Source organism: Rhea pennata, chromosome 1 (genome assembly GCF_028389875.1).
Source record: "Rhea pennata isolate bPtePen1 chromosome 1, bPtePen1.pri, whole genome shotgun sequence".
Classification (NCBI taxonomy): Eukaryota; Metazoa; Chordata; class Aves; order Rheiformes; family Rheidae; genus Rhea; species Rhea pennata.
The window spans coordinates 100,937,929-102,089,166 of NC_084663.1; the positions used below are offsets into that span (position 1 = coordinate 100,937,929).

General features: G+C 39.1%; 5 protein-coding genes across 11 annotated transcripts; 3 read left to right on the forward strand and 2 right to left on the reverse strand.

The window, feature by feature from the left end:
* Positions 1–409,188: 409,188 nt before the first annotated feature.
* Positions 409,189–928,206, forward strand: EPHA6 (EPH receptor A6). Of its 4 annotated transcripts, XM_062597081.1 has the most exons (19): positions 409,189–409,399; positions 443,612–443,676; positions 534,853–535,516; positions 667,389–667,544; positions 676,353–676,688; positions 752,133–752,257; positions 775,437–775,484; positions 775,906–776,068; positions 787,478–787,586; positions 791,638–791,708; positions 795,752–795,877; positions 805,702–805,887; positions 831,690–831,812; positions 847,679–847,740; positions 860,654–860,863; positions 910,445–910,594; positions 919,394–919,587; positions 922,008–922,157; positions 925,160–928,206. In XM_062597081.1, exons 1-19 carry the CDS (start codon positions 409,297–409,299, stop codon positions 925,272–925,274), a joined length of 3,156 nt encoding a protein of 1,051 aa, XP_062453065.1. In that variant the 5' UTR covers positions 409,189–409,296; the 3' UTR covers positions 925,275–928,206. The 4 variants fall into 4 exon arrangements, with proteins under 4 accessions (XP_062453065.1, XP_062453050.1, XP_062453042.1 ...); XM_062597066.1 differs by lacking the exons at positions 409,189–409,399; positions 831,690–831,812 and having other exon boundaries at positions 443,616–443,676; XM_062597058.1 differs by lacking the exons at positions 409,189–409,399; positions 775,437–775,484 and having other exon boundaries at positions 443,616–443,676.
* Positions 928,207–935,595: 7,389 nt separating this feature from the next.
* On the forward strand, positions 935,596–955,170 carry ARL6 (ADP ribosylation factor like GTPase 6). Of its 2 annotated transcripts, none has more exons than XM_062572680.1 (8): positions 935,596–935,723; positions 939,093–939,241; positions 941,716–941,777; positions 943,376–943,444; positions 945,816–945,910; positions 949,119–949,248; positions 950,897–950,952; positions 953,464–955,170. In XM_062572680.1, exons 2-8 carry the CDS (start codon positions 939,119–939,121, stop codon positions 953,487–953,489), a joined length of 561 nt encoding a protein of 186 aa, XP_062428664.1. In that variant the 5' UTR covers positions 935,596–935,723; positions 939,093–939,118; the 3' UTR covers positions 953,490–955,170. The 2 variants fall into 2 exon arrangements, with proteins under 2 accessions (XP_062428664.1, XP_062428659.1); XM_062572675.1 differs by lacking the exon at positions 953,464–955,170 and adding an exon at positions 952,668–953,087.
* Positions 955,171–966,030: 10,860 nt separating this feature from the next.
* On the forward strand, positions 966,031–1,060,132 carry CRYBG3 (crystallin beta-gamma domain containing 3). The gene is made up of 22 exons (XM_062574267.1): positions 966,031–966,174; positions 981,566–981,644; positions 994,260–994,693; positions 1,007,706–1,012,602; positions 1,014,188–1,014,235; positions 1,014,603–1,014,718; positions 1,016,008–1,016,155; positions 1,022,985–1,023,121; positions 1,023,885–1,023,999; positions 1,024,659–1,024,694; positions 1,025,771–1,025,904; positions 1,027,815–1,027,941; positions 1,032,173–1,032,315; positions 1,035,952–1,036,078; positions 1,037,095–1,037,127; positions 1,041,437–1,041,546; positions 1,042,025–1,042,151; positions 1,050,324–1,050,463; positions 1,053,558–1,053,681; positions 1,055,901–1,056,059; positions 1,056,642–1,056,801; positions 1,058,214–1,060,132. The coding sequence occupies exons 1-22, from the start codon at positions 966,068–966,070 to the stop codon at positions 1,058,300–1,058,302; spliced, it is 7,590 nt and encodes a 2,529-aa protein (XP_062430251.1). The 5' UTR covers positions 966,031–966,067; the 3' UTR covers positions 1,058,303–1,060,132.
* Positions 1,060,133–1,061,351: 1,219 nt separating this feature from the next.
* On the reverse strand, positions 1,061,352–1,079,196 carry RIOX2 (ribosomal oxygenase 2). 3 transcript variants are annotated; one of them, XM_062597107.1, is made up of 10 exons: positions 1,079,045–1,079,196; positions 1,075,293–1,075,728; positions 1,072,646–1,072,765; positions 1,071,248–1,071,376; positions 1,068,582–1,068,685; positions 1,065,169–1,065,271; positions 1,064,918–1,065,080; positions 1,064,366–1,064,454; positions 1,062,941–1,063,051; positions 1,061,352–1,061,656 (listed from the first exon to the last, which is right to left on the reverse strand). In XM_062597107.1, the coding sequence occupies exons 2-10, from the start codon at positions 1,075,722–1,075,724 to the stop codon at positions 1,061,495–1,061,497; spliced, it is 1,413 nt and encodes a 470-aa protein (XP_062453091.1). In that variant the 5' UTR covers positions 1,075,725–1,075,728; positions 1,079,045–1,079,196; the 3' UTR covers positions 1,061,352–1,061,494. The 3 variants fall into 3 exon arrangements, with proteins under 3 accessions (XP_062453091.1, XP_062453076.1, XP_062453084.1); XM_062597092.1 differs by having other exon boundaries at positions 1,064,918–1,065,083; positions 1,079,045–1,079,194; XM_062597100.1 differs by having other exon boundaries at positions 1,061,352–1,061,653; positions 1,064,918–1,065,083; positions 1,079,045–1,079,193.
* A 4,754-nt stretch (positions 1,079,197–1,083,950) lies between these two features.
* On the reverse strand, positions 1,083,951–1,114,025 carry GABRR3 (gamma-aminobutyric acid type A receptor subunit rho3). Its single transcript, XM_062572693.1, has 9 exons — positions 1,113,898–1,114,025; positions 1,106,379–1,106,491; positions 1,096,082–1,096,149; positions 1,094,465–1,094,688; positions 1,091,858–1,091,940; positions 1,090,881–1,091,021; positions 1,087,824–1,087,976; positions 1,085,246–1,085,442; positions 1,083,951–1,084,253 (listed from the first exon to the last, which is right to left on the reverse strand). Exons 1-9 carry the CDS (start codon positions 1,114,023–1,114,025, stop codon positions 1,083,951–1,083,953), a joined length of 1,410 nt encoding a protein of 469 aa, XP_062428677.1.
* Positions 1,114,026–1,151,238: the final 37,213 nt, after the last annotated feature.

The window sequence follows — 1,151,238 nt, forward strand, 5'->3', positions numbered from 1 at the left end:
ATAGAATTCTTCTTGCAAATTAATATAGTTAGGGCTGAAAATCCAGTAATCAGACCATAATAGTTTCTGGCAATCTGGCATTATGAGAGCATTTATAATAGCTAAAAAAGAAAGAAAAAAAAAGATACTAATGTGAGTTTGCAACTCTGTTTTTTTTTTTTTTTTTTATAATCAGAACTCTACTCTTATTCCAAGAAGTGCAGAATGCCATCTAAAAGTTTGCCAGCATTTGTAATAGTATTTTATTCTGTTGCACTACTAGGCTGGAAAAAATAATCCAAAATTGAACCTTCTCACCTTACATCTGAGATCAGACTAGCAAGGGCCAGAGAAGAAAACAAAGGTAACCAATATTTAGCCAAAGAGAAGACTCTGAGCTAACTCTAAAGCCAGGTTCATCAACCACCCATGCAGTTCATACACACATGTGCGTTTGGGTACAGGATTAGCCTGAGTCCCATATAGCTCGGGGGGCAAAGATCCAGGCACTACAGATCTCTCCGTAGTCTCACTGGATCTGACATGGGCTCAGCTGTGCTACAGCTCAGTCTTACTACATATGGCCTGAAAGCTGCTTTTTTCCTCACCACAGAAATGACATTTTGAAGCCACACTATAGTCAGGGTAACATGCAGCCCTATGGAGGAGAAAACAGCAGACTATGGAGCTTGATATAGCAAATCTAAATGCTGAACTGCTTGAACCTTACAACAGGCGCATAGCCAGAGACACTGGGGTAGGCAAATGCTCTGAGAGGTGCAAGTGCAACTACTGCCATGGAGGAAGAGACCCAACACCGTATTGCCAGGGAGCAGCGAGGGCTGGCTGCTCCGCACGGGATGGTAACCTCGGAGCCCCATGTGCCAGCAGGGCAGTGGCTTCACAGGCAAGGGCCCCGTCCCATGGTACTCAGACAAGGAGAGCAGAGCAGGTCCAGTGGTGGTAATCAGGGCTGCCATGGTCCAGGGATGACCAGGCAAGCCCATGGGACAGGGCAGGCCTGAGGTCAAGCCAGGAAATCGAGTCAGCAGGTCCAGCTCAGCAAGGTGCTTGGCCGAGTCCAAATGCATCTCTTGAGCCCAGAGGAGGGGGTCCTCAACAAGATTTTTCCCTGCACTCTCCATCCCTGCTCTTTCCGCCTGAGTCAGACCCATGGTCACCAGACCCATGGTCACACAGCATCACAGCTGGCCCCCAGCACAGGCAGCAACACCTCTCCTTTCCACTGAATTTTAGTACAGACAGAAAGAAAATGAATACAGCTTAGTTCTGTTTCTCATTTTGGAGCATACAGAATTAAGAAATATTAAAATCCAAACACTGTGCCTTGCACACCAAGGTCAGCATAAAAACTCAAAAAAAGTAATGATGTTATCCATCATTATTCAGTAAGGAAAGTCCTAGGTATTTTACTAAAATGAATCTAAGTTTGAACTTTAATTTAATCCTTTGGAAAAGAAAGAAAATATCATATTATAGGTCAGGATCCAGCTTTCACATGAAGCAGTGAGAGAAGTGATTCTAGTGTCAGTGGAATCAATGCATTTCACTGGGAATTACGCTTTCTTTTTTCAGGCCTGAGTTTATACTAGAAACAAAGCCAAGACAATCAGGAGAGGCAGTACATCTGACTTAGTTTCTGCTATTTTTCCTAGAAATTAATGCAAATACACCCCCCCCCACATGCTTAAGAGACATGGTCTTGGAAATATAAAAGCTACATTTTGCATCAGTGTAGCATCGAATATTTTTAAACTACTTACCATCCTCAATTTTTTTTTCAATTTTTAAATGTCACGTCGTATTGCTTGGCAGAATACACAGATGATGTATGTCACGCATGTTGTTTACAATGTTTATAGAACAAAGCATAAATGATATCAGTAACATTTATTTTCTATTTTAAAGAGGAAAAAACTTTTTTTCGGTGTAGGCATCTGATGTTCACCCAAAATTCTGTTCTTAACTGAAAAATAGGCAAGCCACTGTATCTCCTTTCCTCTGGCATTATCTGACTTCTAGGATTAATCCTCTTATTTGGCACACAATCATATTTTGAATCTTAAAAAAAACCTTATCTAGACCCCCCAAGATTTTATTTTGCATTTATTTTTCAGGGCAAGCTGCTTTATTTCATTGAGATAATACATCACTGAATTATAAGCTCCATGCAGCTGTCACTCTTTGCCAAACATTCAGAAACATAAATGAACTCTGACAAGTCATTTATCTGGTAATTCAGTGTCAAAGCGTAATAATATCACTGGGCTTTGTGCATTATCAGTTTTAAGGCAGAACTGGAGTTAAAATGCAAATTAAAACCACCTTTCGTATATCAGAATAAAAATTACTATGGTTGGTGCCCATCCTGTTAATCTTTTAGGTTCCCAATTAGACAAGACTGAAACTGCATGGATGAAACTGACTGTTAAATTCATGAGACTGGAAATTAGATGTTTGGGGAATTTAGCAACACCTGTGGTAACTGCACTAGCTTTAGGTCTCCAAAAACAGTGTCCAAACTTTGTCACAGAGACACAAGTGCCTGCTGAGCATATATATTCACAAGAACAGATAGTGTGACAGAAGAAAGCACAGTATGCACTAGGAAGCTTTCTAATCATACTAAGTTAAGGCAATGGCCCTCCAAGATGTACCCACCCTGCAAGAACACTTACATCCTTTCCCTACTCAATTCTTTCTTGGTCACTTGTTCCCAAGACACTGTGGAAAAATAATAACTTGTCTTCTGAATGTCCATTCATTATAACTAGCCTTAAAAACATGGTGTTTTTTCCTGAATTTAAAGTGATCTGCAAGGATTTCCCTCCTCTCTTCTCCCAAAGGAATTATAAATTTAAAGAAAACAGCTCACTCTTCCACATGTTCCAACACTCCTCTCCCTGACTGGTCTGTTACTAGTTGATCCATTTTGATATAGTCTGTGAACAGCAGCAATGGAAGCTTGTTTTGATCCCTGTGAGATTGTTTACTACTATGGGTACTATTAGTACCTTTACAATATGTCATGTAATAATATCCCCTTCTAGACTAAGTAAATTTCCTCCATGCAGAGTATCTCTACTGTTTTGTCTAACCCTTGAACAAGTCAGCATCCCAGTTTTTACAATACAGCATCAGGGTTTTCTAAAATTATGTTTATTTGCCTGTATGTTTAGGTCAGGAAGGAGACATGCATCAGTCAAAACTGTGAGGGTGACAGAGCACTAGAACAGGCTGCTCAGAGAGGTTGTGGAGTCTCCTTCTCTGGAGATGTTCAAAACCTGCCTGGATGTGATCCTGGGCAACATGCTCTGAGTGACTCTGCTTGAGACGGGGGATTAAACTAGATGATCTCCAGAGGTCCCTTCCAACCTCAACTATTCTGTGATTCTATGATAACCAGAAAAGGATTAGTGTTGATTTTTGGGGGACTAATCCAGAAATGCTGCCTCAAACAGAAGAAAAACAGAACAGTGATATGATGCATTCTTCTTTTATGCAATTTTTCTGTAAGTACATAGTTGAATAAGAGGTCATGTAACAGAGCAAGAGTCTAAATCAGAGGAAGTATTAGATAAGAAGGAATAGAAAAAGGAGCTGTAAGCTATCAGAGCTGTATACTACAGACAGGTCATCTAGTCTGCAGACAAAGCAAAATCTCTCCTTGACCTGTCCCCATTCTTCTATTCTGTATTAGACTTTAATAATAAAAAAAGTAAAATTTACACGTACTTTTTAAAACCCAGAGGCCAGAATGGATATTTTGCTTTGTAACTGTATAAAGAACTCCTGCATGTTAAATCTGGCAATTGCTGCTATGGTCAACAGCTGATAGATGGATTATCTTGCGAAGGTACAGAGAATCACATAGAAAGGGAACATGAAAGCAAATTAGAATGTTTTAGAAGAGAGAGTTACCAGAAGCAGATATTATATGAAGTAACATGTACAGACAATGTAAATCAAAAGACTCCATTAAAAATAAATAAATAAATCAAGACATGGTAACAAGCCAAACAAAGTTAAAAATGAAAAGTAGTGTCTGGCAGCAACAAGGGCAAGCTTGTCTGCAGAGCAGGTTGAGAGATAGCAACCACAGTCAACCAACAGTCCAGTGATGAGGCAAGTCCAAGGTCAACTGGGAAGTCAAATGATCAGGTTAGTGTTTGGATCAACGACTCAGATATGGCTGCAGCAGAGCTCCAGCTGAGCCCAAGAGTGAGACACCCACGCTGCCTGGGCTCAGGGCCAACCCCAAGATGGCACATCTGGCAGCCTTGAAAAAGCAGTTGTGAAGAAAGCTGGAAGAAGCCTCAGCAAGGGCTACTCCTGCCTTCCCTTAGCTGCTTTTAAGCTGAGGCTCTTACCCTGAGCCTCATCCCCACCCACGCCATATCGCAGGTGCATTGCAGCCACGCCAGTGCCCAGCCACAGGCTCTGCTGAACCAGGCCCTAACCTTGATCTGTGGACTGACTTCCCAGCCTGACCTCCAAACTGTCTCCACACCATGAACTTGTCCAAGCAATCAGGACTCTCTACTGAACCTGGCTGCCACCTTCAGGGCTGCTCTGCTCAGGGCTGTGGGACTGGGCCCTAGTCAGTGGGACATCACTCCGACAGCTGGGTTATTGTGCTGGGCTTCAAATTCCTCCACTCTTAGGGAGCAGCTGGCCCTCGCTACACTCAGACACAAACACCTGTGTGGAGAGAAAGAGAGGTCTTAGCAGGAATAGCATCCAACTTCAGTAAGAACTACTTCAAGCATTTTACCAATCAGTAAAACTTAATTATACTTTTTAAATGTCAATGAAAAAAATCTTCAATTTCCCTGATTTCCCAGCAGCCCTGCTTTCACTTATTCCAGTTTAAGTTCATCCTTATGTTTACCCAGAACTGTATAAAGTACTCCAAGGAAACATCTAGGTTTGCACACTGGCAATGATGTACGCTCTCTTCGCTTCCAGAAAGCACCTTTTCAACACTTCTTAGGATCATACCTAGCTTTACCACAATCACACCAAGTTGGCAGCTCAGTTACTCACAAAGTAATATTCACAAGCCTTTCTTTTCTGGCACTTCCAGCTCAAGAATTTCCAGATTCCTATTGTATAACCATTGCCTTCATGCTATTCAATAACCATTTTTGTACTACCGTAGGCTTATCAAGTCCTTCCTGTATTTTATTTTGAACCCTTCCCACATTAGAAATGCCTTATGTCTGTCATCAGACAACCATTTTTTGTACCAAAGTCTTAAATGGAAATTTTAAACAGACTTTCCCTCCAGTCTTGCTTGTGCTTTTAACACAACCCATTATTGACTTCCCTTTAGGCACTTCTTTACCATTCCAGTCAATATCAATCCCCAGTTTCTTCTGTTCAGCTCATTATCATCTATGTACTACTTTGCTCCAGTCAAAGATCCCTGGGATTTCCCATGTCTCAGAAGGAATGCTTATCAAAAAAAGTTTTCAGGTTCATCTAGGGAGATCTGTGCTTAATAAATCCATGCTGCATTTTATCTCATTTTCAGCCTTCTTCCAAAAAAAGACCGCTATGTCTTTCTTTTCTATAGTTGACTAATGGCTGTAACCACCAGAAGCAATTTCCTAGATCCTTTTCAGAGAAAAGCCCTAGCCTTTATAATTTCTAGTCTTCACTAGAAAATTTTCTAACAACAACATTCAAAGTATAAGTAAGCTGAACTCATGGAAATGGTATGCATACTGGAGTCACTGAGGATTACATGTTATATAGACACAGCATTCAAGCTGCATCAAGCTTTATTATCTAAGTCAGCTCAAAAGGAAGAGTGAATCACAAGTATGAAGCAAAGCAATGAAAGAACTGGCCCAGGCTGTTACTTAGAAAGTATCTCCTCCCTGCCCCTTTCTCCTACCTCTCTCAGTCTACCACACAGTAGCCAGTAACAATTTGAGCCTAAGAAAAACCTAGCAGGAAGCAAAGCTGAGTCTCAAAGGTGGTATCAATAAAGATATGTACATAGGTACAGTTAAAGTCATCTGAAAACAGGATGAGCAATGGAAAATTCATACTAAAATTACGGTGGTGGCAGCTTTTACGGTGGTGGCAGCTTTCCTTCAGAGAGAGAGTTTTTCAGACATTTTTAAAATTAAGTGCTGGCACTAGCCCTTTGGGGAATCCATTGTGTCTTGATCTTGTATTACTCTATGCCAAATATTTGAGCTTCTAAATACCTGATAAGATATCAGGCAACATCTGATAATTTAATCACAGAGAAACAGCCATATGGTGTTAGGGGCACTTGCTAATTATCATCATCTTTTGTACTGAAAAAAATCCAAACCTAAACCTGTCAGTTTGAGTTCTCTATCTGTAGAAAATCTCAAAGTATTACTTTGAGAAGGTAGTCCTCTGAAAATTAAGAGTTGGAAGTGGACAAACTGTACTGGGAAAATCTGAGAATAAAAAAAAATAGATTTTGAGAGCACAGATAAGGCTCAGAAAAATAGTGATGAGAGAAAAAGACAATGTTAGCAAGAACAGAATCAAGTGCAGCCTTAGTATCCAGAAAAGAACCTAGAAGAGCAATACAATAATTATCTAAAATAAGCAAGAGTATTTTCAACAATTTTATCAGTCAATGATGATAAAACAAGAAAAAAAATCTGTTTCAGAAGTTAAAGGGATGTTCATCATTAAATCACTAAACAATTACAAGAATGCTTAATAATGAAGGAAGCTGCCATATGAGGTTGCAGATTAAGTATCAGCAGAGATGTTTAAGGCTTAACGTGGCACATATCTATCAAATACAAACATAATATCTATCAAGTGCATACCTGATAATTAAATGAGTTCTGGAATGTAGATTGCTAAATAATCCCCAAAAGACCACCTTTATATTCAACTAATTTTCTGAGTAACTCATGAAATATCATTGACACACAATACTGTATCACCCAAAAGAGAGTTTGTGAACCTAAATTCATGTTTATGCATTTATGCACTGCACTGAAGAATATACTAATACGGTCTGTGTTTACGTGAATATGTGGCAACGTGAATATGGCAACGTGAATATGAAAGTCAGAGTATTCAGCAGAAAACCTATTTTTACCCTTTTTAACCACTTGGTTAGTGCCAGAACACATTTCTCTTGGAAACATTAGACATATACTCTACAAAAACGTCCATAGTAAAGTGACAGGTCCAAATACTTCCTTAAAATATTCACCTACAATTCCTTTTCCCCATCTGTTTTGCCCTCATATCAACTCACATTACTTTGTTAGTTTTAAATGGACCTCATTTTTTTAACTTAATACTGTAAAACAAAATAGAAAGTGCATCCAAAATTTCTACACATTGACTTTTTGCTGTGAAAGAATTCTGTAACACAGATCCGCACACTTTAAAAATTTACATCCAGTATATTTTCATCAAACAAACATGCTTATACATGCCCGCACATATTAAATATCCCCAAATCACATTAATGTATCTCACGTTGGACCTTAGAACTCATTTTTATTTATCACACACAGAACATAGAATTATAGTAATAATCACATTATATATCACCTTCTCTCTCCTTTTAGATCTTAGTGGAGTACTTTCAGAGCAAAAAGAATCATGTTCATTAATCCCCTTATTTTAAATTATATGATTAATATACAGTGGAGATATAGATGCAATATAAAGAACAAACCTTGGAAAGCTCAAGATAATTCATGACTTCACAGCTGATCTATTATTCAATAAAAATTGTTTTCAAAATAATATATATATGTTAGCAGAATACAGTAAGTAACTGACTGTAATGCATCTAAAGTGCTTTAGTATGTCACCTTCTTTTGACCCCCAAAAGCAGGAAAAAATCAACAAAATAGAAGCAGATACAGACTGCTTGATGACCAAAAAAATGCAAGGGCTAGAAAAATAGTTATCACTATACCCTTCAAATCTCTAGTATGCCATTTCTTCAAAATTTTGGCCTTGTACCTCTATCTACTCAGGACGCCGCTTCCCAGTCAACCTACTGCTAGACTAGTTGGGTCTGGATTACTAGTAAGAGAACAGGTACACACAAACAGTTATTTGGGCAAATCTGACTTCTTCAGACATGACAAAGAGTTGCCCGGGTTATGTTTACAACAATTCTCCTGTTCAGACTTTCCTTTGTACAGTTCTTAAATTGCATTATTTTTCTGTGATCAGAGGCCACTTTTTCACTCCTTAAAGTCGGTTTCATAAAGTGTCTAGAAAACTGAGGCAGACTCCTCAAAGTTTATAGTGTACAGTGTTATGTGTGAAAAACCTTGAAGGGTTTACCAAGAGATGACTTACATAAGCAGTTGTTTTCTTGCTGGCTCTTAAGACCTTTCTAATTTCAGCCACCAAATCATTAAAACAAACCATTATATTCACAAAATAACTATATTAAAAGACATAGTGGACTTAGAAACAATTTCAGGTAGTGCTAATTCCAAAACATGAACACTTTTTTCCCCATCTTTTTTTGAGTTCGATCAAACACCTTCCAATATGTCCTTGAAGGGGGGTGGGAGAGAGAAAAATCTTTAATTCAGAAAAAATATGAAATGTTTACTGCAATATTCTGGCTGATCTATGATATTCAGAAGAAAATGTACAGTAAATAGGGAACTTCAAGTAAATAACTTCATCTTTATAGCCCCTGATTCAAGGGCCTAACCTAGCTAACAGCACGGGAAACCAAACCAAACCAAACCAAAACCAAACAGATCATATTTTCTACTGAAACAATTTTTCTCATCTGTGCAATGCTGAACCTGAATGGCATGTGCACAGCAAGTCACTGCAATATTTTAATTTATTCTAATAAAATACTGCTGCTGCTGTAAACTCACCTACTGCCCCTGTCCCTTCTGCTGTTGATGGGACTAACGTCTGGCCATACTACCAAGGATCAACAGGGCCATTACACCAGACTGAATACAGACAAAGTCTCTGCCCCCAAAGAACATACAAACTGCTGTTCAGACTGCAGTGTTCAAATCAACATTACATCCTCTGACAAGAATGCCACACATGCTGGACACTCCTCTCAACCTGTTTGGTCAAAAAAATGCTTCTTTCAGGCTCTCAGCACTGAGATTTCTTTTTTTCCTGAACAATAGAAGGGAGAAAAATCAGCTCAAAGGAAAAGATAGGTTTTAATTTTGAACCACACAGATTCCTGAGAGAAACAAAAGCATAAGGCATGTTGCTTAAAGGCAGTGTGCTTAGAGGACTCCATTGTTATTTACACTAACATTCTACTACCAAGAAGAAAGAGTGAAAATCACCCCAATTAAGGAAAGTTATTGCATCTTTGTTTCCAGCAAATGAAACAGTGCTATGTATTTTGTCCCAGTGTAGCATTATCTTTAGAGAAATCTTTTGAGCATCGTGTAAAACTGTCACTTTGGGTTTACATTAAAACTGATGGTGCAGAAGAGGAACCTTCTATTGTACCCTTCCGTACACTATTTCATGGCAAAAAAGAGCCTCAAGTGTTTTTAATCCATTATCCAAATAAAAAATAAAACCCCAAAATCAATCTGAATAAAGAGCTAACTCTGTAGAAACAAAAGGGTCAGAGACCTAGCGACAGGAAATAGCTTAAATTTACAACAGTTAGATAATAAACCTTGTGATCCATGGCTTTTCCTAGATAGGCTATTAAATACTGTATTGAAATATTTATACTTGAACACTGCTCTGTATAAAGTCTCTCACTGCCACTAAAAAGGGTCTAAAGTTGTTTTTCAATATATTTATTTCTTACAAGACAAAGTGTTTAATACAGCTCGTTCGTTATTTCTACAAGCAGAGAACACATTCAGGAACAGGAGCAAAAAAAAAATCACATTTCCAAAAAAATGTTTCATTTTGTTTATCTTCACTTCAAACACAGTCATAGCTTCTCTTACTGTGACAGATATTCCCATCCAATCATTCCCTTCAGCAGTATCCCAAACCACTAAGCTGTGGGCAAAGAACACACCAGCAAGTCCCTCCACCAGCACCTCACCTATATATTATGTTAGTGAACTTAGGGGGAGGAAAGGCTGCAGGGCTCTCCAAAAATGGGATGCCAAGGAGAAGATCAGATACCAAGGCACATTTTCTGCACTTCTCTGCATTTCTGATTCTTTACTGCTTTTTCATCTTCCTCTCAAAATTAATTAAGGAAATGAATGGAATGAGTTTTGTGGTTAAAATCATCTAATTTCCATCCAAAAAAGTGGAACTGAAAAACAGTTTCTGTGTTGAATAAAGTTTCATAGACTATACACCCTTTCTCTTCTAAGTGTTTATTTGCATTCAAGAGGAGAGGGAAGTATAGTCTGCTCTTACCAAAAGCCACAATATTTTGATACCCCACTATACAGAAAACATCATATGGATAATCCTTCCACAGAAGACAACCAAGACAGATAAAATAAGGAAAGCTTCCTCGACACATCTACAGCACAACTTTGTTTTTTGTTTGATGGTTGTTTTTAAACCAGAACAGACAAAAAGAAACTACAGGCCATTTCATTCTGGAGTTTGAGCCTCTAGCTGTAAGACTCTATGCAGCGGAATGAAGGTCCAGGCTGACTTTCCACAATCATTTTCTCTACCTCATGGATTCCATAGCCCAATCCTCAAATTAATGACCGATCTGCTCTTGAAATAAAAGATTTCAAGATCATTTTTAGAGATACTCACATTTTGCTGTTTTATTATTTCAAATAATAATAATTTCTTTCTTTCTTCCCAAGAAAGAAAATTTCTCTGAACTTTCCGGAAAGGTTTTTTCCTCATAATTTGAAAATACTGCACTAGGAAGGAGTGGAAATTATCCTTTCAGCAGTAGATTTCCTGCTGCTTTTCTAAACTTGCCCTTTTGAACCTCTGCACACTACCAGCAACTGAAACATAAGTTGAGCATTCTCAGTCTAAGATGCCAGCTGGCACGTGACAAACCTGACTATTGCCCCAAAATCAGAATGTGTAGGGGTGAAAAATGACAAAGTATATTTATTTAAAACATAATATTTTAGTAGGCTTTATACTGTTGAAAAACAAACTTGAAATCTATGGTCATTCTGGGTAGGGTGTGGTGCCTTCAAATCACTTCATGGCAGCACATGAAGAAGGAATATGTTTCAAGGCCAAGGAGCCTGCATGGGAAATGCCCTGCCTAAAGCACTGTTGGGATGTGGGGCTTTATACAGGAGAGCAAGCTCAAATGTCTCCTCAGGCCTGTAATAGTAAGGGATTGGTAAAGTGAGAGACACAGGTATCTGAGATAAAATTAAATGACTGCAAGACTTTCAAAATCTCCAAGTCCAGTACGAAAGTATGGCCAGCACAAAAAGATTTTAATTTTGCAGGGCTCAAGCCCTCCCCAAGTTACTCATCAAAAAGCCTGAGAAGAGACTTGCCAAGGAGCAAGGACAGCTCACCCAGACTGAAGCCACATCATACAGCATTCTGGAGATGCAATGGCATCTAAAAACTCAATGGAGACCATCTCCATAAATTATCCTAGAGAATTTTAATTTAGTTACTTTATATATTTAATGTAACTGATGGGAGAGAGGAGAGAGAGGAGAGGGAGAAGGACAATGCTACTAGTCTCTGAGGTGAATCATTTAAGGAAATGCCAAGAAAAGCTCTCTCTCAATTTGCAACCTCTGTTTTGGTTCACAGTGAAAATATCTCTCAAAGCTTCAACTGCGATTCCACACGTAATTTTTGCCAATTTTCTCTATTTATGAGGAGGACACTACTATAATTAATTGCTGGTTTTAAGACTACCACTTTTTAAAAGCTTATGCAAACATATGGGGAAAAAAAAAGAAGTGTCAAGTTTTAAGCAAAGCAAGCATTTACTGATATAATCTCTGCAAGGAGTCTAAAATACGTGCAAACCTTGCCCTCTGAGTCATACTGGATCTTGATTATAATTTTCCTCTTCTGCTGTTGCTAGCAGGTCATTCTAGAAAAAGAATTTTACAGAGACTTGTGGTGTTAATCAATAGAAACAAAATGACAAAGACACTGTACCAAAGCTTCTGTCAGTCTCTGTCAGAAGATTTATATCTGTGAACTATCATATTTCCTGATTACATATATGCAATAACATGCAATACACTTTCACAAGACAACTCAAAAAAGGCTCAAGTTACTGTATTTTGGAAATGAACTCATATATTCCAGGGGAAAAAAAAAAAAGACTAACTCTTATTCTAAATATTGACCATAATTGCAAAATAATGTATCACCATAACTTGTCACAAAACCTACTGCAATTAATACATGGCTAGATAACTACCTGCAAGAAATGGAAATAACTGTAGGTCAAATGCAACAAACCCAACTGAATTTTGATGAAAGATGAATTAAATATTCATTATTCACAGGTATTCTCACAGGTTATACAGGTGCTCTTTAGCAAATCAAAACTTTAACAGATTCTACTTATAAAAAAATGCTCATAATTAGCATCTCAGAGACAGAGAAAGTTATAGCTGTAAGATTGTCCTGCTACAGTTTAGGCAGACCACACTGGAATTCTTATTCTCCTTTTCACTTTCAATAAATGCAAGAAAAACATTAACCTACTATTCAAAACCAGACTACTAAAAAACTCCTCCCTCTACACAGTCAGCACTGATGCAAGGGATCCAAACAGAAAGAATATAGCCAGCAAAGAGCTTCTCAAGCACAGCTAACAGAGGCAGCGAACAGATACAGCAGTTTGCGCAGCACTGTATCGGCTCTGCCTTGAACTTCTGGGGCCCATGTTGAACGCTGTGATCTGCTGACCTTGTGGAACGAGGAGACTAGAGAGTGACTCTGCTAACAGGTAAGGGCAACCGCAGGAAGCCTTAAGCTTTCCTGGAAGAAGCCCCAGCACTTATTACCCTCTGTAGCTGGGTGTAGCTACTGCTAACAAGCAGTTTCCCTTGCCCCTGAATAGAGGGAGTTGGGGCTTTTGATACAGTAGCCCTTATTTAGAGTGGATCAAGTATCCTGTGAGTTGGTAGTAGGGAGAGGTCTATTTAAGAGCCAGGCCTGGAGTGCAGCAGTTTGCGCAGTTAGGTGCAAAAGGACATCTTTCTTTTTCCAGCGCTAGTAGTGTCCACTCTTGCTAACATGGTTGTAATGTGCCGTAAAGCATATTTGCTAGTGGCTGTGGGAACTGCTGCATTAGCTGTGTCAGAAGCTTCAACCCAGACAGACCCTCTTGTAGCAGATGCTGCTCTACAGGTCTCAGGCTGCAGGGAGTGCTTGAAGCCTTTCCACAAGGCCTGGACTGATGGTCCGCCCTCCTGCAAGAGGTGTGCTGCTGTTGACGATTTGTGTCGTCAAGTCAAAGAGTTGTGGGATGAAGTCAGTAGACTGCGAAACATGCGAGAAAGTGAGCAGGAGATATACAGGGTGTTCTCAGAGACCATACTGCTCCCAGAGTCCCAAACCCTGCAGCAGGGGAGTTGCTGGAGGACTCTGTGAAGAGCAAAATAGCACAGCACAGCATTGTTGAAGAAGGCTGGAAGCTAGCTGTTTCTCAGACAAAAAGAAGAAAGGCCCCTAATCCTCTTGTAGACCTGGAGTTACAGTTGAAGAACAGGTTTAGTGCACTCCAGGATGAGGAGAACCCGGACCTGGCCTCAAGGGAAGCAACTGGGATGTCTGAGCCTGTGCCTTGCGTGACCACTCGGAAGAGGTAACAGGTGGTTGTGGTGGGTGATTTCATACTGAGGGGGACGGAGGCGCCTATCTGCCGATGACACCTCCTCTAGAGAGGTTTGCTGCCTGCCCGGGGCAAGGATACGAGATGTGTCTGAAAGGCTACCAAGGCTTGTCCACTCATCAGACCACTACCCTCTGCTGCTCTTTCACGTGGGTGCTAACGATACAGAGAACAAACTAGAGACAATCAAAGACTTCAAGGCCTTGGGCCTTGAAGGTCAAGGGTCTGGGAGTCCAGGTGGTCTTCTCATCGGTCCTGCCAATTAGGGGGAGGCATGGGAGGAGGAGTAGGAAGATTTTCCAAATCAACAACTGGCTACGCCGCTGGTGTTGGCAACAGGTTTTTGGATTCTATGACCATGGAACATGGTTTGAAGATCAGCAAAGATGGTGGGGAGAGATGGGATTCACCTCACCAAGTGGGGCACATTTGCCTTTGCAAGGTTGGCCAGCCTAGTAAAGAGGGCTTTAAACTAGGTAGGAGGGGTGTGTGGGGGGGTGTCATACAGACAGGGTAGACAACAAAACACAAGTTGGGCTGGGTGGCCTCCAACAGGTGCATGCAGCTGGGGATGTGCATTTGGGACATGGCTATGAGCAACCCCCATACACCCTTCCTGGGAAACCTGTAGGCATGACCACTTCTTTAAAATGCATGTATACCAATGCATGCAGCGTAGGGAACAAACAGAAGGAGCTGGAGATCTGTGTGTGACCGCAGGGCCATGATCTCATTGCAGTCATGGAGACATGGTGGGATAGCTCACATGACTGGAATGCTGCCACGAATGGCTATGTGCTTTTTAGGAAAGACAGGCCAGGAAGGCAAGGTGGTGGAGTTGCTCTTTATGTGAGAGATCAACTGGAATGCATTGAGCTCAAGCTCTGCCTAGGGGTGGAGGAGGAGGAGGCAGTTGAGAGCTTACGGGTAAAGATCAAAGGGCAGGTTAACAGGGCACACTGTTGTGAGTGTCTACTACAGGCCACCTGGCCAGGAAGAGAAAGTCGATGAGGCCTTCTATAGACAGCTGGAGGTAGCCTCAAGATTACAGGCCCTGGTTTTCATGGGGGACTTCAACCACCCTGACATCTGCTGGAGGGACTACACAGCAAGGCACAAACTTTCCAGGAGGCTCCTGCAACGCATTGATGATAACTTCTTGTCACAAATGGTGGAGGAGCCTATGAGAGAGGGTGTCCTGCTGGACCTTGTCCTTATCAACAGAGAGGGACAGGTTAGAGATGTGAAGGTTGGGGGCAGCCTTGGCTGCAGTGACTGCAAGATGGTGGAGTTCAGGATCCAGCAGGAAAGAAGTAAGGCAACAAGCAGGATTGCAAACCTGGACTTCAGGAGAGCGGACTTTGGGCTCTTCAGAGACCTAATTGGTGGAGTCTCGTGGGTTAAGGCCCTAGAAGGAAGAGAGGTCCAGGAGAGCTGGCTACTATTCAAACATCACTTCCTCCAAGCTCAAGAGCGGTGCATCCCTGTGAGTAAGAAGAGCTGCAAAAGGGGCAGGAGACCTGCATGGGTGAGCAAGGAGCTCTTAGCCAGATTCAAACAGAAGAAAATACACAGAGGGGACAGGCTACTTGGGAGAATTATAGGAATGCAGTCAGAGTACGTAGAGATGTGGCGAAGAAGGCTGAGGCCCAGCTGGAATTGAGTCTGGCAAGGGACGTTAAGGACAACAGGAAGGGCTTCTTCAAATATATCAGTCACAAGAGGAGGACTAGGGAAAATGTGGGCCTGCTGCTGAATGGGGCAGGGGCCCTGGTGAGAAGGGAGACAGGGAAGGCAGAATTACTGAATGCCTTCTTTACTCAGTCTTCACTGCTAAAGGCAGCCCCCATGAATCCCAGAGCTTGAACATGAGGGAGAAAATCTGGAGAAGGGAAGACTTTCCTTTAGTTGAGGAGGATAGGATTAGAGACCTTCCGGGCAGGTTAGACATCCACAAATCCATGGGATGCACCCACGGGTACTGAGGGAGCTGGCGGATGTTGTTGCCAAGCCGCTTTCCATCATCTTTGAAAGGTCCTGGAGAACTAGAGAGTTGCCTCAGGACTGGAAGAAAGCCAATGTCCGTCCAGTGTTCAAAAAGGGCAAGAAGGAGGACCCAGGCAACTATAGGCCAGGCAGCCTCACCTCCATCCCTGGAAAGGTGATGGAACAGCTCCTTCTGGATGTCATCTCCAAGCATATGGAGGAAAAGGAGGTGATCGGGAGTAGTCAGCATGGATTCACCAAGGGCAAATCCTGCTTAACCAATCTGATAGCCTTCTATGATGGAATGACTGGCTGGGTACATGAGGGGAGAGCAGTCCACGATGTGTACTTTGACTTCAGCAAGGCTTTTGACACTGTCTCCCATAACATCCTCCTAGAGAAGCTCAGGAAGTGCGGGTTAGACAGGTGATAGGATAGTGAGGTGGATTGAGCACTGGCTGAATGGAGAGCTCACGGGGTCGTCATCAGTGGTGCAGAGTCCAGCTGGAGGCCTGTGGCTAGTGGAGTCCCCCAGGGCTCAGTACTGGGTCCCATCCTGTTCAACCTCTTTATCAGTGACCTGGATGAAGGGACAGAGTGCCTCCTCAGCAAGTTTGTTGATGCTACCAAGCTGGGAGGAGTGGCTGATACACCTGAGGGCTGTGCTGCCATTCAGAGAGACCTGGACAGGCTGGAGAGCTGGGCAGAGAGGAACCACATGAGATTCAACAAGGGCAAGTGCAGAGTCCTGCACCTAGGGAAAAATAACCGTAGTCACCAGTACAAGCTGGGAGCTGACATGCTGGAGAGCAGCTCTGCCGAGAAGGACCTGGGAGCGCTGGTGGACAAGAAGTTGACCATGAGCCAGCAATATGCCCTTGTGGCCAGGAAGGCCAATGGTATGCTGGGGTGCATTAGGAAGAGTGTTGCCAGCAGGTCAAGGGTGGTGCTCCTGCCCCTCTCCTCAGCCCTGGGGAGGCCTCATCTCGAGTACTGCGTCCAGTTGTGGGCTCCCCAGTACAAGAGAGACATGAAGGTACTGGAGAGAGTCCAGCGGAGGGCCACGAGGATGATCCGAGGGCTGGAGCACCTGCCCTATGAGGAACAGCTGCGAGAGCTGGGCCTGTTTAGCCTGGAGAAGAGAAGACTGAGGGGGGATCTTATCAATGTGTACAAGTACCTGAAGGGAGGGTGTCTTGGGGATGGGGACAACCTCTTTTCAGTTGTCCCATGTGACAGGACAAGAGGCAATGGGCAGAAATTGAAGCACAGGAAGTTCCACCTGACTGTGAGGGGGAATTTCTTCCCTGGGAGAGTGACGGAGCACTGGCACAGGCTGCCCAGAGAGGTTGTGGAGTCTCCTGCTCTGGGCATATTCAAAGCCCGCCTGGATGCAAGCCTGACTAACATGCTCTAGGTGACCCTGCTGAGCAGGGAGTTTGGACTAGATGATCTCCAGAGGTCCCTTCCAACCTTACTGATTCTGTGATTCTATGATACTATTTGGTAGAACTGTCTGTGTATCTGCATCAAAGAGAAGCAGAGAGATTAAAAGCAAAATCCAAGAAGGCAGTCAGAACAAGCACTGAGAAGAGTCTTTCTACCTTTCTTCCTCCTCCTATGACTTCCCTGAGGGAGAGCTTTGAATGAAACACTGACAAAAAGAGTCTGGAGCTACTGTTTGATCATGGTTACGCTCAGGGGTACGGCATGAATTCTCTGTGCATTCTCCACAGCTAAGGCTTTCCATTACCAAAGTCTTTGCACTGTAGATTGACTACAGAAAACGTGATGACTGTGATATTACCTAGTAGTTAAGTTAAAATAGTGCATGTGTAATACTGCAAAAGTTCATCACCACCAGTCAAAATATGAAAGCTACTTCCATAAAGCAAGACATTTAAAAGCTGTGGTCTCCAGAACAGCACACTAGAGACTATTCTTTTCTTTCAACATACTTAATTCCCATTAATAGTAATAGGACCTATGCATACATCAAATAACAATATGAGATTTAATACATATTTGCCATTACGGATAAAGAGACCCCTAAGTGTTATATGAAAGAGCTGTCAGTTCCTAGATTTGTTCCAGAGTATAAATCTCTTCTATTGGTATGGACACTGCATAGCTAAACCTGGCTGGTTAAACAGAAGACATTGTACCAAATCAGAGACACTGATCGCTTCCTTGTAAAATGCAGGGGATGCCCTCTGCTCGGATTTTTCTAAAACAGAGAAGCGGCAGCTTTACTGTAGACATCACATGCAACTGTCTTTGTTTCTTTTCATTAACTTAAATTTTAAGTAATAGGCTTTGTTTTAGTCATCGCAGTATTTCTAATAGTAATAGGTGTCTAAGTATTTTTCATTAGACAGAAAAGGAATGTGAGGATCTTCTCTCAAGCATAAAAAGGGGCTAGAGAACAAGAATATATTTTTAAAAATACCCTGAAAACAACAGAGGGATTTCAAAACTCTCAGCCACTCAACAGCAGTTTGTTTTCCCTATCTTCTGTTCTTTGGAGAATGACACTTTGTACAAGCAAAGGAACCAGGGCAGCCCCTTAAAGGTCGCTGGCATGTTTCTGTGCCCTCACTACTCGTGTGCTTATCTCTCTACGTGAACATATGCTGTGGCTCTCACAAGCAGAGATGTTTTGGATGCTTTCTCAGTAATTTGGGTTACTTGAGAGAAAATTTGCCTTTCAAGAGAATTCTCAGCACTCAAGTGATTTGCTTACCAGGCTGAGGGTGCAGGTCTACCTAATTGAAAGCAGAGTTTAGGTTCAGCTAATTTTGTCTTGAGGTGTCATTCTCTCAAAATATGTCATTTTATGATAGCTATGATAAAGAAAAATAAGCTCAGTACTTACACAGTAACTGTGCAGGCAACACCACTGTCACATTCCCTTCATTCCTATTTTTTTTTCCCAGGATTAAAAGTCAGTTTTTCTTGCATGGAACCCATTCTTTACCTCTGTTACATTGTCCACACTTTTTCTAGTTCTTCTACTTTATTTCTTGAATGGATTTATATCTTCAGTCTGTAAAAACATTTGGTTTTCATTTTCTTCCATTTTTGTACCTTTTTCCTCAGTTTTATTTATGGCCCTGTGATCCTTCAGGTCTGCTTAGGAAAATTTTCACTTAATTCAAGTGCTCAGATCTAAATTTCACACCGTTTCTTTGAGATCAAGTTACTGTTTCTTTGTACTTAGCCACTTCAGTAATGAAGATAGTTAGATGCAGTAATTTTAATCATTTAAGGACTTAAAGTGTTCTTAAATTACACCATATGAACTGCAGAGATGGGCTCAAAACCTCCATAAGCAAGTTGGTGCCTAAATGAAGAAGCAACTAGATTTTACTCTGAAGGAAAAACTTCTGTCTGGGAAAAGATTCTGAAAATATGCAATTGTTATAATGTAGGTACACAGATAGTGAACTGGGAACCATTGCACATCTCTTCTCCCAGGACAATAGAAAAAGAGCACCATATGAACATCAAGAAAAAGCAGAGAATTTCACTTTTTTCTTTACCTTAACCTAATGTTACATACCAGCCTAGCAGTCATTTGCTGATTGTGATTAGTCCACTAGCTTACAATTAAGCCATTAAAAACTATCTGTAAAACAGATAAAACAGACAAAATATGCTCTAAAATGTAGGGGAGAAACAAAGAAGTTGTAAAATTGAGTTAATTAACCTAAATTACACCCAGAAAACTCCAGAAAGTGGAAGTTAAAGTTATTTACTGCTGGCTTTTTACTGTCATGTTATCTTGGAAAATAAGTTCTATTCTGTGCTTCAGACCAATATAATCCAAAATGGCTGTGAAATACAACTAGGACATATAATGAAAATGTCAATTAACCTTGTGTTTGAACAGCTTGGGAAGTACATTTTGACCAAGAGGCAGGTAGCAGATCTCTGTTTCAGCATCTCTTTTTCACATCAAAGAGACTGGAACAGTTCTTGAAATTCCTGAAAACTTGTCTTTGGGTGTTTAGAAGGGTCTGCCTATGTGCCACAGTCCTACAATTTCAACATGAGAATAAAACAGAGTAGAGCTGAGCATTGAACGTAGCAGACATACTGGTACTGAATGTTTTAAAGCTGATCAAACATTCAAAAATCTCAGCCATGCAGATCTTTTTTGTTAATCTCTTCAATTCACAGAAACCTTAGTATTTGCAACTGTCAAACAAGCACCATTTGTGAGAATATTCAGCAGATAATGAACAACACTACACAGAGTGTCTGTATTCATTACTTGTAACTCCTGATTAAAGAGTATCAGTTATTCACTGACAGAGTAGAGCCACATCATGAAATTTAACTGAATGCTCAGAACCACCCAACCACATGTTTTGAATTAATTAAAAAAAGGAGGGGGAGAAGAAAAGAAAAATAATTTGTAGGTAATTCTCAAACTAATCCATGGATCTTTATATTACATAAATAAATAAATAAGAAAGAAAAAATAAATAAGAAAGAAAAGTCGGGTCTCAAAACATTCTCCAAATGAAGGAGGTGATAAGACTACAATGACTTTACTCATTTGGAGGAAATTTCAGACTCCTATCCATATGTCAAATCTTTAAAGACTTGAAATATTATACAATAACATTAGGAGTTTGTAATGGAATCTTGATTTTATTCCAAAATGAAATCAAATCCCCAACAGGCATACTAGGTATCCATATCAGCAGACAGGATTTATCTGTGAAATCAATAAGAGGAGAAACTAAGCTATGTGAATGCTGGTATGCTATATTAGGATGACTTTTCTTATTTCAACTAAACCACAATGTGGCCTTATTTTGCTATGCCATTTGGTGGTAGTAGTTATTATCTGAAAATTGCATCCACAACAGAACTGGGCAGTTGGTAGTAAAGGCTCAGTAAAAGGAAAAGCCAAGGGATTAGGCATATCTGTAGTCACAGTCTGAACAACCCTGGTCATCCCCTCTGAATCTGTTTTCAAAGCCAGACCTATAATGGAGCTTTTATAGGTAGTATAAATGACCACTGAGATAGTGAGCAAGCTATATTTACTACACGTTACTTTTTTCATCAACTTTCTGTTTCACTGGCATAAGATACCGTGCAGAGATGGAATTTGTGAGGCAGTCTTTTCCCTCCTTTTTCTCTCCTGCCTTCATCTCAGACCATCCACACAAATCTTTTCCACTTAATCTGAAAAGAAGGCTATTTCTTGGCCACCTTAAAACACTTACTAATAAAAATATTAAACCCAAGAACAATCCCAATCACTTGCAAGCTAAAAGTCTGTTCTATAAAATATCCAATATTCCTGCAGCAATGTGGCAGAGTTCAGCTGGTCTGAGACTTATTAAATGCATAGCGTGCCAGCAACCAAAGTTAAGAGCTGCTGCAGAAGAGTTTGTTCCAGAGAACTCCTAGGAGTCTGAAAAGCCAAAGTGCAGCTTAAGGTTATCACAAAGGAACTCAGGACGAGCAGCTATAAATAACACACAAGGAAAACTGCCTTACATTTGTTTCTGAACACATATACTAGAGATGGACTAGATTTTTTCTTGTGCAACACATCAAATTAATTCAACACCTTCTTTACCAGCGAAGGCTCTCATGGGATTACATTTCTCTTCTTCCAGAGGCCCAATTTTATTTCTTCTAAATGGAATTATTTTACAAAAGTTCAGCTTTTGAAATCATGCCCTTTTCTTTAGGGCCTTTTGTAGGGCTCTGTGTGTTCCCTACAGAATTGTTTTCGGTCTCTCTCAAAATCAAGCCAAGTCTCTCTTTACTCCTTCCTTATCCCAACCCTGCAGGACTTCACCCCACAAGCCACCAGCCCTGAAGTCCCTATACACAAAATATTCTACACCTTTTACTCAAGAGCCTCCCCATTTTCAGCAGTTCCCCCCCTTGCTGTCTTGCATAAAGACCCTGCAATCTTAAGCTACCACCTTGAACTTCAGCTTCACAGCACAAGCCATGGAACAGCGAGTGTATCAGTTTCAAGCAGAAGAAACAGCTCTCACATAAAAGCAAGCTGTTCAAATGCTACTATGCAGCCCTGGCTGGTGAGCAAAGAAATGGGAACAAAATCAGCACCACTTTTCAGAATGAGCAGGAAGCAGCCTGCCCACTACACCCAGCTACGACTCTGCTAAGTGTCTTACGTATAAGAAGCTTCTCAATGGAGCTTCACCCATATGCAAGCTAGGTATGTGTTCCACCCATCTGTCTATTCAAGCACTGTCTAAAAAAAGTGTTATGCAAACAACTTTTCCCCCTCCATTTCTGTATGATTTTGCATAGCATTAGGAGTTTAACAGTTTAGTAGTCTTCGACCTGTATGATCAAAAACTAATTGTATTCCTCTTTGCTGGTGAACCAGTATCAAGCTTATGACCTGTAACACCAGCCCAGATATCTGCTACAACTGGTAAGAGCACACTTGGTAAGAGCACACTGCTAATAAAATCTTCTTATACAAAAGGACAGTAAAATCTAATGATGGTGATGGAAAATGCTAGGAGCACAAATCATATGTCAGCAATCTCACAGGAAGTGATATGCTTCTAGCTTTCTAATACCTGTACACGAAGGGAATTGCAATTTCAGGGATGTCATAACAACTATGATGGCAAAGCAACTTTCTATTTTTACTTTCTTTTCACTCCAATATCTAGGAGTCTGAGAGACTGGATTAAAAAAAATAGTGCTCCCACCCTCAATTTTTAATACTCCCATATTCATTACCAAGAGACTTTAGGGTGGTAGACTGCATCTGAAACCACAACAAATCTTTATCTGGATGATAAATCATTTCCACACAACTGTTATTACAATTATTCATTGTATTTTGATACATCATCGGTGAACTACAACGAATAGGAAAAAATAAATGAATTCATAAAGTCCTCTAATCTTGCTTATCTCACCTGTTCTGAGAGTGAGCCATTTACTGTCTTCTACATTGCTAAGATAGCATGAAAAGCTATAAATGTGAATTTTAACCCATTTCTCTTTGAACTCTAGAGGTGAGATAATGTTTATGATTATGTAAGAATTTTGTATCAAAACCAGATGATAAGGTTTTCTTCTTAAAAAAAAGAAGTTTTCTTCCAATTCCATTTCAAGAATCAGAGTGATTTGGTAAAGTAGTAATTATAACTGCAAACAAATCAGCTCTACACTGTATCAGTACAGTAATAGCAATGGTATTTTACCACACCACTACCTAAAAGAAAAAAAAAAGACGCAAAACACCAGCAAAGCCCATTCAAGTGCAACTAAACTGATTTCTACAGTGCAGCAAATGACAAAGATAATTTACTAGAGCATGATGAAAATTATCACATCATCATAAAATTAGATAAAAATCTAGATTGCATAAGAATATGCAGCCTGCTCAATGTAGTAGCTACATTCAAAATTTGCCCATAGAGCAAACTATTAGAGGTGTTAGAAATTTATTGTAAAGAACTATCAGGCTAAGATCAAAACCATTTTAAAAATACCTAACATTTGTCCGCACTTTCAGTGCATTATGCTTATAAATATTAAGCTACAGTATCTCACGAACAAGCAGCCTTTTGACTATGTCTTTTTTGTTAAAGGAAAAAATAAGCCATTTCCATATACATGCATGTTATCTGCCTACTAACGTCTTGTTATCTCAAATGCTGATATGAGAAGTGGGCACCCTGACTAACTTGTAACCAGCATGTGTGGATTTTACACATTTCTGATCAGAAAACTACTGAGGTGCCAGTGTTCTCAATAGCCAACGGCTTGCATGATCTGACCATATGTTCTCTCTTAGCACAACAGATTTATGTCAAAGGAAAGCAGTTCAAATGTTTTCAGTGTTCCCTCATCATGGCCTGCAATCTGCAAACTATTTGAAATCACTTTACTCAGCCATACTCAAGAAAGAAAACAGATTTTCATTTGAAGCATAAGCTTTCCATTCAGAGATGAGCTTGAGGTGCCTCTGTAGATCTGAAAATTGTTCATGCTTTAAAGAAACGTGGATTTGAATCAGGATTTGAATTCTTCAACAGCATGTCAAGATTAAGGGTATAAACCACTAGCAACATGGCAATCTAAGAACAAGCAAATCTGACAATTAGCCTTTATTCAGGGAAGACACTCAACAGATACTAGTATCTGGAGTCATGTCAAGAAAGGTTTGAACACACTGTTCTCAAAAGAGGAAAAAAAGAAAAAAAAAAAAAAAGGTACTGGCAACTGGCTATATTTTTTTTTTTAATATGTACCATGGTTAGTCCAGACCTCTTGAAAGTTTGACTGTTAGTGTAAAGGCTAGAATCAAACCTTATTTATTGTTATAAAACACAGTAAAACATGGACAAGACTCAACTACAAGAAAATAAAAAGTCCATGGTTGGAGAAGAAAAACTTCTCAACAGCAAAAACTTTAAAATTCATAACTTGATCCCACATCTAATTTTTCTTTGTAAGAAAGATACGAAAATGTTTCTCAGGATAAGGAAAACTTCCTTAACTCAATCTACAGTTTTCCTGGGTTCAGAGGGCTTTATCACAGATTTCAGTACAAAGAAAATATCCCAGTTTGTGCTTTACTTTGAGCAGGCTTATCTAAAACTTGCTAGTTTTGTCAAACTTAGATCTCCTTCCAAACAGCAGGCAGGAGAGCCAACTCAGCAAAACTACTTTAAGAACTGAGAAATGCACTTACTAGCTATCATTATTTTGTGCCATGTGTCGCTGTGCATAATACTACAAAATAATTATAGAAATGGTATATATGCACATCTGAGATAAGATGACTTTCCTATACAAGGACCTTTAAAATTGCCAAAATACCCTTAACAAGGAAAATACTCCTGCCAGAAATAAGATATTAGACGAAATGGATAACTTAACACAAGTCCATTATAATGACTTTAAAAGCCCTTACATCTATACCATTTTGGCAACTTTTTGCTCAGCATGGAAGCAACTATTAATCTCCTTTTTCCATAGCTTGTCTGCTATGGAATGCTTGCCATAGCATGCATGTACATCAGTAAGCATCAACCTTAAATTTCTATTCCAACTACAAAGCACAGAATTCCTATTAGAGACAGATATCTCTCCAGCAGGTAGTGTGGCACTGTTCCTAACTGCCAGACCCATACCCATGTGAGATTCAAATGTATTCTGAATTGAAGACATATACATAAAGGAAATGGCTCTACTCTTCTCTTACTTGCACTGATTAATGTATTTCCTTCTCGGGGAGCTACTGAAATATCTGTCAGGCTAAGAAAGACATCCCCAGCACCAGCTACAGTCTCTTTAGCAACAACATGTCTGTCTTTCTCCCTGAGCACTTTAATTATTCCTTGACCAATTCTTCCTTTGAACAACAACAAACAAATCCCCAAACCTACCATTTACCGCTGTCTTTGGGACAAAAAGAAAGTATGGTGTTTCCAGTTTAAATATGTATTTTCTGCAATAACATTTTACTATACCTGTATTTTTGTCACTTTATGTAACGAAGTTCTTTACCTCAAGGGAACAGAAAAGTTGATTCTGCTAGTTTGACAAATGCTTCAAACTTCACTGATACTACACTGTTCCACTCAGTGGCCCATAGCAGATGGTTTCTTCCTTTTAGAAAGGATTTACTTTTATTAAGGTCAAGGCAAGAACAATCCCACAAGAGACAAACTTTTTCCACCTACTTTGGAGTGGTCATTTCTGCAAGCAGCACTTACTGAAAGGTCTTTTATAATCTGACTGAGAGAAAGCCAAGATGACTTTACTAGTATTTTAACAGGCTTACAATACAACTCAAACCAAAATCGATGAGAATTAACAAAACAGTAATAGCATTAATTAACAAAACTGTAACAGTTTTATTTGTTTCCAAATTTCAGTGTTGGATTCTATCTTACAGAACATTCTCAAACCAAAACCAACAAATATAATTGATTACAGAGATATATCTATTAAGTTCTACACAAATTTCCCGTACAAGTCTTCCCCCAAAATTTTTACTCCTAGAAATGTTATGTTGTTATTAAGAATCATCAGTGAAATCCAGAACAATATAAAAAATTATAGTAGCAATTAATGGCATTGCTTTTAAGCTGAAAAAGCAATTTGTCAATGAAAAATCACAACTGCAAACAGGAGCTGTTTACAGGAAAAAAAAAAAAAAAAAAAGTTACCATAAAACATTCTTCATAAGTAGATTTAGGGATTATTTTAAGACAGATTTTTTTTTAACCTCTTAATTCACATTGGTGTTATATTTTATCAGGAAAATGAACATTAGCAGCTTAGCCAAGATGTCTAGTTAGTTGTCCATTCTCTAAATATCCATAGGCAAAAAAAAAAAAAAAAAAAAAAAAAAAAAAAAAAAAAAAAAAAAACCCTTACGTGAAATAATCACAAGATGCCCACTATGCATCTGGGAGATTTGTGAGTTAGAAATGCTCTGAGGCAAAACTGTGGCTGAGAGAGGACAGCAGCTGCTCCCAGTACTCCGCTGCTAGAGAGGACAGGGCTGGGCGGGCTGGTGCTCTCGGGGTATCTTGCCCTACTGATTCATTTTATCTTGCAGCAGGATGTTAGACAGAGCATTACCACAGCACCGTGCTAAGGGGCATGACAGACCCATACAGAAGCTCCACGTGAACCGCTCAGAAACAGCAAGTGGCTCAGAGGACACTGCCTGGGCAAGCCCAACGAGCTCCGTGGCTCAGACGGCCGCACAGAAGGAATTCTTCAAGCACGCTATGAAGCACCTCTCTGTACGAGAACACAGCTCATGCCCAAAGCCATGACAGCCGTCAGAGCTGCAGGAACTGTCAAACCTTTGAGAGTTGTGGGAAGGAGCAGCGGGGCAGCTAGGTTCCAGTGTCCACCACATCCTAGTGCTGGTCTTGCCGCAGCCCAGATACGGAATTCAAAAACTCACAAAGGTGAAGAGGAGCTGAGAAAGGGCTAGACATGACTTCGTGAGGTAGAGATCAGCTGCACGAGTAACCGCAGCAAGAAACAGAGAGGGCTTCAAGAGATCTAACAAACTACACAAATTCCATGTAAAATCCCAGCACCACTTCTGCAGGTGAATACCGTGAAGAAGTTATTAGCTCTCTAGTTACTGTCCTATAACCAACAAAAAGACTACCACGGTGGATCTAGAAGAAACTTTTCACAGAAGATTTGTTCTTTTTCAGCAAACGAACTACCTAAAAAGAGAGGCAGAGCTCCAGCACTAACAAAAACAGGACAGTTCTCCAGCCTACATTACACCACCACTGGGAGCAAAGCCAAAGAAGTTAATAAAAACGCTGAACCACCACCTAAAGCATTTCACAGTTGATTAGTTATGTGGGAGAGGAATTAACAGCTTATTTTTATTCTATACTTTACTTTTTATGCTACCCATGTGATTAGTCACTGTATTAGTGAAGCTTTCAGTGGTAAGCTATTTTAAAAAATGCCATTCAGAATTATTTAGGACTCCCCCGAATTGCCTGAGTACAGACTCATGGTGCAACCTCATTAGACCTGGCAAGATAAGAAAGGGAAGGAGGACAGATGTAACCTGTGACAGACATAACCACAGTCATGACAGACAATACTGAGCAGCTTTCCAAAACACAGAGAAAACAGGTTTTTAGAATTATATTCTTCTTTTAGGTCTAGAAAGGTATGAACCATTGCTATTTGGAGATAAGTGGCTAACCATTTAAAGTAAGGAATCCTTGACATTGCAAAAAACAATCTCCACAAAATTCCATGCATTAAATCTGAGACACAGGAAAGGGGGCTTATTCCTTAAATATACTGCACAAAGCTGATAACAGTGATAGAACACAGGGATATCCAGTTCCAGAAAAAAAAAGATTTTCCACTGAAAGAAAATTTCAGCATTAGCATTTGTAAGTGATAAGGCTTATATCTTCTGGACATTCGCTGTAAGAAACAACACGCATTAACTGGCCCAATATCCGATAGAACAAATTATTTTAACACGCACATAGACAATAAATAACACACTAAGAATAACACATAAAGAGCTGCAAGGGAAGAAACTGATTGACTGCATGATTGCATTTACTGGACAGCTATCTAGCTAACCATTGCAAAAACCTTTGCATTAACACATCTAGTTGACAAAAACAAAAAACAAACAAAAATCCATGCAGTTTCAGAAAGAAACAGGTATACCTTTTTGCAACTGAGAGGCACCTTGAAACTTTCCCATGGCACAACTTTCTTTTCCTCACATGCAGTTTTTCTTTTTGCTTCTGGTTTTGGTGGGCATTGAGGAACGTGTGTTTGCTGAGAGTAAGAGATTTGGGTAGTAACATTTAGCACAAAATACAATTAGAAAATATTACTCACTTACACAGTGAAGGCATACAGGCAATCAGATTACTTAATAGGTTTCCACTGCATGACATTTCTGCAGTGCGGTCTTGATTTTGACCTGTCTTTTATTCAAGTAGGAGCATGCATTGTAACCACCTGCATTTGCCATTTGTGTATTTGTTTTAATTTTGGCACTAACTTTTGTCTTATATTTCAAAAGCAAACATATTAAAATTTTATGAGATCTAACTCCTCCCGTCAACATGGTACTTTTCTGTTTATCTTCATGTACCGTTATTACATTCAAAGGTTCAGAAAATACGTGATATTACAGTTCCTCTAGCCTTGTGAAGCTTTATCTAATTACAAAGTGAAAATGATTATTGAGGACTGCCACTTTTTCATCAGCCATGTATTTCAAACTAGATTTAAAAATTAATCCAGTTGCCTTAAATGGTTGCCTTAAATGGTTGTCAACTGTCATATTTGTTCCCTCAAAAACACATGCTGTACATCTCAGACAAGATTCATCATATTGATTAGAGCACATTGTTGACAATCTGTAAACACATTCTTCTGAAGATATCATCATAAGGCAATTCCATTCTATAAGTAAATTTAACATATTTACCAGGCTTATTAATCTTTATCTATTTATTCAGGCACCATGAATCATATTCATTAAAAAAAAAATCAAGAAATGATCTTCAATTTGAGCCACAATTTTACTAATTGCATTTAACTTTAGGAAATCCTAGTACATGAATCTAAGATCAGTTTTTGCCTTTTTTATACTGAACATATTAAAAGGCCTTTAAATATAAACCATGCTCTAAAAGCACTGGTTTCTTCATCTTACTTTGATGGCAATCAATACCAGTGGATTTCTCTGAGTCAAAGGAGGCTTCCTCTATACCCTGCAAGTTTATTTCTCCTATAAAATGACCATTGTGCACCAGAAAACATACTTTAAATATATTCTCAAAGTTCCCACATTGTAAACATGGTTTCAAAACATGAGTTTTTATACAGTTTTGGAACAGATTACAAGAATACTTTCGAAAGAAGCAACATTTAAGAGAATAAGCAGATGTAGATTGATACATAGGAAGCACCAGAACATGACACACCAGCGCACTTCACCAGGACAGCACAAAACTGACTTTACCAATGTCAAGTTTTTAGGCAGCAAAAGGAAGGACTCTTAACAAGAACAGAGAATGGAGGAAAGGAAGAGTAAGAATGAGATGAGAACAACTTGAGATGCTGATGAAGAGAACTGAAGCACAGCACCTGGTGAGCTGAACTCCCAGAAGCTCTCTTCACCGATGAATTTGTATGTTACCTGCTCTTGCCTTTTTTTAAAGCACTGGGACAAATTCACAACTATTTTAAAATTAGATGGCCCCAAAACCTGATCAAATATAATGTCTTCTCTAATTTAAAGAGAAAACATAAGTTTTAGAGCATACTAAATTGCCTGAGGCTTTTATGCCACCTCCTATGCACCTTGCCCAATCATTTCTTACCACAATTTCACTTTAAATCTCTTCCAGTACTTGAAGCTGAAATCATAAAACAAGTAATAAAGCAACAAACAAGAAGTTCAGGCAATGCCTTGAAACTTGTACTGAGTAATAAAAAAGAAACAGCAAATATTCAGGGATAGAGAACCAAATTTTTCCAGCATTTCCAAAGGCACATAAACCATTCCTGTTGAGATCTAACAGAGAAGACTAGAAGAGGAAGTAACATGCACGGATAACTTAAGATTTTATTTTAATTGCAACACCTTTTTTACCTATGGAGAAATATGATAGAAGTGAAAGCAATTCAGCAATGTTTCCATGAGTTCACAGATTGACGGAGCAAAGAGTTGTCATCTGCCTTGCTCGTTTTAAAGAGCAACAACTTGAAAGCCAGTGATGATACTTCAGATATCAAAAATATGTATAAAGAAAGTGTATTAAATGTCTGGTCTAAAAGGCTGCTTGTTTCAACAGTTCTTCAACATCTCAAATACAAACATACAAAAGTTGTACAGGTATGTGACGGGTTTCATGCTAAATCGAAAAGGAATTACCATCCAGAAGTTAAGGGCTGCAGTTAAAACTCAGTTAAAAGGTTGCATGTGTGAAGTATTTCAGCAACTGCTAATTACTGAATATATCAATAAAGAAAAACCACAAACCACTTGTCAACAATAAAAAGGAAAGAGTAAATTAATTACTTTTCCACACACACAAGTAAATGCTCCAATATTAAATGTTTCTTTGTTATTACAATACCAGAAGAGCATGCAGAATGAGTGAATTTTCATGCATTCTCTTCTAACCAAAGCTAAAAATGAATTACCATCAAATAATAATAAATTAAATTAAATACAAAATGAGATCTATAATTAATGAATTTTCTGCTGACCACTGTAGTGACAGCATTATTTTAAATGCTATTTTCACAGAATGTCAGTCTCTAAAATAAGATACATCAAATACAAAGTTAAAAATATATAAATATATAAATTTACTAGCATTATATATAAATTTATATACATAATACAAATATAAATAATACATATTTATATAAATATTATAAATATATAAATTGACCAGCATTTCCAACCAATGGCAGTAAGAACTGCCAAGAAAAATTACTGAAGTACCATCAACAAAGTGCCAAAGTTGCTCCTTCTCCTAAGAGGAAGCAATGACTTGCAACCACTGTTTTCACAAGTCCAAAAGACTTTGTTTTCAGAGGTAGACCTATTTAGAGGTAGTCCTCTTTCTGATAGGTATTTTTCAAGCAAGGTCCTTTCTTGCTATCTGTGGACATTAAAGATCTCAAGGTATTAAAGCTGCTCTCAGCTAAAATGTATTTCTCCACCCAGATATTTATTTTTTTTTTTTTTAATGAAAAAAGAGCTACTGAGATTTCAGGAATGTAGAAGGCCAGTCAATTTGCTGCAGTATGAACTATCCAAACTTTCACTGAAACAGTAATTGGTAAGCTGTCTGGGGAAAAGATCCTCCTTTGCTTCAGTGTTATGTAGCTGCCAACACACTGAGCTTCTGATTCTTGGCACTCTTATTTAAACAATACCAGCTATCTGTTTAAAAATAGGTAAAAATCTTGTACTCAGCTCATTTATGATAACAGAAAACAGAAAAAAAAAGAAGAAGAAAAATATTCACTTGTGGTTCATCTGAAAGTCTTTTCTGATCTTTGGACTTGACATAAACTGTAATATTTTGTCCTATCTGAATATCGTCTATCATTTAAAATGAAAAGAAACAACAAAAATAATGCTAAGATAAAATTTATCGTCTTTTTACAACAATGGTTTATGAGGCTATTTGAACAAATTTGTATAATATTTATTTGGCTGAATTTGCCTTTTTTAAAATAAACAAGAATAGCTTTGGTCAAAGAATTTTGATCCACAAGGTTATTAATCCATTTCCTAGATGTACTAAAAACACTGTCAACATATATCATTTTTTTTCCCCTACGTAGTTCTCAAATGCAGCCAGTCCTCACTGAAATACTCTTTTCAAAACGTGAGTTTTATGGTCAGTACACCACAGGTATCACCTGGTGTTTCTTCAACAAGACAAACATGCCATTCATTTCTCACCAGCTTTTCAGTGTTCAGAACTCCACTTTGTCTTTCTTTCCTGTTAAGTAGAGCTGGGAGTTCATAAACTGCCAAATTTTGTGAAGGTTTCCAGTAGAAACCAACCTGGATTCCTGGTGGATACCATAAAGGCTGAGACTGATACTTTCTGGTCCCTGACTTCACGATAAATACAGTTCAGACCAAAATTCTCTTTGAATGAGCAGAATCTTCTGGAGATCAGAAGTTTTGCTTTCTTGGCCAGTACTATAAAGCTGACTATGTCTTAAAAACAAGCAAATTCTCTACCCATCCAAAAAAAGAAAAAATAAACTTCCAAAGCAATTCATCATTATTAAATTCCTACAACTTTGTTGTTTTCAATTCAGCTAAAACCAAAACAAAATTGAAGTTTATTCTTACTGTCTTATAATCTTTGAAGTATGAATTAGTCAAATCTTCAAATCTTTCTAAACGTACATTCTCCATTAGAATTTCAAAGCCCAAGTTAAGTATGCAAGAACCAGAAAACCTGTATATACACTATAAAAATGCTAGACAAAACAAAAGCTCGGTATCCTTATTCTCATGTCTTATATTATTTCATTATTTCACCTTGATTATGATAGCGTAACTCCAACAATATTTCTTTTGCAAAGTCTGTAAGTGTAATTGGTAGAAATGGGATTTAAGCAAATAGAAAATGCTAATAAATCCATATTCCCACAATGTGATTGAACCCATTAGGATCTAAACCACATTTTTCTTTGTTTTAGGTTAATAACCTAAATGATAGTGTTGGCATGGCTCTTACACATGGAGGGGAATGAGATGCAAACTCCCACATGTTTCAGATGTTTGCAATACTGCCATTCTGCGCTTCCCAGAATCTTTGGTTTGGCACCTGGCAGTGGACCAGCGAACGTGATGGAGCCTTTCTCCCACCTCTAGCTCCTCATCCATCTTGTCCCAGATCACCACCTTTTAACTTCCTATCCAGTCCTTTTCTTCTTTCCCAACACTAATTGTCACTGCCTCCCCAGTCAGACACTTGACCTGCTCTCAGTCATCCCTCATTCCTGTCATAATGTCCCTGCACAGCCTATCCCACTCTGTTTGCTCAGGGCTCAGGGCTCGTTAAGTGACTTCTACTTTTCAAGTGAGTCAAAGCGTGATTATATCCACTTTGTTTTTTCTCTCTCTCATTGTGCCCTCTAGAATGGCTGAAAATGGGAAAATACACAGAGCCACAAAAATTAAATCTGAATTAGACATTCAGAGCCAAAATTTCAGTTCAATTGATTAAAGCATGGTAAAGTACACAATAGTAGACTGCACCTCTTATATGGAAAAATACCAAGAAGTTTAACTGATAGGTATCATTAGGTAGGTATGCATCCATATTCATACATTCAGATTAAGAAAAAGGAGCCAAGGAGCAACTGGTAAAATTTGTAAACTTTATCTGAATTTCAGGAAATAGAAAGCTAACTGCATATTCATTTTTTCAATCCTCTTCTCAAGGTTTTTTTCCTCATACTATTTCTCAAATGTAGTAAGCAGAGGTACATGTTCCCAGCCCCAGCTCAGATTCCATCATTTCTATGAAATATGATTCCAGATACATAAACATACCCTTCCTCCTAAAACCTTCTGCCACTAATTTTGTTATCTGTCTGCCTCACACCTGTATGAATAAAACAAAAAGAATACACTTCTTCATAGATTCCTGCCAATATCACTGTATTCTTTTTTTGGTCTGCCCTTATAACTTCTATTAGTGACAGATAAAACTGCAAGTTCTCCATGACTCCACTTCTTCAACAGCTGCTGTCATATTCTTTTAAATCTTAGGAAATATTTATTTAATTTAAAAAGTAGAATATTGTGGTTTGTAATAAGAGCAGCTGCTATTTAATGAAAAGTGAGGCTACTAAGTTCCTTGGTGCTTTAAATGAGCAAATTACTTCACCATTTTCCAAAGAACTTTGCCTATTTATATCAGTTTTGCCTGGAAATTCGGAATTGGAGGAATGCTGAAAAGAAAAAAAAGAAAAATAAATGCACAGGCAAAATCAGAACAATCAAAGACACCACCAAAGTAGATATAATTACTTACAAATAATTGAGGCTCATTGTTTTCTCTCAAAGTTCTTCATTCTGAGATCATTCTAGTTTTACTCTGAAAATATGCAAACAAAGCCATTATGATTTCTTTTTACTGCAGTGTTAAAAAAAAAAACAATATCTCTATAATTGAAGCAATTTTTTTTGTTCTGTTTTAGATTGGATATTGTAAACCAACTTCCACAGCAAGTGAGAGATTGATGCCACTTGTAGTTCAAACTTATTAGAACACCATTTTGAAAATATGAAACTGTAAATGACTTCTAAAAACAGAATCTACCAGAGTCCCAAGGTATTATGCTGAGCATTTTACAAAAGAAAGTAAGTCCTTACCTCAGAAGATTTAGACTATAACTAAAAATATACTGTCATTGTTCTCATATTGCTTACGCTTCACATTAGTTACTGGTTTTGTGTTAAAAATGCGATTTAGACATCTTTCACCACCTTTACAATTTTCCTCTATGCACTTCTCCATCTATCCTAACCAATTAAATTCAAAGCTTCTTCTCATCTTCTTTCACTTTAATGTCTCAAAGACAATGACGTGCTACAGAAAAAACACCACACAGAAAAAGTCTGTTATCCTCTCCCTCCACTGGCAGACGATTGGTCAAAACTTTACACCAGAGGAGACAACTGGGGTTCCCTAAACATCTTTCCCCCAACTATGCATCTCAATTTGCTCTCCAAGCAATAATTTTTAAATGTATTGCATACTATCTCAGTGAGCAACAAGAATGAGGCTGCTCCATTGGCTCCCTCCTTTTAGCATAAGATTTTCTGGACAAATTCTGTCTTTGTATTTGCAGTTTCCTGGTTTGCCTTCCTTCTGTTTTCTCCAGCTTCGGAAAAAGCAGAGCCTTAATCTCAGCTAAGAAGCCTCTTAATTCTTACGATAAAAGTTGCCCAGAGGTTGTTCCTAGTCATCATATAACCAGATGCCCTAAATATATTCCTACCTGGCCAGTAATGATGTGATGCTTTGCTTTTTATGGTGAGCTGGTAGTTTGTACCAAATACTTGAGAAATAAAAACATCTGCTATGATCACTTCTACTAAGCACACGCTACATCGTGCCACTGCGCTACACAAACCTTACTGTGTGGACCATGGCAATTAAATATCTTTGCTCAAACTTAATTTTGCTGAAAGACACAAAATTAATATGTCATATAGACATGAGTACAGCATTTAGTAACAAATACTTCTGCATTCACAACAAGGATATTATTTAATCTGGAGTAGAAGGAAGAAGACATCAAAAGACATTGGTAAACGTTACTTATACTGATCAGAAACCTCTAAAATTCACCTGACTGGTATTTTGACAGAAATTTCTGTAGCATAACTTGATACATTTAAATTTATCCAGTTGCAGGCAGAACATCTCACTTCAGCTCTCTCTCTGCAGTCCATAACTAACAGCTTTCAAATTTCATCTGCCTCCTCAGTTCATTGATCATACGGCATCTCATCCTAATTTAGAAAAGCAAATAAGTATGGACATAAGACCCGTGAGCCTCAAGCAAAACACACACATGCTTTACTAGACCAAAGTAAATCTAAGTAGGCATTAAAAACTAAGTTTGCGAATCAGAGCCTTAGGCAGAAAGCTTATACATGACTCAGTTAACATTGATGTCCACCTTAACATGACCCATTATGAATACCAAATTTAAGGAAATTCAATAACTTATAAAAAAGTTCTCTTGTGATGACTCAGTGCTTTAGACATTGTTAAACCTTGTCAAAGCAAGGACCACCTAACTCTAATGAAATGCTGCTCAGGAATACAAAAGTCTGTTCCACCTCTTTTTTTACATCCAGCATCCTGGGTACTGTAAAGGAAGGCACCAACTGAACACTGAATGCTCTATTCAGAGCGCCCACATCTAGAAGCACAGAATGTCTTGTTGTTTTATCAGAATTGGCTTTGTTGCTAGACAAAACCTAAGGACAGAAGAATATATTTTATCTATATTTTTAATAGACAAGAGAGGAAAATGACCAAGCAGCGAAAACAACAAAATAATTCAGTAGTATCATATTCAACCACATGAATCCTTCTTTCTTAAGTTAGCAACAGGTTAAGACTGCATAAGATTCACAATTTTCTTAAAAATGAATGTTGAAGGTTCTGCTTTTCTCACATAATCACACACACACTCACTTTTTGATTTTTTTTCCCCCCCTGGAGATCTAGTCATGCATGGACCATTTAAATTTCTTTCTTCAGGTCTTTGATTGCATATGCAAACTTAAGAAGTGAGAGTTGGCAGAAAAACTTATCAGATTATCACCAACATTCTCACAGAATACTGTTTTATGCTTTGCACTGCATGAGCTATGATACAAATTTAAGTTTTTTAAATTTACCTTCACTCTCACTTCTATTTATGTACCTGAAAATTTGTGTCTGTAACACTGGTGTGCAAGAACAAAACATCTTTCTAGAAATGTTCATACAGACACTAGAGAAAACATGTGAACACTTAACTTCACATATATGAGGTTGCCTGTATGTCCCCACAAATATTTTGCACATGTAAAGCACAGGAACAGGCACTGATGCAGCCCGCAGTGAAGAGGAAAAAGGAAGATGGAGAGAAGGTGCAGCACTGCAAAGCATCATACAACACAAGTGAGCCGGTGCACTGGCTGGTGTTGAAGTCCTCTTACCTCTCCGCATTATGGTCAAAGCGCAGGTTCATATGAAATAGGCATTTTAAAACATAAGGTGAGTGAACATTTTTATGCTTTTATGCACAAATATTTTTCCTTATACAGTTAACTTATCATACTCCTATCCAACTAGAGAGGTACATTGGAGGGAAAGATGTGAAACAGTTACTTACAAATATTTCTGAAAGTGTCTCTCCACAGCAATTTCTGCAAGAGTGAGGAGGGTTAGTTTTAAATTTAAGTCAGATTTCAATCTCTCAGTCTGTTTGCAGCATGACTGTGTGATGCACTTTCATTAATTATTTAATCTGGTGTGTATTAGTAACAAAGGGATTTTTCTACTGATCTGAATAATATTTTGTACATTGTTCCAGTAGATAATAGTTTTTCTTGTAATCTGATTTCTTTCATTCTAATTTGCAAATTTAAAAAGAAAAGTTGTCAGAGCAGATCATAGCTGGCATATCACTTTGCAAGTATCACTTACATTTTTCTCTCTACATATATATTTAATAGTCAATTTCCTTTTTCTCTATATATTTTAGTGTGAAAGTGTTTGCCATCAATATTAAAATATGAATTATCGACGGTCATGTACATAGCTTACAGAATTACACCAAATCTCATTCATTATCCTGATATTTAACAGCCAATATCCCTTTTGCTTCCATATTTCAATATTAAATTGCTTGCTCAGCTGTGCACAGAAACTGTCTCAGTACCTTTTTGCATATGTCCTCCCGAAACATAAATGAAAAAGAATTTTAAAATCTTTTAAGATGTTTTAGTATGTATTAAATAAAACTCAAAAGCAAAGCCTACAACACAAATGTAACACAGTTTAAATTACTTCTTTTCCAAATTTAAATGCCCTATAAAAAAATTACCAATACACCTTAACTCTAACGGAATTGCACTAAGCTACACTTTTAAGTAGCACCCAAATATTTTGAATTCACTGTTTACATATTTACAGCTTCTTGTCCTGACCCTGCACCAGAAAATCCTTATGAAAGAAGATGTGCTCATCAGGATTACAGGTATCTGTTGTGATTCTATATTCTTAACACTGAAACTAAATACAACTAATACAGGAAGAAATTCTAAATTTGCTCTGATGACAGGGCATTACAACCATGATAATATTGCCTGGCAAAAATCAGTCACCACATACTTTATATGTTTTTTTTAGCTTATATTTGGCAGATACGACAATTTCCTTCAGCAACAGGAGATGAACTGTCCAGCCCATCTCACAGCAAAAATGTCATGTAATAATATTGTTGCCTCTGCTGTTATGGTGATTAACTTATCATATTTAAAATGACAACTCCTACCTCCGTGTTAAAAAAATGTAATTTTACTTCTATGAATCAGTATTTTGTGACATCAGCTAAGTAACTAGAATGAAGAAAATAAAATTACATCTTTATATAGAAAGAAAAACAAATCTCTGTGGCCATAGAATAATATAATGCCTTAATTGACAGATTAGAAAGAGCTTTGAATTTATCAGAAAAATAAATATATGAACGTTATTGTAACCAAGTAAGTGCGTTTTTCTTATGGTTGATAAAGTAATTTGGATTAACTTGATTGGGATGGAAGGTTGATTTCGACTTATGTCTTGTGATGACATCATACTACATTTCACATGTCTGACTATTGATACCTCATCCACGTCTTCCCACACACCTGGCTAAAGGTGAGAGTGGAAACCATCCCAATCCCAGCAACATAACTGTTCACATAGAGACCCAGATCCCACAAAGAAACTTAAGTGAGGGAGCACTGATTTAAATGCCTAACGTTGAAGCACAAAACACTATTCAGTAAAGCTCTAATTGACAGAAAAAGCTGGACAACTAAAATAGGATTCATAGAAAGACACTATGCTTGGCAAAAGTGCCTGAGCTAACTTGCAGAGAAATGCTTAGTGGGGAAAAAAAGAGAGAGAGAAAGAGAGAGAGAAAATAAAAAGGATGTCTCCAACTATTATGCCTTAAATTACTCAGCCTTAGAGAACTCCCTGAGATAAACAGGCTGGAACTTGCCCCAAAGATTGATAACACATCCTTTCAAAACTAATTCCATGAAATGGTAATGGTGATAGTTGCCTTTTAAAACACAGCCAGTGACTGATACTGCTGTTTGTATTGTTTTTTTATTCAACAGCTCAATGATTAGAGTCAGAAAGTTTTATCCATTTCATAACCAAGTAATGCAAATCTAGGCCACTCACTGCAATTACTATTGCATTCTAGTTCTCAGATGACAACTTTCTAGGATTCATATTCATTCCCACTCCAGTTTTCTGTGTGACCTGCTGGATTTTTTTTTTAATTTGTTTATTTATTTATTTTTAAGACACAGACTTTCTCCAAGAAGAGGGACCCTAAGTGCCTCAGCAGGCAACTCAGGGTAATTAGCTGTTCTTACGGAAGGTAAAAGGTAGATTTAGACCAGAAGAAGCAATTGTGTCTGAGCTTTCCTTACAGTGGGAAAGGAATCTCATCACCAGACTGTAAAATGAAAGAAAAACAACAGTGCTGTTGTCTGCTCCTTCAGCCATGCTTTAATAAGACTACTGCATGGAGTACTCTCACTGCTACACATGTTTCAAAACATACTCAATTAAGCCCATCACAAGGGAGCACTTAGATGTAAACTAGACGAAATGCTGCTCAGTCTTCATCAGGGCTGAGGCACTGTGGGTTTACAAAAAGCCCCCCAACTTTGGGGAGTCAGGGAACCTACATATCAAAACCTGAGGGATCTGCATTTAGTTCTGCTGCCTGCAAGGTTTTGAAACAGTTTATTAGAACTTTTCAGAATTCTAGTTTTGGACTTAGTGGCCTAACATCTCCCAGACATTAAACATGTTTTATGAAGTAAACTAAAAGCCTGGTATCTAAGAAGATGAAGAGAAACATAGAGACGCAATTTTCCCTGAGCTCAATTAAATATTTTATTATTTACATTGGAAACCAGCAAGACTAAGGGAATGATAAAAATCTGTTGCTGAATTTTATTTATTATTATTTTAACCATAGCTACATTACATATATTAAAAATGCCATTCATAACATAAGATCAAGTAATAGAGACACAGCTCTTAATAAGTGATTCCCTATCTAGTCACGCATTCTAATTCAGCATGAAAAAAAAAAGAAAGAAAAAGGAAAGAAAGAAAAAGAGATAGACTGAAATCAAAGAAGGTTGGAAGGGACCTTTGGAGATCATCTAGTCCAACCGCCCTGCTCCAGCAGGGTCACCTAGAGTATGTTGCCCAAGACTGTGTCCAAAGGCTTTTGAATCTCTCCAGAGAAGGAGACTCCACAACCTCTCTGGGCAGCCTGTGCCAGTGCTCCGTCACTCTCGCAGGGAAGAAATTCCCCCTCACGGTCAGGTGGAACTTCCTGTGCTTCAGTTTCTGCCCATTGCCTCTTGTCCTGTCACATGGAACAACTGAGAAGAGTTTGTCCCCATCCCCTTGACACCCTCCCTTCAGATACTTATACACATTGATAAGATCCCCCCCTCAGTCTTCTCTTCCACAGGCTCAATAGGCCCAGTTCTCGCAGCCGTTCCTCACAGGGCAGATGCTCCAGTCCCATAATCTCCTTTGTAGCCCTCTCTCCAGCAGCTCCATGTCTCTCTTGTACTGGGGAGCCCACAGCTGGATGCAGTACTCGAGATGAAGCCTCCCCAGGGCTGAGGAGAGGGGCAGGAGCACCACCCTCGATCTGCTGGCAACACTCCTCCTAATGCCCCCCAGCATACCATTGGCCTTCCTGGCCACAAGGGCACATTGCTGGCTCATGGTCAACTTGTCATCCACCAGCACTCCCAGGTCCTTCTTGGCAGAGCTGTTCTCCAGCATGTCAGCTCCCAGCTTGTACTGGTGCCTCGGGTTATTTCTGCCTAGGTGCAGGACCCTGCCCTTGCCCTTGTTGAACCTCATGTGGTTCCTCTCCGCCCAGCTCTCCAGCATGTCCAGTTCTCCCTGAATGGCAGAACAGCCCTCAGGTGTATCAGCCACTTCTCCCAGCGTGCTAGCATCAGCAAACTTGCTGAGGAGGCACTCTGCCCCCTCATCCATGATGAATAAGTTGGACAGTATGGGACCCAGTACTGAGCCCTGGGGGACTCCACTAGCCACAGGCCTCCAGATAGACCCCATACCACTGATGATGACCCTTTGAGCTCTCCATTCAGCCAGTTCTCAATCCACCTCACTGTCCACTCATCTGGCCTACACTTCCTGAGCTTCTCTAGAAGGATGTTACGGGAGACAGTGTCGAAAGCCTTGCTGAAGTCAACATAGACAATATCCACTGCTCTTCCTGCATCTACCCAGGCAGTCATCCCATAGGAGGCTATCAGATTGATTAAGCATGATTTCCCCTTGGTGAATCCATGCTGACTACTCCTGATCACAATCAGGACATATTAGAAGTAAAGCAGAAAAAAAAATGGAATACCTAGAAAAATAAAAGGCAGGATGAACTTATAAGTAGTTTAGTCTACACAGTCTGGAAAATGCACGTACATTTACGTTCCTAAAGGCATTATTAGAACATGACAGGACAGGACAGGATGCGTCTACTTAAGGTCACTAAGTCCTACCCACAGATTACCTGTAACAAATTCAATAAATGCAGAACAATAACCACCTCTGTCTGCAAGACTAGCCACTTTTCCTATCTTCACAAGGCATAGAAAAGAAAAAGGGATTTCCTCCAGCTCTCTTCAGGAAACTTAAGATCACCAGTGGGGAAAAAAAAAAAAAAAAAAAAAAAAAAAATCCTCAGACAAAACACATAGAAGCAAAAACATCCCCGGAAGAGAGCAGGATGAAATCAAAATTGTGATGGAGTAGATATAATGAATCATTTTTACATTATTAAGTTATTTCTGCTACATTTCTAGCTTTATACTTCTGAAAGACTTCAGTGGTTGAACTTTAAATTGTCCCCAGGTTAGCTACTTGCTTCAGGTAAATGTAGCTCAATCCTTTAGCCACTCCAAGAGGCAGCAGCCAGCTAATCAAATAGTCTTTATTTATACTTGTTAATCAAATGCATATTAAGCCACAGTATGTGCCACCACTTGCTCAAGCAAATACAGGAGGAAAAGTCAGGAACATAAGGAACCAATGCTTATGAAGTCAGATTATATTAGGTTTGCTGCACACAAAAACAGTTTGTTGAACATCAGCCTTGATAAAGATTTTTAAGTGAAATTTCCAAAGCCAGCTGAAACAACTGGGATCTTAAAAATGAGACATGCAATCCCAACTTGTTTGAGTGCTTTTGAAAGGCCTAATCATGCACAAATCAATCTGAATGGTCAATCAATCTTAAAGGTCGAAAGCAAGCAAGACATTACAGAAAATAGATTAGCTGTACATTAGAAAGATTGAGGTAGCAGTAGGAAGAGTCAGAAGAGAAAATACACAAGACCTGCAGCAGTGTGGAGAAAGACACTGATGTAGTAAAAACGTTAGGAAAGATGTATATTTTTCATCCTTCATGCCTTTTCAGTGTTTATATGTATATAAATGAAAATGACTTATTAGATTGGAAAAGCTCTGACTTCTTTGGTGGCTCTCATAACACCAAGTGGTTTATGGTTTGCTGGACAGAGTGAGGAACACCACCCTCCTCAATTTCAGTGTACTCAGAGATTCTGCCTGCTGATTAAGTGTATGTTCAGTCTTCAAGCGGGAAGAATTCCATATGGTTCATAAATCTTGAATTAGCTGCTGTACTGGAGGGGCTTTTTTATTACCGTTAGAATGCTCACAACAAAGCTGTCAGCAATAGTGGAGGCCACCAAAGTATTTCTTGTTATAAAACAGGCAGGAGAAATCTAAAGGCATGACTGTCTGGTAATAATTCTGAGCTATGATTGTAAATAATTTGTTTCATTACACAGAGCTGAGACTCGTACTGACTAGATCAGTTCTTGCAGCCCTCTCACACAACCTGCAGAGAAAAATAGACCACAGAATTCATTAATGACTATTCAGTTACTATAAATTTGTGTGTGTGCACGCACGTGTGTGTGCTTCCGCATAAAAACTTTCAGGTGTGTGTTTCATAATCTTAGGCTATTAGACTTCCACAAGGATCATGTTAGTACGTTCACTATTCTGCTGACAGCAGTCAGACATCAGATTCACCCATACTAACCCTGTAAGTACGAATTAACAGAAGACAATTCATGCCCTGCCATGTCTTATTTATTAATTACCACACTAAGACAGACAATATGTTGAAATGTGGAAGAATAGTAATTTGCTCTAGGAAACATCTGAATAGTCTTTTCATATCAAATTTGCTTGCAAATATTTTCAACTAACTGTAACAAAATATACACTCGTGCACACAGAGACCCCTCTTGACACACAAATGAGAGAACTAGCAAACTGAGGGTAAAAGGCTTTGCAGTATTAATCAAAAGAAAGAAACTCGGAACCTGAGAAGTAATAGAAAACAAAGCACAAACCCACAGAGAGCGATAAAAGGAGAGCCAAAGAAAGTGCAGTGCTTACGTAGAAACAGAAAATGTGTTTGGACTGGGAAACAGTCCAAATAAAGGCAGCTGACCTTGTGTGATATATTGAAGCAGAGACATAGATAATTTGATTCACTATTGTTTTTTTGTGTGATTTACCAGTAACATCTACAAAAAACTTAACAGTGCGCTATTAAAGATAAAAGCTTCACGGTTCATCTGTGTTGTGTAATGATTCTTCTATAAAATATCCTACTACTCAAAAGGTAATGTCACAAGGTGGGAAAACAGGAAAGTAAAAAAAGAGGTAATGCTATATCACCTACTCTCACTGGTTGTGAACAGGCACTGATGAGGAATAGACAAGTTCTGAGAAACCTAACATTGCCCAATTCAGCAAGAAAGAGGAAGTCAGGGTGAGAGCACAGCTACTGTTAATCACCATTATTTTAGAAACAGAGGCCCTAAAGGAAACTAAGTACAAAAACTCACTATGACCAGCAAAAGGCTAGGTAAGACAGAGAATCAACAGGAAATATTCACAGTACAGAGTAAGTGATCAGAGGTAAGAATACACGGTAACACTGTCACAAGTTTAAAGCAACAAAGCTATTAATTTTCCATGGGAGATCTCTGCAATCATACATACCATGTAGGATACACCCACTGGTGAGCTGTTATGAGAGCATAGGGCATCTTCAAAGTAGTTATCAGAATCAACAACAAGCAGTCCAGGAAGCAGTTACAAAGAGAAAGGAAGTATAGCAACTTATGATTTTGAACCTGGAACAAAGTGCTGGAGAATGAGGGGCTGCAAAACACTGTATTAGTGCTTGCTTTTCAAACATTTGTGACAAGCAGATTTTGAGCAGTTCCCACACAAACTTACCTTCATAAAATACTTAAAGCAACACATCAAGTGAAATAATCTATAAATTTTAAGATATAAAATGTTAAAAATAGGATAACAGAAATAAGTTTGTTCTCCTTTTCGTACTCTTTCCCTTAAGTTCAATCTTTTCCCAGCCAACTACTAGGTAGAATATCAACAGCTTCCTTTTCTTTACTTGCTTTTGCCCATATCTTGACTACAGCAAAAGATTTAAAACTCAAACATAAACAAGACAATTTACCAGTAAACTTGCATTACCAGTCATGAAGTATTAAATGCTAGTCAGTCTGGGAATCATCTTAAAGAGGCTTTATAAAGAGTAACAGAAACATTTTTAAGACTTTTCTTTGGATACTATAAACACGAACACATGCTGAATAAGAGCCAGGCATGAGTGTTGACAGCCTATTTCCTCATATGCTTGAGAGATCAGATAAAAAAAAGAAGTTCTTCATCAAGAACATTCTCCCTTCTCCTATGTGCAGAAAAGCAAAGATTTTCATTCCAGTAGCAACCAGTCACAAGGATCAGTGACCATCTCTGCTGTGTGGTCCCAGACTAAAAGGCTTTGAACCTAGAAGGGGCAACACAAACTGGCTGATAGAGAGAGACAATTTTAACTTCATTGATCATCATCAGCTGGGAATGAGCTGTAAGAATTTGTACCAAATGAGACCGTTAGGACTACTTCCACCCACTCTGCTGCGTATGTCACAGAAATCAGCAAGGTATTTGTATAATATTCCACAGACAAATATCAGTGCTCCATGATACATCAGTCACCTCAATGCATTGCAACTTGTGTACAGCCAGCTATCATTAAGAGGCCAGAGTCTTCTCCTAAGGGGAAGACTTAGCTCCATATGCCCTATATGCATGATCTAAAATTAACATTGAAGTATTTGCCTCATTTTTATGAAGAGGTGCATCACCACAAAAAAAAAAAAAAAATCCTTAAACTACTTCAGTGTCTTGCAGAGAAAAGAACTTGGACATGGAACTCAGGAATTGCACATGTCATCAAGAAGTCCCCTTCTCAAGCATGTTTTGTGCCACCACAAAATGCCAGCCAACTGGCCCTTGTGGGATACAGGAGTGAGGTTTCCTCACTAATCCCCAAGATCACGCCATTGGCTTTCAACTGCTGAAAAAATAAGGAGTGTTGCACAAAAACGGGGATGAACACTATGCAACTTTGCAAAGGTTTAAAGGCAATAGAGATGCATTTAATGGACTTGGTCTACCCATTTTAAATATTCAGTATAATACTATTTACCAGAAGCATAATTTCTAAAATGGGTAATGCCTACCTGACAGCTCAATACACAAAAGTTTACTTAAACCAGCTAGAGTACATAAATTAAGAGAACCCTCTAGCTCACTTAAATCTAGACTCCAGTGTTTGAGCGTGCATCCTCTAAATAAAGGTCATCTCTCAGGATGAAAACCTTCGCCTTCCTGCTTTGTCCAAAGCAACAGGAAAAAAAAAAAAAAAAAAGAAAAAAAAAACACTTGGGAGATGACTGCTGTGGCCAAACCATCATCTAGTCATGCTGTGTTTACAAGCACATTTGGGTAACTGTTTGCATTCTGCTTCCTGAAGTACAGTAAATTACATTGTTTGTTTATTTTTAAAGCCTTGTTATCTTAAAGACATTGTTTATACATGCACCTAGCTAAAGAGTAGCATAAGAAAAAGAAGATCAGGAAAAACGTCAACAGTTTACCACGAAGATAAAAGGAGAACTGCGGAGTGTATTACTATCAATAGAAAAATCATTTGTCACCTATGAGAGTTTAAATGTACAATAAAGGCTTTAAATATAAATTTGTGATGCTTACTCCCAGAGCTCAAATACAGGTATAATTACAGAAGTAGCAGAGTGGTAAACGTCTGCAACCAGTCATTAAAACCACTATTCTCTAATCTAGGATAATGTGGAACCACAAGCATAATGAAAAATATATAAACAAAGCCAGTTAATTTATGTAGTACCTGGAGACTTAGAATTTTCTTAGAATAGAAAAGAAACCATAGTATCTGCAAAGCTGCACAATCTTATTCCTTTTTTTTTGTTTTGTTTTGTTTTGTTTTGTTTTGAAGGGAACAAAGCTTTTCATTTTGGAAGTGGGGGAGAATGAAACATTTCTTTTCTGTATGCAGCAATTTTGCAAGACTGAAAAATTATAAAAGCAGAAATTAATTTTTATTCTCTGTTTTTCATAAAAAGAACTAAAATAAAAGACCCCTTACAAATGGAATTTTCTTCCTCTGGAAAGAACTACTCCAAATTGAATCATTAAAAAGACTTTAAACAGAAGCCATTAGCGGTCTCACTCTGGCAGAAATGTGCTTACCATTAGTTTTAGTTATGTAGATAAATGATGGGCCCTTGCTCTGGAATTGAAAAGCTCATGACAAAATGGCCTTGATTATAACAATATAAATGATAGTTATGAAATTATTAGAATAACCGCTGTTTGATCTAAATAATTTTGATGAATCATTGCATTCACTACAAATGTGTGGAAAACATGCAGTAAGTGCAAGATAACTGAAGCATTTTCAAGTTCTTCATGGTACCAAAAAAAATTTTTCTCTGGCACATCTGTGACACTGAGGCCTTCAATCTTATATCTACACATGCCACTTCCATGTACAAAAATACTGTTACCAAAAGCTTTAAATTTCAATATTCCCATTTCTCCTTTATCAGACAATGCAGGTTTATTCAAATGAAAACACTGCATATTTATTTCAAAGACATTTTACTGCAGAACTAAAACTTGAATGATTTGTCTACATTTGCTCATCAACAGGCTACAGAGATGATCTTACAACCATTAATACCAGCTCAAAGGTCAGTAGTCCCCTTCTAGGAAAGAAGCAGCAGAAACTCTTTCTTTTGCAGAGCTACTTCCATGAATGGCATCCCAATCTTACCTTAGGAAAAGAGCAGTATTTTCCAGTACTGCTTGCCTTTCCTGGAAACAGCTATTAAGTGGCACATACAGGAGATCCTATTGCCCAGGTCTAATGCTTCTGACACCCTTAACTAGGAACATCATTTCTGCTGACAAGTAAGCCTCCTTGCCCACCAAATCAGAATTTATATGTAGAAGTAGCTATTTTCTTCTTACTGAGCTATTCCTTCTTCAATTAGTAACAAGTCTCAGATGCTAATAACGAACTTACCCAAGAAAAGAGTATCTGACATTGAAAAAAGAAGATACCTCCTAGAGTTTGTAAGTTTAAACAAATGTTGGTATTAATTTTTCTGGTGGAGACAGCACCAACCACATTTTATTCATTACCTCCAAGCCACCTTGTCCTCCATTACAATTACTTAATAACCCAATGTGAAATCTTCGTAGCTTAGTTGTGTTTGAGCAATAGACCTTCTAGAAATGTTAAGAAGTAAAAGTAGTAACATATGCTTGCACAGATTTCTTCCATCTTTCTCAGTTTTTCATTGTATTGGAAGTAGCATGGATAGTTTTCCTTCTGTAAACAGTAAACCTGACAGAAAAACTTAATATTTTCTGAAGGTATACTGGTATTTCTTGTAATATTTTGATATTCTACTGTAAATAACTGCAGATTTACTCCACACTAGTGAACATTTTTTTTTTTTTTTAATCTAACATCAGCATTACCCTCCCTTTCTCTCTGTTGTAGAAAATAAGAATGGAAATATGAAACAGAGAAGTAACAGTATGGATGCATACACATACACCGTGCATAGGAGGATGTACATGTATGCACATACACACACTTAAAAATTGGTTTGTTTTTTCCTAACACTGAATGCAAGACAAATCTTTCATGGTATCTTGCTGTAACCTTGCAATTTATGGGGGAGATCTAAGTGCTTCACTAGCCAAGCCCTACTGCTGGCAGATCATCAACGATCTGGTAGTAATTCTATACCCCCTCCTAGGGTCATAAGCTAATTATATCCTTTAATCCTAACTATATCATACCATCTTCTCCAAACTCCATTCCCCTCAAAAAAAAAAAAAAAAAAAAAAAAAAAAGAGAGAGAGAGAGAGAGAGAGAGAGAGAGAGAAAGGATGACAGGAAGAAAACTGTGGCTTCAAACCCAGAATATTTAATTCTCCAACAAAGTATATATTTTTCAAGCATAAAAATCAAATCTAGAAAGTTGCAAAGTTATTTTTAAAACATCTTTTAAAAGAAGATCTCCTAGTAATTTAGCTATCCAAAATAACTTACAAGCTTTTCTGTTTCTTTGATGTTCAATTCCAGATTAAAACTAAGGAAAAAAAATCCATTAACACTTAGGGAAAATACATAAAATATTTATATGCAAAACATTTAAACAGTTTAAATGGAACAAAGAAACAATGAAAAAATTGAGTAACAAAAATCTCCTTCTAAACAATGTAAACTGAGTACATATGCCTCAGAGTTCCTACCCTAAGCACAGTCACTCTTGCCTAACCCATGCTCATGATAGAAATCTGAACACAGCCTAAAATAGATCTTCTATTAGCTCTGGGTGCACTTGTCTTTTACAAAACCAGACAAAACAAAGAAACAAAACCCACAACCACAATGCATCTGATATCTAGAAAGGATCCTGTTAACTAAATGGTTGGCAAGACTGTAAGTGCTCCTCAGTCAGTCTTATGAAGAAGTTTCAATTATGTGAGTCAAGAGCTCTACAAGTCAGTCAGCTGAAAATCTGTAGTTACAGTATTTATCACCCTTTAGTTGCAATATATTGATTTTTCTAGATAAGAAAATCAGATGGAATCACTTTTCCAATTCAAGTTTTCTACAGATGTAACTTCACATTCCAGTTATATCAGAGTGGAGAATCTCCACTGAGATATAGTGCATATAAATTTAAATGTATTACTATTTTCTTAACAATTTTTCATTGCAAGAACAGAGGTATTTAAACTTTCTCTAGTACTTTAAGAATGGGAACACGCAAAAATGATTTCTCAGAAACGAAGCTATGAACTCAAAACAACAAAGCACAAGCGTGCTGTATGATGTGAACATCATTTTCTGTTTGTATTACACAAAGACACAAATCAACTACTTTATACTAACTGTTGTCTACTCTACTGCATGCAAAGAAACACTGTTCTGAAAGTAATATGCCAATTTCAAATTTTAAAACTACAAACATTCTCCAGATTGAGATTGAAACAACCACAGCTGACATCTGAAAAGGTTCTCTTTTTTTTTTTTTTTTTTTTTTCGTTGTTTGTTTGGTTGTTTGGTTTTTTTTTTTTTTTTAGAACAAGGTGTTCAACTTTTACATTTTTACATTGCTACTAATATTTTAGTGCTGAATATATGTATCCCTCCAAAGAAAAACTTTGTAACATCTAAGAGACGACTTTTAACTTGGAAGCATGAATGCCCCAACTGCAGTGGAAGAGATACTAGTGCCTTCTAGCTCTTGGGGATGCAACATGGTTGTGAACAGAATGCTGGAATACAAACTAGCAGCAAACACCAGCAGCATAAAAGAATAGCCACAGTTGCACTCTCACTTGGCTTTGCAGACTTATTTATTGCCTCGGACATCAGTAAAGCAATGCTGAGTATTCCCAAGAAAAGCCTATCCTTCATACACAGCAATTCCTGAAGAAGTTACAGGTTGACTAACAACCGTAAAGAAATACCAACTTATCATGAAGATCGGAAACATTTACCGAAAAGTTACCTGAAATTAGAAAACAAAGTAACTCAGTAAAACACACATAACCCAGTTTGTCCATGATCAGCTACTGAAAAAAAAAGTTAATGATTTTATTATAAAATCAATATTCTCAAGATATTACAGGGTGTTCAGCTATCAAAGGAGGAGTGATCTCTAATACAAAGAGCTCACAAGCAGAAGATGGGCAAATGGACAGAGATCAAGAAACAAAAAATAATGGGGGCTTGGTATACAAACCAAAAGTTTAATTGTATGTAGTGAAACAGGTTTTAACAGAGACTTAAGAGTGCAGAATATGAGTCCTATCATTTAATTTATGGAGACTGAATCATGCAGCTGCCTGCACATCAGAAGAAACTGAAGACGCTGGAAAAATAACCCAAAGGTCAAGATAGTCTTACTTGTGGTAATTTATAGTAGCCCTCATTTAGGACTAGAATTATGTATCAAGCTGAAATTCCAATCAACATTACCTATGTGAACCTACATTTTTCTTTTAAAATTAATGTTTCCCTAAAAAATGACTTTCCAGTGATTTTCTCAGAACTGTTAACAGAGTAACTGCAACATTAATCACTACTTTTGAGCATTCTTCAATGCACAGTACCAAATATAGTGTCAGGTGTCCTCTGCAACCTGTGTAATGTTAACAACAGATGCTAATCGGCACAAAGTAACACAAAAAATAAAATATAAACAGAACCTCTGAAAATTGTTTTTTGCTTTGATTGTCCTCAGCTCATATACCAAAGAGCGGGACAGGTAGGAAAACACATCACTAAATTTACAATTTCAACTTCCACACCCCCAGATATTGATGAATCACTTAGGTGGGCTCCAGGAAAGAATATTCTTTCCTACAGTGGTCAAAAGAGGTCAGTTCTTGCAAGTCCCTATTTACCACAGGCTTCCAGCTAGCTACAACACTGTTTGGTTATCAGCTATTTACATGTATTCGTATTTTCAAGAACCATCTTAAGTAACTAAATTCTAACCTATGGTTCATAATGACAAGCCTTATTTTCAGATGGTAAAAGCATATTAAGTCTGGACGCCTGAACCTTAATTCTATATCCAGACCAAAATTCTGTAAATATCTTGCACATGGAAGTAATTTTTCCAATTTGAAAAAGACAGTAGCATGCTGTGAGCAGTAATATCCACACTGATGTTAGCCTTGTGTCTTCTCTGGAGAGGTTATTTTCATACTACAGTTAAACTGCCTTGTCCTTAATGTGAACCTCTTTAATTTAACAAGTACAAATGCAAGAATATCATTTTATTTCAGGAAGGAAGAGAACTGCTAGAAAATGAGCATATGAAACAAGAAAGAGGGGGTAAGTATTCATGCAGAACAGACCAGAAAAAGATTTTGAGAGAGTAATATTTATGGTGAAATAACAGTAACAACAATAAAACCATTGTTCTGTATTAAATAAAAGGGAAACGTCACCATGCAGCACCACAGAAGTGATAACAGGACATGTAGCAAACCCAGGCAGTAAATTAGTTTTCTCAGATTTATGGGTTCCTAGAAGAATCTATTAGAATACATCGGAAGAGGGCAGAAAATATTGCCTATTGGAAATAGAATAAAATTAATAAAGTGCAAACATTCCTTACTCAGCATTATATTTATATATACATATACATATATATATACACACACATACATGTCACTGAAAAAGCTCAAGTAATTTTAGCTTAAAAAAAGAAAAGAAAGGAATTCTTAAAAGAGAAAAAGTAACAAGGACAACCTTTTCTTTTCTTAAACATCTACACAATGTTGACAATTAGAAAGTGTAATTTAAAGGGGAAGAACACAGCAGATTTATAACCCATTTGAGTGTAGTTACCTAGCTGTTCAGACAAACATGGAAGTCAAATTAATGCTTATCAAAAACAGACTATAAATACAATAACAAATTCTATTCTTAGGAAGAAATACCTGTAATTAACATGAGGAAACATAGGGTGTTTATTAATTTACAGCTGGGAAAGATATCTGATGCCCAGAACATACGGCAGCAATTTCTTTACGACATTTGAACAACAGTTTTTCATCAGGACCCCTCCACTGAAGGACTGGAGCGTTATCACTTACCGTGTACACAGTTCGGAGAGACACTACTGCTTCCACAGCTGAAAAGCTTTAGCATGGTGACAGAAATAGGCAGTTAACTCACAAATATTTTGTCATTGTCCGCTCTATTTTATCAAGATGAACGATGGGTTGGAAAGCTGTGGAGGGCAGATAGGAGTAGCATGCAAAAAAAATTTGCTCTGCAACTACTAAAATTGTAAAGCAGTCTTGTAAATTTTTTATGGCACAGAAGACTGCACTAGAGATAAATTTTTTTTTTGTTTTGTTTTGGGAAGAGATTTTCTTTTGTTTTGGAGAAAAAGAGCACTATATTTTGTGTAAACATACCTTTCAGTTTTCTACCTCACTTATACAAAAGACTTAAGTTCATGCTCTAGATGAAAGAAAAGAACAAAAATCAAATACATCAGAGCAACTCATCCATCTCTCTCTCTCCAGAAAAAACAAGAAAAAGGTATTCGTATCACTGCTTAATACATTTTGTCTAGACTGCTCTTCTGTACAAGCAACTCACCACATTAATTTAACCAGTTTTTGCATTAGAGCTTGCTATATGGTTATCTTTCAGGGTAAATGGATGAAACCTGCAAAAACTGAAAAGCAAGCATCAAGAGGCTAGTGTTTCTGAAGCATTGTTAGAAGGTGACTACTGTCTCGTCCATTCAGGCTTTTCAAGGAGGCAGCTCCCACTGACAAGGCATCACACCTTCCTCATCCACCAGGCTGCTCCGGCAGCACCAGAGCATGAAGGCGGTGGCGTTCTATCATCCCAGGATCCAGTTGCACAAATGAGTCAACATAACTGATGCTGTACTTAAGTTTATGGTATTCTTCCATTTCCCTAACTTTAATCAGCGACCTATGTATGATTATTTGCCACAGACAGTAGATATTCAGCTGTCTAGAAGAATCCCCTGACTTTTGAGCTCTGCTTCTGAAGAAGTCTTTATTCAGAAATTTCAGAAGAGACCTTTTGGTTTGCTATTGGTAAATGTAGTGGAAATTTAAAGTGATGTATTTTAATATACAACTGCAGAATAGTTCACTACAAATAAGAATTAAAAGGAATCGCTTTGCTGTGAAATAATGAAACTTTCCCATGGTTAATGTTCTAATCACCTTCTACAGCAAACTCTATACACCAGCAACCGCCTAAGCATGGTTTGTACAGTTTGCTTTAAAGTAAACCATCTGAATCAGTACAGGTGAAAAAGGACAGTATTTCCAAAATGCCTGAAATAAAGATTTGCAAAATCCTTCATTTTCAAGTGATTCAAAAATTTCCCCAAGAAAAGACAGCTTCACATAGATTTGCGTATATCTATTTTTAGCCTGGCAGTCTAAGAAAATGAACACAAGCAAATTAACTATATTGCACCTTCCCCTCTCAAAGCTTTTAACTTATTGGTTAAGTAGATCTCAAGGATATTAAAAGTTCTAGAACTTTAACGCAAAACATATAGAAAACAGTGGCCCGAAAAGAACCCCCTCCTCCACTGATCAAGGTAGGTGTTGCCCCACCAGGCACGTGCCCCGTTTGGCCTGCCAGCATGCGCCCAGCAGGCGCTGGCCAGCCACCCTGGCACAAGGCACTTGCTGACTCCCACACAGACAGCTCTTATGGGATACGGAAAGGAGGAGAGGATATGGGAAAAAAGGAGGAAGAAACTCAGGACAGAACGAGGAATAGCCAGAGCTACTGCAACGGGGACAAGACGGGCAAATTTGTGGAAAGTAGGCTTCAGTATTTCAGCTGTTTGCAGAATGGCTTACTGTCAACAGACAATAAAAAAGCTTTATTACTGTTATACTTTATACACTGTTATAGTACATAGTTACTGTACGTCAAAAAAGAGTAACCTTTTACAAATTTCTTTTGCTTCAGGAAGATTTAAAGGCACGAATATGTATCTGGTAGAAAAAAAAAAGGTGGCACTGACAGATTTGATAAGTGTCTATGTTAGAAGGACAGGATGGGGTTTTTATGCTCATTTTGATAGTCATATTTCTACAAAATATGATATGAAGGAAAAATACCCTATGAAAGAACAACATGGCTACAGGAGAAGAAGCAGTCATGTAGTTAATGAGGTTCCAACTGTTTCAAAGAAAATTAACGCTAAGAAAAAATCTGACTTATGGAATCGCACATTACTATATTTAATTTATAATGAAAGATATCAAATTTGTGGTACTGCAAAGGCCTGTAACAAAAAATGCCAGAACTAAGTTTATTTATGTCTTAGAACTGCTTCTTTCACACACAAAATGATACAATCCGTGTACAACTTAACTTGATAAATATCTGTTCAATAATTTTAACGTCCATATTTCTTGTGGAAATACTCTGTTATACACTGTCAAAACTCAACATTCATATAAATATAGCTCATCTTCACAAAGGCATTATGGCTTGAGCACTATTACCTCCTTTTTTGCAGGTAGGAAGGAGAGGTAGAGAGCTATAAAGAACAAAAATACTAAAATACATAAACATCAGATATAAAATAAACTCAGGCCACAAGAAATTAGCATTCTGCATGCCAAAGCACAGCTACCAAAGGCAATTTCAAACAGCGCAGTTAACATTCAGATGTTAAGCAAATCTAGCCACAGCTGTCTAATACTGTACAGAACATTTGGTGACCAGATGCAAAAATTTAATTTTAATACATAATCTTAATATATCTTTAATTTATAATTTAGTGGCAAACACAATACAGAATTCAAAACTTTAAATTCTATTCAGCTTTCTTAAGCCAGAAATCATCCCATTTCATTTTATAATTCAAAACTTGTACATACTTATGCATATCTGCAAAATATGAAAATATGAGTAGCAGCAGGAATGCCATAGACAGTTGCCTTTCTAATACAGAACTCTGCTCCAGGCTCAGAGAAGACTCCATCTCATTCATAGACAGGCATGAATCTATATCCTTTTTTTCTTTTTTTTTTCTTTTTTTTTTCCAAATAATAACGTCCTCTAACATCTGCAAAGATATCTCCACACAGAGCCAAACTTACCTCAGCTTCAGCCGACCTGTAGGTTTCAAACATTCAGCTCTCCACTCCAGACCTTTGCAGAGTCACTGTCTACCAGTCACCAAAGGAAGAATGCAAGTCCTGTCACTTTGTCAGCAAATTTTACAGCTACCTCCCAAAATAACAGAAATGTGAAGGCTCCGGTTTCATTCTTCGTTTTTCAAGGAAAGTTCAACATATAGAGACTCTTCTGTCACACTCCTTTCCTGTTGTCTTTATCCTACTCTGTCTTCAAGCAGCTCCTCACCCCTCACACAGCTGGGTGAGAAACAAGAATCTCCTTATTTGGTTGCCATAACTTAACCCTACGGTGAAGATAAGGGGGGGGGGGGAGCGAAATAGGGTCAAAAATCTTACTTTCCACTTCCTCCATTGTTTCCACAAAGAATAAAACTAGAGGAACAATAGAAGTATTACAACAGAAAGTATTAAAAGAAAACCTGAAGGTGCGCACTGTAACATGTTATACACTACACATGTTATATCTCATACCATAACTCAAAACCACCTGAATGTGCTCTGAAGCTTCCTTTAAAGATAATTGAAGTCTCAGCCCTACAAGCTAATACATGCTTTAAGTTTATAAAGCAATCAGACTACTGACAGCTTTGAAAAGTAAAGTGACAAATTTAGAAGTGAGGATTTCAGCAGATGTGAGGTTAACATGCAGCACCCATTTCATTCTTTCAAGCACGTATCTTTAATTATGTGATTACATACTTTGTTCTTAGAAAATACATTCAATTTGCCACTAGAATGATGGACAATGTATGCAGCTCAGTTAACAGTACACAACATTTATAACTCAAGAGTTATTTCATTTTGCTTACTACAAGTACTCATGAACACCTCCCTCGGACTCCCATTTCATTCACTACAAGTGATCAGCTATGCCTAGTTAGAGTTCGAATGAGCTCAGTGATACTGACATCCTTTTGGATGGTCCTTCACAGATGAGCATCTTCCACATTTTTAACAAGGCACCTAATTTCAGCCAAAACTAACAAATTTCTCTGCAAAAATCTTCAGGTTATTTGTCTGAATCCCTGCTTCATTCACATAGCAAAAATTGTTGCTCTAAAGTAGTTTATTGATGATGAAATACAACATAGCCAAGATATCAATTTAGAGAATGGAATAATTTTTACTATAACAAAGTGCCTTCATATAATAGTGCTCTGAATGTTCTTTGGGATTCTCTATACCGATAGAAACTCTCTCCTTTTGGCCATAATTTTGCTTATACTATTTCTCAAGCCCGAGAGTGGAGAAATAAGTATGAAGTAGAATGGCTCCTGCGGAGTTATGATGCTCTCTTGACTTGGCTTTTATCCATGTATGTTTCCAGAGTCAAAAAAAAAAAAAAAAAAAAAAAAAAAAAAAAAAAAAAGTAATCTATAACAACTGTTGCTCCTAAATTTTCTTTATTTCAGTATAGCTACCATTTTTCATTTTCAGAAAAGCATCGTAAATATAACTATCTAAAGTAAGCAACTTGCACTCACTTTCCTCTTTGTATTGAACTGGATTAATCACCTTCATGATTTATTATGGAAACTACTTAACTAAAAAGAAAAAAAAATCCATCTAAAATAATCTAAGTCAGATTAATACCTTGATAATCGATACATTATAAGCAAAAAACCCCCAAATTACAATAAGGCTACTCTAAAATCAAAGCAATTAATTATATTATTAACTTGATAATTTCTTTTATAGGGTTGCAAAAATACATTAGTGAGTTCTGCTGGCCCCCTAAGCAGCATTTCACAATGAAATCAAACTACAGGTTACCACAGTTTGACAGATGCATTATTTCAACTGAAGTCAATCCTGGAATGTTGGCACTCAATCTAGCATGTATGAAAATGTTCCACAGTCAGAAAATACTAATTCATAAAATCTGATTAAAAATATTTTCAAAGAAGTAGCATGAGGAAATACATGTGTAGTCAGCACCTTCTCCTCTGTAAAATCACTGAAGTAACTGGAAGACTCTTCTTCCTTCCAATCAACTCTATTTTTCTTTGAACAGTTTATTTCTAAAGTACCCAGCAAGCAGACTTGTGTCTTCACTTCAGGGACTATTCCACAGCACATCCCTCTGCGAGCAGACTCTGTTTTTGTTTGCATCCATGTAAGGCTCTGCTGCCAGCTCGAAGCCAGTGATGGATCACCCTGCAGAGGAAAGCTTCCTCAAGGGGACAGATTCAATTGATATCCTTGGGATTAGATTCATGCTAGCAGTGCAGTTCAAAGACGCTAGCTACAACACAAGATATCACGCTAATTACAGCTATAATACATGTTTTAATCACAGAGAAAAATGTGTTTACTTTTGAACGCCCCACTACTTCCATTCTGTACTAGTTTTATAAATATACTAAGTTTATCGTGAGATTTTTAGTCATCACAGAACCATACATTACAGTTAAACCAAAAAAAAAAAGAAAAAAAAAAACATGGATCTCTGCTTTATGATTGTTTCCCCTGTGAATAAAGTAGAAATATATACTGTTTTCCTCTTTATGTACAAATCCTAAACATTAAAAAAAAGCCCAGTATCCTAAACTACTGAAAACTCAACTCTGTTACTTCCAATAGGAAAATAACAGTCACTAAACTACCCATAACAGGGATGTAAAGTAACATTTTAGGCCTAATCTCAGGCTTATAGGACATAAGATCAGCTCACCTAAGTCTACACTACCCATGACTACTGGTCTGCAGCCAAGTATGCGTATTCTTGTCCATAGCTTAATCTTGCTAAAATAAAAAAATAAATAAAAAAAAAAAAATCTTAAGCCCCACAGTAATACAGGGACAAAGATTTCAAGAACAGACTATACATTTCATTCTCATTTTTTACTTTCATAAAAGCTACTGTTTTTTTCTGCAGAAGGCTAAAATATCCTAATGGATGTTGATATTATAATGTGTGTAAATGATATACCTCTTCAAAGTTCTCATCTTCTAGTGTTTCACTTATGACCTAATATGCCTTTTATACTTTTATATATGTATTCCAGCAAACATTGCTGTGAATATTTTAATTACCCATATAAATATTGAATCTCTCTTTAATCTTACTAAGCTCCTGGCCTGCATGATACCTTACTGCACTGAATTCTATAGGCTGTGTGTTGCAGAAAGGCGTATATGAGTCGGATTTATGTTTCCCTTGAAATTCCTTTTAAGTAAACACTACATGCACCTCTCCCATCATAATTAATTATAACAGCTTTGATCAGGTATCTGCTTTCCCTTTTAATCTGATAAAACCTCTGTTTTTTGAGGATTTCTCTATTATATTCATATTCATTTAGCCTAAACATTATCTGCAGGGAATAGGTAAGTTTTAGATGTGTTGACTAACATTTTAATTACAGAACTGCTGTTTGATTTTGCTTAGTAATGAACAGGAAAAGTCAATATGAGAAATAAAAATAAGACATAAAAGGGGTAAAAATCTATTCTTTAGAAGAAAATAAACTGATCTTCATTTATTATCATCAAATAACTGGAATGAACTGTGGTGTTCAAAAGTTCTTAGGTTCTCCCTGATGACTGCTAAAAGTATGAATGAGCCTCCTGAAGATGTATTTTAGAAAATTGCTCTTAATGCAGCATTTCAATTCAAAATGCTTTACCCGTCAGAAGTTACAACAAAGCCTTTCAAGGATTTCTGTTTATCACTGCAAAAGCAAAGCACCATTTGCTACCCATGTTTGCTAAACAAATCATATTTCCTCTCTTGACCTTCATAGCGAGGTCTCAAGACTGCACCGCCAGAAGAAGGTACTGAGCTTGCCATGGGACTTACAATAGGAGTTCAGACCTTCTTCCAGCCATACAGCAATGGTCACCATGAAGTGGACACAAAGCCACTAGGAGAGACCATCTGGATGTTAGCTGATATGGGCACCCATGGATAACCCACAGTTTAAAGTAGACAAGGCAAGAGCCATCAGAGATCAGCTACATCCTGGGGATGGCGAGAATAAACCTACAGAGATTATCACCACCAGCTATCAACTATCCTCCCTGCAGGTAACCATTCTATCTCCAACCATCTCCCTAAAACAAAAACCTTAAACCCAAAAAACTAATTTAAGATTAAGGTCATTTTTCTTCTTCATGATTAATTCTCTAGTATGACATTACACAACCCTTAGCAGATCCCAGCACTGATGAAATCATTCAGTTGACATTCATTTTTAAAACATTAAAGTAGTTTAAGTAATTTTATAGCTCTCTGAAAATTGTTTGAGTCCCCACCACAGTTGAGAATGATACTTGCTGATGCTGTAAATAACTTCAGCATTTAAAAGAGGTGTCTGCACTATTAAAGTATCTGACACAGTATTAAATGCTATAGAAGTGAAAATCAATAAGAGGTTAGCACGATTGTTAGCACTGTCCTAGAATCACAAATAGTTGATGCTACAATTTCCTTGTTCTCCACACTAATTGCCCTCAAAATACCAAATCAAATTCAGAGTCTTTCTTGGCTGACAAGCCACATCCTGGACTTTTTTTTTTTTTTTTTTTTTTTTTTTTTAACAAGCTACAGTCTCAGTGAAACTGTAATAAAGAGAAAGTTGTTTTATGAAGCCAGATTTTATTTTCCTGAGAGAAGACTGTGCACCAAAACACCAAAGGTCACTGAGTGCCTCAGCACTGTTATTTCCATTTGGGGAGGGGAAGGTTATGGCCAAGTAAATGAAACCGGACGAACTAAACACAGATTCAAACAGAAAGCATCACATGAATCACAAAATGGTTGAGGTTGAAAGGCACCTCTGGAGATTATCTAGTCCAATTCCCCCTGCTCAAACAGGGTCACCTAGAGCATGTTAGACAGGGTTGCATCCAGGTGGGTTTTTAATATCTCCGGAGAAGGAGGCTCCACAACCTCTCTGGGCAGCCTGTGCCAGTGCTCTGTCACTCCCACAGCAAAAAAGTTCTTCCTCAGTTTGGCCCCATCCCCTTGACACCCTCCCTTCAGGTACTTATGCACATTGATAAGATCCGCCCTCAGTCTTCTCTTCTCCAGGCTAAACAGGCCCAGCTCTCGCAGCTGTTCCTCAGAGGGCAGGTGCTCCAGTCCCATAATCTCCTTTGTAGCCCTACGCTGGGCTCTCTCCAGTACCTCCATGTCTCTCTTGTACTGGGGAGCCCACAACTGGATGCAGTACTTGAGATGAGGCCTCCCCAGGGCTGAAGAGAGGAGCAGGATCATCACCATCGACCTGCTGGCAACACTTCCTAATGCCCCCCAGGAGACCATTGGCCTTCCTGGCCACAAGGGCACATTGCTGGCTCATGGTCAACTTGTCATCCACCAGCACTCCCAGGTCCTTCTCTGCAGAGCTGTTCTCCAGCAGGTCAGCCCCCAGCTTGGACTGGTGCATGCGGTTATTTCTCCCCAGGGGCAGGACCCTGCACTTGCCCTTGTTGAACTTCATGAGGTTCCTCTCTGCTCAGCTCTCCAGCCTGTCCAGACCTCTCTGAACAGCAGCATGGTCCTCTAACAGATCAGCCACAAAATGAATTGATTCTGTTTCATATCTGATCTGGTGATTATTTCAGAAGTTTTAATAAGGTTTTCTATGGCAACAGTATACTTGATATCAGAGTCAGAGACCTGCTGGGCACACTCAGATGCATTCACCCTCATAGTCAGTTTGGATTTACATCAAAATTAACTTTGGCTCACTTACAAACATGAAGACCCACAGAGTCTATTATCTGAAAGTATCTAATGCTGCTCTTTCTAAGTCAATACCTACAGAGTGATATATCTATCTTCATTTTAATTGCCGTCAGACATCTACTACCTGTAAGACCCAAGGTTTTTCAGCTACATTTTAAATTAAGTGGTTCAGATAAGGAATTAATTGTCATAAAATTTAATTGACTGTAAGTAATTATAACTGAAGGCCTTACTTGAGACAAATTTTCTAATAATAAAACCAAACAAAAACAAAGTAAAATATCAAGCATTTTGTAGCAGCTATTTTTTACATTGTTCTGAGATTTCCTTACTAAAAATAAGATTTTATGGTATTTTCTAATTGCAGATGACTACTCAAAGAGCACTTTGAAGCTTAAATAATGGGTCTCCTTCAAAGGTACACAAATTATCTCTAAGAAAAGTACCTGCCATGAAATACTATGGAAATTAAATGGTATTATGACTACATAATTGTCAAGAAAAAAAAATAATTTGAAATGCCAAGGATTCTCACTCTTGTAGTGCTCATGGAAAAATAATGTGGGTGAACAAGGTAACAATTGATTCTGAAATTAATAAGCATAAAACTGTGCTAGTCTTATTATATTTTGGGGAGTGTTTATCCAAAGATAGTGCTTAACATGAAGAGTGCCATATATATACACAACTATTAAATGTCTTTTAGTCTGCTGCTCTTTAAATACTTCATGGTACTTTAAATAATAGAGCTAGAGAAGAGGACTGGGGTGATTTTTTCTAAGTTGAGAAGAACAAAAGAATAGGAAAGGTCTTAAAATAAACAACTATATAAATATATTTTCTCAGTGAAGCCTATTTTTTCCCACTATTCAAAGTCCATGAACTTAACTGAAAAGATGTTATAGGCAAAATGTAGTATTTAATGATGCTACACATGCAACTGACACAAGAGCTGAAAATGAATCACGTCTTCTGAGTCTCATACAGTGGTGTAAGAGAAAGTAGAATCTGAGTCAAGTGTGTTTGCTGACATAAAAACACATCATGATGCATTTCCCTAAAGGTTTGCAATTATTTGTAGGGCCATAGAACATCTCAAGACTGAGAGGCACAAATTTGTCCTCTGACATTTCTATAATTATCACATATTACAAAGTATCCTTGAATTTCTTGATAGCACTGTAACTGAACATCAAGTTTCTGGTACATCTTGAGTGAGCAAGAAGAAAAGGTGCAGTATTGCTGCTTATAATATCTATTCATTCATTTCACAGAAAAAGAAGTGGATTTGAAACAAAAGCAAAATACACTATCTTAAAAGTTCATTTTTAAGATTATATCTTTCGAAATCATCTGTGAATTTACTCAGGTGATTGGTATTATGTACCAACTGTACCTATTATTGTATTTGTCTTTTTCATCAGTCACAAATAATACACACTGACTACATATGTCATTTTTTGGCACTGTATGTCAAAATAATTAGAATAATTTAAAATATTAAAAAAATAAAAGAGTAAAACTTTTAACAGTGCTTTTCCTGAGCAGATCTCAACGTAATTTAAAAGATAATAGTATCATCTTCACTTGCACAAAAAATGGGACAAGGAGAAATGAAACAACTTAAATGTTACTCAAATAGACCAAGAACATAACTGATATAGATCCCAAGTATTCTGAGACTTAGTCTAGCAAACCATTTGTTAATTTAATAACATTCAAAGTTAAAGTACACTCTGAATTTATTTCTATATAGCAGCCCAAAATCCAACATGATTTTTGTACCTATAAATATTTCCTGTTTCTTTTATGTACGTTTTAAACTGAAAGCTGTTATTCAGGTTAAACTTATGAAATACAGATCTGTATTCCAGCAGAATATCACCTGGTTCAAAGGAATAATGTGCACTGCACCTCTATCACATTAATTGCATGCTACAACTGGTATCTCAGGTCTAATACAAAGGCAAAAAGTTCCAAGACTACTGCCTAACAACCAGTTTCCTGTTTTTAACAGCCCTTTAAGTTAGCTTTGTTTTCAATCAAATTATTAAAGAAAAGAAATATTCCAGCAGAAGGTGCCTAGATTTGCTTTTCAGACTTCATAACTTCTTTAAAACTTATTTCTGACTTCACATAAGTCCATGAACTTTTCAAAAGAATGGCATGCACATGTACATAAAACAGAATACAAATTTGGATTAATAAGCATCAGCTGACTGCTGGAAGCATCCAGCTAAGCACCTCCTCATACATACCTCAATGTACAGTACGATGACATATTCCAAAGTTACAGTTTAATTGTTAAACAGAAAAAACAACAGAAAGCCTACTTTATGCCTAGATCAAGGGCTTCTCAGCTATAAAGGCAATGCTGAATTGTCCCACGCCAGAGATGAGGACAGTCAAACTTACTGAAGCAAACAAACACTTCTGCAGAAAACAGGGGTAGGATGAGTGCTGGGCAATACTAAGTAGGGGTCCTGAAGAAAGTAAGAGAAAATTCCAAATATGCTACAGTATTCAGTGGCGGTTAGGAGTTACATGTAAGCAAGACAGAGAACTGCAGAGGCTGTAAGGATTGTCGAAGTATTGTCCCTATATCCCTTCCCCAAATTTCTTCTGATGTCAGGCTACAATGCAATTCTGAAGCCTCTCATAATACACGTAGACACACCATTTGTCTCAAAATGTAGTTTGTATGTAATTTGTGCTCCATGTCAGCAACCTTCCAAACATTAAAAAAATTTTAAAAACTAACTTTTAAAAATGAATTTTCTTCTACTTCTTCCAGTATCAAATGCCTAAAATTTCTATTTGCCTATTTCTAGTTTCCTTCCCACCACTAAAAGGTAAAAGAATAAAAGTGTAATGGTGCAAACATAATGCAAACTTCTTCACAGCACACTGCTTTCCAAGAATTATTTAAATACTTTTAAAACCTAAGAGTAATGAAATTGTCTTTCAGCCCTTTTCCTCCTGCTATGCACTCCAGAAATAGCCTAAAATAGTGACACATGAAACTTTATAAAACGTCAAATGAAGAGGAAAAACAGATTAAAAGTGTTCTTATATTTTTAGAATCTCTGTGTCCTTTTGATGTGCCTTACTGCCATCTAAAAAAATTGTGTCAAGTAAGGCTGTCAGACACCACTGATTTGACTCCTCCTTGCTCCTGAAAAATGAACAAGTGCATTGCCCACAGGATACTTTTGTTCCATATCAATACAGCTAGATGCATACAGAGAGAAGCAAAAGTTCATTGAGAAACTTCGGCAGTAAATCCTGAGGTCCTGTTGGTGTTCAATCAGGCCTTTGACAGGATACAAGAAGTAGTGCAGGTCCCTAGGATCTGGTTCTGCTTGGTAGACAGAAAGATACACAAGTTTAAACAATGAAGTTCACCAGAACCACAGTCACCTCAGTAGATGCAGTATAAAGAATAATTTTGTTTTCTTCCTATCTCATCTCTACAACCTGGGTTAGGTAACTTGCAGAGGACTTCACAAGAGAACATCTTACCCTCTTTGAAGGCCATCAGTGGGCATCACAAAGAATAAAATTAAACTCATCGTCCTTTTAAGTCTCCCTCTTCCCTCTTCAGAAGGAAAATTGGAAAAAAAATGGTTAATGTATTACAGCAAAATGGTTTGTCTTTTGTTCTACCAAGCCCATTTGAGAAATTATGTTAATGTTTATTTCCAAAATGGTGGAGAACTAGAATCAAATCAGAGGAGAGTATCATACACAATTTAAAACTGTGCCAAGTGCAGGCAGCAATGTGCAAAATTGTTTTCAAAACACAGTTAATTAAGCCTTAGAATAATAGACCTTTTGTGTTCATGCAACTCAATAACATTTTCATTTAAAATATTTATTAAGTATCCTTTGTGTTCATTTGCATTCAAAGATTTCAAAGAAAGTGACAATGGTAATGTTTTCTCAAAATGATCCTTGCCTGTTATGACTTATTGGAGTCTCTTTTACGCCTATGTTACAATAAGGCCTATTTCTATGATGATAATAAAAGAAATGGTACAGGACTTGCTCTCATTCTCTTGTGGTATTTCTTTTCTCTCGACTATAATACGAAAACTTCAGAAAAATGCAAGTCTCTGCTCATTTTTATGTGATGACTACTATCACAGTCATTTTAATGCAATCACATTATTTACCATCTGTTCTTTGTTTAGCCAAAATATATATTCTACATAGTTCATTTGGACACTTGAGACAAATAAGGTATTTATTCCCATCAGTTTAATGTTTCAGCTACTAGATTTTTTTTTTAAAAAAAAAAAAAAAAAAAAAAAGTCTTTTCCACAAGAGAATGTGTTCTCAGATATTCTCTAATGTAATATATTTCTGTATAATGGTACCTTGCTTTATTGCCACCTTTTAAAGAAGAAATTACTTATGTTCCTTGCTCTTTTTCAGGGTCTTAGATCATAATGCAGGAACTTTAAGGGATGCTCAGTACTGCATTTCAAAATTAACTCTGATAAACAACTTTCCAAAGATAATAGGTATCTTGGATATGATAACTTTAGAAGAGAAAGCATCTTTACAGCTAAGTATTAATCACAATATAAGAAAATCAGGCCTTCAGAACACTACCCAAGAAGCTGTGATAAAGTGTTTTCATACAGCATATTTGAGGTGTAGACGAGAAAAGAGAAGCATTATAAATAAGGAGTATCTAATCTGATGTTTTCCAAGGGTTTTTAAAAACAATTATGAAATGGCAGCATGCTACCCAGCAGGAAATGACAGAGGCAGGAACTCAGTCTTGACACATGAAAGTAGCATGGTCAGGAGTGTGCACAAATGATAGAATAGTGAATGATAAGGTATGATATCTTGGCAAAAATTAAGGCCAACTTTCTTTTAAAGTGGCAGTTGGAAGAGGGACTACCCTATTTCAAATAAAAAATACAAGCAAAAACGCCAGAAATAACAAGGATCGATCATTACTGAAAATGATTCTGCGATTACTGAAAATGATTTAATGGTGTTTATTTTGAGAGATTTCTACCTTAGCAAACTGTATAATGCCACTTACGGTTAAAAAAGAGCAATATTATTTTTCATCACTGCTTCATTATTTAACAGAAACAATTTATACTTACCAAAATGTACATCATACTATAGATGTACCATTTTACTGCATGTATAGATATTGATTATCATCATATATCAATTCCAAGTCTTAGCCAGACTGCACAATCATCTTAAAAGAGCAATTTCCCCTTTGCATATTTAGGTTTTGTCACAGTTTAACAGATGTGCTACAATTTCAGTGCTTTTGAGGCTCTTATCTGCACAACTTTTATCTCTAACATCTGATTGTCTGACTTATCCAAAGCCACAGATTATACAAAGCAATTCATTTTTTCCAAAAAGTTTAATGTCAGTCATATAAACTATTACATATTAAAATAAGAACTAAAATGCAAGCTATTATCACTTTAAAACCTGTACAATATGGTGCAACAACAAGCTTATCCTCTTACTAAAACTAACCCTTTTCTGTTTTCTAGAAAACAGCTGTATATATCAAAATTGGCTTATCTGAGTTCAAGGAAAAGCGCAGCCCCTAAAGTAGGGGAGTAGATGACACTTCCTGCAAGTACTGTCGCAGAATGATCCCTAGGGTTACATCAGGGTATCTCTGGCCGATAGATTTAGCTCAGGCAGTCTACCAAATTCACTGGTGGTGTATACACCAAGACTCACTTTCTGGCATGGAGACAGCCAACCTCATTATCTACCACTTTTTAGACAAGTCAAGGACTTGTGCAACTGATCTTAGTTCACTATGTTCCACCTACGAGTTCAGTTAACCTTAGGTTTGCAGCAGAACAGAGCAGAAAGGGCACGAAGTCAGATACCAGTCTCTGCTAGGAAACACCTTTTAATCAGTAGTTGCTTAACATTTCTTGGACCTTCATTGAACACAAGAAAGCAGATTAAGAAGATATGAGAAAAAGTGATGGTAGAAGAAGGAGTATTAACACGGCTAACACCCGTCAAACCTGGTTACCACCCCCAGGCTGGCATGGCCAATTTTTTTTAACAGATTTTCACATATGAAGTAAGAGGCCTACAGTTGCAGAAATTCCCTTTTTTGTACTTCACCAAAAGTGGTACAGCAAATATTCCTACTTGTTAATGACTCTGTAATCAACCTATGTAGCTGGATATGCAGAACTGCAGATATTGGAACTAATCTTCATCCCATTTACTCTAGTTTCACATCAATTTAATCCAACTTGCCTCTGCATGCTTTCAACGAAATCTCTTCATTTTTTTTTCTGCCCTACAGCAGATTCAAGAGACGTAGTTTCTCTAAAGCGGCTTTAGTGTTTGCATGCCCTTTATTCTACTGTCGTTATTTGCTATGCAAAGAAAGCATTTAAAGTGAACTGCAAAAGCAATAGGCAAAAAAATCTTGCACTGATGGATTTATTATTCCTAGCAGAAAGCAAAACCACTCAGGACAATGCCTTATTTATTCACAAATAAAGCCTGCTTACCTCAGGTTTCGTGGTACATGATAACATACTATCTGTACTACAGTACCAACAGTTTGCACCATACCTCTCAATACCCAATAGTTCAGGACATCAGTTATATTTTCTGAGCTTTTTTGTTTCCTAAATCAGAGACTTAGGGAAATAATGACACTGAATGGCACAGATGTGAGATTCTGCAAGTGAGTCTGAAGGAAAAATAAATAAATAAGTCTGCACAGAGATTTCATCCTTGGCTTGAGTATTTCCAGTTCTCTGTATTTTTATTAGTATTTGAGCACATGCGCAGACAATATAAAACTGCTTGTTTTGTCAATCTCTTACCAATTATGAGGTGCATTATCACTTTATCACTCAAACTTCAGATCCAAGATAATAATAATTATTTTTTTGGAGGCCTGATCTAGTGATTACAACTATATTGCTTAGACATTCACTTTTCTTCAAAGCTATGTAAGTTTTACTGTTAAAACCACTGGCTATTTAGCAATACCAGTATACGCTTTTTTCTCTTCCAAACAAGTTGGAATAACAGAGTATATGAGTACCATCTTCCCCCATCCTGCTGTACAGTTGGATGCTTGTCCTCAGGAAAAGAACCAGAGATCTAACCTGTCCTCTCCCCTATCCAGCAGCGGATTCTCCTTTTTGCAATACCTCAGCCTATGCATGAGTAAGTCAAACTCTTGATCTACAGTAGACAAATAAAATGTCTGTTGCTGCAACATAACATTCTGTAATTAGAGTGATAATTTAAAGACGAGTATGCAGGATGCGGTCTCATATTTTGCAGTAGATCTGTCCTTTTATATATCGGCTGATTTTTTTCCAGTTCACCAGCACCAAAACTAAATACTGTTCTTGTATTAAATCTTCTTTGCTTTCATTCAGTCTGGTAGATAATGGATAAAACCAAGATTATTCAAAGAGACAGTATAAGATCTAATTCATCAACCCAAGATTTTGTTTCTTTATTTTCAAGTAAATTAGTAAATATCCTGGGGGGGGGGGGGACATGTACAGTTGCAAGATGACTATGAAAAAATTAGAGGCTGTAAATCACCCATGTAATCCAAGCTGCAAAGCAAAGATTTCATTGATTTTCAATATACTTCTTAAATATGACATACAGCTCTCCCTGGTATGTTATCTTATACTGACAGTACTGACAGAAATCTACTACAGCTTTTAATTCCTCTTTTACTTCCATAAAAGCTACATCTTTGCAAAAGCATCTGGTTCGCTGCAAGGCAAAGAGTAAAAAACCCCATAACATCACTACAGCAACCAGATGGTGAAGAGGCAGACTGAATTCCACTTTCCATTGTACCCTTCTTACTCCATTTCTTAAGCAAATTCTACTGTGTTAAATTTTCCAGTAATGAGATTTAGCCCAGATTTTAAAATTATATAACTAGCTGAGCTAAATTCAGATGCTTTGGAGCTAAATAGCAGAAAAAAAGAGAAAGCAATTCTTATAGATTATCGGTGCATCTTACATCCATCTACATATACAAAGTTTATTGCCAGGAAACACAATATTTTTTCTACTAAAAAATTATCAGCTTACCTAGCCTAAACGTTAGCAAAGTTAATAACTTCAGATCTGGGGTGCTAGCAACCTGCTCAGGTACACCAGTCTAGAATTCACCATCTGAATCACTGAGTGCAGGTCCTTGTAGGTATTTAGCCCAGAGCATCAACCCCAAACACATCGCTGACACGCCATAAGCCTCGAGACACAGTATGCTTAAGAATTAAGGCATGCACTTCAAAAAAAGAAAAAACAAACAAAAATCAAACACCACAAACTAACATGGGAAAAATTAAGAGCATAAGCAGTATCCTGCATCCTTCCCTTATATCACAAAATATAAACAGTAAGCTGCACAGATGGCCATAAATTGCAAAAGCAAAGTCAAAAAACAGAATCCCAAGGTCAAGGAGGCAGACATGATTTGCAGATCATCTGGAGATGCAGGCACTCTCCAAAGTTTCAAAAGAGCTAAAGTAAATTCCAAGGCACAAAAGTGGTCTTCAAAGGCAAATTTTCTGGCCTCTGTAAGCTGCTAGTAGTAGTCTGCAGTATATGGTTAATTCAGTACAGGTTATGATAAAACAAACAGATAAAATGGAAAAATAGAAGTAATGAAAACTGATTTATGATCTGATATCTTTAAATGACATTTTTGAATTGCAGTGGCTGAACTGTCAGAGCAGTCTTCCCTCCTCTGACTCGTGCTGGGTCTGTTCATTACAGCAAAAATCTCTGACTTAACAGCAATTTGCAAAACTCTGCAAAAAAATTTAAAATCTTAGTTTAGCTGCAGCTAAACTAAGGAGTACCAAGAGTCAGTGTATCTGAAAATCTTTTTGTCTAATCTCTGTTTTGAAGGAAACAAAAACTAAAACTAGTATTGAGTTAAACTAAGAGCACACCAAAATTAGCTATGGACGTGAAATTGAGCTAACTCATAGCTGAACCTCTTCTGACCCACCTACTCTGAGATCTAGAGTTGCAAGCAGGAGAGGAGGACAGGAAGGGGCAGGTACAGTTGCTTCTTTTCCCTTCAGTTTTGACCTAACAGGGGTAGGGGGAATCAACAGAATTAGGAGCAAAGGACCTGGTCCTTTGCATACATTTCCAAGTCCTTATGCTCTTAACCTAGGTAAACAATGTGAGCTGCGTTTTCAGGCATATTCAAGAGAACATAAATTTAGATCCATACTACACTGACCTACACTCACTCAGCTATATTTCCTTTAGGTGCTTGTATGCCAAAACTGTATTTCACCACTCTCCATCACAAGCAGCACTACTCCCTTTCAGAATCAGGAACAGAACTTGAAATCGTAGTTCCTCACTTGCTTAGAAGTTTCATCTCTTGCTTGGAAGACCACAGTACCTCTACAACTAATCCCTATAGAGCATCCCAACATTTTACTGCTACTGGTTATTTTTTTTTTCTTTCATATGATAAGAGAAATACTCTTTATATGTAAATGATAGTCTCCTGCTTCCGATGACTAAGTTTGGGTTGCTAGGCAAGCAGGAGAAAATATGAAACCAAAAAGCAAAACACACGTGATAGTGGGAGACTTGACAGTAGTAAGCCTGGAAGCCCCAGAATTATCTCTGCAATTGTAGGTCCATCCAGTTCCATTACGCCTTGCCATGATATCCAAAAGTATGTGACTACAGCAGTCATACTATAATTCTACAGAGCTTCTTTGTGATGTGTCACACTGGAAGACAAGCAGATAAAATAGAGATTACATAAACAAATGTTTTGTATGTAGGAGGCTAATGAACTAGTTCCAAGAACTGCTAGCTAAATCACCAGAGCATATTTGCCGGAGAAAATTCTGCTTCACCTTGTTTCATTTTCTCTTCCATGCATACTATAGCATAACTTCTCTTGTTTCTTCCTCCCAGAAAGGCAAAATTTCCAAAATATAACTTCACAGTGGGGGAAAAAAAAAAAAAAAAAAAAAAAAAACTTCTTCAGAAGAAAAGGAAACTTTAAATAGCTGCTTGCTTCTCTAAAAGCAAATTGCATTTACTCTAAAAATAAGAAATACACCATTTATAACATTTATCACATAGGAAATATTTCTTAGTATATTACTGAAATAAGTATTGGAAATTTAAGATCACGTAATGACACTATCTCATTATACTTATAGAACCTGTGCTTTGTATCAGGAATATATGGTGAGTCTATTTTAGGTACGTCAGGTATTTGGAACGCCTCTCCCCTCTGTCCTCCCACACACGCACACACACACACACACACACAACTCTTCACCAAGGACACTTACCTCTTTCGATTAAATACACAAGCAATGCCAGCTCCTACTTTTAATCCTTTGAATGACAACTAATAAGAGAATTTAAAGCTCCTGAGGTACTGGAAGGAAAAATGTACCCAGCTGGTGGAGGCAAAGGGAAAATTATGTGTCTAATGCATTCTAACGTGGGAAGCTTGGATACCAGTGAACAAACATACAATTGTCTTATGCTTATTGGTAACTCTTTTACTAAAAGAAGTTGAATTTTTCAATATTTATTGCTTTAATCAGACTTGAAAGATGAAGCACTACACAAATTCAAACCAAGAACCAAATGACATTTATTTATTTTCAGCTTTTTGAGCCATCCTCCTCTTCATTTCCTTTCTAAAATCTCACCCCCAAGGCCCGACTCAACTTCTCGGAATACGAGAGTTCAGCAATTCTGCTAATATAAGATTGATTACATCTGTTACGTATCTTCCCATACAGAGCATGTACATGCTCCATCATATTCTGAGAAGTAGTTGTCTCAGAATCTGCTTTAAGAGTTGTATTTCAAATAATAAACACTTATAAGCCATATATTTCAGAGAGAAGCCCTAAGTACTAAACAACATTAACATAAATTCTGGCCCACAGATGACAGGATGTTTCAATGAATCACTGCAGGGCAGGACTAACAGCATTCATTACGTATCACATTTCTGTCATCTTGCTGTATAGCATCGATTATGTTACTCCATAATTGAATTTATTCAAGTCATAGTGTTAATTCCATCATCTACAGACCTAAAAACACTCTGATAACTGCTGCCCTATCAATATTTAGCTCATGTTCCCAAGTTATATTATAGCAATTGACAGTAAGAAGTCTTAAGTAGACAGCAGAGTTGATTGCTTAAACAGCAACTTGATTGATGCAAACTTTGGAAGCAATGAAATTATTTTTCTGACTATATCAACCATTAAAGTAGCACATAATTACCAAAAAAAAAAAAAATCAAGTGTTACAAGTGTTACTCCTCCTCCCTTTATAATTACATATTATTGTTAGAGTTACAGAAGAAGTATCTGCTGTTCAAAAATGATACAGATTTGTTTGGTGCAAAAGGTGCACACAAACATCCATTAAATTACTCAACAGCAAAGATCGATGTGTAAACTACTGCTCAATATATTTTTCATTTTTATGGGTTTAACAGAGAAAATGAAGTTATTCATATGAAGACCTATGAAGAATCACGATCTGTTAGTACAGAATGTTGTATGGAGAACATCTAAACACACATTTTTACTGGTATTAACAACTGAATCCCCTGTTACAGTTAATTCAGACTAACAGTTACAGGCATGTTTATGCAACTGCTTAGATGTGAGAAGGAAATGCATGTTTTGGAAAATTACAGCGATGCATTGCCACTTGTTTGAGCTGGCATGAAGAATAAAGACAGCCAACTAATTAAAGTGCCTCTACATCAGTACTACGCTCTTTTCAGGCACTAAAGACATATATAAGCAGTTGCATGAATTATATATATGGGATCTGGAATACATTCTAAGATTGGAGATGGAAAAATATTTAAAAAATACGCACAAAACATGAGATATCCTATCCAAAAAGCTAAGATGCTGTGTTCTAAGGGAGAAAGATAGCACATAATACATTCATATTAAAAGCTAGGGAACTGTAGAAGAATCAATCATTTTCTCAAGGTATTTGAAGATTACTGTAATACTGTGTAAGAAGTCATATTGCACCTCACTAGTAATGCACACATGGGCAAATCCTACCTTATAACAATTGCACAGAATTCTGAAAAAAAAAAAAAAAAAAAAAAAAAAAAAAAAAAAAAAAAAAAAAAAAAAAAAAAAAGGAGCCCTATGTAGAACAGACAGTGAACAATTATGGTATTTCCCCAAAATGGAGTCAACAGCACATGCTGCTACACAATCAAAATAACACGAGGGAAGAGGATGGGGGTATCAACAAATCAGATTAATACTTTCTTGTTGCAACTCCACTTAAATTGTTTAACTATTGTCCATACTTTACAAACATCCAAGCAGTAGCTTCCTCTCTTCATGAATCTCCTCAGGTGGACAAAGAAATGCAAGTAGTTTTAAGATACAGCCAACATAAAAGTCAAGACTCTTACTGTAATAACCATATTGCAAGTAAAGGATAAACTCATTCCTGTAGTCATATGATTCCATGAATTCAGACATTGCCTGGTAATTCAAATTACTACCATGCTTGGTATTCCACTAGTGACAAAGTCAGTGGATTAATAAAGCATGCATTTTCTGACAGAATCTTTAAGGAAAAATATTAAACCATTATCTCAATTAATTGGTGACTAAGATTTTAACTGACCTTTGATTAAACAAAACAATATTCTAAACTGTTGTTCAAAAGGAAACAGGAATTTGAGGGTGTAAGGGAGTGGTAACAAAAAAAGAGGTTGGGCTTCTGTTTAGTATCTGGGTAACTTCACATAATTTGAAATTTCCTATACTTATCTAAGTCCAGAGGTTCAGCAATGTACATGTGGAAGTGGTCATTTCAAAATTTTGAAACAGCGCAACACTCACAGTGAGATATCAATTTAGTCAGTATTTTCTCCTTAGTTGAAAGCAAATTGTAGTACCAGCCATTTGAGTGTTGGTCTTACAGAACATTTACATCAATCTCTACATGAAGAAATTAAGATTCACTAAAATAAGCAACTTCAGGGCGATATAACAAAAAAAAAAAAAGCAATAATTTGAGTCGAGGGAAAAAAAAAAAAAAAAAAAGCCTGATGACTTTTTGATTTTGAAAACTAGCAAACATCACTCTTGTTCTGTCCAGAAAGACTGATTAAATATTTCACAAGCTTTTGCTATTTTCTAGAGCTGACATTCTTTTCAGCATCAAGAACCTTACTGGTGGCATAGTTTCACAGTCACCAGATCACAGCTTCACATCGATTTAATAGGATAATATAGCAGTTGCCATCTACAGATATAAGTGAACATCTACTGTTATGGTAAGAGAGCATCTGCTTGAACTAGAGACCTCCTAAGACTACAAAAAGATAAGTTAAAAAAGCAATTCCTTTTTAGAAGAACTTCCAATTTCTACCGTCTGTCACACTTCTTCAAATACACAATGTGGTGTTAACGCACAGTGAGAAAATAGCATCTACTGCTTGTATGGCTTACTCAGAAATGCAAAGATACTTAGCAAAGAAGGATAGAATATGACTTAAATATATTTATTATTTCACAAAAGCACATTTAAAAACTCAAAGTCAAACTGCTCAGAAGTTTAAAGATTGTTTGTTTTTCAATAAAAGCTTTTTTTTTTTTTTTTTTTTTTTTTGCAGTCCCAGTGGTTTCTAAGCAGTTCTAAAACAGTCTCTAAAAGATCATAAAGTGTGCCATAGACTTGTATCCATCTCTAGCAGTAATTACAGGCCATTGCCGTGAAAAACCCTGCTGTGCTAGGCACCCTATGTACCTATAGCACAAGATAGCTTTCACTTTAAAGAGTCTGCACCTTTAACACACAGAAAGCAAAAACAAGTGAAGATAAGGGCTGTGACACAAAGCTCGACATACCAGAGGAAGCCTCTGAAATGGACCTTGCTACCATGTGATTTCTCCCAGTGCCTATTTTTCTAATGGCCAGATTGTTTGGAGACTATTGAAAAGTTTTCACCTTGCTCTACCAAAAACTCTGTTCAGCAATTTTATTTTCAGATTTTAAAAAAATGCTCTGTAGTCCTTCTGTTCAACTACTGCAAAACTCAAGTTGAGCTAGGCAGCAAACACAGCAAAGATGAAAGCATGTACAAGAAAAAAAATAATTAATTTGAGAGTTATTAGTATACGGTAGTCATCATCCAACACAGTAGTACAGTAGCTGTCACAGAAATAGACAGGTCTATAATTAATTCTTGGCAGATTCATTTTGATTCAACAGAACTGCCAGATGTTTTGCAATTAATCATAGGTATGCTCATCTCTATTCTCTTTTTAAATATTTCTCACTATACTAATCATTTTATAGCTGAATATAGTAAATGATCTTTTAAAACACACACACACACACACACACACACACACAGAGTTTTCCCACTGATTTACAATACCATTTCTGCTTTCTTAACCTTCAGACCTCAGTTATGGTCTCATAACATCTCTGCAGATTTGGATTAACTGAAACCTTGGATTAAGCAGGAAGTACACCTTGTGAGAATAGATTTGTAAATTGTATAGTAATTTTCATTCACGTAGAGTTACACCTGATCTTTTTTTCCTTGTGTTCATCTTTTGTGTTTTCCAGGTTCTTTCACAGGAGTGGAAATGTAACCGACAGGCTAGAGTCTGGGGCAGATCTATTCTCCTCACAGGAGCCATCGTTAACACAGATGACATTTTCAGTAGATTTAAAAAAAATACAGACAGCAACAGTTCCTCCTCTTCCAAAGTCTCCAGACAGGCTGCCCTCCAAACTAGAAAGTCTACATCCTAGGGCTAGGTCTTCATCTCCAGTAGGGAACACAGGTCCATACGCACCCAGTCCAACCAACAGCTATATTTAGTCACAAAAGACTGTTCTCTTGTCCCTTATTATTCCTCTCTTTATATCCCTCTTTATTAGACTCCTTGCTCATGCCAGAATATCTACAGTTTCTTTAACTTTCTCATTTCAAAGCAACTTCTCTGCCCACTCTTCCACTCTGCTGGAAGACTAAGGAGATATGGTAGTGACAGGGAAGGGAGCTGGGGGGGTAGGGAGGGGAGGGGAAGAAAAAAGAAAAACCCAACAGCTACTTCTAACCACCTTGTTAGCCACAGATGGGGACATTAGACAAGCCCTTACCTATCTCTTCCCAAACTGCAGTCATCTGGGACTTAAAAACCTACCTTACACAGAAAGTAAGTTTCCAACTACAAGACAGCAAGACTTCTGTTCTTCAGAAATGATGACCATGGTAAACAAAAAAAAAAAAAACAAAAAAAAAAAAAGCTGCCAAATGTCTATTTAGTATTTCTGAGGCAAGAGACAACTTAATGGCAATATAAGGAGAACACCAATGTATTTGGGGCAGATTTAGCTCAGTTGGTTAGCAGCGCCACGCTCTAATGCCAAGGTTGCGGGTTCAGTCCCCATGCAGGCTACGCTAAGGGTTGGACTAGATGATCTCCAGAGGTCCCTTCCAGACTATAGGGTACTGTATAATAAAAGAAAAGCTGTGTCAAAGTTGCAAAGTCAAATGCCCAAAGGCTAAAAAACATCAACATTATCTCCTCAGCAAGTGTGCGGATGTTACCAAGCTGGGAGGAGTGGCTGATACACCTGAGGGCTGTGCTGCCATTCAGAGACACCTGGACAGGCTGGAGAGCTGGGCAGAGAGGAACCACATGAGGTTCAACAAGGGCAAGGGCAGGGTCCTGCACCTAGGCAGAAATAACCCGAGGCACCAGTACAAGCTGGGGGCTGACCTGCTGGAGAACAGCTCTGTAGAGAAGGGCCTGGCAGTGCTGGTGGATGACAAATTGACTCTGAGGCAGCAATGTGCCCTTGTGGCCAGGAAGGCCAATGGTATGCTGGGGTGCATTGGGCAGAGTGTTGCCAGCAGGTCGACGGAGGTGATCCTGCCCCTCTCCTCAGCCCTGGGGAGGCCTCATCTCGAGTACTGCGTCCAGCTGTGGGCTCCCCAGTACAAGAGAGACATGGAGGTACTGGAGAGAGTCCAGCGGAGGGCCACGAGGATGATCCGAGGGCTGGAGCATCTGCCCTGTGAGGAACGGCTGCGAGAGCTGGGCCTGTTTAGCCTGGGGGAAGAGAAGACTGAGGGGGGGATCTTATCAATGCATACAAGTACCTGAAGGGAGGGTGTCAAGGGGATGGGGACAACCTCTTTTCAGTTGTCCCATGTGACAGGGCAAGAGGCAATGGGCAGAAACTGAAGCACAGGAAGTTCCACCTGACCATGAGGTGGAATTTCTTCCCTGTGAGAGTGACAGAGCACTGGCACAGGCTGCCCAGAGAGGTTGTGGAGTCTCCTTCTCTGGAGATCTTCAAGGCCTGCCTGGATGCAAGCCTTTCTAACACGCTCTAGGTGACCCTGCTGAGCAGGGAGGTTGGACTAGATGATCTCCAGAGGTCCCTTCCAACCTCACTGATTCTATGATTATTTCCTTTAATTTGGTTCTCTGGTATACACAACACATACACAGTCTAATCACATGATCACATTTTTTTCTCCCTTAGAGGCGCTTTTCCAGTTCAGCAACAAGGATGCACCTGCTCTGCAGATCATCTGACATTGTGGTTCTCCTATGTAACCCTTAAGTTACTTCCTGCCAGTCAGAAGAAGTTGGTAAATTAATGATTGAATCCATGAATTAAAAGATGGTTGCACATTTGCTCCTGAGCATTTCACATTCATTCCTACCATCACCACAAAATAAAGAGTCATCGAATAATACACTGCCTTCAGCACTTGTTTTATTCCTCAACACACAGGACATTCCCAAAACCTTTTTTCCAACAGATGCCAGTTTCACACAAGTTATTCAGGAAATCAAATAACCCAGAGCTCAGGATTTAGCTCTAAGCATGTGAATAGGTGAATGTAACAGACAGGCTCTAGCTAACCCTGAAGTTCACCTGATCTTTAATTCCAGCCAGCTTTTCTGTCAAATAATGTGCTGCCAAAGGCAGCTGAATAAATCCAGCAGGCTCTTCCTTCTATTCTTCCTCTCATTGTAACTGTCAAGAAATATGCCCGTCTCCTCTGTCATGTTCAGAAGTGACAGCTGCTCTGTAGTAGCAGATGTAGATCTTAGAGGACGGGATGGAGTCGAGATGAAATACCTCGGCGTTGCCCTCCGAGTGCCGGCTGCTCTGCATTCACTGTAATCAGACTTGGCCTGCACTCAGCAAGAGCTGCTAGCTCCTCTGACCGCGTGCAGCAGATTAATACTGAAGCTTTCACTGGTTAGCTATCTGACCGTAGATACAACAAAGCCAGCCCAAATGCTGCACTTTTGACTTTACAAAAGAGGGAGATAATTCCTTTTGTGCAGACTATTTGCTAGGCCTCTAAGATCAGCACCTCAGTAACCTGTCATTGCATGCCTTTAACAGCTTACTTCTAAGTGAAGGAAGGAAGTTACTTTGCAGATAAAAAAAAAAAAAAAAAAAAAAAGACTGGCCCGGTAGAAACCTGATGAAATGTGAGCAATTTCTAGACCAATGAACCTTAAAGAACCTTCATAACAAGCATTTATATCTCAAAGAAAATTTTATAATGCATAAGTAATTCATTTGGAAACTACTCATAAAAAAAAGCTTTCTGTGGTGTTATGGGGTGCCTTTCTCTTTGACAGAGAACAGACAGTTTGATGACACTAATACTGGAGATGACAGACAAAAACACAAAAAGAACAAAAATCTGGAATGGTTTATCATTCCTGCCATTCAAAATAATGCTGTTTATAATAATCTGAAGAGGCATAAATCAACAATAGCTCTGCTTTCTTGTACTAGAGGAGACATAAAACACATATTTGTAGCACTTACAGATGAAAAGAATGTCTTTATGCAGGGCTATCAAATACAAATATTCAGTTTTTTAAAGCTGTATTGCTCTGTGCAATTCTTTCATATTTAGAATGGCATTGTTTTAGCTATACTCAGTCTACTACATATGCAGAGCAAACTTCACATATCCACACACACACTCTTACTGCTTTCTCACATCATGCTTACAGTTGCTATAGAATTTTTATTCCCTGAAAAAGAGCAGAAAAAGATGAAGGATTTTTTTTCTCTCTTTAATTTAAATGAAACCACACTGTCTCAGAGAACTTTCACTTTTCTGTGTGCATCGGCTCTAATGCAAGGCCTGCATCAGTTTATACAGAGACCTTGCATGCAGTGGGTCAAACAGACGCGGATCTGACCTGAACTCTTACTAATGGGCTGAGAGCCCACAGCTCTCTTCATCCTGCCAGCTGAGGTATAACTGCTTCTTGACAGCTACAAATTCCATGACCACAGCGCCTGCCCAGCAACCCTCTCCCAAAGGCTATCCTGCCCTCAGGATACAAAGCCGAAGGTGAGAGACGAATACAGAGAATTAACACATTCCGAGAGATCAGGAAGAAAAATTCAGAAGTAAACGGCCGTATCTGCTAAGCTGCTCTAAAATTACAGCGGGGCAATAGCGATGCCTTAGATCCGTGGTTCTCAGCCTTTTTAATCGAGCACTTCATTTCTGTCATCTCTTCATAACAAGTGCCTGTTGGGGTTCAAACTAATCCTTCACACCTCACTTGCTGTTTACAGAAACTAAGAGCATAGCTTACATAACAGCGAGCTGGTACTTCCATTATAAACTTATTCTTTTTTGGTTCAACTAATTGTACAGGGGGGAAATCATTCCAGACTGAAATGAGAAACATATGCACCTAGTTATCTTTCCGAGCATTCAAAACATTTACACATGATTAATTTTTGTTCAGCGGTGCTGTTTGTCTGTCACAGACTGTTGTTTGACAGCAGATTCAAAGCAGCTTTGGCGTTTCAAGCACAGAACAAAAAGCTCCCGTCATACAACAAACCACGGCTCTGCTATCCGCTCCACTCTTTTTTCATACTCACTCAAAAAAACAGCAGCAGGTTAAAACAGCACCAGTGGGCTCTGGGCTATCATCTGTTCTCCCACAGTTGGCCAAAATCTGACAAAACGCAAAGACCACGTGACTCCTGTGAGGGAAGTTTCTGTAATTTGACAGGAAGGTGATTGCACTCGTATGCCTGACAGGGATCAAAGCCACCGGTGAGTGGCAGGCATATGAAGCCCGTTCTAATGCTGGCGAGCAATGGTAAGCACTCTGGGTGTGGTGGATCACAACAGTTGGCTGGAACACGCTGGTAGGGACTATTGCCATTATTTTGGACATGATGCTGACTTGCTGAACATTGGCTCTTTTTTTCTTCTTGCAGGAATATAATACTCCTGGCAACAATTTTTGTTATTATTTGCACAAATAAGAAACATATCCTTTATTATTCTGCTCTCGCTGTGTCCTATAAACTCCAGCAACTGCATTCCTGTATCCTGAAGGATACAGTCCTTCAAGACAATCCATTAAGTGTTTGCATGCTGTATCGCTCCCACATTGTAGGGAGCGACTGCTCACAGCCAATTTTCTAAGAATAAATCCAGTGGCAATACCAAGATTAAAAATAAAGAAAGGTATCTTGATACTCTAGGCTAGAGACTATCAGCTAGTATACCAAAACGGCTAGGCTTCCAGCCAGCTACTTTGCAGGGATCTGTTGTCTGTAAGAAATTCTTCTACCTGAGTTCAGATCATAGAAATGAGAAAAGGGCATGATGAAAATCAAGAATATATTTGCTGTCAGACTGAAAGGTGATGAGGATAGAGAAGTGCAGGTCCAAACTGCTTTCTTACTGCCATCTCTGTCTTATTCAGATATAGAAAAAAAAAATCTACAAAAAATTACACAAATGTAAAATAAAGTGGTAAAAATGCTTTTGTCTCTTAGGAGGTGAAATTATGCATTAAATGTATTGTTTTCTTGTGCTACATTTTGCAAATAGACTACTGTATTTCATGAGTAGTCACATTTAACCAACTACAAAAAAAATGTTAACAGGCCTTCAAAAATAAGGACAATCAGCACGTTCATAGCAAAGACTATAAGGAATTCTGCAATCTCCAATCACTAATATCAGATGGATTGATCATTTGGCATGACAAGCACCTCTACAGCCTCAATGGGACAATCATTTGAGTAATTATGATAATTCTTCCCCAGGTCTCACATTTATGAAAGATAACCTGCAACCCAGCATCCCTTCAAGCCAGTAGGATCACATCAGATGTCAGAGAGAACAGATTTCATGCAATAGCTTCCCAACTTTCTTCTGCACCAAAGCAGTCAACCTACAACATAAGATGATTCCAGTGAGGAAGCACTATACAGTAAAGAAATTTGCAAAGCTCTTCACATTCAAAAACTTTCCGTCAGATGTGACTTTGCTATGTCTGTTCCTGCAAAAAGGGCCTAATTTTGGCAGGAACATGGAAAGCCTCTAAATATGTGAAGTCTCTTAAATAGTTCAACCTATATATTGAGAAAGTTACAGCAGTTTGACTCTACACACCAGGATCCATTCACACAATTCCCTGGCTTAGCAATGAAACATTTACCAGCTATAATTTTAAGTCATCTGCAAGAAAAAATAATGGGAGAAAGAAAGGAAAAAAATGATTAATGAACAGGTAGTGCTGTCAGGCAATAATTGTGGTATTGGAACTGCAGAACTGTAGGGAGGAGATAATTTTATTTAATCAGAAGAGCTCTTTGATGTGACACAGGATAGGGAGTACTTGTACACTGACAGTAATTGTTTTTCCTTCATTTAATCCAAAAGTGAAACAACTGAAGTCATGAAGGATCCAACAGTGGATCAGATAATTTATAGACTTGATAAGGGTACTGGCAGCTTCAAGGCTTTCCAATATTTCATAATGTTCTTGCTGCTGCACTTGCGTTAACTGGTTGTTAAGAAGCTCAATATACAGAATACCTGGTGAAACATTATCAACCTGAAGAACAGAAAAGCATCTTAAACAATCACTTTGTCAATTTTGTGAAAAATACTGAAGAATTTAAGCCTTCCAAAGAACAAATTATCCTAACAGCAGCAATTCAGGACTAGCATATTAACCAAAAAATCAATTTTAAGTAGAATTAACAAAATTTTAGCCTCCTTTTAATCCAACTTTCTTATACCAAGTAGATCCTTGGATTACCCAGGTCCTGTCAAGTCTAGTGAGGATACTGAAATTTGTCAACTATTTTGGAAGCCTGGAGCAGATGAAAAATATCACTTTTGTTGCACGCAATCGAGCTCCAGCAAGAAAGCAAACATCAATCACTTCTTTCCATCAGTTTGTCTAGTGATGTACTGCACCACAACAAGTTAAGTTTACTTACTTAGTTGCATAATTCTTAAAATGTCTGTAAACAGGAACAGTAATTGAGGTGTCGGTTTCACTTAACACACGCAGTTGTACACTCTGCAACACAGTACTCAGCAGTGGCTTCCTCATTCACAGATGTACCTTAAAGAATTGTAAATTCTGCTATTCTCTAAAAGTACAAGGCCACCATCTGGGCAGAATCACTCAGGTGACTTCACAGCAGTCAATACACCATCTTTCCAAAAGGAATTAATTTGGCTACTAACAATGCAAAATTACATCAGATAGCAGGCCAATTCTGGAGTATCTTTATGAAATAACAAATATTAGCAATCATTAACTATATATACACTCATCTAGAACTATGCAAATGAAAGCTTCTTGGCCTGGAGAAAGACAACTGAGGGGGGAATCTCATAAGTGTGTTTAAATAACTGAGGGGAGGGTGTAAAGAAGATAGGGCCAGACTCTTCTCAGTGGTGCCCAGCAATAGGATGAGAGGCAACAGGCACAAACTGAAGCACAGGGAACTGCAGAACATTAGAAAAAGTCATCTTTACTGTGAGGGTAACAGAGAACAGGTTGCCCAAAGAGGCTGCAGAGTCTCCATCCTTGGAGATATTCAAAAGCCATCCGGATATGGTCCTGAGGCAGACTGCTCCAGGCGACTCTGCTAGAGCAAGAAGGTTGGCCTAGATGACCTTCAGAGGTCTCTTCCAACCTAACCATTCTGTGATTCTGTGATCTAATGAGCTGCCTATTGCACCATCAAAGCTAATTTGGTGATACAGTGGTACATGTCATTAACTGAGGTGGTGCTTTAAAAAAAGTCACAGGTTTTAATCCTGCTTTTGCCTGTCTCCTTGTTCTCTCCTTCTCTCACACACCAAGGAAGATAAGGTAAGTACAGCAGCTCTCCCCTGTCTATTTGCCCTATTCTGATACAATCCTTATTCTCTGTGCAGTATCTACAGTTATAATCAAGGATTTCTTAATGAAGTTACCTGGAGAACAGTTATGGACGTTTCCTGTATACCAAACAAGGTCACACTGAGAAGCCAAGCAATTCTAGTTGTCTTTTGTCAAATTAAAGAATTTCAAAATATTACATACAAGGTTGGGGCAGGGGGAGCTACCAATATTTTGCATAAAACAAAAAAGGAAAAAATATATACACAAAAAATTATCACATATGAAGAAAAATGAACTTATTCCAGAACCAAAACCATTCTGTAGAACATACCACCAATATATTTAACCTTGACACTTTCATTAGTCTGTGACATTTATTAACTAACGATGGAACAGCAGAACATGACGTGATTAAATACTATCAGTGCTGGATTAAACTCATTAGATTATACTGCTCATACCACCTTCTGCTAGAACAAACTTGCCTGGAATTTACATATTCTTCAGATCTGAGCCTTAACCTATGTCTTTAACATCAATGGAACAATGTTACTTAACAGTAGTTGAGGATATGGATGTAAGACAATATATACCTTAATGTTGGACTGCACATCTGTTGGTTAAAAAAAAAAAAAAAAAAAAAAGCTGCATGGAGATCTTTATCTGGATGTTCTAGTACAAAGAGTAGACCTTCCCATAGGGAAGGCATAACAGGATCAGGCAAAGATTTAGCTATGTGCATTACTAGCAGGAAACACCGCCACCACCACATGCTATTCCTTCAACACACTTATATGTTCTTCCAGTGTTTTCTGTTACACAAGGAAGTATTATTTGCTACAAGTCACAAAGGGAAAAACACGCCATTCTCGGCCACAGCATCTAATCTAATCTCAGCCTCTCCTTCTCTCCCAGACACCCTAAAGGAAGATGAGACAGGTGCAGCACATAGCAGCTACTCCCCATTTACTTGCCCAATTCTGATACAAACCTGTGCAGAATCTGCAGCTACAATCAAGAATTTCTTAGTGAAGTTACTGGAGTTACTAGGCTTCTTCTGGACCCTGTGGGAATGTCATCCACAAAAAAGATGACTTTAAAGAAATCTGAAGAAAAACTGACTAAAGGGTTTTGTTGTTGTTGTTTTTAAACTTGGATACTTACATGTTGCATTGATAGAACTCCCCAGGGAGATCATATATCTCTTTTATTCTTTGACTTGTTTCTATTTTTGACAGGTGGAGTGTATGGAAAGAAGAGGTAAGAAAAGCTTCAGAGATATTTTGTTGAAAATGAAGGATTTTTGGAAGCTATAAATTCTTTATTTCAGAAATGCAGCTACAGAAGAGAACAATTTTACATTAACTTCATGCCTTGCTTCCAGCTTACTACTTCCTGCACATGGACAAATTGGTATCTTTCTACAAGCTATGATGTAAAAATTCATTCTCTTTTTTCCATAATGTGCTTGCTTTATGTATGCCAGCTTCCTAATGAGCTGGCACATTAGTCAAATGCAATCAAGGTAATAACCTAATTCATGTTTTAAATATTATCAATATGTTTTACAAATTGGCTGCGTATTTAACAATTCAAAATACATTTATAAGGTACCTTTCATGATGAGAATCCCAAGGCATTGTACAAAGAGAAAAAAAAAAATACAAACCCAACAACAGAAAGACTTCACAGAACTCAGCCAAGCTGCCTGAATTGCTTGAGGTGTCAGTTGTGTACTCACCTAGGTTTTCAACACAGCTACAAAACTGCTGATCTAATATCACCAGGCAGAGAATTTCAAGCCCTAGGGAACAGATGACAAGGGCTCCAGCACCTGACATCTTCAATTTGCATTTAGAAATGATTAATAAATCACAATCTATTAAATACATGGCACAGGATGATGTGTGGAGGAAATGAAAGTTTAGCTCAGCAGGACTGATGTCATGAAAAATCTTGAAGATTAAATGTAAAATCTGAAGTCAGCTGGAACTTCAGTAGAAAGCTATATATTTATGGAACAACTGGAATATACTCCTCAGTTTTGTGCTGGGAATTAACCAAGAGCACTATATGAATTGGTCTCAGAACTACTTAACAAGTCACCAGCTGCTAACAAATGTCATTTATCCTTTTGTGTACATTGATTAAATCCCTTCTCTGGGCAAGCACAGTTACCTCCCTGTAAAAAATCAATTGCCATTCCCCCTCAGACTCACAGGGCAAAGTGCATGAAGTACAAACAAGTCATAGCTTGATCACCACCTTCACTCTCGTTAATGACTGAAGAACATGTAACGAAGAGAAAACAGTTCTTTCACCACCTGAGGTGGCCCATCAGGGGCAAGAATAAAGTTCAAAGTCTGGGTTTTAGTTTGGAAATTAACATTCATTGTAAACCCAGATCAGCTGTGTGAATCCAATCATTCCAATACAACCACTTTGGACTTTCAAAAAAAAAAAAAAAAAAAAAAAAAAAAACACAGAAAGGAGTGAAAATGGATGGCATCTGTACAGGACACACTGGCTCATGTTGGAAAGCATTGAAGATTTTCCTGTGGCACTGGGGTTCAGTAGACACTAGCATTATTCTCTGCAGGATTTTCACCGATATGCCCTTTATGTTAGTGGTGTAGCATTCCCCTTTACCTCTGTTCCAGCAGTTGACAGACACCAGATTCAAAATCACTTAGGTTTCTACATTAGTTTACTTACCATATACCAAAAGAATGGTGATATTTGAATGAGGATACTAATGTTGCACGCCCACTCCCCCCCGCCTTGTTTGAATCCTTGAAATGATCCATAGCCCAGATTAGGAATAAGATATTTAATAGAAACAACTAAATTTTTGAGTATTGAATTTTATGTTTGTTAGATAGCTTACTGACCAGACAAGCCAAATAAAGTATGTATACATCCCACTGGTATAAAGAGGAAATAATTACCCATTGCCGTTACTGGAAAAAAGTGTACTTGAGAGATCTGAGCTTCTGGTTGTTTTTGGTGAGGTTTTTATAATCTCTTATGTAGAAGACGTGTTTAGCTTCTGTTCTTTCTTTTCCTCACCATCTACTTTTCAGTCTATTTCTTGTTTTACAGAGAATTATTTACTTCACTGATTGAGATTCACAAGTAAGATGAATATTGTAGGTTTCAACTTAATATTTAAGTTTGTACATTTGTAAAATGCTGCTGTTTCATGACCACCATATAAGTCATCCAGGGATTGAGACAAAGCCTAATGAATCCAACAGAAGACTGCTACTGATTCTGACCCGCCTTGGACAAGATTCTACCAGAAATCTTATGACTTAAAATCCCTGTCTTCATTCTAATGCTGCTCACAGAGTGTTTTCAGTATTAACATTACCTCTGAGGGAACTGTCTTTGCAGCATCTTTCAAATTATGAAGCACTTTGCATGTTATAAGGACTAATTATTTTGTTTCAGAACTGGAAGTAAACTGAATGAGTCTGAAAACCTTATCTGCAGAGTTAAGAACTAAAACTGAGCTAGGTACAGCTCAGTACAGTGAGTACTACTACCTAGGCAGGGGAAAAGACTAAAGTGGATTCTGCAGGACTTTCAGTAATAATACTTCAACTCACTTTTTGGTTTGGTTTTGTTACCAGGAATATTAGATATTTGAAGAGCCAGAAACTGCAAGTAACAGCTGAGCAGACATTAGGTTGTTCCTCAGTGTAAGTACATATTATCTTACATTTTGATATAGTCGGGAGTTTATATCATTGAGTCTAACTACATTTTAAATTTTTCTTCCAAAAAAAAAAAATTCTTCCCTTTGGGGAAGGAGGCATCACTTTGTTTTAAAAATTCCATGACACCTTAATTGTGCCATAAATGGCAATTAAGTGTCTGAAGTGAATATGAACTTAACTTCCCATTGCTTCAGAATTAAAAATTCTGAAGATTTGTGCCCTGAAATTTTATTTTTTTCTAAAGGTGTATTCACCTATTGCTCTGGTTACCTCTCCAAATATGTTTTTTTCATTTATAACTGTGGTATAAAGAAAAACAAATCATGCCTGAGATTGAAATTTTTGCAACTCGCTCTTGAATTTTTTTTAAAAACTTTCTTAATAGTACAAAAAGACACTCATAGATAAAGATTATCTATGCAAGGTATATTGATTTTCAAAATTCTATAAGATCTAGACTAGGGGAGTCAATGCTGAGTTTAAACACTGGGAAGAAAACACTATGCATTTCTTTAGGACCATGGAAATTGATAAAATTCAAAATCATTATAGCTGATAAAGCTGTAAAAGGCTGAATCTATCACAGGAAGAACAATGAACATGTACATAAATTCAACAGCCTGAGACTCCTATAGTTGCCTAAATATTAGAAATGAGCCTGAAATTATTTTTTTAAAAAAAATAATTTGGAAAAATATTTTCCTTTTTTAAAAAAAAATCTTGCTTTCTTTTAATCCTCCTTTTAATCATATACTGTAGCTGAATACCAGTCAAAGACATTAGCCTAGTGTTGCTGAAACCTTTGAAATAAAGTTTAAGAGGTGCATGGCTTTGCAATGACCACCTGCTGGAGAGCTGATGTAATCCATAATATTCAGGTACCAGTTTAACTATCCAGTGTTAAATGAAATATTTTTCTGAAGTATTTGTGTAGTTAAAAAAAAACACCCTGTTAATTTTGTATGTGGAATGATTGAGTTGTGTATATGACTTAGAAGGCTCTGTAAAATGACTTGCTTTACATATTCAGCCACTTTCCAAGATGAGCACTAGCTGACACTTAATTTGGGTAAAGAAAGAATTGTTCATTTTTATGTCCCAGAATCATATCACATAGCTAAAGACATCAGAAGTACCAACTAATGTGACAGTTGCTAGGTGCACCATATATATATATATATATAAAACTTTCTAAATAACAGTACTAGGTATGTATTAAATAACTATAAAACTAGTCTAAATTATCAGTTTGCAAGTTGCTGCTTTTCCAGTTGCAGTTAATCACACATGTTCCTTTTTCAAATCTTGTTCTTTTATGAATAATGCATAACTCCAACACAAATCTATGCAACTGCCTCTGTCATTCCCATATCTGTTCCTGTTTTGGAGCCAGGCATCCAGCAATATGTAAACCATAAGCAAACACTTACAAACATAGAAACTCAGAGATTCACATTCGGGAATATAACTGCACGTTGTTTTTCATTCCTCTTCCTGTTTCACTGGTGTTCACCTAATCCATGAAATACTTGTCAGAGCTGTAAAACATTCTTATTTCCACAGTGTAAACATAGTTTTACAAACAGGGCTTACTCAAACTATGTTGTTCCCACATTCTCCACAATATCTGCAGCCAGGGAAATCCTTTCCTGTCATGTGGCATCTTCTCCTCTATCTACACACCCCAACAGGATTAGTATTCCAGTGACTTCAGCTGTGTAGATTCCTTGTGGAAGTGGAGTGATAACCAGGCATTGCTCTGTTTTTTAATGCTGGTTAATCTTGGGATTCGTCACTAGCCACCTGCCTACTGCCTCTATTTCCAAGAGCTTTGCTCCCAACTTAAAATAAGACTAAAGACTTGTGCACAAGGAAGGAAAAGAAAAAAAAAATCTTTTGTACATCTTTCCCCTGGCTGGAAGGTATTTTGTTCTTGTGCTAAGAATTTGCTCGGATAGACAGATGTATCAGTCTGTGTCCCCTTCTACGCAGCCTGTGACATAGCTCAAACTCTGTAACACCTCAGCATGTTTTTGAGAATTAGCCATCCTTGGCAGGACTAGGGACAATATCATAGCTTCCAAGGAGTCAGGAGATTAAATCTATTATCTAAATCTCACTGATCCCATAGCTAAGTTAAGTATTTTCTGCATATCCGGAATGCAACAGGGCTGAGTTCAAGACACACGTATGTCTTAAGTGTAGCTTGCTGACAGAGCAATTAAGGGAAACAACATTAGAAAGTCTCCAAGATCCAAGAATTTTGACAGCCACTGCAGCCTCAACTGAGGAGAAACATTTTATGAATTCCAAAACCATTAATTTTCTTCCTTAGAAAGTATCTTTTAACAGACCTCTTCTCACCATCAAAGAAAGTATCTTCATTTGAAAGCAACATAGTCAGGACATGTGTGCAGTAAGTGCATGGAGAATTTTCTTCTAAAAATGTCAGAAAACTTTAAGCAGAAACGGGATGAAGTGAAGCCCACCACAAGAGTCTGTTTTTGGGGGGGGGGGGGGGGGGTTTTTTTTTTTTTTTTTTTTTTTTTTTTTTAACTTGCATGTTATGGCAAACCAAATATTTTATATTGAAAACTATTATCTCCCAGCTGTTTTCAAAGAAAAAAAAAAAGAATTAGTTTAAAGTTTAATGCACTTTCCTGTCCTAATGAACACTAAAATAAAATTGCTACTTGTTTGTATTATTACTTCCCACACACTTATGACTGCATTCTAGTAATGAAATTATCAGATACTCTTCTCAAGGTCAAGGAAAGCTTGTAAGAACTCAAGCACATCTAAAATTCAGGGGTTATGAGTGAACAGGAGCAGCACAAATGCTAAATAGGCACACTTAGCACAAGGGCTAAATAAACAAACAGGCTTCACATACTTGCTTTTTCCATTGCTTTTGAAAACAGAGCTGCAGAATTTAAGTCTAAAGCGATCACAAGAACTTCAAAATCAGTAAACTGGAACAACTTCAGTGGACAGCCACAAGGAGAGTCAGGGAGCTGAAGCACTCACCCTATGATAAGTTGAGGGAACTGGACTTGTTTAGTCTGCAGAAGTCACTTCAGAGGGACTTAACAGCAGTCTTCTTGTACCTACGGGAGGTCAAGAGGTAGGCTGGCTCCTCACAGCTGTTTATGGCAGGAGGAAAAGAGGCAATGGCATAAACTGAAGCAAGAGAGATTCCAGCTGGAGAGACGGAGAAATTTTTTCCTCATGTGGACAGTTAAACAATGGAGCACTTGCACAGAGAGCCTGCACAATCTCCAGCAGACTTGGGCTGTTTCAAGACTCAAATGAAGGAAGCCTCAATACCCTGGTCTGATCCCACAGCTGCCCTTCCTCTGAGCAGGGGGTTGAACAAACTTCACAAGCTAACCTCCTTCCAAGCTGCCCATGATCCTATGGTCAAATAAGTTCTAGGAAGCTGAAGCACATTAGGTTATCTACTTACTTTTGTCTCATTCAAGGTTTTGTCATAGCTACAATGTATGGAATAGGGCATCTGAGACATGGCTCCTCACAATTTTAAGCCTTAAATATCAAAGCTTTCAAACTCCAGGGCCAAAAGATATGATCTTAGTTCCTTTAAGAGCATACTCTTAAGGCTAACATCATGTTTTGAAGTTGCTATGTACCCGCTAATTCAGCAGTATCTCATATTCATGCAGTTTGGGTTCCACATTCAAGTTACTGCAACATCCAAACTACAGTGAATTTTAAGACTAAACTTACAATATGATGACTTTATCATTATCTCCTAACCAATAAAATAAAATGAGAGAAAAAGAAATACTAAGTGAGTACTCCAAGACTGGGCTACAACGACAGCTTTATAAACACTTGTCATGAAGCAGACTCAGAGTTAGAATTAATTGCCAAGGCTGAAGTCACTTGCTATAAAATATCCTTATCTCTTCTTTCCTCTATAAAAACATAAGGGCCAGAACTGGCAGCAGGGTGTTACGAGTAACACTATCTTGCAAAGAATTTGTCAAGGTAGGGGTGCAGGGTTGGGGGGTGGGGGAGGGGAAGAAGAGTGTTTGCTGGTATTATACCAGAAAGGAAAGAAAAACCAGAACAAAACTTCTGGGTTTATGCTGCAAGTCTTCATTGATTTCTTTTTGTATTAGCATTGGTAGAGTATGAATTCAGCATTAGAAAGACTAAGCCATTGTCAGACCCTTTTTGGTTCAAAGGACTTCTTTAGAATCACAGAATTCACAGAATCAGTAAGGCTGGAAGGGACCTCTGGAGATCATCTAGTCCAACCTCCCAAAGATTTCCTGGTGCTGGTTCTACTGGGGCTTGAACTCAGGATCTTCAGCATGTAAAGCAGACGTGATAACCACTACACTGTGATGAATTTTGCCAAAACAAAATTAATATAAAAGGAGCTAGAAAATATGCAGCTATTTGGTAGCGCAAAGGAAATTCAAGAAATGAGGAAAACATGCTAGCAATCTTACGTAAGTGTTTTAAGTAAGTTTTAAGTAAGTTAAGTAAGTTTTATTTATATAGTCTTTTTAGTATTAATTTGGAAATTATAATGCACATATGAAAACGTTTATCTTTCATCAACAAGTCTTTCCAATCTCAGCTGCCTACCTAAAGACTTATATCAGAGAAAAACAAACTCTAAAAGTACACTGGAAGAAACCCCCAACCAGCTCTCCACTGTATATCTACTATCAATAGTGTCATAAATTAACCCCTAAGGAATACAAGACCAAAGGACACAGGAGATCATTTGTCTATCCCACAGTATTTTGAAGAAATGTATTTCTTTAAATACTTGAAAGTTTCTCATTTCATGCACTGATCCTTTCTTTTCTAATGCAGACAGGATCCTGCTTTAGAAATCACAGACTCATTTTGATTCAATTATTTAAAATAAAGTAACCCAAGTCCTTATTGTGGACACAGTCCCACTCAAGAAAATTTTGCCTATGTTAACTTTCTGATTAATAGCCTGTTACTCTCATTTAACACATCCCCTCCTCCTTAATAATTCAATTTCTCCTGTGTTATCATCACAATTGCAGCTTCCCCAAATACCATACCCAACTGCCTGGTTCCATCTGCTCCACAACCTTCTGACAACAATATCCTTTGCCTGATGAGGCTGTAATGATGCGTTACAAATAAGCAGAATGATAAACAAAAATCACACACCCAAAACAGGCGGGATAAAAATATGGTCTACTAGTGGGCTTCAAATCTACTCTTCAACTCAGATCACAAATAAAGGTACTTAACTAATCTTCAGCAAGATACCCCAAAACAAAGATTACTGTAAAATACTACTTCAGTAGATTTGCAAAGCAAAACATAAAACCTGCCACAAATGGTCCTAATGCAATCAAACTCTAGAAAAAGCGTTTTACCTTTGTGTAAATATGGTCCAATCTTTATACTCGTAGTAGCACCATATAGAAATGAATTATAGTATATAATCATAGAATCAGTAAGGTTGGAAGGGACCTCTGGAGATCATCTAGTCCAACCCTCAAATGAGTGACCCGTACAGGGGTTGAACCCACGACCTTGGCACTATTAGCACCATGCTCAAACCAACTGAGTCAATCTTATCCCCTAACATGTTTGTTCCCTTTCATGTTCTCAAAGAGAAATTCATTTTGGCTGATAACCGAACCACAGAACTAAGAAATGAATTACGATTTACCTGCTTGACCTTTTAGATGAGCAAAAGAAGTCTTTCACATGAACCACAGCACATCTAACTCATTACTGACCAAGAGTTACTACCATGTAGTAAGTTTGGTACCCAAGAAACTAATTCAGTTATCTCAGTTAAAAATCCCTTTTGCTATTCACAACAAAAAAGCATAATGTCAGCTATACCTCGGCCTGCAACCTTAAGTTGTCCCAAGTTAAGCCAACCTTTTTAATAATTTTACACCCCAGTAGTGGTCACCAGGAAGAGGATCAAGACACGCTGCTAAATGGTGCAAAAAAGCTTGGAGTGCCCACATTATGCTTGTTCTGCTGGTGAACTGAGATCAGCACCAGAACCAAACCAACGCTCAGGAGCATAAGTCTTCATTTTGGGTTTATTTCTATTTTGTTTTTTTTTTCCCTATAATGCAGAATAATTGAAAGCACTACTGGAATTTGGTAACCAACATCTGACATTTTGCACCAGGCACCTTTTTTTTTTTTTTCCCTGAAGATATATTTGGTTACTAACTGGAAGTTAAATGAGAAATAAGAAAATCCGATTTGGGTATCTAGAAAAAAAAAAAAAAGAAAAAAGAAAAACAAACAAAATCAACACACAACAAAACCACAAAACACCCACACTACTGAAACCCCCGACTTAACAGCATCCACTCTTAAAAATCTACCAAGCAGTTATTCCCTTTACAGTTTCATCATAAATCAAGAATGTTATATTCTGCAGGTCTCAACCCCTACTCACTACAGATACCAAATAGAGACTGACAAACCCATATGCTTAACTGACCCTCCCAAACCACCTGTCTCCTGGGATTTTCTTTATATGCTAAAAAATAGTCTCTCTAAGGCCTACTAAAAACACCTCTTTCTATCCATATGGTCAAATTGGTTAAACTAATCTAATTAAATTCAGAGTGATCTCAAAAATTCTTCCATTTCAGGTTTGAAGGACTTTCATGCCTATGTTTTGGACTGTGTTAGTTGGTTTAGTAATAGGTATTACCTCCTGAATAAATCTTGCCGTGGTTACATTTTAAGCCATCACAAAAGTACAGAAGTACAACTACCAGAAATCAGGCACTTCAGACATACCTGCCATAATGTCATCCAAGCACCCAATAAAAGCAGAGAACAACTTTTACAACTACTATTGCTATGAAGATGACCAGAAACTGGCATCCATTTAGCAGAATCCTGAAATTACAGACCATTTTGACAACTGACAGATGTTTACAAATTAGAGTCACTCTCTATTAAGACCCTCCTGAATCTCTTGTGATACAAGCCTTTAGGATCAACTCCACAATCATGATCTGCTAGCTCCTCTCCATGATCTCTTGCATATCTCAATTCTTTCTCCTAAATATTACTGGAAGATACAGAAGGGCCTGACAAAACCAACAAGACTGCAACCTCTTCCCAGGTTGACTGTTAGAAACTGGATAATTATGGATAGAGAGGTACAAAATGCATCTTGTTTGCCCCTTTGGCCCATCAACATCATCCAAAAGTAGAGATGAGTGACCATGTGAAAAAGTAGAACATTCCCATGAGCAGTTGTTTCTAAGCAAAGGTTTAACTGTGCATACCTGAGGATAGATGGCTACTCCTTTAGGAACCAGAAGATCTGAGCTGTCCTATAAAGGAACCTGTTCCTGCTCCATTCACTTGCAGAAGCCTGTGAAGATTAGGCTTCCAAACTGGGTGTCTGAAACCAGACAGCACAGATAGCACACTCAGTGATCAAATGATAAACTTCATTAGCTCTCAAATGTTTAAGGAAAAAATTCCTACACATCTTCTTGCACTAAGTATCTACACACCAACAGTCTCATCCACTGTCAGTCATTTTGATTATACTTCAGCCACCTAATTTCTATTTTAATCCAAAAACAAAAGAGAAGTACTTCTCTTATACTTTACACTTGCTAAGCACTGGATTTAATTATGCACCAGCTGCATTTGTTATTTCACCGATAATCAATGCACAGAGCAAAGTGAAGAGATAACAGTAAAATTATGATTTTTACAATCTGAGTTTGGTATCTCATTACAGCTTGAGAGCACTGCTTGATTTTCTGACCTATGCTTAGGAAACAAATTATTTTCTCCCATCTCAATCTGCCCAACCTGATCATCAGTTCTCAAAGCTACTGGAAAAAACTGCACAAGAAATGAATTTCTGTACCTACATTTTGCAATAATAACGTCACTCAGATTCAAGCATGCCAACTCAGAAAAAAAAATGCATTGAACCCACATGATGCTCAAATTAATTAGGAATGTGAAACCATTTCTAAAAATTTGTAATAGTTTCTAATCTATTAGCTTTCTTTCTAGAATTACTGTCACAAGTACTTACATTCTGATTCTTTGGTTCAGATCTTCCGTGTCTCACTCAAGGAGTGGCTGGTACACCTGAGAGCTGTGCTGCCATTCAGAGACACCTGGACAGGCTGGAGAGCTGGGCAGAGAGGAACCACATGAGGTTCATCAAGGGCAAGTGCAGGGTCCTGCTCCTAGGCAGAAATAACCCAAGCCACCAGTACAGGCTGGGGGCTGACCTGCTGGAAAGCAGCTCTGCCAAGAAGGACCTGGGAGTGCTGGTAGATGACAAATTGACTCTGAGGCAGCAATGTGCCCTTGTGGCCAGGAAGGCCAATGGTCTCCTGGGGGGCATTAGGAAGAGTGTTGCCAGCAGGTCAAGGGTGGTGCTCCTGCCCCTCTCCTCAGCCCTGGGGAGGCCTCATCTCAAGTACTGCATCCAGTTGTGGGCTCCCCAGTACAAGAGAGACATGGAGGTACTGAGAGAGCCCAGCGGAGGGCCACGAGGATGATCCGAGGGCTGGAGCATCTGCCCTCTGAGGAACAGCTGCGAGAGCTGGACCTGTTTAGCCAGGGAAAGAGAAGACTGAGGGGGGATCTTATCAATCTGTACAAGTACCTGAAGGGAGGGTGTCAGGAAGATGGGGACAACCTCTTTTCAGTTGTCCCATGTGACAGGACAAGAGGCAATGGGCAGAAGTTGAAGCACAGGAAGTCCCGCATGACCCTGAGGGGGAATTTCTTCACTGTGAGAGAGAGAGCACTGGCACAGGCTGCCCAGAGAGGATGCGGAGTCTCCTTCTCTGGGGATATTCAAAACCCACATGAACACTATCTCGTCCAACATGCTCTAGGTGACCCTGCTTGAGCAAGGCAGTTGGACTAGATGATCCGAGAGGTCCCTCCAACCTCAATCATTCTGTGATTCCATGATTATTTTTCTCTCCAACCTCATCTGGTCACTAATCAAAGGCAGCTTTTTATCTCTAACTTGGCAAACTCAGTCCAGTAACTTTTAAATAACAGCATTAAGGTTCCTAAGGCTTCAGTCTATAACTTATAATTATCTGCCTTTTCAGACAGCATTAACTAACATCACATTCAAAGTCATATGCATCATACCTGATTGTAAAACTATCAGACTACTCCTTTGTATATATAAGCTTAATTTTTGTTGACAGGGCTAAATTGGGATTTAACTTCTAGCAAGAGTACATTTAAATGTAAATTTACTTTTTCCAGCAACAGATTTTCAGAACCTAGCACGAGAAATCTGAATTTAATCAAGGTATTTGCACACAGTTTCCTGTGCAAAACAATCATGCAAGTAATTTAGCAAGCAAGGTATTTCCATTTGGTTGCAAATGTCTGTGTGCATACAACCTTAGCAGGAAAAACTTTGGGCATGTGAGTATGGAAAACTTTGTGCATTGGGAAGAAACTCTGACCAAAACCATGATATGTTACAGCGCTAAAGAAAGTAACACTCAGGTATCACTGTGTGCCTCTTGATTGCTTCATTACACAGTTCCACAAGTTTCCAAATTAAAAAGTGACAGTAACTGAGCAAGGAGAAGAATGGAGAGAAAGACAGCTTGTTTCTCTCTGTTAAAGATACCATCGTATTGCCCACCAGGAAACCGATGTTAAAAAAAGCTTAAGAAGCGACAGAGGAAGCACCATATTTGTGATTCAAAGTGTCTAAAGAGACATTCTCCTTTCACCTATTGAAGAAGAAAGGCCGTGGTGATTACAGGTTATAGATTTGGGATGCTGGTAAAGATTTAAGAGATTCCTAAATTAAAATAATTTCTTGGTATTTTATAAAGCATTTTGACAGATGAGATAAACATTGCAAGCATCAGCTAGCACAGGTATTTAAGACATCTGAAGCACTATGAAAGTGCTAACAATACATCCAATATCTAAGCCAATAAACTGCTTTTTGTTAATCTAAATTATGAGAATATTTTTGTTTCTTCAACATAAAGCTATTATTGTATTTAAAAGCATAAGATTTAGTGTTGTTAATGGGAAGTAGAGAAAAAAAGTATCTGGACAGTGAAAAAATAATATTATAAATTCACTTTATAATGGGGAATTCATTCAATTTTTGTGGTAGAACTTAAACAGGTATTGGATTCCCCCTTCCACACCACCCCCAATACCTGAATAACTACTGTTTTTAATACCCATCTGCTTCTTAACTGGTTGTTTCTTCAGGTATGACCGTCAAGAATGTCATAACTAAATCTCTCTTCCTAGAGGAGCATGGTAGAGCATGCCTAGCCAAACTCACTGCAGCATCAAATTTACAGAAACTGCCAGGTAGACCTGAACAAAAAAAGGACTTGAAAGAACAATTCTTGTTGCCAAGTTATTTATGTCCTTTTTGGGGGGAAGACGGACCACTTTGTTTTATATAAAGTACATAAAGGAAGGTCCCACAATGGATTTTAATGGAGCCAGAAGACTCAATGCCATTGTTTAACAGAAGAGGTGGCTTATAATTGGGTTGAAGATTTAACCTACAAAAAAGGAAACCAAGGTAGCAGTTGTTCTTAGATTCTAGCTACTACAGAAAGGTCATTAACAAAGACAAAGGCAGTGAAAAACTGAAAGACCTAGCCTCTGTAACACACCTGAGTTACTACAAAAAGGTTAGTGATATGCTTGCTGCAAAATCATGAGAATTTTCATGTATTTACCAAGCAGCAAGGCTTGAATCAGAAGACACTGGTGCTAAGCATATGGTAGGAGAAAAAAAGAAAATCTCTGTAATTATTGTACCTATATAAAACATTATAATACTTAGTATAGATAAGGATATTACAATTTAAAAACACTAATTAAGACAAAAATGAGTGACCATGATCTAGCTGCACACAGCTTGGCTATAGAATGGCTGCTTCATCCAAATATCCAAAGCAGGGCTAGTAACAGCCAAAGAGAATTCAGCATTGATGAATACATAATATTCAACCACATATAATTTTGCCAACAGCAGTCTGAAATAGAATACCTAGCAAATAATTTTAGGAGGAGAAAAAAAATTAAATAGTGAGTGTATACAGACAAGGGGTAAAAATTAAATTATTTAAAATCTGTTAAATGAGTGGTTTTATGCAATTTTGAATTGAGAGTCTAAAACAAGAAAGCAAGCCTAATGCTTCTGATATTCAAGAGACAGAGAGGCAATAAAATTCCCCATCCTAAATGATGCTGACAAAGACAACAGCTTTATGAGCAATAGCCCACAATAACAGCAGTTAATCAATTACTCTTCCTCAAGGAAACAAAACCAAACAAACAACAACAAAAAAAAAAAAAAAAAAAAAGCACCCAACTTGCTTAAGAACCACTTGACATTTTTAAAATCAGACTTGTGAATATACACTATCAAGGAGGGTATGCATCCTTAATCAGGATTACTTGGGACATAACTTGAGACAATAGTTGTGTGAATTGCCACAAAGTACATCTGGTATCTGTACCTTACTGTACCTACATCTCCAAAATAACATTGAATACAAAGCACATAATGAGATTGAAAGTAATATCTTGGAGGAATACTGTACTTCTGAAAAATAATGTCTTTTTTTAGACAACAGAATGCTAAAAACTAAAGAAAAGTAATATCTAAGCATAGAGCAGGAAATTAATTAGATAGTCATCTTTAATAAGAGTCTCTAAAAACTGAAAGTACAGTAGGGCTTTCCTTTCTCAAACCCATTCATTTAAAATAATAATAATAAAAAAAATCCATTCCTTGCAAGAGAAGAACAGAGTAAATCAAGTATCTTATAAAAACGTAACGTAAGACTCTATTTTAACAATGGTATTAGAAATTACATCTCAGTGAGGTATTAGAATTGACTTCAGCAGTTTTCATTTCTGTATTTGCTGTCTCCTGACTGTTCATCTCTACTGTGAAGGCCTTTCTCAACCTTTTCTTCTTTTTTCCTTCCTCAGACAGGTTGCAGCTCTCACCATCTATTTCAGCATTATACTTGATATATATAGAAGTTTTAAAACCTTAGATTCTAGGCACAGACATCCAGTTTTTCTTCTAGTCTGAGAATAACTATCATAAATAGGCTGTTCTCCTTTTTTAGGTCAGCATTAGTTGAGGGATAAAACACCTTCCACCAACATTTCCTTCACAGATGTCTGGTGACAATGCAGGAACAGCAGAATTCAGGAATGATGGCTTCCAGGCCAAAAGTAAATGGAGTAGGAAATGATTTAATGGTGGTAACCAATTAAGCCTCTTTACCTCAAGAAAGTCCCCTAGGTTTTTTCTTCTTTTCTTTCCACACAAATTGCTCTAGCCTTCAACTATGCTGCTAGTTTCTGATGCTAGTGCCTTTCTCCTTTCTAGGTGCCCTGATCCTCACTGCCCAGAATCCTCCTTACCTTACTTCCTTCCATGTTCTTAGCAGCTAAACAATCAGTTTGCACTCTTCTGCTTACTGCTGTTCATATGAAATTCTCTCTTGACTGTCAAAACACAAGTTAGAGTGGCTTCTTTTTTATAGTCTATAACACTAGCTACTGATAGCAACAAACTAGCTATCAAGAAATCAGCAGTGAAATCCTCTTCAGCTGTGGTGATAGCTTCATATTCAGCATCTACTGGGAACTTCTGTGGTGATTCTCAGTATTCAATACTTGTGTAGTCCTATCTTGACTGTTGGCAACTGCTTTAACTTTACTTGATCTTTTGGTATTGATCACACTTTCCAGATTAGAATATGCTTTCTCTAATTGGAAATATCTGAAAGTCTCATTTATTTCTCTCCTTATCTTTTTGTCCTTCAAAGATTTCTTGGTGATAGGCAGCTCTAAGATTTTTCAAGTCTACACATGTGTTTTCACAACCATTTCACAATCATTGACAAACCTCAATGAAGATTTGAGAAGTTCATAGGCTACTACAAGGAAAACGATGAAAAATAACACAAATAGCTAACAGTTCCTAGACTATATAATGTTACCTAACTTAAAGCCTTTCTCAGCTTTTTCCAGGCAGGCTGCAATTCTCACAGTGTATTTCAATACCATACTTGATACATTTAGAAGTTTCAGTTCCTTAGATCCTTATCTAACCTTACTATTAGCAATATGTTAAAATGTGTAAATCCTTGGACTAGAACAGTACTGTTTGTCTAAAATATCAGTGACTTGCCATAGCAAATTAAATCTTGCACTCAAGGTCTTCCAGAAGAGCTCTGTTGATTTTCTTCTGTTTCCCTGCAGGAAAGACCAAGGAAATGTTAATAGCAGAGATCCACAGCTCCCATTGGTAAAATACTTTGATACTGACAACACTGTTAGAGACCTTCACTGCCAAACTCTAAGAATAGCTACTAATTACAGAGATTTGCATAATCATATAATTTGTACATTTACAACAGGTTTCTACCAAACAGCAACAAAAAAATAATAGATTCATTTAGCACAATGTTCCCTTTAAAAATTCAACAGAAGCAACAGAACAGCTCATTACAGTTTTCGTGCTTGAACTGGATTTTTTTTTTTTAATTTTTTTCCTATCTTTTTTCCTGTCATAAGAACTTCCTGGGACTTATGCCTGGCAGGCAAGATTGAAGCGCAAATGGCTAGGCCCTGGCAGAAATCCAAGTAACTCAAAGTAAACTCTTATCATGGGAATTACTAACTAGCTTTGACCAGAGTCAATGATTGTAATGCCTCTTAAAATAATCCTGAAGATGTATTAAGGTTTTAGAAACAAGTAGATAAACATTCAGGTGCATTCCTATAAAACAGCACTAAAAATGATGGGATATAAGAGCTCTGTTTAAGTATCAGCCATCATCCAAGTGACTGAAGCACAGAATATTAAGTTTGCTATTAACACCCTCTAAATTTAAAATTCATTTTTTAAGGATAATTGATTGTAATAAAGATCTATGCTACAGAATACTGATTTTATCATAATGGTTTTTTTATACTTTATACTTTAACATTACAGTACAAGAAGTTTGGTATCAAATTGCAAATTATTTATTGGCATAATTTCATTATATGTGTAAGCAGCTCAGTGTACTAGGAAAAGGCACCTTAAGCTGTTAGGTGCAGCAATTTGTAATAAAAAAACTGATTTGGAAATCAAATCTATATGAAACTATAATCAGTTCATTACCACAGAAATAACAAATACATTAATTTTTAAATTCCTGATTCTATGGGCATTTTTAATATATTTTTGCTTATCATGGAAACAAATAAAGAGTTAAGTTGTATTCTACATTGTACTTTGCCTGTGCATAAGGCATCATATTTTTACATCTGCCCTTAGCCACTTTTCTTCTGCATGCTAGAAGAGAAGCCTTTTTACCACAATATATGAGGGGGAGAAAAAAAAACACACACATCATAAGAAACAGACACCTAATACGGTCTGATTATTCCTGAACATTACCCTTACCTCATATCGCCCATAAAGGATCACTGCAATGCTTTTATCTCATCCCACAAAACAAAGGTTACTGCAGTAGGTCAGACTAACAACGCTACAATGCACAAAATGTCACCTACTATTACAACAAATTACTAACAAAAACTAAAATAAGGTCTTACGGATCTCCAGTGGACTGTGGCTTAACATTTTCAGTGGAAACGAACAAGCATTAACTCGGTGGCTTGCCTTCTTACAGAAGTACGCTACTTAATGCACTCAAGTTGATTGAAGCCGATATTACAGCAATTAGTAATTTACCAGGTCAAGAACATTGCTCAGATAGCCTTACGATTTTCAGTGGTCTTCTATGGAAAACAATCTATTGCAAAATAAACAAAGAGAACAAACCAAAATGGGGTGAACAGGTTATGTGATTTATGTGCAAATGAGATATTCTAGTAGAGCAGAATAAAATTAGGTACGAACTCTTAGTAGTAAAAGATGCATTTAAAGAATTCTGTAGTCTTTAAGAGTCAAACCTCAAAATCTTCCAAACCCTAGAGCATTAATACAACCTTTAGGGCCTGCTTTCTTTCATCTGTATCTGTACAACAATCAACGTATCAGTAATACATCCACAGACAAACTAAAACTTTTTTTCTCTCCTATTTTCTGCGGTATTTGTTTGCACAATGCACTGCTGGGCAGGGTCCCAGGGAAGCTCTTTCACAAATAGCTTCAGCATAGAAACCTACCTGGCTGCATTAGTGAGCAGACTTGCCCACACTGATTAGCTCTGCCGAGAGGTTAACTCTCCTGAGAAAACGTAAAACCTCGCAACATACTCTGAAACCTGCAGTTAAGTACATTCTGGAAAGCAGATAAGATTAAATATCTCTATTAAAAGAAACAATTGTGATCACTTTAAGGCAGTACTCAAGGAGTGAAAAACGTTTAGAGAAGCCCTGTTCTATTTTGCTCTTGCCCTGATAAGCTTTTAGCCTGAATAGTCAGGATGGATGGTAAACTTCTGCCTCTGTGCAAGACAGTAATAGCATCGGGGGCCTTGGAAGCGAGTGGATCCACCTGCAAACATCACTTTGCTGCTGTTCTTCTACAGTAGAGAAGACTAGAGTCAAAGGTTATGACTATTCAAGTTTGATAACATCTTAAAAGAGGAAAAAATGAACAAGGGGGAAATTCTATGGCAGCATTGCACCGTTTTTCATTCTTCCTAAGGAATCTACTTGAATGAAGAGGAATTGTGTTGCATCCACAAAGGCAAAACCAAGGCAGAAAAAGCAAAGAATAAACCAGACAAAATCTGCAGAGATAAATGCAGTACCTGGTCATGGTCCAGACAGTTTTGATCAAGGTAATGCTGCTGAGTGATAATTCCTAAGAGGAACATGTTCAATATTCATCGCAAATAAGCAGGGTGACTAGAAGAAGGAATAAACTGCTTGAAAATTAGATAGTCTCCCTGGGGACAACTGCCAGATTTTATACTTCTCAGAAATCTTTAAAAGGTAAAGAATAGAAGAAATCTTCCCTAAACTACTCATCTAGGATGACACCTGTAGTTCATTTGTTTTTGTCTAATTAAAATACCAATTAGATTTTGCAGTATTACCAGCCTTCTAAAACACTTTAATCTTAGAACAAGCGCTGCTGTGATCCAAATTGCTGTTTTATAAATAAGATACATATTCATTTGAGTAAGTTTTTTTTTTTTAACTATATCCTGGTATTAATTCTGCCCACATACCAGCTCCCAGTATGCTCTAAGCTCAAAAAGAAAAGAGCTTTGTATATTGTCCTTTAAAACTCATCATTTTGCTGTATCACAGGACTGTCACCTGGAAACTCCATGAACTGAAGGTGGTAGGGTCATGCCCTGGTCACCATGCTTGCTCATCAAGGGCAAAGATATCTTGATATGCCAGAGGACTAGAAATTGGTGAAAATAGAACTATCAGACAATTGACAATGAAACAAGATGCTCAAGTATGATATAACAGAATTTATATTTCAAGTTGAGAAGTAGTGACGGCTTTTCAAGGCACTTTTGTTATACTTTTCATTTGCAATATATGCTTTAGAGAAAAAAAGCGTACTCTATATTTTTGAAAACATTACAGTAAGGGATTAGTAAGAAACACACTTTCTGTGAGGAATTCTGGTATATTATCCTCATCTCCAACCCTTAGATGCTAATCCATCCAAAAGACGTAAGACACACTTTTCTGGAATTAATTATCAGTTTATTGCCATATTTTCATCCTTACTGGGTTCACATTTGCCTATTTTCAATCAGAAAAAAAAATCTGGTAAAAGAATGCAATTCTAAAGTACTAAAAATATCACAACAGCTGAATCACTAGAAATGTGGCTGACCTAGGCTTCTCATGTAACAACCTACAGAACACCTTTGCATAATCGTGTTGCCATAGCCCACGCAGCACATAACCTCTACCAGCATGACTGATCTGCCACTCCTACCCCACCCCTCCCATCCAGTCTTTGGGTCTAGTTCCAACAATATTGCCAGAACCCCACTACCATTAAGAAACAGTGGAGTTTATGAAGGGAAAATGAGAAAAACAACACTAATCCTTCCTTATATTCTATAGCCAGCAGTGTATCTTCCTTTAATATAGCACCTACTGACAGTATCAGGAAGGTGGACTCTGTTGGGCAGAAAATACTGCTATACTCCAGAAACTTTGTAGTTATTCAGATTCTAAAAACTTGAGCACTTGAGAAATCTGACAGAGGACATTGTTAAGAGGAAGGAGGAAAATAAACAAACAAACAAAAACAACACACACACACACACACCGAACTTACATAGTCTAATCTCACAAAAGGAATTAAAAAAAAAAAAAAAAAAAAAGAACAAAAAACCACACATATCTTTTCCAAAAGTCACTGGCATCTCTCTCTCTCAGAAGCCCAGCTGTACTGCAACCCGAGGTAATGGAGAAGATGCATTCTTCTCTTGCACAAAGTGTCTCTCTGCTTAGGTAGAAAATTTGTAAGCGCACCAGCATCCAGAAAGCAATAAGCTACTACACCGTTCCATAATACAGTATTAGATGCAATATTCAGATACATGTAAGTCATCATGGCAGACTCTACAAAGAAATAGCAGGGAGGAGGGGAAAGAGGTCTTCCAACTCACAGCAAATCTGCTAAGGTGAGGATAATGAAGTCGATGCAGAGGGGCTGTACTTTCTTCTTCAGCATGCTAGCTATGTAAAATGCAGTCTCAATTTGAAATTTTTCTTTTTCACTCTTTTGGAGTAGAAGTGTAAGGAACTTATAGAAATGCCAGGGCACATCCTTACCCATCATGCTTTCAGAAAAGTATTTGCCACCTGGCAGGATCAGTTTTTCAGACATCATTTTAGGAAGTCCAGACGCCTGTATGAATGATTTAATAATATTCCTTGAAGAAATGAATTCCAGTAGAGGTAAGAGGTTCCCAAGAGTCCTCTCTAGCATATCAGTGCTTTACATATTCAGACAAACTAAAATGGAAGAACATTATACCTTCTTCGAGCAAGACATCTATTACTGCATGATAGGAGAAGCACATCTGGAGGTGGTGTCACAAACATAGCTGAAGTGCAGAGACTTTCGTATAAAGTATTTCATGTCTGTCTTTTATTATGTCCTGTAATTTATCAGTGAAAAATAAATCTGTGTTCAAAAGATCTGTACTACAATAGCAGATAAAGTCTTCACTAAACCACTTTCATCTCCCCTCTCTATCCCTTCCCCCCCCCCTCATTACAGTTGGAGTTTTCAACAAATGGAAACTGTGGCGATTATCCAAATTTTATTTGAACCTTCTTTGCAACTCTGTGCATAATAAAATGCAACAGAATCTACTCAAATAAGTATCTTATAAAAGAATGGGTTTACCAAGTGTTACAGCCCAAGTATTCTCTCCTTCTGAGAGGTCTCAAACAGGTAAACGAGTAAACAAACTGATGCTTACTCTGAATTCATTATTAGGGTCAGTATTAACTGTAGGCTAGTTGAGTGCCAAAGGCACTTTGCAAAAGCAGCACCTGGCAAGTAATACAAGCATGCAGTGAAGAAGATGCTCTAAGTTAAAGGATGAACCCATTCACTTTATCTTCCCAGTTTTCCCCTCCATGTAATTTCTACTACAGTAATGCCATACCACTACAACCTAGATATTCCTTTCATCTTGGCAAGGACCTCAAGGGCAAAGGAGAGGAAGGACTGACCCCTTAAAGACATGTCTTCTGAGCTATACATTAAATACACGTAGCAAGCTGTACCCCTCCATGCCACAGTGTAATTAGATAACAGCTTTTATGCTCACAGTCTTTTAAGGCTTTACCATTTCTTTTACTATGCAAGTCAGATGAGACAGCCTTACAGTTGACAAAAAAGTTAGTTGTGGGGGCAAACCTCCTGCAAATTTCTCAACTGTCTTATTTGAGTTTTATTGTACAAAACATTCTCAAAATATATTATAAGAAAAATATTTTTAAACTGCTACTTAAAATATGACATGCAATTAAGTAACTTTTTTGCACCTTTCAGCACTGGTAAGCCTGGTTTGGAAATATCTCTACTCAGCCTCTCGCAAAGAAGAAACTATGAGCATGTGAAGACAATTGCTGTTCCGTTTGCTTCCATCCTCAACTCTTGGCAACCTCTATTTTCAATTTAGGAATCTTTCTACACATTGAATAAAGCATTAATTCCTCCTATTCCTCCCTCCATTAATAAATACATCTTCTAAGCTTTCAGTGCACTTTACTCAAGCAAGTAAGATCTCCTAAGTTTCTTCTACCACACATGTAAAAGAGACAGCACACTGATCCCTGGGGCTGCACCGGAAATATCTAATTCAGTGATGAGGGAGGAGCTGTGCTAGGAAACACCTGCAGAACTTGATTTGGTGGACTCACTCTTAATATACTCTCAGGTGTGACCCAATACCAGGACCATTTTTGTACCCCTAGCGCTACTTGCTGTTGCAAGTGAGCAAATGGAGGAATGGGCACTTTTATTCTGTCTCACATATGCCAACACAGGAGGGATGTAGTCCGTGCATGTGGCGAATCTCGTGTTCAGCATCTCCCTATAGAACTGGGCTTCTGTTGTTTCTGTGCAGTGAAGCAGCTGCTCTGCCTTTCTCCCCTCTGAACCTGCACAGTCCTCCTGATGAGAAGGGAGTTGAAACGGAAAGGGAAGAATCCTTTCAAGTAGTACCTGACAGGGAAATTTCCAGGAGTAGAAAGAAGAGAGAAGTATTAAGGATTTGTATGGGTAGAAGGAAGACAAAGATCTCACAGCCAAAGCTACTTTGCATCTCTCATCTGTGAATTATGTTTCAGTTCCACGGCTCGCTCTCTTCCCCAGAAAACACCAGATATACTGAGCAGCACCTTACCTTCAAGCTCTCATTTCACAGGTTTCTCTCCAGAGCTAGACACATGACTGGAAGGAGAGAAAAAAAAAAAAGTACTGTACAGTGAATGGAGAGTTTAGATTTATTCCGCACATAAATTCATCCTGCCCTTCCTGGGAGAGATGGGAAGAAAGAAGAGCAGTTATTTCAGAAAGAGTTAAAACTCTAATGCCCATATAATGCTTCAAATCTCTCTGTCCACAAAAGAAACTCCAGCAACTCCAGCAAGCTGTCAAAAGGGCAACAAAGTGGTGAGAAGTAGTTCCAAGACAGCATGGTTTGCATGAGTAAAGAGTGAAACTTAAGGCATCCAGAAATAGGGTAAGGAATTACAAGATGTTCCCACTGATTCTTTGCCTGTTCAAGAAAACTTAACTTGCAGGAATTACAACCAGCAGATAATGAGTCATTTCCTAAAATATGTGCCAAAAAAAAATGGAAGGAGGAGACAGAAAAAGGCTGTAAATGTTGTGTGCAATTATAAATACACACTGCTCAGCAGAGCAAGCTAGCTTAAGTGGACCTGGAATCATTCTGGTTATGCAGCTTCCCTTTCTCTGAGCCAGGTCATGCAGAATTAAGTCAGGCTATTTACATGATTACATTTTTTAAGATTATGTACTTTAAGCCCAAGCTTCGGCCTGAGGCTTTATCACAAAAGTGAATTACCACTCCAGTGCCTACAGACAGTGACTACCCAACTAGGACCCTACCCCAGCCACAGACTTGTCCTCCCCACCTTTCTTCCTTCAGATCAGATTTCCTTGAGTAGGGCCCAACATCAGAATTAAAAACAGAAAGTAAAATGTTGAGAATTCCTCCTCCTCCCCAGCCTGATACCACAGATGAGGAAGAGAGGGGAGACAAGAACTCTTTCACCTCTTCTCTTTTGCTCAGTTTCAAGTGCAGTAGAGCAGGGATGACATTCTAGCCAGGTAACAGGAGAGAAGCAGACAACAGTAGTTTAATTTCAGCACCTCCATCACTAGAAACACGTTACTATGGGCTTAGGAATCATCTGAGTTAGCTCATGCACAGCTCAACACTCAAAGGTGACAAAAAGCAGCACCCTAGAATAGCTTCACATGGTACAAGAGACCTCTCCTCTCATACTCACTACTCAAAAGCAAGAGAATGCTACATTTTCGGATTAAGAGTTATAAACGAGTTATAAAACTCTGTACAGAAGATAAATGAAGAATCAAATCCAGAGTTCAGTTTGGATTGATATATAATGTAAATGTTACCTCTGAGCTGCACTTGAGAGGAAAAAAAAGAGTAGCAGACCTCCGTAGACTCAGAGAATGAGTGAGGTTGGAAGGGACCTCTGGATATCATCTAGTCCAACCTCCCCACTCAGCAGGGTCACCTAGAGCATGTTAGAAAGCTTGCATCCAGGCGGGCCTTGAAGATCTCCAGAGAAGGACACTCCGCAAGCTCTCTGGGCAGCCTGTGCCAGTGCTCTGTCACTCTCCCAGGGAAGAAATTCCCCCTCACGGTCAGGCGGAACTTCCTGTGCTTCAACTTCTGCCCATTGCCTCTTGTCCTGTCACATGGGACAACTGAAAAGAGGTTGTCCCCGCCCCAAGACACCCTCCCTTCAGGTACTTATGCACATTGATAAGATCCTCAGTCTTCTCTTCTCCAGGCTAAAGAGGTCCAACTCTCACAGATGTTCCTAACAGAGCAGATGCTCCAGCCCTCGGATCATCCTCGTGGCCCTCCGCTGGACTCTCTCCAGTACCTCCATGTCTCTCTTGTACTGGGGAGCCCACAACTGGACGCAGTACTCGAGATGAGGCCTCCCCAGGGCTGAGGAGAGGGGCAGGAGCACCACCCTTGACCTGCTGGCAACACTCTTCCTAACACACCTCAGGATACCATTGGCCTTCCTGGCCACAAGGGCACATTGCTGCCTCAGAGTCAATTTGTCGTCCACAAACACTGCCAGGTCCTTCTCGGCAGAGCTGCTCTCCAGCATGTCAGCCCCCAGCTTGTACTGGTGCCTCGGGTTATTTCTGCCTAGGAGCAGGACCCTGCAATTGCTCTTGTTGAACCTCATGTGGTTCCTCTCTGCCCAACTCTCCAGCCTGTCCAGGTCTCTCTGAATGGCAGCACAGCCCTCAGGTGTATCAGCCCCTCCTCCCAGCTTGGTAGCATCAGCAAACTTGCTGAGGAGGCACTCTGTCCCCTCATCCAGGTCACTGATGAAGAGGTTGAACAGGATGGGACCCAGTACTGAGCCCTGGGGGACTCCACTAGCCACAGGGCTCCAACTAGAGTCCACACCACTGGTGACGACCCTCTGAGCTCTGCCTTTCAGCCAGTTCTCAATGCACCTCACTGTCTACTCGTCTAACCCACGCTTCCTGAGCTTCTCTAGCAGGATGTTATGGGAGACAGTGTCTAAAGCCTTGCTGAAATCAAGGTGCACAACGTCCATTGTTCTCCTCTCATGTACCCAGCCAGTCACTCCATCACACAAGGCTATCAGATTGGTTAAGCAGGATTTCCCCTTGGTGAATCCATGCTGGCTAACTGGTTCATACTTCTCAAACTCTGAAAGGTCTAAGTGACCTCATACACACAGCCCTCATACAAAGCCTGAAATGCTGACTTTGAATGACCACCAGAGTGGGAATAAACCTATCTAAAATATCATGCATGGAATTTTAATATGATGCTGGATCTTCACACAGAAGTATAAACACTAGTGACTAGCTTTGTATGCACTATTTACTGTCAAATAAGAAATATAGTTTTCTAAATAATATTCCAAATATCTTTACAACATATTGCGCTACCTATTTTTCTGTGTATCAAATGTTTATTCAACTGCTACAGGAAATTGTGTTTTGGTTAAAAAAAAACAATCCATGGACATCCATTAACAGTTGCCAGTAGCCTAATGTGCAAAAGGCTCAAAGTTTAATCATCAAAAGCAAAATTGCAGTCTTTGAGTAAACATTTTAAGGAACTAAGACAAATTAATAACTTACCACTACGAAAAGAAAAATGTTTTTACTCTCACTCTCTTTCCCATCATCTCTCTGCCCCCAACTGTTCTCTCTCCTTTTACTTTCCCCCAACTCCAAGGCATGTGGTTATTTTTTGTCCTCTTCTCTCATTCTTCTCTTCTAAAGAGAATTTAAACTATTACTTCTAAAGTAATGTTAGCGATAGATGGCTCTAGCTAAACAAAAAACGTGCAGTTGTGAGTGCAAATAGAAGAGTATGGAAGAGGATGTTCATTTGGTTCAGGCCATCCCATGAAATTTTATTTATAGATTTCAACTGAAATGCAAGATAAAGAGAGCAATATTGCTTTAAGATTCCCATTTTCCCATTGAAAACGACCTTTTCCCCCTTAACCTCCAACTTTTTGCCTTACTTACTGTACCCTAATATTTGACTCTTATCTTCCAGATCATTAGTTTATTACTATAAAAAATGGGAGGTGGGGAGAAAAAATCCCAGTAATTTGAGGCTGTTAATTTGGGGGGGGGGGGGAAATGAAAAAAAAATTAAACAAATAGTAGGCACCGAAGCGTTCTATTTGATCAGCTGTTCAAGCTCCAACCCTGCCAGCACATTATTTGTATCAACATTTTGAAGAATATTAACTACATAACTTTTTACTGCACTTTTTCTCTTCTAAGTTCCCTAAGTTTGGAATGAAAGCCCAGTGCTTTTTCTTGAAGTAATCTTGAAATGCTGAATGTTTTTACTATGTCATGTTCCCCTCTAGGATGAATGTGACCTGCATTTTCATTCTTTGAAAAGAACTTCCTTTTTACTGAAGAATATCCAAGCATTGCAGAAGGCACCAGATAATACTGTAGGTCTCAGCAGTAGCCCAGAGCTTAAAAAAAATCTGTTGCTGACCTACTTTTCAGTTTACATCCAGCTTTCTGAGTCAAGAACACTAAAAAGATTATCTGAGTAGAAATGAAAAGCTGGGTTATGATAGGTGAGTGCAACGAGACACAAAGCCTATGTATCAGTTAAGGCGTCTGTTCAAGAATAAATTTCACCAAGGTAAGTCCTTTCAAGGACTTAAATCCTGGGCTTCACCAGCTAATAGGTGAACCTGTCCCTAAGACTCCACAGCCTCATTACCAAAATAACAACCTTCTGTATTCTTCAGGATATTCCAGTACAACATAGTCACATAATGCAACTCATCCTGAAAAGAAACTATTCAGACCAAATAAGTATACTGAAACAAATTACACAAAAAAAAACACATATTTTTCTGTTGGTAACAATAGCACTGTGTTTATAAGGTTTTTAGAATTTATTTGGTAAACCACATGTAGCTATGTAGCTATCCAGGAGATTTTTGCATGAAGAAAGCCTAATTGTGGGGGTGGGGGGAAAGCCATTTTAAAGAAAACAGCAAAGCATACAGAGCTTGCTTGGACTTTAAAGTTTTAATTGTTATAGCACAAAGAGATATCTTTACACATGTGCTGTGCAAACAACTGAGCTCCCAGCAGCATTAAGTGCAGAAAGTCATTGCCAAAAAGGCTTATTAAACACTTCATTCAAATTGCACACAATTTCTGATGCAAGTTTTACTGTAATGTCACACTGACTCGTGATAGTGCACATTAAGGGCAGCCATGCTGTCACCTGAAATGGAGACAATAGATGTGTTATCACAATACTATTATTTAAGAACTCCCACCTGATACTTAGCAAAGATACATTAGTAGATAATTTAGAAATGTAAGCTCTTTAGAGAACCATTAGGAAAAGAAACACTGATCAACAATACACAAAAGTAGACCCATTCACACACAGCACAGAGAAAAGCTTAATTTGTCCTCAAGCAGAACACATGGATTGGCAGTGTAACAGAAAAATATGTCAAAAATTTGGAAAGTATGAAATAAATTTACAGGCAAGACTTTTGACACGCATAAAGAACAAAATTTGGGGTGGGGGCAGGGAAGGGAATGGCACTGTTTACTAACTTCCTGGATGCTATTTAAAAACCTTTATCTGCTTCAATTGGTTACATCAATCCCATACAGCAAAACAAGTCTAATAGAGGAAATCACTATTTTTTTCAAAACTGTATTCTTCAGCAGCAGATATTAAAAAAAAAAAAAAAAAAAAAAGGAAGGAAAAATTCTGTAGTCTCCTAGTCTGCCTAATTTTCCTAGAAAATAGGTCTTACTTTCTCTAACAAGAGGCTCAAGACTGCAAATGGAAGCTTGACACATAAGGGAGGTGAACAGACAACTCAGTCTCTTGCATTTACAACTCAAGTACAGGAGGAGCAGAGTAAAAGTGCTGCTATGGTGGAGATCACCCGAGGAATATTTAAAAATCACTAGATAGCAGACATTTTTATTCTATTCTTGTGCAATGATGTCAGTTCTGACAAAGAGTTTTGCTGGACAGCCTGTGGTCGGTTCAGACTTCAAATTCACCCAGTCTCAAGTGATGTCCTTCAGTGCCAAGGAGGTGGGGGGAGGCAGTATACAGGTCATGTGGTTTGGGCTGCAAGGCTCAAAGAGGCACTTCAGTGAAGAATTCAATCATCTGCCATTAAAACCAGACGACAAGCAATCCTATAACCAGCCCTGTCTAGGGCTATGAGAGGAAGCATACTGAAAACTGGGCAAGTTTTGCCAGCATTACTTAATAAACCATAGGTCCAAGACTGTATTAAAGAATAGTATGCTCTACACACCATTACACATCCACATCACCACCCTTAGGATGCCTTTCTCTCATGTGGCACCTCTATTCACGCCCCACATGTTCTGTGCCATTCCACCTATATGTAAGGTTGGAATATTCCTTGGACAGTTCTCAAAAGTAGAACAGACTCTAAATTATTCCCTGACCATGCTCAGACACTGGGTCAAAGCTGGTGTCTGAGTACATATGCATGTCCAAATACCTGGGATACTAAGCAAGGTTAACATCAACAAGTGATGACTTGGGCCTGTCCCAAAATACAGCACACCTCTCTCAATACCACTTCCAAAGCATGAATGATCATGAGGGATTTCCTTCCAGAGGCAAGTATGCAGAAGGAGATATAAAATAAGCGATACAAACTTTCCAATAAAGAAAGCAACTTATTTGAATTTTATGTCCAAAGTGCTGTAATTTTTGACATAATCTAAAGGTATATTTTCCCTAATTCATTAAATCCCACTGGATCAATGAAAATTTCCTGTTTTGACTTTAAAACAAACACAATTAAAATAGAAGATTTGAAGTAAGAGTAACTCATTGCCTAGCTTTAGATGCTAATTAAATGCTCAGGCTCCAGGACTATTGGCCAACTGTGGTAAGGGTAAATTTTTTCATTTGTAATTAAATGTACGTTGGTTTAAATTCCATCGAATTTTAATCAGAAACTTACTGGAAAAATGTTGCCTTCAATATAGATATCAACATAGATACCTATATTTGTTATCTATTTCATATTTTGGCATATGTTGCCTTCATGTTTTATTACGAAGAAATCATGATATGGTCGTGGGACTTAGCAATTACGTCCTTTACTTGGTGTTTTAATCACATGCCAGAAACAGACTAAATGAGAACAAAGACTTTCTCCTGCTGTTTCTCACTTCAGCTTCTACAAGATACTCTGAGGGTTCTTCACCCAGTTCCTAAAGATGACAGAGTTCATTCTATGCTTCTCCCTCAATCATGTATTCCTCACACTCATTATGCTACAAAAACCGGAAAAATAATGCTGCACAGCTCTTCTCCAGATACCTTGGGTCACATATTTGGTACAGGCACACAACACCTCCCTTTTAGCAACTCACCCACCACACTACTTAATTTATTGCATCTTTTTTTCCCCTCTAATGAAGCCAAGAACCGTCTTTGGCATAAAATGCTTGGAAAGCACACTAAGGGATTCTATCAATCATCTCTGCATTAGACAAAAGGAAACCTGATGGATATTTCCCTATACAAGACACAAAGTGCTTAAGTGACTGAGTATCAACAAATGCTGACAACACGCAATAGGGTCAGAAATACCTGGGAACTTCTGAAAATTGAACTGTTGCTGTTGCCAATGATTTTGCATCATTCTCTTACCCAGCAGAATTTCTTTACATCTTTTTTGCCTCATAGATGCATCAGGTGGTATGTACTGCAACATTGGAAATAAGAACTCACTGCTGAAAAATTACTGCAATGAACTGTTAGCTTAAAATGTATTAAACACTGCTCAAAGCAAATCATTTCATTTTCAGAGTCAGGTCTTAATAAGATGAAGGTGGATGACCATTGGATCACTTAATCTGCATTTTCCACATAATTATACTGCATTTCCAGGCTCACTGGAGGTGACATCTTAGGCTCTCCAGGAGAGTAATTTTATTCTTTAAAATACTGCAGTCTGCACTTATGAAAAGTTAAGTGACCCATCTGAGGAGAGACACAGCTATTATGACAGCATGGCAGGTGATGAAATATTAGAGCCATTTTCACATTCAGGAACACTTGCAGTACCACCTCTTCCAGGTTTGCCCCGAGTGCTACTTAATGGTACATTTAAAATGATTGAAAGAGGACCCTGCACAGACTATAGAGATTGCACAGAAGCTAAAAATGCATTTTGTTTTTCTCACAGATATATTTGCATTTACTCCTTTCACTGGGGAGTGTTTGCAATGGTTCATTACCAGGTACTTAATGATAAACTGTGCTGTCAAAAACAAATTGCGAACAGCAAAAACAGTAATGGCATACCCCATATGTTTTCAACAGTATCAACACAATCCAGTAACATACTGTCACTTGAAACATCACTGATGAAAGGCGACTCCAACTACAAGATATAGTGAAATTATTTTAGAATATTCAACTTTAACTAATTTTGATTTTAGATATTTATTGAATCTGGGAATCCAAGGACTCTTTTCTAAGTGCTTGTTTTCAGTCTGTCAGATAAAAGACATTAGTATTATGCCAAATTAAGGCAAAGGAAAAGTGTATTATTTATTCTTGAAAAAGAAACACACAGAAATAACTGACTGCCAGTTAAAGCATTTAACTTTTCCAGAACCTGCAAAAGGTCAAAAAGAGTCAACTCAGATTTCGGGTTCCTTTTTTCCTGAGAATTTACTGTAAACTAGCATAAAAATAATTAGTGAATCTATATTGCCACTGAGGTTTCTAATCAGCAGGTCTGCAAGACCTACAGAGGGGATGCTAATCTCATTCTAACAGAAAAAGATTAAGAAAGGTAAATATCACTTGCCTGTGGTCACACACCCAATTCAGTATCACACGCTTATTTCAGCAGCAACGCTGACTCTCAGTAAGGTCTCTTGCAGCCACCAGTTTCAAACCATTTACAGGAGGAGAGATGAGACTATCAGAGATCATGATCTACACACCATACTTACCATTACACCCAACACTCTTCTGGTGACAGAATTCTAACAGACTTAAATCACAATAAAAAGAACCTTGAACAGTAACATCTGCAAGCCTCTATGTAAAGAATGCTGGAGAAATGTTATTATTTTGAAAATGTTACCACACAGGAACACGGAAGAATAACAAGTGAGTTGGTTAGTTTAAAATGCTCTGCTGCTAGTTTGCACAGATGATAAGAATAGTAGTAATAAAAATGGGGAAGTGGAGAATTATTATTAGACTGATGAAGTTATGAGAATCAAGTGTTATCCACTATATTCAATAACACTTGTAAATATTCAATAATACTTGTATTATATTCAATATTATTCAATAATTCAATAATACTTGTAAATATTTAGTGAAAGTGCTCTCATTCATAGCTTTTCTCTTACTTGCAAGTGTACCTGCAATGCTATTTTCAACACATCAGTTTTTACAAGTTTGAGCTGATAAACTCAGATCAACTTCAACTGTAAAACTTCAAATTAACAAGCAGAGTCCAAAAATAATCTCAGACCTTCAACTGATGACCCTGAGCCAAATTTTCTATGCTACTGCCAAAGTCTAAGATTAAATTCTTCAAACAACAACTCTCCAACTAAGGAAAATCAAACTGATCTGTTTAAAGGTACAATCAACCCCCAGCAGCCTCCACTGAATTTTAAAAACATATGTGTACATTCCAGACCTCAAACATCCATTTTGGATACTTAGTCCATCACTAAGTACTATTTTTGTGGAACAACACATCAAAATCCAAGCCATCTCTGAGAGGAATATGCCTGCAGCTGAATTCACATATGCTCACAGCCCAGTGTGAGCTGTCAGTAGGAGCATCTACTGATGGGAAAGTGGGAAAGCAAGTGATGTAGTCTCCTTATATCTGACCACTTATCTACACACCAAATATTTTCCAGTTTAGGAATGTAGGAATATCAGATTATTATTAGTTTTTCCATAAAGATTAATTTAGATTACCATTCTCCTAGCTACACTATTTTCTTCATATATCCCATGATGGTGATAATTGCTGTGGGCAGGCAGACATCATCAGGCATGCTCTGACAGTGAACATCTTTAAAATATTATTATAATTAGCTGTGAAACTTTCTAAGAGGAGGGAATTAAAAATTGCCTACAGAGGAACAGCTGGGCTACCCATCATATATGGTTCAGCATTAACTTAGTTCTACATTTTTCGCTACTTGAAGCAGAAATAAGATTGACTAGAAGAGTCTATCTGCACAAACAGTTATTGCTCATCAGAAAAGGTCAATCCCGCAAAAAAAAAAAAAAAAAAAAAAAAAGGCACAGATGTTTATGACACCTCTATAATAAACGCCCTTAGAGATGAGATCAAATGAAGAATATTTTAGGTTCTTCATTTTAGGCTTCCCCAAGTAGCTATCTTAGGTTAACAGCCTAAACTGTTGATATAGTCAATAGTAAAATACTTGCAGGTATACCACTTCACTTAGATACCTCATATTCACAGGACGTTAACAGGAGACACAGGGAGTCACCATTCCTGGAACTAGCAAGGCCAGGAGTACTGCACCTGGTTCTGCACACGGCAATTCATTCAGCATGAAGCCAAGCCACACAGTAAGAAGGGAGAACAACAGGAAATTTGGGAATGTGCTCTGTAAGAAAACAGGTTTGTTTTCTCTAATAGAAGAGCAGTAACAGTAGTTTTTGCAAGATCAAGTATAATTCTAAAGGAAGGGGGAGGGTGAATTTCTCGTGTGTGCTAGCAGTGGGAGGGGAAAAGAAAGAAACACTGGTATAACCTGAAGCAAAGAGCAGTTTCATAGATGGGGAGGGATCTAACCGTAAAGATACTTCCTATATTGAAATAGGCAAATTTTGGAGGATATGGAATCTCCTTCATAAGTTTCCATGAATCCTAGTGGATTCATTCCCAAATTCCCAATTTACCAGTAATGGATTAATTAAGTTTAGGCTTGCCTCAGACTCAAAAAATTAATGCAATCCAAGTTATTTAATCTGTGGTTCATTACCACTGTTGATCGTCAAAGAACTGAAAAGACAGTGAAAAACAGTACCACAGGCTCAATTGCCCATTTAATGACATGGGAAAAGTATACCTCATGAATGGGAAAGAGGCTTCAAAGATGACAGCAGCTGAAATTCATAAATTCAGATTAGACTGGTTCAGTAGCATGCAACTTCCCATGATGTTAAACTGATGTCGCACTATGGCTATCCCAGACAGATTCAGCTGCAGAAAACAAACTCTTACCTAAACAGTCTAGGTGACAAAGAAACTGTGCTGCCAGAGGACACTTAAGTTACAATGCATTTAAATAAATGTAGTCTTTCATACCTACTTTCCAGCCAACATTGTAAAGATGTAAGAGTTATGTATCACTTTCATAATTAAAACAGATACATCTATTAACCTAGCTTATTCTATGTTTCTTTACTAGTATTTCTTTAGTAGTTATTTTCAGTATGCCTTTGTATTTTGCAGAAGGATGAATACAAAGAAATCAGACAATCTTAAATGGTCTATGCAAAAGAAATGCATTCATCTTCACTTCTAGAATATTAACAGCACGTAGAATTTGAGGCCAGTAAGGTCTTGAACTGCCAAACTATGACCTTGTATAATTTCTTCCCCTAATTTACAAGGTTTTCACAAGTTTCTTATTTTTTTTATATATATACTTTTTTTCTACTTCCAGGTCCTATTCAACTGAAATCACAATACTTGAGATTTCTATATTATTACATAAAAGGTCTAAACTGTAAAAAAAAGGAAAAGCATAAAACTAAGTATTTTTAGAAAAGATACATAAAGAAATGAGTTTGAAGTAACCACTGTAAATAAACAGTGACTGGTGAGGTTTCCAGCTGTTTGGTTATTTTAGCATAACTATACAGATCAGTATTCATTACTAAGCTGTTATGGAAATAAATTATAAAAACAATAATCTATTCAGGCAATAGAGCTATAATCATTCCTGTGTATTTCAAAACATCTTAGCCCTGACTCAGAAAAGCATTTGAACATGTGCTTAAAATTCAGCACAGTCCCTGACTGAAGGTCTTTCTGAATATGGATGCTTTACTGATCATAGCTTTCACCTTAAATTAAAACAGAAGCAACATAAACACTTTGCATATTACTCAATGATACATATATTTGACTATGATTGTAATTCTATTTTATGAATATCATTAAAGAGCTAAAAACTAAAGCTAAAAAATAAAAAAATAAAAAAAAAAAAAAAAAAAAAAAAAACACCCAAACAAAATCACCACACAAACAGCAGGGAGAGATTCTCAACTAAAATTCAAGTGAATACCACTAACACATTTTAGATAAGCTCATAATCTTCCATGCTAATTTATGTTTATAGTTAAGTACTTTGTTAGATCATGTCAGGAAGCTCTTTTCTCTGTAAGACCTGAGTTAACTTCAAGTTAAGGAAGTAAATCTTACTGTATTCAAATAAAATAAACTTAGTATATATTCTTGATCTCCAGAGAAATTACCTGTTAGAGATTATGCGTTACAAAATAGAAGAAATGGCTTTTCAGACAATTTTTAACATAAGAGATTTGCATTGCAACAGTCTTTTCACTCCACTCAAACCCAACACCAATTCAGAGGAAAAATCATAAGCCACTATTTTCAACTCCACTGTGACTTCAGTTTCAAATCAAGACAAGACAGTGTCCTTGTATATATATACCAATTTATATATATGTATATATTTACTCATTCTACAACTATATCTCAAAGTCTAGATTCCTTCTTTGAGATTATCTCAAATAACTTACTCTGAATTCGATGCTATTATAGGAAATCTCAGTGCCCCAAGAGAACAAAGATTAGAGCATTTTTTTACAGGGGGATTATCCAAAGATGGTTCAGATAAATTGATGGGAAAGCCATTTAGCCATCAGAGAGGCAGATGCCCTTCAACAGCTTTGACAAGCAAAATGCATCATCTCAGCAATACTCTGTAGGTCTGAAAGATGAATCGAGTTTATAAATGCTTTGCTGGATGAAATCATCTTTGTTACCTGCTTGGAATAGACTAACAGTCTGCAAAGCAATCTTGGCTTTCCTTGGGAAAGAATAAAGCAAGCAGTTCTAAGTAAGCTACTTATGTTTCTAAAAAATAAAATAATACATAAATTCGAGAAATGATTTGAAAATTAGTATTTTAGGAAGTTGAGACTTGTGATAGAATTCCTCATAATGCAGAATGGATTACTTTATGGTAATCCACTTGTGGCCAAAAGTGGTACTTCAAAGCATTACAAAATTATTAATTGGAACACACTGAATGATGAAGCAAAAAGTATACTTACATTTTAGCTACTGTATTTTATACATTTTTTTTAAAGTTCTGAATGCCATACCATTGCTACTGAAGCCCAATATGTGGATTTGGGGCTTTTTTTTTCCCTAAATTCTCCCGTTAGCATGCATGTGCTCTTGGAATAGCAACTAGATAAACACATCAAACTAGATAAACTACAGTGAGAATTTACATACATTGGCTAATGTACTGTAACTGCATGCAAGTATTTTTTTATGCAGTAGTAAACACAGCAAATCAAAACATTTTGTAAAATTCTGGGTTAAGCTAGGGCTGCTCTACAATGGTCTTCTACTTCATCTGCTTATGAACTCTCAGTTGTCTTAAGAATGCATATTGTTAGCTTCAGGCTGTTGAAGAAGGTACTTCTACAGGATTTTGTAGCTTGTAAAATACAGTTCATTCTTAATATCTTGGGAATTTTTCCAGGAAACAGTTCGAGTCTAGTTTGGAGTACTTTGGGTGAAATATGTGCATAGATCAGTCTTCAGGCTGATTGTATATATTCTGAACAGAATACTAGACTAGGTATTTTATTTCTAGACAGCCACATTTTAAACAATTATCAGTTTTGCTAGATTCAACACATTGTATGCACTTTAATACTGCCAAATTTGTACCATAATTCTAATGTTATCTAATTCAAAGTAGTAGTAGTAATACGGTTTAATCAAATATGCTCTCCATTTGTTGCAAGTATAAACCCAGACAGTTGTGAAAATCAGATCTGAAAACTGTAGTAGTATTTTAAAGTCTAGTTGCATCCATGCTTTTAACCCTTCATGAAAACCAGTAAGAGTCGAGTTTCACTTGCTTGAAAATTCATGCAAAGCGAGGCTAGGGTAAACCACTACCATCTGTTTAAATTTGAAACGCATGGCCAAACAAAAGTTAGCTGAAAATACTAACACCAAAAAAACCATGTTGATCTGGGCACTTTTGCTTATACAGAATTTCTAATGATACTGTAATGACCCGATAGTTTGTGTTCAGTGCATTCAATTTGCATTAAAAAAAAAAAAAAAAAATACAACAGCAGTTGGAGCAGAGGCAAAACCGCACAATGACAAAGTGCACGAGGCATTTCAGGCAGTGATATGGGGAGGTATGAAAGGCTAACGCCCTGTTAGTTTCCCTAGGGTAAATCCCTGCTGGTATACCAAATAAATTGTATGCAGCAATCTGATTTGCTCTAGCATCAAAATAGAAAAGTTTTGTTAATGAAGAAGTGCTTCCCAGGGGTCTGTTTAAACAGCAAGCCTTTTATAAAATTCTTGATTCACATTCAATAGGCCGTTACAGAAATTCAAAACAGTGGATATTCGATGCTTTGATCAGAATACAGTAATACTGTCCGTTCTAGCTGAACACTGCCTTTGGCCTCATCAGGTGCAGTCAGAAATAGGTTTGTAGTCCTCATACTTTAGAAGAGTAGCCCTGCTCAATGCATTGATATGAAAATAAGGGCAATCAAAATACTGGTGGTAATCTTTGTCATCAGGCAGAATTTCTCTCAGAGGTGACAGCTGTAACACGATGTTACATGCCTAAATTTTTACTCCTTTTTTCTTAGTATATGTTTATCAGAATCAAGCTTTATTTGTAATTCATGAGCACCAAGGCAGCAAATAAAAGTATGATACTATGCCACTATTCATTCCCAAAAGAACCTATTTGCTAAAGATTAGGGTTATTAATAGAGTATATTTTTCAATTTGCTAGCAATTTCAAAACTCCTGCTATGAAAATACTTTGTTATACTGTCCAAACTATTTTTTCCTGAGATTTTTCACTGAATGGAAAACATTATTTCTTTTTGTGTTACTTTGAGTAAGGGTTGCTTTCTAAATAAAATTGAAAAATATTTCTAAAGAGAAATTCTTTTGAATCAGAAAAATATCTTCTTTCAAAGCTTTCAAATGTTCCACACATTTCTGCAGTAAACGGTTTTGCAAAATTCACATAATACTTGCACAGTTTAATTTTTATAAAATTAAATTCTTCAGTCAAAATCTGGTTTACGTTATAGCATTTGAAAGTTTAGACAAGTTAAAGCTAAAGACCACACCTATATAAATATACACGTGAAAAACAAAGGGATCTTTGGCTTTGAATTAGAATGAGCACCACAGCTCTTTGTGTAATTGCAATACTATTTTTATTCCTCAAAGACCTGAACAGCAGTAGTACTACCATCACTGGGAAGGAATACAGAAATGTCTTTGCAATAACCTGAAGTCACTCTTCAATGTCATCACGTGGCTCTGCTATTCTTTATTAGGGACCCATTCTGCTCAGATCTCAACTCACACATTTTCCAGTTGCTTCAACACATAACTTCATTTTGCTTCAGTTACATATTAATTAATGATTTTGCCAGTCAGTAAAGACTATCAGATTTCTACTAACTTTGCAATACCCAAGTATGACCACAGCATATTCAGTTTCTTTAGTAAACTGGATCTGCTGGCCTAAAGCTCTTTTTTATCCTAAGGACTTTACTAAATCCAGCTCAGAAACATTTGAGAATCTGTCCAAGAGCAACTGAACTTGCTCACACTTTGTTAAGCCACTGATGTCCAACAAGTTTTTCCTCCACACACAGTCATCAAGAAGCAGCATCAAGTGTCAACATACAGGATTCACAGGGAACTGCATACCTACCACCGAATAACTACTGAAAGGGTTTCTTCAACCTTTTTCACTAAGTGCAAGAAATACAATATGCTATAAATTTTAATACAGTAAGGACCAATTGATTTCTCTAGGTCCTATTGATTTCCTTAAGAGTACAGGCAACACAGTCAGGGCCTAAACGGATGAAGTGCTATCTTCTCCAAAGAGTCTTCCACCCACAAATATTTCATTCAAAATAGGACAGGAGCCTCACAACTTACATCAAAAAGGACTGACAAGTAAGAACTTCTTTGCAATTCTCAAAAGAGAGAAAATTCTTCTTTTGTTTCTTTCATGCTTAGTGTCTTCCATTTATTATACAGGCTGTTCTGAAGAACTGCTACCCAGTGGCAGCGACCATTTTCTCTAGAGGTAAACAGCACTAAAACTTCTGTCATTACAGATTTATAACTAATTGCAGGAGTTATTGATTTGGTCATCATTCTGGGAAAATTTTAATTTTGTTTAGTGACTCCCTTAAACTCTAGGCAGTGACCATTAGAGGCCTGACATATTACTTACTCGTTCATAAAGTTCGCATTATGTTTAGCTATTGGAGAGTCTCTAGCATCTCTTCATAAGACAGTATTTTAAGGCACTCCTGTCTTTGTCAAACTAATTACTTGGGCCAATGTCTTTCTAGATCAAAATAGGACTGGATTCTTTTTTCCAAAAAAACTTCAGCAAAATGTGTTTTCACTTTTCAGAATGAGGGGATAAGAGAAGGAGATAGTAGTTTTTAATACTAAAATGAATAAATTAGTAAAGTCAGGTAACTTTTCTTTTTTGATGCTCTAACATCCCTCATGATTTGGAGCAAACATCTGCCACAGAAGCAGTGCTTTTTCCATCATAAGTCTCTCTTCTTGCTGCTCCTCCGGCAATCTGCCCAATATCTGCTCAATTACCAGCATCCCAAACAACTGTGGCTTGTATGTGCTTTATTAAGAAACTTCAGATTATACCTGTCCAGCACACAAAAGACAAAGTTCCCTCATCCAAGACTGGATCCACCACCAAAGACAGATAAAAGTAAAAAGGAGTGCAGTGGAACAGGAATGCAAGAATAGAGAAAGTAATTAAATATTTGTTAACTAACTTTGTGTAATACACAGAAAGCAGTGGAAAGCCCACAATACTTTAGAGTGGCCAGAAAACAGTGTTTGGTTGCCACAGTTATAAACATTTCCTAATTATAAAGGTCTATCTTTAGATATCTATTCAGATCAAACTAAGCATTCTTTGCTTCTCTCAGGGAAGAGCGTAATTTTTTTCTTTTTTACTGCTGGCATAGTATCAATTAATACAAATTAAATGTTAAGTATTTCATATTTATCTAAGAGTGTAAATGGCACATCATGCTTCCATTCTTGTCAAAGCCTTGGGCTAGATCCTACCTATTCATTAAAGACCAAGCAGTACACAAGAAGAAAAATTCTGACCTTTTCTTGTATTCAAGAAAAAATAATCTAGCACTGTAATGTTAATTCATTTTTGTGTATATATTATGAATATTTCAAAGATTATGTTTGCATTTTATCCTAAAAACATAAGGGCAAAGCATTGGCACTATTCATTTGCCATTCTCAAAACACTTTGGGATCTTTTTTATACAAACCTAAGAATTCTCTTTTCATTTGAAATCCCCCAGGTCTACAGAATTCAACAAACATACCTACAGTGTGAGAACTGTGGCTCTTAAGTGTCATCATGTTTAAAATTAATAAACTAAGTGGAAGAACTGTAGGCTGCTGAAGTGTGAGGTAAGAAGAAACACCTCTTCTCATCCAAAGTATCATTTATCTTTGTCAAGTATTGCAGCCGTGTTTCAGACTCAAAACCTCAGTTTCATGCTTTGCTAGATCAAAGGCATGACGACTCCATAAAGATTATTGTTTTTGGCAATAAATTTTTAATAGCAGAATTAGTCTTCTTTTTTCTCCTTGCAGGCTCTCCTGTAGTAAAATATTTCCATTCTGATTTAGCACACCTCAAATCACAACTTGTTTCATCCTCTACCATAAGCTTTCTGCCAAGATAATGAATTGTAACAGCTTTTCATATCAAAAGAATGACTGAAATGCAAAACAAAACCCAGGACATTATATTTTAATTTATACCTAGCATTACTTTAAATTCCCAGAGCTGTATATATCTGAAAGTTTCACTTAACGTGAACCCAGCAACCCTCAAATTATACAGCTATGAAATCAATAATATCTCAAAAAATACATTATTTCTCTGTTTGAAACTTATTAAATGAACGCACAGCACTCGCCAAAACAGCAACTTCCTAAAAACAGAATCATCTAAGAAATTTTATTTTCCTATTTCAAAAGGTGTTGGTTGGGGGGGACTATTTGGGGAGGAAGGAGGAGAGGGAAGGGCAGAGGAACAGTAAGGGAAACCAACATCATCTGTTGTTATTGTTGACAAAAGTCAGCATGGAATGCATACATTATATATAGATTTTTTTTTTTTTTTTAGTTTTCAGATGAAGAGAGATTCTCTTCATCTGTAAAATAAAAGTAGATTTTTATCTACAGGGTCATAAAACTATGAAAATAACCATAAAAATCAAATGAGTCCTGACTGCAAGAACCTTTCCAACGGTGGGTGTGATTAGAAATCAGAATTCAAAATTCATACCCAAAATTAGATTTGCTTTTCATTCTGCACTGCATTTTTTTTTTTTAAGAATAGCATCAAGCCACTTTAACACAAAAGATATCAGGAAAATCAAATATACAGGAAGATAAATGAGGACATTTTGTAATTCTGCATGATGTCTTTCAGACAGTAACTCAATTTTAAAGCAAAGCTGTATCACCATGCTCTGTAAGCGTTATACAGTTAGTATACTATAAAACCGAACATAGACACTAAGGCAGAATGACCTAAGTATTACATATTTTGACTTCATCTTCCTATCTCCTCATTCTCATGCTCTAGCATTCATAACTACAAGGAGCAAGATACGAGTATTCTGATCAACTAACACCTGCTTGGACATTCACATGGATAAGGTACAGAACCAAATAGGAAATATTTTGATAGATGTGAAATACTAAAATAAATAAATAGAATTTAAAATGCCCTGGCTACAGCCTTTGTTGGCATATGGCACTAACAGCCATTTTTCCTGTCTTACAGTTTTTCTAAAACCGAGTAAATTTGGAAAAGATACCAAATATCAGAATAGGAAAAATATTTCATTTATTGCACTAGTAAATCAAATAAATTTGAGCAGGAAATAAGAAACTGGAAAAGAAGAAGGTTCTACTAAAATTTCTACCGAAAGTTTGGCTTTGGCAGGAAGTATAAGGAAAAATAATTATTTAGCCTAATCACTTTCAGTCCAAACAACCAGAAGGGCTACACGTATCTCTCAGAACATTATTCTTCACTTCCATTTTTAAAACCTTATCTTGCAAAAGAAGAAACGCAGTTGTCATTCTCTTCCAAGCTTGTTCAGAACTTGGGTATCATTGCAAGTCCAAAAACAACTGCAGTCTACACATCTTTCCTGAAGCCAAGTTTCATAAAAATTTCTCTCTTTTCCCTCGGTTCCAGGAAAAGAGTAACATTCATTTTTCATAATTCTGCCATCATTCATTTTTCATAATTTTGCCATAAAGCCAAATTACTTTCACTAAGTTTTTCATATTAGACTTAAAGGCTCATTAACAGAAAAAAAGAGAGAGAGGTGCATCTGAACAAAAGTTATATACCTTATCCTTATAAGGGCTAATGAATTCCAGACAACTCATCTGTATTTTCCCTTTCTTCCAAGACTATTCATCATTTTCTAAGTCAAAGCTTTTTGTTTCCTTTCCACTCTTTCATTCTTTGTGCCCACCTGTTATCCTAATACCAGACGACTCCAAGCCATGTTCTTCTTCATAAACACTTCTGATTTTCATCTACCCAACTCTCGTTGTATGCTAGCCTATGTTCCTAGGTGGACATTTCAGTACAATGCCGTATCTGGCATATTTGGTGACAGGGGTAATCCTCTTCTCCAAGTTGGATCTTGGAGCAACGCTGTTGTATCATCTTGCACCTGAACTCATCCAACCTAGTAAAGCTGCTAATTAACCAAAGCTGCTGAGCCCCCCCTTTGCTCTTGCCTATTTGTGGGTTTGAGGTTTTTTTTCTAAGAATGTCGCAGTAAAAGTCATACACATCCCCATTCCTATTCCTTCTCTATCATTTTGTCTGTTCCAATGTCACCTCTTCTCTCACTACCTTTTTCAGAGCATTTTTGATTGTTGGGCTTACATTATAAGCAAAATGACTCAATAATAAAATAATAATAGCAATATACTATTTTAATTACATAAAGTATGCAATATCTAAAATTATAATGTTATTAATAAGTATCCATCTTTACTCATCTGTGGATCTCTTACAGCCACAACTTTGAAATGTGCCGATCACTTTATCCACTGATCTCACTTTGTAATCAAGCAGACTACTTTATTTCTCTGCCTCCCTGCTTTTCTTAGAGAAATATCAATATAATCAAATGCATTTAGCACTGAAATGCACTGAATCTTGCAATAAAACTTACAACCTATCAATGTCTAAGAGGAACACAATTTTAGCACTGTACATTCTACCTTTGCTTTCATGTTGTGTCTGTCATTTCAAGAGAGAATTACAAATATGTAAGATGATTACAGAACTATTAAAATATGCGTGCATAAGTTTTTGTTACTAAATAGTGCTAAGAACTTTAATAACATAGGATCACAAAAACATAAATTAAACGTGTTACTAAGTTACCATTATGAAAATTAATTTTCCTGTTGATTCCATTCTATGAAAATAGCACAATTGCTATTAATCTTTATTTTTGTGTATGTGATTTAATAGTAAAGATAGACTTTAGCTTTATATGAATTTATATGATTTTTGATCCTATTATCTCATTGTATTGCTTTCATATTATTCAAATTTGCACCATAAGACCATGCATTTTGATCTTCATTTTTAAGAAGACTATTTTGTGCGTATTGAGGTCTATCAGGGATTTACCCTACCCATAGGAAGGGGCAGAAACATACCTGTATTGCCTTAGCAGGAGACTGAAGAGTGAAGCTTCTATAATCTACACCAGTCTTTCGCCCAGCCTCCTCCGCCTTCTTTCGTTAGTACCTGAACTGCCCTTTGAATCACACTGTGTGAAACAAAGAGCACTGAAAACAAGAAAAGGCAGGCTGGTAGGTGGCTAGGAAAACTGAAAAGGCCAAAGGCATTGAAAAGAGCAGCTGACAACTGAAGAGTTTCAAGAATTATTGCATCAGGAGGGAGAGCAGTCCAGTGACTTGAAAACCGGTTAAAGTCTATGCTAAACCCATGGGATCAAGCCAGAGATCCACTGATTGCCATTTTACTTTAGATTTTATTTGCCTTAAAGATCTTAAATTAAAAAAAAAAAAAAAAAAAAAAAAAAAAAAAAACAGGGAGAAACTCTGAGCAAAGACCCTGATGTGAGCAGAACATCTAACTCTTGCAAATACCAAGCTTGACTGTAGATCTCTGTATGCATGAGGAGCTTCTCTGTAAACAACAACCCTGCAAACTGGGGGAGAGGTGGGAAAGAGGGCAGGTGCAGAATAACCAACAATTGCTTTCCTAACAATATTGGCCTTTCAGGTAAAGCAAAGAACAGAGAGGTATGTGCATTATTAATCTGACAACTTCAGTTCTTCGTATCCAACCAAACAGCCACCTCCAAGCTTGAGGACAGTACCACTCCTTGGTCACACCTTTGTGAAGGGAATGGAACTGCATAACTGTAGATAACTTTCATTAAGATGGCCAGTCCAAAGCTGGTACATTGGCTGCCTCTTTGTCGCTGGATATCCCCTCTGCACCTCCAAAAGGTATTTTATCCCAGTCCTTCCAAAGCACCCCAGGGACATGTTTCTCACATTCACAGAACTCTAGACAACTAGCCTGGACAAAGCAGCTGTATTTTAAACAGTTAATGTTCAGGAGATTAAGCCCATGCTTCCATCCATGGAGGAAAAAAATATCTGTAGTATAGAAGTTATCTGGAAAAATAACGACGACGACAATGACAACCAAAAATAAATAAATAAATAAATAAATAAACATTTCTCTGTCCATTCTCAGCAGCTTCCTCCTCTGCACCCTGGTTTAACTGAGCACATCCAGTGATTTGCTTAAGTACGTTCAACACAGCCAGCACCACTCATACACATACTGGCTAACAAGTCATCTCTACATATTTCAGTAAACAATTTTGGAGCTTCCATATAATCATTTTATGATCATTCAAATATATGCTTTGCTTTACAATGTCCCGCCAGGACTTATAAGCATACTGATGCTTCATGGCTATTGCTATGAAAACCTGTCATTCTTACATGACCCACTAATACTTCAGTTTATTGATATTGGAGGTGGGAGCCTTTCAGCTAGTATCAATATCAATTCAGATAAAAGATGAGCTATAAACAAAAAAAGCTGTTAGTGAAGAAACTAATCTTTATGATGGAAGTCTTTTATTTGTCTTTCAACTTAACTGAGATATCCTAATGCCCTGATAAAAGAATAGTGAATCTTTACAAATATATTCATTTCAGGAGACTTAATTAGGCTTAGTAAATGAATAAAGTAGCAAATGAATTATATTATTGGATAAATGAATTCTATTGAGTAAATGGCTTGGGATGAATAATTTTTTAAGTCGTTAAATGAATTACTATGAGTAACTATATAGAGTGGTTAAATTAATTGTTTCGATTTCAGTATTTTGCTTTCCGTCGTGTACTGAATGGAAACAACTTGAGTGTAATTTTTTAAATCACCTCCTGCACTTTATTGATGTTACATGTCCCATATACATAGTTATACATTTTTCCCCTTGTTCTTTTAGATTGCTTATATGCATTCCCAAGGGAACATATCAACCATGGGACTTAGAAGGGGCAGCTAACTCAAATAATAGCAAGACAATGGTTTGCAATATATTCTTAAAATTAAAACATGAAATATTTTCATAGCTCCATACCAAAACAACTCAAAGTTCATTCCAAATTTTAACTGTATCTGGATAAGTCTGAACTCTCAAAGATGTTTTGGTATTTACCACATCGCTCATGGTGATGTGGCACACATCACAGACGACACATAACTAAGCATTTAAATTAATTTGCAATACGTAATTCAATTAGATGTTTAATAAATTTCAAATGTTCTCGTTTCATCAATCAAATAGAATGCTCAATAGCTTATCTAGAAAATAATGGCACAAAAAAACGCACCATCACAGATGCCCCAAATGCCATATCCATCTGTTTTGTTAGGCTATCATTGACGTTAATGTCTGCAGAAAATAGCAGTTATTACATTAATTATTTCCAGTGCAGCATACATAAAGAAAATATGAATACATTAAAACTACTTAAACACTGCCTGGAGAGAAAAGACTTTGCATGTGCATTTCAACTCTTTAGGAGTGTCTTGTCATTGCATGAGTTACATTTTGAAATGCGTTTTGTAAATGTGTAAGACAAATTCCTAGCAGAGTTTATACTAATGCAGAATTTAATATTACAGTTAAAAATAACACCTAATCCTCCTCAAACACCAACTAGCTTGAACCCCTAGTTACACATCCTTTTACTTGAATAAGTAGTTCCATTTTTAATGCTTACTAGAACCTCCTCTACTGTAACTCTTAAACAATGGGGCCAAACTAACAGTACATGAAAGCAAGAATCAACACGTAACTTTACGGAAGAATATTCTTTGTGCTAGCTCCCATATTCCAGCTTTTCTGCCTCTAAAGAGGTATAAAACACATCAGGTCTGATTTTGCCTGTGTGTTAGAAAAGACACAACTAACAAAAAGTTTTTGAAACTGAATGAGTTTTATGTACTTTTATTCACTAAACCTATGAAGCTCAGTAACAACTTTTCTTGCAGAAAAAAGAATTAAAACCATACAAAGAAATAAAACATAAAGTGCAAATCTAGTTGGTTATGAAGTAATTATTTTAATGCAGTTCAGATACTACCTATGTCAACATACACATTCCTGCTAATATCATATCTTCCTCTGGAACTAGGGGAGAGGTTGTTTCATGGCACTTAAAAAAAAATCCTACCAGTTCATTTAGCATCCTACACCCATCAGTAGTACAGCAGTGCTAGCGCATCCCATCTTAGGTGGCTACAACAGATATAAAGGTGGTTTAAAAACAGTCTATAATGCTTGAAAGGTACAGTAGAGATGACCTGTGAAATCATACTGAAAAGATCATCTTTATTTACTTTCAAGAAGAAACCAGTGCACATCAGCTTAGTGAAAGCAAACAAAAATAGTGGGCAAAGAGGTTGACAGAAAGGGCTGTTTACGTTCACTCTTCTTTATAATAAAAAGGGCAAGTAGATACTCAGTTAAATAAGAATGAAGGAAAGGAAGTCTTTAATCATGCATGCACATTACTGGCATTTGGATACTATTGTATGTATGTTCATAAATCATGATCTCAGTGGCAATACTGCTGCTAGATTCCAGTTCTTTGGGTTCAATAGTTTACTACTTTGCACAGACTAGTTTTGATCCTCGGAGTAATTTCTCCCAAGAAGTGAATTAATTGAGTCTCTGGCAGTCTCTCTTAGGCGTGAGTAGTTTCTGGATGAACTTTATTGATCTAACATCCATATGTTTTTACAACCGCCATCAGAAAAGTCCAGGAAGTTGAGGCACTGCCCCCCAGCACAGACATAAGCACATTTATTGCACTAATGAAGTAAATCAGAGCAGAGAGAGTGGGTACGAGCTAGCTGATTACCTAGCACAAACTGACTAGGCAAAACTATCAAAATCATGGAACTACGCTGATTCACAAAGGACAAGCATGCGGACCACTGTTTTCAAACCTGAATACAAAGGATATACTGTTTTTTCATTCCCTGCAGAACAAATACATTACTCATATATAGGCCGATAGGTATTTTTTTTCTTGGCTTCATGCCAGAGGTCAGGGTTTTGATGAAGTGTATTCAGCTTGGTAAGAATGTAATGAGAAAGTGATAGTGGTGCACAGCTTTGCTGCGGTTTCTAAAGCTTCTGGTGGGGAAACTTGAACAGATTATCATCAGCTTTATTTCAAAGAAACTGGATGGTACAACTAAAGACCTGGGTCAGGAAAATATCATAATCAAATTTCTGCTAATTGCCCTATAAGGCAGCATCAGCCCAGGGAAACGCAAAAGCAATGACTCTCACTACTGTGACTCTGCTGCCTGTACTGTCTGCACCTTCAACCCAAATACGTGCAATTCACACCTAAAGTGAAAACCTTTGAATGTTACCTAGTACTATGTGCATGCCTCAGTTGAGAAACTCACGCCTGGACACAGAGATAAATGAAATCTTTAATGACCAAAGGCAGCCAGAAGCTTCATTCTTCACACTTTTCCTGGAGGCAACATTACATTACTAAAGAACTGACAGAGCGCTCCCTCTGAAGGAAACAAATCTCTAGAGGAAGCCATCTCTTCAAACCACCAATACCACTTTTTGGAGTGATATCTAGCCCGAGATTTCAATGAGATAGTCCAATGCAACCAGAATACAGTTGAAATACCATAACCTCCACCAAAAGCAGGTGGGGGTTCGCTAAGCCAGACTGACATGTTTGCTTTGTAATTGCAGTGAAATCCCCCAGCTTTTGTGGTGAAGATTGTCAGTGACTATACTTTACTCAAGCGTGAAAGACAGTTTTTAATAACTGACTAGTTAGGAAAGAAGCAGAGATCAGTTACTTCCCAAAACAGGTAACATGGAAGAATTTTCTTTCTGCCTCTTTATACCTGTTCCCCCAACCTGTATCTCTCCAAGCATTACACATAATAAAACACTGTCTCACTTTGAAATCTGTGGTCATCATTTGAGGCTTCTGACATTTACATGGTTACTACCACTGAAAATAAAGTACAAATTCCTTTCATTTTGGACAGTCAGGAGGTATTCCTCTTCTGCATGCCAATCCTCATTTACAAAGCAGCTGGCAGTGAAAAGAATGACTAAAAGTGATTAATAGCTACCTGTCAGCAATTTGCTCTGCCTACACTGGCTGTAATTCTGAGTTCCTAAATATACCATACATACTCACATTTGAACCACTTAGCTATTACGCTATCACTGCATCAACCACACAGATGGCAAAAGGATTTCTAAGTTGACTGCCAACAGACTGCTGAAAGTGCACCAACATAGCAGTGGAAAAAAACCTATTAACTACACAGTCTGGCATGAGAAGTGTGCCAGACAGAAAACTTTTCAGACTTAGTCCACAAAACAGCAAGGGCAGCAGCTGTACCTTCTTCTCCATACTGCCCTGTTGGTGTATTTCACTGCTGACCTGGAGAGACCACCACTAGAAGCAGAGAAACATTTCAGTTGTTTTGGCATCTCCGATGAGGCTGCTAGCAAGGGTGCCAATTAGTGCCAGTTTTCATCATATTTGTAAAGTGGAAATGTGTTTACTCAGAACTGGGCTGAGACTACCAAATTAATTTTACATAGAGTGCTTAACCACCAGGTGGTAACAACTTGCAGCTACTAATGATTTGGCTGGATTTGAATCCTAGCGGTAAAAAGTGAAAGGCTCTCTGTCCCACTGCTGGTCCCTTGACATGTTCTGACCTCTACCAAAATTTTACAGTGAGGAAGGAAAGCTGTACAGCTTTTAGGCACACTATGACATGAGAAAGATATCTGCTCTTACAGTATATATCTTTCCAAACCAGCTTAGGACTGCATGAAATACTAGATTTAAGAGGACTGCGGTAAACAGAGGTAAAGTAAAATCATTGGCTTGTGCAGTCCACCAGGACAGCCTTCTATTAATCACTATTTTAAATATTTTAAGATGTATCATGTATGCATACACTTCCCACTGTTTCAGTACTAGGAGAATTTGCCGGACTAATGCTTGGCACTCAAGGCCATGAGATCCCCATTAGGTTTTATTATTCAATGCAGATATTTTCCAAACATGCACATATTTGTGCATTTTTTGTGCAAGTTCAATTTGCATATGTGTATATCACGCACATATCATACATGTGCAAATAGCACAGAAGCAAACTTAAGCATATTCATCTTACAGTGTTCTTGCCTTTAGAGAAGGTTGTTCAAATGCTTCCAAAATTTTGTTTAACAGAACAACTGTGTAGTTACTACCACTCTTATGTCCAAAGTATAGATGAACATCCTCTGAAAAATAAAGTGTTAAGATCTGTGTATTAAAAACAAGTCAAATTCCTTATTAATCATTTTAGTTAGAAGACATTCTTATTTACTGCAAAGAAAAAAGATTTGATTTCTCATAAATAGTAACTACAGCAATGCCATATCTTGTAACCTTCTGAAGTTATCAGAACATATATTTGACAATACAAAATTACCTGGTACTATATTTAGCAAGACATCCTTTCTTATTAGTTTCTTCTTCACCGTCAGCTTTTTTGTGTGCTGCTGAAGTTTTTGTTCTGACAAGGATGTTCAAATTGCTCTTAATACAACTGGGAACTAAGGTAAAGTACTTCAGCTCACATTAGAGGAGGGATTAGTATAGCAATTTGTTCAGCTGAAGTATAATGAACTGCATTTTGGCATCTCAAACTTGTAGACCTACTCTTCCTTAAAAATTGTACAGTGAAGCTCCATGGGCAGATACAATCCTCCAATTTTCATAAGGTTAAAGAGAAATAATGGCTCTGTGCTTTGTTTCAGCTAAATATCCCAAATTTCACAAGCATGCTTAAACTCCAGCTGAACTGCGTAGGTTAGAGCTAGACCAGATAAATGCAGGTATGGTCTGCCCTCATGAACGTTTTGTGAATGGGTCCCACAGGTAGGTAGGTTTTCTGGAGCTTAGTAATAGAGAGACACCAGCTGAAACTCTTCTCCAATGTGGGGCATTCAAAGCAGCTTTAATTTCATGCACAGCCTCTGGTGTCAAGTAAGTCTTGGATTCTGCAGCTCTTCAGCGGCTGTCAGTGATCCTCTACCTAGCTACCAGGAGCCTAGCTTTGAGACCTCTTCTTCTTTACAAATCTATGTCAAAACTGTCTGAATTACTGGGCTAGTGCAGGGAAGAGAGACACAAACACACAGGAAACAGCTCAACAATGATCTCAAAAATCAGCATTTCCCCACTGGTGGGGGGAAGTGAGGAGAGCGTGTTGTTTTTCCTTAGGTTGGTGAGGAAGGGGAGGTTGAAGCGGGAGACTCATGAATATAAAATCCTGAAAGGGAGAGGAGTTTATTCTGTCCCTTTGAGACAGGGTCATTTTTGAATCCTTTAGTGCTACTTTTTTCAAAGCAAAAAAGTGCTTGTTCTCTCTTTCAATTTCTTTTTCTCTTCCCAGAGATGTTTACAGACATGCTTCTTGCAACCATACAGGGGAGCAAAAAAGGGAGAGAGACTGATGCAGACTTCTTTGTACACAAAAGCCCTTCTTTCGCTAACTTATTGCTCTCTGTTAACTTCTTGCCATAACTGGCAGGAATTCAGCAAAGGGTGAACTATGGCTACTGAATTGTGCTTGCTGGTTGGTATTTGGTACACACGGGTAATTCACAACAATTAAGTTCCTAAAGCATTTCCTTCTTCAGCTATATGGAGGATAAAATTCTCTGTCCTACCATCATGGTTTCTCTCCTTTAATAGTGTGATCAGGATGCTGACCTTTTCTGTACTGCTATATTTATAAGTGCTGTAATTCTTTTTGCTTTTTTTATCTTTTTTTAGTGCCATAACCAGATGGGAATGGAGTCCTCCAAATGCAGTAATGCTGGCACAGTCTGTAATCTCAGCATGCCTTCCTTCAATTCGTACTAATCTGCTTTTGCTTTCATTTCACATCTGAGCATTGTGCTTGTTTTTTTAGGTATTATACTTGTTTACTTTTGAAACATTCTCAAAAATAATTCCACATTCATTTAGGACAAAACAAAACTTGAGAACAATATTGGAGTTACACTCCTTTCCATTTGCAGTAGTAATTTTAAAAAGCAGCTTTTCTGTTAAGTATGCCCTTAAGTGTACAATTTCAAGTAGCATGAGAGTTAAGATATCTGGATCTCCCAAACCATCTTAATCTGCAGATCATATAAAACAGGAGCATTCTTCCAAAGTACTCTTTGTTTATCTGTTCTGTTTTATACTATTAATAAGCCAATTGTAAGATATGATCTTTATTTCCTCTCCTAAAAGGATATAGCTGATCCAGATATGCTATGGCGAGACAATGAGAGGATAGCACAGTATAGATATTTTGGAACAGAAAATGTCTTTTCTGTCTCCAGAAAAGTTCTGGCTGTTACTGTCAGGAGATGCTTACATGTCCATGTATCACAGCAGCTCACCTGACTCCCTGGGGGCCACAGGGAGCCTCTGTCTCATGCCAGTGGACATTCCCAAAGTCATTCCACAGACCAGAACACCTGAACAGTAATGCTTCTGACTCCAGTGAAGCTAATATCTGTCATACGGCTGGTTTTTACCCTTCTGCACCTCTGCAGAAAAAAAAGGAGGTTTTCCAGAGGCAACAGATCTACACCCACTACAACTGAGGTATTTTTCCCTGTTTTATTACTGATGTTTATTGCTAATTTTGTTCATGAAACATTTCAGAATAAGCAACTTATTAAAAAGTACCTTTCTATCTGTCCTCTTGCCTTTACCTTAATTCTACCTATCCTCAATTTCTATCACCTTCCACCAAGTTTCAAACCCTTTCAAACCCCTGCACTAAAGCTGCTTTTGTTTCTTTGCTAACTTTCCTTCCTACTTCTTTTATGTGTGTAGTACTTTCCCAGTTAGCCTACTGAATACAGCAAAGCCTAGCTCTTTTCTTCTATTGACTACCTCTTTGAGGAATCATTCCTGTTAAAAAGACCATGTGCTGTTCTTCCAGTTGTTCTGCATGTTCATAGACATAATTGCACACTGGCACAAGACAGAATACCTCCATGTATTATTCTGATCTCTATATTATTAAGCATTCACAAAGCAAATATGTTAAGCTGTAACAAACTAAACCTATTATTCAAAGTATTGATATTGGAAACATAACAGCACTGAAGAACCAAAACAAAGTCACTCTCTCATTGTGAGGAAATTACAGACCGTATGCCACCAGCAACATGAACTCTGCTTCACATCGTGGTTTTTCAGAGGCTAAAAAGCTGGAGGCTCTGAATAGCTGCACCATGCGCACCAAAATACATAACATCCACTACCTATTAGCTGCCCTGACAACTTATTAACTGTGTATCTTCATTATAGGTAAAAAAAAAAGACACAAAATATATTTTTGCCAGTTTTCCCTTTCAGTATGCTTTACAAGGTTTTATTTACAAGCAAGGGAGAGGGATTTTTTTCAGATGACAGCAGTGCTTCTTACACCCTTAACTACAGAACCTGGAGCCTCATGAAAAACCATAATACAATGTGACTAAATCACAGGAAGACACAATGCTGTTACTGCAACAGTCTGAGGCTGAAAAGCCTGATTTATTCCTAACAGAAGTCCTCATCTTCGTATTACTGGAAGCGTGTAACAGCAGGAAGGCTCCTAAATCACACCTGGCTAGAGGACCTAAAGATGCACTTAAGCTGTTTTGTCTCTGCCACAGACTGGAACTAATTCCCAGGTTAACCAGTTTGTCTTCCTTAATTCTGACTGACTCTGCCTCATGAGAGCCAAAGTTACATAGGTTTCACAATGGAACTAAGGGGAAATAAGTCTGAACAAACTGTTGTTGTTGTTCTTGTTGTTGTTGTGAAGTAGCCAAAAAGCATGAGTTGTGTACTTGGGAGGACAGTTCATTTAAACGGCACTGGCTTTCTTTTTACATTATATTTCTGCCTCTTATTTTAGGGCATGAGGTGAGGGTATCTGGCCTAGCAGGTATAAAATGTATGCGCGACTTAAATCTTTCCTGTTTGACACATAAAATACAGTCCTCAGACTTCCAGAGGTTTTCATATAAAATGTAAAGCTATTTTCTCAACTTCTCAATGCTTCAGCACAGCAGTGTTTCAAACATCCACTTGTGCCAATAGCCCTCTCTTGCTGCCTCTGAAGTCCTTTAAGGCTCTGTTGATGTCCAAGTATTAACTGGTATAATTAACACTTAGATCTTGCAGCAATCTCCTGAATTAGCAGCTTGCTAATGAGCTCTGCTCAAGGCCAGTGCCTCCATGTCATGATCCTGCTGTTACCTTTGCAGCAATATAGCAGTGCAGAATAGAGAATGACAGACATGTGCTCTAAATACCACGGATATGTCATTATTTCCAAAGAATTCAAAGAATTTTAGCTTTGAGACAAATCTACAAGCTAAACCTTACTAGGTAGCATCAAAAGTGGTTTCTGCAACAACACAGTCCTTAAGGCTTTCTGGCCTGTTAACATAACTGGAGCTGTCTGACAAAATTTCAGCCTGCAAAACAAATGCAAGATTACCCTACATACCAGGGTATATGGTAGATACACTGGTATGCTCATACTTATAAGTAGCATCAAGATCCAGTATTACCTCAAAATTCTAATCTCTTAATTATTTACAATTTATTAAATAGAAGGAGTTGTAAAGTTTGCACGGAAATTAACCATCTTTTCCCCACTTCATGAACCTCCTAGTGTTACAGGTAATTTTTCTTTTTTAAGAAGAATTTTTCCTCCCTTCCTGGTGGAAGGTATCTATACTTACTGGATATGAGAGGCCAAGTATTTCATAGTATTTCTCTTCACAAAATGTCCTATTCTTTTCAGTGTCAGTTCTTCTGGAGAAAATGCTACATAACACCAGTGAGATAGCAGTTGTTCGGTGAATTGGACAGAACACACATTTTTGTTCATCTTGAGAAACCAGGAACTGTGCATCTGGACCATTGAAAGCATATGTCACTACTTAAAATGAGTAACGGGCTCTATCATAAAAAGACAAGATAAAATGCTGGCCAAGTGAGTGAACTGGAGAATAATGTTTAGATACACAGATAGTGCTGGGGATTAATACGTCTTTGGCATAAAAGGTGTGAACTACAGAGCAAAGTCAGCATACTGAGTTATGAGTCTGTACTCATACTGAAGTATATGGGTCTATACCATATTCTGAAACAGGGTATGCCCTCTACCTTGGAGCTTCAAAACACGTGCATACTCCCTCCCAGCAGCCCCACAGTGGGAACTCCTCCCTGGCTTGAAAAAGATGGAAACTGTCACGCTGTGTGTTAGACCAGAATCTGCAAGCACCAACACTATGAGGGAAGAGCAGGGTGTGAGGGCTAATGGCAATTTTCTGGGTTTTTTTGATATCAGCTAAAATCTGCCACAATGCTAAGTTTGTGATTCACACTAAGTATGTCCAAAACTCTTGAGAAGTAAATTCAAGGGATCTTCTGTGTCTAAATGTTGAGACTCGGTAGGAATATAGTACAAATCTCAGGTTGCTTGTGGTATTTCGGTACGTTTTAAATGCAAGGCTGGTGTTAGAAATTTTAGAACTTTCTAGAAATACAGAAATGTGTTCTGATATTTGCTTGGGACCTTCTAGACACAGTATAATGTGGCTGAAACAAAAATTGAGCCAGGACTCCTACAGACTCTATCACTCCTACATAAAAATACACCCTATATATAATCCTCTCCTACAAGATTTCTACTGCCCTACTTCAGTGCCATGATATGACTTCTCTCGCACGTTCCTTCATTATTCCTGCAGTCCTTGAGGCTTCCTGGCTGCCTCTTGTTAGCCAAAAGCTACACTGTAAGTATACTACACCGTTAGTATACTTAAATCTACTTTCACTAAAGTATCTGGAAACAAATGTTTCCTCTTGACAACTGAAGAGGCTGGCAAGCCTTCTCATTTTTAACACTAACCATTAGACAGTACTCAAAAATAGTTAGAATTATCAATCTTCTTCCTCAGAAAAAGGTGCATATTGTCACAGTATTTGTGAATCAAAGCACATATAAACTTTTTTAAAAAGTCATCTAGAATAACAAAAATACGTCTATTTCTCTAGAATTTAAAGGTAAGATCCTAGGCAGAACTTGATGAATAATGAAAAATGGAATTGCAAACTACTAACTTCAGTGAGATTCCAAATTTTTGTGAAATATTTTAGCACCTCTAAAATGGTTCACAGAATGATCTCTCTCAACCTCCTCTTACTCCCCTGGAATAATTCAAAACAAAACAAAAAAAAAGACTAAAATATCTAGGGTAACCTCTTTCCAAAGTATAATTTTTCAAGCTTCCAAGTATTTTAATGCCCTTTAAAACTCGACAGATCTACCTACTGACATATGGAATACTGGTGCAATTTTACTGATGCAGAACCTTAGCTCCTTTCTCAGTGAGTTTTGCTGGCCAGCTGAGATTAGATCGATGTCTTATGTGCTGAGCAGTAAGTCTGAAGAATGAATGAAGCAAACAGCTGGCTACAAATTCATCGTTGTGTAGATCCTAAAGTTTTTAAAAAATGCAGCCATTTTGTTATTTTAGAATGAAATAGAAAATAAAATTAAATCTAATTTGAATTAAATCAGATTAGAATTTTTAGCCTTTTTTTTCATTTTAGAATACTGTATGTACTCAAGACAAGGTGATAAAACTACTGCAATGTCTGTTTACATCAAAACTACAGCGAAACTGCTGAAGTGTTTTAGTGGCTGTGGCACAGCAGTAACACACCGAGACAAAAACTCAGCGATACCGTTCTGACTTAGTCAGAACCCTCACACCCAGTCAAGGACAAATTATGCCTGTCTGTTTTGCTTGTGCTTTCATCCTTATTACTCTAGTTTCATTCTGCTTGTTGGCATCTCAGCTCCTGGAAGACACTAATTTATTAAGCTGATTTTAACTAGGTTTATGATCTTAAAGTGACTGGGGAAGTAACTTCCCACAGGCAACAAGACTGCACCTGACTTCATGAAGAAATACATAGATAGCTCATTACTAGTTAATAAGATAGGTGAATCCTATTTGAAACTGAACACCTCCTAACCAATTATTTAAAAGACTGAAATTATCACAGAGGTTAATATTTCAGTGTCACAGCAGTTTAAGCATCCTGTGTTCACATGACAATATGTTTTCTTTCAAAAGAAGGTGAGTTTAGCTTTTGTAGACTTCTCAGATGAAATGGAACATTTTGCTGTTTGACCATCAAAAAGATCATTTGCATATAAAGTAACATAAAGTAATCTTCCTTCCAGATTTCTGAATTACTGAAAATGTGCAAGTCTATTTTCCACCCTAACATACAAGTCAAAAACGTAATTCACTGATTAAAAAAAAAAAGAAAAAAGAAAAGAAAAAAAAAAAAAAAAAACACAGACCTTAGGGAGAGAGGAGTTAACCACACTGTAAAACTTTAGGATGCCAAATGAAATGGTCCGTGTGGAGCCCTGTAATTAAGCTTCTGCTGTGAGTTGCTGTTCAGGGGAATCCTGTTTCTCCATTAATTACATAGGGAGCCTAGAGTCAGAGTTCAACAGAGGCTGCCTGCAAATCCTATCTTCCTTAAGGCAGATGTCCACAGACCAGAAGGTCAAGGAGGAGTTCAAGTCAAAAACAGAAGTTCTTCAACAGAAAATGTGATTGGAGGTCTCTGCTTTGAGGGCAGACAGAAGAGTTGGAGACTGCAGTGTCACGAAGCAGCAAATGCACTGTAGGCAGTATTTTTAACACTGTGCATGCCCAGGATTTCTCTAAGCTTCCCTTCTACCCTGCAGTGGAATGAACTGATATAATTTGGAATCAAAATCACTAGTTAGTATGAAGTGAAATATTCCATCTACTTCCTACTTAAAGAATAGTGAAGCAGGAGGCATTTTCCATGCTATTAGATCTGCTCTACTGGCTTATTCTCCTCCCTCCTTTTTCAAATGCAGGTTCTTCACTCTATACAATTTAATTGATGAAGTGAATCACCCTGCAAAATGGGGAATATATTTCTGAAGTGCCATTCCTGGGTGAATATTGATGAATCTCCCACCACAGAAGAACCCATCACTTTTACAGAGAAAAAGTAATAAATTAGGACTGTCGAACATATTCATTAGCATTCCTTCAGATAACTAGATATTCTGGCCAGAGTTATGTTAATTACCATTGTTAAGAAAAATCTTGTTTTGCTGGATCACTTCCAAACAGTTAGTTACACTAGCAGCTGTACCAGCAGTATTATGTATTATTCTGGAGATACTTGTTTGTGGGTAAGCAGTGCTTTACTGCTTTAATTAGATGAACAGTTAGCAGATAACTTCTGAAAAGAACACACTATCACTGCTATGATTTGTGCACTGCAGGGAAAAAAACACTGTCTATATGAAAAGACCACAAAATCAATGGATGGCTAACACTACGTAGAGGAAGTAAATAAAGCTAGTGTTACACAACAAGCATCCCAAGTTCATTGAACTAACCATTAAACCAGCTGGGAAGAAATTAACTGGAACCAGTCATCTTCAATTACAGTAGGGAAGAAGTTGAAGGTAAAAAAATGTTACAAGTCTTATTTCATGCCTACTCAGCGGTCACATAGCAGAACTGTTCAATGTCAATAAAACGAGATGAACTTCCAAGTTCATCAGGACTTCTAGTCTTTACAATAAGGCCAGCACTGCTAATCTGAATAGCTTATACATACATACATACATATATATATATATATATATAAATTTATATATACTTTAACATATCCAGCTAGTGAGGAATGCACAGTGTAGCTTACTTGAAGTATCTGTTAGTGAATTAGCTAAAAACACAGGCCCAGATAAAATGCTTTTGGTGTAGCTCCATATTTTTTTTTTGTTTGTTTGTTTGTTTTTGTAGTAAAAGTAAGGAATGATAACAAAAAAACGTGCTTCAGAACAGGATTTCACCAGAAATCCCAGACAATCAGCATGGAAGAGAGATGCCCTGAAGGCGACAGCACAGTACTACAGAGAGCACGTACTAAAGCGAGAGGCAAGGAGACGGTGGGATGTGGAGGTAAGGCGGAGTGCCGCACCATAACACTGCTTTAACCAGGCAAAAATGAAAAACAAAGTGTAATAGGTCTGATCCTGATGTCTAAGGAACTATAGCTTATAGTCATATAAAACTTTTCTAGTCTAAATTCTCAGGCCAGTTTCATCTCTTTCACCACGACCTCAACATTTTTACTTCTTGCAGAGTACCTTTGTTTCACAAACAGAAAATGCACCCTGATAACTTCAAATAGTCAAATCAGATAACTATTGCTTTTTCATAAAAGTGTTATCTGATGAAAACTCAGTAGGAATGTCATTGCTGCTCTACCTCCTCCATAAATAAATAAATAAATAAAAGGAAACAATGAGGGTAGAGAAAGGGAGGAGCAGAAAGCCTCCATAAATCATAACATATCCATTACACATTCAGAGAGGCAAGACCACCTTTTCCTGTTTGTACAGCTTATTACCTGTCACTATCTCCTCTTCATGTAGAGCCTTTAATTTGAGACTGCCTCCCTACTACTTCACATATCGTGCACAATTTGATTTGGTTTTATATCATTATGTAAGAATAATATAGCTAAGTTTAGAAGGCCTTTAGAAACAGTTCTGCACAGATATATCCAGGGTTCTGTATTTTAATCTCTTTTTTTTTCTTTAAAGACAGTAAATTAGCCAGGGAAAGTCAAAGCTGTTGTCAAGTTGTCAGAGCCTCCAGAGAAACTCAATTGATGAGCAAAATTATGAAAAGGTTAGTTCAGCTCGTGCAAATACTTGAACCAAAGCCAAACTCTCTCCTCTAGCTTGTAAAGCCTGTTGCAGAAAGCTCATTTACTTACTATTCCCACTTGTTGCTCAGAGCAAGACATAACTACCAATGATTGCATTCCAGTTAAATCCTAGACTCATTCTCACAGCTTAAAAGCCATCATCTTGAATTATCCAACAATTCACATTCAAATGCCTTAACATCAAATTTTGTGAGAAATAATGCTCTGTACCAAAAAAAGCAGCTTACTTTTATCTAAAGTAAGATTTTTATTTTTCAGTATGATAACCAAGTGACAGCAGAGTTATGGATCCATGAATAATCAACCAGAGGGAGACAAGTGGAGCTACACATAAACTACCAATAATACTGTATTGAGCACTGGAGAGGTCAGACCTGCTGACCACCTACAAAATCAGCCTCCCAGCTGGACACCCTCAAGGCACCCTCAGAGCTCCCCAAAATGCAGGCAGGGCAAGGTTGGCAGCCTTGTCTTTCTCTATGGAACTCACCTGGTGTCCTTCAACGTCCTTCAGAGTAGGAGACTGACAGATTGGGAGTCTACCACAGTAATCCAGGAAGCCCTGCTCCTGTGCCTTGGCATGGCTTGTGTCCTGCCTTAAGTACATCTAACTAGACCTCAACCTGTGAGAAGAGGCAAGACCAAAATCAACAAGGGCTGATCTCTTATCTTGTTATAGCTGTGGGACAAGCCCTAGAAACCCAGACAGCACAAGATTCAGGTACTTAAAGACCTAGTAAGAGTCACCAGACACTTTTCTTTCACAGATAAACTTATACATGAAGAAGTAAAATGGCTTTCTCAGGGGCAGACAGCAAGGAGACTTTCTCAGTTTTCTCCTGTATGTATCAAGCTATGTATTCCTATTTTTAAGTAATGACTGAGTTCAATTTTTCTTGTTCTAATTTCTATTTACTCTTTACATTGTTATACAGCTCCTTTGCCATACAAGATAAGAGCAATAGCACAGTTTAGAGACAAGGCTTGAAAAAAATGACTCAATTTCCCCCTTTTTTTCTAGTACTGAAGCAATGTTTAAATGATTCCTAAAAGGTAACCTTCTATATAAACTATGAAAATGCAATAAATTTTAATTTTCACTCCTAACGACCAGGAAAAGCATCAGAACAATTACAAATGAAGATGTACAGAGAACACAATACTTCAATCCAGAATGATCCTATCTAGTGTTAATATCAGTATAGAGAATTCCTTTGTCTCTAGTGTCTATTTCAAGACAACATTTTATTGTTTCTTATTACAGGAAATATCCTACAACAGAAACAGCCTATTCAGTAAATTAATGAATCAGCTAAAGTATACACAAAGCAGTTACTTCCCTCCTGTAAAGAAGCATATGACTTAAATAGCCGTCCAATTAGTATCGTTTTTTCACATTGATTTATTTTAAGATACAAATCACAAGCCCCTGGCAGCACTGAACTGTCTATCAGCATTTCCATTATACCAAGGCATCAGAGCGTCAGACTGGTCCTGTGCAGCTTGATCTTATCAAGAAGTGCTCCTTTTCTAAGATCTCAAGTGAAGATACAGCTCCAAAACACTTACTTCAGAAGGACTAGTATTCTGTTAGTGAATACAGTGAAGAGTGCGGAGTAGTCTTTGGGTTCAGGCTTTTGAGTTGTTGGGTTTTTTGTTAGGTATGAATTCACAAAGGGGCTGAAGATTTACAAAGATCTCTCTCTCTCTCTCTCCTGGCACAGGGGTCTGTGTCTTTGTGGTCTGAGGCAAGACGCACAGGCTTGTTTGGGTTTCTTCCACCTCACTCTCGAAGTGTCTTTCCCCTAAGAACACTATACAAATCTTTTTTGATCAGCACAGACCTGTGTAGAATATGATCCTAACAAAAAGTTATGGCATACCCTGCAAAACCTCCAATCCTGCTTTTTCATAAAATTGTTATGCTGAACTGCTGGTTAGTTGCCTTGCAATGGTTATCTCATCCAAGGGGATTCATCATGGTGAACATGAATGTAAAGAAGCATTTTTGGCAGCATCAATGGGATGCTGGGCCACAGAGGAAATAAAACATGCAGCTCTACTTAGCCAAGCAGTTTAACCTCCACTGTCCATTCACTGCACAACATTGGGAGCTATTTGCTTGTCAGAAGGCAGGGAGGAATGAAACACCAGCCCTGACTGAACACTCATTTAAATCCTCTTTTGTCTGTAGATGCCGAACAAAACTCAGAATCAAGGCAGCATTTTAAGGAGGTTCTACCCTTCACAGGCCCAGATGAAGGCGCACAGGAGGTAACACAGCCACATCTTCCTATTGACGTAAATTTACCTGAATTTACAAACAAATTCTTTCCAGTGCCTACATGAAAAAGACAGCTAAATCGTATCACAAAGTCATTATTCTCTTTCATTTTTTGCTGCACTAGTGGAACAAGATACATTCAGAAGGTAAGAATCTACTGGTATAGACTGTTAGGATACTGTTTTATAGAACATTTTCTAGCTATCTTCCTCCACTAAGCAAGGTGAAGTGAGAAACAAGGAAGCTAATGTGGCATGGATAGTTCTGAATTTAGAGCCTTATTTTAATAAAATGCATTATTCAAATTAATGAGAATGTCCATTTAAGAAAGTCATCTAAATTCAGGAACAGAAATTTAACAGCAGATGTTAACCAAGTCCTATTGTTCAACTGAACTTCTGTGAAAGAGAGATGAGATGTACAAGAGAAATCAATGGTAAAATAGGAGCAGCATTTTGTGGCACAAGAAGAATCTAACCTATTCCATATAGCTGCAATGAGATCCCAGAAATTTTGCACATGCACAGAGTGAAAGAACTACGTATATTCACACATATGTGTGCACACGCACACACAAACTGTAATGAACAGGAACACACAAGAAAACATCTTCCTAAATAAGGTCAAGAACCTAACAAGTTTATGAAAGAGGATATTTATAGGAATAGCAAGAAAAGCCAGAGTTGTTGCAGTTGGTAAATATACATTTTGGGGAGGTTACAACTAAAGGTTAAAGTAGTTTTACACTATCACTGGCAGTGTTGTCTTGCTAGCTGCTTGAATATAGTCTAGTGGGATCTCAGGTAGGAAGGGAAAGCCATCTATGCTGCACTGTTGGAGGCTGAGAAAATTCATTTAAAGTTTACTGAAAGTTTATCTTTTTCCTGGAATATCCATATAAATTGCATCAATTTCTGTTGTCAGGCCTTGCATTCACTATCAAACCTCATGGTCCTGTTTGTTTCTACAAAAATCTGGTCCTATCACTGTACTTCACTCAAATCAAGAACTCAAGATCAATTGCTAGTCAAGCCAACAATTCTGCCAAAACTAGGTCTTTCATCTTGCATGAAAATGAACAACTTTCTTGTCTTCAGTATAACTGCAACTCAAATTAATAAGAGACTTTATTAAAAAAGAGGAGATAAAGAATATGTGGGGGTGCTGCAAAAGGGAAAGTAAGATTATCCCCCAGGCAACTGTTGAGAAGTATAACATCTTCATTTCAAGCAAGCACATCTGTGTTGGGTGGCAGGGGGGATGAAGGGGTAATAGAGGAAACCACACTGTTTCTTAATTTGATTTTGCTTCCTGTTGTACTCACACAAACTATAGATCACACCGTTTAGAAAAATCAAAGCTGACGCTGTAAGGGGAAAGGTCAGCTTTTCTGCCTCCCCTCTTGCACCACTGATCCACTCCGCAGCCCGGCATGCAGAACACAGTCTTCCCTTCACCTTGCTATAGCTCTTAGCTAGAAAAGAAGAGCTTCTAGGTTTGCATCTTCCTTCATATCTTCTGAATGGAAGAGACCAAAGGCAATCACAGTGGAGTGAAGCACTATCTAGAATAGTGATACAAAGCATGAGGAAGTGTCAGAGGAAAAAAAAAAAAAAAAAAAAAAAAAGGTTAACAAATCTTCAAAGGAGAAGAGGATCTCCTTAGAAGAAACAAACTGGGAAACTACTTTCAGTTTCAAAAAGAAACTGAAGACAAACACTCTCATCCTTTTTCTTCCCTACTTTATATACTTCTTTCTAGTGATAACAACCGTATCTGTTTTTTTCAAGCAATAACTTATTTGAAACTTTTATAATAATATTACCATATTTGTTGCTAACAGTGCAATGCCACAACTATGTCCAAGATTGTGTGCATAACTGTCATTTCTACCAGTTGAGTTCATCCAGTCTATTGTATTAATAATTCAGATGGATGTAACCAAAACCCATTAATTCCTTCATCATCTGCTATAAAGCAAGTAATGCATTTACAGTTTCTTTGTCTGGGGGATTAAATGATGTAGTAAAAGTGTAAAGACCACAGTTTTCTTCCAATTAAATACCAAAAACAGGCCTTCTATTTTTAATTACTCTTTTATATCTCTGATTGAAAAACAGCTGGAAATCAGTTCTGGAAAGAGTATTAGTTTAATAAAAAAACTAGCCTTAACAACAACTGTCTTCTTTCAGTTTCAGTACATCCAGTTTCAGACTGGACTCTCCACCGTTTTTCACTTTTACTTTGAACGGCAAAATAGACCACTGATGAAAGAGGATTTATCCAATTATTATGAGCAAAGTAGCTTTAACTTCCTTTAGATATCCACTAACAAGATATAAAATGGCACTTCCCGGACACATCACCAGCACAATAGGGCCTTTATTGATTTTCATATCATGTTCTTCAGTTTGAGATGACTCTCTTGAGGACTTTGCTTCCCAGCAGGAAAAAAATTGCCTTTTCTGTTTGAATTCAGATCTATTAATGCATCCCTTGCTGGAGACGGTGTCATTTTAGTTCTTTCCCTTTGTAGTTGATGTGTCTACACTTTGCTAGCTCAGTGTCCTAATGGATCCCAGGGTTAGAGGTCAAAGTATGAAAACAAAAAGTGAAATTGCTCAGCTTGGGAATCAATAAGAAAAAGACTCTTAACGCTCTTTCTAAGGAGAAAATGTGCAAGCAATGAGGTGTGATAAGTGCGTTCAACCTTGTGCTAAAGCTATAAATAGAGTATCACATCCAAAGATGTTACCCATCAAAAATAAAGAAGAAAAATGGTTAATATTATTGTTCAGCTTGTATTACTGCCATCAGGAAATTCATAGTTGAAGGAATAGATACTAGTCTTTCCATTTGTCATTATGAGGGTTTCTGAAGTGCAACATTGATGTCACGACACAATTTAAATTTTAAAAGACAATCCAAATAGTTGGATTACTGGTTTCAGGGAGATAAAGTTTCACAAACTCAGTTGACATTTACCCCGCATTTACCCATGATTACAAATTCAACCTGCGAAAAAGAGTGGTATCTTGGAATTGGTAGGAAGAAATCATGTGGTCCCTAAGCCCTTACCTAAATTTGGAATGTGCATCAGATTAGCAATGTATGTGCAGTCTCCAGGTTGTATGTAAATATTAATTTACATGTGTATTTTTAAAGGTTATCAGAGAGAAAGGAAGAGGGATAAAAATATTGCAACTGATTTTTTATACTGTCTAGCTTTACTGAATATAGCATTTAATGGACAAAATTTATGGAGCTTAGATTATTGGAAGATGGAAAAGGGAAAGCTAAAAGGCAGAAAATGATTATATATCTCAACTTTAACCAGTCTATCTATCTCTGTCACAGACATAAAATGTAATTGCATGATAGTTCTGATAGGAGCTAACTCCAGTTACAAAAATAAGGAATTCATATGACAGCCAAAGAAATACATTTTAGCATCAGACATCATGCATAATGAAAACAAAACTCTCAACTTGATGTGTGCTACATTCACACTTACGTGAATCCACTGCTCTATACCAAGGTATACTAGAACATCAAAATCTGGCCCACTAGGTTTAGCTGACCTTAGTCCTCATAAAGAATAGCTTTCCTGTCTCTTACAACTATGGTATGCACATGATCTACATTAGAGAGCTTTCCTTGATCTTGGTTTCTGATTCTTTTGGGGCGTTATACTAATAGGCCACATTAGTGCTCCTCCTTGACAATTGGGAGAAAAAAATCTGCTGCACCATCCTTGAGTGCTTTATGTGAAACTTCTTTAGTAGCCCTGCCTCCAAGAATTTGCAAGGGTTGTAAGCAATATACCACAGGCTTCATTTTAGTGGATTAAAAGGAAGATCAATCCACATAGACATCCAATGACATTTTTACACGTATCCACATAAACGACCAGCAGCCCTTTTTCAGCACTTTCAACATTTAATGACAGCAAAATGCATATAAACCATAGGCAACTGTGCATCTTGTTTTATTCCACAGTAAATTAAAAATAGTATATAACTAACCAAGTAGTTACCAAAACCTCAGGGTAGTGGTTGTTTTTTGTCAGCTTGCCTTCCTGTGACCACAAGCAGACAATCTGGTAGATGGGATTATCCAGAGCACATAAATACTTCATCCACACTCCTGCTCCCCTGGTAAGACTGCAAATATATGATATCCTATATATGAGATATATAATAGATGACTATGATATACACTAGGGTGAAAAAAAAAATGCTCCTCCCCTCCCCTGCCTCGACCACCAATATCACTGCTGTAAGGAACCAGTTTAGGACCTTAGCATGAAGACATTCACTCTGCATCTTGACATAAATGCACTCATACAACTTTTTTTCCTCTCTACTTAAAAAAACAGGGTCATTACAAAGGAAGTTCAAGTTGAAGCAAGGTTCTGTGACATGTAACAAACAATGTGTTATCGTCTTTTAACAGATATATACACAACACTAAACACAAGCATAAATAGCATAGTTTAAGCACCTATTTGCTTCACATAACTGCTATGCCAGGTATCACATCACACTGTAACCCAACCCTGACAACCTAGAACAGTCAATTATAATGTTAAACAACAACAACAACAAGAAACACAAGAAGGGAGCTTTATCTGCAAAATTAAGGGAGTTGCCTGTGCTTTCTTCCCCCAGTGCTATGAGGGGAAGCACAAAACAAGGGTTTTTTGGCATCTTGCACATCTCCAAATTGAGCTGCCTTCCCTATAAACATGTGGACCTAGTGCACTGGTTTCTTTACATACAATTCAGAGCCGATGATCTGAATGGACTTTAGACTCCTCAACCCTCTAGCAATCATCAGCCATCCTCAATCCTCTGTAAATACTTTCTTCCATGGAATAACCTGGAATGCCAAGCAGGGTTCTATTTCCAATAACAGCCTGATCCTCTGTAAGCAAGATAACAAGGGCAATCTTTGTCGCACAGGCGCTGAATTTAATTTCTCAGTGCCTGAACTCCCTCCACCATAAGAAAGGCTTTGTATGAACGCACATGTTCTCTACAGGGCACAGACCTTGTACTGTCTAATATATACAAGAGCATATAGCCAGCATTACAAAAACACATTTTAGTAACTCAATTCAAAGTCTGTTGTGCACCAAATTGTTAATTAACAGTATCCATACATTTAAATGCCACTGGCATTTACTAGGACATCTAACGGCTTGCTTGAGGGAACACTTGCCATTCGGTTCTGCTGGTAAAATGCCTGCTGAGCAAAGATAGCCCCAGTTTTGGCTGGGGTGGTGTACAGAATGTGCACACAGCAGGAATGCAGCAACAGTGACTGGGTCAATTGTTTAAATCTGAGCACTGACCAGCAAGTGTCTTTTCAGTGTGGTCTGCATGGCTTTCCATAAAACTCCTCGATTCACAGTAGTTGGATGTACATCAGTTTGATCATACATCAGTATGTCACTGTTTTTTGTTGCAAGATGAAAGCATCACTCCTTTGTAGACCTCACATAAGCAATGCTTCCCATATCTCAGATCTTAGGTGTTTTCTCAGGAGACCTTTAAGAAATTAACAAGTTGCTAAATAAAGGATAACTGGATTTGCTCAGAGTCCACCACAATGAGATGAATAAAATTCAGTTTGATTTGGGGCTTTCCTTGCAACCCCTTCCCTATTTCTTCCTAGTCCACAAGTAATGTGGAACTAGAGGAGCGCTGACCTATGCAGCCAATTCTTCACTGATAGCTGTCACTGTGCCTCTGAAAACCAACCATAAGTTAACACAGTTTTATCAACAGCTTTTGGAGAATCAATATATTCACGTGGACTGTTCCCATGCTCTTCTGACATACAGTTTGTCAAGTCTGCTAAAAAGCTCAGGGCAAAACTGTACTATGAAGAGGACCCATAGCATGTCTGTGAACCTCTTGAAGTTTACTGAACTCTTTCTAAATTCCTATGATACGAAGGTTCTATTCAAGCCTGTGAAAGAGCTTTCAGTAGTATGTAACATGAAAAACTACAGAAACTTTAACTCTTCTTCAGTGACAGTTCAAGAAATTCAAAAGTCTGCACATTATCTGCTTGTAGCAGTACATTAGCAAAAAGTCTAATTATTTTTGTGCAACATGATCTACAAACTACCAACATCTCCCATCCAAATTATGGGTTTGAAATATTTTGCCTGAGACTGCTATGGATAGAGAGAAATGATCTGGGCTCAGCATTTAAAAAAATTTTGCTGTGTTTCTGCATAGCTTTATAATGGTAGCATAGGCTTCTACTGAAAAGAGACACAGCATCCCCCACCCATGTTTGCTTTGCAATAAGAAGATCCCAGGAGAAAACTAAATTTCCACTCCAAATCCAGATGATTTCAATTACACAGCTGTTTATCCATACCTTAGTCTGATGAATTTGGTGTATTTTTACACCACTTCCCATTTCTCTACACAGAAAGGAGTTTGCAATTTTACCAACCGACCTTCTCTAAATGATAAAAGAAAATTCACTTTCACTCAACATGTAATTAGAACTCCCTCATCCAAAATCAAGCACTTACCACTACTTAAAAGGGAATGAGACACAAATGAAAAAACTAAATAATCTAGAGTTACACCCAACACTAAACTTGCAGTCGGAACAGGAAATTCCTCCCACTTTCCACGACAAATCAATGCCCAGCTGTTACAGATCTGAGTGAGGTATACCACAAAGGGGAGAGCAGGTTTACCCGAGGTCTTTGTGATTTTTTATCTTTCTTCAGAAAAAGGTAGTATTAAGCACTACCAGAGAGAAAACACTGAACTAAATGGACTAAACTGCTTTAGTCCTGTATGCAAATTATTATGATTCAAAGTTCAAGGACATATTCAAAGTACTTGCAATATGCAAATCATACCAGAAAAGTAGCTAAAAAAAAAAAAAAAAAAAAAAAAAAAAAAAAAGTAGTAAAAAACGAAGTTGTGCAGGAAGAGTCTGGCAGCTATGTCAGTAGCATTGGCCACCTTTGCATAGGAATGCACTTCATATTTTGTTTAAGGCCTGAAATGCTAGCAAAATGAAGCATTTTGTCCCTCTATAAGAGAAACATTGCACTAGGGCAAACTGTAAAAGGTATATGCAGTGAAGTAAAGAGTTTTACTGATCTGATTAAGTTCTCTTAAGTTTTAGTATAAGACTATAATGGTGAAAGTATAACAATATTTTAGAAATAAAATATTTTGTACCATTGAAGCTGCAACACTAGTTATACCACATGTCTCTTAAAATATAAGCAGGGTCATTACCTACGGGTTGAATAAATAAACTGTTACTCAGGAACAACTCAAGGCTTCTCAACACTTTGGAAATAATGGAGTCTTCCCAGGTAAAGTGTTCTCATCCTTAAGGAGGAAAAATTCATCTTGGCACAGGTGGAAGAACAAGTTTTGCCCAGGGAGAAACAGGGGAGAAATCAAAGGAGGCTGGCAAGTATCAATGATCACTAGGAAAATGAATGTAGCTGGGACCAGAATAGAAAGGGTGTAGGGCGGGGAACAAAAGATTAGACAAGATCTGCAGAATACATCTTGCTGCTCAAGCTGAAGGAAAAAGCAAGAGAATAGTGACGGCCACTCCACACACCAAGTCCTCCAGCAGCAGCAGCAGCGGGCAGGATGGCAGCAGGACAGAGACTGGCTGTCTGGGCGGTGATGCTGGCAAAGACCTTACAGCTCCACCACCACCCTCTGCTGCTGCCTACTGGGTTTATACACAACTCTGATGCTGTCCTTACTCTCTCCTCTTTTTATGCAGCGATGGACACAGCAGCCGTTTCCATCCCCCCTCTTCTCCAGCAGGGATTACTGGGTCCATTTGAGGAGCATACACAAATTTTATGCAATTCTTCAACTGAAAAACAAACAAATAAAATCCCACTACCGAGCTGAAATCTTCACCCTGACAAGTATGTCAAGGGCTCACAATCTTTCAAATAATCACTACCATTTCTCAGTCACCAAGCAGAAGCAGCACTGAACCACCGAGTGTGAAATGAGTATGTCCAAGGAAGGTGGCTGCTTTGCCTACCATTTCCTCATGTCGTTGTCAGCTTTGTGTCTAGCACTGTGACTCCAACTTCTACTTTAAAATCTGGACTGTCTCACTACTCATTCAAATATTTGTCTAGATTCACACAACCTACTTCTGAATATACTGGGAAGTATTCTCTGGGATATCATTATAAATACAGCTAGCAGTATTTCTCCGAACCTAATAGGCCGAAAAGATCCTGGAGGTTACAGTTTCTGTAACTAACTGAACCACATCAGCAGTCTTATTTATAAGCTGGGGCAGGATTTAGAAGTGCTTGACCTTCAGTATTCGATGAAAGAAGCAGCTGTCCTCGTTACAATTTGAAACTTCGCTGCCACTTGCTGAGGCAGATTTAATGCATCCTCCCAGCTTATCAGCAGAAATGGTAAATAGTCCACATTAATCAGAATATACTTGTCTCATCTCAGTTTTTTGGGGATGACGGCCCATTAGGGAATCAGAAACAGATAAAGTCAAACTTCAATCACTTGTAACTTCTACTCCAATTCTGCCTGAAATATCCTTGTGTTATTCACAGAAAAAGAGTGGAGGAAATTATTTATTTTCTGAGATTTTCACATTAAAAAGTAAAAGCAGGACAATATATTCATATTTTAAATCCAATTTTTAAAGTATATAAGAGCAGGCAGATGCCATTGAGACTAACAAACCACTGTTTCCTGGATTTTCAGCAGAAAACTGCTACTCATCACTCAGCGAGATGGCAGCATCTAAGATCAGAACAGGTGAAGTTGTTTTTAGGCAAATTAACCAAGAGGAAAAATACACAGGTTTCTGGTTTTTACTCCATTTCTTTCTGAATGAATCATTGTAATTCCCAGTTCTCAAAATTAGCTATAGTCTGTAAAGCAGCCTAGATATGGTATGTACACAAGCTTTTTATTAAATATGCAGAGTGCCCATGGTAACCACTGATTTGAACCTCAGTGTCTTGGCTTTGAAGACCAGGGCAAACATCAGGAGCTTTTTTTTTTTCTGATTTAGAAGGCTTTAGGCATGAGCTGGATTTCCTCAGCCCACAATTCCCAAGAAATTATAACACTATTTCAGAAAACTCCATTCAGATATATTGTTTTAGCCAACTAGAAAATAACTGGAAAGCAATGGACTTAAGTTCCTTGCATCTCATACATTTTCACTTAACAACACTTCAGTGCAAGAGGGACTACAGAACTGTCCTTCTGATGCTTTAATAAAAACAGTTTGGCTTTCCTCCCTGTATCTAACAATATTCTTCAATTCTTACTCACATCCCTGGTAGTAAGAACTCAGGCAAAAGTCCTGATGAGCTCAGCTGAAAGTCTGCAGACTAAGATACTTCTCTAACCCATAATGAAGCAGCGAAGTCTGGAAGCAAGAGCAAGGAAATAAAAAGAACTAGTTCTAAGTAATACTGTCTGTAGAGTCATATTTGAATTTGAACCATTGCTTCCCAGATACTAAGCAACTGGCAAAACGCCCAGTTCTAAAAATAGCATTTAGTGTCTCCATACAGCCACTCAGCATTCACAGTACTGACACATTAGTTTCTTAAATGTCAAGCTGTGAATGCTTGCAATCAGTACCACAAGGATTTTTTTTTAATTAAATCTTAAATAGTAAAGTTTCTTTCCACAGAAACTTGATATCACATCTGTTGCAATGGAATGCAACAGAATGGATTAGTGCCACACCAATACAGTCCAGAAAGGGCAAAAGGATTCGTAAGAAATGTCTTGATATAAGAAGTTCTCCAAAAAGGCCAGTAGCAACTCAGATTGTTCATACAGCAGCAGTTCACATACTTCCCCAAAAGAACAAAATATTCAACCTTGGAAATGTGTTTCAGAAATGTTAATCGAATGAAAACAGGAGAACAGATAATGTAGCCTGTCTCTGTAAAGAAAGTACAATCACCAGTTCTCTCAGATCCCATCTATCCCGAAGAGGCTGACATTATGTAAATGCACCCCAGAAGAGAAATAGTCAAGCCACATCAAGTAACACTGTGACCTTGTGATAAAATGTTTTTACATGAGTATATGTTTACATGACACCTCAAGAAAAATCTTTTTGTTTACAATTTCCCTTTTGTTTACAATTGGAGACAGTCATGCTCACTTCTTAGTCTTTTGCTTAGCACAGGAAACATTTATGAAAGAGACAAATGAACATATTGGGCTGTAACTCAAAAATCAATTATTTCTAAAAAACAGTATCTGAATCTCCAGCTTGTAATGTACAATTTAGATTTCTAGGGCAGCTATACACTCTTGTGAAATGAGAAACTCTAAGACCTAAGGAAGGACATACCTGATATCAACCCAGTTTCACTTTGCTACCTCAGATCCAGGCAGGCACTGAGAGGCAAAATGCAGAGCATAAGCCTGGGGCAAGCAGCATTTGGGCTGATGCATACAAAAGCACTTTGCGCACTGAAAGGCAGCACTTGGGACTGTGACAAATTTAGTCTTTTTCATCCAGAAAGTAAATCTGTCAGCCTTGGAAGAAAGCTAAATTTCTTGCACTCTGTATTTGCAGGAATATTCTTCAGGTTTTGTTTACTTATAATTTAGTCTTCTTTTTTAAGCTGTAACAGCTTGTTTTGCAAAGACTTAACCATTTGTCCCTCACCTAAACTGAGACAGTTATAGTCACTATTACGAGCTACAGATCCTTCTGTTTATTACTTACCTGGCCACTGCAGGCTCACACACAGTGTAAAATTACTTTGCTTTTAATCCTCTGTACTTAACACTGACACAGCCTCAGCACCCAGAAGAGTCTATGAATACTCCCAGGTGCTGGGGTGGAAGCAGCTCCGGTTTTCCTTACTTCATTAGAGCAGAACTATATAACAGAACACACAAATGAGGCAGAGCAGAAGGTGAAGTCTTTGTTTGCCTTGTGAGGAATTATGAATTATAAACAATGCAGACTGTTTCTGGAAGTGTCCCTAAGCATAGTGCCTCTGTGCTCCTTATGAAGGTCTTTGCTTTAGAAGCATCACTGAGTCTCCTGATGGATGACTGGAAAAATTATTTACTGAAAGCAATTTATCCAGCAAACATTGACATTTGCTTCAAATTGCTTTCAATGGTTCATTATTCGACCAGCTTCACAGACTGCAAACAACTCTTTCCACTTGTTCTTTTCACAACTTATGGACCATTCTTTTTAAGAATAATTTTTGTTATTTGACAAGCACTACTACTGAGCAAGTATTTTGTCCCCACCTTTGATATAGTAGTACTGCAAGAGTGGTGATAAGCTCTTTGGGGTTAGAGGGAGGTCTGTGCTTTATAGGCACCTAACACTGTAGAACCTCGATTCTTACACTACTTTAGTCCAAAACAACTACAGCCTTCTCAATATTCCCCTCAGTGCATTTGTTACCTTAAGTGGAAAACATTTTTTCCTGAAATAAAAGCAATTTCCCCATGGTCACCTCAGCATTAGAAACACAATGCTGCCATAACCAGAAACTTTCTGACCTTGCCCCTTTGCTATGTTTTATTGAACAGACAATTTATCTGCATTATCAAAGCAGTAACCACAAGCCTTTGCCATAGGCAGTAATCTAGGCTGCTGTCCAAGAACTCCCAGAGCATTAACGGTTCCAGAAGGATCAAAGTCCAGCAGTCAAGATCAAAAAAAGGCCTCTCTGCAAAACAGAACACTATAGTGGTTGAGAAAAGGAGATAGCACTGTAGCTCTGCAGGTCACCTCCATTTGTTGTATATTCAGAAGTGCTATAACCTTGTAATGCTGTAAGTTAGCACCAGAAATATGGATGCAGAAGTGCTCTAGTAACAGAACAAGCTTGATGTAGCATCCATTGGCCAAAAATAATCTCTGTCATCAATCACACAAGACATAAAGGGACACAGTGTTTTTGCTGCAAACTTATGGCCCACTTACAAGTTACGAGCTGACTCCATCATATGCATCAACCTCTGGGACTAGTCTGGTTGCAGGCTTGTTCCCAGGGAATGAAAACAAATTATGCCTTTACTTCTTCTGGGGGACATATTGGGAGATAGCCTGATTCCATACAGCCTTGCCCTTGCATCATCACAGAATCACAGAATCACAGAATCAGTAAGGTTGGAAGGGACCTCTGGAGATCATCTAGTCCAACCTCCCCGCTCAGCAGGGTCACCTAGAGCATGTTAGAAAGACTTGCATCCAGGTGGGCCTTGAAGATCTCCAGAGACGGAGACTCCACAACCTCTCTGGGCAGCCTGTGCCAGTGCTCTGTCACTCTCACGGGGAAGAAATTCCCCCTCACGGTCAGGCGGGACTTCCTGTGCTTCAATTTCTGCCCATTGCCTCTTGTCCTGTCACATGGGACAACTGAAAAGAGTTTGTCCCCTTGACACCCTCCCCTCAGGTACCCTCTGAGCTCTCCATTCAGCCAGTTCTCAATCCACCTCACTGTGCACTCGTCTAACCCACACTTCCTGAGCTTCTCTAGGAGGATGTTATGGGAGACAGTGTCGAAAGCCTTGCTGAAGTTGAGGTACACAACATCCACTGCTCTCCCCTCATCTACCCATTGCTTACTAGCATGCAAAATATGAGCAACATAAGCAGCAAAACAGAATAGTGTTTTATAGTATCAGTCACACAGATCAACAATCACAAAAGCAGGTGAGGAGAGCATTTGGGCTACTATTTTTAACAGAAAGTTTTCCCTGGTGTCACAGCTACCTATCAGGGTAAACAAGGAAGCAAAAAACCACTTTTTTCCCACTATAAATTTGCCAGATCTACTATTGTATACTTTAAGGAAAAATTTAAAAGGAAAAATACAAAATTGCTCCAAGAAAACTTACTGTTTTGTATTGTTTCGCTCTTATGCTACTCAAATACTGCAACTCTAATGTAAAAAGTAACTGAAAAGGCAGAGGCATACATTTTTCTGGGTTACTTCCTCCACCCCATCTTGTAACAAGCCGGCAGAAATAAACCAGTGTACCAGCATTAGGAGAACTGAAGCACTCTCTTCTTGTGCTTTCAAGTTCAACCCTTTTTGCCTGAGGAATTCTCCTGGCTCACGGGTTTGATGTCAGCCCTTGATTGTGTTTTGATGTTTCTGCAGATCTACGATTGAGTTCAATTCTCAGCAGCCAAAACAGACATTTGTCATCCTGTATGCATCAAATTTCCTGTGGCACACTGCCCACTTAATCATGCAGGCAAGGAAAGCCCTGACAAAGCAAGAGGGCTGTCTGTAAGCAGCTGTGACCTAGCATGTGTGGAGTCACATGTAATTGCTATTACTTATAAGGATCACTCAGGGCTTTCTGGTGTTGCTGCACACCAGCCTGACCATGCCAGAGTGTTTGAGTAAATATTTGCACGCAACAAGGAGCTGTAGAGAGGGTTTTGTCTATGGCCACAGCCCCCAGTCCATGAAATATTCAGCACATGAAATGTCTCCAGTGATGCAGAGTGGTGGGTTTTCACTCTGATTTGATTAGCAGTGATGATTCTTTCATGAGGTGTGACTGTCCTCCTAGATTAGCATCAGCCCAGACTCAGTGCAGCAGTCACGGAAGACAGGAGGCGGGAGAAAAGCGGTCTTTGACCATGTTACAAGCCTTGCTTACTTTGCAGGGTATCTTTAGCAATTCAGACGTTTCTTCTTTAAAAGAAAATACTAAATCCTAAATCTTAATTGAAAGAAATACTAGTACGTAGAACTCTAAATTTAAATATAAATGCAGAAATCAAATCACCTCACTAGTAAGACTTAATTAGAAGAAACACAAGTTTTATTGAGGAAATTTCTCAGTAATGAGGAAACATTAATTTTTTACTCATAAAATCCTGTAAATATAACACAGGAAGGTTTGATATCTTACTAAGCATACTGAACATCTCCTTGTGTCCACCCTTAAGTTTTTTAGTCATGTTGAATGAACAAATGTACCACTTTTAAAACTTTTTGTCCTATCTAAGTATATACCATCACTATGCAAGCAATTGGGAATTTGCAATAATGATAATGTGATTTTCGTGGCATAATTATATCAGCAATTTAAATTCTTCCACCAAGTAACATTCCTAGATTACTTCTGTATTGTAAGTTTTGAAGTTTCTGAAGTTTTGAATATGAGTAAGCATATGAGTAAGAATGAAAGTAAGCAGATTTTTGCAGGAGAAAGCAGTTTAATAGATCAAGGGATGTAACTGGAATAGACAGAAAAGGGCTTATATACCTGAAAGCTGTCATTGTTTGCCCATCTGATCAGCTGGTCTATTTTCATCTGCCTTTATAAACCTCGATTTAGATATATGATCTCTGACTTGGATAAGCTGTTTTTCTGAAAGATTTGAAACTTGGTAGCAAGCACTTTGCTGTAACATAAGACCCTCAAAACTAATAATGCTGTTAAACACTGACTTCCCAAGCTGAGGTGTTTATTAGCATACTGCACATGAGACAAGGACACAGAAGTGTGCTATTTCACAGAATACCAGCAAACACTAACAAAATAAAAAATACTACCAAACTCAAAGAAGATGAATCTATTTATGCAACCCGCAACATAAGAAATTTTGTCCTCAGTCTCCTGAATTCTTTTCCTTCCTGGTTTTAATATTTTAGGAAAGCTGATGCTGTATATATGGGAGAAAGGGAGTGTGAATGAAGGAATTCCAAGTTGGCCTGCAAGTTTCAATCCTTCTTTCCCTCTTCTTGACTATCAGAAAGGACTTCACACTTTCAACCCTTCCCCATTTTATTCCCCTATTTCCTCCTGACCCCCGCTTTCAAACTCATCTCATCCAAGATGAGCTCCAGAACCTGTCTCTCATCTAATGTTTAGTTTTCAATTGCTTCCATATTCCTTCAGCAGCTCCCCTGCAACTTCACATCCCTCTCTGTTTGTCATCCTTCCACCTTATTCCCTTTCCTTCTCATGCTCGCTCTACCCTTTACTTTCAGGTCCAGAAAGCCTCTTTGACTGGCTCCCTCAACACCCCTCAGGGAAAAAAAAATAATAAAGAAAAAAGAAAAGAAAAGAAAAGAAAAGAAAAGAAAAGAAAAGAAAAGAAAAGAAAAGAAAAGAGAGAAAAAAGGAGACATGATAATGAAAGAACAGCATAATTTGTCCCGTTTGGAAGTTTGAGGGGCACAGACCTGTAACACAGAAACACAAAATGTAACAACACAGCCACAAAACAACATAATCACCATCTGAAAGTAGGACAACTACATCTTCTAGTCAGACATCTAAATTGTAAATCTCTCCTGCATGTGTTTAAGTGACCAAAATTATTTTATCTAGCTTCTATGTCCACTTGTTAGAAAAAGAGAAAACACAAACTTTATGTGCATCATCCTCACACATTTTCTTGCTCAAAGCATGACAGACAAAAGATTTTTTTCAGTGTATTTAGCAGAGATCAAGGCAACAATTCTCTAATTCTTAAATCTTACCCTTCTATTACTTTTCTGGAAAAAAATTCTTTTATATTTCTTCAATACTCTGCAAGCAGGTTCTCATATTACATGCATATCGATATACCTTTATAAACATATGTTGGCTACTTCTTTAAAAAGCTAGTATGTTAAAAAAATTCTTTATCTGTTCAGAGAAAAATCTCTTTCCACTTGAATCAGCCTAAAATAAAATCTAGATATCTAAGTCCTTACTGGGTGTACTGGAGCAGAAGGTACAGTCTCTACTCTGCCTTTGCCACAGGCACAAAAATGAGAAATTTTGAGGGATACTAAAGACAATAGTTATTTAGCAGAAGACAATTCTATAATTGTCAGGGAATGTGAAAAGTCAGAGTATTCAATAAACTTTTGTCCTTCACTTCCTTTGTGTGGCCCACATAAGAAAAACTAAACGGAGAAGATGGACACCTATGTCTGAAGACCACCTATGTTCTAACTGAAAAGTTTAGGAATTGGATGTCACAGAATCTACATCAAACCATTCTAAAAGGATTTTAAAACAACAGCAAGCTAGTTTTAAATTTGTAATACTTGCTATTCTGTGGGCAAGTTTTTCAACATTCTGCTGCAAAAGCAACAAGCAGGAGAGCAAACAGTAGGGCAGAAAAAAATCCCATCATGCTACTAAATGAAATTTATTTTGAAGTTCCATGCTTCCAGTTTTAGATGTCCTTCTCATTTAAATGCATGGGACAGGATACTGCAAGCTGCACCCATGAGAAGTACTGCACTTGGGTGAGTTTCTTTTTTCCCCCTAAATTAGACTGGCAATAGAAACATAGAAATTGGGAGGACACAAAACTACAGCTATGAGATCAGTGAAAATAGCCGTCAAGGGCTAAGCTTAAAAGCATTTTAAAATACCACAAGTACACACGCCATTTAATATTTACAGTGACATATTATGAACAACTCTAAGATAAACTATTTCTTATACTTTCCTAACTTCCACTACTACAGGGTGGACTTACTGCTGTGCAAATTGTAAGGTTACCTACATACAGGTAACTGATGAGATTTCTATTATGCCTTCTGGCCACAGATCACAGAAAGAAGGAACAAGTGCCTTCTCAGGCTCTCAGCCACACACAAGTTTTATTACAGTCCATAAACGAAGTGTCATTTACTTCTCCCTCTATTTCCAGACAATTTTTTTCTGTCTGGAAGTAGACAGCATCAGGGGCTATTATTCAGCCCTTCCAAACCTTCAAAAGAATGGAAACTTGGCCAAGTCTCTGCTCTTTTGACTACAGGGACTGAAATATGCTGGCCTCCGCGGTAAAGTTAGGGAAGCATCATGAAACCTTCTATGATAGAGCAGAATCTGGACCCTTAATTATCCAAAACAGGAAGAGCTGAAGGGCTACTATAGTAACAGTTTTATTTGATTTATTTAGATGAGGAGTTTTAAAACCAGCATTCTGAATCAAATGTTTCTGCTAGGACTAAATATAGGCATATAATACCCACTAGCTCCTGTAATCTATCGCACTCTTCAGATAACTTTGTTAAATCATCCCGCTGTTCTCTTCCCTTGATAACACTAGTGTGGGGATATCAGAACATCTACAAACAGATACTACTTGTAGCTATTCTAAACAAACTTACAGAATAGAGAACACTTACATCACTCTGCATATGAGGAGCTTCTCCTCAAACAGCAAAAGAGCATTAATTTTGGCTTGTTTGTAAAAATTGCTATCTCATTGCCATCAACAATTTCAGAAATCGCTAATGATGATGGATGGCCAAAGAGATGCCAATTTTACAAAACTTACCAAATGTCCCTTCTCTGATAAGCAGAGCCTATTGAGCTGTGTCTCAAAGCTATACGCAGAGGTGAGGCTACTTAAAAACCTGCAATCAGATGTTCAAAATATTGTTTGAATGCTCAAAGAAAAGCAGGGAATAGAATAAATAGGAGAAGCTCATGCCACTGGAGGGCAAGTACTATCTGGCAGAATGAAGCAGGAAGTGCAAGTGAACCGAGTAAATCACTCAGCACAAGCTTCCCAAAAATTTCATGCTTCAAAACATACAAATCTTTCAAAAAGATAATGTGAACTTCATTGGTAGTTTGATAATTTTTTACACTGGTATATTGTAAGTTTTTGCAAACACCACTTTCTGCCAAACATTTCATTACAGTTTTGTATCTTGGTTAGGAAGGATAAAAGACCTGCAGAGATACCTCATAAGCTTCTCAATGCTCTTCCCAGATTTACCTTTTGTTGCCCTGAAAATTAATTTCTGATTGATAGGCTGAATTTATTACTTATATTGATGGTATCTTATTGCGAACAATTATTTAATCAAAATGCAGAATCTTAATGGTAAAATTCTACTAAATAAACGTGTCTCAGCCCTACCTAAACTTCAGGACGAGTTTACTTTTTTTTCTTTCTTTCTTTTTTAATACACTGAATGGAGCTAGTATTTGGATTAATGAAAGGTAAACTCTGATACACTAGCAAGTTCATACTAGGATTTTTTACCCCTTCTGTATGCACAGCTGCACAGCTCCAACAGCTTTAAGAGCCGCAACAAAAACAAAAGAGCATTTTCTGGAAAGCAATATCCAGGTGCTGAAGTATTTAAAAAAAAAGAAAAGCTACAGCTGAGAAAGATCTATTTTAATACAATCCTCATTTTGGTAAATTTGCTTCTGTTAACTGTTGCTGTTTTGTTTTTCTTGAGTCAAAAATCCAAAATGAATTAAGTAAACAGGTTTATAATCAAACTAGCAGGTATACTCAATACTTCTGCTGTTGCCCCTGAAGTACAAAGCAATCATAATATAAGTTCTCCCCTCTCTTCAGGCGTAAATTGTCCTTGAATTAAAACTAGATGCAAAAACATTTCAGTCTAAGGTTGGAGGCTTGGTTTGGTAAACATAGGAGTCATTCAGAAAATATGACCCGGAAAATTTGCTTTGAAATGCAAACACATGCGAGTTCATCTCTATTCTTAGCGTCCCAGTAATTTTTTTTAAAAAAGGGATAATCGTATCTTTGCCTGCGAGCTTTCTAACATAAACATTAATAATAAATGAAAATTCCTTTATTAAGTTGCTATGTTAGACCACTTTTAAGATAGTGACATTAAAAGAAATTTTTAAATGGAATTTTAAAGATCTTTAGATTTAAATATTTTAAACTAAGTCTTTTAAAATAGTTTTATTAGCTCTGTAATGCAACTACAGAAACTAAAGCTTTTTCACCAGCACTGGCCCAGCCCTCAAATATCTGAAGTATAGAAGGTCATTTTGCCTGTAGCCTATCACAGCTAAATTTTTCTTCCTAGGGCCTTTATTAAGTACTCTGTGTAGTATGTCACTAATAACAAGCAATGTAGCTCACTCAGAAAGGTTACTCTGTAGATTATGCACACATTAAAATAATTCCTAACAAAACAACTACAGGTCCCCTTTAGCAAATGAATATTTAATAGTAGTGTATTAAAATAACGCTTAAAAGTAAGAAGGGAAAATACGTTTACTCTGAACAAATTAGCCTCAGGAAGCTTCTCAGAGATTTTGGGTTTAACTCAAGTTATACAGTAACTTGGGCACAAACCTATAACATATCTTCATTTCTTGGCTATCCTCAAGGCTGGCTACTCCTGAGACAAGAAAAGTGCATGGAGACTTTTGAAAAAGGAAGAGTGCACATCAAACAACTGCAGCTAACAGCATGCAGACTGATTCAGTCACTTAATCTGGCCTGTCAGGCTTCAACAGTTGGCTTGATATCTTAAATTAATTTCTTAAAGATGTGTTCTTGTTGACAGCAGAGGTGAACTATATTATTCCTTTCTAATGTTGAAACATCTCAATCACAGTAAACTCGGAAGTTAATCTTTCAAATTCACTCCGTTTCAATTAAAAACATAAAAAAGAGGAACAGAAGGCAAGGTGCCAGGAAAGAAGCTGAGTAGAAATGTCACCACAAGAGCTGAAAGGCTTGAAAATCAAAGACGAAAAAAACAAGGGTGGGGGAGAGCGGTGGAAATCAAGCCAGCTAACCAACTCTAGCCAGGAACCTCTCTGTTGAACCAGCCTACCTTCTGAGAGTTTTTTTTTTTTCCCATTAATAATTAATATAGGCTTTTCAACAGCTAATATAATTTTACTGTATTTTGTCTTCACAAAAAAACTTTGTGAATGGAGAAATAGTAAAACAATAAAGAAAAAAAGTCTTTGGGTTTAAATAACGTGACAAAAAGTTTGAAAACTTAGATTTGCTCTTGAAACTCTCTGAACCCAAAAGATTTGGTGCTTGCAAAACACCACAGGGCCAGCCTGCTTCTCCAGGAATTTGTTGGAAGCTTGGCCTTATCGGTGTTCAGGACCAACTCTGTTGTGTGAAGAAAAGCAATACCATAGAAACAGAAGAAGAGCAGATAAAAAGAGAGCAGTGAGGAGGAAAAAGCATATCATGTCTTAATTGAACTGAGTATAACATAGGGAATGATGACGTGGCCTGCAGTGATGGAATATGCTCCTGATGACCGAGCTTGCACGGAGAGCAAGGACAGAGCCTCTCTAAATCTGTTACTTTTTAGACGCATTCACTAAGAACAGGTTTAGCAGCATGCAAAGCACTGAACCTGTCATATGCTTGTTAAGAGCTGAATGAATAATTTGCTGCAGATATTATGTCTGACAAATTCAGCCTGTATCATTTTACCATGTTCCTAGAATATTGTGAATGGAACTGCATTATTCAAATGCATCTGAAACCCTTTTCAGCATTTCCCTGCACAGGGCTCAGCAGCAAATATTCAGGGTAGTGTTCAAAAAAGGGATAATCCAGTATTTTTCCATTTCTTGACTGGATGAACAAACATAACCTGCTTCTGAGAATAGACATGCACAGGTATTTAAAAATTGATTTCCATGAGTAAATGGCTCTGTGACATAAAATACATATTCAATGAGGAAATAAAAGCATGCGATAAACATGAGCAGGGCTGCCTTGCACACCAGCAGTTTATCCAACAATGAGTTTACTATATATCCTTAACTCCACACATTACCATATTCTGAAGGCAGATTTTTCCAGTAAAATTCATATTTCCTGGCTGTTCACAGAAACCGAAAACAAGCAGAAAAAGTTGAAGCAAGCAAATTTAAACATTTGGGTAAATAGCTAAATATTATTTCCATTTACAGCTAAATTTTATGGTTTGATATTAATCAAGATCCCACCAGCATTCTTGGAATTAAGTAAGTAGTAAACTGTATTAGCTTTCTTGCTACAACACTTACAGACCTCTGATGTTCATATCTAACTAAAAACAAAATATAAAGAAAAACGTGCTCCCTTCTCCCTGTCCCCAGGATCTCTTTCTTGTATAGTAGGCAATCACCAAGAGCATGCAATTATTGAAATGAAGATGTTGGCAGCTATCCAGATGTCAATAAGCATACAACAGGTATTACTCACAAGCTTCTAGTGTGCAGTGCCACGCTTCATCTGCAAGCTCTAAAAACTGTGAGCTCCCACTAGCACTTGTTTCTTTCTTTGATGCCAGATTCTTTTGTAAAACACTGTCATCTCAGATTAGCAGGAACATTATTTACTTTTTAATTCTCTGTTGGCATTTTTCTTTTTGTCTAACGTGCATCTTTGAGACGGTTGTCCTACCACAACAGTCTGGAGTACAGCATATACATGAAATGAGTAACTAGACTCCCTGCCTCCTTGAACTTTGTTGAGAGAAGGCCTACAAGCTCTTTAGCATTTTCAGTCTATCTATCTGTAACATGACAGACTTTTAAAACCAAGTCTGAACAAATCCAGAATTTCAGAAAGCATTCTAAGCATTAGCAAGACCTCCTCTATCACATGATAAGCTTCACTCCCCTTTGCCATCGGTGGCAGCTACTCTCATTGCTTCCCACTTCAACTATAGATTAAATCAAGTCAGAAGCACCAGATTCTCCCCTCACCCGCTTCTAAAAATACATCCATATATGTTACTCTTCAGCTGTATGAATGCATAAATCAGAATGTGGTGAATTAAAATTCAGTCCCAGGTGCTGCCACAAAATCACAGATAACTTTCCAGATCGTTAAGCAGTGACCTTCAAGATATCACAGAGCTGAAGAAAAGTTGTTTTTATAATGCAATATCTAAAACAATTAGCACTAGATACTACAAGGCTCATAATAGGTCATTTTTAATAAACTGGCAGTGATGTGTGGTAATTCCTTCTCCTCCAGCATTTTTAGGTTACTCTGTTGGTTTGCACATTTTCATTAAATATCTCAGATAGAAATAAAATATAAACGAGGCTTTGCTATGGTTATGAGTGCCTCATGTTAAAGTCAGCTCAGTAATAATTCCAAAAGTTTTGCAAGATACACTCTGTAAATAATGTCACCCTATCTGCTTTACACCGCAAATTTTTTTTTTAAGTTTTGTCATTAACACTTACTAAATGCATTCAACCGTTGACCAAAAAAATGAAGCAAAATATTAGATCAAGCACATTAAGGTAATATTTTTAAGAATATCTGTTTTAGTTCTATTTTGAAAAATACTAAGACACAGCGGTGTTCTGCTTATCTTACACCCAGCGGCCTAACCTAACCTCTTTGGAAAATGCATGTCTTTTCTATATTCGTGTCTAAGTTAGATTGTCACGGTCCCAGCCGGGGGTCTATCTCACACCAGGGCGCACCTGATATCTCGCCTCCAGAGTCAGAAATACCGTACACTGACAGAGGTTCCCTAAGCACTAATCCACAACTGGGCTCCTCGTACATAATCGTCCATCTGAGACTGGTTTACTGCATTTCAGATACTTGTTGCCTAAGAGTACAAACTCCATCCTTCAGACAAAAAGCCTTCTCGTTCCCATATGACTGTGCAAAAATCCCCTTTTCAGCCTGAAGTTTCCAGTCAGACTGCAGAAACAGAGATGACTTTACACTCTGCCGCAGCAGTGAGCAGATACTAAAATAGAATCTTTTACAGTGCTTATGGGTGAAAATCAAACTTACAGAAGAGCTTGAGGGCTTTTGCAAATCTCTGTGCTTTCTGACACCTCTAGTAAATATTTTAAATTCTTTTAAAGTAAATACTGACTCAGTAAATTTGGGTTCTTCAGATACCTAATGGTACACCACTCTAAAATATGTTGTCATCATTTTGAGGTGCTACAAGAAAAAACTATATGATTTTAGACTGAGAGTTATGGCAGCCAGTTCAAAACCCACCTAAAGCACCACCATTTATTCTTTTCTGTCTTTGTATTTACAAAAATAAAGCGTAGCAACCCATGGAATATGAGCTGTTAAGTTGGAGTAGGAGGGATTAATGTTTTTCCATCATGCACAGAAGAAACAGTAAACCTACAGACTTGCTCTGTTGCATAATTCAGTAAATAATCAGAGATCACTGTTTCGATTTAAAAATGCTGTTGGAGTGTTCAAGAGGAACCAGGCTTCAGATGACAGTAATCCTAGTACAGAGGGGAAAATGCAAATCACATATTGGACTTTTCTCCAGTGACAAAATGCAGCAGCGCAGAGCAGGAAGTGAATTGTACCTGGAGCGCTTAGCGTGAAGAACAGAAGTGTCCATATTACAACTCCGCAGCCTTGCCAAAATTCACGTCTTGCACCTTTGGACCGAACGATTCTGGACTTTCAGCTTGTCAAAGCAGAAAAAGGAAAATAACAGTACTTTTTGTGAAAAAAATGTGGTTTGTCAATAAAATCAAGAACTTTCCGTTCATGACAATTTTGTGTGAAAAAAAATCCGTCAGCTTTACTTCATTACTCTTCTATCCACACATACCTCAAATTATTATTTTTTTTAATCAGAGAAGACCATAAGGATTTGTTATACTTTTAAACACCAAGTACAAAATTGAGCTAGGACTCTCACTATCCAAGATACAAAAGCAGAAGCTTTGGCTCCTGAGATGTGAACAAAAACTGACTGGTACATATTTCCTGCAAAAATTACTTACTTGGGGTGCTGCATGCTTTACCGTCCTTCTGTCAAGATCAAATCATATCCTTTATCACATACACAATGAATCTCTTGCAGCTGTGAATTGACAATTGGTCCTTTTCCCAAGCTGGTCCTTGCTACATTGGAATAATTAATTAAAATAATTTTATTTTCCTGCTAAATATCAAGACATTTTAAATAGATAATACACCCTAAAAACTGATGAGGATGGTACTACAACAGTCATAGAATGGAGGCTGGTGCATGAAGCTGAGGGTGGTTGCTGCTCATGAAGAGAATTGCATCTAGAAAGGGCATGACCCTTTGTGATCCTTCAGAATATAAATTGATCTATTATTTGTGGTCAGTATGACTCTTCTCTCTAACAGCCATGGAGATATACACTTCAGACCTCATTATGCACGCAGATCAGTTCCAAAATAATGTATTCTTTCTCCTAGTGCCTGCAGAATCTAGTTTTGATAAATGAAACTATTCCCTTCTCTTCCCATCCCTTTTTTTTTTTTTTTTTTTTTTTAGTTTTGTCTTCTACAACTAATTCAATGTTCCTGGGGTTCCAGAGATGCATTTGAAGTATGGAATAAAAGTAATATGTAACTAAAAGACATATTGTCTTCCAAAGATTAGATTAATGTGCAAAATAGACCTTGCAAGATTAAGATACATTTCTCAAAAGAGTATTCTCTTTTTACCAGCCCTCTAAAGAAAGATTATGATCCAGTTTTCTGGATCCTCTAGTGAGCTAGTTTCTTCAGTTTGCCTTCTGTAAGCTTCAGAAAGACCAAAACAGAGCAAGACATTGGCCATCCACAGGGATGTAGATTTAGATATTTGTTTTCTCTAAATTATGAGGTCTCTTTTTGAAGGAAGGAGTGGTGTTGTTAGTAAAGCTAAGACATATGATTAGGTTTACAATTCTTTAAGAGGACAATCTTTGAACAGCAGAGATCATGTGGTACTGGCAATAAGATCAGATTTTTTCAAACAGTGTTTAGTGTAATCCAGTGGCAAATTCGGTGCCTTAAATAGCAGCCGTAATTTATACATCCATTTTCACTTTATCCAGTTTATCCCAGCAGCCCTCTGTAGCTCTAGCTATCTTAGTAGTGTAATAGCAGGTACATCAAACTAGAGTAATCTTCCAGATCCAAAATTTTCAACTTGCTTGTTTATAGTTCATGAAAATGACACATCACCATATAATTCCTTGTTTATTCTGGTTTGCCATCATTGTTGAGTAAATATTGTTTTTTTTAATTTCAGTCAACTGAAACTTGAATAGATTAGCTTCCAAACAGTTTCTGTGGATATACCTTCTGTTATATTGGAAATACTTTGGTGTACAAGAAAAAATACATGTCTTAATTCTCTATCTGGCTAATTCTACATTAAGAAATAAAATTCAATAATAGATATAGGAAGACCCCGGGGCAAATAATTTTTATATAGATGTTGCATATAAATTTATATGTCCTATTTCACAACTGGTGGAAGAATGATTACAGAAGCAATTGCAGGAAATCTATATCAACGACAGGTGTTCTATACTGAAAGCCATGAGATGGAGAGATACAGAAGAGCTCAGGTGCACTATCCTGACAAGATTAGTCTTTCCTGCAAAAACACCTAGCTGACTGTGTGCATATGGTCAAAAAGAGATGTGATAAATCATTAGTACTTCTATAGGATATTCAGCCTCAGGATCTCCCAGTGTGTTGCAAACTTTAATTAATTCTTGCATTACTTCTGCAAGATAGAAAATAAAATATTATCACCAGATTGCCTCCTCATCTGTAATCACAATACCTCATCCAGGGCTGCATACCAAAACTGCTCCAGAATCAGGAGCTGAACTCAGATTTTGTAACTGATAGAATCTGCTCTAATGCTAGCTGAGCTCTTAGAGCAATAGCAAAACACAGTTGAAAGTCCTACGGATGTCTAGTCAAGCTTTATAGAAAAAGAGCACATAAGCCAGAACCAGTGGGACATGAATAAACTGCAGTTTTGGCCACTGGCTTCTGCATTTGTAAATTCTACTTCACACTCCCTTCATCTAATATTTTAAAGTGATTTAAAACTCTGAACTTTTGTTTGAGCTCCTCTGTATCATATATAAACTATTTTGTGTGATGGTGATAATACAGCATTTTTTCCGTTGTCAGTTACCAAGAAATTTCTTAACTGCGGAGATTAGACTATAAAGCTGTTGTTATTTTTTTAAACCCTTTGAGATTTCAAATAAAAGGAGCAAAACTCTACTAGTATAACACAGTTTAAGTTCCTATCACATACTACTCCCATCCAAATGATCTGTGACTCGGACTTGAGATAGAATTGTCCTGTTAGATTTATTTTGCTGATTAGCATTTGAACATGATAATTATTATATTTTAAGGCTGAATTCTGGCAGTAGATGTACTTGATAAAATTGTGAGCTTTGTTCTAATGAAGAACTGACTCCAATGTCAGTGTGTTTGAAGTACTCTCGATTCTTTAGCTGACTAATCATAAGATGCTTTGACAGAACTGTGTTTCACAGGACTGAGATGTGGTTTGAGTATATCAGGACCTATTAAGCAAAGCACTATCAGTGGGGGACCATATGTCTCAGACAAAGGTGGCAAAATTTATTCCTTTCCATTCTTCAAAGATATTTTTGCGCTGATCCCAACCAATGTAAAAACAAAAACAAAAAAAAAAAAAAAAAAAAAAAGGAAAAGAAAGAAAAGAAAGAAAAGAAAAGAAACTGGCAATTTGATATTTTTGTAGAACTGTATGATTTCAAACTTATTTTTGCCATTATTTCCACTAAAGAACTTTAAAAAGAATGCATTTCAGAATACAATTCTGTAAAGAATTTTTGTGTCCTTTTGCACAACCCATGATCGCCATGAAGATTGTTACTTAAGTTATTTAGAAAATTAGTAAAGTTACTCCTCTATCACCACATTTAAAAAGAAAACTGGTTGTAGGTTGTAAGTTGCAGTTTAGGTGCAAACCACTTCTATTCTCTACTCTTTGCTAAGGAATAAGGAATCTCTGTATCTGTATTCTACCCTCTCAGAAACTGGTTCTGTTTTGCTGACAGGTGCCAACCTAATTACCAAGCAAGCTCCTTTCCATGATTGGGTTGCACATATTATATTATATTGATATAAAAATGGCGAGTTGATATGAAAATACAGATGCTCTTAGTCTTCACTTAAAACCATTCCATTTTACAAAAATAAGGATCTGGACCTTGCAGTCACTGGACTTCAGTTCTTGATATATGCCCAAGAGAACTAGGTAACATCCACTATATTTTGTATACTCCACATCTGCCTTCTCATTAGGTTGATACAGCTTGTAAAGGTTTTGGAAAGTATTGGAACATTAGTCCCATGTATTAGCACTTGTCTTCGGTTGCTTATGCAAAATACATTAAGCAGAGATGTGCATTTTTAAATGTGCTATGTCCTTCATTTTAAAGCATGAATTTGCTCAGGAAAATGGCAATACTTTTCCTGATTATGGCAGAAATCATGTACCTGCAACATTGCCTCTCTTCTGAGAAGGCAATTCTAACCTTAGTTAGTGCTTGACTATTAATTTTTAAATATCATTTTCTAAGAGGGTTCCCTGGAGTGTCAGCAAGATTTTCTCATCTTAGTAACATTTGCTGTCTCTTTTACTTCTGTTCGTGTAATCTATGCTGCATCTTCACCCATTTCTTCTTGCTAATGTAGTCTTTAGCTATGCTACTTTAGGCACTTAAAAATGTGGAGGATGTGCCAGTCAGTTGGCAGAATCAGGTTTTTGCACAATGCTGCATTTATGTTCATCTGAAGTTTGACAAATACTCTATTTATATTCAGTATTGCCTTTGTGTAAGAAGATATAGCTGTACATATGTGCATATTTTTGGCTAAATTGAGTACAGAATAAAGGTATGATTTATGAATGGTGCAGAATTTTTTAATGTAATATAATAAAATGTGCAACATCCTATAGCCAACAAATATAAACAGTTTCATTAAAACGCATTAATCACCAAAAACATTACAAATGTGTATGCGTGTAAATGTTTATATATACATATACATATGCCCCCCTTGTCTCTTCTATTTAGATCTCAAAATAAAAACCGATCCCCAAATTGCTAACATGCAGGCACATAGAAATTGTTATACCAGATCAGAGGAATTGAATTACTTCAATGCTCCCAACATTTGGGTGGTTTCAGATGCTACAGAGGCAGGTATTAATTAAATTGGCCAGTAACACGATGTTGAGGAGTGGGGTGCTGCTTTTCCCTCAGCAGACTTTAGTTAGTTTATATCTGAAATAACTGCTCTGTAAACTAAACAGCCAAAGTCTTTCTATGCCTGTGATAGTTTTCACCACTCATCTTTGGACCGGTACCTATTTCTAACGTAGCTTCTTTGAAACAGATAAACAAAAACGAACAAAATAGTGGTGACAAAAGACTACCATTAATACGATATGTCTTTACAACAGTTTTATCATTATCCTTTATTCTCTTGATGTAAGTCCTGGCCATGTATCTGAATTTGACCCTACACAACAAGTAGGTATTTTTTTAGTGAACTGTTCAGAAGTAGTACACACGGGATTCCTTCTTTGGTGGTTACCAGGGACATAAAAATGCCTTGGGATGATGTTTTCGAATTGGTCCTTTTAGCGTGCTTTAGCTGGGCTGGTTGTTTAAGCATATAGAAACACAGCATGCTTCCTCACAGGCTAGCTAGTGGAAATCCCGTTATTTCTTCCTTGTTACTCCACTCCTCTATTCTGTGCCATGGCTTTTGCCATGTAACCCCTCTGTTAAACTGAAACCTTTTATGGGCCTACTCTGCAAGCTAGACCCCTGCACCTATCAAGATTTAAATACAAAAATTTTAAAATATTGTTTACCTTTCAATTCAGTCATTCCTGCAGCTCAGCTCACCGTGTGGTTCCACGGACTCTGGCATTGGCCAGCAAAAGGAACAGGAATGACTGGCTGGAGGCTGTGGGGGAGAGAACCGTAAATAGGAAGGAACAGAAAGGGAAGGTAGTTCTTAAACTGAAGGAAACATAGCATGGTATGGTGCCCTAAAACCCCTGCAAAGAAGCTTAATTTCTGATTAAAGTTCTCATGAAACTGAATTATTCATCTGCCTAATCATGCTGCTCTGATGTCAGAATATTTCCTGATTTTTTAATTAACATCAGTTTAAAAAAAAAAGAGAGAGAGAGAGAGAGATGTGACTCTGGCTGTGGTGATGAGGAGAAAGGGAAAATGTCTTGGAGGAGACAGGTGTGGCCTGAATTACTGCTCCTTGGGAATTCTCAGTTGCCTGCGGCTCTTGTGGACAGGATGAGCAGCCGCAGAGAAATTATCCTGTCTAGTTAATTATCAGTTACTTGGCAAACACTGATAGCTTCTGCTTGTTATTCAGGGCAATGACAATTGTTCCTGGATGTCTTTTACCCCTTCGTACTTCTCTTGCATAAAGCAATGCTCACCTTCCCATTACATGTTTACAGATTACCACGCAAGAGGGAATGGGCTAGTCTACACTCTTGTGAACAAACAGCAAAGGCAAATAATTACTTGGATTTCACTACGCTGCCATACTTAGACTTAAAAAACAATGAAATTCAGCTCCTTAAATTAACAGCTTACTGCAGGGCATTGTTGGGTAGGAAAAAGGAATGGGTTCAGTCTCAGTTCAGTCTCAATTGATTTGTGTTTAAGTATGAAAAAATTAAAAGTGATGCTGATTCAAGCACTGAACAAGAAATCTGAGACACTAAACCAGGTGGCAGAGGGCTTAGTGAGTAGTACTTCCCCACTCCCATACGCAGTGATTTTAAACAGAACTTTGCAGGATAGGGAGGGGGGAAGGCTGTGGAGAATGGGGGGAAAAAGTAAAACAACGAAAATACAGAAGATGCTCTTTTCTTTCCCTGTTCCCCGAAGGCTCGTGTCTTCTGCGCCCTCTCACTGATGGTCTGGCTGCTTCTTTCCACATACATCATGAACATAGTTCTCTGGCTGATGCATTGTTAAAAATGAATGAAAGTGTTACAGTCACTCCAGCTTTAAAACGTGTTTTTGTCATAGCTTTTGTTGGCCTTTTAAACCAAAAAGTCCCCAAATGTTGCAAAACATACAGGCAAAAGAGCCCTGATTCTATCCCCTGGCTCTTCAAACCGGTAATTAGGAAGAAGGGAAGGAAAGACAAAAAGAGGTTTGAGTGTGGCATGAAAAGGAAGCATGGCAACCAAAGTGTGGTAGGAGTGGGAAAGGAGGGTTGCAGCCAACAGCCAGGTCATCAGCATAGGGGAGAGCAACTCCAACCCAAAAAAGCCGAAAGTTCCTTTTTGGAAGTAGAGACACTCAGTAAAAATAACCACTACTGGCCAACTTCAGTTTCTAGCCAGTTCTTCTCCATCCTCTTTGGTAAAGATATTAGGGAGTAGTACGTAAGTCCAAGTATCCCAAGCCAGAGGTTTTTTTACAGATCTGCCTCTAACTCCTGTATTTACTGCTCTTGTACCTCATAAATTGGCAGTCAGGCTTCTGGTTCCTTCCGGTTCTGATCCAGAGAGAAGCAAACTTCTCAAATTAGACCTTCATTTATCTTAGTTATCTTGATTTATGCAGTGTTCTTTGGAACATTCATCATACAGCTAATCTTGAGTAACCTTGAGTAATATTTTAATCTTGCTGCCCCCAATTTTACCCTTTCTTTTCTCATTCTTAGCCTTGAAGACTTCTCTTTCTCTCTTCGAAAACATACTGGTAAAAGCCAAGGAGATATCTCTTACCTTCTTCATAAATTTTTCTTCCAGACTCTTTCCTTTTCCTCAGCAGGTCTATCTCCCCATCGTGTTTAAAACTGTTGGAATGTTTGATGTGTTTGAAGTGGCACCTTGCTGATGTGACATTGACTGACTACAAAATTTTTAGGTTAATTTCACAGTGCAAAGTAATAAAATATTGTATTTCTAGATCTCCAAGCATGCTTTATCAACTTTAAGGATTCAGAGTTATTTTTATCATCTGTTTTAGTTTGCTCTTCTAGAAACTTTAATGTGTTTAAAACTTTAGTAAACTGTTGGACAAACACTTCTTGTGTGTCTGCCGAACTGCTGACCTAGATATCAAACAATACCTCCCAGTCATTCTGTTTCAGATTATTTTTGAGGAGGCTTAGGTTTTATTCATTTAAACTGTTTAACATATTTTATGCCTCAGTCATGTCCTATGTTATCATTCTTCCACACTCCCACAACCTGTGGGCTCCTGAGGGACTTTCTGCAGACAGGCATCTTCCTCTCCAGACCCCTACCGGGCTGTCCTTCCCTTCAGAGCTGACTACTACTATCTTTTTGGATCCAGGCTCTCTGGCAACTGCTCTGTAATAATCCCTGGCAACAGAGCTACTAACCATTTCTCATGGTGATGTTCTCCAACCTCTCTTCTGATGTCAGGCCACATTATGTCAAGCCTGTCTCCCTCAGAAATGGGTCACCCCACCAAATCTCACTGATTTATAATGATTGAATCAAAGAGTGCTTTCAACTCTATCAAGTTTTGCACTTCCATTCACATTTCCTTTTTCTCTATATTCATTTATTTTTATTTATAAATACTAGAACTAAAGGAATTACCTTGCATTTAGTTACCAACTTTATGCCAACTGCAGCATGAAAAATTCAGAGTTCAAGCTAAAAAAATCCTTAGCTTACCCTAATGTGTGAGGAACTGAAAAGTCTCCAAACTGCAAGTGATTTCACAAAACATACTCTATGCAGAGCAGTGTGGGGCGAACTGATAGAACTGCAGTCTTAACCACGAGTTTCATGCTTTGATTCCTGCATAGTTGAGTGCATTAATCCAAAAGATAGCCTCTGACAGCCTAATTTTGTAGTTCTTGCCATCTCTGTGAAGCCATTCGATATGTGTTTAGAATAGGACACATTCACCCGGTTTTCTTTTGAGCTGACTTCTGAGGGAATTCACTTAGTGAATCTAATTCAAAAAAAAGGAAACATGCTACTTTGTTACCTCCATGTGGATGAGTTTCCCGCTCTAGGTTTCTGCTGAGAAAAATAGAAGTAGGACATTTTTTACTGCAGGATTTCCCATGGGAATATTTTATGTGGGCTAAGGTCAGCTGGGATGTTTTTCAGGAGTATAGTATATAACAAATATCACTTCTTGATAAAGGTCTGAACATTGCTAATGTGTAATGCATGTTCAGGAATGTATATGAAGCCAAAAGGATGCTCTTGTTCCAGTTTCTGAGGACCATACGTTTACTTCACAAGTAACCACCACAGCAGCTGGTGCATTCATTGGTAGCTCCAGCAAAGAAGAAACATTACAGTGAAGACTTCACCTACCAATCAAGTCACACTTCTTTCAGAGCATGAAAGAAATATAGTAGTGGAATTGTGCAGGGAAATTTGTCTGAGCAGTACTTTTTTGTGGACTGCAATTTGCAGAGCTGGAAATCAAATACACATTAAATTCTCATAAATATCTATAAAATAATTCTAAACATTTCAGAAGGTCTCCTAAAAAAGGAAGTGAGAAACAAAGTTCTCATAGGCATTACAGCAGTCATTAAAACACTGCCAAGAAGTCTTTATATTATAGTAGCAAGCCACTGCACTCACTTTCCTCCCACCTAATAGCTTGGGAATATAGCTATTCCTCACTTCCAAATACATTAAGTAAATTCAGATGCCCATTCTCCCTGTGAAACATAATCAAACTGGAACAAGTAAATTTCAAGAATTTCCAAGATGTTCCAGGACACTTCAGATTGTAGCAGTCCTGAGTTTTTCCCCCTACCCTCTTGGAAAAGGGAACAAAGAAGAGGAACACAAATAAAAGAAAAAAACAACAACACAAATAGTAACTACTGCTTGGGTTTGTACTGGGATAAGGAAAGCAAACGAAATTTATTCTTGGACCAAATTTTAGTCTTTTTTATAGAAAAATTTCTGTTTGAGAAACATTGTTTTGTGGCATATAGGACTGGTCAAATAGTTCTTTGACTAACAGAGTTGTATGGTCTTTTTAGAAAAGTTTTTATATTAGGTAATTTGGAAGAATATTAGATATTAAGAGAACTTAAATGCCTGTTTAGTGAAAACAAAGCTTGCATAGTAAATACTACCAACATTATAAATTAGATCAATTTGAATGTGAAAAAGTATATTCTTTGCAGATGAGATGAAAGCCATTTGAACTGCTCATCAATAACTTAGGCAGTACTGAATGTGGCAGTAGTATGGTAGTAGTATGGTAGATAATTGAATAAATCTACCTTATTTTCATTGACTTTATATCCAATAGATATTTTTGTGTCCAATAATCAGCAGCCTGGCCAAAAAGAAAATCAAATTATGTGCTAGTCTCATAACTACAAGGAATAGTTTTGTGACTTTTATATCCCTCAATTGTGCCAGAGCATCCTTGATCTTGCTTACTGATTGGAATAGCAGCTCAAAGTGAGTACCATGCCATGTCAAATCAAATACACAGGGCAAAAGTAGAACTCTGCTATACTGCCAAGTAGGGTAATACTGCCACATAACTGATCTCGGAATTATTGATGAATTATTCAAATTCATTTCACAATCAAAACAACATGGATTATTATTAAGAACTGTTGATGCCAACTGAATGCATATGTTTATGTATGGCCTACGTGTCTTTTCCATAAAAAAGACAAATCATTCAAGTAAAAATATAAATTTTTGATATTAAAAAGCAGCAACTTTCCCATAGTCTTCCCTATGGTCTTATAGGAGACCTTTTATTGAGATGCCAAGGAGTGCTTATATAAAGTGATTAGGGGAACTGAGATCCTCTCGTAATAGTTTGTATCAGCTGTTGCCAGTGTAATAGAAGGACATGTTGTACAAGTGTCATGAGGGAGACTGCAGAACTGATTCAGCTCCATTGATTTTCGCAGGAAACTTCATGATAGAGAGCTTGATCCTGAAGGACGCTGCGCTACTGTCTTATTATCCCAGGTCATAGGGCCTCAGGAGTTGCACTGGAGACTATTTCTCATTGATTTTAAGTCTGCTTGATACTTATATCCCACGTCAATCTCGTGGGATAAGGCCAGCTGAGAGGCAGGCACCTTGGCTGCCTGCATGCTGGGAGGTGGCCACATCTGTGGTGCAATCCAGCCATACCTGCTGTATACAGTCCTGTCTCCCAGGTTCCCAGCCTGGCTGCCTAAAGGAACGAGGCCATCTCTTCCAGAAGGTCCCCTCTTCTCACCGGTCTGGCGGAGGAAAGCTGCAGGGTGCACGGCACCCAACCTGGGTGACTGACACACAGACCTCTCTACCTACCAGCAATACATATTCAGGGAAATAATCAGGCATGAAAAGAAGGACTGAAGATTTTCTAACTCTCTTTAAACAGACTGTTGCTCTTCTGTGAAGAAACTGAAGTGAAAAAGTCTGTATGTATGACTTTATATGTATTCCTCTAGTGTGCTTCCATGCTTTCTTTTTGAGAAGTAATGTCTTTATAGCTCATGGTTTATATCTTTAGGGTAGCATTTTACCTGGAAGCAATAAAAGCCAAAAATAAGCTTTAGAACTAATTGCTAAAATTAAAAGAACAGCTAGAAACTGTTTATGGTTTTGTATGTAAACATATTTTTATATGTATATACACACACATACTGACATATATGTATATATGCATACACACACATGCACACTTGCATGTATACTCAGACCTCTTCCATCAGATCAATCCCATTTATTTAGCACATGCGTGTACGTTTGTGTGTGTGTAACCTTCCCAAAGAACAAGACTAGTATTTGATAAATAAAGCCTTATGATATATTAAGTCTTATTTTACTTATGCAGCCAAAGATTAGTTTCTATCATTTTCATTCTGTAATTATTTACCTATCCCAGGAAGATTCCCCTCTGAAACATCAGAATTTTATCCTGAGCAGTGCTGTGAGTTATCTGCCATACTTACAGGATCATGTTTGTCTTTGTAGTCATGCATCAGAACTACTGTAACTCTTTATATTAAATTGTTTTAGATCTCCAGATGGTTTTTTAATGTTCCATTACTTTGGGGCTCTAATGTAGTTTCCTGTAAGCCTTTCAAAAAAAAAATAATAAAAAAAAACAGCTAGTTGAAAAATTAATACAATTCAGTCTCCTCTGTTAGTGTAATGCTTAGGTGTGGTAAAAAAAATTGGAGAGTAACCCCACAAGGCTGTGGCACCATGCAGCTGCCGAGGTGAGGAGAGGTATAGGGTGAGGGGAGGCTGCAAGCAGGTGGCCTGTGGAGGCGCAGCGCTGAGCCACCATGCAGCCGCAGGCTCTACCGTCTCCTGCTCAGAGCCCCTCTGTGGCCACTTGGGCAACACAGAGAAGAGGGTCAGTTCTCCTTGGCTGCTGCAGTGACACTCCTGTGGACACAGCTTCATTAACTGCCATTCCCCCGGGTGGGGTGGGGAAAAATAAGTATTTTTTTTTATTATTTTCTCCTTGCTACGCTTGGAAAATAATGTCCTCAGCTGTTAAGCTAATTTGGATAAAAATTATATGTCTATTAGAGCTGGACCCGTATCAGTAGTCTTTTTCTACTCAGTCCAAAATTGAACTGAACCTCTCTGAACTGCAAACCCCAGCACCAGTCTTGAGGCTCTTGCAGGGCACTGGAAGTACTTGTAAGGTTTATGGGCTTTAGGGCCTTCTTTACCAGGAGTAATATACAACACTGACCATCATCTTGACACTTATTAATTGACAGTTGTCAAGTAATTGACAGATGTTGTTAGGTGTCACCTAACATTTACTCATAGCCATCATCTGCAGAAAATACAGAAAAATAGGGAAAAACACATGGAGAGGAATAGAGATTGATCCCTGCTCTCTCTTACTTCTGGACTGTGACAAAGTCGTGAGCCCAGCCTCGCAAGGTGCCAAAGCGATGCCTAATTCAGACGCCTGAGTTCACTTACGGGTGCAATTGGGCCTGCTGCTGCTCGTGGAGACAAATGCATTAATACAGCAGATCTGGAAGAACTCAGTTCCTGGTCATGGTCAAATCCAATAAGCCCTGAGCTGCTCATGCTGAAGTCAACTGGAAGAGTTATTCTTGTGCTCTAAAAGAAATAACAAAAGACGACCCATTTCCAGTGTCACTGAACAATCACCTGCGGTCTGATTTGCTACTATGACATTACAATTGAGCTTTCCAATATAAAACATTTCATACCTGGATTTTTTTGCCAGTTGTGAATTTTTGCTAAGAAGAAAGAAAAAATGATGTTCTCAATTAGGTACCAAATAAAGGCAATATGAAAGTAGTAATTTTGATATAATAAGAGGAAATTAAAATGACAGTTGAGTATTTCTTCCTCAAAATGTTTTAGCGATAGTGAATTTTCTGCAGAATGTTCTGTATTCACTACAATGTTCAAAAACCCCTCTTATCCTCACCTTTTTTCAAGTAACCAGAGAGCAGTGGCTTGGCAGACCAAAAATAAAACACCATCGTTTCAGGCCAAGCAAAAATAAATATTCTTTATTCAAATAAAATGAAAACAAATCAAACACAAAATCATGGACTAATCTTTGGCAAAAAAAATTGCCCAGACTAAAATAGCTGGCAGAGTGTGCCAACGAAGAATAGGAAGAATTTGGAGGGAGGCTTCTGCATCTCTGCTACTGACATTATTTTGCTTTCTGAGCATAAAAATTACCTGGAGCAAGGAGTTAACACTGACTGTTTTAGGAACAACTGAACATACATAGCCTGGCTAACTAACCACAGGCCAAAAATATAAACACATTTCACAGGTCTAATTGATATGAATTACTCTTGCTGGAAGTGTGGGGAATCGAGTGTGTGTCAATTCAACTTAAAGATTATTTACTGATTTGACATATTACAATCTTTTATCAAATAAATCATTTTTGCCATCAGCTAGAGGAAAAAATAACTAGACGTAAATACTTACCAACAGTTAAGCCAGTTATATTAAAAACCTCTTCAGTTTTGGATCCAAGTAAAAAAGCTATCTTTAAATTCTTCTACATATTGACTGAAGAATTAATTGAAGAATTTAAATTCTTCAGTATATTAGTATGCTCAGGAAATGATTTTATATGATATATGTTATTATGCTTATTTAATTAGATAAAAATATGTGCCACGAAGAATTCACAAGATCCCTACTCCTTAATTATGTTAATAGAAAACAAAAGGAACAGCAAATGTATCCTGCATGCATTCTCCATCACAAATAATAACAATGAAGGTTGTTAGGTGGTTTAAATAAAGAAATAAAAAGCAGATTTTGCATACAAACACAGACAGTTTAAGTTTCTGCCTGTAGGCAGTACCTCCATGGGAATGTATTATTTTGGAAAAAAAAAAACGGTTTTATGCTAATTAATTGATGATAAGTGAAGAAGAAAGGCAATATGTTTGACAGAAAGGCAAAATCTCTAATAAATGTTAACAAAATCATGGCTTGACCATCTTTTATGATTTTAGTTATTGATGAAGAACAGAATTTTCAAACTTGTGGATCCTTGAAGGAATTGAAAGTTCTTCATTCCAATCAAATGAATTTTTGGCAGTATTCTTCATTTCTGAAAAGAGAAGTGCATTAATCTGAGATGCCTACATGCAAATTCATCTAGCCAGATATACAAATGTAAGTCAAAAGAACACATCTGTCTTTCCTGTTACGACAGACAAAAGATATCTGTTTCAGGTAAGTTTCAGGACAAAAATTAAATAATAGCACAAGTAACTAAAAGTTACTGGAGCATAGTGACAATAGGGAGAAAAAAAAAAAAAAAAAAAAAAAAAAAAAAAAAAAAAAGGTTTCCAGTTAAACACACACAAAAAAACATCACTTAGGAAGAAAAATGCCATTGGATATACAGAGACTACCTATCACTACATCTAAATGCAAACCAGAATATGAACTGTCAAATCCAGCCAAATATTCCATCCTGTCTTTCTTCCTGCAGAGGATATTGTGCTAAAATACTTCGACCATTTTTTGTCCTGATTTTCTTTTCAGAATTTTGAACAGTAACTCAGATATAAGAGAATATGCCACTTTACGTATCCTGGCCAATTCTCTACTGATAGCTATATCTATCAATTTAAAGATATAGTAGTGAAAATTAAACCTGTATATTCAGTAAACTAATTTTAAAATTTTCTCTGTCCAAAACCTCTTGTTAATATTGAGTAACAATTCCTTTATTACAGACTTCAGCTTCAAAAGTATAAAAACTTACAGTCCTATATAACTTCATTCATGTTTTGATCCTTTTTACTTTGATATGGATCATAGACTAATCTATACCCTAAACTACGAGCCTGTTTTATCATTTGGGACTAAGGAAGCTCTTCCCTTCTCTTCACTTTCAGTGTAAGATATTTTTCTATCAGCTTTTTATTTTGCAAAGTTTATTTTGCAAAGTAACGATATTTAGAAATTATTTGAACTTGACTCTATGCCTAAGTCCATGACCCTATGCCTAAATCCTGTTCTGCTACACTTTTAGCTCCCGCTGAAATTAGGGATTTTCTGAGTGCTCAAATATATGGCCTTTGAAAACTTCTTTCATTAAAAGATTTCAAACACAGACTTGTTATTTCCAGAGAAAGTGGCCATTTTTGGTGATGCTGCAGAATTCAAAAAAACAAATATCTCCAAGTCAGGATCTTCGGAAATAATGAACATGAGTTCAGGAAAATAGTTAATTTGAGAGGTTAATTGGTTTGTTCAAAAGGCAAAAATGTTTATGTGCCTTAGAGAGCACATGGGAACAAATTTAAGTTTGGCACAGAGGTTGAAAATAATGTATAAGAGAGGTGAAGTGATATTAATCTTCCAGCTGAGAGGAATGTTATTGTATGTCCAACTGTGACAGTTTCTTTTGCAGAGAACAGCAAAAATCTTTTGCCTAAAGGACATCAGCTGCTTTTTTCCCCTTTAACTGAGAACACTTTAGATAGTGAGACAACTCAATTTGTTTCTTAGAATAATTTTTGACTTCATGATTTAAGTAGCAATTCTAATCCAGATCCTTCTCTATGTATGAAGCATTTTCTCATGTCTAAATTATAAGCAAAAAAAAGTCTCATAAAAAACAACAAACCAACACAAACCCAATCTCACCTCAACTCTCCACACCAAAATTATATAACCAAAAATGTGGAAAAGAGGATGAGGAAGAAGAGGTCAAATTGTTGTTTGCACATTGCTTGCATTTGTCATGAAGGGCTAACGCCAAACTATGGCATGGTGGGTTGTATTGGGAAAGATCCTTCAGGCCTGCTGCTTGACTGCGGCTGCCTTGTCCTGCTGCAGGAGTCAGCCACTTGGACCAGAGTAAAACCAAGTTTGCAGCCAGTCTTCAAAACAAAGAAAGAAAGAGGAAATAATTTTCACTTCACAGAAAGCACACTCCGCAGACTTCAAATTGAAAAACAATCTTTCAAGGATCTTAAAAATTCTCACTATACATTGTAGATCAGTAGAGCAGTCATTTTGTGAAAAACAGGATGACTATAAAGCAATTTCTAGTGGGTCGACGCCTTTTCCTCTCTGATTCTATGGCAACAGTTAAATATGTCGCTGTATTGATATCAGTTGGTTACACTACAGCACATCAATGCTGAAGAAAGGTGAAGGTGCTGAAAACTTAAAAATGCCTCTGTTAATATCAGATTAATTCAAAACAATCCCTGTCTACTGCATGGAAATTTAGGACTTTTAAACAAATTAATACAGGCTTGAGGTTTTGTTACTTTGTTTGTTCCCTGTTATTTTTGCCCAAAGAACAGAGTAGAAAACTCAAAAGCAGATGTTCTAAATAATTTCTAAATAAATATTCAGACTAAAAACTGTCCTCAACACTGGAGTCAAAACCTGCATGTAAACTTAAAAAGTAACCCAAAAGGATCTAGAGGTAAATGTGGACATGCCTCCTCCTTCCTGTTTGCTTTTGCCCTATTTTTCTCAGTCTTTCAGGATAGATTAAAACTTAGTTTAGCAAAGGGATAATCTAAACAAGGAGTATAATTTCTAACAGCGTTAAAATAGCCTGTGGAGGAGTGCTAAATCTTAGGATTTGTTTTAAAATTGTGGCCTTCCAACAAATACACTATCTTAATTCACCAGTTTTCATTTGGTTTCACGGCATTTTCTGCAAAAAGTGCATATTTTATTGGCATTTGTTGTCTATAAATAACTAATCAGGACAAATTCATAAGGAAATGCCACTGTGTGTGATCTCATTTGTATTCTCTGGTTTTCTTTTCCATTGGTGGGAATAGCTTTATTTCATGAGGACACTCAATTATTTAACGCCTTCTGCAACCTTTGGGTGGATCAGGTTACTTACTTGGATATCTGAATTATGCAGCTCCAAAATTTTGAAATATTTTCCAGGCTACACTAGCTGGATTATTCTGCTGGGCCTCTGTGTTTTCCTGGACTGCTAATCTGACATTACTACTAGAGTGACAAGGATCCTCTCTGACTGGAGACTCTCCAGAAGGATTTCAGTTATAAGGTGTAGTCTGTCAGTCACTGTGTTGCCTTTTGTAATAGACTGTAGCTACACCAGTGGATCTTAAGAGGTAATCAGTTCCTATTAAAGAGCTTTGCCTTATTATTCTAAAACCTGACCCTCGACTGTCAAGGTGAGGACCTCTTTAAGCTACTTCTTCACTTAAGTGGGAAATTTCTGTCACTCAGTGCAACCAGGCTGCATGAGACACCTCTCAAAGATTCCCAACCCTGTCCTAAAGGCACATTAGAAACTGCCCAGAAAGACAGCAGAATCTTTGATATTCATATTGCCACTCTCAAACAATGAGTTACCCGCAAAGTCTGGGGTAACTTCTGCTCTAGATTTTATCAAGACATTTTATTCAATATTAGCCTATGCTAGATTTTCTTCTACTAAGGTCCTTTGGGAAAAAGCTATTGCAAAGAGGTTAATCTTACTGCAATATATGAAAATTTGTCAAAGCTTCTCAGTATCCTGTGAGAGGCTGGTTCAGTCACAGGCACATTTGTAAAGCTTTGCCCTGGCTCTGTAGGGCATCTTTGAACCCCAATAAAGAGGGTTGTGCAGGATGACCTGAACTACTAAGGTGAGGTATAATTCACAGTCTTGACAATTCTCTTCACAATGGTAGCCAGAAAACTCTCTCTCCAGATCTGGAGATTTATTTCTGCAACTTGATGATTACAGTGTTGCTCCTAATATCCTGTTACATATTTGGTATTCTCTAAACTCGGGCTCACTGCCATCTTGTCTTTATCAAAAAAAAAAAAAAAAAAAAAAAAAAAAAAAAAAAAAAAGTTTCCAGCTCCTAATCCAAATTTGTGTGTATTTTTCACAACTACTATGCTAGACTCTGATCTAAGAGAGGCTCTTGATTCTTAACAAATAACCAGAAAGCTGTAATTATTACTTTATGGGTCTGACATTTCATCTGAGATATATCTGCCTGTATTTCAGCTGGAGGCTGATTTGACAAATAGAGAACCCAGAAGAACAGATTGGCTTATGCTCTTCGGCTGGCAGCCTGTGGACTGTTTGACTTCTGTAAAAAGCAAGGCAGTTTATGAAATGGTTTGCAAAAATACTGATCCTAAGATTCAGAAAGCTGGTCATTTTTACTATTAAAGAATTGTGGTATTTATAGCTTACTTGCTGAAAAATAATTTCTTTTTCTAGTGTGAGAGCAGCTCTCAGCACATTCTCTAAAAGGAGAGCTTGAAACAGCCATTAAAAATAAGTGAAGCTAGGAAAAAAAATTGAACAGATAAAATTACAATTTTTTTTTCAGTTCTGTAGAAAAAGGCCAAGAAGGACACAGCATGCCAATGGCCAAAGGAAAGTTTTTAACATAAAAGTCTCAAGAATTTATGATGAATGTCCCACAGTTCTGCTAGATGACTGGGTGTGTATTTTACATTCAAACACTTTTAGTTTGGAGCAGGGATAGTCAGAATCTATATTCCAAATCACTGTCTTCCTTGGAATTTTTATTATTCTTTACTAATGTACGTCATTGAATATTAGTTTAATAGCCATGCTTAGTCTTTGACTCCAGATATTAAGTAATTTATTTTACTGCTATGCCTGTTAAACCAGTTATCTAAAAAGAAGATATTTTTAAAATAAATTCTTCTCAAACACTTCTTTCTAGCCTGTGTATACTGCATTGTAGTCCAGTATTACATATACAATCTTTCTTCTGTTTCATATGATCATTCAACAACACTGTATAATCTTCTACCTTTCAATGGCCAACATGGTTATATTTCTGTCAATTTACCATCTAGGAGCATGACTGCAACACGCTATGTAGGACAAGAAATAGGGGTTTAAATGGAAGCAGATTCATACGAGGTATTACAGAAAGCTTTATAAAGATAAAGACAGCAAAGCACTGGAGCAGACTCTGAGAAGGCTATGGGGGCTCAGATGTTGGAGATTTTCAGGAACAGGTCAAAAAGCATCTCTCAGGATAACAGATCCTTGCAAAGACCTGGTGCTTCTTCCATTCTTCCTGTTCAGTGATTTCCTATGGCAAATCTAGCTTGATTTTGGACTGCAGACTTCCTCTTACACCCCCACAACAATCAGCCTCCAGATAAACCTTGTAGCCCCAAATATCTACTCTTTCCCATTCCTCCCTCTCTTCAAACTGACTGCATTTCATCCGCATCCTCTCCAAGGCACCTCAGCCTGTGTCTCTCTGACAGCTCCTTACAGCTCTTTCTCCTTTCAGCTTCACTTCCCTCTTCCTTAGCCCCCAAGGCTCCCAAGTGGGGAGAGCCAGCTTGTGTTTTGAGCCAGATCAGCTCCTCCCTGCAGAAAGGCTAAAAAAAAAGACAACTCTCACAGGGAGAGCCTGGCCTGGAGAAAAGGCCACCAGCAGGCAGCTACTCCACAGCTACTGCTTTGCCTATAGGATGATTCTCGTGTTGCACTTCAGGCTAGGTCCTCTGTCCTTCCCTCTGCTTCACAGGGATAGTGTGAACCTTTGGGGGACCAGGGAGAAGGACAAGCAGGCAGCAGGACAGGAGAGAAAACAACACCCCCCTGTAGGTAGCAGTTGTTCTTCTGTAGCTTTGCTGCAAATAGAGCTTTCTCCCTGTAAGCCAAGCTCGCCTTTCTTTTTCCACTGAACGTTTCTCTGAAAGTTCTAGCTTGAAGGTGATTAATTTTTAATTGTGTGTGGGATTTTGTTTCCTAATACTTTGCATTTTTATAGTTGGCTCTGTGAAAGGTTCTTAAAGCATTTTCCAAATGATAAATTAAGGCTCTTGAAAACTGCATGAGGTGGAAAACAAAATAATGAGGAAAGGGAGACCAATTCACTTACCTCTAGTTGAATAGTTAGTCCTCAAAATACCCAAGAGGAGGACCCCAGCTCTTGGTGCGCACTGTTGTGCTTTACTGCTTCTTAAATCACAGCACTTATGAAACTGCCATCAAATGTCCTACTCCAGTAAATGTATCAAATCATGGGATGGTAGCTATCTTATGTTCATTGAGAAGGCTTCGTACCTCCATTGGACCAGGTCTAAAGACTGAATATCCCCTTCTAGTCTTTTCTCTACATTATTTCTTTCAAAACAAAAAACTTTAAGAAATAGAGGTACTCAAATCCATGTAGAATTTATATTACCCAAAACAAACAAAAAAAAAAAAACTTTTCTACTAATTTCCGAAAAGGCACTCAGTGGGAAAAATTAATTGGCCTAAACAAAAACCCTGTTACAAGAAAGAAACCAGATTCAAATCTCAACATTGCAGCTTCAGAACCTCATTTGGAAAAAAAAAAGAAAAAAAAAAAAAAAGCATGCACGATGATTAGTTCTGCACTAACAGAAAGTGTAGGACCTCGTTAGGAACATTTGCATGTTCCTTACTATATTGCAGCTGGATCATCCTTCTTTTCCTTTCCCCACTTATAACCCAGTCCAAATTTTCAATGGTAAAGCTACCACTGCTCTCAAGCTAATTGCTGTCATAAAGGGTGCAGTTATAGAGATCTGTTAATTAGGAGCTAGGAAAGACAGCAACATGTTGCATGTAAGTACTGGTGCTTCCATTTACTTTAAGTAATGAACAAAATTCACATCTGTTATGAACATGAACTGACTGAAGTGAGCAGGAGATGGACTGCATATGCTGGTTTGTTCTCGTCGAGGAATTTCTTTTCTTTTATGCAACTGCCATTTCAGAGTTCATGTATATATGATGAGCCTTTTTAAGCAGAAAACCCAACTCAGTGGTCTTTCTCAGAATTTTAGTGCTGACTCTTCACAATGCATATATTGATCTTCGACATGGATTGGATTTCAGCTGTGGATTGAATCTGTCACATTTTTCAGGTAGTTAGCTTTTATAAATAACAAATGGTAGAATATATACAAATCATTGCATATAATGCTGATTCTACATGAGCTCAGAAATAATGTACTGAAAAACAAAATAGGATGTGCTTTCTTCTGCAATATTATTAAATCATTTCTAAATAATCAGCTCATACCATATTTATCAGTAAATTATAAAGGGACTAGACAAACTGCAGCGTTAACATATTTCTCTCCATAGGAAAAAATAATAAAAGGGTCTGTCTGGAATAAAATAGACCCTTTTCAAGTCTGAAACTGTATTTCAGGCTTTTGAAGACTGAAAAACAGGGATTTGTGCAAATTCTGCCCTACAGCATGCATCCAAGCTGAAGAATGTCCCAGGGCTGTGGTACCTTGCAAATTCTAAGGACTTTTCAGGGTGCTGAGAACTGAGACTATTAGGCATTGCACTGCACAGAGTTGGATTCATTTAACTTGACCCTAGAGTTTACGATATTTGATCCCCAAGTCAGCCACTTCTGCTATTGTCTTCCTTCTGCACAATTCAAACCACAAGCGCTTAAGTTACGTTAGATAGGAAAGAAAGTGTCAGGAATCAGTATTCTTCCTACCTGTAATACAGTGATGAGGTAATTAGGAGAATGACTCAGGGAGGTTGTATGTTTGGAAGACATACCACACACCTTTTCCTCCCAAGTTTTGTTCCCAGTAAAGCTCTTGATCAACAAGAAGCAGGTTATGCATAAATCGCTGCAGCTGAAACACTAAGCACATCAGTGGCATTTGCAGGACCTGCTGTAAGTTTAGAAGCATAATCTGAAGCTGTCACAGATGTGACCTCATTGCAATTCCTTTTACTGTTGACAAGGCTTATTCAACACTCTGAAAATGCACACCTCTGTGTTAATAAAATATACTGCTTCATTATCTCACATAAATTGTCATAAACTATTTTAATTGTTTATTATTAACTTTGAGCTACTAGAAAAATTATGTTTGGCCAAGGGAGTGCAGTGTAAATACAAGAAAAACCTGCAGGACACAAACAGATCTAACTGATAGAAATCTATCAACAACGGTAAACAACTATGCTTTCTGGAAAACCGCAGCACGTGTTGTTCAATGCCTGATCACAAGAACTGGGCACACTAAGAGTATATATTTTATGCTGCTACAACTGAAGGATTTGTGTTGTGGCATAATTAGATAAAGGTCTGCCTCTCAAAGATAACCATTAACAATAGAGCAGAATAGATTTAGTTTGTGTGAATTGCTGCAAGCCACTAGAGCTGTTGTCTAGTGCTCATCACCTGCGATTAGCACTTAACAGGAAAATATTAACATGATATTTTTATTTTGATTGTGCAACAGCTATTTCTAAAGAGTATGCCATAATGGTGGATGTGATTATCTAGAACTGTCTAATTTTAATTTTTTGGTAATGGAATGACAGTTTTTCTTTGTTTCAAAAACAGGTGAATGTTTTGGTCCACGCACAAGTTATGATTAGACTAAGGCATAAAGTGTTTACTAGCTACTGGAAATATAAATCATATTTAAAATCTGGTGCAAATCCTACTTTCTAGTTAGAGTGTGTTCTATAAGAAATAGAAGCAGAAGCAGCACATAATGAAATAAAATCAAATGCAATCAGTCAAGCAAAAAAGGCAGAGGCTGTATATGCTCCCATCTTATGGAGTGATGTATGCAAATGCCAGAGATATACTGATGATATTTTTATAGAGGTCAGAAAAGATCAGCATAAGTTAAGAAACAATGCATATATAATACAACCTAAAATGAGCCAATGTCTCCTTATACTGTGAGAGTTATTTCAAAATATTCTGCTAGAACTAGTATTTTCTCTTCAAAAATAATTAACAACAAATTTAAGTCTTAGTAAAGCATTTGGGGAGCTCAGATTTTGGAAGAGTAGGCAGGATGTGACCTTGAGCAAGTCATTCCTGCTTGTTCTGTGTCTGTTCCCCCTGGAGTCTAGATGGGCAGTCCGTGGGGAAAGGGACTCTCTTCTACTGTGTTTTCAGACAGGGTTGATGATGAAAGGACTTGGTTTGTGTCTGAATTTATAGATTCCTCTGTAATAAAAAGGTAGATTTACCAAAACAATTTCCTTTCCTCCCTGTCCCCTCCACTTCCAATAATCCCACTTGTCTTTAGTTACTATTTCCATCTATTCTGTTCTTGTAAGCTTCTTTTCAGGCTCCTCTCTTAGGTCTTTCCTGTGTCTCTTCCTTAGCTTCTCTGAAGGGAATGAGAACTGGAATGTAAATTACTGTAAAAAGCAGCCAGGCAGGGATCTTTACCAAGAAATATTTGCGTGGGTATGCACTGGCAGGAGGATGCACCTGGAAGTGTCGAGTGCTAATGGGAATTTGGCTCATGAGATAAAAACCCAGAGGAGGCTTGCTTTAGCAGTGAGAATACTGGAAGAGTATTTCACCCTGCTGGAAGTATGCAATCTGTATGAGGGCGTACACACATATATTTCTCTCTCTCTTTTATGCATTCACATAAAGATAGCTTTTTAGCAGCTGTTTCAAATAAAAAGAAAATCTCTGGAGCTGACATGTTTGTAAAGAACATTTGTAAAGAGAAGGTCTTACTACACCAGTGATCTATGTCCTACAGGGTACACTTATCTCACTTACAGCAATTCTGGATTGCCAGGCAAAAAAATAAATTCTCAAAAAAGGTTTTTTAAAAATCTATTTTTTATGAATGAGTCGAGTCAAACTGTTTAGAACAGAATAAAAGAATGCTGAAAACCAGAATCTTCAATCTGAAACCCTTTGACGTTAAGGGAATGGCAGTTGGGGATTGAATTCCCTAATGCAAACTCAGATTTAGATGCTTTGTTCTCAGAACAGTATCTATTTTTAGCTCAGAGGCAGGCAAAAAAGAACGAGGCGACTTTTTGGATTTTCACAAAATCAATTTCTAAGCCTTCATGAATCCCAAATTTAATCAAATTCCATTTATCTTAAGGACCAAACAATGCAGTTTTTTAAGTTTTCTGGCATACAGGCAATATTTTGTACTTGACAAATGCTTTTGCTCTACTTGCATTTTCTGAGTTCTGACATTCCTTTTCCACTTGTTTTCCTCTCATCTGGATTATTTGAAAAAAATCCAGACTTCGGTACCGCCACTGAAGATCTAAACTGAGCAAAACACTCTTCCTATGCACGCAGGATGGAACTGCTGGAAGAGAATAGATTATACCTAATTCTGCAGAGAAACATTTAACAATATTCAGCTACCTGAGCCAAAAACTTCCACAGCCTCTGGAGTCTGACTTTGAATTCATTAAGTAAATGGCCTAGTGATTGCTCTGTTTTAAATGTTTATTTTTCAAAGCCTATGGCACTGCACATTCTACAAAACAAGCAGATTTTTTGCTAGTAGTCTGCTTCAAAAAAATGGGGAGGCTGTGCCTGTCAGAGCTACTGCATATGATGCAGCTGCAATCACATAAAAAGGTTTTCTCATTTTCATTTTCTCTAGTCTCAGAATAAAAATGAAATATAAGAAATATACTGTTACAACACTGCAAATGATTTCAACAGAGTTACTCTAGATTTGCACTGGTTTACCTTGAAGCAGAAAAAATAGAAATAGAAGTTGACTTTCAATTATTGTCAGTGAAAATTCACAACTGAAATATGCAGAAAATACCAACGAATGTGTGATGAGACAAAATCCTGCCAACTTGTACTGCACCTAGAAGTATAAACATGTCATGGCAGAGAGACAGAACTACTTTGATTAGCAGAGGTCACTGCTTGTTTCTTCCAAATCATTTCATTTTCTAGAATCCTGTTGTGCATATTCAACTCACTTTTGCTACTTCTGTTGAATTCTGTGGGAACAGAGACAGAACTCTGCAAGCAGTTTTTTTTCTTTTCAAAACTCTAGGTATGGATTTAGCTGATGTTTTCAAGTTTGTCAGCATGTTGTTCTGAAAAGGATAAATGATAAAACAGACTCTGAATACATTGGCATGTGTTCAGATTTGATGCATGCAAGGAATGAGGGAATGACCAAGCATATTAAGAGTATAGGTAAAGAGAATGTGTGTGGTGAATTGGGGAAAACATTTAATTATTCAAGCCATTTTAAAAGATATTTGTCATCATTTTTAAAGGTCTATCATACCTGACAGGTGTGGATTTATTGCATAAAAGTTAAGGAGAATCAATGCCCCTCATTGCCTGATGCAGTACTGGTCATGTGGCTATGTTGCTCTCTCCCACATTACTAGAACTACATCCATTTCAGCACAACAGCTTGGATGGCTTAGAAGGCAGAAAATAAGAAATAAGTAAGCACCCGCTAAGTACACTCATAATTTACCAAAAGAAAGAAAGAAGGTGAGAGAGAGAAAAAAAAATCATGGCATTGGTGCTAATAACTAAGACCTGTTTTCATTCTTCTTTAAGCCCTCATTCATTTTTGTCAAGCATTATAAATATTATTACAGGCAGCAATGTCTGAATCTACAAGACATGAACATTTCGCTCAGGACTGGTAAAGCTGAGAAAGGGGTAAAGGTCATATTGACAAAAGACAATGACAGAGCTTCCTTTTGACCCAGCAGGAGACAATTTCAGCTCATTTCAGCTCACTGAAATTTCCAGACAGTGAAAATCTAGTAAAACACAAAAAAAAAAATTCTCTCAAAGTCCACATAAGTCCAAGAACTCCTACTGACCGCAGCAAGTTGTGGGTCAGGCGCTTCTCTTAGGTAGAAAGAGAAATGAACAGGAAGAAATCTTCATCCAAAGTTTATAATTAAGGATTGAAAATAGAACAAATTCACTGAAAATGACAAAAAAAGATGCAAAAAAAGCTGCTGACTACAGTGAAAACTGTAACAGATATAAAAGCATGGAAATGAAATGATGCTAAATAGTTGTAGACTTCTTTTCCTTGAGTTTATTTCATGATATCTTCCTTGTTATAATCAATTTCTGCACAAAAAGAGAGTTACACTTTTGTTCCTTCGGGAGTGAAATTATTTTCAGAAGAAATTTTTTTTCTATTCTCTTTCTACCATCTAAAGATAAAACAAGTTGCATGATTCATAATGAATATTGCAGGCTTGAGAGAATACAATGAAACATAACAAAAAAAAAAAAAAAAGAAACTGAGAAACTTAATAGACTGCATCAGCTACTGCTGTGAAGCAAAACACCATCCTCTTGGGACTTTGTTGGAGAACCTGGCTAGTTCTCACTGTGGTTTTAATGTGTGAAGTTACAGGTGATCTTACTGAAGCCCTAGGACAATTTAAAAGAGATCAAGTTGATAGATACTTCACAAATGTGTACTGTATCCAACTCCAAATATGTTTGATATTTACTATGGTCACTGGCTTCGAAGCAAGGTTGCTTTATTAACACATGAAGATTAAAATAAGAATCCCTTCTGAGCCACAGTAAAGGGCATATTATCATTCCTTTCAGTAATATATGCAATGGCTGCTTGAAAAATCATTTTCATTAACATAAGACCTCAATAAAACCTCTCTTTAAAAACAAGAAGACATTCACAGGCTTTCCTCTGGACCTCTACCATAAACTTTTCACCTCCTTTTGTTTTCTGTTTTTCCAGAGATCTATGTGGACTGTAGGGTTACATATGCTTCAGAACAACATGAAATCTTTTCTACAGCTGCCTTAAGGCAAATCTCACCATTGCTGTCTTCTGTGTAAAATATGTGGCAGATCTACCTAAAAATTAGGAGGAGGGCTGATAAAACTATTCACCTATTAACATCATCTGCTGACTTTCTAATAGTATTGTAAGCAGTAGCGTTGCCTGATCACTCAACCTGTACCCTCGTGCTGGCTTCTGAAGAAGGGACAGTCCTAACTGACAGGGATTTCCTCATCAGGTACTAGAGACATCATTTAAAATATGATTGATGTGCACTATTCGGCTGTTTTGCTGCCATAATAGACAGGTTGCTCACAGTTACCAGTTATGCAAAAAGGTTCCTTTCTTCAAAAGAAACTAACAAAAGCATCTCAATTTTCTTTCCAAAAATAGGTTTACTTAAAAACATTCAAACTCTTCTTTTCAGAAGGTCTTATGCCAACTGTTTAGAAGTCCAGATGAATTAAAAACCAAAAATCTTGCTATAGAAAGCAGGGAATTCACATAACAAGTGAAGACAAAAAATCTGGTCTAGTGTAGTTTTATTCATTGAAGCCTTCATACAGAACCTTGGACCTTGAGGCTGCTCATGCTCCAGGCTAGTTAAGTTTTAGTGTTATCTTGGTGTCTACCATCAGTTTCCTTTTTGACTTCAGGAGCAAAACTGCCTCTTTATTAATACTATTTTTGTCATGCCTCCTATAATACCTGTGGTAGAACAGTGACTTCTGTTATAGAATGTACAGTTTTGAGATCAAGCAGAAGCTAGTAAAAGAATATGAAATATGTGGTAAAATAATGTGAAAGTAAGTGAAAAGGGGAAGGGTTTAATATAGGCATATTTAAAATGCAGGATCAGTGTGATTCACTGCCAATAAAACTACGTTTTAATGAAGACACTTGCTTGGGTCCTAGTTCTTCCTAGTCTGAATGCTCCTAAGGGACACCAGTGGGTCACAGAAGATGGAAACCCAAAATAAAATGAGACTTTTAGGAGGAGAACTATGGCTGTATCCTCAGAACATATATATTTTCCCCAGAACAGATGTTGAATACTTTCCAGACTTTCCCAGCAGTTTCCATAAAATATCAGTATTTCCCTACAGGATTCTGAATTTATTTCCAGTTCTAGCATCTACATCCTCAAAGAAAAAAGCAGGAGCAGAATTGCCTCCAGGCTGTGTTTTCTTCCAAAGTACTTTGCCTGGTTCTATCCATCACCTTTCAGATGTTTAGTTATATTGCTTCAACATTCCCGTTTCTGCTTCTCACTGTTAAAACCCTTTGACTGCTTTCTTTCCTAAACTTTTCCTATTTCTTCTTCTGAGTCTTCATATTTCTAGCTCCATGCCTCCTTCCTCACCATCTCTCATGTCCACCAGATCCAGGGAAGTTTTTGTTTTTGTCCCGACGCTCATCAGGAGTGTCTGTTTCAGTTCTATGAAACCTCCCAACTAGTCAGCTACCAAAGGGAAATCTGCAGAGACTGATGATTTTGCTGACTCCCTGTCCTGTGTAGAAGGTGAACACAGGCACATACTGTTAAAAGGTACAAATACAAGCTGCAAGTCTGTATTCCCTCTAGGTTTTTCAACATACTTATAGATTTGGGGGGGTTCCCGGTCCAGAGCCACTGGACGCTTCTCTTGTTTCACTGTGCTTGTGATGATGATGAGCAATGAATTGAGAGCAATCAGTTTGTCACTTACTTCCACCCTAATTTACCATTTGTTGTGCCTCTTTCAGTTTTTGTCTCCAAACAGAGCAGTCTTCAGAGGCAGGAAACATTACCTCTCTGGCTAGAAGATGAAGAAAAAGAACTGGGACTTTTTCTTATCCCCAGCGAAGTTCACCATTTTCAGTGAAGTACAAGGACGATCTTTTAATTCTAGATGGGGACTTCAAAGATCTGTTCTTCAATGGACTTTGTCCATTTCTGCAAGTCATTTTAATCATTTTGTGTTTTCATTTCCCTATCCAGAAAAAAAAAATAGCATCTCCTTTACTTCTACATTTTCCCTTGCACTGTTTTGCAATGAAGCCTCTTGCCTCAAGGTTATCTATTACTGTTTGTTTGTTTCTGTTGCTGTTCATGTATGTATAAAGTTCAGTAAGGTCATAATCTCAGTCAGGCTAAATTACAAACAACTCCGATGAGTAATGTGCCAAACAGCAGAGACAGGCAGTTACATGAAGAGTTTTTTTCACTCTGTAAATAACTGCAAATATGAAACTGCTTACCAAGAAAAGAATAAAACTTTGTTTTATAGTATAATATTCATTGTCATTAATATTTTTACACTCTCCAGCCTTAAATGATCTCCAAAACATGAACAGACTACTGCTATAAACTTCTCTCTGTTATGCTGCATAGAAGAAATGTCCTAGGGACCACACAAGTCAGTGGCTACAGGTGCTCCATACCTGTGCAAAAGAGGTTTTAAGTGCACAGTATGAACCCTCTTATCACCTTTATGAAAGCTGGAGACTTCAGTGGAAGACTGCCTTACTGCTAGGTCACAACTCAAATTCTGGTAAAATTCAATCTTCATAGTGCCACATAAATGTAACTCTCCCATAGGTCCTGGTCAGCAATTTGTTCCACTCTGCTCTGCTTTGTCAGTTAATGTCTCATTTGCTTCTGTGCTTTTTTTCTGCTATTGCTCTAGCCCACTGGCTTCACAGGAAGCATACAGTGCCAGACAAGAAATATTCACAGTGCTTAATCTCTTCCTAAATATCTTTTCTTTGAACAAAAAAAAACCTTCTGCCATCCAAAATTTCCTCACAGCAACATTAGAAGTTAAACAATTAGTGAGTAATTCCTGTCATCTGGACATGCTGGATATAGCTGAACCTAAACTATCCTTTTTGCGACATTTAAAGTTCAGAGTTAATGAGGCCTTTTTTATTAAAAAGATAGCTGTTTTGAAGAGACATGCTCTAATATTGGCAAAGTATACGGATAATTTAACTGGCTCAGGCCTACTACATGAGCTTTTCCATTCAGCTTCCTACGTGGAGATTACAAACATCTCCATCTTCCTGACCTGCATCTTTCTGGTGCCGGAGGGGACTGAGGCTTCATGCTACCAGGCTGCAAAGACTTCCAGACAGAGATGAAGAATGACAGTAAAATTTGTGGTTTACTGCTTAGCAGTAAAGAGAAGGGGAGAAGGTATTTCGGAAAGTCAACCTAAATTTTCACTTGGATGAAAAGTATCACAGCTAAAACAAGGTTCATGCAAAGCAGGTAAGATAGTGTGTTTTTAAGGTACCAGAAAACAACATTAAACTTTATTTATCTACTGGGAAATGCTGAAGACCTTGAATTTGCCATTCCTGGGTTTTAGTATGTGAGCCTAAAGACTTCAGTAGAGAAGAATGGATTTAGGCTGTAGATTTTCGTCTGTATTCCATGGGGGACTGGACACTGTAGGTACAAAGGCTATTATCTCCTCAGCCCCAAGATAATTTCTCATTATTATTTTTTATCAATTTAAACCAGATATGTGCTGTGGAAGAAGCTCTCTTAATCCCCTTGCTCTCATAAAGTGGGTTATATCACAATCTAAAGAGAGTACTCAGTTTACAGCCTTGTTAACATGCTAACAAGAAGATTTTACATTCTACAAGCTTCTTATCAAAGTGGTAAATTAATTAGCTTGCCTGGACAATAAAGGGCTGAGGCCAACAGCTAATTTGAACTCCATTTTGCCTCTGTTTCAAACATAGCCAACTACTTCCCATGATATTCCCATGACAAAGCTTTTGAAGTTTGGCTAACTGGTACAAGGATTAGGTTTGTGGTTGGCCTATTTTCAGGGAAACAGAATTTATTCTGCCTCCTCTACCCCTTTGTCTATCTTAGTGGGAAGAATCGTTTCTGAAGAACAGGTGCAATATGGGCAAGATTATGAGTGAACTACTTCTGCTATAGTGAACTAAGATATCATTAACCGTATTTATTCTTTCATTATTACATTCCTTTTTATCTACCATTTCCCAGTCAATGTTCAATGCTGTCACTAGCACTGCCATTTCCAACTGCCATTTCCAAGTAAGTGACACTGCTAGGGTTAGCTTTAGCTCAGTTGGTTAGTGTGGTGCTCATAATGCCAAGGTTATGGGTTCAATCCCCGTATGGGCCACTCCTTCAAGTGGACTAGATGATCTCCAGAGGTCCTTTCCAACCTTACCAATTCTATGATGCTACTCCAGTGACTCCAGTCAGGAGTCATTCTGTGCTGCTATAAAACATACAGTAAGTAATCATTTTCTCTTGCAGATAAGAAGACTCCTAAAAGTATTTGGCTCTCAGTAGTCTTGTGACTTTATCAATTTTTTATCTGCATCTGCTCTTTTCACTGGAGAGAAAGTTTGCTCACATTTAATGAGTGAAATATAGGATTGATCTACCTCTGATTGCCCTGCCTGGAATTTCAAAAGTTTATCCCTGCTTCTTCCCTGCCAGCATCTATTGCTAGAATTCTTTGGCACAATCCAAAGCACACTATTGTTTGTGCTGCTCCTCTGGCCTAGAGCCATCCATTCCCTTTCCCACCCTCTCTCCACATTTTTTTTACTTGTCTCTGCATTTTTTCAAAATCTCTGGTTAATAAAGTAAAAGTCAGGGCTCAGCCTGAACCTTCCCATCTCAAAGCAAGTCCATTCATTAGCTTCACAGAAAAACATTTTTCATACAATGCAAGAAAACCAAGCAGCGATGCAGCCCAAATTTGGAATGAGATACTGCTTGAATATTGGCAACTGGCAAACAGAAGCAAAGCATTATAGAAATGCAATCTATTCTGTGAAATGGAGGCACAAAATATTATAACTTCTTTGCATTAGCATCTGAAACATTAATAAAGCCAAGAGAACCTGTTGGAATCCTGCTCATTTAAAAATTAATGGTGTTTTCCTGTATTGTAGATATTGTATAGATAGATCAGAGTTAAATACATTACAGACTTCTAAACTGTAGACATTAGTGGAAATAGACACTAAAATCCAGAAGGGAGTATCATTTCCTAAATGAGGATAAGAGCTAATCAATCCATGTCTTTCTAAAATCTAATTATAAAGTCTAAATACTTTATAGATAAGAGGTTCAGATAATGCCCAAGCTGCTTAGCAATTGGAAACATACCTCAGGTGATAGCTTTACTAATGGGTTTTCAGCTGCACACACAGTCCAATTGTGGCTACAAAGTTCTTGAACAAGTTAATATTTGCTTATTCAAGGATAGAAATACTGAGGGTTTTTTTTTACTAGAGGTCTTAAAACTTTTAAACCATCTATGATAACATGTGAGAGTTTCCTTCTTCATCTAAAAGGCAGGCAAATACTTAAGAAGACTTCCCCACTCCAACCATTATCATTTACTAATATATTGGAGCAAGGAAATTTTGTCAATCTGATGAAAAATCCAGTTCTCCAAGCAGCTAAAGGCTTGTTACAAAAAATTTGTTCCATCCCTCTCACAAAGTCTTCAAAAAAATTTGCAAGAGAGTCCCAGGAGATCACACATATGTCCTTCTAAAAATTCTTTAAAATATATACTGTTGTTCCTTTTTTGCTAAATTTCTACTACTCTGCACCATGTAGCTAGCTATCCCCACCTCAGTAGCCAGCTGCTGAAGGGAAATGCCTAGTTTCACAGAATAGTTGGTGTGGGAAGGGACTTCTGGTGATCATCTGGTCAACTTCCCTGCTCCAGCAGGGTCAGCTACAGCAGGTTGGTCAGAACCATGTCCGGTCGAGTTTTGAATAACTCCAAGGACAGAGACTCCACAACTTCTCTGGGCAACTTGTTCCAGGAAAGATATGACCAAGGGCTGTGCAAGGCCCAATGGGCTCTGCAGCCTCTTCCTGACACTGGCCTGTGGCTGACTGTGGTTAGCATCACCAGACCTGCTCTGCGCTCCCAGCTCAGCACTGTGGGTCTGGGGCCCTTGTTGGTGAGGTCCCTGCCCAGTCTGCCTGCCTGTCACTCTGGCTCCCACTCACCTTTCCCTGGGGAGAAGCCAGCCCTCACTGCTCCCTGACAATGCTGTTCACAATCATTTTTTTCCTAGGATTTGCTATGCAATAATTCTGTGATATCAATTAATTCATAACTTCTATACACATTCCTCAAAGGCTTATAACAAATAGTTCAGGATTTGGTATTAGGCATTCCTTTAAACACCTTTGAGGCTAAAGCAGACAGAAGTTGGACAGCACACAACACAACAGTGTAAATTTTTCAGGACTGTGATTCTCAGGGGAAACTAGCAGCTTGTCTCTTAGGGAGTCAATCTCTTCTTTCAAACATCTTAATATAAGAAAAGAGATTTTCATGATGGCAATTGTATCCCAGCTTTGAGATAACAACAAACCCAAGGTTTGAAACAAATAATATAGACTTTATCTTAAATATCTTTGCTAAGATTGCCATGTAGGTCTTAATGAGGATCTACTCAGAAGGATCTACACTGAGAATTATGTTCTTTAGGTGACACAGATTTTTTCCCTGACAGAGGTGGGCCAAGAGTCCCATGAATTAAGAAGAACAAAATCCACTGAAGGCCATGTTTTAAACTTCTTTTAACCCATTATTTTTAAATACTTTCCACAAGCTAATTAAATACTCTGTGAAGACACAGCGCTTAGCATGAAAAGAAAAATCCAATTAAATGCTGGGACAACTGCCATCTTGCATCTGAATTAGAATGAATTTGTGTTCATGTTCATTGTTCCATTTGTCAGAGAAGGTTCAAAAATAGATTTTTACTATATAAACATGAGAAAATTGAAGACTGAGTGGGAGGCAGGTGAAAGCGTTTGGGGGAGGTTGGCTTGTCTAAGGAAATGAATACATTTGAACCTTGAACAATGAGAATAACGGGGGCAGGAGCACGTGATTGAAAGGTACTATTTATTTGACAAATATTGCGGATGTATGCTGCAAAAGGTTGTGAGCTTATATCAACATAATGGCAACTTTAATGTTAGAAAAAGAGGGTCTTAAGTTGATAATTATTTTTTCTTTCATCAAGAGGAAAAAATCTTCTTTTAAAAGAAGAATTTGAAAAGAAGATGGAAAGCTGTACAAGTGAGAAATAAGAAACCAAGCTCACATCAGATTATTATAATCAATGCATATTAGGAAAGCATGACGAAAAAGTCTTACATATTTTTCAAATCCTTCATTTTTTTCTTAAATGATAATTAAATCCTTGTGGTGAGAAATGCAAAGAACTAAAATCCAGTTATATCAACAAAGCACCTTTCAGATTTGGTCCACTTTGCTTGGTGATCAGGTTCTTTGATTTCAGGAAGAGGTTTAGTTTCTTTATGATGCTCTGGACATATTTGGACAGTATTTTGGCAGTGTATCTTCTAAGATTAAGAAGTAAGTTTCAATTCTGCATGCAGTGTATATTCAACCTGTGTTTTCAGCAGAGCTGGACTTTTATGTTTTATTAGTGCGGGCATCTGTCCATCAGGAAATTGGTGTAGGCACTGGTCTGACATTGAAGGTCACTGAACAGTGTTCTGGGCAGAAATGGGAAAGAAAGAATAGTTGTTATCAGAGTAGAATCTGTAAGTGATTTAAATCTTTTCTCATTTCATCCAAGATGTCCCTTTCTATCAAAGGTAGGCATATTTTTTAAAAAGGTTTGTCTTGTTGGGAATCTGGAGGACCAGCAGTCTTTTCAATGCCTAATCAGTCAAAATTAGATTAAATTTTTTCCTTCAATTATTTCAGTGAACTGTAAGTTCCCGGATCCGGGACATTTCAGCAAAACTGTTTATTACTGCTATCACTAATGGAGCTTCCACCTCTACCAAGGAAGTGCCAGGCTTCCCACCATCCTCGACCCAGGCCAGCACAGTACCACCAGGGGATCCCAAGGAGGATAGATACTTAGGTAAAAGCTCAAATCTTGGCTCTGGTTTTGGAACTCGTCAGACATGAGTTGTTCCAAATCAAATGTTTTGGCATTGATGAGCTAACCAATTTCCACTGGCAGAACTGCATTAGGCTGCTAAATGTGCACAAAGCAGGGAACTACAACTACTTCAGGAAACAGAATTGAATTCTAGCGGTATCTCAACATATTGGAGATATGGTTTGAAAATCATACCATGATCTTTCAGAGAATCAAAGTATTATATTCAAAAAGAAATAACTAGAAACATAAACGCAGCTATGTAGCAGTTCTATAGAAACTGTTCATGAGCTAAACTATAGTTAACAATGTCATGCTGACGACAAAAGGCAAAAGCCATACTGGCAAGTATAACTGGGGTAAACAAGACACAAAGTAATCCCCTGATGCAGTCAGCCTTAGGGAGACCTTAGCTAGAGTAATTAATACTTGTATGTAGTTTGGGATACTTGAACAGACACTAACCACTTTGAGGTTAGAGAAAAACGAAAAGATTGAGCCAAACCTCTAGAAAACATGAACCGTGAGGAAAGATTGAACAAACCTAGTTTGTTCAACCAAAAGAAGAAGAGAGAGGAGTGGGCACAATCAGCACTTCAAACGTATAAAAGATGGCTGCACAGAGGTAAGAGGTGGTCTGTTCTTCATGAGGATGGATAAGGAACAATCGATGTACATTTCAGCAAGTAAGACTTGAGCTAGGTAGTGGGGAAAACAGCAGTAACAAAATAATGCAGGAGATGTTATGGAGTTTTCCACTATAAGAGCTATTTAAAAATTGATTAGTCAAGATCTGTTTAGGAATGGCATTGGTATTATTCACCACCTGCTGGAGCTGGGAGTAAACTAGATGTTTCCTGCCATCTAGTCCCTTATCTCTTTCAACTTCTGATTCTTTGATTCCTGACCAGCTCTGTATGTAAGACAAATAAGTTAACTCAAGGCTTTTGAAGAAAATATTCTCTTTCCCTTAATTGAAAGGTCCCAGATGAGCTATTATCAGTACTGCAAAAAGCAAGCCTGGGAGAAGAGGCAAGGAAGAAGAGGCAGTTTGAGATCTGTGCAGCCTGGATGGACAAGGTGACAGCCTGGGAGAGTACGAGTTCGTCCCTCCTTGCAGATTCATTCATTTTGTGAGAAAGTAGGGACAGAAGTGCTGTAAGACTGTTTTGCCTTTGTATGGAGTATTTGCTCTCATCCAGTACTTGAGTTACGATAAGTTACTGGTAGGTGTGCTATCTGCCTTCTCTTCCCCTTCCCCCTTTCTAACATGCAGTCTAGGCAGCAGGCTGCCAGGTAACAAATGTTTTCTGGAAAATATTTGTTACTTTTTATCTGCAACCAGTAATGTAAGAAGATTTAAAGTGTAAAAAAGAAAGAAAGAAAGAAAAAGAAAGCTACATTTTCCAACCAGTCTGAAGAGGTCTGGAATGAGAGGAAATTGTGTATCTGTTGAAGAAGAAACAATGAAAACAAAAAATGCAGGTTCTGGATTGTCTTTCACCTGTCTGACAAATTAAGAGACACATCTGTGCTGCTAGATCATGGCAAGGAAATTGCTGGGATACAGAGAGTTTGGAAATTGTATTGTCAATTCTTTATTTGTCAACAGTGCTAGTTATTTGCAGAAGGGCACTTACCATTAGTGTGACATCCTCAAGGGGTTTTACAAGATTTTAGCAGGGAAAGAGCCTCAAATATATCTAATATTTATTCTTGGCAATATTTACCTGCTCCTACCTCGACAAAAAAAGCCAAGGTGGTATAAATGACTGATTTCATTTCCAATTCCAAAGGCAAGCTCTGCATTTTAATTTTTTTTTTAAAAAGGTACATGATATCAATTTTCAGTGATCAATCAATGCGTATGCGTGTGTTCGGACTACTTTAAAAGCATCTTAAATGTAGCAGCTAAAAAGCTACAGGTACCTTTTTAAGAATTCAGGCTTACATGTTTATGAGTTTATGAAAATGAATTCATATTGTCAGTATAATCAATTATCAATTCCTCTGATATTATTGTGTATACATTTACTTTATATGTGCACAACCAATTTTATTTAGATTTAGGAAACATATTGTGATGTCTGTTTTTCCTCACTGACCTTCCAGATTACAGGCTGGAATGAAGTAAGAAGAAATTAGAAAGATGCAGAGACAGGCAGAGTGGAAAGGTAGAGTCCTTCCTGTGTAGCATCATCTAATACCAGACTGGAGAATTGTTGGAATCATAGCAATACACAAATAAAATGAAGGGCAGGTCCTTTGCAGTGTATTTCCATGGCATATGCAGGTATGAAGAAGGGATGCAGGTGAGGACTAGGGGAGCAGAGCCTTCAGCCCTTTTCATGCAACATGCCTAGTCACATCCCAGAGTGGACCCATTCTGTGGGTCTACGGACATGGCAGCGTCCGCGTGCTATGCTTCTGAGTGGCACTGTGAGATCCCTTCAGCTCTTGTCCCAGTAAAGAAGAAACATAGAAGATACTGCACAAGCGTTCAAGCGTTGCTATGTGAGGGCAAGAAGTGATGATGTATGGGGAGAAACTGAGTTACAATCCTGGAATCTTCTGCCTGATAAAGCTGTACTCAATTTCTTTGCCTGAGGACCAGAGAAAGCTACTGAATCCATGCTGTTCTAGCTTACAAACTAGTCCAACATGAGGGAAAAAGATTAAATGTGATTTCAGTATTCTCATCTGCTTGTTGATTGCTTAGATAAAGTCACGCATAACCTAAAACACAGCTAAAGGTGTTATTACCAATACTAGCAATATGACAGTCCTTTTCACATATTCTGAATGCACTGCACAACCTGCTTCTCTATATAACATTCTAGAGGTCTGCTCTGTGAAGAATTAGCTTTCCACTTGGATGAACTTTTCTCGTATCAAGTGCCATTTTTCCCCTTCTACCAACACTTTTTCTTTACCATCCAGAGGTGAAAACTGTTATTTGATATATAACTTTTGTTCCTCTTCACTGGGACTTGCCATACCTCTGAGAGGGGAGTAGAACTGTGTCATTTCTGAGGATTTCTGAATGTAATCATCTACTAAGAATCCATTCTCTGAAGGGCAGCTGCCTTCAGAGCTTCCAATAGGAAAAAGGAAAAGAAATAAGATCAAATAACCAAGACTTGCATTAATAATCATTATTGCAGGCATTTTTTCAATATCTGAAGACTATGAACTGTGAAAGATAGAAGGTAATATTTCCAAAGAAACTAACCTGGACCTGAAGCTGGTCCCCATTAAAAAAAGAAAGTGCTTCTAGACTGCTCAGGATATGCTAATGGCAAACCTTCTATCAAATATGGGAGGGGACATCCAAATAGGTCAGGGCGAATTCTCTGCTCTGGCACATCTTGAAAACCTCCTGAAGTCACTGTATAAATTTGTCACTCCAGTTAATAGTTTTGATGTAGCATACTAGGTACCATCAGCAACGCAGTGAAACAGACTCATTCTTCAGAAAGTTATGCTACATACACACTAAATATTCAGAGAGGGTTTACTCAAGTGACAAGTTTCTTTACAAGCTAATCCACAGAAATCAGGGTCTTTGAAGAGCTAAAGCCAATGACACTTTTGAGTTCTGTGCCTTTCTCTTTTGCTTATTTCAATAGAGCAGTGGCTAGAAGAATTCCAAACCACCTTGTAAAGAACAATTTCACCTGGTAAAGAACGATTGATTTGGCATTATTGGCTTCCTCTCCTCGAACGCTGCATTCAGTTCTAGGCACATGCCCACCTTCACACTGAGGAGGGACATTCTTCCTCAGTCCAGTACTATAAATCGTTTACTATATTTTGCTGAATTGTTTTCTTGGCTTTCTTACAAACTGAATTTCATGCATGCACACACGCTTCACTCACAAGGCTAGCAGAAGACTGCTCACAATAACATATAACCCACTCTCCAAATATAAATAACACAAGAGGAAACACTTATTCATATCTAAAGGGTATCAGTGGAGATGACAAGAAAAAAAATATTGTCCAATTCCAACATATGCTGTATCAGTAAAATATTTTCAGATTCTATCATTCATATATGGCCAGATCAAAAATATATTCTGCCTTTGAATAAAGCAGGCAATTCCTACTTAGTCCTGTACATAAGCATTTTGTGATAATGGCATAAAATAAACATCTTAACTTTGAATTTAACTCCTCCATGGCAAAAATACTGGCTCAACTGTTGTCAACAGTTAATCGTAACATGCAAAAACTGAATTTCAAATTCTGTATTCCATAGTATCACAAAATTTCATTTTTACAGGTGTGGAGGGGTTCTTTGTTTTTGTGGGTTTTTTCTCCCACTAGAAGTCTGCAGGTGTCATTTTCATTTTCTCACTAGATGATTTTTGCAAATAATATGTATAGTTCAAACTCAGCAATCTCCAACAAATACTCTTTAAGTAATTTTCATACAGGAAACAAGTGAATAAGTTTCTTGATAACTAACTTAGTTGTTATAGACTTTCAAATCTGTCTGCATCGACACAATTTAAATAAACAAGCAGTTTGTTCTAAACTGTTAAAGAGGTTAATTTTATAAGTAACATCTTAAAAACTTTTCAGAAAAAAAAAATCGGTCAGGAAAAGAAAAATTTAATTTCAAGTCTACTGGGATATTTTGGATTTGATAGTCTACCTTGGAACTAAGAACATTTAAGTAAAGGCAAAAGTGAAAGGTAAAGGGTAAAGCAGAAAGGAAAGGGGCAGAGTAGGTAGACAAGTTCTACTGGAAAACGGGTATACTCTGAAAACTATGGATTTTTGGAAACCCAGTTGTTGCAACTTAATTACTGGGTAAATAGGCGAGACTAGACTTCCCTGTTTGTTAGACAATTGAAAGAATCATTTAAGTTAAAAAATTGAAAGAATTATCCAAGAAAGGAATCATCCTTGAGAATAAACCAGAAGTTTTAAATTACACAAAAAGAACATTTGGATTGGTTCTGGTGTTTCCCCACAGGCTTAACCAACTCTGTTTTAAAATGTAAATGCAACAGAGCAGTAGAAGTGGAGCCTAGGAATAAATGTTTATGCAGAGTTAGAGAATCTAGAGCCAGTGAGTTGGAAAGGTACCTTAATGGTTAAAGAGATTTATGCATCACTTAATTTCCATGGAGACTTGACTAGTTTGAATTAGGGTCATCCTCTAAATCAAAAAATTTAGATCTTGAGTCAGAGCTCAAACCCATCATTCACAAAGAGCACATGAGGGCTACTCAGAACCATGCACTGGATTTAAATTGGATGGAGAATAATGTTTCTGTTTTGAATCTCTCTCCTTTACTGACATGGCCAGTGGCTGAAGACCCCATGTTGGCCATTAACCCTGGAAGAGCTGGACTGATGTCTTTAGGAAGTCTACTTGTACTTGACTTTCTCTCTAATGTTTCACAGATTTAGTTAGACTTTTTCTGCAGTAAGATTAAATTTGATGCTGAGCCTGTTTTGTAATTTATTTGGGTATTCAATAATTATTTGCTTAAATAGTACAAGGGAAAAAATCCCCACAGAATTCACAGTTAGTGAAAGATTTTGGGAGAGATAATTACTGTCACTACCTAGCCCTTTTTTAATTAAATGTTTGTGCTGAAACCCAAAAGTTACACTTACCCTTAATTTTAGATAATGATGTGCCAGTTGCAATATAACGTAATGCAAATCTTAAAGCATATATAGAGAGCTAATAACATGGCTGATGAATTATAATGGATCAACACCTAGAATATTTATTTCTATCCTTCCAATTTAAGCAAAATGATTCCTTAAAACTTCTAAATTTTTAATCAAGACTTTCAGGCAATTAATATAACCAGTAGCATATTACAGCTGCATGTCCAATCTTTCTAAGATGTCTTAATTCATTGCTATGTCTGAAAAGAAAAATAAAATTCATGCCTTAGTACTGACAATAAGGTCATCTATCAGTGAGCAATTCCAGAAGGCTTAAGTAAGAAATGCAAAATTTTAATCTTTTAAATCTGTCATAGCCTGCTGTGTTTTACAAATTTAGTGTTTCATACATACAACTTTTTTTTTTAAAAAAAAAGCTTGAATAAAGGTCATAAATGTCTAGCAATTTCTTTACCATATGTTTAATTTCAAACTATCTCTTCTGATGAAGCTTGGCTGTTTTACAAGTGGTGAGAAAAAAAAAACTGCCATGGCTTCCTCCTTATCCAGGAAGCTGGTTCAATCTCTGATTTGAATTCTGGGAAACTGCCATCAACTCTACTCTTTGAGCAACTGAAGAAAATAACACTACACAACTTTGTACAGCTTTTTTCCAGTTACCAGCTCTGTTTTTTTTTCTTTTTTTTCTCCCCCAAAACACTGTGCAAGGTATTCTGAAAGTCCCCAAAGCAAGGTTTTGCCAGACAACTTACCTAAGTAACTCCATGTGTATGTTTGTATAAAGACAATGGTAAACAAAACCCTCTTTTTGTTGATTAGAAGGAAGACCCCCCCAAAAAAAAAAAAAAAAAATCACTTCTTTATCTCAAGGGACAGAGTGTATCTGAATAAATATGAGTTACAGTTCCAGTAGGGTATAGGTTGTAGATTTAAACATTCATGAGAGTTCTGATCTTTCTATGATGAATTTGGGGCATGGAGTACCTCAGAGTAACTCCCTAAACAAAACAACGAAATTCTAAATTGTACTTCATTTTTCCTTCATATAAGGAATGGTTTAATATTTTTTAAAAAAAAAAAAAAAAAAAAAGTCTTTTGCCAAAAATCTGCCCCAAACTAGCCAGTGGATTCAAGAATTGACAACTGTGTGCGTATGTATTCGAAATCAGCACTCAATCTCTACCTATGGAATCCAGCTGTATTTCTACACTTCAATGTTACTTGTTTATACTACAATAGCAGCCAAAGGTGTTAGATGACATCTTTACACATAGAGTAACAAATTCATTCCTTTAAGGCTCAACAATCTCTTTTGCACATTTCGGTTGTAATCTCCATTTTATGCTTGGGGAACCAACATGGAGAGAGATTAAAGGATTTGACCAACATCATTGCATAAGACTGTGGCAGAACCCAACAGAGCTGGGTTGTGCAACAGAGTCCAGTCTTCCTCTGACTCAATTACCTCTACTCCAATAAGCCCACCAACATGATGGCATCACTGGTTTTAAACCTATGTATTTCTTAAGTAGCCACCACACCTGTTTTATCACCCATAGCAAAGAATCTTGATCTTGCATCTTACCTAATACTTTTCTGATGGGGAATGTTGTGGTGGTAGGTGAGAAATGACCAATATCACTGATATATGAGATATCAAATCACACACTGAAAGCAATACTAGAGGACTTTCAAAATATCACCTTCTCCAGTGAAAAAACAGACTACCTTCAGGCAGTTTTTGAAGATTAGCAAATCAAGGGGAGACAGATGCCCAAACCTGTCCAATTAAGAGTGTCTCAGTGTGAGCACCATGCAGGCAACTGACAAGCACACTTTTTCTTCATAGTAGTCAAGACATGAAACATTTAATACTGCATTTTACAAAACTCATACCTCTGACTTCAAAATTGGCACTACCTGTCCATTGATTTCTGGGTTGAGTGCAGCTGTAGTATTCCCTTTTAAATCAATGCTACTTAGAGCATCACCTGCTGTTTTGCACAAACCACAGCTTACAGATTCCTTAAACTCTAACTCTATTCAGTAATTCATCTTCTGAATGACAAATGCAAGGATAACTTTGACGTATTTTTCCACTTTGATAGTTCTTGCTGGTGTTCCAGTGGTGCTTGTAAAATAAGTAGTGGGAATCTCTGCCCATTCAATAGAGACTGTCAAAATAGGGGTAAAAAACCCTTAATTCATCCACTGTCCTAGCTACATAGAGATAGTCTAGGGAGCCAACAAGATCATCAGGTCAAGAACCTTAAACTGAAAAGGCAGGAAAAATCTGTCAATCAACAGTAAAGACATAATACCTTCTTTTTCTTTTATCCTATACTTCAGCCATTCTCAGTTACATCCAGGTCGATTCTGGTTTTGAGCTCTCATCTGCTGCAGAAAGTCAATAAGCACGTCTCTTCATGAGCTGAACCATTAAAATTTAAATACACGTAAAGAATTACGTTCAACATAGAGGGTTGTGGTTATAATTATACATACATTATTTCTCATGCTTAGATGAAAAGAAGATGAAAAATAAAGTTGAATGTTGCCACCCCAAATACGTTTTGCTTCATGTCATAAGCAAAGTCTCATAAACTCTCATTATGTATCTATCCAGACAGAAATGTGATAAATTATTCTTCCATGCTCTTGGGCTTAGATTTTTTTAAAACCCTTTTCAGACCTCCTAGCCCCCCTCTTTCTGTGCACGACAGAGAAACAGACAACTCTGCAAGGTCAGATAATATAAAAATATAGAAGATATTAAATACATAACAGGCATTAAGTATTTACCCATGTCCATCTTCAAAGGCAGAAGCAGGCTGCCTATCTGTACAGTCCCTGTCGGTAATCAACAGCCAAACTGATCTGAGTACCTGAATCTTTGCAAAGCTTTCCAAAATCTCATTCACCAGTAAATGTGAACACCTTCTTTAAGGGTAAAGAGAAATACACTGGCTGAAATAGCCCACAGCTGTGTGTTCACCTTAACCTGCACAGCTTTGCCCTGGGAGTGTTTGTAGTCTATCAAGTCTCAGCTGAGAAGGGTGGGGATAAGACAGCAGGGTCTCTGCTAGTTGTATCTGGCTATTTAGGGGTTTATAAGATGTTTCAGCAAACAGCTGATGAGAGTTGACTGCAACTGCACACGCTGGTTCAGCACGTCGTTGCATATGGGGACGCACAAACCTCACGTCAAAAGCAAGCGATACGCGACAGGCCTGGAACGAAGAGCACAGTCACAGGCAGTGCAGACATAACCTTCTTTCCCACTTCACCAGTCACAGCATGTTTGTTCTATCAAAATGACTTCACTGCTCAAGACTGCTGTAGAGGAGGGGGTGACAGATAATTATTCCCTCTCCCCAAGCAAGCTCTGGCAGCCAGAGGTTTTGTTGAGGAAAGAAACTCTATGATTGCAAACTAGATGTCCCAGGCAACCTGCTGCCTCCACCCTGGATGCAGACACAGCCCTACCAAATTTCCATAGCTTCTTCCGACTGCCAGCTTCAGTCTGGATTTATCTGGTTTTTCACCAGGAAAGAATGAAAAAATATACCACCTGAGAACAAATATCTGTTCTTACAAGTAACTCCAGCTATCCTGACAAAACTTCAGGCTCATTCTATAAAGTCCATACTTACTTTCATTCTTATTCTTTGTTGCACCAGTTAATGGTCTCCTCCTAAAACAACTCTCAGCCAAAAAACAATTGACTGACATCCAGAAAATTTAGGATTTTCAGAAACCACAGCAGTCATCCTTCTGCAGTCTTCTTCAATTCGGGTGCTATCTAAAAACTAGTGTTGCTTTGTAATTCACTGGATCTGTCTATATACAAATTGAATGACTATGCCTAGCTATTAATTTTTTTTATTAGAAATATGTATTATATTTCCTATGTGGTTTCCTTTGGTATTCTATGTTTCAACCCTGAAGCTTTAGGGTCTGCAGAGAGAATGTCAGGATACTGTGAAATAAGGCAGTCAACACAATGATGGCAATTACCAATGTTAAAAGCAACATGAGACTTTCTTTTCAGTAAAATATAAGATTTATAAAATTATTGTACTAAAAATGTTGTTTGGCATGAAGTTTCATAAAAACTCATGGGAAAATTCTGTGTCTTTAGGAGTTACTGGAAACAGTATTATTTATAAATCTTATTGTCCAGTTCTAGTTAATAAAAGATATTTCATTTGTAGTTTAACTCCTCTCCTACATATTTCACAGGAATTTTCAACTTCATATTGATCCTGTACCTGGATTACCCTTAACATCTATCAGCATTCTAGTGTTTCTTTTTTCTCACATTCATGAAACTGGAAGTGGAAATGGTATCTATGAGAAAACGTATCAAGTTTCCTTGGCAGCAGATGCATTTATGGAAAGCTGAAAAGCATCTCTGAGCTGCTGGCCAACATACACTTGCTTGTGAAGAGCTGGGGGAGACGAAATATAACCACGGCCCAACTGCCCACATAAGCCCTGCGAGCCCCCAAAAGTGAAGAGGGCACATGCCTACCAAAGGAAAGGACAACCAGCCCAGCTCTCTTGGCAGCCTGCAACGTTTGAACGCTACTTATCTCATACATCTGTATACATAAGTGCTTGTAAAATTGGATCTGCAAATCACTACAAGCTAAGAATTTACTCCTTAAATTAAACACATGCCCGCCAGCGCATCAGTGATAACTTTGGGGTGTACTCAGATGGCACTTTAGTAGCTGGACTAAAGAAAACCTAGCAAGCCATGGATTCAGATTATCAGCACCCAAACATAGTACCTTGTAGAATGTCTACACAAACAGGCTTCATGAATATCATGGAGGGCAGTAGTAATGAAAACATCAGTGAATTCAGTGACAAGTGGGTAAGTTAGTTTGTAATGACTGGAAAGACTCAGACATCAATATTTTTATATCTTAGTTGCAAATGACTGTCAACAATTTGTTTTGTGATTGTGATATTTCAGCTACTGTTGACAATTGCTTGTAGCTTGAAGTTGTGTAAAGGTCTTTACAAAAAAAAGGATAGAACAATTTTTTTGAAAGAATGCCTGTCTTCTCTAGTAAAAAAATATATTCAAAGTCATATAGAGATCTCTATATTTTTGTGAACAAATTAAGAAGTCCTTTTTTTAGCACTGACCTTTTGGCCTCCTTTAGCTAGGTTATTCTCTTTTAGGATTAGTTTAAGATCAGCTGAATAATCCTAATGCAAAATATTCAACTAGAAAATATTTCCCTTCTCCCTTTCCCTATGGTATTTTTTCTGTGAAAGCAGTATCTTCTGAACAAACCAGATGAATTAGAGGGCAATGTAATGCAATACGGCAACAATAATATCTGATCAGCAGGATCTATTTTAAATCTACTTTTGTCTTTAGCCATTTGTTCTATTAGCTGCACAATGTGGGGACTGCAGAACGCCTCCTCCTCCTCTTCTGCCTAACTGCGAGGCAGCAGGCGCAGAGCTCCCAAGCCCTGACAGACGAGGAAATCTGCCAGTAGATATAACATGCAATGCCTCAAAATCAGAAAGTGGTTATCAAGAAAACTAGGTGCTGTGCAACAGCCACTCCATCACCACTGCCTCTCTGCCCTGCTGCTGAGTCCTGTATTCCCTTTGGTCATTGCAGGTGATCCAGCTGCAAACTGGGGAACAGCAGAGCTGCTTTAAAAAGTCTTAATATCTCTTTGGGTGCTACTATCAACAATAAGTTCAACAGCATACAAATAAAATGAGACTTCAAAGGGTTAACCATCTTACTACATAATATGGCAACTGGTGTAAATCTGATGTAACATGCTCATGCCTGTCTCACTCCTAGGTAATTTATAATAGCCTGAAGTTCCAATATAAAAAGCCCATAGCTGCAGGGAGACATGTCAGCTTCCCTTACTCAGGCTGTCATTCCCTTGGAAACATAATAATTAAGATGTCTGGTGTAACTGCTTCTGCCAGAAATATTTTTAGATTTCAGTCCATTTCAAGAAACTGAAAATTCAAGGGGAAATTTATTAAATGCTGCATGACAAACTAAGAAAAGTATTCTTACTGTCAGAAGTAACACATGAATAGATACTCATTCAAAATTCTTTGACAATAATGTGAAAAATATCTTGTCCAGAAAATAAATAAATGATAATAAAGTAATAATAATTAAAAAGACGAGAATTAACTTGACAAGGAGCAAAGGCAGCTGAACTGGAGTTGAAATACTAGTTATTGATAGAAGAGACCTCATCTACTCCGATACTCATGTAGATCTGGAGGTACCAGTATGACCCATCAACTGCCTTGTCAATGAACTTTGTATTGGCCAAAGTACATTAGTTGCTAGGGCCACTGAGTACCACAAGAGCATGCCTTCTCACAGCAGAGCAGTCGGGGGCTCTTACATATCTGAGAAGTGGCCATAAGAGACAAAACAAATGCAGTGAGCCAGTTGTACAGTATGTAGTGTATTGCCAGAGTTAGAAATAGTTAATTCTCATTTAGAACTATCAGTGAAAAAAGACTCAATTAAACATGTTGTAATCAAGAAGTATTTTTCCTTCAGTTAGCCCTTTGTAGTTTAGATTTCCATTTGTGGAGCTGTGTAAAGGGAGGTAAGTCTGCTTGTGTTGTGTTTCTGTGCTTTTCTGTGTAAATACTTCCACCAAATGTCTCCTAAATTATGAAGACCTTTTTCCTATACATTAAAAGCCAGAGAAGAGTGGTGACCATTTAGTAGTGGGAAAGAGTCCCTAGTCGCAAGTGTGTAAGCATCGCCTGTTTGTTCACGGTGAGGCAAATTGCAGTGGAGAAGAGAAAAGAACAGGATGCATCAGACGAAGCATTGAGCAGGCAGGGATCTCACAGGAATCACAAAATTTTTGAACCAATCAGACTGCATTAAATGAATTTTTATGGGCTGTTGCTCACTGGCTGTGGTAGGTAGATGGGGCATAGGACTCTAGTAGGCAAAGAAACAAGGATGGCTAGTATTAAGTTGCAGACTTAAAAAAAATAGAGTATAAGATGAAAAGAAGGGATAAAAGGGACAGAAACTCTTAAAGTTTTTAGATTGAATAACCTCAACTCCACATCCTTCCACAAAAGTGGACACTGTACTCCAACTGAGGCTAAGTATTTATTACTAAGTGGAGCAAAAGAATTCCTTTGCATGCCTATCATAGGAACTCCTGTTTACATATATATATATCCCATTATAATGTTTGCCATTCTTGCAAGAGCGTGATGTTGTTGACTCTTGTTCACTTGACAACCATGTGTTTTTCAAGCAAAACTGATACCCAGTCATTCTCCAGCCTCCTGTTTGTGCTGGTGATTATTGCTACATTCTGTACCTTGCACTGTCTTTATTGTACTGTGTGTTATTTGTTCCATTTCTCTGCTTCAGCCAAGTCATTCTGAATACTGTTCTCCACAGTGTTTGAAGGATCCCAGATTATGTCACCTATGAATTCTAGAAGTATATTCCCTATTCTGCTACCCAAGTCGCTAATGAGAATTTTGAGGGATATTGAGATCCATGGAATGTCACTCAGTGCATCCCTCCATTTTTACAGCAAATCTCAATGCTTATCTCATTACTAATTTCCAAATACTTTCACATACAGCTTATAACTTTTTCCAGTTTGATTACATGTCCATATTTTGCTTATACGAAAGTAATGTGAGATAATGCCAAAAAACTTACAGAAGATTCCTGACATCGATTTTTTCTCCCCTTTCCCAAATAGTTATTATTCTCTCTAAGAAGGAAATTTAGTAGGTTTGAAGTAGTTTCTTCTCAATAATTAATATGGATTCTTATCTCATTCTTTCCTTCTAGATGCTTACAAATATTTTGTTGAATCATGAGTTTTGGTATATTTCCAAGAAAGACAGATCAATCAAGTTTGCAACTAAGTTTCCAAGACAGATTAAGGTTAAACTTAACTCTTTCTCATCCTTTTTCTCCCTTTCCAAAAACAGCTAATTGTTTGCCCTTTTTTGTCTTCCACCTTCTTCAATTAAAGGATTGTCTGTACAGTATACTCCTGTGTTTTAAATAATTATTTCAAGTTTTAAGTGGTTATATTAAGTTTGCCAGTACTTTATTTACATTCTAAAGACTAAAAGTTCTTTTCATGAGTACATATTTATTTTATGATGCACATTTCAGGAATCAGAGATGATATTAATAACATGACATTCTCTCAAATATTCTTAGAAGCTTAGTCTTAAGGGGATTTTTTTTCAATAAGGAACCACTGATTTTTAAAACAATATTTTCTTCTTAATGTGTGGTTTTCTGCTGAAAATTGTTAAGCAATAAAAGCATCAGAAATATAAGTGCTTTTCTTCTATCAGACTGAAGTTTGGTGACATGTAGGAATGAGTTCATGACCTCATCACAGTTCCCAACTTTGGTACAGTCACATCATAACCTCATCAATGCAACATGTGCATTTTACTACTCTCAGAAAGGCCAATAAGTGAATAGAAAAGTAGCATATATTCTATATAGTATATAGTATATATACTATAAGAAAGGTAGTAATTATTCACTAAGGAGCCACTGTGAGGAAGGCTGAAGCAAATGTGGGTAAATGCTGCTGCTGTTCATGCTGTGCTGTGTATCTATCCCTCTGGTAAATTCGACTTGGTAACCTTGCAAATAATGAAAATCCAAAAAAGAAAAGATTCCACCTTAATGTGGGCTACAGTCACCCCAGAATGTAGAAGGATTATGACAAGCTCTGATGTCTTAGTCTTCATTGAAAAAGACAACTGTGATGATATAATTAAGACAACTGGCACCCAGTTACAGGCTAGTATAAAGGAAGGCTGAAGAAAGAGAGTATTTGATAAGTTTATTTCTTTCTAACTAATTGAGCCTAAAGAAATTTACCCTAGGGTATTTAGAGAATTGGCTGAAGTGATCTCAGAACTACTAACAGCTATCATAAATAGCCTGTCAAAAACAAGGAAAGTGTCTTATATCTCAAACATCTATGCTATGAGACTTATCCAGAGATGATGGAGAAAAGGAATTTTCGGTATGAAGAGCATTTTACCTCACACTTTCTCAGAAGGAAAGGGTTGCTACTTCAGCATCCCTTGCAGCAGGGTGCTTTAGATGTTCAAACCATTAAACTGGTGATCCTGAGGCCTGGATCAACCCCTGCTTGGTCCTGGAGCCCTATGCAATTCCACTTGGATGCAAAGACCTACCCAGAAAAATTTTTATTATAAATAATTTGAAATGCTTCTTTTCGAGATTAAGGGCAGGAACCTGTTGATGAGATGACAAACTTCTTTCTACAATCTGGGATTCAAAGAGCTCTCAATCTTGCAAGGCAGAATAAGAAAGAATTTCATTAAGGAGCCACCAAATTTTATTAGATTAATATATTGTTATATACATCCTCCAGTCAGGGCTAGGTATAATTAAAACATCCCGCATTGAACTGGCCAATATATTCTGTTTACTTCTGCCCTCAATTTTTCTATCCCCAGAGTGTTTTTTGATTTAACCTTCTGTACTCCCATCTGCCTTTATATGATTATTCCAATTGAAAAATTCAATTCTCTGAGCAATGCATAAATAAATATTTTGCTGGCTATCTTGTGCAGCTGCCACAAGCTACTGAGCAATGGAGACTAATCATGTAGCTGCAATAATTCCACCTTCAACTATCATGCACCTACTTTGTTCATTTTTAACTACCGCAAAGAAACCCCAAAACTTTGCAATTTACAGCTAGGTACAGACTAAATTATATTGATTTAAAGTTATATTTCAGCCATGTGTTCTGACAGTCTGTTTTCTTACAGTTCTTGAGTTTCATCAGTTTGTAGGTGATCTGACCTTGCCACTTCAAGTTCATGTCCAAAAATGCAGTAATTCCCACAGAATCCATCTTCCTCCACCATGAATTTCGTAGCTACATCAGAGATTCCCTGTCCTGTGAATAATGAATGAATAATTTAAGACTCAATTTCTTAATCTGTTGCATTCATTCATTTTACGACAACTTTGATGAGAACGGCAGGCACTAACCATCTTGCAGGAATGAACATATAATCCATGATTTTTTCTTACAGATTAGTTCTCAGAAAGAAACTAAATAGAATTCAAAATAATCACTGAAAATGAAAGCCATGGGCATTAAAATATTAATTAAAACCTCTTTCTTCCTAACCCCAGTAGATTAAGCCTGTAGTTACAGTTTAATATAAAACCCAATGAGTTTCATATATTTTGTTTTCATCATGTCAACAGTAAAACGCTAAGGTGTATAAAGACATCATCTGTCATGCAAGTAACTTTCCACTCATTTCCATTCCACAAGGGACTACATATTTGGGACTACATTTAAAGTAATGTATATATAGTTTACAATTCTATAGCTGTATTTAAACCAATCACTTGTAAAAAGGCCCTTCTTTGTCCTGCTGTCTTGATCATTAAGCTCATTTTTAATAGAAAGCATAGGGTATTTTGAACACACAATTAACACATAATATTTTCAACAATAAAATCACTCACAAGTTCCTGTTTTAATTCTGTTCTTTAAACTTTCACAGAAAATCTAAAAAAGGCCAATTTATAACAATTAATATGCCTAAATGCTGGAGGTGAGATTCATTTGAGTCTAACATCTTTTGAGTTGAGTAACTGTCCTCTGCTGTTAGACGCACAAAGGAAAATATCCTCAACACTCAGAAAGAGCACTAATAACAACGGCCTTGCAAAATCGAAACCAACATGACTTCTAACTTCTTTTAAGACAGAAAACATCCAAACTAGATTCAAATCAACAAAGAGATTTCTTCCAGTTTTACTATAATCTTCTCCTTGAAAATTCTGAGATCTGGCCTTCCTGTTCCAACTTCTGTTCCTAAAACCATCAGGCAGATCAGTAACATTTTGACAGACAGTCCTTTCCTTTCTAGCACTATTCCAAAACTACATTCAAAATATCCACTACGTGAAACCATTTTGCTTTTAAGTCCTCATGGCTTACCAAAACCCTTCTTCTCTGGCATGCTGCAAACCCATCAGTCTTTCCTTTCACTCTCAATTGCTTTTTTGCCAAATTCTCCAAACAAGCCTTTCTCTGACCTGGAATACGATATGCTGGAATACGATATCTTCAATTTAAGAGAAGCTATTTCTCTTTCTCAGGCAGCTAATCTCCGTGTTGTACTCTCTTGAAAAAAGAAGGTTGAAAATGATCAACTGATAAAGAGTATTTTACATGAAAGAGTATTATCTTGTACTGCTCAAAGATGTCAGAAGCTCGTCCTGTAAAGGACCAGGCTTTTCTGGTTAACAAGAAAATAGTCTTTTCATTTTGGTAAAGCTGCACCTGACATATTTACCCAGAATAAAGCATTTGAAAGTGAAACGGCACCTCATTTTAGAAACCCACGTTTTGAAACTGCTTGAAAGAAGAAATGGCTTATTTCTGTCGTCTACTTTTTGCATGTTCTTAATTACTCTGAGAGTATTAATTACTCCTGCAGTGAAATAAATGACGCACTGCAGTAAAGGACATGCTGTTATACTCAGCAATAAGAACACAAAATCTGTACTTGTACTTAATTCTAAAATACATGCTCAAGACATAAAAAGTCACCAAATTTTGCAGTGGTATCAGAGAGACACTGCTGCACCTATTTTATTGTTGATTTTTCTTTAACAATTGATGACCACTATAGCTTCCAGACCAAAGAATTGTTTCACATTAATATAACCTGTCATTGAAAAAAATGAAATTTTGAACAGAGACCTTGTCTCCAATCTCCACTCACATATATCTAAAAGCCACGTTGAAAAAGGAATTTCTGTAATAAGGATAACAATGTACTCGCATATTTTTATTGACTTAGTTTCATATTTCTCAGTTGCTAAAAGGAAAAATAACAGTGCACAGTCAAAGGTTTAGCAAAACTGATACACACTTAACATATGATTGAATGCATTAATTCATTCCTGCCAAGGTTCACAGACATGCACTTTAAAAAAATAAAAGCCTACTAGTAGTCTGAAGGAGCTAATTCATCTCCCTGTGAGCACCACTATAACGCTAATGATTTTTCTGGTTCAATTTAAGACGTCCCAAGTGATAAGACTTTTCTCATTTCTCCTTAAGAGTTTATTCTAACAAGTCTCGCTGCCACAACACTATGCTTTGTAATCAGACTATAACTTTCTAAATTATGCAAATTTGTATTTGCTCAGCTAATGCTCAGTTACAGAAAGTACAGACACTTCTCTGCATTTCATATTTAATAAAAAAAAAAAGCCAGGAAGTTCTAATTTTAATTAATTTAATTTAGTCCCCATGGTAATCCCAAAGGAAATAAAAGCGGACACTCAGACTGTTTTGTCCTCATTAAAAATAGATAGATACATAGATAGATGATTTGTGATTCACAAGAGAAAATAATCTACTCTAGTAGCTATACCATTAATGGCAGTAGTTCTAAAGGTGAGATAAACTGCTGTGAGAGAAGCAGATGCATTGTCAATATATCTTCAAAAGCCTTCTTAGCAGCTTTTCCATCAGTGTTCCACACTGCTCTGGTTGGATCAATTCCCCCACTACAGAACTCTCTTGCTGATAGGTTTTATTACTTAAATTCAACAAAGGACTAACAATTTATCTGCTCTGAGCAGATGGATTTACCAGCATGTATATTCTCATCATAACTGCAAACAGAAATACTAAAGAGGCAGGTGCACAATGACACATGTGTTGTTTTTACCTAATGAATTCTTGCTTTATTTTTCTGGGTGTTTTGGATCATTTGGAAAAATGAATATAATCATTCTGAAGTCCAACAAAAGAGGCAGAATAAACCTACCTACTCAGAACTAATTGGTATTCAGGTTTATAATTACTGGCTTTGTCAAATAGATCTATTCTGATTATTTTGCTTTATTAGTGCTGTCACTCCTTTTAAATTTTAACACTGTTTAAATCAACCTGTCTTTAGTAATTTACATGAGTTACACAATTACACAGGTAGCAATTAGAGTAGCTTGGGCATCAAATGCAACTCTTGACGAAACTGTGGATCTGTACATTTAGTTCATTAGGTGATTATCATTGCAAGGTTAGTGACAAATAGATACATTATTTAAGGAATTTCTTTTCTACATAATGATTGTTACCTTAACAAGTGTATTTTAAATAAAAGTTATACTCATTTATGTATTCCGTAATACTAGCAAAAGCTGTAAAAGAACAGCTCAGTTCAGGTAAGTCACTTTAAAAGTCTGTCAACTTTTCTGATGCTTATATGAACTATTTAGACAATATATATTCAGCTGTGTAAACAGCATATGCATTTTCCTCCACTATATCATTATCTGAGATTGTATTTTTCAGTGCGAAATCTCGTTGTCTGTCTAAAACTATACATATAAATGGGAGCTTTAAGTTTTTATTGCCTATGAATACATCTAGAACCTATGCTACAGCATACATTGGCATGGCAATATCAGACAGATATGACCACAAAAACAAAAATGTTCAGGTTGCTTCAAGACAGGCAAAGTCTAGAGCTTTCAGCTCTGCCCTGCACCTTCCACTCCCTCCATTTCCCCCTCAGGGCTGTCAAAGGGAAATACCCCTTGTCTATGGTTAAAGTATCATTAATGCCTCACATAGCCCATCCCAACTGGTTGTCAATAAGCTGTGTATGTGTGACTGGAAGAGCATTGGAAAAAAAAAAGTCATCTGCTGCAAAACCAGATCCAATTACTGGTAGGAGAAAGTTTCCCACACTCATCTGTAGTAGGATCCATAAATTCCTAGGGCACGTCTGACTTCATGAATAGCCTTAACAGGATTATAGAAAGTCTGCAGTACAAGAGAGATATCGTGACTCAGAGATGTACTCTTCTTCCTCTTCTGTTTGTGGGGGTCCCGAGGAGTAAAATTTTTCTTGGATTTCACAAAACCAATTAGTACTGGTTCAAATATGCTTGTCAAATATGTTTGAGCAGGGCTGGCAGCAGTTGTGTAGAGAGATTTGCACAGGTGTGTGCAAATTCCCTTCAAACTAAGCATTGTCAGAGGTGCACTGGTATAGGAGGCGGGAGCAGTGTAGATCTGTTAGCCCTTCTAGAAAATTAATCTCTCAGAGAGTTGCAAGCATTTCCCATTTTTTCTGGCCTATTTCTCACCATACTGTACCCACATGTGCAAGGAAGAGGAAGACTGCACATAACTCTGCTTAACTCTGAGGGCTCTCTTGAAAAGTCTTCAGAAAGAGTAAGCTAGTCCCAAGACTTAAAACTACCTGCCTTTCACAGCATGAGATTCATCTCAACTGAATTTACATGTCTGCAGCTGCATGTATTCGCATTTGAGTTTCTTACTGTAAATTCCCTTTATAACTAATATGTGGAGTTTCTTCTAGAGTGACATGCATCTGACTTATTTCTGTCTAGTCTAGATGTCAAAGGTGCTTGCTATTTGTTTAGATGAATCCCACACCACATGGCATCAGCACAGGCTCATACCCAGGATTCCCAAGGCCAGACTCAGCACTTCTTTGTCCTCATCAAGGATAAAGAATTGAAAAGGAAGTGTTGTCAAAGAAAGAGGCAGGCATCACTGCATTTTATGCCCTTAAAGGAGATCAAGGACAAGAAACATCTCATTGGTACCGCTGGGTAGGATTTAGATGTGAACTAGATGCCAAATTGCTCAGCTCTATGGAGATAGAAATACTTTTGGGTAGGCCCATTAAGATGCTTACTGGGTTAACAGATCGGTGATTTTCTTTCTCTGTATCCTACTTTTGGGTGAAAAATACGTCTAGACAGCAGCCAAAATGCAAGCTACTTTAACTCAGGTACCTTTACATCTAGCAAGTTCAATAAGCAGCAGCGGAAGTGTGGCTGCAGCAGCATAGAGCCCTCTAACAGTCAACCACTTCAAGTATTTATCTGAAGTCTATGGGGTATTTTGAAGTCTTCACTCAATTTTAGCTGGTTCAGCTATGTTTTTCTTCATATTGACGTTGGGTCATTCCCCATTTACACTATCAGTCTCTACAGGCTAATTCCGTCTAGTTTCCTCTTTTGGATACAGTCTTTATTCCTTCACAGAGGTACATAATCAAGGCCCACAATTTAACACTTGATTTGTAAATCTATTTGCAAAGTACAGGACAAATATAAATTAATGTATTATCAAGAATACCTTGTGCTCTCTCTGGCACCAAACATAGGAAGCTGCATTTAGGCATTATAATTTAAGAGAAGGGAACATAAATGAATCCCCAAGATATGATATGAGACAAATGTATAACTACCTTGTGAAATGTTTATTTGAGTCTTACACACCCAATCTGTGAGGTTCTCCAGATGTTTACTTAATCCATGGTAGCCAAAGCCTTCGTTCTATTCTAACTGCTTACAAAGAGCAGAGCTCCACTTAATCCTTGACAGAGGTTGCAATCTGCACTCCACCCGGACTCTGATAAAAAGAACTGAAGCGCAAGTATTTTCCTTGTAACTCTGAGATTGGATGTAGTTGGGCAGCACTTTTTTTCTTTTTCCCTGAAACTGGTAATTCTTGTGATTACCTTTCTGAGCTTTGAAACCCAAAGTTTAAGTCACACTCACTTCTGCAATTCCAATAAAATCACATCGTACATAAAACTCCATCTCCACCCACAGAAAGGCATATACCTGTATGTTTATTCAACCCACAGGCAAGTGAAATATATCCACGTTTTCACAGTCTGGACATACTTTACATAGTATTTTACAACACTAGCTTGAATTAAAATAATTGACCACTCTTCTACTATGAATTGGTTGGTATTATATGAGAAATCTATAGAATTTTCCTGTTAACTGATCAATAACTGCTGACTAGAAAGTGGTAGAAAACAGAAAATTATGTGACAGATTTATCTGTAGACTAAGCATACTGTTTTGTATTAATAATAAACATTTTCAAACCAAAGGTAGTATAAATGAGAATCTTATTGATTTACTCAAACCTCATTAGTTTTCCTGTAATCCATATTGAACTGGATTTAAAACTCACTGCTTTGTTTATAAATATTTTGCATATGAGTAACAATATGTTGTTCTGTAAAATATGGAGCTGATTCACATAAAATGTTGATTTCGATTCATTTGAGTGTAGAATGTATGGGTGCACAGAGCTTTTAAATGAATATGTTTCTGTTAATGCTTGGATTTGTAATTGTTGAACTTTTTAGGTGCTGGCTATTACAGAGAATGTAATCTCCAAGCTGCCATTACCCGCCACACCCATCACAATAAATAAATTTTTTTATGAAACACCAGCTAACAGAGACATGCCTCTTCAGTTCAGTGATGAGAAAGACTGTGCTAGATTCTTCAGTGGAGCCAATCCACTGGCACCATTTTTTCCCTTCAAATGGGATTTATCTCACTTTATACGATCCTGTATTAGGATGAGTGAAATAAGGAGGAAAGCCTAGAAGAGAAGGTTAGTTGTGTATTCTTGTTCTACGGCCTTGTTGCAAAATAAATCCCAATTTGTGTGCCTAGTTCTCCTACAATACTTACTTGGGACCATATTTATGATTTTGTAGTAGCTCTTGCTGTCCAGGAGACTGACTAGGACTGGAAGATCATAAGCAAGACAGAGACTCTATACTTGCTCAAATTAGAATAAAAGAGTGATTCTCTGCCCCCCTCTTTTCTTTTTGTGCTGCATTTTGACACATAAGGCAATCTCACATCTACTCCATTTTATAGGTTCCTGACTGAACACAGAATATAGGACTGGAAAGGACTAAGTCCTGTCCACTCAAGCATAAACAACCAAGAAATGGATCATCATTAGAGAGGGCCTGGCAGCACATGTTCTACCACACTAACACTTCCCAGCTCCCACTCACAAAGCAAGAACACTAATTCAGGAGTATAAAGGCCTCTGAAACAAGAGTGCATCCCTGGAAATAACCAGGGAAGAGTTTTCCTATAACTCTGGAAGGTTCCACACGCTGCTGAATTTGGACCTTTACATGGCACCAATTTGTCTTCGACTTGATTTACGAGCTAAAAAAGTAGAAATGGAACAACATTTGTCCATTTTGTCTAGGACAGATGGACTAACATGCTGTTTTTATTTTCTTTGCTGGAAACAAACAAGTTATTTGGGAGAAGCAGTATAGTAAAAAAATGGGGAAAAAAACTTTCTGCCTGTCCAGTCCACCAGCACTTCATCAGTGATACCTGTTACTATTCAAGAAAAAGCCCTGCATCATCTGCTATTACGTTACTAATTCACTAGATGAAATAGTGCTTTAGGAGCACAAAGGTAGCTTTAAGCCACTTCCTAAACTTGTTCCTGAACTACCTAGAGAGCAGCATAGATATGGCACTGGATCATAGCCTGCATGTTATAATTTTGTTTTCAGTTCTTTCTCCAGCTTCCAAAATTAACATGTTAAATTCAGAATGAGTAAACAAAAAGTTTTTTTTTTTTTTAATTAAAAAAGTACATCCAGAACACTGGCAGCATACTGCAAGTTTAATTCAGAGGAGGTCACAGAAACCAGCAACCTGATTTGTATCATAATAACATATCACTTTAAGTTTACAAACATATGTAAAAAACACTTTAAGTTTGCAAACATCGGAAAAAATGTTTTCTTAAACAACTCAGTTCACACTGGAGCTGATGCCAACATCCAGCCCATGGGTTCCATAGTACCAAACCAATCTGTTTTTCTGGCAGTGTGTAAAAGCTGGGAATCAATGTGCCTTGCGCATGAAGCAGTATGTTCCAGAAACAGGCTAGTGGTTTCGGTTTCAGACTTTCCCCGCCACTCCTCACCACTGTTATTAAGAGAAATTGGAACATCGCAGGCACAGGGGCACTGAAGTATTTCAATTAAAGACTTTACTTCCACAAAAAGTATGCCTCTATTTTCATTCAATCTGTGCCATGTAGTTGGCACTAAAACAGTCTTCAGTTACACCTGCGGTCATCAAAGTCTGCATATGTGTGTGAAGCAATGGGCAGTGTCTGTGATCAGCTCTGCGTTAAGTGTTGCTCAGTTTCCAGCTGCCTTTCCTTCCTTACAGACCATCTCAAACACAACACTGAAATCCATTACCAACATTTTTAAGCAGCAAATAAAAGCACTGAAATCCAAATATACTGGGCCTCAAATTTTCACTACTCATACCCACAGTCACTGCCATAAGGGCAAACTATATATAAAATGTTGCTACGTCAAACTAACAGTTCCGCACCTTCTGCACTTGCATAAATGACTGCACATTGTTCAGTGACAGAGAATCTGGCCATCAGACCTTGTTCTGACATCTACTTCATGCAAATATTTTCTTCTGAGACAGATATTTCAATTTTTTGATCAAGCTTAGTTCTCAGGCCATACAGCATCCATCAGTCATGGTAATTATGTAGTTGGAAACTGCAAGTTTGCAATATTTCAGTGCAAAATGTATCACCCGTTTAAAATGATCCAACTTAGCAAAATATCCAACCGTAGATCCTTTTATGCACAAGTGCATTAGTTCATGGTCTCAATTTACCATAAAAAGGGCAAGAAAAGTAATAAGTTTCTCAACAACAGCTGCCTCTGCAGTGAATTTCACCCCTAAAAGATAAGGAATGTGCTTTACTCCTTTTTTTCTCTGAGTTATAGCACCTGTCCCTGTTTTCCATGGAAAGCCCAATGTCTTCCTAAGGTCTCCACAGATGCAGGGTGAATTCAGGTGTTGTTTCAGTATTTTCTCTAGACATTCAAAACTGTAATGCACACAATCTGTCCTCCACTTCCACCACCTGAGCATTACAGACAGTGAAAAAAATGGGCTAATAAGCTCTCATTACTAAAAATTGGCTTATAGTTTAACATCCTTTTCTAACATTGAACCGGTTATATCACTACTCCTGCTTTGGTAAAGTGTCAGCTTTGCATTTACAGCTTAATCTACTAATCTATTTAAACTCTTACTGTCTTCGAAACTTTCTTTTTTGCCTAAGCAGAGATCTTGGCAATTTTCCTTGTCATTGTGTCTAATTCAACCATAATATGAGGTGTAGATGTAGCAGAGAGAGGGAGACTGTTGCTGTAGGACTGCCCCAAGTAATAGGGTGACAGTGCTGTGAACCAGCTATACCAAGGAGCAAGAAAATTATGATTCCAAACATGGCTGATAGAGTTCACATAGTCTTCTCAAAGGAGATACAAATCTTTGAACTTAAATGGGATAGAAAGAAACTTCCCCTACCTGAAATTTCATGAAAACACAATGAATGGAAGCTGGCAATGGTCCACTTTGGCATCAGTTCTCAGATATAGAATGGTTCAAAGTAAAATATATTCCTTGTTTAAGAGTCTCACAAGACCATTGTACCAAGGTACTAACATGAGATTTAAAAAAAAAATTAAAAAAGAGTTAACAATTTGATCAGATCATTTCAGCACTGGTACCAATAGCCACATTATTTTGCCATCCAGGAGAAGAATTAAAAAAAAAAAAAAAAAAGAAGAAGAAGAAGAAGGGAAAAAATAAAGGACTTCATGTTTCTTTGATTTTAAGAAGCCCTGGTAACATCCAAGTGCCTACAACAGGAGGTAGTGCAGCACAGCAGCAACAGGTCTGTAGAGCTAAACAAGGCACCCTACAATTGTGCTGCTGACACAACCAGTGTTTTGAGATGAGGAGGGTAACTCTGGACTAGTCCTAACCTGATCTTGTGGACTGAATGTTTACTAACCCATTAGCAGTAGGCTGCCATCAGAGGTAGCCTCAGGATGCCCAATGGAGTACATTAGGCTTGCTGCTGGAGTCCAGCTCCAGTCTAATTTGTCCCAATAAAATCCAGTCTATGCACTCTAAAACCACTTCATAGTTCAAAGTGCTGTGAGTGGGGCCAAATGGAAGACTAGCTCCCACAGCACACTCCTGATCTGAACCGAACTTAGAGCGTTATCTGAGTAAAACTTAAACCAATTACACCTCATCCAGCACTTATTTCATGGGTATTTTGGGCAGCTAGTTGAAAAATTCTCCAAGTCAGAAGAAAAAAGGATAAATAAATTTTTGCATTTAATATTTAGATTTTTGCAAATGACTTGCTATTTAACATCTGAATTCACAGTATTCTATGTTTTGAAATTTCTGGAACTTCACGTTACAGCTGGCAGTGCAAAAAACAAAATCCTCTAAGACCTCTTTGGAGAGGTAAGGAAGGTTTGTTTTACGAGCAGCAGAGTCTATTCTTCCTGCCATGCAGTTCACTCAACAACTTAAATCCTACAGTGGTATGAGCAAGAGTCAGCATGAGTATTTTGTACAAGCTGAGCAGCTGCCTATGCAATTAACAGTTAACAGTTAGCACATTGAACCATCTATGCCTTTACTAGATCAGAAAGATAACACAGAAGTACTTGGATATTAATTAAAATTAGTTACTTTCATCTCACTGTTCACATAATACACACCTGATCAAAATTTCTAGTCAGGAGGAGTCAGGAGAGTAACTAGCAAATCACCTTAGCATCTGTTCTGATGGAGATGAGCAATGGGTCACAGGAAAGATCAGGAGTTCTCAATCAGCTTGACGCCGTTATGGAAATAATCACTATGGACAGGAGTGTTTCAGGGAAAATAAAGTTCCAGATTAACAAATTGTCTGTGAATCATTAAGGGATAGGGCATGAAATGATATTAAGCCATGCCAATAAAGGGCTTCCAATTATTTATGAAAAAAAGCCAGCCGAGAAAAACTGCTGTAGCATTCATTAAACTAATGAGGGGAAGCACCTTGAATTGCAGTTTGAGGATACCTTGAGGTCAGAATGCAATTTGATGTAACTTTTGTTGATCTGCCTGTTGAAAACTATGACACTGTTAAAAAAATTAATTTTGTAAAATCTGAAACAGAAAGTAGCTACAACTGCCCTCCTTTTGGAGAACAAAGAGGAGGAAATAAGTATGAGAAATGCCTTATTTTTTGAATATTACTCTGTACCTCTACATGGTGAGAATGATACAGAGAATATCTGAAGAGTTATACTTCTAAAAATATCAGCATCCAGTATAGTCACTTGTGTTTGATATCAATTAATACATTTGAGGAAGAAGAGATGGAGAAGGGGTGAAAAAGAAAAAAGAAAAAAAAAAAAAAAAAGCAAATGTTCGTAACATCCCAAACAGCAAAAATGGCCTATTTCTGGACACTGTGGGAACACTTATTTCCATCATGACAGCCAGAAGCTGGAGTAATTCAGCCATATTTGTGCAACACTGTGGCAGATGACAGAAACCTTGGCAGACCTGACCTGGCTCTATCCACAAGCACAAGCACAGCAACACCCCCCAGCCTGTTCAGCCTGACAGCTGCCTGGTGCTCTCAAGGCCAACCTGAATGTCCTTGCAGGCTTGATTCTCCTGCCTTTAAAGAATTCCAGATCAGATGCTTTTTATATAAGCCTGTCTTGCTTTAGATTGCTAGAAAACTACTTCCCAGACCCACCAGAACGTAGTTCACATCTTTCTCAGTAACGCAGTGGTTGTTGTACGATCAGTGTAGTCTAAGACTGTGGATTTTTCAGATTGAGTTGCTGCCGCTGCTGCCAAGGAGATCACTGTCCCATCCCTCCTTCCTCCAACTGCTCTTCACTATCCTCCCACTGAAAAATGGGGATCTCTCACACCTGCCAGCTGATTCAGTCAGATCTCTCTCCAGCCTGTCTTCAGTTATGTGAACCAATTTCAACTTAAACAATTTCAGTAATAAAGTCTTTGCTAGCCCAACACATTTGGGCTGAAACTATTTGAGGAGTAACTGGTTAGCAAAGCTGACAGATGCAAGCAGGCAATAACTTCCAAAAAGAGGGCAGACATGAGCCATCAGCCAGGCTGAAGAGGATGAGCTCATCTACAGGTGATCATGGTCTGGAAGAGTCCATCTGCTCAAAAACCTTACACAATATCCTAGCTCAGATGGACTTTCAAGGCCAATAAAATAATCACATTCTGTGCAAGGACATTTCCTTTGTCTTATTGCCAGGTTTAAAGAAAAAAATATGAAGTCAGAACCTTCAAATATGCATAATTCTTATATAAGACAACAGCAAAACTGTCATGAGAAATTTTGTACTCAGTTCTGGTGTTTGGTATCTAAAAATCAGGAAGGAAGCTCTTAAGGTAACCCTGTAGTAATGATTACAAGCCTGGAAGCCCTCCCTCACTAAGTGTATTTTATGCAAGAGAAAAGAGTATGTAGGAAACTTCCTCTCAGCATCTTCCTGCCTCACAGCATTCAGTCAGGAAGAAGTTTTCTAACACCAGAAAATAGTCATAAGTGAGACTAATCACTAAGTCAGAGTTCAGTCCAGACAAAATTAGATAGAAAATTATGAAGAGTTTTACCCAGTGCTACGACTATAAGCATTGGGGTGAAAAAGGCAGGAGGCTTCGAGGCAGTCTTAGAAACAAAGTGATTAATTTTCCATGAATTATAGACTTTTTGAGGAAAAAACAGAAATAAAATTGAAGAAGAAAACATGCTCAAGTTCCACCTGAAGTTACTAAATCAGTAACTTCTATTTTATAGCTTACGCTGTCCAGGAGGTCAGACTAAGCAAACTTAATGACCTACTATAGATTTCAAAATCTTTATGCTTATACAAATAGAAAATTATTTTAACACTTGGGCAGCTCTAAAGTAAGAGTTTGCTGGAACAGTATGCATTTCAGCTCTAAAATCAACAGGACTGCTGTAGCACTGGGGTCCCAGACAGGAAGGTTCTTCATTCAGCCCCCTGTAGCATTCATTTTTGATTTTCTAAAAGTAACTAAGATAGAATTATTTGAGATATGATAGAAGAGACAAGGATAATTAATTTTGCAACTGCTATTCAGGCAAAAGCAAAGCAATTCTCCTGGATTCAGCTGACTAGCTGAAAAAGTATTTTCTTCTAGCACAAACCTATTATATTTCTCAGACTCAGTAGACCCACTTCAACAGAGGTTTGAAATACATATATGTACTTTACTTGTTATGTATAAAATACATTACAGTAATTTATTTGAAGTTTTCAGTTAAGAGGTACATTCCTTGTAAATAATATTTATTATATGTTCAAACACTGCGTAAGTAATATTCCTGCAAAGAAAATATTATCACAAATGATTAAAAGCTGCCAAAGTTGTAAACAACTATAAATTACTTGAAATGCAGAATAAGATAAATGGGCTTTTCCGTGATGGGTCATACCATTCATCAGTCAAGTTTGGTGTCCCGTCTCTGTCTTATATCACACACCTCACAAGATGAAACTCCTTAGTACATCCATTTTGTTGCAGATTTTTTCTTTGCAACTTTGGGAAAGAAACATTGCTCTTAGATGGTAAAAATAACAAACCAGATTTGGCATATAAGATTTGATTATTTCTGCTTCAGCTTGAATAACAATAAAATGTTATCACAAAATTACCACACATACTTTCAATTCAAGGATGATATTTGGACCAATTTCACTACTGATATATGTTTATTATCACCACGTTATGGTAGTTTTACACCAGTATTGAGTTTGTCCTTTAAACTTTTAATTTTCTCCTTTGTGAGCTCACAATAATAATCGGGCTGTGCTTTAAATTATTCAGTTATAATTTACAAGTAAGTAGTTTTCAGTGCATCCACTAGTATCACTGAAAGATTAAAGTGTGTTGCATTGCAGATGAAATATGCTTCAGTGTACTTAGATAGAGTTGCTTAAAAGAACACAAAATAGTATTAAAAACTAATATAACTGTTAGCTATTGATTGACAAGATCAGTATTGCAGAAAAAAACATTGTAAATTGACTTGCACTCCACAAAGAAACTAAGGGAAGAAATCAACACTTTCCAGACAGGAAGACAAACCAAAAACAAAAGAAAATACTATGTTCATGTTTTCCAGAAAGTTTGATTTTTCACAAGCAGTGAAAAAAGAAAGACAAAACAAACCCAAGACAAACATTATTTGACCATATCCCTTTAAGTGCCCAAGGTACTGGTACAACTTGGATTATCATCTAAAATATTCCTGCTGGATCGGCTCTCCTTTACATTCTGTGCTCAAAGTCCTCAATCACTGTTTGGAGGGGAGAACCCCTACAAATGCAAGAGGAGGACTGAAAGTCTGGGGGTTGGATACATTTTTTATTTCTTTGCATTTTCAGTAGTCAAAAAAGAAAATCCCTCATCCATCACTTTGATAGAAGTCCACAGGGCATCCATTTATTCTATTCAGAACAGGATCCAATGAGTTCAGATCCTTATTTATGTTCTTTCAATGCTCTGACATTACATTTTCTTGGCTGTTATCTGAGAATTACTATTTATTATTAGTTCACAATGGAGATCCCATTGTAATGAACTGTGATACACTGACATATTTCATGTTTGCCGGTCATATTAAATTTATTGCAATTACTCTTGAAATGAATAGTGTAATTTACTGAAATCTCACTGAGGGAAAGGGAACTCCTGCAGGAGGCTCTCACTGAATTTTGTATGAGCCTATGCTAAGATCTTCAGTTCCAAGAGCTTGAATGATTGCAAGTCTGCTCAAGAGTCATGCTTTAATAGAAAATTTTAATTAAAAAATGAGCAGTAAGTTCATGACAGATTTGTTTCATATCAATAGAGAGAGCACACAATTCTAGTTCTTTAAGGAAATTCAAGTGTTAAAGTGAAATCCCAATGAAAATGAGAAAAAGGTTTTAAAATAACCCTTTCTTAGGAAGTAAGGCTGTCCATTGAAATGCTTTGCTTCTAAACGGATACTTTGCTTTGAGAAGGTTGTCCACTTATTGGATATCTCAGCTGGAAATTCTGATGAGCCAAGTTCCTGTTCTGGGTCTACATTAGCTCCACTAACCTCATCCTACATCATTACCAGAGGAGGGGAGCCTTCCTTTTGATAGGTGGAGGTACAGTCTGCAAGAGCTCCTACAGCCCCTTTCCCAGCTCACTCACATCTCCCAGTTGCTCCAGGGAAGCATGTGAAAATCTGCTAGCCGAGAAGCGTCTGCTGCATGTGAGTGCTGCACAGATGTGCAGAGAATAGCTGGAGCTTGCTCATCAACCATTAAAAATGTACACCTTTGAACTGGGCCCTGACTCTGCAAAGACACCCAGGCAGCATCTTACTGAGGTCAGCAAGGTTTCCTACTGACACATATTCTCCATAGACTACTCGTTTTCCCAGACAGAGCTTTTTGATAAATATTGCAAGATTCAATGTCATTAAAAGGTGTTTCATTGATTAAAAATGCTTTAAATAAAAATGATCATACAGATATGTTACAATGATCTGGACAAATGCTTTTCTTCACCAATATTCATCACTGTTATGTTACTGATTTCTGTGATGTTACACCTGGGATGAATTTGACTGCTTCTTCCTGAAAATACCATTTGAAGTCTTATTGATAGTAATCAAGCAAGTATGTCATCATATTATCCCTTGTTTCTTAACAATAGGAGGGAATAACCACCAGAGAAGGAGGAAAAGGCTAATCCATAAATTTCTCATTAGCCAAAAGGGAGAGAAGCATTCACTTGATAATTGAATATGTTTAGCATCACAGCCTGCAGTTAATCATGTTTACTTACCCTTACTCTTCCAGTGATCACAGAATGATACTGCATAGGTTTTAACATGGCATTAACAGCTATCAGTATGCAAACTAACTATTCAGAAGTGCATCTAAGATGTACATTTTTAAAGCAAAAAGAGAATACCTGCATTCAGAATGTTAAGAAACACAATTAACTTTGCATATAGCATCATTATTCTAATTAAGGATCAATAATATGCAAAACTCAGAAATAGAACTAAATGAATGATTCACAGCAAATAATTTATCCAATTAACTGACTCTAATTTTCTGCTTGAAAGTTTCCTTTTTTTTTTTTTTGAATTTGCTCAATGATTTGAAAATTTTCATTTACAGAGACTATTAGATTTACCAAATTCAAAATCTGCCCTTCATTACCCGCAGTTTTATAAACAATTCAGGACACAAAAGGAAACCATAGACAATACAAATCTAGCACAACATTACAGATTATCTGTGGTGTTAAAACAGCCTGAAAACAAAATAGAACAGTACAAACCAAAGGTGATTCCAGGTTCATAAAAGCTTAGAAAGCTTTTCCTAACATCTGACCTTAATCTTCCTTGCTGCAGTTTATGACCAGCTGCTCTTGTCCTATTCACTACACACACGAAGAACAGGTTGTTCCCTCGCGCTTCATAGAAGTATTTATTTCAAGCGCGTGACAGTTTGTCTTTTTAGTCCTCAGCTTGACTCAAGCTTTCTTCCCAGGCATGTTTTTCTAAGTTTTCTGAATTTTATCACCATTTACCCACATGTTTTTGGAAACATAGTTCCCAAACTAGCTTCTACATTGTAGTGATGGGAGGAGTGTACAATACTCTTTATTTATATAGCCCACTAAAGCATTCATCTTCCTTGCAATGTTATTACAGTGCTGGTGCACATTCAAGTAAAAATATACCATGGAAAACTGGTATTGAATCTGCTTCCCAGCCTATATATGTGCAGTAAGCATTATCTAGTACTTGTCCCTAAGGGAAATCCACTTTCTCTCAGTCTGTATCTCCTACAAAGGAGCAAAGATCATTTTAAACTCTAGCTCTATCCACCAGCTTGCTTATTCTCTCATCTTGATGGCTAAGTACGTTTTTAATAACAAAATTTTCATCCAAAGTTAACAAAAATATTGAATCCTCCTAAATGCACACAATGCTTGCATGCAGCTGCATTCAGTATATTGTTCCATTTTCACAAGTGCACCAGTGAGGACTCATTCTCACTTTTGAGGGTTTTTTTCTCAGTTCCTCTCATATTTCTGATTGGACTGCTATGCTGTCATAAAATATCCTTCACAAGAACAGGAGCTATGCAAAAATGATGGAAAGGTTCTAGTGAAACTGTGATTTTTTTTTCTTGTACTGTTTTTGGCAGTACAAGAAAAAAGCAAAAGCAAAAGTACAAATAAAAGCGAAATTCAAATTTCAAACATGTAAAAATGTGACTGTTGAAATGATGATGACAAATTTGGAATTTCTGAGGCCTTTTAACTTGACAGCCTCATCTTTCTTTCTAAATACTCTGATTTCCATTAGACAACTGAACCACTTTTCTAGGGCAAAATTCATATTGCAAGCAAGATACTTTGGCAAAAACATCCTTATCAGAACAAAGTATATGATAATCAATTCCATTTAACTCCTGAATAACACCTCCGATACCAAGACATTTCAAATTGTTTTACCCTTCCCTGTAAGTGTTGTTATACCAAAACATTGGTGGGGATTTTGCCTTAAAATTCAGATTCTACATCTAGCCATAGAAGGATAAATAGCAAGCACTGCAGATGTACTAATAACGAGTACACTTACACTCTGTACTACCAACAGATGTGAGTTTGCTTTGTACAATCTCTGTGCCAAACCCTCAATCACAAACCCACAGCAGCACAGAGCTGAGACCCAGCCAGTCGGAGGAGCACTGGCAAGACGATCCATCTTCCTGGAGCACCAGCAAGGCAGTTGTTGGCCAAGACAGAGGATGAAAATACATCTAACATCACACGTCTTTTTGATCTGTGAAAGCATGTTTCATGCTCCATCACTTTCATGTGCTAGAATGATTGACTTTAAACCTATAGCCAACTCAAATGCAATAAATTGGCAAGGGGCTGATCATTAGCAGCCCTTAGAATATATTAGGCAGTTGGGTTAATGCATTTAAAATATTAATAGATTGGTATCAAAACGGTGTCATTGGCATTATCTCAGCAGCTACTGATCTTGCACAAAACCTACAGTAATAGTCTTCCATGGAGACACAATTATACAGCATCACAACCAGTGACATGATGTTTTACAGAAAAATTAAGAAATTCAGGCCCTTCAGCCACTTTATGACATAGATATATGACACAGTGTGCATGGATGTTTCTGGCTAGTTTAATTTGATGAGTACCATGAATTACTGGGACTAATAACTAGCATGATGGGACAAGTCCTGTATATTTAATGTGACCTATTTTTGATACATATTTTGCAAAAATAACAACCAATCATTTTCATCACCATGTAGAAAACAGTCAGTTCTACCTATGTTTTGAATTCTTAGCAGAAATCCTAATCACACATTCTGTGTGCACAGAACTGTTTCAGAGTTTTTCCTGTTGGTATAAATTAAAACTAAGTGAAGCCAAGACTCTGACAACCGGCTATATTGTCAAGGCTGGATTGAATCATATCTTCTATAAGAGGTTTTGTCTGGTTTTAAATTTCAGTGCAGCATTTTCTCTAGAAGCAACAAGTGTATTTCAAATTTACATTTCTTCTGATACATACATTACTGAAACAAACTTTTTATGAGGCAAGAAAAAAATGTTAGAAATGTTACATTACTTAAAAAATATCTATATAGCACTTCAGTATTTTTCCTAAAGAGCTGAACCCAAAAGAGTTGCTGAAAACACTCTATTCACAAGAATAGAGATCTGAAACATCTCCTGCATGAGATGCTCCCTGCTTTGTTATTTTAGTATTTTTATCCTTTTTATATAACCTCACTTACCAAGTTATCAAACTCTGTCTTTAAAAGTGCCAGTTTTCTTACCTCCTCCAATATCTTCAAATCCATCCCAGTCTTATTGGAAAGATGTTACAAAGAGTATTTCTTCAATGTTGTCAGGGCTAAACAGCTCAAGCTCTTGAAGCCTCTGTTGTTAAGACAAGCTCCCTGTTTCACTGATCAGTTTCCAGTCTCTGCCCTGTGTTCAGATCAGCCTAAAAGCTAGTCTTGGACAAAGCCAACCAGAGCTGGATACAATATTCTAGATTATATCTTATCAATGTTAAAAGAATTTTTGCTGTCTTTCAGATTTCTAATATAGCTGAAGTCCTTCTTGACTGCCTTTGCTTCTTTCCTGGCCATCTTAGCTATTCTAACAGAGAACATGAAGGAAGAGTTTTTCAGAGATTGCTTCCACATGGTAAGATGATCTAGGCTGATGTGCCTAAAAATCTCGTTTATTCTGCTGTCAGAGACAGAATACTGTTTTAGTTGGCTACACATGCAGATGCCAACTTTTGGGAGAGCTGAGATATTAATGCACGTGCGCTGAATTCATTGGCCTACATTTTTGCTATGCAGCGGCTCACCAGCCATTGACCACAGGTAAGCTTCACATATGTGCTTTGCACAGGATGCACCTGTCCCAGCACACTGAATTGACTTTATTGTAGCTCTGTTCTGGCCTTTGTTTCACAGCTGGCCTACTAGTGTCAGAGACTTAGATGAGGTAGTGGGCATCAGTAAAATAACAGTAATCTAGTTTTACAAAATGATTGCTTTTAAAAGACCATCAGTGTTGGCAGTTTACATTTCAGTGATTTTAGCAAGCTCATCGTTTTCAACCCTAAACTTCGTGAAGCTCTGTATTTATTTTCCATAAATATAGAAATAGGTTGTCCTAGAGACTGTAATTTTCTTACAGTCTGATTTTCCACTGTAGTCTAAGCTATAGCGCAATATCCCTAAAAAGAAGGCATGTCTTTAGAGATCACAAACAACCAATTTCACAGTACAAGCAGTTGTAAATAGAGCTAAATTCCCTTTAGTAATAAACTATTCATCTTTGTGCTTCATGGAGTTCAGAGAAAAGCATTTTTCAGAGTTTAAGCAATTAAGTTTACATTTTATTTTCTCCTGTAGAAAGGAAGTTATCACAAAAGCATGGAATTAAGAAGGCACTGTGCTATTGCAGGCATTCTCTGTGTATGAAATTTCAATTTAGCAAAGCATGTAAAACCCTAAAGGCAGTTACGACCCAATATGCTAAAAACATTTTGTTTTCACAGTGTATTTATTTTGTATCATCACTGACCCAGTTGATTAGCTACTGAATTAAAACAGCTGAACATTATATTCAGCTACCAAAGTCCACACAGTACCTCCCACCAAACCAAGCTGACAGTAAACTAGACAAATTAGCCAAAGTATATTTTGAAAAGATGCATGTTGATAAGGACAATCCCTGAAAAGCTGAGAGACTGCTTTCACACCAGAAATGCACTGCCTTTAAGGAACAGCACGGATGTGGCCTGGCAGCATATGCTGGACCTAGGGACAGATGTTCCCACACAGACTCAGCCATGCTGGAAGAAGCAGCTATTGCTCCCAGCTGCTCATCGCTGTCTTCCATCCCGCCTATCCAAACTGCAGGCCAAACAGCCTGAAAAATCATCCCTATGTCATTGCAGCCAATATGCACCAGATATTACTTAAACAGCTAAAAAACTCTGTTCAGCTAAACATGGCTCACATTGACCAAACCCAGTTAAGGTACATTTGCACCAGCAGCTCTAACGGAATTACACTGGCCTGCAGAAAATGAGAAAAGCAGTAGGTGACCTCTATAGCACGTCCCTATGTCCTTCACGCAGACATGACCCTGACAGCCAATTTGAATTCTGCACCATTGTAAGAACCTCAGATTCACCGAGACGAAAGTGATTCTTCTTCCCCCAACTCACCAAGCCCCTTGGCGGGAACCGTTCCCACAGACGGGCACAAGGGCCTCTCCCGGGCCTCTCCTGCGCCCAACAAAGCTCTCGCCTTGCCCGGGCAGCTGCGCACGCCCCACCGGCACGGAGCAACAGGAAGCCCTGCTCCTGCGCAGAGCCCCTGGCCGTGCAGCGGCTGGGCAAAGCCCTGGGCCGGAGTCGAGGAGCTGCAGCAGCCCTGCGTCCCTGCCCTCCGCCCTCCATCGCCACCACGGCCTGCCCCTCCTCCTCTGCAGCCCTCCACACCCAACCTCGCACGAGACCACAGCTCCTGCGTTCACACCTCACAGGACCACACAAGCCCAGCGTGCTTGAGCTTCGAAGGCACCTCTGGAGATCGGCTAGTCCAACTCCCCCGCTCAGGCACGCTCACCTAGAGCACGTGGCACACGATGGCGTCCAGGTGCGTTTTGATTCTCTCCAGAGAAGGAGACTCCACAACCTCTCTGGGCAGCCTGCGCCAGTGCTCGGTCACTCTCACGGTAAAGAAGTTCTTCCTTCGACTCAGGCGGAACTTCCTGTGGTTCAGTTTGTGCCCGTGGCCTCTCGTCCTGCCGCTTGGCACCACCGCCAAGAGTCTGGCCCCATCCTCTTGACACCCTCTCTCCAGCTATTTCTAGGCAGCGATGAGCTCCCAAACGAGTCACATCCCTGCACAACCTCAGTTTTAAGCAGCGCAAATACTGCTCCCCTCATGCCCTCCCATGCCCCACGCAAGGCAGCTAAACAGACGGAACAGACAGCACGCTAGGTGGTAGGTGTTCCGCTTCTGGGGTTTCCTGGGGAGATAACCGTGGCCGCCTCTCGGAAAGAAAAACAAGGTGGAAAAGCAAGACCCCAGCCTATGATGTGCTTCGTGCAGACATGACCCTGACAGCCAATGGGGAACGGTGAATTCTGCACCAGCCTGAGAACCTCAGAGTCACCCCTCACTTTCAGGTCGGAGCAAACCACAGTGGCAAGAGCCCGCTTTTACTGGCGAACCTTCTCTTTTCTTTGCTTGCCATCAGCACAGCTATGGGAGTCAAGATGCACACTCGAGCTGGTCAAGCTCCACTGGCAGAAGAGACACGGCCAGGGCCTCGACCAGGAGCACGCCGAAGAAGCAAGGCAGAGGCACACAGGGGGCTCAGAGCAAAGCAGCTCTCTAGACAAGAACTGCAAGCTATTTCACAAGGGTTCCCAAACGGAAGTGGTGCAGGTGGCCTGCGGAGAGATGCATAACTGGCGTGACAGGAGCGTCAGCCCCGCGGTGTCATCACGGCCAAGCTGTGTCAATGGGCTGTCGCTGCCGCATCACAACCCGGGTCTTTGTGCACATGGGGCTGGGGCAGCCTCGGGTGTCACTTTGCCTGCGAGCAAGCGAGCGAGCAAGCGAGCGAGCGAGCGAGCAGGTGACTGCCTGTGAGCAAGCGAGCAAGCGAGCTAGCAAGCGAGCAGGTGTCTGCCTGTGAGCAAGCGAGCGAGCAAGCGAGCGAGCGAGCGAGCAGGTGTCTGCCTGTGAGCAAGCACGCGAGCAAGCGAGCGAGCGAGCGAGCAGGTGAAGAGCGTGGCTTTGAGCTGCGCCAGAAGAGCAAGGCAGCGGGGTAAGAGCTGCCTCCTTGGCTCTCTGCCCAGTCTCTCCTCTCCTTGGGGTGGTCTCCCTCTGGTTGGGGGCCTCCCCAGAGCACGCAAACCGCTGCACGCTCCCTCCTTGGGCAGCGCCCGCCCCAGGAGCCGGGGGCGTGCAAAGCCGCTCCGCTGACAGCCTGCCATTGAACTGCCCCTGCCTCGAGGTGCCCCACTGCAAGAGCCACACTCGCGGAAAGGTCCCCTCAGCAAAGCCCAGCAGCCTTCGGCGGCCAGCCTGCACACTTGCTGCTGAGCACAGCGGTCCCAACGTGGCCCGTGTGAAAGCAGCCCCGGCAGCGGGCGGCCAGGGAAGGCAGATCGCGGGAGCGCCCTGTGCCCTTCTTTTTCCAGAATTCCTCTCGGCGGCCTTTGGCTCTTCTCTTTGGGGCAGATTGACACGGTCAATCTTGGGGCGCGGAGGATCGAGCAAAGGGTGAGCCCAGGAGCAGGGGAGAGGGAGCAGGGGCCCCCGGGAGGATGCTGGACCAGCACGGCAAGGGAAGGCAACTGTTGAGCGGGACTTTGGGTGGTGCTGCCCTCCGTGGCGCTGGCAGGGCGAGGGTGGCTCTCAGGGGAGCGCTCACAAGAGCTGCTTGCCATCTTTTGGCTTGTCCTCTTGAAGCAGGACTTGGCCGCAGAGCCCTGCGCCGGCTGCACGCTTGAGGCCCCCTCGCTTTGGCGGCATGGAGCCTCGCGTGCGCGCCGTCTGCGAGATCGTGGCGCTGGGCCTTTTGCTCCTGTGCCTGCTCGACGTCCGCTCAGCCTGCAACGTCGTCACGGCGCTCTGCATGGCACTGGTCTTTGTGCCGGGGATGAGACTCCGCTGGCCCCAGGTAGGAGTCAGGTGTGGCACTGCCCCAAGCCCCGGCAGTAGGGACACGGCAGGGCCCGTGCCTGGGGTGGTGCCATGGGCCGCGCTTTGGGAGCAGTTCCACGGCCTGGCCAGGGTCTGCCCGGCTGCGGGTGGCTGCGGCTCCGCTTCGGCCTCCGCTTGAGCGGCAGCCTGGCATGCTGGTGCAGGTGCACGCAGCCCCTGCAGCAGCCCCTGCAGCAAGGGCACCCTGCCTGGCCTGGCCTGCCCCAGAGGCTGCCTCCAGCCTCAGCTCTCCCTTCCCCGCGCAGCCCTTCCCAGCACACGGGGCAGCTGGCTGCAGCTTGCACGCTCACCGCTAACCCAGGGCTTTCTTGGCCTCCCTAGGCACCTCTGGACGGTGCGAGCCGCCTGCGGAATGGCCGCGCGGAGGAGCCCAGAGGTGAGCAGCCCCCTCCCACAGCACACTGGTGCTCTGCAGCGGCTGCCTGCCAAGAAAATCCTCTGCTGCCTGCGCCCACCACCCTCTGTCCCGGCCGGGGCTCCGCGCAGGGGCTGCCCTCGCTCACTCCCTCTCTCTCTCTCCCCCTCCAGCAGCCTCCTTCCTGCCCGCGGCAGAAAAGCACGCTGCAGAGAGGCGGCAGGCAGGGTAAGCAGAGCCCTTCCCTGCAGCAGGGCTGCCCCGTGGCCCTGCCGAGAGCCACGGCACGCAACAGCAGGATGCAGCCCAGAGCCAGGGCCCTGGGCCCCGCCTGGGGGCCACCAAGAGCAGCTCGTGGCCTGCTAACTGCAAGGGATGCCCAAGAGATGCCCCCTACCTGCTACTCACACACCCCCCAAGCCCCTTGCCTCCTTCTCCCCTGCTGCAGCCCTGGCCCCCGGCACCCGCTCTGCCCTCGGCCGGGGTCGCTTGGGCGCTGCCAGCACCAGGGCTTCCTGCTGGGGAACAACAGGGAGCCCTGCGCTCCCTCCTCATCTCCTGTCTTCCTCCCAGGCTCAGAAGCAAGGACACCTTGCACACTGGACAGCCCTGCCTGCGCGAGACGGACACGGGCCGGGAGACACACACCGCGGTCACTCCCTGCATCCCTGCAGCAGCGCTGGGCGACCTCCTCATCCCCACAGCCCTATCGCCATCCCCACCGCGCAGGCGTGTCCGCTTTGGGGCCAACCAGACCGTCTTCCTCAGCGAGGAAGGCCATGAGCTCCTCAACTGCCTCCCCAAAGCCCCACACATGGACTGGCCAAAGCACATCGCCCGCAAGTCCATCCTGCAGTGTGCCTGGGCACCCGTCCCGCACACAGGGGAAGGCAGAGCACGGCCTCTTTCGCCCCCCGCCCAGCACGGGGACCCAAGCAACGCGGAGCCCTTGGGTCCCACCACCCTGTCGCGCTGGCCCACCATGCAGCTCTGGCCCCCACCGGCAGAGTCGCCCTCCCCTCCCGCTGCCAACGCCGGCTGGAGAGCGGCGCTGGGCTCCCTGCTCTGCCCAGGCTGCACTTGTGGGGGCTTCCGGGCACTGCGCAAGGGCATCCGGAGGTGCGCCGCCCTCCTCCGAAGGAGGCAACGAGGGCCCAGGAGCCGCCAGGCCAGCAGCGGCTGCCGCGGGCAAGCGGAGAGCTCAGCGCCTGGGCACATGCACCACTAGCAAGTGCCCCGCTGAGCCAGGTGCCTCTGTCACCTCAGCACCTCCCGCAATAAACCTCTCTGCACAACCCCGTCGGAGACGAGAGTGATTCTTCTTCCCCCAACTCACCAAGCCCCTTGGCGGGAACCGTTCCCACAGACGGGCACAAGGGCCTCTCCCGGGCCTCTCCTGCGCCCAACAAAGCTCTCGCCTTGCCCGGGCAGCTGCGCACGCCCCACCGGCACGGAGCAACAGGAAGCCCTGCTCCTGCGCAGAGCCCCTGGCCGTGCAGCGGCTGGGCAAAGCCCTGGGCCGGAGTCGAGGAGCTGCAGCAGCCCTGCGTCCCTGCCCTCCGCCCTCCATCGCCACCACGGCCTGCCCCTCCTCCTCTGCAGCCCTCCACACCCAACCTCGCACGAGACCACAGCTCCTGCGTTCACACCTCACAGGACCACACAAGCCCAGCGTGCTTGAGCTTCGAAGGCACCTCTGGAGATCGGCTAGTCCAACTCCCCCGCTCAGGCACGCTCACCTAGAGCACGTGGCACACGATGGCGTCCAGGCGCGTTTTGAATCTCTCCAGAGAAGGAGACTCCACAACCTCTCTGGGCAGCCTGCGCCAGTGCTCGGTCACTCTCACGGTAAAGAAGTTCTTCCTTCGACTCAGGCGGAACTTCCTGTGGTTCAGTTTGTGCCCGTGGCCTCTCATCCTGCCGCTTGGCACCACCGCCAAGAGTCTGGCCCCATCCTCTTGACACCCTCTCTCCAGCTATTTCTAGGCAGCGATGAGCTCCCAAACGAGTCACATCCCTGCACAACCTCAGTTTTAAGCAGCGCAAATACTGCTCCCCTCATGCCCTCCCATGCCCCACGCAAGGCAGCTAAACAGACGGAACAGACAGCACGCTAGGTGGTAGGTGTTCCGCTTCTGGGGTTTCCTGGGGAGATAACCGTGGCCGCCTCTCGGAAAGAAAAACAAGGTGGAAAAGCAAGACCCCAGCCTATGATGTGCTTCGTGCAGACATGACCCTGACAGCCAATGGGGAACGGTGAATTCTGCACCAGCCTGAGAACCTCAGAGTCACCCCTCACTTTCAGGTCGGAGCAAACCACAGTGGCAAGAGCCCGCTTTTACTGGCGAACCTTCTCTTTTCTTTGCTTGCCATCAGCACAGCTATGGGAGTCAAGATGCACACTCGAGCTGGTCAAGCTCCACTGGCAGAAGAGACACGGCCAGGGCCTCGACCAGGAGCACGCCGAAGAAGCAAGGCAGAGGCACACAGGGGGCTCAGAGCAAAGCAGCTCTCTAGACAAGAACTGCAAGCTATTTCACAAGGGTTCCCAAACGGAAGTGGTGCAGGTGGCCTGCGGAGAGATGCATAACTGGCGTGACAGGAGCGTCAGCCCCGCGGTGTCATCACGGCCAAGCTGTGTCAATGGGCTGTCGCTGCCGCATCACAACCCGGGTCTTTGTGCACATGGGGCTGGGGCAGCCTCGGGTGTCACTTTGCCTGCGAGCAAGCGAGCGAGCAAGCGAGCGAGCGAGCGAGCAGGTGACTGCCTGTGAGCAAGCGAGCGAGCAAGCGAGCGAGCGAGCGAGCAGGTGTCTGCCTGTGAGCAAGCACGCGAGCAAGCGAGCGAGCGAGCGAGCAGGTGTCTGCCTGTGAGCAAGCACGCGAGCAAGCGAGCGAGCGAGCGAGCAGGTGAAGAGCGTGGCTTTGAGCTGCGCCAGAAGAGCAAGGCAGCGGGGTAAGAGCTGCCTCCTTGGCTCTCTGCCCAGTCTCTCCTCTCCTTGGGGTGGTCTCCCTCTGGTTGGGGGCCTCCCCAGAGCACGCAAACCGCTGCACGCTCCCTCCTTGGGCAGCGCCCGCCCCAGGAGCCGGGGGCGTGCAAAGCCGCTCCGCTGACAGCCTGCCATTGAACTGCCCCTGCCTCGAGGTGCCCCACTGCAAGAGCCACACTCGCGGAAAGGTCCCCTCAGCAAAGCCCAGCAGCCTTCGGCGGCCAGCCTGCACACTTGCTGCTGAGCACAGCGGTCCCAACGTGGCCCGTGTGAAAGCAGCCCCGGCAGCGGGCGGCCAGGGAAGGCAGATCGCGGGAGCGCCCTGTGCCCTTCTTTTTCCAGAATTCCTCTCGGCGGCCTTTGGCTCTTCTCTTTGGGGCAGATTGACACGGTCAATCTTGGGGCGCGGAGGATCGAGCAAAGGGTGAGCCCAGGAGCAGGGGAGAGGGAGCAGGGGCCCCCGGGAGGATGCTGGACCAGCACGGCAAGGGAAGGCAACTGTTGAGCGGGACTTTGGGTGGTGCTGCCCTCCGTGGCGCTGGCAGGGCGAGGGTGGCTCTCAGGGGAGCGCTCACAAGAGCTGCTTGCCATCTTTTGGCTTGTCCTCTTGAAGCAGGACTTGGCCGCAGAGCCCTGCGCCGGCTGCACGCTTGAGGCCCCCTCGCTTTGGCGGCATGGAGCCTCGCGTGCGCGCCGTCTGCGAGATCGTGGCGCTGGGCCTTTTGCTCCTGTGCCTGCTCGACGTCCGCTCAGCCTGCAACGTCGTCACGGCGCTCTGCATGGCACTGGTCTTTGTGCCGGGGATGAGACTCCGCTGGCCCCAGGTAGGAGTCAGGTGTGGCACTGCCCCAAGCCCCGGCAGTAGGGACACGGCAGGGCCCGTGCCTGGGGTGGTGCCATGGGCCGCGCTTTGGGAGCAGTTCCACGGCCTGGCCAGGGTCTGCCCGGCTGCGGGTGGCTGCGGCTCCGCTTCGGCCTCCGCTTGAGCGGCAGCCTGGCATGCTGGTGCAGGTGCACGCAGCCCCTGCAGCAGCCCCTGCAGCAAGGGCACCCTGCCTGGCCTGGCCTGCCCCAGAGGCTGCCTCCAGCCTCAGCTCTCCCTTCCCCGCGCAGCCCTTCCCAGCACACGGGGCAGCTGGCTGCAGCTTGCACGCTCACCGCTAACCCAGGGCTTTCTTGGCCTCCCTAGGCACCTCTGGACGGTGCGAGCCGCCTGCGGAATGGCCGCGCGGAGGAGCCCAGAGGTGAGCAGCCCCCTCCCACAGCACACTGGTGCTCTGCAGCGGCTGCCTGCCAAGAAAATCCTCTGCTGCCTGCGCCCACCACCCTCTGTCCCGGCCGGGGCTCCGCGCAGGGGCTGCCCTCGCTCACTCCCTCTCTCTCTCTCCCCCTCCAGCAGCCTCCTTCCTGCCCGCGGCAGAAAAGCACGCTGCAGAGAGGCGGCAGGCAGGGTAAGCAGAGCCCTTCCCTGCAGCAGGGCTGCCCCGTGGCCCTGCCGAGAGCCACGGCACGCAACAGCAGGATGCAGCCCAGAGCCAGGGCCCTGGGCCCCGCCTGGGGGCCACCAAGAGCAGCTCGTGGCCTGCTAACTGCAAGGGATGCCCAAGAGATGCCCCCTACCTGCTACTCACACACCCCCCAAGCCCCTTGCCTCCTTCTCCCCTGCTGCAGCCCTGGCCCCCGGCACCCGCTCTGCCCTCGGCCGGGGTCGCTTGGGCGCTGCCGGCACCAGGGCTTCCTGCTGGGGAACAACAGGGAGCCCTGCGCTCCCTCCTCATCTCCTGTCTTCCTCCCAGGCTCAGAAGCAAGGACACCTTGCACACTGGACAGCCCTGCCTGCGCGAGACGGACACGGGCCGGGAGACACACACCGCGGTCACTCCCTGCATCCCTGCAGCAGCGCTGGGCGACCTCCTCATCCCCACAGCCCTATCGCCATCCCCACCGCGCAGGCGTGTCCGCTTTGGGGCCAACCAGACCGTCTTCCTCAGCGAGGAAGGCCATGAGCTCCTCAACTGCCTCCCCAAAGCCCCACACATGGACTGGCCAAAGCACATCGCCCGCAAGTCCATCCTGCAGTGTGCCTGGGCACCCGTCCCGCACACAGGGGAAGGCAGAGCACGGCCTCTTTCGCCCCCCGGCCAGCACGGGGACCCAAGCAACGCGGAGCCCTTGGGTCCCACCACCCTGTCGCGCTGGCCCACCATGCAGCTCTGGCCCCCACCGGCAGAGTCGCCCTCCCCTCCCGCTGCCAACGCTGGCTGGAGAGCGGCGCTGGGCTCCCTGCTCTGCCCAGGCTGCACTTGTGGGGGCTTCCGGGCACTGCGCAAGGGCATCCGGAGGTGCGCCGCCCTCCTCCGAAGGAGGCAACGAGGGCCCAGGAGCCGCCAGGCCAGCAGCGGCTGCCGCGGGCAAGCGGAGAGCTCAGCGCCTGGGCACATGCACCACTAGCAAGTGCCCCGCTGAGCCAGGTGCCTCTGTCACCTCAGCACCTCCCGCAATAAACCTCTCTGCACAACCCCGTCGGAGACGAGAGTGATTCTTCTTCCCCCAACTCACCAAGCCCCTTGGCGGGAACCGTTCCCACAGACGGGCACAAGGGCCTCTCCCGGGCCTCTCCTGCGCCCAACAAAGCTCTCGCCTTGCCCGGGCAGCTGCGCACGCCCCACCGGCACGGAGCAACAGGAAGCCCTGCTCCTGCGCAGAGCCCCTGGCCGTGCAGCGGCTGGGCAAAGCCCTGGGCCGGAGTCGAGGAGCTGCAGCAGCCCTGCGTCCCTGCCCTCCGCCCTCCATCGCCACCACGGCCTGCCCCTCCTCCTCTGCAGCCCTCCACACCCAACCTCGCACGAGACCACAGCTCCTGCGTTCACACCTCACAGGACCACACAAGCCCAGCGTGCTTGAGCTTCGAAGGCACCTCTGGAGATCGGCTAGTCCAACTCCCCCGCTCAGGCACGCTCACCTAGAGCACGTGGCACACGATGGCGTCCAGGCGCGTTTTGATTCTCTCCAGAGAAGGAGACTCCACAACCTCTCTGGGCAGCCTGCGCCAGTGCTCGGTCACTCTCACGGTAAAGAAGTTCTTCCTTCGACTCAGGCGGAACTTCCTGTGGTTCAGTTTGTGCCCGTGGCCTCTCGTCCTGCCGCTTGGCACCACCGCCAAGAGTCTGGCCCCATCCTCTTGACACCCTCTCTCCAGCTATTTCTAGGCAGCGATGAGCTCCCAAACGAGTCACATCCCTGCACAACCTCAGTTTTAAGCAGCGCAAATACTGCTCCCCTCATGCCCTCCCATGCCCCACGCAAGGCAGCTAAACAGACGGAACAGACAGCACGCTAGGTGGTAGGTGTTCCGCTTCTGGGGTTTCCTGGGGAGATAACCGTGGCCGCCTCTCGGAAAGAAAAACAAGGTGGAAAAGCAAGACCCCAGCCTATGATGTGCTTCGTGCAGACATGACCCTGACAGCCAATGGGGAACGGTGAATTCTGCACCAGCCTGAGAACCTCAGAGTCACCCCTCACTTTCAGGTCGGAGCAAACCACAGTGGCAAGAGCCCGCTTTTACTGGCGAACCTTCTCTTTTCTTTGCTTGCCATCAGCACAGCTATGGGAGTCAAGATGCACACTCGAGCTGGTCAAGCTCCACTGGCAGAAGAGACACGGCCAGGGCCTCGACCAGGAGCACGCCGAAGAAGCAAGGCAGAGGCACACAGGGGGCTCAGAGCAAAGCAGCTCTCTAGACAAGAACTGCAAGCTATTTCACAAGGGTTCCCAAACGGAAGTGGTGCAGGTGGCCTGCGGAGAGATGCATAACTGGCGTGACAGGAGCGTCAGCCCCGCGGTGTCATCACGGCCAAGCTGTGTCAATGGGCTGTCGCTGCCGCATCACAACCCGGGTCTTTGTGCACATGGGGCTGGGGCAGCCTCGGGTGTCACTTTGCCTGCGAGCAAGCGAGCGAGCAAGCGAGCGAGCGAGCGAGCAGGTGACTGCCTGTGAGCAAGCGAGCGAGCAAGCGAGCTAGCGAGCGAGCAGGTGTCTGCCTGTGAGCAAGCGAGCGAGCAAGCGAGCGAGCGAGCGAGCAGGTGTCTGCCTGTGAGCAAGCACGCGAGCAAGCGAGCGAGCGAGCGAGCAGGTGAAGAGCGTGGCTTTGAGCTGCGCCAGAAGAGCAAGGCAGCGGGGTAAGAGCTGCCTCCTTGGCTCTCTGCCCAGTCTCTCCTCTCCTTGGGGTGGTCTCCCTCTGGTTGGGGGCCTCCCCAGAGCACGCAAACCGCTGCACGCTCCCTCCTTGGGCAGCGCCCGCCCCAGGAGCCGGGGGCGTGCAAAGCCGCTCCGCTGACAGCCTGCCATTGAACTGCCCCTGCCTCGAGGTGCCCCGCTGCAAGAGCCACACTCGCGGAAAGGTCCCCTCAGCAAAGCCCAGCAGCCTTCGGCGGCCAGCCTGCACACTTGCTGCTGAGCACAGCGGTCCCAACGTGGCCCGTGTGAAAGCAGCCCCGGCAGCGGGCGGCCAGGGAAGGCAGATCGCGGGAGCGCCCTGTGCCCTTCTTTTTCCAGAATTCCTCTCGGCGGCCTTTGGCTCTTCTCTTTGGGGCAGATTGACACGGTCAATCTTGGGGCGCGGAGGATCGAGCAAAGGGTGAGCCCAGGAGCAGGGGAGAGGGAGCAGGGGCCCCCGGGAGGATGCTGGACCAGCACGGCAAGGGAAGGCAACTGTTGAGCGGGACTTTGGGTGGTGCTGCCCTCCGTGGCGCTGGCAGGGCGAGGGTGGCTCTCAGGGGAGCGCTCACAAGAGCTGCTTGCCATCTTTTGGCTTGTCCTCTTGAAGCAGGACTTGGCCGCAGAGCCCTGCGCCGGCTGCACGCTTGAGGCCCCCTCGCTTTGGCGGCATGGAGCCTCGCGTGCGCGCCGTCTGCGAGATCGTGGCGCTGGGCCTTTTGCTCCTGTGCCTGCTCGACGTCCGCTCAGCCTGCAACGTCGTCACGGCGCTCTGCATGGCACTGGTCTTTGTGCCGGGGATGAGACTCCGCTGGCCCCAGGTAGGAGTCAGGTGTGGCACTGCCCCAAGCCCCGGCAGTAGGGACACGGCAGGGCCCGTGCCTGGGGTGGTGCCATGGGCCGCGCTTTGGGAGCAGTTCCACGGCCTGGCCAGGGTCTGCCCGGCTGCGGGTGGCTGCGGCTCCGCTTCGGCCTCCGCTTGAGCGGCAGCCTGGCATGCTGGTGCAGGTGCACGCAGCCCCTGCAGCAGCCCCTGCAGCAAGGGCACCCTGCCTGGCCTGGCCTGCCCCAGAGGCTGCCTCCAGCCTCAGCTCTCCCTTCCCCGCGCAGCCCTTCCCAGCACACGGGGCAGCTGGCTGCAGCTTGCACGCTCACCGCTAACCCAGGGCTTTCTTGGCCTCCCTAGGCACCTCTGGACGGTGCGAGCCGCCTGCGGAATGGCCGCGCGGAGGAGCCCAGAGGTGAGCAGCCCCCTCCCACAGCACACTGGTGCTCTGCAGCGGCTGCCTGCCAAGAAAATCCTCTGCTGCCTGCGCCCACCACCCTCTGTCCCGGCCGGGGCTCCGCGCAGGGGCTGCCCTCGCTCACTCCCTCTCTCTCTCTCCCCCTCCAGCAGCCTCCTTCCTGCCCGCGGCAGAAAAGCACGCTGCAGAGAGGCGGCAGGCAGGGTAAGCAGAGCCCTTCCCTGCAGCAGGGCTGCCCCGTGGCCCTGCCGAGAGCCACGGCACGCAACAGCAGGATGCAGCCCAGAGCCAGGGCCCTGGGCCCCGCCTGGGGGCCACCAAGAGCAGCTCGTGGCCTGCTAACTGCAAGGGATGCCCAAGAGATGCCCCCTACCTGCTACTCACACACCCCCCAAGCCCCTTGCCTCCTTCTCCCCTGCTGCAGCCCTGGCCCCCGGCACCCGCTCTGCCCTCGGCCGGGGTCGCTTGGGCGCTGCCGGCACCAGGGCTTCCTGCTGGGGAACAACAGGGAGCCCTGCGCTCCCTCCTCATCTCCTGTCTTCCTCCCAGGCTCAGAAGCAAGGACACCTTGCACACTGGACAGCCCTGCCTGCGCGAGACGGACACGGGCCGGGAGACACACACCGCGGTCACTCCCTGCATCCCTGCAGCAGCGCTGGGCGACCTCCTCATCCCCACAGCCCTATCGCCATCCCCACCGCGCAGGCGTGTCCGCTTTGGGGCCAACCAGACCGTCTTCCTCAGCGAGGAAGGCCATGAGCTCCTCAACTGCCTCCCCAAAGCCCCACACATGGACTGGCCAAAGCACATCGCCCGCAAGTCCATCCTGCAGCGTGCCTGGGCACCCGTCCCGCACACAGGGGAAGGCAGAGCACGGCCTCTTTCGCCCCCCGGCCAGCACGGGGACCCAAGCAACGCGGAGCCCTTGGGTCCCACCACCCTGTCGCGCTGGCCCACCATGCAGCTCTGGCCCCCACCGGCAGAGTCGCCCTCCCCTCCCGCTGCCAACGCCGGCTGGAGAGCGGCGCTGGGCTCCCTGCTCTGCCCAGGCTGCACTTGTGGGGGCTTCCGGGCACTGCGCAAGGGCATCCGGAGGTGCGCCGCCCTCCTCCGAAGGAGGCAACGAGGGCCCAGGAGCCGCCAGGCCAGCAGCGGCTGCCGCGGGCAAGCGGAGAGCTCAGCGCCTGGGCACATGAACCACTAGCAAGTGCCCCGCTGAGCCAGGTGCCTCTGTCACCTCAGCACCTCCCGCAATAAACCTCTCTGCACAACCCCGTCGGAGACGAGAGTGATTCTTCTTCCCCCAACTCACCAAGCCCCTTGGCGGGAACCGTTCCCACAGACGGGCACAAGGGCCTCTCCCGGGCCTCTCCTGCGCCCAACAAAGCTCTCGCCTTGCCCGGGCAGCTGCGCACGCCCCACCGGCACGGAGCAACAGGAAGCCCTGCTCCTGCGCAGAGCCCCTGGCCGTGCAGCGGCTGGGCAAAGCCCTGGGCCGGAGTCGAGGAGCTGCAGCAGCCCTGCGTCCCTGCCCTCCGCCCTCCATCGCCACCACGGCCTGCCCCTCCTCCTCTGCAGCCCTCCACACCCAACCTCGCACGAGACCACAGCTCCTGCGTTCACACCTCACAGGACCACACAAGCCCAGCGTGCTTGAGCTTCGAAGGCACCTCTGGAGATCGGCTAGTCCAACTCCCCCGCTCAGGCACGCTCACCTAGAGCACGTGGCACACGATGGCGTCCAGGCGCGTTTTGATTCTCTCCAGAGAAGGAGACTCCACAACCTCTCTGGGCAGCCTGCGCCAGTGCTCAGTCACTCTCACGGTAAAGAAGTTCTTCCTTCGACTCAGGCGGAACTTCCTGTGGTTCAGTTTGTGCCCGTGGCCTCTCGTCCTGCCGCTTGGCACCACCGCCAAGAGTCTGGCCCCATCCTCTTGACACCCTCTCTCCAGCTATTTCTAGGCAGCGATGAGCTCCCAAACGAGTCACATCCCTGCACAACCTCAGTTTTAAGCAGCGCAAATACTGCTCCCCTCATGCCCTCCCATGCCCCACGCAAGGCAGCTAAACAGACGGAACAGACAGCACGCTAGGTGGTAGGTGTTCCGCTTCTGGGGTTTCCTGGGGAGATAACCGTGGCCGCCTCTCGGAAAGAAAAACAAGGTGGAAAAGCAAGACCCCAGCCTATGATGTGCTTCGTGCAGACATGACCCTGACAGCCAATGGGGAACGGTGAATTCTGCACCAGCCTGAGAACCTCAGAGTCACCCCTCACTTTCAGGTCGGAGCAAACCACAGTGGCAAGAGCCCGCTTTTACTGGCGAACCTTCTCTTTTCTTTGCTTGCCATCAGCACAGCTATGGGAGTCAAGATGCACACTCGAGCTGGTCAAGCTCCACTGGCAGAAGAGACACGGCCAGGGCCTCGACCAGGAGCACGCCGAAGAAGCAAGGCAGAGGCACACAGGGGGCTCAGAGCAAAGCAGCTCTCTAGACAAGAACTGCAAGCTATTTCACAAGGGTTCCCAAACGGAAGTGGTGCAGGTGGCCTGCGGAGAGATGCATAACTGGCGTGACAGGAGCGTCAGCCCCGCGGTGTCATCACGGCCAAGCTGTGTCAATGGGCTGTCGCTGCCGCATCACAACCCGGGTCTTTGTGCACATGGGGCTGGGGCAGCCTCGGGTGTCACTTTGCCTGCGAGCAAGCGAGCGAGCAAGCGAGCGAGCGAGCGAGCAGGTGTCTGCCTGTGAGCAAGCACGCGAGCAAGCGAGCGAGCGAGCAGGTGAAGAGCGTGGCTTTGAGCTGCGCCAGAAGAGCAAGGCAGCGGGGTAAGAGCTGCCTCCTTGGCTCTCTGCCCAGTCTCTCCTCTCCTTGGGGTGGTCTCCCTCTGGTTGGGGGCCTCCCCAGAGCACGCAAACCGCTGCACGCTCCCTCCTTGGGCAGCGCCCGCCCCAGGAGCCGGGGGCGTGCAAAGCCGCTCCGCTGACAGCCTGCCATTGAACTGCCCCTGCCTCGAGGTGCCCCGCTGCAAGAGCCACACTCGCGGAAAGGTCCCCTCAGCAAAGCCCAGCAGCCTTCGGCGGCCAGCCTGCACACTTGCTGCTGAGCACAGCGGTCCCAACGTGGCCCGTGTGAAAGCAGCCCCGGCAGCGGGCGGCCAGGGAAGGCAGATCGCGGGAGCGCCCTGTGCCCTTCTTTTTCCAGAATTCCTCTCGGCGGCCTTTGGCTCTTCTCTTTGGGGCAGATTGACACGGTCAATCTTGGGGCGCGGAGGATCGAGCAAAGGGTGAGCCCAGGAGCAGGGGAGAGGGAGCAGGGGCCCCCGGGAGGATGCTGGACCAGCACGGCAAGGGAAGGCAACTGTTGAGCGGGACTTTGGGTGGTGCTGCCCTCCGTGGCGCTGGCAGGGCGAGGGTGGCTCTCAGGGGAGCGCTCACAAGAGCTGCTTGCCATCTTTTGGCTTGTCCTCTTGAAGCAGGACTTGGCCGCAGAGCCCTGCGCCGGCTGCACGCTTGAGGCCCCCTCGCTTTGGCGGCATGGAGCCTCGCGTGCGCGCCGTCTGCGAGATCGTGGCGCTGGGCCTTTTGCTCCTGTGCCTGCTCGACGTCCGCTCAGCCTGCAACGTCGTCACGGCGCTCTGCATGGCACTGGTCTTTGTGCCGGGGATGAGACTCCGCTGGCCCCAGGTAGGAGTCAGGTGTGGCACTGCCCCAAGCCCCGGCAGTAGGGACACGGCAGGGCCCGTGCCTGGGGTGGTGCCATGGGCCGCGCTTTGGGAGCAGTTCCACGGCCTGGCCAGGGTCTGCCCGGCTGCGGGTGGCTGCGGCTCCGCTTCGGCCTCCGCTTGAGCGGCAGCCTGGCATGCTGGTGCAGGTGCACGCAGCCCCTGCAGCAGCCCCTGCAGCAAGGGCACCCTGCCTGGCCTGGCCTGCCCCAGAGGCTGCCTCCAGCCTCAGCTCTCCCTTCCCCGCGCAGCCCTTCCCAGCACACGGGGCAGCTGGCTGCAGCTTGCACGCTCACCGCTAACCCAGGGCTTTCTTGGCCTCCCTAGGCACCTCTGGACGGTGCGAGCCGCCTGCGGAATGGCCGCGCGGAGGAGCCCAGAGGTGAGCAGCCCCCTCCCACAGCACACTGGTGCTCTGCAGCGGCTGCCTGCCAAGAAAATCCTCTGCTGCCTGCGCCCACCACCCTCTGTCCCGGCCGGGGCTCCGCGCAGGGGCTGCCCTCGCTCACTCCCTCTCTCTCTCTCCCCCTCCAGCAGCCTCCTTCCTGCCCGCGGCAGAAAAGCACGCTGCAGAGAGGCGGCAGGCAGGGTAAGCAGAGCCCTTCCCTGCAGCAGGGCTGCCCCGTGGCCCTGCCGAGAGCCACGGCACGCAACAGCAGGATGCAGCCCAGAGCCAGGGCCCTGGGCCCCGCCTGGGGGCCACCAAGAGCAGCTCGTGGCCTGCTAACTGCAAGGGATGCCCAAGAGATGCCCCCTACCTGCTACTCACACACCCCCCAAGCCCCTTGCCTCCTTCTCCCCTGCTGCAGCCCTGGCCCCCGGCACCCGCTCTGCCCTCGGCCGGGGTCGCTTGGGCGCTGCCGGCACCAGGGCTTCCTGCTGGGGAACAACAGGGAGCCCTGCGCTCCCTCCTCATCTCCTGTCTTCCTCCCAGGCTCAGAAGCAAGGACACCTTGCACACTGGACAGCCCTGCCTGCGCGAGACGGACACGGGCCGGGAGACACACACCGCGGTCACTCCCTGCATCCCTGCAGCAGCGCTGGGCGACCTCCTCATCCCCACAGCCCTATCGCCATCCCCACCGCGCAGGCGTGTCCGCTTTGGGGCCAACCAGACCGTCTTCCTCAGCGAGGAAGGCCATGAGCTCCTCAACTGCCTCCCCAAAGCCCCACACATGGACTGGCCAAAGCACATCGCCCGCAAGTCCATCCTGCAGCGTGCCTGGGCACCCGTCCCGCACACAGGGGAAGGCAGAGCACGGCCTCTTTCGCCCCCCGGCCAGCACGGGGACCCAAGCAACGCGGAGCCCTTGGGTCCCACCACCCTGTCGCGCTGGCCCACCATGCAGCTCTGGCCCCCACCGGCAGAGTCGCCCTCCCCTCCCGCTGCCAACGCCGGCTGGAGAGCGGCGCTGGGCTCCCTGCTCTGCCCAGGCTGCACTTGTGGGGGCTTCCGGGCACTGCGCAAGGGCATCCGGAGGTGCGCCGCCCTCCTCCGAAGGAGGCAACGAGGGCCCAGGAGCCGCCAGGCCAGCAGCGGCTGCCGCGGGCAAGCGGAGAGCTCAGCGCCTGGGCACATGCACCACTAGCAAGTGCCCCGCTGAGCCAGGTGCCTCTGTCACCTCAGCACCTCCCGCAATAAACCTCTCTGCACAACCCCGTCGGAGACGAGAGTGATTCTTCTTCCCCCAACTCACCAAGCCCCTTGGCGGGAACCGTTCCCACAGACGGGCACAAGGGCCTCTCCCGGGCCTCTCCTGCGCCCAACAAAGCTCTCGCCTTGCCCGGGCAGCTGCGCACGCCCCACCGGCACGGAGCAACAGGAAGCCCTGCTCCTGCGCAGAGCCCCTGGCCGTGCAGCGGCTGGGCAAAGCCCTGGGCCGGAGTCGAGGAGCTGCAGCAGCCCTGCGTCCCTGCCCTCCGCCCTCCATCGCCACCACGGCCTGCCCCTCCTCCTCTGCAGCCCTCCACACCCAACCTCGCACGAGACCACAGCTCCTGCGTTCACACCTCACAGGACCACACAAGCCCAGCGTGCTTGAGCTTCGAAGGCACCTCTGGAGATCGGCTAGTCCAACTCCCCCGCTCAGGCACGCTCACCTAGAGCACGTGGCACACGATGGCGTCCAGGCGCGTTTTGAATCTCTCCAGAGAAGGAGACTCCACAACCTCTCTGGGCAGCCTGCGCCAGTGCTCGGTCACTCTCACGGTAAAGAAGTTCTTCCTTCGACTCAGGCGGAACTTCCTGTGGTTCAGTTTGTGCCCGTGGCCTCTCGTCCTGCCGCTTGGCACCACCGCCAAGAGTCTGGCCCCATCCTCTTGACACCCTCTCTCCAGCTATTTCTAGGCAGCGATGAGCTCCCAAACGAGTCACATCCCTGCACAACCTCAGTTTTAAGCAGCGCAAATACTGCTCCCCTCATGCCCTCCCATGCCCCACGCAAGGCAGCTAAACAGACGGAACAGACAGCACGCTAGGTGGTAGGTGTTCCGCTTCTGGGGTTTCCTGGGGAGATAACCGTGGCCGCCTCTCGGAAAGAAAAACAAGGTGGAAAAGCAAGACCCCAGCCTATGATGTGCTTCGTGCAGACATGACCCTGACAGCCAATGGGGAACGGTGAATTCTGCACCAGCCTGAGAACCTCAGAGTCACCCCTCACTTTCAGGTCGGAGCAAACCACAGTGGCAAGAGCCCGCTTTTACTGGCGAACCTTCTCTTTTCTTTGCTTGCCATCAGCACAGCTATGGGAGTCAAGATGCACACTCGAGCTGGTCAAGCTCCACTGGCAGAAGAGACACGGCCAGGGCCTCGACCAGGAGCACGCCGAAGAAGCAAGGCAGAGGCACACAGGGGGCTCAGAGCAAAGCAGCTCTCTAGACAAGAACTGCAAGCTATTTCACAAGGGTTCCCAAACGGAAGTGGTGCAGGTGGCCTGCGGAGAGATGCATAACTGGCGTGACAGGAGCGTCAGCCCCGCGGTGTCATCACGGCCAAGCTGTGTCAATGGGCTGTCGCTGCCGCATCACAACCCGGGTCTTTGTGCACATGGGGCTGGGGCAGCCTCGGGTGTCACTTTGCCTGCGAGCAAGCGAGCGAGCAAGCGAGCGAGCGAGCGAGCAGGTGACTGCCTGTGAGCAAGCGAGCGAGCAAGCGAGCTAGCAAGCGAGCAGGTGTCTGCCTGTGAGCAAGCGAGCGAGCAAGCGAGCGAGCGAGCGAGCAGGTGTCTGCCTGTGAGCAAGCACGCGAGCAAGCGAGCGAGCGAGCGAGCAGGTGAAGAGCGTGGCTTTGAGCTGCGCCAGAAGAGCAAGGCAGCGGGGTAAGAGCTGCCTCCTTGGCTCTCTGCCCAGTCTCTCCTCTCCTTGGGGTGGTCTCCCTCTGGTTGGGGGCCTCCCCAGAGCACGCAAACCGCTGCACGCTCCCTCCTTGGGCAGCGCCCGCCCCAGGAGCCGGGGGCGTGCAAAGCCGCTCCGCTGACAGCCTGCCATTGAACTGCCCCTGCCTCGAGGTGCCCCGCTGCAAGAGCCACACTCGCGGAAAGGTCCCCTCAGCAAAGCCCAGCAGCCTTCGGCGGCCAGCCTGCACACTTGCTGCTGAGCACAGCGGTCCCAACGTGGCCCGTGTGAAAGCAGCCCCGGCAGCGGGCGGCCAGGGAAGGCAGATCGCGGGAGCGCCCTGTGCCCTTCTTTTTCCAGAATTCCTCTCGGCGGCCTTTGGCTCTTCTCTTTGGGGCAGATTGACACGGTCAATCTTGGGGCGCGGAGGATCGAGCAAAGGGTGAGCCCAGGAGCAGGGGAGAGGGAGCAGGGGCCCCCGGGAGGATGCTGGACCAGCACGGCAAGGGAAGGCAACTGTTGAGCGGGACTTTGGGTGGTGCTGCCCTCCGTGGCGCTGGCAGGGCGAGGGTGGCTCTCAGGGGAGCGCTCACAAGAGCTGCTTGCCATCTTTTGGCTTGTCCTCTTGAAGCAGGACTTGGCCGCAGAGCCCTGCGCCGGCTGCACGCTTGAGGCCCCCTCGCTTTGGCGGCATGGAGCCTCGCGTGCGCGCCGTCTGCGAGATCGTGGCGCTGGGCCTTTTGCTCCTGTGCCTGCTCGACGTCCGCTCAGCCTGCAACGTCGTCACGGCGCTCTGCATGGCACTGGTCTTTGTGCCGGGGATGAGACTCCGCTGGCCCCAGGTAGGAGTCAGGTGTGGCACTGCCCCAAGCGCCGGCAGTAGGGACACGGCAGGGCCCGTGCCTGGGGTGGGGCCATGGGCCGCGCTTTGGGAGCAGTTCCACGGCCTGGCCAGGGTCTGCCCGGCTGCGGGTGGCTGCGGCTCCGCTTCGGCCTCCGCTTGAGCGGCAGCCTGGCATGCTGGTGCAGGTGCACGCAGCCCCTGCAGCAGCCCCTGCAGCAAGGGCACCCTGCCTGGCCTGGCCTGCCCCAGAGGCTGCCTCCAGCCTCAGCTCTCCCTTCCCCGCGCAGCCCTTCCCAGCACACGGGGCAGCTGGCTGCAGCTTGCACGCTCACCGCTAACCCAGGGCTTTCTTGGCCTCCCTAGGCACCTCTGGACGGTGCGAGCCGCCTGCGGAATGGCCGCGCGGAGGAGCCCAGAGGTGAGCAGCCCCCTCCCACAGCACACTGGTGCTCTGCAGCGGCTGCCTGCCAAGAAAATCCCCTGCTGCCTGCGCCCACCACCCTCTGTCCCGGCCGGGGCTCCACGCAGGGGCTGCCCTCGCTCACTCCCTCTCTCTCTCTCCCCCTCCAGCAGCCTCCTTCCTGCCCGCGGCAGAAAAGCACGCTGCAGAGAGGCGGCAGGCAGGGTAAGCAGAGCCCTTCCCTGCAGCAGGGCTGCCCCGTGGCCCTGCCGAGAGCCACGGCACGCAACAGCAGGATGCAGCCCAGAGCCAGGGCCCTGGGCCCCGCCTGGGGGCCACCAAGAGCAGCTCGTGGCCTGCTAACTGCAAGGGATGCCCAAGAGATGCCCCCTACCTGCTACTCACACACCCCCCAAGCCCCTTGCCTCCTTCTCCCCTGCTGCAGCCCTGGCCCCCGGCACCCGCTCTGCCCTCGGCCGGGGTCGCTTGGGCGCTGCCGGCACCAGGGCTTCCTGCTGGGGAACAACAGGGAGCCCTGCGCTCCCTCCTCATCTCCTGTCTTCCTCCCAGGCTCAGAAGCAAGGACACCTTGCACACTGGACAGCCCTGCCTGCGCGAGACGGACACGGGCCGGGAGACACACACCGCGGTCACTCCCTGCATCCCTGCAGCAGCGCTGGGCGACCTCCTCATCCCCACAGCCCTATCGCCATCCCCACCGCGCAGGCGTGTCCGCTTTGGGGCCAACCAGACCGTCTTCCTCAGCGAGGAAGGCCATGAGCTCCTCAACTGCCTCCCCAAAGCCCCACACATGGACTGGCCAAAGCACATCGCCCGCAAGTCCATCCTGCAGCGTGCCTGGGCACCCGTCCCGCACACAGGGGAAGGCAGAGCACGGCCTCTTTCGCCCCCCGCCCAGCACGGGGACCCAAGCAACGCGGAGCCCTTGGGTCCCACCACCCTGTCGCGCTGGCCCACCATGCAGCTCTGGCCCCCACCGGCAGAGTCGCCCTCCCCTCCCGCTGCCAACGCCGGCTGGAGAGCGGCGCTGGGCTCCCTGCTCTGCCCAGGCTGCACTTGTGGGGGCTTCCGGGCACTGCGCAAGGGCATCCGGAGGTGCGCCGCCCTCCTCCGAAGGAGGCAACGAGGGCCCAGGAGCCGCCAGGCCAGCAGCGGCTGCCGCGGGCAAGCGGAGAGCTCAGCGCCTGGGCACATGCACCACTAGCAAGTGCCCCGCTGAGCCAGGTGCCTCTGTCACCTCAGCACCTCCCGCAATAAACCTCTCTGCACAACCCCGTCGGAGACGAGAGTGATTCTTCTTCCCCCAACTCACCAAGCCCCTTGGCGGGAACCGTTCCCACAGACGGGCACAAGGGCCTCTCCCGGGCCTCTCCTGCGCCCAACAAAGCTCTCGCCTTGCCTGGGCAGCTGCGCACGCCCCACCGGCACGGAGCAACAGGAAGCCCTGCTCCTGCGCAGAGCCCCTGGCCGTGCAGCGGCTGGGCAAAGCCCTGGGCCGGAGTCGAGGAGCTGCAGCAGCCCTGCGTCCCTGCCCTCCGCCCTCCATCGCCACCACGGCCTGCCCCTCCTCCTCTGCAGCCCTCCACACCCAACCTCGCACGAGACCACAGCTCCTGCGTTCACACCTCACAGGACCACACAAGCCCAGCGTGCTTGAGCTTCGAAGGCACCTCTGGAGATCGGCTAGTCCAACTCCCCCGCTCAGGCACGCTCACCTAGAGCACGTGGCACACGATGGCGTCCAGGTGCGTTTTGATTCTCTCCAGAGAAGGAGACTCCACAACCTCTCTGGGCAGCCTGCGCCAGTGCTCGGTCACTCTCACGGTAAAGAAGTTCTTCCTTCGACTCAGGCGGAACTTCCTGTGGTTCAGTTTGTGCCCGTGGCCTCTCGTCCTGCCGCTTGGCACCACCGCCAAGAGTCTGGCCCCATCCTCTTGACACCCTCTCTCCAGCTATTTCTAGGCAGCGATGAGCTCCCAAACGAGTCACATCCCTGCACAACCTCAGTTTTAAGCAGCGCAAATACTGCTCCCCTCATGCCCTCCCATGCCCCACGCAAGGCAGCTAAACAGACGGAACAGACAGCACGCTAGGTGGTAGGTGTTCCGCTTCTGGGGTTTCCTGGGAGATAACCGTGGCCGCCTCTCGGAAAGAAAAACAAGGTGGAAAAGCAAGACCCCAGCCTATGATGTGCTTCGTGCAGACATGACCCTGACAGCCAATGGGGAACGGTGAATTCTGCACCAGCCTGAGAACCTCAGAGTCACCCCTCACTTTCAGGTCGGAGCAAACCACAGTGGCAAGAGCCCGCTTTTACTGGCGAACCTTCTCTTTTCTTTGCTTGCCATCAGCACAGCTATGGGAGTCAAGATGCACACTCGAGCTGGTCAAGCTCCACTGGCAGAAGAGACACGGCCAGGGCCTCGACCAGGAGCACGCCGAAGAAGCAAGGCAGAGGCACACAGGGGGCTCAGAGCAAAGCAGCTCTCTAGACAAGAACTGCAAGCTATTTCACAAGGGTTCCCAAACGGAAGTGGTGCAGGTGGCCTGCGGAGAGATGCATAACTGGCGTGACAGGAGCGTCAGCCCCGCGGTGTCATCACGGCCAAGCTGTGTCAATGGGCTGTCGCTGCCGCATCACAACCCGGGTCTTTGTGCACATGGGGCTGGGGCAGCCTCGGGTGTCACTTTGCCTGCGAGCAAGCGAGCGAGCAAGCGAGCGAGCGAGCGAGCAGGTGACTGCCTGTGAGCAAGCGAGCGAGCAAGCGAGCTAGCAAGCGAGCAGGTGTCTGCCTGTGAGCAAGCGAGCGAGCAAGCGAGCGAGCGAGCGAGCAGGTGTCTGCCTGTGAGCAAGCACGCGAGCAAGCGAGCGAGCGAGCGAGCAGGTGAAGAGCGTGGCTTTGAGCTGCGCCAGAAGAGCAAGGCAGCGGGGTAAGAGCTGCCTCCTTGGCTCTCTGCCCAGTCTCTCCTCTCCTTGGGGTGGTCTCCCTCTGGTTGGGGGCCTCCCCAGAGCACGCAAACCGCTGCACGCTCCCTCCTTGGGCAGCGCCCGCCCCAGGAGCCGGGGGCGTGCAAAGCCGCTCCGCTGACAGCCTGCCATTGAACTGCCCCTGCCTCGAGGTGCCCCGCTGCAAGAGCCACACTCGCGGAAAGGTCCCCTCAGCAAAGCCCAGCAGCCTTCGGCGGCCAGCCTGCACACTTGCTGCTGAGCACAGCGGTCCCAACGTGGCCCGTGTGAAAGCAGCCCCGGCAGCGGGCGGCCAGGGAAGGCAGATCGCGGGAGCGCCCTGTGCCCTTCTTTTTCCAGAATTCCTCTCGGCGGCCTTTGGCTCTTCTCTTTGGGGCAGATTGACACGGTCAATCTTGGGGCGCGGAGGATCGAGCAAAGGGTGAGCCCAGGAGCAGGGGAGAGGGAGCAGGGGCCCCCGGGAGGATGCCGGACCAGCACGGCAAGGGAAGGCAACTGTTGAGCGGGACTTTGGGTGGTGCTGCCCTCCGTGGCGCTGGCAGGGCGAGGGTGGCTCTCAGGGGAGCGCTCACAAGAGCTGCTTGCCATCTTTTGGCTTGTCCTCTTGAAGCAGGACTTGGCCGCAGAGCCCTGCGCCGGCTGCACGCTTGAGGCCCCCTCGCTTTGGCGGCATGGAGCCTCGCGTGCGCGCCGTCTGCGAGATCGTGGCGCTGGGCCTTTTGCTCCTGTGCCTGCTCGACGTCCGCTCAGCCTGCAACGTCGTCACGGCGCTCTGCATGGCACTGGTCTTTGTGCCGGGGATGAGACTCCGCTGGCCCCAGGTAGGAGTCAGGTGTGGCACTGCCCCAAGCCCCGGCAGTAGGGACACGGCAGGGCCCGTGCCTGGGGTGGGGCCATGGGCCGCGCTTTGGGAGCAGTTCCACGGCCTGGCCAGGGTCTGCCCGGCTGCGGGTGGCTGCGGCTCCGCTTCGGCCTCCGCTTGAGCGGCAGCCTGGCATGCTGGTGCAGGTGCACGCAGCCCCTGCAGCAGCCCCTGCAGCAAGGGCACCCTGCCTGGCCTGGCCTGCCCCAGAGGCTGCCTCCAGCCTCAGCTCTCCCTTCCCCGCGCAGCCCTTCCCAGCACATGGGGCAGCTGGCTGCAGCTTGCACGCTCACCGCTAACCCAGGGCTTTCTTGGCCTCCCTAGGCACCTCTGGACGGTGCGAGCCGCCTGCGGAATGGCCGCGCGGAGGAGCCCAGAGGTGAGCAGCCCCCTCCCACAGCACACTGGTGCTCTGCAGCGGCTGCCTGCCAAGAAAATCCTCTGCTGCCTGCGCCCACCACCCTCTGTCCCGGCCGGGGCTCCGCGCAGGGGCTGCCCTCGCTCACTCCCTCTCTCTCTCTCCCCCTCCAGCAGCCTCCTTCCTGCCCGCGGCAGAAAAGCACGCTGCAGAGAGGCGGCAGGCAGGGTAAGCAGAGCCCTTCCCTGCAGCAGGGCTGCCCCGTGGCCCTGCCGAGAGCCACGGCACGCAACAGCAGGATGCAGCCCAGAGCCAGGGCCCTGGGCCCCGCCTGGGGGCCACCAAGAGCAGCTCGTGGCCTGCTAACTGCAAGGGATGCCCAAGAGATGCCCCCTACCTGCTACTCACACACCCCCCAAGCCCCTTGCCTCCTTCTCCCCTGCTGCAGCCCTGGCCCCCGGCACCCGCTCTGCCCTCGGCCGGGGTCGCTTGGGCGCTGCCGGCACCAGGGCTTCCTGCTGGGGAACAACAGGGAGCCCTGCGCTCCCTCCTCATCTCCTGTCTTCCTCCCAGGCTCAGAAGCAAGGACACCTTGCACACTGGACAGCCCTGCCTGCGCGAGACGGACACGGGCCGGGAGACACACACCGCGGTCACTCCCTGCATCCCTGCAGCAGCGCTGGGCGACCTCCTCATCCCCACAGCCCTATCGCCATCCCCACCGCGCAGGCGTGTCCGCTTTGGGGCCAACCAGACCGTCTTCCTCAGCGAGGAAGGCCATGAGCTCCTCAACTGCCTCCCCAAAGCCCCACACATGGACTGGCCAAAGCACATCGCCCGCAAGTCCATCCTGCAGCGTGCCTGGGCACCCGTCCCGCACACAGGGGAAGGCAGAGCACGGCCTCTTTCGCCCCCCGCCCAGCACGGGGACCCAAGCAACGCGGAGCCCTTGGGTCCCACCACCCTGTCGCGCTGGCCCACCATGCAGCTCTGGCCCCCACCGGCAGAGTCGCCCTCCCCTCCCGCTGCCAACGCTGGCTGGAGAGCGGCGCTGGGCTCCCTGCTCTGCCCAGGCTGCACTTGTGGGGGCTTCCGGGCACTGCGCAAGGGCATCCGGAGGTGCGCCGCCCTCCTCCGAAGGAGGCAACGAGGGCCCAGGAGCCGCCAGGCCAGCAGCGGCTGCCGCGGGCAAGCGGAGAGCTCAGCGCCTGGGCACATGCACCACTAGCAAGTGCCCCGCTGAGCCAGGTGCCTCTGTCACCTCAGCACCTCCCGCAATAAACCTTTCTGCACAACCCCGTCGGAGACGAGAGTGATTCTTCTTCCCCCAACTCACCAAGCCCCTTGGCGGGAACCGTTCCCACAGACGGGCACAAGGGCCTCTCCCGGGCCTCTCCTGCGCCCAACAAAGCTCTCGCCTTGCCTGGGCAGCTGCGCACGCCCCACCGGCACGGAGCAACAGGAAGCCCTGCTCCTGCGCAGAGCCCCTGGCCGTGCAGCGGCTGGGCAAAGCCCTGGGCCAGAGTCGAGGAGCTGCAGCAGCCCTGCGTCCCTGCCCTCCGCCCTCCATCGCCACCACGGCCTGCCCCTCCTCCTCTGCAGCCCTCCACACCCAACCTCGCACGAGACCACAGCTCCTGCGTTCACACCTCACAGGACCACACAAGCCCAGCGTGCTTGAGCTTCGAAGGCACCTCTGGAGATCGGCTAGTCCAACTCCCCCGCTCAGGCACGCTCACCTAGAGCACGTGGCACACGATGGCGTCCAGGCGCGTTTTGAATCTCTCCAGAGAAGGAGACTCCACAACCTCTCTGGGCAGCCTGCGCCAGTGCTCGGTCACTCTCACGGTAAAGAAGTTCTTCCTTCGACTCAGGCGGAACTTCCTGTGGTTCAGTTTGTGCCCGTGGCCTCTCGTCCTGCCGCTTGGCACCACCGCCAAGAGTCTGGCCCCATCCTCTTGACACCCTCTCTCCAGCTATTTCTAGGCAGCGATGAGCTCCCAAACGAGTCACATCCCTGCACAACCTCAGTTTTAAGCAGCGCAAATACTGCTCCCCTCATGCCCTCCCATGCCCCACGCAAGGCAGCTAAACAGACGGAACAGACAGCACGCTAGGTGGTAGGTGTTCCGCTTCTGGGGTTTCCTGGGGAGATAACCGTGGCCGCCTCTCGGAAAGAAAAACAAGGTGGAAAAGCAAGACCCCAGCCTATGATGTGCTTCGTGCAGACATGACCCTGACAGCCAATGGGGAACGGTGAATTCTGCACCAGCCTGAGAACCTCAGAGTCACCCCTCACTTTCAGGTCGGAGCAAACCACAGTGGCAAGAGCCCGCTTTTACTGGCGAACCTTCTCTTTTCTTTGCTTGCCATCAGCACAGCTATGGGAGTCAAGATGCACACTCGAGCTGGTCAAGCTCCACTGGCAGAAGAGACACGGCCAGGGCCTCGACCAGGAGCACGCCGAAGAAGCAAGGCAGAGGCACACAGGGGGCTCAGAGCAAAGCAGCTCTCTAGACAAGAACTGCAAGCTATTTCACAAGGGTTCCCAAACGGAAGTGGTGCAGGTGGCCTGCGGAGAGATGCATAACTGGCGTGACAGGAGCGTCAGCCCCGCGGTGTCATCACGGCCAAGCTGTGTCAATGGGCTGTCGCTGCCGCATCACAACCCGGGTCTTTGTGCACATGGGGCTGGGGCAGCCTCGGGTGTCACTTTGCCTGCGAGCAAGCGAGCGAGCAAGCGAGCGAGCGAGCGAGCAGGTGACTGCCTGTGAGCAAGCGAGCGAGCAAGCGAGCTAGCAAGCGAGCAGGTGTCTGCCTGTGAGCAAGCGAGCGAGCAAGCGAGCGAGCGAGCGAGCAGGTGTCTGCCTGTGAGCAAGCACGCGAGCAAGCGAGCGAGCGAGCGAGCAGGTGAAGAGCGTGGCTTTGAGCTGCGCCAGAAGAGCAAGGCAGCGGGGTAAGAGCTGCCTCCTTGGCTCTCTGCCCAGTCTCTCCTCTCCTTGGGGTGGTCTCCCTCTGGTTGGGGGCCTCCCCAGAGCACGCAAACCGCTGCACGCTCCCTCCTTGGGCAGCGCCCGCCCCAGGAGCCGGGGGCGTGCAAAGCCGCTCCGCTGACAGCCTGCCATTGAACTGCCCCTGCCTCGAGGTGCCCCGCTGCAAGAGCCACACTCGCGGAAAGGTCCCCTCAGCAAAGCCCAGCAGCCTTCGGCGGCCAGCCTGCACACTTGCTGCTGAGCACAGCGGTCCCAACGTGGCCCGTGTGAAAGCAGCCCCGGCAGCGGGCGGCCAGGGAAGGCAGATCGCGGGAGCGCCCTGTGCCCTTCTTTTTCCAGAATTCCTCTCGGCGGCCTTTGGCTCTTCTCTTTGGGGCAGATTGACACGGTCAATCTTGGGGCGCGGAGGATCGAGCAAAGGGTGAGCCCAGGAGCAGGGGAGAGGGAGCAGGGGCCCCCGGGAGGATGCTGGACCAGCACGGCAAGGGAAGGCAACTGTTGAGCGGGACTTTGGGTGGTGCTGCCCTCCGTGGCGCTGGCAGGGCGAGGGTGGCTCTCAGGGGAGCGCTCACAAGAGCTGCTTGCCATCTTTTGGCTTGTCCTCTTGAAGCAGGACTTGGCCGCAGAGCCCTGCGCCGGCTGCACGCTTGAGGCCCCCTCACTTTGGCGGCATGGAGCCTCGCGTGCGCGCCGTCTGCGAGATCGTGGCGCTGGGCCTTTTGCTCCTGTGCCTGCTCGACGTCCGCTCAGCCTGCAACGTCGTCACGGCGCTCTGCATGGCACTGGTCTTTGTGCCGGGGATGAGACTCCGCTGGCCCCAGGTAGGAGTCAGGTGTGGCACTGCCCCAAGCCCCGGCAGTAGGGACACGGCAGGGCCCGTGCCTGGGGTGGGGCCATGGGCCGCGCTTTGGGAGCAGTTCCACGGCCTGGCCAGGGTCTGCCCGGCTGCGGGTGGCTGCGGCTCCGCTTCGGCCTCCGCTTGAGCGGCAGCCTGGCATGCTGGTGCAGGTGCACGCAGCCCCTGCAGCAGCCCCTGCAGCAAGGGCACCCTGCCTGGCCTGGCCTGCCCCAGAGGCTGCCTCCAGCCTCAGCTCTCCCTTCCCCGCGCAGCCCTTCCCAGCACACGGGGCAGCTGGCTGCAGCTTGCACGCTCACCGCTAACCCAGGGCTTTCTTGGCCTCCCTAGGCACCTCTGGACGGTGCGAGCCGCCTGCGGAATGGCCGCGCGGAGGAGCCCAGAGGTGAGCAGCCCCCTCCCACAGCACACTGGTGCTCTGCAGCGGCTGCCTGCCAAGAAAATCCTCTGCTGCCTGCGCCCACCACCCTCTGTCCCGGCCGGGGCTCCGCGCAGGGGCTGCCCTCGCTCACTCCCTCTCTCTCTCTCCCCCTCCAGCAGCCTCCTTCCTGCCCGCGGCAGAAAAGCACGCTGCAGAGAGGCGGCAGGCAGGGTAAGCAGAGCCCTTCCCTGCAGCAGGGCTGCCCCATGGCCCTGCCGAGAGCCACGGCACGCAACAGCAGGATGCAGCCCAGAGCCAGGGCCCTGGGCCCCGCCTGGGGGCCACCAAGAGCAGCTCGTGGCCTGCTAACTGCAAGGGATGCCCAAGAGATGCCCCCTACCTGCTACTCACACACCCCCCAAGCCCCTTGCCTCCTTCTCCCCTGCTGCAGCCCTGGCCCCCGGCACCCGCTCTGCCCTCGGCCGGGGTCGCTTGGGCGCTGCCGGCACCAGGGCTTCCTGCTGGGGAACAACAGGGAGCCCTGCGCTCCCTCCTCATCTCCTGTCTTCCTCCCAGGCTCAGAAGCAAGGACACCTTGCACACTGGACAGCCCTGCCTGCGCGAGACGGACACGGGCCGGGAGACACACACCGCGGTCACTCCCTGCATCCCTGCAGCAGCGCTGGGCGACCTCCTCATCCCCACAGCCCTATCGCCATCCCCACCGCGCAGGCGTGTCCGCTTTGGGGCCAACCAGACCGTCTTCCTCAGCGAGGAAGGCCATGAGCTCCTCAACTGCCTCCCCAAAGCCCCACACATGGACTGGCCAAAGCACATCGCCCGCAAGTCCATCCTGCAGCGTGCCTGGGCACCCGTCCCGCACACCGGGGAAGGCAGAGCACGGCCTCTTTCGCCCCCCGCCCAGCACGGGGACCCAAGCAACGCGGAGCCCTTGGGTCCCACCACCCTGTCGCGCTGGCCCACCATGCAGCTCTGGCCCCCACCGGCAGAGTCGCCCTCCCCTCCCGCTGCCAACGCCGGCTGGAGAGCGGCGCTGGGCTCCCTGCTCTGCCTAGGCTGCACTTGTGGGGGCTTCCGGGCACTGCGCAAGGGCATCCGGAGGTGCGCCGCCCTCCTCCGAAGGAGGCAACGAGGGCCCAGGAGCCGCCAGGCCAGCAGCGGCTGCCGCGGGCAAGCGGAGAGCTCAGCGCCTGGGCACATGCACCACTAGCAAGTGCCCCGCTGAGCCAGGTGCCTCTGTCACCTCAGCACCTCCCGCAATAAACCTCTCTGCACAACCCCGTCGGAGACGAGAGTGATTCTTCTTCCCCCAACTCACCAAGCCCCTTGGCGGGAACCGTTCCCACAGACGGGCACAAGGGCCTCTCCCGGGCCTCTCCTGCGCCCAACAAAGCTCTCGCCTTGCCCGGGCAGCTGCGCACGCCCCACCGGCACGGAGCAACAGGAAGCCCTGCTCCTGCGCAGAGCCCCTGGCCGTGCAGCGGCTGGGCAAAGCCCTGGGCCGGAGTCGAGGAGCTGCAGCAGCCCTGCGTCCCTGCCCTCCGCCCTCCATCGCCACCACGGCCTGCCCCTCCTCCTCTGCAGCCCTCCACACCCAACCTCGCACGAGACCACAGCTCCTGCGTTCACACCTCACAGGACCACACAAGCCCAGCGTGCTTGAGCTTCGAAGGCACCTCTGGAGATCGGCTAGTCCAACTCCCCCGCTCAGGCACGCTCACCTAGAGCACGTGGCACACGATGGCGTCCAGGCGCGTTTTGAATCTCTCCAGAGAAGGAGACTCCACAACCTCTCTGGGCAGCCTGCGCCAGTGCTCGGTCACTCTCACGGTAAAGAAGTTCTTCCTTCGACTCAGGCGGAACTTCCTGTGGTTCAGTTTGTGCCCGTGGCCTCTCGTCCTGCCGCTTGGCACCACCGCCAAGAGTCTGGCCCCATCCTCTTGACACCCTCTCTCCAGCTATTTCTAGGCAGCGATGAGCTCCCAAACGAGTCACATCCCTGCACAACCTCAGTTTTAAGCAGCGCAAATACTGCTCCCCTCATGCCCTCCCATGCCCCACGCAAGGCAGCTAAACAGACGGAACAGACAGCACGCTAGGTGGTAGGTGTTCCGCTTCTGGGGTTTCCTGGGGAGATAACCGTGGCCGCCTCTCGGAAAGAAAAACAAGGTGGAAAAGCAAGACCCCAGCCTATGATGTGCTTCGTGCAGACATGACCCTGACAGCCAATGGGGAACGGTGAATTCTGCACCAGCCTGAGAACCTCAGAGTCACCCCTCACTTTCAGGTCGGAGCAAACCACAGTGGCAAGAGCCCGCTTTTACTGGCGAACCTTCTCTTTTCTTTGCTTGCCATCAGCACAGCTATGGGAGTCAAGATGCACACTCGAGCTGGTCAAGCTCCACTGGCAGAAGAGACACGGCCAGGGCCTCGACCAGGAGCACGCCGAAGAAGCAAGGCAGAGGCACACAGGGGGCTCAGAGCAAAGCAGCTCTCTAGACAAGAACTGCAAGCTATTTCACAAGGGTTCCCAAACGGAAGTGGTGCAGGTGGCCTGCGGAGAGATGCATAACTGGCGTGACAGGAGCGTCAGCCCCGCGGTGTCATCACGGCCAAGCTGTGTCAATGGGCTGTCGCTGCCGCATCACAACCCGGGTCTTTGTGCACATGGGGCTGGGGCAGCCTCGGGTGTCACTTTGCCTGCGAGCAAGCGAGCGAGCAAGCGAGCGAGCGAGCGAGCAGGTGACTGCCTGTGAGCAAGCGAGCGAGCAAGCGAGCTAGCAAGCGAGCAGGTGTCTGCCTGTGAGCAAGCGAGCGAGCAAGCGAGCGAGCGAGCGAGCAGGTGTCTGCCTGTGAGCAAGCACGCGAGCAAGCGAGCGAGCGAGCGAGCAGGTGAAGAGCGTGGCTTTGAGCTGCGCCAGAAGAGCAAGGCAGCGGGGTAAGAGCTGCCTCCTTGGCTCTCTGCCCAGTCTCTCCTCTCCTTGGGGTGGTCTCCCTCTGGTTGGGGGCCTCCCCAGAGCACGCAAACCGCTGCACGCTCCCTTCTTGGGCAGCGCCCGCCCCAGGAGCCGGGGGCGTGCAAAGCCGCTCCGCTGACAGCCTGCCATTGAACTGCCCCTGCCTCGAGGTGCCCCGCTGCAAGAGCCACACTCGCGGAAAGGTCCCCTCAGCAAAGCCCAGCAGCCTTCGGCGGCCAGCCTGCACACTTGCTGCTGAGCACAGCGGTCCCAACGTGGCCCGTGTGAAAGCAGCCCCGGCAGCGGGCGGCCAGGGAAGGCAGATCGCGGGAGCGCCCTGTGCCCTTCTTTTTCCAGAATTCCTCTCGGCGGCCTTTGGCTCTTCTCTTTGGGGCAGATTGACACGGTCAATCTTGGGGCGCGGAGGATCGAGCAAAGGGTGAGCCCAGGAGCAGGGGAGAGGGAGCAGGGGCCCCTGGGAGGATGCTGGACCAGCACGGCAAGGGAAGGCAACTGTTGAGCGGGACTTTGGGTGGTGCTGCCCTCCGTGGCGCTGGCAGGGCGAGGGTGGCTCTCAGGGGAGCGCTCACAAGAGCTGCTTGCCATCTTTTGGCTTGTCCTCTTGAAGCAGGACTTGGCCGCAGAGCCCTGCGCCGGCTGCACGCTTGAGGCCCCCTCGCTTTGGCGGCATGGAGCCTCGCGTGCGCGCCGTCTGCGAGATCGTGGCGCTGGGCCTTTTGCTCCTGTGCCTGCTCGACGTCCGCTCAGCCTGCAACGTCGTCACGGCGCTCTGCATGGCACTGGTCTTTGTGCCGGGGATGAGACTCCGCTGGCCCCAGGTAGGAGTCAGGTGTGGCACTGCCCCAAGCCCCGGCAGTAGGGACACGGCAGGGCCCGTGCCTGGGGTGGGGCCATGGGCCGCGCTTTGGGAGCAGTTCCACGGCCTGGCCAGGGTCTGCCCGGCTGCGGGTGGCTGCGGCTCCGCTTCGGCCTCCGCTTGAGCGGCAGCCTGGCATGCTGGTGCAGGTGCACGCAGCCCCTGCAGCAGCCCCTGCAGCAAGGGCACCCTGCCTGGCCTGGCCTGCCCCAGAGGCTGCCTCCAGCCTCAGCTCTCCCTTCCCCGCGCAGCCCTTCCCAGCACACGGGGCAGCTGGCTGCAGCTTGCACGCTCACCGCTAACCCAGGGCTTTCTTGGCCTCCCTAGGCACCTCTGGACGGTGCGAGCCGCCTGCGGAATGGCCGCGCGGAGGAGCCCAGAGGTGAGCAGCCCCCTCCCACAGCACACTGGTGCTCTGCAGCGGCTGCCTGCCAAGAAAATCCTCTGCTGCCTGCGCCCACCACCCTCTGTCCCGGCCGGGGCTCCGCGCAGGGGCTGCCCTCGCTCACTCCCTCTCTCTCTCTCCCCCTCCAGCAGCCTCCTTCCTGCCCGCGGCAGAAAAGCACGCTGCAGAGAGGCGGCAGGCAGGGTAAGCAGAGCCCTTCCCTGCAGCAGGGCTGCCCCATGGCCCTGCCGAGAGCCACGGCACGCAACAGCAGGATGCAGCCCAGAGCCAGGGCCCTGGGCCCCGCCTGGGGGCCACCAAGAGCAGCTCGTGGCCTGCTAACTGCAAGGGATGCCCAAGAGATGCCCCCTACCTGCTACTCACACACCCCCCAAGCCCCTTGCCTCCTTCTCCCCTGCTGCAGCCCTGGCCCCCGGCACCCGCTCTGCCCTCGGCCGGGGTCGCTTGGGCGCTGCCGGCACCAGGGCTTCCTGCTGGGGAACAACAGGGAGCCCTGCGCTCCCTCCTCATCTCCTGTCTTCCTCCCAGGCTCAGAAGCAAGGACACCTTGCACACTGGACAGCCCTGCCTGCGCGAGACGGACACGGGCCGGGAGACACACACCGCGGTCACTCCCTGCATCCCTGCAGCAGCGCTGGGCGACCTCCTCATCCCCACAGCCCTATCGCCATCCCCACCGCGCAGGCGTGTCCGCTTTGGGGCCAACCAGACCGTCTTCCTCAGTGAGGAAGGCCATGAGCTCCTCAACTGCCTCCCCAAAGCCCCACACATGGACTGGCCAAAGCACATCGCCCGCAAGTCCATCCTGCAGCGTGCCTGGGCACCCGTCCCGCACACCGGGGAAGGCAGAGCACGGCCTCTTTCGCCCCCCGCCCAGCACGGGGACCCAAGCAACGCGGAGCCCTTGGGTCCCACCACCCTGTCGCGCTGGCCCACCATGCAGCTCTGGCCCCCACCGGCAGAGTCGCCCTCCCCTCCCGCTGCCAACGCCGGCTGGAGAGCGGCGCTGGGCTCCCTGCTCTGCCTAGGCTGCACTTGTGGGGGCTTCCGGGCACTGCGCAAGGGCATCCGGAGGTGCGCCGCCCTCCTCCGAAGGAGGCAACGAGGGCCCAGGAGCCGCCAGGCCAGCAGCGGCTGCCGCGGGCAAGCGGAGAGCTCAGCGCCTGGGCACATGCACCACTAGCAAGTGCCCCGCTGAGCCAGGTGCCTCTGTCACCTCAGCACCTCCCGCAATAAACCTCTCTGCACAACCCCGTCGGAGACGAGAGTGATTCTTCTTCCCCCAACTCACCAAGCCCCTTGGCGGGAACCGTTCCCACAGACGGGCACAAGGGCCTCTCCCGGGCCTCTCCTGCGCCCAACAAAGCTCTCGCCTTGCCCGGGCAGCTGCGCACGCCCCACCGGCACGGAGCAACAGGAAGCCCTGCTCCTGCGCAGAGCCCCTGGCCGTGCAGCGGCTGGGCAAAGCCCTGGGCCGGAGTCGAGGAGCTGCAGCAGCCCTGCGTCCCTGCCCTCCGCCCTCCATCGCCACCACGGCCTGCCCCTCCTCCTCTGCAGCCCTCCACACCCAACCTCGCACGAGACCACAGCTCCTGCGTTCACACCTCACAGGACCACACAAGCCCAGCGTGCTTGAGCTTCGAAGGCACCTCTGGAGATCGGCTAGTCCAACTCCCCCGCTCAGGCACGCTCACCTAGAGCACGTGGCACACGATGGCGTCCAGGCGCGTTTTGAATCTCTCCAGAGAAGGAGACTCCACAACCTCTCTGGGCAGCCTGCGCCAGTGCTCGGTCACTCTCACGGTAAAGAAGTTCTTCCTTCGACTCAGGCGGAACTTCCTGTGGTTCAGTTTGTGCCCGTGGCCTCTCGTCCTGCCGCTTGGCACCACCGCCAAGAGTCTGGCCCCATCCTCTTGACACCCTCTCTCCAGCTATTTCTAGGCAGCGATGAGCTCCCAAACGAGTCACATCCCTGCACAACCTCAGTTTTAAGCAGCGCAAATACTGCTCCCCTCATGCCCTCCCATGCCCCACGCAAGGCAGCTAAACAGACGGAACAGACAGCACGCTAGGTGGTAGGTGTTCCGCTTCTGGGGTTTCCTGGGGAGATAACCGTGGCCGCCTCTCGGAAAGAAAAACAAGGTGGAAAAGCAAGACCCCAGCCTATGATGTGCTTCGTGCAGACATGACCCTGACAGCCAATGGGGAACGGTGAATTCTGCACCAGCCTGAGAACCTCAGAGTCACCCCTCACTTTCAGGTCGGAGCAAACCACAGTGGCAAGAGCCCGCTTTTACTGGCGAACCTTCTCTTTTCTTTGCTTGCCATCAGCACAGCTATGGGAGTCAAGATGCACACTCGAGCTGGTCAAGCTCCACTGGCAGAAGAGACACGGCCAGGGCCTCGACCAGGAGCACGCCGAAGAAGCAAGGCAGAGGCACACAGGGGGCTCAGAGCAAAGCAGCTCTCTAGACAAGAACTGCAAGCTATTTCACAAGGGTTCCCAAACGGAAGTGGTGCAGGTGGCCTGCGGAGAGATGCATAACTGGCGTGACAGGAGCGTCAGCCCCGCGGTGTCATCACGGCCAAGCTGTGTCAATGGGCTGTCGCTGCCGCATCACAACCCGGGTCTTTGTGCACATGGGGCTGGGGCAGCCTCGGGTGTCACTTTGCCTGCGAGCAAGCGAGCGAGCAAGCGAGCGAGCGAGCGAGCAGGTGACTGCCTGTGAGCAAGCGAGCGAGCAAGCGAGCTAGCAAGCGAGCAGGTGTCTGCCTGTGAGCAAGCGAGCGAGCAAGCGAGCGAGCGAGCGAGCAGGTGTCTGCCTGTGAGCAAGCACGCGAGCAAGCGAGCGAGCGAGCGAGCAGGTGAAGAGCGTGGCTTTGAGCTGCGCCAGAAGAGCAAGGCAGCGGGGTAAGAGCTGCCTCCTTGGCTCTCTGCCCAGTCTCTCCTCTCCTTGGGGTGGTCTCCCTCTGGTTGGGGGCCTCCCCAGAGCACGCAAACCGCTGCACGCTCCCTCCTTGGGCAGCGCCCGCCCCAGGAGCCGGGGGCGTGCAAAGCCGCTCCGCTGACAGCCTGCCATTGAACTGCCCCTGCCTCGAGGTGCCCCGCTGCAAGAGCCACACTCGCGGAAAGGTCCCCTCAGCAAAGCCCAGCAGCCTTCGGCGGCCAGCCTGCACACTTGCTGCTGAGCACAGCGGTCCCAACGTGGCCCGTGTGAAAGCAGCCCCGGCAGCGGGCGGCCAGGGAAGGCAGATCGCGGGAGCGCCCTGTGCCCTTCTTTTTCCAGAATTCCTCTCGGCGGCCTTTGGCTCTTCTCTTTGGGGCAGATTGACACGGTCAATCTTGGGGCGCGGAGGATCGAGCAAAGGGTGAGCCCAGGAGCAGGGGAGAGGGAGCAGGGGCCCCCGGGAGGATGCTGGACCAGCACGGCAAGGGAAGGCAACTGTTGAGCGGGACTTTGGGTGGTGCTGCCCTCCGTGGCGCTGGCAGGGCGAGGGTGGCTCTCAGGGGAGCGCTCACAAGAGCTGCTTGCCATCTTTTGGCTTGTCCTCTTGAAGCAGGACTTGGCCGCAGAGCCCTGCGCCGGCTGCACGCTTGAGGCCCCCTCGCTTTGGCGGCATGGAGCCTCGCGTGCGCGCCGTCTGCGAGATCGTGGCGCTGGGCCTTTTGCTCCTGTGCCTGCTCGACGTCCGCTCAGCCTGCAACGTCGTCACGGCGCTCTGCATGGCACTGGTCTTTGTGCCGGGGATGAGACTCCGCTGGCCCCAGGTAGGAGTCAGGTGTGGCACTGCCCCAAGCCCCGGCAGTAGGGACACGGCAGGGCCCGTGCCTGGGGTGGGGCCATGGGCCGCGCTTTGGGAGCAGTTCCACGGCCTGGCCAGGGTCTGCCCGGCTGCGGGTGGCTGCGGCTCCGCTTCGGCCTCCGCTTGAGCGGCAGCCTGGCATGCTGGTGCAGGTGCACGCAGCCCCTGCAGCAGCCCCTGCAGCAAGGGCACCCTGCCTGGCCTGGCCTGCCCCAGAGGCTGCCTCCAGCCTCAGCTCTCCCTTCCCCGCGCAGCCCTTCCCAGCACACGGGGCAGCTGGCTGCAGCTTGCACGCTCACCGCTAACCCAGGGCTTTCTTGGCCTCCCTAGGCACCTCTGGACGGTGCGAGCCGCCTGCGGAATGGCCGCGCGGAGGAGCCCAGAGGTGAGCAGCCCCCTCCCACAGCACACTGGTGCTCTGCAGCGGCTGCCTGCCAAGAAAATCCTCTGCTGCCTGCGCCCACCACCCTCTGTCCCGGCCGGGGCTCCGCGCAGGGGCTGCCCTCGCTCACTCCCTCTCTCTCTCTCCCCCTCCAGCAGCCTCCTTCCTGCCCGCGGCAGAAAAGCACGCTGCAGAGAGGCGGCAGGCAGGGTAAGCAGAGCCCTTCCCTGCAGCAGGGCTGCCCCATGGCCCTGCCGAGAGCCACGGCACGCAACAGCAGGATGCAGCCCAGAGCCAGGGCCCTGGGCCCCGCCTGGGGGCCACCAAGAGCAGCTCGTGGCCTGCTAACTGCAAGGGATGCCCAAGAGATGCCCCCTACCTGCTACTCACACACCCCCCAAGCCCCTTGCCTCCTTCTCCCCTGCTGCAGCCCTGGCCCCCGGCACCCGCTCTGCCCTCGGCCGGGGTCGCTTGGGCGCTGCCGGCACCAGGGCTTCCTGCTGGGGAACAACAGGGAGCCCTGCGCTCCCTCCTCATCTCCTGTCTTCCTCCCAGGCTCAGAAGCAAGGACACCTTGCACACTGGACAGCCCTGCCTGCGCGAGACGGACACGGGCCGGGAGACACACACCGCGGTCACTCCCTGCATCCCTGCAGCAGCGCTGGGCGACCTCCTCATCCCCACAGCCCTATCGCCATCCCCACCGCGCAGGCGTGTCCGCTTTGGGGCCAACCAGACCGTCTTCCTCAGCGAGGAAGGCCATGAGCTCCTCAACTGCCTCCCCAAAGCCCCACACATGGACTGGCCAAAGCACATCGCCCGCAAGTCCATCCTGCAGCGTGCCTGGGCACCCGTCCCGCACACCGGGGAAGGCAGAGCACGGCCTCTTTCGCCCCCCGCCCAGCACGGGGACCCAAGCAACGCGGAGCCCTTGGGTCCCACCACCCTGTCGCGCTGGCCCACCATGCAGCTCTGGCCCCCACCGGCAGAGTCGCCCTCCCCTCCCGCTGCCAACGCCGGCTGGAGAGCGGCGCTGGGCTCCCTGCTCTGCCTAGGCTGCACTTGTGGGGGCTTCCGGGCACTGCGCAAGGGCATCCGGAGGTGCGCCGCCCTCCTCCGAAGGAGGCAACGAGGGCCCAGGAGCCGCCAGGCCAGCAGCGGCTGCCGCGGGCAAGCGGAGAGCTCAGCGCCTGGGCACATGCACCACTAGCAAGTGCCCCGCTGAGCCAGGTGCCTCTGTCACCTCAGCACCTCCCGCAATAAACCTCTCTGCACAACCCCGTCGGAGACGAGAGTGATTCTTCTTCCCCCAACTCACCAAGCCCCTTGGCGGGAACCGTTCCCACAGACGGGCACAAGGGCCTCTCCCGGGCCTCTCCTGCGCCCAACAAAGCTCTCGCCTTGCCCGGGCAGCTGCGCACGCCCCACCGGCACGGAGCAACAGGAAGCCCTGCTCCTGCGCAGAGCCCCTGGCCGTGCAGCGGCTGGGCAAAGCCCTGGGCCGGAGTCGAGGAGCTGCAGCAGCCCTGCGTCCCTGCCCTCCGCCCTCCATCGCCACCACGGCCTGCCCCTCCTCCTCTGCAGCCCTCCACACCCAACCTCGCACGAGACCACAGCTCCTGCGTTCACACCTCACAGGACCACACAAGCCCAGCGTGCTTGAGCTTCGAAGGCACCTCTGGAGATCGGCTAGTCCAACTCCCCCGCTCAGGCACGCTCACCTAGAGCACGTGGCACACGATGGCGTCCAGGCGCGTTTTGAATCTCTCCAGAGAAGGAGACTCCACAACCTCTCTGGGCAGCCTGCGCCAGTGCTCGGTCACTCTCACGGTAAAGAAGTTCTTCCTTCGACTCAGGCGGAACTTCCTGTGGTTCAGTTTGTGCCCGTGGCCTCTCGTCCTGCCGCTTGGCACCACCGCCAAGAGTCTGGCCCCATCCTCTTGACACCCTCTCTCCAGCTATTTCTAGGCAGCGATGAGCTCCCAAACGAGTCACATCCCTGCACAACCTCAGTTTTAAGCAGCGCAAATACTGCTCCCCTCATGCCCTCCCATGCCCCACGCAAGGCAGCTAAACAGACGGAACAGACAGCACGCTAGGTGGTAGGTGTTCCGCTTCTGGGGTTTCCTGGGGAGATAACCGTGGCCGCCTCTCGGAAAGAAAAACAAGGTGGAAAAGCAAGACCCCAGCCTATGATGTGCTTCGTGCAGACATGACCCTGACAGCCAATGGGGAACGGTGAATTCTGCACCAGCCTGAGAACCTCAGAGTCACCCCTCACTTTCAGGTCGGAGCAAACCACAGTGGCAAGAGCCCGCTTTTACTGGCGAACCTTCTCTTTTCTTTGCTTGCCATCAGCACAGCTATGGGAGTCAAGATGCACACTCGAACTGGTCAAGCTCCACTGGCAGAAGAGACACGGCCAGGGCCTCGACCAGGAGCACGCCGAAGAAGCAAGGCAGAGGCACACAGGGGGCTCAGAGCAAAGCAGCTCTCTAGACAAGAACTGCAAGCTATTTCACAAGGGTTCCCAAACGGAAGTGGTGCAGGTGGCCTGCGGAGAGATGCATAACTGGCGTGACAGGAGCGTCAGCCCCGCGGTGTCATCACGGCCAAGCTGTGTCAATGGGCTGTCGCTGCCGCATCACAACCCGGGTCTTTGTGCACATGGGGCTGGGGCAGCCTCGGGTGTCACTTTGCCTGCGAGCAAGCGAGCGAGCAAGCGAGCGAGCGAGCGAGCAGGTGACTGCCTGTGAGCAAGCGAGCGAGCAAGCGAGCTAGCAAGCGAGCAGGTGTCTGCCTGTGAGCAAGCGAGCGAGCAAGCGAGCGAGCGAGCGAGCAGGTGTCTGCCTGTGAGCAAGCACGCGAGCAAGCGAGCGAGCGAGCGAGCAGGTGAAGAGCGTGGCTTTGAGCTGCGCCAGAAGAGCAAGGCAGCGGGGTAAGAGCTGCCTCCTTGGCTCTCTGCCCAGTCTCTCCTCTCCTTGGGGTGGTCTCCCTCTGGTTGGGGGCCTCCCCAGAGCACGCAAACCGCTGCACGCTCCCTCCTTGGGCAGCGCCCGCCCCAGGAGCCGGGGGCAGGCAAAGCCGCTCCGCTGACAGCCTGCCATTGAACTGCCCCTGCCTCGAGGTGCCCCGCTGCAAGAGCCACACTCGCGGAAAGGTCCCCTCAGCAAAGCCCAGCAGCCTTCGGCGGCCAGCCTGCACACTTGCTGCTGAGCACAGCGGTCCCAACGTGGCCCGTGTGAAAGCAGCCCCGGCAGCGGGCGGCCAGGGAAGGCAGATCGCGGGAGCGCCCTGTGCCCTTCTTTTTCCAGAATTCCTCTCGGCGGCCTTTGGCTCTTCTCTTTGGGGCAGATTGACACGGTCAATCTTGGGGCGCGGAGGATCGAGCAAAGGGTGAGCCCAGGAGCAGGGGAGAGGGAGCAGGGGCCCCTGGGAGGATGCTGGACCAGCACGGCAAGGGAAGGCAACTGTTGAGCGGGACTTTGGGTGGTGCTGCCCTCCGTGGCGCTGGCAGGGCGAGGGTGGCTCTCAGGGGAGCGCTCACAAGAGCTGCTTGCCATCTTTTGGCTTGTCCTCTTGAAGCAGGACTTGGCCGCAGAGCCCTGCGCCGGCTGCACGCTTGAGGCCCCCTCGCTTTGGCGGCATGGAGCCTCGCGTGCGCGCCGTCTGCGAGATCGTGGCGCTGGGCCTTTTGCTCCTGTGCCTGCTCGACGTCCGCTCAGCCTGCAACGTCGTCACGGCGCTCTGCATGGCACTGGTCTTTGTGCCGGGGATGAGACTCCGCTGGCCCCAGGTAGGAGTCAGGTGTGGCACTGCCCCAAGCCCCGGCAGTAGGGACACGGCAGGGCCCGTGCCTGGGGTGGGGCCATGGGCCGCGCTTTGGGAGCAGTTCCACGGCCTGGCCAGGGTCTGCCCGGCTGCGGGTGGCTGCGGCTCCGCTTCGGCCTCCGCTTGAGCGGCAGCCTGGCATGCTGGTGCAGGTGCACGCAGCCCCTGCAGCAGCCCCTGCAGCAAGGGCACCCTGCCTGGCCTGGCCTGCCCCAGAGGCTGCCTCCAGCCTCAGCTCTCCCTTCCCCGCGCAGCCCTTCCCAGCACACGGGGCAGCTGGCTGCAGCTTGCACGCTCACCGCTAACCCAGGGCTTTCTTGGCCTCCCTAGGCACCTCTGGACGGTGCGAGCCGCCTGCGGAATGGCCGCGCGGAGGAGCCCAGAGGTGAGCAGCCCCCTCCCACAGCACACTGGTGCTCTGCAGCGGCTGCCTGCCAAGAAAATCCTCTGCTGCCTGCGCCCACCACCCTCTGTCCCGGCCGGGGCTCCGCGCAGGGGCTGCCCTCGCTCACTCCCTCTCTCTCTCTCCCCCTCCAGCAGCCTCCTTCCTGCCCGCGGCAGAAAAGCACGCTGCAGAGAGGCGGCAGGCAGGGTAAGCAGAGCCCTTCCCTGCAGCAGGGCTGCCCCATGGCCCTGCCGAGAGCCACGGCACGCAACAGCAGGATGCAGCCCAGAGCCAGGGCCCTGGGCCCCGCCTGGGGGCCACCAAGAGCAGCTCGTGGCCTGCTAACTGCAAGGGATGCCCAAGAGATGCCCCCTACCTGCTACTCACACACCCCCCAAGCCCCTTGCCTCCTTCTCCCCTGCTGCAGCCCTGGCCCCCGGCACCCGCTCTGCCCTCGGCCGGGGTCGCTTGGGCGCTGCCGGCACCAGGGCTTCCTGCTGGGGAACAACAGGGAGCCCTGCGCTCCCTCCTCATCTCCTGTCTTCCTCCCAGGCTCAGAAGCAAGGACACCTTGCACACTGGACAGCCCTGCCTGCGCGAGACGGACACGGGCCGGGAGACACACACCGCGGTCACTCCCTGCATCCCTGCAGCAGCGCTGGGCGACCTCCTCATCCCCACAGCCCTATCGCCATCCCCACCGCGCAGGCGTGTCCGCTTTGGGGCCAACCAGACCGTCTTCCTCAGCGAGGAAGGCCATGAGCTCCTCAACTGCCTCCCCAAAGCCCCACACATGGACTGGCCAAAGCACATCGCCCGCAAGTCCATCCTGCAGCGTGCCTGGGCACCCGTCCCGCACACCGGGGAAGGCAGAGCACGGCCTCTTTCGCCCCCCGCCCAGCACGGGGACCCAAGCAACGCGGAGCCCTTGGGTCCCACCACCCTGTCGCGCTGGCCCACCATGCAGCTCTGGCCCCCACCGGCAGAGTCGCCCTCCCCTCCCGCTGCCAACGCCGGCTGGAGAGCGGCGCTGGGCTCCCTGCTCTGCCCAGGCTGCACTTGTGGGGGCTTCCGGGCACTGCGCAAGGGCATCCGGAGGTGCGCCGCCCTCCTCCGAAGGAGGCAACGAGGGCCCAGGAGCCGCCAGGCCAGCAGCGGCTGCCGCGGGCAAGCGGAGAGCTCAGCGCCTGGGCACATGCACCACTAGCAAGTGCCCCGCTGAGCCAGGTGCCTCTGTCACCTCAGCACCTCCCGCAATAAACCTCTCTGCACAACCCCGTCGGAGACGAGAGTGATTCTTCTTCCCCCAACTCACCAAGCCCCTTGGCGGGAACCGTTCCCACAGACGGGCACAAGGGCCTCTCCCGGGCCTCTCCTGCGCCCAACAAAGCTCTCGCCTTGCCCGGGCAGCTGCGCACGCCCCACCGGCACGGAGCAACAGGAAGCCCTGCTCCTGCGCAGAGCCCCTGGCCGTGCAGCGGCTGGGCAAAGCCCTGGGCCGGAGTCGAGGAGCTGCAGCAGCCCTGCGTCCCTGCCCTCCGCCCTCCATCGCCACCACGGCCTGCCCCTCCTCCTCTGCAGCCCTCCACACCCAACCTCGCACGAGACCACAGCTCCTGCGTTCACACCTCACAGGACCACACAAGCCCAGCGTGCTTGAGCTTCGAAGGCACCTCTGGAGATCGGCTAGTCCAACTCCCCCGCTCAGGCACGCTCACCTAGAGCACGTGGCACACGATGGCGTCCAGGCGCGTTTTGATTCTCTCCAGAGAAGGAGACTCCACAACCTCTCTGGGCAGCCTGCGCCAGTGCTCGGTCACTCTCACGGTAAAGAAGTTCTTCCTTCGACTCAGGCGGAACTTCCTGTGGTTCAGTTTGTGCCCGTGGCCTCTCGTCCTGCCGCTTGGCACCACCGCCAAGAGTCTGGCCCCATCCTCTTGACACCCTCTCTCCAGCTATTTCTAGGCAGCGATGAGCTCCCAAACGAGTCACATCCCTGCACAACCTCAGTTTTAAGCAGCGCAAATACTGCTCCCCTCATGCCCTCCCATGCCCCACGCAAGGCAGCTAAACAGACGGAACAGACAGCACGCTAGGTGGTAGGTGTTCCGCTTCTGGGGTTTCCTGGGGAGATAACCGTGGCCGCCTCTCGGAAAGAAAAACAAGGTGGAAAAGCAAGACCCCAGCCTATGATGTGCTTCGTGCAGACATGACCCTGACAGCCAATGGGGAACGGTGAATTCTGCACCAGCCTGAGAACCTCAGAGTCACCCCTCACTTTCAGGTCGGAGCAAACCACAGTGGCAAGAGCCCGCTTTTACTGGCGAACCTTCTCTTTTCTTTGCTTGCCATCAGCACAGCTATGGGAGTCAAGATGCACACTCGAGCTGGTCAGGCTCCACTGGCAGAAGAGACACGGCCAGGGCCTCGACCAGGAGCACGCCGAAGAAGCAAGGCAGAGGCACACAGGGGGCTCAGAGCAAAGCAGCTCTCTAGACAAGAACTGCAAGCTATTTCACAAGGGTTCCCAAACGGAAGTGGTGCAGGTGGCCTGCGGAGAGATGCATAACTGGCGTGACAGGAGCGTCAGCCCCGCGGTGTCATCACGGCCAAGCTGTGTCAATGGGCTGTCGCTGCCGCATCACAACCCGGGTCTTTGTGCACATGGGGCTGGGGCAGCCTCGGGTGTCACTTTGCCTGCGAGCAAGCGAGCGAGCAAGCGAGCGAGCGAGCGAGCAGGTGACTGCCTGTGAGCAAGCGAGCGAGCAAGCGAGCTAGCAAGCGAGCAGGTGTCTGCCTGTGAGCAAGCGAGCGAGCAAGCGAGCGAGCGAGCGAGCAGGTGAAGAGCGTGGCTTTGAGCTGCGCCAGAAGAGCAAGGCAGCGGGGTAAGAGCTGCCTCCTTGGCTCTCTGCCCAGTCTCTCCTCTCCTTGGGGTGGTCTCCCTCTGGTTGGGGGCCTCCCCAGAGCACGCAAACCGCTGCACGCTCCCTCCTTGGGCAGCGCCCGCCCCAGGAGCCGGGGGCGTGCAAAGCCGCTCCGCTGACAGCCTGCCATTGAACTGCCCCTGCCTCGAGGTGCCCCGCTGCAAGAGCCACACTCGCGGAAAGGTCCCCTCAGCAAAGCCCAGCAGCCTTCGGCGGCCAGCCTGCACACTTGCTGCTGAGCACAGCGGTCCCAACGTGGCCCGTGTGAAAGCAGCCCCGGCAGCGGGCGGCCAGGGAAGGCAGATCGCGGGAGCGCCCTGTGCCCTTCTTTTTCCAGAATTCCTCTCGGCGGCCTTTGGCTCTTCTCTTTGGGGCAGATTGACACGGTCAATCTTGGGGCGCGGAGGATCGAGCAAAGGGTGAGCCCAGGAGCAGGGGAGAGGGAGCAGGGGCCCCCGGGAGGATGCTGGACCAGCACGGCAAGGGAAGGCAACTGTTGAGCGGGACTTTGGGTGGTGCTGCCCTCCGTGGCGCTGGCAGGGCGAGGGTGGCTCTCAGGGGAGCGCTCACAAGAGCTGCTTGCCATCTTTTGGCTTGTCCTCTTGAAGCAGGACTTGGCCGCAGAGCCCTGCGCCGGCTGCACGCTTGAGGCCCCCTCGCTTTGGCGGCATGGAGCCTCGCGTGCGCGCCGTCTGCGAGATCGTGGCGCTGGGCCTTTTGCTCCTGTGCCTGCTCGACGTCCGCTCAGCCTGCAACGTCGTCACGGCGCTCTGCATGGCACTGGTCTTTGTGCCGGGGATGAGACTCCGCTGGCCCCAGGTAGGAGTCAGGTGTGGCACTGCCCCAAGCCCCGGCAGTAGGGACACGGCAGGGCCCGTGCCTGGGGTGGGGCCATGGGCCGCGCTTTGGGAGCAGTTCCACGGCCTGGCCAGGGTCTGCCCGGCTGCGGGTGGCTGCGGCTCCGCTTCGGCCTCCGCTTGAGCGGCAGCCTGGCATGCTGGTGCAGGTGCACGCAGCATCTGCAGCAGCCCCTGCAGCAAGGGCACCCTGCCTGGCCTGGCCTGCCCCAGAGGCTGCCTCCAGCCTCAGCTCTCCCTTCCCCGCGCAGCCCTTCCCAGCACACGGGGCAGCTGGCTGCAGCTTGCACGCTCACCGCTAACCCAGGGCTTTCTTGGCCTCCCTAGGCACCTCTGGACGGTGCGAGCCGCCTGCGGAATGGCAGCGCGGAGGAGCCCAGAGGTGAGCAGCCCCCTCCCACAGCACACTGGTGCTCTGCAGCGGCTGCCTGCCAAGAAAATCCTCTGCTGCCTGCGCCCACCACCCTCTGTCCCGGCCGGGGCTCCGCGCAGGGGCTGCCCTCGCTCACTCCCTCTCTCTCTCTCCCCCTCCAGCAGCCTCCTTCCTGCCCGCGGCAGAAAAGCACGCTGCAGAGAGGCGGCAGGCAGGGTAAGCAGAGCCCTTCCCTGCAGCAGGGCTGCCCCATGGCCCTGCCGAGAGCCACGGCACGCAACAGCAGGATGCAGCCCAGAGCCAGGGCCCTGGGCCCCGCCTGGGGGCCACCAAGAGCAGCTCGTGGCCTGCTAACTGCAAGGGATGCCCAAGAGATGCCCCCTACCTGCTACTCACACACCCCCCAAGCCCCTTGCCTCCTTCTCCCCTGCTGCAGCCCTGGCCCCCGGCACCCGCTCTGCCCTCGGCCGGGGTCGCTTGGGCGCTGCCGGCACCAGGGCTTCCTGCTGGGGAACAACAGGGAGCCCTGCGCTCCCTCCTCATCTCCTGTCTTCCTCCCAGGCTCAGAAGCAAGGACACCTTGCACACTGGACAGCCCTGCCTGCGCGAGACGGACACGGGCCGGGAGACACACACCGCGGTCACTCCCTGCATCCCTGCAGCAGCGCTGGGCGACCTCCTCATCCCCACAGCCCTATCGCCATCCCCACCGCGCAGGCGTGTCCGCTTTGGGGCCAACCAGACCGTCTTCCTCAGCGAGGAAGGCCATGAGCTCCTCAACTGCCTCCCCAAAGCCCCACACATGGACTGGCCAAAGCACATCGCCCGCAAATCCATCCTGCAGCGTGCCTGGGCACCCGTCCCGCACACCGGGGAAGGCAGAGCACGGCCTCTTTCGCCCCCCGCCCAGCACGGGGACCCAAGCAACGCGGAGCCCTTGGGTCCCACCACCCTGTCGCGCTGGCCCACCATGCAGCTCTGGCCCCCACCGGCAGAGTCGCCCTCCCCTCCCGCTGCCAACGCCGGCTGGAGAGCGGCGCTGGGCTCCCTGCTCTGCCCAGGCTGCACTTGTGGGGGCTTCCGGGCACTGCGCAAGGGCATCCGGAGGTGCGCCGCCCTCCTCCGAAGGAGGCAACGAGGGCCCAGGAGCCGCCAGGCCAGCAGCGGCTGCCGCGGGCAAGCGGAGAGCTCAGCGCCTGGGCACATGCACCACTAGCAAGTGCCCCACTGAGCCAGGTGCCTCTGTCACCTCAGCACCTCCCGCAATAAACCTCTCTGCACAACCCCGTCGGAGACGAGAGTGATTCTTCTTCCCCCAACTCACCAAGCCCCTTGGCGGGAACCGTTCCCACAGACGGGCACAAGGGCCTCTCCCGGGCCTCTCCTGCGCCCAACAAAGCTCTCGCCTTGCCCGGGCAGCTGCGCACGCCCCACCGGCACGGAGCAACAGGAAGCCCTGCTCCTGCGCAGAGCCCCTGGCCGTGCAGCGGCTGGGCAAAGCCCTGGGCCGGAGTCGAGGAGCTGCAGCAGCCCTGCGTCCCTGCCCTCCGCCCTCCATCGCCACCACGGCCTGCCCCTCCTCCTCTGCAGCCCTCCACACCCAACCTCGCACGAGACCACAGCTCCTGCGTTCACACCTCACAGGACCACACAAGCCCAGCGTGCTTGAGCTTCGAAGGCACCTCTGGAGATCGGCTAGTCCAACTCCCCCGCTCAGGCACGCTCACCTAGAGCACGTGGCACACGATGGCGTCCAGGCGCGTTTTGATTCTCTCCAGAGAAGGAGACTCCACAACCTCTCTGGGCAGCCTGCGCCAGTGCTCGGTCACTCTCACGGTAAAGAAGTTCTTCCTTCGACTCAGGCGGAACTTCCTGTGGTTCAGTTTGTGCCCGTGGCCTCTCGTCCTGCCGCTTGGCACCACCGCCAAGAGTCTGGCCCCATCCTCTTGACACCCTCTCTCCAGCTATTTCTAGGCAGCGATGAGCTCCCAAACGAGTCACATCCCTGCACAACCTCAGTTTTAAGCACCGCAAATACTGCTCCCCTCATGCCCTCCCATGCCCCACGCAAGGCAGCTAAACAGACGGAACAGACAGCACGCTAGGTGGTAGGTGTTCCGCTTCTGGGGTTTCCTGGGGAGATAACCGTGGCCGCCTCTCGGAAAGAAAAACAAGGTGGAAAAGCAAGACCCCAGCCTATGATGTGCTTCGTGCAGACATGACCCTGACAGCCAATGGGGAACGGTGAATTCTGCACCAGCCTGAGAACCTCAGAGTCACCCCTCACTTTCAGGTCGGAGCAAACCACAGTGGCAAGAGCCCGCTTTTACTGGCGAACCTTCTCTTTTCTTTGCTTGCCATCAGCACAGCTATGGGAGTCAAGATGCACACTCGAGCTGGTCAAGCTCCACTGGCAGAAGAGACACGGCCAGGGCCTCGACCAGGAGCACGCCGAAGAAGCAAGGCAGAGGCACACAGGGGGCTCAGAGCAAAGCAGCTCTCTAGACAAGAACTGCAAGCTATTTCACAAGGGTTCCCAAACGGAAGTGGTGCAGGTGGCCTGCGGAGAGATGCATAACTGGCGTGACAGGAGCGTCAGCCCCGCGGTGTCATCACGGCCAAGCTGTGTCAATGGGCTGTCGCTGCCGCATCACAACCCGGGTCTTTGTGCACATGGGGCTGGGGCAGCCTCGGGTGTCACTTTGCCTGCGAGCAAGCGAGCGAGCAAGCGAGCGAGCGAGCGAGCAGGTGACTGCCTGTGAGCAAGCGAGCGAGCAAGCGAGCTAGCAAGCGAGCAGGTGTCTGCCTGTGAGCAAGCGAGCGAGCAAGCGAGCGAGCGAGCGAGCAGGTGTCTGCCTGTGAGCAAGCACGCGAGCAAGCGAGCGAGCGAGCGAGCAGGTGAAGAGCGTGGCTTTGAGCTGCGCCAGAAGAGCAAGGCAGCGGGGTAAGAGCTGCCTCCTTGGCTCTCTGCCCAGTCTCTCCTCTCCTTGGGGTGGTCTCCCTCTGGTTGGGGGCCTCCCCAGAGCACGCAAACCGCTGCACGCTCCCTCCTTGGGCAGCGCCCGCCCCAGGAGCCGGGGGCGTGCAAAGCCGCTCCGCTGACAGCCTGCCATTGAACTGCCCCTGCCTCGAGGTGCCCCGCTGCAAGAGCCACACTCGCGGAAAGGTCCCCTCAGCAAAGCCCAGCAGCCTTCGGCGGCCAGCCTGCACACTTGCTGCTGAGCACAGCGGTCCCAACGTGGCCCGTGTGAAAGCAGCCCCGGCAGCGGGCGGCCAGGGAAGGCAGATCGCGGGAGCGCCCTGTGCCCTTCTTTTTCCAGAATTCCTCTCGGCGGCCTTTGGCTCTTCTCTTTGGGGCAGATTGACACGGTCAATCTTGGGGCGCGGAGGATCGAGCAAAGGGTGAGCCCAGGAGCAGGGGAGAGGGAGCAGGGGCCCCCGGGAGGATGCTGGACCAGCACGGCAAGGGAAGGCAACTGTTGAGCGGGACTTTGGGTGGTGCTGCCCTCCGTGGCGCTGGCAGGGCGAGGGTGGCTCTCAGGGGAGCGCTCACAAGAGCTGCTTGCCATCTTTTGGCTTGTCCTCTTGAAGCAGGACTTGGCCGCAGAGCCCTGCGCCGGCTGCACGCTTGAGGCCCCCTCGCTTTGGCGGCATGGAGCCTCGCGTGCGCGCCGTCTGCGAGATCGTGGCGCTGGGCCTTTTGCTCCTGTGCCTGCTCGACGTCCGCTCAGCCTGCAACGTCGTCACGGCGCTCTGCATGGCACTGGTCTTTGTGCCGGGGATGAGACTCCGCTGGCCCCAGGTAGGAGTCAGGTGTGGCACTGCCCCAAGCCCCGGCAGTAGGGACACGGCAGGGCCCGTGCCTGGGGTGGGGCCATGGGCCGCGCTTTGGGAGCAGTTCCACGGCCTGGCCAGGGTCTGCCCGGCTGCGGGTGGCTGCGGCTCCGCTTCGGCCTCCGCTTGAGCGGCAGCCTGGCATGCTGGTGCAGGTGCACGCAGCCCTTGCAGCAGCCCCTGCAGCAAGGGCACCCTGCCTGGCCTGGCCTGCCCCAGAGGCTGCCTCCAGCCTCAGCTCTCCCTTCCCCGCGCAGCCCTTCCCAGCACACGGGGCAGCTGGCTGCAGCTTGCACGCTCACCGCTAACCCAGGGCTTTCTTGGCCTCCCTAGGCACCTCTGGACGGTGCGAGCCGCCTGCGGAATGGCAGCGCGGAGGAGCCCAGAGGTGAGCAGCCCCCTCCCACAGCACACTGGTGCTCTGCAGCGGCTGCCTGCCAAGAAAATCCTCTGCTGCCTGCGCCCACCACCCTCTGTCCCGGCCGGGGCTCCGCGCAGGGGCTGCCCTCGCTCACTCCCTCTCTCTCTCTCCCCCTCCAGCAGCCTCCTTCCTGCCCGCGGCAGAAAAGCACGCTGCAGAGAGGCGGCAGGCAGGGTAAGCAGAGCCCTTCCCTGCAGCAGGGCTGCCCCATGGCCCTGCCGAGAGCCACGGCACGCAACAGCAGGATGCAGCCCAGAGCCAGGGCCCTGGGCCCCGCCTGGGGGCCACCAAGAGCAGCTCGTGGCCTGCTAACTGCAAGGGATGCCCAAGAGATGCCCCCTACCTGCTACTCACACACCCCCCAAGCCCCTTGCCTCCTTCTCCCCTGCTGCAGCCCTGGCCCCCGGCACCCGCTCTGCCCTCGGCCGGGGTCGCTTGGGCGCTGCCGGCACCAGGGCTTCCTGCTGGGGAACAACAGGGAGCCCTGCGCTCCCTCCTCATCTCCTGTCTTCCTCCCAGGCTCAGAAGCAAGGACACCTTGCACACTGGACAGCCCTGCCTGCGCGAGACGGACACGGGCCGGGAGACACACACCGCGGTCACTCCCTGCATCCCTGCAGCAGCGCTGGGCGACCTCCTCATCCCCACAGCCCTATCGCCATCCCCACCGCGCAGGCGTGTCCGCTTTGGGGCCAACCAGACCGTCTTCCTCAGCGAGGAAGGCCATGAGCTCCTCAACTGCCTCCCCAAAGCCCCACACATGGACTGGCCAAAGCACATCGCCCGCAAGTCCATCCTGCAGCGTGCCTGGGCACCCGTCCCGCACACCGGGGAAGGCAGAGCACGGCCTCTTTCGCCCCCCGCCCAGCACGGGGACCCAAGCAACGCGGAGCCCTTGGGTCCCACCACCCTGTCGCGCTGGCCCACCATGCAGCTCTGGCCCCCACCGGCAGAGTCGCCCTCCCCTCCCGCTGCCAACGCCGGCTGGAGAGCGGCGCTGGGCTCCCTGCTCTGCCCAGGCTGCACTTGTGGGGGCTTCCGGGCACTGCGCAAGGGCATCCGGAGGTGCGCCGCCCTCCTCCGAAGGAGGCAACGAGGGCCCAGGAGCCGCCAGGCCAGCAGCGGCTGCCGCGGGCAAGCGGAGAGCTCAGCGCCTGGGCACATGCACCACTAGCAAGTGCCCCGCTGAGCCAGGTGCCTCTGTCACCTCAGCACCTCCCGCAATAAACCTCTCTGCACAACCCCGTCGGAGACAAGAGTGATTCTTCTTCCCCCAACTCACCAAGCCCCTTGGCGGGAACCGTTCCCACAGACGGGCACAAGGGCCTCTCCCGGGCCTCTCCTGCGCCCAACAAAGCTCTCGCCTTGCCCGGGCAGCTGCGCACGCCCCACCGGCACGGAGCAACAGGAAGCCCTGCTCCTGCGCAGAGCCCCTGGCCGTGCAGCGGCTGGGCAAAGCCCTGGGCCGGAGTCGAGGAGCTGCAGCAGCCCTGCGTCCCTGCCCTCCGCCCTCCATCGCCACCACGGCCTGCCCCTCCTCCTCTGCAGCCCTCCACACCCAACCTCGCACGAGACCACAGCTCCTGCGTTCACACCTCACAGGACCACACAAGCCCAGCGTGCTTGAGCTTCGAAGGCACCTCTGGAGATCGGCTAGTCCAACTCCCCCGCTCAGGCACGCTCACCTAGAGCACGTGGCACACGATGGCGTCCAGGCGCGTTTTGATTCTCTCCAGAGAAGGAGACTCCACAACCTCTCTGGGCAGCCTGCGCCAGTGCTCGGTCACTCTCACGGTAAAGAAGTTCTTCCTTCGACTCAGCCGGAACTTCCTGTGGTTCAGTTTGTGCCCGTGGCCTCTCGTCCTGCCGCTTGGCACCACCGCCAAGAGTCTGGCCCCATCCTCTTGACACCCTCTCTCCAGCTATTTCTAGGCAGCGATGAGCTCCCAAACGAGTCACATCCCTGCACAACCTCAGTTTTAAGCAGTGCAAATACTGCTCCCCTCGTGCCCTCCCATGCTCCATGCAAGGCAGCTAAACAGACGGAACGGACAGCACGCTAGGTGGTAGGTGTTCCGCTTCTGGGGTTTCCTGGGAGATAACCATGGCCGCCTCTCTGAAAGAAAAACAAGATGGAAAAGCAACATTTTAGCCATTTACGGTCACCATTAATAATCCTGTGGTCCTTTTTTGTAATTGCAATACTGTTAATCTTTATGCCTTGTCCAGAATCTACCTCACGTAATCATAGTTTGCCTATCTAAATATCCTGTGCAGATCAGAGTGAGTTGCTGTGCAGTTAAGCATTTCCTTTGTTTCACAGCTTTTCAGTAATGCATGAAATTATTCCTGCACGACTTGAATATCTTTAGAACTGTGCCTTCAATAATGAAGAAACTGCATGCATGTAAAAAGCATCATTATTACCAACATATAGCTTCATGCTATCTTCAGTAAGTTTTCATTTTGATTTATTCCTAAGTGTTAGAACTGTACTGACATTCCGTCTCAAAGCATTCCTTTCCTGATTTGAAAGACTAATAGTCTTGTGGATGTCACTTTGAAGAGCTTTAGTAATTTAATGGTATTTTGTTTCTCTTATACTATAACAGATTAGATCTAGCTAAACTTGTTGTTTTGCATAGACTTATGCACCCAGTTTTGACCTCTTTTCAGGTATGTGAACCATCTGTGACACAATAGCGATTTTTTATGAGTAATCATGGGTTATCTGCACATGGCTATACTAATAAATTGAAGATTTTGGCAGATTTGTCTGTTGCAGTTGGGTTTCAGCATTCAAGCTGCATAGCTGGTCATATCACCTACTCAAACTGATGAATACCCAAACTGGATAAAACACCAATTTGTAAATAGGAGCAATTACTGTAGAAATTACCATGGGAAGTAATCATGGAAGAAGTAAATGAGGAAAACAAGGTACTTTTTCCTAATACAGATGTAGCCCATTGAGAAGATCTTACCAATTTTAAAACAAGCCAGAATTTTGGGAACACATAAGAGAGAGACGGGTAAGGCACGTAACCTTGGAGTTAAAAAATCAGTGATAGGAATCCAGCAGCAATTGAAAGCCATATTCTGTTAGTCAGGGAGAGAAAGGTCTGTGGAGAAGCACAGCCCCCAGTGAGCTTTTCCACAAGGAAATACCTGAGAACCTAAAAATTCTGGTGCTAGTATTCAGGCAAGGAATGTGAGGGGGGCTGGACTAGATCAAAATAAAGACTTAAACATCAGCCATAAAGAGAACAGACTGAGGCAAGAAAAAGTGTAAGTTCAAACAAAGGGCTGGGACAAAAGCTAGTTAGGTGGCAGAAAGACAGGCTGTAAGTATTGTTTATTCATTCAAACATACAAGCTTACCGCAAAGACACTAAAATGAAGGGACTTCATTGGGTAAAGAGCTGTGAGTGTTTCAAATGGCTGTCAAACTTCCATAAAATGTGATGTCCAAAGAAGGTCTAGTATTGCACTCTGAAAAACGTGTTATGCAATTACATTAAAAAGGGTAACAGAGGTAGGCACACATGTGAGGCTTTTAGGAAGATGGCCTTCCTTTAGAAACACTTTAAGGAGACAGCTGGCCTGAAGTGTTTTCAATCTGTTCTTGCTCTGTCTTACAAGTAAAGAAAATATGTTTGACTTCATACATCTATGCTAGATTTGAAGTTGGCTCTGTTCGTCTCCAAGTGAGGAAGCCAGCTTTATGCTTTGCTTGGTAGACACTTCACAATTTTCTTTGGCCACATCCATAGCAAGTAATTACTCCAGGAGACACTATGGAAACTCCTCAGACTGTGACACCACTTCTCCCCTGGCACAAGTGGAGCTCATTTCATGGTTGCACCACTACAGACCTTACCTTGCACCACTACCCTTTCCTTATCACCCAAGCGAACACTCACATAGTGGCTGAGCATACAACCCAGGTATGATCATGCAGATGTGCTGTTTTCTAGAGCCACTGTTATGTGATGCTGAGCCTCCCCAGGGGCGGGGAGCTGTGCTGGTAGCACATGTCCTGAGCAAGGGGCTCAGACACAGCATCAAAAAATTTGTTTCTGAACAAGGGGGAACTGCACTCTCCCTGGGACCAAATGATACCTACCAACTGCTGCTGGCAGTGAGCATTCACTCATTAGTATTTAGTCATTTTGTTTAGAAATTGCCAGATGTCAGGCTTCACGTGGGAAATGATCATGAAGTCCACCTAGTCCATCTAGTCCACCTCAGCCTTTTCTGAATATGCTATTTTAGGAGTTTCAACAGAAGAAAGACATATAGCTTTAACCTAAAGCCATTTTTAAGTGTACTGAGCTACACCAGCATAAAGTCCCACAAGGATATTCTTTTAGTGGTTTAATATTAGCTTTAATCTGCATAAGCTAAATTTATTACAAAGTAGCTGTGTGATTACTAAAGAGCAAGCTGTAGTGTTTGCATGATGAAGCTGAGTCTTCACAAATGATAACTGGAGAAATCCTCATTTATTTCACTGTGGACTCAGCCAATTTGGTTTAAATGACTGCTGAAAGCTGGTTAAAGACATGCTCAGCAATCATTAAAAAGAAAGAAGGGAGGCTATTTTGTTTGTTTTTAAACTTCTTTACTATAAGAATGATAAGCATTTTTACAGTCTTTTATCACACTGCAGGAGTAAGCAGGGGCAGTAACCACCAGAAGAGAGGCAGTAACAAAGTGATTCACAGCACCTTAAATTACCAGTCTTTTCTGTCTGTATCTTTGCTCTTAAAATTGCACTGAACACTTCTTAAACCAAATAGATCTGTAAGAAGCCTGCATACCTTTTAACTTCATATTTAAATATAGACCAATAGGTCAGGCCCTTTTTCCCCTTTCTTAAGCACTTTTCACTCTATTTTGGTAAGGAGCACAGCTGCATAACCTTAATCAGATAGATACCTACATACCCTCAACATCTTCCCAGTTAAATAATTTTTTCTCTTTTAACAAAATTGTTTCAAATAATTTAACAAGGATAACTTGTTAAAGATATTAGGATCAAGCTGAATCACAGGTTTGTTCTGCCATGCACAATTTCAATGTTTGTATGTTATACTGGCAGACATTGTATACCAGTGTGTACAGGTGTGGGTGCTGATATGTATACACAACTATGTGGATACACATATATAAAACAAGGACAGATGTGTACATATAGATACACACACACACATAATACACACACACACACACGTGTACATACAAAAAAAAATGAGATCTATTTCTTGATGGCCTCCGATTCTGTTTCAGTTTTTTTTAAATCTAAATCAACTGAGACAGTGTATTTGCCTAGTGTTCCTTTAAATGATGTTAGGGCATTCTGCCACTTACCACGTGGACTTGTCATTTAAAATACTTTTCTTAAAGTAATCTCTCTATCTTAAAATCAATGTAAAATCTGGTACACTAGTACTGTAACTCTTGAAAAGAAAAGACAAAGTTAGTTCAGTAGTATTATCTTTAGATGCAGACCTCTGCAATTAGATATCCTTCAGTCTTCTGCCCCATCTTCTCCTTTCAACAGATGGGTTCCTTTCACTTTCTTGATTTTAAATACCTTCTGTCTCAAATATGCAAAAGCCATTTTATAGTCAAGTAAACATTTCCAGAGCAAATCTACTCATCAGCATGCAAGCATACATCTGCACATAAAGAAAGTTCCTTCACAAACTTCTGAGCAGGAAGGAGGGGACAGACAAACAAAAAAGAAAAATGAAATAAGAAGTGCAGGTAGATGCTTGCTGAAAAGGAAAAAGGAATTGTTGTAAGATGTTACTGGATTTCAGTAAACATGCTTTTTAATCAAACCAACTATAATTTATCTGAGGACTGATGAAAATGTTCATTACCTATACAGCATTTGGGGGTTCAAAAGATTAGAAAGTTTAATAAGATGAAGATGTTTCGTCCAAGTACAGTATATATCCGAAAGAACAAAAATACTGACATCACAGTTGAGATGATTTACTATATTTAAAGAATAGCCTATCTGTCGTGGATGTCATCCACAGAATTTCCTTATGGAGGTACGAGTACTAAACAATTCATCTTTTCATCAGTGCTTGAGAGTATGCAGTGGTGTACTCATCAAAGTTAAGACTAGTACAAATTCCAGATTAAGAAACTAGGAAGAGCTGTTGTCCATTTTGGAGGCGGAGGAGAAGGGGAGGGAGTAGTTAAAAAAAAATTTAAGAATTACTGCAGTACTGGCTATCTTCTTTCCCTTCCCTTACTCTTCAGCACTATCACCTCCAAAAGTCAGAGATGAGATTCTGATGATGAAAAAGCACCAGAAGTCTGCTGCCATTATAGTGATACTAAATTCCTTATTACAGTAAGAACAAAAGAATTGTTTAAGTCAGTCTCGCTCATTCTCTGTCTTTCTGACCTTCATGCCTGTGGAAAGGATGCTCCCTGCCCCCATGAAAACCAACCCCTTTTCCCAATGTAAAAGTTTCTTGGGACTACAGTAACACCATCTCGTCCTTAAAGAAAGGACCAGCTTACTTCACTGAAGAGTAGTCAGAGCAGTCAGCTTGGTAAAGAATTTTGACAGAATAAACATAATACACTTATTTAAAATTGCATAAAGTTTTATAATTGTAAAACTCTAAAATTCTAATTTTCTGAAGTCTAACTTGCTAAATATTTTAAGCCAGCTCCTTGGCAAAATCTGCGGTGGATACAGGAAATTTATGTGAGTTCAAAGGACAAGTAGATAAGTTCATAGAAAACCGATCCATCATAAAGCTTATACCCTACTCCGGCTCAGTATGCCCTTGATCCACAAAGTATTAGAGGCTGAGAGGCTATTCTGGAGAAGCACTGCCCTGCCCTTTCCCTATTTTGACACTATTCCTTAGGCATCTGTTACTAGCCACTGTCAAAGAAAAGTGACGGGGCTAAATATGTCTTTCAACACTATATTTAGCTCCATATTTAACTTTAAACTTCTTCTTAAGCTAAATGTTTTTAAAAGCAAAGTATGTATTAGACTACTCAAGAAGGATCTCAGTCACATTGGATAGTTGGGATAAGGCACCCTGACAAAAGGTTTAGCACAGATTCTAATACAGGCTGTCAGGAACTCTTATAAACCACACAGTGAAAGGGAAGCCTGACGTGCACATGCCAAGCTTCCTGACTATGGTGTAAACTGCACAGTCTTGTAAGAAACTGGTTCAACTTAAGATCTTGTTTTTGCCTAAATCTTCTGCCTGCCATCACATTTTGATCAGGTTTTCTAGCATTCTAAGCAGCTCTGTAGATCTTAGTCTCTACCATTTTACTTTGTTTAAATGACTTACCTTCAATAGAAACATACTCTCCTTCAACCCTTTGGGTAGAAATTGCTTTCAAAATTACACCTGCTTCAAGTCCAGGAGAGGGAATATTCAGTGCTGAGTTGGGTAAAAACTCTCACCCCTCTCCTACAGAAATGTCACAGTTAAAAGTCTCTTTTCTCTTAGCCAAGCAGAGCTAGAAAGAGAATCAATATACCATTGGAAAGGGAAGATGCCCAGCCTTCCTGGAAGGCATAATGTATGTTTCTGCTCACAGAAACAATTGAGATATTGGAACTTAAATCTGAAGCACTGTCTGATTTTATATATAAGCTATTTAAAATCATCTATAGTGGTCTTAAGGCTCAGAAACAGTGATTATATTTAGCTCACTATGGCTCTTCACATCTGAAGACTTCAAAGCACTTTACTTAATAAGTTAAATAGCATCATTTCTATGGAGGAAAGCTACAATAAAAAGTTGAAGTGGCTTGTCCAGAGCCACAGAATAGGTCATTGCTAAGACCCAAACAGTTGGATTTAAGGAAATTAAAATAACACAACCTAAGGGCAAAATGACAAAAAAAACCTCATTCTGAGGCTGCTCTAAAATAGAGTTCCTCTAATCTTCACCTCTTTCTTTCTCTGCACATGCACATACGTAGGCACACACACTACAGTGTGGCAAAGCAGAAAGGTTGAGGGTAGTTTTTTGGCTATAATTCATTTTTTTCAGTAACAAAAAGTACAACTACATCAAACATGCCAGAAAAAGCTTGATATTACATCTTCACATATTACATAATTCTTTAAGGGTTTGCATCTGTACATACACACACACACACTGAAATCTGAATGTTCTATCTACAAAGAACATAACCCATGAATACTTCCAATGGTTAAACACTGTCTATACCAAACATAATTACCAGATTGATATGGTCTCTTGTGTAGATATACTTACACCCCTGACAAAGTGCTTAGATTGAAAGAGGTTATGCCTTGAACAGAAACACTTTCCCCCACAGGGGCAGTATATTTTAAACATATTTATGCAGCAAGCTTTGCTGTATTTTGACTAATATTAGTCTGAAAGAGACCTGTAACATTACCCTTTTTGTTTGTTTGATACCCCAGAAGTTTGACAGGGTAATCTTTGAGATTCTGGCCATCCTCAGAATACCTCCCATTCCACTTTTTACCCCCTTCTTCCATCTACTAGGGCAGAGGCAGTAACACGACAACATAAATTTGGCTTTTCTGTGGAAAATCATTACTGGGAAAAGGGTTATTCTATGTTATAGCATAGCAGATAATGAAAAGCCTTTGGGTTTTCTGTAGGCTAGAATCACCAAAGGATCAGACCACCTTCCAAACCAAAGGAAAATCACTTTTTTTTTTCTTTTTCTGAGGGCTAGATTCTGCCCTCAGATATATTTGTTTGAATCCTATGGGACTTGCACATGTATATCCATGTCTAGTCTTAGCAACAAATGCTTCCCTGCTCCAACAGGTTGTGTTATCTGTTATCTATACTTCTCGATTCTTTTTCTATCACATCTGAATCTTGGGGGACACTGTAAAAAGAAGTGTAACATGTTCTATTTGTTGACAGTTTCATTTGTAAAAGAAGATGCAATAATGCTGTATCTGTGCTGGTCATCAAGAAGTGTAAATGGGGTCATGCTTTCGGTGTTTTACCTCAGCAGTGTTTCTTTTCTCTTTCTATTGTGCCTAAAGATAAAACTTGAAAATTCAGAAAGATATAATAAAAGCAGAGAAATATGAGCCACCCTACAAAGTTCGTGAAAACACACTGATCTGCCACTAGAATGCCAAATACAGTAGAAGAATCTCAAAAGCAAAGATTTTATGCAATAACACTAATGCACGCAGCTGTAATAAATCCCAGGGTACAGCTCTCCTCCTCCCAGTCCATCCTTCTGACTAAATAAATGTCTCAAAGATTAAAAAGAAAATCAAAATCAAATTGGTAAGTAGATTTTTTTTTTCAGTCTTAAAGAGAAAATCTAAGCCACAACCTAAAAGCTATCTATGAACAGAGTCTCAGGGAAATTCAGAGGAAGAAAACAAACAAGCAAAACTACCTAAGTAGAAGCCATGTGTTACAACACCAAGGCCCTTCATTCTCTTCTCTCCCATCCGTAACACTGGAAGCTACAAACAAAAAGGGATTTCCATTGACTACATAGACAAAGTTAGGCTTTTAAGTTACTGAGATCAAGCAACGCAGAATTATATCCAAACATTATATTTTGTTGCAAGCCACACCTATTCAGATGACAGGTGATATTCTAATGTTCCTTTCCCAACATCCGGGTAAAAATTGCTGGCAAATATTCTTGATGGTCATTAGAAAAAAAAAAAAAAGTTGAAGAGTTCAAATTTTGTCTTTGGAATTTTAGTAATTCTGGAAGACTCTATCACAAAACTATTGGCCTCTGCAACAAAAACCGTGCTATGCAGTCCCTGAATCTATTTTTTCCCAAAATAAACAGTAGTTTTATTACTTGGTTTCAACAAGCAAAGTTTCAGTAAGCAAGCTGTTCTACAGTAATCTAAAAGTTTGTGTTTTATTGGGCAATGGTTTCAAAATTGCATGCATAATAGTGGGCTTACTAGCTAAAATTACTCTTAACTGACTTCCTGCAAGGGGTTCAGGCTAAGTATAGGGCTCAAGGCCTTCTCCTATTTTACAGAGTCCTGTGGTTATTTAAGTGAGTTTAAAAAACCTCTGTCAGAGACAACTGTTCATAAGAACCCATCAATGTTCCCAAAAGCTGTCTTGCTCTGAAATAAGTTCTTCCTTTAACGCCTTGAATACAGGACTCTACTAAAAAGCTGAGAGCATTGCTAAAAATTTTTAAAAGCTCAACCCATCTAATCAACTTTCTTGTAAAAAAGATAATCCCTGTGTAAAGTCAGCAGGAACAACAATAAATGAAAGAACAACAACAACGAAAAGAAACCATAATGTCCAACAAAGACATTTTACCTCTAATTGCCTCAGGTTTAATAGAACTTGATTGCAGTAAACTAAATTTTTGCTTCCTGGTGATACTTATACTGTCTGAAATCAGTTTCTGAGGAGGAAATTTACTTACCAGATTCCTTTATTTGAATACTTAGTACACATGGGAAATTTATTTTTTCTTGTTGTTCCTTTTATATATATATATATGTACAAGTATACGTAAGTTTTTAATTAAAGAGATTACCGTAGATTTTTCTATATCTTTCTTTCTTCAATCACATACTAAATCCTCCAAATCCAAGCTTTCTCTCTTGAGACCATTTAAAACGATTACAGCTTTTATCTACCACACTGTCATTAGTGGCCTAGCTGCCAATCACTTATTGTTGTACTATCCTGTCTGAGTAGCATAAGATTTCTAATGACCTTTTTGAAAGAATAACTTTCTATTTGAAGTCAATTTCCCATAAAATTTTGTATGTGTTTGTAGTGTTAAAAGAGATGCAAACAATGGCGGAAACAGATTGCCATAGAAATACTGCTAGTGAGCATGGGCTTTTGCAAAGGATAAAACAAGTGTGGTTATAGTAGTAACTGGTGGCATTATCTTTGCTATATAAGGGGAATTAAGAAGCAGACACTTATACAATTCCACCATTTAGTTGCAAAGCCTACTTACTACTCAACCGAGTCAGAAGCTGTAAGAATGGAATGTGTTTTATTGCATCAAAACAGAACAGAATAGGAGCTTGGCTCTTGTAGCCCCCCAGGAGCCTCAAAGCCTTGACCATTAAGCCGTATATCTGGGAAATACGCAGGTCTAATTTTAGAATAAGGGCAAACAAAGACATAAAATCGCTTTGGGTTGGTTTGATGATGCTAGATACTGAAAAACATATAGTAGCTGCAGTCATAACCTACAGTAGCTGCTACCCTGTGGTAGCTACAGAGAGACCTTTATTTGCTTCTGCTTTCTTTGTTCTGCTTAGCAAAACAGCCCAATCTAGATAGGAAGTAAATCAGAGCACATCCCTGACAGGTGGTTGGCAAAACGTCTACCTTCTCTGTACTGCCTGTCACTAGATGGGACATTCCCTATATTTACTCTCAGAGGATAAGAGCAGGGAAATGACAGAAATAAAACATGGGAAATTTAAACCTCTCCTCCCACCCAGTCCAAACAAAACAACACCCCCTCCAAACTTTTTTACTGAACAAATAATTAGCCTGCAAAAGTTACTGTCAGATCTAGCTGTTGAGACTATAATTTCAGGCAGAATTCTACGGATCCTTGAGTAACAGAAATAATTAGAAGCTTCAGAATTATACTGAGAAAAGGGGTAAAATCATTAATGTTAATTCCTGAAGATTAGACTTTCTCTACGAGCAGATTGTTCCACATTGGCCACAGCAAGGCTTTGGCCTCTTTCACTTTACTGTTTGGTACTGCTCCTGATACAGAAGCATAGATAATTGATGCAGTATGCAAGTGCTTTTATACACATGCACTCTTTGTACTCTTTAGTAGGTCAAACAATTCATTCAAAAAGAGGAAAATCGTATTTTAACCACACAATGTGATATACATGAGGAACATCAGAAAGTGGATCACAGAATTAGATGCACAGTTTATTTCATATTAAAAAAAAAGAAAAGAAATTTCTACCTATAGGTAACAGAAAGGATGAAAGAGCATGGATGGAAAAAAATATTAATATGCAGAAATTGCTATTATAAAAAAGAACATTTTTTATTCCTCCTCATGTTCAAAGATCAAAATCTTTACAATCTACACCCTGGCTCTCCACAGTGGGACAGAGAGAATGTCATATACTATAAATGAAATAATAAATTTCTTCTAGTTAGATATGAAACCTTAGAGATATATGCCCTGTTAATAGAGAGGGACAAGATGAAATGCTCAGAAAGCTTGATGTTTTCAGGTTGAACAGCAGGTGGATTCTGAGCATTTTTCCCACAATAAAATGAAATTTAACTAGACAAACTAAAAAAAGAAAAAAGATAAACCTTGTATCAAAAAGTAGTTTGGCTGTATTGATGAATCATATGTGGTATCCAAAACTGGAGTGCGAAGACTGATTGCCTAAGTTTATGATACTGTAAATGAATCACTTGCAAGTCACAAGGTCATAAGAGTGACCTTGAAAATGCTATTTAAAGAAAAGATTTTTCTGTACTCAAATTGAGTCAGTGAGTGGAACTGATAAATGCATAATAACATGTCAGTGTCTTTCAGCTGTATTTGCTGTAATCTGCCCTCTTTAGATGAAATCTTCTCTACTATAGGTTCAAAACATACGGAATCTACAGAGAGTTACAAGAAATACTTCTACTAATTAGTACATACCAAAACACATATCAGTTAAAGGTTACTTTCTTTTTATTAACTTTTTCAGTATACCACCCAAACTGTGAGAAGTATATATACATCACATGGTCCTGTTTTGCAATTTACTTGTAAGTTTTCACGCATTACAGCGTAAAAAAATGCTGGATGAAACACATTTGTCTGATACAAGTAACTTTGTGGACACATTTGCTAGCACTTTAAAGCTGTAGCAGGAAGTCATTCTTATTTGTCTTTTGCTTTTACCATATAACATTTTTTAAAATGCAGAGTACTTGTTGACAGCGATAAAGCAGATGAGACCAAGCTGTTCTGGATATATTGCTTTAGAACCCAAAAGACAAAGAAATAAAAGATTTGTTAGCCGTAAACATACATATTCTTTATTAAATAATAGGTGTTAAAAATGCTGCACGATAAAGAGCAGAATAAACCTGTTTTACTATTCCACACTTCTTGTAGTAAATGTTAAACACCAAAGAGGCAGAGAAACCAATCACTGTTCATGACAAGCTCACTGGGATTTATTAATGCTGCTTTGCACTTGTTGATATGGAACCATAAGACCTGCATGAGAACCGTGTGGATAAATCCCAGCTCAACTAAAAATGCTTGGAAATGTGGGAGGACACTCCTAGAAACTAAGAAAATTTATCAACATTCAAGTTTTCATGACAGATTAGGACTCAGGAGATTCTTCTGTGATCTCTCAAACCTCTCTCAATTTACAGAACATTTTAGAGAAATAATAGTTACATGTTTTGAAAGCTTTCTGTAAATACAAATATTTATAAATAATCATTAGAATTAATTATTTGTGAAAACAATTTATAATATATAATCTAATGCCTGTTCATAGACAGAAAGATATAGAGACATCTCTAAAATAGTATTATTTATACAATACCATATAGAAATATGCATAGATGACATAGTGAAACAGTACAACTACTGTTTTCCTTATTTCATGTAATAATTATTGCATATTTAGTGCATATTCAATATTTCTAGACTCATCATTGTTCAAAAGCTTGTAATTCTGCATAAAATACTTTGCATTACTTTCACATAGGAGAATATTAATTGGCTAACAAAAAATAATTTCTCCTCTTGTAGTAAAACTACTGTGCATTGGACTCCTGTGTTTTGTCCTTCCATAATTAGCCTAAAATATTAGCTCTTTCACCCATGAATGCAGTAAGAATGATAATCATACGCACATGCTATCAAGAATACATTGTAGAAGAGGAGGATCACCAACTTACTAGGGCAGTTTGCATTATCTTAAAAGAACAGCTACCAATCAAGATGGTATTTTCTATAGAAGCATTCAAGGTTTTATTTATTTACTCTTTCCCTTGAAGGATGAATTGAAGATAGGATAAAAGAGATCCTATTTGTCACTCAGCCAATAACTCCTCTCAAGGAAAGTCCCTTCTTATCCTTCACTTTTAAAATGAGAGAAGAGTCCAAATTTTCTTTTTTTTTTTTTCTTTTTTTTTTTTTTTTTTTTGCAATCTACTGATTATGAACTTAGATGTTATTTTTATTACTGCATGTGCATCTGAGCCTACCACGCAGCATTTAACTTACTTAACAAAAATGCTTGTAAGAGCTGGGGTTTGCCATATGAATAACAATTTTGTGTTAGATGTGTTGGCAAATACAACTCTATTTTAAGGCAGTTTACAAAAATAAAACAGGCACTTGCTTCCATCTTTTTACCTTCACAGGGAAGAAAGCAATGGTTTTCAATCACTGAGCTTCATTCCTGCAAACTAACGCTATAGAAGAGTCTTATATTACATGGGGTTACTGCTCATATTGAGATTTGCCTCTCAGAAGTGCTCTACTGCTGTTTAAATGATTTGACTAAGCTTCTCGCAGGAAAAGTATTCTCAGATCAATTCAAAACAGTAAGATATTGTAGATACTTTATTTTAGTAAAGAGATACTTTAGTAAAGTAAATAGATCCTTTACTGTTGTAGAGATTACAGTATCACATTCATTGAAGAAAGGCTGAGTTAAGGACCGAGTAAAAGTTTACTGTCTTAAACAGCTCCTTACATAAGCAGAGCTTGCATGAGGGGCTATACCAAACAGTAGATCCCGCCTCAATTCTTGATCATATCCCAGGGCTTAGTGTCTTCCCAGTTTGCCCTGAGCAACCGCAGTTTTTTAGATTTCAAGAGTCTCACTGATACCGAAAAAGCAGATTAAAATCCAACTTTAACAGAAGTTACTGAGCACAGATCTTGGGTCTTTCTCCCTCAGTTGCTGCCCCCCACCCACAGCTGCCAGACCACTGTAAGGTAAAGCCTGGCACTTCAGGGAGAAGGCACAGGAATTTCAGGAAAAAAAAAAGGAGGGGAAAATGGACAGGGTAGTAACTTCTAACGTGCTTGCATTTGTAAACCAGAATTCTGAGGTGGATTAAACCATTCACAGCCCCTTTATCAGAAGCAGGAAATAAGCAGGACCTTAAAGGCAGGACATTTAAGAACTTCACATTTTTTAGCATATGGCATTCAGCGCAGAAAACTACGAGCCTGTTACACTGATACAAATACTGTATAATAAGATGTTGGATGATTTTCCTATTAGGCTGAATGTTAAGTTCAGTTACAAACCAATGAGGCTAGGGAACCAATGCACTTCATTCCTTCTCAGTTTATTGGGACATTGGCATTTGGATCCCTCAAGCATTTTCAAAAGTCTCAGTGTTAATGTTCATGTTTAAAGTACATTCCAACATCTGAACCAGCATTGGAATAGCGGTACCATATTAAGTAGACACAGTAAGAAAAATCTATGAATATATTTCTAGGTATCCTGAATAGAATATACTGAGTTACAGCCAAAATGAAAATCTGAGGAACATAGATTGTGCCAATCTAATGTGAAAGACTTTTACAGCACAGTGGCAGATTGGGAGGATAAAGGGAGATAGTGTGGATATAGTTCATCTGGATTTTAACAGGGTCTTTATCACAGTACCACACAAAAATCTCAGAGAAACAAGCAAAGAAATAGCATACTACAATAAGAAGGGCTAAACAGTGATAGAAAGCAACACCAATTACTACCCGCAATGTCACACAGGAAGATGGAAAGGTATCATATGAAACTACACACTGCTCGCTTCTGAGGCCAGTATTAGTCAATATGCCAATACATGACCTGGGGGAAAATTTCATCTGAGTAGTACTTTCAAAGCAGCAGAGATGACTATACTTAAGGTTGTGCATTGATTTATTTTATAAGTCTATGCTTTTGCTAAGAATTTTATGAGTTTTTTTGCCTATTCAACATGGACAAAAACCTGAAGTAGGGTTATCAGTTGAAAGCAATGAGAGACACTTAAGGATTACAGCTGTACATTGCTGTCTTTGCATGTAAGTTTGGTTACATGTTATCATAGTAGTTATCATATGATTAAAGAAATACCATCTTAGGCTCACAGGCAGCACTTTGCAATATTGGAGACAGTTTTCTTGGTTGTGCATGATAATCAAATATGAGATGAATGTGCAGCACAAAGTACTAACACAACAAGCAGCATATTAAATGCATCACCACAGATAATAATATTTTACCAACATACAGACCACAGAGTTTGTAGACATGTTAGCTTTGTAGCTAACAATCTTACCCTCTGAACTGTGTTTCAGAACTGTGTTGTACATGCATATGCAGCTAAATTAACTTCATAGTTAACAACCTTATCCCCCAAAATGGATTGAAAAGGAAAAATTTGAGGGGCTATATTGCTAACAGAACTAGAGCCATCTATATGCTATAACAAAAGTAAACCTATTAAAGTATATGCTATACAGAAATGGCATTTAATCAAAGTCTGATTCACCTTAATAACAGAAATAATGTCCATCAAATGCAGAAGAGAGAAAGATACCCAGGTACAACATGCTGCCTCCAGAGCCATAATAAAATTCTAATATAATTCCCCTCCCCCTAATTTGCACTGAACTGTAGTTTTCAGCACCATCTGGGTTGAGGTAAGCTTATAAATATAGTACCCAGTAAGCCTTAAGGTTGTTAGTGTACCATTATTCTCAAAAATATTTCCCAGTTGAGGAAACAGCTTCACAAACATTTGTCATCAAGCATTTGTCATTAAAGAAAAATTAACTTGGATGGAAGGCGGAAGATGAAATTAAATCACAGGCAACCATTCCTCAGTTTCCTGTATAGTTTCCCATTCTGCGAAGGGGGGGGGAATCTTCTTTGCAAATTAACTTAATCCATTTGTATTAAAGACATTTTAGATAACTTCCCTCCACACACATCCCACAAATGAAAAACAGAAGTTGATTGCTGTGTCTGCTGTCATTCTGATCTTTTTCCTTTGCATGTGTTGCCTCTATCTTTTCATCCGAGGGGATTTTTTTGGAGTAAGAAGAAAAGACAGACTTATACATTCTATCTTAGTTCAGTATGTAGTATAATGGAGCCTCAATAAACATGATCCAGAGTATGATATTGTCCTATCTTTTAGCAGGATATGATGTTCACCTACTTATGAGGTTCACCTACTTTGAAGGAAGTTACATTTTAAGATCTTGCTTGTTTAACTCATACATAGACAATAAAAAACAAGAGAAAAAAATTAATCACACATGGCAGCAACTTTAGTAAGTTCTGAAAGCCATAGCAGAAAACTGGGAAAGCATCTTACCTATTAGGGAAATTACTTTGTCAATAGGGCTCACTAATTCAACATTCCTTCAAAATTATAGTCAAGTTCTGACAGGACTTCACCTAAAGACGGAGGGGAAAGAAAAAGAAAATAAGGGATAGAGAGATGAGACCTCTGGGGCCTCTAATCAGTCCATTAGCAGTGACATTACTCACATAGCATAACAGCAGTGAAACAGCTCTGCAGCACCCCTTTCAGAGCAGGGCTGCATTCATCCAAGTCAAACGAGAGAAAGGAAGAGACAGAACAAACAAACAAACCATATACTGTCATGCAAGGATTTAAACAAATAGAGAGACTCTAACTCCTGCCAGTCAACTCATAAGTTCATTACAATTAAAAAACACATAATACACTCTCATACGCATTTACATAGCTCTGGCAGAGCTCTATACTCATCATGCTTTCTCAAGATCAGTTAGGTTAAAAAGCAGCAAGGATATTTATTTTCAGATAGACATTTAAGGTTAATTACTCCCCCTTCCCTCCTTTTCTTAAATATTACATTGTATACAGCTAATTCAATAAATATATATTTGAGTTCTGTTGCAAACATGTACTTTACATTTAGAGGAAGGTAGAGTTTGAACAAAGAACTTAGGCTCACAAAAGACTTACTGCACTAAAGGGAAGAGATACAGAATTCTGGAATGTAGGAATGAGGTTAGCAAGCTGTGTGATACAGGACCAACCACAGATAAAGATTTTTTGTCTAAAATACCCTACATAAAAATGAGTAAGTTACAGGAAAAAAAATCATTAAAAACAACAAACCAAAATGGATAAAAAGGAGTATTTCACAAAAAGCATTGAAAAGTATGAAATTTTGATGAATTTTAGTTTTGAGATATGGAAGATTTAATATAAACATGTAATTTAAATTTAGAGAGAAATAGATCAAAATTTCTTCACCCTGGATATTCTGAAAGGTCTGCTACACAGAGAGATTCATCTATAGGTCCAAAGATTTGGTGGACGTGAAGAAACTTTATCGTCATCTAATCTGATGACTTGGCTTTTCCCGATAAGCTGATTTAAAAATATAAAAGATAGGTTATATTTATGGAGGATTTTTTATTGTTGATAATAGTTTATAGACTCCAGTTGAGATCTTATTCTTATAAACTATATGTCCACAGTAACTAGTTTCAATGCTTAATTAACCTCAGATGTAGGATACTTCATCTTAACTTCAAGGTCTAATAAAGTAAACTCAATCTTCAGCCACTGAGCTTTCCCATAACACTGAAATCCCCAAATACAACAATGTTCTTAGATCTCTCTTCATGATAAGATTTTCTTCAATAACGTGAACAGAACCACTTCCCAAGGCTTCATAATGGGAAGCTTATATTCTCGCCCCTTAAATATATTACTATATCATGTTAGTGATTCATCTTTTTATGCTGTCTTGTATTCTCTCTTTTTCCTTCAAGAACTAGACACAGTAGTCTCACGTGACTTATCAACAATGCACACACATAATGGCATCTCCTCACTTCAGTTCTGGAAGTTCATCTGCGTTGATCCTCAAATCTTTCTGATTCAGCCATCCCATGTGTATAGCTCATATTCTCTGCTCTGAAATGTCTCAGTTTACACTGGGCTGTATTAAAATGTACTACATTGAATTATGGCAAATTAACCCAAGAATTAGATCAGGCTGCAACACTAACCTGTGTTCATTGTTTATTGATCTGCCAATCTCTTTGTTGATAACAGTGTTGAATAATGGATCTAGTATGTAGTTTGCATTTTAAATATCACAAAAAATATTTTAGACAAAATGTGTTTAGAAATCATATCAACAAATATGCTTTTATCAACCACGACTCTGCTTTTCCTCAAAAATAAATGGGTAACAAGGCTTAGAATTCACGATACTCTACTGAGTAGCAATTAATTATAATTCATTGTCTACCATTTTATTATTTTGCCAACAGAGATTGTTGAGGTTTTACCATTCAGTATTCAATACTGTAAATACATTGAAACCTCTCAAAAAGATAAGGGAACCAGACTTCTCAAAGTGTCACTGCAAGACTTCTCTAGCTATGTGGTGAGCACCCAATTTTCCTTCTGGTTATTACCCCCTTCTTTAAAGTTGCTTTGTTCTATGACTGGTTATTGTCGCTTTCAGCCACAAACAGTGAAACACATTCTTTGTTTTGCACATCACAGTAGGAAAATAAAAGACCGAAGTTTCCAAGAGAACCTGTAACAGCTCACTAGTATTTTGTATTTCACCCCATCTCTTCAATTCCAAACAAGCCTTGGGCTTTTTGAACCCCCATACTCCAGCGAAATCTCTGAAAACAAATTACTTAAAAGGAAGTCTTTGTAGTGATGACTCCTCCACACTATGTACAGGGAAAATTTATCCTTAAATAGAGGTTTTTTTGTACCGCATCTTTCCCTCCCACACCTTCCAGCACCCAATCTCATACGGAAAATACCTGATTATTTTATAGCAACTACACAAGAAATGAATTTCAACACTTATTTTTATTCTGCTCCAGGGTAACCCTGCCAATATTGTAAGTGATTATACAATATGCTTAGAACTGAAAAGTTCTTCTGCTCTTAGTCTACAAATTTTTCAGCAGAGACATTTTTGACATTTTTTTTGAGAACTAGAAATAGTCTTATAACTGATTTTGTGCTCTTCAGCATATGATTAATAACATGATGTTATGAGGATTTTCAACTTACATGAACTCCTCTTATTGAATTTCACCAAAATATCTCTTATCACATAGGAGATGAAGAACAAGAGAGAAATACCCTTAGTTTTCATAATATGTTCAAAAGTTTTTTATCTTGCAGGAATATATTTTTAAATATAAAGAGCGCACATAGTACTCTTTTCTTTTTTTGTTTTTAATATGTATTTCCCCATACAAAGTTTTGAAACTTGTGATGATAATAATGAGATCATTTACTTCTTACCAATAGTAATGCAGAAAAAGTAGTCCATAATACATTACAAAAATATTTTGGAGAATCGTTCAGTTGTATTGCTAGATTCAACTTCCACAATGAAAGTCTTAGAAAAGCCCCAAAAAATAAATATTAATCAAAGACTCCACTTCTATTCTGAGTTTTTCCTTCTAAACTGTTGATTTCCCAAGAAACCACCTTTTGACAGATTTAAACTGAATGATTTGATTTTAAACTATTTTTCTGATTTGGAGTTTGCTTTTAAATGCATTTTCCTCAACTCCATGGAACTATGGACAGAACAAGTCTCTGACTCTCCATTGTTACGCAGGAAGGTAGACTGCAACCCAACCCAAAGTTAATAGAATTCTGCACAGGCAAAGAAATATATACTTACGTAGGTTTGGGGTACAGGAGTACAATTAATTAGGAAAAGATCTGAAAATTCATATACATCACTTCTAAATAGAAAAGAGAGATTTCAGTAATGTGTATTTCACTAGTGGTGGTGATCATATCACCTCCCAAAGGAAGTGCATAACAGTAGCTCCATTTTATATTTACTTTTTTAATATGGAGGTGACAAAAGACAAAATAATTTGCTACCAAGGCTACCCAGCAAACACATGGCAGACACCCACTAGTAGTCCACTACTCCTTCCATTATGCAAGCAAATTGTCTTAAGAGAGTAACATGAGTTTAGCAGGGCACCTCACTCCCCCCATCCCCAGCCACCAAGATATACAAGCCTGCAACATGTGAGATGGTAAGACAACTCCAGAGCCTCCTCCTACCTCTCCTTGGTCAGGGCTCAGCTCACCCCTTTGACATGTAACCCTTGAGACCCACGAGGCCGCTGGAGCTAGCAGCACTTCTCAGCACAAGGTGGCTCATCAGAACTTGGCCTCACAAACAAATAAAGTCTCATTTCCTCTTCAGCCACAGCTAAGCAGTAACGTTTGCATCTAAACCCGTAACCCTTCCCAAGTTCCTTTTCCTCCCCACTCTTAAAACTCCTGGCTAGTTATGGCAGCTTTCAATGGCCCCAAATGCTGAAAAAGACTTCAGAACAGAAAGACTGTTGTGGGAAGAGCTCTACTGGCCTATTCCTCCATTTTAGACTTTCACAGTTTTGCCTTAGCATCCCCAATGGACTGAGCTCAGGCTGTACAGCAAAGATAAGGTCATGGAGAAAGGACTGGAATCAATCTTTCCTTTGGGAGAAGAAATATATAGAGTGAAGAATTCACATAATATTTAATGCAAGCCAAAGGCTAGGACTTAAACTCCAAATATACAATATTCCACTTCTCCATCAGTGTTGTCATATCTTGCAGTTTCACTAAGCCATGCATGTTAATGTTTGCCGCTAAAACTTCTCCACTTAGAAATGAGTGATAATGAATCTTAATAGTTTTGTATTTACCCCACCCTCCATGTTGTCTGGGTTAAGGGCTCAAATAACAGAAGATGGTCATGTATAAGAAATTCATATGCATAGTTATACGTATGGATCTTCATTTACAATATCATGACATTTAAGCTAATCCCAAGATTTAGGCCGACAGCAATGGAATGGAAACAAAATCAATTTGAGATGGACCTGTGTGCAAAGTGATTCATATTTGCTCCTGATTGAGACAGAGAAAAAACTATATTCAAGCTGAACTGGCAGAATCAGAGTTAAAGCTATTCTCCAAACAGCCAGATGTTCCTGCAATTTACTAACAAGGATGGGTGGATTACCAGGTGATCCATGTAGCAATGTTAATGAGCCACATTGCCAGCAGTTACATGAGTCTAGGGAGGTGCAAGGGACATAAAATTGCCCAAAACAGAGTGAGGAATAGACAGGCTGTGTGCATAAGTGAAGCTGTTTGCATCTAGAAGTTAGCAGTATCTTGCCTGGCATTTAAACTGGCTGAAAAAAGTCGTATTTTAATCTGTATTGATGTGCCTGGAGCAAGTCTTGCTTCATCCTGAATCGATCCCAGCTCAAAGCAGCATTATCATTTACATCAAACTATAGACAAATGAAGCCTGTTATGGACTCAGTCCTGCTCACAGGGAAGGTTTTTTTCCACTGTTTTAGTAGTCAACAAAACTCTTATTATTGAAGCTTTATATTAAAAACACACAAACACACATACATACATAGATATACACATACATATACACCTACACATTGATTTATAAGCAAGTCACAACAAAGCAAATCTGAAATAACAGCTTCAGAAAGTTACATGTACAAAATCTCATTAGACTGGGCTATTTTTCATTGTTTATCTTTCCTACATGCAAGCCAATGCAAATACTTGTTTTCAAAATAAAAGAGTTCTTTAGAGCAGCGGTAAAAGAGTGCAATACTCCCGCTTTGATAACACTTTCCATACAAGCTTCTCTAAGGATTCCCTAGAATGGTGGACTATTAGTGCCTCCTCACAGATGAGGAAATCTAGCTTCATAGTGAGAGCATGAAAAATGACACCTCTGCTTCCTAAGCTCTCCTGCTTGTGGTAACTGCTCTCCCATGAACCAAATATGGTGGTGAAAGGGAGACACAGGCAGCAACAAATAGGGATGGGAAAAAATGGGACTTGAAACAAAAGAATACACAGGGTCAGGGGGAAGGCTGTTTGCCTGTCTGAAATACTAAGATTTGCAAGAAAGTTTTTGGAAAGCCTCAGAAACTGAGAAACTAAGCATAAGGCATCATTGTCTTACCCTCTCAAAGATAGCTCTGCTAGAACTTGCTAAGCTGTTTGAGAACATCCAGTTTATTCAGGCTGTGATTTTCAGAAGGTCCAGAGAAAGCTGGTATCTGATTGGTCCCAAACTTTGGTACCAATTGGCACCTGATTCCATTTTTTAATTGGAAATTAGTCCCTTAACTAACACTACAGCATTTGGGACAGTGCGGGGTTGGGGGAAGGGAAGGAAATCACAGCCTTAAAATGCAAGAGTAAGGTCTGAACACCCAAATCTGTAAATATTTACCACACAAACAAAATTTGCTAAGGGCTCCTCTTTTCTTAGAGCTTCACTCAGGAGTATTACAGAGCAAAATCTGACTGATACATTTTCACGAGAGGCAGATATTGGTCATATCAATCTTGTCTTACCCAGCATTCACCTCTGGATATAGCCATAGTGCTTAGAAAAACTAAATCAATGCCACATCTGCACAGTTTTGTGTTCCAGCTTTATTACTGAGGGGCAGGTTGACAGCCTGTTAGAACTTACATCAAGGGTTCATGGGGAAAGTTGCCTACAGCAGGGGTAGCAAAGTGGAAGCTAGTAATGAGGAGTGCCCAGATTTTGAGCATGCCTCTGGTGAACATCTTTGCTGTAAGAATGCAGCTGTACAGATCTCTCTCATTCCTGCCTCTGTAGGAAAACGGGTTCAAGACAGGGTGATGGAACCATCCGTCAGACAAAGCCTCAATAGAGCAAGGAGTTGCTGGTACATCAGTGGTCAAACAGTATTTTTCCCTTATAAGCCTGGAAAACTTTTCCCTCCTCCTTAACATCTTCAAGTGCACCTTCCCACAAAAGGCAGTTATGCGAACAGAGTATCATACAATGCTTTGTACAACAAGCTCATGTTTCAAAATTCACAGAAAGAACTAATGGAAATAAATGCATCTTTAACATAACTCTACCAGTTTCAGCTTAATTTTGTCACTTACATGACACTTCCAGTAAATAAATATTTCAAATGGGAAATCTCCCATGGAGATAAGTGTAAGTTTATTGATTGTCAAGGTAATAACTCTGAAACACAGAAATCTGCAACCTCTTGACCAGAAGGGGAATAGAAAATACCTCTTACAGGAGCTAGCTTTTATGAGAAGATAATTTAAAGCTTAGGGCAATAAAGACAAGTTTGTGAGCAGTTACAATCCATTTTTATATTATATCACCTCTTAGTCTTTTTTTCCTTTTTTTCCTGAAATAACCTGCTTCTGCATCTCCCTCTACAGCAATCTTCCTTCTTTCCTAGTCTTTCATCAGAGCAGCAAGAGAATGAACATTATGAATTATTGATGTGAGCAATATAGAAATTTCATCAGGAGAATTTTTTTCCAGCAAAAGCTCTGGAGAAAGGTTGGAGAGGAGCAGAAAACCTACTCAGCTCAGAAAGGCATGTGTATAGCTATCTGCAGCAGCTCTGTGCCTTCCACTGCCTTTCAGAAATCACTGACAAAAGTAGCATAAGCAGTAATCCAGAGCAGACATATTGCATCAGAAAAGAAAAACACATTTCCAGAATATTCCTCAAGGGCATTTGGGTGATTGATACACTGATTTGACTGGGCTCCTATCAGGCCCAGAATGTAAATGAAAGAAGAAAAAAAGTATTCCTACTAGTCTCTATTTTGGATTGCACACCAGCAAAGGAATCTCTTCCTTGTATCCGTAGAAAGGGAAAGTTTTTCTTTCTTCAGTGACCAAACTGGCAAACACCATGGGCTTAGTGCCTCAAGGCTTCAGCATTTGGTTTCTGTCTTACAAAGTAAGAATTACGAACAGCCATGTATATCCGAGTTGAAGGTATGTTTGTGTCTAAGAGGACATTTAGAAGGCTAGAGTGATCAAGGGCTTAGGAAAGTTCAATGTACATGAACTGGTAACACTAATGTAGGTGCCTGTCAGATACGTATACAATGATAAAGGCATCATGGTAGTGCACAGGAAGACCTTGAGTCCATAGTTTTCTCAGATAATTCTGAGCAAGATTTCTAAGAGCATTCATGAACCCCAAAATGTAGAAAGATGTCTATTGTTACCTTTATTCCAGATCTCTCTCACAAAATAAGAGTTCAGAAGAAGATACACTTAATATTGGAAGGCATGGGATCCAATGTGTTTTCCAAACTCTGAGGACTATATTTAGTGGTTTTGGATATACATTACTAAGACCACATTTTAGGGGTTCATCAGAAGTTTTATGAACACATATCCATCCCTTCAGCCTCTCTTAACTTTCTCTTCCCTCCACTGAGGAGTAAAAAAAACTGTGCTAAGCTAGTAAGCTTGTTCTAAGCTAGTAGTTTCACACGTTAACTGTCAAAAGAGGCACCAAGAACCTGAATCTAACTTCACATCTGCCTTTAATAGGAGGACAGATACATTTTTTTCCCTCTTTCTTTATTAGTGGGTATCAAATATGCAAGTCTGAGCAGTCAACCTGCAGACTTCAACTTTAAGCTGATCGGTTGTTATGGTTTCAGTATCACTTAGCTTCCCTTCTCATTTCTTTCCAAACATGACAGTCTGCACCCAGTGCTTCTACTCCCTTTCCCTAGGATGAGTGAATATGCATCCTCATTTCTTATCTTTCCATCTATTTGTCTCTTGCCTTATATTGATGTTCTTATGTTATGTTCACTCTCCTTATTTTCCTGTACAAGAGCTGCTTCATCTTAAAATTCTACTTTCACAAGCCTTCTAGCCATAGTTGTAATCCGGATGATCTGATAATTATTTTATCTTTATAGAGTCTTCTCTTGATGGTTACTCCTTCTAACTGTTCTCTTACCTCAAAATATACTTCTTTCTTTCTTCTCATCAACTCCTTTTCTCTTTTACTATGTTATTTTCTGTTCCAACACTATGCTTGTGTTTTGTACTTAAGCTTCAGAGCTCTTTCAAGATAAATCTTACTTTATATTTGTGAAACGTCATGTAACTTTACAGGCATATCAGTTATTTTTAGTGCTAAAAACAATTATTAGGATGCTCCATTTTACAAGGCTGTAAACTGGTTTCCACTTAAAATGGAAATGAGTACCATCTTCAACATACATCAATAGAACTTGTTTGTAAAGTTTCATGCTCTAGTAACTTTCATCTCTGTTAAGGCTGAAGAAGTCAGTCCCATGTGTCACATTGAGAGAAACAATGGTAGAAATGGCTCTGAAGACATAATAACCCACTAGCTCAAATAATTTGCACTTTAAATGTAAATGCCTGTCTTTCAAATCTCTGAAGTTTCATCTCTCAAAAATCTCCTCTAGAGATTAATAATCTAATAACATACAGAAACAAACACTTTCCATAACAACAGCAACAAAGCAGAGGAAAGATAGCAAACCTGACAAACAAATAGGTTGATCTACTGCAGTTAATCCATTGGCAGACTAACTGAAGAACTAAGGCAGTTGACATAAGTGTCAGTAAAATTTAGAACAGTGCATAAGAAGAGTCTGAAGGAGATTGCACTTCTTTTGTGGTTACTTTTTTGGCTTTATATATTTGCATTATTTTAATAAAGAAGTAACATTTAGTAATGGTTTACAGTTCTATAAAGTTACAATAACAGCTTAGCTAAAGTTATTTTTCTAAATTCTATATTGAAAATAGAGGATTTATGTGGTCTATAAAATCTATACATTACAAACACAAAATTTAGAGTATTACACACACAGCTTGAAAAGTCAACAAGAGGAGTAGAAAGATCTTTGGGAGACATAGTTAAACAAATTCCTGAAAACTGATATCCTTTGACAGTAAAGTATGCCCTCTGAATACAAAACTTTAAAAGCCTTCATGATTTGGGAACTTTGAAAGAATAGTTCATTTTAGAAAAGCAGCAAGGCATGCAGCTTCCTACATAAAAGCCTGTGATTTCTAACACAGTACAACAGGGAAAACATACTGCACATTGTTTATAGATGTGGTCTCGATTTAAAAAAAAAAAAAGAAAAAAAAAAAAAAAAAGCTGATCCAACCAGAGTTGCACTGACACATCAAGAGGGAAAAAAATGGTTTAAAGACTGGTTTACTACATCTCCATTTTCGATTCAGTCACAAGTATAATTTACTGTACTTCTCATCTGTTGGTCTGCTAACATTCGAGAAGGGCAATTCATTTTTGGATCAAAATCTGCGTTTAATTAACTGAAGATGCCTAGTTGTAATATATTCTACACATGAAGACACAACATGCCCTTGAATAGCACTACTGTTGCGTCTGTTGCTGAAAATCTAACAATTGCAACTGGAATGTAATAATGAAAAAACGTCCTCTATAGGAAAAATAGCTAAAACATCTCCTGGTAGTTAGGATGAAACCTGGAACTGTAGAAAGCAGATCTTTTGTTTCCAGCAGGGAATACGCAACTCAAGTGCTGAGCAAAAAAATCATAGAAAGCAGGAAAGTGCTGTATTTTTGACGTCTCAAATTTAGATGGTTTCATTTTTTTCTGTAAGACTGTAGGAGTTCACAAGTTCCTCCACACTCAAAAGCAACACAAAGCAAAGTGAATGCTGATGTCCTCCACCCCACATACTAATTAAGGCCTACATTCAGGGAAAAAAGCTGCAGATATTCATCATCTACCTATTCTTACCTAATGCATCTGCCTCCCTAGTCATGACATCTGTCCACATTCTTCTCCTGTCTCCTTCATTCAGGCAAGTGCACCACAGAGTTTGGAAACAAACTGCATTAGGAGAGACTGAAAATATGGGCGAACTGAAAGGCTGCAGCCTTGCACATCTTTGATTACTTAAAAAAAAAATAGCTGTGAAATCACAGAAAATTTACCTGACAGTTTAAGAAAGGAATAGGTAAATATAAATATATATTTATATATATATGTAGTTTTTTAAACAAAATTCCATCAGTTAATTACATTCTGAAATTATCTGACATACCTGTTATTAAGGTTAACAGAAAATTAATGAAATTTTCAATAAAAGATGAACTGCTGCAAAGATATTAAGAGTTTGATTTAGAATGTGAGACTTCCTATTCTCAGATCTGCACAATTTTCCTACTTAATTTACATAACAAATGAATTTCACTCACAGATTAAAAAGATTTCGGGCTCTCTGTTCTTACTGTATTTGATCATGAAGAATTACCTGGCATACTGACATATTGCAGGAAATCAGATTTTGCACTTTTTATGGGCTATTTCCTTTTATAGTATTAAAAAAAATATATTGACAAAATAGCTATGTATGCTTGTAACAAATCATGGTATGGAATGCAATGTCTAGGACACAATAAAAATAAAAAAAATACAGAGAAAGCCAACTATATACATCTGCTACCATGACATCTATGGTTTCATCCGATTTACTTAAAATGTGAAGCCAGGTCCTATTCTCAGAGTTGAAGTCTCAGTGTGCAAAAATACGTAAGACCATATCATACATACAAGACATACCATAACTAAATATACAAGTAGCCTTACTAAGGTCCAGAGTAGTATTCATAAGTTCCAAGTTATGCATGAGTATGTGACTCAGTCAAATTCAGAATAGAGTCTGCATGCAGATTCAACTGTATAAGAACTGTCCAAGGGAGGTTAATTCTGCACATTACCTCTGCAAGCAGAGTGTATCACAGACACAAGAAACTGTCCCCAAAAGACCTGTGGGAGGAGAAGAATAAGCAAAGCAGACATAAACCGGTGTTTCTTTTGCCAGAATAGTTACGGTTTGGAATACTGGGGAAAAGTGTCATTACCTCTTGTCATTTCACAATCATAACAAAAATTACATGGAATTATGGCAATATTTAAAATTATACAGAAATATTATATAGCTTTATGAGGAAACCATGCTAAAATGGACAGCAAGCTATCATGCTGCTGTAAACTGATTAAGATGCAGAAAACATGGCAAAAAGTCTCATGAGACCTTTAATATGGTATTTGAATTGCGGTGTCCAACAGATGTCATCTTCATCCAGAAGGAGGGGAGGAGGAACCCTGAACTGATACACACAGAATAGAAAAGCTTAGTTCAAGCATGGTCCTTATGTTTATGTTATGCAGTAACACTGTGTGATATTGGCAAGCCAAGAGGGAAGGCAGCCAGGAAGACAAAAAACAGTCAATATTCCCTGGACTGTGGGAAAGGATAAAGATTTATTCAGATAGAATATGCAGCTCCTGTAGTACTGGATATTCAGTTAAGACACTTCCTTGCAAACAAAATAGTTCCAACAAGGCACTGGAAAAGACCAGCTCCTAGGATGCAGCCTACTGGTGCTCCATCCCTGAGGATTCATTTTTGTTCCTATATAGTTTTTCTTTATTAGAGTTCCAGAGTCTGTTTATGCCAGACAATAGATAAGTAAAAGGTCAGAGTTCTCAAACAATGGAAAGAATAGACTTAAAATATATGTATTTCTTCCTCTAACTAAACAAAGAAGTGGTAGCTAAAGGAAATATAGTCTATGCCTAGGCTGAACTGATCTTATAGTTAATAGTGACATGGCATAAATGGAATAACAGCTTTCTAGAATTATAGAAAATATGTCAGGAACAGATTTCAAAAACATTAGCTGAATTATTAACTGGAGAGCAAGCCTCTCTACTAAAACTGAAAAGAATGAGCTTTTTAGACATTAGTTTGAAAGACTATGTTATTCTTCTGCTCTGCTACAGGCTTGGTCATTTTACCTGCTGTCTCTGTTTCAGAGAAATAATTGTACTTCCCTGGGACAGAGCTGTCTCACAAGGACAAATACATAGGTGAATAAAACAAGCACAGAAAGTAGATGGAGCAGCATGTCACAGATCTGATAGAAGCATCTGTTCTGCATCTCAAGTGAATAACTCTTTTCTCATAATCAGTATTAGGTACCTTCCAGTCATGGACATGAAGTGACCACTGATTCATCATACATCACTGATACAATGCAACTCAAATTTATTGTTCTAGAGAAGCTCAAGAATACTTGTAATTGTCTTGCCAGAAGCAAAAAAAAAAAAAAAAAAAAAAAAAAAAAAAGAGGCAAAAAAGAAAAGCCAAAAGAATGGTTAATTTCAGAAAAGAACAAGGACAGATTATCCTTATATATGTTTTTTAATATATAGGTGTGTATATATATGTGTATATATATATATATATATATATTAAAAGGGCTCTTGGCAGTGGCAGTTGCAGCTGTTTCAGACACAGTAGCAAGCAGCTCTGTGGTTTGATTTTGAACTGGCAGCAGCTTTTATAATCAGCTGGAGGAAATAAGACACCTGTTCTACCAGGCTAATAATTACCTAAGGTGACCAACAGAAGGTAACTAGACATGAGAAAACATAGCACATTAGTAAGAGTAAGACGATCTGTTATGCTCGAGAAACTTATTATAAAGCCCTCCCTAAAAGCCAGTGAATCCCAGACTAAATCACAAAAATTCAGCTATCCTGCCCCCAAATTATCTGGTACTAAATGCCCAGTCAAGCCTGAAGCCCAATCTCAGATCTAACAGTGGGAACCCAAATGGTTCACTCTGAACTGAGCACAGACTGAAACAGATTTGCAGGTCTCATTCTTTGAGATTATTTCATATCACACTGCAGTCTTAAGAGGAAAGATTAAAACACACCACTGCTCATTTAGGCCCTTCTGCATCACTTTATTGTCAACCACAGCTTGATCGTGAGCCCTGAAGAGGTTTTGGAAACCATCACTAGTTCTCTGCTGTGAAGCAGAATCAGGATCAAGTGCTTAATGCAAGACTGCCCCTCCCCTCACTGCCTGTAGTTTTCAGCGGCATTAAATATTAAATACATTTACGAGGCTTGCAGTTTCATTGGGAGAGGGGGGAACAGTACAAGACACCATCTTCAGAAAAATAATTTATTAAAACACTTTCTCACAGCAGGAAGCGAAACAAAAGTACTGAAGAAAGCTCTTAAATTATGTTGGGACACACATTTCCATACATAGGAAAGAAAAAACTCTACAACTTTAAAAATTAAAACTGCCAGAATAAAAGATTTCACTGCAGGAAAATGATAAAAAAAAGTACTTAGGCACAAAATATAGGAAACAAGTCATTAAGTAAGAAAAAAAAAACTTTGAAAGTGTCAAGTTGTAAATACACCATGCCAAGATTCTGTTGCATTTGTGTGTCTGTCTTCTGAGCAGCCTTGTATTATAGCAGTTACTTTGATGGGCAAATTTACGGCAATATCTATAAATACAGAAGGCTGCAATGATAAGCTCATGCTAGTACTTGCAATTATATTCTTTTCTGAGGAGCTTAACCACATATTTAGTGTAACTTACAGATTTCCCATCTGAAAAGGAGTCATTTGCACTGCCATATAAACAGGGTGAGAAAATCATGTGTATTCTCTGATATAGACACTTTGGCATATCAAGACCAGTTTTTGTCAGATGATAGCCAGAAAAAGGGTAGGAGAACTCAGAAAGTATACTAAGAGAGCCACTAGCGCCTTTCCATTAGTGGGATCCCATACAGTCCATGTATTTTCCTATCGCACAGCATGGCTGCGTGTGTAGACAGTCTCTTCCTTTCCCCCATTCACATCAGGTCTGCATTGGCTTCAAGACTTAACAGCATAGCAGCAGCAGAGCAGAGCACGTTTGCAAACATGCTCTTGCATGTGCACACTCACACACTTATCTCACAGGCTACATAAAAACACATGCAACTGAGGTGAAGGGTAGTCCAGCTCACTTCCTTGACTAAACATCTTATCAAATACAGCTTGTGCTGCTGGGTTATTTAGCAGGGGACTCGCACTCCAGCAGCTACAAAGTCTACAAAGAAAACACCTGTGTGATAGATCCCTTTATTTATCCTGATGAGTATCTGTTGGCCATGCCCTGGTTACACTGCAAAGAAAAAACAATACCTGAAGGGCAGTCAGATTCTGGCCGTTTAGCATCCACAGACCAAAAACCTACATTTCAACTCTCAGGAAGTATATGAATAAGATTTCTAGACTGGCATACATGATCAGAACCAGGCTGGACAGTGCAGCACAAGGAATTTGGACATTTTTAGCCACTTTCTCTGTGCACTGTGGTGCAAAGACTTATTGGTAGTCATGTACAGCTGTGAGAAGCTTGGAACCTTGTTTCCATTTCATCTGAAGTAGAAAAGTTGCCCTAGGCCACAGTTATTTTCAACAGAAGACATCCTGTCTGCTAGTACTGAGAAAAAGTGAAAGTAAGTTTAAACTTAAATGTTGCCAGGAAGCGCACTGCAATTTGGAATCCTGGCTTGAGCCAATTTTGTTCTGTCAAAGCCAATTGTGGTCAACAGAAAACAAGAAATGAGAAAAGGTTTAAGTGGCTGATCTTTCTCTTTAAATTAGGTGTAATACATTTCCCTGTGAAGAGATTGATTTGATGGTCTGAACCTTCATTTTGTAAGGCAAGAGCTGCCAGTCCTATTGAGCCCTTTGGAACGGGCTGGTGGCAGAATCTGGGTTACGCCCTCAGTGCTTCCTGCTGCAAGAAAGTGGACAAAGAGGAACAAGAGCTCTGACACACATATGTATGGTATTAACAACAGAAAAAGAGAGAGCATCATGTTCAAAAAAGAGAGAGCGTCAAGTTTGATATTTCATACTTCATTTTCTTGCATCTCCAGTGGAAGGCAGTATTTCCAACAGATTTACATTCTTATACCAGATTAAAACCTGAGATTGAAGGCAACCCAAAGGCGGAAACAAATATAAGAGTTAAACGTTTGTAGTATGATCTCAACGGCCATGCAAGTGTTTACATGCTCTAGAACATTTTATCTGCTTGTCAGGTATCAACCAAATCAGGTGTGCCTGTGCTAAGGCTTCCATTTTCAAATGAGCTAATTCTTACGCATAACAAGGCATATGCACATTACTTAATCAGAGACCGGAACCAGAACCTCAGAAAATATTTAAGCATCCAATTACCACTGAAATCAATAAACCCATGTGAATCAAGGTGTTCACAACCAAAGTAGTACATGCAGGTCAGATGTTCCTTTGCAAAAATTATTTGAAAATAAAAAAGAAAAAATCACGTTCAGTAATTCAAACAGTTCATAGGGGTTTTTTGAAAAACAAAGCCGAAAATTTGACAGGATCACACTGTCTCTAGCTCTAAAAATTAATTTGTATTAAATAAATGCACTTTTACTGTTTCTAAAATTCACATTAAGGTAGATTCAAGAGTTTTGCTGCTATGCCTATAAAAATATTGCCTCCTTTTGCCTCTTGAATATAGTTACGGAGTTTGCTTAGATAATATCAAAATAATACAGAGGTGATGAAAATTGAAATAAGAAGTTTTTTAAAAAAGCATTAAAAAAGAAAACACATTTTCCTCACTCACCAGGGAAACAAAGATATTAATCATACAACCAACAGATCACATACAACAATATTCCTGAACGCAGAAGTGACTGATCATGCATTTCCACAGTCTTCAAGTTCTGTTGCAGAAGTACTATATTTGAGTGAAGAGGGAATTAAATCATGGAACTATTGAATTTTTAATAATTTGCAGCCTAGATATACCAGCAGTATCTTTATCAAGTAATTAAGCTGCATTATCCACTTACAAGATAGGAATACCAACTGAGAGAAACAATTGGAACCTCTGAAGAAGAGTGAGAAATCATTTTTAGGTTCGGCAACTTCTTACCACAAACAGTTCCCTTCCATTCAGTGAAACCGCGTGGCAATCTCAGCTGTTTGCCATATTTTTGTACAAAGTCAGAAAGAGGTAGAAAGTACTTAAGATCATTTTATAGAAAAAACAATTGAATTAGAATCGAGACTTTATGCCTTAAAGACTTTGGATGGCAAGACTGTTTAGTTTAAAAAGTTTCCACATGCAATCATCCAAGTTAGTTTAAAGTCAAAAACATGACATTTGAAACAGGAGGTACACTGATATTCTTTAATTTATGTCAAACCTTTAATGTGTTTTGCATGAAAATGCTACTACAAAATTACTTGGCTCAGTGCCCAAGGTAATTACGCTTCCCTGTACTGCTGTCTTCACTTGCTGCCAAAACTGGCAAAGTAGGCATTTCCCTCAGACAACGCTGTTAATGAAAACTGTCAGAGTGCTTTCAACACTCCTTATTTTGTTATACTTAAGTTGTCATCTCACTCGGGTGGCTTGCTAGACTTTTGTTCTCAACAATGCGTTTCTCAGCTATACGCTTATTCCTTCACAATAACACCCTGAACTGTTTCCTGTTCCTTGAAAACAGCATTTGAGTGAGAAAAGGGGGAAAAAAACCAAAAACCAAAAAACAAACAAACAAAAAAAAAACCACAATTTCCCTCTGGTTTAGTGTGGGGAGGAGGGGAAAGCCAAATCATAGAAAATCATCCCTAGCTGAGCTTTAACCTCAGCCTTGGAAGCTGAAGACAGATGAACTGTTATCTCTCCTTTGCCAAGCAAAGTTCAGGCCAGGAAGGCTCCAGCAGAGGACTTTAAGCACTCTTGCTGTCAGGGGCCTGGTCCAACACAGCAGAGCGTACGCCAACTTCTACTACCAGCTCTTGTCCTCTCTTCCTGATCAGAGATGGACGGATACAGAGGTCTGCAGAGTGAGCTCATGCCACTGCACTCGCGTACTGCAAAGGTAGGCAGCACACAGATATTTTTGAAAACTTCTGAAAATTCAGCACAGTGATGAAGCATTTCCTGTGTCCACAGAGGATCTCACCGGCACATGGATCTTCTGTAACTCCTGCTTGTGGAAGTTAAGTATAACAAACAGCACTGCTCTCTTTTCAGCCAGATGGTAGCTTTTCAGGCTATCTACATGTACTGATAAATGGAAAAAGCTCCGATGTGTTTTCTATCACCACTGCAAGCTATAATACGAGGCCACTAGCATGGAATAGATGGAAATTAATATGCAAGAAGATGAGAGGGTCAGTGAACACAAGGGATGCTTTCTGAGAGGATCCAAGGCTCTGCTTGGTCACCTGCAAGTTCTTCAGCTCTGCTTTGTTTGAAGGTTTAGTTCTTGTACTCCTCTTCATCCTGCTGCACTGCTCTGTGGGCTGAAAATGCTTCCCCTCAGATGGGAGTGTTTCTTGAGCACATGAAGTGAGTGAATGCTACAGAGATCTTTGAATAAGGGTGGCTATCTCCAGATTATCAATGGCAAGAAAGCATTTAGCCTTAGCCCAACCACAAACATTTCTGAATCAGCTAAAAGAAATACCAGATGACATCTGTAGCCTCTCATTCCCTCAAGGAATGAGGTATGGCACATTGCAGGTGTACTGTGAGGAAATCATTGATTCTCCCGACATCTGGGTAGAAAGAAGACTGTTTACTAGATCAACCAAGTGCACCATTCACACAAAGAACGTTTGTCAGACTGTCTCAAGGAGAAAAAGCATTGCTGTGCTCATATTCAATCAAACTGGAGGCACGAAAGCCACAGGAGGGTGGTGGCTAGAGGCTGAGTATCTGTCTCACACAAGGTGAGTGCCATAAGTATAGGAAAAAAAGAAAGAAAAAATACCAACCAACTTGAAAATTCTGTCAGAAAAAAACAAAGCTAATACCACTTCCTCCTAATCCATCATGCACTAGCACACCTTACCATTCTCTCCTTCTACAGATCCACAGATAGAATAAGGCACAGCTATGTCATATCATTCCTCAGTTCCCAAGTTTTTCTGTAAACACACTTCTAATGTTCGCTAACAAGAAAGGCAGATAGAAATCCAGGATGCAGGTTCTCCTCTGAATTTCTCAGGGTTCCTTCTCTATTCTCTGCCTGCTTTCTGAACAGAAACTCTGACTGCATGAAATATCAAGCTTACTGCTCATGTTGACAAATGAGAAGCATTTTTCTTTTTTCAGTGATCCAACTAATTTCACAGCTACTTACCACAAGAGAGAAGCTACAGCTGCTGATAATAATTGACATATTATTTGGAAGAGATCATTCAGAAAGGAAATGAGACTCCCCAGATATCTTTAGATCATTATTTGATTATACATTGATTTACAATTCATGTAAGACACCATATTATTTTATGGTTAGTTGAATAAATATTTCAGTAGGCCTCTGGCATATTGTTGTAAAAATTGAGGACCATGATGAAGAAGCACTCCTTCCCGTGGCCACACAGAATCTCAATAGCATGTAGATCATTTTATATAAAACTAAGAATAAATAAATGAGTGAGTTGGTATAAGTTAGGAAAAGTGGAATTTGAAATTCCACATTTTTATTATTTCAGTACATCAATACAGAGCAGCAATAGATGATATTAAAAATTCTAGCAAACTTTCACTACGAAAATTCATGGACAAGATATTCAAAGCAACATTTCTTTCATCTCACACTCCTTAGCCTGTGGACAGTACACACACCATTCAAGAAAGAAATTCAACCAATGTTGATAAAATCAGACAGACATTGAGCACAGATCCAATTACATCAAGTTAAGTGATACAAAGACTGCCAACTACAATGTACGTTGTCCTCCAGGTGTTATAGTGCAAGAAGGGTGCATTTTCAAAACAACAACAGCTTCTAATTCCCATCTCTAACAAAAGAAAAGTTGCCGTTTTTAAAGTACCTTGTGCCTAGCTGTATCTTTGGAAAAAAAAATTATTTTGTCACCAGTGACTGGAACAAAGCAAGATCATGTAACAGGTAGAGTCACTTGCATGTCACAATGTTGCGGGTGTCACCATCTCATACTACTCACCATTTCATCATTACCTCACTTTGCTGGATAGTAGAGATTCATTATAACATTTCTGAGCCTAGGATCTTGAAAGGCAGTAAAAAAAAAGTCTATTTTATTTTATTTTTAGTCAAGGCCCTATTTTCAGGCAGTTTTCCTATCTGTTTCTTCTTCTCTGTCTCTCTTCTGCCTAGCAGAAATTCAGGTAAACTATACACAGCAGATGAACCCTAACACTTTGTTAGATACAATTTATCAATTTAAAAATGATGTTTGCATAGCCTGAGACTGATAAAAGTCTTGCATCCTATGGATTGTTTAAAAAAAAAAAAAAAAAAAAAAAAAAAAAAAAAAAAAGTAAAAGTTATCTGAGTAAGTCTTCCCCAGAGCTGAAAGAGAAAAGGAATTTCAAAATGAGCTATTTGCTGCTTCTGTGATCTTTTGAAAACTGAAACAAAAGTATCAGAGACAGAAGCTGTGATTGCTTCTCTCTGCTTTTAATTTTCCTCTGTTCCCTTGTGTATTTGTCACACACCACCGTAAAAAACAAGAAAACCAAACTGTAATCTGAGAAAGTAAGTAAACAAACACAATTGGATAGTATCTCTATGAAAGGCATTTGAACACAGACTTGATCATTATAATTTCCCCTCCCTTATAAAAATATACATATATATATATATATATATATATATGCAGAAAAAGGTGCAAGTTTATTGGAAATTAATACTTGATAGGGTTGAAAGAGGTACTTAAGTAAGCTATCAAGGTCCTGGAATGTTTATGGCAACAGTTGGGTATTTGGTTGCTAAGAAAAATAGTACCAGAGTAACAAAAATATGGTAAGGAACCTAACTTCAGACACTCAACTTTAGAAACTGCCTTTTATCACCACTACATAATACTTTGGGGGGGAATAAAACATGAACAAAGCAATCTGCTCACAGATTTATACTTATTTTTATTCCTTATCATACCAAAAACTTTCTTCTCTGTGTCATGCTGTCCAGAGATCTCAAAAATAAGAGAATAAATTTGACTGTTGTAGTCAAGCTGATTATCATCAGTCACCATATAAGCAGATCACGAGGTCATTAGTAGTAAATATCATTTTAAAAATATTAAGTTACCTGTAGTGTAATATAATTATTTGTTGTATACTCCCAGCTTTATCATAGGCTTCTAAAAGTTCATATATATCAATGCATCTCTTGCAAGCAACATGTCATCACGGCTATTACTCTCAAGCAACAAGGTCAAATCACATCTTCCTTTACTATTTCTGCTCTAAATTCCCTACAGAAAAACTTACTCTTTATTTATGTTTAAAAGGTTATTATTTTCAATTTTGCAAATTAAGCATCAAACTTACATTTGAGAATGTCATTAAAAATAAAAGTGTTCACCAAGTTACTCGCTATGCTACACAAGGTGTTTACCTTCTCTGAAAACTCCATGTTTAAAGCAATCACACTAAAGGAATCACTTCAAGACCAAAGCTAAAGCTCTTCCTTCTTGCTTGGGAGCAAGTTTTGTTTCATCACAGATATCAAGTCCATCTGAGAAGCTGAACACTTGAGATAGTTACCAGAGGCGGTTTAGGCAGCAGTGTAATTCCGTGTGTCAGCTATCTCAGTTAATTATCTTGCTTGAGCAGTTATCCCAGTTGCCCCATATCTACTCCAGACTAAAACTTCTGTAGAGAATTAAGTACTGGTTGTGACCCTCTACTGTTACAGAAGCCCTTTTGTGGCTAAAGGGAATGAATTTCTATTTTCAGTAAGTTCCCCATTTACTTGTTTCCTGGCACTATCCAATTATGCTGTTTCTTCTGGAAAAGGATTTTGAACAGCCATTTTGGTAATACGTTGTGTTAGTGTGAGGTCTGGGGGCACTTTGGACAGTAATAGGGATTAATTGTTTCTAGCTGAGGTCTTTCTCGTTCACTGTAGGTACTGGAAGGCAAGACACACTTCTAAGAAAACAATGAGATGAAAACACATTTAAATTTTTACCTTCTATAGGAAAATCCTACATGGCAAGAGACTGTTACTTTAGATCTGATTCTGTATGTTGCTCTGCTTTGGGGAACATAAGAGAGGGTTGGACAAAATAAAAGTCATTTTATATGGCTGGGGCTTTATGTCCTAATTTATGAGTAGTTTTGCATTTATTTAGCATTACTATTACTGGAAACAAACATTGATAAGACTTTTTCATGGTTAAATTAAGCATATATAGGAAAAATGCTTGTGGAATTAGGACTCTATCATAAGCATCTGACAACCAGATGAGCATTAGAGTAGTTCTTATGTCTATTTTATATTCACAATTATTAATCAACAGTAATTTATCTATGGAATTTCTGGGCTTCAGCTGCTTTAGGATTGTTATGTGTTGAAATCTCCGATCATAGAAGGATATGCAGAACTATTCCACAGAGTGTGATATCATTAATATTTTACTTTACATTTAACTGAGAAGTTTTTATTCCCTAGCTTGGGATAATATAAATGGTATTTTAAATGTTTTGGACCCAAGCAACTACAGACCCATTTGCTATTTTACATCTGATGTGGTTCTTCCTCATAGATGGTCAATATGACAATAACTTATCCTACATTTTTACATTTAATTCATGAAGAGATCATTCACTTTTGTTTCTTAAGAACATCTTTCAGTATCTATTTCTGCTTTCATTTCTTCAATAATAGGCAAATACTCTTATAATCTGTAGACAACTTAAGTACATCTTCTAGAAATCAGTTAGCTCATGGGTTATATTTAACTTTTCATTTCATATTTAAAAATAAAAGAAATCTAAGAAATGTATAAAACATGGAGCCTGAGGTGTCCAGTTCACTGAGTGACTCACATCTTGAAAGCTGTGATTTAGAGTAATAAGCACTGAAGTCACTTTTGAAAAGTGAGTCTTAGTTAATGGGAAAAAAATCTGTTGTCACGTAACCATTTAAAAGTATTCTTCTATTTGAATTATATTAAGATTAGATATGGAACTCTTGTGTGCTGCTATCTCAAGAAACTGCACACCATTTTTAGAAGCTTTTCTACGTATGTTTTTAAAATCTTTGTGATTATTAGCTGCCACTTCAAACTTATGCATCAGTTTAAGCTTAACTTTCCATGTATGTAATTCCAAGAATGTAATATAGTTTCCATTTTTCAGGAGTACTGCTGAAAATATAGGAAGTTGATATATTACATTTAGTGATTTGTCAAAAGACAGTTTGGGTTATTTGAAAAAAAGGGAAGCTTGTCTTAATGAAAGACACTACAGCTACCAAAAGAGGCACAAGACTTGTTTCTATCAGAATTCAGGTAGAAGTTAATTATCAGTAATTTAGACATGTAAGATAAATAGTTTAGAATAGCAAACTAATTGCTTTTGGGAGGGATGACTCCTGAAAATTTGTACTGTGTCTTGAATTATATAACTTTTTGCTGGACTGGGCTTCAGAAAAAAATAGCAAATACTTCTAATAATGTATAGCAATTTGAAATGAAAAGAGCAACATTTTTGTCTTTTTGTCTTTAATAATGCCACTGAAAAATCATATTGAATATTGAAAGCATTTAAAGAGGGACCATTTAATAACTAATACAGTTTAGTATCACAGTTATCTCCTATTTGTTAGTGACATTCAGAAGTACAGCCTTTTTTTTTATTATTAAGTAACAGTTGATGAATACAAACTTCTTAAATAGTCTTTTACAAATCTGCATTCAAAATTGTTCAGCACTTAATAAGAAGGGGAGAAGAAAGTAAAGTCTGGTCTCCACAAGGCTTCTAATACTTACGTTATATGCAACTTAAATTGATATCTAAAAGCATCATTAAGTCGGGCTATGGACTCGAGTTGTTTCACAGATGATTGTGTACTCACTGTCTGCTCCAAGCCAGCTGGAAGCTGTGTGGCTTCTGCCAGTGTTGAGTGAGGCTAAGTTAATAAGCCCATTTCAGTAGCAGAATATATTAGAGAGGTTATAGCACTGTAGTAATGAGGCCATATGCTCCCAGCCAGCATAGGACATAGATAGATGTAGACGTTGACTACTTAGAGTGTAGGCAGGGTAGGTTTGTGTCTGCCCACTAAATGCCATGATGACATGGAAGCTCAACAGTAAACCAGTGGAGTAGCTATGAAGCAGAGTACAGCCCTGCCACTTTGTGTTCAGTGCTATGGAGGAGAGAGCATAATGGAAGTTTAATCTGGCTTCTTAGCAGACCATGGTGGATGGTGATAGGGGTTCTCTGCTAGACATTTTTAATTTGGTTATATCTTCTGTTGACTGACTGCAGTGCATGCATTTATGCTTATGAAACAAATTAGGACTGAGTTATGCTAAAAGATATAAACTGATCTGCATGTGTTTATGCTGGAAACCCAAAATGCTACTTGTCCTTTTTTCCAGCAGTGAAGGGAAACTTGTTCTTGTTTACTAGAATGAAGGCTTTGCCCCGCTCACTCAGTTGTACTCCTGACAGCATGAGGTATGGATACTCTTTTACATGGGATTTTTTCCCCAGACCACAGCCTAAAGTCAGAAAGAGACTGATCCTTGGGAGAGGGTGTATATGAGAAGGGCACCTCATGAACTAGAACATGCTCCAGCCTCTTTCCCACAGTCAAACTATGTAGTTGACCAATAGCCAGGTCATTTTTAAGTCACATCCAGCGCAGACAGCAACTAGGGCAAGTGCCTAAGCTAGCAGTAGCACAAATTGCAGAAATAGGTAGAGATGATCTAATAGATTCACGGTGCTGGCCTCTGGAGGTGGAGAAGCGGCAGCAATAGCAGCTGGTGACAGAGGTAAGTAGCTGCCCACCAACACAACTGCCTCATCTGGAGCCTACTTCCTAAACATCTATCTCAGCCTGTTGGTATCCTGGGGGCTTGCAGCAAAGTTCATAGAGAGTGGTGACAGGGTGCCAAAGAGGTTGTGGATTATGGGTATTGTCCCTGATGCCAAAAAGCCTTCCTAGGATGCTTACTCGTACAGATAGTGTGTCTTTTTTTTTTTTTTTTTTTTTTTTTTTGGCAGGGGGAGTGGAGAGGAAGTACATATGTTGCTAGAACATGCACTTCATAGGCTTCAGGAGGATACAGAATTGGATCACTTTGAAATACCAGTTAACCCAGCACAGTAGTAGCTTGCTTTACACACAGCTATAGAACAAAGAGTTAGGTTTCCCTTTAATTACTAAACAATATAAAATGGATCAGCAAACTTCTAATGATGATCAAGCCACAAACCTTGCAGACTAAGGAGAAAAAACTACTCTAGGGCTCTATGCTGTCAGATATAAACTCTTTCAACATGGTGTTTTGCTCTCTGCTTATTGTCTCTCTAATGTATTACAATGATGACATAATAAAGAAAAAGGATATGAAATTGAGGACTAAGCTGTTTTTCTAAATGTTATCTGCAAATACTTAAATTTGAAAGCACAGCAATGCTTTCTACGTAACGTAAATGTACACTTTAATATAAAGTCTATCACATCAAGAGGAAGTTGTCTGCATTTGAAGGATTTTGCAATTTTACACTCTATGTAGTAATCACTACTTTAACAAGCTAATTAGGAAAGTAAGCTTCTCACCTACAGTGGTATAATTTACTATCTCTTATATTCTCCAGACACCCAGGGAAAAGATTTCTAGGATTATGAATGCTGAAGGATCGGCAAGGATTAGGCCTTTTAGCACTACTGTATTTTTGACATTCTGCACCAAAACATTTCCAAAACTCCTATGTATTTCAGGGATTTTGGAAGTCTTATTTTTCATGTCTGCTAATTTTATAATTTGTTAGTTGGACATAATGTCTCTTAGGAGCTGCTGCATTATTTCTAAGTGATTTTGTCAAAGAGATTACTTAAGGAAGCAGTGATGTTCTTGTATTTTACCCACAGAGTATATTCTTGGCAGACAAGAACTTGCTCTGCCTCAGATCTGAGCCAGTCAAGTCTGACCTACAAATGGTACGGAAAGGTCATATTAGCTTTTGGATTTGTACTGCACAAGATCATGTGGCTTAGACTCGATTCCAAGATATCTGTGGAGGAGCAAACCTTACTCCTAAGCAAGTTGAAGGAGGAACTCTTGTCTTTAAGGTGACTGCTCTAAACTAAAAAAGTTCAGAGATGGTGGACACTGAAAAAAAAAAAGTCAAGCGTTAACTCAAGAATATAAAAAAGAAAGTCAGACTGAGTATACTTGGCTGACACAGTGAGTATTCAGTGACTAGGATTTTAATGACATTCTCAAACAAATGCTCAATGTTTAGCTTGCAGAATTGAAAATAATAGGCTTCTAAATGCAAACCAAGTGAACACAAGGTTCTCTACAGGGAGTTTAGAGCAGAAGTAGGAAAGGAAGATATGACTTGACCTTATTGTCTGAGCTTAACAATAGTTATGTCCTTGGCTATTATTACAGAGCAAAGCATACAAATCATACATCTAAACAACTTTTGCTGTTAACTTCACATTGACTTTATGAACAGCTATTCATATTGACTCTGGTAACAGTTCATGTTAGATGTTCCTCAGCATGAGTCTTTGCAAAAAAGTAATAGTATATTTTTATGGGTAACCAGTTTCCCATTTATGCATAGTAGGTTGTATCAGTCAGCACATATGACCCCTATCTTTTGGGATGAATGCATTTCAATGACAGACTGCAATCTGCATTATTAGGTAATCACAGTAATAAATCAAACTGCAGTGTTTTGATACTTTATATCTCATTCAGGAACAATATATTCAAAACAATGAATCGTCAACACTTCTTGTTTTGTGATTTCTACTACAGATTTTTTTGAAGTAACAACCTGATTAAACGTTTCCATAAAGTACAAAAGCCGCCAAACTCAACTTCTGGCAGAACGCTACCTAAGTTTAGCAGTTAAAGGCTTTCCTTTGTAAATGACATGTTTAGGTTCCAAAAATTCTGCCAAAGGATACTTATTTATACATATTTATTTTGGCTTTAGTAGCTGCAACGTATATTATTTCTTACAGAAAGTGCATTGAAATCACAGAAAAATTAATAGCCTGGAAAAAATCCAGCCTCCAAGACTGGCTAAATGAATAGGCTCCCCTACTTGATTTATTCACAATCCCTGAAAAACACAAAGGCCAAAACCACTAAATAATCAGCATTCCCTAAGATAAAGAAATATATATTGGTACGAAGAAACATGTAATGAAAAAAGAGATTGTATGAACTCTTTTTAATTTAAAATAAGAGAATACTAGTTGAGGAATGGTAGCAAGTGGGAGGTTTCATAGAATCACAGAATCGGAAAGGTTGGAAGGGACCTCTGGAGATCATCTAGTCCAACCTCCCGGCTCAGCAGGGTCACCTACAGCATGTTAGACAGGGTTGCATCCAGGCGGGCCTTGAAGATCTCCAGAGAAGGAGACTCTACAACCTCTCTGGGCAGCCTGTGCCAGTGCTCTGTCACTCTCACCGTGAAGAAATTCCCCCTCACGGTCAGGCGGAACTTCTTGTGCTTCAATTTCTGCCCATTGCCTCTTGTCCTGTCACATGGGACAACTGAAAAGTTTGTCCCCGTCCCCTTGACACCCTCCCTTCAGGTACTTGTACACATTGATAAGATCCCCCCTCAGTCTGCTCTTCCCCAGGCTGAAGAGGTCCAGCTCTCACAGCCGTTCCTCAGAGGGCAGGTGCTCCAGCCCTCGGATCATCCTCGTGGCCCTCCGCTGGACTCTCTCCAGTACCTCCATGTCTCTCTTGTACTGGGGAGCCCAGAACTGGACGCAGTACTCAAAATGAGGCCTCCCCAGGGCTGAGGAGAGGGGCAGGATCGCCTCCCTCGACCTGCTGGCAACACTCTTCCCAGTGCACCCCAGGATACCATTGGCCTTCCTGACCACAAGGGCACATTGCTGGCTCAGAGTCAGCTTGTCATCCACCAGCATTCCCAGGTCCTTCTCTGCAGAGCCGCTCTCCAGCAGGTCAGCCCCCAGCTTGTACTGGTGCCTAGGGTTATTTTTCCCTAGGTGCAGGACTCTGCACTTGCCCTTGTTGAACCTCATGAGGTTCCCCTCCACCCAGCTCTCCAGCCTGTCCAGGTCTCTCTGAATGGCAGCACAGCCCTCAGGTATATCAGCCACTCCTCCCAGCTTGGTAGCATCAGCAAACTTGCTGAGGAGGCACTCTGTCCCTTCATCCAGGTCACTGATGAAGAAGTTGAGCAGGATGGGACCCAGTGCTGAGCCCTGGGGGACCCTGCTAGCCACAGGCCTCCAACTAGACTCCACACCACTGATGACAACCCTCTGAGCTCTGCCTTTCAGCCAGTTCTCAATCCACTCATCTAACCCACATTTCCTGAGCTTATCTAGGAGGATGTTAAGGGACACAGTGTTTGTTGTTGTCTTTGGGAAAGCTTTCAAATCATAACAAGCGAGACCAGAAATTTTATACAAACCGTGTTTTAGCTTTATTTATATCTATTCACTATGGAGTAAAGAACTGGTAGGCATCAATACCCTAGACAGGAAAAACTCTTAGCCTGTTAGCAGTCTTCTTGGTATTTTAAATTACTCAATACTGTCATCATTTTAAAACTCTGGCATGGCTAAAAACCTTAAAAAGTTATTTTAGTAATTGGTCCTGGAAGACTGATATGTTCTAATTTCAAATGGAAAGAGAGGGAAAAAATCTTATTGATCCTGCAAAGGCTTTTTCAGCAACTTATTTTTATCTACATAATCATCATCCTTGAAACCAATGCACAAAGTTAAGCAATGAGTCAGCACATACAAGTTTTAGGAATATAGTGTCATGTTTGCATGGTTAATTTTAAATTTAAACATATTACTTTATATCTTTTATTCTATGCTTATTTGTCCATTCAATACTTCATTACTCATCTTGGACAAGTCTCAAAGTGGGATGCCTCTTTTTTGTGTTTCCTTCATTTGTTTTGCTCCAGATAGTTAAAAACAAATAAAAGTGCTAGAAAAACATAGCACAGCATATTCTGTAGGGTACTCTGCAAAAATAAATGATGGCCCCAGCTCTAGTATTTAAATACAATTAAGAAGGACACTACATACAAGTCATGATATCATGTCCAAGTTTTTATAGTCCAACTTACAAAAAAACAGAACAGAAAATAAGCTATTCAATAAGGACAAATTAAGGACTGAAATTTTACAATGTGTAGTAATAAAAACCAGCAAGAATCTATATTGAAGGTGAGTGTTTGTGTAACAAAGACTTGGAAAGAAAATGGTGAAAGTAACACGCTATCAACAAGCCTGTCTCACTCCTCAAAAGAAAACAGACCGCCTGTAAAAATTCATATAGACCAGAAAAAATACACACGCATGAGTTTTTGCATAGCACACATAACAATCTGCCCTATAAATATTTAAATCCTGAAAGTTTCAAATTTCAAAGAAAACTTTCATCACAAAATGAAACAAACATTCTTTCCAAAAAACAAGAACACTAAGCAGCTGAAAGAATGGAACACTATTTTTTACTTTTTAACCAACAGAGACACAAAACTTTAATTTCCAGTTTTCGTTACAAAAATCAACAGATATCCTAAGGGATTTAGGATCTTGTTTTCCAATCAATGTTTCTTCCAAAATTGCATGTCCAAACTTTTGGGGAAAATTAAAATAATTGGCAGTGTTTGTAAAGAAGAGAACAAAAGATGTTTCAGACATTAAATACTAACTCTCTGTCATGTACATCCATCAAGGTTTGTCCAATTTATTTGCTGCAGAAGACAGAAACAAGCAGTCTCTTTCATCTTTCCCAGCTTCCTAACTACAGAACTTCTTCTGAGTGCTGTCTGCTATGCCACTTTCAAAATAATTAAAATTGCACTTACAGGACAAGTGAAATGATGACCTAAATTGTCATAAAACATAAGATGACAAATTCTCCTTCCTTATTTCCTAGTTTGGCCACTTATTTTAACGAAACGAATTTATTCCTCGGCATTTCAAGCCTAGACAGAAAGTTATATTGAATGATGAAGGGATATAGTAAATACAGAATAGTTCTATAGTAAATAGAAATAATAAGGTGATTCTTGATCTTAGAGTACTCTAGTCCATTGGAGTTATAAAATCTTTTAACTTATTTAACTTCAGTTTACTGTAGGTGTCTATATTTCACAAACTAGATGAAATCATATGAAGACCAAGTGTTTCAGTGTCAGCAGAAGATTTAAGACACTCACAGAAACCAACTAGAGTCAATATAATACTGTTTGCAGATTCCTTGTTTTGATCCTTCCTTCTGGGAAGGATATTTTGGCAAAATCTCTCAATCTATACTTTAATGACAGAACTGAAACCTTATTTCCAAAACACAGAAAAACAGAACAGGGTAACATGCTTAGAAATGAGGAGCTGCAAGATAGGTAATCCTTCTTCTAGCTGAAGGTGATTATCTTTTCAGGTGGAAGAATCAAGTGCATATGTGAACAAATATTTTGGAACAGATTTTATTCCATTCTTCAAATCAAACCCAACTGAACTTAAAACACACACATAAACACACCCCAAAACCCACAACATGTTTTATCTATGAGCTAAAAAGTGGTGGAAATTTTCCATTGTATGTTTCTGATTGTAATGATGGATGCAAGTTCATGCCAGGCTGCTCAGATTAAAGCAGCACAAGATGAGCGTCTGATATATGTTAATATAGTGTTCCAGTTCAATGTATATAGTAAATATTCTTTCTCACTAGAAAGAACTTTTTGTGTTTGTAGAACTCTAGGTTTATACTGGGAGAGTACAAGACAGCTATTCTTTCACTTATATCTTTCAGGGTATCATCTGTAAAGAAAACTGCTGACTGGATCAAGTATTGGGTTCATGACAATAGTAAATGCGCAGCAGACAAAAGAAATCAGATTAGGGCTGTCAGCCCTGAAATCAAATATTTCTTCAAACATCTTCTAGAACTCTACAGCATGTCATGAAAATGGAACAGTCCCAGAAAGCCACCATTTGGCATTCCAGTCTGCCCAGCAGTGAAAAGCGTTCTCATTCTATTTGCAAAGAAATATCACAGGAACAGCCTGTTCTCATAGTGGGATGGAAACTAAACCGTTCCATAACATTTCCAGTGCCAAGTAGTCAGTCTCCCATCTGTCTGCCAGCAGGAGAGAGAAAACAAATCAAAAATGTAAAGGAGAAGCAACTAGAGTTTGGACATAGGAAACAAACATCTGCTAAGGGGACAAAAACGAGGTGAAGAGAAACAGACAAAGAGAATCATAAAGCAGGTAGCAGAATAAAAATATGGTAGAAAATTTCCAAAAAAACCCTTAAAAATAAAGGAAATCTTCATAAAGAAAGCGAAGGATATGTATGACCAGACATACTGTAGGCATTTACTTGTATTACTAACAAGAGAGATTTGATGAACAGAAAGACTGAATAATAGTGGTTTTGAGAGATCTGATATTTGTTTTTTTCATTTGCTTTGATCTTAAGTTCTTAGCTTTTAAAGACCATTCCATATAAAAATGAATTAGACTGCTGTATAAAAGACATTTTCTACATTTGAACAGGCATTTGGGGGAAAATGCAATCAGCCACTTAAATGTAAACTTTCTCAGTTATCTGATGAGACCAATGCAAAGGGATGAGTGCTTCTTTGAGCCTGGATAAGGATTGTGGGCAAAATAAGGAAGCAAGAAGAAAAGAGAATAAAGTGGAAGTAAGTGGAAGGACCTAATTCTTCTTGTGGAAACATACAAGTAGCTGGCACAGATGAGATGACCCAGAAGTCAGTTTAAGGATCATACTGGCATGATGGTTAGCAATTTCTGGCCACTTCAAAATTAGGAATCAGGCACTCTGGAATTGTAAAATTGTCTTTAAAACAATCAAATATTACAAATGTTAAGAACACTTGATTTCTTGAGAAAGCTACGCTTTGAGCTTCTAAATGCCATTCTTTCAAGTCTTTCTCAAAATTTTTAAGCTGTTATTATTTTTTTGTAATGCATGTAGAGGTTTGCTTCTGTCTACACAATGTCAGAAGATGTGCTTTTTTTCCAGCAAGTACCATCTGTAACAAGAAGTGGGAGAGGAGCAAGGAAGCCCTCTGAAATCTTGTGTTGTCTTCCTTCAGAATGCTCTGGTAAGACTGAAATGGGAAGGACGTCCTTTCAGCAGCAGTTCAGTGTTGTACACTAAAGAAACAGAATCTACTACACTGTATCTTGCTTATAGATTCAGAGGAAAAATAAGGAGCTCTACTGGTTATTATTATCCTCAATGCTGCTGACATTCTCAAATGTCATCAAAAAGATACAGGAATGTCTGTGTTTCCTAGATATCTGAAGAATTAAACCATTATTCAGCAGTAAGAAAATTTCTTGAGCCACACTAAAAAGGACTTCAAAACTTCTTGCATAATATATATTAAAATGTATATAAATTAATGTATACATACATTTAAAAACATAGTTTATATGTTTTTCATAGCTGAGTCACTAAGAATCCATTATTCAATAGTTATAGTATGCTATTTGAAGATTTACTGCTAACCGTAATCCATTTAAAAAGAAAGTGATAGGTACCAAATGCCAAACAAGTATGGAAGTGGCAATAGTTAAAACGACTCATCATTTATGAACAAAGTACCTCTGTCCATCATGCTGCAATTTAATTATCCCCTGCTCTGCCCCCTTTTATCCCATGTGGATCATGTCTTTTTGGGTAGCTATGTAAATCAGACATTCACAACACAGCCTCTGAGGCAGTGGTTTACTAAAGATTTTTTGTTGTTGTTTATTTCTTTACTTTCTAAGACTAACTGTGGTTGTTCATCAATTTTAAAAATACTTTGTGTTCTAGTTAGACTAGGGCATCTCCTAACACTTCATCACAGCATTTACCAAAGCTGCTCATTTTATTATCAAAACTGCTTCCAGGTTGTGGTCAGTCTTGAATAAGCATAAATGTATCAACTCAGGAACACTTAAGTATTTAAGAAAAGGGAGAAGGGGGAAAAAAATACAAATTTCTTTCTACACCTTGACCTTTGGGATTTTATTGTCACATATAAATAATACACCTTTGAGTCACACTGTCTGGTGGTATATCAAAGAGATTTCACAGAAGAAAATATGCCTGTCTATAAGCATAGCAACAGCATTTCACAATATTTCCATGTGTGTACGTTCTTTGGTGTTTAATAGTCTCAGCACATATCTAGAAATCACATCAAGGTATTGGAAAATCCCAAAGACAAATGCATAATCCATCATAATTAGCTGTTTTTATCTATTATTTTATCTAAATATTTATTGATTTCTGCTCATGAAATATCCACAAAGTTCAAAACATTCTCAAGACGATTATGTATCTAATTTTTTTATCTCATTATATTCTTCAGAGTTGACCTTTAATGGCCCAATTTCTTTATTGTCAATATTTACACTCCTAAACTTTTGCTACCCTGGTTATTTTACAGATTGCTAGATTATATAGGGTAGACTTTATAGGGCTGTGGGACTTTCCAGAACACTCACCTGAATGTTTTTCCCAGTTTTTGTAGGAGATGTCTTTGTTCACTTACTTCATCACTTATGTAACTAGTACATAAGATGCAGTTTTCAAGAAGAAAATCTGAAACATTCATTTACCCCAAACATTTGTCTTGTTTCCGAATGCTGAACCCAGTACACTTTACAGGTTCATGAATAAAGAACACAATAGCCTTTTAATCACATTTAATTGACTTGAATTTGAAAATAGATTTAATATTTGCAGGATCCTATTAACATCGTTCATTTAGTTCTACCAAACTGGCTGTAAGGCAATTGTGTATAGTAAAACATAAAGATGTTTTAATATGCACTTAACTTCTCTGTATACACTTATAATTTCCTTGAAACAGAGCCACAAGCTGTTATAAATCAGAACAAATAGCAAAAAACTCCCAGTAATACTTTTTCTTAAGATTTGAAGTGAGAATGATCAGTAATTATATGTCCCTGCCCTTCATACAAGGCTTCTGGATATCTATCCTTTCCATCATTCCCATTTTTGAGAGATGAAGTTTAAAATTTATTTTCTACTGTGTAACTATATTTCCAGTGAGAAGCTATTTTCAATTTCCATCAATATTCTATTCACTATTGTTGTAGAAAATGTAAATATCCAGTATTTATTTTTATATCACCTTTATATGACCAGTATATTACAACTACAATACTTTCATCGTAAAAGATTTGGGGAGAGGAGTACGAATGATAAATAAAGCTATGTTCCCCTGTAAGACATCAGCTTGGGGAGCTTAGGGGTCTCAAGCAATGCTTTTAATTCCATTTTGTACTGATGACAGAGCCTCCAGTGACGATCTGACACTATTAGGCATAATGATAACGCTTCTTCAATTTTGAATTCAGCAGTATCTCAGAGCATGCTAGAGTCTAGGGTTGCTCCAACCTGTCATACCTACTGGGGATATCTACACTGTCACAATAGAGACTGTCAATTTAGCAAAGGTCAGTGAGCTGCATAATTACTATTTAGGATGCTTTTGACACCTTAGAATCCCTTTCCAGTGGATAGAAATTCTTTAGCTTAAGGAGCAGAACAGCACAGAATAGATAGGTTAGAACTTCAGTCTTGGGAATAGGTCTTTTGTGCTAACTGTAGCTAAAGCTGACACTTCTTTTCTACAATACAATAGCACAATATATCAACAGATATTTACCATTCATTTCTGATCTAAGGAAGCTTTTTAATATGCAGTCATATGCTTTACTATATTTTGGTTCTCTTCCACCTACTCCATGCTTAATAACTGAAGTTTAGTGTCTTGGAACAACATAACGAACTGTTGTCTCAACAGACCACTGCTTTGAGTACTATTGCTTTGGCATCATGACCAATTAAACTACTAGGCATAACATTCAATCATGCATCATATCCACACTCAGTAAAATTATATGCAAATACTGAGCATTTTATCAACTCACGCTTAGCCTTGCCTTAATCAAGGAAAATGTCACCTGGTTTAACATGGAACAAAAATAATTGTTAGCACACTAAAAAATAATCCAGCCTTTCGGCTTTCTTCCCATTACATACCTTCTCAGACTTTATGATCCTCCTATTCAATTTTTTACTGCTCACTCACATTTTTTAATATCTTCCTTTACATAAATTTTCACTTTTAATGCTTGGAATATGGGAAGCTCTTGTTATTATAGATTCATGTGTATGTATTGTTCGCCTGTCATTGTTATTATTCAATTTAGCACTTTCTATTAACATGTTTCTACAGCTGACGACAAAAATGTTTAACAATAAAAATACTGTCAACATGACAGAATCAGATATTCTGAAAAAGATCAGATGTCTCTCTAGTAGATTACACTGTAAATAGAGGATGCCATAGAAAAATCAAATTGCAGATGATTTGAAGGAGAGTCAGAAAGCAGACTACACAGTGAAGTCAAGTTTCAGAGAATATTCTGAAAGCTCTCTTTGAATAAAAGCATTCTTTGCATAAACTTGCTGAAGAGGCAAAGCCTTCACCCTTTATTCACAGAACATCAGCAAAATCATTTCTGTGGTTCAGAGCTAGCATAACAGAACTTAGAGTTACTGAGCTTTGGAATATGCACTATAATAATCAAACTTGACTCATTATAGTCTCACCTTTAGTCAACCAAAGAAATGGAGGAATTAATAAAAGTATATTGTTTTATGAAAGCAGTTGGAATTAGAACGGGGGTTTCAAGCCAACACCTTTCCGCATTAAAAATACCAAGCACCAGTTTTCAGACAAAACTTGGAATATTTTTTTTCTGAACTATATATATAATGTACATGAGATCACAGTTTTAGCTTCTCCTACTCCCGTTTGGGGAGGTGAGGCTAAGGGAGGGAGGTTGGAATTTGAGCTATCTCTGCCCTTGACATTGGAGGTATTATAATACATTCTTGATTCTTACAACAACTAGAAATAATTCTGTATCAGAACAGCAGTCTGATGGAGGACCCTGGGCTACAGGAAGGAAGAGAGAGATACCTGAGCTGAAAAATGAAGCTTTACAGCTGAAGTATTTAGATTAAAAAAGAATATTCCAAAAAATCAAAATTATCTAAGAATAGACCACTTCTCAACCACCCCTATTTAGAATACTAAATATAGTGTAAGTTACGCTTAGGCCACCGTGTTCTAACTGAAAGAAAGTTAGTCCAGGGAAAATCATTTACTTTTTCCACACTGTCTATTAAATTATCCTTACTGCCAGTCCCCTACTGTTTATTTATAAAGCACCTGAAAAAGAAGAAAACAAATCCTAAAGCATAATTGTATTCTAATGTAAAAATAACAAAAATCAGTATTATTTCACTTACATATATATGGGGAGAGAGAGAGAAAGACCATGCATCTTCAATGTTTTGAAATTCAAGACATTTTTACAACAAATTACCTCAGAAGCACAATATATAATATTAAGCAAAATGAAGACAATAGAATATATTTATCTATGGTATAATCTCACAGAAGATATCAAGCCTAATGGACACTGGAATTAAATTCAACTCAGCTGTAACACTCAAAGTTCTGAAAATAAAATTTAATAAGATTTGCATATAATTTCAGCAATTCACAGCAAAAGCCCAATTTTTGTAGTGTTAGTTCTCCAAAATGGTCATTACAAGATTTCTGTAGACACTTGTGATTCAAATGCAGTATGACAGAGAGGACAATGAATATGCACCAATTCCACTGCATGACTCCTCAGATCTATTTGGTAGCACTATTAGAGTCTTGGGTTTAACACACATTAAAGGAAAATTGGAGTAAATATCTAAGCTAAAAACCTCTTTGAATTACAATTTTATGGATTACTTTGTCCCTGTAATTTGTCCTTATAGCTATCTTTTATTTAAAGACAGCATAATCACGTTAGATTAACTGACAACCTTAGCACCTCATGTTTAGACAGAGAAAGATGAGGAGAAAGACACAATGAAAACTAGTATGTTGCAACTCCATTTTACCTTGCACATCAAAAATTTTGATGAGGGTTTCTACTATGTCTTTCACAATCGATCTCTGCAGAACAGCTGAACTGAACTCGTTTTTGTAACTGCACTTGACTATACCAGCCTGATTTTACAACCACTATAACCATTGGCAAAACTCAGACTGACTCAAAGGGCACAACTCTGAGCTCTAGTGTGGCAGGGAATTTTAATTTTAAATTATTTTTAAATTAAAATTGTAAACTTAATGAAATTTTCACTATGTGTAGCGCTTGTTGAAAGCTACAAGTAAGCCCCTTCACAAAACCATCTATCATTACTCATGAGTCCTCATCTAAAGGGTTCGATTATTAGCAGCTAGTCATTCTCATCAATTTCCATATAAGCAACCAAAAGGTTTTAAGGGATTTCAATTTTATAATCTTGTCCATTTTTTAAAAAAATACTTTGAATGGATATAGCTAAATTGGCCATATCTGTAAAAAAAGGCTCGTTTCAAATCTTAGCCAGCTTATTTATCACACTCAAGCTGTCAGCAATTCTTGTGCACAATCTATCACCTTTTAAATGCTGGCTACTATATATTCAAAGCCCTGCAAAAAGCATTTCCTGAAGTTCTATCACACACAACCTCATTCCCCCTCCTCTCAAATCCTGCCTACACATTCAAATAATTCAGGTAGTAAGGTGGCAGAGTAATATTAACCTATCACATCTGAAGGGTTATTTTGTCTCACAAAAAGTGAGAAAACAAAACAAAACTTGTCTTTTTCAACATTCTCTTTCCAAACATCTATATTCTCTCTTGGAAGCTACTTCAATTAATAATGAGTGTTGGCTGCTATGGCCCATGTAAATAATGATTTCTGCAAGAAATCTTGTTAATCAAAAATTCCACTGAAATAGCTTAACAGTATCACCCAACTCCATGTTGTGAACATTCATAAGATACAATTTCAGTAAGGGTCACATTCTGTCACTTCAATTTCACAGAGCAGTACTTGGCTCTCTTTAATTAAAGAGATTAGTTCAGACAGGGAAGGATTATTCTTCCTGAATGAGAATGGCAGAATTCGGCCTGAGAAGACAGGACAATCTTTGGAATGTCAAGCTAACACACTATTTGAAAACAGTCAGGAAATGAGTATTTCCTGAAACAAAAAGGACTATGAGGAAAGGACAAATGCTGTCTTAATTTAAGTAAGGATGCTGTTTTTAATTCATCTAATTGTGTTAAACTGCTAATAGGCTAATTTGAGGAGCCCAGCGCATTCAAGAGGCTGGTATTTAATTAACAACATCATGCTTCACACAATGCCAGACAACGGGTCAATCCTTGAATGAGTAGCTCCCTAGAGGGGAAAAAGCATGATTAATGCTGCAGAAATTTCTCATTCATTCCTCTGCTGTTAAATATCATTGATTGGGAAGGACCTGTTCTTTCTTAGCTACTACGCTTGGCATAGCTTTGCCTTTTTTCCTATGCCATCCTTTCTCTCCATCTGATCCTTGCATCCTCGCTCACCTAGATTTGCTCCTGTATGTTACTTTACACATTTGAAATTCTGTTTATAAACTCAAATAATGCCAGACTTTGACCATGGTGTCCATTCAGACTTCTGCCTTGCACATGGGAATTTCACTGATGTTAATTTAGCATGCCTCTAGAAATTCCAGCCCTATGTCAGGGAAATGGCTGCATCTGACCTGAGAGGATTCTACTTGTCACTAAGAATGCTGAGCAAACTGCAAAGGAATCAAATAAAGGCTTGAAAGTTCAGCTGCTATCCCAGAAACCCCAAATGTCTTAGCTTTAGGATGAAATCTTGTAAGAGCTGATTACTTTGGTTCAATTTTATTTAAAGGGATTGCTTAATTTGAATGAAAGTAGCAGAATCCAACCCCACTCGGACAGTATGCACAAGCAAAACTTAAGCAGTGAGAAGCTGAAGGGAATATTGATGAACAAGGAGAAAGGACTACTTGAAGAAAAGGCATTTTAACAAGCGCAGGGAGACTACTTGGTGAACATGTGTGAGAACCCTGGCAGGCATGATTTCATAGGCAGAATTCAGAATAATTTTCAGCTAAGCAAGTTTCTTCCTTACACTTTAAATCAAGGCAATTCTAAATATAAGTTTATTACTGCTCAACTAAGGCACATCCAAGAGAGCATCGATCTACCAGTGAGGTTCTTTAAGATCAGTTTTTTTCAGTGGCAAGATGCTTTCCCTCCTGACTAGCCAAACCTGACTTCACAAGCCAATAACTTCAGTTTTATATTCAGTGTTATAATTTTCAGTCCCTCTAATCTTTTGCTTCTCTTGCTACTGGCACCAATTAAGAGGTGTGAATGTCACTTAAACCTCTATTAGCTTCCAGAAAAGTGCTATTTACCTAATGTTATCTGATAATAGAGAAATACCAGCATACAAGGTCAACGTAGGAGAACATTTATTTTTTTAAGTTCAGATTCCTTAGCTGAGAAGCTCATCCTGGCCTAATGACAATCTTCCTAGTTTCTGTGCCAATCTGAAAATATAATACAACAGCCTCCGATATTAGGTAGCTTGCAGAGATCTTGAATATTATCTTTCCTTTAAGGAAGAAAGAAGTAGGTATTTGGCAAACACTAAGAATGATACCAGGCCAGTTCCTGCATTATCTTGTGCAGTTATTCTGGGAAGGAAAGAGCATGGAGAGAGCTATGGTTTTCATTGCCACAAATACTTTAGGAGGTTCTCTACACATACAGTATTTAGAGATAGGACGATGGCTGACAAGAGGTAGTCCTGCTTGTATAAAAACTGTGCCAGATAAGTGCACACTTACTGTTTTCACCAAGAATTAAACCATACCTGCAGTAGTTCCCCAAAGCCCTTTCCCTCAGAATAATTATTACGACTGGTTGTCACTTCTCCTTTAGCATCCCTGGGTACACTTGAGGTTTATCTTTACAAAGTTATTTACAGATATTGCAAAATAAGAAAATATTTTTACTCTTACCGTTTTGCCTAAAGGTATTTGCATTATGTTTTCATAGTAAGATACGATTATGCTTTGATTCTGCCCTTAATACTAGGTAGTTCAATTACTAAAGCTAGTGCTAAAATCTACTTAGTCCTCATGTAAATTCTTTGAAACATGAATCAGTCACATTGTGGCAATGTGCTACCAAGCATTGTGCTGCAAGTAGAGAAGCCTGAAGAGCATGGAGCAATACCTGAGTAGTAGAGACTGTAAAACTAACTTGTACATACAAACAGCCCTTCCATTAAACAGGTGCAAATATTTTATTTGTCTTCCAAAAAATATGGCATACAAAAAACATTTCAAGTAGCAAGTGTGTGCAAGTGTGTGATGTGAGATGTATATATTTCTATAGGCTTTAAGACCAAACACAAAAATACTAACCTGCACTGATACCAATAAAAGATTTTGTGTTGAGGAAAGATCTTGTTGTGAAAATTGGGCTGTAGACACTGTAATATATGATAACATGCTCATCACCACTTCCTACTAGTAGCACAGACAGGTAAGTTAGATCTGTCACCCTCAGGCAAACAGTGAATATTGAGTTGAGCAGGTCTCAGTGAGAAATCTGCTGAAGGTAACTAAATGTTATGGCACATTTGGCTTCTAGAGAGTGATCCTACTACCTGTTCAAGTAGCAAACAGATTCTTCCATTCTGCTGCAAAATAAATACAAATTTCACCTTGGGAACAAGACAGTATATGAAGTTTATTTATTTATTTGGCTTTTTCTTGTCATTCTGTTGCAATAACAAGTATTGTAGAATATAGCATTTGCTGCTACCTATTCCAGCAGCAGTAAAATGAAAAATAACTTTAAACTTCTCGATATTTTTGTTCACTTACCAAAAAAAAAAGTGAGAACAATCAACTTGTCTGTAGAATTGTATACCTTATCAATGTAAACTTGTCACAGAGCAAGAGAAGAAGAGGAAGAAAAATAAAGTTGTGCTGTCATTGTATAAACTAACAACAGAAAAATAAATGTACCCAAGAAATAATAGACTCTTAAAAAGGTGAGATTTCTCTGGTAGCCTACAGCTTTCAGTACACACAAGACATATTCCAGTACTAATGATGAAAACCTGGGTAACAGAGGAGCAACAAGGATAGGTTCCGTCACAAGAGGATACACATGTGAATGTTTAAAATACACAAAATAATAAAATGCATGTGTTCAGTATAAAAGAATTACAATCATATTTATATTGCAACAACTGGAAAAAGTCAAAATTCCTGGCATAAAATATTCTACCACATTTTAAGTTGCTAAAAGGGGATAACTGATGACCAAGGAATCTATCTAGATTGTCTGACTGCTCACTACAGTCTAGCTGTTATTGTTATTAATGTCGCAATTTTTATGTCAAAATGTTGACTATGCTGCATCCAACAGGAACAACACAGACAAAGGCAAAGATTATGGGTCAAAATACAACAATTTAATCCAGCAAGTAATAAAAAGGAAGGAGAAAAGATTTAAAATGAGAAGAAAAGTGAATAACAGTCAGAGAAAGGCAAAAAGCTTTCTAGAGATCTAGTCTTAATGAAGAAAAGGACTATTTAAAGAAAAAAGGGATAAGGGGGATATAATAGGCAGATAATGAGATGTTTCTCCTATATTACTGCAAATGAATGAAGAAAGTTCAAATGACATCTGGGGAAGCATACAATACAGAGGTTAACCCTAGATTTTAGAAGTCCATGAAAAAAGAGATACATTACTCATACCAATAACCTAAATGACCTCCACTTCTTTCCTTCAGAATGATAGTACCAGAATACTCTCACAGGATTTCTTATTGTTATTATGCCAGCACTTAGCTTTAAGTGTGGGGAGCTTAGAATGGAATTGCATTTTTTTTAAATTCTAATGTCTTCTACTAGACTTCAGAAGTTGCAATGCATTTAGTTAAATGAGGTGTATTTAACACTTCCCGTTTTCACTAATTCATGAAAAGCTACTTTTAGAATCACTCCTTTTTCAAAAATTGGCATTTTAGTATTATGTAAAAGTATTTTCTCCATACTTATGAATAGTTAAAGATGACAAAAGCACCAATGTCTAAAATCCACTCCTTACATATTCATGGTAGCTGTGGTATTCTACCTCCGTCAAGGCTACCAGAAAAGAGAAAAACATCCTATAGTGCATTTATGCAGGATCCAGTGTTTTGTAAGTCTTGATGGTGTGTGAAATTTGGGACTGGAGTAATAAACAAGATTCCTTTATTTACTCTGAAATTAAAGTGTTCAGTATCCCTGCACTACCTCACTACAATATTTATTAATAGCTGTCATCTTGAAGCCACAATTTAGTCTAACTTACGTTCTGTGTAACCTCAAAAGTTTTAAGACAGTTTCTTGATGTATACCACAGAACTGGGTTTTGACACCTGAGCTTTCATAGGCTTCATTTCTATTCAGATGTTTAACAATTCCAGAGATACTAAAGGATCACTTTTTTTGCTTTAAGAATACCCAGGTTGTTTTAGTTTTCTAAAAAGCCTCAAAGGTTTCTTAAAAAAACTAACAGTTGTATAACTGACATTAATCTTTAGTGGTGGGTATTCCTGCAAGTCCAAGTGCACACAATTAAAAATTGCTATTTCACACAGTACTTCAATTCTAATGGCTTTCAATTTTTTCGTTCTTTAGGTGTTACGACATCCTAGGAACAAAGGGCACATATGATAGTACCAGAATGCTCTCAAAGGATTTCTTACTGTTATCATGTAACACTTATCCAGCACTTCTCTAAGTGCAAGGAGCTTAGAATGGAATTGCATATTTTTTAATTCTTATGTCTTCTATTAGACTTCAGACAACATATATACATATATACATATACACATGTAGTGAGAGGCATATATGTGCAAAAACATGTACATATTTTCACATATTTTAATTTAATTTAAAGGATCATTAAGTGCTGCGTATTAACTGAATCTCACCAGTGAAGTAAACTTCAGATTATTACAGAGGTGATAAAATAAAGCATACTGAGGCTATGAACTCTCTCTGGACCTATTCTTCACTAATAAAAGCTCTCAGAAGTCAACTGGGAGTTGACCCATGCCAATTTATGGCAATGAGTGGCCTATGCCAATTTATGACAATAGATCCTGACTCTTGCCTTCAGTTTTCTCACATTGTGTTCTTCCAGTTTCTATTTCTAGCTGTCACCATTTAATTATTGCTGTTTACATTATGGCCTATCAACATTCTCTCAATATGTTCTATTATTTTCCTAAACCTTAATAGCCAAGCTCTTGCTACAAACTCACAAAAAACAACTCAGAGCCAAATAAACACAAAAAAAGACTAGAAGATCCTAGAAATCCTAAATGTAATATATCAGTTGATCAGAATACACACATTAATAAAAGATCTAGATATTTGATTTATACAGAGTCAGTTTCTGGCTTCCTTGGGACATGTGCCACCACACTGTCTGTAAAGATTATGTATCTTGAACATATATATTTTAACTATTTTTTGCAAGGAACAATCTTGCATTATAAACACGCTTTTAATAGAAAATGAGGAAAGTCACGTTGAGGGCATTTTCTGCTTTGGCAAGTGTTTGGTTTAATGATTAATTAGTGGTAAGGTATTTGAACAAATAAAAGGGAAAGGCAGGTTTCTTAGAAAAACATTTCCTTATATGTCCACCTCTGAACCCAAGAAGTGTTTTTGTATCTCCTACTCTTTGGTTTCCCAGCTGCTAAAGATGGTGAATTTAAATTATGGCACTTAGGTCACTTGGAGAAACTCCTTCCATGCTCAAATATATGAAAGTTTTAAATACTCTTTTTCATAAATACTTTGAGAGAAGGTCTCTCATGTCTGCAGCCTACTTTCATGCATCATTAGGGAAAAAATGGAATAAAATTGCAAAATCTGTAATCAAGTGATCGTGAATCAGTGAAAAACATTGGATTTGAGTGACAAGAGGAAAAATGCATTGGATTTGAGTGGCAAGAGGAAACATGCATTTTAAGAGGGTATCAGTTGGGCTTAGAAACTTTTACGTCTTAAAACTCATTACATGAAGCTACAGCAGGTCCTCATTTGACAATAATTGAAACACAAATGACTGATGAGTGATGAGACAATATTTGTCTGGCTTCAACAAGCTTCATTATTCAAAAAAGGTTTTTTCCTACCCTTCATTTCCTTTTCATGGAAAACTACCAATATTCTAATTAGGGATGTCAGACACTCACAAGTCATAATAACTTTAACATATCACACTTGTTCACTTCAGTATCTATCCTTCCCCTCACATTACTAGAAGCAAATCATAACATCTATCAATTTTACCTTAACAAAGGCATCAGGATCAATATCCATTACTACACCTTTCAGTTTTAGATATAGTATCTCCCAACAGCATCCTTACAAGCTCAGCAGTGCTTCCAGTCTGTTTAATCTTACCAGTGCTCTATTCAAAGTTTTTGATAATATTTTTCATATTTTACCAGTTATTTCAGATTTTCAGTTGGCATCATTCCCAATAAATTGGGTGTAATTAACAAAGTAGCATAATGATTAGATTTCTTTAGGAATGGGTTTTTTGTCCTGTCACATGAAAATAATAGGCAATTAGTGAGCTCAGCACACTACATACGTGGTAGGGTCCTGGGTTCTAAAGATGCAGGCAATAACTTATTGTCCATCTTTAAAGACATAAGCAAACAATTTAATAGATAACAAACTTGGCCAACTCCTGCTTTGAACAAAGGTCTAGTCATCACCGTCTCCCAGAGCTTTACATCTTAAGTGCCTTTGTGGGGAAGGCTTCCCATGACAGGCGTTTGACATCTACTACAGGAAGACTTCCAATTCTGAAGAATTAAGAATTAATTTCAGGGCATCATAATTCAGGAAAAAGGGATATCCTGAACAAAAAAATGAATGATATTCCTCAGAAAGTTAAACCTGCTAACTCCAGGAACAAAAAAAAGGTCATGAAGAAAGCATATAATCATGTGCAATACTACAGGCAGTGGTCTAATATTTAAACCCCATTTCTCTGACGTCCTAACTCTTAAGAATAGCTTCAGTTACTTACTTTAAGTCCCTAATGGTATTGAGCCAACAGGTGTTGGCTCAGTATATTTGGTTTAGAATATAAAGTCTTCTAGCTAGGACTGGCAGAACAGGGGAACTGGAAGGACAGAAAGGCTCTCGTGTGTAAACAATTTGGTTATTGCTTTTATTCTGGCCTTCCCTCTATTTTGGGGGAAAAGTATATCTTTATTTCCCATCCTCCACTGGTGCAATCATGAAACTTTACTACCTCTTTCAATCAAAGGCGTTTTGTGACCAGACAAAGATGCTGTGCTAATCATTATGGAAATACAGAGCCCCAAGAAGGGCTAGAATCTGGAATCAAGTGCTAAGCAAAGCAGTGCCAGATGTAACTAAAAAGTACGCGTTTATTCTTCTCAAGAACAATCAGCTGTGTGGGTACAGTAGTATTCCACAGGAGATAGTGTCACCCAGAGAAAATAAAATAGCTTAATGCACCACCTAGCCAGTGAAGATCACTCTTTGTTTCTTTCTTTTTCCCTTCCTTTGGAGAAATCTTTGATTGGTTTTGCTGTTTTCTCAAAAGTATTTATTATTATTCAAAGTTACTCAAGCAACAGAGAGTGAAGTCATTGTTCTTGAACAGCCAACTGCAAGTCACTGACTTTTGAACTTGTATTCATTAGGAATTGCATCACATATAATTCTTCTAGTCCTGGGGGTGAGGCAGAGATTTTGGGATTAAGAATTCAGAACCTTTGCAGTCTTTCATGAAAAGGATTTACTGGACCGACCTTTTCTGGAAACATTCTTTATAGCAGAGTGATCAGAAAGAAATCAGGGTAGAAATTTCTCTATGAATAGGGAACTTCCACAATGCCTGCTCACTACTGACATCTTTTAAATGGATTAAATTATTGCAATCTACTATGTTTTCACTCTGTAAAAGGTGAATTTCGCCAACAAAATGATACACAAGCCAGGAAAATTAATCAAATACACAAACAGTTGTTGGCTCAGTGTATTTTTCCAACTCAGGTCAATATATATATATTGGCCAGTGCTAGCAGAACAATTAATTAAATCTACTTCAACATGGAAAGCAGCTTCCTCACCTATGTGGGGGAAAAAATAAATAATAATAATAATAATAAAATAAAAGGAAAGACACAAAGAAAGACGTTTTGCTCATGATGTCATTGGTAGTAGCTTGCAAGTCCTGCACTACTGTCACAGGCAGTGGCAGTGGGAAAAAGGCCATCATTACTGCTGGCAGCAGATGCAGTTCTATGGGGCGTGCAGTTCTAGCGCCCACAAGGTAATTATTTGTGATTGCTTCTGATCAGTCCTGGAAGACTCACAAGCACAGTGAAAAGCTGTTCTTTAACAAAGCATTGCTGTTGTTTCCCTTCCTGGGAAGCTCCTCTGAGAATTCCCAAATCATCTTTTCTCTTTTTAGAGACTCCTTTCTTGGAAATTTCCATTACACTTGATAGGTCTCCCCAAAAAGCATCTCAAAATCCTTCTCAAAGCTTTGCGGGTTTCTCTCTCATATCCCAGAGTGTTTTACCCCTAATGCAACACTTTACCTTCCTTTACCTTTATATTGCCTCATTTTAAAGAAATCAAGCATTTTCCTTGATTATTACATATTACACTATCACATATAAAATGCCTGAGAAGTATACAATTACATCCATGCACACTCTGTACATTGCAGGACTGAAGCCAAAAAGCACAAGCATTCAGTTGCCAATAGAGAGGCATAAACATTTCTCTAAATAGTAGTTCTATCCCCAATTCATGTCCCCCCTGTTAAAGTAACAAATATAAAAGGAGCCAATATTGTACTAAAATCTTTGTGCTTGTTATTGCAGTGCATTCTTGGAACTATCATTTGAAAGTCAACTGCTGAAATCTGGTAGTGAGAGCTGTCATCTGCTGCCTGCCTACAAGCTGCCAATAGATTTTTATTTCTATTGCCATAGAAACGCAGGTTGGAATAACTCAGGGGGGAGAAAAAAGAGGAAGAGTAAAGAAAGAAAAGTGTTTTAAACAGCCAGTTTTTAAATTTTGACCCATGACAGAATTTCCTTTTATTAGCCATGAAGGTCACACTGAGAGTGTCAGGCTGAAATAGTGTGTGGCATTCCCAGTGGTTCTGATCCTCCAGCTTTCAAAATTGTGAACCAGTCCACATAATATCATGAATTCCTTCTGGCCCATGCACCTGCCTTTCCAAGGAAATCAAGCATGTGGGAGGAGTATGAATATCTGAGTTCTGCCCCACCTTGGAAGCAGGACAGAGCTGGAGAACACGCTAAGTGCTGGAACCTTGAAAGTGCTCACAGGCTCCACAGTTTAATAATCACTTCAGGCCCTGCCTAAAGGGCTTCCATATTGTATCCAGGAAATATATTAAACTGTGCCGGTTGCATTTCCCATTTCAAGCATAAAGCATTTCTGAGTTACTAGAAAAATAAACTCTACAGTGTTGTTACACGATTTTCCATAAAATTTCTATTATAGTATTGTAATGGAATAATTTAAGAATGGAATTTAAAACTTACTCAGCTTTAAGGTAGAAAAAGAAGTTCAGTAGCCATTTCCAAATTCTGGCAGGTACTGAAACATTCACGTAGCTGCTTTTATTACGCCTTGCAGTGATGGAATACAATCTTAGCTTCTATAATCATTTCCTGGCTTCCTTCCATCCAGTTTTTCTCTCTGCTATTTTGAAAATTAATTCATCCATTTAACTTTATACATGGCAAGACTTCTTTAGCTAGGAAAGCGCTCTCAACTTTTCCAGGTTTCTAAAAGCTTCCAGATATTTCTGAAAGTTTTTTCCAGGTATTGTTCATGGTTTTGAGCAGTCAATTGGCTTTGAAATTTAGCACAAAGGAAAACTACCGTTTAATTACCTATTTGAATCCGCTACCAATGGCAGTTTAGTTAGCTGGTATATTTATAGGCTCTTTACTAACACAGTATTTAATGGTCTCTTACTATTGATTAGTAAGGCTCTCTACCTATTATAGCTCCATGTGTGGTATTTCACAAAAGTACTTGCTGTTTTTTTTTTTTTTTTTTTTTTTTTTTTTTCTTTTCTTTATATGAGCTTTTCTTTCCTCCCTCTTATGTGAGCAGAGCATGAAGAGCTATCTGGTAGTGTTTATCCTCTCTTTTCCTAGGGAGTCCCCTATCCTATCTGTAGTTTCTAAATTAGACTGTGTAAGCCAGAGGCTTAAACACACGGAAGCTTCTGCAACACTATTTTTCTTCATTTAGTAAATCATCCCCAGAGAATATATGGAAATAAATAGATTTTGGGTCCAGATCTGCATTCTGAAAATTCCTCAAACTACTGCTCTGAACACAGATTCTGTAGCATAGAGTGAAAAATAAGTTCAGTATGACATGCATTTTCTGCTTCCATAGCTTATCTCTTTAACTGTTACCAGAAGATTACAAGAAGCTCAGGTCTAACCAGTGGTATGTTGCACGATGCTACTGCAGAGTAGCTTTAATTTGATTTAGGAAAAATAAGAACAGTCTATTTTGATGCTCATTGTATTTAAACACTGAACAGGCAAGGTGAAATATAGCACTGTAAGGATGAAAGAAAATAATGAAGTCTAGCGCCTCTGTGACATAAGAATACATCCCTATACATCTGTCACTGCTTACTGATTTAAAGGATTCAAGGACTATAACCAACCACATATGATACAGTTGGACTTGATGCTTTCGGCCTAACGGGGTAGAGCACAATCATGGCTTGCAAGAGGTTACCAAAGCTACATTTTGGGGGATTATAGTAGATTTTCATAAAAGTAAAGAGGACATCTCTTTTCCATAAGTATTAACAAATTCATTTAAAGAAGGGGGCATAAAATCTACACTACCCCATACTACAACTGGATGAAAAGTCATGGGACTCAAAGAAAAATAGAAGTTTGGTCTTTAATTGGTTCGTGTTTAGAAACTTTAAGATTGTTTTTCCATTCTTCTAATCATAAAAGGTAGAAATGCTTTTCCTGAAATTAATGACACCAAAGGATTACATCATTATGTAATCACTTGGACAGAGAAGTAAGGAAATTAAAAGCAAAACAGGAAACAACAGGATTCACAAGGAAGAGGAAAAGCTGGTAAGTGGCAGTGACACACCTCTGTCAGCTCACAGAACCTGTGAAAGCAGTTAGCATCTGGTAATCTGTGGACAGTTTCCCTTTCTTTAGAGTTCATTTCAAAGTAAGCTCAAAGACCTAAGGACACATCCTTGGATGAAACAGCTTTATTCTGCTTTGATGGGCTCTGAGTACCTCCTGTGATCAGGAGAAGGATCTCAAGGAGACTGCAAGCATTCTGAGAACAGAAACAAGTGAGGTACAGGAGGTCAGGAATGAAGAAGGTAGAAAGAGAAAGCAGAGGTAAGGACAGAACTGAAATTCAGAGAATTAGGAAACAGAATAAAGTGTTCAGTGTAACTGGAGGTGGAGAAAAAGATGGTATCTTTTGTCCACTGGAAACAATTTTGTTTCAAAAAATGTCTAGATGTTACCAAAAAGAGGGAACAAGGACTCAAAGAGGAACTTTAAAGCAAAGAGAGGATTCACGAAACCACCACACAAACATCCCTCATAAACTAAAGGCTAAAATTCAGGCTTTGTTCAGCTACTACAGTCCTTGAGAAACATAACAATTGGCACTTCCATTTTTACTAGATGAATTCCTTGCAGTCTGGTGTCAGAGCAATCCAAAAGATACCTCTTTCCCCAACTGCAGTAAGCCTGTTTAGAGCTACTTATTTCAAATGATAAAATCTCAAACTTCTTTGCCTTTACAGCTCTCTCTTGAAAGACTAAACATTAGCCACACATGGTTTTCAGTCTGTAAAGTCACTACATATTAAGCTTAAACCTTGATGACAATTCAGAAAGAATTTTCATTCTTAGTAATTAAATCTTTTTCTTATGGCTAGGTCAAGCATCAAGACCCACTTCTCTGTTTCACATTCATATGACAAAATAGGTGTATTTGTAGTTGAATCAGTTTTGATATGGACTGAATAGACCAACAGAGAGAGACATTCCAGTCACCTTTGCCTCAAAAGCATCATGATTATCAGACAGGATGCTAGCAGACCAGGAGCGAAACATAGCTCAGTGCTCCTGACTGACTCAGTTCTTCAGGGGTTCCAAAATCAGAAACCTACTAAATAAAAATACAGGGATAGATAAAAGCCTCTGTCAATCCTACCTAGGAAAGGCAAAGACTCAAGACAGGACTTTTCTGAAGTTCTGGATTCCAGTTCTGGGGGAGCTGGCTGGACTTAAGAGTATGTAACTGAAGAGCACACAGAAACCACTGTGAAAAATTACTGCAGAACCAACCCACAGTAGAGGTGAGGGGAATTTTCTCTGTCTCCAAATACAGTAACTGTTCATTAAACTTTGTATTTCAGCGGATTTTTTCAGTTGTTTCAAAGCTTGTCTATTATTTCAAGGTTGCTGGCAAGCATGTGGCTTTCCAGAGGCTTGGCAAATCCAGCATTTATATTTAGTCCTCCCAAAGTCAAGCATAGTCCAACATAATGTTCCCAGAATTCTTTCAGTCACTTTTCCACTAAGTTTCAAGGGCCAGTCATATGAAGCACCAGTTAGAGAAGGGAGTCTTCCTTGGCAAGGGTTGCTAGAGCCACTTCGGCATGTCAGGCATGAGTAGGGAGATTGTGCCATGGAGTGGTCCTCCCAGAAAATGACAATTATTTATACTCTGTGCTTCTGCACAAAATGTGTCCAATTTCATTAGTATAAGCACCAGATATCCCTTAGAATTTTATTCCCCAGAAGCACCATATGAATCAAACTTTGCCTAAACAAGTATTTGCAAAAATGACTCTGTGGTGCAATGTCACGCTATACTTTGTATTTAGAAGTTGCTGAAGTATGAATGATTTTTACTCCTAACAGAATTCCACACATGGAGTTACTGCTTGACAGTGCAGTAACTGGTGCAACAGCGTCTATTCTCTAGTGAGACTCTCTGAGAACAGCAATGACAGTTCTTTCATCAGTGCTTTGCCTCAAAAGAAACATGTAAGTAAAATCTCAGCACCTTTTAAGTTTTTTACCATCATCAAAAGTGAGACAGAATTTGGCATTTATAAAATGGTTGTGGGGAGTCATTTAACAGAGGTGTATTTTTCTATATCCAACAATGCAAACTAAGTGGACTGGAGGTGAGTAGTCACTGTGAAGTCTTAAAGGAACAACAAAAATCTTTCTCAGTTAAGAAAGTTTTGAGCACTGATGATGAAAGTGAAGGACTGGTTCATCCTAAACTTATTGTAAAAAGATAGCATTACGGTTTCCCTTTTAAATACATACATAGATGCATGTGCACATGTGTGGTTTTTGTGTGTTTACTATTGGTGACCTGCAAAATCACACTAATTTTAGTCCTGAAATTTTTATAAGCCAGACTGCCAACCAAGTTAACATCTGAGGAAAGCTTGTGATGAGGCCTTAATCATTTCTGAAGTATTATATAATCATTTTTATGCAAATTTATCAGACAGGGGAATGTTCTATCTACCTGTTAAAGAGTATGTAAATTGGTAGTTTCACTATACTGCAGAAACTTGGTAAGAGAATGTAAGGAATTTCCCTTCTCCAAAAATAATCTATTGGTAACCAGGCAAATAAATGTTAGAAAGATAAGTGCATAAGCACTTAAAGTGTCCAGAACAAGAGAGGTTAAGGCAAAATCTACGATATTAGACAGAATATATTATCTTGCCAATGCTTTTACATAGAATTTTGACTGGCTACATAGTGAGTGCAAATTACCATTTGTGATTTGTTACCATTAGTACCATGTTTCATTACAGCAAACTAGTTTTGGAGAAAATACATAACAGATCTGCTTCATTTTCTATATTCTAATGCTGAAGCTCTATGACAAATGGTAATTGCTGTATCAAAAAGTCTGGCTAATTCTCACAGTATTCCACAATCATGCTGCTATTCCACAACAAAGACATTGATAAGACAATTGTTTTACAATATTGCACTGAAAAAAAAAAAAAACAGACAAAGATATCATTCTGGTCTTTCACTGGCAGGAAAGGAAGAAGTGAGGGGGAAAGGTTGCTTTAATCTTTTGCTGCTGGTTGATAATAGAACAGAAGTGACACTTCTCTCCCTTTTTCTTTAGTATGTGGCTTCAGGGGAAAAATGCTGGAAAGAACCAGCCAGAGATTCCAGCCCAGAGACATTGTTGTAAAAATAGTCAAAATATAGCCTCTGTATGTTGAGAGAATTTCTTGATTGCATTTTGTCAGCCCCATATTGACTGCCTTTTCAATCCAATCACCTCCCTTTTTGTTTGTCAGTCTCAATAGTTTCACTCCTCCTCTGGTCTTCTTCTTATCTTCCTCAGTCTTGTTACATTCTTCCTTTTCCCTACACACGACTTTTACAACATCCTCTCCTAACTAAAGCTGGCTGGGGAAAATAGATAAAACGTTTACACTTTGTAGAAAGTTCACTTTGCTACTTTTGAGTTGCTACTTCAACCCCAACACAGATGATGTAGATAATGTAGAAACTAAACAATGTTTCAAACAGTTACAAAGGGAGTCTGATATGACTGTGTAAATCACATCACCATAGAACACAAATGTAGGTAAGAAATACACCCAAATAAATTGGTTCACAGAAAAAGAGAAAGATTTTCAGAATATCTAGCACACAAACATGGTATCAGATGTTTTGACATCATTTATATACATTTAAGAAAACTGTAGAAAGTAGCAATAATGAAGTTACCAAAGATCATGAAAGAATATTGCTGTCTGATAGCATGATCAGCTACTAAACGGAATAATATCAAAGAAAATTATCCAAACTAGAAACTCTCTTTTTCTAACAGATTATTAAAATAAAATAAAATAAAATAAAAAAAACTTAAGTTCTCCTGCTTTGCTGAAAACATGTTAAAACACCTCCTTTTACTTCCTTTTTACAGACTTCATTTACTTGGACCTTGCTATCACCTCTTCTCCCTCTGTTTATCATCAGCCATCCTCAAGCCTTCTTGAACTCTAAAGGTTAATTAGAACATAATTGTTCTCCTTGAGAATGACTGATACATACACCCTGGAGATCAAGAGGTATCTTCCACTAAAAAACTGCATATTTGCTATTGAAGTTACGAAGTAGGAAACACACAGACTTATTGTTCGTACAATCAGAGAAGTAGTGAAACCAGCAAAGAAACTCTGACCCATATCATGACTTGGAAGGCTTGCTTACTATGAGGAGGTATTTCCCCTGGGCTCCCCCATCATCTTTTCCTCTTTCTCCCCAATCAAGAAAACATTCTAAAAGTTGTTTAGACATCTCTAAGCTGAGTATTTCCTTGCTTTTAAGTAAAGAAATAACAAATTGAATTCAAACGTTACTGTTTAGGATCTATTCTGAAGGAAGGGATTTGGATACTGATATGTACTAATTATGGCAGGATAAAAACAGATCTAACCAATGACTACAGACCTTAGGTTAACCACTGGGCTATTTTGAGAGAGGGATTTTAATGAATTGTGGGGAGAGGGAAAAAATACACTTCTGATTCATATTTCTAATATCATATTGGAATTGCAGCAGCAGTTCATGAAATTTGTAACTAGGACTAGTTGAGGGTTTCAGCTTTGTTAGATAAGTGTACTCTGTTCTAGTCTTAAAGAGGAGTCACTGTTCTGTGCATTTGTGTATCACTGAGATACAGAAAAGTGCAAGTAAGTCATATCAGAAACAGAAAAACATCTTCTTATGGACATCTTTTCAGGCTCTCAGACTTTTTTTGTTTTGTTTTGTTTTCTTGTTTTAGATTTACATTCCTATTACAGGAGATTCAATAGATCCAGTAGATTGAGATGATCCAGTAGGTTAGCATTACAAATACTTAGACCAGTGTTCAGTGACAGACTAAAAATCCATGTACAGTTAAAATTGTCAAACAATTTGATTCTAATATTTAGCCATTTTTCATTTATTTGTAGCTGTTTTATTTTCATTATAATTAGCACGTACGACCAATATGACTTGCAGTCTTAACAGCAGTTGTCTTTTGACAAAACTGAGTTTTCTTACAGGCCCACTACATAAATTTTATTTTTTTTAGAGAATGAATATCTAATAACAAACCACTTTAAATCAGAAAGTACCATTTCATAGTTCTATATTTTGATTTAATAGCATAGTCAACCTGATAAGAGTCCACAGATACCACAGAAATAAGAACAAATGTTTCTTATCTCAAGCTTGAGAGCACAAACCCTGTTTAAGGTTTGGTTGACTAGTCAAATAGAAAACATTTTGGTAGCTTTTAAAGGAAGGCATCAGAGAAATAGCTCAGACTCACAGAGGTAATGGACTTCAGCATACCGGAGAACCACAATTATTCAGTATGCAAAATTTGGTCAGAGCACTAGTCAGAAATAATTGACTTTCAAGTATTAAGTCTTACCTGATGCAACTCCATCCACGAATTCCTAACTTCAGTCAGTTTGGATTAGATCTGCAGGGGGCCTAACAAAAATAAAATCTGGCCAAAAAGAGAGAGGTCTAGAGCAGAGTGCAAGTCACCAACACGACAACATTAGTTGAATCTGTGTTTATGATTTCCTACTAGAAAAAAAAGAAGGAAAAAGATAGAGAAGGAGAAGTAGAGGGAGAGGGAGAGGGAGAGATGACAATTTAAGGAAGCTGAACCACTGGACAGAGAATAGATATCACAATGCAGAGCGAGAGTGTTGCAACAGGCATGAGTGAGTGCAATATGGAGTGGATAATGGTTGCAAAATATGCTGCTCCAAAGAAAAGGAATATTAGAGTCATCTCTGGGAGAGCTGGACAGGGAAAATGAGAGAGGATTTGGGGAAAAAACTGTTTTTTTCATCAGCAAGGATTTTTCACATTTTGTAAATTTGAATCAGCCCAGATTCATTGGCACCAATTTTGGGGAGTGAGTTTTTCACTGGAGGTTCAAAATCTATGAAAAATCTGATTTTAGATAAATAGTATTTCTAAATATTTAAATCCTGGATTACAAGTTGTAATATATATACATTTGGATATTAGCCGTGAATATTGTCAATGTAACTGGACATTTCAGAAAATAACACCTCAAGCTTAAGAAGCCTGTATAATGTGAGAAAGAAGAAAATCTAATAAAAATATCTAGAAAACTATTTTCTCTGCTGGCTTTTTTAGTTTCTATTTAAAAGAAAATTTTGGTTCCTACAGATGGGTTTTGGTTTTTGTTTCCTTTATAAATTATTAAAGGATGTTGCCAGCCCTTATAATTTCTGAGTTCAGTTAAGTGATGGAATTCAAATAGTCAATATATATTGCATGCAAGCAGCAAGTGTTTAGATTCAAGTTTCTGCAGAAACCAGGTCAATTCAGTGCACTCACAGTGCTTTTTGAAATGTGTTCAAAAGTCTCACTAATGCTACAAAAGATGTGGAAAAATATAGATGAAAGTGTTGTACTTGAAAGAAAAAAAATCACTCAAATAAAGGAAAGAAAAAAGAATCAGAGGCTATTGTTCTCACTCCCTTTAGAAGAGCCTTGATCAGTGATACAATCATATTCTCATTCACTTCTCAAATAAGAGCACCTTTTGAGCAGTCAGTTCATGCCATATATTTAAAAAAAACTGATGAAAGTAATGTTGCATTTTTTGAAAAAGCATCTCATCTGTAGTATCCTCATCTGTAAAATATTTTCAAATAAGCATAGAGATTGTTTTTATAAAAAGTTAGATGTAAATGCTTTGTGTTGCAATGCCAAATCTAGCATATTGTTTGATTAAATTAATAAACAAGTAATCTTGTCGGATAACACTCTCTCAAGGATCTTAATAAACACTTCAGCTAGATACCTAATAAAACTTCTGACTGCTTACAATTACTTTCTATTACAGTAACATGTGTCAAGCATCAACAAATTAATGCTTGTTTATTTCCCATGTCAGTCTGCCTAGACATGAATTTTTTATTTCCAGTTTTCCACTTCTAAAAATGAAAACATAAAGAGTGGTAAAGAAATTTAACACTAATTGGTAGTGAAAACAGCATCATCATTTAAAATCACACCATGCCATCAGACTTTGTTATGATAAACTACTGGGTTCATTTAGTTTGTAAATCACTTAGACCTTTCACGTTAGATGAAGAAATGACAAAGGCAGAGTTCATGCAATCAGCTAGTAATACATAAAAATTAACTAGTCACCAGCTGCTCCACCATAATTAATGGGAAGCTGGAATACAGATTTCTGTTTGAGCAAAATGAGATTATACACTTGGGGGTATGTTTAATCTCACTAGGACAAGGCACTGTAATTACAGCAATGAAGTGTAAAATGACTGGAAAACCCAAAAGGTACCTAGAGACAAGTATGGACATATACAATTCAAATAGGAACTGCATTTCTTCTATCACTGTTAGCATGTTTTATAAGCTATTCCTAGATGAATTAAGAAATTCTCCAGCTTTCTTGCTGAAGCTGCATAAGGGCTTCTATTCACAAAATAGAGAAATAAAAAACATCTGTCCACATACTAGTTCTATTCAACTCTCTTCAAGTAATCATATTTTACCTAGAATAATGAACACGATCAGATTTTTGGCGGCCTGTGTTGCACTGAAAGCTTGGACCCAGTTATGACTGGGCATATGGAATCACTTTAGAAAATACAATTATGCAAAACTTAGTATTAATAAAGCTAATAACCCCTACCAACCTCGCTCTAACATTTAATTTGGAGCAACTGAATATGCGCAAAAGCTACTGCTTATAGTATTCCAGTTTCATAAAGATCTCTATGCAAATGAACAAATATCTCACAGATATAGAGTCGCTTCACCATAGCCTTTCCTTTCTAGAAAATGATTTCACAATGCTTTCTTTAGTACTATATAGACTTCTCATTCATTGCAAGAGTGAATATGCACACTGTTGATTCTACCTGAAAGGCAGAAGAATGGAAGAATAATGTCAGTACCCTGACAGTACCCTTAGCACTTTCTAAAGAACTATGGTCAAAAAGACATGTTGTAAAACTTTTAGCACAAAGAATTCAGTTCAGGGACCATTTTATTCCCTTGAGCATAATAACCATATCGAAGTCTACAGTGGGGTCACAGATAACTGGCTCAGTAATTGGCTAAGCAACATTGGAAAAACACTAGGCAGGTGCTGAGAACTATTAATGATTTTACAAAAGCAAGCTTCCAGTGCCGGAAAAGGGCATCAGTGAATTACCATACTTCAGTGAGGGTTAATAAGGCGAACTTCATATAACAATCTTCCAAGTGAAATCAAAGCTCTCTTTCATAGTGCCAAGCTCCTGACGGCACTAACAGGCTTTACTGACCTTTGCTGGACTTCTCTCCCCCCACTCACCCATTTCATCCCAGCCCAGGGCTGTCAAGCGCTGCCCTGCATCACCACAGCAGTGTCAATTCCAGCCCTGCCGCAGCCCAGCCCCAGCCCCGGCCCCAGGCCCAGCTCTCCCAGCACCCAACACCGGCTGGAGGCCGGGACAGGCCCCACCAAAAGCCTCCACAAATACCGGCCTTAGGCAACTTCCAGTCTGCACGGCACCCTGACACGTAGAAAATATAAAGATCTTTTTCTGCTACTTTCCCCTGCTTCTGTTACCCACACTAAACCCACACCAAACTTTGAAGACACAGTACACACTTACTGTAGCTTAATTTCTTGTTGCTAAACAGACTGCTTTATCGGGTCCTCTAATCAGTATAATCAAAAATATACTTATTTCTTTCTAAGCAGTTCCAACCATTGGAATAATAAATGAAAAAAAAGGGGGAACGGTAAACCCCTCTGCTAGTTGTTTTCAGTATTCATCCATTTCACTGTAGTATTTTTAGCTTGCTGCTTACTATTATTCACTTATACTAGAGCCAAGACTTGCTGAAGCTTTCAAGAATTGTGGGTGAAAAATTACTTTCAAGACGTTCAGCTGGGAAAAAATGGCAACTCAGGCTTTGCCTTTCTTTTGCAAAATATCTCTCGGGACAAGCACAATGTATTTTTAACGATTCAAGTAAAATTGTTCTGCTCTATGCAGTAACTTGTTTTATTATTGTATGAAACGCTATTGTCTAGCCTTCAGAAAGAACTCAAAAATGTAGTTCCCTACAATAACTTTATTCACAATATATCCATTCTTTTTTCATTTACATTTGAAAGTACTGCTGTTAGATTCACTACAGAATGACATTCACAGAATTAAGTACTTCTGCCCATAGAAAGGATACCTTTGAAAAAGTGAAAACTTAAGTTCTAATTTAAAAGAACTTAATTTATCCCACATATCCTGTTATCTAGCTTTATAAGCAGTATTCCAACAGCCCTGATTAGTTACCTGTTTTATCTAATTTTTCTTCACTTAGTGATTCTAAGACAAGTCCTGCAGTACTAGAGAATACATCACATAGGAAATAAACACTGAGGCTTGGGAATGAGTCTACTTGTACATGCTGTTGGGTATTAAAAAAGAATGACAAAACCATTACGTTTAAAGACAAAAGAATGATGCATGGAAGTGAACTAAATCAATAACTAATTGTAAAGTATTCATCCAATGCTAAAGTTAATCCAACAACTGAAATATGCTACTGGTCACTTGAGTCCTTTTTAGCAGGGTCACCTCATAATTCAGATGACTTTTGTACTTATTGATTTTGGTTAGCAATGGATTTGTGGTTCAGATAAGATTATTCATTTCTCAACACTGATTCAGATTCCAGGAGAGCAACTATCCTTGATTAAAAGCTTCTGTATTTAATGCTTAAAAACTTGTGAATAAAAATCCTTTTTGACCATATCCTAGTACAGAGTAAATAACAATAAACTAATGAACATTGCTAGTTTTATTTTCCTCTCTAGGGTCATGAAATTTATTTTTAATTACAGTGGCATGTCTTGATGCATTTCTATCAGAGTATGTGATACTATTTCCATGTAATCCCTTCATTTTTCAGAGAATATCACAGTTACTAAATCTGTGGCAAATTGAAACACTAAGAGATGCAAGTAAAAACAGAATAAATCATTTGAAATTAGAGACACTGTTTTTCTTACAAAAGAAAAAAAATTACTTTTTTTTCCATCAAGAAAACAACACAGTTTTCCTACAAACTAGAGTAGGAAACTTTTTCACATCAGTTATGAGTCTTACCAAGAGAAACCAGTTATGGTAATTAAGATGAATGGCAGAAAAACAATATATGTAGTAGGAGTTCTTGATTATTGATTCCATTAATAAAAATATATTGCTGTTCCCAAAAGCTCGGAAAGCAACTCCTTTCTCCTTCTCCACAAACCAGGATAATTTTTGTATGTCCATCCCTAACCTAAACTACACCACCTAATTTGAACCTATTTGATACTTACTTTCTTGGATATCTGCTACATTTGTTCTCTCTTTAAATTTTTTGCTAGACTAGAGAAAGAATAACCACAGTTATTCTTCAGTCTTGTAAAACAGACTTTCCTTACACATAAAAAGCCTCATTTCTCAGTCCATTGTGCTGAATCTGGGAGCACAGGTGAGGATGGAGAGCAACTCGACAGCCAAACTGCTTCACATGGGTCAGAACAGCTTCAGAAATGCTCTAGTTTATGTTTTTTTCCAATGTAGCACAGGAAGCACAAGATAGAATAATCCTGTTACATCTGCACCCCAAACACACTTGATCAACAGGCATAAGTCAAACTAACGATCAGCTTAAGTTCAGCCTTGGCTGGATGGTATTTCCCAACATCAGCCTGTATAGGGATGTGCAGTCCCCAAATCAAGCACAATAGAGAGTCAAAGCTAACATAAAGACATTTCTTAAGTTTGTCACTGTTTCCCCACACCAAAGCAATATATTTGTTCTTTCTTTAGTGAACAATTCCATTTTATGTTGCACAAACTGAAGGGACTAGATAATGGGAGAGACACTGTCTTTGGCAGCCATCCTCACTGGTCTGTGACGGGACACCAGATCTCATAAATGCTTCAATGCATGCTTGAAATATTAACTTGTGACATATCAAGGCATGAATATAGGTAAAATTATCAACAAGCTCTATATTCACATTTTATAGAAAGAAAATAAAAATATTTCATTTTTCACTCAGTTGATGAGAAGTCAATTTGTGACAGTTTAGCAGTGCGAGTGAGGTTCCCTTCCCCTGTCCTCATACTTCTTGTTCCTGTATCTTCAACTATTTAAACTGAGTTGTGCGTGCATGTCTGTCTGCATACATGTGGCTGTAGATACACTTTTTATGGCACTTGACTTCACTACTATTTCTAGTTGTATATCAGCCACAGAGAACAGTGTAACACCTGGAAATTCAGAAACACATGTTAAAATTTTGCAGAGAGGTTTGTAAGTCAGTTAATTTTGCCATGTAAGAGAACATGGCCAAATAGACCCAATCTTCAGAGGGAATGGTGTGGGCATTTCAGGTGCCAGCTCTGATGCTTCTCTCATTTCCTCATTAAAGTTGCTATGTTTCATATCTCATTTGAAACAACATTTGGTAGCCATTATGTATATTCTCAGAGATCTAGTGAGCATTTATTTAGCAAACAGTGATACAAGCAAAAGCTGAAGTAGGCTCCTTCAGCTGCTCAAAGACATTGTGATTCTTTCATCATAGCCAGGTTCTTTCTGCCTGTTTCTCCTGCTTGCCTGGATGACTCCAGAGAGGAGCTGAGTTCAAAGGAGGTAATAGCGGAAACACTTGCAATGACCACTGGGAAGTGAAGAGGCAGAATGCTGAGGCACAAAGAGCAAAGATCAGAGGGGAAAACAGAAGACTATATTCCAGCTGATAAGACTGCCAACACTGCTTCTTGAAGATCTAGCAGTTCAACACAACAGGCAAAAGGAAAAGTCATAACCAATTGTAATCTGAGACAGAATCAAGACAATTATCAGGATGAGAAATAATAGCTACATGTAATTATTGTTTATATCTCTTCTAGCCCTGTGCCATATGCAATTCAGGCAAATGAAAATATCTGGACCAAGATATTTTTCCTGCTGCCCTTAAAATCCTGATTTAATGTTCTGCTAGTACTGACTATAGGTATTTCTTATTTCATTCTCATCTTCATCATTTCCGTGATGCTTGGATACCATTTACTGCTCACCAAATAGAATGTGCAACAGAGAGAAATAGAGAGGAGTATCTACTAGTTCTGCACTTTGAAACCTTTAGAAGCTTACTGCACTACTTTTAGCTTTGTGAGTCAAGAGTAACGGAAACAAATGTCTATTAGAAGTCCCTCATATCTGACACAAAAGTAGAAAGGTTTTAATTTAGAAGGAAAAATAAGTTTGGCACTCTGAACAGTTGGTTAACAAATGCAACTTAACCACTTTACTATTTAATTTTTCCCAGGAGTTCATAGTCAACTTTAAGAGTTGGTATACTAGGTCATCTGTTAGAAGTCTAAAACCATTCAAGATCAGACTCTCTGTGTATATTAAGTATATTGGAAGCAACCTCAGCAACTAAAAAGGGAAGAGGATGGAATCTTATAACACTATTTCACTAAGTTTTCTTTGCAAATTCAGCATTTCTTTTTCATTTAAGCTCTAATGCTTAAAATAAAAATTGCTGGTCCTAGTTCTTCCCTGTAAGTCAGTAACAGCTCCAGTAAAGTTTTTCTATATTCCTTCATTTCTGGGACAAGCAACAAGGGATATAAAAGATTGCACCCCTATCAGTTAATCTGATACTACCTAGTAGTAAGTTGTAAATTACAGGTTACTCCTCCATCATCTTCTCCCTCTGTCATTTCTTTTCTTTGGGGAAGTCTGCTGTTAGCCCCCTCCATACAAACTTGTTTCAAAATACTTAGGGAGAGTCCTGCCATTTTCTCATCTAATTTTAATATGGCTGAGAAGGTCTGTTTTCCATTTTTTTAAATGTTACAAATTTTCTCAACTCTTCTCCATTTTTACCCCAGCAGGCCCCTCTGATGAATGAATGTGGAATAAACAATGTTATCTGATGCACTTCAGCAATTAGAAATTAATTTGCTTCTTTACAAAACTGCCTAAGAACTCCCACAGGAGAAGTCAGAACTCCCTTGGAGTTCTGTCTTCCCTGAACCAACATCCCTAGCAACAACAGGAAAATACATTCACTGCCTAAAGAAAAGCAGTTTCTCTAGGATAATATACATAGTAGATTATAAAACCTAGTCCTGTTTACCGAATGGAACCCATTGAACAGGAATCAAAAAGAAGGCTAATTCTCACAAGAACAGAACATAAATGGCATCCCTACTCTCAGGCATCATTAAGCAGTTCGAACACATCTTTTCAGCCTGGCTGGGAACTCTTTTGCTTCTGCCTAAAACAGAGTACAGGACTTTTATTGGCAAATTGTACTCTGATAGGTATATTGCAGAGAACAGTTCGGAAATCTGCTGATATGAAAAGAGATACAAACAAAAGATCAGCAAGGCTCATCGCATTGCATGCTTGTTGACAAACCTCTGAGCTCTGCATATATGACGGTAAAGCACGGGTGTAGGAAGCACAAATGTTTTCTGCTTTCCAAATAATTTGCCGAAAGTAATGCTTCTATGACATCAAAATTTGTGTTTAAATATGCCACTCTATGAACACATTTAGGATCTTTATTGAGCTATACTGAGCTAAACTGAGTTGTTACCTTAAAATCGCTCGTTTCAGAATTTTTAGGTCAAATTCTGTCACACTAATGAATGCTAACAGTAAGCGACATTATGACTATGTCCATACAAATAACTTTACTTACTCCAAAACTCCAAAAGATACCTTCAAACAGGTTGTATACATGAGCAAAGTCTCTTAGTTCACTTAAAATTTAATTTCAGTGCTTACAAATTAATTCTTGACCCTCTGGATATCATACCCTGTGGCTGTAAAAACTATCCAGGACTCAGATATGGAGCTAGAGAGTCTTTATATCATGCTTCGTCCATGTGAAAAATGAATCATTTAACTTACGCACTGTTCCTCTGTTTCTTCAAAATAGTTATTGAAAGTGCTTGCAATCATCATCTTCCCCAGTCTGTACTTAGAGCTCAGTCACAGCACTTTCACAGAGCATCATTTCACATGAACTGAATAGGTGTTTTGCAATAATGCTTCAGACTAATACTTTTTTTCCTAAGGAGTGTTCTTTTAAAATAATTTGTACATATATAGCTTGTTCTACTTATAAAAGCTTTTGAAAAGACCAGTAGAAAGACTTAGCAGCAATTTACTCTGGAGATAGAAGAAAGAGAGGAAGATGATTGTAATCTAGGAAGTCCTGAAACAAAAGGTACAAGACTTGGATGCAAATTTGTGGTACTTGATTTCATGCTAAGGCAAGAGATTGAACTCAGTTACTCAAAAGTACTCTGTACTCGAAGAAGGGAAGCATAATGCAAATTTTTGTATTTAGAGAGAGACAGTTTAATAGAATAATTCAGCATCATGTCTTCTAATAAAACTCATTCAATTACCCAATTTCTAAACCAGTCAAGGTTAATTTTTTTAGCATCAACAAAGACCAAATAACATTACTAAACAAAACCCCACCAGCTACATATCACATCTGCACAGATCACAAAGATAGCCTAAACTTCATAACCAGTTCCAGGATCAGCCTTTGAGTTACTGGCTTACACTCTGCTAGTATTTGCCTCGTGTCAAAATAATGTACAGTATCGATAGATTTTTTAAAGGCTGATTGTTATGTTCTGTGCTTTAATCTGCCTCCATCAGAAAATACAGAATACACTCAGTTTAAATATTTAATTGCCAAGCCTTCAAACTCAGCCTGCTCTGTGAATCAAACCAAGTCTACTGCATCTTTATTACCAAGCTATACCCTCAGTTACATCTATGAGACTTCACATTTGAAAATATTGTATAGTAAAAAGATGTTGCTACATCCATACCATATTCATAAGAGTCACGCATGGAGAAAGGAACAGCCATACTTTTATGTTTCAGCTAATCTGCTTAAGGATAAAAGTCCTAAAACCAGGCCATGTTAGAAAGCCAGCTATGTTTTAAATGCAAATAAATCTCACATGATTAGTGTGACAAATGAGAGACATGATGCATCTACCAAATTACTTTTAAGAATACAAGATGATGTTACTCACATTGTTTTGTGCTACCATGATTCAGACTGGTGAAAGTACTATGCAGCATTTTGACACTTTGCATTGTAAATCTTGAAGATATTATATGAAAAATTCTACTTGAATTCCTGTTTTCAAGTAATGTGCCTCCATATAGACAGTTCCTGTTTTGCTTCTGCAAGACATTGTCAGAGCCCATAGAATATATTAAATCACATTTACTGCATTGACCACTGACTATACCTCAGTGGACTTATTTTTTAAAAGTCAACTTTACAGGTTGCATTCCAGTTTCCTTAATTGATGATAGCTTGTTTCCTCTTATTTTTCATGTCCAGAACTACAAATGCCAAAACTAGAAAAACAGGGAAGAACTATGTACAATTCCCACAACAATGCTTGGGGCAATTTAAATGGTCAAATAAATTACAAGTATTGTAATTAGTAATCCTACAAATCATTGAATGACAAATGAACATAATACTTCACTGCTCAGACTCTTTTATTTACTAATTTTGATACATACTTTCTTTACAGTTCTATTTACGTTATTCATGGCTTTGGCCAAATGTATTAAATTTCGTAGGAAAATCTTAGATACACTATTGCCAACACCTACAGTTTTTACCACGTCTTCCTCATTAGCACAATGACAGTCTTCAAAATACATCTGAAAGCTCTTCTAAACCTCCTGTAACCACCTACCTTGCTGTCCAATAGCTCAGCCCTGAAATTATTCCTGTAGCACAGCCATACTGCTGCCATTGACTAGTGAGAAACACTAATTGCTAACATTGCAGCAGGAAAAAAGATCAAATATTAAAGGAAATAAAGAGTTTTTATATAAACTAAAAGCTATTTGACTCAGATGCTAGCTAAGCATAACAGATAATGATGTGTTTAAATACTGCTGTGTTAATACAGTTAAGTAAAAATTTTACATATCTTGAGAAGTGATGAGAACAAGATACATGTGACTTGTAACTCAGATTAAATGCTCCATTTAGCAGCTTCAATCAATTACTGTAAAAGACTCATCTATACACTAAAACATGGATTTTAAGCTGTTTATTAAAATTAAGATGGTAAAAGAGCCAGGGCAAAGTTCACGTAAAATCTTTAAAATACCAAAAACTAACTTCAAGATTATATATAGTCAGACAGTCCTGTGATAGGAACATTTTATCTTGAGTGATTCGTGAAACAATTAACTATTATCATTACTAGTAATGCATAACACAGTGTGACTTCAGTTGATATCTTAAGGTTAAAAAAAAATCAACTTGTCTGATCTTTTAAAAAAATTACTGCAGAGTTTGAAGTAACAATCTGAAGTCACACTGCCAGACTAACAGAATGTGTTAGATGTAAATCTGTGACCCTCTTTTAGGGATAGAGCACAAGGACAGAAATGATGAGGCTTAGAGTAATTTTTGTACTTTGGTACCTGTGAAGTAGCAGCTTTCAAAAAGAATTAAGGTATTCATACATCACTTTCATACATCACTGCAGAGTTGCTTGCTTGTTCTAAGCAAATAAATTCTACTAATTATTTATGCATGCCAGTATATTGTTCATAATGCTGATTCACAGTTTCTTTAATTTCAAATGTATTTAGCATTTTGCCTAGGATTTTCTCTAGACCTCTGTTGTTTATCTTTGCAATGCAGTAATCCCTTCCTTGGCAAAAGATGTGATACTTAACCGTGAGATCCTAAACAGCCAAGAACTTGTTTCCCTAATGACAGTGGGAAAAATGCATTTTGAATAAAGAAGCTTTTAAAGAAAATTCAGTAAGAATCAGGGTTATAAGTCATATATTCCTGTTCACAGAGGGATATTACTGATTACACCATTTGTTTTCTAGAAAAAGGAAACAGTCCAAAGAAAGTATTTGTTTTACCACAATACAATAATGAAAGCTTTAGGGATTTAATCCAGTATACAACAGCAAAGCTAACAGCTGACAAGGACTAACTGAACAAAAGCAGAGGGAGGGAGGAGTCTTGAAATAAAATGAAGCTTTTAAAATAAAGGCCAGTAGGACAGCTTAACCAAGGCTGTCATAGATGATTATCAGTTACTAAGACTCTAAATTTAAGGTTGACTGCCACTTCTGAGAGTATTCCCTTCCTGAACTAGAAGACATGGTTTGTGTTGTACAGATAACTGAGTGAAATTCTACAGTCACGGTGAGCCACAGTTATAACCAGAGAGTCTGTCATCTGTCGAACAGCCTTTTCTCATCTTGAAGCTCAAAGGCAGACACTACTCACATGAATATAGAAGTGGGAGCATCTCCAATTTAGCTAGGTATTCATGATCACGTTCAAAGAGTTTGTTTTACTTGTTAGTCATATGCAGTTGTTGCAACTTTGGCAGTGGTAAACTAAGAAACTTGGCTTCACACTTCATGATCAGTTAAAGGCAAAAAGAGCTAAATGACACTTTTTTCACCAGACTAGAAACAGGTCTCATTAGCTTTAAGACAGTCTTAGTGTGCACCATTTGTTGGCAGGATCAGCTATTTTCCATTTAAAGTGGAATACTAATGATAAAGCATTTATGGGGCATGCAAATTTCCTTATTTAGGGAATGTAATAAACTGGAAATCCTTAATTCCACAGAGAACTGAAAAATAAAGATTGAAGCTATGAATACACTGTTTTTTTTTAATCGGTACAACCAATAGTGACACATACCAACTTCCTGGTTGATTCAATTTATATGTTTCAACACATTTCTCTCCAGCTTTAGAAAGGGCTTTATCACAGAAACCAAAAATTTATGCACTTTTTTTTCTTTAGTAACTATATTTCAATGGAATTTTATGTGGGTACCTAGAGTATTTACAGTGATACATTAACATATATTGTTCAATGCTGCCTAAAGACAACTATGCGAATGCAATTTTTACATACTTTGTTTGCTCTGAACTACTGTAAGTTTCAGGTTGTTACAGCTAAAGAATGATTCCAAATGTGCCTGGTGCATTCATTAATTAATATGCTTTTTTTCATTCACTCACAATAACCTCTTCCACCTGTATCTGTTAGCAGGCATTTAAAAACCAAGGTGTTCTATGTTGATTTGTGCTTAGGCATGTTACATACAAATACTAGAACTGCTGTAAACAACGAAAACATCAAAAAAGAATAAAGTAGAATAGAAATAGAATAGAAATATTAGGGTTAACAAATTACAATGCAATCTTAAATATGTCTCTCACCTGAAGTGACATTTTTCAGAGCATTCTGGCCTGGATCTGTGCACAAGTCAGATGGCTGCCAGTGAAGAGTTATCTGCCAAAATCTGAGATAGAAGGCCACAGCTCCCAGAAGCCACATATATTGGAAGAATTGCAAAAGAACTCCTGAGGGAGGAGAAAGGGAGATGTTACCATGTGTACGCCTTACAGACCAAGTTCAGCAAATTGCTTTACCATTGAATATTCTAGTGTTTACTGAGACAAACGTAAGTCAATCATAATCACAATGACAGTAATTAAGCTTTTATATGGATCCTCTTTAAAAGGCACATTTTGAAGAGCAGAATGGTCACATCTTAGAAGACTTAGAAAACAACTTTTTTCTCATACGCTCCAGGAGAATGGAGCTTAGAGACGGGAATAAATATATGAATGATAGATTAAACATTAGATTTTAAAAGCTACAGAGCCAGACAGGGAGTGTAACTCTCAAGAATAACTCTAAGTAGAAGAACTGCCAAGCAATCAGGGTGAAGAAAGCAAAAAGAAATTTTTTTTGTTTATAGCCAAGTAATTCTGCTTATTTCTAAGCTCTATCAAAGGGAGTGTCCTGTGCGAGTCCAGAGCAGAGGCTGTTTGCTAAAGATCCTGGACTTCCCTGACACCTTCACCTAAGGCCAAGGAACATCAGATAGAAGTGAGAGGAATAAGGGACTTTTATATTCATTACTACTTAAATACTCACTCACAATTATTTGTAATGACAACAACCAGCAGCAATTTAATAATTAGATAGTGCCATTCTTAGCAAAGAAAAATAATTGAATAACCAAGCAGTTGTTTACTGTTTTCCCCTTTTCCTAAGGCTTGACGGCAGCAGCTAAGCGCCCCCACCTCAGGGCTGCCCACCACGACGCCGGCCGTTGGCCGTTGGCCGCCACGCGCAGCCCGCGCGCCCGGCGGCGCAGGGCGGGGCGGGGCGGGGCCCAACGGTCGGGGGCTCGTGAGGGCGCCGGGAGGGGACGGGAGGCGCTTGGCTGCTCCGCCGCTGCCGCCGACCGTCGCCTCATCTGGGCAACAACAAGGCATCTGGGGTCGCTCGGTGGCGGCTGCGGCCGACCCCCGCCGGGCAGCGGGGTCGCCTCACCGTCGGCTCCTCACCTCAGCGAGGCGGTAAAGGAGGGGGTGGGGGGTGGAGGCGGGGCGGCGCACGCTCCCGTACCGAGGCTGTGCCAGGCCACGCAGTCTGACAGAGGAGGAGGGGGATGGTTGTGTTTTCAGGTAGTGTTTACCCCTTAGTGACTGCAATTTTAATAAGGATTTAGGGGTTCGTTCTTGGCCATGGTCCAGTTAGCTGTTCGACTAATTGGCACCTCAGAATATGTCTTTCTACCTTACTTCCTAGAAATACACTTTCTAAAAAATGCATCATTCCTATCAAGCGCTTGGATCAGAAAAAACAGCCTTTTCTTCTCAGTCAAAGCTAATATCTGCATAAATGTACCAAATATGTTGACAGTTCGGAGTAATCTTTGCTTGTGTTTAATTTAATCGCAACAGAAGTAGTTTACTTTTAAATTGTCTGTATAATTCTACTGTTTAGCTGTAAAACAGCAAAGTTGGCGGGGGTGTTTTCTGTGTCTGCTTTCAGGATTCCTGCATGATGTATAAGTATGTAAAGACACTGTAGGAGTGGCTGCAACGTGCAAGGTGATCTAGCATCTTAGCTCCTCGATGAAGAAATGAAATCCTGATTGGTCCCTGGAGTAATTTACGCTCATAGATTTAAGTGTCAAAATTGAAAAATTGCAATTTAAGTCATGTCATGGCTATAGTAACGTGGTTTAAACTATAGCTTAGTGTTTTCTTCAGCACTATTTAGTCATTGTGAATATAATCAAGCAATTGCATTTCAGAATAGAGGGCATTTTTTTCCCCCCCATGGGAGCCCTATAGCTATGGAACAACTTTATAATACAAGATAAAGTTCTGAAACACTGATTGTTAAAAGAAGTTTTAACATTTAAGCACCTCCCTGTGTATTAAATAAAATACGTTTTCTCTTGTGAAATAGGTCTGTAAGACAGAAACACGCAGCATATTGCATAAACATATTGCAGATAAATTTTTCTGTCTTTTACTATCTTAGGACAATCAAAAGCAGGGAAGTGTGGCTGACCAGACTCCTGTGGCATATGTTTGGAGAACGTACTACACACTTCAGCCTTCGTGTCCACACTTGCTGGTATATGAGATCAAACAAATCTAATCTTTTAAACTGTCTTGCTTAAAGTGGTTATAAGGGTTACTTTTCCAAACAGTCCATGTTGAGGGGTAGCATCTGGAACTATGACAAAATTGGTATTAGTTAATATTTCCCAACACTTCCTTAGTGGTTTGGCACAGGTTATTCTGTGGTTAGCATACACTTAAGACACTCTGCCCAGTAAGCATTAAAAGAGTTTTTGGGACCTGTACCCTTCCTGTCTAGCACTGTGTTAAAGCATGTGCCTGGCAGAGTGATCAAATTCCTTCTCTGTGTATTGGGGGACATTGTACCCTTCATTGCATTAAGCTGTCACTAGGGTCTGATTACAGGAACAATTTTTCAACATAGTAAAAGAATATTATTCTTCACAAATCTTTTTTTTTTCTTGTGGTTTTTCAGGGGAATATTTAATTGATGTAAAGATACCCTGCTTATTGACCTCTTAAAACAAAGCTGCCTCAGAGTTCATTTTGAGGTTTGGGTTTTTCTTTGAGAAATAAGTTAGGGAAAACAGGTTCTCTATACAATAGTATTCAAGAAGGTGGAAGCAAAGGATAATAGCATAATAAAGAGCATAATAAATTTTTTAAGAGTGGCGTTACAGAAGTACAGAACAAGTTTCGCACAAGATTTTTGAGGCAATCACACACTGTTATTAGATTCTAAGATGCCAGTTTAATATTTTCAAACTTCAGAATAGTGGGAGATCTAGATAAAAAAATTTCCATTGCAGCTGGCTTATAGTCTGATCATTTAACACTTGGCCCTCCACATTGGTTAGTCATAAGCGTACATTGAAAGCAAATGTAACAGTGTCAAAATTCACAAGCCCTGTGAATTCAGTATATTGTACTAGTTAGGATCAAGAGTGTTGAGAGCATCATAAGAACTAAGAGGAATGAACAAGTGAAGACTATCTTGTTTTAATTTGAGACATTTCTAATTACATCTAATCTTTCTCAGCTGTTAATTCAACAAAAAGTACTGATTTCTTGATTACTCTTGTGAGACATGGCAAGATTCTTGCATTCAACATTTCTATATTGCTGGCAAATGTTACATTATGTTATTGTAGAGCAGCTAAAGTTTCTGAAAATGTAGCAATGCTTTTGGTCTGGCAAAATCGTAAGCTATGTCAGATATTCTGCATCCAGTAAATTTCAGAAACAGTGCAGCAGTACCCAGACAAATTAAAGACATTTTAACTTCATCTTAACATAATCGGTTATAGGGTGACACAAGTATGAGATCTGTTTTTGGGTCAGTAAGGAAGTTGTTGGAAATCATGCCTTTTCTGCTTTCCTGAGATACAGATTGATTTCCATTCATACTGGAGTCAAATGCAGAAAATCTATGTTTTATAATTTTACTGATGCTTCCTTTTAGTTTAGTTTTAAAAACTTAATTCTGACTATAGAAAGATAAAAATAAACCTAGGTTAAAGTTCTCTGGAGTAAAAACATCAGTGAAATAGAAGAATTTGCCTTTCTTTGCTGCCTTAAAACATGAAGTTCTGGCTTGCTGACAAGCTATATAGAAAAGTAAGCTATATAGAAAAAGGTCCCATCCTGGACCACCTTTTTGAAATCTGTATGTCCATCGTTATCATTATTTGCTCCTTCTAATAGATACTTGTTATGTGAAAGTCACAAAACCTTCCTCCAGGCCCTCTTTACCCAAGACCTTCAGAGCTGTCAGATCCACCTCTGAAAATAAGTGCCTTTTATCCTCTTCTACTCTACTGAGTAGTTTTTCAAGCTGTGCTCTCCAAGTGATTTCTTTCATACAGTTCCTCCACACATATTACCTTTTGTTTCTCAGAAATGCTTACTTCTTGACTAGCTTAGTCCTTGCCTTGCTAAAAAGGCTTTAAATCCAGATCTGGGATACTAACATTCTTTGAAATGGTAGTCTGTAGCACAGCAAACCTTACATATGTGTTCTGATAGCAGTTACCTGGTGCAAGCCAGCCCTCAGTATAAATCCTGATCACAAACCCTTTCAGCATTGCTATAGGAAAAGCAAAGAGGAATCAACTGCTTGAAAATGGCGTGTGAGTTTTATACCTGCAAACATCAAGCCTTCTTTGGCTTCACAACTCTTGGATGATGCGTCAGTCTGAGAACATTCTGCATGACTTACTCAGCATAGGCAGTGTATCAGACATTGCCTCTTCCTTTCACCTTTTTGCAGTTTTATTGGAATAGGCTATCTTACCTGTTATGATAAGCTAGAATATTTTTGCCTGGTGAAAAACAATCTGGCAGCACCCAGCTGTAAAAATGTCAGTCTGTGAAAGTGACTAAACAGTGAAGGTTTTACATTCCAACTCCTATTCAACTTAAGGAGAATAATATTTATTCAAATAAAGTTCTCAGAGTATGGGTGTTATCAAATGCTGAAACGAATAGTTTTGTGACCTTAGTAAAAAAAAAATCTGATGAGTAATCCCAACTGAAACACTAGTGAACTGATTAAGGTCAACACTTATTCAAGTAAAAACATTAAATTTCATATTATTGTTATTAACAGTAGTCATAGTAAAAATGTTCTGATCTTTTCTGATGTTGTATAGAACTCTTGCAGAGTGCACTTGATGTTTCTACTTGCAGATTGTCTGGATTGTCTACCTTTTTTTTCAGAAAAGCATACACCCAAACCCTTATGGCAGGCCTAAAAACTTGGCATCTTTGTTCAGGGATTAATTCCTGGGGAATTTATTCAAGGATTAATTGCTGTGGACTTTCTCAAATCTTCTTTTCTGTCTTTACCTCTTGAGTTACTGTTTTTTGCATGTTTTACTGTGCAGTTGTGCAACATGCAGCAATCCGTAGCATTATAACAAAGGGCTTTGAGTTGCTCATAAGTTTCAGAAGCATGTGCAATATCAACCAAGAATTCTTCTGATTAGGCAGAGTAGTGAAAAGACAGTGGTGGTGGTATTCACTGCATTTTCTCTGTGCCCAAATTCTGCTCCTGAGCAGCTTATGATGTTCCATATCAATCCTTCAGGAAGCTTTGAGGGAGATCAGTTGTTATTATATTGAGATGCTGGTTTAATATCTAGTCTGCAGTTCTGGAAGTCCTTAAAGTGATCCCTGCAAACAGCTTTCCTGATTTCAGAAAAAAAAAGTGTGTGCATCAGTCAAAATAGATTAACTTGTCTTTTAAATGCTGAGTGAGTAAAAGAGGTTTAAGTTGTCAAAGGAATATGTCAGCCACTGACTATGTGCAGACTAGCAAGCACTGTAGGTACACTGTAATGCAGCAGTGTAGGTAGCCCCAAAAGTTAAATATTTGCTCCTGAGGAGCTTATACTCACCCTGGAGATGTTTGGGGAATGTTTCAGACTAGCTAGACCCATGGACATCCCACTAGCAGCTGATGGAGACTAACGTGAAGATACACCAAATAAATTTGACTATAGCCACATTCAGAATTGTCATAGCAATAGGCAAGCACTTCATCTAGCTCTGCTACTAAAGCATGGAAACTAGAAAATACACCCTGTAATAACAACACTTTAAGAGCCAGTCCATGGAAGTTCAGGTTCCCCATAAGATATAGCAGCTATGTTAGCAGATGATTAGTATGTATTATATTTCTCTTCAGAAGAATATTTGGTGCTGAAGTTTGTAAGTCATCTTTGACCATAATTCCAGTTTTATTAGCAGTAGTAAAACCTGAAGTTCTTGTTTAGCTAGTCAAATTCATACAGAAATACAATGAGCACACTGAAGTCTCTACGTAATATATTTAAATGTTAAGGAAATTAAATTCAGTTACATCGCCAATGAAATCTGATCTATTACCTGGGTACTACCCCAAATTATTTTCTTCTCCAGGTACAACTGGTAAGGTTACGTTATAGTTTATAAGATTTCAGATTTGTGAGGTGCAAGGTAGACTTACTTGATTTCTGTTTACACTTCTATGGTAAGCTATGATAGTTTTTAAAACAGCTTCAGTCTGTTGAAAAACCAAGCTAATAATGAGTAAAAAGCTAATAGTTCTACAAAAATCACTGATATACACCAAAACACAAATCTAGCAGTATCTCTGCCTTTGCATTGGATCAAGTCAGCTAGAGCAGGGAAAAGAAGTTTTTATCACAGAAAGCTGCATAATTTGTTTCTTTTAATAATGTTGGAAGATAGGCTGTGGAACAGAGAGATGCATATTAAATGGTTTTAAAAGGAAGAATAAAAATGGGTTTCTTAACATCAGTTAAAACTCTCAAACAATACTTGTCTCTCTGTTACTCAAGATTCTGCTGGATTGCAAAAGAAATTAACATTTTTATTTTTTTAACTAACAAATTTTTTCTCATAGAAGCAAAACAGAAAACAACCTAACAACGTTCTTATGTGACAAATGTTTTATGCTAACAGGCCATTTTAGAGATTTTTTCCCTTGCATGTTTCTTCCCAGTAATTTGGCCTTCCCATGTGACACAGATGAAGAGTCATAACTATTTAGAAGCTATTTTCTAATTCATAAATGTTACTTGTTTTGTTTTACTTCACTCAACTAATGCTAGTTATATTTTTCTCTTCTTTTCTGTTGGTCTAGTGCCTGTTAATGCTTTTCTGGAAGAAGTTATTTAAATACTAAAAGTCCAAATATAAGTTAAGTTCCCTGACCATATATCTGCATCTATAGGGAACAAACAGAAGGAAGCTGCTTCTTTAAGAGCAGTTTAGCAGTATAGAAGCTGAAAACCACTGTCTAGATGGAATTGAAATTCTGTAAAGTTTTTGTGTTTCCAAATAGAATAAAATCTTACAGGTTTTCTAGTCAGTCTTTTCAGTGGGATATATTATTCTGTGGAGTGGCACAACTAGAGGTTGTAGAAGAAAAGATAAAGAAGGCAGCAAACTAATGCCATAAACTCGGAATGTGGTAAATGTTTTTAAAAGGTCTACATAAATAAAACTCACTGTATCAACTCAGTCGGAGAAGTTTCACGTACTTATGTTTTGCTTAATGTACTCTTCTGATTTAGAATTAAACAATGTATTAGGCTACATTTCCAAAACTGGAAACCTACCTCCTGACACATTTAATTTGGATACTTGTGTGTCTGTCTCCATCTTACCGATGCCGAACATTTCATGTAAGGGAAAACTCATTAAATTTAACTAGGTGAGTAAGTTGTATATTTGACCAAAAGGTAGAACATAGATATTGCAAAATAAATTAAAAACCTCCTGTGTTTCAGAACAAGAGTACAGCTAGAGTTTGAATCTGTAATGAATTTTGTTGTACCATACACTGAAATGGAGGGACTTTCTTACTTCCTGATACAGGGGCATCAGTGTTTGTTTTGTTTTGGATATGAGGCTTCATTAGGTCTCTTTTGTAGATATACTTTATTTTTCTTTAGAAAAAATCTTTCTACTTTTCTTATGGCAGAGATAGCAAGCACTAGGAACTATGTATGGGAGTAGAAGTCTGCCATACACAAGCTTACTTTCAAAGGAGCAGAATAAAAATGAAACTAACTGCTTTCCAAGAAAGCTTTCTCTTCTGTGTTATGCAAACATGTAAAGGTATTTCAAAACTTAATTCTCAGTTCTGGTTTTTATCCACTTCTTTTTTAATTCCTATATTTGGCTGAAATTTTGCTTGAATTACAAAAGCATGCTTTATTTGCTTAAACTGCCTTATGCTCATTTCCATCTTTGGTTTATAATCAGAAAGGCTGAAATCTAGATCAAAATGAAAGTTTCAATGACCCTGGAACACAAGCACGTAACTTGGTGGCTGGGGTATTGTTTCAGCATGACCAATTTTGTAACATAAGAGAAAAATAAGCTGTAGTGAGTCCTACAGGCTAGAGGGATAGAATAATTCTATTATAACATATGTCTAACCAGGCACATCAAGCTGCATGCATCAAGCCAGTCTTGGTAAAAAGTTAGTTCCTTTCAATTTCATATGCTCCTAGCCAACCCTGAAGGTGAACAGATTTTTAAAAAAGAAGTTATGAGGTTCTGTAAAAACTGAGTATTCTCCTACATTTCAGGTGATTGTAGACAGGATGGGCAGTAATGTTTATGGGTTGGAATTGTCTGGAGATAATATTAAAACGAGGTTGAGGATCCAGTGTTAGTTCCTCAAAGGCATCGGACATCCTCATTTGCATGAAGAAGCTCACTAATCAATAACTTTGAGTGTGCAGTTTATAATGTCCAATATTAGTGGAGATTGGAGTCTGTTGAAAATGTCATCGGTTATCTGTATAAAGGATAAATCCTCCAGAGATGAAATCAGGAAACTAATTAATTTGCCACAGCATACCACAGTTATAAGTTCTAATCATACTTTCGTATAGGTCAGTGATATATGAGGGGATTTAAAAATTATGTAGCTCAAGGAATAAAAACAGAGTATAGAAGAATAATTAAAATACAAGCTACAGTTGAAGCTTGTAAGATAAATTATGATAGAATTGTCCAGATAAAACGTGAATGCTCATTCATGTAATCTGCTTGTGTTTTTAGTACGTTTGCATTTTCTGATGTAAAAGATGACAATGTAAGATTGATATTTTTGATTATATATGTCATATTAAGAACTCACAAATGCATTTCTCCTTAAACTTCTCTGTATCTACCAAGTAACAAATGGAGAAGGTTGTTAGTCTTGAACAAAGCTTTATGTGCAGGACTCATTGTAAGACAGGGTCTTAATTTTCACAGTGCAAAAATAAGGAATTGTAATCCATATTTTATATAGGGAGGAAAATACATCATGGTTGAGAGAATTGTTGAAGGTCATACAAATAATTTTATATTGAAAGCAGGGGCAAAAGTCAAGTCTGCTCCCAGCCCATTTTTTTTAGCCATTTACTCTTTCCTGGTCTTAATCTTAAGAACAACTTGTCAAGCTAACAAGGCTGAAGAAATTGCTTTATACATTTTAATAACAGCATTTAGGAAAATACTGCTTTAATAAAATGCCTTTCTACTAGACCTCCACTGTAGTGTAGGAGACTGTAGTGTAAGAGAAATTTGTAGTTTGAGTAACACGAGAAATGTGTTCAACCATAAGAGGTAGCTTCAATCTGTTGTTGTGTTTGATGGAATAGCAATCAAATCCATATTCTGAGATACTACAATAGGTACATATCTTCTCAGGTTAACAGTATTCTATAGATTTAGCCTTAGATGGCAAGTCAAAGAAAGGTTTTCTTTCAGACTTTGACCATTTTTCCAGTTGGCCTCTTACCAAAACAAGTAATTTTATTTATTACAACAGTCTCATTTAATCTTCTGATGTATTAAATTATTTTCCAAAGGCAAGGGAAAAAATGAAAGAATCTCTTCCTTTTGATTTGATAATCCAGTGCTGAGATAAAGATTTCATAAAGTGACCCCAGCGAGTAAACAGTGTCGGAGCTTGGCTAAGATATTTCCCCTTTCATGGTACAGTTCTTTATAATATAAACATATGCTAGTCGTTGGAAGAGATGGAAACACAAGAGAAGAAATGTACTGGGCAGCACAGATGCTGTTATCACCATAAATGTCAAGAAAAACTTTCAACATGGGTCAAGTAAGAGAACATTAGAGACAGTATGTGAGAGAAAACAAGCAGTACTTGTTTTATAATGATTGGGGAAGTTAAATGGGCCTGTGATAAAAGTGCTTTTTCCTTCTTGTAAAAAATGTAATTGAAAATCTATTACAGAAAGAGTTCAGCGTAACTTGAGCTCTTTCTCCTGGGAAGGTAAGGAAATACTGGAACCTGCATGTGGATGTCTACAATAAGAAATTGTGTCAGCTAAAGGTATGCACGTTTCTATATCTATGTATCTTTTTCATACTCTTGTTTTAGGAGGTATCACTGAAAGTATGGATCTTCCCATGGTTTGTCTTTGAGGACTCCCATTATAACATCTCCCACATGGAAATATTATAAACCCACAAACTTGATTGGCACTTGGATCTGGGGCACCTCTGCCCAGTGTACTAGTTAAGTTGTACTTTTCCCCCTCTGGTTCTAAAATTACAGACGAAAAGGAAAAATGGTAGATAAATAGTCTGGAAATACAAAACTCTGATCTTCTCTGTTAAGTGAAAACTCTTCCCTTGGGGTATCACAGAGGGACTTCTCTAATGGAATGCTGAAATAAAATTTTGGACTTTTCTCTTAAAAATAAAGGCATGATGCAGAATATACTGTTTGTAGGCTAGCTAGTCAGGAGAGGTGTCCTCTGTGCCTTTCCTGTATGGAGATGCTTCAACATCTGGAGAATAAATCATATGAGTTGACCCAACTTGCACAAAAATCATGCTATTGTAATGTTGTTTCCTATTTGCTGTGGTCCTTGTTCTCTTCCAGAATAGATAAAACCTTTTATAAATAGACACTCCATAATTTTATGGTTTTACAGGTAAGTAGCAATTAAAAATGTTTTTAAAATTTATTCTTTTCCAAACCACCAAATTATTTTGTCATATGCCTGTTCATGACGGGGTCATGATCTTAAGCAGTGAAAGTCAAGGGATAGTGGACTGGGAAAAAGTGCTGCGAGTGCCAGAAGCTTGAAGTAGCAGGGTGAAAGTGGTGTATGTTGTGTGGTGCCTGCCTGTGGGTTGAAAAGCAGAGAATGGGTACTTTTAAATGGTATTATTACTGTCTTGTAGATTTTGTGATTTTCTCAAGGTGTATTGTGTGGGGGCCATCTTACTTATTTCCCATCTGTTATTTTCCTTGCTTTCATAGAATCTTATTACAAAATGGATGCTGGATGGACTGTGCTAATTGTCAGTATGCTAAAAATATTTTAATTCCCATGAGAAATTCTTATCTTTTACTTCCTCCTTCTCTGATATGACTGCATTCCATCTTTAAAATTTTGTTAAAAGGGGCTGGGGAATTCTCTACTGCAATTATTTTGTCAGTGCTTCTACAAACTAGAATTAGATTTTCTTCCAATTTTACTATGTAACTCAAACGGTGTTTTTGTATGTTTTCACGTATATTGAAGGATAGCAGTAAATAAAGTCCCTCATTTGAAAGGAAGTGTGCATTTGGACTAGTACTGTGATTTAAAATTACCAAAGAAGAAAATGTAACACAAATTTTAACACAAAATTTAGGAGAAGGTTGAGAGCTGGTTTAGGTTCCCATCTTTTCACTGACAATATTGAATACAGTGATACATAACATACATATATAACATATGCATGCAGACAGACCTCTTGTGCATTCTTTTCACTTATCACCAAAACTCCCAGATTAAAAATCTATGGCTCATTAAACATGAAGGAAGGAGTATATTGCCTTAGAAATATTACAGTCTGTCAGGATTGCCTTGTCCCAGAGCGGAGACTTATCTGTAAAACCTGCACACAATTACTTTTTAATGATTTTATCCTGGCTCATTAGGAGAGCAGCTACCACTGAGACTTAAGAGTAATCATGCAGCTGTACCAGTGATACAGCTACAGTGCATCTTGGAGAGGCACATCAGCATTTACTGGACTGGATTTAAAACCTAGAAATTGTAAATGAAGTAGAAAAAAGATAATATAAAGCTTGCAAAGCATGACCGTGATATGGTATGTTATATCAACAGCAAGGGTTTCCCTGCCTGACTGTGGAATTTTAATACCGTTCTCTTTGTATATAAATTTATTGAATACATTTGTTGAACACTGTTTGGAACTATGTATTTTTTTAAATCTTGAATTTTATATGTAGATGTAAGCCTGTGCTTGCTTTAAAAAGGGAATATATCTAGACTCTCTTCATGCTTATATTTTAACCTGTTCAGAAAATAAACTAAGTTACATTTTTCCAATCAGTCATGAATTCAGAGGTACACAGTTGGCCTGACTAATGAGCAGACTCATGGAATTTCTGGCGAGGTGAGGCAATTGCAGTTGCATACACATATAACTTAAAAGTTGGTGATTTCAGTTAAATTCCCTTCTGGTGCATAAGGAGGGGAAACCTTCTGTTAACTGCTCTCTAGCTGGCGGGTAGTTAATGTGGACCCCTATTTTTGCTTGCTGTTTGAATAGCTGCTGTATTTTGAGGCACACTGCATCATTTCTAACGGCTGCTGAAGGAGAGTTGTTCAAAATTTGTCCTTCTAAGAGAAAGTTCACTCATAAAACGGTTCACATCAGCATATGGTTGTGTGCACATGTGCAGACACACACACATACGTGCACACACACAACTCCATAAATAGGACGAAAAAAATGGAGAATGTTGCCCAAGATTTTCAGAAATCAAAGGCCATTTTGTTCAAAAAAATGAGAAGATCCAGATGTTGACTTCCTTCATGATACTGAATTTTGAGCCTTTCATTTTTAGATTTTTTTTTAATTGGGAAAAGCAGAAGTTCTTACCAATGACTCAGGTTTTTCTTGGAATTAAAACAGAAACCTTGAGCACTGCTAAACATAAGAGAAGAAATGGAAGAATTATAGTATATTAATTAGTTTAAACAAACTATCTTGTTACTCTCTTTTTATTTAAAAAGAAAACGCTGTCCTAATTTTGTCCTTAACAGGCTCAAATTGTAAATCAAAATTCTATGAGCAAATCAATGCAATTATAGTTGTAACTTTTACTAGACCCATGATTTGTTTATTCATGTAGGATACATTATCTACAGACTGAAGGATGGTGAGGTTTGAGACTGTTTTATACACTAGATAGTAAAATGGGTATAATGAATTACTTCTTACACATTATTTGATATATAAAACCATACATAGTTTTTTTCCAAAGATTTAAAGGGCTGATAGCTAAAATATAGATTTTATCTGAGCAAAAAAAATGGTAACTTGTTTCTTGCTGTAATGAGATGACTAGATTAACGGATGGGGAAGAAAAGTTTTCCCCATAACAAATTACTTACTTTATTAACATGGGAAGGAGTAGACCTAATGATGCTCTGAAAACATTTAAGAGCCTAGTAAATAACATTTCTATTTAAAAATATTAGACTAGAGCTGTGCAGATTTTCCCTTCTCTACTTTACCCTGTCTTCCAACAGGCACAATGAAACTCTCCTATTTGTCGAAAGCCCATGTGAAGCCTTTAAATTCTTACTTACTTGAGGATTTTGCATGTCTTCTGTAGTGCATGGAACTTGAGTGACTAGTGAAAATGTCTTGCTTCGTTCATCCTACTTCAAACTGCATTCCAAATAAATTTGTATCAGTCATGATCATTCCTAAGATATGTGATGATCTAATGATGCAAAGCCCCTAAAGAGCAGCAGCCAAGTGGCACTGAATGTTCAGATCTCCCACTGGAATAATACTTACACTTTTTTTTAGCAAAGCATACTAGGAAAGGAGGTTTTCTGACACAGCTAGCTTGCATAATAGATAGCTAGAACTACTGGTTGTTGTTCCTCATTCTGCTGGTTCAAGTCTTTGATTTAATTCCAAAGATGTATAAAGCTGTTTATCTGAACAGTAATGACTGCTCATCAGTCAGCACAGGGCAGTTGCTACCATTGGATTGGGTCTGGATAGACTCAGTCTCCTGCAAGTGACTGGTGACTTCAGTTGCCTCAAGGAGCCATCTTCAGAATGAATATTTATCATTTAATGTGATTGTTCTCTATCAGTCTTAATATTTAATGTAACATGAATATTTTTATGCATTGTAGAAGTATGTTTAGATCCTTAATGATAATCATTTAACAGACAGAGTTTGTTGTCCTTCTACAAGACGAACTTAATTGGCAATAACCTGTTTGCTCTAACTTGAAGTTTGATCAATTAAAGGAAGTCAGGGGACACCCTTCTTAAATTTCTGTATGATTGTCATTTAAGGAGGTGGTTGGTGGTGAATAAATGGATGCACCTTCATTGCTTGTTTGTTCTGCTAACAACCAATTGTTATATTTGTTCAGAGAAGAATCTTAAAGGCTAATAGTATTTGACCAGGACTTTTATTGGTTTGATTTGAATGGTTCCTATTGTGCTATATGAATGTTATAGAATGTTTCTTTTTAGATATGTATTAGTAATGCATTCAATAGAGATGATTATAGTTCTCTTCCAAATGTGTATACAACTTATTAAGTTAAAAAGGCATAGAAATTAAGAGAACAATAAGACATTTTTGTAATTTTGTCCCCCACTATTCATAGTTTTATACATAGCACAAAGATTTACTAAGGCAGCATTGCATTTTGATTTAAAAATCATGTTTAAATTTAAAGTCTCTTAATTGGAGAGCCGCACTCTGCACAGTGCCAACTATTCAGAATAGTAATAGACTGTTTATTCTAAACTGAGTGGTAGCTATAAAGGTTTTAACTATTTTTTCAGTTGGAGTGGTTTTACCACTGGCACTGTACAGCTCCACTGACTTGACAAGGCTATAGAGTCAGTCTGTGAAGTCAGTCAGAACATCTAACTGCAGATATGTTACTGCATTCATGACTTGAACACCTCTCCAGGGTGAAACAGCAGTGTTCCAGGACTTTTTCCTATCTTTTATGTTATGTCAGGGATGATAACGTAACATACAGAGATAATAAAGATCTAGATCTGGCAGATAAGTGTGCAGCAGCTAAGATATTCCTGTGGCTTTTATCTTGCAATCCTTGCAGACTCTGCTTTTCCTAAAATGCAACCCAGTCTGCATCTGGATTTTTTCCTGCTTAAGCTCATGCTGAGTTGTTTCGTGTATGTGTTTGATGGACTTCCTTGAGGACCACATCTTGAAAGTCATCGTTATGAAGAACTGTGCAGATGAAAATGTTTCTTTCAAGTAGTTTTGTCCATTTTGACCAGATCAAAGAGAGATCAGACAAAAAGTCCCCATTTTTTCTAGGACAGGGATTGAGCTGAGGCAGTAATGGAGCCACCAAAGCCAGAACAAGCATGGAACTGAGGTCTGGGAAGGAAGCTTGCTCAGCACCAGCACCTCTTCTCATAAAAGAGGGTACAAACACAGCTTCCACAAGCTGACCAGTAAATAGCCTATCAGTTACATAAGTGTTACCAGAATGAACACCACTCATCTGTGTTTTGGAAGGGAACTGAGATCATTTCTTCTGGATGCCAAATAAAATGTGAATGATATAATGAGCAATTGCAGGCTGGTATCAGAAAAATGTGATTCTCAAAAGCAGAAGGATGTACAGACACAAGGTCTTTCAGTATTTCAGACTGAACTAGAGAAAATAATCCAAGTGCTACAAAACCTGGATTTATCCTAGTAAGTTTATCCAGGCAAATGCTACGGTTCCTTTTTCAGTGTGCCATTCATAAAACTGTTACGAAGATAGTTTTTCAGATGAGGAAATCTAGCCTGTAAATGAAAGAATTTTGTAATATTTCATGAACAGATATAAAGGAAATATTTGCTTCTTCAAGACTACTAGAGAAAAAAAAAAAAGAAAAAGCTCCACTAGTGAAGGCAAAATAAGGAGGGAGAATGATAATAAAATGAAGGACTAAGTAGTAAAAGCTAACATAAAAAATAGTTGGAAACGCAAAGTATTATCAATATTTTCATAGTATTATCACCTCCTGAAAGAGTGGATAATACAAGAAATCTACGTAGCTCAACAATATTTTATTTGCCAGGTTTATGCTAGCCATAACGTCTGATAAAGGATAAACAAAAGAAGAGCAATGACAACTGGGTTCAAAATATGCTATATAGAATAGAAGAATACTATTGATTACAAAAAGTAGTCATTCAGATCTGTGTCATAAAATATCCAACTCCTCGAGAGGTAACAAATAGAAAGATTAAATAAAATCTCTGGTGGCTATAAGTGTACACCAAGATTTCACTAAAACGATACAAAAAACCCAGGATGTGTTAAAAACCAGTGTTAGAATATCTAAGAAAAATGGGATGAAATTGCTGGTGTACAAAGTGGGAGGTTGGGAATCTTGCAAGAATGAGAAATGCGTGTTCCAGAGAAATACAAATAAAAAGGCAGAAGCAAAAATAAAACAAAGGCAGGGTTAGATACTCACTTTGATAAAATTGTCAATTGACCTTTTTTTGATCTGAAAGTAAACAGCACCCTTCAGAATTCATAGGTGTAAAGTAAGTATTTTATATCCTCACTGCAGTTTACCTTGGTACATTTACTTGTATAGAATTAGCAAAGGCGCAGGTTGCACAGTTAAAGTAAGTCAAGAATTAAGTTGATGTCCAATAGGTTGATGTCCAATGAGATTTGATTTTCTCTCCTGTTGCCTGTGACCTGACCACTGACTTGATAAAAGCTGGTATTATGCTGTGACCTTATTTGTCCTTTCAGTGTTGTTCAGGAGTGCTGAAAGGATTCAGGTTCAGATATATTTGTTAGAATATGATATGCAGCATATATGGTATATATGCTGTATAAGAAATGTAGCTTTGTATTTGGAGTCAAATACTTTCTTAAATGGAAAAAGACACAGAAAAGACTTGCCCTCTAGTGGCTGGAAACCTGGGAGGCAGACATAAAACCTGTTTTCTGTAATTGCTATCTAGTTCAGATTTGCTTGTAGCTTGAATAGTTCTTTTTTTATTATTTTTTTCAGTCACTGAAGTTTTCCTCAGTTGGAGATCTGCAAAGAAGAAAGACAGCCACCAAGTCACTTGATATTTGAACTCATTTTTCATTGGAAGAGAAAAAAAGTGTTGATAAAGTACTTGAAAGTAAATGGAAATGAGCTTTTAGAACAAGCTGAAGCTGCTTGCATTTAGCAGCCATTTGAATAATAGGAATAGCTGTATCTGGATATCTTGATATAATGTTCAGCAGTTTAACTTTTCAAATTTTTTATTCTGAAAAGGCAGAATGCAGACATAATTTCATAGATAGTATAATCCACTTTTCAATTAGTAAGGAAAACCCAACCTTGTCTGATGTAAATCTATCATCTTCCTTTTAAAACTAAATTACTTAATAAATAAAATAATGCAGCATTAATGGAAAGCTATTTCAAGAACGCTAGTTCTGCATTTATGGAAATAATTCATCATCTTCTTTTCCAGTGTGTGTATATCAGGACAGTAATTGTGACCACTGATGCTCATTTCTGCTCATTACCCTATTGCAATCCATTGGCTTCTGAGATGATTGCTCTGCCTTGATCCAGTTTAAATGGAGAATTAGGGCATGTCACACACATCTCAAACAGAAGAATTAGGTATTGAAATAAACATAAGACTGTGAATAGCCTAGCTAATCACATTCTAAAAAGCAGAGAATGAATAATCTTGTCTGTAAATTGTCTGCTTATTCAAATAAATAGCCCATTACCGGGTGGACTTCATAGTTGTTAAATTGTGTGTTAAATAGAGTATTTATCTCTTGTCAGAACAACATATTCACTTTTTTTTCCACTATGAAATGAGCTGTTATGCCAGAACATTACCCCTGGCTGTTACTGAACATCCCATATGGGTCAGCAGGAATTTTATCCATTTCGTTGTGGCAGACAGTTAGTTTATTTTTCCAAAGGCTGCATAATTGTTGTTTCCTTGCCTAAATCTTACTTGCCTTACTCACAAGATTTTGTTCCATAAACTTTATTGGAACAACCCTGATTAAAACAACATTTGCCATGTTTAATTGGAAGTCACCCAAGCTTAATATTTGCCATTGTTTCACAAATATTGCAAGAGGACAGAAAGATTATTTCTTTTTCCAGCACATACGTCTTTTGGTTTACTGAAAAAGAAGTCAAACTGTCTCATTTTGGAATATAATCTTTTTTATTAGCTCATGCAAATTGTACACTGATTTTTCTTAAGAGAGCCAGCCATTCCAGTCCATTACTGCTATGTGAATAAAATAGTCAATTAAAAAACAACCGTTAAAAGTTTAATCGAAATCTCTGACACATTACAACAAATTAAATGGTAAATACACAAAATTTCATATTATTGGAATGCCAATGATTTCGTCGTTTCGATTAAAAAAAAATAAACAGTTTACTTCCAGATTTTTTTGCTTAGAGTCGCCTTTTCCTTTCTTACTCTGTAATACTAGGTAAATAAGTTTATTGAGTGTTGCCTACCAGTCACCAGTGAAGTTCTGAAACCAATAATATAAAGCCTCAATAAATTGGGTTATTTTCACTGGATTGCATGAAATTTGATGGGATATTGCAATTTACAATTTCATGGTAAATAAATTATTCAAGGCAGAATGTTCAACTGACTTAAATAATTTACAGTCTGAAAATGGTATAATAGGCAAACTCTAATGGAAAAAATAAAATATTGTAGTATATCTTGAATACCTTAACCATGGTGTACTTAAGAAATCAAAGTCCATTATCAAACTATGTTCATACATGTTACCCTTTTAGCAACTCTTTTTGTTTTATAAAAGATAGTGAAGTCTAATAAACCAAATGACTGCTATATATCTTGGGAGAGTGTTGCTTTTTAGGAATATATTTAGAAATATATTAGTATATGTGTATTACTATTCACTTACTACAAAATTAAACTTTCTAAGTTATAGTTACTCCTATTTAAGTCATAAAAAAGTCTGTGAGAAATAAAACACAGAATACAAGACTATATTTTCATTACTATTGAGTCGCATATTGTCTACGTGGAACTGCAAAGATTTTAAAGTCAGATAATGTATAAACATAATTGTCCAACCTGTACATTTAAAACGAACACATTGAAAACAAGGTTGTTAGAAAATCTTTGTTTGTGTACATGGCAGATCATAGATACCATCATCAAATAAATTCAGTGGAATTTTAAGAATGCAGAATTTTGCCCAATATCACATGTGCCATGTGTATCTGTGGAAAAGTACATTGCATTCCATTGTGACAAGACATAATTAAAATTATATGTTCTATTTTAGAAATTAAGCAACCTGTGAGTAATGGAATGAAGCATTTTCATGCATAACAAAGTGCATTTTTAGGATAAAAAAGCATAGGATTTTTCCCTACAGACTCTCTAGAGGCACCTTAGCTGCAAGCAGGAGTTGAAGCCCTGACTTCCATCCTGCTAGTAATTCTGTCCCCTTCAGATGACTAGTCTTTTCCTAGCATCACAAAAGAGATCCCTGTGGCTTCTGTTTGGAAACTTAGGAGATTCTGGAAATATCTCTTCACCTGAAATAGTTCTTGCAGCTCGAAAGATGTTCTCCAGTCTGCTATATGCTGGCTGTGATTAAAACTTTTTTTTTTCTCCTTTCAACTTTGTGTGCAAACTCCAGGGATGATGCAAGTCTGATGAGAACAGCTAAAGGAGGAGGCAAAACATTCTGCCAAATTCCCCACCTCCTCTTAGACCCCATCGTTAGGAATCAGGCAGTAACAGAAGTACAAGGGAACTGAAATTCCCTACTGTTCCTGTTTAGATCATCTATAGAGATAGAAAACTGATTAAAAAAAAAAAAAATGGGAGAGAGAGAGAGAAAAGATGTATGCTACTAAAAGTATGCCCACTACAAAATAAAAAACAGTAGAATGAGTTACTCAAGTGACTTGCAGTCCTAATTATGAAGATAGGATGCAGTTCTCCAAGCTGCAATGCAAAATAGTACCCCATCCTCTCCATCCCATTCTGCAAAACTGTGGCCTCAAAAGTCTTAAACTCTGAGCTGAAAAAAACCCTGCCATTTAGGGTCCAGATTTGCTAATTTCCTACCACTAGTTCAGCCAGCTCCTGCTCCTGGTGTGTTACTTGTGAATTCCATTCTAGAGTCTCTTAATTCCCATATGCTATGTAGAAAGTGTATGTGCCTATGTCAAGACTGAGTTCCACTCCACAATCCAGTCCTTAAGAGTTTTATGCAAAAATACCAAACTGACAACTCAGTGCTCAAGCTTCTACATGTATTTATGTTTTGTATCCAGAATAAAAATGGACTAAGAACAGTGAAGTGTACGTCCTTATGTTCTTACAGAATGTAGCGAATGGGGACATGCATAAGGGACTCTTTGGCAGTCAAAAGTTGAAACCCTGGCGTGCCCAGGAGTTGTGAATTACTGTACGTTTCCTCAAAAAGCAACAGTTCAGCAGTCTGCTAGGCAAGTGATCCCCTGCGGCTTGTAAAGCAGGATTTGATGTCACTGTGAATCCCATGGAGGATTAATGATTGTACTATGTCTCTATCAGTCTCTGACTTGATGGAGAATGTCTTGATAAGTGTTGCTATATAGTCGTCAAGTCAGATGGTATTATGGTGCATATATGAGTTTCCAAAGAGAATAAAGTGTAAAGGTTTTGTATGTGCCTACATCCATAATTAGGGTTCGTTGTCCCTATGAATAGAGTAATTCATACTGCTGCTTTTATTCTGTAATAAGCATACTTTTCGCAGCGTATAGACTTTTCTTTTTGGGGAGACAGGGGAATTGGTTTCCATCTACTTAGATGATCTCAAAACAGAATTTGTAGTATTGAATGATTAGGATGCCTTGAACAATTTTTTTTATTGCTAGAAGCCCAAAATTGGTATTTGCAAATGCAGATCAAAACATTTTCCATTTGGATAAAATTGATGTTTGTGACTTGGGTCACAAGACTGGAAGACACTGGACAATAGGAGATTGACGGAAGTCTTGAGAGCCCCTGAAAGCATTAAAGGAAACTGAAGAGAAGTACAAATACAATTTCATATTGCTATAATCTCTTAATGTCTCTTATTTTGGTATGCATTGTACTGTAAAACGAGAGAGCCTTTCAAACAAATGCCTGTTCCAGATTTGATGTTCTTTTTTTTAAGAAAGGTACCTCACCAAGAATATGCAGAAACATCCATTGTAATTGACAAAATTAGCCTCCTATTTAGTTGCTTTCATATAATAACAAGCTAAGGTTGAAAAAAAGTGTTCAAAAATCTCAAGTAGAAACAGAGCTATTGAAGAATATATTAGAAAAGAGTCATGTGAAAAATTGGCAAAGTAAATAAAACCAATTTACAAACCATGGAATAGCTATATCACTAAGGAATTAAAAGAATTTTGCAGTAGATATACATATATAAAGATTACTTTAGATTACTGTATCAAGAAACCTTGAGCTGTTCTCAATGGGAGCCTTTCAGTATGGTTTTCAAAAGCCTGACCCATCTATACTCTGTCTATGGTGAGTGTAAAATCTAGGGTCAAATCCTTATGGAAGCAATAGTAATTTAGAATAAAGAGCTCTGGGCTCTGGAGCAATATTCTTCAATAGTAAAATGCTGAATGATATGATGAAGACAGTGCAACACTGATTTCTTTGCATTATACCTGCTACCTTTTTTAGAACTATTTTTTGTTATAAGACTAAATGACTCATATTGGAGTCGTAAACTCTGTCAGTCCAGCCCTTTTGAGCAGAGAACATTACTGGAGTTTCAACTCTTACCAGCTTTCTCCATGAAAGGAAGAAGGAGATGGGGAGAGGACCAGGGACAGAGGGAATGTGAGAGAGTGTATAAAGTCTCAGATGGAGGAAGTCACTTGTCTTAACATGTGCACTTAAACATTTGATATCCCAAAGATTTTCCAATATTTCAATTCCTGTTAAGTGTTAGTACTGGTGAAAGTTAATACTATTGTTATTATCTAAAAGATAGACACTGGGTTCAAAGGCCAGTACTTAGCTGAATCATTATTTCTGTTTTGTTTCCGTATGTTGCGATCTGTCTGAACTTTAATGTCTGTAAAGAGATTTAAAAAATAATGAATGGAGGATAAGTTGATCTCCTGCATTTTCTCACTTTTCCACTTCACACTCCTTTAGTAAGAGTCACTTTTTAGATAGTGTCAGATAATGTCAGAAAATGATCCCTCATTTAATCCACTTAAAACTGAAAATTGTATTAATTATACTTTCCTTCACAGCCTCCAATTATGCAAGTTCTCTGTACTTAATTTGAGATATTTGTAATGTAACAGAATTAAGTTAGGGTGAATATCTCTGAAGTAGACATTTCAGTGACTCCTGAAAAGCTAAAGATATCCAGTAGTACCTTTTGCTTTTCCTAGGTGCCTGGTGAGGTAAAGTTTACTTTGGATGTCCTCTTAGTTCTTTTCTAGTCCTGCCAGGAATTACTTGCTGTGTCAAGTGCAGTTGTACTGAATGGCAAAAGAGCTCTTTATCTGGCTTGAAAAACCTGTAGCTGAGGATGTCCGGTGTAGCTATATGCTTTTTACGGGGGAGTTTTCTATCTATGTGGAACACGAAAGAGGCAAAAGGTGTACACCAGGTGAGATCTGCCTTGAGAGACTATACAGGCAGATTTGTTAGAATAGAATAGAGATCTCTGTGTTACCTGAATTCATTTCCTGGAGAAAAAGCAGAGGTTTACTAAGTGTATGTTTAAATAACGTTCAGATTTTGCATAATGCTAAGTGGCCCTCATGATGCCAGAAAAATCACACCTAGCTCTCTAAGGCTAGAGAGGAAAGCAGAAATGCTTGGCGCAAGCCCATGATGTGCCTTTTGTGCTCTGAAATGGGAGGGCTGCTCTTGGCGTTCCTGCAGCCCTACGGCAGAGCAATAGCAGATGCTCACGTTACTTACCTAGAACTGTCAAGAGCTGCCATTTCGGAACTGGCTTGGCTCCTAGCTACTGAAATACTGGTGAGCTGTTGAAACTGCACTGCGGTGGTACACGTATGAGTAGCGGATCCAAGATTAGAGGGGTCAGCGGTAACAACAGTGTAACCAGCCCTGAGGAGAACAAGATGTTCTTCTGGTGCTATGGCACTGGCTTTGCGTTGTGCTTCCTCCCTTGTTCGTTCCCGAACTCACAAGTACCCTTCCCTTAGCCTACACTGATAAAGTGGTATCAGTATGGGTGTTAAAGGAATATGGACATTGAAGGATGTTGAGATACGATGTTCGTGACTCAGGGACTGATGCTACTTTTTTCAGGGTGCATCAGGTTGAATGACTAAAGTACTCCGGGGCACACAGCGTTCACAGCGCATGTGAGACAGGGTTCACCTGTGCACACAAACCAAACCCCAGCCTGAGCAGCCTTCACTGGTGCAACACTTAAAAGTGACCTGACAGAGAGCTGCAGAAACTGTCTGAGATTGGCAATCAAAACATTGTGCTGAAAAGGTATATCACTGGGTGTCTAAAGGATAAGCTGGAGTAGCTATGAATGCAAACTCAAAGCTTTAAAACTCTGTAGAATTATGCAAATAACAATTTTCACTTTAAGATTTGAAATAAATATCAAAATATTTAATTTTGATAAATTTAATTTTCAATATGAACTATTTTTAATACATGAGTTTTTAGTACATTCTGGATTTAGTCCAAATCTCTGTCTGCTTGGGTCATATTCAGGTGCCATGTCTTCTTATTTAGTGTTTCCTTGTCTAGTCACTCTCAGATGACTGGTTTCACACTTTTATTTGATTTTTATAGTTATATCAGAAAACTGAAGCTGTAGGAATGTTGTAAGATAGGGTGCGTTTTTGTAGTCTTTCAGGAGAAACATGCATCCACCCTGCCATACAATGTTGTAAAAATAATACCAATTGATTACAGGATGTAGATCTGTCATTTAATACTAACATTTAATACCCACTTTTGGTGGGTCCAGTGTTTAGTAGTTACTATAATATAATGCAGAGAAAAATATATGATGATCATCAGAGACAGCACAGTAGTATATATGAGTACTTATTACTGTCAGCAAAAGTCAATTTAAGCTTTTTAGGCTGAGTAGTGAGTGATGACCTTCCATGGGCCAAAGGTTAAAAGAAACCACTTGAGTGCCCAATAGCCAATAAATACAAATGTTTACTGTATTCAAATTGAGGTACAATGATACAATGGTATCCATTTACATTATATGCATCAATATTTTTTATTTTTGATTCTGCACCCTGACTGCACTTCTCTGCCATTTGACCAGTTTTGATTTAGAGGTTCCCATCTACAGATGTTCAAGCTTTTCTTGTAACTATTGATAATGTTAGATAACTTAGACACAGTTTATTCCCTATAAAGTAACTTTCCTGTTAGGGAAATAGTAATGTGTTTACTCCTGATTTTAAGTGTCCTACTTTTTAAAAGTTTGTTTTTATGTTCTATCTATAGTCACATAATCATCATCATACATTACATATCATTATAGCATAGAAGTTGGCATGTCATATGTTTATTGCACTACTCATATTTACTCACTGTATAATGGAATAAAATTAAGTAATTTTTTTTCACCTGTTACCATGAAAGCCTACTTTATTGGCAGCAGGTTTCTAGAACTTTGGGCATTTCTTAGGGAATGGCTGAAGATCTAGTAAAAAAATTAAAATGATTTTCATAATTTATTGTCCTGAAATATTCATTTACCGCTGTTTAGCTATTAACATGTATGACTGAAAGTTTCTTGTTGGAAAGCTTTGCTTTTCTTATTGAAATAATCAAAATGTTCTAGACTGAGTTTAGTAAGATTTTTATTTTCCTAGCTTTTCTTTCCCCAGTATATGGTAAGGTCCTCCTTATCCTGATGGTCTACTATCATATTTCCAATTCTCCTCATTAAAAAAAAAAAAACAAAAAAAACCAAAACAACAAAAAAAAAACACCCACAATTTTGTTGTTAGGTATTTAATGAGTAAAGACTAACTAATGTAAAATATATGAAAAGGAAAGAATTATGTAAAACAAACCTTCTAAGCAGCAATAGCTTTTCTGAGTTATTTTGTTTGTATATTAGCTTACAATAATAAGCACTGTAAGTTGTATGCATTCTTCTTAAACTACTACTGTTTTGTAGGCAAATTATAATATTTTCTCTACTGTAATATTTTACTCTCCCACTAATCCCATAAAGCTCTCAAGATTCTACCACTTGGTTCAGTCTGAAAGTAAGAGCATGAGAGAGAGGTGATGATACTTTCTGCTTTGAGTCAGATCAAGTGATTTCAGATAGCACAAAATTATCATTTATCTTAAATACCGAGATTTCAAATCATTCTTGTTTGGAATTTTAGATCACAGATATTAAAGTTTTTAAAAGTATTTCTATCAAATCTAAAATTATGACCAAACTTGGCTTGGCTACATCCCTTCAATGATCAAAGTAAATAGTCATCTGAAATGTGTTTCCTACGAATTCTTATGTATTGTTACCAACTTAATTTTCTATGCATTAATATAAATCGTAGCAGTGCCTGGAATAAATATGAAATAAACTACTGAGACATTCTAACCACACCATGTATTTTACAGCAGCCAATTACACAAATATCTTTTTGTGATAGTTTGATTTGCTGTTAATTTATTTCTTACACACAGCAAAATAATGTTTCTCTTCTTGGACTGATGTTGCATATTTTAGGACATAAATATGGACAAGGAAAGGACATAAATATCTTTTTGGTGCAGTTCAAATGTTTACATTATAAATACTGGGGGGGGGGGGGGGGAATTCCACGTTACATTTTACCAGCTTACTGTGTGTGGTGCAGCTAGATCACTGTAAAGACCTCTTCTTAAAATAAATTTGGAAAGTCTTCAATCTGTTCACCTCATGGGATCTTTGTCATCTATATATATGGGGTTTCTCTGTGAATTACGAGTACTGTTTTATATTACCTGGCTTGCATAAAAACAAATGAACTGTTCCAATAGCACAAATTGATTTTAATCAAAAGGAGTAAGAATAACTTTAAAAGTACTTAGTCCATATTCAGAAGTAATATCAAGGTTTAATTTTAGCTGTCTGACAGAGATTATACTCTGGCTGCTGTATTTTTAAGATGTCAATGTTACAAAAAAAAAATAGTATGCTGTCAGGAAAACAGGGATGGACCATGATTAAAAAGATGGAAAGGCAGAATTCTTTTTAAAAATATAGCTATAACTACTTCTTATTCACATTTCCTTATTTGTTAATATTTTATCTACTGTTCTTTCTGGATTTCATGTAAGTTACTCTTGGCTGTACAAGTCCCTCTAGTGGCATCTTGTATGTAATAGATAACCATAAAAGAAAGTTTATGTTTCTTGTTCTTCAGCTGTATATACTTAAAATCTGTTAATTGGAGAAAAACACAATATTCACTTTTAAACTCATTTTATATTCTCTGCAACAGTTGAATTTATCTTCATTTTATCTGTGTTATGCATCCATAAGAGAACAATTTATTTTAGTAGAAATTTAGTATTGCCAATATCACTGGCCATTCAATCCTAGGAAATAATATTTGAAGTAAAGTGTATTAGTTTGCTCATTTGTTCTGAAGGACTAAGAAATTAAAGACTCCATATTCTCACTTTTTTCTGGTCTTTGACTATAAAACATTTTAATTTTTTTTGAATTTTGCATTTTGAAAATAGTCTATCTGAGGACACGGAAGTTAGAAGTGATATAATTTTAAAAAACAATAGTGACACTAATTTATTACATCTTTCGAACCTCTGTGAGAATATCATTTAGCTTAATACTTCTCTAGGACAAAAAATGTTAAGTTCTGTCTACTATTTACTTTCAATATAGCATCAAATAAACTTTTCAGAAGCACCAATAATCCATCTTGAAAAGATATTTTAGAAATTCAGACTCAGATTATGCTCAAGATTATTGGATCTGAATCAAAATATTTCAAGTGCTTGCTAGAGTTCTTGTGATGGTCTGATTTTCACGGGGTCAGCCATTCAAATAGATTTGCTCTCTTCCAAAAACTCCTTCTTGAGAGAAATAGCTGTAATTCTAAATGGGAATGTCTATTTTTATATTTATTTAATCACTGTTTATTGCATTTTATGTCCAGTGATTATTTATCTCTTTTAGCTTCTAGGATTAAATGAAGATCCATAAATCAAGAGATAATATGATTCATACTGTTTGATGCTATATGACAAGATAAGATTTAATCTATTTAATCTACTAATTCAGTCGTATTCAGTGGTTCCCAGGTAAACCACCTACCCTCTATTATTCCAGTTTTTCCCTATTATAACAGCAATTGATGACTCTAACAAATATATTTACTTATGTGTATTTACAGAAATGTCTTGTTCTTCAGAAAGATAGTGGTATTCAGGCTGCTTCGAAGAAGAGCATTATAATTTGTTTGCATTCTTACACTATCTAACAATTATTACCAGAGGACAATATATCTAAGCTGATCCAAAGGAATATATTTCAGGAATCAAAGGAGAACATTTTCTGCTTTATACTAGGTTATTATTTTATTTCAACAGATTTTATTTTTAGTTATCTTTTAAAGATCAAAAGCATAGTCACACTGAAGGTGTCAAAGTCTCTGCTAATTTCAGTGGATAGGATGGTGCCAATGAGTCTCATTGTGTGTTGTGGATTGGAGGCAAAAAGTATCGAATAAAATGTAGACAATACTTGTTCCTTGAAGCCTTTAAAGAAAATTGTTTGTATATCCTCAATTCCTCTAAGCCTGTAGGGGATCTTTTTACATAGTCAATGCACTTTGGGGTTACATAGGTGTTTTCTTATAGCTCACATATAGTATCACAGTAAATTATGCTGTAAATTAAACCCTGGTGAATAGAATCAACCATGCATCTAGGAAGTAGGAGTTAAAATCCTGTTCCACATTATTAGCAAACACTGCAGGGATTAGTGAGAGGCCACCAGCTGAAGTTCTGGCAGCAAAGGATCTAGCAGCCAGGTTCACTAATAAAAGTCACGCAGAAGTTCTTAATGAAATAATGAGTCATAGTGCAGAAGAAGCAACAGAGATCTGTGTAGAGACAATCACTGCAATAGAGAAATTTCAAAGTTCAAAGGCCTCCAAATGATTACTGGCACAAAGTTACTCCATCGTGCACACACCTTGCTTTTTTTTATTATTATTTGACTTTTTTGCTAAAATAAATTTAAACCCTTTTCTATAGAGCTTTGGCTTGATACACATTTTTTTGACCAATTTCTTCTTAAAAACTCTTCTATGACTTCAAAAGTCCTACTTTTAGTAATTTGGACGTTTTTTTCCATCTCTAGTGACAAAATATTTCATAAATCTTGCTTCACTTGTGCTAGAATGTAAATGCAGTGTAATAGCTTCCTTCTGTTATTTCTGTTGTAGTTTGGCCAAACCTATCATACCTGCCTAAAGAGACCTAAACAAGAACATATTACAAAGCATCTCCTTTATAGTTAAGCTTCTAGCAAAGATTCCTTTCATATCTATCTTTCTAATTTGGTCTAATTTGGTGGAAATGGAATGAAGCAAAACTGAAATTTGACATACAACATTGTACCGTAGACTAGTTGCTAAGTTTAGGCCGAATCAAAAAATGTGTAGCTATATCTCATATGCTATTTTACCAAATGTCTTGCAAAACTTCGGAAGGTGTTTTCTTCTTACTTCTTATCAGTAATGTGTTCCATGTTTCCTTGGCATTGTGTCTAATGAAGCAAGAAAGAAAAATACATTCAGAGCCTTTTGGAGCCTGTAGGGATAAAGTGGGTTGTAGTTAGAAGGGTAGGCTATAGGAGGACAGGGAGATTTTTAAACTTTGCTGCCTATGGTCACTACCTGTTTTATTCCTAACTGACAACTTCCACACACACGATCAACTCAGCTACCTGCAATTAAAGTTGATTTCAGTGATTTCTGTGTAATATTAAAAAACTGCAGCAAAAGCCAGGCTAGAGCAAGAGTTCTTCTTCATTCTAACACCTAAAACAAGTGACATTTGTAATACCTCACTATCTCACTCTATTCTACAGTCCTGAATACTATTAATTCTGTGCATTGAAAGAAGCAGGGATCAGGAACTATAACACAGCTTATACTAATAGAATAAAAAATCTGTAATACTTTTTCACAAGACAAAAGTAATGTGTCATAAAAGCAACATAAAATCTGTATTTTTAACATTTGAATCTCTGTCTTTTTAATAAAAATTATTTTCTTAAAATAGAAATGACATTTCCTAGGGTTTATAAACAAGGCCTACTGGCACCTAGTACTATTTTTAGCACCAATTTTTTAAACAATTTTAAAAATCACTTATCATGAAAAGCATTTGGACCTTTACCCTGCTACCCTTAGTTCTTTTCCTAAAACATTAGGCTATTTGAGTACAAGGGAGAATTAAAAAGGAGACAAACTCTGTGGATCTCACAGGAATTTGCAAAGTGCAAAGTCTGCTCCAAAGTACCAAATGTAGGAATTTGCCCTGCAGCCCAATCTGGCCCAGCCCTACTATATCTGTTTTGTCTCTAAACAGGTACAGAGAACCTTCAATTAGACTGAAGTTTGAAGAGGAGAAGTCTTGGGCATGCAGCTATCTCAGCTACTGAAAAGTGTCTGCTGGTCACAGTGACACAACCCAGCACCTGATAGTGTGAATATACAATTTATAGAAATGATAATGATGTAAAAGCTGGAAAATTTGCATAGGAAAATTATGAAGCTAACTAGCTTTAGAGGATGTTCCTAGTAATTAATACTAGCCTGCAGTTTCTTGTTATTCACATGTTCATAATTTAAACAATCCTTCGATGTTCAAAGTAAAATGCATAGATAGGATATTTAGGCTATTTGCGCTCTTCACAAAACAGATAATTCCTTATGATCACCAAAACCAAGAGCAAACTTTGAACTGCAGTGTTAAGTCATATATTTGAAAAACTTAACGTATGTGCATGCATGTTTTCGTATACATGCATACATATACATATATAAATATTTAAAGGTAGGTCTAAAGGCATAATCCCACGTCTTGTTACAGTTACAGGCAAAATTCAAATGCATTCTTCAAATGTTCAAGAAATGAATTGTCACTGCTGGTAGAAAGCAACATGGTATCAAAGCAAATCTACAATTTTGGAGCATTGGGCATTATTAAACATTAATTGTGTTTAAAAGTGAAAAACAGTTAGAGACTATTGTAAGTAAATAAACTTGATCACATTTTATTGCTATTTTGCAAAGTTCAATTAGTAGATTATGTCTGTGTTCCAAGATGTCTTTTTGATGTTTTAAGGTTAAAAGTGTTTTAAAGTTAAAGTTGCCTGAGAGATGTAAATTCACTAAGTCATTGTGAATGGCCACTTCTTGTATGCTGGTTTGAGTGTATCATGGACAGATGTTGTTAGACTTAAAATAGTATGCTTGGTGCTAACACTTTATTGAAATTAATTGCAGTTAGTTTGTGTACAGTTAAAGATTAAGTGATAGAATCAGTCTAGTTTTTTGGTAGTATGAAGGACCACTGTATAAACTGAAAAAATTTGATTCATCATTTCCAGGAGTAGCTAAAAAATATATCAGCTGTGTTGATATATTTGCCACCAATGTCTCATATATGACAGTTAATGTATCCTATTGTTAGTTTTCATGGGAACAATTGCTTTCTCTCAGAGCAGATTAGCTCAGCTTCATGCGTAGAAATGTATACGCCACATCACACCAGTTACTAAGACAATGCAAGCATGAATAAATGTACAGTTCCTGTTAAAACAGAACATTAATCTGTAGTAATGATAAACACGTCTGCTCCAGTGCCTGAAGCCATTTCTGCATTAAGCTTTAGCTGGATAAGGCAAAAAGATATGTCTTTATAGTAAGACTGGTTGTTTTCATTTATTGTTATTTGTACTGAGCCGACCTCAGTGTTTTCTCATTTTCATCTACAAGGCAGCAGTACCGAAAGGGAAAAACAATCAGGAAGATTTAAATCTTTAAGTAGATATAGTATTAATTCAAGTAAAATAGTATGTAGCCACAGGGTTTGATTTCAGAACCAATATATATTAAAGCATGTGAAAACTTTCCATTTTTTAAGGTACTGTAAAACTCAAGAAGAGTATTTAGATACAGACAGCTCTAGTTTATCTGTAGCTAAACATCATTCAACAAAACATACAACAAAACTTCAGTTTTGTCAGGGTGTGCAATTTGATTTAGTCTGTTGACTTCATTTTTGGTTTCACCATTTTTATGAGGATGGTGTGAAACACAAGTTCTTGCCTTTTCATAAAGATGAAGAGTCCAAATTTAAATTTAAGTCTCTGTTAAAGCTCTAAATATGTTCTTTAGAATTTTAGCAGTAAAATTTCAATAACGATTTCAAATGTAGGGCCTTAACCTAGACATAAATTCTTGTAATCTAGAATGTTTATAACATTACTATTATACATTCAGTTATGGTTGTATTCACTATTAGTTCTAATTACTAAATATGTATCTCACTACAATAATTAATTAGCCTTAAATACACTTAGAGAAGAAACTAAGGAGCATTATGAGCTGAGTGCAATGTAAGTCTTCTAGCTTGCATAAACAGCTTGGACTCTGTTTTGAGGTATACCCTAATGCAATCATTCCTGGTAGTGTCAATGGGATTATTTGGATAGTGCAGATAGAACCTGATTAATTCTCTAGTAACTAGATTTTTTTCTTTTTCCAAATTGTTTTATCCATGATTAAAACCGTTTTACCATTTTGAGACTCAGTTTGCAATTACATCAACTGGAATTGTTTCATTGATGGAGATGGATAAAACCCTCATACAAAAGCTTACGTTTCTCCTGCTCCTAAGCTTAATTAGTATATGATTCTGCTCTCTCTTGCATTTTAATTCAGATAATGTATTTAACCATAGTCATCTCTGACATTCTTTCACCAACACTATCATGAAAATTTTAGCTCCTCCACTGTCAATGAGGCTACAATTTTTATCCTTGTGGTCTAGACCTTCCATTCCTCTCCTTTTGGATCTTTTTGACTTAATTCATTCTGCCACCTTTACTGACACCCCTTTACTATGCTATCTCACTCATTGTCTTCAGATATTAAAAATATTCACTGCCAAGCAATTTATTATTCTTGAGAGAATTCTAGGAAAATTCCATTATTGTTAGACTTTCCTGCAAAACGTAAACTGCTTAGACTGTATATTTTGCCTTGCTTCTTAATACAAATAACTAGATTTATTTGAACAAACTGCAGGTGAAAAATATGTTACTGATTTGCCTGGATCACCTCTTTAAAACTGATTCAGTAGTTATAGTGTAAAAATAATTTGGGGCAATTCTAAGCTTGTTACTATGACAAGTTGGGAATGAAATTATATACTACACATTTTGTCAATCAATGATCTAAAAGATATTCAGTCTAACTGGTTTGTTGTCACTTAATTAAATTGCACCTTTTAAGTGATGTAGAGCATTAGGATAGTGTGCTCAGAATAGGTCCACACTATATACAAGTCAACTGACAAGGAAAATGTAATCTAGTAACAAACTTACATAATTAACAGGCAGGACCTGGCCAATGACTTTCCTGGATCCTGTATGTATAGGAGTTGTTGCCTCTAACAACAATAGAGAAAAGATTCCCTAACACAGTAAATTCATGACTGTGTTGATGTTAGTGTTGATAGTAATTCAGGTAATATTTTCCAGTATCAGAATTTTAATACCTAATTGGACTAGTTTTAATACTTGTATCTTTCTAGCTTGTATCTTTTTTTTTTCTTTAAATATGTAGTTTTCTTTTTGACTTCTTGTGTACCAATAATAGGGAAGGTAATAAGCCTGTAACTTTATGACATTTCTATTTTCTTTTTCTTGACCTTACGGCAGTATTTTTTGAACAGAGAAAACTGTCAAAAATGCAAATACTTAAAAACACTTCATGTGAATTGCTGCACATTTCATAAGCACATCAGGAGAACATAGCAGTGAGAGGGAAATATATCAATAGTGATCTAGTGTCATCCTGTTGCTGTAACAATTGCTAAAAGCTAAGGATGGTAAAAAACTAAAAGGCCTACTCACTTTAAAAAAATAAAATATGTGTATAATTCTACAGAAACAAGAACATTATGTATAACAAAATGGAATTTACATACAGTTTTATGGGGGAAGGTAATTTGGAATCCAAAATAAAAGATATACTATTAAAAAGTTCATTTCTGGATGTAGTGCAAAAAAAGCAGTATATGTTGTTCATCTAAAAAGCCATCAGCTTAGACTTTAAGGGATCAATATTACATTATGTATTTTTTTAGTATAGTAGTAGGCTAGTTTATGTTAGAATTTTACATTTTACTAAAAATCACAGTACAGATTTCTTTGTCCAAATATTACAGTAATTTTAAAATCAGTGAATCCTATTGACAGCTGCATGGAAAGTATGTTTTAAGTTTATTATAAATCAGTTCTTTGTTACTATTTTAAGCAAAATGTTTGCTTTGATCACATTAAATCATTTGAAGTTGTGAATGATGACTTAAAAGACTAACACACTGTACAACACACTAAATTATAGGGAATTTTATTAAAAAGGCAGGCTTTGCTCTTTTCCAGGAAGTCACAGTTTATTTTATTACAATTAACACAACTACAGTACATTAAAAACAAGGTTATGTATAGTTAGCTACACAAACAAGAGAGGAAATCTTCACAGCTTATTACATGTAATTATGTGTCTATGCTATATTTCCTTTTGTAGCTTTTTTTTAATAGAAGTATTTTTTTTAAGGAAATACCAATAAAAATAAAATAAGTAGTTTTTAGACAGACCAAATTCTGTTGTAATAATGGGAAAATACATAATTTCCTTGATTCTGCAAAAATATACTCTCTAGAAATCTGAGTATGAATGATATTCAAACTCCAGTTCTTTTTTTCTGTTTCACTTGGTACAGTTATTCCATACAAAAAGGTGCTAAAAATAATTTTATTGTTGCACTGTTTATAATACTAAGTGGCTTTTAATTTCAGAAAAAAATAGGTACACAAATAGTAACCCTATCTTTTTATATTTAATACTTCTGCTTTCCTCTGTTATGTTTAGCATGTTTGCACATATCTGAAAGATTAAAGCACAGTGATTAAGTTTTAATTTGGGATTAATGATAATACTTGAGGTTATAAAAATTTAATCTGTATTCAGATGAATAAGCAGTGTTCTTTCCAAGTTTTTCCCCTCAAAATGCTGTAGCTAGTTATACTAGTGAAAGGACACTTCACAGAAAATGCTATCCACTTTAGTTGTTTAGTTACATAACTGTTTCCTGTGGCATGTGGAGTTCAAGGTTACCTGGAGGCAAGGCTACGCTTTGCACATGAGAGAAAACATAAAAGAGATTTTGACTATGCCACTGTCACATCTTTCAGCCTCTTTTCTTGTATTCAGCTATAGTCTGACATGACATGCAAAAGCAAAAGAAGCAGTAAACCCTATCTTCTCAGCTCCTTTAAAAACTCTCATTTGGCTCCAATAATGGCAATTAAGGATAGGTAATGTACAGTGCACATATGCACATGTATGTCCAGAAGTATCTGGAGGGGCTCAAGTGTGTGTGCATGTGTATGCACATATACATAAATGCCTGCGTTACTAGTGCTGTCTGAGGAAAATCTAGTATAAAAAGCCCAAATGTATAGCATGTGAGAAAAGGAAACTCAGTTTACTTCTCCTGTGTGAACTGCAATTTTGCATTAATATGTGAAAGTCTTCTTCAGAGGTTGCAGACAAACAGCTGTATTGAGTATGTCCAAATGACCTACCTTAATCTGGTGGTGCATTTTATACCATGTCCTGCACTGATTTCTTCTGGCAGTCTGCTTGGAAATGATCTTACTGCTGAAGAAGGTATTGGAGCAAATGAAAATTCTGAATTCTCACTCATAACCCAAACATGTTACCCTGTACTGTCACTGTTACTTTCTGTTGACCCTGCTAATTCTATAATAAAACAATATTACAACAAATAGACAATAATGTTTAGAATTTCTGATGAAATTTTAAAAAGTCAACTTTCTCCTTTAACCTCCAAAGTGAAATTAAAGGAAAAAACTAATCGCTATTCAACTATTTACAAATTAGTAAGGCACCTCAGCAGGAACTTTGATTTCCTCTAGTGCAGTACGTTGTAGTCCTATTTCCCTTGACTCTGGTGGAATTTACGGACGTTCATCAGCCTTGAGAGTCAAACCACTTTGTTCTCTTATGTATGGATGCAGACACCTCATTTTAGGAGTTCACATTCAGCAGTATGGGTTAGAGTATCTACTTTTTTTTTCATTGTACAAATCTATGAATTGAGGTGCTGAATGGATTTTTTTTTTTTTTTTTTTTTTTTTTTTTTTTTTAAGGCCTAGTATTGGGGGAGGGGGTGCTGTAAGTACAGCACTTAAACAGTGACTCCAGCTCCAGTGGTAGTGCTATCCTCTGGCATTCGGGGAGCCTTCGAGAACGGCTAGAAGCATGCAGACCTCATCAGTAGCCATGTATTCACATAAATTACCTCTGCTTCCTGAGTCAGCCACGTGTACGCTCCCAGTTACCTGAATTAAGAAAATAAAGATACAAAATAAATATCGCGCCTTTGAAACGGATATGCCCGAATGTGGCTGGCTTACATTTGCTCGCGCACTCTCTGGGCGTAACTTTAAAGAAGCGCGTTTCTCCTGCGGCCTCCCTGCGGCGGTCCGCTCGGGGAGCGCCTCCTCGGCTCTCCCACGCCCACCGCGCCGCCTCGGGGCCGGCTGCGGGCCGGGCCCGAGCCTCCGCGGGACGTTTGCTGCGCGCCGCGCTCCTCCTCGGGTGTTTTTTACGCTCCGCCACAGCGGCGCTCGCCCGGCGGAGCGGCGGGATTTTATTTTGCCTTGTCAACTAACCCCCTCTAGTGCTGAGCCGGCCGCATTCGACCTGCGGGCTGCCGGCGGCGGCGAGGCGAGGCGAGGGGGCGCCTCTCGGCGGCCGCCTGCCTCCCCGCCCGCCTGCCCCGGCTCCCCGCGGGAGGGCGGCTGAGGAGGGGCCGCCGCGGCTCCGCGCGCCGCTGCCGCCGCCGCCGCCCCGCGCGCGCTGCCCGCCCGTTCGGCTGGCTGGGCGCGTGTGCCGGAGCGCCCCCGGCGCCGGGCCGCGCTGGCCTCCCGGCGGACCCGGCAGCCGCCGGGCTGGGCGCAGCGCCGGTTGCGGGGCGAGGGCGGCCCCGCCGCAGGGGGTGATCGCTCCGCGGGCGGCGGGAGAGCAACAGCACCAAAAACTGCAGCCGGCTGCGCGGCACGCAAATCAGGAGAGAGGAGCAGAAATCACACCAGAGCAGCCTGATTCCTGATTGCTCCGCCGCAGAGAGGGAGAGACAGAGACAGAGAGGGGAGCGCGGCAGACCCGCGGACGGCGGCGGCGAGGTGCGGAATGCCGCTCCGCAAGTTTGGTTGATGCCCTGCGGTGCGTGAGGCGGCGCCCGGCCCCTCTGCCCTTTCCGCCTCCAGCAGGGGAGCTCGGCGGCGGCAGCGGGGAAGACCCTCCACCATGGGAGATTAGCCCCCCTCGGCGCTGCCTCTCGACAGGGATGCGGGGCGCCGTGCAGCGCGGCCGCGGGAGGAGGCTGCTCCCGCCGAGGAGGCTGCTGGAGGCGCCTCTGCGGGGCTGACGGAGCCGCCCCAGGAGCAGGGCGCGACCCCCCCCCCCGCCGCCGCCTCGAAGTTGCCGGAGCTGCCCCGGCTCGCAACGGCGCCGCCGCCCCTGCCGGCAGGGCGGCAGCCAGGGCTCCCGGCGCCCCGCGTCCGCGCCCGGCCGCCGCCGTGCCCCGGGACCCCGCTGGTGGATGCGCCCGCCCCGGCGGCAGTGCAGGCAGCGCAGCCCGCCGGGCCGCACCGGACCCCGCCGGGGCGGCGGGCGGGGGCGCCCCGGCGTTTCCCGCTGGCCTGAAGGAGGACGGGGAGCCTCGGAGGGCCGAGGCCGCGGAGCGCCCGGCGGGCACCAGCCATGGGGTGTTGTGAGGCGAGGGGGTTGCTCTGGAGATTTGGCCTCTTCCTCCCCCTGCTGACAGCGCGCCCCGCCGCCGCCGCTCACGTCGCCACTAACCAAGGTAAGGGCGGCCGGAGGGGCGCGGGTCGGCGCGGCCGCTCCGTGTGTGTGTGTGCGGGAGGGGGGAAGGGGAACGGGGCGGGGGGGGGGGTCACTCCCGCCAACTTTCCGTGCGTTGCCGGGGGGGCCGCCGCGACGGGCGGTCCCGCGCGCGCCCAACGGCCGCGCGCCCAACGGCCGCTCGCCGCCCGGCGGGGCTTGCCCCGTGGCGGAGCTGCGAAGGCGGGCGGGTATAGCCCCGCGGAGGTAGCGCCTGTGGGGCGAGGGAAGCGGAGAGGGCTCCGCTGCCTGCTCCGGCCGAGCCGGCCGGGCGTCCCGGGAGCGGCGGCGCGGCCCCGGCGGCAGGGCGGCAGCTCCGCGGCCCCCCGGCACCGCAGCTGCCGCCCGGTGCGGTGCGCTGGCCGTATCTCTCCGCTTGACTTCTGACTTTGAGGTTTACTCTTCCTCCCGCCAAACTCGGCGCTTCTTGAAAATGGATTTTGGAAAACTTGGCGCACGTTGAGAGAAATTGTTGCTAGCGAACGAACCGCACAGAGATTCCTGACTGTCCTTAACACCTTTTTTTTTTTTTTTTTTTTTTACATGCCACGATGTGATTCCCAGAACCGCCCCCCCCCCATGCCCCCATGTAATGTTGTCGCAGGTGCATGCTCATCATGTCTTACTTAAAACAGTAGTTTAATCGTCTGGATTGCAGTATTGCGTATGTTTAAAAAGGGCCTTTAGATTAAAAACGGATTCAATCTGTTTAGGAAAAAAATTAAAAATGCGTAGCACATTCGGAGGATACCAAGTTTTGTTAGGAAGAACTGAAAAAAAGCCCATAGCTGATGATGAAACATCTTGTTATATGTTACTGAGCATTGGGTAGAGCAGGAACATTTCCTTAACTGTTTGTTTAATGTACATCTCTCTACTTCAGTTGTGGAGAACATAAATGAATTTATTCCTAAATTAGGAGTCTCCTTCCTACTTATATATATATGTGTATATATATATATATATATATATTTAAATTTAGCTTTCATGTCATGGGGTTTTAGTGTGATGCAAGTTAAAATATGGAAACTGAAGGGCAAACTGTAGTCTTGCTTCTGGCAGAAATTATTAAAAGGATATTTCCTTGTTGAGAGGAGTGCTGAAAATGAGTATGGAGGAAAGTAATGATCAGAGAAAAAGAACTGCTTTTATGCATGAGGTGCTATAAAATATATAGTTAATGTATTTTCACACTTCTGTTTTACAATTCATTTTCAGTGTTCATTGTATATATGTGGGTAACAGCAAGAGGAGAGAATAAAATATCTAGAAAACAGGAGAATACAGTAGTATAGGCACAAATACACTGAGCAATCAGATGCAGCAGGGATTCCAAATTTCCTTTAATTCTTCTACACTAAATGTGATTTTTTTAAAAAAATTCAGTTTGTAATTGTATAATGTATAGTCCTATCGATGCAGTATTACATTTTGCCCTTACTCATGTCTTAGACAACATCAGACTTTCATGGTAGCACAGCACAGCTTTGCTTCTATTTCACTCTCATTAGTACATGCTAATGTGTCTTATATTACCACCAGGCCTAACGAGACACATGAATACTGGAAAAAAAATCTATTTGCATATGTAATATAGAATATCTAAGAATTTTTATTAAGTAATGCAAGTTATGTTAAGAGTATTTTAAAATAAATTTCTGAATTAACATTTCATATTTCTGGGGTTTTGTTAGTAATATTTGAAGAATGTTTTAAAAAGCAGTAAAGTTTAAAAAGCCGCAGAAAAAAAAACAGTTATTGAAACAGCTTATCCCAAAGGAAAGTCTTTCAAGGATGAAGTGATTTTTTTTGATATTAATATAACTTTTCTAAACAACTTCAGGCATTGGAGTATCTGCTCCATAGAGTACTGAATTTCCTAAACTCTTAGTAGCATCTCTTTCTTCACTTCTTTTTAAAACTTTCAGTAAACTCAGAGACCTCTTCTATGTTGTGATTGTACCATAGAAATCAAATCATGAATCTAACTCAACAAAACACATACAAAACAAAAAGTTATGAATTATTATAGCACATGATCAATAAAATGCTAGTGAAAAAAACTACTTTCATAATGATTTTATCTGAATATAGGAATTGAGGAAAAGAAAATGAGCACAATAAAGAAGTTGAACATTGTGTGAATACTTAAATGGGTCATTTTAAAATACCAGTCGCAGTTGCTAATATTTGGAATCCCAGCTATAAAGAAGTTTTTAAAACTTGCAGTTGACTTCTTTCTACTTTTACATTTTCATCAGGTGATTTTTCAGAGTATTCTTCTTGGAAATACATTTGCCATAATTGCTGTTAGATTTGACTACTTATAATAACTTAGCTTGGCTTTACTATCTGATATTTTTGGTCTTCTCTTTTGGATTTACAAACAGAGTGTCATTGACACTAAATATGGATGAATTACAAAGGAATGTTTTAGCTGGGTTGCTCAATTGTTTGGGGGGAAAAAGGCGAAATGAGAATAAGTTTATTAATCCAAATCAGAAAACGGACAAACGTTCCATCTTGTTCTTAATGTTTTGTTTCCTGTTACTAAAGAAGGATTTTCAGAGATTTAATACCCTGCAGTCTTATAAATTACTGTTATTACTATGTTAGGATTTATCTTTTTGTTCATTTTTCTCAAACAGGAAAAAATACTTTTTCATATATATTTCCAAGACTCTTAGGTTGTCATTCTTCAGCAAGTAAATCAATGCACGCTGTCTTACAGTATCTGTAGCAAGGCAGACAGAAACAATACTATTGACAGAAAAGTGAACTTATTCATCTTAATGGAGTTGTAAGTTCAAAAATAAATTGTGACCATGCAAAGGTTTAGTTTGTGCTGTTAAAAAAAAAAAAAAAAAATAGGTTGGCAAGGGCAAGGCCATAGAGCTGGGTATGAACAATGCCTCAAAATAGTCTGAAATAGAATTGCTTGAAAAATAAACCTCAATTAGTAATGTAAGATGAGTGCTTATGTTTTCATCTAAATTTTCATTAATTGACCATGACATCCAGTCATTAAAAAGTTGCATTATTATGCAGGATTTCAGCTGATATTGTAGGTTTGTTGTTTGGTTATCAGAACGTGCCGAGTTTGGCCATTATTCTCAAACCTAAAGGTACTAGTAATAAAGGCAATAGTATCTAAACTGTGAGCTGCTCTTTGGGAAACATGTATGAACTTTTAAGATAGAGGTCGCATCAGGGAAGAGTTCTATAGTATCCTTTCCTAAGCATGCATTTACATGTGTTTCTGCATACATGTAAATCAGAAGGAATTTCTGTACCTTGGCCTCTTTCAAACTCTAACCTGCTATTACCCATGACAAGAAGATCAATTCCAAAGACAGACTGTAGGGCTTGCAGAGTTCCATATGTAACAGTGAACTGTAAAAGGAAGTCATATGCTTTTTCTGTTACCAGGTCTCAGTGCATTTTGTCAGATTATGCAAGGCTGTTCTCTCATGCCCTCTTAAATGGCACCTATATTTTTTTTTTTCCTAAAAGGAAAGTAACATTATGTAAGATGCCAATTCTGAAATTCATATAGCCATTTTTTCACAGTCATTACACTTGATGTAAGTTGGGTAGCTCTAAATACATAGAGCTCTTTTTATTCTGGTATTAAAATCTCAGCCAGATTAGTAACGACCTTGAATTCTTCATCAGTTCAAAGAAGTTGGCTTATTTTTATTCCTGTTTTTATTTTTACATAACTGCAATCCATCACCGACAAGCACTCCTTTTGAAATACAGCATTTGGAGCTCTTCTGTAGAGATTAGTAACAGTACGGAGACCAAGGACTGAGCAGATATAGGGGCTGAACTCCCAGGATTAGCCTGACCCCTTAAAGCTAGAGGATAGCTCTTACTTAGAGGACTTAGAATAGTGTGAAGAAAATTCTGCTGCTGTCTGTATTGTACTCATCCTGGTCAATTTTGCTGTTCAGTTGTCCAGTTAGTATTTTTTGTGAGCATTTAAGTCACTATGGAGAAATGAGAAAATTAAACAAACAAAAAAACCCCGTGTGGTGGAAGTGTGTCACTCTCTTAAGTGTGCAGAGAATGAATTGTGAGCAAAATCATATTTTTGCCTCAAGCTATAAGGCATTTTTTAAAAAATATTTTTGTCCCAGATAAACTTCAGTGCTAATGACAGCTTTGGAACCTTTACAGTCTTAGATGTGTGTGAAACAACTTGTATCCAAAAGTCTACATTTGCATGCCATAAATACCAGATAACAGACTTAAATTTAATGCTTCATAATATATTCCTAATCATCTATTTGGCAGCATTAAGTCCTCTTTGGGTATTTTGTTTATTTTGGACAGGTGAGAATGATTGGTGTGGAAACATTTAAAACAAAAAATATATAGCTTGGTAAAACAAGATGTAGGTTAAGACCATGTCAGTACAGTAGTTCTCATGTAATTCAAGGAGGTGAAGATTGCACAGAGGAACTGAAGTATTTCTAAATGTGTACAGCCTTGCCCTATGGAGCAAGGATGTAAATCAAAAATTGAGCTAGTGTTAGAAGGAAGCATGGAAAAACAAACTGAAGAAAATAGCTGACAGTTAGTAAGCCAGTGTTTTTTCGATCTCTCATGATTTATTCAGAGACTAGTGTTTTCAGTTTCAGCTGGCATCTTACTTGCTTTAAGAAACAAGACAGTGGAGTTCCTAGAAACCAGACTGATGCCTAATGCAGGAAGCAGACTGTCCCGCATCTGCCTGCTGCTCTGAGTTCATTTTCAAAGTGTCTGCTGCTGGCTGCTCTCAAACTGTCCTTCTGTATTGGATTAGGTGGACCTTAGGTTTGATCCAGAATGACCATTCTGACCTTCTTGTGAATTTAACAGTAAATTTTTGAGCAAACAACACTGTTGAATCAAACCGTTTACCAATGAAACAAGGAAAGAGTCTGCAGGAAATGCGGCTTTTCTAATGGATAATTCTTGTGGGTTTCCAGATACATATTTTAGATGAAAGTAGTTAAATCTGAACTCTACCTCAGAGCCAGTTAGGCCATCTGATGCTATACTTTTCACTTGCGAATTTTAGAAAAGTCTTAAATGTTCAGTAATTGGTTAGTCAGTGAAATGTATGCTAAGTTAATACCCAGATGTTTGGCTAAACTTTTTAAAGTAAAAGCCTAACTTATTTAAAATCTTTACTTAATCACCCATATTTAGAAATATGTAGATATTGCAGCTGATATGCATATGGAGTGTGACAAGCACTGCATTGTTTGATTTACATATCCTAATATAGCATAGCTGTGTTGAAATATATTCTTATTTGGGCTGTGTATCTGTAAACTGGAATGTCTCTATTAGGATCACTGGAGTTCCTCTAACTTGACATTGACACAAATAAGAGGCTGGCCTTTCATTTGTCATTCCAGTTAACATGCTGAACTCTGTCTGTGACAGAGAGAGAGAATTTTAAGTAGTATGGAAATAGAAAAGTAGAGAATTATTTATCCAAAATCTGTCCTGACCTCAGGGGATCACATTATCATGCAGAGGGGGTCAGAAAGAAAAAATACCAGCTGTGAAAAATACATCTACAGAAGCTGTATTTAAACTTGTAAATGATATGCCAATCTTTATGAAAAGTATAAGAATTAAGAATTACTGTTACTATCTAAAACATGATTTCTGTTACGTATTAAAGATATGAAATTGTTTGCAGTATTTCTTCTCTCAGTAATAATCTATACAAATAAACTTATCTTTCTGCAAAAATTATTCCCCAGCTCTTTCTCTTAGATTATGTTCTAATCATTGAATGCCACTTCCTTATCCTTTTTGTTCAGTGACTCTCTTGGCAACTTGTGTGTAATTTAGGATTTTTCTAGTAAAGTTTTTTTTTTTCTTTTTTGGAAGTGTTTTGCGGGATCTTTTAATAATCTAAAAATCTACACCAAGATTTTTGTTTTGTTTTTTATATTTGTAAATGCTTCTTTCCATTTTCTGTACTTATCCCTTAAAATAATCATCAGTCTTCTGTTGTAATGATGACATGATGTTTCCAGGATATAGTAAAGTCTGTAAAATTTAATGCTGAAATTATCTTCAGCCAGTTCATTTCTCTTATAATCACTCTAGCCAGGCTTCCATTCCACCACCTATTCCACAGATCCGTACACTAGTTCCAAGGATGCTTTCATTATCATACTTGCAACACTCCTTTTTTTTTTTTTTTTTTCCTTTGGTAGGTGGACTATTGTTCTTTCTCATGTCTAAAGAATAAGTCTGCTCAAAATAGCTAGGTGTTAAAGAGAAGTCACTTCAGTTAATTCAACGTACATTTATGATGTGTTTATTTCAGTGTGTGTCACAGGATACAGTTTAGAGACTAAGCTTAGTTTTAATGCAAGTGCTTGTTCTGACGGATGAGCAAGCTTCAGATATCCATGTAGAAGAAAATGACCCTGAAGTTTTTTCTATAGTCAGTGGGAAAATTTTACTGATTTGTTTCACCCACAACATAATACTTCCATATCAGCTTTTTAAGCATTTGCTGTCTCAGATCTCTGCATGTGGACTGAGTTCTGTCATACTGTAAGAAAACGTAAAGATGCTGAATACCTTGATAGTGGTGATAGTTTAATCATAACAGATTTAGCAGTTTTCTTCAATGGAACAATTATTAATAAAAGTATTGTTTATTATTGCTCAGATATTTTTATAAATATTCAAAAAGCAGCAGCCAAACAATGCACGGTTGTTTTTCACCTCAATGGATGATACTGTATGAAGCTTTCCTTCTTTTTAAACAGTTCTTTCAGATTTTTTTCATAATATGCCTCAACCTTTAAGCCAGCAGATATTGTTACTTTGTTTTACACATTTTAAGCTGTTTACATTCTAAACACATGATGCCTAAATAATTATTATATACTTTTAAAGGAATTAGGGGTATTTTCATCTTTAGGTTAAGACTAGATTAAAAAATACTGTAATATTGTTGTTTCTTTTGATAGCCTAATAGGGTCAAGTTTAAAATTCAAAAACATTTATTTGATGTGGAAATTGCATCTAAATTCAAAATAAAATTTAATTCATGTAGAATAATCTCAGAATTTTGGATTTATTTGGGCTCTATATAAATAAATGAAATTTACATGGAGCAACAATTCTGAAATATTGACTAAAATAAGAGAAACATTTGATTTTTTTAAAAAAATAACTGTAACACTGCTAGTAGAATGCACTGTAAGAATGTCAAACATAAGATTTTAAACAAAGTGAATCAAAACTAAGATTGAATGTTTTTTCATATTCTTTGAACATCTGTGATGACCAGGATATTACAAAATTTATTTTTAAATGATCCCAATGTCTCCAAGCTTTTCTCCCTAACTTGCTGCCCCCCTCCCTTCTCCACTTCACTGGCAAACACCACACTTTAATCTCAGTAACACAGAACTTGCAAAGAATCTTTGTGCAAAGAGGGAGACAAATGGGTGTTTAGAAGGAAAGATAAATCCTGATCTTGTGCATATTCCACGCAGGGGGAAGCTGTGTTTCGTTGGTCACCAGCTTCATGAGGTTTAGCAGTTCCTTAGCTATGGTGTAAAGAACTGCGGCTTAAAAGGAAAGGGAAATACTCTCCTGGAACACTGGGTGACCACTGAGTAGCCCACAGACTCTGCTTCTTTTGCTTTCTAAATGTAATGGCTTTAAAAATAAGAAAAGAAAATAGATTGCTGGTTTCAAAAAACATAGACTTAGCTCAAGATCTGAGCAAGTTCTTCTATCTGTGGATATGTGCACTGTTCTTAAAATGTGCTGGTTGAGCCAGTAGACCCAACTGTACAGTGGACTGGGAGATATTCTACTTCAAGTCTTTGTGTAGAAACAGTAATAGTTTACAAGTGTGATACTTTTTATGCTAATAAAAGTCTAACTTAGTGTTTAAGTAGGTCTGTAAGAAGGTGGTAGAGTTACTCTCCTCTTAAGAGAGGTGGTTTTATTTGTTCTAAGTTGACTGAATTCCAGACAGTCTTTGAAGCGAGTGTCCTGTTTACTGACAGGATCTCCCAAAAGAGTAATACCAGGCTAATGAGGACGGGATGCACAGCTATTCTTTTTATGTCGGTGCAGCTGTCTGCTGAATAGTATAGGCAATATGTATGTTCAAAGTATTAATGTGAACACAGCAGTCCAGGGTGAACATTTCAGTATATGGAGATGTTAACTAAATTTGTAACATAGCATTTCTTCATTCTAGCAAATTTCTGAAATTGTGGAAGTTTTAGCTTAGAATAAAATCGGCATTGTGTCACTTCTGGGAAAAAGAAAGATGGGCAGTAGGCATCATCTGTAACAAACCGCTGTGAAGGTGTGTGCCCAGAATGAGGACATAGTGAAAGATATATTTATTGGTAACTCTACCGTCTCAATCCATTTAATGGCTTCTGCACCTAGAACAAAAGGGGAAAAGTCACATATAGCAAACAGCATCATTGGTGCATGTAATGAGTGATTTGTCTTGGCTGGGGACCTTTGGTTAGAGTGCACTTGCTGCTGTAATTTGTATTCTCCAGCTGCTAGTTGCTTCTTGGTTTAAAATAAAGGAATAAAAGAAAGCATTAGAAAACATTCTGTAAAACAATGGACTAGCATTTTGATCTTGATAAAAGAGATGATCTCCCTCATATTTCCCGGGCCAATTTTCCCATTGGGTTTCAGTTGCAACTTTAAAATTGAATTTTATAGAAAGACTTCTGCTAAAATTTAAAGTAAAAATTTTATCTCCAGATATATTTTGGACATATTAAAGTAGCAGAAAACCTAGCCCTTTTTTTCTGTAGTATTTTCATTCTTTGTAGTTGGAAATTGATGGCATGGAGTGCATTTGAGTGTGATTCATATTCCAGAATGTAGTTTGAGTCCAACGGTTCTGCTAAGCAAAGTAGGACCATGTGAAATTGTATAATCCTTGTTGCGCTGTGTTGTCTGGCCACTGACACCCACTGATGGGGAAAGTAAGAAAAATGTAAAACCTTCATCTCTGTTAGTTTGATGAGAGGATAAGGGCCCTTTCTTTTTGTGTCACTGAAATTGCTAAATGCTCACATGCCGGAATGATGCAGTAAAAACACTCACTCAGAAGGCTGCATTAGATTTATTTATTCAGTTTCGTGGACTTCATTTCTTTGAGGAACATTGTTAATATTTAGGAATGAAGAATAGGAAGAGAGTTCTGGAACACATGAGCTTCTCAATCAAACTCACACTCAGACTGTTTATAAGGTGTTAGAAATCTAAACAGTTGCTGCTGAGACAACGGTAAGAATGCTTACCCTGTGATTTCAGCAATGCAGATTTCCAGACTAGGAATTTCAAGAAGAATTAGCTTTATTCCCTAATTTAACAAATATGCAGAAACATCTCTTGCTAGGAGTAAGAATTTGTAGAATGGCATATATTGGAAATATTTGTTATATTCAAAGGAAAAAGAATGATTGTGTACAGCAAACAAAAAAAGGCCCATTGTAGAGCCAAGTATTGTATAAAACTGCTGTTAAAGAAATCTCGCTTTGCAAAGTCAACCAGAAAGTCAGACAGCTTTCCACATCATGTTAATTGTTCCTTTTGTTGATGCACATGAGTATTAATGATGTTATCAGATACTGCATTTTTCTATAGGCACTCTATAGGCACATCTCATCTATTATAGAAAATGAGCGCTAGTGCTGGAAGGAGTCCAGCATTTCTTGTTCCCACTGTGTAATGTATAGCCCTGTGCGAATGTTATGCTGCATGCAGAGTTATATTTTCCGTGTTGAATCTTTTGAAAACATATTTTTCATAATATTCCTTTGAGCTAGCTTTGTATGTCTTTTTAGCCACCAAACAAAGGAGAAAACTTTAAGGCCAAAGCTTGTAGCTTATATGACCGGTGTAAGAAATCCACAGTAAATTCCTGAGGAATTAGTTTTTTATATGCTTGGAAAAAACTCCTGCTGAGTAGTCTGTGAGCTCTCTTTTTCTGCAGTTCAGATTTCTTGTGTCACATTGGCTATGAAGAGCATGAGACACGTTCATTGATCCCCTGTACACCTTGTATTATGTAGCACACCTGTGATCTGACAGAGGAGTTGTGGCAGAAGCAGATGTAACACTTTGGTTTTCAGTGTGATCTTCAGCTGAATTCATTGTATTTTTTTCTTCCTATACATAAGTAAGTTGTTTTCCACCTGGAACATTTGTTCCTACTATTAAAATTCTTGATTTATCAATACATTCATCAAAATGCTGAGTGCAGCCAAGGTGGATTTGTACCATGAGAATTAAAGATCTGTCGCTCAGGAAACTTTCTTGCCATTTTGGGTACCTGGTCCCTTAACAGCCTTCCTGAAGTCAAGGCTCACAATAGCTTCAGATCAACCCTGCAGCAGAAGACTTGGCCGCCAGCCCTTGAGGCTCTTTGACTCCTGCAGTCTCAGCTAGCCAGAAATCTTTGAAGTAGACTGTGAGTCATACTAATGACTTCAGGTCTGTTTTTTCCTAACTTAAGTGTAGGGCTTACCGATCTCATTAGTGTAAAAATACACTGAATATGAAATTACCTTTGTTACTACAGTTATCACTTAAAAAAAAATAAATTTTTTCTCTCCCTCCTCACAGGTCATTCCTGTAGGATGTTGATGTATTCAGACTGACAGTATAATCCCCTGCTAAATGATCTGAATTACTTAAGACAAGAGAGGTGCTATCTTCTGTGGAATAGGTGTTAGATAGTAATGAAGACATACATTTTGCCAGTTGCTTGTGTTAGGCACTAAAGGAATTTTGAAACTTGCGAGTAAAATAGGCCTGTTTTCAGGTTACAGAGTAGGGTTCTCCTCTCTAGGTTGCTTAAGAGCTTTAATGGTCCTGACCTTCCCTACTGTTGCTCTTGCCTTTATCGCCTCACTTGTTTTACTCCTTTTCTCCTTGTTTTGTCTTACTTACCCTTATTCTTCTGCTAGATGGCTCCTGTCCATCAATGCCCACTTAATTACCTTATTTTCATCATTCCATTAATTGCTCCATTTTACCAGTATCAGCACAGTCAAATAGGCATGTAGAGTTTGTTAAGGATGGAGCATGCTGAGTGCAGATAAGCTTTGGCAGTACCAAAATTTCAGCTTACTTTAGTGAGCACATTCAGTTTGGACAAATGTGAACATGTAGCAAAGGACATCAGTGAATCTTTATCAGAATGGTCCAGATTACAGAAATGTGAGTGCTCCTTGGTCAGAGATGCAGAACGTATTTTTCCTTGTCTTGTTCTTGAAAATGTCTGAAAGATTTTAGTAGAAATTTTCTGTCGAAGTCCACTTCAAATGAGCATTTGACATAGAATATTTCAGAGTGAGCATTTTATTTTGCAAAATAGATAGAAGTCGAAAAACATGTTGTAAGATGACAGCATTAGGTAACACAAGTTATAACCATAATTGTACCTACAACAGATTTAAATTTATCAACACTTTCAAGCTGAGTAATTTTGCATTTATACAATACCCTCATCTTCATATCCTCTCTGTACAGGCAGATATGTAAAGACAGATTTTTATATTACAGAAGAGTAAGGTCAGCATTCCTGTATTATATGACAGTTTTCCTTGTACTACTCAGAATGGAGGTCACACTTGTAGCTAGTTTTCCATTATGTTCATTTCTCATGGCATACCTGTTGTTGTCACAGTACATCAAAATTTCTAGTAATGTTTAGCCTGTTCACTTTACTAATAATCATTTTCTTTCCTAATTTTATAGCAAGTAGTTTTCATTTTAAGTAATGTCCTGAAGCCTTAGCATTAGTGGGTTTCCATCGTATTAGAGAAAATTGGGAAATTGTTTTTAATAGCTATAGTCTGATAGATGTATCTTATTGTTGAGAGATGTGCCTCAAGAAATAAAAGCTGATGGAAATTGGTGCCACAGACGGATATTTTGAAAACAAAAAAGAAAATCAATAATAGATTAGGCTTGATTAGATGTTGACATTTAGAACTCCACATAGAGAATGTTAAAATTTACTGACAACAGACAGTCTTCTTCCTTATTTGCATTTGTACCTCTAGTCTCGGTTCAGATGTATCATGGTACATACATTGTAAAGGTTAATGAACAAGCGATGATAAAATTAGCAAATAGCTCATCTGATTGTTCAGACTTTAGCCTGGAGGGCTGAATGTTTTAAAATCTAGTTTGTCATCTGTGGAATCTAATTTGTTTAATTTTTTTTTGTTATATGAAATTCTGAATTGTTTGAATGTTTAGGTGAATCCAAAGTCATTTATGATTGATTTTTTTTTCCTCCTACCTTTCTCTGCACACTTCTTGTACTCTGCTGCAATCTTGGCATAGTTGTTCCTGATTTGCACCCTTTTTAAGCGAGAAGGGAATTAGGATTGTAATCTTCTATTATTTAAGTTACTTCCTTTGCCTTTAATAAATATATCAAATACCAATCCTAATATAGAACATGGTGACATGAAGTTTTTCTCATAAGAAAATCCAGCCATGTATTCCTATTTCATTTTGCCTCCTAGTCTAGTCTATCCTTAATGCAAAAACATTCTTCTATCTCCCTAAACAGGATTAACCAATTGCTCTTTTGGGCTTTTGTTAAAAAAAAAAAAAAAAAAAAAAAAAAAAAAAACCTTTTTCTGGTTCATAACTGGAAGTGACTGAAAAGTCAAAATGAGATTGCTTAACCCTGCCTTTCTGCATCTTCGGTTCCAATGAATAACCTTTTTGTTTTAATAGTTTGGAAAATAATGACATGATATCATTACTGCCCCAGAACTGAAGCTTGTTCAGTACCTACACTGGGAAATTATTTTGTTTAAAAACCCACTTATGCAATTTGAGAGGATCAACTCATTGTCAACAAAACATGTAATTAAACAATCAGAGTTTTAACTGCAAATGTTTGTTTCATTCAAGACTTGTCTCTTCACAGCCCCAGCAATATCTATAGTGAATTCTAAGCTTTCTGTTGCATTTAATTAAAGAAGGAAAGAGCATCTCTGGAGGAAGAAAATGAGCCCTATTAGAAATTGAGAGAGCGGGTTAAACCTTTATCTTTGACTTTTAACTCTTTAATGATATTTTTAAATGATATTTTTAAAACCTAATATTTGCATTTTTTAATCTATTATGTTCTTTTCAACTGACAGAGCAAACTTTGAGATACATACGTTTTTGTAGACTGATATAGACAGCTGTGTGCCTTGTTGAATTGATACTTAATTTTAGCATCAAAATGTTCATCCATGAAAATGAAGTTGTGGATCATCAGTATTTTACCATATATATATATTTTTCATTATGGCATGTTCTGTAGGATCATCTCAGTAGGAATCAGAAAAGAACCTCATTGTGCTAGGCGCTATCAAGCATACAGATTCCAGAGAAACAAGCTTGCCTACTGATGAAAGACATGGTGCCTTTCTCAAAAGGAGGGGTGGGAAAGCTCAGCTGGCCTATTGGGGTATCAGAGTAGAAGATCAAAATCAAAGCTAGAGGGATTATAATCACATAATATACGTGCTATGTATTCATTTTATTGCTGTAAGGCAGTGCCCCAGAACCTACAGAAAAGTAGTAGCTTCTAGGTTGGCTGTGACAGAGCGAGCTATTATGAGTCACACCATAGGCATCACTGGGAGTGTTATAGTGGTCCAGTAAACTGTAATGATGCCAAACTAAGGTTGATGATAGAAAAAAAACACACATACAAGTAATTCTTGATTATTGTGGAGCAGAGTCAGAAGGAGAGCATTTATTTTGTCTCACAAAATGTGACAGATACAGTTTCAAATTTTTCCATCTAGCCAGAATTGAAAACCAAGATTCTCAGTTAAGGACCCATTACAGCTGCTGGGTTTTGAGCAAATCACCGAGTATTGAGATCCATGTCCTGGAGACTTGGTTATTATAGATCTTGGTCATTTTCTTGGTTTCTCTGCTTAGCTATCAATATCGTCTACTTGTTGTTTGAATAAAATGTGTTGTTTTATCTAATTATCCTTTCCATAGACCATGGGGCCTGATTAAAAGTCCGTTTGAGAATCACATTGGGAGGTCTGGCCTGAATATCTTCACTGGTACATGTACACAGGAACAGGAGCTGATAAGGTGTTCTGTGCGTTCTAAACAGTCTCCTTACCAGCTCCCAGTAAGTTCAATTACTACGTATGTCAGTGTTGGCAGAAGCATGTTATGCCATTTATGTAAGGGATTCCTCCTCTGAAATTGAAATCTCCTATACCATTTATGTAAATAAAGTAAAGGATACACTGTAACTCCAAGGTGCAATCTTTGGTTTATACAGAAGCCTTTAAGGGAACTGTTGAAACTGGAGTTGCAGTGTCATAGAGCTCAGATCCAAGTACCAGACGTTTGCAGCCAGACAGTGCTGCTGCTATGGGATGCAAAAGATACCAATATCGAACCTTATTGGTACCAGAGGCTGGGGACAGGGGAAGAAGATAGAGAAGCAGAGTCGTTTGTTTTGGGTTATTTCTGTTAAGTGGAAACTTCTTAATTCTTATCCGCTCTTTGTTGTTGGAAATCTATTTTACTTTTGAAACACTGCTTGACGCTAATACTGGGGTTGGGAGAAGTGCTCTGATATTGCTGTATAAGCAGAAACCTCTTTGCAGGTGAAAGGTTTGTGATTCTTTATCATATTACAGGAGTTGGACCAGTTGCCACCACCTGAGCAGATAAGGAGTTTTCTACTTCTCCAGGTTCAAATGTGACTGTGAAAGCAATTTGTTGTTGGAGATTTTTCTTCCACTGTAGTATGTAATATAATTTACTTAGTTTCGTAAGGACTTAATCTAAAAAAAACCCCTGCTATTGCCAGGTTCTTCATGCTGCACTGCAGTTTTTGAGATTTGGAGTCTACTTAATTAAGGGTCGTCTTTTTTATAAGGTGTTTAGGAAAGGAAAAAGGTGATGAGTTGATACTCAGGCTATACAAAGAGTGATTGAGGAGCTGTTCATTCTTTTGCACTAATACATTTAAACTTTTATCTATTATTGTAGATACTTGACTCTCTGACCTAAGGGTTTTTTTCTTTTCCTATATCTGATATTCCTATGTCCAAATGAGATATAATTGCACATTTCTAATTCAGTGAATTCATTAGCTAAATAGTTTAATTCTTTGTGCTGCCACACTCAGACTGATGTCACTGTTTTTCAGCACTCAAAAAAACCTTACTTTGTGTGTTTGGGTTTCAGGGCCTTTACCACACAGAACATATGTTAAAGGGCTTTTGACCTGGTTTTAAAGTAATACAAAAAATTCAGAAAAAAATTAAAGAATTAGTCTTGGTATGAAATGTTTTATGAACACGATGTAAATTAGAACTCTTTAATAATCAGAAGCAAATACAAAGGAATATGAAGCACGGAAGAACAGTTTAATCAATATGTTTGGTGATACCCGAGTGATAAGAACACACCACTAAGAGTCTTACTTGTGAGCTTCATGGAGGAAATATTCTTTAGGCAGAGGTAAATAAATATATGCAACTGTAGGGAGCACGAGTATGATTTTTGTTGCAGTAAAGCAATATAATTTATGAATTATGAATAAAGCTCATAAAATAGCCGCAGGCTCTCCTTTTTCAAGTACTGAGATGGAACAGCACATTTTTGGTAAGGGAGACAAGAAGAAAGTAGGAAGAAGGAAGAGAAGATTTAAAATAAACTTCCTCTGACTTTCTCTTAAATTAGTAATCTAATTTACAGTATTTTGGGTTTAGTTTGGGCAAAACACTATATGTTCAATAATATGTCATTTCCAGGTTTATCAGGTTCTAGCTCTTTGAAAGTGCATTATTAAAAGAAGTTTTAATCCAAGTGCAGGTTAGGGAAAAGATTTTGTCAACTGGAGTCCACTGATTCCATTTTTAATGCTCAAAACTGCTACACTTCATAAAATTCAGTTTTACAGGCTATTAGTCCATAATGTGGGTTATGTCCTTTGGAGACTTATGTTAAAGACAAATGCAGTAGTTCAGAAAGACCTATATTGTAGTCCCGTGAAAAAGGTTCAAGAATTAAGTGCTCGTTACTGTGTTCCAAAAAGAAGAGCAGACAAGGAGGAGTTACGGTCAGCCTTGCTTTGAAAACAAAGAAGGAAGTTAGCCATGGACGTGTCAGTGGCAGGTGGCAAAGTTCACTGAAGGTTAGAAAAATATTTTACTGCAAGGTAACTGGAATTGAAAGGTTTTCTTTCATTGTTCTTGACAGAAAAAATAGTGTTTGCATTAGTGGTACCTGCTAAGACTGTTTTTACAGCATTGAGTGTCTCTGACTGTAACTGGAACCCAGGATAGGAAGGAAATAAGGAAATAATGATCTACATCATAAGCAAATATCCTGTATGACCTTCTATATAGAATGATTTGTTTTCATTTTAAAATTAGAAATTAAGAGTCTTTCTAGTTTCTACTTTAGAACCATTTCTGTATTCATAAATGGCATCTTTTTGTGGTCAGTGCTTATATATTTATTCTTGTGCCAGCGTTGTCCCAAAGGTTAAGAATGTCTTTCTACCCTTGATGTTTATTTAGCTACATTATTATAAGAGGAATCATATCTTTTCTCTTGGGTTTGGCATACTATTTTCATCTCTTCTCATACAAGAGATTTACAGTCACTGAGGCAGGTACGGTAGCCATTGTCTTCCTCTTCCTATTTTAATTCAGTCTTTCTTTAACGAAGGTGGCCAGAACTGTATGCAGTTTTGCAGGTAAGATTTTACTGGTACTTTGTACAATAGTAATACTTTTATTAGAAATACTTGGCATTTTCTGTGATGGCAGTTGTTGTCTTCATTTCCCCATCATTTGGCTGGTCCTTGGTTGCCTTGTCATCAGTGAGTATGTGCAGGTCTTATCTTCTCTGATTCCACCTAAGTTCTGACTTTATAAAAGACATTAGCTCTCATTGCATTGTCTTATGATTTGTATTATTTAATGTCCTCCGTTTTTATTATCCCAGACATGACGGAATCATTCTTTCTGTCCCTGTTGCCCCCTGCGTGGTGTTCCAGCCTTCAGTAATGTTGACAATGCCTCCTGACTTTCCCATCAAAAAAAAAAAAAAAATCTCATTAGAACAAACCTATTTTGGCCAAGGACATTAGTTAAATATTAAATAAGATCAGTCTGATGACTAATCTTTGAGGAACTGTGCTAGGAATTGCACAGTTAAATATCATCTGTCTCAAAAACATGCCTTTTTTGCACTTGCTTGCCTCTTCTGCTCTCTCTTTATTTAAAGCAGCTAAAGACTCTTTTACAACCTGTTTCAGTTTTCTAACCCAAATTTGGTTTTGAGACTTATACAACAAAATATATGTGATAAGCTGAAGTGTTCAAATACTAATATGTTGTTGCCACACAAATAGTAATTTAATGATATCTTAACTATAAAAACACAAATTATATTCCATAATTTTCACAGATTCAAAACACTTCTCAGTTCATATAATTCTGAAATCAGGCTGGAAAAATACTACATTCACAAAGTCAAATTGAATGAAATTATCCTCAAATTCAGCTGTAATTTTACCTTAATGCATTATAATTCAGGTGTCAGCTTTTTCTTCCATAATTTGATTCCTCTTGGCTATTAGGATCGCTGAGTACTTACTCTGTTTTATTGCTCTTAGATGAAATAAATTAAGCTGTATAGCAATACAAAAGATAATATTCATTGTTATAAATTTGGCATTTATATGAATGTAACATCTTAAATTCCTTCTTCATCTGTTTTAAATTAAGTATGAGATTTAAATCACTTGTTCTGACTGAGAGCAAGCACTGGAAATGAAGGGACTGTGGACAATCAAAAAAGCACACTGAGATTCTGATCCAGGCATTCATTATTGTTGTTGGGAAACAACATTAAATGATAATTGATTGCATTCACGTAGAGGGCAGAGAAACCTGCCACGAGGTAATATTGTATTAATATTTTGAGAAAGATTTTGAATAGGTAGGAAAGTGAGAGCGACAAGTACTGTACTTGGAAGTGCTCAGATACTGTGGTAATTCATTCCTCTAAAATCAGAAAGGCCTTAGATCCATGTGTTCTTATGAAATACTCAATTGCATATTTTTCAATAAGTTTTGTATCTTATCTCACTTTATGGTTGTGATGTTTGTTTGTTTGTTTGTTTTACCACCACATACATAACAGTAAACTCAATTTGGGGGGAGGAGAAGATAAGTATACTATTGTAGGTATAATGGTATACTCAATTTTCATCCTAAAATATTTCCTTTTAGCATTAATTCTCTCCATCTCATTCCTTATTCAAGTCTCATTATAATCTCATTAATCCTTTTTACACTTAGAGAGAAAAAATACATATTAGTAACAAAAATTGGTTGGCCAGAAACTGTCCTTAGATTCAACAATCTTCAGTTAATCTATGTTAATTCCACTTACAATACCATGTTTACTCCAGAATGACTCTATTAGTACTGAAAATGAAACCTTGTTTCTTACAGACAGGTTTCTATCATATGGTCTGAAATGTGACAAAAAGGCAGCTTCAGTTGTCTTTGTTTTAGTATGTCCTGCAAATTACTATATTTTGACTGTGATTTAGAATTTTAGACAAATCAATTACTGATGATATATTTGGGATTCTGAATGCAATTCTGATGACAAGTCATCTTAATGAAAGAAAGTATGTGCAAAAATGGTTAGCTGCCTCTCCTTTCCAACTTGTATATCACTCCTGATGTGCAAAGAATAGTAAATATTTCTTTTTAACAGTCAGTGTTCATTATCTGCCCACACAGCCTGCCTATCCATTATCACTTCTCAGTGCATTTCCTGACCCTGTAGCAGTTTCCAGTCTACTTTTTTCCACAATCCCAGTTCTATCCTCAATCATGAATCTTTATTTTTGTTGTTGTTCAGGTTTGTTGTGGCTGTTATTGTTGTTATTCAGGATAATGCATTTTCTTCTTTCTTTCTTTCCACTCTGTCTTCCCATATAGAAGTTTGTCTTTGGGCTAGCCCTTTCTCCCTCTGTTTCCTCAGTCAGTCTTTGTCCCTTCTTAAGCTCTACCTCTAGCTCCATAAGACTGTACTTCCCTTTAGGCTCATCAGTTCACATTATGCCCTTGCAAAATTCATTATCTGTCCTCACTAGTTCACCCACTCCGTCCCAGCTCTGCTCCACAGGTATCATCAGTCTGTTGGTCCTTAACTGCCTTCATTGAACTGCCGTTCCCACAGTGTTCCCCTTTCACTGGGTCTTAACTGTCAAATTTACTCACTTTATCCTTAGGTAAAAATATCTGCGCTTAGCCAACTGACCGATCTTTCAATTCAGTTCATCTAGGCGGTGCATGTCTTGCCACAGACAACTTATCTTTTCCTTTTCCCTGCTTCTGCCTTCGGCGAAACAGCCTCCGGCTCTGTTTCCAAGAGAGAAATTACAGGAGGAGGAAGCTGGTTTAGGACTCTACCTTTCCCAGTACCAGTGAGTAGGGATGTAGCTCTGCTATAATATATTTCTTTTAAAGGAAGCTAGAATAGACATGCATTTTCAGAAGGCTTCATTAACAGAACTTAAAATGCTGTGTTGATGATTTGTAGTGTAGGTAACTCTGCAACCCAGTTTTCTCTGTGCTTTAATTACATCTGTTTTTTGAAGTATTTAAATATAAATAATTTTACTGGGAGGTGCAGAGGCAGTAGTATTTTTCTAGGTTGTCTTTGTTCTGTTGGTGAAAACTATTTCACAGTAGATCATAGATACATGTACTGGATACACAGATATATCAGATAGCCTTCTCAGATGAGGTGAGCATTTTCACTATATTTTAGTCTTCAGGTAGAAGCAAAGAAGAATTTTAAAATTATTTGCCACTTCTTTCTTTAGAAGAATAATTCATCTCCACAGTCAAAGTGCTGTTTGTCCTTGTCTTCCATTTTCTGGTCTCAAATATTTCAGGCAGAATGGTATTCACATTTCGAAGAAAAATGGCATAAAGCAGATGTTAATTCAAATATTAGCTTTGGGATAATCATTCAAATGTAAAGGTTTCCAAATTCTGAACTAACAGTGTGGATGTAGTATTATACGGTCTATATTTGGCATTGCCTTCAAAGTGCCTTGGCAGCCCTCCAGCAATCCTCAGTGACATTCCCCTTGCATCACTGGGTTATATAACAGGCACTTAAATTTCAAGTAGCTCTTTGAAGCAGTGCTTTGAACTAAGTAAGTCAAAGCAGTGCTACCGCATTTCCAGCAGAAATGCTTTACGTGCCGAATCAGGGTGCCCCAGACGTGTTCGTTTCGGGTCAGCGGAAACTGCAGCCGCTGCTTTCCCAGCTCACCTGTGTTCCACGCCACTGCCCGTTGTTACAAAACAGAGCATTTTCAATTTCTACTGTTTTTGCTTTACACCGTTCTGTCAGAAAATTGGCTTGACTTAGTTATTTTATACAGGTACTACACTCTTAGGCTACAACAATTTTTTTCTTTTTCCTCTTCTTCTATTGAAGTTTAAAGAGCCGTGGACTAGGAAGAGATCAATTGAAAAATCTTCCTTGCTTAGTCTTCAGGTCACCTCTTGCACTCTAGTAAGTTTGAAAAACTCCTGAAGTGATAGGGAAAAGCATAGTTTTTTAAACTTTTTATTCTTGATGAGAAATCAGATGAAGAATTTTATTTCAGCAATTAGATTATTACATAGCCACACACAAAAAAAGAGAGTAACTACCTATTGATGAATGAGACCAGTTATTCGCAGACCAGGCTTAACAGCTGACCGTAGGAATGATGGCATTCTCAGATCTACTTTATGCTCTTCAATTATCTTTGAAATCTGAATTTCCACTGCTGCTAATACTTTGAATGCACATTCAAAGTATAATATCATTCAGAGCTCAAAGTCTGTATATATTAGATGTGAGCACTCCATGCTGTCCAGTCTTGTGAAGCAACTTGATTTTTGATTAGATATTCAAAACTTATTCCCTGTCAAGTAAATGACAGGACATTTTGTATTTATTTCTTGATAACATTCAAAGCATTGCAAACCTGATTATTTTGTAAAAACAGTTGAGCCTTCATGCTGATGTAAAGATTTACTGTAGGTGTAGAGACCAAGACTTCCAAAGCTACCAATTATTAGCATGTACTTTAGTTTGACAGCCTGACCTAGCACCTGTAAAATGTTCATGCTGTGAAAGCTTGGTGCTTGACACCATAAATTATAAATGAAGAGCTAGTGGAAAAAGTGACAGACTGACTCTATGAAAAAGAAGATTACAAAGCTGAAAAACATTAAACTGACTGGCTCTGTGGCTATTTAATCAAAGGAGAAAGGAAATGTTTTATTATCATGAGTATAAATCTAGGATTTCTCTGGGAATTTTTGTCATGAGTGGAACAACTGTTCTCTCTAGTAAAGTTATATTTATTTTGGTGCATTATTGAGGTTCTGCACTGATAGAGCCAAAGTGAACTTCATGTTTGCTGTCTTAAATGAAGTGGGTACACTTTTATTACCAATCCTATTTCTGAGTTGCCATTGCGTACCTACCCTGTTCTTTTTTTTATATGAGTTCTTCTAAGCTCTTTTTCTGCACATCTGGGTCTTTTCTAGAATGTAGAATAAGACAAAGTGTCAAATATTTTCACTTCTGAAGTGATACCTTATTAAGAAAACAAGATGCCACTGCAGGAATTGAAGGAGGATAATTGATCATTTTGCCTGACAGTGTTGACACCTTTGAAAATCATGACTGCTTCTCCCTGTATATGCCTGTACATCTTTGTATATCCCTGTTATGTATATGTATAGGCTTTTGGCTCTAGTGATGACTTGCCTAAACTGCTGATAACTAGAATCTGTATCACAGTTAACAGGCAGAAAAAAATATACATGTAGGCTTGATAGGCTTCTGATATCGTTTGAGTCACTTGTTTTCATAGGTCATTAAGGAGGTCAGGGGGCATATCCTTGAATTCGAGAAAGAAATACCATCTACATCCTGCTGTTGGCATTGGCATACATCTGTAATGGATAATAATGTGCAGTGTATGGGGATTAAATGGCTGTGGTTTTCCTCTCCCTTTACCACTTCATGCAGACATTGTTTGCATTACTTTTAGCTGGTGGAGGCAGGGTACTCAAGTACTGAGACAAATGTTAGGAGACCCTTCTGTCATTTATGGGCTATGTGAACTCTTTACTTTTCTGTATCATAGCTTTTCTGCCTGCAAAATAGGAGTAATCTCATTTCAAATATTAAACATTTAAGAATAAAATTTACAGTACTCGATAACCTTTTTATGACGTATACAAATAGTGACTGAAAATAGATTTGGCTTCAACAGAAACGCCTGCTACCACTTGTACTCTTGAGGTTGATTCTACTTTTCATTGGCACAGAGATTTCTGTGTTTGTTTCATGCCTAGAACTTTCTCCTGACTGCTCTTCCCATGTCTAATTTGCCCTTGCTTCAGAGTTTCAGATTCCTTGCTCTTGCTTTCAGTTTTGTTTAAAGCAGCATGCTCTGCAGCTCTGGCTGCACCTGTGAGAATGCGCACCCTGAACAGCCTTGCCAGAAAGCCTGATCCGGTCCCTTGTCGCACTTCTTGAATTAGAAATTCTTGAATAGTTCTTCGTGGGACCATGCTGCAGGTCAAGCGTGGAGTCTCTCTTAACTTGCTTCAGACTTTGTACCTCTGCCATCTGTCTTTCTAATCTCTGTTTGTCACTTCATCAGTTGTTCTCTTCAAAACTTCTTTCCATAGAGAGGCTGTTATGGAAAAACTGTGTTTTGATTGTGGTTCTCACTCCAGCTCAAAAGAAACAGATTAGCTGGATGAAGGTACCTCTGTATCAATCTCCACAGTTACATGAGACAAAGGCAACAACACCATTTCATACTTTACTGATGAAGGGCTGGGCTGTGACCTTTGGATCAGTGCAGTGCAAGAAGATAGGATGGTGCGAAAGACGGGATAAATACTGATTATCCCGATGAGCTCCCATGGGATGTTTCTACACTGCTTGAACTCCTTCTTGAACTGAGGAAATCCCAAGAAAAATTGAGTATTGGCGCAATAGCCATGGAACTACTATCTTCACTGCTAGTCTGGGTGACAGTTATATATAAACATAATCCCTTACATTTTTTTTCACTTATATATTGTTGTCACATAAACTTTTTGTTCAGCTTATCTCTACTCCTAATAAATTAGCATCATAAAAAACATAAAAGCAAGTGCTTGTAGGAATGCAGAGTAGAAAAGGTTAACAGTAAAGGGGAGAATATTAAATTTAACATCGTAGCTCCACAAAACAGGACCTAGTCTAATAGGATTGACTTCAGAACACAGACCTTTTGTACTTTACCAATGCAAGGAAAGAGAAATCCATTTGTCTGAATTTCACTTGTTTCTAATTTCCCTAATGAAGTTGCAGTCAGGTTAATAAACATAGCTGACAAAACTGTCAGGTATTCATGTTCATTTAGAAAAATCTGCCCAATAATCTACTGTTGACATGAACATGATAATGAATGGAATATCAATTAGCTTTTTCAAGTCAAAATGAAAATTATTAGTTAGGCCACCTGGGTTCTTTATCATGATTTTGTGACTCCAGTTTTTATTAGGATTAGCTCTTGACCTTCTTATAGCCCACATATGAAACCAAAAATTTGGAAAGCTAAAGCTTCCTAAAAGGTATGTGACTTTAACCAGCTCTGGTACTACTTTCTGTAGGTGTGAACAGCATTAATTTATCTCACTTCATTTTAGCAGACATCCCTTTAGTACTGTGCAGGCTGTGAAGGAATGTCTTAGTAATGAAATCTGAGTCAACAGTTAAGAACATACTGTTTCCCTGGTACCTGTAAACTTTTTTTTCTCGTGTTTATGAAGAGTCCATTTAAAGTTTGATGGTCTGCTTCTACCAACTAAGACTTACTGTTCAATTCTGTGTTAGCTGTCTGCCAGCAGGGCTGGCATTCAAGCACTCAAACCCTTCTGATGCAGTGCAAACGTGGGAAGTAGTCCCTTTTGGCTGATCATGCTTTTGAGAAGCTCTTTCTGTCTTATTCCCCCATTTGGAAGTACAGTGTTCAGCTAGGTCACTTAGATACTGTGCTCCTGGGAAGAATGTGTGTATTGTATGGTAGGAGAGGTAGCGTACTACTTGTTCACTCTCAGTGCCACAGTTACCTGAGAAAAGCTTGGGGATTCATCTGCTTTTGCGGTAAACCTGTTTCTTTAAGTGTGACTATGCTTTCTATTTACCTCAGAAATTTTATTTTTTCTTATGCTTGTGAATAACACTCATGCTGGAGAAGTAAGCTTATCTTAGACCTCAAAACAGATAATATTTACATTTTTCCTTGGGCAAAACGACTTGCACAGAGATAAAATATATAGTTAAGAACTAACTCTGGATAATTTGGGATTGTAAATATTATCCCCAAAAGATATCCTTGCAGAAATTGTCATGCGTTGCTGCACAACAGATAGATTTTTTACATGCTTGGTTCCTTTGGTCTCACTGAATGTATCAGGATGATTCCCAAGCCTCCACTTCATATTCCCACAACACTGGGGGTCCTATTCTAGGTCTTCATGCAGAGCATTTTTTTCTGAGTTCTGTTTTAAAACAGCGGTAAAACTCATTTCTCATTCCCTCATTTACCTGATTATTGTTTTTTGTATATTGGAGAAATAAGTCTTAGAAGATGTTTGTACAGAAAGCAGCTCCAAAGATTTCATACCTTTCCTTAAACAATTATAAAGGTTAATAGTTGGTCAAAGCAGTCTTATTGTAATTTTACACAGACTACTTCAGGAATGAACTCTGTCTGTTATTTGCAGTCTAAGCAGAAACAACCTCATTATAATTAAAGCATCTAGGCATAATTGGCTCACTTTCAGAATTAATCAGTTGTTTCTGCTTTTTATTTAGGAAGTATTTTAGCAGTATTCTAAGTAATTTTAATGCCATTAAAAACAGACTAAAAATTACTATTATTTGTTTTGGATGTAGGGAATTCTCATTTTTTGAAAATAGGTCTGTTGATTTCATTTTTTTATCTTACTGTGTCTTGTACATGTGTATTTTTGTTCATGCATGTTTAAGTTGAGTAGATGTTCATATAAACCCCCTTTCCAAAAATATGTTAATATAAGAAGTTAATGGCTTGTTCTTCTATTTTAAAATAATTTATGATATGATCAGGGACCAGTTACATTGTTAATTGTACACCTAATTGTTCAAATGAAATAACATATCATTTCAAGATCAGTCTCTGCTTGGTTTTCACTAACTTCAGGGGTTTGACAGTATATGGAACAATGGAATTGAAGATACTGCTGGAAACAATTGCCTCTGCCTCCTTCAAAGTATAAAAGAAAATTACATAAATTACATCCTTCAGTGTGGTATCTAACAGTTTCAGGTAGCAAGAAGGAAGTGGAGAACTTGGTTTCATTTCTTGCTTGTTTATGTGGCACAGTTGTACAGAAATGTGCAATTTATAATCCAAATTCAACACAATCTTCCACCAAAAAGGACAACAAGGAAATAAATCATCTAACTTCTTCTATTTAAGACTTAATCTAGTAAGGTTACTCTGAGGTAACTGAGGGTCTGCAGTGGTTGGCAGTGCTAATAATGGTGCAACATGAGAGTAAAAGAATCCTTGTTGGTTTTTCAAGTCAGAGTAGAAGAGAAGCAATATGAAAAAGGATAATATAAAACTGAGTTTTTGGGTTGGAAATGTTGGTTTACATTCCAGTGAGAGGTGAAGCAGTCAGATTACGATAGCCTTCCACTTTCAGGCAGTAGTGCATAGCTGCACATAAGGTATGGAAAGGATAATTATTTTGGCTCTGAAGTAACAGAAGCACCATGAAAGTGTAGAAAACAAAAAAAAAAACAAAAAAACAAAAAAACAAAAAAACAAAAACAAAAAAAGATACGGCAAAGAGAAAAAAATCAATTTTATTAATAAAAAATGCTGCTAGGAAATTGGTTCCTAAGTTCATTAGAAAAAAAGGGTGAATAGTTAGTAAGGAAGGTTGTGCAGTGGCATTTTGTATGATGGAGCTGTGGTTTGTTTTAATTTTGTTAGCTCTGCTGCAAGATTTGAAATTACATATACCCAGGTAATAGTAGGGAGCAGGAAGACTGAAACGAATAACTGGATCAAATTAGAAAGCAGGATAAGTTACTCTGAAAATATCCATGTGTAATATATGGAAAGGAAAACTGCCGTGGGGGTATTTGCTTTGAAGATGCGGAATGGGCATCTCATGCAGCCAGTATGCAGGCATGTAAGATATCATGAGATAAAGGACAGTTTTGCAGTGTAAAAAGTATTGCACCCAGTGTAATAATGTTGCAAATGTCATTGTGATGGGAAAAGGCGAATGTATCATTAGTGAGATGCTGATGTTTGTACATGGAAAATAATTCTGACGGGGTAATGTTCGGTAGAGGAGAATTCTAATTGTGTGGTTTTGTATGTCCACACAAATGTGAAAATGAAAAACATGAAAATGATAAATAAAAAAGCCATTTTTGGATAGAAGCCCAGCCTATTTTAGAGGTAACATGAAAACAGAAATTAGAAATATAAACACTGGTAATAATTAATGAAAAAGAGAGGAAACTTGGAAATCAATACACATTAAAAACTGTGAAGTATAGAAATTTGAAAGTGGAAGCTAATTAAATTAGGTAAAAGCCCATGTCTCACAACACTAAGGATAACGGGAATTTTTCAATTGTATTTTGAATAAAAAATACTGTGTGAATGATACAGAACTATTTTTAGAAATATATGCAGAAGCTAATGTGTTCAGAATTGAGATAATTAGAAATTAGTAATGTATTCATAAAACATGAGTATGAAGTACTCATCCATCTGGCATAGAAAATTCTTTTCAAAGAGTCCTAAAAGAATTGGCTAAGGAGATCTTTGGGCTACTTACGGTAAATTTAATGAGTTTGGGGATTCAGGGAATTTGAGAAGATTGGAAGTGTGTAGGTGTTAAGAGTACTAGTTTGAAAAGAAAAGGGAAGCACCATTAACCAGGAAACGGGATTTTGTAAAAAAAAAAAAAAAAAAAAAAAAAGAGAGAGAGAGAGAGAGAGAGCTGGAGGGGATTCAAGAAATCACTTAGCTCCATACTTTTGCCCCAAGACAACATAAGCTTATGTAGAAACCCGACTCTGACAGTGTTGTAACGCATCTTGAAAGCCTCCTGTAGTGGGTTTTCCCTAACTTAACAATTAGTCCCAACTATGCCACTTTTTTCCAATGGTAGGGGTACTAAAGATTTTCCTTAGGTCTAACATAAAACTCTTCTTACTGTAATTTAAATCCCTTCTTCCTTATTGGACATGGATATAGACAATAAATAATTACTTTCTGCTTCTACCAGCTTTTCGTATCCTTGGAGGTTGTTACTGGATACCCCCTCAAATTCAGCATCCAAGGTAAATGATTCCAGCGTGCTTGTACCTTCCAGAGCACAGCCTGATTTCTACAGAGGTGATCATTTTTGTTGCTTTCCTGTGGTCTCTTTCCAACTGATCCATGTATTTTTGGAAGTGTGACACTGAAACCAGGCACAGCATTCCTCCTGAAAGCTTACAAATCCTGAAAAGAGATGAAGGATTATTTCATATGTTTTATTAACTACAATCCTTTTTGTTTATGTCTATCAAATAGCATTGTTGATCCTATAAAGTACACATTTTGCTAGAATCTCTAAATTCTTTTTCTGCAGAATTGCTATCTAGACAAGCAGTCCCCATCCTTTATTGCTGCAGCTTGCTAATGTTGCCTAAACCATATAGTTCTTGGATGCAAAATAATGGAAATTCTGAAAAAGAACTTAGTTGATAGGTATATAGTAAATGCCAGTTCATACGGTTTTATGGGTTGAAAAACAAACTTCCAATTAATAATTTTTCCCAGTTGGTTAGGTGTTAATTGCCAAAAATAATTTGCATATTGTGTATCTCCCTCTTCTTTCTGTCTTCCTCAAGCAGATGAGCCTCAAGGTTGTCTGATATGTCATAGAGGTAGTATGTTGAGATTTTTCAAGGTGTAACAAAATGCCACAGAGACTGCAGAAATCTTAGCAAAGCTTTTAGTACATGCACTTTAAAACAGTGAGGCCTAAGAAATCTTAAAGTAATTTTCAGTGATTGTTAAATCACTAAATCTGAGGTATTTCTTATACACTGTTCACAATTATGACTAGTCAACATTTTTAATCAGTGACATGGAAATAAATGTAAAATCAGGTGACAGAGTAGTATAGTAGTAAGTAAATAAAGAAAGAAGATGTATGGATAGGAAACAGGCATTATCATTTAGTGAGGTCAATGTTTAAATATAAAGCTCATTTTAATATGAATAAATGCATCTTTGTATATTCTGGAACAAAAATGCAACCCAAAACAAACAAACAAAAAAAAGATGAAAAGCAAGGATTTTGTAATGGATAATGATTTTGACAGACTAATAATTGCCTATGAGTGCAATGCTGCAGTAAAAAATGGGCTAATGTGACCTTGGAGATACCATAAACACAATATAAAAATAGGGAGGCCTTTTTATCATAATGCATATTATTAGAAAGAATGACTTTGGAATACTTCAGGTGATGCTATTTTTAAAAATGTGTAGAAAGGAAGAAAAAAGACCATAAAAGGTGAAAAAGCTGCAGACAGTTCAGAGAAGAGCCACAAAAAATGTCTTGGGGGCCGGAAGTACACCTTTCAGTGAGAGACTTCAGAAGCTCAGTGTATTTGTCTTATAAATATGAATTGATTACAACTGATAAGTAAGTTCTCAGAGAAAAAAAAAACTGCATCAGTTTTACCTATCTCTGAATATCATCAATGAAGAGTGCCTACCCTTGTGAAAGGTACTGCAACTTTCTGTCTTTTATTTGGGCATCTTACTACCCTGTGCCAAGAAAGTCTGCATACAGGGCATCCCTAGCTCCTAGTACCTGGCATTTGTTTATTGTCTGACATACCGAGTAGACACCTAGGGCAAATGTGCTACCAAGCTAAGCAGTAGATGCTCTCCACTGCTGAGATGGGTGCTTGGTGAGGTTCTGCTGGCCAAGCGTCAGTCAGCCATGTGGAAATGATGCTCCATGGAGTGAGCTGGTCTGCAGTCTTGCCAAGCTGTCGTATTCTGATTCCCTGCTTTTTTTTTTTTTTTTTTTTTTTTTTTTTTTTGGTGTTTTTAAGGCTGATATTTTTCCTCAAATCACTGAGTTACTACTGTTATCTTAAGAAATAAGTTTCTGTTTGTTGTTTGACTTTCCTTGCAAAATTTTGGCTTGCCTTTTCTCTTACAGCTCAGTATGGTCTCACTGCTGTGCTGCACAAAATTAGGCCTTGAGTCACAGGCAGGTGAATTCCTGGTCTATGGGTTACAGCATACTTAGTCAAACAGAAGTTGTGGAACCCAATATCAAGATAACAGTGAAATGTGTTAGTCTACAATGAATGGGAGGTCAGTCTAGGTGATCTAATAGTCCAATCTGATGTTAGACTACGAATCCATGAACTAGTTTGGCTGAAATCCTTTAGTCATTTAAAACTGTTAGGCCAGACTGTCTGGAGATGGCGGTGTAAAAAAAGAAGAGGAGAAAAGAAACCAATGATCATGGAATCAGAATCAGTAGGGTTGGAAGTGACCTCTGGAGATCATCTAGTCCAACCCTCCTGCTCAGCAGGGTCACCTAGAGCATGTTAGACAGGGTTGCATCCAGGCGGGCCTTGAAGATCTCCAGAGAAGGAGACTCCACAACCTCTCTGGGCAAGAGAGATTCCAGAGGTTCCAGTGCTCCGTCACTCTCGCCGTGAAGAAATTCCCCCTCACGTTCAGGCGAAACATCCTGTGCTTCAATTTGTGCCTGTTGCCTCTTGTCCTGTCACACAGGACAACAGAAAAAAGTTTGTCCCCGTCCCCTTGACACCCTCCCTTCAGATACTTATACACATACACATTGATAAGATCAATGATACTAATGTTTGGAAAGTTTTTTCCTCTTTTTCAAAGACAAGATGATAGAGTTCATCTTCAGAGCAGTATTTTGGAATTAGAATTAAAATTCTGAACTCTCAGTCCTCAGAGCACTGCTCATTGTAATTTTAAATAAAACAGTTCCCTTAGGACTGGGCAAAAGCCTAAAAAGATTAGTTTCAATTGTGAAGTCTAATAATAGCGGTGTAGGATTTGTCAAAAAAAAAAAAAAAAAAAAAAAAGGAAAATTGAGCTCAATATGGCATAATAAAATGAGCAGTAACAATGTAATATCTATTAAAGAATGTACTGGAAAACAGAGCTAAATGCTTTTACATACAAAGCGTGAACTGCTCAGTTAAGTAAAACAAGATATGCATCTATGTGTCTGTAGACAGACATATTTATAGATATGTCTATATTTATATACAGATACAAGTCTATATATATCTATATTATTATAGTTTAAGTGATAGTATCACTAACTTAATTATTTAATAAGAGACATACAAGTCCTAAATCTAAGTTCTTTTTATCCAAAGATATTTTTAAAGGATTTTGAGTTCTTGTTAAATCATGACATGGCTTTATAATGGCAACACTATATTCTGTCACTCTTGATCAGTCTGCAGGTTATACACTGTCATCTCGAAAATCTGGCTGCTGCAGGTGGATGTTGGATGTCAGAAACAGCAGTAAAATTTCTTAGTTGCAACCAATTAATTTATAGGTTTTTCATAAATATTAAATTCAGTAGTTCCAGAAAGACACTTTTGCTTATGCTACTATCTTGCCCATAATGACCACATATTTAAGATGAATGGGCTTTTTTGTGGCATACAGAAGAGCATAAATAAGTAAGCATAAGGACAATGGTCAGTAAATATGGTCAGCTTCCTGGTTGCATTAATGTTTTAAGGAATTTTCTGTTTGGAAGCATCATCCATGTAGCATCTGCCATCTCTTCTCAGTCTCTTTGCATGTGAACTTCCAAATCTGCACAGGAACTTCTAGTTCTTTAAAACCTTTCGCTTTTCTACTGTGGGAGGAAAAACATTGGATATAAATCAGATGTGTACATGTGGGCATTCCTTTTGGTTTGGATTTCTTTGTCAGAGTGAATTTGCTGCCAAGAAGCTGCATGTTGGAAACTTCTTAGCAGGGCAAATTTGTCTGTCATCAGGTCTATGTTACTGAGGATAGATTGTTTCTTAATCATTTAAGGCAAACTTGGGTATCTCTGTTCTGTACAAAGGTGCAGGCATCTCCAAATCACTGAAATAAGGGAGAATTTTATTATTTTATCCCTGTCCTTGTTTGTATGACAACCTTGTTCTTTTTACTTTTTTACTGAAGTTTGTATTTCTTTGCTGTAAACGTATTGTTCACTTGATCAACCAGTCTTTTGCACATTTATGATTGATAATTATTTTATGTCTTTTAACATTGGTACTGTTGTTGCATTTTGCTTTTTTTTTTTTTTTTTTTTTTGTTTACTCCTGGAAAAGCAGTCTTCTACTTTTTATGATTTTTATTTCTGACTTTGACACATGATAGCATTCTAATTCTGGTTATTAGTTGTTTGGCTTTTTGAATACACTGAGCTGAGGTTCTTAGAGATTTGGTGGACACAGATGAACATATGTGAGCATTTAAGATGCTTAGTAAGTAAAATATGTCAAAATTTGTGTTTTTATCAGAAGTCAGTTATATAATGTGGATCATTTCATAAATATATATAACAAATGTTATTAGATCATGGTTCATATAAATTTGAATTTAATTTAAACATACTTTCAGTGATTAATTTCTAGTTTTAAAATTTTTTAATGTATAGCTTTGAGCTTTCAAACCTTAAATGATTAATTTAGGCAAGAAATTAAGCTCCACTGAAGAAATGAATTACTTTTCCCATTATCCCAAGGCTTGTTCCTTGGAAGTGTAAGCTTTGAATATGTGGATGAAATTGTGGGCATCCTGCCACAAAAATCACAAACTGAAACAGTAGTTTCAGTCCTTGTGCTAGCTGTTTGTGGAAAGAGTCCATTCCCACCTGCAGATTGTTAGATTTAGCAGAAACCTGTAGTGCTTTTTATCTGATTGTGGAAGAATTAAAAATAAGATATCCTCAGAGCAATAGTTGATAAGTATCAAGATATAATCTCAGTTGAAAAGCAAGTTGTTTACTGGACAGAGGGAGAAGGGGAGGAGAAGAGAGAACAGAAGAAAACAAGCTCCTGAGAGGCAGCTGAAAGTAGTCTCAGAAAGCAGCTGAATGTTTCATCTTCTCTGTTAAAAGGAAAGCTAAACCCGTTTTTTTTTTTTTTTTTTTTTTTTTTTTTTTTTGATGGTGACAGAACCCCGAGACGTTGTAACTTGAAGGGTTTCGGAGGAAACTGACTGATAAATCGCAGACCAAATGGGAAGAGGTTTTTCTGACTCTTGAACAAGTGTTTGGTAGCCTGATGCAACTAGAAAATACTATGACAGCTGTAAATCACAGCTTTATAAGTAATGAGAAGACAGGCATGGTCTCAGTGGACATAGTGATTCCATTTTGGGAAATAAAATAGGGCACATAAAAAATATTTGATTCATCTTCAAGTTATTCATAAAACTTCATAAACTTGTGAAAAAGTAGGAGCAGAATACTTCATTGAATATCCCTTTTAAAATGTAATTAGAGTCTTCAGATAAATCATTAAAGACTTAGTTACTCTTGAACATGTTATCTGACTGTAAAGATGCTGGTAAGACTGTTTTAGTTTCAGGTTGTAAGGCAGCATACGTTCAAATACAGAGAAACTCGGATTATTACTAATGCAAAAGTCAAAGGAATATGCTAGGTCGTTTCCTGTAATCAGGTGGGCAAGCACAAACAGTTTGCATGCCAGTGTGTTTTTTCCATAAGGCAAAACCCATGACTTTACTGCTGCTGCTGCTGCTGCTGTCCTTCTTTGTAAGGATAGCTGTGGAGTTTATTGTCCAAATCAATATACAGATAGAAGATAATGTGCAGCAGCATGAAACCCCCCAATGAATAGAGGGCAGTGTCATGTTCCAAAGTAATTGCTTAATTTTTCTACATCACTTAACTGTCTGAAGAAGAACTGGAATTTGTGGGCTATGAGGAGGAACTGAGCCTTCAAAAATCAATTAAAATCAGCTGCCCTATACAATACATAATTTTATGCTTAAATCCTTCCTTACATATTTTTCATGAAATTAAAGGGTCAATTTAAACAATTCCGTTAGAGGGCAGTAGTACATGTATGCACTGACTGTAGTAATAGATTGTAGAGGTTGAGGTAGTATAGTCTCTCATGTCTCTAAATATATATGTTTATAATCAGTTTCTTCACCTGCTCTGAGCTGTGGTCTGTATGATTTTTGCATTATTAGTGAAAGGGAAAAAAGTGCTGCTAATCTAATTTAAATAATTCAAATAATACAGAAATATTTTGTAATATATGTGTACAATAATGCATAACCTGTCATCTATTAAAAAATAATACTGAAGGGCGGAAGTTAAACAAAACATTTGTAGCAGCTTTCAGCATTGATATACCAACTGGAATATCAACTCTGACGTTGTTAGACTCTGTGTGTTCTTTCTGAATTGCACAATTTTTGTACTATATTATTTATTTCTTGAAATACTTTTGCAAATATTTTTGTTTTGAAAGTTTGTTTATTAAATTAGTTTTAATGTTTAAGTCTGCATGCAGCCTTTCCAGATATCTGGGCAAGGGATTGCAGAATTGTGTATGCTTGTTCAGTCACCTTTCAATGAAACAACATTAGTAGAGTACTGTGATGTTGCAGTGATTTTGATGAAAGTAGTTAAATCTTATCTTCTGAGACATTTGATAATGAATGTAATGTAAGCTTCAAAAGCCTAAACATTTAGGTTCTACTTTTTGCTACAGTAGCTTTAAACAGATATGCTTAGATGATAAGTAGATGACTGATTCAACTCATATAGGCTTTATAGTTTAAACTTTACCGTCTTTTATGTATGTAATTCAAGAAATGCCCCAAACATTCTATTTCTTCTTCAATTTTCAGTTGTGTTGCTTGATACTACAGCTGCGCTTGGAGAACTAGGATGGAAAACATTTCCTTTAAATGGGGTAAGTCACTCATTATTTTAATTTCATTGTCTTTATTTTGGTATTTTGACAGTCTAGAAGTAGAATGGCTGTTACAGCTGAGTGGATGTTCCTGCAGTATGGAGCTACAGGAAGGAATTTAGTTGTTCTCAGCACTGGAACAGCTTGAGTTGTAACTAAGAATAAGAGCCACAAGAATGGCAAAAGTACGTTATGTTGCCTTTCTGTTACTTTTCTGATTGTTAAGAATCTGTCATTTTTCTAGTCCGATTAGAACTGTTACATGTCATAAAATTTCATCTAAAATACTTAGGTTGTGGGCATGTATTATGAATATATTTTCTAGGAATTAAAAGGAAAACAATTTTTATTTTATAGTAGTAACTTGGAACAAAGCTTCAATGATTGAAGTGAAGATTAATATGGATTTTAGTATCTGGTAAAATGGTAGGAGGTTAACCGATTCAGAAAAACATGTTTAATGTATGTTAATGCCATGGAAATCAATGTAAATGTTTAGGAAAAAAACATTTAAATAGTTTTTTTTTTCTCCCAGAGACCATTTCAGATCAAAGTTAAGTATTCCTCTTTAACATCTTACACAGTTTCACTATAATATTAATAGATTGACAGGAGACACTTGATACTATGTACAGGAAGTTGGAGTATTACAGGTATCCAATATACTTGGGGATGCTATGGCCAGACCAGTGTGGGGAAGAGAAGCATTTTTACTCTTTGAAGTTTAGCCATCAGTATTTTGTCAGTGGCTACACTTCAGAGGTTTTCCATCCAGCTAATGCACTTAACATCAGAAGCATTTTAACTTTTTAATTAAGATACAGTATACTGGAGCATTTGACACCTCTTGTATCAGCTTCTCATTCTAATTTCTCAGTGCATTTAGATAGCCCTTGACTGTGTATCACTTGTCTTTATATTAGCTGGTATTATCTCTTAATTCTTGGTTATGAGGCATATAATTTACTTGATTCAGAAATGAGCTCAGAAAGCACTGTATTCCTGTAAGTGAAAGATCTCTTGTTTCATTTTTAGTTATTTTATTTCTTCTGATCCATTCCAGAAGGATGTAGAAATCATTTATCCTCAGCACCTTAATAATCCATTTTTATAAAATGCCTTCTGTGTCTCTGCCCTCAGGGACTTCAGGCAATGTGACATTTCTTAATCTCAGCCTATTTTCAACTTTATGGGTTACTTTTGTCAGGATTTTCAAGTCCTTTGTATTCCTACAACATTTCAGGCTATTATAGATACTCTGTGTTTTGCATTTTGTATGCACTCTCATGCAATCAGAGTTATAATTCTCAAATGCTTTTTTTCTTCAAAAATCCTAGAAAAGGCAAATGCTGTCATATACTGTGATGAGAAAATAAAATAAGGAATTTTTGCTCTTGTCTTGTCATGAGTCCCATTGAATTGAGCTGGGAGGCTTGCATTTGGAAGGCAAACAAGATATAATTTCAGTTATTCTGGAAGTTCTTAAAAGCTTTAGATACTCCAGTAACAATAGCAACACTATGCAAGCTCAGAAAAAAACACTTAGAGATTATTTAAAATATAGCTATTACAATGTGTCTGTTTTGGTTGGTTGTACACTCAACATCAATATTGCAGCATGTTAAGGTGTTTGAGGAAATTGCCTTTATTGTGTCTTAAGAATTGGCAGCATTTACCAGAATCCAAGGAGTATACATTTGAATCAACACATTGGATCCAGTTATTGAAGAATTCCTCAAATAAGTAAATCTGGTTTAAAAAAGAGGTAGCTACAGGAAAATATTTGGGAGGAGAACAGTTTGTAGCATGAGGAAAACATACAGTACAAGGACAAGGCTTCGTGAAATATGAAATTAGGCAGAAGAGGCTAGAGTGAAAATTGTAAGGTGAGGAGAAGTAGATAAAGAAACGAAGGAAAGGTAGTAAAGAGAAGTACACATATCAACTCAAAAAAAATATGTCTAAATTGATCGTTCTAAACTGTAAGCTGGCTAAAGGTTCTCGTGCATTGCAGCAAAGCAGTTGCTTTAAGTAAGTAGTCCCACAGACTTCTGTGGGCGTTACCTAAGTGAAAAGAATTCCTGTTTTGAAGAAAAAGCACAGTCAGTTTAAGAAAGACTATATGGTGTTGGTCTCATACAGCAGCAGGTGACTGAATTTGTTGACAAACAAGGTCCTTCATTTCTCACAGAGGAATGAAAGAAAATGGTTTAGTTCAACATACTGTGCCAGTGAAGGTTGTTGTGAACAGTAAGACCTTTTAGTGGTGATGCTGGATCTCTGAAACAGTGCAGAAAGAACAAATAAAAAAACCTGTCTGCATAAATAATAAAGAAAAAGAACTTACATGAAGTGAGAGCTATTTATCTCACTCACTGAGAGTTATTCAGAACTGCTGATTAAAATTGGTGTTTACTGATTCTTTCATAGCTGGTGTTGTTCTGACAAACTTCATTAAAATATACTAAATGTTCATTTTATTTTGGCTATTTGATCATACAGAAAAATGCATAAAGCTATTAAAATACAGAAAGTTATATTACTTCTACTTATAAAATATTAAGGATGTTGAAATTAAAAACTAAATGGAATGAATTTCTAAACTACTTCTATTTAAATGATTCTGAGATCCTGCATCTTACGGAAAAGTAAGAAAAAGTTTGAACTTATAAGTTTTCAAGTAATTAAAAGAATGTAACATTATGTGACTTTATTTTTTGGGGGGGGCAAAGATAAATATGTATATTATGTTTATTGTGTAAAAAGTCATTAACAAATAGTTAATAAGCTTCTCTGGCTGCAGAATGGTTTTGAGATTAACGTGATGGGATGACAGGTTTTTTCAAACTGTGACATAGTAGCAGAAGTTACTAGTCCACTAGCATACTCAGTCACAAAGAATGTTCTTATTAAATTAGATAGCAACTTAAATATTCATTAGTGTTTGAAATTTGGGTAATATTAAGTACGCCACAGAGATTTTAAAGTAACAGGCCAGGGTGAAGCAGGAGAAGAAAATTAGAAGAGAATATTCTTTTGGACTACGTAGAACCGCTGCATGACATTTCAGTCTTAACCTTCTCCTCCTAGTCTTTTTATTTATAGTAAGTTCGTAATGGAAGGCTTGCAAGCTTTGAGTAGTTGCAGTAACCTCCAGAGGTACCTATCCAAGCAAGTAGCAATACAACACAGTAGTTTTCTCTGTAGCATTTGTATGCAATGCCATCATTTAGCTGCAAAGATGAGTCATGCACAACTGAGATAGCCATTCTTAGGTAATATAATGTGTGTTTTTACTTTTTCATTTTCTTCTCAGTTGTTTGTGTAACCTCTGTGAAGCTTGAAAATACAATAATTTTCCTAACAAATTTGTTTTATTTGCTTGTCAGATTTTTTTTCCTTGTATTTTGAGCAGATAATAAATTAAGTGCCAAGAGCTACAAAAATGCAGAGTAAGGAAAGCATTAATATCTTAGAGGTCAATGGAACCAGCTTTTGTTGATCAAGGTCCAATTTAGCTTCTCAGTGACGGGCTGTCTAAAATTTCTGCTTTAATAATGGGCACATCTGATACTGCCTTTGTTCCTTGAGCTATACTTTAAAATGACTGATTGATTTATGAAAAAGCATGTGCTATGGAATGAAAGTAGATCTTTACTCAACAAAACTGTCACTTCATAACCTTGAAAATACAGAACAAGTTTTGTCTGGACTGGTAGAAAAAATGGAAAGGACTTCCCTTGTACATTTAAAAAGAAGACATAAATGCATTGCCTGAGCAAGTGGGCAGGCCAGAGAACTTCACATGAGCCGTTATTATCCATGGTGTGTAACCATTTCCTTCCAGCTGAAGTCAATTTGCTGAACTTGGGGACAGGACTATTCTTCTCAGGTTTTCTCTCTACAGTCTGCTACACCATGACTGTTAGAAAGGTAGCTTTTAATAGGAGATTAAGCACTGATTAAGTATTTAATAATTTTTTAGAATTTAGGGAGGAAGGAAGAAAACCTGAAAGCCTAACTGAAAGGTAATTGTTCTCAGCCTTCACTTATCTGTTAATAGGAATGCTAATTAAATGATGTACCTTGAGTAACTCTAGATATTTTTCTTCCTTTGACTTCAACTTATTTTTTTTTCCTATTGTGTTAAGCAACCTAACCCAATTTTGTGAGCAAAGGTTGCTCATGAGCTATGATTTGGAGACCGTTGCTGCAAGGACCTGTCTATGGCTAATTAACTTCTACAATAAATACTCCTACTCAAGTCTAAGAATCCTGTACTTTGTGTGCGTTAAATCTACTTTGCAAGTACCTTGTGCTAGTATGGAATAAAGCATTCTTAACTGAACAAGAAAATAACCCATGCAGGACATTACTCATGAAAAAATACTCTGCTTCAAATTCACACAAAACGTTAATATAAAATTTTACTTCTTTGCTGGAACTTCATAAACTCCAAAATAATTCTAAAATTAACACAAAAGTATGTGAAGGTGACTCATAACACAAAGCTATGAGTAATTATGTACATGAAGAAGGGATTTGTATATTTGGCATGTCAGTGTAGACGACATGTATTGCCTCAGCAGTAAAGAGCCTGCTATCAGTCCACTAAACTATTTGATATCTGCATGAGTGATGCAACTATTTTAATCTCAGTTTTGGCAGTTATTTGAAAAGCTTCCATGCCAATCAGTAATTTTTCTGTAAATTTATCCACAGAAGTAATTCTGTTTTAAATACCTTGTTTTGGGGGGCAAACTTCAAAGATTTTGAATCATTCTTGCTAATATGCAGTTTTTGAATTTTTCTGTTCTGAATTTGTTGAGACTGAACTTGTGATGTTGTTGATTACCAGAATGATACTTCACTAGACTGATTATTTTTCTCCATCGGTTGAAATTGTCTTACAGGGTATGCATCAGTCAACTGTTCGCTGTTAGCTCCTTATTAACTAATTAGAAAACATGGCTAGAGTTGTTGGTGACACACTTTGAACGGTTCATCATACCATTACTCATTTACTAATTATATCTTTTATGCCGTATTCAGAGTTGATACGGTTTTCCAGTGCCAGCCTGCAAATATATATTTTTTTTTCTGTGTAGCTGCATCCTCTCTACAACTTTATTTTTTGATTGGTATCTCTAAGGGTAATCGGGTCAATATACCTAAGGAACACTCTTTTACCAGACTTAGGATTTTTAACTATATATTTTCTTAAATTGATTGCTTGTGTTATAGAATACTCTGAATTTCTTTTAAAGTCACATAGAAACAAAACACTTCTAAGGAAAATGAGAGAAGCTTAGGCCCCTTCCTTTATTTAAATCCTCCCAGAAGAAGTCATTGGACATAAACAATAGAAAATAACGTAAGAAGTTACCTAAGAAAGTTAACTTAAAGAAAAACTAGAAAAGAACAAAGAAAGAAAAAAAGGCAATATCACTTCACTGTGTGAAGCAATAATACAAATATTATTAGGTTCAGCTCTAGACACAACATAATACACTGTGTAGTAAAAGTATAAGATGGCTTAATGACACCAAGAAGAGTGAAGAGAATAGAACAAGTAATGTAAAAGTGGTAGAAAAATACAAAAATGGATTGAGTAAATGTCTAAGATGTAAGACTAAGATGTGCATTATGAGATCACTAATGTACAACACAAAGTGAGGTTAGTGTGTTAAATGTGCTTACCTTGCAGCATGGCATCATAAGAAAAAGATAGGGAGTATATTGTAGGTATGATGATAAACAGTGTCCACAGTTCAGTTCTGCATTTCATATTATCTTAAATTATCTACAAGCAGAGAAAATATAAAAGCTACAGAACATAAAAACAAGTGAATAATACAGGTGATAGCATGAAAGAAGTGGATATTCTCCTAATTGTAGTTCCCAAATATTTGGAATTGTCTATGAAGTAGAAACCAGGTCAGTTGTCTGTATTTGTAAACATAAATTTGTATATCCACATGATCACATCAATACTTATTTTAAGGACTACAGTGATTTGAGTATTTTATGCAGCAGCATGAACTACAATGTCATCAGTACTTGTAATCTTCACTTTTAATACTGTAACTATTAGAACTCAATAGATACTTAAATTCATTATGACCAGAAGGAACAATTCATCAGATTGCCTTTATATCAGAGACTGAAAAAATTCAAGCAGTTCCTATGGCATTAAACTTAATAACATGTGTTTCACTAACACATATCATTTTAAAAGCCATCCAGAAGCCATAGTCTCCCACAGTTATTTCTTCTATTAATTAATTAGATGACTGTTTAAAAATAGTTTTCTACTGCCAGTTGTTCCTGCTCAGCCTCATACTGCATCTAAATAGATGAAGTCCTTCATTCTTCCTACTATGAAACTTCTCCAAAATTCAGATTACCCTGTGGCTTTTCTTTTTTAAAAAATATGGACACAGATCTGCAGTATTTTATAGCCAGTTTCATTATTATCCACAGTTATAAATCATTGTGCCAGTTTTCTTTACTGCTCTTTTGTTTATACATCAGAGAGATCCCATTAGGATTTCTTACACAAACAGGAATGATACTAGGGCTCATGTTCAGTTGATTCTCACTGTGACTCATACTTGTTTTCCAGAACTGATGTTTTATAAGACGTATTAATCTGTTCATTAGGTATAGGTGGTATTGTTAAACCTAGATATGTAAATATACATAATGCTTGAATGAATCTTTCTGCCAAGAATATTTGTATCATCCTATGTGAATTTCATGTTCTAAATATTTACCAACCCACATACCTTTGGAAAGTCTCATTAGAAAAATTTAATTTTAATAGCTACTGTATGATAGATATGATGCTTTGTGATTATATGATATGTGATAATACCTCTAAGTCTCCATAATCTCTGCCTGAATATTGTGAAATACTTTCAACCATGCATCATGTAATACGCAATCTAATAGCTGAAAAAGGTCTCAGTGTGTTATCTTTACTCAACCATCTCTATAAACATGGCTTAAACTCAGAGAGTGAAGTCAGTTTTGTTGATAAGATTGGCTTCTCATACATCTGTGATAAATGTCATTTATCAATCCAGTACAATTCTGTACAAACCAAATCATGTATTGGTTTCTATTATTTTGCTTGAGATTTGACAGAATCCCAGAATAGCTGGGATGGGATGGGACCTCTGGAGACTGTCTGGTCCACCCCTCCTTCTTCCCCCCCGCCCCAGCTTCAGCAGGGTCAGCCAGAACAGGTTGAATAGCCTCCCATTTATGATAATATAGGTGGTTTACAGTTACTTGAATAGCCTAATTTGCCCTTTTTGACTGAGAAAGAATTAGCAAGACACTTCTGTCTTACAGAGGTGCCCTCTTATTCCAGGCCTTCTAAAGATAAGTGTCTGTGAGCCAAGGATCTCCTGACATAGCTCCTCATGAATTCCTGGCTGTAAGTTATCTAGCCTTGCTGAGCCTATAACGTCCTATCAAATGGAATTGAACATACTCTCTACTCATAGTTTGCAGAACTGCAGAAGAAGTTTTGTGAGATAAGTAAAATATTACGGGATATTTAAAATTAGAGTTAAGGAATTTGGTTGTGTTTATCAAATGCTAGGGCTCTGTGATTTGAGAACTGCTACTGAGTGAACACGACATCATAGTTGAGAGACATCCTCTGCTTCCTTAATGGCATGTTTAAAATGAAAGCCCTGTGAAATTCAATGTCATTACCTAAAAAGACTCTCACCTAAGATGTTTCACTTTTCTTCCAAGCAAATAGCTCTGAATAGTTTGTGAAATAGGGGGCTCCATCCATACAGGTAAATGTACAAGTAGCAAGAAACAAACCTTTTAACTGGGAGCTGAGGATATTTTTCAGAAAACATTGATGCGTCTGAAAGTCTAACTTCTCTCTATTACAGCAGCTCAGCTGCAATTCAGATATGTAGTTACATCTTTGAAAGCTCAGCAACAGGATTTCAGAGATGTCACAGAGGCTGTAGTTTTAATAATGGATTTAATAGAAGGTAAGGATTTTGCTCTCAGACCATTTAACAGGGGTAAAGGAAAAAGAAGTTAATCAGGTTTTCACACAATATGAGAAATTTACAGAGATGGCATTAAGAAAAATATATAAGAACCACATATTTGACCCGCTGTTTGGACATACTCAAACACCAAACTTTGCAGTGCCATATTTAGAGCCTTTTTTGAGGTTTGGGGCACACTATATGAGGAAAAAGTAAGCTGAAGAGTATTTTTCTTGAGATTAATATCCATGTGCAGTGATTTAACGATTAGGTACATCCAAGATCTAATTAAATATCTAAGAAGACTTTTCTAAAGGAATTGTTATTGCTGGTACGAGATGACTGGCCTATGAGAGTCATCTTTTCATTAGAAGAATTTATTGGAATGTAAAAGCTTTTTATGGAAACAATACTGTCAACTATCTGGGTAATTTGATACACACCTGAATTGATATTTACCTGTAATTCCTGCTAAAATGGCAAAAAGTCTTACTTTGCATGCGTATGGAATCTGGAAACCCTGGTCATAGAACTGTGGCTATAGTAGCAATCTGAGTATCTATTGGCTTGATCTTGGATTGCCAGAGTATGTTCATCTGCATTGGTTAAATTCACAAAATGTGCCAGGCACTGTGAAGAAGAGATACTATTCAGCATCCTCATTTTTTGTGCATATATTTGGGCAGTATCCTGATTATTTTTCATTTGTTTTTGTGTGAAACATCTAATTACATATTCCATAGAGGATAGCTATTGGCAAGATATACAGTCATATTCTTATTTGGATATCCCAAACACACTGGGGCCCGTTTGTGCTTGCCACAATGTAATGACACAACTAAGGCATTTGTAGTCTAAACAATGAGGTATAATAGGTTGTAAATAATAATAAAATAAAAAAAAAGTAGGATAGTAGATATCATGAAGGAGTATTATAAATGTATTTGAATGTGCAGAACATCTAAATAGTAATCTGTCAGTATAGCATTAGTAGACTCTAAACTACTTAACTGAAAGCCAATTACTGTGAATATTTTTAATCCTGAACTTTGTGATAGTAGTATTGCATATATTTTTGCATCATTCTTCCATTTCTGTTGAATTGAGATGGTACTATGTATGAATATGTTCCTAGTAAAGGCAAAATTTCATATACATAACTGCAATTGTTATATTGAGATATCTGCTGAGCAGAAGCATTTTTCTTACTGATTTTCCATCAGGATGACGTCTTACTAGGACGTCAGGCAGGGGGTTTGTCATCTCCATTTCATCCTCCATGACTGTTCAAATGTTTAGCATAAAATACAATGCGGGAGTAAAATCCATGTTGAATTCACATAGCTGATAGAAGTATATCATCTTAATAACAATACTGTATGACCGTTAATGAGGTTATTTCTCTTTTTTTTGCCCAAGATTCAACTCCTCCTCCCCCCCCCCCCAGATGCTTTTTCAACAACGTAAGAAGTTACTTTTGAGTAGGATCAGGAACATAATAATGAAAAAGAAAACAAAGCAGACAGTCTTCTAGTTTTGATCCGGAGTAGTGCTGTTTAAAATGCCGACCTTTTTTTCTTAAAAGATTTGTTTATCATTTGTTAGAGCTAGTTCAGGCAGTCAATGCCCAGAAACTGCCAAACAGCAAATGTGAAACTAGTTTTTCACATCATTTTCTTAGGATACTGTTTTCTAATGTATCTTGTGTATCGTATGTACTTTAATTCTAATGAGATTTTTTTTCCCAAAGTTGTATATTATGTAGCAAAAGAAGACATAGAGTGCTGATAGCAGTAGTTATATTTTCTGTTATATTTCCCATTATAGGTGTAAGAAACGTCATCAGTACTGGAGCATGGTAAACATCTATCTTTTTCAGTTGTTCCTTTCAGTGGGTTGCACATTTATGCACTTGCTGCATGAAAGATAGCTTTTAGTTCTTTGTAGGTTTCACCTTAATATTGTGCAGTCAGAGGTTTACAGTATCTTAGCTTACCAAAAGTGGCAGTAAGAAAAAAATAGGGAGGATAATTTACTGAAAATTAACACATTCTTTTAACATAGCCTTTTTTTCTGTAGAGAAAGAACTATATTTTGAGGAATAAAACATGCTGGAGGCCATATATTGAAAGTATGATTTATTTAAATTGCATGGGAAATACTTTCAGCAGTTTTAAATTACAGAAGTTTTACAGTTTCCACCAGTATATGAATACTATGAAATTCAAAAATTTCACGCATACCCATTCCCAATTAAATTTAGTATTGTTCTAATATAATTCAGCATTCACTGTGCACAAGCTGGAACTACAAAGGACATCAAACTGCCTTCGTTACAAAAAAAAAAAAAAAAAAAAAAAAAAAAAGAAAAAAGAAAAAAAGAAAAGAAAAAGAAAAAAAAAGAAAAGCACAAAAAAGAAAGCACAAATGGAAAGTGGAAGAAAGGCAATATTTATGGAAATACCAGATGCATACTGATCATTATGTTATTTCAACCAGTGTATTTTTAGAGACTATGAACTGCTATACTGGACTTATTGGAACTACTGCTTGAAATTCCTATTTGCTTGGGAAATGGTCTTATAAATGCTTAAGTAGTTGATAAATATCTAGGTATTTTGAAAAGCAGTCACTCTGGATTGCTCAAAAACCACAAAAAATATATTATTTCCCAAAGAAAAAAGATAAAATTGCAGCAGTAAAAGATGCTTTACTGTCTCTGGATCTGAGTAGGCAATTGAGTAGTTTTGCTTTTTTCTCGTACACTGTGTTCCATAATTGGGGGAAGCTCTAGACAAACTGCTAGTTTCTAATTGTTTTTAGTGTCAGGAACAATTTATTTTCTAAAAGTGGATTTTTATGTGTAATAAAAATAAAATACTTAATATATTCTTAAGGCTTTACAGTAACCTGAACTTTTATTGGAAATCTTTATTCAGAATTAGGAGGACACAAAGTAAAAACAAAAATTTTTGAACTCTTTACTTTTGAACTGCTAACAGATCTTTACATCTGTTGAATGAATGTTCAAGGTACAGAACAGTAACCAGTTATTCAAGAAATCCGCAAGCTTGATCATTCTCCAAATCTCCTCGCTCAGATATTTAAGTGCACGCATATATTTGCAAATCTCGGTAAATCATTTAAATTTGCATGATACTTTAAATTGTAATAAGTAACCTGGCTACCAACAATTCTAACAGTCATAAAGGTGGAAGGATTGTATGCAAATAGTTTTACTGCTGTGCTGAAACGCTCACCAACTGGATCTTAATTTAGTACAGTAATTAGAGCCAGTTTGTTTCAGCACAATTTTAAATACTGTTTTACTTCACAGAATTTATTCATGTGTGGTACTGAAGCAGACTTGGCCATTTTTTCTTTTTTTGAAAAAGCATGGGACAAAAAGGACTCTATCACTATCATTTTGACGTCGTCTGAAATCTTGATATTAATTGCAGTCCTTGAGGGCTTAATACATTTGGTTTTCTTTCTTGTAATTACAGTTTTATCCCTGCTGTGCCTTTGTCTTTCTGCATTTCTTTTTGGTTGTTTATCTTCTCTCTCTTAACTTCTTAACTGTCAAAAGATCCTCATTTTATCTGCTTCCTCAATGACAAGTCCTATGAACTCATGCTAGAAACTCAAGTAGACACACTGTATCCGTACTACCTGATACTTGATGGGAATGGTCCGTGTTGTAACTTTTGTATCTGTACTACCTGATACTTGGTCAGAATGGTCTAGTGTGGTAACTTTTTATACAGCTGTTAAGCGGGATACAAACGAGTAACTAACAAAGTCTTGGAAACCTGTGAGAAAGAACAGCGGTTGGTCACATACAGATTCCGTGGCTTCCAGCCACAGAATCACCGTGAGAAGCAGTCGACATCAAGGTCAGAAGTTGAAGAGTAATGAAATAGCAACCCCCAAAGTCAAATGTGGCCCCGAAATAAGTCTGCTCGCATGCGCAGTATCATAGCCCAGTTGTGCAACTGGGGCAAAGTTGGGCTAGACTCCCTGCACTTGTTGGCCCCATGTGCCGGGACTCCTGCCTACCGTGAATAACCATAAATACCGGAGTTTTTCCGAAGGAGAGGGAGGCTGCTCCACAACAGAGGACGACATTGCCTCCTCGGGGACGCCCGAAAAGATTGTACCTGCCGACTCTCTCCCTCACCATGCAGACAATCGGGACAAGCATTGAGGTGGTCCTTCTCGAGATTACCATCAGGTCGGTCTGTTTGTAAGTATCTACTGATAAACTGCTTGCTGCTGAAGAGTGTTTTTGTGTGTGTGTATGAGTTTGTGCTGGCTTGCCAAACCAGATGTTTGGCCCCCGGGAATCTAACTAGAACACACACGTATAGGCTATGACTGTATGGCTAAATTGAGGACCCAGAAGCAGCAGTGGGGCAGTGTAGGATCCCAAACTGTGCACGATTCTTGCCTGTCGACCTCCCCCTTGCCTCTGCTTTGAAATGGTCCCACTTGCTGTCTCCAAGAGAAATTTATGGATTCGGGGTCAGTCTCTGGTGCTGTTATGTTTATCAGGATAAACATTAGAGTAGCCAACCCAGGTCTGAAACTGACTGAAGGCCTAATGCAGAAGAAATTATTCTCTGCTTTGTTCTCTCAGCCTTAGTTGTCTGTTTATAAACTTCAAGTACACTGCTTGAGCTTGAACTTCTTCTGAGTAACAGTTAACATTTAAGGTATGCACCAATTGCTAGTCCAAAAATAGAGAATTGAAAACTTCAACTTTTAAAGAGAGACTTTACACAGTGTTCCATGAACATGATTTATTTTGCATATCCTGCAAAGGGATCCAGGCAAGTATAGGGTCTTTACCATATGGATTATGTATTTATGTAAAAAAATCAGCAGAATTGAAAGCTGTTCACATAATCCTAACAAACTACTTCAAAAAGCGTAAGATAGACAGTTTGTAGATATGTTTCTTAATTGCTAATATGGAAACTGAGTTCTTTTTGACAATCACAGTTCTGTGGAGAATAAAATAGAACCAGTAAAAAATCTAGGTGTTTATGTATAATAATCATAACTATATTTCAGATTTAAGAGGATAATCCTCCTCTATTGTATTTAATCAAAAGAATCCCTTCCTAAGAGTATAAAACATAATACGTGACTTGCAGAAATAAATTGAGAGATCACAAGTGCTGTTGAGATTTAAAACAACGTTTGAAGAATGCAGATGTGCTGACTTTTTTTTTTTCCTGCTGTTAAGTCAAGCATATAACCTTGAAGTGAACAAAATGAAATGAATGGTCTCAGTTGGCAAAATGGTACACATTTCATTTTCTATTTTTGGAGGCATAGCTATCCTCTATATTTTAGAAATGACCAAGATTTTCTGCTGAGATGCACTGAGACAAGATGGAGAGGGATCTATCTATGGATATCTTAGTATTGGGGGAAGATCTTGCCAACCAAATCAGTTTAAAAAAGAAATCAATGAACCAGGACTCCCAAATAAAAATGAAACTGATAGATACGACTTCAACTACTGTTACTTCAAGAGATCTGTTAATATTTCTTTGGAATTGCATTAGTTTTGTTAAAAAATTAGGCATGTTGCAGAGTAAGTTTAAAAAAAATGACAAAGCTGAAGTTAGCAGACACAGCAACTGAGTAATGTGATGATGTACTTAATATGGTCTTGTCCAGTGATTTCTCTGCATGTCTCTTAGCACTTCTTGTCAGCTTTTCACACTATGAAGAATACTTCTACTTTCTTAAATTTTCTTAAGGAAGGGCTCAGACATTTTCTTTTGCCTCTCAGCTAACTAATATATGCATATATTGTGATTGCAAGTAGTAAATCATAAAGTGGTAAGTTTAAGACATGTGATTTATGCTATGAAAGTTACCTACTTCAGCGTACTCTACAGTAGATGTTACAGAGTATTCAAGCTGGGTCTTGATATGTCAAGAAGCATGATACTAATAATTCCATGTCAAAATAATTTAAAAGGCTGATAGAGTTCCTTTTTAATACTAGCATAACTAAGGAGATTGCTTTGGTTCCCTGTTTCATGTGGGATAGCTAAGGGGATTGACTTTAGCCTCCCGGATTCTTGCCATGATGATTAAGGGGATTTGCTTAAATACTCCATTTCGTGTGGTATAGCTACTATAAAAGGATTAGTTTTGGATTCCATTTTCACATGGGAAAGTTAAGGGGATTAACTTTAGCTTTTCATTTCATGACACAATAACTAAGGGCAATTGCTTTTACTGCCCATGCGTGGTTCCATTAAGATTTCTTGCCTTTTCTCTTCTTGATTCAGTTTTTTCTCCTCTGTTCTTACTGCTCAGTTATTTTACAGTGTTTAAACTTTGTGCCCATAAAAGACATTGGCCCATACAGATACAGTTTCTATCCATGAAGGAAAATTAATGAGAACTGATGTGTTTCTTGTCTCCTCATCTTTGAAACTCAAATGTTACTGTTTCTTTGATAAATATAAGCGTAGGACTTGCCATAATTGATCACACTGTTGATCCATCTAATATAGTATCTGATTTCTGACAGTGAATGCTACTGTAAGCTTCATCAGTAGATATGAGACTGAGAGGACTGTATACACTGCCCATTGGAACACTACTGCAGAAATGTTGAGCAAGTCCAATGAAGATATCACCTGAGTCACAGGCAGTACTCTGGAAGGGCAGGGTTTATGAGCTGGGGAGCAACACTTTGGCCTGAAGGGCTCTCAGAAACTCTCCTTGCATTTCTGCCCAGCGTTGCCTTCTGGAATGTACCAGGTTGAGTAGAACCAGCACCAAGGCCTTTGTGCCAAAACGTAATCAGCACAAATTAGTATTTCCAAACTATTTAGAAGCAAATGAGAAGTCTAATTTAGATTCAGAATAGGTACTTAACACACAACAACTAATGAATTTATGTCTATACTACTAAATAAACCAGCATTTATGCCCTGGCTTTGAAGGCATAGATATGGGATGACTCATATCTCCACAAAACCGTTCAAAATACTTGCTGTTGTTTAAGTCCCTATGTAGAGGATGAGCAGGTTTTAACTTACAAATCCAGAAACTAATGAGCTCCTTTCTTTTGAAATCTATTTTTATCCTTTTTATTGTTTATTTGTATGAGGGAAGTGTTAGAAAATTTGGATAAGTGAAAATTTGGATAAATGAATTTGCCTGTTTTTAAGGGTATAGGTAGTTCTTTTGAAGCGATGTACTTGAAGTTAAAAATGTGTTTAAATTATGTGAAGAACTGGTCTTTATATTTTGTCAGAATAGGAATGTAAACAAGCAGGAAAAAAAAAGACTCGAGCTTTTAGTTTAATAACCCCTATCTCCATACATGCCTCGTCAATACTGCCTGCGTGAAATGGTCCCTGGCACGAGGATACAGTCTAGATCAGGCATGCCCAGATAATGTCTAAGGACTGCTAGCTGGCAAAGACCAAAGTCATGCCAGGCACTCTGCTAACAACTAGACAGTATGGATGACGGTACTTGAGTGTTTGAGCCTGCTGCACTCCCTCAGTCTACTGTACGAGTACAGACATAGCTTTAGGGCCAGCGTTTTTAAGAGAATGCTTAAAAAATGTATGCCGCTTTACATATCCAGTTTAGATCCCCCACAGTGGAGTAGAGCATAACTATTTCAGCAGCTATATGCTGCAGTTTTGGCCGTTGGCTCAATAGTTGACTGTTTGTGTTAGGTGTACAGCCGTTCAGTCTTTATATGCAGTCATGACTGTATGTGAACAGGAGAGACGTACAGATGTACATACCCCCATATGGGACTGTGTGTACTTAGATCTGGTGAGCCGAGTACTACAATTATCTGTTTTGCGATTACAACACATTCTAGAGTTTCTTTGATGCTTTGGGCAGCTCAGTAGAAGTCTGCACTTGAATTTTTCTGTTCAATGCACTAACTCTCATGAAATTTCCAAAGGTCTTTTGCAGGAACATTTTTCCCTTACCTTGAAAAACAAAATGCAACAAAAAAAAAAAAAACAGAAAAGAAAGCCATTTTATTATGTAAATTTGCACATATCTGAAGAGAGAAAGAAAAATAGAATGGAGAAGTTTTTTCAAAAACACTAACCTTTCATCTTGAGCCCTTTATGGATTATATAGTAATATGTTAACCCAATCACGCAGCAAACCACCTCAGTAGAAAATAGAATTATGTGCAGTGTATTTGAGGCAGCACTACTCTGAGAAATTAGGCTTTAAATCAAGCCCGGCTGATGTACCCACAGCATATGACCACAGTATATGAGTATGATGAGGGTGAAGCTGACTTTAGATTTTTATTCCTGTTGGATCTGGGCAGGAAATTCCCTGAGGGGAAATGTTTTGTTCTTCATAACTGTTTTGATTTATACACTGGAGACTGCTTCTGAAGGTGAAGGAGTTCATTCTTTGGCTCCTACATAAAAGTCAGAATAATAGGATAAGTGTTGTAGTGGCTTTAATCTGAATATTTCTTCTTTATGGGAATCATCATGAACCTGCAACCTGGTTGCTTGAGCTAGAGATTGTTTATGATTAGTAAAATGTGTATTTCTGGACTTTATTGGAATAATGGAACTTCCTTGCATATCCTTTGCAATGAATATACTATAAAATACGGTACTAACGATAGCAGATCAGTCATAAGTAACAAGATACTTTTTGTTTAAGAGTAAAGCTTGAATCTGTGTGGAACACTGAAACAAGCTTTTTCACTGCTGCCATACTTACGCCTTTTCATGTAATATTCTTGTATACAGTAGATGTTTTAAAATTCTCAGCACATATATTTTATGTCCTCAGAATAGAGATAGTCAGAAAAGAGACAGAACTTCAATGAAGATAAATTTAGAAGTAGGAACTTTTACTAACAGTAATGAATTGTGATTTTTTTTAGCAAATTGATAAAAATAGGATAATAGCAGTAACTAAAATATATATTTATAGTCATCTGCTTTACATTATATGAAAGAAAGAAGCCTAGAAAGCTTTTCCAGCTTTTACTTCCAGGAAAAACATTCTCTCAAACTGTTCCATTTAAAAGTTTTTTCTTTTCAGTATCCCTCTTTGTGTTCTCTTTACAAAGTAATCAGTCAGATATGCAGAAAATGACCTTGCTGCGTTCTTAATAGTTCACTTACCACCGTTGTTGTCCCCAACACTTGGGAAGTTTCATAATAAAAATTTAAACTGAAATTTGACAGCATATGAGAGGAATTCAAAATTTCTTGACAGCTTAATGTTTGTGAACACTCCAACAAAACCTAATAATTGTGTGCAGCTAACCCACATCCTTGTGATTCACAGGATGCACTGGGGTGCAAAATATTTAACTGTATATGCTGTCTAAATATGATGCTTTTATTTGACTTGTTATATTTTTAAAAAAGTGTATTATAAAGATTTTGTTTACAAAGGTTAAGGGTCAGGTAGGTGATGCTTTTTAAAAGAATCTAATTTTTAACCAGAAGAGATTATTATATTTGAAATGGCATTTCTAATTTCTTTTTTAGAATTGTAATTTTAAATATGGTACTATGTAGGACAACTGAAATATTGTCAAAGAAAACTGCTGTAGATTTTAAACTACCTAGGTAAAATTAATATACTTTGCTAAAGCCACTATTTTCTGTAATTGTGCTGAAAATGAACTAGATTATCTACTAAATTGTGATGTAAGAGTGAGGCCAAGAATGTCAAAGAAAGATGTCATAAGTGTTTCTGAAGATCAGTGAAAAACTGTTTCTGTGCAAATCTATAGGTTATTTATCTACTCTTTCAGTTATTTTGAATAAAACTTTTTGGGGGGATTATTTTTTCCTGTACTTCTTTCTTCAAATTTCACTTCATTACAGAAGTTGAATATTTTTTGCTTGTTTTTGATCTGCTTGTATTTGCACCAATATGGCAAAACTGCTTTGTTTTGATTTTGAGAACTATGTAATCCTTGACATAACATAGGGCATCTAAGTGGTATTCAGCAATATCCTAAAATAAGTTCTACATCAACTACATCACACTGGAGTTCTTGGAAGTGGGATTCAGCAATTCTTAGAGACTCTGTGGTTCATGTGACACAGGAAACCCCGCACTGTAAAGTTCATAGCCTTGTGCAATACTATTTGTAATTACTTTCACCACCCCAGGGAATATGATATTGAAAGAATAATACTTTTATTCAAAATCTTAGTTTGTCTAAAGTAATGCCATGGCTAATGCTGACTGACATGGTATTTGAGACAGGCACTTTGTTAATCCCAGGATTTTTAAAACTCCTTTTAAAGAGTATTTTTTGAGCCTTTAAAATAAAACAAATGTAAACTTTTTGCCATTCATGAATTTCTCTGCTCTTTTTCACTTATTAAAAGTATCAGACAATGTTGACGTGGGACTAAATTCTACCACTTTTGGGTAAATGTGAAAGGACTGAGAAGTCTTTCTTGGCCCACCCTGTGAAACACGAGTACTTTCACAGCTAGAATTGGCATCAGAATACACAACTGGCATGCTTATGGAAGACCTCATCTAAACCCTTATATTTGCTGAAAAGTTTAGGTAGTTCAGCTACCTACAGCAAAAAAGCTAACACTACACAAAAGGACTGAAGGAACTTTTCTATGTGATTCATGGAATTAGTCAAGAATGCAGGAGTGATCAATACATACCACGTTTTTCTTTGTTTTTCTTTATAGACACATAATTAAATACATTTTCCAACAGAAAAGTCGCAGTGTTTTAGGCAACCTTTCCTATTCTCAGTTTTGCCCCTTTTAGTTTAAATTAATTAAAATACTGTGTACAATACAAAGAGCATTTGTAAATTTGCTGAATTGTTAATAGCAATAATGTTGTTATAATATATAAATATCTTTAGGTAGTTCTCTAAGATAATGCGTGTCTTGTGCTCTGTCATAGTTAAGAAATTACTATTTTATCCCAATTTGTTGTAGATCTAGCTTTTTCGTACCCTGCTGTCTCACAAGTTTTCTGGCTGTATGTGCCAGTTCCTTTGGCTTCCTTCTACTCCTCTCCAATCTGTCAGCAGGTTAGCAACATTTTCATTTCTGCTAGCTGCACCGGTTAGATTCCTCTCAGTGTTCAATCTGTTCTACATTTGTTCTCCATGTTCTGTGCTGAATTTGTAATTGTGGCTAGAAATAGTAACTGACAGTTGGTCAGTTGGAAAATGGGGCAACTAAGAAATCATGATGACATGAATTTAATGTGCCTAAAACAAAAATGACGAATCATATATAAAATAATTTACTAATAAAGCACTGTCTTTATGACAACAGAGTTTCACTGAGTGAAACTTTGTCTTTTTAGATAATGTTAATACCTTGTAATTCAAATATGTAATCTCTATTTTAAACTTTTAGCACCATCTGAAATATCTTCCTGTCTATGGCCAGCCTCTGGGATGTCTTGATATCAGTTACCTAATGCTGAGTGAGGACTTGCTCCAATCTCGCATGTCCACATCATTTATATTAGGTTAATTGGATTTTTTTTTTTTTTTTTTTTTTTTTTTTACTGGCCACATATGTTTAAATTACCATTTCGAATGATTATGATTTAGGACTTTAACGTCAGCTGGACATAACCTGTCACCAATACGTCATCTTAGTCCAATATTATAGTATCATGGAACTATGAGCAGTAGAGTTCTTTGTCGTGGTTATGTTCATATTAATAGGCATAAGCTCTAAACCATGGCCCTATAAAATGTATATCAATATCTTCAAGCCCTGTAGATACTTCAAAAATAAGAATAAAAATAATTACGCTTTCAAAACAATGCAAAGCTGACCTCTTGAGGCATAACCCTTTGGCTTTCCTACATCTAAGTAGCTGTCTAACACAAATATGTTGTTTTCCAATTACCACATATTTGTAAACATAAATACTTGTCTATTTAGCATAGTAACACTGTATGATAGTATCTACTTTTAAAATCTTACATGCTTCTGTGTTACAATTATGCATTTGTGTTAAGACTGTGTCAGCAACTGAAAAATAAAATGCTCCCTAGGAAATTTTTGAATAAAAGATGTGCTCAGATTGCAAGTAAGAGATGCATGACAGCTACTCCGTAAATATTTATTGCAGTAACCACACCAAGAACAGGGAATTGGTAAGAGAGTGCATCCCTTTTTAGGTCATGTTAACCAGGTAATAGTGCATGTGTTGCATTCAGGTGTCATTAAGGACAATTGATTTTGGGTGGATATTCAGGGACCTAGAATAAGGAACTGTAGATGTTGACAGCTAGGTTAGGACTATTCTATTTTGGATGATGAAAGACCCACTGAAAAAAAAAAAAAAAAAAGATAATAAAGGGAGCTTGGAGATACCATCATTAAAAAAAAGAAAACAGTGAGAAGAGCATAGCAGCTTCTCCCAACAGATGTTGACATTCATTATTGTTGTAGGCAAACTTGTTTTGTTTGTCTTTATCTTAGGAAAGCTTACTAGTAAGTAGATTTTACTATACATGATTGTGTACTGCCACCTTCTTTTACTGAAATTGTAAGGGTAGAGTAAAGAGGGCAAATATTCATGGAAACAAGAAATAACGTCTAAACCAAATGCTTTGGAGTTCAGAATATTTTCTGAAAGCCAGTGGTTCAAAGATGTTGCTAATTCCATGGATCTTATTTGGCAGAATTTGTAGGCACTGTTCTCTGAGCCTTTGAGTTTTGAAAGCAAGTATTTCATTTGGTGAACATATGAAGTCCTACTGGTTCTATATAGTAACAGACCTTCTGAGCCACCGTAAGTAAAGCCACCATAAGTAAAATTAATCTTAGGTGTGACTGATAGAATTGTAAACCAACAGTCTGTAGAGTGTGCAGATCTTTGAGAAATGTCAGCAACTGTTCTCACATGTATGACTTCTTACTCATAAAGCAGTCAGTTAAACTAATCATTGATGATCTTGTGCACTGAATTAGAAGTTTATAAAGATTTCTTGCAGAGTGATCATTTCTTTAAAGTTTTGAATTACTAGGTCATCTCATCTTGATTTATACTATTGCTGCTTCTTGTAAAAACAACTCCAAGACCCAATATAGACATGCTTTAGAATATTAGTTTTTATTCAGCTTGATGAGTAAAATCAGATAAAATACATCAGGCCAGAAGTTTACCGGATGTCTGAAGTGCTTATGAAGAGTTGCATGTATAACAAAACTAAATTGCCAGAAAGGCGAGTAAAGATAATCAGTGTAAGTAATCTGAAAGTGGATGGAAGTGACATAGGACAATTGGTAAAATTGATGTAATATAGATTAGACATGAGTTTTATCAGTATTTCAGAATGTCATAGTGTATTAGCTTGCAATGGAATATGCTGGTATAAAAAATATATCGTGATGTTTCAGTACAGTATGATTTTCAGTAAAACTTGGTGGCTTTTCAATATAAATTTAACAGACCAGGTGCTTTTCGGGAGATTATTTGCATCAAAAAATCGGTAAAGAATAGTGATATGGTTTAAAGTAGTACTGCTTCAGCTAGCTTATGCATTACTGCTTGATGAAGAAACCAGAATCATAGTGTACAGTAGAAATCTTTCACATCAGCAGAGCGTATCATTTAAAAGGAAACCCTGTCCAACTATTTTGACAGCACAATTAGAAAGGTGCAGTTTGGGAAGTTTGATGTGTTGGTAAATTTTAGAGATTGTATGACATTTCCAGGGAAAATGTTAGGAATGTAAATTTATTTGTCTCTTCTTTCTTCTACCAAGAGGAATTAGTCAGTATGTCCGTCATGACTGATATGATATAAAAAACTATTAATTTTGCAAATGATAAGCTGGGCAGGGTTACAGGTATCATAGAAGACGGGATCTTGACAAACTGAAGAAGTACTCTTGAAAATTATCCAAGATTTTTTTTTTGTTTTATACAGACAAATGAGATAAAATACTAGATTTGCGGTAATACATCATTAGAGGAATTTGAAAAAACTTGATGTCACTTACAGTGCTTGAATATCAGAATTGTTTTAAGTCTAGCAGGTCTTAACCAATACAACCCCGACTAAGCATTATTTTAATTCATAATATCTGTATTACTCAAATACATATTTTAATGTAGTCTCACGTATTTTTTACTGAGAATTACATACATTTTAAACTACTTCACATTCTCAGAGATTCTATATGCTTTTGAATTGATGGTAGTGCTAGGGAATTTTTCCAAACATGCAGAACTCAAACAAAATGTAGTATCAATTTGCCGGTCAATTGGGCTATGGTTAAATAAATAATATGGTTATATCTATGTATCTTTTGGGCAGGCGTGTTAGGAGGGCCTTATGCCTAGGGCTTAGTGATGTGCTGACTGAGTCATCATGGCTTTTGGCTTCGAAAGAACACAGCTTGAATAGCTTGTATCTCACTGAAAAATAGCCGCAAATTAAACTCCCTGTTGTAAACATTGTGCATGTGGCTCATTTAGATTTGCTTTTATAACAAAACACTAGAAGCCTTTGCATTTATTCTTTTTTCTTTCTCTGTTGTAGTTTCCGTAGTCTTTTCTTTTTACACATCTAGTGCTCTTCAGATTAAAGAGCAAACATAGAGATTCAAAAGGTGTCTTACTAGGAAGTATTGTTTGTGTTCTTTGCAATCTATACTGAACTATTTTGCCCCTGGCAAGTCTACATTTTTCTGTTATTTCTCAGTTGTTTAGTGTACTGACTGAAGCCGTTCCAGTGTATAATTTCATGTATTACCAACATATGATTCAAGAAGTAGCTCCTCCACAAGCACTTCTTCTTGAAGTGGTAAGAAAATAATAAATGCAAGTTTAGATTAAAAAGAGAAAGATATCTTTTGGATATTGATACCTTCTCTGTTACTCTCTCTGTAACTGCAGGCTGATTAATCACATGAATAGAGTTTTGAAATATGTTTTAAAAATACACTTAGATGCTTGGGTTTTTTACTCAAAGGCGTATAAATAAACATAAACAATCTGTCTCCATTGAGCTAGCTTTATGAGCTTGCTCTGTTACAGACTGCAAGTCCTGGTACCTGTACTTCACCTTTCTTTAAAACAAATCTGAAGTCTTGTATTTCTACATAAAACAATTGCAATTCTATCTTAGATAGTTGTAGACTCCAGGTGGGCATTTTGTTCATCTTACCAGGTTGAGAAAGAAAAATACATAGGAAATGTGGCAGAGGGAAGAGGACTAGGTCAGGAGCTAAACTACTCCCTCATTAGTTTTTCTTATACCTATGAAGGGATTGGTACAAGATGACAATCTTGTGATATAGAGTGATTGTATACATTATATACAGATACACATTATACAGTTAGGGGAGGTTCTGTTTCTCCTTCTCCATGATGGTTTATGTATAACAGTTACTATTCTTTTTGTTCTCACTAACTTGAATTAATAATAACCTGAATTAATGCTGTTGTTCTTGGCATATTAAAAAAAATCAAATTTAGAATCTTTAGAGTCTTTAATTTTTTATACAATAGAAGCAGAGAGAAATAGCAAAACACACTGATATTCTGAAGAGTGTGCTGTTGGGTGATTGTATCAATTTATATCCTTACAATGTTTCTTTTTACTAAATCTAAACAAACTGTATTCTCATCTGCCTTTTACTGTTACGAAGCATTCTCTTATTTCAGGCTTTCAAGCCATAAAAGTTTGAACAGTGGAGAGAAATGAGAATGATCAAACTTGACATTTAATCTATTCGTTGTTCCGGCAGGAAGGAAGGGAGAGGAGAAGGATGATGATTTTAGGAAGTTAGAAAATTATCTTAATATATAATTTTTAAAATGTCTTATTTATATGGAGGTGCAAGAATATGGTCAACTCAACTACATGTAGTTAGGTCAAAATATGTGAAAAAACATACAATTTATCAGCCTGAGTTTTACAGTAAAATCTATCTCCAGCACATAAGCAAAAGATCTATTTTTTTTAATAAGTAGTAACTTACATTGTTCAGGAGGGTAGTTAGAATATAACAACAGAAACACTTATTTTGGCAATATAAACCACACCCCAGTATTGGCTTTACCAGTGTAGCTATACTGGTAGAATTGTATCAATAAAGACTTAAAATGACAGTTATTCAAACTACAGTTACTATGCTTAGTAATATGCAGTATGTCTCCACTGTATATGTGTTCTTGAAATCTAAGCATTCTGTTAGAGAAATCTATGCATTTTGCAGAGGATTTGATTAAATTGCAGTCTCTCTCTTTCCCCTAAAAAATGAGTTGTTTGCATTCCAACCTAGACACAGTTCTGGTGCTGTTATGATCAGCAGCAAGCCAAAGAGAAATAATATACAACTTAGCTTCTTTAGTATGAAGAAGGACAGCATCTTTCTTATTTTAAATTTGTCTGATTTTTCATTATGTGTACTAAATTTAAAAGCTACTAGAAGTTCTCAGCATTCACATTAGCTCTGCTTTCACCTTTGAATTTACTCTAGCTGCTTTATAGTGCCTGTAGCAGATGAAATACACCAGAGTTTTAATAAGGTTTTACTGTAAGTGGTTGATGGGGATTAGGAAAAACTATCGTAGAATATTATGAGAGTGGTCACTTACTGTAAACAACAAAAACAATACAATGGTTCTTGATACAGTGAATGATTATACCATCTGTATGTTTTTCTGTTAAAAAACAGTAAATCTATCAGAGAAAAAGTGTGCATAAAGGCAATAACTTATTTAAAAGAAGTAGGTACATTTGTAATAAACTCTTTCAGTTACAAGCAACTGCAGTGGCCAACAGCAGAAATTTGACAGTGAGGTGTCACCAGAAAGGTCATATACAGGCACAACTTCTGCTTTTATGGCCATAAACCTTTTGGGCCTAGACACCTAAGGAAAACTGAAACAGGCATTAGTGTCTTAAATCTCTTAGAGCAGTAAAAAGTTGCAATATAATGATGGTTGGTGTTAGTTGGAAGCACTAGAGTTTCATTCTGTTCAAGTTTTGCACTTGTTAGGTTCCTTCTATCATGCAAGAAAATGAATTCATTATCGTTGAAGAAATGTGAGTGAACAAGAAGCTAAGCAGCAACAAAGGTTTTATTTTGTTTCATAGATGACAGTAACACATTTTTCCAATTGTCTTTCTAGCTACTATTAGTCACCTAATCTCTTATATGCAGAATGGCAAAATTCAGTAATGAGAAATGGTTAAAGAGGGCCACACAGGCTAGCTGTTTGTGTAGACAGGTAATAGTATGCGCACTAATAGAGAAGGAGGTGCAGAGTTCTGATATTATTTTAAAAGTGAAAATAGCAAGTGAGTAAAGATGGTCATAGAAGGAGTGACATGATCAGAGCAACAAATTAAAAAAAGGTCATAGCAGTCATGTTTTGCATGGACTGAAATGGGTTTATGGAAGTGAGAATTGTCCCTTCTAAAAGATTAATTCCAGAGGATGGACGACAGAAGAGCCATGCCCACGTACATTGTTCAGGAGAAAGGAACAATGCTTGAATGCGGTCCATGACTCCTGAGTGACAGGTCCTGTCATTATTAAGGGTAAATAGCATGTTCTGTTTTGACAAAGCAAGACTGGTGAAGGCAATGACAGAAAGTCAGGCAAGCATGTTGAAAACTCGCAAAATCATAAAGGCATAGAATAATGTAGATTGAAAGGGACCTTTGGAGGTCGTTTAGCCCAACTGCTTGCAAAACTAATTTCAAAATTAGACGAGGTACCTTACAGTCCTTTCTAGGTAAGTTTTGAATATCCCCAAAGAGGGAGATTCCACAACCTCTGGCAACTTGTTTCAGTGTCTGACTGCCTTTGTTGTGAGGATTATTTTTAATATATCTGACTAGTGCTCTCATTGTTGAGACTTGAGTCTGTTTCCTGAGTCGTCTTACTATGTGCATAGAAGAGCTTGGTGCTGTCTTCTTTATGACCACGTTAGTTAGCTCAAGATAGCACAGTAGATGCCCCATAGCCTTCTCTTCTCAGGCTGAACACAAGACAGTACTCTCTACTTCTCCTTATACATCATGTGCTGCAGCCCCTGACCATTTTGGTGATCATCTGCTGGACTCCATTCAGTATGTCAGTGTCATCTTTGTACTGGGAAGTCATACTCAACTTGTGCATCAGAATCCCCATCCTTTTCTGCCAAGCTTTTTCTCACCAGTCAGCCCCCAGCCTCTACTGCTGCATGAGTTTGTACCATTACAAATGCAGGACTTTGCACTTGCATTTATTGAATCCCAGTATCAACCACTGTGGAGCTTCACTAGTAACTAGCTACCAGTGGGACTTTGAACTGCTTTCCACTACTCTTTAAGTCCAGCCAATTTTCCAGCTGCTAGTGGAGTACAGTATCTCTCCAGCTTGACAGCTCAATAGTCCTCCCAGAGATAGGGTTAGGCTGCCCTGTAGGTCCCTCAGTACTCCTTTACAACCTTTATGAAGATAGATGTGGTATTTTTTCTTTTTTGGTCTGAGATCATATCTTACCAGTAAGACTGAGGCAAAAAATCAGTTGAATGCCATAGCCTTTCCCATGTTGTTTGTTCTTAAGTCTTCTGCTCCTTTGTGCAGTAAGCCCACATTTTCCCAGGTATGTCTTTTGTTGCCAGTGTACCTGTAGGAACCTTTGTTGTTGTCTTTTCCCTCCCGCTCCAGGTTTGTCTTGGCTTTAGATTTCCTAATTCTAGCTCTGTGTACAGGGGAGGAATGCAGAAATGCTTCTGTATTCCTCACAGGAAGACTGACCCTGTTTACCCCTTTCCTTACACTTCCCTTTTGTGCCTGAGGTCAGTCAGGAGTTCCCCATTCCCATGCTCACCTTCTTTTGTGCCTGGTTGACTTCTTGCATATAGGAATGAGCCAGTTCTGTGTTTGAGGCCTGAAGATCAACCTGGATCAGACAATCGAACATGGGAGACCAGTTTAGAAACCAGGGCTGATGAGGGTCACGAAAAGATGAATGAAAGGTATTTTCCTAGAGGAATAAGTTAAGAAAAGCTAAGCAATTATCCTCAATCTTATCTGCAAACATTTAATGATTTAAAAATTTTCTAGAAGCCTCTGGACAGAAAATGTTGTAACAAGTTTTCGTGATCATTCTCTATGATACAATAAAAGGAAAGAGCATAAAAGGAATACATTTTAAAAGTTAAATAAAACAGAACTGTAGGTTATCAAGGAAAGAACACAATTGTAATTATTATTCTAGTTTCTCATATAAATTCCAAAAATGATCACTGAAGGCAATACACTGCATTATTTTGATTAGAGAAAAAACAGATCCCATTTCCTGTTTCCAGCTGTAAGTGAACTTCCAGCTCAGAGGTTGTGAGACAGAAATATTTTCAGGCTGTTGGAATCTTATTTGTTCCCTATTCTCAATGTTAAAAAAAAAAAAAAAGATAGGCTTCTTTTTAAAAAAGTAACCTTTTGGTCTTAAAATTCTACAACGGTATAAACACATATACATATGTGTAAATATATATATGTATGAAACTAGGAAAATATTGTCATGATGAACTTATTTACATGACAGTTTATTGCAGGGTTTATAACAGCTGCTGCAAATATATTGAAGTATTCAATATTTGTAATTAAACCCTTCCAGCTTTCTTTCCTGGGCATGCAAGATTTCAGATGCTGTCCCCTTGACTTTCTTCTTTAATTTTACAGTTTTGGACAAGTATGAATCCACAGGGAAGAAGTTAGTAGTACATAAATCCCCCTAAGCACTCCAGTCTCAGGGATTGCCTAAATCTGATATATTAAAAATCAGATAGCTTCACAGTGAAATGTGACCTTCTTAATATAAATCATTCTTTTATTTGCTTCAAAGAATTTCATTAGCTATATATTCTTTATGTGATAATACATCAACAGATTTAATAAGGCGGAAGAAAAGATCTTCAAGTTTTCTAAACAAGTTCTATAAGAACAGTATGAGGAATTTTTGAGCTTCAGAAAAGTGCTATTCCTTTTTGTATCAATAGATACAAAGATACCAAGAGATTTTATTTTATGCTTTTACGTTTTGTCCAATAATGCGTGTTTTGACGCTATAAATTCCAAAGTACAAGTTTCTTTGTCCTATTTTAAATATTAGCATAGCAAGCAGGAAACAGTCATTTTGGTAGAAAAAATACAAGTTTCTTTGTCCTATTTTAAATATTAGCATAGCAAGCAGGAAACAGTCATTTTGGTAGAAAAAATACTCTCTTTCATTGTAACTAAAGTTTTAACTTAGAGCCCCTGTTAGAATGGTGTAACTGTTTTTGTCTCTTTCTACTGATGATTTAAATAGAACTGTATTAATAATGTAGTTTATGACCCTTACGTTTTAACAGCAGTGGGTGAAAGTATAGGCACAGAAATTTGGAAAGCAGAATATCTGTCCTAAAATTTCATACAGGTCAATTGTTTTCCAGCAAACAAATATGCACTTCTTTCATGACAAAACCTACCAAATTCGTGTTTCCGATTGCTAGAAACTTTATGAGAGTTTTTAAAACACAGCTTCATCCTAGTATCTAACACTGCAAAAATATGTTGTTGTTGTTGTTGTTGTTCAAGTCAGTAGGAATCCAAATACCTGTGGAAAACATACACTATATTGTAATTACTATAAATATATAAATATAGAATATTATAATGATAACATTTAACTCTGTAGTAAATTAAATAAAATTATCAATTTTAATGATCTTAGTCCACTTGTAAGTAGAGAGCCTTAGGAGATAAGGATCCTTGCCCAGGGTATAATAAGATTTAATTAGGTTTGGATACAATATTTGTGATTATAGTTATGTTTATTTTAGAGAGGGCAAAATTATTGCACATTTAGATATACCAGCTGACTAGATTGCTAAGGGTAATGGATTTTTGCGACATCTGGCAGGCCACTAAGTACCAAAAAAGCATGTAACAACTTCTTGGTCTTTTTCTTTAAACCCTTGGCAATGCAGCAGGTGAAAAGGTACTGTGACCTACCTTTCATTTCACATCTTTCTCTTCCTCATTATTTAATGAGAATCTTGCACGTTATTGCCTGCATGTGGATTCTGAGAGGTGAAACAATTAGGATGTTTTACATCAGTCAGTAACTGAACTATCTGAAGAAACAAAGTAACAGAATTATTTTAACTAATGGAAGACTGTGTTCTCTATTGCATCTGGTTTATTCATGTGATTTGCTTGTAACTGCTGCCATTCTTCTAAGGAGGTGTCAGAAAATGTGAAACCAAAATGATAGTAGTATCTGTGAAAACACTCATACTCCATTGGGAGCAGCAGCGTGTTTGTGAGGAGAACTCTTTGGGCATTATGAAGGACTGCAAAAAAGGGCAACCAACATATGAAACAAATAGCCCCCCACCCTCAAACTAAAAATAATCACAACTGTATAAAACGGAGCTTAAAAAATAGGACAGCAAAGATGCATCAGGTATTATTCACGGTTGCAGTAGGAGCATGGTCTTGAGAAAAAACAGAAGATGCTTTTTGGATGAATGCCCATTAGCTGCATCTTAGGACAAAGAAAGTATCTTTTTGTTTTCGATTACGTCAGCATCTGAAGAAGCTTTTTTTTGTCTTTTGAAAAGACGTGTCTTCATCAAGGAGATAACTGTCCATGTTAACAACTGTGCCTTCTACAAGGAATCCAAATTTTGACCTATGTACTCTGGCGGAAAAAAGCCGACATTAAGAACTTTTCATAGAGAAAAAATATTAACCATTTGTGTTTTTATGATCAAGAAAATAAAAAGAATCCAAATCCAGTGGTGTTCTTGTTGGGACCTACATGCTAAATCTTCATTGTAGCAAAAATATATAGAACTTGAATCTCAAAGCTCTCATTTGGGAGATTCAGAAAGGAAAGGAGCAACAGTTACATATGAAATGCTACATTATAATTAAAATACAAATGAGATCTGGAAATGGAACTTTCAGTTAGTCTGAATTTTTTTGTGGGTAATGTCACTAAATTGACAAGTTTCCTTTTCAGTCCCCTTTTCCTGATACTTTAAATTCTCTTGTGTTTAGTGAGACTTTGATATATTAATGCTGGCATGTGTATTTCTGATATAAATGAAATGACCGGTACATTATAGTTCAGCTAGCAAGCTGCATTCTCACATACCAACAATTTCACTGCGGCAGTCTAGAGAGTAAGGTAGAAATAAAGACCTTTTAATTTTTTACTGGAGGCAGGATCTAAGGTTACTGTAAAAAATTCAATAAGCTGTAGTTTATGTAAGCAAAAAGTAAAAGGTGGGATCATTGTGGTCATTATTTCCTTTTTCCTACATAAAACATTTTTTGCACTTGCTAGGCAAACCAATTCTAAAATAAAAAAAATCATTAAACCATCATGTTGTATACAGTTATACTGTGTAAGCTGACAGAGAAGTGATTTCTGATAGTAGACACTGAGTTTAGATATTTTAGAGGAAATACAAGATTTGAATTATACCACCTGGAGGAAGAGTAAGTTTGGGTAGAACCTTATGACTTACTATATAGAGATTGAAGTGACATTTACACTCCCAGTGTGAGTTACTTTACAGTCTATCCGATTTGTCAAAGAGAGAAAAAAATCAAGGCCATGATAAAAAAAGATTAATGAATTTTCATTTCTGATGGCCTCTCAAAAATAACAGTGTGATTTTTTTTAGTGTTGCTGTATTAAAAGCCAGGCGAAAATATGTATCAGCCAAAGACATTCAAAATATTCATTGGAGTCTGTAATATCTGGAAGGCTAATAGTTATACTTAAGTAAGGGGACACATTTTCAACAAGCATTTGAATTGAAAAATTTTTAGCTTTATGCCTGATTTTAATCAAGTGCAGAATTAAAATGTTTTGTGCAGAACTTCAGTGAATCTCCATTGTCCATATTTAAAAGAGGAATGAAGAAAAATGATAGTTGAATGTATTGTGAAATCACCAAAATACTGAGAAATACTAGTAGGTAAGTTGGTCCAGCTGATGAAAGTTGCTTAAACTTTGTAGCAAGATTGAGACATTCTAAAATTCTCTTAAATCTTTAAGACAGTCAATACTTAATCAGTGTTAAGTACAGACCTAATGGATTTACCTGCAATTGTTGCTTTGTACTTGGTAGAACTCAGAATTGTTCTTCTATTCAGAATCATTTACACTTCTCCTTCCTTTCTTTTACAATTCTTTAAAATAAATTTATAGTCCTAGAAGAAAACTTATGTTCTCTGTATTCAGCAGTGCTCACTAATAGAGTCTGAAATGCTGATACTGAGGAACCATGCATGCTGCAAATTGTCAAAGCCTCAGTGACTTCCAGGACACTGTGATAATTTTCTCATCCAAGGATCTGCCCCTTGTACTGAATAAAAAACAATGCTGAGATGAGAACATGTTCTGGCATTATGCCAGCAGCATAAAGACGTTGAGAGAATAATAAATTTTCTACATGCATTTAACTCAGTCTGTAGAATTCTATAAACAATCTGTACTGCAGATTGGTTTTAAAAAACTATGGGATTTGGTAGAAAATAGTAACTGTTGCATGCACTTCTTAGGACAGTTTCTACTGAACCCTATTGATTTCATTTCCATTATGTGCTATTGTACTCTTGCAAAAGCATGGTTCCTTGATTACACATATCAGTATTATTCACTAGCATTTTATGTCAAGATGGTAAAATAATAGAGACCAACTTTCCACAGAGTAAACAGATCAAGATAATACCATCCCAGGTAAAGGAATCCAGACAGTCCAGTGACAGCTTGAAAAGAAAGCCTAAACAAAACTGAAATGGAAGGGATGTCTGCTAGAATTGATCCTCTTACTTCTGCCAAATTGTAATGGAAGCAAACATCCAAAGAGGTTTTTGCTTCTTTTTCAAATGTATGACTTCCACTTCAGATGCAATCTCAAAAATACCTGCTTTTAACTAATATTGGTCACTGATTTCCAGTGAGATATTTTTCTGTGATCTACCATTCTACTATCTGATCAAGATAAAATTGGTATTCCTTTAAAGGCTGTATGAAACAAGACAATGTTGTAGGTAAGAACTCTTAAAAGTCACCTCTGTATCATGCTGTTTGTCATTGCTAAGGGCATCCTAAGGTCCTACTGCTACATTATGTAAATAATTTAGGAAGTAGTTCTTCAAGGTAATAAGTATCCTTAACTTACATTGAAGTAAATGAGTATAAAGGCCATAACAGATTAAAAAAAATCTATTTCTAAAAAATCTACTATACTGAATCTGAAGTATGCACAACAATTGTACAAGGAATTTTCTGATGACATACTGCACTGTGAAAACACAATATAAATGGTCACTGTTGACAGTGAAATACCTTTACGTACTGACTCACGTACTGACCGAATTTCTTTTCTCATTTCTTACTTCACAGCAGTAGTATAGGTTGTAAGAGTGATGTGCTATTGGTAGACACTAATGGTATGGTAAGATCTAATGGTCATTGCAGATGGCTGTTGTACACTAACGTAACATGGAATAATATCACATGGAGTTGCTGTAAAATGTGTCATCAAACTTTAAATAAATTTCATATCTTTTTAAAGTAATTGTATAGTTTCATTTGGAATTCAGAGGTAATAACATATAACTATCGAGGAGAATAAAGCAAAATTACAGTTAATCCTACGAGAGGTAACTCTGAAGGGCCAAGGAGCTCAAGAGACCTGACAGGCCTTTATGGATAGCTCTTTCTAGCACAAGAGCAGTTGATCCTGTTACTCAGGAAATTGAGAAGAGGCATCAGGCCTTCAGCTTGACTAAACAGGGAACTCATGACTGAGCTCCATTGCAAAAAGTGCAAAAAGGACATACATAGCAGGTGACGGCAAGGACAGACTTCAAAGGAGGAATGTGAAACACTGATCAGGCCTGCATGGATGATATTAGGAAAGCCAAAGCTGAGCTTCAGTTGAATCTGGCAGTGGATGCCAGTGGGGACAAGAAGATCTACCATTATATACCTAAAGAATAAACAAAGAAAATAAGGGTTCATTGCTGAATAGGGCAGGTGATTCAGTGCAGAGGAAATAGATAAAGGCTGAGGTTCTCAATGCCATCTTCATCTTGGTCTTCAGTGACCAGGTCTCCCATTCCTTTGTGCCTATGGACAGGGTTCCATGAGGAGGGAACTACGAGCAAGGGAAGAGGATCAAGTGTTAGCTTGGTTGCCCAACAGTGTTTGGACACAAGCGGCTTATTTTAACAAATATGATATATAAAATAAAGTATAATGTGGCATCTCCTCGTGCCTCTATATTGGATTGTTTATTTTTCACATCTTTATAAAATATATTCTAGCTAAATTGTTGGCCTATTTGGATTTTTCTTATCAAAATGATTTAATATAAAACTTGCAGCCATTATCTCTCTTAAAAAGGCATGTAAGAAAGGTACAAAATGTAAGCATTAAAAAAAAAAAAAAAAGTTGACACTAAAGGTTATTCCTGTAGCCAGCAAATCTGCTGTACTGACTTGGAGAAGTAAAGTCTTAGTGTATGTTGATGTCCTAGATCAAATTAAGGTGTTTTTGCAAATTCAATCCTAAATAGCTTCATCAGAAGGAATTCCTGAAAAGAATGCATTTCAGTAGTGGTGAATTTCTCCCCATGCTCTATACCCCTCACAAGACCTATACTTTTTTTTTTTACTCCAACATAAGCTCAAATTTGAGGCTGTGATATGTTTCTCATGAACTTTGACTGTATAGTAGAACATCAGCAATGAAGATGTACTGTGGTATTAATTCATTGGGCACTGATTTCTCTGAAAGATTCAAATCTCTCTTTAAAAAATGTCTTTGACAAAAACACGGAAAGGTAAATGACTGGGAAAGAGAATGGCCACTGCAGCTGAAAGCAAGGTTAAAAAATTGAATAGAATTAAGTTTTCCAAAGTTTCTCATAGTCATCACACTGGAGCAGCCTTCCATTTGGAACAGTGTACCCGTACCAGCAGGTTTCAGCATCCCAGCAGATGTGTTCTCCTTCTGTTCCCCGTGAGTTTGCATCGTGTCACTCCAGAGGGCTCAACATACCTGATATTTCTGTAAGGTAAATTTTTAAAAAATCTTTTTAGCTTACTAAAATCAATATAATGCTGAATCTGTCACAAGGAAAGTCAAATCACAGTTGCAAAATGGCATAAAAAAGAAGCGGCTTACTTCAGGCTACCTAGGAGTTTTCCGGTACTGGACCTGTATTTGGAATCAAGAAGCTCTTGCTTTCTCTTCCATTCTCACCTCATTACCTATATCTATAAGAAGGCACTTTTTGCATTTACTGAAAGCATACTCAGATTTTTAATTTGACATTTTTGAAACAATACGTGGTGAGAATTTACATGGGGAACACTTCTTTAAAGAGCAGCACTAGACAGTTTTATGGGAAAAGTGGTATTTTACTGTAACAGTTTGGAAAATTTAGTCAAAACATCTGTGACACTGCAGTAGAGCCTTTCCTCAATGTAGGTAACTTTTGGTCAAAGGCATATAAAGAGCTCTTTACTTTACAGGATCCCAAATGTGATTTTTTCCCCCCTTGCTTTAATTTGAAACATACTTAGAAGGAGCAAGCTTGACATACACTTTCAGACAGCTGTCAGCAACCATGTTGTTCCATCAAAGCGTCAACAACGGCAAGGCCAACTGAACAAAGATCTGCAAATACGTGCCAAGAGTGACCGTCAGGCGTTCCAGCGTAGGTTGCAAACAGCACGTCTGTTGTGTCTCAGAACTGTAGCATTTGGATGGAGACTTTTAAAAACACGGTTGATGTGAAGTGTGAAACATGCAAATCACCAGAGCTTTGAATTAAAACAGCTGCTTTCAGTTTTTCTTCAGGCACAGTGGACAGCAGCCACATGTATACTGGCAAAGAAACAGGCATTGCCAGTGAAATGCGCTGAATTAATTTGAATTCATTTAGATAAAGGTTGCCCTCTTCATCTGACTTAAGAGGTATTTGCGAGTCCACATGTATTTAATATAGGAACATGAATAAAATGCAATTGTTTTCCAGTAGGCCTTTTCAAAACAAATGTTTCATATAAATATTTCTGACAGAAAGAAAATGTTAAGGTAGTTTGGCCCATGTACAGAAAGGTAGATTTCAACTTTCTTCCAAGAATTCCAATAAAGATTTTAAAACTGGTGAGTAATGGACCTCCAGTAGAGCTATATAACATGGTTTTTAGCTGATTTAATGTTTTTGAGTGGAATAGTCCAGAAATGTAATTTGTCTTCTAATATTTTTAATGTTTTGGTTTTATTTCCATTTTTTATTTTCAGATCTTATAAGAATGAGAATTTACTGTTCTACAAAGAATATTATTTTTTATAAGACTATTTTTTTCTAAGTGATGGGCCAAATTATGTCAAGTTTTGCTTTCTAGCGAGTTGTAGGAAATGAAGGACAATGAAAGCTGAGAGGCTGAAAATCACTAAAGATCTCCCATAACTTCGAGTGTGTAGTACAGCTTCTGTGATGCATTTAATCTGGCTATTGCCTGTCTGTTGTGATACAGGATACTACTGGTTTTGTTCAAATATAGAATGACTAACTGTTTCCCGTACTGCGAAAAGGATAAGCATTAATGCCTAGTAAAAGGTGCATTAAAGCCTGGATGCCACATACTCAGTTGCAGATAAAATAATGGACGTTTTTGTCACTGTGTGTCAGCATATCCGTCATGTTGCTTCTCTGGCAATGTATTTTATTTAGTTAAGCAGAGTGCAAGTCTTAAGAGTTTGATCTCAGAACATTTAATTTGGACAAATGTTAAATTAACAGAGCATAAAAGCATGCTCACATTTAAATACGGCGTTCATTAGAAGCCTCCCAACTGTGACGTAAAAGGCCACAGGACTTAGTGTGGCTATTTTTGCTTTCAGATGTCATCTTTAATTATGAAAATTTGCTGTCAGATTTTGAGGCTAAAGGTATATGATGGCTGTTGTTATAGTGTAGATGAAACGACTGGTAAGAGACACTCTTATCGCTCCTTATAAAATAGTAATGTTATTCAGGTGATGGTGGTCTATGGACATAAATTAAACAGGGCTTGTAGGTGAAGGCAATTTCGTGCATTAGGCTACCTCAGGACACAGTCTTTCATGCAATCATGCTTTTGTTATAGTCTGCTTTAGACAGAGTAGAAATTTTATCTTTTTTTTCGATGACATGATAAAAATCTGATAAAAGCTAGAACTCCCACCTACAAATCTTTTGTTGTCCATGAAGTACAATTGATTTTTTCAACATGTAGAAGTGCAAGCAGCTATGCAATAATACAAACAGTATGCGAATGTCAAAACTCTAAAATCTCAAAAAATAAATGCTGCGTCTCTTTAAAATATAAGAGCTACTAAAGTATTATTTGTGTAGAGGACTTAGTTAAGCACAGGAAATTTAGTAATAAATTAGGAATATCTATTCAAACAATATTTTTATACAGTTTTTAATAGAATCTTTCTAATTTGTATAATATGGTGTAGCTAAATAAAAGAGCAAGTTTCGACATGTGCAATGTGACTTAATGTGCATAAAGTATATCTTTATAATAAAGATTTAGAGCTCTGTAGACATAGGCATAACTAGAGCTAGGTTTTGGATAATTAAATCGTTAGCATAAAATAATTTAAACATAGAGAACTTAGAGAAATAACCACACTAAGCAATTCATATAAACAATGTTTTGTAAATGCTTAACTGCACCGCAAAGACTTAAATAAGATCATACATTTCTAGAAGAGCAGAGGTTGACACCTAAACAGAGAGATCAGCTGACTAGAGTATGGCTGAATATATAGGCTGTGAATAACTGTTTGTTCATATTAAATAACTCGAAGTGCTCCACAGATCTGCACCACTATGGAATTAGCTGGATATCAGAAGTCTAGTTTCCATATGACTTAGGGCAGTGTGAGGTCAACAACCCTTTCAGTTTTCTATTCACAGTCCCAAATCCATGCCAGAATTTGAAGGAGAGAAGAGCCTGCGCAGTGTAACCCTACTCTCCACCCACACACTGCTTATGAACTTTCTCTAGTCGGAGCCCCAAGGACTGGATGACTGCAACTTCACCTCAGACCATTTGTTTATTTACTGATCAACTTTCTAAAAGCCCTAGTTCTGGCTTTGAGGTCTGCTTATAGCTATGTGTTTTGGGAATTGGCAGCAGACTGCAGTGACTTACCTACTGCAAAGTCCTAAACTAGAAATAACTTCACAGAACTGAAGATACAAGGTATAGTTCTTGTTAGGTTTGCCACCTAACAGTCAAGGTTAGACTGAACAAAAGGAGAAGATATGTATCCTACTGATAGAGGAGTTCCTTTTAAGAACTCTAAAAAGTGAGCAGGGTGACCTAGGATTTCACCACCTGCTTGACGCTATTATTATTATTTTGCAGCTAGAGAACTTTAGTCTCCAAGTCTGTCAAGGCAGTAAGGTCAGTGGCTGAGTATGGGAACGCATAAAGACTGCATAAAAACAATGTTTTTCAAGAACTGTCCTATTAATGTCCTGTTTTGAATGTAGGAATCATAACAGTTCAATAATTTTATTAAGATAACTTGGTAGAAAATGAAAAAGCGCATTGGATATAATTTAGCAGATAACATTCCTATGTAGCTCTGATATGTAGCTGGCATATAGAGCTTCAGCCTATAAAATAAAGTAAAATTGAGCCATCTTAAACTATTTTGTAATTTTCTAGATCACAGTAATGTTATGAAAGTTGAGGAACCTTTAATGTTTCTAGTATCATTGTTCCCCTTTAGCTGTTTTACATAGTAGTTTAGGAACCATTTACTTATAAATGCAGATTTTTATGGCTCAGTTTTCTAAATGTAAACATCTCTGACAGTCCCAACAAAGGCTGCAGCAGTCTGATTATGATTTCTGAGGAAAGGCAGTAGGAAGAAATTAAGAAAAAAGTCACTCTCCCTCCCCTAAATCTGTGCCTATGGAGTGTGCTGCCACAAATTACTACAGTACCCAATTTGGTAGTTATTATGAAGGAAATGTATGTTCAAAGTAGCACGTGTGAAAATATATACATGCAAAGAGTAGAATCGCTGTGTAGTGTCTGTATTCCTAAAATTCATGACAATTTATGGAAAATTTTTCTGCTAAAATGTGTAGTCAGCTTAGTGCATACTTAGCTATTAGCTTGAAAAAAATGTTCATGTTAATTCATGTGCAGCCATGGTATCTCTTCATAAGTTGCTGCCAAAAAGAAATGCGAAATTCCTGACAGCATTATTCTGTCCAGCAGCTAACTGTAACTAGGACAGCATTCAAGATAAATGTCTAACAACAGTGAAACCCTGGAGCTAGATTTTAGTCTTCTTCACGCCAATGTTACATTTATGTCACGGCATAGACTAAATCAGGAGTACATAGCTTTAACAATATTGTCTTCTTTTCCAAATATGAAGAAACACTTTTCTTACTTGTCCTTGGAATACTTCATGGCACAAACAAATTCCTTACTTAATGTTATTCCTGCTTACTGATGAAATGTGGCCATATAATCAGCTATACTTTGGGAAAAAATGACACAGGCAGATGATAATATATATGCCTGTCTTGTAACCTGTTTTACATAGCTTAGATGAAAAATACCTTTTGCCTACAACAGTTTATTGCTAATCTCTCAAATCAGCACTCTCTATGCAGTAAAACTTCCATCAGAGATCTAATCCTGCTCCTATTTAAGTTGGTGAGAAAAACAGAGTAAGTCTGGGCCAGTGTATGCAAAGAACTATGTAATCTCTGTAAATAAACAGACATTCTACTTGTAATCAGTCATAGAGCAAGAAGCAGCAAATATTAGGAAAAGACATACAGATAATTTGCTTCTGTTACTGTACATTAAGCCTGTGATCTTACTAGGACTTTCAGTGCATGATAGTGGATAACACTGAAGTAAATGTTGCAAGGAAAGAAAAACTGTTTTTTGTATATGGCAATACTGCATATCTCAGGATAGAACGTGGTAGGAAAACCCCCTAGGGTTTATGTTTAATCCTATACCTAGCCAGTAGCTATATACTATTTATTTCTGTGTCTGATAACTTTGGAACATTTATTCTATACTCCTAAAAGAGATTAAGTATTTTGAAGAATTTTCTTTCTGATCACTAGCACAGCAAAGAAGAGAAGAGCATACTAGTGAATTCATAATGCTTTGGCTCAAATTTCACTTTTTCTACTACTTTTTTTCTTCTATTTTTTCGCTACTTTGTGATCTTATCCCAGTCTTTAGAGTTCCCAAGCCTGGTTTTCAAAATGTAAGCACATTGAAAATGATTAAATATGTTGATAGGGTGTCAAAAGATGCATGATAAATGGTATCATAACTGTCATATGTTAGTGTTGCACGCCGTGCAAACATGCCCATCGGAAATGGACACTGTCAGTAAGAAGGTACTGTCTTTCTCAGACAGGTGGCCTGTAACCTCTACTGATGCTGTCTTTGTTCAGATTGAGTACATGTCACAAGAAATGCAGTGTCACAAGAAATGCATGAATTTCTATTCATGGCAAAGGTAAACAGCACCTTTGCCATGAATAGAAATGACAGATTGCCTGTTGCCTCTGAGATACCACCATCTCATCAGCTTTTCCCAGGGAAGTCGCTAGGAGTTGTTGTTCTTCAAGCAAGTTACTTGCTTTCTCTGTTTCAGTACCATTATTATAGAAGGTGATCCTTTCCTCTCTCAAAAAGGTACTCTGAAGTTGAATACACCAGTGACTGCAAAGCACAAGACACTCGGTAGTGAAAGACCAATTGATCCCTTACAGCAGCTCAGTCCCGTATATGCATTATGGCCACTTAACACATACATTCTGATGCTTATTATGTTGTGTAGTAAATACAGTCGCTTACTCCTATGTTTTTTAAAATGTATCATCAAATGTATTATGTATCAAAAGGAAGAAGAGCATAAGATAATGGAAAAATGGAGTACATTGCGTAAAACGAGTTGTTCTTAGAGACGCATGAACAGTGAAGTCAGGTTTTCTGTAGATCTGTGCTCTAAAACTCCCTCTCATGCTCTGTGTGTCCTCTGCAGCACAAGCATTTAATGCTGGAGTTAGCAAAGGCAAGAAGGAAAATGTGCCATGGCTGGTTCCAGTTAGAAGCATGCTGTCTGGCCAGCCAGCATGCAGAACAGGTCAGACAGAACAGATGCGCTCTTGAGCTTTCCTTCATTAGGATTAGTGTTTTCAAGCTGTGGTTGTCACAAAATATGTGGAGTTTGTGCTAACACTGAGATTTTGTCCCAAGCTTTATTTTAATAGGTGAAGGTTTCAAAAGTTATTAATAGGAGGAGTTATGGACAGGCAGGTAGCAATCACAGAAATGCCATTTCTTTAGGAAACCGGCTTTCTCCTTTTATATGTTAGCTGGCTTGGAAGCTTATCCTTCTTACTCCAAAATCTCCTGTTCTTTCCTTTTCAGTAAAAGTTGGAGACACTATAGTTAAAATACTATTACAAATCTGAATCAAAATCATTTTGGGACTTTGGAAATGCTGATCTGAGGTGGCAAGACTATCAATAAAGTCAGTAGTATGCAGTGTAATGAAACTAAAATACTGAATCCTGAAGAAGGGCTTGGTCAGTAAGGAATTAAAAAATTACACAAGTACTGAAAACAGAAGTTCCAAGTGACAGTGTAACACAGGTGGAATGAAGGTCAGTCTTGAACCTTCCAGAAGTTTAGGTGAAATCACATGGAGTTTATTTACCTGTTCTCTCTGAAAGTAAATAAAACAACACATTAAATGCATATTCCAAAAAAATTTATACATAATGATCCTGCATTTCTTCCTTCATAGTTAGGTGAATTATTTTCTTTCTCTGCAGTAAGCAGTAGCACATCCAGAATGTGTGTTCATCTCTCTCTGGATATGATCATCATCTTTATTTTTGGTACTGGTCCATACTGATGAGCCTTTGTGTCCCAGACAAGTTATTTTAGACTTTTCAACATCTTGAATCAGACTTCTGTGCTTCCTCTATTAATAATTTCACAAAACATGCCAGGTCAGAGAAGCTAGTATTAGTTTCTTTTATTGTGCTTCCAATAGCTCGTATTTCTATTAACTTCAAAAGACTCCATTTTCTTTCAGAAGTTAAATTGATTTGTTATATACTGGCAATTTATCTTCAGATACATATTTTAAAGAAGGTTAGACAAGTGGTAATCTGTTTGCAAAAGCTGTAATTAGAGCAATCACAACATCTTTTTCACAACAATTAGAGCAATCACAACAGCAGTTGCTTCAGCAGTTTGCCACACGTAAATTAATAACAGTTTCTCCTTTGATATCTTGGAGGTTCCTTATTTCAAGATCTGGTTCAAGATCAAGATTTTTAGATTGGCTGGAATCTTAACATCTTTGACAAGTCCAGTGAAGTTTGAACTACGACTAGATGTTTTAAGAGAATGACTCCATGATGCTTCAGAGAGGGATCTTCATAGATCCGTTCATAAATTAGCTGTTGATAAATAAGTATTAGAAAAAAAATCAGTTAGGTCTAGATCAAATAATTAGATCTAGGTAATATTAAATATAACCTTTTGACAAAGCTAAGTACAAAGACATGGTTAATCTTTTTATTAAATGACTGTTGTGAGCACTGCATTTAACTTAGCCTTGTGGAAATTTTTTCTGACTTCTTGTCCTTAAAATAATTTTAAAAAAAATCTTATCTCCTGATCTATATATACTGATTAAGATAATCAGTTCAGTGTTCTAAATAAAACACTGCATTTCTATCAAGCATTCAAACTGAAGATCTGCACTAGTAAGAGCTGATTAAGAATCATCACTTTGGAAGCTAATGCAACAAATCCTACTGGAAAATTGAGTGGGGAGGAATATTTTCAGACATTTTCTCCTCACAGGAGATAAATACTGATATTACACTCTCAATGGTGGTGGGAAATGATACGGTACTTAATATTAAGTCATTGGTCATGGAAATTAAGCTGTATGTGCCTTCTATAAATAAATAATCTCAAAATAGGAGTTTCTGCTATTTTAAATTTACAGTTATATGTGCTGTTTTAACTGTTTAAATTTTCTTCTTACAGTATTGGTCACACATTATTACCTAACAGAAAGACAAGAGAAATAAACTGAATATAGTAAAGAAGTTATGTTTGGAACTGATGGATCATTTTGTGATAATTCTGCTGTTGCTGTCTTTGTGGGAAGCACAGGGAATGCTAGTGCTCCCTCCTCTGCTTCAGCAGCCCCAAAGCAATTAGCAAATAATAGCATTCTTTGTGGCAAAAGTTTAGCATTTGAATGCTAAGAAAACCCTGAAGACTGTACTAAAACCACAAGTGACCTCATTAGAAATGCCTTGCATGAAGAAAAGAAAGTGAGGAGAGTGAAAACACAGGCTGTGAAGTAGATGTTCAGCCTTAATCACATAGTTTCATTTTAGTTCTTTAGCTTATAATTCTAAATAGTTTATACTTGTAAAATGAAATTGTTCTCTCTATGCAGTTTTAAAGGTTGTATTTAGTTCTTCATCTTTTGTTCCTATTTTATTTTACAAGTTGAAGTTGACAGTGGACACACTGGTGGTAAATTTTATATGTAGATACATATTTTAAAATCTCAGGGTAGATATACCTGAAAATTATACAAGAATATCCAGTGCATTGCTATTGATGTAACTAAATGATGCGAAGACAGACTTGTACACAAATATGAAATATCTTAGAAACATAAACTTACAAAGAGAATGTGAAGTTGACTTCTGCTAAGAGCTTGCCATTCATGTTGATTTCTCTGGAAAACTGGAGATCAGTATTTCCCAATCCTTAAATCTCCTTTAAGTTTTGTAAAATTTCTCTCATTTTCCCTAATTATATCTACTGTTAGAGAAACAAATATTCCTATAATCTAAAATGAAAAGACAAAACTCAACATATTTCCAATCTTAGTGAGAGTTTGGGGCAGTTCAGTCCCAAGAAATCACCAAAAAGGTATATGACATAATAATCCTTGTTTTCTTTATCTCACCATAAAGTATACTTATTTGTGGAAATATTACTACAGGATTTATTTCATGTGTTGCACAGTCTGAGAACTTGTTCTTGGCAGTTTTTAAAATCTTTCTAGTTCAGCCAGAAGAACTGTAACATATTCTCGATCGTCACTATGACAGTGGAACAAAAACGTGTGGTTCTTCCCAGTATTCTATGCACTTGTGTAGACATGGTCTGTCAAGGGTCATTATGGGAAGGGGTTTTCACTATGATTTGCTAAAGGCTTAGTGTACTTTGACCTGATCTCCCTTTTTTGCAGTAAATTTCTGGGAAAAAACACAAAACATGAAAAAATTCAGGAGGGACTCTTATGTCAGAAAAAATCATTGAAGTACCTGAAATGATGAAAATAATAATGATCTTCTTACCATATTTAACAGTTGATGCTCTTATGATATTTAACAGTAGAGATATGCCACAAAATAAATAATTTGGAATATAGGGGGGTAGGAATTTTTTACTGCCAGTGTGTAAGGAGAATCCTGTGATCCCAAGAGAAAGCCAGTTTAAAAAAAATATAAGGTTTTATAAGTCTCCTTAGAGCCCTTGGGAGTCGAAGGAGCTCCCATTACATTGATGCTTTGCTGGGCCTTTTGTGCATGGGGCACTTCTGATGTACCAGCTCTCCGTTTAACCTGAGAAGCATGTTCTATTTGGAGTTTAGCTAAGAAATACTTTGCTTTTGACCAGTTAGCCACTTATGTACCATTGACTCAAGTTCAGGTGTAGATAAAATACCTAAAAAGAATTTATTTTCAATATACAAAATAGACAACACAGGTACTTAAAAAAAAAATAAAGGACATCAGTGAGGAACTGGAAGAAAATATATGCACTGTATACTGGAATAAGCCTGAATAGTCTCTCTCTATAGATAAACACCCTACTAGCTTACTTTAGACACTTGCCGGAATTTTGTCTTCCTGTATCATCCATGTCATTGCAACGTGCAGGGTCTTTACAGATTATTTTCTTTATAGGATCCTTTAGGAGATGTAGTGAGAAGCAGTGCTCCTGCTTGAAACATACTTAATTCTGATTTATTCAGGAAATAGCACTCCTCTGTCCTAGCACTCCTCTAACTATATTAAGCAGCATTTAGTTCATTTGAAGCAGCAAATGTCTCTTTGTAAGACCAAGTGACATCAGCTGTATTTGATTACTGATTTAGCAAGTCTTCACACAGCAATGACTAATCCCTTCCCACTATTCTTTCATCTTTTAATGTGAAGTGTCCTCATTGACCGACATTCAACATATATAAACTGATTGACATTGAACACATATAAATCTGCATGTTAACAAATATACTTGATAAAAAGATGTAATTAGGGTAATTATATGTCTCTTCACTGAGATCAGACATAGTGGCAGTCAGCTACTAAAGACAACAACAGTTGGAGTTATGGATCCCTGAAACCTTTCGTTCACAAGGGTTACAATTATGTAGTTTTGAGAGACTAGTTTCAGAGAAATGTGATGTTCTGTGTAATAAAGCAAAACTTTTTCTCTGATTCACATATGCTGAATATAAGCAGAGTCCTAGTTACAGAAATTCTAATGCTCCCTCACAACAGGTTAAGAGAAACACACTGATGAAATGCATCTTCCCACCTCCTTATCTACATGCACATGAGGTACAAGGAAAATGGAAATGGACATGAAAGCATCTTAGGTTTTTGATTGATCATGGCTGGCAGTTCTCAGTCTTTAAACTTTCATGATGCTGGACTAAGAAAAATGGATGTAGTTTTTCCATTTTTCTTCTTTTTGTAACAAATTCTGTATTTTTCATCTATGCTATTGTATGTATTTTTGATTTAGAAAATGTCTTTTTGAAGTCCTGAATGTAGTTGTATTTAACCCGTTCATTATTTTGTCTGATTTTTCTGTTGTAAGATTTTTAAATGGAAGTCGAAGTGATACAGTGTATATATTCTGGAGTTTTATATGCTTCCAACCCATTCCCTTCCAGCTATCCTATATGGCATGTGGATGAAATATTTCTGTCCACATTTCTGCTCTTCCTTGGATGTGCCTGGTTTATTCTTCCTCACCTTTCAAAATGCTGTTCTTGTCCCAGTGCTAGCATGTACAGTACGACTCCTCTCAGTGTTTTCCTGATCTTCTTTGATCTATGCTCTATTTTCTGTCCTTTAACTAGTTCTGTTCAATATTTGTGTTCCAACTTGGTGGCCTGCTGCACAAGTAATCTGTCACACAGAACTTTATCAAAACCTTTCTGCAAATGAAAGATAAGCTGTTCTGTATACAGCCATTCCATATTTGATGGTGATCCCTCCAGTGGTTGAGAAGAAAAAGTTTTGCTGATTGTATGTCTGCAGATATTACAGATTTCAAACTGGGGCTGCTGTAGTTCCTGTAATATTTTCACTTTTTCCACACAGAATTTATCCTATATTTTGCTTCATACCAACTGTATAAATCTTCCCTTTTGTTTTAGTAGCCAGGTGAAAATGTACAGTGTGGCTTAACTTTTTATGCTTATCAAAGATTGAGAATATGAATTTTAACTAAAAATCAGTTTCACTGCTTCTGCTTAGATTAATACCTTTGCTTCAGTAACCTTGAACTTACCTTGAGCAGTTACACTGTCAATGGGCAATGCTGTATTGCTGTTATTAAATGAAAAAGGTATTTATTTAATAGAAAGTGGTTCAGCACAAATACCCCGTTGAGCTCTGTAGCTCTGCAGTTAAAAGTTGCGTTACTGAAAATGTGACTGGCTTCTGAGCACGATTTTCATCATTTCTTGCTGCTTCTTGCAACAAGGAATTTCTCCACTTGATCTTGTACAGCCTTTCCAGTGAAACAAAAAGCTAAAGGTAAATGTGGATAAATATACAATTCTATTTTTTTAGAGCAGGCAGTTATAAATAAAATATTTTAATTTTACATATCTAGTGTACAAGATCACACCAATTTGTTAAAACCTTGAGTCAACATGGTAATAAACACCTCGGTTGATGTTTGATTACGTTAGTGTTGAGCTGGGAAATATCAGACTATGGGAACAGTTTATTAAAACAGTGAGAGTGGATTTGCCCTTGGCGGGTATGCTTAACTCAAAATCTCTGCTCTAACAGCATGTACTATTCCACTAGTGAACTGCAAGACACATAAGAAGCAGTTAATGTAGTGATGCAAATTTACAGCAGCCCAGAGCTCGCGGGGAATTACTGGAAGATCAGCCCTGGCAGTAGGCTGAACTGCAGTAGTGCAGGAACGGATGTGACCACCGTTTCCGTCCTCGTGGTTTGGAAGGGTAAAGGTGCAAGACTGCAAACAGGAGTTAACGAAGAATGTGTGTAAGCACATGGATCCCCTGAAGTGGGATGGGAAAGAGCCTGGGCCTGTTAGCTAAAAGGAGCTTTATTCAGGGTTGTAACTGCCAGCTCTCCTGAATTTGTCATTCATTACAACTGACACACTTTAGTTACCTGGGTGTTACAGCCAAACAGTTTGAACACTTACACCCTATGCAGTATAGTGTGTGGGTACATACACACATACAAATGTAAAACTGTTTTCTGCAGCTCAGAAATTGCAGCAGAAGATGGTGAAGCTTAGAACTGTGGAAAGACATTTTGGTTCCCCACCTTACATTGCTCTGGGCTCCTTCCCACTGCTGTCTCCTGCTCAGGCTGCCGTCCTCGCGCAGCCCTTCTCCTGGCAGCAGCGGCAGCAATGCGCAGTGCTTAGGGTGTCCCTTTCTTTCTGCCAGGCTTTGAAAGGACCCTGTACAGTGCTGAGTGTAATACTGTTAGCGTTTCCTACCAGATGCTGTAGCCCTCATAGAAGTAGAAAGAAGTTGGAATTAACTGTGATGTCTCTGCAAAAAGACAGATCAAGAAAAGAGAAAAACCAAACCCCTCGAAATGACTGGATATTAGGTCCAAAGAAATAATCTGGTTTTCCACTAGAAAAAATTACCTTTTTTGGTTCTTGGCATTTGACACTAAAGAGCCACAGCTGCTTTTAAATATATTCTCAGTTAACTATGTCTTGTTTGATTATGCTTTATTTACGGCAAACCAGTATTTTACTAAGAAAAGAAGTTTCTCAATGAGAAATAAAAGTGAAGACTTACCGTGCCTTAACATAGGTTATAACAATAGTCGTAAACCAGAAAGAGTAAACGGTCTTGTTAGAACCTTTTCTCAAAGCATAATGATTTAAAAGCAGCAAAGAGTTGACTAAATGAACCAATGAATGAAATAAGTACTTAAGTAGATGTGAGTTCTGTTTTATTGTCTGGTTCCATGTGATGTAAATAGCTGAGAGGAGGCTTCTCTTCTGCTCCTTATGTTGAAAATTTTTTCTTGGTTCTTTGGAGAAGAAAGCTCTGTCACTATGATGGATTTGTTAATGCTCTGTGAGGTGGTCTGTTCTCTTGCTCCTTTCTCTTTGGTTCACCCTTGATTTTAAGGTCACTAAAATAAATGTTCATATTTTGCCAAAGCGTTTGGCTGAACAAGTCGGGAATTTTTTTGTCCATCTTAATAAACAAAGGACACAAAAGAGCAGGCGAATTGCCAACATCAGGAAGTTGCTGATGTTAGTTTGTGTGTTCCCTCTCAGCTGTCCCCTTTTATTATGTTTGCCGATTAGGCTCAGTGAGAAATTTCCATAGGTGAAATTGCTTATTTGTGTAAATGATATCAAGTGGTTTGTTTGGGCAAATACATTAGTGATCTAAAAACAAAATGTGGCCATCAGCATAATCATTTGGAATAGAAGGTGCAGCAAAGACTCTCTGTTTCCTCCTCCCACATTACCTTGTTTGACTTGCTAATTTAATCACTATCACTGAAGTTAAGGCTCAGATTGTCACTGGAAAAGGTGAGCAACTCCCACTGATGTTGTTAGTTAAGATTTCTCTCTGATTTGAAAATAAATTATGAAGGAAAAAAAAAACCCCACGGAAATGGTAGGGGGCACTTGGTAAAGCCATTTTCCAGTGGAGCATGGAGGGCTATAGACTAATCATGTGTACGAACCTAATGAAAAGCTATTGCAGTAATAACCCCTATAACAAGTTCTTGTTTTCACTGACTGAAAGATGAGCATTTTCTCACTAGTTCATGCATAGTTTTATAAAGTGTACAATTATCTCAAAGTGAAAAATAGGGCAGTTTAATCACTATAGCATCCTTTTCACTTGGCTTATGGTTAACCATCTTTGATTTTAGTTGCAGTAAACCTAAAATGTCTTATCTTACCTGCATGTTTTCTCCAGAAGGAAAGCATTTTGAAGAGTGAGGACAAGGCTTTAGATGACTGTAGCAGCAGACAGTGTTGAACAGTACTGCGTGAACTGAGATATCCCCATTAAATATTTTCCTGCTTATTCTGTTGCCAATTCTGAGATGAAAAATGTGTATTTATTGGCTGAATTTATGTGGTACTAAACATCAATAAAGCTATGGAGTAGTCCTGAATTCGTAACATGAACCTGATTAATTTTGTTATTCATCAGTTTAGAAAGGAGGATTGAAATCAGTGGCATTGACCGTAGATATAAACCTGATTGTTGTTGTAAAGGGAGGTACATGTTGGGAAGTGAATTACTTTCAGGGAGAGAAATTGCATTTTGCCTTAAAATAAGAGAATTAATAACCCACAATTCTCTCTTATGGTTCATAATTATAAAGCTTATTACCAGTCACTGTATTATCATATGTTTAAAACTTCTATTTTATTCTAGTAATTTTCTCAGGACTAGGAGATACCATTTGTTAAACTTATTTTATTGGCCTGTATTTGTGATAAAGACAGGTATATATGAATTATATTATAAAGAGCTGGTCTAGAAAGAAGAGTCTGTGAATTTGCAGCATCTTTCATTTCCAGTCTTCTCAAGCAATTTTCCTTCAGGAATCTTTATAGATTCTCTTTTTTCAGAAATGAAATGTGGTAACTATGTACATTTGGAAACATTTGATAGACTATGCTGAGCCTGTATGTAGAGCCTGCACACTGTACAAACTCAATGAACTTTAGTGTTGTAGATACAGAATTAATTTTTTAGTGCTCTTTAACAAGGACTAGCAGATATGTAATCAAACTCACTAATGAATAATTTGGACCACTTAGCATTTTATATGTATGAAATGATGAGTGGGCTGCTCTTATTTATATATTTTTTCATGTCTACTAGCTTTCTTCACTTTGCTTTCAGGAGCCTTCTTCATGCAGCAATTTTCATCTGACTTAATTTGGACAACTATAACCTGGGTACTGCTGGCAGTGAGCCCTGCAAATTCATTCTTTTCTAGTGCAACACTGCAGATACTGCAGTTCTGACTAACTTACCCTCCTAGCACCGAGGTGAGCTCTGCTGTCTGTCACTAGTCAAATGTGCCTTTTCCCAGTTCCCTGACTGACCAGCTTGGTCTTCTTACACATGCTTATGTATTTCCAGATTACTAAGATTTCTAAATGCTGATCATACTTCAAGGCAAGTATCTGCCCACTCTGTCTTCTCTAAGTATATTAAAATAAAAGCTTATTACTTAATACAACATATGCTAGAGCTTTGTGAACTTCTAAGATAATAGTTGTTTTCCATTCTTACATTCCATTATTTGGCCAATTCTGTAGCTCATGAGAGACTTACTATCCAGCATCGTCTTGCTGCAAAGACTGTTTGCAGCCTGTTTGACAAAAAAAAAAAAAAATTGTACTGATTTTGTCAGGATTTCAAAAAGTCAGCAAACTCATGTGTCATAATGTATCATGAATATTGGTGACCGCCTTAGCAGATTCTTGGCGCATTTTCCTGATGAAAAACATTTTACATAGTACTTTCTCTTTGGAGAACGTTGGTCAGATAGATTACTCAAGGCACATTCGAAGGGAACTTTGTCACCAATTCTGTTGGAAAATGAATCTGAAATGTCATCTACTCCTTCAAGCTGATGGAATTGTAAGTAAGACTGAGAATGTAGTTTTCCATTTTTGACCTTCAATATTCAGTACAGCCAACACATTTCTAAAAGTTGTCTATTTATTTCTGCTTTTGGAGGGTGAATCAGTTGATAATGCAAATTATATTTACTTTTCCCTTTCCAAACATTTTATTTTTTTTTTTATATATTTTCATAGACTGCTGCATAGTTTTCTCTTTAGTATTTTGCTAATTTATTATTCCTTTGGTTATTAGTGTCTTGACCCATATTTTGTCTGAGTACAAGCACTCTGGTCACAGATGGCTACATGGTATTTCATAGCTTGTTTGTCTTTCACTGTAAAGACAAGTGCAGTTCCAGCTCTACTGTTGTAGGCATTTAGCAAATAATTTTAGGGCAAGAATGCAGGGAATTAGTCAGGGTTTTCCATCATCTTTATGATTATTTTAAGTTTATCACCATACTGATCATACTACTGTGAGGAGACAAACAAAAACACAGAGGCATAGAGTTGATTTTCAGTGTCAAAGAGAGAAAGTCTCAAGGATCTGCAGTTCCTGCTTGTCTCCTGAAACCTGGGGGCTGCGGAGAGGAGAGAAATGCAAGCTGGTGGCTGCAGCGAGGCCCAGCTGCAGTGCAGTTCCCTAATTAGCAGCTCTGACTGGCTGCCCTGGTCACAGGTGGGGCTGCCCCACGGCAGCAGCAAGCCTCTGTGGCACAGGCTCTTCTCATCTGGAAGGTAGTTAGGGCAGCAGGGAGAAAGAAGGTAGAAGTGGATAAGAAATAGGGAATAAAGACCGCTGGTGACTTGAGAGAGAAGTTTGTTGATGCCCTAGAATGGGTGGATTTAGGGCATTAGTTTCATAAAGAAGTAGACTTAAACTCTGTTCTTGAAGAACTTCTGCAATCTGGGTAAGCTCAATGTGAGTTACAAAGAAGGTGTTGTTTTGGTGGGCTTTTTTTTTCTCATAGATGTGGTTCTGTGCTTTAGCCTTTTCAAATATTAGGTTTTGAGATGGTCATATGAATTTTAATTTGGTCTAGATACACAATTTGTTTTATGAATCACTTGGATGTTTTCTTGTTAAAGTCTAGCTAAAGGTCATCTTCCCTCAGAATTTGTTTGCCAGGTGTTTTTATACCACTGAAGATATATTGGCATCTGTTACAAACCCTTCCTGTCCTAAGGTTGTTGTTGTTTTTATTAAGATTGTAATGGTTCTTACTGATCACAGTTCAGAGCGAGTCCAGATTTTGTTTGAATAAACTCCTAGTAAGATTCAGTCCTCCCTTCAAAGAGTTCGTAATCTTCCTCTGGCATAATGCTAGTGTCTTGCCTTTGCTGAGGGGAAAAAAAATCTGTCATTTAATAACTTCTTTGATGTGAAAGGTTAAAATTGTGAAGCAATTATTTTGGCTCGTAGACTGTGCGAAGTTCAGTTCGGAGTAATCAGTCTACCTTGTGTGGATACAAGCAGGCAGTACTCTAGCTTTTCTTGTGCTAGTTCTATACGCTCCTCAGCAGAAGTAGGTATACTCAGTTACTGCAGTTCTGTACTATATCTTATCTCACCCTTTCATTTTGTAAATGTGAAAAATAAAAACGGTTGTTACAGTTTAAGCTCTTTTGCAGTGTTTTGTTCTTACTATGTTTTGAAGTGTCTCTAGTGTGGTTGCATTTTATCATCTCCTGGTCTTTCTGCCAGATGACACTGGTGGACTGTTCTATGCAAAAAAGGCTTTGTGAGAGCAACTGCCCCTTCCTCACACCTCAGACCCATTCACTTCTCTTCTGTATGGTGAATGAGTATCTTTATAATAATTCATTTTTAAAATAGTCTTTTTAGAACACTGACTAAGGAGAGATTTTTGGTGTGATTTACCTTTTTGGGGGGAAGAGGTAAAAATACTAAACGCGTGTGGAATGCTTCAGACTGAGGTGAGTTGTCCCAGAGCTGCTCAAAGGCTTGCTGTGAGGGCTGATCTGAAGCATCCATTCAGGCCATGAGAGGTTGATAGCCCTGAGAGCTTTTTTTGAAAAGTTACGGGATAATGTGAAAGTCAGAGAACAACTGTAGGCCAGGCTGTCTTTCTTTGAATATACTAGCAATAATTTGCTGCAAGCTTTTGTGTATTCATGATTGCATTCTGTTAACTTGAAAACACAAACTGCAAATGTTCATTTATATACGTATGTAAATATATGCCACGGGAGGCGATGCAGCTTAGCAGAGAAGGCAGAAGACCAGGTCTCGAACTATTCCAATCTCTGCTGCTACTCTAGGGGTCTCTGTGTAGCTGTTTTTTCATCTACAACATAAGGCTAAGGTGTGTACCAGTAATAGATGGCATGCTGCATTCACATACCAGAACTGTTAAGATAAATCTTTCATACTAGAATGAAAAACGAAAACCTATGGCTTTTCTAAATTTACTTATGAAATAGTGTTATGTGAGATTGGGTTTATCAAAACATTTCATGTAGCTGCTTTTGTTTTCTGAAAATGTTTTGAACTCCAGAATACTTGGAAAATTCTAACACAGCAGAATGTAAGTCTGTCTTTAAAATACTGTAATGGTATATTTAACAACTTTTACCTTCCTTGTATTCCCAAGAATGCCAAGTCAAACAGTCCAGGAAAATCAGCCCTGCTTCATGAACGATTTGTTTCAGCCAGCTGACATCTTTCTGAAAAAGTAATGAATTACCAAAGTAATTCAAACTGCTGAATATTTTTCTTCTTTGCAAAGACTTTTGAGATCTACTGATAAAAAGTTCTGACAGAGATGATGATATAGTTATTTGTCATGGTGACAATTTAAAAATAATGAACAGAAGTAAATGTAGAAATTATTAATGCATTATTGTAACAGATAGCTCAAGTGAATAAGTAATATGTGGATAATTGACGGAAAATGATGCAAGTAATCTAAATCTCATTCTCATTTTGAAGTCTGTCAGTAGAGATGTTTTAAAAAATAGAATTTATCACCTGTGGGAAATTCTAATAGTCAAATCTACAAAGAGTATTAACATTCTATAAAGGACAAAAAGGCAAAATAATGAATGTTTTCACATAATGGAAAGCTTCCTGAAAATGATTTATTGCACTTCTTGTGTTTGTGATTCTATATTGCATAAAAATGCTAATTACAGATAAAGTCTGAATAAGTTTTATATGGAGCAAAACCAAGAAAAATGATGATCCTTATTCTAGGGAGTTTACAAGTCAAGAAGAAGGCAAAAAGTATGTAAGGATAGCTAAAGAGCCCCCAAAAGGGCACACAGTTAGAGATGAGTCAGAATGAGAAGGAGTATCTATAACCAGGCACCACAAACAAGGATTTTGGAAGTCCTTTTGGAAAAGGAGCTTTGAGATTTGAGGTAATGTAATGAGGCTACCTTGCAGATGCCTGCAGGATTCTGCTGAAGCATGTGAAGCAGCTCAGGAGAAGTATGAAAACACTTGTTTAAAACCAAGCGAGTTATGGAGATTGGCATTGCAAGCTGAGTGAAGGCAGAATTTACCTCCCAGATGCAGCTTCAAACCAGAGGCATGTGACTATACTGATGACCTCTCAGAGCTGTGGGGGGGCTCAGCTGGGCTCATTCGGCCTTTGGGTTTGCTCTGTGTTACAGAACTGGAGATGAGGCAAAGTGCAGTTTCTGTGTTGTTAAAGCCTGCATTAACATTCTTTGCAGTTGATATAATAGAGAAAGAGAAGCCCAAGGAGGTGTGGAAAGAGGAGTGATACTTTAGGGGAAGAGTGCTGGATGGAAACTGCCCAATGCTCTTCTACTCTAGGAGGAAATCATGTTATAGTAATGCCCAGTGAGATTTTGGATCCAGGGGACTGTGACTTGGGGAGATAAAAATGGCAGAGGAGACTTGGGTTTCCTTCAAATTTAGGAGAAGTTGATATATAAAAAATTGGAAAGATATCTGAGTATTAATATGTTCATTGATATGAGTGCCTCTGGGCAATGAGGCTGCTTGCAAATGTTGATGCTAATGTATGTAACTTCTATAGATTCTTTAAATGGCTGTTCTAAGTAGGGGGTTTTGTTTTGTTTTAAATAAACTGAAAATGTTTGAGGGCAGGAAGGAAAAATACTGAATGCATGTTAGTTTTAAGAGGGGAAAAGGTAACTTTCATCAGTTCTATGCTTAAGTGAATTGTAAAATACAAAGATTCACACCACATCAAGTGTTTCATGCGTGTTTGGGCAGTCTGAAGTGGAACAGAATAGCACTTCTGTTCTAATGATATTAAATTATGTACTACGCTTATGCTAGTATTTATTTCTAGGTTCATTTTTATTACTTTCTCCCATGCTTTCTAGCTTAGTGGTTCAACTGATATGTTACAAAAAGTTATATTTTGATAAAGGGCCATTCCATATCAAATCACATGGAAATATATTTCAGCTTGTCTAGCTTCTTTCTCTCATAAGAAAGAATGAGATTTAAAAATAAAGAATACCAAAGTCGAGAAATGTGTTATTCAGCTGAAGTGTAGTTTCTTCTCTTCTGCACACAGCACAATATTTATCTCATAGTTTGTTGGTTTTTTTAGATTAAATAATATCTAACAAATCTCAAACTGAAGTCTTTCTTTTTCCAATATGTTACAGTGACACTTGGCATTTCAGTGAATTAGTACCACTTAAATAATCTTTTTCAATGTTACCGTTCGTTTATAACTTGAACTTTGAGTAACTTGAACTTTGAGTAAGAGCTTATGTATGCAGACTAAATACAATTTGGTAAACTTTCTTCATATTAAAAAAGTTAAAATTATTGGGAGAAAAATAAACCCTTCAGATTTCTTCAAGTTTTATATACCTCTTATAACATCCAAGAGGACCCTCTATTGAATATTGTAAAGCATTTGGTCTTTACAGACACACTCAGATTTTGGAAAATCACTATTGATAAATGTTCTCTTCACAAAACTACTGCTTCATTCTTTCTCTCAAATATCAAATAGAAGTTACAAAACAATCTGAGTGTATTTAAAATTCCAGCTGCTTTACGCCAGGATCAAAACTCTCAATTAAAAATACAGATCAAGACAAACTAGCATGCAAAGCAGAAGTCTAAAGAGTTCGTTCATGTTTGTTCCAAAATTAACACAACATAGCTTCCTGTTCTCAACAAGTATGGCAAGCCAGATCAAGTTATCTTTCTTTTAGAGCTGGAGTGGGACAAACTTTCCTTGAGGTAGAATATGTTGCTTAATGCTATAGACTTATTTATTGTAAGGTTTCACTAAATACAGAATTTTAAAAGGAATGACCAAGACAGTTTGAGTCCATTCAGCATATTTGTGGCCAGAAGAAGCATGGATGTAAGGACTTGACTTTGAAAATGCTGAAATGTTTTGACACTTGTTAGATAGTATTTTGTTCTTAATGTGCACATAAAATTTAAAAGGGATCTTGGATTAAGAAAGAAAAAAGTGAGGTGGACTACTTAACCTTTCATTTCAGAGTGAATGGAGTATTTCTATCACCTACAATTTTTTTCTATTATTATTATTTTGGTAACTTGCCAACAAATGTTTTAATTCTAGGTAATCAGTCTTTTTCCTCATATGGTCACTACACAGAAAAAGAATCACTCAACTCTGTCGTGTGTCATAATAACTACCAGGAAAAGGCTGTTTTGGGGGGGAAAAATACACAAAACCTTATCGCAGAACGATTGAGGTTGGAAGGCACCTCTGGAGAGCATCTAGTCCAACCTCCCTGCTCAAGCAGGGTCACCCAGAGCACAATGCACAGGATGGTGTCCAGACAGCTTTTGAGTATCTCCACGGAAGGAGACTTCACAACCTCTCTGGGCAACCTGTTTCAGTGCTCTGTCACCTCACAGTAAACCTTGTCACCTCATGTTCAGACAGAGTTTCCTGTGTTTCAGTTCATGCCTGTTGCCTCTCATTCTCTCACTACACACCCCTGAGAAGAGTCTGGCCCCATCCTCTCTACAGTCTTCTTTTAGGTGCTTAGACACATCGTTAAGATTCTCCCTCAGTCTTCTCTTCTGCAAGCTAAACAGGCCCAGCTCTTGTAGCCCTTCTACCTAAGAGAGAGAGACAGATACTCCAGCCCTCCACTGGACTTACTCCAGTAGTTACATATCTCTCCTCTACTGAGGAGCCCAGAATTGGACACACTGGACTCCAGATGTGGAGGATTGTGGCTGAGGGTCACCTCCATCAACCCCTGGCAATGCTCTTCCTAATGCCCCCCACAGGATACCATTGGTTGTCTTGGCTACAAGGGCACATTGCTGTCTCATGGCCAGCTTCTCTCACCAGAGCTCCTGGGTCTTTCTCTCTCCAGAACTGCTTTCCAGCAGGTCAGCCCCTAGCTTGTAGTGGTGCCTGGGGTTATTCCTCCCTAGGTGCAGGACCCTGCACTTGCCCTTGTTGTACCTCATGAGGTTCCTCTCCACCCAGCTCTCCAGCCTGTCCAGATCTCTCTGAATGGCAGCACAGCCCTCAGGTGTATCAGCCACTCCTCCCAGCTTGGTAGCATCAGCAAACCTGCTGAGGAGGCACTCCATCCATTCGTTCTGGTCATGGATGAATAAGCTGAGCAAGACTGAACGCAGTACTGAGCCCTGGGGGACTCCACTAGCCACAAGCCTCCAACTGGACTCTGCACCACTGATGACAACCCTCTGAGCTCTGCCTTTCAGCCAGTTCTTAATGCACCTCGCTGTCTGCTTATCTAGAAGGATATTATGGGAGACAATGTCAAAAGCCTTGCTGAAGTCAAGGTAGACAGCGTCCACTGCTCTTCCCTCATCTACCCTGCCAGTCTTTCCATTGCAGAAGGTTATCAGAATGGTTAAGCATGATTTCCCCTTGGTGAATCCATGCTGACTACTTCTGATCACTTTCTCCTCCTCCACATGCTTGAAGATGATATCCAGGATGAGCTGCTTCATCATTTTTCCAGGGATGGAGGTGAGGCTGACTGGCCTGTAGTTTTCCAGGTCCTCCTTGTTGCCCTTTTTGAAGACTGGAGTGACATTGGTTTTCTTCCACTCCTCAGACACCTCTCCTGTTCTCCATGACATTTCAAAGATGATGGAGAGTGGCCTCGCAATGACATCCGCTAGCTCTCTCCGTACTCGTGGGTGCATCCCATCAAGGCCCGTGGACTTGTGGGTGTCAGGTTTGCCTAAATTATCTCTAACTCAGTTCTACTTGACCAAGGGAATGTCTACTTTTCTCCAGACTTCCTCACTGGTCTCCAGGCTGTTGGATTACTGAGGGCTGCCCTTAATGGTAAAGGTTGAAGCAAAGAAGGCGTTCAGTAACTCTGCTCTCCTCACCCACACCATTAATCTTCATTTTGTTTCTGATGTATTTACAGAAGCCCTTTTTGTTGTCCTTGACATCCTTTTCCAGATCTAATTCCATATGGTCCTTGGCCTTCCTGGTCACATACCTGTGTACTCAGATGACATCCCTAAGTGACCTGTCCATTTCTTCTTCTGTTTGAGTTTTGCCAAGAGCTCCATGTTCAGCCATACAGGTCGTCTTTGCTCAACTACTTACTCATAGGAATGCACCAACCTTGAGCTTGGAGGAAGCCATCCTTGAGTATTAACCAGCTCTCTTGGACCCTTCTTCTTTCTAGGGCCCTATCCAATAAGATTCTGCCAAGAAGGTTCCTGAAAAGGCCAAAGTTTACTCTCCTGAAGTTCAGTGTTGTGATCATGTGTTTTGCCTTGTTATGTACTCTTATGTACCCCTTAAGTAATTTCTTCAAAAAAGCTTAAAAACCGCACAGGCTTGCTGTCTAGAAATTCACATTTGGTCTGTTTAAAACACATTTCTGTTTCTGTGAAGACTAACAAGTACAGACTGAATAGCATATTTGGGGCAGCTTGCTATTTAAGCTATGATGAAATTTGCATCAAGTTTATTGGAACTGAAATGTCTTATTTCACCTAGGATTTTAGAGAATGGCATTCTGTTATGATATGATACCTTGTATTCAAATAAACATCAAAAGCTGCATTTAGTAGCAGTTTAATAATGATCTATCAGCTCCTATATAGTTCTGATGGTGAGAATTGATCTAGCATTCAACTGGAAGCAGCATCTTTATAGTCAATAGTTTACTTTTTACTTTTTTTTTTTAATGGTAAGCATACAGTCAGTACTGTGAATATATACCCATGCAGTAGGAATTATTTAGCAATCTATCTGACGTTTAGCACATATCAGAGGTTCCGCCTCTGCACTACATATCAATCACCTCTGCTTTGTATTTTAATCACTTCAAAGTAAGCAGTTCAAATAAATGTGAAAAGTAGCTGATGTGACACAGAAGGACTGATGGGTGACAATGCATATGGGATACCAACAGCATTTCTGCTGTGCAGTTGCTAAGACCACCAAATAAGGCCCCTAAGGCTTTTCCATGCTTTTCCAGACCCACTGTCAACACTACTCAAAAGGGGAGGAAAAACACGGTGGCCTTGAAGAACTTGCACATGAGAACCTGCTTCTGCTGGGGTGTGTGTGCTGCTGCCGCCCTGGGGGAGCCAGGGCGGGTGGCTTCCCGGGAAGCAGGCAGTATTCTGCATTTTGGGCAAATGCTTCTTTTGTATTTGTTTGCTGAAGACTTTCACCAATGACATTGCCAAGTGTTACAGTTTACCCCAAGTTGACTTTTGTGTTAATTAGGAGTTCTGAATGGGAAAAGTACACACTTCGGGACTGGATCCCAAAATGCAATGATTTTTATAATTGGCCTGTTATGTTTCTCTGTTTACATTTGAGCAAGTTACAAGAGCTGTATCTTCTCAGTCCGAGAGCTAAAACAGTGGTGCTCAGCACCTAGCTGTACCGGTTCTGTGTGGGATAGGATATGAATGTCCCAGATGTATGTTTTCAAGGTTTTATGCACTTACTGCCTCTTTCAGGAGCTTCTGCCTTGTCTGTTTCTGATACCACTTACCTCTGCAGGTCTTCAGCAGCTACCACTGCCTTGTCAGAAGGTTCTTGCATCTTCACTAGTTAAGTGCTTGTGATGAGGGTTTCTGTAGAAGTTGGCAGGCATCAGGCACCAGCCCTTGTTACGTTGCAGTGAGACTCGCATGCCCTGGTCATTCTGACTTCTTTGGAAGTTGAGCCTCTGTTGATATAAATGCCAGAGGAGGTTTCAAGAGACAAAAGTGCCAGCAACAGGAAAAATAGTATTTTTGTTTTGTTGTGCTTTGTTAAGGCAAGACTATCAGTGAGAATGGTTTTAGTTAAGAGAAGGCATTATTTCAAGTTTTCTTACCCTCCAAATTACTGCTTATAAAATTGATATTTATCAAGCAAGACTGACTTGAGGAACAGCTTAGAGTATATGTTGGATTGCCCCTTTGTTTACTCAGTACTCTGCTTAGGTCTTAGTTCAAAAAAAAAAAAAAAATAAAAATAAACTAAAAATCCCCTATCTAATGCAATGTGACTACATCTGAATACCAGACTAGCAATCTGTGATCCATTGCTTACTCGATACAAAATGTTATTTCATCTTTACCCCATATTTTACAGACTTTTTCCCCCTCTGCTCTCCCCGGAGCTAGCGCCTTTAGCTTTGGCTTAAAAAACTCACTGAGGAAATTGTGTTTCTGTTTGACTGTGCCTGCTCCCTCTGCAGCCTTAGCACTCCCTGTTGGGCTGGAAGCAAAAATTTAAGCTTGTTTTAGTTGCCAGTACATCATGCTGCCACTAGACCGCTGTCAATTTTACTAAAGCTTTTTATTGTATTAAAAAATTTAAAGATGGAGAATTTGAGCTGCCATTTATGCATGAGCCATTTAGAGCTTATTGAATTTAAGTAATAAAGGATTCATAGCTTAATAAATCTCCATTTGCCTTACACTTTACAATATGACATAAAGACAGGCTTGAAAGGTGTACTGAGCTGCTTGGATCAATTAGGATTAAACGTAACAGGGTGATTCATTGATTCAGAATGTCAGCTTCCTACCCCACCTGAAAAGCTTTAATTTGCTTTTCTGCTGTTTTGGGTGCAAATGATCAATATTTCAAATATCAGTGCTACTGTGCTGTTGAGAGGATATGTATTTTCTTTAGGGATTCAAACATTTTTGTATCATTTTTGTCATATTGGTCTGAAACATTAAATGTTCAATTTTGTATATCTATTTAATGCTTTAACTCAGTAGTTAAATATGCACAGTGATCTCTAAAGATACCTGAAAAACTGGTGAATTCCTTTGGGCCACTGCTGTAGAGAGATAAGAAATAATAAACTAGGGAAGAGGAGCTCAAAATATCAATTCCTTATTCCCAACCAGCCAATATCAAAGCGTCCTTCATGTTCCAAGAACTTTTATGAAATACTGTGCTAGGGTTTGAGAGGCTGTTGCAGAAGGCTTGTTTGTAATTCTTCTCTGGTACTTTTTGTGAATTAGAATCAGTCCTCTTCCATCATGACTGAAAACATATGTGTTAATTTGGATGTCACAGCTGAAACTGGCTTATTTTGGCTGTGACTGTACCTTCAGTATATCAAAGAATGGCATTAGATATTTGAAGACAATGTCAGTATTTTATTTCCAAGCTTAGAAACAGTGCAACTTGTAGAGAGATCAAAAGTTGATTGAAAGAGAAATACTAAAATAAGAAACATTTCAATTAAAAAAAAAATTTAAAGAGTAAATATCTGTGCAATGTGATTGTATTTGTGTGTTGCTTTAAACTGCTCAAAACTGCTTTAGCAAAGCTTTCCTGGAAAGGAAGGGAAACTCTGAGGCCAGACACTAGTGGTGTTCTGTTAATCTAGATCTAAGCTAACACCCACATAGCAGCCCATCTTCTGAGTTGGTTTTATATCATTTTATTTTTCACAAATGAGCTAGCACATGGTTCTATATTTCTTGGCATTTAATTAATTGCTAAAATACTTTGCTTTAATAATGTTCAGAAGAATTTAAAAATATCTGCTACTAAGAAAATAGTAGACTGTCTCATAAAAGGAGAATGTCAATGTAAGAATAAGATTAACTTTGGAGAACTTAATTTTAATCACTAGAAATAGCTTTCTTACATGTCTTTTGATTTAAATTGAACTTTGAATTTAAACCTTTTACTATAAAATAATTAAAATCAAAATAGCTTTATAAGACAACATTTACTGTTAATTACTTCTGGATGTTTTGATTCTAAATGCACAAATATTTTAGTAGAAAACAGCTCTGCAGACTGAATTTAATATAAAGACACAACTGTGTGACCTTTTCTACTAGAATGGATAAGTTAGAGCTGAAACACTCTAAATACTAATAGTTACTGGTATATGTGTATCAGTAGTAGTAAAAGATTTTTTTTAAAAAAAAATAGTTAATCAAGGTTCCCCATATAATTACTATAAAAGCATGAAAAATACTAATCTCATTGTATTTGAGATTACTCTCTTTCTGTTTAAATTCGTGGATTACAAGGAGAGCTTTTCAATGTTAGACACCTTAACATTATCACTTTAACTTTATTTTTTTTGGAAAAATATGTTACAAATTGTTTTTTATTTAACTGCAGAAAGACTTTGAAATATTATGGTCCTAAATACAGTCTCAGTCTACAGCGTTTATTTTCCCCAAGAAACCTATAAATTGCTTTATTGCTAATAGAAGTCATAGGTATGGATTAAAGAGGAAAAAGAGCGATCTAGAAGTTCTCTCAGTTGTGCTTTCAGTTAGATCTAATTTGTTTAACAGCATTTGCATTCATAAGTTTGTCGCAATGAATCTTCGAAGAGCAGCAAACCTCCAATGTGTGCAATGGGGGAAGAGCGTCCTTAAGCAGTAGCTTGTGTTGTTTTAACTATACTTTCCCTCTCTATTTATTGTGCATGCTACCCTAGTTCCTCTGCTGCCTCTTGTGTATTTACTGTACTACAGTGCATGCCCAGGAAGCAAAATGCTCTTCCTTTCCTTTCTGGAACTGTTTTGCAAGCTGTACAGGGCGAGTGCTGTAAAAAGCAGGAGTTTGTTACCCCAGAGCAACTATTGAGCATCAACAGTTGTCTGTCCGTGGTGCATGTGTGGTCCCCAGTGAATACGGCAAGGGGCAAAAGTAACCCCGAGTTGTTCAGTGTGATTCGCTGCTTATCTTTGGTGCGGTTTAACTGTGAACAGAGATGAACTGATATGAATGTTATACACCTGATCACAGAAGAGGAGCATTTTTATTCTTGGTTATCACAAAACAGCAGCTATGGATGTGTACTTTTTAATATTAGCCAAAGAGAGACAGTCTTCGGAGTCTGTATTGGTCCGACACCAGTATTAGTAAATGAGACCTGCCTGGGCATGGTCCTTGGAACACCTTGTAGCTGTTTCAGTCTGTTAGCCTCCACAGGAGCATCGCTGTGTGTGAAATGTGTCCCGTGGAAAGGTCTGATGCTGTCGCTGGAAATTTTATCTGTGATTTATTTGGGGGGAGTGCTAGGACATATGACAAAAATGTGTGAGGGACCATTCTAACAATTTATTGGTACTATTTAATAATACTGTCTCTCAGAAACTATTACTAGAAAACAATAGTTCAGTCATGTACCAGTGCCTGGTAGTTTTCCAGTTTCATTTATCAGTTTAGTAGTTTTCTTGGCCATTGAACTAACACTGTGCCTTCTGAGCTGTTCTGCAGGACCTGGAGAAATGGATTCTCCTTGAGGAGAGAAATGCTTGCTGGAGGGAGAAGCCTATGGAGGAAACTCTAGCCAGGCTGGAGGAAGTGCAGCAGAAGGCCACAAAGACAAGGGGCTGGAGCAGGTGGCATACAAGAAGCGGCTAGACAGTTGTGTGTGTTGAGCCTGGCAAGGGGAAGGCCGAGGAGAGAGGACCTAATTGCAGCCATCCACTAGCTAAAGGGAGGTTGTAGAGAGCAGGCACATAGTAAATAAACAGCAGGAGGTTATGGTTATAACTAGTACAATATTCCAGCTGGTCAATGATTTTTCAGCATCAAACTCTGGTGCAGATGCCCTGAAAGGCAGTTGGATCCCCATCCCCAGGGATGGCTTACACTTAGCCAGATGCAGCCCCAGCACCTGCATCTAAGCTACCAGCCCTACTATGAGAAAGACGGGGGGCTAGAGGATCTCCAGAGGTTCCTCCCAACTTAATATTTTCTATGGTCACCCAGACCACCGCTGTTTTTATGTAGCACAGTAAACTTTGTAAGAACAGAAGGAAAGTAAAGCCATTCCTCAGCATACTACTGGTGGTTGCAAAGAGAGAAGTCACTGATCATCCCTAGTGTGACACATAGGCTCACTGAACCTCACTGTCTGTACGTGTTTAATAAGGCTTTTTAAGCAAGCGAAGTGGCCATGCAGTTTGAACGCTCCGTAAAACTAGATACCATTATGTAGACTCAGGCTGGACTGAAGACGTGTGTGTGCTGGCAGAGCTGGGTCCTAGTGCTTTAAATGGTGAAATTTTAAATAAGAAGTGCAATGTGCAAGCCTTCTGTTCTGGGGTAACTGTTTCAAATAATTCTGCCTTTTGAGTAACAGGGTGATGCAATTAAAATCATCTTAAAATGAGAGAATGATCATTTGTGTCACTTTGATAACAGTGTTTCATTTGTTGTTTTCTTCTATTTGTGGTTACTTATTTTTGCAGGAGAAGAGAAATCTGTAAGGCAATACTGATTGCTCCTTTTTTTTTCAATTTCATTAAGTGTGTACACTATCTCAAAAAATCTGTAATTAATACTGAAAATCAAATTCTTAAAGGTAAATTAAGATTTTTGTAAAATGATGCCGTAGGTAACACATGGTAATATTTTCTTTGGAAATATGTCTGTGGTCAAGGATTGCCTATTCAGTGTCAAACAATCATGAGAGGGTTTTTTTTTTTAAAAAAAATTGTTTTGAGAAGGTATACTTTTAAACCATAAACTTTAGTGTCTCCTGTTTTATCACAAATGTTTCATTTAGGATGTTACCAGAATAAACCATTGCTTAGATTCAAGAAGTAACCAGAACAGTTTCCATATAGTGGGATACACAAGACTCCTTTCCAAAGAGCATGCATTTTTTTTTTTTTTTTTTTTTTTTTTTTTTAAGAGTATTTTTTGTGAGTGATATCCTGATACTTATGGTAGGCATGGAACTTGGGAGATCTTCGGATTAAAAGTACACGTCACAAGTTCATTCCCATCACAGACTACTTTTAATACTGACTCCTACTGTGGTTTTCATAAGCAAAAATACTGCAAGTATTAGAATAATTTTTATATTATTCCTTCTACAGACATAAATGACAGTTGACATGTAACTCTAATAAAAAGTCGGCAAGTAAGATTTAAATAACTAAGAAGAAATGATTCTCGATTTATTTCCTAAGGGGCTCCTTTGTGCTGTGCATTTGCCTATGCAGGGGAATAAGGGATGCAAAGGATAGGTACCTTTTACAGTTTTAGAATTTGACTGTCATTGCTAAAGACACATTTCATTTTTCACAACTCAGTTTCCCTAATCAGAGGAAGTTGTTCCAGAATCAGTAACCGTCTGTCAGCAGCAGCATCTGAAGATCATCCCTGGGAAGTAGAGAGATAAGAAATGGTGCCGAGACCAGCCGGTGAGGAGTCCTAGTTGCGGCTTACCTTGCCGTTAGATCGTCGTGATCGTCGGAGTGACTGTGTTGGTGAGGTAGCACCGAATCTGCGGCTTGAGCTGGCCGTATTTTTTGTTAAGGGAGTGACAAGCCTAGAGGAAGAGCGGCCTTCATCTAAGGCCATGGAGCACGAGTGTGTTTGTGATTGAAGAGAGAGGTGCGGGACAAGCGCCACCGGATAAACGCTAGGTACCCATCGCCTCGCGTTATTTAGACTCTAGGGTAGAACGTCTATGGGCTTGTATAATATCTTAGCTCCTCAGCATGCTACAGCAATCCCAGAGCTGATTTGAATACAAATTTTCTTTTGCTTCAATTCAGAGCAAAAACTGCAGAACGAAAAGTACAATATGGAAATACAAAGATTTTTGCAGAGAAGCCAGGGTTTATTTTGCAGAGGAACTTGAGACCTCTTCTCCGTTTTTGAGTTGAGCTTCCTGGCCCTTTTGAGCCCTTCATGCAAACTCTTCTGCCACTTTTCTGTGGGGAGGAGTGAGATTCTGTGAGTATGAATTTCTGTGAGCCAATGCTGATTTATTAATACCCATATTTCACATATATTAAAAAGATGCACGTACCTGCATGTTTTGCAAAATGGTATGTCCTCAAAAGAAACAGTTTCTTTAAGTTGCATCCTGTATATTTTGGTATTAACTGCTGTCCCAGCCGTTCCATCACTGCCCCATCTAGACTGTTTCCTTTTTCTGATAAAGTGCCCTTCTTGTTTTTCCCACTGGGGCCAGGCTCTTCTGAGCTGTGCACCTGCTTCTCTCGCCCAGCTCGCTGCTGCTGTGCATGTGTATAGTTAGTTATAATGTAGCATTGCGCTGAGAACCAGAATATGGGACAAAACTTTGATAATATGATCAAATTTTAATAATAAAATTAAATTTACAATATCTTAACATTTAATATTTTATCATCTGTGTTGCATAGCTTGCTGAATTAAGGAAGTCATTACTGTAAAGCTATGAATACAGATGAAACGCCCAGTTCTGTAAAAAGTTTTATTAATCAGTGAGAGACATCCAAATTAATTGAATTCTTAGATCAGGGGATACGATCTGCTCTATGAAGCAGCTTTATCCTTGCAGCTGGGAGAAATGCAGAACATTCCTCACCAAAGGAAAGACAGCCCACAAACTTATTTCTGATTCAAAAATTTGAACCAATAATGAAATTTTTGTTTATGTTAAGCAGTAACTGCAGGAGGTCTTTTTTGTGGAACTATTGAGTCTGAAATAATGCCTTTCTTTAACCAGAGAAAAAAAAAAACTTTCATAAATTATAGTTTCTGAACTGAGATGGTGTTGGGTTTCTTTAAGATGGTTTCTTTATTTTGATGGGGGAAGGCAGGCAGGCCTGTCATAACAGGCAATCTGGTTGGACAAGACTGCGGAGAACCTGTAAGTGCAGAATCACCTGTATCTGTCTAGTGATCAGATTATGCTAGTACTGACTTCAGCACACAGAACAAGAGTTGTTGGTGGTGTGCTTTTTTTCTTTTTCTTTTTTTTTCTTTTTTTTTTTTTTTTTGTAATAGCTATGTTTAAGAAAATTAAGTTTTAGTTCGTAGTTTCTAAACCTTCTAAAATTTCTTTGAAAAGTTCGATGGACTTTGTTGCTTAGATCTTTCTAGCTTTCTTGTCACTATTGTACTCAGCCATGTAGAAAATGACCTGTAGATTTATAGGCCAAATCATACATCTGTTAACGGCAAATTGATGGCCTAAAGTATTCTGGTTTTTGTGAATAGGGAGCTAGAGCGCAAAGCGGTTAAATAAGTTGCCTGATGGTTCCAGAGAAAATTGGCAGCATAAGCACTTCATCACTGCCACATCCCTGAAGTACAGAAGGGGAAGATCTGGCACAGAATCTTTTACTATGATATTTTCAAATTACTGTTACTTGAGGCCCTCACTTTATTATATGATGCTCTCCATGTTTCTCCCCCTGCCCTGTTTGGCAAAACTTGAGCAAATGCATCTTTTCTAAAGTACTGAAAATGCTTATGTTATGAGAATTCATTAACATTTGTATGCCTCTTGCATTCCAAAGAATTTTTGCAAGTGCTAATTATTATCGTTATATTTAGATATTTTATACTTATTTATATTTAGATTATCTCTATATCTTTATATTGGTAGACTGAGGAAATAACGTTAGTTTTTTTATTAGCAGTCAAAATTGCATAGAGGAATATCTGAGTACATTTTGTAGGTGTTGAAAACTGTATTTGTAAATGCATCCACAGTTTTGTATATTCATGTTTGAGAGACATATTCCTTGCTGTGGTGAGGGAAGTTACATGCACACTCACTTTCTTAATAATGAGATTTTTCTGAATCAGTCCACTTAACAACTGAATAGACAAGAAAATTTAGAAAATAAGTTATATTTTTCAGTTTAACTTTTATTGCAGAGTATTTTTACCTTTCTCATAGTGTTCGGAATACTGATGCCTCGATTTAGTTCCATTATTCAGAATATCAATTGCAGTTTTCTTACACTGTCAGAATTTAAATTACTGGAGGTCTGAAAGATTAGTCCTGCCTGGTATTCTGAAGTTAAGCATGGTCTGTTCAGATGGCCTGCCTTCAATTTACATTTTTATAGGCATGCCTTTCTTACTGAGAGGTCTGCAAATTTTGTGTAAATAATGTTAATTTCTAAGAAAAAATATAGATGTGATCTTGGAATAAAACATAATTCAGCTTGTGGAGGTAAGGATTTGAATATTGTGCAACCACAAGGTCTACCAGCTAGAGTTGCAGTCTTCCTCTGAGCTAACCTTCATCTTAACTTTCACAGATGGAGCTCAAGGGTCTTTGGGTAAGGAAGCACTTCACTCTATACATCTTTGCTAATACCTGTTACTACAGGAAAGCTGTCAGTGAGATGAATTCCTGGGCTTTTCTGAACTGAAGATAGAAAATGAGCAATTACTCATTGTTTAAACAAGCATGGTGTTATAACCTGTGCAATTGGAAAATTCTCACTCAACTGTTTGTTCACACAAACTGTGGATGCATTTACAAATGCATCCTTATTGTATTCTCATCTCTGTGGAAAAAAACTAAATGCCAAAGCAAAACATGCATATTGCAATACAACTATTATCTTGATGTACTGTAGGGATGTTGTATATACATCTTTTGTACACAAACAACAAGAAATTGAAAATTGCACTTTCACTATGAAAAGTACTTTGCAGTGCATATATAAAATATCAAAGATATTAAAAGTAAAGCCATTTGACACAAAATACTTTGTGTGTATAAAAGGAAGGGTATGATATGGTTAGTAGTATTTTCAAGCTGCTGGCTTAAATACATGAAAATCTCAGCTGTATTATATTAATGTGCTTGTCTTAACTTAGTTGTCTAAATTTCGCAATCCAATTGTGGCCTCTAGAAAGACGAAATGGCATAAATTATTCTGTTCTCTCATAGTAGGTCCACCTTTTTCAGCTTTCTCCCTTTTCCACATACCCTATGTGAGTGGGTTTTTTGTTGTTTTTTCTGAAACAGCAAAAGAGAGAATAAACTAATATTGTTTTAATTTTATGTTGAAAATTCTAATAACTTAGTGGTCGATCAGGGGCTTTTCAAGAGGGAAGCAGCTTTTCAGATCGTCCAGAACTTCTTGTAGCATCTAGGAAACTTACAGGCAGCCATGAAAACTGGACTATTGCAACATGCGTGATATTTCCTCGGGGTTTCTATTAAATAAATTTCTGAATATCAAATGTAAGAAGAAAATGCTTTCAATGGTTATATTTATTTGAAAACACTTACATATGTTTGTTTTCTGTGATATCTCTACAAAGAAACTTGCATACAAAAATATTGTAAGGCAAAAAATTGAAGTACGGTTTCATTTGCTAGGAAGAATAAAGACAGAATAGATCAAACTTTGTTGTTGTTTTAACTTCAAAGTATGCCTGAGAAACAGAGAAACGTCTCTTTGATTTAGAACATCTTTTTGTTGTTGTTGTTGCAGTCACTGTCTTGCAAATGAAGATGCTTCAACTAAAACTGTAGCACGTGGATACATCAGCTTTAATGTGAATTTAATGAAGTACATGGGAAAGATGTGCTTATAACATCCTTACAGTACTATTCATCTTTGCTTAGCCAAATAGAAATGGGTGAACTTTGAAAACCATCAAGTTTGACTACACATCTTACCACTTTCCACAGCCTACCACATGAAGGCTCTTGTATTCTGTGGTTCTTGCCTCCCCTCTGTCCCTGAAAACCTTACTTCCTGATAGTGCTTTGGGGTGAAAGAGAGGGCTCCTGGAGACAGCTTACAAAGACACCAGCCCTCTGGGAGGAGGTCTCTGAGACAGCTGGAGGCTTGCAGAACAGTCTGGATAGCTTTTGCTATCTGTTTATTCATTCTTTTTTCTATGTATCTATTATTTGCCGTTACTAAGGATAGGATGCTGCAGTAATGGAACCTTTGCGCTGTTCTGGCATGTTTTCTCATGTATTGCAGGAACAGTTTTTTAGCAGCTCATACTTGTGTTTACAATTCCAATGATCCACCCGCTCTCTCCCCCTACAGACTGAGCATTTGCAAGTCTTTTGTTTTGCTTTTCTTGCAAAGCCTCTATAATAGAAATATTAAGGGCACCAGCTATGAAAAATTTGCAATGATCAAACCCACCACTATAGTAATTTAATATTTCTTCCTATTAGCTTTCTCTGAAGCTGGTGAACTAAGAAGTATACTGCTGAAGGAAGAATACTATCAGATCTTTTAAATCTCTAGCAAAGCTTAGTTTGCTTAGGAGACAATTTTAACTGGACTATGATTGAAGTAATGTTACTAAGAGTGAAGGATATAGTAATACTTCTGAAACAGACAGACTTGGTACAATGAATGTTGCTCTGGAGGAACTACCAGAAAACATGAAGTTGGCAGGGTGGTGAGGTAGGGAAGGGGTAGGACCATCACCACCAAAATAAGCCATCTATATTAATCCTAGTTAAATAAATGTAGCTCTGCTCCTTCCTAGTGAAGGTTCTTTAGGAGTACTGGAACTTTTTCCCATGGTTTGCAGCCAGAAGTGTTCTTACTTGTAAGTGGTATTCACTTTATGGTTTTTCATTAGCTCCACTGGCTTCTGCAGTATACTTGACTGGCTTATTCCTATGTATATATAATTGAGGAGGAGATGTACTTTACATGCCTGTTTGGTTCCTTCCTCTTTAAGCATTAGATCGTAACGTTCATTACATTTACTGTTTTCCATAGATTTGTGGCCTGTACTTGATGATTTGCCCTGCGCTTCTGAATGAGGGATAGGAAGTAGAGGGTAAATATTCTCCTCTTGTAAGCCTTGCGCTGATCAGTAGGACCAGATGAATCAGTTCATCAAGACGACAATCTCTTTCCATACTGTCAACCAATTTAAACATTTCCTTTGATTTCTGAGAGCTGTAAGAACAGCTATGGCTGTGATTTTTAAAGAAAGAAAAAAAGTGTTGTGAAATACTGAGCAACTCCCTTTACTTATTTTCTCGTGTGCTACTGATTATGGGGCAATTAGGAGTTAGCTTCTTCATTCCTAGAGATTTATGGGGAAAGTTGTGATGAAAATAGCACATATGGGAGGCTGTTACGTCTGGTTAGGACAGGTGAGATATCAGGGTTCAATAACGTGACTGTATGTGTGAATTGTACATTCTGTGATTGTCAAAGAAACCTTAGGCCAAGCGGAAAATATATATATATATATATTTCTGCTACCTGGCCTGGTACCAAGACTGAAGCTGATAGAATAGATCTGAGAGTTGCAGCGGGGTGACTGGGGTTACAAGAACAAATAAGGTTTATAAGCAACTACAGTGAGCTTGATAGATGAAAGGATAGGCTTTTATTCTGTACATGAGAGGTAAAATGCAGGAAAGGTGTAATGGCGTTCTGGATCATGAGTCCTGGAAAATGCCTAAGGATGTTTGAGAAACTGGTTCAGGGAGGAGCGCAGCAGAATTTTGTGTGGATGTTGATATCTTCAGGGCTACCTGAAGGAGAGAGTAACTGTATTGGTGACCCTCATGAAGCCTGTGTGCTTCACTGCAGCTAGTCTGTGCCACTGAGGAAGTAACGGTGAGCGGAGGGTCTATGGCACTGGATCCCTGGAAACGAGCATAAGCAAGCAATAGTAAACTCCATGTTGTTATTTGTATTAGACTTTAGGTAGCTGATTCAGGAGACTTCTATACAGGCTAATTGCCAAGTGCTGCATGCCCTAAATGTGCTTTTAAAGATGCAGAACTAGAGGCAACATGTAGTCTCCTTCAAGTGTTCAAAAGTGTGTAGGTCCCAATCAAGAAGCTCTGGAGAAGACCGGGAGCTAGATCAGGACTGTGATAAGCACTAACATTCAGAAGAAGTTTTACCTAATCAAGCACCAACAAAAAACACTCACGACAAACAGTCTGATTTGGTAGTAGACAGACTGAAGAACAAATGTTTGAAGTTTATAGTTGGAAAGTATTTGTAAATGGCTGCTATCATGCTGAAGTCATCTGACAGGAGAGCAGCTTTGTTTTTCTAAGAGTCTGCATGACGTTTTGGAGTGTTTGTGCTCAGAAAATCAACCCCAATAGCTTTCCAGGTTTTAAATAGTGGTACTCCAGCATGCGTAACAATGATTTTTTCGCTTGCTGACTGCTTTTGTACTCGTGGCAGAGCTCACTAGGTAGGTGATTCTGGACTGTTGGTGCTCCTGCTGGGTGGGAGGACCTGCTGGAGCCCACCTCGTGCCAGGACCCTGCTTTTGAGAATCACTACTGTTACAACTTAGAGCTTTCCATTTGTGTGCTTTGTGTGTAGACACCAGTTTTTTCCTCCTTTAAATGGTCCTTTATAAAGTGCTATTAAGATTAAAATACATTGATTACAGTACCTCAAACTGAGATTAACACACAGTTGTGTAACGCTTTGTATTTACAGTAGAGAAACTGAAAGTACAAGCATACTGATGAAAACGTAAAAGTGAAGTGACTGCTTAGAATTTTCTTGTCTTTTAAGTGCACTCATGTTTTTGGGTTTTTTTAGATTTCATTTTGACAAAAATGCCTGTGGTATCGATATTATCGAAGATTACAGGAGCACTTTGTTTCTTTTAAGCATAATAACCATTTCAACATTATAATGTTGAAAGTAAGCAAAAATTGACTCTTAAAAACTAAAAGAACAGGCTCATGGGGCTTTGCTTATATTAGATACTGCAAGCAGCGCTATTGATTCATGACATTTTAAAGCACTGCAGCAAAATGGCAATTTTACAGGCCAAATATCCTGTGGGAAAGTATAAGTTAGCAAGTTGCTGAAAAAGGCAAAAACCTATAGTATGTACTCATCTCTATTTTCAGCAAAACTTTGTTTAATAGTAGTTCAGTTCTAAATAGCTATTCATTTCCGAACAGAAAATTAGTTCCTATAAATAAAAACTATTAAAAAGAGTTTCTGCATACTATAACTTGTAAGGTAACAGTATGCACTGCTAGAGATCAAAAGATCTTTTGTGAATGCAGTAGGGGGAGAAAAGAAGATACCAACCATATGCAACAGTTAAGACAACGTGAAAACTTAAGTTGGTGATTTTGAAGATACAAAATATGCACATCCCAGTTGGCGTTTTTTTGCTCATCTTTCTGGGCTTGCAGGTATTTCAGCTTCTTAGCATAGCCTTTGAATTACCAGAGGTACTCACATGCTGTTTCATGTGTAAGAGAATAATGTTTTTTGAAGGTTACATCCACTCTAGTCTTACTTGTCCTGTCTTCTCCCCCCACCTGCCAAAATCCCACAAAAATGACAACAGTGCTGTTTAATTGCAGGTGTGTGCTCCTACCAATATGCTGAAGTAGTAGCAGGAGGACAAAATAATCCATCGTGTCCTAAACCTCCTGTAAAGACAGACTGCAAGACCACTAGACTGCACATGGGGCCATCATCAGCCTCCCAGGCCCACGAGATTGGGGGCAGCATGAAGCAGGAAAGGGGGGAGCTCGTGCTCCAAAGGGCTTGTTATTTTGGTTTCCTTTCAGATCTGCAGGTGGGGGATGAGGGGGGAAATAGGGCAACTCATGATGCTGGTGATATATGCCATGTCCGTAAAGTGCGTGGCAGGCTTCATGGGACCCTGTGAAGTTTCTGAAGAAAGCTGGTAGGGGTAGGTAACTGGATTTTCTGGTTAACTCCAATGCAAATCAGAAAAGCTGCTGCAGCTGGACGGGGATGCAGTGTTCTGTGCAATCTGGTGATGCAGGAGTGCCCATGTTGTACAGCCTGGTGCGGAGTGACTCAGGACAGGATGTCTGAGAGTTCTGCTGTGTGATTCATCAGAGGGCTATATCACGTTGTTTCTATAGTTTGCCCACAATCGTAAGGCTTGGGACTGTATATATGAGTTGTAATCTTGTATAATATTGAGTTCATAAAACACCCTATATGAAGAAAACTGTTCAGTTTTGGCACTGTGTAGTTAGCACTCCAGATGTCCAGTGTGAGGAAGAGATGCTGGATGCCTAGTTCAAGTACCCTGATGATAATACATGAACAAGAAAGAGGGAGTGAGCTCTTAGCAACTGACTGTATCATTTCTTGATACCTTGGCAGCAAAGACAGCATAAGAGGTTCATGCTCCAGCCTGCTCCTGCCTACTCCATTACAATGCCATCCCTCAGTTGTGTTATTGCAATTTACTATAAATCACACTGCTGAGATGATTAGAAATATTTTTTTGCTGCAGAAATAAAATTCTAAAAAAAGAAAAAAAAAAAAAAAAAAAAAAAGCTGGCCAGTGTTTTTCAAGTAATCTGATTTACAGAGCAGTCCCTTCATCAGCAGTTTTTTCAGCACAAGTGAAGTGGTGGTAATCTGCAGTGCAGCAGAAACGAGCGGCAACATTGCATTTAAGTGGAGTAGGAACGGAATTTGAAAATATTAAGCGTTAACTCTACTGTGCAATCAGTGTATCATTAAGTAACACTCAGAAACTGGCTCTGAGTCAGAGCCTTCAGAACTTAGCTCTGAAGAGATGTAAGAATATAAGCAGTGGGAGCTGGAGATGGTAGTTATTCAAACTAAAAGATAGTGCTAGCAAAGTATGGTATAGCCTTGAATCCCGAGTCTCTGGCCGTAGACCTTCTGATCAGTCTTCAGAGCAGTGGTATTGTGTGGTATTTGCAGTAGGATTGGTTTATACCTTCTGCTCAGAGTTGTTTATTTTCATCTCAAAACTAGAAGCCTGACCTTAAGTCTAACTAAATAAACCTTTCTTTTTTATGACTGCTTGGATTCCGAGAAAGCAAGGAAGGGGCAGGTGGAAGCCAAGTAAAAAGGGAAGCGTTTAGGGTCTTCTGTCTCTCCAGGGCTAGCAAATCGGATAGAGCTGTGCCTACAGGCAGTGCTGACAGCTAAAGTATTCTGAAATATATTTAGGGAAACGAGAGTCAAAAAGAGGGATTCCTATCAAGTGTCAAAGGGAATATTATTGATGTGCTGCGTGTAAGAAGTAGGAGGTGGGGAGGACCTCACAGCTCTGAAGAGCTCTTGAGTTGTCACATGTTATGGCATTTGCTAGTCCCAGCGTATGGTAGAGTAGTGTGGTTATTATGTTGGTGGAAAATGTATGGGTAAGAGATATAATTTGGTCTTTATAGCAAAGAGGTTTTACTGTTGGGTAGAAATCTTTCAAGTGACTCATGTTTCAGCTGAAGTTTTTCAGTTTTGGGTTTTTTTTTTTCCTCCCCTTCCTAATCTCAGGTCTTTGTGCCCCTTCTGCACGTACAAAGCTGATGTAGGAATACACGTGCAGGGCAAGGAATTATGAAAATTGCAATGTCATGTTGGGTATCTGTATCAAATCTAAAAGAAATGTGTTCTATGTAAAGCTGGATATTCAGCTCTAATTTTCATGGGGAAAATACTAAGATTTAATTTTATATGTGAGGAAAGCTAAAAATATTAAAACATTACTCTTGCAGAATTTTATGCTCCTTCTATGAGCATGTTTGTTTGTTTGCCAGCTTGAGTTTTTATTATGACTATCTTTTTATTTACATAGCACAGCAAAATATTATGTCAGTTTTGTTGTTTCCAAACTTTGAGTTTTACTGTCTTTTTCCTGTCTTGGTTAACTTTCTACTGGTTTTGTAGTTACTATGCTTGTATCAAATTTGCTAGCTACGGTCAGAATATTCATCAGCAACACAACAACTAATCAGAGTATAGAGCAATGAGTATGGATAATTGTATTATTTCTTTCCTCCCACATCAAATTCATGTATTGTTCAGAGAAGTACCTGCTTCTTCCCATCCATAGTAATTATAAACTAGATACTCTAAAGCCTGGTTTCTATCAGGATTATGTGAATACCTGAATAATAGCTTTTCTGAAAACTAGCCTGGTTATTTGCAGAAACCAATATTTAATACTGGAACTCAAATGAAAGAGTAGATTGTTATTAAGAGCTGTTATTTACTTTGTTATACATATTTTATTGCTTTCCTGTTGGTGGTGGTAAAGATTAATGAAACTCTTATAAAGTTGGATAGAAGCGAGGAGGGAAGTGTATTAAACTATTCCTAGCTTGCTGCACACTAATTATTGTGTCAGAACTTATTAGAAAACAAATCCACATAGAAGTACTCTTATTCCTTTTAAGGTACCTGCTTCAGGAAGGTACTCTGCAAATTTGAGAATGAATTGCAGATGCATATTCTACATAAAAGAATTTACCAAACGCTTTTCCTCTTGACTATCCCCCATCTCATGTTTGAGCAAAAGAGCAGACTGTTGCAGCAACAGTATTAATACTGGTTGGGAATTAATCTGCAAGTAATTCCATGTTTGTCTAAGTGTAGACTGTGAGATAGGATAATGACTTTCCTTCTAAAAAGTAGGGAGAGCAGCTATGTTTGGAGCTTTTTGGAGGAGGGAGGGCTTTTGGAGTGATTTCAGCACTGTGCTGTAAGCAAGGACATATTTTTGTTTTCACAAGCATGCAGCTCCAGCAAGAGAAGTTATTAGACTATGATTTGCAGTTGATGCATCATAAAATGTGAAGCAGACAAATCTTTGTATCTGTACACATCATAGGCAAGCTTCTTGACCCTGATAAATAAGGGCAAAAATCTTGAAGTGTTCTCACAAGAATCAAATAACTCCATATTGAAAAATAGGTTACAAAAGAAAAATACTTATTCAATTTAGGAGGCTATAATGTATGCTTTTCAATAAAAATAATAGTTTATGTTAATGTAAACTTAATAGAAACAGTCTATTTCAATTAATCATACACTTTAACTGTCTACCTACTCCCATCCTTACGGTTGTGATTGACAAAGAAAAATGTTATGAAGAAATGGCTGATCTTTGATATCCAGGGCTTTACGGTTCTTTTTAACGTCCTCCAGGTTTTGTCTGCATCCTGTAATAGTCTTGGTCCCTTCCTAATTTAGATGAGGCGACTGTATTCACTGTCACATCTTCCAATCTTAAGAACTTTTATTTCTGTCTCCGAAACACCAGAGTTTGTGGGGAGATGGTGCATTCCCAGGTCTTGTCCCAGTTACAGACAATTCAAAGAACTTGGAAGTCTTGACAGTTGCTTGGTCACATCTGTAAGAAATCACAAGCAATACTGGATTTTTTTTTTTTTAATTCTATGACTGAGGGAATTGCAGAATTTGGCTTTTTAGTTTGGTCATGGACTGATAACTCATCATTTTTTTGTGGAACTGGGAGCACTGTGTTTACCTGTAGTTAATATTCTGCAGTAAAAAAAAGTAGGCAATGTAAGAACACGAGAGAACTACTAAACATTTATCATAAATGTTCAATCATTTGGTGATGATAGTTTATGTACTCAACAGTATGACAAATGTTTTGCCTGTAGCAAAACAGTAAATAGTCCTATAGATTTAGGCACTCAAGTGCCCTTTTATTTTTATCTTTTTGTTGTTATGACAGGCTTACCTTTTGCAGACCTCTTCTTGAGTATGCTATTAAAAGACAGACTTTTGGAAGCTTCCTGAAGACCTTCTGTTGGGCTGAATACTATGCTAGGAGAGGCTGCACTGTATAGCACAGTGGAGATACAGTCCTTGCTGTTGTCCCTAGGATAGATCTTGGGGTAAGAGAGGATGAGGAAGATGATAAACTGATCATGAAGTCACCTTACTCTTCCCTCTCCTAGACTGTCAATTCTTGTGCTACCTCTAAGTTTTTAAAGCATGGGATTTCTTTTCTTCAGCTCCTAACGCTCGAGGCCGAGTTCAGTGGATCTATGCCCCCACTACATACACGTCAACGTTTACGTCATAGGAAACTAGAAAATCTGTTTTAAAGCACATTTTTTTACACGGCAAACCTAAAATACTTTCTTTTATAGCAAAAATTGAGCCCAGCCTATGGAAAAGAAGTTAAAGATTTTTAGCTGTTCGCTGTGAACATTGTCTGCTTTCACTGCACATACTTTCAATGATACTAATCTACCTTTTATGAAAGCTTCTTTCAGTGTTTCTCAATTACATCAATAAGATTTCATTGTTATCTTAATTAAATGATGTGTTAAGACCTGCAGCAATTTAGCTGTTCTAAATAAAATTCTTAATCTAGTTAATATTCTTCATACAAAAAAAAGTGAAACTGTATGCCAGAATCTGTTCCTCCTTTTTGCCACTCAAAAATCCATACATGCCTAGGTTGCATTTTGATATGATACGACCCACTGAGAAATGGGCAATACAGTGAGTGGGGGCATTGCGCTACTGTCTTGATGATTGTGTTCAACTCTAAAATTGCGAAGTATAGCTCTCTTAGGAGGTAGTTGATCCTGCCATAACTGAAAGATAAAGTTATTGAAGAAAAATGTGTAAAGTATAATCTTTCAATAAATGATACTGATCCTAATCTTATAGATCTCATCTCACAGAAGGGGTAAGGTTGGAAGGGACCTCTGGAGGTCATCTAGTCCAACTCTCAGCATAGCCTGTGGGAGGATTGAACCCACAACCTTGGCATTAGCAGCACCACACTGTAACCAACTGAGCTAAACTTGCCCCTGATCTACTTGGACCAAGAGTTGATATTCCCTGAGCAGCGGCAGCTGTGATGAATTATCATTCTTGTGGCTGCACAGTATGTCTGTAAATGAAGTTATCTATGGTGGGATCCAATAGGTCTCCAGGCTTTAGTTAAGTGGAAAAAGTCTCATACTTAAGATGAGAAGGTTGATTGTTAATCCTTGCAATTCCAAAACCTCGAAAATGTAAAGATTATATTAACTGTTCTAAAAGGTAGAAAAGCAGAACTGAAGCTAATAAATAATTAATATACTGTTCTTAAAAGGATCTGTACCATAAAAAGACTCCTCATGTTAGAAAAGAAATAAAAAATATTTTTCAAGTTCAAATTTCTTTGCCCTAACTAGTGTGCCTTTAAAATAAAGATTATGTTGCTCAAGGCTTGTTATCCTTTGTAAGATGTGTAATTGCTCCTCAAGAACTCAAGTGTTCAAGATTTCACTGATGTCTCTAAGTATTATAGCAGGCTGCTGTGTGTGGTTTGTGTGCTTTTTGTTTTGTTTAAGTTAAAGTAGCAATAGCAAATTCTATCTGCTGTCTTTGATCAGCCTTATAAAATTCCTTTAAATTTTGTGCCAGGAAGACATACAATACATAGCCATGTGGTCACAAAAAAAAACCAAACAAAAAACAAAACAAAAAAACCCAAACACCTGGTGCAGGGAATTGCAGTTTGGTTGTATGGTGCTGACTTTACTTGTCAATACTAACATGCACTGGAGAGCTAGAAATACTTAAAATAAAGTCCTACTTTTATTTTAGAGTGTAACATAACTGCCGTAAATACTAGCCAGTTGGGCAGTTAATGGTGTTGTACTTAGAAAGGGAAGCTTTTCAGAGTTATGATCCTGCAAAAAGTTTCAAAATTAAAATCTTCAAAATAAAAGAGTAAGGGTGCAGCTGAGATTCTTTTGTTAGGCATCTTTTCAACGAACGCAAAGCGTTTGATATAATTGCATGGGTACATTGCTATCTTTTATTTCTACTTCTTTATGTTCAACCCATCCACTTCAAGGGGATACAAGAGAAAGCCTCATCACAAAGGCTTAAACATCCTCTGCCCATCGCTAAGAAATGGTTTCCTGGAAAGAGCAACAGACTTTCTGGGGGCACGCTCCTAAAGCGTGGAGTGCTCTTGAGAGTGATGTCTCATGTTACAAACAAGATCTGTTTAATGTATCTGATGGAAATGATGTATTCTTCTAAGAAAACAGTACTTAGTGAACTAAAAATAGAATTAAAAAAAATGAAATCTCTGCAAAAATTCTTTAATGCAACTTACTCTACTTTTAGAAATCTGAATAACAGGCCTGTGGAAAAAAGTATTTGTTGAATATATGTATACTTCTCATCTAAGAAAGATATTCACTGAATTAGTAACTTAGAGCTGTTTTCTAATTTGCATGAACCTAAAGAGATTGAAAACCTGTATGGGCAGAGTCTGACCTCCTGCACTGTTACGAACCCATGTGATTCAAGTTTGTACATGCAACACAGAATACACAGGATCCACTTTACACTAATAAATAAAGCCATCTGAGACATTCTGCCTACCTAAATAAACTGATATAAAGTAAAATGAGATTTTCTGCTTTTAGTTTCATTAGCTATGCTGCAAATTGTTTAGAAAGTATCTTTGTTTTTATCTAACGAAAATTTGGGTGATGTAGAGGAGGAGACTAAAAAGGCACGCGAGTTGCTCGTTTTCGTAGTTGATACCTTTTCTTATTCAGCCCTGTCTGCAGAGGGCAGTACAGTGTGGGAAAGAGGAGATGTCAGGGCAGGTTCCTCTGATACCATACTCCACTTCAGCAAGTAGAGTGTTTTCAATGCTGGTTTATGTATACTATAGGATAATTAAGAGCTTGATGCTTTTTTCATTTGTGCACTCAGAAATGGGATGAAAGGAAGGAGTACCAGCAAAGGGTAGCAGGTTGTTTTTTTCCAGTAAATTTTAACGAGTGTGATTGAGCCTTGACTCCCTCGAGAAGCAGCGCTACTTTACAAACTCCGAGTAAATAAGCAATTACATAGGAAGCATGAACAAATTGATTTGCTGGAAAGCATCGCTGATTGTTTTCCTTTCTTTCCCTTTTTTTTGTCTTCCTCTGTTTCTGCTTTGGAGTTGATAGACTATATGGATAAGGTTGATATGGATAGCACTAAATTTTACATAATAAAAAGATTTTCAAATGAACATACTGCAGGCTCTGAATTCAATTTTATGTATTTGCTTCTATACATATTTTAGACACTGCTAAAGATATTCCAGCCCATAATAGAAAGTCTTTATGCAGAATTTTTATGCTCCACTCTGATTCAACCTGGAAAATGTCTCAAGTTGTAACGTATGTAGCTAGAAAGGGCAAAGAAACTTAGGGACTGTGCAAAAAAATCGAGCTGCTGCTTCTATTATCCATCTTGCTCTGTCTCCAGCAAGTAGTTCTCCTCTTCACTATTGGATTTTATTCTCAAAATTTTGGGGGATCAGTTAAACAGTAGAATGTGATGCCATTGCTCTTGACTTGGGCTTGAGTATACATATAAACACGATCCCTTGCCAGGTGATTATCAATCTTTACTTCTAATAATTCACAGCTCTGCTCCTAGTGTTTCCTCCTTTGCTGTGCTGATGGTTCAGAAGGGAAAGGTACGGTGAAAGTAAAACGAAGTCGGGAATCATGGAGTTGGCACATAGCAGCAAGGCATTAGTGTGGTGGTAGAAGACCTGGGGCGACCGCTGTCAGGTCGGCTGTTCGGCGGCTGGTGTTTGTCAGGCGCGTGCTATGGGAGAGGGCTCCGTGGCCCTGGGTAGCGCGGTGGTCACGGAGAGGGGTGACGGGCAGGTTTGAAGGAGCCTGTCAGTAGCGTGCTTGAAATAAGACCGTTGCGCCCCAGTGAAGTGTTGCAGGGGCATCGCTTCGGTTCGCGCAGCAGGGTGTGGTGGCAGATAAAAGGCATCCACGCCGATACAGCAAGCTCCTCATTACTATACCTCTCTGTGCAGGCTGGTAAAAATCAATGATCTGTCACTTAACCTTCCTCTCATTATCTTTAGTGTTGCTTCTTTAGTTTTATGTCTTAGCTTGAATTAAAATATTAATGTTTGTGAAACACTCCAAAGATGAAAAGCATTATATAGCTGTTTAGTGTGATTATTTTTATTTTTTTCCTTATGGTATAGTCTGAATTAAAAGTGATAATTAACTAGTACTAATTCCATAAGAAGCAGAAAAGGCAAGATCTCTTTTTCTTCTTGAACACTATAGACTTTAGGGAGGGATCAGGGAGAGACAGGAAGAAGCAATGAACAGATATTCTTACAGGTTTTACTTAGCCCACGTTAACCTCGTTGACTGCTTGCTAATTACAGTAATTTAAATATACTAATGCCCTCATAAAAGTAAGTTTTGAGATTCACTGCTTTTTAACTGGGAAAGCCTGGAGCACGGAGAGAGGTATTTGTACTGCTGTTCCTGGAACTAAAACACTTTCTTTTTTTTTTTTTTTTTTTTCTTTTTTTTTCCTCCCTCCTCAGTGATTACTGTTTGCATTTTTTAGTTAATCAATGATGATGAAAAGTGATGAATGAAAATGAGTCATAGCTTTCCTTCTGGGTGAGTGTAGCCAGGTCTGGTGTTCTGGGGTGTTAACTTAAAGCTCTGCTTCTTTGACTGGTGAGGAGAAAAGGCTGTCCTCCCAGTGCTAAAGGAGAACCTCAAATATGGGAATTGAAGATTCAAAGCCTCAAAAGCAAGTAAAATGGAACTATTGCTTGGAACCTTGTCTATTTAAGTCAGCTTTGTGACTTGAGGCACATGGTGAAGAGGGGGGGAGGTCGTAGACCAGCTTGCGTATGGATGGGCTCTCTGACTGAGTGTGATATGAACGTGGCCACGCTGATCCAATCACAAATAGTCGAGTAAGATTAATAGGTGGACTCTGAATTTGTCGAAACTTCTGCAGTGGAGATGCTTGGGGGCACTGAGATTGCTCATGTGTTTTTCTGTAAAGGTCTCTTCTGGTCCATGCTATTCTGTGTTTCTCCATATCTCTGTATCAAAATATTGTCACTGCTATTTTCAGAGACTCGGCAAGTGTCCCCATTGCATGTAGCTGATGCAGCCAGCTATCCTGCTGCTTTTCCAATATACCCAGTATAGTGGCTTTACTGAGCACCATTATAACATCCCTGCCCCAGTTACTACAACGCTACTAGTTGTTGAGAGGGGCAGATCCAGTGTCACTCTAGCTCCCTGTATTCAGAAAATAGAAAGCTACAAGCCGCAATAAGTCATCTGCTATTGAGCAGCTAATGTCTATTGGAGCCTGACTGCACAATAACTACACTCTGATTTCTCTTACTCCTTGTTTCTCTTATTCTAATTATAAGGAAGAATGAATCCTATTTATGAATGTAATTCTAATTCATGGCATTTCGTAGTTCACTAATATGCACAAAACTTACTTTTTTCTTGTGTGTACACATGAATTATTTCACAACAGGTCCAGGTATTTTTTTCATATAAGTATCACTGTTTAGAACTATCACATTTTGCATGTATTCTTGTCTTAATCCTGCAAGTCTCATTCAGCCAAGTCACGATTGCTAGCCTCTTGTTCTTATTAGCCTGCCAGCATCACCACTATTCAACATTTTATCTTAGCAGAGGGCCTCTGCAAAAGTTGAGAGCCTTCCTGCTAATTGCCAAGTATAACTCCTATAATCAGTTAGATCCAGCTCTGCTCTAGTAATAGATACATGTAAATTAAATATTTTTACTCTATTATATATATTGCAGATTGTATATATAGTTTGTGTTTTTTCTGCTGTAAAACAGGTCAGCCTGAAGGATGGTACGCAGGCAGATTTTGAAGAGCACACAGCAAGGCTGCGAGCTAAGAGCCACAGTATCTGGAAAAGGCATAGACTTCCTGCTCTAAGTTTCTGCTAATTCTGAATTCATCGAGAACTTTGCATTACATGGGGATTAAATGCATCTGGAAGGGTGATCAGCAGCACTTTTCACCATTGCATTGTGGCATCTCTCAAATCTTGCAGGAGTTCTATTAGTGTATCTCATTTAAAAAGAAAATTGCTGTCTGGCTCACCATCTTTGCAGATCCTTGATGCAAATCATCGAGTCTTTTACAGTCCAGAACGCATTCAGGAAAGCAATGGGCTTACCCACAGTGCTAAGGAGAATGGCGTTTTTTATGTTGCGGTTGGCTTCAATTATATATTAGTTTGTTATAAACGGCCTTCATGTTTTGTTTTTTTTAACATTTTTCTGCGCATCCCTTTTCTATTAACATGCTTTGCCTTTCGAGGATCTAGAGTAGAAGGGAAGATGCATTATTCTTTCCAACTCCTGTAACAATGCTTTGTGCTTTCTTTGTGTTGTTTTTGAGCCACAGAATGTTTATTTTACTCTTTCTGATACATAGCCTGCTTTATCTCTAATCACTCCTCTTTAGCATGCAGCAGCTAAAAGAGGTGACATTGCTATACCATAGCAATCTTTTTCATTTTTGCCTGGCATGTTGGGTCCCCCCAACCCCTTGCCTTTGTTTCTCTAATCTGTACTTACCTTGACTATTGCTTGTCACCATAGGGTTTGAATGCATCCCAAATAAAACATTAATCACAGCATCATACTCTCTAGAGGATTGCAGGCAGTTATGATGCATTTTATTTCAGGGTCAAAATTTTCTGGGTTGTAGGCAAAGGATGAAAGCAAGTACTCCATGTTATCCAAAAGCTGTCTTCCTCCCCTCTGTTTGATATTCCAGAAGCTATACTTCCGATTGGTTTAGGAAGTGTCCTTCAGTCAAGAACATGCATCAGTCTTCTTTCCCTAAAGAAGGCACTGATTTACTAAGAGGGCTTTCTTGTATTTTAGCTGTAGAATAGCCTTATCCAGAGGAATGGCTTTCCTTTTTCTTCTGTATCTGGAGAGCAGAAACATTAGGCTATGAGCATCTTTTTACCTGATGCATTATGATACTGCTGTCCAGATGTTGGTCAAATGAATTGACTTCCTCGGGAGTTTGAGCCCACATCAAATCAGATGTTTTGAAATATAAGCATGTTTCTTGGTATCTTGTCCTTTTTCTAGCATATGCTAGAAGAAGGTCATGTTCAGGACCTATGGCTCCCTTCTCCAAAGTGATCACATGATGTGCTATCCAGTTATGAGAGTGCTGTCCGATTTACCTTTTGATCTCCATTCCTCAGTTGGCTAATATTCCGTTAATGTCATATACCCTGACACTGGTTTTGCTTGGATTCCAGGGCGCATCCGCCAAATCTTGGCAGCTTCTAGCCTCACTTGCCTGAAGAAAGCATAGATGTTTATGGTTTCCAGAGCAAAGGAAAGTTGCATCATCTGGAGAACCTAATCTTCGTACTCTTTCCACTGTTCAGTGCTTCACATAAATAGTGGAAGAGCAACTTGCTCTTCTGGATTTTCTATTTTGAGTGCATTAACAGCCTTCTAAATCATCCTCGCCACTTCAGCCATAGAGCAGCTGTTCCATAGTCCAAGACCTATTAATGTTTTCTTTTTAGAACACAACAAACTAGATAATCTTCCATGTTTTTCCTATACTCCATTGTTTATATTTTCCTAGTTATTTTTTTAATTCTAATTCAATCTTGCTTTTTCAATTACATTTACTACTACAGAATTTTGAAGGGTTTCCCATTGACTCTATTATAGTCTGCACCTGTGTGCTGCTGCCTGTGTGAAAACATATGCTACATTTTCCTTAAACCTGGGCTGTAATTGTAGTTGTAGTTTTGTAGAACTAATTTAATGCACAGTATGTATTTGTATACATTCCATAAGCAATTTTATATCAACTTGATATAAATGTAAGACTATAAGTAGTTTGATTGCTATGGGTTTTTTTGTTTTTGGTTTTTGCCATTTATGCCAACTTGTAGTTAATGAGAAATATTTGAATCGCTGTGGGATTTTGTCTGCCTTTTTTGACTGACCACCCTTCCTAAGTATTATCACTACTAGTCTTAATGAGTTTTGGAGGAATGAATATTTTTTCACATACAGATACAGTATAACAATTCTGTTTGAGGAGCCTGAGCAAACTGATTCATATTGTAAGAAGTCATTCAGTGATCTACTTTTCAGAGGAGTTGTTGTAGATTTCACATCTAAAAAAAGCTGGAGGTAAAGAAAAATGAGTTGGAGAGAGAGAAAGGGGGAAAACATTAATGGGATGCTATTAATATACAGTAATTATGTTCTTGTTAATATTCCCTAATCTTCCTGTTCCCAGGGTTATACTTTAAGATCGATTACACTTTAAAGTGTTCACTTTCTAAATACATTAAGGGATATTTTTTTCCCAGTTCTGTTTCTAGTATTGCTGGGTTTTGCTTGAATGTCACTGCAGTAGCTGGATCTTTAAATCTGCATTTGCAGATGGCAGTCAGCAACTGTGCATGCTAAGTGAAGGTCTTTATTGCTTCCTAGCTTAGACCTTTCTGATCCCATTTCTATGGAGATCATCTCTTTGGAGATAGTATAAGGGAATTTTAAAAACTTTTAAAACTATCTTATTTTTACCATTCAGCTTGTTTCCATGGAAATGGGATCAAAAAGATTGTCAGTGCTAACAGTTGAAAGTGAGAATTCACTTGCAGATTTCAGGAGATGACTCCCAGCTGAGCACTGTGAATACTGATATCCAAAACAAGTAATAAACTATTTCATACAAATGACAGCAGTAGAGGAAACAATTAAAATATTAGGAAAACATCATTTCTCTCCCCTGCTCCTCCCCCCATTGGGAGTGATGATTATACAAATGCTTATTTAACTGCTCTCAGATACATGAGGTACCTCTAATAGCTTGCACCTTTCTTCAGACTGTGTCTATGGGGAGTTGTAGTTTTATAAAAACCAGCATCGTCCATCCCTTTTCTGTTAGGGCTCTGACCTATTCCAAGCGGACATCTGTGAGAGATGAAGGATACACATCAGGCAAATCATATTGCTTCAGTGTAGGCTCACTGATGTTTCAAATGCTGACCTGCTTTTCTACGTAAGAAGCAATTGACAGTTACATTTCCTAAATTACAGAGCCCTCTGACACCAAAAGAGTAAAACAGATCTCTCTAGCCTGACCCTTATGCTTCTCGTTCCTTGATTTGAAAAGGCAATCTTTCTTCTGTTGCCAAGGTAGGTTATAAGGCTTATGACCTTTGAGGACTTGCCTTTACAGTTATTTCTTAGAAGGGAGTAAAATCCAGACAGTGACTGAAGATGGGTTTATCGCGTGTTTGTTTTGGGGTACAGGTTTTTCCCTTAATTCTCCCCCATCATGGAAAGCTGGTATATATTTTGCTCTGCAAAGAAAGATAGGTGTAGAATATTTTACCCAGCGATCCTATTGCGGCTACTTACTATCGGTCTGAACATCCAGCTGTGTTGTGTGGTGAGCTGGCTCATCCAGGAGCTGAATGAACTCAGGCACGCTGGTTATGTACGTGTGGGCACGGAATCGCTGCGTTTTAAAGAACAGCTAATTAACCCGTGAGTAGAAGAAAAAGGAGAAAGAAAAAGAAACTTTCCCAGTTAGAACACAAATAGCATCTGTAAGGCGAGAAAGTCTCTTTCATTCCTTAAACCCTGACTAAGGGCTTGGGCTGAGGGGACCAGTGCCGCCATCCTTTTCTTTAAATGAAGTAAAAGGAGCCTCGAACTGTTCAAGACGCTGAAGCTGCCACACGCAGGTTACCAGGCTACTGCTGGGGTCGGTGCCTGTGTAACTCCTGTCTGAGATTAAAAGCAACTCGCTATTAATTCATCAATCCGTGCGACAACTCGTGGGAAAGGTGTCTGTCGCTGTAAGTGATTTCAGCCTATTATAAGTTAGACATTTTCAACTCCCTCATGTAACTAACCCCTATTAATCAGAAAAGCCTCTCACAGCAGAGTTTAATATAAAAAATAAAATACAGTAATGAATCCTTCGAGTGTGAACAAGATTCTCAGCAAATGGCAAAATGGAGGTGGCGAGCGGGGGAAGCGAGAGGCCCTCTGCGCGGCGGCGGGTGGCGAACAGCCTGCGGGACAGGTCCTCGCGCGCCTCCTTCTCCGCTGCCCCCGGGAGTTGCCTGGTCTGCGTGGCAGGCCCTCGGTAAATCGTTCCAGCTGTCAGTTCGGCGTGCCTGCCCTGCAAGCAGCACAACCTGGCCGGGGTAAGGCTAGAGTAAGGCCTCATCTTAAGAGGCTGACCACAGTTTAAAGATAACAGCGGCGATTCATAATTTATTGAAATAATTCTGATGTCCTTGGAGAAGCTCTGTCTGCTTTCGTCAGACTGAAACTGGCCCACGATATTTACTCTTCTTTGGGATGATATCATTAAAATATTTTCCTATGAGAAAGTAATGTGTTTAGAAGTAATACATAATATATGAAGTGCAATCTTTTTTGTAATGCTCACGGTGGATAAAAACTTCATTGGTACAACCGACTGACTTGTAATAAATACTCCTCTGTGATTTTGTGAATCTGAGTGTAGCATTCAGTTTAAAATAAAATACAAAAAGCAAGAAAGTGGGAAAGACCCTGAAAAGAAGTGTGTTTATTACATATAGCTAGTACAAGAGAGGAAGTAGGTTCTTTGCTCTTCTCAGTGCCGTCTCTAGTTCTAAAACGAAACCCTCCTGTTAACCGCAACGCGGCTCTAGCGGCCTGAGCAGCGTGGAGGGAGCGTCCGCCTCCCTTTCCCTTCCACGTGGTCAGGGGCTCGCCTCGCACGAAAGCGGCACGCTCTGAAACCGCGGAGCTGGGCCGCGTGGTGGGCTGCCCAGGGTCTCAGCTGGAAGGAGTCCAAAACGCAGCTTGCCCAAAGCAGGCAGCTGCTGCGAACGTCCACGTGTGTCATGTTAGGGGTTCGGGGAGGAGCGACTGCGACCCAAGCACAAGTGCTTCCAGGCTGGTTTTGTTAGAAAAAGAATGACACACTTTAATGGAAATGTGAAATAAAAACAGTATTTGACTCTGGAAGAACATGTCATTGCTAGAGATTATCTCAGATTCAGGGTTCTGTTGGACCTTGGATCCACGCTATATTGATATTTTCGGCCAGTTGAACCCACTTCTCTTATGCTTCCTATCTGAGAATGGCATAATACCACACCAAACTCAGAGCAACATTTGTAAGCATACTTTTTACAATATATCTCAGTACAATGGTTAGCAGCAAATTTAAGGGCTCTAATTCCAAAGTTCATGTTTAAAAATTTATCTCACAGTGTAGTGAGGATATATTAGAAGTACCTTTTTTTTTTAGGAGACTTTTTTGCTGTTAGCTTTTTTTATTCCAGTCTGAAGATTAATCACCAATTCAAAAAAATATATTGTACTCCCACCTACTACACCTTTATTGTGGTTATTGCCTTTGGTAAGATACTGTTCTAGAGCTGATAGCACATCTCCTTTTAATGTGGTTTGATGGACTTGGACAACACTGTACTTCTATTTGTTTTTCTAAATCTACACTGCAGTTATTTCTGTCATGCTCAAATTTATATTATGTTCTTTGGATGTGGGGAGAAGGGTGATATGTCCTTGGTTCATATGACATATCTCAGTGAGCAAAATAGGTACCACTGGGCTGAGAGGCTTTCGTTTTTATTTTTAAGCAGCCTCTTCTTGCACGTTTTTACTTGTTTGAAGGTATGGAGCTATGAATTTTAATTGTGCTGCTTTTAAAATCTCTCTTTGCTGGGAATTTTGAATCAATTCTGGCTGTGTGGCTTTGTGCTCTGCAAAAGAGAAGAGGCCTGGCTCACCAAAACCTCCAGATCTCCTTTTCTGTTCTTGAAGCCCAAATCTACTCGGAACCTGTTTGATGCTTTCCATTATCATTCAGCATCTGATGTGGGGCCATGGCACAGAGATGAGCCCTGCGCTCACTAGTCCTCTGCTGTACGATTTTGACTAAATCTGTATTTGTTGTTGTATTTGTGTCTTGCAATTAATGCTGAAGTAGCAGGTTTTTTCCTAACTGACCACATACCAAGCTCCCAGAGGTCAGAAGCCTTTGGCAGTAGAAGAATCTCTGAAGAGCCAGCAGCATGTCTGCCAAGTCTGTGCGCCATAGTCTGGCTGTCTATAGTATAAAAAGCATGTGTTATGATTATTAAGAGAAGCAGCGAGATGCTGTCCTTTCACTCCTGCTGTGATACGGAAGACTTCCCAAAAGTGATGACATACATTTGTATGCCTTGACTTACCCTGTTTTTCAGCATAACTCTCAGACCTGCTTTGCGGTCAGAGGAATCTCAGGTTTTCCTAAAGAAAAAGACACTTTTTTTTTTCTTTTTACCCTTAATCCCAAATCAAAGCTGGCTAGCTTTATGTCTGTTTTAAGTGTTCACGTGGGTCTTAAGAGTCATCTAATGTCTGGGGACTTTTTTGAAAGTGAAGACCTAACTCGTAATTGATATCTTCACCTGATTTTGCAGAAAAAGGTGAACAAATCAGTCTTTTACAAAACTGAGGCTTATGCTTTTAAATAGTGATAGGGTTTTTTGCGTACAAATGGTAAACTGAATGTATACTCTGTCCATTTCCCCAGCCTTCTGGGCCATGAGCGAAGAGCATTTTCTTCCCAGTAGTGAAATAATAGGCACTCTGAACATTAAGGCTCTCCAGTAGTCAAAATGCATCTTTGGACTATAACTTTAATTTTTTTAAAAAAATACTGAAACTGTGTATAGTAGAACAGCCTAATGTGGGGTGAGGTATCCGCAGGCTAACAGTATTTAATTCCTGTTAGAGCAATGACGTGGACAGTCCTTATCTTCTTATTGTACTCAAAATTGCATATGGTCTATAGTTTGATCAAGTGCTTTGACATTAACCTTTGATATGTAATGAATACAAAATTTTAAAATTACTTACTTAACCAAAGTGACTACAAAGTTTGAGAAAGTTGGTAAGAGCCAAAATACTCCATAAGCTTCTTTACCTCTAAGTACTCATTCAATTTAAAGTGTCTTTTTAACAAATTAATGTGCAAATAATTTTGAATCAATGTGTTAATAATTTGTTGCAAGTATGCTAAGCCATAAACACTTAATAGTATACATTTTTGATGGTTTATAGCTTTAAAATGAAGTAATCTGGCATTTTGAGTGATGTCTATGACCGGGTATTTGGCATATTGATGTATCAGTATACAGCTAGAATGCTGTATGAGAACACTGCATCTAAAAGGCCACGCTGAACTTCTTGTGGCATACACAGCTTTTAGATGCAGAACTGTAGTTAGTCTTGTGTTTTCATGAGAAAACATACATATCTAATGCTATATTGATATTAGGAGTCCTTATTTGAAAACTGACTCAGTTTTGTTGGTTATTTCAGGCAGCTGGTAATCCTTTAGAGTTGCAGATTATGTAATAAATTAAGTATTTGACAAGTCTTTCATGTATAGCATATAGATGATTTTTCATAGATTCAGGTTTTTGAGAGCCTCCACATAGGAATTTCGATGAAGAGCTGTTAAGAAAATGTCTTAACGTTAATGCAAAACTCAGACAAATTCCTCCTTCATCTTCAAACTCTAAGAAAGAATTAAAGAGGCAACAAAAATGACATGATGCCTGTGACAGATTTTTTTTTTCTTTTTTGAGAGGAAATAAGTGTAGTACAGACCCCATAGAGCCAGAAGTGTAACAGTTGCATACTCTATGGACTCATAGAGTTAAATGTGTCTAGGGCCATAGTGCAGCCCAAGACAGCCTGTGCTGGTGTCTCAGACGCTCCAAAGCAGAGTGGCTGCATCCTTGGCCTCTGCTGCACTCTGGGGATTGCTTGGCTGACTGCCACGTGGCCAGCCCGAAAGCATGCCAGATAGCACTGTCCTAGTAATTCTGCCACACGAATGATTGCATCAAGTGCCCGAAAATGTTCTCAGGCTTATTGAGTTTACTAATGCAGACATGGCCAGTGTCGTCTTCTTCCACTGAAGCCTCATTGATTAAAGACTTTTTTAGTAATAGAAATTTATCAGAGTTTCTGAAATGCAAACTGTTTTACTTTTCTGTAGTTGATACATGCTTCTTACTACAATCTTTCCTCTAACCTTTAAGTAACAGAGTTTAATTTTAAGTCAATTAAACTTTAGGTGTGCATACACGTATGTGTATACATGGGCTCTCTGTATATGCAAAGACGTGAAACTCTTTGTTGTTGTTGTATGGGTTTTTTTTTTTTTTTTTTTTTGGTTCAAACAATTTATTTTCTTTTCAGTGGGATGCCATAACTGAAATGGATGAACACAATCGCCCCATTCATACTTACCAGGTATGTAACGTGATGGAACCAAACCAAAACAACTGGCTTCGAACAAACTGGATCTCCCGTGATGCTGCACAGAAAATTTATGTGGAAATGAAGTTTACCCTGAGGGACTGCAATAGTATTCCATGGGTTTTGGGAACCTGCAAGGAAACTTTTAACCTCTACTACATGGAGTCAGATGAATCTCATGGAGTAAAATTCAAGCCAAACCAGTATACTAAAATTGATACTATTGCAGCTGATGAGAGCTTTACCCAGATGGACTTGGGCGACCGCATTCTTAAACTCAACACAGAAGTTCGTGAGGTTGGACCAATAAACAAGAAAGGATTTTATCTTGCTTTTCAGGACATTGGAGCATGCATTGCTTTGGTCTCAGTTCGTGTTTATTACAAAAAGTGCCCTTTCACAGTCCGTAACTTGGCTATGTTTCCTGATACTATTCCAAGGGTTGATTCTTCCTCTTTAGTGGAAGTGCGTGGCTCCTGTGTGAAGAGCGCTGAGGAACGTGATACTCCAAAATTGTATTGTGGAGCAGATGGGGATTGGCTTGTGCCTCTTGGACGATGCATCTGCAGTGTAGGATATGAAGAAGTGGATGGTTCCTGCCATGGTAAGAAAACATTTAATAAAAATGATATTATGATGTTACATGAACAGCAAATAGCCTAACTGCATATTGGAAATAGTGCATCACGCTTTCAAGGAATGCTCGAAAGCAGAAATAAGAAAGGCCATTTTAAGTCATGCTGTTGTTGGTTTCTAAGAAAACCTTTGGTTGCTAAAGCTTACCTTTGTTTTGTCTAGCTGTAGATGCCTACAATCATCTTGACTCGTATAATCAGTGGAAATAAGTGCACACTTTAGGGTAGTGAGGACAGTGATACACTGTCATAGGTGGGCACAAAGGCACAGTGAAGTGCCTCTGACCTGTCTTAAATGCCTGTGTTAGGATGAGGTGTGCAGTGACTTAAAAAAATGCCTGTTTCTCTCCATATTCCTATAAAGGGACTCTAGTCGGTTAACTTGGACAGATCTTTCCTGTAAATGGAGAGAAAGGAGATGACTCCACCTGAAGACACAATGCCATGATCTATACTGCTGTAAAGGAGAGGATTTTAAGTGCCTCCATGGAAAACATGCCTTTTTTTTAATGCAGTAGAAAATCAGTAGGTATCTGGTTTTGTATTAGTTCTGAACAGAACTAATGCAAAAGGTTAAAATCAAAAGTATTCAAAATTGTATCATGACATTATAGATAATGCTATATAACTGTATAGGAAATGCTATATAACTAGTACTGGCGTTTCACAAAGAATGATGCAAGAGTGTGGTAAGCTGGATTGTTTATGAAACAAGTGTCAGTACATCAGATTTAGTTGCTGAATGTTGTTTGGCTCCTTTTTACATCTTAAAGAAATGTCTACCTTAGGAAAACTGTGCTTTTGTGATTTCTTTTCAAGAACTTTTGAAGAGACCACACAGTGTGCAGGTATATGTAGAATGACATAGCATTGCACTTTGTCAGTCTGGTAGAGAATTAATGGTGTTTCAAATCAAGGTAGCAACTTGCAGGTGACTACAAAGGGAATGTATTTTCTTTCCTTCTCAGGAAAACATCCATGGGTAGGACAGTGGACACATGCAGGAGCAAAACACGTCTTCTGCAGTATCGACATGTTGTTCTATTTGATTAAGCCTGTCTGCACCACTCTTGACAGAGAGGTCACGTTTGTGAACGTTGAGCATTAGAGTTAATGCACGGATGGAGAAATTCAGAGTACTTCAACTTCTGTGCTGTTTGGAACATAAATACATAGCTAAAATATCACAAATGCAGGACTCTGTCTGGATAAGCCTTTGAGCTTTGGTGGATTCAATTTGACACTAATACCTATAGAAAATGGGCCAGCTAAGACTCATTTTCCACTCGTCAGGACCCTTGGATAGGTAACATTTTTATAACCATAAAAAGGATGCAGCTTTTGTACTGTAGAGTTTCCTGGTAGTTAATTCTTCTGTCAGATTCACAAATCACTAGTTTACTAAAGAACAAATGTCTACCTTTTATATTCTTTTTTTGACTTTATATAACAGCTTCATATGAATTTGAGACAGAGGTGACTCTCTTTTGTAGTCATGGTTTTGTAAAGAAAGCTTCACTAGCCACTGAGGTATCTGTCTGCTTTGGGTCAACATTTGACTCATAGTAAAAAGGAAATATAAAGGTCTATGTCTGTAAATTACACAAATGACATTGCTATTGTCCACATGTTTTTATCGAGAGCTACTGAGTTTTGATCTTAGGCAAGCTGTACAGCAACTTTGGACAGTATGGAGTATTAAAAGCACACTATTGTCATCAAAAAATAATGTTCGCTTATTCTGTTGTCTGATCCTGGTGGCATAAAGTATCAAAATATGCTCATTACAAAGATAGAGTTTTGACAGTACCATTACTGGAAGTAGATTTAATTTTCTACATAAGGTCAAAAAGGTTTCTCTCTTAATGGGATAAGGAGTTTCTTCAAGACACTAATGCTCCGTGGATTTCTGTCCATTATGCGAGCTATTCTCTAAAACTGTGCATGAGGAATATAACCAGTATCCTAAGCCTAATGGAAAACCTTTCTGCAATACACACTCTGCTCACTTATTCAGTTGGCAGTGCAGTTGGCTACTGAACAGGTAGCTCCTAAATGAAATATCCGAGTACCGTACGCTCAGTCATGAGTATATGCATGCTCTTATCCATTTCCTCTAAGAGTAAGAGGTTGTTTTAGGAGGTCATAATCTAACAGAGTTTGCATGTGTGTTTTGAGATCATTTTCAGAGGTGTCTGGTTACCGCACACTTGTTCATTTTAGTTACTGTATTTAATATTACTGCTGCTTTTTTGACAGTTTCTCAAAGTATTTTTTTGTATTCCTTCATGTATTTCACACTAAAGACAAGCTCAGTTACATAAGGTACTTTCAAAATGGAACAGCAACAACTTAATTCCATTTTCACTAATGCCCACTCTTCAGCTTTTATACTTAAACCATGACTCAGGAGAGAGACTGCTGTGAAGGTTGCATTTCCATTTTCTTAAACTACTTGTGGAGATGCATGCAGCACTGGCAACTGAATGTTTCTTTTTTTTTCTTCTTTTTTTCTCTTTACAACATGAATATTTGAGGTTTGTGAACTGAATTGAGATTGCCAAATAAGTTGATACTGGTCCCACCAAACAGCTGTAATGTCCTATTTTGAGGCTTTGCTTCTAGGATAACATGTGAAAGGGAAGTTTAGAGTTAAGAGTCAGTCAAGTCATGCCTGTTAAACATTAAAACATTTGAACATTATTTATTTGCTATAAAAAAGATTTACTTTTTAATTTCTTCTCATAGAAACAAGAAGAAAGGGGGGAGAGGAATGTTGCTACACTTTGGTCATCTGTGAAAACCTTAGCTTTATGGACACAATCCTCATATTTTCTCGATTTTTCTCTTCTACCACCTTCCACCCCCTCAATCCCAAACGCGAGACCCTGTTGTTGCTCGCCTTCCATCATCACAGTGTTGGTGGTATTCGATGTCATCCTGTCCATGCTCCTCCGACAGACTCTGCGATGTACCGCCTAGGCTGCCAAAGTAAGAGAAAATATAGCTAACTGGTTACTGCCTTCAAATTGGAACTAATCAAAACTCTTTAGTACCTTTTCTTCTACATCAAAATAACTCTCAAAGTAACAATATTGTGTTCTGAAATCTGTTCCAGTGAGTAATTGGGTGGTGGGCAGGGTATAGGCTGGTATCTGAATATTTTTCCTACTTGCAAATGGAGTAAAATTTTGAATTACACACAAGCTTATGGCTCAGTGGGGAATAATAAGCTCTTTATGACAAATACAGCTGATCTGCCGCAGAATTTTAAGAATACATTTCTGTTTTGATATTTGTGGAGATAAGCACTCTCTATTCATGAAGCACCAAATTGCATAAAGAACGATAGTGTGTTGTTCGCTTATAGTTTCACAAAGCAGCGAAGAAGCAGAATGAGGAAGTCTTTGATCAGTTTTATCACTGCAGTTAAAATCATGGGGCAGCAAGTAAAGTAAATCTTGGCAATGGAAAGCAACCTAACTGGCAATATCAGTTACCTCAAAATTTGCTGGTTCTGTCTGCGTTTCCAGAGGCTTGTGAGAGTTTCTTCATCTGCTTGTGAGCCTATCAGTTTTCTCTATCCACTCATTTTTGCTTTTAAGAACATCGTTTCAGAATGAAAGTTTGAGGAGAAGAACTGGCAACTGAATTAAAATATCTGGTCATGACCAGGAACAAATTGCTACTTTTAGGTTGTGAGGCAAGGGAAGTTAAAAAAAACAAAACAAAACGAATGGCTTTAGTTGATCACAAAAGGAATAAGAATGGATTTGACAGGCATCTACAGTAAAATAAGGATAAATGGATATGTTGGGAAATAAAATAAGTGGGTGGTTCTTGAATACAAAATATGAAATAGATTATGTTACACTTTTGGGAAAATATGAATTACATTAACCTCTGCAAAATCCATTCTGTTACTGCACCTCCTGCTTATGCTAGTCATGTGATATAAACTCAATTACAGCAGTTCTCTTTAAGTATAATAAACCACTTATTGGGTGACTGATAACTGAAAGCTGATTCTTTAATGATTTATCAGAAATAAGCTGAATTTACTAAGGCTATCAATTTACTATGGATAAAAATTGAATTTAATATACAGCTGTCTTGGAACTTATTCTAGAGCCTCTAACAATCAAACATCATGTAGAGACGTGTTTTAATTTTAAAACATTGATTATTCTTGAGGAATATTTTCAGGAAAAAAGGAACAAAGAAATAATAGTGTGGTATGGTTGATACAGTTTTTTTTTTTAATAACAAGCATTGACAGAACCTCACATGCTTTATTTTAATTAAAATTCTAATGAAAAATGGGAATGGAAAGCTCAAATTCTTTGAACTAGAGTTGACTGAACAACATTGACTTGGGATACCAATGTCTGAATGTCTTTAAAAGTTGATGAATTGAGAATGCTTTTTTCTGCTATTCAGTAGTCTCAATTTTGTTAATGTTTCAGTATTAGGAACCTCTGGCTTTGCAGCCTCTCTTCAGCTGTTTCTTCTGATTCATTTAGAAAGTAGTTTCATTTTGCAAAATATGAACTAGCACATCTTAGTGAGTGGAATGTTTTGGGGGCAGGTTTAGCTCCCTTGGTTAGAGCATGGTGCTGCTTATGCCAAGGTCATGGGTTCAATCCCCGTATGGGCTATGCCGAGGGTTGGACTAGATGATCTCCAGAGGTCCCTTCCAGCCTTACCGTTCTATGATTCCCAATGACAAAGGAGTCATTTTACAAACCTTAGTGAACTAGGATATGGCAATGTGCAAACTGCTTTGTGCCCGCTCGCTAAAACGAAGCACAAAGTTCGTGCTGCAGTCGTAGCTGATTTATTTGCCTGTTGGCATGAGAGAAGCAAAATAAGCTTAAAGTGGCATGGAAAGCTTCCTGATGGTAACAGAGCTGCAGTATTGCAGAAGGCTTCTATTCTTTTTCCTCCAAGTATTTACTTACTTGTTGTCTTTTTATAGCCTGTATGCACTGAAGGAATCTGTGTAAAGGAAAAATATAGACAGGTTTGGACTATTTAATTAAAAAAATGAAAAGGCAAGCTAAGAAAACTAAAATTTAACTTTGACTGTAGTAGTAATTAACTGCAGTTATTCTTTGCTGTCATTTTTCAGGAAGGCAGACGTAAACCATGTATACATAGATATATATACATACATTTTTATATATATGTAATACAAATGTGAAATGTTTACTAATGGAATATTTATTCTACATAACTTACATGTATTTGAAGAGCTTTAGAGTTTGCTATTTTCAGTGGAAGTAGTTAAGATTTCTGTGATTGTTAGTGGTATGTAATTTTCACTGGAAACCCTCTCACATAAAGCTGCACAAGAATAGTAGCTATATATTTTAACCTGAATTCTAAATGTGGATAAAATGGTACTACAATTTGGTTCCAAATCATTCTGGTTTAAAGTTGAGCCACCAAATAAGGAGAGGTTTGTATAATCCAAAACAGTACCTTAAAAAAGTAGGAATTATGAGTAATAGCAATTCTAGATAATAGTACAGAAAAGCAGTGGATAATGACTTGCACAAACCTTCTGAATATACTTAACTACAAATGACTTCTCGCACAGTGCCAAAAATCGGACTTTATCTTAACTCAAGAATTATATAGTTTAGAAATAAGAGCAGATATACCATAGACTATATTCAAGTTGTTATGTGTTGCAGGGAGGAGGGGCACTATAGACACTACTGGGTGGCACTTGTATGTTCATAGGTACTATTTGTAATTTTTAAATGCCAGGTTGCGTGCAAAGTTACTCCATGCTGTATCTGTTTTTCATTCGGACTGTTCTTTTTCCCTTGTACGTGGCTTATCCTTTTTGTCCTCTAGGCTTACAATTTTAGTGTGATTAAAAATAACACTGTTGCTTAGGTTAGGTAGGAGGAAAACTCTAGGCAGTGGACCACAGGAGATGTCTCTGATATTATTACTATCAGAAAGAACCATTCTGGCCACATTCTTAGTTATTTGGTCTAGTCTGAAGGGGTCTGATTTTGCTGTATTCGATCACTTTGTCTCTTTCTTGTAAATTCTCTAGGCTGGTTGATGGCTTTTATAAGTATTTAAAAGAATCTATCTGTTTGTGCCCTTTCTTGCACATTAGGTGCCTGGTTTGTTCCTTCAAAAATTTTTTTTAAAAAAAATTGTAGCTCATTGGTATCTTCTTTACAGTATCTTAAAACCAGGATGGTATCTCTTAAGTTTATTACTGGAATTATTTTTTTAATTTATTTTACTGCACCAGAATGATAGGAAAGAAATAGCTGCCTAAGAGCACCTGTTTTCTGTGACAGGCTTTTCAGAAGTCGAGATTTAGAATAAAACAAAAAAAAGTCCATTATTTAATTTTGTGTGTCAATGAAAGTGCACAGATACTAAACGAACAAAAATTGTCTGCATGGTCTTGTCATGTCATACGGACTTATCTTGCCTTATTTCAAGCAAATGAGGAACCTTACAGGAGCCACCATGACCTGGATTCTAGCATATTTCCTTGGAAAAAAACACAAATTGAAGCCTTGATATTTCTAACTGCATCCGAAAAATGTATGCATAGAGAAGCAACTGATTACTTCCCAACGGAGTTAAACTTCGGAAATTACTATTTTTCACTTTATGGAATGCATGTAAAAGTACAGTATTTGGTACGAAACACTTTGACAGCACAGCAATGATGCCAATGTAGGTGAAAAGAGCAAGTTCCAAACTGAAAAAAAAAATGTTGCTAGTTCTGGTTTATAGCACTTAGACATGAGGTTTTATAAGCAAAAATCTGCTCTGATACTGGGGTATGTCTTGCCTCAGGCTTTCTATGATTGCGTGCTCATGGATGTTGATCTACCAGCTGTCCTTGATGAATACTAGAAAAAAAGTTGTTAAAGCAACTGCAGTGGTTTTTTTTTGCTGTTTTTATGACTCAGTAGTACGACTCCACAATTTGATATTAGTAGTAGAAGAGTATCTACTGTGTGTAGAGCCAATACATTTTCAAATCGTTTGATTTTAACCTGTTGCAGATTTCTCAGCTCCTTTTGTCAACTTTCTCCCCCAAGGCGTTAGGCTCGTGAGTGGCACATCTCCCCCCGCCCCAACTAGCGAGGCAGCTCAGGGGCTCTGGGCTCAGGTTGGGGCATGGTAAATGGGTACATGGGTGCTGAGCAGCTGAGCCATACGGCTTGGGAGCTCAGGAGGGGCTGGTGTGCTGGGCTTGGGGCCCAAGGCGCCGAGGGGCCGGAGCGGGAAGCGAGGCTGGGGGTTGTAGGTCTGATCCGCAGATGTATTGCGGTATGCAAGTGGATTTCTTAGTATGCAATAAGTCACCATGTAGCAATGATAGCAGTGTCTAATCATAATTGAATCCTGGGTTAAGCCTTATGCTTGGCTTGCTTGCCCCAAAATAGCTTTTTAATGAAATCTAGCATTAACAAATTCAACAAGGGGGTTGGCAGAACTGTAAAAGCAGGTCTAAGTTACTCTGACATTGGTAAAAGTGGGAATAACAGAAAGACTGGTGGGTTGGATGTTATCAGGTTGTAAGAGGCGAGAGAGGAAGGACAGGCACTAACTCTGCATTAGAGTCCAAACCAGTGGTTCCTCGTTGTTGTAGAATTTGGCCTCAAAATATATATCACATACTAGAGATATGAAAAGAGGCAAGGCCTCTCACTTCTGGAGTAATACAGGGTTTTTACATTTTTTTTCTTTTTTTTCTTCTTTTCCTGTCTTTCTTTCCTTGCCACATTCTTTTCTTGTTGTTCTGGGAGTCTTTTGTTAAAGCCAAAGCTCAAACATTGGAGACCAGTTTGCTTAGAAAATGCTCTTTGCCCTTTCCATATGATCAGCCTTCAGCAGCCAAATATATTGAATGTAGGCAAGTTCTGCCTGAATGAAAACCATGGCCTGCTGTATTTAAGGATGTGCAAGTTCAGCATTGGCTGCTGATACCTGGTTATGGCTACAGGAAAGCTTCCTCCAGCTGGAAGAAAAGGAGGGTGGGATTTTTCTTATGGGTGAGTATCTTCTCCTCAGCACCTAGGTTTCCTCAGCTTTCTATGCTGGAAAAGATGTGTATCTTAATATACTCTGAAGCGGTCTTTCATGATGAGCACAGGGAAGTGGGTAAAATCACAGTATAATAGCTCATACCTAATAAAATTTGTTTTAAACCAGCTTGCTTGTATCGCCTTGTGAGCAGGAGGCACCCACCGTGGAGGCTGCAAAGGAGAAATACCTTTTGTGAGGAAGCTGTTACTTGCAACCTTTGCCACTAATTGCACATTTGAATGCTATGTGCATGCTGCAGCATCGCATAAAAATGGCATGTCTTTAAAACTTCCACGGAGATGCATTTTAGTGAAGTTACAGTTCTGGCTTGTTAAGGGTGCATTATCTTTGTTTTTGTGGAAACTCAGTTCGTAGACTCTTCATTCATCATTGACTCTTTGTGGTGGAGCCCTGTATAGTAAAAACAGATAAAAATTAGAAAAAATTATAGTGCGGTAAGTGCTCAGTGGAAGTTCCCAAAGTTTTATACTACAGTAGGCTATGGATTTTTTTTTTTTTTTATAATTATGAGAATTTTCACTTGACGCTTAACAATAGGAAATATAAATATACACACACACGTTCAGAGAAAATTCTGCCTCAAATTATCCAAACCCAGGAATAATTTGATTTTTTTTTTTTTAAAAAAAAGACAAACTTGATTTTTCTCATGCTGCTGCTTAGTACAAGTACTTAAATTTATAGTTTGAAAGAAGTTAAACTATTTTAGGCTATTATAATATAGATGATAATATCTCTACAAGAATTGATAACATTGAGCTCCAAAATCTAATCACTTCTACTTCCTCTGAAGCAGGTTATTAATGAATAACATATTCACAAATAAACCATAAAAACAGAGTCTGTAATGGAACTGCTACCCTTGGAGATTACCCGTCGTTTCAGTCAGTCGATTATTAAAGCATTTATGCTGAGAAATGTAATTTCAAAAGCAATCAATAAAGGGTCTCCTTTTGCACGAGGTAGCACTGGGAATTGCAAGCATGAGTTAAGTAACTACGCAGAGACATTTCTGACAGAAAAGTTGGTCTTGAATACTGCAGAAAATGTAGGGCTGTTAAAAATGTGAGCTGTGTTTGCTTTTTGTAATGCCCATTAAGACGTGGAAGTGAGATGAGATTTGCTTTAGCCAGCTCATTTCTTCATTTCTTCATAAAACCTATGGTTGAAAATAATATCAAAAGCACTCATTTTACACAGCAGGACTGATACAGGCTATAAAGTAATTCTCTGTCAGGTGGACTAGTTTAGATTCCTAGGGCATTGGGTATTTAAAAGGTTCTCGAAAATCACCCCCCAAAATAACATTGTCATGTTAGAGAGCTCATTCGAAAAGCCTTGGGGAGGCTACTGCCCAGCGTAAGCTCTTGCCAAATGAAAAGCCCGACCGGACGGCAAATGCGATCCTACGAACAGCGAGATTTAGGCTCCATCCCTTTGCGCGAGAGCGGGGGCAGGAAAGGGCCCCCCAAGAGCCGGGTGCCGCTCCCAGGGAGTTCCTCCCCGCCGTTTGCTGCGGGCCGGTCCCCGAGGGAGCAGGCTCAGGCTCCGGGGCGGGCACGGCAGCGGGCACCTTGCCTCTGGCCCCGCCAGACCCTCCGTCTTGAGAACGGAGCGTGTTCCTGTCGAGACTAAGCTGCACCGGCAGAAGCCGCCGGCTGGCCCTCAGCTCTGGCTGAGGAGGGTTTCGAGAGGGAGCACGCAGCCCGAGGCCTCCTGGGCTGCAGGGCAGCTTGAAGGCTCTTGCAGGTGTCTCGGCAAGAAGACACTCGGTCAGTGACGGGGACTTGAGAGCAGCTCTTGCATTGCTTCTGGATGCCCAAGTCTGAGACCTTCCCCCCCACCCCCGCCCCATTTAATCTGTAGCAGCCTAGTGCTTTGGTGTCTTTAGTGCTTTGGAGTCCCTGGTGAAGAGCTGGAAGAGCTGTTTGGGGAGGTGGAAGTGGCGCTGGGCAGGTAGCGTCGAGTACTGACAGGCAGAACTGTGTTTCGAACAGCACCTGCTGGAAATACAAAAAAAGGAAATTCAGGTGAATGCCTGAGATGGCTTAGAGCTGCTCTTCTGTGCATGTTTGGGTTGTTTTATTCTGCCCACGCTTCTGAAGATCTCAAAGGTATTGCCCTGGGCACTGGATTGATTGCCCCCTCCCCGCCGTTTCTTTTCCCCCACATACTTTGTAGGCTGTTTCGGCTTGTTCGGTGTCTCGGCTCCCATGGCCGAGTGCTCTGAACAGAGACGGCGGTGGTTCCACCTGCGCTTCTGCTCCGCTTGGTCTCCCTGTTCCCCAGCTTTGCTTTAGCTAGTGCTTATGTGAATGTTTAAGTTTGCACAGCTGTCAAATCTTCGTGGATTTTAAATTGCTGCATCAGCTCACATTTTCTATAATGTAGATTTATTCAGATAATGTAATTTAAATGTTCAAGTGTTTACACACAAGCTATTTTGTACAGTTCTTTGCAGTATCACAAACCTAAGGACACTGTATATAGGCCTTTTAACTAGGAAAAATTTGAGGTACGTGGCCTGAAAAAAGAAAATGCCTAAAGCTTGTGCTTCTGGCTTATGTGATGATATATCAAAAGTGGGATGTATCCTAAGAATCGATCTGTAAGGTGTAATCTTCAGAAGATTGTGGTGACAAATTTACTTATGTATCCCAAAGTTCTTGCTTTCATTCTCTGTTCGGGCAAGATCCTGGCAGATTGTTTTCTGGTGAGATTTTTCTGTGTTGTGTTGATTACAAGATAAATATTTTCTACATTAAATAGAATAAAATAAGCACCCTGGATGCTGATCAGTATGATAAACTTCACTGTGTAGCATTTGAAGAGTCAAACTGAATGCAGTAAACATATTTTGTATGCACAAACTCTATTTTGGTGTGCCTGTTAAATGGGATTATCTAGTTGTTCAAACTTAAATGTAAAGAAACTTTAAGTGTGTATATGTGCCAGTTCTTCGGCGTTAACCTGCTCTGAGCAGCAGATGTGCCTGGGCTTTTGGGGGGAAAGATTTCATTTGATTGTGTGCATTTATCTGCAATTTTTCCTGGTGTTATTTGTGTTTCCCATCTTATGTGATTTTATTTATTTTTCCCCCTCGTACTTGAGTGTTATTTTCCATTTGATTTTATGTAATCGTTTTTAAATGAGTTCTTTACTGTTTTCTACTACTAGTAGTGTGCCAAGAAGTTGAGGTTGGAAAAGGGAAATGTTTCATTTTCTGCTGCTTGAGGAGTACTTAGATGTCTCTATCTTAGGTCCTGCTTCCAAGACTAAAATATTTTCTAAGTGTGAAAATGTAGTTATTTGACTCTTCAGTATGAGAAGGCTATTTATACCTCCTTGGAATTCTTAGGTTTTTTCGTTAGTACCTTTAGCAAGCCACAGTTTGTCACGTTTTTGCATGCAAAGGGTACTCTCAGGCGCTGAACGCTGTGCCTACCGGTTGCAAAGGAGAGATCTACGCGGTTCGAGAGTGGTCTGGGTTTGTATAGTGCGTTTGAAAAGGCTTTGGAGGGGAACAGAAGCTTTGAAAACTAAAGTGAATTGTTGTTGGTTGCCATATATTACGTTTCCCCTACAGGTTTATGCTCATTTTCTATTTTGTGGTGAGGAGGCTTTTGCTCAGTGCTGTAACAGCTGCCGTTCGGTACCAGTTTCTTAGCCGCTGCTTGAATTAGTTGTATCCCACTGCAATTTGGGCAGCAGCAAAGCGCGGCAGCTCATTCCCGAGCGAGGGTAGCTGCTGAGCCCTCTGTGCCGCCTGTCCCGGCTGCTGTGGGCCCCCTGGCCCCTCTCACGGATCTGTCCGTCTTTCTGAGCCTCTCCCATGTTCCTCGCGTTCTCCAGCCCCGCGTCCCTCACGCCAGCTGCAGGGTGCCGCCCCGTGCACGTCTTCGTCCGTGACTTGCATGGAGTCTTCCTCCTGTCTGTTCTCCTGCCACCATCTATTGCATTTCTTATGAGCAGTCCTAATTCAAGTGGCAACGTCCTGGTTTGGGTGTTTGAAGCAGAGGTGAATGGCAGAGTTGAGAAAGGCCCCACAGATGGTCTCGGAACAGCGAGCGCTCTCGTGCAGGACAGTCGTGTTTTGGATGGTGCGCTGGAAGTGCTTTGCTTGAAGCTTTCTTTTAACCTATTTTATTTCTAACTCTTCCATCAAACCACGGGCGAAAATTCTGCCAATTCTGTTGGGAAGGATCTTGTGCTCACAAAAGGCAGCTGTCCTAACGGTGGCAGTCTTCCAGCCAGGAGAGCCTGCGAATCTCTCCAGCCTGCAAAGTAAACACCTCGGCAGAGGAAGATGATCTTTGGGAACTGAGCCCCTGCAGGAAGCATATGCTGTTCTAGGGATGCGTCTGCTAACGGGAAAATAAATTATGTAAAATAAGTCTCGTACCTACCAGTAAAACATCTAACAGAGTCAAGGACTGCACTTGAAATGTCTCTCTCATAAGAAGCGTTGCTTCAAAGGGATAATGATCAAAGCATGAATAAATTCCCAAAGGACACAGAAATATATGCATGGAGGGATTATACTCCAAATGCTAACAATGAATGTTTAGTTATTTGGTATATCTGGTTATTATATAATAACAGCTATGTATGTGAAATGTCTTAATTTTGCTGTGACAGCTTGACTGTATTCCCAGATGTTGAATATTTCAAAGCTCATCTTACATATATTCATAAACAAGATGAAAGTGTTAATTCTAATTAAAATGATGCACAGTTCAGTAGCAGCCCTAATAATGTCCCTGTGGAACAATAAATTTAATAGCAATGTGTCTTCTATGCAGAGCCAAAACTTAGATTTAAATTCCAAGATAAAATAATTTTCATAGAAAAATTGCGTAGTCAAGATTAGATTTTTTTTTTCCTGTACTGAGGTCCTTCAAAAGAACTATAAAAATACTGTGCCGTATTTTAAATGTCTAAACCTAAAGTTACTGAGTGTTCCAGTGTTCTGAAGCATTTATTTCACTTGGTGAATGAAAGTTTAAAATATAGCATTGCTGCACTTTTGTTATCTGTTACTACAGAGCAATATTTGACATATCACCTTATTGTAGTATACGTAGTAGACTACTGGGTTGTGGGGAAAAAAACCTTACATGTGCGTATCTTCCCTGGGATAAAGCGTTTTAGGATAGGATCATCTGAATATCAGAAACTTGGATGGTATGCAAAGATGGAAAGGTATTTTTGATTTATAATTCAATAAATATTTTGTTCCACTACATTTAGTAGAAAACATAAAAGAAGTTGGAAAGTTTCACCAATTCAGAAGGTAGTAAAGACCCTGAGGATATAATCCCTAAAGATATCTTTGGTTTGTAGTGTTTAGGATGCCAATAAAAGCAAATCCCAGACAAGGAGGATGTATGTTTTCTGTTCTTTTTTTGTTTTGTTTTGTTTTGTTTTGTTTTCAAAATCAGAATAGGGATTCTTTTACTCAGAGTAAATTAATAATACATTTGATTACTTTGCATATACTTCTTTTTGTAAACAAACCATGCATTGTTATATTTTGTATGTCTCTATTTATACATGTAATTGCCAAGTTGTGATGAACTATACTAGTAAGAGAAATTATATAAGGTAAAGAATTTGGAATTGCAAAATTTTATTCAAATCTCAATGTCTAGATTCTCTTCAAAAGAAAATTCTGGGAAAAAAATTAGATGGATCAAAAACTTCTTCCTTTTAAACACAAAGTAGATGTATGTGTACACTTCATATACATGAAGTATATTTGTTATGTTAAAAAAATTGCAGGATAGAAGGTGAAAACTTCACATTTGAGTGGTTTGTGGATAACCTTGGAATTTTGTTCATGTTTTTGATCCTATTGCCACGACCATGCAATATGGTCTACTTCTGTCAGAAAACGTTTTTCTAACAGCAAGTGATTAATTTCTAGGTTGTGTGTGGTGGTGGTTTGTTTTTGTTTTTTAAGTCTAAGTTTTCCCTACAGCTTTTCACCAGTGATTTGTTTTCTTGTATTAACGTGGGTTGCATAGGCTGTACTGATTTTGTAACTTGATCAGATTACTAAAACTTTAAATTCAAATTTCCAGTGTGGAAGTTCATAACGTTTACCAAAATTCTGAAGTCCCCAAATAAACTACTCTATCTTAAGTGGAAAAATAGATGAACAGGAAGAGCACAAGAAAAGAAAACCCTTTTCAATTCTTAACGCTCATGAGGCACTGCCCACTGTGTTCCTGAAGTCCTATTACTGAGGTTTTTTCAGTGCTGTGAACTGTTTGAGATCTTTGGATGGCTACTGGTTGGTGTGTGGAAGACTGACTGGACCCCTGCTGCTAAATTTTATTGGACTTTTCCTTTGGTGAATGGTGAAAAGACATTGCCGTGACCTTTTTTAACTTTACTTTGGGTGCCAGAGATTTGGCCATACGGATGGGATCCCAGTGTATCTGCAGTCTACATAGTGAATTACCGTGTCTTATCGTAAGTGAATCTGATTATGAGAAGTTTGCTACTGCAAAATGCAAATCAACATTTTCTGTAGAGTTTAGACCACAGCAAGACTGTCAAAGTGCTGTGCTGCTTCTATCAGATTAATGCTACTGCCCTCTTCCTTTAAGCTATTGATGTATTGGAGACCTGATTTATTGGGACGTCATGTCCTCATTTGTTAACCACCACCAAAGTCTGCAGTTGTGCCTGTGAATTCGTGTTACAAATGCTAAAATAAAAAACCCAAGAGCAGGGAAGAAATGATTCACAGTTGTTGTAGCCAACTGACTTTTTCAGACAACCTGAGCTTTAGAGAACTTTGCAAAATCCTCCTCTTGGATGAATTTTCACCTTATCCTAAATGAGCTGTAGGTGCCCTATACGCAGAAAAAAAGTCACCCATAGCCTAAGAAATTTTTCTTCACAGCCCTGTAAGAGAGGAAAGCAGGAGACCTCTTGAAGCAGACAATCCTTTTTAGTCTAGAAAGGTGCAACTACTATGAGGGGCAGCAGCACAGAACACTAAAACAGTTAAACATTTAATTTATGATATAATTGATAGTGGCCTAATAGGGTACAGTAACTGATAGTAGTATATATGGTATAACTGTAATGGGGTAAGGTATAATTCACATTATATGGTCATGACTGCAGAATGATCCAAGAAACGCTGTAAGACTGTGAAAATATTTTCTGTCTCCCTACCTACTGTGTATGGCGGTGATTAGTTAACGTGGAACTCTTACAGGTTTCTACAGTAAATAACTATAATGCAAAAATTGGCCATTGATGTTTTAATGGCTCTGAAGCTTAAGTTTTAATCTGACAGCAGGAGTGAGGCAGTGTGAAGCCAAATGAAGCAAACTAACTTTATTTATTTATTTATTTTTCCTGGTAAAACACAACCCAAACTTGCAAGTGAATGATTAAAATGTACTTACTGTGGTCTGTGTGGAAATGTCACGGATCAGCTCAAAGCAATGCCAATTGTGTTTTTTGCTGTTTTTTTGTAAACCCTTTCCAACAGTTGTTAGGACACAGAAGGTTCAGAATAAGTTTCAATTGATAAAACTAACAGAATCCAATGCAGTGCCACATAGGTGACATTCATATGCACTGTAGTTTTTCAAAATGTAGTATTATTGCTTGTTACAGCAAGAACCTACCAACTATGTGTACTCAAGAAGGGACCTATATACTGACATGTGTGCTGTCTTTATTAAATATGTATCTTAGTTTTGTCTGCTTCCACAGAATGAGAATTGTGTGGCTGCTTTTTTTTGGCTTATCACACCAGCAGCCTTCGTTACTGTAGATTTTTCTAGTATAGTAGCTAGAATGAACCTGAAGATAAGCTTACTTTGTCCAGGCAGGTTCTTTAGCATTTGTACTTCTGTTCTTTAGCATTTGTGCTCTTATCTTCAGGTACGCCCTGGTTCTGGATCTAACCCCACCTATGTGTACCTGCACACATCTTACTAAACCCAGAATTTTCACTAGCAGGCCCTTTAGTTGCTAGCAGCTCTGGATAAGACCCTGACATTTTTTAGAAAGGGTTCAAGGATTGTGAGCGAAACTTTGTAGTTTTGAAAGGAAAACAATGGCAAATTTTCATTATGCTCATGCAAACCAGAATGAAGTTATTAGTTGTCTGAGTAATTGTTAATCTGGATGTGTGCATATAGTTAGAAAAAATTGTAGTCACCAACTTCACAGCTGTTAAACTCCTTCTATAGATTCAGACTAAACAGAGGATAGAAACTAAAAGGGATGGGCAGGCACAACTGCCTTCATAATTTGCCATTAATAGAATTGAATACTTGTATAGTAGTTTGTCATTCAGGCTTTTTGGGGTAGAAATGAGCAATATATTAAGCAAAATTGTAGGTAAAATATTTTCTAACAGCTCAGGCTGTCTTGTACTAGTGATCTGATATTTACGCACAAATATGTTATAATGACACTTTTAAGAAGTGATATATTTAAATTCAAAAAGGTGTAACGAAAGCTAAAGGAACAGAGAAACTTTGTATAAACTGAATTCTTCTGCTGGAACAGTAAGCAGCCTGACTACCTGGGAACAAACTTAAAAACAGTTCCCTCAGGTTGCAGGCTGTACCAAAATAAGTAATCACAATATAAATCAACAGATCTGCAAGTAATTGAGGGGCTGCTCTGTATGGGCAAATTTTGTTCTCTTCAAAAAGTAGGTCGTGTTAATTGCCACAGCCTTTGGAAAGAAATGCCTTGGGTTTTGGGTTTTTTTTTCCTGCTTTGTAGTGAGTGCACAAATGTTGCTTGCAAGCCATCTGCAGCTAAAAAGGTATGCTTTCATAAAACATATTACTTAGTCTAATGATCCCAAACTAACTGCATCGTTTTAAACGGCAGCATTGAGGCCGCGCGTCCTTGATGACTCTTGAATTATAATCACTTTCTGTGAGGCTGTATTGTAAGGAAAAGGTACTGCTAGGAAGAAATAACTCATTTTACCACTACTCTGCCAGTAACAACATGATAGTAGCTTTGTGTGTGCCTGCGGCTAGTAGGTTTGGGGGACGAGTCTACACGCTCTGACGGACACCTGCCCTCCGCCCTGTGGGTAAAGGTGCAGCTAGGGCTGCGCTGGGGCACCCAGCGGCTCGGTGCCAGCCTGCTCTCCTGGGCTGTGCTGGGGCTGCGGGCGCTGCCAGAGGCGTTGGCACCCGGGAAGGGAGAAGGGTTGGTGCCGCTGGGGCCCCGTGCCACCCAAGCGCTTGCGTGCGCCTTGCAGCCAGCCCCCTTCCCCTGCCGGGCAGCCGTGTCCACGCGGGCGGCTGTGCACCTCCCAAGGCCTGAAGAGCACGGCTTTTGCGCCAGCCGCGGTGCTACAGCGCAGTTGCACCGCTTGCAGCGCACGGCAGAGCCTGAAGGCGCTGCTGTGGAGGGAGGTGCCCAGGTACGATCTCGGCCGCGAGACCTGCGCCAGCGATTTGAAGACAAATGAGCTTGGGTGTTTGGGAACCGACACGTTTGCGGGAGCGATTCCTCCCGCTCCTAGCCATAGCGGAGCGTTACGGAGCTGAAGCACACCTATACACCAGCACGGCGACTCCGGCCAAGCAACGCTGGGGGAGGCACAACCCCTGCTGGTCTCTCAGGAATAAGCCATCCCCAGAAGCACAGCAAAGCAAGCAGGAAAGAGCTAATATGCCTGACAAGTATGACCAAGGGGCCAAGGACCCAGAAGTAAAATGGGAAATATATTATTTTCCAGTGTTAACACACACCTTTTATTTATTTACCAGTCTTTTTGCCATCACCTACCAAATGAGCATGACGTTATTGAGTACCTAATGTATTTTTTGCAGGATTCAACTAGTTCTGCAAACACTTCGGCCACCCGACCTGTCCGTTGGTGTATTCTGTCACCAGCATTGCTGGTGAGCATGTTTTGTCTAGAAATCCCTGTAGCAGGGATCGTTAATTACTGAACTAGCTCCTCTGTGTGCAGTTATTTCTCCGTAGCTAGAACCTACAGCATTGTAAGCATTTACATCCACGCATGGAAGTCTCCCTATCCCCCCAAATCAACCCAAACTCAAGAGTTTTCACTGTGCTAACAAACAAAATAATATGCCGCTGTACTTTGCAAGCCTCTTTTTAGTCGTATGTTCAGAATATGGATTTCTCTGTTTTATGGAATATATGTCAAATACTAGGCAATCTGCCTGTTAAATTAAGCATTAATCGAACACATTAGTGAAGCCTTAGATATTAGAGCCTGTTTGCTCCGCAAGGCAGAGCTTTGAGGGCTGTTACCGGTCATCACTGGTGTTTACATATGCTTTTTTGTGGGGATGCAGAGAAGTCAGGTCCAAAGGATGGCTTCCCCTTCGCGTAGGTCAGGTGCAGTCTGTGCTTGTGTGCTGGCCCCTGCTGGTCTTTTCAGGTGGCCGTTACCTGTTTGCAAGCTGAATGTGCCTGTCTGTTTGCTTCAGATAGTTTCAGACTACTGTCTTGGTTTTACTATTTTCATACAATAGATCTAACAAGTATATATTGCAAAATAATTTGCTTCCTGTCCAAAATATGCTGTAGCATGTCTGGGTGCAGGGGAAACGGATGCTGTTCCACAAATAAGCCTTCATGCTATGGAGGGTAAGGAAAAGTGTCACTTTTCGAGGGATGCAACCAAGAAACATCTGCCACATCTGTTGAAATACCATTCAAGCAAGTTTTTGAGCTCATCTAGCCCACAGGCACTACTTTTATTTTGTAGATATGAGTAACATAGGTTAACCATCTCGAGCCACGCCTCTTGCTTCTGCTAAAGTATTAAAAATAAATTTTACATCATCATTGCATGGGTAGCAGTGGAATTAGGAATGAAACTAGAAATGCAAGCTTAGTGGCAGGTAAAATGGCATGTAAGAGTATGAAACAATGTTATTGTTACTGATAAAAAAAAAGTTATCAGTGAGTAGTGACTGCATAAATTCTGTCACTGAGTTTAAAACAAGCCCACATTCACACCCACTAAACATGCAAATCAAAATTCTCAGCTATGTAATACAGTTTTTCTAGTGCAGTTCTGAAAAGAGAATAGAACAAGTTAAGTATAATGCTTTGTGTTTATGATAAAATTTAATGTAAGCAGAAAGCACTGAATCATTTTACCTTAGAACACTCTGATCTCCTGATCAAAGTATTTTATCCACATTATGGTAAATTGTGGAAGCTGCCATTTAAAATGTATTTAAAGTTTTTTATTTAAGTAATTGCTAATTTTATAGTAATGGAATAATATTATTTGTAAGGAATAGTAAACAATGATGAAATCTACAGGATAGTAATATTTATAGATAACAGAAAAGGAATTGTTAAAAAAAAAGGGGGGGGGATTTTCTTTCAAGACAAACCTGTGAGAGTGTTGTCTTAATTCCTAATTGATGAACATTCTTACTCTTTAGTAATAAAGCAGGTAAACCTGAAAAAAATTGAGGCACAGTAGCTGTAAAATAACCTATTGATTTTATGACCAAATACCTGTCTTGGCAATTTTTACAGTTGCCGACATGCAGAAAGCAGTGTAGTTACTAGAGAAGCAATGTAGGTAATGGGTATTTGATTGGCTCTTTATACCTATACCTTATCCTTTTTTACCTAAACATTAGCAGAGCAATTTAACCTGAAATGCAGCTTGTTCAAGGACAAGAGCTCAGTGAAATCTTTCTGTTACCTTCGAAGTATGTATCCTTAGTATTTCTACTAAGGATATAAATGTAGTGTTTAATTTGTGTATTATGTAGCATGCGTTATGTTTTTTTGTTAACTTCCAGAACACCATGATGAAATCATGATTTATTTTTTTCACATATGTTTTTCCTGGACTTCCTACAGTTACTCTTTCTGTTTTCTATTTTTGAAGTGGCATCTTGGGATGGGAGAGAGGGGACTGAGAACTATTAAAATAATAATAGATGGGTCCATTCACAAAAAGGATTTGAAAGTGGAAGAAATCCATGACCTCAATTCCACTGTGAACAACTAGAGTTCACAAGTATCTTGAAAAAAGGATATTTGAAAAAAATCTTTGAATATTATTCTTCTATATTATAATTCAGTGCTGGTGATGGTTGGAGAAGGTACCGAATCCTTAAAAATATGAAAGATTAGTACACTGTGCACCAGAGTTAAAATGCTCTGCTAAAAAATAAAATTGTTTGCTTCTGCTGCATTTCTTTAAATGATGTCTGTTGTTTCTGAAATGTTACCTTACTGATACATTTTCAGCCTCACGGAAGATTTATTCTGCATCCAAAGCCTATGCTGTAGGAGGGTAGAAGAGAGAGGAAATATTGGTTTTTCACGGTATATTGAAAACCATTGCATTTGTGGCATTTTGTTGTTGATGTTATTGGTTTTGAGGTTTTAAACTTCTGAAACGGTTTGGGTCAGGTCTTAAGCTACTGTTAAAGTTTCTAGCTGCATTGTCACGCACACAGATACACAGTGTTGCAGCATGTGGGCAGCCAGTGCCCCCTGAGCCGCTGTGCAGTTAATGGAGACAGTTTGGCTCAGCAGCCAGTAATCCAGAGCAGGACTCTAGCATGGTGCCTTAAATACCTCCTCTGAATCCATGCATCTCTTTCCAGTAACTAAAAGGAAGATTTTTGAGGCAAACTTTATGAGGCTAAAGTTAGCTTTTGTCCATAGCCTCCTACTAACATAATTGCTAGTGTGCTAAAAACAAACAAAAAAAAGTGCAAGTGAATGTATTTTATTTATTAGCACTGTCTCTTGGCTATTTCACTCTTCCTTCATGCTTTGCATTTAAATACCGTCAAGATGCTACATTTCTAATGCTTCCCCCAGGAAGGTGGTGTGGCAGAACTCGCCACGGTCGGTATTCCCAGGGCAGCTGCCAAGGAGCAGGAGTTGATCTGGCTTCTCCCTCTGGTTGCCCTGGTTCTCTTCTCCACGAGCGTCTGCTGGTCAGCGCCTTCCTCCTTCCTGCAGAGCCCGCGTGTGCTTATCAAGGCCCCCAGAGGAGTAAGCGTGCTTTATAGGTCCAGCAGGTCAGTCTCTTCCCAGCAAGGCACGCAATAACCACAGTGGAGTGGGGAAGAGATTCCCCTCCCCCCTTTAATGTTATACCGTTTTGCTTTGAATTTTAAAGGGTGTGCAAATAGCTTTCTGTAGCTGTGTTCCTTTGCGTTAAGGTCCTTTGCTTGAAACTATCCTAAAATTAAAGTCAGGGTGCTGATGAAAGAAGCACTTGAGAAACAACAGATCAGCTTTCTCCTGCATTTAACTCTACCTCTTGCAACTTTTGAAAAGGAGCAAAAACTTTATTTCAGAACTTTTTTAGTCTTTCTGCAGTAACAAAACTTCACATTTACCCTCCTGCAAATTCAGTGTTCTTTAATACTTTTTTCTAAAATGGGCATGCTTCCAGTGTTACTTTCTTAAAATGGATTTTCATTTCTTCTTTTTCACTGGTTTCCAGTGTCTTCATAATTTTAATGAATCATTTTTGACCAGAAGCTGGTACTGAAGATTAGAGATTACTAGCAGGACCTGAGCTGCCATTATTCTTAATGTGGATTTTCATCTTTGAGAGCCGAATTCATTCTTTCAGGGAGCAGAAAGGAGAGCAGGCGTGCAGCGTGCTCCTCTGTGAGCACCCCAGCTCCTTGGGCTCCTGAAAACCCAGTTCCAGCGGCGCACTGCCTGTGAACGAGCTGCGTGTCTGGGGGTGTTCACGGGACTGCCTCTTTGAATAACTTTGAATAAGACAGCCTATGAATCATAAAACCCTTGCTGATGATTCATGGGCAGAAAGAGTAATGTGTTCCTTATGAATTATGCATGCTTTCATATATATGTATTATTTCAAGCTAAAGACCAGGTAGCTGTGGAGGAACTGTGAAAAAGGTGTTGCATTTTTCTGAGGTCTGTAGAGAGACTTTCCTCCTAGCAGGTAAAGGCGTTTGAGATTGCAAAACACAAATTGTCAGAATCCAGGTGAAAAAGTAGCTCACAGCAGCCCAAGCCTTTGGGTGTTTCCTCTGATTATGTAGCTGCACCAGGGGATGCTCCAGTGCTAACAGGATCTCGCTTGGGCCAAGTAGCAGCTACACAAGGGTGCTAAGGGAACGACGGCTCCATGGGTTTCTAACCACTTCTGTGATGATCTCTGCAGGCTCAGCAGGGAAAACTACTACTGCACCTCTGCTGGCTCCCCTCCTGGAGCATGTTTCCATGGAAACAATATTTCTCCCCTTTCAATTTGAGTGATACTGTTTTCAAAGTGAAAATCCAGACATGGTGCTGAGTTTCTGCTCTCTTCTACCTTTTCATTAGTTTGGAACTGTTCTGCTGATTGTAGGAGGTCATTGTGTGAGACCAAACAGAAGATCAGGTGAGATTTCTTTTTATTTTGGTTTGAAACCAAATCTGAATTTACTGCCAAAAAGAGTTAAAATACCTTTGATAGAAAGAATGAGCTTGCAAACTCGTTAGAGCAGGGCTCATATATTTTCATTTATGTTTGCACAGTACTGAACCCAGTAGGGACATAGCCTCAGCTGGGGTCTGTGAGCAATATTTTGAAGTGATAAACCTGCAAGACATCTGCTCAGCAGTTCAGAATACTGGATACAGTCAAAGGCTTTGTGCTCTGCTGTCCTTAGAAGTTGCTGCTTTCACGAAGGTTTTCTTAGTGCAGAAGAAAAACATTCAACTAAATGGTATCAATCAATTCTTGTGGCCAGTCTGCAAGCTGCTGCTTCATTTATTTATTTAAGCTGCCCGTTGAAGACCTGAGAAAGAAGTTAGAGTTTTCAGAACTAAATTCTAGTGTCATATGAAAAGGGATGCAATCCAGCAAACCTTTCTTTAGCCATACCAATTTTTAATACTAAGGAAAATGTGCAAAAGAGTAAGTTGCAGCATGCATATGCAGTCATATATTCTGCTTACCTGAGGACACTTTGCTGCTCTGCTTCATTGTTTCGCTTAACACTTCTCATACCAGAACAGCAGCAATACTGAGGTAAGTAGTGGAATGTGTGCAACCACTGGCACATCTTTTCTCTGTCAAACTTTGATTTTTAGACCTTTATTCTACCACCAACTCCTCAGATCCATGAGAAGTTTGAAATAGGAGTGATTGATTAGAGAAGATCTTAAAAAGCAGTACATACCAACGTTTCCAAAGTCTGGAAGCTTGTCCCATAACTGGACTTTCTCAGTAATGAATACTATAATGTGAGCTTTGTCATCTGCATTGCTTTAAAAGCATAAGGGTGACTCAAAACTCAGTCTTCATAAAGATGGCTTTAAAAATTAGGACAGTGAAGTAAACTGGCATCAACTTCTTACTAGAACTTGCTAGAGGATTTGAAGCATAGGAATGATATTATCAGCATGTGGCCTTAAGCACAAAACGTTAGATAAATCCGCTATCTACTTACCATGAATTTTAAATGGTTAATATTATATTAATACGCAGATACAGTCAAATCCTGTGACCTACACTGAAGGTGACAGTATATTAGATGATTTATGGCCAACTTTATATCTAGCAGGAAGGCTTCCTAAGAAGCAGGAGATAAAAGAAGGCCATTTAGGAAACTCAGGTTCTATGGTTATTTAAGATGAGCATAAAATCCAACAAGAAACCATGGGTTTTCATGACAAATACAACTAGTAGACTTTTGACAGACTGTGGAGAAGAAAGCCTGGCTAGCTCTTCAAAGCTGTTGTCCTTCTCAGTGCTACTCACTTATGGGTTGCTCTTGTACTTCAGCTAGTTGCTTTCTGGTGTGAAAGCCATAAATGATGGTCTTTGAGAAACAGGAAATACGTCAAATAGTACTTCTCAAAGGATGCTAAGAAGACTGAGCGAAGCTACCCTAATACTGGGCCATCTCCTTTTGCTTTGTGGGGTTAATTATTGTTGGTCCAGTGTGACTTACGGTATAAAAAAAGTGTAGCATGACAAAGATTTTACCTGTGAATTCACCATAAGAAGACATACAGATTTTTATCATTAGCATTTTTCGAAAGCATGTATTTTTGGCAACATAGGAATACGTCGGCTAAGAATTTGAGTTCTCAACTGTATCTTCAAAGGTAATGATGACATTTGTATCTGTTTATATCAAAAAAACCCAGATTACCACTTATGCTATCCTTTTCTCATAAATTTTGGAAACCAGTACATTTAAGTAAGAAAGAGGGTCTGGACAACAATGATGCAAAGTAGGACAGGCATATCTAAACCAGTCCTTCTAATCTCTGTTTTACTGCAGATGGCAGCAAAGCTAAGAAACATTATGCAAACAGCAACACTGTCTGTGTGTCAGTATCCTTCATTTATTCCTACTGCTGCTGAACAGCTGGTCTTAAATCCTAGGCACTAACAGTTCTCTCAGTGTCCACCATAACATAGTTACTTCAAGCCCATGAAAAATATAGTAGATTGCAATAACCTACAATGGCAAATAGTATCTTGACACGATATTTTTTCAAAATATAAAATTTTCATAATATATTCAAAAAAGACTGCCCTGAGCCAGAAGAATGGGACTTTTTATATCTTACAATTTAAGTGAATCTTGTCAAATGTATTATTGGTAATCAAAAAGTCATTTTTCTTTCTTCTTTGGAGTTTCATGTGGATTACATTAAAAGGTAGTATCCCTAGTGTTGAGTTGCAAGGTATGATTTTTGCAAAAATATTTCCACACACACCTCTGTACGTTAGCAGGGTACCCCACAGAGTCTCTGGCAAGATTAGAATCTTTATTAAAGGGATTACAGCTGTTTTGCGTTTAAAAAGTCCCTAGCAGTCTTACCCTTGCAAAGACGGTGAAATGGCATTGTAACAAGTACAAAGGGTCAGTCTGAATTACTCAAACAGTGTAACAGTTCAAACTGATTTTACCTATTGTGGTTGAATTTATCTTAATGTAAATTGTTAGCTCAGAGGTTAATGCAGGAAGATCATAAAATAGGTCCGGGAACCTAGAGCTTTACAAGGCCAACAGCGTTGTGGGATTGGACTTGATGTGAAGGATCCCAAATGGCTTGAATTTGTTTCGCTGGTTGTAGTGTCAAAAGTGAAAAGGCGCTCTACTGAGAGTACATCTATTGCCAGTATTGATTTAGCCTGCAGCTGAAGGGAAAGAGGATTGAGAATTTCTAATTTAACAAGAGGTTTGTTTGAGATGGAAGACAAATAATACAAACTGATGGTTACTGGAGAAATTATAGCTTGTGTAGCACGGTGAAGTAATTGGAACAAAAGTGAAAAGTCAGATGGTGTATGTTCATCAGGGAAAGAATTAGTAGTATGTGGTTTTTAAAGCCATATCAAGTCTAAGAAAATAGATGATAAGGAAATAAATAATACCTCTTACTGTATTTTGTCAAAGTATTACTTATATTTTACTTATATCTATTTTGTCCAAGTATTACTGGCTGCTCAAGTGGTAAACAGTAAACCTGTTTTTCTAGGTTTTACGGAAATGTTACTGCAAGAACTTTCTTAAAAACTTTACAGTCTGAGGATAACAGAAGACTTGACAGTAAAAATATGATTGTAGTCTATTTGGATACAAACAACAAGTGAGCACAAGGAATCAATGATAAGCTGATGAGCAATGCAGTGTCAACAGTCTCTGCTGAGAAGTGGTCTAGCCTTTTTTAGTTTCTTTGCAGGCATTATGGAATATGAAAGCATCAGGGAACTTCTCAGTGCAAATAATTATTTTTTCACATACTTACAGAACCTTTTCACAAATTTGTGGGGAAGCACAAAAGTGCCCAACTGGACAGGTGACAGGGTGGTAATGAGGGCTGGCAACTGAAGCTAACTAGAGATAAAGGACTTGGTTGTAGGCTGTGAAAAGTAAGCCTAGGTAGACCACAAGAAGCTTATGTTCGATCTTGTAAAGCGGAAAGCAAGGAGGGAAGAAGGAGGATAAAGATGGGATGCAAAAACATAGTCAAAGCAACATGGTGGAAGACTGATCTTTGCAATGGGAGTCTAATAGTTATGAGCAGAATAAAACTGTGTCTGTCAAGACAAGAGAGGAAAGGTTACAGTTATTCAGTCTTAATAAATGAACTTGAATGTGCAGATGTCTTGAGGTAATAGAAAACGCAGCTAACATCTGTCTTAGCGGTGGAGAAAGCAGGAGTCAGATAATAGCCTGATCATTTAATCTACTACAAAAGTTAAGTTGAACCAAGTTAATCAAAGTCCGTTTGGAAGGAAATACTTGGTGGCTTTAGGCCTTCTTATCCAGGTCCTTCTAAAAATGATGATTGTTTACTATTAATTCGTTAGAATAAGGAGCAAAAAGAAAACTTCGAGTATACTGAATATATTAATGTAAGAACAGAAAATCTGACAAAGAGGAGGGCCTAATAGCATTAGAAACATCATAGATCAATGAGTATGTTTAAACTTGTCTCAATACGACTCCAAAGAATGATGAGTGTTCATGCCTTTCTTTACTGACTAGTACTGCTTTATCTCACCATTGATTTTATTACGTATCACAGAAAACCCCTGATAGTTTATCGTTGTTCACTATTTTCTTGTATTTAGAGGCATTTTTATACTCTGAAAGTGTGTATGTGTGTGTATATAAATACACACACACTCTCTCTCTCTCAACATAGAGATGGATATACACAAACGGGTATTCTCTCCTGAGTACTGAAGCTATTCTTTTTTTTCCTAAATGGCTTTTGTATGATGCATGAATGAATTCCTTCACAGATGGACCATTCTTGTTCTTCCAGTATCTGAGAATAAATATCATAGCAATTAGATAAAGAGATTGGGTTAAGTTTCCCATGAGATACTGTTTATTTAGACTGATTAAGTAAGACCCAAAAGGATTTGGAGTCTGGAGTTTGGGTGTTTTTAGTGCATTTTACTTTGTTTTGGGGTTGGACTTTTTCTGTTTTACATGGCTATATTTCTGAGTACCTTTAAAACTTCTGCCAAAACATTCATATTGTTTAGTGCTCTCAGAACATATGCTTGTAGTCCCTGATGCTTTCCAAATAACTGTGGTGTTATTTTTTGTCTTGAGCCCCGTCTGTTCATTTTGACAAATGTCCAGTAAAGGTTATAGGTATTTTAAACTAACAGTCTTGTAGTGGCAGCTCTTTTAACACTTATTCCAAAGTAACTTGCGACCTTTTGCCCAGATAAAAGTTCCAGTTGCTTTCATACAGATTTGATTTAAGGCTGGAAGGAGAATTTTTTCAGTTAATCTAATAGAAGTGATTGTATTTTTTGGAATCATACATTTACTGTATGTCTTGTATATTTTGATTAAAATTGCATATGTGTTTACCTTGGAGGAGTAAGATCCTTCCCAAAAATTGTTTTTAAGCAGTCCCACAATGTGAGGTAGAGCCAGTGCCTGTTCTACACAAATCTGATCTAGGCTGAAAACATGAGGCTCAACAGTGTTTCGTAAAACTAAAGATCCTGCAGCTGGAAAATACTATTTTCCATTCCGGCTTTACTGTACAATTCTTCACCTTTTATTTGAAGTGATGAATTTGATTTGAAATGATGATTTTTTCCAGTCATAAGTTGCACACTTTCAGGGATCTGATTTTGATCTGTAGAGTGTGTCTATCTGCGTTTAACAAGAACATCGTGTTATTGGCTCAGTTGATTTTAAGTCCCAGTATGAGAGGTTCTGCAGGAATGCTAGGTCCTGCGGCAGCGTTTCCTTTCTTGACTTAAGGCAGTGCTTTTTCATCTCCCCTCTCTACAGCAATGATCTGTGCTGTGATGAAGGTCATTCGATACATTCTGAGGCTGGACGTTTCCTGGGTGCTTTATCCGCATCTCACTGAAATCAAAGGAAGTCTTTGCACTCCCATAAGTTGTAGTGATATATACATACGTGGAGTCATTTTTTTTCTGAGGATTTCTATATGATCTCCTTACTTTTTCTTAGGACAATCTGTAATGATGGAAACCTGATCACTTGAGGGGACATGGAACTGCGTAAGGGAGTTTGTACGGCAGTATTTAACCTGAGCGTAGCTGTAATTGGGGCCATTGAAGACTGTCCTGGTCACTCGCACTTACTATATAAATTTCTGTGTGTGAGTGTGTATGTACATACATACGTACATATACCTGTATATATATACCCGTACACACATAACTGATGGCAAAAATATGAAGAAAACACTTCAGTTTTAAAGAGATCGATGTGTGAAGACAGTGATGACTGACATTATGCATATCTCTAAGCTATAGAGATGAGAACTATCTGTCTTAGCATTTTGTACTGTTAGCTGTCATCTAGTGTCTTAACACCTCCCAATTTTATAGTAATATAAAAGTAATATAGTAAATAGTAATATAGTAATATAGTAAATTAGTACTAACAGAGACATTCCTGATGATCTTCACAGAAATGGAATAAACTTGTTTAATTTAGGGAGCATTAACTTTATTCATGATCTTTGTGAAAATTATGCGGTGCCAGCACAGGAGTGAAGAGAGGAGCACATCACACAGTCTCCCCCTCAGCCTTAGGAGAATATTTGTTAAACTGCAATCTTTGGGCCTCCTGAGCTCCAGGACTTACCTAAACTGGTGCTGTTAGTAGTCCTAGCTCAAAAGACTTGGAGCATAAATACTGACACGAAGCTACGGACACCTTCTCCATTTTTTGAGTGGCTATCGAAGCTGATCCAGTTCATCATCCAAGAGGAGTATTTTTCAGTATCCCAAAGGAAGGCACAGCTGCTGCTCCGCTTCGCGTTTCTTTCGTACAGCCAGAAAAAGGCTGAGTCTGCTTGACTTTATATTGGTTCATGCGGCAGCAAGCGCATCTTTCCATCCTCTTGGGTCCAGCCAATACAGCTGTAAATATATATGCTCCCAAGGCAGTATCCAGGAAATTTTTTTCCTCTGTTCTCTCTCTCTCTCTCTTTTTTTTTTTTTTTTAATTCTCCCTCCTCCATATAGCCTGGTCAGGGCTTCAAAGCCAGTCAGGCCTTCCCCTCTCCTCCTGCTGTCAGTCAGAACAAGAAGCTGGCCAGGGCTTGAAGCATGCTGAGAGCAGCCTCTTGTCCCCCCCGCAGGACTGGTTTTAGCTGGCCCTTGACTCCTGTTTCTTCACAACTGTGTGTCTCCTGAGCTCTGGCAGGTGGGATCTGCAAAACAGTTACAGAATTTTCGTTATTGGTGCTATGAAAAAATTGAAGCTAGTGGCAACAGCATGATCAGAAGATAAGGTACCTAGAGCAGCTCTGCGCTCTGTATTTGGGCAGAGCTAGCTGTAGGGCATAGGCGGATCCAGAGTCATTTTTAGTCACGTCACAAGTAGAATGTTCAGATATCTCAAAGTGAAGATTGTGAGTCTTTCAAATAATCTCGCTGTCCTCCAGCTTGTCCATAACTTGGAGATTTGTCCTTTGCCTTCTGGGCAATAAAGGAAGTGGGGCTGCTGGCTCTTACCCTGACCTTGTGAGTGAAATTGCTAAGCTTCTAACTATGTATTTAAGTATCTAGCTTCTATTTTGATCCTTATAGTCCCACTGAAATTATTAATCAAAAGAAAGTATATGGTTAGCATCTAATGAGCTCTGCTGGTGAGGAGTCCTGGCTTCTATGTATATAAAATAAGTAGGATTCGTCTTGGATTTATCATTGGATTATCATAAATCCAAGTAATCTTGGATTTATCATTCAGCTACCTCATATGGTTTCATTGTTAAGCTCGCCTAACTGTTGGTCTACATGATACTATTTGTCTACATGATATAGAAAAATATTTGGAATTTGTATAAACTTACATATTTACCAGACCTGCATATATATTCAACAATATAAATTAAGTGTATCTTAAAATATCTACCACTATTGAGCATGATAAAATGGATTATCTTCCTTTAATCTTGCACATCTAAAAGTTTTCACATGTTCTTGAGATGTTTTTTCTTCTGTAAGGCCCATTATTTATTTCATTTTAGTAATTTGTCCTACCTTGTAAAGTCTTTTTTCTTATTGTTCCTGTGTAAGCACCTGAATTAAAACAACAACCCCCTCCCAAAAAAAGAAAAACAGTAACATCTGTAAGTTAGCGTTGTGAAATAAATTATTCAAAGGACAGTTGAGTGTCCCAAAACCCACCAGAAGCATGAGAAGTGTACAATCAGATTTTCAGTAAAGAGGCTCCCAAAATGCTGGATATCATGAAGTCCTTTTAACACTTGGAAGATTTAAGTGACGTGTTCTGGAGAATTCAGTCCCTGCTAACTTGTACTTAAAATATTACGAACACACTGAGGTCCTTCCTACCAAAGGTTATGTTTATAGGTCTAGGCTGAAGTGGAAGAGGAAAAGAAAGAGTTACACCCTCCATCTAACTGTCCCCAAGGCTGGCAGTGTCTGAGTGTTGCCCTTCATAGGTGTTTAGCAACACAGATGACCTGAAAGGGTTTAGGGTTGATGAAGGGTGGCAAGAGGTGGGAGAGACTCTGGGATGACAGACTTCCTCTTCAGAAGGGTGGTGTGACTTGGATGGTCCCTGGACTCATGGAAAAGGAGTGCGAGTTTGGAGGCGTCGTGTTTCCCTGTTGCCCGTGTGATAATCCAGCTCTCAGTACGGAGTAGGATGGTAGGGGTTCCCCTGGGCTTGGCTTCCAGAACAGTCAAATGTCTGGGGGCTGGAGCTTACTGCAAAGCGCCGACTGGACTGGGACTGATTTTTCAAGCTCAGCAGAAAATCTATAACTAATCTGAAACTTAATTTGAGCAACACTTTTGAAAAATATTGATCTATGTATGCGTTAATTGAGGCATAGTACATAATTTGACATATATCAAGCAATATAGTGAAATCAACACATGAACTAATGAAATACTTGGATCTTTTCACTGATGTGAGTTCTTAGGATCAGTTGGGCTGGACAGGAGATTCTTGGTATTGGTACCTTGTACATTCTGCAGTTTTTTCCTTTAATTTTGGAAATTATATAATTACTGATCAATTCTAACTGATTTTAATCTTTGATGCAAGCTTTCTCTGCTGAGCTGTCACCAAAATGTGAATTACTTAATCCTAATTGTGTATATCAGATCCTTCAGTGACAATATCCTACTTTTTCACCTAACACTAGAAGAACAATGTAATTATTTGCTATGAAAGAACAAGAAAGAATTGAATTAAATGCTGCTGAACATTTTCTTTTTTTTTTTTTTTTTGCTAGTGTTACATTTTCCAGCATTCCTGTCTGTATTACATAAGACTGACTATGAGATGATTTAGCTTAAAAATAGGAGGAACAAATAAAAGTGAGAAGGTGTTTTTATATCATTTTGCTGTGATGGCTTTACCTTGCCCATAAGCATCCCAGCTCTTGACTGTTGAGCTATTCCAATACATTGTATTAAGATTTTCATTCATTCAGCAATTTCATTGTTTATTTTTATCAGCTACTATGAGTTTGATTTCTAAATAGCTAGTTTAATATGAAGAAACCATATATAAAATGCAATATGTGATGGATTTGGTAACAGCTTTTTCTTACATGCTGCACTGGTACCAGATTACAGTCATTTGTTCTTTATCATAGACTTTCCCAGTATATAGTATCAGGACAATGGGCTGTTAATAACCTATAGAGGTAAAATCAATTCAGATCTTACAAATAAGCTATTTTTGGTGGAAATAAACTACATTTTAGCTAAAATAGTAATGAATATCATGTTTTTCAGTTTACGTTACAAAAGCTTCAAAGGATATTCTTGTAACAGGAGGTCAGTTCGATACCTCTTCGAATTCAGCCCATGGCTCATTCACTCATTCACTACAGTAAATTTGGATACAGCCACTGGTTTAAAGCAGACACACAGGCCAGGTTTTCAATCAGTGGATTGCTCTCATTATTCTTTAATGATGAATATGTCTGTTGTCTAGACAGATGCCTGTTATTTTTGAGCATCTGTTTCTACATTGGTCCTCAGTGCAGTCTTACCTACACTACTGTTATGGGACCAAGGTACCAGCAAAAAGGGATATTGAGGTGCAAGAAAGAAGCTCTTTTCACCTCTGCTCCTTTTTTATTGTTGTACTTACTGTCTCCTTTCTCATGTAAATCTTAATAGAATGGGATCTGTAATAGCCATGACATTGCATTTTTAGGACTACAGAAATCACCTTTAATCATGAACTTTAAAGACATTGTACTAAGAATATGCATATTGTAATACATAATATGTTAAAGATTTCATTAGCGCTTATTTAATTATGATAGTTTCATTACTTAATATAGACCCTGTAAGTGTAGGTGAAAAGCATTTTTACAATTTAGAACACCAGTATGTATTTAAACATGTATGTATGTATTTTTATATAATCAGCATGTGCTTTCGTTTGTTTATTCACACATACCTTGATCTCATCTTCATGGGAAGAAGTATTTAATCAGAGAGATTATACTTCGTGAGATTGTCATTAGCTCTGTCCTATGTTTTAAGTACTTTATTATGTTGTAACTAGAAATTTTGCATCAGTGGGATTCCTTCAGATATATTCGTGAAGTTTTATTCATCTCAAACTTTATGATTAATATATACTAATACTTCTCACTGGTGCGCTGACAAATGCTTTCAGTAAATTTTGTATTATTTTTGATTCTTCTGCATTTTTTCTGTTAACATTTCCCTTTAAAACAAGGGAAACGTGCTTCTGATGCTTCTGATAATTACTTATAATTTTACTTTATTCTTCTGAACTTTGTCCATTAAAAGAATTTATTTTATTGTGATACATACATCTCTTTCTGTAAAATTAGGAGAATATTACTGTTTATTACATAGGATAGATTGGCAGTGGTTTTCTAGGACTATGATAAAATGTCAAAAGATAAATTTCTCATTTTTCTTCACTTTTTGATACTTCCTAAATACAACCGTACTGCTTCTCATGTCAAATCTATTTCTTTAATTTACTAATTACAACTTTTTAATAACATTAAGCAGTTAGAATGCTGCTTTTGCTTGCTAAATAGCAAAAAGTTTCATATCTAGAAGCAAGGAATTTTTTAATTTAAAAAACAAACCCAACATAGTAAATGAAATCCTGATTTTATTTTGCTGTTTCACGATTCTTCCTCCTCAAACTGCAGAATGCATATCCCCTGATCTTTATATGGCTTGATCTTTCATTGAGTTATGGAAAAGAGTTATTATGAAGTTGTTTCATAAATAAGCTTAAAATTATGAGAGAATGACCCCAGGAAATGCTTCATGTTTATCTTTCATATTTTTCAGAAATCTAAATGCCAGCAATTTTTCTTGAGCAAGTGTGGGCTTTTTTGAGGCACATTGTCTTAGTCTTTCCTCTCGTGGTAGATCCATCCATCCATCCAACATTGCCACCTAACTAAGGAAAGGGGCCAGTGAGGGCAGAACGTGGATGAGCAGGAGCATTTGCAGGAGCATTTTGCACTGAGCGTGACCCTCTGCAGTGTCTAGCAGAGGTACTTTCTGCTCGCTACCCGAGCAAGCCCTGCTTCTGGGGCTATAAGGAGGACTAGTGTGGTGTCCTAGGCGTAGCAGTGCACAAGTGAACAGGTGGAGAGTAAGTGCGGCAGCTGAAAGGACTCCAGCAGCTCTTCCTTGTCCGGTGTGATGTGACAGGACTCTGCAGAGGGCTCGGCCCTCGCAGTGGAGGTGGCTGTTCGGCTGGTGAGAGGAGAAGCAGCCGCAGCTGAGAGTAGCTGGCCTCCTCTGTCCCTTGCTGCAAAAGCGTCTATCTGCAAAGCCTGACCAGCCAGCAGCAGCCATGATCAGCTTTTCAGCTGACTGTAGCGTGGCTTTCAGAGTCTGTATTCCCCTTAGCTGTGCAGCACCTAAAACAGTCTGATTGCCATATTCCTCTTAGCCCTCTCTATGGGGATACTTTCAACAACGTCTTACGGTTATTGAGAATGTATTTAGGAGTAACACATGTTTTTGTCTCTATTTTATATGTCTGAGGGCTTATCAGTTAGTGCATGCAATCTTAATCTCCTACAGAATTTGTAAGGTATTTGTTCAATATCAAAATGACTTTAAATCCCAATGACTGCATGTGTGTGTGTGTTCATCACTTGACTCTGATGTGGAGCTCTCTCCAACACCGGCTCTGTACAGTACTGCTAGCACTCAGTATCGTGGCAAAGCCAGTAAGCACCATTTGGCCTCACAGGCAGGTAGCAATCCCTTTCTTTAGCAGGACGTGGCTAAGAAGACTACAGAAGGAGGCTGCTGTCGGTTTAGATGCTGTTTTTGAAGTGTCCAGTTCAGCTCTTGTTCCGTGGTACATGCTGGAAAAGCAGCAGGTCCCATTTAAAGGTATAAAGGAGCCTACCAAGAGTGGGTATATGGAGGCAGAAATTACAGCATCTTCCATTAGTCTTGCAGAATACAGAAGAAATGTCAGTAACTGCTAGAGTGACTTCCTAATGAAGACGCTAAGAAAGGATATCTGAAATAAGGCAGATTCTGTATTTTCACATTATGAGAAATAATGGAGAAAATATTAGAAAGAAAAGAAACTCTCCACCTCAGACATAAACTCATAAAAATTTGTATAGTTTCCCTCCCAAAAATTGTGAAGATATCTGTCTGAAACTAAAATGTTCTGAGAACTTTAATTCTCAAGCCTGTTCTTTGAGAAAGAGTGCAAAAATGAAAGCACCTTTTTATTAAAATCTTATTACCATTAAGATTGCATTGCTTACTAGCCACTTCAGTTTCAAGGTTGTGGTTTAGATTTAAACAGAAATAGGAGACAGCATAGCTTTTAGTTTCTCTTCTCAGACTACTGTTGTATAAGACTCACAGTATTAGAGTTTTGTGGAAGAAATTTTAAAATCTTAAAATTTTGTGAAGTAAGATAATGCTAGTCTCTAGTGACGTTGAGAGTTGTATTTATTTTCTATGGGATGCTTATACCAATTATTTTCTAGGAAACATTTTTTAAATTCCCTTCCCTTAGCAACAGAGTAAATAAAGGAATCTTTTGAATAAATAAAATGCAAATCAAGCTGGCCGTCAGTTACTGTTATAAAGATGCCTTTTTCATAACTTAGCGGAGCTTGAGCTGTTTTATGTGAGGTCTACCCATATAAATTCAGCCCTGCCTTGCAGCAGGGAAGGGAGGGAAGACAGACATCGGGATTTCCTAGGTCTCCCCCCTGACTCTTTCTACATCAAATTAAAATGCCTGTTCTTCTGACGTTGCTTTATTAAATTACACTCAACATAGTTAGTTCTCCTGCGTCAGCACTTGCTTTCTATCTTCTTTCTTTGTATTGTGCATTTTTATTATTACTTTGGTCAGTCTTAGTCACAAAGACCCCTGCCAGCAGGCAGTGTCCGGAGGTCCCAACGTCACTGCTCCAGCAGCAGGGACTCGGAGATGCTGCTGCAACTCGTTCGTAATCGAGGTTAAGCGAGACGACGGGCTGCACTGGTTTGAGCGTCTCGCAGCTTGCTTTACAGGAGTTACTGCCGTGGCAGAAATAAAAGTGAGAGAAGAACTGATGCTGTTATTTAGACATATAACCTAATGGCTAAGAAATTAGTGATTTTTCTCTTTTGGGAAAGTGACAGTAATCCTTTCGTAATTCTCACTTACCTTTAACCCTAAATTTGATGCTTCTAGTGAGGAATTAAAAGCACAGGATATAACAGGGTGTTGTACAAGTAAGAGCTTGCTTTTTTTTGGAAATATGCCCTAGCAGAAAATGATTCCAAATATTATTAGAATTTGACGTATAATAAACATTTCTTATGAGAATAAATAGAAAAAAATCCTAAAATCAAATGGCACAGAGTTTTTTAGGCATTATTGGGATTTAGGAATTACTTTGGTTAACCTCTGCCTGTTTATGACACAGGCTCTGGGCACACTGAGAGGTAGGCTAAGCTGCGCTTGCTGTTTTTTTTTTTTTTTTTTTTTTTTTTTGTGGCACAGCGGTTCACCAAAGTGAAACAACCCTTTGGAGGCTGATTCTTTTTAAAAAGAACGTTATATCTCAGCAATTCAACATTTAGATAACTTCATTTAAAAGTTGAGAGAATAATAACCTTTGAATTAAATTAAATAAACCTGCACCTATTTCTTTTGTCTTCTGTGCTTTGAAGAATTAAATAATAATACTGTTTTAACACCATGAGGAATTTTCTCATCAAAGTAGTTAAGACGTAAAATGTGATGTCCATTTAATCCTCTGTAATTTGGATTGCCCTTACAATGAATTGTAATATTGGCATCCTGCTAGTGTGGAATCAATTTTAAAATGAAAATTTTAACATCAATTGAACACTTTTAAATAGTTTCTTTTTGGACTAGTATGTTTTGTATTTGAATTTAAAAGTAGGATGATAATTTAATTTGAAGTTTCAGTGTAATTTTTTCAGAACGTAGGCTTATGAAAAAACATTTAATGTTTTGAAATCATATTCCTTTGGGATTAAACAAAACAACAAATTCTGATTCACACCATCTGTGTTTCTTGGATTTTTATAGCCTAGTTTATAAGACTGTGATGGGCTCCAGAATCCCGTAAAAAATAGTATGGGTCTGCTTCTTTCTAAAACAGCTAAACGAGACCAGACTCCCTCTGCCAAAAGCATTTCAGAGGTAAACTGTCGGATGAGCAAGAGCAAGAGCAACGACACAGGAATGTAATGAAATGTATCATTTATGTCAGCGAATTTTAGTGTTTTGGAGTATGTCATACATTGACTGTAAGCAGAGAGTATAAATTTTCTAATATTTTCTAATATTTTCAATATTAGATGTTTGATGTACAAGCATCACTGCTGTCTAAAGCACAGAGGATTACAAAATGTAAGATTTTCTTTATATTTTTACTTTTATGGAGGAAACATTTCTTCTATTGTGAATCGAATGTGTTCTTAATAAGGAGGTAATTCATTTTTAAGATATTGGGTACAAGAACTAGATAGAAAAAACATTAAGAAGTTTGATATCCATAATGTTTTTAGTTTGAATGGCTTTGTAGGTGGTACTGTTTTTACTGCTTACTGTTTCTCTGATACTAATACTGGTGCAGTGAATGACAGAAGGCCATATAAGAAAATTTTATTAGACTGCCATAAATGTCTGTAATGCCTCAGGAATTGAACCTGTGACAAGAATTCAAGCAGAAGGTTGTGAACAAACTTTCTGTTCAACAAAAATCGACATTTTAAACGTACAGGCCAAATTAAATGGCCAAACTTTTACAGGCTTTGAAATCAATTCTGTATGTTTTTCTTGACTGATGAGAGAAACAAGCTTGCTACCAGTTCTGCACTCTGGTTAGTAAATATGTTTCAGTAATTACAGTAGCTTTCCTAATTGCTGTAGGATTAAATCTAATCAAAATACCTTTTTGATGTGGAGATAGTTGGAGGTCACCCAAAGGCGTTACTCAGATGATGGTCAACTCTTCCCAAAAAACATGTCCAAATTGTGCCTCAGGCACAAAGGAAGTGGAACGTATTGGTGTTACAGTGTGAATTGAAATGGTCTTGAGAAGAAAAATACGACAGCTTTGTAGGCCTTCTTTACGGTCTTCAACTCTCAGGAAACATTTGCAATATTAGAGCAGCACATGATTTGGCTGATCGATTTTTCCAAGTTTTACATCCTTTTAATCAAACACATCCTAAACAAGAGAACTACTGTAATCATTGCTTAGTTTTGTTTGAGACTGATCGTAGTGGAAATAATGTTTGTCATGAGAAAAGAGGTGTGAGAAGGCAAATAACTTTTCCTTTTTCTTGCTAATTCTTTTATTTATGACCGTTTGTCTTCAGAAACAGGATCAGTGAAAAATGGGTGCACAGGGTGGTTAAGGGAAGTAGAGCAGGAAAAGAGAAGGACTGAGTTTCTGTAGAGAGAATTAACGTTTTCTAGGCTTTTAGAGAAAGCGGTGACTAGCCTTTATCTAGACTTTGGCAGGAAAAGTACAAGTGCAAAGAAGTAAAGAATTTTATGAATTGCTAAAAGTAAAACTAAAAGTAAAAGCAGACATTACAAAGTCTGCGATTGGAAGGGAAATGAGGAAAAAGCAAGCACCCAAAAAGAGATGTAATACTTCTGTCTGTTCGCACTAGTGGAAAAACTGCTGCTGCCATCACAGCCAAGACAGGATCAGGTCCCGAATGCATCGAAGCAGAACTATAGTGAAAAAATGTTTCAAACTGGTGGTGAAACCAGTGTAGAGAAGCTAATTACTGGTTGCGAGAGAGCTGTGCTGTGCAGTGAGAATGTTCTCAAGCTCTTGTAAATAGTTGAGGTAGCAGAAAATTGAAGTAATACATGGGAATACATTTAATGCTATGCAGTAGAGACTAAGTGTTGTCAGAGTCGAGCCGTAACATAAGGTCCGAGTAGCTAATCAGCGTTGAATTGCTAACGGTGTTGTAGCAGTCACCGCGTCCTCCAAGCTCCTGCGGGCTCGAAAGCCTGGGGCCGTAACCAGAACCTGCACTGGAACCTGTCTGGGATCTTGGTTCAGTGGCTTTGATTTAAACTGCCCGTAGCAATTCATCTCACCGTTTCAGCTGCTGCTGCCACCTTATTAAAATGTTCTGTAGCTTTTTCTTGCTCTGATGCTGGAAGTTGGTACAGTTGGAGAGAACAAAAGCATAAATAAATGCTGGGGTCACTTTCAGCCCTAAAGCGGAGCTTGCGGTGTCACTAAAACCAGCTTTGGAGGTACCTGTTTAAGGTATAGAGAGACTTCAATTAAAAAGGTGCAATATTTGCAGATTTCTTGTACGGGCACCAAGGGATGAAACATAGCAGTGGAAATACTGAAATTTTAGTTTTACACTTGCATTATCTCCATTACAATATTTACTTGTAAGGTTTCCACTTAGCTGCAAACCCGAATGGGAAAGTTTGTTAACATAAATTACAGTTACTAACCAGAATCTATGAACTAACCCCGTCAGGAATATTCTTTTGCTGCTGTGCATGAAATACTCTATGCTAAACCTAAAACGTGCCACTATTCATTCTCCTGCATAGTCAGTGCTTGCCAAATTCAGTTAATGCCAGATATCTAAAAAGCTTGAACTGCCTGAAGATTTTGCTAGTTACATAATGACTATAAGTATCTCTGCTGACAATATGCCAATTTTCTCTTTTGCCAGTGTTAATGGACTTGCGCAGGATATTCTTGTGGCCTAGTGATACTTAGAACTGGAGTATTGGATGCAATTTTTTAAAGAAAAATATAGATTATTTTAAAGCAATAGTCAAATAAAAAAGAATGTATTTCTAACATATTTTTTCCATCACTGTGCTAGCCAGTAGATTACAAAAACCATGGGGAGCAATTCCAAAGAAATGTTATAAATAAATAGATATGCTTAAATGCTGCACATAAGGAAAAAAAGTTCTATTTTGTATTGTATTTGGGTATCTTATACACAGGAATTTGTTGACGGCTGCACAGATGTTTGTCTTTGCTCTTACACTTCTTTCTTACCTCTCGTGTATTCTTAAGTCCTAAAAACCAACAGGAGAGGTTAAAAGCTGCAACTACAAGCACATCTAGTGCCAAAAAAAAATCAAATTACCACAAAGTTAGGACTACCCGATAGTAACGTAGTACTGCTGGAAACTGTTTGGCAAACGCAGGCTTGTTTTTGAATATTCTCATATGACGAATGGAGCGACATGCCTGAGCACCCTAGTGCTTATCCCTGGGGCTGGCGATTGGAGTCCTCCACAAGCACGTTGAGTGCCTCCATCAGCTTGCGCGAAACTTCGTTTTATAGCGGAGTAATCGGTTGAAGCAGATTGGCAGAGCTGTGACTGAGCAAGGAAATGATCCTGGGAGCTGAGGAGTCATAAAGTTTAGCAGATGTTTAGAAGGTGTTTAGAAGATGTTAGCAGATGTCTAGCAGTTTAGCAGATCTTTGCAGAATAGGCTGTTTGACTGTAAGAACTCAGTAGCTAAATCTGGTTCAGGAGCTAGAAGTGTTAAGACGCAACCTGATCAGTCAGAAAGGTGATTTTATGCAAACAATTATGTTGTTTTCATTTCTTCGTTTTCAGAAGTGTTTCACTAAACAGTCCTCTAAGGATATGAGCTACTTCTGCAGAACCCTACCCTGGCTTTAGCAAAAGCTAGAGTTACCAAATTTCAAAGCTTTTCCAGTAGGAGGAAAAAGTGGGTTTGGTTGGTTGGGTTTGTTTCCCTCTGCAAGTGTTAATGATAATGTAGCTACAAGTTGCAGCGGTAGCGGCAACCAAACTATGCCAGTGCCTGGGCGAATCATGCTGTGCTGTGTAACTCCTACCTCCTCTTTTACCCTTAAACACAAGAACAAGAAAGAAGCTGCACCCTCAGCATTTCCAAGGAGTATAGCTGTTAATGTGACGGTGTCTTTGATAAGCCTAGTCTTTGTCCCAGATTCTTGGAGGTTCCCAATGGAGAGTTTGAGCAACATTAAGCCCTTACAGAAGACCGCCTTTTTTTCTCCTTTCCCTGGCTCCATCCCTGCCACGTGTAGTACCTCATCCCCCAGGGCATGCTGCCGTTCCCAGCGCAGTACCTGTTCCCTCTCATGTTTAGGCAGTAGCATTTAAGTCCCTAAGGTGTTGCTGGCTGTGCTGGAGCCAAGCGCATTTCTAAAGCATCTTTGGGTGCTCAGATGATCCCGTATTTGTATCACCAAACCTGCTCTGCAGCTACTGGGAATGCAGCACTTTTCAGATTTTAGTTAAGCTGTGCAAACTGGCTTTTAGAGAGGAAGGGGTTTTCAACCTCAAGTACTGTAGAGAGACTACGTTGTTATAGTCTTACCAACTTAGAAGGAATTAAATACAGAATGTAGTAAGAACAGAAATGAGTTTAAAATATTACAAGGCACTCTGTCACAAAGAAATTAAAAGAATTCAAGGCACACAAAGGTCTGAGCAGTAATATTTCTCATTCTAATTTTATTTTATTTTATTTTATTTTTTTGCATTTCCTTTCATCATCCTACAAGGAAAAGAAGTGGTAAAGTGAGCCTGAGCTCATGTGGATTTGTCAGTTTTTTTTTTCTTTTTTAATGCTAGTATTGCATCAGAAACTAGCAGTGTACAACAGTACTGTATACAACGCAGATTATATTAGTCCTTCCAGAAATAACAGATCGTGTGTGTTTAGCATTCTCTTTTCTGAAAGGAAGTCTCCAGCATGAGCTATAGACTATTTTATATGTTTTTTTTTTTCCCTGTGCTGGTCCCCTATACTGCTGTCTTTGGGTTCCCTTTTATGTCCTACCTTTCACTTCTTTGTGACTATTCGTCAATGACGTGCTCCAGTCATCTATGCCACTGAAAGAGTAGCAAAGTTATTGTACTAATGATGTTTTGCTGAACTGAGAAGTTTCATGCCGGCCTTGCATAATGCTGAATGTACAAAACAGATCACTGGAAAACTAGCTTGTATTACAGCCCTGTAATGAACCGAGCATCTTGTTAATATTTGGAATTGTGCTCGGGAAGGAAAAGGGCAGTGGTTAATACTGATATGACAAATAGCAGAACCCTGATTAAATATGAATATGCACTGAAATGAACCTGCTGAGCAGTATTAGGTGAAAGATGTTCCGAGTCTGCTGCTCCTCTTGCTGCTCGCTCAAGTATAGCTGCATATCCCCATGAAAGTAATGTGTCCATAGTATGGAGAAGTGTATGTGCAGTAAACACAGTGCAGCAGACGTGATTCTGTGGTATTAACGCTGCTTTAATAAGCTGTGATTATTTAATAAAATGGAGTTTGTCATCTTTAGTATTCTTGCTCAGTACTTCTCTTGCAGTGAGGCATATGCTTTAAAATATATTGTTGCAAAGATGTGTCTGTGTACATGCAAATTTTCTTTCCGGTGTGTTACCTTTGTAAAACAACTTATGTCTATATTTTTGCTCAGTTTTGTTTTATCTGGTCTTGAAACGTTTAGCATGGCTGATCACTTGCCCAGAACCTGTAAAACTTGCTTCACAAGGAGAACCTCTCTTATTTAGTGGAATTTATTGTTGTGTCAGTATTGCATTTATTGCTTTTTACTTTGCTTCATAATTTCTGTCTTTTCTAGCTATTAATTTTATTTAAAATCAGTTAGTCAGATTTAAGGACACAAGTGGTCATGCATATAGTATCTGTAAAATAAAATCCTTTCCCTAGAAATACTATCTTTCATTTCTGTTCTCTGATGTTTAGTACCACCATCAGTACCATTTGATTTTTTTTTTCATGCCACATCAAAAACTCTAGCACATACTATTAATTTTATTAAGCGTCGACTAGCAAGCTCTTTGGGGTAGTTGGCCATGCAGTCCTGAAAATATATCAAAAGTTCACCCAGAAAGCAAAGTTATGAGACTGTGCTTCAAGTTCTTCAAGCCCTTCTTGGTCTTATAAATGTCTAGAGAGTTTCATGGTGTAGCAGATAGTTTATATCAAAATGATAAACTTCATATTTTTCATTCCTGTGTTATAGACTAATAGCTCACTTTTCCAGCTGCGGTTGTTCATGTTAGTGCAAGAAGGCCTGGGGCTAACGCAAATGTGATTCTGCGCCTGGCACCTAAACTGGCTTTGGCATCGGTGACTTACAAACCTGTGAATGGTCAGGAATTAATATCTAAGGGTCAAAAGATGGAAACGTGAGATGAGGAAAAGATGCATGCAAATGCTTTCATAATAGTCTAATATTCTTTTTCATCAATTGCTTGTTACAAGCCATAGGATGATTTTTATTTCCAATTCAGTATTGGATTTATCTTGACATCTGCCTATTTGCCAATTTTGCCACTAGTACAGTAGGCAAAAACTGCCTGAGTGTGTATATGAATATATACTTACTCCCTCTTCCCTTTGGAGGGGAGTATGGGAAAGGCAGTGCTTCTGGCTTTGGCCCAGTGCAGCAGAAATGATTCATGTTTCTCCAACAGCCGACTTGTGAAATGATGTGGCAGAAAGGACACCCAGATGTCATTTAACATTATTTTAGAGTACAGATACCACAGCGTGGTGCTTTTCAAATGTGGTTTAACCTTGAGACATGACTTTTAAAGGAAGGGCACTGAGTGCTCCATATGCAGAGCTTAAGTGATGGTTTAGCTAAACCCACTGGATCACATCATCCTTGGCGACCAAACCAAACCAACAACAGAGACCCTGCAGTCTTCCTTTGCTGCATGCCGGCATTGCTTTCATCTGTCAAAAACTAGCTTGACTGATATGGCTGAAGATATTTGACAGAGTGCCTAAATGATATAACCTTCTGGGTCATAAAACTTACATCAAACTTGGAGTAATGCTGCTATAAACATAAAGTGACACACCACATAGCCAACATGTTCATGCAGAATGACTCTGTAATATAATGGCTGAATATGACCTTGCTTTAGGCAAACTGCTTGGTGAGTGCTCAAAAATACTCAGTGGTTCTTATGATAAATAGCTTGCATTAGAGGAACATGACATTAGCTTGTCAGCAGCTTAACTTGTAAAAAGCCGGAGGTTTAGGTTTTGCTTTGTGTAAGATGATTACAATTAAAAACAGGGAAAGCAAGTGTTTTGAGGCAATACTAGTATAATAGTAATGTTCTAAATATAAAATATATAAATATATTCCTATAAATTTGAAAAATACAGACACTGACTACAATATAAATGTGATACAATCTAAATTTTCATAAATAATAGCATTAATAATAATAGTGCTAGTGACGGCACTAGAATAGTATGAATGCAGTGGTATATATCCCAAAATGTGTATGGTTCATCTGCATCTGTGTATTTCTTCAATTAACTTCTTAGGAACACTTTTTATTTTGAAACATGTAGATTTATTTTCCAGTGTTGATTATGCCTGGTTCCAGTGAGAAATAAGCCTGAGAAACAAAGCACCTGAGAAACAGAAAATAATAATAATTGCTTTTAAAGGTAATTATGTTTATTTTGCCTGGCATATACTTGGTTTTGTATTAGGTTTAGGTATTTGTGCAAAAACTTAAAATTTGTATAGACCCAGAAAAATCATTTGGATACTGCTGTGTGGGCATGTGCGTGTTGTGATATACACACAGTGCTTATATCCAGAAAGGTGGCAATTCTACCTCTCATCTGCTCACAAAGGTACAATTTGAAAAGGGCAAAATGTTTTCCCTGACTCAAAAGGTGCTGCTATACTCGTGATAAAGTTAATTTCTTTTTTGATGTGTAATAGTGATATGCTTGTCTGTGTTTTGGTTAGCGTAAAGACTGGCTGTTAATCTATGCTATATAAATAACTCTGATCTATTTAGATGTAAACAAGCATGTGGATTCATTTGCCTGATTAAAAAATAGATAAATCTTTAAAATTCAGGTCACTTCCTACTCGTTTGACAGTAGACATTGTTTTTGAGTGAATGGAAATTTCACATGGCAAGAAGTTTCTGAATTTGTGCTTTGTAATATACAGTTAGTTTTAATGACTCAAAAGAACCATTACCAAAATTATTTTAAATTTTGAATTCACATAGAAAGAAAAAGGTTGTACTTCTAGTGTTTTTTCTTTTTGTTGTCACATGAAGATTATCTACTACCCCATGCGTTTCTTGCCTTGCCGCTCAAGAATTTTGTTTCATGCAAAATTACTGCAAAAGCAGTATTCATTACTGATTTGTAATGAGCAATTTAACTTAATACTGTAATACAAATTAGTTACTGTGCATAAGTAATGGATTTTAAATTAATATGTAAAGCAGCGCTCATATTGCCCTAGAATCCATAAATCAATGAATAGTCGCATATTTATTCTTACGCTTTTAACTAGAAAAAGGATAAGAAATGTTAGTCCCAAATATTTCATAACTTCCATTTTTCCTTGTTTCATTCAGTTTGACCCAAGATGGTTTGGGATAATATGTAGACACCTGAATGTTACAAGGAGAATCTTAAATTACTGGACTAGAATATTTTTGACAATAAAGAGCAAAAGCATGTGAAATGAACACAAAAAGATTTTAAGTTTTTCAATTCAATTCAGTTCAATTACAGAACAATAAACTTTTTAATATGGGAGAAAAGCAAAGGTGTAGTTCTTACTTCATCAAATCCATTCATTCCAGTTGAATTGATTCAAGCTTTAAAGACAACTTGGAATCACCTAGCGAATTTTAGTTTCCCGTGACAACTTACCCCGCTGCTTCAGCCCAATTCTGTTTCTGCCCAAAATGACTAATGAAAATAATTTGCCTCCTGCTCCGTACAGAATGCCTGTTACATATTTGTATATACTTAATTTGTTGTTTTCTCTCTGTCATCCCCCCGCCCCAACTGAGGATATCTCATTTGCTTAACTTTTCTTCTAGTCTCTTACTTCCCAAAGGTATCAAAGATGATGCAGCCCTCAGATGCCATGTTAGGACTTGGTATCGTTCTCAGCCATCACAGTCTTAGGAGAAAGCTGATCTAATAACAGCATACCATAATTTCAAGAAGACGGTTGCAATTCGCTCATGTTTTTTCTCTAGCATGGAATGAATTTTTCACTATAGTTCCCATAACTCAACTTGGAAGTTTCTTAACTAGACGTAAGCGTGGTGATCTGTTTGCTAAAAGAACAAAGTATAATACAGTTAAAAATAGTTAAATAAATAATTAAAAATATCTTATGTTTATGCTTGTTCAGTTTGCTTTGCTTTACCTAAAGGAAGTATCTCATTTTCATTATTTTGTAGCTTTCGTCACTGCTTTTCAGGACAGACTTCTCAAGCCTATATTCTGAGGTAGGCAGAGCGGCTCTTGGGTTTAGTAATTTTACCAGGAAGCAGATTTCAGAATTAAGCTCTAAAACACAAAGTCTTAACTTAGTTTTTATATATAATAATATTACATATGAGAAGAGTAAAAATATTTTTCAGCTTTTCCAAATTTACCTTTTTTTAGCTTACTCTGTGGGTTTTTTTTGTTTTCACACAGTTCTATTAATGTCTCAGCTCAGGCTGAGAGATACAAGGTGAAACGTATGTAGACTAGTTCCTTGCGTATGCTGTTTGGAAACACAAATGTTTGTGCTTGACCGCATGAGAAGAAAACAAGTCCTATCGATTTATAGGACTTCAGGTGAGCTCTGGAAGTTATTTAGACCATGTCTCTGACACAAGTAGATTAATAATATCTGTGGCATTCCTAATAGATGTTTATCTGGGTGATTCAGTGATAAATACAGAAATTAAGTCCTCATGCTTCACTACCCTTACTATTAAATGTTCTTCTAACTTAAATGTCTTCCTTGCTCTATCTACCATAGATGCAATCATCCCACAGTCTTTAAAGTGGCCTTATAACATAGCTGAAAACTGTTACCATGCCCTCAGTCTTCACTTCATGCAGTTAAACAAGTCCAGGATACTTAAGCTTTCTTTAAAATCCTGCTTTCTAGATTCTGAAAAAATCTCCTTACTTTCTTCTTGACTTCAAAGAACACGTGCATATCCTTCTTGAAATGTGTCACCTTAAAGCAACCAAAATCTCACGCCTTACTGTAGTTAAATAGAAGGACAGGGTTTTTTGCCTTTTGAAACCATTTTAAAAAAAATTTTTTTGTGGGGGTCCACTAGCAACCCCAGCTCACCTGACTATTTTCTGCAGGCTTCCTCTCTGGCCGTTCACCAGTGTTGTGTGTAGGCAGTTGCTGTTCCTGCACTAATGTTGGACCTTGCTCTTTCTCGTGCTGAAAGACATACATCTTTTATTTGCGTTTTTGAATTTTTAAAAAATACATTGAATTTTAATGCTTTCCTCTTACATTCATGAAGTCTCTCCCCTTTTTGCTGTAATTTTGAAATCTAACATCATAGTTTGTCCAAATTTATATACTTTTTGGTTAAAAGAAAAACTGGTAAACTGGTGTTGACACTGACCTACATGCTTGCAAATATCAGTATGTGCCTTATGGGGTTTCCTCACAGATATGTAGTCACTTTAGTTAAAATTTTATATTTAAGTATACTCACTTGCACATTGCCAGAATGCCAGTAATACATATCTGTTTAGCATAAAATAGCTAGCTGGTTAGTATTTTCTATTAAGAAGACAATGTATGAAAAGCAGGCCTGGTTAAAATTCTCCTTTCTGATTTATGTCTCAGAGTATTAATACTGTTATGTAGTTTTTAACGAGATGAGAACGCACAGTGCTCTTGGAGTGACGCTTGCATTTTTCTTTTAAGTCAGCGTGAGTGGTACGGTTTCATTTTCATTTTAGTGAGCACGGTAAAGCTGAATGAGCAGCATTGTGGACTGTCTGCAGTAGGTTGAGAGTTTCACAAATGTGCTATTTGCTCTTATTTATTCTGTAACTTTTTTATGTTTTTGGAAGCAAATGAGTGTGTATTCGCTTATATTCACCGAAATAAACACTCCAGCTATATAAAATGAAACCTCACGGGCCTTCCCTTTGTGGAGCTATTTCTTACAGGTTCATTCTGGCCTCAACTACGACCATCAGCTTTTCAATCTCTTTTATCTGCAGCAAATAGGCCTTTCACATTGATTATTTTTTTCCTGATTGAAAAAAAAAAAAACAGGCTGCGAGGAGTCTGAAGGAAACGAACCTGTATTGCTCCATGTTTGGACGGCAGCTCCCACAAAATAGAAGCAAGTTCTTCTGCAGATGTGGTGTTAGGTACTATCACTGACCATCCTGAGCCACCACTTACATTGGTGTTTCTTTGATCTAAGCGTAGCTGACATACTTGACACCTCTGGCTATTTTTTCACCTTTAAGCTCCCTACAAGTATATTACCGGTGTTTGCCATTAAATCTAGGATTTGCTTTTTTCCTGCCCTGTGGGAACTGCTATAACTGGAAGATGAAGCGGGATTAATAACCTGTTCTCATGCGCCACCTGCGGAGACCACAGACCTCGCTGCGGGATCAGGCTAGAAGGCAGCCCAAGAGCTGAGTGAACGCCGCTCCCGGCGCTGGTGCCCCCTGTGCTGTACCCAGGCCAACCCTGGAAGACGCTTGTCTGCGATGTTTACGGCTTCCAGGGGAGGAGACGCTGCAGGCCTCCCACTGCTGCCTTCCAGCACCGGAACGGCAGAACAGCTTCCCTCTCGTTTACCTCGAATCTCTTTGGGGCAGCTTAAGCTGATTTTCTCTTTGTACGTTGTGGCCTACAGGATACAGTCCTCTTCACTGCGACGGTGGAGGGTGGTTCCTTTATCCCTCTTCTGTCTCCTCTTTCTTCCATCAGACAAAACTAGTTTCCTCAGTCCTTTTTTCGAATCTCTTCTCATTCTTCCTACCTCCTTTCAGGTTTTTTGCATCCTTTTGGAGGTGGGGATTTATATATTTTGAATTCATTGTAGTCCAATTACGTCACCTTATGTTTATTCCAGTCCCTTCCCAGGCAAATGAAGAAAGTAAATGACAATTGCACAATGAACCTTGTCAACAAAAAGTATTGCCTAATGATAGTGTTCCAGAGATATGTTCTTTTTTTTTTTATGAGCTTAGATTTGAAAGATATTTACATACATAAAATATTAACAGATTAATTTATTTTGAAGAGAAGTATAAAGAATTGTTTAACAGCACAGCCTACAAATATGTGAGTCATAAATAATTTTAGGCATGGACCAATTAAAAATATGAGTTGGGAAACTAATTAAGTCTAATCCACATTTTTGCTTATTCTAAACATTTCTGCATTTAGTTACTGTATATTTGCATGTGGATGTGCATCTATATAAATCCTGTCTGCCAATTATAGTTTAGAATGAGATTTGCATACTCCTGACAAATGTTATATAGGATGACTTCAGTTACAGGACTAAACCTAGTTAAAAAATAAATAAATAAAAAGTTTAAATATACTTTTTTTTCCTCCCTAAAATGCAGTTCAGTGTCAGCTTCATGTTTCATGAATGCATGCTGAATATTTAAAATTGTTCCAACTGAAAAAGACGGGAAAAAAGAAAAGTAAATGTGTAAGATTTCATTTTGAATTGATACCTCATTTGAAATTGTGTTCTAACAAAATTTTAAAGACCTTTCAAAAACAGTAGTAGAAAACTCAAAAATTAAAAACTGTCAAAATCAACCCAAATCAAACATGTTTTTCCCGAGCCAATTAACCAAGAAGGTACTCTCGCAGCTCATTTCAGATTACAAGGCGCAGGGTGGTGTTCGGCAAGCCCAAGTCCTGAACAAACTTGAGCGAAACTCTTCCTTGCTCGCATTTTTCCCTCCCTGTGCCTCTCGCTCTCCCCCTCCGTGGCATCCTCCCAGGATCCCGGCTCCTGGCGAGATTTATTCCCTCGCCCCGTTCCCTCCGGTGTCCCTTGGAGAGGAAGGCCAGTGCCGTTCTCCAGGGTGCGTGCTCTAACTACGGCAGTCAGCCGGGCTTCCCTCGGAGACCTTGGAGGGCAGAAGGGTGACAGATAGAAGCTTAATTTTCCCTCAAAGGTCTTTAAGTGCTGCAGCCCCTAAAAGCTGAGGCCTATAAGCACCCCATTGGAAAGGGAGTACGTGCAGTAAATCAACTTGAAACAGCCCTGCGCTGCTTGCTGGTGTAGTCTTTGAAGGAGATGTAGAGTGTGGGCAGCTAAGGCTTTGGGCTCCAGAGGTCTTTCTGGAGCAGAAGGTAATGGAAGTGGTAAGGCTAGGAATAGTTGTTTCTGTGGTGCAAACTTATCAGTAACACAGTTGTTCAGACAGTGTTTTCTTAAACCAGGTATACGCTGGGCTCTAGTCGCCTCACAAGTGTATTAGACCAGCAAATATTTATTCTATTAATGATTATATTCTATAAATATTAATCACTTGTAGGATGCATGGTGCTGATAGTAAATATCTCCTGAACTGACCCAGATACCTTCCAGTAGTTGGCATTAATCGAGTTTATTCCAGCAACACCTTTTCTCAAACCGAGAAGGGGGCTGGGTTTGTACTGGGTTTGTGCACTGCACAAGTGCATACAAATAAATATGCTTGTGCCCCCAGAATGCTTCTGATCTAAATATAGTCACAGAGTGAGAGAAATGGAGAGCATACCTAGCAGAGAGACTACTGCAATAATAAGAAACAGAGCACTTAGTGCCACATTTTTGGGAGACTCCTCAGGTATGTGGTGGCATGGAGGCTGAGGGACTGTGCAGGAGCTGGGCAGGGGAGACAGCAGAAATAAAGCAGAGAGAGGACAAAGAGGGGACTCCATCTTCTTGCTTGATTTGCCCATGGTTGAAGGTGCCTTTTCTCTGTAGTGATTATGGTTAGACACTAGATGATTCTTCGCGGTGTCGGTCACAGAGGTGGTTGGGCACCTGTATCTGAAACCTCTGTTTCAGAACGGCCATCTGCAGCTGAATCTGCTGCTGGGTTCAGTAGCAGGCCTTCATCTTTCCTATGACCATACAGAGGAGCATGCCTAACAGCATACCTCTTGCCCAGCTTGTAACTGTCTGAGAAGTGTTATTTAGGCAATGCCATAGTCTGTCTTAAAGTACCTTGAAAACAGGAAATGTTGGTCAGCTCTCTTCAGTGTGGTTTATTCCTTGGTTCTTTGGATATAATTTTATTTAATTTTGTGTGTTCATATTGGTTTATATTGCCAGGCCAATACTGCAATTTCATGCAATCTGTTACCTGTTAATACAGATGATGTACACTGGATGCTAGCAGAATGACTTCTCTTTTTATGTCTGTATTTCTGTTGACATAGGCATTTTAAGACTGATAGGTGAAATATTTTTAGGGATTATTTTTAATTTATTCTTTCCAATCCAGTTGTATCTAAATCAGTAATGGTACATGAATATATTTTTTTTTCTTGTGTTATGATTCCTGTATTCACCAAATCAAATCAGTCCAATGTCACTTTGGGGACCCCATTTAACCCTGCAGGATCACTGTCATTTTTTTATGGCATCACATAAGCAAGGAATCATTTTGAATTTTGAGTACAGTATTAGTTAAGTTTTGTGGACTGATTGCTGACAAATAATTTGTTTTGTCTACTCTCTGGATTTTGCTCATTTAAGTGATTAGTGGCAAATAGAAAGGAAAACCCTCAAACTAAGATCAATCTCTTTTCAGAGTTGAATCACTTTCAATAGTTTAAACTCTTACGTTAAAAAATAAAGAGAGATCTATGTAAAGATGGAGGGAAGAGAGGTGGACTTGCCATGAGCAAGTCTCGGAGAGTTACAGGTCTTGGCATGAAGTTCTGAGCACTTCCAACGAAGGCTCCTTTGCACATAAAGTTCATCTGTTCTGAAGACCTCATGTTCTGTATCATTTGACAACACAATCTAATAGATCCAGAAGAACAGGTTGTGTTGTTTCGGTTTTGTACCAAAGGGCTAGATTCTGTAAATGCTAAAGCATATTTTGGTATTTTACATGCACAAACAGTCCAACTGAATTCTCAAAGCATCCTGGCATGCTAACATGTTTTTAATGTTTTAGACAACTAATAAAGTCTATTCAAAAGCTTGTTTACCCAAACTGATCACAGGATGTTATCCATTTTAACTTACTTTTAAAAATATCTTTGATGAGGAGAGATCTATTAAACTGTAAAGTTAGATGGCAGGCATCTTTTGTTCGTGTTCTCGTAAGTGTACGTATTAAAGTAAGTTACTTGGGTCTAATAAGGAAAAGTCCAAATCGTAATGTTTTGACAATTATGTCACCTCTGGCAGTACTTATCCTACTCGGATGATGATAGTGCCCATTAAACTGAGAGCACAGCACACAAGAAAAGAAAATATTCTGTGCCGTTTACTGTTTTGAATGAAGAACAGGGTAATAAAAATTATATTGAAATTCGGTCTGTTTTTAATTGCTGTGCACTGCACAGCAATTGATAGCTAAAGTGCTAATTATTTTAATGTAATTACATTTAATTATCATAATTGCTACTCATATCTCCTGTCCTAATAGAGAGATGTTAAAGGCCTTATTCACCGAACTGTTATGTTCCCATGATGCAAGGAAAAATGAACAGGGAATCCACCACTGTTTTTGAAACAGGCTGTTGCAGTAGCTGCATCTTTTGGGGGCTGTCACAGTGCGAGACTGAGAGTCAGCTTTTTGTAACTCTGCCCACAGCTTTTCACCGAGACTTCTGTCAATGGAAACCCAGGAGCTGGGGGCAGACATCAGATAGTCCCTTTCCTAGTCCTTAATTTTATCCAGAAAAGTATCCAGCCAGCACTTAACTGTGAATTAGCAATTAGCCCGCAGCGATTAAATGCAGACCGGGGGCACTGGCGTATAGCTTTAACAAAGATTATTGTTAGCTCAGCGTCCCAAAGCATGCAGCTAACGCTCTAACGTCAGAAATCCTGCACAGTGTGGCAGCTGTTTCGTGCTTTACCATGAAATCCATCCGAGTGTGGTGTACATCAGTGATACCTCTCTTCCACATTGCAAATAATAGGCAAAGGAAAACAGATTTCTTTTTAACAAGTGATAGCAATTAAATATGCAGAAATAGTCACTGGCTTTCTGCTTGCCTTGCTTGAGATGTAAGTGAATGATCTCCTCCTGTACAATTAAAATTGGTAGAAGGTCATGCTTGATGGTCCTGAAATTTCACCCTGGATCAACATTCACAGTCTTATAGAATGGCACTACCTTGATCTTCACGACAGCTAAATACAGTATTCTTTTATGTGGGATCCAGATCTGTTATAGAAAAGCTATAAATGTAAAATCAAGTGGATATTAACATGGATAGGCTTATCTGAAAATACCATTAAATCTTCAAAAACATGAAAACAAATTCAGTTAGAAAATGACATATGCATAGCTGAATAATCAGAGGAAATAAGCTATGATAAAGCAGGATAGCACATACACAGCTCCTTTTTTGGTCTGAGCAGAACCAGTGCTTGTGCTTGCCTAGGCTTCTAATGTGTCTGAAATATAAGAAAGTGTTGCACAGCTAGTTGGTTTCTGTTCAGTCGGCAACACCATGTCTGATAATGTCTGCAAAATGTTTCTGTGTTTCCTGATCTACATTTATTATAGGTTGCAGTAAATATTGTAACTTCTTTCATGCAGAAGTATCTGCTAGTCTATTCCCTGTATCTCTGAAATTTCCTTCCTAACTTCCACAGTCATACTTGGCATATGGCATATCTGTTTGGCCAGATACGGATGCTTGGAATACCTGAACTATGGTTGGGAACCTAAGGTTTTTTTTTTTTTTTTTTTTTTTTTTTCAATTCAACAATTAGTTCTGAGGGGTTTTTTTTTGTTGTTTTTTTTTTTAATATGGACTCATATATTTCACTTTTGAAAAGTACGTTGATCATTAGAAGAGATAGCAAGATGGAAAGGGGTGGCAGCACACTGAATTTTGCCAAGCTATTCAGTATATGCATTAGTCTACATTTGTCAGGATGCTCTCCAAAGTTATTTGATATTATGAAACAGTGTTTAAAAATCCCTGCATAGACAATACTGGCAGAAAGACTGCTGATATTTGTGTTTCTGTTGATCTGTATTTATTGATTTTTCAGATACACAGTGCAAGATGTCCATTATATTAAAGCTAAAAGCTCAACATTTATAAATGTAGCCATTCTGATTTCTTTTGAATCAGAAAAGATGCTAGTTCTCCACATAGTCACAGATAAATTTAAAGAAGCATGATGAGAGGATGTTTTCCTATATCTATTTCTTGTTCATCCTATGTGCACTGCATCACTTGCAACCCTGAGTCACTCTTGGGAAAACACTAACAGTGATACTGAATTTTGATGTGAAGAAATGCTCTGTAGTGAATTCGCTTGCTTTTTGAATAAAAATTACTGCTTTTCTCATTTTTGCTTTTGCTGATAATTTACTCATGAACATTTTTGCTCCATTAAAAGGGGGAATGAAAACGTTTGTGTGATGTTTGTAACTTTAGTTCTGAACTTCTACCTAGTGCAACAAATGAATGAAACTTGGTTGAATGTAGGAACAGGATCATCTTTCACTACAAAGTCAGTATGTGTATTTCAAATGGACATTCGTTTGAATGTAAGGGTTTAAATCAGGAATGAGACTTTCCACAGAGTCCTGTAAAGCAAAAGCAAATAACTTATCTTGAAGCTCCTGGGTTTGCAGGAAGTTCCTCAAAACTATATCCAGAATCTCAGCACTTTCTGGTTGCTATTCCTGGAAACACTACTGTTGCAAAAGAAAATAATAGCAAATTCAGCCTGGCTGATTTTTTTTTTACTCATCAGCATTTGATTATTCTTATTTGGAATTCAGAATGAAGTGAAATCAGTCTTATTTATGTACTTCAAATGGAAATGACTGTTGAGTGTAGAATTTCTGAGCTCTTTAGATTCCTTTTTATGGACAGGAATGGTGCTAGGTTGGCCTGCCAAATGTGCAGAATTAGAGTTTGGAAAACATTCGGTAGGCAAGACTGAATTCTGTGGACGCCTTTTACCAGATAAACTCTGCTTGGCTAATAAAAATACTGTCTTTATGAGGTTGGGTTTTTTTAAGTTCTGTGAAGTGGTAGTAGATGTCAAAGTGGTCTTTACATAGCCTAGTTAAAGTCTTGTATAGTAAGCTTTGTAATTTGTGTATGCATTTTCTTTTGCAAGTTTTTACTTTCAGTCTTCAAATAAAGATACTTCTGAAAATATTTATATTTATCAATGTATATTTACAATAACTAATGTATTATCTCTGTAATTCTTTTGTGATTTTGATACCTATTTGCTGAAGTGATTTCAACAGCCTCCAACAAAACTGCAGTAAAATTTCTGACATGTTTGTACTTTTCAGTCTCTAATTTATTCACCATATGAAATCCTGCTGCTATATTTAAAGTGTTATTATATTTCCTAGGCTTCTCTTGTTCATCATCATATAATTTTAGCCTTTTTTTCCTTTACTCTTTAATTGCATGCCAATTTTGTACTGTACTTATCATTTCTGTTCTATAGAGCTTTTTTAAAATGTATTGTATCACAGTACCTTTTCCTTTGTCTCATATTCATTACTACTTCTTTCAGGTTGCCTCTCTCTAGAGGAAAATTTATCTTTTTCAAAGCACTGTTAGCCATACCAGTTGCACCATGAATAGTAACCCATTCTCAGTTCCCGAAATAATGTTTGCTTCCATACGGTCAGAACCTCGACTCCCCAGGTCTTGGTCCCCTGAGCATCCACTGTGTACATGTATAAAGTTTCTCTTTGGCTCCTTCCAGGGGGGAACTACCTTATTCCCTGTGAGACACAACTTGATTGCAGTTCTGGAGATGGTTTGCTGTTGGGACTGTATCAATAACTGGAATGGGTGAGATTTGGTTTTGTTAGCTCACCTTTCAGGTATTATGAGCTGAAAGAAAATAAAAAAGAATAATCGTGTCTTAAAACCATATCACCAAATACTATGCAGCATGAACACAGACAGTTTACATGGAGGAACAAGCCTTGAGCAGTGTGATAAATGCTATTCTGTATTGCTTAACTTGAAGAAGATATGTTTAGCAGTATATGTGTAGTTATTTTTGAATTCATAAATGTGTTTATAATATTTTTTGTGACCTTCAAAACTGTTCAGACTGAGTTTGGGTGCACTAATTTTTATCTGTGAGAGAGGAAATGTTTACCTAAGTCCAAGCAGACATTTAAAAAAAACAACAGGAAAAAGTGGAGTTGTCAAATGTGTATTATTGCAGAAATCACAATTTTGAGCAATTTATCATTTCAGCAACTGGTATGCAAGCAAATTGCGATCATCTGAAGTTTTTTATTACTAAAAATTGACTCTCTTATTTGAACTTTGAAATTTATTTTTCCTGGAACAGTTATTTTGTATTTGGGATATTTACCTGTATAAAATGAAGACTATGAAAACCTAATATATGTTTGTATGCATAAAATAACATATAATACTCAACAATAACTTAATGTTCTTCAATAAAACCATCATGCACCACCTTTGTAAAGGAACAATTGCTACTTATTGGATACCTATAGCTATAATAGCTCTCCATTGCTTTGTGTTTTTCTGTCATTGTTCTATGAATGTAATTTCTGGAGTCTCCAAAACAAGGGTATTTTTAGCCCCAAGGGGGTCCATTTTATTTTACCCAAATGCATTTTTGGTAATAAAATGCTTATATTCCCACATCATATTTCTAATACAGTCTGGTGAGCATTACAAGGGAAAGAGCTGAGGAAGAATGGGGAAAAAAAAAACCCATAATGAATGAGAATGGGAACAGGATGTTCCAGCTGTGGAAAACAAAAAGGAATGAAGTCATAAAAATGCTGTCTTTTCAGAGAAAGCAATTTGGGGATGCAGAACAACATCCCAAAATGAGTGACAGAAATACACTAGGTGAAGATATGCTGATGAGGATTTTAATCTCTAGTCCTCTAAGTATTATACCAGTGTTGCTACTATTGATACTGAATTCACTCTCAGTATTCTCATAATCCAGAAATGGAAGATGTGCCTGTTGCTCACTTGTGATTATAGTGTTACAGGGAATTCTCTATTTAGTGAATATGTTGAATAAACACCGATACAGAATTATATTTCGGCAATTGTAATGTAGAACTATTTTCACGGGTCTTGTATTATTTTGCCTTTATTTTCCAATACGCAGTCCTTGGCTAGGCAAAGACATTGTTCAGTCTGGGATTGTGTTTGAGCTTTGTGCCACCTAATCTCTTTGGAGTCATGCTCCTACTAAGTTGCAGCTGGTTGCAAGCATATCCCCCTGTCTGGTGGGATGTACGCCTTGGTAAGGCTTTTGAAATATCTTTCCTGCTCATTTAGTGTTTCTTACAACTTAAATTATTTTTAATTTGGTTAATAAATTCTTTGACAGATTCCTCAAGAAGCTTCCATGTCCTTGATACACTTTTGAAATAGCTATGGACATTTTCCAGTTTTTCAGCTACTTACTGTAGGTTTCCTAGCCTTTAAGCAAAAGTGTTTGTACAATTGTATCCCAGAATCACCTATACAAGCCAGTAGTTGTCCTCTGCACAGCATATACTACTGTCTGGTTTATGTAGTCCTACTTCCAGCCCCGGTCTGCGCCAAGATCTAGAAGTTGTGGTCCTCATAGAAAGAGAAGTTGTTGAGACTTGCAGCCCAACAGTGATTCTGTCTCAAAAAAGTAGAATATAGGGTTAGGTATATGCTGGTTCAGCTGTAATACTTCAAAGCTGTTTCTACCTCAACCGGAGGAAAATCTGTAATGAGAAAGAGAAGAAAAAATCAGAGCCTGGTGAAGCTGGGAGCTGATTTCTAAGTGCGAAAGGCTTTATTTCCTGAGCATTCAGTGGTCATTGGAGGTGAATGTGAGTCTACAAGAGCTTAGCCGCTGTGAAGAGGTGGTTCTGAACAGCTCCTGGGTTGAAATTGGAAAGGTTTTTTCTTCCTTACCGTGCCTCTGCATGTTTGCCCACACAAGTAGGGCTCAAGTGAGAGAGCAGCTGGGAGAGGACCGAATTTGGCTGGTCGGGGTGTAATACACAGTGCAGTGCAGACGCCTCGGCCAGCTCACCACGCGCTGCAACCGCGTTAGTGCAGGGCTGTGGGCAGTCTCCCCCCACCTCCCGTGATGTTGCACTGCAGTGTATCGGCATGGTAAAAATGGCTTCAGCGTTCCTTGTTCGACTTGTTATACTTCGCTGTTTATATTGCACTTTGTTTTAATTGAATTAACTTTCCGTTGAGATAACTTTTCAGGATTCTAATGACCATTTCCTTAACTCACGGAGTTTTTCAAGTGCTCTATTTAATGTTTAGTTAAAAATAAACTAGTAGATAAAAAGATAAAAGGCTACGGTTTTAATAGAATATTAGGCTTCTCCAAGTCTCAGGGAATAATTAGAGATCTAGTTGATCCATGAATATTTATAAATGTGTTAATTAGGGACATTTGAGTGAATACACCTTGCTGTGTCATATACTCATTAACCCTAGCAACTCCCAGATGTTTGTTGCGTCTGTATTAAGGACAACTCACAACTCAGCTACACTTTTTTAAAAGTTTGAAGAGGTCTTCCCAAAGTAGTGTTTAAATCTGTGTACTACCAAATTAGGTAGCACAGACTCAAGAAACCAGTCCATGCCAAGGGGACATACCTGTGACCTCTGTGTTTTTGCCAGTGTAGCTCTAGGGGTGATGCTATAATGGGACAAGGAACTCTGCAAAATACTATTTCTCCGTTACTTTATTCATTGGATTTGATTCAGTAACTTTGTTACCCATTTTTAAAAAAAATCTAACTAGTGACATGTGGGCATTAATAAGGAAAAGATTTATTGTGTGTTTTTAAATGCTAATAAGAGATTCTGTGCAGTATTTTTTGCTGAAATTTCCCTGGTAATAAAATAAAATAATATTTACATATTGTAGTGAAATAAGATACTTCTCAATAATCTAGCTCCTAATTTGTGTAGGCTGAGGAACTGCCTTTAGATGTGCAACAGCAGCCCCCTGCCAAAGATTGGCACAGTGAGAAGCACCTCTGATAAGGTTTGGACCATTTAGGGCCAGGCAGGACTGTGATGTTATTTAGTGTTATATTTACAGTAGGTAACCTTAGCCTAGAAAAGTGATGAGATCAATTCAGAGTGCTTAAATACTGCTTCTTACTCTAAATCAATTTTTGAAAGGTTTTGTTCCTCTTTTTAGAAAATTTACACTAGCAGCAACTTCACAAGAAGCTGAGTTCACACCGGCCATGTGTGGACACTGACCCTCTGTGCCCTCGTGCTTTCCAGAATATTATACAGCACATAGCTAGCCCCATATTGAGCTAAGTCATGGATGTTAATTAAAGTAAATATTGTGTTTAACTAGCACAAATCTTAATTTGCATTCAATGTTTACTTGGAGACATTGAGGGGTAAGGAACTTAGTGATTAAATACTGTTGAGGTGCGGTGCCTTGGCCTGGTTTGAATCTATCTGGCTTCTCTTTCCGGCTGTTGGAAGCTGGGGTGGGTGTTTGGGTTTTTGAGGTTTTTTTTTTTTTTTTTTTTTTTGGTCCCATTACTAGTTTCTGCAATACATCAAAGAGCTCTTCAATATCTGTTGCTTCATCCTTTGAAAGCCCCATTTTCTGTAATTAAGTCACCACTAAACCTTGTTTGTGATAACTAAATAGATTGAGCTTGTTAGGAGGCTGACCATAAGGCATTTTCTCCATACTTGTGGCTTTTTTCTGCTCTCTTCATAGCTTTTCAGTCACCTTTCAAAATACAGGCCCCAGAGTAGGCTAGAGAGCAGTAAGACTCACCTCGGGAGGCCGGAGCATCCAAACCTGCGTTAGCCTGGTCTCATCCCAGCTGCTCAGCAGGAGCGCCTGTGCCCCTTGCAAAAATTTTAGAGTCGGTTTGTCCACCATGCAGTCTGCACCTCTAGACGTGTGTCCTGCTCTTGCTGCCAAAGGAAGTGTCAGGGAATAGAGCAGGAGGAGGCAAAAGAAAAGGAGAAGGGAGGAATGAAGAGGTCTCGGAAATTCTCACAGAAACTACCTTTCTGTTCCGAGGTGTGATGTTGATTGTGTCTTTTTTTTTTTTTTTTTTTTTTTTTTTTTTTTGGCATTATTGGTAGTTTAAATACCATCTGGAAAGGGGCCAGTGGCAGTTCTCTAAATGGTTCAGTATGGCTGATCACCATTCTCTATTGCTGAATAAAATCAGGGAAGTATGCAGACATCCTCTCCTGATTAAAAATGATTCTGAAAGAAAAACAGTAATATTAGGAAATAGCATTTTTTTTTTTTTCTATTTAAGCTCACAAGCACATTAATGTTAGGAGATTAGCTTTTAGCCATAGGAATATGAAGACCTCTTAGGACAGATGCAGCCTCCAGCTACGTGAAGATGGTAGAAATTGGAGATGAAAAAGCCCTCCTAGATCATCCCGTGTCTCGCCAGTGGAAGTCCTTCTCACCTCTTGTGCCTGCTGAGCCTGGATTTAGAGTAGTTTGGACAGCACGCGGCTGTCTTCCGAGGCAGCAGAATTAACAAACAAACAGCCATGAATTTTCCCTCTCACATGCTGGGGATTTGGCTCCAATGTAGGGAGAGCTGTGCTGGCCTCCAGCGAGCCAGCTGCCCAGCCGCCACGTGGCTCGGGTTAAAGCACCCGCTTCCCTGCCAGGCACTGCAGGTCCGAGAGGGTCACGGGGGCTTCTTTCAAAAATACCTGCAAATACCTGCGGCCTTTGGAGACCAGCTGGAGAGGGCTGAAGGAAAATACGAGTTTACTGAGCAACCTCCTTTCCGTTTTGTCACTTTTTGGGGTTTCTGCGTGGCTAATGAGTGCACAAGAGTGACAGGACTCAAGAACGGCCGGGACGTGGGGGCCCTTAGCTGTTGGCCACGCTTCTTACGAGCAAGTTTTGTTTTCTTTCTGGGCTGCGGCGCTTCCCCTCTCTCCATCATCCCAGGCTCTCCGAGGCGGCCGGTTGTACCCTCGTGCAGGGGGGGAAAGTGGGTGGCCGTGTCCCTTCTGGTTACTCGGCTCTTCGCTGGAGCAGGGCATGGGGGCAAGGCAGCGCCCTGCAGGCGAAGGGCGAGAGGGGGCTGCCGTGATTGCGGGGAGGTGCTTACGTGCGCAGAGGGAAGCTTAGGTGAGCAGCTGGCATCTTACGGGTCTTTACGTGGGCAGAACAGAGGAGCACTCTCTCAATAAACTCTCTGAAATATCATTTTGAGCCCCAATATTTTCCTTAAACCACACTTTCTTCTTTTTTTTTTTTTTTTTGGGGGGGGGGCATTTTTTTTACTTTGCATTTGACATGCCATAACTTGTGCCGGGAAACCACACAGCTTAAATTGTGGAGACTTATTTAACTTAAAGTTGCTTTATTAAACTATTATTCATTCAGGGTTTTCTGACATTATGTTCCCTACCAGCCGTTAGAAGAAGATGTAATTATAGATGATTTTGAAGCAATGAGTAGTTGCTTTGTCAGGGGAAAAAAAATCTACTAGTACTTAAATTTTACTAGGTTTTAATAAAATTAAGCATAGTTGGACCTGTTTTGGTAAATTACCTGCATATTAGCAACTTAGGACTCTATCTCAGAGCTAGAGTGATTAAAAAATACTGAAATTCATAATCAGCTGTTTTGCTTAAAGGGCATAAACAATTCAAAAGGAAGGAAATGTTTAAATGTCAGAGTAATTATCCCACTGTGGTCATGCTCACAGAGGAAGATGATTCTCAGCAATGTAAAAGACCAAACTTTAATTTTCATGTTAATATTTCATTCCATAAAACTTATCTTGAAATGAGCATTAAACTGTTGGAGGTAGCAGAAGGTATAATATTAGTATTTCAAATATACAGAGTTCTAAGCACACATTAGATTGTACTGACCTTGTTACTTCCTTCTCGTATTTTAGTTTTAAGCTTGTAAGTGTTCTTGGGTTTTTTAGTTTGGGGTTTTTCTTTAAGGTATACCTTTGTAACCACCAGGGCATGGTGTGACAATTCATTTTAAAATAATTATTGTTTTAGGATGAAGTACAATGCATCTTCACCAGGTGTGTCTGTCTCTGCTAGGAACAAAATATTCTTTGCACTTCTCTTGCGAAGAAATAGCTGTGTCAAAAAAAGGAATAATTAATTAGTGGAAACTTTCTTAACTGGCATATATAATAATGCTGGAGCACGGAGGATTGCTGGTTTATTTTACATTTGAATATTGATTTTCTAGATCATAGCGTACACTGTGATTTTTATGCTATAGGAACAAGTATAAATACCATGATGCTAAGCTTACTTCCAAGGAAAGCAACTGGAAGTGGTTTCAGAAAAAGCAAATAACATTTTATCTTTTCTCTGAGAGGCTGATGATGTGGTTGAGAATAAGTTTCTCAAGCTGACAGAAGGAGATTCACAAAAAGCAAATTGTGAATATTGGTAAGCACTATTGGTAATAGTGCTTAGTGCTGGTCATATACCTTTCTTGGCTTTTTAAACCTTTTTCTTTTCTTTTCTTTTTTTTTGGGGGTGGGGGGCTCTGTCATTATCATCACCATTAAACATATTATAACAAAATAGTGCCTTTGGGGGGGGCTGGAGGGGAGTGTTTATTTTAAAGGTATTGCTAGAAGAAGAGATGACTGCATAGCAAATTAGGCTAGCTTCTTTACAAGGCAATAACATTATCAAAATGAATAGTAAAATCAAAATATAATGAGCTGTGCTCCTTGCTAAGGTACAAGTACATTCTTGAGTTGCTTGAGTCGGTTAGTTTTTGGAAGGATTCAGTAGCATGTTTAGCTCGGACATGCCCGAGTGTTCCCTTGGTTCCCACCCTGCAAGAGCATTGAGTAGTCTTTAGGATCCGTATTGATCTTTAAAATAGGATGTTAAAGAAAAGTCTGTTCTCTCTCCTGAAGCCTGTTCGAATAAAAGTGAGAGATTCTGTGGCGATTTTTAAAGAAAATAATCTCCAAGGAAATCTTAAGAATAAAATTTGATTTCAGTGTCTGCATATCAGCATTTTTAGGTACTTAGTTCTCGGTACCCGTTCTGAGATAGACAGCAAGCTTCCACATTTGTCAAGAAAGAGATTTGTGCAGGAAGTGGAAACCTATGTACTGAAAAATGGTTTTAGATAAGCAATCCATTTTATATGGGAAATGAAAATGGATCAAATTCAGAAAAAATGTTTGCTCCTAGTAGCCTGGAATAGAAGAGACCCAGGGGCATGAGTCGCTGGACAGCTGCTTAGTACTTCTCCTGAACCACCATCTTATCTTGCATCCTTTCTTCTTACCAGATCCTTACTAAAAAAACTAATTCAAAGCAGAAGAACAGAACAAAAATGCAAATAACAAAGATCAGCAAAAGTAAAACAGATGGACTATGCAAAGTAAAAGCATTTCCAGAGCTGTGCAGTCCTATGCTTTGTCACCCGCTCACGCTGGTTATGGTGATTTATGACTGCCATTGCTCACTGCTTCATGGCATGCTTCATTTGGATGTCGTTTTGAAAGTTTGTCCTTAGCGTATCTTTACTCGCGCTGTCCATGCACTTAAGACTTGATTTATGAAAAGTTTTGTTTCCTGGTTACTGAAATAGCTTGTAGGTAAGAATGTAGTAAGATCAAGAATTTTGCATGAAGATTGTGTATGGCGGTGGCAGGGGGGAAGCACTTTTCAGGGAGGAGTCAGTGACCTGGGACTTTGGATTGCTGATGCTGCCTTGTCAATATGCTGATGGGAAGTAATTATTCCAGGGAATTGAAGCTACAAGTCAACATGTATATTCATTAATTCAGAATAAGCTTTCCCATTGTGAATAGTGGTGGGGAGATCTATTTCCAGAAGGCAGCCCTAAAACCTTGCCATATTGCTTTGCCAAAATAACAGCAATGACAGTTTGGGATATTTTTTTACAAGAATCAGCTTTATTTTCCTGATACTGACTTTAGGGCTCCCAACTGAAGGCAGCTTTCTAACATGGTAACTTTTTTTTTTAAAGCATTTTGGCATAGTGCCAATAACAATACTGACATTAAAGCATACTGAAAATAAAGATAGTTGCATTAAATCTATCTCTGTAAAAAATGTCATATTGCACTCAATGCAATGGACAAAAACAGTTGACAGTATTTACTCTTTTTATAAATTAATTTCACCTGTAATTCTTCACAAGAATTCTGCAAGTCATGAAATAAAATCTTTTTCTACATTGACATTTCTTTTACATTTATTCATGACGAGCTTTCATTCAGTTTCAGTGTCAATGAGATGTCCTTAAGGATACCCATAATTAAGGATAGTTCAGATGTAATTCACATGTGCCAGTGAGAAGCTGGAGCAAATGCATTTTCTCATTAGTATTAAGCCACTTATGTGAAAGATGTGCAGACTGAATTCTCATTTACATTTACTAATAAAATTGCATATTACCAAAAGCCTCATATTACCAGTAAAATTGCAAGTACTAATGTTCCCAAGAAGTTCAGAAGCTGAAATGTTAGTGTTCTCTGAAATTCAATGTCCACCTCGATAGTTGTTCTGCTGATCTTAAGTTTAGAAATAGAGTTGGATATCATTACTGTAGATGAAGCTGAAGTTTGATGGCCAGGCTAGTTCTAAAACTTTTTTTTTTATGTGTAATATTTTGATTTGCAAGATGGTGAACTTCTTCTGAACTCTAACTTTATTCCTTCTTGAGTCTAATATAGATTTTTTTTTAATAATCTCCTGTCGGGATAAGTAGCATCAGCTGGGGAGAATGTGGAAGAGCACCGGCTGGCAGCATTTCATATCGCCTTGGCAGCACCACGATTTCTCCTCTGATCCAAGCTGAGCTGCAGCTGTTTTCCCAGCTGGCGCCTCGGGCTGGCGCGGCCGAGCGGGGACCGCTGCAGAGGGCAGGGGCCGCAGCCGGCGCAACGGCCCTCGCGCCAGCCCGGGGCTTGTGCATTCCTCGGCGCTTCGGCCCTGTGAGAAGAACAGGAAACTCCTTCCCGTTAAAAGCATTTGGGATCCGGAGTGACAGGTTGCGATGCGCAGCCAGTTAGCAGCCGAGCTGGCTGCTCGGTCCGTGGAGCGTCGTAGCCTCCGAGCACTGCCAGCGCGGCGCGAATCCCTGCGCTTCGAGCGCCCACTCCCTCGAGTCGAGCGTCGGAAATGCATCTTCCATCAAAGCAACAAAGTAGTTTAAAAAACTCTGCGAGTTTTCCCCGAAGGTTACGCCTTCTTTGCTAAAAAAGTAAAATTATATTCTATCTATCTGAATAACAAAAATGAGAAAACCTGTAGTAGATAATATTATTAATTTGTGACTTTTTAACCACATTTTTAACTGTTTTTATAGCTCAGCTTTTTTGTAAGGGGTAGAATTTTTTCATTCAGCGAAAAATAGGTTTTCATAAAGCATAGCGTCTTGTTTTAGAGAGATTTGCGAAGAAACCATATGTTAGGCATCTTATCTATAGTTTATCAGGCATTTATTAGGTAGAAGTCTGAAAATATTAAATATTTCACCATGAGTAAACCTGCTTCCTGTTCTACATATGTGGGTGAGAACGTTAGTAGTTTCAGCATAATTAAAAATTTCAAACCACTTTGCTTTGCTCACATTTTTACTAAATAAGAAGTAAGGGTCTCCTGGGCAGAAATTAGCAGCCACCCCTTCACCTAAAGATGCAAAATGAATACATTCTCCTTGCTGCTCTAAGGCAGAAAAATCTCCTTCAGTGATTTCTCAACCTGTAGATTTCTCAACCATTAGACATCACCGGGGGATTCATAAAGCTATGGGAAAGAAAGAAAAAAATTAATAACTTTGCTACTAAAATAAAAATGGAAATATTGCTTCTCCTGCAACCCAAGAAATCGTAACAGTGATAAACGGTCAAGGATTAGCTTGATGCCTGAGTTAGATTTTTTTTCCAAGGAGTTGATGAAATTTTTGCTGCTATTAAATTTTATCGTTCAGGTGATCTTCTCCTTAGATGTGAGTAGGCTGAGAAACACTGCTCTGTATCATCATCTCACCAGCTGCATTTTGTTGCTGGTTCTTTGTAGATCGTTGTCCCTGAAGCTCGCATAGCTTTGAAGAGTTGGCTGTAGGCTACATCTGCTTTGGTCAGCATGAGCTACTCTGGTCCTGAGAGCAAGGATGCTGCTGGGGAAGGCTTCTGCATCCTGGGCTTCCTGGGGCAGAGGGTTTCATGCATTTCAGGTATTTGGCAGCGTGCTGGGCTGAAAAGACAAATGATGGGGAGAGTATCCCGAACAGTATTTGCTGTGGATATAAATGCAAACTCTGCTGCATCCTCTTCCCATTTCTGTTGCCTTTCATATGGAAACTGAACGTCGCAGGAAAACGCCTTTTAGAAAAGCATGGATTAAAAAATCTGAAGGTTACTATATTCAAGGGGCTGTAACTTTCTGAATCCTGATGTCCTCTCTGTCTCCTAGTGACTAGCTTTGGGAGAGCTGCTGTGGAGAGTGAGGTTGTCTGGTGCACGTTGAGGTAGACAGAGCGCTTCATGAGAAGCTTTCACTTCTTCACTGAAATAGTTCTCAGTGTTCAAGCCTGTACGTTAACCTACCTTACTGCAGCTGCTGTATCAGTACTGTGTATTTTCAGATAGCTCAGCTTTAAAAAGAACTATATGCAATAATACACTATGTAATTGATTTCCAGTGTGGATTCTCTCTTAAATATTCTCCAGTATAAAGTAGGAATGTGTTGGGATAACAGTAATGTTATAACTTCTGTCACGCCACTTCCCTTGCGTAAGCACTGAGGTGAGGGCTTGCACAGAAGAAAACTGTGAGCTGATTGCTGGGAAAAGTGGAATTTGAAATGTGGAAGGCAAGGTACAGACTACGTGTTAAACCGTGGAAAATATTAACAGAAGGATTTTCAGTTGGAGAAAATGGTATGAGTAATGTAAGTACCACCTGAAATTGCTTGCTATTTAAAACAGAAAGAAAATTACAAATGTGGTTGGCAGACCCCTCTCTAGTAGCATTATTTCACTAAAAAGGACCAAATAGGCAGGTGGATAATGGTGTATATCTGCTACCAAATAGACCACCTGTTTTTGCTCTACACATCTGACTTTATAAATTTCAGAAAACCTTCAGAAAATCTTTTGAAAAGTAGTTCAGTAAGATTCAGCAGATGTGTCAGCATCCCGCTCCTAGATAGTTTGTGCATTATAAAGGGCTTAGCTTGGGAGCTTAAGGAGTGCATGAAAACCCCTGAAAACCAAGCTGTGACAAACTTCATGTATGCCTTCAGCATACAGCATGCAGTTCTTTTGGTTCAAGCAAAATACTTTAATCAAAATTGTTAAGCTTATTAAGTTTCTTGAAATGGCCAATAATGACATAGTATGATTAATAACTTGAGTTCCCATTTTTTGACCGATTGATTGAGGGACTAGTTTAAGTCTGTCTGGGTTAAAAATAGTCCATATTAAAAGATAGTTTCATTAACATGAGAGATTCAACTGTGTCTACAATTAAAAACTGTATCAACTTTACTATATAAAATATGTTTTACGAGACAATAGCTTGAGCTGCCCTATGATTCTGTTGTGCTCAGGAGAGCTTGTACAATGCACAGCCAGTATTTTAATGTGTCTGTTTGCTATAGTTACCCTTCTGAATTACAGCTGAATATTTAAAACCATTAGTATATACCACTAAACTGTTTTTAGCTATTGATACAGATAAAACAAACCCAAACTATACCCATACTGGAATAAGAATAACTGTTCGCAAAAGTTCGACTTGTTTTCATAAACGTTGAAAGTACTCAGTTCTTCCTGCAAAGGCATAATCCAGGAAAATCTGTGGTTGCTCTCGGTGGCTTTCACAGTGCTTCTAGTGTGAAAAGATCTTTAGAATAAGAAGCCATACTGACAGCATGTGTGGTTATATTCTCTGTTCCTGAAAACATTCTCCCTCAAGACAAGCTGCTATTGCTAGCTACTCTGTTATCGAGGTGCTCTTGGTGTTGAAGTTTGAAGGCTGCTTACTGCTCAGGATGGTATTTTACAGGTAGAATTAACAGGTTGTTGAAAGTACAGATCTGCCTGCAAATGCTGGAACAGCTCAAAACCGGAAGAGGTGCAGAGTCAACAGCAATTCATATTAGCATGCCCAGCAAAATGGAAATGCAAAAAAGCACCATGCCAGCTAATTAAAGCACTTTGAGCCTATTGTTGGCAAATTTTATCAGCTGAGAAATCGCAAGGCAGTCGCCCAGCAAGTGCCGAGGGAGCTGCACTTTTTCGTCCATCATACTGCAACACGGAGAGCAGCATTATCCCTGGGGTAGTAGCTGTCTGCCTACCTTGCATGTCACTGTGTAGAAGCTGCTGTGATCAGGCTGCGTAAAACTGTGGATTCTCAGATGATGCCATGCTGCAGTTCACGTGAGGAAAGGATTTCGTGTAGGCACATCCAGAAGGGGAATAAGGGGAGTGTAACTGAGAGCCTTCAAGGACCCTCAGTTTCTGGGATGCCCAACTCGTGGTGCACAGAAGCTGAGAAGATCAGCTCTCAAGTACTCTCAACTCCTGTTGACTTAATGTGGCTGCAGTTAAACTGTTCTCACTCCAAACGCCATACCTGCAGTACCTGAAGCTAAAAAAGTTTTTGGTTTCAGTGTGATATGCCGTATATGAGAAACTGAACTCTAAGTTATAAGGCAAGGGGATTTGTTATGACTCAGAAATAAATCTAAAGGTGGTTTGTAAGACGGTTTATAGATATTATATATAGGAACATCTAAAGTATTTGCAATTTAAATTGATGCAAAATTCTATTTTAAAATGTGTTTCCAATCCCCATTATTGTAGTTACTGTTATTATCCTAGTTTAAGATCTGTTTTGAGCTTTTAGCCTAATAAACAGTATGTGCTATCAAAGTGTCCATTTTTATGCTAAGTAGATAGTGCCGATAGCGAGGCAACACACCAGGCATGTTGTGATCTGCTGATAAATTACAAGGGGTAAAGAGCGGAGAGAAGCTTTTGGCCATCTGGGTCACAGTAATTTAAATTACCCTTTAGAATACTTTCCCTAGGAAAAAAAAATGGTTTTCTTTATATGACTTCAAATATAAAAGTTATTTCTATGTAATACTGTAACATGGGGCTTAACATTTAGTAAATGAGTCATTTTGTAGAATTATCTTAGTGAAGCATCATATTGACAGAAACTTGGAACATGTATTAAAAGCATTAGAACAGGAAAAATCTCTTATAAACAGCTAGAATCTTCTGTCCAAATATACTATGCCTCAAAATACGTCCTACTCACGTTGTTTTATTCGCTTAGGCCACAGTAACAGAGGATTGTTTTCATGCGAGGACAGAAACGCTGCTGGCGTCCTCTTCCTCTTTTCCAGCACGTTTTGTCTGTTTGCAGTGTTCACTGGAAGAGAGCTCTTACTCCAGAAACCATTCCGGGTACTGGTTCGTGGAGAGGAAGCAGAGGTAAACGCAGCAAATATGAATGAAATGCACATGAATCTGGTGATAAAACACTCCTGCAACTGCATTCACAGCCGGGAATGGATACCGCTTTAAATTCTATCCTGTTTTTTAAATACCAAGAATGACTGGCAATTTTACCAGTAGTATTTTGAAAAGTTTATTAAAGACCCCCGAGCTCAAAGCGTGAGAGACGTCTGCTCAGGCGGTGCTTCTGAAGGTGCTCGGGTTTATCTTTCCCTGTTTCTTCTCTGGTTACTGCTGTGATGTAGTAAATAGAGGTTCTCCTCCACAGTGCAGTGCTGCTCCACCACCCCTCTGATCCTGTCTACCCCAGCATCTTTCCCAACGATGCAGGAATCAGTTCTGTTGGAAAATACAAGCAACAGTAGATGGTATTCTGTGAGTTTTAGTGAAGTTACAATAGCAAACTCCAGTTAATATTCTGGGAGCCCTCTAAAAATTCTTCTTCAATAAAATAAAAAAAAAGCATCAGCCTATAAATTTCACAGCAATATACATTTAATTATGCAAGGATATATATTTAATTACGATGTTGCCCATCAACTCCTGATTACTGACAGTTTTAACTATTCTGCTCTCTCCATTTGCAAAGAAGAAAAATGGAATATTCAACAAACCTCAGAAGTTAATAAAAGTTGGATTTCATGGACCAGGAAAAGGTAGATACCCTGGTCAGCAGAAGAATGTGATCTGAAGGCACCTTCCTGTGAAAGAGAGAGTATAGATGACAGGACATATTTTGCTGAAGGCAATTAATTTGTTGGTATTTTCTCTCTGCTGACAACCCAACATTTGCTCTGGGTGACAACCCAAGCTAAAATCAAGATGTGGATAGAGCGGGCAGTGCCTTGCAAGGTGACTTGCTCTGCCTGGGACTGAGGAGCCTGGCCCTACTCGGAAGGGTTTCCCTACTTTCAGCTGCTTCCATAGCGACTTCCAAGCTTTTAAAGTACATTTGCTCTGCTACCGCTGCCAAATTGTGTTTTCCTTCCACCCGAAGCAGCTTTGACCAAGCTGTGTTTTAAGGCACGCCATGGATCTCCTCTCGGCGGAAGGGGGCTGATTTGCTTGGAGCAAGCTGAACGAATATGGAAGTGTGGGAGCACAATAGTTCTGCAATTGGGCGAGTAATGGAAAAGTAGAAAAGGGAAAATGTGAGAAAGCAGGAGCTGAAGATAGGAAACGTAGCTGAACATTCATGTGGAAGTGAATAACACTATGAGCTAACAGTCTGTAAAATATTATCTTTTAAATATTGTCAGTGTTTTGTTTAAACATGTATATGCAATTTTAGACATGCACACATAGCCAAAAGCAATAACCTTCAAAACAATAAAGGAAAAAATAAATTATGTCTTCTTTCTCATAAGTTGAATTTCAGCCTTGAGAGAATTTTAGTATCCAAATTATAAATCACTGGTGCATTACTGTTATAAAATAAATGTGAGAGTTATAATTTGAAATGTAACTCCTGAAGGAATTGGATGATCCTGGATTATTAAAATATTTTTTATGTTCACAAATAGAACAAGCAGAACAATCCATCATGGTGCTGGCCAACTTATTTTTTAGGACTAATTTTTTTTCTGTTTGTATTAGCAGCATGCATGTGTGTGATGCACACAATTTTTCTATTTCTTAAAGGGAGTGTTGTTTGATGAATGTGTGTTACTCTTAGCTGGGTTTGAATATCTCTGTTTTCAGGAATAGATTTTTAAAACAATAGTTTTTATTAGAATATACCTTGACTGGCACAACTGTCTTTGTATAAAGTTTTAATTTGGATTCAAGATTTCTGTGCCTTCTTCCAAATGCAAAAAAAATCTAAATCTGCCATTTACCCTTAGGGGCTAAAATACAATCAGTGAGTATGTGCTGTAGCAAATTCAGTAATTAAAAAAATCCTTATATAACAGTATGCATAGACAAAGTTTTGGTGAGGGCAGTTAAAGCCTGTTGGTGCACTCAGGGCCCTATCAACTTTCCGGAACAAGTGCATAAGGTCTCCGCGTAAGCAGAGATCTAAGCCTGTAGCCTAATTTTTTTATTTGACCTGACACCTAGCAGTTGCCATTGAAGAGCTGCTGGCTGTTGGCTATGCCTGAAGGCCAGGCTCTCAATCTGAACAACCCAAGAGGATTTGCTAGTAGCTAAATTCTCTTTGAAGGAGATATTCGTGATAGTAAAACACTTAATCAACGTTGATGGATATAACTCCCAAAGAAATGATGGTGAGGCCCTGCGAATGCCTAGCATGCTGTTTCTCTCTGAAAACAGAAATGAGAAGGCTTGCAATGAGGTAGGAAGCCAGCCTGGAGCTGGCAGCGCCTTTCTCCAACGTCCCACTTGCATCCCTGCTCGGCTCAACCATTTGTCAGGGAGTATGGGATGCCCTGGGAAAGCTGCTCTGCAAATGAAAGGAAGTGATCAACAATTCGTGCACTGCCTAACTGGATTAGCCAATGTATCATTCAGAGAAGGTACATTTTCTTCATCTTTCAAAAATGTAATAGTCTGCCTGACAGTAAAGAATTGAGATTCTTTACTTGAGGCGTACTGGTTGTAGCCCTTACCCTCCACTCCTCGGTGTCAAATCCTCCACTCCTCGGCACAGTCACGAAGAAGCCAACCCAAGCACAACTGGTAAAGTCATCTGATTGAAGGTAGTGTTTTGTGTTGTAATTAGGATTCAGATTAGCCTGAGGGACTTCAGTGGCACTAGGCAGATTGCAAAATTTGATACAAAGTACCATTAAATTCTGGTGTTCTCCCTAAGAGAGAGAGAGTAAGGATCTAAAATCAAGTGATTTCTTCACTTCTCCCACAGAGTTGCTTTACAGAATCTTTTTTTTTTTTTCCTGTAATGTTGAGGACCAGCATTTTCTCATCACTTATACTGGGGACTGATACATGCCCAGAACTGTTGAAGGTCAAGCCACTAAGGCAGAAACCTAACTTCAAAGAGTTATTTTTTAAAGTGTGTCCCCAATTTTATTTTAAATCTTTTATTTTTTTATATTTTTATACAAATAAAATATTTTACGAACATAAATTTATAAGCATACGTGTTTATTACAAATCTGAATTTATTTTCTTTTTTCATACTGTGCATCAAGCACTCACTTTAATCCAGTGTAGGCTGTTACCTTATATGATTTTATACTATACACATAGGTTCTTATACAATATATGCATACTGCACAAAACTGCTTTAATACATTTTAATCTAAATTTAAAAACAGATTGCAGTAAACAAATCTTTGCCAGGCTAAACAGAAAGAGAATATCTAATTATAAAAATATATTTTCTAGAGGATGAGCAAATTCACGTCATATTAAAAAGAGCTTCTTTTTGCTACCAGGGGCAAATTCCATTTTCATTTAAGGTATTATATGCAAAAAGAAATGGCTAGGATATTCAGGCTCTTACCTTGTGTACTACTATGACTTACTTTATGAAAAATTTTGTAATACCTTGCCTTGATGTATCAATATATATTAAGTGTTATTCTGGAATACTTAAGCATATTTCAGGCATCAGGACAAACTCTTTGTAGGTACTTTTTTGGTTCTGCAGTACAGTTGTGGGTGTATACAGCTAATGCAGAACTGATGCAGGGATCTTTGGAAAGTAGGACACCTCCTGTCCTTACTGATTAATCTGTTTCAGTGAGCCTAGCAAGCGAGAGTGCTGATATAGGGGAGTTCGTAGACTATACTGATATACCAGAATATTCCTCTAAAGGGCAAAGCCCATGTATAATACGTTGGCAATCTTGTGACAAAATTCAGCTAAGGGAGTGAAATATGAGGCTGTTTGAACAGAAACCTGACAACAGTCAGTTGGCCAGTAGCTAGTCTTGTAGCTTTGTCTTCTTCCTATTCCCTCGCCCTGTTTTTTGTATACAAAACTGATGTAATTGCTGGGCAGGAGAATCACACTGCAGTAATGGATCTTACCAGATTATTGTATCAAATACCAAAAACGGGGTGCTTACAAAAAAAAAAAATCCTTTAGTATTATCAGTATATGCTAACTGAAGTGTGCAAGTTAGCATGATGATAGGCTGTTTTTCTTGTGTAGTTGCAGGAGGATTTGGAACAACAGCATCAGGTAACAGAGATGCAAATTCCTCTGGGCAGTAGCCGCCCATGGTGTTTGTAGGTTGCCCTTCGCTGTCTGATGAGGACAAGGGGGTAGCCTCTTTCCCCAGTCACCATTTAAAAGGTGAATGCTGAAGGATGTTGAAATAATTACTAAGGAAAGAATGCAAACTGTTTTCAGATAATAAACATTATTAATTAATTTTATTGCCACTTTTATGCACTTACAATTACTGAACTGTCAAAAATGCCTTTATGCACCTACTAAGCTTTATAGCAGGAGGAGATTGGTTGTCACTGGTGTTAGGAATTAGCTAAAGTTTTTACCTGTACTGTGCAGAAGGCTGTGAGTGTGCCTTCATCTGTGAGCTAACTTCCACAGTAGATCAGCAGTTTTAAAAGTCTGCTTAACCACTTTGTTCATATCTAGAAAAGATACAGGTCATCTATCTATTAAATAAATAATAAATGTATGGATGAATGTGCAGGGGGATTATGAATCCCCAGTAGCAGTCTGTGCCTGATGCCAGCAGAGCTGCCCTGGAGGTTCTTCCTTTTCCAGAGAGACCTTTTCTTGCTGTGCTCCCCTCCAATGTCCTATCCACGGTGATTTTTTGAAACCTCTTCCTAGTTTTTTAATTTAACTCAGAAACAAGAACAGGGTTATTGCTTTGGTGGAAGGGACTTGAGGTAGGAAAGGCTCCAGGGTGGGAAGCACTTATGAAATGAGGACTTGGGAGTTGCAAAGAAATACCAGGGAGCTTTATGGCTGAAATTGGTGAGGATTTCTGCTGTAAGGTGAGGGGGCTGGGAAAGGCCTGGGGAGTTAGTATGGACAACTCTCCCTGGTTTGGAGGCAAAAATCAATATAGTCATCAATATGTCATGCTGGTACCTTTTTTAAAAAAACAAAATTGTAACAGAAATTTTGTGGCCTTACCTGATGTTGTCCTTATTCTGGCTCCATCAAATGATACAAGGTCATCACGTTTTTCCTGCTTTATGCACTAATCATGCTTTTGGAAGATTTTCTGCAATTTGGAGGTTGGAATGGAAGTGTCATTACCTCAGAAGAGGGAAGACACTGAGAGGACTGTGATAAAGCAGATTCTGGCGGGAATCTTGGGCTACCCTTTTCCCAGCTTGCAATATGCTATGTTAAAATAACACAACATATAGTAACAAGAGGTGGTGCTAGTGTGGGATCTCAGTGTGTGGATAAAGTAAAACTTTCTGCTAAGTGTTTTTCATTTTGCAAAGTGGTCTTTGTAGCAGCATATGTGTGGGAGAGGAAGGCAGGTAATTTTGACTCCCTTGTTAATGCTTGTCAAAATCTATCCACAAAATCATTCCTTGCTTCAATTCTGTTTCCTTTTAGGCTCCTATTAAATCTTTGGTCTCTTCAGGTCCTCTAATGCTGTACAATGTTGAATAAATCATCTTCACAAAGATGAGTCTTCTTTTCCCTGCATGTTGCTCCATTCCTCTGTTTCATAGTCTGTTACAAACTTCACTAATTGAAGGTTTTCACCCATGTAGTTGGCAAATTTGGCAACATAGGTCTTTCCATTTTGTCTTTATTATATCTATCAGTGTCATCTTTACTATGCTTTCCTTCATAGTGGGTGCATCTCCTCCTTTCTAAAGGTAAGCATCCTTTCTTTCTTCTTTTAAAGGTACAGTCAGTTCTTTGTTGCTTCATACTCCTACAGCCTTCACAGTTTCTTTCAACCTGAATTGTTGTCTTTTACTCAGTTACCAGTTTTTCCTTAACCACATAGCACTAGACAGTCTGTTTTTCTAATTTTCCCTCAAATTTAAATTCTTTCTGTAGCTACGCAAATTTTTATTATGTGTTTCACAATAGCTATTATAGAAGTAGTAAGCAACCAAATTTCTTGGCATAAAATGATAGAACTGAAACTTTTTCCATTTAAGTAATAACAGTCTTTGTTTTCCATTATACTTTACAATCTGCCAAAATATGAAGAGATATCTATTGGATGTAGCTGTATAGCATCTTTCTTCTCCCCACAGCAGAAGCATAGAAGTGGTTTAACATGCCCCATGCTTGGTCACAGAGTCGTTTTAGCTCTGTTGCTGTTGGGATTCTAAATCTTTATCACTCTGAGCTGCTGCAATGTGGCCTTTTAAAACAACGATATCTACAAATGAAACCTTACAAGAAGAAAGTCCTACATTTTTAATTGATACTTGAAATAGATGTTTCAAGGATTCACTGTTGCTTTTCATCCTTCGTTAAATTGTCAAAATGGCAACGTACTCATTTTACAGTTCACAAAGCCGTATATCATGGATTCAAGATGTTGGTTTTCAAGAGGCAGAAAATAAAACCCCAAACTGTCATGAACTAAATAACTTGGATCACAACCATAGTGACAGCATGACTTCCCCACTGCTTACAAATGTAACTAACCATTTGTTTTTATACATTTAAAAACAGAAAGCAAAACTCCTCTTAGTATCTGAAGGCAACTGACTGAACCACGTCAGTCCTTGTAGGGTGCTGAGCTATGTAAATTCTCATGAATAAAGTGCAAAAATAGAAGTGAATATGAATGAATCCCAAATGTCCTTTTTAAATTACTCTGTTTATCAGGATACAGAAATAAAATTCATCTGACCCTAATACAATAAATAGGTTTCAAAAAAATCTATGCTTACATTACTTAGGACATTGTTATTAGCTGTGTTGGATTAACACTTTAATTTTTTTCATGAAGCTAGATCCACTGGGGTAGCATAACTTTTATATTACTTGGTGTACTTTATTTCATGCCTTGTTGTCTCAGTCTTGCTATTATTTTCTACTACAGAATATTTATATGAGAAGTAATGTTCCTGGCCCTCCGAGTGTCTTTGATAAAACATTGCTGACTAGTAAGTGCCAATTCCAGCTATTGATTTTGTCTTGATTCAAGGCAGTATCATTTACTGTGTCATGACCACCTTCTGCAGTATCTGTTCATCTTTGAAGTGTTCCTGCAGTGATTATTAATTATATTAAAATAAATTAAAAAGGATTGATTTGGGTTTGAGTCTATCTATTATGGATTTTCTCTAAAGTTGATAGCAGTTTTGACTACATGATCAATGAAGAGTGACTTTACTTGGTCTCTCTTTTTAAACTCATTTTTATATAAGCATAGTTCACATCTTTATTTAAAGCATAAAAACTAAATATAAACAGGAGGAGTCTTTTAAAGATAGGCAGTCTATACAGTATGCAAGACACTTTCCTTTAGGATGACAGATTGAGATAAAGAAGGCACACTTGAAACTAGATCATGAATTTGGTTCTAATAACCATCTAGTCCCAGGTCCTCACTTAATGTAAATCAACCTCTCTCCTAAAGTCTGAGACTATTCCAATTTTTTACTTCTGCATATTTGTCTCTGAAAATTTTAATCTGCTACATACATATTTACCTCTTTTGCTAAGAAATATGTAATATATTGCAAGGTTGCGACTGGCAGTTTAATAGAATAAAATTTGAGCGTTTCTTCCCAATAATTATACTAGTTTTGAAACCCAAATTGAATTCATGAATAAAAATGTGTGCAGAAGAAACCATCTGTGTCTGCTAACTGCTGAATGCTTTGATTCACTTGGAGATTGATTGCTGCCTCAGTAAAACAGGCACGTATTTTTTTCTCGAATTATAATATGACATGAGACAAAGTTTAGCAAATAACTTTCAGTCTGCATTTTCTGCCCCCCCCCCTTCTTTTCTTACCGTTTTGTACAAATAAAACCCACAGCAATGTAACTGTAGGTGCCTGCTGCAAGACCATGAGCTATTTTCTGCAGTGGTCTTTTCTCCAATTATTGGTTCTCCAATGTATTCTCCAATTATTATTTGCCAAATAGCATGCAGCACTTTGGGGTTCCTACTTGTGCATGCTGTTATTTTTGCCTTCTCTGTCCTGAGGTCCAAATCACTGAGCTCTGCCATACTCAGTTATGCATCCAGTTTCCAGTGTAAGACTATTACGGTTTAGTCATGTACAGTTTAGGTAGACGTTTGCTAAGTAGTATAAAACCCCAGCTGTTTCACCCTGCCTGAGCACGTCCTTTGAAAACTTCTGGTTTATTTTTAAATCTTTCCATGTAGGAGACAAAGACTTAAATCACTCCAGATGATGGAATATGTCTTAGATGGGTGAAGCTTTGATAATGTCAATGGATTCATGTGCTTGCTCTGTAATTGCTTTTTTCCTCTCCTTGTTTTTTTCTTTCTCACTTACTTGAAGTTTGATGCATCTTCTTTGGATTGCTGCCTATTTCCCAGCTATCTGGGTCTTGCTGACTGAACGGAGGGAAGGGTAGAAGAACAGTTTATATAGTTTATAATGTGTAGTGGTCCTCAAGGCAGCTTTATTTTGAACTAACACTAGTTTACCTGAAGGTTCAGACCATCCTCCAAAGTTGTGTTGTCCTGGGATAGGAAGGGAGCCCCTAGAGATCAAAAGGAAAACAGATCAGCTGCTTATGAAAGAAACTGCTGAGCTCCATCACCAACTCAATCCTGTTCGGGTTGTACAACCTTCAGCCAAAATAAACAAACAAGATGGGCTCCCATCCATTTCTTGCCTTCTTCTAATAGTGACTTTTCTCCATTAGTTAGAAGAAACTCTAAGAATGTTAATTTAATAGGAAATAAATAATGGGTTGTCACATTTATTTATTAAATGGGCTATTCAATCTAAATAATGAATAGATGCACCAGTTTGAAAAACTATAGTAAGTCTTCCATTAGTCTTAGGTAGAGGCTTTTAAACTCCTGCAGTTGTACCTTTTACTCAAGGATACTGTGAAAGTTTCTAAGGGACAGGATATTCTCTTATTTGCTATATTAACTATGGAATTAACTGTCCCTAGTGTTAACTGAAATCTGTTATGACTCCACTGCAAAATAAAAAAATAAACTTAAAAGAGAAAGCAAGTTCTAAACTGTAGTGGATTGGACAGGGAATGAATTGCAATGTTTTATTTTTTTTTTAAGGCAACATAGAAAACATTTTCTCAAACAGACAGAAATCCATTTTACCTCCTGCATAAAGAACAGTCCTATGAAAGAACGTCTTGCCAGATTAGAAATTCTTAGTGTGAGTTGTTTCCAAGTAGCTTACGTGGAACTGATAAATTCAAACTGTCCGTCAAAGCTTTTCCCTCCTAAAATAATTTTGTCTGGACTCTCCGAGGCTTTAATTCTGGGATTGAAATTCAGATATGTGAACAGATTTGCCATCCAAAATTTCCTTGCTCAGATAGTGCCTAAATGCATGGTATATGCAGATGCACGCTGATTAACTGTCCTTGAAATTACGGGCATGAAAATGCACACGTAATTTTGCATTGAATCTTCAAGTTTCTTTCTTTGTAAATCTTGACTATAAATACTTGCAGCGTATTATCACAGCTCTTTGAGATTTTACAGCACTTACTGATGAATATTAAGCAGTAGAGTGGCTTGTTAAGTTCATTTCAAGGTGTTCATTAAGCAGCCACAGTTTACACCGTGGAAGTTGCAGGTGGGCGTATGGGGCCTGGGTTCACAGGAGCAGAGCAGGATCCGGTGAGAACCTGGTCACTCTGTAAAGAAATTCAGTGCGCACGGAGAACAAAAACACAGCGAATGGTATTTGAAATACCGCCAGCTTCAGAAAGAAAGAAAGAAATGGAACAAATAAGTCTACCGGTGCTTCTTCCTCTGTCTGTTTTCAACGTTGTGTTGTTTTACTGTTTATACTCATGAAATGAAAGTTTAGTCTGTAACACCTGCATTACGAGACTGTTTGACCGGGAACGGGCCTGTCTTAGTTTGCACGCGTGCATCTTTTCCCCGTGCATTTGTCTCCAGACATGCTCACTCCTATCAGCTTTGCGTCTCTTCAGATCTTAAAACAAAAAGTCTCCAGGTCAAAAATGAAATAAATGAAAATCCCAAACCTCATTTGTAACCTACAGCCTAAGAATACCATTTGGATTAAAGGCAGACGATCTGGTAGTCAGATTGTCAAAGATTTTACTGCTTTCTTTTTTTAATTTAAGTGACTAAGTAATTTCATGTTAGCAGCAGCACGTTCGTTTTGTGCTGGAGCTTTCTCAGGGTTTTGCTAGGGAAAAATCCAGTGCAAGACTGCTGCCCCGGTATACCTGTGCTGGGGCTGTTTGCCAAGCTTATAGAGTATCAAGAAAACAGACGGTGCTACCACGAGGCCAGAAGGCAAGCGAGGGCATCTTGAGAGGCAGAAATATACTTTGATTATTTATTGTCTTAATTTCGCTGAACTTAACGGCCTCTTTTCGGAGGGGTATCAGGAAGCGATTGCAGTTCATAAGCGCTGGACGGTAGCTGCGTTCTGCACAGGTGAACGCTGGAGAGCGCAGAAGCCAGTGGCGCGTTTCGCCACGTGTGAACGATCCTGTCGGACCCCCCGGGGTTTTCAGACAGCGCGCAGGACCCTTGCTAACGTTACACACGGCCCCTAGCAGGCGGACCTGAGGAAATTGCTGTGGCCGGCCTCCGCGAGCCGGGGGCCTCCGCGTTGTCCGCTCCGCTCGGCTCCCGAGGAGCTGCCGGGCCTCCGCCTGCGCTGCTGCTGCCTCTCTTCTGCCCAAGCCTCTGGACGTTATGTAGCGTCCTCTGGTTTTGCACGGCAGGACGTGTGTGTTCTTAGTCATCTTTCATTGAACCACACGTTTTCTGATATTTTAGATTGGAAGAGAGTAAATAAAACGTATGGCCTGGTCAAACATGAAGGTTTTATATATATATATATAAAGAGAAAATAAGTCTCTAAATAAGAGCAAGAGGAGTCGTTCCCACCCCCCCCCCCCCCGGCCGTTCTGCAAGGAGCTAGGATGAGGAACCTTCCTTAAAAATCCAAACGAATAGAAACCATCTCGAGTCATTTGCATTGCAGAAATCAATACTGTGAAGTTTAAGCGGGGGGAGGGAGGAGGGAGGGAGAATTATGTATAAGGGAAATGTTACAATTAGCTTTTCTGCAGGCTACCAAGTGATCAATGAAAAGATGTCATGAACTGGAAAATAACAAAGGCTTGGAGAGTCCCTTAAGAAGAAAATGATTAATGTGTTTGCGGAGGAAATACTCAGCCTTATATTGCTTCATTTTTTTTTTCCAGTGAATGACTATTTAAGCTATCATGCAAATGTACTAGTGACATTTGTGAGCATTTTGGGGGAGAAACAAATCTTTATCATACATTCACTGATTTTTAAAACACTCGTGTGTTCTGGTATGCTTTGTATGCTTTTCCTATTACAGTGAGAGTCTTTCTGAGCAGGTGAGTCACAGCATTTCATTAAATAGGAGTATAGAAGTTGCCATGCTGACTTAGTCACAACATCCAACTACTCCAGTTTCCTTTCTTCAGTAGAAGCCAATATCAAACACTGAACAGAGAAGTTTTAAGATCTCCACAGATCTACCCACGCATTAGCTCTTATCCTGATAGCTAATAACTAGATGGCTTTAAAGTTTAAAAACACCAATTTTTATATTCATTCCAACATTCTTGTTATCATTTTTAGTGAAATTTCTTTATTATTTTCTCTGAAATATTAGGAAATTCTTCATATAATTTAATTCTTTCATTTCATTCAACCCGCTTACAGCAACCAGCATCCACAATACCACATGTTGTTTGGAAACAATATGTCTCACCTTTTATATTCACTTTATGTCCAATATCCACTGGCTGTGATCAGAATACAAGAAAGGAAGAAATTAATTTTCCAACGTCTATTGTGCCATTACCTCACTCCTTTTTATCATGCCTTTATTGTGGACTTCTGTATTTGATTTGTCAATGCACGACATTTTGCTTTAGGAACTAGAGCAACAGAAATCGCTGTGGTAAATGTTAACTAGATTAAATACTATCAAACCTGTGGATTTCAAAAAATAGGTGTGTTTGGAGAATCAGAGTGGATAAGGGAAGCTTCTGTTGAGGTTTTATGATCTACCAGTAAGTAGAGGTGTTCCCAGGCTGCTCAGTGGCTTGTCGTCATGCTTGGTATGTGGTGGGCTGCAGGAACAGGATGCCTTCCAGTAAAAGCCAAATACAGGGTCGTGCATCCACTAGCACAGACTACAGGCTCTAAGTAGATGTTTACAGACTCTCTCAGGAAAGAAAGTTGACTTCAGTAAGCTTAGACTATGGTGGTAATGTGTAATTCTGTTGATTCCAGTTTGGATCCAAATACAGAATGTAATTTCACACATATTTGTAATTCTAGCAAGACATAAAGCATTTGATCTTTCTAAGTTTTGCCTTATCTCATAGTATGCCTTGGTAAAGAATAAAGGGGAACTGTTATATATATATAATGTCTTTCTGTTTGTGCATTCTAGGTGTGAAATCCTGCATGGAGATGGTTAACTATGCCAAGTCACATACAGGTTAGCAGGTAGTTACATTTTAGGAGGTAGCCAGTTACTTTGGATTAAAGATCCCTTAGCATGTGGAATTAAAATTGCCCAATTAAAATGAATTGTGAAAATGTTATGGCTGGTTTTGCAATTGCATAGCACATGTCATCCTAAAAAATTACTGTGCATAATATGCACAAAGAAAATAGCCAAGCTATATTAAATATGCAGTGGGCATAGAGAGCAGATTATGGAATTTTTGGAGTGTAAAAATTGGGATCAGAATAAAATTTTCAAAAGGGCGTATGAATAGTTTTTAAAAGAAAATTTGATATATCTATCTTAGAAAATCTTCAAGAAGTAATTATCTAGTGGCTAGATTTTTAAAGATGCAAATAGCTACTTAATGCAGCTCTCAGAAGCTCTGAAAGGCACCTGACTTTCTCGGAAATCGGTAGGTTTATCTTTTCAGTACCTGCTGCCAGTATTTTCCATCCTCAGAATTTTCAAGGCTAATTATTACAACAGCCTGTTTTTTCTTCCCATCTGTGTGTTTACCTCGGAGCCCCTGAAAAGATCAGGGCTGTGCAGGCACGCTCCTGAGCGGGTTATTTACCAAGCCCGTGTATCTGTGGCAGCTAGCGTATCCCATTACTGGGATAATTACAAGATGTTTAGGAGACACTTCGGAAATGTTGTAGCTGAGACTGCAAGGTCACTTGGCCGAAACCACCTGCAGAGAGGAGGCGCCGGTGCCAGTGGCCTCGGAGCTCAGAGGTGGACGTAATGGCCAGAGCTGTTTTCCCAGGGTTTTGCAGCAAGAGGCGTGCTCCAGGAAAGTGTTTTTCCTCTTGACCTTCTGTAAGAGCACATACACAGGAATGGAGATTTGAGGAGTATGAATAAACATGACATGAACCTGATCATTTTTAATCAAGACCTGAATTCAGAGGAGACAATAAAAAGCGTTCAGACAATCTCTTCCAAACACATTTTAATATAACCAGACTTTCCTGGATTTTTGTAAACTGTAGATCGTGATGGTAAAATTCCCAGCCGTACAACACAGAGGCTGCACTAGGATCAGCTTTAAAATATGTTTCTTTGTTTCAGACCCTCTCTCAGCTTTATGAACTTCAGAATAAGTCTTACTATAAAAAGCCCGTTGTAAATATCTTTCCCTACTGCTTGATTTTCCACAGTTACTACATTAAGCCCTGTAAACAAGCAGATACAGGGGTGGTTGTTAAAACTACTACAGCATCATCACAACTAAATTTTTGAATGAATGAGTGGCTGATTTTTTTTTAATTAGGGCCTCTGTTTATGTTTAAATGTTAATGTTAAATGTTTAAAACAAACTGTTGCATCCAAAACCAGTGTTAAAACCAGATTTGCCTACCTACAGTCCGTATCCAACTCCTTTCCATGTTCCCAGTCTTTTTTGTCTGGCTACCTTAGCCCATGAATTAACCTAGGGGACTGAGCCAAAGCTAATTTAAAATCAATTGAAAGGCTGCCTTTGACTTCAGTAGGCTTTAGATCAGTCTTAGATATACTGTCTTACAAACCTGCTGCTCAGAGACCCACTGGGCTAATTTGGCAAAAGTTTTATAGCTGGAGAGTGGCAGTACACGAGCCAAACATATTTTCCCCTGGCTTTTCCTGCTAGCTGCGGGGCTGCCCCAGCAGGTCGCAGAGAGTTGATCCATAAAGCAAATATCCCTGTCATATACTGGATATCTTTGTCATATACTAGAGAGATTGCTGGATTTACATGGTTCAAACAGCTGGCAAAGGCCTGATGAGCTTTTCTTGTTACTTTCTGAATGCATTTGGGTATATATTTGTATGAATATGTGTATATGTATACATGAATGAGTCTGGGTTTGCATATTATAGTACTTGATAATTGCAACCCTCATTTACAATAGTGTAGAAAGTGAGTCTATGGAGTACAGCATATTTCCCCCCCTTAACACATACAGCAGAGACTAATAAACTCATTTAGTATGCTGTTGGGTTTGTGTAACTAGAAATGTTATGTGCACAAAGTGTTCTGGACACTTAGCTTTATTACTCTGGCAGTCACAGTTTGTTTGATGATGTTTCAGAGAATATGTAAAATAAATGAGAACTCTTCCAGTTATGTTGGTTTTCTTATTGATGAGCATGACTCATTAGAAAATAATTTTGGGTGCCAGCTGTGAAATTTAATGTCATCTGCAAATGGGAGAGATCTTGACTATATTTTATGTAGGAAATTTTGATTATTTTTTATTTACTACTTTTCTAATTTTGAATTGTATGCACTTTTCATAATAATGCAGGCTCCTATTAATAGATGAAGCATATTATTTAATTTAAACTTATATCAATACATGAGGGGAAAGCTTTGTAATTTAAAGAGATCTAGTTAATTGAAGTTTGTTTTATATCAAACAAAAAATTGCTATGTAGCTCATTGTATGCATTTACTCATATATAGTAGGCACACTTCGAAATGGATTCTAGACAGCCACTATTGTCTCATCATTAACTTTCAGTTGTTCTTAATGTAATTTTTTTCTCTCCTTTTTCTATTAATTTCCCCTGAGTTGTACCAGATAAAAGTACAATTGCTATTTTATATGTATTCCTTATTGATTTGCGTTTCTGTTGTGGGTGAAGCTGATTCTAGGTGAAGGTAAAATTCTGGAGAGCAAAATGTCTATTTACCCATTTGGCTTTCCAAGCAGCTGTTGCCACCAAGAGTTGGTGGTACTTTCTGCTGCAGCCCTGCTCTGTTCTTCTGCCTCTCTCCCTCCTGTTTGCCTAGCGGAGAGCCACAGGGGTTGCCCTCCTCTGGTGGGTGTTCTACTGAAGAAGATGAGAAGTGGAGTGGTTTCCACAAGTATTTGCTGAAACTGCGATAGGATTCTTGGGTCCCATCATCATGTTCTTGCAATTGAGTAGGTTTATGTTCCTCAGCTTATTCCCCTTCCTCCTCCTTTGCCAGATTGACCATTTCAGCGTTCTCTGATCTGCTCTTTTTTTTAGCTGAGACATTGTTGCAGTCCCAGTCTGCTTTCATTCCCAAACCCAGTCTCCATTTCTGACGCTTTTCATCTCAGTCCCAGTCTCGGTCAACCCTGTTGGGTCTCAGTGTCTGGGTCTACACTGACCTTCACAAACAGTACCCGTTCTCTTCTTCCTGTCCTCCTTCAGTTTTCCTTGCACAAAAATCCTGTGTGCTGTCTTTCTGCCTTCCTTTCCCACTGGCTCTCAGTCACAGTCTTCTCTCAAAATTTCCAGACAGGCACATTCTCCTCCACTTTCCTGATTTTTTGGAGTCTTTGCCCTGTCAGTCCTAGCTGCTCCCTCTATACTCCAGCTGCACATTGGACCTGGAACCACCTTCATATGTACCCATGATTGGTGTTCCTACCCTTTGCTTTTATTGTAAGCATTTGTCACAAATCCAGGCGGGTGCAACTAGCATAAGGAGGGTCTGGTTTCGTCTATATAGCTCAGGGTATAGTTATGTGCATGTATTCGCTGGGGAGGTAGTAGTGATGTGGCTGTCAGTCCTAGGAACCACAAGTGGTTCAAGGAGATGCAGGTTGCAACTCCCAGTAGCCTTATTCCAACCTAGCTGTGGGCTTCTGCCAAAAGCCGTAGCCTGTCTCCTCAGCCCCAGTCTCCTGTCCTGACTTCCCAGTCATCTGTGGTAGTAATTTGGCAACCACAGAGTGAGCGGGATCAGCTCTGTCATTTGCTGACACAAAATGAACCTATGAAAAGTACAATTTTCTCTTAACTCATTGGGCTGATCGAGCTCACTGCACACACTCATATGATCAATTAAATCTTATGCAAGGCAGTGGCCAAGCTGGAACTGGAAAGGAAAGAAGCACAAGACTTCCCTTCTCAGCAGCAGCCTGCCATTAGATCTGATCTGCAAGTGTTTGAAATGACTGTTTCCATATGCAAACTGTGTTTTTCTTCCGAAAACCAAAATGTTTCCAGCACTTTCCTGGATGTGCCTTTAGGATCACCCAGGAAAACACAGCCTTTCTTCTCAAGTTACTATTTGTTTACTTTTCCCCTTTCCAGTGCTTTTGGAAAAACATTTGGTTTCTTCTAGTTACAGCCTCCTGCAAGTGAGCAACATTTCTCTCCCTCTTTCCTGTCCTCTAAGAACTGAGCTACTTTGTCCAAGGCTTCTCACAGAACATGCTTAACTCTTTCTGTCTCTTCTGCATTTCCCCAATTTTGTCTTTTTTCTTCATAATCAAGTAAGTCAGCGACAGAGGTTCTTGCAATTTTTTATTTTTATGAACTTCTGACCTCATTTATTACATTGGACATGGAGATTGCACTCAAAAGAAAACAAATGATCTCTTCCATAATTGCTTTGCACACACACACAAAAAAGCTAAAGTATCTTAAAGCAGAGGATTTTTATCTAGGTAATCATAACCTGAAATTGAAGCCATGACACGGAAAAAAAGATAAGTAGGAATGAAATTAATACTTATTCATGGTAGCTCATCCTTATCATCAGTCTGCACACTTCATTATGAACTATAGATCTAAAAAATGTTTTTCAAACTGCAATTTCTAATGTTCTAAAGTAGGCTTTAGCATCAGTTCCTCTTCCGACTTGTGTACAAGGATAAATGAAACAAGTAGTTCTTTTTCCCACAGAAATGAATGAAATTATAACCTCCAGAATCCAGACTCGTTGGCAGGTTCTGCAGAAGAGGCTCAGCTCTCCAGTTTTCCAGCTATGTAGCGGGTAATGCTCGGCTTCCGAAGCAGCTACTTCCTTCAGCAGGCACGCAAGGCTGAGGGAAGGAACGAGTCTGGCTGCTGGAAGAATTTCCACTAGTAATGCATGTGAGGCAGGCACGGACTGAGGCGTAAGCCAAGAGAGTGGCAAAGTGTCTCTAACATTGACACTGATGTGAATTTGGAGACGTGCTAGGGTGGCCCGCGGTGCTGGGCTGGCCATGCTCAGACGACCGTTGGGTGCTCTCCTCCCGTTCCCACGTCTCTCTGCAGTGGTGGCAGCTGGACGAGGGGCGGTGTGGCAGCCTGCAGCCCCTTCGGCTTTGCTTAAGAGCTCCTCCTTCATCTTGCTGTTGTTGCTCTTCATGATGAAAACAGATTTTCAGTTTTGTCACTGAATGAGTTAAGTTCCAGTCCTGTCTGCATGTTGCGTTAAGCCCTTTGCCTTATACTCAGCAAACATGTTTTCAAACTAGAATGCAGCTAGCACCCGTTTCGTATTTGCTTTGCAGCTTTCTTTAAAATTATTGTTTCAATTCAGTTCATTCATTTCAGTTAAAATCCTTTGGATCAGGAACGCTATGTATGTGCGATTCGTTAATAGTCATTTCTCAGTGGGGTGCGTGGATTGACCTGTCAGTCATTATAATCTAGCAGGGTGAGAGCCATCACACCTGACTTTACATGTCTGCATCAGAGCAGAGGCTTCATTTTCAGTCGGTGAAAAGAAATAGGTGGTTTTGGAGCAGGATTAGTATATATTTTAGCTATTTCCTTTTAAAATAACTATTAAAATACTTCTAGTGTTTTAACTATTCAAGGTGATAAATATATTAAGATGAGATGAATCACAACCAGAAAGAGCCTTTTTCCCTCCATGCCTAGACAAGGGGCTAAACTGGTTCAAGTCAGACACAAATACAGCACAGACATTTGCTTTTGTTCAAGTGAATGCTACCTGTAGCATCCACCATTTCCTACAAACTTCTACTTTGTATTTTTGAGGTGGTGGCAAGAAAAATAGATGCATCTTGAGACAGTTGTTCAGTTCTAGCTTTACTTTACAAGTACCTCAATGTCTTGAAAAGTCAACATTTCTTGAAGGAAGTACAATATCTAGTTTTATATCAACTATAAAAAAAATCAAGTTGAAACATCTGCTAAACATCAGAAGCTCATAAAAGCAATAAGCAAAAGGCTAGCAGGGAACAACTAGAAAGCTGTCAAAGATAATATCTACTGTATATATTTTCCTAAGACAGGGACATGAATATGGTGAAAGCTTTTATTACTTGTGAGGCTGATGCTGATGCATAACTCTTTATTAAAAGTGATGATCTTATGAAAAGGTACCGTTCTGTTGGTCTGAATAGGAGAGACATCATGCGTACAATCTCTACTGCTTTTCCTGGAGTTTGGCTGTGGCTGTTAGTAGAACACTACCAATGACACAACATAAAAGCCTGGGTTTCTCTGTTCAGTGTTGCTGTCTGGCTTTTTCCGTAGAGGCTCTTTCCTTGCAGTTTGGTGAAGTTAATAAGCGGTGCTGCCCACTGTCTGCAGTTACCAGCGTGCTCTTCTCAGAGGCTTGGGACACAATTCAGAGAGAAGCCGACGAAGGCTTCTGCTAGCAAATGTCTATTAAAATTAGCCTCTCTACTGACAGACAAAAATGTGCTTTCTCTAGTAGTGTCAAGGTGCCCTATTGCTAAATGATTCCTCCTGCTCGGTTTCATAGCCTGCCTTCACGTGTCACCAGTTAACAAGGTCTGAGATGAGCTAGTCTACATTTTGACAGTATGAAGATGACACAAGTGAAAAACACACTATGTACACCAGAACAGGCTGGAGAGGGACGTGATTTTAGATGCACTGAAGCCATCAAGCCAGTTTGTACAATACATTGCTGCTGTTGGAATCTGCTTTGCAGATTCCAAATGGAAATAGTTCTTCTTACGAAGCAGCAAAACTTGACTTTTCATGTGAGCTAGAACTTACATATATTAGTTGCTGAAATGATATGTATAGAGAGAAAACAAAAGTAATAGCTGTCTATACAGAAGAAATAATATTTGAAATGTTGAATCCGGCTTGGAAAGATGCTTGTTTGAATTTTGAAATCCTTTCAGATTTAAACTGGAAGAAAAAGTGTGCTGTTACATGCGTATCTGATAGGTCCTGCTTGCCACTAAGGCTCTAGGAACAGAAATCATCGTGATATGGTCTGGTAAATGATTTCATGATTCATCAAATTGTTAGTCTCCTTAAAAAAAGCTAAAAATCATTGTGCTCTGGGCCTCAATTGTATCTTGAGGCATGGGGGTGTCATGTATCACTGATACTCAAAGTATCTCTTAACTTTCCCATTTCCTGTGTTGTTTGGCTAGTTTAGCCTCAGATTTAAATACATTTATTCTCTTAAGAAGGCTTGGATTTCCATTTTTTGTTACTTTCTTTGCTTTTCTGATTCTTTCATATGGACTAAGGTAATTGATGCTGTGGGAAAACAAGAAAAATGCTCAACTTCAAAAAACTTGACAACCAAAAAACCAAAACATTCTGTGAACATTGGAAGGAAGTGGATGCATTTATGCATTTTCAGTTTGACATAAATCTTATCATATGATTGAAACAGCTACTCCAGATTGGCAGGTAATGCTTCTTACTTCTCCCCAAATAAAAGAAAACAAAGCTAAAAAAATCTCAGTACATATAAAGATCATAGGACATTGCATGGTTTGCTCTGAGGTTATTTCGTGTTAGATGTCTGGTCTTTGGTGATCCTCACAGTTGTCTCCTGATAGGACTTCTGTATTCCAGCTTTGGCCGGGCCAGCACTCCAGCCAGGCCTTGCTCCCTTGCTCATCTAGAACAGAACATAAGCACTCGTGGATGTCTTCAGGTATCAAGTGTCAAGCCTACATTCAATTTAGTAAAAATTCTTCTCCGTTTCTTTGAGAAAAAAATAAAAAAGAATAAAACCCAAGTATAATGGAAGAATTGGTATATTAGTTTGTTCTTTTCCTCAGTAAGTTCCATCTTTGCTAAGGAATTTGGATGGCGCTTTTTGCTTTGGTTTTGAGGGTGGGTTTTTTTTGAGGTCTTTTATTTGTGTGCTGACTTCCTAATTCTGTGATAATCTTTATAAAAAAGTCTGGGCTGGGGAGGTATTTTGAGTGGAGGAGGAGATTTTCAGGGGTAGAAGTTGCTACCTTTTCTCTTCCAAGGAAGGTACTGCTAACTAGTTTTTCAGTTATATTTGCTTCTTAAAGCAGTCTTAGGACTACATGGAGAATACTTTCTCTTCTGTGCTCTAGAGCTAATTGCTCCAATAAGAAGCAATTTAAGATAGTTTTTAATGGCATATTTCACAAGTGTAACATGATATTTAACAAGTTTATATATACCTAAAAGTAATCTCATTTTCTCTCTTTTTTTTTTTTCTGGTAGTACTTTTTTTTCTTTGTCCCCTGTCTGCACAATATTGATTAACGTCTTCAAACTTACGCTTGGGATTTGATATGACAACTCTTACTAATTGTGAAGGAAACTGTGTTATTTCTTGGTAAGGAAAACGAGCCCACATATTATGCATGTCTGCTTTTAGTACCCAGGGTGACCTACTAAAAGGCTACCTCCGCTTTTCTCTGCGGCACTGCAGCTTGCAGTATCCGTAAGATCTTTACTTTGGTTTGAAACTGTCTGCTGCTGTGTTTGTATCCTAGTGACTTGGTCTTGTTTCTGCTGCGATTCTGCCCTGTCCTTACCACTGAGACATTCCAGTTAATTTGGTTCTGTTAAATATATGCATAATACTCATTTGCTTCTACAATCTGCCAGTGGTTCATAACAGTATAAAATTTGTTATTTCATTGTTTTTTGAAAGATTGCCTCAGTCTTCAGTGTGCATGTAGTATTTCATCCACTCCGCACAAATTGTTTTTTAGAGAATCAGATTGATCAGGTTTCTGCTGTGAGATCCTAACAAAATTAAAACTAGGAGGGGAGAAGAATGCCCGTCTTTCACTTTTGTACTTTTATCAGTTTTAATGCATTGTGCTGGACATGAGTCAGTGCTATTTCTCACTGGGATTAATACAGTAAAGGAACTGTTCCCTCAGCAATAAATATTTGTAACTCCATTTAATACTGGTGGGAACTATGTGCATGTACTGTTAGACTAGAACTATAAGATAAGTGTGAGAAGATGCCGTGACTTGAAGCCATGCAGAGGAAATGAAAAATCCTATCAACTGCAATGATCCTAGGGCAAAATTTCTCTTATATTTGTAATTTTAGGAATGTTTGTTAAGCATCAGAAAGTGGTAGCAAAAGTACTGAAAATGTTTCGTATCTACAGATGTGCTGGAGATAGCAATGATTGTGGTTTGTTTCTACCCTGCCAGTCATTCTAAGTCTCTTGGGGAAAGGAAATTCCTTCTAGTCAGATGTAATTCTCATATAATTTTGGCTTTCAGGAGTAGTACTGTATTTGGCAAAGATGTATTCTCAAGAAATAGGGGAGAGGATTTTTGGAGGATCTGGGATGAGGTCAGGAGCATGTCTTTGTATATAAGAATTTTTCAAACATGAACTAGTGAAAGAAATCTGAAAATGAAAAACTGGATTCTTTCTTCAGAATAATTCCATATTTCTGCTGAGTGTTTCCAGTTGTTATCAGCAGAGAAGAACATAATACTTAATCGTGCCGCTTTCAAAATTCATTTGTAAGCTTAGTATCATTTACAGAAAGCTGAACGTGAACTAGAAAGTATGCTGTGGTGGTAGGTATACACTACAGAGAAAGTGGTCAAGATGACCCAGATTTGATATTTTCCCCTCAGTCTCTTGACTCAAACTTGTAGGGTTTAGCAAACTATGAATATGGCTTTTTTCTTACTTTCCTTTGAAATCCTTAAATAAATTAGTATTGTAGGAAACAGATGACCATATTTATTTTCTAAGCTCTTACCTAATGTGAAAATACTGAAACATCAAAGTTAAATAATACTTGCTATAATAATAAATCTGTGCTGGAATAAAAAAAACACTTCTGGATTATCTAAAAAGGTACCTGCTGCCACTTTGGAGGCCATGAGCACCTAATTTCTTGGACAAAATCTAGCCCTTAAGTTATCACGTTACTATTTTGACAACCCCATGCAGTAATATAGGTTAATAAGCTAGGGAGCGACTTTCAGGTGCATAAAAACTCAATTTCCCAAGATCAAAGGATCTTCTTTCCCCCCCTTGGGATAGGAAAGCATAAAGCCTTTTCCTCTATTATTAACATTTTGCCTCAGGGCAAGTGGCAACGTAATCTCTATCATTTTTACCTCCTGCTGCTGCACTGGGAAAACACAATCCAATCGCATGTGTTTGTGGCTCTTCCTTTCATTTGTGTTTCCTGCTGTGCCTGCTCTATAACAGCGCAGCGGCAGGTGGCATAAATAATGGAGAAACCTTGCAGAAAAGTATAGGCAACTTCTGAGCCCAGGTAAACTCCGCACCCTTTAGCAAGCAGCAAAGATAAAAGCAGTGTTTTCACCACTTCTGGGTTCCTGAAAAGCGGTAAAACACACTTAGTTTCAAAATTAAAAGTTAAATGATGTTTTGGGTTGTGTTTTCCACTGGTTTGGGGCACTGGAATTGACTTAGAGGGAAATCCTAACTCACTGTGGGTGAATGGAAAAGGAAGGACTTCTCTGTTGCCTCTGTGTATGAAATACTGTTCTTCTGCTTGTTACCAGTGGGAAGGCCGTAGTGCTTCCTGAAAAAAATAAAATAAAAAATAAATAAAAAAAAGTAGATCTTAGCTTCAGGCTTTTTGGTAGTTGAAAGGGATATTTCACTTTTTTTTTTTTTTTTTTTTTTTTTTTCCCAAAGCAAAATAACTCAGGCTCTCTCTTTTGCCAAGTCCCCTTCAGCAACTTAGTAATTTTGGAAATATATGGAACCAAAAGAGAGGTTCTGCCCTGATCAGAATAACAACAGTTTTCTTGCATTCCAGGTTCTTGGTGTAAACTTTCTCTTATCATCAGACCAGAGACTTGAGGATGCACGAAACCTAAGAAAATGTAGAATTTCACTTTCAATGACTAGATTGGCATTGCGTTTCATTTGGAATCAGAACAAAAGCAACTGTTACCCAACTATCCCATGGTATAACATTCTTCTGTAAGACATTAATTTAAAAGAAAAATAAAAATACGACATTTTTGCATTTACTTTATGGATATATGTTAATTCTATGAAATATCCTAACAGGACATTAATAGAAGAGATCATGTCTTATCATGTCAAATGATGTCATTTTATGAAGTACTATAAATAATGTTAAGTTAGTATATTTTACTTAACCTTATTTCATACTTGTCCTTTTGTGTTTACTTAATTTCCTAGATCAAATACTTTCCAACATGTTGTAAAATGCAAGTTGAGACTTTGGTACTTGTTAGGTGTGTCTTCTCACATATCACGATACAGCATAAAACAAACACAGAAATAAAATACTTCAATGTATACATGAACGTTCTATTTAGAAGCAAAATTTCATTTTGTTGCCAAAAGTTTGGGTGAAAATATTTTACTTCAAGAAAATACATTTTTCTAGAGTTTTCACTGCAATCAGCATTATTTCACAAGTTCCTTTTTTAACAAGTAACTGTAAAAGATTCTGATATTCAGAGAGATACTTAAAATTAGTTTACTTTGCAGTATAGATAAGAGTAGGTAGGATATATTTATACTGAATCAACATTTAATCTGTAAACATTTTTCTGATAGAATGCTGAACGTGACAGTGAATCTGTCTTTGGATGGCAATTAGTTGCCTATGCTTTACCAGTAGTAGTGATTTGACTAGAAAAGAATAGGAGTAAGTGCCAGATTTACCAGGAAAAGCAAAGTAATTTGAAGTAACTGCAATTAAATCTAAATGTATAATACAAAAAAAAGTGCTGAAAGCACAAATACTCCTGTGGTGTTCCTCAGCTGCTGATACTGGGACTGAAACCATTTAACATTTGCTTTAACAACCTGGGCAATGGGATGAGGTGTGCATTCAGCAGTTTTATGATCACCACTGAATTTGAAAGAGTACTGGAGAGCAGGGCTACCAGTCAGAGGGACCTCAACAGGCTGGGAAAATGGGCTGACAGAAACCTCCTGAAGATCAGCACAGGCAAGTGCAAAATCCTGTGTCTGGCCTAGAATAACTTATGCACTGGTTTGGCCTGGGGGCCCACCTGCTGAGAAAGCAGCTTTGCAAGGGTTAAGACTGGTGGGTGGTAAGCTGAAGGCAAGGCAGCAGTGTGCCCTTGTGGCAAAGAAGGCCAACCACATCCTGGACTATGTTAGCAAGGGTGCAGCCAGCCTGTCAAGGGAAATGAACCTTCTCCTCAGTCTGGCATTGGTGGGACAGCTCCCAGAGCACTGTGTCCAGGTTGGGGCTCCCCAATCCAAGAGCCACTGACATGCTGGAGAGAGCTCAGCAGGGACCACCAAGCTGGCCAGGGACTGGAGCACAGGGCGTATGAGGAGAAGCAGTGAAAGCTGGGCTCCTTCAGCCAGGACGAAGGAAAGTTATGGGATATCCAATCCACCAATTAATGGATGGGTGTAGAGAAGACAGAGCCAGACTCTTTAGAGTGCACAGTAAAAAGAAAAGAGGCATCGAGCACAAGTTGCAGCATAGGAAATTTGATCAGCAATAAGAAAAATTATTTCTCCGAGGGGGTGGTCACACACCGGATCAGGTGCCTAAAGAGGCTGAAGAATCTGCATCCTTGGAGATATTTAAAACTTGGCTGGAGGAATCCCTGAGAGCTGATTTACCTGGGACCTGCATTGAAACAGGGATGGACCAACCAAAATTATTCTGTGATTCTACAAATTAAGGATATTTTTAATAGATTTTTTTCTGTTATTGCCAAATAATACTGACTTAAGCCATCTTCTCAAAAAATACATCTATGGTTCAAGCTCAGTATACTTATACTCTGCGTGAAAATGCAAAAGGACGGAAAGGAAGAGATGCTCTTATGCTGCCTCTAACTCTGGCCAACTATCAAATGTTATTTCAGATAATGAGTTTCTGGAGAACATAGAACTAATGAAGTTTTAACAGTATTCAACCCCAGGGTGGTGGTATGTTTTCCTAAGTTCTTCTTCTCTCCTGTCCATCATCTTTGAGAGCTGCAGCATATATGCTCCCTTTCAAAGAACAGCATAGTAGCCACTCTTTCCTCTGGCCTGATGCTCAAACTTTTATTACAGTCGATGTTTATATTGGAAAACTATAACCTCCAGCAGTTGAATGTGAAAAACAAGGTGGATATAATGAACCGCACTGCTTCCCTCTATTCAGAAACAGAATTAGGAATGATCAGTATTTTGGTTTCTGGCATGTAATAAAAAGTCATATTGACTTAGTATTGGAGTTTTTTTATTCTCATTAGGAAGTTTGCAATATGTGGTGAAAAAAGATAGACTTTGCAGACCTTTCTCAACACTGAATACAGACATTATATTTTATTGTAGGAAGCACTGTCTATTTCAGATTTGTTATTAAGAATAATTATGATAATTGTGTATGCAGAATATTTAAAAACAGATGTGAATAGAATATTTAAAACAGAATGATAATTATATCAGTGTTCCTTCAAGATCTGATTCTCTAACAGCATCTGAACCTGTCAAGTGCTAATGGTGTGAGGTAGTTGCTTGAATATAGTGTCTAGTGCAGCCTTAAATGTCCTAGTGTGTTGTGTCTGGTCTCCAGCTGCTTCTCCAAAAGGGCATAAGTATTGCAGAGTCCTGGGTTGCATTTAGCAGCCCTGTGCCCATCCCAGGGGAGGTAGGTGCTCTGAAATGGCACTAGAAGTTCCATCTAAGCACCGCAGTTCCGCTCTAATTACAATGAAAGTTTTTATTGAATATTTTAATTTAGAGAAATGGTTAGAATTTTCCCGAGTGGATGGTTTGGTTAGGCTGACTAGGTGCTGTAATTTTCACATCTCCTACATATTGCCAAGTACTATATTCTAGCTTTTAAGCAGAGATGAAAAGCAAAATATTTACTACATCTGAATCTTGAGTTAAGTTTCGCTTGTCTTTTGACTTAAGCTGAATTCATTTTTGCATATAATTTGTGCTGACTACCCCTGAGGCTTTTGCACAGTTTGCACATCAGAAAAACCTGTGCAAATGGTCTGTTTTTTCACTGCTTCCTTTGAATATGTACAATAAAAATATGAACAGACATTGAACTGAATGAAATCTGAACATGAAAGTGATGAGTAGTATGTTATGAACCTCTTGGTTTTTTGGTGCTTTTGTTTAGAGTGGGGCCTGACTCTGTAGCATGTGACTTAAGCTTGTCCATCTCTCTCTGCTGAGTATATGGGGAGCCAACAGCATCTAACTTGGAAGCCTAATATTAGATACCTCCCCAGTGCTTAGAACTGAGGTCAGAAGAACCTGGACACTGTCTTTTTTTCTTCCCAAATTCAAGTGAGTGTATCCTCTTTGATACAGTCTGTCCCAAAACATTTCACTCTGTCTTCTTTGTCTTCATCTTTGAAGCAATCGTTAGCAAAATGAAGATTAATACAGGGTACAGAAAACAAGCCCACACAGGAGCAGTACATTTTTATCATCAGATACACCAGTTTATTGGTCTGTACTTCTTAACTTTATTTAAGGTTTTAAGGTTTTATTTAAGTTTATTTAATAAACTTTATGTACACAGAAATTGTCTTGTATGGGTGCTCTAGGACAGTGGGATTTTATTTCCTCATGGTGGCTTTTCCCTGTTGCTGATGCTGTCCCCCCTACAAGCCACTGCCAGGACAGCATGGCTCTAAACGGGTGAGGCAGAAAAGCAAGGAGACAGGCTGCTGTTCCCATACTAGTGCCAGCGCAGAGTCAACAGAAGTCTGTTAGCCCAGAAAATAATTACGCTTTATATTAGGTGAATTTTTAGTGCTGACCAAAGTTAAGAGACTGCTAGCAATGCTGTCAGTGACACACATGCACCCATCTTAGAAAAGGCTAAAAGGGTAATCTAAAAGGGAATTACAGACCGGTCAGTCTCCCTCACGGAGCAAGTCCTCTTGCATCCATGTTTGGGCATGTGAAGAAGAAGAAGGTGACTGGGAGCAGTCAGCACAGGTTTACTAATGCTAACTCATGCCTGACCAACCTGATTGCCTTCTGTGATAAAGTGGCTGGGTTTGTGGACAAAGGGGAGCAGTCGTTTGCCTCAACTTTAGCAAGGCTTTCGGCACTGTCTCCCACAACATACCCGTATCCAGGCTGGGCTGTTGCTGTCTGAGTGGAAGGATAACCAGATGGGTAAAGAATTGCTTGGTTGGTCATAGTCACCTTGCAGGCTGATGACGGGTACACTGCCGGCGGCTGTACTGTGGCCTGCTTAACACCTTCTCCATGAGCTGGAGGAGGTGATGGAGCGCACTCCTACTCGCTTTGCAGGAGACAGGCTGACATGCCAGAAGGTAGGGCTGCCATACACAGGGAACTAGGCAGGCTGGGGGAATGGGTTGACAGGAACTTTTTTGAAATTCAGGAAGGACAAAGGCAAAGTGTTGTGGTTGGGAAGGAAGAAGCCCTTGCAATGGCACAGGCTGGAGACTGGCTGGGGAGCAGCTCTGCTGAAAAGGGCCTGCGGGTCTTGGCAGACAGCGAGATGATCACGAGGCAGCAGTGTGTCCTGGCAGCAAAGGCAGCCGACAGCATCCCAGGCTGTTCTAACAGGAGACAGCCAGTAGATCAAGGGAAGTGATTACCCCTTTTACTCAGCACTGCTCTAAACTGTTAGGTGTCTCTGATGAATAATTTCTCTCAGAAACAAAAATTCTCAAAGTATTGAAATCCATGGAGAGATGTACCTCGCAGACCTACCTTAAGGGATACCCATCCTCTTTGAAATGTTTCCTCTCAAACATGCAAATGAAGAAGTTGTGGTTTGTGTGCCTGTGAAATGTAACTTCTCATGAATTCTCATCTTTTTAGAAATCCGGCATTAACTGGTTGTAGTTCATGGGTAAAAGCAAGTCAAAGACAGCAGTAGTGCCCAAATGGCAGGCAGCATCTTTCATTTCCTCACAAATGTGTCCTGGGAATAAGCTGTGGCTTGTGTGGGTTTTTGCACACAGTTCCCACTGTTCCCCCCAGGGTCACTGAAGGCCAGAGTTTCTCATGGCAGTTTAGGGATAGATGGAGAAAGCCATAAGGGGAACTGGTGTGTGTTTACCCAAAGGCCTTGGTCATCTTCCTCAGGTTAAACTTACATTTTTTCTTGCTGCTGCTTGCTAGTGGTTGTTGCTCAGGATCCACCAGACCCTGATGCTTTATTTCTGAGCTCTAGTCACTTGAACACACCAGGAGGCCTGCTTTGCCTCACTTCCTCACCTTCCTTAGTGCCTCTTTCCTTAATGCTGCTCCGTAGGAGTAGTGTCTACTTTTTCTCTATACGATGCTGTATATGTATGAGGCCCAGTTCCTCAGTCCTGGAGAAGATGGATGAGTGCAAGGTGAACACGGCAAATAAAACTCTAACTTAGTACTGAGAACTGAGATTGTATTTTTCAGACTTGTGCGTTAGCCTTTCTTTTGTGTCTTTGTATATATTCATTATGACATTTTTCTGATAGAAACTCAGCTATTATTTGACAACAAATGACATTAGCATACAGAATATTATTTCTTTTGGTATTCAAGCTTAGGTTACATGAAGGCTTCTTACTGTGCTGATATTAAGTACCTACAACAAGATTTAAGCACAATACAGACTTGCAGAGCCTTCAGTAAAATTGCTTTAGCTTTATGTTCTCACTGTGGGATGCAAAACCTTGTTTACTCAGTTAAGTAGATATATCTATTCTTCTTTCATACCCAGCTAGTTCCCAACATGCGTACAAGATGGTCATCTTGTCTGTTTTATTTGTAAGTTTGTTTTGATTTCAAAACTTAGTGTGCTTCATGGCATTTCACAGAATCGATGGATATCAGTAATGTGAATTGTATGTTCCATGGCTGCACGGTGGGTGTCGCAACCTTCTGTATTGCGCTTGGCTGGCTACATTTCCATAAAGTAAAGAACATATGGTCCCAGACATCTATAAACAGTGTATGTCTGCACAGTAGATCATAGCAGAGTGAAAAGGTGCTCAAAGAGAGCACACTTTCAGCTTAGTATACAGATAACATTCACTTCACTCAGCTGCATGATCATCATATTTCAGAGAACCTGCTATATAGGCAAGAATAAAACATTAAGTATAATTTTTAGTAACCCTACTATTAATTACTTTCTTTTCTTTCACAGTCTTGACAAATAACCACATTTTTGTTTCTTTTAACATTTTGTTTTCTTTAGATTCAGGCAGTGTTTTGATTCTGCTGTTCGCTCTGGATAAGAGCTGTTCTTGCAGAATTGGTTCTTCTAGTGTCATCCTTCTCTGCACAAGGATTTATTTGCTATCTGTTTTACTCATGATACTCTAAGACATTTTCGTTTTGTGGATACATTCTTCTATCTAGAATTTTCATATAAGTGAAATTGTTCTGTCCCTACTAGTTTTACATATGAAAAGAAAATAAAGACAAAGAGAAATTTGCTGTGGTAAGTTTCTCTTCCATGACAATTCACTGCTAGGTTGTGTGGCTTGTCAACAGCAAAGATCTGCCACGTGAAGACTTTGTGACATGATATAGATTGGTATAGTTAAAATAAATTCAAACCTTGAGTAGATAGCAGAATACAGTGCATACAGAAGCACTCAGAGGTGCCTACACCACCTATTACACAGTTTAACAAAGGTGCAGCGCTAGATTAAGGTTTCACTGATGAAATCCAAACATATGTCTTTGCTTCAAATTAAAATGCTTTCTTCTTAATTATCCCCAGTGTCCTGGAAAATGATTGATTTTGATCCTGTCTGTAGTATCTTTCTATTATTTGAAATCAACTCCTCTCTAAGTCTTCTTCTTTCTGGGCTAAACAAAGGCTGTTTTTTCAGTCTTTCCTCACGGACAAATATTTTGAGATCACACAAGCCCAGAATGGCTGAGCTTCGAAGGCACCTCTGGAGATCGGCTAGTCCAACTCCCCTGCTCAGGCACGCTCACCTAGAGCACGTGGCACACGATGGCGTCCAGGCGCGTTTTGAATCTCTCCAGAGAAGGAGACTCCACAACCTCTCTGGGCAGCCTGCGCCAGTGCTCGGTCACTCTCACGTTGACTGTCGACCATCAGTGATGAAAGTTCACGTTAATCTCTGTAGCTTCTGAAGTTATTTTAAATCAATTACATAACAACTAATATTTGTTTATCTTTGTAGTTACTAATATTGTGTTATACATTCAAAATGATTGCTAATTTAATGGGATTAAGAAAGAAAAAGAGTGGAAGGGATTTGAAAGAAGATAACAATTTTAGTCGATCCTGTAGAGAATCAGCAACTTGTTTGATGTGTTTCCAAGATCTAGTATGTTTAGATTAGATTTAAAGAATGCAATTCATTTTAATTGGAGATATAAATTGTTTGGTGTAAGGACTTTAGCTGTAACACTGCTTCCCAAGTTAGTAAATATAGCTTAGTTGTGAAGCATGCTAATATTACTGTCTGGGGAAATAACCAATAACTCTACTGGAATACTGGGAAGGGGCAAGCAGCTGGGAGGACATACTTGGTCACAGCAGCAAGCTAGCAAGAACAGGGGAGTTTAACTGTGTGGGGTGGTGAACACAACATAGTGAGAGCAAACTTAAAATCAGAGAACAGCTGTTGAAAGAGAATTGCTCTGCTTCTTTGGAGAATAGAATCTATGGGGCATGTGCAAAACGTTACTGTGTTAGAGTCCACTTTTTTCTATTTTAGTAACAGGAGTAGCCATTCTTCCAGTAGGTTTTGGAGTATTTTTCTCTTTTCCCTTTCTATTCTTTCTATCACACTCTTGATCAGATTATTGAATAGGAAAACTATTGGTGTTCCATTTCAGTTATAACTAATTTATGAGTAACCTAAAGAATTATTCCTAATTCCTACTTTTTTATTTAAAATGTTGTTTTTAAATGAGTCCATTTCTCCATCTCCTGTGTTCAACCTCCTATTTTGTCTCTATAGTTCGTGCAATGCCCCCTCTTCATCTCTTACATGTGCTTGTTAAATTTTGTCTTAATACAGAGCATAAGCCTTTTTGGATCTATGTGCACTGTGATTAAAACTTCCAGGACTAGCAAAATATATAAAATATGAACTTCAATTATAAGATTTGTCTTGTAATGATATAGGCAACCTTGTTGCAGGTGAGCATCCTAATTTTCTTTCAAGTAGAACTGTAGAGTCATAGGATAATGTATGAGGGACCAAGAGATAAAGCATCTACAGTGTAGATGTGAAATCCAGCCAGAAAATAGGATCGGGGCAAGTTTGGAGAGAAGTTTAGTTTTGATGCAGCTCAGGCAGGGTCTAAAGGCCCAGGTCAGAGTTGAGATGGAGCTCCTGGAGCAATGGGCAGGGGGAGTGGGTTGATGGAGGCCCCAGGTGTGACTGGTCAGGGCCATTAAGGCTTACTAGTGCTCTTGAGGCCCAACAGCTGGTCCCATATTTTCCTTGATCAGCTTTTTACTACTAATGTACCAGAAGAAGCTTTGGCTTTCCTAATGCCATCTCTATATTCCTGGATAATGTTTCTACACTCCTTTTTTATAGTCTGCCCGTTTCCAACTCTTTCGTACACTGGAAGCACTCCTTTTAGCACTGGAGTTCTGTCTTGAGCTCAGCAGGTCTCCTGATAAATCTGCTTGTTTTGTGAGCTATTGAGAAGAACGGTCCTTGCACTTGGAGGACGCTGTCTGACCTACCAGTTTTATGAGCTCCTCTGCCCTTCACAGCTGTCTTCCATAGGATCTCACCTACCAGTTGCCTGGATGAGGTATAGCAGCTACAACTAACTGCCAGCCTTTCTGGTTCCCTGCTTTGCTTTGTATGTGTTTAACTTTTTTTATGTGTGTTAATTATGAGTAAAGATGTATAACTTTGTAGTTAATGGAAACAAAACTCTGACTTGCTGAATAAGAAGCACCAATTAGGTAAGACAGCTACTTCCTTATTCACTACTAAACTGCAGCTGTCTAGGGTGCTTACATTTTATTAGCTTATTTTTAAGCGTCCTAAGAGGCAGTTGTTAATATGAGGTTCCATGATGTATTGCATTTGTCTTATTTTGTTCCATTTCTTCCATTCAGTGGTGGAAGCATGACTACTTTCCTCAAGGAATAGCATATACCTCTCCATCCAGCTTGTGTGTGTGCGTGTGTATGTGTGTATATAGAACTATCTAGAAGTGTCTAGAATAGAGCCATCTAGAACAGAACCTTCTAACACCACATCAGCTAGAATAGTCTAGAACTGAACAGTCTAGAACTGGCTAGAACCTGGTGTTCTAGAACCAGCTAAAACCACACAATCTAAAACCACATACCGTCTAGAAGGGTCTGGAACCGAACCATTTAGAAGACTCCTGTACTGTCTGGAAACATCCAGAACCATCTAGAACCAAACCTTCTAGAACAACATGAGCTAGAACAGACTCATCGAGACCAGTCTAGCAGACTCTAGAACAGACCACATTAGAACAGTCTAGACGAGACCCATCTAGAAACTGAGCATTCTAGAACAGTCTAGAACCACACAATTTAGGACCATTTAAAGCCATACTGTCTATAACCACACACCATCTAGAAGTGTCCAGAACTGAGCCATTTAGAAGCATCCTGAACCCTCTAGAAACGTCCAGAAATGTGTAGAACTGAACTGTCTAGTACTGAACCTTATTGAACTGCACGGTCTAGAGCCATCTAAAACCGCACCGTCTGGAACCCTCTAGAACCAAATTGTCTAGAACCGCCTAGAGCACACAGTCTAGAACCAAATAATGTAGAACCACACAATCTAGAACTGTCTAGAACCACATTGTCTAGAACCTTCGTGATGACAGGAGAAAGATCTTCCAGGATAACCCACAGAAGCCCTTAAGAATATACTGTGCATGATTGTTCATGAACTTCATGTTGTACTCATGTATTTCTGTTCGTGTTAATACTCATGTATTCGTATTTATACTCATGGGTTTTTTTAACCAGACATTGATGTATTTTAATAACTTGTTTTGTGAAATGTTTTGCCTGTGATATCATGCCTTTCATGTTACATTGAAACTGATGCTATTCTATTTTGCTGGAACTAGCCTCAAAATTCTATTACCTTGCACTTGGGAATCTTTTTGGTGTTCCTTGGGACTCTTTTATCTTGTTTGTGATTTCCTTCTCTGTAGTACCATCTTCTCTTTTGGAATGCAGAGTTAAATTGCTATGTTAAATGCATTCTGTCAGTCTATGTATATTGTATTAATAAGCCATCCAGGAGTTCACTGCCATACTGTCAGTTGTTTTTTAGTGGATTCTTAAACTTATTTTCTATACTAATCAAATATTTCCTTTTTGTACCTATTTAGGTATCTAAAGGAAGCGTAGTAGGGTTCTTATTGGCATCAAGTATGTTAAAGATATGAATAAGGGCACTTGCAGATATAATTTTGTAATGTAATACTGGGAATGAAGAACAACAGTGAACCATTTAAACTCGGTTAAGAAGTTTCAAAGCTTTCATCACGAAGCCTTGTGGGAGATTATATTTCCTCCTCCATTGCACTTGTATTCTCTGTCACATTTTCACTGTGAGATTTTCACATCTAATGACTTATTCCTGCTATGGGAGGAATCCAGGAATAGCTGTAAACCCTATGTTTTGAATATCTTTCCTTATTTTGGATCATTCCAACCTCCACTCTGCTGTGAAGACCAATGAAATTACCTGCAAGCCTCCACTCACATCCATTTCAATGATGCATATTTACTCTTCACCTTGGAACTGGAAGACTCACTGTAATTCATCTTATCTTTGAACTGTTTCATTTCACGTCATTTTTGTTCTTTCTGCTTGCTGTGGACTTGCCTCTAGCTATGACTTTCAAATCACTTTCAGATTTTTATTTTAGACAAATAACTGGGGAGCTGCTACAAATAATGGCAACTATGATGCTTGGTTTCGAGTAGATGGATAGATTACTGGAAACTTATGAACTTATTTAGTGCAAACTAAATTAAACTAAACTTATTTAGTGCAAAGGCATCTATTGCATAGCCTAGAGATGGTTTGCAGGAAATCAAATCTGTTAAACAGTTTTTTTTCTGGAAAAGTAATGGAAGACTTCTGTCAGAATCTAAAACGTGGGTTGATGCCCGATTCTCAAATCTTTGGTTCCTTAGGAAGTGTTCGCCTTTAAGATTTTAGCGGAAAGACTGAAAATTCAATCAGCTGATTTGTCTTGGTATGCTTTTTAATAGCACCTTCTTAAAAATTAAAAAAACAAAAAAAATCTGCGGGACTGGAGAAAAGAAGTTAATATTCCAAGAGATTGTATCCTTCTGTCATTTAGGATCTCAAGAGTGTTATTATACTTATAGATATTGTTTATTCCTATATCTTCTCTGATTTAGACTTTCAAGGTTGAGATGGAAAGCAGTTACAAACAAGATTTCATGTCAACTGTCAAGTGTAATGAGAAGATTTGACCATATCATATTGAGATAGTCTAGCAACTAGGAAGGAGAGGAACTTAGCAAAAAGGATTTTCCAATGATGTCAATCATTCTTGTATTTTGAAAATACATATTTTCCTTTCCATAGGATTATGGGTTTTCTGAAGCTTCTTACTGATAACATTAGTGAGCTAGATAAAAAGCAAAACTTTAAATGTCAAATCATACATGAAAAATCAATTTTTGAATAAAAAGATACTAAAATTGGAATCTTTTTTGACTGCTGTTGTGTTTTTTCTTGAAAAATCAGAGCCAAAGCAAGCTTCTGCAGACAATCTTGAAGTTTATTTTTATTGAAGGGCTATTTAGACCATAATGAACAGTTACAATTCTGTCTGTATTTGAAGCAATGCTTGGCTGAAAGTACATATTTTGTGAAGGTAGGTATTTCCCTTGGAACATATGAGCTAAGTAGTCTACTGAAAAGGGGGTTAACAGCTGTAGGAAAAAACTACCAGCAAGTCTCAGCTCTGCTCTGGAGTAACCATCTGCAACATGAGGACTGTGGTTGGTCTATGTATAGCTAAATTTGTAATCGCTTTTACTAGTGAAACCAAAGTACTGAATGGGTATAAAGACAAACTACACTTCCATCTTTCCATTCTTCTCCTTGTAGAAATTTGTTAGGACAAAGTTTTAACATGGGCCACAAAGTAGACATTTGAAGACTGTCCTTTTGGTTACTACTGAGCTTAGATTTGAAGCAAGAAGTCACTGAAGTTGAAGGCCACAAACCCTGTATCCGGGGCTTCGGACCACTACTCCAAGATAGAAGGAATATTTAATCTTCTATTAGAGTTGTCAATTTGTTTGAAATGATATCACAGCCAGAATCCACGGGATCTATTACCTATTACTTAAGAATAAAACAAAAACAAAACCTCCCCCTCAAGGAACAGAGTCTGCCAAAAAAGACTATTTAATATGTTTCATATGGCTTGGATATACATGGTATGATGTGTAGTTATCAATACAGTTCTTTTTCTTAGATTTAACCTTCAGCTTTTGTTCTCACTATTTCATTAATCAAATTATTTCTCATTTAAAATATGTAATACGCATAGCAGTCTTTCCACTTCCGTGGGTATGGATTCTATCTTTATTTAATCCATACAGCTTTTACAAAAAAATCTTTACTTCAGAATTAGGAAAGAGGTAGTTTAACATTGCTTGTTTATATGCAAGCAGAAATAACTTGTCTGTGGTTTTTATAATGTTTGTAAGCTCTGGAGATACTAATTTCATCTTTGCTATACTCCTGGATAATCTGTTCTGTGGCTTTGTGTATTGCTGACATACCATGTTCAGAGGGTTTTTTCCCCTTGGTGCAGCCTGTTGTTTAGTCTTGCTATCACTAAAGCTTGTTATCATTTATCCTGCTCATTCAGCTGCAAGGTTCAGTCCCTGTCCATCATGCTTTCTAATGCCCATGTCTTTACTTGCCTGAAACTGTTATAACATAGTTTTCTATTTTTATGTAGTAGCATAAGCTGGTTTTAGCTTGGAAAGATAATAACTGATCATGCGTGTGCTAGTGTTGTGTTATAGTGCAGTGTTTAGTATTTAGAAGACTGAAAAATAAAGTGCAAGTGTAAAGCAAAAAGGGAAAACTATGGAATGGAATATAGCAGAAGGAAAAAAAATGATGTTTCTAAGAATTTTCCCTTTCTCAAAAGGGAAATAAAATGGAGTTAGTTTCTGATTCGGCTTTTTCATCTGCACAAAGGGATATGGGAGAATAAGAAACTGCTTACCTGACTGCTCATGGGCTACCTCAGTGCTGGACTCCATGATGCAGGAGTAAATACACTCTGAAGTAATTCTTTCTCCCATCCATAAAAGGATGGACAAGCCAAGTCCTTTCCTGTACTATCGAAATATATTGTCAGCAGCTGAGATGACATGGAGGCGAGAGGTCAAGAAGCTCTGGGATTTACAGTGGTGTGGATTGTAAGAAAACTTCTTATACTGCTATTAAATAATAGCTTGTGAGTAGTATTTTCAGGGCCTCCTATTAATACAGGTCAGAGTGTTGTAGACTTCCTTTACTGCCAGAGCATACTGCTGGCTCATGTTCAGCCTTCTGCCTACTGAGACTCCAAAGTCCTTTTCTATACTTTATCTTTCTGGTCGCCATGATTTGGAATAAACTCTGTTTAGGAGAGTTAAAGAAGCACAAGTCAGAGTTAATGTTCTATGAATGCATATGATCCTTACCAATAGACTGTATAGCATGCCTAAACCAAGTACAACTGGTACATATGCTACATAAAAAGAAACATTTCATGTAATACCTAAAACTACAATAACTTCCAACAATATATTACTGAATGGCAAGTTCGTCAAGATTTAATCCTAATGAAATTAAAGATATGTGTTCTTAAAACTGTTATTCGAGTTTTGTCAGCTATACTATTAACTTAGTTGGATATTTTTTTGTACTGAATATATTCTACTCATAAATGTCACCACAGGTATATTTGTTCACCAGAATGTGGGTTAGTAATTTAGAACCTTTGAGCAAAGTTTCCTGTTGTGGCACTTCTGCAGGCATCAGGATGTGAGCATATTTGGGGATTTCAGCAACCATGGCAGCTAAAATCACAGGAGGAAGTTAAGATCTATTTACTAACTTTTAATATGAACAATCATAAGCATAGGATCTCATCAGCCTTATACAAAGAAAATCCTACTATTAAGGTTGCATGGTGAACATCTAAGTAACATGTGTAGAACTGTGCTTTAGATGGACTTGCATTAGAAATTCCACTGATGAGGCCAGTCTTTGGAGAAATGGATAGTGTAATCTGTTCATTGATTTTTAGACATTTAAAATAGAGGAGTGGATTAGGTCACCTGACCCAGAGCCGAAATGTTTCCTATATTATTTATTTTATGTTAGTGAATTGTCTGTAGTTGACTTTAAATGTCATTAGCTATAGATCTTCTTTGTCCTCTGGAAGAGTATTTCACAACCTAATAGATACTGCGGTCTAAAAAAATTCTTTGTTGTCATCTAGACTATAACTTTTCTGTTCTTTTTAACTTTGTATTGCTACTCCACTAACCTATCATCTACCTTATTCTCTGATGTTGAATCATTACCTCTTCTGGATGATTATGTGCTCTACATACAATATAATATTTTTCTGTTCATGTAGAGTTTGCTGCTTAGCCAAGCTCCACATATTTTGCTATTTTAATCTTTGTTAGTTTCTACAGTTCCATATATTCTCTTTTTTATTGGGTTTTTCTGTTTTGGGTTTTCTTTTTTTAATGCATCCAATGACTTCTCCTCTTTCTGGGAAAGAGGTTCTCAGAAATGAATATATTGTTGCAAAAAAAGTTGCATCATAACCGTCCATCAAGGTCACTTGCTTAAGGTTGCAGTTGTGCACATATCTTGTCTGCTGATCTCTGGTTACAACTTTTAGCTTATTTTGCTGTGATTTCTCACCTTCTGATTCAGTGTCATTGCCTTTGCCTGCTTACAGCAACCCTCTTCTACAAAATGCTTGTTTCAGTTTGCTTTTCTTAGAAACCTTAGAAACCTACTGGTAAGTGCTCATTTGAACAGCTGTACTAAGAGTAGGAGAGACAGGGTTTCTGGCATCATTCAGCCAGAGAAATCTGTGAGAACATCAGTATGTCTAAGTGAGAATAGGAATGGAGAAACCTTGTAAAAGTGATAGAAAGCTACAAGTTAGGCTTTTTCATTATGTACCTGTTGTAAATATAATGGGTTTATGGGCAGTCCGTTTTATGCCTTACTCTAAAACATGATAGAATTCTTGAGAAGAGCCATTTTTTGCCAGTTAAAAAGCTGTCTGACATTAAAATTAAGTCCCACAATCTACATGATCTTACTTAGGAGCCCATAAAATTTTTTCTCCTTGGGTTTTTGTGCACTCTATTCATTTTCAAGAACAGATTTTAATATTAAATAATATTTATTTCAATGACAAAACTGAGGTATTGTAGTAAGAGGTCAGTCAAGGAGCTGATAAAAAATAAGTAGTTACAGAAAGTGAATGTTTAATAAACTTCAATAAGAGTCTTACTTAAAAGAATTAGGTGGCCTATGAAAGGCAATTAAAAAAAAATCATTAGACTTAAAACAGATAGGATTAGTTATTCATTCTACCAGACATGAAAGGGCAAGTAAAGTCATTCTGTCTTCGTACATGATCCGTAGAGGAGACCTTCTGCTAATCTGTCTGTGGTCCTCAAGTGGTCTCCTTCATCACCTGTAGTCCCCCAGCATGCTATGCCTGAGTAATGCAAGGAGGACCAAGCATAACTCATCCTTTCTTCTCCCCTAAGGCTGACTGAGTTGAAGTCCTCTTTACTCACTGAGTACACCTAGTAGTTCTTCAATGAGATTAAAGTTTATTTTAATCCTTCTTCCATATTTATCTAATTTTGCTTCAAATATTTCTAATTTTGGCACACCAGCTGGAAAAGTCACCTGCTTTAGTCCCTCCATTCCCGTGAACAGTAACACAGAAGACATCTCAGACCCTTGCCTTCTCTCAGATTTTGAAAGGATCTTTTTCTCTAGAATATCTTCCCCAGCAGAGCAACATCCTTCACATGATGACCAATTTCCATCCCAGCCTTCCTTCCCTTCTCACAACAGCAAAGCTGCTGAATCCAAAATGCTAAAGATGACACAAAAAACATACAGTGACCTTGCTATTATTGTGCGACATCTGCACAATCTCTGGCCTTTCAAGACTCAAAGTATTAGTGCCTACTTACTGTTGAGCCTCCTTAGATTTGAGACTTTGTTGTCAGGACATTTACTTTCTCATTTCTAGGTGCTTCCTAAAATGAACATTTCCTTTGATTTCTTGTCCCTACTTTTGTTGTGCCCTGAGGCTCAGTCTGTCTCTGAGGTCATAGAAATCTGCATATCACTTCCATTACGATATACCACTCAGACATTCCTCTTTCAGAGGTGGTGCTGTGCTATCTAGTTTAGGAAGTCTCAAAACCCCAGGCAGAGAATAAAATCATTCTTCATCCATACGGCTCTTCCCAAGGTCTCAGCCAGTCTCCTCTGAGTCTTTTGAGAGTTTTTTTCTTACTGCCCAAAAGCCTTTCAACAAAGAAAAGATCACAGAAAGATTAGGAAGGATGTAGTCACATGCTGCTCATTTGATCCTTGCAAGAGGGAAGTCAGGGAATGGTCCTTTTCTTGTTTACTTTCTTACCTATGCACCCACAGACCACTTTCTAGAGTTACTGTTGGCCTTAGAGGAAGAGATTGCTTAGCTTGTCACCTTTGTGCTTATATAATTTTCCCCAAGTATTTTCAGTCATGTGATCACGAAGAAGATTTTTAAGGCTCCTTTTCAATTGCATATCTCATTCTTGGGAGCTTATCTGGTCTCCACTTGTCCCTTCTCTCTGTAACCAAAATAGCCCAGTCATCTGCTCCTCCACGGTCCAAGCATTTCCTTCATTCCATATCAAATATCAGAATCGCCTCAAAAAGGCTTTTGAATCTTGGTGAATATTTTAAGGCAAACTAGTAGTTCACCCCAACTCAGATAACTAGGGAACCAAAAACAAGTGTTGGGTTAATCCAGGTGACATAGCAGACCCTTGCCTAGTGCAAACCTACTTCCTGAAAGATTGCCCAAAGGTTGTCGGATTTCTGCTTTGTTGCCAGACCTGATTTTCTTTCCTTGTCATTTCCCATATTCTCAATGCTTGAACCTTGCCCAGAGATGGGAGGAAATTGGGCTCAGTCGGGTGGAAGGAAGAGACAAGCTACCCTTTATTTTTCATACTGCTGTTTATCAGCAATTATCACACAGCTTTTTCCTGAGAGGCGCATCTACTTTCTGAAATCATACTCTTCTGAAGAGTCAGGAGTCATTAAAAAAAAAGACTTTATTTAGAGAAAGCTAACATTTTGAACCTGACTTCAGGCCACCTTGGATATTGCAGATACATCTCAGCTCACACTGAGTGGCATGTGCATGGAAAACCTCTATTCTACCTTGGGACAAGCCAGTGGATGTCAGAGACTCCTGTTCAGCAAGATAGGCTGATGGAATGAAGGCACGCTTTTGAAGAGTGTTAAAGCATCCTGAGGTGCCTGAGAGATCGCAGTCTTCCCAGAGGAGAAAAGGCCACCCTTCCAATGCCAGTCCTGGGACTTTTTGTGTTAGGCAGCAGGGATCTCAGGAGCGTCAGTAAGAGCCCCAGTGTTTTAGGAAATACAGACCCACTTCTAATCATCCACTTTCCTGGCAGTGTGATAAAAAGGCAGGTTCTCTTCTCTTTACTGCCTCTGTCTACTCAAGCATTTTTGGACAAGTTGCTGTGGTAACATGCAACCTGAGGCCAGGCTGGGTCCTGGCCACTGTTAATAAAAGGAGGTTACTGTTCAATTTACATCTATGCTACCTTCCAATCCCAGTCTTTCCATCTCTTTTCAGCTACCATTTTCCTTTGGTAGAAAAGCCCTTTGGCAGAAGAGTAGGGGCTCTTCTGACTCCAGGTATCAAGCAGTTTCTTCCTGTGTCAGAGGAAAGAGTTTTTTACCCTGATTATTTCCTAATGTTACTGGGAGTACAGGATAGACACTCATCTGGGGCTTCAGAAAGCTGATTGCCTGTATTTACAGATTCAGCATGATGACAGTAATTGCAATAATGCCATCATTTCCGAAGGGGCCTAGCTTGCACATAGGCATATTGTGATTGCAGTTTCTTTTCACAGAAACATCTGAAATATTTTCAGAACATAATCCCACCCCTTAGTCTTTCACCAGGATTTTTGTAGAGGAAATAGGCTAGATCTCTTCCCATGCTTTGACAACTAACTCCTGACTGTCTGGTAGCTCTGAATGCACATGGAGCTCCATTTAATCTGTTTCAGTCTTTGATTCACTATTGCTCTTAGTGGCTTCACCTTAGGATACAGAGCTTCAAATTCACCAGAAGTTGGAGTTAGGGATGCCCACTGTGTGAATGTGCGTAAGAACAACACATCTCGAGGAGCCTTCAGTGACTGATGAGCAGTATTCCCTTTCTTGATTCCCGCCACAGTAAGCTAAGCGTGTTCTGGGGAGAGGCAGAGCGTGATGTGCTTCCTTCAGCTTGTTGTTCAAATAGGTATTACTAGCACCTAGCAATTCCCTTCACTCACCCCAATCCATCACAATATTTCAGTGGGATGGAGAGTGGCAGGCAATAAAATGTCTCCGGGAATATAAATGGGCTCCTAATTTGTTTTTCTCTAAGCTATTATTTCTTGTGCGATGGTCTTCTCCCAGGTGTTTTAGGCCTGTCAGTCAGTTGTTGCAGGCACTTGTTTTCCTTTGCCAAGCTGTGGTACCTCTGGACCCGAGAGTAACAAAGTGAAACACCTATCAGCTGTAATGCCATGTTAAACCCAAGCAAAATGCAAAAGTTGTCATAAACAAAATCTAAAACATAAACTACATTATCAGAAGGGCAAAATGTTCTGCATTAGGATCTAGTTCAGTTCCCTGAACTAGTTCTTGATACAAGAGTGGTCTTAACTTCGTGGTCACTGGTGGAAATTTAGTCACTGTGAGATGTTGAAAGATGGAATAGGAGTGTCTGCTCTCCTTATCTGCGATGGGGTATTTGAGGATACAATTTCTGTGCTTCTGTACTGCTTGCATCTGCGTTCTTTGTATTATAGCTGTGCTTTCTGTGCACTACTGCCCAAAGTTACTTTTGCGAGAAGTCACATTTACTGTTTATACGTACCCTGGAGACCCAGACAACAAATTCACTGGCTTGCTGCTTTCCAAGTGATCAGTTTGTCCAAAAGGAATCAGTTAGTTCTGCTTCATTTGCGAGCAGCTCTCAGAAGAGCCCTTCTTAGAGCGCAGGAGTGCTCAGTGAGCCATCAATGTGCAGGCGTTGGCACAGGCTTGAAGCCAGAGCGGATTTGATTAATTCAGAACTTTGTCGTACCACTGGCTATCTGATCATCAAATTGAGATGGGCCAAATTGGCCTGTGGTGCTCCCACACACACCCCCCACAAAAAAAAGGAAAGAAAGAAAAATGCTGGTATCTAGCATACAGTGAAAAAAAGAAAAATAAATGAGGCTACTTGCTAATTTACTATAGTAAATTTAGGTTGGATGTTGTATCAACCGAGAACAGCTGATCTTCTGTGGAAGTGCTTGCATGAAGTGTCCAAGTCTGCCTGCACTGGCAACCCCAAGTCCTCTCACTCCTCCTGATGCCCACTTCTGCTTGCTGGAAAATGGGAAGTGCATTGACCAGACCCTCTTCCTGACTATGCATGCCTTAACCACAGGGAGCGTCTCTTGCTAACCCACACCAAGTTAATAGTCGGGTGAAAACAGTTTCTATTCTGTGTTCAGAGGTTTCCAAATAGTTGCAAAGCTAAGACTGTCAGACAAAACATCAGTGTTTGTTTGACACACACAGCCATGTGCATGCAACCACGTTTCCCTCAAAGCTAACATGAGATTAAATGGGTGTAGAATAGATTTAAGAGTGTTCTCCCATGAAACTGGACTGTATAAGAAACTATACAAAGGTACAGAAGTGCACAGGACTAGCAGAAAACTCTGCCTCCCACCCAAGCAAGAAATGATCTCCATCTGGACAGATCTGCTCTGCAATTTGGCAGGGGAAATATTAATGCATAGAGGGCCAATACTAAGAATTGTCTCATGCAAAGAAATGCTGGCAATTACCAGGTGGTTTTCTCCAGTTAAAAGTGCTGACAGATTCTGTTTCTTTCTGCTCTGTCCACCTCTGTTCTGGTAGAGTCCACAGGCAACATAAAGCTGCATTTTTCCTCTAACACCTTCCTGCCTTTGAGGCACAAAAAATGCCATCAGGCATTGGGGGCCGGGGGGGGGGGGGGGGGGTCTTTCAGTTCCACTTCCACGTGCTTTGTATGAACTTCACATGGCAGAGAAACAGAGGAAAGAAAAAAAAAAGTAACTCCATGGCCCGAAATATTTTAGTGGTCTGAGATGAGCGAAGCCATAAAAACTGTGGCACATTGTATCTGAAATGGTGTTCAGCTTGTTACAGTACGTTAAATCCTGACCACTGCACTGCTAACACTGAACCTGATGGTACTCTTGCGAGATTTGCATGCTAGTTCGGAGGCTGCTGTTATCCTCTAGCAATACCAATTTCACTGCATGATTTTGTTTCGTGTGTAAAGGGGCATGCACAGTACAATGGCAGTTTTGTGGTTTATCTAAAATCACTCACTTGAGTAGTGAGTTGTTTGATATTACTTAATAAAGGATGTATTTAATAAAATATATAATAAAGCAAAACCCAGCACTAACGTATCAAAAAGAGAGTCCAAATAATAATTAGGTGGCAGCAGCCCACTCCTGTGAAGCTGATCATTAGCTCTCTATCATTGCTTTGAATGTGTGGGCACAGTATTTTCTATTTAAACAAAGTGCCAACTGTAGGCTGTGCTAAAATGCGTAACAACATCAGTTGCAACAGCTTGTCTGGCTGGCTGTGCATAAATTGGAGTAAGTCCAGCTGCTTCCTCTCTCCACTACATATCAAACACCTCATCTTTGCTTCTGTAATATCTCTTATATGTAATACAAGGTGATACAGTTGGTGGACAGGTTATTGAAATATTTTTGCGGGGAAACAGACATCCCTGCTTTGGGGATTGTCAAAGTCACTTTTGAGGGTCTTCCCACAACTACGGATAGAATAATACAAAAAAGTATCTCTTCATCTTTTTATGATTTGGGGTTAGCTTTAAAATTCTGGGCAAGCTTGCATGTGTGAACTCACAAAGAGCTACAAAGGGGTTGTTCACGGTGTGAAGAGCGTTCCTCCAGTCCAGGCGTTTCCTTCCTCTCATCTTCGTGGCTACAGTACTATAATGGCAGAGTTTGCTCTCAGAAATTCAGAAAATGTCTCCTGCTTGCCGGAGTTCAGCTGCTCGTCCGGGCTGAGGCACAATATCTCCGTCTCTCCCCAATGCCCAACGTGGCGATGCACCCGACAAGCCTTGGCTTCAAGTATAGCAAAGTGGCTGCAGTGGTAATGCAGTATCGTCATGGGCTAGAATTCCAGTTCTTCACAAATCCCCTAGGAGTCCTTTCCTCTGCCTCTCCGCAGCCGTGAAAGATGGTCGGGATTTTTTTTCAAAAGCTCCAGTAGAAAACTTTTCTTGCTGAATTGAGAGTTAGCATCTAAAGTTTGTCCTGGCTTTGACTTTGATCAGATGACTTGGAAGTGGTTCTGATTTCTGAGCTCTTGTAGGTCTCTCATGAAAATGGGCAGTTTTATCTTTCAACCAATCCTTTGGAAAACCTTTCAAGATGCAGTTCCTGCTTCATGCTGTTGGGGAGGCATCATGAAAGCAGTGCCAGCAAAATGGTGTCAGATAGTAGGAGAGGGAGCCCAAATGCCACTAAGGTGTCACCCAACGTGCACCAGTGTGCACTTTCGGTATTTACGTTAATGTTTATGAGTAATTTTTTCTTGACCTCCTGCTCAGTTCTTCAGACTAACTTTGCAATCCGGAAGCAGATATTGCCTGGTTTGATTCGATTAGAAAGGAGATTTTTTTACCTTCCTGTATCTCTAGCAATTAAGATCAAGAGTTTCATAGTTTGTTCAGATCTCATTATTCCACACACATTGTTTAAGATTGTGCATACTTCAATTTTGCATTAGAAAGGAGTTTATACCGAAAGGAGTTATATTATTAGGGATGAAATTTTAAAGACTTAATTGGGATCATGGAAGGATCCAGGAGATCCTGGAAGCATTGGGAAGCCTAACGCAGTATGTGCTGCGGAATGGAGGTTGTTTCTAGTTTTACATTTCAGCAACATGGCACACTAAATAACTCACAGGCATCCCCTTTCTATTGGCTTTATTCTGTGCCTGTGCTTCTCCATTGCTGTGTTAAGTCCTTTTTCTGTCTTTATTCACAGACAATCTGAGTTAAGTTTTTTCTTCCAAATATCATTGCAGGTGACTGGGAATTTAACTGCTGGGCCTCTTTATGTGATGTTTGTATGCCATGAAAGCTTAATTGTGCAGTAGAAAAGAGACTGATGATGATCCATTCCCTAAGCGCACTATTTACGATAGGTGCAGGAAGAAAGGTGGGTGGAGGAAGGAGAGAGCTTGTAATGAATTCCTATAGGTACTAACCAAAACTATAGGTTTTGAGAGTTGATACCAAGCATAGTATCAAGGATGCTGTGTATGCTTTCCCAGACAAATGTGACCTGTAAATGAAACTACCTGTAATTTCAGTCTTGTGCCTTCCTTAATCAGGCTGCCAGTCAAGTTGTTCTCTGCCAGCTGTGACAGATGTGAGATGTGTACATGCCAGTTTATAACTGAGATGAGACTGCTCATATTCATTTCCATTTTTGACCTAAGCTGCTGCTTTCTGTGATCTCTAAGACATTACTCATTTTAAGAATTAAAAATCTAATATGAAGAGGATGGATTGCTATTTCCTGTACTTAGGGAGTACAAGAGTATTTTCTCATTTTAATCAATGTTGGCATGCATCATGAAATGGCAGGATTTCCATTTTGATTTTCAGTCTGAGTTTTCAAATTAACTTTATTTCAGAAAACTTACACAGATTGTGAGGGGGCAAAACAATCTATGTTTGCAGCACGTGCATGTGGCCTGAGGAAGGTACCAGTCTGAGGCAGAGCTGCAGGTGTTACTGTGCTGGGGGAACCAAAGCCTGGCCTGTCTGACCCTTCTGGTCTGCAGCAAAGCATTTATCCTGCTTTGACTCCCATAGTACCTGACCAAGACGTGAGCATACATTTGAGTAATGCATTGCAAAGTAATCACATGACTACATTTTTTGTATAAAAAGTGCAAAGGAGAGATGCCGTCTTTCAAGAACCTTCCAAATTGGGAGCTCAGAGTCTAGTTGTCCATGGCCCTTCCTTTGTAGAGCACTGGTAGTAAGTCACCATAATACAGAATATAGCTAGCAAAAATTGAAGACAAAGGTAGAAGAGGTATAGACTATTTTCAAAACATAGGAACATGAAAAAAATTAATTTCCATATACAGTAAATATATTTTTGTACATTCATTATAGAATTTCACTATGGGATGTATATTGAGTATTCTGCCCAGATACTTTTAATAAGAGAATGAGTGGAAGAGGAAACCAGATTCTGGAAGGAATCATTGCAGAAAGGAAGGCCAGGAAAAGCACTTTAAGAGAGTAAGATCTTAGTGAAGAAGAAAAACCAGAAATTCTCAGAATGGAACAGGTGAGGAAAGGAATAAAACAAGTGATCCATGATGTCATTCTAAACTACATGATATTTGCAATAAATGCAGAAATTGCTAAGCAAAAGTTTATAATGCAAGAATATGGAGTAAAGGATCATTATGATAGTTACCTATGACCATACAGTGAAATTAAAATAACTACCTTGTAACTAAAATACTTCCTAAAATGCTGATAAATACTTGATTATATATATTTTTCTAAGACTAAATATTATATGACAGGCACATATTCATTGTTCTATATATTGAATCAAAATGTACTGGAGAAATGTAAGGTACTGTATTGAGGCTGAGTTTTCCAGAGCCAGCTGCTTGTCCGTCTTCAGTTTTCTATCCACACATGAATCTGTTCTTTAAAAGCTCTATAGTTTCAAAGAAATACACTGAGTAGTACATTGTCGGTTGCTGTTCTCTTGGTAAAAGCAGATCCCTGCTTTTAAACTACAGTTCAAAATGCAATGCTGGCAGTAGTATCCCATTAACAGCTCCCAGGATAGCAGGGCCTGACCTTTCTGCCCCAGTCATTTTGTTCACAGCACGATAAAGGTACGAACAGATGAAATCAAAGCGAAAACTGACTGTTCTGCCATCCCCAATTGCAAAATAAATGTAATGTTAACCACCGCAGGGCTAAGTGTGATGCAACCGGAGGCCAGGATGCAGTGGGTGAGTGATTAACTGAGTAGCTGCGTTGCTTCCCATCCTGTGTCTGTAGCCCGATTTCATTAGCAGGCATCTGTGAACTTCAAAACTAGCTGTCGTGGCTCCTTAATGAGCGCATAAAAGCTGAAATGGGGTTAAACCTCACTGAAGTTAAATTCACAATTTAGCAACAAATGGGGATGCTGCGTCAATAGTTGTCAGTGTTGTAGGGTATATAATCCTAATTTGTCACTTATTTTTGTTTTGTTTTAGGGATTGTTCCAGCTAGTTCTGGCCACCTGTGAGATATTTAAAATTCTGCATATAAGTGATATCTATGAAACTTGTCGCCAGTTCTCTTGAAAAGTTTCATTGCTCTAAAATGTTACCAATAACACATACGTATATTACAAAGTTAATACATTAGGTTTTCACAACTGAAGCTGGCTCTCACATGAATGTACCTGTTTAAAAATGGCAGGATTTGTAGTTTGGGTGGAATCCGTGGCTATACAGTACTACTCTGCTGCTGCCAATAGCTAAACAAAGAACCATTAAGTTGCATAATCTGGGGTTAAGTGGTCAGTTTTATGCCAAATGTCTGACAGTTAGTATGTTTGCACCTGTGAGGAAGTGTCAAACTGTAAAAAAAGAAAAAAGTGGATTTGGCTGTTTACTGGGTTGCCTGTTGGTGCTCCAGGCCAGTGAGATGGCACTCCAGTGAGATGGCTTTGTATGGGCTCTGATGGAAGTGGCTAAATCTCCGTGTCCCCACATTCAGGTTTACACGAAACTGGTCAGCACATAAGCGTGTTTTACTTCTTGGTGGTGTGCGGCTCTTCGTTTGACCAGGCACAGCCCTGGCCGGTGCTCACGGAGGCCGTTGCGCTGGCGGTCGGGGTAATCCGCTGGGTGGCCTTGCCTGTGCTGCTCCGTTGCTAGAGGACCGCGGGCAAGTCCTGGCAACCTCTCTAAGCAGCAGTTCCCTCTTTTTTAAACGGAGAGAATGATTTCCACCCTCCGTTTAGAAAGTGTGTAGCATTGCAGAAGAAGGAATTATAATGACTGAGGCAGCTAGTGCACGTCTAGGCCATCCAATAGAGCTGTTCTGGTACTTCTTCAGCAAACATGGGGAAAACATGCAGATTTTAGGAAGGATGAAAATATTCTTGCAGTAATGCTTAACATTGTTCTTATATTCAAATTTCCATATCCATACCAGAAGTCTTACTGGAAGGGGCATTTATCACATCAATCTGGTTATTTCAGAATTCTTATTAAATTCATGTTTCATCTCCATGAGACTGGTGTGGAATATCTTAGCATGCACAGTAGAAATACCTCACTCTGATAATTGTCATCAATCATGTGAAATATTCTAGACACAAGGATTGAAGATGTATCCCACATAACTACTTTGGGGAAACACAAATTATAAACCCTGTTCTGCTAAAGGGCACCTTCATGATTTTTGTTTTATTAAAATGGCATTGAATTTGCATCACAAAGGGATTTACTTATTGCTAGGTTGTAAAGTCACCAGAGGAATCTCTGATCCAGCATTCAGATTTTTCTCTTGATAACCCAAGATTTTGGCTATATACTGAAATTCATGCAAGTCCTAGTACAGCAGTAGTGATGGGCTTGGAGTGGTTAGCAGTGTTTGATTATAAAATAAAATTGCAGGAATATATATGTCCAGAATAGCTGGGCAGTTTATCTGCTGAATTTTCTGTGCTTCATTTGATTTATCTACAAAACAGAAATAATGAAATATAAATGCATGCACCCCTTGTACAGATCATTCAAATGTTTGACTGAGCTGGCAAAGGCTGATTGGGTCAAAATTCGTATTTTTTTATCTCTTCTATTGATACAGTTACTATTTATCTATCTACACTCTACTATCTACACTATTCTGTGTCTGTGTATATAATACTAATAATAATTTGTGAGTTTTAGTCTATGCTTCGTACATAAACCTTGAAAGTATGTATTTTTTGAATTTAGTGATCGTTCCTCACCAAACATTTTAGTATTGCCTGCTTACCTGTGCTGCACGGGTAGGACAAGGTTGCAGTTCCTGTATAAATTCCTTCACTTTTAAAGTGCACATTGCTTTTCATTAGTCTGTCATCAGTATTCCTGCCCTTGGAAAAGCAGCAGGCAGACTACTGAGTGGGAATGGTAATAAATGCGGTGCTGCACATAATAAATGCAGCCAGCAATTACAATCATTTGGGGCTAAATACTGCAAGCAGTTCTGCAAATACTGCAGGCAGTTCTGCATGAATGCTGGCAGGAGGGAAAGGAGAGTCAGGCCGGACTAAGTACACAATTATGTGTGCCACTTCCATGGCAAAATTTGCTGAAACTAAGCCCCAGATAGACTTCGTAGTTTTTGAGGTGAGCAAGAGATGAACGTAGTTACCTTTAGCGTAAGTGTTAGCTGTAATTCAGGAAAAGTTTTCTGAAAGATTGATACTAATGACTGATAACCCCAAAACAAACAGCCTATTTTCTTTCTTGCTATAGTCTCTGGCAGCATGGCCAGTGAAGCTACTGAGAGCAGAATCCTTCGTTAAATGTGTCTAAATTTTCTAAAGCAGAAGTACTCATGTAGTAGTTAAAAAATAGAGACAAAAATAAATTGAACTAATTTTAGTCTAGTGTCATCTGCGTGTATGAGATACAGACAAACTGGAGATTTTAGTGGATGGAGAAATTCTGTAAAGTAATTAATGGACTGCAGATTGGTGAGCTTCATTAAAATCATCTTACATGATATATTAACAGCCAGATTGAATACTCTGTAAATTGCTGACACGTAATGTGACTTTATTCAGAAGTACCACATTGTGTCTTAAAAAAATGATAGAATAAAATCAAATTACGTGATATTTAGCACATTAATATAGAAGATACAGAGATGTGTCAGAAATAATTTTTAATAACCAAGAACATTATTTTCCTACAAGCATTCAGAGGTAAAACAGCAGAAAATAGTATTTGGTTTATGTAGAAGTGTTCAGAACTTCATTTTGAGTACTAATGAACATGGATGGTCAGAGTTGAAATAGTTTGGGAGTCACTAATAGTGTTTGATCTGTTTTAAAACGAAGTGGTGAGTTTTTCTGCAAATATGTGGAAAAGAATTACATTTTAAAGTATAAACAATCGATTTTAAAAGAGCACTTTAGCATTTTTTTTTTTATCAGAAATTGCACACTTATGCCATTACCTATCTGTTTGTAGGCATTTATATATTCCCCGTGGTTACAGTAATTTTGCTTGTGTGCACAAACAAACTCTCCTGACTGGTAGATGCAAGTAAAGCTGGGGGCTTAAACAAATTGCACATATAAACCCATACTTGAATGTGCAATCCTGGTAACCATGATTAAAACGTAAGCATATAAATAACATTTTTAAGCTTCTCGTTTTTAAAGTTGGAAAAGTATTTCTTGTGGTGGGTTAAATTGTACTCTCATTGCTATGATTTCTTGCTACTTATGATAATGTAAAGGAGACAGTTGCACAGAGAAGAAAAGAATTGCGTAGCTTTAGCTGATCTATCATAAAAACAATTGGTCTTGTGAAACTTGAACCCCAAAACTGAGCGCTGAGATCTTAAATCATTAAAAACTACAGTCTTATAATAAGGCCATAACAAGAAATGGTATCCTTGTAAACACTGACTGCACTATTCTTCAGTTTTTTATTGTTAATAACTACCTGTAAGAATATTATATTCCTTCAAGGTATGCCTTCTCTAGAAAGCTGTTCCACAGCTTTGTAATAAAGTAATAAGTCATGTCGGGGAGAGCTTTAGTAGGCTTTCGGTGTGCACCTTGAGCGTGTTCTGAGGCATGAAGCCAAGTGCCATTAATTATTTGAGAAGTGTCTGGTAACTTAGTGTTCTTACACAGAAAATCAGTCTGATGCTGATGGGTTAACCGATCAACAAATGTCATTGCTACGACTAATAAGCTGGAAGCTTTGGTGTTTGTCATAATTTGAAACCAGGCTGCTCCAGATGAATCACTTCCCCCGAAATGCACCCTGCAAAACAAGTAAAATAAATGATATGGTAGGAATTAACCCAGGCTAGCAGATTCATTTGTTATGGACAGGCAAATGTGCAGCTGCAAATTCAGGTGGTCTCTTCTCGCATGGGGTATAGTCAAATCCGTGATGAACTAATCAATGTTCATATTCATACTATACTCTTCTCATACCAGGGGAGAGGAGAGGAAGAAAGCAGAGAAGGATTAGAGAGAAAAAAATCAGTTTATAGTATCAGTAAAAGGGACAGGGAAGAAGAATCATGTGTATTGTAGCATTTGATAAAGGATATCACGAGACTGACAAACTGTTTTTAATACATATCAAAAGCTTTTATACATAGATCTGTTAAGAAAGCACTGGAAGACCCTTTAAATCCTTCTGGTAGTAGGAGGCATTTTTCTGGCATTTCTGTTTACTTTAAGATTGAGAGATGATTTTGTAACTCTGTTATCACCAGTCTGAGAGCGCTCTTTTTTTAACTTTCAGATAATGATAAAATGTTTTCAGAAACCAGCACCACATTGGCCACTACTTGAATATATCTACAGTACTCGGGCAAACCTTACAGGCATCATAACAGATACCGTACTGAGCTAGAAAACAGAGTTAGCAAATCAACTCTGAAATGAGTTTCTTTTTAACATAATTGTGGCAGCAGAATGAAAGAATAGAAACAGAGGACACCATATCTTAAATGGATTCGACCATTTCCTCAGCCCCTGTGTTAGGACCAATATTGCAGAGCAGTTCTCCTGGGGATTTGCGTTCATCATGATCATGAAAGATATGCAAGCAAGCACATCCCTGGAGAAGTGCTGCTCTTGCTATTGTGATACAGATAATTCACAAAGGGAATTAGCTGTAAAATGGATCTAAAATCTGTAGACAAGAGGCATCATCTCTGCATCTCTCAATTTTTTCCTATTGCAAGAAGAAATACATGATACAGTCATACTGTCTGATGCCTATTTGCAGTGTCGTCTTATAAGGCAGGCTACCTCAGTTGTACCTAAGTGTGTAAACACTTCTATGAAAACAGAAGGCTTCAAGGTCTTTCAACTTAGAAGCTAATTCTTTTCAAATTGATGCAGAGAAAAGCAGCAAACACAAGTTACTTCCTCAGTTACATTAAATAATATTTCTTACAGCTGTTTTTCAAACTTTTCTTTTGTAAAGTTCCCTGCCATGTTGAGAACCTTATCACCCACCTACCCTTTTTTTCCCCTTGTTCCCCCCAAAAAGCCCTTCCAGCAACAAGTCCAGCCCAACCACTCTTTCCGGTTTGCTTTATGAAAACTGCAATTTGACATGCTGAGCAGCTCCCAGCAGACTTAAATAAACCACTTTCTGCAAGCGTTGCAGTGTGGTGTCCTTGGCCTAATGGATTTTCTTGATTTCCACATTGCTTTAGTCTGAGGACTACAGGCCTGTGGAAGAACCTTCTTCAGAAAGGAGAGTAGGGAAGTGCTGCTGCCACGTGCAGCACCTAAGGGCAGACGTGCTCCCCTCGCTTTAAAATACGCACATTCTGCCGTTTGGCCTTGACTTGGGCAGTCACTGCGAACTAAACATGTTAAAAGGAAGCTGTTAAAAATATTCTGAGATTCAAACATTCTGTCCACTCTTCTGCCACCTGCCAGCAAGCTTTCTTGCCCAGTGCTGGCTACCAAAACAGGTTGCTGCTTGTCGGGCTTTTGTGTTCCAGGTCCCGGATCAGCCAGGGCAGCAGAGTAAGAGGAACACTTCTACTACTCTAGAGGTACCTGCAGCAAAAATACTGGAGTGTTGGTTAATAACTGCAGTTGATTCTCTGTTTTTTTTTTTTTTTTTTTTTTTTTTTTTTTTTTTTGAGTATTTGCATAGGTAGAGAATGCTCCTTGGTGTTACGTTGCACCAAGGGGCTCACATACCACCTTTTTGCTGGACGGGACTGAAGGAATCAAAAAAGCATTCTCTTTAAAAATAAAGCTTTGCAGTGATGGAACACTGATTAAACAAAACAATAAAATGTCTTCTTAAGAATATACTTAAAAATTGAGAGTTTCCCTAGCTGCTGCAGCCAGATTTTTTGACTGGATCATTAACACCTACCATTTGCTCCAGGGCAGCGTTGCCCTGAAGCATTCGTAGGGTTGCATTTCTCCTGCTTCTCTAGTTGCCGGTGGTCACTGGAGATGCTCGACGCAACTTCTTTCTCTGCTTGGAGATGCAGTGGTCTTTTTCTTCCGTTCTTTCCTTGTGTGCCTTCCTGATCCCATTACTGCCCTTCTTGCCCACTTGTCTCATGGCTCCTTGATTAACATTCCTATTACAAGCCTTAATTACCCTGACTGATGTCTTCTGTGAACTATCTGTCACCCTAAACACTGTATGTTTTTTTTCAAAAAAGGTGTCTAAGATACCATTTTATATTAAAAAAAATGCAAAAATGACTCCTAAGTCCATATTTAAAAAGAATGCATAACGATTTAAACAGCCGTGAGTATTAATGTTCTTAAGTTTAGTTAAATATATCGCATTTTTTGTGGTGTAATTTGTACACATGTAGATCAATACCCATTTGAAATCACACATGGAAACATACTTTTTTGAGAACTGTACCATGCATAGGCCAGTGATCTCCAGGGATATGAATATGCAAAATAATCTGAAAAATAAGCATATCTATCAAATGTGTTACTAAGCTATAAAATAAAGAATTTAATTGCACTGTTTCACTTGTGGAAACTTGGGATGACGTTTACTTTTTCTTAATGTAGCCAGTTGTTGCTGTTACAATCATTTTAGATTTATTTCAGGCTCTTGAGGATGGAAGGAAATATTGTAAGATTCAATGAGAAAACATTTTTATTGTGCTTTGAAGCTATTCATACCAATTTTGCATGCAAACTTAATTATAATTAATAAGTTGCTTAGAGTACTGCACACCTGCTGACATATAGTAGAAATAAATGTATTCTCTTTTGCCCGTTATAAATTTGAGAAATAATTTATGGCAAAGTTTGCATGGAACCTAAACTGATGATCTGCCAGTGTCTGGTGCATGAAAAGGAGACGGATTTTTTGCAACCTAATGAGGTTGTAGGGATCATCTCCAGTCTCATCATCTCTTTGACTTTGTCTGCTCTGACAGCTATAAATGTGTAGGTATATGTGTGTGTGTGTGTGTGTGTGTGTGTGTATAAAAAGTATATGTACATACACATATACAAACATATGCAATTATATATTCTATGCATTATGTAATAGCATAGTATTTTACAATAATTTATATAAATATAAAAGCATGCGTGAGCAGGAAATGTGTGTGTGCATGCATGTGAAAAAGCATTCACATCAAAATGCACACTCTTGTCAGAGAATGAGGGCAGCAAGCAGGTGGCAGGTATTAAGTTGCAGGGGGTGGAAGGCTCTCAGGCCTCTCTTGTATTTCTGATCCCAGAACTTCCCTGGATTTTTTCCAACTAGAAAAAAAAATGCCATGCACTTGGATGATCCATTAAATTAGATGAGACTGTGTGTTTAACAGTGCATTTAAGTCTATGAAGACAATATATGGAGAATTAACCACATTAAATGTGCCTTCCTTATATAGAAAGCATAGTGGAAAAGCATGTAAATAAGGTACAGCGGATAGGCAACCTGTGACAGGCTAATTCTGCTTGTGATTCATTAGCAAAGAAAAGAGCACCAGAAGATGTATTACTGCGAAGTGTTACTTATTCTGAGCCTCAGCCTCCCTCTTGGCTGCCGGTGAAGGGAAGTCCAGAGCTGACCGTCGATCTTCCTCACAGACCTTTGAAAACCCTTCCGTGACTTGGAACAGACCCACAGCAGGTTTTAAATGGACCGCAGCGAAAATAAGGAAAGTAGCTCAAGTCCCTGAGTAATTGTTGCTCTGTATGCAGAAAGCAAAGTTTGGTAACCTGGTTCATTTTCACACTGCACAAGCTATTTGAGTGACCTCAGCAGCAAACAAGGTATTTCTCTTTGCTGCTCTCAGAAGTCTTTAGTTGGCAGCTTGAAAGACTTGGAGGAGTAGCTGACAAAGCACCGTAAGATGTACCGAGCAGTGCTCGCCGGTGCTGTGTAGTGCAGACCCCAGCTCTTTGATGAGCTGTTGAATTGTATCTGATATGACAGGCACTGATAAAATTAATATCATTGACCGCTCTCCTTGTCTGTGTGAGTTTTTGGATAAACCACAGATTCTTTAAAAGCGTGGTATGCGACCTGAATCCCAGTAACTCAGGTTACTGTATTGCTCCTAATACGGTGTACAGAGCAGAACTGCTTTGATGTGAAGTGCAACATTATTTGATATCTCCCAATGATCTTTTTTGTCATTTCCAATAGTCATTTTAGTAAACAACATCAATAGAATATTGAGATATGGGAATGTCAGAAAGTAAGTAACTGGGAAAAAACCCAACTACAACAAAGAGAAGGAACAATTAATTTATCTCTTTTCATTATGTAGTTAAATTTGAGAAAATAGCTTTATACTTGTCTCTCTTTCTTTCCTCTCCTTTGTTGCTCCAAAATCAAGGGTATGAGTAATGCTATCCTCCGTGGTCCACCTCAAAGAATACAAATATTAGGGAGCAAAAGATACACACAAGAGAAATGATTGTTTGGGGCATATGTGTGCAGATGCGTTCAAGTGCATACAGAAATACAGTCCTAGCAAACTTACAGCAAATAAAGAGAAAATCAGTTTTTGTTCTAAAAAATTTGGTTAGTCTGTCACTAAGTTTTTTAGAGGCATCAGTTGTCCCATCTTTACCATCTGTAGGAACTGAACCAAACTAGATCCTTGCTATCTTGACACTTGATGTCTTCTACTCTTGTGGTTTCAGCTTACCACTCCATAACTTATAGTCTGTCATGACTGGTCTTTCTCTGGTGACTTCTTCATCATACCTCATGATTTCTGCTGCATAGGCTCGCTGTCAGTTTAAACATGACCCAAAGTGTATTACCTCCCTTTTCTCACAGTCCATTTGTGACCTGAATAAAACAAGGATCACGGGAAAAAATGGAAAAAAAAACCCATGAGATGATATGATTAAATTGTATTCACATTCAAAGAAGATTGTCATCATAGTTCCTACTGCCAACTTGACTTTATGATCATATTTTGCCTTTTGAAGGTAATACACAGTGTGTAGCTTTCATTATATCCCTCTCCTGTTCTTTCCTATGTAAGTTTTTACTGTAAGTCAATTTAGATAATATTATCATTCCCAGTTTCTGCACAATAGTAGAATAGAACAGACTTGCTAGATTGCTCTTTTTATAAAGTGATTGGATGTCAGCATGCTAAGACAACTTTAAAATCTGGATATTCGTATCCTGACAAAATATAACAAACAGGAAAGACGTCCGTGTCGTTATAGCGCGTTAGTGGATTTCAGGAAGGGATTAAAAAAATATATGAAATGGTAAAGCATAGCAAGCTACATGTTCCCAAAAGATTAAGACACCTCTTCCTCAACTACTGGCAGTTGCCGACCATTATAAATGACAACATTGTCTTCTCTGTTTTAATTTGAATTATGAGTTCTCAGCCAGCTATGAAAATCCAGTTTTTGTGAGGACTGTTTTCCTACACACAGAGCAGCAAGTGTCAAGCATACCTAAAAGCTGCTCCTGAGTTTCCGTTGTGCTCGCTTTGCTTCAATTAACTTGATAGTCGTTGATTCAGATGTTGTGAAAATATGTGAAACCATCTTATTTTTTCACAGCGACATACTCCCATGCAGCGGTGAAAATAACCCTTTTTTTAAGGCAAAAAATGATTTACAGCTCTTGAGCTATCCATCACAGTTGCCTTGACCAGGTTTCATTTCTGTACAGAAGAGTTTCCAGGCTTCAGAAGAACATGATAGGTGTCGCGGTCTCTAGCAATAAGGACTCTTCTGCAAGCAAAACCACAGCTGCGTTTTGTAGCAATCGACCCATGACTTTATTTACTGGAATGGGCAATTCAAGTTAACTACACAGTTTCTGTAGTTTTAAAACATTATAGGCAAACTCTGATAAAGTTACAGTTGAGCACATTTATACATGTGTTGTCATTTATGAAACAAATTAAATTAACAGTGCTTCTCTGCATAATCTGGTATTTCACTGAAGGAAACTTTAGTGTCTTTGAATTGTTCATTCAAATATTCTGCTAATTACTTAACCATTAAGACAATATATTATCTTCCCCTAGGCTTTACAAAAGTCAAATCTCATATAGTTGGTACCATTAGTAACTCACAAAGTCATTTCTGTTAGATAAAGTTGGGGAAAATAAGGCATCTACTGCTGATTTAGAAGTTAGAAAAAAGACTGCATGTTAACAAAGACACAAACAAATCCAAGGGTTTTTGGAAGAGTCACGAAGGTTTTTTCAGACAGCTGAGTTTCAGTTTACACTAATCTATGCAGAAAAAACTTGTGAAAATGACTGATGTAATAATTATTAGCTGAGTCAAGAAAATGTGATGAGAAACACTTCGAAAACACTGATTTATCAGCCCATACAAAATGACACTTCTTGCGTATATAAATATTTGGAACAGGCTTTTAACTTGTATTTTACTTGGGCTGTGATTTTGCATAGGAAACGTCTTTTTTTTCCATTTTCCAAATACAAAAATGCACCCAATTAAGATTAAAAGTTTCCAAGTTTTTGATTTGGCCATCAGGCAGCTTGTGCACTAAGTAGTTCTCTGTGGCTGGAGTTCTCCCACAAGAGAACCAACAACAGAAATAGTATAAATGCAACCAAAACCTAAGATCCTGATTCATTAAGGAACTTGGCAAACTTTAAGAATGTGAGTAAGACTGCTGATTACCCCTTTACAGAGTCATATCCTAATTCTTATTTTGGATAGCGTGTGATTTTATGTCTAAAAATTGAATACAACATCTAGTGCATGTGGATGGTTTGGTAGGTCAACCTGAAGTCCCACGTGGTGATTTACATGCAGTAATGCAATTTGGAGTCTCATACCAAAACATTTACAAACTACAATTTTACAAAAAGTTAGGCGTAGATTTGATATTACAGTGAAATGCACATACAGTTAGCACCTTCGTGCAATTTTTCTGTGAATTTTAATAGAAACGCCTAGGAACTGTGTTTGACAGCGATCTTGCTTAGCCTTAAGCTCCCTGAGGACACCTAAGGCCAAATAATACTCAGTTTGGGGAAGACAATGCCAGAGGAGAAGAAAACAGTGGAGAGATTCTTCTCATTCTTTTCTATGCAGCAGAGATTGCTCTGTAATGGACTATGAACAGTGTAAAGATGTACTCAGCTTGTGTCAATTTACTCATAGGCTCAGTCCCATCCTGTTGTTGATATAATGACATCAAAATGCCAGAAGGAGAGAGGTAGGGACCTTTGGCTAATTCTTTTTGGTGGTGATTTCGCTGGAAAAGGTCTTCAGCCCATCATTCTAGCTGTGCACAGGAGAGGAAATACTCAGTCAAGGTGTAATTCATCACAAGGTGGAAGAAAACACAGCCCTTAAAACATAGTATTATATATTCATCATGTTCAAGAGGAAGTCTTTTGGAGTTTAGTTAACAGTCGATGTTGAGCTTATATACTTGTAACCCAACACTGTGGCAAATTTTCACATGCCTATATGCCTTCATTGGTTATTGTTTTTCTCTGAAATAATCTCAGTCTTTTAAGTTTCTTTGTTGTCTTTCTTGGAATACATTAACCAAGCACTGTTCCAATCTCCAGGACTGCTTAACATCTCCTAAATCATAGCAGTTGGGGTGTCTGCTTAATGAGCTTTAAAAATAGTAAGTAAGTCTAATATTTGCAAATTTTCTGTGGAAAATGTTAAATCTTACCAAGTGTGTCTGTTAAAGTTGAAATTCTGTCATTAAAGCGTGGTATTTTTGTGTAACATCTAAACTTAGATAGGTACAGCAATTGAAATGCTGTTTTGGATGTATGCTGCATATTCATTGATTTTTACAGAGTAACAGTTTATTTTCTTTCACCTTGAATGTTAGCAATCAGCATTCTGCAGAGTTCAGTTGTTCAAAATCTGGGATCATTTGGGGATACTCAACTTGTATTATCTTATTTTGTCTATGAAGGAGTAGTTTTTACTTTAAAGTACATTGTAACCATGCTCATCTCATTTTACATTTGGCCAGAGGGGTTGTCAATAGTTTTGTAAAATTAACCTTAGAAAAGCTTCCCTGCTATCTTCTGCCTTAGGATGTGTGGTGTGTACCTGGCTTATTGAATAAATGTATTTGGTTTAGCTTCAAATGAATTTTCTTCAGCTTTTCCATTAGAGTATGTATGTGCTTTCTTGCAAGAGACATACTATATCAAAAACAAAACTATAATTGCTTAAAATAAATTCAAAAATACCATTTCAGCCCAAAACATTTACTTTATAGAGTTAGAAATAAATCTTCAGCTTCCCCTTCAGTTTTATTTTAAAATAATGAGCTGCTTGAAATTTAACCAAACTATTTCTCCAGAAAGTGAGTGGTATGTTTCTTTTGATCCCAAGTAGTTTGTCATTTGGGTGACAGAAGGGAAGAAGGAGTGATCTGAGAACTGACAGACATAAATTTGAGGAGTAATGAGGATTTTAAAAAGCATTCATTTTGCTTTGACTAGAAACGTAACTTGGAATTGCCAACTTTTTAATCACAGACGTCTTTATGTAGCACCATGCCTATGAAAGGTAGCAATTAAAAAGCAGGGATTTAATGTTCATCCTCAGATAAGCCGTGGCAGGATTTGGGCATGGGAAAGGTAGAGGGGAGCGGGCATGCGTGAAGCTCTTCCCCGTTTCCCGTTGCCTCGTCTCGTCCTTCCTTCCAGCAGAGCTCGGCCGAGTTGGCGCCTGGGGTCTGTGTCCCCAGTGCTGCCTTCTTCCTTGAACCAAACCTGCTGTCGTTCCAATCAGCGGAAAGTTACCACCGACTGTACTCACAATCGTATCCGACTGTTAGTCTCCTTTCTAATGGAAAACCCCTGCTGTTCCCACCTCTCTTATCTCTGAAACCAGAAATACTTACATTTTTTCTTCAGCGACAGCAGGGCAGGATTCCTCCCTTCCGTCTATTCAGCGAAGTCAGAAAAGCACGCTGGGATGAACGGCTGAAACGGTTGGGTCAAAGTTAAGCTCTTAAAATTACATTTGAAAAATTGACTCCTGAATTCCGATAGGCAATGAACGGCTGTCTTTTCCCCTCCCATCTTCTCATTCTGCCCGCTGCTACTAATGAAACTGTCTTTGTATCAAGCCCTTTGGAATCAGAAGCAGAGCTGATGTGTAGATACGTTATCTATAAGCTAATACTTTGTAATAAGTCACTTAACATGAACTGACAGGGAATCTGTAAAATTGCACACTCTTTGGTAGTGTTATTTATAGAAGACTTCATTTGAATATTGCTATTTTGTCCTGTGTTAAGAGAAGGAAGTACTGCCCAGTTCTTGTAGCAATATAAAGAAGATAGGCTTGAGTATGTCAAAGTAAGAAATGCTGCATGGATCTTCAAAATGGTATTTAAAGCAATGGCTCCCATCCTACTGCTGGAGGAGTCAGAGGGAGTATGAGTCTCTATAGTCTGTACATGCTTTAGCTGCTCTGTCAGTTGTTTCAGTTCTGTTTCTGATTGAGAAGTCATAAGATAGTAACTGCTATAAACCAGTGGAAAAAGAGGTATACATACTGGCATGTGCAAATGTGGTAACTGGCAGGAGAAAGGAAGAAAGAATTTTTTTCTGAACATGTGTGATGAAGTCTGAAGAGGGTTTTAAAACAGTATTCCATAATGCAGGCCTGACAGATTTATGATAGGATTTATTTTAATGACGTATTTCTGCTTTGTAGGCTAGCAGAAAGCCAGCTAAGGTTGTGCTCTGGTCCAGAACCAGAGGGACTCCTGCTCTAAGTAACTGGGACCTGATGACCTCTGACCATTTCAATGTTCCCCATCCCCAGGGCAGCTGCTATCCAGACTGTTTCCTGGCGCAAATTAGAGTAGCCTCAGGCTTGCAGGAATTTGTGCTGGAGTATATTAGCACCTTCTACCTACATCTTCAAAGGTGGTTTTACCAGCACCTTCTAGCCTCTCGTGCCAGCAGGACACAGAGGACCCAGCTGATGTGACCCTTCTGTCAGAAGCTTCTCACAGGACTGTGGGCAGGTCAAATGCACCAATAAATACAGGGATAAGGTCATCCCAGTCCTCATTAAGGTATTGTGAGGGTAAACACATTAATATTGCAAGTCTCCATTACTTATATATGGAGGCCATATAAATAACTTTGAGAGATAATAAACTACCCTGCCTTTCTCCTTAGTGGCACATGGAACCAACATAAAACATACACAATGCGCTTGTATTTAGTGATATTAAGGAAGTTTTCTAGATGACCATTTCAAGAAGCAGTGATGGCTGTCTATAAATTGGTAAGCTTGTCCCTTACAGTGCTTTCCCATTGCAGATACCAAGAGCAGAGCCTCTTTTATTAAATCCTCATGCCAAAATAAAAATTGTGTAGAATTGTATGATCGGAATACCGTATCGATCTAGATCGGAAAGGAAAGAGGACGCATTATAAATATGTGAGGCAGATTTTACTTAGGACCAAGACTTGCTGCTGTTAGTGAAACATGGTTTTCTTGTTTTGCAGCTTGCAGGCCCGGCTTCTACAAGGCTTTTGCCGGGAATGTGAAGTGCTCCAAGTGCCCTCCCCACAGCCTGACCTACGTAGAAGCAACGTCTGTCTGCCAGTGTGAGAAGGGGTACTTCCGAGCCGAGAAAGACCCGCCGACTATGGCATGTACCCGTAAGTTGGATCAGTACAGTTGTCTGCAATTGCTTTCTTCAGTGCCTCGTTTGTTCACTTGTGTATTTAAGAAGTTGAGTGTGTTTGTGCATTTTGCGTGGGAGTCTGTTAAAAACTAAAGGAGATCTTTTGAACTCTGAATTTAAACAGCAGGTTTCTATATAGTCCTGATATCCCTGAAAATGCCAAAGTGTTTCTTAGCTTAGTGACTTTTAAAATTGTATTTCTGAACAGTTAAACAGAATGTAATGATTGTCACGTAGATAAATTTTAATTGTGAGTATGTATTTTAAATACAATACAATGCTTGTACAAAAAACTTTATTACGCTGAGGAGGCATACAAAGAAAAAAAAAGTGATACAACAGATCCTCCTGTTTCCCTAGGTGTAAGTGAACATTTTGACTATAGGACAAATATCATCCCAACATGTTGAAATGAAAGCCTGCCTCTCTAAAACAGACAGCAGAATCATAAAAAGGAAGGAATGGAAGGACATATCCAATCAGGAGGAGATATGATTAAACACTCTAGCATATCTTCTTCTTTCAAAACAGAATTAATCCCTCTCATACAGCTGTGATAATGAAAATTGAAATTGAAAAATGAAAAAATGAAAATTATGATAAAATAATTTTTAGAAGATAATTGTTCGTTATCTTTGTTAATCTAAATTGGCTTTAAGACAAAACTGATGCCTAGCAAAGGAGAGATATTTTTATTATTTGATCAACTTGCTCATGTCTAGAAACATTGTAAAAACATAATTTTTCTTTTCAGTTATTAAAATATTTCTCCTATATTTTTCATATGCAGTTCATTACTTGCTGGGATTCATCTTTTGGTCGTAAAGCAACCATATCTGTTTAATCTAAAAACTTGGAACTAACAGCAGTAGAACTTAAAGGTCCATGGATGAAATACTCTATTTATGTATAAAATACTGTTATTTGAAAAGGACAATTAAAATCTGTTCACAAAATTTTCTAAGATACATAGTTTCCTATATAGCATTGTGCTAGTGGAGGATTTGATTCAAATTAATTTTGTGCCACAGTCCTCTTGTTAAGATAATTCTAAAATAATTAACCGGTTAAATGCATGAAGCATTTTAACATGCTAAGTGTACCAAAAGCTTAAGGGATAAAACCATCAAAACAAGGTACAGCCACAAAAAACAGCAACGCACAGTCAGAAGTTTGGTACGTCTCCACTGGATAGGGCAGCATCACGTGGAAGTATCTGAGCTGACTCTGGCAAGGGATAAAGCCACGTTAGCAGAACTGACCTGCTTCCGTAGTCATGCCAGTCTTTCTGTGGCACTGCCCTGGGCAGTCTCGGCGTGCATATATATATATATATGACCTGCAGCTGATTGCCGTAGTTGTAGGCATTCTGTATCAAAAGACCCAAAGGGCTTTAGCAGACAGTTGTTTCGCCATAGGGCTTTCAGAGGAGAAGGTTAAGTCCTAACCACCAGCTACGTGTGGCGCATAGGGTTCAGAGAGGTACTCCAGTCCATCCAACTCTTTCTGCTGTCAGAAGGAGCTCTGGAGCACGGCACGTAAGCTCATCTTTTCACACAGAATGGGAGAAAACGATGTTTGTCTAGACTTCCCGCAGGAAAATAGTGATTACAAGTAACTGCACTCAGATGAGTGCCCTAAGCACGGAGCATTAACACTTACACACAGAACTAACCCCTTCCCAGGTGCTCTTCACAGTTTCTTGTTTAGAAGGATGGTTTCATTCATGCATTATGTAGATGTGGTTTTGTTTTATTTACAATTCATTGATTTTCATCTCCAAAAGACAGTTCTTTTCAGAAAAATGACTCACATATGGCATTGTGATTCCGTAATTATCTTTCAGAGCTCAGTTCGAAGCCCAGCTCGTCATTAGTATTGATAAGGCAGGAAGGAGCAGGAGAGCTTTGCGGCACCAGGGAGCAGGTACTTGCAATGCCCCTGAGCTGCTTCCTCTTCCCCAGGGAAAGAAGGATGTTGAGGGCTGCCTTGGCTGAAAACTGGCAGAGGAGACTTGCTAAGGTCCCTTCCTGCTGTGGATGGCAGCCAGAGCAACCGAGTGAATGGGGACAGGGAAGACATCAGCCACAACAAGGGTACTGGAGCCCTGTCTTTCCCAGGGAGGCAGTGAATCACGTTCCAGTTTCTGCTTTGCTCTTGGTGCAGTGCCACCACGCATTGCCTCTCATTCAGCCTCGGTAGGAAGGTATCGGTACTACCTTGACTTCAGCGGCAGATGCATTCGTATGCATTCATCTTATACCTACCATGATGATTACTGCGCTAATTGTCAGCTCTGCAAATGATGCTGAGACTGACAGGCAGACTGGGCTCTTAGCGTCTTGCACATCATCAGTAACGAAGAGTCTACAGGCCAAATTATTCCCTAAGTGGTGTCTTTAGCCCCAGAGCTTTCAAATTATGCTCTCAGTTATTAAAATTATGTTTCTGTCATAAATACAACCTCACTGCCTTCGGTGGGTCTGCGCAGATGTGGCTAATTTAAATTTAATAAACAGTGGGACTGGTGGTGTACAAGACAGAGTAGATTTTAGCTTGTTCCCTCCAAACTGTCGTCCTTTACTGTGGTAAGTGGAGTTCAAAAGTTAGAAGAAAAATGAGCAGATTTGACTAGTAAAAAGACAAAGCTGTGCAGTAAAAAAAGGCCTTATCCACCTAATCACTTTGGAGGTAATTCTTCATCTTTGATGACAATTTGCAAATTTATATCCTGAAGTGTGAGAAGTGAAATAAGAGATTAGAAAATTTTCTTGTGACTTCTTAAATGAGAGTTGGTTTTTGAATCAAAACCAGAATGAACAGTGTGTATTCCTCCTACAAACCTCTTCATATGCTACCATTTTGAGCCAACTGTTTTCATATCCATTTTATTTGCTTCCCCAAGTGCTGCAAAGCAGTATGCGTAAGATAAGTAGACACGTTATTTTCTTTCTCTTTTCATTCTTATATATAATTAGAAAATATTCCTTACTCCAGAATTTTTCCTCGCTCCTGGAAAACTTGCATGTGCAGCAGTATAGAAAATAAGGACTTTGATTTAAGAGACTATGAATTTAAGAGTTTAGCTTCGAGCATCCATTTTTTTCAAGTTGAGCTCCAAACTCTAAGTTCAATAATTCTGTGAAAGTGCATACTATATGCTTTTCAAAAATTGTACAGTTCCCATTTTTACTTCATATAACCATATTTTATAAAAGAAAAATGTGCACTTTTGTAGGGGAACATAATAGAATGCTAATTTTAATAAGAGAAAAGAAAATTACATTAGGATATGTTGTTAATCTCCTTCTCCTAGCCTTTTCCCATTTGATTGGCACTTATCAATCTCTTATCAATCTCTTGCTGCTACACTTTTTCCTTACTGTATTTCTTTGCCATCTATGAGTATTCTATCAGTGAGCTGTCTGCACACACAGCGAGCAACAAATAGCAGCATATCTAATCCCCTGTCTGATTACTCTTTATATAAACTCCAACATTTCCCACTGTAATGTAATTGGATAAATTGATCCATCTTTTCAAGGTCAAAGGCAGGCAAGCTTATATTGAATGTGTGAGTCTGAACACATTTCTTTTCATGTTATGCTTAAATAATTTTGAACCCAACACATACTGTTCAATAACAGTAGCTTCTGCCAGAAGCTATGTTCTCTATCCTGAAACTTTTTAAGAGCTGCGTAGAGAGACATTGCTGTCTGTCAGCAGCAAAATCAAGCCACATTCTTGAAACCTTTAACACTGCTGTATCTATTGTTATTCATATGTGTATTTCCTTACACTTTACCATTATGCTCAGACTTGGAATATTGTTTTGCAGTCTTCAGCTCCCATCACGATAAAATCCTTCAATAATGCCTCATAGAAAAAAGAATAAGTGATTCTGAAAAGGAAAAAAAATGTCATATGGCATTTCACATCCAATGATATTACTTATCAACACCATATATGTGTGTGCCATGTACAGTATGTATCTACCATGTATATGTATGTATATATATAAAAAGCAATGAACTGAAGAGACCTAGATGCTAATTCTGGGTAACCTCAGACATGGTGGTTAACTTCTGGCCTTCCTCTCTGAATTCAGCGGGCAAATATCTCACACTTTTAAGGGTCCAATAGTTTGTAACTGATGATTCTCACTTAAAAAGCAACAAAGTGCTTTCCACATGGTCATCACACAGTAGTATTTAAAAAGCTGCATTTTCCTTACTAGACTTCGGCAGCATTTGGTTGGCTCCTCCCTTCCTCTGTAAAGGGTAAAATGTGCTTCACCTTCCTCGAAGGAGAGCACACAAAAAGCAAGATACACTCGTCTCTGTTGCCCTTGGCATGGGCAGTGCTTCCCCATAAGACATCGACTCCATTGAAAGTGCAGAAATGCTTGTTTCATTATAATCCTGAAATGAAGCAAAAGACATTGTTCACACTTGGGCTGTGTTTTATCTCAGAAGCAGAAGAGCATATTTTTTTAATGCTCATCCCGCTGAACTGTGTTGTGCTCTGTTGCATGAAATCCAAAGTCATGAATTTTGCCATGAGGAAAGGATCCATCATTTTCACCAATATACTTGTTTACCTTAAAAATCAACACGAAGAAGTGCCTGAGAGCTTTACACACAGATGTCTGCAGAAGGGTTATTGCTGCCAAGTTTTTTCAATGTGTCAAATAATCTTTGTATAATTCATAAATGATAACAAAGCAATCAGGCCACATTCATAAAAGCCCAGTGACACATAATTTAGCTGAATCTGAGGATTAGAATTAATTGTCTCTCTTTGTTCCAAGTTCTAAATCTTAGTAAATGATTCACTGCATGTCATTACAGCTTAATATTTGCATGAAATCACAGTTTAACTGGCATAATTTAGCAGCAATTAAAAACCTATTTAATTGTCATGCAAATTGGCATGAGGGGCCTTGAGTATGAAGGGTGTTTCAGATTTTTTTTCAGTATTTGCAGGCGGACAGTTATATTCTTTCAGACACCCCTAAGGTAATTGATAATGTTCTCCCTACTCACTGAAATCTGAGTGTACAATAATTCATGTTTCCTCTTATAATTGAGAATTAAGTCTCAAATCATAAATGTATCACCTTTCACTCTCTAGTGGAAACCAATTAAAAAAAAAGATTATTTTGTCTACCATATTGATTCATCTATTGATGCGTTCTATATAGAATAGCAAAAACCTGGTATAAAATTAAAATAGATAAAGCCAGGGAAAGAAAAACTTCTTTATCACCTGTATCCACAACAATTCCTATACTTTGGCCTGCCAAAGGTGATCAAGTAACTTACAAAAACTGAGCTATGATGACCCATTGTCATAATATCTATAGTTTACGTAGGATTAAATTTAAACCAGTTTTAAAACATTGGCTTCAATCCTACAAGCAATTACACACATACTTAGTTTTAAGTGCATGAGTATTACCAATTATTTCAAGGGGATTACTGATTTGCTTAAAGTTATGCACATATGTAAGTGTGATTAAGGCTCATCCTCTATATTCCTAAAACTCCTCATTGGTTTTAACAGTGGGAATTTGTTAAGACTAGTCATTATTTAATTCTCACAGCATGTTTTTAGGGGAAACATAATTATTTCTCTCATCTTCACATAAATATTAAAAACTGGAGCTTAAGGAACCTGTGTTAGTGTTAGCTTATTCCCAACTAAGGATGCTAGAGAATGCTTTTCAGGGTAGCTGGCTGTCCAAATTTGCAATAATTTTATGGGAAATTGAGAAGAGTGTAATTCTGCCTTGACTGTCGAAGAACTGAGACACTCAAAGATACAAGGTGCTTTGGACCACGTCAGCATCCTCAGGGCTGCACCATGTGTCTCTTTTCCTTTGGAAAACTATGTATTAATATTATTCATCTTTATTAACAAATTACATTTAGAAATACTTCCATTTTAAGGTATTTCAAATGTGTCAGTTTTATCACAAGGTCACAGCCAAAGGCCAGGAAAGAAATATCCACAATATTCGCTGTCTATAAAAGCTGCAAAACACAAAAATAAATATCTTCTGCCAGGATCCAGAAATATTTATTTTTAGTACAAACAAGCCCTGATACTTTTCGGCTAAATGATTCCTTGATGCTTTAAATCATGACTGGTCTTTATTGTCAGGGGCTCTTTGGCTGCTAACCATGAACTCTGCACAAGCAGTTATGCTAACACACTGAAAATATCTTAAACCTTTTTGTTCACTAGTAATGCAAAGCAGCACCTCCAAGTATGTTAATTTGCAAGTGCTCAAAATCTAGTAGCTCACTCATCAATAACTTACTTACCTCAACGTAAAAAACATTCAAATAAAACCACAGTCTCAGATATTTAAAGTTACAAGTAAATATCAGAAAGAAAAAAGCAACACAAATATTCAACTACAACTCACAGAGAAGCTTAACATGTTTTAGTTCACATTATCCCCCATGCCTCCATATGCAATTTTTTTGCTTTGCAGGCTTTCCAGCTTTTATGCCCATATTTATGCCATATAAGTAAACACCTATGATCACTTTAAAATTACTGCTTTTGGTGAATGATGACTTTTTTCTCTGACTATTATTGTCCCCATCCTTCATTAAAATTAGTGTTAGTTCTTGCTGCTATATGAAGTGATAGCTATTACCTCTATATACTTTGTCAGTAAAATAAAAGATATATTAATGTTTTCTGGTAAGGTATATTCTGTTTCAGTATTCAGGATCATCTTTAAAAAATAAGAATGTGAGTAAATAGAATTATTTCAGTTATAAGTGCACATTTCAAAACTATTCACAGGCTTGAGTTTCTAAATTACTTTTTTATTCTGTCAAATAGCTTAGAGTTTAAAAGTCCAGTCAGAGCACCAGAGGTGGTAGTAGTGGCGTATCTTAAGAGGAAAAAATTTGGAATTGAATGAATAGTAAAAAGTAGGTATAACACTTTCTTTATTTGCTGAGATATGAGATCCTGATTTATTTATCAATCATTAGGAAAAGCTCTGCTACAGTAATCATGCCATTTCCCTTCCTAAGGCAAAGGTCCAATTTATCTGAGAGTCCTTTGGGCACAAGGTCTTGGTCTCATGCTACAAATTGTTGAGCTGGAGCTTGCAAAGGTGTTGATCAGGGGTTTTTTAATGTTTGGTTCTTCTCTGATTACCATTTTTATTAAGGACAGTATGATATTTGACTTATCAGACTTTCTCTGAATGGACTTGGCGTGCCAATCAATGTGTTGGTTGAAGTATACTCTATTAAGAATTATCTGAGGCTATTTGCAAATCTTTCATATGGCCTTTCAATCTGCTTTAGAGTCCCTAAGGCAATAAAATGTTCACTCAGAGTCTCACTGAGAGTTTAAACAGTATCTCAATCAAAACTTTATGGTTATGTCTTGCATGCAGGTTGTATAAATCATGAAAACTTGTAAGAGAAGAATAAACTTTTCCAAGCTCTGCTAACCATTCACTAACCAATCCAAGTGCTCTGTGATTTTATGCTGAGCACTGGGAATATAACACTCAGTCAACTCTCAGGAAAAAAAAACGCAGCAATTGCTGGTTGAAATTTACTGCGGTCATCTTACATATTTAAAACTTGCAGCATAAGGACTTGCATTTTGCCAAATCCCTATATTTTACAGAATTTCTGTGAGCATTTTTTGTTGTGTTTACAAATTATGTTTGAAACCTTGTGTCTGTAAGTGCTTGTTGAATATGTTAGGTTTAGAAAGAAGCATATGATGAGAAATGGAGATAAGATGATTCAGACTCTTAACAATTTCTGCTTTTCCTTCATCCCTTAATCTCAAAATGATCAGACGATAAAATTCTTCCATCAGACTCTGGAAACTGGTAAATAAAGCCTCAGCAGATTTACATGTGGTCCTTCACAGCGAGTCAGTATAAGGGCTTCAGACCTGTTGGACGTGCCTTGGCTGATGTAGGCTCCATCCGATGTGGATCACTTGCAGTTCATCGAAGGCATGTGCAGAGCTTTGCCACCCCTTTCCCTGCTAAGAGCCTTCCTATACTCTGTTTGCTGCTACCACCTTTGTATTCCTCCCTGTGGCCTTGTTTTCCTTCTCCTCCATCCTCTTACATCTTTAGCTTGCAAAGGAGACGTCTTCGCCCTTACGTTGATGCTCTTGTGAAGGTCTGTGGGGGAAGGAGAAATGGGTAAACTGCCTCTTGGGCTGAATGCTCTTAGCCCATTACCAGCTTTCTGTTACTGAGCAGCAGCAAAAAAAAATCCCAGGGGATCATAACAGTGAAAGACTGCGGAATAAATGCAAACAATCTTACATTTTGTATTTATTCTAAAGCTGTTATCTATTCACTGACTTACTCAGTTTAACACTTATAAAACATCAAAGATAATAAATATCAGCAAAGCCTGCCTCACTAGACATAAAACAAGGAAATAAATTTTGTGGTTAAAGTTCTACCCCAGTATCCCACAAGATTAGTAGATATTTAATACATTTTTTTTTTGTTATCAAGTCTAGGTTTGACTTTCCCAAATCATTTTATATATATTGCCTTAAATTATTTCTGAGTTCTTTCTAATTTATTTAGATTATTCAGCTCTGTATGAGCTTTGCTCTTTATTCTGGACTTTTCCGATGAATTTGTTACTGAAAAGAGCCATGGCTCTTTTAGCTTCTGTTTGCCAATAATTGCCTTAAGATTGTTTTTTGGCATTTCATGGTATACTGACAACTGTAACTTAACAGGCTTTCCCTTCCTTTCCCGCAGGGCCACCTTCTGCTCCAAGGAATGTAATTTTTAACATTAATGAAACAGCTCTCATGTTGGAATGGAGCCCACCTAGTGATACCGGTGGAAGGAAAGACCTCACATACAGTGTAATCTGTAAGAAATGCGGGTCGGACACCAGCCAGTGTGAGATATGCGGTGGAGGTATCCGCTTCATCCCCCGGCACACAGGTCTGATCAACTCCTCCGTGACGGTGCTTGACTTTGTGTCCCACGTGAACTACACCTTCGAAATAGAAGCCACGAATGGCGTCTCCGAGCTGAGTTTCTTGCCAAAGCAGTTCACAGCTATCACAGTTACCACTGACCAAGATGGTAAGTTCTGTTGCTGCACATCTCTTTCTGAGCCCCTGCCATTTGTGCATGTATTAGGTATATTGTTTATTTATTGGGAGGCTGGGTCAGGGACTTAGTGGGTTGTGCAGCTTGTTACACATGCTTTTGGTGAGGGCTGACTGAGGGCTCAAAGTGCTTTTGTCAGTGGCCCAAGACCTCTGTTACATCGAGCACAAAAACACATCTTCGCTTGAAATTCAGTGTGCACTTTGACTACCTGAGACTACCTGTATCAGTGGTTCATCAGAGTTGAGGTCTATGTCCGGTCCTTCTCCAAGTCTTTCCTTTTGATTTTGATCGTGAAAGTCTGGAATATCACACTATTTATCCATCCATTTCACAATCCAGAGGTGAAGTGAAAGCAGACCCATTTTCTTTACTATCCATATTTCATAGTCCTATAGCATGCTTTACTATAAGATACTTCAACATCTGTATGCACCACTTCCTTAAGTGAGGTACCCTAATAATTTTTCATTCATTTATCTATTTTTGAGCTCTATTGCTTTTGAGATTTTTTTTTCCTATTTCAAATTCATATTCAGGGCAGTCCTTTATGAGAAACATGAGAAACTAAGAGAGCTCTGTCATTTATTTCTGCAACTTTTTTCTCTCCCATCTATAAAAATACATTACTATGCCAGCAAATGGCAAAGCAATCTATAGTAGTGTTATCTTCTGGCTTGTGTTACTGTAGATCACAAGGTTATTTCAAAATTATCCCTTGCTGACATTTGTTCCAGAAATGTTTTCACCTACTGTGCAGTGACATTGCAAGTGCAGCTGAACTGTTTGAACTGTTTCCTGTAGAACAGGAACTAAACTAGCAAAAATAGAATATTGAGTAGCAGAGTAGTAGAGCTGTGGTAATATAAACGTTTTTAGTAGAAGTGCTAATATTGAGGATCCCACCATGTTCCAGCGGTAGGAAGGCCCTGGGTTCTGTCACTGATCAGCCTAGCAAAACTCTGCTTACCTGTGTATCTGTCTGGGGCAAGCAGTTTTGCTGATGAGTAAGTAATGACTTGTTTGCCTTTGGGCATATGAAAATTAACATCTTGCTGTGATGATGATGATGATAATGATAATGGCAATACTAATAATATTCATGCAAGTGGATCAGGAGAAGCACGAAAACTGCTCCCTTACCCTTCACGTGATGGGGGTAATAGAAGAGCTAATTATGTAATATGCCTAATTAGATGTGCCTTGCACTGAGAATTGTCTTAAGCTCTTGTAGGCTATATATCAGGTTGTGAACTTGTGTCTCTCTTTTGCTTTCTCATTAGAGGAAAAAAAGTGGGGCCAGAAGCTGCCCCTGTGTATACTTATTTTTAGGTGTTTTGATACATGGTACTAACTGCAAGTCACCAACCATGCACAGGTGGAGGTCACCAGAGATATGCTTTATTTTTAAACTGGCTAACAGCTGTCTGAACATCGCTTGTAAAGGGTAGTTAAGTGGTAGGCTTTTAAAAAATAATATATCTTTTGCTGTTGTCTGTTCCCTGTATGAGGATATAGATTTTCACTGCGGTTCACTCAAAAGAGGGGAAAAGACCAATCGTTTGGTAATTTGTGACACACTGACAGTAAACTCTAGAGTGCAGGCTGCTTGCGTTTCCTATAATAATTCTTACATGACTAAAAATGCTGTTGGAAGGGCTTTGGAGAATTTAAAGCCAGATTTCCAGAATATCCCTCAGTTTATTTGGATATAAAAAGACAGCTTTGCAGGAGGAAGAATTGTAATAAACGACATGGAGGCACCTATAAAATGTCGTTGTAAAGATAAAACTATTTTTGTAGGATTAGAAACTGTATAGTTGTATAAAATCATAAAATGGTAACTGTATATTAAAAAGATAAAGCGAGAAAGATAAAGTCATAGGAAATATGTCTTGGAAGAAAATAATGGAGTTTGGTTGATGGAAATTATTGAGACAGCAATAAATATTTTTTGTGAACTTCTCTTAGTCATGAATAAAAAGTAGTAGCAAGCCGACAGCTAAGGAATCTGACCTGAGAACAGGAAGCCGTAGAACTAAAGCTGCAGAACATTGCAGAGACTTTATTAATGGTTGTAAACCACACTAAAGTTCCCAGATAAAAGGGTTAGTGACCTTTTTAGTTTTATTGTTAGCCAACTATTAGCTAACTATTTATAGCTTAGCTTTTACCGTAGTTTAGTTTTTGCCTTTATGTTGTAAATATTTTCTAGGGGTACCTCCAAAATGTAAGCTGTTGCAATCTTGCCTTGTAATCTTACTTATCATGAAACAGGCAGCACTTGTTGTATGTTGTGGCAGGACCATGCGCATTTTCATATGAGCCAAAGATACAAGATTAGAGCAAAAGTTTGAAGTGGCAACAAATCGATACCTTAATGTGTACAAGGATTGCATTAGCAGAAAAAATCTTAAGATATCATTGGTTTAAAACAATTTTTCCCTTTGATTTATGTCTAATAGAAAAGATGCATAATAAATTAGTTAGACAAAACTTTTATCTCGTGTTCATATAATCTTTTATATGTAATCTTCTCAGGCATAATGTTTTAATACTTTTTATGCTATATGCATTGCATTGGTATGATAGACCTCTTTATAAATATATAAATTGCTTTCTTCAGTTGTTATTGTTAAGAATGTGGAACAGTATCTGTAGCTGCTGTAAATCGAGATCATTCTGTGAGCTACAATAGTTTACAGTAGCTAAGGAGCATCATTTAATTTTCTTTTAAGCATATTGGATTTACTTTCCTCTAATTGCCCTTTCTTTATATTGTTTACTTGGAATTAACAGATTCCTCTTTAAGTATGCAAAATTATTAGTTTGTTCTTTAAGAGTTTTTCCTTTTTCCTCTTTTCAGAGAAAGTATCTGTCTCTGTTGGCATTTTGCTGGCTAAGTTCATGTAATGAAGAATACCATGAGCATCCATAAAAACTGCAGAATTGTATCCCACTCCAGTTAATGAGCAGAGGACTGTAAGAATGTGAAAGACAGAATGTGTTAGTAGAAGTGAAATAATTCAAAAGTGGTTAATCATAGAATCTTAGAATCACAGAACCATTAAGGTTGGAAGGGACCTCTGGAGATCATCTAGTCCAACCTCCCTGCTCAGCAGGGTCACCTAGAGCATGTTAGGCAGGATGCTCATCTTCATGCACAGAGTTCTACCATGTTAATGTTAAAATCTTAACCACCTCCACAAACAACCACCGACATCAAAAAGATTAAGTACACTTCTCAGCTCTAACAATGTCAAGAAGCAACCTAAAGGAAAGTAATATTTTTGGGGGGCTTTGCAAACTACATCCTGCAGACCAGCTTATGATTTGATGACTAAAGCATTACCCGATCTGGGCCAATACTGGTCCAGAAAAGAAAAAGACTTATAAATGTTTGCTTGGTTAATAATATAAAACCCATTTGTAGCATTCTTGACTTTCTTAGTTATTAATTTCTTACAGATATTCAAAAAAATGTGCTATCCATATGTTTTCCCCCCATGGGTTTTATAAGGGAAGAGGATTCATGCAGACACGTTGTCCATCAGGCACCCTAAAGGACAGCAAACTCATTAGCCAACAGGATTTTGCTAATGGAGGGTGAGACTTCAGAGATTCCAAATTCTCACAAGAGGCATGTGCAAAACGGCCGTGAGACCGCTTACAGCCACCAAGCTGTTGGCTGGGTCTGCAAGCTGATAAGCAGGATTCAAGAGTATTAGCCTTGCTTACTGGACGAGAGACACCGGCTCACCAACCAGTTTTAACCTGTACATTGGCCAGCGAGTAAAAAAGAGTACATGTAATTCCTGTATGACCACCGCACTGGTGAGCATGGGAGGCATGGCAAAGAGGAGGATAGGGATGTGTTAAGAAGCTTAGATGTTGCAGATGGAGAGATGAGGGGAGTAAGGTATGTGCTGCTCTCGTATGGCTTTGCTTCAGAATATTTTGAGGTATCAAAGTAACCCATACTTCAAATGCAGATAAATGGACAGATAAACAGAGCAAGATTCTGTGCAGAAAAGCACTTAAGCAAAGTTTCTCCCTGTTCGAGGAAGCGCGTGGGGACGCATTAAGTGCTTTCCCAAATCACTGCCAAAGTAATTTGTGAGCAGCTGAAAGGTAAGATATGTTTTCCAAAAAGGCTCATCAAAAATGTTTAACAATACTGTTGCTGAGAAAAGTGCCTGGATGCCTTTTCCTTGTCAGATAAGAAGGTTTTATGCAGCAATAAATATGCTAGGTATGAAGTAATTGTGCTCAATTGACTTTAAATCATTGTATAAAGAGGCAGAAAATAATATGCTGAATTGTAATTTATGTTTCTCTTACGACTAATGGAAGAAGGAGAGACCTCACTATATAACCTTCTTACCAAGGCTTACCAAGCCTTACAGTCTACAATGCCTAAAGAAAAATCAGAAGTCCTTGAGGTTTTTCCTTGAGGTTTTTTCATGCATAATTTAAATAGTAAATGATGAATAATTAAGCAAAAGGGAGTTTAAAACAATAGTTCCTATTTCCATGAGGTAATTCCCAAGTGCACTCCTTCGGTGGGCATTCATATGTCCCGTTGCCTGAGATTGGAGGGGATTTTGTAGCGTCGCACTGCGCCGAGGGGGAGTATAGCTGTGAGAGAAGGCCTGAGTATGCGAGTGTCAGACCGCGTCGTGCCCAGCTCCCTTCCAGCTGCTCGCTTGAGAAGTAGTGCTCCGTAGCTGGAGTTTCTCTCCCAGTTTAGCTTCCTAAATGCCCGGCCTACATCCTTGCCACCACTGCCCTGTAGGCCCCTGTGGCTGGCAACCCCTGGCTCGCTTTTCGGCCAAGAGCCCTGCAGCAGTGACCTCCCCTAAAATCACAGCACTGCGCTGCTGGGATGCTTCGTGGTGTCGGTCCACGCGTGGGCTCCTTCCTCACGTCTTTCCCACCTTGGTGGAAAGTTTACAGCAGAGAAATATTCCGTATGCCATTGCATCCCAGAAATCTCCTTTTATCTCCAGTCAGTCCTAAAGCTCATGCGTGATGCTTGGCTCTGTGTCCTCAAAACCTGCTGAGGATGGGCAGGCTCCAAAAAAGCCTAAGGGGGAGCAGTCTCTCACTAGCTGTCTAATGCATGTTATTTTCTAGGAGCTATTTGCAGTTGTACCTTAAGTGCTAAGACATTTCCTGATGTGGTGGTAAAGTCTTGTTGGTGTCTGCAAGGGATGGCCCTTCTTCTAACTCCTTTTTCCAAATCAGTTACGGCAAATTCATTACTCCCAGTTCAGACACATCTGTAGCCCCAAGTGGATGGTCTGTTGCAACAGCGCCCTCGTACCACTCCTTTAAAAACATGGGATTGAGGAGCACGTGGCAGAACTTCTGTGTCACCCGCAGGAGCAAGCGGGTGCGCGTCGCCGCGGGGCGTAACAGCGCTGCAGTGATGGGAGGTGCCCACTGGCCAGGAAGCATTTTGGCGCCAGTTACTTCTGCCAGGACACTTTCTCAGGATCAATCCCTCTGGCTGATGCCGGTGCACATCCGGGATGTCTTCCCTCTTTAAGGCATCTTAAATTGCTCCCCATGGAGCATGGTAGCTCCTTGATTAAGAAGTAAAGTTTCTTTCTTTTCCCCTGAAGTCTCAAACCTCTACAGATGAGCTTGTCCGTTGTAATTTCAAAGGCAAGAAAGCTCCTCTTTGGGCACTGGCATGGGAGCATTGCTCATGCTCTTCAGGTGGAAACCGTGAAGAGAAGCATGAATGTGGTGGTTCCTGGCAAGAGACGCAGCATGTCTAATTCCCCACGCCAACTGTAACGTGAAGACCGTAAGAGAGAGAATTAGCAAAAGAAGGTTTGTTTGTGAACAAGACTCAATTTTCAAATTCCACCCGTAATTTTGAAAGGTTTTCAGCACTATGCAATGAATACTGAGGCCAGTCTGTAAAGCTTCGCGTATATACATGCGTATTTGTCTCTATGTGTGTATAAATTATTTACGAACTACTGTTGGAAATGAAAGCACAAGGTGGCAATAGGAAGTGCTGATCCTCGGAGCTGTTCGGCTCCCGTGCTGCTGCGCGCTCCTCAGGTCTCCCCGCCTGCGAAGGTCTGAGCACGGTCACTGCCCCCCAGGTTTTCATCTGCTGGGACGAAATGTCACCGTGGGACATTCAGACTACTTTTTGCTGATGTTTCCTTCCACATATGTCTGATCACTGCACAGACACCACAGGTGAAAAATAACTTTTAAAACAGTCTTGATTTATATCCTGAAGATATTTAAAATAGTTATAGATTTCCCCTAACAAATATATTCTTCTTGTGCGGGCAGGTATTGCTGTTCAGCCGTTTCTCTAATCCAGCAAAAGGCAGCACGCTCCCGTTTACCTTGATTTCGTGTTCACCGCTGTTCTCAGTTAAGCTAGTCACACTGCTCCTAGCTTTAAGATTCATCTCTTAGAGCGGCGCAATGTGGGGACAGCAAAATGCTCTTCCAGTTTTGAGGCGGAGGGGAAGAGGCTCATCACACCCGGGAAGTATCTGTCCCATGCTAACCTCACCGGGGCCGTCTCTCGGCTCTGGTGATAGTTTCTTTCACTGCGTAGCGCTCACTGTTGTTTACAGCCGTGGGCGTTTTTCAGCTCTTGTCTGTTTTAAGTTGTAGTAACTGCAATGCCAATTCCACATGCTGCAGCCATCCATCTATTTAATAATAACAGTTTATTGCAATTTGTAAAAGGGACGTTTGTGGAGAGCAATGTAAAGCAGTCGTTGCATGTAAACTGGTAGGCAGACAGCACCGGGGAAAGCAATGTGCCACTATTTTGTTTGCTTCTGTGGTAGTCAGGAGCTCTTAAGGGTCCTCAGTGCATTTGGTGATTAAGCCCTGGGAATTAGATGTTTGCTTATCAGCTTTGGTGATTTTAAACAAAAACATCAAATAAGCTTACCGGTACTATGTGCGCGACACTCAGCTGTGAACCATATTAGGTGAATCAAGCATGTTTCAGTTAGCTGCAGCCTTTCGCAGTGGCTGATACATACTTAGAAAAATCATTATTGAATATTCTAGTCAGGGCAGGGTATAAGAGATTTCAGATGTAAACTGGTGACTTAAGTAATTAGAAACCTCTGCCACAAATGTTAATTGCCTGACTTCTGAAATTCTTCAGAATCGCATTAGCAGCCTTCTGTTTTCAAAGTTTACCCAAATGTTTCTGAAAGCTATTTCATTAAAAAATAAAATAAAAGCGCCTGGTGTTCCCAGCCTATGACAGGTGGAGTGAAGACTTTGCCACTCCCTTGGCAAGTGGCGCGATTCTGGTCGGGGTGGTAGCAGAAGACATTCATCACAGCCAGTCAATCTGAAACAAATTGTGTTTGTAGATGTCATGACTTTGACGCAAACCTTTAGGGAGCCTGTTCAAAATGAAGGACAGGGTAAATTACAAACCAATTCTGCTGATGTTTGCTATGGGGTCTTTAAAGCAATTATGTTGGTAGCAGGTTGCTCCGATTCATTTGCTTCTTAAAATGTAGTTTCTTCATTACGCACAACAACCCTTCTCCTTCCACTTCTGTGACTCTTCCATATGCATTTGCCTTAGGCTCACAGTTTGGAGACAGTTTTCATTTATATACGATAATGGCATTAAGTTGTGCACATTGGAATAAGGTTGAGAGCAGACTCAAAATTACATAGTTGCTAAAGCTTCACAAGTCTATTTTTTTTACAGTTCTGCTAACTTCAAGATAGTATTTCTAATAACTTACTCTTACCTTTTTCTGCCCAGACTAATAATGAGAGACATCTGTTTGCTAGCTTCATATCCGTGTTACACATTTAAATATTTTCACACTGTCATAAAACTTATACTGGCTCTCCATCAAAATAATAACACAGATTGCTTCTCTGAACAGACTAATGGTAGGCAGCATATGCACACTGAGTATTTCATTTGTAGATACGTGTTGCCCCTCATAACCCCTGTCTTAAGTAAGACTTCATATTCTGGTCTGAATTTTGTCTGACGAAGGGAGGAGGGTAACAGGCGATGTGAAGGTTGACTGGTGGATTTGGGAGCAAAAGAAGGAAAGAAGTTGCTCTTAATCCTGTGAAGTCTTATTTCCTCCTTGGATGCGTTCCCTGGTTTCCATTGAGAAGTAGTTTTTGTCCTGGGCTTCATTTCTCTTTTTGTCTGACTTCTCTTCAAATATTCACTTAAGGAGAAGTACAAATATTATCAGATATTCAAGATATTGCTACACATTCTAAAGCAAACTTTTTTAAAAATACCATTTTAAACCAGTTTCGTACTTTGTTGGCCCTCTGGAGTGAGTGCCATTAATTCTGTGCAGGTCTGGTTGTTCAGAGGAATTTGTCCCTGTTGTTTACGCTTACTAATTCATACGGAAGTCAGCAATGTGCGTCACATAGAAGTGCTTGACCTTGTCGTCTACATATAGAATCGCTACGGCAGCCAAAAGGAGGAGAGAGGTGGTCCGCGATACCATTCACAGAAGCAAGGAGAAAGTAGTTTCTTACAAAAATAGCCCATGTTTTCTACAAGTGATTTGTTTTCCATGATTCCTTTACCTTCTTTTTTGAAATATGAATGTCATCTTGTGCACTAGATTATGCAGTAGCTGGAAACTAAATTTTTAAATGAAATATTTACAAGAAATTACAGAATCAAATCTAGTGATCCAAAGTTGTTTCACTGAAAGCCAGTTACAGATGTAGGAGAGATCTTGCCCAGCTAGTGTCTCATGATCAGTCATGTTGTCTCCTTAAGTCTTGCTAAGCGCTTTTGCTTTCCTCCGCAGTGCTCGGATAATTAGGCACAATTTTTCTGCTGAAGTTAATGGCAAAAACCTAAAACCTTGCTCCAGCATTAATTAATTCCAGTTGCCATTGGATAAATCTATATTTGATAGAATTTTCTTTGTGCTCATTCTATCTGATTACAATCTAATACAATACAATACAATATATAATACAATCTAAGCTTGTCTTTTCCATATCATCTTAAATAATACATGCAGCAGCTTCTAATATATTGTGTGCTTGATCTATAATTGTATTGAAGAGCTTAGAGATTAATGTGCATTATCTAAGTGACTAGTAAATTCTAACTTATTACACACTGGAAACAGCTGATGTATGATCCTGCAAGTTACTAACAAGTTGTTTAGCCAGTTTCCAATACTGTTTTTTACAGTTTGGAAATAAATGATCATTTTAGTTTATTAACTCAAATCGATCTGTAAAACAGATCGTCCAATTCGTATGGTCAACTCATATACATAATACTGAACTCTAGTCTCCATTTTTCAAAATTAGATTGTTCTTCCAAAATTATCTAACACTTTGTTGTATCCTGTAATAGAAGATCAATGAGGACTACAAAAAAAATCTACAGGGTGAGTAATAGGGTAATGGAGTTCAAGAGATTCAATCTGCAGTTTAAGGATGATGGGTTACAGTCTATCAACAGTAGAGAATATGAGAGATTCCCTTCCTCCACCTACTGATAGGTTTTAATGTCAAACTAGAAATGTCATTTACTAATTAGACATGAGGTGAATTGCTGATATGTCATTGCCACATGTTCATAGATACGATTTATTCTAATAAAGGGAAAAATGTTTTAACTGATAGCATTCCTCTATGGCAATCTACAGAAAGTATTGATTTCAGTTTATAAATAATGCAACTCTAACTAGTAGATGAAATCTTTGGAGAGAGGAAACAGTGAAAATCATAATATTTTTCTTACTTGATAGTAGCTTTTCTTATGATGTAGTGATAAATACTATTTATCTTAAAAATGCTTGTTTACATTTAGAAGTGAATTTTGTATGGTTAAGGAAGAAAGTTGACAGCCTGGAAATATATACCTTTTCAATGAACGTGTGACTTTGTAGCGATATTAACGTAGTTTCCTGGTGGCTTTTATTTTGATGCTGGGAGATTAAGAGTTTTATCTGTATCTATCTCCTCAACCTTTTCCTGAAACAGTCAGCTTTCACGATGCCAGTTTCAATGGTAACTTTTGTTATTTACTACGTACTGTTATATTGAAAAGGTAATTAATCTCAGATAAAGAAGGGGACGTTTGCCAGATATTTGAAGCTCTATTTCACTGTGAATAGTTTCTCATGGTACTACCTATAGGAGGCTTTCAGCTGATGTAGAAAGAGCTAAATTGTTACGAAATCTCCACCAGCAGATTTACTCCACTGACCAGTAGAGCTTCAGTACCACAGAGAGCCACCTGCACCAAACACGCTATTCCTACTTTAACATGATATTGTAAAGTGTTTATATCATATTCCAATGTATCTGTCAGCACAACTCTGTTCTGCAGGTTTGGGGTCATAATGTAGGACATCTCTCTCTGCTTTCCAAGTTGTCTAGTATCATATATACTTCATTATTTTCCTCTTGGGAATTTTTGCTTTTCTGTTACATGCGTGAATCTGTGACATGATTGCTTTGCAATCATGGAAAGTCAAGAATGTCAGCTGCAATACTGCATGGTGAACATCTTGTAAAGCCAGGCTATGGCATAAAAATTAATTTCAGCTTTTGTTTTCTCACACACCACTGTATATACAGTTGCATTCTATATAAACTTTCTAGATAAACTTTGCATTCTGTCAAGTATAATAACTCTAATATAGCTCTTTTAAGCAGCAATGTGAATACGATATTCTTGGTATTTCCATTTTTCCTTTTTAAGACGATGGCTTTTTTATCAGACATTGAAAATCTGATGTGCTCATGCAGTGGTAGGCAGAATAAGAATGTAACATTTTCAAATATTATTTGAGAGAGCAGAATATATGCGAGTTTTTATGAGCAAGTCAGTATTCATCAGTCTCTGTTTATGAAAGATTAAAATTAGTTAAAATCTCAATCTGGAACCTGTTCTAGAATTTAATATAATTTAAAGGATGAAAACTCTATTATATAGAGATTTATTTCTAAATGCATATACAAAACTGCCCTACAATGGATGTGTTAGTAGTGAGAAAATAATAATTTGCCACTCATTCATTAGTGAAATACTAAATGCATGTTAATATGTTAAAGTCTTTCTGTTTGATAAAAAAAATGTATCATCATTTTCCTGTGTTGAAAAATTTTAATACTTTTGTCCTAGTTTCATACTTACTAGGCTGATACATAGACTACATTACCAGGTAATGCTAGAATTGCATTTTCATTAAAACTGTCCAATACTTTGAAAAAGGTGAGTAGATGGGACGCACACCATTCCTTGCTGTCTGTGTTACCCTATATTTAAATGGTCTTCTGAGCTTCCTGGTTAAGCCTTTGCCATGTCAGGTAAAATTTTAAGCACTTGGTATGTGTATTATCTGCTTCCTCAGTGGAGTATTGTGAATTGAGTAGGGATCGGAGCGATGCTTAAAAGCTCTTCTTCCAGCTCAGAAAATAAAAGCCTTACCGGCCTGAAGCCCAGCATCTGTTAGCCGGTTTCGGATACAGCTGCGGGCCCCCCCGGGCTTCCAGGGCGCCGCAGGTCTCAGCAGGCACCGCAGGCAGGGGGAGGCGTGGAGGGCTGCAGCCGCCCGACGGCTTCGCGAAGCACTGGCCGGCCGCCGCGGTGCTGGCGCGGCGGCTGGCCGGGTGTGCAAAGCGCGCTGTCGGTCCTCGCTCAGGCCGTGAGATGCCCTCGAAGCGTAGCGTTTCCTTCCGAGCGAGGTGGGGTCGCAGCAGCTCTTACCCGGAGAGGAGCGGGGCTGACTCCGCGGGTAAATGATTTGAGCACGGTGTGCTGTCTGCCTGCTTCTGATCTCCTGATACGGGGTGAAACGCCTGAGGCTGCTGGCGTGTTACTCTCACCCCTGATGCTAGCGTGTCCAGCGTTGCGACCAAACAGATTGCTCTGCGCCCTACGCTATTAAAAAAATAACCTTAAAGAATTCCTCATTTTTCTCTTTTTTTGACCTTTTTCTGCTTAAAAAATCTGGCCTAATTTATTTTGTTTAGATACCCTTTCAGTAATCAAAGATAAAATGAATCAATAAGAATAAATGTCACTACAGTATTGGCTGTACCATTCAGACTGTAAGGCTTGAAGAGATCCCATTATTCTGAGTTAAAGCATATGGAATAGTTTTTGTAACAACAGCAATATTTACAACAGCAAATAATAACAACACCAGATACTAATAGCACAGATTTATTGGCAGTAATACAAATATTCCTGATTGTAATCAAGGAGACTGTTATACTTCAGAGATTTTCACAGCCATTTTTTGTAATTTTTCTGCAAAGTAATGTATTAATTTCTCTGAAAAAAACGTATGTTGCTGTGGAACAGGAATGGTAAGCTGTTTCTTATTCTGTGATATAGAATAGTATGGAATAATACATGAAATTCTATTCTCACCATCTCGTCCTATGTATTTTTTTTACTTCATATATATATATATATATATATGTATATATATATATATATATATAGTATATATATACACACAAATATGCGTGTATATGCAATCTTTCTTTTATGAAATAAATGACTTTCTTTTAGTAAATATACTGGTAAATAGTAATAGTATAGAGTATCTATCTACCTATATTTTTGAAGAGAAATAAAAGAAAGCCAATTCCAATTAGCTGTTGATGCTGAAATATTGCACAAAGTAATTGGATTATTCATCCCCAAAGAAGTCCAGTAACATAACTGAAACGCATATTCACAATAATCAGTATAGTGAAGTGTGTCCTTCCTTTGCTATTTTCTCTTATGCTTTTACTATTAAGTGCTACTAATGCAATAATATGTAGCATCAGTAGTCCTAAAAGAGAAAGATGTGCACTAGCAACAATAAGCTGGTGCAGGGACTGACATTTGGGTATTACAGCGCATGCTTATTTAGGCTGATGCACTCAACTTTCGATATCTTGCCTTGCAGTATTTCCTGAGAAGGTAACATCAATAGTCTACTTCTGCCCGCCCAGTAATGGCTTATTGCTGCAATAAAAGGTTATTCTGAGAGCATTTAGGTGGGACAAGAACTGTTTGAAACATTAAATTCTGTCAGGCACCTGAGATTTAGCTGGAATACACTCAGTTATAAAACAGTTTTTCATTGATCGCAGTGGTTGAATTCTTAACTGTAGTTCATTTTCCCTTTGATTTTGGAATCCATAAGTGCCAGTCATAGCTTTAGAACACAAATCATTGGCATGGGAGTTTAAATTAAAAATGATGAATTGAGACTGCTAGTGACCACTACTTCAGCCAAACACAAGTGCCGTGGCTGTAGCGCTAACCATCACTGCATGCTTGATTTCAAATTAAGTGTGACAAATTAGGCAGGAAGTTAATTGCTAGCTTGGAATAACTCTGGTGATGATGATTGGAAAAGGCATCATAAAACTAATTTTTAACTTTGCAGCAATCCCAACTGGCATATCAAAAAATAAAGGAACACTAATAAAAATGTCTGATTCAAAATGTGGGTATTTGCTGTGTATAAATTGGTGGCAATGTGTATGTGAAGGTGACTTTTCTTTGAGAATGTGTTTGCTGGCTTAAAAATGTAGGAGCAAATTGAAAAATGCATGAGAGATTCTTGTCCCCAGGTTGTGCATTATTGAGGGAGATACATATATCTCCATCATTACTGGCCAGATATTAGAGTTACTGTCAACTCTTCCAGTGGCAGCAAGTGCCAGGATGAACAATTACTCTTTAAGAGAGTGTGACCTTAAAGACCAAGAGGAGCTGTAAATCATGTGTTTCCTTAACTAGTCTCTCATTTATTTTACTCTGTGTCCACTAGGCATAGATACATAAGTGGACACAGCAATATTCAGGAATCTATTGGATAACAGTTGCCCTTTCCTAAAGTCCCACTTCTGGATTTAATGCTAGTTTCGGTGTCAGTGGGACTGTTTCACAACTAACCAGATTTTTGTCTTTCTAGCAACGTTACTCATTCATTAGTAGTACAAGTAGGTCCTTGGTGGTATATGGATTGGTGAAATAATTATCCATTTGTGTCAAGTAAAAAGAAGCATTTAAAAGAAAACTAAAAAAGCTGAAATCAAAGCAGATGAGGACCTTCAGCTACTGAACGAAAGGCATGAGTATTTGAAGTTGAGCATATAAATTTCTCAAGCTTCTATATTGCAATCTACCAGTCACTACGAGTCACATTAAGAGCTCTCAATGCAAGGGTGACCACATAAAGGACAGAGTACTGAACAGAGCTTTTTGTTTTCATTGCTAATAGCAGGCTTGAGTTGGACTTTTTCTCTTGATTCTCAACTTAATGTAATGTGCATTTGCTGAGGACATGCTTGCCGTATTGCAAGGTGTCTGGCAATAACCTACATAACAACGGGAAGAGATTCCTGAAATACGAATTTTTGGTCAAAAATGTCACCTTCCTGTGGGACCTGATGCATGCAAGCCTTTTATCAAAATTGCCTCTGGAAGTTTGTAAAGCTTTTTCTTCCTTTTCAAGCATGTTTGAGTTTTTCAGCTAAGATTTTAACAAGTCTGGGTTGAGATTTCTTACCAGAAAATTCAATTTTGCCACCCCAGAGATGAAAGGCATCAACTTTCATCAAAAGCAGATTCTTTCCCGGGGAGGGAGAATGTGGCAGAAATAGCCGTGCTTGAGCAGCGGACGCGGGGCAGAGTGATGGAGCCGCGGGCTTGCTGCTCGCGGGCCAGCGAGGGAGGTGGCAGGACTGAGGGGCCTTGTGCTGCTTGCTCCTGGCGCAGGCGGTTCCCGTCGCCCGGCTGCCCTGTCGTCATCCTGTGCCCTCGGCGCTGCGTTCCTGGCTGTGGCAACGCAAAGCCCAGCTCGGGTAAATGGAGCACGGCCAGTTTGCTGCTCCAAAGCAGCCAGACCTGTGGAGCAGCAACCTCATCACATGCGTTACCTTCGTTTGCCTGTAGGCTGCAGTGGGCAGCCTCCAAGCCCGTCACCCAGGTCAGCAGATGAGGCTGCGCGTATTTTACTCATGGAGGTTTCCTTGCCCCAGGCTGCAACGTTATAGTCAACAGCTCTGGTTGCTTCCCGGTTTGCTGTGTGTCTTCTGTCTCCTAAAGCAGTGATTCACCTCTTACCCCACTTTTTGCCATCGCCCTTTGTGCCCTCACTCTGCAATACCTCCCTGCTGCTTCTTTTCACTGTCCCCCGCTAAACCCCAAGTTGAACCATTTTGTTCATGTCCCCAGCTCAGGCCACAGCATCCACGGTACCACTTCTTCCAGAGCTCCCATCAGCCTTGTTGCTTTCTAACCTACTCTTTCCCCCTATCCTGCATGCATACACGTTCGGTTTCCCTCAGCTCCTAGCTCTGCTTTTTGTCTTTTGTCTTTGTATTGGAAGTACGCTTTTAGCAGCCTCCTTGGCAGCCCCCTTTCTACCATGATGCTTCTCGTCTTGTGCTTGCTTGCTTTCCCCACTACAAATTTCTCCCCATGGCTTGTGTGCATTGTTCGGTTCAGGAGTGGCTGCTAATGCAGACATACGTACATACACACACACACATACGGAGATCCTCAGCTATCGTGGGAGCACATTACTTAGCCCTGAAGGGGATACCCCTAAAACTAAAAATGCTTTAGGCCATTGATGACTTGAACTCAAGCACAATTTTAATATCCTCTGCAGTTTTAAATCTTGTACCAATCATGAAGCGGGCTAGCTGCTGTATACTATTAATCTGTCGCTGTACAAGCCCTATCCGTCCTGGAGAGATCTATACAGTTTTAATCAGGATTTGTTATTACGTTATCTGCTTTTGCTTATTTAGTAAAGGGTCTTTCAATGCTGCTATCATACACACAGATTTTCAAAAGTTTTAAATTCAACCATAAACATTTTTTCAATTTCAGTTTTTCTTGTACAACCTTGCAAACTGAGAGTTGGTTTTAATGAATTGTCAAAATAATTGTATTAGTCTGATATCGTGACCACAGAGGGGATCTTGTCAATTTGAAAATATTTTCTTGCACGACTAAAATTGGCCTTGTAACAGAATGAATGTTGCAAGTTACTGGTTGATAAAGACATAAAAAATAATGTGCAAGTGTTGAATGCTTAAAATAAATGCTTAAAATGCTTAAAACAAAGCTCGGTGTATAAATTGGATGGAAAGCTGTAAACTTCTCTCTGGAAGGACAGTTTCTGCTCCATCTGTATTCTGGCATCTTGTACTACCTGCCTGCACATTGGAGGTACTACCTTTGCCTTTCAGCAGTGTTGGCATGAAAACAAGGGACCTTCTTCCCCAGTCCTGGCCAAGCAAAGGGGTTGCAAGGTTAGAGCAGTTAGCTCACTCATGTCCACGTAGCTGTACCTGAGCTCACTGAAGAAACTGGCCAAGTGAAGTGCATGTTTGCCCTCTGGTTCACTTGGCAGCTATTGAAGCTTTTCAGTGGTCAAAGTGAAAGTTGCTTTGTCACTAATATCATAAAAGCTTTGATCCTTTTGACACTTTCCCCGTTTAAAATAAATATGAGTGGTTAGCTTGATCTGAAATTCAACAGCCCACCATTTGCAGCATTTAAAATCACCATTTCACAATGTAATTTGTGTTAGAATTAAAGTTGCATCGCTAATCTTAGACAAATTCTGCTAGACCTTTCTTTATACCCATGCTATAATTATGGTCAAAGAGTGTTTACCAATTGTATCTTTCAGGGACCATGGGGAGCCTTTGTAGCCTTGGGGTGGTAAGATCTGTTGGCTGTGGGCAGGTTCACAGTGGATAGATAGGATCAACTGCTTCAAGACCTTTAAAACACACATCTTCCATTTTCTAGAATCTCTATAACATAGATGTGGCTTTTTTTTTTCCCCAACTGAGCAGGTACAATGTAGTTCAACATTCACTGAGGCGATTTTAAAAAGCATCTAGTCCAGTTAGTGCTTCCAGGGTGAGTAGAAAGTATCGCATTCAGCATAGACGAAAGTGCTGCAGCTTGCAGCGGGGAGCCGGCTAAGCACTGCCGTTGGTGTCCTTGGCAGACTGGTGGGCTCAGGCCCCAGGTTGGATCGCTAGAGGAGTTACTGATGTAGTGCATTGATATATGCAGGAGTTTGGAGATGTAAAACCTCCTACCATGCACTTATCTCAGTTGGAAATAATTAATTTTGTTTTAATCCTGGAAACATTGGAGAATGTTAAAAGGGTAGTTTGTAATCAGTGTGTCTTGCAGTTTAAAGGTGAGTGTTTAATTGTCGTCTAAATGCATTGGTTTCGGCAGTTTGATTACTGATATAGCTCATATAGCTTCTCTTGATATGCCTGAGTAGCTCAATAAAAAACATTATTTTTTGAAAAAAGAGTGCTTAGGAATATATTCTCTTTACGTACTCTGAAGCTATGGTGGAGTCTGCTGCAGCTTTTTCAGAGAAGTAACCATTTAAAGACATGCTGTTTCACAAAGAGATTCAACTATTCTGCATTCATTTAGAAGGGAGGAACAAACTGCGTGATGTATTTTTGTTTAGAAATGAAATGAAAGACTTAACAGTGATGTCGAAATCACTGTATTTTCTTTTTATTTTCCTTTTCCTTTTTTTTTTTTTTTTTTTTGCTGGTGAATGAACTCTCATGTCAGTTTTAAAACCATGATGCTGCTTGATAAAACTGAGTCCAGTTAATTTATCTCTGGAAATATTAATTATCTTAGTACCCACTCCTCAGAAGTACAGCCTTTAGTTTGAGCTTGGTTAATCTAATAAGTTCTAGATCTTTTTATAATGCTTTAAAAAAATACTTTTTTCCTGTATCCAGTGATACCATTTACTGGATATAAGCAAATAATACTTTGTATAAACTACAATGTATAAACGAACTCTTTAAGCAAAGTCATTCTTACCTGATTTCGGCCTTTTGCTTCTACTTACTAGTTATGTCTATATTTACATTAAAATATCTTTTTCTTTCTTTTAAGACAAAGCAGTTTGTAGTGTGAGCAGTAGGACTATTGAAATTTGAGTTCCTTCATTTGTACTCGAAGCCTTTTCCTGTATTTCCTGCTAATTTGGCTGAACCAGTGGTAATAATTGCTGCCACTAATTCAGCGTTGCTCAGGGACTGGTAGGTCTGTCTTCTCGTGGAAGTTGTAGGAGTGCATCTTTTAGATTTCTCTCAGTTTCTTCAAAATTGGCCAAAAGCTGGCCAGAAATAAGCTCATAAGTTGTTTATGAGAAACTAGCAAAAGGAGGACATGTGATGGACAGACTTCATGGTCACATAAACTGCTGTTGGTGAAGAGAAATTTTGTTTCATCTTAAAAGCCAGTGTTTAAACATACTTGGTTTTTATTGCTTTTTTGCTTTGTGAAGACATAGACAATAGCAAAACCAGAAAATTTGTTAATTTTTTTTGCTCTTACCAAACCTGTATTTTTTATGTTTGATAAGTTATATCTACATAAACACATATGTGCATATAGATATATTTATACATATTCAGAGACAGACAGATAGGTAAAAAAAAACAGCTTGGCAAATAAATTTCAACTAGTTCTGCCTGAGATTACTGGCACCCTATGGCTAACACCACTCTGCCCCCCGAGCTCAAGATGTGACACCATTCCACATCTCCTGGCTGCACCCGGGCTGTAGAAGACCAACCTGTAAAATAGAAAAGTTTCCTCAATTTGGAGAATGAGCTTTTTGCTTTGCTACATTGCATCTCATGGTGGCAAGCTTGAAACCACTGCATCAAAAAATAAGCTGTAATGCCTGCACGCTCTGAGCTGTGAACGCCTGGCCAGCTCACCTGGGCTGTGGCCACCCGTGCCTGCGGCAAGCTGAGTGCAGCCCCTTTTCTCCTGTCCCTGGGAGCAGACTTGGTGCCAACTCTTAGGTTTTTTTCCTGAGGACAGAACAGCTTTAGGCATAGATTTTGTCTAGTGTTTGGTGGGAATGGAGGAATCTTAAAAGCTTTTACAAATCAAGGTTTGCTTTTCAATCACCGTTCAATCAGCATCGCAGTAAACCCAGCGGATGTCATGCCTGACACATCTGGAGGTGACAGATCTGTCATGTCCCGTCAGATCTCAGGGAAGAAGGGAAGGCACAGGCACTGTGCTGGAGAGGAGCGTGCATTGATCTGTTAGCCAAGATTTCTGCACACCTTCTGACTTGCATCAGTCAAAGGCTCACGTTCCTCTGTTGTGGACAGCAATACAAAACAATGTTGTTTCAGTGCAAAGTCACCTAAAAGGCTGAACAAAGTCACTTTTGGAAGACCTGACATCTTCAGTATAATCTTCATCCTGCCAAAATTAAGTCTCACCTAGTTTGCTATTATCTCCCTTTTTTTAAAAAAGAAGTGGGCCAAATTATGTGCCTGGTTCACTTGTCTGTGCTGGTTCAGATCTTCCTGCACCCCTACAGGCAAGTGGAAGACTCAGCAGTGCAGATACCCATAGTTCCTGTAGTATTTAAAAAATAATCATGCTACAGCTTTCCTAAGTGTGTGTCCAATCTCTCCATGAACTGTTGATGTAATAAATGCTGGACTCAATCATCCATGCCTTAATGTATAAATGAACTTGGTTTGGACTAGCTTAAGTTAATTAGGAATTGGTTTAAATTAAATTGAAATATGTCATTTCTAATCTGAAAAAAAAAGCTTCTGCACTATGTTTTCTCTCCATTCAGCAAACTCTATTTAAAAGTGATTTACTTTAAACCAAGATACACTTTTTCCCTCAGCTAGTCTCAGTTTCTGCTAGCACCCACACAAATTTGTTCTTACGCCTGGCACTAGTTGACAAACGATATGAAATGCCACAACTACATAGGTCCTGAAAACAGTAATTCCCCAAGGACAGTAAGAATGTATTAATGCAAATATGGAAACTTATCTTCTTGCTCTCCTTCAGATAAGCAGAGAACATCATGAAGCAGAGCTGGTAATGTGGTCCCTTTCACCACCACTACAAAATCCATACTTTTGTTAAGTTCTGAAACTTTCTGCATATGCAAATTGTGAGTAAACATACAAATTAGATTATTATAGCCAAAAGCGGTAGGAATCTGAGAGGTCATCTGAGAATAGATGCAGCTGTGAAAAAATAGTGAACGCTATCTCTGTATTTCTAAGTATAGAGCAGAAGAAGAAAAACACCACATAGTAAAGACATTTTGGTTTTCGCATATGCTACAGAGTGGAGATTGTGACAGTTTTGATGATCTTCTCATTTCCATGTTGACTAATTGTTGTCCTGTAGGGTCCAGATAAGTTTTGAATAAGCTCTTGGATGTGTGGCTTGATAGCAAAACCCTCAGTAATCAAGATGCAGCACATCGGTTACTATTATTTTTATTTCCTTTATTTTCAGTATCACCATCCTTTCTGTGATCCTTGTGAGCAGTCAAGTACTTGAGTTGCAAAGAAAGACGGGGTATTCTTAGTTTTGTTAGGTATTTTCCCACCAAGCCACGAGACACTACCCTTATTGTTGAAGGAATTCTTCAGTTAAGGTCAAGAATCCACTTTCCATATCAAGTCAATGTTTTAAAAGAATATTTTCATTGCAGCTGCTTAATTTTAGTTTTGGAATGAGTTATGGAGGCATTTGCTAAGTTCTTTGTCTGCACTGATTACCTATACCAGGCCATATTCTTTAAATGAGTTACAGGATATGTCAATTCCCAAACAGATTTTTGGTTGCCTGTAAGACACTTTTTTAGTTGTCGGAACAGACTGTTACAGGTTTTCTTCCTGGTGTGTTCTGCATTAATGCTGATTAGCATTCATTTTATTTTTATTTAAGATTTCAACTGCTTATAGGAGATGAAAAATCAGAACTACATTACCAATGAAAGGATATGAAACAATTGGGAAAAGGAAGAATAATCCTGCACAAACTACTACCTTTAGAATTCTTTAGAAATATTTTATTAGGTTTTCACAACATGTCCAATATCTCCTGAGTATAAAAGATGTATTGCTTGCTGCAAGGATCTTATGAGAAGAAGCATTTTTTATTGGTTTTACTGTTCCAGTCACTGTATTTACTAGCTTCTACCATGCAATGTATTTCTGAAAATCTACTATTTTTTACAAGTTATTTTATTTCCAATAGTTCTATTCAGAAGTCTTTCTTATGACTTGTATATATAAATTAGCTTTATTAACTGGCACTTATTGGTTGGGATGTGGTTGTGTATAACCACTAAGTTAAATCAGAGCTCTGAGCTCCGATGAGGTACTGAAATTGTACTCTGGTACTACTGGTCATGGTGCCCTTGTAACGAGAAAAGATTTGATCACTTTTGTCCCCTACAACACTAGCAAGATCCTCCTCAGCTGCCAGCCTCTTAGCAGTGTCTTGGTGCTTTCTGTTTTGTAAAGTGGAGAGAAATGTTTCCTTCTGGACACCAAACAGCAGCAGGATTCTAGGGGACTCGTGTCTCCGTGCCTTTGCCAGTGCACTTGGAAGTGGGGCAACCATCATTTGGGTGTGCAGGTTTATTCTTGGTTGCTTTTTTTTTTTTTTAAGTAAACACTCTGTAGACCATCAAATAATTGTTCAGGGTACCTAAATGCAATAGGACTGTCTTAAGTGCTGAATGTGTTTGACCTGAGCCCACACACAGATATGGCGCGCTGTTGCGGCTGGCCAGCTGCCATGTAGCTGCTCTCCTTCAGGACCTCAGTGGAGTACTGAGGTACAAGTTGGTGGGGTGTTAGGAATGGTTGCACTGCCATTTAGGCTTTTTTTTCCCAGTCTGCAGTGAGCCATGTCAAGGATTTACTTACTTTGGAATTGAAATTTTCTGGAGATACTCAAAACACTAGGAAACAGTTCTTATCCTAAGAAATGGCTTTTTTGCTTTCTGCGGAGTATTGCATTAAAGCCTGGACTCCAAGTATATTGTTTTCTGATGAGCTGAGTATTTATTGCAGTTGGAGCACGTATAAGAAAACATGAAGACAGTAGACCTTTACTGTAAATGTAAAGTGGTCAGTTGTCTGGCTGATGAAGCACTAAACCTCCATAGGCTTCATCGTTTTTCATGGGATTGTATTTAATTAAGGTATTGTGTGCCTAAGGGCAGAGTGTAAAGGAGTTTGAAGGTTGGAGTAGAGTGACTGGGGACATGTACTTCTGTTGGCATTTGCAGCATAACTACTCAGAAGTACATGCTGAAATATGATTGATTCAGACCAAAAGTGCTGGTGAGGAAATATTAGGTACAAGCATTTTTCCTCTGTGCACTGGTTTTGATTTTCCAAAAGGAAATGAATTGAAGGGTACAATTGATTTTGATATTACTTGACAATTTTTTTAAAGTTTTGTATGCTTACATGTTCTTTTCAAAAGTTAAAAACAAGACTATATCAAATCTGTGTGCAAAATACACACTTTGAACATGCAGGGAATTGTGGGCAGAGAAAGGCAGCAAACTTAAACATTTGGCAAAATGAAAGATTGTAATTTTGTGAAATAGGATTTAGTTATAGGAAACTATTCAGGCTTTAACTACAACAAAAATAATTTCATTTTGAGAGGGTATACAAGTTTAGACTATATCTCACAGTCCAAGCAAATATGAAAAAAATTCAAAGTTTCTGCCTGTGTAAACTACAGCATTTTCATGTTTTTTCTTGATTTCCCAGGACTTCTCCACTTAGGCCTCCTGAGCAAAGCTGTGTGACTAATTAATTTTTCATTTCACTGGCCATAATGAATATTGAGAAAATAATTGAATATAAAAAAATCTAAAAAAAAATAGATTTAGCTTAAACAGGTAGGAACCAAAGCTTTATTCTTGCTTTGAATGCAACCATTTTTTCGATCTTTCAAAGTTCACCACCCTTCATGCTGCTTGTTTATCTTACTGCCTGGCAGTACCACTGAGATGAGATAATTGCATGTTAGATGTGATGGAGCGTCCACTTAAAAATGCCATTTTTCAAATGATGGGTTCTGAGAAGCTCTCCCTACTGCAGCTAGTGATTTCTGTCAGATGCCAATAATAAGGACTCAGATTTTTGTGTGGTAAATAAATTGCTAAACATATTTGCCATTAAAAAAATAATGTGACACTAGCCATAGTTAGACCTTCTTATGGTTCTGTTCTTTGTTTACAGAGATTTTACATCATGCCTAATGAAGGGTTCACATTTTTAGCAATTAGTCATTTTAGTGTCAGTCATTAACTAAGCAAAAGATACAAGATAATTGATTTATACTAGCTAAGGAAATGCAAAAGCATCACTTTTTTAATATTATGGGCTAATACTCAAAGGGGAACTTTGAAAATATATTTTAAAATACAGGAAAAAATATAATTGGCAGCATACAATGAGACTGTAAGATTACATTCAGTGCTGAAGTCAAGGAGGGTTTTGCCTTTTGCTTCCCCTGAAGATGCATCTTGTAGATTCTTTTTTAAAACTTCCTATGGCATAAGCTCCTACCTACTGAGAAATGAAGAGCCTTACCTTCTCTTTTAGAAATTTCTCCAGTTGTGTCCCCTGTACATACAGTTAAAAAAGAAAATTTATCTTAACAGTAAATATGTTGGACAGAAATATTTTTATTTGTGAAATAATGATTCCTCTTCTGAAAGTTCTGAATTTTATGGTTTCAAAGACCTTTTTGATAGACCATGAAGATAATTTTATTAAGTCCCCTTCTCTGGAGATCTTCAAGGCCCACCTGGATACAACCCTGTCTAACATGCTCTAGGTGACCCTGCTGAGCAGGGAGGTTGGACTAGATGATCTCCAGAGGTCCCTTCCAACCTTAGTGATTCTTTGATTCTATGATTAATATGTTATTGCCAATTGCCTTTTTCACTACTTTTTTTCTTAATTTAACACAGAAAGCATGCCATACTGGATCAAATCAATTATCCAGATAATCCAGTAATATATTTCTGACATGTGGTATTTATTCAGAGGAAAAGCAAGAAACTTTGTATTTACCAGGTGCAAGATCACCACTGGAAGGGAAGTCCTCATGTGTTCCACAGGATTTGTTAGAATTAATCCCTTTCAAAATGTGTAGTTGGTTTAGGATTTCAGATATTCTTGTTATTTATATCAACATCCAATCTGATTTCGATTTTTTTTTTGCAAAGCACTTAACTCCTGCTAGTTATAACTAGTGACTGATTGAATTGATTTGCTATTATTTCACATGACCCCATAAAGCTGTTAGAGTCTGATTTGTTTCTACAACTTGATGATTACAAGAAGGAATTCCTCTGTTACCAGGATTAAGATTTAAGATTAATTTCCTAATAGGTAGGAAGAAAATAACCAGTTCCAGGTGGAGGTTGATAGATTTATACACAGGGCTGCAAGACATTGGTGCTGGTGGCACCACTGTGCCCGTGATGGATGGCATCCTTCCATTTCTACATCCGACTTTCTGCAGTGATTTCTGAGCAAGGTAATTCAGACAACTGTGGATGTGTAAGTCTCATTAGAAAACACTGTGAAATTCTTAGCTCCAGTGGAACAAAAATTTAGACTTTCCTTTTAGAAAGATAAATATGCCTTTATTCTATAAAAATCTTCTGTTGCCCTCTTTTATTTGCAGTAGACTTCAGGAAAAAAAGTCGTAACATTTGTGATTCTCAGAGGCTTAGCTAGAAATCTGCTATCATAAAAACTCGTAGTAAAGCCTGGACCTTTGGAGGCTGGAAGTGCGAATGCCTCCCGGAGCTGGAGGCAGTTCATGGAGAAGGTCATACTCACTGTCTTCAACAGTTCAAACCCAGCTGTTTACCAGAGTGCCTGCACAGGTGATGGAAACTACTGCAGGATGATAGCAAAAAGCCAAAAAGGTCTGCATCAGGCTGCAAGAGCGTCCTGCCCAGCATTTTGCCTAGGATGTATAGGGCTACACTTTTTAATTGTTTCTTGCCTATTTAAACATTTTTACTTTTATAACTTATTCGACACCTGTTTATGAGAGCCTCTCTATCAATCTTCTTCCATTTTTAAGAAATTTTGCACTCTTTAATTGTGTGCTATTGGGGCATTTCTGCATGATTCGCTGAAAAAGCTTTTTTTTTTTTTTTTTTTTTTTTTTTTTTTTTTTTTTAATGGCTCTTCTAGTTGTTTGACTGCTGATATTACATGCAGCTGCCTTAAGTACCAATTCATCACAGTGGGGTAGAAATAGCCCATCGTGGTAGGGCACTTTTGCAGTGACAAGAAAAATAGTGGAAAATCTCAAAATTGCTTTATTTTACAAGCGATTTATCAAGTTATGAGACAAGTATTCCATCACTATTTGGGGCTTGTGTAAATGGCTTTGAGAATAAGAAATTCTTCACTTGTTTAAAAATAATGGAAAGATTTTTACTTTCATCCTGTTATTTTAACCATTTCTTAAATATGTTCTGTATAATTTTCTGCATTTTCACCGAAACTGTTTTCAGTTAAGAGACTTTCTGTTGCCCCCGTACGGAAAGTGGCGAAGATATTTTAAATGTCAGCTTAGTAAGTGCAACGATATTATGATCTGATCCATCTACGGGTCGTGTCACGCAGCGTTCGTGAATGCCTGTTCTGGCCGTGTTGGCACCCAGCAGCCCGAGGTGGGAGTGAAGCTGCTCGGCGGAAGGCGCGGAGGAAGCGGCTCCCTGATCAGCGGAGTTCTCGAAGCCGCGGCTCAGGGTCTGAGCGCAGGCAGCAAGTGATGAAGGAGACGATAGGAGAGGGAGAAGGAGAAAGGGGAAGGTGAGACAGACGCGTACGATTGCCCGAGTCAGTAGTAAGATTGTTGGCAGCCTAACATTTGCCGTGGCTTTGCTTTGGGGGTGTTTTGCTGCAGCAGGACGGTAATTAGGGTCCGTGTTTCTTCTCTAGCTCGAATGGACAAGCAACTCACTGGGCAGCAGCGTGACCAGACTGATCTAAACTCAGTGTCTGCCTGCTCTAGCTTCACTTTGTCTCTTCTGGATGTAAGAACAGTAATGAAATACAGAAGTCTTCCTTTGGGGGGGGGACACTTTCAAGTTAATTATACATTGATCAGCAAATCATACTGCATCTTAATCAGTACATCAAGATATCCACTGCACAGCGTTTAGTGTTGTGCTCTCTTGCCGCAACGACGTATCACAGAAGACTTTATAAATAGGGAATAAGCTGGAAGTCGCAAAACAAGACACGGTTTCCCAGCGGAAATTAAAAACGCCAAATTTTGAATGAAGTGCCTTCATGAAATTTAACATTTCAGGTTCATTTAATCTATGTTGAGGAAAGGCTGCTTGTAAGTCAGGTAACACCGTCAGGAATTCTGCAGGTCACTTAAGTAAAGCCTGCAAATCGCACCCTGAAAGCTCTCCGAAGCGCCAGTGAAAGCGGCAGCGTTAACATCTCGTGAGGAAGTTGATCTTTACTAATACCAGGCTTGATATTGCCACCCGCTAGACAAATGACAGGAAGGACGAACGAGAAGGCACTGCATCTCAGGTTAACACAAAAATAAACTGTGACTAGAATGTAAAGGGAATCAGAGGAATAATAACAGACGTGAGGGAGTCAGGGAAGTGAAAAAGATTGGCTGAAGTTTTCTCTAAATTATTTATGAGGGTTAAGACGGAGCCTTGTCCGCAGCTGCCCTGGGGCCCCCCGTGGTAGGTGCAAACCGTCTTTAAGCTGCGCAGCAAAGAGCAGATGAGCTGCTGGCAGTTTTGTTGTTCTCAGTTAAATGCTCCGTCCGACAGCGTGTTCTGAGTAGCCGTCATCACCGCTGCGTGGCTGCTGCCCTAGGCGTAGGCCGAGACGGAGACACTGATACGCGGCTCGCGCCTCTTGAGTGCTAGCGAGAGTTTAGGCGTTCTGCTTCATATATTGCTGTTCTGCCATTAAGTTATGTCTCGTATCCCAGGACCTGTGTCTCTGTCCCTTAGGCCGCTGGAAGCTGAACTGGGGTTTGCTGGTTTCCCTGGGAGCTTCTGTACAAACCAACCCGGGAGCTGGAGCTCAGGTCGTCACTTGGTCGAACATCAAGACGGCCCATCTTGCAGGCCTTGTTTTTATTTACGAAAGCCGAAATAATGAGGAATTGTCAAGACTATCCAATATGTAGGCAGGCTGAGCTGAAGTAGGGAAGGTGTGACGGGAGGGGGTGGATAAAAGAAAAATTAAAAACAGAGAGACTGAGCTCCAGAGAATCTGGTTTCCTATTCCCACAGCATTCAAAGACTCAGGAGCTGTAAAGTGTTCGTAAGAGTAAACGTGGTGTCTTCCAAAAAAAGGTCTGCTGTTACAGTATGTGCTGCAGCCTTCCTTGTTTTTTTATTAAATGGGATTACTCTGGCAGAGTTTGTTACGGGCTTTTGATGTCCTTCATTATTTTTCAGTCGTTTTGTATGCTGTGAACCCCTCTTCATAGTGAAATGTCAGACTAAGCCCCTGGGAGGTTTTGGTCCCCCTGCAGTGCTGCCTGCAGCAGCTCGACCAAAACCCTGAGCAAGCCTCCCAGGGGGCTTTTGCGGAGAGGACACGCGTGGCAGCTGGGCAACATCGCGATCGCGGACGTGTTTGCTGCGTGCCAAAAAATACCGGCGCAAACGGAAATTACGGCAAAGCTCGTAAGCCATCAGCAGCGAGAATAGCTGTTGGGCTCGGGACGTTAACCTTTACGCTGGCGTGTGACTCGTCTGAGGAATAACCGTGCTAGCTCCTCGACTCCTGACAGCGTTGAAGAGTAGAGGTTTCTCTGGGACACCAACCCGACAAACCTTTATGTATAGCAACTCTCAGCGTGAATAGCTGTAACACACAGGCTCCAGAAGCCTCTCGGGCATCTCTCGCAGCGGTGCCTGGATTTCACTAGCAGAGTGCACAGGAAAACGGGAACAGATTTGTTTGTTTATGTTTTTCAAAAATGAGGCTCCTGGGTTTTGCTCCATGCAGACAAAATGCACGTTTATGTATATATATTTAATAATGTTTTGTCACATGAAGAACAAGTGGAGCAGAGATCTTAAAATTCCTTCCTCCAAAGCACAGATGTGCATATAACCTCACTCGGTTACTTTGATAATTCGCCACTAATCGATGCAGTCAGGGCTTGGAAATGTCGTGTGTGACAGCAGAATGTGTTACCCAACACACAACAAACATACAACAAAGGAGTCGTTGCTTTAATTTTCAAACGTGAGTTTAAAACCCACAAACAAGCATAGTAGAAGCTGTTACTTGCGTTTTCTTTCCCTGTGCAAGGAAGCCCCTTGGTAACACGCAGAGCCTTCACCATGGTAAAATTCCCGTGGAGCAGGCTGGCAGCTGAGAGAGGCGCCGGTCGGGAGCGCGTGCCACAGCGCCCATGCATTTGTTAGCCACCTCTTCCAGAGGCCCTTACAAGAGCAGGGGAAGACGCTCTCGGGCTGCGGCGGTATTTTGAGCTTCGAGCCTTTGAGGGTGTAAAAAGAAGCTAGCAGGAGAGCTGAAAGCACGTGCGGTGCACGCTCCTTCCCAGAGAGGAAAAAGGGGGGTTGTCCATATGTTACAAGTGTTGCTGACTTTTCAGGAGCTTGACTAATTTAACACTTTTCTTTTTGAGAAATAATATCGTTTTTATAGATAACGAGAGAATATTTTTCTCATTTGCTTAAAATGGGAGCTATTAAGGAAGAGCTAATAACGCAGGCAAAGATTGCAGGGCATAGCGCGGCTGGCAGCCTTTGCGGGCCAGGGGATCGGGACCGCCGTGAGAGGCAGTGCACGCTTCGCCGTGCGCTTGCTGCCTTTCGGGAGAGGGGACGCACCGCGTTCTCTACGTGTGTTTCTGCCGTCCAGTGCTTAAGTTTTCCTAACCTGACTCCTCAAGAGCGTGCCAGCATCACATACCCGGACGCTAGGCTTACCCGGTTGGAAGCTGAGCGGTAAACCGGGGACATAGCTCCTCAGACTGCCGGGGAGAAGAGGTTTGAAATAGCTCTTTGGAGAGAGCGGGAGGTCGCCGCGCTGTGCTCCTTCGGGCTGCTTCCCTCCGCCTTGTTCACGTGCAAATGAGACAGTCGAGGGGGGAAAAGCAGGTCTCGCTCTGAGCGCTGAGGAGCGACGGCGCCGCTTCTCCCGTGGGGATCCCAGGAGAAAGTCTGAGGCAACGCAGCAGCATCCGCGAGGATACGGTGGCACCTTGTGTAGAAGGGGAAGGAGAGAAAAATCCAGCAGAGGTGGAAAGAGCGGGCGTTCTCAAATTAAATGCATTTTGAACAGCGCTAATGGAAAACATCAATGTGAGTTTAATGGCCCTCGGCGGTCAGGGGCTTGTATATCTCCGTTAGAAGAGTTAGTATATGGTGGCTTTAGCACTGACTCGGTACTGCTTGGAGAGCAGTAACTACTACAAGCCTTCAGCTTCCTTAGTAGCTACCAGAAGCTATCAGTAACTACCATGAGCTATCGGAAGCACTCCCTTCAGTATGCGAATTTTATACAAAGGTTTCTGATTCAGATTCCTACCAGCCTGGTAGGACAAGTTCATAGCCTAAGGGCTGTTGCTGGAGGCAAGTAGGTAAAGAGGGGAGAGTAAGAGCTGGAGGTGAGACTCCTATTTTAGCACCTCGTCACTAAGGTTGTCAGAAAAATACAACATCTGTGAGTAATGCAGTGTGCCACCCTCAGCAGAGTTGGTTGTTTAACCTTAGATGAGATAGCAAAAGAGCCTTCTTAATATTTCAGCCCTTTAAGCAGCAGACAGAATTAAAAAAAAAAAAAAAAAAAAAAAAAAGTTTTTACCTGTAAGTTACTTAATAGTAAAGTAAGAACGCAGTTTCAAGACAGGCACATGTATTCTTGAAACCACTTTGCCCCTACCAGCTATTTCTGAGTGTAACGTGGAGTCATACTGCTGAAAAAATCGTTTTAGATAATTCAATCTCTCTCTAATGTTACTGCAAGATATTTTCAATTGGTAGAGAATGATTCAGGTTCTGTACTTAGGGCTACACTCGCTTTCAGCCAGGAGACAAAGTAGCAATAAAAAGTATGGAAATCAGAGCCTGATCCTGCACTGCTTTTCATTTTGTATAGCCATATATAGTTTCATGGAGTGAAAGGAAAATACTATTATTCTAAGCTGATGTTTTTTAGCTATCATACTGTATGAGTGTAAGTACTTACAGAAGATGTATTGCAATAATAAATAAGGCCCAACATTTCCTCAAGGAACAGCCTCACTTATATGCCATTCTTTTAAAAAATGTTACAGATATCTGATATGGATCTAAGCTGTCCGGGCATATGGCCTTCCTTCAAAGAAACTGTTTTGCTGAGAAGTGCAGTGCAAATAGATTTTTTTAAGAGTGATTGTGTGGAACAGCATTGATACTCAGTGAATCGCAACATTAAAGTTAATGAGAGTATTCTCTACTCATGTAACCAGAGCAGAATATATGTTAGTAACAATCTCTTATTAATGCCCAGGAATGTCATACCTTTGACGACTTAGTTGTAAGGCTTAAATCCTAAATGACCAACACAGGTGGCCTTTACCTGTCGAATATAAATGTAGTGGGACTGAGTTGCTCCATTCCTGTTCTCCTTGACATTGCAGCATAGTGTAACCAGAGCAACTCCTTTGGGAATCTTTTTTTTCATTACGGCACTTCTGCCTGGAAGCCCGGTGACTGCTCTGTCCCCCAGCCACTCAGAAGCACTGAGCAGCCCCAGCACGTTTGAGGCTGTCTCAAGACCACACTGCATCTGTGGTTGTTGTTAGCTACATTGAGGCCAAACATATCCTAGCCCAGACCATTCCCATGACATAAACCCGTCTTTTCCTTCCGCTTCACAGATCTTGAGATCCCAGTGGCTGCCGGACAGAGCCTGACTTACTGTCTGCTGCTTGACTAGGGAAGGGGAAGGAGTTAATTCAGACCAAATGATTTTTACAATTGCTAGGAGACTCGATGCACATATATTCATGTTCTCTGCAATATAGATTTTATTTTATTCTAAAAATTTAATCTATTAATAAAGTGGCACCTATCTTGCAAAAAGTTATTCATTTTAACATAGTCATAAGTGCTGGAAGTAGAACAAAAGATTAAGAGATGACCACTGAGTTATTTTTATGAAAACATCTCATAATTCCTACTGGATTCAGAATTTAACTCAAGGAATTTTAAAGTGGTAATGTTGTACTGCTTCCTCTGTTGAACTGTCACCAAGATCAGTAGTGGAAAGCCTAGTTCTGTAAAATCATATTCCTGACAGATGAGAAGCTTTTTCTTTGAGATTCTGAAAAGAGCTAAGTTTTGTCTTACTATTCATCATAAAATGTACTGTAGTAGTCATCCATTAAACAATATATAAGCTATATAAAGTCTGCATAAATCCAAGGCTTTTTAAAGAAAGAGTATCTGAGCCTTTACATTTGGGAACATTGACTGGAAAGTCAACAGTTTGATGTTGACTTCTGAGAAAGGTTCTGGGCTTTAAAAATGCAGTTACAAGTGGGAGGCTTTGTAAGCAAGTCCTATCACATCTACAGAATTGAAGCTGTCACAAGAGCAGAGTTGCCATCGTGTCTGTTAGAGGGGAGCTTTCTGAATGGGAGCAGAGTACAATGTGATGTTGGTCTTTGCAACAGAGAGGTCTGCTACGAACAACTATCCAAAACCTAGAAAGAGGCTAGAGAAAGCCTGAGAAAAATAAAGTCACGAGAAACTGCCTCTCTGTAGCAGAGAGGCTAGTGGAAGTCTGGCATAGCAAAGATATCTCATCTTGCATGGATGTGAAAATGAGAAAGTTAAATAGCAAAGAAACCTCCCATCTGTTGCTAGCAGGCTAGTTAAGGGGAGGGTTAAGAGTTGTATCAGCTGGAGGTTTTGATGAAGACTCCCAATGCATTGGGCTGTTAGGACTTCAGTAAAAAAGATGAAGGCGTTCTCATAACCGTAGAGATGCTTATAACTCTGCATGGTGTCTCATCCAGATTTAATAAGAATAATTTTGCATATTCCACTTCATTTGCATGGAGGTAAACTCTTGAAAAAAATATTCTGAAGGCTACAGTAAAGTCAGTGCAGGCTTCCTTCATGCATTGTCCTGCCAGTATTCCTGGTCAACGGGGTATTTCCTCTGAGGGTATCAGATGTTAGTCCACCCTCGTGAGTATTTTAGCATTTCTACGGTATGTCCAAAGAGTACAAAATATGAGAATAGGTATGAGATGCTAGTACTAGAAGTAAAACACTCTGAATGCACTCAGTAGATAAAAATCCTTTTGGCAGAGTAAGAAGTGCTGTTGTTCACCACCAAGACTTAAGCTTCAATTCTAGAGAAATTGTTTTTTTAAAATGATGGTAGTCCTTTTGGGCATTACATGTAATGGGTCTTGCATTAAAGCACTGAAAATACAATAGCGGTATCATGTCATTAGCGAAATGTAGTCCAGTGGCTAGAAATAGGGGTATGACACTAGGCACAGATGATGACCTCCGTGTATTGACTCCTGGGTGATGTGGTGCCTGAGAACACGAACCTCTCCAATGGCAGCTGAAGGGCAAAGTGTAATCAGGACCAGACTGAAACTTGACTGCAGTCTTTAGCCATCTTTAGCTACTAGGTTTCCTTCTCTACTTTCTAAGTGATTATAATGTTATAAATATGCAGGCATGCATGTGTGCATGTCAAGGTGAGTGGAGCGTGACAGATTGAGAGATGTTAGGAAAAAATGAGAATAATGTGATTAAATCCTGGAGAACAGAGAGGAAGACAAAAGGAGACAGTATGGGAACTATTGTAGGATGAGAGAAAGGCAAGAGTGAAAGCATGCAATTTTCCATGAGAGATTTCATGTGCTCTTTGCACTGGTCAGTAGGCTTAGCTGCCACTGTGGTCGCTACTGGGGAAACTGTTTAAAGCTTATTTATTCTCCTGTATGGTAATGATGTGTCTGAAACCTATAAATTTTACAGAATTGCCAAAGAAAAATATATAAATTTTCCTGTATTTATCATGCTAATTTAGATGTCTTTAAATGAATGTACTTACACTTTAAGTTCTTTCTAGGTAAAGTAGTATTTTCATTATGTGAGTTCAGTGCCTTACACAATGGGATGCTAATAGTAGCATCTCGTCAGTAGTCTAGAAATCATAACTGTTTAAATATTAAAAACAATAAACATTTCCATTAAATTTCATGCACTCATATTCGTTTAGACTTTATTATACCCTCAGCTCAGGGAAGTCTGTGGCTCAAGCCAATGGTTTTACTTGTTTACTTGTATAGTACGCAGTTGCGCAGCGCTTACTATAGCGCTGTGTCTGTGCGTTACAAACCTCCATGGTTCCCTTTGCCACGTAAGTGAAGAGGCTCTGCTTGTGTAATAGGAAAATGGCAGTAATAACCTGTACGTTTATAAATATTGAAAGCATCATATTCGCTCCTGCCATTTAGGCTCAAATTATCCTACATTCCAGGTTTGAGCGCTTATGATCTTTGCAGAGGAACTAAGGCTGGGAAAATCTGCCTCTGTTTGCCAAGACCCCAGCTGGTGTCTCTGCTGCACTGAAATGCTTTGGGTGCATCCGCCGGCCAAGTAAATAATGAGTGCTGGGCGGCTGTGGTTCGCAAGTCTGGGCAAGTATCAGGACATGCCAGGAGTTCAGGGGAGGCACACTGTCTTCGGAGCTAGCAAAGGGACAAGTAGTCTGTAAGATGTGGAAAAGCTGTCAGTTAAAGTGCAGTAGGCAAACTCTTTTCCTGCAAAGTACCAGGGTGGGTAATGAGATACTTCAGAGAGTTAGTCTAGAGAGTTGTTGCTACAAGAGACTGTCCTGGGTTGGCACATCCCTTCTAAGGTAAAGCGGCAAATGAGCCGTTCGCAGGAAGGGAGGAAAGTGAGAGGACAGAAAGCAACTCCCCAGAAGGCTTTCAAGGCATCTCCCTGCCTTCCCTCTCGCCCAAGGTGCAGGTTGCATAAATATTCAGTGTAAACAGCTGCCTCTCAGGCTGGACCCAACTCTGATTTTAAACACTAATAAAAGCAGCAGCCAGCCAGTGGGAAATAAAGGGCCAGCAGAGCACAGCGGGCACTTTTTCTTTAACACTGAGTTCACGTTTGCCTTCTCAAACTGTTCTTTTCCCTTAGCTTTGCTTTCAAAACCATTGAAAGTAGCAGATTATGAAGCACCTGAAACCAAAAGCTCCAGGGAGATAGCGGCAATTATTCCATCTCGCAGTAACATGGTTCCCCATTTAGGAGATTTCTTCCCATTTCCTTTGCTGAGTGACTTGAGAAGGTTTGGGAGAGAAATGAGATGTGTCCCCGTCCCCCTGAAGGGAAGAACATGCGATAGCTTGTGTGCATTTGGAAATTAACTGAAGAGCTACTGCACAATAAATTATTCCACAATAGCAGTTTTTATATACACAATGTTGTGAAACATTTAGTGCCCTTTTTCTAACCAATTAGTCAAAGAAAAATTAGCTTTTTCTGAGACAGAATGGCTATGTAGAGAAGAGAATAGCTGCTTCTTTAATAACGAGTCCAGTGAGCTGGTCTGTATGGACAGTTTCTGATCACTGCTCCAAGTGAAGAAAAATATTCAATGAGGGAAACATGGCCGAACTGTTCTACCATCTTTTCTCCCCCAGCACAAGTTTTTGAGTGGGAGGGAGGAAAGCAGTGCCTTGCCAAAGAAATGCACTCCCGTCGGTTTTGTTCTGTTGTACGTGGTCAATACTGGTAGAGATGATTAGGCTTCAGCTTGTAACAGAGGTACAATTTTGCTCACTGTGTTTACTTCCTGGCTACTCTGTACTTCTCATTTATTAGTAATTTAATTCTAACTCTGTTTCTGCTCCTTTTCTATTCATATTAATTAGACAGATTTCTTGCGAGTAAAATTCTTTCAAGTTGAGTAGTTCTAGTCTTTGGATTTACTCTCATTTCTCCTACAGGAATTAAAATGTGAGGCCTTAAGAACACACATTTGCGAAATGAGTGGGGGCCAAATGAGTCATCAAAACTCATTCACACTCTCATTTAGTAGTCTGTTCTCCTCAGGACACAATATAATGATGCTTAAATTATTATTCTCATTTGCTTGGCTGAAGTTCTGTAGGATGAAAAAATCTGGAAAAAAAATGCTATAGCTCATGTCAAGCTCAATTCTTCCACCTAGTTTCTCACAATTTCATTGGTTTCGTCATCCGTAACAAGTTAGGAGGGAGATGCTCATTAGCAAGCCTCTCCCTGATTTGTCACAAGAGGGACCAAGAATCACTTGGACTCATTAATTCTAAAAATTTTCTGTATCATTGCTGATGATTTGTACTTCTAGCTTGCATTGTTTTCCTAAATGTGACAGATGTTTTTCACTACACGATAGATTTCTTTTTTTTAATAATCCTGGGACCTTCTCCAGAAGAACCTGCTGCAGTTTGACTTGTAGCAGACTGCTACTTGCTAAACTTCCCAAGACATGCTCCTTTTTCTCCCAAACAGATACATTTCGAGTAATGAAACCTAATCTTTTAATCAGCACTGCTCCTGTTATTACTACAGATTTGATCACCCCGATAGACTTCCATAAAGTGTGACTCTCGGCTCCCTGATGGGAATGCTCTGTGCTACAGTTTTGTGCGTGAAAGATGTACAACAGCTGGAAATTCTGGAGCTATATGGCCACAATTTGCTTTTCTCACTACTGTCAGTTATTTTTCACCATCTATAGCTGGAATTCTTTTTTTTCCAGTTTCACTTTGAGCATTCAAAGTCAGTCCTGATATCATAGGCCAGCAAGGAGGGCAAGGATGTGTTCAGCAGGGGCTTGCCTCCAGGCGCCTGGCAAAACGGTGTTAGGTCCGGGCTTTGTAAGTGCTCGGAAGCTGCTTCAAACGCATCTTCTGTCTTTAAAACTGTAAGTTCAATTTATGTCAACAGATGAAAAATGTACTGTGTAAATACAAAACATACTTACAAAAGTGAAAAATTAGATTTTTTTCATTCAGCTCCCTGCAATATCAGTTTATCACATCTGTCTGCTTCAAGGGTATAGAGGTACATAAATTTTAATAAGATTTAGACTGGTCTGAGATTCTTCCTTTCCTGTCTCGTTATTACTTCATACGTAATAAGCTTTGTTTCCTGTAATCCTTTACACAAAAGTATCTGCTTTGAATTGAGATTAGGAGTGCCACTGAAAAAGCTTTGCTCTTTCACATTCGGAGGCAATCACTTCGATGGAGAAGCTTCATTTAGGAAATGAAACATTTCTCATGATACATTCCTCATGCAAAAAAAAAAAAAAAAAAAAAAGAGAGAGATGTGAATTTGCATTTCATATTTCTTCAGCATAGCAACTAACTGCTGACGTTTCTATTCAGATGAAAACTGGGTTAGCTACTTATGTCAGCAAAAAAAAGAAGTAATTTAGGTCACACTTGACCATCTGAACCAACGCAGTGTGCATATCTGCTGTGATCTTAAGAAATCAGGACACTTACTTTCACAGTGCTCAGCCAGATAAACGGAGAAGTGTATCTGCTGTTGACTCTAGCAGGCCGGTCAAGTTGTACGAGAAGCAAACACCAACTGCAGTCCACAAAGGAAGGCTGCTACGGCGCCAGTAGCACATCGTGTCTGGTACCATTTAAAGTTGCTCCTTCATGTGAAGTTGTTCATGTTACTTTTAAAAAGTGCTGTGGGCTATGGATCAATCCATGCAAAAATGGGAATTGATTGTTTACCTTAAAAAGGATGAAGGCTGCTGGGCTGCAGCTTGAGTCTGTTGCAAGTATCCGAGTATTTATTATATTTCTTGACCTAGAATTTTTTATTATTATTATTAGCAGGAGAAGATCTAGCAGGAGCTCCTTTTTGCCAACAGCCTGCAAGTCAACAGTGCCTACTAATATCCAGGCACCTGTGTGTGTCCAGCATTTATGAAAAGGACAATATGAGCTCCTAAGATAACAAAAGACTGTACATCATGCTTTAAAAACTAGGCTTCAATTATTTTGCTTGAAAACAGACTGGGACAGTTTTCAAAACTGTGGGTCAAGTTTCCAAAACCAAGTTATCCTTGTCCTCCTTTTTTTTCCTTCCTAACTCCTGAGAGACTTTGCATACAGCAAGTGCTGCATGGTTGACATGTTTGCATGTGCTCCACTGCTTAGTCTTCACTCAGTTCTGCTTTTTTTCTCATGGCATGCTGTCCTTGTCTCTGTTTTACAGTTAGAAAAGCTAAGGCACAGGGACGTGAGACTGCTGAGCTTCAAGACTTACAACAGAGCCTCAAACCTCGGAAAACCTGTTTGAAGTCAGGCTCTGCATTAGGCTGTCTTCCCCCTTGCCAGGAGCTCAGAGCTGTACTTTAGAGCTTCTCTGAAATCTTTTACAGTGTATCAGTAAACATTTTAGTATTAATCATCAAAAAGTCTTATTCTTTTCTAACAGCCTAGCAAATTAACTGTTAAGAATTATAGTGAAGCATTTAAACAGTTAACTGATGGGTCTAGCAGTTTGTATTATATATATGTCTTTTAGGACTAAAGTAATGAAAAAAACATACATTAACCTAGAAAGATGGAATAGGAAATAGCAGCAGATGCATATGCAACATAGACTAAGCTGTTTCTTTGGTACTGCTTTAAAAAAAAACCTGTGAAATAGTACTGCAGTATCATCCATATTTCCTTTCACTTCAATAATAAAATGAGCAAAGAAACTGGATTAACAGCAGGAAGCAGTTTCAGATGTTTGCCATCTGCTGAAGAGAAGCCCAAACCCGAGAAATTGTGGCCAAATCCACCGCTCCTGTTCAGGTGTTACAGAATCAGAGAATGGTTGAGGTCGGAAGGGACCTCTGGCGATCATCTAGTCCAACCGCCCTGCTCAAGCAGGGACACCTACAGCATGTTAGACAGGGTTGCATCCAGGCGGGCCTTGAAGATCTCCAGAGAAGGAGACTCCACAGCCTCTCTGGGCAACCTGTGTCAGGGCTCCGTCACTCTCACAGGGAAGAAATTCCCCCTCACGCTCAGGCAGAACTTCCTGTGCTTCAGTTTCTGCCCATTGCCTCTTGTTCTGTCACATGGGACAACTGAGAAGAGTTTGTCCCCATCCCCTTGACACCCTCCCTTCAGGTACTTGTACACACTGATAAGATCCGCCTTCAGTCTTCTCTTCTGCAGGCTCGGTGTTGTATTCTGCTGGACAAATACTAACTCATGACAAACTCTGACACTAGTGTCGGTAGGAAGCCTGATAAGGCGTCAGCACTGGTGAACTTTCAGTCTCCCGTGTGACAAGACATGTGACAGCCATTATATTGTGGTTTGCTGATTTTTTTTCCCCTGTGTATATACATTTATTAAAGTAAATTGGTGTGATTTTACTGACAGTGAATGATGTTTACTTATATAAACATTTCAGCGCTTTCTTTGTATTTAATCCAAAGCAGAGGTGATTTATTGTTCTGTATACTCCTCCCCTATTAATGCCATTCCCAAAATAATTTCACATATATTTCTGATTAAGTAAAAAATCAGAACACTCCTTGCTACCTTTCCCATAGAATGAGACTCAGTGAAGTTACAGGGCAAAAATAATGAGAGAAATGCCAAGGGCTAAATTGCCAAAGACAGAAGTCTAAGAAGATAGCATTTTTATGTTATCCCTCAATCTCTGAAATGGAATTTTTAATTAATTCTTAAAATGTTTTAGAAGATGTGTGTGTGTGTGTATGTGTGTGTGTGTGTGTGTGTGTGTGTGTGTGTGTGTGTGTGTGTATATATATATATACACATGTACAGACTTGTATATATATGTATGTATGTATGTATTTTGGTGGTGGTTCAGGAAGATTGTCTAAGCAACTCCAAGCATTACCTCAACTTTCAGATGTTTATTTTGATATGCTGTTAGTCAATATTGCAATCATGGCATTTTATGTTGGATGCTGGCACGTCAATAAGCCCCTTATTCTCTACAGTAAGTGCAGTGGCATTTGCTAACATTTTGTGCAAGTTTTTCATTGAGCTGTTAGTGTGTGAATGCCAGTAACTGAAGCAAATTTTAAGTGAAAAGGAGAAAAGCGAAGTACCAATTTTATGTGCCGTCACAACAAATAACTTGGGATATCTTTGATTTCTGGGCATTTTTGAAGCAGTCTTCTCATTTAAAATATGCTCTTAATCAAATGCACACGAAATTGCGTGCAAAGGTGAGACGTACATCAAGCCATACCCTCCTTGCCTTGCAAACCATTGCATTTAGTCTTTGGAACTTGTGCTCGCTGAAGACCTGGCGCACTCTCCTGAATTAGGGCGTCCCAATCTTTGTTTAACGCTCAGGCTTCTTTCAGCAAAGTGTTTTGTTAATCTAGTTGCTGTTCTGGTACGTCACCAAAATAGTTTTTTCTATCGTTTTCATCCTACAGCTTTCCACTGAGGAAAAACTGCCTTCTTTCTCCATTTCTTCTTTGAGACTCTTTCCTTCAAATCATCCCTCCCCACCCCCTAGATTTGCTGCTGTGTGTCATCTTTACCTGTTGTCTTCTGCTAATTTTCTGATTATCTGGAATTTCTCTCCTTGCTCTTCCTCTTATATCTCAGCTTGCGGTGGGTCAGAATTTCATCCTTTTATCTGGAAAGCTACATCCCTTCACAGGTAATAACTAAATCTTTGAAGAATATACATGCCCTTCTGTAGCTGAATTTCTGTTTGGGGTTCTCTTATTAGACCTGTGCTTGTGAACACCGTATATGCTTCTGTCTTAGCAAATGGATATTAAGGCATAAGAACTAGTATGTGAAATCAGGATATTCTGCTGCAGTTCCTGATAATAGATGTTTCTAGGTCATGCCACCAGTCTGATGAAGTTACAGCAGGTGAATTAAAGCACCAGAGTTGAACTGGTGTTTTCAGAATGCAAAAAAAAACGTGATCTCACTACTGATTTAGTTCCCAGCATGCCATAAAACTCTGAATTATGATTTATTTCTTTTTCCAGTACTTTATGTGATGGAAACATATAGTATACCCTATTATAGTGCAGATTTCATGATGTTAAAGGCAGTATGCACACATTTCAAGAAACCAGTAGTTTTAAATCCTTACCTTATTTATTGTTTTTAAAATGTAGAAAGTAATACCAATTTACCTCAGAAGGTGAATTTTGATATTATGTTTTGGTGCTACATTTACAACACCCTGCAACAGGACTATGGAACGTTTTTAGAGGAACAGCGAATACGATCCGGAACCATTCTGACTTAAGATAAGAAATATTGAATGACTCCTTGTTCAATGAAGATGATTCATCCTAGTCAATGACTAAGCTGGTGGAATGATTGGTTCGCGCATATAATTAAAAATTGTGTTACAGTTCAAATCCTTAAGATTTAATTGGGTTGATGATCAGGCATAATTCTGGAATTTTATAAATTGTAAATGCTTCACTCTTCAATCCTACCTTTTAAAGAATTTAACATACAGATATCTGTAATAGCAAAACAGATACAACATTACCAACTTTTTATCATAATTCTTAAAATCATAGAATCATAGAATAATTTTTTTGGAAGAGACCTCTACCAGTGGATCAAAGCCCCCACTCAAAGCAGATCTAACTAGATCAGGTTTCTCAGGGCCTTATCCTTCTGAGTTTTGAATATTGCAGACATGGAGATGTCACAGTCTCATGGTCAGCCTCTTCCAATATTTGACCACCCACATGATGGAAATATTTTTCATTATATTTAATGAAAATGCCATGTGTTGCAACTTTTCACCTCTTGTCCTGTCAGTGTGCGCCACTGAGAAGAGTCTATCTCCCTCTTCTCTAAACCCTCTCACTGTGGGGCTGTAGACAGCAATAAGATCTCGCTTGAGCCATCCCAGGGCTTAGCTGGCACATCAGCCAGCTCCCTCAGCACCCTCAGGTGCATCCCCTCTGCTCCCATGGGTTTACATCTGCCCAGTCAGCTTTAGTGCTCCCCAGCTCCATTTTTCTCTACTGTGGATAATCTTTCATGCCCACAGTCACCTGCTACTAGACACTGTGAGGCTGAAAGGCAAACCTTTGTAGTAAAAACCTTATATGCAAAGCTAAGAATTTATTAATGGTCTAATTAAAGTCTTAACGCTCTAATCAAAGAATTATTATCAGTCCAGTTACAATGATATTAACATTTCTAGTTCAAACCATATTTAAAATGATATATATACACAAACTTTCAAGAGTCTACCCCTTTCTCTGGTGTTATGCTCACTCTCCCACTGTCCCTTGATAGGTTCAGTGAGGGGCTGGGCAAGGGGAGAGCAGGCTGTTAGCATCCCGAGTCTTTTCCTAGGTGGAGGAGGATGTTGATGTTAATTCTTCCTCCTCACTCTTGGGTCTGCTAGGGCCCATTTTTGTATTTGCTAATATACTTGCTCTTTCTTCATTGGTTTACTGTTCTGTGTTCTATCAGAATTTTCTATATATGGTGCATTTTACACATGTTAGATACTTGTTCTTTGTTCCCTAAAATGCCTAAAACTAGTTTTACACAGCTCTCAAAGCTGTATTTCTTTGATGACAGTAATTGATGATTGGTGAGCTTTTTATAGCCTTGGGATCTCTAGTATCATCCTATCATCATCTAGCATCACCATGCTTTCAAGATCTCTGCTATCATCCCATACCTCTATTCCTTTACGTTGTATTTTATTGTATGGTTATAGCTGGGTCATTCAATGTAGAATAACTTGTCATTACTGTCTATTAGTAGCAGAAGTATATATTTAAATGTGTATGTGTGGGTGCACACATGTATCTAAAAGTATACATCCAAATATATGTGTATAACACAAAGCATTACACCACACACATGCAGAGTCACCTGGTCCTTAGATAACTGCTGCAATTAGCTGTGTTTAGTTACAGCTAACCAAGCTGAAGCAAACCTTCAGGCAGGCCAGGATAAGTGCAGATGTCTGTGTTATTTGCTTAATCTGAAATCTGTCCCAAGCAATGGCAACATCACATTTACAGGGCTATAAGGTTACACAGATAGGCTTGCTAGATATGCCTGGACCTAAATTAGGACAATATAAGTGTCTTCTCTCTGAAGTGTTCCCAATTAGGTACTATAGTCAGTAGAAATTTTCCATCATACTTAGGTTTTTAATCAGCTAAAGGTCTCCTGCCATCTGAGACTCAAGTCTTTCTTCTGGACTACCTGTGCCCAGTGGTGCATTGTATACACCTTGGGAAAGAGCTTAGGAAAGGAGGAAAGCAGCTGTATGATATCTAGGATGACATATGATCAAAAACTCACGTTGTCCAGGCTGTACCTAAATGTCTGGCTTGTGTCAACTTCCAGTCCTGAGAAGGGTAGTGCTGCAGGCAAGAGGAACACTCTGTGGCGGGCTGAAGCAGCCAGCAGGTCTGGAGACGAGAGGCAATGCAAAAAACCTACCTTTATAAATATCATATATTTAATCAAATACACCAGTACCATCTAAAAGTTTGGGTTTGTTTTTTACAAAACTACAAGCTTCTTAACCGTTCTGGTTTTTTGGAGCGTTAGTTTGTGATTTACAGAATGGCTAGGTTTAGCGATGCTGAATTCGCTCGTTCAATTGAGCTGTCAGAAACTTCACAAACTTTAAATCTGGATTAGAAATGGTTGGATGGCAGATATGCAGAGATGTGGAAATTGTAGTTGTGTTAATTTTCTTACTGAGACTGAGATCTCCAGTAATCCCAATTGTCCAGATGCCTTTCTTTGCATGGGGACGTAGAGAGTCATGGAATTCATACAGAAGGCTCAAACCTTATAGTTTGAACTATTTAGCTGTTTTGAAACTGTAAATTTTCTTTCCCTTTACCCAGTGATGGAAAACTTTGGCTCATTACATATATTTTCCAGGTGAAATTTTACTTTAATTCACAAGAAATTAGGAGTTTACTTATCTATTTATTAGATTAACATAATTTAGCATTGGCAGCATTTACCAGTTAAATTGATGTTTTGGTGATTATATATTGTCATTATTGGTTGTGGCATTGATTTTGTGAGGTTTTGTTCTGCAAGTAATAAACATCGTGAAGCCTCATGTGCTATGGCTTTGAGTCTCAGGCACTCTCATCTGGATTAATTGGTATTTTGTAAGAGGTTGAGACTAACCTTTTGTTCAGCGAAGGATGTTAATGAAGCTTTCAACTCTGTCCAGCTGAGTACTGATACAAAACTTATGGGAACTTGGTATCTTCAGGACTTCTACCCCATCCTCGGAGATATTCAAAAGTCAACTGGACAAGGACCTGAAAACATCATCTAAGTGGCCCTGTTTTGAGCAGGGGCCTGGACCAGGAGCCCTCTGGGGTCCCTTCTGACCCAAATTATTCCGTGATTCCACATCCATAATCTTCTTTATGCACAAAATTTAGTTTGACATTTCAAGTTTCTGCAAGATACATTTTTATACTAAACCAAAAAAAATCTTTGGGTGAACTATCTTTTTGCTTGCATTTGAGCTTTGGCTCATGTAATTAGCATTTGCAGTTTGATTTTACAGAATACTGATGAAATGCAAAATTATTTATTATGCAGATAAAATGTATTGGTTTAATTAGACTGATGATTAACAGGATTTTTTTCACAAGCATCTGGCACATACTTACACTACAGGAATAGCAGGATCCCCAAAGATACTAACCTATTTAAAAAAAGCAGCTAATGAATAGAGTCCACTAGAATAGAAATTCTAATTTATTTTTGTTTGTTTTATTTTCAGGTCTTCATGTAAATGAGTTTAGATAGGGAAAATTCAAGTTTCTGAGTAGGTGAAGTATAAAACTTAGAACAATCTTTTAATCTATAGTGAGCTGCATACCTGAAAAAATGTAACTGCAGTAATTACAAGACCCCTATGTATTTCTGTATCTTTTATATAGTAAAGGAGGAAGAGATAGTACAGGAGACTATCTTCTAGCCGAAGCTGATTGAAAACATCACTTCTCTAGAGTTGCTTGCAAGTTCATGCATAGGACCATGTAGTTCTGACATTTTTATTTTTCACACATCTCTCTCATGATACGTCCCCAGGTATAATTACCTACCTAGTTCTTTATTTGGTAAGAAAAAAAAATGGTTATTACCAAAGGGATGCCTTAATTAGTGCTGACTATTTTTTTTGAAGATTCTTTTGTGTATCTTTTATTTTAAACAGTAGCAAAATAAATGTTGCTAGATATTTACACAAGTGGGTCTATACCTTCTCTTCTGTTGTGGGAGCGACAGGGTGGTTACGTTTTCCAAAGCATGAGCTCTATTTTATAGACCAGGAGGACGTAGGACAAGGCTGGGAAGCCCTTTTGATTTCATTTAGCAGTAGCTTGCAGAGTATATACTGTGTTTTCCATAGCTTTGTTACCAGCACTGGATAGGTGAAGAGGATTTCCTGCCTTGGAGAAAAAAAAAAGAAAATAAAGAGATGAAAAAAAAAGTTTCTTGGAAGCATAGAGTACTTTATGATTTTTAAGGCATCCTTCTGAGCCTCCTAGAGAGTGACGTTCCCTCTCCCCTGTTGCTATGTGATTTCCAAGCACTGATGTTTGTGCAAGCACGGAGCTTACTTACACATTGTCTTCTGCATTGCACGGTCTGCATAGACTTCTGCCATATAGATGTCATACATTAAAGTCATGTTTCTGTATTTAAATGGCTTTAAATAAAGCAGTTTGTATTTCCATGTCTGTACATTTATTACTGGTGGAAGGAGAACCTGAGCTTTCTTCTCTTATTTTAAAGGGTGGCTCTGAGTCTCTTGCCTTGGCAAAAGGCTAGAGATTTCTAAGGAAGCTGTTTAGCCATCAGCTGTTCCAAGACAATAAATGGTACCCAGTTTTACATTCACTGAGCGCCTTTGCTTGAATAAGAGTCCTAGCAGATTCGGGGAAGCAACGACCCATCAGTCACAGGCTGGAGAGCCCTGGCTGCCGGCCGCAGCCCATGCTACTTCGACACAGCCGTTGCTCCAGCTCTGCACTCGGTGCCTGAGTGAAAAATCTGCTCTCAAAAGCTGTCTGGCTTTTTCCTAGCTGTAAAAAAAGACCTAAAATTAAAGCTGATTTTGAAGGTAGGTAGTGGGCCTTCCTGTCCAGGCTAGCGTGGTGCCCCCCAATGCACAGATGCCACAGCTTTAGAGTCCACAGGAAAATTCGGCTTTTTGTCACAAAGGAGTTAGCAGGCTCAGGACGCGTTTCAAAAGCAGTGATGATGTCCAAGCCTTTTTTTTTTTCTTTTTTTTTTCTTTTTTTTCTCCCTCTGATTAAAGCTTTCCCTTATCTGTCAGGAAAATGTATCAGATTCAAAGGAAAAATCATATAACGTGAAATGCTGGAGATAATGTTGGTGAGCTAATCTCAAGGATGCAGTAAAAACTTTTCTGGAAATGTGCCATTTTATTGTGCCTCTGCTCCAGTCTCTAAAACAAAATGCTTAGTAATTTTGTTGTTAAGAAGGGATTCAGTCTCCCAAATGACTCTCCAGCGTCTTTCAGGTATTGTGCATTTGTAAAGCAGTGCCATTAAAAAGACATGGGTGGCCTGTCACTGACAGCACAGAACGATTGACCTCGCGTTGCTTCGTCTCCACAGCTATTGATTTTCTTTTTTTCTGTTCATTCTGACATTTCACATGATTTAATCCAAGATTCATCACTTTGGAAATGTCAAGTTTAAGGTAGGGTTTTTTTATTGTTTGGAAAGAGTAATCTTTGAAATGGTTTGCTACTTATCTTTTTTGAGACAGTTGGCTAAACACATCAGCACTGAATCAGCTTGGAATTGAGTCAGTGTATTTTTTATTTCTTCCGTAGTGTAGTCCGGTGCTTCTTTTTTTCTGAGTAGCTAATTGTATCAAAGTCAAAGATAGCAGCAATTTCAGTAGATTTCCAGCATCTCAGCGCATTTCTTGGGGAAAAAAAAAAAAAAAAAAAAAAAAAAAAAGGCAAGCTGTCTGGGGAAAAACGCCTCTATGCAATACCATGCTATGCTATGTGCAAGCGATAGAAATAGATATATAGATATACCGATGGGTGGAGTATATACATTGAAGGAACGATAGATGGCAATTCTTGACATTTGTTTGGCAGCTAATAAGTGGAATTATAGTCAGTGGATGTGTGGAAGGCAAGGGCAGTTGGAACCCAAATGGAAACTGGCCGTCGGAGCTCAATAGTAAATCATGAGCAGCATCTTGAACTTCTTGTGACGGAGCTGGTGCAGCTGCCTGGTGCAGCATCATTACTGTTCACTCTCCGGATAGGGCATCTGACTGAAAGTTGCAGAGTTTCTGAAACACCGTGCAGCCGTGACTACCCATCTAAGAGATGCTGCAAGACGTAGCTGAAGTGCTGAATAGCCACTGAATAACTTAAGGTATTTATTTACCACATCAGTGTCCCAGCAACCCCTCAGAGCCACATACCACATTGTGCCTACTATCAAGAGATGTCAGGTGTGTACCACACCTCAGAAAGCAGAGAGGAGTTGACTGCCAGGGAATTACAGAGGCTCTTTACAGGTTTAGGATTTCATTTTGGCATAGGACTGGAATGAGAAGACATCTGTGTCCCAGGACAATCCAAGGATATTGCCTGTTGCTGTCTCGCTTCCTCCCATTGCTGTGAGTCCACATTATCTAGCAGCTCGTGTGAGAGCCTGCTCCTCTGCCAGCCAGGGGTCCAGCTGCACTCAAACCATTTGAGAGCTGCTGAAGTGGCTGCAGAAGCAGCTGGGGAGCCCTGAGCAGGCTGCTCCAATGGAAACCTTCCCGGGTCCCTGTGCAGCTCCTGCTGCAGCGGGCTGTTGTAGGTCTCAGGGTCTTGGGTGTTTTCTTTCTATACAGATCTGGTCTGAAAAGAGCTTTTCACTTCCTGACCGTACCACTTACTTTCTTATCTCTTTTTACTGGCTTTTTTGTACCTGCTAGAATTCATTTATTCAGTCTGACCTCTTCCTCCATCACTGTTCCTTGGAATATCCACCACATCTGTGTCTTATCCCACAACAGCATCTTGACTCAAGTAGAGACTCGATGCTGGCACCTTCGGAGTTTGCTGCAATGCTCTTCTCTCTGCCGCTCCCCGGGTGCTACTTCCTAGTGGGCTGCCTTAGCTTGACATTACCTGGAAACCTTCCCTGCAGGGTTAGGGAGGAGAGACACTTCTCATGAGGAACAATCTCACAGTTTAAATGCCTTGCTGGAAAATACAGATGCAATATGATAAAGAGGATATTGGAAATGTCTTTTGAAACAGTACGTTAGCTATGGCTTACCACTCACTGCTGTTGCAGAGGCTGAAATTAAATTGGTGATTTATGCAAGCAGAAGCTACCCTGAAAAAATGTATTTCCAAGAAGGTATTGCCTCTATGGGACAGAGGTTGATTAATTAATTTTTGAAAGGCCACTCTGTTCCCTCCCTCTTATGTATCTAGCATTATACGGGCACGGTAGCAGCTGCATAAAGCATTGTCCAGCTCCCATTGCCTCATCATCATATTATTATTCTGTACGCTTGCTAGTATCCAATTTTCTTTGGCGCTGGTGACTCAAAACTTCTTCTATTAACTCCTGCTAACATTCTCATGACATTAAAGAGGTGCCCCTAAGCAAATAAGAATTTAATATTCTATAAAAAGAAGTTAATCTAAATTTGAAATACATGTTTTTATGAACTGCTGGCTCCAGTACACCTATCATTCAGTCCATTGGTGAGATTATTCTATTTCTTTTCTTGAAGCTTCATAGGTATGGACTCCTGAGTTTTTCTACTCTCTGTGAAACAAAAACAAAAACAAAAACAAAAAAGCCCCATTCATTGTAATCAAAGTTGCATCTGTTTTTGTTAAGCTGCATAAATATTTATTTAATGTTTATCCACACAGAAATTGAGCTCCCTAGGTGTCTATGGCACTGTTTGTTAATATTGGCATTATCCCCATTTCTGAGTACTTTGTGGGTTAATGTGGAAACAAAAATACAACTAGCTGAATAGGCTGCATACACTTCCTCATCAAAAAGTGTATTTACTGAAGAACAATTTAATGGTAGTAATACCATTGAGGTAGTAGATGTTGCATTCTGAAAAACACAGAGAACCCTTTCCAGTACCTGTATACTTGATGAGAGGCTAGACTGTGAGTCTATTCAAAGCAAGACTTTGGACATCATTTATTTTTTTCAACTGTTGATGTCTTCTTAAGTTGGAGTTGGCACAGCAAAGTGGAAACTGGAGAACCGTGATAAAGGTGATGAGGAACTATTAGTGTGTAGGAAGTAGTATGCTATTTGTTAACACAGGAAAGATTTCTCTTTATAAAGATTGTTCTAGTGCATGCAGTGCTTTGGTAAGATTGCAGGTAGGCAGTATCGGAGGCTGAACTTGGATTAGGCTGGAAAACAAGAACAGTGCAGGCACCGTTACTCCGAATGCGGACAGTGTCTGATCAGCATAGTTTGATGTCGATGGACTACTTCAAAAAGTGGTTTGTCCTCATCGCTAGCATTTATGTAAGAGCTGCTTACAGCAAAGTGTTACTTCTTCCAGGAGTCCTGGTGGGGCTGTCTGTCTATCAGGAAATGAAATGACACCCCCAGCCTATATTATTTTTAGTTAGTTAGTTTTATATTTAGGAAATGTTTTGTGCTTTTCGTGAAGTGTGTTGGGAGAACATGTAAGAAGTTGTTGTGGCCTCTGAAAAGTCAAGTTGTCTTATTAACTGCTTTGATAGCTTGCTTTTGAAGGAACCCTGTTAGTGCTAGTTGATCCCAAATGTTTCTCATACAAAGTTTCTTCTTTCGGTATTTTCATACAGCCACTACTATCTCTAGCCATTTCTAGAGCAGAGTGCATCTTGCAAACCAAAAGATGTGGTACTGCAGTGAGATACACAAGGATGAGTGCCTTTTGAATGGTGTGTCAGTTGGACATATGGCAAAAATGAAAAAAAGAAAAGGAATTGCTACAATTACTTCAGCATTCTAAAATTAACATTTTGCAGAAAAACAAATTAATATTAAGGAACCGTATTTGTCCACTACAAAAACTAAGTAGTGCAAGACAGAGATAAACAGTGGCAAAGAATGAGGGAGGAAAAACAAAATAAGGTTGGATGTGTCTAGCACACTGACGGAAGCTCTTATCAGTTGTGACAGCCATGCAGTTCATGGACTAACTATACATTGTACCATCTTAAAAAACAATGAAGCTTCCAGTGGATATGTGTGCTGACTGACTGATATTCTCGAAGGCCCCATAGTACTTGTGCATAGGAAAAGTGGGTCAGCACAGTGATGTGTACAGCATACCGATAAAAACAGCTTGTTAAATGAATGTGTTATCTCAGCACTCTGAGTTGTAAAAAACAGTTCTTATCTTGAGATTTATAGGTGGCCACTCATAAATAAATATATTTGATGCTAGATTTTGTAGAAACAGGATGACAAGAAAATGAGCAAGAAAAATTTACTGTGCTCTTAGTAATTACTGGGTGTTCTGCAACCATGCAGGATAAGTGTTATCGGTTACATTATTAGATGTACTCAGTAAATCATTTTGTTACACTTTCTTTTTTGCATTTTGAAGACAAAAACCTGTATTTTTTTCATATTTTTCAGGAAAATTAATGAGCATGTTTTGGAAAATGTTAGACAATATTTCAAAATAGAGCTACTTGAATCAGTTATCTTGAAATATTTCTGAGAAAAGGCTGACATTTCTCTGCAGATAAAGTATTTGTAAGTAACAGCATGGCCACTGATCTGCAGTTCAACTCTGTCCTCTCCTTTTAGTGACGTTTGTTAGATTAGCAGTTTTGCAACTGCAGTTTGAAGGCAATATGAGCAGGAGACATCATTTTTCTATATGTAAATATAGCATCTATCCTATTCCCTTATCAGGATCTCTATGCTAAACCGTCACACAACAAAACAAGGTTAATTTGCCTGTTTTCTGAGATTTGTTGTGGTTTATATGAATAGTTAAATACAAATTTTGTCCCCAATTATATCCTAAAATACAAATTTTATCCCAAATTATATCCTAGGCTTTCAAATTTGTCTCTTTTTTTCCCCACATTTACTCTTAAGGTACAAGACTTTTTATATTCTTGCTTAAAGACACCCCTGCTCTGGCAAGGCCAGAGCTCTCCTTTGGCAAACAGGGAGCAGCCACCTGAAAGCGGTTTTGGTCAAGCATACAATAATGATTTGAGATTTCAAGCGATCTTTTTTATTTAACCAAGAAGTTTTAATTAACCAGAAAGATTCAGAAGAAAACCAGGATTTTTTTTTTCCTGAGGTGACTGTGAGAATCATCGCTGTGAGATGGCCGGGTTGCCACAGGTCAATAAACCCAGAAGATGTTTGAATCTTGATGAAGTGAATTAGTCAGTAATTATCCACCAGGTACATCAGGAGCAGTGCTGGGGAAAGGGCACTTTTTTTTCTCGTATTAGAGAGAGAACTGGTTACTATGTAGGGACATAACTATGCGCTGAGCTAATTGCTGGCACTTACAGATATTCATTTGATAGGAAGTCTGACTTTCTGCTAAATGAAATTGGAAGTAGTCTTGGGAAAGAGCGTTCCTTACAGGGGCTGGAAAGTTGGTATGGATCCTCACTGCCTCACTGACTCTGTTTCACCTAAATGTACATCTCTCTTAGAAAAGGAGGGCAGTGCTTCCCTACTAGCTCCTTGGGAAATCACTTGGAAAGTATGAAGGACATGATGGTTGCTCTTTGGGAGGCAGCAGCTGTTAAAAAAGGCTCATGAACGGTATTGTGTAGAATATTGCTGGTTCCCAGAGAACCTAACAAAGTTGTAGTCTAGGTAGCTAGGTCTGTCTGATACTTGTCTTTCTTCATGAGTGCCGGGACAGCCGGATGAGAAGCATCAAACATTCCAATGCTTTCAACCCTCTAAACTGCAGAGCAGAGCAGTTTAGTATGGTCTTTTTTGACAAATTTTGTCAAACTGTAAATGAAAACAGAACACTGATGTGTTTTAAAACTAAAAGAATCTGTCTTTCATCACTCTGTTTCAATTGTGGCAGAAGCATGGGCCTGTGAATGTGCAAACACATTGCATGCAAGTTCTGGCGATTTCTTAAGATGAATTGGAGCAGTGGTAGCATGGTTCACATATTTAAATTATATTAGAAATGGCAATCGAGTCATTGTAATTTTAGGTAGCAGGTTCTAATTGGGAAATGTTATCTGTAAGAAAACAAAGATGGCCTTTGGGATGAAACTGAAAGATGAGGTGTCAGGGAAAGAGCTCCATCCTGGCATATACTATAGTTTCTCCTCAAGGGTAGTAATTTGAAGTAATGAGTAGTCCTTGTTGAATGACCTTGTACATCTGCTGCACTGCCTATTCAATCTGTAGCTCACTTTCCATCAATTGCTATTTTAGTACAATTAAATGTGCCATCATAAAGCCCTAAAAATGAACAACACACTCTCTGCATATGTTCATAGCTATTTAGCCTGGGACTGGGAGGGTGGCAGAAGTCCATCTTAAACCTTCTGTTCATGCCAAAGTGCAATTTGTTGATTGAAAGATGCTGGTTGATCTAGCTGGAATAGGATGGCAGGATTTGCTTAGCATGCCGCAGAAGCACACACAAAATGATTTGAGATTGGAACGCATGCTCGAGGCAGCCTGCTGCTAAGAGGCCACCTGGATGATGGCATGAGGAACAAACCACCCTCTCCTTCCCCACCCTCCCACCCCCTCGCCTTATCCTAGGCAATTAAAAAGCCTTTGCAACATAACATGAATGAAAATATGCTGCTGTGCTGACAACAGAGAGAGATGCCTGTTTTGTCAGAGTAATGATATCAAAATAAGAATATTTTGGCTAGATGTTGTTTTCAGATAGGGTCTGACAGAGCCAGGGTCTTTTGTTTAAGAATATTTATAATTTGGTAAATATTATATAGACTTTAAATCCTCTCAAAGCAAAAGTGTCCTGCACAGCCTTGCAGAAGGCTCTATGAAGATGGAGTCTCATGCCACAGAATTGTTCGGAAGCACTTCCGTGGTGCTTCGGGGCAGAAATATGGAAGGACACTTTGCCAGCTGAGGTTCACCTGTTCTTCCTCCCAGAGGCTCATCCTAGCTGACTGTCAGCTATCTGTCACTGAGTTACCACCAGTGCCTTGCCCACAGATGGGGACCAATGATGCCTATGCTGAGCACAGCTGCAGAAAGCAGTGCTCAGCCACACTCACCTCCACCTCGTCCTTTCTCCCACTCCCTGTCCTTGCTAACATCTTGCCTTGGAAACGAAGATTCATCTAGCTGGAGTCTTTCAAGACCCAGGTAAGAAGCTTGAGATAGCAAGGTAGAATAAGTCATACCTTTGAACAATGAATGAAAGAATAGCATTTCAAAGGTTATACCCACATTCAGAAAGGAAAGGAAGAGAATAGATTGCTATAGTGCTGATCTAACAGTTACAAAGATTTAGAAGTGTTAAAACTTTAGCTGTAGGGGAGCCAAACTCATTCCATTTTTACTCACAACCCTACAATATTTACACATTAGACTGCTTTTCTGGAACTACCACTGAACACAGAGGGAAGGCATGGATGTTGGTGATTACCAACTTCTTTGTATTTTCCAGTATCACATTTAGGAATAGTTTTAGCATTTTTTAGTGACAAATAAAAGAATGTTATGAATTTTCTCTGCTGATACCTGTCTCAAAATCCCTCCTATGCCTCTACATTTTGGCTGTGGTTCATTACTCAATCAGTTTACATAATGCTTTAAATGTAAAGTAGCTGATTTTGATAGCATTAGCGCCAAATTCCAGTGTGTAACCATGGACTGGCTTTACTTCATTCCACCCTGCTTTGCCTTTATGCTTGGAGGCAATAATTTGTCTCAGAGTGTTAAAAGAAATCAAACAGAACAAAATATTTCTGCTAAATGCAATGTACAGTGAAGGATTAATGAATTCTTTTGACATTTCCTTTAAAATATCTTGCCTTTTTCTATGTTTTAAAGTATTCGGATATATTTGAAACTGCCATTTTACAGGAAGGCTTTTTTTAGTATTAATATTCGGTTGGAGTGTAAGACCAAAATTTCTAGATATTAATGTAGTTAATATATGTCGATGTAGTCAATGCATTGTGATAGGAAAACATGAATATATGTATTTCAAACTATTTTGTAGGAAGGCTGTTAGGATAAATTGTCCATTATAGTAACATTATTCTTAGGATCTCAGTACAAGTTAGCGAGCTTCTCTGGAAGGATTGATTTAAAAATTATACGCGTTTCTCTCCATAGTTAGCTTGAATGATGATCTGTTCGCACATGGTCGCTCTAAACATACCGCATCTACAGTGGTTGTTCCAAGTTCTGGTTAGTTGCCTGTGACCTGATCTGCAAAGGAGCTGAGCAGCCCTAACTCCGTCTGGCTACTGTGAGAGCTGAGTACATTCGAAAATCCAGGCTGTAAGACCAAAAGTGTACATTGCAAAACTGCCAGAACTTTACATTTAATTTGCAACAGATTATGTATGTGTAAGCAACAGATTATACTTTCAGTTGTAAGGCTTGTGGCTGCTGTATGAACTTCCTTGACTGCACTGATGGGGTTCTGGACCCTTTCCCTTCCTGCGGGAAAGGCAGTTTCACATTAATGTGCGGAGTCCGAGCTGACTGATTTTGGTTAGAGCAATGTTTCTGACACCTATGTAGTCCAAAGAAAATCCCCACTGGGATTAGCTTTGCTTATCTATTATTTGGGATACAAATGGTCTTAGAGCATCTCAAGCAATTTTAGAACATTGTTACATATTCAGAACTTTGGGAGAGCTTGCTAGGAGTGAGAGGAAAACAAAATTTATGCCCTCATTCAGGGAAGTGTCTATTGCTTCCCTTCTCTTCTTTCTGTACTTCTTCATCTCTTGGATCCAAACCTTTGAGAAAGGGACCCATTCCGCCTACACACACTTTTCGTGCTGCATCATAAATAATGAATAATAATTGAGCACTTTGAAGTACTTGTATTGGCTGCCAGTGTCATCTCTAGTATTTATCTTGTCTATGCTTTGCCTCAGTGTTTCCAAATGTGGTAAATCTAAGCCTTGGGCCTGGTAGCAGTCTAATCTTTACGATCTCATTGACTAAGAATTCAGATGTACAAATCCAGTTTTTCCTTCTGTCGTTTCTTGAAAGCTTCTTTTTACCACGTTGTAAATTGTGCAGGACTAGATTTGTCTGTCTCAGGAATAAGATGCTTAGTTTATGTCTGATTTTGAAAATTCCCCTCAGTCATCAAATGTCTCATTTGCAATGCTGGTGGTGAAGCCACCATGCGGAGTTGTGGGATTAATTTGAATTCAGCAGGCCAGCTGTAATCAGCCTTCCCTGATCATTGTAGTGTACAAGTTCTGTCGGATTTTTATACATCACATTGATCAGAGAGTTTTTTAATTTTTTAGAAACAGTACTTTGTGCCTCAGATACGTATTCGAAAAAAAGCCTTATGTGCTCCAGTATGAACCTGTGGGTTTACTGACATCCAAATCTTTTGTCATTCTGACATTTAGATATGTAAATATGTCATATGGGGACAAAGTGTAAAATTTATGAGTGTAAACATAGCTGAGCTGGTTAAAGATTTTCATTAAAATTATTGCTACTCTTCATTTTTATCTATACAGTCTTTTTTTCACAGAAAGTTTTGGCTTCCCATCTAAGACCCAAAAGTTTGTAAATTGGAATTTGGCTACTCATAGTGGTTTCTCATAATTTAATCATCATCATTTTAATTTTCTCGTGCCTCCCTCTCTGTCTCATACAAACATATTCTGTATTTCACATCAGTCACGACTGCCTGGTGTCCCAAGGGTTCCTCCTTTACAACTAGAGGAGGAAACAGTGGTGCATGATTGGGACTAAGAAATCAGGCATGTAGAAAGGAAGAAAGGTGTATGAGATGCCTGAATAACAGCACACATGAAACATCATGGATACTCCCAAATTAAAACACTTAGGGTTGTAAGCTGAGATATGTAGCCTTTTTGTTCTTTTTGTCCAAAGGCTGAAATGGATAATTACATGAAATCAAAATTTCTCTTCCACTGCAGTTTTCTGGGTAGGAAGACACTTTTGAGCCATGTTGTGAAACAGAAAATGACTGAGACGCATTCTGGTAGGCATAGAAGAGGATGAGTGATTGTTTCTGAAGCCTAAATATAGAAGTATTTTCAGTGCACTATTGCTGGCTGCTTTGACAACATGACATCTTTGCACAGAGTACCCTTAGAAGGATTCAAAAAGAGCCACATGAAAAGAAAAATACCTAGGGTTTTGCAGTAAAATCAGTTACAGTTCCTTGGTCACCCACCAGGTTGCCTTGCCAGTAGCATGTGTTTGTCCCAGCAGTGAAGCCATGCAGTTCTGTGTTTTAGATGGACACAGTAGGATTCGTAAGCACTGATTCCTACATGTACTTACTTTTCAAGTAAGCAATGTCTAACATAGATGTTAGACCGGAATACTAGACTCTGGTTTATATCCATTTTTAAAAATATTTTCATTATTCACTTATTTCTGGCCGTCAGAAGTGTTCCAAGGAATAACTAATAGGAGTTTCTGCAAATGTTACAGATAGATATGCTTGAAATAAAGAACCAAATAACCAAAATTCGTTATCAAATGAAAGCAAAAGTTTTTAAAAAAAGAACTAGGGTGCTGCAAACAAGTGTAAATGCATTCTTAAAATTAAGAACTACAGAAATTCTCCCTCTAAAAAGCTGTATGGTATCAATATTTCTCATCAGAAGTCTGTTTCTCACCTTGTGGTTTTTTTTACATCACAGTGGCTTTCACACCTTTTAAATAATACATACAGACTCTCACAAGTGCACGCTGGACTTGAAGTTGAGACCTTAGATGTTCTCTAACAACTTTTGAGTACATTGGTAAAACTTCCATCTGGCATATCTCTGCATTCATACTGCTATTTCTTACTACTGGATAAGAAAATTCAAATTAAACTTCAAAAAAATTTTGTGTCTTCTTTCTCCATTGCAAGATAGAACCGTAATCATGAGTAAGGTCTGAATCATGATTTTATGATGGTTTGGGGTGTTTTTTTACATGCTAAGAGACATCCGTTCATTCTGAAAATAGTTTACAATAAATGCATATGTAGAAATGAAGGCACAAAATGTGATGCCTTCTAGGAGCTGCCTATTTTTTTTCATTTTTAAGTTTGTGTGCTGGGCAGACTTAAAAAAAACTCGTTGAAGAGCCTTGATTTCCAGACAGTTAGATAAAAAATCAGTTCCTACATAGGTGATGCACCAACCTGCTGTGGTCAGGCTGGTGCCTGGTTGGTGTGGCCAGTGGCCCAGCCATCAGTGACGGGGCTGACAGCCTGCCATGCCACCTTGGTCCTGCAGCCTGTGTGATGCTCAACCACCTGCAGCTAAAGTGACTGTAGGTGGCTTTCAGGGCACAGGTAGGGCAGGACTCAATCCCAGGTCTCTGAGTCAGCTGCAAGGTGCTTCAGCCGCTCTGCAGCCAGAGCTCAGATGAATGAGTTTCAATGTTGTCTTAAATATTTTCAATTTGATCAGTAGCCAAAGTGTGCTTACTGTTTTTTCTGACCTATGGAAGCTGACTAGATGTTCCTTATTTCATGTCCTACAGTGTAGAGATAGTGAGCGTTCAGATTTCTATGATTTACATCCAGACTAAATGTGCTACACAAAATTTATTAAGTAATAAATCATTTCACATGAGTTTTCCAACCCAGTCCCATCTTTATTCATTGAAATGCTTGCTGTTTTGATAGTGATGATGCTTAAGACAGTGCTTAGTTCCTTAACCAAGTCAGTCATGTTAAGGAGTATGACTCATACTTTAAACAAAGTAATGCTTCTGCTACTCTGAGGCATATGAAAAACGATCAATCCACTGGTGAATTACTTTCAGCATCTACTTTGCATTTGTGCGATATAAGAAATCCACAGACAGTGCAGCTATGTCTCGGATAACCCACTCAAATGGACTTATAAATACTGTAGTTTAACTCTTTTACAGTACAACTAGTTCCCTAAAGATATTCATAGAATTACAGAATCAGTAAGGTTGGAAGGGAGCTCTGGAGATCATCTAGTCCAACCTCCCTGCCCAGCAGGGTCACCTAGAGCCTGTTAGACAGGGTTGCATCCAGGTGGGCCTTGGAGATCTCCAGAGAAGGAGATTCCACAACTTCCCTGGGCAACTTGTTACAGTGCTCCATCACTCTCACAGTGATTCCATGCATTTCACTGTAGTGGTTCCCTCCATGGGATCTTCTTCTTCTTTGCTACAGCAGTAGTCTCTTGCAATCTCTTCCTTCCTGCATCTCTCTTCACTCAACTCGACATCGGCCTTCAGTCATCCTCCAGCCCCAAACAGGGGTAGCAAACAGTGCAGAGAGGACTCCTTTTGTTCCTGACCACCCCAGAGCAGTTTGTCTGAAAGGCACGGGCATACCGATTAGTCTGCCCCAAGCCTGAGAAGCCCAAGGAGCCTCTTGCGGGGAGCCAGCTGAGTGCGGGGATCTGATTCCCCTGTTCCGCTGGGCTGGCTGCCTGGCCAAGCGCCTTGCGGTAGCCAAGCCAGCTCTCCAAAGAGCGGGTTTGCAGTGACTTGTTAATGACCTTGCTGTGGAGGCATGCACGACCTCAGCCTCCAAACTAAATGGAAAATGATTTCGTGTAATGCACACAGCATCCAGCCCAAGCGTACACATACTTGAGCCGCGTCTTTGGGTTACCTGCATGTCTCACTGCTGTGGCTTCATGCGTGGTTAGCACTTTGCACAGTAAACTGGCTTCCTCTTTACAAAACAGTTGCTGAGTACATGCAGATAGGTTTCTGCATGATGAATGAAGCCAGTGTGCCCAAAGAGATACCAGCAGTGCCACATGTTGTGCAAATATGCTACAATATGCATGATGCAAAGAGTTTCTCTATGCACGTGCAGCAGATTCAGTGAGAAGATGCCAGACCTATTACCACCCAAAAAAAAAAAAAAAAAAAAAAAGAAAAAGAAAGAAAGAAAAGAAAGAAAAGAAAGAAAAAAAGAAAAACAGGAAAAACAGGAGTAAATCAGAATAAAACTGTTTATCAAGCTGTTAAGTAGAGAAACAAGCCAGGCAGCAAATATGCCCTCTCATACATTCATTTTCCATTCCTATTGGTTTTATACAGGAGAGCAGCTGTACTGGATCACTCTACCCACTGTTGGTCCATCTCACATCAACGCCTCTCTCTGACAGGAGCCAAAACTTGAAGATTAGAGATGAGTATGGGAACTGAAAAAGTTTATAAGATGGTTTCTCTGAGCAAGGGATTGACCTAGCTTCTGACAATTTACACTTTGGGAGCTTCCTCACCCAGGAGAAGTTTCAGAATTTATTGTTAAATATATGTTAAAGAAAATATGTAACATCCCTTGGCAAGGAATTCTGCAGCTTAATTTCACATTTTTTTAAGAATCACTTCCTTCCAGCTTCTCTAGATTCGCACTAGTTTTTGTGCTGGAAGAAGCAATAAGCAATTGCTCCTTTCCTTCTCCATGTCATTTATGATTTTATCTTTCATTGTTTCCTGCTTGGTCGTTCCTTTTTAGATTGCAAAGCTCTTACCTTCTCGGGTTTCACTTTTGTGTAAGTCATTCCACCCCTTTGATGTATTTTAGTATTCTAGCTCTTTTCTAAACCCTATCCAGCTCTATGATACAATTTTGAGATGAGGGGACCAGTACTAGACACAGTATATAAAATGTGGCTGAAATGTTGGCTTATGCTGTAGCAGGATGAAGTTCTGTTTTAGTTTCTATTTCTTTCTTTGTAATCCCCAACATTTCATTTAATCTTTTTATCACGGTTGAGCACAGAGCTGGCATTTTCATAGATCTATTTATTTTAACTCCAAGAACTTGCTCCTCGATGGGAATGGTCAGCTCAGAGCTCATTTTGCTTATGAAATTAGGATTTCTTTTCCCCATGTGCCTCACTGTTCTTCTACACCGAATTTCATCTGCCATTTTATTGTCCAGCCAGTCAATCTCATAAAGTCCTTCCACGGTTCTTCACAGTTAGTCCTCCTTTTTTACTGCCCTGATTAGATTAGCGGACTTTCTCATCTCAGACCATTTATGAACCTTTTGAACAGCACAGGGTCAGCAAAATGCCTGGCAGGAGGCTCCTGGTAACCTTTTTCCACTGCAAAAAAAGAGAGACCATTTATTCCTACCCACTTTTTTCTGTCTTTGACAGAAGATCTTTCTCTTTTAAGTGTCTTTGGTGAGGGACTATGTCAAAATCCAGTCCAATACCAGTAGGCAACACATGGAAATCCAAGTATCCTGTGTTAAATGTGACTCCCTTAACCTTGTGCTTGTTGACACTTTCAGAGAAGTCCAATAGACCCATGGGCTTTATACAAACCCGTTTTTACTCATCTGTACTAGTCATGGCTATTCATGGAGCTACTCAGCCGAAATCCAAGTGGCTCCTGGCCAGCGCTCCCACAACTGCAGTCCTCCAAAACCCGCTCTTAGGCAGCAGGCAAGGACTAGAGCCACCATTGAGGCACTCCACAGAGCGGGGGACCCAACCTGGGACCACCCTAGGGCTGGGAGAGTGTAATACTGGTGAGGGTCAGCTAGGTGTAACTGCTGGCACCCTGCAGGCTCGCGGGGCTGCCTGCCAGGGAAGGCTGGTGGTATGGAGGGGGCTTGCTGCAGTACCTCAGAACAGCTAGCTGAAGCGCATCTCCAAAGGTTATGGGATTTCTGTCAGATCCTTACGCTGAAGTAGCTTTGTCTTCAAACTGGAGAAATGACTTTCCTCTTTTATTTATTGACTTATGTAAATTAAAACTTAAAGTACACTCCCACTCAGATTGTACTAAGAATGCAGGGAATCCTCATTTAATTTTTTATTGTAAGAATACCTCAGCTTTCATATACTGTAATGAGAAAGGTGCATTTGCATTGTTTTAAAAAGCGAAAAATGAGAAACATAGCAACCTGACTTACACTGAGAATGTTTTTGTCCCAGTGCTGCTTTATATGTAAACATGCATTATTCATAGAGAAAAAGTACTGCATTCACTTTTTACCTTAATGAGAGAACAAGTTTAGATAACTTGGTAACACTCTACATATGCAAACTTGTTAAACATATAAATTATTTGTGTAAAATATGAACATGTTTCAGCTGAGAATGTATATAAGACACTTGAAATAGAATTATGAGAACTAAATAGTTCAATTATGTTTCCGCCCATTATAAATTGTTTCATTTTAAAAAGATGCAAGCAGCATCTTTGAGATTTGGTACAGATATTATAACAGGATTAAACCTGCATTTCTCATGGAAGGTTATGATGCAAGATAGTGCATTAAGAGGTGCTTAATGCATCTTTTTAAGGATATTATATGGTGATGTCAACGTTTGTGGAATACAGCAGGCTTGCTGTGATTGTTATCTTTAAAAAAAATCAGTAAGCGTAGTTTTGTGAAAGTGGATTAAAGGTGAGAAATTTCTAATGGTTGGAAAAAAAGATCCTTAACTCAATATTTTATGAGCTCTTCCATATTTGCATTTTCTTTAGGTTTTATGTCAGTATAGTTCTTCGTGTGTGTGGATATGCTTGTATGGGAGACAGAGAGCTTAAAGATTAAATGCGTGCATGAATATAGCAACAGTACACTTTAACTACACAACTGCACACATCACAGCTCTATTCCTTGCACTGTTTGGGTATGCAGCCCCACAGACCTCAGTGCTTGAGGGCAGAATTTGGACCATACGGTAGACAAGATGCTTCCAGACGAAGAGTTGTATTCTCAGCGACGCTGCATATCTTTGAGAGAGCGTTCAGCCACTAGCAGGTCCCAGGTGCCGGGCTCACTCCAGTCCCTGCAGAAAGCCCAGGGAGGCACCTCGCATCTCAGCACTGCCTCCCAGCTGCTCCCAGATGCAGCGCATGGAGCAGATGGGCTGAGCTCGTAACCTGTTCACAGCGGGCCATTTTATAATCTGCAGAAGAACTTTAATTTTGAAAATTCTCCTGTGGCTTGGGCTTTTGCTGTGTTCCCAAGGATTTTGCTTCACTGTTGGAAAAGTTAGCAATGCAGGATTCGCTTGCTGGAGGGAGGGAAAGTCATCTGACCTGGGCAAGCAGCACTGCAAAACAAAATCCCAGGCTGCTTCTGAGGGTATGTTTGTAAGCCTGAGTTGCTTGGTGGAGCCCAGACAGAGCTGAAGGGTGTCCACTGAGTTTGGACATTGCATCTGGGCCCTGTGTGCCTCTGTCTGCAGGCACTGTCTCTTTGCACTATTTATGCCAGGGACTGATGCTCCGAACTTTTAATTCCCATTGAATTAGATGCCTAATGTAAGTGGAAGTCAATGATCTTAATAGCCTTGTGTAGGCATGGTGGGAACTGTGACCAGCTGAGGTGAGGGCTGAGAGTCAATGCTAGCAAACTTGAAGGTGTTGCTCCTGGAGAAGTTAATTCTTCAAACAGCTGTATCCTCTCCCATCAACCAGAGCTGACGTGTTAATTATCCAGTAGCCTGAGCTCCTCCAATCTTGATGTTTTCAGTCAAACTGGAAATTTCTGGACAGAAGTTTCAGGGTAAGATCAGCTCATGTTACATGAGCAGGTACAAATTCGATAACAGTGTGTCTGACCGCATATGGCAGGAGTAGCTAAATCGACAGTGCTGTTAGTTTGTGATCGTGATCATTAATGAAGTGTGGAAAATTCTGATTTATGGTAGATTTAGCAGGATGCCATTGATATGGGTTCCTCAAAATGCTAACAAGTACATTTTGATATGAAAAACTACAGTACATAAATTGCCTATTTGTTATCATTAATTCTTTTCCATAAGGTTATTGGCACAGAATTATTCTGTGCAAGCACAACAACGTTTTTAGAAAACTGTTACAAAGTTTTTCTGTATGATTTATTTTGTTAGTATTTTTAAACTTCCTTTTTGATCACATTTACTAAACCTTTATTTTCTGTACATTATACATGAAGAACTAGTAGAACTAGACTGCACATGCCTGAATTTCTTGGCCAGTCACAGGAGCCTTTGCTAGGATAATTTTTTCCTATACCAAAGATCCACTTAAAAGTTGTTCTGTATTTCAGTAGTTGTTTTGCACTGGTCTCACCATATGTTTGAGTACAGAGGGATTTGAGACCATCACCTGTTGTAGAAAATTGTAAGGTGAATGTGACAGAAACAGAGATCATTGCCAATTACTGGGAGACGTGGATCCGAATTGAGGGAGCTTACAGCTTGGTTTTGTTTGTTTGTTTGCCAAAGAACTTTAAATATTCTATGAGAACATACTGATTTCTCAAACTTTCCAGTCAAACTCCAAACTCTTAATTGAGTCATGAAGCAAAGTGGGATTTGGTCAAAGAGAATTATTTAGACTGCTTAAAGAGGATGTATATAGGAAAAGAGATTTACTTCAGGGAAAAAATAAAAGAGGCTGAGCAGTATATTGCAGAAGAAGAATGTTATTTTGTGGGTTGTTCCAGCCTAACAGTATTGCTTGTAAGGAATAAAGCAGTACCATCATCTGACCGCGATGTTGCCTGACACCCCTGTATACTTAAATTAGCTGTCAAACTGAAAGTTGCCTGAATTCCCAAATTCTGCTTCTGTGCATGCTCTGGCTTACCTCTATTTTGACAGCATTAAGGAGCCTGGAGCTTCGACACGTAACATAGCTTAACTCCAGATTCCATTCTGAGGGTCAGGCTCTTAAAAGTTAACCCCAGAAGCACGCAGCTCCACATCGCTAATGTACCGTGCGGATACGAGCCATTAGGTCTTGCACGTAACCACCTAAGCCACGTAGCTGCACGTTCGCCCTCTCTAAAATGTCCGTGGTGCAGGGCACTGGGAAGGAGTGGATAAAGGCTTATTCCAGAGGAGAGCTATACGCAGCAAACTTGCCTTTGTGCTTGGGGTTGAGTGTTAACAGATGGCTCTTTAATCAAAATAGCTCTTCGGGATTTCAGAAGGCTCATCCAGTCCAGTATTTTCTCTCTCACAATAGGCAGCAAGGGACACTGATGGAAAGAAAAAAGGGAAAGTATCAAATGAGTCTTCCCCTTGTGTACTTTTCCAGTTTCCAGCAGTTGGTAGGTAGGTAGGGACCTCCTGAGCTGGTGGTAGTGTCTATAGCCCAGGGTGACACAAGGTGGACTTTGGCCTCTTTTTCAAGAACTTGTCTAATGGCTTTTTGGACCCATATGCCTTCCCAGGCATTGGTCCAAAATTATGTACTCTGTGAAAAAGTATTTCCTTCTATGTTTTAGAAATTCTGCCTATTAATTTCACCTGTTGTCCACAGTTTTTGTATTAAAAGAAATAGTAAAGAAATATTACTTATCCATTTCCTCCATATTCTTTATAGACCTCTCACATTTCTGGTCCCCTCCAGCAGTCCGCTTATTCCTCGACTGGAAATATCATGGCCTACTTAATCCTCTGCTTCTGGTTATGCTTGTAGCCCTCTTCTGTACATCTTCCCTTATATCTCTTTTTTTAAAAAAATAGAGGACCAGAGTCTCCATGTAGTGTTCAACAACATCTTAGCTAATTAAGCATGCTTTCTTATTTCCTGCCTGAATGTCTGTCGGCTTCCTAACTTTTTGGAGGAGAGAGGGCTTGTATGATGCTCTCCTTGAAAATGGCCAGCCCAAACTCTCTGTTCTCCTGCAGGCATCAGCGTTCCCCTTGACTTTGCCATTTGCACAAGAATACATCACTTGGGAGAGGTGAGCAGCACTCAGCTTCCCTCTTCAAGCCTTCCTGCTTCTCTCCTCTTTCTGTAGGAAAACCTCACTGTGCAGGAAAAACCCCTGGCTGGTTTGGAGTAGAGATCAGAGATGATGAATCGACCAGGTGTAAAACCCGCAAGGGCAGAGCTGAGCAGGCAGAACTCTGAGGAGCACAAAAAACAGGCAAGACAGGGCAAAGACAAAGAATAGAAATACCAAAGGGGAAAACTTCTGAGTGTTGAGAGGCTCTTGTTAGGAGAGAAGTCACCAGATAAGTAATTTCTGGGAAATCAAAAACAGACACCTAAAGGTTAGTGATGCACTGATCTGGAAGTGCAAATGCTCAGGTTTCTTTCTCACCCGGAACTCTATAGGGTTATCTATCCATGCATATAACGTGATGCCTACTGTAATTATGAGTAGGAGGATGAATATGTGCAATAACTATAAAACCACAAGCTTCAGGGCATGAGCTAACTAGTAGCTAATAGATGAAGCAGCTTCCATTTTGAAAGGTTATTCCATAATTGCCCAGGATGCCAGAAACCTTCCTTTGAAACATCTTTTAGTGCCCATTGTCTGATCTAATTTCTAGGCTCCTCTGTTTTCTTGGTGTTTTAATTTTTATGCCAGTCAGGAAGATGAAAACTCTTAAGCTCCCAATGGTTCTTTAACTCTGGGGAGTTTTCTCTTTGTGAATGAAAGAGACCAGATCTTCTTGAAAGAGAAAAACACATAAAAGGCATTTATTTTTTTAAACACACTGAAGATTAATGTGGATTGTTTTCAGAATATGTCAGCACAGGAGTCCAGGGACAGCTGCTGCCTTTTCTGAACCTCAGATCCTGGACATAGGAGATGCTAGAGATGAGAAAGACTGCCCATCTGTTGCACCTGGCTGCTGGCTGCTCTTCAGGTGGATTTGTCCAGCTGTCTTCAAGTGCCATTGCCTTTATCCCTCATCCTGAGAGACTATTCACAAATTCAGAGGTGTGCAAACATCCCTGTGATCTACCTAATAGAAGTGATAGTCCTTCGTGTATATATCTACATATATATATAGAAGAATAGTCTCACTACAGAACATGTTCTGACTTTTGTCTATGATTTCTTCTTGATAACATAAGCATGTTACTTCTATACATTGATTCCCTTCTCCTCTCTTTCATAGTCTTACCTTTGTAGACTGCTGTTCTTTTTACATAACTAGTGTGCATCGTCTTTCCTTAACCTTACCTTGTCGGTGGGTCTCCTATTAATTGCTTTTTTCCCTTTTTTATATATCTTTTCATTATCTTTCAGCTACAGCTCATTACTGTCTCGACATCCTCTCCAAAGAGTTAGTTAAATTGAGCAAATGCAGATGTATTAGTGTCAGTATGCAGGCTATTTGGCTAACTCAGATACATCTATGTAGCACTGTGTTGTCATCTGCATATACCCAGCTGAAAAACAAACTTTGTTTAGGGTGTTGACGTATCTAAAACTGCTCTCACTTTGCTCTAGCGATCACCTTTATAAAAAGAAGAGCCATGGCTGATTTTGTCCTAAGCCCTCTGTGCTGGTCATGGCGATAAGCATATTGAACACTGTAGCTCAAATGGGGGGATATATGTGATCTACTGCCAGCCGTCCGACAGTTCAGCGTCTAAATAGGGAGCTCTAGAGTTCGGTCTGTGCCACCCTAAGATGGTGTCTATGATAGGTGCCCTCTGGAGTTGTCTGTCTCTCCCTTAACTGCAGAGGGAACCTACACACTTTGCCAGAAATAAACAGCCTTCTAAATGATCAGGGTCAAGTAAAGTGAATTCCGCCCTACTTGACTAGAAATTGAATTCCGATACTTGCTTTCACGTGGGACACCTAACACGCAGTTGGCAGGAACGGTGCTTTTCAGAGATCCATGTACATCAAACGCAAACCAGTAATTTAGTGGCCTTGTGGAAGTGTTTCTCATTGTCAGTCTTGTGAGTCTGTGCGCCAGGGTTTAAAAGGGCATACATTTCTGTGCATAGGTTTCCATATTAAACATTAAAAAATACTTGACTCTATGTAATACTGTATTCAGACAGAGACTAACCCATAACTGTCATTTTGTAATGATTCTTTGTAAACCACAGATAAGATCATACCTTTGAAATCTTTTTAATATTAATATATAATATATATAACCCATAACAGATGACATATTGTGTATTATATATTATATTATTTTTGTTGTAACATCAGTGGGAGACTTAATTTATGAAGGCAAATTTATTTAGCATAATTCTGATTTCATAAAATGTTCTGTCAAAATCAACATTCGTGGGAAATTCTTTGAAGAGATTGACATTTTAAATCAGTACCGGATGTGTCACCATACTCCTACACGTATTAACTGAAAATTTTGAAGTACAGTAACTCTGACATTCTCAGCAAATGCCAACAAACACAGCTTTTTCATAAGGTTCGTAGAAGATGTTCACATAAAAAATTCATGCTTTTCTTCCTAAAAGAAAAGCCTCCTTCAGACCCGTAAGTACCATTTGACAGAAAATGACCTACAATCTGATATATTCTCATGTTTTTATATAAACAAGAGCAGGAAAGATTTGCTCAAATGAACAAACATTTTGGGCTAGTCTTTGTTATGTCCCAAGATGAGTAACAATTAATGGAGTCAAAAGATTTCAGGTTTCCTAGTGCTCTTTAACCTGCTTATTTCATTTTCAAACTTCCAAGATCAATTTATCAGCAGGAAGTTCTGCAGAGCAATTTGGTTCCAGTTGACCCTGGAGTGGTTGTTGCTAAACGAGATTTTCTTACAGCTCTGTTTCCATAATGACACCTTACTGCAATAAATGATGCCTTCTTAACCGCAAGTTCTATTTCCAATAAATTTTTACTGATTCTCAGATTACATTAGGAGGTTGCAAACAAGATTCTTTGGGCAAATGTGTCACCACAGGTTGTCCCCACATCATACGGCACCTAGCAGTGCTGTCATGATATTTATAATTCATGTAACACCTTGGCTGGAACACATCTTTTTCACGCTGATTAACAGCATTACAGCAGCAATCTGAATCTGCTGATAAACCAGGTTCCCCCACACCCTTCCCTTATCACTTTCCAAAAAGGGAAACCTCATATGCCATCCTGCCTTTATTTTTAAGAGAAATCCTGTGTCTGTCAGGACTGAGACCAATTTATAATGGTGTGTGTCACTGGCCAGAACTCAGTGGCCTGCCACACTGAGTCAGGATGCACAGTGAAGAATATAGCACATAACATTTGGGTCTGTGGAAGCAACAGATCTGCTGATTAGCATTCTTTAGCATTCTTGTATTTTTGCAATAGATATCACAACAAGGTTTATAACTTTATAACCGTTATAACAGGGGGTAGGACAAGAAATGGTTTGACTGAAGGGTCTTGCAAGCTTCTCTGTGCCATCAGATAGTCTCACAACTGATCCACAACAAAATGCACCCAAGGGGATGTTCCCCAGGTATCGTGCTCTTGACATGCGATTCAGCCACATACGCTGCTGCCTGCTGAGAGCTGGTGTGCCAGTGCCACACAACCGCGGCATTGTCTTCTGCTGAGTGAGGACAGAGAAGCTCTTGTGTTAGGGGAGCAGCTCCCTCAGGAGTCCCGATGACCTGGTGGCTCTTTAAGGCACCTTTCTGTCTCTCTGCTGTTCCAGCAGCAAAAGGCCAAGAATCAGGTTGTTTTGATGTGAAACCCTTTGGTTTGTTTGTTGTTGAATTTACAGTTGGCCTTGAGGAGGTTTGGGTTTGCATTTCTCACAACCTTCTGCCCCGAACACTGTTATAGCAGAATACATTTGTTAATAATGGTATTAGGTTCACTTGGCTTCCATCCACCATTTCTGAGCAAGCAGAGAAAGTCTGCAAGGAAAAGAATTTAAAATGGAGGCAAAGATCATAATTATAGCTTGCTGGAGGCCTATTTTTCAGTAAATGAAGTGCTTCAAAAGAAGCATACTGTAATGCTGTCTCTTGAATGCAAACCTTTAGGGAGCTAGTGTAAGAAAATAAAGCAAAAACATTATTTTTCAGCCCAGACTCATTAATTTGCTAGCTCTGATGCCTTGTCAGGAAAAATCCATGCTCAACTTTGAACTCCAAGATTAGTGCCAGTAATAGTATACCCTCCAAGCATTATAACTGTGAATTTTCACTGAAGTGATCAGGAAAATAAGAGACTGTTATGTAAAGAATCAAGTATCATATCTAGTCACTGTACTAATTGGAAGCAACCTTGTATGATAAGAAAAATAAGTCTTACTGAATTCACTGGAAACCCACAGATGTTTCAGCCATGCAGGCATCTTTAAAATACAGAGAAATTGGTTATGCAGTGCATTTTAATAGAAGTTTGTATTATGTTTATATTTCTGGGTTTTTTTTCTATTGAAACTTCTGCTGAGGTTATAAATTTTTGGTCTGTTGTATAACCCCACAAAGTTCTAATAGGTAAGTGCTTTCATCCTGGAAATAATGGAAGGTACTGACATTCACATTGTAGGTTAGGATAGCTCAGTCACAAAGATTAAACGAGATGGCTAGAGCCTGACCAGAGGAGAATATAAACCTAGCACTCATGAATCCGTATCACATTCCCCACTCATAAAATAGGCTTTCTTCCCTTCTCCTATAAAGACACAAGCAGGAAGATTAACAAGCAAACACAAAATAAAAGATAATTGCATGCACCTCTGCTGGAGGACTAATAATCCTGTTGCAAGAAGAATGACAACCATAGCTGATAGGCTGCACAGCGGCATCCTCGTCGCTTGGCTGGGATTACATGTCACACGTGGCATTAGCAATGAAGGTGGAAGGATTCTGGCCTCTTAGCTCCTCTGGTAACTCCTTCCTTGGCAAATAGCTCAAACGCTAATAATACTGAAGACATCACTGTTGATTGGGAAATGTTGTTTCATTACTTCTAGTTCTGTCACTGGAGTAAAATGTCTCACCTAAGAAACCATCTTTTTATTGCTTACTGCCTTTCTCCGAGACTTTCCAGGATCAGAAGTAAAATCGATAAAAACTGAAATAACAATTTTTCGCAGGGTGGGATCATGAATAAAAGTCCAAATTCCATTTATGGCTATGTGTAATATAACATCATACTTAGTGTCACATAGTACAGGAATTCTAATATAGTTACAGAATTTAGGCTGCAGAAATATAACAGCATTTCCTGGTATGAGAAAGGGGGCATATGTTCTTTTTATCATTCAGAAAAGTATTCAGAAATGGGGCTTAAGGACATTATAATGACTAGTATAAATACTGTGTGTAAATACTATACTATTGTGGTTATGTTGTTTTTAAATATCCAAATTTGACAGCTTTTTTAAAGAATAGCCATTTATAAACAGAAACACTAATCTAGACCATGTAGTGCTTTTGAGTCTAGTAGTGTGGGTAGTTTACAAACAGACTTTCTAGTATTATAGCTAAGCAAAAGAAAAAAAAACATTCCAAAGTAGAATCACTTGTTTCATATTTTGTTTCTTTATTTTCCTAGTATTTCTGTTGAATAGGTTTGTGGTGATTAGATAGCCACTTCTGTCATACTTTCTAGCAGAGTTTCTTGTGTAAATAGATTCATGTCATAAACCTTTAATATATTGTAAGCTTGAAAAAGTCTTTTTCTCTTAATGAACAGTAAAACTGTCTTCTCTTGCTGGCACGGACATAAAGCCAAAGTCAACTTAAGTTAGCCCTTGTAACACTGATATTCCTTCCACCCTCGGTGGCTTTCCCGTAATGAACACGGTTGGTCCCCAACAAGGGGAAAGCAGGCGTCTTCGGGCCGTGGGAGCAGGCGTCCTCCCCGGCTGTGTGGCCGGAGAGCTCAGGGCGCAGAGAGGCCTGGGAGCTCCTGGGAGGCCTCCTTCATCAGTGGTGCTCCTTCGACTGTGCGTGCAAGTGGTTGAAGTGGGAGAGGAAGAAGTAGTGGGGAGGCCAGGTTCCCTCTTTTTGGGGGGAGACAGGAAGCACGTAGTAAAGCTCTGTATCTCAGTGAGTATAGTCTCTCCTCCGCCTAGAAGGCAGCAGAAGAAAGAATAGTCTGTAGTTAGGCACTTCACGCTGCTACTGGTAACGGTACCAGTGTAGAAGCCCGTAACTAAATGAAGCCACATTTCTCCCAGGAGCAGTGTTCTGCACATGGAGACCCTCAGCTGTCCTGTACGGATGCCATCCAAAGGAGACGAGAGGTGTCCTGCCCAGACCGTTCAGTCCTCCTCCCACCAACCCCACAAATTTGTATCTGCTGGCACTTACTGGCCCTTCCCAGAACAGACACAGTGCAGGGAGATGGAGGCAGGGGGATAGCAATGAGGCAGCTAATCTTGTTCACTGGGTTGTGGATTTTTTAACAAGTGATTACTCAGTCCTGGTAGGGCCACTAAAATGCCAATGTCATGAGAGATAAAACTTGATCGAAGAGACAACAAGATTTGAAAAGAGATAGCGTAGGGTTATAGTGATCCAAGCATAGATGAACATCCAGGGAGCTTTTATCATCAGCTACTGTTTTGTCCAAAGACTCTTTGTGGTGAATATGTAACATATCAGGATTTCAACTCCAGAAACCAGGGCAAAAATGTTGTGAAATTCTTTGTCTACTTTAAAAAATATGAAACAAGAAATTGGAAAATTGGAAATGGACTAAAGGAAAAAAACACTGGAGATCCTGCAGATAGTTTATGTTGTAATCAGAGGGTTACGAGTAAGTTTGTAACCTTTAGTTTGCCAATAACTTGTAACCAAATTTGCCAATGATACCAAGCTGGGAGGAGTAGCTGATACACCCAAGGGCTGTGCTGCCATTCAGAGAGACCTGGACAGGCTGGAGAGCTGGGCAGAGAGGAACCTTGTGAAGTTCAACAAGGGCAAGTGCAGGGTCCTGCACCTGGGAAGAAATAACCCGAGGCACCAGTACAGGCTGGGGGCTGACCTGCTGGAGAGCAGCTCTGCCAAGAAGGACCTGGGAGTGCTGGTGGATGTCAAGTTGACTGTGAGCCAGCAATGTGCCATTGTAGCCAGTAAGGCCAATGGTACCCTGGAGGGGCATTAGGAAGAGTGTTGCCAGCAGGTCGAGGGAGGTGATCCTGCCCCTCTCCTCAGCCCTGGGGAGGCCTCATCTCGAGTACTGCGTCCAGTTCTGGGCTCCCCAGTACAAGAGAGACATGGAGGTGCTGGAGAGAGTCCAACGTAGGGCTATGAAGATGACTAGTGGACCATCTTGTTTTTGAGGAACGGCTGCGAGAGCTGGGCCTGTTTAGCCTAGAGAAGGGATGACTGAGGGGGGATCTTGTCAATGTCTACAAATACCTTAATGGGGGATGTCAAGAAGATGGGGCCAAACTCTTTCCAGTGGTGCCCAGTGACAGGCCAAGAGGCAACAGGCACAAATTGAAGCACAGGAAGTTCCACCTGAATGTGAGGAGAAACTTCTTCACTGTGAGAGTGACGGAACACTGGAACAGGTTGCCCAGAGAGGTTGTGGAGTCTCTTTCTCTGGAGATACTCAAAATCTGCCTCGATGCGATCCTGTGCAATGTGCTGTAGGTGACCCTGCTTGAGCAGGGGGCTTGGACAAGGTGATCTTCAGAGGTCCCTTCCAACTTCAACCATTCTGTGGCACTGGAATTTACCCATTGTTTAAAAAATGTGTATTTTCTGCCTTCTATGTAGCATTTGAGGAAAGGAGTTTTAAAAAGAGAGAAAACAGATTTTGAGTAAAATGAGCTCACTCTGAATTAAAGAGTGAACATTTACTAGCCAGTACAAATTTAAAAAGACAGAAAAATGTGTCAGACTAAGTTAAATGAGGAGCTCACAGCACTATAGATGACTCCTCATTGTTCCAGAAATTTATAATGGAGTAGAGGAAAACAGAGAGCAGGTGGTGCCAAGGAATCCTCAGTTCGACATAGAGATCAGCACTGAACTCAAGAGCCAAAAGTCATCCTTCAACCTAGTATGAATGGCAAGAAAATACTGCCACTCAAGTGAGTGCTTCTTAGTATTTTTTTTTTTTAATGGTTTCACTGGACAACTAAGTTAAAGCTCTCCTGCGCGTGCTAGATTTGATATGACTAAGAGAACTTCCCTTTGACAAATAGGATTTACCTATCTTAAAATTTCCCAGTTATAAAGAACGTCAGCAGTAATTGAAAGGATCTTAGGGTCTAAATAGCTTCTGCTCTAGTGAGCAACTCTTAGCAGAAGCTAAAGTTTCTTTGTAGAAAGTATTGCTTTTAGATGCATTTCACAAGAACTAGAGAAATAGAAACTGAGCTAGCTACAGCTTTTAATTATTTGGTTTCATTTGTCCATTTCTTCATAAAATACATTTCTGATGGGCATCCTTTGCTTGTTTTAAGTTGTCATTTTCTCAAAGACATGGAGAGAGAACCTTTGTATGACAAATGACAGGGTTATCCTCCTGAACATGCAAGAAATGGGTAATGTGGCACCTTTTTTTCCCCCTAAATACATTTTCTCAGGTAATCACATTATTTTTTGCCCAATACTCTAATGCAAGCACAAAATACACTTCTGATATTGACAGTCTTATATGCACACCTTCACGTACATTTTGATTTAGAGGGTGCAGTGCTGGCACTATGGTATAGATGTGACATGAGCCTTGCTGTATGGGATTTTGAGTTTCAAGTGCAAGTCAAGACAGTTGGTTCACAAGAAGGCTGAAGTAATTTTCTTTCAATATTTTGCTACTGAGTTGTCTCAGAGGGAGAAGGCATAGACTGCTACTGATATTGAACATTTGAGGTGATCATCTGTTGAGCCAAGACTGTGTTTTGACATGCACTTGCTCAAATGGAAGAGATCTTGCATTGAGCTCAGGCTGAGAACAAACATAAATGTATAAATTGCTGTATAAATTTGGAAGTCAGAACCCACAGAAAAACCTACCACCTGTTGAATATTGGAAAAGGTTATTAAGGTTAAGTCACAATTTGAGAGGCACCTGAAGAAGTGTAATAGCAGTAATGTATATTTAAAAAGCCTGTGAAGGCTTGGAATATAAACGTATCCACAGTTCGACCTGGTACTTTCTGTAATCAAACTCGATCATTTCACAAGGATTTGCTTAACTGACTACTGAACCCACAAACGCACAGGGATGAAATGGTGCAGTGCCGGAGGCTGGTCAGGGTGATGCCCTTCGCACCTGAGCAGGCAGCGTAGCGGGCAGCGCCGAAAGGGTGCTACTGACCCTGCCTGGAAGTCACGTCGCCATGCCAGGGAATGAGGCAAAAGAGCAAGTAACAAGGCACGTGTATGAGCCACAGCCCTCAAAGGCCCTTTAGTATTTATCAGTTATGAATCAGTGTTAGCTAGGTTATATTTTCCTTTCAACAGTCCTTTATTCCCTACTCTGAGGAGCTGATTTTACCCCAGAGTCGTTTTACTAGAGTTCAGGTTCACCTTCAGTTTTCCAGTGTAAAAACTTCATTTTAACTTGAGGGAGTATTTGTACATACCTAGAAGTAGCATTTTGGCTCAGAACATGTCAATTTATATTTATTTTTATATTGCGAATTATGTTATTTAAAGGACTTCCTGAACAACAGGTTAATCCTTCATTCAGCATGACAGGGATTCTTTTTTTCTTCCAGTCTCACACATCAGAGCTATGGTTAAAATGGTATAAGTACAGGTATAAGACAGTTTCCTCTTAAGCTGTATTTTGTCCATTTTATGCCATTTTTGGTAGGTTTTGCGACACTGTTCAATGTTACATTTTAAGTTGTTGGCTTTTTTTACATCTGAGACCACTGGTCTTTTATACCTCAGAAGAATTACCTACTGGGAAGAGGTAACAGTGTATAGAAGTTTATATTTTCTCTCTCAGGTAGATACAGTGTCACAGAGGAAGAGATTGTTTATGTGCATGTGTATGTGTCGAACTTCCTTTCTTTAAATGAAAGGAAATCTGTTCTGTTTTCTTTAGCAGTTTGTATTCTGGAGTTTATTTATTGTTTTCATTTCCTAAACTTCCTGAAATATTTACAGGAAGGGAAACAAAGCCTTGAAGTTTTGTAACTAGAAACAGATTTTTATTTCATTTTCCTTGGGAGACTCTTTCATTCAAGAGATAAAAAAGGAAGTGATAAAAATGTGTTATTTTTAGGAGAGACAGCTCCTTAGGAGCTTAGAAGAGGTTAAGTTGGATTCATAGTTGAGAGAGGAATAGGAGAAGGTGTGGAATAAACTGATGAATGTTATTGAAAAGACAAATAGGGAAAGCTATGAACAACTTGAGAAATTTTTTTTAATGAGACTTACTTAGTCACAGGAAGTTGAGAACCTGTAATGTGCTGTATGATGCTCGGTTTATTCAGCTTATTTGGTTGTCTTTGAGGCTGTCTGAAAAATGTGAGTGGTTGTAGTATTTAGGAAAGCTGCAGAGCAATGCTGTGTAAACAGTGTTAGCATCTAGAGAATATTAGACCTCCTTCCACATGCTTGACCAGATTAACGAAATAAGCAAAGGTCATGTTCTGGAATAGAAGTTTTGCACCAACAGAAATTATTACATAGACAGCACGGCATTAAAAAAAAAAAAAAAAAAAAAAAAAAAAAAGAGCAGAAAATCTGTTTCTTAGAATCAGTTAGCCCCCCAGTGAGACAGTCTGGCTCCTGGGTGCACACATCTGTGTTGGGCCCCTTCTGAGTGTTGCCAGCAGTGGTTGCTCCTCCTGATACTGCTGCAGACTGGCAGCATCACCAGCTGCAAGCAGGTTTCAGGCATATTTGTGCTCATAGGTTGCCCTCATCACCCGCTCCCTGCTGCTGGCCTCTTTTAACAAGTTCACAGCACTGACCTGCTAAAATGTACTTGCTACTGCCAGCTCAGTTAGCTGAAACAGAATTTGTTGCATTTGTTTTAAGTTACATTGCTTTATTTTATTCCAGGGAGTAAACTGAATGTACATTGTACCCAGCTCTATTAGAAAATGGTGCATTCAAATGCAGATTATCCTGAATTTAGAAATTACTGTCTCTTAAACATGGTTTCGCTTGGGGCGTGGTATCCTCAGATGCGGCAGCATGACGTGGTTGCATACAGCAAGTTTAGGGGCTGCTGCAAGTGCAGGCCCATGGGATGAAAGGGGGCCGCTGCTCAAATCCCTTAAGCACCAGGTGCCTGCACCCAGGCTCCCTGCCACACTGACGCGAGTTTAAAACTGAAGAAACGCACAGCCTTCAGTTAACGGCTGTCTTGCACAGGCACTTCTTTCGGGGAGAGACAGTGCCATGTTTGTACCATCATTTTTCAAAGGTGGTCTGCACTTTCACGAGGAGTTGCTGGTATGTACTTGAGGCATTAATTCCAGGTTATATGGTTTCCCTGAGAATTGCCATCTGTCATGCTTTTCTGCCTGTAGGTCACTCAAAGGTAGCTTGCTTTGCTATGGTGAAGTAGTAGGTTGAAAGGATAAAGAGTGTTCTTCGTCTTTAACCCTTAGTTATCCTTTTCCCTTTCAGCACCCTCCTTGATAGGTATGGTAAGGAAGGACTGGGCTTCCCAAAACAGCATTGCCCTCTCCTGGCAAGAGCCGGACTTTCCCCATGGAGCCATTCTGGACTACGAGATCAAGTACTATGAGAAAGTAGGTCTTGCTTACAGCATCACCCAAACTCAGATCCTAAAGAGCAGTATGTTATATATTTTTAATATTAAAAAAATATATATTTTCAGTTTTTGACTTGATCCCACATACAATGTTGTATAAGTAGATGTTTTACTCTGCACTGATATTTTTGTTGTCATACTTCTGGCTTGTTAATGACTGTCCTGTTTCATATCAGAGTCAAATAGACTAGCAGGCAGGCACAGGTATACTTGTCTCATAGTAGCAACATTTGTGAACATGGATAAATGGATTATATGCTTCACCATATTTTGGTTTATGGACTGTGAAAGGTTTACATTGGAGTGACACTGAAACAGTACAATTAAAGTGAATGTCAATGTGATTAAGTTTTGTGGCACAATTTAGCAATAATCTGTGACTAAATGATGGAGCACAAGCCTTGCTTAGAGGGTTACAGAAGGTTGCAAGAGATAGGAGCTGCAAGGCATATGCACACCAAAATTCATGGCTTAGCTATTTCACATAAAAGTGGGCAACAGCATGCATTACAAGTACATACAGCATCTCTTATGAATGCCTAACTTGAAATCTGCTTCTCCCCAAGTATAAGACATGTTTGGTCGTTCCTGGTTGGCTACTGGGCCGTGCACCAGTATAGAACTTAGTGGTAATCAGTGCCTTCATTGCAGGAGTTGTAGGCAGGAATTTTCTGCTGTCTGTTCTTTAGATAGTAATCTGCTAAATCAGTTCTTGCTATTTCTCTGTCCACATCTAAAAGTCACAATGGGACTAATGGGAGTGCGAGAAGAGCACAAAGAAGAGAAATATAAGCCAAGTCATGAAAGAAAGATTTAGGGATTTTAGGTTCTGTAGATATCTGAGATTTTTATTCTTTGACTGCACTTCCCTATTAAGATTATGTAGCTTTAATGATGGAGAAAAAGGACAAGCTGGGAAAAAATCCAAACAAATTAAATTGCACAGCTAGAGGGAGAAGGCAGATTGCTAAGAATTTGGTATAATAATAATATTTGGTAGCCAAAGCAAGGAAACCTTATTCTCCTGTACTAATGGAAGTCATTCAGATTTTGATCAATTACCATTGTAAGCCATGTTATGACTTGAGCTGCCTTTGTTTTGTTTATTAATAGTAAAATAATAATCAGATGAATTAAAAAGAGAAATAGTGAGATTCCTTCAGTTGGATGGGAAAGATGCAAAGATCGACCTACCAAAACATTCATAAGGGTGTTAAATTATAAAGCTTAAATTTCTAAAAATCTTTTATCAATGGATCATTTGCCAAGGTCAACACTGAGTGACTTGGCAAACAGCTCTCCTTAGAGGTCTATGTATTGCTAAGTGACTGTTGTGCATTGTGCAGCAGGACTAGATACACAGACCTCGTGGCCTGCTGGATATATACAATTCACACTATCTGTTTCTCCCTGAAAAGAACTGTTTTCTATTTCCACCTTTTAGAATGCATAAACGTTATCTTTTAACTACAATCTTTTCTTCTCTGTTAGATATGGGGAGATAAATGCGCTGCTGGTGTACTCTAGTACTGTTCCACAGGGGTTATTTTCTCCCTAAGCCACCAACTGAAGTGAATGCATAGTTCCTGAATACACCTTTTGTTAGAAGAGGGACGCTCTCTGGCAGTGCTATGTAATAGGCAGAATGAGGGACAAACAATAGGAAGATCACTTATTTGAGCAAAGGATTAGGTATGTGACAGGTTTTTATGAAGCCCAAAACACTCTTGGAGACCAGATCCTAGAGCAGAGAGGCAGATCGTTGGGCACTGCAAAACACTCTGCTGTTCTGCAGTATTAAAATAAAAAGTACGATTGCATGTCACTTCTATATTTATATAGTCCCGAAGAACTGTTCTTTACAAATATATCATTGGGTAGGTATAGTGGCCAAATGCAAATGGGATTTCCTTATTGAAAAAAGGAGGGACAGTCCTTACCTCAAAGCCAGAAAATATTAACAGGAGCTTCAGTATATTCATTCTTCTTCACCCTGAAACTCTGCATATTAGGTAGCACAGTTTGTGTAATGTTGAGGGGCAATACAGCAAGTGAAACTGTAATCTTTCAGGCTTCCCAGAGACCTTCAAAGAGGGAAACATCATCATTCATATTCTCAGCACCCATGACAATAGTGTTGGTTTTACAACTTACAAGAAATGTGATAAACATGAAATAGTATTACACTAGATTTAGTATGAATTTACTGCAAAGACATCTCTCTACTGGAGAGGACCCCAGTAGAAGGAAAGACATCCCTCTAACTCAAGAGCATGTAAGTACAAAAGGTTCAGAAATTTTCTTAAGATCTTAAGGAGGCAATAAAAACACAGAAACCAGTGTCCATTTGCCTTAGATACTGTTATACACACAATTAATCACTAAAATACAACAAACTTTGCAGTGCTTGCTTAACCTATCCCTATCAGATGTTCCTTTTTGCCTGTCATTTGTGCTAAAAAGAAAAGAGGTTTTATAGTACAGGAAAGTGAATGTCTCCATCAAATATAAATACTTGATATCCAAGTTTCAAGAGATTGCATCAGTTTTTCTACCTTTATGAAGCCCCGAAGAACTATGCAGGATTGTAAAATTTTATAAATATGAACTTGTGCTTCTTTTAAGTTTCCTTGGTGACATTTGCAAAATTATCAAGAAGGCATTTGGGACTCCAGGAGAGCACTGCATTCCTTTAATTATAACCAGCAGGAATTCTAAAGCTCCTAAATGGAATTTATTTCTTGTCATGTGCCCCCAAGATTTTCTGAAAGATACATAAGCTTACAGAAATCAAGTAGCCATCTAATAAAATGCTGTGAATATGTCAACAAATGGGACTATTTCCAACAATTTTACAAGTAGGACAAGTTAGTGATGGTGCACACAGAACATATGGGCATATCCTTCCATGCATATCTAGAACAAGCAGCCAAGAGGAAGGGAAGACTGTTGTGGATACACATTAAACTTTTATTTGTACTCTTGTGCAATAGGAGCTGTCCACAGAAAACTACTGAAGGATCAGGCCCATAATCTCGGTGTGAAAAACAGATTTACTCTTCCGCTTAGAAAGACTGTACTAAATACTAGAGAAAAAGTAGAGAAGGAAAGTTACAGAACATTATCAGTAAAGTCCAAGCATAGAAAACAAATACATTAATGTAAAAATGTAATTAAACAGATCACTAATTTAACTCTGCTTTAAAGCACCTTCTTCCTGACTTTTGTTCCTCCAGTGAATTGCTGCAGAAATATTGAAAATTGTAGCTTCAGTTAACAATTACATTTTTATCAGTCTCTTCAATTACCTTTTTATCAGTCCCTAAAACCAGAAATTTTGAGAAAACATCAAACCTTTGTTCTGAGCCAACTCTATATGTATCTTACACATTTTTACTTTTTTATTTAAAAATACTCTGATATGTATTTGTGTGGTTGACTGACAAGGGGTCAGTCTGTTCTGCAGCTTTTCAGCCAGCTATGCAGTGAACATAAGCCAACCTAAGACATAATCAGTGAACTGACTTGGCCTGTGATGGGAAAAAAAATCCTGGAAATTCAGTCCAAGATGCTATGAGTTTCTGTTACAATAAAGATAGAAAGTTTTCCACTTAAATAGTTATGTGATATAATAGGAGATAGACTATCATGATCCTTAATTAATATTGTAAGTTCAGGCCTGGTAAACTGACATATCTAATTTCTAGTAAATTATGAATCATTCTGGAAACTATATAGTTGGCAACATTTGTCACCTTAGACGAAAGTGAGTCTCTGCAGGGACATACAAAGAATCCATTAAATATTTGACCCTAGAGATCAAAATCTGCTCTGAAAAGAATTTCCAGATAATTTGTCTTTGCAGTCTTTGTAGATACTAAATATTTGCAAATTAGATCTGTTGATACAATATGTCCGCCCTGTTCTACAGTCTGTTATCTGTCCATTCTTTAATATCTTCCACAAACCATGTGGTACTTTCAAAAGAAAGTCTTTCATAGGCTTTTCCTTACAAAATCAAATTCCAGATATCAATATAATCTCTGTTTCCTTGCTAGCAGTATTCAATTTTTCTTTTATACTTTAAAACTATTACTCAGACACTGACTAAAGCTTTTGCTTTTTGAAAGCTTTCAGGGCATCATAATCTATTTAGCCTGCACCAAAGAGGTCACATGTTCTGCGGATGGAGGGGTGGGATAAGAAGGCCCAGTCTCGCCACAGCCTTGCAGTGGAGCTGAGTCCTTCTATAAGAATTCCCTCTCGGGAACAGAAACACAGTACACAGAGGATGTAAACCAAAACTATACTAGCTGCAACTCAGGCTGTACAGTTGAACTCCTTTTCCTTTTCCCCCCTAAACCGTCTAAATTAAATGTAAAAAATTAAAGGCATCTTGCTCCCTGAGAGCGGTATTAAGTATACCAAGCTGTATACTTACCATAAACTGTATTAAGTTCTCCCATAGGGCCCAAATGCTCCATCTGGATTATATTTTCTGTAATGCATAAAATAATACATAACTAGCTGAGTAGAATGAAGTACAGAGAAGAGATTTTGTAGGATGCACCTTAGCAATCTCCTAAAACACTGCAATGGCATCTCCAAATAAAGAATATCTTTTAGAACAAGATACAGGGTGGAGGGGCTGACTGTTTCTTTGCTCCCTTGTCTTCAGGTGCAATTTGCATTAGAGCCAAATCTCTTTGACAAAATACTTCATTTTGTTGGCAGACTCAATTTACAACTCATAGACAGTTTTCACAGAAAAAAAATTTAACCCACCTCTATATGACGGTGAGTGAACAGAAAAGACAGACTGTCAGATACGGTTTTTCCTCCGTGAATTTCCCTCCTGTACTATTTAGAGCTGAATAGTGTAGTTACCCAATTTAATAAATAAAAGAGAGCGACTAGCTCAGCAGTAGAGGCAAGAGGGGAATTTAGTTTCCCAATGAGATTTTTAAAAGAGATGAAGAGGTGATGATGCAGAGAGATACAGGAAAGTACCAGGTTTAAAGAGTTAGAAAGCAATATGGCCTTGTTAATTTTGCAGTCAGTTTCCAGCTGTATTTACTTAACTCATACCACAAATGATGCTCTTTCTCAAATTCTAATATTAAAACAAACACTACTATTTTTTGAATATTCATTGGCATGATTTAAAATGAACCTTCCTGAATGTAAATAGTAAAATTCGTAGGAGAGCTTGAGGTAAATGACTTGGGCATTTGTGAATCTTCAAATATGAAGATTTAAGAGTATCTATAGGTAACAAATACGGAATGAGAGAATTATTACAAAAATAATGGAGAAAATTATAAGCAAGAAGGTAATTCTGTCCTGCAAAATTGTTGCCTATAGTAGCATTCTAAATAATAGTTTAAAGTATATTTATCTGTCCATAAATGTGTGCATTACATTATTTCAAAGCCATAAAAGTATGTATGTGCAACAGATTAAATATTCTGCACTTTGACTGCAAGTAGATGTGGTACTCTGTGCATATACAGATGCATGAATTGTTATTCTTGCCATTTTTTCCACACTTTTTGAGGAAAAGATCATCTCATGTTTGCTGTGATCACATTGAAGACTAGCACAGCAACACTGTGCTCCTGGAAACTGGCCATGCTTTGCACAGTGCCCGAATTTTTCCATTCCAGCTTTTTTCCCCATGTGAATTGGCAGTTTAGAGAGTGCAACTCATCCCTGTTTAGGACAACATACGCTCTTCTGTGGATTTTGCTAAGGAGACCTACAGTATTCTCTTTTGAGATTAATTCATTTCCCCTCAGTCATTAGATACATAATGCTTCTTTTCCCTGCTTTTTTCTCTCTGCCATAAACCTGACCCTCCTTGAGTATCAGTTGGAGTCTAACTTAAATGTGCACTAGCCCTGCACAGTCTGATTAGACAGGATTCAAACGCTTCATCGCCCATTGCCTTTCTGTGAAACCTCACTTGTGGGAGGTTCATTGACCCTGGTCCTCCATAGTACTTAAATAATTTCCTCCATATTACTTAAATAATTAAACCTCTGTAGTGGTTCTTTAATTATACTTACACTTATCTAATTATAATTTTGTGTATTGTTCAACTGAGTCAGAAGGATCACATTTTTTCAGAGGCAACTTCCCTATTTCCCTTAAGTACCAGTTATTACTTTCTCGGTTCAGATTTTGATTTTATGTTAGATTTTTAAATCACAAAGAATAATATATACACCATCTCTGATCTGCATGAGACTGAAGGGAACCTGCAGACTGTGTCGCATTAATCAGGAGCAGGCGTATTTCATTTGCTAGCGTTGTGGCTGGATTGTTAGCACATATTACCTCTTTTTCAAGGCATATCGTTTTATTGTTGCTATACATACCACAGTATGCCTCATTTCAAAGCATACTGTTTTATTGTTGCTATATGTACCACAGTATGCTTTATTTCCTTGCAAGCTTCAGGGCTGAACTATAAAGTCAACATCAGTGACAAGGCTGGGGAACAGGAAAAGGTTACTAATAATATGAATGTGTATATGATCACTTTAGGTGTCTGGCCAGTCAGAAGGCTTTTTTAAATGTGTACTCAGTAGGAAATAGTGAACACTATGCTGTTAGTGTTGAATGACCAATTTTTAGCCTCATGCTGATCTGTCTTTTTAAAATGAACAGTTTGATCCTGTCATATTTTTCAATTACTTGAATTATCTGAGGCATAAGTAACAATCTGCTGCCTGAAGTAAAATGTTTTTGATGTGACTAGAAGCAAGAAATGTAGGGTTTGTGAAAAGCTACTTTTTCATTAAATCTGCAGCACATTCTTGTGGAAACAAGACTGTTGAGTAATTTGGGTGTATAAGAGCTTTTGGATGGTTGTATTAAACAAGCCTTAGAATTTGACTGTAGCTGCAGGCACTGATCAACACCTCTCTGTAAGCCCATAGCGCTCGGTGGAGTTCTTGTGGCTTTCGTGGCCTTTTGGATCTCCTGGGAAATGAACCACGTCTGCTGCATGTTTTTAAAAAATAACCACTACAAATGGGCTTTGGGAAATAATCATTAAAACAAAATCTAGCTTATTTTAGCGTAGTAAGTGATGTTAAACAAGCTTCTCAGTTTTCCTATTCTACTGTTATTAACCTCATTTCCCAGGGGAAGAACTGTAAAAGCCTTAGATTCTAAAAAGAGAAAAAATAGGTTTCAGAACTGTTGAAAATGAGAGTGAATAATTATGAGGCTCTCTGACCAGATATAATTTTTGCCTGCGGGAAAGAACTTAAGGACCTTGCAGCAGCCATTATTAGTGACACTGATATAATTACTATTAGGAGAAAAAGAAATCTGGCCTCTAAATATCAATTACATACAGCAAAGGGTTTATCAAAGAAGGTCTGAGCTAGGCCTTCTCCATTAGGTGCCTGGTTTGGCTACTCTCCTAATAGTTGTCTTCAATTATTTAGAGCTAGCTTCTAAACCTTTTTATTTAATAATAAAGTAGCCTACAGAGCTATTACTATTGTCATTCCTGCTGAACCAAAAGATCTTGCAGACAAATTTAATGCTGTTTAAGCAACCCTAGTAGATTTGATTTAAAAAAACATAGTTTGGTCTCTGCTGATCTTGTGTTCTTGTTCGTAGTTAATGCCATTTTCCCCGAAGAAAATTGTTTGCACAAACTTAATTCCAGTAACTGCTAGAAGAGCTGCACAAATGTAGGAGAAATGCATTAATACTTTGAATAAATAGTTTTCAGACTTCTGCAAAGATACAGGCATAGGAGCTATGCAAACTGCTTACAAGTCAACATATATGGCATCACATAGTTCCATACCTCTAAGAAAGGTAAATCCACTAATAGTACAGGTTGATTCCTAATAAAAGAAATTATTAAACTTTCTTCTAGGTATACAGTAGTTGCAGTTCAGAAAAAAATAGTTTAAAAAATAATTTACTAACACAGCAAGAATAATAAAATTAACCACAGGAATCAGCTGTTAATCTTAAGAGTGTGGTTAGGTAGACTCAAAAATCAGAAGAACCTCATATTTTATAGCAAAATAGCATTCAGCTCACTCCAGGGGACAAAATTAATATGATTTTTGATGAACTTACAGTAAAAGTGATGTTATCTCTTGAGGTTTGGTGTATTGAGTGCACAGGAGGGAGTGGTAATAGCTTTTACATGTTTAATCTTAAATTAGCAAAATCAAGAATGCACTCTCACCTTAGAACGTTATTGTTATTGACAAGTTCCAGTGCATTCACCTTTGAGTGTAGGTGCAGTAGATTTTAATAGTGTCTGAAGTTAATGAGAATTACAGCTCCCTCAGGTACCTAAATGCATATTCAAGATTCAAATCTGGGGTTTGAAATTTTGACATGGATTTACGAAAAGAATGGTATATGAGATTCATAAGTTACTATCAATTATAATCAGTGTGGCTGCCAAAAGATGGCCATCTACGAGTTAAATATAGTGTCCAGACATCTATTGCTCTAAAACCTGTTAGGGTGTTTCCTTTAGACTTTCAAGAAATAAGAACTATCCTAAAATTTGAGGAAAATCTTAATCCATGACCCTAAACTATTTTAAAAACTGCAAGCCTGGGCAGTCTTTGTTTTCATAACACAAAATTTACTGTTCATTAAATTACTGTTTCCCCAGCCTTTAAGATAGCTTCACAGATTAAATCAAGAAGACAGGTACTTTGAGACATGAGTAAAGTTATATCTTTGTCTAAATGAAGAAATGTTCCAGTGTGAGTTCCAGTATCTTTTCACTGTGCACTTTCTTCCTTCAGTCCCTGTTGCATTCAGGAGATTTTCTTGGGGAAATGCTGGTCAAAAGACATGTAGTTTTGTTAGTTTTGCACCTTAATAAAATCATGAATGTCTATGTTGTTGATTTGAAGAAAGGTATTGTAAAAAAAATCTCCCTTTTTGCTTTTTTTTAATGCTTTAGTATTAAATGTTTCAAAGTGCCCTTTTCCAATGCTCTTGTCAGGAGGGCTGAGTTAACAACCTGTTATTATGTACTCCTTACCGAGCTGTTAAAAGCTTCTGCAGGAATTCACCTGCTGCTCATAAAAACATTTATGTTGCTGTAGGAACTTCACTGGGTTGATGCATCCTATATTTGCAATGACCTTGTACAAATTATCAGGTTTTCTTGTATATATTGTCACAAATACTAGCACATTATGTTATCACAATATTGATTCTTTAGTGATTGAGAAAGCACTTCCTTTATAAAAATGTGTTTTCATCAGCATTTTCATTTACTTGTTAGATTATGTTTTATTCTTTTAAATTTATGTTAAACTAATTGCAAAAAACTTCTGTTGTTTTGCTTTATATTCCTCTAAGATCTCACTGAGATATTTGAAGAAAACATGAAATCAAATAATACGCCATATTTAATGCTGAAGTAACACCAGCATCTGCAGTGTAGTCATGATGCCAGAGATGAATTCAGCCCTTTTAGGTCAACATTGCAAGACAGATGTTTGCTGGCTGCATGCACTGAGGCACAAAAGAATGTGCCTACGTGCTCACAAATACACAAAGCTTATGACTTTTCAATGATTTTTCGATATAATTGAAAAAGTTTGCTTAATGAAATATGCTACACTGAATCTCAGAAGATCAACCCTGATCAGCAGTTACCCTTCTGTCTCTTACTTATTGTTTCCATTACAGTGATTAAATTGAAACTTTGGTAATTTTGTATTTTGTATTTTAGAGTAAAATTCACCCCCTCCAGGTTGATTTTGTTTGGGTGGTGTTGAAATCTGTATTAATATTGTCAACATCATTCTATATTTGTAAGTACTGATTTTCTCTGAAAAGAAAATAATTGTCCCAAAGAAGTATACATGCAATATTTACATATTAAATATTCATGAATCTAGGTATTATCATCTTACATTCATGAATATTTAGATTTATCCTATTGATTTCTATCATTCCTACCAGATTCACAATGGCAATCATCTGAGTCAATTCTATCTATGAAAGCAGGTATTCTGCTTACTTAAATAAGGGGGTAGAGCTAGTAACTCCACTGAAATAGAGTGAATTGGTAGATTTACTTGAATATGAATAATAATCAACAGATCACCCCACAGCTTTGAAAAATATGTTGTGCTTTTTGTTACATTAGAGTATTGACACATCATATTGTAGCAAGTCACCATTATTTTGGAGGTCTTCTGCAAAAGCGAATCATTGTTTTTATATTGAAGTTTCAGTTCAGTTTTAAACTGCTTCCTTACTTTAAAAATGCTTTAGTGTGAAATAAAGGAACTGCACTTTCTAGGTTCAGTGGGGGAATGCAGTGGTTTTGTGTGTACCACATTATTATGATTTTTACTATCCTTCCTCTGGGGACTTGTATTTTCACTTTAGAAATTCCATTATCCACTGACTTACTTTCCATTTTTAACTAGAAGTACTCTGTATTATACAGAGGTATGTCGCATTTGACTGAATAAATCACTGTTATTTATGATTATTCAGTTTCTCATAGCCAAAGAACTAAGTGTATATCCAATGAAATCATTAGGAAATAGATTTAAAACAAAGAAAGTTACTATTTTTTAAAACAGTTTGCAATTAATTATTGCCAAAGGATGTTTTGGAAGCCACAAGCATAAATGAATTCAAAAAATAATTCAGTAAATTCATGGAAGGAAAGTCTTTCATGAGCTGTAAAATATAATGAAGCAAATTTAGCTAATTCAGAAAGTCACTAATCTGCAGATTGCTGGGGTCTAGGAGGGTGCTAAAGGTGAGCAGGGGAAGGGGGAACTTGTGCTTCTTATGCTATATTGCAGGTGTAGAATGGCAAATATAGGACCTGATTCCAAATTTTGAACTATAAATCTCACACACCAAATGAGCAACCTGACAATTAGTCTATTGATTGTATGCGCATAGTTCTCTGGATTTGTTTCACAACAAAAAAAAATCACAAAAGGCTTCAGATCATAAAATTCTGCTGGGTTGCATTTGTTTCCCGTTGAGTTCTGTTTGTCAGCTGTTTTATTATCTCATTATAAGGTACACCTTGGTGTTAGGTATCTCAGAGGAAACTATGTGTTGTTCACAAATGACAGCAACATTTTTGAATGCTGGTTTATTTGATTACTGTCATGTTAGTAAGCTAGTTCATGTTTACTTCTCCTTGCTTCTTCCATGGAAAAGGCAATGCAGGGGGAAAAATAAGAAAAATCTACAGCGTGAATTTGAGAGGCTGACATTTTTATATGCTGAAATTGGAAAAACTCCTGAAGATATTGGTGCAGAGGTTTTCACTGGCAAGTATTCTTAATTAGAAAGCAAATGTTATTAGAGTAGCACATAACTACTGGAAAGTTGGAATTTAGTGTTTGGGTTTTTCTGACAATTCATATTCTTCAGCTCCCTTTATTATATTCTGACTGTACTCTGTTCCACCACCAACTTAAGGTACAGGCCAGTTTTTATTCCTGTCCATTTAATCTCCATGTCAGTATGATCACAGTGTCCTATCTGCTGCCTTCACAGCTGGTTTTCCTGTTTGGCTCTGATGATAACCACACAGCTTTTGCTTTGCCCAGAATGTTAATACTGTTTTAGAGTCACCCTGTTCTCATCTGTCCTCACTTAATTTTCTGTTTTTAGTGGTTCACCTCACATCAACACATTTCTACCTTTCCAGGTGTACAATCCAATTAAAATGAGGTTTGGCTGGGTTTTGACCTTTCCATATTTTCTTTATGATTGGTTATTCATTCTTCCCCTTTTCTTGTTGACAGCTTCACTTTCTGTGTGGAGAAAGTGATGAGCTGACTGACAGGCAATCAAAATATAAAATATTGAAAAGCCAAACAGATAAAGCACACTTTGATATTTCATGTCCGTAAACCATTACATCTCAGATTAATGACAAGGGAGTTTGAGAAGGAAGGGAGAAGATTGCAACCTGAAGTGGCTGATGCCTTAAAATTCTCCTGGTCTCTTCTCTGAAGCAAATACTGGAGTTATCTGCAATTTTTTCTATGGTCCTTCCTTTGCCTGTCAGGGATTTCAGCTTAGTTCAGATTTGTTTTCTAAACAGATCCTTGTAATTACTCTCCTAAGTTTACCTTAAGTTTGTTAATCATCTGGAACTATGAAGTGCAAGGTTTTTAGCAAGTGTATTTTTCAGGAAGATTAATGTATATTTCTAATTATTGTAATTTTTCTTGTCACTCTATATTACCACGAGAATTTACCTCATCCTGTTGGTCATTTTGTAATCAGATAGCAGTCAATATTAAAAGCGCAATTTGGAACCTATGAGTGCATCTCTTCTCTAATACGTTCCAAATTTTATTGTTGGCATTCAAATTAATACATATGTTAATACATATGTTATCTTCCAAAAGAAAATAATACACAAAATGTTTTGAAGATAAAGAAGCTTTAAGATAGAGACTTCCTGAGTTTCCCAGACATAGTAATTCTAATAATTTCCATGTAATTCTCCTCATCTACAACAATCTAAGTGAGTTGAGAAACAAGATGTGACTAGGGGCAATAAGCATTTGGAGATTATATTATAGGAATAATTGTATTGTGGAAAAAATAATTTTTGAGAATTGTTAAGAACAAATTAGTTGTGAGTGGAATAAATGCAATATAAATCAAAGGCAACTTCCATAAATTAGAGCTATAGGGGCTATATTTTTCTTGGAAAACATAGGCAGTAGGTACAAATTCCACAGTTTGCTGTTATTTGACTTTAATTAATTCTATTTGAACTAATTAATCACATATTGACTATACCTAGTAATTACCTACTGTTTCACTTTTAAAGTATATCCAACATTAAAGTTCAGTTTATCTTGGGAGTAATTAACTGCCATCATGGCTAATTCCTTGAAAAAAATGGGAAGGGGACTGGAGACTTACTTTTGTGATGGTCCAGAGGTAGGATTAATGAAAATGCCTCGCTTCAAAAGTTGTGGCCATTCCTTTAAAATAATACTGCTTCCTCTGTAGGTCATCTTGTGTATAGCCTTCTAACTAATGTATCTAGGACAGAAAAGTGTAACCAAGTAGTCTCTTTTTATTTTTGGTACTTTTATTTAAACATTAATGATGTATAAATAATAGAACTGAGAATCTTCTTTACTTTAGTGTGGTATTTATTAAGATTTGACATTGTGCTTTAGTGCAGAAGAGAAAGACCTTGTCCCTGTGGTGTATAGATTGCATCTCTGTTAGTATTTTCTCCTATTAGAGTATAGTTCTCCAAAAAATGCTAAGCATGTTTTTATGGTTTAAGCACAGAATTTTCTTGTAGCACAATGGATATAAACTACAAAATCTATGCGAAAAGGGCTGATAGTAAATTCAGTTAGTGTCTCCATGGATTCTTCCTGCACACATACATTTGGAAGTTTTAAGTATACAGGTATGTCTTCAGCTGGCAGAAGCCTCTGAAAATCCTTTCTCTAGTGTCAATTTAAGAAGGCTTTTCAGTTACTCAGGACTCGATGAGTTGTATACCTTGATTGTCATTAATAAAATAAACCAGAGACAGAGTAAATAGCAATTGAGGGTAATTCCTTGAGCTTCTGTTAAGTATTTTAAATGATAGAAAGTGGTATTTGGTTATCTTTTCCATTGTCAAAATAAGTACTGATAGTATTTTGAATAAAGCCATGTTTTTCTTTCCCAATCAAACATTAACAGTGACAAATCTTGTATGACTGAAAGTGACTGAATATCAGGGCTTTACTGGTAAAGTTAATCTAAAGATTACTTGATCATTACAAGCAAAAATCAGCATTTCAGCTTGTATATTTCCATTAATCTGTGTTTGCACTAAATATTGTTAGTTCGGTATACTTTTTCTCACCCATAAATTTAACCTCTTTGATCACAGCATGAATCTAAAATGATAAAATGTCATCACATTTTGATTAGTCTTTATCACTACCTTACCACATATATGTGCACAAAGTCTTCATTTCTGTGCTGTTTCTTTCTGAAAAAAAGGTGAGGGAAGGGGGAAGTTAGCAGCATGTTCAGGTAGAGGTGGCCTGTGGAGGTTTATCTATTTGCTTGAAAGCTTTAAGTGTCATCAGAGGTATTCCCTTTCTTTGGAGCATATGAGAAAAACTGATAATATACATCATGTTAGTATAACTTCTGGATGTTGATTGTATATAACATTCATTAATAAAGTAGCTACCTTTAGTGACACATAATGAAGAATTATTGGTTAATCTGATGATGTCATACAACAGAAATGTTTCATTACAGCTTATGTTGTAATGAAATGGTGGAACAGATGCAGAAAGCTCTTCATTATTTTTTATACTCTGATCCTGCCACCCCATTAAATCAGTTTGTCTAGTCTCAGATAATTAGCACTATTGTAACTTCTGTTCAGTCAGATTGGCGGCTTTCATTTACAAAGCCTGGGAAAGGAGACAGAGGTTGCTTCCAATGAAGAATAATATTCCTTTAGATATGAGAGAATATTTTGATCATAAAACCAAGTACAGAAATATGATATGTAGTGTTGGCTACAAGAACGAGTCTGATTCTGAAAGGTACTGTTTTCATGGGAGACTATGGACCCTCTCTGTTTTTCAAAATCAGAATTGAATCAATTGACAAGAGTAGCACAAACAATAATAAAACTACAATTTCCTTAGAAATAGAGACAGTATTTTCAAAGTTTATAGTATAATTCTATGTTTAAATTGGGCAGATAGTCTTAGGTTCTATATCTGATTGAGTAATAATGTTGACATTGCTTGTCATTCGCATAATATTTATGTTTTAGACATGGATTTTCACAAAGAAAAATTTACAGTAGAATTCACAGAATGTTGAGGTTGGAAGGGACCTCTGGGCGTCATCTAGTCCAACACCCATGCTCAAGCAGGGTCACCTAGAGCATGTTAGACAGCATCGCGTCCAGATGGGCTTTGAATCTCTCCAGAGAAGGAGACTCCACAACCTCTCAGGGCAGCTTGTGTCAGTGCTCTGTCACTCTCACAGTAAAGAGTTTTTCCTCATATTCAGGCAGAACTTTCTGGGTTTCAATTTATGCCTGTTGCCTCTTGTCCTGTTGCTTAGCATCACTGAAAAGAGTCTTCCCCATCTTCTTGACACTCTCCCTTAAGCTATTTGTAGACATTGATAAGCTCAGGGCCCTCTCAGTCTTCTCTTCTCCAGGCTAAACAGGCCCAATGAACATGCAAGAGTTCTTATTTCCTCATACAATGAGCAGTTATTTGAGTACATTATATTAGATTCACTCCTTTAACATTAAAGCTTCAGAATATGGGTTCTCAGATATACTTCAAGTCCTATGCTTTGTAAAGATCACAATGCTGCTTTAATGATAATGTGAAGGATCAAAACATTTCTCGTACTTCTTTTATATCAGCCCAGAGCCTTATATACTGGCCACCAATTTGATTACTGCTTATGTGCAAAGGGAAAATATATCAATATCAGTGAAACTTTTCTTTTCTTTCACAAATTCTTTAGAAGTCCTCTGTAGTTTTCAATAAATGTAGTCCTTGACATTTCCCATGACCTATCACAAAGCGTACTGTGGCTCTATTTTAGCCCATAAAACTGTGGGAAGAGGGTGCAGGACAGCAGGGCTGATATATGTCTAAATCTTGCCCCAGTGTAAAATGAGGATGGGGCAAAGCATGCACCTCAGTGCAAGGGTGCATCCAGGAAATACAACCCTGTCCTGTAGTTTAGATTAGTTTATGAACCATACAAGATCCATACAAGATTAAGTAGTGTAAAGAATGAAACAAATCATCCCATACTTCTCTGCGCACTGGAATTGTGTTGTTTTCTTCTGAGACTCTCTTTAGCCTCTTTGGGAACAAGCATGGCAGAGTGAGTAGCCAACATTGAAAGCCAAAGCTTCCAGGCCACCACCATCCACCTCAAACTGTGTCTCTATGGGAAAAACCCTAGCTTTCCAGGCACACGGCAGATCTTGTGACTACAATGAGAGAGTCTTGGCAAAATCATCTTTGATCCTTGAGGACTTTTCTCTCTGTATCTCCAGCTGTGTGCCTGTCACAACCTATAGGAAAAGATTACCTGGTATTTCATATACATAATTGTGTTTCCAAAGGCTAATGTGACCTGAAACTTTCCAAAAGGATCTGAAAATATAGTCAATAATATTCTGTTATTTCAGTGAGACAAGCTGAAATAGAAGAAAATGAACATGACATGAATGTAAATTTTACTAGACCTCTCCTTGTCCACTTCCTAATATTTCCTTTAAGAAGTAAAAGCCTGAAGCTTGTCCTGTTAATGGTCGTGGAGGTTTATCACCTTTTCCAAAGAAAATATTCTTTTGGCAAACAACTTTCTTGTTGATAATTACATTTGGAGGGAAGGGAAGAGTTGTATTTTCCCCCACAACATACACACACACAAAAGGCAGCAAGTATCGCAATTATTGTCTTGGGTACATTTTTATAGGCATTGTAGAATATTCATTTGGACTCTAGCAGTATGCAACCGATGCAAAATACTAAGTAGTGCCTTCTTGGCCAGAACATCTAGTGGTCAATAAATTCATCCACTTTTCTCCTGCGCAGAAAATTGGATAATTTCCAATGCAGTATCAGCAGAGCCTTAAACTGTAAGGTCATTCAGCCAATTTCAAATATATATGGGCTTGTGGTGCCTGTCCTTCTGTAAATTTTGGAAGAAGGCCAGAGCCCCCTTTCAGTCTCAAGCACAGCCAAATTTGTCATTGCCGTAGGTGACTGCTAGCTGATTGAGTACCACAAAGCTCTGTGCACTTCTCTCAGTACTGAACTTAGTACTTTTTCCATACCTCATCATGAAGCATTATTTAATGCTAACAGTCCCACAGCGTAATTGAGTTGTTTTTCAGGAATTAATATCACTGCTGTATAAAAACGAAATATTCCAAAATAACCTTATTTCTGCACCTGTGTTAGGTCTATCTACACAAATACCATGGAAAGTATTTCAAGTCTGGCACTGAACTTTATTACAAAGCAGGGAAAATTTGTCTTGGCCTCCACTGTGGCATCGGATGGTATTTCAGAGGAATATAGTAGTCTTTGGAAGCCGAAATCCTCACAGTGGCTTTGAAATTACCTGGTGGTAGAGATTCAGCTGTCAGCTGCCATTACGCTTTGGAGATTTGTCTTCTGTGTGAACCCAGGCAGAACTGGCTCCCTTCTTCCTGTGAAACCTTCACACGAAACGCTGCTAAGTTGCGAACATTTTTTTTTTTTGGCCTCGTGTTTGAGTACTGCTCTCCTCTGACGCCTGCTGCTGGAGCCTGTGTCCCAGATGCACCTAGGTGGCAGGAGTCGTTGTGTCCCTCCTCCTCCCCCCGCTTCCTTTGCTATCATAGATCCAGCCCTCCTGCCTGCGTGGCAGCAGTATTACTTTTATGAGCGTAGGCCTGGGCTTGCAGACCTCGTGATGGATGGAGTCGGAGGCTGGCGCAAGGCAAGAGCAATATTTCCCCCTGCTGATCCCCCAGGAACAGGCGGGGAGACGGAGGGAGCAACTCGGCGGCCATTACGTGTGAGCGAAGCGCCCGCCAGCACCCTGAAGGGTCGGGGCTGAAATGGCTGCTGGGCCGGCAGGTGCCACCTTCGCTGCCCCCGCGACAGCTTAGCTTTAATTTGATACTCGGCATTTAGCTTCATTGAAGGAAAATCAATTTTTGGTTCTTTTTTTTTTCCTGTTCCTGTAATTCAGAAAGAGAGGAAGGAATAAATTCACCAAATTGAAAGAAAGAAGACAGAGAAAAGACAGGGCAAGGATTTGATGGTAAAGTGTTTGATCGTTGCTCTCCTGAAACTTGTAACTGAACTTGTCTCTCTGCTGAATATTGTGATAAAAGTAATCTAGACAGAGTCAAGTTTCAACTTTCAGTAATAGTTACAGTTTCCTGGAAAGTTAGCATGATTTTCAAAGAAAAGGGTTGATTCAGATTACAAAGATTGTTTGTCGGAGTCACTGTGTGAAAAAAGGTATTTGAAAGCAAATGCATATCACTGGCTGAAATCCTTCCCGTGTCTTCTACTTTGCCACTGTGTTTTTTGAAAAAAGTTGTATTTCTAGACAAATAATTCATCATCTTTTTTTTCTTATGACACAATGCATTGAATGACAGAATACAATAAAATATAAGCTACAAACATCAGCTTCTATAAGACCATATTGTGGTTGTCTAAAAACATGATATTTTCTTGTTACATTCTGAAAAAAAATAAACACATTGATCAGTTACTGAAATGTTTTTCCATCCTTATCATCCTAAAAATTGCAACTGGACAATCCAGACTTAGTAGTTAAACGTTAGGTTCAAATACCTGAAAAACATGATCATTTTAATCTGCAGGATCTGAACGGAGCTGTCTGCTAATGTTTATTCAGCATTTCTGTGTATTAAGGGTTGACAAAGTTTTCTGTAATGCAGAAACTTTTCTACTTCCTTAAAAAAATTACCTCAATTTTTAGTTACAGTTTTGAAGGTTGAACAAATTTGTAATAACCTTTCTGTACTACTATATAAACCGCAAAAACCAGAAGCCAATTATTCATTTTCTATTAATTTGCCAAGTAAAGTCTTCCAGAATTAATTTAAGTGTTACCAGCCACAAATGATGATTCACTGACAATAGTGAAAATGTTTTATTTCAATAGATTTTTCACATTTTCAAATATTCCTCATATAATGTAACTGATGATCTGAAAATAATCAAACATGGAATGGATTGATTTTTTCCTTTGATTTGAGCCATCATTAGCAAGAAAGAAAAATAAAAATTGTTCCTTCAGTTGTTGAAGGAGCAAATATGTTGTTGGCAATGCTTGGCACTTTGTCCTACCAAAATGTATCACTGTAAGTGGAGGTAAATTTTGGAAAATGTTGGTATTTAAATCTCTGGTGCATAAGAGTTATCAGGGTAAAGAATTAAACAGTACCATGGGAAATTATTTTTATAAATTTCTGTGCTATCATGTTTTCTCAAATCCCATACCTCTTAGCTGCGAAGGAAGTTGTAGGTTTTATTTGTTAAAACTACACCAGAATTATTCTTATAATCCGCTCCCCCAGAGTCCTTTACCTGATGGTCTGCCACGACGCTCTGAGAAAACAGCGTAAGCCTACTGACATTTATTGCTGTCTTTATTGATCCGTGGAAAGCCATTTCTCCAATCATCCTGGAATGAAAAAAAGCCTCACGTTTCTTAGGGATGCAACTGAGTTTGTTGATTAAATGTTACCATCACAGTTCTTGTTACCTGCATTATCTTTGACCAGACTAAAAATAAAAGCTATACTTGATCAGGGCCTGCTTGGCAACCCTGCCTAGGGACCCTCTAGACCCCAAGTGCTGTGTACTACACAAGGAACATTTAGCTTTTGATAAATATATATAGTATAAAATGATCTTTAGAATTTGAAAGGTTGAATTTGTAGGATAATCCAGAACAGAAATTCTACAAGGCAGATGATTGAGAGCAACTCTGGGAATACATTTCAAGTATATTTCAGTGGCAGCCAAAGCAATTTCTGTATAAAGTTTGCAGGGTCTTTTGGCTTCAGTGGTGCTGTATAAACACATTGTTCAGTTAAAACCCACAATACTTCGCCTCAAGTAGGAAAGTGGTCTAGGGAAAGGAAATGACCTTCAACTGCTACATCCAAATTACAGCCAAGTCTCAAGGGCAAGGAACCAGACCAAAAGCCTCATGCCATCTAATCAAATCAATCATTTGTTATTAGTGTGGTTACGATAATACTAACACTTGTCCAAAATATTCAGCTATTCAAAATATTCAGCTCATTCTCAATAACATTGAAGCTGATATTTACAAACTTTCTAGCATCTCTCCCTTCTCCTGATGTTACGCTCACCCTTCCAGTACCTGCTTCTTCCCCAACACTGATGGTGCTAGTTTTCCTGCAGAGAAAGGGAGAGAGGCTGCAGTGAGTTGCTGGTGCTCTCAGTTCTTCCATGGGAGGATGCTGAAGAAACATGGCCCACTAGTTCTTTCCTCATTTGTCCAAAAATTTGTAGTTCTATCCACATTTTAGTTTATTTTGCATATTTTACGTAAGTCAGATGCTTGTTCTTTGCTTTCTGTTATTCCTAAATATTTTTTGTTTAGTTTTATCTAGCTCCCAATGTTGTGTTCCTTAGTGGCCAGTTCCATAGTGGCCAGTAGCCACTATGCTTGTAGTGCTGGAAACTCTTGCCTTTTTGTGCCTACGTTTTCAAGGCCTCATTATCTTTGCTTTTATTTTTGTGGGCCCCTTATAACATCTCCTGTTTTTCTTTAACAGCCTTCAAACTGGGATGTCAGGCAACATAACTAATGTTTTATTAGCACAGTCTGGTCATGCTTGGATCCTTATTCTAGGGTTGTTGCATTATGTCACACTACAAAAGTAACAAATCATTAGAAGATCTGTATGTATATATGTAGATAAATATAGCTGTAGATATAATAATGGTTTTGATAAATACTTGGTATTAATATTTATCTGTTATATCACCAGTACCACTGTTGCATTATCAAAACTGCTTTACAGTACAGCAAATACAGCTATTCAGAAGTCATTCTCAGTTCTTGGCTGCTACTGGCCTTCCAGCATCTCTCCCTTCTCCTGGTGTTATGCTCACAGTCTTCTACAGTAAATCTTAGTATTGGATCCTGGGGACTCTACATTACTTTTGACAAAATTTCCATTTCCATCTTCCTCAGAAGGAACCCCACTTTCTTTTTCCAGTTCCATCAAATTATTCTGAAAGCTTATTTCTACAATCTCTCCAGCAGGTCAGAATAAACCAGTAAATTATAAAAAAAGTACTCCATCTCGAGCTACGAGGTTGTCTGAGGAAAGGCTTTCAGCTATTACACCATACAGTGAAATCCCTTAAGTGCTGGTATCCTCCTTATGTTACAGGCTGATGAGCCTAAACAAAAATTTCTGGTGTTTCAGTAAAGCCTCTACTTACTGGTGTCTGGGCCATGAAAAAAAGGAGCTGTCCTGCTCCCATGTTTGAAAACCCAAACCTGCACGTAGCTAGTTGCAAAACCTTTGGACTGAAACATACTAACATCGATATAAAACAAGCATCTGCTGTTTACCTAGCCATTAATTAATATATCCGGAAACTTTTCTTCCTCGGATGTCATTTCCTTACCTGGATTAAAGTATGAAAACAGAGGCTTGGACTGGTCCTGCACTTAGCAGGGAGAATCACAAACCTAGGGCTGTACCTACGATTTCAGTCGTGCAATTCAATGGAGGTCTTAGGACAGTGCAAAAGCAGGCGCCATTTTTCCTGATTCTTGATTGATTTTGAGCTGGTTGCTAGCTTTTGTTGAAAAACTCAATCCCTTTGGGCTGAAGTTTATACAGTTTGATCAGCAGCCTCATTACTAAATAATTTCAGGTCTTATTGTGTTCTCCATGATTGCAGAACCTGTCAAAGTAATATGTTAAGGTGTATGATCTCCCTAGAGATGAAGGTCCCTGGAAGCTGCATGTGAAATAAAACTGTGGAATAGAAATTAACTATTCATGACACACTGGATGTTTGTGAAATGTTTATAAAGATGTATAGAAACTCCTCTGTATGTGTTGGAGTTGGACTAGATGATCTCTAAAGGTCTCTTCCAAATTTAGACGTTCCATGTGAGTTCTCTATTTCCTTACAAATCAGAAAATAAATCTATTATACATTTTTTGCTCAAATACGTGCTATTTTTCAAGCTAAAGCAAGCTTAATCTCAAACAAACAAAAAAAAAATCTATCACCTTAACAGCTTGGCCTTATGTCAGAAGAAAATAGACATTTTCTGAAATTTCTCAGAAAAATGAAAGTTTAAGAACCACCAAACTATTCAAAGCAAAGTTATAATATTTCAAGTGTCTGAGAGAGTTTTTTTGATATTTATAAAAGTTGATAGGTTGTATATTGATTGTACTCCACATCCATAAGACTACATGCACTTTATGTCTTAATATTTCAATTTAAATATACTCTTTGCTATTTCAAAATTTGGTTATAAACTGTAGAACACATCAGCCTTACTACAGGTTCTCATATTATCTCCATTGTTTAAATTAAGCAGTAAATGCAGTTATTTTGGATACTGGTGATTGTTTCCTACCTTCCTGTTCTTCTGTCACTTAACAGAATTGTTAGGGTTTTTTGTGTATTTTTTATAAAATTTGATTTTCTTGGCCATCTCCTTATATGCCTATGAGGGAAATACTGATATACTTTGTGTCATATGCTACTGTGATTCTGTTATACCATGACTGAGTTTGACGGAGTGTGTTTAATGTTTGTTTTATGTAAAAAAATACATGTATGTTATTCAGAAGAGTCTAGTAGAATCTAACTAAGACCTATTTTTCTCCTGGCTATATTTATTATGTGAACCAGATTGTTTCCTTATTAACAGGCTGGAAACATTATTTGAATAATTTGCATGTACCCTAATATTGCTGCATAATATAATAAATGAATATGGTGCCCTATAACACACAATGGCTTAATAATCCCACAATTGGATTATTGAGCGTATGGCAAGGACAGCTCTGTCCAAGTGCAAGTCTGGGGACAAAGCCCCCTATGACACAATAAATGTAACCTTAAGGCAACATATTGCAGATTCCTGATTTATCAAGTGATAATTACTAGTGAAAGGTAATAAACACTCAGTTTTTTAATTCACTCCCTCATGTATAAGCGTACAAGTGTCACCAACAACCCGTCTAGTAAAGCTGCACATTGTATTTGAGCAGCAAGCGATGTGGCTGATCTCTGGCCTTCAGCAGCTGGTCTTCAGTGGCTCTGCACACCACAATTCCCAGTGACTTCTGCAGAAGTAGGGAGTCCTCAACAGACACCTGAGATCAACTGCTGGGAGATTAACACGGGAACGTTACAGAGAGTATTTCTCCTTTTAGTGTGTGTAAGGGAATTTCATGTACAACTACATCACAGCTACCTGGAAAGAAATCAAATTCAAGAGCAGTGGAACAGTGTAACCATGCTAGACATTTACAAACTTTAAAGAAAAAGTTAATTTTTATTTTCTTTTACCCACAGGTCTACCCACGGATAGCGCCGGCATTTTGGCACTACCTGCGGGTAGAAGTGAGTAGCGGGTATTTGAATACTCCCACATCTTTACTTTACAGTTTACTAGTGTTTACTGAACTCCTAACTTGTCCATTGTGCAAAAATAATTAGCTGCCTGTGTAGCTGCCATTTACTGTGAATGTAGTCTTGTACTAATCCATATTGTTTTAACTACAATATAATTACTAACCCAAGTCACAAAGATGTGATGTGTTCATAAGCAAGACTAAGGACAAAAAATTGGAATCTAAGTCAAGGCCGTATAACACATTGTGATTATAGCACAGTCAAAGTACTGAAATCCATACTTGCACCACCTTTTATAAACACATTTTACATTCATGAGAAGAATGTAGAGCTTTAGTTCTGCTGTATCATTTTGGCAAAGTTTGTACAACTCAGCTTGATACCATTTCTCCCCTCTTTTGTCCCTCAGGAGCATGAGCAGCTCAGCTATTCCTCCACAAGGTCCAAGGCTCCAAGCGTTATCATCACAGGTCTCAAGCCAGCCACCAAGTATATATTTCATATCAGAGTCAGGACGGCAGCAGGATACAGCGGCTATAGCCAGAAGTTTGAATTTGAAACTGGAGATGAAAGTAAGTTTTACTGAAGGGGAAAAAAATCAAGTGCAATAAAAGTAGCATTTAATTCTAAAGCAGTCAGGCATTGGGACTTTGAATGGCTAAATCCCTACTGTACACTTATCACAGAATGGCCACTGCTATATAAGACTCAGCCCTGCACTTCTAGTTTGTCTTTTTCTCTCTTTTGTTTTTTTTTTTGTTCTTTTGTTTTTTTGTTGTTTTTCTTGGGTTTTTTTTGGGGGGGGGGTGTTCTGAGGAACAAATGGGATTTATTCAGCTGTGATTGCAGCCGAAGGAGTGTTTTCTGCTGCAAGTCTTCCCCCATATCATTTCTTCACTCAAAAGCCAACCTTTTAACATCTGGTAATATCCCAAGTAAACTTGTATGTTTCATAAGCCCAGCAGCTTTGCGCGAACTCCTAGAACACTGTGATGGTCTTTTCCCTATAGTCTGTAGCACTCCCAGAATCTACAGATAAAACCATGTAAACTTTTACATGTGTTTCTACTCAACCAATAAGCGTAGTAAACATGTCAGTAAGAAGCAGAAAAAAATAAATATTCCTCAGGAACATAGAAAAAGGCTTGACTCATTCTCTGAATAACTTTATAATGAAATCAGATATTGCCCTGCACATTCAGAGAAACTGCAAGCAAGGTATTTGCAAGCATTTGAGATAAAATTAGAGTAGTAGATACAACATTAAAACACTCACTAATGAAATTACTTTAATTAACCAATTATGTATACCATGTTTTTCATTAGTGGTTTAGAATTCAAGTTGCTTAAGCTAAAGTACAGACTCAAAACTCTCTGTAAGTGTTTTCAAGGGCACCCATGGGTCTGTGTTCCATTTTAATTTATTCTTAGCTTCTATGTCAAAAATGTTTTAGGGAGAGATTTCCAAGTACTTAATGCCTAATTGGATTTTTAAAATTTTCTAGGCCCTTAAGCCATTTGGTTTGAATAGAACTTAAGCACCTGGGTCTTTTCAAGAATTCTAGTAGATCCTATCCATGTCTTTTGAAGCATTGCTGGATGGAATCTGGCCTTCAGGCACACAGGGGTATAACTCATATCAAAAGTAAATGGAATTGAAACCTCTATGAACCTCAGTCAGACCTGTGAAAATGTGACTTACCCATTTAAATCATGAAGACTGTTGTTCCTGTGACATTTCTTTCATTGCTAAAGCAACATTTCTTGGGAGTGGGATCCCATCCACTCCTTCCCCACTCAGCATCTCCTTCTCAGTTACACTAATACAACTATCTCTTGGGCTGCACAATGAGCTGGAGAAGGACATTAATCTAATTTTAAAATAATTTTTTACATGGATGGGAACAAGTAATTGAAAGAGCTAGAGATAAAAGAGATGACAATTTTTTAAGCTGACCACTGCTACTAAAACCAGTGACTCTGGAACCTTACACACTTTTGAAAAATGTGTTTGTAGTCCTTTAAGCAAAGTAGTTTAGGCTTGAATTGAAATAATTTAGACACAGGTGTCATTGTGAATGTTGATGCGTTATTATTTCATCCTTCCATAAGATCTCATTCCAAATATCTGAGATCTGAAGCAGTTCAAATCCCTGTAGATGTAAATAGTGTCATAGTGCCAAGGAACACCACTGTTACAATGCTGACTTTATATATTGGACTAGCTTCTTTAGCTCCACAGCCGCAAGGCATAGGACAAAAAGAACTAAGAATAGTATTGTGAAACACATAAAAAGTAGTGTAGAAACCTGAGTTGTTCTCTGAACTCACTGGATATTGAGGATGACTAGCAATGGTACATGGTTTAGCCTTCCGTTGTAAGATAAAAAACAGGTAATAGGTTAATGTGGTTTTTTATGATGCTACTGTGAGTTTCTCTCAGCATTTACTTGTAAGCCTTAATACCACAGCAAAACTAATATGAGTTGTTATGTTATTCAGTGCTGAAAAGGAAATGACAGATTAATTTACATATAATTTATTCGTTCAAATTTGTATCTTATTTTGGATAAGCACTGAATTTTCTGATATAAGAAGAAAGATATCACATTCTGTGATATGTTTTCTGAAAATTCTCTGTATAGTAATAATTTGTAGCCCATGGGTTTCTAAATAGATGTCTGCTTACTGCACGGGAACACAAGGTTCCTACAGAAACAGAGCTCTGTTGAAGAGAATATATTTCAAATCTTAACACTCTTAAACATTTATTGACTATCAAGTACTTCTAAGAATTTAGTGTGAATCTTGGTAGTGAAACATGAATACATATTATATAGTTGTTATTTATCAAATTTCATTGCGTAGGCTTGTGCCTGACTAGAAGTATTTAATTTATTATAAAAATAAATCATTGTGTGATTGAAAGAAAATGTACGCAGAGAAGTCCTTGAGGTCAAGTGAGATGGAGTTAGAAAGAAATTCTACATTTCAGTTTAAAATGGTATCTGGAGCTAGATAAAGACTTCAGTTTAATTAAAACAGTAGTTCAAAGAACTATTACAACTGTGGTCTTATTCAAATATTGCTACGGTGCTGCTTTAGATTTCGAAGGGAAAAAAGGGCAAAGTGAGTACCTGGTGGTAAATATTACTTTTTTCAAATGGAAGCAGCCCTCAGTGACCAATCAAATGGTAGTCTGTTACTGTCCAAATATCTTACTTCCTCAAAGCAGTATTTTTAAAATAGGCCTGTTCTAAATTTTAAAGTCATATTAGATGATTATGATCATTCAGTTGAACCTCTTGTGTGTTACAGGCCAAACTTCTGTAATCCTGTAACTTTTCCAGCCAGTTTATAACAATAGATTGAAATGTAACAACTCTTATACACATAGACTTTTTGATTTATAGTCTTCCAGTGATGGGGAGCTCACTGTATTTATAGATTCATCATTCTAGTGATCGTTATTAAAAGTTTGCACCTTATTTTTACTCTGAATTTATTTTTAGCATATATTTTGTCCCATTTTTGTTCTAAATTTATTTTATTTATAGATCTAAGATTAGCACTTCCTGTGTCAAATGGAGCGTTGTCTTACCCAGCTGAATAACTAGCACACAGCAACATTTTTGTCATTAATGTTGCATTTCAAGAGGCTGACCTACATTTAGATGTAGGATTTGAAGCTTCTGTTAGACTGCCTAGTTATATAACATATACATATCAGCATGTAAATGATAAATTTTCCTTGCTGTTGTGCACTTGTCTTACAAACCACTCCAAGTCAAGCTGTGTAGTAATCTGTCTTCATCATTTAATACTTCAGCAATTTGTAGTTTAGCTGAAAAAGTTCTAATTTTTTAATATATATTCTTCTCCATTATTCTGGAAGATACCAAATAATGTTAGGCCAAGATAGACTATTACAGCCCCCTCCTTCCATTAGAAATGAGTTACTTGATGAAAATTCCACATTTACAGTTACTTTTTTTGTGGTCTTTTTGTGCTCTGACTACTTTTTGTAGCCAAATTTTAATCAATTTAGTATGAGCTTTACTGTCTTCATATAATATTTTCATCAGAAAGATGGTAAGGACAGAGTCATAAAAAGTCTGTGTTATTAACAGCAACTTTGTCAACCAATAATCTCACGAAAATAAACAAAAAATATTTTAAAAGTAGCGTATTTGATAAAAATCGTTATCAATTGACATTAGTTACTAACATACTTCAACTGTGTACACATTATGTATTAGCATCTAGAAAAGAATTGTGGGACCAGCTGCAAGTAAACAACCAAGGTTACTCCATTTACCTGCTTAAATATTGGCACAATTTGTTGACAGATAGTGGTACAATGAGCAATCCATAATTAGTGTTTTTCTTTACGGATTCTAAAGAACCTAGACAAGTTCTAAAAAGTGTGATGGTACAAATGTTGATTCTTAATTTGTAAGACATGTATAAGTAATTCTAAAACCAGATTGCCTTTGATAGCAGAGTACCATCACACTTGCAGCAGTATACGAGTTGAAATGTGATCTGTGCTGCTACAGTCATATAGGATAAAATTAGATCCATCATTACTTGGATCACAAAATTTTGGAATGATTATTAATGCTGGTGCATGAAGCAGAAACAAGACCAACCCTGTAGGAGTAATTAAAAAAAATAAGTTAATTAATCATGCAATGCTGAGCTGCTTCCCAGGAAGCACCCTTGCTTGCCAGATACTAGACTGAGGTGACCATTGCTTGGGGAGTGTTTTGTTGGAGAACTCATCTCCCTGCTGTAGAGACCAATAAATGAAACATCCAAAAAGGTAAAGTTTGTAGTTCATGAGAGGAAATGCTGTTATCTAAAAGAGTCAGGAAAATTCTCTTTTAAAGGAAGAAGGAATGGATGAACAGATGAGGTCGGGGGGGGGCCTTCCACTGTTAAAGCTAAGTTACTGCTGGGAAATTTCAATGTAACAGCTTTGCAAAGCATAGTAACTACTGCTTTTGAGCTTATTCGTTACTGACATTTTATTCAGTCTCCATGTTTCAGAACCTTACATGCAAAGTACCTCTGACAAAACTGACAAGGTTTCATACATTCCTGCACACACACATATGTAGCTATACGTGGCTATAAATTGAAGCATAACTTCACTCTTACTTATTTCCTGCTTTTGTGTATCAGGAATGCCAGGTATCTGACTCACCACAGAAAACTCCAGCCCTTCCTAGGATAGATATTCTGACAATAAAAACCCATTTGTCCCAAGACAAACATGCTTTAATCTCTTAGTGTTTTCTCTCTCCCTCGTTATTTTGCTCCCCTCCTTTTCTTAAACTATGTGCTTACACAGTACTTTTTTTAATATTTAATTATTCAAAGCATTCTTTTTTTCTTGAGGAATGTTCTTTATCACCTCAAAGGCCCTTGTGCCTAGAGGAATTTTGTAAAATACTGAACAATTTATAACTGTTAGGCAGTGGAGTGTTCTCATGTAGAACTCTCTTGTGCAGCAGTTGTTCTAAACAGAGGGTGTTTTACCACATCAGTCTTCTCATCTCAGCAGCAGGAAAAGTTTTTTTTTTTTTTTTTTTTTTTTTTTTTTTTTTTTTTTTCCCTGGGGTATCAAGCTCAGGGGTGCCATGCCTTTGTAGTGGAATGGCTGTGTCCTCATGGCACGTTATTTGGCTGGGTACCCATGTGGCCCTGCGACATACTGTGTCATTTTTGCAATTTCAGATATCTGAGATCATGAAAGGGCTGTGTCATAGCTGTGTCATATTTTTTTAACATAGTGTTGAAAGATTTATGGAAATAGGACATTTGAGAGTGTAAAACTTGCTCAGTTCGTGCTGAAGGCAGCTTACTGCAGTGTGTGGCCTGATGTGGTGCACTGGGGCTGGAACTTGGGGTGATCTACAGTGTCAGTTGGACACAAATTTCTTGTTAAAGGCAACTAGTTGGCTTATTTGAGAAGGGAACCAAGGGGCAAACTAGCATGTGCACAGTGTGGACTAGCACTTAGGCTGCACAGAGGGTGACCCAAACTGATAAATATAGACACAAGGCAATTTTTAATCCAAAAGCAGTGAGAACTTTTGAATGCTTCAAATAAATAGTATTAAAAACAACAACAAAGTTATGTCGGTAAACAATAGCTTTAAATTCTTTAACATAGGCACAGGTGGTGCTTTTCCTGTATTGCCAGATCTGGTGAATTCTCATATCTTCCTCCTCTTCCCACATCTACATTTGTCTTTTAACTTTTCGTCCTCAGATAATAGTACCTTGGATTTGCAACTCCAGTTTGATCTAGCCTCAATTCCCTTCTTTCCAGAACTCCAAAACTCAGGAGAGGCATTCTGAGTCATTGATTCTGACAGAGGTCTAGTATTGTTTAAAGTAGGTGCGCTGATTCATGCCAGAAGGATGTTCCTAGGATATTTAAAATACATTGGATTGGCAATGTAGAATAGAGATTTTTTTGTTAGGGTGTGTGATGTTTTGACAATATTAAATGAAGTTTCTGGGTAAAAACAGACAAACGAGACTTCACATATCACCTGTCTGAAAACTGTCTTGTTGAATCTATACCTATGTCTGCCTCAGTCTTACTGTAATCTTGAAGTATTTCTGATTATGTTTTTTATTTTCATCCATTTGCACTTCAGATATGACTTTGGCCCATCTGATTTCCCTGCTTTATGTGCCAAGAAGCCCTGGGGACTTTACTTTTTCTTTGCATTTCCTAGTCAAGTACAACATCCTTTCTCAGATCTTCCTGCACAGGCTTTCCATTCATCCAGTGGTCAAGCAGAAACACTTAGAGAAAGGCTTTTCAAGCCAGTATATATCACAAAGCTTTATGCTCGTATGTTAGTGATACCATTAGTTTTCCCTTTTAAAAGTCCTTTTCAAGATTGCCTTTCCATACCCCTCCTTCAGTTGGAGCCCATCGGCTCACTGGAGCACAGGAACTGCAGCACTTCTGAAGGCTTAAAGGTTACCTAATTATACTTCATACTTTTCTTTCCTATTGTTCTTAAGACCTGTTGTTTACAATACCTTGTAAATCCATCTGACAGTCAGCTCCTGTTTATTAGAGCTGCAGTCCTCACCATCCACATTTATCTGTCTTACAGCTACTCACTATTATCTGTCTAGCTGCCTTTCCGTCACTTTTCTATCTTTCACTCTGCTGGAAGGTCCGCTTTCTGATAGATGTCAAATTAAAATAACTAAAGCATGTAGCTAAGAGACAGAACTGAGCTGGTGTTATGGTTTCCAGCCCTTTTATACCAAATCCACAACTTTTGACAGATTTTGCAGAAATTTGTTCCAAAAAATGAAAGGAAAAAGAAGGAGCTGGAAGATTTTCTCTTTTTATCCTCCTGTCCTGTGGTTAAAACTTTTGCATCCAGTCTGCCCAGTGAAGAAGTGGAGAAGCCTTGGGATAGTTCCCTCCAGCCTGGAGAGGACAAAAAGCTCCTTCTCCACAGATTTGAGTGAAAAACCTGGAGAGGAGCTGAGACAGAGCTTGAAAGTGAAGAGCAAATGGTGAGGACAGAATGTATCCCAGGCTGGATGTGAACTGAGGAGCAGAACTAGGTACAGAAAGAATTTCTGGGCATGGTGTTAAGCAAGAAAGGAAGAAGGAATGATGCTATTAGGCACTCATGTATTGGGAGGATGTGAGTGAACAGTTTATCTTGACAATGTGCTTCTGGACATATGTATGATACATGATGTAGTTTTAGAATCAATTCACCATTTTGACTAATCATATTAGTTGCAGCTATGCTATATTTGAAGGATCATGACATCTAAGCATTGTAGCATACTATCTAATCATCTGCTGAGATAAGGAGTAAATCCTCTCTTATCTTAATCTTGTGCTATTCATTTTTAAAGTATATTTTTGTCAAAATGAACTTATCGAACTGATGGGTAGACATAATGATCCATACTACCAGATAAAAGAACAGTCAGCCCCATAAGATAAGCTCCCTCATGAGACTTCTCCAAAGCAGAAATCTGGGAAACAAGTTCTCCTTTGTGTCCAAGCAGCAGCAAGGTAATCATAGCAAATCCTAATCCTTTTTGGAGAAGAGAACAGGGACAAGAGGATAGGGACAAGGGGAACTAAGTTGGTGGTAGTCTTCCATTGGCACTGCTAGCAGTATCATACTCCTGTTCCACCAATAGTTCCCCACCACCTCCCCCATAAATTTAACTTTCAGATAGAATATGGCCGCACGCATGAAACAGCCACATTTGTCCCTGTGGTCACAGAACTGCTAATTGTCCCTATACAGGAGGACCTGTTTGTGTGGTACTATATGATCCCATGATTTAGCAGAGGGATGAAATAAGGTTGCAGAAACTTGCTTAGCTTTGCAACTGTTAATAATTGTTTTTCTGTACTGCATAATTGAGAATACTGGGGAGAAACAGAGGGACATACACCAATGTGCCCAGCTGATGGAGAGAAAAAAATGAAGGAAAGAAAAGCAGGAAATAGCAAAAGAGAATCAAGAACATGCATGACAGAAACATCATGCATCTTGAAGCTCTGGCTGTTTACAATTTAAACATTACCTTGATTAAGAGAAAAAGGGCAAAATGAAAAAAGATATAACAGACAGACTGGGGACATGAGCTGAATTTAACTCAGAATGGCAAATGCCTAAATAGACTTCTCTTTTCAAGAATGTTGTAAAAATATTAATTATTGTGTTTGCTTTATTACCATCTTCTCACTGCCTAGATAGTGTTTCCTGTAGCATTTTGCCTGTGTATGAGAAGGAGTCTGTATGTGTGCACATGTGTCTTCTTGTTTATGTATGTTGCTCACTGCACTGTGCCTTTATTGATTTCTAGAAGAATCACGTCAAGAAAAAATAAGTATTTCCATCATTTTGCTTTACATGCCTCTCTGTCAGTTTTTAACAAATCCACATTTTCCAATTATATTTGTCTGTCATTTGACATTTTTATCTGACAAGTAAATTAAGGTCATTGGGAAGTTACAGACTTGAGAGCCCCTTTGTAGTGATTTGGCTACTTGAAAAAAATCCTAATACATTGGACTCTGGCATCTCTGCCGACACAGTAGAACAGAAACAAGAGAAACAGAATGATTGCTGTTTAGGAATGTACAGTCTCAGCTAAAAATCGTATTGCTTAGAGGTGGAAAGAACTAAGTTGATATGAAATTTGTCCCCCTTCGTGAACTTGACTGTAGTTCCTGATAGAAAATATATGTTATTAAACTGATAGGTTGCATTTGTTTTAGCTAGAACACCAGCAAGTAGCAGCCCCATCCAGCAGAAATGATCCAGGAAACCTGTCCTTTTTCATCTCAATAGCTAGCAGAATGTTTATTTGGACCGTGGAATCAGTTCCTTCATTTGTACCCTGAACTTTAATTCTCATGAAGAAAGCCCTGGGTTGTCTCCTTGATAATGAAGTCTGTTGAGCAAAATCACAGCTAATTTATCTGAGCCCTTGGTTCACTTTTCTCCTGCTGAATTCATTACTTTTGCACGCCTCTTCTTCCTAGCAGAAAAAAGAGAGCTGCAACGTGTCCCATTCCATCCCCACCCTGCTTCTCAAACAGTAGCAAAATATACTCATTTAAAATTTCCTCCTCCTTTTACAGCTTAAAACTCTTCCGATCTTTAAAAATATTTGTGACATTTATACCCTTGCTAGTTTGAAAATAGTACTCAAAGTTTGAACAGAGAGCCTGAAATTACTGTTATTATTTACAGTTACTTGTGTGGCATCATATTTTGTTAAGTTGTATTTTCTCAAGTGAATCTGATTCAATGAAATATATTATGATGCAGAGTCCAGAATCCATTCCCATATTGCTAGCTAGCGTTTTGGAGATTTGCTATTCACTGAGTATTTGATAATGGGTTTTGATACATTATTTATTGGAAGATTTATGTATTTAACTTCTCCGTGGAGAGTTTATGACCACAAATACTGAATGCATTGTAATTTACTGCCTGTGCGTATCTCCATTAAATTATATAGGCAGAAAGTTGTTTTTGCTGAAAATTGGACATAAAGTACTTAAATTACTATTGTTTTTATTTGCTTTACTGTTGTCACAAAGCCAATTAATAGTGCTAATTTCTAAACCACTCACAAATATTATGTAGAAGCCAATTTTTTTTTAGAAACAGCTTTTTATGAGGCTTTGAGCAGCAATGTGTGCATTATACTCTGTTTTATCAATTGTGAAGTGAAAGATTATAGCTTACTGAATGTTCTGTTTGCAGAAACGTAGGTGGTTCCCTAAACTTTAATCATCTTGTGCCCAAGCAGAGCTGAAGATTTTGTTTATAGAACAGTTTACAGGTTTACAAAATCAGAGTTGCTTTCTTGATGAATCCAAAGATTTTTTTCTATTTTGCATTTACTACTCTTGCCAGAGGTCATAGAATAGAATCATTTATTCCTCTTTCAGAACACTGTTATGTTTTTTACATAGAAACTGAAAGTATGATTTAGATAAACATGACATTTGGTGAAAATGTTCAAGCATAACCAAGTTTACTTCAAGAACTAGAATTTTGGAGTCACAAGTCAGGAGATAAAAAATGGAGCCTAATTCTGTTCCCACTCATGCAGTACTTGCACAGTCAGGAGCAACCTGGCTGTAAATAGATACTTTGGCACTGTTAATATTTAATATTGTAAAGAATAAAATAAGAAACAGATGAAATCTATAGAGACAAGATAATTTTCTGTGGTCTTTTTTGACTCCTGAATGTCCTGCAAAAAGTAGTAAGAAAAACATGAGGCATAAGCAAATTGATTATTTTTTTCAACTACAGTGACACCAAGAATATGTTATAGGTAAAACTGTATAAATTCCATGACAATAAAACTAACCAGAGGACATAGAGTCTGTCACATGTTAAGTATATTTTTTCTGTGCTGCCTTCTACAGAACCCGGTTACTATTACCTGTATACATAGCACTGCTACTAACTTCCCTGGGACAACTGAATGAAGAATGCTCTAAATCTGATACAGGGTTAAGATAAACAAACAACTACCTTGTAGTTTTGTGTCCAAAATCCTACCAATCTCAAACTTTGGTAAATTGGAAGTGACTGATAATTCACTTCTCGTTTTTTATTTTCATTTTAAAAAGCTCAAACCCTGGAAATCACAGAATTCCCAGTTATTAGAAAAGGACACTGATGCAGCAGAGGTTGTGTACATATTAAGATCCCACAGATCTTGTTTTGGACCTTTGATTTATGTATTTTTTTTAAGTTTAAAAAAGTACTTGCCATACCAAAACATTTACTGTGTAATTTTATTTTTATTTCCAAATTAGAATTAAGTTATGATATTGTTATCATTAAAAGGATGATAAAATCTCATATTTCTATTTTTGCCTGTTACCATAAGATGTATAGAGTCTTTCAAATACAGGCCTGGACTTTCATTCTCTTAAGAATAGGTGCATCTGAGTACTTAGTTTACAGTGCATGTACTGATTGCAAGAAGGAGAAGCTTTCTGGAAATGAATAATGGGCAATTGATGCTTGTGGACTCTGTCAAGAATTACATATCCTAAACATGTACAATGTTACAGCGTAACTGTTTTAGTTCTGTGGTTACTGTCTATTTTTATGAACTGAGAACCTACAGACTGTTTTAGATAAAAACAAGTAGGCAGATCAGTAGTGGTACAATGTTTGACCTATTCCATGTGCTATATTCCTTACTTGTAAAAAATCTTCTCTCCTTCATAAGTGGACATGCGTTAAGACTGTTCACTTCACAGGCAGATTCCCATCCCATGCGCTTGTTAAGCACCAAGGAAACCATTGTAGGTTTCAGGGTAATTGCAGCTTTGGACCAGTGATTCATCCAGTCTGCATGAATCTCAGGTGCTTTAGGTGGAGTTTTAACTTCTTTTTTTCTGTGTGTGTGTGCTTCTGTTTCAGCTTCCGATATGGCTGCGGAGCAGGGGCAGATTCTTGTAATTGCCACTGCTGCTGTCGGTGGATTCACTCTCCTGGTCATCCTAACTTTGTTCTTCCTAATCACTGGGAGGTAATTAATGCTACACCATTCTCATTTACTCAGGATTAGAGTCATCCAAAAGAGAGAAGTCGTAATAGTTAACTCAGTAAACCACATTTTTACTGCTAAAAGACAGGTTAGAAATAGTGGAGCTAATGTCATCTTTGTTCAGCACTGCTTGCATTCACAGTTCTGTTGTGAGTCTTGTGGCATGTTGTTTTTCTTGAACTCAAGTTTGGGGAGAGACATGATTATGTGAAAATAGAAAATAGCTTTGCTGTTTTTGAAATAACTTTCTTGCCTTCTTTTTTACAGAGCAAGAATTTAAAAATAAAATCCACCTGCCCCCTCAAGGCTCAGACATTAAAATCTCATAACTTTCTGTCAGTTCCACAGCTTTGGGGGGCTTAACTTTAGGATTTTTGATGGCTTGAAGTTGGCAATATAGCTTGCTAAAGGCCAGTTGAGTGGCCTTTTAATTATTTTGCTACATTACATTTGTAGGGAAAAAATAATATACGACTATGTGTATATTTTATATACACCCTTCTGCATCTGTGAAGAGAAAAATGTAGAAATAACAAAATGAAATTGAGCTAAGGAAAGCTTTACTCTCAAATACTAGGATGATTCTACTGCCTGTGATATCATTTGAGACTGCAAAATAGCCTCCTAAAGGTTCTATTTAACTGCAGGGGTTAAAATTGGATTGGACATATCCCAATTATATCTACATTAGAGCAATACTGTTGCACTGGTAGGGGAATTCACTGGTCTAGACAATGATTTTTTTTTTTAATGATTTCTCTTATATCTGCAGTTGTTTCCATCCTTTTAGAACAATGCTAATTTGCCCACCTTCCTTCATTTGATATGTTGATCAGGATCAAATAATGACATTATGTTAATTGGAGGGGAAAGTATTTTGATTTGAAGGGCCAGATGCCATGCTCAATTACATACCGAAAGTTTGAAGGAACTCACCAATTCTTAATGGACTTACTAAATAATGCAGGTAGAGATCAGAATATCAGTCCTTGCCAGAGCTCAGATTCTCACATACATAAATGCTTTCATGGTATTCTTTTTTCTTTTTCACTGAGCCTCAGGGTGTTTTCCATGTGGCTTCTAGAGTTCTGCTTCCACCAGGAAACAAAGCAGAATTTACAAGGACAAAGGCAATAGGTTCCCATCTTCTCTGTGAGACATTAGTGGCACCACATTGCAACCATGGGTCAAGAAGGCCTTAAAAAACACCAATATTCTGTAAAGATATGGGACTTCCATGCAGAGGGAGCTGGGCTCCTAGCTCCTGCAGTAAGCTCTGTAGGCAGGTTTGTAGGCATGCTCTGGCCCCTGTCTACCCTTTCCATGCTCTTCACATCTCCCCTCTCCCTCCTTCAGACACAAAAACACACAAGTGGAAGCCTCTATGTGAGGAAGATTCTCCTTGGAGTTTCCTTCTCACCTAACTTTGGGAAGAAATGATCCATAGTTTGGCTGGAATTTTGCACTATTTCTCACCTCATTTGAAATCTATATTTACCCTTAGGGAAGAGACAGCACTCTGCTGAATGTGATAATGACCATTGCAGACTGGACTGATGACAATAGGCAGTGCCACTCTTTCAGATTTAAGTTGTTGTTTTGTCGTTACAGCATTATCTCTCACTGAAAAAAAAGTGAAGTTCTACCAATGTAGGTTGCAGGTTTTATTTGCAGTATGCCAGCACTACAGTAGCTGTTATTATGTGAATTGATGTAGTCTCTGCTAAGTAACCGAACCAGTTGTTCTGACACTCCACTGAAGTTAATGGGAGTAGTTAACATTGGAATATATTGTGTCCTTCAATAATCCTAAAATGTAAGGAAATATTCCTACGACTAGCTGTGATTACAAACAGACAAATGTTAGACCCTTTCAGGGGAAGGAGGAGCTACACAGGCAAAGATAAACTCTTGAAGAAACAATTGTGTAGAATCCCAGGTGGAATTCCTGAAACATCACAGGAATGCTTGCCCTGGAAAGCACTCAATAAATTCAATAAGGAAAAAATTATAGAAATGAACATTCCTGAGTTCTTCCTGCTTTTATTCCTCCTGTTTGCTAATGTTAAGGATATCCAAAATTCTTTTAGCTTGTCTTTCTAACATCATAGTGAGTGAGACTATTGCAGTTGCGTAAGGTATGAATTCATTCCGATGTGTTGCTTAAACGCAGTGATGAATGCATTCAACAGAAGACAGAGCAAGAAAGTTTGAATAAATACTCAATTTAGTGTAGGATTGGAGGCAAATTTTGGCGTGAAAGTGGGATTGGTACCCTACAGATGTGCTCTGCTTCACTGTTTAGAATTAGCAATTTGATGAGCTGTTGAGTCACAAGGCTGCTGATGAGTCTATTCATATTGGAGAGGCTGGGTGAAATGAGCACCTGCCTCTGCACTTCCCTGCGTGATTATCCACCAGGAGCAAGCAGGAAGCACGGCTGTCAAATGGAGACAGAAAAATGAAAGCGACACCGACTCTGAGGCACAGAATGTGCAGGGAGATGAGGGTCTTGGCTAAATTTCAGGAAAAGCAGTGTTAAAGCTCAGTATGATTTATTCTTATCATTAGAGAAATTATACATGTCTGACTGTTCAGTAGCTAATAATAATGTGAAACGGGAAGCTGGAACTGAAAGACTCCGTTACTATTGATTACTCAGTGGGCTTCTGTATTCAAACTTCAGGCTACATACATGCTTGAGAGAACTGTACAGGGTTAAAGCTTGTTTCCTTGACTGGGTTCCTCTGGGAAAGCTCTTTAAGTGGAAGAGCTTTTGTTCAATATTTTTCATGGTAGTTAGACCCTACAGACCAGTTGTCCAGGTCCTGAGAGTGTCACTGGCACACTTAGCAGTCCCAGCAACAGTTGTACACTCTCAAGTTCACCAGAGAGGCTGAGAATCCAGAGTTTACTGTTTCCCTCCATAAGGGTGCATAACCACAAAAACAAGTGCCCTGCAAATAACAAGTAATCATGATAGTTTACAAAGTTACCACCTTACAAGTGTTCATCATCTGCTCTAGAGCAATGAATGAATTTTTGAGTGATCCTAGCCTGTTTCGGTAGTTTAAATGAACTTTTGAAATTAGGTGGGTATATTCATGTTTGTCATATCTCCACTATTATTATTTTAATGGATATAATATCCATAATTATAGATTTCTTCATTTTATAAGGCTGATAATGAACACATGAAGGCTGGTCACTTTTTGTATCTGGTCTTGAAACTGAATATCTACACACAAAAACATATATCCATGCCCACTCCGGCTCTCCAGGACGCCTGTAATTCCTTTTAGGGTCACTGCTGTGAGAGTTCTTAGCCTTGTTTCAGTCTCTTCAGGCTCCTAAAACAAGTCCCTGTAAATCTTCCTTCTCAGGTTTCTCTGTGGGTGAAGAGGAGCTTAAAGACCAACAGCAAAGTTTCTTTTTTCTTGAACTGAATACTCATTTCTATTATTTGACTCTCTCGATCAACATTAAAGGCAGCATTCTGGTTAGGGGATGTTTCATGAGTCTCAGGGAGTCTCAGATCTTGTCACGTGTCAGTTTTCTCCAACATACCCTTCACATTGTCAGGGAAAGTCACTAAATATTAATGAACATCAAATCTTGCAGTTTGCAAAGATTTGCAGTTTGATAGCAATCATACCTGCATATGCTAAATCACCATATTCATATAGCAGCTGCATATTGTTTGTTCTCTGTGATAGTTACTATCTTAAAAGAAATAATAAGTTAATGAAGGCATAGACTGAACAGAGCTATTCAGAAAAAAATAATTGTCCTGATGTGGAAAAAAAAAACTTAAACTGTAATAGTAGTTAATTTTGCTAACCCAATAATCGTCCAACCTGATTTATTTTTATTTGTATCTAATCTTTTTGTCTTTGTTTGTAGTGCATGTTTCCCATGAAGTTTCATAACTAATTCTCTTTAGGTTCAGAATACACAGATTTTGGCTTTCATATACACTTAATTTATGAATTGCAATCATTTTAATTAAAGCTTCGCTTGCTTTTCTTAAAAGATGCCAGTGGTACATAAAGGCCAAAATGAAGTCTGAAGAGAAAAGAAGGGCTCAGCTCCAAAATGGACACTGTAAGTAGTTCAAAACTCAATTACATAAAATCTATATCACATTTTAAATGAAGGATATTAATTGTTTTCTGAACCTCTTTTGCCCCTGATTCTGTAATGTGGCCATTTAAATAGATCTTTATTGTCTGTATCATCAAGACTATGTATTTTTATTTGTATATACTCTTGAACAATTTCACTGGATTGATTCTAGTGAATAAGTTTTTGTAATATTAGGCATTCATAATATTCATCAGTTTTTTAGGTGTATTTCTGTGAATTCACAACTACTCTGCACAGTGCTGAATCATTTGCCACAAAACTCCGCTCTTGGTAACCGCATGCCTTGTTTGTATCCAGTTCTCAACGGCTATCAGTCTTTTGGGATCTACACTTCTAGTCAATCAAGATTTAAAAAGCAGAGGGGGCTGCCTTCCCTCACGTTCCTTCTTGCTGAGAGTGGTGTGAGAGAAAACCCTGACAAATCTCTCTTGTACAGTATATTAGTGTATTTAGTTTAGTTTAGTTACTTCATTTTAATTATGAGCATCACAGCTTTATATTAGAGTGGCTAATGTGTGTTTGTTTACTCTGGGCTTGTACAAAGGCCAAAATGTATTTTACTGATTTTTAGACCATTTTGATAACTTCCCTCTCCCATATGGAAATATTATGGTCAAGACAAAAGCTAAGTCATCAGAAGTAAAATCTTTGTTTCATGTGACAACAGCATATCCAGCTAAGTAGCTGTTTCTGTCATGGGAAAGGGCACATTTCCCCAGAAAGGATACTTCTAGGAAGATATAGTAGTCATTTGTTTCCAAACACAGTAAGAAAGGAAAGAAGACAAAACCCTTTCTGCTCATGAGTTTGATATGTGCCTCTGAGACCATGACTGAATTTGAGAAAAGTCTCAGTCTCGTTCAGGCCAGGGTAAAAAGATGACCCTACATCATGCTGACACAATTCTTCTTCTCAGAGGCTTCTCATTCATTTGCATCGTCTCAGTGTGAGACTCGAGGGGGCACAACTGACATGCAGGTGTTCCACAGAACCAAGGATAAAGAGGTCGACTTACCCTAACAGCTAAGACTGTATTGCCAGTGATACTCCTTCCTTGACTCTGAGCACTCAGTACCTCTTCCATGCTAGTAGCAGTCTTTATCTGCTTACTGACTACTGCTAGTGAGCCCATAGAGTTTGTACCCACATCTCAGCCTGAAATAATACTTTGGGCTATGCAGTCCCTGCTGGGATCAGTGTAACAATGACATCTCCTAGAGAGACTGAAGCTGTTTAAAAAAGCTCTGCTGCAAAACCTGCACCGGTTAGCAATGCTTCTGACTACCCCTCAGCTCAGTCCTGCTGGTGCTTTCTCTCCTATTGTGCTGTGCACAGAGGAGAATCATCTCCTGTTCATCCACCCTTTCTTCCTCGAGAGCTCAGTGACAGTCAGAGACAGATTTTCAGAAATAACTGTGAATAGAGTGAGAAAGAGGTTGATGACGTTGATGATGATATGGCATCCCCCTAACCTCTGGTGTGCTCTCCATTTCTGTATGTTATGTGTACTCAATTAGCATTGGTCTAAAGAGGTACTGCACACTACCTGATGAAGCCAAACCACATTCATATGTTCTGAACTAGGTCTTCTTCGCTTAAAAGGTGTATTTAGGCTTATCATCAAATGAGTTGCTTTAGACTCAACTACTAACTGATAAGAGGAAGAACGTTGAGAGGTACCTAATTCTCTAAGAAGGGCTTTTCTGTACCCAGCTGCAATACCCTTCTCTTATCCTGATAAGTTAGTGCATTATCTATATCAACCTCTACTGATGAATTGAAAGTTTTCCAGAACTTAATTACCGCATGGCAGTAGCCTTTATATTTGCCATCCAGATAGTCCAAGAGAAACAACATAAGTTCTTGGACATGCTGCACTCAAGACCATGAGGGACATTAGCCATGCCAGGAAATGATGGCTTGTTGGAGCCTGCCAAAGCAATCTGGCACCAAGCCACTACTGCTGCAGCCATCTCCAAAGAAGCAGATAGAAGTTATTGAAGCCTTGTAAATGGATTTGGATATTTTTGTTTTTGTCTTGCACCTGGCTGTCTGATTGTGCAAGCTGATCAGGAGAGAACAAAGCAGCACAGTCCTCTAGGACCTGTCTTCAGGGAAAAGGCTCTCAAAAATTGCCTGTTTGGTAAAAGGAATATTCAGCCATCAGCCTGTAAATGAAGGGAGTAAATTAGCAAGCACTGTTTTCAAAGCAAAGGATAGATTGTCTGTGTTGTCCAAGGAGCAGTAAAGGGAACATAAACTGCTTTGGCAGTTACCACTGTACCTGTTTATGACCTGCTTTGCCTGTATCTCTGAGCCCTCACTCAGTGTCTCTATGGGCATCTTTTCAAGTGGACAACTCAGAACTTTTATTTTACCTTATTTTACCTTTGCACTTTCCAGTCTTCCTATTTACCAGCTGTATTTGAGGCACAGGTCCTTCAGGACCTTCTGGACCTGTGCTAAGCATAGAGACACCAACCAGCCTTTTCAGAGTAAAATACTAAATAGTAATTGCGAAGGGAAGGCTTACAATAATAAAAACTCAAATGTACTTTGTCTTACCTAAAAATAGCACTTCCTCAAAACTTAGGTTAGGCCTGTTATTTTAATTCTCTTTTACAAGGAGAAGTTCCTAAGAACTTTGTATTTTCCTGCCTGAAATGCTGTACCTCCACGGATGCTTGTGTCTAGCTGGGGTGGAGACAAAACAGCAGTAGAGTTTGATACTGTCTTATCACTTGAATAACAAAGACTTTAATACCAAAGACTGTTTTCTGAAGCCCCTTGAATTTTTGATCCTGCAGGACAGGATTAACTCTTTGCACCTGTATATTCAGCAAAAATGACAGTTACGAAACAGAGGGATACATAGCATTCAGAGACTTTAGTACCCTTATTTTCTCCATTCTTTATACTAAAGCTGGTTATCAGTTATCATTGCAAGCTCAAAGGATATTTGATGTGAAATTGTGTGCAGTAGCTATTCCACCAGCCCTGAAGAAATATCCATGCTTTCATTCACCCAGAGCATCTCTGGAGATTTGAGCAGGATCCAACAGGACATTTCTCAGAGTTTCAAGCAGTACTTTTGAATGCTTTTGACCTTATAGACATGGCATGTGGATATCAAGAAAGGAGCCAAAGTTTGAGAAAAAAATATTACTGTAGGTCATTAATTTTGTAGCAATTTCTTATTTCAGAGGAATAAAATAGATTGGATTTGCAAAAATAACCATGAATAAATAAACTGGCTTATTTGTCACTTTCATTGTTTCCTTAATAGCAATGCACTCAGAGATCTTAAGTGTTTTGACAGAACTATGACATGTTAAAGGATTCAATATTTGTCTGCATGTCAATCAGAAATGATAATACTGGTCTTGATCATCTCATTCACGGTAGAGTTCAGTTCTTTCACACTTTCACATACTGAGTAGAACCCTTATCCACCAAGCTTTTATAAATCTCACTGATTGTTACTTTCATACTTGTTTGACAAAGCAAGGTTGACATAATGAGACCTTGATTTACGAAAATGACAGTGAAAATTAAAAGGAGGTCTAAAAAGCATCTTTAATTTTGAACTAATTAGTGGCTCAATAGCTTGATGTTGGTAAACTGTGTGAGACTGGCAGAGGTTTACCCTCTATCTGTGCAAATGTAATACCTAGCTCTTTAATGTCTCACAAACCTCTCCTAAAAAAGCCAGGTGAACATTAAGAGAAAATGTTTAAGTCTGGCTTGGTTAATCCTTCAAGGCACTGATGCTACTAACAAAGGGAGCCAACATATGTGGCTTCTACAGCTGGTTTCTTTGAAATTAGTAATATTAGTAATTATCATTTTTTTCTTGGGTTCTGGCACTTTAAAAATGAAAGATTTAATACATTATTATCAATCCTCTTAATTGTCTAGCCAAACAACAACAAAAAAACCATGTTGTTATAGCATCTAATGGCAAAGAATGGTTGATTCCTAGTATTCTCCCTTTTTTTCAGTACGTTTCCCAGGAATCAAAACATATATTGATCCAGACACGTATGAAGATCCATCCCTTGCTGTCCATGAATTTGCAAAGGAGATAGATCCTTCAAGAATTCGTATTGAGAGAGTTATTGGGGCAGGTAAAAGCACACTCTCTTAAAATATATAATTGTGTCATAAGTGTATAGGCATGATAGGACTGCTTTTCTCAAGTCACTGGCAAACTGCAAGTGGTCAGGTGTGGTACAAAATGCGGGCACATTTTCTGATAGACCAGTTCACTTTGAAGTGTCTTTCAGCTTCTGATCTAAAGATACAACAGTAGCCAATTTCCATGTCCTTCTGCTACCGAAAGATCGCTAGATGCTCACTCTTCCATACCTCTTAGTTATTTCAGTAAGGTTTGCTACAGATAGAATTCCTAAAGAAATGAGAAACTCATGACCAGATTTACATGTTATTATGGTCCAACTAGCATACTGGGCTTTTCTAACTCAGTCTCTGACAGGTACCTATACCTGGTACTTAGAAAAAAAAATTAAGAAAGTAGGCATATGTAATCTAACCTTATTCATATATCCTCTTGAAGTTTAGTAGTCAATGTTTTGGGGCTTTCTGAAAGTACATAATGGAACTATCCTCCAATAATTTTTCTAATCATTTTCTTGAACCTGCCAGTAGTTCTGCCCTTCAGAGTGTCATGTGATCATGAGTTTTAGATCATGAGTATGCACTATGTGAAAACATAGTAATTTTTATTTGATTTGAATTTACTGTTTGGAAAGTTCAGTGGGTGATCCCTTTTCAGTAAAGATTTGTTTGATAAAGCCACTGGATTTTCTCACAGAGAAGTCTAGGTGAGTCACAGTAATAAAACTTTACTACATAACGATGAGTCATGGGTTAATAGGTAGTTAGGAGAGGCCAGTGCTATGTTTCCACCTTTGTCTCCAGTGGAGGGAAGCCAGAAATTACTGTAGGTGGAACTTCACTCCTCCTGCCCTTGAAAGATTTGTATCTTGACTATTCATACCACTGGAAAGAAAATGACACTAATTCTGGGAATAAAGAGTACTCATGAAAGAGAATTATAAAAGGTTTATAGCTTCTACAAAACTTCTGAATTCTGAGCTTTAATTGCAGGACAAAAAAGAGGAAGGGGGAGTTCCGTTGGCTTGTTGAAAAGATTGACAGAAAAATATTGATATCAGTTTGTCTTTCTCGTTCAAGACATTCCAAAAAAAACCCCAAAGAAAACAAGGAAGATAACTTGGTCCAATTAAAAGGTACACTGGAGAACAAATAGTTATAGCCAAGTAAATAGTATGACTGACAAGCAAAAGGAAAAGAAAAACAAATATTGAAAAACTGGGTTTATATTTTTCTCTGTCATAAGGGAACAGGAGCCATGCTATGTTTTAGATTTTATTTACAGTCTGTCTCTTCTAAGTGTATTAGAATCCTTATGCATATTTGACTTGCCATGGAATTTTGTGTTGTGCAAGAGGTACTGTATTAGGCTAGTGTTCCCAGTGTGGATATCTATAAATGAGTTCTTGAGATGCAGATCCTCTGAAGTTCTTTGTCTCAAACCTTTTTTAAGGCTTTATGAACTGTTTTGGTGTGTCCCAAATGTACTCAAAACACTGTGTCATTCAGTGTTTGTCGTAGTTAGCATCACATATTATCTGTCACTGAGGGCAAAGCAACCTTTGCAACTGTTTTTAAAAAAAAGATAATCCGTCTAGCTTGCACTGAACATCTATTAAATAGTTGAAAAATATTCTGGCTTGCTTACTTACATGTGAACTGAGAACTTTTTTAAGGAAATGCAGGAGCTGTTGACTCAGATTTCAACATAGCCATCGCCATAGTCAGTTCAAATCCAACTTTCATAGTATTGGGATGGTGTAGGAGAACACGACGAAATTTCACTACAAATCTGTCAAAGTGTGGATTAATTTCTTGGGGGAGATGAAGTCAGAATATGGAGGACTGAGTCAAAACTATTCTCAATCAGAAAACAGAAGGAATGCAAGGGGGGAAAGGAGAGGCTGACTTGGACAGGTTTTCCTGTAGAAAGGAAGCAGAGAGCTGTGAGGTGAAGGATCACTGACAGTGAGGGGAAAGGAGACCAGAATGCTACAGTCAGGAGAAGGTGTGCATCTACGACAAGGAGAAAGATGGCGTCGAGTTGAGGAGCAGGGGGAATGGGAAAATTTGTTGCAGGATCACCCCTTACATCCCTGATTCTCATTTTCCAGTGTATGGTGGAGTCAGAGAGGAGTTCTGTCTGAACAACTGGTTTAGGCCATATTGACTTATAAGGGATGTTTACCTTTTGTTGAGAACAACCCATTGGTGGATAGGTCATTTCACGGCTCTTCAAAAATAGGTTTCAGAGGCTCATGTGTGTATATTAACCTTTCTTTTCAGGGAAGGTAACATACTCCTTGTATTTTCAGGGATCTTACCCTTTGCTAATGTCCAATGTAGGCATACTTATTTTGTGCATTTTCAGTGTTAACCCCTTGTCTTAGCTTTTGGGTAAGTGTTAAATTTTGCTAGTCATGGAAGTGCTGGCAAGTATTCCCACGCATACACTTTTGGAAGGCTCTCGTAGGGATGATGTTCTCGCGACATGCTCATGACCGCTGCCAGAGTTCACTAGAGCTCTTAATGGTGGGCAGCTCAATGGCAACAGAAGAACCAGTTTTGAGGCTAATGCAACAAAAGTGAAATACCTGTAAAGATCGGAGTTTTGTAAAACCATTTCTTTTAATTTGTGTTCTGACACATCTGGGACAGATGGCAATTCATTATTTACGAAGTACTGAGATTGTTTGCTGTATGTTTTGCCCAGATCTAGTTTGCTGAGAAGTTAAGAGAAAGATGAGGCAGAAAGGGCCTCAGGCCCTTAACTAATCCAGTGGATCTCAATCCATGACTTGTAACCAACATGTCGTTCAGAAGACTCATCAGCATTTCTCACAGCTATACCAAATAAAAACAAAAAAATAGGCTGACAGAGAGAATACAGTCTGAAGTTCCCTATGAAGCATTATATCCTCTGTATTGTTTTCCACACACTGTCAATGGTTGGGGAACACTGATCTTTTCTTAGCCCCAAGAGAAAGGGAAAATCAGAAAACTAAGTGTCAATGTCAGTAATTTTGATGAATACAGCAAGAAAATCCTGAGCTCTAATTTCATCTCTGAAGTTTCTTTTGTCATTGAGAAGGACACTCACACTCTACCTATCTTCAGTTACACAACACAGATAATTATATTTCTCTGTATCAATAAGATGTTTTTAAAAATGACTTAGTTTTGTAAATGTCTTGAAGGTGCTTATAATACTTACTGCAAGGCAAACACCAGCTGGTAAGATGTTTTCGCTTCACCTGACTGTAACTTTTTTCCAGTTGCCATAATTATTATTTTCCTCATATCACTGGCTATCCTTGATCTGTCCATTCCTGGCATTCTTTATGCCATGTTTTATTACTTACTAAGTTAGTACCAACATACAGAAGCTAAATTTACACATTTTTTACCTTCTCTAATGTTACACCATCAAGAAAAAAGGAAAAATAAGTCACACTACAACAGACAAAAATCATGTAATTATTTCTTGTAGAAGGGGTTTGGTGGGAAAAAAGAATGAGTCTAATTTGTTCATCGTGAACCCATCACAGAACTCATGCTAGCAAGTATTTTTGGGAGAATTACTATCAGAAGGCATAATGCCCTGTAGTCCTTCTTTTTACCTTTTTCTAATATATCTTAATCACTTGAGAGAAGTCAGGTATTTTTCAGTTGACAGCTCTTATTTAATGATATATTACTAGGTTCATAGCAGTGAAAACACCTCCAGTGTTGCTCAGAACTGTTTCTAGTGCACTAGAAAATGTCATGCAAATAATGTAACAAAATCTGATCTGTTAACAAACAGAGAGGAGGAAATACTGAACTGAAAGTAAGAAAATTGCATTTCACTCTGCAGTCAGTATACCTAGAGTATTACAGAGTTTGTCTGATTGCTTAAGCTAAGCAGTATGTAGTTGCCACTGTGCACCACTGGAGTTACTAGTTTGAAGGCGCCCTTAGAGGGCTGACTTCTGCAGAAAACATGCTATTTGATTTCTTTTATTTCTTCCTTTGTTCAGATATACTTTAGATATTGATGTCTTAGATTATAAAATATATTGAACTAGATTCAGCATTGGTATGACTGCTGATTTTAAAAAAGTTAAATACAACACAGTAGGATTAAACTTACTGATTTTTGTTCAAATGAAAATTGTGTCCTTATTCTCAACTTACTTCATTACAAAAATTCCTTACTCAGCTTCACTATCCCTTTTCCTGTATGTATGGGAGTGAATTTTTGCTTGCTCTGATGCATCTTATTTTTATAATTTTAATCTTGTGAAATTGCTTGGGTAATCTATCATCTTCTAAGATATTTGCCTAGTAGAACTTAGAAACTGCTTGCAGAGAAAATATACCCAATTCTATCCCAGCAATATACAGGTTAAGTACTGCGCCTGAGGCAGGAAAGTGCAAGTTCTCAGTTATTGGATAGCTGCTAGGGGACATATATCATTATAATTTACAGCAGTCCTGAAGCTTCCTTTATGCCTTTTCTCTGATTCTGTACTAAATATTGCATCTGGGTGTAAAATAGATTTCTCGTCACAGGAAAATTGCTTTTAAAAGATGTTTACAATTTTCACCTAAGTGAAACAAAAGATTAAGATCTTTTACAAAATGACACATTAAAACATTTTTGAAGTGTATTAATAGGTTTTTGTTTGAAATTTTTCTTTTGATTGATTTTCTTTCTGACTTTCTGTAACTAACATAAGATTTTACAGCAAAAATTGATTCCATTTAAGAACTAAAAGTTTTCATTTTGAAAAAGTCAGCCAAATACTTCAAATATTTGAACTTTTTCTAGCATTTTTAGTCAAGAAATTTGTAAATGTACACTTTAATATATATTTCAATATTTTTCTCTTATATCACAGTCTCTCTCTGCTTAGATTTGCAAAATCTAAGAGCCCCTGACTGTATTTACCTATTTACCCTGTGTTGTAGGGGTATATATGAGTGCTGCACAAGAAAGACAGATTTCTCTGGAACCATTGATTAACCATGTTTTAGAGACCATTTGGTATGATCCTTTGGTGCCAAGTAATAGTAAAGACTAGAAAATAAGCATTTATTAGTAGTAATAAAGATGAAGATGACACTTGGCCTGCAAAAGTGAAAGGCATCGTAGCCAAAATAAAAATTTTCTTATATCTATACATTTAGTCTTAATAAACATTCCTATTGTGAGTTCAAATTATTAGGAGGATTATAATAACAAATGCAAAACAGCAACTAGTCAAGAAAGGATGCTGAGCTCAAGGGCTTTCTTTACTTTGAGAAAAGATAGATTAGGACAATGTCTTGTTAAAATCCTTTCTGAACTTCTCTTACTGGACTTTTCATATGCTGATGTTTTTAAAAACAGACATTACATTACATGGAGCAGGTTAGTTTAACCTTTGATCTCAGCTCTCCCTTCTCCTCTGGAATGCTTTTAGTGTCCCGGTACTTCTGCAGACTCTCTGAATTACTGTCCTTCCTTCTGATGCTTTGCTGCAATTAAAGCATGTAAAATACATACTTTCGAAACTTTTCAAACTTTACTCTTAGACATACTCCACTGTACACACATATGTGAGTTAAAAAACCCAAAATCTGGTTACTTCCTCTTGAAAGTAACTTGAAATCTCCCATCCTCTATTCCAATACCTTGAATCTAGTTCCTCTGAGAAAAAAAATTACTGTTGTATGGAGCTTTCATTTGAATGAAAGATCATCCAAGTTAATACCTGTTAATATTCTCTATTGTTAGCTGGTACCTTAGTTTGTACTGGAGAGTAAAGGCAGTAGGGGAAATGGTTTACTACCTAAATGGAGTTTGTGGTTTGATCAAGTATGCATTCATAATAGCAAGCATATTCATATAACAAAAGCAGAACACAACTTATTTGTAAGTGTTTTTCTTAGGTTTCTCATGATAGCATCAACAACTAAATAGGTTGTAATGAAGTTCACATTCTAGCAACAGTTGCAGTTTAAATGGTGAAATTGATTGCTACATTCCCTTTTATTACAACCACTAATTATGTCAAAGTTTTTCTGTTGCTTAATTTAATGTTATATAGTCTTGGTTTCAAAACTGTTGGTAGAGTTTTGTTATCATTAATATTAAATATTCCATGCCATCCCACAGGTTCAGCTAGTCATATATCACAAAGATCACTGGGTGTCTCTTTGCCAGTTCCCAGAACTTGCCCATCTATTCATTGCTATAGATGTTTTTCAGATGATCCCTTTCAGCCTCTTTTCAAATTAAACTTGCTGCACTTACCAACATACTGTAAAGTCCTGTTTTTCATCCTGCGCATGACACTTTTTGCAGCCCCATCACTTCTCACTCTTTAGTTTAAGGCTTGAACCACCTTCTCATGCAAAGACTTGCTGGACATATTTTGTCACATCTCTCTTCAAGCTTGTATTTGTCCTTTTATTTTCTTTGTTAAGAAGTAGAAATTTCAGGAAGAGGCCAAGTCTTTGATTTTTCACAAACAGCAGATTATATTATTTTTATAATCTAAATCATATGCCAGTTTCTCTCTCTCTGGTATTTAAAGTCTTATGACTACAAGGCCTTATGTCTAAAACTGGGCAAAATTAGTTGAACTTAACTTGCTGCCTTCTTTGAGTTCAATCATCAGCAGCAACTGTCTTTGTTTTAAGATACTTCTTGCAAAATACTTGTTTTGATCCTATGTAGAAATACCACACACAGACATGAGTCTGCATATCAGACTCATAAATGACTATTCCTGTTTCATTTTAAACAACATCTAGTTTATGATTAGGTAGAGAAAAGGTATGCATGGCTTGCACAGGGCAAGTTTCTAGACTGCTCAATTATCTTCTTTTTGCGTAAGATACAATAAGGCATGTCAGTTTTATATCATTAAAACAGGGATTATTTACACATTATTAAAACTGAACAGACAATGAACTCTGTCGTTTTCTCTAGTTATCACCAGCTTTTTTCCTGGAGCAAGGAAAGACGCTGACTTCAGTGGCATCTGGCTCTTAGCTTCTACTTATTACACATGCAGTCATGAACCTTTACTGCTGCAGGGTCAACATTTGTCTTGTTTATCTTCAAACTTGAGAAATCAGATTTAGGTTCAAGAAAAAAATGTGTCCCTATTGTAGAATATATTTTCCTTTGTTTTAAAAAACATTGAAAATTCTTTCTTTAACGGAAGACTAGCAAAAATACTCTGGAATTGCATCTTATCAGAACGTTTTTCAATATAAATATCTCAATGCTTTGGTTTGTATCATTGATCTCAATCTAGTTTAAACCAGGACTAGAAGTTATTACATGTTCCAGAAGTTTCTGAGCATAGTAACTGTCTGCTCTGTGAGATGATGATTTACTGTCTGGCTGAAAAGGCTCTACATTCCCCCAAATTGCAATTAGGATATTTAGGTTTGCCAACTTGTCAATCCCAGTATCCATGAGTAGTGACATTTCTTTCTGCTTGTACAAATGGTACATCCGAAAAAGACTTTGAATGTTGTACAGATAATAAATCTTGGGATTGTAAGTCATTTACTTGCCTCCTTCCCTAAGGATCTAATTCACTTCAAAACAGTTGGTGAACAGTCCTTCCCAGTCTCTGAGGCATGAGTGTTATTATTTCTGAAATTCTGAAGTTGCAGTACTGTCCAGTATAATCTTATAATAGCAAAACATCTTATGCTATAACCTGTGCAGTCCAAATTTTGCTCAAAAATGAGATTTTGCAATTCTACAGTTTTCTGCAGTCATTAAAAACCCTAAAAACCTGGATACTAAGATTCTGTTATTTTTCCTTGACATTGGTTGTTTCACCGAGAGTAAGAAATTGGAAGTCTTTCTAATTTTAGGTATTTCAGCTTGAAGAGCCGTTAAGATGCAGTAAGGTCACTGCTCTCGAGATGAGTTCAAACACTGCTGAATGTATCACAGAACAGAAGATTGATATATGATCTCTCCTTGAAAACATTCAGGTTTCATGATTTTGTTTTATGGTGTAATTTTGGAAGTCTAAGTCATCTACTACTACTTCTGTGTCAAAAGTTCGGCAAATAAACTTTTAAGCAGAGCCTTTAAAAGGTAAACAGGATCAATCGTATAGGAAACTTGCTGGCTAACTTTCCCTTTTGTCCTGAGATTCCCAGAGCATTAGTCTGGTGACATGTATTTCCACACACACAGACATGTCTTCAGAGAAGCATGTACTTTGTTTTACTTTCAAAAATTAGGTAAAACTAAAATAGGATCCTTTTGATAGCTAGAAGACCTATCAAACTTAACACTTGACATTTGTTAGCTGCTGATGTATCCAGAATGTGTCTGTTAACTGTACTCCGTTGATATCTCTGTGTTGAAACAGAAGACAAGTGATGAAATTGGTTTTCTAATCCCTGCACTCCTCCTGGATATTATTGGCTAATAAAACCTTGTTTTGTTTTATAGTGAAAGTGACAGAGACTAATAAAGTAAAGATTGTATGATGATACCCATTCTAATCCTATAATATCAGAGAGTTATAATTTTCTGAAGTGAAGCTTCCATCTCTCACACCTATCTTTTCTATATGCAGTTTATATTTGAAAATACTTTTACACAATAGAGTTCTCTTGCTTTGTTTTGCTTTGTTCTGTATTTAAACATTAAGACAGACTAATTCAGATAGCACTCAGCGGAGGAGGAAAGAAATGATTTCTTCCAGCTAAATATGTAACTGTGTTTATGACTTTTTTTGTTGTTTTTCTGCAGTTTTGATTCCAAAATGGCTGAGGTGCAGAATTTAATTTTGGTATGGAAGTACCCCTCACTGACAAGTGCTTTGAAATATTTCTGTGAACATTGATTTTGATTTACTGAATTATGACCCATTGAAAACTGACCTGCAGGCATCCCGAGTATATTTGGTATGGGTTTTAAATAACTTTTGAGTGAATTCAAGATCAAAGAAAAGTTGTGATTTACGTACAGGTTTGACTAGTAAATGTCCAAAGGGAATGTGAGGAGACATGAGTTCTTCAAAGATCCTTACTTACACAGGCAAATATCAGGTGAAGCAAGCTTTGAGATGCCTCTTGTTGTGTAGCTCAATCCTGATTTGCTGAAACTGTTGGCCTTTGGGTGTCAGAACACTGAAATATGTCATTAATTTCAAGTAGGCACGTAAGCTCTATTTAAATAAATCACATGCAAGTGCTTTTCTGGGGCATAATAGCATTAAGTACATTTTTAGATGCTTTCTACATTTAGATAAAAGTCAGATATTCTGATAATCTCACAGCATTTCTTTTAATAAAGATCTTTGTGCATGGCATCCCTTAAAAATATCCATAGATAAAAATTCTGTCATCATTATAATTAAAATCTAAGCTTCATTACATTACTTCCTCCTAGCATGCCCAGTTATACTGCAAGCACATTGATATCACAGTTCAGTTTCAAAGTGTCAGTAAAGCAAAGATGGTTTGGCTATAATAGTGAAAGTACAAGTCACCTTGATCTGTGATAATGACATATATAAAAGATGACTGTTTTCTGTGAAGTAATGCTGAATGTTTTGCCTTACTGGGCTATGGGGGAACTCAGGAACCTGCATATCCCATCCTTTATTTCCCACTGGGAAGAATGCCTTTCAGCTCTATGGAACGTGTGAGTTTCTTGAATATTTTGTGTTCTTGTTTCACTGATCAATATAAACAACTCTGAACTATTAAAAAAAGACAGCGTTATTTCAGTTCATTAGTCCAAACTACTGTAGCTCCTCAGGCACTGCGAATCATCTAACAAATGTTTTATCTATTAAAGGTGAATTTGGAGAAGTATGCAGTGGACGACTGAAGACACCTGGAAAGAGAGAGATACCAGTTGCAATTAAAACTCTGAAAGGTGGCTATGTGGACAGGCAGAGAAGAGATTTCCTGAGAGAGGCTAGTATCATGGGACAATTCGATCACCCAAATATAATCCGCCTTGAAGGAGTAGTTACAAAAAGTAAGTTACTATTTATAGCTTTTTATTGTTTTTTCCCATTCCATGTTATTTAGTATCCAAATTAAGATTCAGCTCCATATTCAGTAAGGGACAGTAATGCTCAGAAATGAACCAAATCATAAAGGGATAGCAGATACTAGAGTTTGGAACCATACTACGAAAAGTGTAGCCTATCTGTTTTGAGCTAGGGTTTTTTTGAGAAAAATCTTCCTCCACATTCAAAAACAAAAAGGTCTTTACAGGTTCTTATAAAATGGCATTACAGAATTTGTTGATAAGTTGATAGAATATAATAGAGAAAGCCATAAATGTAGCTAAGTTGACAATGAAGTCAAATCACCTTAGAGAGGTAGAAAGATAACAGTTGTATTATTCTTTTTTTAACAAGGACTCACTTTTTATTCTGTTGTGTTTCACCAATACTGGTACCAGAAGGGATTATTTTCCTATCTATCAGGAAAAAAATGTTAACTCTTTTAATTTTTTTGTACACTTGCAAATGATTGACTAAAATTCCAGAATAATCCATATTACTCTTTATACCTATTCTAGTTGCCAAGAGGCTAACAGTCCCTTGTGTCTGAAGTCTAGTATTTTTAGCTGGGTTATGAACTTTGCTGAACTGCTGAAATATGTAGTGATCATTTAAGTGTTAGGTAGAAATTTTACTAAGATGCATGGAATTTCTTTAATGCTGACTTTTTGCAGTATTGAATCACAAAACTCACAAGGCATATTCTTCTCATAATTAATGCTTGCCTCAACCAAGCCATGTTGTCTGTCAATTTGCAGTGCTTTATGTTTCTCTTTTAAAGTGGATTTAGGCTTGTGGTAAGATACTGTGTGGCTTGTAGAGGACAATGACATCCTCTTACCTTCACAAAAGATACAATAAATATGCTTTGAATATTTTCTGTTTCCACCTTGTTACAACGTTCAGAGCTGTGTTTGGAAACCACGACCTACTAGAATAAAGAAGAAATTATAATTCCTGAACTCATGTCTTTGGAACAGAATTTCAATAGATACAGGATGGCCTTGCGCAAATCAGTGTCTCTATGGTTCTAAATTAAGATAAAGATCAATTTTTCTTTTGTTTCATATAGTATTGCAAGGATAAATTCATTACTATTTAGGAGTGTTCGATTATTAGAAATGCATTACATTGCAAGCTTTTGGAAAGATACAGTTTAGTTAACACTGGCTGAGCAGCACTGGTATCTTTCTTAGGATTCTAAATATGTAGGAATTTAATTGAAATCAGCTCTTGCTTCATAATGAGCAGTATCGCAGCAATTAACTTCCACCAGTCTTCACCAGTCTGGGCAGTTTATGAACCAGTGTCACAGGTACAACTTATCACAGGTACAACTAAAATCCATGTCATGTTTTGCTGCTTGATCTAGTAGTGTGTCTCATTTCTGGAAAAGGCTAGAGGCTGTGATTTACGAACATTGTTTAAATCCAATTAGATGCTGCACACAGAATACAGTATAATGTACTTGGCAATGGCATGATTGTTTAATCTTTGCCACATTTATAAATTTTCTTTCTGTAACATCTCATCATCAGTCTAGAGAAAAATGAAGTATGCATTAAGAAAACAGAAACAAACAGATAAATCAGTGCTCCAACATAAGAGTGTTTGTTCCTGTTCTACAGGGAAGTGGTTATAGACAACCTTAAGTCAAGAAGTCATCATTAACAGTTGTGCCTTTCTCTAAGGAGTCAACACACTTTATTATTGTTTTTGGAATGTTTGCGCAGAGGTAATATAAGAATGGCAGATGTTACTGTTATACTTACACAGTCCTATAAAAATATGTGTCACTGTCAGATATAAGTAGAAAAAGTTCTACAGCAATATTGTTTGGGGCAGAGAGGTAAAATTTAAAAATACTTAGTTGCATAGCAGTAGTTATGATTATATAGAATGAAAAGGGTGCATGGATTAGCAACAAATTTCACCCTGAGGCCTGGATGAAGTATAAAATACGAAGTTGTACAGTACTGCTATACAACAGAGAAGATGCTAGGAGGCAGGCTGAGCATGTGGCGCACACGCTCTGCTATGCGCTTGTCTTTTACCACTTTATCTTTAGGATGCTGCTTTACCTCTGTATTGCCCCCACCATGGTTTCCTAGACTATTCATGGCTTTGGCTGGGAGCAGAATAGTTACCTTGCATTTTTCCTAAATGCACAGGCCAACCAGGGACAGAAATTTCCTGTGAATAAAAGGTGCTCTCTAGAAGTCAGACAGAACCTTGTCCTAGCCAACTTATTTATGTAATGATAGCATGATTAAGAGGTGTTTCGTGTTAAAAGATTAATAATAGCAGAAACTATTTATCTGCTGTGCATTACAGTTCCGCTAACTTATAAAGGCACATCTGATGCAGTAAGTTTGATTAATAGAAGTGTAATGCTGTTTTTAGCACATGCTTTCCTATTTATAACCATTAGTCATGAAGTTCTAGCAGCTGTTAATATATATTGCAGTTTGTGAGCAGTATTCCATTATAATGTCATTGACTATTGAACAAAAAAGAAAAAGGATTTGATTGTAATAAGCAGAAGAGCTCTACCAAGTCAATAGCTATCGACTGGGGCAATAACAAATTCCACTGTACATTAGAAATGAGAGCTTTTATCTGGTGCTTCCAGATAAGCAGATGTTAACGTTTATGTGATAATGTTTCCAAAATTGTTGTGGAATATGTACTGTACAGGGTGAAAAATGCTGGACTAAAACTGCTCAAAAGTAGGTCTTCAACAGAATTTTGATTCTCTTTTCTTATTGCTTCATTTCTCGTGTGTCCTAACTGCAACCACTAATCACAGAGAGCATTAGGCAGAACAGTTGCAGGAGCATAAGCTTTCTGTTACCAGAGAGCTCATTTCAAGGGCAATTTGCCAGACCCAGACAAACACACCATAGCACAGAATCTGGATCAAATAGTTCACTTATATTGCTCATCAAAAGTCACAAAGGAAACTTTATTCTGGTTTGTTTTGTTTTAGCATCACTATTCCTTATGTGGTTTGCCATAAAAAGCTGCTTAGTGTCTCGCAAAGTAATTGATGAGATATGCTTATGCACCATACAAAAAAAAAATAATATATATATATATATATATAAAAAAATAAAAAATCATGTCTCCCTTTCAAGCACGGTGATAATTTTGGGAGCTCTTCTTGGGTGTCTCAGGGCATGCTCAGCTGAGTTGTGTAGGTTATCCAAACTGCTACTCTTTCATAAACAGGCTTAAGAAAAATAAAACTTCTTCTTCCAGCATAAACAAATGTAACCAACGCTGAGATCTGAGCTATGTAAGCATAAGACATGTCTTTTATTTCTGTGTCATCTATCTGTGTTGCAGACCTTCCAGGAAAAGTCTATAAAATAAATTAAAGCTATGCTTACAGCATGCTTCTAAGAACATATCGAAGTCAAAAAGAGATAGGAAAAAATGTGATCTCTGACTAACATAACTGTACTGAAACTGTACTGTACTGTATTGTATCCATTGGTGTTGATACAATTACACTAGCCAAACTGGAATCTATAGTAAGTTTAGTTTGATGACATATTTTTCAAAGGTTTAAAGCTCAGCCTTGTCAGTACCATCTACTGCTGTATCAGTACAAAATATAAAGGCATGTAAGACCTTTACTGTAACCACCATCTTAATTTATTCCCCTCCTCCTCAGACTTTTCCCAAAATGACTTTCACTTGCTAAAATTAAGCAATTTGACAAAGCAAAAAAAAAAATCAGTAAATTAATTTCTAAGGAATTGTTTCCATTGCAAAACTTTGAATATTGGAGGATTCAAATTTGTCTGACAAATGGAATCTTTTGGGAGCATTAATTTTCTTTAATAACTTTGTGTATATCATTAGTCTCCAGAAGATTTTACAAAACTATACATCCACAGAAAGAGGATAAAGGAAGACAACAGCTAGATTTCCAGTTCTGTGTCAGTCCACATGCCCGTAACATTGAGCTGGGATTTGGAATGACATCTTCAACTACTTTATTATCTCCTGACTGTTTTGCTTTAGCAACTTTCAAAATGTGATGGCTATTGCAGCTCTGAAATCTTTAGTCAGTCATTTGGCAGATGAAATTCTAAGTTTTAACTACAGAGCTTCTTTTCAAATTATTGTATATGACCTGTGCGAAGTCAAAATGCTGAAAATTTAAGAGTTAAACTGTGACTCTGAATTTCACTACACCATGTTAGCTTACAAATATTGTTAGGATTGTATACGAAAAAATGTGACCTACGTTAATGTATTTATTGGTGACTTCTGAAAAGTAAAAACTATAGAGACAACAGAAACCATATGATGTTAACAAATCCCATGCTAGCATTATAGTATTGATTATTACCTACTACATAACCAGTTTTGCATCTTGACATTTACTTCTCTCAGTGATGTTAGTGCATCACTGAAATATCACTGGCATCTCTAGGCACAGATTTACTTGTTGGAGGCTAAAATAGCTTCAGACTCCTGCCCTGAACCTGCCTTTTGCACTGGCAGACATTTGCACCTGCCTTAGGTGGCACAGTAGGGCATCAAGGCATCATTCACCCCGAGAATCTTCCATTTTGCATATTGACAATACATTATATCAGAGAGTGGCCATGAGAATAAACGTGAGGTGTAATAACCGGAGAATTTCTTTTAATGGCATTAGATGTAGTATTGAATTTGTCTCATGAAGCATGCTGTAGCTGTGCATGTAATGATACACAAAACAGCAGAAATAGAGTTGTGCTATAAATTGTTCAGTAAGGGAACTGCAAAGTTAAATCTGGCTCTGTGTCTGTATTTTCGTGTGTCTTGTTTCATAGATCACATAGGTCACAATACATTACTGAGCTCTGTATTTCCATAGCCAACAAATTAACACAGAAAAAACAACCACCACCACCATACTTCTCTTCACCAAATTTACTGGACCCATTTATTAACTTATAAATAAAGAGTTGAAAGAGTTGAAAGTTAGAGTTGTGACATGACTGCTGTAAAACAGGCAAAATGAAGTATCCATAGCCACCTGCAAAATAGGTTATTTTTAATGAGCTTGTATTAAAATTACCTAATTAATATTGATAGTACTGATTTATTTTTATATATGCACACATGCATTTAGGTACATGCATCCATTCTAATTCAAATAATACATACAAACTCCCCTGCTTTCAATCTATTGGAGATTGCTAACAGGAATTACAATAATTGATTCTCCTAAATGACACATACGTAAAAGAAATTAGCTTTTAAACCTTTGTGAAATTATAGTTTTTTCTTCACTCATTACTGTGTGAGAACGTCTGAGCAAGAATCAAGAGGCCATTATGATATCCTGCAGTTAAAATCAGCTGCATCTTCTGTTCTGCTTTTCTGTTTTGCAGTTAGTAAACAATGAATTATAACTGTCAACTCTGCTGTATCTTTCACATAAGCAGTGAAGAAAAAGCATATTCTCAAGCGGTCACACAGCTAACATCTTGTTAGCAGCAGCTTAATCTGACTGTGGTACAATATCTAACCTAACTAAACTTCTGTAATTCTGCTTCTATAGGTTATGTGTAAGAACCAGGTTTTCAGTTTCTGCAGGATCCTTTTGCTTTTCGATGGCTATATTCAGACATGTAGGATGGGTCTTTCAAAGACATGTACGTGCTTTGATGTGAGATGGTGCCCCCAGTAGAAAAACAGGTGAAACAAATCATGCCTACTAACAGTCTTAAAAAGAAAAATTCTTGTAGATAAAAAAGGCCATTTTTTTTTCTTCTTAAGGAAAAGTATGATCAACAATTTGCATAAATAACATTATTGTTAGCTCCAAGTGATTGCATTTCCATATAGTTTTCATTCTTCTGAATAAAATATGCAATTTCTTCCTCTGTCATGAAAGAAGGGAAGAATATAGTGCAAGAGTATAGTGCAGTAAGTTAAAGGACAAGTTAGTTATAATGTGTGGATGATATATGCATAGCAAAGTCATAGCAGCAATGATGGGAACAATTACAAATAAGTATGTTTTTACTATTGACAGATAAGGCAGTGAGGGGGGTGAAAAATGTGGATAAAGAAATCAATAATACTGATTCATAAGTTGTATTTTGCTGATTTATTTTGATAACTGTATATGCAGTTCTTAGAGGCCTAACACATACATAAATATGTAAATAAATATTTATTTACAGTATTAGTCAAGTCGTGTGGCAACCTTGTTGCTGCTAAATCTTTGCTGAGAAGTGAGATGATCTCCCTGAAATGAAGACTGAGACTCACTGGGTTTGAGAATAATAATTGATAAGGATAGCTAAGAGAGATAGTGCTGTATTTTAGAGCCTATCAAAGTCAGATTATAGCAGAAGCATTATTTGGTACACTTTAAGCACAATTGCTAAATACAACAGTAATCTCCTCTCTAAATTCAAGGAGGATTGTGTCCTTTTAAAATGCAAATTAAATAAATGCTTAACTTACTTCTGTTCATCAATAATAAATTATCCCATCATAATTCACAGAATGTAGAGTATAGGACTGTGAAGGACACTGAGAGGTCATCTTGTCTGTCTCCCTGTCCCAATGCAGGACCAATTATATTTAAAATATTCTTGATCGACAGTTTTCTGTCCTGTTCAAGAAACCTTTTCTGGTGAAGATTTAACAGGCTCACTTGGCAATCTGTTGAGTGTTTAACTATCCTCACACCTAACTTTCCTAATGTTAAATTGAAATTTTCTTTACTGTGCCTTAAGCCCATTAACTCTTTTCCTATCTGTGGTGGAACAGTTTGTGCCTTTCCTCTTTGCAGCAATATTTTACATTTGTAGACCATTATAACCTCTTTACTGTCTTCAGTAAATTACCTAGGTTCTGTCAGATCTTTCTTCATGGGATATGTTTGCTAGACCTTTGGTCCTTCTTATTGCTTTCCTTTGGACTCTTTCCAATCAATTTGTATCTTTTGTAAATTATGGCTTTGAAAAGTAGATACAGGATTGCTGAGCTGAACCTTACATTCCACTAGCAAGAAGAAAAGAATTATCTTGAATATAAGCTATGTTATTCTTGTTGAAAAGTGTATGGTTTGCAGTAGCAAACATTGCTGGGTTTTATTTTGATGTATTATAACCCATAGGTCCTTCTCTGTGACATAGCTGCCTGTCTAGTCTTTCCTGCAGGATGTGTTTGTGGTTGTGTATTGCCATCTACACTGAACTGCTTTGTCTTTGTAGAATTTCATTGTATATTTTCTCAGGCCTTTTCTCTAATATGCCAAATCTATTTTGAAGATCTTCAAGATCTCCTTTCAGCTTGCTGTTTTTTCCTCAGACTTAAAAGCATGCTCTTAGTTCCAGCATCCCGGTCACTAAGAAATCTCTAGTTAAAAAAATTGTAAAAGTAACAAATCCCCTGGACCATATTACCAGTATCTTTTCAGACTGCCAATGAACCTCAGAGAACAGCTTCCTGCAGATACTGCCCCCCCGCAACCAGTGTCCAGCAGTTTCACAGAACAGGAAATTATAGTGCCCTTTCTTGACTGAGACTGATCTAGGATACGCATATGTGACATTACTGCATCTCTTCTATCCGTGAGAACAAATTATCTCTGAGAGAAATTAGATTGGTATAATAGCATTTGTTCTTGACAAATTCATACAGGTTGTTACATACTGTGTTGTTATCTTAGTATTTGCAAATGTTTTGATTTTTTTTTCTGCCAGTTCTAAGAATTGAAGTTAAGCTCATTGAGTCTTCCTTCTCTCCTTTTTAAAGCACTGCAGTATGGTGAACTTGATGAGGCGTAACTTGATCAAGTAAAACTGAGACGGGTGTAAATCTTGAAACTTGTAACTCTTGTAATTGGCTTTTTGCTGTTATAGAAACATGCATAGATCAATAATAAAGGAATGAACTAAAAATCAAATCATTTGCAAATGTTGTTGGTATAATCCATTTCATCTTTTCAATTTGTTCCATCGACAGAAGGTAGACAGGGCTTTATCATCTGTGTAAGAGTTTGACATATGCAGGCACAACCATCTAGCAGTGCTGCCCAGCATATTGCTTGTGGAATGCCCCCACAGTACCAGAAGCGACATGTCACAATTTTGGGGAGATGCAGCTTAGTTATATGCCAGTGCACATTACTTAATTCAGCTGTTGACCTATCTCCTTGAGTAGAAAAACAGAAAAGCCCAAACACTTCCAAAAGTCATTCAGCTACATTCATTGCTTAAAATTAACCTGGGAAAATCCTTCCATCTTACAACTTCAGTTTTGCAAGTTCAGCCAAGACCTTTGAATGGTGATACAAGTTTCTCTCAAATAAAGCTTCCTTGAAAGCACCAGCCAAGTGACAGTGAGGAGTTGCATCTGCAAAGCTCCTGCCCTGCTCAGTCAGAACAGACAGGAAAGCAGCCAGCACTGTTGTTGTCCCATACCATAGTATGGGACGTTAGGAGCCTTCTTACTAGATACGATACTGCTGAAATAGCTGGAATTACATCAGTCTTAAAACCAATGACAAAGGAGAATCACATACGGAGTGTGAGCTTTTACCTAGCTTAGAAGGAATGCGTCCTTTTCTTCCTTACGTCATCTATCAATCAGATAAGGAAAAGGAGTCTCTGTCTCACTGAAAGTATATTAAGGAGAGAGAGATGCAGCTGACCTTTAGACATAATCTATGACTCAATGCTATTTGAAGATTTCACCCTCAGAAACTAGGTACTCATTGTAGCAGATTTAAAAATATTTTTCTTAAAATCTTTAACACAGAATCTTGAAAAATCCTCTGTCATCTCTCATTTCTTGGCTGTTTCCGATACGCTTAGGCTGAGCTTCTATTTTCCCTTTACTGATGATTTCTATATTTCTATTTATCTATTTTGAATGCTATCTTATACTATGTAACCTAAAACCTACTATCAGTGTTAAGGTTATCAAATAGATGTGTTGAGTGTGAGGTTGCAAACCATGTAAAATGAGGTACAATGATCGGTAAGAATCTTGGAAAATTAAATGGGTAATGTGTTTGAATTGCCAAAGGAGAGTAACTAGAGTAACTAGTAAGATTGGAGAGAATACTGATGCATTTAGAAATAATGAATCCATGAATCACTGTAGTCACACAAGGAATTTAGTAGTTGTTGATCTGGGATATGTTAGCTATGAAGGGTGGAAGATACAGCAGTTGAATTAACACAGAAACAAAAACAAGTCAAAAGTAAAAGAACTTTTGGATTCTTCTTCATACCACTACAAGAAATTAATTTTACTGAATTTGGCCACAGCATGGAAACATAGATGAGCAGTTTCCTATCCTAGAGCAGCAGAAGAATTTAAATTTCAAGCATTGGCTTGTGAAAGAACTTCTGGTAGAAGCAGCACAAATCTGCCAAACTTTTAATGGTAAGAGTGGTTATATCATCTGAAAGTAAGAAATGAAAGTCTTTATACCCAGTCAGCACAACTGTGATACCCCAGTGTGGGGAAAATAAGGAAAATACCAAGGAAAAAGAGGTAAAGAAAAGTTATAGAGACTTAGCATGGAAAAGCACCTTGCCATGTGATCACAGAAATGAAAGAAAATAGTATTATTGAATGCCTGAAACGTAAATGAGAAATTAACCAGAAAGAAGAATCTAAAAGGGAAGATGAGAATAGGTTTGAAGTGAAGTTTTGTTCAGTGAGCTGCTTTTTGTTTTTGCCACTACCTTCAGTGATTTGCAGATTCACATGCTCAGATGGTAAGGGCACAGGTTTTCTTTTTGCTGTATATGTCAGCTCTACAAATGCATTTTCACCGGTAACTCTGTAAAGATTTCACCAGGACCATACTTTCACTTATTAATGTGGAAGACTACCATTCCTGAAGTGATATAAGCCCCTTACCGCCTACGCTGTGCTGTGAGTGCACTGTTTCCCAGGGTGCTCTCAGTTGGGTACTCTCAGTCCTTCTGGCTGATGTGAGTATAATTTTCTGATATAAGCATTAATTGACACAGTGCTTGAATCATGATTTTTTGCCTCTGAGAACATCCACTGGGCATCAAAATCACATTCACTTTTATGTTATCTGTTGTAGGAGATATTTAAGAGAATTATATAAGGCAGAGAAACTCCAGCAGGTAGAGAAGTGAATGCTCCAAAATATCAGTAAGTAGGATTTTAAGACATTTTCTTGAAAAAAAGAGAACATCTTCTGTTTCAACCTTCTTTAAGGCCGAGGACTAAGCTCAGCATTTACTGTCAAATGGATGTTTCAGCTACCACCCTTAAGAGTCATCCCTTAACCTGTTTTAATTTTCAGTTTCCTTTGCCCTTACTTTATACTTAGTCCTTCCTCCCAAATAAGGTTCTTCTATGCCAAGGGAGTTTTCACATAATTCTGGCACCTCACTAATGACAGTACTAGTGATCAGACACTTGTGCAGTATTTGCTGGAAAAAGGAGGCTTCTCTATCTGTATTAGTTAAAACGTAAGGGTCGTTTTTGTCTTTTCATCATTTTATATAAATGTGCAAGCTATCCTTTCTTGATATATTTTATTTAGAATACAAGCTTGTATGAACCATGGATCTAACATAGTCAGGATTGACATAGGCTGTGACGACGGAATATAAGATCTTATACCAGGAAGATTGACACAGCTGAGAAATATATCTCTGTATATTCGTGGATTACAGCTGGTTCTTGATAATAAGCTAACAGATGTGTCTTGTGTAGAGTAGAAGCCTTATAATACGGTTATACGATCATGTTGTTCCATGATCTTTTGAAGTTTAGATGTTATCCTAAGGCTACAGTTTTCTGGGAGAAATCTAGAATAGATATGAAAGTGATAGTGATAATTTAATGTTTATCTCTCATGGGTGATGCTGGATCTAGATCCATGTCTGATGCAAAGGAATACAGCTTCTCCTTGAGATGACAAGATGTAAAATGGACGATGTAGTCATAAACTGTGAAGTATTGCTTTTTTTTAAGAGAAAAAGCTGCCAACCTCATTGGCTGCACTAAATTCAAATTTATATGAATGTATCACACTGATAATATATCCCTAGTGTTTTCAATTTGATACAAAGCTATTCTCAAAATATTACCTTAATATTGTCCAATGTTTGCTTGTAGTTAAAGAGCTCTGGTTCGCTAGCACAGTTATGTTCTCATTTCTCTGGTTACCTTGGATAAGCTTACTGCCTTACATGTGTGAAGGCGATGTTCTGGGGGCTTACTAGTACATTTGTAAAGTGTTTGGAAGTGCTATTGAAGCCATAATCATTACAACTAAGTAACTTGCTATTGGGTAAATGTCTGTCACTTGCCAAAATAGAGCATAGTTGTCCATACTTTATGGGATAGACTGACAATCTATGGATACACTAGTTTTGGTGTTAGCACTTTCAACCTTGTTATGCTGCTAGATTCTTGTTAAAACCCCTGTGAGTTAAAGCTTTCATAGAAGAAACAAGAGACCATGTGTAAATATTCCCTAATTCACCTATTATGCAAAGTTAAACAGATGAGCTTGTATGCTTGAACTTTGATTGAATGGATGAATGTTTGTTTGAGCTGTTAAAACTGGTGCCGAAAAGTTTGCAGAATGGTTACACTCCTTCTCTAGTTCACATCTCTTTAAACTTTGCGTTTGTTTGACAGTATGTGGATAAGGAAAAAAGCAGTATCTTTTTCTTGCTATACATTTTTTGGTCCTACCGGTTCACTTTGCCAAATTTCTGATGAGACAGAGTAGATAACAACAGGGTCACTAATCAGCTGAAGGAGGAAACACCATGTGTAGCCAAGTTATTAATACAGAAGGACAAGTTAAGGCCTGAACTATAGTAACAAAGAGCCTCATGATCTGTCTGCTCTTGCCCCAACTCAGAGAGACCACTGGACCTGGGAAACTGCTGTTTCATCAGATAATAGTTGCCCAGATCTAACATATGTTCTGTCATATAAACCTTATATGCCTTAACAGGCTGTACTGTGGTCTTTACTACAGCTCAAAGGTTCATACTTGAGCCTTAAATTTGTAATGGGAGACACCAATCTCAAGCAGATTCAGGTGAATGAGAAGAGGTCATATAATCTCTTGTGTCAGCTGAGCTGTGTGGCTGTACTGCCAGCTGAGGACTGTAATGTCTTCAGCTTTTTCAGCTGGCTTCATAAGAAACATCTGTCTGTCTGTCCTCACAGTTGTTTGAGGAGTCTTAGAAAGTTTTAAAAATCTGTCTGCTTCACTCATTTCACTTTTGAAACTAATGCAAAACTTCTGCTTGTGCAGGCACTGGGAGAATAATATCCTACAACGATATTGATGACAGTGTTTTATATCTTGCCAGAGGCTCCAGTGCTTTACAACACATCTGATGTTTTGTACACTGTTTGAATGAAGCATTAAGTAATTTTAGCAGCTGAATCCCAGGGATCAGGCACTTGAGCAATCAGTGTCTTACACATTCATAAATTGCAGTAATTGATACATTTTCTGCCAGGTAAGGCCAAATTCTCTTTCTGTGACTTTCATGTATTTCCCACTGAAGAGCAGAGCAGAGCATGGTCTAAATCATTTTTCAGGTAAATACATGACTTGAACTTCTGATAATATCTTCACAAATTCTTTTATAATTACCTCTTTACTGTGTATAATTAAGTGTCAAGAGGTAAACTAGGATGACACAGGGAAAACATTGTATATGTTAATAACCATATTCATCAGAGAACATCAAGTCAAGAAAAATTACTATGGAGAGTGAGAATTTTCTCATGTAAGCTATCTGATTTTATATGTCATGGTATCATGGGAGCTAGATATTGGGAAAGACCCTTTTGGTTGTCTGCAACATCATCTTCCTTCTAATGCAAGGATTGTTAAGAATGAGCATAGCTTTAGTACAACTACCTACAGTAGTTTTACCTGCAGTACCCTACCGTGAGATGGGACAGGAATAGGTAGAGCAAATGGGAAGAGGAGCTTCTTGAGAGACAGGTCATACTAGTTTGATGTAGAAACTGCAGATGGGTTTGGCTGAGTAGCAGTTGTATGGCCAGTTGGGACATGTTTCCCAAGTACAGATTAATTTTCCAGTGAACAGAAGTAAAAGCTGCTGAAAGTAACGATAACTTTCAGCCCTTCCACGATTAGGAAGAAACCTTTGAAATTTGGAAATGGAATGGTCATTTAATGCAATGAAAATCTCTTCAGATTTGTCTGAGTTACACAGGCTGTTGAAAAGTGCCAAGTGTTATCTGTGTGCTGCTCTGCAGAGCAAGGGAGAACCTTAATGATGGAGGTTTGCACTGAACACACATTCTCACATTTGCTTCCTCAGGTCACTCAGCATTGCAAGTCCAGCCAAGGGAATAAATTATTTTTGCATCCACCATTCTTCTATCTCTATTGATCAATATCCAGACTAGATAAGAGCATCATTTTAATGGAGTTTTCATCTACAAACTGTTTATGCAGAATGTATTCACTCAGCCCATCACTGTGTTTTTTGTATATGATTGACTCCCAATTTTCTTTCTTTACTTCTTCATTTCTTTGAGTCTTGTTATATCTGTTTCACAGTCTATAATTGTCTTTCTAATTCTTATTACATACACAGATCAGGTTCCAGATGAATAAATAATTTAGATGCAAACTGTCTGGGACTGTCTGGGATCTATTCCAGACCCTTGAAGTTTTGATTGGAAATACAGTTTGAAAAAAATAATGCTCCTTGAATATTACAGTTCTTCACAGCAAAACGTGGCCTTGGCACTGCTTATAAATCAGCAATAGATGGTAACATGGGGACACTTGTTGATGGGGACACAACTGAAAGAGAGAAGCAATGTGGAAAATATACGTATTTTTTCAAACACTATAAATAAATGGTGTGAGTTTACAGAATTTTCAGTTTAAGTGTGTTCTCCTCTTGATATAAGCACAAAACGCTAACAGAAATCCTGTAAACACATCTTAAGAGGCAAATATATTCAGTGTGACGTTCTGGAATGAATTCATGACTACATTAATTGGTAAATATTGTAATTTTTCTACTAAACCTTAACAAGGCAGTTTCTACTGAATAAAATTTGAAAGTAAATAAGTTAAGCTGATAATGATTTCATTTCAATATTTAATCTAGAGAAGCATGGTGCAGAATTTTCATAATAGTCTAAAACTAAATGCTCTATCGTTTGCTAGAATTCACATAATTGATTCTTGGTTTTTTTTCTGGAACAACAGAAACTTGTTAATTTCTCACTAGAATGATAATAACTTGCCCACTTCAGAAATGAGTCTCCACTTTTCACTTTTTTACTGCTTAGCTATAAGTGAGTAAATCCTTTAGGATACAAACATTATTTTTTGTCTTAGAAATGGCTGGCAATTTACTTCCAATTTTCAGTGAATGTCTTTATAAGCGTGGGAAAATGTCACTTTGTGGCCTGTTTAAACCTTGTCTGCCTAATATTCGTCGTGCTAGAATCACTGGTACTCAAACCAGCACAAGCAAGATGAGATGAGAATGGTCCTACCTCATGGGATTTGTCCTTGAGACTAAATGGACCTTAAGCTTAAGAGAAGATCCTCTGATTACACTGATACCCACAAAGACATATTGACAGGCACAGCTAATTATCTTTGATACGAAACATTTCTGAGAAATGGAAGAACTGCGTATGTGCACACTAAGGCCAGTCAGGCACAGGAGCTGCCTACAACCTGACTGCCAGCATTGTTTATCAGGTGTGGACTAGAACAACTTCTTTGACCCTAGGAGTAGAGAATTTTTTTTAATCTAGCACATAGCTTTGTGAATGTAAAATAGCATATAATACATTTCTAATCAAGGAGTTAATTTGAGGGTCATATTACAATAATGATCACTTTACTTCTAATCTTGAAGGAGTCACTTGGTGTTTGTAACTGAGAAGAAAATCAAGTCTTTACACTTAATTTGGTTTTAAGCAAAACATAGAAGTGTAACAATGTAGTAGGGAATGTCATCAGTATTAGTGACATTATGCAATGGCATTATAGCCCTCACACTCAAGTTAAAATCTACAGTCATTTAATGCAAAAAAAAAAAAAAAAAAAATCCACTTTTTGTCAGCTGACTCTTTGGAACTTCAGCCCTAGGTGAAGCTGTGGGTCTTTTTCAATAGTACTGCTTGCTCTCTGAGAGTAGAGTGTGTTTATCTACTACTCCTTGTTCACACTATTAGAGGCTGGCAAGGCTGAAAGAGTAGATAATGAGAGATTTAATTGCAGAACTGCAGAATGTACAACAGGCTGCTACATTACATCCGTCCTCGTATGTCACCCATGAAAGGCAATTCTACTCATTAAATTAAAACCCACTGCAATTTTTAAACATGAGGTTCAAAATTAAATCCTATCATCTCTCTTTTTATGGAAATACCATAAAAAAAGAATATCTGAAAATTTAAAAGGCACAGGAATTTCTTCACCATCCCATTTCTCAAGACGTCACATGACAGATTCCTGTCCTGAGGGATTAAGAATTCCATATATTAGGAACTCTTAGATTTTACTTGAGAATTTTCATTCCAAAATCATGCAAACTGGGTGATCAAAGTAAGACTGAAATGAAATTCACAGTGCCCTTATGAATGGGCTAACGATACACCAAATCATGATGTGTACAAAGTGAATCCCAAAGGTTTTAGTTGATATTCCAGGCTGTTTTTTCATTACTGAAACTATAAGTTTAAAATGTTTTGTTTACAGCTAATTTGATAATACATGCATGACTGTGAAATCCAAATATAAAGCATACAATACTTGGAACAGCACTCTGGGTATCATGCATAACTATAAATACATTAACATTTCAGAGTTGTTGTTTTGCATTGGGCTAAAGCTCTTTTCACAGTTTAAGCACTGATTGAAAAATAATTATTTAATAGACAACTTAAGCATACACAGATTGTTTTATCCCATAACAGAAGCACAGTATTTTCAATTATGGTTCCATTAAGACTATGAAGATGATTCAACAGAACAGTTGTTATTGCTGTTAAAAGCCTTAATCATATTTATATTGTCACAACAGTCTTCTCAGCAACCAGAACTTCAGTGTACATTGACATTTAACACATCGCAAAATAAATGGTTATAATGCTTGTAGAACTCTTCAAGCGAGTCTCTCATTTTTTGTTTTCTGTATTTTTTTCCCCCTAGATTGCCTGTTTGTCTAGATGCAGCAAGGGAAATTAAATTAGGTGTTAATATTCCACCCAAATATTCTGTAGCGCCCATCAGTTTCTCTTTAGGAATTGTAAGCCTCTTCTTGCATTTCCTTTTTCTCCCAGAGATATCCTAAGTAAAGCTAAAACTTGCTGTAATCGGGATTTTCTAAAATACTCTGATTCTTTGTAAATACTCTTGGGTTTATTCCCAACTGCCAGTCAAGAAATAAGAGAACTCTGACATTTCAAGTTCATGGGAAAGTGTTGCCTTTCCCAAGGATGTCAAGGTTAAACTCATTTGGAATGGTGACCTGAACAGCAGGTTTGCCCTACGAAGCCTGTGTCTTCTTCATATTTCTAGATGAACCCTATAAAATTAAGTCTGGGGCAGAGATCAGTGGGCTTAATGTAGAAAAGGAAACCTTTTAAAGTAATTTGATGGGAAAGTATTTGATAAGAACTGTATTATAGTGGCCTACCTCTCAGAAATGAGGGTGAAACGTATGTGGATGCTTTATTATTCCAGTAAAGCTAAGGACATTCAGGGTTAAATTAAGCTGAAATACAAACCCATCAAAGCATGGAAATACATAACGCAGACACCTAAGCTACTCATTGTGTTATCATGCAAAGCCCCCATGATGCAAATAAGCAAAGCAATGTTTGTCGGAAACAATAGGTTTGGGGTTTTTTTCTTCATTAATTATTATAATTAGATTTTCTGCAGTTAACTATTGAAGAAAAGAGAACTGTTTTAGGAAAGTGGACCCTTCTTCAGGTTATTTTTTTTAAGCCTGAAGCCCTGCAAGCTTGCCTGCTCTTCCAAAGAATATTTCTGGAATACTAAAAGTTATAAAATTCTGGGTTTGTATAGTGTGTCCCTCCCAGAGAGGGGAAACAGAGCAAGTTAAAAGCAAGTTGCTGCTGAATACTAAAAAAACTGAGGTCAGGCCCTTCAGAATCATGACATGCCCCTAGAATAATTAAACTTTGAAAAAAATATTCCATTTTTTAAAATCTTCATTTTTTCTAAATATCAGAGATTATGTTCATCTTGTATTTCCATGCTTTTCTGCTGGACTTACTAAAGCTCTTCTTTTTTAACAAAGCATATCACAAAACAGCCAGAACGTGTGAATCTATTAAGCTGAATACACAGTTACTTGTCACAGCTAGGCCAATATAGGGCAGGTAAGTATATGTCTGTATTTCTTCAGGCCTTTGTCATACAAGTTCTTTCGTCAGTCCTTAAGTCCCATTTGTCCTTCTCTTGCTTGCACTTTTACTGTCTACAGTTTGCATGTATCTACACACACATTTTTCTAGATATTTAGATTTCTAGTGTTCACTTCTCTTCTACTTTTTCTAATGCGCATATCTGATCCAAAGCTTTTTAAATGAGCTCTCCATTTCAAGTTAGTTTTGCTATTGTTTGTAACTGAAAACTGATTTGTCCACAAAGGTGAAGTAAAAAGTCTTCTGCTCTGTGAATTTCTTAGAGTTCTCTTTTAATATATGTTATTTCCAACTGCTCCTAGGGCACATTTGTCCCATAGCTGTTTTGCTGAAGGCATTTTATTTCAGAAGCTACTATAGCCTATTGTTTCCAGTGATCTAACAGGGTTTTTTAAGAACACTTTTTCAATACAGGCTCACTGAAAACTTTGGAAGACTGTCGTCTTTCTCAGAATAACCACCTAACTGTGGGCAAATACGGTATCTGGCCCACTGGGAATAATGGCAGCTGGCTTTTGAAAGAGGGCTGCTCTGCTCTGGATTCTGTGCAGTGGAGTGTTACTCTTCATTCTTTTCTGAGAAAGAAACTTTTTTTATGTAGAATAGCAGGAAAAAAATGACCGTTCATTCTAAAATGAAATCCTCAGTGCACACAATCTTTCTAAAATTTAACAAAGAAAGAAGTTTTAAGCATCTATTATTCTGTTCTTAGGACAGAAGAAATATTTGATGTCATTTGTTAAATGTCTTAGAGAGCTTTTCCTAAAATGTGTATCAATTTGAGCTAATCAGCTTGCTCACAAATATTCAGAAAATGCATCTAGTTTTCATGAGTAATACCGGTAATTTGTGATGAGCCAAATCCCTGCTTTAAATAAAAAGTGCAGTTCATCCTTAGTTGAAATCACGAACAATGGCTACAAAGGAGCACCAGAAGAAATGATATCCCTGGTCACTCTTTGATGCATGGTTTGGCAGCCATATTTCGGGGATCCTTCTTCTCAGAGCTGCTGGCCTGGCAGAATTAAAGCTAAATTTGGGTTATTTTTGGGATGAGATGCTGAAACCTTGTGCCAAACCTAGAGATGCTGAAGCTAGTTACTCAGACATAGACAAAAAGAACTAGGCATATGGGAGGCTGCATCCCAGACTGAGGATGAGGCAGAAGCTCATTGCAGCTCCCTTCTAAGCCAGATGTACAATTTTTCTTTCCATAGGTGCATCTGAGAAACAGTACATAACCATATTTCATCCTGTGGTGAAAGTAAGGTATGATTAGAATTGATCTCTAATCTTAAGAATGAGCAAAAGCGCCTAGGTTTTGTAATAGAGGTGTTGCCTAGGGGACTGTTCCCCAACACAGCCTCCTGGAAATTTAGTGTTTAGGCACAACTTTGTATCTGAAATTGTGAACATTCAATATCTAGAGAGGTTCTGCCAAATAAATCTCTATCTAAGTTCCAGACCTTACATGTAGCAGCGATGGTGTGAAGGTCTTCTGCTGGTTTGTATGTTGACATGAGTTCTTCAGAAGGCGTATGTTTCACTGGTTACAAAATATCTCAGTAAGGAGTTGTCAGCTGCATCCCTCCAGCAGTAGTGTCTATTTTGTTTTCCTGTATAATCTAGCAGATGCAGAAACCATACTTGTTTTGAATCAGCTGAGTAGTTTATAAGATCAAAAGCAAATGAGTGCTTAAAGATTTTCTGTTCATATACCTTGGCATCCTGCTGAATCTGTTAACATAAATGATACTATTTCTATTGCAGTTGTTTCCTTGGAGATTCTTCAGGAAATGTCTATTTCAAATTTAATTTGTCAGAGTTGACCCAGTAAATGAAGAAAATGTTCTAAGTTTTACATAGGCTGTACATTTGGGAGATTTAAGTATTCTAAACAGTACTTTCTACACTGGGTTAAGAGTCTTAGTTCTGTGTTTACTACAGTGAGATGAAAAACTCTGGCTGCCTTAAAAGCTGCGCAGACAAAGATGGCTAAAGATCCATAATATGTTTTTGAAAGTACAGTCAGGAGGAACAGAATTATTTGTGAATGCTCTGAGATGATTTAATTTACTCCACTGGAGTCACAGGAAACAAAATTAGACCACCTTTGAAAATTTTCTGCTGAAGAGTAAAGCACAAATTTTGCTCTGCACAGCAAAATGCATTTCATACAGATTTTAGTGGTACTAACATGGGTACCCAAGAGCAAAATTTGGCCTTGAAAAGTTTTCACTGTTCTATTTGTTCCTCTGCAAAGTAGTAGATATTTCCCTGTAATTTCAGTAGAGGTACATGCACATAACTGGTAATTGTTAACTGTTGTTTTGCACTAATATTTTAGGTATGAGTTGCAAAGTATTATTTAACAATTCTAAAACTTATTTTTTTCCTAAGCAAGATATATAAATTGCATGGGTAAAAATATAGACGTACTACTGTGTTCCTAGTATCTTTTCTTCTACATGTCAAAAAGCTCTAAAATATGCAATTAGAATCTATTAGAAATCTCCAGATTAATGCATTCAAAATATTTTAAATAAATTTTATAGATCCAGTCTTTCTAAGTGTACTGAATATTTGAACCAAAGGATTCCTCAACCAAAGGAGAAATTGTAGCCCTGCTTCTGATCTTTTTTTTTCACTTTTGAAGCCAGACTTTCTGAATGCCTTGCAAAATCTGACACCATAATTCCAAGCTTCTTATAAGGCTGTTGCTCCTAGAAAATCCCAAATTTTCATTGTGCCCTCCATAAAAAATCATAAAGATTATTATGATTATTATGATTAATTTCACAAAAAGAGAAATAAAAGGGTTGAAAACCAGTCTGCAGCTTTACCTTTAACCACATTATATAAATATTTAGAGGATATTACCTGTATACACACACAGACATAAATTCTGGGTTTTGCTTGCATAGCTCCCTTCACCTACTCCCGTACTCCAGGGAGTGCAAACTTTTCCCTCCAATTTAGGGACAACATTGGCAAAAGAGAGCAGAGACCTGTTCCAGGAGTTATGCACCACTTTCCTGATGTTTGGGATCTGTAATGCTGTACTTACTTACATTTCTCAATGTGAGCTCCTCCTCTGTAAATCAAGAGGCATCAGTTTGTTGTCATCTTTTACATCCCAGTGAAAATAGCAGATTCACACAGAAGTCATTACATAGAGTTTCTTACCACTAGTATTAGTTGCCCATTATAAGTTGCTTGCAAAAGGATGAAGGAGATGGTGGTTGTCCCGTCTAAGCCACCTTGTAGCCTTTCTCTGAGCAACCAAAGTCTGCACGTATTTGCCTACTGAGGCAGTTTACAGCAGTGTATTTCAACTGTCATGCAGAAGGAGATCCAGTTAAGAGTCCAGAATTTTGCAAAAATTCTTTTGTTTCACTTTGAAAGAATCAGATGAGCACAGGTCACATGGCATTTAAGGCTGTATGTCAAACCTTTCCACTTAGCTCAACACTGTCTTTTGCACACCAAGAACACCCTACAACTTTGCAAAAAAATTTGTCAAAATATCATTGTATCCTTCCTGCAGACAAGGAAGGAGAAAAAAAGAACATTATTTTTTGTTCGCTTATATATTTGATAAAAACATAGGAAGTAGGATCAAATAATTCAGAAACAGCAAGACATATTGTTCCTAAGCAAACACTTGATCTGGTTTGATTACTGTATAAGGCTTCTATGTTGCTTGCTTTTCTTGTATAGCATGTCATGGGATGTATGTAACACATACGTTCTGCCTCTTCAGCAGGCTTTCTAATAGCCTGCTTCAGATAGGGCGTTAGACACATGCAGACACTCTGAGAAATTTGCTCCACATGCTGCGCTAAGGTCACGCGAGTGCTATAGTAAATGTGCTCAGTTTGCTCCCTGTGAGGCTCGAGGACCCTGGCGCAAGCAGAACAAGCTGATGGCCCTGCCCATACCTGTGCACTTTAGGAGCTTTAGCTCACCTTCACTGCAAGTCCCGTGTGGCCCGGAGGCTGCCGTGGCATTGGCGTGGCGCTGCGGATGGCAATGGGGCAAACACGCTGGTTGCTGATGAAGAGGACAGGCTGTGATGGAGGTCCCTGAGGACCACTGGGGTTGTGCTGGCTCTGCAGTGCCTATGGGAGCAAAGACTGGTGGAGATGTTTCTACTCACATCAGCAGATATTAGTGCATAAATACTGTTATTTACAGAGTAAAACTTTTCAGTTTCAGTGAAAAATTTTGAGGACCTTCTGGATGGAAATTTCTGTGTAGCATTAGCAGAAAAAATGACAGCTTAGGTTTACTTTTGTCAGCTTGCTCGGTCCCTGAGAATTTTAAAGTGCAAGGTTCCCCCCCCCCCTTTCAAACATGAGCTATGTATTTCACTCTAGTCCATTTTGTTCTCCTAATATTTGCACTGGATGTGTTTTGGGTCCTTCTGTTCCCCTATTCATTCGTTCACCTCTTCAGGTCATTGCTTGAGGCACATGGCCGAACTTTCTCTCTTTTGTAGCTCTATAGCAGTCTTCAGCATGTTATCTTGTTGCTAGCCCTCGGCCATGGGCTGTGCGTCTGCTGTGAGGAGAACTGGCTGTTCCTTCAGCCCAGCCATGCTGCTGTGATGCAGCTGGTAATAAACGCTGGGTATGTGATCCGGAACCGAACTAGGTGTATAGGTATTCCTACTATATGTTTCCTTTAACCAGCTATCTACTCTCACCCTTCTACACGGTGTAGGGAATATGCTACTAAAACCACGTGGGTTTAGGACAGTATACCTGTGATTTCCCTATCAAATTCTGTTATTTGTGGGATGATATTCCCTCTGGAACAAGAGAGGAAGGGGGAAAGGTAGGCTAATTGATGCAGCGCTCCCCCACTGCCTCTGGACACGGCACTTAGCTGTAATAATTGTGAGAGAGAATTTACCCTGAGTTATCAACTATCACAGAACTTGGCCTATGATATATGCACTTTGTGCTACTCAGCATGTAGCAATGTATTTTCACTGTTTAATGCACTTTCCCAGATAAGATCTGTCATTCTCCACATTACTGCAGCATAATGCTCGTAGTACATAAATGTGGAGGCAGAGGGGGTTAATAAAATTGTGCCTGTAGTTCAATGCACTCAGAAATCATGGCTTATTATTTGGATCTCTTTTTTTCCCCAGTTTAGAACCAGTAAGATCTTATTATAAAGGCCCTTTCCATTAGTGTAACTACCCACTGCAAAAATAATGAGTGTCAACTTTCATACAAAGCAACAAAACTGGTGTAAAGCACAAGTCTCTATGGTGTGCACTGGCTGAATTACATTCCCAAAGAAAGCTGATTAACGAAAGAAATCATACCGCAGTGTTTTGAAAAAGAAGTATCCATTGTGGTTGCTTTTAGAAGAACATTTCTTTTAAAAATTAAGATTTCTATTTATAGTATATACCTCTAAGAAATAAATATTGCTTTTGCAAATTAAAGGGGAAAGCAGTAGAATTTTTGAGGACTTTTATCTTTAGCTAAGCATGATTCCAATTTGGAAAAAGAGAAAAGGCTACATTTTCATTGTCTAAAAATGAATGTTTATGTAAACAAGCAAAGATCCGAGCAGATCTTCTCTGTTATTGTAAATATCCAAAGCTGTTATCAGACCTCTGTCTTTCTGGTGGTGATTGATGGGAGTTATGAGAATTAGCTTGCTTTCTCAGCTACCTGCAGTGAGAGTCAGCCACCTCATATAGAGTCGTGTAATAGAGTCTCCAACCCCACCCACACTGTGTGGAAGATATTAGCAAAGCAAGTAGGGACTCTTCTACCCAGCCACATACTATTTGTTCATTCTGGGGCATATGCTGCATTTTGTTTGAGGATGATGCATGTTTTAAGGTGAATAGATTCTAATCTGCCCTTTATCTGCATGTGTATGTTGCTGGAAACTGAGCAGGGCTGAATGTTGCCAACCTTGTCCTTTTAGAAGTTGTTTCTGGACTTCTAGAAGAGACTAAACGAGGTCTTATTCTTGTAACTGTGTATTCTACCTAATCAGAGATATTTTTTGACCTAGCAGCAGACTTTTTGGATGGGATCCTGTACCTAACATGGCACTAGATGCCTGCTCTTAGATACCCAACTTTTTGCCTCTTCCTGCCGCTCTTGAGGAGTGCAAGAGTCTCCTGTAGCTCTTGTTATGTCTGCCAGTCTAAAGTGATTGTCTCAGATTTTCTGTAGTCTCTCAAATGACACAATGCATTTATGTTGAAGCAACTGAATCCTACCCTTCATTTAATAAGTGTGAGAGAAATATTTCTTCCTATTCTTTTAGTTATTTGTCACTTGGAAAGCCTGGAGAAGTTTAGATCTCTAGCTCTCTTCTTAATATCCAAAGAAAGATTTTGTTGCTGCAAAATTCGCTGCTCTTTGTTTTTACTTCCAAATACGTACAATAAGTGGCATACACTTGTTTTTCTCTATATGGCTTTCTTTCTGTAACAAAGTTACTTATTGAAATGGCAGTAGGAGACTTAACTGCCATTTTACTCCTTTTAAATGTAGGAAAATGTCAGTGGTGAAGCTCAAGCTGTTTGGGTTTTCTAAAGATCTGTACATATGGTATGTGACTCACAGTGGGTGTATTTTATGGCTGGTATAGATCATATTTTGAAACAGAGAGGTAAACTTCTGTTTGGAAAGTCTTCATATATTACTATTTAGCCTTCTTGTTTTAAGATGCTGTTTAGTATCAAACATCTTGGAGTTTATGAAACAACTTTCCATTTTAAAATTGAATTTCTGTGTTTTGCATTCTGGACTTTCTATGCATGATCACCTCTGAAAATATTTCAAAATGAAGGCCATGGAGTTTGGAAGCACTTTGAAAAGGCTGCCAAAGCTAGACTATTTTGGAGTAACCAGAGGCAACATTTTTGTTCTGTATCTTTAGCCATTAGACATAAAAATACTGTATCCAGAAAACTAATTAATTCTTTTTCCGCAGACTGTAGTAGCTCTAGTAACAAAGTGCAAATGAGGAATGTATGGAGGAGAAATAATAGATCTCTTGCTTAAAAATAAAAGATAAAATTTCAGCTCTCCCTAAAACTAGCTTAAGCTTAAAAAACATGTGTTTTGGCACTAGATTTTCTTCACCACATTTGTATTAGTCCTAAAATTTGCAACTGCATAAACTTCAGGAGGGCTATTTATTTTTATAATTGTATGTAGATAACTAAGGTGCTTTCTGTCTCTTGGAGGAACAACGGTTAAGTACCTCTAAAATGATGAAAACAAACTTGCCATTGCCTAAATTATTGGATGAATGCTTGCTTGATGTACTTGCAATATAAACAATTTATTCTGATTGTCGATTTAAATTTATTTCAAGGTTGGAGAATCTTGACGCTGTATTTTAAGCAGGATTTATAAAGCTCTCGTTTCAGATCCAGCTTTGATACTGCCATTCGCTATGCAGGAGCGTGAACTAGCTGTAATGATGTTGCAGTCTCTGCACATATGCTGAAAGCTGAATCAGTGGATCAAATGATAGAGTCCTCATTTATCATTGCTATCAAAGATATATCACAAGTTTTTATTTTAAAGGGGGAAGATGTGATAATCTTTGTTTCTAAGAATAAAACTGTACATGTAGGCAATGACAAGAACATAGACTTTTTCTATTAAAAATTTAAAATGTACAAAGCCTCTGGTGATACAAAGCAGAGGGAGGCCATGTCTGTGGTCCCGGCTTTTGCCTGCTTCAATGTATTGACAGGTGCTGGGAGACGCGGTGGAAGCTCTGACTAACATTGCTGTCCTGACAGAAAAGGCACCAATGTAACTGCAAATTCTGGTTCCCCTTCTGGCCTTGCCCAATGTAACTCTTGTCAGATGGTTTGTCAGGTGGCTTTAAGACACTAACATAAACATGACTTTGCTGGTATAGCTTCGTCTCTACTAGTCTGTCTTTGATTTGTATGCAAAACTGTAAAATGCCTTCATAGTTGACAGTCATTTGGAATGCATTATGAATATCCAAGAGCTAGATTTTGTATTTATAATTGCGAAATTTTCCATTCCTTCTAGAAGTTCTGGAATTCTCCATTTGCAAAGTGCACAGAAAAAAAAAAAAAAAAAGGATCTCTTTCTGGTTAAAGCTGTATGTTGTATGACTTGATTTTTAAAAAACAAACAAACACTTTTATAAGATCTGTTTCAGTGGAACCATTGTTGACCTCACTGAGATTTGGTTATTCTTTCTTTAAACAGGCAATTTCTTTTGTCAGCCAAAGAACAATTCACTTGATTAATGATCATTTTTATCTCTTTGAAAGGATCCTTTCCGAGCATTGGGGTGAAGTCTCTTTCGAGATTCCTGAGGGCGGGATTTTTAAATAGCATCCTGGCCCCACATCCAGTGTCAGGGGGTGGATCTTTACCCCCCAGCATTTCCTCTGGTAGGTATTCAAGTCTATTCCCCAACATCAGTTTTTCCCCTCACCCTTTGCGCAACCTCTCCACACCTCTTGGGGAACAAAATCTTGTACTGGTCAGACAACAGAGGTATCAGATGTCTCTTTCAATAAAAAGCCAAGCTGAAAGGAGTTGAAAAAGAGAAATTATTCTTTGGGATCTAGCTTTTTTCCTTGAACTCATGTATTGGAGAAAGTGTGAGGGGAAATAATCTATAGTTAAGTCATCAACTAAAATTTTGAGAAATGAGGCATGGTATCCGCTAATCAAACACTTCATGGAGCATGCGTATGTGCACCAGGGAAGAATAACTTAAAAAATACTTGTATGAAATCCCAATTTTTTTGTGACTCCAAATGTAGATTTTTTTTCTGTAAAAAAAATCTGCATTTCCTTGCTAAAATATTGAAGCAAAATAAATTTGGAAAGGCAAAAATCAATTATACTCTAGTGGTTGAGTGCTATATATGCTTCCATAGCTGCAACTTGTATCTCCTGAAAATGCTTTTGGCCTTAATTTTTTAAAATACTTTTTATCACAGTTTGAGCTGCTCTAACTCTCTCTGAAAGTACATGAGAAAATCCCATTGCTAGTTTTGTCAGCAGAATATTCTACACTGCCTCTAGCTAGGTCCCCAGCAGAGGCATAGCTGAATGATGTCGTGAAGGACCCGGGAGGGCTGGCATAGTGTTGAATGTATGCTAAGAAGGAGAACTCAATGCCAGGTAGATAGGCAGTTATCTACCTGGATAGGTTAGATACTGGGCTAAAACAGGAAAGAATGATAGGTTAGAGGCATAACATTTCCCAGAAAGCCTGTATATGCTATTCATTCTCTTCTGGAGCCATTAAATACCATCTGGCACCAAAGCTAATAAATGAAGAGAAAATAAATGCATCTTAATTGTATCTCAAATTAAATTAAAATCAGGATTCAATTCTGTTCCTTCCCCAACTACTTATTTCTATGTAGAATTCATATCTACATGAGCTAATATCATACTTAGATCCTTTCAGGACATCTCACCTGTAACATTAATTACAGTTTTTCTTAAAGAGGAAAAAAAATATCTTAAGATGAGAGTAGGGATCTGAGGAAAAAAGTGATGTACATGTTATTGGTTTGCTCTACAAAATGAACTATTATACTTCTCTATGCCTCATTTTATCCATTGTGATAATTACAGGCCTCATTAATAGAAGATGACTTTTACTATTTAAGAAGGGTTATTACTCCTTAACTTACTTTCCTATTTTGAATGGACAGCTTTTAAGCAATTTTGATGTCTTCTGCTATGACCGTCTGTCTTTGTCTTTTGTGTCTTTTGTCAACAGTCTGTAAAACACTTTCCATATTTTTTCTCCTTGGGGTATTTCAGAGTGTTTAATTAAACATTAGGCTATTTTGGCAGTCAGCATCACTATGAGATTGGCATCTATTACCAAACAGCTCTGTGGAAGAGTAAATACTCCAGGCCTCATAAAATTTTGACTGTAGTGTTATACATAGCACATCACTGCTTTGGTTAGATTAAAATTGGCTCAACTGCTCCTGTAAACTGTCTTCTCACCTACCTATCTACTTACAGGTTAATTTTGCTTGTTTAAATGGTCCTCAGGACTTGTTTTCTCAGTGTTTGTAAAATTTGTATCACAGTTTAGGAGCCTTAGATCATAACTGTTAAATGAGTGTTTTTTACTAAAACAGACTCATAATTTCTTGCTATTCAATGCTGTTTACTAAGAATTGTGAGTCAATCTGATGAAATATTCAAAATGGGGGAAAATGGAAATGCAGTTGCAGAATGTGCAGTGTATACCCTAGCAAGATAATGGAAGTAAATGTTATTGTTTAATAGTGGCAACAGTAAAGAAAACGCATCCCAGCAGCAACCCCACGGAAACTTTCTATCTTCTGGAAAATGAGGGTTGTCAGGTAGCTGAAAGCCAGTGAGTAACTGTGATAAATCCTGCAGATGAGATGTGTTCCCTTGAAAAACAGTGCATGTTGAGGGGAAGGTGGTATGAAACTCCGTAGTTAAAAGTCAAAAATTGCTGTTAACAAATGTACCCTAACAATCTTATCTGTAGTGCTGCTTTTTAAGTGTTACTTTTTTATTTTAACATATTTGGATTTACATTAAGCATAATCTTAGTTCTTAATTGCCTCTCTCTATTACAGAGATGACCAGAGGATGCAATTTCTATTTCATAACTCTATAAATTACTAAGACCACCTTTGCTGTGCATGTGAGCAAACCACAACAGATTTACTACATTTTTTTGCAGAGAAACAGTCTCTTTATTGAGGAGAGCATTGATCTGGGATGGGAGAGACTCAGACGTGAATCTCTTACTTTGCATGATTCAGTGGAAAAAATACATTCCTTCTTGAATCCTTAATTGTTAATACAGACTAAGAAGGAACATACACGCTGCTCCTTCTTGTCAAAAAAACCTGCATTAAACACCTGAACCTCTTTTCTGACTATTACCTTACCACAAAACAAAGACACCTGAGGCAAAAATACTCTAAGACTGTTCTCAAGCAGCCTCTGGCTGTTTGAAGGACAGCAATAGGCAGGCCAAATCATCTCCCCATTGGATTCTTGATGCCTCTTCCCTTGTCTCGGAGTCATTAAAAGTGAGGCAATCATTGTTTGTGTGTTTGCACTGGAGGGAGGTCAACTGGATTGCTACCTCTGATAGCAGAGTGCCCCTGCCTCTGTTATTGGAGACAGCGGATGCATATTTGACAGTTGCTTTTATAAGCCTAACAGAAGCACTTAACGTTTAATAACTTCACTGAATGATAACGTAATTGCTTCACATATAGTTTATGTGTAAGATTTCAATGAATTTAACTGTGTGGAAGGCTTAAAATGCCTGCATTATTCTGCTGTTAGGGTCATTGGGAACGGATAATGAGATGGGTTTTATTTACTGAAACGTTTAACTCAAGCTAAGTGGCAGATTTACTTGAAAATAATCAGAAAATTTATTCCGTACTCAAAGAGAAAATGCTTTTACATCTGTTTTCTGCAAAATATACAGGGTGTTTTTCCCACTTGAGTTTTAAAGCCTGAAACAAAAGCTGAACTGGAAAGCCTCCCTATGAAGTACCTGGAAAACAGCTTAGTGGGGCAAGGTGGTTGTTAGTTTCCTTTTTTCCCCTTGTACTTTTTTCTCAGTAGATAGTGAGTTTTTTTAAACCATACTGACAGCTGATATTTAATTCTATGTAGTTTGGTGTATGATTTCAACCTGTACAGAGGTTCACTTATGTAAGAGATTTGCTTATGGTTGCCTCATTTGGTCAACTAAAGATGGATTTATGTTGCTGGCATGGGCCTTACCATTTTTCTGCTTAAATAGATTCCCTCAATTCTAGATGTTTTTTGCCTAAACATGACTATATTAATGGACTAGTGCTTGTACTTGAAGATCTTTTCCAAAGGTTGTCACTGCTATATAGCAGTTTCATTAAAACCAAGGCTTGCAACAGGCCTGTAAATATCTATCCTAGATTTCTGCAAAACAGGCTGCTTTTCAGATAGTAGCTTCCCCTTGATTTAGCTTTCATATATATTGTAAATTATTTAGCTACTAGTTAGACCACTTGTTAACAGTACAGATTCACCGGACTTAGTTTTTTGATGTAGGCCTATAACCTAATACATCATGACAGATGGATTCACATACACAAAATATACTTTTTCTCAAGTGACATCCATGCAAAAATTAAAAAGAATTCTAAAAGTGCTTACCGATCTACACTGATCATACTTTACACTGGCATGAGTTGTGGAAGCTAACCCTTTGCTTAATATTACATGCACACATGCACATTATAAAAATAAATAAATAATCTGCCAGTCTTTCATCTCTTTCTTCAAATTCTAACTTCTCTATATGTATAATGCAGTTCACTCCATTTGGGGGAAACTCTTAGCTTGCTACTTTCCTACTGTGTATTTGCAGCACTTGATTTCAATCATGTGAAAAGGGTTTGAGTTAGCTAAATGCATACCCCTCTTGTATAGCAAAAGTTAGTGGTAGATAAACCTATGTTAAGTTGTCATCCTTGAAGGATGTTAGAGATTGTCAAATCTGCTGCTTGGAGAGGGAAGGAGGGAAAGCAAATACTTTTAGTAGTATCTGCTTCAAGCTTTCTTGAGTTTTTCTGGTGACAGAAACAACTAGGATGTGTGTCAGTCTGTGAGAAGCTATGGAAAGGTCTCTTTTAAGGTCCTTTTTCTTGGGCCTCCCCCTGCACCCTTATGATTTAGCATCCAAACTACATTAGCAGAAGAGGTGGGAAAAACACCAAAATTCCCCAAGCCTCCTATTTCATCCACAGAGCACCTCTCTGAAGCTTTTGTGAAATTATCTTGATGTGATTTTCTTTAAATGATGTATGAACATCAGTTAATTTCCTACCACTTATTTTGTGAGAGTTAATTATCTGGCTATTTTACAGATAAGGAAAATGAAAAATGGAGAGGTTAAGGCTTGGTAAAACATCTGCACCTGTGAGTCTCAAAAATTATTTTAAAGGCAAGAAACAAACGAGGTTGCCTCTCTTTCCAGAAACTTGAAAGTGATACAGGACAATTTGTTCACTGCTGTCTTGGAAATGGTAGTGACAGCGGTCCACTTCCATATTAAATACTTTTTACAGAAGATATCCCCTTCTCAGTGCTTTACTGCCTGATTGTCTATGGCTGTTTGTTTAACATACACTGTAATATGCTTATTTATTACAGGGAGCTTCTCAAAAATCTCAGACATAAGTGTAGAATATTAAATCAGGTGGTTATCATTTTTCTTTTCTCCAAAATTAATATTTTATTACAATTTCCAAGTGCACCTGAGTGAGCCCATTGTTCTTTATATTGTATAAACTGACAGTTGAGAGCAAACTCTATTGACAGACCCTTATTGAACAAAATTACTCAACAAGAACCGTCAAGGAACAATTATTTTCGTAATGAAACTCAACTATAATTTTATGGTACTCCGATAATGAGAAAAGTAACCATTAATTTTTTTCTCAGTAAATAGTTTTCCCTACTTTGGATTGCACTACTAAACTGCTGTATTTTTTGTGAAATGAAAACTGCTAAACCTTTCTCAGTGACTAACAAATTGATTCTTTTGCTGCATATACATTTTCTAAGATATCTGAGCCAAATGGTTCTTCCAGTTATGCTTTCCAGCCTCAATGCTATTTCTTTGGTATGTCTAGCCGATAACCTTAGAACTGATACATACTGACACTTTCCCATTAGCTAGGCAGAAAGTACTTCATGACCAAGATATGGATGAGCAATAAGTAACATGAACAGTAGAAACTTTCAGTGCTCATCTGTTAGGGTTTGGCTCGAACTGTAGAACTGGGATTAAGCTGTGAGTGTATGACTTGGTAAAAGGAGGTCTTTGTTCTCCAGCCTTGCTAAGTGGCTAATTTCATGCTCAGTCAGCATAAATTATTACAAAATTTTAGTTAGCCTTAGAAGAAATTTGGAAAAGGTTATCTGGGTATGCATTTGTTTTATATAGATGTACACTCCTACTATATATTAAGAAAGACTAAGCACAGAAGATATGCGAAGTCATTGTAATTGAACAGGTGAACTGAAGCAAGTTGCTCTTCAGTACTAATGGAGAGGAAAGACAGAGGCTAAAGAAACATGACTGTCCCACACAGAGAAATATTTTTTAAAAATCCATACACAGTTACTCTTTGTTTCACGATGAGTGAGAAAAAAGATATGAACTCCCTTTATAGTCTAGCTATATAGTGGGGATGTGAAAACAGGTTGAAAGAAATATTTGAGTTAACTATTCTCTCCAGCTTACACTTCATGCAATCTTCAGTTTGGGATTTTTTTTAGAAAGGAAACCAAAATACCTTTACCAAATTCAACCTGATAAAGTACCCTTTCAAAGCCCAAGTGAATACTGTGTGTGGAAATAATCTGCCTGACTTTGGATTTTACACACTTGCATTTTACAAGCCTATTTAGGCCCCTTTGAGAGTTGATGAAGATTAGGTAGTTTGACTGACTCATGTGACCTATTTGAGATGCGTAATTTGGAAAATCTGAATCTTGCCATTGAAATGGCTATTTCTTTCTCAGTTGACCATAGAAGGAATCTAGACATTTTTAGCTGTAGAGATGTCTGAAGTTGTGGGAGATGAACACTACCCTTTGTTTTTCTTCCTCACATGTCAAGAAGTTTCCACATTTTTCTTATTTCTTTGAGATGTATATGCCTGTTTAACAGTCTCTGCATCTAGAGTTTCCTGCTTGACCCAGCTTCATTGTGACTCTAGTCTTTTGTTCGTGATGAAAATGATACTTGAAGGCAGAAGCTTGAGAATGTGTTACTTCATGTCCTGAAGATTCAAAATGTAGAAGAGAAATAAGGGAAAAAAAATGTGATCGTAAAAGTTTCACAATGTTAGGTCTAGTGCACCACTTTCTCATCAGAGTGCTGACTCAGACATTTTATTTTCTCAATTTTTGATCTACCAGTTTCCACATGTTGCCACTGAAGCTTTCTTTGTGGATTTCAGAAACTTCAGGAGTCTTCATATGTGGCCTCCACTATCTTGAAATTAGAAAGTATGCCTTGTTCATGTGTAGAAAGAAACAAGATACTTATAAGCAGTAAAGAAAAGATGCTGGCTCATCAGTTTAGGATAGTTCAAAAGTTTAAAGACCATGTGGACCACTAGGGTATAAGGAAATAGAAGCAAAAGAAGTGTACTCAGATGGTAAATGAAGAAAATACTCTGAAGTCTAAGACAATCAGGCATAGTAATGAATAACCAAAAATTCCCTGACCTTTTAGAGTAGAATGAAAATAATATCTTAACCATGTCAATATACTTATGAAAATGCAAAGACATGTTCTTCTGCAATGTAAGTAATGCAATCTTATATTTTGCTCATTTTCAAGTTTTTGTTGCAACTTATAGCTTCTAAATGTAATGCACCCACCTATGAGAATATGTAAATTCGTAAGAGATGAAGTAAGTTTTGTTTCTTATGTTGCATAAGTATCGTTATATATCATGGTCTATTGATCATTTATGGAAAGCAAAGTTCCTTATGAGCAGATTTTTTTTTTATTCCTTTAAATGCCCCAGGGTCAGCTCTTGATGAAGCGAGACCCTGTGGACTGAAATCATGTTATCTAATTCTGAGATGTGCGTAGCCAAAGAACATCACTTGTCCTTCCCCCAGGAGGATGTCAGAATGGTTCCAGGATATATATAACCAAGATTCTGATGCCTGGTGGCAGACATGGGTTATTTTAATAATCTGTGGAGGTTGTTGGGCAACTGCCATAATTCAGAATAGTTTATAAGCTGCATCATTTTATCCCAAGGATCCAGTTTTGCACACTGACTTCTCAGGATCAGGGGAACATGAAGACGATGCAAAGCCCTCATTGTACATGCTGCTTTCAGATACTTTGCCTCCCACAGCTTTTTCTTGCAGGCTAAGGACTTGATTTTGCAGTATCCTGGCCAAGTCACTTCACTTCAACTTCTTATTGCACCCCGTACATGGATTTATCTTTTTATATCATATGGCTACAATAGGTTAGTACTTGAAAAATAGTGTAAGATCCTCAAATCAGATGCATCAGCTATACGTAGCTGATACTTAGCTATGCTTAGAATAGTTCATGTGGCAACTTTCAGAGCTGTTCTACAAATGCACTGGCCCTTGTTGCCCTCTATATGTATATCTGAATTCTGATAAGTAAGCTTGCCCTATGGCTGAAGATATTCCTTTTTTATTATTATTATTTCTATTTGTAGTATTCAGGTAAACATAAGTTGCAGGAATAAAACAGAACTTCCATATTGGACTTGTAACGCTAGTGAATATGTAGACAGAGACAATACAGATACCCTACCGAACGCAGAGGAACTCGAAGAATTTTTTTTTCAAAGATTCATGCCTAGAAAGGAAAACTGTAGGAAAAAAATCAAAATTTAGACCAATGTATTGTATTTCTATAATATAATTCTAGTCACTATTTGTTCCTCATCCACCTACCTCCAAGCAGGAAAAAAAAACAACTATATGGGTTTTTTTTTACCCTCTACTACATTCCATTTGCCCCTCTCACAGAAAGACAAGAGTAAGAAAACAAACCATGGAAAACAGAATACAACTGCTTTCATTTTACTGTTTCACTTTTCTTTCCCTCAAAACCTTCCAGCATCTCTTTTGTAGGCATGCTGGAGGACTGATTTGCATTCAGGCTTGGAGAAGCAGCTGCTAAAACTGCCTTCATCCAGTGATCATTCTACCTTTGTCCTGTGAGAAGCTAGGACTGCTCATAGTGCTTGCTGCTATGGGAGAGGAAGGCCAGAGGATTTGAGAAGGCGTTTCAGAAGTATGAAAGAAACATACCAGATTGTCCTTGCCTCCAAAAGATACCAAGAGGCATGAAATCTTGCCAGTGGTTTATTGAGTAGTGAGTGTAAAAGTGTTGAGTATAAAATTGCAGAAAAACAGCTCAAAGAACAAAATGATTTTTTTTTGTTGATACATTTTGTTCAATTGTAAGTGACAACTATATACCTATAATTTGTTGAATAATACACAGTAACTGATGTTCATCTATATGTTTTGTATTTTTAGCCATTTATTTTCCAAAGATGTCTGCCCTTGACTATACTGGCTTAACTAATGAAATTTGTTATGTAGGATACATAGAAAGAGTGCTAATAACAAGATGAGTAGGCTCTATATATGTGATTTTCTATAGCAGCAGGATATATGTATGTTTATGCTATCCTATTTGCAGCTTCTGATTTCTGAAGTCTAAAGAGAGGCTTAGAATTGCAAATTTTTTTTAGGTTACTTGGAACATAGGTCTCCATTTGGGGCCATCTGTAATGTAAATCAGTAATGTAAGTGGGGTGGCTTGCAGCAGAACTGCCATTTGCTTCATGTGTATTGATTTGAGCTTACAGTGTGCTGATCTCATGCTCCCAAAATGGGTAGATTTTTTTTTTTTCAGTTCTTTTTTTTACATAATCACTAGGTTGTTTCTTTTTTATCTCCACTGCTTTAGTGCCATGGAAGAATACATTTTTTTTATTCCCTGAAGACAGCTCTCTGCTGATGCATACAACTGCTGTAAATTCTATCAGTGACAGGAGTCAGGAAGCTCCAGTGACAGAGCCATGGCTCTCCTACTGGAAACGATACATAATGAACAGCACTAGTGTGAAATCTAGGGAAGCATTTCAAGTCCTGCACATTTCTGTGGCGGGCAAACAGGGTTTTACTGTGAGCATTTCGCGCTCTAATAGAGTACTGAAAGGCCCAGTGCTAGTTAAGGACGTGTCCGTGCATTTTACTCTGTTGGACTTGTAACTGTAGCAGGAGATTAGTTAGTGTGGAACACAAAGCAGAATATGGCTGCGGAATGAAAAAATATCTGCTGCCTGGGTGACTTGTGGGAGCATTCCTGCACACGTGAATTCTGACCTGCAGAATTGATGGGGCAGTATTTTCTTATGTGAGCTAGAGAGTAGATTCAAAACATTTGCTGTTTAAGTGAAAAAAATAGATATCCTGTGTTTATGTTAACAGAGCTATTCCCATAATGGGTATTAAAGATTTCATTATAAGTAAAGACCAGAGAAATGAGCATGTACTAACTGTATTCTTTTTGGAGGATTAATCTTACATAAAGAATTCATTAAAGTGGGCTTTGCTGCATTATTTAAAATGACAACAGGAGACAACAAGCTGAATATTTTGTCATTGATATGACACTTCAAATTTTCATCCTTATTCATCATGCTACCATTCAATTAAATTACACACTATCAAGAGCCTATGTTTTGGAAAAAATTAGGAAGAGTACTAAAAATACATATGATATGAATTTTAAATACAATTGGTATTCTGCATTATTCTGTAGTGTATAGCTTTTTTTTCATTCCTGCTTTTATTAAAAAAAAAAAACAAGCAGATCGATCAGTGGAAAATAAAAAAGAATTGTAACATACTCGGAGATGGCATGACAATATCAATACAGGATGTTTGTCATTTATGCTGTTCTTATTTGAAAGGCATTACAAGGCAGTACTGCTGTGTGAGAGAATTCCAATGTAAAACTTTCTCAGGGGTAAAAAAAAAACACTTTGTCATAAACAGTCAGCCACTTTTCACAAGGTGTATTTGCAAACAATGTATGTTCCCTATGCTTTCTACGGATTTGTCTCAGTTCTGAATAATAAAATTCATGTCCTTTTTTTCTGGATCATGCAAAGCACTAGGTCTACTCTTGCATGTTCAGCCTGGGTTTCTCAGAAGCTGAGAGCCTGGGAGATTAGCCACAGCCAGACACTAGTCCATGTGCAGTGTGCAAGGAGGGGCAGCTACTTCAGCCAGTATCCCAGACATGGGTCTGGCATTGAAGAAGAAATTGGGAATATTTACAGTTTCACAGAAATTATAAAAACAATGAATGTGGGTATAGTATCGCTATATGTGTCATGTATAAATAGGATTCTAGTTTTTTATTGTTACCTTCAAGATGTAGTAAAATGCTATCTTTGTTCAGTAAGGTGCTGTAAATGCTAAATGTAACATACACAGTTTGTAAAATCCGTATTTGGGTTTAAAACCAATTACATCAAAACCATATTTATTTAATTCTTCTACTTAAAAAGTCTCTTTTCTGACAGTACTCCCTACTCCAGCCCTGCTGGGTATCTAAAACTGCTGCAAGAATGATGCAGTTGGCAGATTTTGTCATTGTATCTATCTTCAACCCTCTTTATACTTCATTCTCCCCCAACTTGTATGCTGTCTTCTGCCAGTGTCTGCAGTTTTTAGCTCCTGGATGCTCAAGACTTCTGTCTTTTATTCCAAGTCCTCTTTGCTCAAAATGTTATCTTTTTGGTGTCCTTTTCCCTGCCTTCTCTTGTGTAGGTCTTGACTATAAAATTAAGCTGGTTCTTACTCAGATATCATCTAAAGTCCAAGCTTGTACTTGTGTGAGAACTCTCATCTGAACTGATGAAGTCTTTAAACTAGAGTTTGAGTCTGCATTCAGCTGGTGATTTCCACCCATGCCGCACGGGCAATCAGCATTCATCCCAGGAGTGCCTCTTGGCACATGCTGACTTGCCCATGCAGAGCTCCCTGCGGCCAAGTGTGAGCTTTCACTGGTGCCACAGCAGGTTCGCATAATGCTGGCACTGCAGTCTGTGTCATCCTTCTGGGCCTTCAGTGCTTTTCTCACCTCCATCGGCATTGTCTCCCACTTATGTTTGTCCATAAACCTCTTTCTTCAAGTAGGGATGTCTGTATGTTTCCTATGTGTAAGTAATCGTAAATACAGGAAGATTCAGTGCTTTCCAGAGTAGCATTAGTCTACACCATGATAAAATAATCAAAGATAGCTTCTTCCTCTCAAAGACCTCTGCACCACCTCCCACCTTTATTCACCTCTGTCCTTGTTTTGAGGTTGAAGAATTCATCTTTCTTAGTGCCATACAGGCAACATGGATTTTTATAATCTAAGTGATAATTTTTTTTCTTCTTTTTTGGTTTATAGCCAAATGCTACACTAGTTTAAAAAATCTCTCAGTATTATTTTTCAAAGTCAATTCTGTAGCCCACTTTAAAGCAGAAACAGTATCATCATCTTTATTTTTACAAAGTTCAGCACAGACCTTAATCTTTTCAAGACTCAAGTTGTACCACAGCATAAATGAAAATACCTTCTCTTTGCACCTAAAAAAGAAATAATATCAGCTAATGTCAACCTTTTATCTTACCGGGAACCTTGTTCCGTGCAAACCCTGGGCTGGTTGCCACCCTCTGACCCCATTGAGGTTAGGCATCCAGATTGTGCTCTGTTATGTTTGAGATATCAAAAACAAGAGTTGTGTTTTCAGAGTTTGCTTCCGAGATCTGGAACTGTTGGAGTGCAATGGCTAATCACATCAGCATCTGTGTTTTTCACAAGGACAGTCCTGTCTGTCCCACTGCCTGCTCTTGGCACTCTTGATGACTTTTAGTCTCTGGCCTGAGATGTCTGATGTTCAGATATCCGCCCTGGATGTGCCAGGGTGCTGTTCATCCCCATGTCTCGGCTAGCTTTGCCAGAGCTGATTTCTAGTCACAGCCGATCAGGTGTTAGTGAATGGAGAGTCTGTTCACAGAGCTCCAAAATCACAGTGGAATCAACACTAAAGTTCCTCTACAAGGCACTGAGCTAGGGAACAAAATACAACCTTGTATACTGGTAATCAAACAAAACTTAATTGAGTAGCATCGCTTTACCCTATGCAGTGTAGATGGAGAGGACCACTTGATTTTCTGGACCTGTTTTTCCACACCATGGAAATCAAGATATGTCCTACCTTCTATTTCCTGAGACTTCATACATTTGTATTTGTAAAATAATTGGAGATCCATGTATGAAACTTGCAAATCTATAAAATTATTGAAAAAAAGTTGTTTACTGGGAGTCGAACCTGTGCATGTTCCATTTTGGTGAAAAAATGTATCCACTAGAATCTACTATGGAGTAGAATTTTTTATTACCGTATCTTCAAGTAACTGAAACAATAGTCAAAACAATTTTGATTTGCATATACCCCAAAGGCAAATGTCATGCTGACTAAAAGTCTTACTATATTGTGTGTCACAGTCCAGCTTGGAATACATAAATTTCTTCAGTAATATATCAAACTTGCTGCCAAAATATGATGACTTTTATCAAGTGTTGGCATACTAGAAGAACTATTTGAAAAGGTAGTGTTAGGATCCAGATTTAAGACTTTTGCTTAAGGGAGTCAAGGCTTCATGATTGGTAGTGGCTTCATATTTGGTAGTGTCTCATGAGGTTTACACAATCTTGCATCAGGTTTATTTGAGATTTAGCAGCATGGAAGGGGATACAGATGGAGTCTGAGGGGAGCTAACCTCAGCCTCTGTGACTAAATGTATTGTTCACCAAAGTTCAGGAATGCTTCATGATGTGGTGATCTTCCAATATACATCTACTTGTCTAAAGATAAAAACCTAGTTATTTTGATGTGCTTACCAAATCGTGCTCTTCTTGTGCTATCATATGGAAGAGCTGATTTTATTTGTGTAATTCAAACAAAGTTGGCTAGATATTTATTCTTGAAAAGACTCACTTGCATGATGCAGTATTTTCATCAGGGATGGTTTGAAGTGTTAAGGCATATCATTTCAAGTGATTAAAGGAAGACATCAAGCAATTTAAAAACTAATAAACACTACATAGTGAAAGACACTGCCGTCTTTTTTTTTTAATCTACTAATAAATGCATATTTAGATGCATTTCATAGTTCATTTAGCCTAGAATTGGTCTGAGCAAAATGGAATACAGGTTTGCTTGGGGTTTTTTGTTTAGTCTGTGAGAACATGAGAATTAAAAACTGTCTTTACAAACTATGTATGAAAATAGGTGTACGCAAAATGTGGATGCATAAAAGATGTAAGGAGTGCCTATGAAACTCTAGAGAACCTCACATAATGTCTTCTGGAAAGCATAGTGTGCCACAGAATTACAAACAGGAAACTAGGGGCATTGTTTCAAAGCTCAGCAGCTCCATTTGTCATTCCCTCCAAGTGCATATTTTCCATACGGGTTTTTTATTTGTTGATTTACCAAGAAAGAGAAACGTCTAAGTGACTTAACCAAATATACTGTCAGAAAGTCAGCTTTACATCCATATTTATTGCAAGATGCTGTTGTCTGCATCAGTTTGGAAATTACTGCTTGCTTGAGAGAGCCCACCTGTAAAGATAGGTTCTGCACACAGTCAGATCTGTGAGTATGAGTGTGCCGTTAGTTTACTTTTCTTGATTGTAGGATATTTCTTTCATATGAATATGCCAGTCACTTGACAATGAGCTAACAGTAAGGGCAGGGGAATCTAGAATATGTTTGCCATGTAAGAGATTAGGCTATCTGACTAGTCAACATTAGCTGAAAAAAAATAAAGCATTTATTTTCAAAATGCTCTGATCTCTAAGATAGAGCTTAGAAGTTATGTATCACTTAAGCTTATAGAGGAAAACCCAGGTATAACCAATGGATGTAGATGCATATGAACAAACTGATTTAGCCATAGACACACACTTCAGAAAGGCTATCTGAAAAAAATTTAGGAATGTAGCTGAGAATTTTCACCCTGAAAAAAATATACTATTGTGCAGACACTGTTAATACTGTTGTATTTTGAGGACCTAAAAATGAAGGCAAATATAGAAACAATGCCAAATTAGGGTACAAAAAATGAGAGAATATTGTGAGGACCTTCAGGAAGATTTGAATAAAGTATGTGAATGATCGTCACTGGGGTATGTGAAATTCAATGTTAACATGTTGGGAAGGAACAGTGAAACCACTCACTCAGGTTTTTGAATTCAAGGCTAGCTGTAGCAGCTCAGGAGAAATGCCTGGCTGTTGCTTAATGTATGGGGTAGACAGTTTACTAAACACTTTCACTATTAGCCAGACAGCATATAGAAAAATGGAGCAGAAAATTGTGCTGGAAATACCATAATGCTGTTCTGCACTTTCTTACCTTTCTATAGTATTTTTTCTTTTTTTCTCATCACACTGTCTAAAGGAAACACAACAATAATTTGAGAGGCAGAGGGAAAAAGTAATGAAATGGGCTTCTTTTGGATTTGAATAAAATTGGAAAAGTTGTTGTTTCAAGAAAATGAAGTGGGCAGTTGTGTGATTTCACCAGGTAGCATAGTTCCTAGTTCACACAAACCCTATAAGAGAAAGGTATTCTCAGGAAAAGAAAGGTTTGCCATTTTAAGACTTCTCACCCGCTTCCCAATCTTACTAACATACTTATTCATTACATTAGTTTTGCATATATTATTATAGCTCCTTTGTAATATTAACAATTCTAAAACGACCTCTTGCTGCCTAGCCTGATTAGCATGCTAATGGGCCTCTCCTGTCAAGCAGTTCTAGAGTGGTAGTTTATTTCTGGATATGAAAAGTGAAATATTATAAAGTGTACAGTTTTAAACCTTATGTTCTGGTTTGGACAGTCTTTCAGGAGATGAAGATTGCTGTTATTCTGCTTCTAAAATGGCGTAATTTGGATATAATTCCACCTGGAATCAAACAGAAAAGCCACGTTACTTGAGCAAAACTTTTGATTGGGACTGTGTTTGTTTTAAATACACACATGTGAATCAGCATTTTGCTGGATTGAATCAATATACGCCAATACACACATACATACAGTCTAGATTTTAAATGAAGATCTATCTCTCAACCTAGATTTTTGAGAAATATTTATCTATATATCTCTATGTCATTAAATCATTATGCTTTTTTTCTTTGAGAGGGAAAATTATAGCACTGAATTTGTAATATCTTGAAGATGGCTCATGATTTTATTTTTGCCTTACCTCAACTATATTCCAAAATTTTATTGTAAAGTATATATGTATTCAATGTACATTGAGGCAGAACTGTTCTTAATGGAAGGTACAGTGAATGTAGCTATTTGGAACTAAAGAACTCTTCTTTGATCCTTTTTTAAGAAGGGGAAAATACATCAGAGCAAATTATATGCGTTCTGGTAATCCAGTACCACCAAAAAACTTGATAGAAAATATTGCTTGAAGAATAACACGGGGAAGTGTGTTTGTGATATAAATGAGGATTTTGAAAGTAGGCAACATATTTAAGTAACGTGAATAATCTGTGCATAACAGTTGGAAACATAACAACCCCATAATATGTCTATAATCCTAATGTGTTTCTTTGCTGTTTTGCAGGCAGACCAGTAATGATTGTAGTTGAATACATGGAGAATGGATCCCTTGACTCCTTTCTGCGGGTGAGGTGCCATTTTCTGATGACATTTGAATAAGAAGCCATTCTAGGTTAAAATTTTAAATCATTTATCATAAATTAATTTCTACATAATGTTATTCATGGATTTTTAGTGAAGAATAGAAACATTTCCCCCAGGGTACATTTCTGAGGTACAGTGATACATTAGAGCATAACTGGAAGAAAAAAGAAGATTTAAACTTAAGAATATAATTGATTTCTTCTACAAGAATAGTTCCCATATTTAGCAAAATGTATCTCAAATGGTGTTATTATGAAGGAAAAGATAAATTGAAGCACAAATGCGTTGCCTTATGGAAACTGTTCATTTTGCTCAATCACCTTCAAAAGTACTTTGTTACGATTTTTTTGGTTGCTGAAGTGTAGAATAGACTCAGTAATTGATTTATACTTATTTATGGTTACTTGCATTTAACAAATTGAATTAGAAAACAGTTCATGGGTGAAATGTCCTGGCACTAACTGACACCAAGAGGTCACTCAGCAGACATTAAAGAAAGGCTATAGAGAACACAAAAAATATGTTGACACAATTGCATTTAACTATTTTGGAAAAGTAGAAGAAAGGGAAGACCTTAGTAGAGGGCTCTGGCCTTAAAGCTAAGCTTATCCTAAATAGTATCTTTGTTGATAGAACCACTGGAAAGAGTCCAGAGGCCTACTAAGACTCTATGTGAATAATTCAATTGTGGAGTGTTTCCAATGTGCCTTAAAAAAATAAATGTCAACAACCCTTACCATCTCTCTGCCTTGCTGTTGCCATCTTGTATGATGGTAAATCTGGGGCTGTAGGCAGGGTCTAGAGCAGAAACCTATGGTTCTGTGAATTTGTGATTTGGATGCCAAGTGTAAAGAAGAGGAATTCAGCATGGAATTGTAAAAATGTTTGCAGAAAAATATACATGATGATGATCAAGGCTCCTATGGTAGCAGGAAATAGGAACTGCTGAGAGAAAAGAGTGAATAAGCAGGAAGGAAAGACTACACAGCACTTAAGAAAGAAGATTGGTAGAATCAGCAGGAAAGGGAGAGAAAAAGATATACATAGAGTACCTATTTGACAACAGGTTGAGATAAGAGGTAACCACAAGACAAGAAGATCATCTGGAACAAGAGGATGCTATACTGAAAGCACATCAGAACTGTTACTTTAGATATTTCTAGACATTGCTTCCCCATTCATTTTGTTTTTAACTATTCCATTTTTTCTTCCTCTGGCAACTCTTGCTCTCGTCTTCACCAACTCTCCCAAATAATTTTTTGTTTTTCTTTGTCAAAACATATGACAGAGACCTGCTAGAGCTTGTCAAAAATATACCAGCACCACAGTTTCTGATGAGATCTTGCTGATCTCTAAAAATTATTTTCTCGTATCAAAAAAACTTTGATATCATCAAGCTTTTCTAGAAACTGAGATAGTTTTAAAAAATCACCTCTTTTTCTTCCTTCTGGCTCATCTGTCTACGTGTATGCAGGAGACAGACAGTTGCTGATTTGAGGACCTGGGTTTACCATGGTCTGTAATTTTATAGCAGTGCCCCAGGAAGACTTGCCTGGGCCTGGAACTCAATTCTTTTTATGTGTGTGTATGCAGAACTTTACAGAAGAGAATAAAGCCAAACATTGAAATCATCCACGAAAGAGAATTACCTTCCTCTGAATTGCTCTAGTATGGTATCTACATTGCAATTATTCTTGATATGCATTTATTTATTGCAATAATTACTATTTATTAGAGTACTTTTAATAGAAACTCAGCAAAATTATGATGTTATTGTGAAGCAATGCTTCTCACAGATATATTTACAGGCAAAAATGCTGGGGGGGAAATGTGAGCTAGTAATTTTTGCAGCTGGCTTCCATATATATTATTTTATAACTTCAGTTTGCACTTCAGATGTGGTTTATTGTTCTAAAATGCTTTTAAAGAGAATTTTAGATAATAGTCAGCATCCAAAAACAGTATAGATATATCAGCAGCATTCCTGTTGATAATTAGCAGAGCAAATGGCTTCAAAATATCCTATTTACAAAAAAAAAAAGCTACTTCTTTAATAGTTGTTTCCTGCAGATACAGATTTCCACTTTTAAAAGCTTTTGTGAAGCTACAAAGAAGTAGAGAGAGTTTATAATATAGTCTGTCTTATTATTTTAAACTATGACTTTGTTACAGTTCAGAGTATTTTTAAAGACAGAAAGCATATTGGAAAAAATCCATTTTTACCATTAGAAAGAGTCCTTCTCAAATCTCCAAACATTAACCTAGACGTCAACGAGCAACATTGCTGACCTGCCCTTCTGCAAAAGCCTGCAAAAATGGATTAATCATACAATGTCCCCTCAAAGTGAAACTCTTTCATGGACTAAGTGAGGCGATTAGAGAAGAAAGAATCCGCATGGAAGACATTTTGCCATCAGCTTCCTCACTACATTGATGAGATTTTAGCTTTCACATCATTATCTTTTGTGCTAAGAATCATAAACTTGAAATAAAACTCCCCTTGTCTCCTGAAGTCTTAAGGGGCTTTACATTCTGACTTTACAGATGGACAAGTAAAGCACTGAACTGTTTAGTGATCTGCGCAGTATTGTGCACAAAGTGCATAGCAGACCCTAGAAATGAAAGCCAGTCCCCTGATTCCCAGGCCAGTGCCTTAAATCCACCCTGCAATTTATTTAGTGCTATATTTTGGGTTCAGTTATGTGGCCAAGTCCCCAAACCATACATATTCTACTACTTATAAGAAATAGAGAGCAAGCTCAACTAGATCAAATGTCTTCCCTGTCCCCCAAAATATCTGCCCACCCCAAGCACTAACTTTAGGGCAAAAAAGTAGGCATGCATTCACAATATGAAGCTGCTTCAAATATATTCATAATGGAAAATATCAGCTGATATAGAACTGATTTTGTAAGATCATATTAATTAATGACAGCAGACTGTGTACCACTAGACATCCCAAGTTGCTAGAGACTCTTGAACCAAATTTCCTTATACATCTTGCATTATTTTTGCAATTACATCAACCTCTTTTCTGGAAGGTGAAACACAGTACGTTTTTTTTCTCATTTAAGATTGATACATTAAGTCAATCGTCCTCCAAGATATACCTTCCATTTGTTTTCAGTGAAGTGGTTCACCTGACCAGAAATGAGGTGCATATGAGCTAGAGGCTTTCCTTTTAGTATTACTTTATGAGCTGCCAGATAGAAGGACTCAGTGCTAGGAAAGAAAGTGGCTAATACCTTAGCATGGGAATGGAGGAGACACAGGTACAAATTCCTGTCTTACTGCAAACTTGATGTGTAGACTATGGGCAACACACATTGTCTTTATGTTTCAGTGACTTGCCTGTGTAATGGAGATCTTAGCAATCACTTATTCCACAAGCATACAAGGAAAACAATAAACATATGCAAAGGCTGACAGGGCAGCTATCTGTATTGATGGAAAGATGTACTAGATGGATGGTTGCGGGCAAATACATTTGCTCAGGCTTGTTGATATGGAGCACAGAGGGCCTGACAAAGCAGACATCTGTGAGAAAAGCAGGAACAACCCCGCCTCCAAAACTGAAAGCCCCCAAACCTTTCTAACAAGCAGTTTGCCACGGCTGTGGGCTTGAGATGCCTGCATACCTGTAATCTGAGCGTGGCCACAACTGAGTAAACCAGACAGGTACTTGAATCACTGCTTGACGGTCTTAAAGTCTTCACATATTACATAAATGTATTCCGTATTTTGCTGAGGGAAAGCAAAGATGAGTGCCACATTGTACCCAAGGCTGTGCAGCAGGTTGGAGGGCAATATAATAATATAACCCACAGCTAAACCTCAGTTTGACTCCCTAGCTGTTGTGCTGTGACACAGCAACATTTCCCTCAGTCTTGCCTGATAAAAGATTACAACAATTAGTATCAAAGTTCTTTGCCCTGAGGTTGGGCCTTTCAGCCTGATTTGCCCAATTAGCCTACTCGCTAAGTAGTTGCCTTAAACACTTAGGGAACTGTTAAAAGTTGAATCTCATCTGCTTTTTTCATGGCATGATCTAACAGGTCGTTCTTGACTGAAGTAATTGGATTTAGCATCCTATAGACAATGCCAGCTTCATAAGGAAGCTGGGTGGTTTGTGTGCTTGGGGGAGTCATTGCTGCTTGGATTCAGCTGTGCAGAACACTGCCTGGAGAACATCTGCTGCCTTTGCTTTGCTCAGTCTTCACTCTCGTGGTGCATTGTTCATTACAAGGATTTAAACCACAGAAAAGGAACATAGCTCAAAACTGACTTTTGGAGATCTCTTTGTTTGTGGCTGGCTACTTAGAATCCTGTAAAATAACCCAAAGGCTGCCACCAGAGTAATTTTAATTTGCTTCACTGTGCTGTCTGTGAGTTTTTTCTGCAGCTGCAGCCTACCAGACTGCCCTCACTGTTTTATTCCCATTTAGAGTCTGAGGCATGCCAATCAATAGCTAGCATCGTGAGGAAAGAAGTAGCCACACAACAATATCAATGTCATCAGAATTCTAGTTAGAATGCATAGCATCATAAAATGTTCTTCAAGAGGCCTAATTATACTAAAATAACCTATCTACTGTATCCATTGTATTTGCTCATTCTTTTTTGTTAGAAAGGGACTGTGTTCAAGAGAAAGGTGTTTAGGTTTCAGAGGAAGACATCTAGTCTTACCACTTTGGGAATCTATGGGTTCTAGGAGGAAGGGATTCATTTGCCTAGGGTAATCATAGGTAAACATTGCCTTGTTCATTATTACTATGTGCAATAGTAATGCTCTTCCTACCTAAGTGCTCTTCTTACCTAAATGCTCTTCCTACCTAAAAACTTGTCACTCATGCATTTCCTTTCACTTCAGAAAATGAAAATACACATTAAAAAAGCTAGATTTTCTTACTAACATTCACAGTATGCAAAAATCCTGTAAAACAATTAGATTATCTTCTTCTAAAGAAAATAGTTTCTAAAGACTCTGTGAAAAGTAATATGCTTAACTATCTAAGAGCACTAACTGCAACAGAGTGTGTAGCAAAGAAAACACCAGAATTCCTCAGCATATTTTAATCCCTTCAGGTATGTATATTAGAGGCCAAAATAAGTCTAAAAATAAGTGCAAAGCATGTTATTAGAAAGACAAAATATTATGTGTTGCTCTGATGCAATAATAGTTATGAATTTATTCTCAGAGCAGCTTTGCCATTATTTTCACCCTTCTAACAAGAGGTTAGATGCTGCAGTAGACAGCTGCATTCAGTGAGGGTGGGAGAAAGGGTGAAAAAAGAAAAATAAAGACATGTAGAAAGTTCTATAAAGTGTTGTTGTAAAATATATGCTGTAAATCTGTCTGATATGACCTCACTGGTCAAAGTCAGCTTTGGGGAAAAAAGGCCAGATGAACTTTGATAATTTTAATGGTTCCTGTTATTATTTATCGGCAGCCAGAAAGGAAACAACATTAAAGCTCATAACTAATGTTCCTTCTTTTGCCTTCTTTCACATGCAGCATCCATGTGCACTTTTATTCATCAGAGTTATAATTTTCCTGGTAGGATAAAGGTAGCATTTTAGTATCCTTTGCAACAAAATCCTGTTTTACAAAATAACTCAATAAAAAAGAAAACCTGCACTGGAGAATGCTGATACAGATTTTTTTTTTTTTTTTTTTTTTTTTTTCAGAACCAAAAAAACACTGTCGAGCAGTTAGAAACTGAGTTTGAATTAACTTATAAGTGAAATTACAAGCAGGCTGTATTCACATGACTCAAGATTAGATTGAGAAGCTAGTATTATTCATGCCACAGAGCAAACATTCGCTCTCAAGAACATTTTACTCTGTTTAAGAGTGGGTAGAAGACAATGTTTCTAATACTGCTGTGAGGTCATATGCAATGTTTTAATCATTGTAGATAATCTTACTATTCAGCAACAAGAGATGTATTACAAACAACTATCTTGTACTGGAAGCCAAAAAGATTTCCATCGTTAATGTGGAAACTAAACTTCTAGTGTTTCAGTGCGCTCTTTATTTATGAGGATTTGTGGATAATACATAAGAAACCAGGAGATTAGAACAGGGCCAGTGTAGCCTTGTCTTTAAAAAGAGGGAAAAGAGCAAGCTAGGAAATTACAGGCCAGTCAGATTAATGTCAACTGCTGTAACATTTCTGGAACAAATTATCAAAAAAGTATTTATAAGCACCTTAAAGATAACAATGTGATAAGTATGAGCTAACATGGATTTGTCAAGAACAAATTGTGTCAAACATTCTGGTTTCTCTTTGTAATGGGTTTGCAGGCTTTGTGGATACAGGAGAACCAGTTAATATAAATCTTGACTTTAGTAAGGCTTTAAAACTCTGTCACATGAGATCCTAGTGAGCAGCTAGAGAAATGTGGTCTTGATGGAACTTCCATATGTGGATGCACTACTGGCTGCATACTGTGTGGAGAGAGTGGACTTTGGATAGAAAGATACATGAAGTAGGGTTGTTTTGCAGTACATGTTTCCCCATATTTTCATTAACCTCTGGATCCTTAAAATGAGACTACAAAAATTTTCAAGCAATGCAAAGCTGACTGGTAATGCAGGCAGATAGGAGGACAAAGATAGAATTTAAAATCACCATGGCAAATTTAAGAAATAAATCAGAAACTAATTAGTTTTAGAAAGTAATTAGAAATAAGTAAGGACAAGAGCAAGATACTCTACTGCAGCTGGAACCAACAGCTGTAGAGTAGAGGACAGAGAATAAATGGTCAGGAAGAAGTTCATCAGAAGAAATGAATCTAGAGTCTACAGTAGGCCAAGGATGTCGTGATGCTGTGAAAATGACAGATACCACACTGGAGTCTAGAAACGGGAACGTACTTGAAGTGATCCTTCCTCTGTGCTTGACATTGGCAAGGCCTCAGAGTACTATGTCTGATTTGGGCCATAACGGTTCAAGAAGTATATGAAATAGCTGAGCAGAATCCACAACAGAAACAAGAAAGAATAGGTGTCAAGAAAACAAAATTTGTGTCAATGAACTTGTGTTTAGCCCAAAGAAAAGGAGTAGAGAGGTGATGAGTCTTCATATATATAAAAAGCAGTTGCAAAGAGGAATTAAAATCTGTTTTCTGTATCAATAAAGGTGCAATTTTCAAGGGAGATTAGGCAGTAAGTCTGATAGTCTTTTTTAGGCTGGCCTTAGCATACAGTGGATAAGAGAAGAAATAATGACCCTAATGGTCTTTAAGAAGAGACATGTTAGAAAAACATGCTGGGAATGATGTGGAGCGAGGAGATGATCTGGATGCCCCTTGAAGTCCCTTCCAGCTCCGCAATTCTATGATAGCTGTGCTCTAGTGATGTGTACCAAAGCAAACAGGGACAACTGGTTATGCCAGGCCAGCCCTTTATGATTGCTGTAGGAAAGGAAAACATTGTCACAGATTACAAGGCTAGACTTCCTAGTAGTAGAAGCAAGATGCACATCTATAGTCCACTCTGTTGACAGTATAAGAACCCATATTTTTAATGCTTGAAGAGGCACTTAGATTCTTGTCCTATGGGATCACTCAGTAGTATTTAAAATGAACTAAAGTAATTTCAGTTTTATGTTTTATGATCTTACATGTTATTAATTGTATGGAATCAACAGCTAATTAAAGAAAAAATTTGACATAGATCAGTACCAGTAGTAAAAATCTGAATGCCATCCACATGATAATATAAAGCATGAGTCATATTTCTAGGCAATACCAAGTTGCAACTGTAGTCCCGAAAGATTTATCCTAATAAAGTTCTAGTATTTACATGGTAGAACAGTAATAATAAATACGTAGCAAAAACCAGATTCTTCATAAAATGACCAAAGAAACCATCACCAGTGATTATGATATGAGTTGGACCTAGGAGCCCACACTAATTTCAATGCTGTACTCAGTCTAAAATAAGATACAAATCATATGCAGTAAATTATTTACACTAGTGGCAAATTTACATGCCTCGGAATATAAAAGTGCTAAAATCTCACTCTGACCTATAGAGTAAATAAAGAGGTGAGGTCTGGAATAAATGAAAGCCTAGGAACAGGACAGAGAACTTTACCCACCACACTTTCAGAAAGTTACTTGATAGAAAAATGGAAAAGATCTTCTGAAGAACAAAATTCCGTGAACCTGTAGAAAAGCATGGATCTATTGTACAAGCTGGAGCTGGAAAGTGGAGCGTAAAAAGTAATGAGAGAAACTTAAGAGAGGATTTCTTTCTTCCTCCTCTGAAGTAACTGATCTTCTTCACTGACCATACATCTCCTGAAAGATCTGTAACAGGATCTATGATTAGGATATTTCACACATGTGAGGTTTTCAAGGCAAACAGTAGCTAAATGGAAAACATTTTTCAGGGCATTAGCAGGGCTGCACAAATGCAATGCCAACTAGTCAGACATTGCATGTATACTCAACTGATGAAAAAAAGTTGATTTAGCAAAGCCATTAAAGCCTGATTAAGATTTGATGGGCCAATATGATAAATGTAGTAAGTCCAGTGTGGTCTGAATGCTGCCTTAGCAGCACAGTGGGATTCCTATCTAAAGCGCATTTTACATATAAGGTATAGGAATCAGAATAAACCCCATATAACAACTGCCATATCATTCAGATGAGTATTTTATGTCCCTATAGGACAAGAAAGTGAAACGAGGTAAAGGGAAGGTGCCAAAGGATTCATTTGACTCCCAGATGTATATGGGGATTTGCAAATGCTGAAGATATGAGGCCAGATTCACACCTGGTATAATTTTACTGACTTAGTTGAATTTCTCAAGGGTTAAATTTGGCCCATAGTCTCTGACTGGTGAGCTTAAATCAGACAAGTATTTTGATATATGGGAAAATAATCATTTATATATTGCAAGGGAATATAGCTGGCACAGACACTGAAGCAAAAGAAGTAATTACAGAGAGACTTGAGAAAGAGAAGATTGTTTTGCTGACAGGAAGAATGAAACTGTTCCAATTATGAGGATCGTAATGAAATAATATAAAACCAAGCATGAGAAGGGGCAGGAGAGCAGTTGTGAAATAGAGTTCAGAGAAATACGTGGAGGAGGAAGGAGAACAGAATAAAATCATAACTTGTATGTTAGCAAGTGTGTCATTTTTTTAAAGATGAAGAAAAGCTTGAGCTTTTTGTATCAAGACAGAAGCTCAAAGAAATTTGAAAGAAGGAGAGAGGGAATGGCAAAAGCATGAGATTGTTTTTTAACTTAAACATTTCTACTGTGCTAGTAAGGCAAACAGTGAGATTTGGAAAGAGTGGAAAAGGCTGTGTTTTATGAAGTCAGTCAAGCACTGAAGGAGCATAAATTAAAAAGAAAGAATGAACACTTCTGATCTGAAGGGACAAAAGGTTAAGGGGAGTGTTGCAGATGAGCCTATGAGCCTGAGGTTTTGATTAGATAGCTGGTGAGACAATGGAACTGTTAATGATGATAAGGAGGAGGTAAAATCTGGAGGTTTGGGAGACTTTTTCTTTCTTTTCCAAAAGTATGTCCTAGGTGCTTTGTTCCAAATTCCCAACTCAGCATTCAGCTAAAAAAAAAAAAAAAAAAAAAAAAAAAAAAAAAAAGAGAGAGAGAGAGAAAGAAAAGGAAAAAGAAATTATCCATGCAGGGTAATTCCTCACTAAGGTCTGAGCGAATTGAGGAGATAGAATTAAGTAAAAGGAAAAACATTAAATCCAGTGTGGACAGATGAAATATTGGATAGGGCTCATCTTCTTACTTTATTGGAAGAAGCTTTAAGTAATTAAGAATATTCTCTTGTCTCTCTTTACTTAATTGCTCAGTGGAATTTTTTTATTTAAAAGATCTGTCACTGGCATATTTTGGAACTCTGAAAGGTTCCCTCTCCTTATGGAAGGGGTCCATAATGAGGAAGCTAGTAGCCCTGTAATAGGGGATTTCCATTTATAAAACATATGGTTACCACACTAGAGTCTTACTTTGACCCTCACCTGAGTGCTACCTGCAGAGCTAAGTGCTTACAGGTGGCTTTGATGGAGACAGCAAAACAGGGAGAGCTTAAAGGTGTGACAAGTTGAGGATAGTAAGGCTATAGAGCACTGAAACAGGAGGAACAGTGAGTACCTTTAAGAGAAAAAGTTATTATGAATCTGTCATAAATAGCTGGTTTCAAAGATGTGTCAGTAAATGTGTTTTATCCGGAGAAATCTGAGAGATGGATGTCTTGTGTGGCCCCTGATGGAAGTGTAGCTCCATAAATATGACTGTTCCTGGGCAGTTCAAGACCATAGCAGATTAGTCTTAGCAGACTAGGTGTACTAGGTTCCAAACTCTTGCGTTGTGATATGTTGGCTTAAGATAGCATCTTTGAAATCTAACTGCGTATCCCCTATATGTGTCTTTCTTTTCCCCTTTTGTTTTCTTTCTTTTTGGGGGGGCTGATTTTGTTTTAACCTGACATAACAGTATTAACCAGTAAATACTGTCTGTACTCTTTCATATCCTGCTGCATTTAGACTCTTCTGCTGACTGGCTTATTAAGGGAATTGAAAGTGTTTCAACACACTGTGCAAGCTCTACAAACTCCAGAATCTATATGAGTTCTGCCTTTTCTGCTTGTTAAGTTTGTCTTCCTTCTGTCTGTACCCAACAGACTTTAATCAATAGTGACATTAAGAATTTTTTCCTCCAACTCCTGTAAAAACAAGCAACTCTTTCAGTTTAGCAGCCTGTTATGTGCCCCAAGTAATCAAGCATTGAAGCACTTCCAATTGCCACTTAAGAATGTCTAAATTCTTGATTCAAGTACAGACATAATATATATTAGAGATAGGTCTTGATCTGGTACTGCTCTGTCTCAGAAGATAGATTAATAACATGAGGAGTAAGTAACACCAAACCTTTCCCTGTCGGGGTCATCTTTTTTACTTTAATTACAGCTGGGACCTCTGAAAAGGGTCACCTTGATGAAAAATGTTTCTATTCTTTGAGGATTTCTTTCGTTCATTTCTAAGGTTTAGATTTACGCTTGAGAGATTTTTATCTGAGATACAGCAGGAAGAATTAGATGCACAAAAGGGAAAGCAGTTTTGCTCCTGTGCTTCAATAAGTTAATTTGTTTAACAGCTCTGTGCAAAATTTTCTCTCTCAGATCTATTTTAAAATATTTGAGTGCTTTGGCTCTAAGTGTTTGGTCACTGTGATAATGCTTTTCGTCAGCCTTGAGCATGAGGGAAGCTTTGTCCTACCCTAGAGGAAGATCTATTAGTCTTAGTAGAAGCTTCTTTGAGATCCACACATAGGTTATGGCAGCTGTAAAAGCACATCATTACGTTTGTCTCAAAGACCTAACTGTCTTCAGTGAGTAAGATATCTCCACAGACAAAGGAGCACAAGGAATAATGAAGCTTTTCAGGAACCTTGCAAAAGTTTTGCTCTCTGCTTACTTTATGTGGGATGTCCTTTAATGGTTATTTGATGCATCAGATGCAGCTACACCATCTTAGGTGAATAAGACACTGCTAAGAACTGAAAAGGGGCCAAATACTAATTCTTTCTTATATCCTTAAATTCGTGTCTTGATTAGCTATCTATAAACCCCAAATCAGTGAATCCATATGGCTACTCAGAAATACTTTGCTGATCAGAGATTAAATTAAGCATATCTGTACAGTTCAGCTTTTTGTTTTGCTGAATCTAATGAATTTACTGAACTTAATCTTAAATTCTCCCCTGCAAAATCCATGTAACTTAGATGTATGAATTGAGGAATAGAAATGTCCTGAATGCTGGTCAGGACATTGCTACTTGTAAGTAGTCCAGTGCTGAAGATGATCAAGCTGAAAATGGAAAGTTAACTTGCTTGCAGGGAAGAGTTGTTTTTATTTGGCTGTTCCTGCTAATATAAAAGCTTGGCTCACTGAATAATCCATGAGAAGCTAAATATCTGCCAGCTGAGGTCACAAAAATACTGCTGCAAGCTGCTTGCTGTAGAGGGTAGATAGAGCAGACGTAAACCAGGCAAAGAGCCTTAGTCAGATTTCTGAATAAGTTCTTACTTGATTGCCACTGCCACAAAATCCAGTAAGCTTCTGATCCTTTTATTAACACTTCTGTATGCTGCAAATAGTTAAATTTCAATTTACATATGGAGAAGTGAGGTCCACCAAGATAGGCAAGCACTGCTGACAACAGAACTCTTATTTAGATGTTTAATTCCAATAGATTTCAGCAATAGTTAAGCAGCTTAATGCGTTTTTGTGTCTAGGCTTAAATGGCATATCCTGTCACCCAGGAAGACTGGAAAGACCACTCATCACCCCTGAATCCTAGCCCAATTCTTCTGCTTTTCAGTCTGGTGTCCAGAGATTATGTGGTGTTAGATGCAGAAGTTGCTGCCACAAACTTCTTTCAGCTTAAAAAAAGGGAATGGGGGGAAAAAAGGGGGCAGGAGTGGAAGGAAAACAGAAAAACAGTAAGAAAACAGCAGTATCTCATGCAGACAACTAAGACTGCAGCAATTAAAGAGCACTTCTCTTTTTCCTGAGGGCACGGAGTAAGAGATGATGAGAAAGGATTTTTCTGTTTATTGTCACTCGTATGTTACAAAATTACGTTTGGGAAAAGTGTTTTTAGTAATTGAGGATAAATGCCATTAAATGCTGTTAGTGGAAAGAATATGGAGAGTACAGAATTGCTGAAGAAAAGGGGGATGAGCCACACAGTAAGAGAGGGGATAGCTAGCGCTGCTGAACAAGTTAAATAAATAAATAAAAAAAAAAAAAAAAAGTTTGCAGTGGGCTGGTTGGGTTATAAATGCATTTTGAATGCAAGCTGTAGAATTTTGAACTTGCACTTTAACTTACTTGCAGAAGCATGATGGCCACTTCACAGTCATCCAGCTGGTTGGCATGCTACGTGGAATTGCATCTGGCATGAAGTACCTATCTGACATGGGATATGTACACCGTGATCTGGCAGCCCGTAATATTTTGGTCAACAGTAACCTCATGTGTAAGGTCTCTGATTTTGGTTTGTCGCGAGTGTTGGAGGACGACCCTGAAGCCGCTTATACAACAAGTGTAAGTTTCTCTTATCTAGTTTGAACAGTGTATTGCCTTGTGCCAGCTATTTTCCTGTTACTCTGGTTTCAGGCTTATCTGTGCCATAGGAATAGTAGTTTGAATTGGCTGATTTTGTTCCACTATCGATGCATGTAGTTTGATAACACTGTCAATTTTTTAAGAGAATTTTTTTTTTCTTCTGATTTTGATTGGACAAGTGGTTTGTAATAGTCTTAGGTAAAAACTACTTAAATCTTCTTTAAAATTTGCTTAAAAAAATCATTTTCTTAAAAGGAGACTCTTCTGTTCTTGAGTTTTCACATGCTTTCCACCTTTGCTTCCCTTTGTTCATTTATAAGGATACGCCCTTAAAGGGGTGGAGGAGAGAAGTCTCATTGATTCCACTGTTTGGAAGCAGGGTCAAGCCTTGCATTCATAATTGCTTTTATGTTACTGAAAAGTTTTTCTGAAAACAGGGGATTTCTTTCTAACAGGATATGTACAACCTTTTTTTCAAGGTTTAAGTCTCATCCCATTAATTCTTAAAATTCATTATGCTATGCAAGTAAATTGTTGTTGTAAGAGAATTTTTTTTCTCTAAAGTGAAAAATTTCTGAATCTGGAGGAGCTTGTTCAAATTTGACTTAGAAGAAATAAATAAACTGCATTTGCAGCATGAAGAAAGCAGGAAACTGAGTGTGTTGGTGTCATGTCCTCCCCCCAAAATCGATATAGCACTTCATTATAGCAAAATGTTCAATTACCTTTTTTTTCCAGTTACCTCTTTATTACCATAATGTTAAAAATCATAGCTAAATATAAGCTGATTTCAAGTAATGTTAATCTCTATCACTAATAGAAACTAAAATGACTTCAGAGCCAGGGCACGTTTTCGTTAATATTCTCCCAAAATGCACTGAATTTGTATGTTCCCAGGAGAGGGCACAGTGACAGAATGCTAATAGATATAATAAATTAGCATTAAATAATTTATTTCAACCTACTTCTCCAAAAATACTTTCTCTTTAAAAGATGATTTATGGCCAAAATGGGGAACTCATCTAATTTAACTGCATTGTAATAAGTGCTTGTTCTTTTGAATTCAATACAGCTACTGAAATGGGATTACTTTTTTTTTTATATAGTTTTTTAGTTTAAACCTAAAACAGGTATTTTTCAGAGAATTTCGGTGTAAATTGTGGCCACTTTTTAGAACAAGGTCTATGTAGAATTGCAAGCGAATAAAACAGAAGAAGTCACTTTACAAGATTTCCTTGTAGTGTCAGACTACCAAAAAAAAAAAAAAAAGCTTCCTTCCTCTGGAGGAGGAGACTTTGTTCATTTAGTTCTCAAACCTTTCTTGTCTCACACTGAAGTGTGAGGATTGGAGGAAAAATAAACATTATTGCAGCTTAACAAGTTATTGCATGTTGGCTGAGCCTTGCTAATTGTGCATGTGAGCATGTTTAACTGGCAGCAAATGCCCATGGTGAAAGGCAAACTAAATTACATTACTCAGCATTGATTGTGCTATGCTTAGCTGGTGAAAGGCACTGGATTTGGCAAAGCAGTTTTGCCCAATTAGGTTCAGGAAAAACACTAAATGATATTTTAAGGTTTTCAGCTATTATCTATCCTGTAAGTTTCTAGTGGATACTGAACAATTAGTTTCTCACAGTAGTTAGTGCCTCCCTTTTTTTTATCCTAGCTAGAGCTTTTCATCAGGAAATTCTACTTTCTTAAAACAGAAGCATTCCCTGGAATTATATCTGTGCTAATAGTGAGTACTTCATCAAAACACTATCCTATTTTTGCATGGGTTCACCTGCTGGTTAATGCAAGGGTCTGTAAGTCCGAGGCAGCTGTCGTGGGTAGGTCATCTCAGAGCCAGTGCCCTCAGTCCTCCTAGGCTGCAACCGGAGGCTGTAGGAGGAAGTCACGCGGTCTTGCTGAGCAGGTAGCTATAGTGGGTCTATCAGGAAACTGCAGATCAAGAGGGGACATTACAGAGGCTGCTGGCCAGTGGCAGGACAAAGAGTTAGCCAGAGCTTTACTGTGAATCTGCATTGGCCTTGAACTCCACAAAGAAGACCAAAAACCTTTGAAACACGAGGAGGGGAGGAATGCTATGTGCTATTATAATATCAGTTAGAGACTTTTTTAAATAGGGAAAATTTGAAATAGGGAAATTTTAAAATGCTTTTAATTTCTATTTTGCCTGACATTGTTTTCAACAACTCAGTCCTTTGACCCCAACTTCCTCTGTCTTTACAAACAGGCCTTTGCATGCGGCCTCCGTTTCAACTGCAGTTCATGCTGCAGCTTTTAGAGTTTAAGAATTCTGCTTTGTCCCCTCTGGTCCTTGAGAAATTTCTTTCCCGCATATCTAGAGCTTTCCCTTTGTAGAGCAAGCTGAGTGCTCCAGTCCCTGTTCTGCATTGCACTCACTCTGCATGATCTGGCAATTGCCAGGGTTTTCCCTAGGATGCTCTTGCCTTCCATATCCTCCAACTTCTGAGTCTTGCTCCCCTTGAGCAGGTTCAGTATGTATCTCCCTTCAGGGAGTTGAATAGCCCAATCAACTTTTTTTAAAGCAACACAGCAGAGTCATGAGCAAAACAGGGGATGAAGTAAATGTCTGTCATAGTGACTAAGGACTTCAAAGGAGTTCAGACTTTAAGCAGGCTTTCACAGTAATGGAAAAGAATAAAACCCCACACTGGAAAGGTGACTTGCCATCCCACAGATTTCACCAACCACTACACCACAGGCATTTCTCCTGATCACTTGTTTTATGGGAGGTAGAAAGGTAAAAGAAGTCATCTTACAGCACTTTACTGGTCAGAAAATTATTAATTTTCTGATCCCATTCAGATGTCAGGAGGAAGCCAATTTCTCATGAACGTATAGGAATTTGTTAGTTGGGATTTGATGCCTTGTGAAACTTGACAAGCCTAAACTCTAGCTGTGTGGTTCTTGAAGAGAATTACAAGCTCTGTATTTTATTCATACAAGTCATAAATATTCTCCTGTAGGCAGGAAACTATTCACTAGCAGAACCTACTGTCATTTTAAAGTGTCATTTGCAGGAAGGAAGTGATACAAGATATCTTCTTGGGGAAGCATACAGCATATAGGGGAACTGTTCTATTAATAACTCAGAATACTCCAAAAATATCCATCACCTGATATTCTGGGAGAATTCATGAACATTTTCCAGCATCAGGCTGCATGTGTTAATAGATCTTTCACATCATATGTATATTCAGTTTAACTTCATACTGTGTTTTTGTTGCATGAAGTGTAAACCCTCAGTGCCTTTACCAAGATTCTGTGCTTTTAGAATTCATGTTTCCCCCAGCAGAGATTTTCTTGGTAACCAAGAAAAAGTTACAGATGGGTACAAGAAATTCGTAGAGTTGGTCTGCATGTTACACGGTGTTCTTTTTAGGGTCATATTTTCTTTATCCATCTTCTTCCAATGCGTGATTCTGTGTTCAGAGAAACTTTTTTTTTTTCTTTTTTGTTGTAATCTTGGTCCCATTGGATAGCCAGAGGATGGTGTTTTCTTTCACCATATCTGCCGTGTGGACCTCAACAGTGAATATATCTATTGCCAGGCATGTAAAAATAGTGAAATAAAGCAAAAGACAAATGAAATATTGTAAAACTGTCACGCCCGCTGACAAAGAAGGTTATATTTTCCCCAAAATAAGCCAGGAATTTTCAGCTTCCACATCTTGGCAGGCACAGCCCTGGGTCATAGGCCATCACCATCTTTTGCCACGTCCTCCTGTTGTCATCCAGTATATACATCTTCGTTTTTACTAACTGAATCAGGGCAGATGTTATGTTCTGACTACTGGCACATCCTCCGACAAATAAGGAAAAAATGGATTTTGAAGCCTAGGAAAATCAAGGGAATGTTTTGAAAGGAAACTACCTACAAAATTACTGCCCTCTGTTTACACTGAAACACTAGTTAGAGGACAATAATCAACTAACAGTGATGGAGCACTTGAGGAGTGCCCCCAAGTACCACAGCTTAAAGTCAGTATGTTCCCCAAGAACTTCAGACTGTGACACTACTGATAAAAGAGCTGTTGACGGTTTTAATTTAGAAGTATACAAAAAGACTGAAATCTCAGGAGACAGTTTTCCAACTTGTGAAGCCTTACTTATTTTTTTCCTCCTCCATCATATTGAGAGAAAGAATATAAATATCGTTTTGATAAGAGGATTGGTAGGAAATAAGAGATTTGATTCTGTTTGCTATCGTGGATGGCAAGACTTACAGCAAGATACAATTTCAGTGTAGAAGGAGGGAATTAAGACCTAAATAACAACCAACTTCCAATCTTTGTGTTTCAGATTGATCAGGAAAGATGAGGCAACTTCTGAGATAACTGAATAGTGTGTTTCTTTCCATGGAGACAAAATTTTCATTTTTACTAGTGGTTTCCAAGGCAACGGTAGCTCATAAAAAGACATTTCAAGTATATAAACAACCGTTCCTGTCAATACAGAGAACATCTATCCAAAACCAGGGATACAAGAGCCTAGACTATGTTATATGATGTGGATTCATTTTCTTTAAAATACAGTCAGGATTCACCTATATTTAGAAAAGAGCTATGAGCTTCAAGGAAAACTTTGTATATGTAGCTCAATGTATGTGTATATGTAGACAGAACAAGATATGTGGCACTACAGCAAAAAGGACTAACCTAGTATTTCTGTTAATGGTGACACCTTAATATTCTGTTTTAAAACCTATTTTAGTGGGATAACTCAGCAACTTTTTTATGTGGTACATAAAGAGCAAACTGGAATGTATTTCTTTCTTACCTTCTTTATTTCTGAATTCAGCCTAAATATGTTTTAATCTTTTCTCCATACTACTAGTTAGAGAATTGAATTATTGCCTTGTCTTCATTGAATCACTTGATGGACTTCATGAGTCTGATTCTGCTTAAGCCAGATAGATAAAATATTCTGTCCAGGGAGATTTCAAGTTCATTAGATTCAAAAGAGGAGCAAAACAGATTATATAAATACTAGCAAATAGCAAAAATCTATATAAATACTTAGGGATCAGGAGGGGGCTTAACTCAATACTTTTTATGTCGTTAGTTTTAAAGTTTCTGTATGTCAAGACTGTTTTCTTGCATTAGTACTACAGAGGGAAAAATATTTACTTTGCTAAAAAGTAAAACAAGGCACAATTTGTTTCTGTAGTTAGTTGTCAAATCTGTAGGATGTCAAATCATAGTTTCTAGTCTTTGAATGCTAAGCAATTTGACTAGATATTTTCTTTAAGAATCAGCTTAATCTGAAACAATGGAGTAAACTGATTATTGGCAAGTGTTTAGGGAAACAATAAAAAGAAGCTGCATACCAGGAAAGGTCTGTATTAGCCCACTTTCTTGAAAACTAATTATTGCTATAAGATTGAGCACAACTGTTGCGAACTAGTCAATTTGGTATACACCATAAAAGTAATGCATTTTGACGTCACCAGACGGAGAAATGCACAGATAAGTACGATGCATAACATCTGTTCTTGGTTCTTGGGCTCTGAAAATAGGCAAATGTGGACTCCCACGAAGCACTTCTCTAGATAGTTCTTTGATTTCACTAGAGACCAGCTGAAAAATGAGTGCAAGAAGAATGAATTGTTCCCCTTGAGCTTTGCTAATCCATTTTATAAGCTCAAATTGAGTATGGTTACCTTCCCCAAGTAGTATGGCTCCTAAAATAAAAGCCTAATTAAAACTGCACAGCTTGGGGCTGTTTGCAAACCTCACCTTTGTGCATCTTCGCATAGCAGCCCTGCCCTCCTCACCATGTCCATCCTCATTAGCATCTAAAAGGAGGGAGCCTGTGTTCCCTTTGGGGTCCTCCAGGTAATCCTTGCAGCTTGTGGTCTGGTTCTCTGGTCTGGCATCTCCAAACAGAAAAGCACAATTATTTCCATTACTGTGCACTACCTACATTTCCACTATTAAGAAGTAAATACTTAGCACTTTTGGCCATAGAGAAAACATATGGCAGTGGCAACCGAATTACTAGTGCAACATATGCTAAAGCTTGCAGACACCTTTGAACTAGAGGCTCTGTCTTTTCAGAGATGCTGTGCTAGATGATGATTTTGTGTCCAAAATCAGAGATACAGAACTTACTGGGAACCTGAAGGGGCTTGCCTTTTTTGAGGCAAAATGATACCATCACCTTATCAGATTACCCAGCTCCTGTGGAAGATCACAGCTCCCACGCAGTGCTGAGATCCAGCTGCTGTACCTCTGCAGATGCCATGTGTCCCCATTCACAGCTGAGAGTCAGCCTGCTGAGTGCTGTGGGCTGCTTTTAACAGCAGTCAAACAGTAGGAATGACCAGTGTGACTCTGGTGCTAATGCATAATGTAAACGTTTTCAGGAACTCATCTCTCAGAGCATGCATGAGAAGTCGGGAAGTGTGTTATTAAGAGCTATGCTAATGTGTTCAGTGTCTGCCGCGGAGTATGGGAGATGTAGAAGCTAGTTTTAAAATGTGTGATGGGATTAGGGTCAAGTGGTGGTAAAATGAATCTCGTTCCCATGAGTTGCCAGCTTGGATCAGTGTAGTGGACCCACTCCTTGCTCTCAGAGGGTGCATGGGGATGAATGTACCACCTTCACCAAGCCTCTGTCCTCTGGTGTTGGCCTGGACAGTGATAAAATGTACTCAGGTTATACTCAAGGATAAATCGCCAAAGAATAGAGGAATAGCCTAAGGATTTGGTGTCTTGCAGAAAAAAATTACTGTCTTTTGGGCTCTAACATTGTGAGTTGTGACTATGTCTAATGAGTAGTTTAACAGAAAAAGTGCCAAGCTTACTCACTCAGGGGTATGGTGTTAGCAGTTTATTGACTGACTTACAGTAGCCCCTGGAGATGAGGATATGTGACTTTGTCAAAATGTAAATATTTTAATATATCTGCTCTTAAATTTCTTGGTTCAACTTTCATCCAGCTGTGCTCCCAAATTTATTTAAGAGGTTGTCTGGTTTATTTACCCCTCCTGAAACAACAGTGACAACAAAATATAACTTGGACCATAAAAAAAAAATCGGATCCTTAGGGGAAAGATCCAAGGACAAGAAACTAAGACATGCATATAAAGTTCCGTTCTCTTTCCACCTGTGTTGTCTGATTTGTTACTTCTGAGTATTCTCTTCTTCACTGTAACAGTTGTCATTTGAACTCTGAGAATGTGTGGGGGGAGGGGGGAGAAGCACCTTAGAATTTGCATTTAGATGTGCAGAGAATCAAAAGGAGCTTAATTCAGAGAGATTTCTGAATGTAATAATTGAATTTAATTGAAAAACTTATTACATTAACTCTCACATCACTGTTCTTTCTTCCTCCACTCCACGTAGAGACTGTAATATATTTTTGGCAGAGAAGCATAGTCTGAAATTTTGTATTGCCTTCTTATTCATGCTCAAAATCACTGTGTTCATAAACTCCACACAAGCATGTCCTAACATCTTGGCAGTAAAAAGGGACTTTTACATTTCATTCTCAATGTGAATTTCAAAGCATTATCCCATCACTTGTCATAATCTAACTTAATTTCCAATAAAAAGGGAAAATGTACTGTATTAGTCTAGAGGTGGCTGCCTCTGGGAGATTTGCAAGCTCTGCCTTTCCATTAGCTTGGATTTCAACTTCTTATCTCTGACTCCTCCAGAGCAAATTGGAGAATAAAATTCTACATGTATGTCTCTTACTGTTTTTCAGATTGGATTTCTGATCATCTGTTAGTATGTTTATGAAAATGGAACTGTGCTTTTACAATGAATGCAAGTGAAATAAATGAAGTGTGCATTTATGTAGTAGGATTGAAAAGGAACCATTTACAGACCTAAAGTGCAAGAGCTCTTAGAGACAGTGACACATAGAAGATAAATGATGAATCTACTTGTGCTGACAGTGATTGCATTGTGGTTTTGGGGTAGTTCGTTTGTTTGTTTGGGGGGGCGGATGATATAATATTATTTGGGACCAGCACAGTATGTTTTGTTGCAATGATTTTTCAACCTTTTTCAGTGCATGGATTCATGACATTTATGCAGTGGAAATACAAACTTGGTTAGAAATTACCTATTTGTGGCTTTTTTTCTATAGTCCTATTTTTTTACAGATCTCTTCAAAGTATTCCACAACCTTGCAGGGTCCATATACCGCAGGCTGAAAACCATTGCTCAACTGGAATCGTTTCTGTTGAGTTCCTGCATACATATTTTTTTTTAATTGAACTCGTGGTAGCTGCTGTAGCAAGGAAGGGCTTAGGGGGTTAGGGTTATGAAATGTATTCCAACACTCAAAAAAGATCTGGATAGCTCGGACTATGAATCCCGTAGCAACCACTGCTCCAGAGGATTAACCTAGGGACCTAGGGAATCCGTGTCAGTGAGCCGTATGGCTAGCCTAACAACCTGGTTGACGTGATCACTGGAAACACACTATGTTGAGTCCTGAATGGCCCAGATCAAGAATGTACACGTGCTGTATTTCATAAACTAAAAATATAAGGAAGGATGCATTCAACTAAGTTGAATGATGGGAAACCCAAAACTGTTTCGGGGAAGTAGTTTTATTGCACACTGTGTAATTAAACCATAGATCTGAGTGCCACAAAGTTAAGTGCTTGGCACATTTGCCCCCAGATTTAAACAAGATTTTAAAAACAGATTGGATATTCATAGAAAGAATATCCAGTTACTGCAGTCAATAATGATTTTAAAGAGATGTGAAACCTCATATTTCAGGCTAAGACTATTAGAGAACAGGAAGAAAACAAATACGAAAGGGGGAAGTAGCAGAGTGCAGATTATTTTCAAGCTTTTATACCTTCCTGTAAGACATTTGATGCTGGCCACTGTCACAGGCTACCAGATTAGATCACCTTGGGTCTGACTCACCATGGTAATTTCTATGCTTTGAACAGAAGCATAATTAACCACTGGAACAAGCTGTCTGTGGATGTGCATGAATCTTTGACTGTAGAAGTCCTTGAATCAAAACTGTGTGTCTTTCTAAAAGATATACTGTAACTCATGCAGAAGGGACCCTGCAGGATTTGCTCAGTAAAGCTGCCATATACTATATAGATGCAAAATAAATCCTCCTGACCTGAAGATTTTTCAGTGAGTTGTTGCTTTAACTTGTTCAATTCTGCCAAGATTATTCATTAATGAAAGTGGTACCAAAATGTGATTGTGGGAAGTGCAATCCAAATGGAAACGTGGTTATGTGGTGAGGTACAATCCAACAGAAAGACTTTGGGAATAACTTTGAGAAATGGATGTAGAGCAGTAAAAACAGCAAAATGGGACAAACATATAAATCTGCAGAAGTTACCAGCATTTTATGTGGTACTACTGAGACTTAATACAGAATATTGAATGCAACTGTAAAGTCACTATTACAGGGCAAACATTGCAGAGATCAAAATGAGTGAGAGAAGGTAAGCAGGCAATGAGTATCATTTAATGTTTTGGTGGGAAAAATATTGATTAAAAATTAGCCAAGCTGACTTTTCTAGGTGAAATAACTGGTGCAAAAAGGTCTTTGTTGATTAAAAATTCAGAAGAAAAAGAAACTGGAGCAGATCTTGATGATCTCCTTCAATAACAACTAATGCAATGGGAGGTCATAGCACAGAACTGAGGACAGAACTAGACTGTAAAACACATCAGAGTTTTAACATAGTTTGGCTGTAGCCAAAAGCAGGCAATAATAAAAGCAAATGAAAAAGATCAGAACAAGAGCTTTCTACACCAACCTAGAATATTTTAAAGATAGCTTCCTCAGCTACATTTTAGATGTTAGGATGCTGATTTGGAAATGGATTTTAACTGAATGAGTTCAGGTTTTGCTACCTGACTTTACAGTGTAGTGATACAATTGTTCCTCTCAAACAAATTTGATCCCTAATTTATCTTCAAAGGCAAAAGAGATTTTGGGTTTTGTGGGGTGGGTTCCCCCCCCACACACACTCTTACATTTTTTTCCTAGTGTTGAGTTTCTGGTTTTGCTTTGTAGTTGTTGCACATTGTTAGGGGAATAATAACTGGCTTTATTTTTTTAATTCAGATATAGAGCAGCACTAAATAATATATATGTCATCAAAAGCTAGGTTAAGTTTTATAGAACCCGGTGTTTTTATTTCATTTTTTGGTGTTAGGTTCAAGATTTGTAGAAAATAATTTATAATGCCTTGCTGTGTGTCCTATGGGCATCTGTGTTTAAAAGTATACCTTCTGGGTTGCAGTTTAATCACCTAATATGCAGTTGTCTCTTCTTTTCTCTCTCAAAAAAAATGCAAGTTCTCTTTGTAGGAGGTATTTGTTTGTTTAATAGGTTTGAAACATACCAGTTTCTCAAAGTATGTTAGACATGACATATCTACTCAGTATGCTTTCTGCACAAATTAAGAAATTTTTAATCCTTCTTCTGCAGAGCTGGTTCTGTGCGCAGCTCAGTTGCTCTTGGTAGAGAACACAAAAGAAGTAAGAATATAAGAGGTCCATAACCATACTGTTATCTTCAGGTTATTTAATAGGCTGCTGATGATTGTATTTTATTGCTGTAAATAGTTGTCATTAAATGTCTGCATAAAGCTGCAGAATGTTTTTTTTTTTCTCCAGACAACTTATACTTTGAAATGTTTAAATGTAATAAATATCCTTCTATTTTCAGAAGTATAATTAACATTGCTTCTGGTGACCTGATGGTCTGATTAGTTCTTTGGACGGCAGAGACAAAGTTTGTTCCCTGCTGCACTTAAATAATACTTACCCTTGCATAAAGAGGAAATGATAAATATGTTTTACTTCCATTGTAGATGGAATGAAGTACTTGTTCATAGTGATTATTCATCGAGTATGTCAAAGCACTGACTAGCTTTAACATCACCAAGGTTAGTGTTATATAATTAACGTGTGAGGATCTAGAAATTTATTTTGGAAAAGTGATCATTCCTTACATGCAGTTATATAGCTAGTCAAATAGGAAATCATTTCTATATTCCTGGTTTTTTTTTCCAAAGGATTCTTTTGATCACAGACAGCGTTATCTCATGATCATGACTATTGACTGCTTCTGCATAACATGCAACACTTACTGGTATTGAACCTACACAAATAGGCATTGCTACTGCTGTGAGAAAATCTTAAATATCTGTGCAAGGATAGATATATTCAAGTGCATTGACTCTTTATCATTTTTGAAATAATAGTAAATGAAGACTGTGAATCTCAAAAAGATGCAGGTAATGTTTTCAAAAGCACTGAGAACTGACAGAGGCTCCGAAATTATTGACCTTTCTACTGGACTTGAACTTTGGAAAATTCTGCCCTTTCACACTAATCTCTCCTAGTTTCTAATCAGTTTTCTAGAAGCTGCATCTTCAATAAAGACTGTATGCAAGTATTTGTGCTATAAGTAGTTGCAGTATTCTATTGTTAATTCCCCATACTGCTGATCAGTTTTTTTTTTTTAAACTAACAATTACCAGAATATTAATCTCATTTAAAACACATTTGGTTTAGCATGCATATGAAGCTTGATTGCATGCATTTGTAATTGTTGAACTTTAATTTATTAATCAGAATTGCCATTTTCAAATTATAATTACAGAAGCTGTTGTAAACATGCTGAACATACTTATACATTTTCAGCAATATCTCCATTCAGTTATAACTGTAATATCCACACTTAAGATTAAAAATGTAATGCTACCATAAAACCAAGGTTCTTGCTTTATTGCTAATTATGTGAATGAATATAATCACAAATACCAGTTTTGTGAGGTTATCACTGCTAATGTCTCACATAAGCATAATTTCAGCGTGTACTAGTTTACTTAATATTTTAATATTCAAGGTATTGACCAAGATGTAGTATATCATAAAATACCTTTACCATGTTAAACGTGTTACACTGAAACATAGCTGAAAGCAGTATGCACAGCTCATAATATACTGTAAATGAGCTTAAAGGCAGTTTCTTAAGGTCAGAGCTGTTGCTTTGAATACTATGTGAGCTGATGCAAATTGCTTCAAGGTAATAGCATTTTGATATATAGAACAAGCAGAACAACCTCATGAAATCTTTAGAAGGAGTATTATTTAGTGATACGCTTTTTTTCTCATTTGAAATAATTAGTAACTTTTGAAGGTGGGTTAAGAAGCTGAATTTGTTCACTGGGTGCCCTAAAAAGGAGAACAGGTGAGCAATTCTGTGGGAAATGAATACCATTCCGCTCCAGTGATCCAAGCAGTTCAGCTCCAACCTAATATTTAGCCATTGCTTTATGGAAGAAAGTAAGATCTGGATGATTTTTATAATCATCCGTTGAAACATTCCCCATGTGAATTTATGATCCACATTAAATACTGTTGTAAAAAGTAACTTCTCTGCATATAGCTATATAAAACTTCTGGGTTGAAACTGTGAAGCAGTTGACTTCACCAGACTCTTGTAAAGCTTTGTAATTAAATATTGACATATTCTACCCTAGGATGAAATTCCTTTGCATTATGTCCTTGAGTATAGTCAAAGGAACTCCTGAATCCAGTCCCATATAAAAATAATTAAAAAGAAAAAAAAAGTGTTTGCAGAATTGATTTTTCAGAAGCAGTCAGTCATTAGGGCACAGTTAGATGAATACTCAAATTTGATATGGAAGGAATCTTGAGAGGAGGAGTCTCCTACTGTGTCTTCAGATACCATAAGAGCTCATTTATCTTTCTGTCTCAATCCTATATACTTTTTCTGCTTGCATTGTGTTCTGCACTCAACATACTCTCTCAAACTGGAGAACAAATAATCATGACACCAGAAGAGACCAAAAACAGTAGGCAGCATTGCTAGACTATGATGCAGTCTTAAAATTCTTTTTAGAATTGGGAGTTTCTGTGTGCTAAATACCCAAAATATTTAGAGACATCTGGGTTTTGTTTGTTTGTTTGTTTTTCTTTTTTTTTTTTTTTTCTTCTGGTTTTAGTCTGGTTCCTGAGGAGTTATCCCATGCTGTACTTGTTTGGCTGGCTACTCCTCTGTTTCTTAACGACTTTTGATTATCAAATTCTATCAAATTGGAGAGAGACATTAAAATTTCAAAGACACAATTAATGTTCTAATTTCATGAAAATAAAATGATAGGATAGAAAAGAGATCCTGTTAATTTAGCAAGGACTTAACTCTCATTGGAAAAAAATCAACCTTGAAGACACTAATCTGGCAAACACTAAGATTCTTCTTCTTTTTTTTTTTTTTTTAATGAGGATGAGTGTTAAATGGCTAAAAGGAGGCAATCAAGAAGCCAAACAAACAAAGGTCTTGCAGGAATATAAAGGAGAATCTGAACTTTGACTATGGCTTTTAGCATTTACTCTGTAAGATTAAAGGTTCTGCACTGACACTTGATGGAAGTTGTAGGCTTTTTATTTGCAAGGACATATCCTTCAAAAAGCTCCAGTTTAATTTTACAGTCAAAGATGATATCAAGCTATTGTCTGGCTGAGCACTACAACTCTTTGCTTCTCTGGATAATATTGCACAGTTCAGAAGGTTTAGGATATATTAATGATGAAAGAGCTCTCAGGGAAAAAAGGAAATATCTTTTCACATTGTTTAACTACCACATTTAAACTAAAAGAATCTTGCAAGTATAGGCCCAGTTAAATAGGAGACAGTAGAGTTTTAGCTTGGCATGATTTCGGCTTTTGCATTGTGCAGTGAGTAGATTCCCCCTTCTCCCCCACTTTCTTCAGGCCAGTTCTCTGCTTCTCATCACACTGAAGTCACAGTTTTCATATTAACTTCAGCTGGAATAAGTAAGCCCAAAACCTATGCATCTCTCTCATGCTTCTAAATCTGCTCACAGAAAAAATTCTAAAATTGCTAATTTGAATACTCAGTGCAATACTCTATAGTCTCCTATGCATGATATCAAAGTTACTGTAAATGGGTTTCTGTAATTACAGAAGGATGTTTTGGTGGCAAGAGATATGCACATGCTAAATTTCATCTACTTTAATATTTCTGTAATAGGAAACGTTATCTTAGTAGGAAACAAGACTGACCTAGTTATGAGCCAAATCAATCCTCACTGAAGTCAACTAGAAGAATTTTCACTGATTGTGTAGGAACTGCAATTCACCCTAAATCAGAAGGATATGTGTAGAAAGAGAAATTATTAATAGCTGCTTGTTTGCTTATGAGTTGGTTTGTCTACAGAAATGTAAGACGGATCATTTTCAATTGTATGAAAGCCCCTAAGAGTCTTACTCAAATACTTTTCTCTATTTATCAGATTTCCCAACTTTGAAATGGTAAACTTATTATTTTAGTCTTGCTCTTTGGTAGATTTTTCAAGATAGCAACTGCTAGCTCACCTTTGAATTCTTCTGTGTGTGTGTGTTTGTCGGGGAGTGGGGGGGGGTAGTTCATAGCTTATTATTGCAGAGCTTTCCTTTTAACCAGAAAGTTCCTGGAATTTGGCATCATAATGATTGTCTGCCTTAAAAATGCGTTAGACCTAGATTTATACGGGTCTGATAAATCTGGGTCAAATATCATAGTCTTTGCTCAGTATTTATTCAGGCAAAACTCCCTCTGGCTTCAATAGGAGTTTTGCCTGACTAAGCACTGTGGGATTTTGCCCTTGGTATCTAAAATTTTTGATCTGTTCTTTGCACTTTGGAAGTATTCTAGAAGTGGATTGTATGTGTTGTCCTTGACTGCCCCGTTGTGGCAGTATCAACTTGGATTTAAAATGTGGCAAAACTTTCCATCTGTCTCACGGTGTTATGAATGTCTTCATTCTGAGAGTTTAAAACAAAACCTTCTGCATATTTTTATATATACAGTAATCACAAATCTATGTGCACAAATTTTATATAATCCTGCATGAACATAAATACTTTTATAGTATTCTAGATTCCTTGCTCCATTTCTTTCTGCTCTATACCTTAGGCTCTTTGTTTTCAGTTATGCTTTTATGGAAAACAAAACCTTTTGTATTAAAAAAAAAAAAAAAAGTTTCTTGTTTTCTGTTTTCCTTTAAGAAGTTTGACGGGTTCATGTCACTGCCTATTACATATGAGGTTTTTGGTTCACAGTTCAATTTTCAGAAATTCATTCAACAAGGATTAGGGCCAGCTAAGAAAGTATTGTGACATTATATTAGGGGCAAATTGGTTGAGTCATCAATAAATTCAGATATTTCAGTGCTTTCTTGAAATAATATTTCTTCTTAAGGAAGTTGCTAGATGGACCTGTTTAATTGATCTCATGAAGAAATGTGCAATGTTTGGAAATAAAAATAAATAACTAAGGGCTCATGGAGACATGAAACCATGTGGAAGAAGTAGTCTTGCTCTTACTAATATGGCCATGCCTACTGCCTTGATTTTCAATTTTTTTCCTAAACTGAGCTTAAGTGTGCTTTGAAGTTAGACTTCTTATCCTCTCCTGCAAAATGTCACATCTCTGACTGTGCTTATATTGTTACTGTAATATTTAACTGCCTATGTCTTCACTCTCAGTGAATTGTATATTATTCCTCTTTCCATTTTCCCTTTTCAATGTATTTTGTTTTTTATCAGAGCCTCTGACTGGAACTATCGCATTTTTTCATCAGGCACTCTGCTTTTTGTTTAAAATCTCTCTTGAGGATTCACATTGAGATTTTAATGTGAACCCTTTTGAACAAAAATGCAGTCACCCTACTCACTACTTTAAAAAACTCTAGGGTAAATCTCACAATGAATGTGCTGTTCATGTCTTTAGAGATTTTTTTTTTCTTACCCTTACTCAGGCTAAATAGCTCCCAAATCTGCAGTGGTTCTACTGAAATAAATAGTTGTAGTCATGGCTAAGCTGTTTTTCAACATGAGCAATTAGCTTGAGCATATAGGCTTTTTCTCTCACTGTAGCACTCTGCCAATATAGAAATATATTTGGTAAACAGTGAGATGTACCAGAGGAAAACATACCAGTTCCCTTTTTCAGAACAGTATCTAGTGTTGAGGAATCTCGGTAACAATGTTGCAACAGTTAAGAAACATATACCTATTTCTGTACTCGGACTTTTTTTAAATTCATCTGCAATCACACATGCAGTGGACTCAAGGAAATTTTTATTTTAGCCTCTGTAACTAGCCATGTCTCTTATTTCAGCCTCTTAAGCGGTGTTATGGTTATGCTTAAGTGATTTTATTTTAAAATATAGAGAGGTTTTCAGTACAGATATACTCCCAAAATTACAGAAGCAGTATTATTGATTAAAGTGTTAGGCAGATCTTCTTGATTCATATATTTTTTTTTCTCCTGGAGAAGTGTGGAATGCATCAGTTGCCTCCAAGTTAGTGTCATTGAATAAACGTAACAATTGCTGTAACTGCATTTTGCCTATTAAGCTTTTAATATACTTAACACACACCCCTCTGGATGGATGATTTAATTTTTGAGCAAATTAGTAATGACATCATTAACTTCATTAAAGTTATCTGACCTTTAGGGACCCTCCTCAGCCTTTAACAAACTTGAATACAGTTAATAAAGTTGTTAAAATAATAAACTCAAGTACAGCTTTATGTACTTGTTCTTGCCATGAAGTTTAATCTGGTCTTTGTTTCCTTGTCTGCTCATAGGCTGAGTCCAGTTCTTGGCATAACTTTTTCGGACGGAGCTCTCTGACCAATCTTTTCCTTAGAAGTTTAGCAGTTCATTGCAGAAAGTCAACTAAATCAACTCCATGTTGAAAGGAAGAGGTTTTGTGAGCTGGAAATAGAGTATGCCCAGGATACTTACTTTTCAAGTGTACGGATGTTGATTATGAATTGAAACATAATCCCAAAAGTTTAGAGAGCATCTGTCTTGATTAACAACTACTTCAGTCTTACTGCTTTTCATTAAAAGAATGTATTGTTTACTGTTCTACATTTTAGTAAAAAGTTATTGTTTTCAAACCTACGCAGCTGTAAAATGGAGGTGAAGTCAACATGCAATCCTTCAAAGCATCCAGGCATATCGAAGAAGCCTGTTATAGCATTACTTATGATGAATGCTGTATGACTACTTATTTAATTCTAGCTTTTCTTAATTTTTGAGCACTTGACTGCACAGGCTTAATAAAATTTGTTTTATTGAGTTTTCAGTGTATTAAGGAATGTAAAATAATACTTTAGAAAGCTATTTTGGAGAAGAAGAATGGAGGCAGGACTGCAGCAGCCTGCCTTAGCTTTAGGATTGGGGTAGTGTTTAGTTGCCATGTCAAAATGGGACTTTATTCCTTGTGCTCATCTTAAAAGCTCTTGGCCCTCTCCTGTAGCTCCCACTGGAGTAAGTCAACAGCATTTCTGCTCATGCTTTTACAGTAATGTCCCATTAGTGAGGCAAGTCATGTGGACTAGGCTACCCTTCTCAACAAGAGCTTTGCACCACATTACTTTGTATTGTAGACATGCTGATACTAGATATTCCAAGCAAAAACAAGGTACACCTAATACCATATAAATGACTTATATGTTATTTGTTATGTTATTTGCTAGAAGCAATACATTTCCTAGACTAGATCTTTCATTAGAAAGATTGAAAAACTTCCCAAGATCCCTTTAGTCTCTTGATCAAATTTCCTTTGTTCATACTACAGCAGTATTACAGCCAGAAAAGAGAGTAAATAGAAAGATGCACCTAGCAGCTGTGACTATCGAGAAGAATATATTGCCTTATATAGTTTTGCTACTGGAATTTGCTTAGTTTGCGGAATAAAGGAAAAAATCTTATCTCACAATGGACTGTAAATTATTCAATGAAAGTAATGCATGCTGTATGTGCAGACTCTCTTTTCAGCGTCTTTTTCTAAATAGGAGCTGCAAAGGTTCAGGAAACTATCCTGCTCATAAAGTATTTAGCAGGCCTACTATACTCTTGAAGGAAATATATCGGGATCCATAACTTCAGTAAACTGTTGAGTTTTTAATATCTAGTTAGCTCTTATCAACAAAATATATAATATTTAACCTCCATCAGAAATAAATGTAAGTAACATTTGTTTCTTGATTGGGGGGGGGGGGTTCTGTGCATTTTGGCATTGTGTCTTCCACAGAATAATAATATTACATAGTTACACATAGGTGCCAGTCATCTACAGCTTCATTTGACAAGCAGAGGACATCGTATTTCCCTGGTAAAATATGTTAATATCAATGGAAGTTCTTCTGGATCCAAAGTCATAAACATCCTATCTCTCAGGACTTTACCATTAAGTCCTTATTGGTAACTGGAGGAAAAAAAGTTGTGAGAAGATACTGAGTCAACCAGAACTTCAAGCAAGCATATCTTAATCTTCTTCTGTTCTAAGTTCCCCCAAAGAATATTAAAAAGCTTTTAAGCTCAAAGGTGGGGGAGAGGGGAAGGGAAAGAAAAAAGAACATCAACTGAGATGATTAACATTTACATGGAGAAAGCTCAAAGCAGAGGAAATGACAGAATGGAACTTGAGAGCAGTCTATACACAGTTCCTGCTGTTCATTGTGTCTTTGCAGGTAGATCTTGCTTCCAGGCTAGGTTGAGTCACTCGGTGACTTTTTGAATGATACCAACCCCCTCTCACCTTGAGAAAGCTTGTTCAACTCTGACATTTGGCTGCCTGCTCCTCAGTGCACGTCTTTCCACTCTGCATGAGCTTCTGGCTTTCCCTCAGCTGCCACACCTTACCTTCTCCCAAACCTTCTCTCCCTGAGCAGAGTTAGTAGCTCCCCAGGCAGAGGAGCCACCATCAGAAATAAACATCATAGGTAACATAGCCTCTCTCCTGGGGCTTCCACATCGCTTCTCTGCAGGAAATAGCTGTAAGTAAAAATAATTAAAAGGAAAAGTATCTGTCATATGGGTCTGCTGTCTTCTTCCTACATCATCTAGTACAAAGACTGTTATTACGCTTTCTCCTGAATGAATGGCAAGAGAAGGAGCTCAGAGAGCACAACCTTGAAGCTCCATATCTTCCTTGAAGCATACTACTTTTTCCTTAAGTTATACCTGGAAGTAGAGCCAAGTTCTTATTCAAAGGTAGATAGCCTTGGTTATAGGAACCTATTTATTTTAATATACCTTTTGTTATATTTACTTGAGATAACAAAATTATATAAGAAGTTACTTACTGGCTTCTTTGTCCAAATTTTTTGTCCTAGGTAGGAAGATTTTTCACAAAAGTCACAAAGACAGTAAAAATGACACTAGAAGTCTGTTTGGCTCTTTTTGTCTTTGGAGCCTGCTACTGTATCTATGTCCTACCTATCCAGTCACATCAGAAATAATATTTCACTGCTGCAGGTGGTGGTTATGTTTCAGTGAAATGTACTTTCATCCATAGCTAAGGAGTATTTGTGTCCCATGGACAGCTTGTTTCCAAGTGCGTATTATTTCCCAAGGAAATATTTTGCTTCCTGATAGCCAACTGTAGAACTGTGGGGACAGTTGCTTTGGACAGTTTTTGTCCTTTTGCATGTCATTTTTCCTTTTTGCTCAATATCCCTACCTAGGCCAAAGTGGTAGTCACAGGCAGAGTGCCAAGCCCTACGTGCTTCTTGACAGCAAACTCAAAGGAGATTCCTTTGACTGGCTCCTTTGGAGGTGTCTCTCTCCATTACACAATGTCTTGCCAAGTACTACTTCTCCTGTTTACAGCTTTTTGTAAAGGTTCCTGCAACTATCAGTTCAGCTTTGCCTTTTGACCGGATGTTATGAAATCAAGATACATAATTGCCTCCTTACATTGGCATATTGCAACACAAGCTGTATCTTCTCTATGCCAGAGGTTCCTGTTTCTAGTGCTGTGTATACCACACTGTGGATGAAAGTGTACATCATGAGATGTTTAGATAAAAGCAAGAAGAAACCTCTTGCTGACGTATTTTTCATGTAACTTTCCAAATAATCAATGCGGTAGTGTTCTTCAGTTATAAACGTGAAAACATAAGAATCTGACATTAGAGTTTCAAAATTGCTAACAGGGCTACATAACGCCATTCACCACCACCAACATTATATTGCATTTGTGTTTTCTTCAACATTGTCTTGAGTTTTTGCAGTTAGGCTTCTGTCTGTAGGGTACCCCATTTTCTCTGGCTTTGTGCAGACTTGTTTATAGCCAATAGTAAAAGGTATTTGTATTAGCCACCTACGCATCAACTGATACTCTTTGGTAATCTGTGCAGTAAAAATGTATAAAACACACACAAGGTTGAAAGTAAAGGTCTGTTTGACATGCTGAAGAGTCTTTGAAATAAAAGAAGACTTTAGTGCAGGCTTTAAAAGTTCTAGTTAAAAGCTCTCTTATGTCGATAGCAATAGCAGCATTGCACTGTTAAATATGTGTGCACAGATTTAATTACAGCAGTCATGCAGGCTGGATTCCACAGTCAGCTATCAGCCTCACATGTCAGCACTGTGTTTTTATTTTGAGTTGTTTTTCTTTGGAAAGATTCAGCTCTTGGAATAATCATAGGATTGAAATTCAGATGCATTTTTTCTAGCTGTTGTAATTCTGAAAATTTGTCTCTTAAAAGATTTCCTGCAAAAGTACGTGTTTAAGAAACATTGTGCAATATGCTTTTGTGCAATTTGAACCACAATTTTTTCATGTTTGGAGCTGATAGTAACACATGCAGAAAATCTGGACTGCTCTAGGTCAGGGAGATGGGAGGAAAAAGCTGGAACAAGCTTTCACCAGGAATCTACTCCTCTCTGTCTCTCTCTCCCCCCAAGTTCTTATACTATTATCACAGTGATGTATATTTTGGTAAATAGATTTTCTGTGGAAAAGGCTATTTTTCATGGTTAATGTGCACACAGCACTTTCAGGTAGGCATGCAACAGCAGTTTTATAGTCCGTGAGTGCAACACTTCAAAGCTGTTATGCATTTTTACATGTTTTATAACCATTACACATTTTTTTATTTGCAGTTGCTATGTTGTAATGTGTCCATGGACCTAGCTGTTTATTGCTCATGAATGATTTCTTCTTGTATGTATGTGTATTCTTTTCCTTATTTTAGAGTGTTTTAGAATACCAAATCCCAATTTTCTGTCCTATTAAGTTTTTATATGCTAATATTTTTCAGTATCATAATAGAAGCTGATTAGACTTCGTGAGTGTTATTCTCACACTTAGGAGCCATTATGATAATCTTATTTCTATCTAGCTACAAAATACAATTTCACCAGTTTTCCAGCTTCTAAGTTAAAAACTAATAACTACCTCATTGTTTATAAGAAAGCAAACACCTTGTTACAGAAGATAAAATTACAAAGAAATCATCAGACAAGAAAATATTAAGTGATGAGCCAAAAAGAGCAAGAAGATTTTTTCCCCATTCCCTAGTTTTGCCTTTTAGACTTTTTATTTCTACTTTGAAGCAGCTTATCAAACGTTTAGAGCTATAGATAATATAGATGAGAGGACTTTACAGATCTTTCTGACTACTTGTACAAGATTATGTCATTTTACATAAAGTAAACCACGATGTTTATACTAGAAATGGACCAAATGCTGTGTGTTCATTAGAACATCTGTGAATTTGGCTTGATGACAAGTCCCAAAGCAACACATTAAAGCCAACATTTTGTTCCTGCAGCTTAGTAGTGTGATGTGTGTTTAATCAAATTAATGATATGAGGTATTAAATTAAAAAAAAATCACATCCAAGCCAAAAATATGACTGTGAATCTCAAAAAGATGCAGGTAATGTTTTCAAAAGCACTGAGAACTGACAGAGGCTCCGAAATTATTGACCTTTCTACTGGACTTGAACTTTGGAAAATTCTGCCCTTTCACACTAATCTCTCCTAGTTTCTAATCAGTTTTCTAGAAGCTGCATCTTCAATAAAGACTGTATGCAAGTATTTGTGCTATAAGTAGTTGCAGTATTCTATTGTTAATTCCCCATACTGCTGATCAGTTTTTTTTTTTTAAACTAACAATTACCAGAATATTAATCTCATTTAAAACACATTTGGTTTAGCATGCATATGAAGCTTGATTGCATGCATTTGTAATTGTTGAACTTTAATTTATTAATCAGAATTGCCATTTTCAAATTATAATTACAGAAGCTGTTGTAAACATGCTGAACATACTTATACATTTTCAGCAATATCTCCATTCAGTTATAACTGTAATATCCACACTTAAGATTAAAAATGTAATGCTACCATAAAACCAAGGTTCTTGCTTTATTGCTAATTATGTGAATGAATATAATCACAAATACCAGTTTTGTGAGGTTATCACTGCTAATGTCTCACATAAGCATAATTTCAGCGTGTACTAGTTTACTTAATATTTTAATATTCAAGGTATTGACCAAGATGTAGTATATCATAAAATACCTTTACCATGTTAAACGTGTTACACTGAAACATAGCTGAAAGCAGTATGCACAGCTCATAATATACTGTAAATGAGCTTAAAGGCAGTTTCTTAAGGTCAGAGCTGTTGCTTTGAATACTATGTGAGCTGATGCAAATTGCTTCAAGGTAATAGCATTTTGATATATAGAACAAGCAGAACAACCTCATGAAATCTTTAGAAGGAGTATTATTTAGTGATACGCTTTTTTTCTCATTTGAAATAATTAGTAACTTTTGAAGGTGGGTTAAGAAGCTGAATTTGTTCACTGGGTGCCCTAAAAAGGAGAACAGGTGAGCAATTCTGTGGGAAATGAATACCATTCCGCTCCAGTGATCCAAGCAGTTCAGCTCCAACCTAATATTTAGCCATTGCTTTATGGAAGAAAGTAAGATCTGGATGATTTTTATAATCATCCGTTGAAACATTCCCCATGTGAATTTATGATCCACATTAAATACTGTTGTAAAAAGTAACTTCTCTGCATATAGCTATATAAAACTTCTGGGTTGAAACTGTGAAGCAGTTGACTTCACCAGACTCTTGTAAAGCTTTGTAATTAAATATTGACATATTCTACCCTAGGATGAAATTCCTTTGCATTATGTCCTTGAGTATAGTCAAAGGAACTCCTGAATCCAGTCCCATATAAAAATAATTAAAAAGAAAAAAAAAGTGTTTGCAGAATTGATTTTTCAGAAGCAGTCAGTCATTAGGGCACAGTTAGATGAATACTCAAATTTGATATGGAAGGAATCTTGAGAGGAGGAGTCTCCTACTGTGTCTTCAGATACCATAAGAGCTCATTTATCTTTCTGTCTCAATCCTATATACTTTTTCTGCTTGCATTGTGTTCTGCACTCAACATACTCTCTCAAACTGGAGAACAAATAATCATGACACCAGAAGAGACCAAAAACAGTAGGCAGCATTGCTAGACTATGATGCAGTCTTAAAATTCTTTTTAGAATTGGGAGTTTCTGTGTGCTAAATACCCAAAATATTTAGAGACATCTGGGTTTTGTTTGTTTGTTTGTTTTTCTTTTTTTTTTTTTTTTCTTCTGGTTTTAGTCTGGTTCCTGAGGAGTTATCCCATGCTGTACTTGTTTGGCTGGCTACTCCTCTGTTTCTTAACGACTTTTGATTATCAAATTCTATCAAATTGGAGAGAGACATTAAAATTTCAAAGACACAATTAATGTTCTAATTTCATGAAAATAAAATGATAGGATAGAAAAGAGATCCTGTTAATTTAGCAAGGACTTAACTCTCATTGGAAAAAAATCAACCTTGAAGACACTAATCTGGCAAACACTAAGATTCTTCTTCTTTTTTTTTTTTTTTAATGAGGATGAGTGTTAAATGGCTAAAAGGAGGCAATCAAGAAGCCAAACAAACAAAGGTCTTGCAGGAATATAAAGGAGAATCTGAACTTTGACTATGGCTTTTAGCATTTACTCTGTAAGATTAAAGGTTCTGCACTGACACTTGATGGAAGTTGTAGGCTTTTTATTTGCAAGGACATATCCTTCAAAAAGCTCCAGTTTAATTTTACAGTCAAAGATGATATCAAGCTATTGTCTGGCTGAGCACTACAACTCTTTGCTTCTCTGGATAATATTGCACAGTTCAGAAGGTTTAGGATATATTAATGATGAAAGAGCTCTCAGGGAAAAAAGGAAATATCTTTTCACATTGTTTAACTACCACATTTAAACTAAAAGAATCTTGCAAGTATAGGCCCAGTTAAATAGGAGACAGTAGAGTTTTAGCTTGGCATGATTTCGGCTTTTGCATTGTGCAGTGAGTAGATTCCCCCTTCTCCCCCACTTTCTTCAGGCCAGTTCTCTGCTTCTCATCACACTGAAGTCACAGTTTTCATATTAACTTCAGCTGGAATAAGTAAGCCCAAAACCTATGCATCTCTCTCATGCTTCTAAATCTGCTCACAGAAAAAATTCTAAAATTGCTAATTTGAATACTCAGTGCAATACTCTATAGTCTCCTATGCATGATATCAAAGTTACTGTAAATGGGTTTCTGTAATTACAGAAGGATGTTTTGGTGGCAAGAGATATGCACATGCTAAATTTCATCTACTTTAATATTTCTGTAATAGGAAACGTTATCTTAGTAGGAAACAAGACTGACCTAGTTATGAGCCAAATCAATCCTCACTGAAGTCAACTAGAAGAATTTTCACTGATTGTGTAGGAACTGCAATTCACCCTAAATCAGAAGGATATGTGTAGAAAGAGAAATTATTAATAGCTGCTTGTTTGCTTATGAGTTGGTTTGTCTACAGAAATGTAAGACGGATCATTTTCAATTGTATGAAAGCCCCTAAGAGTCTTACTCAAATACTTTTCTCTATTTATCAGATTTCCCAACTTTGAAATGGTAAACTTATTATTTTAGTCTTGCTCTTTGGTAGATTTTTCAAGATAGCAACTGCTAGCTCACCTTTGAATTCTTCTGTGTGTGTGTGTTTGTCGGGGAGTGGGGGGGGGTAGTTCATAGCTTATTATTGCAGAGCTTTCCTTTTAACCAGAAAGTTCCTGGAATTTGGCATCATAATGATTGTCTGCCTTAAAAATGCGTTAGACCTAGATTTATACGGGTCTGATAAATCTGGGTCAAATATCATAGTCTTTGCTCAGTATTTATTCAGGCAAAACTCCCTCTGGCTTCAATAGGAGTTTTGCCTGACTAAGCACTGTGGGATTTTGCCCTTGGTATCTAAAATTTTTGATCTGTTCTTTGCACTTTGGAAGTATTCTAGAAGTGGATTGTATGTGTTGTCCTTGACTGCCCCGTTGTGGCAGTATCAACTTGGATTTAAAATGTGGCAAAACTTTCCATCTGTCTCACGGTGTTATGAATGTCTTCATTCTGAGAGTTTAAAACAAAACCTTCTGCATATTTTTATATATACAGTAATCACAAATCTATGTGCACAAATTTTATATAATCCTGCATGAACATAAATACTTTTATAGTATTCTAGATTCCTTGCTCCATTTCTTTCTGCTCTATACCTTAGGCTCTTTGTTTTCAGTTATGCTTTTATGGAAAACAAAACCTTTTGTATTAAAAAAAAAAAAAAAAGTTTCTTGTTTTCTGTTTTCCTTTAAGAAGTTTGACGGGTTCATGTCACTGCCTATTACATATGAGGTTTTTGGTTCACAGTTCAATTTTCAGAAATTCATTCAACAAGGATTAGGGCCAGCTAAGAAAGTATTGTGACATTATATTAGGGGCAAATTGGTTGAGTCATCAATAAATTCAGATATTTCAGTGCTTTCTTGAAATAATATTTCTTCTTAAGGAAGTTGCTAGATGGACCTGTTTAATTGATCTCATGAAGAAATGTGCAATGTTTGGAAATAAAAATAAATAACTAAGGGCTCATGGAGACATGAAACCATGTGGAAGAAGTAGTCTTGCTCTTACTAATATGGCCATGCCTACTGCCTTGATTTTCAATTTTTTTCCTAAACTGAGCTTAAGTGTGCTTTGAAGTTAGACTTCTTATCCTCTCCTGCAAAATGTCACATCTCTGACTGTGCTTATATTGTTACTGTAATATTTAACTGCCTATGTCTTCACTCTCAGTGAATTGTATATTATTCCTCTTTCCATTTTCCCTTTTCAATGTATTTTGTTTTTTATCAGAGCCTCTGACTGGAACTATCGCATTTTTTCATCAGGCACTCTGCTTTTTGTTTAAAATCTCTCTTGAGGATTCACATTGAGATTTTAATGTGAACCCTTTTGAACAAAAATGCAGTCACCCTACTCACTACTTTAAAAAACTCTAGGGTAAATCTCACAATGAATGTGCTGTTCATGTCTTTAGAGATTTTTTTTTTCTTACCCTTACTCAGGCTAAATAGCTCCCAAATCTGCAGTGGTTCTACTGAAATAAATAGTTGTAGTCATGGCTAAGCTGTTTTTCAACATGAGCAATTAGCTTGAGCATATAGGCTTTTTCTCTCACTGTAGCACTCTGCCAATATAGAAATATATTTGGTAAACAGTGAGATGTACCAGAGGAAAACATACCAGTTCCCTTTTTCAGAACAGTATCTAGTGTTGAGGAATCTCGGTAACAATGTTGCAACAGTTAAGAAACATATACCTATTTCTGTACTCGGACTTTTTTTAAATTCATCTGCAATCACACATGCAGTGGACTCAAGGAAATTTTTATTTTAGCCTCTGTAACTAGCCATGTCTCTTATTTCAGCCTCTTAAGCGGTGTTATGGTTATGCTTAAGTGATTTTATTTTAAAATATAGAGAGGTTTTCAGTACAGATATACTCCCAAAATTACAGAAGCAGTATTATTGATTAAAGTGTTAGGCAGATCTTCTTGATTCATATATTTTTTTTTCTCCTGGAGAAGTGTGGAATGCATCAGTTGCCTCCAAGTTAGTGTCATTGAATAAACGTAACAATTGCTGTAACTGCATTTTGCCTATTAAGCTTTTAATATACTTAACACACACCCCTCTGGATGGATGATTTAATTTTTGAGCAAATTAGTAATGACATCATTAACTTCATTAAAGTTATCTGACCTTTAGGGACCCTCCTCAGCCTTTAACAAACTTGAATACAGTTAATAAAGTTGTTAAAATAATAAACTCAAGTACAGCTTTATGTACTTGTTCTTGCCATGAAGTTTAATCTGGTCTTTGTTTCCTTGTCTGCTCATAGGCTGAGTCCAGTTCTTGGCATAACTTTTTCGGACGGAGCTCTCTGACCAATCTTTTCCTTAGAAGTTTAGCAGTTCATTGCAGAAAGTCAACTAAATCAACTCCATGTTGAAAGGAAGAGGTTTTGTGAGCTGGAAATAGAGTATGCCCAGGATACTTACTTTTCAAGTGTACGGATGTTGATTATGAATTGAAACATAATCCCAAAAGTTTAGAGAGCATCTGTCTTGATTAACAACTACTTCAGTCTTACTGCTTTTCATTAAAAGAATGTATTGTTTACTGTTCTACATTTTAGTAAAAAGTTATTGTTTTCAAACCTACGCAGCTGTAAAATGGAGGTGAAGTCAACATGCAATCCTTCAAAGCATCCAGGCATATCGAAGAAGCCTGTTATAGCATTACTTATGATGAATGCTGTATGACTACTTATTTAATTCTAGCTTTTCTTAATTTTTGAGCACTTGACTGCACAGGCTTAATAAAATTTGTTTTATTGAGTTTTCAGTGTATTAAGGAATGTAAAATAATACTTTAGAAAGCTATTTTGGAGAAGAAGAATGGAGGCAGGACTGCAGCAGCCTGCCTTAGCTTTAGGATTGGGGTAGTGTTTAGTTGCCATGTCAAAATGGGACTTTATTCCTTGTGCTCATCTTAAAAGCTCTTGGCCCTCTCCTGTAGCTCCCACTGGAGTAAGTCAACAGCATTTCTGCTCATGCTTTTACAGTAATGTCCCATTAGTGAGGCAAGTCATGTGGACTAGGCTACCCTTCTCAACAAGAGCTTTGCACCACATTACTTTGTATTGTAGACATGCTGATACTAGATATTCCAAGCAAAAACAAGGTACACCTAATACCATATAAATGACTTATATGTTATTTGTTATGTTATTTGCTAGAAGCAATACATTTCCTAGACTAGATCTTTCATTAGAAAGATTGAAAAACTTCCCAAGATCCCTTTAGTCTCTTGATCAAATTTCCTTTGTTCATACTACAGCAGTATTACAGCCAGAAAAGAGAGTAAATAGAAAGATGCACCTAGCAGCTGTGACTATCGAGAAGAATATATTGCCTTATATAGTTTTGCTACTGGAATTTGCTTAGTTTGCGGAATAAAGGAAAAAATCTTATCTCACAATGGACTGTAAATTATTCAATGAAAGTAATGCATGCTGTATGTGCAGACTCTCTTTTCAGCGTCTTTTTCTAAATAGGAGCTGCAAAGGTTCAGGAAACTATCCTGCTCATAAAGTATTTAGCAGGCCTACTATACTCTTGAAGGAAATATATCGGGATCCATAACTTCAGTAAACTGTTGAGTTTTTAATATCTAGTTAGCTCTTATCAACAAAATATATAATATTTAACCTCCATCAGAAATAAATGTAAGTAACATTTGTTTCTTGATTGGGGGGGGGGGGTTCTGTGCATTTTGGCATTGTGTCTTCCACAGAATAATAATATTACATAGTTACACATAGGTGCCAGTCATCTACAGCTTCATTTGACAAGCAGAGGACATCGTATTTCCCTGGTAAAATATGTTAATATCAATGGAAGTTCTTCTGGATCCAAAGTCATAAACATCCTATCTCTCAGGACTTTACCATTAAGTCCTTATTGGTAACTGGAGGAAAAAAAGTTGTGAGAAGATACTGAGTCAACCAGAACTTCAAGCAAGCATATCTTAATCTTCTTCTGTTCTAAGTTCCCCCAAAGAATATTAAAAAGCTTTTAAGCTCAAAGGTGGGGGAGAGGGGAAGGGAAAGAAAAAAGAACATCAACTGAGATGATTAACATTTACATGGAGAAAGCTCAAAGCAGAGGAAATGACAGAATGGAACTTGAGAGCAGTCTATACACAGTTCCTGCTGTTCATTGTGTCTTTGCAGGTAGATCTTGCTTCCAGGCTAGGTTGAGTCACTCGGTGACTTTTTGAATGATACCAACCCCCTCTCACCTTGAGAAAGCTTGTTCAACTCTGACATTTGGCTGCCTGCTCCTCAGTGCACGTCTTTCCACTCTGCATGAGCTTCTGGCTTTCCCTCAGCTGCCACACCTTACCTTCTCCCAAACCTTCTCTCCCTGAGCAGAGTTAGTAGCTCCCCAGGCAGAGGAGCCACCATCAGAAATAAACATCATAGGTAACATAGCCTCTCTCCTGGGGCTTCCACATCGCTTCTCTGCAGGAAATAGCTGTAAGTAAAAATAATTAAAAGGAAAAGTATCTGTCATATGGGTCTGCTGTCTTCTTCCTACATCATCTAGTACAAAGACTGTTATTACGCTTTCTCCTGAATGAATGGCAAGAGAAGGAGCTCAGAGAGCACAACCTTGAAGCTCCATATCTTCCTTGAAGCATACTACTTTTTCCTTAAGTTATACCTGGAAGTAGAGCCAAGTTCTTATTCAAAGGTAGATAGCCTTGGTTATAGGAACCTATTTATTTTAATATACCTTTTGTTATATTTACTTGAGATAACAAAATTATATAAGAAGTTACTTACTGGCTTCTTTGTCCAAATTTTTTGTCCTAGGTAGGAAGATTTTTCACAAAAGTCACAAAGACAGTAAAAATGACACTAGAAGTCTGTTTGGCTCTTTTTGTCTTTGGAGCCTGCTACTGTATCTATGTCCTACGTATCCAGTCACATCAGAAATAATATTTCACTGCTGCAGGTGGTGGTTATGTTTCAGTGAAATGTACTTTCATCCATAGCTAAGGAGTATTTGTGTCCCATGGACAGCTTGTTTCCAAGTGCGTATTATTTCCCAAGGAAATATTTTGCTTCCTGATAGCCAACTGTAGAACTGTGGGGACAGTTGCTTTGGACAGTTTTTGTCCTTTTGCATGTCATTTTTCCTTTTTGCTCAATATCCCTACCTAGGCCAAAGTGGTAGTCACAGGCAGAGTGCCAAGCCCTACGTGCTTCTTGACAGCAAACTCAAAGGAGATTCCTTTGACTGGCTCCTTTGGAGGTGTCTCTCTCCATTACACAATGTCTTGCCAAGTACTACTTCTCCTGTTTACAGCTTTTTGTAAAGGTTCCTGCAACTATCAGTTCAGCTTTGCCTTTTGACCGGATGTTATGAAATCAAGATACATAATTGCCTCCTTACATTGGCATATTGCAACACAAGCTGTATCTTCTCTATGCCAGAGGTTCCTGTTTCTAGTGCTGTGTATACCACACTGTGGATGAAAGTGTACATCATGAGATGTTTAGATAAAAGCAAGAAGAAACCTCTTGCTGATGTATTTTTCATGTAACTTTCCAAATAATCAATGCGGTAGTGTTCTTCAGTTATAAACGTGGAAACATAAGAATCTGACATTAGAGTTTCAAAATTGCTACAGGGCTACATAACGCCATTCACCACCACCAACATTATATTGCATTTGTGTTTTCTTCAACATTGTCTTGAGTTTTTGCAGTTAGGCTTCTGTCTGTAGGGTACCCCATTTTCTCTGGCTTTGTGCAGACTTGTTTATAGCCAATAGTAAAAGGTATTTGTATTAGCCACCTACGCATCAACTGATACTCTTTGGTAATCTGTGCAGTAAAAATGTATAAAACACACACAAGGTTGAAAGTAAAGGTCTGTTTGACATGCTGAAGAGTCTTTGAAATAAAAGAAGACTTTAGTGCAGGCTTTAAAAGTTCTAGTTAAAAGCTCTCTTATGTCGATAGCAATAGCAGCATTGCACTGTTAAATATGTGTGCACAGATTTAATTACAGCAGTCATGCAGGCTGGATTCCACAGTCAGCTATCAGCCTCACATGTCAGCACTGTGTTTTTATTTTGAGTTGTTTTTCTTTGGAAAGATTCAGCTCTTGGAATAATCATAGGATTGAAATTCAGATGCATTTTTTCTAGCTGTTGTAATTCTGAAAATTTGTCTCTTAAAAGATTTCCTGCAAAAGTACGTGTTTAAGAAACATTGTGCAATATGCTTTTGTGCAATTTGAACCACAATTTTTTCATGTTTGGAGCTGATAGTAACACATGCAGAAAATCTGGACTGCTCTAGGTCAGGGAGATGGGAGGAAAAAGCTGGAACAAGCTTTCACCAGGAATCTACTCCTCTCTGTCTCTCTCTCCCCCCAAGTTCTTATACTATTATCACAGTGATGTATATTTTGGTAAATAGATTTTCTGTGGAAAAGGCTATTTTTCATGGTTAATGTGCACACAGCACTTTCAGGTAGGCATGCAACAGCAGTTTTATAGTCCGTGAGTGCAACACTTCAAAGCTGTTATGCATTTTTACATGTTTTATAACCATTACACATTTTTTTATTTGCAGTTGCTATGTTGTAATGTGTCCATGGACCTAGCTGTTTATTGCTCATGAATGATTTCTTCTTGTATGTATGTGTATTCTTTTCCTTATTTTAGAGTGTTTTAGAATACCAAATCCCAATTTTCTGTCCTATTAAGTTTTTATATGCTAATATTTTTCAGTATCATAATAGAAGCTGATTAGACTTCGTGAGTGTTATTCTCACACTTAGGAGCCATTATGATAATCTTATTTCTATCTAGCTACAAAATACAATTTCACCAGTTTTCCAGCTTCTAAGTTAAAAACTAATAACTACCTCATTGTTTATAAGAAAGCAAACACCTTGTTACAGAAGATAAAATTACAAAGAAATCATCAGACAAGAAAATATTAAGTGATGAGCCAAAAAGAGCAAGAAGATTTTTTCCCCATTCCCTAGTTTTGCCTTTTAGACTTTTTATTTCTACTTTGAAGCAGCTTATCAAACGTTTAGAGCTATAGATAATATAGATGAGAGGACTTTACAGATCTTTCTGACTACTTGTACAAGATTATGTCATTTTACATAAAGTAAACCACGATGTTTATACTAGAAATGGACCAAATGCTGTGTGTTCATTAGAACATCTGTGAATTTGGCTTGATGACAAGTCCCAAAGCAACACATTAAAGCCAACATTTTGTTCCTGCAGCTTAGTAGTGTGATGTGTGTTTAATCAAATTAATGATATGAGGTATTAAATTAAAAAAAAAATCACATCCAAGCCAAAAATATGAAACTGAATTTTCATTATGAAAGTTAGTGTGTACATTGAATAGTTAAACAAAAAGTTGTTATTAGCTTCATTTCTGATCTTTTCAGCTAAACTGAAAAAAGAAAATGGAACTGATATTGTGTTTTTAGAGATTAAATGTCTTTGTGCTGTTTTTGGAGTGTTTACAAAAGACAGGGATAGAAGATCAGGACTGTTTTAGTTCAGGAGGCACACCACAGTATTGCAGTGAGGAAAAAGTTTGGTTTAATATTGTAGTGAATTCAATTAATTATCTAGTAGTCTAGAGATTTATATGTTACCATATTCCTCAAATGTATATGGAACACAATGACAGGAGTCATAAGTACTATAAAATTTATTTCAAGATGGAATTGTTAGTGATAATATCTCTTCTTATTGTCCATATTTGTTCTTTCCTGGTGAGTTGTTTACCATGAGAATAATTTTGATTTTTCTATTCCAAAATAGAACTAGTTCCTCTTTGTCTATAATTTCATTGTTACAGATCCACGTGGTGATTTTTACTTAAGTGAATGGACTGCAGAAGATAAAGTCTATATAAACACTTACAGTAGTTGACTGTTAATTAGTTCTTTTATTTTTATAAATACCAAATACATAGTAAAGCACTCTCTATTGTGAGATGAAGGCACAGTATAAATGCAAACTTAGCCTCGGAGGCTGTTGCTCTTTTACCTTGCACTTTTAGCTTTCTTAAATCATTTATAGTCTGTTTCCAGTAACAGTGAGCATCCCGAAATCCAGTTAATGACACTGAGAGTTGCAGTTATTCAGCATGTTTGACAACTCTCAACCTCTGTCCCTGTTTTTCCAAGTGTTAAAGGAAGGCAGTAATGTCCTCAAAGGGTTGCCATGAGAGTAATTAGTTAGGAGTTATAAAGCCTTCTGAAGAGGAAAGTGGCTAAGTAGTATTATTGGAAAATTTTCATGTTCAACAAATTTCAGCAAAATTGCTTCTTGTTTTTGGAAATATGAAATACCAAGTGTAAAAAATAACTTTCTAATTTATTTATAGTTGGAAAAGTCATTACTGGTCAGTGTACCTCAAACAAATGTTTTATAGGCTTTTATGTGATTGTGAAGACATTTGGGGAACAATACAAAAACAGGCTTGTTTTTCTGACTCAGGATTTTTGTATGGTTCGTTTGCTGTGAATACTGTGAATCTAAAGAAGCGTGAGCTTTTTAACCCTCAAATGCCAAAATAAACAGAATAGTTTAAACATCCTCATGCCTATTTTTGATGAACATTTTTTCTGCAACAGCAATTGCCCACAACTTCCATATCCCATTGCCATATGCCTTAAACAACTGATAGATTTTGGAACGCTTCTAAAAGAGCGAGCGGGCAATATATTGAGGCTGTTGCCCACAGACACACAGTTTGTGTATATTGTCCTGTGCTGAAAAGCATTGCACATGAAAATACTGATCATTCCATTGCTTCCATTAATTCTTCTGTATGAAGTCAAAGACTCATTTTCCCTTTATTCTTTTTTTTTTTTCTGAGTTCCAAACAGTGTATGAAATGGGGAGGGAGAGCTAGAGAGATCAAGCATGTGCCATCAACAGTTTTATTTAGACAAGTAAAATCATGATCGCCCTAGCATCCCAATTGCATCTCCTTTTTAAAAAGGTCTTTGAATAATGTGTTGAAAAGCATGAAGTTCTTTCACAGTGACACCTGTTCACATGGCACATAAAACGTGGTGGTTAGCTAGCTGACAAGATCTTTAAGCTGGAAGTGAGTATGACTGATAGAAATGCCAGAAGCACCTTGAAAAGGAGACAGAATGGAAGAATATAACATGCTGGGGTGCTGGATTTATATAAAAAAAACAGAAGTACACAGGCATTGGCAGCAAAAGCTTATGTTTGTATAAAGAACCAACTAAAGATTAGAAAATGCAGGTAAAGCCTTTTCACTATCTTGCTTGGCAAAAAGGGCGAGAAGGGAGTGAGATACTGCTGCTAAGGATAATGCCTGAAATCATGGAACAAGAGATAGAGATGTCAGATTGAATCCTGTGACCTCAGACAGATTAAGACTGGAGGGTTTTTTTTTTTTTTTGTTTTTTTTTTTTTTTTCAGCGGAGGTAAAGAAGCAGAAGCAGTAGTAGATACATTTAAAAGCCAAAGATCTCTAACACCCACTTGTATTTCAGAAATAGTAGAAGTCCTCTAATTAAAGATCACTTGTAGCACATGATTCCAAAGCAGAGGAATGGATGTGAAAAGAGAAAATTTTAATGTAGGCACTGAAATGTCGAGACCCACCAAGCAACTCAAGTTCACAGGCTCAAAGCAAATAAAGACCACGAGAATGACCAGCGAGGCAGCTGGGTCCTGTGCACACCCTGAGGAAGGCAATGCAGAAGACAGAAAGAGCAATGGAGGGCTTCCTTTTACATCTTAGTCTAGGAGGAGGAGTGGATTCCTCTGTGCTGGATCAAAGCCTGCTTTTTTTTATTATTATTAATTTGTGTGCTATGGTTGATTGTGTGATATTTTTTGTTTGGTTTTAGATTGCTTTTATTTTAAGTTGAATTATGCCAAAGCTGTGACCTAATCTACCACTTGTTAGTCACAAAAATACAAGCCATGGGCTTTAATGCACTAGCCACAGCGAAAAGCTTCAGAGAGTATGCCAGAAGGTGTGGAAATTTGTTAAGGAGGCGAGGTGGCTCATCTAGATCAATTTGCTAGAGCACACTCTTGGGGTTGCAGTTAATGAACTCACATACTTGGAATAAATCAAGTAGCATTCTGGAAACTGCTGATAAAGGACAGGGGCATCTTTTCAGGGTTGTTTTCAGTGTTGTTGAATCACAGCATATTCTGATTTTACCTGCCAAGTTTTTCATCAGTGTTAGCCTGATAGCACAGTTTTTAGCAGGAGTAATGATGGTGTACCCTTTCTTTGCATAATTCAAGTTCATTCTTCAGTTCTTCCACCAGAACTAAAGGGACTCTGTGAGTTGTTGGGAATTAATGCTTATGATCACCAGTCCACTCCATAAATGTGTACACTGAAACAAGCAGTGCAATGCATGTGCCATTAAGTACAGCTGACTTTGTTATGAACCTGAAAGTAGATGGTGTTTTTGTTAGCATTCCAGCTCTTGAAATCCTATGATTCTTTTTCTTTTGAAGTAACAAGAAATAGACTTATAGTTCACACAGAAAATGTTGACAATAAGAATTCTAAACCATGCATTAGTATTTCATAATTTCATACTTAACTGCTACCAAAAACAGTATCGGTATTTTGCCTTAACTTCCTTGAGAAAACAAGGTCAAAATCTAGAAACCGAAGAGACCAAATTTGGTTTTGGTAAACCAAATAAAAATTGTCAATTATTTATAGACAAAGGAAGATGAATCTCTTTCCTGCTGTCAGAGTATCTTGGGTTTATGTTTTCCTTCCCAATGCTATTACCTGAGTATACCTGCACATCCTTTGAATGCTGTAGGCACAGCTGTGCTCGTGGCTGCCTACCATGTTTGAACACATGCTGTTTTCCTACCCGCCAGAAGAGCTTTTGAAATCCATTTCCTCTTTGTGCACATATTCATTTTAACTGAGACAACTGAAGAAGGGAAAATTTCAGAGCATGTACTTTTTTATAGCACCAAAAAGGGCTTCCTGCAGAAGCTGCATCTATAATATTATGCCAGTTGGCCTTGTAAATGCATCATTGCCATGCACCTGTGCCCTAAGGCAGGGGTTCAGCCAACTTTGACATAACTTAGCCAGATGGATATGCCTAATTTGCATGAAGTCTGAATGCTTAAAGGCATAATTCCTCGCTCCAAATTATTTAAATGGTGTTCTCTCAGTGAACTTGTGGTTAAAAGGGATTTGTCATTTGTCAATCTACCCGTTAGATTAACTTTTTTTAATTTAAAAAAGCCCTACATTTTGAATTATTCTACACTAGATAAATATTTCAGTGAAATGAACACATTATGTTCTTTAATCTGTGGTGACTCTTAAAAAGGCCAAAGCAAGCTTCAACCACTTTGGTGAAGCTTTATGGTGAATTAATTAAGGCAATGCAAAAGTTACCATTGATTAGAGGGTATATAGCAATTTATATAAATTGCTATTCCAAGATAAACCGCAGCTGGTTTAGCACCAGTGGCAACTCTGATGTTGGAGAATAATCACATCTCATTATGCCATGTACCTTCTCACCTTTGTATTGCAAACTCTGTTGAACAAAGTACCCCTGAGGGCTGTTTATCCCTAGATAATAGTCTCTACTGTTAAGTACTACTTCATCAAAATGTTTCTTTCTGATGATGTCTTACTGTAATATATCATGGAAGTGACAACTAATATATTATATGATAAAGTAAAATATCCCCTGAGCAAGGTATGGGGATGATAAATTATGTTAATATGTTATTCCCATTATATTATCATTGGTCAGCTGATGATTTAGTATGATGCTTCATCAGAAAAAGGTAATCTAATAGTATATTACTCAAAGCTTTATGCCATCTGGGGAATACAGGGAGTAAATTCAATTGACTTGTGGGACAGAGGTGTCTTTTGTCCTATAATTCAGGTACAGTCTGAAATAAAATACATCAAGATAGAGCAAATAAGTATGAAAAAGGTTAATCTAGGATGTACAGTGATAAGAAATGTCCTGTTGTAGAGGTCAAAAGCAGATTCTCAGTGGCTATAAACCAACATTACACTAGTATAACCATTATATATTAAATCAGCATAACCATTCATATAACTGAAGCTACCAGGGTAAACATCGGTCAATACATTGTCCTGGTAAGCTGGTGACAATAGTAAAATAGAAATTAACTGATATGCTGTGCCCTTTATTCAGACATTTGACAGAGATTTAGTTCACCATGATTGTCTGCAGGAAGGCTCAGCCATGTTTCTGTGCCAAACTATTCATCATCAAACAGATGGTTATACTATTATTCAACAATTTGCATGCTGACACGCTGCAGTGATCTATGGACGATACCAGTATGTCACTAAACCAAATGGAAATATCAGAAAAACTTTGTTGGGAGGCAGCTCCTAACTTATACTGAGAACTACTCTCTCACGTTCATTTCTTTGTAATTTTTTGGTGATAGGCTTTGGTCTTGTTGGTGCAATTAAGGACGTGACACAGTGGGAGATCTGCATTCTCCTAAAGTGACAGGTAGGGGGCAAGTGACAATGCCTAAAGGATGCTAGACACTCTGTTAGGCAACTGGATCTAGCCTTCAAAGTCTTTGCTGCCTCTACATTTCAGTCATCTGTGGTTTGAACGGGCCAGTGGTTCAAAGCTTGTAGCATGGAGGCTGGCTGACAGATTTTGTGGCTCACACACTTGGTTTCACTGGTAAACCATCAGGGTGGTGCTTGGAGCAGTTTGGTCTAGTTGAGGAGAAGCAGCTATTGCAGTCCTTTTTACTGAGCCGCATTGCCATACCCCGGCCCTGGCAGGCTGTTCCTCATCATCATCCTTCAATGTCCCCATATGAGAAATGGTGGCTGATGTTTGTCAGTTCCCTGGTGCCTGTCATGTTTCTCACCCCATGGCCCTGGAGTTGGTTGCTTTTCCTTCAGCAGCATTTGGCCTCTCTGTCTCCCTTATTATATACGAACAGTTTTTTCACGGTAACGTGGATGCCCTTATAGATGTGAAACTCACATGCTGCCCAACAGCCTGGGAATGCTTCTATTCCTCCCCCTTTTTTTCCCCTGAGTGAAATATTTATTGCTGATGAAAGATTTGACAGTGAAATCTTTGCAAGCTAGTTTTCCCTTCCCGGAGTAAACATAAGACCCCCCTCAGACCGACACAGTGGTCTGCTCACCGTATCATGGGACAGTGCTTGTACAGGTAACAGTCTGCTAGTTTATATCCTTAGTCCTATCTGTCCTTTTTCTGTTGCTAAAACTTCCAGCAGCTGAACTGCCTAGTACCAGTTGTTAAGAGGTAGGTTTAGTCATAAAGGATATATATCAAAGTTGGAGTCTGGTACAGAACCATATAAATGTAGTCCTAGAATCAGCAACAAGGAAGAACTATCTTGTGATCCTTCCAATAGCTACCTACAATTGTACTGCCTCACATCAGAGTGCCTCACTTCAGGTGCCTCTCTTTAAGTTTATTTCCCTCCAAATGTTCCTGATACATTCATAACTACCTTTTTCCAGTTACATTGTTAACCCTATGTTTAAATTTTGCCTGCAGGTGAACTGAGATCACAATAATTTAAGAATGATCAAACAGCTAATCCCAGTGTGTTTTAGCTCAGTAGCATGTCTCCAAAATGCAAGCCATAGTGAATGCCAAGGAGGAATATAGTAAAAGACTATGCATGTTGTGATATATTCTCAGTTTTGCTTTTGGAGCTTTTAGCAGTCTGTGACTCAAAGACTGCCTTAAATCAGAGGTGTGTCTTTATATTTGATAATATAAAGAGAAATTCTTTCATGAATAGTTATTTCATAAGCTTATCTAGCCACCTTTTGAGGATGTTTCTTCTTTTAGAGTCCATGACATCCTATGGCAACAAGTTCCCTTGTAAAAATGTAGTGCTGTTTGTTTTTAATCTGCTACTTGCCATTTTAATTTAATATGCCCTAGTTCTATACACTGAGCAATCATGTTTAATCTGTACCTATTAAATTCTTCATTATATTCAGGATTGTGTAGACCTTCGTTGGTATGTTTTATTACATAGCTTTGAACATCCATCTTGTCTTTTTCTGTAAGTCCACTAGTCTCAGTGAATTCTGCAAGAATGGGGGATCCAGGCTACACTCAGTAAGCAAGCTGTGGGAACACCCCGAGTTTCAACAGTGCCATAATGGTGTCTTCTGTTCTCTTCCCAATCATTCCTATCATTTGATTTCTATTTTAGTTGCTATTGAGCATTGAATTGATACTTTCATAGAGCTATCCATTGTAACAGAGTCCTGTTATTTTGTATGTAAAGTCAGGAGAGTTTTTTTCCCCTGTGCCTCACTTTATGACACTGGCTGTGATGCCGCTTTATCACTTGGCATGTCAGTATGGTAAGATCCCTTTGCAATTTTTTGACATCAGTCCATATCTTTACTACTGTGAATAGCTTTGTATTGTTAGCAAATTTTTATCTCTCTGCTGTCTAGAGAGTAAAGTAGATTCTTCCTAGGTACGCTGCCAGCAGGACATTAGCAGTGGTCCCTGACCTTTTCTTTCTGCCTGTTTTTTCCTATCTTATAACCAGATACTAGTCTATGAATTATCTGAAACTTAACCAGCAAACTCCTTCAAGGTAAAATGAGAAGTGACCTCACAAAAGCAGGAGCAGAACTTCTAATTCATCAGTTATTAAGATATTAGTTTCCCTGTGCACTTCTTGATCCAATGGGAATCAAAACTAAGGCAATGATATACTTACAGAATAGCTTAGTCTCATAATAATTCTGATCATCAACATCTGTGTACAGCACTAACTCTCAAAAGAAAAGCCTATTTTTTATTATGTTTCTGACTCATTTCTAGAGAAAAGTTTTGAAGAAGCCTTAGATAAATAAAATCTAGTGTACCCCAGGGCATATAAACATAAATTCAGTATAGAGGTCCCTAGATTATCCAGCTCTCTAACACAGCAACTTGAAAATTCTGTTGCAGTCTCATTTTCAGGAAAACATAAAGGGTTTTTTTTTAATGGAATGTGAAAATGTGTAATGGACACAGTACTGTAGCCTGTATATTGTTAATTTTGTACTTAATTATACATTACTTTGTTCTCAATTTTCAGATTTCTGTATGCTGCTGAGTTTTTATTGACTACCTTTCATTTCATGTTGTGGAAGAAATTTTTGCAGGGGTTCAGGGCCAGGATACTATAAGTACAAATGATCTGGATGTTATGCAGTATTATACAGAGACCACTGGCTTGTTGAAACTCTGGAACTGCTTGTTGTGCATGTCAACTACGTGTTTCTGTTGAAATCACTAGCTGTGAAATGGTTAAGGATAGTTGATAACATGAACTGTTCAAGCAGCACATAGTAACAATTTATTCTAGATCCAATAACAAACACTTCACAGAGCCCTGGGGAAGTCAGGGCCCTTATTTCAGAGACAAGTCTTGCTCGATGCTTTCAAGAAAGCACAGTGCCTAGTAATACTATTTTCAATTTACCTTATTTGTTTTTAGAGAAATATTTGTATTCTATAACTCAGTTTGGCTGTAAGGACAGGCCCTGTAGCAAATTCTTTTGTTGTAGAGTTGTGCAACATAAGGCATCCCTCAAATAAACATCTCAGAACAAATCCTCTTCACCTTTTCCATTGACTACAGTAGGGATATTTGTGTAAGCAAGGTGAACAGGTTTTGGATGTACAGATTGAAGAACTCCGTAGGAGTAACTTTCAAGAAATTGGTTACTGCTATAACGTGAGCTGTGCTGACACAGCTGGCAGACACACTGAAACTAATGCTCTTGAGAATAGATAGATCTTTGCCAGAAATATTAGTTTCAAGAAAAATGACATTTTTTTCCTATCATTACTGCCAAGTGGTGCTATAGTTTCTAAACTAGATTTGGTAGAGATGCATGGATCTGATACTTAATCTCAGAAAAGGGAAGAATTGCTCTTTTACTGAGGGTCAAGTACCCAGTGTTCTAAAATTCACTAGTGCATTCCTAATCCTAGGGAAATGTGAAGTCCCACTCTCTAAACTGTTAGGAGATTCCCTGGCCTCACCAGAGCATGCCCCAGCAGCGCTGTAGCTGACCAACCCCAGCCCTGCTGGACTGGAGTTGCTGGGATGTCCTGGAGTGACATTGGGCATGGCGAGTTGCCCTCGCCTTTGCCTGATGCTCACTGGGCCACGGCGAGGACCTGCTGCTGTCACCACCCTGCTCTGCTCACCCACCCCAGTGCCATGGGACTGCGCTCCATCAGCGAGAGCATTGCTCAGCCTGTGTCCCGTCACAGTGCCCTTGTCTCCCTTGCCTGCATCTGGGAAGCAGCCCTGCCCCTGCTGCTCCCTGACAGCTCAATCTGTCTACACTTATTTGCAAAGCTGTCACTTTCAAAAGTTAAAGCTATTTTTTCCCTTTCCCTCTTTCCATTCTTCCTCTTCACTTTCTCACTTCTTTCTCTTATAAAAAAAAAAATCAAAAAAAAAGTGCATGAGACTTGCAGCTCTATAAGACTTGAATTTATACCAGTTTTCAACTATAGCCTCCTACTCCTCAATCTATAATACAATGTACCTTGTTCATTTAAAAATTAAAAAATGTATTAAAAATGTATTATTCTTAAAATAGGTAAAATTCTTGAGTCTTTTAATGAGCACCTTGTAGCTGAAGACATCATTGGCTAATTAGGAAAGATCTCTGTAGTCCAGTTAGTTGCACAAACAAGACACAATGGCATCAACAACTTGTATTCTGTAGTTTGCTGCATCTTTGTCATTGTATAAAGTTCTTTAAATTGCACTGCCAAGAAAACATGATTGCAGGACAGATGTAAGTGGTTAGAAAATTATTCACTACCATTTCACTTGCATGGATTTTGAGGGTCAAAGCTATGCATTTTTATCAGACTTTTTATTATCTTTCGACCCAAGTGAAGATCAATGCCTCAGAAAAGGAACGGGACTGACTGCTGAAGTTTTTTGTTTCAAAAGAAATACTAAAGAGAATTCCAGCTATTTTATAAAAAGTTTCTATTGAATAATTCTTTAATATTTAGAAAAATACATGAATATTTTAATTCTACACGGAGCACTTTTTGGAATGGTCTTTTATATAAAATGATAATAGGATGGCATATATTTGTTTGTGTGTATGTACAACTAATCTGTTCAAACTTGCTGATGATCATTAGGAAGACAAAATGATAGAAAGGGAGGAGAGTTCTGGGGAAGCTTCCCGCTATATCTCTAATGTTAATGCTAGTTAACATGAATTTTGTCCACTAGCAGAGTCTTTATGCTAGCAACACTGCCACCTCAGCACTTGGCAGTGTTCCTTCTGTCTTTATTGTAGAAATTGTAGGCAGTGATGCTTAGCAATACCATTCCTCTCCTCCTTCAGCCTGGATGAGCCAACATCTGTCCTTATTTGAGACCCTGGCCTACCTGAGCTCATAAGTATGCTTTTGGTGCATGTGGTCCATAATATCTTACACCGTCGGTCCATCTGCACCATGGGGCTTATACCCTGCATCTGGTTTCAAAGGGGGAGCCACCAGCTTTCCCTGTTTTCACTTGTGGTGTGGTGAGACCTACAACAACAGATCTGAATATGTGGAGAGAGCTGTCACGTGTGCAGGGTCCATAGCATTGGTAGAGGTTGTAATATGAGGAATCATGGGGCTAAAAGATGTGCTTAGATGCCTACTTAAATCAGAACATAAATTAGCAGAAGTGATTGATATATAGCCAAGAGCTACTCAGCAAAATCCTGCAGCTGGGACATAAAATCACCATCATTTCACCCACAAATCCTCATCCAGAAGCACAGCAAAGACACCAGCAAACACAGCCTTACTAGTTCATGGCAAATCAGCTTTCGACAAAACCAGCACTGTCTCTAATCTTACTCTGGGTCCTAGCTGAATACCTAGTATTGATTCATTCCATTGCTGAAATCAGGGTTATTGCAAATACTAGGCTCAGTGCAGGTACAACTAGTTTAGAAATATTGATCAGTCAAGCACCAAAAGAGTAGTCCATAGTGATTTAAAGATGTGTACACACACACATACACACACACACACACAAACACACACTGAGCCAAAGGGGTAAAGGAGCTATCCAGCTTTCTGCGACTTCCCATCTGTCTTTGTGAGAGAAGAAAAGGTTTGGACAAACCTAAGGAAATAGCTTCTATCTCCAGGTGTAGGGGGCTAAAAGGACTAAAGGCAAGCATGCAAGCAGGCCAAAGCCAGAAGCAAAAGCTACAGAAGAAGAAGGAACTGACTTTTCAAGGTGAGTCCTGACAGGAAACATTATAGCTTGGGGAACTTTGTAGAGCGTTGCTGTAAAGCCAGGCTCATGGCCTGAGCTGGGACAAAGACCTAACTGTTATAGCAGATAAAGCCTGTGAGCCTGCCACATGTCTCTTGGAACAAACGGTAACTCACTCTCTTGAGTAAGAGTTAACTGTCAAAATCTGAGTTCTTCAAAAATCAGATTCCAGATACAAAGCATCTTTAATTCCTTAGGGGTTCTTCATTTGAAGGATTTTGGGCCCAGTTCTTCAATTGTGATGTGTGAAATGGGTTTCTTTACCTCCCTTTCTTGAGTAGAGGACTGCAACACAGAGGCCATGTGTGTGTTGCCTTTGGTAGCAGGTAGCCCCTGAGTGTGCGTGTGAATTCCCCAGCCCAGAGAGACTTCCACCAGGTGGGTATATACACGGCAGCAGTCTGCAGGCACTTGTGAAGTGTGCCAGCTGCATCTGCCCCACATTTAGGGTAGGGAGTCAACCATTGCTTCTGTCCCGTTCACGTTGCCTCAGCATAGGCAGCAGAGCTGAACCTAAGCATATGCAAACACATTGGCAGTAAAGTATGAACAGGGAAAAAGATAAACATGCATAGTCAGGAGCATGTTTAGATGGCAGCAGTATGACAATCTGAGAGATGAAGTCCTATGCAAGACAGTAAAACAGTGATATAGATTTATGATGAGAGACTGTGCATACTGGTTCAGAGCTGTTGCTGAAGACTATTTATCTTCCCTTGGTGGCACTGGAGACTGGCACTGGGGGTGTTTCTGATGATCTAGAGACAAATCTTTAATCTCAGCTGTTTGGTTTTGCCAGTATCTAAGTGCTGATTCTTTCCATCTGCCAACAGCTTTCGTCCTCACATATTTGCAGACAGAAATACATTTGTAGTGTATGAGTTAATAGTCACTAAAATGCTATATTATTAAAATCATAAATAACTTGTTCTGAAGAACTGGATAGCTAGCTTCCCCAAAAAATCAACTTGTATGTATTTAATTTTAGCATTGTTAGCCAGGATATTTGAAAGAAAATGAGTATTTTCCCGGAGATTAAAAGAAAATTTGATCTTTTTGAAAATTAAGGGGTTTTGTTCATGTCATTTCTGAGGAAAATGAAAGACTGCTAGAACTGACTGAAATCAGGCTTAATGAAAGCAGATTCTGAAATGCCTTTTCAGAATAGTTTTGCTATCTTGACATATATGTAGTATTGATAATACTGAATGGTTTTAAATTACAATTTGAGGATGCTAAATTCTGACAATTCATAACTTTGCACGTGAAGAATTTGATTCATACACTCAAATAAAAGCATTGCTCTAGTAAAGTGTGATAAGACTTTTGTACAGAATGATGAATTTGTCCAATATTTAAAACCAATCTTTCATATTACTTTTGTCTCTTTTCACTCTGAAGTTCTTTTTTCCCCCATATCTGTCTTGTGAGGTGGAGAAAAGGAGAGATACTATCCTTGTGATGTGGAAAATTGTTGCACAATTCAGTAACATCATACATAAAGGAACTGACAGTTACATCGGAATTAGTGTGCCGGATTAGGCTAATGGTGCACGTAGTTCAGGACCTTTTGTCCTAGAAATACACAGTTCTAGATGTCTGTGGATCTGACAGTGACGGGTTTGCACCTCAGCATGTAGTAAAACTGCAGCCAGCCCTGTGACAGTCCATCTACATTGCCTGTTGCTCAAGGAAAATAAAGATGAGACTTTTCCATGGGAATAGTCCTCGGTTCACATCACAGTTAATTTTGAGCACTTCCTAAGTCCAAGGCACTGCGTTTGCTTCTGGCTGCTTATGTACATCGCTCTCTTTGCACATCCAGGAAGAGCTCGTAAATCTTACCTGCAATTTCTATATAAAGTTTTCAGTAGGATCACTCCTCGCTTCAATTAGTTAGCAGGGCATGCCAGAAGTTCTGGGCATCTAACAAACTTCCTCCTTAGGCTTCTTTGCCCTGTGTTGTTCCTGATTTTTTCAACTCAAGCTTATTTCGAGCTTGCCAATATATCATGGCCTTCATCATGGTAGAAAAGTGGCCTGTAGCTGTCAGTTGCGTTGTTCTTCTGGACTTCTGAAACATGTTTAAATATTTAATTAAAGAAACTACTGGTGCCTCATGTGTTTTGAAAAAGATATCTGACATGTAAAATAAAGAAATCAAATAAAAGATGGAAAGAAGGCAGAGTAAGGAATGTGCTTTCTAGCCTGTTGGACAGTATCTAGTGTCAGAAGCAGTTGCCTTGCAGGGGTCTTTTCACGTGACAGATCATAAGCGCTCTTTTTTTTGTTGCAAGCTCTAAGAAAAGACAGGGTGTGTTGGGAAGAGTGTCCCTCTTGTACACAGTTTTAGGGAAAGAAGTTTCAATTCTGTCTTCAAAGTACGGCAAATTGCTATTGACACCTCCTTAGGGAAAGTGAGCGTGTGTGGACCTGGCGGGGAGTGAGTGAGTAAACTGCATTTTAACAGTTGATGCTGAAACAGTGTTACAAACTAAGCAAAGTAAATCTAATATTCTCATTTCAAGGGGATTCCTAACATTGTATGGTAAAATTGCTCGTTAAATTACAATCAAGAAAAAAATCAGGAGCTAGTCACTGTTCAGTAGGCAGCATATGGAAGAAAATCTGAACCCTAAAAAAATGAATAACACTGCTAGTGTTCTTTTACTATATAAAGACAAAATTGGCATATCCCTGATACCATTATTACTGTAGGAGATGGGGCAAAAATATAGTATGATTCCTAATACCCTATCCCCACACATATCCCCCCAAAAGAACAGGTACTAAAACTAAAAAGAGCTTGCATAAAGGCTTTCCGGCACAGGGAGCTGTGACACGTTTCATCACTACAGTAGTTAAATGTAGATGATTTGTAAATTATCCTAATTTGAAGGTAGAGCATTGTGCAAACAGTGATGCATTTATTATTTTCCCAGTTAGATCCAAATTTAAAAAGAAATAGCAATAGTGCTGTTTATTACTCTAATCAGAAGCAGGACATATATTTTCAGCTATTCTAAACCTTATGTGCCCTTCTATTATGTATGAGTAGCTATTACTACTGTTTAGCTATGTATATCTTTTCTGCTAGTCATATTGCAATCACTGCCTTTTGAATAGCTTTCAAATAAATATAACAACTTCTTTACCTGAACAGATATTCTGCAAACGTACTTAAGTGTTGAATTTTACATTCTTATGAATATGTCTTCATACATAAGATGAATCCACTGTAAAAATTTAAGAGGTATTGCTTCAGTCTGGCATTAGAACTAGCACAAAAGATTTTTTACATTGTAACACTGAGCATATCTTATGCCCTTGAACACACACTGCCTTGAATTTTGTTAAGACTCTGTTCTCTGTTCTCATTTTCACGTTCAATGAGCCTCTAGTCTTTCAGTCCAGAAAGGATCAGTTAGTAAAGCTGTGTGATGAAACTAATCAGATTCTTTAAAATTAATTTATAATTAGCTGATACTCATAGATCTTGCTGTGAATGCTATTCAAGATGACAGCAGTGACCTCTTTTTTTTGAATGTAATTCAGGAATAAATAATCAGATTCATGATCATAACAAACTTTTAAGAATAATTATCTGTATTCAAACATTTTATAAATAACCAGATGCCTTTTATGTATTGTTTTGTATTTTCACTAAAAGTAGATATTTTGTTATTAGCACGGGACTATCCATTAAATCTAAATAGTGATAACAAATTTATAAATTCATCAGTTTGTCTCAATAAACAATTTGAAAGTTTTACAATAATGCAGTCATTTAAACATCGATTTTTTTCACATCATCTTCTGAGATCTGTGATCAGGAAAGAAAATATGGAATTCTTCGTTTGTATCTTCCCTCAAATGCTGGTGTGGTAGTCCAGAAAAGTGTCTTAAGTGGACATAAAGCAAAAGGGAGCAAGAAGGATTCCTTGGTAAGACTAGATTCGGATAGTACTGGAACAAGACTGTCATCTCCTGTGTAATTTCTCAGCCAGGATTGATATCCTATTGATGAGCAAGAGCTTTAAGGGTTTTTTAGGGCAGTGCCTCTAGTGAAATGGATTAGTATGAATGTTGTTTACCTTATTAAAAATGCATGTGTCCTGGTTCAAAAAAGGAATTAGATGCCTACCACCACCCTGACTTAGGCCAAGAAAATATCACTTGTCTCAAAAAATCTGCAGAAGCCAGGGATCTAAGTATGGAATTGCCTAAGTTTGGCAATGTTTAAAAATAAAGGACTAAAGCTGACTCAGTAAAAGGATAAGGCACCTAACTCTGTGGTATAGGGAGATATTTCTGCTCAATCCCCATTCACTACCATGGACTATACTCTGCAGTAAGACACTGTAACTATGTTCTCAGAGAACACAACTTTCTGGTCTGACAACCCAGTGTGCAGAGCATTCATTTGAGGCACAGAATGTTTAAATCTTCCACTGCCTAAGAAATCTGAGACATGCAAATCTCATCAAAACACCCTTGCAATTAGACGGAGAGATCAAATGCCAAATGCTCTTACCTAATTTATATAAAATGTTTAACTATTCCCTGGAGAAGGGATAAGAAGTTAAGCTTCTCTTTCCTTGAAGAATGCTCTATCATAAGGTTCTAGGGCTACGTACTCTCCTTTCTCATCCTGCTTCCCTATTCTCATACCCGAATGCATTTGTAATCTGTAAGTGGAATAGTTTTATCGGGAATGGATTAAGAGCACCACAGCATGCAACAGTGAGTGATTAGGGCATTCTCAGAGATGGTAGTAGATGTGAGATAAAGTATCCCTTACATGCCAGGTGAGTGATCTGATCTCCAGGTTACTGGATTAAAAAAAGTAGAGGAGCTCGGGTAAAAATAGAAAATAAGATATTACCTTTACCTTACTCCCATCAAAATCAGCAGATGGCTTGACATTGACTTCAACTGCAACTTTGTGAAGCCAAAACTGAGCAGGCAAAGGCTTTAAAAAAGCAACTTACCAGAAGGTAACATCATACAAAGGACACCTTGGCTACTATCGTTTGTGAACGATATAAATATTAACCATCTACATTTTTCATCGTAAGATTGCACTCAGTGAAACTTTATTCTGAGAAGTTCGCTTCTAGGCACATCACCCCACAGAGCTTGGCTTTTGAACACTTTTGGGTAGATTTTGAGTCAATTTTGTGTCAGCTCCGAACAACTTGCAGACAAATTGTTTTTTATATATATTCAAATAAATTAGCAGAAATTTGCCTATTTATTTTTGACTGTGGCTTCTCTTCAATTGCCAAGCTGATGTTCTAGTTCATTTCTTTGTTTCTATCAGAAATATAACCCTAATGCTGAACAGAATCTATTACCGTTCAGTGAAAGCAACTACTGTTGGTCTGCTCAGCTCTGCTGACTGTCTCCTTCTACCATCTAGTGGCACCTTAATCACACTGCTCTCTCTCCAAACAACTTATTTAAAGAGTAAAATTCTACAGATAGTGATAATGAATATATACTTTAGAAATGAAAAATGCATCTGGAGAAGAAATACTTTATTTTTTTATTTATTATTATAAAAGGAAGAATAATTTTTGTGTGCAGACTCTTATGGGAGAATAGGACAGATTCAATGGCATAAATCAGTAACATCAGAAAAAAGTTCTACATGCTGTGATCTTGCTAAAGGGTAAATCAGATTTGTGGACTGCATTCTTACAAATTCTCCTGTGGTAGTACTTGGATTTTAGTTTGAAAGCTGCAGAATTAAACGATTCAGGAAATGCCTATTAAAAGCGTGCTCAGTTTGCAATATACCTAGATATATAAAAGGTGAAAAAAAGATTTAGAGAGATTATCAAAAGTAAAGAATAATATAAAAGCTATATTTTCCTTTCTGCCTATATAATTTTATTAAGTCTGTGAGTGTTTTGTTTTGCAACAAATGTTTCTATTTCATTAGAGTATAAGAAGTAAAATGTCAGTGTATTAGAAATTTCATATTTGGAATGTTTTCAATTAAAAGGTATATTCTGACTAATTATATGACTGAAGGAATATGAATCATCTAAAACGTGTTCTGTTCTCTGAACTGAGATTTTTGTTTGCAAGGAGTACTGGTTGCGATGAATTAGGCTACAGAAGGAATCAAATTTCTGTCAGATTCTGAATCATGTATGTATCTTCCTTTCCAGTTATAATCAATTGACAAGGCAAATCGACAGAAAGCAGACCGCAGAATCTCAGCATCTAGGATATTTTTTTTCTTTTAAACATGTACAGTTTTGTATTCTAGTCATATTGATAAGTTGTCAACGTATTTTCTAGGGTGGAAAAATCCCCATAAGGTGGACTGCTCCTGAAGCGATAGCTTACAGGAAGTTCTCTTCAGCAAGTGATGCCTGGAGCTATGGGATTGTGATGTGGGAAGTGATGTCCTATGGTGAAAGACCATACTGGGAGATGTCCAACCAGGATGTAAGTACTACACAGAAGTAATCTATCTGTTTGTTGAAATATTCCTTAAAAATGATTATCATCCCCTATCCTGCTTTGCCTTCTTGCTAACTTTCTAGATTGGGATCTCAACTTACTTAAATCAGCAGAACTATCAGCTTTGATGGAACAGTTACTTTATGCAAACTGGGGACTTGGCCCTGTATAACTGAAACCTTGACTAGCTTCCTCCTAAGGATTAAAGACATTATAAAGAGTCACAGCCAACTTACCAGATTCTGATGCTGGATATATGTGACTTTCATCCAAGTCACTGGAATCTCCATCAGATATGCAATTTGATTCAGTTCTCAGTTAAGCCATAAACGAAAACTTGAGGGAACATAGGAACTATCTGGTGATAAATTTGGCCCATTATCTCCATTACAGTTTGACAGAATCCTTCAATGGGCAAACAATGATGAATTTGAAAGGAGTAAGGGTTAAGCTGCCATGAGAAATGTATTTGTAAATTCTTCTTTCTAAAAATTAAATGTGTTCTGCTTTCTTAAAAAAAAACTACCTATGGGCTTAACTACAGTGCAGGACAATATAAGCTCATAACGTTATATGTTATTTTCTACTGTCATTTCTTTGCAAAAGTTTCAGTCAAATAGATCTTCCTGTTTAAAACACACATCTGCTTCTAGTGTAATAGAAGGCTTGTCCTAGAAAATGCAGCACTTGAAAGGAGGAGTGCTTTTTTTTTCCAATTTAAATTTCCACTAATTCTGTTATTCAGTGGGCCCCCAGCACAGCTTAAACTGGCATACTCAGTCTTCACACCAACAGTCAGTCTCCATGTCAAAATGCAGGACACCAGCCAGCCCATCTTAACCTCTTTCACATAGTTGCGTAAAACACCTCTGCATTGGTTCTGAAGAGCTGACATGACTTTTCCCAGATGGCTGTTTTTATATCATTGCTAAGTTATTCAGCTGTTCAAATCTGGTTGCTTGTTAAGGCTGATCAGTCATTTGGAGATAAGGATCTGAGAGATTTTCATTAAAGAAGTAATTTCAGAGTGCTCCAACATATCTCCTCCTACTCTTTGGAATAAGACTGCCTCTGTACTTCATTTTCCCCTGACAATACCTCCCATCTCCATCCCCTCTCCACCAGCTGTGCTCCCTAAGTAACATTGAGTAGGATACAGTACATGCTGTGTCTGGTTTTGAGCTACACTTCTATTGATGGACCAGTCAGTGGTTGCTGGTTGGCCATCTCAAGAGAACAAGTAACTACTGAGCTGAGGCAGAGGCTTTTCCTCAGTGGAGAAATTAATTTGGTACTATCTGAACTGGAAACACATCATTGATCTGTTGTGAGATAAGCATGTATGCATGGTAGCCTCAGTTCTGTGTTTTACCGATAGCAATCTGTTGGCATTTGGGATGCCCTAGGGTAACTAAGATTGCCACATGGGGCTGACACAGCACCTGCAGGAGCCCGTTTGGAGCATTAGCTGAAAGCCAGGCAGGATACCTTACAGAATCTAAGATTAGACACCTGTACTTAGACAACTGAATTCAGTCCATTTTGTCCCTGGGGCACAATGTGCAATCACCAGTGTATAGATTTTTCAAACGTCTCTATTTCACACAGCCAAGTATATCACCAAACAACTTGCCTAGCTGCTGATTTTCACATAACTTGTTTAATTTGATTGAAGTGGGCCAATGGGTTCAAAGTTATTAGAGGAAGATGAACAGATAGACTCAAACCAGCAAGATGAGTACCCCAGCTATTTCCTTGCCTGAACTGAGAGCCACTTGTCAGCTTCTGAAACACCGTAGCTTACAAACAGTGTTTTAAGACAATCGTCATTTTTTCCTTAAAATACGACATGCTTAGATGTATTGTTTTAGGAGCTGATTGCTGAGGCATTTGGACATCACTGCTGCATACATAGCCTTGCAGTAGCAGAGGGTGCTCTTCTTGAGCTCACCTTCCCTTCAGCCAGGCTAAGGCATCCATGGCAATAGCAGCCTATTCATCATGTCTACACTAACTACTCTGCACTGCAAGGAATGCAGTTTGTATCAAGTTGTATTTCTTGCCTCAGACTACCTGCCTTCCCAAACTAGTAGGTGCAATGGTTGGTTGGACTGTGAGCCTTCTTTTAGGGGAGATTCAGGAGAGCACGAAACTGGGAAAAAGGCAGTAGCGCCTCAACGGTAATAAGTAAAATGTACATGTGCAGCTCTACAAAGGAGGATTACTGGGCTGCTCCCCTTCCTTTCCGCCCCAGTCAGCGCTAGGCCTAGTTTTAGTTAGAGATAAGCAAAGCCCAAGAAGCCAGAGGTGCCTCTGAAGAAAGTTTCCCAGGCCATATTGCCTGGTTTCTGTATAGTGCCTGGCTGCCCTAGTGCCAGTGCTTCCAGCTGCAGTGGCACCTCTCTGTAACTCAGCCTCTGCCCCTCATTTTGCCACTCTGCTTGTCTAGCCCCAGGTGATGGGCAGCTAGTCATGACTGCAGCTTGAGGAGGTGCAGGGAAGAGGAGTTGCCTGCTGCATCATTGTGTATTCCTCACTGCCACGTAATCTTGCACTAGAACATGGAGGCAGATTTCAGTGTCTGCTGCTGTTGTGAGTGATTTCAGCTGGTGCTGCAGTCACTCTTTCGGAGGAACTCAGCTGCTGTTGTATCTTTTGCTTTTCCTGTCATCGTAAAACTTCTCTTCACACCAACTCCACTACCTAGCCCAGCTCTTGACTGCTTCATTGCTACTGCCACTAACCAGGAATGGGAGGAGAGAGAGGTGGAGGGAGAGACTTTCTGTGAAGTCTGTGCAGCTCCACTATTCACTCCTGGGGGAGAGGTTTGAATGGCCTGTAGGACCCTTAGAAAGACTGCAAGTCGCCAGGTCAGAGTAATGGACGTCACAGAACTGCAGTCTGTCTGTCTTTTCCTTTGGCTGAAGCAGGCTTCAACCTCCCCTTTTCCCCTCTGTCACAACCTAGGATGTATTTGGTTAAGACCATGTCAGCGGTAAGAATTTATAAAGCACCCTCCCAGACTGGGCATATTAAATATTCTGTTACAGCATAAGGATAAAACCATTTAATTATTCCTACGTCCAAAATAGAAGTATCTTTTAACACAGAAGAATGGTGCAGGCCCTATGGATGCTGCTTATGCAAATGATGCTGACTCCTGAGCTCTTTCCTTGCCATTCCCTGGTGCACAGCACAAAGAGCTCCTCTTCCCCGGAGCCCTACCCACAGGCTTTCAGTTCTAAAATGTTAACAGTGAGTATCTGTGACCTTCTGAATACATTTAGTGACTCGAAATGGCATTGGGAAATTTCAAGTTATTAGACACATTGTAAATCTTACTTAGCTGCATATTCTGACAGATGTTTTAGTACAATAAATTAATGTGAATTAACATGAGCTTATTTTGCAGAAATAATAGTTCCTTCCCAAAGGTAAGTGATACTGTATATATATCAGGGTTAGGAAAGGAGAAGGGCATGCACTGAACAGATTCATAAGAGACATACTATGCAAACTATTGAAGTCTTGTATATGTACAGTCATAAGTTCTACTGTAGCAAAAGAACTGCCAACATTAACATTACAAGACTTCAGTTTCTGGGATTTGTGTTCTAATGGTAGTAAAACTCTGCTTTAGTTAGCAACAACATACTTATTTAATTGGGTGGATTTTTTATAGAGTACTAAAAGTTTTCCAGATATGAACTCCACAGGTCTTAAATACTTTTTCACATTTCATCTTACACATTACTTTTCTAATTAAACAACTTTTGGAAATTAGTTCATTAATAGACAATGGCTAAGTAAGTGATGTTTGAGATGAGCCACAGCTGCCAGTTAAAAGTTCATTTATTTTATTTATAACATACAAGCAAATAATCTACCTATTTCCACCCAAAGGAAGGAAATGGTAAGAGAAGTCAGGTTCGGGGCTGTCTGATGCTGTGCCTGTTTGCTGTATGAACATATCTTCAGTCAGATGAACCGTAGGGCTGAACTGACTCTGCAGAGGGTCTCTTTTCTCACTGCTCTCAGAAGCCACGGAGATCGTATTACTGGGAACGAGCCCAGGTAGCAGAGATTCAGAGCCAGTGTGAAGAGAAGTGTTAAACTGATAACCTGCCCAAATAAAAACAGTCTGATTTTCAGAGACAACTGTTCATACCCATCAGATCAATACAGCACCTTTGCAACTTGGTGTCCTCTATTTCTATTCCTAAACAGGGATTTGGAAGCTGAACTTTAGGCAACTGAGTTTGAAAATGTCTCCCATAAATTTTTTAGCACTGTGAACAGTATAATGTACAGTCTGAAAATGTTACCAACTTTGAGGAATGTTCTTGTTTAAGTAAATAACCATTTTATTATTGTGATAAGTCACTTCAGACCTGTGTTAGTGCTGATTAATGTACTTCTTAGATGTGTGGCAGGCACCAGAGGTGTCCATTAATTAGGGCTGCTGCGCAGTCTGTCATGTCTTATTGCTTAATTAATAAACATTAGCTAAGATATTGAACTTTCCAAGGAAACTACTGTGCTGATGAACAGATTGTGCTAAGAGCCTGGCTTGCTAATGCTCATGTGAGGAAAGGAAGATTTATATGTAGTGCATTTGGTTTGTCGAACAGCTGTGAGTGAAGTCTCCTGGGACACCTGTTAGAGGCCATTGTATAAATTACTGCATGTTGCCGAACTACAGTATTCCAAAAAGAGGGAATATTTAATGGATTGTAATCAATATGCAGGAAAACTACTGTAGCCAACAGAATGAAAGTCCTTAGACTTGTGACAGTTTCTTGTAATAGTAATAATCACTTTCCCCCATACATTTCTTTCAAACCAAAGGAATCAAAACACTTGGCAGGCACTTGGGGTTGGCGCTGTACCATGGGGCATGAGCAGCTGTCTCCCCATCCTGGTAGATTTTTCAGATGTCAGCAGGACACAGGGACAGTGTCCCTCTGGACTTTCTTCTGGCTCAGTCTTATTAAAATATCTGTCAGTTAACTTCCAAAAGCAAAGTCTATATTACTCTTGATAATGAAGCTATCAGAAAGATTACAGCTTAAATTTCAAATACCATTTTTGCCAATTTCAAATGATTTCAAAACTAAGGAATGCATAAATGTGATATGGAAGATCATGAAACATTTTTCAGAATTTTTTTATATCATAGTTACTGTTTAATATTAACTCTGTCTTCAACCTTTACAGCTATGACTAATATCAAATAAAAATGCCAGTATGTATTTAACAAGCTCCAGCAGTTAATTTCATGTGTGTACAAAATATATTAAAAGAATGCTCCTTTTAATAAACATAAAGCCTAAGCACTAAAAAATATAGGATTAGTTTTGTTACCTTTAAAAGTACTCCTTTTCCCTTATAGTTTATATTTATACCTGACAAAAAGGTTTACTTAGGAAAATTCACTCTACTCACTTTACTCGCCTTAACGCAGACCCACAAGATCTTCTGGTGAGTTTTAAACATACCCATCACTGAAAAAAAAGCTACAGTCTTCTTCTCGGAGTTTGATTGCAGCACAAAATCTTTTAATTTTCAGTCCTTTTCTTATCCATCAAGAGTTTGCCACAAAAACAGAACTAGATAGCAGTATTCAGCTTTTTTGTTGGCAGACTCAGGGCTTTGTATGACAGAAACTAAGCTATAGTAGGGATTCTTTCACGTCATAATTGACAGGCTACTACTATACCAACACGGAAACACTTCTATTTGCTAGAGCTTTTGCTGTATCCTTTTGCAGATGCAAGCATTTAAACTTGTTTACTATTAATGTGGCACTTCTCCAACCTTAAACCAGCAAGAAAAAAGCATTTAAGAGGTCTTAAAATAGATAATCTTTATATATATATAATTATAATCATATATTATAAAATATGTAATATATTATATATATTATAAATATATGTAATTATATAATATACAATTATATATTACAAAAAAGTCATACTTTTCCTCTTCTTAGGTATATGGATGTCTAATTCTTGTGTTCAGCGAAAGGTGCTATGCAAGGAACTAAAGGGGAATGGAGAATAAGGAATTAAAAAGTTCTAATTCTTCCTTTGACACTTGACTCCCATTGCAGTATTAGACAACTCAAATCACATCTTCGCTCTAGTTTCTTAGAGTCTAAAAATAATAATGTTTCCCTCACAGGGATACTAATGAGGCAGTATTTGGAGTTCATTTTTAAAATGTGTTGGTATTAACGAGAAATTGTAATTATCCCAGTCACAGCTGGCATTTGTCTTTATACTGAAAAGTTTCTTTTGAATAAGAGAAGAAACAATGCAAAGATATGGTGAAACAGAGTGTGTCAGAGAAAATCTAATGCCTGGGAAAATGTAGTTGCTTTTGCTTTTTTTCCAAATAATGTATTCAGAAAAACCTCATCAGCTCACTATTGTTGTGTCAAGTGGATGGCATATGTCTAATAAAAATGGTGCAGCTTTTCCTTTGCCTTAAAAAAATGCATTTCGGAAATTCATTATTTGCAACAGGTGTCATTAACTGTTAAGACCATGATAGCTGCATTTCTGGGCTGCTAAAGACTGCGGCTTCAGTGACAAGTATCCACTATGCTGTATCCAGCTTCTGACAGTTTTGGGAACAAAATATCTGTTATGCACATGGGATTGAATGTTACCCCCTCTGAGCCTGTAACAAGAGCAATCTGAGGGCATATCCAGCAGCAGGAGGCAAGGAGTTGGAGGAAATATTTCTCTGGCAGTCTGATGATTTTTTTTCCAAGAGCAGCTATTTTGGCAGCCCAGGTTTTGGACCGCTAAAGTAAATCCCAGGGAGATAAATTAGTAGACAAAGGCAGGTGGAAGGATTATCATATTGACCTATAATTTACCCTGGGCATCACCTCCATGCGTATGTGTGCTGCCAGTCCCAGCTGTAGGTGTGCAGCCTATCCACGCTCACAGGTGCACCGAATTCAGAGACCTCTACAGCAAATTACGCTCGGTTTTGAGTAGCCTGTACTTCCTAGCGCTAATGTGGATGGGTTTGAAACTTACCCTGTATGACCCCAATTCCCTATAGTGTTGCACACACCTGTTTTTCATGTACGGTTGTTCCTGCCAGGGGACAGGAGGGCTGTGCTCTGTAGGCTCAAGTCACCTCCTTTTATGAAATTCAGACACCCAGTTGGGTGTAGTTATAAGATTTCTGTTCCTCTCCCTACCATGCCATCAAAGGGAGCTGAGGCCCTAATGCAGCTTCGTTGCCGGTATTTGCATAATGCCTGCAGCAAAAGCGTTCGGCGTTGTTACACAGAGCCGGCACCATTAAGTCACAATTCAAGAAGAGAACAGGCGTATGTTCCAGGATAATAAGACCGAATATACTGAAGCTACAGCTCGTGCTGTAAAGCATTGATTTGCTGTAAATAGGTTAATGTACCCCCTTCCAGCTGCATTAATACATCTGTGGCATGTACATTCATCTGTGTGAAAATGATAAATGTCTCCTTAGCGCACAGTGGGTATAAATGCAGTGGGTATGTTTCTTGTACATGTGCTGTATTATAGTAAATACTCTGTACAATTATTTTCGCTTTAGAAAACATTGAGCACTGTCTGGATTTTTATGTGGAAGGGATAAGGTTTTTTTTCTGAGCAACCACTTAGTGTCTTTCCATTCTTTTATATACAAGAAAGCATGACAGTGCCATTTCTATCCACATCCCCACTGCTACCACCATTTATTTCAGAATCCAGTAACCATTCCTCGCTCGTTTTTTAAATCTTACGTAGAAGCAATCCAGCTGACTTTTCATGGACCTTACCTGCTTCTGCTCCCTCCTATCATGCAGGGCTGTCTAGGGTCCTTTTCAGGCAATGTTATTTGTTACCAGTGTTACTGAAAACAAGCCTCCTTTCAACTCCCATCAAATGTAATTTTCCATACATATGATTTGTTTATGACATCAATCCATTTTTTTCCAAATCTCAACTGAAGACATGTTTTTTCCACCCTGCCAAAGCTGGCAGTTTTATTCACTGAAAGTGATAGGCAGAATAAAACTGCCAACTGGTGAATAGGGTGTGAAGTAACAACTTACTTTTTTTTTTTTTTTAAGTCATAAAAAGCCTGGACGTACCTTTTCTGAAAGAGGCTGTGCAAAGTAATGTGCTCTTCTGTTCTGCTGTGTGGGGTACATTGCCTGAACTAATCATATTCCAAAGATCAGCAGACCCAAATTATCACCAAATAAATTTGCCAGACAGTGCACTTCACATTTGCAGTGCCTCACTGTATCATGACATTGCCACATGTTATCATGATGCAAATATGAAGGTATCTCAGTATGTGGTGGCTGATAAAAAATTAGTTTGTGACTCCGTGACGCCATTCAGTACAATACCAACCTGCAGATGGATGAAAAAGATAGTGATACTTACTCTTTCTTTCTTCTCCTCCTCCTTTCTGGCTTGCTTGAAGAGGATAGCCAGAGAGCCTAAAAGAAGAGCCTGCTGTGTTTCGTATGCCAGTAAATTGCCTCACATACCCTACGCACCGTGGGGCACACTTCTGTGATTGATGCTCTTTGCTCCACCTGAGCCCAGCTGTAGAGCACACCAGTCAAATTCCTGTTACTCCCAGTTCTCCAAGTGAGGCCCCAGCAATGCATGAAGTGAGGGTATTTGTATCATTAATCATTATCAGTGGTCTGTAATTTCAGCTTTATATTGTCCTTTCTGCATTTGATTCTAATGCCCAATAATCATGTACATTGTATTTCTTCAGGTTATACTGTCTATAGAAGAAGGTTACAGGCTTCCAGCTCCCATGGGCTGCCCAGCTTCTCTTCACCAACTAATGCTTCACTGCTGGCAGAAAGAGAGGAACCACCGTCCAAAATTCAGTGATATTGTCAGCTTCTTAGACAAACTGATCCGCAATCCAAGCACCCTTCATACCCTAGTGGAGGATGTACTTGTGTAAGACTCTTTTCAGCACTTTTTGCTTGCATAGTCCATGATGGCTATCATTAGATGTATTATAGCATTATGTAGGGGTAGGAGAAATGGGTGAGGGTCTGAGCTTATGAAATTAGGGGGTTTCAAATAATTTTGCACTTTGTTTTATTGCTAGTACACTATTACAAAATGACTTTTTCATGAAGCCATGTGGGTGATATTAGGTATTTTTCATTCTTTTTGTCTGAGTTCTGTCTGTTTACTCTCTGTTGTTAATCTTTGGGAATCTCCTTGTTCAGTTTTTCAGAGCTTCTCCTATGTGTTTGTTTTCTCTCTGTAATTTTCTTCTGCATTCAGCATGCTCTTTGACAGTGCTCAAGCAGTTTCTGAATTTCTTTGGACTAATTTCCTGCAGAACGTACTTGTATCTTAGCTTGCTCAATCTGTGCCTAGCTGCAGAAGATTTATCTGGCTGCAATGGTGACCAAATGAGAGATTATACTGTTACTGTTCCACAACAAATTCTTGATGGTGTTGTCCAAAGCTTTTGAATGCAGCCACAATAGAGGCAGAGCTGGGGTGGAAGACTGTCAATTTTACAGTGACTCAAGGTCCCCCTGGATGTCAGCTGAAATCAGTGAAGCTACAGTTGGCCTCACTGTTGTTGATCAGCTGAAGTTCACCTTAAGGTAAAGGTGTTTTCACGGACACTCCCTGGGCTAATAGAAGAAAACTCAGTGCCTCTAGGCAGGGCTGGCTTTCTTGAAAACCGTAGCAGGTAAAGGGGTGCTCGATACAGGTTTGGAGACAGGCTGAGAGATTGGGCAAAACCTGAATCTGGTAGATTGCTGTGGGAAAGGTTCAAGGGAGAGGTAAACCTAGAGTTAGGGCTACAGCAAGCTGGCCACTACAATCCCATGTGACTTACGGAATTTAAACATCCCTGCACTAGAGTTAGTGGTCTCACATACATGCACATACATATACATACGTGTGTGTGTGTGTGTGTGTTATTATATATATACAATATACAAAAATGTTTTTATATGTATATATTATGTATAATAACATATATATATTTACATGTATGTATGTATGCACATATCACTTCTTACTTACACTCAAGTCATTTTATTTAGCACTAGAGTAATATGTTTATATTTACTTCTGTTTTAAAACATTAATTACAATTTAAAGATTCATGCTTGTTCTCCAAAGTTGAGCTTTTATTGAGCTCCCCTGCTTTCACAGGTTTTCTTCCTGCTTGGAAATGCTTGATGCAGATAATCTGGATGGTTATTGAGTTACTGGTATTTTGCTTTATGAGGTCAGCAGTTTTTTCTAATGGAATCATAGAATAATTCCAACTGAGAGGGACCTTGGCAGGTCTTTACCCCATGCTTCTCCTTGCAGTGTTTTTCTCTCTGTCATTTTCGTTCTGATAGAGGAATGAACGTCAGTGTGTTTATGTATTCCAAAATGTGTGGCTGCAATTTAGTATGTTGCAGTTCTAGCATGTGTTTCTTCCTACCTTCTGCACAAGCTGCAGTTGGAAAGTTTTTGGAAAGCTACTCAATTTTGGAAAGTTTTTGCTGTGTCAATTTTCATTTGAAATAAATTACATTATTTTTCTGAAGACTATTACAAAACTCTTACAAACAGTTACATGCTTTTTCTGCATTCTGTTCCTACAGTTTCTCCACATAAAATGTACAAAGTCAGTCAATGTTGTTAGGCCTCACCAGCAGGATACATAATAAAAGACTGGAAATATATACCTTCAAATTGGATTCTTTTCCATCTTTCAGTTTCAGTTGCAGTAAGATTAGAGAGAGGAACTGGAACAGAAATGTGACTAAGTTAGCTCCTTCATTTTTGTTCACTACTCTATATGTGAAAGCAAAGATATAAACCATTGTTCTTTTTGCTTTTTTAGGTTTAGTTCTGTAGCTGGTGTAATCAAAGCATTCCCATTGCATAATAGAATAAACAGCCACCTGTTTTTCTTTGTAGATAAATGTAAAAATCATCATCTTTCAGTGTATTAATATTTTTAAATTGTATCTACTGTTATCTCAGGTTAAACTTTGTTTTCTCTCTACTTTGCTGCATTATCCTGAAAGAGTAAGATCTGTAAAGGAATTTTCTGTGATACAAAAATACAAACAGAGGGATAGGTCTGTTGCTCAGGTTGTCACTGAGCTGCAGTGCTTTAAAAAATGTATTCTTTAAGAGGCAGTTTTACAGGCTAACATATGATTTATAAGTTTTAGACAGTAGGATAAAAATCAAACTTTGGAGAACTTCAGTTAAGATCTGACCTTTACAGTTCAGGCTCCTCTCTCATTCTTTCTGCCTTTTAATAAAAATAATGTCTATGAGAATAAATCAAGTGTCCTATTTTCTACTTCTTTGGTAACCTTTGCATTTGATTTCTACAGAATGCCAGATTCACCTGGTGAAATTCCAGAATATCCGTTGTTTGTCTCAGTTAGTGATTGGCTGGACTCAATAAAAATGGGTCAGTATAAAAACAACTTCATGGCAGCAGGTTTCACAACTTTGGATATGGTTTCAAGAATGAGTATTGAGTAAGTATATAATCTGTTACTCCTCTAGTGGCTAATCTGGAATTGTTTGGATGCTACAGTTATAAAATTATCATGATATATGGAACAGTGCTTTCATTTACTTTCCTACGTAAGCTAAGAAAACATACAGTTCTTACCAAAGCAGTATAGGAGAAAGCTGTAATTGAGACTCGGAACTTACAGTTTCATTCTGCGACAGTACCATGCACTACCAAGCTGGGGCACTGAGCATTCTTATATGTTTCTTGGAAAATCAGTTTTGATCTGGACCACTGAAATCAGTGGCAAAATAGTTTCTTCGTTTGTTTGAAAAGCATCAAGCTCAAATCATTCCTCACGTGGAAGCTGTTTTATACTTTGTTGCCTTTCTTCAAACTGTCTCCTGTTCCGCTCTCTCATTTTTGAAATGAAAGGACTGTGCACAGTTTTGAAGTGTCTTTCTTCAAAGTATCTCCAATTCCACTCTCATTATTGAAATGAAAATACTGCATATAGTATGTAAGGGTCTGGGCAAACTATAGATTTATATGATAGCATAATGATATTATCTATTTTGCTCCTTATTATCCTCCCGTTAATTCATGAACTCTCATTTTATTCAGGGGCTAGCTATATTAATTCCAATATCCAGCTTCTCACAGGTAATGGTCAGTTAAGATCCAGTAATTTTTATGTGAAGTTAGAATTGGTTTTGTCCCATGTGTGTCACTTTATATTTATCTACACCAAATTTCATCTGCCATTTTATGGCATAGTCACCATGTCATAGTCAATATAGTTCATAAGATCCTTCTAAAACTCTTCACAGCTATCACTTTCCCTTATCCATGAATAACTTCATCTCTCCATTCACCTGTTTTTCCAGACCATTTACAGATTTGTTGAACAGCACAGATGCCAGCATAGGTCCCTACAGATTTCCATTGATGACTCCATTGTAAGAATGGGCAATTTACTCCTAAACTCCTGTCTTTTAACCAGTTATTTATAAATGCACAGACTTTCTTACACTACAGCTCCTTACTTTCTTTACGAATCTTTGATGAAGGATCTTCTCTGAAGCCTTACAGAAATCCAAGTAGGGTACGTCAAATAGATCACCTTTATCCATATGCGTGCTGATTAGCAAACATAGCAGACGAGTAACTGTAAAACAGTAATTTTGTTTGCAGAAGCCACAGTGACTCTTCTCAAATAGATTATATTTATCCAGGTATTTGCTAATTAAATTCATTATTATAGTTTCTACTGTGCCCTGTACTGAACTCAGGCTCACAGGCCTGTAGTTCCCCAGACCTCTACTGAGAACTTTTTATTTCCTAGCACCCTATTTTCCACTCCACTATATCTCAGGCACCAAGGCACTTTAAAGCAAGAGGTTACATATCCCTGTTAATAATTCTGTTATTTCATCCTTGAGCTCCTTTAAAACTCTTGGCTAAGTATAATCTTGTTCTAGAGATGTGTTCCTTTTGGGGTTTTTTTTTTAGTTTCTCCCATAACCTCTCCTGCTGTCACTTCAATTTCAGACAGATCCTTCAAAAAGTTCACCGTAAAGATTCTAGAATGGGAGTCACCTCTTCAGCAGTGAATACCAACTCAAATAATTGCTTTAGTCTCCCTGCAGTGGCCAGTCTTTCAGTGTTCTTTCATAACCTACCATCAATAGGCTCTACAGATACTCTGGCAGGCTCCTTGTAAGTTTTAGGTGCCTTTTGCTGGTTGAGTTAGTAACCTTCCTCAAGGTTTTTTTCTTTCTTTCTTTCCTTTTTTTTTCTTTTTCCTTTTTTTTTTTTTTTTTTTTTTTTTTTGTATGCCTTTCTCTGCTTTTACAGGTAATCTGCCTAAGTTCATCATCCTTTCCTTTTTCTTCTTTTAGACACCACTTCAGCTTTTTGAAAGATTCCTTCTTTCTCTTCAGGCACGTTGGCTTCTCTTTAAGTTTTATCCGGCCTTTCTTGAAAGGTGGTATGCATTGGTCCTGCATTTCTAACACTGCCCCACCTGCAAGGGTTTATTCTCTTAGCTGCCTCTTTTAGCTTCTCTTTAACAGTCTTTTGCATAGTCCCTGCTGATCTTAAGTGTTGTGTATGATCCCTCTTATGGATGCTAAGCCTAAATACATAATAGTTGCTGCTATTCAGTGGCTCTTCATCTGCGGGATAGTCTGCAGGTATCTTGAACTGCAAATCCTGTACCATAAGGGTCACACTTGATCTTGTGGGCTCCTTAACTAGCTATATCATAAAACAATTTTGGAGGGTATCTAAACATGGCTATGTTATGTCCCAGTGCAGGGCTTGCACAATTGACAGAGCATAACTGAAATTTCCTGCCCTTGCTGCCTCTCTGATCTTTCTCAGTATATTGTAGTTGGTGATATTTAGAGAACAACTGAACTAGTGGACTGTGCTGGATGCTGAGGGCTATTGACTTTCTTCTTGACAGCGTCACGCTCTGTGGATGTGCTGCCCACACTGTGGTGCAGGGCTAGCTCAGATGAAGGTGAACTGGGAGGGAAATCTGGGTCAAGTGGGTAGACTCACTGTTGTGCTGATCTTTAAACAATCTCTCATCACCATTCCCCAAATTATCAAAAGCATTATCTCAGGTATTCCTGTCTCAAGACTGCAAGAGTGAGTGTATGAGCTCTGTTCGCCTGCATGTATGAGTGGGAAAAAATAATGTTACTACTACATTACTAAAAATTGGCTATTAGAGCTCACTTAGGTTCTTATTTAGGGTTTGGAAGAACTACTTCACTATTAATACCACAGCAGATGGCAATACTCTAGCTACAAATTTTTTTTTCTTAAATGGCTGTCTTTAAAAATGCAGAATTGGCAAATGCAGAAAATGTGAACATTTACAGCATTCTTACGTATTCCATTCAAGAAAGTAAACTGTCCTAAAGTGGAGCAAATCATTATGTATTTATAATCTTTTTTTGTGCAAGAGGCTTTGCTATACTTGCATCCATGATGAAACTTTTTATCTTACAGTGACATTAGAAGAATTGGAGTTGTACTCATTGGACACCAGAGACGAATAGTGAGCAGTTTACAGACTTTGCGGTTACACATGATGCACATACAGGAGAAAGGATTTCATGTATGAAAGTACTAGAATCAACTGTGTTTTGTGCCTCAGCATTTCTAAAATGGAAAATATTCTCATTCTTCCCTTCTGCTCTTCCCAACTTCAAGAACTGCAGTCTCCTGTTCAGACTATTAAAGTACTTCTATGTTAATGCTTCCAAACTGGAATTTTTAATCACACTGCGTAGTTCCTTCTTCTGTTATCTGCCAATAAAATCCTGGCCTACTGCAAGATTCTTGCTACACACTGATGAATAACTCAGCATGGATGTGTAACTTTGTATAACAGCTTTTGGGAAACTTTCATGAACTTACTTGAAAGTAGCAACCTATTTGGCCTGGTGTGGCTTCTTTATCGATGTATTTAGAGTTTGCTGGTAGATCAAAAAGTATTTGACTTCTTTCATGTTCTGTGACCATGTAAATTCCAATATCCAATGTGCAATCAAGGAGAAGTTTGACATAAATATTTATTTCATCTCTTAATTAAATCCAAATGTATGGGTCCTATCGTTACATTACTTTATAATAGTTTAAATGTTGGTGAGCTGGTGCCTCAAAATTTTAGAATTCTTTGCAGAAATGACTGATGATTTCATCTAGCAAATTTGCTTTGTGTGAATTGGGTGCATAGTGAGAAAAAGTTGTTTGACATCATAAGGTCTTTGATTTTGAATTACTTTGGCACTCAATACTTTTTATGCTTTAAATTGTAGATTAAGTTGGAAAATTCATTCATTCTTGGGATTTTTCACCACTCGACCTTCTTTTTATTATTCAGCATTTGCTTCTACTACATGGCAAATTATCCCTGGAAAACTGATTATAATGTTTCTTAGCCATGTATAAAACATGGTTGTCAGCTATCCTGTGGCAGCCACATAGACTTCAGAAAGCTTTCTGTTCCAAAAATGCAGGCCTCCGCTACTAAAACTAAGGGTAATCTCCATCAGTGGTAGGAGACCTCAGAGGGCCAGCCATCAGTGGGGTGATATGTTTATTCCCATAGCAGCAGATCGGCCATCTCATCCAACTGAGGGCAGTGCTAATGCTGGAAGTTACACCCTGTGGTATTCAGTTTTACTGTATACAGGCAGAAAAGGAGACATAGGACAGCAGTGTAATCATATGTTGCCTTGAGTCTACTTCTAACTGTTTTTAGAAGTAAAACACAGACTCTGCCAAAATGGAGCTCTGGTTACTACAGGCTAGATCTTCATTTAGTGCAAATATCTAAATGACATCGAAGATAAGTATCTTTAGAACTCTTCAATAGCCATATTTACATGCAAGAAAATGGCTGCAAAGGCCTAACATAGTATTTGTACCTCTGTAAGACTTAAAGCTTTCATGTTTTATTCAGACAATTTACACGGATGTGCTGGGCTACATTTCCAAACTTGTGTGTGGGATATGCGCTACTAGGAACCGAGAAAAGAGCGCATTTCTGTGTGCCGTAGAAGCCACGTGCAGATCTACATGCATGTCACATGTAAACTGGTTGCAGATGCTTTTGTTAATTTATACATGGTTTGGAGGACGTTTGTTAAGTTACATGACATTCCAATATACTTGAGAATTACAGATCTTCAGTTAAAATGTGCATTTGGGCAATTAGTAAAGTATATGTGTATATCAAAATGAATTAACTACTTTATGTAATCATAATGATATTTACTGCTTAATTTACAGCTTACAAATCAAAATGTACTTCCTGACACTGGGAAAAGGCTGTTGTATACCAGTGGCAGAGAAGGAAAAACAGAAGGCAATTCAGAAAAGATTATGCTTCCAACCAGTTCACAGAGTAAGACACGCTAGGCCTGATTCACTCTTGTTACTTTATGTTAGAATAACTTCAGTAATTTTAATGGGATAACAGTAAAGAACTGAGTACCTTTTCCTTTGTCCATTAAAAAAACCAGATTTAACTGAGGAACAAGTTTTCTAAAGATAAAGAATCACCAGCGCTCTTCAATGCTGATTTGATAAGCATATTTAAAGAAGGGCAGTATCAGTCCTATTCTACCTACAAAGGTAATTTTATCAGCATGAGTACTCCCGTTGAACTCAGTAGGACTGTACAAGCATGTGTATTTTACAGGATCACAGGCCTTTAGTGGGAAAAAAAAAAATTTTGTCTGTTACTGTCACTTGGAACATTCTGCCCCAATTCCACAGCTGGATAATTTTTGGTAAGGGTTCTCTTATGAAAAGAAAATTGTACTTACTTTTGAAGCCTTTTAAAATAATAACATCACAGAGTAATGTAAAAGTTGATTTTCCTTTTTCTATTTTGCCTGCCATTGCTTCCATGGTCAACAATGTGCCATCTGCAGAAGGCCTCTCACATTTAAATACATTACTGAGGAGGTATGAATCTGTTACTTGTTAATGGGGTTTCAAAACTACTCGTAATTAATCCAAACCATACATGTGCACTATTTAATTCTCCTTTGCACATTTATTCATTCCTGGTAGCGTGGATGCAAACCTGCATGTTACATGCACACAACCTGGATATGTTTCATGGAAATTAATTTCCAGATATTCACACTACTGAAAATATATTTTCAATAGAACAAATATAATTAATAACAATATTAAAACATTTATTAATCAGATATATTTTTTATATAAACAAGAGTTTGGGTAACCAGAAAGAGGCGAACAAGAGATTCTTTTGGTGAGGACATTTATTAAAAAAATTGTAAATCCTCTCCAGGATTTTGTGGGTTTATATGGCTTGGTTTTTTTGTTGTTACTGTTGTGCAGTATGACATTTTTATAATTGTTATCTTGATCAAATTTACATTTCCCCTATTTTGGAAACATTTCATTTTCTCTTGCTCAGCTTCCACACCTACTCTTCCATTTTCTTCAGTGCAAACAAAAGTGCCATTGCTAGGGCTTTTTAAATTTTTCTGTTCATTAAAAAAAAAACAAGCAAACAGGTGTTGTTCTTCAAATGTGTGTGTAATTCTGTGCAGGCCACAAGTGTATGTGTGAAATTACAGTAGTTTCCTTTGTTACAGTAGATACTTTTTTCAGGTGAAAAATAGCTGTCTTTAGTCATCCCGCAGCTTGCATTGTGCAGTTAAGAGTTTAAATTTAACAAATATAAGCAAATCTAGTTGGCTGTTTTTGAAAACCTGGCCCACATTGCATAGTGCTTCATGACTTAAACTACTTGTTAAAAGTTTACAAAATACAGTGTGCATGATATGCAAGCCCAAATATGCATTAAAATGGGGGCATAATGAAATAGTTCTAGGAAATAGTTATTTACAAGTAAAATCCCTCTGTAGGCTATTCCTACAGATCTGATTATCTTTCATCTTTCATCCATCATTTTTTGATGTCTTTCATCAAATCCGTCCACATGTACAAACCATAAGCACTCTCTCCAAAACATGGTGTAAGTGAGGGCCTTGACTGCTGAGCATGACCAGGTCATCTCTTGGCCATCTCTTGGCCAACAAGTGCACAGTCCCCAGCTGTCCATCCCGTGCCAACCACAATGTTTCCGAAGTTGACTGACAGGTAATTCGGATGTCCTTCCAGCGGAGTTGGGGAAGCATCTAACATGGAAACCACAGCAGTCATCCTTACTCAGGCCATGCCCACCTGTCAGTCAGGGCTCTGAGACCTACTGGGAGGAGATCTTTTCACCTAATTTTGGAGGTTGGCATTTGAGCTAGTCATCCGAGGCTCCCTTTGAATCCATGAGGAGAAGCGGGCCCTTGTAGGAGACAAGTCATCTGAAAAATGTAGTTATTTAATATTGGGTGAGATGAATTGTGCCTAAGAAGCACCTATTTCTCTTCCTTCACTCTGAAAAGAGACCAAAATGACTAGCTCAGATCCAGGCATCTGTGTTCAGTCAGATGAATCTCATGCCTGGATTGTATCTAGTCCTTCCCCTGAGCTCCTGAAAATGAGAAGAACTAGTCCATAATGCAGGTGTTAAAATTAAAATAACAGCAGAAGGTTTAGCAGATTTGGCTCATGAGATGTTTTCACATTGGATTTATTGAGAAGCAATAGTATTTTCATTAGGTGAAAGGAAGGGAATTGAGCTATGTAGTTTAAATTTTTCCTAAATATAAGTTGCCCTTTTCATTTCCCATGTATGTCAGTTCAATGGCTGTTCAATAAAAGCTCAGCCACATGTTCTGCTTTCTTTAAAATATCAACCAAGACTTTTCACTGTAAGACAATCCTTTAACTGCAAATAAATTCAACTATAAATTCAGAATAAATTAGTTGCTGTAGATGAAGTGTTCTGCGTCCAAAATTTTATTAGGTATTAGCTGGATTATTCTGATATGCAGCTCATAGATTGTAGTATTTTGATTTTTTGTAATTTAAGACTAATTATTTTTTTTGTAGATATCATGAGCTTAATCCTGGGCCTTATTACATTCTATTTCAATGCAGCTTCATACAGGGTCCAAAGATGGATCATAAGTAACATACAGACTCCTTTTATACAGATGCAGTAGAGATTTACTATGTGGAATAGTTTGCATTGTGGAGGTGCTTAGTAAGAGTGTATTTACTAGAGCAATTTCTTTGTTAGAATGACCCAATGGACTATTTCAGCAGCCCAGTTAAAGCAGAATAGAATGTACTTTAACTTGCACTGAGGGCCAATTACTAAACTTCAGCTGGCCCAACTGCAAATGGAAGCATATATTCAGCTGTTTTAGCCAGGCTGATGGAATGGTTCCATGGACCCATTCTGGCAGCTGGGAATTTCTCTTATGAACATACGGTAACTGGACCTGCCCCTTCATGGTCTCAGTATGTCTTAGCATGGTAAGGAAACAGTAATGAATGTGGCTGCAAGACTCTATCAGCCAGAGGACTCGTATCTTTCAGAGTAACAAAAGTAAGAGTCATTATGCAGGGCTATATTCTATTGCATCCTCTAGAAAAATAGTTATATTGGAATATTTTTGACTTATCATAGCACCTATGCATAGTTCACAAACATTGTATCTATTAAACAATTTTCTTCCAGAACACCCTTGTTCACTTACTGATTGCTCTTCTTTAATAAAAGGCAAAGATAATCTTTAAAAAAAAAAAAAAAACTTTTTTTTTTTGAGAGCAAGAGAGAGATTTCCTAGGCTGAGCTAACACTTAGTAGTACAGTGATCATGAAATGTCCTGGAGAGACAAACAAATCTCAGTCTTGAAAAGGAAAAAAGTCCCTGAAAACTAGAAAAAGGTCCAAAGGAAGAACTGTCCTTATTGTGCTAGAAAGTTCTAACAGAAACAAAAATGTTGTACAAGACAATTCCATGTATTTAGAGCTCACAAGTATCTTCTACCATCATATTAGTAATTAGATTTAGTAGTACACACTGCTCATCCATGAGTGCTATGGTTGTATCTAGATCCTCAGATTAGGGGCCAGGCTATGCTGAGCACTTTGTGGATATAAAAATAGTGCGTGTATGTATATAAAGAATTGTATATATAATATGTATCATAATGCCCGAGATTTTTCAAACCTACAGAATTATATAACTCCTAATAATGCTAATGAGGTTTAATTGCACCATTGGCTTTGAAACTTTTAAGGAGCATGCACTGTATGTGTATTAGTATACAACTATACTTCCCAAACTTTCCTGGCCTGTTATCTATCTGGAAATGGACAGCCTCTCTTTTCCTCTACAGGCAGAAAAAAATGTATGTATTTTTCAAACTGGCTCACAGAAAGCTGGCTGGTCACCTGATACTGGCCCTTCTAATGTCACCACACCAAATGCTTTTCTACCAGTTCTTTTCCATGCACCCAGTTATTGTATAACCCTTTAGTGATCGGAAAGGGGAGAGAGGTGTCCATGAGCCAGCATGGCACTCTAGTACGATGTAGACCATTCTATAAAAATACTTTTGAGTCCCTCTGTGAAGTCACCAAAGATGCTTAAACACCTTATAATTATATTATTTCTTTTAAATATCCATGTACAGGCTCTGGTGAGGTTAAATGAGGGAAATTTTCAAGGGAATTTGAGTGAAGATATGCCAGTATATACTGTAACAAGATGTGTTGAATTTTAGAAAGGAAAACAGACAAAAAAAATACTTAATGAAGGAATGTGAAGTTAAAAAAGAGACTAGAGTTAAAAGATATTTCCACATTTTACATGTCAAATAACATAATAATTTACATAACAAGATCTATTTGCATGTATGTTTCTTTAAACACTTTGTGAGGAATTAAATGTTTCAGTGTCAAAAAAAGCTCTCTTGATGTGACCAAAATTCTAAAGAATTTGTTACCAAATTCAGTAGCACTAGGATGAAGCCCTGAGTTACACATATAGTATATAGGATTCAGCTCTCCAAATAAATTCTCTTTTCCTGCTCCCACTACTATCATAGTTCACTTGTTGTTAGAGGACCAACTGTTATTAGGAAATACGTTGTCTTGTAATTCAAATTTATTGCTAGAATTTTTTGCTAGCATTAATTTCTTTGCTGAGAGTTACAAGTTACGGGATGTAGTTTACTCATTCGTGGTATGATCCAAAGTCAGTTAAGTCCAGAAATAGATGTCAATAAAATGAAGTATTTTTTTGATCAACACTTTCTATAGTGTTTGCACTAGAAGTGATGACCCGCTTTAAAAGGGAGAAAGAGAGCGTTCTGAGCATAAAAGGTAATGCTGACACCTCAGTGAAACAGATTTTACGGTTCCCCTCGACATGGTAGAGCTGACTTGAAGACAAAAAACTACCCTCCCCATCAACCAAATAGAACCTACTGAAGTTATTAAGTCTTTATTTATAGTATTGGATTATCTTTTCTTTTTCTTAAACATGTACCATTATACAGTATGATCTCCCCTTCTTTATAGCTGCTCTGATTATTTTCACCTTTGAACAAGCTCTGTTTTATACTCCTAGTCCATTGTAGTGTAAATTCTGTGATTTCTCAGTTACTGAAAGGCACAACTGCAAAAAAATGAGTAATGTCCTTCCAGTGGTTCTGCTTACTAGACTCTTTCAGTAAGTCCATATTTCAACAAATTCATCCTGCTCTAAAATTTCTAAGATATGCATATGCTTTGTTTTAAAACAAATGGCCAGGATTCTTTATCTGCCTCTCCCCAAGAAAGAGCTGAATTAGCAGTATTTCATTTTAAAATGTCGTTTCTTTTGCTGCAATTTCTTCTTCGAACTTTTCTATATAAGTAGAGGTCTATTTCAGAGAGGTATGGGAAAAGTTGTTTCTGGGTTAACCCTGATGAAGGAACTGGATTCAGTCATTACTTCAACACATGTTGTTCATAGGCTTGGGTCCTACTTCTGTTGAGGTTGATGTGAAGATTTCCTCATGGTATCAGTTGGATCACATATGGTGATGCCATGACTGAAAAACCCACGGACTAACAAAAAGGGCTTGTTATTGTTCAGTGCAGTACAACTTCAGCTCCTAGTGACTTCAGTAGCAATGACAGGTACTCTGTACTTCTCAGGATTGTATCTGCAGTTTAGCAAGGAAAAAAGGCTTAAAAAGATCACGTGAAACCATATTTACTGAAGGGCAATGTATTATCTTCCAGCAAAGCAACTTCATTGATCAAGTTGGCAGAAATTGTTTTAATTTTGTCATCAAATTTGTAAACCTGTAGAACAAACCATTTTCACTTCCAGAAAAGATACAAGAAGAATATATGATTACCTTCCAGAAATTAGCTTTGATTTTCTCTTGGAAGATAATGTGGTTGGTATATTTTCTCAGGATAGGCTCTATTTCTGTGTATTGGTTTTAAAAGTATATGAATTAAAAGGGGTTTTAATCTCTGTCTCTTCTGTGAAATTAGATTGTATACAATTAAATATGACTGCTCTTCATAGTTCGCTGTTCTAGCATAGCCATAAAATGTATCAATGTATGTGTATATATGAATAACTATTTGATGACAGACACTTTAAATATTTAAGCAGCCATGTCAAAACTTTAAATGTAGATGGCTTCTAAAGTAACAATATAATCATGATAATACTTGCAAAATATTTTACAAACAAACGGTGGCCTCAGCACAGATCTTGTATCCTTATAAGTACTCTGAAAACCACTTTTTCTTTAAAGATCCCAGGTAACATTTGTGTTTTGCGGTTGCTTCTTTTTCTCTTACTGAGATATATTTGAATAATGACAACTACCTGTAACTAAAGTCTTCACCATTCATCTCACAGAAAAGCAACCTTGGTACTATACCTCTAAGTTGTATCTTCACTGGTCTGAACTTGTGTAGTTGCATACAGCAAGCAAGATCTACTAATTCTGAGAGACTGAACATTTCACAGCTGGTATAGTTGTTTTCCCCCTGGGACTGCCTCACCATTCAGAATGACTTTTCTTCATGTAAAATATCTCCCATCTATGTTCCAAGTCCATTTTTCTGTCTTTTAGCCAGTTTATAACAATATAGTAGGAATAGCCATGAAACAACAAGCTTAATATACTGATTTGCAGTCCCAAGGGGAATTTACATTACAAGTGAAGTTGTTCATATTTACTGAAACGTGCTGTTATCTTTTTTTTAAATTCTATTATTATGATATTATGATGTTCCATGTAAATTTTCATGTGCTGGCATGCCTACAAGTTAATAGTGTAATAGAATGCTCAGCTCTCAACATTAGGATGTTTTTAAGGTGAATTGCATTACATATGCCATCTATTTGCAGAAAGAATATGGGGTTTGGCAAAGCTACCTGCTGAGCAACATAATAAGATTTTTGTACAAAGTACAAGTTACTGATTATTATTGTATTTTATTTTTCTATGATTTCCTAAGAGGCATTATCAGGTCTTACAGATGGGGTAAGCCTGTTTATTAAGATATTTATTAGCAAATAAAAGTTACAGTACTGGTGGTTATTTCTGAGTTAATGTTTTTGTCTTGCCTTAGTTTATGAATATGACGATAGCCAGTGAAGCCTGTCATACATGCTCATGCAAAAAAAAAAAAAAAAAAAAAAAAAAAAGTTGCTTAACACAGGCTATGTTCTAAGATTTAAGGTACTTCAGGGTGTTGGGGTGGGGGAGGTTGCAGCAAAGTAACAGTTAGTGTCCTTAAATCTTCCACTTAATCTGTAGTTTGCAGTCTTGTTCACTCTTATTCACTGATCTATACAGCTCCTTCCCTGCAACTCCTTCTGTTTTTGAAAACTAACACATATGGTTTTATAATTGATTATTTAAATAATGCAAAGGCAATGCACAGTGATTCATAAACAAGTGAAGACTGACAATAAAATATTTAGCTCCTACCTTAAAAACTTTAATATATAAAATTATAGCTAGCCTTTAATTTCATAACATTGTGTTGTCTTCTACCATTCAGTTATGCAAAGCTTAACAAAATTATGTGTAGATTAAAAAATGAATGCCAGTTGTGGATCATCTATTATGTTTTGCACATTTTACATGGGAAGAGCACTCTCACTAAGAGCTATCAGGTTTAGCATGGAGAATTTTTTGTTTTAGATCTGGTTACAGAAATGTCGGTCATTCTTATCTCTTTGCTGACTTTAGAATTAGTTCTTAGGTACAGACTAACTTCAGTGTGAAAAGGGTGGCGATACACTCTTCTACAGCAGATTTACTTCATTTGATTAGCATTTAGAAAGTACTGCAACTCAGGAAAAAACTACTTGGTTTTAATGGGTCACAACGCCATTATGAGAGAATCTTTTAGTCAGAAACTTCTGAGTGTAGGGAAATCATTAAAATTATGACTGCAATTTACCTCAAACCCTTCATAGTAATAGAAAACAACAGTGAGACACAGAAAATCAAACAAAAATTTATTTCCCTATGCCTCGTCTAACCTGAACAAGCTGCCTTCTCAAACTCCAGTCACTGCAACTACCTAAACCACAGGTAGGCTTAAGATTTCCCCTGTATATTGTCCATCCAAGTGCCTGCTTAGGAGCACGGGTTGCTGTGAGCACCCGACCCCCACTACCCTGGTCTCGTTAGTATTAGGCTTTTCTTCGTACATTAAGAGTAACCGCCAGGAGAATTTCTCTGAGCGCTCCTGTCGTAGCTCTGCTAGAAAGGAAGCCAAATCAGGGGGAAAACGCCCGGCCTCCGCCGCCGGCGGCGCCCCCAGCGCCGCCCGTAACCCCCTCGAACCGGCCCGCGGCCGTTGGGGCCGGCGCCGGGGGCGGGGCCTCATCCGGGGGCGGGGCTGCGGCTGGCGGCGGGACAGCGCCTCGCGAGTTCGCCGGAAGAGGCGTGGCTGCCGCTGCCGAGCGGCTGCGGAGAAGGCGGGGCAGGGGGCGGGGCTTTTGCGAAGGGGCGGGGCTCGGTGTGGGAGCGGCGATCGGTTGCGCGCGGCGCGGCGGTTTCCTCGGTAACGGCGCGAGCGGCGGCGGTTGGTGGCGGGCCGGGCCGAGCCGAGCCGAGCCTGGGTGACATCTTGCGGGCCGAGGTGTGTGCTGTGGCCGGGGGAGGGTGTGGGCGTCGCGGGGCGCCTGTGGCTCCACGCCGCCGGCTTGGCCTCTTGTGAGGGAGCGTAGGCGGGGACACCCCCGTCCTCCTCCTCCCCCCCTCCCCAGCTGCCGGGCTGGAGCTGCTTGTCATCCCCGGAGGCTTCAGTCCCGGCGCCGTGGGAGAGGCAGAGAAGACCCATCCTCGAGGCCGTGCTGAGCAGCCGGGCCGCCTGTTCCTGGCACCCTAGGGGCTTCCCAACTCAGGCCCCAGGCGCTGCGTGGCTGCTAGTAGGCCCGGGGCTCCTTTCTACTTGCTGTGGGAGTGGGGGAAAAAAGGACCTCTAGTCGGAGTTTTAAATGATGCTGCTTATGAAGGGCCTTCTTAGGGTGGTCCAGGCTGTCTTGAAAGCTCACCATTTAATGCAAATAATTATAAGTAACTTGGATTATTCAGATAATCCAAGGGAACTAAATGTAGCTGTAGTATGGGTTAGTTTGGAACGGACCTCTGGAGACTATCTGACCTGATCAGCTTCTCAAAAACTCCAAATACCCACAGTGTGTGTAGCACAGATTATGATTTTTCACTCAAGCTTAGTGCTGATAACTGGGATAGCGGGTTGTGGTGCATGGCTTAGCAGCCGTGAAAAGGAGCTGGAGGAATGCAGGCATCACTTGCAGGAACGTCTGCAGGGCCATGTGACTCACCTGGTGCTGTTCCACAGCCTGGTTAGGCACTGCTTTTTTAAGTGCCTTACATGAGTAGTTTATCTTCCTCAGGAGTTTCACAGCCTGGTTAGTCACAGTGAGTATCAATCACTGATGCCTCAAACAGACTTAATTTAGATTACTGGTCCTGATGATGATGATTCATGGAGTTTGGGAACAAGTTACTCGACCAAACTCTATTTTAAATCATTTTAGGGTTGTTTTAACATTATATATTGCTTAGTGTCATAGGATAAATATCAGTCAGCAAGAAAAAGATCTTATGTGCTTTAGATGCAAGTTATATGTGATAGCATCACCTGTCATGCCAGCTGAGTGCAAATCTGATTTCCAATGAAATTCCTGTTTCACGTAAATTGCTTTTCAAAATACTTATCTTTTGAACTAGGAGTATTTATTTGATTCCAGAGAGCTGATCTTTTCACCTGTAACTTCTTAGCTGAGGAGAAGCACAGAAGAAAAGGGGCAACTCATTGTATTGTTAAATAATAACTTTGCCAGTTGTTATGAAAGGCTACTAGAAAAATGTTAATGTTAGTTAATATGTTGCTAGAAACTGGTTTTGAAGAATGCATTTGGGGCTTTGGGATTAAAAGTGAAGTTCTTGGAAACATCCAAGTTCTTGCATTTTCTCCTCTTCCATTTAAGTCTGCAAGGTTTACTCCTTCTTTTCTGTGTGGTTGCCTCTTCTCATCTCCTTAATGGAGGAACATATGCGATCAGGGACATGGCATGCTCCTTTTTGGTCACTGTTTATACCCCTTTTTCTCAAGTTAGTTTGGCTTACTGAGAGAGACAGTGATTTTTCACACAGGCTAGATTATTTGGGCCTGGAAAAATGAAATGTAATCTCTGTTCTTTCTGAAGTCTTCCTTCAGCATCTTCCGGAATATTCTGTAGTCATCAACTTTTGATTAGCTGAAACTAGCATTTCTGCAGAAATTAGCAGTGCTTGTAGTTAAAAACTCTTCTAAAGCTTCTGCACTTGAGGTGGTGTGTTTTTGAAGAGCTGCTTTTCTGCTCAGCCATTTGACAGCTGAATGATCTCCCCGTTACAGGCTGGATCAGCTCAGTTATCCTAAGATCTGCTATTTTCCCCCTAGCAGTGATCACAAATCAGCTTGAAGTAAGGTACAGTTAAAGTCAATGTTTCCTGTTGAAAAATTTGTAATAAAATAACTTTATTTTGGAGAGTTTTTATCTTCCAGACTATAGGCAAGACTCTTGATCAAACTACAGGGTAGTATGCTTTGAGGCAGAATTTTGTCAGGTTAATTTGTTAATAAATGGTAAGCCTTAATCTGCTTTCAGAATTGTACATGTTTAAAAAGATGGGGGAAATAAAGTGAGTTAGAGAAAAAAAATCCTGATTTTTTTTTTTTTTTTTTTTTTTTACTATTTTTTAATTATATGAGAGAATTGTAATAACTAATTTTAGGCTTATGGGCAGGTAAAACTGTGTATAGCTGTTATGCACATAGCCACTCTAGAGTAATAAAAGCTTTAAAAGGATCTTTATATATAAAAAAGTTTCACACTGTAAGCAAAGGTGATGGTTTAAGTGACTAATTTCACTTTAAATATTTTAAACTACTTTATATTAGAAGATGGTTAATCATTTTGTAGTTATTTAGTGAGACTAAAGAAGTGAGACATAATACTTTTCATTGATACTGTTTTTTCCTTTTTCCCCTTCTGCTGTGATTTTAGGGGGTAAAGTTCACAGTCTGAGTTGTCCAGAGATGTGTATGTTTATTTCTGTTAAAAAAAATCACAAAATTCCTCTAGCATTAATTAAATACTTCACTGAGTGTCACAAGTGTTTGTTTTCAGCTGTGTGATTGTTGAAAGTATTTTTAGTGGTTATTATTCAGGATAGACAAGGGTTATCCTCCTTGTAAAACACGTTCAGTTAGGTACTGCAAGAGAACACATGATACAAGCTCCATCTCATGTGTTAACTGCCAGGTAACTTCAATCAGACGGCTTCTGCGCAGGAGGAGCAGTTTGGCTTCCACATCACACGCTGCTCAGTGTTACATTGCCTGGCCTCATATCAGTTGAATCTGTTATGATCGGATTCTTTTTATAGTGAATGAGTTCCTAACTTATATGTGTTAATATCAGCCAAGATGTTACAGTTAGCATTTCAATTGAACTGACAAACTATATTTATTCTGATTTCAGTAAAATCATATAGCAAGTGCTAAAGAAGGCAATACTGTGTTGCTTTGTTATCTAAATTATGACTGACTGGATTTTTGACATTTCCAAATAAAATGTAATTGCTCTTTTTCAGTTCAGTGGACCATAAGGAGGTGTAATAGTTGTGCTGTGGAATGCCTAGAGTGATGCCAATATTGCTACCCAGGGAATCAAGGACATTGTGTTATATAGACAAGGCTATAAACAGACAATCTACTTTTGTATCAAGGCTTCTTCGCTATAATCAGCTTATGCTCCATTTGCTTAGTGTACCAGGCAAACCTGCTGTGACAGTACTTGTATAGCATCTTACTCATACCGTCTTTTTAAAAGTTTAAGGACTTCTTACCACATGCCCACCTACTGTGGTAGCGCTCCTGTATTTGTAACAGTCTTTAAACAGCTGTTCCCTTTTCTGATCTTCTGAACAACAGGTGATCTGTGTGTTTCAGCAAAAATTATGGGATTGTTTGACAAACTAGCAGGATGGCTTGGGCTGAAGAAAAAGGAGGTTCATGTTTTGTGCCTTGGTTTGGACAACAGTGGCAAAACAACAATCATAAATAAACTTAAACCTTCAAATGTAAGTAGCTTACTTAATTTACTGATAACTTTCTTACTGCAGAGTTGATGTTTATTTAAACTGTTTTTGCATGCTGTTATACTAAATCTGACTATGGAAAAGATATGTAGAGCTTTTTGTTTTCATACAGTAGAAAAAATGTGTATTAAGAGTTCTGAACTAACTAAAGCTAAATGTAAGCATCCACATGTATCTTACGGAAGCTAAAAACATTAATGTGGCAGTCTTTCTAAGATCCATAGTAAGGCTGAAATCAAAATCTGGAAATTTCATAAGTCACTTAAATGCTACAGGTTTGCAATTACAATTCCTGTGCCAAACATACTAGATGAATGAAGTTGTATAACAACCTGTCCTTGTCTACATTTATCATCTCTGCTGTGAGCTGTTACTGAGAAGTAATAAATGTATAATAAATAATAAAAATTGTAAATAATGAGAGATGCAAATTTAATGGTCAGTTCAGCATTTCAAAAGCAGGGTAACTTTCAAAGAAATACCACTTATACTTGCAGTTCATTCCTCCATTGATAGGTGTTTGTCAGGTCGCTAAGACTGCCTAGCATCCTGAGCAAAATCTAATGTAAGATTGCCTTGTTTTTGAGGAATTGTTGTAGCAATTAAAATTGTTTAAGGAATAAGAATAGATGAATTTTAGGGGCCATACTCAGAGCCAGAGGCTTGTTCATTTCCATTATATGCATTTGAGATACTATGAATTCTGCTGTTTATATGAGGACACAGCTTTTGTTTGTTAACTTTCAATTAATTTTTTCTGTAGAGTACCAATGGGCATAGCTTAAAACTGAAACTTGGTAAAGAGCCTGCTATGTTCCCTTCCTAGGAATTATTCTTCCACTGAAAATTACATAGATTTATTAAACTACTTACTATTTGTTTCTAGTTGTTCGGAGGCAAAGGTACAATTTGGATCGGGAAAATATTTTTATGTATACCTTTTTGAGACCTTCATTGTAGCAGTTTTTATGTCATGCCTTAAACAGCAAAGGATTCAGAACTAGGGTCGAATGCTGACTTCAAGGTTTATCACAATGATGGGTATATGAGAAGGTCCGAAGAAAATTACTCAAAGTAAATACTTCATATTTCCTTTACTGTAAATCATGTAATGAGGATTTACTTCTGAATGTTTTCAATTAATATGATGTCACTTTGCATACCACTTGTGTAAGTCCTGCCTTTGCAAGACATGACAAACTTTCTAATGTGCAACAAATATCATTAGATCAGACTTGATGAAATTGCTTATTTTTAGAGAGTACAGTGCACAGATAATTTTGGGTTCTGGATCAACTCAGTGCTCCTAAGAACTGCTATTTTCCCCCTAGCAGTGATACATTACTTGACTAGCAGCAAGAAGTATGTGCTTCCATTTTTCTCCATCAGCTTGCAGCTGCCTCTGTCAGGCCTGATGAATATATTTGAAATAAATGTTAAAGAGATAATACCTACTTCACACAAAATTGTCAGTAGAAGACAGGAACTGTTGGCAAAACTGTTTTGATTGTTGAAATACCTTTTTTTTTCACGATGAAGCTGCAGGTGAACAAACTAAGCTTATTTCAGTTGTATGCAAGGAGGAGTCAACTGCTTATAGATAATGTTTGTAATAAGAGACTCTAGAAAGTCTGTAGAAGGTTTTTGTGTTACTTTGTCAGACAGCTTTATAATCTATGGAATGTGACCTTTCTCCCTGCTCAATACCATTGCTTCTTGAAGAAGGTGTTTTGTGGTACCAACTTACTGATGATTTGCATTGCTAGCTCAACAATAAGCCTGGTTATCAGCCACATCTATTAATAATCTTGTGTATTTTGGCCTTTCCTCTCTGATAAATGGTGATTTCTTGTAGTGATCTGATAGATTGAATAGAACTGCAATTAGGCCATTGTGTAATCTCTGCTGTGCACTTCCTAGTGTCAAGAGTTCTCTGGCCATACTCCTGCCAACAGGCTAATCTAGTCTGCTGATAGAAGTATGCTCTCTTGTATCCAAGAGGCTTGGGGTACTACACAGTTTTGTTTGGGCTGACATTGTGTTCTCCAGAGTACCAAAATACTTTGAACTTTGATGTCAGTCATAACTCTTCAAGCTGTCATATTCCATATTGACGTATCTCATTTTTTCATAGGTACTATACATGTGTACACACACGTTCTAATGTAAGAGGCAGGGATTTCACTCTTAAGGCTGAAATGTCTTCAACAGTTAGCTTTTGTCCAATAGTATCCACCACTTTTTTTCTAGAAAATAACAAACCTTGATTTTGAATTGTGGTACTTCTCTGAGAATTTATTTAATATACAGTATCTGGATTTCTAGAGAGTTTTTGTATTGCACGGAGTGCACAAAGTTTGGGAAGAAAACATGTATAATGTTTCATGTTTCCCATAGATTTCAATAGTTGTATTTTCTAACTTGATTTTAAGATACATACTTTCTTTCCTTTAAAGGCTCAAACTCAGGACATAGTTCCAACAATAGGATTCAGTATAGAGAAATTCAAGACGTCCAGGTAATATGGCTTCTTTCATTTGTCCACTTTAACAGTAAACCTGAATATGCACGTAATTGGATTGCTTTCCCCTTTCAGCGTCGTGTAACTGAGTATAATGTGTAGCAGTATAATAGAATGTCATGCAGTTTGCTGTTTGAAATGTTGGAGTCCTAATCATGATTCAGGAGTGGCAGTGTTAGAACATGTTATCTGGTGCTGTAACACTGTGTGTGTGAAAACACAGATAGTTTTGCAATGGTGGGTATAAGCATCTGATTTCCCAAATAATTTGAGAATCGGGCACTTCTACAGGCTTGAGGAGAGGGAATTGCTTGGATAGTATACTGTTCGATTAAGTACTGTCACTGGAGAGACTCTGAAGAGATTGCGGTCTAATCTCATTAAATGAAAAATAGTGGTTACAACCTTCGTAGTATAAAAATGACAGGGGTGAAGGTCAGGAAAAGGAGGAGGAAATTATTATTTGAATAAAGGCTAAGCTATAAGGAAAGCTACAATACATAAGTGGCAAGTGATGAGACAAAGACATGTGAAGGAGATGATAATAGATGCTATTTTTATTTTGTAATTTTCACAATATGTTTTTAGTGGATGCACTCAGGCTTCAAACCAAGCAGCATGCCCCACTGGATGAGAGATCTGCAAGAAAATGTTTTTTTCCTTGACATGACACATGGAATTGATAAGTTTCATATTTTTATAGGAGGCTGAAATCTGTAGTTTCTCTCAGTAAAGTATGTGAGATCGGTTTTGGGCTTTGCTATGTTAGAATGCTATGTTACATTGCTTTCCGTTATTCTGATTCTGTTATAGGAGAGATGACCTGCAAATACACAGTGTAGAATGATTTTTTTTTTTTAAAAAAAAAATAAACCCTTCATAAATCTTATATTACAATCAAAACATTGTTTGGGAGTTACTAGGAACTTTGCATGTCAGGGCAGCTATTCTAGAATCAAGTAACATTTGAATTTAGAGTGGAACTGTTGTTTTGAGAAAGCTTTCTTTTGGGATTGTATTGTGTTTAGCCCTTAGGTGAAATCTCAAACCTGCAAAGACTACCCTATGTAGCCGAGTCACTGTTATTATCAGGTTGTGATGGTTTTTTAAAGGTGGAGTGGGGTTTTAAAAATCTTTTTTAAACCTACAGAAGCCTTTGGATGCTGTTAGTGTCTGTCAAGGAGTAGAGTTTAAGACCTACTGATCTGATGATTTTGGGTCATGGGTCTCCTGAATTTTATTTGCTCAGTGTTATAAACAATATTATATACTTATGTCATAATAAGAGAGGCTGAATGAGGTTATTTCCTATGTGATTTACCTTTTTATAATAAATTCAGTTCTTTTATGCAGAAAATATGCAAACAGTATGTAAATTTTCCATTGTGAAATCTTTCTATAGAAAGATCACAAAGCTGGATAGGATAGTTTGAAGTACCAAAGTTCCTTTTGAAATCTTCTCTATTTGATTAGATTTAAAGCCGATCATGGGGTTTTGGTGGTTTTTGGTTTCTTTTTCCTGTCAAGATAACAGAAAATACTTTTGTTTGCAGTTTTGTTCTTTGTTTCTATGCCTCATTCACTTTTCTTTGCAGTTTGTCTTTCACAGTGTTTGATATGTCAGGCCAAGGCAGGTACAGAAACCTCTGGGAACACTACTACAAGTAAGCGTGTTATTTATTTTAAAACATTGCTGTTCAAATTAGCTAACATCTACATTATTTAAGCAAAGTATGATAATATCTAGTGATTAGAAGTGATTCGGAAAAGACTTATGGACTATTTTCTACTGGAGATCGTTCTAGATGATCACAACTTCTCTTTCTGATCCAAAAAAATGAAATTTTTGATATGCAGTTAACTAGCATACTTCTAGGGACTTCCTGTTAATTCAAATTTTGAACATACTAGAGATGAGATGTAAATGTTAAAACCAAAAAAATTGTAAGAAACCACGAAGGTAAGCTGGGTATCTTATCTTTCTGTTCCTCTATATATATGTGACTTAGGACCCTAAAGATGTTGACCAATGGCTGAGATTTTTTAAAAGGGAAGTGAGTAGTCTCAGAGAATGAGGCACATGTAAGTAAGAACCCAACCAAATATTCTTAGATGTTATTTATTAAGCAGGATATTCACTGTACTTCTACAAACAAGACAATATAAAGTTATGTAGACCTCCACCCCCTTTTTCTTTTCTAATGAAACTTGATGCTTCTTTTTCCTTATTTCATTGTTATTGTCTAGAAATATCTGTTGCTGGCCTAAGTAGGATGAATGGCACAGTAAACCGCACAGAAATAGCTTGAGTTCTCTATCTTGAATATTTTAATACGATGCCTGTTTCATGTGGTAGTGTTAACTTTTACTCTGAAGTCTGCCATCTTCTTTCCCTGCAGAAATGCATTAGTATGAAAATCTGTTGTGTGAGCAAGAGATTTTCAGAGTTGTTCGCGAGTGTTGGATGCGCATTCCCCAAAACTTCATTTGGATTTCAGTGACTGATTCCCTTAAGCTGCTCCTAAAATGCTAGTCAAGTGCTTCATAAGAAAATCATTTTTCTGCCTCTTGTATTTAATGCAGTGACTTATCCCTTGCGTGCCATAAACTGCTTTCATCATGTTTATGGATTTCTAAAAGGGAGTTTCTTGGGTAATAGAGTGAAATGTGCAGTTGTGTCCACTTTTGTTTCTGATCCAGTGCCGTAGTCAAATATTTTAGATTTAACTTAGCTATACATAATATAGAAATAATGATGTACTATGTTTTGGTTATAAAGTTAAGCAAAATTTAGTTTTGCAAAAAGAGCAAAATGGGAATTAGATCTTATTAAATATTTGTGTGTAAGCAGGTGCTTTGGAGCACTTGAAGCTCTTCTCCTGTTTAGCTTGGAACTACATTTTAGGATGTTCTCAAAGTATGCTTGTCTTAAATATTTCTAAGATTATATTGTGTTTCTGCTCTGTCATATATTTGCAGTTGTTTTGGGGTAGCATATGTATATGTATGTTAGAACCCTTGATTTCTCAATAGAAATTATGTCTGCTCATAAAAATTACTTAGACATTCTCAGCTAATATGCACGAGCTGTATTTACAATTTAAGTTCTGTCCTGTACCTCAAAACAGAATGAGCCTTTTCATACAATCTTAGGCTGGTCGAGTTATTTCTGTTTTTCAATAGGTCTAGAATTGTTTCTTACCAAAATACGAAGGTGGGTGGTGCTGGGGGGGGGGGGGGTGAGACTGCATCAGTAATGTTCTCTTTTGGAAATACAAAATGAAGGAGAAATACGTATTTGTATGTATTAAGCAATGAAAAGTATTTTTTGTGGATCTTTGACTAAACCAGATAAACTTGGAACATCTCATAAAATACCAATAATATCCTGAAATCATGAGTTGAATAGCATCTCTAGGTATTTCATCTGCTGTCATATCACCAAGCAAAATGTGTTAATGATTTGAAGTAGTTTAAAGTTTTCACATGTGTTATTCAATACAAAAAATATGATACTATTTTGTGCAGACTTCTGTCAAGTTTAAATTAGTCTGCGTATACCAATTTCTTAAATCACTGTGGATGTGCTGCTTTTCTAGAAGGGTAATTGAGCTTCATCTAAACAAACTTGGTCTTAATTTAAAAACTAATGGATTCTGATAGAAACATAACTTTTGAGGTTTTCTTTGTATGTTTCATCACACCACATCAGCATTGCAGTTAATTACATTTCAGAGTTTAGTTTTCTGCCTCTTTAGTGAAATCAAGGTTTTCTTAAGGGTCTGTGTAGATTGAATTTTATAGAAGTTAAAAAATTAGCAACCTCATGTCTGAGATCAAATTTGTGCTGGTAACCAAAAGGGTGAATTTCAGAAATAGGCCTAGATTCATGTATTAGTGGCAAATAACAGCAAGAGTTAGAGGAAAAAAAGTCAGACTTGTTTGCTTTTTTTTGGTGTTTCTTCTGAAGCCTTTTCTTAATCAAAGTTTGAGAGAACCTATAATTTGCCTCTTTGCTCTTTTTATGTTATGCAGAGATGGCCAAGCCATTATTTTTGTCATTGATAGCAGTGACAAATTAAGAATGGTTGTGGCCAAAGAAGAACTTGACACCCTTCTGAATCATCCAGGTGAGGAGGCTTTTTTTCCCCCCCTTCTCTCTCCATATTTCTTATCTTGTCTTAAGAAAAACCCTTCTTATCTGGCATGTTCTGCATGATGAGTATTTTACAAATATTTTAGCCGTTCATAAATACTCCAGTAAGTATGATAGTCTTGGATAGCGGTTCACACCTATTCAGATTTACAGTCTGATCATAGGCCCTTATTAGTCACTGTAGACCAAAAGTTATGTTGTTTTGAGAAAGAGTAAATTTTGACACTGAAATTAGAGAGCTTGTACGCAGTCGCTAGCAAATACAAAAAGGTTTTCCAAGATAACTGTTAATCTGTTTAATATAACTTTTCAATTCTTTTTATCATTGCCATTGTTATGTTTCTAATGCGTTTTTTTTTTTTTTTTTTTTTTTAATTAGCTTGTAGCCAGATATAAGGATGGATCAATATACCAATCAGTTTCAATTTCCTGTAGGGTACATGGGATAAAAAAGGATATGAGAGGAATTATTATGAGGGGTTTGGTTTTAGGGTTGTTCTTTACTTGAGGTTACTTAAAAAAAAAAAAAAGAAAAAAGAAAAAAAAAGTAGTTTTGAGATTGATTGACTTTTCCTTTATTTCTCCTCCCATATGGTCAGTGTTGTTGCAATTGAATTCTGTTTGTAAGCATTACACAATTTTCAATTTGACTTTCAGCACGTTAGACAGTTAGGAGGTGAGAACTGCTGTAATAATGAGCTGATTTATTATAAGGCAAGTGAAAATGTTAGGAATGAGAATATGAATGGTTAGGTGTATAGTTTTTATTTAGATATTAATAGACTATTAATGCTGATACAGTGCCATCTAGTTCTGAAAGATCATGGTTATAGCTACCTCATATGTTTCTTGGTATCAGGAAAGGGCAGTTTTGCATTTTTGCCTTGAGGTAGCTCAGTTCAAATGTAGCCATAGTGTTCCTGTTTCATCATTTTGGATATTGGTAGGTCTTAATACTAGAACCAAAGTGAATGAAAAATCTTCTGGTAGTTAGTAATGCTTGACTAAAACAGATGTTAACACAGTCTATAGTTATTTTACTACTACAGCAATACTTTCATTTACATTACTGTTCTTCTGCCCTTCCCCTCATACAGCCTGCTTTTCCCCCTTCTATCCTTCTGCCTCTGTGGGCCTGCTAGAGTGGTTAGATTTACATGTTTACTTAAGAAAAACTTAGGTTTAAATGGATGGTGGATAACAGCCTTGAGTCAGTTCCTGGATTTGAAAATCTTAGCAATCCTGCAGTAAAACAAAATTTCATCTGTTTTTGCCAGACTTCGCATGAAGTGGTCAGGTGAAAGGGAATGATCAAAAGGTATTGTGATACATTGCATTAATAGTGTTAGAAGTTGTACTTGCTGGGTCTGTTTTATGAATCAGAACTGTAAATTATTTTACTTACGTAAGCGGAAAACATTTACAAATAATGGGCTGTTTAATGATTACTGTTAAAATTTTAATTGTTTATCTAAACTTTATTTTTCAGCGTTTTGCAGGATGATAGTCCTTAAATTCCTTGTTTAGATAGGGACTTTTGGGTCACTTGACCTCCAGCACATGCTTCTAAAATAACCTCCAATTGCTATGAATTTGAAATTCTTCATATAAAATTAGAAATATCTTTAGTGCCTGGGGTTTTAGTTAATTTAGTTTAATGTGTTAACTCTTTAACTATTTTCAACTAGAAAATGCTGGCTTTAAGTTAATGACTGTGGGAAAAGCAGGAGAGGAAAAGCACTGTGTAGCTGCAGTAGGAAATTGTGTCTGTGGAAATATCTGACCTTCAGTTTATTGTACAAACATCTTTAAGAGAACATTTATGAGTCTATGTAAATACATTTTTTGCCTCATTTTAATTAAGGATTTTTCAGCATTTCTTAAAGCAATTAACTCAGCTATTTGCATATGCGATGTAAACTGATCTCTGTTTTTAATACATCCATAAACTGCAACCTGTGGGTATCAGGGTTAATTTAAGTATACCTAGTTGCTCTAGGACTTTCAGTCGAGAAACAAAAAACCTATTCAACTGTGAAACCAAAACAGAGATTTCATGATGTAGTTTGAAGCCTTTGGTTTGTGTTAGAGGATGTCAGGAAAAAAAATAGCACCTGGTAGGGTAGACAGTTGCAAAAATTGTTAGCCTTTTGGTAAGCACTCATGATCTCTGTGTATACGTACTGATGTGTTATCTTCATCTGTTACATGGAAAGGTTGAGTAGAGGGATTTGAAAAGGAGAAAATTAAGAAGTCAAACCACTTCAGCAATGAAGGAGGGTCCCTCACCACCACAGCAAAAGTAGCTGGTGTATGTTTGAAGTTCTTAAATAGGTCCCTGGCTTCTCTCCTATGTGAGATAACCTTTTCTTGAATAACTTGGAGTTTGTTGTTCACTTCTGAATTTTACTATTTCAAAAGAACTTGTAGGTCAGTTGTCATCACAATTTTTTTTTAATTTCTTTTCCTGTGAAGATTGATAAATTTAGACTTTGTTGTTTGATCCTGTAGTTCATCTAGTATGCTAAGAATTAACAGTATAGCAAGATCCTTGCTTTGATTGGTGGTTTCTGCTTCTAACTGAGAACTGCTTCTGGAAAAGAAGCCTTTGATCAAATGAAGATGGGCTAATGGGTGTCCAGAGGTTTGGATGTGGTTTGGTGGTTCTGTGTATGTTTGTTTGTTTACTTTTCTTAAAAAAAAAAAAAAAAAAAGTTCATGGAATTAAAAAACAAATAAGGGACACTGTTCAGGATATTAAAGGATCATTTAGACTGTCCTATGCAACGCTATTGCAAGGATATGAATAAACACAAATTGTTTTTCTGTACATTTTAAATGCCCAGTCATCACTAAACAGTGATGGGTAATATTTGTAGGCAGCTGTTTGATCTCTTATTCCCCAACGTGACCAGCAATTTACACCTACAGCTTTAAATATACATATAAGGTGGGGGGAGAGGGGGGGTGGAGGATCCCAAGGCCTGCTAGAAATTTTATGAGCAATCTTGAAGTATGCATCAGAGGCCACATGACCCAACAGTGTGCATCTTGTTAGGATACAGCCTTCAAAGAACTGCAATTACAGGTGAGCAAAATATCCTCTTTTACTGTTTGTGGTTTATTACTTGCAGAGATTAGTAAGTGTTGCATAATGTTATGGTTGTTTTGTTTATGCCTAGATATTAAGCACCGTCGACTGCCTATTCTGTTCTTTGCTAACAAGATGGACCTCAGAGATGCAATATCATCTGTGAAAGTATCTCAGCTATTGTCATTAGAAAACATCAAAGACAAACCCTGGCATATCTGGTAAATTACTTTTTCTAGCCTTTTATTGATTTTAATTTGTACATTCATATTTTGGCTCTTTCATGCCACTCTATTATGTAACATAAATCCTATGCTGTCATGGGAACAGTAATAACATTACAGCACTTGCTATGAAATGTATTTTAAAAGAACAATGCAATCATGTAGGGTTTGAATGGAAAAAATTCACAAGAAAACTGTAACCCAAAAATAATGAAATTGAGGAGAAATCAAGAAGCGGCATCCTTATTGGAACAATAGTTGCTGTTGTCATTGCTGGGAAGCTGAACAGAATTGTTATGAGAATGTTGCTATTAGTCTTGCAGGATTCAGACTATCAATGATATTATATAGGATTTCTAATATAGAATTTCTAATAGAAATATCTATTAGAATTGGGTTTCTCCACTCCTTGAACACCCTAGTAAAACACATAGGGATGAGAGGACACCTAGTAAACTGTTCTTGTGTAATTCACAAGGACAGTATAGTACTGCTTAATGTTTTAGAGCTTTTTTTTTTTTTTTTTTTTTTTTTTTTTTTTTTGAATTGTATGAACAAGTGGGTTGTTTTCTTTGTATGAAAGCTTACATTCTTCAGAAATAGTTTTTAAGCCAGTGTTCGCAAGGAAAAACTTTGCCTTTTACGGTGTGTTTTATAGTATTTCTATTTTTGTCTTTGTTAAAATGTTCAGTTATTGTAAATATATGGGAAAAAAGCAGCAGCTAAATGCTGCTAAAAATTGAAATTTTCATTTTAGGCACTTTGGTATTAAACCTGATGACCTGGGTGTTATTTTGGGATTATTACTTTTTTTTGATCAGAATTGTCAAAAATTATCTATATGAATTCCCAAGCTCCTTGGGACATAATTTTATAGATAATAATAATAACAGTCCAGATTCACTACTGTGCTAATTTTCATAAGTTGCAGAAAGAGGGGGCCTTAGGTGGTTATGCCTCTGATTCTCGGAGTAGACTCACTGTTCTCAGTGTAGCCTAATGTAGCGCCTGTAGTCCCAGGGCAGATGTGAGGATGAAGTACGCACTACGCTTTCTTCCTCTTTTATTCCAACAACCTCTCTGTATAGGAGCTGGGTAAGAAGAGAGAAGGTACTGCTTCATCACTGTTATCATAGGTAGTAGAAATGTCCTTTATAGTGCTGTCTACAGAGGTTATTACCTCAGTACACCTGCAGTGGAACAGTGTGGCTGTCTTAGGTAGAAGCTCTTCTAGGACTGCTCACCTGGTTTTAGAGATAATTCCTCTGCCTTGAAACTGGAATAGTTACTCAAAAATGAAACAGATCACATCTTGGAATGGTGTTGTCATGCTGGGCAGGTACAATAGAATATCTAATTACAAAAGCTGCTTCTCCATCTGAAGAAAACTTTAGTAAGCTGTACGTGATGCTGTGTTGCAATTCTGTGAATTATAGGGGTGTGTGTGTATATATATTTTATATAAATACACATTACACATACACATATAAGTATATGTAAGTGTATGTGTGTGTATATATATATATATATATAAAAGTATATACTTTAAGTATAAAGTGTGTGTGTATGTGTATATATGTATATAAAGACTCCACTAAAACTGGTTTATTTGCAATATTTTCATAAGCTGATTTGCTCCTTTTAGTGCCAGTGATGCTCTCAAAGGGGAAGGATTACAAGAAGGTGTGGATTGGCTTCAAGGTATATCATACCTACTTTTCTTGCTATATTTTAGTGTCATTAAACTCTTTCATTTTGTAAGGTTTTTTTTCTTTATTACTTCCTTTGTTTTCTATCTGTCCACTTCTGCTTCAGATCAAATCACACAGTGAGTACCGATGTTATATTTGATATTTGCCTTTCATTCATCTCCTAAACATACACAAAAAGATCACGTCGGTTTCTCTGACAAGAGTGTGTACAGTGAAAAATGAACACACACTCTTGGGAGCAGTGTAACACTGATTCTTATAGACAATAATAATAAAAGCTGCTCCTGAACTTCAATTTATTGTTGTGGTAGATCATTCTGTTCTTTGATTTATTCTTACCATTCTGTCCCAATTTTTCTTATTTTATTATTTGTGCACCTTGAAATGGTGAATAAGCAGGCTGGAAAAATAGCCTGAGGATATGTGGATAACCATACTGTTTTTCATCCTAAGTTTTTAAATCTAGAGCCAAAATAAGAACAAGTTATGTTATATGGATTGTAGCATATTCAGATACTCATAACTGCATAGAAAACATCAGATCCAGGTTGGAGCATATGTTATATATGCTTTTCTAACTACAAACTTGATATGGGTGCTATGTATTTCCATATTTGTATTACTGATCAAGACTTGATCTCTTTTGTCTTCCCAGGTATTGCTAGATGCATAGAATAGTGAAGTTTGGTGTTGTTTTGGTAGACCTGCTTTAATTTTAGCTTCCTCAGTGTAATGTGCTAGCTTAAATTGTGAATGTATTAGATGATGTAACATACTTTGAATCTGAGAACAGTGTTGTGTGAGACAGTTTATCTACCTGGTGTTGTCTTTTCTGTAGAAGCCACTAGATGTCAGTAATGTTCTGGAATCAGTGCAGCTAAAATTAAGTTTTCTTCAAATGCCAGTAAATAATACCTAGCGTTGTACGTGATTAACATTATCTCCACTTATCCAGGGATACCAGTGTCCATTCTACTTAGAATTCTTACTGCTAATTAAGAAGAGAGGGTTTATTACTTTATTACACCATACTGAAATATCTGGTTATGCTTTCAGAGGAGGGGGAACTAGCCAAAAACTAGTATTTGCAGAGAGGCTTACCTCCTCACGGAAGGAGAGGTATATCCTCCACCATGTAAACTTTTATGTGATGGAAAACAGCAACTTACTACTGAGTTTCATTCCCTTCTGAATTCTATCACAGAAGACAAATCTCAAATCACACACTTTTTCCTAATTTTAGGGATTTGTGTCATCATTTGCATTATCTTCTTCTGATCTCCAGGGTCTCCTCTCATCTTTGAGGAAGCTTACAAAGGGCATTCAATCCTCTTTTGGAGCTGATGATTTTGTATATAGTTTCAAGCTAAAGGGATCTCAAATGCTCGTCTAAATATTTTGTCAGAAAATATTTAACTAAGCTGTTAATGTATAGTTTGGAGCATCACTACTCAGTTCTTCTGCTGTTATTAATTTAGCTCTTTGTAGTTATTCACTTTCAGAGCTGAAAATTCTTCATGGATGAGTTTTACCTAAAAGGGTTCCTTTTAACTTCCTATTTGAGTGCCTTCAGAGAAAGATTAGGGACTTGGGGCTTAAACTGGATTGTTGCCTAAGCATGTATAGTTTGGTAGTTATACTTTTAATGGACTGAGATGTTAGAGGTTTTTGTTTTGGATTTTTTTTGTTGTTGTTGTTTTTCAGGAATGAATTTCTACTGCCATTCTCCGATCAATTTTAAGAATGCTGCAGGAATGGAGGGGGGGTGGAATTTGGAAACCACAGCCCTAAGTTATATCACTCCCTAAATCACAGTGTATGGGTGTCATAAACACTTCAGTTGTGGAGCAGTTACCTGTTTAATGAATGCACTTTCCTTATAAACAGTCATGCTTTAAGTAGGTACTTTTTTCAGACCCCTTATAGGTAATCCACTGATTTTTGGGAGGGGATTAAGGTGTGGCCTTTTTCCTTTAGCAAATACTGAGTTAATAAAGCAGTGTACTGCTTTCCGCATTTTGCACTAAGGATATACTATTCTGTTAGTATATTTATGCTAACTAAGGAAATATTTGAAGCTTAATTTAGAAGTAGCAATCAGGCAACAGTGTAGAGAAGTGTGGTCACTGAGAGCAAGAATGTTTTGAAGTGAACTATGCAGGAGCAAAATTTAAATCCTTTAGCATTCATAGCTGTTGAGGAGCTTAAGTTCTTGTGTAGTCACACAGAAGCTGAAACGCATAGAAGGAATTGAAATGTGTACTTCATAACTGTCAGCCTCATTCTCATCAGTGTTACTTTGTAACGGTAAAAAAAATGTTAAAGTTAATTCTGATGAAGATTTTCCCTGTTTTAATTGGCAACTTTGGGGGAAAGTTGCTTGGCTATGGAGGAAATTCAGAAATAGATGAAAGAACAAGTTGGATATTTTCAAAAAGTGAAATGTAGCAAGAATTAATCTTCCTTGTTTTTAAGACTAACTCTTTCTTTTTATTACCAGATCAGATCCAAGCAATGAAGACGTGAGAGGTCAATAAAAGATGCCGTTGTCTTATAAACTCTATCAATAGATGTACAGGCCTCTTAGAAAGGAAGAAAGATTTAAAGAAAACAAGTTCAGCTAAATATTCTGTGTTCTTTTGTTTTCTTTTAGTATCTCTAAGTAACTGAACCTTTTAGAAAACATAGCACCTTAGGTATGCACATCCATGCATTAAATTGAATCTTGTGACTGGAGAGCATATTAGAAAAACAAAAAAACCCACTGTTTGTTAACAGTAAGCATCTGCAATCATTTGAATTTTAGGTGATAATTATGTCCTCTAAATATCTAAAAGTATTCCTCTAGTTTTTTGATACACCTTTTGAGAAAACAAGAATATTAATTTTCCAGAGGGTGAGTAATAACACCTTCTGAAATAAGCCTGCATGAGGTACCTAAAAATGGCCACCTAAAATCAGCAGGTATTTCTGGAATTTTTTACCATATACTTTGATGTTGGATTTTTTTAGTAATAGTCTAATATAGGGTACTAGAAGAATATTTTGATTGAAGATAAAATGATTCAAATATGAAATGTATTTGTTATAAATGATTGCAGATGTTTTTAAAGAACTGCTTATAATGAAATGTTTTCAATTGTGTTTGTGATGTGCCAGTTATATTTGCATTCCTATCAATAAAACCTTAATTTGAAAAAAAAATGCCGTATATATGAATATGTTCAGTGATGGTCTTGCTATCATAGATATTTTTTCATTTTAGTTAGTTTCATTTGGAATTTATTCAGCCATCTTCCACTGGTTTTATCACAGTACAGAATTCTGTTTCCAAATCTCTTGCCTCAAGCTTTGTTTGAACTGCATAGATTTGTTACGCTTCCTGATAAGCAAGACTGCTATTCCAGGTATTTAGTGGAAAATATGGTTGAAAGTTGTATTTTGGGAACACAGTTAAGGGACAATTCACTAGATCACTAATATGAAGTATGTCTTATACTTCTGTTGTATGTGAAAACTATTCTACTTTCAGGAATGATTTTCTGTAAACTTATTATCTTCAAAGATGCGCTCTAGGTAACAAATTAAGGGGCTGCTAAGAATTTTATTTTTATATTGCCACCTCTTACTCTTTTTTTTTTTTTTCCCTCTCACTCTGTCCAAGAAAGCAAGAAGTCTAGCAGTGGGAATGATAAAGACTGTATTTAACTGAGTGACTAGCTGACTCTTGTGGGAGATGTAGTATGTTGGTCTTGCAAATATTTTTTTTCCCCTTGCTAACGTACAAAACACAAATGTCCTGTAAGCCTGCTTTCTAGATCTCACTTAATAGAGGAATATTTAGAGCACAGGGAACTGCTTGAAATGGTAGAACAGCTTCTACATGCTTTCAGTTAAATCATTATTAAACTGTTAAAATTAACTCTCTCTCTTTGCCAGAGGGAACAAAGTCTTACTTTAAGATCTTTCTTGTAGGATGCTTTAAATCTGATGTTTCTGTTTGTCACGAAAATACTAATGCTTCCAGTCCCTTACCATGATATCTTTGGTCTTCTCTCAATTCTGAACTGATAAATGTCTGTAAAATGAAATAGTCCTGATTTTCTGAGTGTGCATTTTTTTTTTTTAACTCTGAATTCTGTGGCAGATGACGTTCTGATTTATTTTGCATTGGATAATATGTTAACAAGAATAATATTTGTTGGAAACACAGTTTCTTCAGTATAAATATTTTGTAATTATTTTGGTTCACTTAGATATTTTAATTGAATATTTAATTTGAAGTTGGCATTATTTTTGTCTATCAAAGCAAATATTTAAGTTCTTATATAAGAAGACCTAGCTATCTTTCTGACTTTCTTGAATAAAAATGTTTCTGAATTTGGACCTTGATGGCTTCCTGACTATTTAATGCCATATTGGAGCAAAGTACTGTTTATCATATGGACCGCCTTTATGGGCATGTTCCTATCATGGCAACCTGTTTGAACCTACTGCCTTGTTCATCTCTCACCTACAAATCTAAGGAAATATCCTGTTATCTTTTACTTTTTGCTTCCCAGTGCAGTTAGTAAGCCCTTTGAAAACAGCAGGTAGTTATATTGATTATCGTTCCCTTATTTATTTAGCTTTATTTCTTCAGCAGCTCTTTTCCTCCTCATGTACTACCAGGAGACTATGCTGAATGGAAAGCTCTTTGAAAGAGGGAGAATGGGACGTTCCCTTTAGTGAAATGTTTGGTGTGAGGTTTCCCCCCCTTCTGCTTCCACCATTGCTTGACTCTTCTAGAACATTTGTGACTTCTCTGGGGAACACGTTTGTGGGGGAGATTTCTGCCTGTTTACTCCTTCTCTTTCTATCTTGCAAAGGTGTAAGTCCATAATATGTATGGCTGATACCGCCTCAAACTGCTGTAATAACACTGAGTTTGGTACAGGAATCATATATTGCACGAAAGTTTAATGCATTTGTGCAACCATGCTTCCTCAAAGTTGTTTTCTGAGAACCCACTGGCTGTCAGTCTTTAAAGCTATTATTCTAGGCAATTTACGTTTTTAAAATAATTACAATAGTGAGTTCTGCCTGAAAACTTGAATGTAGCTTGCGTGTATGCATTCATTGCTCCTTCGGGGAAAAAAGAAAAGCTACAGGCAAGTTCCCTTGGAGGTTTACATGGTGCTCACAGAATGATCAGTGGGCCTGAGGAGGCGAGGGGAAGCTTGTTACTGTGGATGTGTGTGTTAAGTGTGAACTTAGAAGGCGATACAAGCACTAAAAGAGACTCTTGAAGACAAGTTGGTCTCGGCAACCCACACCCTGTTATTTGCTGTTGCTTCTGCTTGCATTAAGCATGCTGCTCTTTTGTTTTTATGTATTTTCTTAAAATATGCCTGATAATGCGTAAGACTATAGCATTTTCAATTGAAACATGAAGCAGTCACTCCCATATATGAAGTCCTGCCTTCCATGTCTCTTCTTTAGAAGTGGAGGCTATCATGATAATACCAATCTGGGAATCTAAATTCTTCTTAGCCTTACTCCTGTGCTACTCAGACACTAGTTCATGGGAAACTGTGTGTTTAATCTGTAACTGCTTGTGGGTGTGCTGCAAATTTGCATGGCCTGGAGACTCACGGGCAATTTCTGTCAAGCAAGTGTAATTTTAAGAATGTTTGTATCTAAATAGGATGGAGCCTTCTTTTAACCTCACCCCTTTTAACTATAATACAGTTACTGCTTTCCATTTACTAATAAAAGAGAGAAACTGCTATGAAAGACTAGACATAATGAATCAGTTGTATTGCTTGGTTGTTGGAAAGAAGACATTTTGATGCAATAATATTTGGAATGGTAATGTTACATTTCAGGGCTTCCTTGAAATAGGGCTGGGCAAGAACCTTATCACTGACCTTAGAAAAATGGCTCGTCCCTTCGAAGCTGTAATTATGGAATAACCTTTTTTAGCAATAAGAAAGAAATCAAAATAATATTGATTTTAAAATACTTAAAAGCAAAAAGCAAACTTATTTTGCAAGAAATACAGTTTAATCTAAAAAACAGAACACTTAAGTTTCATTTGCTAGAGAAATCTTCACTCTCCCTATTTCTGTCTTATTTCTTTAAATCTTTCTGGCCTGTCTTTTTTTGCGTGGAAAATCCTTACAAACTTAACTTAAGCTCCTAATCTTACTGGTCCACTCCTTTTAACTTTTGTGAGTCAGGGCACCTGCTATCCTCATTTTGTTTCATTAAACAACTGCTACTGTTGTCACTACCATAGTGAAACTCAGCAGCTTCCTCCCCTGTTGCTTCTTTTGAGAAAGAAAATAGATAATGGAAGAATGTTACAGGAGGCTGGAATGAAAAAGCAAGAGAGGGAACTACAGAGAAAAGGCTTCAACGCTCCTCTTTCAGAAAGGTCAGGAAAAATTTTCTTTGAAAGGTTGACTTGATATATCCTGATCTTTTGTTATGATTATTGCACAGCCTTTATTTGACTGTACAAATTGTAAAATGTGCAGTTCCTCTGCCAAAGTAATATTATGGATGCTACCTAATCAGATACATTCTGTCTTATAACTGTGCCAAATATTCTTGATAATGTTTTATAATGGTTATTTAGTTCTAAGGCTTTGTAGCTCCTGTCACAGTGAGTTACATCATGGAAGCATCTGTGTTGGTCCAGTGCTTTATAGTTAATTTACGAGTATTGCTACTTAATTGGCTGAATATTTCTAACCACATGAACTTATGCTTGTTCTTGGGTGTACAGTGCTTATACAAGAACATACTGTTCTGTTCCAACGGATGTCAGGATCTCTCTGCGGGGATCGGCTATGTTTACTTTTTCACTTTTCTAGGATAGTATGATACCCACTCTCTTTTTCAAAATCAATCATTTAAATGAAAGCTACATTTTTAAGTATTTTTTTCTGCTTGAAATGATCTTAGTTTTACAAATTATTTAGCGAAAGGTGAAGCAACTTGTATTACAGTCAAGTTACACCAGCCCACAAGGGAGTGTAAATAACTTCTCTCTGATGCAGTGGGCTTCTATCAAGATCAAATTAACTTGTTTAGTAATGGAAGTGTAAATTCAGAAATTTCATGTTACATACTTTTTTAAATCTCTGTCTTTGGTAACCAGTAAGTACATTGAAGATAGTCATTGGACTAAATTTAATTTATTGAAGAGTAGCCTAACTGTTCTTAGTAAAGGGAAGAAAGGACTGCAATAAGGATGTCTGTTTTCAAAAGTCCTCTGATGAGGATTAAATATAAGCAAGTTAATGCTGTAACAACTTTTTTGGAAGCAGTTACAAAGGCAGCTATGGATTGATCTGGAGACTAATCCAGCCTACTGTTTAGATAGTATCAATGTACATTACAATCAAGTTTTGAGCTTTAACATGTCTTTAACTGCCCCATTAAAAAAAAAAATAAGAAAATAAATTTCATCTTAGAAAACAATTACATAATAGCCACTGCAGTACTGACTGAAAAGTAGCCTATGTACAGGCCTTTCATTTCTCATTATACTTTCTGGAAATTAAAACATATGTATCCAGAGTTGATTTGTTTATTTTGTTTATTCTTGAGCACCACTATCCCCTTTCCACCCACTTCATAACATGTTAAAGTACTCCTTAGTTCATTCTCAGTGCTTTCAAAAAGGGATAAGAAACTTCTGTCATAAGATGTCCATGTTACTCTTCTTTCCTTGAGATGTCTGTTCTGCCACACAAACATGTAATGCATTATAATAATTGAGTGATTTACACCAGATACAAAATATCTATGTACTTTCTTCAAGGTTGTGGCAATGCATAAAATGCCAAGTGAATGACAGTCGAGCTGATGTTGGCATCACAGTAAATACAAGCACTTTATCAGTTCCTAATATAAAGAAAAGTCTGCAGCTTTATTCAGGGGATGGATTTAATGAAGAGATAATGTGAACCTTTCCTTTTAGCAGTGGCTCAGCACACCTTGAACAAAATTTGAAAGAACTGCTATACTTTTACTGCTTATGATCTACAGTAAGTAGTACCTCCTATGAAAAGACATTGTAGTGAAACCCCTTAAATCTTATGAATCATGTTTATTGGACTAGAAGTGTGTATTATATAGAGCAAATATTTCAAAAGGAGAATGACACCAGATGAAAAGACTCTGAAGTTCAGGTTTATATCCCCATGAGCCACATTTCTTTATGATGGTCTTCACTTATCTGGAAAAGTTTTTCCCCTTCTCTGATTTTAAGAACAGTGAATGCTCGAGCGCAGCAATTATTTTTGCAATATGTAACCTTGAATCATGCATAGCTGGGTATACATATTTTTTTTAAATGGTGAAAAATGGCTGTGTACTTTTCAAATCAATATTTGATGAAGATGAGGAAGGAAGTCTTCTGTTCCTTAATGAAATTTTAAAAATATTTTACTCTAGGGTAAAATACTGGAATAAAAACTAAATTCTGTACTGTAAGAATATCAGCATTCAGAAAGCATTGAGGGAGTTGCTTCATATCTTGAATATTTTACTTGGAAGAGATGAATGAGAGAAAGGGAAAGCCTGTGATTGTGGTACCAGATTTGAATCAAAATTACTGAGACGGGGCACAAATACTTATTACCTGTGCAAGCAATCATAAATAAAAAGTTAATATTAATTAGCTAACTTCTCAGGAAGAAAGAATAAACAACGCATTAGATGATAATCAAATTATTAAATAGATTTTTTTGAAAGGAGTTGAGTGTTAATAAAATGGTATGAATACATAGAAGTAGACAGCATAAACAGGTAACAGTTGAACTTCATTCCAATCTGAATATATTTTTGTGAGTTTTGTGGAGGCCACTTTAATCCTTTTCTGCCTCAAATAGGAATCCTGTCTCCTTCTAGAAAGGAGTAACATTCTTCAGAAGTCTGAAAGTGAAGTACCTAATTTCTGACTGTGTTTTTCAGTATCTATTGTGGAAGTTGTAATTGTGTGGTGCAGGGAATCCCATAATGTGTCTGTGAAGTACTTGATCTGAATCAGTTGGCACAATAATGTATATGGGTTGTGATGGTTATGCAGACCAACAGAAGTTTTGAATTTTCACTTTTAGAAGTGACACTTTCATTACATTACCTCAGCTTCTTTCTTTTGCTATTCTTATCTTTGTAGTAACCATATTATTCTGTTGGGGTCCAGTGTAGAATCACTGGAAAATCTCAAATTTTGTGTTTAACATAGCCTTAAATATTGCCATGGAAAGATACACATTTCTAGTTTGTTTTTTAAATCCCGTTCCAACTAGTAGAAGGAAACTTTTGGATTATTCAGAATTTTTGTTCTTGGGTATTAAGATAAATCTTCTTTCCCTTACTAAAGGTTCTGTTGTGTTGGGCTTAAAAAAAGGGGGGTGGGAGGTGTTTTTACCAACTAACTATGCGTAGTCTGATTAAAAGTTGCTTGCATCCTTACAGACTTAGGCTTTAAAATTTCTTTCTTACATTCTTCTGTATGCTATATATTATTTTTGTTGCATTGAACTTCGCTGTGTCTTGGACCAGGAATTAGACTTTTTCTTATTTATTCTGTAATAACATAGAAGTTTTTGCTGACTGTTTGGAGTAACTTAAGGTTATTCTTTTTATCTGTAAGAAAAAGTCATGGTTGGGTGGGGGGCGAGGATTGGGAGAGGGAAGGAGATGCAGAGGTGGAGAAGGAAAGGAGAAGACCCTAAATAAAGTGGAGAGAAAATAAGGTCCATGACGCCAGATGAGACTCTGGGCCATTTGCAGCCAAAAGCCTTTATGATCCTGTTTGGCTGGAATCTGTAATAATTCTACTTGTTAGTCTGGTATACTTGTAATCACCAAGAATATTTGCAGTATATTTCTCCAAAAATTAAGGAGTCTACCTTTTGGAGCATAATGACATATGTACTTGCTAACATGGTGCTAAGGGTTTCCTTTTTTTCTTAGTATATTCTAATTTTCAAACATTTTGAATCATGTTTTAGAAAGAAAAAAAAATCCTGCATTTTGAAATCTGGCAGAATTAACGAAGGGATGGCATTGTTGCATCTCTGACTGGTACCAGCTTCAGGAAATCTTTAGAGAGTAACTAAAAAAACGTGGGACTGCTGTCCACAGGTTCAAGTTTGCTGTGCAAAACTTGAGCTACTACTCAAAACCACTTAATAGTCTGCAGATTGAAAACTGGATGTATGCAAATTTGTATGCAAATGGAGTAAGCTTTTAGAATGTTAGTATTTTGATTTAAAAATAAAATATAAAAATATCTGAATTTATAGATTTATACAGAAAGATGTTTATTGCTTTTGTTTAAGTACAAATCTGATATTCAAAGGATATTCTAGGAAGAAAAGTGCTAAATGAACTACAGTGTAGAACTTGCTGGTTAGGTTTCATGGAGTTCCTTTTTTTGCTTGTAAGAAATCCTTTTTTGAAAACACTTCCATTCTTTTTGATGCTAAATGATTTGTACTGCCTTTTTTTTTTTTCCTCCATGTATGTTAGAGGTTGGAGGAAAACAAGTTACTGAAGCACTTTTTTCAGCAAAAATTTTTCTAGTTTGGTAGTGGCAGCTGGAGAGACTGTCTCAGTGAAGAAGCATAACCCAGAATAGTATAGTTTTAGAGACCTTATTATATGAAGTGCTGATTGTCTTGAGCTTCAGTGACAGTAGGGTGTTTTGCAGTAAGAGCACAGGTGAGCTTCATCTTTGTAATTACAATGTGTTACTGATAGGAACTGCTAGAGAAAATGTCTTAACCCTTCTGGGCCAGCTGTGTTAATTAGCTGAAAGCTATCAGTTCTGTTGGAATTAACAGAAAGGGACCTTATTCACCTACCTCCATTGTAGATGACCGAATACCACTGAAAAAATAAACTTCGTATCATTTTTGCCCTTTGCCCCTGTGTGGTAAAAGTCCATTTTAACAGAGCTTCTGTAGATGCAGTGTTGGGTGTTTCTTTTGCTTTGTTTGTTTTTTGCTCTTCATCAATTGTCATTCTGTTCTTTGCAAGTCATTTACCCTTTAAGCACTACTGTACTGGGTAAATGTATTCATCACAAATGATAGTGTGGAAAGTAAATAGGAGAGGGTCTCAGAAAGATGATTTAGAGATTTTAGTTAGTACAATGAACCTTGGCCATAGGTGGCACAGTGTGCAAGTCCCTTACCCAAAATAATAAATAGTACAGTCGTGACCCTCTGTGACTCCAGTTAATGGCACGAGCCATTTCCAGCTGTCTTCTCCAGGCACTGAGGCATTTGAACAATACCAGCTGACCATGTGTCTCTCCTCTAAGCCGCTCACAGCAAATCAAACAGAGGAGCAGTGTGTGCACAGTTAAAGGACACGGAGGACTGCTGGAAAGCCGTGCAATGCATGCTTAACAACAAAAGGTCACAGTTAGATCAAAGCTATGCCCTGGAGATCCTTGCTAACATATTTCATCTGTGTCATAATATATACCTAAGACCCAGATCTTCAGTTCTGTTACACACCTTCATTTCAGAATAAGCATAGATTGGAAATTGTAAGTCATAAGTATTTTTTTTCCAGCATCTGGAAAATGAAAATTAACAAAAATGGCCAAGAGAGATTACATGTGATGACTCTATAATAAGTATTTATTAATTCATGGTCTCGTGCTACCTGTTAGAAACCTTGTCATAATATATTACTAGAAAGGAAAAAAGTAAGTAAAGGACCACCCATTATTAAAACGCCACTTTGCGACATTTTTACTTCTAGATGTGTTTTGGAAGAGCATGGAAAATGGGATTGCCTATTAAATATGAAAAAGAATAGTTTGATTGATAAATACATTGTAACAGTCCAACAAAGCAAACAGTTTGAGAATGTTTTCATCATTTAATAGTTGTGCTGAAATGTGCTTGCAGGGAAAATGTTTAGCTTTGTGGTTTTAAGGCTACATTTTTCCCTGTTATCTCTGCAAAATATTAGAAAAAGACCAAAACTGCATGTGAGAGAGGGCTCTTCATAAACACTATGATGAAAACTTGCTTTCCTTTTTTGTATCCAAACAAAACATGATTTGACTAAACATTTTAAAGACCCATAAAAGGGAGGAAATTCAGAAAGCACAATTAAAATTTCACCATCTGCTCACTGTAAAGCAGCCAGGAGAAGGGGGAGGTTTCCCTTGCGCACAACCATTATAATCTGAATTGCGGTAGAAAATGACAGGATATGGAACGGGCATAGCATTCTCCTCTCTTTTCTTTGAGCTAATGATTCAAGTGAACCTCTGGGCAGGATGAACTAAGGAAAGAAAAAAAAGTATAAACAGCTCAGAAGAGGCTAGGCTTGGCATTTTCCACTTCTGTACCTTTGTTTCACTCTGCAACGGTTTTAATGGTTTCTCTCTGCCTTAGGCAGTCCAGCATTACCTCGTATGGGCTGTATCTGAGTACTCAGATTTGAGGCAGAAAGCAAGGAGTTCCCCCATCTGTTTTGGCTTGCATGTGTTGGTGCTGCTGTTAATGCTGACAGCTGTGTTAATGTGCTAGGCCACCTGCCACATGGCAGATACTGCATCCTTGAGCAAAGGCCTCACTTTTCTGCCTTCATCAGAGCTATAGGTGGCTAAAACTGGGTTCCTCTTGGTGTATAAGCCAGTGGTTTCCCTTTTACCATTTTAAAGGCGTCTGATTTATTTACTTCAAGGTTCTGTGATACCCAGTGACTCCTGGATACACACACAAAAAAAGAGATTGTCCAGCCTGCTATATGTTTGTTTTCTATGTTGATATACTTTATTTTGATTAGAATTTGCTTATATGCTTCTGTTAGAACTGTGATTTGCTGTAACGTTTTTGTATTTTCTGCTTTTTGAGACAATGAAGAAATGAGAAACAGATTTGAGCACAAAATGTTACTGTTCGGGATTAGCATTTCTGATTAGCTTGGCTCTTTTTTCTTGGACAAGCAGAGCTCTGGTAGTGCTCCGTGCTGCACCATGGTGCCCCTCTGGCACATTGCTGGGAGTATGGACAGATTTTGGATACAGCCAGGCGGTGTTCTGACTGCCTGTGTCTCTGTGTGCAAACCGCTTACCATATTATACTTAGCTACATCCTGAGGTGGTTGTGTGGATTGATTGATGCTGAAGTCCTCTGAAAAGTATCAGATGCTTTATAAATGCTAATTATTATGTTCAGGTTTGCTACAACTCGGGATTAGATCTTACTTAGGCAATACGTAGGGAAGCTATGAGATGTACATAGTAAAGATGTAAAAGTAATAAACAGTTACTGAGAGCCTGAGCCTCATTGTAGCCTATTCGTGCAGTTCCATTTAAATGCTTTTAATAAATTGCCACTCTTCTAATTTGTTTTGGGGGCCTTAATTACTTTTATTTTGACCATGAGAGGGAGACTCTATAAGGTTCTGTAGGGATTGCTGTTATATTTTGTAGTTGTAACTTTGACTGTCGTTTCCCTGAGAATGAGCAACTATGGCAGGTATTCTCAAAACATGGTGGGTTTTTTCCTGTTTTTTTTTTTTTTTTTTTTTTTTTCCTCTATACTGGTCTGGCATGAAACGCTTTGTAGGTTTGTGCTGGCTTGGGCATTCTGCATCCCTGAGAAAATTGTTTGCTCCTTGTCTGAATGCTGACAACCAGGCAGGACCTCTCTGTGTAGTAAGTGCTGGTCCACTGAATAAGGTTTGTGGGCAACAACTTTCTCCTGGTAACTACACCAGGAGGAAATAAGAGTTAGCTTTTTTAACCTGTGAAACAACTGGCTAGGCCTAATTCTGACCGACTTGTCTGTGTTTCTAAAATCCAAATCAGAGGTATATCAGACAGGGACAGGATAAACAGAAGCTGTCTGAGCATTTCTTAAAGACTTTACTTATAACTGAGGTGAGGGAAAGTAGATTGAAAAGTAGCCAGTAATTTATTTCCAGGTTTTTTATTGCTGCTGATCTGCAGGTAGGCCTGGAGTACAAACTTTGTATCTACCCTGAGCTGTTGCCACAGCAGGCCAATGCTACTATAGTGTTGCAGTAGAGGAGAGCCCGGGCGAAGACTATATAGGGCTTTAGTACAGAGGGGGTGAATCAAAGTGAAAAATGGAGAAAACTCTTACAGAAAAGAGGGAAAAATGGCACAATGCAATGTGGGGCTCATGAAAAGGTGAGTTGGCACTCGCAGAGGAAAGCAGAGATGCTCACCAAGGAAAAAGGAAAGTATGGTTTTTGTATTTAAAACCTTGAGATCAAGTTTAGTGCAATTTTGCTAGTGATTCACGCTGAGTTTTTGTGCTTCACTTGTGCATCTGTAAAATCAGGATATTTGTGCATGTCACTGGGTTGTTGTGAGGGTATGGTCATCTGTGTGGGTAAGCTCATTTGAGGGAGAGAACAAAGGTTTTGATAGAAAACCCCTTTACAAGAAGAAGGCTCTGCAAGAGGCAGGAGAAACTCCCCATTCCTTTGCATTGCTCATCTTCATCAGCAAAGCGGGGCGGAGCGGGGAGGCAGCCACGCATCCCCGTACCTTCATCTGAGGCAAGACCTTTTGTCCTTGTTGAAATAAATGAGGCTGCAGTAACTTTTAACAAACAAACAAACAAACAAACAAACAAAACAAAGTAGTCGTGAGGAGGCGGCACGTGCTTCCTTCCCCCTGGTAACGCTGCAGGCTCTGCGAGGCAGAAGCTGCCTCCGCGCCCGGTGCCGTCCCGCGCCGCTCCCGGCGGGGCCCCGGGGGCGGGGCATTTGTCGAGGCTCCGCCCCTGCCGGGGAGGGGCGGGGCATTTGTCGAGGCTCCGCCCCTGCCGGGGAGGGGCGGGGCATTTGTCGAGGCTCCGCCCCTGCCGGGGAGGGGCGGGGCATTTGTCGAGGCTCCGCCCCTGCCGGGGAGGGGCGGGGCATTTGTCGAGCCCCCCCCCGACGGGGCGGGATTTGCCGCGGCCCCGCCCTCAGGAGGGGGCGGGTGCTTGTCTCGGCCCCGCCCCCGCTCGGGAGGGGCGGGACTTGCCGCCGCCCCGGGGACGCGGAGCCGGGCGGCAGCAGCGGCGGCTGCCGTCGGCGCCTGGTGTCCCGCGGCGATGTCCGGCGGCAGCAGCCGCGGCGGCTCCGGCTCCTCCTGGCACAGCGCCTTCTCCCGCTTCTTCGGCCGCGGCCCCCCCCGCCAGCGCCCGGCGGGCGCCCGCAGGTAGGTCGTGGCCGGCCCGGCGAGGCGCCGCCGCCTCGGGGCTGTGCCCGTCCGGGCCGGGGCCCCCGGGGAGCGGCGCGGCGCGGCGCGGGCCGCGGCTCGCAGTGGGGCAGGGAGCGGGGCCTTGCCGGCTGCCCGCCCGCGCTCGTGTCGCAACGCCGGGCAGCGGGGCAGGCGGGCTCCCGCGGAGCGGGGAAGGTACGGAAACGCCGGCGGGCGGCGCGGCGCGGCGGGAACCGCGGTGCCCGGGCTGCCGCCTCCCGCAGCGGCGGGGCTCGGGCCGGCGCCGCCGGCCTCGCAGCGGGGGAACCGGCGTGGCGGGAGCAGCGCGGCCGTCGGGAGCCCGGCTGCCGTAGAGACGGGCTTCGAAACGCGCGGCTGGCTCGTTTCTGGCATCGCTGCTACTTTATTTATTTATTTGTTTATTTTGTACTCCGACTTCGGTGTCGGTGCGAAATGTGGACTCGGCGTGAAAGCCGTGGGTACGTTAAGGAGTCTCCTAAGAGCTCGCGTAACTGGTCTGCGATCGGCAGCATCCCGTAAGCCTGCCTTTGCCCCGGCGGCGGCCTTCGTCTGAGCTCCTCTGAGCTCCCCTAAGCGACCGGGGCTTCAGCAAAGCAGGCAAACTTCTGCCGTTGAAATACCCCGTGGCCGAAAATTGGCAGTTCTGGGGCTTTTTGGGGTGCTCTGGGCGTCAGTGGCGGGCTGCTTTTATCAACTTGTTGGTCAGGTAGCAACCGCTTCTTAGGACACTAAAAGAATAGTAGAGCACGTTGGGGGGGGATTGTGGGGCTTTTTTGTTTTCAGTTTTCACATTTAACTTTTCTTTTGGGGCCACATGGATTAGATGTTACTGCAATATAATATTACTGATGTGTTTAAGCCTCAGTGCAATATATGTGATCTATGGCACCCTAAATATTTAACAGATTTTTGATATAAGGTGCTTTTACCAGACAGAGTTTCTGAAACATCTTGTAATTTTCTTCCTCTTCCTTCCTTTCTTTTTTTTTCTTCTGGTTGACAATTTCTATGTGTACCTAGAACAGAAACACAAATACAGTCTTTGTTTTGTTTCTTATCGAGTCTTATTATTGGCGCCAATCTATATGGACAAAAGATTTTTTTTTGTTTGTTTATTTCTTGGGGTTTTATTTCATCACACCCATGCAACGTTTGACATGCCAATACTTCACCAAGGACCCGCTGGCCTTTCATGAACATGAAATGTTACTTTTAGTTACTGAAAAAAGACAGGAACAAGACTGCTGAATCAGGAGCATCTTTACAGTCACATGGTTGTTACGTTTGGTGGACATGATTAAGATACAGGAGAAAGAAAAGGCGTTCAACTGGCTTGGAATATGAAAAGGCAATAAAAGAGGTTTCATCTGACTCCTTGCCGTTTCCTTGCAGTTGCGGTTCAGAATAAACAAAGCATAGTGGTCACATTGGTAGGAAGGAAGGTGATTCCAGCTCAGTGGTTTGTGAACTAAGTAGGGTTTCTGTAGACTGCACTGACGGTAGACTTGTTCCATGTAACTTGGGGTTGGAGTTCAGGATCTTTATCTAAATCACACTTCATTTTCTGCAATCAAGAGCCTTTCCTTTATTAGGAAATCAGGATAGTCCACACCTGTATGAAAAGGCTCGGGCTTCCTGGCCTTGATCTCTTTTGCGTAGCTAGCTGCAGTGTAGTGTCTCTGATCCCCCTTGAGAGTGGAAGCAAAAAACCCTTAACTTCTGAGGAGCCCAGTTTGGTGTGCTAAAGAGCTTTCCATTGTGCTCAGTTCCAGTGTTAGTTTGGAATGCTGATGCTCTCCTATTTCGTTTGCACGGACAGCTTTCTTCCTAGATTAACTTGATTGCATACGTTAAATAGCGTTGGGTTGGAATGCAGACCGTAAGTTTGCCTGTCATGTTTATTCAGTGAGCTTTGCAGTGTTGAAAAATATGCAACTCAACAGAGTGTGTGTGTGTGTGGGGGGGAATAAAACTGCTCTGTATGTTTTTTTATTAATGTGTGGAATATATGAGGCAAGTTGGGAAATAAGATTTTTTTTTGTAAATTATTATGAGAGATATATACAATAGGGTAGTTACTTTCCTACTGAAAGTATTGTTATGATGTATGTTGGAACCTAGTCAAATTTGAAATATGTAGAAAGAAGCGTTAGCATTGGGATTTTTTACCTAGCACTGGTCTTCAACAAAGCACAACAACCAGGCAGAGGGCACAGAGAGAGTAGTATGTTATACAGGGCCAAATATATCCTTGATGTACCTGCATTGACCTCTAGAGGCAGAGATCATGCTTAATCTAAACAGTGTAGAAGACCAAGATCTCCTAAACTTTAAAAACACACAGAAGTGTCCCAAAGTAATTCTCTATTTGCCCCAGCAACTTAGGCAGCAGTGGTTGTATGAAACCCTGAATCACAGCTTTGCACTGCCCCCCCTCCCACAGCTGCCCCTTCAGCTCCAAATGGCATGGAGCTCCCACTAGTTCTTGCTCCAGGCGTTATGTTCGAATTTAGCTTTAAAAAAACAACTGTGACCCTCCTTTAAAACAGGAGGAAAGCGGTGGGAGGGGGGAGGAATTACGCTATTTGTTAATCAGTGTCTTAGACTCTTCTGAGAACCTCATTTGACTAAGAGCTTATGCTAATAACTTACCCTTATGGCAATTTGTAGCTCTGATAAACATGAGAATTGCTTGAGGCTTGCTTTAAAGACTAATCCATGCAGACTAGATACAAGTTTTGTGGTGGCAAAAGGTACAGTGCATCTGTTAAGGGCTTACTTTGCTTTTACCTAAAACTTAAAGAAATTGAAGTATGTTTTGCCTAGTGCTTTCCTGTATAAGTGTGCTGTGTAGAATTAGGACATTGGCTTTGAATGTGGAGCTTGGTGTTTTTCATCTCAGCTCTTTATCAGTACCTTCCATCAAACGTACTCATTATGCTCTACTCAGCTATTTACTATTTTCAATAATACAAAATTGATTATTTGTTACCACAGTTATTGTCCTGGGGCAGTCTGAATCCACAGAGTGGAAAAATCCCATTGAATTTTCAATATTCCAACAGGAGTCTGATTTTTATATAACTAGGTGTTTCTTTAGTCCATCTGGATGAAGACAGTGCTTTTATGGTGCAACTCAATTCACTGTGGATTCTTTCAGAAGTATGTGGCTTCTGCATCTCAGCAATTGTCCTGATGCAGATAAACATGACCTAAAAGTGTGCCAAGGAGATGGACACTTTTACCTGATCATTTCACTTTATCCCATAGTTACCACCAAAATTGCCTTTACACTACGTGTATATTATTATTTTGTATAACATTTAGCAAGTTCATTTCAGGATTACCTTTTCCCTTCTAAGTGCCATTAGTTGGTCAAATAACTTAACAGAAATGGGCCTTTACTGAGTTTGTCCAGGTATTTCTTTTGCATCACTGAAGTGTACCAGAGACATCAAACAGTAAAGAGCAATATTTTATTTGGATTTAGAAGACTCTGTTTTTTTTTTTTTTTTTTTTTAACTGAGATTATTGTTCAGTTCATCCATTAGTTTCTAACTAAGAGCTTCTAGAGATAGAAGAACTGTGTTTATACTGCCCAAGGAGAGATTAAAGAGTCTTTTTCTTCCTTTGGGACTGCCAGTCATTGTTCGTGTTTATAAAACACATGTATTTGTGTAGTTGTAAAAACTATGCATTTGGGGACTGCATAGAATTGAAAGGAGAGTAATGTATTTCAAACTTGTTTCTTTTTAAGTTGCTACCTCCTGGCTGGCTTTGATTCACATATTGTTTGTGTCTTGGAAGAAATACATTGTTGGAAAAATCTGTCACTGCTTTCTAATAAAGAAACTCTTCCCTTCAAAAAGCAGAGTATGATTTTGTTCATTTAACTTATTTGTAAGTATGTGTCAGAGATCTTGGTTTGTGGATCGAGCAAGGGGATTGCTCCAATCATTTATAAGAATTAGAATTAGATTTACCAAGGCAAGACACATTATGAAGAATTTTTGTTAGCCTATTTTGCTTTTTTGCTGTTATGATGCTTATGAGTCATAACAGTAGTAGAAACCCTGATTCAGCAAGGTACTTAAGTGGTTTCCTATATTTAAATAAGTAAATGGTGCTGTATACTGTAGTGGAATTACTTGTTTGATTAGAATTAGATGTTTCCCTAAAATTCCCTTGTGGAGCAGGACCGAAAGGTCCAGCAGCTGGCCTGGAGAAACTTGTGAGACGTTTCCTCTAGGAAATGCAATTGGAACATTAATTACAATAGTAGCACCCCTTGGAAGAAAGAAAACAACTTTTTTGTTGTTTTAAACATTAAACTATTTTAAACGTTAACATTATTGTTGCCTCTCCAATTATAGACAATTGTCAATACAAAAATAGAGTTGATACTTTGGAAATATTTTTGTATGTATGAACCTTCAGTTTTAAGTAAAGTTTTTACAAAGATAAAAACTTACTAGTCTTCTTGTCTGGTCAACAAGGGATTCACAGATAACAGAACAAAATTTGGAAATGTATTTCTATGAGGATTGTATTTCTGATTACTGGAACTTCCCAAAAGACTCAAAACCCAGCTGCTACTTTTGAGTTCTTGATTTTTTTTTTTTTTTTTTTAATTTAGTACAAAGTGAATTCAGTTAGTAGGTGCTGTTACACTTCGAGGCAGTAGCACAACACTACATTGGTTGGCCTGTAGGCTTTCCAGTGAAAGTATTTTCATTTCTAAAATCAGTTTTACAGATTCTAACTGACCTTGTGATATCACTTTGAAGACTATTTTAAGATCAGAAATGCCAAAGGATGGAAAAACAGTTTGTGGATTTCCTTCTGGCTTCAGTCTTGTAACCTGAAATTTACTCTCTGATCGTGCTAACTTAACGTCCGTGATTTGGCTTTGGGGGGTTGGTTGTTTGTTTATTTGTTTTTTCGAATGTTCCAGCATTTCTTAAATTGCTAAAGTGTTTTGCTGAAGGCAGCGTATCTGCTTCGGCAGTTTGGACATCTTGGGATCTAGGCCTAGGAAGCCTGGGTAGATCTGAGCTTTGCCTATTGACAGAGATGTGGTGGGGACAAGTGTACCTGGAGGTATTTCTTGTGAGCACATGGAGAGCAAGTACAGAAAAAAATTCCAGTAACAACAGACTTTTTTTAAATCATCAATTAAATGTTACAGATTTAACCACTGAATTTATTTTGGTTGAATGGAAAATGTATATTTTCAACTTGAAAAGGAGAATCTGATAGTAACTCGAAAGTGCCTGTAGGATACTTCTGGATGTACGTTTTGTGATTAAAAATTGGAGAACTGGAGAAATACTTTCTTGTATTGAAATTGTAGCCTTGTATGCTTCTACTGATATTTTCCTTATCTGGCCTGACTAGAATTGCTCACTGCATTTTACTGCTGACACCAATACCTTCTGCTTTTTTTTCCTGGTTCCTTTTTCTTAATGATGATTTTCAAAATTCTGTTAAACCATGTTTATTTTTATGAGAAAAGGAAGCAGTTACTGCTCCTTTCAAGCTTTCCCAAAGGCTTTTGTTTGGAGGGGGAGAGTTGTAGGGTTTGAGATGTTTTTTTTTTTTTCCCAGTATTCTCTATTTCTGTGTCATTTGTAAGTACTTTTGTTGATCCCCACACCTGCAAACATGTGCCATTTGAAAAGGGATGTATAATAAGCTGTCTATTCTGTCTTCTGTTTTAATTTTGATAAATAGTTTATAAATCTGTTCCTGATATTCTAACAAGTTTTTGTGCTAGCAGTCTTATGAAATAAGACTATCTAACCTATCAGACTAGTAATTGTGGAGTGGGTTCTAAATTAATGTTTGTTGCTATGCTTGACAGATGCCAGAAGAAAAATGTTGATGTAATCTGTTATAATCCTACTGTCCAATATCAAAATAGCTTCTGCTCAGAAACAACTTATATTTCTTTCCTCTAGCCTTTGTATGACTGTTCAATTCCCTCACATGTAAAACAGATTAAGCTATTTGGTGAGGACGATCACGGACCATCATACCTATTTTAGTTAGTTCTAGCCTTTAAATTTAAAAGAGAGTGTTCAGTGTAAAGATGCATGGTTGGATTCTTGCATTTTTAATATGAATTTTCTTTATAAAATAATTTTAAAATATTTATATTTTGTAAAGTGTTTTTTTAGTTTGTGTTTCACAGGAGATTTAAAAAAATCTGTTTCATACTAACACACTGTGTAGCTCACATAGCATATATGAAATAGTGCTGCTAACCTAGCTTTGCTGTGCAAGCGGAGCAAAAGACAGTATGTAAATAAGCATCATAAACAGGTCTGAGAGGAAGAATTACTTCAGTTAAAGCAGTCTAAATTACTTAACGCTGTCTGTAATCAAACCCGTTTTCAGATGCAATTAATTGAATATAAGGTATTTTATGCTATTCGAAAACTGAATCAGTTGATTCTAACATTTTTCTTGCCTAAATTTCTAGTCTCTATTTTTCTGATTTCATTTTCTCCTTCCTTATCCTTCTCTACATTCCTTTTCCTCTATTTCCCTCCTTATTTATTATAAGTGGAATAATAGCATTGCTTTCCTTAGACTCTCTGAGTTCAAGCTCACTCACTTGTTTTTATAATTTCCATTTAATGTCTTTACAGCTCCTCCTATGTGTGTGGCCTAAGTTTAAGCACAGAAGTAGATGCCAGAAACTTCACATTTGAATTTCTGTTCAAACATTCACTCCCTCTTAAATAAGCCCTGATAGCCTTGCCAGAGACTATGGGAAGACTTTGTCACTGCTACTACCATTTTGTTTCCCAGGAATCTTGCTGTGAAGTTGACCAACTTTTCATTTTGAAGCTTTTCAAAAAGGGCAATATTCTATTTTGTGGGAAAAAATAGAGAAAAGAGCTCTTTGTTCATTGTGAAAATGTTAGCATCTTTATTTTCTTCTTTCTTGGTCTCATTTGAGGGTATTTTGACTTTATTTGATGCAGAAGACTTAATAGCATTTCCTTTTTCTCTTTTGTTGGTAATTGTCCAAAACACCTTCAACTTCCACTAAGCTGTGATAATCAAAAGCAAAAACGACATTGACTCATTTTTTTCTAGATTTGTTTTCAATAATTAAAAGTAATGAAAAAAGAGGTGATTTGGGGAAGAAAACAGTATTTCTGGGTATAGGAAAGAAACTTATATTAATCAGAAGAAAAGAAAGATTGTAGATTTAAAAAAATGTTTTGAGCACGGCAAATAGGACAAAAGTTGGAAATTTAAATATATTTCATGATTTTTCTCTCTCATTCAGGTAACCAGTAACTTGGCTGATTTGCAAGGCAAAATATAGCAGTGCTGTTGACACCACTTTGCTTAGGCTCTATTGAAATGCCAGCTTGCCATGTCCTTCAGCAGTAATTTGAAATCTTTTTATGAAAGAAAATAGAATTCTCTGCTAGTGATTACAACTGAAGTGAATCTGGATTTCTCAATATTTCAAAGTGGTGTATGTGAATCTTGATTGCCTTACTCATAAATTTAAAAGGTATCTTGTTATTGGATGTAACTATAATATTTTCCTTTCAAATCGTTTAATTTCACTGTTGTGTATAGTGTACCTTTATTCACTGTTACTAAGTGTACACCACAAAAGTGTGACTCTTGAAAAAGGTTTTCTAACTTCTCTTTGTAGATCAGGTTCTGATGGTTCTCCTTACTTAATAGTACACGTGACTTTAAAAGTGTGAGTTTGGAACTTGAGTAAAGTGTTGGCATTACTTGCACTTTTTAAGTCTATTGTATTCACATGGATTAAAGCAGAAAGAATGAGAAGTTGATTTACCAAGGCTTTAGAGTGACCTGAGAAGTTAATAAACACCACTTTGATGCTATTGTCACTGGAAGATGGGACTTGTCAAATTCAATTTTGTTAATGAGATTACAGCTGCAGCTGACAAAATGCTGACATAGTGTATTCAGATTCTTTAAGGCATCTAACTTGGTGCTATATGATGCTCTCATTAAAATATTTGTAAATGTAATGACAGCGGACTTAAAAATCACCAAATTGAAGGATGTCAAAAAAATTGTACATGGAAAATAATTTTGTACTTGATGTATTTCAAGAAATTTACCAGGAAATATTTTTTAAATCAATTTATTCAATAACTTTGCAAATAATTTGAAAGAAGACAAATCATAGATGCACAAGTATATAGTTTGGTAAATGTTGATGATGGCAGATATTGTTCTCCAAAGTGTTTTAAAAGCGCCAAATAGAAAGCTCTTTGACTAGAATAAAAAATACAGGCATCACTTACCATGTAGATGAGAATATTGCAGAAACAGACTAAATTGTTGCTGTTGATAGTTGGCTAAAAGTGAACTTGCAGAGCAAAGTGGTGGCTGGGAGGCAAAAAATGATTCTTGGCTGTATAAATAACAGAGTACATATCCTGCGTGGGTAAACTCCAGTTGCTTGTGTAGTGGTTCTAGTTGAAGTGTCCCTGGTTTATTATGAAAAAGATGCTGACAAACTGGAAAGGGCTCTGAGAGGAGCTGCAGACAGTTCAGTATCTGGAAAGCTTCCTTCACACAGTGAAACCGCAAGGAGCTCAGTAGCATTTAGTTTGTCTAAGAGAAGGTTTAGAGGTGATGGGATTACAGTTTGAGGCATGGGTCTGCCTCAGGGCATTTAAATACAGGGGGAAATGAGAGTTAAGTGCTTCATGTCAAAGTAGACCTGCGATTTGAGAAAGGTATTTGAAGTAGAGGACTTCTTAATCTGTCCAATATGGGTTGATCTCATAGCTGAGAGGTGAAGCTTGACACATTCAGACTAGTAAGGAAGCCTAATTTTTAGCAGTGAACATAATTAACCTGGAAAAGTCTTACTTACAAACGTGGTAGATTTTCCATTGCTTAGTATTTTTAATCAGAACTCTGTGTCCTTCAGTCAGGTGTTACGAGCTCAGTGTAGGTCTCCCTTGGTGAAATTTCATAATCTAGTTTATGCAGGAGGCCAGCTTCAATAATCAAAATGGTCTGTATATGCAGGAAAATACTGCTCAAAAGGTGTATATTTTTAGCTGTCATTTTTTTTAAATACAACTTGGACTCTGGAACAGGGAAGAAAACAACACTAGCTAACCTATGGCTCTTTGCAGATGTATAATAAAAGTTTTATAAACTGCTACTGATCTGGGGATGTGGTTTTAGATTCCCTGTAATGTACTGAAACTTCATGGAGAATTTTGGTCCTGCACATCTATATTTGATAGGTTTATTAGACTTACAATTTTCCTCTCATTCACATTCTTCAGGGAGGCGCTCACAGCTGTGTTTTAAAGTACTAGGATGATCAGGTTTTTGTTAACAATCTCTCTTTTCCTCTGGGTTTGAAATATTCTCTTTGAAGGTCACCAGTGAATGCGTCACTACATTGGCACTAAATAAAATTGGAAGATCATGAAGTCAAACTCGAATGAGGTGTGATTTCCTAGAGAAGAGCATTTTTTTTTTCCAGAGAGGGATAAAAGGTGGTGGTAGGGAATCAGGATTACATCTCAGAGTGCCGCAGTAAAGAAGCTAGCAAGACAGGAAAGACTAAAATTACATTACTGAAGTGGAATTGCCCACTGGAGAGTGAATTGTATCATCAATGCCAAAGCAAAACCAAGCCATTTTAAGGAAAACTGCTTTGGAAACAGGGGAAGGAGATGTCACAAGTGATGTCATTAATCCTGGAGAGATGGATATATGAATAGGTCAGACTTAGCTATTAACATGATATCAGTAAAACTAAACGTAGAATCTTTTGGCCTCTTAGCACCACAGAATATCTTTCAAGCTGGGCCTTCCTTTTCTTCTGCCATTGTAAGTTGCTGCATAAAATAGCTGAAATTTCTGAGTTAATGTGAAGAGAAGCCAAGTTAAAAATAAATGATGTTAGCTTAATGCAGCGGTAAAGATGTTTTGACTCTTTGGGGAGTGATCTGCCCCAGAAGTGAGAGATGGCAAGTTCAGGGAGAACGGCAGCCTATCTCATAACACCCAGGCTCTGAACTGCAAGAAAAATAAATTCTGCTGTGTCAGAAATGACTGCTCCTAAATGGTCAAAGAGAGAAGAAGGCAGGGTTGACATCTAGATGTGTTGGTACAGTGTTATTTGAGTCAAACCAACCACGTGTTCAGCCATCTGTTCCTGTTTCTGAAGCTGCTGATTAAATTCCCTGTTTCCCCAACAGCAAACAGCAGCAGATACCTTGTAAGAGGGACAGACAGCATCACAGCAGCTAGTTTCACTTTGGTGAGCTTTGCATCTGGTCGGTCTTATCAAAACGCACATGTTTGTGTTTAATGGCACTTTTGTAGTGCCTGCAGCCCGTTTTGTCTAACAAGGCACGTTCCCACTCCGGCGGGTGTGTAATCGGGCTGCGGCTGGTTCCTGGAGGAAGGAAGGTGCTGTGAAGGCCTTTTAAAGGAGTAATTGTTTATAATTGTCTTGTTCTGTTTTTAGAGATAATTGGAAAAGATCTCACAAGCCATGTGCCTTGATTTCCTCCTCTGAATTGGTTCTCTTGGCTGTAACCCGTCTCATGTGTATTAACTAACCTGGATTTGATTGCTTCTGCTTATGTGTGTCTACTTTTTCAAGATCTGTCCATGAGTAACACTATGGAAAATGAACATTTGTCTTTCTCAAATATACTGATTAAAAATTTGGGCCAAATCATTGCTCCTGATTCAGACCTACCCGTCCTAGTATTACAAAAAGTTAAAACAAAATTTCAATGGTAGAGCAACAGAAAGCGTTACAAAAAATCACATAAAGGAAGGTTTATTCAGAAGCTACACAATGGGATTCATTGTAACTTGAGTTTAATCTTGATTATTTAAGAGTGATACTAACCAGGGCAGGCAGAAGAGTAGAGAAGAGCAGCAAGGCACTCGAGGAGAAAAGATCCCTCTACCTTAGCTGAAGATTAACCTGTCAATGTTGGATACACTGATGTATACGAGAAAAGGGAACATCTAACAAAACTAGCAATAGAAAGATGACAAGCAGTTGGGAGGCCTGGTTTCTAATCTTCATTTTGTCTGTTTTTCATTTCTTACTCTGGGCAAGTTATTTAATATTTCTGGGATTTTTTTTTTTTTTAATCCATAAAATGAAAATGTATCTGCCTAAATAAGTAAACAAGCAGATGTAAGAGTTTGTGAATGACTGCCTCTGTAGAGAAGAAGCCCATGGAAGCAGGTTGGAGGGCAAAGGTGTTTTCTCTTATCCTAGAATTACGCTTTGCTTTTTCTCTTCCAAGTAATCCAAGTAATTGAAAAGTAGATTTGAAACTCTTTTTTTTTCCCCACCAGTAGCTCAGACCTTGGATGCTGTTGGAGTAGTGGGCATATCTGGGTATAGGAATACCATAGGCACACAGTGTCCCGTTTCATGAATGTAGTTGCCATCCTGTGTCCTGAAGACCCCTTTTTAGGGAGGGGAGGGAGTGCCCTGTGACCGGTCGACAAGTTTCAAGGATTTTGTTGTTAGGAGTTGTTGTTAAGAGTTTTGTTTTGTTGTTCAGAGTTTTTAGAGTTATTTGGCACAGCTGAATCAGTCAACTCCACGTGTGTTACTAGACTCTGGTTAGTAGTGCCCTATCCTTGGGTATCTAAAATAACACAAGTAGTTTGTGAAACATGGGACTGAGGATTCTGCTTTTCATGAGATTCATCTTGGTCCTTTAAGAAGTAGAGAGCTGAATTCCCTCCGAGCGCTGGCTGGCTCATCCAGCAAAGCTATGCAGGTAGTGAAGCACAGACCCTAACTTTGGATCTGCTGAACTGGGGACAGCATGCAGTGCCTGGCATGGTAAAGCACTCCAGGAATGCACTGCTCCAGAAGGGCCTAAGGCAAGGGGCAAACTCTACAGAGACAAGCTTTAATAGTACAAATGTAGCACAAGTATGGGGGGAAAAAATGTCTCTGGTGAGCCTGTACATACTATCAGTTTTTATTCTCACTTTTTAGCAAAGGCATAAAAATTGAGACGTGTAGTATCGCGTGGCTAACTAAGCATCATTTATAACAACTTTTAGTAGCACAGTGTGTCCTGTAAAAGAAACTAAAAAAAAACCTCTAGAATATAATTGTTGGAAGTATAACAAGTAGCCAGTAATGATAGAATAGCATAGGCATATGAATGCATTGGAAAAAAAGGAATTTTTTTAGCATAAATACTAGATATCTTACGTGTTTTCCAAGAATTAATTTGAATTGTGAATGCCATAGTTTTAAAAACGGTGTTCACTGCATCTCTAGATGAAGACTGAGCGGGACAATGTGGCGTTTCGTCGCATCGTAAGGATGTGTGTGGCACAGTTGCATTAGCTCTCCTGTGTGTGTTTTTTTTTTTTTTTACGTGGGAGTGAAGGATTGTGTGTGGCCCTGTAAACTTTTTCTCTTTGGAAGGTTTGTGGGCAGACTATTATACAGTATTCCCAAACTTGTGTTTACTGACTGTTATGTGATGAAAATGATGATGGGTAGGGGCCGGGGGAGGGGGGATCCCTAAATGTGGGTGTGAGGTTGGTGACATGAAGTGACAAACTGTGTCATCAAGACACAGGCGAGCAAGAGCCAGCCTGTTCTCCGGTGCTAAGTGCAGTGTGTGGCACCAAACACCACGTGTTGGTGTGTTGCACTATATGTACGTTGTTCTAGGCTGGAGAAGATAATCTTGACTCCTGCAGGGAGAACGAAACAGTTTTATTCCAAACAATCCAAGAAGCCTGTCTTCTGCAAAGTGCTATTTTGTGCTATGAACTTTATTCATTCAGTGTGCGTCATTTTACTTCCGGCAAGGAGCCCCTTTAAAACTGGGCCCTGGCTATATAGCTCCACAAAAACTAACTTCAGTGGTGAAGCGGGCTATGGCCATTGCTACTTGCTTTTTTCTGCCTGTTGACCATAATTCATTGCCCCTTCATTTGTGCCGGTACAGATCACCGCACTGTAGATTGGATTGCTGTGTTTTACTGATGAAAACCTCTCCTCCCCCATCCTTTGTTTTTATCCAAGACCATGGCCCTGCAGAGAGCTCTGCTAGCCCAAGTTAGGGGTCGGAGAAGATAGCTGAGGTGGAAGAGGAAGGTGTGGAAATTTCTAACACTGCTTCTGCTGACAAAGTCAGCATGTTGCAGAACTACACCCTAAAGCAGAAGGTTCAGGAATGTAGAAACACTAGAATATAAACCATGAAAGGGTGTGGGGAATTGCTTCCAGGTTTAGGTTTATTTTATGCAGAAAGTGAAGCTTTTATATGCACTTTTTGATTTGTTGATTTTAAGATGCTTATCTGTTGAGCTACCTTCTTTCAGTTTTAGTGTGTATGATGGAAATTCATAGCAAACTGTCCAAGCCTGGCTCTGTAGAAGAAAGTAATATGGGCATATATTATATTTCAAATACAAACAAAAAGCAGCAGAGTGATAAAAGGCCTAGAAGAAATATGACATGAAGGAAAGAATACAAGTAAAACAAGGTGATGAGAAAATGGGGAACTAATGATCTGTATTTGTAACACTTAACAAGCGCAAAGATCTCAGATGAGTTCTACAGGCCAGATCCATAAGGAGTGACATCCTGAAGCCAACAGAAAAGTCTTCTGCATATCAATCCCATTATTCAGCTCTTAAGGACAGGGAACTCCTGCTGATACGAAGTGTACCAGCTTCAGGAAAAGTCATGCAGAGAGAAGGGTGGGTTTTTTCCTAAGAGCATGCCAAACTGCCCGGAAGAACGATTTCACGTGACACCTATCAGCAGCACGAAAATTAATAGGATATAAAGTTAACTGATGTAGTCTCTCTTACAGGCAGCAAAGAATAGTCAAGACTTTGTGTACTTTCCCTGGCAAAACATCTTAGCCTTTCCAAATTTATTATGAAAGATTACTTGTGGTGATCTCAAAGTTGGTGATTTTGAGCTTGAAGATCTATAAAAGAGGGGGACGAACTTGTCTTTTCTGTTTCAATGCATCTAAAAAGATCTAAAAGATCTTAAAACCTTAATTGCAGGAGAATTCTGTTCTCATTGACTGTGAATAACTGAAAGGAGAACTAATGTTTAGTCAGACTGTCTTTAGTACTTTTGTTTATATCAATGTGTATTTAATTCAAATACCTAATGCATATTTGGCATAAAACCTTGCTTTACAAAAGACTTACTGAGACATGGTTATTCCTGCAGACATGTGGCTTAAGTCAGTAGTGGCAGTAGTACCAATCTATGTTTAAATCCTTTCTCCAAATCCAAACAGAATGTCACTAAAATTAAAATTTTTTTCCTTTTATTTAAACAGCATGCAGTTCATCTCCTCATACAGATACAGCAATAATGGCTTGAGTATTTACAAATAGAAAAGCTAAATATATAAAATCAAGTGAAGAATTTTTTTGAGGTAATTATATCACTCCATGGCAAAACGGAGCATTTCGGACATTATATATTGGTATGACTTTTTTTTGAGCTTGTGATAAGCAATGCCTGTCATTAATATCCCCTAATGTTATCCTTGATGTGATTCTGCTTTTCAGTTGCATGTAGCATAAAGGTTTTGATGAAAATATTCTCTGCTGGATGTGCTGCAGGGTGATTTTTAAGAATCAGAGAAAAATTGGTTCCCCTTATTCCAAAGATAGACACCAAAAATAAAAATTGTCCAGGGTAAAATGGCGATAAGGAGAAACAAGACCTCTGAGTTTTAAAATGGAATAGCAGGTGTTGCCTTGGCAATGAGAGCATGCTTGTTATCTCCTTTCTAAATTTTCTTTTGAATTTGTCTGCAAACTCTTTAGATGCATTCAGTGAAGACTTGTTAAATCTCTTGGCTGAGGTTTGTGATGAATCCATCTGCCCGGAGTACACTTCATTTGATCACAGTGCTCTGTGTAAGGACAAGGGGTACCTTCTAGCTGCCAGATACTGCTACAGCAATGTATGCTGCTGTGGAAGATGCATCAGCTATGCTATCATTTTTTTTTTAGCAGAAAATGATACATATGCACACAGCTTTTTCTTTTTTTGCCTTTTGGTTGCAAGAGCAGCCTATGTTGTGCTATGTGCTGTTTCTGAATGCTTGAGTTTGAAAACCTGCAGTATGACTTGAAATAGGTATTTTGCTTCCATCTTCTGCTTCTGAGGCATGGCTTTTTCATTGCAGTACGTGAAGAGTATGGGCTATGGTTTGGAAATTGTGTTCTTCTGCTATTTAAATTAATGTTATTTTGTGTGTTAAGTGAATGATACTGTGTTGGTTCTCAGGAAGAATTGAGTAATGCAAGTCCTCAGTGTTACAAAATCTTTGTTTTTCAGTTTTGAAAACAGAGGAAATGAAGCCATAAATTTAAAGAGCAATCAGAAGGAAAGCTCAACTCTTCCTCCACTGCTGACGGTATGATTTTTATTTACTAACTGTTATTTACTATTTTTTTAATTGAAATAAAGCCCATCACATCTGCTTGTGCTTTTCTTTGTTTCCAATTTTCTGGTGTTGGATTTATTTATGTATTGTGGTGCACCACCTAGTTACTATATGCTGGGTTACGGTCTACATTATGCTATACGGAAGATAGAAAGACTGACCTGCCTTGAGGTTTTTGAAGCAAATGTCATGCCTGTAGTCAGATTAAAGAAGTGGGAGTTTAGTGTTAAGTCAGAATACAGTCAGCCTGTTGAAGGAGGAAGTCATGTATTTTTATCAAATGATAGTTTCAAGCATTCTCCAAAAATACCATTTCTGTATAACTTATGAATACCTAGCCAGCAAGGGCTTGTCTGAAGTTCTGCTGGTTGCCAACCAAAGCACTGTAAGATCTTTCTGCTGAAACACATATGCATGTTGGCTGTTCTTCATCAGTGATTCGTGTTAATCATGCCTGTTTTGTCCTTTAAGCATTTTACTGCAAAAAGGAGTTGTGGTTTTATGCACTTAAGGCTTTCTGCTGTAAGTTGTTGGACATCATGTGAAGGCTGCCTGTAAAGCTGCGTTCAGATTTACTCAAAAATTGTAAGTATTTACATTCAGGACAGGGCCTGACAGTACAGCCTTCTTAAAAATATGTCACATCATGTCCTGCATGGAGCCATTGTGGTGATTCATTCATCAGGCACTTTTGCTCAGTTATTCATTCCTTTTCCTAGAAGTAATAGTTTAATGCAGATCATATCGTGGAGGTCTCCTCAATAAGGGCATGAGTGAGTCCATCAGACTTATTTGTGGATGTGATAGGCTTCTTAGCAGACTGAATCTGAGATTTATGTCCTGTGTCACATTTGTTAGTGCTGACTACTAAGTACATGGAGAAAGAATTGGTCTTTTTCTCTGTATGGCTTACAGACTCTGTCTAGTCAGCTCTTCAGTATCTGGAGGTATTTTGGTTGGGTTTTGCCAGAGGTGGCATACTGCAGTTGCCTCTACACAGATACAGCTTTATCTGACAGAGCTAGCTCAAGTACAATTCCATGTTGAATGTAGTGATTCTGCAGCAAGGTGAGAAACAGTGCAGTGACATTAGTTTAGAAGCCCAGTGGCTTCAAGCCAGTGCAATCAGTACTGACGTGCTGCAGTATACCACTGAATGCTTTACTGTTGTCATAAATAATGGGCTCATGACTTTATGGCTTAAGACACATGCAGAAAGGATCCTGATGAACCAGATGAGATTCTACTATAATAAAAGCAAATTTTTTTCTGCAATTCAAAAAAATCTTATTTTTCTATATTAGACTAGTGAAAAATTCTGAAGTAGATTTACCTTTTGAAGAAGGAGGTTTTGATTGGGGAAGGGAAATCATTTAGCATATATGCTGAATGTATGGAGCATGCTAAATATATAGGTCTTAAGGAAGACCTTACATCCTTCATGTATAAGACCATAAAGAGCTTAAAAGGAGGTATGAAAAGAGCTAAGTTTTAAGGTGGAAGCAGGATGAGTAGTTGGAGTAAAAGGAGCATAGCAGGTTTAAGTGTTCTAAGAGTATCTCCTTTCTTGCAAAAAACTAAATCTCATTTGTTTTTAATAAAAAAGCCCAAATTCAGAAGCTTTCCTAATGAATCTAAATTCACTGCAGTCAAATTTACTTAGAACTTGTTGTGCTTTTGTGATATTATGCTAAAAATTGGTGCCATTATAAATGCTATGTGTTTTTGTTCCAAGTATCTGATCTCTATTCTTTGCCTTGTCATTTCACCTTTGTATTAAATTATATTGTCTTTATGTTCACCAGTCTAAAGTGTTGCAACATGCATTACATTATCTTTGAAATAATGTCTTGTGTTTGTATGGGCTTTGTAAGAAAGGTGCAGTTTTCATACTGCTGTTTAAATGTGTTGAGAGCTTTCTATATAACTTACCTCCCTCTTCTGCTGATTAAAAAAAAAAACAAAAAAAACAAAAAAAAAAACATGCTGATATACTTTAGAAGTTTGGTATACAAAGTAATGAATACTGGTAGCACTATTATATCTTTTGTGTGATGAAATCACAAATAGAGTCAAAAGTGATTTAGAGAAAGTAGAAAGTGTTTTTTTTCACCTATCACTCCATCCCCTCCACCATTTTTTTTAACTGAACTATGTTCCTACTTTAAAACATATCATGTGGATGGCGACTAAAAGTTGATACTATACCATGTCCATCTGTCAGTATGTTAAAGATTTATCAGGTTTCTGCTAGGCTTATGTGCTATTGTTTTTGTGTATTTATTGATAGTCTCAGCAGGAGGCCAGGGTGAAATAGTGGGGGAGTTGGAAGTCTCCTTCTGGCTCAACAGTAAAGGTCAGATGTTTAAATCTTTACTGTCTATGCAAGTTGAGCTGAGAAACATGCTGAGCTGCTGTAACTCTTTGGCTATTCTGAGGACTTTAGTTATCAGTTCTGTACTTTATACTCACTGGTTTTTTTTCCCCCTGTGATGAAATGTTGAGCTCATCGAGGGAGGAAAAGATATTTTAATATTCATTTTATGAAAATTCAAAGTCAGTCTTTTATTTGTGTGCTGAGGTGACTATCAGTCACCATTTGATCACTCTCATGAAAATATTACAGAAATGTATTTGCCATGTCTATTAATTCATTACTAGAAAGTATGCTGTGGCCTACTGCTGTTGTTTTTTTTTTTTTTTTTTAAACAGATCATATTTTACTTCTGTTTTTCAGGATTGGAGCAGTAAACACTTCTTTCTGAGTAAATGCTCCATTTGAATGCCGTGATTGTTGGACATATGGCTCTGTGGATGTAAATCTTTTCTGAACTTCATGTTTAGTGTTCTAAGTATCTGCATTGCATAGTGTCCGGTACATGTTAGTATATCATTAACTTCACTTGTAGTACAATGAGGACTTTGTTTTTAAAAGGAATTTTGCAACAGTGTTTCCTCCAAAAATCTGTGCATACATCTCTAGCAGCTTCTGGTAATGCTATTAAGACTGTGGTTTACAGCTAAAATATAGATCTAGTTGCCCTCTGTGCAACAACTGCTAATTGAGGTAACACTACTGCTGGAGAATGACTTATTAGTGCAGTATCAAAGAAATCACATAAAACATTGTTGGACATGCTTGCACTACAAATCTAACCTGGGCTCCTACTGGTATTACCATACCGTAGCTGTAGCAACGATGATTGATGCTTGAGTTAGCTTAAAGAGTAATGAATGGTTCAGGTCCCAGGCTTGCCCTGTCTCTTATTCTCTGCTCAGCTCACGCTTTGCAGGTGATACTGTAGGCAGAATCATTTGCCTGCTGATCATCTCTGGATATCCTTCAGTGGCATGGAAGAACAGTGCATGGAGGAAAAAACACATGCTATCATAACTGATTTGGAAAGAGTTCTTGAGCATCCCAGCACAAGAACTGCAGTAGAAGCTCTGCGATGCTAGTGCGCAAGTTTAAGAAAGTAGGTACAAATAGGATATACAAGATATTTTATGCTATTGATGTCTGAAGTATATATTTTGTAAAGTGACCCATGTGCTCGGGGCTGGATGCTGGTCACCTAGATTAACCAAGTAGAGACATAGTCTCAACCTCCAAGGAAAACACGGGAACAGAAAGTGCTGTAAAGGTTATCCAGTCCACTCCTTTGCCCCAAGGTGAGATCACTGTATTTATGTCACAGTTGAAAGAAGTTTGCCTAACTTGTTCTTAAAGACCTTCAGGGATGGAGATCTCTAAGGTCTCTGCAACTTCATCAGACAACTGTTCCACCAGTTTCATAATCCTTGTAAGTAGCAAGTCTTTTCTTAACATCTAAAGCTTCTTGCTGCAAATTAAAGCTTTTCCTAATTGTCCTGTGACAAGTACTACTGTGTACCGTGAACATGGAGAGGAGATAATTCTGTAGCCCTACTTTCTCACATTAATTTCATTGCAGGTAACATAAATATCACTGTATTTGAACAGTAGACATAGTATTAAAATTTGATGACAAGGAGTGCAATTATGTGAGAAGATGGAGCCAAAAGATTCTTCCTGGAAGTGCAACAATAGGACAAGAGGCAATGGATGCAAGTTGGAACATGAGGAATTCCAATTAGCTATAAAGATTTGTTGTTTTCACTTTCTTTTTCCATAAGGATGGTCAAATACTGGCACAGGATGGCTCAAGAAGTTGTGGAATCCTTATCCTTGGAGATATTCAAAACATGACTGAACGAGGCCCTGCTCTAACTGGAGCTGCTTTGAGCAGGAGGTTAGATGCGACCTCCTCAGATTCCTTCCAACTTAATTTATTCTGTGATTCACTATTGCATCAGTTTTGGGCCAATGTGTGAATTCATATATGTTTTAAAAAAATGTTCTAAGAACTTAGTAAACATATAAAGCTGTCCTTTGAGAATGCCCCTAATTCTGACTTTATCATTAGTTTTAAGTTCCACAAAAAGTTGGAAATCAAAATTATGCCTAACATGTCATTTAACTACATACTTTTCTATAGTATGGTTTTATTTCATATTGGCTTTAGGTGGATTACCTAAGTAATGTTTTCTCAGCCTGTGTGTGATTGCTTGCTGAATGCTTCTTTTTTTAGTCCTAATAATTAAAAATCAGAGAGGGGGATTCTTTGACTTTTGGGAGTTAGGGGAGATAGAATATTAACTGCCAACCATGAATTTTTAAAAAATGGAAAGTTACTTTTAAAAACTGTTTCTGTCGTTGCTCGAAACAGTGAATAAAAGACAAAAACAAAAGGTTTTTGGTATTTGAATGTTTAAAATTTATCTTCTGGAACTCAAAAACATATCTCTCTCTTTAGTCTTTCTTTTTAATGGAATTTTATAGGGGACTACATAGAATCTTCTGTTTTCTGAGGACACTTTGTTAAATTAATAGTAAGACTGGAAGAGCTGAGTGTTTTTTGGTAAGACACTTCAGGATCATCCTTTCTAAAATCTTGGTGAATTTTTCAGTCATATTCAAGACTGTAAAAGAATGATCCTGAAATTTGATTCTGCTGCTTCTGTTCTGCAAAGAAGGGATCTTGAACAGAAAACATTTGTTTCAGGATAGATGGAAAACAAATGTGCAAAACCTTGCAGAGTCCAGCACAGAAAACCATCAAGGAGACAGATGAGAAGCAGAAGTGTGGCATCAGAAGCTAGAGTCTGCTGGTAGAATATAGCTATGAGAGGAAATCACATCTTGCCCAATCTTCAGTTTACTGCCTGCTTGGGTACACATTGTGCATAGAAAAGGTGAATTTCACCTTTATTTTATAATTTGTTTTCAAATGTCAGGGATTTTCAATTAAAACAGAATAAAAATCATTTCATGGTCCCCAAAACATATGCAATGAAAGGCAATGGAAAAGTAGTATTAGGAGGGTTTAGAAGAAAGAGCATAAACAAGAAAGAATTTAATTCTGTTCTGTCTGGTTCTTATACTAGCAATATTAAAGATGCTTTCACATATTGAAAAATGAGTACCATCTCTTAATCTTTAATCAGAGCTTTACAGTAATATCAGGAGAAAATTCAGAAGGGAGAAATTGTGGAGCAACCATTCACATTATATGAGCAGAACTTATACTATTCAAGTTAGAAGAGACTATTTCAAACTGTACCTCCTTTGTCTCTTTCCTTTCATTTAAGGTCTTCATCCTCATCACCCTGCTTTTGATTCTCTCCCTGCCGCCTCTGTCAGGGGAAGATGAACCTGGCTGTTCCTCCAGCTTTGGAGCTCACTCCAGGTGAACGCTAGTTCCAGAGCGTTCTTGTTTCATCTTTTCTTTGCATGTTTATAGGATTTGGCAGATGAAGTCTGTGTTGAGGACTCCTAAGTGTATAAGAATACAATCGAATAAACAAATTTTAGAAGTCCCAATGTTAAACTTTCAATGAAGGCCAAAGTGTTAAGTAGTCACTAAATTTAAATAGGTGTATTTTTTTAAAAAAAGAAAATGCAAAACTCATACAATTTAACTAAAAATCTCTTCCTGTTTTTTAACTTTTACTCCTGATTATGAAGATGCCATGATTTCATTAGTTCTTTAGTTACTGTTGTCATCTGATGTTGTCATGACCTGATCTATTTTTCATGTCAAAAGAAGCAGAGAGAGAAGGATGTGATAGAAAACACAGCAGTATAAAAAAGGCCAAAGACTTAGAGGTTCAAAGCATTGGTTATTCGTGAAGATAAAGAACTCACCTTAAAAAAAAAAAAAAAAACTCTGTTAATATTCGTTTACTTTTTCCAGCTGTTTAAAAGATGTTAAAAACTAAACAGTTTCTGAAAATAATGGAGATCCTTGTGTCAACCTCTTCACTGTTCTGACTCCCATCTTGAAGTCTTTGACAACTTGTTTTTTAAATCCGTCTCCCTCATGACATGACACTAGCAGCAGTACACTGTTAGAAATTCTCTGCTTATCATGTCTTTCACTATCTGATAGTACTTTTTCTTGAATTTTTCTTAATATGGAGAAAGTTTTTTTTTTTTAACCAAATCTTGTTTCTGATCTATGTCCTATAATTAGATTATTTTTAATCAGCTTTCCACCAGGAAATAAAGACTTAGAGTGTGTCATGTCTGCAGTTGTGTGAGAATTTAACATGCCTCAGTGTGTCCCAGTCATTGCAAAACAAGTGGGAGACTGCATCAAAGATGCTTTCCCTTCCTAGAAAAGAGAAATCTGCTGGAAGTCATACAGTAGCTACACACTGTGGTACTGTACTAACCTACCAGCAACTCAAGTTATTCTGGGGTGGATTTTGTTCAACATACCAAATTAGCTGAATTAGACTAAAATTCAATGTGGTGCTCAAAAATTGTTGAAGGAAATACAAGTGTCTTAGCTATGTTAAAAGGTCAAAGCTAAGGCTAGGAACTTTGTTAATTTTCCAGTGTTTGCAGTACTGATGCTTGAGTGTGCTACTTTGTATACCCAACACCTACTTTAATCCAAAATTCTGAAATTATTTCTATATGCTAGGGAACGGAAATTTTGAAGCAATGCGGTGAACTTTTCTCAAAGGAGGAAGTTGAGTTGTTGAGGTTAAATGACCTTTCAAAGGTCCATAATGTGAATCGGGAAGATTCCTAAAATCCTGATGGCATTCTGTCTTCTCTCACAACAATACCTCTAATAAGACACACTGGATAAAATGTACAAGCATATCCGTTCAATATACAGAATGTTCTTCACCATCAGCTTCCAGTGTAGTTAAATAAATAGTCTGTGAGAGCTCTTCATGCTGTTGTCTAGAATTTCTGCTTCATAACGAGTGTTCGTTCACGGTGAGTGAAATCTGAAATGTCTCGCTGCTGTGGCTGGAAGCTAATTCTTTGTTCACGGAGATCTACGTTTAATGCTGTTAATGTTTTCATTTCATTCACTTGTTAGGACAATAAAAGAGATTGTATTCTTGGCAGATTGACATAAACCCTGCCAAATGAGAACCTCTGGCAATTTGAACTTTTGCCACTGTGTTGCTGAGGGAAGGCAACCAGCAGAGCCGTTCTTTACAGCTTGTATTAACTACTGGGCAGGCCTGGCAAAGCAGTCCTTCCTCAGGGTGCTGCTGAGCCACCCTCTGGAGCTGTTCATGCCAGCAGCAAGCCCTCTGCCTGATTGCGTAGGTGTAGTTGCATTTTTGGGCGTATGTCTGTGTTATGGTCAGAAGTGGATTACAGTATGGAAAGCATACCTAGTCTACTGTTCAAGAAATTAGCTCAGATAGCAATCACGCTTGAGACATGACATCATGGGCTTGTCATCCCAGTCTGTGCTGCTGATGCTTCTCTGCAGTGGTTACTCAAGCAAGGTGAGACCACCCCCTCCCACTGCACAATAGATGCAACTTCAGTTACTATTGCTGTCTCTTCAGTCACCTGATTTAAGTCATAATCTTGTTTTATGCTCTGCTGAGTTTCCCCTTTGCACTAGTCTGGTTGCCTACAGGGTTACAGGACTGCCAAGTAATTCCAGTTGGAAGGGACTCCGGGACGTTGTCCAGTCCAACCTTCTGCTGAAAGCAGGGTCAACCATGAAGTCAAAGCAGGTTACTCAAGGCTTGCTCAGGAAAATTTTAAGTAACAAATGGCTAAAGAAATAGAAGCTAATTCTAAGAGATTTATGAAGTGTATTGGAAGCAGGAGCACTCTAGAAAGACGGTAACATGGCAGGAAAGCTTAATTCTCTCTTCACATCAGAAGGATCTCAAAGAAGATCTGAGACTCTTTTACCCAAGAGCTATTTTTTTGTGTGGGGTAAATCTGAGAAACTGTTCAGGTTGCTGTGACACTGGAAGAGAGGGTGTTGTGTGTGTGTGTGTTTTAATGATGAGATGAAGCATAACTAATACTAGGATCAGCAGAACTCCTCTAGTACTCTAAATATCAGACTGCTCAAGTACTGAACTGTGGCACCGATGCAACCTCTCTGTCAAGATGAGCTAAAGCCCTGGCTGTTGGAAACAGTGGGATACGCTGAGGAAGGAATCACTTTACCATACACAAACGCCCTGCTCCCTTTCCTTTTTCCAAACACATACGCCCTTTACAAACACCTACACCCTGCTCTCTTTCATTTTTTCCAAAGCATTTGCTGGTGCCTTTCCTCAGAGACAGTCTCGGAGAGAAGCATGGGAAATAGTAAGTGCAAGCTATCTTGATACCGCCTTGTTGCATTACCTTTAGACTGCTACGTTTTTCAGATGCTTGTGCTTGAAGGCTCCTGCTCTGTTAAAGGCTTACTGGGTTGTTACTGGATCATGTGCTTTAGTCTCATTTATTTGAATATGTCATTTTCTTAAAATACATACCTTAACATCTGGAGCAAGAACAGGATTTTTTTGTTGGTGGTGGTTTCTATAATGCCTAAAGAATGCTTTGAACTGGGGGTTGGGACATTTTTGTACAAATGATGAAGCACCAATAGCTGAGGCTGTCTTCTGTAGCAAAAACAAAGTGGAGCAGTGGATAAAATCTATATGAAAAGTAGGATTGATTATATTAAAGGGAGGAAAGAAGGTTTTGCATAGCTTCTGTGTTGGGATTTAATAGCTACATGTATCTGAAAGAAAGCATAGTGTAAATGTTCTTCAGGGTTTTTTTTATGCAAGGCATTATGGTTAAAGCTATGGAAGGATCCTTTCATATTAAAACTTGCTGTTCTTTTGATTTACCAAAAGTTAAGTATGGAAAGGGAGATTAAAGAGAAAGGAAAGACTAAATAGATTGGTGTTTCTGGAAACAGAGACTACAAAACAGCTTTTCATGCAGGACATGAATTATGCTTGTAAATAACACTGTCTTTACAGGCTTTCTATCTCAGAACTGCTATGGAAGAATATCACATGTAGAGATTAACTGTGATTGAAGTTCCAGTTCTAATAAGAAGTTAAAAAAGAAAAGAAAAAAAAAGAAAGCACTAGTTACAGAATATGAATCTCTTATTAAAAAAAAAAAAAAAAAAAAAAAGAAATGGAGGAATGAAGATGAGATGATATTAAATTGTTATACTAAACATAATACTTTTTTTTGCAGTTAATGCATTTAGCTGTTGGATTCCTGGGTATTGTAGTAATTAATGTAGCTTATAGTAATTAATATAAATGTCCATCATCTAGAATAGCTATATTTGCAGAATATTATATTTGCAGAAAGCTATGTACTTTCCTGCACTGAAATGTTCTTTGAAATCTAAAGCTGACAATTTATGTAAATGATATTGACCACAGAACAAGGGAGAACTACCCTTCCTCCCTTAAAGTTGAATCAAAAACCGGTATTAAACAATGATGAGATATTAATCAAGGGAGGAAACTATGACAGTAGAACTTTCTGAAGTTGTGAAGTATGTCATTCATACATTATCAAACTTCAGGAATTAAATTTTATTCTTGTTTCTATTTTATATTTCTTTATGTAAAGGACTTAGTTTCTACAAGATGAACTTAATTGTTCAAGACATTCATCCCAGGTTTGCATGCTACTTGGATAATTTGTCTAATGCTAAAGATACCAGCGCTAGAATATTCCCTTAAGCTGCACTGGCTACTGCTTCGTTTCCAGGGATAGGTTGGGTTACAGTAGATTGTAAAATGATGAATCCCTGAATACTACAAGGATCACTGCATCCATTTGTGATACCTCTGCAATTCATTAGTGCAGTACATGGGGAAACAGGTAGGATTTGTTGCAGGTGGGGTGAAGAAAGGGCTTGGAACACCTTCAGAAGTACACTAGATGTTTAACGTGGTTAAAGTTAAGCACTTTATGTGAAGAAAAGTAGTACAGGTTATATGGATTACTGAAGCAGAAATTAGTGTCATTCCATTTCTATCCTAACACAAACAATTCCATTTTCAACACAGCTGAGGAAGAAAAGCATGCTACCAATCTAATCACTTAATATCAAGCAGTTGCATCTACTCTTTGTATGAAAAAGATGACAAAATATTGCTTGAAGACTAAAGACTTCTGTCCCAATATTGCTAAATATTGTTTGCATATTTTTAAGAAAATTGTGTTCCCCCAAAATATGAAAGGTGTGCGTCAACACGCTCTTTTCATCGTTAGCATGACCCTTGTATAGAGTGTTAACATAAAATGTGCAGTAGGCTTATTTGTTGCTTGAAACAAATATATCTTCAATTTGAGATAGGATTAATGAGCTAATGAAAGTAGCAACTTGGTGCTTGGATAGGATGCATAGGCATTATCCAGTTTGCAACAGTTACACTTAAAATTACTCTTACCCAAAGATATTGACACAACCACAATTTTTGCAGGACCTTTTATTCATGTTCTCCCTTACCACTTCTGTTGAGCAGAATTGATTTCATCTAAGAAAATGTGGGCTAATTTTATTCTATTTTAATAAATTGTTTTGAAACAGGAACCAAAATGACAAGTATAGTAATATAATGATAGCCTAGGCCACTATGCATATGGCACCTAAAATGAAGGGTGAGAATGTAGAAAACTTTGGGCAGGGGGAAGGTCTCCAGAAAATTTGGCTCAGGGGAGAAAAAGCATTTGCAGAGTGTGAAGCAAATATATATATATATATATATATATATATATATATATACACATATATATTAATATATGGTCTTTGTGAAGCTGGACAGTGAAATTGCATCATCTTTTTGAGCAGGTGGGTTTGGCAGAAGTAGCATGAGCTTGGGCAGTAGCTCATGGATCTGTAAGAGAAGCTGCAGACAGGGAAATTCAAGGGTATAAACTGATGGGGACTAGAGCTTGCTTTACCTGTGTGAGTAGATGCTTAGATGAGTTGAAGGAAGAAGTGAAAAGGTGGTTTAAAAGAGGTGAAGCCCTGCATTAGAATTAGTTGTTTTCACAGTGGGCTAACAGTTGATACAGAGTTCAGAAGGTTTTGGGTAGAGGGGAACTAACGTGTAGGACTTCGACTCTGTGGCAAACTTTGCAGTTGGATGTAAAAATAGCTGTGCAATTATCTGTGGAGTTGAAGGAAAGCTGGCCAAGGGGGCAACGTTGTGTTGATAGGGACTGTGGAAGAGACTAATCTTTGTTATGTGGATTTAGTTTTTTTAGCCAAATTCTTTTCTTGATGTCTTTTTCTTTCTTTTTTTCTTTTTCTTTCTTTTTTTCTTTTTCTTTTTTTTTTTGAAGGGCGCATGTTCTATTTGTGTCTTGCTACAGCATATTTGTACATTTTGCAAGCTGTAAACTGTATTCATCTTGCAAGCGTGTGTAGATTAGTTCTGTGAATCTAGGCTTTTAGAGTCTGAAATACTTTACAGTATGCCTGAACTAGTCCCAGAGTATAACCTGAAAGAATAAGAGTCTAAGTCTGTCTGTCAGTTTGTGAAATTCCTTCTACTCGCTCAGCACGCAGTAGGACCAGAGAGTGTCCTTGCAGGCGAGCGATAACTAATTCCAAGCAGTAAGAAAAGTTGAAAGTTGCAGGTACAATAAATGAATCGACTGCCGATGTGCTTACATGTCAGTGTACTATTTCCCTTGTGTGATCTTTCAAGAAAGAACTGTTGAAAGTGACTGGAGTTTTTTGTTTTTTTTTTTTTAATTAAGTTCTGGTTTAGGCCTGGTGTCCTAATCTCCTTGTGGCTGAACATACTTGTGAGTAAATAATACTGAATGTGTGCTTGTGTTAAATAAGAAAGAGAAACCCTGTGCTTGCTTGTAATACCATTGAGTGAAATATTGCTCCTTGCTTCCACTTTTTTTTTTCCTACAAGCTGAAGTGATTGTTGTTCTCCTGTCCCACAGTGCTTAACTTCCATAGCAGCTGCTCAGCAAATCTTCTAGCCTTTTTTTTTTTTTTTTTTTTTTTTTGTAGAATAGGGACGTTTTTGATACATAAAGGCAGATTCTCATCTCAAAGCGAGTACAGAAGTTTCTCTCAAGAAGAGAGTACAGGAGTTTGATCAAAACTCTAATAAATGTTCATTTAAACTACAGATCTGCAGAAAGGAATGCAGTACATAGGAGCAAATTAAGGAGTTCAGGAACATATGAAAATGAGACTCATGTTTTTTATCTACTTGTATTTATTTTAGGTTTGTCAAAATGAGGAGAACCACCATTCCACAGAAGAACTTAGCAATTCTGAAATCCATGAGGACTTAAAAAAAGCTAATAGTCTTCCTAGTTTGACACCTGGAACCAAAACAGCAGATAAAGACAAGCAACCCAGAGAAGGTTTTTTTCAGTTTCTTGGAAGCTTATTTAATATTGCCTCAAAATCTTCTTTGGTAGAATCTAAACCATCTACCTTCCAAGATGTACCCAGCAGATGTGAAAAGGATTTACAGAACAGAAATACCATTGTGGAAGATAAACATCTGAAGAATCTGAAAACTGAAGAGTCTGTCTGCTCTACAGCTAGAATAAAAGAGGATTCTGTAAGTAAAGATGACACCATCTTAAACAACATTGGGAAAGATACCTCCCAGGATCTACAAGACCGGAAACAATGTGCAGAAGTGCTAAAGTAAGTTTTATAATTCAATATTAAATATCTCAGTGCGTGTGTGTGTGTCTGTGTGCAGAGCTATACACTGAGTACTTCTGAGTATATGGCAGATGACTGTCATTTCTAAGGATGATTTGGGATGTCCATGACTTGACCTTGTGGAGAACTCTGGTAGTGACTACCTTAAAGGAATGTCGAGAAGCCAACTGCAACAAATGTAATTTTAATGAGGTTTTTCTAGAACACTCCTGACCATGCATAGAGCTGGTATAGTTCCATTCTAAGTGTTAAGAAAGGAAAGATATGACATTCAGAAATACATCCGCTACTGTAGACTTATGAAAAGAAGTACAAGGAGAGTTTAGTTCCTTCCACACTGTGGGCTAAATAAAGGTCAGAATTTTTTACTGCCTTTTTAAATCTCGTTAGTTCTATATTTTTACTTCTGCCAATTAGAGTTCTGCATTTTTAAATCATCTTTCATGGTTCATTTGACTTGATGTTTTTTGCTTCTGCATTTTACTTCTCTTTGTTCTTTGGACTTTTTTTGTCATCTAAAGAAGGTTATAAAAATACCCAATTAGCCTAAATATGGTACATCCTTAACAGTCCTGTAATATTTCCAAAAAACTTTTCTGAAAATTTGGTGCCAAGGGCTTTAATGTATGTTTGAGAGTAAAAAAGCTATTAAAAAAAAAAACAAAAAAACAAAAAAAACAAAAAAAACCCCTATACATTAACTATTTCAGTTTAGTATTTATAGTATTAAAACACTATATATTAAAAAATCTCTCTAGCCACAATATAAATATAGATAATATTATTCCAAAAGTATTTGTAGCTGTTACGTTGAGTATTTGGGTATATGTGGGCCAGAGTAGCTTAAGTATGGTGTGTATGCCTATGATTATCTGTCTAGTTTTTGGAATCTAAGATTCCCAGAGTAGCTGCTTAATGAATTTTTCTTCCATATCAAGGGTGTCCCCAGCGTTATGTCCCTGTTACCCAGTGGACTGATGATTTTGGGCATCTGTTCTTCAGCTTTATATTATAAAGGCTGAGACTGTGGTGGTCAGGATTTGAAAAAGGGACATAGCATCTATTCAGGTGAACCTAAACCAATACTGCTAGCATGAAAATTGGCTGTATTTTCACCAAAAATACTGCACCCTTTGTAATACCCTTTATAATTTATAACAGTAATGGCTGTGTGTTCTTTTCAGTACATTTTGGTTTTTGGTAGCATGGTTGACCAGCTTTTATTAAGAATTCTTACTGTAGTAGCACATATCTGACCATCACTTTTTGAAACTCTGTGTTGCAGCCTAGGGCTGCTTCATTGATCCAAGGTATAAGGAATTTTCTTTTTCTTTTGGGTGCTACCTGGAGAGACCTAGAATGCATTATGTTATTCAATAGAGATAAAATTATATTATTCAGTATAGTCTGTTCACCAGTACATCTAGTTCCTGAACAAACTGTGTATTTCTTAAAACCAGTTTGACAGGTTGACTTGCTCCATCAGTCTCTCGCTGCTGTTTGCCGTTTCTGCTGTGTACTCTGGAAACGTACAGTCAGGCTGCTTGCCATTACGCCAGGGGCTGTGCACTATATAATAAAATGCAGTTCTTGACTCAAAAGAGCTCTAGTCAAAAAAGGCAATAGACATTAACAGGATTTTTTTTTCCTTTTTCCTACACTCTGTGTGGTCTCTTCCATATCATATCTCAGCATACTTTCTCCTTCATTTTCTTCAGTGTTTGCTCTTTTTCCACACTGTCCGCCACCCTTTTGATTATATTACTGAGCTTACAATGGTAATGTGTCTTCTGTCCAATCTCTTTTCTTACACTTTTCCCCAAGAAAGTTAGTCTGTTTATATGCTGTACTTTTCTAAGCCACCTTCCTGCCTATTCAGTTGAATATGAATCTTGGGGATTCAACTGAAGGCCCAATACGTATGAGCTAAACGTGGCAATCAGAGCCTGCAAAGGCTGAGTGGATGAGAAAAGGAAGTCTTCTTTTCTCCCCATCTGCTGGACGGTGGCTTGCTTTGTTTTTGTTTTTTTGTTTTGTTTTTGTTTTTTTACAGTTCTGTGAACAGAAGCGTTGGTACCTTTTTTTCATTTTGTACCAATGCATTTGAGTAGGTCTTGAGCAGTAACTGATAAGATGCTGGGCAGTCTATATGCACACTTGCAAAAGTCAGATTATTTTAGCCTTCATTTGTTCACATGAGTTCTTCTTCAGAACAGTATGGGTTAATCATGTATTGGGAAAAAAAGCTTGCAGACTTCAAAAGGTAAGGGTATTAGCTCAGTAAAGCAATCTTCTTACTTTGTGCAAGGAGTTCGTGAGTTATTTTAGTTCTGTTTAAAATCAAAGTTGCAGTAAGCGTTTTCAATTGACTGTATTTTAATGTTGTCCTGTATTGTTAGATAACATAGGCCAAAAAATGCAGATTTTTGTCTGTATAATTTTCCTGTCTCCTAGTCGGGCAATTATATATGTCTATATTACTGGTTTGGAGATGGGAGTGATTTGGTCTGTACATGAAGTGGAATTTTTCTATAGAAACTGACTTCTTTAAATGGAAGAGTTTGGGCTTTTTTTTTGTTGTAGATATTGTGAAATTAGGCAAACATTAAAACAGATGTTTTGCTTTTAAACTAGTTCTTAGAAGTACAATATACACGCTGTCCTTTTTGGCTCAATATTCTGAAGTTAGACAATCTCTGTGCAACTTTTACTTATGTTTCTCTCTACCTGAATATGCAATGTGAATTCTGTTTTGAAGCAATTAGTGAAGAGGAATTAAAAGGATAAATTGAGGCTAAGGTTCCTACTGTTTACTTTTTTAGAAGTTTAAATCAAGGATACATTTTTTTTCTTCTATAGAAATGATCATGGCATCTTTGTTCTCCTTTAGTTTATAAAAGTTTAAAGGATTTAGAGCAATTTTCCTGTTAAGTACTAACTTCTTTACTAAATAGTAACTAACTGATTTGGCATAGCTGAACTATGAAAGCACTTCTGATTGCAGACAATTGATTAGGTAGTTTTGCAGAAAGTACTGAGTAGTTAGGCTGCTGGGTGCTAAATCACATGAAATACAATGGGAAAACAGGTGTAGCACGAAGAAACAGGATGGTCAGTGGACACTATGAAGGGAAAGGATGGTGTGAATATGGTCTCCAGCTAATCTCTTGAGGATGGGGTCCCAAAAGAGACATGAGGCATGATGTTAGTGATTTGTGTATATTCAAATGCACTATAGATGCCATTGTTTATTTTGTTGTGATTTTTAGCGTTTAATATAGACACAAGCTGAAGCATATGATTTTACAAATCTAATAGCACTGCAAATGTGTATTACTAGTCTTATAACTGTTTCTTTTGTCATGTGGGACATTCTGAATAAATTTCAATTAATTCTAAACTACTATTAAATATTAAATTAGAGCTTATCTGCGGTAGAAAAGAGGTTGCAAAGGTAAGTGAAAGAGGGAAAATTGTTAGATTGCATAATCCCCATTAGAGTTGTTCCAAAAAAACCCACAAACCTTTCAGAATTAAACACCTACCAAATGGTCTCAATTTATACCCAGGCAATTTTTATTAACTTTATATGCTTAAAGCAATATTTTGAAAAATACAGGGAAATCAGACTGCTCTGACCTGTAGTCTGAGGTTAATTCTGCCCTCTGTGGGAAGCCTGGCTTTTGGAAAAGACTCAAATTTCCAGGCCTTGAGCCAAGGAAAGAGGAATCCATGAGCTCAGCCTGTGGAGTATGTGTTTATGAGGGAGAAAGGTGTAAGCCACCATCACCCCAACTGGCTGATTCAGGGAGGTAATCATACCTTAAGGGGTTCTGGTCCTTTAATCCAGACAGTGGTAAGTGGTAAAGGAGGAGCACAGAGGACAAAACCATGATAAATTGGACGAAGTCTTTGGGCAATAATTACTGTGGGCAGCAGTAGAATAATTGCAGCGCTGAAAACGGGTGAGGAGGGTTGAGATGGTTAAGTCTCAAGTTACTGTATCTATTTGGTTTCCATTTTTCTGGGATGGGTGAAGATTTCCTCTCTGTTGAAAGGCAAAGCAAACGGCAAAGCAAACAAGCAATTGGGCTGGTGCTGTTCTGTAAAGTGTTAATGATAGAGGGGGGAGGTAGGTGAAATACAGTGGTAAATGCATAACATTTAGTCGACTGTAAGTGGGAAAAATGCAAAGTAAGTTAATGGCTACGAACTGTAGAAAAATCTCATACTTGCACGAGATTGATTGTAAGCTTGTGTAGAGTAGTCCCTAATGGCTGAGGGCAAGTATAAAAGTGAAAAGTTTAGTTTTGGCCTTTGCACTGCTCCCTAATGACATTAAAAGCCAGCCTTCAGTTGTTGAAATAAGCTTTAAAAGTAAAACCAATTGGGGGTGGGGGGACAGTAGGGGTGCACTTGGCTTGCTTAATTTCTCACCACTGTCAGTCCCAGCGAGAGAGATCAAGGGTTCATACTGTACGCATCAAATATGAAGTGTAGTCTTGCCTCCATTAACTCTCTTTCCCATAATAATAAATCTCTTTCACTTATACTATGTGACTTTTCACTAACAAGCAACAATTTGGCTTTGCCGTTGAGGCCGGTTCCCCAATACTCTTGGAAGCAGGCTTCCTGCAGTACGTACCTGCTGCGTTCTCAAGAATACCATTCATGGGAGTAGGCGCTGTACAGGCGATTGGGAATAACTGCAACAATTTGTGTCCTTTTGCCTTTTTTTTCCAGAAAAAAAGATTGTATGAGTAATGACCCAGAGTGTTTCTGTTGGCTGCTTGCCATTTGCTTATCTTTTATTGCATTTTTTCTTTTTTTTTGTGACGTTCAGTAACAATAAGTGGATGCTGTGCATAATAAAATGCTTAACAATTGCATTTTGAAACTCTATGGTTTTTTTTGAGTTCAGCAAAAAAAATCTTATTATGTGGTTTGTTGAACATGATTGATGAGATGAAAATCAAAGTTGTACCCACTCTAAATGTTTTGATTATAAAATCCTGACTACTGGTTAAGTTGCTAATACCCAAATTTGACAAACTATTTAAGTTCTCGCCTTTTCCCTGAAACTAATAGACAGCCAATAGTCAAAATACTTTATCGAATATTCTATCAGTCTATAAAACCAGTAGAAGTTAAGATAAGAATAGTGGGTATTTGAGTTGGTTATTATGAAGAAAAGCTGTTGTTTTCAGTACTAAATTTTTGTATGACTTGAATTTTCCTATGTTTTATTTATAAAAAGATTTGGTATAGTATCATTTTACTATTGATCAGTAAGATGTTTTGAGAGGCAAAGCAAGCGTGGATTTTATGCAAAACTAGAAAACTTTATAGACTGCTTAAATGGAATATGAGGAGAGTGTAATATATATACAACCAATGTGAATACATAAACTAATACACAAACTAGTCCTCTAGATAAAAAGCATTTTAATATAATAAATACTTTTCAACTACTGATTAATTCTTTTTGGTTATAAGCCTTATGGACTTGGAGATGAGAAAGAACTCGCAGCCCCACAACTGCAAAGGGTTCTTAATTGTGACTGGAAGGCAAAAGACAATGATTTCAAGAGCAGATGTTCAAAAACAGTTTGCTTTACACATTGCACCCTCCCATGAGCCAGGGCCTCACAATAGTTTAGCTAGAGCACTGCAAGCTATTTCATTCAAAAAGAGGGGTAGCCTTGAAGAGAGGCAAATTGCAGATCATTTATAGATCTATTGAGTTATCAGTTTTTTATGCAAGGATTTTGCAGATTTTAGAGTCTAGAAAACTCATTGCTGCAAATCTAATTGCATAGTACTTCTCATCTAAATCCAGCAAAATCATGTCCTTTTATTTTTTTCCTTTAGAAATGAAGATGATAAAATCTTTTAGACTTTTATAATTCCAGTTAACACATTTATTTTAGAGTTTTTCATTTACCTTTGCATTACTGATCAGATGCAGATTCATGGTGATACACAAATACTGCCATTAACTTGTCTGATAACTTACATATTTTGTTTTTTAGCTCCGTTGGTAGTGACAGGGTTCATCTTTCTCGATAGATCCCTTTGGCAGAGAATCAAGACTAAATGAACAGAAATTAAATCACTTAATTCTAAGTGATGGTCTTTCCACGTAATTCCTGAGAAATATTGTAGCAGAGTGGGGAAGTTCACGCTGCATTTGTCTGAATTGCACCTGTCCTGTGATCAGAGCCATGTCCTGCTCTGTAGTTGCCTGCGCAGAACCAATTTTACAGAGAGGACCTGAATATTTTAAACCATGAGGGTACACGCGGCATAGCAGTGTCTGTGCCTCTTTGAAAGTATCTGTTGGATGATAAGAAGATAATGTGAGTGCTGCTTTGATTACGTCTGCTGTAGTAATGCATACGTAAGGATTCCCGTTGTATGCATACATAGTTATAGATAGAGACATGTATTTAGTAGTATACAGCCTGTCAGAGATCGGAGAGACGTCTGCTTCACTTAGTGACGCGTTGGCATGTGAGTGGCCCCGGGAAGCACCGGGGCAGCTGTGCTGACCCCGGGTGATCCTGCCGGCTGGTGCCCTGCAAGCGTGCCAAGCACGGTGGTTTTAACCTGGATCAGTTACTTTTAGCCCGAATCAATTCCCTGATGCAGCTGGCTGCGCGGACACCTGAATGACACCAGGAGCAGCGGGGGTTAGAGGTGCTCATCTTGGGATGGGGACATGGGGAGGGAGGAGAGGGATGTGGAGATTTCTCTTTTGCTGGAATTTCTGGCTTCTGCCTTTCTTAACTGACCATGAAAATGCAGCACTGCTCTGTTGCTGGTGCTTGACTGGGCAGACAATCATTGCCTGCTGCCCCTCTCAAGGGCAGAAACTATGTGGGTGGAGCTCTACCTTTCTAGGGCAGCTAAATATACCTCAAAATGGATTTTAAAGGCTGTCTCTGGGAAAGATCAGACTAGTGACATCCTAGTTCCTGTGGTGAATTGTGGATGGAGGCCTTGGGCAGTGATCAGAGGGGTATACCTAAACTTCCATGCAAAGGTTTAGTGCTAGGTCTGATAGCAGAAGGATTAATAATATGTCAAATAACAACAGAAGGCTCACTCTTAAACCTTTTCTTCCAGATATACGTATATACATACCTCGATTTGAACAAGCTACCCTTTAACGCTACTCACAAACATTCAGAATTTGACCAGAGCTAAAGCCTTTGTGAATCAACTAAGAGTTTGTTAAGATAAATGGTGTTGTATTAAGCAACACATTCTCAAAGTAGAATTAATCTGGGGAATCTGCTGTAGGAAAGAAACAGGCCTAGGCCTGCCTGCTGGAGAAGCTACCTGCCCATCGCTGGGACGTGGGCCAAAGGGAAGGTTCTTGCTGGCACCAAAGCAAAGATTTTTATATTTTTGAACGATAAGAATAATTAATAACAAATGCATGATGCAAAATTGAGCTAAATTAATTAAACTGAAAATTAATTAACTGGGTTATTTTTTCTGCTGAATTATTTTTATTATGATATTCAACTGTGCAATGTAGTATTGAATTAATAGAGAATGGTTCTCAGAAACAACATTTTACGGGGCCATTTTAAGTTAAAGAGTTCTTTGCATTTGCAGTATAATTGTTCAGATGGCCTGGGCCGTTATCTGTCAATAATGGCTTAATCTTCACACCTTCGTCTTTAGTGTTGTTGCAGTGGCAAGTAGCGACCACAGCGACCTGGTGTTACTGATGCCCTGTTTAAGTAGACTGCGGGAATAAGCAATCATTTTTTGCTGCTGCTGCAGATTAACTGCGACACCTGAGTAATGCCCAGCTGCAGTTGCTAGTATAATCTCCTTTTGATCCATCTGCCTAACTCCTGTTAGGATCAGTGTGTGTGAAAGGGAGAGTTCACTCTTTGTTTCAAGCATCCTAGGGTCAAAACTCTGTTGTTTCTTTAACATATCCAAAGCTACAGTCTTGCTTGAGCGTACAGGGATGTCCGAGCTTTAATTCTTCATTATGTATGAGCAGAGGCTGAGGACTGGGTCAAGAAGGGAAAGCTAAGGAGTGATGACCTTGCTGTCCTCCGCTATCTCGTGGGAGGGCTTAGCAGAGATGGAGGCAGAATCCTCTCAGAAATGCCCACTGACAGAATGAGAGGCAACAGGCACAAGCTGGAAAGTGAGATATTCTGATATTGGGAAACATGTTTTCCTGCTGAGGGAAGTCAAACATGGGGGCAGGTACCCAGAGAGGCTGTGGAGCTCCTGTCCTTGGGGATGCTCAGAACTGGGCAGGATGAGGCCTTGAGCACCCTGAGCTGCTTGGCCCCACTCTGAGCAGGGGAGTTGAACTGGATGACCCACAGTCCCTTCCAGCCTGTATTATGCTATGATCCTGTGTCTAAAGATGAGACCATCTCACAAGGTAGCTTTATGCCATCCAGATTCTGAATGTGATTTGCTTTCTGTTGGTTTTAAAAGTATCTTGGGTTCCTCCAGTATTCATCAACTGTGAGCTAGCAGACAGCAACATATGACTGTGCTTGTCACCCACCTCCTGCTCCCCAGAAAAGGCAGGTAACAGGTATTTGAGCACCTGGCTATCTTAGTGTCTGCTGGGAGTGATCCCTGATTCTTAGTGTTGATCTTGGTTTTGCAGCTGCTGGAGGGAGGAAAGCCTTGATCTGTATTATGTCCCTTCAGAATCAAGAATACAATTGCTTTCCCAGACATGGAAGATAATCAAGAGATAGTATCATGAAGAGCAAGGGGAAGGGAATGTTTTCTTTCCTTTTCCAGGGCCACAGAGATGATCTTTGCTGCAAAATCTACTGTGTGCAAATCACTGTGTCTGTTTCAGAAGGTCAGAAGTTTGGTTTGAGCAATGCAAAGTCCCAGCACGTTAGTTCTTTCAAACTTCAAGCTATCCACTCTGGCTAAGAAATCATTTTCTTTGATCTAAGTCATATTTGGCAACTTTTTAGTTAGTCCACAGTGGCTTGCATTTTTTTCCCCATTTATGAAGACCTGACATGACTGCAGAAAGCAGCTATCTGAATAAGTGGGTTTCAAACAGAAGATATTTCAAAGCAAGCAACTTTAAGATAGCTCTTTCCAGACAAAGGATCTTAACATAATAAAAAAAAGATGAAAATTGTCTGTTAAATATGCAGTTGGGAAAAACTAAGTGGAAAAAATTAAAATAATAAACAATAACATCATAAACATTTTAAAATAGGGAAGGATAGACAGGAACCACAAAAGACATACTGATTTAGAACAGTGGTTTTCAGCCTGTAGTCTGCAGCTCTCTCTGGTCCCTGAACTATTTCTGAGCGATCTGTGGAAGGAGATCAGGCAAAATGTGTTCATGTGCGCTTGAGAAAGTTAAAGACTCCTGGGCTGGAGAGAACACAGCTAGAAGAGTGAAGTGTGTGAAGAAAAATGGCCACTGCGTACCTTGGGAGAGCCAAGTGTTGCGTGCTGCAGAAGCAACCAAGCCCACCTTTGCAGGAGCTGTGCACTCCTGCTTACACAGAGCTCAGTGCAAGCTAGGAAGCCCAAAAGCAGGCAGTCGTGGTGGGTGTCGGGGCTTTCTAGCGTGGGTGCCGTACTGTGCGAATGCAGTTGTGCTACCCAGGGGTCTGCGATGCTGCATCCGTGTAGCGTATTGTCATGCTATGTGATCCTCCTGGGTCTACTTGAAAATAATGTAGGGATGTCTACAATCCGCTTTATCATATGGTATAAATGTGGAGATTGGAAGGGTCACCATCTTGATAAATTAACCTTGAAAAAGAATGCAAATAATGGTAGGCTGTGTGGATGCATTGAGAGAAGGCCTTCAAAGGAGTGAGATTTCTCCTGCTTCAGGGCTTCAAACACTAACAAACTTGTTTTATGATTAATGCCCCTTTTTGTGTAAGTTACACAGATGTCTGTCACATGAGATGTGTCAGAAGATGACCTCCTCTTCTCCTGGACTTAGCCCTCTCTGAACTTTTTAGTTCATAGGTTTTTCTCTTCTGGAATAGAAGAAATCACTACAAGCACCCACTCTTGGCAAATTTAAAATAATTTGTGTTGACATCCTCTCTTGTTGCTGTCAAGCTGTCTTTTGTGAAACTGAATTTGGGCTTTATAAGGAGTTGAATAGCCTCCCATGAGGAAGGGAAAGAAGAAATCTCCCAGTATTTGAAATATGGGGCAGAGCTACACACTAGTTAATCAGGCTTTCATCTGTATCCTCACATGAACTGTAAAGAAAATTTTGTCCAAAGAATCTCTAAGGTAAGTTCTGAAATGACGCAGTCTTTTGATGATCGGAGGTGAATTGTTACTTCAAATATCTATGAAACAAGTCTCTAGTGACATTTTTAAGATTTTGTATGGCACAGCCTGGAGAAGGAAGTATAAACTTCTAAATGTGTTTCGTAAGACTTGCAGCAAGATTTAGAGCAAGCCGATTGAGTTCAGCTGTAGCGTAGGAACAAGAGTTTTCATTTTTTAAACATCTTGTTACTGCCTGTGAGTTGTTCAGATTGCAGACATCTCCACGCGCTCTAGAAAGGGACACGCTGGGAATAAGAGGCCTGCTGGCGAAAGCATTATACAATATTCTGAGCAGCAGATTCTTGGTCGAAGGTCAGTAGATCCCTCGACTGCCATGTCTGCAGGGGAGAAGTCGCTTCCTTTTTTTAAAAAAAAAAAAATCTTGGTAGAGACAGGCCTGTAGGATGGCAGAGCTGCATGGTTGGAGACGCGGACCGAGCGCAGCTGCACGACGAGGCTTGCTCCTGGGATAAGCCGTTACTGGCGTACCGTGACTAATTGCTGAAGAAAGTAGCGTCCTCCGGGAAAAAATAGCATCAGGTTTGTGAGCGGAGGAATCGAGGCGATGCAGGGTTCGTTTGGGGAAAAGAGGAACATTCGGGGCAAAGAGGAAGGAGGGGTGTAGTGAAGCCGAGCTTTGTGAAGGGGAAAGAGACTGCGCAAAGGGAGGAGTCACCGATCTCTGAGTGAGAGCATCAGGCAGCACAAGCGACGGTCTCTGCCACGGCAGCTTTGGCCCTCGTCACTGCTAGAAAACCAGGGCAGGGTTGGAGGGCTCGGGAGGATTAATGCCTCGGCCTTTAACCTCAGGAGACTGGAGTTTTAAATTCTTGCTTGGCTTGCAAATTGGGCTGAATAAGACCAAAATTGGCATCTTCTCGCTTGTTAGGCTCATAAAAACACAGAGGTCCTTCCTTCCCCATCTTCTGCTAAGCCGTTCTGCTGGCTCTGCAGCTAGCTGCAGATGCTGCTAGTCAGGTTCGAGTTTGTGCACAGAGGTAGGGTTTGATGGCAAGGGAATATAGTGTGCCATAGAACTCGACCAGTCCTTCCTTCCTCTAGGATTTTTAGGATCTCTGGAGCTTTGAAAAGTGTTTTTCCCAATGTAGACAAAAGTTTTCTGTGAAAAAGAAGAAAATAATCTAATTTCATTTAAAAATACATATTTATTTTCCTCCCTCTTGGTCCAAGTTGTTTTCTCCCAGTCAGAAATGTGTATGTTTGAAGAGATGTGGATCCTGAAGAGAGCAACTTAAACAAGTGATATGTGTGATGTTTAGCAACTACTGCTGTTGGTATCTCTGGAAACCAAAATAATGGTATAGAAAGACTAAATGTAGGCAAATGAAAATGCATGGGAGACATGGTGTTTATACATGGCTTTCCTGGTTCTTCTATAACTTAATATACCTAGCTTATAAATTCTATTTTGAGATATTGCTGTAGCCTTCATCAGGGCAAAAGTATGACTGGCAGAGTAAAATGTGTATATAGATGCATGTTAATGTTATGGATATGAACGATTTTGCTTGCAGTTCAGTTGTTTTTTTTGTTTCTTTTGACTTCATCTCTATATCTATAGTAACTTTTCAGAAAAAGTGAACTAACTGTAAGCTACAAAGAACTTATACAAATGCTCTCAAATTACTTTTTGCCTATTGCAGTGCATTTATATTAAAAATCAAAATCTTGGCTAACTTTTTTTTTTTCCAAGGAGATCCTTCTGAAAGGAATATAACAATTGCCCAAAAAGATGAGCTGCTACTTCCAGCCAACAGTTTAGCAGACATAAAGTCAGACTGTAGAAGAATTGGAAAGGTTTTGTTCTTAGTTTAGGTGGGAACTAATGAAAAATTGAGTTTTTGCACAGTCTGAGCATCAGTGTTTCCCTAATGTGAAGAGTAGGAAAGGTAATGTTCACATTTATAGTGTCATTGCCCTGTTCTATTGAATATTCTTTAACCAAAAAAAATGGGGGGAAAGCATTAGAAAGGAAGGTAAGGATTTGTTATTTCTTTTAATTTTAAGAAAAAGAAAATTTTGCTCCTTTAAGAAAATTGAAAGATAGTGACAGGCTCCAAACTTCTGCTAACTACAATCAGAAAGAGCAGTGAAAGATCAGGAGAATGATTTTTCCATCAAGGTTCTTTTGTATATTAGTTTTTGCATTAGTTTTCTTTGTTATTAAATTTAAGACTGATGAATATCTTGATCTACCAATTCCTCCTCACATTTCTAGGCTTTTCGTTTTGGTATTTCTTCTAGCATTCAAACAGTTTTCTTTCTTACCTGATCTTCATTCACTATCTTTCCTTGGTACCTTATGATTCAGAAAGCGTGCCCCTGTTGTATGTTTTCTTTTCCTCATGTGTGCATTTCTTCTCCTACTCCTCTTGCTTATTACTGTGTTGAGAATCTAGGTAAAAATTCAAATATCATTTCTATATTTTTATGAACATTAGTACAGTAAAAAAATCAATATTAAAATATAGGCACATTTTGATAAGGTATAACGTCTTCATGAAAGTGTTTGTTTCTGTCTTTGCAAATGTTGACTTGCATGCTTGTTAAATTGTATTCAATCTACAGTTTGTGTTAACTTTTATTACTAGCACACTAACTTTAGATATTCTGTCTTTTGTTGATTATGATGATATTACAGGCAGATGCAACAGAAACCAGAATCACCTGCAGTTACTTATGCAACATATCGAGGTTCTGCAAGGATTAGGCAACTACTGAAGAACCAGTCAAAGATGGCTGAAAGAGGAGAAGAAAATACTGAGAACAGAAATGCTTCACTTGTCAGAGAGAACAGAGAAATCCAAACAACAGTGTCTTCAGAATCAGGACATTTATTAAAAGAAAATGGAGAAGATGAGGATAAAGATAATGAAGATGATGTCACAGTAAATTGTTCTACCACTAGAGAAGACCTGAAGAAGTCTGGTAAAGCTCAGCATTGCTTGGGTAGCAGTAAACATGAAATAACTGCAAATACTTCAGCTTCATCTGCTGATTCATCTAGCAAAGTCAACTTAAAACATGCACGAACTTTAGTTACAACAAGAGTGAAGAGAACACATTCACTAGATTCATTATTGTCATCTAGGAGGAGTAGTGAGATACTGATCAATCCCACTTGCCAGAGTACCAATTCCATTACAATGAGTCCTGCAAGTTGTTTGGTAGAGGAGGAAGTGGGAATGCTGGGAGAGTCAGAAGCTCAGTTTCAGACAGATGAAAATGCTGCTTTTAATATCAATAAAGAAATTCATTGTAGCAAAGCATCTAATAAGGAATCTGCAAAAAAAGTGCAGAATGATAGTTTACATTCACCCAAATCAAAAAGCAAGACAGTAAATGAAGAACTACAGCTGAGAAAGGGAGAATATTGCTGTAATCATCGAACAGGGAGTCCTTCAGAGCTAGCATTGGATGTCCAGATGCTTCATTCCAATGCCACTGCATTTCAACAGCATACAGATAGTGCAAATAAAGATAGCCATCCTAGAAAAAGTGATGCACAGAGAATTGTGGCAGCTGTAGGAAGTGAGCAAAATCCACAAAACTGTATTTCTGCTATGCTTTTGCCTTTTAATGAACAAATACCTACTTTGCTTAGCATACAGAACAAAGGAGACAAATGCAGAGCTACAGGTAATCCAGCTGCTTCAGTAGCATCTATTAAAAATGATGAAGTTACAGTCATGGACACGGAAAGCAGTAATGAAGAACTGAGTGAATTAGGGAAGACAATGCATGTACAAAATGATCACCAGTTAATCCTTGTGGACAATAATAAGGATACTAGTGCGGAACAGTTTGGTTTGCCTTCTCTAGAAACTGAAGGTGTTGAAGCAATGAAGGTTTTGTCTGAGTTTACAGTGAAAAATCTTGACAATGCATCATCTTGCATAAATGAGTGGGAAAGTCTGAAATCTAACTTTGGTGAGTTAATGCCTCCTCTCTCTGTTTCTTATGAATTGTCTTTTGAAACTGGAGACTATTGCTCAACTTCTCATCTTCCTAGTTCCGAATCTGAAAATAAAGCTACAAGGGAAAGAAAAGTCAGTTTAAAAGATGTGAGAGACACTATTTCTTCTCCTGATCATGAAGATGAGAAGAAAAAATCTCTTGAGCATGTAGAGATGAGCCTCTCAGGAAATTCACTTCCTGTCCATGAGCTTGGTGTTGTTTCCTTTAAAACTGTTCAAAACATTCCTGTCAAGACATCAGTTGCACCCGCAGAAGGTAACACAGCAAAGACTGTACCTTGGCCTTTAATCAGTATTGACAGGACAGATGATGCTATTGCTGCTGCTACTTCTAAAATGGAGAAGGCTGGTATGTCTGAGACTGCTCTTGTTCCTTCTCAATCTAAGGATTACGTCTCTGAATTTTCCTCTCATATTTCTAAGTCACAAGAAGAAATTCTAGAGGTTTCGCATCCTTCCATGATACATGGAAGGAAGCCCTTGACCAACCATTGCCCTTTTGTCTGTGAAAAAGATGTTGATGTAGACATCCTTACTGAATCTCGGCCTAGTATTGAAGATAAGGATATGAATATTTCTTCCAAAAATGAAAACAATAGTAAGCCTACAGTATCACCTACTGTATTTAATTCTTCATCTGACAACCATCAAAAAGCGCCTTCCTCCACTAACTCTGAAACTGGCAAAATTGCTAAATCATCTGCTGCTTCTGAACAGGACAGCCAGTCCAGCTGTATTTTTCCTGCTGCTGAGTCAAGAAGAATTATCCCTGAGGACAGAATGACCAGGATGCAGCTTTGCCCAGAAGACCCACGAGCTACATGCCCAGCCGTTTCTCTGGAATCTGACTACATCCAGCCTACTTCACCATCCAAGGAAACCTGCAAACTTTCTGTTTCTGCCCTTGAAACCCAGGAGAGCAATAATTCCCCTAATCCTAAACCCAATGATGGGGCAGAGTATGCCTCCACTGCACAAAAATCTGATGGCAGTGTATTGACAAAGAAAATACCATCTCCTGTCTGCACTTTGAAATCTTTGGAAATGGTCCCTGAGCCAGTCTGTACTGAGAATGTGAGCAAAAATACCGTGAAAGAGGTGACTCTCTATAATCATGTTCCTGCTATCTCAGAAATCTCTTGTAAAATTGGTAATCAGAAACTTACAGAATCAAAAGAGCTCTATTCTGATGAAATTTTGAAACATATGGATATACAAGGGCAAGAACATGCTAAATTCCAAGATGCTGCTCTCTTGTTTAAAAAAGCTGAGGAAATAGTGGAGTCAGTTTTACACTTAGCTCTAGAAGAAATAATAGCAAAACAAGCAGTTGGTGTCTGCCAGGTTTGTGGGAGTAAAGATAGTTTAATAAATCTGGATATTCTAAATGATCAGAAAACTGGAACTGTACAGCTAGAAGAAGAAGAAATCCAGTCAGCTGTGCAATCATTAAAGCAGTTTAATGAGAGCTATGCAGGAAGCTCATCTCCATTTAAAGAAAAGGCAACAGTTGATACAAATAATCAAGATGAACAGATTCCCCTTTACATCTCTGATAAAATTGACCTACATAGTTCACTGGCATTGAAAGCAAGAGAAATAATTGATGAAGTTATTTACTCAGCCAAACAAAAACTGACATCCAATCAGTGGCAAGGCAGTGAGAGCAGAAAGGCTTCTGAAAAGCTTGAGCCTGACCCTAAGGCTGAAACCCCAAAGATTTTAAACTCGGATATTAAGTCATCTGCCAAAATACATGAATTAAACAAAGAAACAACAGAGAAGGTAGAGGCTCAGAATGTGACTATAAGCACTGAAAAAGCAGATTATTCAGACCTTCCTTTGCTTCTAAATAGTATGGAAAATAACATACATGGGCTAGAAGGAGGTGAAATGGTACCAAGAAATGTATTTACATGTCAAAAAAATGGATTTCTACCTACTGGCAGTTTAGCAAAGCCAGAATCTGACCTTATGATAGTAGCAGAAGAGAGACATACTAAAAAGGTGTATGAAAACATGACTGCCACAGAGACATGTGGTAAAGCTAAAGTATCAGGAACCAGTAGCAAATCTGATGTGTCTTTACATTTAATAAATAGAAATATTGCTGTGGCTGAAGAGGTGTTTCTGCCATTATACTTCAAAGATTCGTGCAATAGTACAAATACGCCAGAATGCACGTTGCAGCCAACTGTAAACGTTAATGTGTCATCTTCTGTGAATGGTGAAGAAAATATCAGCATGCAGAGTGAACCTAAAGACAAAAGCAGTCCTCACGGTTGTCTGGAAAGCAGTGCAGAGAAAAGTTTATATGAGCACCGTGAAAGGGAGGCTGCAGAAGAAGTATCTGCACAAGTAAGAGCAACCTTAGAAGATTTGGAGGCAGAGAATAAAGACGAATTAGCCAATGGAGCAAGTGTGATAACACAGGTTGATATTGGATTAAATACACAGTTCATTGCATCTGAATTGCCAGCTATTGGAGAGGTCAGTGAGGGGGAAAATTACTTCAACACAGTCTTTGCCCAAAATACTGAGACTCTAGAACAGGTACAAATGAAGGATGGTGACATGCAAACAGATGGTTATCTTGAAGAAGATGGCCTGGACTGCAGCAATGACATGGAGGAATCAGCAAATCATTTGGCCTTTTCTCCACCAATTGAACAGGGGGAAAATAGTTCTTTTACTATAATTTATGAAGGTACCCTTCAAACTGAGAACAAATCTGTGTCCACTGACGAGATGCAGACTAGCTCTCTCTCTTCTTATCTGCCACTCGATAATACAGATCATTTTCTAATGCATAAAAGAACAATGAATAGACATGAACCAACCTATCCTTATGAAAGGGATAACAAATTGAATGAACCAATGGAGAGCCATAGCTCGGAGTCATTTCTGAACGTGGAGGCTAAGCGCTATAGAATATATCCTTTTTCACTGTCTCCAATTTATGAAGATGACAGCTCCCAAGAAGACCTGTTATCCACAGATGTGTCACCAGAATGCCATCCTAGCGGACTATCTAAAGATAACACTGACCATTCTTCTGTGCTGTCCCTTCTTCAGTCAGTTTCTGAGCGTTTGCAGTTTACTACTCAGCTTAGTGAAGAGGAGGAGGAAGTAGAAGAGGAGGAGGAGGAGGAATCATTTTATGAAGAAAATACTCTTGGTGCTGACAGAGAAGAAGAATGTGTTTCCAGTCAGTGGACAGGGAATTTAAAAACCACCTCTCAAACAAATGACCAAAATAGGTCTTTGTATCCTAAACAAACACCTTTTCTTTTAAAAGAACAACAGAACTCTATGGAGCAGCCAGAACTGCTTCCAGATGCTACTTCTCCCGGTCAAACACATTCTAAGCCAGTTTCACAGAAAGTTGATGCTGCTGTAAAACGTTCTTCTACAAGTGTGTATTACCAATATTTGCAATCTGCCAGAAATTACTCCTCTGAGAAGGGAGCCAGATTTGGAAGCATTCTGCCGGATATGTTGCAGCCAAAGAGTCGTTGGTCCCAAGATTATGCCTTGCCAAAATTGGGAGAGTTGTCAGCGGTAAGATGTCGTGTTACACAATCCTAAAATTGGTAAGGTTGGAAGGGACCTCTGGAGATACCTAGTCCACCCCCCCACCCTGCTCAAGCAGGGTCACCTCAAGCATGTTAGACAGGGTTGCATCCAGGCAGGCTTTGAATATCCCCAGAGGAGGACACTCCACAACCTCTCTGGTCAGCCTGTGCCAGTGCTCTGTCACTCTCACAGGGAAGAAATTCCCCGTCACGGTCAGGCGGAACTTCCTGTGGTTCAGTTTTGCCCATTGCCTCTTGTCCTGTCACATGGGACAACCGAAAAGAGTTTGTCCCCATCCCCTTGACACCCTCCCTTCAGGTACTTATACACGTTGATAAGATCCCCCCTCAGTCTTCTCTTCTCCAGGCTGAAGAGGTCCAGCTCTCGCAGCTTTTCCTCATGGGGCAGATGCTCCAGCCCTCGGATCATCCTCGTGGCCCTCCGCTGGACTCTCTCCAGTAGCTCCATGTCTCTCTTGTCCTGGGGAGCCCAGAACTGGACGCAGTACTCGAGATGAGGCCTCCCCAGGGCTGAGTAGAGGGGCAGGATCGCCTCCCTTGACCTGCTGGCAACACTCTTCCTAATGCCCCCCTACGATACCATTGGCCTTCCTGGCCTCAAGGGCACATTGCTGGCTCACGGTCAATTTGTATTAATAATCCAAGTGATTAGTCCAGGTTCAAAGTGACCATCCCCCTTTAAGGTCAATGCTATTATCATAAGCAAATATAATTAAGCTGTTTAAGATCATAGATTAAATGAAAGTTTTCTGATAGCATTATTTTAATAACATAGTATTTTTGGTTTAACAAGTAGATGAAACAGTGGCTTAGAACTGTAAAATGGTAGATACATGTAATTAGAAAATCTAATGTAAAAACATAGTATAACAGCAAAACACAAGTTGTCCGTGTTAACAGTATTTCAAGCTGAAAATCACAGACTTGCCCTTTGTGTGAGAGTTGTCTTTCATTTCTTCCACTTTTGAGATTAGTAGAGCTGTATTACCCAAGAATATAATTATCTGCTTACTGGGCTATTTGACTCTTTTATCGCAAATTCTGTAAGTTATACCTTAGTTAGCAAATAAGTCATCTAGCTCCGTCTATATATTAGCATTATTTTTTAAGCGTATTTAAAGCAAGGACAGACGAGAGGATGGAAACATTCTTCTGATGTTTAGAAATGAGAAAGGCAGCAGAGACCCAATGTGCAGCGGAAGCAGCAAATCTTTTCATGATGTTGGTAATGTTTTTTCTGTCTGAGGGGATTTGTTTTGCTGCTGCTAAGATGTGCAGTTTTCTTTTTGCTGGAAATTGGTAATACATTTTCAGAGGTGATAACTTCCACAGAAGTTCTTCATACCTAGTGCTTGCTTTCTGCTAATTGTTTGACTCTGTTAAACTATTTAGGCCAACTTTGAATGACGGATATACAAATCTTGGGGGTTTTTTTTGCTAACAACAGGAGCGTACTTTTATAGGAATAGTGGACCTAGAATAATCTGTCTATATTGTGCGCTGTTGTTATAGCTATTAATAGCTAATTTTCCATATCCTTTTAATTTCAGAACTTCATTGACAGAGCAAGTCTCAAATGCAATCCAAGACCAGGAAAGGTAAGCAGAATTTGTGTGCCCTATAGATCAGTGAAACACATGGAATAATTAGTCATACCAAAAACTTTAAATGGGAAGCATTTAAAGTTGTTAGTCTAGTTTTCTTTATTTTAATGCTACATATGCTTGCATGTGCTAATGAAATTAGATTATAAAATAAGAAAAAAACTGCCACTGGTAATCCTGTGATATTATTTTGTCAGCAACTGCTGCTAATTTCAGTAGAGTGTTTCATAAATGAAGAAATTGTGTAGGATATTAGTTGAGTGGGCATAAAATGAGATTGGTTTTATACCAAGCAAAAATTAGCTATCTACCTCGTGTATTGAAATGGGCCCTCATTCATATGCATTGTATGTTGTTTCAGATTATTATTTATGACATTCATGGAGACAAAAGTAAACAAGAAATTCATTCTGATGTGCTAGATACCACATCCTGGATCTTTCCAATTGGAGCATTACTTAGGATAATTAGAGGATGGTAAGAAATCCAGGTCATATTTAAATATTTAAATCTTTCCAAAAGACTGTGTGTTTTTCTTGTATTTTCATTTCTTCAATTTATGACACACGTCTAATCTACAAGAGTGTCTTTTTCCTTGTTTGTAATTAGACTGATATCAATAAAAAAAACCACGAAATAGATTAAAATGCTGTAATGCAAAAATATTTTTTCTCCTGGGAACTAGCTTTAAACAGAAAGTTTCTTACAGAACCACAGATAAGCTTAGATTTCTTCCCTGAAGTGATGAGACAGTGCACTAAGTCAGTGTGCTTCCATAATCATCACTAGATGTACGTGTACACCAAAGCGGATTTTTTTACAGTTGAATTTCATTATATAATAGCTGTTGCAAAAGGACTTCAAAGCATACAAATTCAGCTGCTATTTGAAATGTAGCATCCGTACAGGACATTAAAATGTACTGTATGAATGAAATAGGATATACAAGTACCTTTAAGGTAGATTTTGTAAGTGTTTCTCAGTCCACTTGTAAAATTATAACTCAAAATGAAGATAAGAGGGTTGTTTAGAAGGCTGGGGCTAGGACCATGTCAGTTGTTGCATTAGAATTTATACAGTGACACTTACATATTTATGACCCTTAGCCATAGAATCACAGAACCACTAAGTTTGGAAGGGACCTCTGGAGATCATCTAGTCCAGCCTCCCTGCTCAGCAAGGTCACCTAGAGCATGTTAGATGGGGTTGCATCCAGGCGGGCCTTGAAGATCTCCAGATCTCTCTCTGGGCAACCTGTGCCAGTGCTCTGTCACTCTCACAATGAAGAAATTCCCTCTCACAATGCACATAAAATTTATGCATTTTTGAGGCAGCCCTGTTTGTTTCTGTATACATGTTTTTGTCTTATGAAACACTGAATGCCAGCATTAGTGTCTATATGTTTTATCACTAATATAGTATCTCCTTGAAAAGGATATGTTTTAATTTGTTAATATATTTGTTCTAGTAAAATAAGGCTTTTAATTTGCATAAGTTTTTAAGCTATTTTTTATACAGTTCAAATTTTAAGTTATATTAGTTTACATCCTAGTGGAAAAGAAATGTACAATTTATTTTTACAGCATAGAAATAAAGGATCAGCCACAAATTTACCCAAAATGAATGTGACTACTGAGGCACAGTGTAAAAAAGGACTCATAGTTGGCTTGATTAGAGGAGAAAATTACTGAGTTCTAGGGAAATGTGCTATATAAGGACAATTTTATCTAACAGTAACAAATTGATTCATGATTTTACTATTATAGCTGGATATTTTATGAGAAACCAAACTTCCAGGGTCGGAAATACGTTCTAGAAGAAGGAGAAACTGTCCTTGATCACCTTTGGGATCTTCCGGGCATGAAACATCGTCGACGAAACCTCATAGTTGGTTCAGTCAAACATGTAACAAAGGTATAGACTTTGTTGTCTACACGTATATATATACAGTGTCACATTCATAATTAATGCCTGTTGGCAGTAGCGGTGTATGACCAGCAATGAACAGTGTGTGTATGCTGTGTTTCTTAATTTATTCAAACTTGCTATGAATTGCACTTCTCACCCTCAAGATAAATCCCAGAGTTTGATTACTGAGGTTTTATTCTTTGCTATTTCTTTTTGCTCTGAATATCCCCTTCCTCTTAAATATAATGAGCAGATACAGATTATCTTCCTTTGCCACCACCTTTATATGACACAGTGGCTCCTCTCTTTAGATATTTAGGTGTGCAATTAATTGAAATTAATAGAGATCAATTCATATTCTTTATTAAGAAATGCTTATCTTAAGCTTAAATTATCTACTATACACATATGTTACTCTTTTGGAAATTAACAATTGAGATTCCAACCTGCTTTGTACAGCATAGCTTCCAAAATTGCGGTCTCTTCACCTACAACTTTGTGTCGTGAGCTGGATTCCATGGACTGCATTGGGACAAGTAGTGCACCTACAGCATCTGACTCTGTGTGCACCAGAAATGTAAAAGGCGTTTTTTTCTGAAAGATAGGGATCAAATGCCTGAAACTAAATATAATGCATTCATTATTACTCAGTGAATGAGGAATATATTTACCAGATCTTGTGATTTAGGAAGAATTAATGTTCTTTTTGTTTAGCATAACATTCTAGTTACTCACAGGGCAAGGGCTCTTTATTTTGAGTGAATTATCATTTGTACTGCAATGTGAAAATGTTTCAGAAAGAGTGCTACTTCTCTGTTTTCTACTGGTATACAAGTCATTTTAAATTTGATAGCCTTTTTGTCATTAGTACAAGGACGTGATGTCATAACAATGATTATAAATACTTTTCCATTCTCTTAAAACCAAGAGAAAAAAAATGGCTGAGGGCACAAACAATGAACTTAATTGGTTTAGTTCAAATAAATGTTAAAAGCATTTTACCAACGTGGAGTGTGAATATTGGTCAATAATGCATAAGACAACTAAACAATTAAAGAAATCCATCAATAACATGTGGAACTGTGGTCTAAAGCTGAGGCAAGCTCAGTGTGTCTTCACATTTTTCCAAGAAAATACCTGGATGGTAAAGACACTGAGGACAGTTGCATCACGCTTCATAAAAATCTTTAGAGCTAAGTAGCAAGCTGAGTTCTTTTCTCTTCCACTATGTGATTCAATTTTATGGAACACAAATGCAAACCTTTGTTATTTTAATAATTAACGCCTTATTCCTTGTGTAACTTAAACCTCCTATCTAGCAGGTGTATTTGTTCGGGAGTGTTTTTGCCCTTAGTCAATAGTGTTACGTGGAACTAGTATAGTTATAGAATTTACTAAGCTGACTCTTGTCCTTTCAGCCACAATTTGTGAAACTGTTCCTTTTTTAGATTGTATTTCAGCTGCTATGAGACTACTTTTAGAATGTAGTTTACCAAAGTACTACCTTTTAAACTTATTTTTTGTTAAAAAAATTTAGGCATTGCCTTTTATTGATAAATATTATTCAGCTCTTTCTCATTCAGATTGTTTATGTACATGAGATCTGCAGGATCACCTGTTTGACCGTCATTCTCTTTTTGTAGACTGAGTAGCCCAGTGGCTTCTCTGCTGCCTAGTGTGGTCATACTGGCTGTGTTTCTAGGCTGTCTGGCTTTTCTTCTAATTCTTCTAGTGGCTTTTTATTGTGGTTGTTTAGCATCTGTTCAGATGCCTTGAGTTAGCAGATTTGCAAATTGGTTATATTTGAGAAGAAAATAGCTTAACAACAAGAGGAAGACAGATGTTTACTAAGGAAACTGTAGGAGATGCATTTGATATTATTTTTATTTTTTACTGGCAGATGTTAGTCTGCTTAAAAACAATCTGACTGTAGCTTTGTGTTCTGATTTGGCTTTGAGCCTGCACAAAAAGCAGAGATTGTTAACTTTGTGATTAGCTTGTGACTAAACTTATTGTTTATACAAATTTGATGTATCCATATGTGTTTAATTTGAAGAAGCTTGGGGGACCCCCCCCCCCCCCGACAGATTGTGCAACTGGTAAAACTAAAACCAGTTTGAAGTGATGGGGAGTTTAAATTCCACTAAGGCAAGTAAACATTAGCCAAACTTGCAAAATATGCGTGCATGCACAGGTTCAATGTGGCTCCTGCAGCACAATCCATTTAGTCAAGTCAGTCCTTTGGTATACTGGAAATATTTACATTTCTTGTGAAATTAGAGAGCTTTTTCCATCTGTCTCTGGAGCCCTGAAGAGGGTGCTAAATGTTGCTTTCCCAACAGCAAGAGCTGAGAAGAGTTGCTGATGTTTCCACTCTGGATCAATCCTGAAAGCCACTATTTTGCAAGGTGACTAGAGATCTGAAACAGTAGCTTATGAACTTTCTATATGTAAGGTGATTAGGTAGGGAATAACTGGATTCCTTGTGAACCCTCCTAAAGCAAAACTCTTTGTGATGGGAATGCTCACAATATTATCTGAAGGCTCTGTTTTCTTTTGTTATGTGTTTTGGGGGGATGAAAAGAAGATACTCAAGCAGGGAATAGTCAAGTGCCACAGTGTCTACCCAGCAGTTTCAGATTGTCTCCTTTACTGGTACTTACAAGACAGTGTAGGCATTAATTTTATTATTTTATTTTACTTCCAGTCATGTTGATTTCTGTAGTTTAGTTTGGTGATGATGGGTTGCAGCAAGAGTACTGCAGAGTAGGACAACTGGAAGAAAGACTCTTGGACTGACAGAGAGTAAGATGAAAAAAAATGCTGGGGACAGCATTTGCCTAAGGACAAGCTATGCATCAACAGTAAGATGCGTGTCTAGCCTGCATTAACAAGCAATTGTGTGAGCACCAGAACTAATTAGGCCTGTTTTTCAATAGACTTTTCTCACATCATTGTTTTGACTCTTAGCTTGGGAAGCCAGGCTTTCGTCATGCTCTGTCCTGTTGTTGACATAGAAGACTAGTTCATTTAAATAGGCTACTTTGCATCCCTTCAATCACAGCTGCTTATAGCTCCAAGGGGAAGATCTACCAGCGCCAACATTCTTTAGCCCCTCTGATGCTGTTAGTGCTGTAACCTTAGACTGAGGAGAAGTAAGTAGCAGGAGACCACCTTGAGTGGTTTGAAGGCTCTGGGTCTCACACTTACGTTGGAGCTCTTGAACAAATTAGAAAAATGTCAAAGATGCCACCAAAGAGTAGCATTTAATGCTAAGAAATTGAAGTTGGCACCTAATTCTTTTCAGAAGCTTTAACCTTTCTGCCAAGAGTTGATGATGTTTCCACTCTGGATAAATCGTTTAAGCTGCTATTTTGCAAGGTGACTAGAGATCTGAAACAGCAGGTCATAAACTGCATGTACTGTTTTGGAAGTGTCTGTTCTCTGCAAGCTGGCTCGGGTATTCCCCATTCTTTGGAAACACTTTGCAGACTGTAGGAGACCGTGTTTTCTTTGCATATTCTTAGTAATGCTTTGTACCCAAAAGACCACAAGGGAGGTCCAGACTGGCTATGCAGAGATAGGAGAAGAATATTCCAGAGTGAAGGAAGACAGAGCAAGATACCTGTAGATTGTCACCTACCTAAGCATTTACTAGTTGTGTATTAACATCAGAAACAAAATGCTGCTACCCAGGTGAGGCATTGTGTTTGCTGGGTTTTTCTTCTGATTTTGCCTGACATGTCAGTAGGATAATGAATATGACATGAGTTTTGGCTGCTTATGATTATGAAGGTTGGGGGAGAACAGGGAGAGAACTTTACAGTTTTGGGTCTGGCCTGAAACGGTATGGTAATGCTTTTGCATGTGGGTATCTTATTCTAGAATCTTGACGCCTTGAAAATGAAAGGGCTTTGGGTGGAAGGATCTCATTCTCAACCTGAATACTATCATATTTGTGTGGTTTTAATTTTGTTTTAAAGATGGTAGCTTTATTAAGAAAGTTAAAGAAGGCTCTGAAAGTAATGATGCCTATTAAATATGCTCAGGCAGATATGAACATGCTAGGGTAAGTATTTACCAAGGTAAAGTTTACAGGCTTAAATATAAATATATATAAATATTATATAAAAATATATAAATTAATGGCATAGTACTTGAGTGTACATCTGCAAATGCATAGCGTTCATCTCATATACTAATGGTTAAGACTAAATTTTACTGTTCTTGACAGGATATGAATGAATGCCAACCCTAATATATGTAAACTGAACTCACTAAGTCAGTCAAAGCATGTCTTACTTGTGATACTCTTTTTAGAAAACGTAACGTACTTCTGGCTCAAATGTATTTCTACCTTTAAAAATAGGTGTTTAAATTGCTTTTGATAATGACCTCACTTTACTATATGATACTTTATGAAAAAGCTTTGTGGTTTTTATAGTACATACAAAGATACCATCACAACAAATAGAGTTTATTTTTGGCTCTCAAAATCTGGCTGGATACAGTGGTAAATGGGAGGGAGCTCTTTACCACAAGCGGTGGTTACCACTTCACCTGCCCCAAGGAGAACTGCTATGTGCTTCACCTCCTGAGGTGAAGAACTGCCTCCTGAGCTCCAGAGTTTAGAAAGCAAACCTAACAAAAGAGTACAGAATAGCTTTTTCCAAACTTGAAGTGAAAAAAAACTCCTACTGAATTAAAATTAAACATACTCTGTCTCATATTCTGTCTGGGCCCACAGGCAAAGATGCTTTATTTTGCCACTTGTCTAGTCCTGTAGGTGCCTTGTTTCAAAATTTATCAGGAAACCATTAAGAGTCTTGCATTACTATTTTTGGAATTCTTATAGATACATATAGAACTTCTAAATTTGCCTGTCAAAATTGTATTGTTAGATTCCCAGATTTCAGAGAATGTAATGTAGATGTAGACTTCGTAAGTGTATAAATGATATATGGCATCACCATAAGGAGGAGAAAGAAGGAAAGAGGCTTTTTATTCTGCAGTGAAAACCTTAACCCATGTGTGGCCTAATTGTTAGGAAAATGAGCACATCCTGAAAACAATAGATTGTACTGGAATAAAAACGTTAGATATAATTAGAAAAAATGAACCTCAGAAATCTTTCTTAACTGTGATTTAATAAGATTCATATGTTTATGAAAACTACAGTGAGACTGTTCTTCCCCCACTTGCTTAGCAGTATACTTAGGACAGAGGAATGGTGTACCTTCAACATTTTGTTGTAAAGTAGCGTGTACTAGAAAGTTTCTTTCTAGTCTTTCTGGTTTTGCTCATCTGATGATAAAAGTTCAAGTATTGCTTTTTTCTTTCTTTTTTTCCTGAAAACAAAGGATGTGTATTCTTTGTAATGTAAATACAACAGAAATATTATTGCATAAGAGAGAGAACTGCTAAAACAGTATGCTGTGGTGCTTCCAGTTTTGGGAGGAAAGTGATATAAGTCACTGAAGTACACGTATTGAGATTGCTGCATCTATTCCTGACAGTTAAATAACCATTGAAAAAACTCTGTTAACCAAGAAGAGAGATGTTCCTAAGTAGGAACAGTGACTGTCACTGAAACCTCCACTGGAAACCTAATCTAAACAGGGAGCTTTCTCTGCAGGCTGTAGTATTCTGCCTTTCGGGTTTTGCGGGGAGCTGCAGGACACGTGGGATCGTGATGCCAGCCTGGCTGGGTCCTCGGCGCATCCTGGAACCGAACCCTTCTGCTGAGAGCACCCTCGAGGACAGCTTCTCACCTAGCTCCTCTAGCACGTGCATGAGGGGGATCCTCCTCCAGCTAGATTTAGGGTCTCTCTTGGCTGTTGCCAGTCCTTTGACCTAATGCAAATAGGGCCATTGGTCATGAGGAAAAAGGGAAGGGCGCTGTGAAGTTATCAATGGGAACTGAAGGTTTTCTGCTGCGCCCTAAGCGCGTGAGCACCTTTCAGCTAGCAGGGAGACTACTCTCCAATGCATTGCTGAATCTGGACCTTATAGAAGATCCTCAATGATTCGTGGTGAGCTGGAATGCTGGAAAAAAGTATAAGCAATGCATTTTATATAAATATTATGAAATTAATATGGTTTAATAAAACCCCTGCAAATTCTAGACACGATCACATGTTCAACAAGCTTTTCTCCAGCATGATATATTAGCGGACAAAAACTCTAGCGAGGTAAGACTGTCTTTTTGTAGTAAGAGAAGAATTGTTAAAATGCCTACTTAACAAAAGAAATGCTTCCAGCGCTGTTTTTTTTACTCTTTTTTTCTTCCTCCCTTTGTCTAAAATGCTGAAGTTATATTTAACATGACAGAAAATTCAACTCATGCTATGTCGTGCAGACATAGTCAGATGGATTGCAGAGCCTAAGTATTACCTGAGGAGGGGAAAAATGAAGTAGTAGACGTTTCTAGAGTGTTTTACATTTTACATACATAGATATGTATCTATATATGTGTTATGGTAGCACTGTCATAAAAAAAAAAAAAAGCAATCTTATATAAATGTTAGTCTGTCACTGAATACTGTCAGATCCTTGCTTAGAGAGTATTTGAACTGAGCTTTTTGAAAGTAGCCAAATAGGCACAAATGCATAGCTTTTTTCAAAACTTAGTAGGAGCTGTAAATTTACTTCACTTACCTTTTTCAAAAATCATAGTCTTCCTTAGAAAAATAGATTTCCGTGGGAGAAAGACCACAGTTAGGTTAGAGGGGATGAGAAGAAAAGAAAAAAGAAGTAAAAATAACTGCTCTTTTCCCCTCGATGTGGCAGACTGTCCAAAGGTAGATAACCTGTACTGTTTGGGTTGTTTCTGCAGGACTGCAGCATTCCAGAGGTGGAGTTCTGCCTGGGAGCTGGCACAGAGGGATCTCCTATCTGCATACAGGGCGCAGTCGCCAATTTGGAAGAACTGGATGTTGAAAAAAACCCTTATATTAGGGTCAGATCAGGCGTGTGAGTACTAAATCTTTTTTTTATACTACTTTGCAAGCAGGTAAAATGACATAATGGGGTAAAAGTCCATCAGTAATAGGAACAAAATTTTTATTTCTTGCTATAGGTCAGTTAACATACACTAGATACTTGCTCTACACTTCAGACCATGTGTTGTGGGCTTCTGGCTATGGAACCAAATTCTCAAAGGCATTCTTCCTCTAGCTGCTGGAAGAAGAGTTTTCTATAATTCTATTATTGAGTAGCTTTATAAATAGAAGCAGCAGCTCAGCTGTAATTAACTTTTAGTTCACTGGAGAACAGATAATGTCTTGCCATCCTGTTAAAATGATAGCACTGCGACTGAATACCAAAGAATGAATATTATAAATATTATACCATCCAAGCATTCATCAGGCTACAGCTGTATCCTGACTTTCTGCAGAAAGGTGGTGCAATATGATACAGTGTCTTATCCTCACTGCTGACATTTGGTTTGTATACTCATAATGTAACAAGCTGTCTTCTTAAAGTAAGTGAACAAACTGGTAGTTTTCTGTTCTTTCAGTTATACTTAGCTTGGGCTGAGGAAAAGTAGCTGAGATCTTCTTAGTGTTGATGTTGCCATTATATTACAATATAGCTCATCTTTGATATAACAGTGGTACCTAAAACACATTGTCTAGCTCCAATGGATACAAACAGAAACAATTTTAATATGAAGATTGTCATATTTGTTATGTATCTAATTAGATTAACAAGTCATTTATCATGATTTTTGTAGATGGCTTGTTTATTCAGACCTTAATTACAAGGGAGAGATGAAAATTTTGGAAGAAGGCAATTCACCATCTGAAATTCCTTCAGCAGATGTGAAATCCCTACGTCCCTTAAAAATGGTGAGGAATTCATGATTCCCTTATAAGCCATGTGCATCCCTTTTCCTGCCATTGCTCCCTCAGTCATTTTGGTCTAAATATAACTTAATTTCTAACATCCTTTCAGAGTTAATTCTTACATACATAACATTCCTCTCATGCCACAGTATGGTAGCAGTGTTTTAGTGACAGGGTGTTGCCTGTCCTGAAGGTTGCTGGGCTTCTGCATCTGTGCAGTCTACATGCCCAGATGAGGACACTTAGCCAGAAGGAGCACCTGACTCCCTAGGACATCTTACTGGAGGACTACTCTTGTCAAGTGGAGATCAAATAAGATGGAACTAAAAGATTTGTAATTATAATAGAACCAACACCAACTAATTGGAAAAGCTCTTCAAAATTTGTTGGGATTTTTTAATGATACAGCTAGAGTCTCCTGGGAATGGAAGAACAGGTGAGGAGTTTATGAATGAAATATACCCATTAGTCTTCCTGTGACCACAAACTGCACAATATCCTGAGAGATGCAGCTTATTTTTCCTTTTGATAGACAGCATGTGGATCTAAACATGAAAGGAATGTAGAAGATGCAAAAGAATATAACAGTTTGACTGCATACATAACAAGTCCAAAACTTTAAGTTTTATATAAATACCATTTTCTTTTCCATCTTTTTTTAGGGTGGGCTAAAAGTACAAATGCCTATGAATGTCAAGGTAAGCACTGAGGATATTGAGAGTACAATATGAGCACACTAGAAATATGAAACCTTTATTTAGGCTATTTTCTTTTTCCTGGGCATGTGCTGTTTAATTGTGTGTTCTATGTTTGCCTGCTGCTGAAGGAAAATTCAGTAACACCATCAAATCCACTTCTTACTAGTGTTTCATGGGATATAAAAGAAGTGATAATACATTTTTCCAAATTAAGAAAATGTGAATTTGCTGTGGAAGAATTGTAAAGTTTTTGCTATCTAAACTAGTTTTTCTGATTGACACATTCATCATTGTAATGGAAACGTGTCAGGAGAGATTTCTGCATTTAACCTACCATATTAAAAAAAAGATGGGGAAGGAGAAGGAATAGGATCCTTTTTATACCTGAGCCTGACACAAGAGTCAGGAGTGAGACCATGAACCTTCTGTGATTTGAGGAGCAGAAATTTAACTCAGAATTACTGCTCCTTTTTCTTCACTTTTCTACTTCCCCACTAAAAAACTATTGTTTTAATTAACTTTTCATTTTACAAACACATGCAAGACTCGAGAGTTTTTAACTATTTTTAGTAAATATTATTGATAGGTGATCTGTATAGCATAGTAGGTGAGGACTACAGAAGGTGCGTTAACTGCATGCAGTCACTCAAATGACTTCAGTAAAGTGCAGAGAAAAGCCTCTTGCCGTGTTTTAAAGAGCCTATTCAGTATGTCTAGCTATGACAAGATAGGATTTACTGCAGGCTAACTTACATTGCACAGATTATTACAGTCTAAATCACAGATATATAGCTATAGAATGCAATTATGTATATAGAGTTATATGAATAAGTATCCTTGTGTGGAAATAGTCTGACAAGCCTACCTAAATCACAGTATGGTGTCTTCAGCTCCTAGGGCAACCAAAAATGAGAAGAACTCAGGAATGCAGCACTAAATTTTCTTAATAGTGATGGTTTGTTGGAAGTATTGGAGGAAAAAAGGTTTCTTCTACATATTGCAGCAATACACATATTCAAACTTCAGATTACTAATGAGAACATACTTAAGGTATTGTTTGAATTCATGTTTCCTAGATAATAATATATGAGAAAACCCACTTTGGAGGATGGTCCAAAGAGTTTTCTGAAAACATCAGTTCTGTCCCAGCTCTGTTGCGTAATGAAGAGGTTTTTCAGGAAATTGGATCAATACGTGTCATTGGTGGAGTGTAAGTATATTTCGGCTTTGTATTTTTATACCTCTAAAACAAAAAGTAGTAACTAAATACTGAAAAGTGCTAACTAAATGGTGATCAGAATCAGACTCTATCATGCATTTAGTTTTGTAAGTATTAGGAAGTTCTGTAACAAAAATTAACATGCTTTTAATATATGTGACTTAATTTAGCTCAATTGCTTTATTCTAAGATTAGATAAAATCTATTGAGAAGAAAGGAATGTACATTTCTTATGTTACTTACCTGCCTTGGATAAAACATACTCTCCATATGGCTCACCTATCTGAGGAAACATAGGAAGGTAAAACAAGGTGTGAGAGAGACATGAAGCCTGTTTACCATTCAGATGCCAACAAACTTGGCCACTTTATTCCTTAATGACAGTATTCATAGGGAACTTTAATTTGTATTGATTTACATTTCTGATAGTCTCTGCTTAGTTTACTGGAATAACCTTGGGTAGATGTGGTCAGTCTTCTGTCTGACATCTTAAAGCATCTAGAGTGGCTAAACCATTTTATTGTCATAATGATTTTACTTTGTCAGTTGTTGCATGTTATCTAAAATTAAGGATCCACCCTTATTTTCCTTCTCTGAGACCTGGGATTGATTCTGTTTTGCCCTGTCTCTTGTTTTCTCACACAAAAAAAGGCTGTTTAACATAAAGGCAGATACTTTGGTGAACCACTCAAGAGGTAGGCTCAGGTCCAGCTGATTTAGATAGCTACTAACCCACACACTGTACCTTCATCCTTTCCCAAAATCCAGCAGTTTAACTAAGTATTTAAAAGCACACAAGACAGTTGTTTCTGCCAAAGAACTTAGCAGTGAGATAGTTTTCAGTAACATCTTAGGGATTTCAGTGTTAATACTTCAATATAAAAACTTCATAGTATGCATCCTTCTACAGCCATTCTTTTAGGCTGTTGCGAGAATCTCACAAGCACTAAATTCGCAATAAACTTAATTATGAATACTCAGAGAATCTATTCAAATAAATACATTATATATTAGGCATCTGGGAAGCCTGTCTTTTTAAATTTTTTTAATACTATGGTAACATAAACAGCTAAATTAACATAAACTAGATGATATTAAAATTAAAGCTATTCCTGCCTGTCAAATTGCAGCACTGACAAAATTTGTACAGCAGTTTTACTTTCAAGGGAGTTTTAATGAAAGAAATGCTTACATAAAAGAAAAAAGGAAAGGGAAACATTTTTGTGCTGCCCTTTTTTAAATTAAGACCCATTAGAACAAATCTTCTAATGAGGCTTATCTGTTTGTTCAAAATATTTTAAAATAGTATTATTCACTGTAATATGGATTACGGATGTAATACATAATTATCTATGCAGAGTATCCTATATGTTCATATACACACACGCCCGCATGCCTGCCCGCACACACGTTCTTAGATTAGAACAGGAAACAATTTAAGTGGGTGAAATCATACTCTGCTGAAATCTATGAAAATTTTTTACTAGATCCAACAAGGACAGAGTCTCCTTATTTATTAAGACATTGAAGAGATCTGCTTCTGGTTTTATCCATGATAACTGGTAACTTGTAGTGTTTTGGCTGCTGAATGTGTGAGCCTGTGTAGTATTAAATATTAGTAGTAGGAATGTGGCTGACGAGGAGGTACCTCAAGAAGTGTTCCACAAATAAACTGTTGTTGGAGAAAAAATTGCATGATGGAATTTTATTCCACAAAGAACACTTCATGTGGGTGCTTGTGATTTCCAACAACAAGCATTGCTTTGTTTGTTAGCTGAGTCCGTGATGATCGTCTTAGTATTCTTCGGGTATTCTTTTCCTCTTTTATTTGTTATGAAAAATGATGTGTGGCATTTTTTGCTTAAGTTATTTCTCTTTCTTTTACTGCATGGTTGCCGTAGATGGGTTGCCTATGACGAGGAATGCTACAAAGGCCATCAGTACCTGCTGGAGGAGGGAGATTATGAAGACAGACACTCATGGGGGGGAACTGACAGTGTCCTATTGTCTTTCCGGTTCCTTCAGGCTGTAAGTACTACTATGATTTTCACACAAATTATGCACAGTTCCATACACAAAAAGAAAGGTTATTTTTCATATATGATACAGCTGTCTCATGTTTGGTCATTCCTTCATTTGCACAAGTTCACTCCCATTCTTGTCCTCTTTGCTGAAATTTAGACTGCAATTGGTATATAGTGTAAAGCACAAACAAGTTCTAAATAGCATGCTTCCAATGAAAGAAAGTATAATGCAGAATTCTGTGTTTCCTTGCTGGATTTTCCAGGTATTTCGTTTCTGCACTTTAAGCTATTCAAAACTCTAAAATTTCTCTTATAACCTTAAAAAATGTGTCAGTGTATAGTGCAGTTCTTTATTAAAATAAAAATAGCCATTCAGCACAACAGCTGTTGCAAGCTTTAAAACAACATTTCCCTCTGTCTCTGTGATTTTTGTGCCAGAAAATTTTGACAGCAAAATTCATCATGGTGAGAATCTCTGCTACTAAAGTGTTTAGTGGGGACAATGACGAGATAATAATAAAAACTATACTGGAGTCTAATATTGGAAGCAATCTTAGTTATCTGAGTGGTGGGGAGACATGGGATCGCAACTTCTTTATTATTTCCTATAGTGGGATTGTTGTTGTAGTAGTGGTAGTAAAATAATCTCTGTGAGCTTTAAATGGAGCTGCTCAGAGTGGCTTCTTTTGAGAATCAGGTTGTTTGCTGTGAGATTACATAGCCTTCCTGATTGTGATGTGATATTCCTAAACCTAATTCAGGAATTTTCTGAAGTTTGAAGGTAGACATTTAAAGCAAACTCATTGCCTTAACAATCTTATAACAAAAATAACTAATGAGAACAAGAATAAGCTATGCTTAAACTCGGAATTTCCGATTTTGATTTTAGGAAAGTCACCTAGAAAACACTATATAATCAGAATTTATCATTTAACTTAAAATGAAGGTGGGAGGATTCACTGAACTGAAGAAAAATACCATGTCCCTCTATAAATAATTTATTTTCAGGTTTATGAGAAAAACAGGCAGGAATTTTCTTCTGACTCTTTATTTTGAATGAGCAGAATCCCATTCAACTACTGACTAATCTTGGCCTTCCTTGCCTGTCAAGCTATACCTAGGATACTTGAATAACTTAAATTGATCATTTTAAAGCCTCCATTCATCAAAAGACATAATTACAAACTGAAAGTTATGCACGTGCTTAGTAGCGATGGCCTTCCACTTATATGCGTGTATTTAATTTGGCTCAAGCCTAGAACAGTCAGGATGTTCAAGTCATTAGAACTAACAGTTTAAAAACATGTATCATTCATAGATCAATAAGTGTCATTCAAAACATGTAAACATTGATAATACAAGTGTAAGTAATACTTTTCCTCAAATTCTATCTTGGCTAAAGGAAAAGAGATAGTTGTAGCCAGAATCAATAAAATGACTAATGGCAGTGGCATTTTGTTGTTTGACTTGACCAACAGATCGACCACCATTCTCTGATATACAACGTGTAGGTCAGTGTCCGAGCCCACCACATGCTCACTTGTGGCCTTATGTATGCTACCTAAGGCCAGGATTTAAAAAACATTTTGGTACCAAACACTTCTTGGTTTAAGGGAGAATCTGGACAAAAATCTCAGACTAGTTCTTTGTGCTTCAGGTCCCTAGCTGCACAATAAACGTACTAGCAGTTCTCCATCATCTCAGGAAGTCTGTAAATATAAGTATGGTAAGATGATGGTGTGATGTGGTGGTGTCAATGTCAGTGGAAGTGGGGGCTGTTCATGGATACATCACCTTTATTTTTCTTGCCTGGAAATTCTGTTTTAGTCAGACGAATTCAAGAGTCTCTATAGGGGATGAAAGAATTTATGAAATGTAGCTAACTTGCATTACTTGTAGATAGTTTACATAGAGACTGGAATTGGAGACTGACCCTGCTATTTATGTATACTCACCGGAGTATTCTCATTCAAAGGTGGTTCAGATTCAGCTAGGCCTTTTTGCTCAGCTGTGGTACCAGGTGGCCATGACTCTGTGGGCTTTGAGGCCAGCTCAGGCCTGGAAGCAATTTAGCCTGGCTCATCTGGCATGAAGCTCAAGCTAATGAGCCGTAGGTACCTGAGTCAGCTCCAGGCAGAGTCAGGTCAAATGTCTTTGCACCGAGCTCTCGAAGCCAGGAGCGTGGTACCGAAGCATGCCAACGATGCTGCCGAGAGCCGGGGTGGGTATGGCGTGCTTTATTCGCTCTGTGTCAGCACCAGCTCTGCCGGGCGTGGGTTAGCGCTATGCAAAACGAGTCGAGTGTTCCTGCACCACAACGCTCAACGTTACAGATTCCTGGAGAGCATATTAACGCTTAACAAAATCCGAGCCGCATTCCTGCACGTGTGCCAGTAACAGCAATTGAGGCTGAGGCATGAATTTAATTTCCGGACAAATCGGAAAGGTTTCTTCATCACCCACGAAAAGGGGGTTGCTGCAATCCACCCTCCCCATCCGCTGGTAAAGGTGCAGATGTGTGTAAACATACTGCAAGAGCTGTTTGGTTTTTGTTGCCTGAATATTTCTGATGCTGTATACTGTGAATTGTCACAAGCTCTAACGTGGGGATTCGGGGAGTGTTTTGACAGGAGAGATTGAAAGGTCTTGTAAAATTGAATTTTCCAGCGTACTGCCAGCTCTGTTGCTGGTGTCTGTGTTGGATACACTGGAGTCAAAGGCAGGGCATGTTCCTGAGGGGGCACGGTGGTTTGTTCTGTGTGCTGCTTTGGGGGCCAACTGCACTCACAGTTTTCTCACACAGTGTGTCAAATGGGAGAATCTGTTGAGCAGGTGTTCGCCAGTGGTTATTGTGGGCAGAAAAGAGCAAAGCTTCTGAATCTGTTTCAGTGAAGCTAAATATGTTGTCTTCAGAGTTTTCCCTCAAATGTTTTCTCTTTCTGCCTTATCTTGAAAGTCCGTTATTAAATATTTCTTACATTGCTTATTGTACAAGAAGCTGCAGTGAAAATTAAGGGAGGAAAAATAACTGAATTTGAAATGTGTTTTAAATATAATTCCAATTGTGGGTGTATTTTAGTATTTTATCTTTATTTATAGAAATGATGTACAGATTTGATCTAAATGGCTTCTCAGAAACTCTTATAGCATACTTACTTTAGGACTGTTAAGTCAGTTGGGTTTCATTTGCACTAACCCTGCACTAGTATTTTCTAAAAAGTAATCTGAAACGACTGCTGTTGTTCTTAACGATTAAACCAGGCCTGGCACTTTCATTTCTAATGTATACCTGGAATAAGTGCAAATGTTGACAGGGAAAACATTTTTACTACAAAATTTGTGTTGTGACTTTTTAGCTTCCTGTAAATGATTCAATGAAGTTGAGCCTCATTGTGTTCGCTCTTCAATTGGTGTTCATCATGACTGAATCTACAGTGGCATGGTCTCCTTTACAGAGCCTGTGAAAAGGTTCACCCGACACAAAGTGAATAGATTGGTGTTCTCTGTTTTCCCAAACAGTGAGTGAACTGTGTGCATAAAATTGTCAAGTGGTTAAAAAGCTGGATATGTTGGATATTTAAACTCAAATTTAAATAGTCTAAAGCTATGCACTTAATATAGTTAAGCAACTATGCCAGCAAAAGTAAAGCAATGTCACCCAGTGTCACAAGAGAGAATGTGAGAAAGTGATACGAAAGTTATTTTATTGCTCTAGTGATCAGTTCTATTACAAATGCATCCAAAAACTACAGACCCTTTGGGGTGGAAAAATGATCTCTGTTTGCCCAGGTGTTGCCAAGACTTGTCCTCTCTGAGATTACTGGTTTGTCACTGGGAAGGAGAAGGAGAATTTGATCTAAAAGGTTAAAGTCATGGAAAATACTTGGAGTAGTCATTTATGAAGCTGTTGGAAGGTCACTGCTCAGTCACCAACCTATCTCTTCCTGAAGCAGGCATCTTTGCACCTCGGTCATCCTCTCAAAAGGATAGTGCTCAGGGGGGAAAGTGGGCTTTTTGTTTCAGTGGAAACCACTGAAGGCAGTATCAGGATGCATAAATCGACAGGCTTTCAGTTAAGTTCTTTAATATCTGAATCTCCCTTAAAGATGCAGGCAAGGGACTTCATTGTTTTTTAAAATGTTACCTCTCAGAATGTAATTCTTTTCCAAAATATTTTACATTAAATGTTGAAGAACTGTGACAGCCTGTCTCCTAACTCCTCTGCTGTCTCTTAGGATTTCATAGAATCATCAGTGACACTTTTTCAGTCTGATGATGAAGACGAGAAAGCGTTGGATATTGTCAATGAAGAAATTCCTGATTTGGAGCAGGCTGGATTTGGCCCAGAGACAAGATCGATTCTTGTGAGAAACGGAGTGTAAGTCTACCAAAATGCATGAATAGAAGTATTAAGTGACATTTTTGTGCATGGCTGTTTTAGGTATATGTTTGACAGAATATATTTCACATAGTACAAAAGATGGTGATAACTATCTGGGGGAGAGCACTGTTTCTTTCTGTTTCCTTGGCAAGTGAAGAAAATATCTCGCTGTCTTCTCACGCCTATAACTTCATTTGGATCTAGGTCCGCTCTTTAATAGAGAAGGTTTGGGATATCGCTAGAGAGATTACACAGACTGTAGTGTATATATGAGCTTTGGCAATAATACAATGCTACTGTGCTAGAGAAGAGGGATTTTAGGTATGCTAAGAACTGGGATAACTTTTTAGACATGTGGGGGGCCTGTACAGAAAGGACAGGCTGTGTCTTCATCATAACAAAGTCAGGCTATTGGCTCTGAAAGTTAAAATACTTCAGTTTTATACAGACTCATTAAACCAGAAGCTGGAGGTTAAACCAACAGGTATGGAAAAGTACCTGTTTCAGGCTGATGCAACCTGCAGGGCGGATTTGGCTCATGTTCAGTGTGCCTTTGTGAGGTTCGGGAGGGAAATAAACAGCACCACTGTTTATATAAATAAAGAAGGCAAATTAGATTGCCTGCAATGTTAGTTGACAGGCACATGCAGTATTAATTGATGGAACAGGGCAAAACTTACAAGTGCTTCCATACTAATGCTGGAATACTGAAAATCAATATCAGAGGTCTAGATTGCTTGGCATCAGATGAAGGCTCTGATATAGGCATCATTTCAGAGACCTGGAGGAAGGATAAACAGATCGATAGAGTTGCGAGGCTACCAACTCTATAGGACTGACAGAGCAGCTGTATAAGCAAGGGACTGGTACTGTACGTCAAGGATGATACCAACTGTTACAAAATTAAAAATACTATAAGCAAAAAAACACTATGGAATTATGCGTGTGGAAATTTCATATTTTAAGAATAATTTTAAAAGTGTAATATTAGCATTGTCATAACTACCCTGATCAGGATGGTAATAGGGATCAGGAAACGTTAAGCGAGTTAAAAGCAGCTTTAAACTGACGACAAGTAGCGATAGTGGGAGATTTCAGCTGCTCACAAAGAGCCTGGATGTCAATGTCTCATGAGGATTACATGTGAGGATAATATGGGTGAATGCCAAAAGTGACTGCTTTCTAAATGAGCCAGTCTTACAACCCAGAAGAAGAAGTTCTGTGTTGGATTGAGTTGGTGAGAGCACTTGAGGGGGAAGATATGAACATGGCAGTCAAGGCCCATCAGGCCAAACAGAGAGGCCCAGTTAATTCTTTGTAGCCGTTGTTCCTTCCTGTTGAAGATGTTGGGGAGGTTCCCACAAGCTATGGCACTTTGTAGCAGACAGATTGGAGAAGTTAGTCAATCCAAACTGAATATCGGGTAGTATTTGGTCACATAAACAAGCCCTGACAAAGCTCGAATGTGGAAGTGCAGAGCTGCTGGCCAATGTGTGTACCTCCTCATTGCAAATGGCCTCTGTGCTAGAGGTCTGGTAGATTGCCAACATAACTGCATCCACAAAAAGAGCTTAGAAGGGGGGTCCTGGGAACTACAAGCTAATGAGTCTGACTTCTGTCTGCGGTGAAATGGCAGAATCTATGATAAGATCACGTATTGCATGGATAATCATGGTTGTTAGGGAGGGAGTCAATGTGGCTCTGTAAACAGAAATCTTGCCCTGCTAATCCTGTGGTTCTCTGTGAAAGAGTTGATAAGCATGTGGATTAAAGAAGGTCCAATGGACATAGTGTTTCTTTTTCTTACTTCCTCTTTTCTTTCTTTCTTTCTTTCTTTTTTTCTTTTTTAATTCCTTTGACTAAAACCAGAGTTTATTAAAGAAATAGGTTGGACAAAATTGGAAGAAAAGTTCTTTCATGGACTGGAAGTTGCCTAAAGGGTAGGAAGCAAAGTACAGGGTTTAGGGGGCACCTTTAAGGATGGAGGAGAGTCATCAGTGGTGTTTCTCAGGTACAGATGATGAGTGAATTTATTCAATCATATGTTTTTTGGGAAACTTCAGTAATGTAGAAAAGGGAGGCAAACAGTGAAATCTCCAATTTTGCAGATGATACTGAGTTTTTCTAGGTAGTCGAAGGCCATGCCAATGGTGAGGAACTCCAGAAGAGTCTCCTGAAATTGAGCAGGAAAAAAAAAGTAGCAGAATGCTTCAGAGTAGATGAATGTGTAGTAATACACATAGCAAAAAGTAATCTCAAATGTACTAAATGGAAAACTGGGAGCTCTAACTCAGGAATGAGGGTTTTTGGAATCATTGTTGACAGCTCTGAAAAAAATGGCTTGATGTGCAGTGGCAGCAAGAGAAGTCATCAAAATCATGGTGTTGGGAGGAAGGAGCATTAAGACAATAGCTAGGGCAGAGGATGTCATTTTCCACTTTGTAAAACTGTTTTGCACGCACATCTCTAATACTGTGTGTAGTTCCACTCCATGTATCTCAAGAAGAACATAGGGGAAGATGCAAAGGAAAGCAATGATCAAAGGAGTGGAACAGCTGCTCCATAGGGAGGAACTGGAAAGGCTGGGATTCTGCAGTCTGAAGAAGAGAAGGCTGAGAAGGTGTGACTGATCAACAATAAACTCTGCTCTGACAGGAGGGATAAAATTGAGATTTACAAAATTGTGAAGGTAGTGGACAAGCTTAATGCAGAAATGTTCAAAATCCTGCAGTACAGTAATTAGAGATGCTCTATGAAATTAATTGAAGATAGTGTAAAACAATTTAGAAAGGAGAGGAAAAAGCTTATAGACCTTTCTTAGACAAAAGGGTAGTAGATTTCTGGAACTTGCTGCCAGAGGTGGCTGTGAGAGCAGACAACATCAGGACATTCAAAAAAGATTAGACAAATTTATGACAAGCAGATTGATAAATGAATACTGAAGGGACTAGGCAAGGAGGTGATCTCTAGCTTCCCCAATATAACAGTCCTGGATGCTGGGCGACCCCAGAAAGTGCCCATCTTCTCCCTAACTAGCCTCAATGTATTTCTGCCACTACTAGAGCCAGCGAGATGCAAACAGCCCATAGACCATTGGTCTCACACAGTGGGGCATTTCTTACGTTCTTCAGTCATGACATGGGAAGCGGAGTTGGAGAAGTTTGAATTGCAAATCATTGCAAGCTTTTCTCTTTATCTCACCCTGTCAAAGCTTCCTCATTTGTTTCTCTTATACCATTTTTCTTAAAGAAATCCAACTGGAAAAGTTGGAAGAAAGCCCTGTCTGGGAGGATGCTGAACAAGTAACAATTGAGCTGAGATAGATTCAAAAACTTGTCAATCAAGTATCTTTCCTTTGGGCTTCTAAGCGATGCATCAGCTCATGCTGAAAATATATTTGATGGAAGTCAGAGACCTAAGGTGTTTGTTTCTTAAAGTAAGGTTTGCAAAGTAAAAGCAGGAGATCAAAGGTGTGAAAATTACGTGCTTCTTATCAGGTTTGATGTTACGTTTCTATCAGATGGACTTAGCATGTAAATACTCTACAGAAAATTGTTCCAACTCATTAACAGTCCTATCTAATTATACTGAAAAATTTAATGTCTCAAGTTTATTTTTTGTGTCACTCACCAGGTGGGTTGCCTATCAACAGAAATATTTCTGTGGAGAACAATATGTATTGGAGAAAGGAAAATACAAGTGTTTCTTTGACTGGGGAGGATCCAATAAAATTATCATGTCAATTCGCCCTCTTAAGTTGGTGAGTTACCAGAATTTATGAAGGGGAAAACTTCAAAGAAATAAGACCTTTGGAGTTCTGAGAATACAATAATGTTATAATACAGGTTGTACTGTTTAATCATTTTGCCTGGTCACTTGGAGACAAGGTAAAGATCCTTGTGGATTGACACACAATGAAACCGTTTGCTGTGGAGACCAAATCTACTTTTTTTTGAAATACAAACTCTGCATGTCTCTATCTTTTGATGAGAAAATTGCTAGGGAAAGTTAGAGGAGAACTTCCTTTTGGCAGATGTGTTCATGAAAAGGGATACTCTGGTCTGGAAAGATTAATTTACCATAAAACACAGTAACTTCCTAAATTCCTAATTGATAATGGATTTAAAAATACTTGAATATGTATCTATCCTATATTATTCCTGCATAGCAGAGCTTTGGGTTTATTTGTTTATTTTGTCTTTTACTAAAATATTTTTAATGCATGGTGAATGTAAAACAGGAAATATTTTAAATCCATTATTATATCAAAGGTAGTACAACTTGCCCAAGTCGATTAGCTCCAGAACTGTTAAAACCTTAATGCAAAATAGGAAATCCCCAGTAATGAATATATAATAAATGATACTGCTGCACCAAAAATAGAAAAGGAATAAAACATTTAACCTTATTTTGAAGTGTCCTTGTCAGAAGAGGTGCCTCAATCTCCTGTCCTCATGAATTGTCTCTTCTTTTAAGAATTAGACTTAAAAATAAATGCAGAGAAATTTACATGGACTCTAATCTGTGTTTCATGAGCTAATTAACATTTATGCAACTTTCATGTATTGTAAAGGACTGAATAACCAGGGAGGTAACCGTGAACCTATAGGCAGCCAATGAGAGAGACTGGGAGAAAAGAAATGTGCCAAGAGATTAGGAAATATGTGTCTTTCTGCGCTTGAATTATTAATTAACAAGTTTCAGGAATTTGATGCATCTTCTAGGGAGCTAACTGTAATTATTTATTTGTATGTATGTATGTATGTATTGTTGCAGGAACCACTTGGAATGGATGAGCCTCCACATTTGGTATGTCATATTATATAATCGTCTCTTGTACTAAACAACATTTAATAATCAAACACGGGTAATGTTGAATTTCCTGCTGCGTTACTTTGAATGAATATCTGAGTATTATCATTTCTGTACTGCAGAGCATTGCTTGAGGAAGCTGGTAGATGCATAAAGGCTAAGTTTACTGCTGTTTTTTTGTTTCAGTCCAGATCACACCCTTTAGTGTTCTGTCCTCAAAAATGCAAGTAGTTCGGTAGGTTTTGAGTGACTTTGGATCTTTATAGCTATTTATTTTCCTATGCTTGTCTTTCTGTTTCTGGAAACTTGCTATCATACGCCTTTATTTCTTTGTGTAACATCTATTCTTTCCATTCTTTTATGCTACATCTGATTTGTCACTGTCTTGTTCATTTATGAGGTGAAGTATAGATTTCAGAGAATTCAACTGCGCTCTTCAAACCTGCAGATCTATCAGCAGCAGAGGCTTTTTTTTTTAATCTGATATCATGGTAATGCTGCACTGAATAGTCTCCCAAGAATGCATAGCCCCTACAAGTAGGTCCCAGCTTGCTCTGTGCTTCCCTTTTCCTCACACTAATTTATGACCTTAGCTGAACGTATTCTGGTTATAACAAATCTGTGAGGCATCTCTTCTATGATACAGTCTTAACAATTTCCCTGAAAGTTGTGTCTCACGAGTAGACGATTTATAAAGAGGTTGCTATGATTTACTTTTAGCTTTAAAAAATGAGTTTGTTCAGGTTTGTGTGCTTTTGGTCCTTATCTGATAAGCTTATGTTCCATTAATATACCTTTCTGGTGTCCCTCTGAATCAAAAACCTGCTCTAAATGTTTGTGCTCATCACGAAGCATGGTCTGTGTCTCCAATATTCTGTTTCAGCAGGGTTGTCCTTGGTTCCTGTATTTGTAATTTGTTTTTTTTTCCTTTTCTCTGTTGTTGTTATACTGCTCTCTCTGTGTTGTTCCCTAAGTTAAGCAAGTTTAGAAAACTTTGAGTAAGCATGACATTTTTCAAAAGAAAGGGTCTTTAGTGCTCAATAAGCATGGGAAGTATATACCTTGTGTTACTTAGTGCAGGTTGACCCCTTCTTTTTCTCTAAGAATATTTTAGTTCTAACATCTTACGGTTAACCCAGGACTACAGGAAATGTTTCCTGTCTGAAGACATAATTGGTGTATTATTTTAGTCTTAAACATTGATTTCCTGTCAAACCTATTCATACAGTACTTTGTGGCCAAATCCAAAACCTTTCAAGTACTTTCACAATGAGGCCTTGGTAAATGATACCAGATAAAATAACTGACTTGGATGAAACTAGTGGGATTCTAATAGTCATAGATATTTATTTTTCTCTATCTTCAACCCTTCAACTTTTTCAGGATGTTCCAAAAGCTATTCTTTGAGTACTTTAAGCAAATTTTGCATATCTTTAAGATACAGACAGTTAAGACATCGAACCTGGATTCATTTTAAAACCTTTGAAGTTTTAATTAGTTGTGCTTTGTAGTCATACTAACTTCCAGTGATATGTCAAGAAATCCATCTATTTATATCTGTGTGTGTATGGATGTATATTTATGTATTTACATATATGCGCATACATGTACACACTTACCTATAAATATTGCCATATACCAGATTGTATTTTTTCTCTTGTTTTCTCTGATAGCAGTCTTATGTTAGGAAAATACTTTTTAAAAATTGGTCTTATCACAACATTGGTTTTCAAAGGATTCTGTTCTGAAGATCAGGAAGGAAGAACATCATGTTGATATAGTTCTTGTTAGGAGCTGAAATATTTTATTGTAAGTTTTTGTGTGGAAACATGTTATCAGTTAGGATAAGTAAACTACAGTGTTTCCTATTTTTCCTATATTTCCTATAGTTTTCCTATTAAAAGTTAAATAAAGCACTTTCCATATATGTGGCTGTCTCTTAGCCTGGAACTTCAAAACATGGTGCATATGAGCTGGCAGATCCTTAAACTTCCTGGGTTTTGATCCTTTTACAACCTGTATCCCCAGTATTTTTGAATGATTCTCCCACCTGAATTAAGGGAACCATGCTCGCTATCTACATGAGTGTCTTTAGTCCAGCGTAGGGCTATGAAGATGATCGGAGGGCTGAAGCACCTGCCCTGTGAGGAACGGCTGCGAGAGCTGGGCCTGTTCAGCCTGGGGAAGAGAAGACTGAGGGGGGATCTTATCAATGTGTATAAGTATCTGAAGGGAGGGTGTCAAGGGAACGGGGACAAACTCTTTTCCGTTGTCCCATGTGACAGGACAAGAGGCAATGGGCAGAAACTGAAGCACAGGAAGTTCCGCCTGAGCATGAGGGGGAATTTCTTCCCTGTGAGAGTGACAGAGCACTGGCACAGGCTGCCCAGAGAGGCTGTGGAGTCTCCTTCTCTGGAGATCTTCAAGGCCCACCTGGATGCAAGCCTGTCTAACATGCTCTAAGTGACCCTGCTTGAGCAGGGAGGTTGGACTAGATGATCTCCGGAGGTCCCTTCCAACCTTACTGATTCTGTGATTCTATGATTCACTGGCTGTTTTTTCCAGTTATTCTTCAGCTTAAGAAACTCAACTCTGAAAACTTCTGGTAACAACCCCGACCTATCACTTCTGCCATGCTCATTTATAAATTAAGTACATACAATGGAAGACTGTCTGAAGTCATCAATTCTAAAAAGCTTTTAATTTTATTCTTTAAAAGAAGAAAGCCCAGTGAAAGCAAAGCCTCTTTCATTAGCAGTTGACTTGTACAGATAAATTAGGAAGCAGAGATGACTGCTATGATAACTTGTGTTTATATTTTCAACACGCTATCTATTGACTTTTTAGGATGTGAAATGTCATTTAGTAATGTCAACCCTGATAAAGTATAGGTAGCTGCAGTCTGAGGCTAATTGCAGGTATGCAGAATCAGTATTTTATCTCAGCTTCTATCAAATAACTATCATTCATAATTTGATATATTCTGCAAAAATGAGTAATAAAGCCTTTTTAAGTGTTGCAAAGCATCTGACCTATGGAGAAAAAGCAGAATATGTATTCCTTTATAAAGGGATTTGATACAAGTATATAAAGGAACTGCCTAATTAAAGCTCAAATAGGTGCTTTGTGACATAGCAGTGCAATTGCATTTACAGAAAAATCAGTTATGCTGTGTCCATCATATTGTAGCTGCTTTGTGTTTTCCAATTTGCAGTTACATCAAGGCCAGATTAAGTCTTTCTTGTTCTTTCTAACAGGAAATGTACTCATTTCTTTTCAAAACATAAGACTGAGATTTTCCATAAAATCATTTGCTAATATTTGTGTTTGGCCTTTGCAGTCTGTATTGGCAAAAGCATTTGATTTCTTTTCCTTGGCAGGAAGCTAGGCCAATTTGGGGCATGAAGGGGGAAGTAGCTCTTGCAACAGCCATAGTCTTTTTCCTTCCAATACAGAACATGAGCTGTTTTCTTGATGTAGTCAAATGTTTCATTCTCTTTCAGCCCATTTTTCAGGCCTTAAAGTGAAATTCACCTCAGCGGCAGCCCAAGGATACAGAATTCACAATTATTTCACCGGAGATTTATTATATCTATACATAAACACACACACACACGTGTGTGTGTGTGTGTATATGTGTGTGTGTATATATATATATATAAAAATTCAATACTTTCAACCATCTTGACTTTCAGGGTGAGTTGAACACGTTATTGATGGGACATAGTTCAATGTGGCTTCAAGTTCTTCACTGAGACATGTAAAAATAACTTAGTTAAACTTGAAAAGTTTGTACTGCATCTGCCAGTCTGTGCCCAGTTCCCCCAGAAATTCTGCTAGTTTTTGAATAAGAAGCTCTCTGCAGTCATTGTGGTCACAGGAGATTTCACGGTACTTTGTTAGTCATATTCCCACATCTTTTGCCCAAAATTTGCTTCTGTTTTTTGGAGCAGTGGATTGTCGAGCTCTGCCAAGGGTTAGCTGCAGTTCAGGAGTACCTCCCAGGGAGAACAACATCCCTCAGTCCTTGCATCACTCCTGACGCAGTTGAACTTAGGCTTGCTCCCCCTGCATCTTTGGGGAACATCCAGAATCTGGCCCAGAGACTATGCCACACAAGGTCTTTCTAAAAGGAAAGTAGCAGTAGAAATATAAAAGATTCTTCTACTGAGAATTCATTCTACCTACTATGTCTTTGTGAATTGGGTGGATTTTTCTCCAAGACTGCTGCTATCTCTGTTTACATTAATGATAATAAGTTTGCTTCCCTTCTAGTCATCGATTTTGTTTTGTTTTGTTCTTTTAGCTCAAAGCTTTCAGTAATACACATTTCCAAGGAGCATGTATAGATTTCACAGCAGAAGTTTCTGATTTTACATCATTCATACCATGTTCTTTTAAGGTTCTTCGGGGATGGTAAGTCTGTTGTTTTACATGCCACCATTTTCAGGGTTATTTGTTTATTTCTACTAAATTTCAGATAGTCAAATGTGCATAACATGCTCTCATCCTATTCCATTGTGTTAGACCCTTGTCTTGCAGCGCATTTCAGTAGCTGTTGTCTTGTTGTTGGTTTGGATATTATGCATTTTGCTTTCCCGGTGGGAATTTTACACTGTTACTGTGATTTTTAGCTTCAGTTAGAAATATCTTCATTGCATTTCTGCTGTTTGACACTGGAACTGAGGAACTGAGATTTCTATACCACGCGATTTGGTTTTTCTACTTTGGCTGCTTTGTCACACAGCCTTTTGATTCACCTTACAACCTTTAACAGAAAAAACAAACAAAATTTTTATTCCTTATCCTCTTAGAAATTACTACATCTTGAAAATGCTTGCCATTAATAAGCAGTTAGAACAGCTAATCTTTTTCTGTTACATTATTCTTACAGTTGGCTCCTGTATTGCCAAGGGGAAATTACTGACAATCAATGTGTGCTGGAAGAAGGCCTCTACCCTGACCTCGCTTCCTGTGGCTGCCCCACTGCTTCAATCAAGTCCCTCAAGCCTATTGAATATGTAAGCACTTGCCTGAAAAAAACAAGTTTTGGAACTCTTTTCCTAGTCAGACGTCCGCAAGGGATTGCGTTAAGCCAACTCCTGCTCGGGAAAAGGAGCAAAGTTTGTTTTCTTGGCTTATGGGATTTGGGGTTTGGAGCAGGTCAGGCCACGTGCACATGTGCATGCATTCGCCTGTAAGCACACACTCTATGTGTGGGTCTGCGAGCTTGTGTACTCTGTTTTGTGTAAGCTGGATTGATTGGTGCTTTTCTGACTGGTCTTTATAAAACAGCCCAACAAACTTAGTATGCAGCAGGATGTTGCTTTTTGTTATGCCCTCTTAGGGTATGGGGCTTCCTTTTTTCAACCTCCTACAGCCAAAGTTCGATCTTAAAGCAAAGTACACACTGAAGAGGTATAAAAAGTGAAACTAGAAGGTAGTATATGTAACAGTGTTTAATTTACTAACTATTTTGCAGAAATATAAAATATGGTTTACCCTTCCTAATGAATCTCAAATTATGGGTCAATGAATAATACTATATAAATAACAATATATATGTATTAGATGTGTGGCATGTGAGCTGTGTATGAGGCATCGGGTAAGTTTGATCCAGGCTTGTTTCCAGCCATCCACTTTCTTGGTGACTTCTAAGATGTAGGACAAGCCCTTATTATGTATGCACACTATCTTCATGTGACTTTCAACTCACGTTGAGTATAATACCCAAGCACACATCTTTGCCTACAATCAAGAGACCAGTTGTAGCAGAAAGGCAAGATAAGAGGTCATTTACGACGAGGAAATTGGATATGATTGCAGGTACTATTCAGCGCAAGATAGATCTAGGTTTTTTGGATCCCGCTGTAGTTTTTCCATGCACATGATGTATGTATCTGGAGTCTTGTTGTCATGTCTGTGCTTTTGTTCCCTATCTCAGTGTGCTTCTACTCAAGGGACATAAAATATAAGCTGTCCATAACACTTTCAGTAGAACAGAAGCAAACAGCTGCTGTGTCCACTGCTCTGGAGCACTGGCCAACTTCTCCAAAACTCCTCTTCCTTTCCTGGTCACAGAAATCAAACTCAGTCCGTGTGATGTTTCCCCTTCATTGTAACTCTTACAAAATCAGGCTTTAGAAATTACTCAGTTTGCAATTTCCTTCAAGTATTAAAGTTCTTTTTGTATTAGTGAGCAGATTAAAAAAAAAAAAAAAAGCACTGAAAGGCACTTGTTTGATGGAAAGGATGTATGCCTCGAGGCTGAGAGCTAGTCCCTCTGCAAGGATTAACAGAGGTAGTTGCTTTGACTTGCTTTGACTGCTGCCTTTTCACCTGCTGAGAAACCTGGCTTTCAGATTAAAAATCTGCCTTTCACCTTAGGTCACTGGACTTTGCTCTGCTGAATCAGAATGAAGTTTTGACATGAAATGATAAATCTCATCCAAATCCCCCAGTCTCTAATCTCACAGGGAAGTCACCGTGCAGCTCCACAGAGGAGGATACTGTTGATCACTGAGGGCCAAGCCCTGGGAGAGGTGTGTTTTGGCAGGCTCTGCGGGAAGCTTACGCACATCTTCCTGCGCTTTAGTGGCTTGCACCTTTAGTTCAGATCTTCTCTCGCAAACAGGAGCCCTTGTATTTCACAAAACGCAGGGTTAAAATGCTATTGAACCGCACCTGTTTTACAAATAGAAATGCGCTCGTCGGCCCCTAACACACTGTGTGTGCTGACCGCCCAGGATAGCTTTCGGCGACGTTGTTCAGCACGGACGTGATGTTAAGCACACAGCAGCGTGTTTGGTCAGCGGTCAGAAACAGCCGTAGTCAGTTCGGTGCATTGTCCGCAGTGCACTGTTCTTGGAGCAGAGCCCTGTTTCTTACGAGATACTTCTGTTAGCTCATTCAAGAGAGCAGCAAGCGTATTCCCAAATGAAATTGTTGTGTAGTTTTATTGTGTTGCTCTATTGTGCCGTTGGGAACCCCTTCCTTTGTCCAGCTTTAAATACCAGACCAATTTCAGACCTGAGGTGTGTATCTCAATAGCTCCCGCGTACGAGGGAGAATGGTTAACCCCGATGTCAAGCCCTGCGCTCGCGTGTTCACCTGCTCTCCTGTAAGTGAGATGTATCTGCTGCAAGAGCAGCTGTTGGAGGGACTCTTCAGCCTGGGAAACAGGCACTGCTTCAGTTTATAATGTTTCTACACCTCAGGTGTTGCCTAGAAGTAGAGTCCGGTCTGTGGAGTGTGTGGCACTCGCAAAGGAAAAAATTACATCTTTAGCAATACAAAGGACCTTAGCCATTACCTAGAGAGGTAATAGTAACTCACTACCAACCTTTAAAACCTCTCTAATTCATTGACAGGTGTAGATGTGGTCCAACTGTAATTTTTGGAAGTTGATCATTTCAACCAGTCCCTTCCAAATTTGATTTTGATGCAGCCAAAATGTTTTGATGATACAGATCCCATTGAGCAAACCGTTTTAGTGGAGGAAAATGAGATTTTTTTTTTAGGAAAGTAAACTTTGAGATTTTATTTTGAAAACTGCCAAAAACATAATTTGTTTGTTTAAGAGCTTAGTCACATAATAAAATGAAAAATGTCATTCAAAACACTCAGGACAATTAGAAAAAAAATGCTTTCAAAGCAACACAAAATGACTTTGGATGGGAAAACAATTTCAACTAGAGGTAGTCTGATTACTGTCCCAGTGTTTTAAGTTGGCTGACTTTTGTTCTAACTTTTAGCTCTTGGAGGGGGTGTTCTTCAGGAACTGAAAAGCAAAGTTTTGTTCATTCAAATATGACATACTGCTCTGCCCCCTCCTCCATATTTCCCACAAAATTCAAATTATCCTGCTTCCACTTTGGTTGTTTCCCCATATATGTCCTGCCAGTGTTGCAGAATTAAGCACACCTTTGGAAACCAAGTTTCCTCTGATGCTTTTTTCAGGAAGTAGCACAGTAAAAATCAGTCTGGGTTCATAAAGAGAGCAGGGAAAGTGTTTTTTTAATCCCAGACAATGTTGTTTCAGTCCTCAGAGTGTGGTAGATGTTGGTATGGACTTTTTTTTCCTTTTCTTCAGGCGTGGATGGATTGAGCTATGTTAATGTCTGTGTTAATGTAAGATATGTTTTTGAAATGCCCTAAATTGAATTGAGAGATTGAAATTTGTATCCCTTTATCTGCTTCTCTTTCTACTGTCTTCAGAAAGGAAGGCAAGAAATAGTTACAGGAACCTCTCTCCCTTCTTGGCTTAGTTGCTGAGGCACATAATACTCAAAGTAAATGTTTATGAGGTCCTCTTGTATTTTTTTTCCTGCTCTTCCGTTTCCCTCAAATTCAGAGTGGACTATGGCATCCTGGGAATTTTTAAGAAAAGCCAGGGGTTAATGAGAGGTTAACCAGAAGGTCCTAAGCATATCTGTAGCTTGAAAACAAGAAAAAAGTATTCTTTGTTTTCAGTAGTCTGGGAAGAAAAACAGTATGGCAGTACTCATGTACAAAGCTAGGTTGTAAATTGAATAGCAATACGTTATATGGCCTCTGCTGTTGTGGACAGGGTTGCTTCTGAAAGTCTGGGAGATCTTTTTAATATCCAATTTTGTAAGTTGGGAAAGAATGCTGGAAGGTCAATCTCATAGTAATGCATTTCTTCAAGTGAGCAGGCAGCAATACAGTTTGAAAGACCGACTTAGGTTAAAAGGTTGTGTACCTGTGTAGTAGCAGCAGGAACGTTCAAATGCATGTAGTTCACCTGTCATCTTCTCTTTTCATCTGAAAATCCCAAAGCTCTCAAGAAGTGCTCGTTGATGAAATTTCCTGGGATTAATGTTAATATCCACTGTGCAGGCAGGTAAAATCATCGCGCGGGCTAAGGGGTCAGCCTGCACTTGCCACAGAAGTGCAGGTTTCCGTGCCCTGGAGTCAGCAAGGACTCGCCTTGGGCCATGCCAAGAAGTGATGAGGAGGGGAACGTGTGCTGCCTGGCACTCAAGGGCACCCAAAAACACAGCTGGGCTCTTGCGGGGCCACAGTCGCTTGTCACGGCGCCTGTCCAGTGTTTGTCGCTGGAAGAGCATTTACCACGCAACTCTTGGGATGGAGACCCTTCGGAGATGTTGTTACAAAGTAGAGCTCGGCTTTAGCTCTGCCTTTTTGCAGGCATGATATTTTGTAAAACTTCCTATGCTATTTGGTGTAAGTTATACACCAAATAAGTTGTAAGGTATAAGTTATACACCTGGATAAGAATATCCAGGATTGTTGCAGTGAACGCTTAATTTTCCTTGTAAAATGTTAACTTCAGAGTTAAAGTTAAACCAGTCGTATAACTTCTAGATGAGATCTGGGTTGTCGGTTGTGCAACGCTATTCTTTTCTTTTTTGAGGCATTTCTTACTCTTCCTCTGCTCAGTCATGACAATTCCTGCATTTCTTGGTAGCTTATCTTTTCCAAGTTAAATACAGGTGTTAACTAATCTTCCCAGCATTCCCGTGAGGTAAATAATAAAACCAGATACAAAGATTAATTGGCGTTTCCCAGGGCCAGGCAATGAGTCATTTGGTATAGCTGGGACTGGACCTCGGGTGTTGCTGTCTCCCAGCCCAAGCTTCGTTCCCCTCGGGCATCTTTCCCACACGGAGGGGAGTAGCCAGGCAAGCGCAACTTCAGGGAGGACAGCTGTAAATAATAAATTGCAAAAGCCAAGATTGAAAAGTAAGGATATTTGCAGGGATATTGTAGTACAGCTGTTGAAGCACCAGTTAAGCTCTGGTGAATGCCGTCAGCTTAGCAGCAGGGCAGCACGGACTGGCAGTGGGAAGTGCATCAACGCTTGTCAGGAGCCAGTTGCAGTTGTGCTTTCATCTGGTCCCGTATATATTACTTGGGTTTCTTGCTTTGGTTTTATTAGGCTTTCTGATCAAAGTTTGCAAAACCTAAAAAGGTGCAAGGCACAGTATGTTTGGGGTTGAGGGCTTCTCCAGTTGGGATGATTAGAAATAAGTTACGTAAAATTCATAATGAAAGATTATCTATACATTATCCACAGTTGCAGAGTAAAATTAGACTATTTTTTATTATAAACGTGTGTGTGAGCTCACGTGGTTTTCAGTTGTAGCACTGCTTGGTTAGCTTTTGTGTGTCTCTACATTTTATTTCTTTTTAGTAGCTCAGGCATCCAAGCCTTGAAAGGCACATGAAAGGCACATGTTGTGTTAATCTTTAATATGAAATTCTTTTGGCTTGCTTGCTTTCTTTCGTTTTTTAATGACAAAATACAAAAACTCTGTTCTGAATTGCGAAGAATGCCTAGTGCATAGCTTCTCTGGGTCAAGTGAAGGTGGAAGTCACTGAGAGGTATGTTTGAGCTAAGGTGAACTGTGCAAGAGATTTCACCATTTGATTTCCATGGCTTAACTTCCAGTCCCTGAGATAACACTGTGGAGACGGGGGAAAAGCTTTGTCATTAGCGTTGCATCATGCTGTGTATTAACCATAGACTACCATGCCTGTTAAGTAAAGCATATCATGGTATTTAGCAGTTCACAGGGGTGTTCATATCTTCAAATGCTGTGTAAATATAGCCTTCCTTAAATGCTGACCTCTTTAATAAACTTTTGAAGTTTCTCCCTAAACATTGGCATTAAAAGGAAAAAGAAAAGAAACACCAAGACCTTTAAAAACTGTTTTGATTTTGGTTTGAGCAAGGCAGTTCCTTAATGCACAAAGATTGGACTATATATATATACACTATATATATAGTGCTTTGTCATTCTCGTGACTGGCAGGCTTTTCATGGAGGCTGCCATATTTTCCTTGAAATAACTATGAAAGGGGAAGCTAAGGCAATCCTCACCTAGACACAGAGGATGGCACTTCAGCCTGAAAATGGGTGAAAATGCACCTTGGCGCCCTGCAAGGAAGGGTGGCAAGTAAGATGTGTCCGTAAGTAAGTACGGTGGCTTGGCCTTGAAACTTAGCTAGTTACTGTTGGTAGTTTCCATGGAGCTGTGAAAAAAAAATGGAGAAAAAAAGCCAGGCTAAGTCGCTGCTGTCAGCTGTTGGTGAAAATGGTATAAAGTGAGTGATCGGCTTATTCCTCTATATATGGTTATGGAAATACGAGAGCTTCAGTGCTTGAGATGGCAGCACGTTTTCTTTTTCTGTGCTTCACTCCTGCGCCGAGATCAGTGGAGCCCTTCTGAGGTGGTATTGGTCCTTGTGCCTGCGGCAGATGCCAAGCGCTGCCTGCAGCTTGCCAACAGGCCGCAACTCCAAACCACCTCACTGGGTTCTCTGAGCCCCCTAAGTTCAACTGACCTCAACCTCAGCAGGCCTTGGGTCGACTTAGTTGGCTCCACCACCTTGCTGTCCTGACTTGGTTTCTAAATGGATGTACCAGCTCCCTGTCTCTAATGGATTTTGTTGGATATTGCAATGGCAAGATAAATTTTAGCCTTTGATAACAGTGTCTATCTACAAAGATGTCAGAGGGTATTCCTTGTGTTTACTACTTCAGTTGTGAAAATTTTCCCTTTTGGACACACTCTGGTCTCTGCTCCGGTGAAGGAGCGGAGTAGGAGTAGGAGTAGAAGGAGTACCAGGGGAGCAGGCTTCTTGTAGACCAGAGTGTGATGAGACTGCCAAGCTGGGCACAGCAACCTGAGAAGTAGCTGCCTGCGCTAGGTCTGCTGGGCTAGATTTCAGAGTAACCCTTTAAACCCGCACCATAAATTTGACCTGTGTCACCCAGCAGAAGGCACATGGGAAGACCAGGTGTTCAAAGATAAGGAAGTTATGAGTTTTAATCTCTTTCTGTTTTGTAAGATTGTTTTTTTAGGAGTCTAATGGGCTTTTCAAAATCTCTCCAAGTAGATGATCCCAAATTCTTCTTTAAAATGTCTCAGCAAGCTCCCTGTTCGTGGACTGACACTGTCCCTGCCCCAGGTAGCAGAGAACTTGTCTGAGGCAGGATTTCAACAGCCAGTGACATACCGAGTGCACTGGGTCAGTGCCAGTAAATTTGTAAGTCTTGAATCACAACCGAGCTCTTCAGAGGCGCTTCACTACAATACGGGTGCCTCTTCAAACATGAAATAATGACTCAGTGCTTATGCTGACTGTAATTAAAGATTTTGTTCCATTTGTGCTTTTTTCACCTGAGGGCCTATCTTTGCTGCAAAAGCAAGCGATGGGCTACCTGCGTAAGGATAACATCTAAGAAAAACGCAGAGGTGACTTCCCCCGAGAGGCTGCTAACTGAAGCAGTTAGTCGGACCTGTTACCTCTTCCTTTTACCAGCTCTATCCAGATCCAAATACCAGTGCTTGCAATTTTGGTTATGATACTTCCCTTATGATTTTTGCGTTAAAAATGCTGAAAAACTGTACAAGTTTTCTTTGTACAGCCTTTTTTTTTGCATGGCCTTTTGGTAGTTAAATGTATTCCCTTGTGCTTTTTGGTCCATCTTACAGCTGTACTACACTTCTTCGCTTCCATGTAAACTGATCTCATTTGGTATCACAGGAAATGGCTCAGCTGTATAGGAAGACGTTAAGTTAAAAATATTGCAATTCCACATCACATTGAAGTGGTTACTAATTGTGCTAATTTTTCAGGATTATCAGAAGAAAAATAAGAAGTTCTGTTACAAGCATTCAGAATTTTATAGTTGTATTCTGAGTTTTTTAACTTTTTCCAGTTTGCAGATTCCTAAGATTTTTCCACCAGACCACCGACAGCTTATTTAAGTCTTCAGACTACAGACTTGTAGTTTGCCTCATTATTTTAGAAGCAATCTGCAGATCATGCTGAAAACTGCTGCTGTAACCTATTCTGCAAGTAAATAAATAGACCGGATTTTTTAAAAGTGAGCAAAGCCCTAATGATACAGTCAAGCTCATAGAGAGACTTTCCAAATGCATGCAGGCATCTCTCTGCACCTTTAAACAACTCAGTGCCTGACTAGTGCCAGCAGACACTATACTCCAGTGACAAAGCCACTGATAAATCCAGTATGTCTCAGCTATATGTAAAAATAAATAAATAAATAAATAAAAGGTATTTTTTTAAGCATGAAGCAAACAGGCAAATGCGAGTATCAAACCAGACAACTGCAGTTAGACTGTTTGGGAATAAGATAAAATAAAAAATTGCTTTTTTTTTTTCTCCCTTCCCACCAGGTTTTTGCTGAACCCTCCATCAGTCTGTTTGCTCTGGAAAGCTGCGCGGGCAGAGAGCTGCACTTCAGCGAACCCGTCAGCTCTGTTCTGCACGAGGAGCTTCATTTTTACGCTCAGTCCGTATGGGTGAGAAGTGGATTGTAAGTATGGAAGGAGTATTCCTGTCATATCTGCATTACAGGAGCAAATACTCAGCATGTGTTTTCTCTCAGTTGCTGCTTTTTTTTCATAAGCTGTGTTTTACACTGTAACTTTTATTTTGAAACAATATGAAATTCTAAAATGGTGAGGGAAATGATTGCTAGACCCATTTCTGTAGCAGGATCTGAGATGAACACAGGTACACTGTGGGCAGAGAGTGTATTTTTCCCTGTGTAGGAATCATCCTTTTATCCCTGTACACTAGTGAACATTAAGGCCTGTTGTTCTAGCCAGGAACCAGAAGTAAACCAGTTTCAACTGCTGACTCACACAGATGGCTAGATTAAACTTGGGCTACTTTAATTAGCTGGCTGTAAAATACCAGCTCTAAACTGCAGTGATTTAGCATGAACCACTGCAGTGGTTCAGCAAAGCTTCTTGTGCTCTTTGGCTGCCACCGAGGCAGTGACTGCTGAGAGGAGCTCGGGGTGGATCAGGCAGCTGGCGCAGGAATTTGCATCTCTTATTAGTTTAACCCCTCCGTGACTGTGCATAAAGAGTCAGACTTTTCTGTGCAAACCATCCTAGGTCTGCAGAAGTGACCTGGTAACCTCCTCCCATCTCCCCCTTTTGCCTTTTGGAGAAAGTCCCGCGTACTCTGTCCTGGCCAAGTCTCCAAGCGTCCGCTTAGACAGAGCACTTGCAGCGTCTCATCTTGCAGCCGAGACTGCCTGGAAACTGCTGCTCTTCAGAAGTGACGCACATTTCCTGTTTGTTTTTATCGGTTTCCCAGCTTTCTCCCCACATTCCCATACAGAAGGCTATAATTTTCTTGAGAGCTCTTCAAGGATGACCCAAAACCATGCAAAGTTTGAATTACTTGCCTACTTGAGTGTAGGCAATCCGCTACTTACATATATGCCTGGTTTTTATGATGTCTTTTTCAAATGCTACTTCTCAGTTGCCACCTAACAGCTGAGCCCTCGCTGGGGGTAGGTGCGATACCGCTGCTGAGCTCTCCCCTGACTAGCTGCAGTTAGTGCAAAGCCTAACGCAGGTGACACTCCAGAGCTCTGGGCACTGTCGTCTTTCCCTAACTTCACACAAGCGTTTTCTCGAAAGGTAGGCTAAGAATCTTTTTTTCATTATTATTTTTTTAAGCACAGTCTGTGGCTAGTAACTTAGCTGTAGGCCTGTGGTGACTGTAACCTCCTCCGTACCGCTTTGCCCATCCGCCCTTCCTGAGCGGAGACTCTGAACAGAGACGACCTGCTGCTGCCGTCTTTGAGGTGCCCCCGCCGACGGCGGCGAGCAGCTGCGGCTTGAGGCCGACAGCAGCGCGTGCACGTTTCCCGCGCGACCTCTGCTAGTTTTGGAGGCGGGAAAACCATCTTTGAGAGAAACGAGTGACGTTTCTCGTGGGAACGCCACGGTGCCGGGGTGGAGCGAGAGGCTGCTCGGCCGGGGCGGTCTCGGAGCTCTGCAATGTTCCCCGGGAGAGAGATCTGCACGTCCTGCCTTCCCTTGCTCCAAAAAGGGGGAACCTAAACATTGAGGGGGTGAGTGACAGGCCAGTGTGGGACGTCCTAGAAGGGTTGATTTGCCTTCCCTGTGATCCAGTTCAGGGAGGCAGATTTAGAGGTTTCTTGGCTCCTCGTCCCAAAGCCGTTTGCGTGCTGCCGCGCGTAGGTACGAGGTAGGGGCCGGTGAGCTGGCTGACCGCTGCCATCAGAAACGGCACAGGGCTGGACTGCGGCTTGGCAAAGGCGGCCTGCGGGCTGAGGTGCCCCACCACCCCCAGCACCCAACGCTGTGACTGCTCCTGGGTCCGCCTGAGCCGACCCAGAGCTGGTCTCCCGGCCGGGAGCAGCTCACACGAGCTTCAGGTGGTTATTATTGCTGTCACAGCCCTTCCTCTCTCTCCTGGCTGTTTCCTATGGAGTTCTGCTTTGGCGACAGAAATTGCATTTCAGACATGACTGATGCTAATGCTGAATTGTCAGTGACTTTGCAGAAGGTGTTGCAAAAAAAAAAAAAAAAAAAAAAAAAAAAAAGTGTTAGCGTTATAAGGAACACAGTATAATGGTCGTCGTGCTGACGAGAATGTCCCCCTTATCCCCTTTATCTAGGAGTAAGGGACTTGATTTGGAGCAGCAGTGAAACAACCTCCTTAAGAGGCAGTTCACTGTTGGCAGCCTCTGTGGAGTCCTGAGCAAGGATGTCCGACTGTTCCTCCAAATCACACCCAAAGGGGAAAGTAAATTACAGGCTCCTACGAGTGCTCTTTGTGGATGTTTTCTCATCGACTTAAATACTGCAGCCATCCCTCCCGTTCTTGGCAGCTGACCTGTAAAACAGGTAATCTGGGGAAAACAGTATTTGCTCTGTGCTCAGATGAGGTAATGCGTCAGGATTCGGAGTCTGTCAACAACGTCCTATTGATACAAACAAAACCTGTCTGTGATCCTGGGGCCGCCTTTGTAAGCAGAAACACAGTGTCTGCAGAGCAGATGCGTAATAACAAGGGAGCTGCTTGTACTGGTGTTTTAACTCCACATTAATGATTTCAGAGAAACGATTTATGGTCCAGATACGCTCACTACAGGAAAGTCTGTTACAGTGATTTATAGTTTGTTGGAGTTTGCATTTTCAGACAACTGGAATAGCTTTTTGTAGCTTCATTTAGCTGTAACGAAATAAAACATTGGACAAGAACCCTTTTTGCCCTCTGAAAATTAAAATGTACAACTGTGAAAAGCTTGCAAACTTCCTACTTTTCTTGATGCATGCCCAGTGCAACCTGCACTATTCCCGTCTGGGTTCATGCGGACAGAGGTTTTCATCTTTGTGGGGAAAGTTTGGGGGAAACTAAAACATTTGCAAGTTTAAGGTACACAACAGAAAACTGATCTTATTTTAGAAGGAAACAGTTAAATCACTAAAATTAGTGGCATTTGGGGTACTGTAAAACCCATTTAATATGTCACTGCCATGGAGAGTTTGGGGACTTTTAAGAGTATGGCACTACAAACCTGTGGTTCAGTTTTGCTATAGCTACCATGTGGTCTTTCATGTTGTGTTTCCTGTCTCCAGGTGGATTGCATATGAAGGATGTCATTTTTTAGGAAAGCAGATTCTATTGCAGCCCGGTGAGATTTCAAACTGGAATGAGTACAGTGGCTGGAAAGTAATTGGTTCCCTTCGTCCTATAAAACAGGTACTGTAAGAAAGTGTACAAGTTTTTTATTATTATTATTTTTATTGAGAGGTTAGTGCACAGGTATCAGTTCTACTACTAAGGAAGCAGTATTATTCTCCTTAAATCAGGCCAAATGGTGACAGCCAGAGGGACCTACTGCAAGATTACTAAAGCAGAGAACTCCTCTATTGGCAGTTACTGAGATCTGTATTAGGCTCCTAAAGGGTAATAATTGCTGGTTACCTGGAGACAAGTTCTGTTTTTCCAAGTGGTTCAATAGCATGTTCTGTAGATGCTCTATTTTTATGTTTTTGCCCTAAAACAATAATAGGAAACCAATTCTGTATTGGCTTGTTTTGTAATTAGCATAAATGAAAGCAAAACCAAGTTTTACTGAGCTGCAGCCTGGATTTCGAAAAGAAGCAAAAGCTTATGCAGTCCCATCAGGTTTTTCCCTCTCTGTCTCACCCCAGCTAACACCAATTGCCACCTAATTCAAAGATTTTGGTCTCACAAACCCAAAATGCTTAGGAATTTTGTGAAAGGTGGCCACCAGAATGAGGCAAGACTGAGCCAAATGCCCTTCGCTGAAGGAAGGGCAGGTATTAATCTGCCTCTCTGCTTATCCAAGATGCATCAGGTAGTCAGCACCACACACAAGCTCCAAAGTAAGTAAGTGCCGCACGCGTTGCTGCGTGCCCAGGATGGCGGACAGCCGAGTGTGTTTAGGGAATGCAAGCAGTAACGCCACAGGAAGAGTTTTTCATGAGCTCTGCTGCTCACAGACAACTTGTTTTCACTTAGTGAGGACTGCAGCCTTATTTTTAAACACAAGATTCATCTGAGGAAACGTTGCAGTGAACCAAAATGTCAGCAGTAGTTAGACTAACACGCTTCCTCCCCTCCCTTGAAAAGTAAAGGCATTTTTTTAAATGATTGGTTAATCCAAAAAGGTGGAATCAGTAGCAAGCGAGGGATCCCATTTTGGTTCTGGTTTTGTAAATAATAATGAAAATGGTTTATGCTGATCTTAAGAACAGAATTCTTTCTTCAACCAACAATCTGAAGAGCTTTTCTATTCGGTAGCTTCCTTTCTTACAGTGTGAGTAGTATTTGAAATAGTACTTCAGATACTTTCCTTGCGTTTTTGGCGTTTGGCATTTGTGTGTTGTTGTTTTTGATTTTGTTTCTTTAAATTCTCCACTGAAGAAGGCTTTCTTGAGTTTGTACAGTCAGCTAGCTCTGCTTGTCTCTGTTGTGGGTGTGTACGTTCTTCTTTTTGAAACTGGAGTAATATTGCAAAAATGCACCACTTTGATAATATATTTCCTCCTCCCCCCCATTATAAATTATATTAAAAAAAAAAGTCAGGTCTGCCAATGTAATAAGTAGTGCAAGAAAAAGTGAAACAGTTCAAAGTAATGCACAATGAGAAACAACAGTTTGCTGAGTGACTTTAAAAGTAGCATCCTCTCATTGTAAAGTCCTTATATGCTGTACTCAGTTAACTACATGCACTGCTTTACAGATGTGCCGTGGGAGAGAGGCTTTATTGTCTCTTAACTTAGAATATGAAAAAAGTTTTTATATGAAAAAAGGGAGGTTCGGAGCTCTGGAAGACAAATTATGCTGGAGCTGGGGGTGGGGGAGGAGGGAGAGAGAAGGAGGGAACTGCCCTTTTCTCACTGTCCTTTAGTAGTGCCGAAATTGCTCATAATTGAATAATGGAGCAAAAGCTGAAATCCTGGGGTGCTTTGAGTGACCAAGGTAAGCAGGGATGACAAGTCAGTGCCGTATTTTTTGTGTATGTATGTTCAAAAGCAAAGGTTTAACTTCCCTGACGTGTCTGGTTAACAGGGCTGAAGTTGCTGGACATGTGACCCAGTAGGTTCTGTGTCCCAAGAATAAAAAGCTTGTACAGTAGTGCCCACTTATGGGCCTTGGAGTGAGTGGAACATATTGAACATATTGGCATTGGCCTATCACAGGACAGATGTTCTATTTACATTCTATGTACATAAAAACACTAAAAAAAAACTCTGCAATCTAGCTGTATGTGAAAGTAAGTACCTCCCGCTGCTTTATATGCACATTCATTCCTGCCAAAACCACTGTGACATCCTTATCTGTAACTTCCAAAGTGAAAGCTTTGGAAAACTGATATACAACGGAGAGGAGGAATTCTACCCACTTCCATAATGTGTGCGCTGTAACCGTCTTCCTTCACGCTATTTCAGCCAGCCGTGTACCTCAGAGTCAAGAACCGAGCTCAAGGGAAATATCTGACAGTTGCTGGAAGCCGAGCAGATATAAGAGCAACATCAGTGTGCGTGTCCCCATACAACGGCAAGAACACTCAGATCTGGCACTACTGTCGTGGACTCTTCAAATCTAAGGTGAGCTTCCGCATGCTGGAACTGGGTTATATTACTGGCTCTCCTTTCACCTTTACTTTTTTTGCCTTTTGCCATATGCTAGCCTTAACACCAGGATAGCTTCTGGCCTCTCCCATGCATTTTTGAACCAAACCTCTTATAACCTAGATTCTCGTATTGTTTAGAGACAGATTTGATCTGTCTGCTTTGGCAAGCCTGACACCGTTTTCACAGTGAATAATGAGATTAATGTTCCTAAAAGTAGGCAGCTGTTTTGTCTTTGTAAAGTCTTAAGTTAAGAAAGTTTGTTAGCTCTAGAGTTTGGGATTTCTGTAAAAAGTAATATGCTAAGAAAGGCTGTGGGTGATTTTGCATAATGCTGCCCTATTACATTCTGTTATTAATATCAAAAAAGCGATCGCTTAATATTAAGAAATATCCACACTAACAAACACTACCTTCTGTGACTGAGCAACTAGTCCCTCGCTGAATTACCAGCCGCTGCACGATTCCTTTGATGTGTTCGGTGCCTGAAACAGAAAGTAGTCAGACACAAAATGGGCTTTGTGGCCCTGATGTCACAGCTTCCTTCCTGTTTCTTAGGCTAATGATGCCTGCCTGGATGTCATCGGTGGCAGAGATGTGCCTGGGGCCAAAGTCGCACTCTGGGCAGAACACAGGAAGGACAGGCAAAAGTGGAGACTCAATGAGGATGGAACCATCAGTTCATACCTCAGCAACCAACTGGTGCTTGATATTAAAGGTATTAAAAAAAAAAAAAAAACCCTTACATATTCTACATGCGTTTTTGATTGATTGTGACCAGGTGCAGTCTTCCTGCTCTTTTGTACTTTCACTAACTCCTGCTTTTCCTATTAGGTTTATATTGAGTATCTTGACAGTGGGACAAGAGACAAGTGGGTACAGAAAACCTTACTCTTTATAACTGATCCCAGAGGTTCATTTTGATAACTGGTTTTACTCCAGGGAGTTCAGTAATGCTGATGAGAAGAAACAGCATAGGTGTGGCTCAAAGAGAGACCTGCTCACTCCGTAAGGCTTTCAGGCTAGTTACAATTCTGTGTGCCCAACTCCTAGAGCTGCTTGCCTGTCTTGGGAGAGCCACCTCAGTGAAGAAAACGATTTGTTTCAAGCCCCACCGGTAGGTTTTTATCACTAGGGGAAGGCAGTGGAACAATGATTGTGTACGTAGTTGGTGATGAGATTGGCGCCTCCATGCTGGTGCCTACTCAGAAGCAAGGCCTAAGTAAGTGAATTAAGTGATAGCCCAGCCCCTTCTGCAGGGCTTACAGTCCAGGGTAACAGCACATCCCACACCTGAAGACAGCAGCATTTACACTGAATGTCCTACCGGCCATTACACATAGGATCTTTGCAACCAAAACTTACTGATCAAGTCTCAGCCCAGAATGTTAAACTAAGAGAACATTTCTCGCTTCTGGAGCTAAGGAGTTAAACCATCATTACTAATTCATAAATATTTAGTACAAACCCATTAAATGCAGAGTGAAATCCCAACTGGTAATATTGATGGCAAGTCTTAAAATATCAGAAAGTTAGTTTACTGCAAAATTTGATGCTAAAGGCTGGAGCGGGAAGGTACAACCTGATGATAAATGTGGTGGATTTTTGTCTTTATGGCTAGGAATGGACTGTCCTTTCTATGCTAAATGTATCCAAAGGAGAGAGAATTTATTTTAAGGATTTCACAAGTTTGCAGGCAAAACATGCATCTTGTGTGCTATACCAAATTATCCCATGGCTCTGTGTACTCTTCCTGTAGCACTATGTATGTGCCTTAAAAATCCACATACATAGCAAGAGGTCAGGACCTGCCAAACTACTACTTTAGTAGTGCTGCTTCTGTGCACAAAAGTGCATTTGAGGACTCCACCTTGTCATATCCTCTGCTGCCTAACTAATGGAAGAATCTTGTCTCTCTTTGGCTGTAGGTCAGAGTCATCAGGGGCTAAGCTAACAATTAACAGTCTGAATGAACAGACAAATGAACAGAGGGTTTAAGTGCAGACATGGGCCCTTCCCTGATAGGATTTTCAGCTGATTTGCTTGCTCAGTTACACTTTAAGATAAAATACACTTTCCTGAGCATTTGTTTTTAGACATGTTGCCTTGACAAGTTTGTTTTGTTTTAAGGAGGAAATTGTTATGACAAGAATCACATCATTATGAATCACCCCATAGAGGATGAACATTCACAGAAGTGGGATATTGAAATACTGTGAGTGAAACCCACCACACAGACTTGGGAAGGTGACCTTAAGTGGATTATTACCATTTGGAGAAAAAGAACTACTGAAGTCACATACCACTGGAACCTTAAACAGCAAATCCTCTCTCCTCTCCTTCAAGCCAAGCACTGATTCCTAAAACAACTGAAATTTGCACAAATCTGGAGGAGAAGTTGATTAAAGTCTTCCACAGAGACTGCACTCTGATCTGATTCTTTAGAGGCCACTCCTATGAAATTCACTATTACTGTTCATCAAAGTATTAAAAAGTAAATGCGTAAGACTGGACAAGAAACTTTGCAGGACGTGAACTGCGAAATAATACGGGAAGGGTGCTTCAGAAATGTTGCCTTTACCTTCCTCTCCAAAGCTGATGGAAACTTGCTGAAGAATGAATGCACTAATGAGGTTGAGTTGGACTGTTTTATGTCCCAAGTAAAACTATTTAGCCTCCAGAAGATTCTGAATCTCAAATCATCTCTCTTGCTGAAGTGCAGTTTATTTTGTTCATAAAAACAACTTTGAACTGGAATTCTCAGCTCAGTGAGCAAGACGGAACAGGATGAAAAGCATAACTTTTCTACCTTCCTACTATTATTACTGGTAAAATTACCTTCATTTGTTTTAACAGTACCAAATTTCTGGATTCAGGAACTTATTTTGCTGACCCGTGGGCTGTTTCCAACCTATGAAATTGTGGGCAGGTTGTCTCTAAAGATAAGCTTTAACATACAGCCATACGTTCACATATCAAAAGAGAATAAACTATTCTGTATCAGGTTAGATTTCTGTAAGGGCTAGCTAAGTTTAGCGCAGTAACACTTTACTCACTGTAGCTGTATTTTGCTTGATGTATATAAATTAATGTAATCCTTCACAAAATAATTCACCATAGCATATATTTTCAGAGGTGCTAACAGCTTGCATTCCAACACTTGCTTGCTATCAGAGGAACCATGTACTGCATGCTAAGTTCACCCTCATCAGCAACATGTACGTCTTAACCTTTGGATGAGGAAATAGACTAAGGAAGTCCTTGGTATGGTGGTGATTTCCTCAATTTCAATACTATGCAAGCATCCTACTAGCTAAGCTCTGAGAGAGAAAAATACTTTATTGGACTTTAAATGTTGCAGGCTTAAAAGGCCTGCACCCCTCTCAATACTGACAAATAACAGAATACAGTTACGTGGAGACAGTTGTAGGGCTGTGAACACCTGAAGTCCCTGAGATCATTTAATTTCAGTGTCATTGATTTAGTCTACTTCACTGACTACGTAATATTATCTTTCCTTATTTGTATTTTCAGGGTATGTCTGTATCTCTAATTATTTAAAGAGTTTAGATTAGCTAAAGACAAAGATACTATTTTAGTTTCCAAAAGCTATTCCACTTGTGCATTCAAGCAGGTTCATCCTTAGAAGAAAAAAAAAAAGAGTTTGCCACAAAAGTTAAACAACATATGGATGTCTATTTTTGTATGAAATGGAGTTCTATATAGTACTATTTAAAAAAAAAAACCTACCTACTTGCACTTACTATTTTGCATTCTAAGATTATAGCTGTTCAGTAACATATATTCAAATGTATATATTTTTCCAACTAGAGCACTTGTTTAGCTCTTTCTGTGTTCTACATGATTTTTGCTTTCCATATGCAATTTCAAAAGCATGTGTAAAAAGCTCCCGCTGCTTAAACAAAGATTGACTAAATCATACTTGGTGCATCAATGTTACATAATGAAGCAGGTTTTTTTTCGTACTGAGAGAGCCTGAATGTAAAATGCAAACGTGTATTTTAATTGTATAAAACTTTTCAGGAAGATTCTTTTGCCTTTTTTTTTTTTTTTTTTTTTTTTTTAAACAACAAACTACCTACAGTAATATTGTTTTAGGCAGATTACTTTCTTTCAAATAGCCCTTTTTTTGTTTAAGTGTATCAAATGACTATCCTGGTATGTATGTTAGCTTTTGACTATTAAAGTCATATTCAAGTATTAAAATAACTGCCCTACTCTCAACAGAATTATTCAAATGAGTGTTGAAGATGCAGACTCTCATTACAGATTTCAATTATTTTCACATTAAAATCAGGTTGGGGTAGGGTAGAGGTTAAATACTATAGACAGCTTATTTTAAGTCTTTCCCTTCTAACTGGAAATGTCAGCACCTAGGAGGAAAGGGAAAGGCTTATTGCATCAGGTAAGAACATGCGGAGCCATTACATAGAGGCTGGTGTTCTCCTAGGCAGCCATCACCACCAGTATGAGGACTTACTCATTCTGTTTAACTCAGCAGCTGCAAGAAAAATACATTTTTTGCTGAGAGCTGTCTGTCTGCTCCTGTACACACCTTTAGCTGACCCCCAAAATTATGTACAGTTGTAAAAGAAAGGGCCACCACAGCATTCATGTTAATACGAGTGATTTTTATCCATAGCTGTGGCTTAGTGGACAATTTCGTGTTTACTAAGAACATGTCATGAGGATTTGAATACAAGCAGTAGCCACATTTAAGAGCTTATGGTGATTAGTTCCTTTGTTAAGCTTGGTGAGCTGGCTGACCAAAGAAAGAGCTGGGGTGGTTAACCTAATTTTAGAAGGACATGCTGCTGACCACTCTTCAGTTCCTGTTCACATTGCAAGACTGCATGAACAGATATTGCTGGAAAGCAGTAGGACGGTCAAGCATAGATTTCAAGTGATTTCAAGCAGCAGCTGAATTTCTAATAAGGAGGACTGGGGAGAATGGGGTGGGGTGCAACAAGATTTAACATCTAAAAGCAAGTGTTTGTGGACAGTGAAGAGGGTATTCTCATATAAATACAGGGGTTCCTTTGGGATTTTAATTTAGGCTTCCTTATCTGGGTAAGGTAAGAAGACCTGTGTGGAAATGGAACTTTCCTGAGCATATTAATAGTCTGGCAATTAAAGTTGTTGCAGAAGTTGTGTTGCTGCTAACACTGCTGAGCAGCTTATCCATTTTCTAGACTCCAATTTTCTCAAAGCACTAAGAGACTAAAAACAACATTTGACACTAGAAAGTAGGAGCGAAGTATGTATTGCATCACTTTGTTAGACATCAATACAAACCAAAGGCTGGATGGGGCAGTGGGGAAGCCTCTTCTTGCAGGAGAGTCTTAATGGCTGGGAGCATTACTTCCAAGAGCAGCTAATTTGCAAAAGCATCAAATAACTTCAATTAGACATTCTGTCCATAGTGCCAAGGCAAGGCTTTCTTTCTCTTCATCTGAGGTAAGGTTCAGCTCTTTAACACATACAATAGGGTTGCTCCAAATTTGCTTCAGTGCATCCAAGTATGACATAGGAAAACGCAGCCCATGAGTCTGCTGGAAAAAAAAAATCCTTCAACATATGCAAAGTTTATCCTATTATAGACCATATAGACTATAGTCTATCATAAAATTAGGAAGCAGGTACTCATAAGCAGATATGTATATGCTCCTGCTCCACTTCATGCTGGGATTTCTGAAAGCATCCTGCAAAGATAGCATATCATTCTGATAGCATTTTTTAAACAGTACCACAGCTGACATCTCTTACGTATGCTGGATCATCACACCTTATGAAGCAGGGAGCCTGAGGTGCATTTCTTCCTCTTCCGATTTCTAAACTAAGAGAGGCAATACCTTAAACACCTTTTAAATTCACATACTTGTCTAACCCTACATGCTCACTCGCTCGCTCACTCTCCTCTCTCTACCTGGCACACACAATCTTTGCAAATAGTATAGCAGAGCCTAGGAGAAATGCTGTCACCATAGCTGAAGATATTAAAGGCAGTAAAGACAAAATCTTAAGAGACAAATAAGAAAGCCAGGCAAAGCCTAAAGCCTTGGCTGTAATTACTGAGTCAAGAACAGGCAAAGTAATTCTATTTCACATCTAACATGCAATTTGCAAAACCCCATATTCAACTGTTTGACAGTCAGGTGCTGTAGCTTAGGATTGTGACTTTAAAGTGGAACAAACATATCCCAAAGGGCACAGCTGCTCTTCAGAAGAAATTATGCTTCAAGCAAAAGTATACATACTCTGAATAAGAATGGAAAAGAATCATCTTCAGTCTCATTAACCAAATCTTTACATTTCAATAAAGGAATTATACTGCAGTATGTTTCAGTGGCTACAGACTCTAACGTTTGTTAGTCTGAAGTAGCGTAAGCATGTTAAACATACAGTGCAGTGGGCCTTACCACAACTGAACATGTACTAATGGATCCATTAGCCTTTAGCACACCCTTTATTAAGGGCACAGAGCTTAAAAAATTACTTTTTTGCCTTCCAACAGCTTTGTTACTTAGGCTATAAATCAAGGTACTCACAAGAAATCTTGTTAACATCTCAAATGGTTAATTAAACAGGAGGAAATTATATAGGCCTAGCATTAACTGCCTCTGTGTTGCAGATTCAGCTCACCCAGCTACTTAGGGGATGGGCAAAAATGTTTTGGGCCTAAGGGATACAGCAGAACCACGGCCCATGGTACCATCTAGGATAAGCTCTTCTAATCAGCAAAACACAAGATGATGATGGAGCTTGTTTCTTTTGAGGGTTTTTTTGTTTGTTTGTTTTGGTTGGTTTTTTGTTCCCTATTTCATTTGAGCACACACCTGTGATGTGCCTTCCTTGATGGCAGCATCATCTTCAGCCCCCATCATGTGAGTTTCTCTCCTGTTCTTTAAAGAGTGATACACGTACACCATCTCTTTGCGAATTTCATCCTATGAGACAGCAGGAAAAGAATTAGCTGTATTAGGTCCACACATCATCAAATCAATCACTCAAGTGACAATATTATCATCATTGCTGAATTATGGAATCCACTGTCAGATCAATAAAAGCAATTCACCTTCCTATCAGAGTGACACAACAGCCATTGGCAGAAATTTGCCACCTCTGCAAAACATCTGAAAAATTTCAGCTTTTCTCTTCTGCTTTAATGCTGCCTCTGGTAGACTCTCAGAATCGACTACCTGCACTATGCCAGTTTTCCAATTTATTTAAATAAATCATGTGATTTAAGGTGCACATCACAGAATGGCTTAATGAAGGAATATGTATCATTATATTCCCATTGTGCTGCTAATCTGTGTCTTTTGAAAATTATGTGCATACATCACTCCTTGGTCAAAGCTGTGTAAGCTCTGTGGGCTGGGCTCACCCAGAATTTGCAGCCACAAGCCTTGCATGCCTGCTGTAGTCAGAATTCATCTGTCTGACATCAGATGAAGGAGCCACAAAACAACTGCAAAAAAAACATTTTCAAACCCCTACACGTTCTAACAGCAGTATGCACACAAACAAAATAGGGGCAGGAAGAAAGGAATAATCTGAAAGGTGAGCTACATTCTTCTTACAGGCAAGCATTTTATATAGAAAAAAAATGTACAAGATGGCCCATGGATTTTAATAATACAAGGCATTTCTACAAGCAAAAAAAAAAAAAAAAAATCTTAGAAATCTGGAGCTGTCACTCAGGCAGCCATTTTCCAATAACAGTCGCAAATTCATAGGAACAAACCTTCATAGCTAAGACAAAGTCTTGACACAACATAATCCAAGATGCCATCTTTTATGGAACAATTTAGTAGCCACTGGCAGCAGCTTAGACAAAGATGATAGCTGGGAGGTGGGTATGAAGACTGAATGCAAATTCAGCCAGCAACAGCTGCAGCCAAAAGAATTCCCTCTCTTAAGGGAACCTATTTTTAGAACTCGTTTATGCACTTGAAAACAAGGATTAAAATAATAAACAAACTGTTATCAAGAGTTAGTAGCTGAAATAAACTATTCCATCTAATCTCAGATAAAAGCCAGGCACCTACCATACAGAAATCACAGGATAATTTCAGTTCTGTACATCTCCTCCAAAAGGCAAGAACACACTACACTACAGCAGCCCCATGATCTCATAATAAATTCTAGCAAGATGTGGGATCCAACTAAGTACACTGCAAGGCCATTTTAAGAGCAACATAACAGAGCACCATGCAACACCACCCCCAAGCATATGGGAATGGCTTTGTTATACTTACAGAATTCTCTTGATCTGGCTCCACAGTAATTATAACATGATCTCTAAATTGCAATCTGATTTTGCAATCTAATTTCGGCAATTTCCCACCTAAGGAGGGAAAAAGAAATCAGAAAGGAAGGAAACCAGAGAACCAGTGCAAACTGGCCCTGCTACGCACCACCCACTCTCTTTATGGCTAGATTTTTGATAATCTGAATTTCAACTTCCACACGTTCTTAGACTTGGGGTAGAGGAGATATAACAACAAGCTGGACTATAAGGACAATTTCTATCAGTTTAATGAACTAGTATGTACTCAGGATGTTTAAATTGCCAGTTTCAGTCTAGGATAACATTTATTTCAGTATAACAAACAGCCCTGTCATCTCTTCCACTAGACACAAAACTAGACACAAATTACTAATCTGTTGAGGTGTGCAATTACATACATAGTGCCCCACAGAACATGAAACCGATGCGAGACTAGAATCTTTACCTACCATAAAATACAAGAGTTATAAAATGCAGAGGTAGCAACAGTACCATCACATCAGTCAACTTAAAAATCTACCTGGTATCAAAGAATCACAGTCATTTCCCAAGCAAGGTGGCAACCGGTTCATAATGAAATCCTTCTTCATGTCAGATGATCTCAGTTCTCTGGTGTTTTCCAGGCGGTCTGCAAGCATTCTCAAAATGCTACTCAGTTTTTTTGTTGAGTCAGCTATGTCCACCTGCTAAATATTCGCAAAGAGTGGCTCTCACATGAACCCAAGCTAAACAGAGTCCAGCACTGGTTTTCCCTTAGTCCCACCTATTTACCATAAGCAGTTGCCTTGGTATGCTTGTCCGCAGCGCCACATCTTCTTTTGCTGTATCAAACACAAGGCCAGGAATTGCATCTAGTAAGAAGTCTCCCCAAGAGCTGAGGACCAGTAAGAAAAAGAAACTGTTACCAAAATAGTTGCATTGAAATAAAACAGGAATACAACCTCCCCTATGTCCTGCGTCATCACTTCCTGGGGAAGTGTTAAGATTGACTTGGTGCCTTAACTGATGCCAGGGGCTGGAAGCTTTAATGCTCCAGTGCCAGATCTCCTCTGTTCCTTTGGCCCTTCCATTGCTGCTCTGCAGTCGCATGCGATAGCCTCCTGTCAAACTGCATCTGCATCCTCACTAGCTTCATGTCAGTGGCACTCCTACAGAGGGAAGGAACTGGCTTGAGAAGGAACCAGTTTGTTCTGATTCACATATCTGCAATCTACTGGTGGGTTCAGATTAAACTTGACCTCAGGGAATGATAAAAATCCTACCGGAGCCATTACTACCCAGTCACATTCATTTATTGCCTCACTGCACACAGGAATTACGTGGTTATGTCACGTAATGTAACTTCTGAGATACACTTCCTCCTTCAATGTAAAAGTATCTGGGGTTCTGTCATCCAACATGGAATCAGTTCATAGGTCTGCTATAAACTTAATTACGACCTCAGAAACAAGACCCCTATATATCTTGGGGGCAGAGGGGAAGCGGTTAATGATACACCCTGCTTGCTAGATATCCAGGTATGTGTTCTGTTTGTGTTAAAGCCTCATTTTTAGCCTAAATAGTTTCTTCCTACAGTTGGGGGAACAGAAGCACACAGAGCAAAAGCCAGTTGTTGTGGAAACTACATGGGGAGGGAGAATTACTGCCTGCACCTTTTTTGTCTAACTCATGTCAGCCTCTTCAGGCATGTGCCTTTCATACAAGGCACTGTATAGTGCATGTATGGTCCCTCTCCCTACCTCTCTCTCAGGCTCATTTTATGGGCAAATAACCAGGACAAGTGTCCAGTATCCAAGGCTCTGGCAGACTCTCATGACTGAGATAGGCTGCAAGGCTGGGCCTGGCCTCCAAAGTACATTTCAGCCTCTGCTCTTGCTCTCCCCCACTACTCCCTGTTTTCAGCACTGATCTCTAGATATTACTCATCTCCTCACTGCAAGTGTTCCACTGCCTGCTATACAGTGGGAGAGAAGGATCCTGTCTGGTAAGTGTAATTAGGCATCTTACACTTCTTTACTGTTTCTTTTTTCTTGCCCCAAGTCTCCATCTATCAGCAACTATTTCCAGCTTCTGGTCGCTTTGCCAAATTGCCCTGGTGAAAATAAACTCCTCCCCACTTCTCTGCCCACCTCCAGCTGCGATCCCCAGAGGGACCTTGCCCCAGCGCAGTGGAGCCTCTTCTGTTTCAGTGCCTACAAATCTCTGACAGCGCCATTTCTATCAGCACCTTCTACTCACCCTGCTTCCTCTGCATGTGCTTCCAGGGTGGTCTCAAGGAAACCAAACATGCTCTGTAACAAGGACTAACTGTTTTCAATTTTCCAAAGAAATGCTTCCAGACCATACTCCCCTCTACAAACCAAATTAAAGTACCGGCCTATGTTAGAATTTCTGCTTATTTTACATATGCTTGCTGAAAGAAGATGTAGAGACAGGCTCTTACACCTGGCTGCCAAAAATCTTAGTAGATGTAGCTTCCACTTTTTCTCCTAGGAAGAACAGGACTCTTTGAGCTTTTCTTTCCTCATTCTTACATGAGCATCCAGGGAACATGCTCTCTGACAGTGCATTTCTCAAGCAACTCAGTGGACTAGCCTTTGACTTACGCTGTCACAGAGAAACCACCTTCACTCCACACCAGCCTGTCAGATCCCAGCAAGCCTATTACAAGGAACTGAATTCTCATCTCTCCAACACTACTTGACATAAAACAGCCAAGTAAGGACTGTCCAAGTAAGAACTGTTCGTCCAACCTGGACAAACCCTGTTCTGCACATTCAGAAAGATTCCTGCACACTGACCTGTAAAGTAGCAAATCACTCCAGCTCAGCCTCCATCAACAAGCTAAACTGCACTTTTTCTACTGTCATGCTTCTGTCTGTTTAGTTCGTTAGATCAAGGAGAAGAGAAACACCAAGTCAAAAAGAAGAAAGCAACGTGACAAAAAAAAAAAAAGGCAGAGGAAAGGAGGAGGAATGGGACCATCTCTTTGGAGGTCACTCATTGCTTACAATGGCACTGCTTGTGCCATCAAACTTAGCCAGAGTGGGCCAGCACTAATATTGGCTCCTGCATAATAGATGACGTGATCATGATGCTCTTTACAAGAGCACGAAACGCTTATAGAAAATATGTTTTAGCCTTGTGAATAGAAAAATAGAAACAAAATAAAATAACCACAACTTTACCTAATTTCTACCAAGACTCATACCTTTGAGCAGTTTCATCTTAACTCTCTCTCCATCTTGAAGAACCGGCCACTTTAAAAGTTACCAGCAGTTCTGACATCCCAGGCTTCCAGAACACTACACCTGGTGGTTAGGATATGTCTTAGCATCATCCAGAATATGTCCAAACTTGTTCCACCCTATTTTGTGACTAACAGAAATCCTTCCCAATTCATAACTCTGGCCAATGACTCAAACTACATCTGAGAGGCTAATTAGGTGGTAGCAGCATTTCCCTGTGTTATGAAAAGGTTTCAGTGGACACTAGCAGCAGATGTCTGTCTAAAAATCTGACTTGCAGGCATAGGGGCAGGTGATGAAAAACACAAATGAGTAGGAAATATTTGCAAAGGAAGAATTTGCAGTAAGTCATCAGAATAGGTGTGGGCAACTATCAAACGCAGGAGAGAACAAGCTGAAAGGAATAACTCATGACTCATTATCTGGGTTATGAATGAACAGTAACTTCAGCCACTGGTGACAGATTCTCAAACACAGCAGTGAGTTTAGAGCTGTAACCTTATCTTCCACATGAAAGTCTACTGCTGGTAAATGATAAAATAACCAATTAAAAAGTGATCTAGTTTGCTGCATGAAAACCTTGCCAACAGTCTGTGTCAATCAACAAGTGGTTCCCTGCCCTCTTTCCCCCAGTCCCCAAAACTTTAATTACTTCTACATGAATAATGCCTTTTTTTAAAAAAAAAATATATATATATATTGGGTAACACATCCTATCCCAATATGACCAACAGAAAATAAACAGAAACAAGGGCTAAATAGATGGAACACACAAAAAAAGAGCTAAACAGAGCTCACTACAAAGTTTTGTTTTAACAGGATGTGATCTCCTCTTTGAAATGCCAGTTTTAGGTCTGTACTATTCAAACACATCTCTTTACAGATGAAAGCCATTTGCTAAAAAGCCATACTATGAAAAAAGGAAAGAACAGTTACTTGTTTTGGTAGGTGCTGATGGTGATGTGCGTAGAGTGGGATATCCCGAGAGGCGTGTCAGCTTGGTGGATAGTCCCTCTTGGGAAGTACAGCAAGTCACCTGGCTACAAGAAAACAAAGAAGGAGTCCTTATTTATTTAGGGCTCCAGGTCAAGCCTTACTGTACTGTTGTCAAAATACAGAAAATACTCTAAGCAGAAAAACATTTTTTAAAATCACAAAATAAATTCTCGCCCGCATATTTTTGTAACATAAAACAAAGCCCTTTTACCAGAAAGTCAATACATTAACCTTTCCATCTTACTATTCCTGCTCCTCATACATGTCTGAAAAAAATAAATAAATAAAACAAAGCAAGCTTTTAGCATTATAATACATGCACATTCCAACTCAGCTGCCTCCTCGTCCTCTGTGTAGCCGAGAGGAATCCACTGACAACAGAGCTGGCTAGTAGGGGCAGGAACAGTGCAGTGTGAATCCAGTCAGACTCCATCAAAGGAAGAGCCCAGTACTCCATATCAAAAGCCAAATACTCCATAAAGAGCATAAACCGCTACTGTACTGTTGTCTGAAATTCAGTTTTGATACTTGAAAAACAAGTACCACCTGTCCCCCTCCCTATCTTTCTTCTCACCTATAAAAATGAAATCTCTACACTAATAAATGCTCAGACTGGGGGGATGAAAGGGGTGGAATCAAGGTAAGAGTGCACAGTGGACAAAATTGCCTCCAAGAAGGGAAGAGCCACTCAGCACTTAAGAAACTCCACTACAGAAAAATATTTCAGGCACAGTTCACAACCGTGACAAAACACCACTTCCAGAAAATGAGCTGCAATCTGAACTATCAAAATTTGCCAAAAGTTAGGTTGATGTTATTAATTAAGAGAGATATTTAAGCAGAATTGTAACTATCAGCTTATTTACAGTTTCTCATATAAACATCTACACAGGTGGATAGCACAGTCAAAGAGAAAAATCATAAAAACAAAGGTGAAATCTGATTCCATTTTGGTTTTACTGCTCCTTAAGTGGGGTTGGTTGCATCACCTGTTTACAAGAATCTAGGCAACTGTTTAACACAAATATATTTCAAATGAGTGCTACTTGATTTTTCACTGAATTGGAAGATTGTTCATAGACTCCAGGTTGCAGCGCCCAAAAAGGGACAGGACAGAGCATTTCTCAAGAGACACTATGAGATTCTGATCACTTTACTGGAGAAAGAAGAGACAGATAAGGGAGGGGATATCAGCAAAATACATAGGAAATCATATATAAGTAGACAGTTACCAATAAACCCTAGGCTCAACATCAGTAGCAAACCAGCCATGACGTACTGTAGTTGGGACTGTCAAAAAGACGCACCGTAGCTGGGACCTTATAAACCAGTGTACCTTTGCTCTCAGCCACTACTTTTTTGGGAAGGGAGGAAGAATACCAATATAGTCTCTCACTCATCCATTTGTTCTAAACTGCCCACGAACGGCTAGCAGAAATGCAAAAGAGAAAGGAAACATTCTAGAAAAGATGTTTAGGGAGGAAGTGACAGTAGGCATCCCTGTCAGGGCTATTTCCAGACAATCAAAAACCTGACAAAAGGCCACCCAGAAGAAATAAGACACGGGAAATGAAGCACAAACACAGAAGAAAATTGCATTAAAAACTCAGAATATGTTTTTAAGTCCTTCGCAAGGCCTTTGCTAAGCTGTATTTTCACTCCAGTGATGTCAGTAAAATGCTTTGTGGATTACAGTATTATTCCATAAAAATCAAAGGTATTGGAGCACAGCCTACAATGTTCCTGAAAAAAAAAAAAAACGTGAACTGTAATTCACTAGACTTTGCACCAATCAATACGTCGCAAAGACTGAATATTACAAGCTACCAAACTGCATAACTAGTGAGCTCAGTACCACATACAATAAATAATATCCCTAAACTACCTACATCCAAAGGCATGTTTGAACACAAGAGAGTGGAGAACTTGCAGGCACAGCCTTGCAGCCGGACACAAGGTAGAGAAACTAATGTGGCTTCCAGAATGGAGCAGTATTGTCTGCTGAAGTACAAACACATAAAACAGTACAGGACATAATCTTCATGAAGTGCTCTTTTTATATTCCAAAGAACAGCTCAACATTTTCTACTGGGGGAAGGAAATCAATATAGCAAGTAAAATGGGATTTAGTTCATGTTTTTGCCCAGCATGTCATGTATAATATTTAATTCTACTTCACCAGTGACAAATTACAGCAAATCAGTAAGTCTTACTGCAGAGATGGATTAGCCTGACAGATCAGACATCATGTAACAGCATGCAAGGTTTCTTTCATAACCATACTTGGAACCTAAGCTTTTTCTACACAGAACTCCACAAAAGTGGACAATGGTTCGGGGTGCCTAATTTAAAAAATACTGAATACCATAAAGCACTGATTTACTGAGTCTATTACTTAAATAGTAAAGCAAAGGATACCTTTGAAAAAGAATAGACAACTATCGCTCAAATTTCTACTTCTCAGTGCTGAGCACACAAATCCCACTCTCCCCTGCCATTTTCACAACCACATGCATTTAAAATATTGCCCTCAAGAAACAGTCTGTTTTAAATACAACTACTTTTCTGGCAGCTAGAGGCCAAAACAGGTAAAGCAATTACTATACCTTTAAAACAAATTCATGTGTTGGATTCCCAATCCTATCTTCTGATTCAACATTATATTCCCGAGCTAAATGCACCGTCGGTTTATACAGTCGCCAATGTTTCTCACCTTCCAGCTGAAGGATGAACACCTGCAAAAGACCACAGGTCAAAAATGCATAAGGCTGCCCCTCACACATGCAGCTACTCAAAAATTTTAAGCCGTCTTCTTACTTGGCAAGTCTATGGAACTAGAGTAGAAATCAAAAATAAAAAGCAAACAGAAGTAACACAGATTACTTTTCTGATAACTTAAGGAACAGATTTCATCCTCCCTGTTCTCAGCTAGTCCACAACACTGGAAACAGGATTCCTCTTTGAGTTATTTGTTTAGGCTCCATTTACAGACAACAGAGAACACCTCTGAAGTGTGATCTGTTTTATTCTAAGGAGTAAATCCCTGTTTCTTCCCAGTAACTAAAGCAGCAGCTAAGTAATTAACTCAAATATAACACCTGCCACATAGGTATTAAAAATATGAGGTGAAATAAGTCTTTCACCATTCACTGACAAACAGAACATCCGAAATAACCAGTGGATGCCATATGTAGCTGATGGCATATGCCAGAACACGTAGGTTCTGGGACTGGCATATCTGTATTCATCATGCAACTGGAAAAATAGACTTGTGAATAATAAATACAGGGGAAAAAAAAGAAACTCCATATATATTTAATGGAAATTAAAAAAAAAAATACAAAATAATGTGTCTGTTCCATTGTAACTTATGAAGTTTTCCCTTAATGCCTGTCAAACTCATTAGAAAACACATTTGAGTGATTTTTTTTTTTAATAGATTGCCCAACTTCAGGTTTTCATTTTTAATGCATTTTTTGAACATTTCTTTTAGAAGGTAATTTAAATTGCACTTTGACTGCAGGGCACCCTTATTTTACTTCCTAAAAACAACAGGACCAGCAAATGGGAACCACTACAACCAGTCTGTTTCCACTGTCTAGCTGAAGAAAGTACAAGCACTTGGTGAAGGAAAAAGGACTTCTGGATTCCTGGGCAATCTGAATGAAGTAAAAAAAATGAAAAAAGGCTGCTAGGAAGCTCCTGCAAAAGCTGGGAAAACAAATTCTCCTTTCACGTTATGAAAGTGCCAGGCCTGGAAAGTACATTTAATATGATATTACGACGACATACCTCAGTACCTTTTCAGTAAAATTGTAGAGAAAAAAGTACAATAAAGAAACACTTGAAAACAGTTACTTTAAGTTTCCAGTGCATAAACATTTCCATATAGAAAGTTATCTGATAAGATTGGGGTGGAGGGGAGAGCATGCATATATATCTACATAGGTATCTACCCTAGCAAAATGCCATGCACAGTTTCACAGATGAGTTTGTTGGCCTACCTCAACATCATCATAGTGTGGGGGAAGGCCCTGTGATCCCTGAGGAGTAATGTAAACATTCGACCCAACCAGAGACCCGAAGTAACACTCCAGCTTCTCCTGAATCTTCCATAGCTCCTCCTTTAAAAGGAAAGGATCGTGTTACCACTGAGGAGCTCAGTCAGCCCAAGCTGTCTCCTGGCCCACAGACTCCCCATTGCTCAGGTGGCTTTTCCAGTGAATTATGACATCCTCACAGAAAGAACAGGAAGACAGAGGCTGGGAAGGCAGATGCCCTGCATCAGTGTTAGCTGCCAAAGTAGAAAGATGCTCTCATAGAAGACCCTGTTTGCTTCTGTGGTGCTGGCTTTCAATGAAGGTAATCAGTAAGCCAAGAAGTCTGGTAAGTGTGGTACCCCAACAGGCTACACAGAGCTGACGCTGCAATCTAAAAACAGCACAGGGAAGAGAACAAAGACAGCAGGGCTAGACAAACAAGAAAATAAACCAGCCATCATCCCATGAACAGCAATATATCTTAAGGCAATAAACACATGAAACACTTGCATTACATGGACCAGCATCAAAGGTGGTATGCAAAGGCCAGAGACCTTTTTCCAGCAACATCAATTATAACGAAAATCAAGCAACATTCTGCAAGTACATAATCAAGGAGATAGCATCTCCAACATGTTTTCTTATATGCCCTTGATCTTTTGCAGCACTAGTATCAGGATATTAAATGAAATAAGCCACAGAGTTAGAGACAGACATTCAAAGCAAAAATTTCTACTGTCTGTTTTTAAATCTACTAAAATTACTTTGTTCCTCCCAACTGAATACATAATTTTAATATTTAACTGATGCACACCAAAGGATGCTTTTAAAATACACATCCAAAGCATAAGCCAACAGAGACACTTCATAAAAGATGCTGAAGAACATTGATAAGACTTTAGTCTCCCTTCTTCCACTATCACTCATTTACGTTAACATAACTCTATAGAAAGGAAAAAGAAAAATAGTTCTAACAGCTAGGCCACAGACGTTTTACGCCATCTGCTACTTTTAGCTAGGCTGAATCAAAGTGCTGAAACACTGCACTTTTCATAAAAAACAGAGACTAATGCTCCATGAAGTGTTACTTTAATCTGACTTTTCCATTGTTAGAATGCAGTTTGAGATAGTACAAAGTACCAGAGAGAACAAAGAAAATAAACAAATAGTCTCCCTGTTTTCCAAATGCATCATATTACAGCAAGACATTTTAGGCTGTTACTCAATTCAACAAGGGATGTAAACTAACATCAGAACTCCCTGAACATTTCTGAACATATCTTAAGACTTTTACATTGAGCTATGAAAGTCACATATTTACTATGGCAAGCCCAGGTCCAAAAATCTTAATAACCCCAGTGCAGAAAGCAAAAGGTATGAAGCTAAATCCCAACAGTCTCTTGAGTTTAGGTTAGAAAATAACCAGCTCACACACAGCACGTGAAACATGGCTAAGTCTGGCACTACTCTCTGCCCAGGCTCTGATTTCATTGTTTTTCCATTTTCCTCTCGAAACAGATTTTTCTCATTACTTCTCTGGATTTCATTTTTAAAACATGTCTGTTTATTAATTGTTCAGGCACATTCAAGAACAATCTTTACTCATCCACAACTAACACGTGACAGATGCACTGAATTGCACTCTCATATCAGCAGATGCAAAGCTACCAGAGCTGCGTCAAGTGCAACTTCAGTACAATTTACGCACATTCAGCCCAAGCTCTAGATTTCAGCATAAATCATGCAATATTTCAACTTCAAATGCTGATGCCCTTGTTACTGGACATTGCAGCCGCACTGGAACAGGTTATCTGCCCACAATACTACATTTGGGACACAGATGTACATCTGAGTCCCTAGGGACCACTTTGTAGTTAAATTTGTATAGTGATATATATATGTATAGTGGTGCAAAAATAGCTCGCACCACTGGACCACCTCCATCCAAGTAGCTATTTGCACACGGACCCTTTACACAACTGTACAGATACCAGTGCCTCATTTTCAATACATGAGGACTACTAAAGCTTCCAAGAACAAAACAGACAACAATCAGAAGTACAGCAGCTAAAACTCTGTGGGACACTTCCACGTTGCAATTCAAAGCCAATCCATCTGCAAGACTGGTGGTGGGTCCTAGAAATATTTTATGTGATTTCACACCTTGCTTTACACTAAGGGAAAGTGGTATAAAAGCCTGTATTTGCACAACGGAGCAAAACAAAATGGAGTAGAAGAGATAATTTAAGTAGACACAGAGGGCTACTCATCAACTTAATCTTTTTTCCTAGTTACATATGACAAAGCTTTTTTTTTTTTTTTTTTTTGCCTTTTTTTTTTTTTTTTTTTTTTTTAAGAATACTTAGTTTTACAGCATAAGTCACATTTTGCTCTTATGGTAGAGCACTGAAAAATGATGGCAGGGCAGAAGTATAAAGCTTGTTTTAATCTACACAGCTCACATACAGGTTTCAGCAGGGCACCGATGTCCACTGTCTGTCCTGGATTTACTGGAGGCAGAGATGAAGCTATGTCTGGTGTGACTCAAGCAAAATAGACGAAGTTATACTACATTCACTATTTATGTTCTACAATGATTAAATGATCCAACCTTAAATCTCTGAGGCTGATGAAATTGTATTGTTGCCTTTTTCTGGTCAAAGTCCTTCTTCAGTTGCATGTAATTCACTTTGCCTTCTTTATTTAAAACCTTCTTTTTTCCATTCACACATCTGCAGATATTAATATCTCTGCCATAGTGTAGACTCTGGCAGCACAGTTCCTTCAAGTCTGACAACTGGAACAGGGACTGGTAGTAAGCAGCCAGCAGAGGGTCATTTCTCTGAACAAGCAGTGGCTTTTGTTCCCAGTACTCCCTGAAAAACATCTCTTCTTTGATGGGAGAGATCAAGCTTCCAAAGAGGCTCTCTGGACTCTCATAACTCATAAGCGACGGAGAACAAGCTGCTTCAACTTTCGCTCGTTTACACTGTGCTTGCATTTCTTTTCCCATTTCAGTATGCTTCCCTCCTTTCTTAGGCATGTTCCTGTCAAGAGGAGAGAGGACCAAAACAATCAGCTCATAACACAACCTCAAGGGCTCACAGGCCCAGAGCAGCCCCTCTTGCCTTCTCCAGTTGAGTACAGAAGTGCACCAGGAGCAGCTGTGCTTTAAGATGCTCACATATGTCTTACACTATTCATTCCAAGTAGCAGGAAAAAGAAAGAGCCCAGCAAGCCTCCACTCCTCTCTCAAACCTCAGCAAAATCTGAAAGACTCTACTAGCAGCTGTTGTTCACAGAAGTCCCAATACCATAGCTGAGTTTATACTAAAGAACATATGATGAAATACAAAAAACACACTACAGATCCTTATAAATGCAGGTATCCCCACACACATAGACCAGTGATGAACAAAAGGCCTTAGATAATCCTTTTTCTGTAGGAATAGCTGCAGATTACTGAAATAGTAACTCAGATTTGAATTAAAAGATTTAACGATAACATGGGCAGAGGTGGGTACTCTATTGCACTTCCTTGAAATGCACTGACGGCAGAAAAAAGCACAACCAAGTCTTACAAGTGATATTCCAGCAACAGCCAACTGAGAGAGGATATGAAGCATTTCAAGTACAGAAACCAAACAGTTAAAAATGCTGGGGGAAAAGGTTGAGGAAATCATACTTTCCGAGCTGAAATACATATTGCAAACCCACTGTCTTCTTCCAAGTCTTTTAAAAAACTACTTGTTTATGGACTTATCACATAAATGTATCAGAGATATATTTATCATTGTATAAAACCACTCCACTTCAACGGAGGCACGAACACACGAGCCATATCTGAGACGACCACAGATACATGCCCTTGTTGTTAGCACCACACACTCTGGAAGCACTGACATTCACATGAAACAAAGCAGCTATGAATACACAAGCAACCCCAGTACAAAGCAACTGACAGGGTAATGTATACCTTGTAACTACCCAGGAACTCTACATAGTTACGTAGCCACCAACTACCAAGAACACAGTCACTGCAATGAGGAAACACTTATATCAGTACAACAGGGTACAGTACAGGCCGTGCAAGGCTGCAACGGATAGAAAACACAGGGAAAGGGGTATGGAAACAGGGAGGACAAGTGAAAGAGCAGGTCACGGTGAAGGAACAAGGAACATGCACCTGGAGCCAGTGGTCAGTTAGTAGGGGTGGTAAGAGCAGCTTCCCAAAGAACAGAAAAACCTAAAGCAGATGCTCCACTGCAGGTGGAGCAGGTTTCAGAAATATTGAATGAGGGCAACTGCTTGAGGTCGCAGGCCCTGGAAAGAGTTTCACGCTACATTATTTTACAGTGCAAGGCATCTAGTGATTCTCATCATGCTGTGATAGAGCAACACACAAGCTCAGCCTCTGTTAGGGCCTCCATATTGAATTTTGGATGGCTTGGCAAAAGCAAGTTTATAGAAAAAGAGAGGCCTTCTCTCTTCCATAACTTTTAAGCCTTTCTGCTGATTCTTTGCAATTATACCAAAAAAATGTAAAACTATAAGGTGCTGTCTCTACCTCTTCAAAGCAGTCAGACTTTGTGGTTTATGTAGAATAAAAAGAATTCTTTCAGAGTGCAGACATTTTATAGATGAAAGTAATTTAGTTTGCTGTTCCATGTAGATAATATGCTTGCCAATTGTTATATAAAAATAAAGAAGTTATTTCACAAAGAGTTTATCTGCCAAGTACTCAGGAAAGTTAAGGTAAAATTCAAGTAACGGAAAGTCTAGCCCTATAGTACGTGCAGACAGATTTGCATTAACTTTTAAGTCAGAACCAACATTTCATCCCCTCAGAGTAGCCCAGAGCTCCTATCACAGGTGAAAAGCCTGCAGAGCAGCTGAGTTAAACATGCTGGCAAGGAGCCAGCACCAAGCTCCCTAACATTGCAGTTTTTGTGCTACATCCAGGCTGGCTAACTCGAACTGTCTTTGGGCTTGTCTAAGCAAGTTTGTGAAGCCAACATACAAAGAGTTAGAGCATGCGGATGCTTTTGTTTTGAAGTAAAAATTACAGCTTTACTCCAGGAATAAGTGATTTTATTTATTCGAGTGATTTTATTTACACAAATCCCTTACCATGAAAGTTAAGGCAGTCTAGGTCTGATATTACACACAGTATGATATTCTCCTATGTAGCAGCATGCAGCACACACCCACTACTCCACAAACTCCTAAGAAAGGTATTTCACCAGTTGTATCAGCCTGTACAACAGCAACCCTACAGTCATTTTAATCCATTAGGAGATCACACATCATCATCTTCCCGAGGAGGTGGACATTTCTGGCTGCAGCAAGCTACAGTTCTCAATAGGGCAAGGGAGCACTTAGAAAGACCAAAAGTTAGTCCACAATTACTAGCTAGGGAGGTCTGAAGATGCTGCAAGCATTGAGATCTATTACTGACATCCCAAAACGCTAACAGCATACGTGCAGCTGAACTTGAATTGCTAGTTTTGACTCACAGATCCACATCCATTGTATCAGCCTCTCAGCTCACTTGTACAGTATTTAACAAAGTTAAATTCAGATACGTACACTTCAGAGACTGGTGTTTCATTTTAAAATGTGCTGTTCTGTAATGTTTTTTTAGTTTATCAGAACAAGTAAGAAAAACACAGCAATACACCGGACCTGTAGATGTTTCTGCTTCAGACAGAAAAAAAGCCTATCAGATAAGTGTTTTTGAACTCACACACCAGAATTATCTACTCCTGAGTTCAGGTATCTCAGCCCAGGCCAGCCAGCTACGGGAGACTCAGCTCCCTCTAAAGCAGTAGGGAAGAAAAATGGTCACAGCCATCTTAAACACGTGAGCCCTGCCGTTTCCCCTCACTGCAGCACCACACGTGGGTATTAAAACTTTTTCCAGAAGGGAAAGCACAGAAAACTGAGGTCAAAAGCCAGCGGCAGATAATACACAAGGGCTCCTTCCTTGTGGCCAGCACTCACACGTGGAGCCATGCCCGCGGGAGCAGCCGCCGCTGACACGAGGGACACCACGGAAGCAGCGATTGCTGCGCCTTCACAGTACGCAGCCCTTGCAGTTCCCGGGGGCCTCGGCACAACGAGCCCTGAAGCAAAGGGATGATTTATCAGTCACTTCGGCGTGCCCCCTCCCCCCCCGGTGGAGGTTAGCCGCGAGGCCCTGCGCCTGCCTGCCCGGCAGCTCACGTTGCCTTCGGGGCCGCCGCCGCCTCCCCAGGTACCGCGACACCCGCCGCCGCCACCCTTCCCTGCCGCGCGGCGCGGCGGCCGTTGGCCCGCTCCAACCGCCGCCCGCGCCCCGCGCCCCCTCCCCCCGGCACTCACCCGGCGGCGCGGCGCAGCGCGGCGCGGCGCGGCGCAGCACGGCGCAGCGCGGGGCGGGGCGGGGGAAGCGGCGGCCGTTGGGAAATGGCGGCGGCGCGCGAAGGCCCGGCCGTTGGCCGTGGCGGCCGGAGCGGGGCAGGGGGCGCCCGTGGTGGTGGTGGGGGCGGTGTCAGGCGAAGAGGAGCGTGGGACGAGCGGTGGCGGCGCTGCGGCAGCGGATTTTTTTAAGCCGTCCCTGCTGCGGCTGGGGGCGTTGCTGAGAGCTGTCCTGCGCTGGCAGGCGCCCGAGCGTTTGGCCGAGGGCGGAGGGGCTGAAGTGCATCCCGAGAATCGTTGTTCGGAGTGTCCAGTGTTGTTGTAAAGCAGATTAAAAAAAAAAAAAAAACGGGAAGGAGCAGTGAGGTGTGCCAGAAGAGAGTGCAAGACCTCCTGAGCAAGAGGAGCAATGTCCAGTGCTGCTCCTGTGGAGCAGGAATGTAACGGGCTTGTGAGGCCTCAGCGTTTTAAAAAATTAACCTTTGGTCCCACCATTTGATGCCTGGCTAACATTTCACTCTACATGCAGTATTCACGGATAAACGCATTTTACAGTGGTTACGTTGGTTTTACTAAGGCTTGCCGAGGATGAGGAAAGCTAATAAAATGTCAGGCAGGAATAACATTTGAGTAATACAGTATCAACTACTACCCTGCCCTTACTCTGTGCTGTTTAATGCCATTTAACCTAGCTGAGTAGGGAAAGCAGTATTTTTTTTCCCCACCCCCAATGTTCTATGTAATTGTTAACCAAAAACATAATCTACTCAAGAATTGTTTATTCTTCCTTTATCCAAGTTATTCAGTATGTATATATAAGAGAGAGAAAAAATACTCTTTCTCTGAAACCAATGGGAAATTAAATGACAATATCTCTCCACTGGAGTTAATGCATGGATTAAATTAGAAGATAAAGTGTGAAACCTTGTTTTTATTTGTTTAAAGTTTTCCTGTGCATAATAAATAATAAAATGTCTTGATTTTAGCTGGCTGTTATTTTCTCCTGGGCCAAAGCCTTTTTCCAGACTCCCCTTTATCATGCTTACTATCCTAGAAGTCTTCAGAATCCTCACTGCATACCTGAAAACTGCTAGAAATGTTTTTAGTAACCTTTATTAAAGAGATTTTGTAGTTATGTTTAAATTGGTTAGAAGATGTGTCAGAAATTTTGTGTTTGCTAGGTTTTGCAAAAGTTTTGTGCTTGTGTACTTACTGCTCTTAGAATATAGAACAGAACCACCAGCAAAAGGTGAGTTTTGGAGATCTCAGCTATCTTACAGTATATGGCTAATATAACTGGGAAGTTATATGGGTTGTAAGATAGTTACTAGAAGGAGCATTCAGTGATAGATAAGAGAGGGGCTGTATTCTAGCCACGGTTTGTGGATTCCAATCCATCTCTTTTTAGAAAATAGCTTTGCAATCTTGTCCCTCTTTGCAGCATGTTACTCACACAGTAGTAGCTTCTAGCTCCATGTGTGGCACTAACAGGATCCTCTGAAATAATTCTTCTGTGATTCCAGTGAGATCTGCATTCTTTAATGCATCTAAAAAACTCCTACAAGCTGAATAAATAAGGTGGCAAAATATAATACACAGAGATAGGGGAAGGAGGAGATAAAAAGGCAAGCATTGTTCATCTTACTCAGTTCTCCTTCCTTTACCACCTGAATCACTTTGATCAACAGCTGACCAATTTGAAAAATCACAGCCACTTAAGATTAAGAAATATGGACTAATTCCAAGTCCAGTTCTTCCAATAATTATAAAGCTGTAATGAATGAAGCAGTTCTCCAGACTTAAAAGTTTATGGCTTGAACACCTACATTAACACTTACAGGATGTTTTAATACAGATTGGGTGTAGCAGCAGATGCTAAAAATAGGGAGGCCACATCCTGCACTTCAGCTGGTCACAGAAGTCATTACAAGCTGTTATTTCTGTTCCAAAAATCCACAAAGTACTTTCAGCATAACTGCTTGAATCCACTAGCATGAATACTCAAACAAATATATATTTACATAATGGCTGTCATGTTTTAACTTTTAGTAAATGCTGCAGGGAGTAAAACTTGTACAGTTAAGTAGTCGCAGAAACAGCCACAGACCACACAATGGGAAATACTTGTGAATACTTTTTTTTAAGACTTCCATGCTGGTCTGTCCAGGCAAATTGACTAAAAGTATTTATTACTGTCGCCTCCTGGAAAATAATACCAACTTCTGAAAAAGCTTATGTGAAGATTAGTCAGTTAATCCTTAGGAAGCCCTCCGAACAAGAAATACAGTATTAAAGTACTCTTTGTTATTATTATTTACTATTTATCCAAACAACGTATTTGTGAAGTATAATTGTTCCCAGTATCATCTCTGTCACTGCATTAAGAAGATAAAAGTTATAAACGTCACTGGAAAAGTATGCAGCAAGTTTTGTCATCAGAACATGCAGTGTTCTTCATTGTCATAATAAAATTTGCTATATAATATATTTCATGAGGAGAGCACTTTGCCAACACTTCCATTTTGTGATGGAGTTTATCAGAGTAAATAATTGTTTCCTCCATCAAAGAAAATTGGATAGCTTTCAGGACAAATTATTCTAACCCAGGCACCTCTATAGAACAAGTCGGAAAGCAAATGTAGGCATCAATCTCTTTTCCACCTACATACTTATACCTGTGGGCTTGTTTGCTGGACAGTTCACACTGAATTTAGGCATTCAGCACTGTGGAGCTTCTGCTACTAAACATTCTTTAAGAATTCTGGAAAAGGGAATTGCTTTGTATCAAGGAATCACATGGGTACTCTTTCTGTTAGAGGTTAAGGATTCATTTTTGGCTACCCTCTTCCTGTAAGTGAGATAAAAATAATATGCAAAAGCAATGGTATTACATTAGTTCATGCTAAATGTTTAGGGGACACGTTGCACATCTGGAGCAGTTAGATGGGATCTTCTCTGGCAAGCTGGAACGTATGTGCAGGATGGCTCCATAGTGCAGCAATAAGGATGTCATGGTAAGGGTTTTTTTTATAACACATCTGCTCAGCTTGAGGTCTGGTGTGCTGTTGCTGTTGCCAAAGCTGTGTGTGTCCTTTGGCTTTACGTTCCCAGAATTGTCAGTCCTGGTACAGTTCTGCTTTCCATGATACGATTCCCTGGAACAGTATCAAAGCCGTCTTAGCTCTGATCATTTGTTTGGCAGCGAATTGGCTGCCAAAGTACCCACTCACTCCATCAGATTTCAATCACCCAGCGTGCAGTGTATCACCAGCTTTTCCAGCTCTGTAATGGGATTTGAGAAATGCTGCTTTTCAAAAGAGTAACAGACATCACCATGCTATGAATAAACAATATTGGAATAGGAAAATCATATAAGCCAGAGAGTGTTTCAGGCTTCCAAATTTATTCACATTTCCTTATTTTAACCGAGCAGTGCCCAAGCAATAAATGCCCTTTTGACATTTTCTGCCACACAAATTATCCTGTTGAACACACTTGGTTAAATTTTGACTCACTTCATTAAATGATAGATAAAACCCAAGAAAGTTTTAGTGGAAAAATGCTCCTCAGTTGGGCAAGTCACAAAAGTAATCTTAATTCTTTTCTGGAGCTGTGAACATTTCTTGTTTGTATCCCTGAAAGTCCTTTATTCAACTTCTTTAGCCTGAAACTAAGGATACACCCATGCAGGATTCCTTCAGGACTGACAGGATTCCTGTATATGGCTCTGTTTCAGCACAGCTGCTTCCTTTCATTTCTTATGTGTCTCAGATCTCACTGCAGTATCTTCATCTGTGATGAGGATCCATGCTATAAGCAGGCTTATGTAGCTCATTGTAACTGTCTCCAAAAGCCAAAAGTGGGACAAAGTCTCAATCTCATGCATGCAATATAAAATAGAAGAACCAGATTCTGCCAAAGAAAGACATTGGTTTGTTTTCTAATATCTCTGCCTCAAAGCCTGTTTTTCTGAAAGGAACGGTTATGCAGAAAGCAGGTGACGCCGGTAGGTCTATGTGAGGCACACAGGAGTGTGGGTGTGACAAGAGGGGCATGCCTTGTGCAGCTGATGCTATTCATCCACCTGAAAGATGACTTTCCTAGTCCTAGCTCTAAGACACTGAGTGTGTTGTGTCTAGGATATTATTCCTTTAGTACCATCAGGATCAGAGATCTAAGATTTCTTCAGAATAGAGGCCCTTCCCAGTGGTCCTGAGGAAAGTCAGGGACAGCCGACAGGGTGAGAGGTTCTTCTGAGGCCTTAATAACGCAGGATGTACAAACACCCATCAGGTTTGCTTCCTGCTTTCTGCTGGTCCCTAATCCACTGCTCACTCTGATCGCTTTACCCATAGTTCACATCCGAGCACAAAGGCTGCAGAGGTGTATACAGGTTGCCTAGCAAAACAGAAATGCAGTGAGTGAAATAAGGATAAGAGCTATTCAAAGGCAATCAGTCCTGATTGCATACTAAAATGGGCCACAAGCTGAGAACAAACAGAAAGGCTGATTAAAAAGGAATAGTTAGAGTGGAGATAGAAACTGGGTAATACATCAGCTGGGAGCTGCTGTCTATTTAGGTGTGTGATAAAGGATCCCCATAGAGTGCAGACTGCCTCTATGCCACTGAGTGGTAGCATGTGCATTAGATTGCCACAGTGAAGCATTGCATGGTCCAGCTGAAAAAGAAACCAGACTCATGAGCGATTTTTGTTAACAGTTTTGCTGCTAACCAAACCAATATTCCCTGTCTGACACAGCAGTCAGTTTCAGAAACTCGTACCCTGTTCCTCTGTTGCTATTGCATTGTTTTTAAAGCATAATGCTACCCTCATATGCAAAATAATGTGTAGCTTATAGTGATTTCTGTTCATATATACAAACCCCAATAAAAAAAGTTGAATACAATGTACACACTGGGAAATATAATCCTGGAATATGTGTCGATGACATGATTGTTTTGTAAAATAATCCTGCCCACGTTTCCTTTCAGAGATCTCTTCCTCTTTAGGCGAGTTGCACCCAGGTTGGGGATACTGGCTGCCCGTGCCTGAGTCGCATTGTCTTCACAGCGGACTGAGAAAGCAGTCAAGTCCATGTCTGCATCCGTGTCATGATAGCAGCCGTCAAAAGCCATTGCTTGCACTGCGTCAATACTATACATGCCTGAAGCCTGGCAACAAAGAATAATTATTTTGTGTCTAGCAGAAGCCATCTTAATACATACAAATAATAAAACAGAAAATAAGCAAGGTTTTCTCTTCAAGGTTGCTCCATGTGATGAATGTAGAGTGAACATGGCTGCCCCGCAGTATGCATCTAGCTTAGATACTGTCATCTGTGGGGCCTGCTCCCTTGTGCAAGATTTGAGCAAGGAAGGGGATATGTGTGATAAACACACTTTGACTGATTATTGCCAGCTGACTTATATGTGCCCCAGCTTCTCAAATAGAAAAATCAAACTGCCTCTCCTGTAGGTCTGTGTGTGCTGCTAGAGCTGTGGAAAATGATTTTGAACATTTCCAAGAGTACTTCTTGACAGGATTATGAAAACATGTGAGCAACATGTGCGTCCTTTGTGTGTCTTTCCCCCTGTGATATTTGAACAAATGAGTGTACATATGGGGATATTCACTGATACAAAGCTTTTAAGTGCATGATTCAGAAAAGCCAGGGAAAGTAAATGTTTAACTTGTAAATGTTTCTGCTTCAGGCACACTTTTCTAAAAATGACCTTATCATTCATCTGATCTTCAGACAAAAAGATACCATTAAACCTATCTATCTGCCTAATTGAAAATGGGGAAGCAGGAGAAAGAGAAATACACTCTTCTCCACAGGAAGCAGCAGGGGATATTTCAGGGTACATTTCAGAGAGAGGAAAAGACCAAAACATTGGCACAGGTATTTGACAAATGGAGTGAAGGAGACCTTCTTCAGGGAAAAAAATAGAGATGTACTCCCTAATTTCTGTCTCAGGAAGAGGAGGGGAGAGAGACGTTCCCAAGATCCCAGATACCTTTCTTCCCTTCCGTCAAGTAAAGAAAAGTGAGATACAGGGAGGAGTAGCAGACATGGTTACTGCACAGTTACCACAGTGCTGTATCAGGATTATTCTGTGGCTTCTGTGATGTTTTCTGAAGGCAACAAAATACAGGATTGTACCTTGCCCCTTTTTTTGAGTTGCTTTCTCTCTTCAATTGTGGTGAGATAGTTCACTGCTGCATATTCGATGACAGACAGGAAGACAAAAAGGAAGCTGATCCATAAATATACATCCACAGCCTTTATGTAAGACACTTGAGGCATTGAGGCACTTACTCCAGTGATGATGGTTGACATTGTCAGCACCGTCGTTATACCTGCCAAGGAAAAAGAGGGCATTATCATAGTACAAGCTGACTGGTTCTGTTTAGCTCATCAACAGTTGTTTGGACAGCGCAACTTCATAGGTCATATGAGTGAGACCACCTTTAACTTCATCACCACAGGCTCGGAAAAGTAGAGTGCACCATGAAGGACCTGCTGCATGCAAAACTGAAAACAAGATGCCATAGCTCTGCTCAGCATGTGAAGTTAGAGCTGCAGTATACCAGGTTCAAACAGTGTGGACACAATGCTAGTGATTCAGCAGTGTAAGAAACACGTGCCTACAACAGCTTTAGGCCTTGCCATAGAGGAGGAGTGAAAGCAGGGTTGTGGTCAACAAAGCTGTGCGCTACAGTGTCCCACAGTGCGGAAAGAGAAAGGACTTGTTCCCTCACTTCATAGGGCCAAGGTCTCTGCAATGCAACTTTCTAGTTCCTGTGCTTCACCAAAGGATCATTAAATTCCCTCCCAATCTCTTCTCAAATTATACTTCTTGAGAATGTAACATTGGCTCGTATGTCTCTGTCAAAACTCCTTGGCTTTTTAAAAACATTCTAGTATGAAACGCTGAATTCATCAAACCTAAGATACGTTTTTTTCATTGACTTGCTTGTCTCCAGAATTACATCCTCATCTTTTCAATCTCTCCTCTTTTATGTGCCTATTCCCCTAATTTTCATTGCCCACTTAAGATTTCTAGTTTTGTTTTATCTAAAAAACCCCAAACCCAACATGAAATTGATTTTAAAGAAATCAATGTAATTCCAAAAGGGAAGATATCTCAGCAACATCCCTAAATCACAGCACTGGCTGATAGTATAACTTTTCAGTCAGGTCTCAGTATAGCCTTTCTCCAGTTTTGTCCTAGTTCAAGCCCACTGAAACATAAGAGAGTTTTTGCTTTCCCTCTCTTTACTCTGCAAGTTCCTTAGGCTGAATGTTAGGAGTTTGGAATATACCGCATAAGAGGAAATCTATGCATTAAAAATCTCTGTACTCTAGACTAGGGAGCTAAGGTTTTTAAACTTTGGTGTTAATGTTGCTTATAAATTGTGTATACTTTTTCTGATGAAATGTGTGTTATTCATAAAATTCCTGATCCATAAACTTCTATAGAAATACATACATAAATTGAAAAATATGATCAGCAAAACCATCTTGACAGCATTACAAATGACCGACAGAGACTCAAAACTTTATTTTAAAATATGAAGTTACATTTATTATAAAAAAAAAAAGAAATTCATGGATATATTATTAACAGTAGGCAGGAGATATCATAACTTGTTTTTAGATTAACAAATAGATTTATATCCCATGTATTCATAGTTTTAGACTGTGGCAATAGAAAGAGATCTGAGGTAGCTATAGACCTATCTTTTCTAGATTAGTATAAATATTAACTATAGATAAACATTAAGGGCTCCCTCAGTACATGCAGGTTTGTTTCTTACACCACAATTCTCAAGAATTGTCTAAGAAATATGGCAAAATGCTGTCAACTTCTGGGACCAGTATCAGTGAGAAGTCAGAACAGGAACTTCATTATTTATTCTTAAACTGGCAGCCTGAGGACTCCTATGTACTGTGGAAACATTAGATATCCCAATGTTTTGCCACCAAATCTTCTGAGAGATGTTGAAAAAATTTGAAAGAAGTCTATTCATTTCAAGGCCATTATTGTTAAATTCCCAACAGAAATGATATCGAGTGATTCATTGCTAAGGAAACCAATAATGTTATTTAAAAAACACTGTAATTTGTTCCTTTTTATCCTTAGTGTTGTTCAGAATTAAAACTGAAAGGAGAGCAGAAAGGTACCTAACTTACTCTTTGGCTTCCATAGCCTAAGAAGTTAGCATACCAAAGAAAATCCAAAGTACCTGACAAAGAACAGGACAGTTCAGGAAACTGGATCCAAGGTGGTAGGAAGATATCAACAGATTCTAGAAAGAAAGTGAGGCACAGAGCCTTTAGACAGATTGTGCTGTGCATTTTAAGCATCTCATGAGTCACAGATCTGGGAAAGATCAAACTACCTGTTACCTCCCTGAGAAGTGGAGGCAGGAGGGAACAGTCTTTGCAACAAAATAAAGTAAAATTCTACAAAGGGAAATCTGGAGAATTATCCCTCTGTGCTGTGTGAGTTGCTTTCTACTACAGCAAAGCCGATCTGAAGAAACATCCTATTTCCAAACTTGGAGGTTGACTACAGGTGTCTGTAGTACTGACAACAGTGGCAATAATAATGTTGTTCAGGCAATTACTTGATATACTTGCTTATGTCTTGTGTAAACAGGAATGTAAAGTAATTTCAAAACCTTTCCCCCTATCAATTCTATACCTCCCGAAAGAATATAAGGTAAAGGTTTACCTAGTGATACCCTGGCAGGAACGGCTCTTCTGTCAATCCAAAACGAAACCCAAGACAGCATCACCATCAGCATAGCTGGGAAATAGGACTGTAGCACAAAAAAGAAAATATGTCTCCGGAGGGCAAAATTTATAAAAAGTCGATTGTACCAACCTATTGAAGAAAGAGAGTGGAGGGGTTGGGAGAGATGAGAAGAAAGAGACTGGCATTATTTTTGAATTCTGTTTATTGGCCCTGTCCTTCCAGTAGGTATGGTGTGCCAACATTAGTAATGATAAGCACATACAAAATATTGCTACCACCCTGGTTTCATATAGTGTTTTGCACACTGTCACTCAGATCACATTAAAATACTGCTGCCTTCGGAGTGGAGCATCACAACTGTCTAAATAAAATATTATATTATAATCAAAGTTAGCAAATTGAAAAAAAGTAAATAGATTTACAGTGAAACTCTCAGGAGAATGCAAACAGAATATAATTATCCAGTTCAGCTAGGACAGTGAAGTCAACACTCTTACCTCCCACAAAAAGTAGTCTGCTGCCTCTCATGGCTACAAATACCCAGGCAACAAGCAGCATTTCTTTTCCTCTGGTCAGACCAGAATACCCGCTCAGTATTGACTTCAGAGGAAAGGCTGCCATCTAGTGAATTCTGGGGCAGGCTCTGTGCAGCAAACCTCGTGTGCTATACCTTGTGCCATGGGAAGCAATTCAGAGTAGAGTGAGGAGAAAAGAAGACAGAAATGGCTGACTGCGCAGCACCTGCTTTTAAGACGCAAATACAGACGTGAATGAGCCTGTGTTGGAACAGTCATGCCGTTACAATGAGCTACTTTAAGAAACAAGTATTCTGATAATAATCCTGTCTAGTGTTAAATATATCCTGTGTTGTTTCAGCCACGGAGCAGGCTTTTGTTTTTAAAAATGATTGTTTCAAAAACAGTTTGAAAGTGTTGGTCCTTTGGAGGCCAAAATACTCCAAAAGCTCCAACATTACCTTGCAAAAATTGTCCTTGGAGGTGAAACCTAATGGAGTAGGTTGTGAAAGGTGAATGGGATTGTCTAGATATGTAATTCACCAAGATTCACAGGAAAGGAAATACAAAACCTAAAATGCAAAAGGCTCATTTGTGTCCATTCAGTTGCCCCAGACTCTTCTCTCTAATGGGAGAGGCCTCCCATTAGAGTTACACTGCTTGTTCCCTACATCTGCTTATTGCTGGAGGGCTCTTCTGCATGTAATCACTTTCTTCCAACAAGAGAAATGATAAGCAAAATAAAACACAAAATGGAACCTCGTGGCTAAAACAAAAACTCAAAAGCCAAAGAAGAGTGCATGTCTGAGAAGTGATTACATACAAATGGCAGTATTCTAATTAACAGATATGGTATATGCATTTATGCATGTACTTCCTAGTGATCCCTGTAATTTAAAGCAGTTTGCACCCTGCTGAGTCAGTTGATCATCAAAACATCTGCATAGTAAGTCTCAAGCAGTTACATGTTTGCAAAGTCAAAGGTGCTGTGAAGGTACAGTAGAGGGCTGGGTATAAGAATGGTGTAAGGTTGCACAGTTGTGCACAAGGCTGCATTTGCCTTGCAGAAGTGTTTTTTGATGAGGAATAGCAAGGTGGAAAGAAGCTATTAGTTGAGTTCCCAGAAAATAGCTTCGACATACAGTTACGGCAGTTAGTGGAAAACATCTCAATCTCCTCCTTGCAGCAAGGGCACATTTGATCTAGCTCTCAGCAAGACACAGTTAGGATGGTGGGGAATCACCCGCCCTCTTCTCATATGACAGTGGCTCTTGAAAGCTGGAATGCTGTTCTTAACTCATACACCAGCAAGAGATAAGGATGAAGAACCCGATCAAGCTTTTAATTCCTTGCTGCATCAAAATTTAAACTGGAATTTATGGAATAAATATCAGCCATTAAAATATGAGAACTGTAGATTTTAATGGGTCTTATTTGAAGGCAAAAAGAAGCTATCCTGTAAAAAAATATAGTAAATAAATATATTTGCAGCTTTCCTGTATGTCTTAAAGGACTTCTTCTAGTGCTTTGTGCATTTCATCAAATTATATGAAATATTTTCTAATCCATTAATCAGCCTGAATAACTGAGGAGCAATATAACACTGAAATGAATTGACTCATGAATTGACAGACTAGAAAATACAGTAGCTGTTTTTTCTGGTTAAGTGTGCTATTTTATCTGGTTAAGAAAAGTATGGTTAGACTATTTAGACAGGGGAATGTTTCAAGATTTATAATTGCATGTACAATGCAAAGAAGATAAAAACCTCCTTGCATGAAACCAAGACTATAATAAACTCTTAAGGCTTTGAGCAGTTTGCCAGAAAGTGTGGTTCCAGATTTATAGAGAGGAATAAAAAGCTGCCTGGTGCAGATACTTGTACTTAAAAACTGTAGTGGTGACATAAAGGAATTCTTGTCTGCAACTTTTTGCATAAACATGGAACATTAAGCAAACCATTAATTAGGCCTCAATAGGTTATAAATGCTCTCATGCGGAAATCTTATAGTCATTGGATTTCTAACGATGTTTAGAGCTCCAAAAATGAGGAGATTTTAGAAAATAAAACACACCGGGGTTCCTCTTTCTTGCTTTCTAGTAATTGACACTGTAGGGGCTGCATTTTCAAGTTTTTCTATACAACCAGGAAGACCAAAATATTCCCATAAACCCAGAGGCTTTCAAAGAAGCTCCAGGATTTTTCAAGAGGTAGCAACAGCATATATTTGGCTGTTCTGCACGCTCATTTTATTCAGGTTCTTTTTATCAGATGTTAAGTTATAGGTATTATTATGGCCTCTTCTTGTAATATCAAGAGAGTGTTACAGAGGTAATATAAAAAGAACCCAGGGCCAGAGGACCAACAGATCACAGTGACTGACAGATCTTATTTTAAATGCGAGATCTCTCACTGTGTTAACAGTCATTTATTAATAACAGATTAAAATGTGAAGGACATTCTGTGTGACTGTGTCGTTACGTGCTTCTCTCTTCTAATGCCGAGGGCTTACTATACCAGTACTGCTGTAAAAAGCTAATCCACTGGAAGCACTGAATTCTTCAATGAAAAACTGGGACAGGGAGATGTGTTCATCTGTGCTCAGGGACTCATTTCCATGTTTCCAGTATAACATCAGATCATCTTCATTGTATGCATCTGTGAGAAAGTAAAAGCTAAATCATCACTTCTGCTGGAAAAATGCTCCTGTTTTCTTTTCTTAGGGATAGGAGATCACTTGAATAATTTGGGAAAAACACAAATAAACATGTTTTTCATCTCAACCTGTCCATTACTTGACAATGAAAAACTTGCAAAGGCCATTTTCAATCTTGTTCCCATCTTGAACCCAGCCTTGTGTCCTGCCAGCAGTTTGCCTGACAGAGGAGGAAGAGGGAACACAGGGCAGCTGTGAGTCCCAATCCTCACAGCTCTGTCATGCTCTGGGGCTCAGGACAGCATAGGGCCCGCAATTCTGGAGCTGCCATGCTAAGCTGCCTGAACACTACGAAATTGTTCCCTTTTGCAGAGACTAAGCAAAAAACCAGCATCCCAGTTATGGTCATAGTCAGGATAAGAATAAACCTGGAGATAGGAAAATGCTCTGCAAGACAGAATTTCCTTTCTCTGTCCAGCTCTGCAGCTTTCTACAAAAGGCTGAATCGAGGTGGAAAAGCAGACATTTCACAGTAACACAAGCACACATTTCCATTTTTTCATGAGGCCAAATCCTGACATCCTATTTCAGTTTTAACTTGCATTTTTCCCTCAAGCAAAACATGATTTCTGACAGAGAAAAGATTTTTAGATTCAGGCCTTGGAATATCAGCCCAGTCAGAGAAGAGCAGAGTGCATCTCTGTTTTTCCATCTTCCCAAAGTATATTGGGTTCTAGAAAGATCAAAAACTGGCCAATATTTCACATACAGGCTAAAGGGTTCAGGTCACACACTAAAAGCAGTGAAAAATGTATTATGAACAAAGAATTAAACTTACAGCTTTCCAGTTCTAAAGAGCAGTTTTGAGTGTCCAGAGGAAACCTACTGAAATCCATGAAACACATAGCAGAAACTGTTATTCTGCAGAAAGGAACAGAAAAGCAGAAATTAAACAAAAATTTTGACACTTTCTCAGGGCCGTGCAGACATCTTACTGAGAGCCCCAACCACTCTGCTGATTAGAATATGACTGAATTTTTCTACATTTTTATTTTTTAGGCTCTTCTAGAATTGCTGCAAGATAGTGAGATAAAATTAAGCCAATGAGAAAATACATGTTTTAAAACATAAACAGTCTTTCTTATTAAGTGCCTTACCTTAAATTTTTAAGCCGTTCACTGGCCTGGTCCTCATTAGCCTTTCACATGTTTTGCTTTGAAGGGTTATGCTTACAAAGATTAACATAGGAAGTTTACATTTTTGGACTGGATTTCTCAAAGACTAAAGTAGATGTTAAAGATTAGAGCAAATATTATTCTAAGTGTTATTTTCACAGCTAGAATGGTTATAATATTTAATGCATAAAAAGGTAAACTGCAATTTTTTAAAGCCTACTCTCCTCTTCAATACCATAGAAATGTTCACAAAACTGCAAATGAAAATGTGTCATAATTTAGCACAGTCATATTTGATAATAAGGGCCTTATAGTCTAAAAAGTGTAGAAAAATCTGAGCAAAGATATTAATTTTGCATTCCACCTGCTTTTCTACAAATGTTTAGGAGATAAATGCCCCCCAACATTTTAATCAATAAACAGAAAAGAAAGGCTAAAGGCAACAATTTAAATTTAAAAATAGTAAATATTGTTAAATTTCCTTTTCCTGTCACAGCTTGCATTTTGTATGATATTTTACATTGATTTTTTCAGAGTTTTGCCTAAACTGAATCCTTCAGGAATATAAGTGAGAAGGAATACACTGGATATAAAAGTGATCTCTGAAAATTTGTGATTAGTAATCCCATTATAGCTGAATTTTTACAAGTATAAGATTTTAGTGGCTTGAAATGAGGTTGTAACAGTGATACATCTCTAAAATGATGCATAAGACTTCCAACTATGCATGTTGTTTCAATTTTTTGGTTATTGGATCAGGGAACTAGCAAGCAAATAACGATTGGAAAAAAATGAAGATCACTCTGGCAACAAATCTGGATTTTTTTTCTGTTTTGCTTCAATAAAATCCAGGATGTTAGACCCTGACAAAATCTGTAGAATATGCAGATTTCTTGCAAATAAGGATTTGGATTATAACCTACCCATTGCATGTAAATCTGGCAATATAAAAAGAGGGTTTTCATGAGCATCTGATTGTTTAGGAACATAAGCATTAACATAGGCCGGAAACACATTGTTTGACCTTAATCATTTCAAAACCTTGATCCAGCAATGTTTAGATCTCCCCCTTCCCTGTCACGCAGTTTGATAAGAACTAATGAGAGAAAGAAGAGGACAGGGCAGCAGCCCTCCATGCTTATGGCCAGAAGGGGGATCCCCAGGTTTGGCAGTAACTTGGGGGCTTTGCTGTGCACCAGCCTGTTTCTCAGGTCAGAAAAGTGAGGCTGGCTGCAAGCTGACCTGTCAGAACAAGAGGAGTCACCCAATACACGCTGTCTGGTGATGCAGGGTTAGGGAAAGATAACTATGGAAGTAGAGAGAATGAGGGCATGAAACAAAAGCAGGACACCAGCTTGCAAAGGTAATGCAGGACACAGACTGCCATCACAGGTGGGATTCTGAGCAGTGAGCAAATGCTACAAATTGATTTACAGTGTGTATCTGTCTCTCTGCCCTTCAAGTGCTTGCATAGATCTTTGAACTATTCAGATTAGATGAAACATCACCTCTGCGTACAGGTATAATTAGTGAAAACTGGAGAACTGGGATTCCTACAATATGCAGGCCTCAGGCTGGGCCTTTACACTGGGGGGCAAATTCCTCATTAAAATCATTTTTGCCACATCATCTAAATCTGCTCAATAAAGGAAAGCAGCAGCATGTAGCTAGAAGGGAGGTACAAGTTTAATGACCTTGTTGTTCCAGTTCTGGAATTGCTGTTTCACTTTCCAGTTCCTTGTAGTCACACAACATGCCTCTCTAATACTGCTGGTATCAGGACCAATAATTGCTCTCTGTGCCTACCTGGAGCCCTGATTTGTATCAGTGGTATGTTTATAGGTATGTAAAGCTGAAAATAGCCAAGGCAGACAGTTTTAGAGTTATTTGCCAATAATTTTGGATTTTACTGTACTCAAAAGAGTAAAACTACTGCAGTATTGTTAAAACCACTGGCAATGAATTAGCACTTGCGAAACTTCAGCAATATTTACAACAGATGTAAAATTTGCCATCATCCTGCAACAGGAAACCACACGTGAATGATGAAAAATGTATTATCTGCTATGTCAGTCCTGGATCTGTTTCTCCCCTGATAGATTGCGAGTAGCCAGTGGTCACCATTTCACAGTATCTGAGCCCAGGAGATTAATGCCAGTCCAGTGCCAGAATCTTAACTGCAAAGGTCTCTAGAAATTTTTTACTGTACAGATCATTGGTCCACAGTTGCAGTTATGTTGTATTTTCTTATAAAAGGGTGTTATTCTTACCGTAGACTGAAGAGTACATTGCCATCAGGATATACTCGGAGCATGACATTTTCCACAGTTGTATCATGGATGAAAGATCTTTTGGAGTGTACAAAAAAAACATCAGGTACCCAGATCTTTTTTATCAGTCTTCCATCAAAAGTCATACTTTTGTTTTTGCTACTTGGAAATGAAAGTCTCTCATCCTTCCAATAATGTCTGAGATATAAAGTCATTGTGAAGTCCTTTGTTTAAATAAAAATAAAAGAAGATAATGCATATTTTATTCAGATACAATAGTAAGCAGTACAAAATAATCAAGTCATAGATCAATTTCTGTTCTGGATAACATATGGAGAATCCTCAGAGAGAAGAATCAGAACCCATATTAAAGATAGGTTGGAGCAACCTTTGAGATTCCTGCTGTTTGACTTATCCCTAGTGTCTAAGTCTGAGGTTCATAACTCCTTTGTACTGAGACAAAACTCTTAAAGATTTCAGTGGTCTGCTAGATTGGATGATCAGTGAAGTGAAAAATAAACTTCCAAATCAAACAAAGAAGAATGGAAGGAGGGTTTGTTTGGAAATTTTCAAAGGCTCTTTCTAGAATGGACTGTGGTTCCTTTACAAATAAAGTAATTTGAGTCTTTCATGAGCATTACATCTATTTGTAAAGTCGCTTATATACACATTTTGTACAAATATTGCACAGGATTTTTAGATCAGTACATTTTTATGAATGAAATGGATGGTACAGAGATAATACTGTGAATTTCATAAGAGTAAACAATTCAAAATTATGAGAATTATGACATTGTTAATATCAAAGATTGCTATAAATACTTCTAGCATCTTATTTAGAGAAATAACATCATTTATTTTAGTAGAATACTTCCAAAAAGAACACTGGGAAGATGCTTGATTCTTCTCCTGTAATGTGATTTTATGCCCATGTGAGTCCCACTGGGCTCCAGAAGAATGCAGCAGTTCATACTGACAGATCCTGGCAAGCTCATACTAACAGATCCTGGCAAGCTCAACACTTAGAGCTAGAGCTAGTCAGTGTGAAAAGTCATTGTAAATGAGATCTCCACTGCAAAGTTAATGCACCCTGCTATTCTAGGACTGAGCAACTTGGCACTAATGCCTAGGTTGCATTTCTTAGCAACAATCTTGGCTGAGGAATGAAGAACCTGCATTCCACGGCTACATGTCCTTGATTGCAGTGAGGGGGTCTCCTTCTTAAGACCATTTCTGGAGCTGATTTTTCTACTTCTCTCTGTTATGATCACAGCTCCACCAGTGCCAGAAATGATGGGAATATTCAGGCCTGCATAAGCAAGGGAATCAAAGGACACAAAGCCTGATCATCAAAAGTGCAGAGCAGTGAGAGCTCTTATAGAAGCCCATGGGACTTACAGAACGTCTGGCATTTTCAAATCAGCCCAGGTAGAAATTCAGTAGGTGCTCATATGTAACCCTAATTTAAATGAGAATTACCTGCATGCTTTAAGACAAGCTGTGTTCTTCATGGGCTCACTTTCTTTAACTGTATTTTTTTACATCATCCAGATGGATGTTTATGAGATCTTGAGTTTTTGCTGAAGTTCTTTATTCCAGTTCTACTAACGAACTTACCATGTCAACTTCAGATATGCTGTCAATGCTTTCTACCTGCACGTCAATGCCCACGGGTATTGGTGACCCTTCAATGTAACAGAATGAAAGAGTGATGAGGAGGAAAAATGCAGATTTTTAAAGGGAAAACTACATAATAACAACTTGAAGAGATTACTCCATTCCAGCATTTACTATGGTCTGTCCACCTTAGTAGACTGAATGAGAAAGTTTGTGGCAACTCAATCAAACCTGAAAAGTTGAAGGAACAAGTACAAAACCTTAAGTGATCTCTTTGCAATCAAAGTGGCTGTTGTTGGCATTGCAGTTTAGAAAGCAGCAAGAGTTTCCTTGTGGTGCCAAAGCTAATGAACGCCTTTTATCTTTAATTAGTTAACTACTTAAAGCTTGGCATAGATATTTGTTAAAAGGGATTGCTTGCTCACTACTTCATAAAGAAAAAGCTGTGCATATATTAAGCATGTTCTATGACAATGTTGTGTGTGCAATGTATTACTGAGTACATAACATTATTAAGTACAATACATACCAAACTGCATTAGGTCACGTTATTTTATATCCTACCTCATTATTTCATGCCATATAAATGAAAAAGGCTGTGAGTTTATGTCAAATTGGGATCTTAATCCCATTTTTATAAAAGCATATTTTTGTTTTTACAGTAAGGTAACTCAAAATCAATTAAAAATTACTGTGAAATATAAAATTATTTCCAGCCTCCTCAGTGCACAATAGCTACAATTAGAGTTCCATACAGATTATGTACCTGTGTAATTTTTAGTAAGCAAGTCTTTCCACTAAAGTAACTCACTAATCATTTCCTTAAGAAGGAGAGGGAGATAGAGAGGGAGACGGGGAGAGACATGTGCATATATGTGTATACACATACCAAAGAATATTTGGCACTTGGAATGAAAATCAAAAGTAATCTTTGTATATGAAATTCCAATTTCATTTTTAAAAATATTAATTTAAAATATTTTTAAAATACACATTTAAAATAACCCAGTACAAAACAAGAATACAAGGAAGACTGAACAGCAGGAGACAACAACTTCTTTGACTGGTTTTTCTCTTTTTCTTGTCCTTTACTTACATCAGCATAAAGCTAAAATAGTCCAGAAATATCACACTCCTGATAACCAGTCACAACACTGTGTCTCTTTTTGGAATTATCCTTAAAATAGCAGCCCTTGTGGATTACACAGCTGCCTCTGGTTCTTATCAGTAAAGATCCTGAACTATTCTTGAGGTATTTTAAAATCTGGCTCTGTAATCTCTTGATTTGACTTGTATATTTTAATGGAGGGTTTGACCCCGCATAACACAGATAAGGACACATTGTGCACAGGAAAGCAAGGTAAAATGCAAACAAAGTTAAGGCACACAGGAACATGTTACTGTGCTGACTAGAGCTGTGCTGTCTGGCTTGGAAATGATTCCTGCCTCTGAGAGGAATGTGTCACTCGATCTGTTCACCAAAGTCTCAAAGCTGAAGATGAAATTCAGGAGTCCAAATAGCAAAGTTCAGTCAATTACTTTATTAGTAAGATACTAGAAAGTACTTGGGAAAGTATTACTTACTTGTAGGTTAGTTGTTACTACTCTTTTAGAGAGTAGTAGCAGCAAGAGAGGTCTGCCCTAGAGGCTGACACACAAGCATACCAAAATATATATCCAACTAGGCTTCATACAAACCAATAAACATTTCTATGCTTCTCCTAAACCTGATTTGGCTACTACTTATCTTTGTTTTTCCCACACAATCCCAACCACATCACATAAATAGTTTATTTATTTATGCTAAATACTGACTTGTACCAAGGACTGGTGCAAAAAATCACTGCTTGTAATCTGAGTGGAGTTATCTTCTCAGTATCTCACTGAAATCTGAACTATGTTGTAAATTAAAAACACACTTAGCCTAAGTAAGAGCCACTGGGGGATTTATATACATCATATGAACATCATTCACAGATGAGGTTCACACATCATTCAAATGCAAACATTGTGTGAAGATGAAATATTGTCTATCAAGCTTCTCATTTACGATCTGAAACTTGTGACATGTCTGCATTGCAGAGCAGATTCCTGAGCTCGCTGTACATGAGCTAGGGTGGGTAAGGGAGCAGGCTAGCTTTCGAAGCACAAATCTCCAGCCCAGGGGTTTGATCCATACTAAGGCTCACTTTATCTGCCAGCAGAGATCTGGTCTCAGCACCCTAGGCTGCCTTTGAAGTCCATGCAGTGAAACCAGCACTTTCTAGATTTCTACTTGGGATGAGCTGGCTTGTGCCTTAGAAAAGCTTATTAGTTACCAGGTAGCTCAGAGTGACTGCAAATAGGCAGATGAACTGCTTATTAACTAACTTGACCCACCGAGAAGCTTCAACTTCTCTGTATTGTAGGTATGTTCAAACTGTGACCCTAAGACTGCGGCAGAAAGGCCTAGTAGGATATACTGGAGCTGCTCATATCTGAGCATACGTTGCATCTTAGCTGGTATTACTAAAATTTTGGGGGATGATTTTCATGACTGGAATGTCAATAGGTTTCATCCCTATGAGGGTGAAAAGGGAGAAGAGAGGAGCATCTCTGTACATTAAAAAATGGCTTTACCAGTTTCTGAGTCAAGGACAAATCTAAAACAAATAAAGTTAAATGTCTACCATCACCATTCTTCAAACAGCTACTCAGAAATTGTATCATAGAATAGGATAACTAGCTCTCTAAGTATCCATATATAATGTGTAGAGTGGATTTTTTTTTCTGAATGACAACTGTTTGAAGTGTGACAACAGCAGTCCTAAACGTTTCTTGGAATTTTCAAAAATTACAGGCAACAATTTCCTAACCCAACAAGCAGTATTTTGATGTGGATACAATTTCATTCAACATTTCACCTCATCTGGGCAGATATAAGGGAACTGATCTCAGAATCAGAACTTAGTGGCATCTTAAGTACAGGTTATTACATTTATTATATGTGCACAAACTAAAGTGCCAGTTACATGGAAATGCATACACACACACTTGGTTCTTTGAAAGGACTGCTTGCACTAAGTTGGGAACTGTTATAAAGCTACATGAGTGGGAGCACTGAATAGGCACAAAGGAGATCAAAAGCCAGGAGAATTAACGTGGGTATTTCTAAAGTGAATTAAATAAAAAAGGAACTGGTGCAATGAAATTTGTTTCTGATTTGGTAGAATCTTTGTAGCCCCAAGCTGGACTCTCTCCAGTAGTGCCATGTTGCTCTTGCACTGGGGAGCCCAGAAGTGGACACAGCACTCCAGATGAGGCCTCCCCAGGGCTGAGTAAAGGGGCAGGATCACCTCCCTTGACCTGCTGGCAACACTCTTCTTAATGCCCCCTTAGGATACCATTGGCTTTCTTGGCCACAAGGGCACATTGCTGGCTCATGTCAACTTGTTGTCCACCAAAACTCCCAGGTCCTTCTCTGCAGAGCTGCTTTCCAGCAGGTCAGCTCCTAGCCTGTACTGGTGCATAGTGTTATTTCTTCCTAGGTGCAGGCCCACATCTCCAGCCTGTCGAGGCCGCTCTGAAGGGCTGCACAGCCCTCTGATATATCAGCCACTCCTCCCAGTTTTGTATCATCAGCAAACGTGCTGAGGAGTCACTCTGTCCTTTCATTCAAGTCATTGATGAATATGTTGAACAAGACCCCGTACTGAGCCCTGGGGGACACTGGTACCTACAGGCCTCCAACTAAACTTTGCACCACAGAGCACAACCCTCTGAGCTCTGCCATTCAGCCAGTTCTCAATCCACCTCACTGCCCACTCATCTAACCTGCACTTCCTGAGGTTACCTATGAGGATGTTATGGGAGACAGTGTCGAAAGCCTTGCTGAAGTCAAGGCAGACAACATTTTCTGCTCTCCCCTCATCTACCCAGCCAGTCATCCCATCATAGAAGGCTGTCAGGTTGGTTAAGCATGCTGACTGTTCCTGATCACCTTATCACCTTCTTATCTTCCAGATGCTTAGAGATCTGGATGAGATGTTCCATCACCTTTCCAGGCATGGAGGCTGACTGGCCTATAGTTGCCTGGGTCCTCCTCCTTGCACTTTTTACAAGATTGGAGTAACATTGGCTTTCTTCCAGTCCTCAGAACCTCTCCTGTTCTCCATGACCTTTCAAAGATGATGGAGAGTAGCCTAGCAATAACATCTGCCAGCTCCCTCAGCACTCTTAGGTGCATCCCTTTGGGATCCATGAGTTTGTGGGTGTCAAGTTTGCCTAAATAATCTCTAACCCAATCCTCCTCAACCAGGGGAAAGTCTTCCTTTTGCCAGACTTTCTCTTTTGTCTCCAGGCTCTGGTTTTCCTGAGGGATGGCCTTAGCAATAAAGACTGACGCAAAGAAGACATTCAGTAACTCTGCCTTCTCTGTATCCATTCACCATAGACTACATTAGACAACATCCCCTGACCTCAGGGCTGATCTCATATTGACTGCAAACAGCAGCTGCAAATATTTTCATCCTATTCTGACTCTATTTTGTCAATAAATGTAGCTAGATGATAAATATATTAAACACCACACATACACACAACCCCAGTCACTTCAGTCCTCTATTGATTTTCTAACCTGAAGCCTTTCTGTATTTTTGCCATTCCTCCCTGGCATAAGATACATATTGGTCCTACTCTGGTCTAGGCTTTCTGAGCTTCATAGTTTTCTTGGAACATTTTCATTTTTGCTGTGATTAGAAACCAGTTCCACTAAAAAGAGTAATAATTAACTTTTGTAACAGGTTGCAGGGAATTATATAGTCTACATTGCTTGTATTTGATACATCAAGATTGGGTGTTTTTGAAAAGGGAGCATTTCAATAAGCATTGGAAGGGATTCTAAAACAACCAGAAAACTAAACTGATTTGTTTGTTCTTATGTCTGCACCACAGCTTTCTCTCTAATACACTGAGAATTTCAATCTCTGGCTGACCATCAGGCAACAACATCAAATTCACTTTGAAAAAAAGTAACCAGAGAAAAGCTGTGTTTTTCATTTTCCTAGTTTGACAAAACTGGGGATGGCAGAGAGGATTTTGTTATTAAGTTGAGCAGCTTCTGTTGCTGCTAGTGCGTTGCTACAAATCATTATTTTAGAGGGATTAGTGACTTTCACAATGCAGGTTCCACAGATTTTCAAGATAATTACTCCTCAGCAGAAAAAGCTGAATTGTTTTCAGATGGGTTTATCTTTACACAAACCATTTCTATTCTCTTTTATTTTAAAGGTTTAAACATACTGAAAGAATTCCCTTATAAGCATAGAATTTTTTTAATAGATAGCAAGGGCAAATTATATAATACTCTTTTTTAAAGGGATATTACATAAAAAGGATATCCTTTTATTTTAGGATCACTTTCCATGGTAATAATGACTGGTTTAAAGAAATTCTGTAATCTTTTTAATAGCCAAACTTTTGAACACACAGTGGATTGCACCTGCAAATCCATACGATAAATACTGAATTTAAAAAAAATCAGCCACTGAATCCCGGCTAGTCTAACAATGTGTAACAGTGCATTATGGAAAAAGGTTAGGTCTACAAACAGCTCCCAGTAAGAGAGAGAGACTAGAGGAAGTACAAGACCTATGGGAGTGCTTTCTTCTAAAAACTGGCTTGTGAACCTGGAGGGGAGGAAAGCCAAACAGAAGTGTAAGCAAGTCCCAAGGAAGTTAAGCTATGTGGACGATGCTACTTTCTTCTGACAATGAGTTAAACTGGGGAATTGCTAGCAATGGAGTTTTCTCCTTGTTACTGAGTTGTTTCTTACTTGAGAAACAAAGATGGACTGGTATTAGCAGTAGCCAATGCTTGGAATAGAAGAATTAGCAGTGTAAGAGAAAAAATCCAGGAGAAGGAGCCCATTAGAGGTCTTGAAAATCACCAAATGATTTCCTCTTCTTTCAGACCCCAGCTAGTCCTTCCAGTAACACACTGGAGAAAGCCATTACTCTTTCATATAATCATCTTCCTCACCACAGTGAGAAGATGTTTCTGGATTTCTGGGGAGGACTATGGTGCAGATATGAAAATAACTTCATGACAAACAGCTATTGGAATTACAGAAGTTTTGGACATTCATTGGGCAATGTTTTCTTTCCTTTTCTTCTCCTTTCTCCTTTAGATTAATTTACACAGGAATAATTTAGCTGGAGGGAGAGGGGAAGAGCAAGGGTGGGGGGGAACTAATGTTACCCAGTAGCTAGAATGAGATCTGTGGTCCTCAGAAAATTTGAAATAAAGACTGTTTAATTGCAGATTGGGAAGTGAATTGTCTAGTGAAGTGAATTGAAACCTTTCGACCAAATAAATACTACTAATTCTTTCCTAGCATTTCTAATAGGTATTAATTTTATTATCCTCTTTATTGGTTGACAAAGCAAAGAGAATCGGTCTTAAAACCTCTTGACCTAACTCACCTTTAGTATAGATCCTAAGGGTTCCCTAGGACACAGTTTAAAAAGAAACATAAAATTTTTGTACTCTGATGCACATGTATGTATACACAGAGACCTTGCACATACACAATGACAGTGATGACATGGTTCTTTACTCTTTAGATTGCAAAATAGTTCAGAGAGTGTGTGTAAGGGGTCTTATAGTTTGGAAACCAAGGCACAGAGGAATAAAAGAATAACCTCCTCCATAGGTTACTCCCATGATTTTTTAAATGACAATGTCAATTTTTAGCACATGCAGACAGAAATCAGGAGACCGAGAGCACACAACAATGACTTTTATCAATACTTTGAAATAAGAAAGTTAAGAAAATAATAGGCTATATAGAAATAGGTGTATATGTATAGTAGAAAAGAAAGCAATTTAAAAAGGGTTTCTAAGTGTAACTCGCTCTAACACCTTCCTTGAAGTACATAGTTTTGGCTGTGAAAGCAGCCTGTGTAGTGACACCCAGATCCAAGATGCTCAGTTCAATGAGCATTGATATTGGTATTGATCTATGCTCAGCCTTTCTCATTGCGTTTAAAACATGGAGGTGACCATTCTGAAAAGTACTGGCAACATAATTTCTTTCTTTTCTGAGTCCAAATATAAGCCACCTTCTTACAGAATCACAGTTTACTGAAAAATCAGCTGAAGTACCTGAACCCACAGCAGTACAAAGATACAGAAGTCATGAAAAGATCTGATTCTGGGCCTACTGTCATTTGTTTGCTTTCTAAGAACTATGCAAATGGACAGCCTTGGCAGAACTGGCAGCCATTACTATACCATTCCAGGACCCTTAACATACCCATCTCATGGCTTTCATCAGTGCTTCTGGGAGCAGCAAGGCCTAAATATAATTCCTACTGTATTTGCTGATGCAGCTGAGAAAAGCTATTTGAGCAAGGGAGGCATCCACACTTCTAGTGCTGCCTTGCAGTAGAATTACTCTAACCTCACCATGCTGGTCCACAGAAAGACTTTGCCCTTTCTTCTCTTTGCTCTGTTGCAAGGCACTCTGTTTGAATCAGCTGGGGTCCACATACCTGAGACTTCCAAACTGAAACAGGACAATGAAATTGCATGGGGAGCAACAGACAAAAACTCCATGTAAAGGAGAGAAAAAGAAAAAAGCCCAAGAGCCTGGCATAGGGAATAAATGCTATGTAACAGTCACTGAGCTTTTTTCTTAATAAAATTTGGGCATATTGAATTATAGGTTTGCCTCTCTCAACCTCATTGTATAATGACTTGCGGACAAAATAGCATTTCTATAGCAAAAATTTAGAAACAGCTTGCTGGTTTTGCTTCATCTTGACACAGTATCTTTCTGAGGTTTAGATCTCGATTCTGTTAATAAATGGACAATATTAAGACTAATATTTAAAAACATTCAGAGAGTCAAATTATGCTTTTGCAGCTGGAATGTCATTTCAGTCAACATAACAATACCAAATTACACTCAAATAAATGACAGCAGAGTTGTGTCCACTTGGTCCAAAAAATATCTCTCTTCTCAATAGAACAATGATATATTTTCATGCGAAAGCAACCAGTCATGTGAATAAGGTCACAGTTAATTCCAATAACTCTGCAGTCAGTAGCATCAGTATCCAACAGCTCTACATTCATTTCCTCCAACTCTTCTCCTTCTCCTGTGCAGATGTTTGCTCAGTTTACAGGTCAAATTCGGCATGTGCTGTCTCTGTCTTTCCTTTTTATTTAATTATGAATATTAAAAACTCTAGATCCTGTAATCTGTCTCACTCACTTTGCATCTGTCGAGCTAAATGAAATTAAACTAGCCAGATTTGGATTTAAGAGTTCCCTGCATGAAGGGATCTCCAGAAGGTTCAGAACCGCATGAATTTTCCAGCTATTTCTTCCCTAGAACTGGTATAAAGGATGATTGATCTCAGGGAAGGGGCACAGTGGAACTAAATCAAGAAAATCTCAAATTTTCTCAAAATCTCAAAAAAATTATGAGAGTTCTGAAAATTTGGAAGTGTGTTAACTATGAGATGTGACTGAAAAAGGTGCTACCTGTGCCACTATTGCATGTGGATGATAGTCAGAATAGAGGCAAAGCTGACACATTGTTCTACTAAAAGCTACTTCTGAAAGACAGGAATACAGCTGAAATCATAACCATGGCATTGTGATTACTAAGGGGCTTGTGCAATGAAGTCAGTGGGAAAACTACAGCTGGCTTCAACAGGAATTGAATGGGCTCTATGACTAGTCATCTGAGAATAAAAGATGGTACAGATTTGCTGTGTGCAAAAAAAATCCTCACTGCCTGTGGAAAATTACAACTGCCAGATCGCAGTGCCTATTCTGAAAGCTGCTTTTACTTACATCAGAAGTATGCTTTCTGGGATGATCCAATGATATAGGGCCTCCCAAACCATTGTTTGCTTTCATGGAAATGCTACTTCCTTCCTGAGATGACGTGCGCTAGTATTTAAATTCCTTGAGTGCTAAAGCAGGTGGTGACACAAAGCTATCCTGAGTGACATACATTAGACTGCAAGAGGTAATCCCAACTTTTTCTGTCAAGATATAATGTCTCAGCTATTGCTCACAGTTAGGGAAGATTTTTGCTCTCTGGCAAGCCAGCCCTTCTAGGATAACAAGAAAACTCATCACATTCTACCAGTGCATCCAGAGAGGCTTTTCTCATTCCAAGTCTCTCTCCTTTAAAGGCAAGGAGTATTGTATAGCCCTGTCCCTTTTGCCAAGATGTTCTGGCCACAGTCTGTAAATCTCACCACTCCAAAAGATACCTTTGGACCTAGTGCTCAACAAAAGGAGTGCTGGGGCTGAAGCTTGTCCTTACAGGACCCAGCTCGACAGCCAAGGGTATCACATATCCTTTGCTTCAGAAAGCACCATCAGCTACCCTCATTGAACTGCGGTGTGAGTTGCAGCTTGAGGGTTCCGTGGAATGCCTGCCAGGCTCTAGGTCCTAAGAGCTGGTGTAAACAAGAACAGCTCCACACACTTCAGTTAGCCTCCAGACTGACACCTATTTATACAACTGAGGGTTGGTCTTCATATATTTTATTTTGGCTTCATAACTCATGGTAGGTCAGTCTATTTCCATAAGTCATGAAGACAGAACTGGTGACCCGAAGGCTCAGAAAGAGCTTCTTAGTAAGACAGCTTTCTCATTTTACCTTTCAGGAAGTAGAATCAAAATGGGCAGTTTATAAATACATCATACCTCACATGCAAAGAGAAATAGCAGTGGAAACAACTGACTTTCTACGGAGTCCAAACGACAAACATCCTATTGAATACTTCCTTCAGCAAGAACATGTAGTCAAATAAAGAAATAATCATCACAGTGTCCAAAACCACAGCAAATATATACCAGTAAACTGAAGATCTGCAAATAGTTTTATAATTTCATACAGAACAGACAGGTTTAGGAATTAGTTCATTTAAATCTCTCAAAACAGATTTGATGACTCTAAGTGATTTGCTAGTTGCTACTATACTAAGCAGTTTACAGGGATACCTTAATCACTGTTCACAAGGAATAGAATTCTAACAGTATATTTGTTTAATTAGTTCCCAAAAGTAGACAATTTAGATAATTTCTCCTATTGGTATGCTAAACACAAAAAAGTCCATTGCTTTCAAATATTTATTGGTTTCTTCTTTATTTTCTGAAGTGCAATGAAAGAGGTGAGTCACGGTTAAAGCTGTCATTCAATTTTAAGTGACATTGTTTTGCACAGTTTCAGTAACTTCTGGATAACAGAATAAAATATTAACCGGCACAGTGCAGGCATCTGCTGCTTACCTCCAAATCCAGGTCTCAGTGCAAAGTCATGGTCCTCTATGCGGAGAAGCTGCTCAGATTTAAGTGGACGTATTTTGGTGCTGTCAAGCTTCCTCATTTTAATTTCTCGTTTGCTATATTAAAAAAAAAAAGTAAGTAAGTTTTTTTTCTGTCTGACATTCAGAGTGCTGTTTAAATGAAACAGGGACTCAAGAATCCTGGACTGTTGAATCTGGTGTGGTAAGGGAAACAACTGTATTAATAAAGTTGGGAAGATACATATTGGAAAAGGCAGGGAAATCACTTATGTGCCCAGGTCAGTGAGGAACACCAATTACACATAAAAAGCCATAGGAAAAAAAGCCATGTTTCCTTCTGTTCCCTTCAGAGACTGTATCTGCAATTCCATGAGAGATTATAGCCAATTAAAAAAATATTATTGGTGACATAACTGCTTTCAACTCAGACTTGGAAAAAACACTATGTACCAAAGGTTTTAAACCACCTTACATGTTATACATATTATAGAAGCACTTATATTTTCTATTATAAATCTTTTCTTCTTTTCTTTAGACCTCAAATGATTCAACAATTTTCAGAAGGACTCTGAAATTGACAGTCCTGGAATGAGAGACTTGCTTTTTGAGATCCTTTCAAAACATAATTCAGATTTGGCTAAGTTACATGCTATCAGGTATAAATTTCCTATTTGTTTGTTGCTTGTTATCTCATCCCTTATTTGCTTATTTGCTCAGACATGCAGCAACATTTCTGTGCACTGAAGAAGTGCTGGGTGTGCATTTTTTCTTGTGCTGTGCATAACTGAGCCACTGGATAGCACAGAGTCTTCAAAATACACAAAAGGCTTTTACAGAGCCCCTTTTTTTCATGTCTGCTCCCAGGTAGGATAAGAAACAGCAACAACAGAGATTTAGCGTACACATTAGGAAAACCTTTCTCACAGTGAGAATAGTAAAACATGGGAAAAGATTGCTTGGGGAGGCTTTGAGACTCCTTTCACTCAGGCTATTTAAGAATAGGTTAGACAAATATATCTAGGAATAGCATAAATACAGCTGTTTTGCCTTGGGCAAGGGAATCTCTCTGGAGATTGCTTCTTTCATGCCTTCTGTGATTCTCTGCAACTTTGCTGCCAGCAACTCTAATTATTACTTTAGCCTGAACAATAGAAATTTGTCCTGTTCTGTAGATTTGCCCTGTAGCCAAATACTGTTTCTGATGAGGTATGGAATACTTTAGGATGAGGTACACCTTTCATAGAGGCATACAGTATTTACTTGTTTCCCCCCCCCCCTTATCACAGAATCACAGATGGTCAAGGTTGGAAGGCACCTCTGGAGATTCTCTAGTCCAACCCCCCCTGCTCAAGCAGGGTCACGTACAGCATGTTAAACAGCATCACGTCCAGTTGGGTTTTGAGTATCTCCAGAGAAGGAGACTCTACAACCTCTCTGGGCAACCTGTTCCAGTGCTCTCTCACTCACACAATAAACAAGTTTTTCCTTATATTCTGGTGGAACTTCCTGTATTTCAGTTTGTGCCCATGGCCTCTTGTCCTGTCGCTGGGCACCACTGAAGAGTCTGGCCCCATCCTCTTAACACCCTTCATTAAGGTATTTATACACATTGATAAGATCCCCTCTGTCTTCACTTTTCCAGGCTAAATAGGCCAAGCTCTCGCAACCGCTCCTCACAGGAGAGATGCTTCATCCCTCTGATCATCTTCATAGCCCCACGCTGGACTCTCTCCAGTAGTGCCATGTCTCTCTTGTCCTGGGGAGCCCAGAAGTGGACACAGCACTCCAGATGAGGCCTCCCCAGGGCTGAGGAGAGGGGCAGGATCACCTCCCTCGACCTGCTGGCAACACTCTTCCTCATGCCCCCCTAGGATACCATTGGCCTTCCTGGCCACAAGGGCACATTGCTGGCTCACGGTCAACTTGTCCACCAAAACTCCCAGGTCCTTCTCTGCAGAGCTGCTTTCCAGCAGGTCAGCTCCTAGCCTGTACTGGTGCATAGTGTTATTTCTTCCTAGTTGCAGGACCCTGCACTTGCCTTTGTTGATAATGAAGCCCAGGAGATTACTTTTAAAAATGCTGTGTTACAGGAACACAGAGGAAAGATCAGCTGCTGGCTTGCTCAGAGCCATGAGGCTTGGCCAGATTAGTTTACCTGAGTATTCTCAAATGACTTTGGCAATGTTATTTAAACTAAATTATCAGGGGAATCAGAACTTTCATGTGAAGTTTCAAAGAAAGATTTTATTTTTCTGAGAATGAAAATGATGTGGTGGCTAAAATTAAACCCAGTCCTTTAAAGAATTAAAACTACCACAGAGAAAGTCCTTCTTTATCACAGTAGAATTGAACACCTGCAACACTCTGAAATAGGTATATGGGAAAATTCTGCTGTGTGGGAACTAGTATAAGAGGAGATGGTGCATTAAAGTCAGAATTCCATGGCACAGCTAATACAGTCTGAAGACATCAGGTTATTTGCCACTGGATGTGCCAAGGGAGATACCTGTTTGATACTGAGATAATTTTACTGGAAGAAACAGGCTTAAGCTGTGTACATCAATTCCAACTTCTTACTAGAAAGAAGAAGGTAAGTGACTAAGGAAAACTTTTCCCAGTGATTCTTTCTCAAGAGGCAAAACACAAGCAGGCAAAGCAGGAAGTTTTTTCTTAATCACCGAGCCACTTAGAGATTTGTTGTGAGATTTTGATACTCTCATTTTCCTGAGGACAAAATAAACATAAATATCACCTAGGTGAAAAGCGTCTTTTGTACCTACTTACTTGAACAGCATCTTCAAGCTGATTTTCTTTATATGTATTTCTAGCTGCCATCAAAAGTGTTGGATTAAGCTAGGCAGTCTTGTGAAAGTCAGAGTAGTGCTTTCATTACAAACATGATGCATCTTTTCTTCATTACTCTTCTTTGGCAGAATATACTTGTTTATTGTAAAGTAAAATAGGCTGATGTGCATAGATATGTGTTCATGGTACTTACTTGGAATTAATTTCACGGACACTGGTAACATTGTATGTGTAAAGGTATCATAACTGAGAAAAAAAACTAAGAAATTCCTAAAATAAATAAATAAAAAAGTTCTGCTTCACAATTCACATTCTCCCTCACCAGCATCCCCACCCAAGGCTAAGAAGTATTCTCTGTCAGATATTTCTTTAATAACAGCATCTGGACTCCAGATGCTGTGCCTTGGCTAAGAGTTACAGTATTAAATTGTCCTCACTGCAGCATTACACTTACTCAACTGATGACTCAAAGGAAATGCATGTTTGTATTTGTTTACCACCACTAGACCCATGTCTAACTATTGATCAGTGACACAGAATTGTGAAATCATCAGCAGATGTTTTTGAATGCTCCTTCCCATGGGATCAATTCCATCAAAAAGCAGAAGAGACAGATTTACTACCCTAGGTCTCAGAAAAGCCTACCCAGGCCATTCAAGACCTTACTGGGGTTGTAGTTGCCAGTGATATGACACTTTTCATTCTCATTGAAGTCTGGCAAAGACACAGATGATATTTTGGTGGCCTGGCACCATGGTTTTGTTATCACATAGTTGTAGCCAGAGCACCGTAACTTGGGAGCCTAAATACAGTCATTGATTCTGCACATTCATTGTATAGCAGATGAAAAGCTGCAGCATTAGAGAAAAATAATCCATATGCACTTAAAGAAAGAAAGTCTCTCTTTATCTTCCTGGGGTGGTAGCAATAAAGGGAATTCTGATAAATGGCTTGGCATTAGCATAGATCTGGGCAATGGTAAATGTGAGCTTCTCAGCCTCGGTGAAACGTGCTCAGGAAACTACTGCTTCCAGCTATAATAGTTCTGCTTCCAACAGCCATATTCCAGGCAACATTTTACATTATGCAAATAAAATGGTAACCTAGAATTAAATCCCAATAAAGGTCATAAAAAGTCTAGGAAGTGTTTCAGATCACAGAGGGATGACAGCCGTGCGCACTTAGTTACGAAGTTAATGGAACCACTAACCCTTGGGATGGAAAAAAGTGAGATACTCTTTGGACACCTCAGTACCCAATACTGTTATATACAGGGCTCAATGTCTCAGTATCTGAAAGGGTTCTCAGAAAGCCTTTAATCACTGCCTACAAAGCTAAAGCAACTAATTTGGAATCTGTGGTTAAAGCATTTAACTACATAATACCATCTGAGTAGCTCAATAAAAAGCAGCATTCAAGGCAGTGATGTAGTTAGTATCCCATGTAGTTGTCTTTAACTTCCTAAGTTATTACAAGTTTATGTTGGTTGAAGGAGAAATGGGAAAAGTTTGTGGAAAATAAATCCACTGAAGATCACTAAATCTGCAGAAATTACATCCTAACTCAGGAAGTCTCTGAGGGAAAGATAGCAACTGGAAGCTTATGGGGACTATGAGGGGGAAATACCATATATATTTGCCCTGTTCTTATTCTTCCAATTTTCTGCTTACAGCCATTGTTGGAAACAGGTCACTAGAGTACATGAACATTTGGTATGATCCTGTATGGCTGTTCTTCCATTTTAATGCCCTGCATAACTAATGATAGGGTGAAAATCCTTGGCAGGAGACTAGAGGAAGGCTGGAGCACCTTTAGATGCAGCAAGATATAACCACCTATCCAGTACCATACTCATTTGAACTTTGACAGACTTGGAAAATCTGAAACGCATGTCTCAGGAAAGTCAGTTAGGAGGGGTTTTGCCTTCAGTTACACTAATTTAATATCCAAGATACCACACTTCCTCTATTGCCGTGATACGGGAATAGTGGGGTCAAAAATTCTCATCACATTCAAAACAAAATCAATTTTATGAAAATACTACTAGATCTCATGGTCATAAGGCTCCTGAGATACTCCAGCTACCACCAAATCAAAGGTACTCAAAAGAAGAAGTTACAGAAATCTTACTCTCAGGAGTGTCTGTGGAGTTATGCAGCAGTGTGGTCTCAAACTTTTAACACATTTATCAAATTTTGAAACCTAGATAAATGCAGACATCAAAACTGTGCAGTTCTGTCTCTTTCATAGAAATGCACTTCCAAATGTTTAGTAACATCAGCAACTTGTATTGTCAAAAAGCATAATATTTCGACTGTCAAATGTTTTGTTCTTTACTGTAGGAAATGGACCATGAGAATAATCTCTTTGTCATGTACTTTTAGTTAATACTTTAAAATCTTCTTTATAAGAGAATGCACACAAATAGCTTTGGTGGGAGAATTGGGTTACTCTATTAAACCAGTAGAACTTGTAGGTTAAGTAACATTTTCACATGGGATTCTTTCTAAAAGGCCACCCATTTAACCAAGGCCATCTGTCAGCTGTGTCCCTAATAACCCTAGTGCTGGCTGAAAGGTTTTTCCCCAGAAAGAAAAAGAGGCTGCTTGAAAGTCAGATTCTGTTGAAATGTACTGGAGGATAATGCTGCCTTTAGAACAAAACTGGAGAGAGAATCAAACAAAGAGAAATTAAACATTTTTGGATCCTTTCCACAGAAAAGCTGATTTGCAGCTGTTAAGCTTTGGGATCTTCTGTGGCTCATATTCTGCAACTTTTTTCTCAGTTCCAAATTTTAAATCACTAGGGCCTGTAAAATGAAGACATGGAAGGCCAAACCATTGCCTTGTGTATATCAGAAAAACATTGCACCAATTAGTGTGAGATAAAGATGGCGTCCCAGCATTCCCCTCTGTTTCTGTTCTTCCTTTCTGTTGAAACTCTTCTCTTGCCTGTCTTGCAGGAGTGTCCTCTGGGTCCATTCCCTGCTATTTGTAAAGGTCCATGAAGACGGGAGGGGATACTGTGCTAATATTAACTGTTCTGCTATCCTGTGACAAGAGGTCAGTGAAGGACGTCCAGCAGGATGCTGTAACATATGCTCTCTCCTACCACCAGGCTTCTATTTTCCCTTGGGGAATTTTTATATCAGGGATAGAGCAACTCCTTATGGCTGTTGCAGAACTGTATAAATGCAAGCAATAGTAGCATATGTTTCCCTTTCAGTGTATCAGCTAAGGTTAAAACAGATATTTCTTCCCTTTCCAGGGATAAGAAGATATTTCATTCTGTTTCCATTCAATTCTTAACAATTCCTAACAGTCTGGTGCTGCAAAGCAGCAGACTAGACCTTATTTTGGTATTAGCACTTGTTCTGTTTATTTTATTATTACAAATAATTGTGCAAAAGTAGTCACTCCAAAACTGTCATTGAGTTTGAGACAGGTTGCTGAACAACCAATTCTTTTCATGGGCTTTTGGTTTGGACTGGACTTGAACCTATGACCTTGAGCTGAAATCCAGAGGTACTGAGCTATATAGCATCTTCAAACACCTCCAAACACCATTGTTTCACTGAGATATGCTCTGTTGCCTCATATTCCTTATATTTGATTTTAACACAAAATTTAACAAGTCAGGGATATGTAATGGCTAGGTTATCACATAGGGAGTGTTACAGAAGGTAAGCAGGTGTACCTACTATAAAGCATGTAACTTTAAAAAACAGCTTAAACACATCAGACTAGTCCAGTTGTGTTACAAAACATGATATAGTATGCACACACTATGAGCTCCCCCTCCCATTTTAATATAGTGTCACGTACACAGAAAAATGTAAGTTGCCTTCCTTCTCCTTCCTTATATTGAGCTACTTATTGCAATTTCTCCTACCTCCATATAAAGAGAGACTTTGACTGCTTGGATTATCACTGGCAGTCTTCAAAAGATACAAACATTTATTTGTGTACTATCAGGTCAATTTGGAAACACATTCCTAGACCTTACTAGTAAAACATGAAAATGTGTTTGTGGGAAAAAAAAACTAGCCCTTTGCAGAGAAACTTAAATGTAAAAAGATGTAGATCATTTTTCCTTTTAAACTAGAGACTTGATTGGAAAGACTGAGATGAAACATTCTTTCTAATGTCTAAGAGCATGGCTATATTACAGAAATGTAACACACTGTGACATCACCAAAAATACAGTCCAAATCACCTCATTTAGTGCCATTAAAATATTTTCTGTATCTTGATACTATAGTTACAGTGTTGTTTAGGGAATGGAAGCCATGTTATAACATTGGCATATAACTTTGGAAGGCATTTCTGCTTCTTTTAATGACCGTGAGAAGGCAAAAGTGCTTGATATACTTGTATTTAGACAATGATATGCTTATCACAGTAGTAATATGGTATCATTTAAGTTAAAAGAGATATGTGTGTGTGTGAGTGTGTACATACCTGCATACACGATAAGGCATTCATGAAATCATGATGCGAAATGGCTGGTTATGGAAAAACTGTTAACTAAAAGTTTACCATTTGTGTTTTGGGAACACCCAATCAATGTGCTACGTATAGTAAAAATTCAGGAAGTGGCAAAATAGGACAGTCAACAAAAAGGATGCATTGACAGATTGCTGACAAACAGCACTGAGATTATCAAATGAAAACAGAGAAAAATAATATATTACTTACCTGTTATGCTTTCTTAAGAATGAGAATTGTCGCTGTTGATGAAGATGTTGATGCTGACTTTGAGAACTGTGTAGCACAGCTGATGGCCACAGGCAAGTGAGGAACAGAAGTTTCATGACTAAGACCATCTCTTCCAAAAGAGAAATGCACTTGATCAGCCAATCCACCTTGACGACTTTCTATTTTTAGTGTTTCTACTGTTCAGAAACAGCATAGCATACAAAGGATGCACATAAAGCAAGGCATCACTGAAAACAGAAGACAGAGGCATCCCAGTTCTGAAGTCTTCTCAGTGCTCCCTGCATATTTTGGCAAATCATAAAAGCTCCTTAAACTCAACATCCCTATGGCATCTGCTATCAAACCAGTAGCACCTCACTTTTAGAAATGTAGTAGGTACAGAAAGTTGTTTTGCCAGGCTACAGACTGATCCATTGCTTCCATTCTTTCAGTTGTGGGCACATACTTGAATTCTCCATTATCCGCTCAGTAACCTCTTCAACATAGCCTGTGCAGTCGAAGTGATGTCAAACACTTAATCCTCCTTAAATCCCACACAAAAACCATATACAAATCTGCTTTAATGACAAAGGTCTCTAAATTAATCTTGGTTACTATATATGTGTGTCTGCTCAAAATAATTTTCTGCACAGATCAAGCTCCTTCATTAACTGGCTACCTTGCACTATCTTCCCATCATTAACATTATTCCTATTTCTGTGAACTGTGGTAGAAAACATTTTGTCAAGAGATGCAGAAATACTATTGGACAGTGTAACATCACAAAGCTAGTCCAGTCTAAAGATGAAGTCTTGTGCCAATGTTACCCAATAACATTTGCAAATACCAACAAACCTTTTGTTTCTCTTTTTCTAAGATCTATGGCTATCTTGTAAAGATTATCTTAAATTTACAAGATATGTTTGTCTAAGACTTAGTAATCTTCTGTAACCCGTAATTTTATCTTTATTTCATTTAGCCTGCCCTACCTGTTCAATAGCAGATTTTATCTGCTAAACCACAAAACATTTTTTAAGCAAGAACTTGAGCATGTGTCCTCCTGTGAAAGGTGAGAAGATTTCTTGTGGGCTTAAAATTGGGCAATACTCGACACATCTTCTTAACCAGCACAATCAATTTATCCTTTTCAAACCATCAGCAAATTTAGTAATTATCAGAATCAACAACCTGTATTTATTTTTCTTTGTCTAGAATATGAGAGATATGAAATTGAAGGTTAGGAAAATGGAAATCCCCAAACACTATCTACAGAAGAGAATTCTGGTCTCTCAGAAGAAGGCAATAGTCTTCTTCCTGCATCAGACAAACTATAACAGGAATAATAATAATAAAAAAAAACAGACTGTGTCTGCCAAGACTGTTAACATCTAAGCAAATTGGGATAATGGTATTGTGATGTGGACATCTGCCTCCTCAAAAGCCTCCTGAAATTACCAACTAACTTCATTTGGGCAAAGAAATAACTATCAGGAGCAAATTATTTTGAGGAGGAGATTACCAAAGGGCAGCTAATCACCATTGTTTTCTCCCTTTGGAGTTGAGCTGCCATCTGCCTGTGACTTCAACAACAACAAAAAACTTCTCAGTCATTATAAAAATGTAACTGTGTTAAAATTGACAGCCTTGATCAAAGGCTTTCGACCCTATTTCCTCTTTCATTCTACTTTTTTTCATGGGCTAATCCTTTCCTACTCAATAAAGTTATGCATGACCATTTGCAGCCTGACCCAGGGATGGTCAAGTAGTATTTCCAGCAGGTCTAATGAATTCCCAAATTGAGATTTCTAGCAAAGGTAAACAAAAACTGTAGTGCAGACTTCTCCCACTGTTCAAGTACATCAAGAGATTGTCATGTCATTTTTACGGTGTCATTTTCATTCAGAAAATCCTGCAGATTTTCCTATTCCTGACTGTAGTAGTAACTTTGCCACTAAGCTGCAGCATTGAGAAGAGAACTCCATGGAGGATTTTCAAAACATGCTGAATGTTCCTGTGATCGTCCCTGCGAAAATCACCTTTGGTGAAAACTAAGGGCTGGATGCACAGACATATTCCAACACCTTCATCCCACACGAAATATTTCTTTGAGGGGCCTTTCCTAAACACACTGAAAATCAAAGCACTCCCTCTACCTCCTTTGCTAAGGAGTAGTTCCAAAAATTAATTTTGTCCAGTTCAAATTCACAGGAAGTCTTTGTGAGAGACTCTTGCACAGTGAAACTGTGAGCACCCTCATTAACAGGTGTGTAATATAAGTGAGGGTGACCAGGTGTCACCCACAGCAATCAAGTTTCTTCATATTAGAGATGTTTTTGTTTCCTCTGGGTAAGACAGCATTACACAGAGCAGATTATAACATCATTATAAATTACCATTAAGGAAACAGGATAATCTCCTATACAGTTGTCAGTAATAAATTCTAAAAGGAGTGTTTTTGCAGAGGAAAGAAGGAAAGATAATAGACTTTTCTTGTATTGGGTAAGTCTTTTTTTTTTTTTTTAATAACAATTAGAACACAGTCTCTTTGCTACTATTAAACTATTTCTTTAAAATCATCTGTTCTCTATGACTCATGAAAAGCTTGTAATGCTTATCTTTCAAGGATAAAGTTAACAATGCATGATTGGAAGAAGAAAAGGAGAGGAAAGAAAGAGGAAGAGGGGAAGGGGGAGAGGGAGGGAGAAGGTGAGAGGAGAGGGAGTGGCAGAGGGAAGGAAGGGAAGGAAAGGGGAAGGGCGAAACCATCTAGTATCAAAACATGAGATGATTTTTTTTAGTGGGCAAAATAATTCATGACTTTCAGTCTGGAACTACAGATCTCTATCCACTTCAGATCCCAAAACAGAGCAAACTGAGAACAGCTTTATAAAATCGAGAAAAATGTCAGGGATGAAGAAAAGTTTGAGAGGCCTTTATCTTTTGGAAAATCTGAGCACATCCAGACCCAATGACATCCATTCTAATTGTAGCAAACTGAAACACTGTAGCACATTAGCACTAAACCCCTACAAATTAGCTGCACAAGGCTGAAAAGAGATACAATGAAGAAAGAGGATGGTAGGTTTACCTGGAATATGTATTTTTGATTCTCCTAATGAAGAAAGAAGCTTAAGGAAAAAACATTGCAAGTTAAGAGCCTCCTAAGATGCCTTAGATTTTGATACGAGTCTTGAAGAATAGAATGGATGGATGATCTCACAAACAGCTATCAATTCACAGAAAGCAGATTAACCAGAGTAGTAATTCCAAGAGTGTGAATGCAATGCTGCAGCACAAGAATAGGCAGTGTTTTGCTTTTCTGTGGTAACAGACCAAGGGCATAGAATTTACCATTAATGTTGTGATCACTTGCAAAAATGCTAGTCGGGATCAAGGACACTCTGTCCAACTGTTTATATAACACAAAGTATGAATCAAATTTCCAAAATAAGCTATTCATTCACATATCCAAACAAGATCAAGTGAGAGGAAAGCAGAGACGGAGGATTATGATTCCAGTATCCCAGAATGAATGATGTGTTTTACTTAACACTTGCAGTGGGATCAAATTCTTATGATTCTGCCCTTTATGAAGTCTCTTAACACAGGTGGCAAGTGAGTGTTCATGACTGTCCCAAGTAGTCTGACAAAACAAATTGCTTACAATACAGTATTGGAACAGAAGAGAATTCAAAAGCCAGCAAAAATCCACAGCTCAGCTCAAAAAACGTGCAAGATTTTTTGCACAGTGCTCAGTGAGATGAATTCTCACCCTGTGGTTTCACAACCAGCTTAAACAAAGCTACCAGGCTAGGGATGAAACACTGTGCTCCCCTCTGTCCCTGCAGCGCATTTCTACTTACTATCCTTGCTTCATTAACAGCAACTGCTACTCTGTTTCTGAAGGAGTGTGCATACAAATAGACTAACTTAAGGCAACTGTGAAACAGGACCCTTAATTTTTATTAGGTAATATTAAAAATAGTAATGCTATTGAAGTAAGCACATAATATTTCTGATGAGCATTTAGTTTCACTGTAAAATTAAAATCCTGACTGTTTTCCTTTCTCTTTCAAGGAATGTAAATTTTTGGTGGCTTGAGTGCAAATTTCCTGTGAAATTACAGTTCTGGACATGTTGCTTTTTATGTTATCCTAGTATCTTACTGTCCGTGGAATTCTTATATCATCAAAGTGGTGCATTCCTGATACCAAGCAAAACCTACTACAAAATAAAGCAAACAATAAATGTACAGAGTCACCAGATGTAGTCTGCGCCTGTCATATGACAGCTTCCGTCATGCAAACTGAGACAGGAGTTTGTTATTGCTTCTGACATTCTGTTAAGTTTGACTCACTTTGCAACTGCTTTAGCACAATGAAGGTACAGTCTTGAGTTTGTTTTCATAAGGCCTTTCACTGTTCTGACAACTCATCTAAGCCATGAATCTGAAGTAATTCCACTATTCTGCTATTTCAATCTCCCTAAACATTCACATTAGTGTTATGGAGCTAAATCTCAAATCTCTCCTAAAACTGCAATCAGGGAATAACATTAATTCAGAAGCCAGTATCACAAACATAAAATACTCTAGTTATTTTCATTGGCATCTGAGTTGTGGACACATCTGAAAATCAGTACTCTGAAAACTGTAGACAGCCAAGTCAGCAAGAAATGCTGATGGGAGATCAAAGTCCTAGGAATCAAATGTAAACTTCAATTCTCTTTGTTTTCTTCTCACTAGTGAACATTCAATTGTTATGTCTCACTAAAAATTTCAGTTCATTTAAAAAATAAGAGCAATTTAATAGTAGCCTAAACATAACTGTTGTGCTATGTGAGGCCTATTTGCGTAACCGAGACATCCATACAGGATTCACAAATACGGCATGGGACCTATAGGAGGTTTGCATGTTTCTGGAGCAGTAGTAGGAGGCCAGGGTGATTTGCACTAAAATGGCATAACGTATCTACGTTCTGGCATTGAATCCCATCCCTGAAGCTTATCCAATTTCTTATAGTCTTTACCCATTCCCTACTCATCCAAAGGAATATTTTAAAACTGTCATGGCAGATCCTGACAAGACCACAGTTCACCTATTTTGCCACACAGAACAGCCTCTTAATACCAGATTTGAAAAGATGACCCTGTATGGCATATGGGCTCTTTTCTGCTTTTCTTTCAATATACATTCAGACTTCTGATTGCTCTAGAACTATAGTGGCTGCATACCTTTGTATAATCAGCTACTTGGTTTGAAAAAATGATAGCAATAATAAAAAACCCTGATTCTTTGTGTTCCCTATACCCACAGTCTCTAAATCAGAGATTTTTTTCCCTTCATCATTCTGCCCTGGCCAGATCAATCACTGAATTAATTTGATCTCTAAATCTCTTTACTTAGCTTCTACATGAGCATTTCTGAAAGTAAAATAATCAGTTTTACTGCCTCCAGTTAAGGAACTGTGCCTTGAGGGTGATCTCTAGAAAAACAAGCGAACACACTCTTCTTTGATTTACATTTTTTATAAACTCACTGGCTTCAGTGGCAGAAAACAAGGCATTAGCATAAACATTTTGCCTTTCCACCACCCTTGTTGATAACAGGCACTCACCATTGCCACCATACTTCTGCATTTCTGTCCATCTTCTCCTAGGAAGAGTTTCCCAAGGTTGTTTCTTTATGTCCCTGGGAAATATTTCTTTAACAATCTTTCAATACCTTTGACAAGAATTAAATGAAGGAAGATCAAAGGGATGACCCATAATCCTGAGCAACGGAACATAAAGGTTTGCAACAGCATGATGTATCTCCAAGAAGTAAGCTAGTCCACAATCTGTACAACCAGAACACAATACTTCAATATAAAAAACAATGCACTCTGCATCAGATTTTTTTTATTATTATTATTTAAATACGCTATTTTGCAGCTGGGTAAATATCACCATCTCTCAGCAGTGCTTACTAGTTAGATACTAACTACTATCTGAAGTTCTTTTGGCTTATTTTCCTCCACAGACTGAAGCAAAACAACTCAGCAATTGCTTACCCCTCTTCTTTCCACCTCCCTGATGTTTATTAAGCATTTTCTGCAAAAGGGATATCAAAACATGTCCAATTTGTTGACCAGAAGTTAATAGTATCTCAGATGAGAATTAATTTATTAAATGAATTCTATCTCTGCTAAATTTTTTTCTGTCACCTATGAACATGAGGAGAAAAAATAATGTTGAATAGAGGAAATATGCGGCTTTCAACTCTAGCATTGCAAACTTTTTTCATTTTACAGTCAAAATAGAGACAGATTTGTTGATTAAAGTCTGATCTCTATTGGTCATAAGACAGCTTTGGAAGCCTGATGGCTTATCAGACATAATGCACTGTGACTGTCAGTCTTTTCCTTCCCATCAATAACTTCCAGAGAAATACACATTATCATCATACTGCAGGTGCTCATTTCAAACAGGGAAGCCAATTTTAACTGCCCAAACTGTAGTCTTAAGTAAGCAAATGTGTATTTACTTTACAACACTTAGTAGGAGATACCAATATTTTGGTATTTTAAGATTTGGCAACCTCCATTTTACTAGTTGCTGCCAAAAGAAAGTACTCTAAATCAATAAACATTTCAACAATACACATTTTCTGTCAATGAATGAAAAATGTTTTTCTACATAAGTACTTAATCTTAGCATTAACTTTAGAAACATGTCATCACTGAAGTCAAAGCTTAGCAGGATAGCTTAGCTGTAAACATCTTTAAAAATGTAAATAAAATCTTTAACAGTTTGTTTTAGGACAACAATTTACATTACACAAATGCTTCTTACACTTCCATGTAAATCTGCTATTGCTTACCTTATTGCCCACTTGTCCCTTATGAAGGTTTTCACACTTTATCCTGAAAAATTTAGCATGCAGCACATCTCATTGGCCTGCTCAGGTACAGTAATTCCTGTGCTTCTCTGCTGGTATTCATATTCTGAAAAATAATCATTCAAAATTGCATGAAAAACTTTTAACTTTTCATATTAAGGTGTGTGTGTGTGGGGGGGGAATTGGAGAAGGTTTTTTCCTTTCTTTTCTTTCCTTTTCTTTTCTTCACAGGCCCTCTACGAAGATCAAATTTTAAAATATTTTTTCTGATCTTCACATATGCAACGTTTTGGAAACTGTGAAGATGTGAGTTAGAAACAAATTTTGAGACAAAATAGCTGCATTTATTCAATACAGGCAAACTATAAGAGGTCCTCTTGAGGGCATTTAAATCCAGGAAAAAAAAATACTCAGAACAAGGGAAGCTATGTTGTTCTCTTGTATAGACACAACATGAAGGAACAGTCTGAAATTAGCCACTGAGCTAAGATACTAAAGACTTGAAATTAGTCCATTGATCTAATCAAAGTACAATAAAAATTCAAAAAAAAAAAAAAAAAAAACTCGTCCATGCAAAACAGCTCACGTTACCTTTAACACCACCACAACTATGTTTACTTTGCAGGAATAAATTCAAGTCTAGCAAATTGTTGAACAGATATTATTATTTGCTTAGATATTGTGTGCATCATATGTGTTGTGAATCTGTGTGGTCTGCACTTTGATCACAAAAGTCCATTTCAGCTGAAGTCTAGAAGAGCATAAAAAACAAAAAAAAAAGACATTGTGCAAATGGAGGAACTGGTCCTGAGCACCGGCTGTAGCTCCTTAGTGTTGAAGAATAATGAAGTAATGTCAGAGGGTTTTGCAAAAATATTCAGCTTTTGCACAGGTTCTTCTGACTTTTAAAATGAGAAACAAGACTGGCTTCTGCATAGGCAACCTTATTCTAGCAATTTTTTTGCAGCTGAATACTTGACTTTGCAGCTTGTTTAATTTTCTCCCCTGTACATAATACTATATCTATGAAGGCACAACGCAAAAATGAATGCTAATGCCTTCTTAGCAATGTAGAATATAATCAAAAAGGCAAAAAGATCCCATTCACATTTTCACCAGGGTGCTAGCTCTCCTGTTTCTCATTTATTCATCTCCCTCAGTGTTACTCAGCTGCTGTTTTGGAGTGATTATTTTCTGCATGAGTGAGAGGGGAGTCATGTCATCTCTTTATTTTTTACTTTACATCCCAACAATGACTAGTCTAAGTGTTGAGACAGAAGTGCTGATACCAGTAAGTGTTGGTGCAAATCTCCCTGTTAAAATAGAGTGCAGCCTTATTGTTTTTCAGGCCACTATATGTTATTCTTTACAACAGGTTATGTTAAGTATGAATATACTGAACATACTCCACACACAGGTACAAGGCACTATAAAATGCCACAAGCTGGTGCCAACTACTTTCTCAGACATAAATGACGTTCTGGAAGTAAAACAGAAGATTTTGGCCTGGTTTGTGTCCCCACATTTTAGATCCATTTTCTATTTACTTGGGCAGGGAAATAAATGGTTTTTTTTATGGCAGTTTGATGTTTTTATGAATGACAAAGTCATTCCCATCCCTCAGGTATATTTACTCAGAGCAGAAAGGATTTAGCTCAGAGTGCTAAACAGAGCTACCTGACTGTTCCTAAGTATATTTTTCTTTCTTGTCTACTGACTATATGAGGCAGCCCATTTGTTGCAGTTGAACACCAATGTATTCATGACATTTCTCCTGTTGTGAGATATCAATGTGAACATCTGGAGTACACTGGAATACACTGCACTCCACCAAGATGCTATTACAGGTCTACTGGGTTTTCCAACATCCTTCAATATTTTTGTCCTTCCTTCTCTCAGAAGAACTCCTTGATGGATTTTTTTTTTTTTTTGTCCTGTTTCTTTTGCTATCTATCTTACTTCCATCCCCTATTCTTGGCTGCAATTGATAGATTAGCAGAAAGAGGCAAAGAAAAGAAATTGTATTATTCACATAGCTGGCCAGTGCTGCATACACCAGAATGTACAACTATGCGAAAAATCACCTGCCTCAGATTCCTTGCAAGTAGGAAGGCAAAGGACTGAAACAGACATATATGGAAACAGAAGGAATGAGCAACATTTGAAATAAAGCAACCGTAAAAAGACAAGAAATTTATGTTCATGTTTCAGAAACAAGAGTTCCAGGAGTAAGCATCTAAGAGTAAAAGAATATTTCCCTGGAAATTTTACAGACAGTGCTACTTTTTCAATTTCTTCCATTTCTCTCTCTTCTTTTTACACATGGGAGTTAACAAAATCCTGAAGGGTCAGAATACAAGTGATGGACAGTAGCAGTGAAGGATAGTCTGAAATTTGCTTGATGCACAAAAACATTTGTTCCAAGTAAGAACTGTTCCTTCTCACGATTTCTGTTGAAGTTCTCCAAATCCAGAGAGGAATAATCAGGATGGAAGGGAGGTGTCAGGGAGTAGCAAGGGCCAGCTGCTCCACAAGGGAAGGTGAGTGGGAGCAGAGAACATAATGGGGCAGGCACGAGCAGTGACTACACCAACAAGGAACCAGGATGCACCATGGCAACTCTAGGTCAGAATCAGGGCCAGAGATGGTGTTCAGGGTCAGGCACAGTCCCAGTGATCACTCAGTAGGACCACAGTGATGGAGCAGGTCCAAGATCAAGCCAGGAAGCTAAGCTAATGGTATTAGCTTAGCACCACACAGGTAAGCACAGGACTCTGGATGGTGCAGCCTGCAGAAGAGGGGTTTGCTCCAGCGTGCTTCCCAAGAGTTAATGAACCCCAGGTGCACCATGGCCCAGAACCACCACGCTGTGCAGCTGGTGTAGCCCAGGGCACATCTGCTACCAACCCCATGACAGGCAAGTCTAGACAAAGGAGAAGTGACACCACAGACTCATACCATGGACATCTTGGTGCCCTGGAGTGGAATTCCCCATAGAGTGACCTGTTAATGCTATCAATTGTGCAGTGTGACAGGCTGAACACTAGGTTTTCTATTGATATGCGCACTGATATTGTCTAGAGCCATACAGCATGCTGAGGAGAAACTGGGGAAAAGTATACTGGAGGGGTGGCCCATAATGGGTGAAACTGGTCACTGTATTATGTACCCATCATTTAACTGTAGAGCTCTGATATGTATACATGTATTTTCAATTCTGTTGTATTTCCAGCTTTACTATACCTTTAGCTTTGTTACAATGTCTAATTTCTAATAAATTCTCATACTTGACAAATGATGGTATCTGGAGTTTAATGCAGCTAATCTTGAAATCAGAAAAAATCCCAGATATCCCTCTAGCAGAATGTCACAGCCAGCGGGTCAGAGTCAGAACCATGGAGGAACAAAACCAGGCAGAGACACAGCTGCTGCACAGCTGGGATGTAGCATAGGTGGTCACCAGCGGTAAAGCCTCAGCTTAAAAGCAGTTCCCAAGCGAAAGGAGTAGGAAGTTTTTGCTTTTAGCTGTCTTCACAACAGCTTGTATCAGCAAAGGGGCTGACATGGGACTCAGACACCTTAACTTAACTCAGCCAGCTAAACTCCTAGAGGGGGGACGTGTTCTAGGCCCTGACCAGGGCTGGACAGCAGGGCAAGGAGATGCTGAAGTTTAAATGTGAGGGAGCTCCAAGCAAAATTGTGATAAAAAGTGGCTAAAATCTACACTACCACAAGTATAACAGGAAGGCAATCTGTGATTTGCCTTCCAGGCTGAGCTCTACTCTAGACACACCAAAGTCAAAGTACACCAAAGTCAAGCTAACTCTAAAACAGAGGGTAGCTTTCGTTTAGCATCCTGGAACCAAACTACATTAAGTTTACAAATTCCCCCTGAGGGAAGGCAAGGGGAACTAAACATTTTTTAACTAAATTAGAAAGTGTGAGGTTTGAAAGACAGGCAGGAGGGGAGAAGTGCTGTAACTAAATGTCATTAACTGATTTCTAACATGCAGAATTCTGTGTGTGCGTGTTCTCACTCAGGATGGTGCTAAGAGAAGAGGCCTGAGAAAGCAACAGGTCCTGTTTATCTAAGGGTGACTGTTTAAGCTTCTCCACATTCCTTCATAGCAGTCACATCAAACCCGCCTCGGAAAAATCCAAGTTCTTGGCGCAGTAAGCTTTATGGGAAACTGAGGCCACCACAGTCATTCCCAGGGGGCAGCATATAGTTAGCAAATGGCAAATTTTACATCATTAGCAGCAAAAGGTTCAACCAAAGCACTGGAAGAAGCAAAAGACTCTAGTTCCCCTCTCCTTCCTTCACCCAGAAGCTCAGCTGCAGGTATGAAGACCTATTTGAGGGCCTGAGCGTGCACTGAGAGTAGGCTAGAACAAAAACACAGCAGACATGCAGGCTGTGCTGTGGCTCTTGTACACGCAGACAGCCATTACCTTCAGAAAGGTCAGGGATGTAAATGGTCTGTGTTCAAGGCCTCCATAAAGCTCGCAAGAGCCTCTTCTTCCTGGAGCAACCAGGCTTTGACTGTAGCTATACTCAGTGCTTTTCCTCCCTCTTCTTCCAGTCTGAATCCCTCACCACTAGCATTTTGCTTCTTTCATCACTGCTCCTTGTTGTTACCAATATGCTCCTCTTGGCTCCACTAGGTTTATCCAGCTTTACTCCTCCTGCTAAAAACTTCCATGTGCTGGCAAGTCACCACACCACTTACCAGACTCTGGAGCCAGTCTGTCCAACAACAGATCACAGGAGTATCAATACCACTGTTAGCACTGAAAAAGAGTGAGTCCATCTTGCCTCTGCACATGTCCCACAGCATGTACTGAAAGACAGGGCAAAGCAGGGATTCAGTAGGTCTGCCACCCTTCTGTGACTGGCAGGTGAAGCCAACAAGAATGTGTATTAAACCAAACTCTACCTAGTCCAAACTCTGGATCTCCTGCACATTATTTCACTGTTAAATGTAATTTCATACAAACATTTGGGCTGTGAGCTACAACTCCAGTATAATCCTCTCTATGCCATGTTCCATCTTTTATGTACAGCTGAGATCGCAAGCAAAATGGAGCAAGCACCTGCACTGCAAGATCACCCCCACTGTGTTGCCTTCTTTGCAGAAATGTTAACCCAGTGATTGCCATGGAGCACAGGAAAAGCTGTGGGGGATGCTGGAACATGTGTACGTGGTTTCCCTAAGAGCACTGAGCGACTGCCCTCTCACAAAGGGAAAGACAAACCCCACAGAAAGAAAAAGTGGGGAATAAGCTCTTTTAAGCTGGAACAGTCACATGGACATACCTCTTCACACCCTGGGTAAGGATGTCCCGGGCTTGATAAACGTTTGTACAGGCTGTAGATGTAGATGATTATTTGCATGTAATCCTATCACAAATACTGATATGCACAAAGGTTGACTTAAGGATAAACAGCAGTAAATCACAGCTGCATACATACAAAAACAGACAAAGGCACAAAAAAAGAAATGAGAGCCCAGACAAACAGAGACTGACAGGCAAAAAGGCAGGCAGAGAAATCTCTAGTGAAAAGAGATGAGAGATAATACCTTCCCCACACAAACAGCTCTGACCATTGCATACTTATGTGGCACCCAAGATGAATGAGCATCCCCTTTTTTCATCTTTGTAAGAGGAAAAAACAAGACTTGCTCACTATTTCATTAAGACTTTCCTTGCTCTGGAAATATCTCGGCTACAGCCCTCCTTCCCCACCCCGGAGTGTCCCTCAAGCACTGCTTTCTCTTTCGAGGCAACCAACTGAATGGCCGGTGATGCACCGCATGCCCGCCGTGGCACCGGAGGAGCGCGGGGACCGTTGGGGGGGGCGGGGGAGAGACAGCCGACGGGAGACGGCCGTTGCGGCGTAACGGCCGCTCTCCGCGAATGGCCACGAGGTGGCAGCGCGAGCCGCGCGCGGGGCTTCCCGCCTCCCGCCGCCGCAAGGGAGCGGGGGGCGCGCGCGGGTTGAGCCACCCCTCCCTTCAGACACCCCCCTCCCCCTCAGCCGGTAACGGCCACGGGGAGCCCGGCTGCTCCGGGGACATGGGGAAGGGGGGGACGGCAGGGCGGCTGCACAGCCTCCCTTCCCTTCCCGCCGCCCGTTTGGGAAAGGCTGTGCGGGGAGGGGAGAAGCTGCGAGGGGCAGAGAAAATGGCCTCCGCCGGTGGGAGCTCGGCTTGGCCCCCTTTTAGCCAGTCCCCTTACAGCAGAGCTACTCCCCCTTCCTTTCACACCGATTACCAGGTAGAGTGCTTAAAAAGGCGAGAGAGGGAGGAAGGAATGAAACAGATGAGCGAAAAATGAAAACAAAGCGGTTCATAAGTACAGGAAAGGCTTTAGCGAGTACAGAGAATAGGCTGCTGAAGAGGCAGGGGTGGTTCAGCACGCCCAAGGGAGAGGGGCCCTCATCTAGAGGGAGCAGCAGGACAGAAGTGCCATCAATGCTAGCAGGCAACTGTTGCTGGGAATCTGCAAGAGGGATGAGAAGATTATAAACGGGGCAGCAGCAGGAAAAAAGTGATAGGCTGATCAGATGTCCTGGTTTGACTAGGAGGATCCCAGTTCACAGCTCCATGTTCTGGCATCCAAAAGCTTTTTTTCAGCAAACCATATTGTCCCAGATTGTCCAGAGCAGCTTCCCTGACATTTCTTCCAGAGCCACCCCAACAAGCAATGATTCCCAGGCTGTTGACACAAGAAAAAGACAGGCTCTGGCCCTTGGGACTATAATTTAATCTTAATTCCTTTCAGAGACCTTAATATTATGCAGTGCAAAAGACCATTCAAAAAAAAAATTTTTGAAATTCAGGTAGCAGTTTGGTAAAGAATGACCAAAAATTAAGGCTCTACATGAACAGTTCAGCTTTAGTCAGGCTAATAGGAAATAAGATCGCTAGAAAAAGTGAAAGGTGAAGAAATACCTAAGTAAGAAATAAGCAGAGCTCTCTGGAAAAAAGCCAGAAGGCTAGAATAGAATAATTTAGCATTAGTAATATTCTAATTACCTTAAGTTGATTCAGAACATTTTATGTGATAGATGCTAAAAGAGGGCTTCTGATGTTTGTCCTACTGAGGTTCCTGTCTGCAGAGACCCTGCCTAAATTGTCAGCACCTGTAACACCCTGCAGCAGGGAGCTCCACAGCTCCGTCACCCAGCATGTGAATAATTATCTCTTCATACTTGAACTTGCCAGTTGATGTGGAAATAATTTGGGGGCCAGTGTAGCAGGCATTTGCCCCTAGACTTCATAGTTTTAGGCAGAGAAATTCAGCATGGCGTGAAGATAGTTGATTTTTAATAACAGAGATGGGATTCTGTTTTGCTTATATTCTGCTTTGTTAGTCTTGAGTGGTCATATTTAAAAGCTTTTCCAGTAACAAGTAAGAAACATCATTTTGTTTTACAGGGAATGTGGGCCTGCCAAGTATTACAGTGTTCAGGAAAATACCATAGAAAGGAATCTGATAAACTTGCTAGGTATAGCTGTGAGAGTCAGTCCACGGTGTGTGGACTGGCAGAACAGGAAGAGAAAAAAACATTCTTTTTTAATACTTACTTGGGGGCTGCAGAGCTGTTCTGACACCCTGAGAGAGAAGTGTGATTAGTACTATGTGGATGGGGGATATATGCAAACCCTGAGCAATTTCCAGAAGTGTGAGCTGAGTCTAGTCAAGAATTAGATTAATTTTAGGACATTGGGTTCATACCTCTTTATGAGTAAAGTCTGCGTTGATTAAAACTTGTAGCAAAGCATTTAGTTTCACAAGCTCGAGAACTCGCTTGAGAAATTTCCCCAATATTTCTTTCTCCAGTATTTTTTTCTTCCTTTAACAAGTGAACTACACCCAGCACATGGTCAACAATATGCAGCTGTTATCATTGAACTTAAGGGGTCCACTGTGCACCTCACTCCAGCTCGATCGCTCTTGAACAGTGTGACCGTCCCTGTAGCAGGAGCTATTGCTCAGCCCCAGCACAGGGAAACTCTCTCACACACCCTGGCTTCCCAAGTTACAACGAGCACCTCCATCAACACCTCCCCTCTCTGGCCAGAGCAGCTCCCAGGCCCCATCAGCCTTTTACAAACACTCCATGTGTACATGCTCCAGTGGCTTATTGAATATATAAGGGGCCTCCCACCAATGATGATTGTAGGGGATGTTTTTCATAATTTTTTTTAAACCATCATGCTGAAAATTCTTGTGATACCTTCCCTGCTTGCATCGTATGAATCTCATCTCGCTGCATCAAGAGAGAGCTGAACAACAGGACAGAAACTCAGGGCTCTAAAATGATAATTTGTGAAATGTGTGTTAGCAAAATAGAAAGCTATTCTGTACTTTTTGAAGAACCAGAAAAGAGCTTATTTTCTCCCTCATTTTCTGACTTCTGTCTTCTGCCCAGAACAGGTAAAGTCAGGTGAAGTCTACAACTATCAGCAAACCCTCCCAAGTATATAGGAGCACTAGGTAAGGGTGTTATTACTGACTTTGTCATCACAGAAAATTATATATTTTCATTACACTAAAATGTCCTTCTGTCTCTAAAGTCATATATAAGACAAAGCAATAGCTTCTACTATGACACAGCTAACAATTTAAATTCAAATAGGAAGTATAGATTAGGATGCAACAGTAGTTAAGAGTGAAGTAAAAGCTCATGAATCATCTCCAGTATGGCTTATACAATGTCAAAACATCCCTTTTTTGAAATGAAGATGGAGTCATCTCTGCTCATGTAGAAATTCCCGTAGGGATCCTCAAAAATCCATTTTATCCTTTCTGGTGATGAGGGAAGACTTTAAAAATCTCCAAAAGCATCATCCGTTATTTTTGCCACTGGCTTTCATTTAACAGCAGAGGTAAGATGGGTATTTGACTTTCTCCATTTTATATAACTCAGTGGATTGATTAACAATTAGAACAAATGTAAACACACCTCATCTAAACATCTGCCAAGTACAGTGTACCAAGTACAATCAAATGTGGCAGGCTTAAGCCAATTCCTGTTTCTTTCCTTTAGTAATGAATTTTAGAGAGAAAACACAGTAGCTTCCAACATTTATTGGGTCAGAAAAAGCCAAGTGATTTTTTTTAGATCATCACAGCCCCTTGAATATAAAAATATTTAATAAAAATTCTTATTTTTAATATTAGAAAGTTTTTAAAGACTCTAATCAAGCAGCAGCAGAGCAAGCTGCTAAACATGGATATAACAGAGAGACAGTCTGAGTTTGAAAAAGCGTGTAGTATAAGGCAGAGTCTTTAAATCACGATACAGCTCAGCATTGTCATTTGCAGCCACAGGAAATTAAAGAGCTAAAATTGAAGCTGACAAGCAGAGCTAAGCATGATACTGCTTGCAGCACATATTGCCTCAGTGTCGTTGCATGGGTCGGTGTTCATTATGTATCTCTGGGTGGATTACATACTGACAGCCTAGGGTGCTTTGGCCCTGCAGACCCAGTAATGTAGCAATATGGGAGCTGCAGGCCTGCTGGAGCGCACTGGCCCTTGCAGCGAGCCCAGCGCAGGGAGGCAGCGGGAAGGAGCTGCCACTGAGATCTCACTGCTGCAGTTGAGCAGTTGCCATGACCTCACTACTGCCACTCCTGGGCCAGCTTTAGCATCCTGTGGAAGGGACCACAGTGTAGTTGCCACATATATTGCTGTCTGTTCATTAGAGTAGCCTGGAAAGCGGGAACTGATTTCTGTCTTCCTACTACATCCTTTATCATCTTCAGAGAGAAGACTTTGTCAGAGCATGGCTTATGCAGTTCCTCCTCGTCTCTTTCTGAGGGAGGCATGCCACAGGCAGGAAAGGGATTTCAGCCATCCGTCCTCAGCACCCATGGAAAGGGAAACTGTGCAATTGTAACTGCAGGGATTACGTGCATGTCCCCAGTCTGGAGGACAGTGGTGAACCAAACAGGAGTGGGGGGAAAAGGGGAAGAAGAGGCCATCATCAAATGGGTGTGCCTTATATATTAAACTTTGCTTCACAGTCCAAGTCAGCACTCTGAAAACATGACTATTTACCTCCATTTAGCTTTGTTGGAGCAAAATTAATTAAATTTCTGCTTATATCTCTTTCTATAGCTCCAGCAAGATTACAGAGATTTACAGAGAGAAACTTCCTCTTCTTTTATCAAGGGTTAGACTCATCAAGCGTTCAGCAAGAAACTTGTTAAAAAGTACAGATTTTCTGTGTGGCCCTGGAGAAGGGCTTGGTAGTACAAGAGCATCACCCTTTTGTACTCGCTTTCAGAAATCAAACTGTTGCATTATGCAACTGTCTGTTTTGAAATGAGAAAGGTATGAAAAAACTGTCTGAGAGAGAGATTTGTATCCACCTTGGCAGATAAAAGATAAGGAGAGAGTGGTCTTGCTTTCTGCTTAGGAAGCAAAGAGAAACTTGACATCCCAAACTTGAAAATATGAGATACAATAAGTAGGCAGGTATCTTCATTATGAAGAATCAATAGAGAACATAAACCAAGAACAGACCATAGAAAACAGGTATAGAACATAAAGAAAGAATGTAATATAACAAGAAAGCAAAATAAACAATAATGCAGTCCAAAATAAGGTAAGAGCACAGTATAGCTCTTTAGATTGACTCTATATTTACAGACTTTATGATTCAGGCCTTGAATCCCTGAATGCACTTAATTAAGACTTCAAAATCCAGTTCTCTGTATGTTGAAATGGTCGGTCTTCAGACTGTGATGCTGACTCAATCTGATAACAGATGTGCACAGTGCTGGAATACTGTTGGACTCAGCTGGAGAGGCAAAGAGAGTCATCTAAGGCAATTGCTTTAAATGTGGTTGTCCCAGAAGCTGAGGTTGTGTGAAACTCCCAAAATACTGGGTTTTTTTTGTTTGTTTTTTTTTTTTTAATAACAACTTTGACTATGTAACTCCTAGTGGGAGGAAGAAGATGCTACACCCTAACCATCCTGTTCTAAAGGAATTTTATGGTTCTCCCCTGTACTTTCACATGAGATCTTAATTAACTCTCAGCAATGTACAGGGAGGGCACTGGCAGAGAGAGGTGCTACTCTGGAGAACAGATCAAAGCACCTAGTTTCAGAGCTTCCCTCCCTCCCTTCACCAATGCACGTGTAGAGATCCAGAAACTCAGTGGGGTACTTCCACTGCTCTGAAGGACCACTCAGAGTAGCTGCCGTAAATGAGGCTCATTCAGCCTCCAGCTCTGTGACTTTTCCCATTACTCCCTGCTGACATCTTTTCTGAGTCCTTTAGATGTCAGTTCAGATGGCCCTGAGCACTTTCTGCATTTTTAGGAAAACTAGCCTAAAAATTGGCCATTACCACCTGAGATAAACAGCAGGGGGAAAAGAGGAGCCATGGATTCAAGAAAGTGGAGTGGAGTTTTGGTGCTGGAAATTACCTGGATCCTCTTGTCTTTTCCTGCCAGTTGTGGCTACCCAAGACCACTTGTTCCAGTGATAACCTCCCCTCCTCAGATTCCCTGAGGAGTCTCTGTGACAATCCTGTGAAAAGACTTAACAGGATAAAGCTGTCATACAGCTATTGCTCAAATCTCTGCACAGGTCACTATCCTAGTCCCACTGAAGACTAGTACAAAAAAAGACTATAATTGACAGAGCAAAGCTCAGAAAGTTCCAGGTATTTGTGCAAAAGTCGTAGAAAGAGGATGACGGCTGTACTCTACATCTGATGGCAGGCAGAATCAGAAGTGACAATGTAACCCAGCAGGACAGGGGGACAAGAATTACCAGCTGAAATGCAAAATACGGTGCGGTGGAGAATTTGAGTGCATGGCTAGTTGGTTCCTGCAATGGTTAGGCTGTGGGACTAGGAGAGGAAAAAAGAATTTGAGAGAGAGGGAGAGACTGTAAGCAAGCAGTTGGAATTGCTGGCTATTTTGCACAGCTCACCTCTGAGAACATTTTAATACCCTAGTTTTAAAGAAATATGTTTCTCCCTCCCTCTTTCTTCAATACCTTAAATCAAGCAGCCCTGCCAACCCCTGTGTGAATGAGCGTAGGGGGTTATTGCTCATTCCTTGCCATATGTTTCTGTCAGATGTTTATTTGCACGAGTGACAAATCGTTCTGAGCTTTTGCAAAGCCATAGGAGGTTGCCATCCTGCACTCCTACCACATTCCTGCCGTCACAACCTGTACTGTAGTCAAGGACCAGGCAGCTCGTAAAGAGGCAGGGAAAAGGAACAAGATGCATAGGCCCAGGCAAGCGTGGGTTTTGGAGCAGCACCCTGATGCACCAAGGGGAAGCTGAAGTGACCCCTCAGTAATTACAAAAGGACAAATCACTCTACAGAGAGAAATGTGCTCCCCAGTGAGAATGAAAAGCTGTTAAGGAAAGGAGAACAGTGAAACCAGAAGTCCGACATCTCTGCTACTCCTCCCCCCCCCCCCCCTTTTGGAATATCTTTGAAATTTTAACTCTCTGTAATTACGATTTCTATCCTCTTAATACCACTGCCTTGGCCACATTGAGACAAATGAAGCTTAAAGGTAATGGTTCAGTTTTCTCTTTATCTTCCTTTCTTTAAAGAGTAAAGATCTTATACAAATGTGCTTTTAATGTCCATGTTAGTTACTAGCAAGTTTTGATGGCTCTGAAGATCTCAAAACAAATCCTCAGCCATTAGCAGAAGAGGAAGAGAAGCAATCTTCAGATAAAAAGCTATATGAAAGGTAGAGCTGTAGCATAAAGATTAGAACACCACAAAATGAGGTGTTCCCTTTGGGGCGTACCCTTGGCACCAACTCTGATGTAATGGTTTCTGTGCAGGCATGCTTAATTCCTGAAACTATTCTAGATAGCTCTTCCTTAGTCAGAGACTGATTCTACCTGCCATCATTGTTCTGAAAAGGAAGCAGAGAAAAATCTTCATTCCACTGTAGTTTCTGCTCCTCCCAAGGAAGACCACAGGTTTCTGCTTTTGTTTAACGCAGTGAAGAGCAGATGGAGGCTGGAGTACCTTGTTGGAGGTAGGAGAGACTAGATTCCTCTGATATTATGGCCACCCCAGCATCCATGTTATGTATTGCTAGTTATCCTTGAAATCCAGTAAAGCAGTTCTTTTCTAACAATTTCTGATTTACTAGATGTTTCCCACAGCTTTCAGGGGATGTCTTTTTCTGCTTTAGATGACAACTGTGCTAAGGGCTTGATCTGTGCAGCATCTCAGGAGAAAGTAACCCATTTTGCTGTCTTTTAATCTGTCCCTTCATTTCCGTTTTTTATGTGCTTTTCTTCTCTCCATTATTTCATCTGCCTTGTCTACTGTGCTTACAAGTGCTGTATTTCTCTAATCTTGGTAAGATTTTCCTTCCTCCTACTCTACCTTTCTGACTTTTAATAAATTAGCTGATGCCTCCATGACAACAGAACATCTCAAGCTGTCTGCATGTCTCAGGCAAGCTGCCTGCTGCTGGGCCCTCATCTTCTCTGACAGCTCTCTTCTTTCTGTTTTTCCTCCAGTACATTTCACCAACGACTGTCTCTCTGCTAAGGTAAAGGAGACATTTCTGTTGCTCTTCTGCCTGATTATTCTGCCACTTCCAGGAATATTTCCTTCCCTAACTGTCAGCGACTGCTCCATTTTTATCCTATCTGCTTTACAGATTGCTCTGACTTGATGCACCTCAATTTTGCTCCTTTCTACTTCTTTTTGCAGCCACCATTAGGGTTTCCCCCTATTTTTACTTGTTAAATTTGCTAACTGGAGCCTTCTCCCCCTGTAGCTTCAGCTAGCAGCTGTATGCTGCCAAATCCATCTCTCTTTAGCCTGTCTCCAGAGCCCTGGACAGTTTTGTATTTCAAGCCTTTTGTTAAACATCTGTTGCACGTCTCAGCTATTTCTCCCTCAAACTGGGCTGAAAGATCTTTACTTTTTTATGTCTTCTACATTGCCTGCCCACAGCAGCTCCACTGCCATCCATGTCTCGTTGCCTCAGATAGATACTCCTTGCCTTTATTTCCCTATTCATGCTTACTTTGCCTCACTGGGAAGGCAGAAGTATTATCTTCCAAGCAAAGACAGTCTCTGTTCCCCTTTTACACAGCTTCCCCTCACTTTAAGCTGTTCAGCTGAGTCCTACAACAGATTATATAGCTGAGTGCTGTGGACTTATTACTGCTTTTTTTTCTAAGTAAACCAATCGAGAGAGATTATTCCTTGTATATCCCAACATCATGTAAAACTACAGACTATCCTCCCAGCAGGTGGGTGTCTGTCTGCAAACCTGAAGAAAGAGTGTAAGAGCAGCCATTCGTAATGTTCAGCTATCCAGCAAAACCAATCACTTTTAGAAGGCTTTAAAAATCATTATTATTATTATTACTACTACTACTATCTGGACAGTCTGACATAGGAGAATAGAAAAATTAAAGTAAGCAGACTGCCAGTGTACATGATAATTAGCTTTAGCTTTGTTCAGTAGCAGCATATAGGTGGGATATACTTTCAAATCATTTGGCTTGGGAGACCTCTAACACTTTTGATCTGGAGTTAGAAAAGGAGCCATGACTAGCAAGGGTCTGTCACCTCTTTCCGTGTTGAGCAATGTGTCTCCTTAGGATGCTTCTGTTTGCCCAGACACTGTGCTTTAATTCCACAGAAGAAAAACAAACATCTCCCTCCCACTTTAATGATTTTTGTGTGGCAGACTGGGCTTTTATCTTTGCTGGGGAACTCTGTGATTCATGACAGCTGCACCAAGACCATACAGCTATCATTCCCCTTCCCAGACAGAGAACAGTCATACCCTTTCTCCCAAATTCTGGAGAGGATATTTCTGTTCTAAATGTCTTTTGAGAACACCGAGAAGCACTTGTCAAATAAGAGGAACAAAATCTGAGGAGACAGGTTAGCTCTAGGAAACCAGAGATGCCTTCACCAAGCAGAGAAGTGACCATTAGCAGATCTGCACTGATGCTCTAACCCAGTTCAGTGCGTGTCGCTTCAGGTACCAGTGTATCCACTCCTCTGAACGGATTGCAGCTTACTCAAATTTTCTATTTGTAAACAGCTAAGCACTGTTCTGCGTGCTCAACACAGTGTAACTTCCATCTGCAACCATGCCAGAAATTCCTTTCTACAAACTGTGCAGCTATCAGCTTCTTAGTGCCCTAAATAGCCCCTGTGCCTCATGTTTGTGCAGCCACCCTGCTCCGAGCTGACATTCCAATCTGAGTACTCCTGCACAGTGCCTCAGTTTTGGAAATCTAGAAATAACATGTTATTTTATTGTTTATTTCTCCCATGATAGATTTTTGCAATGTAAGACATCTGGATCTATTAGCTAGTAAAAAAAGGGAAACTCCTGCATATACAATGCTCGAATTCAACAGTGCACCATGGTGATTTTTAACTATGGGTACATTTCTCATGAGGCTAAGGCTCCAGGATAGTTGTTGAATTGTGTAAGAGGAGCCTGGATAATTTGGCCCTAGACTTAGAAAGGTGGCTCTAATTTCTGCTAAAAATACATTCACATTCCTCTTGCGTTATACTTAACCACACAGCTCCCCTCTCCCAAAGGCACAACCCGTGTGCATTCCTTTCCCCTTTGTCTGGGCTCTACGCGTGACTTCTACTAAACAATACGCAACCCTGTATGCCTATTTCTCAGGTCTCAGTTTCAAGCCCCATCTTTCCTCCAGGTGAAAGTAATTCAGACTTAACACCAAAAAACATCCAAAACTTATTTGATTTCTTCATATTTAGGCAAAGATAGGACAGATTTTCTTAAAGGCTGCATTATAAAAAAAGCCTTAGTAAGTAAGACATTAAAATATTCCAAGATCATGATGGGGTGGTTTTCGTTTCATTTGCGCTAAAGTTGACAGTTGTTTTGCATTTCTTCTCATTTAAGTAAGAAAGACAAGTTCCAGATTCTTTGAGAACAAGATTTGATTGCATTCAAGTAATATACAAAGTAAATGTTTTCTATGAAGTAAATGTTGCTTGTTCTCCAGTTAATCACAGTGTCACTTTTACCAACATTTACTCTGGTACTCTGAGAATACTGAGAGTGTTCTCAGTCTCACTGTCCTAACAGCTCGCTAATAAATAGAATTTGTCACCAGTGCCAGGGAGCACTTCAGTAAGGCATAGCCCTCCTCAACCCAGTGAGGCAGGAGAGAAGGAGCTGAAGTAGCCAGCTAGGCCTGGAGTCCCCAGGGTCCCTTTCAGATACCCACCTCACCTTAACTTTTTACACCACTCCCATTGCATTGCACAAGCAAACTCAATCTTGCTCTCTATGCTGAACCTAAAAAAAAGCATCCCGTTTTCATCAAATCACACTTCACTGGTTTCCTTCTTTCCATATTGCACCTCGAGGATAAGCCATCACAGAATAAATCACTCTTCCTACAAAATAACACTATTAACAAACTTCTGAGTTTCCACTTACGAACAAAAGACCTACTATCCCAACAGCAAAAACACTCCAATGGTTAGTGTAAAGTTAAATAAAATGGGCAATGTGATTCTGTTGACATGAGTTAAAGCAGAATTGGGTTTACAAGTTGCTAAATGCATACCTTGCAGTTTGACATGACATTTTATCGAGTGATCGCTGTTCTCACTGGGGGAAGATTATGTACAGAAGCAGCAGGTCATCAGCATTACCTGTACTGGTGGTCCACTTGTTTCCTTATCCTTTTGGATGCTGAAAGAAACACAGATTTAGGACTTGCTTAACCACCCCAAAACCTCAACCCCTGGGCATTTTTACCTGAAGCCTGCAGAGGGCCTGGAGGTCTGGTTCTGATAAATGCCAACCTCTCCTTATTTACAAATGTCCCATTCCTAAGGAACAGAGCTGCAGAATATGTATTTTGTAGAGGAAAGTTAGAAGTGTTGTCTTCCAATTACTGTACAGTGCAAATGTAAGCATTTTATCTGTTATCTGGTAGTTAGTAACCAGGTAAAAGTTAACATCTTGAAAAGAAACCAGGGGAAGTTTCTAATGATCAGTCTGCTTTTTCTCCATCCTAATATAATCTCACATCTTCTATAGAAAAGAAGTGACAGAAACTTCAGTCTTGGCTGAAGCTGAGGAAGAGAGGGTGAAACTAACTGTAGTGTGGGACACTGCGGATGACTCAGCTGGGAAAACTGATGGAAGAGACACATCATTCTTGCTTACACGTCCTCAGTCCCAGCCAGCTGGGTGCAGTAGCAGAAAGGATAAGAAGGGCAGACTTGGACATAACTAGAAAGAGAGTAGTCATAGCACATAGTTGGAGCGGAACTATATCACAAATCATAAAGTTTATGATACAAAACCTAACTACAGCATGTGATAAAGCACACTACACAAGTGCTAATGCACCAAAGCTAAACGGTAAAAACAAGATGATGATGGTGACAAATACAATCCTCAAAAACAGGACTGTACCAAGCATTATGCTCACAAAACACTTGTACTTGTTAGAAATGTAAAATGAAAAGCAACTAAAAGAGCAGAGACACTTGGTGCCGAACTACAGTTCAGTGGTGTGTTTTCCAAACCATGAGCACCTCATCCCAACTCCCTAAAGTCTCCCTAAGCAGGGAAACCCTTGGCCCAACTTGCAAACAGCCACTGCTGAGCGGTCATCCCTGTGCCGGAGACTTTGAAGATGCTTTGCTGGAGCTTGGGCAGTGAAGCACCAGGCAGTGCTGGCACCAGTCCTCTGGGAATGGTGGATGTGAACCACCCACCTACATCCAGGGGTTGCCCCCAGCATCCTCAGTCGAGCACAGGGGACAGGCAGATAGCCCTACTGACAGGGTGCCCTCACAACTCAGCTTCACACCAAGCCCCCCCAAAGCAGGAGGCTTGGACGTACACCAAGGTTAAAGGTAGCCAGCCTGGCTGTGGCATAATATATCTTCAGGCCCCACAGCAGCACCAGCAGGTTCCCTGCCTCAAAGGCACCTCAGCGTTTGCTCAGTTGCTTTCATACCCTTCTGAAGTTCATCTGTGACCTTTTTTTCCAAAAGATTTGTCAGTCTCTGCAACAGTGGCACAGCAAAAAGCCTCAGCACCAGTAGAGAAAATGGTGCCAACTATGATTTTGTCTTCTCCCTGACTGACTCCCCTAACAGGGTAGAAAGCTGCACTTCTGTCAAGAATAACATGCTGAGAAAACCTTATGTCAAAAACTGTGTAGGATTCAAAGGGCTGTAGCAGAGCAGCATTCATAGAAGAGGAAGAGCAAGAACGCGAGTGAACCCTGCACAGTTCATACAACTCCTTCAACTATTTTTTCTTTTTCAAGTCTGTGTCCCAGAAGCCATCAAAATAGCAGTCCTGTGACCTGTCACAAGCCTTACCAACATCAAAACTCCATAGAACAAAGGATCAAACTTCATTTAATGCCAATTATAGTTTCCAGAAACAGAAAACTGTTTCTAGGAACAAAAGCTTCATTTAACACCTGTTTGGGACTTAATAGATACAAAAGAGCTTGATAGGTCCGTGGACAGAGCACAAAGGGAAACTCTTGCAGATATCTCCTCCTATTGATCAGGAAAATGTAAAAAGATGTCCCGCTACTATTGGCCACTAACTAGTCTTGTGATGCACCAATTTCTCACCTTATTTAAACCTGCATTCCTAGTCCCCTGCAGTTCGCTGTGAATTTGTCAGCAGCATCACTAATGGGTGGAATTCGTTTTCATGTGATCGGTAGTAGCAGATTCCTCAATAACATGAGTCACAAACACGATACGGAGAAGAAACACATTTCTGTGTTTGTTGTAGTATGTTAGTAAGATGGTATTTTGATTTTACCAATACGCAGGAGGTTTCCTTTCTAAAGACTGGTCTCCGAATAGCTTACTGCTCTTTCCTTTCAATAGTTATGTGTCTGTACACATCTATATGAAACATAGAGGCTTAGTTTATTTTCTGATTTCCAATGTAAATTACATTTTTGATTTTAACTTCCCTTGACTTTCATTTTGAAATAGTTCTGCAAATTGTGTTAGCAAAGGGCAAACCAACTGCATCTTTCTTGAGAGTGTTTTTCAGATAAAGCCAGCGTGGGAAAATAGATCTTTGATGGCTCAGAAGAAGGGCAGAATAGAAAAGGCCCAAGACAAAGGGGGGGACACATGCAAAACACTTTGAAAGTGGTGAGAAACCCTGGAAGAAGGAGTTGCTTACACATATTTTTTCCCCATAGACCTAAATATCATTTATGTATGGAGCAACATATTGATTAAATTAGAAATTCTTTTGCAAAGTTGATTTGTCACTTGCTTTCATTCTCAAGTTTATCACCAGCCCTGAGATGCACCAATTCCATAGCAAGAATCACAGAGTGTGGGCTTTATCTTGTCTGTGTTTACTTGTCTAAAGGCCAGATACTTAGTCTAGTGCCTCCTACAGTCAGGACCACTTTGCTTTCTCCTATATTCCACCTAAGATAGGTATCAAATGAGGCAGAGAAACCAGTTGTTCCTTCTTCATTGATGCCAAAGAATACACAGACAACAAATATACACCAGGAACATCAAATCTGGAAACAAAGGATAGATAAGATACAACTGTCTATGGAATATCTGCATCTTTGTCTCAATGTGTGCAAAGATCCCTATTAGAAAGGGGGAGGGAGGGAGGTTCTCCCTTGGGAGGAGCTGCATCCCAGGAGCATCCCTGAAGACCCAGAGAGAACATCTTGGTTTAGCCAGACAGAGGTACAGGGCACCCACAGCCAAATCCAGGCTCATCAGCCAGGGAAGAACCTACCCAGGACTGAGCCCAGCTGTGAGACAAGCTGGAGCACTGAAGGGTAACAAGCAGGAAACAGGTACAGAAATCAGATGTTAGGGTCCTGGATGCATCAGATTCCCTGACAAATTAGGCCAATGCTAAGCGACATGGCCACAGAATGGGAGAGGTCACAGGACCTTCATTTTGGCAAATGAGGCAGTTTGTTCTTCTGAAGTGATACTGCTTTTTGAAGGTTCAGGTAGACATCTCTGTACTAGTTTATATTTGCTTGTAGTTTCATGGCTGTTAAAAAAAGTGAGTAGAAAGAAAGATAGTCTTGTCCACCATGAAATTTCTTCATGATCCACACCTCCTGTGAAAAGAACCTAGGAATCAATTCCTTCATTTAAATTTTTATATATATATACATAATATATGTATATATATTTTTTGACAATGTTTGTTTGTGAAAAAAACTAGCATCATTTGGAATTACTGTCTTAATGCATTTGTTGAAGAAAATGTATTTTTCTTGCAGTACTTTTGTCTTCTCAGAAATTAATAGTTTCTGATAATTTTAAGTGGACATGTTTTTTTTGACCTAGAGCTATTTTCTGCTACTACACAGCTAGCTCACAGTTGTCTACTGATTCATACAAAGCCTTTAGTATCTTCCCAAACTTCTAACAAAATAAAAAAAGATTTTTTTGCACCAGCAGTTCTTGAAGTAGATAATCTGATTGTTAAATGTTCTCCAAGCCCACTTTACTCTGGTTTATGAGCTCTTACTAGCTTAAATCATCTGGAGAAAAATGACTGTGGCACTTACGACTCCAGTAACTGGTAATTATTAGTAATTACAGTGCCACACAAGTGATATCATTGGATGTTCAGTGTTTTGAGACCAGCAATTACACAAATTTTACAGTAAAATGTTTCCGTAAATTATCAAAAAGTCCATTGGGAATTTTTAAGAATGAGCATGTTTTTCTAGAGAGAACATTAGGAGCATGGTAAGAGCTGTGTGTTGACTCTGGGGACCCATTTTGATGAAAGCAAAGATGAGGAGGTGACCAGCTGGCTCAGAGAATTTGGAAAGGATTAAAAAATCCCATCCTTATGTTGCTGCTCTTGGCATTAGCATGCTGGCTTGAAAAACCATGGTGTGATCTGGAACCTTTTCTTTGCTGGCCAGCAGCGACCACAGACTGTTTCCATTTTGCATGTTCTGGCAGTGTTCGTAAAGCTGTGGATGTCAAAATAGAATTTCTGATAATTTCAGTCAAGTGCTGCAAACGCTGATGACTCTCATGAGAGCATCGTGTATAACATAGATACTTGTATATCATGCCTTTGTATAAACCAAACATATGTACTTAATCCCACTTTTCTTCTGCTGTAAAGTTGATGTTCGCCTTCGCAGTTCAGAACATAATTATCAACTTTATTGTTAATGTATGCATTTCCTTAGCTGTCACATTACAATTCATTTTAGCTGATGTCCTTTGTGTTTGATCCACCATTTTACAAATACAATTATCATTTTTTGCTGGTGTTTCTACCACTTTGATCTGCAAAATGAAATACACCTTTAAAAACATGACAACAGGAAATTATTTATGAAACACTAAAAAAAACCACCACCCTTCCCTCCCAAAAAGGACTAAGAGAAAAACAAAAGAAGTAATCATGGATACTAATTGCATTGTCTTATTCTATTTTCTTTTGAAATCTTATTACCGCTGTCCCAAGAAAACATGCATTATACACTCCTATTAATCAAATGGTAATTCTAAAAGCTAATTATCTATAAAAGTCTAGAGTTGATCCTTTAGTCCTTGGAAATAGGGAGGTAATTGTATTCGTATGCCACTTCATGAGGATCATTGCTGGAATATTAAATCTAACTTCAGAGTATTGACTTTTCTATCTTGTAACATGTTGGAAGAACAAGAACATGTCAAAATTGCTATGAGTGTATTCAACCCAAGGGATGACTTCTCATTCTTTATCATTCTTTATCTAATAGAAAAATGCAAGCAAGATCTCTTGGCTAAAAACTAATGAAAAAAAAATCCACAGTCTAGGCAGGAGGATCAGACAAGCTGATCATCCTGGTAAGTTCAAGCCTTAAAATCTCTTGAACTAATACACCATTTAGAAAAACAAAAAGATATTTTCCAGAATTCCCTCCAAAAGACAGGAAACTAGAATGAGAGAAAAAAGTAGATCACAAGCGGTTATGCATAAATAACTTTTTGTTGCTCCATTGATAGTCTGTCACACGTGACAGACGTGTGATTGTACCACAATAACAATTTCAAATTGCAGTAGTAGGGTTGGTCTAGAGGTTCAGATCAAAGGACAGACCTGGAAAGGGACTCAAGTTCAGGACAGCAAGAGAAAAAGCAACAAGAAATGCTGCTGTTAAACAAGGTAAATGAGCATAGCAAAGAGACAGTCTGTAAATTTCCACTGTTTCTTCTCCACGTTTTTCTGCAGAAGGAAATCATTAGCAGAATAAGCTTGGAGTCAAGCCCACCACTCATCACTGCCACTGCCTCAGTGGCCCAAGTTGATGGTACAACAGAAAGAGTAGAACAGCCAAAATTCCCTGGGAATACACCTGACATCCACGTATCCATGTTGAGAAGAGGTATGTGCAGTCTGTGATGCAGATCAATAGTACAGTGAAGTTTGTGTTGATAATATTTAATAGACCAGTAAGAACACCTATGCATGAAATATTATATGTGCGCATTTCATGATAGAAAGAACCAACATTTTTCTCATGATAGAGAAAGAAAAAAACCTTGATTTCAATTATTACATAAGTCCTAGCAGACAAGACGTGTAATTAATCATCTTCACAAGTAAAAGTATGAACTGATCAGTATAATCTTAGACTAAAATTTAAGTCAGTGCTGCTCAGTGGATACATGGTAGAAGTAGTTCCATAAATGTAGATGCATGTGAGAAAATGCTAGCTAAAAATTTATGTTACTTGAAATAGATTACTGTCTATATGCAAATCATTGCATATGAAATAGAAATTACAAAAATGTTGTTTACCAGAAAACAAATCAGATGCGATCCTTCAGATCTCAGTGATTTAGTGAAATCATACTGCCCAGGTCAGATCACACAACCATAATGATCCATCAGGTGTAGCCACAGTGTAAAAACAGTACAGAAGTTAGAGACACAACTGAAGGATAACTAAGGGATGTGGAATTGATACAAAGTTATGTATAATTTTAAAAATACCTGATTAGCTTTTACTCTCAGTGGAATACCCTGAGGATATGGCCAAGTGGTCATTTTTGTAAGAGAACAGCATGGCCTCTTTTGCAGTCCAAAGAACTGAACAACTTTTTTTACATATATATATATATGTATGTATACACATGAAAAATATGTAAAAGGTGATTCTACGTTTTGATCCAAAATTTTTTGGAGTAAAGAAAAGATTTCGGTTCTGTGCCTTTAAATCCGGCAGTTTAGCAAAAATGTCAAACTGCATAATTTCCCACTGGCTAGAAAAATACTGCTGCTGCTTTCTCAAGTGAAACTGAGCAAAAATCCTTATCTCCCTCAAACAGCACTTTTTCCCTGTTACATAATTAGAAATCAGGTGCGTTCTTTGCATTTCATAACGCACCAAAGTACAGCTTGACATTGGGAAATCCTGTTTCCTTCTTTCAACCACTGATTTTTAGAGTATCCCCCCTTCCCCCTCCATACACAGCTTGGTTACAGGATTGAACATTGATCCATAAAAGCAGACCTAGAATTCAACCACTACAAATTCAGCACAGATTAATTCATTTACAGATTCAGCTCCCCCAAATCCCTGAACTCATCTCTCAAGCAAGGCCAAAGACAAATGAATGAGACAGAAACGTTTGTCCTGGACTTCTGAGGTTGCATCGCGCACACAGATGAAACGAAGCCCAGAACAAACCGACACCTTCTGAAAGCCCTGTCCCTTGCAGCTCAAAGCCAGGGACTTTAAAAACAGCGCGTCCATCTGCTGATAACGGCCTCTGACAAGAAGAGAGGAGAAGAGGGACACATGTCAGATTTGAGCTGTGTGGGGTTTCTGATTCAAGATGTTTATAGTGGCACTGAAAGCCTGAGTGGAGTCTTTGCAGAGTGGTTACAACAGTCATCTTGCTGTCAAAAAAAAATAAAAATAAAAAAGAAAGCAAAGGTGAAACCATCCTTAGCCCTGCATGATTTAACAGGTGCTCTCCTAGAGCAACTCCTGCTTCGAGTACCTGCAAGCACAATGATACGGAAGTCATAAATGGATTTACGGAAAGAATAGAGGCAGCAGAGAGAAACAGGTAGTCAAAAAATGCCTTTAAATGGGCCTCCTCAGACTCCGCGGACTTGATCTCCGCCAGCACGTCTGGACCCTGTGACAAGAGGCAACTCCTGCAAGCACCTGCCTTACCACAGCTTTCCCAGCGGCCACACACACTCTGTTCTTAACTCTTCCCTTTCCTGCTCGTGAGTGCTATTTCTCCTTAGTCCGTTAGCAAATGGACCTTGCCAGTACTGCCATATTAGGCCCATCTTTCTTATAAACACAATTCACAGACTAGAAATTTCGGGCAACTTGATAAATCCAAAGGCATGCATGGAAGTTGCTTATAGGATGCAAGAGGAGTGGAAACAGATGTTCATTCATTTCCTGCATATGGAAAACAAAGAAGAGAAGTGAACTGAAAGGTGGTTTCTAAAGAGACTTTTAAGATATCCTAAATCACATCACAGCACAGCACCATTTCCAGTTTGGGAATTGTGGCTTGCCTTTTCCATCTGAAAAGCTCAACCTGATCCTCAAGCTGATATTTGATGATGATAATAACAAAATATTATATATATATTATCTAATTTTAAGATCTCTTCAGCATCCAGCAGAATTTTAATATTGACATGTCATTTTTATATGACTTATTTAATGGTATAGATTTTTGATGTATTCTTCTGATGTTTTGCATTCATAGGAGTACCTTGTTGGGCTACACTTCCATTTATCAGATTCATAAAATCTAGCTCACCTGAAACTGAGAAGGGAAAAGCAACACAGATTTTATTGGTGCAGCCTGTAGCTGGGAAAACATTAAAATTAGTAGACAAGAAACACATTTTTAATTGCCTCTGGGTGGGTGGTTGACCGCAGAGTCTAGCATGCCTCTTGGGATTAGGACCAAAAGCCAAGAAAGCCAGTAGATGCAACTTAGTTCAACCAAAAGAATGAAATGAGTGCAGAGTTTCTGAAAGAGGTGAATTCACTGAGAACTAAGTACAACCAGAAAATTGGGAGAGTGAAGCTCTCTACTCTGTTTTTCTGAGTAAACAAAAAAGATGTTTTGTTTTTCCCAAAGAGCCTACTCACTTCTGTATAGTCTGCATTTTTCAGCAAGTGAAGCTGAAATCCTTTAAGATGTTCTTGTAAAAAACAGGCAAGTGCATTAGAAATTGCTAATATTGATCATATTCTGTAGCAGAATACTTAGATGCTTTGGCTAAAAATAATACATGCTGATGATCTTTTTTAAATAGATGCTTTTTCAAAGATTGAAATTAGGCCTTTTGAACAAATGAAGAAATGAAAACAAAACAAAAGATAAAACAATATTAGCTCAGCAAGCAAATGATGTCCAAATTTAGCCCATACAATTTTTGTTGGAAGACAGAGGCTAAAATTATCTCTCACTAAAACAAGACTCTCTTCTCTCTTTGTCATTTACGAAATCTTTCAGTTGACATGTGTGCCAATGCTAGAACTGACAATTACTTGCAACAGGAAAAAAAAAAAAAACCCAACAAAACAGAGGTTATGGGAAGAGTTATCTATTGTGCCAGTCTGAGAGCTCAAATGGGATGAGATTAGACAGAAGTGCCCAGGCACTATTTACGTGAGGAATCTTGTCTTGAAAGAGAATTTTATTTCCCTCTGTTGTACCATGATTAGGAATACCAAATTTCTTAAAGAAAAATATAGGCCTGGGGAGAAGAAAAGCTTCACAATTTAGTTTATAGGAAGTTTATATGTTTAAGTATATTAAATAAATATGTATGAATTATTTACCCTTGAATGATGATAGAACTGTTATTAGAAATGGCACTTCAGTGCACACCAAATTACCTAAGCTAATGCTGAAATAGTAAAAATTAAAAAGAAAATGCTGGAAATGGAAAGCTACAATACAGCTGAGCTGTACAGAAAAAATAGTCACATGAAGTGGCATTGCAGATACCAAAGCATATCATATTTCTAAAAAGAAAATGAATTTAATATTCCAACATACATTCATTATAGTGTACTTAATGCTGCACCTGTATAGAGAATCCACAATAAATGTGGTCTGAAAAAGACACAAAAAACAGTAATTGACAAAGAGTAAGTTTTGAAATAAAGTAGCTTAAATTGAAATACTTAGTAGAAAATTTTTGAAGTCTGCTAAGTAGGCTGCAGCTTGGACAGGTCACTTTTAAACTCACCTTCCCCATCAAATGAAGTTGAAAACCAGCCTACTGGTTTTTGGTAATCTATGTGCAGTTTGTAAGCTCTGCTACAAGCAAATCCCTGACAGTCCTCAGTGTTGATACCTGTGACATATCCTTTCTACCCAGGGTGCAGATGGGGGATGAGGGATTGAGGGTTGTGGGACTCATCCCACCAGTGGGACCTAGTCGCCCAGGGTCGCCTCACAGTCAACAGAAAGGAAAAGCTCAGTACCATGGCACAATTCCTTTGGCCCATTTCCAGTGTCTGCTTTTGGGTGAGCTGAAGCGGAACCCAGGAACGTGCACATCAAAGCGCACCAGACAGGCTCAGGGGACATCTAACCGAGGCAGCGAGAGGAGACCCAAGTGAGTTCTGCCCACTTACTGCGCTCTCTGTCCAGGGTGCCCAGCCCCGACTCACAGGCAGGATATTTTAGCTCAGGCTTGGTGTCATACCAGTGCGGTCACACGGTTTTTGAATTGGAGATGGAAGCACAGGCAGAGCAAAAGCCCACATGGCTCTAAATGAGCAAAACTTGTTGGTGGCCCTTGTGGCAACAAGGGCAACTGAGGATGCTACGACTGCAGCCTGCTTGGCTGCCGTGTTTCCTCTCCAGAGTATGAGGCCGGTAGCAGGCACCTTACAGATACTCGTGTGTATAGACGTATGGTGGAAGAGCACTTGCACGCACGTCGGTTTGTGCACCTCTATCAAGGACAACTCTTACAAGTGGTAAAGTCTCCTAATAATATACAGCTTCTGTGCGCCACAGGTTTTTGACCATGGACAACGTGGTTGGCTTGTTATACACCTATGGTGCACATTGTAACTTTGTTCTGTTTGCCTAACACCTATCTAAATCCAGTACTTTCTGATTTCTCTTGTAGTCTTATCTTATTCAGCGGGTTTTGAAGTCAGGCTGCCTGTACTTACCAATACCCTTTCACCTGTATCTCCAAAAATAATTCCAAAGAAAAATATACATACTTAACAGTAACAAAGTAAAAAAACTCTAAACCCAGGACCTGCCCATGGTTTGAGACTTTTTTTTCCCTGAATTCTGCCCATAGATATGTCAGCTTTCCATGCACTCAGGTTTTGTATGCTTGATACAGGTGGCTGGCAAAGCAGGAGCTCTCCCTCGAAATGTTCTTGTTAAAATTTAGTCATGAGCCATGTTGGAACAATTTTTTTATTATTATTATTTTTAAATTGTGTTTGCAAACAGAAAATTCTAAGGAAATTTCATTTCAGAAATACGGGCACACAGCATATCTGTAATGAAATCTATTGCCTGTGCTCTGAGAGGGGTTCAGTGACACTGACAACATCCGTTTCAATTAGCAGCTGCCTGGGATCCCAGCTCCTTGGCTCCGGATGGATCTAAGGTTGCCAAAGAGTTTAGCTTCCCAGTGAAATGGAAAGCCCTCCCTGTCTTAGCTGGCTGTTCCAAAGAAAGGACTGTAGGGGCACCGATTACACAGAAGTTCCTCAAACCCAACATGTTTCAGATGAAATGCATCAGGCCCAGCAGGCAAAGCTGGAACAAATTAACATCTTAAATTAAATTTTGCTTCTCAGACTAGATCTCATTGCTGCTGCTGTATTTTCGGGACCTCCAACGTGCCAACTCTGCCTCCCTGAACCTTCAAGACTATACATTATCTCTACAGCTTGCTCACTGAGTATTTGAAAACCCGCGAAGCCTACAGTCTTCCACCCTCTGAGTTTCACCCATCTGCTGTTCTCCAGGCCTGAATTTAGCCCAGAGGTGGTGAATTTTTTTTTTTTTTTTTGACAACACCACATCCTAGGCAGTTACCATGGCAACTCCCAGTCAGCCTGCCACACACCAACCCTAGTTGCAGCTCCACTTCTGTCAGGCTACAGCTCAATCACTAATGGACTAATTTCTATAATCAGAAGATATTTGATTCAAGATTTTCATCTGCACAGAACAACCTTATTCAGACCTGCTATTTCCATATCAATCACAAATAATTAAATATTTGTATTAATCTTTTTACATATACTGAGAAAGAACCCTTAAGAGCACTCATTTGTGTCACCGTATAGATCGCCAACAGGTGAATCTGTGCAACAACGATACCACTAGTCTTTTACCAAGAAATATGCTCACCCCATTGCCTCAAGAGAGGATTTTAAATTGCCAGAGCAAAGGAGCGTGGTTTAAGATTTTGTATTGCCTGCTATTTTTTAAAGCCATAATACAGGCTGGTAAAGGGGGACTAGGCTCAGAAGTGTTAAAGGATCTGGGTTTTATTACTAGGCTGTTAGGGGCTGATAGGTAATTCATTTCCTCCTTCCTGCCCTAATTTCCCCATTTGTTAAAAAGAGATTCTGATGTTGGCCTCCTTAATAAAACAGATCTAACTGTTTTAAAGCAAAGCTGTGTGAAAGTTAGATATGAATATCGTCACCGCTTACCTCATTGCTTAAGGTGGTATCGGGGCACTGGCAGCACAGAATGGCAACATTTGACTAAAGCCGGCGTAGTACGTGAGCAGCTGCGCTGGGCCCCGGCTGCACGGTCTCTGGTTGGTGGCAAACGTAGCGATTCACCACCTCCCACCGCTGACGGGCACAAATCTAGGGTTGGTGATGCCGGATTGAACAGATTCCCACCTTCACTTTTCTAACCTGCTCTTTCCTCAATAATATATTCCCGTAGCTGTTCCTTGTTCTGCAACCTGCTTTTCCCACTGAGAAGCTGTTTACCTTCTAATCGAAGGGAGAAAAGCCTCTCTCTTCTAGATATGCAGCACCTTTTATTTACCTGCATGGCTCTGCAAATCCAAAGTGCTTTCTTACAGCAGTGATGTCAGATGTCCATTACACAGCCACACAGGAGACTGTATTAATCTGACAGTCAGTTTGCATTGCTGGATACCCACTCTATACTGCATGCAATTAGTATTAGATTAATTTCCTGCAGCTCCACTATGCCCAAAGCTGATCTTTTCTATAGGTGTTTTCTATATTATCGACCTGCTCTTTCTGATGGATAATCATTGCTGAATTGAATCATGAATACTTTATCCTTCCTCAAGTCCAATTCAGATTTTTATTTATTCTCATCTTGTTGTCTTACAGCTGCCCTCAGCCTGCTTTCCTGGAAATGAACCCTAGAGAGTGGAAGCAGAAACCTTTCTTCTCTTGCATCTCACATCTTTCTCTGTCCAAGTCTTACTGCCACAAAAAGCCCAAAGGGCCAAGGTCCAGCTACCCAGTGGATCTTGAAATCAGTGGCATATACTTTCTTAGTCCCTACACTGAACTCCTTGATATACAGCCAGAGAACTAAGGGGAAAAAGATGATGAAAAGGGTGAAGGAAGAGAGATTTTTTTTTCCTAGTGAAATAACCAAGATAATGCTATTTCTTGTTTCTGCATTTTTTAACCAGCTCCCCTCTCTGTGGGTATGCGACAAAACAAATTTAGAGCCTCCAGACTGCAACCAAATCCATTCAAAGCAGTGATGCGAAATTCATGTGTTACGAATGAAAAAGCTGATGGATTTTCAGTGTGGTGTGAGAAAGGGCCCAGCTGCCACCACTGGTGACGCGCACAGACCCAGGGAGCTGTCGGAGCTTGTACACGTGGTGTGCGTGAGAAAGGCCGGTGGAGCTGCTCCAGCCAGAGCGGGGAGGTGTTGATGGAGGTGCCAGCTGTAACCCGGGAAGCCAGGGTGCGTGTGAGAGTCTCCCCGTGCCGGGGCTGAGTAATAGCTCCTGCTACAGGGACGGTCACACTCTTCAAGAGCGATCGAGCTGGAGTGAGGTGCACAGTGGACCCCTTATGTGCAGTGATAGCAGCTACACAATGTAGGTCATTGCTTAAAGAAAAAAATAACCCACTTGAGAAATATTGGAATTTTGAAGCAAGTGTTACATTTTGAGTCCTTGAGCCTTTAGTAAAATCAACATCCAAGCCAAATGATTTCTGTTACAGTGCCTAAACTATACAGGGTTTATTTAAAAAGTCATATGCATTTAAAGATAAACCTTCCTTGCTCTTTATAATCCCAAGGGAAAATAAACACAAATTATTCTAGGGCAAAGTATTTTCTCTTAAAAACAGATCAACAAACCTGGACACTTCTTTTTTTAAAAACATATAGAAGTGCTGAACAGGTGTCTTTTGCTCTCAGA

Bases quoted from the DNA above. Each gene is read 5' to 3' on its own strand.
- EPHA6 (XM_062597081.1), top strand. From the start codon at position 409,297: ATGGGGTGTTGTGAGGCGAGGGGGTTGCTCTGGAGATTTGGCCTCTTC. The intron at 443,677-534,852 runs GTAAGTCACTCA...TTTTCTTTTCAG, and splicing joins AAACATTTCCTTTAAATGGG to TGGGATGCCATAACTGAAAT. The intron at 847,741-860,653 runs GTGAGGTGCCAT...ACTTACTTGCAG, and splicing joins CCCTTGACTCCTTTCTGCGG to AAGCATGATGGCCACTTCAC.
- ARL6 (XM_062572675.1), top strand. From the start codon at position 939,119: ATGGGATTGTTTGACAAACTAGCAGGATGGCTTGGGCTGAAGAAAAAG. The intron at 941,778-943,375 runs GTAATATGGCTT...TTTTCTTTGCAG, and splicing joins GAGAAATTCAAGACGTCCAG to TTTGTCTTTCACAGTGTTTG. The intron at 950,953-952,667 runs GTATATCATACC...GTTGTTTTTCAG, and splicing joins AGGTGTGGATTGGCTTCAAG to GAATGAATTTCTACTGCCAT.
- CRYBG3 (XM_062574267.1), top strand. From the start codon at position 966,068: ATGTCCGGCGGCAGCAGCCGCGGCGGCTCCGGCTCCTCCTGGCACAGC. The intron at 1,027,942-1,032,172 runs GTAAGTACTACT...GCTGTCTCTTAG, and splicing joins CTTTCCGGTTCCTTCAGGCT to GATTTCATAGAATCATCAGT. The intron at 1,056,060-1,056,641 runs GTGAGCTTCCGC...CCTGTTTCTTAG, and splicing joins GTGGACTCTTCAAATCTAAG to GCTAATGATGCCTGCCTGGA.
- RIOX2 (XM_062597092.1), bottom strand. From the start codon at position 1,075,724: ATGCCTAAGAAAGGAGGGAAGCATACTGAAATGGGAAAAGAAATGCAA. The intron at 1,068,686-1,071,247 runs GTATAGTAATTG...GTTTTCTTGTAG, and splicing joins CACATGAATTTGTTTTAAAG to CCAGGTGACTTGCTGTACTT. The intron at 1,065,272-1,068,581 runs GTAACTGTTCTT...ACTGGTCCTCAG, and splicing joins ATCAGCACCTACCAAAACAA to CTCTTGGGGAGACTTCTTAC.
- GABRR3 (XM_062572693.1), bottom strand. From the start codon at position 1,114,025: ATGGTCTTAGTCATGAAACTTCTGTTCCTCACTTGCCTGTGGCCATCA. The intron at 1,106,492-1,113,897 runs GTAAGTAATATA...TTTTTAATATAG, and splicing joins TTCTTAAGAAAGCATAACAG to CAAACGAGAAATTAAAATGA. The intron at 1,085,443-1,087,823 runs GTAAACCTTTAC...TTTCCTTGGCAG, and splicing joins TCCTGCCAGGGTATCACTAG to GTATAACGACGGTGCTGACA.